The sequence below is a fragment of the Lepus europaeus genome, chromosome 8 (assembly GCF_033115175.1).
Source record: "Lepus europaeus isolate LE1 chromosome 8, mLepTim1.pri, whole genome shotgun sequence".
In the NCBI taxonomy this organism is placed as follows: domain Eukaryota; kingdom Metazoa; phylum Chordata; class Mammalia; order Lagomorpha; family Leporidae; genus Lepus; species Lepus europaeus.
The window spans coordinates 88,487,603-89,575,100 of NC_084834.1; the positions used below are offsets into that span (position 1 = coordinate 88,487,603).

Here is a 1,087,498-nt window from a genome sequence, read left to right on the forward strand (position 1 = left end):
GTTTATTTTGATGCAAGAAAAAAAATATCTTGCAAGCCAAGCATACCCTTACACTCCACTGCAGTGGGAAGGTTTCAACTGATGAAGTTTATGAGAACTTTCAAACCAGTGGTGTAACTGAAGTTTTGTCATACTGTGTTATATACCTGTACTTACCAAGGCATGCAGAGAAGAATGGCATATGTAAGCTTTTTAAGGAGTTTAAATTTACAGATACTAATTTAAACCAAGGATCTCCAAAGAATTAGCTAACCACCTAGCCCCAAAATACAAAATGACTAAACTAAAATATTCACATTTGGCTCGCTTACTCATCTCCACCAACGTGTGGAGTGTGCCTGACACCCTTTCTCACCGAGTTTTCTCATAAGACTTCCAGGATCAAAAGATTCCTGACTGAAAAATAAAAACAAAATCTCCAAATTTCCCCCAATGGGTTTGGATGAAAACTGGCCATAAAATTAAGTACTACTCCAAGAAGAGACATTGGAGAAGAAGCAAGCTGGCTATATAAGGAATTGCACCTGAGATGGCACACTCGTTTATGCTGTATCAAAATTGGCATCATCTCAACCAAGTCAGTCTGAGAAATGCCACCACTGTCTGCACAGCTGGCCATGCTTAACTGAGAAAGTGGTTTGCTCTGCGTTTCTTTACTTTGTGCCAGTGGGCTGGTTCAGTAATGACTATGTAAAATGTTTTGAAAAACGCACATTTGCTAAGTAGTCTATTACTTACCTCTAGACTTGTTAGAGTAAAATGATCCACTGTTCAACAGCATCAAGCAATACTACAAAGGTGAAAACAAATTAAGATTCAAGGAAACTGGAGGGGAAAATAGGGAAAATGCAAGTTGCTTTTTACATAGAACTCTTCACATCATGTAGTTCTTTACATCATACTCATGATTTGTGCAACTACCCTACATTTTTTAGAAGCAGTTAAGTACCTGTTTATCTAGACCTGTGTTTGGTCTTTAGGTTCAAAACTTACTGGTTTTTTTTTTTGGGGGGGGGGGCAGATTTTGCGCTTCAATTTCTCCATGAATAAGATTATCCAATCATCAGGACATTTTATATGGAAGCATATATAACATTAAGGGCTCAGTAAATATTAGCCAAATTCATTCAAGCCAAGGTTGGTCTGCTTTAAAGAGCTTTGTATGAAATCCATAGTACTTAAGTCTTTCTTCTTTGATTTATTTCTCAAAGTGCATAAATTTGGATATAGATGATCTATAATAGCTTTTATTCTCTTTCTAGCATATGCTATATATAGGAAGGAACATCAGGGCCACCGCAAGTTTGCACAAAGGGAAACTTTCATGAATTACACTAAAATTCTATTCATAGCTACAAATGTCTAAGAACATAAGCAAAAATAATTGTGCTTGGTAAAAGTAATCATAAAACTAACTTTCTGCTGGTGAAGCACACAGGCCATAGACAATGTCATCTTACGACAGCTTGAAGTCACTAGTGAGATCCTCATTAGCATTCTGGACTATTTTGTTCTATTGTTGTTATTCTACCAGAAATACAAGAAGAAAAGAGGGAAATATGAATCCTACTCTAAAATTCTAGTAGATGAATCACAAGAAGAATTGGTGGTGACTATTGGAGAGAAGAGAGGTGAGCAGACCAAATTGCCAGGGCCAATGGGGAGGAGGAATTATACGGACAGCTGACCCCCAGATGAAGACAGTGACCCAAGTGCTTAACCAGCGGGAGGACCCATTGGTTGTTAATCAGGTGGGAGATGGGAAAGATGCCCAATCAGGGATTCCAATGAATGGAAATACTCCTTGACAGCAGAGAAATTTAAGTCTTAATCTTGGCTCAGCAATACAACATCAGGCAAATGCTTTAAATGTTTTTTATTTTCATTATTAGAGAATGAGGACAATAACTTATTTCTTGGAGTTTGATTGCATTTAAAAAGACAATGCCTTGGGAACCACCATTGTGGCATATCAGGTAAAGCTGCCATCTGTGACACCAGCATCCCTTATTGGCACTGATTCATGTCCCAGTTGCTCCCTTCTGATCCAGCTCCCTGCTAATGGCCTGGGAAAAGCAACACTGAATAGCACAAGTGTTTGGGCCCCTGCCACCCACATGTGAGACCTAGATGGAAGAGCCTGGCTCCTGGCTTCAGTCTTACCCCCTGCTGGCCAGTGTGGCCATCTGGGAAGTGACCCAGCAGATGGAAGATCTGCCCCGTCTCTCTGTATCTCTGACTTTCAAAATAAATAAATAAGTCTTTTAAAAAAAAAATGGCAATGCTAGCAAAGTAATTAGTATGATACCTGACAGAAAGCAAATTTTGTTGTTTTTTATTTTATTTTTAATGGACACAAATTTTATGGATTTGTAGAGTACAAAGTGATGGTCTGAGATAAAGATTCATTATTGGTGATTAAATCAAGCTGGTTCCCATATCCAGCAACTCTCATACTTGGCATTTTTATGATAGAAATATTTAAAATACTCCCCTAGCAATTTTGAAATACACATTACATTATTATTAACTATAGTCACTGTGCTATGCAGTAGATCTCAAAGCTGTTCTCCTTTCTAATTGAAATTCAGTACCTTACATCATCCTATTCCCAAACTTAATACCATTATTTGAATCCATTATTATTAGAAGATGAGATATCTCTAAGCAACTATAGCTAAGTAGATACTAATGAAACATTAGCTACCATGGAGAATCTGTGTGCTTTGAGTTGATTAACAGCCCTAAACAAAGTCATTTATTAAGGATATTTTATGCTTCTTATCTTTTTAAAATCTTGGTAGCTTTCTCTTAGGTTCTGTTTGTTTATTGACCTTTCCCATGCTCTCTTTCCCCTGTACTTCCAAATTCAGCTGCAATAGGATTTGAGAACATCATACAACCATCAACATTCTGCTAAAACTTAGGGCACAACTCTGCTTGCAGCCTGATATTAAGGTATCCCTTCTGCCCTAACTGTTCAGCCACCTTAAGGTAGGCACTTGCCTTCGTCATGCAGTGTGGACTTCACAGACACTGACTTGGTGCATAATGGCTACAAAGAGGATCTAAACCCACCTTCTGTAGAATGTATTAATAGCAACTTTGTTTACAACTTCAAGATAATTGGCAGAGGCCAGCACTATGGCCCAGGGGGTTAAAGACCCAGCCTTCATCACCAGCATCCCACGTGGGCACCGCTTCAAGTTCTGGCTGCTCCACTTCCAATCCAGCTCCCTGCTATTGTGCCTGAGAAAGCACTGGAGGATGGCCCAAGTCCTTGGGACTCTGCACGTACATGGGAAACACAGAAGAAGCTCCTGACTCCTGGCTTCAGATCAGCTCAGCTCTGGCTGTTGAGGACATTTGGGGAGTGAACCAGCTGATGGAAGACCACTCTCTCCCTGTCTCTGCCTCTCTATAACTCTGTTTTTCAAATAAGTAAAATAAATCTTAAAAAAAATAATAATAATTGCAAATAAGCACTCTTCCCAAAGATCACTTACTCTTTAAAATGCTACCATGATACAACATAAGAAGATCCAAAAAAAAGCTGCTATTTTAAATGTGACTTAAAATTCATATCCTTGGTAGTGTGACACAGAGAGGAAGGCTACAATAAGTACAATCTTCAGGCAGTGCATCAAAAGGGTAACTGACTCCTTGGCCTCTCCTGACCTCATTTTCCTCACTTGGGAAATAAAACAGTTGACCTCCCCAATTTGCTGATCCCTGCCAAATCAGCCTCTGTGTTCTGTGACAATAATGAACACATAAGGAGCTAAAGACAATTTAATTTACAGGTGCATCTTGGGCATGTGTTGTGGTGTAGCAGGTAAAACCACCACCTGTGACTCCGCCATCCAATCTGGACACCAATTTGAGTCCCAGCTGCTCCAGGTCCCATAAACCTCCCTGTTAATGGCCAAGAAAAAGCAGGAGATGATGACCAAGTGCTTGGGTCCCAGCCACGCATGTGAGACCTGAGTGAAGCTACTGGCTCCTGGCTTTGGCCTGGCCCAGTGCTGGCCACTGTGGCCATTTGGGGAGTGAACCAGCAGATGGAAGATCTCTCTAACTCTCTCTCTCTCTCTCTCTCTCTCTATTTCTCCCTCTCTATCTTTCAAACTAAATAAATCAATATTTTTTTAAAAAATGTACAAGTTGGGGCCAGCACTGTGGCACAGTGGGTTAAAGCCCTGGCCTGAAGCACCAGCATCCCACATGGGTGCCAGTTTCTTTTTTTTTATTTTTTTTATTTTTTATTTTTGACAGGCAGAGTGGACAGTGAGAGAGAGACAGAGAGAAAGGTCTTCCTTTTGCCGTTGGTTCACCCTCCAATGGCCGCTGTGGCCGGCGCATCGCGCTGATCCGAAGCCAGGAGCCAGGTGCTTCTCCTGGTCTCCCATGCGGGTGCAGGGCCCAAGGACTTGGGCCATCCTCCACTGCCTTCCCGGGCCGTAGCAGAAAGCTGGCCTGGAAGAGGGGCAACCGGGATAGAATCCGGCGCCCCAACCGGGACTAGAACCCGGTGTGCCGGCGCTGCAAGGCGGAGGATTAGCCTGTTAAGCCACGGCGCCGGCCATGGGTGCCAGTTTCTAATCCCGGATGCTCCTCTTCCGATCCAGCTCTCTGATATGCCCTGGGAAAGCAGTAGAAGATGGCCTAAGTCCTTAAGCCCCTGCACCCATGTGGGAAACCTGGAAGAAGCCCCTGGCTCCTGGCTTCAGATTGGCACAGCTCCAGCCGTTACAGCCATTTAGGGGTGAACCAGCAGATGGAAGACCTCTCTCTCTCTCTCTCTCTCTCTCTCTCTCTCTGTAACTCTTTCAAATAAATAAAAATAAATCTTTAAAAAAATGCACAAGTGCATTTGACTCACTTGATAGGAAAATAAATTGTTTTAGAAGATAACTGTTGTAGTTTAAAAATGAACAGACAGGGGCCAACTCCATGGCGCACTAGGCTAACCTGCCTGTAGCACCAGCATCCCATATGGGTGCCAGGTTCTAGTCCCGGTTGCTCCTCTTCCAGTCCAGCTCTCTGCTGTGGCCTGGGAAGGCAGTGGAGAATGGCCCAAGTGCTTGGGCCCCTGCACCCACATGGGAGACCAGGAGGAGGCACCTGGCTCCTGGCTTCGGATCGGCGCAGCGCCGGCTGTAGCGGCCATTTGGGAGGTGAACCAATGGAAGGAAGACCTTTCTGTCTCTCTCTCTAACTGTCTGTAACTCTATCTGTCAAATAAATAAATAAATAAAATCTTTAAAAAAAAATGAACAGATAGTCCCTGCATAGAATATCATTGAAAAGATATAAAATGAAAAGAACCTAGTCCCAACCTCCTTGTTGTTACATTGGGGAGTCCCTCACCTGCCTGTTTTTCACTCATTGATCAAAGATAATTTCATTAATGCATTTTCACTTAGAAAACAAGCATTTATTTCTTCAAACCCGCAATGCATGATCCTCAAGGGGAAAGGGGGGAACAATTAATTACAGTCCCCTCAGTTTTCATTGGGTGTAAGGAAAAGCAATTACAAAGTGGATGTGCCTATGATACCTGCATTTGACTTCCAGAGGGGTGGTAAGAAAGCAACCAAAGCTGAGAGGCTTACAACAGAAATCTGTTGTCTCAGAACTCTAGAGATAAAATGTCTAAGATCAAGGTGTTGATGGAGCCACAGTGATTCTGGCAGTCTAGAAGAGAATCCTTCCTTTTGCCTCTTCCTCTTTTCAGATGTTTGCAAGAAATCCCCCAGTTCTGGATTTGAACATGCATCCTGTCAGTCATGTGGCTGTCTCCTCCCTGTGTCTTCACTTCGTGTTCCCTCTGTCTTGTGTACATCCAAGTCTCCCCTGTTTATAAAGACATCCGTCATACTGGGTTAGAGTCCGCATCTTAACCTGCTTAAATCTGCAAAGACCCGATTTCCAAGTAAAACAACATTCCGAAATTCCAGGAGTTAAGACTGCAATGTTAGGGACCAGTGCTGTGGCGGGTGAAGCCACTGCCTAAAGTGCATCCTGGCTGCTCCACTTCCAATCCAGTGCCCTGATGTGCATCTGGAAAAGCAGCAGAATATGGTCCAAGTCCTTGGCCCCTGCACCCACATGGGAGTCCCCAAGGAAGTTCCTGGCTCCTGACTTCCAATTGGCCCAGCTCTGGCGGTTGTAGCAATTTGGGGAGTGAACCAGCAGATGGAAGATTCTCTCTCTCTCTCTCTCTCTCTCTCTCTCTCTCTCTCTCTCTCTCTCTCCTCTCTGCCTCTATCTCTCTGTAACTCTGCCTTTCGAATAAATAAATAAATCTTTTTAAAAAGAGTACAATGTTACTTTTGCTGGAGAGGAAAAAGTTTAACTGGTGAAAATTCCTTTCCATCTTCAAAATAATCCAGTCAGCACATCAGATCTAAAGCTGTGTCAAGGACCAGAGCTGAAGCATGACTTTCATCACTTGTTTTGGTAAGAAAGAGCTTATTGAAACCATCAGGAAATTTAGGGAGATTCATTAAGATGGATGTTTGCCTAGCTGGCTGAATCAGTATCTTGGCAAACAAAATATTGTAGGAATAAATATTAATATTCATAATAGCTTGGTTTTAGAGTCCACTAGTTTCAAAGCACTGTTCTGAATGTTTGAGTTCTACAGATTCATTTAATTCCATCTATAACCCAACATCTATTATGATTCCATCTTATAGTTAAGGAAACTGAGGCACAAAGAGGTCAAATAACTTGATCAAAGCCACACAGCTATTAAATGGCAAAACTAGGATTTGAGCCCAGCTTGTCTGGCCCCAAAAGCTGTGCTCTTACCCAATGAGTAGTTCCTCGTGGCACCCTAGAGCTGAAGCAAGACAGGGCCACCTTGAGATGATGTGAAGACAGACTTGTGCACATCAGAGGTCAAAATGATGCACAGAGGGACAGAACTTTGGCTTAATATTAAGATGCCAGTTGGGACACCCATGTCCCATTTGGGAGTGCCTGGATTCAAGCTCTGGCTCTGCTTCAGATCCAGCTTCCTGCTGGCGTGCACCTCTGGGATGCTCAAGGAGTTGGACCCCTGCCACCTATGTGGAAGTCTGGGCTTGTGTTCCCAGCTCACAGCTTCTGAGTGGTCTCTCCTCAGCCATTTCAGACATTTGGAAAGTGAATAGATGGGAGTGCTCGCTCTCTCTCTCTCTCTCTTTCTCTCTCTTTCTCTCTCAAATAGATAAATAATTTTCTAAATTTTAAGTTAAAAAAAACTGAAGTACTGTATACATTTTAAAGGCTGGTTTGTTCATTTAATAATATATTTCATTGTGTAAGGGCCAGTGTTGCGGCACTGTGAGTAAAGCGTTGCCTGCAACACCAGAATCCCATGTGGGCGCTGGTTCAAGCCCCAGTTACTCCACTTCCCATCAAGTTTCCTACTAATGGCCTGGAAAACATAAGGAAAATGGCCCAAGTGCTTGGGCCCCTACACCAACATGGGAGACCCGAATGAAGCTCCTGGCTCCAGGCTTTTGTCTGGCTCAGCCCTGGCCATTGCTGACATCTGGAGAGTAAACCAGTGGATGGAAGATATTTCTCTCTCTCTCTCTCTCTCTCTCTCTCTCTCTCCCTCCCTCCCTCCCTCTCCCTCTCCCTGTAACCTTCCAAATAAATAAATAAATAAATGAAAGATCATTACACTCCCAAAGGACACTAATTTTAAATAAAGATGTGAAGCACGTGAGAAATACATCAAGTAAGCTATCATTATTGTAATGTAAGGTTATATAAATATCATGTTCATAGAATCTGACTTTAACTGTAAACATAAAGTGTTTTTCAGTTAAAAACCTGAACATGCATTTGTCTTAATGATGCTGAAATACGTTTCTTAAAAAAACTCAAATACTTAAAAATTTTACTTTAAAGGATTTTTACTATTCTAGACAACGCAATTATTTTGGCCAGAAGTTTCTTTCTAGCCCTCTAAGTAAAACTGAATACTTTTCAAAACCATTCATTACCTTTAACATATAGATACAATTAAATAAAACATTTTGTTAATTCATTAAAGCAATCCTCTTCTTTTTAAGATTTATGTATTTATTTATTTATTTGAAAGACAGCATCAGAGAGAGAGAAGACAAGACAGAGAGAGCTGTTCTACCAGCTGGTTCACTCCCCAAATGCCCACAACAGCCAGGAGTCAGGAACTCCTTCTGGGTTTCCCATGTATGAGGCAGATGCTCAGGCATCTGAGCCATCATCTACTGCCCTCCTGAGGACAGCAGCTGAAAGCTAGATCAGATCAAGGACAGACAGGACTCAAACAGGCACTCCGATATAGGATGCCAGCATCGTGAGTGACAGCCTACTGCACCACAACGCTGGCCCCTAGAACATTCCTCTCAAGTGGCCTTGCTAAATTAGGCATCAATATAACTTCAATACTATAAAAAATCAAATTTTTAAATTGTACTTGCAATTGATATTTTACCTTGTTGACTATTTCCAATTGGGCCATTATCTTAAAACTAAAAACATATGTTAAGACGTAAAAGCCTTGAAACTAATATCCATCATGTTGGGGTCCACTTTTGGCTAATATACTTAAAGGTTGTGAAGCCAGAGTTGCATCCCCAAATGCACTGATGCTGCATACTCTGTAATTAACAGTGTATGTCTGACTTCTTAATTCTGTTTTGTGCACAACATACAAATGAACTGCTGTGTCTTAATTTAAGCCTCATTTAGATTAGATTTAATGGCTTTAACTTCATTGTTTATAGTAACTGGTATGCTAATTTTCCCTTTTATGTATCATTATTTTTCAGAGATACTTTAAAGCAATTATAATTCATGGGAAATAAACAATGTTCATAAACAGAAGGTCGTTCGGAGCCAGCACTGTGGCACAGCGGGTTAACGCCCTGGCTTGAAGCGCCGGCATCCCATATGGGCGCCAATTCTAGTCCCGGCAGCTCCTCTTCCGATCCAGCTCTCTGCTATGGCCTGGAAAAGTAGCAGAAGATGGCCCAAGTCCTTGGGACCCTGCACCCGCGTGGGAGACCCAGAAGAAGCTCCTGGCTCCTGGCTTCGGATCAGCGCAGCTCCAGCCATTGTAGCCATCTGGGGAGCAAACCATAGGACAGAAAACCTCTCTCTCTCTCTCTACCTCTCCTCTCTCTGTGTAACTCTGACTTTCGAATAAATAAATAAATCTTAAAAAAAAAAAAAAAAGCCAGAAGGCCCTTCAATTGTGCATGCTACAGCAAGGCTACTGGCAAAGAGAGAAAGCATCCAATGACCATTCTCTGTGAAAGCACTAGGATGTTACTGACAGGTATTACTTTTAGGAACTAGAATGAGGAAGTCATGAATTTGGTCATAACATCTTTTTCCAACTGAATGTACATAATAAGAGATACTTTTAGAGAAACCATATTTTAAGTCTGCAAGTGCCTTCTGAATTATATTCTAAAGGAACTGTTTGGATTACACACTCAGCAGATTTCTTTCAATAGCTCACTGTAAGTATTTTATTATTACATTGCTCGTTTTTTAAACACGCAGGTGTTAAGAAAGTGTGGTAAGATGAAACTGACTATTGTGACTTTAATACATACACAGTTAAGCCAGTAAGTGATTTCCTGGGTAAAATAGCTCCAAAACTTGATCCCAAACAAGTACAATTTCATTTTATAGAAAGAAAAGTGCTCTATTTCATTAATGCTAAAGAAATGAAGTAATCACATTAATCCCGGATTACCTATTACACAAGCTTGTAGGTAGATGAAAAATGCATATTTTTCAAAAATAATGTGCAATCAAAGAAAATCACAAAATCTTAGCCTGCCATTGGGTGACCTGAAGAAAGTTATTCAACACCTTTAAGCCTTAGTTTAGGCATCATTAAAACTAGGGTAAAAGCAACATCTATTTTGTGAAATGATTATGAGGATTGAATGCACTATGTAAAAGGATCTGAATTAAAGCATGAAGTTTTTATGCAATACACCATCTCACTTAGAGGGTATGAGGGGACTTCAAAGGTACCCGTGTTGTGGCACAGTGGGTTAAGTCACCACATGCAATGCCTTGAGTCTGGTTCTCCGTTTCTGATCCAGCCTCCAGCTAATGCACTTGGGAAGCAGAAGAATATGGCCCAAGTACTTGGGCCCTGACATGCATGTGGGAGATCAGTATGGAGTTGCTGGCTCCTGGCTTTGGCCTAACCCATGCAACCTTTGCTGTTGCAGCCATCTGAGGAGTGAACCAGCAGACTGAAAATTCTCTGTGTCTCTCCACTCCCCCAGTGCTCTCTTTTTCAAATAAGTAAATAAATTTTTTAAATCTTTTTTAAAAGTTAAAAATAGAATTGAAGGTGATTATTTTGGTCCCAAAAAATTTGAAATATATGCATAGGTTTTGCTAATAGTCACTTTCCGTGAACTCTGACGATTACTTGCATGTATGGATTTCCAGTTTTTTGTTCCAAAATAAGTTTCCCCTTTAATTCCACTTTCCATGAAGTTGTTGAAGTTTTCTGAAGTTTTATATCAGATTATATGTCCAAAAATGCATAAATGCTGCTTTATTTTGGGTTATATGTGTAATGCAATTCAGTTGCATTATTAGGCATGCACGGGAAAGCCAACAGAACCCTTGGCCAAAGTCTTCCCCACAATTTTATCCTTGATTCCAAAGCTGGATCCGGAGTACAGTTTGCAGTTCCCATTCAGGCTGTCTCACCTTTCAGGTATTGTATTGTCAAGATCTTAGCTGGTACCTACCAACTCTGCCTCCCTGCATCAAAAGACTTGAGAAACTATCCCAGAGTCACATTTTCTCATCTTGTGGAGACATAGAAGTAAAAAAAGAAAAGATGCAAACATAAAAAATAGTCAGTAGCATGAGTAAATCCACTAGTCACAAAAATCTATGTGAACATGTTCCCGTGGAAACTTCAGATGGGAGATAGGAATCTAGTGCTCCCACGTCTAAGGTCTCACAGTAAAAGCATCTCACCAAGATGACTACAACTCTACTGTTTAAAGGCACATTTTTCCATATTATATGGGTTCAAGATTAATTTGGTCTAAATGCAGTTTTCATCTCATGAGCTGATGTTAGAAACTGACATCTATTGATTCCATCATAGGATGTAGTTAAACACTACATTTTGCTCTGCTTCTGGCCCTAAACTTAAGCCCCAATTCTAGCAACTGGGATTTTCGGTTTTTGCCCTGTTTAATATCTAAATTTTTATTTCCCTTCCATGAATTTGTGAACAGTAGTCCTATATTGCCCTGTACATAAATTTTATCTTAATAACTTTTTAAAAAAATGCAATACTTCAAGATTGGAATCCAACTTTTCAACCCTGCAATGCAGCTGGCCTCTATCAAAGACCTCATAGACCACACAAAGGGACAGGGAGAAAGAAGCAGATCTTTTAAGATAGGCTTCTGTGTTAGCAAGAATTGCTCTCAACTACTTTGAGTGCAAAATGGGAGCAGAATATTTCAACTTCAGCACAAAATGCAATTCTCAGAGGATCAAGGAACGAAATGAGATGGAGATAAAAGCGCACCAGAAAGAGCCCCGAGGGCCTTTTCTCAACCTTTCTCAACCTGGAGAAATTCTTGAAATAATTTTCAGTTCTCCAAGTATTCTTACTTCTGCCGATTGTAAAGTGTCAGTGTGATCAGTGAATTATAGATCATATAACCCAGTAATATCCATCCTCATTAGAGGCTACAATGACCTTTTTCTGTAGATAAACTGTCGGTATATTAGTAACCTAGTCTTTTGCGTCCTTCCCCTCCCCTACAAAAGACAGGAACTCTTAACACAAATTGATAATGTGAAGAAAATTTAGGTCTCATTTTATTTTTATTTCCTGCTTGGTTTTTTTGTTTTGTTTTGTTTTGTTTTTTGTTTTTTACCAAGTCTAGTGGGTTAATGCAAGGCCTTCAGGAAATTAAGGTAGGAATAAACATGCAGAGATCTTATTAGGGGGAATATCTTCAGGAGAAAATAACAAAGGACATTGGAAAGAATGAAAGGATCTTCGGGTCCCGGGGCATTTAGGACCCTGAGTGCAGGGGAGCGGGAGGGAAGGTGGATAGGAGAGCTCTGGACTGCACAGCCTAAGGACAGATCAAAAAGGCTGCCAGGGAGTCTTCCGGTCACCGCTGGCATCAGAAGAGTCTCATGGCATCCAGGAATGGGCCTGCCTCAGTGTTCCCACAGTGCTCAGTCTCAGGCCGGAAGCAGTTCACAGGCAGTACGGCCTTGGAACAAACAGAGCGACAGAGCTGGGTAGGGCCCCATAGCTGGAATGCAAGGTCTTTATATCTAGGAAGGCCTGGACGTTTATCATAAACCTCTGCTCTACAAGCAGCTAATCAAATGCGCTTTGTAGTCTATGGGAGTTCAAGATTTTCTTCCCTATTTAAGATTAATATGAGGCCGGCGCCGTGGCTCAACAGGCTAATCCTCTGCCTAGCAGCGCAGGCACACCGGGTTCTAGTCCCAGTCGGGGCACTGGATTCTGTCCCAGTTGCCCCTCTTCCAGGCCAGCTCTCTGCTATGGACTGGGAGTGCAGTGGAGGATGGCCCAAGTCCTTGGGCCCTGCACCCGCATGGGAGACCAGGAGAAGCACCTGGCTCCTGGCTTCGGATCAGCGCGGTGTGCCGGCCGCAGTGAGCCGGCTGCGGCGGCCATTGGAGGGTGAACCAACGGCAAAGGAAGACCTTTCTCTCTGTCTCTCTCTCTCTCTCTCACTATCCACTCTGCCTGTCAAAAAAATGTTTAAAAAAAGACTAATATGATGTTTTATACAAATTTTTTTTAAAAAAATGAGTTAGATTTAGCTTACATTTCTTGAAATCAATGTTAATGTAAATATTAATGTATTTTGAAGTTATAAAAACACACAAGGAAAATGTAATACATTTCTCTTAAGTAGGCTGAAATCAATAAATTGTGATTTATTTCTAATGGTGGATTTGGGGGCTGGTGCTGTGGCGTAACAGGTAGAGTCATTGCCTGCAGTGCCAGCATCCTATATAGGCGCCAGTTCAAGTCCTGGCTTCTCCACTTCTGATCCAGCTCTCTACTATGGCCTGGGAAAGCAGTGGAAGATGGCCCAAGTCCTTGAGCCCTGCACCCCGTGTGGGAGACCCAGAAGAAATTCCTGGCTCCTGGCTTCAGATCGACCCAGCTCCAGCCATTGTGGCCATCTGGGAAGTGAATCAGTGGATGGAAGACCTCTCTCTGTCTCTGTCTCTCTCTCTCTCTCTCTGCCTCTGCCTCTCTATAACTCTGGTTTTCAAATAAATAAACAAATCTTTAAAAAAAAAAGATTTGGTTGATGCAATGTGGACAAAAGTCACAAATTAATTTAATTAGTGTTATTCATAATGAAAAAATAAATTGACAGTATGATTGATTACAGCTAAAAGTATTAAGAATATAATCTAAAAGATGGTGAACAAAAGTATATCTCTATATAAAGCTTTGAAAAATTCATTTTCTTCCTGAGTAATATGATCAGGCTCATATAAAAGTTTAGCAATTATCAAACATACATATATATATATATGTTGGCTTGCTATCACCTTTCTACACCTATTTGTTCATAAATGCTATGATTTTTGAAACTAGAAATAAAGAATACAATATTGTGACATGCTGATTCATCCACTGCACAATTACTCAATTCTACATCAAATGTGAGATCAACACAGGCAGATCTCATTTTAGCTAAAATGAGATGATTTCCACCGTTGCTCATGGTGCTTGTGAAACACGTCAAAACCTGCTCACACGGACAGTGAGAGAACTGCAGCCACATGTGTGCAACGGCAGGCTCCTCCTCCTCCACGGGAGCCCAGCGCTTTTCTCATGGCACACCCATAAGGCTCATGGCGACTGCATGGCCAGGCTGCAGCCCACAAAGTTTTCATTCATTTTTCAAAGTCGCTTTCTCACGTTGAGTGGAGGATTCAGAGAAAAGCTCTCTCAGTTTTGTGTTGCACAGGAAATACCATTCTGTTTTGCTCTGTGGTTCTTCCACGTGGTTTTCTATCAAACTCGAGCCTCGCTAACCTCCTTCCTCATTCTCAAAGCTCAAGCAGCACTGGGAAAATTTCAAGATTTCCTATTGCAATGTAACTTTTCCGAAGATCTAGATTTTTATACATTGCAAAATGCTTGTCACTTGAAGACATGTTACTTTCTCCAAGGTCTTATAGATTCTTGTTCAACAGGTTCATGTGATGAAAACTACCTGCTCATCATCTGGTTGCTTCTTCAGAACACTTGGCAAGATCTGACCTGCTGCTTTCTTGAAAACGTTCCTGCAATCCACTTTTTAAACACATCTTTGAGAACCCTTCCTCTGGTAAACCACCCGTTTCTGTGTTGCAGGAGACTTATATGATCGTCAGTCAAATGACAACACAATATTTTAAATATTCAAATGTACTCATGTTTATTTAATAAAGTTAACTATTTTGTAGTATCATTCAGAACTTTTAAATGTAGGTGAACAGGTTTTCTGGCATTGCTAATTTTCTGTGGCAAAAATAATATATGTGTGGCAACTTCAGACCCAAGTAGTTCAACAAACCCAAGCACAAGAAATAAGAGGCAAATGAAATCAAGACACATTATAATCAAGTTTCTCCAGCCAAGGATTGAGAACATCCTAGCAACTGAGAGAAAAAGCCTATTACATACAGAGGAATAAAAGTGAGGATGACCTCAGCTTTCATATTAGGAACAATGTGTGCGAGAAGTGAGTAGAACAGAACTTTGAAAGAAGTAATAGATAAAACTGTCAATCTAGTATATTATGGCTACCAAAATATCCTTCAAAAATTAACACAATATATTCCTTCGGACATCCAAATGATATTTAAAGATTGGAGTTTCACAATTCTCATGAAGATGAGACATTTCAAGTAAAGTGTACTTTTCTGTAGGATTTATTGTATGTTGAAAGTCAGAGTTACAGACAGAGAGGGAGAGACACAGAGAGAGATCTTCCATACACTGGTTCACTCCTCAGATGGCTGCAATGGCAAGCCCTGGACCAGGCCAAAACAGGAGCCAGAAGTTTCATCCAGGTTTTCTGCGTGGGTAGCAGGGGCCCAAAAACTTGGGCCATCTTCCACTGCTTTTCCTAGGTCATTAGCAGGGAACAAGGACTTGAACTGCCACCATGTGGTATGCCAGCATTGCAGGTGGCATTTTTACCAGCTATGTCTCAATGTCGTCCCCAGAGTAATTTATTTTCCAAGAAACTCAAAAAAGCAAACAGCAAAAATTCCTCTCATGTGTAGTTTTTTTAAAAGATTAATGTATATTTAAACAATAACGTGGATTTAAATGGCTGCTGGAGTTTGAAGAAATTATTCTACTTATTTTAATGTCTTTGTTTTCCCAGCAAAATCAATTTAAGTATAATTTATGTTCCAATCAGAAGCTCAAAAATTTAGGGACATTTTTTAGAAATCTATTTCGGAACTCAAATTTGCCAGTTTTATCTAGTAATGGCTTCTATGCAATTTATTCTGGCTGACAAATGAAATTGTAAAACTAGGATGGATTACTGAGTCTATCAAAAGGGATTGAATGCCCAGGTGTGCACAACACAATGAAATAATGCCTCTCCAGACTCAAAATGGATTAAATATTTTTTCAAGGAATACCGTCTCAGGAGCATATATCAACTCCATTTCACATTGGGATTTGTATAATATTGCTTAAAAACTGCTTTTTTTCTTAAGAGGAAAAAATGTAACATGAGAAGCATTTCATCTTTGGATTTCAACCAATTAAAGTAAAATATGTTTTACTGGGGAAGGCGATATAACACTACGCTGTTTGTGTCACTCAGGTATTCTACTTCCAATCCAGCTCCCTACTAATGTGCCTGGGAAGCAGTACTGGAGTTCCTGGCACCCACCTGGGAGATCTGGATGGAGTTTCAGGCTCCTGGCTTCAGCCTGGCCCTTCCCCAGCTGTTGCACCCATTTAGGGAGTGAACAAGCAGATAAAAGATTCTTCATCTCTCTCTCTCTCTCTCTCTCTCTCTCTCTCTCTCTCTCAGTTACTCTGCCTTTCATATAAATAAAATAAATCTTGGGGAAAAATTATCAACAAATTCTGACCACAGTCAGAATTGAAAAATTTTAGAGTTTGTGCTATGAATATAATAATGCCCAAAATTATTACGTGAAAGCTGTAACTTCTAATGAAGAGTCAGCTGATGCACATCTTTGACATTTGCACTGTGAGCAACCAGTGTTTAGTGGATCAATTCCTTTATTTTTATTACATAACCACTTGTTTTTATTGTATAATTAGAATTTTGTTCTACATAAAGTAAATATTTATTAAATATTGACTTTAAAATAACCCACTATGCCACAGTGCCAGCCCCTGCTGATAAATTCTTTACAAAGGAGATCATCAGCCATGCTTGTCAAATGGACCCTTACGAGATATGTTATTTATGAACTAATTTATGAACAGAATAAACATGATAACAATATAAATTACAACCAAATAGTCATGTACTGTAGGAGTAGCTCTGTATAATGTCTTGAACAGGAATAAATTAAAATATTATGCAACATCTGTGAAGTTAGAAAGAAACATCTTCATATTAGAATGGATTTCAAATTGTTTCCTTCAATTAAATTTTTCTTTCACTTAAATTTTTTCTTCAATTAAAACTAAATGTTTTTGGTAAAAATTTATTGGAATATTTTCAGAGTAATGTTGCCACATGGTTGTGATGTTGAGTGGACAGACATCATGTCGCTATGTCACCTAGAAAAGAAATATTGCTGAAAATTTATTACTTTATATAATTATTTACTTATTATAAAGGCAGAGGGAGACAGAGACAGACACACAGGCAAAGACCTCCCATCTGCTGGTTCACTGCCCAGATGCACGCAGTAGCCAGCGCTGGCCAGGCTGAAGCCAGGCGCTAGGAATTCAGGCTCGGGTTTCTGGCCTCGAATCTAGCCACAGTGCTAAGGGATGTGGGTGTCTTAACCCACATCTTAACCACTGCCAAGCACCCATGCCTACAAGGGTACTGCTAAGCGAGGGAGCAAAGTAACTATCTTCAGGCTTTTCAGTCAAGGAAGTAGTGGTGAAAAGGAATTTTACCACGATACTGATGAGTGAGGAGACTGAAATCTAGGAGCCCCAGGACTCCCAACAAGGTCATGGGTAGCATAGTCACTGCGTAGATCTCTTCTGCTCCAGGTGGAGCTGTTTCTCTCGCAGGACTCCTCGTGTTCATCAATTCCAGAAGACGAGGTGCAGTGTTTTGTTCTGCAGGACCCACTCACACTTTACAGGACATTTAGCTTTCCTAATTCAAGTTCATTAAAGGCCATTCTCAGATGCCTTCTAGAAAGATAGTACTGCCATGGTTGCGAAAGATCACATATTTAAGAAGTCCATGTATCAGGAGCAAATGAAGAACACAACATTCTTTCTTCCTGCATTTCTTTTTTTTTTTTTTCTTATTTTTTTGACAGGCAGAGTGGACAGTGAGAGAGAGAGACAGAGAGAAAGGTCTTCCTTTGCCGTTGGTTCACCCTCCAATGGCCGCCGCGCTGATCCAAAGCCAGGAGCCAGGTGCTTATCCTGGTCTCCCGTGGGGTGCAGGGCCCAAACACTTGGGCCATCCTCCACTGCCTTCCCGGGCCATAGCAGAGAGCTGGCGTGGAAGAGGGGCAACCGGGACAGAATCCGGCGCTTTGACCGGGACTAGAACCCGGTGTGCCGGCGCCGCTAGGCGGAGGATTAGCCTGTTGAGCCACGGCGCCAGCCTCTTCCTGCATTTCTGATTCCTCAATAGTCTGTCACTTTTCTCTAAGGCAGACAGAGTTTCCCTCTGGTCTTTATAGACTCATTGCCTATCTGTGCTCAAAAATGAAAAATGGAGGCATGCATTGTGGCACAGAGGGTTGTGCAGCTTATGACACTGGCATCCCATATCCGAGAGTAGTTTGAGTCCTGGCTGCTCTACTTCTGATCCTCTGATCCAGCTCCCTGCTAATGTGCCTGGGAAGGCAGCTGATGACAGCCCAAGAATTTGGGCCCCTGCTACCCATGTGGCAGATCCAGATGGGGTTCTTGGCTCCTGGCTTTGATCTGGTCCAGGCCAAGTTGTTGCTGGGATTTAGGAAGTAAACCACTGGATAGAATGTTTCTCTCTCTCTCTCTCTCTCTCTCATTTGCTCTGTCATTCTGCCTTTCAAATAAGATTAAATAAATTAACAAATAAATCTTTTTTTTTTTAAAAAAAAGAGCATTACTTGGAAACTGTCACCGGAAAATTGAAGATGCCATTATTATTCTTCTCTACATTTCTGTTACTTGTGGAGTTTGTATCCACATTGGGTTGCTGAGAAATGCATACAAAAATGACATTATAAAATACCTAGTAAGTGCAAGTGTACGTAATCATTCTAGTAGACATCTTAATTAGAATATAGCTACTTAAGTTCATGTGTATGTTAGATATCCAGTTTTATTCTTCAAGTTTTAATAGTCTACAGTGAGTAAACTAATTCAGATAATAAAATATTCTCATATAGTAATAGAAAGGAATTATAAATCATTACCCAGCTTGACTATCCGAAATGTGAGAAATTGCTACACCAGGATACTTTAGAAAGTTCATTGGCCGGCACCGCAGCTCACTAGGCTAATCCTCCGCCTTGCGGCGCCGGCACACCAGGTTCTAGTCCCGGTTGGAGCACCGGATTCTGTCCCGGTTGCCCCTCTTCCAGGCCAGCTCTCTGCTGTGGCCAGGGAGTGCAGTGGAGGATAGCCCAAGTGCTTGGGCCCTGCACCCCATGGGAGACCAGGAGAAGCACCTGGCTCCTGCCATCAGATCAGCGCGGTGCGCCAGCCGCAGCGCGCCTACCGCGGCAGCCATTGGAGGGTGAACCAATGGCAAAGGAAGACCTTTCTCTCTGTCTCTCTCTCACTATCCACTCTACCTGTCAAAAAAAAGAAAAGAAAAGAAAGTTCATGGGAAATGCAGTTAAAAGATAAGTTTAGTTTGGTGCAAAATATTCTGAAATTCCTGTGAACTATGTGAAGACCCCTTACACATTAATCTACTTGTTCCTATGAGGCAGTACTTATCATTATCCTCATTCTACACACAAGAAAAGAGCAGGAGAGTAAATTCACACAATCAGCATGCAGTCAGAATCCACAGCCTCTTTCTCTACCACCTCACTCTTCTGCTGCTCTACAACACAAGGAATGCATAGGGATAGGCACACTGTGGAAACAAAATTTAAGATTCTTGTACCCATGAGGGAGATACCCAAAGGGGTCCCTTTGCCAATCAGGGGTTGTTTTTGCTGCATCTGAAGCAATGAGACTTTTGGATGTCTTTTTGTAAGAGTTTCATTGCAATATGGCTTTCCTGGCTCTGGTTTTGTAACCTCAACTACCCAAGGAGGAAAAAAAAAGTTAACTAAAAGAACAATATAAGTTTATTTGTCTTGTCATTAGTATTAATACAAGATATTTGAATACATGTGAATTTTTACTTTGAACAGGGAACCTTGAGCAATAAAAATGGTGGAGGTAGAATTATTTCTCTCCTTTAGTAGCCAACCTGCTTCACATTGCAGGATAGTCTGGGTTTGGTTCCCCACACTTTTGTTCCACCAGTGACTTGAGCAACCTCCCCTGAGGTAAGGGATGGTGGGTGATGGAGAAAACTTTGAGCACCCTTCTACTTCTAAACAGACTTGCAATTCAGACTGAGCCCTGTGTATCTAAATCAAATTAGTTCTTCCTCCTGGAAGCCAGGTTATGATCATTGCTGCACAGGAAATAATCACAAGTTCATGTTCTTTTACATATACACGGTCCCTCTTTTATCACAGTTGTTATGGGTCCAGCAAGATTTGTCTCCCCCGAAGACCCGGCAGTTGTTCATAAACTGTGAGGTCGTAAGGTGGAAGGCTGATTAATCAAGGGCAGAGACCCGAGCCAATGATGGCATCTGAGATATGGGGCAGCTGGGAGATCTCTGAGTCATTGAGGGTATGCCCTCAGGGTGAGGTTCTCCAGAGAGTGTTTGACTATTTCCTTTCAAGTTCAGGCTAGTATCGCTTTCTCCTCTTGTCTCACCCTGTTTTGGTTCCTTCACATACATCATGGCCAACCACCATCTGAGGTCAAGCTATAGGGCCACCCCATCCTGGAACCTCCAGCTCTATGTTGATTTAAGCCCTTTCCTATCATGTGTTTTAGCTAAAGTAATCAACAGTAGACTAGGAGCAATAGTCCATCAAAACAAATATTACTATTGGGAGGATCTGACTGAGCCTCCATGATGATTGATCTTATGTTCCCAAATCCCAAAACCATGCCTGGACACAGGAGGTAACAAAGTAAGAAATAGGAGAGTGGCAACAGCAGGAGGAAAACTGGTTGTTGCGTCTTTATTAAAATGCAACGACAGGTAAGCGTATTTGTATACCTTTATCTTGCATATCACCTCCTAATCTCTGGATTGGTGATGTTATATTTTCTATTTTAGGGCAATAGGACAGAAATTTACATGAAAAAATCATATAAATCTATACTAATGAAGAATAAGGGAAGTTTTTTGGGCTCTAGTATTTTGTATAAGATAACATTTTCCCTCAGTCAATAATGTTCTATCTACACCTTTGTGCTGAAGAAATGCCATGTGCTACTGACAATTCCAGGTCAATATAAATAGCAAATAATAAAGTGAGAATTCCATACTTGGTGCTCCCTGATTTTCACTGGCCAAAAATGCAGTAACCATTGAATATCCAAGCCAAATATATATTTTAATTGTCCCTTGCTTTTAAAAGCATACAGTAAGTTTGGGTAAAATGTTAACCAAAAATGAGAGAAACCAGTGTGAAAGTGGAAATGTTAAAATCAGAGAAAATATCAAATATTGCTTCGTTAGTATTTTTCTAAAGTCAAACTTGGCCACTATTTCCCCAAGCCATCTGTTATTTCCCCCCAAGGATTCATTCCTGCTTCTAAAATGTGAAGTAATAGCAGCTCCATTTCTGCCTGAAAACCACCCCCTCTGTCTCTCTTAGTCACACAACTCGGAAGAGATTGTCCCTGACCTGAGCTTGAGATTGATGGGCCTGATTGGGCTGAGCCAGGCAGTCTGACCCATCCACTGGCCACAGGTCATTGCTGATCAGACAGCCAGTCACATTTGCTGGACGTAGAGGTACTCTTAGGACATCACGACACAGCGACTTTCTGTGATGAGAGGAGTCAGCCTGGTGACAAAGCTGACTTACAGAAAATGCCAACCTCCAGGATGGAGCTGAGGAACATGGTGGACTCCTGAATCAAGCCACACCCAAAGCCACGCTTACCTCTGCTCACTAGTGCTCAGTAAACAATCTCTCCTTTCAAGCTACTATGGGTTGGACTATGACAGTTACCTGATAAAGAGTCACGGTGGAGGCTGATGCTGCGGAGTATTTGGCTAAGACTCCACCTGCAGTGCCAGCATCCCATATGGGCACCGGTTCAAGTCCCAGCTGCTCCTCCTCTGATCCAGCTCTCTGCTGTGGCCTGGGAAAGCTGTAGAAGATGGCCCAAGTCCTTGGGCCCCCACACCCATGTGGGAGACCTGGAAGAAGCTCCTGGCTCCTGGTTCCTGGTTTTGGGTCAGCCCAGCTCTGACCACTGCAGCTATCTGGGGAGTGAACCAGCAAGTGGAAGACCTTTCTCTGTATCTCCCTCTCACTGTTTGTAACTCTACCTCTCAAATAAATAAAATAAAAACCTGAGAAAGAAAGAAAGAAAAAGAGAGAGAGAGAGAGAGAGAGAAAGAAAGAAAGAAAGAAAGAAAGAAAGAAAGAAAGAAAGAAAGAAAGAAAGAAAGAAAGAAAGAAAGATCGAAGGAAGGAAGGAAAGAAAGAAGGAAGGAAAGGAGAAGAGAAGAGAGTCACATTGACTACATCCAAAGCAGAAGCACGACAGGGAGCAAATGTGATGATCATTTTAAGTAACAGAAGATGACAGAACAATCACCAGGGATGAGAAACACTGCTTCTAGTTATATAATTATACTTTTTTTTTTAATTTGAAAAATGCTTTGACTTGATGTTTTGAAAAGAACTAAACTGGACACAGATGTTTAAGTCTAAAATTTGCATTGTGTTTTTTCAAAATAATCTGACTTTGAAATCCATTTGAAGCAGTGGGATAGAATAAATGTTTAATCCTTGCACCACAAAGTCATGAAGATGAATTGTGTTTCTACGGATCTGAGAACTCTGTAAGGGGAAGTGCATGCGCTAGGCCTAGCTTTCAGAGAGGCCTAACCTGTGTTAAAAATTAAAAACAGCTGGCGCCGCAGCTCAATAGGCTAATTCTCCACCTAGCGGCGCCAGCACACCGGGTTCTAGTCCCAGTCGGGGCGCCGGATTCTGTCCCGGTTGCCCCTCTTCCAGGCCAGCTCTCTGCTATGGCCCGGAAGTACAGTGGAGGATGGCCCAAGTGCTTGGGCCCTGCACCCGCATGGAAGACCAGGAGAAGCACCTGGCTCCTGGCTTCGGATCAGCACGGTGCACCGGCCGCAGCACACCGGCCGTGGCGGCCATTGGAGGGTGAACCAACGGCAAAGGAAGACCTTTCTCTCTGTCTCTCTCTCTCTCACTGTCCACTCTGCCTGTCAAAGAAAAAAAAAATTAAAATCAAGGAAAAGAAGTCCAAGCTGACAACTGAGTGTCCTACACGTTCACATGTTTTATTTTTAAGAGGTAGTCATGTGGGCCTGGCATTGTGGCATAGTGCCACCTGCAATGCTGGCATCCCATGTGGACACCACTTCTGATCCAGCTCCCTGCTAACGTACCTGGGAAACCAGCAGAAGATGGCCCAAGTCCTTGAGCCCCTGAACCCACATGGGAGACCTGGAAGAAGTTCCTGGCTTCAGTCTGGCCCAGCCCTAGCTGTTGCAGCCATCTGAGGAGTAAATTAGCAGATGGAAGATCTCTCTCTCTCTCTCTCTCTCTCTCTGTGTGTGTGTGTCTCTCCCCCCCCCAACCCCGCTTATCCCTCTATCTGTAACCCTGTCTTTCAAGTAAATAAATTAAGTATTTTATTTAAAAAAGAGGTAGTGATGTCTCAAGCTGTGCAGATGGAGCTTATCACTTTTGGTTAGTTTCAAATCCAGTTCTTCTAGCTGAAAACGAAATTGGAGAAGACTGAATTGGTGTTAAAAAAATTTAATGAAATTTATGATTTATAGTGAAAAAATAAATCTTAGTATAACGGTTCTTCAAAAAGTTTGGAAAATTTAATTAAAGGATAAGCTTATTTTGAGGCAAATTGAAATCCATGCATATAAGAGGTCTTCAAAAAGTTCATGGAGAATACGTATTATGAAAAAAATTATGCATGGATTTCAAATTTTCATGCACCAATATAAACTTACCTTTCCATTACATTTACATTACATTTTCCACAAACTTTTGAAGTCTCCTTGTATATTGCTAATTTTCAAGGTAATTGGTCACATGTTTCTCAGTTCTCTCCCCAACATTTTATTTTTCTCCATTGCCAGAACTCAAGTCCAGTGTAGAGAGAAGGAATAATTTGCTGTAGTCAATAGGATTTCCCTCTCTTCTTGTCCCTTTCTACTCCTCCTTTATTATATTTCCTAATCTCTCTTTCCCTTTTCCTCATCTTCCCACCCACCCTCTGTCTCCTCAGTGTCTGCCTTTGCTGTAGTCAGAGAGAGGAAAATAGAATTGGTATCTGGGACTAGTGAGACACAAGGTGGAGAAAGGTATTCCTTCCCTTTGCTCATCACCATTGCTGAACTTGCCTCCACAGAAAACTACTACAAATAGTCCTCACTTACCATTCTTGTCTTTTCACCTCTTGCTATATTCTATTTAATTTAGTTTAATTTCTTTATTATTTTGAGAGACAGGGAAAGAACTCCTATCCACTGGCTCACTCCCCAAATTCCCAAAGTGGCCAGGACTGGGACCTGCTGAAGTCAGGAGCTGGGGGATCAACCCAGTGCTCCCAACTGGGTGGGAGGAACCCAAGCCCATCTGCTACCTCCCAGAATTCACATTAGCAGGAAGCTGGATCAGAAGCAAAGTGGAACAGATGGGACTCGAACCAGGTACTCCTTTATGGCATGCAAGTATTTGGTCTCTTAATCACCAGGCCAAATGCCTACCCCTATTGGGTTCTGCTTCCTTTCCCCTGAAGAGCCTGATCCGTTGTGGTTACTATATTTATTATTATATTTTGTTGTTGAGAAGGCTAGTTGACTCCTTTACAAATCTACTTGATCTTTTCAGTTTTAAGTTTTCTTTCTTTGATCAGACTTTAAAGCATCGCTTTATTTAAACTAAACTTTGCTGTTTTTGTGTTCTATATCTGATAATTCCAATAGCTGAATCCTGAGCAGGTGGAATTCTGCTTCTCAATCTTTCTGCAGGCTCTCAGTTCATCAACTCACACCGTCTTGTGAGCTCCTTCTTCTGTATGACCTCTTGTTCTCTGGGATTTTCTCCATAGGATTTGTCTTACTTACATATTAATTTAAGGGGCAGAGAGTCAAAGACAGAGAGAGACAGACAGACAGACATAGATCTCCCTCTAGCTGATTCTCTCTCCAAATACAGCTCACAATATCCTGCAATAGCCAGGGCTGGGCCAGGCTGAAACCAGTAGCTAGGAACTCAGTCCAGGTCTTCCTTGTCATTGATGGGAATGCAGTCACTTGAGCCACCACTGCTTCCTCCCAGGATCTGCATTAGCAGGAGATTGGCATCAAGAACAGAGCCAGGATCCAATATGGGATGCAGACATACTTCCTGCCAGGCTGAGTCCTTCCTTCATAGGGAAATTCTGTGACTCCTGTGTTAAAGTTGTGTTTCTCCACAGAGGGTCTGTGTTCCTTCCTCCCAGGCTGCTGCAAGCACTAGCACTTGAAATTAAATCCCGGGCTTCACATTGTGGGGACCACACAGACAGAGCAGGTTCACTTGCAAACCTATGTGAGTTCAGCCTCCTGTTTACAAGTTCCTGGGAAAGATGTTTTTATTCCCTCACCCAATGCCAGGGTCCAAGTCAGGAAAGTTGTCTTGCTGCTCCTCCTATACTACAAGGTTATTTCCAATTCCCTTTCACTGAAGAGGTACCCTTTTGTGGTCGCCACTGGTTGGGAAATTTCCTCCTGGGCCTCCCACTTTGGACAGGCTCTGAATTAAAGCTCACAGCTGTCGAAACTGAAGCGGAAAGTTACCAGGATGGGACAGACACCCTCCAGCCAAAAGCTACCTGGGTTATTCACTTGTCTACTAGGGTTCCCATTTTATTGGTGATTTTTTTTTAATACTAAAAGTAAACTTTTACTGAAAAATGATTATAGAGAAGTACAAATATCCCAAGTATATACATGAAAGTTTGATGAATTTTTCACAAACTGAACACATGTACGGAACCACTAGGCAGAACAACAGAAGCCGGCTTTAATCCCCTTGGTAGCACCAACTCCATCACGAGTAATTATGTTCTGATTTCTAACAATACAGAGAAATTATGACAGCTCTATTATGGCATTCATTTTCAAATCTGTACAAATTCTATTCTTTCGGTTAGTTTGAAGACATATTTAAATGGATAGGGCTTTCTTATGTTTTATCTGATATTTTGAGTTGTTTTCAGGCTCTCACAAGAATTCTAACCTTTCATACTGGTGGGCCAGTGATATTTTCATTCCTCAGTCCTCATCTTGCTCTCTCTGTATATCACTTTTTTTTTTTTTTTGGAATGCATTCTTTCCTGGCTTCTGTGATACCATACCTAATTGTCTGCTGGATCTCTTTTTTTGAACAATTCTTTATTGTAATTATTTGAATAAATGGTGCTCTCCCACTCCTTTATTGTAAAATCCTTTAGAGTGGGACTTTTATCCTGTTATTGATGCTCAACATGATACTGAGTCACCCAGTCAAGCAAGGGCTATATTGTGCCAGGACTGAGGGGGAACCTGGTCATTATGGAAAAAAGCAGATCTGTTGCCCAATGTGCACAAAATAAATCTGTGACATGGGTCTTCCGGGAGAAGAAAGCTTTTATCTGCATAACTACCCAGTGTACAGTGAGGGGTAAAACCCAATTTGGGTACCTGGGGGAAATTTTAGGAGCCAGGAGATAGAAGTCAGCTCATGGACACACCAGAGGGCAGTTTCCGACTGGTAAGGCCCAGGACAGGACCGTGTGTAGATGGATACAAAGGAGATCTGGTCAGTGGCTGGCATAATCTGTTGGACTTGTCCCTCCAAAATCTGTCCAGCTCTTCTGTTTCTGCTCGATCTCCAATTTTTGGTTCCATGAGAGCTGCCAATGAGTTCAGGATGTCACCTGTGGGTCATAGTTCTCCTTTTTGTTGATGAGTTGCTCAACTGGCAGCACCGAGTTCTTTAAGATGGATATTCAGGCCGACTTGATGGTGGAGCTTGCGAAAACAACTGAAGAAATAATGATTTGGTGACCTCTTAGGACTGGAACCCACTGTTAACGAATGGGAGCTGAATGATCTCCAGCTGCGTTCGAACTCTTCCTGAATACCTTGCTTTTTTATTACAGCTCCACCTGGAGTTCGTGAGCATAGACAAACAAGATGGCAATGGGCTGGCGCCATGGCCCAACAGGCTAATTCTCCGCCTTGCGGCACCGGCACACCGGGTTCTAGTCCCAGTCGGGGCGCCGGATTCTGTCCCGGTTGCCCCTCTTCCAGGCCAGTTCTCTGCTGTGGCCCGGGAGTGCAGTGGAGAATGGCCCAAGCGCTTGGGCCCTGCACCCGCATGGGAGACCAGGAAGAAGCACCTGGCTCCTGCCTTCGGATCAGCACAGTGCGCCGGCTGCAGCGGCCATTGGAGGGTGAACCAACGGCAAAGGAAGACCTTTCTCTCTGTCTCTCTCTCTCACTGTCCACTCTGCCTGTCAAAAAAAAAAAAAAAAAAAAGATGGCAATGACTCTGAGAAGAGGACATTTTGTCTTCCTTCCCCAAGCTTCTGCCTCAAAGGCCAGAGTGATGGCTCATCGCTCTCTGCATTTCAGTTCCCCTCTTGTATTCATACTTCTTCAAACATTTACACTTTGCTTCTCCATTAATGCCTATCTTCTTTTTCTTGATTTTTTTTCTAGATCCTCTAGGGTGTCTTTCTTTCTTCTTTGTATTTTTCCATTCATAATTCTCCAACTATTTTCCCTCTCATGCTTCCTGTGCCTTCATCTGTCTTGGTCAGTTCTGTAATTCTAAGTATTGAAGGTTCAATTCTTTGGCACTTTCACTTCCTACATTCTTCTACATTAATTATCTCCAGCTTCCTGATTTAAACTAACCATATTTGGGGTAAGTCCCAAATGTATATCTTTAGCTCCAATGTTGTTTTCTCTTCTAGTCCCTCACTTTTTCAATCGTTTATGAGGGGCCAGTACTATGACTCAGCAGGTTAAAGCCCTGGCCTGTAGCACTAGCATCCCATATGAAAGCTGGTTCAAGTCTTGGCTGCTCTACTTCTGATCCAGCTCCCTGCTACTGTGCCTGGGAAGGCAGTGGAAGGGTCCCTCATCCACGTGGGAGACTTGGAAGAAGCTCCTGGCTCCTGGCTTCCAATCAGCTCCGGCTGTTGTGGCCATTTGGGCAGTGAACCAGAAAATGGAAGACCTCTCTCTCTCTCTGTAACTCTGTCTTTCAAATAAATAAAATAAATCTTTTAAAAAACAGTTTATGGGCCGGCGCTGTGGCTCAACAGGCTAATCCTCCACCTTGCGGCGCTGGCACAACGGGTAACGGGTTCTAGTCCCAGTCGGGGCGCCAGATTCTGTCCCGGTTGCCCCTCTTCCAGACCAGCTCTCTGCTATGGCCTGGGAGTGCAGTGGAGGATGGCCCAAGTCCTTGGGCCCTGCACCCGCATGGGAGACCAGGAGAAGCACCTGGCTCCTGGCTTTGGATCAGCGCGGTGCGCCGGCTGCAGCGCGCCGGCCACAGCGGCCATTGGAGGGTGAACCAATGGCAAAGGAAGACCTTTCTCTCTGTCTCTCTCTCTCTCACTGTCCACTCTGCCTGTTAAAAAAAAATAGTTTATGAGGTCCTCAGTGCATTTAATTCCAAGTGTCTGTGTAACATCATAAAACTGTTAGCATAGGAACCTCTTCCCAACAGTTACAAAGTAGATGGCTCTTTCCTTTGTGCTGTGTATCATGCTACCAATTGACAAAGGCTAGCATTTTTTCCCTTTTGTTTATTTGAAAGACAGACAGAAAGAGAAAGAGCAACCACCCATGCTCTGATTCACTGCCCAAATGCCTGCAGCAGACAGGGCTGGATGAGGATAAAGCCAGGAGCTGAGAATGCAATCCAGGTCTTCCTGGGAGTGGTAGGAAGCCAACTACTTGAGTCATCACTGTTGACTCTGAGGGTCTGCACTGGCAGGAAGTTGAAGTCAAGAGCTGGGGGCAAAGATTTTACCCAGCCCCTCCAAGGAGTGATGCAAGCATCTTAAGTACCTAGCTGAATGCCGGCCCCAGGCTTGCCTTTTCTTAACCTGCATTCCTACCCTCCACAAACCACCACATAGAATTTGAAAAATAAACACCAGTGACTTGAAAAAGTGCTTTACTTAAGGCAAAAGCTCATAAACATGTAAGCTTTTACCTATTTTGCCATTGTTTTGTCCCATGATGCTTTGACTTTCATAAGGAGCCCTAGAAGGAATATGTGATTATTAATACCATTCTATTGCTATATGTAGTGTTCATCACAAAACAGAATTTACTAAAATAAATAGTAAAGTATAGGCTTTTGCTGAATGAGTGCTATTTTAAGATTAGTACCCTAAGTTTTATATTTATTCACCATAAATATGAAATTGTAGAAAAGAAAATAGGAGAAAATTTACACTAAGTCCTAACCATGCTGAAGATACTGTTGAAGCAAACATTGCTAACTGTTTAACATACCCATTAAACCACCCTTGGAACACTGTGGTTTCAACAAATTGGTTCTTTAAAATATTGGGAAGATAAAATGGAAGCTTGTCAACCAAACCTTCACAGAGGGGCAGGAGCTTGGTCTAGTGGTTAAGAAACTGCTTGTGATGCCAGCATCCCATATTAGTGTGTGGATTTGAGACCTAGCTCTACTTCTTATCAGACTTCCCATTAACACACACCCTGACAGGCAGCACGCGATGGCCCAAGCACTTGGGTCCCTGCCATTCACATGGTAGACCCTGGTTGAGTTCCACGATCCTGGCTTTGGCCTGGCCTAGCTCAGGTTACCACTGGAAATTATGGAGTGATTGAGCAGAGGAACTCTCTCTCTCTAGCTCTAGCTCTTTCTGCCTTTCAAATAAAGTGAAAATTAATAATTTTTAAAAATTAAAGTTTTTATAGTAATCTGTAGAAATAAGACAATGAAACATTTCTGGTAAATTAGGTAGATTTATGAATTTTGGCAAGTCGGACATTTGGCTAGTTGATTCTTGGCAAACTGACCTATATTAAAAGATAAACTTGGGGCTGGTGCTGTGGCATAGCGGGTAAAGCTGCCATCTTAGTGTTGGCATCCCATATGGTCACTGGTTCAAGACCCAGCTGCTCCACTTCCGATTCAGCTCTCTGCTATGGCCTAGGAAAGCAGTAGAAGATGGCCCAAGTACTTGGGCCCCTGCATCCTGAGGAAGCTCCTGGCTCCTGGCTTCAGATCGGCACAGCTTCGGCTGTTGCAGCCATCTGGGGAGCAAACCAGTGGATGGAAGACTTTCTCTCTCTCTCTTTGTCTCTCTCCCTCTCTCTGTCTCCCTCACTTCTCTCTCTCTCTCTCTCTCCCTCTCTGTAACTCTGCCTTTCAAATAAATGAATACATTGTAAAAAAAAAAAAAAAGAAAAGAAAAGAAAAGATAAACTTAGGCACATTGACATTTAGAGAGTTTGTCTGATCAGATAGCAATTCACGAATTAGGCAATGCCAAAACATAAGTAATTTAGTGGGCACCAAGTTATTGTAAGGGGAAAACTATGGGTTAAGCTGCCGCCTTCAATGTTGGTATCCCATTTGGATGCTAGTTGAGTCCTGGCTGCTCCACTTCCAATCCAGCTCCCCACAAATGCAGCCAGGAAAGAAGCAGAAGACGGTCCTGGTGCTTGGGTCCCTGCCACCCATGTGGAAGACCCGAATGGATTTCCAGGCTCCTGGTTTCAGCCACGCCCAGCCCTGACTGCTGTGTGCATCTAGGGAGTGAACCAGCAAATGGAAGATCTCTCTGTCTCTGTCTCTGTAACTTGATTTTCAAATTAATTAGTTAATTAATTAATTTAAAAAAGAAGTAGACCCAGGCTTCAATCCCAGGTACTTCACCATGGGATGCAGGTATCTTAACTGCCAGGCCAAATGCCCACCCCTAAATGTGTATCTTCAGTGCTATTGCAGAATTCATAGATAAGTATTTTTCATCTTACCAATGACAACTGTGTGTTATCTAAAGTTTGCTTCTGTTTCACAAAGAAAATCAATGTCACTGACATTGTCTTACTGCGAACTTTCACAGTCATTTTTCTTTTAAAGATTTATTTATTTATTTGAAAGGCAGAGTTACAGAGAGGTAGAGGCAGAGAGAGAGAGAGATCGATCTTCCATCTGCTAATTCACTCCCCAAATGGCCACAACGACCAGAGCTGGGGCAACCTGAAGCAAAGAGCTAGCAGCTTCTTCCAGGTTTCCCACGTCAGTTAAGTAGCCCAAGCATGTGGGCTATCTTCTACTTCTTTCCCGAGCCATAGCAGGGAGCTGGATGGGAAGTGGAGCAGCCAGGTCTTGAACCAGTGCCCATATGGGATGCTGGTGCTGCAGGTGACAGCTTTCCCTGCTATGCTACAGCGCTGGCCCTGACAGTCATTTTTAAAGGATATAGTCTTTCCTCTCCCCCCGACATGGAGCTGTCCAAGTATGGAGCTGATGTGTCAGCTGAGGGATGTATTGGATGTCTTCATCCTTCTCACCATCCACCTGGAGGTTCGCAGACTCCCTCTTTCTTATCTGGACCTGATTTGGAAGTAGCTGTGGATATTCCTAAGCCAGTGGGCAATGTGGCTGTGCTGGGCTGCAATGGGAACTCACGTCTTTGCTTGCTGGGTGGGAATTTACTTTTAAAAATTGGAGATAACCTGCAAATGCTCCCAGTGCTCTAAGCAGACCATATCCATGCACCTGTGTTGTTTCCCTTTTACTCTCCATAGTCCTGGATATTGGGATTTATGATCCCTGAACATAGGATGGGAAACAGTGGTGAGTGGGATTGGCTACTGCACTTGCAGGACTCAATCCAAAATGAAAATATGGTGCTCTTGTTCAAAATGCCAGAAATAAAACTCTTGTCAAAGGTACTGAAATGTGAGCATTTTCCTTTCTTCACGAGTCTCTCACTGAAGGTAATGCTGCTTTGTTTTTGCTGTGAATGTCACATACCCTTGGGGATGGATGTTCTTGTTGGGCAAATGCAGGCCTTCACACATGCTGGGGCCAACCCTGAAATTCCATTTCAACACATCTTTTCCTGGGGCTGAGGGGAGCTCATCTCCCACTTCCCATGTGTCTGCCATCCCACCCCACAGTGATGGATGACTGCCAAAGGATTGCAACCTGTCCAGAGGTGCTCAACACCTGGATTAGGGGTGAGCAAGTGGTTCACAACAGTGAACTTGCACACCCAATGTGTCACAGTGCTATCAGCCTTGGGCAGGATGGCTTCTGCCACTCCTATCCAATATGCCACTGGAAATTATACTCAGCTCCAAACTCCTGAATTTGCACCATGCCCCCAACAAGAGAGGAAGTTGGCGGGGGTCACTGAGCAGGGGTGGGAAGAGACAAGGAAGGTGGGATCTGCTCACTCAAAGCTGGGAAACTGGCAGCTGAGAACCTGTCCCAGGAAGAAAAAGGAGAGATCATCTCAACCTAGGCTGCAAACTCCCACTGTGTGCCCCATTGCTCCATTACTTTTTTTTTTTTTTTTTTACAAAACACAAATTTAAAGATTAAAAAAAATTGAGGGGCTGGTGCTGTGGCATAGCAGGTAAAGCCACCGCCTACAGTGCCAGCATCCCACATGGGCACTGGTTGGAGTCCCAGCTGCTCCACTTCTAATCCAGCTCTCTGCTATGGCCTGGAAAAGCAATAGAAAATGGCCCAAGTCCTTGGGCCCCTGCATCCATGTGCGAGACCTGGAAGAAGCTTCTGGCTCCTGGCTTCAGATCGGCCAGTTAGGGAGTGAACCAGCGGATGGAAGATTTCTCTCTCTCTCTCTCTCTCTGCCTCTCTGTATCTCCCTTTCAAATAAATAAATAAATCTTTAAAAATAATTGAGCATCACCGGCGCCGTGGCTCACTAGGCTGATCCTCTGCCTGCAGCGCCAGCACCCCAGGTTCTAGTCCCGGTTGGGGCGCCGAGTTCTGTCCCAGTTGCTCCTCTTCCAGTCCATCTCTCTGCTGTGGCCCAGGAAGGTAGTGGAGGATGGCCCAAGTTCTTGGGCCCTGCACCTGCATGAGAGACCAGGAGAAAGCACCTGGCTCCTGGCTTTGGATCGGCACAGCACGCCGGCCGTAGCGGCCATTTCGGGGGGTGAACCAATGGAAAGAAAGACCTTTCTCTCTGTCTCTCTCACTCACTAACTCTGCCTGTCCAAAAAAAAAAAAAAAAAAAAAAAAAAACTCCCCATATTGGACACCGCCCCATTTCATTACTCTGCACCCTTGAGGTGGGGCAGGTATGGGAGAGAGTCCTGTGCCTTTCACATCTACTTCCTTGAAGGAACCACTGGTCTAAATTAGGGGCCCCTGCATTGCTCAATCCAGCCTCTGCTGCCCTGGAATTAAGGGAAGTACTTTGCATCCTGTTTGAAACGGCTTGCAGACCCACTGATTTTCAGAGCTGCTTTAGTTTAAAAAGATGTCCTTTTCTGTGCCTGCCGAGATGTTTCCTTGACAAGTTAAGAGGCAGGCAGGGGAATCTCTGCCTGCTGGCATTCTCACTCACGGTGCTCACGAGACTTCAGAGCGGTAGAGAAGACCTTTTCCTTTTAACACCTCTGCACTGGTGAGTCCAGGACCATGAAATGGGAGGCCTCCCCTCTCTTCTCCCTGAGACTGGAGAGCACACAGCCATCAGGAAGTGGCAGGAAGTGGGGAGCAAGTTTCTTTGAACAGCTGGCGCTAGAATTCTTTAAGATAACTCCCTTTGTAAAGGAAAAACAAACTCCTATCTAAGCCATCTGGGCTGCAGTGTGACATACAAATGTTGCACACTCCAGCACTGCATGCTAAATTGGTGTGCATGGGACAAGAGGAATTTGTTGTGCTGAAAGAGGGAGTGAGGGAGTACAGAGGGATGGAAGCACTCTGGGTATAGAGGGCTCAATACTCTGGGTGCCCTTTCTTGGGAGACCCAGATTCATAAAATGTAATATCATTTATTTCTGGAGTGAAAATGCAAAATAGTGTCTTAAAAATAAAAGCCAACACACTTTGCATTCCCAATCATTCTTGTCTTCAGGAGACACAAAAACAAGGCTGAGAACAAGGAAGCCTTGGCTTAGCTTTCACTTTCAAAATAGATTTAGGGGCCCTAAAAAGTGCAGCAGAAACAATAATCCAGAAAGTGAGGTTTTCACTTGCAAGAGCCAGGCGAGTTTAATTTGGTTTTTTTGGTTTTTTTTATTATTTTATTTATTTATTTTTGACAGGCAGAGTGGACAGTGAGAGAGAGAGAGAGAGAGAGAAAGGTCTTCCTTTCGCCGTTGGTTCACCCTCCAGTGGCCGCCGCGGCCGGCGTGCTGTAGCCAGCGCACTGCGCTGATCCAAAGCCAGGAGCCAGGTGCTTCTCCTGGTCTCCCATGGGGTGCAGGGCCCAAGCACTTGGGCCATCCTCCACTGCACTTCCTGGCCAGAGCAGAGAGCTGGTGAGTTTAATTTGAAGAGACAGGCAAAGATGAGGGATGTGTGATTCTAAGGAGCTAAGAAAATGAGGTTTGGAAGTCCAAAGCCCAAAGGGGCTTTGGCTACATTGCCTCAAAATATGTCCTTTGGCATAAGGATTATTTTGAACTGAAGGTAACTGAGAATCAACAGATGCAGAAAGAGTTCTCCGCCTGCCTGTTGTCCACCTAAACAAATTTCTTTCGTAATGGTGTCCTCCACATCCAACACCAGGGAGGGGAGAGTGAGTGATCTCATCACTGGAGACAGAGCTGGCTTTGAGACGAGTCTCGATAAACAATCCTTGCTAACGTTACCCTGTTTTCCATGAGTTGGCTCATATATTTGCTAGTCACTTGCCTCCAATTGATCAGATCTGAAAAGTCCAAAGCCCTTTTCTTTGTTGAAATCATACATCAGCTCCTGATGAAACTGAGACCTGGACAGTCCCTTGAGTGGAAATGCTAGAGGCCAGCAGGCCCATTTCCCAGCCTGACCCACTGAATTGAGGGAGTTGTACAGCCAGCCCCACGAGGTTCTAATCACTGGGCCCATGAAGTCATTGGCTTCTCCAACCGATGACATGCTGATGGCTGGTAATGTCCAGAGGGGTTCCATTTAGGGGAATGCCAAGTCTTGACAGGTGAATGCCAGATCTGGGGCAGAAAGTAACCAGCACTTGCATGTAACCCCAGGCTGACTGAAGCCCACCAATCAGATGACGTTGGTCAAGAAGTTCATGCAGAGCATCTTGCTGATGCTTCTGGGCTGGACTGCTGGCTTGGACTCCACCATGTCCTAAGGCACACATTGCCTTGCTTCTTATCTCAGCGTCTTTTTGCAGACAACCGGAGCACAAAACAGAGAAAAAATGTACAAGCCTCCGTGTGTGGCCCTACCCCAGAGGCTTGGGGTTCCACCTCCCCCTTCCTTGTAGCCTCTTAAGAACCCCAAAACAGAGGCCAGCATTGTGGCCCAGCAGGTTAAGCTGCAGCCTACAACACTAGCATCCCATATGAGCACTGATTACAGTCCTGGCTGCTCTACTTCTGATCTAGCATTCCTGCTAATGTACTGCAGAAGGCAACAGAAGATGACTCAAGTACTTGGGCTCCTGCCACCCATGTGGGAGACCCAGACACAGTTCCTGGCTCCTGGCTTCGGTCTGGCCTAGTCCCAGCTGTTGCAGCCACCTCTGGAGTGAACCAGTTATTGGAAGATATCTGTGTGTATGTGTGTGTGTGTGTGTGACCCTTTCAAATAAATAAATCTTAAAAATCTTAAATAAATAAATTAAGAAAACCCAAAACATGCTCATTCATGAGACTAGTGATTCTTTTTTTTAAAAAAAAAAGATTTTATTTATTTATTTGACAGGTAGAGTTACAGAGAGAGAGACAGAGAGAAAGGTCTTCCTTCCATTGGTTCACTCCCCAAATGGCCGCAACAGCTGCAGCTACGTCAATCCAAAGCCAGGAGCCAGGTGCTTCTTCCTGGAGACCAGTGATTCTTCAGATGGAAGTCGATTACCCCCTCATCTTCTGACACATTAAACTCTTCTATTCCCTTTACCCGGAAACTTTGTCCTTGTTATTTTGACACCAGAGACAGCGACATAGCCTTCAGTAACAATAGTCTGTTACTTCGAGTTTTACTTCTTTTCTGTGAACTTCTGTGAATAATATTAATAAAAAGTGTATTTTTTCTGTTAATCTGTCTTCTGTTAGTTAAGTTCACAGACCCTAAGATATTAAACATGGGAGAATAGAGTTTTTCCTCCATGAAAGTTCCTCCCTGTGGAGTAATAGGAAACATGTTTCTCCCCCTGATGAGAAGGAAAAGAAAGTCAAATTGTTTGAATATGAATATGGGACTTTTTTTTTTTTTTGACAGGCAGAGTGGACAGTGAGAGAGAGAGACAGAGAGAAAGGTCTTCCTTCGCCATTGGTTCACCCTCCAATGGCCGCCGTGGCCGGCGCACCGCGCTGATCCAAAGCCAGGAGCCAGGTGCTTCACCTGGTCTCCCATGCGAGTGCGGGCCCAAGCATTTGGGCCATCCTCCACTGCACTCCCGGGCCATAGCAGAGAGCTGGACAGGAAGAGGGGCAACCGGGACAGAATCCAGCGCCCTGGCCAGGACTAGAACCCAGTGTGCCAGCGCCGCAGGCAGAGGATTAGCCTATTGAGCAGCGGCGCCGGCTGAATATGGGACATGATCCTTGGGTCTACCCATTCAGAGTTGGACCCCAGAGGACAAAAAATAGTGGCTACAGGTAGAAAGGTAAAGAGCCAAGTAAACTATTCCTAGCTTCCCGCTCAAAATGTTAGTGGACATTATCTCACAGACCCCAACTATGTTGGTTAATTGGGTACACACCTTGCCCAGGATTACAAACATATGCCCTGTACCATATGTCTACCATAATACTAGAGTTATAAATCAAGGTCTACTACAAACATACCATGGTAATGCCTCAGAAGGTCAGGCCCACATTTTGAATTTGTGGATTTTTTGGTGTTCTCAGAGAAAGAGTGACATGATCCGCCCTTCCCTTGACACACTAGGGTTCCACGTCATGTGCATCTGAACACCTTCATCTGCAAATACAAGTCCTGGCTCTGTTCCCCCATGAAGTTACTCTTGGACACTACTTAGACTTGGAGGTCTGCACAATTGATTAGTGGGGTGAGGGGCAGGTACCATTTGTGATTCTAAGAAATCAATGTTTGGATGACCAAGGACTGAAGGGTATCAGGTGTCATGACTGCCCTCAGGAAGATAACCTAGGAAGAGGTCTTTGCAGACCCAGAAAGAAGGCTGAAGGCTACTGGGGCAAGGAAGTCCAGGTTCCTGAATATTCAAAGCATAGTCTTTAAGAAGGGGTATTAGGGACCAGCACTGTGGTGTAGCAGGTAAAGCTGCCACCTGCAATGCCTGCATCCCATATGGGTGCCAGTTCATGTCCTGGTTGCTCCACTTCTAGTCCAGCTCCCTGTTCATGGCCTGGACAAAGCAGTCAAGGACGGCCCAAGTGCTTTGCTCCCCATGCCCTTGTGGGAGACCAGAATGAGGATCCTGCCACATAGCTTTGGCCTGGCCCAGCAGTGGCTGTTGCAGCCATCTGGGAAGTGGGCTAGCAGATGGAAGATGCTCTCTCTCTCTCTCTCTCCTTATGCCTCTATAATTCTTTCAAATAAATAAATAATTCTTAAAAAGGGGGGGTAGAGGAAATATGCAGTATCCTGGTGTGTGTATCCCTTTATTTCTGCAAAGTCTGCACTGGGGATAAAGATCCCACCAGAAAGCCAAAACAGGGCTCGCTAAGCCAGAGGCTCAGTTTAGAGCCCCTCTTGTATGAGAATAAGGGTAGGGGACTGGTCTCAACACAAGTCAAGAATGTTCAAGTAGACATGGTGTTTTGGTGCTGCAGAGGGAGCCCCACTTCTACTGCTAGGTCACTATGGCCTGTGTGTGGCCTGGGGGAGATCCAGAAAGAAGTCCCTGCATGTCCAGTGGGAGAGTAAGAATATCTGAGGGTTGAAAGCCACTGGCTGCTGGGAGATGTCAATGTGGAAAGGAGAAGTCTTTATAGTAAAGGCAATGGGGCAAGATCAGAGAGGGTAAAGCCGCCAGCAGAGCCGGCATTCCACGTGGGTGAGGGTTCACTTCTGATTCAGCTCCCTGCTAATGTGCCTGCACCCACATGGGAAACCCAGAGGAAGCTCCTGGTTCCTGGCTTCGGACAAGCCCAGCTCTGGCCATTGTGGCTATTTGGGGAGTGAATCAGAGGATGGAAGCTCTCTCTGTTTCTCTCTCTCTCTCTCTCTCTCTCTCTCTCTCTCTCTCTCTAACTCTGCCTTTCAAATAAATAAATATTAACAACAATAAAAAGTCAGAGGACCCAAGTGGGATGCACGGTTTAGTCTGAGAGTGAAGTTGGGACCAAGTCAGAGCTTCTCGCCTCACTAGCGTGGACCTTGCTGAAAATACAAACCATCATGTGGCGCCAGCCACATATGCTGCAGTGCAGATGTGACAAGGACAAAAGATCTGTGCCTAAAATATCAATGGAAAGTGCTGCCCTTGATCCAGAGAAGCCAACAAGGGAAGAGTCATGTACCAGAGGCTTCCTCCCTGAGGTCAAAGGTTACATAAACTTTCACTTGAGTCTGGATGGTGTCCTGGTAATAGAGGAGGAAGGGACAATCCTTGAGAGAAGAGCCAACATCATGCAAGGTTTGAAGTTTGAATTGATTATCAAATGTGTAATTGACTAAATCTTTGCCTGAAAGCCAGTAAGTCTGAAATCAGAAGTGGTTGAGCAAGACAAAATTTTGTTTGATTTCTCTGATTTTCTTTTACTATCAGTAGAAATAGGAGCATGTAAAAAGCTAAATCCTGTTAAGGAATGACATAGAAAATGACATTTCTGCATATCAGTCTCAGAAACCAAAGAATGGGGGTCCTGTGAAGTCAATGTTGATAAAGGAAGAAGTCACACAATTTGTAAAGAAGGGCACAATACCAGCTCCCTCAAGTGTCACAGCACCTAGTGAGAGGCTGCTGGCACCCACACAGGTCATGTATGTGGAAAGAGGAAGTTCAAGGCCATTCCACCCAAATTACAAAGAACAAGGAGGCCCTAGGGCTTCTGAGTAACCCTAAAAGGTAACACCTGGCAGGAGTATCCCTTCAGTTGTGTTTCCCAGGGACCTGAATGCCATAGTAAGTGACTGGACATCAGTATTACTATCTTATCGGATACTCAATTCCATAGTCAGTGAGTTGATACTACTGTGACTGTTCCACTGGATACCCAATTCCATGTACAAAAGTCATCACTGGCTACTTCACTCTGATTAGGTCAGCTGTGAAATCCCATTCATTAGTATTCCAGCTCTTCTCCCCATAAACACTCCAATAACCCTCACAGATACCATTGTTCTGCCTCTGCTTAATGACCACATTAGCTCCTATGGGGCTTCTCTGCTTGCAGTTTTGCACACTTCTTCCATCTCTATCACCATAAACTACCCTATAACTTTGCTTAAAATTCAAATTTAACTATTTCATTTTTCTTATAAAATGCCTATTAAGAGAAGGGTCCCAAACTTTCTTCTTGACAATGTTCTCTACAATTTGGCCTTGTGGGATAAAAAGAAAGGCATTTGGTCCCTATTCCCGATTCTTAGCACAAAGCTAAGTCCTGGGAATTTCCTAAGGGATAAAAGTGACAAGAGCATCTTTTGTTCTAATAAGGTGACTCATGTCGGGCCCCTAGAGAGCTTCAGGATGGGTAAGACCCAGTCTTGATTAGGTTGGAACTTTCAGGCCCTCCCCCTCACCTCCAGAGAGTGGACAGGGGCTGGAGATGGGGTCAATCAGTAACACCCCATGATTCAATCCATCATGAGTATGAATTGACACCCATTAAGAAATGGACCCTTGGGGCCTTTGTTCTGGTATAGTAGGTAAAGTTGTCACCTGCAATGCCGGTATCCCATATGGGTTCAAGTCCCAGCTGCTCCACTTTTGACCCAGCGCCTTTATAATGACCTGGTGAAGGCAGTGGAAGATGGCCCAAGTATTTGGGGCCCTGCCATCCACATGGGGACCTGGATGAAGCTCCTGAATCCTGGCTTTGGCCTGGCTCAACTCTGGCCATTGCAGCTACTTGGAGAGTGAACCAGCAGATGGAAGATCTCTCCCTCTCTCTGTAACTCTTTCAAATAAATACATAAATATTAAAAAAAAAAAAAAGAGGCCCTAAACGCTACACAACAGGGAGCTCCTGAGATCACAAAAACATCCATGTGCTGGGAGGGTGGCATGACCCAACCTCAGAAGCACAGAGTCCCCAGCATTCCAGACTCTTCCAGATCTGCCCCCATGTAGTTCTTCATCTGTATTCTTGATGATAAACTGCAGTGATACATGTAGAAGTGTCTGAGTTCTGTGAGACATTCTAGCAAATTAGTGAATCTGAGGAGGATGAGGGAACTCCTGGGAAACCCAGAACCCTGACACCTGCAATTGGCAACCAATGTGAGGGCAGTCTGGAAGGACTGGGCCCTTTCACCGTACAGTCGGATGCTGCCCCTGGCTACTGATGGACTTGCAGGACCCAGCTGGTGTCAGAGCTGCAGAAGGACTACTAGGAAAGGCCCCAGGGATCTGGTGTCAGGCAGAAGAAAGGGACTTTGAGGTCTCTACCACACTTTAACCTGTTCTTCTGATTACATCTTTAATGAACTTCATGTTGTGCTCCTGTGAGTTTTTTCCTAGACCGTTACCTGTATGCCCCACCCCCACATCCCACTGCAAACACAACCTATTTTTTCAAGGACAAGCTTAAAATCTACCTGTGATGAGAAGCCTTCCCAGATCCTCCTCAAACTGCATCTTCCTTTCTCACACCTCTACTTTATGTAACTTCAGTCACTGCACATTCACTGACTGCCCTGGGCGGGGAATGCACAAACAACACAACAACAACAAAATGAGGGTACAAGGGATGTTCTGCAAAATGCCCGACCAGCACTTCTCAAAACTGGCAAGGTCATCAAAGACAAGGAAATTCTTTGAGACGGTGCCCCCCCCCCACCACCGCCAGGAGGAGCCTGAGGAGGCATGTTGGGTGGGGCCCTGGAACAGGAAAAGGATATGAGGTGAAAACCGAGGAAATCTGAGTCCAGTAGAGAAAAACAAACAAAAAAACCCCATCGTTGTAAGTTATATGGATAGAGCATACAAACAAAGAAAACAGGATATTCCTGAACAATCTAGAAACTTCTCACCAGGGTCCACATCCAAGTAATTAAAGTGTGGCCAATTAAACCACTATCTGTATATTTTGTTAGCTCTCCAATTTATTTCACATATTTAAAAGTAGAGCAATATGTGTTTAAATAATTTTTCAGTAATTTAATAAGGATTATCTTGCCTTTTGTCCTAACTTAATATAACATAGGTATGTTGTGAGTGACTAATAGTTTGTACTAAGATTTCTTAAAACAAATTATCTGTTTATCCTTAATTATATTTTTAAAAATCAAGATTTTGCTTATTAAAATGTAACATATAACTGCTTTTATTAATAAAAATCTGTTAGATGGAAACTTTTATGTACCCTAATACTTTTAGCTCTTTTCAAAAGGAAGGCAAGATTTACATAAAAATTGTTATCATAGTTTTTGGAATATAAAAAACTTTATTTTATATATCTTTTTTTTTTTTTTTTTTTTATTTTTGACAGGCAGAGTGGACAGTGAGAGAGAGAGACAGAGAGAAAGGTCTTCCTTTTGCCGTTGGTTCACCCTCCAATGGCCGCCGCGGTAGCGCGCTGCGGCCGGCGCACCGCGCTGATCCGATGGCAGGAGCCAGGTGTTTATCCTGGTCTCCCATGGGGTGCAGGGCCCAAGGGCTTGGGCCATCCTCCACTGCACTCCCTGGCCACAGCAGAGAGCTGGCCTGGAAGAGGGGCAACCGGGACAGGATCGGTGCCCCGACCGGGACTAGAACCTGGTGTGCCGGCGCCGCTAGGCGGAGGATTAGCCTATTGAGCCACGGCGCCGGCCTTATTTTATATATCATTAATAAAAACAAAACTGCTATCAATTGCAAGATTCTATAGATTGTAAGTAGCCAAAGTTCACATGTACTAAAATATGAATATATGTGTACTTTAGAATCAATGAAATGCAGGTTTTTTTCCTCATTGTATGAGTTTTTTAAACATATTATGCTAATTTTACCAGTAACTTAAATTTATAGCAAAGAAAGAATATTTACATATGACACAAAATAAAATCTGTATTTTCTAGTTTTTATAGAAAAGTAACTTAGGTACTTTACATGCCTTAGATGAAATACTGTAATACATTAAATGGAACACAAAGAGTTCCAAATGTTGGAGTAAACCAGCAAATGATTGAAAAAGCTGATTAACAGACAAGGGAAATACTACCCCTAAATATTGTCCCACAATTAACATACTTTTTAAAAACACAACTACATAATTGTGATTATTACATTAAAATTAGCTTAAAGCATATTGGTTGAATTAAATTACATAAATTATCAAAATTCATATTGAACTCATCTTGAATTTTCTTCTTAAAGTAAAAACAGAACTTTTAAAAAACCTGAGTTCTGGGGCTGGTACTTTGGCATAGTAAGTAAAGCTGCCACCTACAGAGCTGGTATCCCATATGGGTGCCAGTTTGAGTCCCAGATGCTCCTCTTCTGATCCAACTCTCTGCTATGGCCTGGGAAATCAGTAGAAGATGGCCCAAGTGCTTGGGCCCCTGCACCCATGTGGGAGATCTGGAAGAAGCTCCTGGTTCCTAGCTTCAGATTGGCCCAACTCCAGTTGTTGCAGCCATTTGGAGAATGAACCAGTGGATAGAAGACCTTTCTCTCTGTCTGTAACTCTGCCTCTCAAATAAATAAATAAAATCTAAAAAAAAAAAAAAAAAATCTGAGTTCTGTCATCTTGAATGAACACAGCAAGTTTATGTGGCTAACCTTTAACAGGTATTTTTCACTGTGCAGGGATGAGGGAGAGATGTGGGTGGGAGGATGGGGGAGATGTATCTTTAAAGCTCTATTCTGCTACATGTCTTTTTTTTTTTTTTTAATGTGAATTGTTTTAGTAAAAGAGAAGGTGGCCTTGAGTTTTTTTCTTTTCTTTTTTTTTTTTTTAGGCTCAAAGTTAATTATGTTTTCTTTGTAAATAAGCTCTGAGAGAACTTGTAGGAAAGAATTAGGTATCATTTATGTTGCTCTTAAAAAGGACTGTTACAAGTTTAGCTGCTAAGATTCCCCTTGAAAACAAAAGCACTTTGGTAGAGGCCACTTCTCAGGTTACTAAGGCTGTTTCAGTCAAGTTTCCTCTTACTTTAAAAAGAAAAAAACAAAGGAAAATAAAAACAACTGGATGCTCCAAAAATCTGATTTCCTTAATACCTATATATAACTCTAAAATATCTCACCTGCTAGTTACAGTGTTAAGTGCTCATAATCCACAGAATCTCCATAAAAATAAGAAAGTCTCCAAAGGTCTGTGTTCAGTTCTAGGAAGATCCATAAATCATACCTAGCAGTTTCATAAAAGAGCTTCACTCAATAACATTCATCGCCATCTCTAGGTTGACCAGAAATTGGAAGACAGTATGCCTTACACATTTCATTATCACTTTTAACACCTTTGCTTTCTAACTTTCTAACTTATATCAATCATTTAGGTTCCTGAGCAGCATGGCCTAGATGAGGAGCTGTCAGGAGCCCAGAGCAAGCCTGGGCCCCAGAACCCCTGGTCCCACCATGTGGATTTCCAGGCAGAAATAGATGTTGGCATCCCGGTGAACTGTGGAAACACAGCTAGATCATCCCTTCAACCCTGGGCCTGCTCATTCAATCAGAAGAGAGTTTCAAAGACGACTTTATGAGAACTGTGCCTGTCAGCTGCATGGAGTTTGATTCAAACATTCTGAGCCTGATGAGTTTACAGTGATGCTGGGCTACCTGGGTAAGAATGCCAGCAGACGCATCCTCCGCCATGAGACACACCCAGCACATTTCTGCATCCTACAAGTGGCTTTAGGGAGTGGGCATTCAGCCTAGCGGTTAGGATGCCACTTCAGTTGCCTGTGTCCCGCCTGGGTCCAGTGCTCAGCTCCAGCTCCCGACTCCAGCTTCCTCTTGGTGCAGATCCTGGGAGGCGGTGGTGATAGCTCAAGTAGCTGGGTTTCTGCACTGGCGTGAGACTGGATTCCCAGTTTCCAGATGCAGCCTGGCCCCATTCCTGCCACTGTGAGGATTTAGGGAGTGGGCTCTCTCTCTCACTCTTAATTTTAAAAGAAGTGATTTTAAGGAAGGCCTTGATGGAGTGCCTCATGGGTTCCTGCAGCAGGATGCCCACGGGGGTTGGAGGACTCCAGCTTCTTACAAGGGCTGAGATCTCTAGAACAGGAAACATTGTTGGAGTCACCCTTTGAGCACTCTCAGAAGCAGGGGTGTATTATCCTTCACGGGATTGGGGTTGAGAATCACAAAACAGATGCTGATTTGCAAAACACACAGCACTGTTCCTGGCACATAGCAAGCATTCGGCACATGAATTGGGTACACTTACGTGTTCCAGGGGAAACACTTTCAGCAAGGGATTCCCCACCTTGGCAAGGAGGGAAGTGCCACGTTGGGCCCCAAGATGAAGCAGGATTGGACTAGCAGTGCAGCCCTCCAAGGGCAGTACACTGCCTGGAAGGAGCTTATGCACTTGGCAGTATGAGGACGGCACGTTGCCTCAACTTCTGCTCCTTGATTGGCCACCAGCTGCTGTTGTGACCTCAGAAGATCACCTTCGTTCTCTCTTGACCGGTAGGGAAACCACCCAGTTCCTCTTCTAAGCAGGGGTGCCTGTGAGTGAAAGGGCACTGTAACATTCATGAAACAGCTGGGAGCCAAGCCGTGGCACCTGGACTCGTTAGTTGGATAATGGCCTGTGCTGCTGCTGCTCCATGTCTGCTTCGTGGGTCTATGTCAGCTGCTCTAGTTTCTCCTCTACATTTGCATTGCAGTTTGTATTTCTGCTTACAGTGTATGAGCTCTCATCTCACATGTCTGTCTTCAACTGCTTGGAAAACCCCTTTTCTCTCTGAGCTCTGTTATCCCAGACTGTGGCTAGAGCAAGCCCCATCTGTTTGACTGATAGGCCCCTGTGGTGACTGAAGCATACACTGCAGCCCTTGGTGCTGGGGAACTCAGCACTGCCCTCCTGCCTATGCACACACCCGAGCGACCACTGCCAGAGATGACTCAGTGCCTTGGGCCTCAACATGGACACCTGGCCCCCTGGAGTTCTGCACCTTCACGTCAGGGCAGTCTATGACTCATACTCCAGGCCAGAGGCTCTTGAGAAACAGCTGTGGAGTTAACAGCTAGCGCTTAGGAATCCCTGAAGTGTGCCTGTTAAACCTTCCATCCCTTTACGTATAAAAAAATAAAGTTCAAAGAGGTCCAGGTTACCTAGGGAAAGAGCTGAGAAGCTGATGTTTGCACTTCAATCTGTGTGCCTTCAATAACCATCCTCCTTCTGTTTGGCCACCTTCTTAAAGGGAGCAAGGCTGAGGTATGCAACACAATTTTAGGCTACAGATGGGTAAAGATATTTTTAACTGCTTTGTTTTTTTTGAAAAGACTTATTTTTTATTTGAAAGGTGGAGTTACAGAGACCAGAGGCAGAGAGAAGTCTTCCATCTATTGGTTCACTCCCCGGATGGCAGCAACAGTCAGAGCTGGTCCCATCCAAAGCCAGGAGCTTCTTCTGCATCTCCCATGCAGGTGCAGGAGCCCAAGCACTTGGGCCATCTTCCTGCTTTCCCAGACTGTAGCAGACAGCTGGATCAGAAGTGGAGCAGTAAGGTCTTGAACCCATGTCGATATGGGATGCCGGTACTGCAGGTGGCAGCTCTGCCAGATATGCCACAGCACTGGCCCTAACTGCTTTGTTATTTAATTGGAATAGAGATCACAGTTGGTATATGAGGCACATGATTTTGCAGATATTGCTTAGGATGCTCAGCACTTATTTAAAAAAAGGTCGACTTTGTGCAAATATTTAGCTGATAACTGGAGATAGCCATCCTGAATATGCACAAATTAGAAATGCAGGTCCTTTCTTTAATCGCTAGTACTTGGGCAAGGTTCTGGCCACAGTGCAGAGGAAGAGCGTCTCTGAGCCTGTTATTCGAGCAATTCTGTGTCTTACTTCATGTCAATTGTGCCACTGAGACCACCATGAACCTTCCCAGAAAATTCATCTAGTATCGGTATAGCTCACTCTGAAGTAGACTGAGAGCAAAATAAATCCCAGAGAAACAGCTATTATAATCCCAGAATTTTGCCTGACATGACTGTGTCTACTGATCTGCGCCCTGCCACGTTGGCATCCAAAGTTTTCCAGGCATCCCCCTTTGCACTGAGACTGAATTATGAAATGATAATCAGCCTCACTATACAAATGAAGAAAAATATGTTCTAAATTGCCACTTTTCCCTTTAGTTGGAGTTCTGTTAGTCTCTCAAATCCTCTAAAATATATGAATTTTTATAACTATTACCAATACTGAGGATTTGCAGATCTGTTCCTTAAGGTGCACAAAATCAAATGACAGCACATATAAGGGCCCTTCAAAAAGTTCACAGAGATGTGTACTATCAAAAATTCATGCCTGGACTTCCAAGGTTTTTTTGCACCAAAGTAAATTTATCTTTGAATTCCCATTTTCCACACACTTTTTGAAGTATTCTGATATATCTGTGCTTTTCAACCTGGGATTCATAAAAAGTGCATGTGGCTAATTAGGACAGCCATCCTGTGTCTTTCTAGAGAAATTAATATACTACAGTACCTGGAAGGGAAAAATATTTTTGAATTATAATGAATTATGCAGTTTGAATGCACAATTTACATCTCTGTTTATAATGCAAAAGATCAAACTATTTCAATATTAGAGTGAAGGAAGTTTGAAAAGTTTTTTGTAAGAAGAAATCATTGTGGAAAATGCACAGCAGGATTCAAACCGAAGTCATTACCATTATCAAGTTTCAGATTCCTTTGGTCTTCAAGAAGCCAAGTCTCAGAACTTACTTATGCTCAGTCCCATTCCTCAAGACTCTGAGGTAGGTGAAATTAACTGTGTAGACTGAGGCAGTCAACTTAATCATGACCATGGATTCTCCCAGGAAAAGTGAATTCTTGGAGGTCTTCTCTAAGAGTCCTTCTAGAAAACAAAGCTTCAGCTCAAAAAAGCAGCCTTCCAAGAGCTAATCAAAGAAAAATTATCAGAAAGGGGCCTATACTCCCCTGAAATCAAATCGCAGTGAAGTTTGCTATACATGATGGGACCAAATTACTGTGCCCAGGGTATCCTGTGATATTTCTTTGGCCCTGACTTTTCACCTATCCTGTACTACCTTAGGTTGATAAAATATTCAGTGTCCTGCTTACTATCTTATCCACTTTAAGGATATTTTATAACTTCAGTGAATTATCCCAGGATAAGTAACACAGATTTCCTTCTACGAACAAAGCCAAAGTCTACTTATTACCGATATGGTAACAGCTCTGGGGGAAAGAAACTATAATTTCATTCTCATGTCCTATTATAATGCAACCTAAGATATCTTAACATGCCTGCAGACCTAACTATGCCTCCCAGTAGACAGTAAATGATTCCTAAATTAATCCTTCAGTTTTCACTGGCACAAAACATATTTCAGCTGAAACCAATTACTTGTGTCTCTTTTATCACACTTCCCATGGAAGGGTGCTCCTAATACAGCAACATCACTTTAAGCCACACACTTGCATTTGTTTGGCGTATTTTCAAAACTCCTAATTTCTGCAATGAAGTAGCAGTAGCTAATATTTAACAGTGTTAGTTTTAAAGTCCATATTATTTAAAATCCATAAATTAACTCACTTACGCCTCACAAAAACTCTCCACGTCAGGTATCATTTCTATTTGACAGATGGGGGATGGAGTGTGAGTGACTAGCTGTCTTCCATGGTATGTCTGTCATGTTCTACTTAATGTCAGCCCACTGTTCTGTGCTGGTTGCATAATTTCTACAGATGCTTATATTCTTATATTAGTTTTCATGTAATAAATACACTGTATGAAAGCCAGTGACACACGTAAGTTGGAAGTATGTAAGAACTGTCAAAAAGCTTAATAAAAACTGTCATATCTGTACAAAATCAAAAAGACATAAAAATATTTAATCCTTACCTTTGACAACAGGTTTAGAACTGAAATTTATTTTCCTAGAGACAGCATTCTTTTCACAACATGAAGGAACTCTCTTTATTGCCAAGTAGGATAAAAATGAAGTACAAAACTGTTCCCCGGGGTCATTTTAAACTTATTTCTTCCCTCACTATAATCGGAGATGGCCAATCTAAACCACTGATTACATGAATACTACTAAGTACAGAAATGCTATACTGAAGTCTGTAAACTATTTTATTTCAGTTCTTCGCTGTCACAAGTGAAATACTTCAAACACAAATTTTGTTGTGCTCTCCTAAGATTTTCAGTGGCAGAAAAAGAGAAGTGAATCCTCCCTCACACGTACTTCAATTTAGAAACTGAAGTTCAGAGACAGTCATAAAAATTCAGCTTCAGTCAGATTTATTGAGTGCCAATAGTGTGCATGATCCTATATTAGACACATTGAAATTTAGGCACCAGACACAAGGCGCCCAGTCTCAGGTGCCTTAGGATCTAATTAGTATAATACAGAGTAGAAATGGTAGACAGACAAGTATGTGGCAATGCTCAATTAAGAGACAACATTAAGGAGTTGTAATGTAAGTCATCCACAATGGCATCTATCCCTAAAATCTTTGATAAAATATATTTGGCCTTGCAACCCACAGCACTTCAAACAAGGTAGGTTCCACTGCAGATAATCACCAAGATGCAAATACACTGAAACACAGAAGAGCACTAAGAATGACTTTTGTTATTCTGGATTTTCTGCTTTCTCCTTATGATGGTGCGAAGCCTCCGTAGGACCAGTTTGTCAGACAGAAGCATGTCATCTTGCTGCTCGAGATAATCCAGTAAATTTTCAGTCCATTCAAGTGCTGCTCTGTGGCTGATATGCTTCTCTGGATTCAGTTCTGCTCTTCTAACCTTACTGAAAGGCTTCTTTTCAACAGCTTTGGCCTGGTGCTCTGTCCCTTCCCTTCCAGTTAGCACCTGACAGCTGGAGTCTTTACTCCGAGAATCAAACCACTGATCAATATGCTCAATGTTAACGTGCTCACAGTCTTCTGTATTCTGCAGAACTGTTGCTAAGTTAGCTGCTAAAATGGCTCCTTCGTCAATATTCATACCTGCATTCTCTTCATTGCCAGGGAAAAGTTTTTTCCATGCTCTGGTTATAGTACTTGATTTTATCATGTTCCAAGCTCTTGAAACCTCATAAATTGCATCCAACACTGTCAAGTTCTTCCAAAACATTTTTGGGTCAATTCCTTCATCCACGTATTTCTGGAGAAGTCCTGCTCGATAGTATCTTTTCACTGTGGCTAACACTCCCTGGCTCATGGGTTGAATCAGACTTGTGACATTTGGTGGCAAATATTTTACAACGATTCTACCATCATCTGAATGCAACATTTCTTCATCTGGGTGTGCCGGGGGAAAATCTAAAAGAAGCACTGCTTTTTCTAGAAGTCCTTTGGATTTCAAATGCTTCTGTACTTGTGGCACAAAATATTTGTCAAACCACTGTCTGAAGACAGACTGTTCTATCCATGCACCTTTTTGACTGAAGTAAGTCACTGGAAGGTTTGCAAGGTCAGTTCCTTTGAATGCACGAGGTTTTTTTGCTTTCCCCACAACACAAAGGTTAAGTTTGTGTAAACCAGTGGCATTTGCACAACACATAATAATTATTCTCTCTCTGCTTGATCTGTACTCAGATGTAGTTTGCTCAGTGTCAAGAGCTAATGTCCTTGATGGCAGACATTTCCAGAACAATCCAGTTTGATCAGCACCATAAATCTGCTCTGGTTGTAGGTTCTCTCTCTCAACAAATTCCTGAAAGCTACCACAAAATTCACTGGCGGCAGTTTCATCTCCTTTTAACTTTGTTCCTTTACCAGCGGCCTTTGGAATACCATGACGCTGCTTGAATCGAGTCAGCCAACCAGATGATGCGTTGAAATCACCTTCCATCCCCAAAGCATCAAAAAAGAACTTGGCCTGTTTTGCACAAATCGTTCCAGACACTGGAATGCCATCTGTTTTCTGTTGGTTAAACCACTCTATCATAACTCTATCGAGTTCCTCATACGTGGATGACTTCATGGATTTACGTTTGGATATCCCACTTGTAGGATCCGAACTGTTCGCATAGTTTATAATCCTCTCTTTGTTCTTTTTGATATCCCGAACTGTGGATTCACCGATTCCATACACAATAGAGAGTTTTTTAAAAGAGATGCCCTCCTCAAGTTTCTTAATAATGTCAAGCTTGTCCTTAATTGTCAACACCACACGCTTACGTTTCCCCAGCATTTTAGGAAGCGATTACTACAATGAGATAATAAACTTAGAGTCCAATACCAAGAGAGCAGAAAACTGGGGAAGGGCCGTCCTTTGCCCCCTGGAACCCAGCTGGAGAGACTGATGGCCCGATTCTCAGATGAGGTTTACTGAGTCTCCTCACTTGCTGTTTTAAACCTTATAAAGTTCCCACAGTCAAGACCATCTCCAATTAACCTGACCCTGTACCTTTCATCATGCTCACTTACTTTAAGGTCTTTTCGTGAACTGTGATCTCACTGGAGGTTAGACGTTGAGCCAATGCTGGACCAGCAAGGTCTCTATAACAGTCCTATCACACACTCCGTCTTTGCAATCACTGCTGGTAAGGTTCCTTGCTAAAGCCACTAAGACTTCGGTAGTGGCATCTGGGGAAATGTGGATGACACGGAGAGAAGAGATGCAACCTTGACACAAAGGACAACAGAATGGGAAAACTCTCACCCACACCGCCCCCACACACTGTGGTCTCCGTCACCAGAGGACTCCGTCTGGTCTCTACTAGGCAAGGGCTGCTACAGCTTAGGCAGGTGAGAGCTTAAGGAAATCACAGGCAAGCAAGCTAAGGCGAGCCGGGCAGGAGTGAGCAGGGCTAATAAGGTGAAAACGGACAAGCAGAAAACTCTGGACTCCAAAGCGACGCAAACGTATGCCTGATGCATTCGGCAAGTGGGAAGCAGAAAGGTGGGCAAGAGGGGATGTCGCGTGATTTCTACAAAGCATCAAGAAACTTCCTTGGTGGCAATCAGGACCCGAGGCGAAGGTTATGGGGTGGAAGGCGCGGTGGAGACGAGGTTACAACAGTCCCGGTGAAGGCAGATCCTCCGTGAGCCGACAGAAGTCGTTCCTGTGGGGCTGTGGGGGTACTCGGAGCCTCGGGGACCTGAAGGGAAACACCGAAAACATTTTTTTTGTCCAACATCAAGGTCTGTGGCATTACCCACACCTCTCCTGAAACTATGTTGGGAAAAGCAACGCCTCCTACCAATGTGGTGGCCACGGGCGAGCGCTAATGCGTGCGGGCGTCCGGTGGGGTGGCGGACAGAGGGACCTGAAGTGCCTACCTCCCGAAATCAAGAGGTCAGAGAGCAGCCGTGTCAGCGAGGGCCTCTCCCCGCTGGGCGTCTTTCCTCCCGCGGAGGAGCCCGGGCTCCGCCGGCCACCCGGGTGTCACCGCCGCGGCCAGCCAGCCCGCGAGCGGCCGCTCGGCGCAGGGCACGCCAGTCCGCCGGCCGCGGGCATCGCCTTTCGCCTGCCTCACACCGCACCGAGAGCAAATGGAGTCTCCCGGGCGAAGGCTGACACGGGTGGCGCGGCGGCAGCAGCGGCGGCGGCGGCGGCGGCGGCGGCGGCGGCGGCGAGGAGCCAGCGTCGCTGGCGGAGCCGGAAGGCGGGGGATTAGGGAGCACGCGCGCGCCCCCGCAGGAACGTTGTGTCGGCGAGGGGCGGGGCCTGCGCGGGCGCGCGCGCGGCCCGGGGGGGCGGGGCTCGGCTGGACGCGGCGTGGATGCGGCGCTCAGGGCCCAGGTGCTCGGGGCTGCCGGCTGCCCCGTTGGCCGGCAGGGGGCGGTAAAGCACTCCCCGCCTTGGCACTTTTCCCAGTGACCCAGCTCTGTGGGCGAGGCTTCCTCCTCCCCAGGGGGAATAAAACTCGCCCTCGGTGAGGGCTGGGAAGGCAGCGAGCATCCTCCGGGGCTGGGAGCGGCTGCGAATGGGGCAGGGCGAGCGCACGTGGAGCGTGTTTACAAACAGCCGCCGCCGCCGCCCTGCGCTGGCGGCCGGGCACCCGCGCCTCGCACTGCCGGCTCCCGGGGGGCCCGCGCCCCGCAGCTGGGACGAGAGGCCCGGGCCGAGCGCGGATCATGAGTCCAGGTAGGAGCGAGCGGCTGCAGCTGACCGCTGTCGGAGGCGGGCAGGGAGGCGCCCCTGGGGACGGGGCGAGCGCGCGCGCGCAGGTGCCGGGGTCCCTGCCCCGGGTGCCAAGCCCAGCGCGCGCTGGGGGACGCGCGAGCCCGGGGGAAGCACCTGAACGCCCACTGCCTCTCAGGTGGGACACACTGAGAGTCTCTGTAGCGGTTTCCAGGCGAGCCGGCTGCAGCCTGGCCCGGACAGGGAGCGGCTGCACCTGCAGCCCGCAGCACGTGTGTAAACCTGAGCAAACGCGCTTCGCCCGCCTCCCTTTTGTTTTATTTTTAAATGCATGACAGTACTTTGAAAAACAATGCGAGCGTCTGTAGTTGAGTGGCTGCGACATCTGGTCTAACTTTTTCCTTAGCGCAGAAGTAACGTAGTAACTCGTCCTGTGTTGGACCAGGCCTGCCGAGTTGGAAACCTGAGTTTTCTCTGTGGCTGCACGAAAGGGTTGTGGATGCTCAGCCTTCCCTGCGACTCCCGCAGCCCCTAACCGCGCCGCGGCCTTGCCTGGGGTCGCGGCCCTCCGCTCAGCCTGGTGCAAATCCTCTGTGCTGTGAGATTGTGTCTGTTGCCAAACACCTTCGCTGAGTGCCCCCAGGAAGGCGGGCCGCCCGCCCCACCTCCCCAGAGGGTGGCCAGCCAACCCTAACCCTTTCTGGCCGTCGTGCCTGGCCACTTGGGACAAAGTACAAGTTCCCGGTAGCTTTACATCCCGATCAGAAGTTTTCTGATCCCTGGTTTTTACGTGTCACGGTTGGATCTGACGTGTTGTTCAGGCCTCATTAGGGAAGAGTGCCGACTTCCACAGCTTGCCAGCCGTGTGGACATCAGAGAGCCTGCCTGGCCCTGCCCTGCCGCTCACCCGCCAGACTGGTGGCTTCCTCTGTCCTCTTATATTGAAATAAACAGTGGAGCTCGCTGCTTTCCCCTTCACCTGGGAGCTCCATGGTTTAATTCTCTCCCTGCCACTTGCTCCCTTTTCTGTGTCTCCTGCATTCTCCCTTGCTGATAGTTCATACAGCTGTTTCCTTTTCATCACCTTGTATTAAGTTCGGATCTGCATAGAACCCACATTTCTTTCACTCAAGGCAGTTGTGTTTAGCAAATTTTATTAAGACTCTCCCCAAGGCAGAGGATAGTTTGGTCAACTTGGTGAGCTTTTTGCTAGGAAAAAAGGGCTTGGGAATGGGAGGAGAGGGGACTTAAAATACAATGTTAGGAATAGAATCCTCTGGTGTGATAGTGTAATAGGCAATACTTGTGTTCAAATGTAGAATGAATACCAGCTGGAGTGAATGGTAACTAAGCCACCCTCTGAATGATACAAAGTAGCCATGGAGGCTCATCAGTTGTAACTAATGTATCCCTGATGGAGGATGTTGATAAGCAGGGACTACACACCTGTGAGAGGCTAGACAGAAAATCTCAGTTTTGCTGTGAATTTAAAACTGCTCTAAAAAGAATCTGTGTGTGGGTTTATAGATACATAATAGTTTAGTTTTAAAAGAACTAGCAGATTGGGCATACTTATTAAAAGCCTGGTTGACCATGGAGAATTTTTTATTGTCAGTTCCTGACTTTGGGTCACTGCCTCAGCTTTCCCACTCAACATTTTTCTACCTCAGAGTCCCCTGTGCACTTCCCTCTGAGCTGCTTTTGAAAACCTAAGATCCATTTTACTTCATTATGCTAGCATTTTGTATCTTTTTTTTACTAATTGCCTTTACCAGTCATTGTAGTTGATTCTCTAATCAAACCTTGGGAAGTCTGCTACCAGCATTTCTCCCTTGCTCTGTGTATATAGTCTCCTTTAATCACTGCCACATTACTCTGTGGTAGCTGCTACCTCTAAAGTATATGAATCTGGCTGGCGCTGCGCCTCAATAGGCTAATCCTCTGCCTGCGGCACTGGCACACCAGGTTCTAGTCCTGGTTGGGGCGCTGGCTTCTGTCCCAGTTGCTCCTCTTCCAGTCCAGCTCTCTGCTGTGGCCTGGGAGTGCAGTGGAGGATGGCCCAAGTCCTTGGGCCCTGCACCTGCATGGGAGACCAGGAGAGGCATCTGACTTCTGGCTTCAGATCAGCGTGGTGCGCCGGCTGCAGCAGCCATTGGGGGGTGAACAAACGGAAAAAAGGAAGACTTTTCTCTCTGTCTCTCTCTCTCTCTCTCTCTCACTGTCCACTCTGCCTGTCACACACACAAAAAAAGTATATGAATTTATCCAATGAAAGTGGCAGAACAGGAATTTGAGCCCAATTTTTTTTTTTTTTACATTTATTTGAAAGGGAGAGAGAGAGGGAGGTTTCATAGGTTCACTCCCCAAGTGGCTGCAATGGCCAGAGTTGGGCCATTCTGAAGCCAGGAGCTTATTCCCAGTCTCCCACATGGGTGCAGGGCCCCAAAGATTTGGGCCATCTTCTAGTGCTTTCCCAGGCCACAGTAGAAAGCTGGATTGGAAGAGGAGCAGCCAGGACTCCAACTGGCACCCATATGAGATGCCAGCACTGTAGCTGGTAGCTTTACCCATAATGCCACAGCACTGGCCCCATCATTCTAGTTTTAAAACACCAAGCTTAGTCCACACCACCACCATAGACATGAAAAGGAATTCATTAAAGCTGTCATTTTAAAAAACGGGATGTTCAACATCAGCTTACCAAAAAGGCATTCTAGTGATGAGAATACTTGAGGTTTGTAACAGTGTTTATCAGGCAAGCCTTTAGTTCATTGCAATGTTCATTAAGTACTGAAAAGTACTCAGATCAGTCAAAAGTAACTTATGTTTCTCACTATTGTAAGCTGCATTTCCTTTTCTGTTGAGATGACAATGTAGGTACAGCATACGGATTCATCAGTAGTAGTCCTCCTCTGTAGTAATTGTTACACACCATAAAATATCTAAGTAGGGTCTTAATTTTGAAAGATTACCTTTTTTTGTTGGTTTTAATTTTCTTTATCATTGACTTTCACTTATTTGGAAGTTTTTGTTTTGTGATACTTGAATTACTCTGACAAACTTAAGCTGAAGATATAAATTTTTTATCCTGATACATTATTCTGTGTATATTAAACCTATTTAAATAAAATAGTATTTGTTTTCACTGATAATTTTAAAATAGTTATTGCTTGTTGAAGATCAATGGTTTGCACAAAAACCACTTACTGTCTCTACTTTAATGGATGTAAAATATTGAAGGTAATTCTCTAAAATATATTTTTCTTTTGGAGTATGTATGCATTTTCAGGCAAATGGGAAGTGAAACAGTTCCCAGTAATCAAAGTTTGTTCTTTGCAGTTTTTCAACTCTACAGTTATTTCATTTTATGTTATAGTCAAAAGGCAAAATAATCATTTTAATATTAAAACCATCTTTTTGAATGGTTAAAGGTAGGAACACTTTTCTATTTGAAAATTTCTGGACACAAGTAAAAGGTCAGTTTATTCATTAGGAAATTCCAGAACTTAAAAATTGTAGGGGCCAGCGCTGTGGCATAGCAAGTGAAGTTGCCGCCTGCAGTGCCGGCATCCCATATGGGTGCTGGTTCAAGTCCCAGCTGCTCCACTTATGATCCAGCTCTCTGTTTTGGCCTGGGAAAGCAGTAAAAGATGGCCCAGGTCCTTGGGCCCCTGTGAGAGACCATGAAGAAGCTCCTAGCTCCTGGCTTCAGAAGGGCTCACTTCTGTCCATTGCAGCCAATTGGGGAGTGAGCGGATGGATATCTCTATCTCTTTTTCTCTCTTTCTCTCTATCTCTCTCCCCCACCTTCTTTTCTCTCCCTCTCCTTCTCCCCCCGTCTATCTGTGTAACTCTGATTTTCAAATAAATAAATAAGTCTTAAAAAATTAAGTTGTAAGTTAGGACAATTGCAAGATAGTAAGTTCTTAAAGTCCTGAGTCCTATAGATGCCCAGGAGAGGAATTTTAGGTATCATTTTGTTTTCCATGTTTCCCAGTTGATTGGTGGTAGGTTTTTGGATGGCTAGCAGCATAGACAAGTATAAGAGAAAGAGTCCCTAGGGGATAGAAAAGCATATGGAATACGGAAAGCAAAAAGAAAATACCAACAGTTACAGAGAGAAAGAGAGAGAGAGAGGTCTTCCATCTGTTGATTCACTTCCCCAGATGGCCACAACAGCCAGAGCTGAGTCGATCCAAATCCAGGAGCCAGGAGCTTCTTCCAGGTCTCCCACATGGGTGCAGGGGCCCAAGCACTTGGGCCATCTGCTACTGATTTCCCAGGCCATAGCTAAGGAGATTTTAGGGAGGGTTCAAGAACACATCTCTAGATCAGGTGCTGTCAGAAAGCAGGGGCAATTTGGGTTTTGAGTGTCTTAATTTTTATATAGGAAGCCAGAGGAGCAGGCCAATGCTTTCATTCAAAAAGCAGTAATCTCTCTATTGACCAGGAGAGGGGGATGTTTGGTTATTTTTGTGGCTGCTAGATAGTTTCATAAGTTCTAGGCAAGATTGCATTGTGATGCTTTTATCTTGCTTCATTACAATCATGGGGAATCCTCCTCTGATGTTGCTATTCTATGAAATTATTTAGGCTCCACAGAGTAATATCAAGGCCTACCTAGCTTTCAACATAATGTCAGAGTCTATGGTCCAAAAAAATTTCAAATAATAATCACTGATAGATGAACTCATTCAGGCTTGAAATCATCTCTCGCCTATCTGGGTAGATGTATCGTGATGCAGTTTTGTCTTGGTGAGAGTCTGTTATGGCTTATTAACACCCGGCCTAAATGTTTTTGCATCAGCATAAAACCTTCAGTGCCTTGCAATAAGGTTTCTCCAACTCCGCTTCAATCAACTTTTGTTCATTCAAGAAGAAACCCTCTACCATTAGCTTTGGCTCCCCATTCCCTCCAACCCTTGCCACCCCCCAACCCCCAGCCCTTGACAACCACTAACCTGCTTTGTATCCCATTCTGGACATTTCATATTAATGGAATCATGTACTATGTGTCCTTTCATGTCTGCCTACTTTCACTGAACATGCGTTCAGGGTTGTTCATACGTCAGCTGATCCTTTCCTTGTAGTGCTGCTGAATAATAATGTATTATGTGCAATTAGTTTCTAAAGCAGTTGGACAATTTTACATTTTTACAAGCAGTATATAAGGGTTCCTGTTTCTCAACACCCACACCAATCTTATTATCTTTTTAAAAAAATATTTATTTGAAAGGCAGAGTTACAGAGAGAAAGGGAGAGACAGGGGAAGAGAAGGCAAGGGGGCAGGGGAGAAGAGGGGGGAGGAATCTTCCAACTGCTGGTTCACTCTCCAAATGGCTGCAATGGTCATGGCTAGTCCAGACCAAAGCCAAGAGCTTAGAATTTCATCCTGGCCTCCCAGTGGAGATGATGGGGACCCAAACACCCGGGCCATCTTCTGCTGCTTTCCCAGGCACACTAGCAAGGAGCTAGATAGGAAGATGAGCAGCCAGGACTCAAAAATAGTAGTCATATGAGATGCCAGTGTGGCAGGTGTAGCCAGCACCTGTATCTTTTTGATTGTAGCCATCCTGGTGGGTGAGAAGTTGTATCTCATTGTGGCTTTGATTTGCTTTTCTCTGATGGTTAATGATACTGAGCATCACTTCATCTGCTTGTTGATCGTTTGCGTAACTTTTTTGGAGAAATGTCTATTCAGATCCTTTATCCAGTTTTCATTTTGATTGTAACAGTTACAATGTTAAATATTGAATCTACTTTTCTGCCACTTGCCCTGCCCTAGGGTGAGGAGATTACAAGGTACCTTTTTCGGATTATCTCAGTATTTAGACCAACTGATGTTGCAGATACTTATGATATATTCTGTTACGTAAGGATTCATGTGACAAATACAGGCTTTATTTAATGACAGGGAAAAATGCTTTCAAGTGCAATTTAACTTTCTTATACAGAAGTGGATTTGTCTGTTTTAGCATTGAGTCATACAAATCTGAGTTTAACTTTGTGTTTACTTGCTATAACTAATCATTTTGAATCCCTAATACTTGTACCATCCATTGATTGGATTATGTTTTAGTTTAGTTTTTTTTTTTAATATCTGTGGTCATTCTTTCTACATTAGAGTTATTACAACCATAGTTTGGAAACACATAGGGTAAAATTACATATACTGTATCTCAGTGACAGAGCTTCTGAGTTCTGGGAACAGTTGTGATTTGTACTTCCGAGTGCCACCTGCTAGTCATGGAATCCTGAGTTAGTTATACAAAAGGTTTCACATCTGGAAAATGGGAATAAAAATTATACTGCTTTTGTATGGATTTGTCACAGTGGACCAAAATGCTATGTATAAGTTGCTTTGCAGAATGGCCAACACGTAATAGACATTAATGTCTAGCTGTGATTTTTATTTCCTACATCTTTTGACTAGAAGGAAATGCCTTCTTTCAACCTCTTAAGTTTTTTAAAATATTTTATTTTGTTTTTTAAAATTTTTTAAATTATTTATTTATTTTGAGAGGCAACGTTACAGAGAGAGGTCTTCCCTCTGCTGGTTCACTTCCCAGATGGCTGCAACAGCCTGAGCAGGGCTGATCCAAAGCCAGGAGCTTCTTCTGGGCCTCCCAAGCAGGTGCAGGGGTTCAAGCACTTGAGCCATCCTCTGCTGCTTTCGCAGGCTATTAGAGCAGAGAGCTGGATCCTAAATGAGCAGCCTGGGCTCCAACCAGCTCTCATATGGGTTGCCAGCACTGCAGACAGAGACTTAGCCTACTATACCACAACTCCGGCCCCACCTTTTAAGTTCTGATATTAGGTAGCTAACTGATAAATATAGTAGAAAAGGCCAGATTAACTCATACGCACATCATGATATTACAGAGTGTTTGCAAGAGTGGTTGTAATTTTAAAACAGGACACATAAAACCATTTCAGGGTTGTCTCCTGAAAATTACCTCATCAGTCCAACACAGTTGTACCTTTTCTGCCTGGGCTTTACTCCAGAACCACACCGTACATTATATATTCAACAGATTTGTAGCTTGCTGGTTCCTGACAGGATGGTTACAATATCAAATGTGAGTGCAATGCAATCGATCACATTCAAATAGTTGCTTTTTGGACATACCTTTGTTCTACTTTGTATCATGAGATTTAAGAATCACAAAAATGAGAGGGGAAGGGCCAACCCTACCTTTCCTATTGCTACTCACTGTGTTTCTCTACTTCTATAAGCCCAGGTATCTCAATTTTGAAAAATGATGGTAGATGTCAACCATCTTTTTCTTGGATGTTCATATTCTTCTTTCTCTGACTTTGATGTGTTTGTGCTGTCACTAACCCCTTCCTCCCTACACTTAAACGAATTATTCACACACGTGATTATTTCCACACTCCCTTATCTTCCGCATTGTGTTCTTTACCTCCCAGGTTATAGTAGTGACATTGGCTAACAACCCAGAAAGTCCCTACCAACAGTGTTGCAGAGGGTGTACTGATTGCATGACTCCTGTGCTTAGAAAAAATTTCTGCGATTAAGTCTGTTTTTTGAGGTTGGCTGGAATTTCAATTTTTTCTTTTTGCAGTGGGTGGTTTTGATTCCAAGGTGTAAAAAAACAGGCTTACCATTTAAACAACATCTGTTAATACAAGAATTAGTTCTGCACTGACCTTGTTTGAAGGGAATGTTTTTAGTTTCCCCATGGGTCTTCAACATGCAGTCTGGAACCTCAATATGCAACCCTTCCCTTGTCCTTTCTCCGTCTATCCTCTACTCCTTCCTTCTCGTCCTTATTTTTATGTTTTGTAAAGATGTATTTATTTATTTGAAAGAGTTAGAGAGAAGGAGAGATATCTTCCATCTGCTGAATCACTCCCCAGATGGCCACAGCAGCCAGGTCTGGCCAGGCTGAAGTCAGGAGCCAAGAACTCCATCTGGGTCTCCCACATGCATGGCAGGGGCCTAAGCACTGGGCCATCTTCTGCTTTTTTTCAGACCATTAGCAGAGAAATGGACCAGAAGTGGAGCAACCAGGACATGAATCAGTGCCCATATGGGATGTTGGTGTCACAAACGGTGGCTTTACCTGCTGTAACACAACACTAGCCCTTTTCTTTATTAAAAAAAATTTTTCAGGGTAGGTGCTATGGTTTATTGGTTAAGCCTACACCTGTGTTGCAGACATCCCATATGTGCTCAGGTTGGGTCCTGGTGGCTGCTCCACTTCTGATCCAACTCTCTGCTAATGGCCTGGGAAAGCAAGGAAAGATGGCTCAAGTACTTGGCCTCTACACCCACATGGGAGACCTAGAAGAAGCTCCTGACTTCCAATAGGCCCAGCTGCAGCTCGTGCGGCCATTTGGAAAGTGAACCAGCAAATGGAAGACCTTTCTCTCTGTCTCTCCCTCTCTCTGTAACTCTACCTCTCAAATAAATAAATAAATAAATCTTTTTAAAAAGTGAAAAATGTATTTTAAAAAAATTTTCACTTAAAGGATTCCCCCACACACACCTTTTATATAATTTGAGAGTCCTTGATTATCAGTAAGTAGGAAATTGATTTACCACAAGTTGAAGTAGCTAATTGGGTGGCCACTAGGAGTTTTGTTATACCCCAGTGAAAGAGAAAAAGTGATGTTATGATATTTAGCAGCAATCATATATGTAAATGATATAACTGTAGCTGTGATAATGTGAAATGTTGTTATTAAACAGTTAATAGCTAGATGATGCACAGAAATCCCATTGCAGCACTCACTCCATCTTTCTTAATGGTCCTTAAGAGCCTAGTATATTAGTTCTCATGTGAGTTTTAAGATTTTTAGGATTATCAATTTATATTCGTTTTTAAAATCCACTGGAGAGGATGATGGTGTGTGTGTGTGTGTGTGTTAATCCAGGGCACAAAATATGCTCTTAGTAAATATTTGATTATTAGATGAATAAGTGAATCTTTATTCTATATTGGCTGTACCGCTTTCCTTCTGTGTGACTGGGAATGTGGTTTGATTTCTGTGAGTTTACAGTTTTTTCTTTTTTTTTCATTTTTTGATGAGAATGGTATGTATATCCTAACTTTTTTTCATGTTGATAATATATGCAAAAGTTATTGGTATTTCATATTTTATTTTAAATATTTATTATTTGAAAGGCAGACAGAGAAAGATCTTCCATTTACTGGTTCACTCTCCAGATGCCCATGAGAGCCAGGAATTGTCAAGGCTGAAGCCAGGAACTCAATCCAGGTCTCCCAAGTAATTGAGCCAAGTAGTTGAGCCATCACTTGCTACCTCCCAGAGTGTACATTAGCAGGAAGCTGGATTGTGAGAGAAGTAGCCAAGATTTGAACCAGACACTCCAGTATAGGATGTAAGTGTCTTACAAGGTGACAACCCAAACATGCTTCCTGGTACTTAATATGTTTAAAAATAAACTCTTGAAGGTACTTGCACTACTGATGTTTTTAGAATATGTGATGTAGGGGCTGGAGCCATGGTGCAGAAGGTTAACGCCCTGGCCTGAAGTGCTGGCATCCCATATGGGCACTGGTTCTAGTCCTGGCTGCTCCACTTCCGATCCAGTTCTCTGCTATGGCCTGGAAAAGCAGTACAGGATGGCACAAGTCCTTGGGCCCCTGCATCCGCATGGGAGAACTGGAAGAAGCTCAGAGGAATATGTGATGTCTTTCTCAGCTGGACTGTTGGAAGTGAACTTCAGTTGGCATGGAATCCTCAGCCAAATGCCTCAGTTGTTCATCACTGGTCCTAGACAGCAGGTCTGTTACAAAGAAGGAATCTGTTGATACCAATTTAATGCACCTATGGGAACATCAGTTTCAGTTAGAGAAGCATGAGTTTGAAACCTATCTTTGTGTGTACCTGGCTGTGCAAATCTTAACCTCCCTGAGTTTCTATCTCTTCTACAAATGTGAACAGTAATCCATATACTGTGGAATTTTTGTGATAACTAAATAAGGATATAAATGAAGCCCTGGGCAATAAACAAATTCTAGTGACTGCTCCCTCTACATTCTTACAAGTTATATATAAACTTGCTAGTCTAGTTCTGAAAATTATTATTTGGTTAAGATTATCTTAATATATTACTCATGACCCCTTTTTTTGGAAAAAGAAGCTTTTTTATTTTTGCTTTTTTCAAGTTAGAAAATTTAGGATTTTTCTATTAAAAATTAGAGAAAAATATTTTTACACCCTTGTAGGCACTATGATAGAATGAGCATCATTTTCTTAATTTTTAAAATGTAAAATTTTTAAAAGATTTATTTTGAAGTCAGAGATACAGAGAGAAAAGAGAGGGAGAGAGATCTTCTATCTGCTGGTTCACTCCCCAAATGGCTGCAACGGCCAGGGCTGGGCCAGGCCAAAGCCAGGAGCCTGGAGCTTCTTCCAGGTGTCCCACGTGGATGCAGGGGCCAAGCACTTGGGCCATCATCTGCTGCTTTCCCAGGCATGTTAGCAGGGAGCTGATTGGGAAGTAGAAAAGTCGAGACTTGAACCAGTGCCCATATTGGATGCAAGCACTGCAGATAGCAGCTTTATCCACTACACCACAGTGCCAGTCCTATTAAAACATAAAAATGTTTTAAGAAAAGCCCTAGAAAAAAGAAGAAAAAAAAGTCTTGAGTTTCATTTTACAAAATAATTGTTCCAAAAATTTTGAGGACCAGAATTGTGGTACAGCTGTTTAAGCTACTGCTTACAACACTGAAGTCCTGGCTGCTCCACTCCTGGCTCATCTCCCTGCTGATGCACCTAGGAAACCAGGGAAGGTAGCCCAAGTAGTTGCAGTCTCTGCCACCCATATGGGAGGCCAGGATGGAGTTCCTGGATCCTTTCTTCAGCCTGGGTTAGATCTGGCTATTGAGGTCTTTTGGGGAGTAAACCAGTAGATGAAAGATTCTCTCTGCCTTTCAAATAAATAAATATATTCTTAAAAATTTTAATTCAGTTTTTATTAGCATTAGAAACAGATTTACCACTACACATTTGATATATTAATTGTACAAATGTGTATGTCATAAAGCTTACAAGAGACACCAAAAAGAATGAAATGTGTCCTTCAGAGTTGGAAATCTAGAAATACAGGTTTGCAATAGTCATGATGCCGTGTGCAAATTTTTTAAATGTATTTTATTTATTTGAAAGGGTTACAGAGGGAGAGGCAGAGAGCTTTTCCATCTGCTAGTTCACTCCCAAAATGGCCCCAATGGGTGGGGCTAGGCCAAGCCAAAACCAGAAATCGGGTGCTTCTTCCAGATCTCTCAGGTAGGTACAGGGGCCTAAGCACTTGAGCCATCCTTTGCTGTTTTCCTGGGCACATTAGCAGACAGCTGGATTGGAATTGGAGCAGCTGGGACCTGAACCTGAGCCCACATGGGATGCCAGCACTGCAGGTGGCAGCTTAACCTACTGTACCACAACACCAGCCCCACCATGTACAAATGTTATGTTGGTGGTTTTATACAGGAATATGTGCACTTAAGAGCAGTGATGCAAGTTAGGGATGTTAGCAACATTGGTGTTTGGCATTGAAGGACCACATATGTTTGAGCTCCCCAGGTAGACAAAGGAGGTAAGGACGTTTCTTGTAGCTACAGGATCAGGAGCAAAGCTTCTGGAGTGGGAAAAGGATTCTTTTGTTTAATTTGTAGGGTAATAATGTATCAGTTTCTTATTGCTGCTGCAACAAACCACTGCAAACCAGCACAATTTCACCGTCTAAGACTTTAGAAGATCAGAGTCAAAAATCAGTTTCCCTTTGGGCTAGAATCAAGGTCCTGCTTGGTGCTCTGGGAGTGTCTCTGCCTTTTCCAGCTCCTGGAAGCCCCTTGCCCCCCTTGGCTCATGTCCTCCTCTTCCATATTCAAGCCAGCTGCACTGCCTTTTCACATCTCTCCATAAATAGATCACTGCCTTCATGGTAACATCCCCTCTGACTCTGACCCTCCTGGAAAGGACCCAGATAATCCAGGATCACTGCCCCATCTGAAGTTCTTTAATTAATCACATCTGCCAAGTCCTTTTGCCAAGTGACAAACCACACTCACAGTGAGTTCCAGTCTCCCAGCAGCAAGCTTGAGGCCCTAGAGAGCTAGTGCTGCTGTTCCAGTCCACATCCGAAGGCCTCAAAACAAGGGGAGCCGCAGGCAGACATCCTAGTCTGTGTCCAGGGGTGGGGCAGGGCAATATTCTGCCTATCATAGCGAGCAGTATAGATGTGAAGATACATAGTGGAGAAAATGCTGTTCAGGGATTAGATTTTTTTTAAAAAACCTTTATAGCTATGCCAAGGCTCATCTGAAGATGAGCTTTTTATTCTTAAACAAGCTGTGAAAGATTAAGGTAGGTGCTCATTTCACATCCACTCGAAATCCAGTGCTTACAGTCTTTATGAATCCCTTTGTTGGAGCCCAGGTTATAAAGAGAACATATGAGGGAAGAGTAGAATCAATGCTGCTTCAGAAATACCGCGGAGGTGGTGTGGCAGAGAGGCTGGAGAGTCGTGAATTTTTAAAATGTCTGTGGGAACTGAGGAAATGGATTTGAAAACCCTTTTAGAGGTAGAATAAGTAGGCCATAGTGATTTTCTGGGAAGGCCTTGAAGAAGCCAGAGGGGGCTGCGGCAGCCTTTCAGGACATCTGCATGAAAATGACTCTCAGGTCCACCCCTCCTCATACACTCCCACCCTGCTCTGATTCCTAGAATCTGTCTAAATTGAAGAGCCATTCTCTGCTCAAACATGTTGTTTACTGAGTGATTAGTACGTTCTATAAGTAGGGTAGCTTTATATTAATACTCCAAAGTGGGGTGGCCAGGGAGTGCAGTGGAGGATGGCCCAAGTCCTTGGGCCCTGCACCCCATGGGAGACCAGGAGAAGCACCTGGCTCCTGCCCCTACTGTGGCGGCCATTGGAGGGTGCACCAATGGCAAAAGGAAGACCTTTCTCTCTATCTCTCTCTCACCGTCCACTCTGCCTGTCAAAAAAAAAAAAAAAAAAAAAAAAAAAAAACCTCCAAAGTGGGATAGTTATTTTTGTAACTATTTCTATGATATTTAAATCAAATACTAACTTTCAAATTGTATTTCTGTAAAGTTCTTATTGTCTAGTTGTCTAAAGCAATACAGTTTCCTAAGCCAAAAAAGATAATGCAAGATTACTTTTGAAGAGAGCAAAAGCTGTGGTTCTGGATTTGGGCAGTACATTTGTTTGAAGACAATCCCTGTCCTAGTCACCTCCCCGAGTTGTCTCACCTTATGTATTTTGTATACACATACCTATAATAAGGTTTAATTTAAAATTAGGCACAGTAAGAGATTAGCAGCAACAATAATAAAGTAGATCAATAATACTGTATAAAAGTTATGTGAATATGATCTCTCTTTGTCTCTCACATAACATCTTCTTGTCCAAATAGATGCTTTGTTTTTACCTTTAGTCTGAGCAACCTTGGCATACAAAATTTTCCCTTTCATTAAATTGAAAACTTTCAACTTTCTTTTTTAAAATTTTTTAAATTTATTTTCCCCCAAAAGAAACCTTTTATTTAAAGAATACAGACTTCATGCATTTTATAAGTACAACTTTAGAAATATAGGGATTCTTCCCACCATACCCGCTCTCACCCACTCTCCCACGCCTCCTCCATTTTTGATTAACTTTATGCACAGAAGACCACTCTATGTTAAGAGGTCAACAATTTGCATGAAAAAAAGCAACTGTTCCTCAATAGTTGAGACAAAGGCTTTTCAGAGTCATTGCATTTTGCAGTTAACTTCACTTTCTCTTTTTTAGAAACTTAATTAACTTTAAAGAAGCACCCAACAGTGATACATCTTTTGTGAGAATTTAGACATAATTATAATGCAACTCTTTAGGACAGAGATCCTGCATGGGAAGTTAGTGCACAGTAACTACTGTTGTTAATTTACCAATTAACACTCTTATGTATAACATTGAGTCTCTTGACATAAGCTGCCTAAGCTGTGGGAGCCTTTTGAGCCCACGAGCTCAGTATTTAGACAAGGCTGTAAGCAAAGTGGAAGGTCTCTCTTCCCTTCAGAGAAAAGTACCTCCTTCTTTGACCACTTCTTTCCATTGGAGTCTCACCCAATGAGGTCCTTCATGTAGGACATTTTTTTGCCACAGTGTCTTGACTTTCCATGCCTGAAATGCCCTTGTGGACTTTTCAGCCAGACTAGAATGCCTTAAGGGCTGATTCTGAGGTCCGAGTGCTATTTAAAGTGTTTCTCTTTCTATGAGTCTACTATGTGGACTGCTTCCCTTGTTGGAGCATTCACTCCTTTTTAATTTTATCTATTATTACCAGACCCTTAATCCTATCCATATGATCACTTTAACACTTAAGATGGTATTTTTACCACCCAGCCTAGGGGTATTTGGAGTCCCATGACAAATTTTTAAACTATACCCTTAGAAGTAAGTCCATAGAAATGTGTGCAGAACTATACAGCTAAGAACATTTTGAACCTTCTTGGTGTATCCAAAAATCTAGTATGACTACTCTTGGGCTTTAGAGACACTTGAAGTGAAACAAGAGTTACTAGATCGGAAGCACAGCACCACTGCGAGTTAGCCTGATAAACAAGATGACTACTAAGTGACTGCCAGGCAGGTGATGTACTCACATACAGCATAGTGTGCTGGACAGAGGCATGATCATGTCTCCAGCAGCTGGAGCTGGGCCGATCTGAAGCCAGGAACCAGGAGCCAAGGTCTCCTCTGGGTCTCCTACACAAGTGCAGGGGCCCAGGCCTCTGGCCTATCTTCTGCTTTCTCAGGCGGTAAGCAGAGAACTAGATTGGAGAAGGAGCCCCTGGGACATGAACTGGCGCCCCCTATGGGATGCTGACACCACAGGTGGAGACAGTCCACTATGCCACAGCAATGGCCCCTTATTTGCTTTTTAAGAATTTTTATTTCTCTCATAAAATATCATACCTCTTCACTCATATCTGTACTTTCCTGTAAATTCTGAAAGGTATTTGTGGTAGTATTTCTGTAGTCCCTGTGTCTGCCTCTGTTGGTGATGGGTCACAATCTCCTGCTTTTTAACACATCTCATTTGATTTTTGCTGTGTATTTCTCATGATGAACACTGGCACAGTGCAGCCTCAGCCCTCAGCAGCTGGACATCATCCCCACACATGTCATCAGTGGTATGCAGGTCCACTGTGCAGACGAGGTCTATATCTCTCCCATCTCAGCATCCTGGGAAAGGGGGACTTCTGATACTCTGGCAGCAGACTTTGCTGGTACCTCACTTGGCCTTGGCTTTCTCGAAGCAATTTTTTTAAGATTTTATTTGAGAGGCAGAGAGGGAGAAACAGAAAGGTCTTCCATCTACTGATTCAATCCCCAAATGGCCACAACAGCAGGAGCTGAGCATATCTGAAGCCAGGAGCCAGGAGCTTCTTCCAGGTCTCCCACACAGGTACAGGGGCCCAAGCACTTGTGCTATCTTGCTGCTTTCCAAGGCATATTAGCAAGGAGCTGCATCAGCAGTGGAACAGCCTGAACTCAAACCTGAGCCCATAAAGGGTGCTAGCGCTGCAGGCAGAGTTTTAGCCTACTAAGCCACATTGCTGTTCCCTCTCAGAGCACTTTTAAGTGGGAAATACAGTATTGTTAATAATTCCATTCAGTCAACAACATAACCTAGAGCTTTCCTAGACAGACTAGGATAAGGTAGCCTGGTTATTAGGAAGTACTCCATGGTTTTAGACAACAGATTTTGAATTTTTTAAACCTCTTTCCTTGATTAGGATGGTGCCTGTTTGGTCTCCTAGATAAAGTCAGCTGTCAGTCTTAGGATTCTTCAAAATTTGTGTGGTTTATCCTTCACTACCCAAAGTCAGTCATGTTTATTTCAGGTGGAATATCATTACTAGGTTCATTTATCTGTATAATCTCTTCTCCTCCTGGCATTCAAGTCAGGCTTCCAGACTGATCTATCAAACTTCCATCAAACTATTCAATCTATTTAGGAATCACCCAGGCTCATAATTGTGAGATCCATCCCAGGTTTCTTATTCCATCTACAGCCCTTCCTCTTCAGGTTGATGCATGTCTCTCTGTGTACCGTACAGATCCCTATAATTGATCTTATTGATATTATTATGTTATTATTTCCTTCCTTCCTGCCTTCATGTGTTCTGTGCTGCTGTAACAGAATACCTGAGCCTGGATAACTTACAAGGAACTGTAAGGAATGTATTTCCTTACATTTCTGGAGCGAGGGAAGTCCAAGATTGGGGGGCCAGCATCTGACATGGGCTTTCTTGCATATCATCTTGTGGCAGAAGGGAAGAGAGGGGAGGGGGAGGGGAAGGAGAAGGGGAGGCGAGACAGAGACAGGCCAAGCAACCAGACGCATCCTTTCATATGGAACCCATTCCCATGATACAATGGCTGTAATCCGTGTATGTGGTCGTAATCACTTCTCATTCAGAACCCACCTCCAAACATTGCTGCATTGGGGATTAAGTTTCCAATAAATGCTTTTGGGGGGCCAAATTCTAACTGTAGAATATCCTAACCAATGACTACCCTATATGTCAGCTTAACACCTGGCTTCCTGCACCTCTAGCTACTATCACTTGAATTCATCACACTTTTTCCTGTCATCTTATTTTCAAGTAGTAAAAGCCACAAATTTCAAATTTGATTATCCAACTTAGTATATGGTGTTTGCTACTCAAAGGATTAAAACTCAAGTGCCTACAGGGAGGATGATGTAACTATAAACTGAAGCTGGCAAAAGGAGGAAAGATAGGTAACTCTAGGGTTTTAGGGAAGTGTGCGAATTAGGCATTATGAAAATGGATTAATCCCCTGTTGATTAGTTGGCACTAATTTGTTTATCAAGGTGAACACGTTCTTTTTTTTTTTTCATTTTTTGGTTTTTTAATTTAAATTTTTATTTACTTGAGAGGCAGAGATAGCTCCTTCATCTGCTGGCTCACGTCCCAAATGCCTGCAGTGGCCAGGACTGGGTCTCCAATACGGGTACCTAGGACTCAGCCACTTGAGCCATCATTGCTGCCTGTCTGGGTCTTCTCTGGCAGGAAGCTGCAGTCAGGAGTCAGGCAGGTAATTCATGTGTGGGTTTTTTTTTTTTTTTTCATATTACACATTTCCACAAACGTTTTGAAGACCCTCTCAGTGTGTGTGTGTGTGTATGAGACAAGACCTTTCTGGACTTAATGGAATTTTTATATTTGCATCTATTTTGGGGTCAAGAAAAATCAATATTTCAGGCTCTAATTTCAAGTACATTCCATGTACTTGAAAACATTGTTTTGAAGCGTAGTCTTTTAGTGCTATTCAGAGTGTTGTCTGAAAAGGAAATCTCATCACAGAAAAGAATAGCTAAGGATAAAAGTTTGTTAGGGAATAAGACAGTTTGTTCTTATATCATCCATATATAATATCCCAAAAAGAAATGATGACTATGTGCCTATTAGAAATAGTGACAAGGGGTGTGTGTTTTTGGAATTAGGATCTGTTTTATTTTTTTTTATTTTAAATTTAATTCAAGTGGCAGAGAGACTGGAGCTGAAGCCATGTGCCAGTAACTCAGTCCAGGTCTCCACATGGGTGACAGGAACTCAACTAGTTGAGCCATCACCTGCTGCCTCCCAGGAACTGCATTAGTAGAAAGTCCAGACATTCTGATATGGGTATACTGGCATGTTAACTGCTAGGTTAAACACCTGCCCCCATGATCTGTTTCTACCCACAGAACATTTCTGACACCAACTACGTGAGTTTTTCCCATTGTAATAACTAGTTGTGCAATACCAGTGAGGTATCCTGCAATTTAATTCAGTCTGACACTATGTATTTGGAGTTCGTGTCAGATTCCATAAGTTAAGGGCTCATACCAATAAGACCCACCCTACTTCATAAGTCGGTCTCAAGTTCCAGGCATCCTATACTTCTGACTAACCAGTAATAAATCTGGAGTCCTCATAGCCCCCTCCTTGGCTTAATTATTTGCTAGAATGGCTCACATAACTCAGGAAAACAGTTTACAGTCACCAGCTTGTTATAAAGCATACAACTCAGGAAAAGCCAAATGGAAGCAATGCATTGGGCACAGTGTGTGTGTGGGGGGGGGGGGGAGCAGGGTAGTGCAGAGTCAGGACACGCTACTCCTAGCATTTCCAAGTGCCACACTCATTCTTTAGGAGATCTGTAGAGGTTTCATTATGTGTTATGTATGTGTGAATGATTAAATCACTGGCCATCAGTGATTGGCTAGGTCTTCAACCCCTCTCTCCTTTACAGAGGTCAGGGGTGGGGCTGAAAGTTGTGATCAGCCTGGAAACTGTCCTGAAACCATGGAACGGTTCCCCACCACCAGACATCTTATTCACACACAGAAGACCCTCTTGTCACCTGGAAATCCCAAGGATCTTAGAAGTTCTTGTGTGTCGGGGAATTTACAAGGGCTTTGGGAGTTAAGACCACATATGTATTCCTTGTTGTATCACGATATGACTTGCCTTCGCTTATTCTAACATTACTGAATGCTCCTGAAATTCATCATGAAGAACTGGTTGGAAAGAAGAGCAATAAAGTTTGAAAAGGGTGATAATGGGAGGAGTTATCTCTTTCAGACACTTAAGTGAATGATAGAGATATACTTATCCAAATAATATGGTAGCCGTGTAATACTAGAAGGGAAAAAACAGGTAAAAATCACACTAGGTTGATAAAATGCCCTGGTATGTGCTGAGCATGTCCAGGTATGTATGTGGATTTAATACACAGTGTGGATCATATCACAGACAATTAGCAAATGGGAAATTTGCCCAGTAAATAGGCCTTGTCGTTTTCCTAGACTAACGTATATTTTCATGGTAGCATATATGAAAACTTTATTTCATTATCATGTAAGAATGCAGTTGGGGGGCTGGCGTGTGGCTTAGCAGGTAAAGCTGCCACCTGCAACACCAGCATCCCATATGGATGCCTGTTTGAGTCCCGGCTGCTCCACTTCTGATCCAGCTGCCTGCTAATGTGCCTGGGAAAGCAGCAGAAATGGCCCAAATTCTTTGGTCCCTGCACTCATGTGGGAGATCTGGATGAAGCTCCTGGTCCCTGGCTGTTGTGGCCATCTGGGGAGTTAACCAGGGGATGGAAGATCACTCTCTCTGACTCTCCCCTCTTTCTCTTTCTCTGTAACTTTGACTTTCAAATAAGTAGATAAATCTTAAAAAAGAAAAAGAAAGAATGCAGGTGGTCTAGACTTGCAAGGCCAGGAGCTCATCCAGGTACCTAGGTGCTTCCATTGAGTTACTCTATCATCTCCATGGTGTCACTCCTCATCTCCAACATTGAAGCTGGGTCTCTGATGCACTTATATTTGAGCTCATGATTCCACACAAGGTGGTATGTGGACCAAGGGATTTCCTATGAAGGAAGTTACATGAACTTGCACACACCTATCCTTTCATAGTTTGTTCATGTACATGGTCACATGGCCTTCTCCCCTCATATGAAAGGTCGCACAACCTAGGAGTCAGCCACCACTAAGAGGGAGAAGAGGAGCTAATGGTCTCAGAAAGAGAGATTGAATTCTGGGGATTGTTAGGAGGTCTGGATCACAGTAGGTACATGAAAAAGTTTAAATTGAATCAGTTTGGATCCTTTTATTTTGTTATTTTTCAAAGTAAATTTCAGTTTAGTATATATACTAAACTGATTTTCTGTATATAAAGAGAATTGAAAATGAATCTTGATGGGAATGGAAGGGGAGAGCGAGTGGGAAAGGGGAGGGTTGCAGGTGGGGGGGAAGCTGTGTGTGGGGGGAGCCTTTGTAATCCATAAGCTGTACTTTGGAAATTTATATACATTAAATTAAAAAAAAATAAGTCATATAGTCACTGAAATGACAAATAAAATCTCAATTCCATAATTAAAAAAAAACAACAAAGTAAATTTCAGATAATTATACAATAAGGAACCAAAAATGTTAGTATAGTACCTGGCAAGTGGTAGTAAAAATAAGTACCTTTTATGGGCTGTATTATTTGGTTTATAGAATGGAGCTATAAAAGTGCCCTCAGCTGGAAAGTCTCCAGTTGATAAACTGACAAAGGCAATAATCAAAGACAGGTCAGAGAACAGAAAATGCAGATGGTTAGTGAGGACGTTTCACAAATTCAATTTTGTTGGTAATAAGAAATGTAAGAGGTTTTCAAAAAGTTCATGAAAAATGCATATTGTGAACAAATTATGCCTGGATTTCAAAAAATTTCTGCACCAAACTAAACTTTCAATTCCATTTGACTGTGAACTTTCTGCAGTGTCCTTCTGTAAGCTTTAAAATGAGAAGCCTGCAGTCCTATCAGCTGAGGTTTTTTTTTTGTTTTTTTTTTGTTTTTTTTTTTTTGTTTTTTTTTTTTTTTGACAGGCAGAGTGAATAGTGAGAGAGAGACAGAGAGAAAGGTCTTCCTTTTTGCCGTTGGTTCACCCTCCAATGGCCGCTGCAGCTGGCGCATCACGCTGATCCGAAGCCAGGAGCCAGGTGCCTCTCCTGGTCTCCCATGCGGGTGCAGGGCCCAAGCACTTGGGCCATCCTCCACTGCCTTCCCGGGCCATAGCAGAGAGCTGGCCTGGAAGAGGAGCAACTGGGACAGAATCCGGCGCCCCAACCGGGACTAGAACCTGGTGTGCTGGTGCCGCAAGGCGGAGGATTAGCCTGTTAAGCCACGGCGCCGGCCTCAGCTGAGGTTTTTTTAATAGTCATTGTGGGGCCAGCGCTGTGGGGCAGTGGGTTAACGCCCTGGCCTGAAGCGCCAGCATCCTATATGGACGTGGTTCTAGTCCCAGCTGCTCCTCTTCTGATCCAGCTCTCTGCTATGGCCTGGGAAAGCAGTGGAGGATGGTCTAAGTCCTTGGGCCCCTGCACCTGCATCAGAGACCCAGAAGAAGCTCCTGGCTTCAGATTGGCGCAGCTCTGGCTGCAGCCATCTTGGGAGTGAACCATCGGATGGAAGACTTCTCTCCCCTCTCCCCTCTCCCCTCGACTTTCAAATAAATGAATAAATCTTTAAAAAAAAAAGTCATTGTATGAATTAAATAACCAATAAATAGCACTTCATAAGCACTTGGCAAATATTTTAATAAATATATACAAGCTTAGGTAGGATGGTCTTAGCACATAGAGTGCTGGAGCCTGTGTATGCTACAAGCTTTAACACATATTTATAGACTTTGTGATCCAGAAATTCCACTTTTAGGAATCTTTATTAGAAAATAATCAGAATGATAACAAACTGTTATTTGTAAATACACACTATTTAATTGTCTAATAAAAGCGTGACTGAGGGAACCTATATGTACAGAATATATTGCACACAATTTAATGTGTTTATAGTATTAACAACATAAGAATGTGTCTCCAATACAGTATTTTTTTTTTTTTTTGGACAGGTAGAGTTATAGAAAGAGAGAGGGAGGTCTTCCTTCCATTGGTTCATTCCCCAAATGGCTGCTACAGCTGGTGCTGCACCGATCTGAAGCCAGGAGCCAGGTGCTTCCTCCTGGTCTCCCATGCAGGTGCAGGGGCCCAAGCACTTGGGCCATCCTCCACTGCCTTCCCGGGCCACAGCAGAGAGCTGGACTGGAAGAGGAGTAACCGGGACTAGAACCCGGTGCCCATATGGGATGCCGGCGCCTCAGGCAGAAGATTAGTCACATGAGCCACGGCGCTGGCCCCTCAGATACAGTATTAAATGGAAAGTGGGATATAAAGTTGTAGGTTAGTATAAAGTGTGGGTTTTTTTTTTTTTTTGACAAGCATGGACAATATAATAGAAGTGAGGTATGTTAAGTGTATATAGGCATCCTGTTACTCTTGTACACTGCCTTTGCTTCTTTATTCATCCATCTGGTGGGGAAGGAAAATTAGTTTTTCCTCATCCATCCTGGTTTATGGCTGAAACATCTGAGTATTTGATGAATGGCACATGATGCAGGAGCCCTCACAGGAAAGGGTGACCCATAGAAATGATCAAACCTGTGGGTTTTTATGTCGGGTCTGACGAAGAGTGGATAGCCTGGAGAAAGGCGATGGGACGAAGCAGGGATGATCTAATGACAGCAAGCTGGGGGAAGCTTGGCGAGGCCTGTTTGCACAGATTCTTCTCTGTGAGCCCACGTCTTCACAGGTAAGGGTGTTCTTTCCCACCCAGTGTAGGAAGGCCACCTCTTCCAGGAAGCCCTTCTGACCTGCTGCAGGGGATGTCAGGAGGCGCTGCCTAGGTTCTGGAGGGAAGGGCAGGGGAGATGACAGTGACCGTCCTGCCGGTGTGGCTCCCTCGGATTCCTTCTGCTAAGAAACATCAGGACGCCAGGGTGCTGTATTTTTGTGAATCCCATCTCCCCTTAATAATCACAGACAGTTGCTCATTTTTATTCTCTCAGCCCATGGGCTAGTCATGTCTTACCAGTGTCTGTACAACATGCATTCTGGTGCCTGGCCTAGCATAGGTCAAAAGCAGCAATTGGGTGATCTAGTCTAAATGTTTCATTTTTCATGATCTGGTTATTTAAGCACTGCTAACCAAAGAATAAGATAGATATTAGAAAAAGCTTGTTATGATAAGGTTCTTTAGTTAAAGTTCTTTAGCAGTTCCCTTTGCTAATGGGCTAGATTAAGGTCAAAGCAGGAAAATTATTCTCTTTCTTCTAAGGAGAAGATGATGTCCGTTCTCTCGCCCTGTTGCCCTCTGTGGGATTCAGCTTGTGGCAAGGGTCTGGACGAGCTTTTCTGTGTATGGCTAGAATCAGACGCAGCCGCCGTGTCCTGTGCTCTGCCTAGCTTGAGGTGCTGCATCGACTCAGCTGCAGGTGCATGCTGGCTGGCTGTAGACACACCAGGAAGATTAGCAATGAAGGGTTCTATGGTATTGAGGTGGGGGCTGGGTTTGGTTTTCCCTTCTCCTCCATACTCTTTAATACATAACTTTACCATGCCCTTGGTGGTACAATTTAAATCTTTTAAAATGGGGTTAAGTGAAACTTCATAAGTAATATTTATCAGCTTTAAGTACCCCAGACCTCTTAAAAAAATTTTTGACAGGAAATGAAATAAAAATAGGATAGTTTCCTTCTGGTTTGTCTGCAGTGGATCTTTTAGCTTTCCGTTGAAATTTCCTAGTAACACAGCATTTGAGTTATTGAAAGGGTGACTACAGGCTAATTTTCCAGAATGCAAATCGCCTCCATAGCACCGTGGATGTCTGGAAGTGTGGTGTTCATGTTTGTTGTCAGTGCATGTGAATAAAATACTTCAAGAGGAGTTAGAGGGTAGGAAGTACCAGCTACATAAAATAAAGCATTTTCGTGTAAAGCGATTCTGCTAGGATGAAGGTGCAGGTAAGAAAATGTCTGTAGAATTTAGCTGCTTTCTCCCAGAGAAGTGGAAGAGAAGCTGCTTTAGAGAAATGAGATGTGTACCTGCAGATTTAAACCCCAGCGTAACTGTGAAAATTGTCTTTGGAGAGCAGTAGTGCCAAGAGAGCAAGTTCTTGCTTTGCGCACTCCTGGTCCTGTTCAGGGGCTGCTGGGTGATCGGCAGTGTTCTGGGCTGTGTGTGGTATTTAGCAAGTCAGGTTTAAGAAAAAGATGTCAGCGACTTAAGACCCGAGTCACATGACTCCCTCCACTTGCCAACACGGAGGCTCCGGATCAGATTTCAACTCCAGGCAGCCCTCCCAGCCATGTGGCTTTAGCCGAGTAAGAAGCAAACCACACTTCCTAAAATGTTAGGATCCGCTCTTCCCCGACCCACCGCGGGGCCTTTGGACCGGGGGCTGGTTTTCAAATCGGAGCATTCCCAGTGAATGGGATTTTAGTGTGTTGCTGTCACTTGATTGCGTTCATCTGGTCTTCATCCGCTCTTGCAGGCGCTTGCTGAGAGAATGGGGGCAGGAGCTCTGGCCATCTGTGTAAGTACAGGCCTTCTGCGGGCTGGGCTACTCTGGGGCCTGCCGGGTCCAGCGGCAGCTGCTGCTCCCCAGGCTTCCGTGAGATGGTTGTGTGACTTTGTTCTGCCTTCCCAGGAGGAGGAGCAAGACTTGTTGCTTCAACTCCTATCTATTCCAGATGGGTATTAAGCGATGTTTGGGGTAGCACCCAGCATTTTTAGCCACTTCTGTTTCTAAAAAAGGTGAAGGAAGATACATGCTGAGTGTGTCTCCTTAACTCCGGGGCACTCACAAGTGTTTTAGACTTTTTGGTTCCTAAAGAGTTAAAAGGGAAAGCCTACTCATAGTTATTGGAAAAATCTTGTGGCTAGCTTGAGAAAGAATTAAAATAACCTTTCATTTATGACCTCGGACGTGTGTATGACAGTTTGCTGTCTCACATTCCTGTTTTCATGTAGCAATTCTGGAATTTTGGTTTCAGCGTGGTTGCTGAAAATGGTGGTGGAAAAGCATGGCATATAAATGTTCATGAATCCTGAATCGGCTACAGAAACTGATGGCTGTGATAGTACAGTGGCATCAATAAATAACTCCGATAGAAAATCCATGGGAAAACGCGTGTTTTGGGCTGAACTTGGTGAATTTCTACAGAATTCTAGTGCTTATTTAAAACCTTTTGCAATGATCAGATATTGTCATTTGTACTATACAATGCTGAAATTAACATTTTTATTTTAGTATTTAGAAAATTCATATATGTAAATCACAATTATTGCAACTTGATACTGTATTCCAAAAAGGCATTTTATTTGTGCTTAGAAGTAATAAATGAGATATATTTGTTATTGTCTGTCACCTTAACTGCTCACTTTTTTAAAGAAAAACAAAGCTCACATTCAGGTCAGATCCACTTTATTTGTCTGAAGTTTCAGAAGGAGCTGAAATTTGTCATAGGCTGTGGTAGCATCCTGAAATAGCCGGGCAGCCTGTGACTCGTAGACCCTGAGCTGTCCCTGATGGTGGACCCTCCCCCATGGACTGAAAAATTTCAGTTAAGCTATGGGGAGACTCTGAGCTACATGTATGCTGATCTGTTTTTTTTTTTTCCATTTTAGTCCAACGGTTTGTAGTGGCCGGGTATCCAAGTGTTGTTGTTTGTTGTTGTTGTTGTTGTTTTTTTTTTTTTGATCATTCAACAGAGTTTTTCCTTCAAAGCCTACTTAGTCTATATATAAAATACTGACTTTCATTTCACTCCAGAGATATCTTCCTTTTATTATTTTTTTTTTAAAGATTTTACGAGTTAAAGAGAGGGAGAGATTTTTCCATATGCTGGTTCACACCCCAGATGGCTTCAATGGCCAGGACTGGGCAGCCCAAAGCCAGGAGCCAGGAGCTTCTTCTGGGTCTCCCATGTGGGTAGCAGGGGCCTAAATACTTGAGCTGTCTTCCACTGCTTTCCCAGCCCATTAGCAGAGAGCTGGATCAGAAATGGAGCAGCCAGAACACCACTGGTGCCCATATGGGATGCCAGTGTCACAGGCAGAGGCTTTACCCACTAGCCACAATGCCAGCCCTAAAGATAAGTCTTCTGTTCTGTGACCTCTTTTTTTTTCCCCCAAAGATTTCTTTTATTTGAAAAAGCAGAGCTACAGAGAAAGATCCTCCATCCACTGGTCCACTCCACAAATGGCCACAATAGCTGGGGTTGGGCCAAGCCAAAAGCCAGGAGCTGGGAATTTCATCTGGGTCTCCCATATGGGTGCAGGGGCACAAGCACTTGGGCCATCCTCCGCTGCTTTCCCAGGCGCATTAGCAGGGAGCTGGATCAGAAGTGGAGCAGCCGGGACTTGAACCGGTGCCCATATGGAATGCCAGTGATGCAGGTGGTGGCTTATCCCACTGTGTTACAATGTCAGCTGTCGTCCTCTGACCTTTTATATACTTTAGACCTGAGATGTGTAGAATGAGCTGGCACATCGAACCTTGTCATGTGGATGTGTAGTCCTCTGTGATTAGAAACTTACTTCTTGAGGCCAGTGTTGTGGCATAGCGGGTGGGGCCACTGCCTGAGGAGTGGCATCCCGTGTAGGTGCTGTTTTGTGTCCTTGCTGCTCCTCTGCTGATCCAACTCTCTGCTGTGGCCTGGGTGGGATGGTGGAGGTTGGCCCTGGTGCTTGAACACCTGCACCTGCGTGGGAGACCCAGGGGAGGCTCCTGGCTCCTGGCTTTGGATTGGCCCAGCTCTAGCCATTACGGCTGTTTGAGGGGTGAACCAGTGGATGGAGGCCTCTCTCTTTGTCTCTGTCTCTCTTTGCCTCTGCCTCTCTGTAACTCTGCCTTTCAAATAAATAAATAAGAAACTTACTTCTTGTCCTTGGTCTGCAATATATTGTTCTCTACTTAGACTGAAATGCCTTTTGACCCACATATGAAAGTCTATATTTTTCCTTAATTTATATCCAAATCTTTGTACAAAATTTAATTTGTGGCTGGCATAGCAATCACACAGTTTAAGGCATTAGTCACTCTGGTAGATGAGTAACTCTCAATCATTCCTACCTGCCAACTTAAGATTAGCCTTGGAGTGGGCTATGTCTCAGTTTTATGTAAGAGCAAATATTGTTTTCAGGAATTGTACCATAAATGTCAAGAAGATGATATCTCTTGGAAAACAATTCTTTTTTCTTAGTGCTTGTTGCTTAAAATTGTAAACAAAATCACATTACAATTTACACATAGACTGCTGTACTGATTTTTAGTTTGGGAGTGAGTGAACACATATCATCTATGTAGTAACTATTCAAGTATCATTCTACAAAAACCATTCTTTTTTTTTAAACTTTTATTTAGTAAATATAAATTTCCAAAGTACAGTTTATGGATTACAATGGCTTTTTCCCCCCTATAACTTCCCTCCCACCTGCAACCCTCCCATATCCCGCTCCCTCTCCCATTCCATACACATCAAGATTCATTTTCAATTATCTTTATATACAGAAGATCAATTTAGTATATATTAAGTAAAGATTTCATCAGTTTGCACCCACACAGAACACAAAGTGTAAAATACTGTTTCAGTACTAGTTATAGCATTAATTCACACTGAACAACACATTAAGGACAGAGATCCTACATGAGGAGTAAGTGCACAGTGACTCCTATTGTTGACTTAACAAATTGACACACTTGTTTATGGTGTCAGTAATCACCTGAGGATCTTGTCATGAGTTGCCAAGGCTATGGAAGCCTTTGAGTTCTCCAACTCTGATCTTATTTAGACAAGGTTTAGTCAAAGTGGAAGTTCTCACCTCCCTTCAGAGAAAAGTACCTCCTTCTTTGATGGCCTGTTCTTTCTACTGGGATCTCACTCGCAGAGATCTTTCATTTAGGTGTTGTTGTTGTTTTTGCCAGAGTGTCTTGGCTTTCCATGCCTACAATACTCTCATGGGCTCTTCAGCCAGATCCAAATGCATTAAGGGCTGATTCTGAGGCCAGAGTGCTTTTTAGGACATCTGCCATTCTATGAGTCTGCTGAAAAAACACTCATTCTTTAGACAGAATAATAGAGTACCAGATATTCATACTGTGTATAAGAATGTATGTGAATGGGTGTGTGTTTATAGACTTAAAAAATGTTTTCCTATATTGTCCCACTTGTTACTTTTGATTTACTTATTTATTTGAGAGGTAGGCAGACAGAGCTCCTATCCACTGGTTCACACCCCAGTGCCCACAGTGGCCAGTGCAGGGCTGAGCCAAAGCCAGGGACCACAGACTCAGTCTCCCATGTAGATGTAGGAACCTGATTATGGGAGCCATCACTGCTGCTTCCCAGAGTCCGCACTGACAGGAAGCTGGAGTCAGGAGTTGGAGCTGGGACTCATTCCCTTTCTATACTAAGTTTCTACTTACCAATTGACTTTTTCTTCCTCATTCCTTTTATTTCACTCTCCCATGCTGGTAGTGTTTTGGAATGTTGCTGCTAGGGAAACTGTAGTGCCCTCACACATTTCCTTATATCTACTCATATGTACAAAGAAAATTTAGTTGCTTTGCTGCAACAAATCTGTTTTTCCTCGGTAAGCCACCACCCAGGCGGAGTGGAAAGTCATCCTTGCCAGTTAATGTTATCTTATTTTCTGGTTTAAACGTCACTTTTGGGTGACTCTGGTTCTCTCGGGTGAATGCTGAGTTGTGGGTTTCCTCCCCTCTGCTGGTCTGGCCGAGGCAGCATGTGGGCCTGGAAGGAGTGACGGGCTAAGAATGGAAGTTTGCAATTCTAGTATGTGAAGAAAGAGGGGTGCTAGAAAGCCTGTGTGTGGGTTCTCTGAACCTTGAGACTGATTTGCAGGTTAGCTCAGGTATCGAATCTGGTGAATTTGCCCATCAGTTCTCTTGGTATTATCAGGGCCTGGCAGCCCATTCTTTCCTATGGATGTCTAACTCTTGTTGTTGCTGATAATTCCAGGAGTATCCGGAATCTTTCTATTTTTTTTTTAAAGAAAGATTTATTTATTTGAAAGGGAGGGAGAGTCAGATTTTCCATTCACTGGTTCATTTTCCAGATGGCTGCAACAGCCAGTACTGGGCCAGGCTGAAGCCAGGAGCCAGGAGCTTCATCCAGGTTTCCCACATGAGTGTCAGGGACCCAAACAATTGGGCCATCTTCTGCTGCTTTCTCAGGTGCATTATCAAAGAGCTGGATCGGAAGTAGAGCAGCTGGGACTCCAACCAGTGCCCATATGGGATGCCGGCCCTGCAGGCAGACGCTTAGTCCATTGTGCCACAGTGCTGGCCCCAGAACGCCAGAGTTGAAGGTTCATAGGATGGATGCACAGCAGACACAGTGTGTCTGAAACCAACGAGGCTTGCTCAGTTTTCCATGGCTAGTAGGCATGGTTATCATTGTGACTTACCAATACACTCCCAACAACTGTGGTTTTTTTATCTGTGTATCTCAGGCAGACAGCACATGGGGCCAAAGTGGGTAACTCTCTTGAGGCATGAATATTGAGTACCTCCTAAGTGGTGGTTGCTTAGTTAGTCCTACTTCTACTTAATTGTTTACATTGAATATGTCTCTGCCATTGACTGCTTGTTTTCCCTTGAAATTCATGTATTGAAACCTAAATCCAATATAATGATATTTGGAGATGGAGCCTTTGGGGGATGGTTAGATCATGAGGCTGGAGCATTCGGGAACAGGATTAGTGCCCTTATGGGGGCTCAGGAGACCCAAGCTCACCCCTTCTGCATGTGAGAATACAACACTGCCAGCCATCTGTGGAGCAGGAAGTGGCCTCTCCCCAGACACCGAGTCTGCTGGTCCCTTGGTCTTGGATTTCCAACCACTGGAGCTGTGAGAAGTAAATTTCTGTTGTTTCTATAAGCCATTTATGGCCATTTTATTATAGCAGCCCAAACAGCCTAAAAAAGTGGTACTGAGAACTGAGTGTACTGCTAATGGCAAATAAATAAAAATATGGAAGCAGCTTTGGAACTGGGTGGAGGGGAGGATTTAGGTGGACGTGCTAGAAAATGCTTGTTGCATTGTCGTGGACAGCCATAAGGGGCAATTTTGATGAGGGCTCAGGAAGAAAGAAGGCGAGCTGCAGAGCAAACCTCAATCCTCTAAGAGATTGTTCTAGGTAATCCTGAGCAGAAGTTGGCAGAAGTATGGATAGTAAAGGCGCTCTGAGAACTCAGGTGGAAATGAGAAACACAGTATTGGAAGCTAGAGGAAATGTGACCCTTGTGATAAAGTGGCAAAGGACTCCATGGCTTTGTTAGTGTTCTAGTGTTTTGGGGAAGGAAGAACTTGAGCAATGAAATTGGAGATTTAGCTGAACAATTTTAAGTGACGTGGAGAAGGAGTGTCCTCCTTTCTCCTTACTGCTTACAGTAGAATGCAAGAAGAGAAGAGTGACTGAATGATGGGATTGTTAATGAGAAAGAAGGCATAAAGACTGGGAGAATTCTCAGCCTATCCCAACTATAGAGAATGAGATAGCCAGCTGAGAGGTGGGGTGAGGTGGATACCCAGGCAGTGGCCATGTGTGATAAGGACATTGGTAACAATCAGCCACCTTGGGCAGAAGCTGATGCCCTTTCTCCAAAGCTGTGAAAGAGTGACCCTGAAGGCAATTTAGAAGGTGCCAGGATGCCACTCCCATCACAGGCCAGGGTGCAAAGGTCCTGAGGAAGAGCAGCGTCCAAGGAGGGCCTGCTGTGCCTGGTGCCTGCAGGACCTGCCTTGTACCTCCTGGCATCTTGAGCTGAGCTCCCCACACTGTGGCCCACACTTCACAGCCATCCCAGGTGTGACTCTGGCAGGTCCAGTACAGCCTGGTGGCTGCTTCTCCATTTGTACAGAGGGCACAGACTGCAAACCTTGGTGACCACTATTGCCCATGTTGGTGGGTGCAAAGCCACAGGCTCATGGCTGCCTCCTTGTACATTTCAAGGGATGGCTCATATCCCAAGTGCAGCAGGGATGGGGGTCCAGGCAGAGCACTTCTTCAGGGCCAGTCTGCCAAGCCATAATGGCAGGGCCCACTGGAACCTTGGCGATCCAGCCTCTATCCAGCAAAGCTGTCAGGGCAGGACCCTCATCCTCTTGGGTGGAGACCGCCACCCTTGTGCACCTTGAGGGCACAGCACTGAGCCATGAAAGATTATTCTCTAGGCTCATAGTCTAATGCAGTTTGCCCTTTTGGGGTCTAGACTTGCTCAGCACTTGCTACTCCTCTTTTCCATTTCTCCTTTTGCAATGAGAATGTCTATCCTGTGTGTGTCACACTGTTGTATTTGGGAAGCACATAATGTGTTTGATTTCAGTCTCATATCTGGAGAGGAATTGCCTTAGGATTAATCTCCTATCTGATGTAGATATGCAGATGAGACTTTGAACTTAAAATTTTTGAGTTGATGCTGGAACAAGTTAAGACATTGGGGACTGTTGGGTCTGAACAAACGTATTTTACATTAAAAAGGGCATGAAGTTTAGAAGGGCAGGGGTAGAATGCCACAGGCTGAATGTGTCCTCCTGAAATTCATGTATTGAAACCTATTCCCTGCTGTGTTTGGACTCCAGGCTTCTGGGAGGTGATAGCCCCATGAAGACAGAGTCCTTGTGGGTAGCGTTGGTACTGCTGGAGGAGAGATCTCAGAGTTCGTTTGCACGTCCACCATGAGAAGACACAATAAAACAGGGCCATCTAGGAGCCAGGAAGTACGCCCTCACCAGACACCAAATCTGTAGGCCCCTTCGATCATGGACTTCATCCTCCAGGAATGTGAAGAATAAATTTCTGTTGTTTCTAAGTATGCCTTGTTTATGGTATTTTTTGTTATAACAGCCTAAACAAAGATAGTCTCCTAAGCTATTTCCTTACCTATTATCTCTGAGTAATTTTATCTGCCCTTCTCATTGTTTCTCTTCTCTATTTAGCCACATTGGATTTCCTTAAATAACACAGTAAATATTGCATATATGCAAATTTCAAAGCCATGGTGGTTATCTGCTTGGTAATTTCTTGTTTGATGTTTGGTATCAAATTAATCCCGTAGTGACTACTATTAGGTTCATTAGATGCCTTGATGGATTTGTTGGCTTGTGTAAAAAGGCTGCTGTCTTTTTTTTTTTTTTTTGACAGGCAGAGTGGACAGTGAGAGAGAGAGGGACAGAGAGAAAGGTCTTCCTTTGCCGTTGGTTCACCCTCCAATGGCCGCCACGGCTGGCGCGCTGCAGCCGGCACACCGCGCTGATCTGATGGCAGGAGCCAGGTGCTTCTCTTGGTCTCCCATGCGGGTGCAGGGCCCAAGCACTTGGGCCATCCTCCACTGCACTTCCTGGCCACAGCAGAGAGCTGGCCTGGAAGAGGGGTAACCGGGACAGGATCGGTGCCCCGACCGGGACTAGAACCCGGTGTGCCGGCGCCGCAAGGCGGAGGATTAGCCTAGTGAGTCGCGGTGCCGGCTGAGGCTGCTGTCTTTTAACGGAAGTTTTGAGCAGAACATGGGCCTTGTTTGGAGCATTGCAGACCTGGCAGGTCTTAGTTTTTGTCACTGACTATGCACTAGCTATTAATGAGCAGTGTACTCTCTTGATAACAGAGTTTAGGTAATATTTACCATCTGTTCAGTTTCCTAGATATTATCTATTTGCTTGTCCCCCTAGCAATCTGTAAAGCTTGGCTGAAGGGGTCATAACTTATTGGCATTTCTTGCCTCTTGCCTTTTGCTCAGGGCTAGGCAGTAGTAGCTATTCAGTAATGTTTGCACCAAGTAGTATGGAGCAAGTCATGCCCTAGAACTAGAAGTTTCAGATAATTTTTTAAATGGGTTTTTTGGAGACCCCCACCAAAAGCCAAAGCCTTGCCCATAAAAGCATTCTATCTTCTGATAGCACTTTTTTATGAAACTTGTACAATTTTCCATCTAGCACAATTTAGCAGTGTAATTGTAAATATTTTGTGCTTTTTGTTATTTTGAGTTTCCAACTGAATAATAGTAGGCATTCTCTTGCTATAAAATCATAGTCAATGCAGGACTCTACATGTGCATCCCACCTCAGGCAATGGATAGGGTACTCAGTGTGTGGTTCTTCTCAGGTGCAGTCTGCACTAAGGCATTTTTTTAAAGATTTATTTTATTTATTTGAAAGACAAAATTAGAGAGGTAGAGACAGAGAGAGAGGTTTCCATCCACTGGTTCACTCCCCAGATGGCTGCAACAGCCAGAGCTGTGCCGATCCAAAGCCAGGAGCTTCTTCCAGGTCTCCCATGCGGGTGCAGGGGCCCAAGGACTTGGACCATCTTCTACTGATATCCTAGGCCATAGCAGAAAGCTGGATCAGAAGAGGAGTAGCTGGGACTGGAACCGGCACTCACGTGGGATGCTGGCGCTTCAGGCCAGGGCTTTAACCCACTGTGCCACAGTGCCGGCCCCTGCACTAAGGCATTTAACACCAATTGTCCCAACAGTCAGAACCTAGACTAACAAAAGCTCAAGAAAATGAAGATTTTTTTTTACAGATTAAAGTCTAACTCAGGATGGCAGATCTCTCCTCCTTCTGGGGACTCTAGTGTCCAGGATACTGCTTTTTGGTGATGTATTTTTTCTGTATCTATCTATGTATATATGACCATGAACCCCCATAAGCTTACATCAGGGAAAGAAAAAAAGAGATTAGGCATACATGTTTTTATCTCTTTTATCCTGGAAGTATCCTGCTTTTCTTCTCACAGTGTATTGCTTGAACTAGTCACACATTCTCACTTAAATGCAAAGTATTCTTGAGAAACATAGGAATATTTTTATTTTTTCAATTTGAGGGTCAAAGAGAAGGAGCTTTCATCCACTGGTTCACTCCCCCACAGACCCACAATGGCCAGGGCTGAAGCTGGGAGCTGAGAATTCAATCTGGGCCTTTAGGCTGGCTGGCAGAGACCCAGTCACCTGAGCAATCATGCTTCTTCCCATGGTCTGTATTGGTGCAAAGTCGGAGTTAGAGCCAGGTATCAAATTCAGGTACTCTTGTGGGACATGGGAATCGTTTTAAGATTTATTTATTTGAAAAGTGAAGTTAGACAGGGACATACACAAGCACACACAGATCTTCCATCCACTGATTCACTACTGCAGTGTCCAGGGCTGGGTGAGGCAAAAGTCAGGAGCCTGAAACTCCATCTGGATCTCAGGAAAAGGGCATCTTAACTGGCATCATTTTCTAAAAGAAACTTTTTTTTTTTTTTTTTTGACAGGCAGAGTGGATAGTGAGAGAGAGAGAGACAGAGAAAAAGGTCTTCCTTTTTGCCGTTGGTTCACCCTCCAATGGCCGCTGCAGCCGGCACATCGCGCTGATCCAAAGCCAGGAGCCAGGTGCTTCTCCTGGTCTCCCATGCGGGTGCAGGGCCCAAGGACTTGGGCCATCCTCCACTGCACTCCCAGGCCACAGCAGAGAGCTGGCCTGGAAGATGGGCAACCGGGATAGAATCCAGCGCCCCAACCGGGACTAGAACCCGGTGTGCCGGTGCCGCAAGGTGCAGGATTAGCCTAGTGAGCCACAGTGCCGGCCTCAAAGAAATTTTCATTAATTTAAGGCAGAAGGACACACACACAGGGAGGGCAGAGACAGAGACAGAGAGATGGATGTGAGTATCTTTTTTTTAGAAAAAATTTTTTGAAATGCACAGTGAGGGAAGGAGGTCTTACATCTGCTGGTTCACACCCTACATGCTCCCCCAGAACTGGTCTGGGCTAGGCCAAAGCCTCAGGAACCTAGGACTTCAGGTCTCCCAGGGTGTCAGGGGCCCAACTACTTCAATCACCATCTTCTGCCTTCCCAGCATATTAGCAGGAAGCTGGATCAGAAGCCAAGTAGCCAGGACTCCAATTAGCTTTCCAAAATAAGTTGCGAACTCCAACAAAGAGAAAGACATATGCCACGATTGTGATAAGTCTCGTCCCCTACAAGGAATTGTACACCCCAGATGCTGCTGGTGGACATGTAATCTGTGCATCAAGAGGGAAGGTGGCCTGAGGGTAAAGACTTTACACAGCAGTGCATAACAGAATATGGTGACATGCGAGCACCCCACTGAATCCAGCAACTCAGAACCTTCCCTTCCCCAGAACTCCTTCCTGTGACTATAATGTAATCGTAAATGTCCTTACGCTTTTAGCCAACTTGAACTGGAATTTCAATAACCTGTAGCCAAACAAAAACAAACATTGTAAGTGACACATTTCATCATGCAGTGCTTTGCTATTGTTCATTTAGTCCAAGGTGTGGTGTTACAGCAGCCTGATATGCAAGTTTGGCATGATGTGGGACAACGCAGGATTTGAGGGGAAGAGAGTGGCTTTGGGTCTTGCCTCCAGCACTTACTGGCTGTTTGACCTTGTACAGAATACTTAACCTCTCCCATTCTGCTTACCCACTGGGTAACAATGATAGCAGCCTAAATCAGGTTGTTGTGAGAATCAAGCCAAACAATGTGAGACTGCATTGTAAACTACATTGCAAAATAGAAATGTTACCTGGGCTATATCAGAGGCTACTTTATGTCTTGCCTTGAGTTATTTCCCAAATGCTGTCTTTATAGGTGGACTCTACTTTATTTTAAATAAGATGAAAGGAACTGTGATCCGAAGTGACTGTTTATATTTTTGGATGTAGACCAAGTTTTAAGCAGAATTAAACATTTACTTTCACTTCTGTTCGCAGTAAACCAACGATGAGTGAGGCACTGGGGGAAAACAAAGTTAATGATAGGCAGGCACATGCATTGTATGCATTCCTTTCTGTTAATCTGTAGCGCACACAGAATTTTCATCTCTGATACTGAATACAAGAATCAAGCGACTGTTCAGGCTGCTATAACAACACACCTTGCACCAAACAGAATTTGTTTTTCCAAATTTCAAAGCCTGGGAAGCCAAGGTCAGGGTTGCAGCAGACCTGGTGTCTGATAAGGGCTTTCTGCTTCCTCGCTGGAGCTTTCTCGCTGTGTTTTCACATGACATAGGAGGAATAAGCTTCATTGGGCCTCTTTCTAAGGGTGCTCAGTGGGGCCAAGAGAGGCTTAGGTTTCAACGGGAAGAGATTCAGATGCTTCCACATGGTCAATGACACAGTTGTTGCATGGTATTTAAAGGCTACTTAGAAAGTACTGGGATCTAGGTTATCTTTATTTAAGGGTCAGTTTTTGAACACAGTTGAGTAGATCGATTAATGTTCATATGCAGAACATTGTGAAGAAGCTTAAGTAATGGTGGAACTTGCAAATCAGCATGAAACAGCAGGTCAAGTGAAAGAATGGGATAATTGAGTAGAAAAGACTATATAAAGAACAGAAGAGTTAGATTGATTTGATCTGAATCTTAAAACTCAATTAGGGAAATTAAATTCCAGAGACAAGGAGGAAGCTTGTGTCTAATAGCTCTTGAATCATAAACTATTTTTTTAAAAAAAGTGTGCTTCATCAAATGTATCTGTAAGTATGAACTTAGGTGGATTTCAAAGTAGCAATGCAGCAAGAAATAGTATAATTACATTTATGAAAGTTATATAATTAAGGAGATTTTTGAATGATTTATGGGAAAATATTCTCTATTTCTATATTATAATGTTTTTCTTTAAATATTTTATTTATTTGAAAGGTAGAGTTACAGACAGTGAGAGAGAGAGACAGAGAGAAAGGTCTTCCATCCAATGGTTCACTCCCCAAATGGTCGCAATGGCCAGAGCTGCGCCGATCCGAAGCCAGGAGCTTCCTCCTGGTCTCCCATGCGGGTGCAGGGGCCCAAGCACTTGAGTGGTCTTCTGCTGTTTCCCAGGCCATAGCAGAGAGCTGGATCGGAAGAGGGGCAGCCAGGACTAGAACCAGTGCCCATATGGGATGCCAATGCTGCAGGCAGAGGATTAACCTACTGTGCCATAGCGCCGGCCCCTCTATATTATATAATGTTATAAATTCTATATCCTACACTTGAATTCCTTTTTAAAAAAATATTTATTTGAAAGGCAGAGTTTTATAGAGAGGAGGAGAGACAGATGGCCAGGACTGGGCTGGGCTGAAACCAGGAGCTTCACCCAAGTCCCCTACGTGGGTGGCAGGGGCCTAATGACTTGGGCCATCTTTCACTGCTTTCCCAGGCTGGTACCCGTAAGGGATGCTGGCATTGCTGGCATTGCTGGCAGTGGCTTTACCTGCTATGCTATATTGCCAGCCCCTCAGTTTGAATTCTTTTAAATATTTCTTGAACAATATTAAGCTTGGAGGTGCTACCTTATCAGATATTAAAATGATGAGTTAAAGCGTTATCGTGGGGCAGGTGTTGTGGCTCAGGAGGGAAGCCTCCGCTTGGGATGCCTACATACCCATACTACAGTGCTGGTTCAAGTCCAGCTACTTTACATCTGATCTGGCTGACACATCCTGGGGGGGCAGCAGTGATGGCTCAATTTTTTGGGCCCCGGGTACATAGGAGACCCGGGTGGAGTTCTGGGCTCCTGGCTTTGGCCTGGCTCAGCCCAGCCTTGGCTGTTGCAGCCATTTGTGGAGAGAACCAGCAGATGGAAGATTCCACCCCATACACCCCTTGTCACTTTGCCTGCCTGCCTTTTCTTTCCTTTTTTTTTTTTCTTTCTTCCTCTTTCTCTTTCTTTCTTTCTTTCATTGCTTTCTTTATTTTATCTGAAAGACTTACAGAGAGGGAGAGACAGAGGCAGAGAGGTCCTTCCTCTGCTGGTTCCTCCCCCAATGGCCACAATGGGCAGCGCTGGGCTAGGCTGGAGCGAGGAGCTTCATCTGGGTCTCCCATGTGGGTACAGGGACACAAGCACCTGGGCCATCTTCTGCTGCTTTCCCAGGCACATTAGCAGGGAACTGGATCTGAAGTGAAGTAGCTGACACTTGAATCAGTACCCATATGGGATGTCTACTTTGCAGGTGGCAGCTTAACCTGCTAAAGAAAACTCAACCCTAGACACTCTAAAGAGATCAGTGAACTTTTCTACCAAATAATTAAAATGATTACGTGACTCCAAAGAGCATCAGTAGGTTAAAATGCCAAAGGCAAGCTAAGGCAAAGACTTGAAACAACACATGATTTTCAAAAAAATCTACTTTAATACAAAAGTTCCTACAAACCAGTAAGAAAAATAAAACTAGTCCATTCCAAAATGACAAAATCTGAGAAAGATGTTGCTCATAAGTAAGAAATACAAGTGCTAATAAACATGTGAAAAGTATTCATTCATAATTAAATACCAGCAAACTTAAAGATTTTTATTATTCACAGGATTGGCAGGAGAATGGGAAACAGACATTCTCACATGCTGTCAGTCAAACTTGAAACCCTGCGGTATCTTTATAGGACAGTGTGACAACATCTAGCAAAATGTCTAATTTAAATGCTTGTTGATCTAGGACTTTGATCTCTAGGAAATTTTCTTCTCACACAAAAAAGTCATGTAGAACTGTGTGCAAAAATGATCATTGCTTCAACATTTGTAAGAGCAAAAACTGTAAATCACCAAAATATCAGTTAAAGAAAAAGACATTGGTTTAGTCAATTCTTTTTTTTTTTTTTTGACAGGCAGAGTGGACAGTGAGAGAGAGAGACAGAGAGAAAGGTCTTCCTTTTGCCGTTGGTTCACCCTCCAATGGCCGCTGTGGCCGGCGCATTGCGCTGATCCGAAGGCAGGAGCCAGGTGCTTCTCCTGGTCTCCCATGGGGTGCAGGGCCCAAGGACTTGGGCCATCCTCTACTGCCTTCCCTGGCCACAGCAGAGAGCTGGCCTGGAAGAGGGGCAACCGGGACAGAATCCGGCGCCCCGACCGGGACTAGAACCTGGAGTGCCGGCCCCGCAAGGCAGAGGATTAGCCTGGTTAAGTCAATTCTAAGGAACATTAGCTAGCTATTTGTGCCAATATAGAAAGACCACCAAAATACATCAGACATTTTCATGGGTCTTTTGGAGGCTTTAACTATGTAGTTCTAATGTTATTCTCTGTAAGTTTAACAAGTATTTAAAAAATAAAGTCTGTGAATACTCTCTTAGCTGTTAGGTCATTTTTAACTCTCCTGAAATGGTCTACTATTTAAAAGAAAATAGCTTTTCCCTGTAAATTTCATTGGCAAACTAGAGCTGAGAGAATGTAGTGATGCGGTTTGAGCTGAGCATAAAGAAGAGTCTAGAGATTCACAAGTCTGTTACTGAGCTGGCTTGTCATATGAGGACGTCAGTGACCACTTCCAGAAGTATGAAAGGGAAGGCCTGGTGGTCTTGGGTCAACTTGTCACAGATGGTCAACCTGCTATAGGCATTCCCTTATAGAATTGAGGTTATAAAGTGAGGTGCACTCACATTGTTTTAGGATTCTGACTCATTGTGTACTTTCCAGAAATTGCAACCATCAGATTGTTAGACTCATTCATTCGTTAGCCAGTTGCAAAATTAACACACATGCCCTTCCCTTGCTGTGTTTACTCCAAGGAGAGATTATTTATCTGGATGACTGGATGGTTAGCCCAGACCGATGGTGGAATTCCTTGATCTTAATTGAAAAGATAGGTCCTAGGGAGAAGGTAATATTTACACTGGAGATATAGTCTTATTAGCTATTTTAATTTTCTACTAATTCAGTCATCTACTCAATTTCAAGTGACTCTCATTTGTTTTATGTTATATCCTCATTTCAAGTTATCTTAATATTGTGACAAATATTTAAGATTTTTCACTTTAAGATCTACTGAATTGTTAAATTTGTATGTACTCCATTTCACTGTAGGAAAAGTATAAAAATTGCTTAAAAATCGTACACTAGAACTCAGATGTTTCATTTTAGGAGAGCTGTAGAGAATAACAGTGGAAATGAGAGGCAGAAAAACAGCTGTTTCTGGATAATTTGTATACAAAACTCTCTTATAAGCAGTTAATTCACTTTTTTTTTTTTTTTTGACAGGCAGAGTGGACAGTGAGAGAGACAGAGAAAGGCCTTCCTTTTGCCATTGGTCCACCCTCTAATGGCTGCTGCAGCCAGTGCGCTGCAGCCAGCGCACTGCGCTGATCCGAAGGCAGGAGCCAGGTGCTTCTCCTGGTCTCCTATGGGGTGCAGGGCCCAAGCACTTGGGCCATCCTCCACTGCACTCTGGGCCACAGCATAGAGCTGGACTGGAAGAGGGGCAACCGGGACAGAATCTGGCACCCCAACCGGCACTAGAACCCCGGGGTGCTGGTGCTGCAGGCGGAGGATTAGGAGGATTAGCCTATTGAGCTGTGGTGCCTTGTTTTTAAATTCCAGAAATTCTTTTAGTATTTAAGAACCAAATTTTAGTTCAGATGTAAATAACTGATGTCATAGAAATTTTTATTCCCGTGGTTTATGTTGTAAATAAATAAATCTCATAGGCCTGCAAGTATTTGCAGCATTACTTTGGGGCATTTTTTTTTTTTTTAAGATTTATTTATTCATTTGAAAGGCAGAGTTACAGAGAGGCAGAGGAGAGAAAGGGGGCCGGGGGAGAAGTCTTCCATCTGCTGATTCAGTCCCCAGATGGCTGTAATGGCCAGAGCTGCAACAGATCCCAAGCCAGGAGCCAGGAGCTTCCTTCGGGTCTCCCATGCATTTGCAGGGACCCAAGAACTTGGGCCATCCTCTGCTTTCCCAGGCCACAGCAGAGAGCTGGATCAGAAGCACAGCTGCTGGGACTTGAACCAGTGCCCATATGGGATGCCAGCACTGCAGGCCACAATGCCGGCCCCTTGGAGCACATTTGTTTTCTTTGAAGTTATGTATTCAAACAATTGAGTCTTCTCTTAACATTGTGCCTCTTCTATTGCATTAAGTTATTAACTTTAAATGAGTTTTTGGAATCTTTTAAAAATTCAAGACATCCTCTGGTTTTACCTTCACATGTAGGCTGCTGAAGGCATCGGGAGGCAGTAGCCAGAAGAGCCTTCCCTGAGTGTTGTTCAGACTTGATTCACTGCCACCTCTTCTGTTGACATCCTCCTTGTCCCTGTTCAACCTTCTGGAGATGAGGAACAGAAGGAGGAAAATTATGACATCGAGAGCGCTCCCCTTTCTCTTCAAATACACAAAGGAGTCTAAGCATGGATTCCGTGCCTGCAAGTGCTTCATAGGTTGTTGTAGCTGCCGCAAAGGTGACACACTCTACAAAGTGCTTCTACCATCAGAACTGTTGAGGGGGGATAAATGTAAAGTGCAAATGTTTCTAAAAACAGATCTGTCTACTGACAGTCTTATTTTGGCACAGAACTGCCAAGCACTTCTTGACATTTCTATTTTATTTTTTGAAGATTTATTAATTTATTTGAAAGCTGTTGGGGGGTGGGGAGAGAGAGAGATCCTCCATCTTCTGGTTCACTCCCCAAATGGCTGCAATGGGCAGGGCCAGACCAAGACTAGGAGCCAGGAACTCCATCCAGGTCTCCCATGTGGGTGGCAGGGACTCAAACACTTGGGCCATCATCCTGTGCTTCCTAACTGCATTAGCAGGGAGGTGGACTGGAAGTGTAGCAGCCTGGACTTGAGAACTGGTATTCCTGTATGGGGTGCAGGCACTTCAGTGAGGCATGTGGGAATCCCACTGCACCATGAAGCCTGCACCAACTTTTCAATGTAATTGACAACTCTTCTGAGGTATAATTTTCATAGATAATGTATACCCATTGAAAATAAACAGTTTAATGACTTCTAGTACATTTACGATTGTACAGACATCACTATATAATTCTAGGACATTCTATGACTTCAGTAAGATCCCTTATGCCCATTTACAGTCAGTTCCCATTTCTGCCATTTTCCTTTTCCCCCTCAAACTCAGACAATGATTAATTGACTTTCTATCACTACAAATTGGCCATTTCTGGAATTTGATAGAAGTGGCATTGTCCAATGTCTGCTCTCTTGTGGCTGGTATAGTGTAACGTCTTTGAGGTCCATCCATGCTGTAGCATGTGTCAGCGTTAAATTTCCTTTTACTGGCCGGTGCCATGGCTCACTAGGCTAATCCTCTGCCTGCGGCACCGGCACTCTGGGTTCTAGTCCCAGTTGGGGCACCGGTTCTGTCCCAGTTGCTCCTCTTCCAGTCCAGCTCTGCTATGTCCCGGGAGTGCAGTGGAGGATGACCCCAAGTGCTTGGGCCCTGCACCCGCATGGTAGACCAGGAGAGGCTCCTGGCTTTGGATCGGCACAGCGCACCAGCCCTAGCAGCCATTTGAGGGGGTGAACCAATGGAAGGAAGACCTTTCTCTCTGTCTCTCTCACTGTCTAACTCTGCCTGCCAAAAAAAAAATTTCCTTTTACTGCTGACTAATATTTTGCTCTATGATATACCACCATTCATTGGTCGCTGGACTTGGGTTGCCTACCATTTTGATCACGGTAATACTGCTCTGAATGTTGATGTACAGGTCTTGGTGGTTCTGTGTTTTTGTTCTCTTGGGTGAGTACCTAAGAGGAGAGTTACTGAGTTATTTATCAATTGACATTTAACATTTTGAGAAACTACCAAATTATTTTCCAGCTATTTTGCATTCCCACCAGCAATGTTTGAGGGTTCCAGTTTCTCTATATCCTTGCTAGCTTAAGGTACTGTCAGGCTTTGTTATTATAGACACTGTAATGAATTAGTAGTGCTATCTCTTAATGACTAATGTTGGGCATGTTTCCATATGCATTTTAGCCATTTTGAAAATATTCTTTGGTTAAATGTTTACTCCTATCTCTTGCCTGCTTCTTAGTTGGATCATTTGTGTTTGAGTTATAAGAGTTCTTTATATTCTGGATACAAGTCCATTTTCAGATACATGACCTACTGGATGTGGGGTTTTTGTCTTCTCTTCTAAATCAAGTTGGACCCTTTTTGGAGTAGCTCTTCACTGCTGGTTGAGCCTGAGGTAGTAACCAGGAAGGGGAGGAGGGGTTGGGTACAGGCCCAGGCAAGAGGGCCACAAATGCCAGCTATTCTTAACTAAATTCCAGCAGCTTTTCCTGAATAAGTGTATCTGTTTCATTTTTTTTTTTTTACCTTCGATCAATATCTAGAGTAAGGGTCAGTATTTTGGCACAACATTAAGCTGCTTCTTAGAATGCCCACATCCCACATAGAGGTGCCTAGGTTTGAGTCCTGCTTCTGCTTCCCATCCAGCTTCTTGCTAACGTGCACCATTGGAGGCAACGTGTGATGTCTCAAGTAATGAAGTCCTTGCTACCCGGAGACCTGGATGGAGTTCTTGACTCCTGGCTTAGCTCTGGTTGTTGTGGGCATTTGGGGAGTGAACCAGTACATGGAAGATGTCTGTCTGTCTCTCTCCTTTCAAATAAATGAATGAAACTTAAAATCCAGAGTCCCCAAATGGTGTTTTAACAATTTTGTCTGGTTATATGTACTCTGCTTTTTATTTTTTTAGGGGATTGTGCTCGCTTCGGCAGCACATATACTAAAAAATTTTCAGGGGATTTGCAGACCTTTCTACCATCACTGGAAGTCTACAGGTCTTGACTTGCTTTTACATAAAGACTTTTTATAGTAACTTTAATTTTTTTGTTATAATCGTAATACAGACTTTAGAGTACACAATTTAAGAAATCCAAATAAAAGTAGAAAGTATGACATTCAAGATCCCATAACCCAGAAGAGACATTTGTATGTGTCCTACCATTTTTCAATGATCATTTAGAGTTATGGGAGCAGGTTATGGTTGACATTCATTTTACACCCCTTCTCACCCCCAGCAGTGTACTGTGGTATCTCGAGGTCCCAGCTCTGTAAGATGGGAGTTGTGTTCACTGCTGCATCCCTTCTCCTATGTTTGGAGCCCTAGCATGGGGAAGGGCAGCCTGGAAGACACTCCAGTCTATGCTGGGTGCTGCCATGTTGCCCCTCAGAGATGTGAACCACTCTACTTCCTACAGTTTTTCTTCTCACCAACATTTACTTTTTTTTTAAGATTTATTTTTATTTATTTGAAAGAGTTACAGACGTAGAACCAGCGAGAGCCAGAGAGAGAGCGAGCACGAGAGCCAGAGAGTGAGAGCGAGAGCAAGAGAGTGAGAGCGAGAGAAGTCTTCCATTTACTGGATCACTCTCCAAATGACTGCAACAGCCAGAGCTGAGCTGATCTGAAGCCAGGATCCAGGAGCTTCTTCCGAGTCTCCCACTTGGGTGCAGGGGCCCAAGGACTTGGGCCATCTTCTGCTGCTTTTCTAGGCCATAGCAGAGAGCTGGATGGGAAGTGGAACAGCCAAGACTAGAACCTGTGCCCATATGGGATGCCAGTGCTGCAGGCCAGGGCTTTAACCCGCTGCGCCACAGCACCAGCCCCAACTTTTCTTTAAATAAATAAAATCTCTGTGAGTAAGATGGATAGCAAGTGGGGTCACATTGTTGTGTTTGCCCATCTTTGGCTACTAGGAGCTTTGCCACCTTCTGACAAAGTCTGTTTCATATTTAGACAGAACTTTTTTCTCTTACTTTAAATGTCTTAAAATCTGTCTCCACTGACTTCCGACTTCTGCCTTGAAGAAGTGTGTGGCAACTCTCCTAAAATCTGAAAAGGTTGCAGACCCAAGTATGTCTTCTCTTACAAGTGGCAGTATCCCAGATTCTTCATTCCTTCCCAATAAACAGTTGCATTTCCTTTTGTTTCCCTTTTAGTTTCTTTGCTGTCTTTTCATCAAAGTGCCCCTGCTTTTATTAATTGGTTAAAACTTGGGTAGTTTTCTCAAGGAAGGTTCAAATGTCCAATCTTCTCTTAACCTTTGTATATTTAACCCTAGCTTTTATGTTTGAAGGACAACTTAGCTGGCTATAAAACTTGGTCCATATTTTCATAAATATCTTGTCTTACCCCATTGTGTTCCACTGTGAAATATTGTAGTCTTTAAGCTACTTCTTTAGTTTTTCCTTATTTGGCTTGGCTACCAAAAATATTCTTTAGTTTAATAATTTTTGTAGACTCTATCTTTTTGTGAGCTCTTCTATGGCTATGGTATGCCTTTCAATGTGTCGATTCAAGACCACTTCCATATGAACAACGTTTTCATGGGTTGTGTGTGTGAATATTGGACTCCACCGTTGAGCTCTCTGTGAGGACGCTGTAGCGCGCACACACTTGGAGCACATCGCTGCTCTCCAGCTCTCGCTTGGGCCCTGTTGTCTCCCCTTTGTGTCTCATGACATCTGCTTTTCTCCTTTGTGTCCCTTGTGCCCCTCACTGTGCTGGGATGGCTTTTCTCCAATCTGCCCTTCGTCATTTTGTCTTCACTTCCGAAGTGTTTTTTGCCTGTTCCTTTTCTTCCTTTCCTGAGCGGTGCCAGCCTCTACTTAATACTCTCCTGTTGTCTGATCATCTCTTCCCTAGATTTTTGTACTTTGATTTTTTTTGGTCATTGTGATTAACTCATCAACTTTTTTTCAAGGTAAAATATGCATAACATTTATTATGGTGAAATATATATATAATTTCATGGCGGTAGGTATTCACAGTATTGTACAGAGATCACCACTATCCATATCTAGAATGTTTGCATCTTTCCCAACATAAACTCATGCCAAATAAACAGTAACTGCTAACTCCACCCCTGGAAACTAGGAATTGACTTAGCCTGGGTATGTTGAGTACGTGCAGTCAGCCCAGCTTTGTCCTTTTGTGTCTGACTTATTTCACTCTGTGTAATGTGTTCACAGTTCATCCCTGTGTGGCATGTATCAGGATTCCCTTCTTTAAGACTGAGTCATCATATTCCCCTGTATGAACCTACCATGTTTTGTTTGTCCATTCGTCTGCTGATGCACATTGGGTTGCTCCTAGTCTTTGTCTATGGCAGATACTGCTGTATGAGCATTGGTGTACATGTTCTCTGAGTCTGTGCTTCCAGGGTGTATATCCAGGAATGGAATTGCTGGATGCCATGGTAGTTCTAGGTTTAACTTTTTGAGGAATCACCTGTTTTTTTTTTTCTTTTTAAAAATTTATTTATTTACTTGAATGTCAGAGTTACACAGAGAGAGAAGGGGGGGGGGGGGGAGAGCTTCCATCTGCCAGCTCACTCCCCAGATGGATGCAATGGCTGGAGCTGGGCCAATCCAAAGCCAGGAGGCAGAAGCTTCCTCCAGGTCTTGGGCCATCTTCTACTGCTTTCCCAGGCACCTTATCAAGGAGCTAGATTGGAAGTAGAGCAGCCAGGACTTGAACTGGTGGCCACATGGGATTTCAGCACTGCAAGCAGCAGCTTTGCCTGCTATAATACAGTGCCAGCCCTGAAATTCTTTACACAATCTGGGTATTAATCACATCCCAGGTATGTGATTTGCATGTATTTCCTTCTGTTCTGTGGATTATTATTATTATTATTATTTTTAATTTTTGACAGGCAGAGTGGACAGTGAGAGAGAGAGACAGAGAGAAAGGTCTTCCTTTTGCCGTTGGTTCACCCTCCAATGGCCGCCGCGGCAGGCGCGGTGCGGCCAGCGCACCGCGCTGATCCGAAGCCAGGAGCCAGGTGCTTCTCCTGGTCTCCCATGCGGGTGCAGGGCCCAAGCACTTGGGCCATCCTCCACTGCACTCCCGGGCCACAGCAGAGAGCTTGCCTGGAAGAGGGGCAACCGGGACAGGATCGGTGCCCCGACCGGGACTAGAACCTGGTGTGCCGGCGCCGCAAGGCGGAGGATTAGCCTAGTGAGCCGCGGCACCGGCCCTGTTCTGTGGGTTATTACTTCCCTCCATTGATTCCATCTTTAAGTGCACAGTTTTTAATTTTGATGAAGTCCAATTTATGCTTTTGTTGCTCGTGCTTTTTGGTGCTACATCCTTATTAGCTTTTATTGGATCTTTTTATGCTAGGCTAAGTTTTCATCTACTTCTTGGTGACATTTTTCTGATGAGCTCTTGCTGGCAACTTGCAATGCTTTTTTATACTTTCCGAAATTTGTCTCTGTAGAGACCTTGGCTGTGGCCCTTTTTCTTATTCATACTTGAATGGCATGTATTTTGTGTCAGCCGCAAGAGGGTCCTGTGGGATGCAGCAATGAGGGGCCAGGTACATTTTCAATTTTCAACGTTCAAGGACAGTTTTGTGAAATTTGCTCCATCCTCCCTCTCCTCCCAGAAGGTAACCTGAGTCAGGAGAGTTCTACTTTTCCGCTGGGTTGCTCTCAGTTAAGCAGGGTGTTTTTCTGATGCTTCCTGATAGCTCTGCCACCTTGTGGTCGGTAGAGGTACTGTGCACCACTTCTCTGAACAATTCAGGCCTGTTGGCTCCTTCTCAAACCGTGCTATCTTTAAGGTCATAAATAACCAGAGGAGAGTCAGAAGATCTCTCGCCAGCAGCTCTCTGCAGCCTGCCACAGTGTCAGGGCACCACCTGCCCTAAGCTTCCTGCTTGTCTCTACCTGCAGTGGCACCCGGATACAAACTGGAGTGTACAGCTTTTCTGTCCTCTGTTATTTTTATCCTCATCTATCTATATGGTTTCAGCAGAAGTGATAAAACGCATAATATCTTCATTAGATTCGTTTTTTAATAATTCCATGAACCTAACAATATACTAAACAGACTTTTATCTTTTTAATTTGTAGAAATTAGTTGATTTTACTTTGCAAGGTGATCTAGGCTATTTTTGTTTTTAAAGATTTATTTATTTGAAAGAGTTATGGAGAGAGGGAGGGAGGGAAACAAATAGAGAAATATCTTCCACTGGTTCACCCCCAGTTGGCTGCAACATCTGGGAGCCAGGAGCTTCCACGGGTCACGTATGTGTGTGTGGCAGGGGCCACTTTGCTGCTTTTCTCAGGCGGTTAGCAGGAAGCTGGATCAGAAGTGGAGCAGCTGGGACATGAACTGGCACCCATGTGAGATGCCAGTTCCACAAATGGCAGCTTTACCCATCATGCCACATTGCTGGATCCAATCCAGTCTATTTTTTTTTTTTTTTACTTAATGAATATAAATTTCCAAAGTACAGCTTATGGATTACAATGGCTTCCCCCCCATAACTTCCCTCCCACTCGCAATCCTTCCCTTTGCCGCTCCCTCTCCCCTTCCATTCACATCAAGATTCATTTTCAATTCTCTTTATATACAGAAGATCAGTTCAGTATATATTAAGCAAAGATTTCAACAGTTTGCCCCACATAGCAACACAAAGTGAAAAATACTGTTGGAGTACTAGTTATAGCATTAAATAACAGTGTACAGCACATTAAAGACAGAGATCCTACATGATTTTTTAAAAATTAACTTTCTATGCCATTTCCAATTTAACACCAGGTTTTTTTTTTTTCCATTTCCAATTATCTTTATATACAGAAGATCAATTCAGTATATACTAAGTAAAGATTTCATCAGTTTGCACCCACACAGAAACACAAAGTGAAAAATACTGTTTCAGTACTAGTTATAGCATCACTTCACATTGGACAACACATTAAGGACAGATCCCACATGAGATGTAAGTACACAGTGACTCCTGTTGTTGATTCAACAATTTGACACTCCTGTTCATGGCGTCAGTAATCTCCCTAGGCTCCAGTCATGAGTTGCCAAGGCTATGGAAGCCTTTAGGGTTCGCCGACTTTGATCTTATTCCGATAGGGTCATAGTCAAAGTGGAAGTTTTCTCCTCCTCTTTGATGGCCCCATTCTTTCCACTGGGATCTCACTCACAGAGATCTTTCATTTAGGTCTTTTTTTTTTTTATTCCCCCCAGGGTGTCTTGGCTTTCCATGCCTACAATACTCTCATGGGCTCTTCAGCCAGATCCGAATGCCTTAAGGGCTGATTCTGAGGCCAGAGTGCTGTTTAGGACGTCTGCCATTCTATGACTCTGCTGTGTATCCCGCTTCCCATGTTGGATCGTTCTCTCCCTTTTTGATTCTATCAGTTAGTATTAGCAGATACTAGTCTTGTTTGTGTGATCCCTTTGACTCTTAGACCTATCAGAGTCATCAATTGTGAACTGAGATTGATCACTTGGACTAGTGAGATGGCATTGGTACATGCCTTGATGGGATGTATTAGAATCCCCTGGCACATTTCTAACTCCACCATTTGGGGCAAGTCCGATTGAGCGTGTCCCAAATCGTGCATCTCCTCCCTCTCTTTTTCCACTCTGAAATTTAACAGGGATCACTTTTCAGTTAAAATCTAAACACCTAAGAATAACTATGTGTTGATTACAGAGTTCAACCACTAGTACTAGAACAACAACAATAACAACAATAACAAAAAATACTAAAAAGGATAAAGTATTATATTATACATCAACAGTCGGGACAAGAGCTGATCAGGTCATTGTTTCTTATAGTGTCCATTTCACTTCAACAAGTTTCTCCTTGGTGCTCAGTTAGTTGTCACCGATCAGGGAAAACAAATTATATTTGTCTCTTTGGGACTGGCTTAATTCACTCAGCATGATGTTTTCCAGATTCCTCTATCTTGTTGCAAATGACCGGGTTTCATTGTTTTTGACTGCTGTATAGTATTCTATAGAGTACATGAATCCAGTCTATTTTAAAACATTTTTATTTGGATGAAAAAGTCCATGAACTAAAGAGGAAAAAGACACAAGAAGAAATATAAATAGGTTTTATTAATCTTTTTAACTCAACTAAACTCTTATGTGTGTGTTTACCAATAATTGGATCTTAAATTTTTCAAATTTTGGACCTCTTTGCAACTATGATTCCTAAAAATAGGATGTTTTATGTGTTTCCAGGGTTTCATGACCCCCAGGGTCCAATTTATAAGCCATTGTCTAAGTATAGATAAAGTAATATATGCTGTGATGTGTTTCTGTAAGGGTAACTAAATAAGGTATCCAAGTGCTTTGACTTTAAAATTAATGAATTCGGGGGCAGGAATTGCGGCACAGTGGTTTAAGCCAGTGCCTAGGATGTGCACGTTCGTATTGTAGTGTCTGAGATGGAGTCCCACCTCTGTTTCTGATCCAGCTTCCTGCTAGTGCACACCTGGTAGTTAGCAGGTGATGGCACACATTCTTGGGTCCCTGCCGCTCATGGAGGAGACCCAGGTGGAGGTCCTCGCTCCTGATTTCAGTGTGGTGAAGCCCAAGGTGTTGTGGGCACTTAGTGAACCAGAGGATGGAAGAGCTCTGTCTCTGTCACTCTGCCTTTCAAGTAAATAAAAATAAATCTTTTTAGAAAGTGCTTTGAGGGGCCAGCCCTGTGGCATAGTGGGATAAGCCACCCCTTGCAGGGCTAGCATCCCATAGGGATACTGGTTGGAGTCCTGGCTGCTCCAGTTCTGAACCAGCTCCTGCTAATGCACCTAGAAAAACAGTGGAGGATGCGCCATGTGCTTGGACTCTTGTACCACATGGGGGCGCTGGAAGGGGCTCCTGGCTTCAGCCTGGCCAAGCCCTGGCCATATGGCCATCTGGGGAGTGAACTAGAGGATAAAAGATATCTCTCTCTCTGCTTCTCTCTCTCTCTTCCTGTAACTCTGCCTTTTAAATAAAACAAATCTTTCAAAGCACCTTTTGAGAGGTTTTTTTTTAGTTTTTTAAAATTAATAAATTTGATTAAGATTTACTAAAGTTGATTTTTAGATGATTTTGATTATCTTCACTTAAAGTATATCCAGTAAATAATTCACTTTTAAAAAGAATACTTCTGGGGCACTGTGGCATTAGCAGGCTAAGCCTCCACCTGCAGCACTGGCATCCCAGATGGGCACCAGTTCATGTTCTGGGTGCTCCTCTTCCAATCCAGCTATCTGCTTATGGCCTCGGAAAGCAGTTGAATTTGGCCCCTGCACCCATGTGAGAGACCTGGAAGAAGACTGGCCTAGCTCTGGCCATTGCAGCCATTTAGGGAGTGAATCAGAAATGGAAGACCTTTCTCTGAGTATCTCCCTCTGTGCGTAACTCTGTCTGTGAAATAAATAAATAAAATCTTTTTTAAATACTGCCAACTTTTATTTATTTGGAAGGTAGAGAGAATCAAGTACTTAAGCCATCACCGGCTGCCTCCCAAGGTATGCCTTAATAGGAAGCTAGAATTAGGAGCAGAGTGGGTGCTTGCATCCAGGTACTTTGATATGAGACACCAGTGTCCACAAAGGCATCTTAACTGCTGTGCCCAGTGCCTACCTCTCAGCAAATAGTTGTTGACTTCCTGACAGTGCACTCTTTGAGCACACTCTGACATAAAACAGGTCCCTGAGTGGGTACTCCAGGTGGGTAAATAGCACAGTGATGTCATCAGGATGCAAGTCCCTTTTTTCTACTTTTATTTTACTTAAAGCTTAGCTTCTACCTTCTGGGTTACTGTGTAGTCACAATATGACTGTCAGACTTTGTGATCTAAGAAAAAAACAGGTACGTGAGAAAAAGGCTGTTGGCCTCCCTTTTAAGGTGTTTTTATGGTGGTCACAGAAACTTCACAATTTACTGCCTGAACTTAGACATTTGGCCACGTTTGTCTACCGAAGATCAGTATATTTTATTTTTTTCCTGTTTGCTAACCCCTTATTTTTTTCCCCAGAAACCTTTTATTTAAGGAATATAAACTTCATTTCATATATACAATTTTAGGAACACAGTGATTCTTCCCACCATTCCCTCCCTCGCACCCCTCTTCTCTCTTCTATTCCCACTTTTACTTTTTTTTTTTTTTTTTTTTTTTTGGACAGGCAGAGTGGATAGTGAGAGAGAGAGACAGAGAGAAAGGTCTTCCTTTTTGCCGTTGGTTCACCCTCCAATGGCCGCTGTGGCCGGCGCATTGCGCTGATCCGAAGGCGGGAGCCAGGTGCTTCTCCTGGTCTCCCATGCGGGTGCAGGGCCCAAGGACTTGGGCTATCCTCCACTGCCTTCCCAGGCCATAGCAGAGAGCTGGCCTGGAAGAGGAGCAACTGGGATAGAATCCGGCGCCCCAACCGGGACTAGAACCCGGTGTGCCGGCACCGCAAGGTGGAGGATTAGCTTGTTGAGTCACGGCGCCGGCCCCACTTTTACTTTTTTACTAAGATCTATTTTCACTTAACTTTATACACATATGATTAACTCTATGTTAAGGTTTCAACAAAGACTATGAAAGCCAAAAAAACTATTCTTTATCTGTCAAGACAAGGCTGTTCAAAGTCACCAATTCTCAAAGTGTCAGTCTCACTTCTACAGATTGCCTTTTAGGTGTTCTATTAGTTGTAACAGGTCAGGGAGAACGTATGGTATTTGTCCCCTTGGGACTGGCTTATTTCACTAAGAATGATGTTTTCTAGTTTCATCCATTTTGTTGCAAATGACCAGATTTCCTCTTTTTTTAACAAATGTGTAATATTCCATGGGGTACATATCCCATAATTTCTTTTTTTATACTTATTCGAAAGAGTTACAGAGGCAGAGAGAGAAGTCTTCCATCCGCTGGTTCACTCCTCAAATGGCAGCAACAGCTGGATCTGGGCTGATCCAAAGCCAGGAACAAGGCGCTTCTTCCAGGTTGATTCCATGTCTTAGCTGGTGTGAATTGAACTGTTATAATCATGGGGTGCACATAACTCTTTCATATGCTGATTTCATTTCCCTTGAGTAAACTCCCAAGAAAAAGGATAGCTGGGTCATATGGTAGATCTATATTCAGATTTCTGAGGTATGTCTATACTGTCCTGTCAGACTCCATAGGGGCTTTCCTAGTTTACATTCCCAGCAACACTGGAATAGGATACCTTTTTACCTACATCCTCACCAGCATTTGTTGTTTGTTGATTTCTGTATGAAAGCCATTCTGACTGGGGTGAGGTGAAACCTTATTGTGGTTTTGATTTGCATTTCCCTGACAGATAATGATCCTGAGCTTTTTTTTATGTCTGTTAGCCATTTGAATTTTCTCTTTTGAAAAATGCCCATTTAAGTCCTTTGCCCATTTCTTAACTGAGTTGTTTTGTTGAGTTTCTTGAGCTTGTTTGTTTTATTGTTGTTGAGTTTCTTGATCTCTTTATATATTCTGGTTATTAATCCTTTATCAGGGGGCTGGCACCATGGTATAGTAGGTTAATCCTTCGCCTGCAGTGCCGGCATCCCATTTGGGCACCAGTTCTAGTCCCAGCCACTCCTTTTCCAGTCCAGCTCTCTGCTATGGCCTGGGAAAGCAGTAGAAGATGGCCCCAGGAAGAATCTCCTGGCTCCTGGCTTCGGATCGGCACAGCTCCAGCCATTGCGGCCATTTGGGAAGTGAACCAACGGAAGGAAAACCTTTCTCTCTGTCTCTCCCTCTCACTGTCTGTAACTACCTCTCAAATAAATAAAGGTTTTTTTTCTTAAAAGATTTTTTATCAGTTGCATAGTTTGCAAATAATTTCTTGCATTCTGTTGATTGTCTCTTCACTTTGCTGAGTGTTTCTTTTGCAGTGCATAAGCTTCTCAGCTTGATGTAATTCCATTTGTCAATTTTGGCTTCAATTGCCTGTGCCCCTGGGGTCTTATCCAAGAACACTTTGCTCATGCCAATGTTTTGCAGGGTTTCCCCAATGTTCTGTAATAATTTGATGGTATCAGGTCATAGATTTAGGTCTTTAATCCATTTTTAGTGGGTTTTTGTGTAAGGAAGGGGTCTTGCTTCATACATCTGCATGTGGAGATCCAGTTTTCCCAGCACCAATTGTTGAAGAGACTGTCCTTGCTCTAGGGATTGGTTTTAGCTCCTTTGTCAAAGGTTAGTTGGATGTAGATGCTTGGATTGATTTCTGGCATTTCTATTCTGTTAGTCTATCCAACTGTTTTTGTACCAGTACAAGGCTGTTCAAATTATAACTGACCTCCAGTATATTTTGAAATTTGGTATTGTGATGCCTCCAGATTTGTTTTTGTTGTATAAGATCATTTTAGCTATTCAGGGTCTCCTATGTTTCCATATGAATTTCAGCATCATGTTTTCTATATCTGAAAAGAATGTCCCTGGTGTTTTGATTTGTATTTGAATCTGTAAATTGCTTTTGATAGTGTGGACATTTTGATGATACTGATTCTTCCAATCCATGAACATGGAAGTTTTTTCCAGTTTTTGTATCTTCTATTTCTATTAATGCTTTGTAATTATCATCATCGAGATCTTTGATACCTTAATTAAATTTATTCCAACATATTTGATTTTTTTGTAGCTATTGTGAATGGGATTGATCTAAGAAGTTTTTCCTCAGCTGTGGCATTGTCTGTGTATACACAGACATTGTCTGTGCATGTCTGTGTATGCTATTGATTTTTGTGTATTGATTTATATACTGCCACTTCACCAAACACTTTAAGTCCAATAGTCTCTTCCTGGAGTGTTTTGGATCCCCTATATATTGAATCATGTCTTCTGCAAATAGAGGCAGTTTGACTTCTTCCTTCCCAATTTGTATCCTTTTGATTTCTTTTTCTTGTCTAATGTCTCTGGCTAAAGCTTCCACACCTATATTGAATAGCAGTGGCAAGAGTGAGCATCCCTGTCTGGTACTGGATCTCAGTGGGAATGCTTCCAACTATTCCCCATTCAATATGACGCTGGCTGTGGGTTTGTCATAAATTGCTTTGATTGTCTTGAGAAATGTTCCTTCTATTCCCAATTTGCTTAAAGTTTTCATCATGAAGGGGTGTTGTATTTTATCAAATGCTTTCTCTGCATATATTGAGATAATTATATGGTTTTTGTTCTTCAGTGTGTTAATGTGATGTATCATATTGATTTGTTAATGTTGAACCATCTCTGCATACCAGGGATAACTCTCACTTGGTACAGGTGAATGAGCCAAAAATGTGTTGTTGGATTTGATTGGTCAGTATTTTGTTGAGGATTTTTGCAAGTATGTTCATCAGGGAAATTGAGCTGTAGTTGTTTTTCTATTGCATCTTTTTTGGGTTTTCGGAATTAAAGTGATGCTTGCTTCATAAAAAGAATTTGGAGGATTCCCTCTCTTTCAGTTGTTTTGAATAGCTTGAGAAGGATTGGAATTAGTTCTTCTTTAAATGTCTGGTAGAATTAAGCAGTGAAGCTATCTGGTCCTGGGCTTTTCTTTGTTGGGAAGGTCTTTATTACTGATTCAGCATATAGTTCTTTATAGTAATTTCTGATGATTCATTTTATTTCTGTAATGTCTGTTACATTTATTTTTCATCTCTAATTTTATTGATTTGGATCTTCTCTCATCCTTTTTTGGTTAGTTGGGCCAATGGTGTGTCAATTTTTAAAATTTTTTTAAAAAAATAGCTCTTTCCTCAACTTTTGTATTTTTTGTTGGTTTCAATTTTTGTTTTCTTCTCTAATTTTAATTATTTGTTCTACTAATTTTGGGTTTGGTTTGCTGTTTTTTTAGGTCCTTGAGATACATTGATAGTTCATGTATTTGGTGTCTTTCCAATTTCTTGTTGTAAACTTTACTCTTAACATTGCTTTTGCTATTGTCCTCTTCATTTATTTCCAGAAATTTTTTGATTTCTCTTTTGATTTCTTCAGTGACCCACCGTTCATTCATGTTGTTCAGTCTCCATGTGTTTGCATATGTTCTAGAGATTCCTGAGTTGTTGAGTTCCAGTTTCATTCCACTGTGGTCAGAGAATATGCATGGTATGATTTTCATTCTTTTGAATTTGCTAAGCCTTGTATTATGGCCTAGGATGTGGTCAATTCTAGAGAAAATTCCATGCACTGGTGAGAAAAATGTGTATTCTGCAACTGTAGGATGGATAGTTCTGTAGATATCTATTAGGTCCTTTTAGTCTATGGTGTCAATTAACTGTTTCCTTGCTGATTTTCTATTTGGTTGATCTGTCCATTGCTGAAAGTGGGGTATTAAAGTCCCTCATTACTATTTTTTTATTTTGACAGGCAGAGTTAGACAGTGAGAGAGAGAGAGAGACAAAGAGAAAGGTCTTCCTTCTGTTGGTTCACCCCCCAAATGGCCACTACGGCCGGTGCACTGCGTCAATCCAAAGCCAGGAGCCAGGTGCTTCCCCCTGGTCTTCCATGCGGGTGCAGGGCCCAAGCACTTGGGCCATCCTCCACTGCCCTCCCAGGCCACAGCAGAGATGGACTGGAAGAGGAGCAACTGGGACTAGAACCCAGCACCCATATGGGATGCCGGAGCTGCAGGCGGAGGATTAACCAAGTGAGCCACGGCACTGGGGACTCCCCCCCCCCCCATTACTGTTGTTTTGGAGTCTATGTCTCCCTTTAGATCCATTAACATTTCTTTTTAATAGCCAGGTACTCTGTAATTTGGTGCATGTACATTTATAATAGTCACATCTTCCTGTTGTATTGATCCCTTAATCATTACATAGTGGTGGTCTTTTTCTCTGGACAGTTTTTGTGTTACAGTCTATTTTGTCTGATATTAGGATGGCTATACCAACTCATTTTTGGTTTCTGCTACCATGGAATATCTTTTTCTATCCTTTCACTTTCAGTCTGTGTATGTTTTTGTTGGTGAGATGTGCTTCTTGTAGGCAGCAAATAGGCTTTTTTTTTTTTTTTTTAAGATTTATTTACTTAAAAGTCAGTGTCACACACAGAAGGAAAGGCAGAGAGAGAGAGCGAGAGACACAGAGAGGTCCGCAGCCAGAGCTGCGCCAATCTGAAGCCAGGAGCCAAGAGCTTCTTCCATGTGTCCCATGTGGGTGCAGGGCCCAAGGACTTGGACCATCTTCTACAGCTTTCCCAGGCCATAGCAGAGAGCTGGATCAGAAGTGGGGCAGCCGGGACTTGAACCAGTTCCCATATGGGATGTCAGCAGTATAGGCAGTGGCTTTACCCCACTACGCCACAGCATCAGCCCAGGGTTTTGTGTTTTAATCCATTCAGCCCATCTGTATCTTTTAACTAGTGTTGAGGCTGTTTACATTCAATTTGACTATTGATAAGTAACAACTTGGCCCTGCCATTTTTCCATAAATATTCTTATTGTTTACTTTGGATTTCCTTTGTGCATCTACTGGGAGATTTTCTGTCTTCACCTTATTTCATAGTGATGACCATGTTTCTGTGTTTCTCTGTGTACAGCATTCTTAAGCATATTTTGTAAAGCTGGAGGAGTGGTGACAAGTTCAATTTCCATTTGTTACAGAAGGTCTTTATTTCACCTTAATTCATAAATGAGAGCTTTGCGTGGTACAGTATTTTGGGGTGACAGTTTTTTTATTTAAGACTCTGGAATATATTTCACCATTCTCTCCTAGCTTATAGGGATTCTGATGAGAAGTCAGCTGTGAGCCTAATTAGAGATCCTCTGAGAGTAATCTGGCATTTCTCTTGTGCGCACTTTAGAATCTTTCCTCTGTTTTACTGTGGAGAGTTTGACTACAATGTGTCTTGGTGAAGATCTTTTCTGGTCATGTCTATTAGGAGTTCTATGTGCTTCTTGTACTTGGATGTCTTTCTCCAAATTAGAGATGTTTTCTGTTATTATTTCACTAAAAAGGCCCTCTAATCCATTCTTTGTTTTCATGCCTTTAAGAACTCCTAAGCCCCATTTGTTGGGTCATTTGATAGTGTCTTACAGCTCTCAAGCAGTGTTTTTTAGCTTTCTATTTTTTTTTTTTTTGGTCTGACTTTAAAATTTCCAGTGATTTGTCTTCTCAGATGTTCTTTCTTCAGCTTCACTGAGTCTGTTGTTAAAGCTTTCTAATGCATTTTTGATCTATTGAATTCTTTATTTCCAAGATTTCATTTTGATTTCTCTTTAAGATCTCAATTTCATGGGAGAAATTTTTTTTCATGTTATGTACAGATTTCATTAGTTTGTGGATTTGCTTCTGATTACTTCTTTTTTTTTTTTTTTTTTTTTTTTTTTTTTTGCTTCTGATTACTTCTAAGTCATCTTACAATCAATTTTTTGAATTCCATTTCTGGCATTTCTTCAGTGTCTTCATGTTCACTTCTCGTATTGAAGTGTTGTGCTCTTTTTGGGGTATCATGTTGTCTTCCTTATTCTTGTATCTTGGATTGCTGCATTTATTGTTTGGCATTTGTGGAGCTCCTCCTTGTTTGCTTTTTTTTTTTTTTTTTCACTGTGATGCCTTTTATCTTTGGAGTTGATTAGTGAAATGTCAGCTTTTTCAGTGAATACCTAGATGCATGTGGTGTCTGTGGACAGGGAGCTCTGTTCAGTGCTCCAGGGTGAAGAGAGGTCCAAGGCAACACCCAGTTTGGGGGTGGTAAATCTCTTTTTTTCAGAGGGAAAGTTTGTTCTGCTCTGTTGGGGTAGTCTCATGCCTACCTCCTCTCCTCAAATGAGACCAGTGCCTGGGCACTAGCCCCAGTGAGTACAATATTCGTCCACCCTGCCTCAAGAACCACCCAAAGTGTGTGTGCCATCCTTGATGTGAACACAGATCCTACAGCAATGACCCTCACCAGGGAATCAGGGAGCCCTGAGCCTGTGGAGCCTCCCACAGTGACTGCTCTAAGTCCCAGCCACACCCTGAGCCCTTCCAAGCAACCACAGTGTTTTCACAGTCCCAGCACATAAGCCTCCCACAATCACAACCCTTTGCTTCCTACCCTCCTTAAAGAAGAAAAAACAACCCATCACCAGGCAGCTGCAAATCCTGCCACAGTATCCTTTTAAAGAATCGGTTGTCACATAGAAATTATTATTTTTATCTATTTTCATTGCAAGCCAGAGAGACAGAGATCTTCTGTCTACTATTTCCTTCCCCAAATGCCCACAACAGCCAAGATTGGGCCAGGCTGATGCCAGGAGCCTGGAATTCGATCCTTGCCACCCAGGTGAGTGGTAGGAACATAAGTGCTTGAGCCATCATCTGCAGCCTCCTAGGATGCGTATTAGCAGGAAGCTGGATCAGAAGCAGAAGAGCCACGACTCAAACCAGATGCAGGCTCCTAAGTGGCAACTTAGAGCCTAACACCTGCCCCGTGCAAAAAATATTCTTAGCATTTTCAGCCTTGACTCTCCTCTGGCTTGTGGTGAGAGCTGCTTTTATCTGTGTTATGTGATCGCACTCTCATGACACTTTGAAGCTGTTCTCACTGCCGTGCAGCAGATGAGGACGTGGGTCTCGGTGGTGATGAAGCTTTTCTGTGGTCCACCTGGTGCCTGTGAGGGCCCTGTGGCTGCAGTGCTGGTCTTCCCAGGGCCCACTGAGCTGCACTCAGGAGGCGGGTGCAAGGAAGGCAGGCATTGTTGTCATTTACCTTGTACATGCCCCTGTCCAAAGCTGCACACTGGACCAAGGAGGCCGACATTGCCGGGGAAAGCTCACTAGCCAGTGCCAAAGCCGGGATTCAAACCCAGGTGTCCCAATTTCAGCTCTAGTGTTTCTCCCAAGGATGACAGCCATAACCAGGGTAATACGCTGCTTCTGTCTCTGCCTAAATTTAGTCTCACAGTCAAGTTAGTTTTTACTGGCAATTTGAAATGAACATGGTCCTTTCCCTCCTGCTTGTGATATAAAAAAGAAAAAAAAATTGCTTTTGGTTTGCAAGGTGTGTCTTTGAAGGATCTCTTTTTCCCCATAATTTTTGTTAGTGAAAAAGTGTGAAGCATTCATAAAAGTTGAGAGACTCATACAGTGAACCAATTGGGTAGTATCCCCTTAGATTTATTTACTTGTTTTAAAAGATTTATTTATTTGATAGGCAGAGTTAGAGAGACAGTGCTTTTCCATCTGCTGTTTCACTCTCCAACTGGCTGCAATGGTCAGGGCTGGGTCAGGCTGAAGCCAGGCACCTAGAACTCCATCCAGATCTCCCATATGGATGTCAGGGGCCCAAGAACTTGGGCCATCTTCCATTGCCTTCCCAGGTGCATTAGCAGGGAGCTGGATCAGAAGAGGAGCATCTGACACTCCCATATGGGATGCCAGCATTGTAGGTAACAGCTTAGCTTGCTGTGCCACATGATCATCCTGCTATATTTGTGTTCACTCTATGTCTCTGTGTGTATACACATACATACATGTGTGTCTACTTCAAAAAGTTTGTGGAAACACTCATTTTCCATATACTTTTTGATGAACCTTTGGGTATATGCACAGATATTTAATTTGAAACATTTTAATGTATTTGAAGACACATTAACTTCAGCATGTACCTTAACTTCAGCATGCACCTTGTGGGTATGGGGAATACCCTACCTGGGATAAATTGGCTCATACATGGTAATGTCATCCCTGAGGCATTTACAGTTATTCCATCTAATATCCGGTCAGAATTCCCAATTGTCCCAGGGAGAGCATTGGCTATTTCTTTTTTGCTTTGGTTAATCAATAGACTTTATTTTTTGAATAAAAAATAGTTGTTTTATTTTTAGTTTTAGGTTTACAGATAAGTGAGCAGGAAGTAGTTACCACTTAGCTACCCTTCTTCCCATCCTCAGTTTCTGCTTTAACATGTTGCGTTGGGGTGGTAAGCTTCTTAAAGCTAGAGGGCGGATGCTGATACATTATTACCTAGATTCTCTCCTTTACCCTAGAACTCACTTTGTCACCTGTGTTTTGTGCATTTGGACCAATGTGTATGATAACATATGTCCCTGTTTTTGGTTTTTAATGAACCAGGAAAGCATTGCATCTGAAGGCAGTGTATTCGGGCTTCTTTTACGTCTGGACCCAGTCTTTCTCGTGGCTTGGTGTCTGAGGAGTCCATGCTGCTATTCTGTCAGAATGTCCCTCACTTTGCAGTCTCTTTTAGCTTGTTCACCCAGCTGCTGTGTTTACTTCAGATCAGAAGTTAGACTTAGGATTGACTAGCATCAGCGTAAACATTTCTGAAAAGAAAAGGAAGAATGTGTTCTTTGTACTCAGATGTTATGTTTTCTCGTGAAGATAGTTGATGACATTTGATTTTTTTATTTTTTATTTTTTATTTTTTTAGGTAAAGGGCTCAGGCGGTCACAGCCAGATATGCTTGTAAGGGAGATTTGCATCCTTTACAGCCAGTGTGTAATCTGCAGAGCAATCTTGAGACTGTGCAAGCCTTACTGTCCAGCAAGCTTTTACCTGATAGTTTAGCAAGCAAAGATAATCCTTACTTAAATAATTGATGAATCTATTTGTGAAAGGATTTTCTTTTCTTTTTTTTTTTTTCTTTTTTAAAAGATTTCTTTATTTTGGAAGTCAGAGTTGAGAGGGAGAGACAAAGACGGAGAGGTGGAGAAACAGAAGAGAGAGGTTCCATGTGTTGGTTTATTCCCCAGATGGCCACAATTGTCCCAGCTGGGCCAGGCCGAAACCAGGAGCTTCATCTGGGTCTCCCACGTGAGTGGCAGGGGCCCAAGCACTTGGGCCATCTTCTGATGCTTTTTCCAGGCTTAGCAGGGAGCTAAATTGTGAGTGGAGCAGCCAGGGCATGGACTAGTGTCATATGGGATGCCAGCATCACATTGCATCACATATGGTGGCTTTACCCACTATGCCACAATGCTGGCCCAGTGGGAAAGATTTTCTAATCCTGTCATTCCTCCTACATTTAGCTACTGCATTCTTAGTCATTCTTTGTGTCACTGTGGATTCAGGGATTTGTATACACAGTGGGCTGTCACAAAAGTTACACTGTTAGTGTTCCAGCTGTTCCAAATTTGGTCGGTGGGAGGCCGTTATGCTGACCCAGGGGTCTTTATACTGTGCTCCCTTAGTCCCTGACCCTTTCCTTGCTTTCAATAACAAATGTCCTGGGTGCAGCTTGTGCTGGCTTTCTATCCCTTTGGTTCGTTGGTGGGATGGCTTTGTGGTCTAGAAAATCCTTGCTGGATTTATGAGCTTTAGCTCAGGTTCCACAGCCTCATATGTTTTTAAACAGCTCTGAATTTAATTGACAACTTTGTCTCATTTTCCTTCTGGATACCTCAAGTTCATGGAGGATTCCCTCAAGAAAACTGAAGCCATTGATTCAGCAATCTAAAGTCGAATTTTATCTGAAGCTAGGCAAACAGTAGCACGCATGCAAGGAGCGTCGTCCCCTTGCGTCCTCACAGGATTGCCACGTAGAAGGGTCAGACATCGGGGCGTGTCACTGTTAAGATCTCAAGTGCTGTGGCACTTGAAGTTATGTCCTGGCTCTGGAATGTACAAGCCCAACACCGGGGCAGATTTCTTCTCCTTCTGCATTCGTTTTTTTTTTGTTTGTTTGTTTGTTTGTTTTTTCCATCCCCATAGAATTAGAAAGGTTACCCACTGGTAAGGTGGTTTTGAGGCTTAGTCATTGAATTTGAGTTTCTCATGACCATGCCTGGGACAAAGTCAGCACTCTGTGAATATTAGCTGTTAGGAAAACTCAAGGCTTCTGAAGCTCATCTGTACTGGGGAAAGCCTTTTTGGGTTCTGCTCTCAGAAATTGTGATGGTGGCTTCTGAGCCTATCTTACTTTGTCTTGAGCTGACTGAGACACACTTGACACACTTCAGTATTCCTGTTCTCTGCTATAGGAGCATGCGTTTTTTAAAAAGATTTTATTTATTTGAAAGAGTTAGTTAGAAACAAAAAGAGACATCTTCCATCAACTGGTTCTCTCTCCAAATGACTGCAACAGGTGGAGCTGAGCTGATCTGAAGCCAGGAGCCAGGAGCTTCTTCCAGGTTTCCCACATGGGTGCAGGGGTCCAAGGACTTGGGCCATCCTCTACTGCTTTCCCTAGCATATTAGCAGGGAGTGGGATTGGAAGTGGAGCCCATATGGGATGCTGGTGCTGCAGGCTGGGGCTTTAACCCACTGTGCTATAGTGCTGGCCCCAGGAACATGCATTTTGTTTCTCATTTCTAGAAAGTGCACTGGTCTCTCTGTGTGTGTGTGTGTGTGTATGTATGTGGTTATAGAATAGGACGGGTTCTGGCTAACATCAGGACAAAGACACTTTACCGGAATGAGAAGGCATAGTTCACGGACTGGAAGGAGAGCTGATATCAGACAGGGCAGCTGAGGCGCAGAGCAGCCCCAGGGATGTGGGTGGCCAGAGTCATCACCCGTCTTTTTGGAGCAGGACAGGTGCAGTAGGTGAGCTCCCACCATTCTTCATTGTGACGAGCCACTCCAGCCTCCGTGGCCTGCCTGCAGGAGAAAGAATGGGGTTCACCTGTGGGCCATGCTAGTGGCTGAGCATTTTGAGTGGCAATCCCCCCAAATCCCTTCCCCAGGAAGGTGCGGCCAGGACTTTTAGTGTTCACTGAAGCCCTGGTGAGTGCAGTCTGTAAGCTAGCATCACTATTTTTTGAACAAATATAGATAGCATAAATAAGCAGGGTCTCCTGCACTTAGTCAAAAAAAGGAATACTAGTATAAAACCGAGGAGGGACCAGCATTGTTGTGCAGGGAGCTAAGCCACCCCCTGTGTTGCTGGCGTCCCGTATCCAGGCACTGGCTCCTTCACTTCCAATCCAGCTCCCTGCTAATCAACGTGGGAAAGCAGTGGTGGGTGGCCAAAGTACTTGGGCCCCTGCTACCCATGCAGGGGAGACCTGGATGGGGTTCCAGGCTCCTGGCTTTGGCCTGCCCAGCCTCAGCTGTTGTAGCTATTAGGGGAAAGAAAAGTGGATGAAAGGTCTCTGAGTCTCTCCTTCTCCCTGTCACTCTACCTTTCAAATGAATCTTAAAAAATAATAAAAAAAAAAAACTGGGAAAACTTGATCTCTAGGCCACACCGTCTCACCACAGCTGTTTGGGTCCTGCTTTCCTTCTTTGCAAGGCAACGATGGAAGCACTAAATGACTCCCGAGGGTTGTTTAAACAGTGAAATCCAACAGTCCCAGCGCTGTCTTTTTTGTGTGTGAGACCCTCTGTTGCATTTACACACACGCGTGCGCACACACCCCACATAATCAATCTTCAAGCTCATGTGACCAATGGGAATTTACATGCAAACAAATTTAAACAGTTAATGGAGACTCAGAATTCCTCAGTAACTCTTGTTAGCTGTGTAGTTACTGAGAAGCTGAAACTCCTTAGGTGTTCAAATGTATGAAGAGTGGTGCAATCATTGACTTAGGGTCAAAATCATTTAAGTGTAAATGGAATTAATTATAAATGGCTTTTCATTTCTACAGTTTTTTTGTGACTATGTAGCTATCAAGTATTTATTTACAGAAGGGAGGTTTTGTATTTGTTTTAAGCTGTTGTAGATTCTTTAATAGTTTAGGTATAAACTACTAAAAACATCTTGTTGGGTTTTCTATTATGAGTCCTTTACCAACTAAGATGAGCAAAACATAATATGCATTTGTAGTCACTGAAGGGTTAATCTGAGTGTCTCTGAAAACATAGCTACTGTATTATGTTTCATTGTGGTTGGTTCGATTTTCTTTTTAAGAAGTGTTAACTTGAATTAGGTTACCAATCAAAAACTAATCAAATCTTCCTTTTACTATGAACGTACAACTGCTATGTTTCATTTTTTAAGTAGTCTTTGTTTTTCTTTGAAGGACTGACGTGATTACCTATGAAACAGTAATCAGATTGTCCTTTACAACTGTGCTTACGTATAGATACATGACACAGTATGGCTGTGTTTTGAGTAAACAAAGGGTGTGATGTGCAGTCACTTCAGAACGTGCGAGGCTACGTCTCCTACTTGAAACCCTTCTGAGCCCCAGTGCAGGACTGCTGGGCATCCTGCCTGTTTGCACAGACACAACATACTGTCTGCAGCTCCACTCAGATGTAGACGAGATTTCTATGAAAACCTTGAAAATTTTAAAGAAAAACTCAAGAAATTCTGATAGAGCAAATCATTTAATATATAGTTATCATTCAAAAGTCATACTTACAGATTTTATAAAATCGGAGGTATATACATGACACTATTGAAGTCCTCAGAGTATCCACCAATTCAGCATGTTTCAACCATGGGGCAGGCCATTGTGTGCCCAGTTAAACCCCTGCTTTTGACACCGGCCTCTCATATTAGAGCACTGGTTTGAGTCCCGGCTGCTCTGCTTCCTAGCTGCATCCCTGCTGATGTGCCTTGGAAAGCAGTGGTAGATGGCCCAGGTATCTGGGGCTCTGCTGCCCATGTGGGAGACCTAGGTGGAGTTCCAGGCTCCTAACTCTGGCCTGGCCCAGACCTGGCTGTTGCCAGCCATTTGCAGGGAGAGTGAACCAGAAGGGGAAGATTTCTCTGTGTCTTTATGTGTCTGTGTCTCTCTGTGTGTCTCACCCTGTCTTTCAAATAAATAAATCTTTCAAAAAAGGAAGCTTTGGTCCACAACCAGTGTTTCAGGGATCGTTGAGTAGGTCTGCATTACTGTAAGAAGGAATCAAAAAGGTGATTCCTAGAAGGAAGAGGAGGGAGGATCACAAGAGTCAGCACTTGCTGAGTGCGCCGGGCAACGTTCTCATTCCTTCCCGAGTACAAGCTCATTTCCACTCGCACATTGCTGTGACTAGCTCTGAGTACTCCTGTTTTCCAGATGAGTGTTCCCATTCTCTAGATGCGGAAACTGAGGCAGGTGGATGTTAAATGACTTGTCCAAGGTTGCAGCTCGTAAGAGTCAGAATGGGTTTCAGATGCTGAAAGCCACATTTGTGTGATTTAACCTCATTGAATTTCATTATTGCTCATAATTTTTTGGCTATTTGCTTACTAGCAACTTCCTATGCATTCAGTAGAAGGAATTCGACATGTTTATAAGTGCATATGAAAAAAGTAATGGTTATTAACAATTTTATCTAAAGAATAATTATTAATCGTAATAATTGTTAAATATTTATCTAAAGAATAATTATTAATTTCTTGGTAAGAGATCAGGGTTCTTGCTATACTACTGCTCCATAGTGATTCACAATATTATCTGTAATATTAACAGATGCTACATCTGTACTGTAACTTCACATCTGCTGGATTTTCACCAATTATGACCTATCAAAGGATGCTACTATGTCGGGGAGAGTTGGTCTGATTCTGTAGTTTGAATTTTATAAACTCAAGTCGGGATTATAATATCCTACTTAACAAATATTATAGAACTAGCTTGATTGTCATCATTTTGTTTTACGTAGAGCATTTATCAAAGTTTCCGTAATGTTACACAAACTGCACTATAACCTTAATATAAATTTACATTGAGGGGGAGGCACATGGACCTAAACCAGAATGAAGCTGTCTCCTAGCACTGTGTGACTTAGTCCACATTACTTGTGTCTCTGGCCTTTGTTTCTTCAAACATTTCATATGTATTTCTGCCTAGGACATTGTAATGACTAAGTATAGTCATTTAATAATAGTTACACTCTGCTTTGTTGCTACATTCATTGTCAGGAAGCAAAAGTTTCCCCCAATTCGACTTCCTCTAGGCCCAAATAAAATTGTTTGCCTTCTATTCTTTTTGGGATTTATATTTGTTTATATAGACATACACACACACACACACACATACATATGTACAAATATAGCATTTACATAGACCACATTCCTATATACATGTGAATAACCTTTATATCACATATTAAATTCTGAGATGCAAATTTTTACTAAAAGGAATAAGCTTATATTGATTTTTTTTTTTTTCATTGTGGTAGTGACTTGGATCTGTTCAATGTAAGTTGCAGTTCTTAGAAGACATAGGCTGATTGGAAAATTGTAAATTGTGACCACGTAAAATGTTGCTGTTTCACACAGAGGGCAATTTTTGAAGCCCAGTGAGAACTGAATGGATTTTATATGCTGGAAAATTACTGAGTAATCATAATAATTGCACATAAAATCAAATCAGAAAAAAATGTCTATAATTTTTTCCTTTGACACTTTAAAGTCAAACTACCCTGAAATAACCTCTGGATAAATAGTCATCTTTCGAAATGTCTCCTTGAGGACCTGTGTGGGGTATCCGTGATCTCGTGTTTTATTTTCCTGTTGGCCAGGTACTGCCGAGTCCCACCCCTTGGTTACTGTGGTACTATGTCCTGGATACTGCAGTGTGTTGCTCCCTCTCTTAGCTACACTAAGTTATGGCTCTGGATTTTTCTTTGTTTTTCCCCTTCTCCATCCGTCCCCAACATGCCCGGGAGAGACGTTAGGGATTCCGACTTGAGTGGAAGTAACAATCAATGAAGGCCGCTTGTGGTGGTCTCCAGAGACTGAAACGTTTTAATCCAGGTGTTTCTCCTGCCGCCATGCAGCCTCCTGTGGTGAATATGACGGACTGCTCTTTTCTCTTATGCCCTTTTAAGCAAAGTAAGGCGGCAGTTCAGCTGAGAGAAGACATGAAAAAGATCGTGGCGGTGCCAGCCAGCGCAGCGAGGGATCCTGCCCGCCAGCAGGTGTTTGGAGTGAGCCTGCTGGAGCTGCGGCGGCGGGGGCTGGCCGAGCACGGAGTCCCCGCTGTGGTGTGGAGCCTGGTGGAGTACTTGACGCAGCACGGTAAGCTGGGTCCCCTTGGCCTCTGTGCGCTTTTACAGTTCTTGTGTAAAGACCGTGTGTGTGTGTGTGTGTGTGTGTGAATCACTTCATAGTGCATGATTACCGTTGTCTGTAACGCAGCCTAACTGGAATATCAAAACATTTGGTAGTGTGTTCTTTCTCTTAAGAAAGGATATTACTGCTTAATATTTTTAAAGAAAATACTAATTCTGTTATCCATAGAAAAATTGATTTAAGTATTGAAGTTTCTAATTTGAAATGTTGCCTAATTTTTTTTTAACTTTAAAAAAATCTTTTATTCATTTACTTGAAAGCCAGACAAGACAAAGTCTTCTACTGGCCCACTACCCCCAGATGCTCATAAGGGCTAGGCAGGGCTAGGCCCCAGCCTCCCACTTGAGTGACAGAGACCCAGCTGCCTGAATTTGCTGCCCCCTAGTGTCTGCATTAGCGGGTGGCTGGAGTCAGGAGCAAAACCAAGACTCCAACTCCAATGTGGGATATGGGTGTCCCAACCGTGGCTTACCTGCTGTGCCAAATGTCTGCCCCTACTTCTTAGCTTTAAGTGCTGAAATACGCTTGAGAGAACACAGTGTTCCTAACATTAATGGTGGGTTCTCTTGTGTAATTAAATGTCAACCGATAACACCTGAATTCAAACAAAGCCGTTGTGGAGCGGCTCTTTCAACTCATGCCAATCATGACCTTATCGGATGCCCTGCTGTCTTCAGACACTTGCTAGCGATACCAGAGCCACATGGTGTGTAGCACAGAATGGGATGAAGAGAAGTGTCAGTTAGGGAGTGGTAAAATTAAGCATGTAAAACATTTGGAGAGCAGTATAGCGCATTGCACAATAAAAAGTTAAATTATATCCCACTTGGTTGTTGGTGACTATATAACCTGCAGCTCTCTGATGGTTTTATTTGCAATAAGATTTTTTTTTTTTGGCAGCTAGAGTAAGACAGTGAGAGAGACAGAGAGAAAGGTCTTCCTTCTGTTGGTTCACCCCCAAAATGGCTGCTATGGCCAGAGCTACACTGATCCAAAGCCAGGAGCCAGGTGCTGCTTCCTGGTCTCCCATGTGGGTGCAGGGGCCCAAGCACTTGGGCCATCCTCCACTGCCTTCCTGGGCCACAGCAGAGAGCTGGACTGGAAGAGGAGTAACCAGGACTAGAACCTGGTGTCCATATGGGATGCCGGTGCTGCAGGCAGAGGATTAACCAAGTGAGCCACGGTGCTGGTCCCTGCAATAAGATTTAAACATGGGTAATCTGAGAGGATGCTTCCATAGCCCTTAGGGCTAGTTTTCAAAGTAGGTCAGTGTGATGGGGGACTTCAGACCACGTAAGAAAATCAAGGCATGGCGTTTGGTGCGATGATTAAGAAGCTCCTTGGGACTCATGGCAATGTTTGAGTTCCAGTCCCAGCTCTGCTCTCTTCCAGTTTTGGGCAGGTGGCAGCAGGTGATGACTGAAGGATTTGTGTCACTGCCACCCACGTGGGAGGCCTAGATTGAGTTCCTGGCTACTGGCTTTGGCATGGCCCAACCATGATTGTTGTGGGCCTTTGTGGGGGAGGTGACCCAGTAGTTGGGAATTTTCTGTCCCTATGTCTCTACCTTTCAAATAAAGCAAATAAATGTTTTTAAAAAGCATAATGGGGGTAGGGCTGCCACCTGCAGTGCCAGCATCCCATGTGGGCTCTCCTTAGAGTCCCAGCTGCTCCACTTCCGATTCACCTCTCTGCTTTGGCCTGGGAAAGCAGTAGAGGATGGCCCAAGACCTTGGGCCCCTGCATCCACATGGGAGACCTGGAAGAGGCTCCTGGCTTTGGATCAGTGCAGCTCCGGCCATTGCGGCCATCTGGGGAGTGAACCAGTGAATGGAGGACCGACCTCTCTCTCTGCCTCTTTCTCTCTCTGTGTAACTCTGACTTTCAAGTAAATAAATCTTTATAATAGTAAAAAAGGCATAATGGGGCCTGCATTGTGGTGCAGCACATTAAGCTGCTGCCTATGATGCCAGCATCCCATGTGGGTACCAGTTCCAGTCCTGGCTGATCCACTTCTGGTGCAGCTCCCCGCTAACGTGCCTGGGAAAGCAGCAAAAGATGGCCCAAGAGCTTCAGGTCCTTCACCTATGTTGGAGATCCAGGTGGAGTTCCTGACTTCAGCCTGGCCCAACCCTGGCCATTTGGGGAGTGAACTGGCAGATGGAAGATTCTCTCTCTCTCTCTCTCTCTCTCTCTACCTCTGCCTTTAAAATACATAAATAAATATTTTTTAAAAATAAGTATAATAAGTATCTTTAAATGATAAATAAGTAACTTTAAATGATTTGGGAAGGAACTATTCTGAGCAGTAAGTTTGGAATTTTGATCGTTTCTGTACTGAAAGGACAAATGCAGAGTGATTGCAGAGGAGAATATAAAACGTGTGGGGTTTTAAATGTGAAACTGGAGACCTAAGAGAAATCCCGTACCCAGTACAGTACTTGGTACAGTCTGCTCCAGGCCCGGATCCTGATGGGGTCACAGGTCCCCACCCTCTGCCGGGAAGCATCCTTGGTTGGTGGGTGAGCCCCACTGGGCCTTTGTTCCTCCAGGGGTCAAATTCCACAGGGCCTGTGAGTGTAAGTCCTGGCCTCACTGGTGTTGAAAAACCCATCTGCTCAGGTTACCAGGATGTAAATAACAAAGCAATACTTTATTCTGAAAGCTGAAAAGCCAGACTTGTGTTCTTACCTGGTTTTCTCCTTATTTCTGAAAGGGCAGGAACTGCACAAGGGCCCGATTCTTAGAAAACGGCTCTGGGTTTGGTTTGTTCAACTACTTTAAAAACCTCACTTGTTTTTTGAAAGGTGCAAGGTGGGGGGAGATAGAGAAGAGAGAGAATGCACAAGCAAGCCTGCGGTGCCTGCAATAGCTAGAGCTGGGCCAAGCCAAAGCTGGGAGCCAGAAACTCCATCTAGGCCTCTCAGGGAGTGGCTCCGTGGAGCCACCACTCCCGCCTCCCAGGGTCTGCACCTTTAGCAAGAAGGAGTCAGGAGTCGAAGGCGGATATCCACCCCAGGTTCTCCACCTTGGCATATGGGCGCCGTAACCAGCATCTTAGCTGCCAGCCCAAGCAGTTACACAGAAAAGGGATTCTGTATGGCACAACAGGAAGATGGGACCTTGACCTACAAAGTCTTGGAGCCAGGTGCTGCCTGGTCACAGGTGTGACAGGACTCATTTGCACAGTCTAGGTTGAGTAAAACTGCAACTCACAGGTACAAGTATCCCCTGAATTTGTTAGAGTTGTTTAGTATTATTCAGTTGGTTACCTAAGTGTGACTACTGAAAGTGTTTGGTGTTGATGTAATCCATGGTCTTTTTTAATTTTTTTAGGACTTATTTATTTGAAAGGCAGAGTTTATATATATATATATATATATATATATATATATATATATATATATATATAAAATGTGTGTGTGTGTGTGTGTGTGTGTGTATTAGAGAGAGAGATCCTCCATCTACTGGTTCATTTCCCAGATGGCTACAATGGTCTGTGGCTGGACCTGGCTTAAGCCAGGACCAAGGAGCTTCACCCGGGTTTCCTGTGTGGGTGGCAGGGGCCAGTACTTGGGTCATGATCTGCTACTATACCAGGTGCATTTGTAGGGAGCTGGAATGGAAGTGGAGTAGCCAGGACTCAAACTAGTATTCCTATGGGATGCTGGCATCATGGGCGGCGATCTAACTAACTGTACCACAATGCCGACCCATAATCCGTGTTCTTTTCTCCAAAGTTGACTGAGCGTATCATGCAAAACTATTTATATTTTTACTTTTTAAAGCCATGTATTCAGTCAGTCACCCAAATATGTGGGTTACACATTTGCGGATTCTGCCAACTGCAGATTGAAAATACTTGAAAAAATTGAGTCTTTGCTGAGCATGAAGACTTTATTTGGTCACTGTTGCCTGAACAATAGTAGCTCTGTAGCATTTCCACTGTAGTAGATAATTGTAATCTAGAAACTACGTAGCATACACAGGAGAATTTGCAGAGCTGGCGTGAAGATGCTCTCCTGTTATTGAAGGGTTCTTGTGCAGCCCTGGATATGGCTGGCTGGGGGGAGGGTTCATAGTGCATAAAAAGCTTTACTTATCTTTAACTCTTTCACCTCTTCTACACTCTGCTGCACTGTACGTGTCCTGTCTTTATGCATTGGACTTATTGCAGTCTTTGCTGTTTCTGAGCAATGGTTCGGCGGTGAACCTTGAATGTGCGTCATTTCAAGCACGTATGGGTGCCTTGTCTTGAACTACTAGAGGTAGGCCGGTGCGTGTGTAGTCAGCTCTGCAGCGGCTGAGCCAGTTTGTGTGCACATCATCATCGTGTGGGAGCCTTGGCCAGACAGGCAGTAAGGCCTAGCTTTCTTCACCCTCCCCCCATCTGCCCAGCATACTTAGTTACACTCTACTAGGGTATATGCAGCTAATGCTGCCCAAACACTCTAACTTGGCCATTCTTCTGTAGGGATGTGAAGTAGAATTCCTAATTGAGTGTTGTCAAAATACACCTGCCTTGGCAACACCTGATCTGAATCAGAATCATGGCTGGGCAGGCTGGGCTAGGACCTGGCTCCTGCATCTTGACTGTGTAGCGAGTTGTTATATACTGAACTGGAAATCCCTTCTTCAAGTTGAAGCTATCATTAATAAACCAAGGAACCCATGTACATTAGAAGGGGGGGGGCATGAAGCTTAAGGACAAGATATTTCACTTCCTGTTATTCTTTAGTAGTGTCTTCAAGTCAGCAAATATTTATTGTATACCTCTGATACAGTCCACACTCTGTCAGCAATAGGGATGATTGGTCACATAATTTAATCAGAGGGAGATATTTTGATCTTAATTTTTTATTTCATGTAAATGCAGTTTAACTTTTTTAAAAAAGACTGACTTATTTGAAAGTAGGAGTTAGAGGAAGAGAGAGAGAGAGAGAGAGAGAGAGAGAGAGAGAGAGAAATCTTCCATCCCAAATGATTGCAACAGCCAGGGCTGGGCTAGCCTGAAGCCAGGAGCTTTATCTCAGTCTCCCACATAAGTGGGAGAGGTCAAGAGAGACGGGACATCTTTCACTGCTTTCCCAGGCACATTTATTAGGGAACTGGATCAGAAGTGGAGCAGCCATGACTTGAACTGGAGCATATGTGGCATGCCAGCTCTGTAGACAGCTTAACCTGCTGCGCCACAGTGCCGGCTCCAACTTTAACAACTTGACATGAGAGAAATTTAACACAGAACGTCTTTACATAAATGATTTTTTTTTCATTTAAAATTATATAACTTACAATGCATTCCCTCTTTAAATTACTTTATAGGCCGGCACCGCGGCTCACTAGGCTAATCCTCCGCCTTGCGGTGCCGGCACTCCGGGTTCTAGTCCCGGTCGGGGCACCGATCCTGTCCCGGTTGCCCCTCTTCCAGGCCAGCTCTCTGCTGTGGCCCGGGAGTGCAGTGGAGGATGGCCCAAGTGCTTGGGCCCTGCACCCCATGGGAGACCAGGAGAAGCACCTGGCTCCTGCCATCGAATCAGTGCAGTGCGCCGGTCACAGCGCGCCTACCGCGGCGGCCATTGGAGGGTGAACCAACGGCAAAAGGAAGACCTTTCTCTCTGTCTCTCTCTCACTGTCCACTCTGCCTGTCAAAAATTAAAAAAAAAAAAATTATAATTCGTCCTTCTCCTTAGCATTAAAGTATGGGTTATACCATTTGGACAGTGTAGGATTCTCCATTGACCACCAGGTGGCAGAATGTGCTCATGTTTTGTCTTAGTGCTGGGCCAAATGTGCCATTTGGCAAATGGTGATTTGGGGTGTATTTAGTTTCATACGATTTTTTAAAAAAAATTATTTATTCATTTGAAAGTCAGAGTTACCGAGAGGCAGAGAAAGAGAGAGAAGTCTTCCATCCTCTGGTTCACTCTCCAAATGGCCGCAACGGCTGTAGCTGTGCCAATCCGAAGCCAGGAGCTTCTTCCGGGTCTTCATTGTGGGTGCAGAGCCCAAGGACTTGGGCCATCTTCTATTGCTATCCCAGGCCATAGCAGAGAGCTGGATCGGAAGAGGAGCAGCTGGGACTCGAACCAACGCCCACATGGGATGCTGGCACCACAGGTGGCAGCTTTACCTGCCACAGCGCTGGCCCCTATCCATACGATTTTGAAATAAAAAATCTCAGTTGTACCAAAAAGTAGCTATCGGTGGTATAGCTGTGAAGATATACAACTTTTCTGTGATTTCTAAGCCACCATTAAGTTGTGGTTTCGTGGTGATTAACTGTGTCTTCCGAAATCAAGGTTAAGAGGATCTCGGCAATGGAAGAGGGTAGCAATTTCACAAAGCCATTTCACGATCTCCTTCAGAACATGGCTGGTCCAGTCATAACTTCCTAAAATTTTAGGAAAATTCAGAGATTATGTAGTCTGGTCAGCTTTAGATGGGAAATGGATATATTGTAGAATCACGAGAGACTTTTAAAAGCTGGGTGGATTCCGTCTCCCACAGGGTGATGTGCCCACATAAGCTTCCCCTGGTTGGAGAACCCTGAGTGGCATGAGCACTGCTTTGGGGGTGGGGGGTTGTGCTAGTAAGTGGAGTGGAGGCAGGAAGCGAACGTCCAAGAGGCCCTGACGTCGAGACTTCCAGCCCTGACTTGTCTCTGCCAGTGTGGCCCGCTGGGATCCGCAGCCTGGGGGACCACAGGCTGTTCTTGGAGCGGAGCAGCTATTTTGAAATTGCTAGAAGAGTGTTTATTTGAGGAAAGCTTAAAAAAAGAACACTGTTGGGAGAGAAAGCCTAAGGTCACAGTTAGAAAAACACTGTGTGAGCGACAGACCCAGGGGCATTTGCTGGCCAAACACAGAAGGCAGCGTTAGGCTCGGGCTGGGTAAGCACAGGAGCAGGACAGAGAATTCTCGATTCTCAAGACTTGGGCTTGGGCCAGGGCTGGTGTGCTCCCTCTGTGATGCCAGCATGTGCTTCTGAGTTAAAGGCAAACTTCTGAGGCGGGCTTTGGGCTCAGTGGTCAAGCCACTGCTTGGGACACCCACATCCCGGTCCACAACGTTGACTGCCTGGTTCAAGTCCTGGGTGCTGTCTTCCCATTCAGCTTCCTGCTAATGTGCCTCCCGGGAGGCAGCAGATCATGGCTCAAGTCCTCAGGTCTCTGCTCCCCACTGGGAGACCTGGATGGAGTCCTTGGCTCCTGGCTTCAGCCTGGCCCAGACCTGGCTGGTAGAGACATTCGGGAGTGAACCAGTGGATGGAGGATCTCCCTGTGTCTGTGCCTTTCATATTAAAATAAATAAATAAATAAACCTTTGTGGAGTAGAGCAAACAGATCATGAAGGCTTTTAAATGATTAAGCTGGGTGTCACATCGTACCCGATGGTCTATAGGTTTAAGGGAATGGTATGTAACTGTTGTCCATTGCTAAATAACTAACTTACTCCCCGCCTGGTGCCAAATAGTAGACGAAAATGGCCACTTTATTATTCCACAGTTGCTGCGAGTCAGGAATCTGGGCACAGCTTAGTCGTGGCCTCTGTCTTCAGGTTTCTTCCAAGGCTGTGTTCGTGGTGTCTGCTGAAGGTGTAGTCCCATCAGGACAGATGTGGGAGACTCTCTTTCATGCGCATTCATATCACAGTTGTCAGGGTTCCGTTCCCTGTGGGTGTTGGCCTGAGGCTCTCACTTATTCACTGGTCATTGGCCAGAGGTGACCCTCGGTTCCTTCCCTGTGGGCCTTTCCATGGGGTCATTGACAATACAAATAGTTGCTTTATCAGAGAGAGAACCAGCAAGATGCATTGCTGCAGTCATTTTAACCTAATCAGAGATGTGGCATCCAGTGACATTTGCTGTATTCTGTCGGGAGAAGCCACACACTAGGTGTAGCCCACACTTGAGTGCAGTGAATTACAGATGTGCTAAGAGGTGGGGATCAGGGAGTCGGTTTTGGAACCTGCCCACCACACGTACTGACTGGTATCTCTTCTGATTAGATGGTGTCCTGGCCATATTGATTGTTAAACGTTTTTAATACCATGCTTGGTCTCATGGTTTTTCTTAGAATTGAAGCTAAAAAATCCATGTCAATTGTGATATTGATGTTCTCATGGCTGAATCATGCATATGTAGGGAGAACACAACTATCTCACCAGGCTGCAGGTTCCACAGGGTAATGATAATGTTTGAATTTTTTTTTCTACTGATTGATACTTTAAATTTGTATTACTTATTTTTATTTCTTTAAATGGAGAGAGAATCAGATCTTCCATCTGCTAACTCACTACCCAAATGCCTGCAATAGCCAGAGCTGGGCCAGGCTGAAGCCAGGATCAGAACTCCATCTGGGTCTCCTATACCTGGGAGACCCAAGTACTTAAGCTGAGTACCACTGCCACCCAGGGTACACGTTAGCAAGAAGCTGGGTCAGAAGCAGAGCCAAGGCTCAGTCCCAGTCCCTGTCACTCTGATAACAAACGGAATACAGATGTCCTGGTGACATTGGGAGGTGATTAGGTCAAGGGGACTCTGCCCTCATGATTGGATTTCATGCCATTATTGTTGGAGCGGGTTGCTATAAAATGGAGAGTTTGCCCCCTTCTTTCTCTCTCTCCCCTTACTTCTTACCTTCTGCTTGATAAGGCAACCAAAAGGCCCTGGGAAGACACTCGCACCTTGGCTGATACTGGACTTCCCAGCCTCCAGAGTTGTGAGCATTTACACTTCTAATCATCATAAATTACCCCTCTCAGATAGCCAGGCCTGAACTGAGCCCTGGCCGCCTGGTCTTGGCCTTGTCCAGCCCTGGCTGTTACAGGCATTTCGGGGAGTGAGCTGACACATGGAAGATCTCTCTCTCTCTCTGTCTCTACCTTTCAAATTAATTAACTCATTAAAAAATGACAACAAGAGTTTTGGAGAAGGCAAACATTCAAAGCAGAGTGGGCCCTTATGCCTAAGCTCATCGGTTTCCCCTGACCTGGGCCCCAGCCTGCCCGTTTTCTCATGTTCAGCCCAATGGTCACATTTGCCTCCTTGGTGAAGCCTTCTCTGCTGGTCTCCGCTTATTAGCTGACTGAGGGAAGGATCTTGTCTTTCACCACTTCTTTGTCTCAGAGTCTGGAACTTTGAGTTTGGTGATTACCAAAGAAGTGCAGCAATACAGAAGATTCTTCCATACACATCAGTTTTTAAAACATGTAGCAGGTGTACTATTGGACCTAAGACAAGTTTGGGTTTGTGCTGTCTTTGAGTACTTCTATATTTTTTACACTTGTGTATTGCCAGCTCGTGTAGCAATCATTTTTTTTTTTTTTTAAGATTTATTTATCTGGAAGTCGGAGTTACACAGAAAGGAGAGGCAGAGAGAGGGAGAGAGGTTTTCCATCCGCTGGTTCACTCCCCAATTGATTGCAATGGCCAGAGCTGCACCTATCTGATGCCAGGAGCTTCTTCTGGGTCTCCCACGCAGGTGCAGGGGCCCAAGGACTTGGGCCATCCTCTGCTGCTTTCTCAGGCCATAGCAGAGAGCTGGATCAGAAGTGAAGCAGCCAGGTCTCGAACCGGTGTCCACATGGGATGCCAGTGCTTCAGGCCAGGGTGTTAACCCGCTGCGCCACAGCACTGGCCCTCGTGTGGCAATCATGTATGATCTTTTTTAGTTGATGTGTACCAGATAGGGAAATGCATCAGTCTAAGGAAACGCTTTTATAAAACATGAAAATCTGCCCAGGATTTGTCATTATAACATTCAGAGGCTCCTACTCACTTCCGGGTCTTGTCCTTTACACTTTTGCATTCGTTTGCTGGAAACCTTGAGCTCTTTTCTGTGTCCCCTCTGCTGTCTCAGGACTCACCCAGGAAGGCCTTTTCAGGGTGAACGGCAACATGAAGGCGGTGCAGCGACTCCGGCTGAGGTTCGAGAGCGGCGCGCCCGTGGAGCTGGGGAGAGACGGCGACGTGTGCGTGGCGGCCAGCCTGCTGAAGCTCTTCCTGCGGGAGCTGCCCGACGGCGTGATCACCTCGGCCGTGCAGCTGCGCCTGCTTCGGCTCTTCCAGGGTCAGCGGGCCGCGTCCTCATGGGGGTTTGCTTATTTATTTTTGAATATTTTATTTTTCTGAAGGACAGACAGAATCTTCCATCCACTGGTTCACTCCCCAAATGGCCACGATGGCCAGGGCTGGGTCGGGCCAACGCCAGGAGACAGAAGCTCCATCTGAATGTCCTGCGTTTGGGCCACTTTTTGCAGCCTTCCCATGCGTGTTAGCAGGGAGCCAGATCAGAAGCAGAGTAGCTGGGACTCGAACCAGCCACTCCAGTACGGGATGCCCACATCCCAAGTGTGGCAGCTTAAACCCCTGGGCCACAATGCCCACCCTACTGCCTCCCCTCCACAAAGTGGTATCTTAAACACCGTGCCAAATGGCTGCCCCCAAACAATTTTTTCAGTAAAATCTAAGGTTTTAAAAATGTAACCTTTTGACGTTAAAATAAGCTTGGAAATACTCCTGGGCTTTCTGTAACCAGCTCATCTTGTATTTTATAAAGCTAAGGCCTCACCTCTCCTACCTAAAATGATACTAAACTGATCAGGAAATAGCCTTCGCTGGAAGCTTTGCACACTTTGCTAACATCGTATCCACAGCCCTGGTGCTGTTGAGTCAATGAGGTTCTTTCCTGACTGCTGACTGCTGTAGAAGGAATGAGAATGAGATGTTAAATGCTCTTTGGAAAATACTAACTAATTAAATTGTAGATGAGTCGTGACCTTTCTTTGAGACTGAAAGCTCACTGGTGTGCTTGCTTTTCCTCCCAAGGATGTTGGAATCATAGAGCAATTATGTTGGTTTTGAGGTAAAAGTGATTTTTGGTTGTAGTATGAAGCCACTTTAAATACAAGAGGTCCCGGGGCCAGCGCCGGGTTAATCTTCCACCTACAGGGCCGGCATCGCATATGGGCACCGGGTTCTAGTCCTGGTTGCTCCTCTTCCAGTCCAGCTCTCTGCTGTGGCCTGGGAAAGCAGTAGAAGATGGCCTAAGTGCTTGGGCCCCTGCACCCACATGGGAGACCAGGAAGGAACTGGCTCCTGGCTTCGGATCAGTGTAATTCCGGCCGTTGCAGCCTTTTGGGGAGTGAACCAATGGAAGGAAGACCTCTCTGTCTCTCCCTCTCACTGTCTGTAAATCTACCTCTCAATAATAATAATAATAATAATAATTAAAAATAAATACAAGAGGTCCCTCCTAGATGTCATAAGGAAAATGATTTACATGTAAGTCATTTCCTTCCTTATCTTTGCCGAGTTAGAGCGGAAAGGGGAAAGGCATCTCTGTGAGTCAGTTACCGTGTTGGCAAGGCTGTGACTTGAGGGAGCTGCAGTGTGACTGCCCACTGGAGGTGTGCTGAGGGCGGGCTAAGGGAGGAGGCCAGACAGGATGAGTAAGAGGGCGCTGGAGATGGGAGGGGTCTTCAGGAAGTTCGTGGAAAATGGAATTAAATAAGCAGCTCATTTGGGTGCAAGAGATGTTGAAGTCACATACACGAGGGGCCTTCAGCATACAGTGGAAGCATTATGCATGGGTTTCAGACTATTTTTGCACCGAACTAAGCTTTTAATCTCATGTTTCTGTGGACTTTCTGAAGTGCCATCATGTGTTATCCCATGGAAGACCATTTCCAAATACTAGTTAGAGGTGGCTGGTGAGATGGTGCTGGGAGACTACACTGATCCCGCCCACCTGGCTGTCCACCTGGGTGGGAGCACCACCTGTGGCTTCCCAATGGCCTGAGGTCTGCAGCCCGCCTCACCTGGCCCCTCTCGCCTCTCACATTGCCTCACTGCCCCAGGCTTGCAGGGGTGACCTCCAGCTGGTCCTCCCGGGAGAGCAGCTGGGACTGGCATGCACATGTTTACCAAGTTCTCAAGATGAAGGTCACTTCAGGTCCAAGCAGAGCCCTGCCCTTTGTGCTGCCTCCCAAGGCACCCCCACCTGCTTCTCTGCTCAGACTCCCCGAGTGGAGTTCTGATGTCCCTCACTTGGCTTGGGAACGGCAGGGGGAGCAGTGTCTGACAACTCGCCCTTCCATGAAAGCCTCATTCTTCAACCTCTAGGTCCAAGTTTCTGCAAATTTACCCTTGAGGTAGGCAATGAGCCAAGGGTTTCCAGAACTGTTTGTGGTTTCACCTGTGGCAGGTTCTGTGTACCTAACCCAACACCTCTTCTTGGGCTGGTGGGCCCGTGACAACCCTGGCATTGATCTTTGGGGGCCTCACCCCAAGAGTGATTGTGTTAGGTTGCTAAGTCTGTTGTAACAAAACAGACTGGTGGTTTCGACCGTGGAAGTTCATCTCACACTTCTAGGGGCTGCACGTCCAAGATGAAGATGCAAGCAGGGTTGGTTTCCAGCAAACCTTCTCTCCCTTGGCTTGGGAGGGCTGCCTTCTCACTGGGTGCTCTCCTGGCCTTTGCTTGAAGTGCCACTTTCCTTAAGACCCCTGGCCTACTGGATAAGGGCCTCACCCTTAGGACTGTCTTTAACCTTAATTACCTCTGTAAAGACCTCAGTCGCTAGAGTTTTAAGGTGAATTTAGGGAGGGAACAGAATTCATTCCCCAACAGTGATACACTAGGAAAGGTCCCTGAACTCCTACTCATTTGAAAAAAAAAAGTTTGTCATCTTATTTAGTGACTGCATTTTTCAAAAAATGAAAATTATTTTTTTGAAAAAGGCATGATGTAACCAGATAAAATTAACATTTATATTGAAAGTAGTGATAACATGTGAAAGCCAAACTTGCAGAACAGTTTGTTCTCATCGTCTGTAGAGATCTAAGCTTTCTGTGTCAACAGGTGACACTGATCAGTGACGTATTTGAAACTTGTTAACTGAGAGCTGATCTTTTTCACCTTTATCTGTTTCGGTGTTTCAAGGAGATAATCATTGCTCCTCTCATATTTGGAGACTTTAAATCATTCTTACAAGGAATATTTTATTAATGACATGGTGATGTGAGGTTGTGAGATAAATTTTTGAAAATCATTTTTAAATATTGCTATAAATGCTAGTTGCCAATTTAAATATTGTATGCTTAATACAAAATATTTAGTAACCAAATATCTTCCCTTAAAACATTACTGATTTATTTGAGAGATTGAGACAGATCCTGTCCTCTGGTGTGTTCCCCAAATGCCAACAGTAGGGGTGGATGTGGGAGGAGCTGCAAAGCTTGGAGCTGGGACTCAGTCCAGGTTTCCACATGAGTAGCAGGGACTACTTGGGCCACAACTGCTGCCTCCTAAGGTCTCTGTTAGTAGGAAACTGGAATCAGGAGCCAGACCCTGGTTGCTTGGCCAAACATCTGCCCCATCTTTAGTGTTCTTAATAATACTCCATAGTGTTCTGTGAGATTAGTGTTCTGTGAGATTAGTGTTCTTAGTACTCAAAAACTTTGTGAATTTCAAAAGCCTTCACACATTTTCTAGAGAGTTTTCATTTGATATGAGAGGCACTGTCTTCTTATTTATATTACTATTTATATCATCGTAGTACTTGTGCTACAATTTAGATCTTCTTTGTAAATTATCCTCTTCATGGCATGGTTCTTCAATGGTCAAAACAATTGATATGCATCAAAAACACAAGTGTAGGGGGACAGTGTTTAGTCAGGTGATTAACATGCTGGTTGAGACACCCAAGTCCTTTACTGGAGTAGGTGGATTCCATGCCCAGCTCCAGCTCCTGATGCCAGCTTCCTGGTAATGTAGACCCTCAGGATCAGTGGGGGTACTCTGGTAATGGAGTCCCTGCCACTCACGCGGGAGACCTGAATTAAATTCCAGTGACCCATCCTGACCCTGCCCTTGCAGGTATGATTCCCCCCCCACCTCTCTCGTGTGTGTGTGTGTGTGTGTGTGTGACTCACTGTGCTTTCAAATGAAATTTTTTAAAGGCAGGTGTCAGGAGAGAAAAGCTTTCTGTCCCCTTTGAAAGGAGGTTCAGAGATTGAGCCTATGATTCCAACTGGCAATAGACAGGATGACAAAAGGGAAACCATTGTAATTTACATGCATGAACACAGAAGTCTCAGAAAATGGAAGATGTGAAGAAGGGCCACATGTGTTAAGGTTTGATTTCATCCTGAGCTACAGACAGGAGTAGGGGTCAGAGGCTTCTACAGGGTGATGACAGCACAAGTTATGGGAGGGTAAGGAGAGGAGACACATGGTGAATAAAGGCTGTCTCCTAGGAAGAAGAAAATCTCTCGGGTGCTAAGTTATCTCAGAAGAGGTAAGGGATGGTCTGTCAGTTGCCTCTGCAGCACTATTTGAAGAACTGTCTCCATTCCGATGAGGGAGCTTCAGAGAAAGCCCCTTGCTGCACCTGCTGCTCCCCCCATATGCTCTAAGTTTGGACTAATCATAACAAAGCAGTTTCTTTTGGAAGAGAGTTCCTGAATTCCCTCACAAGCAGTGTCATCCCAAAGCAAGACTAGTTATGTTGTCAGCCCTTAGAGCGTGTGGGATCACGAAGATACACTTTGAGTGGGGCACAGAGATTAAATTTTGCATTATCACTGTGCTTATTCTCTTAGAAGCTCTATGCTTAGATCTGAGATAGTCAATAAAGTAGACATTAATTGAGCACTTGTTAATTATGAGTAGAAAGACAGCTAAGTAGAGGGACTCGAGTGTGCCGTAGGTGTCACACAGTATAGTCCTTTGTAAAATAAACTCCTCTCGGATAATTTAGGTAGGAAATTGGCAAGAAGGGTCACTGCTGAGGTTCTCTTGGAGTGGAGGTACATACAACAGCTGTTCATGCCAGAGCTGGGGAAGGTCAGATTCTTCACAGAGTTGAGTACATTTTGCTTTTAATGCTTATTAAAAATGTTGTTTGGCCAGCTATAGCATTCTCATCTCCCCTCTTCTACTATATAGTAACATATACTCAAAATCGTTTTGTTAAGATTTCTGTGGGTAAAACTACCCTGCTTTCATAATTCTGTCTTCATAATAACAGATTAAATAGTTTTGTTGATGTTATGTCATGACTCAGGGCCAGATTTCTTTTTCTGAAGTGTTGTCTTGGGATTTTGAATTAGATCCTGTGTCAAGAGTAAGTGATTTCATAATTGAGTGTGCTTAACATTTTTCAGATAAACTTCCTCTCTCCCCTGCTTTGTGAGATGGAATTTGGAGCCTTCAGCTGAGCACTCTTTCAGACACTAAAGCTAAACCAAAATGATCGCAGAGAACAGCCTGGAGCCGCAGTGAGGACTCCTGCAGCTCCCTCTTTACACCATCAGTGTGGGAGAAGACTGGCTGGATTCATGTGTTCTTACAACCAACTATTGACTTTGAACTTGCCTGGTGTCTGTAGCTCTAAGATCTTGCAATACCATTTTTAGTTGCAAACCAATATACTTTTGTATCAGGTTGTCACCCTGGGCCAGCCACAGTGGCCCAGTTTCCCTAATACCTGGTGACAGTTTTAATCCAAGGATAATAATTTTCCCAAGACGTCCTTTAATCAAAGGACAAGCCAAGGGAAGCAAAGATAGTTCCTGAATTAATGTGTGTGTTTTTTTTTTTTCAAGGTCTGCAAAAGCAGAATTAGCAAAAATAAGCAGAAGGAACATATGAGAAAATGGAAAACGTGCCACATGAAGTTGGTGCTTGATCATTTGGATGCTGTCAAGCTATCAGTAGTGATGGAAAAGGCTTTTCACTCCAGCAAAGCCTCTGGCAGATGATGCGTTTGCAGAGGGAATGCTCACAGGGAAATGGAGTCATAGTGAAATGAGACTCAAATGGCCATTGGAAGGCACTGGCATTTATTGCTCCAGAAAATATATGTTCTTGGGGCCAGCACTGTGGTACAGCTGGTTAAGCCACTATCTGCCAGGCTGGCATCCCCATGTGAATGCTGGTTCAAGGCCCGACTGCTCCACTTCTGATCCAGCTCCCTGCTCATGGCTTGGGAAAGCAGCGTATGATGGCCCAAGTCCTTGGGCCCCTGCACCCATGTGGAGAGCCTGATGGAGTTCCAGGCTCCTGGCTTTGGCTTGACCCAGCCCCAGCCACTGTAGCCATTTGGAGAGTAAACCAGCGGATGAAAGATATCTCTCTTTCTCTCTCTCTCTCTCTTCCTCTCTCTCTTCCTCTCTCTCTTTCTCTCTCTCTTTCTCTCTCTTTCTCTCTCTCCCCTCTCTCTCTGCATCTCTTCCCCTCTCCCCTCTCTCCTCTCTCTCTCTGCATCTCTCCCTTTCTGTCTCTGTAACTCTGTCTTTCAAATAGATAAATAAATCTTTGTATCTTAGCTTAGGGAAATGGAAAAGTTCTGGACACAAAGTATCTCATTTGCATATGGCAGCAGTAGTAAGCCAGTGTGAAATAACGGGCACCCTTGCTGTTAACCAGCCACCTGGCTCAGTTAGAGCTCATGTGATAAGAAAAAAGCTCAAAATAGAGTTAGTGCTGGCAAAGCATAGTTGTGTTAACCATAACTGAAATACCACTTAGATTAACAAGAAACAGCACAGCAAGACAGGTACTTATCAAAGACTTCCATCTATAGTTGATTTGTGCCAAAACTGTTTCCTTGTGTCAGAGGTGTGGTTTAGACAACTCATATTTGAGAGAGGAACTGTAAGGGCCTTTGATGATCATGTTTTCCTGCTGTCATGTTGAGCTTTTCTCTAATTATAACAACCTGCCTTGTTTAATTGAGGCTGCCTGTGTAATAATTATCTCAGCCTGGCATATTGCGTGACTCTTGATCTTTTATCCTTAGTTTGGTAGTTTGGTAATAGATGCACTTTTTATATTTATTTTAGCTGTGTTTTGGGCATAGGTATGGGTTGTAAGCAATAAAAATATTGCAGGATGGGATTCATTTATTTTAGGATTAACTAGGAAACCATTTATCTGAATGCTCCCTATTGAAATTTCTTCTATAATATATATGTAAATATTTCCATCTTATAAGTGGATATTGTTACATGATTTGAATTAGATCATTCCCTTGGTATATTCTTAGTTCCTTCTACATAGACACCGAGTGATGCGAACAGAAGATTGAACATCCTGACATCCAGAGGCATGCAGGTGAATTGAGCAGGTGGCATGTACATTGTACATATTCTGCAGCATTTCTCATGAGGGATAAGAACATCTGGTCACTGGTAACTTAACAATGAGAAAAAATCAACCTGGATTACACTGAGAATACTTTGTAGAAAAAGTAAGATTGAATGGGGAGGAAAATCTTTTAGGTGAGTAAAAACAGGCAAAAACACTGTTAAGACAGAATTGTCTGATGAAGCTTTTCATAACTATAGGAGATTAACAAAAGAAGTGATTGAAAAAGTAGAGTGAGATCAGGTGTAGGGTCTTGAATAGTAGGAAATAGATGGAAAGATGCTAGGAGCAAAGGAAGCATCTAGAAACTAGCAGAAATTTAGGGGATGGCACCAGGGCCCTAAAATAGATGACTGGCAGTGATTTTTTTAAATTAATTAATTAATTTATTTATTTATTTATTTTGACAGGCAGAGTGGATAGTGAGAGAGAGAGAGACAGAGAGAAAGGTCTTCCTTTTTGCTGTTGGTTCACCCTCCAATGGCCGCTGCGGCTGGCGCATCGCGCTGATCCGAAGCCAGGAGCCAGGTGCTTCTCCTGGTCTCCCATGCAGGTGCAGGGCCCAAGCACTTGGGCCATCCTCCACTGCCTTCCCAGGCCATAGCAGAGAGCTGGCCTGGAAGAGGGGCAACCGGGATAGAATCCGGCACCCCGACTGGGGCTAGAACCCGGTGTGCCGGCGCCGCAAGGCGGAGGATTAGCCTGTTAAGCCACGGCGCCGGCCTGGCAGTGATTTTTTTAATTGGGAAAAATATACATCAAATAAAATTTACCCTTGTAACCATGGTTTTTTTTTTTTTTTTCTTCTTTGACAGGTGAAGTTATAGACAGTGAGAGAGACAGAAAGGTCTTCCTTCTGTTGGTTCACTCCCCAAATGGCCACTATGGCCTGTGCTGTGCCGATCCGAAGCCAGGAGCCAGGTGCTTCCTCCTGGTCTCCCATGTGGGTGCAGGGGCCCAAGCACTTGGGCCATTCTCCATTGCCTTCCTGGGCCACAGCAGAGAGCTGGACTGGAAGTGCAGCAACCAGGACTAGAACCCGGTGCCCATATGAGATACTGGTGCTGCAGGCAGAGGATTAACCAAGTGAGCCATGGCGCCAGCCCCTTGTAACCATGTTTTAAGAATACAATTCAGTGGAATTGGCTGCATTGCCAGTGTTGGGCAACCATTGCCAATTGTCCAAAACTTTCTCATCCTTCCAAGCAGGAAGTAGTAATGGAATGTTAATGCAAGGTGACCAGAGGTGTAAGAAAGAAACATGAATAGAACATGGTGGCTAAGAGATAGCGAGAGTGGCCGGCGCCATGGCTCACTAGGCTAATCCTCCGCCTGTGGCGCCTGCACACCGGGTTCTAGTCCCGGTTGGGGCGCTGGATTCTGTCCCGGTTGCCCCTCTTCCAGGCCAGCTCTCTGCTATGGCCCGGGAGTGCAGTGAGGATGGCCCAAGTGCTTGGGCCCTGCACCCGCATGGGAGACCAGGAGAAGCACCTGGCTCCTGGCTTCGGATCAGCGAGATGCGCCAGCCGCAGCGCGCCAGCCACGGTGGCCATTGGAGGGTGACCAACGGCAAAGGAAGACCTTTCTGTCTGTCTCTCTCACTGTCCACTCTGCCTGTCAAAAAATAAAATAAAATAAATAAATAAATAAAAGAGCAAGAATAAGAGAGGATTCAAAGATAATGGTAAAATTTTAGTTTCAAGGTGACTTGAAAAACAGAGGTATCAGTACTTGGCTGAAGGCCACACTGCCAGGAGGGCTGCAGAGGCAAGCGGGTAGAAGTTTTGAGACCAGGTTGTAGTAGCACCAGGGAGAGCTCGCTGCAAATGTGCTTTGGCAAGGCCCGAGGCAAATCCTGTTCTTTTGGTTTCAGTAATTCAGGTCTTTGCTCCCTGCATCTAACATGGTGCCCTCAGTAGCGATAGGAAGGGACCATCCTCAGCTTTTGGGGACCCTTTCCTGGCTGACAGAAGCTGCTTGCCCACTTCCAGGTGAACTGGGGCTTAGTCCCAAAGCTCAGATGCTGTCAAGCTGAGTGGGCTCTGATGATCTCCTTGTGGGGGTTTTATTAATTTTCAGGAGCCCTGAGGTAGTCTTGATGATAACTGATGATGATGGAAATTAAGTTGGGGAGGGCTGGGGGCCCACGTTGTGGTGCAGTGGGTTAATTCACTGCTTGAGATGCCTACATCCCAAATCAGAGTGCTGGTTCAAGTGCTGGCTGCTCCACTTCTTTCTTTTTTTTTTTTTTTTTTTTTTGGACAGGCAGAGTGGAGGAGAGAGAGACAGAGAGAAAGGTCTTCCTTTGCCGTTGGTTCACCCTCCAATGGCCGCCGCGGCTAGTGTGCTGCAGCCGGCGCATCGCGCTGATCCGAAGCCAGGAGCCGGGTGCTTCTCCTGGTCTCCCATGTGGGTGCAGGGCCCAAGCACTTGGGCCATCCTCCACTGCACTCCCGGGCCATAGCAGAGAGCTGGCCTGGAAGAGGGGCAACCGGGATAGAATCCAGCGCCTGGACCGGGACTAGAACCTGGTGTGCAGGCACCACGAGGCGGAGGATTAGCCGTGGCGCCGGTCTTGTTCCACTTCTGATCCAGCTCTCTGCTAATGTGCATGGGAAGGCAGTGGATGATGGCCCAAGTGCTTGAGCTCCTGCCACCTGGAGCTCCTGGGTTTGGCCCGGTCCAGCCCTGACTTTTGAGGCTACAGTGGATGGAAGATCTCTCTCTGTCTCTCCCTCTCTGTCACTCTACCTTTCAGATAAATGAAATCTTTTTAAAAAAATTTTTTGAAAACAGAGTGGAAAACTGTTAGAATGCCATGATGAGGGGCACCATTAAATGGATCAGGAAAATGAAGGTCAGTGCAGGGCCCACAGGAGTGCATTTCAGTCATCTGTGTAGGCTTCTCAATGCTTTTATCTTTCTGGCCATGGTTATGTTTGGACAATACTATAACTGCAAATAGGTCACAATAAAGTGATTTTGTTTCTTTCACCCCAATTTGAATAATATTTCCATGCCAAGATTTTCCCTAGGTACATTACTTGTATTTGGTTTTCAGCTCCTTTATAGCAGTTCCTACAAATATTTGATATTTAATATAAGGAAAACAAGCTCAGAGTAAGTAACGTGCCAAACAGCAAGCACTTGGAATGTACAGAATTGGGATCTGCCTGACTTCAACCCAAGCTTAATTTATGAGAGAGAGAGAGAGAACATTCTCATCTGCTCATTCAGTTTCCAAATGCCCACAACATCTGGGGCTGAGTCAGGGTGAAGTCAAGATCTGGGAACCCAGTCCAGCCTCCCATGTGGGTGGCTGGGACCCAACTCCTGGAGTCACTTGGGCCATCACCTGCTGCCTCCCAAAGGTATCCATTAGCAAGAAACTGGAGGCGGAAGTAGAATGGGACTTGAACCACTTTTGTAAATTATTTTTCTTACTGTTCTGGAAGCTGGAAAGCCAAGTTCAGGGTGCTGGTGGAGGTGGTTTCCAGTGAGGTGTCTGTCCACGTCTGGCAGTCACCTTTCCGCTGTGCCACCACCTGACCTTGTCTGTGCAGAAGCACTTCTGTTGCTTCCCCCTTCTCTTAGAGAGACACCGGCCCCATCTGGTTAGGAGCCTGCATGTATGGCCTCCTCTAATCTTAATTACTTTCTTAAAAGCCCAACCTCCAATGTAGTCACCTTGGAGATTAGGATTTCAACCTTTGAATTGTGCAGGGGCAAAATCCAATCCATAGCACTGTGCTTTTCAAAGTTTGTCCTAATTTGATAAATGTATGAGTGAAAAATAAATTGGTTAAAAGCCTGCAGTGGGATGTTAATTAGTTTCTGGGTCAAAAATCATTACTACAGAATTGATTTTTTTTCTTGGAAATCTTTAATGACTTGCCAGGCTAGAAATAAGAATTAGTCTAAGATAAATGATAATTGGGAGGGAAATGGTACTAAGGTGTACTTTCTTTGCACAGATCACTTTCTATGTGTGTTTTAGTATTGGTTCTGCTTGAGATTCTGCTTGTATTCTTTTTAGTGTTAATAGGTGCTATTAAGTGATTTCTACTGTTTCGATTGATATCTAACAGATATTTTACTTTTATCACTTATTTTCTGTTTTAAAAAATGTTTATTGAGGCCAGCATTGTGGTACAGTGGGTTAATCTGCCTGCTGCAATGCTGGCATCCCATATGAGTGCCAGTTTGAGTCCAGCTGCTGTTCCATTTCTGATCCAGCTCCATGCTAACATGCCTGGGAAGGCAGCTGATGGTGAGCCAAGTACTTAGGTTCCTGTCACCATGAAGGAGACCTGGATGGAGTTCCTGGCTCCCGACTTCAGCCTTGGCCCAGACCGGGCTGTTGTGGCCATCTGGGGAGGGAACCAGTGAGTGGAAGATCGATTTCTCTCTGTCCCTCTCTCCTTATCACTCTGCCTTTTAAATAAATAAATAAATAAATCTTTTTAAAAAGTTAAAAAAAATGTTTACTTACTTTTTCATCTACTTGAAAGATAAAGAGAGAGGGAGAAGGTACGTAAGCAAGTGAGTAAGAGAGACAGATCTTTCATCTGCTCGTTTACTTCCAAATGCAAACAGGCAGGGCTGGGCTGCACTGAAACTACAGGCCCAGAACTCCATTCAGGCCTCCTAATGTGGGTGACTGGGGCCTAAGCACTTGGGCCATCATCTGATACCTCTCAAGACACATTAGCATGAAGCTGGATCCGAAGTGGGGCAAGGAGCCAGGAGCTTCTTCTGGGTCTCCCACGCAGGTGCAGAGGCCCAAGGACTTGGGCCATTCTCTGCTGCTTTCCCAGGCCATTGCAGAGAACTGGGTCAGAAGTAGAGCAGCCGGGTCTTGAACTGGTGCCCACATGGGATGCCAGCGCTTCAGGCCAGGGCGTTAACCCGCTGCACCACAGCGCCAGCCCCCATTCTGACTAGCTGCAATAGTATGGGCAAGTTACTGAATACTTTTGTGTTTTGTGTTTTAGTGCATTTGTTGTCTTTTGCTAAATAGCAGTTACCCCCAAATTTACTGGTTTGAAACAATAAGCGTTTGTTTTCTCGCAGTGTCTGTGTATTAAGAATTCAACTTTGCTTTAAGTGATTCAGGGTCTCAGGACATTGGTGTCTAGGACATAACCAGGGCTGTGGTTATCTGATGGCTTGCATGGACTGGAGAATTGGCTTTCCCAGCAGATGTTTCACCTGGCTGGGATTCCCTGCAGGCTGTGAGTGAGAGGCCTCGGGTCCTCTCACCCGAGTGGTGGATGCTTGAGTGTTCTCAGAACTTGGTAGCCAGCATCTCCCAGAATGTGCAATTTGAAAGAGATGGCAACTGTCCTTTTTATGACTTGGGCCCAGCAATCAAACAGCACCACTCCATATGTTCTGTTTTTTTGGGAGTGGATATTCAAGAGGAGGGGACCTGGGTTCTGTCTTTTGAAAGGAGGTGTGCCAACCTTTGTGGTCGTTTTTAAACCATCACACGTAGTATCCCTGTTAAACATAGATAACATTAGTGTCTACTTCCTGAGGTTATTATAGATATTGCAAGAATTTGTCCATAAGGTGCTTAGAGCAGCGCCAGTCACAGAATGGAGATGAGACAAATGCTAAGCTAGTGCTTCTCAGCCTCAGGAACTACCTGGGAAACTGCAAAACCATAGAAGTCAAGTCACACTGCAGGCCAATTCCTAAATCATCATCTCTCCGGAGGAGACAAGGGCTCCACAGTTCTAATCCAGTCTCCTCTCCCTACCTGTGTCCTAGTGCATCCTCATCCTCCGTGTCTGTTATAAGATGAAACATTCAGTGTGATTCTCTCCATTGCTCTGTTCTCAAGCTTACTCCTTCCCTGTTCCGGTTTCCTTTTAAAATATTTCAAGGGTTGCACTTACCTGCCTGATGATTGTGATGGACAAAGGAAACGGGAAAAAAATGGACTTCAATTTAAATATGAAAACTTTGACACTTTTGCCAAACTAGTTGGAATCTGACTTGAAATTTGGCTGTTGGCTGACTTCATAAATATCATCAGATAGAAAGACTCTGAAGCAAGACAGGTTCCTTGCCCCCTGCTCCAAGTCACACTGCACAGTGCTGGTCTTTTGAGAAGAGAAGGCTTTATTGCTGTCCAGCAAGGAGGACGAAGACACAACTTGAATCTGCCTCTTCAGCTGGGGGCCTGAAAAGCTGGAATGCGCAGAACTTCTGGGAGGCAAGTCTGCACTGGAGGGGCTGGGATTGGGCCAGCGCGACAAGTTGGATTTTTAATTCTGGAATTCCTTGTGTAAAGGACTTGTCACTCATGAAAGGGCTCCAGTGTACCTCAGTTCTGGGGGTTCCCTGGCCTTTTTGGTTCTACCAGCTGGATATTCCTCCCTGTGCACGTGCCAAGGTTGTGTGCCATGCAGAGCTCTCTGCATTGGGCTCCCTGTACACAGGTGTAGCCATTTCCTAAAAAGCAGGGACTTGAGAAACATGTCAAACCCATTGTTAAAGCATCATGCAGACAAACTGCCAGAAGAAGAATGGGGGACATAACACAGGGTGTTTGAATGTGGGGTATGGGCAATTTCTGTTATCAAACTTCCATAAATTCTTTGGGAAGTTGACTACCAATTCTCAATAATTTTTATTTTCTTAGCTACATTCAATGAAAGTTTAAGTCTGCAACTATAATATTGCATGTTATATGTAGCAAAAAGGCTGTTTATATTATGGCATTATATCAATGCTTGACAAATTGCTTTTCAATTGTTAAATTGAGGTGAAGGCATCCTGTACTGCAAAAGAAACAGTGAAGAGGCAACCGACAGAATGGGAAAAATATTTACAAACTCTGCAGCTAATAAAGGATTAATAATCAGAATCTACAAAGAGATCAAGAAACTCCACAACATCAAAACAAACAACCCACTTAAGAGATGGGCCAAGGACCTCAATAGACATTTTTCAAAAGAGGAAATCCAAATGGCCAACAGACACATGAAAAAATGTTTAGGATCACTAGCAATCAGGGAAATGCAAATCAAAACCACAATGACGTTTCACCTCAGCCCGGTTAGAATGGCTTACATACAGAAATCTACCAACAACAGATGCTGGAGAGGATGTGGGGAAAAAGGGACACTAACCCACTGTTGGTGGGAATGCAAAGTGGTTAAGCCACTGTGGAAGTCAGTCTGGAGATTCCTCAGAAATCTGAATATAACCCTACCATACAACCCAGCCATCCCACTCCTTGGAATTTACCCAGAGGAAATTAAATTGGCAAATAAAAGAGCTGTCTGCACCTCAATGTTTATTTCAGCTCAATTCACAATAGCTAAGACCTGGAATCAACCTAAATGCCCATCAACAGAAGACTGGATAAAGAAATTATGGGATATATACTCTATAGAATACTATACAGCAGTCAAAAAACAATGAAATCAAGTCATTTACAACAAAATGGAGGAATCTGGAAAACATCATGCTGAGTGAAATAAGCCAGTCCCAATGGGACAAATATCATATGTTCTCCCTGATCAGTGACAACTAACCGAGCACCAAAAAGAAAACCTGTTGAAGTAAAATGGACATGATGAGAAACAAAGACTTGATCAGCCCTTGTCCTGACTCTCAAGGAACAACTTACTACTTTATTCCTTTTAGTATTATTTTGTTCTACTTGATACCATTGGTTGAACTCTGTAATTAACACACAATTATTCTTAGGTGTTAAATTTAAACTGAAAAGTGATCCCTGTTAAATAAAAGAGTGGGAAAAGGAGCGGGAGGAGATGGACAATCTGGGACATGCTCAATCGGACTTGCCCCAAATGCTGGAGTTAGAAATGTGCCAGAGGATTCCAATTCAGTCCCATCAAGGTGGCATCTACCAGTGCCATCTCACTAGTCAAAGTGATCAGTTTCAGTTCACAATTGATCATACTGATAGGATTAAGAGTCAAAGGGATCACATAAACAAGACTAGTGTCTGCTAATACTAACTGATAGTGTTAAAAAGTAGAGAATGATCCAGCGGGATACACAGCTACACAGCAGACTCATAGAATGGCAGATGTCCTAAACAGCACTCTGGCCTCAGAATCAGCCCTTAAGGCAGTCGGATCTGGCTAAAAAGCCCAGGAGAATATATCAGGCATGGAAAGCCAAAAGACTCAGTTCATTTTTTTTTCCCCCAAAGTGAAAGATCTCTGAGTGAGATCCCAGTGGAAAGAATGGGCCATCAAAGGGGGTACCTTTCTCTGAAGGGAGGAGAGAACTTCCACTTTAATTGTGGCCTTGTCTAAATAAAATTGGAGTTGGCGAACTCAAGAGGCTTCCACAGCCTTGGCAGCTCATGACAAGAGCCTCGGTGTTTGCTGACGTCATAAATAACAGTGTCAATTGTTAAATCAACAGGAGTCACTGTGCACCTGCTCCCCGTGTAGGATCTCTGTCCTCAATGTGTTGTACTATGTGAATTAATGGAATAACTAGTACTCAAACAGTACTTTATACTTTGTGTTTCTGTGTGGGTGCAAACTGTTGAAATCTTTACTTAGTATATACTAAATTGATCTTCTGTATATAAAGAGAATTGAAAATGAATCTTGATGAAGAATGGGATGGGAAAGGGAGTGAGAGATGGGATGGTTGCAGGTGGGTGGGTGATTATGGGGGGGGGGAAGCCGCTATAATCCAAAAGTTGTACTTTGGAAATTTATATTTATTAAATAAAAGTTTAAAAAATCAGAAAACTTCATAAAGAAAAGTGGTACTGTGTCATAGTGGGTAAAGCTGCTGCCTACAGTGCTGGCATCCCATATGGGTGCCGGTTCCAGTTTCTGCTGTTCCTGTTCTGATCCAGCTCCCTGCTAATGCACCTTGGAAAGCAGTGAAAATGGCCCAAGTCCTTGGACCTCTGCCCTACCTGTGGGACCTGGCTCCTGGCTCTTGATCAGCTCAGCTTTGGCAGTTGCAGCCATTTTAGGAGTGAATCAGTAGATGGAAGACCTCTCTCTACCCTCTAACTCTTCCTTTCAAATAAACAAATCTTTAAAGCAAAATTAAATAGCAGACTCCTTCTATACCTTTGGCAGGTCTTACATCTTTCCCAGAGAAAATCAATTTTAACTGGTTTAGCTGTTGCTTTGTGTGTTTGCTTCCATTTAATAATAGCCTTATAGTGTTAGTTGTTGATTGCTAAATTTCAGACATCATCTCATCACTTCTCATAAAATATGTGCAGTTAGCTCTGTTAACACTGTCACTTAGTTCAAACAATTTCTTCCAACATTGTTATAACAGTTCTAGTCCCATTCATAATTAATGTTTGACTTGTTAGGACTGTAAGTGTGTACACATGTGAAGTGTATTTGCTGATGTTAATATTTGTCTTATTTTTTCTCACATAATTTTCCATAAATCTATCTGCAGGTTTTCTTTTTAAATTCAAACTGCTCCAACAAATCCACTGTTAACCTTTGTCAGCATTATCAGATGATGCATTTCTGGAGAGGTTCCTCTTTGGACGCATCTTCCTTGTGCTCCCAACTGGGTCTGTTGCAGGTGTCATCAGAGAGCTCCTTTGTTGCACTTTCTTTCCCTGGAGTCAGTCTGTCTCTCTCCCCCTCTCTAAGATTTTATTTATTTGAGAGGTAGAATTACAGATAGAGGGCGAGACAGAGAGAAAGGTCTTCAGTTTGCTGGTTCACTCCCAAATTGTCGCAATGGCCAGAGCTGGGCTGATCAGGAGCTTCTTCTGGGTCTCCCACGTGGGTGCAGGGGCCCTAGGGCTTGGGCCATCTTCTGCTTTCCCAGGCCATAGCAGAGAGCTGGATCGGAAGTGGAGCAGCCAGGACACAAACCGGTGCCGATATGGGATGCCGGCACCACAGATGGAGGCTTGGCTTACTATGCCACAGTGCTGGTCCCTTTCTGGAGTTTCTTATTCATTGTGCTCACTCATTCAGCCCTTCACTTTGGAACATCCTGTCTTTTTGGTCTTGAAATTTTTCCTGTATTCATTTTTCTATATTAGTTTTAAAATATTTTCAAACTATCTTTTTAAAATTATTATTTTCATTTTATTTGAAAGGCAGAGAGACAGATCTGTCTGCTGGTTCACTCCCCAAATGCCTACATTAGCCAGGGCTAGTCCAGGCTGAAACTAGGAGCTTGGAGCTCAATCCTAGTCTCATGTGGTGGCAAGGACCCAAGTACCTGAGCCACCAGCTGCTACCTCCCATTGTCAGGAAGCTGGTTGGAAGCAGAGGAGCCGGGACTCAAACCCTGCATTCTGCTATGGGATGTGGGTATCTCAAGCCGCATCTTAGCCTCTGCCATTGCATCAAATGCCTATCCCAAAGCTATTTTAATTCTATGTTTTCGGTGACATGTCTTCACATTTTCCAGGCTTTTAAAACATTTTCAGCTTTTGTCTTTTTAATAACCAAAATATTCTTCCTGCTTTTCAAAGCCCTGCTTTAGAGGGTTCTGGTCTCATTTTTTTTCTGACGATGCTAGTGAGAGTTAACTTTTTCTTGTCTTCCCTCTGTGTTATCTGGGAGCTTTGCTTTGTTTCCCTTTACTCAAGTATGCAGTGATTCTTGGCCGTTTTCAGAATAGCATCCTAAGTGGGTCTGGGGGCTTGTCTGCTGGTGTGCTCCTTAGGAGAACTAGAGAGCAGAAAGGGGGAACGCAGCATTTCATCTGGGGACCCCCAGATGTCAGCTTGTGCAGCAACTGCGCTCCTGAAGAGCAGAGTGGGAGGGAGGTGGGAAGGGTCCTTGCTAGTGGGTTCCTTCTTTCTTAGCAGCGTTCACTGCTGCTGTTTACTGCTGTATTCCTCACCTAGCCCTTAGCTTCCTCAGGTGTTTGGGAGTGCTTTGATTGTACCCAGAGACCAAGCCTCAGCACCCCACCTGCCAGCCTGCTTGCCTGGGTGCCCGAGTGTGGCAGGGCTCCCTGTGCCTGGCAGCCTGGGGAACAGTCTGTTTTCTGTCTCTTGCATCCACTTCCAAATGTCTCCTGAAATCTCATCTATTTCTGTCTTCTCTGCTGTTCTTTTTCTTTTCTGGCCCTCGGGTGTTTATGTTTTTTAAACATATTTTACATTTATTTCAGTGGAGGCTTGAGAAGATGAGACAGACGCCTATGATCAATCTGTCTCTTTAAATGAAAATTCTCTCTTGCTTTTTTTTTTATCCCAGATACTTGATTTTAAATGGGATGGAATTTTGTAATGGCATCTGTACAAACAAGACGTGAAAACTAAGTGCCTGTGAGTTGTAGCATATGAGCATTTGATGATTTAGACAGGTTTTCTTAAGAAAAACACCTTAGGAATAGGGTCCTTCAAGTCAGTACAATGGCAAATTGCAAAGAAATCTAATGAATTGACTTGTGCGTGAGCCTTTGGTTCTAGTTTTCTTCATTCTGTGAGGAACTCCTTAGGTAACTTGGAATTAAACCTGTCTTTTGTCTATACTGTCAGGATGTCATTTGTAATGTTTGGAGCTGAGTGGTTTTGCCTTGCAAATGTAACTGTGTCTTGCAAATGTTAGCTGAATTCTACTTATCAAACAGTGTCATTCCTTAGCCAGCAGAAGCTCCATACAAAGTAGAAAGTCTATGACTTGTTTCATTTCCTAGGTTAATTCCATCTTGCTGAGAAGTTTCATTTCTTTTGAAATTATTCAACCCTCATAGATTTATTTTCCTATGAAAAATAGAATCATTGTATTAAATGCCAAGGTTTAGCTATTTCCATTTTCAATGTGCATCTTTTAGGTTTCCTATAGGCAGTGCCCCATATATAAACTATTCTTTTCTTCTAGGTAAAGACCTAAACCTAGAGCAGAATTAAAAGGTTGGTGTCTACGTGTCAGCCAAGGTACCTGTCAGATGTTCAAACCCACTGCTGGAATCAATGGAAAAGGTGGTGCCAGGACGCCCAGGTTCCCATGTGTGACTTCTGACGTTTTGGCAGCATCCCAGTTGGTCTGCCTTCATCTAGATCCATGTGACGGGGAACCCCTGCATCTGTAATCCCCTCATGACCTCTCAAGTCGTAGGCCCTGATGATGAGATGGTTTTTTCTTGGCTGAGTCCATGTTTTCATCTTTATTTCCCTTCTTGTGGCCTTCAACTTTGTGAGGTAGTATAGAGGGTGGGGTTATGCAGGCTTGGAAAGAAAAGGCATTCCTGAACAAAGTTGTCGTATGTAAGAGCAGCTAATGTGTCTTGAAACACGTCTTTGAGCGAGTGAGTGCGTGTGTATATGTGAGCATGTGAACGTACTGGTGAGTAATTCTTTTATTGTTGTTTTAATGGGCTATGAGGAGAAAAGATGATAGACTTATCTGAAAGGTGTTCTCTGACTTTTTTCCCATGCTTGCTTTTTAAGCCAACAGAACTTCTTTTTAACAGGTTTATTGAGATACAAATTACCTAACATAAAATTGACCTGGTAAAGTATATAGTTCCATGATTTTTAGTATATTCATAGTGTAACCATCACCACTGCCTAATTTTAGAACATCTTTAGGACACCAAAAAAAGCCCTGTTTCCATTAGCAGTCATGCCCCTCCTCCCACTCTTGCTTCCCACCACTTCTGCCCAGGCAAACGTTACATCCTGTCTGTATAGATTTGCCTTTTATGTACTTTTCACAAAATGGCATCTTGCAGTCTGTGGTCTTTTGTCAGGGGTTTCTTTGACCCAGCATAATGTTCGAAGGCTCATCCGTGTTGCAGCCAGAACTTCATTCTTGTTTGTAGCAGGCTAGTATTCTGTCATGTGGCACCTGAGTGCTTGTATTTTATTTATCCATTCACCTGCTCGAAACAACATTTGAGATGTTGCTACTGTTTTGCTGTTATGAACGTGTGTGTATAAGTGTTTGGGCATCTATTTTGATTTCTGTTAACTACTTTGGAGTAGAATTGCTGGATTGTATGGTAACTTTGACATGTTTAGCATTTTGAGGAAATATTTTCCAAAGTAGCTGTGCTATTTTACGTCCTCACCAGCAATGAATGAAAGTATTTAATTTCTCTATATTGTGCCATCATCTATTCTTGTCTTTTTATTTTAGCCATCTTTATAGTAAATGCAGTAGGATTTTATAATAGAAGAATTATGAGCTTAAAGAAGAAAGAGAGATCCAGCAGCCCCAAAGTCAAGATGATAATGTCTACTAGGGATTTTAGAATGACTTGGGACCTGGGTAATGTTCTCAGGAAATTCTTCACCTTTTCCCTAATGCTTTTATGGAAGAGGCATCTTATTTGGTTGAGCCGAGAGAGAAGATGACAGTTCAGCCAACAAATGAGTTAGAGTAGACAGCTTGGGGCCAGAGTTGTGGCTCAATGGGTTTAGCTACCACCTGTGATGCCAACATCCCATATGAGCACTCGTTTGAGGCCCAGCTGCTGCACTTGCAATCCAGCTCCCTGCTGATGCACCTGAGTAAGCAATGGAAGATGTCTCACATAGTTAGGGCCCTGCCACCCACGTAGGAGATGTGGTAAAGTTCTAAGCTCCTGGATTGGAGCTGGCCCAGCCCCTGGTGTTGCAGTCATTTGTGGAGTGAACCAGCGGATGAGAGATTCTCCCTCTCCCTCTCCCTCTCCCTCTCCCTCTCCCTCTCCCTCTCCCTCTCCCCCTCCCCCTCCCCCTCCCCCTCCCCCTCCCCCTCCCCCTCCCCCTCCCTCTCCCTCTCCCTCTCCCTCTCCCTCTCTCACCCTCTCACCTTTCCCTCTCCCTCTCTCTCTCACCCTCTCACCTTTCCCTCTCCCTCTCTCTCTCACCCTCTCACCTTTCCCTCCATCTTTGTAACTCTGCTTTTCAAATAAATAAATCATAATGAAAAGTAGGCAACTTGTGTTAATAGCATCAGCCCATGTGAAGTAAATACTGAATGGTTGTTTCAAGACTATCAAGTTGAAGGGATGCCAGATGATTACGTTGCTAACCTCCTGTAGCTCGGCCCTAACCGTGTTCAGCTGTGTTCTGAACACCTGCTGTTCTGAACTCACAGAAATAATCAGTCTTTTATACTTGAGTCCATAAACCATGTGAAGCCCTTAAGAGAAAAAAGGGGGGACAAATGGAATAGACATCAATAACTCTGCACTTGATAATTGAGCTCATATGACACCAGATTCACTTACAGACCCCTTCCAGCTGAGCATTTAATCGGTGGTGCCTAGAAAAGAAGTGGTGATAATATGATTTCCACTGAATGTGCACAGGAGCTGTACCTTGCCCACTTAATATAACACTAGATTTATGGATAAAGCCAAGTTTTATTAGTTGGGATATTGTATTGTGGGAGGCGCCCCTGCCTGTGTGCCATGATTGCTTTTCTCACTCTCCTGTGTGCTTGCTTTCTCCCACAAGCAGTTTGTTCAGCTGTTAAATGCTTGTGTTTAACATCTAACCTAGATACGAGCTCCCAGTTTTGAAATACAAGTGGGTTGTTGCACATTTGTCTTAAATATTTTCATTTATGCCACCATTCCCCAATGACAAGCATTCAGGAGATAGCTACAAAACAAACTTGATTTGCTGCTGTTTTTGTATCCTCAGGAGTTTGTTTTTGGTTATGGGACTGACAGGTCAAGTGTCTGTTGAATCTTTGTTCTTCATGCTGGCCTCTGCTCTTGCTCAAACACGACCTTCCTGGAAGCAGGAGTTTCCGTGTAAATATGGGCTCATTTGGCAGTGAATATACGTCTGTGCCTTGCAGATCTAATCAGAAGGTTTATAGTTTCATTAATGATGGTTAAGAATAGACTGTTACTTATTAATTTTTATTAGTCGCTTTATCGTGCCGTCCTTGGAGAAATACTTGTGGGGCTTTTGAGAACTTTGTCACAGGTTGTGAGAGGTCTGTACGAAGCTAACTTTTTGCATAGGAAAACATTGGTTCCGTGGATTTTGTTGTTTCTGTGTCTTATCACTCTGAGGGAATGAGTTCACCCCGGACGTGAAAAGCAGAGGCAAAACCCAGTCTGATCAGGTTCGCCGACATTTCATTATTGTCCCCCCATTCTGCTGTGAATACATATTTAGAAACCAATAGAATTTGTGTTTTGCTTATTCTCATGTTGCTAGTAGAACATTTTTGCCCAAACACTTTTTTGGCTTTTATTAAAATGATGTCCCCCAGGACCTGAGAGATGCCCACTACAGGGGTGGGTATTTGGCTCAGTAGTTAGGACACTGCTGGGGACATCCACATCCCATGTAGAAGTGCTGAGGTTCAAGTCCCAGCTCTGCTTCTGAGTACAGGTTCCTGTTACTGTGCACCCTGGAAAGTAGTGGTGATGGCTCAAGTAGCCGGGTTTATGCCACCCACGTAGGCAACCTAGATTGAGTTCCAGAGTCCTGTCTCTGGCCTTGCACAACATCCAGCTGTTGTGGGCATTTGGGGAGTGAACCAGCAGATGGTAGAACTCTCTCCTCTTCTCTTTCTCTCTCTTTCACTGTCTCTTTCTCTTTGGGGAAAAAAAGCTTCTTATCCCCTACTACTCAAGGATTTCGTAGGTATCTACCTGTCTCACAGTGCTAGATGCTGTGTAGACGTAATACTACTATACTAACAGCTAACTGTGAAAGAATATGCAGGTAGCAGTATGGCTGTGAGGCCAGACAGCTTGGATCTGAATGGCAGCTCAGCTATTTGGTGGCTGTGTGAACAGGGAAAAGTTTCATAATTTCCCTGTTTCAGTCTATTTGGCTCTAACGGGACCTGTGGTAGGTTCCTATTTCTGCCTGAATGATACTGCTTATCATGAACTTAGTGGCTTAAAATGATACCGATTATCATCTCACAGTTGTATGGATGAGAAGCAGGTAGGCTCAGCTGAGTGTTCCACTCCAGTTCTCTCAAGGCCAAAATCAAGGTGACAGTCAGGCTGGGCTCTCCCTAACTCACTCATGTTATTGGCAGAATTCAGTTCTGTGCAGTTGTAAGGCAAAGGTCCCTGTTGCCTCTCTGGCTTGCGAACTTCTAGAACCGGCCAGTTTTTTCAGTCTTGTGACCTCTCTCCATCTGCAGTGTCTGCCACAGCTCATTGTGTTATCTGAGTTTTCATAAATCCTTTGGTAAGACTCAATGAAGGGGGTGGGGGAGGGTGGGAATTACTTCCATCAGTCTGTCCCCATGAGGATAAATATTTTGGCTGTTTAAATGGTTGACCTTCTCAAGGCTCTAAGCTGTATCATGATAGAGATTAGCAATTTTGCCAGTTGTTGATTATTTTTTCTTTCTCCCTGAGGCTAAGATTAAAAGTGTAGTGTAACTCCACAGGCATAGGATAATCAAGGCAGGTGATTGACAAGCACTAGGATAAATGTCAGGATGAGAGTTAGATGCTATTCTGTGATACAGGTACAGCATGCCAGTATGAGCCTAATCTTTTTATAATAGTAGCAAATATTTGTCACATGGTTCAATGTTTGCTACTTAACCTGGCACAAAAGTATTTATGGCCTTCAAGTGCTAAGTAGATTTCTCTGCACACTACATTCACTATGCTTGTTGTATATTTGAGATTGAGTAATGGGCCAAAGTTAGCCTACAACAAAAGAAAGCATTCATGCAGCCTGGAAGAATTTGGAAGGACAATTTTCATGAGTGGAGAAAGGAGTTCAAGAAGAGTGTTGTTCCAGGAAATGGTGACTTTCCTTTATGAGTCATTGTTGCCATCTGCAAAATTTTACTAAAACATTTGGACTCAGGAATTATCACGTTATTCTAATTTTTATTCCAATGGAATTCTAGAAAAAATGGCCAAGTTAAAGCACTTAAAATGCATCCGTTGATCTGCAGGGGTGCAGTTTCCTTCTGTTTCTGAGGTCTGTGTGGGGAAGTTCATTGCTGAATGTCCTTAACCTGTGTCAGCCAAATGGCTCTTTTCTTGCTGTTAAATGCTGTTGGTAACGTGGTTCCTTCATAACACCCAACCCAGCTAGTTCTGTAGGTGACCTCATTCCACAGTTCTTTAGAATATATTTGAAGAATATATGTTCCTTTATTCCTATGCTAGTGTGTCTTACTGTGTGCCTTAAAACTGTGGGTCATTCTATTAAAGTGATTTCCTGATCACCATTTATATACAAGACACTGGGGATTTAAAAGATGGTTAAAACTCAGCCTCCAGCTTCCCTCTCCCTTTCCCTCTCCCTTTCCCTCTCCCCTTCCCTCTCCCCTTCCCTCTCCCCTTCCCTCTCCCCTTCCCTCTCCCCTTCCCTCTCCCCTTCCCTCTCCCTCTCTCTCTCCCTCTCCCCTTCCCTTCCCTCCCTTCTTCCCTCTCCCTCTCCCTCTCCCTCTTCCTCCCTCCCTTCCTCACTTACTTACTTGAAAAGTTAGAGGGAGAGAGAGAGAAACATCTTCCATCCACTGGTTTACTCATCAAATGGCTGCAACAGCTGGCTTTGGGCCAAGCCAAAGCCAGGAGCCTACAACTCCATCTGGGTTTTCTATGTGGGTGACAGGGCCCCAGTCACTTGGGCCATCTTCCACTGCTTTCCCAGGTGCATTAGCAGGGAGCTGGATTGGAAGTAGAGCCGCTGAGACTTGAACCTGTACCCCAGCTTCCAGCTTTGAAAGAGCTTACATTGCCAATTTGTGGATGTTCAACTGTACTTACAGAATACATTCTCAGTAAGGCCTTCTTGACAGTCCTGCTTATACTCACAACTACCAGCCCTCACCAGAGTTCCTCCAGCATGTTACTTGATTTACTACTTAATGTCTCTCCTGCCCCATGCGTGTAGGCATTTCTGTTTGTATATTGATGTATCCCAAAGCTTCAAATGGTGCCTGGCTTGGAGTAATCACTCATTTGCTGATGAACATTTCATACCTGTATTTTTCATGTGTAAGACCACTTTCATGTGTAAAACAAAAAGGACACGTGCAGACTATATCCAGAACCCACCTGTTCCTACCACTCGCCTTTGTGCAGTCCATCCAAGCACCAGTCTCTCTTCTGGGCTCTTTCATCCCCTCCTAGTCTTCCTGCTTTCAACCGTGCCTCCTGCAGTCTAGACCTGGCACAGTATCTGAAGTGGCTCTTAAATCAGATTTTATCTCCCCACCACTTGAACCCTTACCCCGGGAAAAAGTAGAGAGCGAGACCATGGCATCTAACAAAAGTGTCACGGTTTGTGCTTTGCCTGTCTGCACTATCGCCTGGTCACCAGCACATGACTGGCCTCCCCCTCGTGACCGTGGGTACACGTGTGCCCGTTCCTCTGCCTGGCACACACTTCCTCTTCCCCTTAGCTCTGCTCGGTCGTAGGGTGTCAGAGGGGCCTTCCCTGATCCTGAAGGGCGAATAACATCTCGCACCCTGGCATCACTCTTTACTTCCCTGTCATATCTTTCTTCACAGGACTCAGGGACTTTGTGTACATATATATCACCATTTATTGATTAATGCCTGTCTATGCCTCGCTTAAGAGTATGTTGCTAAAAGTATGGAGTTTGATTTGTGCAGTGCTGTATCCCTGGTGTTTGAGACACACAGGATGTATTCAATAACCATCATACCATAGTGTATAATACACCAAAATAGAAGCATTGCTAAGTCTTTTTTAAAATAACATTGTGAGACCTTGAAGCAATCGTTATTTTCAATATAAAGACAAGAACATGAATGAATGAATGAATGAGGCCTTATTTATTGTATTCAGGTAAAAGCAAATCAAAAAACAATGCAAGCCATAATAAAGTCACTATAGGTTGAGCATCCCCAATCCAAAGATTTGAAATCCAAAATGCTTTAAAATATGAAATTTTTGAGCTCCAACTTGATGGAGCTCATCATGGAAAATTTCATGCCTATTGCCATAGATGGGTCACAGCCAAAGCACAGGTGAACTGAAAATACTATATAAAATTATCCTTAGGCTACGTGTATGAGGGTTTCCAAAAATAAATGGATTTGGGTTTTAGTCTTGAGTCCCTCCCTCAAGATATCTCATTTATGTACATATTCAAAAAATCATTTAATTTTTTTTAGAGCATATAAAAAGGGAGATAAAAAGATTTTCTATCCACTGGTTCATTCTCCAAATGGTTGCAACAGCTGGAGCTGGGCTGATATGAAGTCAGGAGCCAGGAGCTTCTTCGAGGTCTCCCATATGGTTTCAGGGCCCCAAAGACTTAGGCTGTCCTCTGATGTTTTTCCAGGCTCATTAGTAGGGAGCTAGATTGGAAATAGAGCAGCAGCGACTCGAACCAGTACCTGTTTGGGATGCAGGTGCTATAGGTTGTGGCTTTAAACCACTGTACCTGGCTCAACAGGCTAATCCTCTGCCTGGCGGCGCCGGCACACCGGGTTCTAGTCCCGGTAGGGGCACCGGATTCTGTCCCGGTTGCTCCTCTTCCAGGCCAGCTCTCTGCTATGGCCAGGGAGTGCAGTGGAGGATGGCCCAAGTGCTTGGGCCCTGCACCCACATGGGAGACCAGGATAAACACCTGGCTCCTGCCATCGGATCAGCGCGATGTGCCGGCTGCAGCGGGCCAGCCAAGGCGGCCATTGGAGGGTGAACCAACGGCAAAGGAAGACCTTTCTCTCTGTCTCTCTCTCTCACTCTCCACTCTGCCTGTCAAAAAATAAAAAATAAATAAATAAATAAAAATAAATAAACCACTGTACCACAGCGCTCACCCCCCCCCCCAATATTAAATTCTGAATCTGAAACATTTAGGATATCAAGCACTTTGGGTAAGAGATCTTCAACCTGATTCGTGAACTTTTTTTCTTGCAAATGTCAGAAGACATTTTCTAATAAGCACATTTATTTATTTGTAAAGACTTAGTTGTATTTATTTGAAAAGCAGACTTACAAAGAGAGGGAGACACACACGCACGCACGCACACGCATACGCACACACACACAGAGAGAGAGAGAGGTTCCATTCACTGATTCACTCCCCAAATGGCCGCAACAGCCAGGGCTGAAGCCAGGAGCTTCATCCAGGTTTCCCATGTGGGTTCCGGGGCCAAAGCATTTCTACTGCTTTCCCAGGCACATTACCAGAGAACTGGATCAGACATGGACCAACTGAGACTTGAACTGGCGCCCATGTGGCATGCATAGTCTCAGGCAGTGGCTTAACCTGCTATGCCACAACACTAGCCCTTAAGAAGCACATTTTTAGCACCACTGCCTCCATTTTGTGGCACCTTGCACGTTCTTCCACAAGCTTCCTCTGAAGATGTTGAGCCATTACTGTTCTCACACAAAGCAAATCATTTGTACGGAACGCTGCAGCCTGGCAGTAATGGTGGTGTTTACCACACATACCTGTAACTGTAGTACAAATTATGTATTTGCAGTATGTAAGAAATGAGGTCAGAAATGTCATGCTAATAAATTAAGGTGTTAAGTGGGCTGTCAGTATCTTTGAACAAGGATTCAGGAAGTAAATTATAAATATTTGAGGTTCAAGTATGAATGAACTGCTGTCAGAGCCGCCGATAAAGATCCCCAAATCCTTGCCCAGTGGGGGACCCCATGAACCCATCTTCTAACACAGGATATGTAAATAACTTGGGTAGAAGGAGGCAGAAGCAATACATTTCTTCCTCAGTGACTTTTGTCTGCTGAGAACATGTGAATAGTGACTCTTCCATTGATGTTGTAAAGGATTTTGTGTCATTTTGTTAAGCTTGAAACGTGTATGTCCATCTCCCTTCCCATTATTTTTTTCCTAGAAATATTGTTTATTGCATTTCAGAAATTGGAAGCAAATGATAAAAGTACTGCTTTTTCAAAGATATTGTTGCAAATTCATAGCTATCTTGAATATTTGTCTTACTTGATCTGGAAGCTTCCCATACGGCCTGCCTTAGGGGTTGGGGTTTCATTTCAAAGTCATTTCCAAGAAGCCCATTTCGAGACCGTTGGTATGCCATTGCTTGTAGCTTGAAGTGCTGGGCATTAGGTCACAAATTTATTTACTTGAGAGAGATCTTCTCTCCACTGACTTATTCCGTCAAATACCTGCAACTGCTGGGGCTGAGCCAGGCCAAAGTCAGAAGTCTGGGACGCAGTCTGAGTCTCCCTTGTGGGTGGTAGGGACGCAAGGACTTGAGCCATTGCCTGCTGCCATCCAGGGGGCACATCAGCAGGAAGCACTCTGATAGAGGATGTGGCATCCCAAGCATCACTTTAACCACTGTGCCAAATATCCACCCCTGGATCACAGTTTTAAACAGATTACACACTGTGAAAGCAAGCAGACCCACTTTGAATCAGTCACCATTGAGAAAAGGCAAAATTATATTTTCTCTTGATTCATATACTTTTTTAATTTAAAGACATGAGAAATGGATAGTCTTCAGTGGGTTTTTAATCCTTCTGGTTTCCATTTCTTTTACTTTCCTGCCAGTTATACTCATAGTGCAGTGGAAAATGATGTCATCATCAGCAGTGCCGCTGAGTCATGTAGGTGGTGGGGCATGGAGCTGGCATCCCCACCCAGGAAGTGAATCCTCAGCCTGTGCTCTGTAGACACTCAGGTCACTGTGCATGACTCTCTGCATGTGTTCTGTATTCTTACTTCCTGCCATGGCACCACGTTGTGCTGTGTTTTGCAACACTAACTAATCCTCTTCCTTTGTATCTCATTTGCCTCACTTCTGTTTCTTATTCATTTGACTGCTAAAGCCGGCTTATCTAAGGCATCTGATTTGTGTATTAATTATCATTGGATTAGACTTCAATCTCTTAGGCATCTGTTAAAGGGATAGGTTGTGACTCTCCGCCTCAACTGTTCGCTATTAAAAATTTGCTGTCTGGTACAGAACTACAAATTAAACTTAAGTTAGTAACTTTATTTAAGCCTTGGCAAAAGCAATCCAGAAAACTGAGGTGAGCTTAGTGTGAATTTTTGGCTAAGTATTGAGCTTTTGTATGAGAGTCACATAGGGAATTCTGAACTATGCAAGTGCCCCCTTATCTGTGGGGGCTGGTTCATGACCCCCAGTGGATGCCTGAAACCTCCAGGTGTATTGAACCTTATGTCTACTCATGGGTATGGGTTTCAAAATGCTTGCACCAAAATAATTTCTCCCTTCATTCCTTTTCCTGTGAACTTTTTGAAGTACCTTGTACTATGTTTTTCATCTACATGCATATCTATTATAAAGTCTAATTTATAGGTAGGCACAGCCCGATATTAACCACAAGAGTAACAATATAGAGCAATGAGAGTATTATACAATAGTAAAAGTTGTGTCAAATATGAATTCTTTCTGGAATTATTCATATCATATTTGGGACCACAGTTGACCACAGGTGATTGAGCTGCAGAGAGTGATAGCTGTGCATGAATGGGCATATGTAGGCCATGTTTGGCAGTGAGCACATTTTGCATATTCATACTTGTTGGAGAGTGGCAAGGCCCACTGAATTTGGGATGTTTGTGATAGTCAGAGGGCCTCCCACAGTGGGGTTTTGTAGTAGGGGAGAGGAATGGGCTCTGCTTGGAATGTAGTGGGGAGCAGAGTGGGGTGGGGCCATTCAGTGGATGGGAATGACTAAGAGAAACACCAGGGGCAAGGGGTGTGGGGCCAGGCTGACCCAGCAGGGTCCTGCCTAGAGGTGGGCTGAGGTGGCTGCTGGGGGAGTGTGAATGATTTGGTCATATATCAAGGGGGGACGTTCTGGCTAAAATGACTTTGCAGGATTCTTCTAACATTTTGAAGCTATGCCCCATAGATAGACTTTTTTAAAAAAAACTTTTATTTAATAAATATAAATTTCCAAAGTACAGCTTTCGGATTATAGCAGTTTTCCCCCCATAACCACCCTCCCACCCACAAACCATCCCATCTCCTACTCCTCTCCCATCCCATTCTTCATTAAGATTCATTTTTAATTATCTTTATATACAGAAAATCAACTTAGTATATAATAAGTAAAGATTTCAACAGTTTGCACCCACACAGACACACAAAGTATAAAGTACTGTTTGAGTAGTAGTTTTACCGTTAATTCAAATAGTACAACACATTAAGGACAGAGATCCCACATGGGGAGCAAGTGCACAGTGACTCCCGTTGTTGATTTAACAATTGACACTGTTATTTATGATGCCAAGGATAGACTGTTGAAGATATGCCCCAAACAGGATCAAGATGAAAAAGATCTCCAAGTAGATTTTGGCCTGACTGGGCTTGGACCAAGAAGAGAGTCCTTTTTCAGATTAAAATGTTAGGGCCCATGTTGGAGCATAACCAGCTAAGGACCCTGCAACCTGCATCTCATGAGTGCTGGTTGGAATCCTGGCTTCTCCACCTCTGGTCCAGGTCCCTGCTAATATGCCTCAGAAAGATGCTGAAGATGGTCCAAATACTTGGACCTCTGTACCCATGTGGGAGACCTGGGAAGAGTTCCAAGTTCCTGGCTTCAGCCTGAGCTAGCCCCAGCCATTGCGGCCATTTGGGGAATGAACCAGAGGGTAGGAGATCTCTCTCTGTCTCTCTCCTGCCCTCTCTGTCACTTTGCCTATCAAATAATTTTTTTTTTTTACAAAGATTAAAAAGTGTAGGAATCTGACATTTTCTCCTTTTATCTCTGTGCACAGTGTCCTGAGGCTAAGTTTAGTGTTCCACAATGATCCTGGAAGGCCTCTGCCATTGAATTTTATTCAACCGAAAGAGTTCTTGTTGACAACCTGATGCCATTATCAGAAGAGCCTGCTATTGATCACAAATTTACCATTTTCTTAATTTGGGTGCAAGAAACCACAAAATTGAAACATAAACCCATTTATACCCTAAATGGAACTCAAGATTTTTAGGATTTCTTGAGTAATTCCTTAACATAATAAATAAAAACATAAAAATAAATGTCAGGTGCTCAAGGTCTAGCACAGTCTCCAAGGAATTTTTTTTTTCTGGATAAAAAGTTAGGCTGACTTAGACCTGTGAAATATGACTGAGAGCACTTCTTGTTCTTTTCTTCTTCCAGGTGGCAGGAGTGAAACCCAGGAGAGCAGCTTGCGAGACCTACTGAAGGAGCTGCCAGAGCCCCACTACTGCCTCCTCAAGTACCTCTGCCACTTCCTAAGGCGAGTGGCCCAACACCACGCGCAGAACCGCATGAACGTCCACAATCTCGCCACCGTCTTCGGGCCAAATTGCTTTCAGTAAGTTCGTGGAATGTTGCCGCCAACATCCTCGTGTCTGCTTTTCCGTTGACTGCTGTCTGACATTGCTGGGATCCAGGAATGTATTTCAGCCTGAAAAGTAATCCAGCTTAAGCCAAAGGAGTTCCATCCTGCCTTTGGGTGTTTTCGCATTGCTGCCATCCCAGTTTTGAGGAAGGCCAGTAAGCCTTTGTAGGAAACCACAGTTCATAATCATTAAAATAACCTCACTCAGATTGTGGAACCAAGTTTTATTTTGTACTGAAAGGGCCTTTATAGAAATCTGAAATGTTTGGCCGGCGCCGTGGCTCAACAGGCTAATCCTCTGCCTTGCGGCGCTGGCACACCGGGTTCTAGTCCCGGTCGGGGCACCGATCCTGTCCCGGTTGCCCCTCTTCCAGGCCAGCTCTCTGCTGTGGCCAGGGAGTGCAATGGAGGATGGCCCAAGTGTTTGGGCCCTGCACCCCAGGGGAGACCAGGATAAGCACCTGGCTCCTGCCATCGGAACAGCGCGGTGCGCTGGCCGCGGCGGCCATTGGAGGGTGAACCAACGGCAAAAGGAAGACCTTTCTCTCTGTCTCTCTCTCACTGTCCACTCTGCCTGTCAAAAAAAAAAAAAAAAAAAATCTGAAATGTTGATCAGCAGAAAAGGGAGGAGTAAGCTATAGTGAGTAATTTGTTAATAATGATAAAGCTCAATTGCCTGTCCAAGAAAAATGTAACCCCAGCTCCTTCTATTTATTTTCTAGAAATGAGCTAGTCTGCTTTGGTCACTGCTATGTCCCTAAGCACCAGAACTTTCGTAAAACTTCTATTTCTCTCTCCCTGTTACTCTGTAAAGCTCTTCAGTTGGTGTTGCAAGAAACATGATCTTTACAATCCAGCTTTTAACTCTCAGGTTAATCCCCTCTGATACCAAAAATGTTCCTTCTGGTTATAGGGAGAGACAGACTGACATACAGACACTGAGAGACTCATACAAGGTCCCAGAAATTCCTGCCTTTGTTGTTGTTTTGGTTGTTGGTAATGTATCTACGTCTCCACTCCATTAATCTTCAGGCTCATTCAATTGCCCAGAACTAGTGTTGCTTTCTGAGAATGACTAAGGATGGGTTCTGCTAGCCTTATAGATCCGGGTCGTTCACAGCCTAGCGTGGGAGAAGTTCTATCTTACTGACTGTACTGTTTGTAACTTTAGTAATGTTCATTTTGAGGAAATGGTATTTCATAGGACATGTCACGGTCTCATGATTAAACATCTCAAATACAGAGTCCAGTAATTTCTTATATTGTTCAGTAGCTCTGTAATAGTGAAAAGTCTATATTTGTTCTTTTTATAAATTTTTTAAAAATTTTCATAGGGGGGTAATAGTTACATACACACACATACTTTTCATCACTGGTTCACTCCCCAGATGCCTGTAATAGCTAGAATTGAGCCAGGCTGGAGGCAGGAGCTCCATCTGAGTCTCCCTTGTGAGTGGTAGAGACCACTCAAGTACTTGAGCCATCATGTGTTGCCTCCAAGGGTGTGTGTTAGCAGGGAGCTGGATCAGAAACAGAGCTAGGGGACTGGTGTTGTGCTGTAGTGGGTAAAGCTGCTGCCTATGATGCTGATATTCCATGTGGGTGCCAGTTTGAGTTCTGGCTGCTCTACATCTGATCCAACTACCTGCTAATGTGCCTGGGAAAGCAGCAGATGATGGCCCAAGTACTTGGGCCCCTGTACCCATGGGGGAGATCTGGAGGAAGCTCCTGGCTTTGGACTGGCCCAGCTACAGCTCTCTCAGCCATTTGAGCAGTGAACTAACAGATGGAAGACCTCTCTCTCTCTCGTGTGTCTTCCCCCTGCTCTCTCCATAACTCAGGCTTTCAAATAAATATTAAAAAATAAACGGAGCCAGGGTGATCTCAGGCACTTTGATATGGAATGCAGGTATCCCATTAAGTGACTTAACCTGTGCCACAGTGCTTTGTGACCTCTAAGTAAACAAATAATGGTGTAATTAGAAAACTACTCTATAATTTTGAAACCCTAGGTTCTGGAATAGGTAAAGATGAATTTGTAAATAGAATGCTTATCTAATAATCTTCAAACACAAATTACGCCTCATTGCTTATTTATGCAATTAGGCTTGATCCAGAACTTTTGGTAACCTTCAATAAATGAATCAGAATGTCAATAAGTAAAGAGTTTTTACTACAGGTTTTACTAAATAGTATGGTTTAAATTTTTTTTATCATAACAAAATACACCATTTTAGTCACTTGTGTGTGTGAAGTTTGGTAGCTTTCAGCGCATTCAGTTGTTGTGATCTGCTAATGAACTCTTCCAAACTTAGGGCTATAGGAATCACAGCAGGGACTTTCTCAGGGAAGCAGAGGGTGGTTAACACAGGCGGTGTTTACTGAGCTCTCGCTGTCTCATTAACCTGACTGGGTCCTAGAGATAAGGAAGCGATTTATTTTGTGATGAGAGTTCCTCATCTAGGTCAAGGGAAACTAGACATTGCAGTTCCAGTGGCCACACGTCATCCACAAGCATCATAAAGGTGACTAATGGGGAGCTGCCACTCACGTGGCATTCTTTCCCCGTGAAGCACTAACAAGCAAGGGAAAGGATACTTGTAGCCTTAGTTGTAAGGAAGAAGCAGCGTTGGTTTTGATGCAGTGCTATCTGTATGCCAGGCACGGTTCCACCAGGCACTGAACAGTTATATATTTGCTCAGTTAATTTTAAAGATGTGCATGTATGTCAAAGTATTTGATATATAGTTATAAAATTATGAACTGAGGGGCTGACACTGTGACATAGCAGCTAAAGCTGCTGCTTGCAATGCTGACATCCCATGTGGGTGCCAGTTGGAGTCCTAGCTATACCACTTCCAATCCAGTTCTCTCCTATGTCCTGGGAAAGCATTGGAAAATGGTCCAAGTGCTTGGGCCCCTGCACCCATGTGGGAGACCTGAAAGAAGCTCCTGGCTTCAGATTGGCCCAGCTCTGGCCATTGCCATCATTTGGAGAGTGAACCAGTGGATGGAAGTCCTCTCTCTCTTTCTCTTTCTCTCTCTCTCTGCTTCTCTGTAACTCTGCCTTTCAAATAAATAAATAAATCTTAAAAAAAAAAAAAAAATGGCCAGCGCCGCGACTCACTAGGCTAATCCTCCACTTGCGGTGCCAGCACCCCGGATTCTGTCCCGGTTGCTCCTCTTCCAGTCCAGCTCTCTGCTGTGGCCCGGGAGGGCAGAGGAGGATGGCCCAAGTGCTTAGGCCCCGCACCCGCATGGGAGGCCAGGAGGAAGCACCTGGCTCCTGGCTTTGGATTGGCGCAGCTCACCGACCGTAGCGGCCATTTCGGGGGTGAACCGATGGAAGGAAGACCTTTCTCTCTGTCTCTCTCTCTTCCTGTCTAACTCTGCCTATCAAAAAAAAAAAAAAAAAATTATGACCTGGTTCACTGTGGTACCAGGATTATGGTTACCTCCTAAAACAAGTTAGAAAGTTTTTTGCAGTTTTCTATATTCTGTAATAATTTACACATCATAAATATCCTGTCCATTGAGCCATCTGCATCTGATGTCTTTTTGGAGGGTAGATTTGATAGCTTTTCAATTTCTTCCATGGAATTTTATTGATTCCATGTGATTAACCATAGCTTAAGCTAATTTTAGTACTTTAGTAAATTCCATTTATGAGAAGATACCATTTCATGTAGCTTTGGAAATGTATGTGGTATAAGGTTAAACAAGAGTTATTTTAAATTTTTAAAATTTCTCATCTGTCATTACATCTTTTATCTTTCCTGATGTTAGTTTCATCTTTTCATTACTTATCTTGATCAGAATAGTCAAGTTTTTTGTCTATTTGTTGTTATTAAAGAATCTGTTAATTTTATTGAATAAATCGATTTAACATTTGTCTGTTTCATTAATTTCTACTTTTATGTTTATTAATTTATCAGATCCTGGTTGCTTTTTAAACTTTTTCTCATGTGAAAGTTTAGTCATAAAATTTGAAAGAACAGTTTGATCATAGATTCTCTTATTAACTAGATAAAATATACTTTTTATCTCTGCATGTAAGCTTTTTGAAAATAAGTTACAAATCCCAGCTATTTCACTGTTAAATACTTAATCTTGCATTTCTTAAATATAAGGACCTTTGCTACTTAATAATATACTTGCTGCACATAAGAAAATTGACAGTTCATCAAATCATGAGGATATTTCGTATTCAAATATTCCTATTTGTCACAAAAGTATCCTTTGATCTCTAACCAGGACCCCACAGCTCATGCACCCTATTTGGTTGTTAGGTCCCTGTGTTATATATATATGTATGTATATATATATATGTATATATATGTATATGTATATATATAATTTTAAGTTATACAAGTTTCATGTATTTCCTTCATACCATTTTAGGGACGTAGTGGCACTTCCACCTCTACCTCCCTCCCATCAGGTCTTAATAAAGAGCAGTCCTCCCATGTGGGTGTGCTATTGCCCATGCCTTTGTTCTCTCTGCTTCCGCACACTGGGTTTTTACTTCCCCATCCTCATTGCCTTTTTAAGAGACCAGGCATCATCTTGTGGATACTGTATGCTCAGCTCTGTGTGAGTATTTCCTCTTGGCGTTTTTAAAGTTGCTTTTCTGTCTACTGGATTGGTTGTAACCTGTAAGTCAGATAAAAAATCTTGGTTCGATTTAGGTTAAAGTTTTTGCCAGAAATACTTCATTAGAGGTTTTTTGTACCTGGTAGTGCCTCTCTTTTGGAGCCACATAACGAAAAGTTGTCCCATGACATTGATTTGGAGCTTGCTCTCTTAGTTAAGGTCACCACTTTGTAAAGCTGTGGCATTCTCTTTGCAATTAACAGGTGACCTGTTGGGAATTACCTGGGCATCATGCAAACATATGTTCTCTCAAACTTTTAACTAATAGCTGAATCAATTCTTTTCAAGTTACAGAATGTTGATTCTAATTCTATTATTCTTTTTTTGATGGATTTCTTTTATAAAGAACGTTTCTTGATCCAGAGGGAATGACCAGAATTCTGTTTTTCTGATGCTCAAATTATCTCAGATTGGCCAGTTGCAGGAACCCCTTCAAGCTGGCTGTGGTGTCCTTTTAACATGACCCTTTAATATTTAGAAGCCAATATCTATTGTTTCCTGGCTTCTGGCTAAGATCAAGTATAGAAACCAAGATCTGTGTGCTAAAAAAAATCCATTGCTTTTAGCGCATAATGACTTTGAGAGCCAGGAAATAAATTAACAAAGGAGAAATTGGATGACTTCCTGAAAGAAATAATGGATTTATATTGATATTTTGTTTTCAATTTTAGTATTACAAGAGCCTCTCTTGGCCTCTCTGCTCTCTGACAAAGGAAATCTTGCTTCCTAAAAATATAAGCATTTTAACTTGTTTTAACCTCCACAATATGGATAAAATGTATATTCTGTGTGCAGACACAAAGGAAGCCTCACAACATCAGTGAAATGACTGAGTAAGGTTTAAGATGTTATTAAAGATGTTACTCTCCTTTTAATATACATGACTAGGGGTGTACAGCCAAAGTACAGGGTGATCATTTTACCACGGTGGCCTACAGTTAGGTTCATTTGTTTCTGTTCATTTTCAGTTTGGAGGTACAGAGCTTTCATTTCCTTTTTAATGTAATTTTATTTAAATTTGTAAGACATTAACATGGTGCAAAAGTGAAACTTTTACAAAGAAGTATATTCAGAAGTTTCACCTTTGTCTCTATTCTCTCTGCACCATTGACTAATTGCTGTCTTTGGGAAACATTCTTATTAGTTTCTGGTTTACCCTGCCAGTGTTTCTTTTGATATAAAATAAGTGTGTCTATACAGGTATTTGTGTGTGTTATGTATATGTGTGTGTGTGTTTGGATGAGTGCACATTGTGTGTTATGTGTGTGATTGCACACTGTGTATGAGTGCACACTGTTTTGTGTATGATTGCACACTGTGTATGAGTGCACACTTTATGAGTACACACTGTGTATGTGTATGCATGTATGTGTGTGTGTGTGTGTGTGTTTTGACAGAGTGGATAGTGAGAGAGAGAGAGACAGAGAGAAAGGTCTTCCTTTTTACCTTTGGTTCACCCTCCAATGGCCGCTGCGGCTGGCGCATCGTGCTGATCCAAAGCCAGGAGCCAGGTGCTTCTCCTGGTCTCCCATGCGGGTGCAGGGCCCAAGGACTTGGGCCATCCTCCACTGCCTTCCCGGGCCATAGCAGAGAGCTGGCCTGGAAGAGGGGCAACCGGGATAGAACCCGGCACCCCAACCGGGACTAGAACCCGGTGTGCCGGCGCCGCAAGGTGGAGGATTAGCCTGTTAAGCCACAGCGCCGGCCTATGTGTGTGTTTTATATGTTTGTATGAGCACACACTAATGTCTACAGCTTCCTGACTTTGTTCTTCACTTGACTCTTTATCTAGAAATCTTAAAGGTCACTCCAAAACAGTTAATGATCTGTTTTGTGCTTGTATGTTACTTCATCGCTAGAATGAAGTAAGTTTTATTGAACAGTACTTTTTTGAAGGTCAGTTGTTTCCAATATTTTACTGTTAATTATAATCCTATAGCAAATAAACCTGTATAGTCAGGATTCATTCCTTGTTAGGATATTTCTGGTCAAATGCATCTGTGACACAGTACATTTTCCCAAATTCTCCTGCATAGAGGATGGATCGGTGTTACATTCCCACAAGCAGCATACAAAAATGCCCGTGTTTTCAGAGTCTTGCCAACAAAGGATTGTGCCGAAATTTTGGTCTTGCTAGTTTGATTAAGTCAGATGTGGTTTTCCAATTTTCTTAACTTTATTGAAATATAATCTGCAAGCTATTCAATTCACCACTTGAAATACAGACTTCAATAATTTTTCTTATGTTCACAGAGTTGTACAGCCTTCACCACAGTCTATTTGAGGACATTTTCCACCCCCAAAAATAAATCCTCCACTATTAGCAATCACTTTGCATTTTTTACCAAAACCTACCACCACCGCCTGTCCCTATGCAGTACCAGTCTACTTTCAGCATCTAGAGATTTGCTTATTGTGGACTCCTTGTATGAATTGAATCGTAGAATACGTATTCTTTTGTGATTAGTTAGCCTCTTTCAATCAGCAGAATGTTTCAAAGTTATATCCATGCTATGGCAGGTGTCAGTACCCCAGCACTTATGTTGCAGAATAATATTCCAGTACAGGATTATGCTACATTTTGTTTATCCACTCTTCGGTTCATGGCTATTTGAGTTGATTCCAGTTTGGGGCTATTATGAATAACACTGCCATGGATATCTGTGTACAAGTCTTTGTGTGGACTTCGGTTTTCATTTCTCTGGGGTGTACGCTTAGCAGTAGAATTGCTGGGTTACATGGCAACTCTGCTTAAGATTTTGAGGAGCTAACAAACTATTTACCAAAGGGGTGGCATCATTTCGCATTTCTCCCCGTCCTTTCCAACCTTCACTATTGTCTGCCTGTTTCCTTCCAGCTGTTGAGTGGATGGAGTCCCACTGTGGTTTCCCTTCACATTTTCCTGATGACGCTGGGCATCTTCTCATGTGCTTATTGACCATCTGCACATCTTTGGAGAATTCCTGTTCAGATCTTCTGCCCGTTTTGGTTTTAAAATTGTTTATTTAAGACAGGCAGAGACGCAGAGAGAAGCTAAGAAGGGGGGAGAGAGAGAGAGAGAGAGCGCGAGCAAGCAAGAGAGCACGCCATTCTCCCATCAACTATTTTACTCCCCCTAAGATCTGCAAGGATTTGCAGCTGGGGCAGAAGGCAGAGCCAGAAGCAGTCCAGTTCTCCCACACAGGTACAGCACCTAGATCTTGGCTTCCACACTCGAGTTTTCTCAGCTGCCTGCCAGCATCTGCATTAGCAGCAAATGGGGAGTTAAGAGTCAAAAGTTGGTAACAAACCCAGGTACTGTAATTTGGGATGCAGGAGCCCATGCTGTGGCATAGCTGGTAAAGCCGCCATCTGTGGTGCTGGCATCCCATATGGGTGCCAGTTCTAGTCATGGCTGATTCACTTCCAGTCCAGCTCTCTGCTATGGCCTGGGAAAGCAGTAGAAGATGGCCCAAGTCCTTGGGTTCCTATACCCATGTGGGAAACCAGGAGAAGACTCCTGGCTTCGGATCGGCCCAGCTCTGGCTGTTGCAGCCATTTGGGGAGTGAACTAGCGGATGGAAAACCTCTCTCTCTCTCTCTCTCTGCCTCTCCTCTCTCTCTGTGTAACTCTGCCTTTCTTTCTGTAATTTTCTTTCTGTAATTTTTTAAAACTTTTATTTAATAAATATAAATTTCCAAAGTGCAACTTTTGGATTATAGCGGCTTTGTCTCCCCATAACCTCCCACCCACCCGCAATCATCCCATCTCCCACTCCCTCTCCCATTCCATTCACATCAATATTCATTTTCAATTCTCTTTATATACAGAAGATCAATTTAGTATATACTAAGTAAATATTTCAACAGTTTGCACCCACACAGAAACACAAAGTATTAAGTACTGTTTGAGTAGTAGTTTTACCATTAATTCACATAGTACAACACATTAAGGACAGAGATCCTACATGGGGAGCAGGTGCACAGTGACTCCCGTTGTTGATTTAACAATTGACACTGTTATTTATGACGTCAGTAAACACCCGAGGCTCTTGTCATGAGCTGCCAAGGCTGTGGAAGCCTCTTGAGCTCACAAACTCCAATCTTATTTAGACAAGGCCATAGTCAAAGTGGAATAAATCATTAAAAAACAAATTGGGGATCCAGGCAACTCAACCTGAATCTTAACTTCTAGGTCAAATGCCCAGCCCTCTGCCCATCTTTGAATTGGGTTATTTCTCTTTATTATTGAGTTGTGAGAATTCCTTATGTACTTTATATAAATTCCTTATTAGATACAGATTTTGAAAATATCTCCTCCGATTTTATGAACTGGTTTTTCATTTTCTTGATTGTGCTATTCCAAGCACTTACTGTTGGTGATGTCCATTAGCGCTCTCTTTTGTCCCATATAATTTTGGTGTTGCATCAAAGAAGGCTTCGCCTACCCAGGGTCAGAATGACTGTTTCATGCTTTCCTCTAAGAGTTCCTCTAAGAGTTTCCTCTAAGAGCTTTTACATTTAGATTTGCGGAGTTAATTTGGAGCCAGTGCTGAGGGAAGGAATCCAGCCTTTCTCCTTTGCATGTGCATCTCCAGATGTCCAGCACTGTGTGCTGGAGATAATTGTTCTTCCTTGAATTCTCTTAGCACCCTTGTTAAGAATCCATTGACTGTAATTGTCAAGGTTTACTTCTGGATGCTCAGTTCTGTTCCATTGATCTATAAATATCTGTTCCTATGCCAGTACCGTGCTGTCACGATTTACTGTAGCTTTTTAGTAAGTTTTGAACCTGGGATGTATCAGTCTTGCAGCTGTTGTTCCCCAAGATTTTTTTGGCTGTTCTAGGTTCCTTGCCTTTCCATATGAATTTAGGATCAGTTTATAAGTTTCTGCCAAAAAGCCAGCTGGTATTTTGATAGACGTTCCATTGGAATCTGTATACATGGAGGAGTATATTTCCATTTTAGTAACATTCAGTTTTCTAATACATGAACATGGGATGTTTTGTCATTTACTTAGATTTCCTTTCAACAGTGTTTTATAGTTTTCAAAGTAAAAGTTTCACAATTATTTTAATACATCTATTTTTAAATACTTTAATCATTGGGACATTTATCTAAAGTTTTATTTTAGATTGCTTCTTGCTAGTGTCAATATATATTTTCATTATTTTATGAATGAATTTGATCATTTTTTCTTCTGTTTAAGGACATCTTGTCTTTTTCTTCTAATACATTGATTTCTGTCTTCTGCCTGTTTTCCTGTCAGATCCTCAAGCCTTTAAAGAAAGGAAAGCCTTGTTGATTATTTGTTTTATTTACGTCTAGCCTCTTTCCCCTGTAATAAACATACTTAAAACTCAGATTTCCCTCTCACTTTCTCCTTGTCATGTTGCTTTCATGATCATTGTGTCACTTCATGTCATGGATCGAGTTATCCAAAATGCAAACTCAATTTCCAGGCAGGAGTTTGACTGTACAGGGGTAGCAGTCTGTAGAGTCATGCCCGTGAGGGGTGCAGGAAAGCTGGAGTGGCTGGAGTCTGAACTGCTAAGTGTGTCAGTCTCAGGGGAGAGTAGAAGATGGGACAGCCTTTCTGAGAAATCCTGATTGAATCAAGGGAGTTGGTTCCTTTGCCCCAGTTCCATCTGTCACTGGGCGTGAGCACTGCCCTGACAGGTAGTGCACTCCCAGGAGAGGGACTTGGCCGTGAGCCACGGGCAGGCAGCACTCCCAGCGGCAGCTGGGGTCTTGGGTAGTTCTGGCCTGCAGGAGACTTGGGCAGCACTTCACAGAGTCCACTACATTTCTATAATTAAAAAAAAAATAAAGTTTAATTATATGTATAATACAATAATAAACATTCTTATATGTAAAATTCAGCAAACTGGCACCGGCACTGTGGCGCAGCAGGTAAAGCTGCCGCCTGCACTGCTGGCATCCCATATGGTCCCCAGTTCAGGTTTCAGCTGCTCCACTTCTGATCCAGCTCCCTGCTAATGTGCCTGGGAAAGCAGCAGAAGATAGCCCAAGTGCTTGGACTCCTGCACCCATGTGGGAGACCCAGAAGAAGCTCCTGGCTCTTGACTTTGGCCTGGCCCAGCACCAGCCATTATGGCCTTTTGAGGGATGAACCAGCAGATGGAAGATTCTCATTCTCCCTCCCTCTCCCCCTCCTCCCTCTCTCCCTCCCCCCTCCCTCCCTCCCTCCCCACCTCTCCCTTTGTTTTTTGTTTTGTTTTTTTGACAGGCAGAGTGGATAGTGAGAGAGAGAGAGAGAGAGACAGAGAGAAAGGTCTTCCTTTTGGCCGCTGGTTCACCCTCCGATGGCCGCCGCGGCCGGCGCATTGCGCTGATCTGAAGGCAGGAGCCAGGTGCTTCTCCTGGTCTCCCATGCGGGTGCAGGGCCCAAGGACCTGGGCCATCCTCCACTGCCTTCCCGGGCCATAGCAGAGAGCTGGCCTGGAAGAGGGGCAACCAGGATAGAATCTGGCACCCCAACCAGGACTAGAACCCGGTGTGCTGGTGCCGCAAGGCGGAGGATTAGCCTGTTAAGCCATGGCACCGGCCCCCCACCTCTCCCTTTGTAACTCTGCATTTCAATTAAATAAATCCTTAAAAATAAATCCAGAAACATTGGACTGTTAGCTATGTATAGTTCTTTTAAGAAATCCCCAATATCTGGGTTTCTAAGACAAAAATCCTCCTGGATACTTTAATATTGTAAGGGATTGATAGTTATTAAAATGGGTACTGAATTTTTAGTGTTTTAGGCCACATGACATAGAAAAGGAGGTTAACATATTCCTCATTCTGCCAGGTAGTAAGTTTGGCTTGCATTATTTTTTTTTCTGTTAGGTTTTCTATAAGGCATCACCCATAAAGTGTGTTTTGAAACTTAAGTGATACCCTAAGAGAAGGTCCTGGAATAGAAGGGACATTTGCTGGAGTTGTGTGGGAATATACATGGATGTAGCTGGACACACTTAAAATCGCACTTGAGGAAAGGCTGGGTTTTATTGGCTCTGCCCTTTGTACCACTTGGTGAACGTGGCCCCTCACAAACAGAAAATGGGAGATGGCACCTTCCTTTGTTGCAATTGTCCTGGTTTTCACTTTCCTCTCACAGATGAGGGAACTTCAAATGGTTCATGGAAAAGTGAAATTAAAAGATAAGTTTAAATTGATGCAGAAATTTGAAATCCATATAGTTTTTTTCCAAAATAATTCATTTTCCAGAAATTTTTTGAAGACCCTCATGTAGTGCAAGCTTCTTACAGTACTGAGCATGCTTTTTAATATTTAAAGAAATAAAACATTTTCTTGGGCAGTAACACTTATAAACACAAGACAAGCTCTACAGCTTAGTGCTTGTATCAGCACACAGCTGATGATCTCAGACTGCCTTGTATCCGCACACCCCTCAAACCAGTCTACTGCCACCACGGAGTGACCTTCTCCATGCTGGATCCTTCCTGGCTGCTGGCTGGCAGCTGGGCCAGCCGGTCACCTCCCTGTGGTTTCTGGCTTCTTCCATCACTTGTGGATCCTAGACTAGGATCTGAATTCCCAGCGGTTTACCAGGACTGTGGGGATGAGGCAACCTGGAAATCCAGAGTGGTTAATCCCCTGGGTAAACCTTTATGGTGAGAAACCAGGAGTTGGGAGGAAGCTAGTTGATCGGTAACCATTTCTTTCCTTCCTGTGAAATGTTGTATCCTGGGGAATTCTGCAGCCTATCCGGGGAATTCCAGACTGTTGCACAAAGGATCAGCCAAGCAAATTGTGTGTTTTTGCTGTTCTTTGTGAAATAGCTGGCACACTTTGCGTTGTTTCGCTTTATGGCTTGCTTGCTGTCCTCAGTCACCCAGCCCTAAGCCCCACACCCTCCTCCTTGCCTTAGTCTCTGCTTTCTTGAAAATCTGCCCTATGCACCTACTGACATAGCAGACTGTTCCAATAGAGGTGAAAACTCATTTTCTTCTCCTTTCTTAACATTAAATTAGCCGTCTTAACTGCATGTGATTACTTTGAAAGGTAGGGAAGGGAGGGAGGGAGGGAGAAAGAGGGAGTGAGTTAGCACATACTCTCCTCCCAAATGTCTGTGACAGCTGAGGCTGGGTCAGGCCAAAGCTGGGGGCTCAATCCAGGTCTCCCACGTGGGTGGTAGGGACCCAACTCCTTGAGCCATCGCCACTGCTTCCCAGGTGTGTATTATTAGGTAGCTGGACTCAAAAGCCGAGCCAGGAGACTCAAATCTAGGTGCTTGTTTAGTCCTATGTACCAATAGCTTAACCACTAGCCAAAGGTCTGCCCCAGAAAGCCTGTTTTCTTAGACTAAGGTGGGAGATGATATAAGAATTTTAAATGACAACATCGGGTATGCATGCTGGTTCTGGAACCTAATTTCCTCATAAACCTTTAAACACCAATTCCATCGTCAAAGCTGTACTTCTCCACTATCATTCATTGTGAGACTCCTTTGAATTTGAAGTTTTCCTTTGATAAAAAGTGGTCAAAACTGAGATTAATAATATTGGGACACCCTAAATATTAATATTTACTGTTGTACACAGACACTTTAAAAATCTACCTGCCGAGTGACATTGATGAAGAGAACGAAGTGCTCTATCGATCTTTAGCTGAGGGTTTTTATATCAGTAAATTGTTAATATTCCTGGCACCTTGTGTTAAATCAATTGTGCATGCTTAGAGTTCATGATTTAATAACTTCAAGGTCTTTAATCTCCAGGAATTAAAACATATCTGCTAATTGCCACTGATAAGTAAGTCCTGTTGATTGAATTCAGTTTCACGTATTTGCTTCTCATGGCTTTTTGTCTGTAAATTAATCCTGTTCCCTGAAACAAGTGTTACAGTGCTGATCGGTAAGATACTCAGTAAGCATTTAAAGAGAAACATCAATTTCATATTCAATATATTCTCTCGTGTGCGCTTTTTTCTAAGATGTTACATATTTGCTTAGTGGCAGGACCAAAAAAGTTTTTAAACTGCTATCAGCATTAACTTGTAACCTGTAGTAATGTGATCAGTGTGATTAGGTATTTGGACAACATCAGTAAATAATTTGTTTACACAAACAGGATATATAGCCAGATAAACCTTTCCCGTGGTCATTTTTTTTTTTTCTTTTTAGGGGAAAGCTTTATTGTCTGGTTGGAGAAGCCCAATGGGCTGGGGGAGAGGACGAGAGAGTACGAGTGTAAGAGAAAGAGTACGTGTTCAGGAACAGCTCCTGTTAAACCTTTGCTGGTGGAGGGAAGGGAAGTAGGAGCAGTGAATCCCATTAGGGTCAGGGTGGAGCTGACACTGGTGGTTGGGCCATGTGGTCACCTGGCTTTCAGCAATGGCGGCGAGGGTTAGAGCCTAGGATGGTGTCTGGGGCATAGATGGTGCCACAGATAAGATGGCACCATTTTACTAACATTCCCCCTTTTGTTTTTTATAAAGCAAGAGTTGTATGGGATTACATCAGTCCCAAAATTCTAGGAGGGGTGGACGGATGATGATCTGTCTTCAGAGCTATTTCCTGCTGACACAGGGAGACGAGGTGCTCTCTGCTGGCATGGGGCAATGTCTCAAGCCGCTGTCTCCTGGATGGGGAACCGAGTATATCCCTGTAGCAGCATTTGGTTGACTGCCTGGTTGGTGAAGGCTTTGGTTTTTCCATTATCATCTCCTGTAAACGCTTAAGCAGACATAGTAGTATAAAAGGGTGAGAATAGCAACCAATGATCCTAAGAGTGGCTTTAACCAAGTAATGAGAGTATTTCGTAGATGAGAGGAAGGGGTGTCTCTGGACCCTTGTAATAACTGTTTGATGGTTGTGGATTGAAGCTGATCCTAACCAAGACTGGGAGACATGCCACTCATCCTTTGCAGGTAGAGGGCTTTGTCTGTAGGGAAATCCTGAACAATCATACAACATTAAGTGAGGGAGAGGACCATCAATACACACAGGTCAGGAATAGAGCCATTGATATAAGAGTAGAGGCTATGATTACAAAGGAATGAGGCCCCAAGTGGGCTAGACAGGGTCTAGAACAAAGGACAGCGTCATTATTGGAGGACCTAAGAAAGTTGTTGTCTAAGCCATGAGTAAGTTTTCCAATTGAGAGGCAAATAGAACCTGACTGAAGGGGCCTGATAATAATCTGATGGGCTTTAAGGCCTTGCCAGGATGAGGCCCAGGCCTATCTATCTCTTCTCCTGGGGTGCCTTTAGGGGAGGTGTGAACCTCCTTGGGGAAGGCATCCTGTTGACTTCCATTAGCTAGGTGGCCTGGGAGGAGAGCTGCCAGGTAAAACATCATCATCTTATCTGGTCACTGCTACCAAGCAGCTTTCTTTGATTTGCAGTCCAAATGATACTTCTAGAAATTGGTAATTGGAAATTAAAAGTGTTGACAAATACTCATATTTGTAACCTATTATCACATCCATTTATAAAATGCAAATTGTTCATTTAAATTTTTATTCTTCTGTTCCATGAAATGTCTTTGGAATATTGGAGAGTGGGTGATTGGAGAGTTTAGCCTTGCTCTGCTTACAGCGGGACCAGCTCTGCCTGGTGGGTCCCTCACTGCCTGTGGTTGTGTGTGGTCAGTCCTACTGCCTCTGTTACTGGGGCCCCTGACTAGCCTGTTGACTTTTGTTTATCAAAATGAGTATACTTTTTTATTACAAAAATAACATTTGCCTCAATTAAAAAATTGTTCATGCCTATGAAAATGAAAACCATCCGTCATTCTGTCACTCAGATGTAATTGTATTTGTGGCTACACACTTTCCTACTGTGTGTATGCATGTTCCTAGAAATGCCTATTATAAGAAAAACTATTCATGAATTTCCCAAGTTTTTGTAGTAAAAAAACCTCAACTCTTTTACACGTGTTCTGTAGTAACCTCATATGTTTATATCCAATGAAGGATGAGATAATAAAATAATGTTACTTTATAACCTTTATTTAAAAACTGAATATCATTTACCGTGGCGTTTTCTCATGCCTGTATATGTAATGCCACACCATCATTGTTAATGACAGCACAGCATCTGGCCTATTGATCATATCATCTAGTGAAGCTACTCTATCAGTGACATTTCATGGTTTTTTTTTTTTTTCTTGGCAATAATAATAACATAACATTATTTTATCAAACTCTTACTAAGTTTCTGGAAATGTTTTGAGTACGTTTTGTGTATTTGCCTGCTTACCCTTGAAACCCTGTGGGACAGCTACTAGTGCTGTCTGTATTTGGCATACCAGGAAGCTAAAGCACAGAAAGTTTTGCTTGCTGGGGGTCACATGACTTTGTGAGAGGTGAGAGTCAGGATTCCGGGTCCAGACAGCCTGGCTCCTCAGTTCCAAGCTCTTAATCACCACTCTGTAACTGTCTGCCTTGTAAATAACATCGCAGGGGCTATTCGGAGCATACATTTTCACACTTAACTATTTTCTTTGGATGAACTTTTGGAAGTAAACCTGCTTAGTCAAAGGGTATGTGTGTCCCCGGAAGGCTGCACCAGTTCATGCCGTGAGCAGCAAGCAGTGCATGACCCGATCCCCTTTCCCACACCTGCTCCAAAGCTCAAGTCATGGTTCTGGTTTCTATTTTCCAGGACAGTCAATCAAAAGACTGCTTTTTAAGTATTTGCTTGTTTGATTATTGTGAGGTTTAACATGCTTCAAAGCCTGTTTTCCTATAAAGTTCTTGTTTCAAGTTGTCTGTTTACTCTCTCTCTCCAGCTTTCCCAAACTGGAGCTCTTCATTTTGTCCGTGGTCTTTAACAGTTCTTTTTGAACAGTGGTTATTAATCTGTTGTTATGGAGTACAAGCACTTTTCTCAGTTTCTAATGTGTTTTTAAACCTTATAGTTTTTTTTTTTTTTTGTCATAAGGAAGTTTAAAGAGTTTATTAATCCTGTGTTTCAGTTTGGGGTTTTTGGGTTCAACCTTATCCTTAAAAGTCTTCAAGCCAAAGAATGTAAGGATTTTTACTTATATTGTCTCTTACTAGTGTGCAGTTTTGTTTTTAATATGTTTAATATGTTTTGAATATATGTTGAAATTAGAAAAGATGTGAAGTGGGTATCTAAGTATTCATTTATATTTCATCTTGGCATATTCATATTTTTTTAAACATTTAGATTCTGAAGTCCAGTGAAATCTTCTCTGGAATAAGGTGTGATTTAAGGATTTGGCATTTCACTCAAAGAACTAGCCTGCTAACCGAACACATCTGAAAGAGCAATTCCTACTTTACTAAGGGATTCGAAATGTCACTTGTGTCATTACGTTAAGTTTCTAAACACTCGTGTGTTATGGCCTTGTGGAGTCTCTTCTCTGGTGCTAGAATCATACCCTTTAGGAGAATGTCAGGGAGCGTATTCTGCTCCTTTATTCTTTTTTCAGGATTGTCCTGGGTAATTGTGTGCATTCATTCTCTCAGAGGAATTTCAGATTTTTTTTTTCTAGATTTCAAAATTCCCATTGCACTTTTAGGTTAAATCAGGTATACATGAAATCTTTACTGTTGAGTCTTTCATCTAATAAAATAATATTTTATGCAATATATTAGAATATATGGATATTTCTAATATTAATGTTAACATTAATTCATATATGCTCACTTAATCTGGTTTTTAACATATTTATAAATATCTTTTAATTTGGGGGGCTGGCCTTGTGTTATAGCGAGTTAAGACTCTGTGATGCTGGCATCTCCTAACAGATCATCAGTTCCAGTCCCAGCTGCCCAAATTCCCACCCACCTCCCTGTAAGTGCACCTGTGAATGCAGCAGAGGGTGGATTGAGTGTTTGGAACCCTGCAACCCATGTTGGAGATCCAGGTGGAGTTCCTGGCTCCTGGTTTCAACCTGGCCCAGACCTGGCTGTTGTAGTCATTTATGGAGTAAACCAGTAGGTAGAGGATCTCCCTCTCTGTTGCTCCCTATTTCTAGTCCCTCTGCATTTCATATAAATCTTTAAAAAATGCATTATTTTTATTTATTTGAAAAGCAGAATGACAGAGAAAGAGATCTTCCATCCACTGATTCACTCCCCAAATGCCTGCAATAATCGGGACTGGACCAGGCCGAAGCCAAGAGCCTGGAACTCCATCAATGTCTCCCACATGGGTGGCAAGGACCCAAGTGCTTGGGCCATCATCTGCTGCCTCCAAGGCTGCACATTAACAGGAGTTGGGTTGGAAGCAGAGTAGCTAGGACTTGGACTTGCACTCTGATACAGGCATCGCAGATGGCAGCTTAACTTAATGCGTAACACTTAAGTATTTTTGTTTCCTCAAATTGTGGAAGCTTGAAAAAATACATAAAGCTGTGAAATATACAGTAAAAACTGATAATACTGATATTTAGATGTTATAACAAATATTTTAATCTATTTCCTTATGACTTTTCCCCATACATATATTTCAAATACTATCAATGTTAATGTTTTATATACCTTTTTAATCCTGCTTTGCTTTTTTTATAAAATATTGTTATAAAGGTTTCTCATGTTATTGAGGCCCTTTAGGTTACATCATGTTTTTAAAGGTTTATTTTCTTTATTTGAAAGAGTGATAGAAAGGGAGACAGAGAATGAGCTCTTCCATCCACTGGTTCACTCCCCTAAATGGCTGCAATAGCAGGGGCTGGGCCAGGCTGAAGCCAGAAGCCTGGAACTCCATCCAGGTCTCCTTATCTCAGTGATAGGGACCAAAGCGATTTAACCGTCTTCCCCACTCAGACGTGGGTTGCTGAGGTCGCAGGTGAAGGTGTAGCCTACTGCGCCACAATGCTGGCCTCTCGTTTTATTTCCTTACAGCCAGGACTTTTTCTGTAGATGATGACAGATGTGCCCATACTACGTTCTGTAGAAACACCAAGTGTGTTCTCACAGTAAACCCACGGTCATGGCTGTTACTGCCATACTTTCATAGATAAACAACTGAAGTGTAGAAAGTATTGTTTTTCAGGATTACAGAGTCAGAATGGAGCTGATATCATTTAAGTCAGTCTGTTCCTGCTGAAACTTGGAACTTGGCAGAATAATCTGTTGCCCTTAGAAAAAAAACCCCAGATTGGAGCAGAAAGATCTCTGTATTATTGTCCCTTATTTTCAGTCAGCATGCTAACAGGTGGCTATAGATTTGCAGTTGAACCATTTTTCTAGTTAAAAATGGCCAAATATTACAATTCCATATAAATCAGCCTGTTAGCCAGTTTAAGTCTACTATCCAGCCAAGAATATGTGTTAATATCATGTAAGAAGTTAAATATACTAATTGAAGACAGTACTACAGATTGTCCATTAGACAGTCATGTTTTTGCTAGGACTCATGATGGTTTGTAACTTCCTATGAGCCATACATCGTCTTCATTAAGATATTCCAAGTGAAGTGTAGGTAAATTTTATTACTCTGGTTAGTACTAACAGTGCTGCTTTACACCTTGGTTTTTAAAGCAAAAGTAATCAGAAAGGCTACTTTTTGGCCTTGGTCTCCCTCAAGAGGTAGCAGTAGAGTAATCTTATCTTTGCACACCACCCCTCAGCCAGCTGGTTGCTTGTCTATAGTCTATGGGAGCGCCCCTTCTCCCTGAGGGATGCATTCCAACACCTGTCATGGGCGCCTGAAACCACAGATGGTGCCAAGCTCACATATGCCATGTTTTGTCCTATATATTCACGGGTATGATAAAGTTTAATTTATGAAATAGGATCAGCAAGAGATTATCAACAGTAATACAATTAAACAATTATAATATGCTGAAATTAAGGTTTGTACTCTGGAGCCATGATTAAGTTAGATGTGAGTTAGTTGAACCCAAGCATTGGGAAACCTCAACAGTAAGTCTGGTAACTGAGATGGCTATAGGAAGGTGGTGTAGACAGTGTGGAAATGCTGGGCAGGAGGCTATTCATGTCCCAGGTGGGACAGTGCAAGGTCTCATCTCACTACTTAGAACGGCATACCAATTAAAACTTCTGAATTGTTGATTGCAGGAATTTTTCACTTAGTATATTCAGACCACAGTTGACCATGGTAGCTGAAATCATGAAAAGCTACATTGTGAATAAGGGAGATTGTTGTATAAACGATTAATAATCAATTGAATTGAACAATATGCATTTTGGGTCTAGCATTGTGGCACAGCGGGTTTAGCTGCTGCCTGCAGTGCCAGCATCCATTGTGGGTACCAGTTTAAGTCCTGGCTGTTCCACATCTGATCCAGCTTCCTCTTAATGAGCCTGGGAAAAGCAGTGGAAGATGGCCCAAGTGCTTGGTCCCATGCCACCCATGTGGGAGACCCAGAAGGAGTTCCCAACCTCTGATTTCAGCCTGGCCCAGCCCAGGCTGTTGTGGCCATTTAGGCAGGGAACCAGAAGACGGAAGATCTCCCTCTCTCTGCAACTCTGCCTTTCACATAAATAAAAAGAGAAAATGCATTTTGACTAGCATTTTTTTTCCTCACTTGAACTCATAGCTTCCTTTGTTATATTGCAAGAAGCAGTGCGGTTTCTCTCTTTAGTCACTTCAGGTCAGTGAATGTTAAGCCCATGTTATTGTGAGAAAGGGTGAAGTAGATGTTTTGCAGGTCTCTTACCCGTTCAGTGTGAGGCAATGTTTTTCAAGTATGTGAACTCTTCTCTGGAGTAGACCTCTCTAGAGAGTCACCAGGCTTATTAGTCTAACATTGCTGATTGGGGCCAGGGTCAAAGGTTTCTTATCCCTTTTAAAATAATCCCTTGAGCCTTTCCGTCTCTGTGGGACTGCAGCGATTAAGCAATGGCGTCTGCCAGGCAGTTAGTGATCAGCTGCAGAAGCGTATGATCCAGCATAAATCTGAGGTCCTCTAAGTCAGCTGGTTATTTATTAAAGAGAAATGCTCAGCCCCAGCACCTCGTCACTGCTTGCTCACGCTGCTTTTGAAAATGAAATTGCACACTTGACGGCAAACCTGTTTTCAGAGGACTTCTATGTTCATGATCGTATTGTTTATGTCAATCTTTGGAACAGAGCAGGCCAGATGATGTTACTTTATTTTGTAAAGATTTTTTTATTTGAAATGCAGAGTGAGAGACAGAGAGAGAGAGACACAAAGAGAGAAATTGTCTATCACTGGTTCACTCTCCAAATGTGCATAATAGTCTGGGCTGGGCCAAGCCAGAGCCAGGAGCTAGGGACTCCATCCATCTTGGTAGCTGGGCCCCAACTACTCGAGCCATCATCTGCTGCCCTCCTACAGGCATTAGCAAGACACTGGATTGGAAGCGGAGCTAGGACTCCAACCGGTGTACCCATGTGGGATGCTGGTGTTGTGAGCAGTGGCTCCTCAGATTTTATTTAACAAAGGCTGACATGAGGCTCCACAGGCTGGCTGGTGGGATGAGTCTCAGTTATAAAACTGCAGAGGTCCTGACTTAATGGTTTGACTTCCAACTTTGTTTTTTGGACTTGGTGATGATGTGAAAGTAACTACATATTCAGTAGAAACTGTTCCTAGAATGAATTTTGACCTCCTCCCAGGCTAGCAGTGTGCGGAACACTCTGGTGATGCAGCTCCCAGTCAGCCACGTGGTCACCAGGGTAAGTAACCGATAGGTTATAAGGAAGTAACCCCATTGTCAGTGCAGGAGCATGTGAGTGAGCGGGAAGACTAAGATGCCTTCCAAATCCTCATCTGCTGTGTTTCCCACTAGATCACCTATTTTCTCCAGATAACGCTACGGATGCATTTACTGCACCATAGGTTATCTCACCAGTCACGGGTTCCTTGTAGGATTAACGACCTTAGTGCTATCACATGCCTTGATGTGGTCCCGATAGCTTAGAGGCAGGTGGTAAGTACAACTTGTAACCTTGAAAAAACCACTTTAGACCAATCCTACTGAAGGAGGGGGACAGGTTCAGATATTGTAATTCTGCCTGTCTTATTTGTCATGCTTCTAGAAGATCATTTTACCAGCACAGTGCAGTTACTACCTATAAAAAGTCAACATGAAAAACGATGGCTTGTTCAAGAGCAGTCTTGAAAGTAGCTATTCACCTGTTGAACACCTTGCAACATTATCCAGTGGGAACAACCAGCAAATCTAGGCACCCACACACAAGAAGTAAGTACACTGAAGCATGTTTACTAGTTCAAAGAATCTAGTGGCAAACACATTCTCAACAGTGTCTGTAGGAGTATATGTGTACACTTAAATAATAATCTCCAAAATTACCATCTACCACCCCAATATCAGCTTTCTGCACCCACAGTTATCTTTCCTTCTCTCTGATGAGGTTGCTATGGAGACTCAGTCTCAGGAGAATAGGATTCTTCTACTCCTTGCGCTGTTATTAGCCAGTCTTGGGAATTTAAACAAGTCACTTAATTTTTCTAATCCTCTATTTTCCACAAAATGAGATATAAATTTTTTTACATCTTTTATGTGATTTTATTGTTTGGTAATTTTTCTTACTTTATTTGGTAAATTTATTAGCTTACCAAATGAACTCTGAGTACACAGTGTACTCTGTCAGGCAATGTGCCAGATGTTGGCTGAATAACGTGGTTCATGTCCATAGGGAGCCTATTTTCTATGGAGGGGTTTGGGTGGAAAAGATTCCTTAAATAATCACTGAATTACAATTATAACAGGTGTTGTGGTGTTTATAATAGATATTCTGGCCGTATGAACCTGTGTGTGTGTATGTCAGAGAAGCTGCTTATGTTTCATTCAAACTTAGCTGATTTAGAACACTGTCTTCTTTTTTAAAAAAATTTATTTATTGGAGCCGGCATTGTGATGTAGCAGGTTAAGCCACTGCCTACAGTGCCAGCATCCCCTATGGGTGCTGGTTCAAGTCCCAGCTGCTCTGCTTCTGATTCAAGTCCCTGGTAATGTGCCTGGAAAAGCAGCAAAGAATGGTCCAAGTGTTTGTGTCCCTGCACACATATGGGAGGCTCAGAAGAAGCTCCTAACTCCTGGCTCCAGCTTGGCCTTGCCCTGGCTGTTGGGCCATTTGATGAATGAACCAATAGATGGAAGATTCTCCCTCTCCCTCTCCCTTTGGGGATTTGAACCCAGGTATTCTAGTATATGAGGTCGGCTTCTTAATGTCTATGCCAGTTGTCTGCCCCTGAACTCTTCCTTTTGCTGCTTTCTGCATTCCCCGAGTTCTCGTCCTTAGCTCCTTCTACTTACTGACTAGTTTCCCTTTTTGTGGTCTCTCCAGTGCTAGAATTACCTGTTTGAAATACAAATTTAGACCAGCATTGTGGCTCAGTGGGAGAAGCTGCCAGCGACTCTGATACCTTATATGAGCACCAGTTCACATCTAGCCCGCTCCACTTCTGATCCAGCTCCCTGCTAATGTACCTGGAAGTGCAATGGAAAATGGCCCAAGCACTTGATCCTGCCACCCACATGAGAGACCCAGATGTAGTTCTTGGCTTAAGCTTGGCAATAGGTCAGTTGGTGAGGCCATTTGGGGAGTGAACCAGCAGATGGAAGATCTCTGTCTTTCAAACAAATAAATATAGGAAGGGAGGGAGGAAGAAAGGGAGGTTGGCCAAATGACTTACACTTTCTGGTCTAGGTACAGGAGCGTGGAAGTCACCAGTCCATCCTAACAACAGGTACAAAGCTGAGCCAACTGAAACTCAGCTCTTCGTGGATTTGGAAAAGAAGTGAGGCCACAGGGAAAACTGGATAGACAAGTGCAACAGAGAGTCACAGAGTACCTGAGCAGAAACCTCCCTGCAAACCAACGCCGGGGTAGCAAAACCTGGACTCTGCCGAATTGCTGGAGGCTCACAGTGAAAAACCCCAGGGGCACCCAGGGACATAGGAGGGCCCCATAGTTCTGTGAGTTTTGCCTTCTGGAGTTCTACCGGGTTTTCAAAAATGAATAACAGTTAAAAATCCCATTGTGTTCTCAAAGGGGGAATGGGAAAAGACACTATTTTGAAATATATCCAAGTATTCTGTTTTTAAGGACTGCACTGTGGAGAAGCCATTTAAGCAGAGCCTGCCTAACCTGCTGGGGTTTTACGAGAGCTGAACTAATCTGGGGGGAAGGGAAAATACCCAACTTCAGCCCCCTCCAGACATCCTGTCCCAACGAAGGGACTAGAGGACACTGAGAAACACTGTGAATTTCATAGGCAAAAGGCACAGGTGCAGTGAATGATGAGACCTAATTGTGGGACTGTTGAATGCTCCTCTCTCCTCATATGTTCCCCATGTCCAAATATCAAGAAAAAAAATTTATGGCATAATGTAAAATACAGCACAGGTTGAAGAGAGAGAAAAACTGTAAGAACCAGATCCAAAAAGGGCAAGGATTTTGGTATTATCATACTGGGAATTTAAGGCAGCTGTATTAAGGGACATGTATTTGGCATAGTGGTTAAGGTGCTGTTTTTGATGCTCATATCCCATACCAGTGTCTAGGCTGGAGCCCCAGTTCCACTTCAAATTCCAGCTTCTTGCTACTATGCGCGCTGGAAGGCAGCAGTTGATGGCTCAAGTACTTAGATCCCTGCCACATGTATGGGAGACCTGGATGTGGATCTGAGAGCCTGGCTGCATTTCTGGCCCAATCTCAGCTGTTGCAGGTTTTTGGAGAGTGAACCAATGGATGGAAGATCTCTGCCTCTTTCCCTATTTCACTGTCTTTCAAATAATACATAAATAAAACAATGATATTAATATGCTAAGGGCTCTAATGGATACATTAGCATGCATAGACAATGTAAGCAGATAAGTACAAATGTATAGCATATGTATAATTGGAATATAAGGAGAAAGCAAGAAAAGCACAGAAGAAATAACTGAACAATGAGTGAGAATGTCCCTGTATTGTTTCAAACATTAAATCACAGATCCAGTAAGCTCAGAGAACACCACGGTAAATGACCATATACCTAGGCATATGCTTTTCAAACTATAAAAGCCAAAGATATAGAAAAACTCTGAAAGAAGCCAGAGGGAAAGAGTACCTTTCCCACAGAGCAGGGAAGATAAGAGTGATGTCTTCTCTGAAACCAGGCACGCAAGATGAGGTAGAGTGAAACATTTAAAAGCTGAGAGAAAAATCAACGGATTAGAACTCTGTCCTACAAAATTGTCCTCAGAAATGAAGCTGAAATAAAAACTTTGACAGACAAAAACAAATACATGGGAAGATGTGTGTGGGTTATATGTAGACATGTAGACACTGTCCCAGAATCGAGCACCTGTAGATTTTGGTATTCACAGGGGTCCCTCATACATACTGAGGGACAACTGAACATTCCGGTCAACAATAGAACTTACAATGGTGAGATCACTCTCAGAATGAATCCCTGTTATTAAGTGACACATCACTATCTATATAAAATCAGATTGTTATCTCTCCCAGTGTTTCCAAGACCTCCATCCAGGCATATTTCCCTGCATTGTGATTCAGAGTCTTTAATGATTTGGTCCTTGTGTAGCCTCATCTACTACGTCCATGAAGTCTTCATCAGAAATTTAGAGATAGGCGACTGTAATTAATTTTTTAATTTATTTTTACTTGAAATATAGGGAAATACACACAGACACAAAAAGAGAAACAGAGAGAGGGATTTCCTATCCTCTGCTTTACTCCCAAATGCCTGCAACAGCCAGGGCTGCGACAGGCTAATGCCAATAGCTAAGAACTCAACCCAGGTCTCCCACATGGGTGGCAGGGACTCAACTACCTGAGCCATCACTTGTCGCCTCCCAGGGTGCTCATTACCTGGAAGATAGAATTGGAAAGAGAGTTAGGACTTAAAAAGGAGTGCTCTGATTTGGGACACACATGGCTTTTTTAAAAGATTTATTTAGGGGCCATCTCTGTGGCATAGTAGACTAAGGCTCTGCCTGTGGTACCAGCATTCCATATGGGCACTGGTTCCTGTCTTGGCTGCTCCTCTTTTGATCCAGCTCTCTGCTTATGGCCTGGGAAAGCAGTGAAAGATGGCCCAAGTCCTTGGGCCCCTGTACCTACATGGGAGACCCGGAAGAACATCCTGGCTCCAGGCTAGGCTGATCCTAAAATCTTTTTAAAAAGATAGAGAAGAGACAGCGAGAAAGGCCTTACATCCACTGGTTCACTCCCCAAATGACTGCAACGGAAGAGCTGGGCTGATCCTAGCCAGGATATGAACCAGTGCCTATATGGGATGCAGGTAATTCAGGAGGCAACTTGACTTGCTGAGCCACAACACCAGGCACCTCCACTTGTTTCATCACTAATTAGACAAACCCTTTGTTCTGGGGCTGACGCTGCCCCATATTGGGCTAAGCCTCCATCCGTGGTGCCAACATTCCCTATGAGCTCTGGTTCGAGTCCTGGCTGCTCCACTTCTGATCCAGCTCTCTGTTATGGCCTGGGAAGGCAGTGGAGGATGGTCCAAGTACTTGGACCTCTGCACCCACAAGGGAGACCAGAAGAAGCTCTTCATCCTGGCTTTGGATCAGCCCAGCTCTGGCTGTTGCCGCCATCAGGGGAGTGAACCAGAGGATGGAAGACCTCCCTCTCTCTGTCTCTCCCTCTCTCTCTCTGTAACTCTACCTCTCGAATAAATAAATAAAATCTTTTTTTTTTTTAATTTTAAAAAGATTTTATTTAGTTGAGAGGCAGAGTTACAGGGAAGGAAGGGAGGGAGGGAGAAAGGGAAGGAAGCAGGGTGGGGGGCGTAGAGACAGAGACAGAGACAGAGAAATCTTCCATTCACTGATTCACTCCCCAGATGGCTGGGTCAGACTGAAACCGGGGGCTAGGAACTCCATGGGCATCTTCCAAAGTCAGCATTGCAGGCCCCAGTGTGGATGCCTTAACCACTTTGCCAAGCAGCTGCCCCTGGGCAATTGTAATTAGAGGAAAATCTGGGGGGAAGCGCCAGTGTGGAAGGCATTCATTCCGATTTCCTTTTTGAAAACAACATTGACAAGCACTCCGGGGAGAATAGCGGCATCTGGGAATGTGACTGAAGTGACTGAAGGAAGCCATCAGGCAGATCAGGGGAACATTAGTGTAGTGTCACCAATGCCAGGAAAGGCACTTTCAACAAAGGCAAATTCTAGGCTGGAAGCAGAAAGAACTGAGACTATTTGGAGACATATATATATATATATATATATATATATATATATATATATATATAGTGACACTTCACATTAGTTTAAAGAATTCCAGATTCTGAATGTACTCATTAAGAAAATGTTATGATAAGCATGAAGTTATGCAAGGAAAAAAAAAACTTTTATATCTCGGCTGGAAAAGAATCCTCTTTCTAGAATTGGTGTTCATTTTAAAATATTTTAATACAAATTGTGGCTGATTCAATTTTTAATTGTACTCATAATTCTTAATTTTTTCCCAAATACTTTCAGTCTTTGTTAAATCATGCATCCTCTGTTTTCGATTAGAGAATAAAAGAGGAAACATGCAAATAGGTTTTATTTTCTGGTTTAAGTTCCCAAAGTTTTATGTAAATGAATAAGGACTTAGTATGTGATGAATTCTATAGAAGATGAGATTAACCATTAGATAACATATTTTCTGTCTACATTGTTTATACCAATATTTTTATGTTAGATTGACCTCAGGTAGAAAATTAAGTTGCTTACATTACTAAAGAATTAAACAGAAATAACAGGGAGCCCATTCACACGTAAAGATTAATAGAATCCTTAAAATAAGAATCGTCATATCTCTCTGATGTTACTAATAAACAAAAATGTATCCCTTCTTAGAGTCAACGTTGTGGTGTAGTGGGGTAAGCAACTGTCTGTGATGTTGGAATCTAATATGGCATAGTTTCATGTCCTGGCTGCTCCATTTCTGATCCAGCTCCCTGTTAATGGCCTGGGAAAGCAGTAGAGGATGGCCCAAGTGTTTGGCCCCTGCCACTATGTGGGAGACCTGGATGAAGCTCCTGGCTCTGGCCTGGCCCAGCTCTGGCCATTTGCAACCATCTGAGTAGTGAAATAGCCGATGTGAGATTGTCCCTGTCCCTTTCTCTCTTCCTCCCTCCCTTCTTCTGTCTCTCTCCCTATCCCCACCACCTCTATGTTGTTTGTGTGTGTCTCCCTCTCTCTAACTCTTTCAAATAAATGAATTTTTACAATTTATCCTTCATTGTAAACTTAGAGAATTAATTTGGTGGGGTTTATGCGAACAATTTGGTGATAAATTAGGATGCAGTAAGATTAGTGGTTCAGTTTTTGTATAATTTTTGATAGGAAGACAGTATAGCCAAACTGCTTTGCTTCTAACCTGGTTCCATTATTTTCCAAGAGCCAGATCTTGGTCAAGTTATTTAACTTCTCCATGCTTTATTTCTTCATCTATAGGGCAATGATAAGGATGTTAGCTGTCTTATGTGATGGTTGCTTGTCTACGAATACAGATGTGGGTGTTTATATACAGTTGTCCCTCAGTGTCTATGGAGAAGTTCCAGGATCCCCATGGATATAAGAGTCCACAGCTGTTCAGGTCCCTTCAATGAGATGCTGTCATATTTGCATATAACCTGTGCAATCATCCCATCCATTTTAAATTATCTCTAGATTACTTATCCCTAAAAGATACACTATGTTAATACTGTCATGCTGTATTGTTTATAGAAAAATGACAAGGAAAAAAGTATACCTTTTCATTACCAACACATTTTTTTTTGTAGTTTCAGTCTTCAATTGGTTGAATCCGTGGATGTGGAATTCATAGATACAGAGACCATACTACCTGTACTTACATAGCCTTCAAAACAATTCATGAAAAACATATGTTATGAAAAATTGTGCACAACTTCAAAAAATGTTTGCACTAAAATATGCTTACTTTTTGATTCAGTTTTCCATTTACTTTTTGAAGTCTACTTGAATACTCACAATCATGATAATGTGCTGATAAAATTGGGAGCACAAGGCCTGGTACAGAGCTTTTTGCTTGGGTTTTGTTTATACCATACACTCTAGACTACAAGAAAATTAAATATATTGATGGTGTAAAGACTAGCATATATTTTTAGTTAAAGTAATATTAAAGAATACCAAAGGTGATTATTTTTGTAACTCTTCTCTTGAAAATGACTTCAGAGAGGAACAAAGTACTAATGAACCCCTTAGCCATTTTACTTTTTGGTTATTTATGTTATTGGTTCCACTTACTCAAATGCAGTATGCATAAAATGAGCCATCTTCCTATATCCATGGCTTATAGTTTATTTTAAAAGAAAAAAAAGATTCATTTACTTGACTTATTTGAAAGTGTTACAGAAAGGGAGAGGCAGAGAGATCTTCCATTTGTTGGTTCACTCCCTAGATGGTCCCATCAACCAGCACTGGACCAGGCTGAAGCCAGGAGCCAGGAATTTCTTCAGGGTCTCCCACAAGGGTAGCAGGGGCCAAAACACCTGGGCCATTTTATGCTGCTTTCCCCAGGCCCTTAGCAGAAAGCTAGACTGGAAACGGAACAGCCAGGACACAAAACAGAAGCCCATATGGGATATTGGTGTGGCAGGTGGCAGCTTTACCTGCTATGCCACAATACTGACCCTGACTTTTAGTTTCTTAGTGGTCTTTCTTTTTATGAAGCATGACAAAGGGCTTCTATCATCAAACTTTGATTGAAAATGCACAGTGGGTGCGGGGGGGGGGGTGTATTGTGGCACAGCAGGTTAAACTGCCACTTTTGGACACCCATATCCCATATAAGAGTGCCTGGTTCAAGTCCTGGCTACTTGGTTCTCAATCTGTCTTCCTGCTAATGTGCCTGGAAGGCAACAGATGATGGCTCAAGTACTTGAGTTCTTGCCACCCACATGGAAATGCAGGTGGAGTTCCCAGCTTTTGCCTTTGACCTGACACCCTGTCCCAGCTGTTGCAGGCATGTGGGGAATGAATCAGCAGATGGAAGATCTCTCTGCCTCTCTTTCCCATTCTTTCTCCCTCTGTCATTCTGCCTTTCAAATAAATAAATCTTAAAATATATATATGTGTATATATATACATATATATATATATATATATATATATATATATATATATATACTGTTAGAAAAATCCATTAAAGTGTGAAGCAAAAAATAATCTTAACAAGGAGAGTGCTGGTGGTTAGGAGGTTCTTGCTTTACTACTTTGTGGCTAATTACCTTGTGTCTCTTCATGCAACTTAGAAGAAGATGAAATGCATTATCTCAGAGTTACAGCTCTAATATTCTGGTCATTTTATCACATGTTCGGAGTCTTCATTCATTCAACAAATATTTATTGAGTGCCAGCTCTCTGGTAGGCTCTGCTATATGACTGAGCTAGGGCAGTGTGATAGCAAGAGCCTGGGTGGCCACCTTCACTGGGAGTTCAGAGCTGGGCTTTCTGTGAAGTGTCCTTTACGTGGAGATTTGATGCACAAGAACCAGCCCAGCAAGGGGCACAAGTGTGAGCAGGCTAACAGGAGCTTCACAGTGCAGACTGGCTGGGTTCCAGCTGTTTGCTCACCGTATACCCTGAAAAGTTTCCTTAGCCTTTCCTGACTGTTCTCTGTAAAAGAACATCACATTCTTATCTTCCTTATGGAGATGGGACGTGAGAAGTCCCTGTACCTGGTGCCACTCAGTAGGTGCCACTTTTTGTTACTATATTTTCCTGTGAGAGGCATCTCCTAGTGTATAGTTTCAAAAATAGCAGTAAGGGGCTGGCACTGTGCTGCAGCGGGTGAAGCCACCGCCTTCTGTGCCAGCATCCCATATGGGCGCCAGTTCGAGTCTCAGGTGCTCCTCTTCCAATCCAGCTCTCTGCTGTGGCCTAGCAAAGCAGTAGAAGATGGCCCAAGTCCTTGTACCGCTATACCCTCATGAAAGACCAGGAAGAAGCTCCTGGCTCCTTCCTTCAGATCAGTCCAGCTCTGGCCATCACAGCCATTTGGGGAGTGAACCAGCGGGTGGAAGAACTTTCTCTCTGCCTCTGCCTCTGCCTGTCTGTAACTCTGCCTTTCAAATGAACAAATACATCTTTTTTTTTTTTTTTAAGTCTGTGGATAATGGAATTAAAAGACATTGATTGTAGAGCCAAAAAGAGTAAAATCCAGGCATAGTTTTTTTTTTAAAGATTATTTATTTGAAAGTCAGAGTTACACAGAGAGAAAGGCAGAGGCAGAGGGAGAGGGAGAGGTCTTCTATCCACTGGTTCACTACCCAGTTGGCCAGAACGGCCAGAGCTGAGACAATCTGAACCCAGGAGCTTCTTCCAGGTCTCCACATGGGTGCAGGAGCCCAAGGTTTTGGGCCATCTTCTACTGCTTTCCCAAGATCGCAAGTGGAGCAGCTGGGACTCAAACCAGCACCCATATGGGATGCCGGCATTGCAGGCTGCAGCTTTGCCCACTATGCCACAGCACCCGCCCAGGCGTAATTTTTTCATAAAATATTTTTTTCATGAAAATTTTGAAGACTCCTAGTTACATGGATTTCCAAAAAATTTTTGCACCAGAGTAAGCTTGCCTCTCACATTCTGTTTTCCATGAACATTTTGAAGTACCCTTGTATGTCATGCAAGTAAAGTGATACCTGCTGAGCTGTGTGGAAGAGGAGCTTGAGTTGTTAGATTGAAGCCTAATGGAAAGCACGGTGTGAAAGAACGATTTAAGGCACATAAACTGGTGACACTGGGCACCAAAAACAGGTGTCTTAGGGAGGTGAAGAATATGACTGCCACATTCCTCTCTGTGTCTCTCTGTAACTCTTTCAAAAAAAAAAAAAAAAATGGCAGTAAGCTTGGCATATTCCACAGAGACCAAGCCTGTGTTTTTGAAAAGTGGCAGGGAATGCACTTGCACACACTGTTCCCACCTTTCTTGTAGTTGGAACTGCCCTTGTTCTCTCCCTTCTTTCACCTTGAACCTTTTTGTGGGTGAAGCTGGCAGCCAGCATCCTCCAGGAAGCTTCCCCTGCTGACTCCTACACCTGGGCTCTCCACCCATTATCAGAGAACAGTGTGTGGGGCTGCTCACTAGGCTAATCCTCCACCTGCGTCACCGGCACCCTGGGTTCTAGTCCTGGTTGGGGCGCCAGATTCTGTCCCGGTTGCTCCTCTTCCAGTCCAGCTCTCTGCTGTGGCCCGGGAAGGCAGTGGAGGATGGCCCAAGTGCTTGGGCCCTGCACCTGCATGGGAGACCAGGAGGAAGCACCTGGCTCCTGGCTTCAGATGGGTGCAGCGCGCCAGCCGTAGTGGCCATTTGGGGAGTGAACCAACGGAAGGAAGACCTTTCTGTCTCTCTCTCTCACTGTCAAATTCTGCCTGTAAAAAAAACAAAAACAAAAACAAAAACAAAAAAAAAAACCAGTGTATGGGGTGCAGTGGTTGATACTGCTTATGATACCTGTATTCTGAGTGCTTGGGGTTCGATTCCTGGCTCTGGCTCCACATTGCAGCTTCCTGCCAGTGCGTACCCTGGAACAGCTCGAATGGTCCCTGCCTCCCACGAGGGAGATCTGCGTTGAGTTCTCAGCTCCTTTAGCCTGCCCCAGTCCTTGCTGTTGCAGGCATTTGGGGGACTGAACCAACAGGTGGGAGCTCCTTCTCTTTCTTCCAGTCTCTCTGTGTCTTCCTGCCTCTAGGATTTAAAAAGAAGGAGAAAAAGAAATGACCAAGGGCCTCCCTGGAATTAGACTCGAGACGGAGTCCCATCTTTGCCACTGATGAACTCTGCTACCTGGACATGTCACTTAACTTTTTCTGATCCACAATTTCCTGTATTTAATATAGGAGCCTTGTCTTAAGGATAGAGTCAAATGAGTGACTATGGAAGTGATGTCTCTTTAAGTGTTATTACTGTTATCACTAATAACCTGCAGCCTTGAATCTTATGATCTCTTTGGAACACCTTTTATATTGATGATCTTTTTATTTAATTTGTTTGCGGTGATTTCATGTCCTCTGAGTGAAAATGTGTGCTCCTGCGATGGCAGAGCTGGGTTGTACTCTATATGGCATCGAGGTTCTGGAGAGTACTATAAGCTTTAAAAAATATATAAATAATAGATGGAGGATGCAGAGGTAAATTAGTGCCACTTGATACTTTTAAAAAAGCAATTAAGGCAATTGCTTAGTGCTTTTGATCCTGGAGTTTAAGCATCCCTTTGCTAGAAAAGGAGAAAGGGGCAGGGATATGGAGTAAGAAATTTGGGGGTAGCAGTGAGGGAGAAAAGGAGAGAGAGTGGAAGCCTCAGATACCTTGGGAGACAGTCAGCAAGTGACTCCCCTGCTGCTGAGAGAGGATAGTGTATACGCCCTCAGGCATACAGGGCAGGGAGAAAAATGAGGACCGCTGCCAAGTGTTCTAAGCTGGAAGCCAAATGTTCCGTTGCCGAGTAATCGCGGTAGCCTCACTTCAGCTAAGCCTCACTGTAGCTCGGGGCCAGAACCTGAAAGCTTTTCCAACCAATCAATTCTGCCTGGCTACTGATCTTAGTGTTTTTACCCTTGCTATGTTCTGCAATAGTGGCTGTCCAGCCCACACCCACCCTTGGCCCCAATTGTGTAGACCATAAGTAGTACAAAGTTGAATCTTAAGAAAGGGGTGTGCCCAGTGAGCAAACAGGAGAAAAAGAATTTCTTAACAGATGGTGACCTTTATTTGCAAACAGGTGATGTGGCCAAGGGTTTAATGTACTTTTAATAACTAAGGCATCTGAAGTCCTGATGCTGCCACATTGTATCTGAGATAATGCAAGTAATGAGTTTATATTATCTTCCTGCCTGGGCCATTGGACCCAGGGGCCTTCCCAGCCTCCCACCTTTGGTCAACAAACCCTTAGTCGACACACAAAGAAGTAAACAGGACCATAAGTGTGACAGTGGACTGTAAGTGTGCAGAGTATACTCCATACCGTCTGTGTCCTCCCTGGGGCACCACTAGGCACTGTATACAGAGACTTGACACCCACAAAAATATGCACAAAACTCTTCGTGACAACCCAATGTCAACTTAGTCTCCAAAAGAATTTCCGTTCCCTCTCCCCTATTACCCACCCCTGTCCACAGTGGGAATAACTGACTGTTTGCTGGAATAGTTTGTCTGCTTTTACTAAATTATGAAAGTATAGTACTTGTCCCACTGATTCTCTTCGCGCTGTTCTGGCAATCTTTGCTATGCTATAAGTCACACGGAACTTTCTCTATTTCTATGATGAACAAAGATAAGGCACACCCCTTAAGCAGCATTGCACCTTAAATTAAGCTAAATATGCAGACCATCACAGTATTTATATCTGGGATTCAACTTCAATTGATCTTACATTCTAGAATCAATAATAAAGTAGATAATAAATGAAATGAAGAAATAAGAAGAGGTCTCTATTGGGCATAGTTAGGAAAAGGCCAGCTTCTACATAACAGGATTAATAACCACGGTTCCCCCTTTTCTGTAATTCCTTGACTATAGCAGGAGAAAAGTAAGAGGGGACTTCGGTTGCATATTTTTCTTGCTTTTGATGCCTATCACACCAAGTCTACACATTGTAGACCCTCAATGCATGTTTGATGAAATAATGCATAAATGTAAAGGGTTGATTTTATTTCTAATATTCTAGGAAAAGAAAGGAGGAATATAGCCCACAAAGTATTTAATTATTTTCAGGTAAGCAATGACCCAGAATGAATTGATACTATATTAATAGTCTATTCAATTAGAATTTTTAAAAAGATTTATTTATATATTTGAAAGGCAGAGGCAGAGGGAGAGAGTCTTCCATCTGCCTATTCACTCCTCAAATGGCCACAATGGCTAGAACTGGGCAGATTCAAAGCCAGGATCCAGGAGCCTCCTCTGGGTCTCCCACATGAGTGCAGGGAACCAAGCACTTTGACCATCTTCCACTGCTTTCCCAGGCCCTAGCAGAGAGCCAGATGGGAAGTGGAACAGCCAGAACCTGAACTAGCACCCATATGGGATGCCAGCACTGCAGGCGGTGACCTTACCCGCTATGCCACAACACTGGCCCCCAATTAGAATTTAATTATAGAAGTCTAATTTGAAAATCATATTCGTTGTCATAAAGTACACAAAATGTTTTCACAGTGTTCCTATTTCATATATGACCCAATACTCAAAAGAGTTAATAGCAGAATCAAAAGGAGGAGATCTTTGCACATCTGTGTTTGTAGCAACATTACAATAGCCAAGCGGTGGTGACAACCCAAGTATCTGTTGATACATGAGTGGATAAATAAATGTAGTAGATAGGAAGGGAATTGTGTTACATCACAGTGTGTATGACGTTTGAAGGCATCATGCTAAATAAGGTAATTTCAAAAAGGTGAGCAGGTATCCCAAGTTGTCAAATTCACAGGAACAGGAAGTAGAACGAGAGACTGGAGCTGTGGTGCAGCAGGTTAAGCTGCTGCCTGCATTGCCAACGTCCCATACACGCGCTGTTCCAAGTCCTAAGCTTCATGATGGTGCAAGTGCAAGAAGCATTCAATAGAAACCACATTTTGTTTTGAAATTCTGGCCTTTCCCTAGGCTAGTTATCAGCAGGATATGCTATGGCAGAGCTGGGCTGTGGCAACCTCAGCACCTAGCCAGCTCTGCGATCCTGAGAGTCAATGACCAAAACTCTTCAGGGTGCTATGTTGCTAAGCTAGGATGTTTGGCAGCACTGGTGTGTAGCTTGCATTTTCCACTTATGACATTTTCAAATTATAATAGATATACCTGGAAGATAACCCAATTGAATGTTGAGGGGCATCTGTATACAGTTTTCTTATTGGTATTTTAGGTAGTTATAGAATTTTGAACATTTTTTTCTTCATCAGGTTCTAAATGGATTGATGTTTACTTTTTTTTAAATTATTTTATTTCTTTGAAAGAGAGTTAGAGTCAGGGAGAGAGGTCTTTTTTTTTTTTTAAAGTTGGCATCAGCCTTGTTATTTTTTTTAATTAATTTATTTATTTGAAAGTCAGAGCTATGCAGAGAGAGAGAGAGAGGTCCTCCATCCAATGGTTCACTCCCCAATTGGCCGCAAAGGCCGGAGCTGCGCCGATCCAAAGCCAGGAGCCAGGAACCAGGAGCCTCCTCCAGGTCTCCCATGTGGGCGCAGGGGCCCAAGGACTTGGGCCATCCTCCACTGCCTTCCCAGGCCATAGCAGAGAGCTGGGTTGGAAATGGAGCAGCCGGTCTCGAACTGGCGTCCATATGGGATGCTGGGGCTTCAGGCCAGGGCGTCAACCCACTGCGCCACAGCACCCGCCCCTTGATGTTTACTTTTCAGTCTTCCCCATTGTTTGAATTTATGTCAAGAGGAATGTTTTCTTTAATGGAGAGAGAAATCTAGTATATTCATTTTTAATAGTGGAATGTTCAGAGTTAGGAGGACTGTGTACCCAGGCAACAAATGCAGTCTACTTTGGTTTGCCTTGGAGTTACTCTGTGAATAGCTGACAGTCACGTTTCCTTTTTATGTTTCTCCCTAGGTGAAAGGCTTTTTCTTTTTTTTTTTTTTCTGAAGGGGAGGATTGACCTAGTGCTGATTGCACATTAAAAAATCAAGGAATGCTGCAAGTGCTTCAGCTGTAACATTTATTATCGAAGTCATGGTCTAAAGGACCTATGGCCCTGTGTATCTGTCCAATTATAAAAGAGAAGATATGAGAATAGAATTGGACCATGGGATCCCTTCCCACGATGTCAAAGATGCAGCAAGCAATGCATCTCTGCGGATTTTCTGCTGTTTTGTCTTACTGAGACGAGCAGGCTGTGACTGGGTTCTGTGACTACTGGGTGGTGCTCTCCGTGGAAGGACTTCTGAAAACCATAATTGTCACTCAGTTGTTAAGTCTTTTATCTAATACTACCTCTTCTAGGAGGGCTTTCCTGATAATACTTTTAACCCCCTAACAGACAACAGACTACCCACCCACCCACCATTAGATACAGAATGATTCCCAGTCCTTGTGACCAACCTTGCTCTAGTTTGTACCATCCTTATGGAAATAATCTATTAATTAGGATAGTTACATAATGTTCTTAAGTACTAGTCCATGATATAAACTCCTGTGGGACAGGTGCTATCTTGCTCATACACTTGGCACTGTCTGATATTTGGTAAATATTTGCTGGATTGCATTAAGCCCACTGTTAACATACGGATTAAATTAACTATTTTGGTTGTTCTCAGTCATATGAAAGATATGCTAATAAAGCCTATCACCATATCCTGTTACCTAACCTAACTAGGCAGACTGCAGCTGCCTTAATTTCTTGTTGACTGTTCAGGAAATTTTTGTTTGCATTGAATGGAAGTCAAACCTGCTGAGATTTTTGGCACATGGGAAGTTGTTTATGGCTGCTCTGTTTCCTTGGTGCCGTTGTTCCATAGGACATGCCTGGGGAGTGTACTGTACACCAGCGTTTACAGTGTGCTTTCATTTCTTCGCTGGCATGCCCCTGAGTGATTCATTTACCGTCTGTGTCTATTAGAGTGCATATCTGCAGCTTGAAACCCCTTCCACGTGGGGATGGTATATTCGGAAGGACGTGGAGATCTCACCATGTTATTTATAAGTTTTAGCGCAAACTAGTAGACTGGTCTCTGAGGTGTATAAACAAGGGGCTATGAAATATAATTATATGGTTTTTAAGAAAAGCTTTTTAAATGAGTCCTTGGCCAACTAGACTATAATAAAATCTGGGGATATTCCCAGCCATTCTATAAAGATATAAATAATGCATTTATTAATACTTATTAGTGACATTTTAAGGTTAAACATATTATTTATTGAAATTATCATATAACTTAATTTTTACCACTGTCAGAAAACTGATTTTAATTTAGTTGGCTTAAGAATAAGTATATTGGGGCTAGTGATCTGGCTCAGTGGGTAAAGCTGTCACCTGCAACGCTGGCATCCCATATGGGTGCTGGTTCAAGACCCAGTGGCTCCGCTTCTGATACACTTCCCTGCTAATGTGCCTGGGAAAGCAACAGAAGATGGCCCAAGTGTTTGGGCCCCTGCTACACACTTGGGAGACCTGGGAGAAGCTCCTGACTCCTAGCTTCAGCCTGCCCAGCTCCAGCTGTTGTGGCCACTTGGGGAGTGAGTTGGCAGATGGAAGGTCCGTCTGTGTCTTCTCTCTAGATATGTAATTCTGCCTTTCAAATAAAAATTTTTTTTTGACAGGCAGAGTGGATAGTGAGAGAGAGAGACAGAGAGAAAGGTCTTCCTTTTTGCCGTTGGTTCACCCTCCAATGGCCGTCGCGGCCGGTGCACTGTGGCTGGCACACTGCGCTGATCCAAAGGCAGGAGCCAGGTGCTTTTCCTGGTCTCCCATGCGGGTGCTGGGCCCAAGCACTTGGGCCATCCTCCACTGCCTTCCCGGGCCATAGCAGAGAGCTGGACTGGAAGAGGGGCAATCGGAATAGAATCCGGCGCCCCAACCGGGACTAGAACCTGGTGTGCCGGTGCCGCAAGGCGGAGGATTAGCCTGTTAAGCCACAGCGCCGGCCTCAAATAAATTTTTAAGAAAAGAAAAAAAAAATAGGTTAGGGCTGCTGGGCTGGTGTTCTGGTGCAGTAGGTTAGGCCACCGCCTGCAATGCTGTCATCCCATACCAGAGCACCCATTTACATCCCAACTGCTCTGCTTCCAATCCAACTCCCTGTTAGTGTGCCTGCCAAAGTAGTGAAGATGGCTCAAGTACTTGGCCTCCTACCACCCATGAGGGAGCCCCAGATGAGCCCATTTCCAGGCTCTTGGCTTCATCCTGTCCCAGCCCAAGCATGGAGACTGTTTGGGGAATTAATCACCAGCAGGAAGACCTCTCTGTCTCTCTGTCTCTCTTCTCTGTTTCTCTCTCCCTGTCTCCCTCTCTTTGTGTGTGTGTATCTCAGTTTACTTTTCAAATCAATAAAATCTTTTTTTTATAAAGAAAAGAACATAGATTCTTTTGGCTCCCAAAAGAATGATGTATTATGAATGCCACTTACTCCTGAGGAGCAAAAGTACTTTCTTACCTTTCACAGTTTGTGCTTGCTTTTTCACAAAAATCATTTATGTTAAGCATACAGTTTGATGTTTAGTTATGCCTTTTTACTTGTGAAAGCTGAATTGCACAGGTAACCCTGAAATGAAATCATCACCTCATCTTTATTAAAAAGATTGCAAGTGAGACTGTAGAGTATTAGTGATCTCTCTTTGGGTGGCCAACCTGTTTGTGTAGAACAAGGGAACATCTTACTAGGAGTTGTTTGGTTTGGGCGAGGTAACGATATGTTATCAGATTGTGAAGCTTCACAGAAGCATAAATTCTCATATCCTTTCTCCTTATAAATAATTAAAATAGGGCAGTTAAACTGCTGCTTGCAACCCTAGCATCCTATATTTCAGTGCCTGAGTCCTAGTTCCTCTTTCTGATCCATCTTCATGCTGATGTACCTAGAAAGGCAGTGGATGATGGCTCACGTAGTTGTGCCCCAGCCACCCATGTGGGAGACCCTGATGGAGACCTGGCTCCTGGTGCACCCTGGCCTGGACCTGGCTGTTGTCTTTTGGGAAGGGAACCAGCAAATGGAAGACATTTCTTTGTCCCTCTCTCCCCTTCTGTTTGTTGCTCCTCCTTCCAAAGACGTAAAGAACTCTTTAGTAAATAAATACATATAACATAATTATATTTAATAAATAAATACATTTATAATATACAAATAATTAAAACCATAAAAACGCAAAAAATAGAAACTATATTGGCATTTTTCTGAATATTTGTGTAGAAATCTGTACAGAGAAATTTAAATGCATTTTTTACATAAAAGAAATATCTATACATGTTATTTTTACTAATTTTATCATTTAAATATGTTATAAACATCTTTATGTCAGTATTCTATACATTACTGATTTAATAGTTATTACTTCACTCATACTGCTTTGACATATAATAACATCTGCGTATTCTGAAGGGAGGTGAAATAGCATTACCATAAAATCCTATTTTTCTCCTCCTTTAAAATGGATCAAAGCTGAAGTTTCTATTTAATTAGCCCTTTAGGTATCTGTGTAGGAGATCCAAAAACATTTGAGAGTTAGTACATTGTTTTTAAAAGATTTATTTATTTACTTGAAAGTCAGAATTAGAGAGAGAGACAGAGACAGAGACAGAGATCTTCCATCTGCTGGTGCACCCCCCAAATGGCCACAACCACTAGTGCTGGGCTGATGCAAAGTCAGGAGCCAGAAGCTTCATCTGAGTTTCCCAAGTGGGTGCCGGGATCCAAGCATTTGGGCCATCTTCCACTGCTTACCCAGGTGCATCAGTAGGGAACTGGATCAGAAGTGAAGCAGCTGGGGCCCAAACCATGCCCATATGAGATTCCAGCACTGCAGACAGTGACTTAAGCCACTGTGCCACAGCACTGGCCTGAAAGCTGGTACATTTATTTATCTCTGTATCTTTTTGCCATTGCCTCTTTCTCATGCCACTAGAAGACCATGAGCCACAAAGGTGGTGGTTTGTTTTTCTGTATCCCTATTCTCTGCAAATGTAGATACTATTTGTTAAGTGAATGAATGAGTGAGGTTTTTTTTTTTTTTTTTTAGATTTTTTTATTTATTTTTTTGACAGAGTTACAGACAGTGAGACAGAGAGAGAGAAAGGTCTTCCTTCCGTTGGTTCACTCCCCAAATGGCCACAATGGCCGGAGCTGCGCCGGTCCGAAGCGAGGAGCCAGGTGCTTCTTCCTGGTCTCCCATGTGGGTGCAAGGCCCAAGCACTTGGGCCATCCTCCACTGCACTCCTGGGCCATAGCAGAGAGCTGGACTGGAAGAGGAGCAACCGGGACTAGAACCGGCGCCCATATGGCGGAGGATTAACCTGGCGCACCACAGCGCCGGCCCCATGATTGATCCCTTAATCATCACATAGTGTCCTTCTTTGTCTCTTTTCACAGTTTTTGTGTTAAAGTCCATTTTTTCTGATATTAGAATGGCTACACCAGCTCTTTTTTGGTTTCTGATAAGAAACCTGCCCAGAAAAGTGAGTGTAGCAGATTGACCCCACCCCTCTCTCTAAAGATGTCTGTATCCTAATCCTTGGAACCTATACATATGGTACTTAACCTGGTAAGACGGATCTTGACGATATGAAGAAGTAAAGGATCTCAAGGTGGGAAGATGATCCTGGGAAATCCTGGTGGGCCCAATGTCATCACTAGGTTCCTTATGAAAGGGAAGCAGGAAGAGTGGAGAAGGTCATATGATGATGGGGTGGGTGGTCAGAGTAACGTGAGAAGAGGCCATGAGCCAGGAACTGCAGGTGGTGAGTGAGACTCTTCTCTGGGAAGGAGCTCAGCCTTGATCAACTGATGTAGTCTGAATGTTTCCCCCAGTGTTCCTGTGTTGGGAACCTAAGTCTCCAGTGCAGCAGGGTTCAGAGTGGGGACGTTGAAGAGCCAGTTGGGTTAAGAGGGCAGAGCCATCATCAGGGGAGTTCAGCCCCCTTCCCTCTGCCTCTCCTCTGTGCTCTCACGTTGTGATGCTTTGTGTCATGCCATGATGCAGCAAGCAGGCCCTTACCAGAAGCAATACTTCGATCTTGGACTTCCCAGCCTCCTGCACCATAGGTCAAATAAGCTTCCATATTTAGAAACTCTCCAGTCTATAGCATTTGGTTCTGGAAACCCTGAGTGCTCTAAGACACCTTGTGGGATGCAATTTGTACATCTGGACCATGGAGCTTCACAATAATACAGTGACATTGTTTTCAGACATGAAATCTGTGATAATTTCTTACAACAGCAATAAGAAACTATTGCCTTGAGTAAATTAAATTCTAAGGCTGTGTTTCTTCATTATTATTATTATTTGCTAACAGCTTTGTTGGATATTTCAAATGTATTATTCCATGATTGTCTGCGCCTTTACTAAGTGGTGTAACCTTCGCCAGGTCAGTTTTGAAATGTTTTTACCCCTCCAGTGAGACCCTCATGCCCATTTTACAGTTAATCAAATGTCTAGCCAACTACTAATCTACTTTTTTGTCTCTGTGGATTTTCTGGATGTTCCATATAAATGGAATCATGTGATCTGTAATCTCGTGTCACTTTTTTCACTTTGCATGTTTCCTTATCTTTAATGGAGAATAAGATACAATACCTTCCTCCAAGGACAGTTGTTAAGAATTAGGTCATGAATTTAACATACTATCCAACATATAGTAAGTAGGGAATAATGGGTTTTGTCCCCTCTTTCAGCTTATTATTTTTGTTACATTTTCTTCAGGTTCATGAACAATTTTGTGAAAACGTAATAGAATGCAATGTACTGCTCTTGCTGTACTCTTCGTTGTTGTAAGCAGCATAAATCTAACTTAGAATAGAATTTTTTGGTGTGGGATAAAAATCCAAATTCCATGCTTTTCCATGTTTTCTCCCTGTGAGATATGGTGTTCCATATGCCAGGTGGCCGACTTGCAAAGTGAATTTCTAGAGCACTATTTAGGGACTGTCTGTATTCAGATGGAAGGTTTTGACTTTAGTTTGAAGTTAAAAGAGGTCTTTTGCTTGGTGCTGTGCAGTCAGCAGAACAAAGGGGAAATATAAAGATGTTAGTTCTAACTATCTTAATAAATAATTCTGAATTCTAAATATAGAATGCCAGACAGAATCGAGCAATTCTGACCATTCTATGTACATTCATTCTTTGCATTATCCTTGTCATAGTCATAAGCCTAGAGTTTCTTTAATTTGCCCTAATTTGACATTACAGAGCACCTTCCTGATGGGACTGGACTTGACAAAATTGCCATGAGAGATAGAAGTGTTGGAGGTTGGAGTAATATGTTATCAGCTACTGTCCTTGGAGTTCTTATAGTGTGTTGAGCATTGTTCTATTTTACTTCCCTAACCTATTTATTTATTTATTTATTTGAAAGTCAGAGTTACACAGAGAGAGAAGAGGCAGAGAGAGAGAGGTCTTCCACCTGATGGTTCACTCCCCAGTTGACCACAACAGCTGGTGCTGCGCCGATCCAAAGCCAGGAGCCAGGAGCTTCTTCTGGGTCTCCCACGTGGGTGCAGGGGTCCAAGGACTTGGGCCATCTTCTACTGCTTTCCCAGGCCATTAGCAGAGAGATGGATCAGAAGTGGAGCAGCCAGGTCTCGAATCGGTGCCCATATGGGATGCTGGTGCTTCAGGCCAGGGCATTAACCCGCTGCGCCAGAGCGCCAGCCCTAACCTTTTTTTTTTTTTTTGAATAGTTGATTAAACCTGTTAACATATATCCTCTTCCTGCTTCCACCACTACCTCAAATGCAAACTTTTGTGGAACTTTATCCATCTCAGAAGTAACAGTGACTTGCCTGGCCTCTGATACTTGAGTTGCTGGTGGGTGGGTGAAAGGGCAAGTTGGTAGATTGGACAATGGCTGTCTTGTGTATCTCTGGGAAGCTGTAAATATAAGTTCATGGTAACAAGTTCATTTCCATTTTTGCTAAAGATAAAGTTCTTATTATTCATGAAAATTAACAGAGTGCTCTTTGGCTAAAACATACAGCATCATATAGCACGTTATCTAGTTTTGAGTGTCATTAAGATTACATTGCCTTATCTTGTATTTTTTCAATCCCACTTTGGCTTAGCTCTAGACAGACCACCAGAATTTAGGGAGAATAGCACTTTACTTTTATAGAAGTAAGCAGCCTCTCTAACCATTTATGTCATTTCCAAATACTGTGGCTCATTTTGGCTAGATAAGGGCTAACACTAGAGTTTATGCATTGTTCATAGCCCATTCTTTGATGTTACACTCTGTTTAAGCACTTGGTTGCTGTTTAAGACTTCTATACAAGAAGAGATGAAGTAGAATAGCCAAGAGGTGCAGACAACCCAAATGTTTGTCAGTGGATAATAAACAATATTTTTTTTCCACGCTGGAATATTATTTAGGAAAGGAATCCTATCTGGTGCTACAACATGGATGAACTTTAACAACACTATGCTAAGTGAAATAAGCCAGTCAAAACGGACAAATCTTGTACGGTTCCACCTATTTGATAAACAAAATGGTAAAATTCATTGAAATGAATAGAAAGAAATAGAATAGAAAGAAAATAAAAAGTAGAATAGTTATGATAAGCAAGAAGGAGGGAGCAGTTATTTCTTGGGTGTAGTGTTTCAGTTTTACAAGATGGAAAAGTTTTGGAGTTATGTTTCACACCAGTATGAATATATTTGACACTACTAACTAAACACTTAAAAATGAGTAAGAGGATAAATTTTTGAGTTGTGTGTTTTTCATCACTTTTTTTTTAAAAAGAGGCAAGGAGCTGAAATTCAAGTTAATCAAGTTTGCTACTTAAAGAAACCTTTCTATGGTATTCAGTGGACTAAGGCTTAGGATGAAGTACATTTACCTATCCATAGTGTAGAATAAAATACGAGCAAGATGGTTTTCATGTACTTTACACTTTGACCATGCTTTAACTAAGGTGAATGAGGTTCCTGCAAGCTTATATCTGGAAACCACGAAGCTGAGCATGGCTTTAAAACAGTTTCTTTCAAAGTGTTGTAAAAAGGATTTGAGACACTGAGCTGTTTTCCTGCTGTTTTGGTAGCCACCATTGTGCAAGCCCACTGAGACTTGAATATGGATAGACATCGCCACAATAGAGGGTCCAAGTTTTCCTTTATTTTTAATAACAATACAGGCTGGGCTCTTAGTAAAGACCATACGTTTCTTGGTATTTATTTCCCTGGCAAGCTCTGCCAATGTTTCCTTAACCCATTTGGAAGTATTCCAGTTGTTCCATTTCAAAGGTTGTTTAGGTCAACTATTGCTGGGTTCGCCTGTAACGTGCTTGCTGAGGAGTATTCACAGTGGAGATGAGATGCATTATATATGCTGTTCATCCCAGTGCTATCAATAAGAACACTGGGTATAGCCTTTACACTGCATTTTACACAACATTCATTTGGCTCATTTATGCACAAGGAAGAGAGTAACTTTTTTAATGATGTGGACTATGAACTATGAAGGAAAGTTCTGCTTTGGGGGTTATGTGCGTGCTTTAGTTCCCTCTAAGCCATGCATGGTAACCTGCTTAGTACCTGCCCTTAAAGATACCCCTGGCAATGGCAAAAAATAGCCTCACAACAAATTATGGTTTTTGCTTTTAAAGTTTTATTCATTTATTTGAGGGTCACAGAGAGGAAGAGGCAGAGAGAAATATCTTCCATCTACTGGGTCACTCCCAGATGGCCACAACAGCCAGCATTGGGCCGGGTCAAAGCCAGGAACCAGGAGCTTCTTCCAGGTCTACCCCCATGGGTGCAGGAGTCCAAACACTTGGCCATCTTTCATTGATTTCCCAGGTGCATTAGCAGGGAGCTGGATTGGAAGTGGAGCAGCCAGAACATGTAATGGCCCCCAAATGGGATGCTGGCATCACAGATAGAGGCTTTATCTACTACGTCACAACAGCCCCAGCAAATCATGTTATATAATAGGCTCTTAATAATAAATACTGTGATAGAAGAGTAAATGAATTCTGTGAGAATAGGGAAGAAATGGTTCATTTTAAAAAATTTATTTATTCATTTGAAAGGCAGAGGGTCTGAGAGGGAGGGGCATAGACACACAGAGACAGAGAATGACAGTCTTCCATCTTCCATTACTCCCTAAATGGCTGCAATAACCAAGTCTGGGCCAGGCTGAAGCCAGGAGCCAGGAACTTCATTTGGATCTCCCTTATGAGTGACAGGAACCCAAATATGGGGCCATTCTCTACTGCTCTTCCAGGCACATTAACATAGGAGCTGGATCAGAAAAGGAACAGCTGGGACTCAAACTGGCAGTTGGATATGGGATACCATCATTGCTGGCAGTGGTTTAAGCCACTGTGCCACAATGCTGGCCCCAGTTAATTCTGATAGAGGAAAAAGAACACAGTGTGGCTGAGCGTTGGAAGATCTGCAGAATCTGGTACGAGAAGGTGAACCAGAAAGATTTCCCAGGAAAAAGCATCATGATGAAAAGCTCTGAGGTTGAAAGTTAATTGTTGTTCTCGGACCCTAAGGTGCAGGGGACAAAATGATGACAAATAAGATTAAAAGTTACTTGAGGCATTCAGACTGCTGACGGTCTGATCTGGATTGCTTTTGGTGGCCATAAAATTTGTAACCAAGTTGAAAACTTAGACTTCTATTCACTTTTAACCGTGAATTTGAAAAGCTTCTGTATGTGATGTCCTGAAATTAATCATTTAAATGAAAGGTGAGATTTTCCCCTCTAGCTTTAAAATGTAAAGTGGTCCCAATGTAAAGTGGTCCCAATCTGAAGCTGAGTTGCTACAAAATCCTTGCGTGTGGATTTGGTATTTGCTCTTGTATTTGGTAATTTGTGCTCTCAAGTCGTCCATCACCTACCACTCGTGCCATCACATCAGACCATTTCTTCACAACAGTAGAAGGACAGAAGTGGAAGAGATCCAAGTTGTCATTGAGAACGAAACCCAGATTTTTGAAGATGAGAAGGTTTCCAGAGAAGTCAAGTGCCCAGGGGGATGCATGTGACAAAGAGCAAAAGCCGCTGGCACGGCTGCTCTGGCACTCTGGCAGCTCCTCCCAGTGTGCAGCCCAGCACAGGCACCAGCCAGCAGCTATACCCCTCTATATGTGAGCCCCACTTCCCTCTCCACGAAGTTCCTGGTCACAGTTCAGCTGCTCTGCCTCACCCGGCTTGTCTGAAACATCAAAGATGCCCTGGCTGCTTCTGGACCTTGCAATTCAGCGAGAGCTGAGGGCTGTCGCAGGGAGTTGCGGCTCTTCTCTGTTAATCCACCCTTGAGCACCAGCCTTGCCCTTGTGTATCTGCAGGAATTGTGGGAAATTTCACTCAGCTCTTCAGTCGGAGCACTCTGCTTCTTCCAGAATGTGTTAAAGCCCCTCTGAAGGGGATCGTGTCCCATCAACACTGTTTGTCTTCAGGGCACTGGCATTGGCATGCCTCTTAGTCCTGGTAGCAAAACCCATCCACCCTTTTACCTCAGTGCTCTCTGCCTGAATGCTGTTAACAGCCTTTCTGAAGACATGCGAGATATTTTGTGAAATAAGACATTGCAAACTTTTTAGAACTTTTCAAAATGAAAGCAATGGTACCCCAGCTTTTGTGCAGCGGGATTCTATCTGCTTTACCATTGTAAATTTAGTAATACTTATCCTTAAGAATAAAAATCAGCTACTACTTTTTCACTAGTTTGTATCTAAAATAGACTAAAACATATACAGTTGTCTAGTAATAATTTTTGAAAAATTACTTTTCTACCCAGATGATTGTTACTTGATAGCAAACATCTGGATATTTGAACATGTTTGAAAGACTAACAAATTATTTTCTCTTTTTTTTTTTTTTTTTTTTTTTTGACAGGCAGAGTTAGAGAGAGAGAAAGGTCTTACTTTTTTTTTTTTTTTTCCATTGGTTCACCCTCCAGGTGGCCGCTGCGGCCGGCGCACCGCGCTGATCCGAAGCCAGGAGCCAAGTGCTTCTCCTGGTCTCCCATGCGGGTGCAGGGCCCAAGCACTTGGGCCATCCTCCACTGCACTCCAGGCCACAGCAGAGAGCTGGACTGGAAGAGGAGCAACCAGGACAGAACTGGCGCCCCAACCAGGACTAGAACCCGGTGTGCCAGCACCGCAGGCGGAGGATTAGCCTAGTGAGCCGCGGCACCGGCCGACAAATTATTTTCAATGTATCCAGACACCATAGCTTTCTTTTTAAAAAAAAAAATTATTTATTTGAGAGGTAGAGTTACAGACAGTGAGAGGGAGAGACAGAGAGAGAGGTCTTCCTTCCGTTGGTTCACCCCCCAGATGGCTGCAACGGCTAGAGCTACATTGATCTGAAGCCAGGAGCCAGGTGCTTCTTCCCAGTCTCCCAAGCGGGTGCAGGGGCCCAAGGACTTGGGCCATCTTCCACTGCTTTCCCAGGCCACAGCAGAGAGCTGGATTGGAAGAGGAGCAGCCAGGACTAGAACCGGCACCCATATTGGATGTCAGCACCACAGGCAGAGGATTAACCTACCACGCCATGCCGCTGGTCCCCATAAAGCTTTCATATATGAAACTTTGAATCTTATTGGTGCTTTTGAGAAGAAAAGATTTAAGTTGTATTGATAAGTGGTATAGTTGTTTATAAAATCAATAATGTGGGCAAAAATTAGGTGCTGACAAACATAATTTCAATTGACTAACTAGAAACAATGCCAGCAGTGCTTGAAAACATGAACATTGTCCAGGGCAAGACCAGGCACAAAAACAATTCTGGAAATTTTAGTTTCCACTGCCTCACCTTAGTTCTACAGAACAATAGGAACTTTATTATTTAATGTTATCTTTAAAAAAAAAAAGCTCCAGTTTTCCATTTATAACATATAAATGAATATAGGTCAGTCACAATAGATTCAAGGATAGGACAGTACAAACCTGAAAACTTTTACACCTCTTAAAATGGTTGTTAAACCTGGCCTTGAGTGATTTCTTTTGTTAGATTTTTCTTTGGCAAGGAAATATGAAATGGGGAATGTTCCAGCATGTCAGCTTTCTGTTTTTTTAAAGTTTACTTATTTGAAAGACAGAGTGAGACAGAAGAAATGAGAGAGTGAGAGTGGGGGAGGGCAGAGAGGGAGGGAGAGGGAGAGGGAGAGAGAGAGAGAGAGAAAGAGAGAGAGAGAGATTGATTGATTGATTTCTTCCATCTGCCCACTTACTCCCCAAATGCCTGCAATAGCCTAGGCTGGACCAGACCAAAGCAAGGAGCCAGGAACTCATTACAGGTTTCTCAAATGGGTAGCAGGAACCCAAGCACCTGGTCAATCAGTTGCTGCCTCCCAGGTGCATTAGCAAGAAGCTGGATCAGAAGCCAAGGTTGCAATCAATTCAAGGAACTCCAATATGGGATGTTGGTATCTTAAGCATCAGTATAACCTGCTGCACTACAATGCCTTCCCCTATGTTAGCATTTTAAAATTGCAGTATATAAGTTAAGGACATAACATCTACATAGAATTTATGTAAATAATACTGGACAATTTAACCAGGTGATAATGCAGTAGGTACATTCAGGCCTGGATAAAAATGATGTTTTCATGAAAATGAATCAAATGATATCAGTCCAAAAAAATTACAAATGAAGTAACTCATCACCACTTACCCATTATTACTCTGTGTTCCTAATGGCTCAGATTAAGACACAGAAGACTTTGTGCTGTAGGCTCCCTCTTGTCCACAGCTTTACTCTCGCACTTTCAGTTACCAACCATGGTCTGAAACATTAAGTGGAACATTCCAGAAATAAACATAAGGTTTAAACTATACAACATACTGAGTAGAATGACAAAATCTCATACCATCCTGCCCAGAACATGCATCATTGCTTTGTCCAGTGTATCCATGCCATATATGCTACCTGCCTGTTAGTCACTTAAGTATCTGGTTTGGTTCTCAGATTGACTTGAGGTATTGCAGTGCTTGTGTTCAGGTAGCCCTTATGTTACTTAATCATAGCTCCATGCGTACTGGCGCTGGCAATTCAGAAATGCAAAAGAGAAGCCTTGAAGGGTTTAAGTGAATAGGAGAAAGTTTTTGATTTAATAAGGAAGGGTGGAAAAAGTCATATGCTGAAGTTGTTAAGATCTATTGTAGGAATGAATCCTCTAGCTTTGAAATTGTGAATAAGTGATAAGAAATTGGTGCTAGTTTTGCAGGCACTGTGAAAGGTAACAGCCACAGTATGTGATAACTGTGGAATATGGAAATATGTTAATATGGAAAAGGCATTCAAGGTGTGGATGGAAGAGATGAACAGAAAATGTGTTCCAGTTGACAGCAACTTGTTGCACCCAAAAGGGTTGAGCCCATACAAGGACTTGAACGAGGGATCCCCTGGAGTGAGTGATACCAAACTGTCTTTTTACATGGATTCAGGACTAGGTTTGGACTGAAAGATAGGAAAATGACTGAAAAGGCTGTATCTACCAAGATGGGAAGAAGTTGATTAAGGAGAAGAGATACTATACCATCCAAAGCAAGTCTTCACCAGCCATGAAGCCAGATTTTTCTGGAAGAAGATGCCTTATAGAACTTGCTCACATAAAACTATGAAAGAGACATCGGGACATAAAACATGGAAGGACATATTAGTATTGTGTGGCATCACTGTAGGGCATGTTACTAATCCAGGCATGGTATGCAGAGCAAGGACCCCACACACTTTCAAAAACAAAAATTACCTACCCATTTCTGGCACCAGAAAGTGTGGATGATAAGCATCTTATTTATGGAATGATTCCACCAGAACTTCATCCCAAAAGTAACAAAACAAAACACATTTGGAAGAGGAAGGATTGGAATTTAAAGGCCTGTTAATAAATGGTGCACCTGGCCATCCCGAATCTATTTGCCATTAAAGTGAAAATATTGAGATTTGGTTTTCACCCTTACATACAGTCTCATTGCTTGGGCCCCTTGCTAGGGGATAATTTGGTTTGTCAAAGTCATACATGCCTGTCAGGTGTTTGGTCCTGTTTAACCAGCAATCAATGCAAACATTAACCTGGACATGATGCTAAAATCTTCCATTATTACTGAAACGTTCATCATCAGTAACATTCATCAAAGCCACAATGGGTGGATTAAAACCAGATACTCTCATTGTTTACTGGAAGGATTTGTTGAGTGAAATCATGAATGATGTTAAAGGCTTCCCGGGGAGCAGTGGAGGTGTTAGAAAAATCACACCCTGTGCAAGACAAGTTGATGGAGAAGGTATTTGTTGACATGATTGATATGGGAGAACATATCAAAGGCCATTGAGAAGGATTAACAAATGAGAAATTGGAAGAAGTTGTTGAGTCTTCTATAGTGGAAAATGAAGAAGAAACTGAAGCAGAACCAGCAGGGTGGACATTACCAAAATTTGCCAGAGTGTTTCAAATTACAGACATTAAAGGACAAAATTGTGGGACACAGTCCTTAGAAGCAATGTAGCATTGGATTTATTTGTATGCTCACCAAAGGATTACAACCTCTGCAACTACACTTTTGTAACTTAAAAAGACACCAATATTTCATTAATGTTCTTGCAAAAGGTTTTTTTTTTTTTTTTAAAGACCCTTCAATTCTTGAGTACCCCAACCATCGTCATGTGTCCCTGGCCTCCAACTCTCGATATCATCATGGCTCAGTGATCCAGGATCACTCAAAGCAGATGACTCTCCTGACATTTCACCAGAAGGTCAAGAGTAGCCCAGCACTAGGTCACAATGCCTGTCATTCACCTCACTTCATCTCATCACAAAGGCATTCTATCATTTTGCATGATTATAGTAATGGTGAGTACAGTATATTAAGATATACTGAGAGAAATAAAAGACCACATTCATGTAAATTTTATTACAGTATATTGCTGTAACTGCTCTAGTATATTTTTATTGTTAATCACTTACAGTGCCCAGTTATAAGTTAAACTTTATCCTAGGCATATATGGGTAAGGTGCATTGAATTGATCAGGTTTGGTATTCATCATTGTCTTGGGCATGTGCTGGAGCTCCTGGAGCGTAACCCCCATGTCTAAGAGGGGGTTGCTGTACGTATAATCATCATCATTGAGAGAGCGGAGAAGGCTAACCAGTAATGTTGACTAGCAACATTAGAAATAAAGATTGAAGATGGCCACACAAGTGTTAGTTTGTTATTTGCTTCATTTTCCTAGGTAGAAAGAGTGGATGGAAACTTAGCAAATTGCTGTTTACAGTGAATAAATGTTTAGTTTTGAACTAAATATTTAGATCAGGACTAGAAAGATCTAATTTGATAGCATTTCCCATGTAAATACCCAAGTTCAGTGTGCAACAACAGCATTACTGTGGAAGCTAGCATCTTACTCTGCACATTTAAAAAAATGGTATGATTATTTGTAGTTTGCAAAATACATTTTTTAAAGTTTAGGTTTCTTGAGATACAACTTATACTTTGAAATTTACTTTTAAAAGAATACATAAAATGCACCTTTTCTTAGGGTAGTGTTCTAAGCTTAGAGAAAACTCATTCATTCACAGTCACCACAATTAAGATACCACTTCTGTCATTCCAGACAGTCCCCTCGTGTCCCTTTCACTCAACACCTGCCTTTTCCCAGCCCCTGGCAACCACCGACTCACTTCTGACCTCCTAGTTTTACAAACTATTCTTCCCTCAATTGTGAAAAATTCATTCTCACAAGACCTCTACAATATTAATATTACTATCATGTCAGTTTTACAGTGAAGAACCTAGGCTTCCTAAGCCACTTCCCCATAGTTGTACCCCATGGGTAGTGGAGCAGGGACCTGATCCCTTGTCTTCTAGCTCAAGATCCTGAGTGCTTCGCTCAGCCCTTCCAGGTAGCACCTTGCTCCAAAAGCCTCATTCTTCTCTGTGTTGTTCAGTCACCTCCAGGTGGATCCCATTTTAGAATCTGGTATTAAATTTTCACAATAACATGGTAAAGAAACTAGAGCAATGTTTTAGTGTTTTTAGACTTCTTAGACTGTTTCCCAATCACTCCAGGCTCCCATTAACTCAACACTGCAGAGGCTCTGTGTGTCTGCGTGTGGCACTGTGTGTGTATCTGTATTTACTGCAAAACCTATCCCCTTCCTCCCCTCATCCTTGCAGGACCAGCCTTTCTCAAGGCTTGAGCATACTCCTCCGTGGCTCTGTTTCACTCCCTGACCTTGATTCTGCCCTCTGAGCCTTGCTTCCTTTTTCATGAAAGGCAGCACCTGCTTACAGCTGAGTAGCTGTATCAGCCTACTTCTAGCCAATGGAATTTTGGGGATCCAACTGCCTGCCTTCTTTTTGTGCCCTTTCTGTCTCTTTCATTCCAACTTAGCTGTGTGCGGGTGACGAAATATACTTTACAAGAACTTTGAGTCTGTTGTGGATTTTAGCAAGAATTCATTTCCATTTTTTTTTTTAAAAAGAAAACATATCCACAGATCTTTTCCAAATAATCCCTTTTATCTTTGGCTCATAGACAATGGCTATGAATTCCTAGAGACCCTTAGAGTTGATGGCAAGGATCTGTGAGACAAACCAATAAACATGTGAAGGGGATCTTTGGCTGAATAGCAGGATTTTGGTCTTGCTGGGGTTTTAGCAAAAAGTTCTGTGCAGTCACGCTCTCAATCTCTGCTGTAGAGCCTGCTTGCCTCACAGTGACTCTCTTAATTTTAGTGTCTGTTGCCATCTGGAGAGTCTTGGAATTTTAAAAATCAATTTTCATTTCCTTTTTGTGTGAGTTCCCTCAATTTCTTTCTCACTCTCTTATATTTTACTGTAAGTGGCAAGATGAATCCAGATGGTACTTTGAAAACAGAGCCTGGAAATCTCTTTAACTATATACCTAAGCTCAATGCTTACAAGTTCTGCTTCCCACACAACTGCAGGATACAATTTTGCTAAGCTTTCTGCCAACATAACAAGAATCTCCCTCCTTCCAATTTCCAGCAATATGTCCCTCATTTCCTCCAGAGCCTTCATCAGTGGTGTCCTTAAAGTCTGCTCAGGGCATTTTGTGCTTATCTAGGACACTACCTAAATTCCTTCTGGCTTTCCCCACTATTCAGTTCCAAATCTGTGTCTACTGATTAGATATGTGCTATGTAGCAACACCCCACTAACAGGTACCAAACCCTGTATTCCGTGTTTATTGTTGCTGTAAAAATTACCACACGTTTAGTGGCTTAAAGCAACAAACATTTGTTGTCTCACAGTTGGCATGGATCAGGAGTCCAGGGCCTCACAATGCTGAAATTAAGGTGGCAGCTTGGCCACATTTCTCTTTGGAGACTTGAGTTAGGAGCAGACTGTGCTTCTAACCTCATTCAGGTTATTGGCAAAAGTGATTTTCTTGCAGCTGCATGACTAGGGACCAAGCTTCCTACCGGGTGCTTACAGCAAGAGACCACCTGAAGCACCCATAGTTCACTGCCATGTGGCCTTATCACAACACAGGAGCTTATTTCAAGGCCAACAAGTGACTCTCACTGCAGTCTGCTGAGACTGAATCTCTTATAATGTATTATAATCATGGAGTGACATCTCTTCGCCCTTGCTGAATTCCAAGTCACAAGTGCTGTCTACCCCCAAGGGCAGGGGTTTATACAGGATGTAGTTCACTCCAAGGCATATTGGAGTATGTGTCTCACAGATAGGCTAGTAGGCTGAACAATGGCGCCTAAAGATAGCAGCTCTTAAAAAAAAGATTTATTTTATTTATTTGAAAGACAAAGTTACAGAAAGAGGTAGAGAACAGAGAGAAAGAGGTCTTCTATCTGCTGGTTCACTCCCCAAATGGCTGCAATGGCCGGAGCTGAGCCTGTCTGAAGCCGGGAGCTTTCCCCAGTTCTCTCACATGGGTGCAGGGGCCCTAAAGCTTGAGCCATCATTTGCTGCTTTCCCAGGCACATTAACAGGGAGTTGGATTGGGAGCAGAACACCTGGGACTCAAACCAGCACCCATATGGGATGCTGGCACTGCAGGCTGAGGCTTGAATCCTCTTCACCACAGCACTGGCCCCGAGGTAGCAGCTCATGTTAGTTTATTTGGGGGAAAAAGTCTCTGTTGACATGAATAAGATAAAGACCTTGAGATAAGAGGAATACCCCAGATTCTCTGGGTGGACATGGAAGGCCATCACATATATCATTGCAAGTGGTGGGCAGAAGGAGATTGGACATGTACACAGAGGAGAAGCCCACATGTGAAGATCAAGCAGGTAGAGATTTGAAGATCCTAGCATTGATTAAAGATTAGGGGATCCAGCCACAACCTCGTGCTGGCAACCATGAGAAGCCGGGAGAGTGAGCAACAGATCCATCCTCCTCGTAGCCCCTGTAGAGGGTAGAGCCCAGCTGACGCCGTGGTTTTGGCCCAGTGATACTGCTTTGCTCTTCTGACTACCAGAAATGAAATGCAGTAGAATTATGTTTTAAGCCACCCAGTTCATGGTAATTTGTTACAGCAGCCAAAAGAAAATAATACAAATGGGTATTGATTCATGGCTAAGTGTTGCTTTTTGTGTGCATTTCACTGGTTATTCAATGAGGCAAGGATTCTTTCATTAGGTTATGGCTAGTGTAGGTGTTTTCTTCTATGTGTTTTCCAACTCTTATCTGTTGTCTTTTCCTTTTATATTTCTTCTTTTTTAGTGATTAGTGTGAGTTCTTTGCACTGCCTATTAATCATAAATCAGTTGTATGTGTTACTGAAAAAGATCTTTGTCTTCCATTCTGTAGCTTCTTTTTGCTTTGTTTATGGCGTATTCTGCATTCTGACTTGTTTTCAACTTCCTTTATTATGGAAAATTTTAAACATACCCCCAAAAAGAGAAAATAGGATAATCTTCCATGTTCTTATCTACCCAGCTTCAACAATTACCAGTATTTTTCCCAAAAGTATTCACTTTTTCCCTTTAAGTTTTATACCTTTTGTTGTATTATCTAAGAAATCCTTAATGATTGTGTTGGTATTATTGTGCTGCTCAGTATTGCTGTTATTACACTCATTCTTTTTCACTGTTACATAAATGTTATGTGTTGGGGCCAGCGCTGTGCCATAGCAGATAAAGCCACCTTCTGTAGTGCCGGCAGTGAACCAACGAAAGGAAGACCTCAGTCTCTCTCTGTCTCTGCCTCTCTGTAACTCTGCCTTTCAAATAAATAAATCTTTTAAAAAAATTTAAAAATGTTATGTGTAACAATTTTAACATATTAAAAAGCATTATTAATATCAGTGTTAATCTGTTACTTCTTCCTGAATAGCCTATAGTTTTCTTACTCAGTATGAACTATTAATTCAGATCTTGGGAACTTCCAATTGTCCAAACAACATCATGCGTATTACCATAGAGTTTGTTGAAAATCTCACATATCTGCATAAGAAAGCTAATCATTCAAGAGATGCCAAAATAAAAGTGAGTCAACTAAGCTGGTATTTTTGTTTTTTCTACATAATCCCTCTCTACTTTTCTTATTTCTAGTGTGTCACCTGGACTCGAAGGCATGAAAGAACAGGACCTTTGCAATAAGATAATGGCTAAAATCTTGGAAAACTATAGCACGCTGTTTGAAGTAGAAGATCAGAAATGTGAAAACCTGACCAAGCTGCTTATTGTAAAAGTAAGTAATTTGGGGATTTAATTTTCAGCATTGCTATCATTTTGGATGGAAAATTTCATTTAAATCATCCTTTGAAGATTTTATTTAAATCATTCTTTGTCATATACAGATTATTATTCCTATGAGTGTCAAGTCCTTCTGAAATGTTTCTTCTATCAAATGTTTATTAAGTTGAAATGTAGTTTTCTAAGATTGGAAAGAATCATGGTTTTATGTTTCCTTATTGCTTTAAACCATCTCAGAGCACTTGCGTGAGCCGGCTCGGCTCCACCCTTTTTATAGAAGCCTGATGTTACAGCAGGACTCTGTGCCTGTGGCAGTGTTGAGGAGAGCCAGCTTCTGATCAGACTGGAGATTCCTGGAGGCAGCATGACTGTATCTTTCTGACTCTCCTATGTCTGGCACACGTTCAAGCTCAACCTCGGATTTTTAGTCCCTTATATGGTAGCTGTCATCTTAGTAGGGAATTTTCAAGCCCTATAAAAGATTCCTTGGCGACACTGTGTACATTTTTTTATGCATTGGTGAATAATTTGTAACATATCCTTTACATGTTGGGTAAATGCATGTTGGTCTCTCTAGAACCACAGTTGAGAGTCCAAGGATAAACATCCAAACCAAATCCTTCAGATGTGGGGGGAAAAGGAATGCATCTTATTTCTTTCTCAGTTATATTGCAATCCGTCATGATGGAGCTGATGAGAGAAGCTTCCTCAGGAGGCTTCCTGTGATTTACCAAATTCACAACCCATGCTGATCTGTTGTTGATTCACATGGCAATGGATGATAAAGCCAGAGGCACTTGGTTTAGAGATTTGAAGAGTGTTTTCATCTCTCCTTCCAGTGCAATCCATGACTTGGAAGAAGGAATGAAATGTAATGGTATCAAGTAGCATCCTACTGAAGCAGGGAAGGAGACAATCTAGGTTTTGTTAACTAGCACTTATGCTGTCAATGCAACAGACTCCCTATGAGGGATAGAGTGTGTCTCCTGAGAACTGAGAGGAGTGCATTTTGCAGGCACCATGCCAACCCGATAAATAGACTTTAAGCTGAAATTTGAGATACAAGGAGAACAGTGTTAAGATAAAATAATTAGAGACTGTCAGGTATAACCAAAGCTGAGAGTAAGATGGTAAAAAAAAAAAAAAAAGGTGTCCTGGGTTTACAATAGCAAGTAAGAAAAATCCACTTCATTGTTTCCACAAGAAAATTAAAATGATTTTAAATACAATATATCTTCCTCAAGTTTGCTCCTCTGATGTCTGTAGCACTTTCCTAAAGGTATCTTTTTTTTAAAGATTTATTTTTTTTGAAAGGTGGAGTTACAGAGATGCAGAGAGAGGGAGAGAGAGGTCTTCCATCTGCTGGTTCACTCCCTAAATGGCTGCAATGGGAGCTGGACGAATCCTAAGCTAGGAGCCTGGAGCTTCTTCCAGGTCTCCCACGCGGGTTCAGGCACCCAAGGACTTATTCCATATTCCACTGCTTTCCCAGGCTACAGCAGAGAGGTGGCTCGGAAGTGGAGCAGCTGGGACTCAACCAGTGTCTATATGGGATGCTGGCACCACAGGTGGTGGCTCTACCCACTACACCACAGCACCGGCCCCAAGATATCTTTTTAAATATTAAAAAGTGATTGTCTTTGTTACAGCCATATTTCTGATAAACACTTTTTAACTTTTTAATTAGTGCATATAAGATATCAAAGTAACCTAAGATATCAAAGTAACTTATATCAAAAGTTTTTTTTTTTTTTTTTTTTTTTTTGACAGGCAGAGTGGATAGTGAGAGAGAGAGACAGAGAGAAAGGTCTTCCTTTTGCCGTTGGTTCACCCTCCAATGGCCGCCGCGGTAGGCGCGCTGCGACCTGCGCATCACGCTGATCCGATGGCAGGAGCCAGGTGCTTCTCCTGGTCTCCCATGGGGTGCAGGGCCCAAGGACTTGGGCCATCCCCCACTGCACTCCCTGGCCACGCAGAGAGCTGGCCTGGAAGAGGGGCAACCGGGACAGGATCGGTGCCCCGACCGGGACTAGAACCCGGTGTGCCGGCGCCGCAAGGCGGAGGATTAGCCTAGTGAGCCGCGGCGCCGGCTTATATCAAAAGTTTGATATAAGTATCAAACATGACAAAAATAGATAAATATCTATAAGATTCAATAAAGTCGTCTAGGTGAAGTGTCCAGAGGAGACTACTGGCTTGTCTGTAAGAACGTGCACATTCCCTAGCTCTTGCCGTCTGGTGGCTTGTGTCACCAAGGTACTCTCCCAGCATGAAGGCCATCCGCACATGTGGGTCCTTGATCTTTGACCACAGCCATGAGCCAAAATAAACCTCTTTTCTTTATAAGTATCCAGTTCTGGGTATTTCATTATAGTAGCAAAAAATGGACTATGACAGACTAGAAAGAGAGTCCTCACAAAGACTTCCTTTCAAGCAAGAGAAATCAGAGAAATAGTAAGGGAACAAGAGCTACTCAATATGCATTCATGATTTAGCAGAAAAGCTTGGGTTGCAGACAGCATGCAGTTTGAATTTTATGCTGTCAGCAGAGAGCATGGGGGCAAAAGAAGAACAACAGAAGGCGTGTTTGCTGAAAGCAGGAATAGGTTATGATCAGCTTTGTTTTGCAGGAACATCGTATCTGTCACCAGTGGACAGGATCTGGGGCGGGGATAAGCCTAGAGGTGAGAGACAGCTTGAAACTGTGTGGCTAACATGAGGCCTCCACTACAACAGTGCCAGTGGGGGATGGGCAAGAGATAGCAGTGCTAAGATTTATGGAAAAGGCAGACTACAGATCCCAGTGGGAATAGAAAAGGAACCAAGGATAAAACTAAGGCTTCTAGCAGGGCAGGTGTTACAGACTGACATTTTTGGTCCCCTCCAAATTTGTGTCTCAAAATGCTAAGGCCCACAGGAGTATAAACAAAGGCTAAAAAAGACAATCATATCACAAGATGTCCATTTCATTCCTATACACTTTTTGTGTTCTGTATTAACAGCCACATACCAGAGAAAACCAGATACTTCTCTTTTTGGGACTGGCTTATTTCACTAAGCATATTTGTTGAATATTATGGTTAGTGGTGAATTAAGCCTGTGATTATAGAGTGGATTGAAATTATGTCTGCAAAAATTGAATAACAAAAAAAGGAAGAAAGGAAGGAAGGAGGGGGGTTGTGGGAGGCTGAGGGAGAAGAGAGGGAAGTATGGTTATCATACTGTACCTGTGAAATACTGAAATCTGTTCTCTTTACGTTAGTAAAAACATTTTTAAATGCTAAGGCCCAAAGTGATGGCATTTGGAGGTTGGCGACTTTGGGGGTCATTAGGGTTATATTAGCTCATGAGCATGGAGAGCTCGTGGTGGGATTGGTGACCTTGTTGAAAAAGGAAGAGACAGGATTAATCATCTCCCTCCTACCATCCCATGAACAATGATAGCCATTTGCAGACCACGAGCTCGGCCTTTACCAGACACCAGTCTTGATGGTGCCTTCATCCTGGACTTCACAGTCTCCCCATCTCTGAGAAATAAACATCAGCTACTCAGGCCAAGGGGCTGGCCAGCTACAGTCGGAGAGGACAGAACATAGTCAGGACTTGGAGATGATGTTTGGGGAAACTGGCTCTATCACTTTCTGATAGTCTAGGGTTAAAGCTGCAATTTAGGAACCACCAGCAGTATGGGAACTCAACTAAAAGACAGTCACCCAGCAAAACTACACTGAGAATAAATGAGGACCAGTGGTGACTGTCCAGGGAGCAGAATGCAGAATGCCGAATGTGCCATTCCACTGCAATACTGTGTAACCCAAGTGCAGTGAAAGCACAGGGTCTGATTCTGGATCCTGTAAGCACACTCAGTGTCTGAACCTGTGTTTTTGGCAATCACGTCACACTGACATCTTGAACTATGCTAGAAGATAACTAAAATCGAGTTTCTTAAAGCTTTATCTTATTTATTTGAGAGGCAGGTGACAAACAGAAAGCTCCCATCTGCTGGTTCACTTCCCAAACGCCTGCAGTGGCTGTGGAAAGTCTGGGCTGAAGCTGGGAGTTCCGCTTTTCGTGCGGGTAACAGGAATCCAATTACCTGAGCCATCACTGCTGCCTCCCAGGATCTGTGTTAGCAGGAAGCTGGAGTCAGGAGATGGAGCCAGGCTTGCCGATGTGGGCATCTTACCTACTAAGCCAAACACTGGACCCTTGATTTAACCACTGCAAAGATCAAAATTAGCGATAGCTAAGTTGAGTATCCAATATAAATCCTTTTATGAATTTCAGTGTAGGACTTTCCATTTACATTGATTATATCAGATATACTTTCAGTGTAAGAAACAGGATATTCTGCTAAAAGCAGTTTATGAGGACATTCATTTCTCTGAAGCAACTAGAAATTCTGTGGGATGTGTTTTCAGTGTTGGATCAGCACCCAGGCTTTCACCTCCTGAACCAGAGACATCCTCAGTGTGTTACATTCTTCAAGGTCAAAGGATGGTGGCAGCAGTTGCAAGCATCCTATCTTCCCGAAAAAAACATTTCAAAGCAAGATGGAAGGGGCTGGGACTCTTGATTCAGATGCTTGCTATCTTCTTTATCTTTTTAATTTAAGATGGAACTTTACTCATTTGCATATAACAAGACATGTAAGTCTTAAGTGTGCAGTGGATGAGTTTTGGCAAATGCATGCACAGGTGTAACCCTGTTAAGATACAGAAGATTTTCTTTACTACCTAAGAATCTCCTGGGCACCTTCCTCATCAGTCACCCCAAACTCATCCATATCCCATCGAGAGGCAGCCACAGCTCTGATATCTTAAACCAATCTTTTCTGTAATCAGAGATGAACATTTTTCCAGAAGCCCTTTGCTCTCAGCATGCTTTCTCTTATATCCCCTTATCCTGAAATGTGTCACCCCCAGCCTTTAAGCCTGTCTCTGGCTCAAGTTGCATCTGACCTCAGCACATTACAATAACCCCAGATAACACTGCTTGGTATTTATTTTAACAAGAACAGGGCAATAGTTTGTGTGTGTGTGTACACACTCACACAGCTATGTGATATCTGACATATTCCTCCAGTTTTATTTCACTTGTAAATATGCTAATTATGCTCTCATTCCAGTCAATCACTACTCTACTGAAAACAACACAATCCAGTTGTGCTTACAAAACTGTTTTATAGAATTCAGTTGTAAAGCCATAATATCCTAAACCTTTCTTTGATGAGAGACGTAATGACTGCTTCAGTCTCATTACTTGTTATGGTTCTGTTTATTTTTCTATGTCTTGTTTTAATTTTAGAAAGTTTTACATATATCTTGAAATTTACCCATTTTGGGGGGTTTTCCAATTTGTTAGCATGTAACATGTTCATAATAGTTTCTTACAGTTCTTTGTGTTTCTGTGATATCAGTTGTAATAGCTCCTTTTCATCTCTAATTTTATTTATTTCCATTTTTCTTTTTTTCTTTGTTAGTCTGGATAAAGGTTCCTCTTTTTGTTTATCTCTTCAAATAACAAGCTTTTTATTTTGTTGATCATTTTTTCTTTTTTTAGTTTCAATTCCATGTATTTCTTTTATGATTTTGTTATTTCTTCTATTAATTTTGTGTTTAGTTTATTCTTGTTTTTCCTAAGTCCTTGAGATGCATTATAATATTGTTTATTTAAATTCATTCAGTTTTTTTAAATGTGTACACTTATACATGTCCTCTTTTTTCTTTTTTTTCTTTTATTTATTTTTTCATTTGACAGACAGAGTTAGACAGTGAGAGAGACAGAGAGAAAGGTCTTCCTTCTGTTGGTTCACCCCCCAAATGGCCGCTATGGCCGGCACTGCACCAATCCAAAGCCAGGAACCAGATGCTTCTCCCTGGTCTCCCATGCGGGTACAGAGGCCCAAGGACTGGGGCCATCCTCCACTGCCTTCCTGGGCCACAGCAGAGAGCTGGACTGGAAGAGGAGCAACCAGGACTAGAACCCGGTGCCCATATGGAATGCCGGTGCTGCAGGCAGAGGATTAACCAAGTGAGCCATGGTGCCAGCCCCTTTCTTTTTTAAAAAGATTTATTTGAAAGAGTTGAGGGGGAGAGAGAGAGCAAGAGAGAGAGAGAGAGAGAAAAACAGAGAAAGGTCTTCCATCTGCTGGTTCACTCCCCAGATGGCCACAATGGCCGGAACTGAGCCAATCTGAAGCCAGGAGCCAGGAGCTTCCTCTGGATCTCCCAGGTAGGCTCAGGGGCCCAAGAACTTGGGCCATCCTCCACTGCCTTCCCAGGCCATAGCAGAGAGCTAGACTGGAAGTGGAGCAGCTGGGACTCAAACCAGCACCCACATGGGATGCTGACACTGCTGGTGGTGGCTTCACCCACTACACCACGGTGCCAGTCCAAAGGCCTCTATCTTTAACCTAGCTATTCAACAGTGTGACTATGAACAATTTAATTTATCTCTTTTTCTCATCGTTGTTATCTGCAATGAAGAAAAAACTAATTTTTGTGTGGAATTAATGCTTGTGAAAGTGTCTCCAATCATTAAAGTAGTTAGAAATATGCAATATTAATATTTTTCCTTTGAGTGACGAGTAACTAATGGAGCCATTGGCTGTCTTTAAACAATCCGATCAAGGAGACACTTCAGTAGATACATTAATATCTTAGAGCACAGAGTTCTGGAGTCAGAATGAGTGAAACCTTCTGTGACTCTAAACAAACTACTTAATCTCTCCTTCAACCTTGGTTTCTTCATCTGTAAAAAGGAAGAAAATAAAGTGACTAATTTGCCATTTTTGATATAATTGAGATAATGATAACAAGTTTCCAATACATTTTAGCTATAAAGTAAGGAAGTCACATGACTTTATTGGCATTGCCTTAGTGCTCTTTACCTTGAAGAGAATGAGGCTTGATCATTGAAGGAACGGCAACAGATAAAGTAAGTTGCCTATTAGAATATCACTCATGACAGAAGAGTTATTGGTATTAGACATTTCTTTTTTTAAAAAAAAAATTTATTTGAGAGGCAGAGTTACAGAGAGAGGGAGAGAGAGGGAGGAAGCAAGAGATCGTCCATCTGCTGGTTCATTCCCTAAATGGCCACAACAGCTAGAGCTGGGCTGATATGGAGCCAGGAGACAAGGAGCTTCTTCTGGGTTTCCCATGTGGGTTCAGGGGCCCAAACACTTGGAACATCTTCCACTGCTTTCCCAGGCCATTAGTAGGGAGCTGGATCAGAAGTGGAGCAGCCAGGACTCAAACTGGCACCCATATGAGATGCCAGCAACACAGGCGGAGACTTAACCTACTACAACAACGTGCCAGCCCCAACATTTCTTGCTATTAATTCAGTATTCTAGTTTTTTCAGTGTGATCAAATTGAGTGTCCTCTTGTCTTTGGAAGGGTGAGGATCTACACCCTCAGTGGACTGAAGGATATGATATTGATATTAAATATGTTTATCCAGATTTGCTTTTGGAAAATGAATCAGTACTCTGTTCTTAGAAAAAAAAAAAGTGATTTTGATCTTTCACAGTACATTTTCTATTTTCAGTTTGATTTTTCTGAAACAGTTAATTCTTTTGAAAAGTTTTAATAAAGTTTATTGATTTGTCAAGTAGAAAGAAAGATAGGGAGACAGTGAGCTCCTATTCCAAATGTCTGGTATGGCTGGGGCTGGACTGGGTTCATGGCAGGAGTCTGGAGTTCATTCCAGGTCTCCCACACAGGTGGCAGGAACCCAATCATTCAAGCCATCATCATTGCTACCCAGAATCTGCATTAGCAGGAAACTAGAGTCAGGAGCTGGAGCCTGGAACCAAACCCAGGTACTTCCATGTGAGACACAAGCATCTTAACCATTAAGCTACATGCCTGCCCTTGAAATCCTTAGTTCTTATTTATTTATTTAGATCCATTTTGATTAACTTTATACACAGAAGATCAATTCTATACTTAGTAAAGAGTTCAACAATTTGCATGGAAAAACACACACACACAAAACAACAAAACAAAACAAAACAAAACAAAAAACTGTTCCTCAATAGTCAAGACAAGGGCTGTTCAAAGTCATTACATCTTGAAGTTAATTTCACTTTTTTTTTTTTTTAGAAACTTAATTAACTTTTGGGAGCACTTAGACAAAATTATAATACAACTCTTTGAGAACAGAGGTCCTGCATGGGAAGTTAGTACGCAATGACTCTTGTTGTTAATTAAACAATTGACACTCTTGATCACTTGTCAGTGCTCACTCAAGGCTCTTGACATGAGCTGCCTAGGCTATGGAAGTCTTTTGAATCCAAAAACTCCATCAGTATTTAGACAAGGCCATAAGAAAAGTAGAAGTTCTCTCCTCCCTTCAGAGAAAAGTACCTCCTTCTTTGATGACCACTTCTTTCCACTGTGGGCTTACCCACAGAGATCCTTCATGTAGGACATTTTTGCCACAGTGTCTTGGCTTTCTGTGCCTGAAATGCTCTTGTGGGCTTTTCAGCCAGACCAGAATGCCTTAAGGGCTGATTCTGAGATCAGAGTGCTATTTAAAGCAGAAATCCTTAGTACTTAAAACATCCTTGTAAGTTATCATTAATTGTATTTTGTAAGGGAGAATACTGAGAATTTCAGAGGCTTCATGATGAGTACCCATTCAAATAGCAAGTGGTAGGGTGAGTATTTGAAGCCAAGTTTTCTGAATTTAATGTGTATTCCTGTTGCACTGCTTTTCATTCTGCTTATACACAAGGTAACAGGAGTCTGAGAGTTTCCATTGCTATGAAAATCTTCCAACAGGTGTGCCTTCGTTGTGGCAGTTAAGATATTGCTTAGGTTGCCTACTTCCCATTATTTAGTGTCTAGGCTTGAATCCCAGCTCCACTCCCAATTACAGCATCCTGCTATTGCATGTCCAAGCAGTCAGCAGGTAATCGGCTCAATAGTTGGGTCCCTGCCATCTAAATGGGAGTCCTGGATTGAGGTCCCAGCTTCTGACTTCAGCATGAGCAAGCACTGGCTTTTGCAGGAATTTGGAAAGTGAATTAGCAATGAGAGCTAGTGTGCTAGTGTCTCTCCCTCCTTCCTCTTCCCTCATAAATAAATAAATTTGTAAATTACCAAGTGCCACTGAACTCATAAAAATAAATATTATGAAAAATAAGAACAACCAACTCCTTTAAGTGGAGGAGCAATTCGTTATTTAAGTAGTTCTGTGAAAAATGACAAGGATTTCATCAAATTGCTAAGGAGTAGGAGAGGAAGGTGGTGCTGAAGAATTCCAGGCTGAAGGGTGGGATTTAGAGACTATAGTGATTTAGTAGTGGTAACCAGACGTTTCTGGCTACATAGGAAATAGCAGTAGAGGGCAAGGTATGGATTTAGCTAGAATGGAGTACTAATCATTAAGGAAATACAAATGAAAGCCAAATGAAATGTCACCTTGTACCTATTATTAAAATGGCTTTGATCCAAAAATGCAACAGAGAACAAGCATGAGTTGGGATGTGGAGAAAACAGACCCCTTGTATATTGTTCATGCAAATGTGAAACATCACAGCCATTATAAAAAACAGCATGGAGGTTCCTCAAAAAATTAAAACCAGAAACGCCATATGATTCAGCTGTGCTACTTCTGGATATTTGTCCAAAGAACTGAAACGAGGATCACAAAGGAATGCTTGCATCCTCACGTTCTTTGCAGAATTACTCAAGATAACCAAGATGTGAATGCAACATAAATGACCATTGACTTGTAAATGGATAAAGAAAATGTGGTATATGCATGAGATGGAATATTTTTCAGCCTTAAAAACAGAAGGGACTTTTGCCATGTAACTAAAATATGGATGAATCCTGAGGATATTATGCTAAGTGGAATAAGTCAGTCACAGAAGGACAAAAACTATATGAGACCACATAGATGAGCCCTCTAAAATAGTTAAACTAATAGAAGCAGAGAAAAGAATGGTGGTTGCCAGAGGCTTGGGGGAGGAGGTAAGGGAAGTTGCTGTTTAATGAGTATAAACTTTCAGTTATGTAAGACATGAATGAGTTCTAAAGATCTTTTCTACAACGTTGTGCCTTTAGCTAACAAAACTATATTGTACACTTAAAAATTTAAGAGAATACACTACATGTTAAATGTTCTTACCACAATAAAACCAAAAATAGAATAGAGTTAGCTATGAACTTAAAACTGTACAAATAGGAAGACCATTAAAGGTTTTAAAACAAAATGGATTTAACTGAAGTTGTACTTTGTATTTAAAAAAAAAAAAGATTTACTTATTTAATTATTTATTTGAAAGTCAGAGTTAGAAGGAGGAACCTTTCATCTGCTGGTTTACTCCCCAGATGGTCCCCATGTCCAGGACTGGGCTAGACTAAAGCCAAGAGCCAGGAGCTTCATCTGGGTATCCCACGAAGGTAGCAGGGGCCCAAGAACTGGGGCCATCTTTCTGCTGCTTTCCCAAAGCATTAAGTGAAGCAACCAGGACATGAACCAGTGCCCATATGGGAAACTGGTATCACAGCCTGGCAGCTTTACCCACTAAACCACAAATCCAGCTCCAATTTTTTTTTTTTTTTGACAGGCAGAGTGGACAGTGAGAGAAAGAGACAGAGAGAAAGGTCTTCCTTTTGCCGTTGGTTCACCCTCCAATGGCTGCCGCTACTGGCGCGCTGCGGCCGGCGCACCGCGCTGATCCGATGGCAGGAGCCAGGTGCTTCTCCTGGTCTCCCATGGGGTGCAGGGCTCAAGGACTTGGGCCATCCTCCACTGCACTCCCTGGCCACAGCAGAGAGCTGGACTGGAAGAGGGGCAACCGGGACAGAATCCGGCGCCCCAACCGGGACTAGAACCTGGTGTGCCGGCGCCGCAAGGCGGAGGACTAGCCTAGTGAGCCGTGGCGCTGGCTCAATTTTATTTTTTTTTAAACTTATTCCTTTGGCATAACTCTCAGTTAAGCCCTTTTTTTTTTTGGACAGGCAGAGTTAGAGAGAGAGAAAGGCCTTCCTTTTCCGTTGGTTCACCACTCAAATGGTTGCTATGGCTGGCACGCTGCAGTCAGCGCGCTGCGCCAATCCAAAGCCAGGAGCCAGATGCTTCCTCCTGGTCTCCCACGCGGGTACAGGGCCCAAGCACTTGGGCCATCCTCCACTGGCTTCCCCAGGCCACAGCAGAGAGCTGGACTGGAAGACGAGCAACCGGGACAAAATCTGGCACCCCAACCGGGACTAGAACCTGGGGTGCTGGTGCCGCAGGCGGAGGATTAGCCTAGTGAGCCATGGCACCGGCCATCAGTTAAGCCCTTTTTATCCTAAGCTGACAAAGGGAGTAGCCTATTGTCTTTCTGTTTAGCCGATTCTGGGCAGCAACTATGAAACTGATGATGGCTTCTACAGTGCATTTGCTAGGCACTCCAGAGGCTCCTGGAGATGAAAGAAAAAACATACATGATGTAACTCTGCAGTGAGGAAGAGACAGGAGAAACATATACCATGTAGTTTTCAGATGTTGTTTCTCCCAAACCGACCTGATTGGGCAATCTACAAACTTCTGTGCAAAATAGGATACGCCGATGTCAGTTCCCTGATTGGTTCATGTAGGATACATTATTATTATTATTATTATTATTAATTTGACAGGCGGAGTTAGACAGTGAGAGAGACAGAGAGAAAGGTCTTCCTTCCGTTGGTTCACCCCACAAATGGCCGCTACAGCCGGTGCGCTGCACCGATCCGAAGCCAAGAGCAGATAGTTGCTGCTCCTGGTCTCCCATGTGGGTGCAGGGCCCAAGCACTTGGGCCCTCCTCCGCTGCCTTCCAGGGCCACAGCAGAGAGATGGACTGGAAGAAGAGCAACTGGGACTAGAACTCTGAGTACCAGCGCCACAGGCAGAGGATTAGCCTAGTGAGCTGCTGCACCAGCCGAATACCTTATTATACACCTCAACCAATCGGAGAATTTCCTGCTTTAGAAACATATAAAGGTCCAAGGCAGACAGACTTGAGAAGCAGTTTGGAGCAAGGAGACCTTCAAGTAAGGCATACCCCTACATATATGTCAAGGACCCACACACTTGGGCCATCACCCACTGCTTTCTCAGGCGCATTAGCAGGAAGCTGGATCAGAAACGGAGCAGCTAACTTCAGCCAGCACTCTGATATGAGATGTGGATATCACAAGGGCAGCTTATCTTGCCTCGCCACAACCCTGGCCTCTACATACACTTTTATTTTGCCAAATCAGCAGGTCAAGACTATATTTCTGAATAACTGGGTTAGGAGAAGCACATCTTTCAAGCATCTAACAGCCATGGTTTAATTTCTCCAGCTGCAGAATAATTGTACATTTTTCTCTTTAGAAGATTATCTAAATCCAGACTTTAGTGAAAATTTCCCATCTTATCCCCTTAAGAGTTATCTTAACCACCTAGATATTTACATGTAGAATTCCAGGGCAGTAGTATAAATGAGATAATAGACCATGAACTCTAAGCTGGGTTCATTAAATCCAAGTAATTATTGGATGCCCACTGTGTGAGCCAAGCTTTGTTCTAATGTCAGGGAATATAGTAGTGGACAATAGACAAAGTTCTCTGCTCTTATAAAGGCTGTATTCTAATGGGGATATAATAAACAACAAATAATAAATAATTGAGAAAATATGTATTAGGTGGTGATTTTTTGTGGAGCAAAGAAGGGCTGAAATAGTATACTGGTCAGGGAGAGAAGTTGCAATTGGCTATTTAAATAGGGAAATCAAAGTGAGTCATGGACCAGGGGACACTAGAGCAGAGACTTGGAGGAAGTGAAGGGGAAAGCCATAAAGACAGAGAGCAGAACAAGGGCCTTTCCATTAGCATATCCACGGTCCGTCTGCAGAGCAGGATTAGATGCCAGTATGGTTGGATTCGAGTGAGCATGGGGGGGGGGGGGACGGAGGAGACAATAAGGTCCCAGAGGCAGCAGGGGAGCAGATCATCGTAAGGACTTCGACTCAGTGAAGCCATTAGGCGGTACGGCCTGGAAGAGGGCCGGAATCTCACACACATGTTCAAAAGGTTACTCTGGCAGCAAGGCTGCTGAGAGGGACAGACACCTTGGGAGGTCCGCATAAGCAGTCAGGTAAGAGACAGTGGTGGCTTGCACTGGGGGATGCTTGTAGTGAAAGTGGTGGGAGGACATAGGGGTGAGTGAGGGTGTGTAAGAGCCACACAGTAAGGAGGGCCCAGAGACCTCAGTTAGGCTGAAGATGTGGGAGGGGGAGTAATGTCAACAGGGCTGCGAGTAGGGAGCAGGAGGTTCACACGGGCAGTTTTGGAGAGACTGACGATATGATTTAGGTTGTGTTTGTGGGATGAGTGACTGGAGTAGAGAAGACAGGATCGTGAGATAGGAGACATTTACAGGATGGGAAATAAAATACTGGTCGTGTGTCCTCCTAAGCCCTGGATTTACCCAGGAGGGTGGAATATATTCAGGAGGACAGGGAGACTATGAGCCTGTCCTGCTTCATGGCCTAATTTGTATATAAACAATATTTACCTAGAGTGAATAGGATTCGTGTAGAGCCTTATATGCATACTCCAAACAATATGTTGCTAAGTATCTAAAAGTATCTAGATTGGAGTTACTCTGTTCCAAATAAACATTTTAGGCCATCTTTATTATTCAATGTTGCTGTTGTTCATTATCTCTTTGGGAATTGTAAAATTCTCTTCAGAATATATATTATTCAGGAGGGAATAAGGAAGAAAATATCATTATAGTCTTAGAATTGAATCTGTGAGCTGCATTGAATCTGTTCTCTTTGTATCAATATTTCATTAACATGAAAAAATAAAAAAGAATATATGTTGTTCATATGTGATATTTTCCCATATATCATTGTCTTGGGACATTCTTATAGTTTAAAGCCTTATTTGGTAATGGGGAATAAGCAGAAATCATTGTGAGCCATGTCATATCACTAAATTGGGGAGTGGTAATTAAATATTAACTTTGGGGTTTAAAATTAAAATCTGGCTATAAAATAATTATGCTGATTTTCTTATTTTTATATGACTCATAATATAACTCTAAAACTCATTTTAATATGCTCTAAGTTAAAGCAAAATACTGGAATGACTCTCCATAGAGATTAGTTTGAAGGACGTGCTCTCTTATTAATGTGTGTTATTTCAGGCTTGATTACAAAGTTCAGTCTTACTCTTGCAGAGGAGGCAAAATCATCCACATGAGCAACACATAAGCTGATACATCACACATGTTTCCTAAGCCATTTTCTGTATCTCTTCATACTCATAGATATTGCATATGTGTCCATTTTTACATAGGACCACAGTCTAAGCTCAATTAACTTCAACAAATGCTTGTCCACTTTTTTCTTGTTTAATGCAAAGCTACTCCATGCAAAGCATGGGACTAACTGTGGGGAACTTCAGAAAGTAAAGCTTTCTGTCCCTGGAGGGGCTTGCAACAGGCAAATAGCATTTGTACAGAAACAGGGACAAAAGAGAGAAAGGGGCTTTTTGCCAGACATGTGTGAAGTTCTTCTCTACATTGTTTCAAGATTTATTTGAAAAGCAGAATGACAGAGTGAGAGAGAGAGAGAGAGATCAATCTTCTATCCACTGGTTCAACTCACCAGAGGCCAAAAGCCAAGCTGAATCCAGAAGCCAGAAATTCCATCCTGGTCTCTTTTTGTGGGTGACGGGAACTCAAGTACCTGGGCCATCATCTGCTGACTTCACAGGCACATTAGCGGGAAGTTGGATTGGAAGCAGAGCATCTGGAACTCAGATGAACTATATGGGATGCCAGTATCGTTGGCACTCTCTTAATCTGTTGTGCCACAACACTGGTCCCCACCTCTCTACATCTTCTCTCTCTTGCTTCTGACAATAACCTTGTGTGATCTTAATTCCCTTTTGCAGGTGAGGAAATCTAAGGGGTAAATTGTCCAAGTTCATATAGCAGCAAATGAGAGTTGGGTTTTGAACTGAAGAAATGACTGATTCACAGCAAAATATGGATGTAACCAAAACATTGGAACTTTAGATTGGATCATCAGTGCCGTGAGCATTTATACATTCATAGCAAATGTTTTTTGTAGTGATCTAGTACCAGGGAAGCCCTTGAACTCTGTGTTTCTGACTTTAGTTCTTACATGAGTTCCCTACTCTTTTGTGTATTCTGAAGCCCTTCAAGAATAGTTCAAATTACTGGATAGCAAAGAACTCCTAATAGGAAATAATAGCCATTTGGGATTTGTTTTTGCTTATTTGTAATGTGGCTGCATTGTCTCTTCCTTTTCAGTGGGAAAACTTACTTTATGAGTATGACTGACTTGTACCCACCCGAATCTGTTATAATTTTGAGCATCTGTGAACTCAGTGGTAGCACGAAATTAGAATTCATTTGCTCATTTCTGCAAATCAAATCCTTTGGATACAATTTTAAGATAGGCTCTGACTTTGGAAGCTAAAAAAAAAAAAAAAGAGGAGATGGGGGGGCCAGTGGTTCAAGTCCTGGTTGCTCCACTTCCAATCCAGCTCCCTGCTAATGTGCTTGGGAAAGCAGTAGAAGATGGTCCAAGTCCTTGGTCCCCTGCACCCATGTAGGAGATCTGGAAGAAGCTCCTGGCTCCTGGCTTCAGATTGGCCCAACTCCAGCCATTGCAGCCCTTAGAGGAGTGAACTAGCAGATGGAAGATATCTCTCTATCCCTCTCTCCTTAACTCTACCTTTCAAGTAAATAAATAAATAAATCTTAAAAAAAAAAAAAAAAAAGAGCAGGAGAGAATATTCTTTGCTGAATGACTCAAATGGATACTTTCCAGTAGTAGAAACTGACTAGATTAACGGGAAGTATAAAGTGTTGGACATTAAAAGTTACTGCTTAGCCTGAAATGTTTTTATGCCTCCAATTTCTAGGTCATGGTTTTATGTGTACGACTCAAATTGCTGTTAAATTCTTCTCAGACATTTTGTTTTACAGTGATTACAGATAAACACTAGCAAGTTTGTTCAGATATCATTGGACTCGTTTAGATTTATAAATCTGGATTTCCAGGTGCTAAGTTCCCTCTTTCGCCTTACGAAGAGTGGTATTACAGATGACAGGCTCTGTTGCTTTTGCCTACCAGAACACCACTATGCCATGTAACCTCTAAGCTGTTGTTGGTGAGGTGGCGATACTTTGGAACCGATATCTCAGAAGTGGTCTGTCTTTTAAAATTCACTTACTTTCATTTTGTTTGGAAAGCAAAGAAATAGAAACAGAGAGAGAGAGAGAGAGCTTTCCTCTGCTGGTTTACTCCACAAAAGCCCACAGCATCCCCGGCCAGGCCAAATTGAGACCAGGAGCCTGAAACTCAATCTGGCTCTCTCGTGTGGGTGGTGGCAGGGACCCAAGTACTGGAGCCATTATTTGCTCCCTTCCAGGGTACCCATTATCAGGAAGCTGGGTTGGGAGTGGAGCCGAGACTGGAATCAGGCACTCCCATGTGGGATGTGGGTGTCCCAAGTGATGTCCACCCTGAAGCTGTGTGTTTGAAATCATGATACAGTGTGTATTTGGCAAACAGGAGGTACTCAGTAAATGGTGAGCGACTATTTGCAGATTTTCACATTTGTATTTAATATAGAGTTGATTTTCTGCTCTTCTGTTGATCTCATTATACTTTTGGGGGCCAGAAGCTCCCAGAAATGAGCTTTCCTCCGGACAGCACTCACCAACGACTGACAAGTGTGGAGGGGCCTAAATTCCCAGCCGCTTTACTCACTGGTTGGAATGATTCTAGTGAATAGATCGTACATGGTTCCCCTGAGGCTAAGTTTCAGAACCAGTGTAGGAAATACCCCTTGACCCTCTTTCCTTCTCTCATCCCCCATGCCTCTGCTGAACCACCCAATCAGACCACTCACCCTCAATCCTTGTGGCCAGGTCTGTTTCTGGCTGGGTTGTGCAGGTTCAACCAGGACGTGCAGCTCTCTCATCATCCAGGTACAGTCACTATCTTCCTGTTGCCTTATTGCCTTATTGTGCCCTTTTTCTCCTTTTGTTAGAACAAGCCTCATGTTCTGCCCTAAGAGAGTTCTTTTTCTCTCATGTTGCAGTGTAAGCTTTTCAAGGGTAAGAAAACACGTCTCATATTTACCGCTACATTGACTTTTCTCTAAAAGTTGTGAAGCAACTCATCCATTCTTCTCTCTTCCAAAAAACTTATTCTAAGTCCTTATATTTAGTTAAGATCTCCATTAAATTATGCCATATTCACCTAAATGAGAATGAACTCAAGCCTTAGTAACTCTTTTGGGCATCAGTCGTTGTTCAGAGTTCTTGCACAGGCAGTAGAAGTTTCCCTCACAGTCATCCACCTGCCTCATTTGCCACTTCAGTTGATTCCCTTCATTCCCTTTGGCTCATCCCTGAATGTCCCCTCAGTACCTCAGCTGCTGATGTGACAGCATTAGGAGGTGGGACGTCTGAGAGGCGATTAGATATTGACGACTCCACCCTCGTGGCTGCATTAACACCGTTATCGAGGGAATGAGTTTCTTGTTAAAGGAGTGAGTTCCTAGTGAAAGGGTGAAGTTCAGCCTGGGATTTCTGACTCTGTCTTGCACATGTTTTGTTGCCCTTCTGCCTTGCTAGGTTGCAGTTCCACACTCTTGGACTTGACAGCCTCAGAACCATGAGCCAAATAAACTTGCATTGTTTATAAATTACCCAATCTCTGATATTTTATGAGAGCAGCAGAAAATAGACTAAAATGCTTTGTCAGACCTACAGCTACTATCTGTGATAACTCTGAATACTTGTAACTATTAGGCTATTCTCTTACACTTCTGCACATTCCAGTTTTACTGCGTGCTAACCAAGAGTCAGTTGTGTTTATTTCCAAATGTGCTTATGCCACTTGTTTTTCTTTGTTACTTAGATAATTTAGCTAAGTGCATGCAATGTGAATAAAACAGTGTATAACATCAAATAAATTAATACACATTTCTTTAACGCTGACTCTGAAATCTTGGTGGCCTAACACAATTAAAGTTTATTTCCCTCTCATTTTGTAGTCAAATGGGTCAAGTAGCCCTTGTCCATCTCACTCCATCCACCCTCCAAGCTTGGCTCAGTAGGGAAAGAGGAAGATGAGGATACCATGGAATGTCTATGACCAGACCTGGAGTATCTTAGGACACTTCTGCACACATTCCATGGAGCAGACTAACTCATGTTGCTCCTAACCTAACTGAAAGGGTGGCTGGAACTTCCTGCTGCCCAGAGGTAGATCATGAGGAAATTTGTGGTGCACACACAACATTGCCTCTGATGCAAAAGTTTAGCCAAACACTTTGGAAAGACCCAATCATAATTAAAGCTTTATGTTTCCACTCCAAGTCATACATTATGATTATCGCATAAATGAGGGAGAAGCTGTGGAATTCCAAGCTGTCAGTCATTCCCAAACAGATGCTCCCATCTAAAGACCAGGCAAAAAATGAACACTTAAGAGTTGTAAAATAAAGGAATATTTAAGTGTTTTGGAAGTGTCATTTGTTCTAAAGATCCTTCTAGAGAGGCAGTATTGTGTGCATGTGAGGTCAGAGAGCTCTAGAGACACTGCCTGGCTTCAAATTCCAGAACTGCTACTTCTTTAGTGAATGACTTTGGACAAAATACCTCAGTGTCCTTTATTAAAAAAAAAAAAAAAGGATGTATTTAGTTGAAGAGCAGACTGACAGAAACAGATGCAAAGACACAAATAGGAAGAGTTCCTCCAGCCACTGGTTCATTCTCCAACTGGCCTCAACAGTCGGGGCTAGGCCAGGCCAAAGCCAGGAGCCTGGAACTCCATCTGGGTCTCTGACATGGGTGACTGGGTCCCAGCCACATGAGCAGGGAGATGGGTCAGAAGTGGAGCAGCCAGGACTAAAACTGGCACTCAGATGAGATGCTAGCATACGAGGTGGCAGCTTAACCTGCTTAGCCAAAATTGAGGCTCCTCAGGTCCTTGTATGTAAAGTTGGGATAGTGAAAGTACATGTCCCGGAAGACCATTGTGAGGATCAAATGAGTGAATGTGTAATAAACACTTAGCAGGATACAATGCACATTTTAAGTGCAGTAGGCCATGTTTGTATGATTTAATTATCACTGTAACATTAAATCAATAATTTTCTATCTAGTGCTCATAATATAGGAGACAGTATGGTAAATATTTGTATAACCTAGAGTACTTTGGTTGAAAATAATCAACTCTGGCTATATTTAGACTGAAGAAAAGAATGAGAAGAAAACACAGAAGCATTTTGTGGAAGGACGCAGGGTAGTCCAAAGAAGAGAAAGCAAAGCTGAGAATCCAGACTTCCCAGAGAATGTTAACCAGGGCACCTACAGGGCTCTGGGAGGCAGGTGGTATGAGAGCAAGACAGACTCTCAAGCAATGAAAACAAAGCTGCTTTCTCAGTTCTTGAGTGTTCACATTCATGATAGAAATGATAGGGGGTGGAGCCCGGTGCTGTGGTGTACTGGGTAAAGCTGCCGCCTGCAGTGCCAGCATCCCATATGGGTGCCAGTTCAAGTCCCAGCTGCTCCACTTGTGATCCAGCTCTCTGATATGGCCTGGGAAAGCAGTAGAAGATGGTCCAAGTCCTTGGAGACCCATGTGGAGACCCAGAAGAAGCTCCTGGCTCCTGGCTTTGGATCGGTGCAGCACCAGCCGTTGCAGCCATTTGGGGAGTGAACTAGCAGATGGAAGACTTCTCTCTATGTAAGTCTGACTTTCAAATAAAATAATTCTTAAAAAACAAAAAAAAAGAAATGATAGGGAGAGAGTATCACAGTGGACCTTGGCAGTTCTTGGGAAACATGTCCACGTGTCCAACTGTTGACCAGCAATACACGTTAATTGAAACACAGTACTTTGGCAAAGGCTTTTGGTGAAGCAATTTAAGATACCACTTGTGATGACCACATCCTCTATCAGAGAGCCTGGATCGAGTCCTGGCTCCTCTACTTCTGATTCAGTGTCCTACAAATGTGCACCTTGGAGGCAGCAGGTGATGTTGAGCCATCTCTACTACCTGTGTGAAAGACCTGGTTTGAATTCCAGGCTCCTGGCTTTGGGCTGGAGCAGCCCTGGCTATTGCCAGTATCTGGGGGGAGTGAACCAGAACATAGAAGATGTCTGTCTGTCCCTCTTTCTGCCTTTAAAATAACATAAAAGTAAATAACACTTTAAAAAAAAAAAAGAAACCCCTGGATTCAAGAGAAGGATGGTTTCCTAAAACTGGATCGTCCTCCAAAGACACGGGAATGGATGCTGCACACACAAAAACATTGCTTGTGATTTGCAGCACTTGGTGCCAAATGGGTGGAAATGATTGTTGAGGCCTTTAAATAGCTAATGTCAAAAATGGGGAAATAGACCAGCATATGCCATAACTACCATAACCCACAAGGGAGCCAGTGTTAGATAGATCAAATGCTGGATAGATCAAACAAAAAGAGTGAGTGGAAAAGCTTACAGTGGCAAGAGTAGAGCTTTACATTTGAGCTGGCAGGCAGAAGTAATTAAAAATTTTCAGGAAAGGAGTGACTTGGAATCATAAACTGGAAACACTAATTTCATATCTGTGTGTGGGATAAACTGAAGGAGAAAAGAACCAGAAGAGGTTGTTTTTGAGTGACCAGTTATTCAGGTGTTGAACAAGCTTCTGCTTTTAAGTTTAAATGTAGAGATGGGGAGGGATGGAGAGGGAGGGAGAAAGCAAGTACTCTCGTCTGCTGTCATGTCCCCAATGCCTGTAATGGCTCAAAGCCAGGAAGAGATATCTCAAGCCAGGTCTCCCACATGGGTGGTAAGAACTCAACTACCTGGGGCCAGCGCTGTGGCTTACTTAGTTAATCCTCCGCTTGCGGCGCCGGCATCCCAAATGGGCACCGGGTTCTAGTCCCGGTTGCTCCTCTTCCAGTACAGCTCTCTGCTGTGGCCCAGGAAGGCAGTGGAAGATGGCTTGGGCCCCTGCACCCTCATGGGAGACCAGGAGGAAGCCCCTGGCTCCTGGCTATGGGTCAGCACAGTGCCGGCCATGGCGGCCATTTAGGGAGTGAACCAATGGAAGGAAGACCTTTCTCTCTGTCTCTCTTTCTCACTTCTAACTCTACCTGTCAAATAAATAAAACAATAATAAAAAAAGAACTCAACTATCTGAGGCATCACTGCTGCCCACCAGGGTTTGTGTCATCAGGAAGCTGGAGTCAGGAGCAGGAACGAGGCCTGGAACTGGAACCCAGGTTCCTCAGTATGTGATGTGGGTGTTCTCATTGATGTCTTAATAACTAAGCCAACCAAACATCCCATGCAAGCATTTTTCAATTGATTACATATCATATAGTCAGGCAGTGTTCTATGATCTGAAAACAATTGCAGTGAATAAAAAAATTATCTCTACTCTTCTGGAATTTATCTTTCAGTAGGAGAAGACAGATAATAAGCAATTGGGAAATAACCATATCAGTTGAGATAGATTCTATGAAAAAAATTAAACCATGGTATGGACTTGATATTGATAGTCTATGAGTGGAATGGGGGAGAAGGGATTTGGGATGCTACTTTACCCAGATAAATGCAGGCAGGCCCCTCTCAGGTGGCGTGTGCGTGACCTCTCAATGCTCCAAAGGAAAGCTGTACAGACGGCTGGAGCATGAGCATTCCAAGCAGAGGGAGCACCAGCCTGTGCAGCAGTCATGAGTCAGGTTACCTGGAGCCGCAGAACACGCTTCAAAGCCCTGTGCAAATCAATCAGAAGTAGAGCTCCCCAGCTCCACACTGTGAACGGAGAAAGCATGGTGGGCAGATTATCAGAGAAAAGTGCAGACATGAGGAACAATCTGAAATCTCCAGCGTAACACAGCAACACCTAAGCCAGTGGAAGTAAGAACTGTGACAGAAGTCAGGCTGATGGGGAGGGTAACTGGGGATACGGTTTTTTGCTGAGGTGGCAAGAGGAAGCCTGTCTAAGGAGGTGAAATTGGAGCTGAAGGAAAACTCAAATTGTTTTGTAATATGCAGATCGAAAGTCCAAACCCCAATGCTTAATGATGTTTGTCAATAGTGGATCCCCTTTGCTGTATTTCCTTATTCCTGTACGTTGAAATGACTAATTGCAATTTTCTTTAGATACTTTTTTATCCAGTACCATGATAAAGGCAAATATATTCATTAAATATTTGGGTAAGTAGATTCACAGAAAGTTCCTTTTTTAAAAAAAAATATTTATTTATTTGAAAGGGTTACACACAGAAGGAGAGGCAGAGAGAGAGAGATCTTCCACCTATTAGTTCACCCCCCCAAATGGCCACAATGGCCAGGGCTGGGCCGAGCCAAAGCCAGGAGCCAGGAGCTTCTTCCAGGTCTCCCATTTGGGTACAGGGGCCCAAGGACTTGGGCCATCTTCCACTGATTTCCCAGGCAGTAGCAGAAAGCTAGATTAGAAGTGGAGCAGCTGGTACTCAACCCATGCCCATATGCTGGCACTGCAGGCAGCAGCTTTATCCACTATGCCACAGTGCCGATCCCCAGAAAATGCTTATAACAATAAAAACCAAGTTATAGAATAAGTTTTTAATACATTTAAAGTCAATTAAGATTATGCCTGTGGATATCAGAGCTGCAATTTATGAAGTAAATATAATGAAGTCAACATCCAGAGTTCTAAGAGTTTATTTTAAAAAAAAAAAGTATTTATTTATTTGAAAGGCAGAGTTAGAGAGAGAGAGGGAGAGAGAAAGATCTTCCATCTGCTGGTTCACTTCACAGATGGCCACAATGGCCATGGCTGGGCCAGGCCAAACCAGGAGCCAGGAACTTCATCCAGATATCCCATGTGGGTCCAGGAGCCCAAACACTCGAGCCATACTCCACTGCTCTCCCAGGCACATTTGCAGGGAGTTGGATTAGAAGAGGAGCAGTGGGACTATAACCAGCACCAATGTGGGATGCTGGCATGGCAGACAGCAGCTTAACCCCCTGTGCCACAGCACCAGCCCCTGAAAACTTGTTACTAGCTTCATTTCTCCTTCCTTGTCCCAAGCCAGAGAATTACACTTTTCCCCAAAAGTTCAGATAATGAATATTTAGAAAGTGCTTCCTTAAAATTAGTTCCCTTTTTTAATATAAATATAATATTTTACATTTTTAAAATTATTTTTAAAATTTTATGTAAAGTAGATTTCATTTGTTTCCTATATAGATTCAGAAACATGATACTTCCCATCCCCTGAGTGTTTTCTTTGCAGTGCAGAAACTTCTTAGATTAATGTAATCCCATTTGTCTATTTTTGCTTTGATTCCCTTGCTTCTGGAGTCTTTTCCAAAAAGTCTTTGCCTTTGCAAATGTCTTACAGAGTTTCCCCAATGTTCTCCTCAAGTTATTTGATGGTATCAGGTTGTAGATTTAGATCCTTGATCCATTTTGAGTTGGTTTTTGTACAAGGGATAAGGCAGGGATCTTGTTTCATAATTCTGCACACAGAGATCCAATTTTCCTAGCACAATTTGTTGTCCTTTCTCCAGGGATTGATTTTAGCTCCTTTGTCAAAGATTAGTTGGTGGTTGTTGTGTGAATTGATTTCTGGGGGTTCTGTTCTGTTCCATTGATCTACATGTCTATTTCTGTGCCAGTACCAAGCTATTTTGATTGTAACTGTCCTGTAATATGTCTTTAAGTCTGGTATCATTGTATCTCCAGCTTTGTTTTTCTTGTTTAGGATTGCTTTAGCTATTTGGGATCTCTTTTGTTTCCATACAAATTTTAGCATTGTTTTTTCTAGACCTGAGAAGAATGTCATTGGTATTTTTATTGGGATAGCATTGAATCTGTAAATTGCTTTTGGTAGTGTGGACATTTTGATGATATTAATTATTCCAATCCACAAACATGGAAAATTTTTGCCATTTTTCTTCTATTTCTTTCTTGAGTGTTTCATAATTTTCATTGTAGATATCTTTGACCTCGTTGGTTAAATTTTAAAATAAAATTCCAAGATATTTAATTTTTTGTGGCTATTGTGAATGGGATTGATCTTAAAACTTTTTTCTCAGCCATATCATTTGTGTATACAAAGGCTATTGATTTTTGTGTGTTAATTTTATGTCTTGTTACATTACCAAACCAATAGTCTCTCAGTGGAGCCTCTTAGTTCCCTATACGTAGAATCATGTCATCGGCAAATAGGGACAGGTTGACTTCCTCCTTTCCAATTTGCTTCCCCTTGATTTCTTTTCTTGCCTAATGGTTCTGGTTTAATCTTCCTGGACTATATTGAATAGCATGGTGAAAGTGGGCATCCTTGTCTGGTTCTGGATTTTAGTAGAAATGCTTACAACTTTTCCACATTCAATATGCTGCTGGCTGTGGGTTTGTTATAAATTGCTTTGAATGTCTTGAGGAGTGTTCCTTCAATACCCAATTTTCTTAAGGTTTTCATCATAAAAGGATATTGTATTTTATCAAATGCTTTCTCTGCATTTATTGAGATAACCATATGGTTTTTGTTCTTTAATTTGTTAATGTGATGTACTACATTTATTCATTTGTGAATATTGACCCATCGCTGCATACCAGAGATAATCCCACTAGGTCTGGGTGAATGATATTTCTGAATTGTTGTTGGATTTGATTAGCTAGTATTTTTGAGGATTTTTTGCATCCATGTTCATCAGGGATGTTGGTTTATAGTTCTCTTTATCTGCTGTATCTTTTTCAAGTTTAGGAATTAAGGTGATGCTATCTTCATGGAAGGAGTCTGGGAGGATTCCTTCCTTTACAGTTGTTTTGAATAGTTTGAAAAGAATTAGAATTGGTCTTTATTTAAACATCTGGTAGAATTAAGTAGTGAAGGCGCCGGTTCTGTCCTGGTTGCTCCTCTTCCAGTCCAGCTCTCTGCTGTGGCCCTGGAACGCAGAAGGATGGCCGAAGTACTTGGGCCCTGCACCCGCATAGAGAGACCAGGAGGAAGCACCTGGCTCCTGGCTTCAGATCGGTGCAGTGCGCCAGCCATTGTGGCCATTTGAGTGTGAACCAACGGAAGGAAGACCTTTCTCTCTGTCTCTCTCACTGTCTAACTCTGCCTGTCAAAAAAAAATTAAATAGTGAAGCCATCTGGTCCTGGACTTTGCTTTGTTGGTAGGATCTTTATTACTGATTCACTCTCCTCCTTGGTTATTGGTCTGCTTAGGTTTTCTATGTCTTTGTGACTCAATTTTGGTAGATTGCATGTATCCAGGACTCTGTCTATATCTTGTTTCATGTTGGCATACAGCTTTTTGCAGTAATTCTTGATGATTCTTTTTATCTCTGTCATATCTGTTCTTACATTTTCCTTTTTCATCTCTTATTTTATTGAGTTGAGTCTTTCCCCTCTTTTTTTGGTTAGTTTTGCCAGTGATGTATCAATTTTGTTTAGTTTTTCAAAAAATCAGCTCTTAATTTCACTGATATTTTGCATTTTTTGTTTCAATTTTGTTTATTCTCTAATTTTAACTAATTTTTTCTTCCTACTTATTCCTTCTCTAAATTTAATTGTCTTTCCTTCTGATCTGAGTTGAGTTTGCTATTAGTTTTCTAGAACCTTAAAATGTATTGATAGCTCATTCATTTGTTACCTTTCCAATTTCTTGATGTAGGCACCAGCTGCTATAAATTTGCTTCTCTCTTTTTTTTTTTTGGACAGGCAGAGTGGACAGTGAGAGAGAGAGACAGAGTGAAAGGTCTTCCTTTTTCCATTGGTTCAACCCCAAATGGCTGCTGTGGCCGGCACGCTGCAGCCGGTGCACTGTGCTGATCCAAAGCCAGGAGCACTACTTTTACTGTATCCCATCAGTTTTTATATGTTTTGTTGTCATCTTTGTTCATATCTAGGAATTTTTTGATTTTTATCTATGACCCGCTGTTCATTCAGGAGCATGTTGTTCAGTATCCATGTGTTTGCATATTTTGTAGAGATTCTTAAGTTGTTAATTTCCAGCTTCTTGGATTGTGGTCAGAAAAATGTATGATATGATTTTAATTTTTTTTTAATTTGCTGAGACTTTATAGCTTTGTAAATGCTCCATTCTAGAGAAAGTTCCACATACTTATGAAAAGAATGTGTACTCTGCAACTGGGGGATGAAAAGTTCTGTAGATAGCAGTTAGGTCCATTTGCTCCATCCTGTTCTTTCTTTGTTGAGTTCTGTGTAGCTGAGCTATCCATTGATGAAAGTGAGGTGTTGAAGTCCCCCATTACTATTGTATTGGAGTCTATGTCTCCCTTTACTCCATTAACATTTGTTTTAAATAGCCAGGAGCTCTGGCATTGGATGTGTATACATTTATTATAGTCACATCTTCCTGTTGAATTGGTCCTTTAATCATTAGATTAAATTAAATAATTAGATTAAATCATTGTCTCAACAGTTTTTGTGTTAAAGTCTATTTTGTCTGATATTGGGATGATTTTTTTGCTTTCCATTAGCATGGAATATATTCTTCCATCCTTTTGCTTTCAGTCTGTGTGTATCTTTGTTGTTGAGGTATGTTTCTTGTAGGCAGCAAATAGATGGGTCTTGTTTTTTAATCCATTCAGCCAGCCTGTATCTTTTAATTGGAGCATTTAAGCCATTTACATTCAAGGTTGCTATTGATAAATAATGACCTGTCCCTGACATTTTTCCATAAATATTCATATTGTTTGCATTGGATTTCCCTTGTGCTTTTACTGAGAGATTTGCTGCCTCACGTTTTTTCATAATGATCACTGCCTGTGTTTCTATGTGTAGCACATCCTTAGGCATCTTTTGTAAGGCTGGATGAGGGTGACAAATTCTTTCAATTTCTGTTTGTTATGGAAGGTCTTTATTTCACCTTCATTCATAGCTAAGAGTTCTGTTGGGGTACAGTATTCTGGGTTACCATGTTTTTTTTTTTTTTTTCTCTTAAGATTTGAATTATGGCTCTCTATTCTCTCCTAATCTATAGGGTTTCTGATAAGAAGTCAGCTGTGAATCAGTCTAATTGAAGATCCTCTGAAAGTAATCTGGCATTTTTCTCATGCACATTTTAGAGTATTTTCTTTATGTTTTAATGTGGAGAGGTTGACTACGATGTGTCATGCGAAGATCTTTTCTGCTCATATCTATAATGAGTTCTATGTGCCTCATGTACTTGGTCATCCCTTTCTTTCTCCAAATTAGGAAAGTTTTCCGTAATTATTTCCCTGAATATGCCTTCTTATCCATTCATTCTTTCCATACCTTCAGGAACTCCTAAGATCTGTATGTTGGGTCATTTGATAGTATTTAATTGTATTTAATTTTTCTAATTTCTTCCTCTTCTTCCTCTCTCCCACCCCTCCATTAATGTCTGATTCTCAGTATCATGGGAAATTTACCAATTTCTCTAATGGTTGGAATTAATACTAAAAGGAAGGGAAATAAAGGAGTTTGCAGGGACCAGTGTTGTGGTGCAGTGAGCTAAGGTGTTGCCTGCAATGCTCACAGCCCACAATCAGAACTCCAGTTTGAGTCCTGGCTGCACTGTTTCATATCTAGTTCCCAGCTTGTATACCTGAGAAGGCAGCAGATGATGGCTCAGTCACTTGGGCCCTGTTACCTTGGATATTTTACCTGGCTCCTGGCTTTAGCCTGGCCCAGCCCCTGCCATTGTGGCCATTTAGGGAGTGAATCAGTGGTTTGATGATTCATGCTGTCTGTCTCTGACTTTCTGCCTCTCAAATAATAAAAACAAACAAAAAACAATCAAGTACAATTCCTAAGCATGCTCATGATTAATGAGAATGATCTGATGGGGAGGGAGTAATAAGGCATCATTAAAGGTGCAAAGTCCTTGGGGAGTGGAGAGAAGATGAGATGTAAGGTACATGAGGCAGACTTTACTCTGTAATGGGATCAGAGTCTGATCTCTCATTGTAACAAGGGAGAAGAGAGGATAGATATGTTCAACTAAGTTTAGCTTAGTTTGTCAATTTGATGCTGCTCCAATGCTTCTGTTTTTTCAAAAAAGTAAGAATGAAAAGAAAGGGATTTGAAAATATAAGACATAAAATCTTAGATTGGAAACCCAGAGAAGGCAGATAATTGGATTTATCCAATGCTGCATTTTTGCAAGAGAAATACCATGGTTGGAGCTTGGAAGAAGAATTTCAGGTTATTAGCAAGAGAATGAAGGGTCAAGAGAATAAAGTGATTAGGAGGAATGTCCAGGGGATTGTGAAGGGTAGAAAAGGGATGCTATTCATTCATTTCGTGTACTCATTCACTCCACAATTGAACTGCTGTGCTGTGAGCCTTGTCCTAGGTCCTGCGGATATATTCATGAGCAAAACTGCCCAACTCCTCTGCCAGAGTGGAGTGAACTAACCAATAAAGAATGAACCCCAAGTATGTGACTTCATTTCTGGTATTTCTAAGACTTTTGGAGAAATATAAGAAAGGGTAAGGGAACAGAGAGCAACAAGTGGGCGGGGAGTGCGCTGGTGCTTGGATGGGGTGTCCTGGCAAGGGAGCAATCTGCAGGAGCACTGGGAAGAGCTGTGGAGCCAGAGAGCAGGCCTGGGCAGTGCTGGGGGAATGGTGTGCAAGGCCGTGGGAATGAAGTGCTTTCCTGTTTGCATGTCACCAGTGGTTGAACAGTAAGGCCAGCAAAGCCGTGATAAACAGGTGATGTTTTTCTTTCCCCATTGTATTTTTTTTTTTTTTTGACAGGCAGAATGGACAGTGAGAGAGAAAGAGAGAAAGGTCTTCCTTTGCCGTTGGTTCACCCTCCAATGGCTGCCGCGGCCGGTGCGCCGCGGCCGGCGCACCGCGCTGATCCGATGGCAGGAGCCAGGTTCTTCTCCTGGTCTCCCATGGGGTGCAGGGCCCAAGCACTTGGGCCATCCTCCTCTGCACTCCCTGGCCACAGCAGAGAGCTGGCCTGGAAGAGGGGCAACCGGGACAGGATCCGGCACCCCGACCAGGACTAGAACCCGGTGTGCCGGCGCCGCAAGGTCAAAGATTAGCCTATTGAGCCGCAGCACCGGCCCCCATTGTATTTTTAAATGGTGTTTTTGTGGTGCTCTGACACCACTTGGTTAAGCAAGTGATGATTGTGCAAAAGTCATTAGAGGGAGCCAACAATTCGGTCAAAAGTCTTATTTAAATAGACCAAATGCTTGAAATAATTAGAAACGTACGCAATATAATATATTCATGCCTAATTTATCTGTCACTCCATGCTTCAGTGCTCAGCATTGGGGTACCAGCCATAGTAGGATTTAGTCAGTATTTTTGAATGAATTTTTATACAGTGGAACACTTAGGAACACAAAACACCCCCTTTCAAGCCCTTGCCATGAGGTTATTCTAAGGGAAGGGTTTGAATACAAACCTCGAGTCTCTTCCCTTTTGCCCTGGGAATGTGAGGACTTAATAGTAAATGGCTTTGTAAAAACAAACCAACCAACCAGATGTAATTCACACACTCTAATAGCTTACCCTCAGAGCCTGTGTTATGATGTAGAGGGAAAAGCCACTGCCTGCAACACCAGCCAGCATCCCATACGGACACCAGTTTGTGTCCTGGCTGCTCCACTTCCAATCCAGCTCCCGGTTAGTGGCCTGAGAGCCGCAGTGAAAGATCGCCCAGGTTCTTGGGCCCCTGCCACCCATGTGGGAGACCTGGAGGAAGCTCCTGGCTCCTGGCTTCAGCCTTGCCCATCGCTGGGTGTTGCAGCAAACTGGGGATTGAACCAGTGAATGGAAGATATCTTTTTCTGTGTCCCTCTCTCTGTGTAACTCTGACTCTCAGATAATAACTCAGAGAGAGAGAGAGTTTAGCATTTTAAAGTATATAAAGCACTGTACTGTAGGGATTGGGATCCCTGGGTTATGTCCTGAGGATTGGGAGCCCTGGCTGGGATCGCACAGACCCCCGACTAGACTGAGTCCAAGTTCTTATCTTCCCTTGTGTAGAAGTACAGCCAGGAGACATAGATAGAGGGGAACAGAATCAGGATTTACTGAAAGGCAAAGGGATAGTGCACACTCAAGACATGAACGCAGGCCATCTCATGAGGAAGAGTGGTCCCCACCCAAGCTCAGCCGTCCTTTTCACCGGAGAAGGGATGGTGCCCAAAGCAGGGCCTGACTGATGTTCCAAGGAGGCAGGGATTGGATGGGGCTGCGGTGCCAGTGGTGATCTCCAGGAAAGTGTGATGGCATCTGGTGCATGATGGGAGGTGAGGCTTAGCTGCATGAGAAGTGGCTGTGCCAAGTCTTCAGCCATGTTGCGGCAGTGCAGAAGATGCGGGGATTCGAGCAGTGCCTGCAGCTTAGGTGTTAGAGCCTTTAATTTCTTGGCACTCCCCAGCTGCCTGCCTACCCTCACCAAGTGGTTTTTAATATGCTCAGTCTTGTGCAATCACTGTTACCTGATTCCAGAACGTTTTTATTGCCCAGAAAGGAACCTCGTACAGACCAGACCCATTGTTCGTCACTGCACATTTCCCCTGCTCACAGCCCCTGGCAGCTACTGATGGGCTTCCTGTCACCAAGTTTTTGCCTGTTCTCTGTTTTATAAAGTGGAATTACACTTTTGTATCTGACATCTTTCATTTAGCACAGTTTTCTGGTTTGTTCATGTTACAGCAGGAGTCAGTACCCATTCTTTTTGATCACTGTGTTGCTGAATTATATTTATAATTTAACTTCAATAACTGTAGTTAATATTTTATAATGTATTATATGTAACTGAATTATACATATAAATTACATATAATTTATATTGCATATGATTTGCAATTATATGTGTTCACCAGTTGATAGATGTTTGAACTCCTGCCATTTGTAGACTGTTGTGAAGAATGCTACCTTGGGAATTTACCTACACATTTTTATGTAGACATGGCTTCTAATTCCCTTAGATAAATACCTATGAGTATAAATTAATTTAAAGTACAATTTTTAAGGCATTTTATCTAATACTTCATGGGTTCTATAATATTTTTTGAAGGTTCACATTGTTATTACCAGTTTTTACTTCACCTGCCAGTTGAACTACTTACCCTTTCTCTAGGCATATGAGTAAGTAACCTGGGCCTATCAGAAGGAGGTCCCCTGTGTCCTGGGCTCTGGAGCCTCCAGGTTCACTGCTCTCTGCATGGGTGTGGGCCTCTGTTCAGTAGCATCCTAGGGAGGGTAGGGGCCTTGGCAATACCACTCGGGACAGGTGGCAGCTTGTCTTTTTGTCAGTAACCTGCTGCTTCCTGGAAGAATCGTAAAATCTTGAAATTTGGAACTAGACAGGAATTTTGTTTTATATGAAATGCTTGCCCAAGTTCCTACCACTCTGGTTAGTAAGTGAAATCAAGTGAGAAGCCTGGTCACTTGATTCCTGGTTCAGTGCTCTGCCTACCAAACTTCACTTTGTCTCTGTTTTCTGAAATTAAAGCCGTAAAACAAACAAACAAAAAAAAAACCTAATTTGTGCAGCTCTTTTCAGATACAAGTTTAGAGAAAGTGCTTTCTCGGTCTTACAGAAAATGCCGATTCTCAGCCTTCTGTTCATGAACTCTCAGGGACTGGGAGAGAAAGCAGGGGTACTAAAGGAATACACTCACTCTAGTTTATGCATCAGAAAGAAAGAATTATAAGCATCTGTAAACATCAGATAGACATAAACAAAAATCAACCATTCCTACTAACTTCCCTTAGTCATCACACTATTTCTTCTCATTGTTTTCTAGCATTTACATACTGGTAGGTTAAAGTGGAGTGGGCACCAAAGTTAAGAATACTTATTATATTATCTAAGTGTAGTCAAATTACGCAGTGAATTAGGCAGTTCATCACTTGACTGCTCTAAATGTCATGCTGGATATAGTTTATCCCTCTAACAGTGAGTCAGAAGCAGAAATGGATTCATTCACTATTTCCAGTCAGTGGCTCACTAGCAGGTGTGGTGACTGATGGGAAAGTGTAGGACCAGAATGTACACTGATTTGTTGGTCTCAGATGTACCCTTAGGTCTTTGCTTAGGGCTGTATGCGAGGCCACTGGCAGCTGAGAGTGTTGGCAGCACCTGCAGCTTCCCAGCTTAGAAGAGGCTTCCAGTTTCCCGGGAGTCTGGGAATGTTCCCTAGCACAAACCCGAGAACAGGTGCCATGCACAGCCCTGTGGTCCAGGCACACAGCTCAGCCCCACCGTTCTCTCTGTGATCTGGAGAACATCACCCCAGGGTCCAGGGGTACTATGCTTTCAGAAATCCCTTTGGGGTTTAAAATGTTACTGCTCCACTGTTTAATGGCTCTTTAAGAGATCAGTTATATTAGAGATGAAAAGTACTACATAAAGTAAATATAAGCTCAGGTCTGAAAGCCATACAGAACCATCATTGAGTCCTGTGAGGCACTGGCAGATTTGTTTATCTTCTGTAAGTCCTGGTTGTATTATCCTTAAAAGGACTATGGGCAGGTGAGCCTTATGAATACGAAGTCTTTGGCACAATGCCTGAGCGATCATTAGGGTCAAGATTTTTTAGAAGTAAGAAAGATTGTTATTTCCCCCCGAGACATTTTACCCTAATGCTATATTGTTCCCTTTAGAAATAACTGAATATAATTTCACAAGTGTTATAAATATTGCAGATTTAAATTTTGTCTAAAAGTCTGTAATTAACTAACCCTAAAGTAAACAGGAAAAAGAAACTCATGGATGATAAAGTCTTAGAGTGAAGAAGAAATGGGTTATAGAGGTTGAGGTTATGGAACAAGTGAAGGAAATCTGACTTTCTCAGCTTTATTATCATCTCATGTTTTTTTTACTCTGTCTTAATTTGGCAATAGAATCATCTGTGGGAAAACTTATTCAAGACAGTAGCTATTTCGAAGAAAGGCTCTACATTGTTGACTTAAAAAATAGATTGTTATTTCTGTTGATCATTTAGAAATAAGTAGTAAATCTATCCAACTCTAAGTTGTCTCCTTGTAATCCCTGCCCTTATTTTTGCAAATATTGCCTTGATGTGAGCCAAGGACTTAGGCATTTAATAATTTTGGAACCAGATACTTTTCCTCACTTTAGGGTACTCACATGGAACTGTTGCTATTCAGTAGTGGTTTGCAAAAATCAGCTGAAGGAATTTGTTGAAGATAAGTTATACAGGGGCTGGAACTGTGGCATAGTAGGTAAAGCTGCTAGAGATGCCAGCAATCCATATGGGTGCTGTTCCTAACACAGCTGCTCCACTTCTGATCCAGCTCCCTGCTAATGCACCTAGGAAAAGAATCAGAGTACAACCTGAGTCCTTGTGTCCCTGACGTCACATAGGAGACCGGGAAGAAGCTCCTGGCCTTGGCCTGACCCAGTCCTGGCTGTTGCAGCCATTTAGGGCATGAACCAGCAGATGGAAGATCTTTCGGTGTCTTTCCCTTTCTCTATGTAACTCTGTTTCAAATAAATAAAATCTTTTTTTAAAGATTTATTTATTTGTTTGAAAGGCAGAGTTACAGAGGCAGAGACACAAAGAGACAGTATGTCTTCCATCCACTGATACACTCCCCAAATGGCCACAATGGCCAGAGCTGGGCCAATCCAAAGCCAGGAGCCAGGAACTTCTTCCGGGTCTCCCCCATGATGGGTACAGGGCCCAAAGCCTTGGGTCATCTTCTACTACTTTCCCAGGCCATAGCAGAGAGCTGGATCAGAAGTGGAGCTGCCGAGAACTCGAACCAGCATCCATATGGGATGCCAGTACTGCAGGTTGCAGCTTTACCCACTACATCACAGCACCAGCCCCTAAATAAATCTTAAAACCAAAACAAAACAATGATAGATGTATAAAGAATTAGAACCTGAGCTGGCCCTGTGGTGTAGCAGATAAAGCTGCCGCCTGCAGCATCAGGACCCCACAGGGGCACCAATTTGAGTCCTGGCTGCTCTACTTCTGATCCAGGCTCCTGCATTCATGTAGGAGACACCTAAGAAGCTCCTGGCTGCAGCCTGGCCCGACCCCAGCTGTCCCATGTTGCAACCATTTGGGAGTGAGCCAGCAGGTGGAAGATCCATCTCTCTCTCTCTCCCCTTCTCCCCCCCTCTCCCCCTACTCCTCTTCCCCCTTTTTTGCCTTTCAAGTAAATAAAACAAATCTTTTTTTTTTTTTTAAGGGAGAGAGTTTATTGGGGGAAACCTGACAGACTGGAGGGAAGGGGCGAAGAAGGAAAAGAGAGAGAAGGAGAGCGTAAGACAGAGACAGACAGCGGTCAGGAGATGGAGAGGGAGAGAGAGAGAGCGCCAAGTGTTCAGGAACAAGTCCTTTTTAAAACTTTGCCAGGGGTGGGCAGGGAAGTAGGACCAGCGAATCCCATTAGGATGGGGGTGGAGCTTGACACCGGTGGTTGGCCCATGTGACCACCTGGCTTCCAGCAATGGTGGCGGGGGCTAGAGCCTAGGATGGTGTCAGGGTGCAGATCATACCATAGATAAAACTGCGCCATTTTGCTAACATTCCCCCCTTGTGATTTTTTTTTTTTGACAGGCAGAGTGGACAGTGAGAGAGAGAGACAGAGAGAAAGGTCTTCTTTTTCCATTGGTTCACCTCTCAATGGCCACTGTGGCCAGCGCGCTATGGCTGGCGCACTGCGCTGATCTGAAGCCAGGAGCCAGGTGCTTCTCCTGGTCTCCCATGCGGGTGCAGGGCCCAAGGACTTGGGCCATCCTCCACTGCACTCCCGGGCCACAGCAGAGAGCTGGCCTGGAAGAGGAACAACCAGGACAGAATCCGGCGCCCCAACCGGGACTAGAACCCAGGGTGCCGTCGCCACAGGCAGAGGATTAGCCTATTGAGCTGCGGCGCCCTTGTGATTTTTATAAAGCAGGAGTAGTATGGGATTACATCAGTCTCAAAAGTGCAGGAAGGGTAGAGGGATGATGATCTGTCTTTAAAGCTACTTCCTGCTGACGTGGGGCGATGAGGTACTCTTCGCTGGCATGGGGCAATGTCTCAAGCCTCTGTCTCCTGTATGAGGAGTCAGGTATATCCCTGTAGCAGCATTTGATTGACCACCTGGTTGCTGAAGACCTTAGTTTGAATAAAACAAATCTTAAAAAAAAAAAAAAAAAAATAAGGGAGAGGCGGCAAGATGGCGGAATAGGCAGGAAGCACACTTAGTCCGGGGGGAGAGAAAGTTTAATATAAGTGGAGATACTGCAGGGTCAAGGAAGAGTAGGGGATGAAACAGCAGAGGAAACTCTTCCGGAACTAGTGATTCACAGTGGACCTGCGTGGAGAGCGTGGGAGCCCAAGTTCGGGACACCAGCGGCAGACTCAACGCACCAGCGCTGGAACGCGAGGTGAGCCGAACCTCCATAGCCCGAGATACCAGCGGGCAAGCGGAAAGAGGAGGCTAGAGGGAACGAGGCTTGAAACTCCGTGGGGAAAAGTTCACCAGGCTAACTAGAAGAGAGAGAAAAAAAAATAAAAAAAGTGACTGATACGGACACAAGTTTCTCTCTCTCCGCTCACCTCTCAAAGGCGAGCAAGACAGAGCAGGCGCCATTTTGGACATACGTCATAAGCAGGGCGACCTCAGGTCTGCACCAGCCCTGAGCCTAGCAGAAAAACCTGACTCTGTGGGGAGGGGTGAAATAACAGGAGATTAGCATCTAACTTGGCAACCCAGTGGGAGACTGCAGGAGAATTGGAGCCCACACTGAGGGCAGCAGAGATTCCCTGTGTGGTCCTTGGGAAAGAGCTTCTGATCTCTGGCTCCTGTGGGTATATCATTTGCCTGCTAACTACCTCCAATTACGTTCAGCTGTGCGGAATTACTTCCCTTTTAAATCAAAAAAAAAAAGAGAGAGATTTACCACACCTAACCTGGGAGTGTCATCCTTGACACACCCTCAACCCTGAGGAACCAAACACAGCTCTCAGTCCACACTCATCTCAAGCCTCTAAGGCTCCACTGAAAGCAGACAGTCCACTTAATATAGAGCCATAGTGTAACAAGAAAAAACACCACAGTGAAGAAACCAAATATCTCCAACATGCCAAACAACAAACGCAAAAACCAAGCTAACAAGAACAAGGAAGAAACTATGACGCCCCCAAATGAAACAGACACCCCAATTCAAGATTATGAAGATGATGAGATCGAAGAAATGCAAGAAGCAGATCTCAAAAAATTGATAAGAACATTAAGAAGTTCTCAAAAACAAATTCTTGAACTACAGAAATCCTTCATGGACAAGATAGAAAATCTCTCTCGTGAAAGTGAAATATTAAGGAGGAATCAAAATGAAATGAAACAACTAGTGGAACAAGAAACTCTGATAGTGACTAGAAATCATAATGAAATGAAGAGTTCAATAGATCAAATGACAAACACATTAGAGAGCCTTAAAAACAGAATGGGCGAAGCAGAAGAGAGAATATCAGACTTAGAAGACAGAGAACAGGAAAGGAAACAGGCAAACCAAAGAAAAGAAGAAGAAATTAGAAATCTAAAAAATATTGTCGGGAATCTACAGGATACTATTAAAAAACCCAACATTCGGGTTCTAGGAGTTCCTGAAGGCATGGAGAGGGAGAAAGGATTAGAAGGCATTTTCAGTGAGATACTAGCAGAAAATTTCCCAGGTTTGGAGAAGGACAGAGGCATCTTAGTACAGGAAGCTTATAGAACCCCTAATAAACATGACCAAAAGAGATCCTCACCACGACACGTTGTAATCAAACTCACCACAGTGAAACATAAAGAAAAGATCCTAAAAGGTGCAAGAGAGAAACGTCAGATCACTCTTAGAGGATCTCCAATTAGACTCACAGCAGACTTCTCATCAGAAACCCTACAAGCTAGAAGGGAATGGCGAGACATAGCCCAGGTACTAAGAGAGAAAAACTGCCAGCCCAGAATATGATATCCTGCAAAGCTCTCATTTGTGAATGAAGGTGAAATTAAGACTTTTCATAGCAAACAGAAACTGAAAGAATTTGTTGCCACTCATCCTGCCCTACAAAAGATGCTTAAAGATGTCTTACACACAGAAACACAGAAACATGGTCACCAATATGAAAGAAGGTAAAGGAAGGAAACCTCACAGCAAAAGATCACAGGAAGCTCAATTTCTCTTTGACATAGAATTAAACTCTGATGCTCTGTTAAAGCAATGTGTTAAAGTAATCTATTATGTTCTCTTGATGTCTGTTAAATTCTAATTGTTCAAAAACAGCTGAATTTTTATTAAGAGCTATGGGTTATTTAAATATGTGCTTTTTTCAAAAATTTGAATAATCACCTTGTAACAATGATCAAATTTGGTCTATGTTATGTCATGATTTTAAGGAATCTTATTTCAACCAGATATTTTGGATTTTGAGCCTTCTTGGCATTCTTGACAGGCATTCAAAAAATCAAAGTTTCAAACAATCTGGTCTCTAAAATTTCCAGTAAATCCTGGACTTTGGTTTTTCCAGTTTGGGCCCAACTGAAAAAATCGAAGGACCTATGTCTCTCATCTTATAGAGACACCAACTAATCAGTCTATTTGGAGTATATTAGAAGTACTGTCAAGATGTGATGTGGTACCAGACTTTAAGTTTGTATAATGGAAAATGCTATTAATACAAATGTTTGAGAATTAAAAAGTCTAATGATCTTGTGTTACTAGACATGATAGTTATCTTAATGAGAAAGCCCCAGAGGCTTAAAAGGTTAAATACTTGTAAAATCCTACAGGTGATTTCAAAAATACTGTGAAGTAAGCAAGTGCCTCTTGTTGGTTGATGAGTTTATAATTTTAAACATGGCGACTTAAAGTCTTTTGTCATCCAGTTATATATGATCTGCTGCTCATAAAACTAAAGCGTTGTTGGTTCTGTGTTTAGCTGTCCTCCTATAGGTTCCTATGGACTTTTTCCAGCCACTTTTATTGTATTCAGTACTTTGGGATGGCTCTGTAAACAGATGAAGCCAATAATGTATTAACAGTACCAACTGAGAGAAAGTATGGTTAACTGAGGTTACTAAAAAGAAAAAGCAATTCAAATCAATTGGCAATCTACAAAAAGAGTTAAAGATTTTAAAAGCTATTATTAAAATTGCTATATTGGTCTAGTATGTTATGTTATATGTGTGTACATATTGTATGTCCACATGGGGAAATTTTATTAAGAGTTTTATTTTAAATGGCTTATAGCTAAGATTGTCCATAAATTTAAGCTGCTAAAATCAATCAAAGATACATTTTAATTTGTGGGACCTGAATCTGTGTATCATATGTTTTAGACTTGTTGGTAGAAAGAAACTAAAAACATTTTAGATGGTTGTGCTTAAGTTTACTGGCTAAACAAACTACACCATGTTAGATATTTAAGAGGTGTTTTCAAATACATGATTCTTAAAATTTATAGAAGGCATTGGACCTTCTGGTAAATGTTTTCTTAAGTTGTTATCTAATGGTTGAAACGGTTTGCTAAGTATTCATGTGATATTGCTATTGTCAGCAAGCGATCTAGGACTTGCTCCCTCATTTCTCTATTCTAAGCCCAACTTGTTCTTTCATTTCTCTATTCTCTTCAAGGTAGGAAACTAATTCTATTATGAAGGAAACTGTAGGATGCACAATTTAATCTTTAGACCTTATAAAAGAGATGGCTAACATTTTTCTGCAATAGCATAGCCAAAATAAGAACTCAAATAATAATCTCATAGCTAGATTCACTTCGCCATCAGCGAAGTATACAGTAAGTAGAAAAAACCTCCCTTTCAGACCAAAGGGAAAGAAAGTTTTAAAGTGAGAATATAATTTTCCTCATGGGCATTGTCTACCTTAGAAAAACTACTACAGAACATGCCTGTGACTATAGACTTGTCGTTCAGGCCACCGAAGATTAGAGATGGGACACGGGCACTCCCTTGACTTGCATCCTCTGGTCTGCTTTAACACAAACCAGGAGGAAAAGAAAGCTCGGCATCAGAAGCAATGGGTGGCAGGCCTATTAATGGCTGATCTGTACAGTGATCTGCCCTCAAGGAGACCCAACAGGCCAGTCCACTGCAGTGGCTTTCAATGTGGTAAGCCTGGGCTTCAGCAGAAGTCAGCTTGTGAAGAGCCCTGGCAGCTCTGCCAAGAGTTGGATCACTGGAAATGGACCTGCCCTGGAGTCGAAGGATGCCCAGGTCAGAGCCACAGATCTTATTGGCTCTAAGCTGAAAAGCCCTTCACTCAGCCCAACTTCCAAAGTGACCACTGCAGCTGAGGGGATGGTCAAGTAGGGTCAGCAACATTGCAGGCAGAACTGTAAATTTCTTGTTAGAGATGCCACCTGCCTTTACCTGGCCAGCTCTCCTCCCAGGCCAGCCAAGTAATGAAAGTCAACAGAGTGCCTTCCCCTAGGAGGTTCACACCTCCCTTAGGATATACCCCATGTGAAGAGATAGATAGGTCTGGGCCTCTGAATTTACAAGGCCTAAAGCCCACCAGATTATTATCAAGCCCCTTCTATCAGGTTCTATTTGCCTCTCAATCAGAAAACTTAATTGTAGCTTAGACAGCACCTTTCTTAGCTCCTCTAATAATGACTCTGTCCTTTGTTCTAGGCCCTGTCTAGTGCACTTGGGCCTCATTCCTTTGTAATCATAACCTCTACTCTACCACCAATGGCTCTACTCCCAACCTGTGTGTACTGATGGTCCTCTTCCCCACTTAATGCTGTATAATTGTTCAGACCTGGTAAATGCCACTCTTAGGCTCATTGGTTACTATCCTCACTCTGTCTTTTATGACCTTGTCTAAATATGATCAGAGTCGGTAAACTTGGAAGGCTTCCATAGCCGTGGCAACTCATGACGACAGCCTAGGATGGTTACTGGCGCCATAAACTAGAGTGTCAATGTGTTGGGTCAACAACAGTTGCCACTGTGCACTTGCTCCTCATGTGGGATCTCTGTCCTTAATGTGCTGTACATTTTGATTTGATGCTATAACTAGTACTCAAACAGTATGTTTCACTTTGTGTTTCTATGTGGGTGCAAACTGTTGAAATCTTTATACTAAATTGATCTTCTGTATATAAAGAGAATTGAAAATGAATCTTGATGCAAATGGAAGGGGAGAGGGAGCGGGAGAGGGGAGGGTTGCGGGTGGGAGGGAGGTTATGGGGGGGGGGGAGCCATTGTAATCCATAAGCTGTACACTGGAAATTTATATTCATTAAATAAAAGTTAAAAAAAAAAAAGAAAAAAGAAAAAAGAAAAGAAAAGAAAAGAATTAGAACCCATCTGTGAAATATTGTGGGGAAAGCTGGCAACTCTAAGTCTGTTCATTGATATTTTGGAGAATTAATTTATATTTAAAAAAAGCCAGAGCTTCTTGTAGTGGAGATACATTTATGAATGATATAGTGGCAGGTCAGGGTAGATAAGATTTTTAGCAATTGCCTTGAGTATGTATGTACTGTGTGTCCCACGTGTATCCCAGTACCATCTTGTCTTACCTCACTGTAGAATGTGACCATGAAGAGAGGAAAGGTTTTGGTTCCTCAGTACCATCTAGACAGCTTTTGATGTGAGCAACTCAATCCAAAAATGCTTTGCCTCCCTTAAAAATCACTGTTCACTGCCTTGCAGTTTCTGGCTAAGGTAAATGTTCTTTAATGTTTCTCTTATATTTCTTTGATAGGAGGCCAGTTATAAGAATTCCCTACCCATAGTTTTAACAAAAGACTTGGAAAAAGACGTGCCAAAACCATCTCCACAGACCAAGGTATGTTATTACTGCTCTGTAGGCTACTACATGTACCCTTTAGCATGCCTCTTAATGCTCTCACATCTCCAGACTCTGTTGCTTGCTTTTCTTTCTGTTGTTTTCGGTGGGAGAGGAGTTGCTTGATGATGTAAAAAGCACTTTTTTATTTAGCACATTTAATTCAAGGTTATGTTCTTTCAGACTTCTCAGTATATTCCTAGTGTTCAACAGATGGTGATATTTTTTAGTATATGCTTTTATTTCTGCTCAATCAGAATTATTTCTGGCCTCCAACATAGAAAATGCTCAAGAGTAGTAGAGCTTCCCGAGTACTTTAAAGCAGGGTAGAAATACATGAGTTACATTTTGCCTCCTTGATGTAAAATAAAATGTCACATAAAAAATTGAATTTTTCTTTTTCAAAATATAATTCACCTTATTGATTTTTCTTAATTATAAAAATAACACAATTAGTAGAATTTAAGTAAATCTGAATAAGAGAAAATATAAATTACTGTAGATGTGATAGAATAAAGATTCTAATGTGTAAAATTTTGTTTCCCTAATTGAGAAAATGCAGAATACATATAATTATTTTGTCAATGGAGGGGGAAAAAACTTTTGTAACCCAAAATATGTCATGACAGTTTGATCATTTGTCCATTCAGAAAAGTGATTATATTAATTTTATAGCAGCTTACTTTCCTAATCTTTGTTTTTGAACAAGAATTTCTATTTATATTTATATAATTCATAACTGACCACTATGACATTTATATCCAGTTATAAGACTAAATATTCTCCAAACTTTCATTTTACTTAAAATTGTAAAGAATTCTAATTTTAATTTTAATCATGTTACTATAAAAATAATAGTGGCTTTAATTTCAAATGCAAATCAAGTGAAATATTGAGCCATTGCTCAGTGTTTTATTTATGGCTAAAGTATATGGTTTATTTTAAAAATAAATAAAAGTATCTTTTCTTATAAAATTTATTCTACTTTTATTATTTATTTATTTGAAAAAGCAAAGTGACAAAGAGAAAGGGAGAGACAGAAAGAGATCTTCCATCCAATGGTACACTCCCCAAATGGCCAGAACAGTGAGGGCTGGGCCAGACAGCAGCCAGGAGCCAGGAACCTCATCTTGGTCTCCCATATGGGTGACAGGAACCCAATTACTTGAGCTATCATCAGCTGTTTTCCCAGGTGCATTAGCAGGAAGCTGGATCAGAAGCAGAGCAGGTGGAAACTGGTACTCCTAAATGGGATGCTGGCAGCTTGCTTAATCTATTGTGCCACAACACTGGTCCATACCTTGATTTTAAAAAGAAAAAATATTTTATTATTTGAAACCTGGAAAGGGAGAGGGAGATGGATAAACAGACACCTCCCATCCATGATCTAGTCCTCAAGTGCCCAGAACAGCCAGGCCTGGGCCAGGCTGAGTCCAGAAGGCAGGAACTCAGTCTGGGTCACGCCTGTGGGTGGAAGGCCTCACCTGCTGCCTCTCAGGGCGTGCATTAGCAGGAAGCTGGAATTGGGAGTGGAGCTGGAACTCTAATCAAGGCACTCCAACATGGAATGCAGGAGTACCAATCATCATCTTAACTCTTAGGCCAAACGCCTTCCCCATCATCTTGATTTTTCTTCTGGGAAATTACTTTAACACTCTCACGTGTTTTCCTTTCCAGATTCAAGGTACATTTTCTGTCGTTTTTACTGAAATATGCATGTGCCAACTTACTTATAATTAACTCACATGTACAGTAGAAATTTTGTTTACTGTGCAATTAATAAATGTTCAGTGTCAAAAATATATTCATCAAATGGATGCATTAAAATATCGTAGGATTTAAGAAATGTTTTTAGCTAACATTTGCTTAACTCCAGTTATATTGGTGTAATTACTTTGAGATAATGAGATGCTAAATGAATCACTTCTTAAATGAAAGTCACTCTTGAAACCTGTCATAAAATTGTTTGAAGGGATTCTGTCACTCTCATTACATTGATCCCACTTGGAATATTTTAGACACATGGAAAATCAATAATTATTGTACACATAGTTTCCTCCCCTCCATCTGTCTTGCAGTGTGGATCATAAACCAACTAGTTCAGTAGAGAAATCATTTCTTTGGTTAAGCCTTAGTTGGTGACTTTTGGTTCTTCATGGCCTTTATGCAGGTTTATGTTTACATGATCAAACTTATTACAAAGATTAAAACAACCCCTGAACTTTTGGTGTAATCTTTGTAAATTCAAATAACAGAAATGAAGCAGAGCATGTGACTTATGAGAGATTATTATCTGTCACCATGATGTTATCTTAAGATCTTCTTTCCTCCAGTTGGTCTTTGCAAGTTAAAGCTGAGACTGCCTTCAAAATAGGCTTGGTGTGTCCTTTCTAGAGTGACTTAGTAAGCTATGGGGATGATGTGTATCCTTAGTAGTAATGCTACTCCTTTTAGCCTCTGTTGCTGTCTTTCTCTGACATCTCTAGTTATAGTTGTATTTGCCTTGGACAGCTAAATATGTCTGATCCCTACATGGACTGGAGATGTAAAATGGTAATCCAGAAATGGCTCATGTCCATTAGCTCTAGACAAGCCTCACCAGTCAAAGCCATCTGTCTCCATGTGTGCTGCCTCTACCCAGCTGTTGTCTCTGCTCTTGCACAATGAGAAGGATTATATTTCTCTTCCTTAGGTAAGAAAGATGCTTCTTGATTGGAGTCCAGGGTGAAAAAATGATACCTCCCCTACCCAGTGCCATGCACTTCCTGGATGAGTCAGTGACCCCTAGTCCGCTGGCTCAAGAACATTCTTACATAAGTGTTTCGTGCCCCGTACTGTTAGACTGTACAAGGGCACTTCAAAAAAGTTTGTGGAAAATAAGGGTTAAAAGTTTATTTTGATGCAAAAACGTTTCAAATCCATGAATAGTTTTCTCATAGTACACATTTTCTGATGTTTGAAGACTCTTGGTATATGCAAATAATTAGAATAGATGACACAGAACACAGCAAATAGATTTTAGATAAATAAATATATATATATATATATATATATATATATATATATATATAATGTAGAAAGACACAGACCTGTGTGACCTAGTACAGTAATGACCAGGAGAAGAGACAGAATGTCTTTTCCTGGTGAACACGGGTGCCACTGCTCTAAATAAGGCCTACAAGCCATATTTATTGCTCACAGTATAAACCATGGAGAGGATCCGGTGAAATTAAAGAAGAAAACGGACACCTTCCCTTTTGTGTCGCTATATTCTCTAGACTTCCTTCTCCATTTGCTATATTTTTTATCTCAACAATGTCCTCAAAAGTTGGGTCGCTGTGCGAGTATGAGTATCAGATTCCTCAGTGCTGGAATGAAGATGGATAAAAAACAATGATCTGTTTCCTTCCTATCAGTGAATACTAAAAATTATAATTATAGGCACATGATAGTTCTGGTTTTTTGAGGGATTCTTACAGTAATTCTACAGATGTTTCCTTTAGTAAACAGAATTGTATTAAGTACATAATGTACAATAAAGATAAAGGAATTAAAAAGTAAGCAGTTGGGTCTGGTGCTGTGACATAGTGGGTAAAGCCACCGCCTGAGGCCCAGGTATCCCATATGGGTGCCAGTCCAAGTCCACTTCTGATCCAGCTCTCTGCTATGGCCTGGGAAAGTGGTAGAAGATGGCCTAAGTCCTTGGGCCCCTGAACCCACATGGGAGACCCAGAAGAAGCTCTTGGCTCTTGGCTTTGGATCAGCTCAGCCCGGGCTGTTGCGGCCAACTAGGGGAGTGAACCAGCAGATGGAAGACTCACTCTCTCTCTCTCTCTCTCTCTCTCTCTCTCTCTCTCTCTCTCTGCCTCTGCCTCTCTAACCCTGCCTTTCAAATAAAAATAAGTGAATAAATAAAAAATAAAAGGCAGTTATAGAATAAATGCAACTGTTAAATTATTTTTTAACAGTGTTTTCAGGGACCATGAATCATTTAAGATTTCCTTCATAATGAAATTAGCAAACCAGAAACTTAAAATAATAAAGAATTTTGAGAAAATTGACAAAATGATTTAATTTTCAATGCACAAATTAATAGAAAGAATAGCTTAATAAGCATTGACTTTTTCCAAGTTTCTGAGTTAAAATGATTGTTAGTAGACATGCATATATTTATGTTGCTTTTATTACTGCATGCATTTTAATTAGTACTCTACTTTTTCTAGTTGACGTTAGTTTCACTATGGATTTCCATTTATCATCCTAGTTTGTATGCTCATTCTTTTAGTAAAAGTAATAATAATAGAAATAAGAGTGATGATGATAGCTAACATTGATGTGTGCCCATCACTGCACTACTTAGTATATATTATCTCATCTGATAATCATAATGTTTTAGGTGTTATCAAATGTTTAACCATTTTGAGTAATTGTTTTTAACTTATCATTAATATTTTAAAACTACCATATAAATGTTAATAAAGATTAACTTGCATATAGAAGAGTATCTTTGTCTTAGATTCAGGATTGATTTGGCTATTCTAGATGTTTTGTGGTTTCATATGAATTGTTTGGAAGTCAGCTATTACGATGCTTCCATCTTTGTTATTTTTGTTTAGGATTGCTTTGACTTTTGGGGGTGAGGTTGGAGTGGGTCTTTCTCCATACAAAAATTTTTTTTAAGATTTATTTACTTATTTGAAAGAATTACACAGAGAAGGAGGGAGAGACAGAGAGCGAGAGAGAGAATATGAATCATCTCTCTGCTCCTTCACTTCCCAAATGGCCGCAACAGCCAGGATTGGGCTAAGCTACAGCCAGGAGCTTCCTCTGAGTCTCCCATGTAGGCGCAGGGGCCCATGCACTTGGGCCCTCTTCCACTGCCTTCCTAGGGGCATTAGCAGGGAGCTAGATTGGCAGTGGAGCGGCCAGGACCCCAGCCAGCACATGTATGAGATGCCAGCTCTGCAGACTGTGGCTTAAGTCACTATGCCACAGAACTGGCCCCGTTCCATACAAATTTTATGAGCGTTTTTTTTAATTCTATGAGGAATGTAATTCCTATTTTGGTAGAAATTGCATTTGAATACATGGATTTCTTTAGGTAATATACAGTTTAACAATATTAATTTTTCCAGTTCATACACATGGAATTTTTTTCCATTTTTGTGTGTGTGTCCTCTTCTGTTTCTTTCATCGGTTTTTTACAGTTTTCATTGTGACATTTTTTACCTCCTTGGTTAAACTCATTCTTGGGCTTTTAGGTTTTCTTGTATGGATTGTAAGTGATATTGCTTTATTGATTTCTTTTTCACTTAGTTTGGTTTTTGTGTATATAAATGCTGCTGATTTTTGTGTTTTGGTCTTGTATCCTGAATCTACTGAATTTGGTTATCAGCTCTAACAGTTGTTTCGTGGGGTCTTTGGGTTTTTCCTGTGTATAGGATCATGTTTCTGCAAGCAAGGACACTTTGACTTCTTCCTTTCCAATGTGAATGCTCTTTACTTCTTTCCCTTGCCTAATTGCTGTGGTGTGGACCTGGAGTACTATGCTGAGTAAGAATGCTGGAAGTGAACATCTTGTCTTGTTCCTGATCTCATGGGAAATGCTTTCAGCTGTTCTCTGGAATGTTTTTAGCAATGGGTTTGTCATATTTATTGTTTTGAGGAATACTCCTTTAAAGTCTGATTTTTCAGTTTGATTATGAAAGAATGTTGAAGCTTATCAAATGCCTTTCTGAATCTATTGAGATTACCATATGGATTTTGTTGTTCACTTAATTTGTCATATACTTATTGATTTGCATGTGTTGATCTCTCCTTGAATTCCTGGGATAAACCCCAGATATGATGAGGATCAAGGTGTATATAACAACTTTAAAAATATATTTTTTGATTTATTTGGTAGTATTTTCCTGTGAGTCTTTGTATCAATGTTTATCAGGGATATTGGTCTATAAGTTTTTGTTGTTGTTGTAGTGTCTTTGTCTAATTTGGAATCAGGGTAATGCTGACCTTATGGAATGAGCATAGCAGAATTCTCTCCTTTTTGATTTTTTGAAATAGAAAAGAATTGAAATTAGTTCTTTAAATGTTTTTATAGAATTCAGCAATGAAGTTATTAGGTCCTGGGTTTCTCTTTGAAGGGACATTTTTGTTACTGAATCACTTTCAGTATTCATTATTGATCTGTTTGGATTTTCTATTTCTTCATTTCAATGTTTATAAGTTATATTGTTAATTAGTTTTTTTCTTATAGATTTTCTAGTTTGTTAACACATAATAGTTCATGTTGGTTTCTTATGACCATTTCTCTTTCTGTGGTATTGTAATGTCTCCTTTTTCATCTGTAATTTTGATTTTTCTCTCTTTTTTTTTCTTTATAAGTCTGGCTAATGTTTTGTTGGGTTAATTTTTCAAAACACAAACTTTTTGCTTTGTTGAGTTTTTGTATTATTATTTGGTCTCAAATTGGTTTATTTCCATTCTGATACTTATTATTGCTTTTCTTCTACCAATTTATGGTATGGTTTGCTCTTGTTTTTCTAGGTCTTTTGGGCATATCATTGGGTTGTTTATTTGAGATCTTTTTACTTTTATGATGTAGAGATTTCCTGTTAGTATGGCTTTTACTGCATCCCATAGGTATGCTGTATTTTCCATAATCACATTTTAATAATTTTATTTCTCCTTCAATTTTTTCATTGACCCATTGGTCATTCGGGAACATGTTGTTCCCCCCTCCCCAGAGAAACCTATTATTTAAGGAATACAGACTTCATGCATTTCATAAGTGCAGCTTTAGGAATATAGTGACTCTACCCACCATACCTGCACTCCCACCCTTTCTCATCCTCCCTCTCCAATTCCCAGTCCCATTCTCCACTAAGATCCATTTTCAATGAACTTTATACACAGAAGACCAACTCTATACTAAGTAAAGAGCTCAACAATTTGGATGGAAAAAAAATTAGGAACATGTTGTTTAGTTTCCAAGTATTTGCATAGCTTCTGTTGTTCTTGTTAATTTCTAGTTTTATTGAGATACTCAATAGGAATTCTGCTTTAAAAATTTATTGAATCTTAGTTTGTAGCCTGGAGAATGTTCTTTGTCCTGATTAGAGGGATGTATATTCTGCAGTTCTATAGATGTTCTATAGATATCTTTTAGGTCCATTTGGTCAGTAGTGTGGGTTGTTCCTTTTTCTGTGGATGATCTAACCATTATTGAAAGTGGGATATTGAAGTCCAATTAGTATTATACTGGCATCTATTTCTCCCTTTAGGTTCAATCGTATTTGCTTTAATATTTGAGTGCTTTAATGCTGAGTGTATATATATATATATATATATATATATATATATATATATATATATATATCCCTTTCCTGAATTGTTATATTGTTTTGCTAGATTGGCCCCTTTATCATTATTTAAATGGTCTCTTTTAATCAATTTTGACTTAAAGGCCATTTTATGTGATATACATATGGATACCACTAATAAAACTATCCACTTTGTTTCCTGTTTGCATGGAATGACTGTTTCTGCCCCTTCACTTTCAGTCTATCTATGCCTGTAGTAGTAAAGTGAATTTCTTGTAGGCAGCATACATCAGATCTTATTTTTTAAATTCATTCAGGGGGCCGGCACTGTGGCGCAGTAGCTGTTAATCCTCCACCTGTGGTGCTGGCATCCATATGGGCGCCAGTTCTAGTCCCAGCTGCTCCTCTTCCAATCCAGCTCTCTGCTATGGCCTGGGAAAGCAGTGGAAGATGGCCCAAGTCCTTGGGCTCCTGCACCCGCATGGGAGACTGGGAAGAAGCACCTGACTTCTGCCTTTGGATTGGCATAGCTCTGGCTATTGCAACCATTTGGGAAGTGAACCAATGGAAGGAAGACCTTTCTCTCTGTCTCTCCCTCTCACTGTCTGTAACTCTAACTCTTAAATAAATAAAATAAAAATCTTAAAATCAATCAATCAATTAATTAATTCAACCAGTCTATCATTTAACGGGGGGATTTAATCTATTTACATCCAATGTTATTCTTGATAGATAAGAAATTCCTCCTGCCATTTTGTTATTTATTTTCTGATTGCTTTGTGCATTCTTGTTCCTTACCATTTTTCTTATTATTTCTCCTTGTTGGTTTGGAGGTGTTCATAAATCATAAGGGTTGATTCTTTTCTCTTTTTCATTTACATGTCTGTTTTACCAGTTTTATTCTTTCTGATATTTTCACAGTAATTGTCCTTTTGTGCCAGACAGTGGACTGCTTTAAGCATTTCCTATAAGGCTAATTTGACGAGTGATATATTTCTTCAGGTTTTGCTTGTCTGTGAAAAGCCATTTTTTAATTTCTAAAGGATAGCTTTATTGAGTATAGTGTTCTTAGTTGGCAGGATTTTTTTCTTTCAGGACTTTGAATATATCATCCCATTGTTCTCTGGCCTCAAAGGTTTTTCCTGAAAAATCTTTTAGTCTAATGGATATTCCCTCTATATGACTTGATGCTTTTCTCTTTCTGTTTTTAGAATTTTTGTCTTTGATTTTTTACAATTAGATTATAATATTGCCTTAGAGAGAATCTTTTTTGATTCAGTCTGCACGGGGGTGCTTTGCGATTTCTGGATCTAGAGATCCATTTCTCTTTGAAGACTTGAAGTTTCCAGCTAGTGTTAAATAGAATTACAGTGCTATTTCTTTTCTTCTTGAACATCCATAATGTAAACATTTATTTCGTGTGTTCATAAGTCTCAAAGGTATTATTCCTTCCTTTTAATCCTTTCTTTCCTTCCTATTTTTCTCTTTTATTCTTTTTCTTTTTTTTTTTTTTTTCTTGTTTATTAGCATTATTTCTACAGACTTGTCTTCAGGTGAAGTTTTTGATTCTGATTAGTCCAATCTGTTCTTCAAGCTCTCAAGTATATTTATTTCCTTGACTATTTCAGCTCTAAGATTTGTTTGGTTCTTTTTATATGATTTGTATCTCTGCTGAATTTCTCATTCTGATCATGAATTGCTTTTCTTATTGCATTTGATTCTCTGTGTTCTCTTGCATCTTGCTAAGTTTCCTTAGAATTATTATTTTTGCATTGTTTTTAGACATTTCATAGATTCCCTTTACTTTGGCTGTGTTTCTGGAGAATTATGTTTCTTTAGAGGTGTCATGTTTTCTTGCTTTTTTTATTCTTGTGTGTCCCATGATTGATGTCTTGCATTTGAAATAACAGTCACCTCTTGTAATTTTATATAGTATGATACATAGAGAAAGACTTTTATTTAGATGGATCATAAGGTATCAATTGAGTAAGTGCTTTGGCTTTGACTCTTAGTAGGCATGTAAGTGTAGCCTTTCTGTGCTATCTTCAGCTGTACTCAGTGTCAGCTGTGTTTGCAAGTGTCTCCACGGCCTAGACTGCAGCTATTTGTGTGGGTAATGGAGCAACTTTGCAGTAGATATGAGCCACTTTTGGTGCTTAACCATACACTCCATAGAGACAAGGCTGATGGCAGCAATGACAGCTGTGTTGCCAAAGAAGCAGATTGTGAAGGGCTGTGTCAAACACAGATGGCAGTCGGGCTTCTGGCACCAGCAGCTGCTGTGCAGGGGCCAGATTTTTCTTCCTAATGTCTGCCAGCTTTTTCCTCCACAGAGATACATTTTAAATATGCTTTGTATATAATGTGACACTGACGCTAAATGATCAATTCTTTGAGTTCATTTGTTCTGTGGACTGAAAGTCTCTTTTGATGTGTTGTTCTTTATAAAATTACAGCACTGTCTTTGAGAGTCATGGCATTCCCTTCCTTGCTTGCTTTCTGTTTTTGATAATACTTTAACAATGTTATGCACACAGTGAATCTTTGATAAGTGCTTGAGAATGAGGGAATCAATCAATGGTTTTCTTATTGCGTGAGGAACTGATGAGTACCAGTATATGTATGTGTATGTGTGGTAATGGAATATTTTTCCTGTAACTGGTCACTTTTCTTAAATTTTTTCTTTTAGAAATGGCTCAGTAACTGTAAAATACATAATAGTATTTAGAATTTAAGATTTTTGAGTTTGTGTAGTTTTTTCTAAAGATTTATTTTATTTGTTTGAAAGAGTTACAGAAAGAGGTAGAGACAGAAAGAGAGGTCTTCCATCCACTGGTTCACTCCCCAGATGGCACAACGGCTGAAGCTAAGCTGATCTGAAGCCAGGAGCCAGGAGCTTCTTCTGGGTCTCCCATGCAGTTACAGAGGCCCAAGGACTTGGGCCATTGTCTACTGCTTTCCCAGGCCATAGCAGAGAGCTGGATCAGGAGCAGCCGAGACTAGAACCGGAGCTCATACAGGATGCCGGTGCTTCAGGCAGGGTTTTAACCCACTGTGCCACAGCGCTGGCCCCTTGTGTAGTTATTTACTTAAAGATTTGTTTATTTTATTTGAAAGGCAGAGTTAGGGAGATTTTCCATCCCCTGATTCACTCTTAAATGGCTGCAATGGCCAGAGCTGGAGCAGACCAAAGCAGGAACCTAGAACTTCATCTGGGTCTCCCATGTGAGTAGCAGGGGCCCAAGCATTTGGGCCATCTTCTGCTGTTTTCTCAAATGTGTTAGCAGGGAACTGGATCAGAAGTGGAGAACCTGAGACTCAAACCAGCACCCATATGAGATGCTGGCTTCGAAGGCAGCAGCTTAACCCTGCTACACCACAATACCTACCACTGAGTTTCTACATTTGTATATTTCTCTGATTTGTCTTATTTTTACTTTTTGTGCTATAATTTCCCATATTTTTCTGCCCTTATGTATTATATAGATGAATATATATTTATGTAACTGGAAAAAATTCATATTTTAGTAAAAGTAGGAAATAACATGTTTTTCCATTTCCCTCATAGTTACTGAGTGATAAAATTCTCTGTTTTCTCTTTGACCTCTTCTGTCTTGGGAAATCACTTTGAAAAACTATCTCTTCACTGCTTAGTGGCTTAAGATAAAAGCAAAAGCTATCATTTATCATCAGATTCTTATTTTGTTTGTTATGTCACCATTAATATATCTGAAAAATTCCTATAATTTTTTAGAATTAGTGACAAGTTTCAACTACTTAAGTAGTAATTTTCCAGGTTTTATATTTTAAAACATATGCTATAAAATAAAATTAACATAGGATTAATAGTAATTTTGAATAGTAGTTCAGTTTTATGATATGTTTAGATTTGCCTGCATTGTTTACTAGGATTAATCCCTTAATCCTTGCAATTTCACTCATTAAACTCGTTGTTTCTATACTTAGCCTCTCTCCAGATGCTGTAAGCAGTTGTAACCCTAGGCCAAGGAATAGGAGGAATTCCATGGGATTGTGTAGATTAGCATGTTGGGGAATCCAGCGCATATTCAACCTCAATTTATTAGTCCTGGGTATCTTGCTTTCTAAACAGATATCTAACCCTGACCCTCCCTGGGACTGAATCACCTCCTCTTGCACATTTCCCCTGCTGTGATAAACACCCTGGAGCTTAGGTTCAATTTGAACATTTCATCACATCCTGAGCCAGGTGCTGAGAAAGCAAAGTTAAAAAGCCACTGTCTCTCACCTTATGGAATGGCATTGAGCAGACCAGGTGTACAGAGAGCAACTAAGTGGAAACATCACGTGTGCTGGACCGGTTTTCTGATCTCAAGTCCACGTTTATGTTCACCATTCTGTTTTTCAAACAAACTAATTAGCTAGTTGCCCTGATTTTTTATTAACCCTAAAGATCTCACTGACCTCCTTGTTGTCCCCTCCTTCACCCAGGTCTGCTATTGTGATCAAAGCCTGGTCAGGATTGTTATTGTTAACTGTTATCACAAACATCCCCATAATATCACAGGGCATGTTCAAGATGCGTATGCCTCAGCCCTTTCCCACGCTGATGCAGGCAGAGTGGAATTCCTAGGCAGCAGGTATATAAGCAGTGATTCAGGTCTCAGATGGCTTCCATCTTTCAACTGTGTCGTCTACACCTGTGGCTTCCATGGTGGGCACTGAGAAAGAAGAGAGAAGCATGCGTAAAGCTCACAACCATCACCTCAGCACAATGACACCTGTTTCATCCATCCCTGAGCTCAGTAACGTTCATGTCCTTTTCTGGTGTACATAGAGGAAATAGGAGCTGGTGAAGAAGTAAAACTGTTGCTTCTATAGCACGTTTCTGTTCATCAAGTATATTTTTCCATTTCTCTTACCATGGAAAGACAAAACCATTCCTTTCCTCTACAAAGATGAAGACCCTAAAACCCAACCATCATTGCAACCAATTCATGCACTGGAATTTCTGGCTGATATACAAATGTTGCATTTGCTCTAGACATGGCTCCTCCTGGTCTGAAAACCTGTGAAATAAAAAGACAAATTGTTCCTCCCTACACACACACACACACACCATATACAGTGAGACAGTCTGACCACACTAACCAGTCTCATTCCCAATCCATTGTGTGCTTGCACACTTACACATACACACACGCATAGAGGATAATGGAGGTTCTGTGATTAGACCTAAATTCTGCTTTCTGTGAAGACCTCCATGGTCCACTTTCTCTCTGGCCTCCAGCTTCACCCTCAGAAAACCCCTTCCTTATCATATCCCCCTGGAAGTGGGCATAGGAAGTGTGTCTTCCTTAAACATGCCTCCTGTCATGAACATTCGGTGACTTGGAGTTGTTTCACATCTTGAACAGCAAAGGCTTGTTTAGTCTGGACTGATTTTTTTTTTCATGGTACTGGTGGTGGTTGGCTGGTGAGTTGGTTTGTTGTGGTTTGAGGGGAGCGGATGGCAAATGCCCTCAAAAACGTGAAAGCACAGTGGACTCCTGATGTGTCTGCGTTTGGTCAATTCCAGGTGCCAGCTGTAATATCCAGAGTAGTGTTGTCTTTGTCTTTGCTTTCCAAATCTCATGTGCATTCTGCTACTGGATGGAATTAGCCGGAACCCTGCTGCAAGTCATTCTGGGAAATGCAGTCTTCAGGCTTCCTGCTCCTGCAGCACAGAGGCCTTGTGGAATTATGTTTTAAACAAGAGGAGTAGACCATATGTGCCATATGTGCCGTTACGTAGCTTAGAGCTGGCTTTGTGGAGGAGTCAAGATTTTTAAGGAGAAAAATTAGAACCTGAACAGAGGAGACATTTCACTTAGAAAGGCCAAGCAAAGACTGGAAGGAGAAAAATGAGCATTTTGTGTTTCGATCAGAGATTACGGACCAGACTAGCGTGGGTAGAACATTTACAAAGGGAGGTATTAGAAGATTAATTCTGAAAGACAGGCTACAGCCAACTCATGGAGGAGTTTCATTGTTAAATCTTCCATAAATTTTGCCTTCCTCTGTGACAAAATGTATTATACAAAGTAAATTGCAAACAGAAAACAAATTTAAAGAATAAAACTTATTTACCAGTCTTAGAGTATTTAGAACAACAACAAAAGCATAAATATGAGCAATAGAAAAATAGTTATTAGGGATTTATTTATTAATGTTTGTATTTAGTTTTGCTGATTTAAATGATTGGAATCAGAGGACTTTAAACTTCTGCAGAAGCAATTATGTCACCAAGTAGTCCTTGGGCACAGTACTTAATGTTTTGTGATCTCAGTATATTAATTTATAAAAGAGGGATCATAGTGTATAACAATAATGTAAATAGGTATCATTTATTGAGTCTTTATTGAGTGTAGACACCATGGAAAATTCTTCTCTTGCAACTTAATTAAATCCTCCCAATACTATATGGTATAGAAATGTCCTTTGTCAACTTGTGTTGTTTGGTTATACTTTAAGTGATTAGCAATCCCAATATCTTAATGACTTGCAACAATATATTTCTTTCGGATGCTGCCTGTCCAACTTTGATCAACAAGGTCACTCTGCTTCTGCTGGTTATTCAGGGACTGGAAATGCCAGAGCAGCTTACTGCGAATGGGACAATCAGTGTGACCAGGGGAAAGACAGGGTTTTGTAGGCTCTTGATTGAGAGTTCCAATGCTGTGGCCTGGAAATAACTCCACCTCTTCTCAGAACTCCCTAGTCAGAACTAGTTGAGTTGCCCCACTGAGCCGCAATGGTGTAGGAAGTATAATTCTAGGATGTGCTGGAAAGAAATTCAACTTCGCCAATATTTGCTAAACAGTAGTGATATCCTACTTTATTTTCCTTCTTTTGTATACGTGAGAAAACAGAGGTGAATTCACTGTCCCAAGGCTGTAGGGATGATAAATGTCATATAGATGTGATCCTGAAACTCAGAGTCTTGACTCTCACCTTCACCTCCCATTCCCCCGGCCTGTGTGCTCTGCTCCCTGCTTTGTGGAGTGGTTGTGAGGGTTCAATGCAATATATATAAATACCTGGAATACTGCCTGGGGCTGAAGCATGAGGGCCTTCGTAAAAGTTACCTCTGTTGTTGTTATTTTACTTAACCCATGACTCAAATCTGTCAAGTGTCAAAAAAAAAAAAAAAAAAAAAAAAAGCTCTACACTGTTTTAATTATGACTGGATATTGTACTTTGTAATGACAGCAGCTTTCTTTGTCACCAACATTAGGCATCTTTTATATGTGAAGGCATCTGATTGAACCTGACTTCTTATTCTCAACATCTATTCTGAAAACCATCTTATATGGCAACCATGTTTTTGAGAATATCAAACCCTATCAGGCCAACCTACCAGACTCATGATGCACAAAGATTGAATAGATTTTACTAAGAATCCTGGGTACCTACCTACCACGTGGATGTTGCAATGGACAATTTACCTGTCACATGCCATACCATCAGGCTCCGTAGTTTGTACTTTAGAAGTAAAATCTACCAGGGTCTATTGAATCCAGATCTTATGAACATTAAATAACCTGTGAATACTAGAGAAGACTCTTAAAACAATCAGTAAGTACTGCCTTAATTCTTGTAATCCTAAATCTTTACCTAATATAATTATATGGAAAACAAGTTTTGACAATGTTCAGGTTTACTTCGCATTTCAAATGATAATGGAATATAGGGCAAGCATTTGGCACAGTGGTTAAGATGCTACTTAGGATGCCTCTCAGTTTAGCTTTCTGCTCTTGTGCACCCTGGAAGGTAACAGATGATGGATCAAGTGGTTGAGTCCCTAACACCCATGTCAGGGACCCAGGTTGAGTCTAAGCTCCTGATTTCTGCCTGGCCCAGCCCTGGCTGTTGCAGCCATTTGGGAGTGAGACCACAGATGAAAGATCTCTCTTTTTCTATCTCTGTCACTCTGTGTATGTGTCTCTCTCTACCTTTTAAATAAATAAAAATGTTAATGGAATGAATTTTAAATTAGGAACAGGGGGTGGAGTGAGATGACAGCTAAGTAAAATGCTCCAGGGATCATCCCCCATGGAGATGATAATTTGAATAACTGTTGATGTCCCAGGCCACTTTCTCAAGAGCAAGGAAGTTGGATGAAGAGACCACAGGGCCTGGTTTTAGTATAATAATAATAAGAAAAGAGGCATGGAAGTGAGCAGAAAGGACAGACTTGCCTGTGTCACCTCTTCCTTAGCTGTGAGTAACACTGTAGAGAAAAAGATACTTTGGCTCCCATGAAGGAAAGAAGAAGGAACTAAATCCAGATCACAAGTTAGAAACTCAGTGCTGGAGCTGTTGTGAAGCCTGGAGCTGGACAGGGTTTCACTGCAGCTGCCTCCAAAGCAAGAGCTGCAGAGGGAGCCTTGGACCCCACCTAGCCAGGAAGCCATCAGATCATCTGATTGCCTCTACCAACTTTGGGCAGACCTTGCATCCAGAATGCAGTTCCTGGGGAGCTGGGTGAGAAAATGGGCTTAGGATTTGCCTTAAAATGCAGTATTGCACCTGCTACAGTGAGACCTGGCATCCGGTAAGTCCCAAAGCTATCTGCTCCCCAGACAGAGCCTCAGCATCAGGTAGAGACCTATGCACCAGTGAAACTCACTTTGGTTTAAATCATGACCAACTTTGTACAGGTCTGGTGTGCATCCCTGAGCCTACATAGGGTCTGATGACCGAGAGACCCAAGTGTGACCAGCTTAGGTTCAGCCTGGACAGTTAAGGGACTGCCTCTGCCATCCCTCCCCCAGTTCCAGTCTGAGAGCAGAGCAAGGCCAGTCACTGAGGAGTGGGAAGGGAAAGTGAGGTCAAGATTTTTCCTCAAAGCTCAGTGCTGGGCAAAAAACCCAGTGTAAGATAAATCACAAAGGCCTCTATCCCCAGGCCTGCTCCAAGACCTTTGGGACAAAATTAAGCAGACACATATTTAAATCTTAGGTAAGAAGAGTAAGGCATAGAAAATCTATTCAAAGAAATAATAGCTGAAAACTTTCCCAACCTTGAGATACATAGATATGGACATAACAAGCACAGGAGGCCCAGTGGAGCCCAAATAGACAGGACCAGGAAAGCTTCTCACTGTAACCCTCAAAAGTATAACACAAAGAAGGAATTCTAGAATCAGTACGAGAAATGTGTCATACTTAAGGGAGCTTCAATTACAAAAATAGCATATGTTTTTAAGCAGGAGGAAATAGAATGATAAATTTCAAGTTCTGAAAGGGAAAAAATGCCAGCCATGAATATGGTACCCAGCAAAACTATCCCTCATGGACGAAGGAGAAATAAAGACTTCCCAAAATAAGCCAAAATGTAGGGAATTCATCCCCACAAAACTAGCATTACAAAGTGTATTTAAGGAAGTCAGTTCTATGTGCAGGAGAAAAAGCCATGAAAATATAAAATCTTCCAGAGTAGGAATAATGGATATTCAAAATAAATAGAAAAAATTTTTAAAATGACAAGATGAAGTGATTGTCAATAATAACCCTGAATGTAAGTGGACTAAATCCCCCAACTAAAAGATACAAACTGACTGAATGGTTTTTTCTTTTTAAAAAGACCCAATCATATTCTGCCTACCAGAAACTTATGTCACCAGTAAAGACAAGCACAGACTGAGAGTAAAAGGATAAAAAGAGATCCCATGCAAATGAAGCCAAAAGTGAACAGGAATAGCTGTTTTATATCAGACAAAATTGGCTTTAAGATAGAAACTACAAAAAGAGCAAAATTACCCTATAATGATCAAGAAATCAATTCAACAAGAAGATACAACACCTATTAGTATATGAGCACCTCATTCCAGAGCACTCAGTTTTGTACAACAAATGTTAGTACGTCTAAAGGGGAGAGACAGCCCCCTTTAGGACACTAATAATGCTTTCATCAGTGGACAGATATCTAGACAAAAAAATCAACAAACATTAAATCATGTTATAGATCGAATGGATGTAGCACATGTACAGAACATTTCATCCAACAGCTGTAGAATGCACATGCTTTTCATTAGCACATGAAATGTTCTCAAGGGCAGACCACATATTAAGCCACAAAACAAATAAAAAAAAATCAAAATCATCTAAATCTGTTCTAACCACAGTGGAATCAAACTAGAAATCCACAACAAAAGAAACTTTAGGAATTAAACAAATACATGGAAACTGAACAGCCTGCTCCTTAATGAACAATAGTTCATTGAAGAAACAAAAGGAAAATTAAAAATCCCTTGAAATATGTGAAAAAGAATAATTTCTTGGCCTTCGCTGCACAACCCTGGGGCATGACCAGCAGCATAGTTATACAGCTGATGCCCTTGAAATGTGACCCTGCTCCACACTCATGCGTTGTGATGGAACCACGAACCCCTGCAATACCAAAGGGAGAGGATTCATCTTCTGGTCATTTACTGGGGTCCTTGACTTTTAAGATAATTTAATTTACACTTCTGCATCTATCATCAATCGCAGGTATTTGTTTCTTATGAAACATCCCATGACTCTTAAACTGATTTTATCTAATTAAAAAGCCTGGTTTTTATTTTACTGTTTACAAATCTAAATATAATATGTATAATATTTTCTTGAACAATATCTTAGAGGCAGTTTTCTAATTACTGCTAAGTGTCTGGTCAAGCTTTTCTTGGAAGTGGTAAGAGAAAATAAAACAGAGATTAGGCTTGATAGTTCTTTTTCCAGACAAAACCTGGCAAGCCACATAGATAAAGTTTACTTTACTTGTTTTTTAGTAAAAGTGAAACTTTCCTTGGTATTTTATTTAAAATTCCTGTTATAAATGAACTTCGTCAGTTTCCAAAAGTGTTATAAATAAAAACTTTTCATGAATCCTCCGCCATGTGTAACCCTGAAGGCAGGAGCTTCTTCCAGGTGCTCAAGCACTTGGGCCACCTTCTGCTTTTCCAGGCCACAGTGGAGAGCTGGATTGGAAGAGGGGCAGCTGGGACTAGAACCGGTGCCCATACGGGATGCCAGTGCAGCAGGCAGGGGCTTAGCCTACTGAGCCACAGCACTGGACTCCAGTGAACAATCTTAATCAGGGGGATAAGATCAGATCACAGGCAACTGTGAGAGTGGATTAAAAAGGAGGAGACCAGCTGGGAAGCTTTGGTCCAAATAGGAAATAGGAAGGGTCTGACCTAAAGTGACAGGTAGGGAAAGAGTAAACAGATGCAAGCCTTGAGAGCTGTTAAATAGCAGGAAAACCCAAAAGGCTGCCGTTCAGAACCAAATGGGTAGGTCGTTCCCACCTTCATCAAGGCAAGAACTAGGGGAAAAGCTGTTTATTTGAGGACTGTGAAGAGCATGGACTTTGAGACACTTGGGGTACGGGATAGTTTGAGAAAATGTAAAGAAATTGGCTTTTGCTCATCAAGTTGCTAAGACCAATAAGAGTATTTTAACTGAACATTCATTATAACTTTGACAGGGCAGATAAAAGTGCAGCAGCATGTTTGTTGATGAAACATCAGCAAAAATTAAAGGCTGCCTTTGGATCATTCCTTTCTCAAGATCAGAAAGCAGAGACAGGCCAGCCGCTTTATCATGGCTATTTAACAACTTTTGCAAAATCAGTCGTACCTTCTATGTTTGGAAACTTTAGAAGTGGTTTTCACTATGATAAAGTATAATTATGTTCCTTGAAATTTCAAAAGGAGTCATGATTTTCAAGAAAATTTCCATTACATGTTGCCCTTCGAGACATCAGCTTTCATTTCAATGAATGGTTATAGTTGATTTGTTTTTCGCTTACCTACCCATATCTTAACATTGATATCTATCACTCCTCTACCTGTTTTTATACTTTCATTATGAGTTTATATATTTCTAAAACTATGTGTAAATTTTTAAAGTTATTATGCTGTACATATCCTCTAGCTTTATCACCTCAATATTTCTAATTTTTTTGTTACATTTTTTGGTGAGAAAGAGAGAATGCACTCCTTTTTCTAGTTTACTCCCCAGATGCCTGCAACAGTTGGGACTGGGCCAAGCCAAAGCTGGAAGCTGGGAACCCTATCCAAGTCTCCCAAGTTGATGGCAGAGATCCAACTATTTGAGCCATCACCTGTTGCTTCCTTTGGTGTGCATTGGTGGGAAGCTGGCATTGGGAGCTGGGACAGGACTTGAACCCGGATACTCTGACATGGCATGCAGGCTTCCTAACTGGTAGGCCAAATGCCCAACCCTCCCTCAATATGTTTAAAGACAAATATATGCAAATCTATCCAGTCCCTCAAATTTACTTGTAACCCCCAATCAATACTCAGGATGCTTTTGCACTCATTTGTGAACACATGCAGCAAGGCAAACAATTTGAGTCACTCAAGGCACAAGTCAAGCAAGGTGACACTTTGCCTTCTTGTCCCAGCTTTCATGCTGTAAACAGGCGTCCTCTTTGTGCTCCCTTCAGTTGTATTTTTCCTCACTGTTTGCTGTTTGCTCAGGAGTGTCTACAATGTCCCCCAAGCTTGTGCTGAAGCACTGTCTCTTGTTTCTGAGCAGAAGGCGGCAGGGATATGAGTATTCTGTAATGTTGAGATGTGGGGTGCAGTACTGTCCATTGTGAATTCAGTGTTAATAAATGAAGAAGTAATTAAAGTAACTTAAAACAGAAATACGTAAAACAAGCGTGTGTGTATATTGATCAGTTGACAAGATCGCAACCAGAGGCTCACACAAATCTAACCCTACCTTTCCTCTAGGAGCAGTGATTCTGTGTCCACTCATTTAGAATTCACAGGAACTTTACAGGACACACCTGCCTCCAGTCATAAGAATCAGCTATCTATATTGATCTAACTACTTTGTGATAGTCTGCTGTGTGACTTTGCCACATTTTATTTATCCCTTGTTTATTTTTAGGTTATTTTCAACTTCTTAATTATTTTTAAAAAAAAAGCTATAGAAGCACTTTTGTATTAATATATTTCACCAGAGTCTGTAGCTAAGAGTGGAGTATTAAGGTGTATACACATGCTTAGAATAATTAGATGCTGCCCTATCATGCTATAAAATAGCTTTCCTAATTGGTATTTCCACCAGTTGTATAGGGGAGTTCAGTTTCTCTGCAAACTGGTAAATACAGGACAGTATCAGACTTAAATGCTCGCCAATATGTTACATCTGAGAGGCATCACTGATTGGAATGTAAAATGCTGTTTTCCTCATTCCCAGTGGGACTGAGAATTTTTTGTGTATTTTGGACATATTATGAATTATATATTCATAATTATACTTTATGGTTAATTGTGTAAAAAATTAAGGTCAAATTAAATACTGCCTGTCTAAATAATTCAATATAAAATTTTATGCACAAGGTTAAACCTTTGGTGATTGTGTGGACACCTATAAAAATCGAGAGAAAATAAAAAGCTAGAAGAAGGGAATGATGCAGAGTATGGGTTAGGCCCACAGGTCACTCCCAGTCTGCACATGTTTTTTTAATTAAAAGTTTGGTTGGGACATAGCCATACCCATTTGCTTACATATTGTCTGTGGCTGCTCCTGCACTGCAGTGGCAGAGTTGAATTATGACAACAGAGACCACTATAACCCATAAAGCCTAAATATTTACTAGCTGGCCCTTTACAGAAAATTTGCCATCTCTCAGCATCGCAGCATAATTGTCACTGGTCAGTGCTAACACCAGTGTTAGATTACTGCTCAGATTCATCACTTGCTGTCACCACAACCGGATACTAAAACTCGGCATTTTAAATATTATTATTGACTTTTTTTGTATTCTGTAGAGTATTTTATAATTACATTGTCAACTTAAAACTTACCTGTGGCCGGCGCTGCGGCTCACTAGTCTAATCCTCCACCTGCAGAGCTGGCACTCTGGGTTCTAGTCCCGGTTGGGGCGCCGGTTCTGTCCCTGTTGCTCCTCTTCCAGTCCAGCTCTCTGCTGTGGCCCAGGAGTGCAGTGGAGGATGGCCCAAGTGCTTGGGCCCTGACCCGCATGGGAGACCAGGAGGAAGCACCTGGCTCCTGGCTTCGGATCAGCGCAGCACCGGCGGTAGCGGCCATTTGGTGGGTGAACCAACGGAAGGAAGACCTTTCTCTCTGTCTCTCTCTCTCTAACTCTGCCTGTCAAAAAAAAACAAAAACAAAACAAAAACAAAAACTTACCTAATGATTAAAAGGTATAAGTTATTTACTAGCTGCAAGCAGAAGGGTTTATGATTTTACTTCAAAATTATATTCTCCATTGTTTAATGTTTTCCTTTTGTTGTACTTGTTCCTAAAAAACAGCTCCACTGCTATAAATCATAAATCATCCTAGTGCCTCCTTCAGCTTTCCAGCTGATGAGTCACTCTGAGAACTCATTGTTTCTTAGGAAGCCAATTTAATGAGAAAAAGCAAAACAATAATGTGGACAATGTGGACAGAGAAGATCAAATTTCAAAACTTTGTAACTTTGATCAATGTTCCTTCTGTTTTTCACTCATATTTGCTTGATCCAGCTTCATGTTTCTCATTTGTACTTCTTCTCTTTGAGTGGCTATACCTGAAGATTTTCCTGTCATTTACCGCAAGATGTTGGCTGCTCCTTTGTTATACTCCAATATTCTGCAATCAACTTAATAGTTATAGCTATTTGGGAGAATGTTCCACTTAGTTCCTCACGAGCTTTATCCTGAGTAGTCACCACCTTTCAGTATGATTACTTGTGCACTGTTATGAATGCCAGGGAAAGCAACATTTCTATTTTATTTAAAAAGACACATAAAGAAAAGTAGCACATTCCCTTTAAAGAGGAAATTAGAGGTGGGGACAAGCATTTAGTGCAGCAGTTAAGTCACTGGGACCACATCCCATACAGGAGTGCCTGGCCCAAGCCCTGGCTACTCCACTTCCGGTCCAGCCTCCGGTTAATGTGCATTCTGGGCGGCAGTAGAGGATGACTCAAATACTTGAGTCCCTGCCACCTACGTAGTAGACCTGGATTGAGCTCTGAGTTCTTGGCTTCACTGTCCCTCAGCCCTGCCTGTTGTGAGCATTTGGGTGCAGAACCAGCAGATGGGAGATACCTCTCTCTGTGTGTTTGTCTCTGTCTTTATCTCTCTGCCTTTCACGTGAAATGAAAATAAATAATGTGTTTAAAAAGAAAATTAGTGTTAGTACATAAACATAGATACAGTCTTTAAAAAAAAAAAGATTCATTTATTTAATTGAAAGAGTTCCAGAGAGAGGGGGAGAGACAAAGAGAAGGAGAGAGATCTTCCATCTGCTGGTTGACTCCCCAGATGACTGTAATGGCTAGGACTAAGCAAGGCTCAAGTCAGGAGCTGATTTTGGGTGTCCCACATGGACCATTCTCTGCTGCTTTTCCAGACACATTGGTAGGGAGCTGGATCAGAAGTAGAGTAGCTAGGACTTGGGCTGGCACCCATATGGAATGCTGATGTCATAGGAGGCCGTTTTACCTACTATGCCACCATGCCAGCCCCTAGATAAATTCTTATTAAAATATAAAGGCAATGAAATGGTAAGGTTATCTTGCTTTAGGAAGTTCTAAGGAAAGGTATAATTTAGATAAAGGATTAAAGAAATATATTTGAACTTCCAGTAATATCCACACTGTCCCTCAAACACTAATCTCATGAATGACTCTCCTTTAAGTCTTTCCTGACATCCTTCTTCCTGCTTGGAAATGATTACTCCTGTAGCGTTCCTTGACAGTATGACATTCCTTTGACTACTTCTGTATCTACCTTTTGATGGAGAATAAGATCATTCAGAATAAAGCTGTAAGATGTTTATCCTTGGGTATGTACAATGCATTGTATTGACTTGCCTAGACACTCTTAAGTCACTGAATGATTTGTTTATTCTTCCTAATTCTGTTGTTATAATGTATTCCAATTTTTTTACTTCTTGATCATAAATCCAACCTGATTTGATTCTGTTCTTCAGATTTACACTTGAGAATTGGAGAACATCATGAAAATTTGTACTTGCATTTGTTCTCTGCTTTATGTTAAAACCCGTTAATTGGATGCTTACCCTGGTGAGTGTAACCAGGCTTTTATGTATGCATCCTGTTAACAGAGAACTCACATCCTTTTATCCCCTTAAAAGCAAAACAAAATGAATCTATTTCTCTTTCTACACTCTCAACACCAAATGTATGGGTTTTCTGTAGCAAGCAAGCAGTTTTCTGCAGACACCGAGTTTCCTACAGTGTAACTCAGTCCTGGCGCTAACTTAGCTCCGCCCAGAGTTAGCACAGACCCCATAGACTGAGGGATTAGTCCAGCAAGACTACTCCTAACTTCAGACACCAATTGCAAGTCCTGGGTTATGACTTGTGCTTGTATCCAAACAACCATAAATCTGGAGTTCCATGACTCCTGCAGTGGTTCCATAATTTGACTCACAGAACTGAGAAAGGCACCTTGCCTGCAAATCCACCACTTCATACAATTCAGCAACAGCCAAATGGGAGTAATGCACAGGGGAGGATCTCATAGCTTCTATACCCTCTCGGTGTACCTGTCTCTCCACTCTCCCTGTGTCCACCACCTCAGAAGCTCTCTGAACCCCTTTGTTTGGGCATTTTATGCTGGCTGCATTGCATAGGTAAGATGAATTAAGTTGTGGGCCATTGGCGATTGAACTTAATTCCCAGGGCTGAAAACTACTCTCAGAGAAACCTCTAAGACCCAGTAAAGTGGTTCATTCGGCTCCAGTCCTGGAGGTTAGGATTTTCAGTGACCACCCATCTCATTAATATGCAAAAAGACACAACACTCTGTTGGAGAGTCCAAGAATCTCAGAAACGTTTGTATCAAGAGCTGACGACTAGGACCAAATATATATTTCCTATGATGTCACCCTCACCAAACATTGAAGGAAAAACATAATTATTGAATAACTGAAAGCAAAAATTGGAGGAAAAGCGTAATTATTGATACCCATCATATCCTAGGTAGAAGTTTCTCTTTGTGACCATATTATTTTCACAGACTGAGGAAGACTAGCTTGGATATACTCAGAGTTCTCAAATGGGATTGATATTTTCTGTTGAACCTCAAAAACAGTTTAACACAACTGCATTTTAAGGCATCTTTTAATTAATAGTGTTCTCATATCTCAGAAAACTTTGGTGAATTCTTTTCACTGTAGAGCTCTTACAGAAAGTGACCTTGTCATACACCTGTTCCGCCAAATACTCAGATTCATGACATTTAAACGGATAACACTGTAGCATTCAGCAGCAAAGTAGTATGTGTTAATTCCAGAGTCAATTTTGGATTGTGCTTAAATCAGACATTTTCTCAAAGTAAAAATTAGTTTCACATGGGACCATTAAGAATACCATTGGTCTCAAATAGTAGAAAAGCACGATACCAATTTATTTAAGCAGGTTAGAGAATTTATAGTCTCATCCATCAAAACTCCCAGAAATATTGTAAACTTATGACAATACTTTATCACATATATTAATGATGTTCACCAAGACCCTAATTTCTCTCCATCTTTTTGCTTTGAATTCTATGATGTCATCCCAGGCCAACTCCTCTTATGGCCTCAGCTCTAGGAGAGGCACAAGCACTTGGATCATCCTCCTCTGCTTTCTCCAGCGTATAAGCAGGGAGCCGGATCAGAAGTGTAGCAGCCAGGACTCAAGTTGGTGCCCATATGGGATACCGGCAGTATAGGCAGTGGCTTAACCCACCATCCTGTGGCATGGCCCTCCAGCCTCAACTCTTACAACCGTCTCTTCATTCCCTTGCATGCCCAACCATTTCAGTTCCCTAATTTTACACCTTTGCCTCCTATTTCCATTATAAGGATGTTCTTCCTTCTTCACTCCTAGCTGGCCAAGGCAAGCATTAATCATTTGCCCTCAGTGTATTCTTAAATGGCACTGTTTGATTTCCTCATTTAATGCCTGTAATTTTTCCCTCACTTTTGTATATATTCAAGCAATTGCAAGATGAATCTGTGTCTCTCTCCTTCCCTCCACCCACCCTCGCATACCCCATCCAGCAGATGCATGGCCAGCTCCAAGTGCAGGAATCCATCTGATTTATTCTCCCTTGTAGTCATAGTGCCTCACAGGTGACCAGTTCTCAATAAACAGCTGCTGTGCCAGCAAAAATGCACCAGAAAAGAATGAAGGATAAGTGAGGGTTTTCTTTCAGCAAGCAGATTGCAAACAAGGGAGATACGGCTTTTGGTAGAAAACAAAACTGCATGGTGAGAGGAGAAGGAAAGGGGCTGTCTTTTAAAGCCAAAAGGATGCAGGCACTTAATTCTGGTTGACATTTTAAATAAACCAACCTTTCAGATTCACTGGTGTGCAAGCAAGGGCTGTAAAGTTAGCCTGTGGCTGTCACAGGAACGCAGATTACAGCAGGGTATATGTGTAGCCTCTCGTCAGCCGCATTTTGAATTTAGGCTCCATTCGCTGCTCAAGGTTCAGCTTTTCCCAAGATTCACAAGTGCTCCTTTCTGTTGAAACCTCATTGACAGACCAGGTTGATGAGCAGTTGGGTTGGTTATGTCCCCTTGCAGGGCTAGAGTGGTTGCTCCAAGTCCGTGGAGTCCTTCGTTGGGATCCTGGTGAAAGGGCAGTGGCCATTTGAGCAGAGGAAGCTAATTTTTTTTTATAAGAGGCACTCAGGTACCTGTCAAAATTGGAATCAAAGTCCCCTGGATTAGGTTGGTTTTTGTTTCAGATGGGAATGAGACCCGAGTCTGTGCCTTCTAACTCAGCTGCACATGGGTTAATGCTGAAGACCAGATGAGGTCACTTCCGGTGGGACCAAAGCGGGTCTTCAAGTCAGTGCCTTTTCTGATGAGTGCGGTGTCTAGGTTGTAGGTTGCAGGAATGGTCTCCCAGTGCGCTGTTGGAGGAAGCTGTACAGTCAAGCGTTGTGTGAGATCATCACAGTGGGCTCCTGACAGTCATTCAGAGGGTCTGCTTTGGTGAGTATGGCTTCTAGACCCAATGGATGACCAACCAGTAATGACCTCCAAAGGAGACAACTTATATTTTCCTGTAGGAGTGAAATAAAGTTTGGAGAAGACTAAGGAAAGAGCCTTGGGCCATGGCAGACTAACTGCTCTTATTTCTGCATTGGGTTTGTACTGTTCTGTTGGTTTTTTCCACTAGTTCAGAGGACTGGGGATGGGAAACATGTTGGAAATGCTGATAGATACTCCAGATCTTATAAACATCTTGAACAATGTGCCCTGTAAAATGAGCTGCTCAGTCACTGTGAAATTTCCAAGAACTTCCCTATAGGTGTTTCTAGTAAGTCCTTAGCTGCTGCACGGCTTTGACCAGAATGCAGGGCAAAACTTCAGCTCAGCGTGAAAACATCTGAATGATAACCAGATTGTATCTGTATCTTTGTGGGTGGAGAATTGAAAACAGCTAATTGCCTTCACAAGTGCCATTCCACAAGGGAAAGTGATCCATGGAAGTATGGAAGTATGTCGGGGACATATATTATTGCTCTGTTGAGTGGTGGTGGGTGAGGGCCTCCAATTGTATGGCTTTCCCCATTGGATCATTTTGTCAGCAGCGCAATAGGTCAAGTCATGGGTAAAGATGAAAATTTCCTGTTACAGATTGTTTGGGAGGATGGGGCATTGATTGGGCCTACTGAAAGACATCTCTGTTCATCAAAAATAACAGCCCAGCTTTTCCCATTTTTTCTTTTTGATTGAGGGAGAATTGGCTAGAGGTTTTGTTAGTCTGTGATGTAGGTCCAGGGTCAGAGAAGCAGTGTAAATTGGGGCAGCTTGGGAAACCATGACGTGTAAGACTTGAAAGGCTGTCTCTGGCAGGAATGTCATGTGTTCTTTTCCTTGGCTGTCCTCTGGGCAGAGCATGATCCCTGACATTAATGGTAGTTGAGCTCTGGGAGCCTCTGTGTCGAAGAGGGTAAGGATGTGGTCTTTGGCCTTTGTTTGTTGTCCTGAGGATGTTAGAAAGCCTCTCTGTGTCCAGAGCATGCCAAGGTCATGACTTACACCAGAAGCACACCTGTATCTGTAAAGGCGGACTTCCTCATGTTTAGCTAGGAGGCTTGTGCTGGCGAGGACATGCAGTTCAGCTTGTCATAGGGATCTGGCCTCAGGAAGAGGTCCAGACTATAATCTCCTCCAAGGAGACTGTAGCATATCCTTCCTGGTAGTGACCACTGGCTGCTCTGAGATGAGACACATCTGTAAAGCAGTTATAGTCTGTACTGGTAAGAGAACTTCTCGTAAGCCTATTTTAGGAGTGAGCAGCTGGCCAGTCAGAGCACTTCAGTCTGCAAGAGTGTTGATGTCTGGAAGGCGCAACTGAATAGCAGAGCTGGGTGGATTGTATCGGGTGACAGTGAGGTGAAGGAAGGAAAAAGATCTCATAGTTGGGTGGCGGCAGAGAAATGGCAGGTGTGGTGAGAGGTAAGGCAGGCTTCTGCAGAACAGGAAATAAAGGTGATCATTCCACTGGCTTTGTTGGAAGTTAAGGCAGTAGTGACTGTTTTTAGCATGAAGCAACCCCTAGGCAACTGGGTCTGGTTGCTGTGTGCAGTACCCAATTGGCCTATTTTGCCTCTATGGTGTTAAGTGAGGACTTCAAGGCATTCCTTTCTGGTTCATGACTGAATGAATGGAAGGGGAGGTTGTAATTGGGGTAAAGATTGGGCCCAAAGTTAATCGGGTCATTAAGTTATCAAAGGATTATTTCCTATTAGAGGGCCATTAAGTAGTGTCAGGAAGGGGAATTTTTAATAAATCATAAAGAGGATAAGACATTAAGGAGAAATTCTGTGGCCAGTTTTTGCAATAACCTCCAAGTCTTATAAATTCCCAAAGTATTGCTTAGTGTGGGGAAGAGGGAAAGCCAATATGCCTTGAAGGCATGAAAAGCAAAGCTGAAACATATTGGAAAGAAATAATGGCTAAGTCATTTTCTCAAAGGGTTTGAGAAAAATAAGTGGGCTTTCAGTGTATACTGGGGGAAGGACTGCCCATGTATATTGTTGGCCTTTCTGGGTGAGAGCAAAGAGGAAGTGGCTGTCAGTATCTACTGGTGTACTTAAGTAGGTACTACAGAGGTCAACAGCTGAAAAATATTGGCTCTCAGAGAACACAACACAAATTACAAAGGTCAAGGACCACTGGGTATTGGAGAATAGCTAAGTTGATAATGACTCCAGGATCTTGCACAAATTTCCACCCTCTTCTATGGTGATTAAGGATCTGTAGGGTAGAAGTATTGCTGGTGCAGGGAATGACGAGTTTTTTTTCTGTACAAAGTCATCCACTATGGGTTACTTGCCAAACGGGGCTTTAAGTTTAGGGGTTATTGTCTGATAGTGGGGAGGGGCATGCTATGATCCACCTGGATTTTCATTGCAGGTGCTGAATGGATATGACCAGCATCAGTATTCAATTGTGCCCAGAGGTTGTAAGTCGTTCCCTTAGGGTAGGAAGGGCAGCTTCAGTGAGATTGACAAAATAGATGGGAATCTGGGTAGAGGCTGCATCTGTGGGGTCAGTGCCAAGGCCTGGTGAGAACAATTCTAACATTAGTTCTCCTTTCTTGGAGATGGAAATGTGGGCATGGCAGACTTCTTAACAGTCTCTTCCTAAAGCATGCAGGAGTCAACTAAGAAAGCAAAAAGCAATGATGACCCGAGAAGAGTCCCATCTGGAAGGGGTGGGGGGTGGGTAAGGATTTGGGGACAGTCCTAGGTTGATTGGCAGCACAGGCCATTAGGTAGATGACCTCAGAACTCCAGGACAGACACAGTGAAAATGTATCAACCAGAGCTCTAATTCATCCTCAGTGTTCATATCTAATTCCCCTGCTTGATTGCTTTGAAGTGAGAGAACTGTTTGCTGAATGTCCTGGAGTATCTCTTTGTTTGAAAGAGAAGGTTGAAATAGCTTTACGGGGCTTCAGTTGTAGCCTGCACGTGTTTGAGAGTCTTTTATTGAAATGGCTTCTGTGCTTATAGAAAAAATCTTCTTGTTATTCTTAGAAGTAGAGGTGGCTGGATTGTCCCTTTTTAATGGTTGTAACTGGAGGGCCATTAGTTTGACAGTTTTCTCCCGACAGTCTAAGGGTTGGGTGCACTAGATTCCTTGTTGTTTTCTATGGGTTTTGGCTTTGTTTGGTTGTGTGTTTTTTGTGTGTGTGTGTTTTTTTGTTTTTTTGTTTTTTTTTTTTTTTTTTTTTTGCTTTCCTTAAAGATTTAGATGAATGAGAGAGATGTTTTTCCATCCACTGATCACTGGTTCACTCCACAAATAGCCTCAATAGCCAGGTCCAGGAACCAGAAACCCCTAGCTGGTCTTTCACATGGGTGGCAGGAGCCCAAATGCTTGGGTCATCCTCTGCTGCTTTCCCAGGCACATTAGCAGAGAGCTGGATTGGAAGCAGAACAGCTGGGACTCGAACTGGCACTCATATAGGATGCTGGTGTCGCAGGCAGAAGCTTAACCGCTGGGCCACCACACCAGCCCCGGGAATTTTTGACAGTTGGTTGATTTGAGAGGCCATCATTCTCAGAGATATTTTGCTGCCCAATTGAGATCATATATTGGACTCAGGTACTGAGAGTCTTGGAAAGTCCTGCACCCAAAATTGCTTTAAACAAATTAAAGCTCTCATCATTTGATTCTCTAATTCCCGAACTCTTCTGAAAGGTCTGTGCAGCCCTATCAGAATGTTTGAGGACAGGCTCATCTTTGCTTTATGTGCAACGATGTGTGGCTTCCCAGTTTACATGGCAGGGGGAAACTGAGGGAATGGCCTGCTAACTCATTTTTAGCTGCTGATTGTGCTTTATGGAACCTTTGGGCTCCAGCTCCTTAAAATCCTTTAGGGATTCTCCCCTATCTGTGGCCTGCATCCATTCCTGGCACACATACATCCTCTGAGCAATGGAACAAGTATGCACAGTTCTAAAAATCTGGGTTGGTGAGCACCAGTGATGAAGCTGAAGTGTCATCTGAATTCAAGAGAATGGGTTTTGGGGAATGGGAAGTGTTTAAAGCTAGAAGTTCTGTTTTTTTATTATTATTATTATTTGACAGGTAGAATTATAGTCAGTGAGAGAGAGAGACAGACAGAAAGGTCTTCCTTCTGTTGGTTCACTCCCCAAATGGCTGCTATGGCCGGCGCTGCGCCGATCCGAAGCCAGGAACCAGGTGCCTCCTCCTGGTCTCCCATGCGGGTGCAGGGGCCCAAGCACTTGGGCCATCCTCCACTGCCTTCCTGGGTCACAGCAGAGAGCTGGACAGGAAGAGGAGCAACCAGGACTAGTACCCGGCGCCCATATGGGATGCTGGCGCTGCAGGCGGAGGATTAACCAAGTGAGCCATGGCGCCAGCCCCAAGGCTAGAAGTTCTGATTTCACCTTGGGTCATAGGTGATCTGCCTGCTGCCATTCCTAACCATTTGAGTTTTATTTTTAGTGGTTTTTTAGAGGTATATGTATTTGTTAATTTGAATGGTAGAGCGATAATGAGAGAGAGCGCGCGCAAGATATCTTCCAAGATCTTCCATCTGCTGGTTCACTTCCCCAAGTGGCCACAATGTTGGGGTCTGGGCAGGTTGAAGTCAGGAGCCAGGAACTCCATCCAGGTCTCCTACATGGGTAGGAGACATAGGGGCCCAAGTAGTTGTGCTATCATCTGCTGCTTGCCCAGGCACATTAGCAAGGAGCTTAATCTGAAGCAGAGCAGACAGGACTCTAACCAGCACCTTGATATGGGAGGCAGGCATTGGAAGCAGTGGCTTAAGACACTTGGATGTTAGAGCTGCCCCCATTTTTAATTAATTTTTTTATTTGAGAGAACGAGTTCACATCTACTGGTTTATTCGCCAAATGCCACAATGGCTGGGCCTAGGCAAGGCTGAACCTGGGAGAATGGAAACTAAATCCAGGTCTCCCATGTGGTAGCAGAAACTCAATTATTTGAACCATCATTGCTGCCTATCATGATGTGCATTAGCAGGAACCTGTGATCATTAGGATCTGAAGCTGGGAATCAAACCCAGATACTTTGATGTGGCTCACAAGCTTTTTTAAAGATTTATTTATTTATTTGAAAGGCAGAGTTACATAGGCCAGGTCTCCCATGTAGTGGCAGGAGCCCAAGCACTTAGACCATCCTCCTCTGCTTTCCAAGGCACATTAGCAGAGAGCTGGACCAGAAGTGGAGCAACTGGAACCTAAACCAGTGCCCATATGGGATGCTGGCACAGCGGACCATGGCTTTAACCTGCTGAGCCACAGTGCTGGCCCCTGCTTACAGATATCTTAACAGGCATCTTAACTGCTAGGCTAATTGTGCACTCCACATTTGGATTTTAAAGGGATCTGTCAAGGAAAGACCAAAAAAGTCTAGAGTGTTGAGAAGAGAGGGAATATACTGGAAAGAAAGGTGGTGTGGTGTGGTGTGGTGTGGTGTGGTGTGGTGTGGTGTGGTGTGCTCAGAAAGTGGAGGGAAAGACAGGAAAAGCATGGGGCTGACGACAGAGGGCAGGCTAGCGGAAGCTGTGGCAGCAGTGGAAGTATCAGTGGTTTGGGTTTCTGTGTCTCCAGTGCAAGTCTCTTTTTCCAATTTGTTGAATTGCTCACTTAATTTGGAATCATTTTCTTTGAAAGAAGCAACAATGGATTCTTGGGCTGATTTGAGAGCCTCAAGATGTGAATTCAAGAATGTCTTCCCACTGCCTTTGAGAGGTTCAGGGTTTTTTTGTCGTCCTCATTTGGTGGGGAACTCTTTTTCTGCCACAGGCTGTTTGGATATTTGTAACATCATTTCAGGCCATACAAAATTACCGACTTGAAAATTAGCCCACTGTGGACTTATTGACTTTCAAGTCCCCCCTACGGTTGCCTTGGCAGGGCTGGACCAGATGATTTTGTGGGCCTTAGCTGGCCTACCTGCCAACCAGACGTTCCCACCCGTGTTCTAATTGCACACACAAGTAGACAAGTTTTGGGATTTCCAAAGAGCTCCCCTACAGAGTTTTAGGTCATCCCAGGTTATTTTGGTCGAGGTGCCTAGCCAGTTAGAACTCTCAGGAGCATGATTTTTAGTCATAAGAACAGCCAGGGTGCTAGAATGCAGCTGTTTGCAGAAAAAGACTTGGGGCATGGGCTTACTGCTCATGCACCCACCTAATGGAGGAGCCCCTTCCTGGGCAACCAGATGGTACCAGTCCCTGGCATGAGCCTTATGGACTGAGACTGACAACCTGAATGAGGGCAGCCTCTTCTGACTTGAGATAAAGACACTAAGGCCTTGACCTGAAGCAAGGGAGGTGTGGATCTGAGCAGACTTAACAAGTGTTCCCTCAATAGCACAGAACAAACCACTGTGTCCCAAGGGTTCTGTTGGCACTGATGTTTTGGTCCATCTTGAAGGCTCGGCTTTTCTCAGTTTATAGCCGAGACTGGATATTTTAAAAAGCCAAGAGCCATAATCCCTAAGATTGCTGTCTCAGGAATCAGATTGCCACAACTCAAATCCTAGAGTCACCACTGGCTATCCAGGTGAACTTACACAAGCTTCTTAAATTCTCTGTATCTCTGTTTCCCATCTACAAAACGGAAATAATAGTCCCTGCTTCATAGGGTTGGTTTTGACTGAATTATACATTTTGATTGGATTATAGATAAATAGAAAATATTGATGCGGTATTCCAGTGTGATGCCTAGCATACAGAAAGCCCTGAACTGCTAGCTGTCATTGCAGTCATGCGAATTGCTGGAGGTAGTGTCCATGCAAGTGTCTGGCTCTCTGCTGGACTACCCACTCCTTGGAGACCACAGCCAGAATTGTCAGTGATGTCAGGGCCTACCCAAGGTTCAGCATGTCATAATCATTTAGTAAATGCTTATTGAATTGATTTGTTGTCAAATTTGAAGATTGCTATTTAAAACTAAGCCACTCAGATAGTTTGTGAATAATAGCATGTCTTCCCACGTTCCACAGTCCTGTCCTATTTTTAGGAATTATTGAAGTTAATAGCTCTCACTTGTAACATCTATTATGTGCCCAGTCTATTCTGAGCACTAATGACACAAGAATTGTCTCTTAATCTTCATAACAACTTGTGAGGGGTAGGTTTTAATTATATAGATGGGGCAATGGAGCCTCTATGAAGTTAGGCAACTTACCCCAAACCGTAGCGAGCAACAGGGAGAAAGCTCAATGCCAGCGTCTTCCCTGTAAATGCAGATGTTGTGAAACAAAGCCTTCAGTTATACTTATGACCGTGGAAATGGCTTTGTATCCTTTGAGAATGAGCCGTTTACAGAGCAAATAGCCCGCAGTGCCTGGCGGCTTTGTTACATTGAGCAATACCGCACTGCAGCACAGCTCTTCCTAAGTGGGGGACTCCCCGCCTGCTGTTGACCCTGTGAAGGCGGCTTCATTAGCTTCAGAGTCTGGCCAAAAGAGTGCACAACATTCCCTAGCTTTCTCTGTTTATAATAAAGCCTACGTTAAAAGAAAGCTTGGACTATAAATAAATAGTGTTTGCTTTCTCCCTTATCACTTTAATCATTTTTTGGCAGGCTTACTCATAGCACACACTGACAAACACACACAGATAACAAAGGTGTGGTTATGTCCCCTTGATGGCACCTTCAGCAGGAACTTTATGTGCTATGTGGAGGGAACATGGCGGCCTCAGCCCCACCCACCAGGATCCCTTCACTTACAGAGTGATCTACATGTGAAAACAAACAGTCCGAGTAGTTACTGTTCACACTCCTGGCTGGAAGAATGGTTTTCAGAAGTTCTGCAGAGAAATCAGCTCAACTCCTGCTGAACAGGACCAAGTCTCTCCTGGGGCAGCCAACTCTTGGTGTTTTAGAGAAACCAAAGATGCTATATTCCCAACCAGCAGCCCCCATTAATAACCTAATATTTTGAAGAACACATGAATAGCATTATCAAAATTTCCACGTCTGATTAGTGCTTTGATGATCTCATTTGCTTAGAGTCAAGAAAAGAAAGTAATTATGTTTTTGGAACAGAACATTTTTCTCCATTTAACCCTAAGAAACCTGTGAAGCAGAACAGATTGTGATTTTTCTAACGTATAATGTATAAATAGATCCCTTCAGTGGATTCATCACCTTTTGTTTAGGGCACCAGGGAGAAGGGGAAGAAAAACCAACAAAGAAATGAATGCATTTGTTTTCAAAAGGAAAACCTACTGACCATTCGTTAACCATAGCTTATACGTCAAAGATTTAAGGCAGAGGAGACAAAGCTGGGGAAGACACATTCAGGAATCACCCCCCCCCCCCTTTATAAGGTTGACAGCACATATACAAGCAAGCAACCAGAAGCCGTTACCCCTACCTGAAAACCCCAGCCTCCTCTCAAGCTAGCACTGTGCCCACTCCCCTCCGGCAGAATCAGCAGCAGTGACTTGCACAGCACAGCTGAGGCCTCACTCCAAACACATGGTTGTTGGCCTGCGAAGGCTCTTCCTGCTTCTGGCCGTCCTGCTGCTTTCCTGAGCCCCTCACCCTTCCTCCCTCACCCCTTTAAGTGTGCTGGGTGACCCTGCTTCCTGTTTCACTGAGAGCATCAAGGGAGAGCATCCACCTGCTCACACCTGTGCATCCATCCACCACCTGCCTCTGTGCCCCAACATGCCCTCCTTCCTGCCCATCACAGGGGGCAGGAGGTGTAGGTGGGCTGTACTTGTTCTGTGTTCAGCTTGCACCCTCCCCTCCCTCTTCTCCCGGCTCATCAGTTTTACACCTGTCTTCAGGAAGCTTCAAAAGTTTGTAGAAAATGCATATTATGAAAAACTCTACATGGATTTCAAATAATTTTTGCACCACAATAAACTTAAATCCCATTTTCCACAAACTTTTCAGAGTAAGCTCCTATACTATATATTTCCCTTCTAATTAAAAAAAAAAAATTAAAAAAAAACCTCTCCCCTTGTCTTCCTGGCCCCTTAGGCAGCCACTCCATTCCTCTGCTGACCTTCACATCCCCACTGCTCAGAGGAACGCTGGGAGCTTACTGTTCTCACTTCCTCTTCTGTGGCCCCTCGGCAGACCACTCTGATCAATCTCCATTGCAAAATGAAACAATGCATTGCCCAATACCGTGGTCAGTCCTCAATTTCCACCATCTTCACCCTGTCAGCAGCATTTGATCACTCCTTCTTTTCACTTGAAATAACAGCTTTATTGGAATATTATTCATATATGATAAAAACTCACCCTTTTAAAGTTAAAATTTGGTGGTTTTTAGAATATCCACAAAGTTATGCAACCCTCATCACTAATTCCAGGACATTCATTACTCCAAAATAAAACCCACCCACCCCCGCTTTGCATCTACTTCCCATCCCCCATTCTCTGGCAGCCCCAAACTGCTTTTCATCTGGAGTCTCCTGTTGTAGACTTTTCACCCACATGGAACCATACAGTGTGTCCCTTTTTTCTGCCTCTTTTTGCCTAGCATAATGATTTCAGGACTCATCTGTTCTATTGTGCGTCAGTACTTCATCCCCTCTTAGAAGTGAAAACCCTACATTCCATGGGGAGATCACCGTACATCACCATACATGATGTATGCTTATCCATACATCAGCTGATGGACATTTGAGTTGCTTTGGTTTTGGCTATGGTGAGTCGCGCCGCTTTGCCCATCCAAGCCTGAGTGCTTCTATGGGCATGTGTTTGGGGACTGCTGGGTCATGTGATGGCTGAATTTCCTCCTTCCTTGTTGAAATAAACCTTGAAGTGCTCTGAGCTTCTTAGTGCCCTTCCACTCTCACTCTGGATCCACCCGCTAGGTGTTATCTTTCAGTGACTGGAGTTTTAAACACCGTCTGTATAGGAAGGACTCCCACACGTTTGTATTCAGTTCGGCCCTCCTGACTCTCAGCCCAGTGTCGTCTCTCTGACGTCTCTGTTTGCTGAAGGTGTTTTCTGAGCTTGGCATTTCCAAAGTCAGGCTTGTCATCTCCCCTCTAAAATCTGCCACCACCTGCTGTCTTTTCCAACTCTTTATTGGCCTTTCCATCGTTTCAGTGTCTGGGCCAAATTTGCAATTATCCTTGGCTTCTACCTGGCCCATGCCTCTTGTCTAATCCTTTTGGGGCAACTCCTGTGGACTGCACCTTTGGAGATACACAGCATCTCTTCTCACCATCTTGCTGAGCAGAGCTGTCAGTATCTCCCTTACTTCCAAGCACCTACTCTGGTCCTTCCCAGTCTTTCCTCAATGCAGTTGTGAGGATCCTTTTAAATATGTATTATTATTTATTTTCATCTACTTGAAAGGCACAACAGCAGAGAGGGGGACACACACACACACACACACAGATCTTCCCTCTGCTGGTTCATTCATCAAATGCCTACGACAGCTACAGCTGGTCCAAGCTGAAGCCAGCAACCAGGAAATTCATCTGGGGCTACAATGTGGGTGACAGGGGGCACAAGCACTTGAATCATCCTCTACTACTTCCCAGGACATATTGGCAGGAAGCTGGATCAGAAGGGCCTGGTATGTCAGAAACCAAAGCGGTCATCCCAACTCCCTATGCCATAACACCCACCCTGCAAGGGTCGTTCTACAATGAAAGCCAGGCATTGGGTGTTTCTGGCACAGCAGTTACGATGCCACTTGGGATACCCATATCTCATGTTGGAGTGTCGGCAAACCTGGGTTTGAGTCCTGACTTCGCTTCTGATTCTAGCTTCCTGCTATTGTGTATCCTGGGAGGCAGAAGTTGTCAACTCCAGTACCTGGGCCCCTGCCACCCATGTAGAAGACCTGGATGGGGTCCCCAAGCTCCTGACTTCAGCCTAGCCCAGCCCCAGCTGTTGTGGGCATTTGGGAAGTGAACCAACAGATGGAAGATCTCTGTCTCTCTCTGTCTCTTTCTTTCTCTGGCTTTCTGCCTTTCAAATAAGTATATTTTTTAAAAAAAAATTTTAATGAAAATGAAAGTCAGATTGTGTCACTTCTGTGTTCAACAGTCTATCAAACTTCACATTTCCTTCAGGGTAAAAGCCAAGGTCTGAGAAATGCTTGCAGGCCTGCGTGATGCAGCCCCCAGCAGCCTTGCTGATCCAGCCCCAGCCCTAGCTCCAGCGACCTCTCCACCCCAGCTCCTCACAGTCACTCCTCTTACCCTCTCCTTGGGGCCTTGCCCTGTGCTTCTCCTTTGGAATGCTTCTCCCCAGACATCCTCTGGGACACATCTTTGTTTCTCTTAAGTTTGTGGTCCACACTACTACTGGCCTCCCAAGATACAGTGTCCCTCTCAGCCTTGGTAATAGGAAACAAGGTTTTCAGCTGGTTCATTGCTGCCTACGCGGAAGATCTCTTTCTGACCGCCATGGGATTAGATTGTGAGCAATAAACGTAAACAGTTGTATTTTCCTTTAAAGACAGGAACTGCCCTGCTGTGGCCCTCCCTCCAGCCGGCCATGTTGGTGACAGTGAGCCAAAGTTCCTGCTCTCCTGGGACTTAGAGCTCGCGAGTGGAAAAAGACAACAAATCAATAAACCTAAGTAAATATATGGTGTGTCAGATGGTGTGGAGAGCAATGGAGATAAAACCGGGTCAAGCAAATGGGGTGTGGTGGACAAGGCAGGATGTCAGACAAGGCGTCACTGATCAAAAACTTGCATTGGTTAGGATTCCGTTTCCTTGCATATAACCTAAACCCCAGACAACATTGGCTTGTGTAAACAAGGTGGAACTATGTTTTCTCTCAAAGTTTGTTTGTCAAACCTTTGCTGGTAGTGAGTCTGCGCACTGCAGTGTGGTTCTCATGGCTCCAAATGTTGCCATTGTGCCAGCCAGCCATCTGCTCTCTCATGGGTCAAGGCAAGTCTCCTTCAACTACCAGGAATCATTGAGATTGCCTGGATTTTACACTTCATCACTTCATTTCTCACCTGTGCTTTGGTGAAGAGGAATAGATTTCAATAGTTGATTTTCTCACAATCTCATTGTACAATCTTGGACAAATCATTTCAGCTCTATGGGCCAATGGGCTTGATTTCTGAAATTGGAATGGGAGTAAACCCCCTCTTCATCTCTAAAATGGAATGATTCTAAAATCACTGGCTAAGTTCTGCATTTTCCACCTATGTTTTCTTGCATAAATAGGAAACTTGTATGGCCAGCTGTGATCAAACAATTCAGTTATGTCATGTTAAACTTGCTTTCTACAAAAAGATTTATTTATAAAAGGCAGAGTGACAGAGGAAGAGCAGGAGGAGAGGGGAGATGGAGGGGCCTCCTCTGCTGCCTTTCCAGGGAGCTGGATCAGGAGCAGAGCGGCAGGGACTCAAACTGGTGCTCTGACTCGGGATGCTGGTGTCACAAGCTGTGGCTTAACCCCCTGCACCATGCCAGCTCCTAATGTGCTTTTTATCTTAGCATTTATTTTCAAAAATTGTGGGAACAATTATTTACTTCTTGACACATTTTAAAACTTGGACCCAACAGCCTAAGGGTTTTGTTCTGTTTTGTTTTGTTTTGAATTCACCTTCCCAGGCCCTGTCTGGTGTACTGCCCTGAGCCTGCCAAGAAGGGCAGTGAGTGCACTCAGGCAGGTGCATAACCCTGCAGAGCTGTGCCAATGTGTGCCTTCAAGTGCCTGGCTGCTTGGTGAACATTCCATCCAGTGTCAACAGCATCGCTTTGGACAAATTTCTACCAAACCTTTGTTTCAAGGCCCCACCACCCTGTGTCATCCCATCCTCTCTACGAGCAACTAGTTGAAGACAGGTGATTTCATTTTAGCTTAGATGACAAAATTAGAGATAAATGGTGGGGCCGGCGCCGTGGCTCACTTGGCTAATCCTCTGCCTGTGACACCGGCACCCCAGGTTCTAGCCCCGGTTGGGGTGCCAGGTACTAGTTCCGGTTGCTCCTTTTCTAGTCCAATTCTCTGCTGTGGCCTGGGAAGGTAGTGGAGGATGGCCCAAGTGCTTGGGAGACCGGGAGGAAGCACCCAGCTCCTGGCTTCGGGTCGGTGCAGCACGCCAGCTGTAGCAGCCATTAGGGGAGTGAACCAATGGAAGGAAGGTCTCTCTCTCTCTCTCTCTCTCTCTCTCTCTACCTGTCAAATAAAAATAAATAAATAAATGGTGAAGGTTTTTAAAGTAAAACATTCACATTTCTAATAGGATGAAAATATATTAAAACACTCATATGTAAATTCCTAAACCACTCAGGTGAAACATTTCACCTGAAATTTTTCCAGATTTAAAAAAAAAAAAAAAAAAAAAAAAAACCTTTGCATTGAACCAGTAAGTTTGGAAAACAGCAGATGGAACTGTGTCAATATTAACAAGTGGCCCTCCCTACTGCCATGCACAGCTTTGCCTGTGAGAGTTTCTAAAAGGGGCCACTTCCTTGTGCCCAGTCCCAGACACATGGCTCTCCCCACGGGCTGTCGAGGCAGAGGAAGTGTAGTTCTCTGACTCTTGCTCCTGCGTTAGCCTTTTCCATACTCTGTAAACTCAGATGCTGTCATTTCTGTACCATGCTGCTTTTCAGATGGATGGATTTCAAAACTGAATGTAAATGAAATGCCTAAAATAAGACCAGTGTTTGCACAACAGAATAAATGTACCTTCTGGTATGCACCGGTTGTTAACATTTCAGTGTTCCTAGGAGGAAGGTAGATGAGTGTCCTTGAGTTTGTCCAGTGAGTCATTCATTGGTTCGTTCATTCTACAGATACTGAGAGGTCACTTGCGGTTTGCTAGGTGCTGTTCCAGGAGGCCGGGCCCCAGCGGCTGACAGACCAGCAGACCTTTCCGTGGTGGTTGTCCATCCAGTTAGCAGACATGGAAGCAGACGGTGCAGGCAGAGTGAGGAGACCTGAGTGCTGAGTGCTCAGGGGCTGGTGACTCGCTTGGACCACCCTGTAACCTGTCGCTGGTCTGATCTCTGTTTCGAGATAAGCTTCTTAAAGGCTAAAACATGAAATTTCTATCTTCTCACATGTAATGTTTCTGACAGACTAGACTAAATTGATTTTATGCTGGAGTACAGGTTTGCCCTGAAACTTAGATCATGATGAGATTTTAATTAGTTACAACTTTAACATTGACCCATTTTTACTACAAAAAAAAAAAAAAAAAACCTGTGCAAAAAGCTACCCTTGCCACCAAAATATTCCCTAAAGCATATTAATAATTGTCTCAGAAAAAGACCTGGGGCGTTAATTAGCTAGCACTGGGATTGGCACACAGAAGATTCATCAAATTATCTGAGAGGAGAGTTGCAACATTTCCGTAAATAAATCTCATTTTTGGAAAAGCAAATGGAACATTTTTGAGCAAAACCCAAGACTGGTTTTGCACTTGGGAGATTCTCCTTTTAGTTCTTTAAGCTAGAATACTTTTTGAAAATTCAGAGCTAATTACCTCTTTTCAGGTACTTTTCTTAATTCCCATTTCTGCTTTTGAAGATGATGAGTTTAATGAGCCTGGAGGAGACACAAGTGGCTGTGCCTCTCCCATCCCCATGACACGTGGAAGAGGGAGAAGGCCAGGGACGCTGCAGAGGCCTAGTGACTTTATTTAGAAAGCCTGAATGTCAAAAATCAGCTTTGCCCCTTTCTTCCTTCTACCTCAGTACTCCCTCATTTGAGCTCTGGGGATGATTTTCTGCCCTATTCTAATTACCTCTGAAAGGACCTGATGAGGGATAGACAGCGTGAGCGAAGAGCACACTGATTTTGTAATTGTAAATACAGCCACAGAGACCTGCATTGTGCAGCAGATGGTTAAGCTGCCACCTCCACTTCTGATTCAGCTGCCTGCTAATGAGCCTGGGAAAGCAGTGGCAGATGGCTCAGGTACTTGAGTCCCTCCCACCCATGTGGGAGACCCAGACGGAGTTCCAGGCTCCTGGTGTTAGCCTGGCTCAGCCTCTGGCGTTGCGGCCATTTGGGAGTGTGCGTGCAGATGGAAGATTCATTCTCTCCCTCTCTCCTTCCTCTCTCCTTCTATCTCTGTAACTCTGCCTTTCAAATAAATATGTAAATCCAAAAAAAGTTAAATCTGAGGCATGTAACTTTCTTTGGTCTCTTATCAGTGATATCAGTCTATCAGAGTACATCAGTGCCTTGTATCACAGAACTGTTTTTCTGCTCCTGTGTTCCTTGTTGAGTTTTTAAAGATGAAATAATCTTAAAAGATAGTGTTGAAGATGATAGGATTGTTTTTAGACTTTTGAAATTAATTCATGTGTGCTCTAAGTAAAGTAACGATGGGATGGGCCTTAGGCTCAGTGGTTAAGCCCCAGCTTGGGATGCCTGGCCCAACCTCAGCTGATATGTGCATTTGGGGAGTGAACCAGCAGATGGAAGATTTCTCTCTTTTCCTTTTTCTCTCCCTCTTCCCCTCCCTTTCCTCCCCCTCCCCCTCCCTTCTCTCCCCTCCCCCTTCACTTTCCTCTTTCTATCTGCCCTCCAAATAAGATGAAAAATAAGTAAAAATTTTTAAAAATATGGTAATGATACTTGTTTTATTGGAGCTATATATCTAACTCCATAGATCAGCATTTTTATTTGTTTAATGAGCTTATATTGTACTATGTATCATAACTAAACTATTTCCCAGTCTCATTAAAAAAAACTTTAATGTCTGAATAATCATTCATCATATGAATGCACCATACTTTAGCTGCTGTAGTAATCTGGTTGCTTAGAATGCTTGCAGTTTTGTGCTGTTATAAATAAAAACACGATGAACACATTGTTCCCAAGGCTACATTCCGAGAATGGCTCAGCAGGTACCAGCAAGGTTAATGTAAAGAAAAGAAAGTTCAAGGGGTTGCATTGTAAGAGTAGCATGACTATCTTCTAAAAATGCCATTTCTTCGTGCATTCCCAACATTGAACATGAAACTAGGTGTACAGAATACTGGTTAAGGACAGGTACTGAACCTTATCTGGCTTCTAACTTTAGCTTTGCTACTCACTCATTGGGACAAATAATTTAAACTCTTTGTGTCTCCATTTCTTCCTCTTATTTTCTGGTAATAATAAAGATTCTTGCCTCCCTGAGCTAGTGTGAGAATTAAATGGGTTGGTTAATGGAAATTTCTCAGAGCCATGCCTGACACAGAGTAAGTGCTCGATAAATGTTTACAACAGTAGCAGCACCAACGTATGGACTAATTTTCTAATCTTAGATTCTTGTAGGACATTGTTTTGTTTCTGTTCCTGTGACATCTTAGGTATCAAAGTAGCTCAGATTGCCACAGCGAAAGTCACTCCATACCTGCGGGTACATGCATGGAATGTCCTCCGTGTAAGATTCCTGGGATTGTTTGTCTCCTGGTTGTGCACATCAGTCACGTAGCGTGTACCTAGATCCTTATCTCAAATCGCCAATGGCAGAATTCTTAAGAGTTGAGCTTTTTCCCTTAGGTGGTTTCGGGGATTTATGGTTTTCACCTTCAAGTGTACAGTTAGTAAAAGACTGAAGAAATGAAGAAATGACTACAGTGAGGAAGTGAAGTGTGGTGTGAACTAGTGGATACCACCACTCGGGCAGAAAGAGAAAGCTGCCTCCCAGTCTTGGCTGTCCTGCTGCTGCAGCCAGATACGTGAGGGGGGTGACAGGTGGGTCTCCCTGGACACATTCACTCTACTTATACTGGCAAGACTTTGGCCCAGCCAAGCTTGGCCGAGCCTCACAGAGCCACTGCGACTCTTGGCTATACGAGGCAGCCTAAATGGCCTCTTTGGCCCACTGCTGCTAAGCTCAAGCTGGTCATGGGCCATCACATCTTGACATGCTAATTGCAGAAAGAACGGATGGAACTAGAAGAAAAGCATATAAAGAGAGACGTTGCTTCCATGTGGGAGTCCTCCTGTTGTTCCTTCTCCAACAAGGCTTCTCAGCTTTGGCACTGCTGGCATTTTGAACCTGACAACTGTCTTGTGTGTGTGGCCAGGCTATCCTGTGCACTGTAGAATGTGTTGTCACATCCTTGGCCTCTTCTCATGCCAGTTCGGTGGCACATACCCTCTCCCACTTTGTGACAATCAAAACCAAAAATGTCTCCAGACAAAATGGGCTCTGGGTGAGAACCATTGCTTCTGAGGCTGCACTGTGATGTGCCTGCTTGTATGCTTGACCTCGGCTGACTAATACTGTGCTCTTCCTCAGAGAGTCGGTGGTGAAAAGCACCAACTCCAAGTAGGGTGTGCACCTACACCAAACTATATAGACTCTTAAAAAAAAGATTTGTTTGGGGCCAGCGCTGTGGCACAGTGGGATGAAGTCCTGTCCTGAAGCACCAGCATTCCATATGGGTGCCAGTTCTAGTCCCGGCTGCTCCTCTTCTGATCCAGCTCTCTGCTATGGCCTGGGAAAGCAGTAGAAGATGGCCCAAGTCCTTGGGTCCCTGCACCCATGTGAGAGACCCAGAAGAAGCTCCTGGCTCCTGGCTTCAGATCGGCGCAGCCCTGGCCGTTGTGGCCACCTGGGGAGTGAACCAGAGGATGGAAGACCTCTCTCTCTCTCTCTCTCTACCTCTCTGTGTAACTCTCTTTCAAATAAGTAAAATAAATCTTTTTTAAAATTTTACTTATTTACATATTTGAAAGACAGAGTTACAGAGAGAGAAGGGGGAAAGTCAAAGAGAGAGAGACATCTTCCATCTGCTGGTTCATTCCGCAGATGGTAGGGCTAGAACAGGATGGAATAGGCTGGGCCAAGACAAGGAACCAGGATCTTCTTCCTAAACTCCCCTGTGGGTGGCAAGGCCCAAATACTTCTGCTGCTTTCCCAGGCACATTAACAGGAAGCTGGATCAGAAGTGGAGCAGTGGGTTCTTAAACCGGCACTCATATGGGATGCTGGCATTACAGGTGGCAACTTAACCCACTGTGCCACAAAGCCAGCCTTTATATAGACTTTTTTTAAAAGATTGATTTATTTGAAAGGCAGAGTTACAGAGAGGCAGAAGCAGAGAGACAGAGACAGAGAAGTCTTCCATCCACTGGTTTACTCCCCAAATGAGCGCAACAGCCAGAGCTGGGCCAATCCAAATTCAGCAACCAATCCAAATCTAGGTATCCCACTTCAGTGCAGGGGCTCAAGGACTTAGGCCATCCTCTACTGCTTTCCCAGACCATAGCAGAGAGCTAGATGGGAAGTGGAGCAGCCAGCACTTGAACCAGTTCCCATTTGGGATGCTGGCACTGCAGGTGACAGCCTTACCCACTACGCCACAGCACTGGACCCTATATAGACTCTTAAATGGATACCCACAGACAGAAAAGTAAAACTGTCCCTTCTATCTACATGGCTGAGAGTAGTAAAACTTTATTTTGGTTCATATGATTTATTCCTGAAAAGCACAATTCCAGCTGAAGTAAAGAAAGTCGTCTTCTCTTTTTCCTCAAAGCTAATCCATTTGAACTAAAATTAATTGTATCACCCAAACAGCAGATTTTAAAAATTTATCACATTTATTTCATTCTTCCTATAGTTATCATGTCCATAGTGAAAAATATAGTCTTCAAGATACATCTTCCAGAAGATACCATTAGTCATCTTAAACACACTTTCCTTCTGAAACATGCCTGCATATTTCCCAGTTCTGGTAGTCTCCGTGACTGAGCTTTTTTTTTTTTCTTAATAATTCTCTTTTCTCATAAACTACTTGTGGTATTTTCACAATCTGTACACCAGCTCAGATCTTTGTACTACCTTGATGTATAAATAATGAGTTTATATTTTACAGTTCATAGTTAATGACAGTCATGTCTGTGTTGTTTCCATAGAAATTAAATAATCACTGAAAGACTCTTAGACAATACGCAGCTGATGTAGCTTCTGACATGTAGGTGATTTGCGTTAGAAAGGGCATTTGAAATTAAATGACAGCGTGGAATAAGCTGCATATTCCCTTTCTTCACTTCAGAATATGTTACCTTTATGTAAATTAGTGGATGGAAATTTAGAGCTCTCAACTTACTATGGAACCAAAAATGTTGTCTCCTTATTTTAAGGCCTAGAAATGTTTACCAAAAACTGCTCTTGTATTTACCTTATAATAGAGAGAACTAAATGCAAATGTGAGATTATAAATTAATTTGAAATCCTATTCCTCTTCTCTCACTGATTTTTCATGTCTATTCTTTTTTTGGAATTAAGAGGTAAGTTTCTTTGGGTACAAATATTTTTTGAAATGCATATGTAATTTTTTCATAATACGTGTTTTCCATGAACTTTTTGAAGGCACCTCTGTATTTTCTCCCTTTCATTTTGCCAAGGTCAGGCCCAGTACCAGTGCAAGAGCTTTACAAAGTTATCTCATGGTGGGAAAAGTAGTTTTCATTAGAAAGAAGAGGAAATATAGGTGTACACATTAAGTAACTTGTCAAAGTTGGCTCAGATGGTGAGTGGCAAACCCAGGTTTCAGACATAGGTCCTCTGACTCTGTACCTCTACAGTAGTCTAAAGTTGTGTCTTTAGTTGTGTACTTTTTCTTTAAAGTAAAAGCAAGTTGACTTTTAATATTCTATATTAGAAATCAAAATCAAACTTTTTAAAGAAGAGCTTACTTACTGTACTACTCAGCTTTTTGTTATTATAATGAAATACCCAAGCAGCTAGATTTTTAAAGAACAGAGGTTTATGTAACTCCCAGTTTTCAAAGTTCAAGACTGATGGTCCTTTGGATTGGCCTCTGTGAGGAAGGTGGGTGGCAATGGAGGAGCCGTGCAGTGGAAGATCACATGATGAGCCAAAGAGAGAGGCTTGGCCTGACTGGGGCTTTTATAATCACATTGTCAATGACCCAGCAGACTTCTCACTTAGGGCTACCTCCTAAACACTAGACATATGATTAAGTTTCTTTTTTTTTAAAAGAGATTTTTATATATTTATTTGAGAGGCAGAATTATAGACAGTTGGGGGGAGAGAGAGAGAGACAGAAGTCTTCCACCTGTTGGTTCACTCCCCAAATGGCTGCAATGGCTGGAGCTGAGCCGATCCAAAGCCAGGAGCTTAGGAGCCTCCTCCAGGCTTCCCATGTAGATGCACGGGCCCAAGCACTTGGATCATCTTCCATTGTTGTCCCTGGCCATTAGCAGACAGATGGATCAAAAGAGGAGCAACTGGGACTAGAACCGGCACCCATATGGGATGCCAGCGCCACAGGTGGAAGATTAACATACTGCGCCGCAGTGCTGGCCCCCAAATTTTCTACCCAAGAGGTGACTATATTGGTTTTTCCCCACAGAAGCAGTTTATTTAAGGCACACATACTTCATGTATTTCATAAATACAAACTTAGGAACATAGTGATTCTTCCCACCCTACTCTCCCTCCCATCTGCACTCCCACCCTTCTTCCACCTCCTCCTCCTATTCCCATTCTTATTTTTTACTAAGATCTATTTTCAGTTAACTTTATACACTTAAGATTAACTCTACACTAAGTACAGAGTTCAACAAATAATACAAAAGAAAAAAAAAACGTTCCTCCTGTTCCTCAACAGTCACGACAAGGGCTGTTCAAAGTCTTCACATCTCAAAGTGTCAATTTTACTTCTGTAGATTACCTTTTAGGTACTCTATTAGATACCACAGATCAGGGAGAACATATAGTATTTGTCTTTTTGGGACTGGCTTATTTCACTAAGTAAAATTTTTTTCCAGTTGCATCCATTTTGTTGCAAATGACAGAATTTCATTTTTTTGACCACTGTGTAGTATTCCATGGTGTACATGTCCCATAATTTCTTTATCCAGTCTTCAGTTCACAGGCATCTGGGTTGATACCATATCGTAGCTATTGTGAATTGAGCTGCAATAAACCTGTGGGTGCAGATAACTGTTTAATATGCTGATTTCATTTACTTTGGGTAAATTTTCAGGAGTGGGATGGCTAGGTCATATGGTAGGTTTATATTCAGATTTCTGAGATATCTCCATACTGTCTGCCACAGTGGCTATACCACCTTACATTCTCACCAACAATGGATTAGGGTACCTGTTTCCCCACATCCTTGCCAGCATTATTTGTTTGTTGATTTCTATATGAAAGCCATTCTAACTGGGGAAGCGGTAAAACCTCATTGTAGTTTTGATTTGCATTTCCCCGATGGCTGGTGATTCTGAGCATTTTTTTTTTTCATGTGTCTGTTGGCCATTTGGAGTTCCTCTTTTGAAAAATGTCTGTTAAAGTCCTTTGACCATTTTTTAACTGGATTGTTTGTTTTGTGGTTGTTGAGTTTCTTGATCTTTTTATATATTCTGGATATTAATCCTTTGTCAGTTGCATAGTTTGCAAACAATTTCTCCCATTCTGTCAGTTGCCTCTTTGCTGAGTGTTTCTTTTGCAGTGTGGAATCTTCTCAATTTGATGTAATCCCATTTGTCAATTTTGGCTTTGATTGCCTGTGCTGCCGGGTCTTTTCCAAGACCTCTTTGCCTATGCCAAAGTCTTTGAGGATTTCCCCAATGTTCTATAATAATTTGATGGTGTCAGGTCGATGTCTACTGTTATGAGAAGTAATCACATGCAAAAGGAATCCTTTTGTGAAAAATATAATAGCATCTATTTTCATGTTCTTTTGCTCTTTATTTGAATATTTCTTTAAAAAGTAATCTTGTCATTTTTTCAGGGTTTATTTATTTATTTGAAAGAGTTACAGAGAGAGAAGAGCCAGAGAAAGAGAACTTCCATCTGCTATTTCATTCCCCAGATGGTCACAATGGCCAGTGCTGGGCCAGGCTGAAGCTAGAAGCCGGGAGCTTCATCCAGGTCTCCCACATGGGTGACCCAAGCACTTGGGCCATTGTTGCTGTTGATTTCTCAACAATGTTGCAGTGGGTTCGTTTCTGAGAGGAGCAGTGTGGTGGGGGCAAGAGGCGCAGAGTCAACACACAGACCCTGGGAGTCGGGTGAAAGCAGGCTTGAGGCGAGCAGCCTGTAGACTCATTTATTACAGTTGGTACAACAGCTTATATAGCCAAGACCAGCCAATCTGGTCAAGGGGCGGTCTATGCCCCAACCAATCACAGCCTGTTACCAGGCAGTTTCCAAAGCCATCCAATCACAGTCTGTTGCAAGGCAGTTTCTGTTGTCAGCGGCCATCTTAGCATGACCTTTTCACCTCAGTGGCCATCTTGGCATGAACTTTTCACCTCAGCAGCCATCTTGATATGACCTTTTCACCTCATTCCACCACAGGCCATCTCCCACTGCTTTTTCCAGGCCATTAGCAGGAAGCTAGAGTAGCTGAGACAGGAACTAGTACCATATGGGATGCCAGCGTCATAGGCACTATACCACCATGCTGGCCTCATCTTGGGATACTTGATAATCACTAAGAGAGTAGATTTTAAATGTTCTTGACACAAAAAATAAATTTATGAAGTAATACATGTTTTAATTAGCTCTATTGAGCCATTCCATTATGGGTACATACATTTTACTGGAAAATTGAAGTAAAAAATGTTTGACATTAAAAACCTGAAATCCATGCACAGCATTTTCATGTGCTCATTTTCCATGAAATTTTTCAAAAAATTGTGTGCATGAACTTCAAAAGAAATCTTGCATCAAAAATAAACTTTAAATTCCATTTTCCTAAAACTTTTCCAAATACCTTCATATTTCAAAACAAGATGTTATACATGATAAACATGTGTGACTTTTATTTGCATTGGGAAAAAATACTCTTAGCAAATATGACTATAAATATGGACTATAGGTATATTTTTGTAAGTTTACAATGTTTATAACTTACAAAAAATTTCCTTTCTTGATTTTCATAAGCTTATAAATGCTTTGCAGATATATAACCCTGAACAATCAACAATCACCAGATTTGGGCAAATTTAATGATAAAAATAAAAGCTGAATGATATTTAGTGTTTGCTTTTTTCTACGCTAAATGTAACTAACTTCTCCAAGTTATGTTCATGCATTCTTAAGATTTTATTTTTAATTTTATATTATAAATTTGTATACATACTTGTATGTTATATAATCTTCATAGAGGCATGAATTTATCTGATGTTTAAGTTTATCCTCACATCACTTTTTCCCATTATCTGTTATCTAGTCTCTTCAATGGTTAGTGTCTTGGAAGTAGCTATAGTGAAAAGTGTGTTGTGTGACAAGAAGTATTTATGAATGGATCCAGACCCTGGCTAGACTTTGTGGTTAAAATGAAGGAGCAAGAGTGGGAGTTTCTTTTTTTTCTTTTTCTTTTTTCTTTTTTTCTTTTTTTTTTTTTTTGACAGGCAGAGTTAGAGAGAGAGAGAGACAGAGAGAAAGGTCTTCCTTTGCTGTTGGTTCACCCCCCAAATGGCCGCCATGGCCGGCGCACTGCGCCTATCGGAAGCCAGGAGCCAGGTGCTTCTCCTGATCTCCCATGTGGATGCAGGGCCCAAGCACTTGGGCCATCCTCCTCTGCACTCCCGGGCCACAGCAGAGAGCTGGACTGGAAGAGGAGCAACCGGGACAGAATCTGGCGCCCCAACTGGGACTAGAACCCGGGGTGCCGGCGCCACAGGCAGAGGATTAGCCTAGTGAGCTGCAGCACCGGCCTCTTATTTTTTTAAATATTTATTTATTTATTTGAAAGTCAGTTACACAGAGAGGCAGAGAGAGAGAGAGAGAGAGAGGTCTTCCATCTGCTGGTTCACTCCCCAACTGGCCGCAGTGGCCGGAGCTGTGCCAATCCAAAGCCAGGAGCCAGGAGCTTCTTCCGGGTCTCTCATGTGGGTACAGGGACCCAAGGACTTGGGCCATCTTCTGCTGTCCCAGGCTACAGCAGAGAGCTGGATCAGAAGTGGAGCAGCTGGGACTCAAACCGGCACCATATGGGATGCCAGCATTGTAGGCCACGGCTTTACCCACTATGCCACAGCGCCAGCCCCCCACCTCTCCTTAACCAAATATTTATTACACCGTACTTCAGCCTGCACGAGAGTATCAGAATGGAAAGAATCAGCGCACTTGCGTGTATTTCACTGGCTAGGGTAGTGTGTTTCTGGACTTCTGCCCCCAACACCCTGTATTTTGGTGGGCTGCAGGCTTTCTGTTTCATCTCTTTCCCGCTGTGTTCTGCCCTTCACTCAGCTTGCCAGCCTCATGGACTCACAATCCTTTCCCTAATATAGAGTCAGGCTTCAAAGAAGAAGGGAGCTTGGGGAACATTTGTGTCAGAATCCCAGGGAGGAGTATGGGTTCATGGTGACTTGAAAGTTCCCCTTGGGGGACCAGCACTGTGATGTAGAGGGTTAAGCTGCCACCTGTGATGCCAGCATCCCATATGGTTGCTTGTTCAAGTCTCAGCTGCTCTACTTCCCATCCAGCTCCCTGCTAATGTGCCTGGGAAAGCAGCAAGGATGCCCAAGTTCTTGGGTCCCTGCCACCCACATGGGAGTCTCCACGTCTGCCTGGTCAGCCTGGCCATTGCAGCCATCTGGGGAGTGAACTAGCAGATAGAAGCTCTCTCTTTCCCTCTCCCTCTCTCTCTTTCTCTCTCCCACTCTCCCTCCCTCTTTCCCTCTCTCTCGGTATACCTCTGCCTTTCAAGATAAATCAATCTTTTTTAAAATGTTTCCCTTGGAAATGTTGGTGTCTCCCCTGCCCTGAGCTATAAAATAGTTTTTAGATGTATTTTCAGTTCCATGCTTAGCATGGTGTTTTCCTGATGGGTTAATCCATTGGATTGTTAATAAATTGGAGCAAATTATGTTCCTTCAGTAACTTAATTTAAAAGACTTTCAGGGCTAGTATTATGGCACAGTGCACCCGGGAAGGCAGCAGAAAATGGCTTGGGTAGGTGGGCCCCTGCCACCCACGTGGGAGTCCTGCATGGAGCTCTTGGCTCCTGGCTTTGGCCTGGCCCTGGTCCGACTATTGTGGTCATTTGGGAATGAACCAGCAATTGGAAAATCTCTCTGATTCTTCCTCTCTGTACAACACTGACTTTCAAATAAATTAAATAAATAGTTTTTTAAGTTTAAAAATAAAAAGAAATGACTCTAATGTATTTTGCTCTATGACCTTCTCCAATCCTTTTATTTATCTATTTGTTTGTTTGTTTTTAACTTTTATTTAATAAATTTAAATTTCCAAAGTACAACTTTAGGATTATAGCGGCTTTTTCCCCCATAACCTCCCTCCCATCCTCAACCATCCCATCTCCAATTCCCTCTCCCATCCCATTCACATCAAAATTCATTTTCAATTCTCTTTATATACAGAAGATCAATTTAGTATCTACTAAGTAAAGATTTCAACAGTTTGCACCCACACAGACACACAAAGTATAAAGTACTGTTTGAGTACTAGTTATATTATTAATTCACATAGTACAACACATTAAGGACAGAGATCCTACATGGGGAATAAGTGCACTGTGACTCCTGTTGTTGATTTAACAATTGACACTCTTATTTACGGCATCAGTAATCACCCAAGGCTCTTGTCACAAGTTGCCAAGAATATGGAAGCCTCTTGAGTTCGCCAACTCTGATCTTATTTAGACAAAGTCAAAGTGGAAGTTCTCTCTTCCCTTCAGAGAAAGGTACCTCTTTCTTTGATGGCCCATTCTTTCCACTGGGATCTCACTCACAGAGATCTTTCATTTAGGTTTGTTTTTTTTTGTGTTTGTTTGTTTTTTTTTTTTTTTTTTTTTTTTTTTTTTTTTTGCCAGAGTGTCTTGGTTTTTCATGCCTGAAATACTCTCATGGGCTTTTTAGCTAGATCCAAATGCCTTAAGGGCTGATTCTGAGGCCAGAGTGCTGTTTAGGACATCCACCATTCTATGAGTCTGCTGTGTATTCCACTTCCCATGTTAGATCATTCTCTCCCTTTTTAATTCTATCAGTTAGTATTAGCAGACACTAGTATTGTTTATGTGATCCCTTTGACTCTTAATCCTATCATTATGATCAATTATAAACTGAAATTGATCACTTTGACTACTGAGATGGCATTGGTACATGCCACCTTGATGGGATTGAATTGGAATCCCCTGGCATGTTTCTAACTCTACCATTAGAGGTAAGTCTGATTGAGCATGTGCCAAATTGTACATCTCCTCCCTCTCTCATCCTCACTCATATTTAACGGAGATCACTTTTTAGTTAATTAACACACAATTATTCTTAGGTGTTTAAATTTAAAGAGTTCAACCAATAGTATTAAGTAGAACAAAAAAAAATACTAAAAGGAATAAACTAGTAAGTTGTTCCTCAACAGTCAGGACAAGGGCTGATCAAGTCATTGTTTCTCATAAGTGTCCCTTTCACTTCCACAGGTTTCCTTTTTGGTGCTTGGTTAGTTGTCACTGATCAGGGAGAACATATGATATTTGTCCCTTTGGGACTGGCTTAATTCACTCAGCATGATGTTTTGCCAGATTCCTCCATTTTGCTGCAAATGGCTGGATTTCATTGTTTTTTGACTGCTGTATAGTATTCTGTAGAGTACATATCCTATAATTTCTTTATCCAGTCTACTGTTGATGGGCATTTAGGTTGATTCCAGGTCTTAGTTATTGTGACTTGAGCTGCAATAAACATTGAGGTATAGACAGCTCTTTTATTTGCCAATTTAATTTCCTTTGGGTAAATTTCAAGGAGTGGGATGGCTCGGTTGTATGGTAGGGTTATATTCAGGTTTCTGAGGAATCTCCAAACTGACTTCCATGTGGCTTTACCAGTTTGCATTCTCACCAACACTGGATTAGTGTCCCTTTTTCCCCACATCCTCACCAGCATCTGTTTTTGGTAGATTTCTGAATGTAAGCCATTCTAACCGGGGTAAGGTGAAACCTCATTGTGGTTTTGATTTGCATTTCCCTGATTGCTAGTGATCCTGAACATTTTTTCATGTGTCTGTTGGCCATTTGGATTTCCTCTTTTGAAAAATGTCTATTGAGGTCCTTGGCCCATCTCTTAAGTGGGATGTTTGTTTTGTGGTTGTGGAGTTTCTTGATCTCTTTGTATGTTCTGGTTATTAAACCTTTATCAGTTGCATAGTTTGCAAATATTTTTTCCCATTCTGTTGGTTGCCTCTTCACTTTCCTGACTGTTTCTTCTGCAGTGTAGAAATTTCTCAATTTGATGCAATCCCAAATGTTAATTTTGGCTTTGACTGCCTGTGCTTCTGGGGTCTTTTCCAAGAAGTCTTTGCCAGTGCCAATATCTTGCAGGGTTTCTCCAATGTTCTCTAATAATTTGATGCTGTCAGGTTGTAGATTTAGATCTTTAATCTTTTTTTTACAATTTTATTTTCAGATCCCGAAGTCCAGGAGTGAGGGATGCATTCAGGGTCACAGGGTGCCACAAGCAGTGCTCTCTGATGGCGGGTCTCAGGTCGGCCTGTGGCTGAGCCGCAGAAAACCCAGCATGGACAACATAACCTCCACAGAGGACGCGCAAGGTGCCAAGCGGCGGCCCAGGTTGGCATGTTTCCTTTATCTACACGATGTGTGTTGCATTATGTATCTGTTCTTGTCCAGAGGCCCACACACTCAGCTGTGTGTGTGTGTATGCGCTGCTGGAGCCCACAGGTATCACTCGGTAAAAATATCTAAAATCCAGTCTCTTTTGAGAACTTTCCGAGTAATAGTGCTCATCACAAGATAGATAAGAATCATTATTTTGTTTCTATGAGGAAAAAGTTGTTTCACCAAGAGGACTGTGCTGCGCTCATAGCTACTGGTGAAGAGTTACTTTTTGGGAGAAAAGGGGACCCTAACACAGTGTTAGTAGAGTGCAAACTAGATCAACCACTGTGGAGACTAGTATGAGGATTCCACCAAAAAGTTAAAAATGGATCTACTCTATGCCCCAGCTATCCAACTACTAGGAATATATCCAAAGGAAATTAAGTCAGCATATGAGGGATCTGCATTCTCATGTTAATAGCAGCCCAATTCACAATAGCAAGGATATGGAATCTACCTAGATGTCTATCAACTGATGACTGGACAAAGAAAATGTGCTGTGTATGTGTGATGGAATATTACTCAGCCATGAAAAAGAAGAGATCCTGACATTTACCACAAAACTGATAGAACTAGAGATCAATATGTGAAGTGAAATAAGATGTAGACAACTATCACCTTTGCTCTTATTCACGGATATTAGTAGAGTAGAAATTTGTGTGGGTTGCACATTATTTGGTATATAGTTATAATATTGCTTCGTTGAATTATACCACACACATAATAATATACCCTTCTTCATTTTATGACCCTTGTCATGAATCCCACATTTTGTTAAATCAGTGTCCCTGTTTTCAAGAAAAACGAGTTTATATGTGAAGTCTGTGATATCTGTCTATGAAGCAAATTTCTCTTTGGAAGCTTTTTCACAATATGTTCAGTGGAAAACACGATGTGCAGTTTGAAGCGGGTATCAGAACTGGCGCAGGTACCAGCTTTTGCCATCTCCTTTTGACCGTTGCTTTTTAAGCACTGTGTTACACACTGTACCCAACAGCAAACTTCCCCAGCACACGAGATGAGAAAGACATGCAGTTCTCATAGACCAGTGAAGTGCACCTGAGTCTTGTTTGCTCCTAGCATGAAGAATTTTTTTTCTTTTGAGAATTTTTTTTTTTGACAGAGTGGACAGTGAGAGAGAGACAGAGAGAAAGGTCTTCCTTTTCTGTTGGTTCACCCCTCAATGGCTGCTGCGGCCAGCGCACCGCGCCAATCTGAAGCCAGGAGCCAGGTGCTTCCTCCTGGTCTCTCATGCGGGTGCATGGCCCAAGCACTTGGACCATCCTCCACTGCCTTCCTGTGCCACAGCAGAGCGCTGGACTGGAAGAGGAGCAACCGGGACTAGAACCTGGGGTGCTGGCGCCGCAGGCAGAGGATTAGCCTATTGAGCCACAGCGCTGGCCGGAGAATTTTTTATCTTTTATTGTAACTAAGAAATACTTTTAAAATAAAAAATAGTAACTAAGAAATACTTTTAAAATAGTATTTTAAAAATACTTTTAAAATAAAAAATTGCATTTTGGATTGCTTTAAAGGATGGGTGTAGGAGTTGGCATTGTGGCTCAGCAGGTTAAGCCACAACCTGTGATGCCAGCATCCTGTATGGGCACTGGTTTGTGTCCTAGCTTCTCCACTTCTGATCCAGCTCCCTGCTGATGGACTGCAGTTCGATTTCTCTCTCTCTCTCTCTCTCTCTCTCTCTCTCTAACTCTGCCTTTCAAATAAATAAATAAATCTTCTGCCAAAAAAAAAAAAGGAGGGGTAAAATTTGAGCTGGGTCTTGAATGATGAAGGTAACTTTGATAGGAAGAGAAAGAAGATGATGTTGATGACAGGCTTGGTTAGGAAGCATAATGGGCATTTTTGAAACAGCAAACCAGAGTCCACTGGTGATCCAGCTGGAGCGGTGGAGCGAGGCCAGGTCATCACGGGCCTGGAAAGCTCAGCAGTATTGTTGCCTTCAGTCTCTCCTTCCTTGAAGGGACATCGGCAGTTAGGCTGTGGTTCCAGGACTGCCTTAAGACAGATGATGCACGGTGAGGCAAGCGGTGGGCCTCTGTGTGTGAATCTGACGCTGTAATGAGGAAGGCAGTACAGAGACACAGTGAAAAGCAGCCTGCATGGCAGACGACTGGGGCCCTAGTGAAAGAGGGGCACTAAGGAAGTGCAGCAGGGTAGTGGGCTAGACTGACTTGAAGATTGTCTTAGCCTGAGTGCTTGGGGGACACCTGGGCCCAGACCTCAGGAGCAGGAGTGAGTCTGAAGATTCAGACAAGCACCTTACAGGCAGATGCAAAGGAACTGAGACAGCAGAAGCTCAGGTGCAGCCGTCAGGTGGAGGAAACCAAGCCAAGCTTGAGCTGGGTGGGCCGGGTGGGCGACCATTAGGAGCTGGCACCTTAGGACAAGTCATCCTGCCTCAGTGTGCAGGACAGATAGGAGGAGGGAGGTTTGGGAGCAGTTACAGTGTTGATTCCTCCAACAGGTAATTACGCTTTCAGATCTACACATGTGGCCTTTGCTAAAGAGATGTAAGTCTTAATGCTGGGAGAGACCAAAGAAAAGTGAAATAAAAATTCGGTAATTAAAGACATGCTCCCTAAGTGCCGGTTATATGCCAGGCTCTGTGAAATGGTCCAGTGATAAAACCATAAACAAGATTTAGGCACTACCCTGAGAAACGTCAAATATCACAGGGTGCAGACTGAGGACAGGGGAGGGGCACAGCGCCCTGCAGGGTGAGGAGGGTCAGAGAAGGTTCCAGAAAGAGGAAGCTTTCAAACTGAAGCTAGCAGGTTAAGCAGAAGTGTATGAGCGTGGAAATAGAGATAAAGTGAGAGAAAAAACACTGTGCGGGACAGTTTGGAAGAGGACGTGTGGAGTAGTAGGTGTGGTGTGAGGGGAGGATCAAGGTGGGTTAGGAAGCCGAGTGGAGCCATCAGATCGTGAAAGCTGTGTCCTGTATCAGGGAGTTTGGGTTTTTCTCTTGAAAATGACTGAGTGTGATTGCAGGAATAAAAGAAAGCAAATTATATAAACAGACTTGTATTTTGCAGAAGATGCTGTAACAACAGTGCTGAAGGCAGCATTAAAGGGAACAGTAAGGGGTCTGCATGGTAGCATACCAGGTAAAGCTACCACCTGCGATCCTGGCATCTCATAAAGTCCCGGCTGCTACATTTCCAATCCAGCTTCCTTCAAATGCCTGTGGGAAAGCAATGGAAACAAGTGCATGGGCCCCTGAACCCATGCAGGAGGCCCAGAAGCCCCTGGCTGCTGGCTTCAGTCTGTCCCAGCCTGGCTATTGCAGGTGTTTGGGACCAGCGGATGGAAGACTGATTCATATTCTCATTCATTCTCATTCTCTCTCTCTCCTCTCTCTCTCTGTAATTGCCATTCAAATAAATAAATCTCTTACAAAAAAGAAGGGAACAGAGGAATGGGGGGATCAGCACGGAGGCTATGGGGTAACCCAGAGAGGAGTAAGCGCCCCTCTGGGGTCACTGAGGAGCCCTGAGAATGAGGGTGTGGGGACAAGTCTTTGGCTCTTGAAGGGAAGGCAGAACCATTGCTCAGAGTATGCCATCAAGCAAGGATCTTTTTATGTTTGTTTGTTTCATTAGAGTATGAAATATAATTAAGGCAGTGGAGGCAGGTTTATATGCTTAATGTGCAGCGCCAGGGAGCCATGGGGTGACAGAACAAGGGCTTCCGGGGGAAATCCAGGTAGCAACATACCAGGTAAGACAGTTTGGGCCAGAGCTGTCCTTGTGAGCAGCCAGTTAAGCTGCTACTTGCAATGCCCGTATCAGTGTGTAGGTTGGAGTCCCAGCTGCTCTGCTTCTGATCCAACACCCTGTTAATGTGCCTGGGAGAGCAGCAGCAGATGGCCCAAGTACTGAGTATGCCAACTACATGGGAGACCCTGATCGAATTCTTGACTCCTGGCTTCAGCCTGGCCTAGCCCTGGCTGTTGTGGCCATTTGGAGAGTGAACTAGCAGATGCAATATTTGTCTTTGTCTATCTGCCTGTCTCTCTCCTCTGTGTGTGTGTGTGTTGCTCTGCCTTTAAGGTAAATAAATAAACCTTAAGCAATAAGAGTTTGGGCCATCCACAAGTACAAGGGTATACTTCACGGTCTAAGGTGTGTGCACAAGCTAACCTCCCTAGCAGTGTGGTGCGTGGTCTACACAGCAGACTGCAGGTCGCAATCAGTAGAGGAATTAGTCTGCACCAGTGAGAAAAAGTTAAAGAGACAATGAAGGTGCAGACACAAAACACCAGGCCTTTTTATTTTTTTAAAAGCCCCTTTATAAAATTTTCTTATTGTTTGAGAGGTAGAATAAAAGAGAGACAGAAAGATTCCCCAAACTGCCTGCACGAGCCAGGGCTGTGCCAGGCTAAAGCTGAAGAACTCAATCCAGGTCTCCCCAGAGGTGCAGGTACCCAACCACTTAAGCTGTCACCTGCTGCGATTCAGAGTGAGCAGAAGCAGGAAGCTGGAATTGGGAGTGGAGCCAGGATTCACACTCTTGCCCTCTGGCATGGAATGCAAGTGTCAACTGCTAAACTGAACAGCCACCCCCTAGCTGTCTTAAAGCTCTCTAATTTAAAAACTGGAGACAAGTGGCCAGGTGACAAGCGCTAGCACAGATACTGGCTTCCAAATTACTTTATAGGAATTATGTCAAGGATGCATTCCATGAAATAAAAACTCATGTTTGTTGGTTATATCATTTTTTACTTATCCAATCAGATGATGAAAAAAAGTTTCCTACTTCTACAGGTAGCAAAGAAAGAACTTTCTGTTTGGAGAATACGTTTGTATTTATGAGAAGCAAATCAAGAAGTGAGATTATGGAGTTCGGCCAAACTAACTATTGCTGTAATCACTATTTGTTCCTCTGGTCACCATGGTGTAGGCCCAGTCAAAACAACTGCATATTTGAACTTATGAATTTCTTATATTCTTTCCACGTTTTTAAGGTACAGCCAGGCAACCTGAAGGGTTGAGAGAAGACCACTTCATCCAGGGCAGTTGGCAATAATTAAAATAAGTTTAAATGAAAATTAATTTAATTTTATTTATTTGAAAGGCAGAGTGACAGGAAGGCAGAGAGAGAGAGAAAGAGAAAGAGAAAAATGCATCTTCATCTGCTAACTCAATCCCTAACTGACCACAGTGGTCAGGGCTGGGCCACCCTGAATCTAGGAACCTGAAACTTGATCCAGGTCTCCCATGTGAGTGGCAGGAGCCCATGAACTTGGGCCACCTTTTTCTCCTTTCCCAGGCACATTAGCAGGAAGCTGAATTGAAAGAGGAGTGGCGGGGACTGGAACTGGCATTTTGGTATGGGATGCCAGCGTCACAAGTTGTAGATTCACCTACTGCACTATAACGCTGCCCCCCCCACCCCCGCAATAGATTTTAAGTCCTTTATATATCCCTGAAATCCTAGAATAGGTAGTATGCCAATTTGCACTTCAAAGGTGAACTTACGAAGCTGTTTTCATTTGCAGTTACTTGCTGGAACAAGCTATGGACTAGTTTGTACCTCTTAAATTAAAACAAATACGTGTGTGTACAGAATGGATCCAACGCCACCACTTTCTCTCAGTCTCTCCCTTTTCTCTGTAACGGCTGGTGAGCTGCCCCAGTCTTAGACCCCGAGGCTGGCAGTGTGCTCTGAGCACCCTGTAATGTCCCCGTGCCTAGATACAGCACTTGCCTTGGCTTACTACCTCATATTCAAGGAATCGTGAAGACACCTTGGAGCTGGGCTTTTCCTGGTACTGAGTTTCTTTAGTTGCTCTTTGAAAAAGAAATGAAAAGTGATTCAGCAAAAATATATTTTGGTTTCACCTATGATCTGGTAAGCCTGGTTAATTTTGCAAACAAAAAAACAAAATCATTATGTTTGCAGTTATTAAACGAGGCGTAACAGTTTCATGCGTAAGACTGTGGCTTTCAGCAGAGCTACCCTATCAGTTAACAACTTAGATAAGACCAAGAACCAACCTTTAGCTACTGAGATTTCCTGAATGATGAAGCATCCAATGATTTTACAATGGGGTAAAGGTTAATTCCTAGGGTTCACGAGAAGCAATTTTTAGCTAACAGTCTGTTTGTGCTAATTTTGAATTTGATGCATGTAGACCTTCTTGTAGTACTTTTTTTTCCAGATTGACTCACCTGTACCCTTTTTCTCCTTAGTTTCAAATCTTACATCAAGTCTGTTTCTTCTTGGTCTGTAATGGGAATAGGAACAAGCATCCCTTGTTTTTCTACTTTTAAAGAGTAACAGTAAAAATAAAATCTTAAAGGAGTAACATTTTAATATAGGACACTGTGAGAGTACAAAGAGGAGATGGATATTGTTTATCACTTGTTCTGATTTCTATTTTCTAACATTACTTAAATGAGTAACTCATTTTCTCTGTGTTGCTTTAAGTGTTCAAAATCGGTATTGAGGATATAATCATAAACAACATTCATTCTTCTAATCTGTGTAGAACTGTCTCAATGAGAGCAGCTTCAAGAGTAAAATGCTCAAGGGTACGTATCTCTTGATTATGCTGGAACTCAGTGGGATGATCTATTTTGTGCTGAATTCAGAGCCAAAGACAAAAGTGCTTAATGGCATGTTCATTGCACTCAGTGAAAGCATTAGCCAGTCTGTGTCACCTAAAAATGAGAGTTGCAAGTCCCAAAATACCATTAAGAATTCCTTTTGTGTGTGAATGTGTGTGAATGTTACTAAAACTTGCAATAGACTACATAGTGTAAATTTGATGTGACTTATCTGTTTTAAAGGAGTGAATGCCAGTCCTTCTTCCCAATGTGCCTATGGTGTGAGTTGGGTATGGCAGGGGCGCTGGTGGAAATGCGGAAGCTACTGGACAGGTGGATCTCCCTCAGCAAGGCCTGAACATTGCTCACTATCCAAGATGTCCTGATCTTATTCCTTTTAAAGCTATTGGGGGAAATGATCACAGAAACTCAACTGCGGGTATTAATGGGTTTATTAAGAAAGAGGACATTTAACATTGTTTCTGGGAGAGAAAATTATACACTTATCATTTAACAGTCAAAGGAAAAACCTCTGTGCCAGATGAGAGTTTGAGATGTTAAAATGATTTTAAGCTTCAGGGATTGGTTTCACACTCTTTCAATAAGTGAAATAAATTATCATTTTCTTACTGTTTCTAATGCTATATTATGATATTACTTTCAATGTTTTGAATTTTAGAACTTAAATAGAAAACAGGGTTAGTGTTTTTCATCTTTTAGATATTAAGCATTTGTTGTAATGTTTCATTGGAAAGGTAATATATTTCCTTAAATGGATTGTATCTTTAAAGGACCAAGGAAAATCTCCACTTTTTTTTATAAAGTCAAAGTGAACACTCAAGAGATTATATATGATTCCATTTACATGAAACGTGCAGAAAAGGAAACTCCATAGAAAAAAGAAGTAGATTCCTGACCGGGTGTAGGGGAGGGAAACAAGCACTCACTGTAAATGCAGAAGGATCGTATTTGGGGGATGGAAATGTGATGAAACTGATTTATAGTGATGATCGCACCACTTGGTAAGTGTACAAGCATCACTGGATTGTATATTCGAATGTAGGTGGATTTTACAATACAGAAAATGTATCTCAATAGTATGGGTTTAAAATACAAGAACCAAAAGTAAGTGGGGATGAGGAGGATCTTAAGAATAAGCCAGTCACTTCCAATTATCTTTATATACAGAAGATCGATTCAGTATATAATTAGTAAAGACCTCATCAGTTTGTAGCCACACAGAAACACAAAGTGTAAAAATACTGTTTCAGTACTAGTTATAGCATCACTGCACATTAGACAACACATTAAGGACATATCCCACATGGGATGTAAGTACACAGTGACTCCTGTTGCTGATTTAACAATTTGACACTCCTGTTCATGGCGTCAGTAATCTCCCTAGGCTCTAGTCATGAGTTGCCAGGGCTATGGAAGCCTTTAGGGTTCGCTGACTTTGATCTTATTCCGATAGGGTCATAGTCAAAGTGGAGGTTCTCTCCTCCCTTCGGAGAAGGGTACCTCCTTCTTTGATGGCCCCGTTCTTTCCACTGGGATCTCACTCACAGAGATCTTTCATTTAGGTCTTTTTTTTTTTTTTCCGTGATATCTTGGCTTTCCATGCCTGCTATACTCTCATGGGTTCTTCCGCCAGATCCGAATGCCTTGAGGGCTGATTCTGAGGCCAGAGTGTTGTTTAGGACATCTGCCATTCTATGAGTCCTGGTGTTAAAATGGAAATGGCATAGAAAATTAATTAATTTGAAAAAAAAATTATGTAGGATCTCTGTCTTTAATGTGCTGTACATTGCTATTTAATGCTATAATTAGTAATCCAATGGTAGTTTATTCACTTTACGCTGCTATGTGGGCAAAATGTTGAAATCTTTACCTAATATATACTAAACTGATCTTCTGTATATAAAGAGAATTGAAAATGAATCTTTACATGAATGGAAGGGGCGAGGGAGCGGGAAAGGGGAGGGTTGCGGGCGGGAGGGAAGTTATGGGAGGGGGGAAGCCATTGTAACCCACAAGCTATACTTTGGAAATTTATATCCATTAAATAAAAGTTTAATAAAAAAAAACAAAAAACAAAAAAAAGGCAGTATGGACTGAGTGCATGCTATAATAAAAGACTCAAGAGAAAAAAAAAAAAAAAAAAGAATAAGCCAGTCACTTGCTGGCACATCGCTGAGGTGCCACCACTGCTGTAAGCCCAGTCTGCTGAAAGAGCTGCGTTAGTTAGGTTTCCGGAGAATTCGCTCCTTCCTAGGTTTCTCTGATTGTAACTGAGCCCAGTGGCAGGCGTAAAGGTCAGATCTTCATGGAAGGTGATTCATGAAGAGGGCGAGGAAGGGCAAAAAAACAGCTCTTTGTTTTCTCAGCCTGGGAGGGTTCCAGTTTGTAGCTACGGTGCTGTAGTCAGAAGTTACCGACGTAACTGGTGTTTCTGGGACACATGGAAATCGAGAGAAAAAGCTACAGTGTTCTGAGAGTCACACACACACACACACACACACATCCTTGTTTATTACCAGAAGTTAGCCTGAATGCTACTGTGGTGAGTTGAGCCTTGTGCCTCCAGGAGGCTCTAGGTCTGAGTGTGAACAGAGAGAAGTTCATGGTCTCCTCTCCAGGTGAGCGTCCCACGGCTACCTTCATAATGAATGAAAGTTTTGTACTCGACTCTCCATAAAGAGATTAGGTGATTAAGAGCTTTCCTTTTCTGTCGTGGGAATAAAAAATTACCTACCTCTGTGCCAATTGTGTATCTAAAATCCTATGACAAGGAATATCAAGCTAAAGAAAATAGCTTTGTGGAAGTTGCAGACATGTTCTTAACTTGATAGATAAGTGAGTGGAACTGCAATAAATCAATTTTCAAAGTGTATTAAACACAGATCTTTCCTGGGAGGCGTGTTCTGGATAGAAGACTTGTTCTAGTCTAAAATTGCTTTCTGGCATGTTCTCTTCCTCTGTAAGCTTTAGTTAATTCAGGAGTACATTCTCCAAAGAATGGAAAACATCACTGATAAGGCTGAAGTTCCCATGGAATTTCTTGCTCCACGATTCTAGTTCACTGCTCTCTCCTCCAGGGGTACCTGCTATGATAGGTTTGGTGACTGGTCTTCCTCATTGAGTTCTATGAATTTTCATAGAATATGAGGGCAATTCAACCCATTCATGGAACAATGGAATGAATTGAGAACGTTGATTTGGGTACAAAAGGATTTAAAATCCATGCTTAGCTTTCTCATAATCCATATTGTCCATGAGCTTTTAAAAGACCCTGCATATTTCATCCATTCATTGCACTTTTTTAGCAAACGTTTGTCACAGGGCTCAACGTTTGGAGCTGTTTCATGGATTCTTGAAATGTCCCTGATTTCCTTCCTCCTCCTGTGTCGTGCCCCTCTTCCCTGTCCACCTCCAGAGTCCCCATCCGCCAAGTCTCCCTCGGCTCCTCGTTCCCCCTCTGCCATCCCTTCTGCGGCCGAGCCAACAGCGACAAACGATCATTTTCAAGGCAGCACCTGCCACCCAGAAGCTCGGTCCCTGGCCTCTGATGCCTGCCAGGCAGTCTCCACTTCAGCGTTTAGCTTAAACTCACTGTCCCCCAACAGAGCTCACTTCCTTTCATCCTCACGACCGCCAGGCTCAATACCGTTTGTATCATCAGTCGCCCGATCTTGTAAGGGTTTCATTCTCAGGATCTGCAACGGCCCTTCCTCTGTGTTCTTCCTCTCCTGATCTCAGCCCTAATTCAGGCCTCTGTCACGGTGCGGTCGGATAATTACCACATTTTCCCTACTCCACCCCTAGTGGGTTCGTTTTTCCCATGTCTGTGTCTTCAGCTAAGTCCATAATGACTGCGGGATCCGCAGTTCCTGTGCAGGTTTCTCCACTGAGCCTCGCTCATACGTCACTCGAGCTGGCAGACACGTCTGGCTGGGCGTCAGGTGGCCCAGGCGCTGCCCCATCCCCAAGCCCTGCCATCCGGCCGCTCCCAGCCACTGCCAGAATGCTCTCTGAGCGTCTCTGTCTTTATTGCCCCGCGTGATGCTCCCCGCACCCCTTAGCAACTCTGCAGACCGAGAAGGTCAAACCTCTCGGGCTGCCGCACTGAGCCTGTTTGGTGGCTTCCGGGGACCGGCCTACAGGAGGGCCCATGCCCTGTCCCCACCTCCGCAGCCTGCCTTCGTCCAGCCCTGTGCCTGCTTTTCTCGCATAGGTGCAGCCAGCTCTCGGCCCACACTTCCCAGGACTGCCTTGGGTCCCAGGTCGGATTTTCTACTGATATTTGCTCTAAAATGGTCAGAACCCCAAGTGGGGCTTTTTTTTTTTTTTTTTCAACTAGATCACAGTTTTGTCAGGTAGCTCTGCAACAAGAAACTCTTATCTGAAAAGTGGCCTTGGGTGAAGAAGTTGTGGTTCTCAGGTTATTCCTACCCCAAGTATTTGTGAAGTGAGCTATGCCAGGTTACATGTTGAGTCGATAGGCTGAGGTGCAATGGCGTTCTGGTGATCTTAGCGGTATTGCCTGCCTGTCTTCTGCGCGGAGCTACTCCGCTCTTTCAGGTGTGTGTGCTTTTCTCTCCAGCCTGATTGTGAGTTCCCAGAGGACAGGGGCTGGCTCTGCTTCCTTGGCACCCACAGCAGTGCTTCACGGGCACAGACCCAGTCGCTGCTGCCAGTCGTCACTGTTGTGATGCCATCTAAGGAATCTTCAGAAACTTAATGAAAAATACAGGTTATGAAAAAAGCTGAATTTTCAGAAAGTTTTTTGCACCAAAGCAAGCCTTTAAAAAAAAGATTTTTATTTATGTATTTGAAAGGCAGAGTGGCAGAGAGACACGGAGATAGAGAATGTTCTATCTGCTGATTCACTCTCAGATGGCCACAACAGCCAGAGCTGAACCAGGCCCCAGTCATGAGCCCCATCTGGGTCTCCCACATGGGTGGCAGGGGCACAAGCACTTGGGCCATCATTGGCTGCTTTCCCAGGTGCACTTGCAGGGGGCTGGATCAGAAGTGGAGCAGCTGGAGCTTCAACCGACAGGCACTCTGTTCTCTTTTAATCCAGTGCCCATGACCTTTTTGGAGTACCCACATTGGCTCCCAGTTTGGATTTGAATTCCTCTGTCTCCATGTGGCTGATCTGGACCTCTCAGAGAAAAAACAACTATTTTTTTTAATAGAAAACTTTTATTTAATAAACATAAGTTTCAAAAGTTTCCCCCATACCCACCCTCCCACCCGCAAACCATCCCATCTCCTACTCCCTCTCCCATCCCATTCTTCTTTAAGATTCATTTTTAATTATCTTTATATACAGAAGATCAACTCTATACTGAGTAAAGATTTCAACACCCCACACAGAAACACAAAGTATAAAGTACTGTTTGAGTACTAGTTATACCGTTAATTCACATACTACAACACATTAAGGACAGAGATCTACATGGGGAGTAAGTGCACAGTGACTCCTGTTGTTGATTTAACAATTGACACTCTTATTTATGACGTCAGTAATCACCCGAGGCTCTTGGCATGAGCTGCCAAGGCTGTGGAAGCCTCTTGAGTTCACCAACTCTGATCTTATTTAGACAAGGCCATAGTCAAAGTGGAAGTTCTCTCCTTCCTTCAGAGAAAGGTACCTCCTTCTTTGATGGCCCGTTCTTTCTGCTGGGATCTCACTCCCAGAGATCTTTCATTTAGGTCATTTTTTTCCCACAGTGTCTTGGCTTTCCATGCCTGAGAGACTCTCATGGGTGAAAAAGCCAACTATAAACACAGTAGAATTTTCTGTGCCCCTTTTCTCTCCTGTTGTCCTTGGAAAGAGCTAACAGGAGGGAACCTTGTACTACACACCCTTAGAGATACCACAGAAGCCAGCACAGCCATGCCGTCATCGTCCCCACTAATATCTGTATCATCTTGCATTTCTGTCTGTCCTGCACTGCTTGTTTAGAACGTCACTGTCATAATCTCTGCACTGTCTGCACGTGGGGCAGACGTGTGTGTCTCCTTAGGTTTGCCGAACAAAGGACACTCGTGTCTGCGTGACATGGCACAGTAGTACACGTCCTGGGAATCAGACCTGCGGCAGCATCTGTAATGAGCACGCAGCAGTATCCACCCGGGTGCCCCATTGTCCTTGGAGCCGTCTGACCTCTTCACTCCCGCAGTTCAGTAAGACTTCCTTTGTTTCTGAAGTCCAGCCAGCAAAAAGAACCCAGTCATAACTCTGCCGTGTTTGTACTTCATGAAGGGCACTGGACGACTTCCTGAATGTGTGTGTGTTCCTTATAGTGTTTCACTCTCGGCTGCTTGGAGCCAAGTTTCAGGATCCTTCACTGACCGGCGCAGCTGAAATGCAATGAGGAGGCTTAGCTACGGGATTCATAACCACACCGTGTACAATATAATTTGGAAAATTGCAGATGTCAGGATTGCTGTGCTGCCTGCGTGGGGTTCGCTGCAGCGGCTCCCACAGGAGTGAGAGTTTGAGAGGCCCTGGGAACACCATGAAGGGCTCTACCACATGGTTCCCCGACACAGCTGCCATTTTCTGGGGGTTCCTACTCTCTGAGGTTCATAACAGGGTTATTAGGAAAGCAGGCTGGATAGGGCTTCAAGGTCCCAGACGGGCTTAGCAGACAAAATCTAACTGTCTCTCCTCCGATAGGTTTCCAGTCAGTTCTTGACCACCACAGCTCCCATGATAAATGTCCCAAGGTCTTCTTAGATACACTGTTTTGTATAAGCTAAATATCTATTAAAAATATTTTCCAGTGTTTAACTTCAATCCCCTTTTAAAATGAAAGTCTTTGATAGTTCTCTCGATATTTTCGTTACTAAAGAACAAATAGACAGGTGTTTGGACTCGCAGTGAAAACACTGGTTGAGACAGCTGTACGCCATGTTGGAGTGATGGGGTTGAGTGCTGGTGCTGGCTCCTAAGCCCCACTTCCTGCTTAAGAGATGCTGAAGGCTGTGGTGATGGTTCAAGTCGTTGAGACCCTGCCACCCACTTGGGAGACGTGCACTGAGTTCCAGGCTCCTGAATTTGGCCTGGCCCAGCCACAGTATTGCAGACATCTGGGTGTGTGTGTGTGTGTGTGTGTGTGAACCAGTCAATGGGGGCTCTCTCTCTCTTTCCCTCCCTCTGGCTCTTAAAAAATAAACATTCTAAAAAATGTTTTTCAAACAAATGGTTCTCTACCCATTCATCAAAATTTGCTCCACAATACAATTGCTATGTTTACTCAAATTTTGACATTTCACTAGAATCCAAACTTCAATTGAAAAAAATTTTCAAATTCTGTTTACAGTGTGAGTGGTTGATGCGAGAGTTAGGCAAGTAATGGTAAGGAAATGGTTATATCTTCAGATCATTTTCAGTGGCATAAACCGAAGTCCTTCATACAGTTTGTAGGATAATTAAAAGTTTATTTTAATAAAAAAATTTTCACATCTGTACATAGTTTTTTCATGATATTCATTTTTCTTGAACTTAAAGATCCCTTGTGTGGTCAATTTCAAAAATATAAGAGTATAAAAAAATATATAGGAGTATATACATGTGGACTTCTATGATGTTAGCTGGTCTTTTTTTAGTAACCCAAAGTCAACAAACTCCTATGTACTGTACATTGTGTACTGGGCCACAGGAGCTGGAGAGAACCATGTAATTTCTATCTTTAGGCATTTACTAGCCATTCAGTGAGACAAACATGCCCATAGGTAACAACAGAGTATAGTAGAAGGAGCTTAAAAGTTAACAGGACCTGTTCCTGAACATGTGTGCGTATGTCTCACTCTCGCTCTCTCTCAATTTCTCCTCCTTAGACTCTTTCTTCTCTCTCTCTCTTTTTCCTTCTTTGCCCCTTCCCTCCAGTCTGTCGGGTTTCCCCCACCTATAAACCCTTTCCCATTAAAAAAAGAAGAAGAAGAAGTAGCATGAAAACAAAGAGGACTTCTCATGGAATAAAGTTCAAAACATTCAAGGCCTTCAGAAATCTGCCTCAGCCAGTCTTCTTACCTTACTCTTCTGTAGTTCCTGCTCCAGCACCCGAGTGACGATATTGCCACCTCGGTATTTCCAGTGTGTCCCAATGGCTTCCCATCCCCAGATGCTCATTTGGAGTGCCCTTCTCCCACTTCGTCATAGCGGTCAATTCAGATTTGATTTTTCCTGTGGCATGTGTTTTGTGGCTGTCTCCTTTCACTTAGGTATACATCTTGAGGACTCACCTGCACTGGAGTATGTATTAGTAATTCATTCCTTCTTAAGTCCAGTATTCTTTCATTGTCCTTGTACAGCACAACTTGTGTATACACTGATGAAGGTTTCTGTTTCTACTTTTGGGCAATGACAATAACGCTGCTATTAATATTATTGTACCAGTCTTTGGACATATGTTTTCTTTCTCTCTCTCTCTCTCTCAATGCTTTTATTTGGCAAACACCTCTTGGACTTTGTCGTCGTCATCATTTGGACCTCTATGAAGGCTATATGCATTCATACTGACCCGCATGGCTGACCGGCCATTGAGGGCCGGAGTTGGGGTCCGGAGCTGGGCTAGTGGTACTGCCGGGGCTGGGGCCTCGCGCAGTGCCCAGGCCTGGGTTCCCTATGCCTTTCTTTCCTCTTCTGAGTTGCCGAGGGTGCGGGTGGGTGAGCAAGGGCTGCGCTGTGCTGTGGGAGGGAAGTGTCCGAGAGGAGGCCCAGCCCGCAGGCCCTGGGGAGGGGTTGCCCAGGCTGCTCCATCGTCATCTTTTGCTGTCTTCTGCAGAAGTCTGGAAGGAGACTGGCCAAGGCCGGCCAGAGGCGGGCCGGGCGGAGATGGGCTCAGGCCGAGGCTTGGGGGGCGGAGACGAGGTAGCCTCCTCAGTCCTGGTCCAGGTGTCCTTGGGCATGTAACCGAAGAGGGCCCTGGACGTGAACTTGTGGTGGATGTCCAGCTGAGACCCCTCGGGGCTGGCAGAGCTACCGGGTGGTTGGGTGGTGGTGGCCGCCGGGCTCATCATGTCAAGCGCCAGATCCAGAGGTGCAGCTCCTCCCGGTCGGGCTCCTGGCACCGGCACAGCATCGTGAGCAGCCATCGCATCTTCTCCACCATGTCCACAATGCAGCTCAGCAGGCTGCTGAGGTGCTTCTACTCCCGCCCACCCGCGCTCCGCGAGCCTGTGGTCCATCACGTCTTCCTGCCGCGCCACGGGCACTGCCGACGGCCGATGGCGCTCCCGCAGTTCCCGGGGGTCGGTGTGGCGGTAGGTGTGGCAGAAGCGGTGCGACACGTCCATGTCTTCCAGGCGGTAGTCGGGGTGGGAGGGTGGATGGAGCGGCCCGTTGCTGGGGCTGTAGCGCTGGGCTGGGATCGGGGTGTATGGCCGCTTGCTGAAGTGGTCAGGGTACAGTGGGTCTCAGTCCGACCCGTTTTCTTTGGTCCTGATAGGTGTCCTCTTCTTGCCGTTCTCATTGACCTCGCTCAGGAGCTCCGACAGGCTGCACTGGCGTCCAATAGGAAGCGCTCGTGCTGGGCCAGGTGTTGGGCAGGGTCTGCTTGGCCAGGCAGGCATAGCATAGGAGCTCACGCGGCAGCAGGGACAGGAAGGGCGCGACAACGGACCACAGCGGGAAGTTGGTGGCCTCCTGGAGCTTGGCGTGGAACCCCTCTGTGGTCGGCGTGGGGTTCACCAAGCCCGGCACCAGCGTGCGCACCCGTTCCCGCATCTCCGGGGAGATGTCACTGCGGAGCTGCTGCCGTGTGGCGAGGAAGCACTTGAGCTTGCGGAGCTGCTGTGCCCCGCAGGTCGGGGGCAGCTGCTGCGGGGACAGCGAGGCCGGGCCATTGCTGAAGCCGCTGGGCGTGGAAGGGGCACCACGGATGGCCGTGGGCGAGTGGCTGCCGCTGTTCAACCGGAGACAGACCAGGGCTGCGCAGTGGTGCGGTAGGTTAATCCCTGCTTACAGTGCCGGCATTCCAAATGGACACCGGTTCTAGTCCTTGCTGCTCCACTTCCGATCCAGCTCTCTGCTGTGGCCTGGGAAAGCAGTAGAAGGTGGCCCAAGTCCTTGGGCCCCTGCACCTGTGTGGGAGACCCGTAAGAAGCTCCTGGCTTCGGATCGGCGCAGCTCCCGTCTTTGCAGCCATTTGGGGAGTGAACCAGCGGATAGAAGACCCCCTCCCCCTCAAATAAATAAAATCTTAAAAAACAAAAAACAAAAAAAAAGACCATGGACCACTTTAAGCGGCCATGAAAACAGCGGTCCTCGCCATGTGTGGCGTGAAGGAGATGGGTCGCGTGGTGCCCCGGAACACGGTGGGCTGCGGGGCTGGCAGGCTCGGGGGCGTGGACAGCGGCTGCGTCTTCACCTCGCCCGGGTAATCGGGCATTGCTGCAGCTGCCTTCCGGTCCACTCAGAGCCTTCAGGCCGCTGGCCTCCGCTGCTCTCGGAGCCCAGGGGGTCTGATGAGGGGTGAGCGTCCCCCTTCTCCCGCCAGCACGCCTGACCTCCGTATGTTTTTAAGTCTCTTGGAATGCCATCTGTGGGTGGAATTGCTGGGTCGTGTTGTAACTGTGTTTCACTTTTTTTTCTTTAATCGCTGCTTTAGTTCTGAGATATATTCTCTTTTTTTTTTTTTTTAGATTGATTTGAAAGAGTTACAGAGAGAGACAGGAAGAGACACAGATCTTCCATTCGGTTTTCACTCCCTAAGGTCATGAGGATTGGGCTGGGCGGGGCTCAAGCTATGAGCGAGGATCTTCATCTGGGTCACCTAGGTGGTTGCAGGGACCGAATTAGTTAGGCCATCTTCCATGGTTTTCCCAGGTACATTAGCTGGGATGCTGGATCAGAAGTGGAGCAGCCGGGACACGCACCAGCACCCATATGGGATGCCAGTGTTGCAGTCTATGCCACACCACCATCCCAATGTTTCACTTTTTGAGGAACAACAAATATGCACTTCGTTTTGCACTCCTACCCGCAATGCATGATGATTCCAGTTTCTGCACATCTTCCCCCGCAGTGCCATTGTCTGTATTTTTATTAAAGCCGTCATGCCCGGTGCAAAGTGGTGGCTCTTTGTGGCTTTGATTGTCATTTCCCTAGTGACTAGTGTGCTGAGCACCTTTTCATGTGTTAATGGACATTTGCTCATTTTTTTAGACAGAATTTTTTGTCATTTTAGTGTTATCTTGGAAGATTTCTTTATTCTGATATAAGACCTTTATGACATAAATGATTTACAAATACTGTCTCCTATTTTGTGGGTTTTTTTCCAATTTTTTGATATGTTCTTTGAAGGACAAAAAGGTTTTAGTTTTGTTAAAGTTTATCTACTTTTTTTTGTTGGCTATGATTTTGATATCATATCTGAGAAACCATTGCCTATGCCAAAATGATAAAATTTAGCTCTATGTTTTCTTCTAACACTGTTGTCATTTTAGCTCTTACCATTAGGTCTTTGGTAATAATAATTATTATTATTTGGTAATTATTGTGAAATAATTCTTTTTTAAAGATGTATTTATTTGAAAGGCAGAGGTACAAAGAGATGAGGAGAGACAGAGAGAGAGTGAGATTTGTTACTCACTGCTTCAGTCCCCAAATGGCTGCAATGGCAGGAGCTGGACCAGATCAAAGCCAGGAGCCAGGAGTAGCTTTAGGTCTCCCATGTGGGTGCAGGGGCCCAAGCACTTGAGCCATCTTCTGCTCTCCCGGGTGTATTAGCAAGGAACTGGATCAGAAGTGGAGAAACCAGGAATTGAACTAGCACCCATATAGGACGCCAGCACTGCAGAAAGCAGCTTAACACTAAGTCACAGCACCGGCCCTCGAGGTAATTCTTATATGTGGTGTGAGATCGGGGTTCAGCTTCATTGTTTTGAGTGTGCATAGCCAGTTGTCCAACACCATTTGCTACAAAGACTTCTTTTTCCATTGATATTTTTTGTTTTGATCCCTTGCCAAAAATCTGAACCTAATTAAAAAAAAAAAAAACAAACCTGATTTACCCTAACTTATCTTCTTTTGCCTCCTTTGTTTTCTGAGAATATAATCTTAAGTTTAGTAGAGCTATAAGCATGACTTAGGTCTATGAAATATTACAGCAGAGTCCAATGACTTTAGCTTATATCCCGGCAGCAATCAGAAAAGCTTGCTCTTGCCTCCCGCCTCCCAGATGTGCCAACAGGTCACGTCTTTTGTCCTTATACTCTGCCTCTGCTCCTGTCACAGTGGATGAACTGAACTTGGATCTCTCTGGAGTCAACCCTGGTACTTCTCTGAATGCCATTCCTTCTCTCTCACTCAGAGACTGTGTCCCAGTAATCACCTCCCTTCTCTGTGGTATCAGTTTCCCCCTTTTTGCTAAGCTCTCCCCTTCAGCAGAGATACAGGCTAGAATTGCTCCCAGCATTGGAAAACTGTTCCCTAGGAACCATATCCCTCTTCCATAGAGCGGCAGATCTCCGGTGAAGGATTATATGTGCCTACCGTCTTCATGTCCTTTGCTCTTTTTCCTTCTTCAACCCACACACCCCCAGATCCGTTCGTGTTAACAGCCTCTGTCTTGCCAAATCCCCAGGCCAGCTACCATGCTCACGCTCAGTTACCATGCTCACATACCTCTGCCTTTCAGCAGCGTTTGACCCAACCAATCGCTCCTTTTGGAAACGCTTGCTTGATTCTTGCAATGTCACACTCTCCTGGTTTTCCTCGGGTCTCGCTGGACACCATTTCTTTCTTCTTTCTCAGACCTGTCAAGTTGGGAGCACCTGCAGGCTCAGTCCGCTGATCTCCTGACCTGTGTGCACTCCTGACCCCTTTCATTCAATTGTGTGGCTTTTAAAAAATCATCTTGATTCATATGGCATCCAAATGGGTAATGGTGAGGCTTCCAGCTCCAGCCTCACCGTTATCCTCCAAATCAGTATATCTGATGGGCAGGACCAGCATCTACATTTGTGGGCACCCCTCCCCTAGGGAAAGGTGAACACAGGGAGTCCCTTGTTGCAGAATCATGAAGACTCTCAGGATGGCAGCAGCAGAGCATTCAATCCAGCGTGAGGCCCTGTGAGACGACGTATTTCCTCGGATCACAGAGCTAGTGCCTCCCACTGACTCCAACAGGTTGGCCTGCGGGAAAACAGAAGCACTAATTTGTGCTCCTAATTGACCTTTTCTTTCTTATTTCTCATATGTTCCTTCCATGAGACTGGAAGTTCCGCAGGACAGGCACTTCAGCTTCATTTACTTCTCTATCCCTAGCGCATTAAAGGATACCTTTTTCATGGTGCCGTGGAATAAATAAATGCCATCTGCTAGTGTACTGCAAAATAGTTCATGGAAAATGGAATTAAAGGATGTGTGTACTTTGGCACAGAAAAATGTGAAATCCGTGCGCAGTTTGTTTCATCACATGCTTTTTCCATAAACTACCTAAAGACCCGTCACGTCCTTTATTTCTGTATATAGGGACTTGAATAACCGACAAACTTTTCAATAAACAATTTTAGAACTATAACTCACACCAGGCGGGTTAAATATTAAGCCATAGATGTGAAATAGCAAAATTACTGAAAGAAATTAGGAATATATATTTGTTTTACATAGAAGTGCTGCGAAGGAGCTTCTAAGTGAAGAGTGAAAATCACAGTGTGACACTTTTAGAACTATCAAAAATAAAAATGGTAATTAGCATAATAATAGCATTTGCTTCAAATATATGCAACACATGTAATATTCTTCATTGAAAAAAGCAATAAAATAATGATAAAAACATGAGAACTATGAACAGGAAATTCACAGAAGCAGAAACAAGTATAAAATGTTTATAAACATATGAAATAATGTATAGTCTCACTAGCAATCAAGGAAACTTTAATCTGCCTACGAGGAGCTGTATCTGTTAATGTTTATGAGGTTGGAAGAAGGTGAGCACTCATTTGCTGAGGTGGAAGTGCAGCTCCTGCAGACTTGGTCACTATCACCCCCGCTGTATCACACTAATTCTCCTAGGAAATTATTCTAAGGAGATCTGCCTCAGTGTGCAGAAAGATAGACTTCTAAGGTGTTTGGTTCCCAGTATTTTAATTTTTGCACTTCTTGTCCATCTTTACTATTCAGCAGTATAGAGTTATTAAATAACCTGTAACAAATTGTACTGAACAACAATAGTTTTTGTTTCACGATCATTTGGTGTATTTTTAAAAATTATTTATTGAGAGCGCGAGAGCTCCCTACCACTGGCTCAATCCTCAAATGTCCACAACAGCTAGGACTGGGCCAGGCAAGGATGGGTGTCCAGAACTCAAACCAAGTCTCCCGTGTGGGTGGCAGGAACACTGTCACGTGAGCCATTGCCACTGCCTCCCAGGTCTGCGTTAGCAGGAAGCCAGACTCAGGAGCAGAGCTAGAACTTGAACCAAACACTCCAGTAAGATGTATGGGCTTCCCAAGCAGCATCTTAACAGCCAGGCCGTATTCTACCGTGATAGTTTCTAAAACATTGCTGAGAACACAGAGAATTTTCCTTTACGTCATTTGTGAATATTGATATTTACTCTATTGGAAGCTAAAACTGAAACACACAACTATATGTTTATCACTATCTTAAAATGACAGTAATACTCATTTTAACAAAAAAGACATTTTTACAAAATGTATCTGTATTTTCCAAAATGAAGAAAATATAGTGAGAAGTTCCCATCAGTTTACATTTCTGTGACACTCTGACAACCACCTTAATGGAAGACGATTGGATTCTCATATCTGCTTCTGCATTAAGTATGTTGCCATAGCAATCATCTGTGGCCTTTGGAAAACTCCACTGGACATTCATAAGTATCTGGGTGTTACTTGACAACAATTTTTACCTTGTGGGTTTCCCAAAAAGAGTCTCAAGGAGCTCTGAGGGTACTTGGGTAGTAATTTGAGAACCACTACTATACTGTATAGCAACTGAAATTATTGTTACCATCTAACCATTTTTAAGTATTACAGTTCAGTGGTACTAAATGAATTCACATGGCTTCCTCTTGTTTCTGTTGCATTTTTAGAAGAAAGAGTATAGGGTTGGACCTTAGCACAGTGGTTAAGACATTGCTTATTGAGGCCCACATTGTTTCATATTGGAGTGCTTGAGTTTGAGTCCTGACTCCACTCCTGATTCCAGCTTCCTGCAAATGCACCGTCTGGGAGGCAGAGTGATAGCTCAAGAAGCTGGGTCGCTGCCACCCGTGTGGGAGACCTGGATGGAGCTCCTGGCTTCTAGCTTTGGACTGGCCAAGCCCTGGCTGTTGTAGACACTTGGGAAGTGAACCAGCGAATAGAAGATTCTCTCTCTCTCTCTCTCTCTCCCCCTCTGTGTGTGTCTGTGTGTGTGTCTATTTCAAATAAAAATAAATTTTTAAATGAATCAAGAACCACTTCAAAAAATGGAAGAATCCAGAATCATATTAAAATGCAAGTTATGTAAGCAATAGAATTGTGTTTTACTTTCATATACTGCTTGCCTATTTTTGAAATTTTTTTACAGTGAAATATAAATGGTGTGACTTAAAATATGAAAAATGTTTTTGCTTTAAATCTGGGATGGCAGATGCTTCAAGGAGGAAGTGATAATTGTCAGATTGGTAATTGTCAGATTTTCAGAGAAACCATGCAGAGAGGCTAAACTGCTTTTGGACTTACAGTTATGACGTCAGTTCCTCAGGTCAAATCCCTTGACTGGGGACCTCAGAGTCAGCGGCATATGAGAAGACGAGGTTTGTTAAGATGGGTGGGGAAGGGAGAGCATGCCAGGCCAGGAAAAAGGTAGTGGAAAGCAGGACATAGTCGATGGCCAAAGGGGCTTAGTCTAGGCCCCGGTTCACGTGTAGAGAGGGTGATGATGATGATGATGATGATGGTGTAGAATTTGGATTTTACTTCGTAGGCCGTGAACAGCAATCAAAGCTTTCAGACTTGGGTAGAGCACTGGGAAAATAAATCCTGGATTTAAGAAATTGAAAGCTGGAATGCAGAGGTGAAGTAATGCAAATGGGAGATGGTTGGAGGGGAAAAATGGGCCTGGAGAAGAGTAAGTGATGGTTCTGGCCGAAAGAAAGGAAGGACGTAACTAACTCATGTAAACTTTTCTTACCGAGGCCAGCTTTGTGGCACAGCAGGTTAAGCCGCTACGTGCAACACTGGCATCTCATATGGGCATCAGTTCAAGTCCTGGCTGCTCCTCTTCCTATCCAGCTCCCTGCTAATGTGCTTGGGAAAGCAGCAGAGGATGGCCCAAGTACTCAGACCCCTGAGCCCATGTGGGAGATAAATCTTAAAAAAAAAAGAAATTAAACTTTTCTTATTAACAGTGTATATTCCATCATCACTTGTTTTGACCAAATTCAGTACTGCTTTATTTCCAATAGAGTGATTTGAAATCTAGGATGATACTATTTTCAGGAGTATTCATAACTGTTAAAAAATGATTCACTAGGCTGTTTCCAGATGCTTAAAACTGGGTTGATTTATGTTTAAAAGTTGTCTTCCTGAAGGAGTATTTTGGAAGGTGATTGTAGAATAATAGTTCATTTTCATCTATTTAGAATTTTTATCATGTGTATTTGAGGTGTGAACCATGATGATTTGATTTACATAGTGAAATACTTACTGCAATGTGTTTTCTTTATGTAAATAATTAATTTCCATGTCCATTTGGCAGGCCCATATTAGTTTTGTTTATCAGTTTGGTTTGTTTCCTAATTTATTTGAAGTTTCTTTTTCCAACCTATGTATTTCTTCACCAAAATTCAATGAGAAAAAATGACATATTTATCTAATTATATATTCTAATAATGCTTCATAGATAAAGAGCGGTGGGAGAGGACACCAGAATTTACAGTTATTTAATGCAATTGAAAAATTTAACCCAACTTTCTGAAAAGTTGAATCTAAAAGCATTTTTTAAATCACACTTTAAATGCAATAGAGGATTTGACCATTTAAAGACTAATCCTATGTTGTTTTTTTCAAAGTGTGACCTATTCTTGGTGACACAAATAATTGCTCTTTTCCCTACTTGCCTTTTAAATAGAGTTTCACATTTTCCTTTCTCAGATTGGTTCAAAGCAAAACTTTGCACCTTGCATGGTAAAGTGAATTCATTTTGCCAGCCAGTATGCTGTCACTGAGAACACTCAGTGTTCTCACTGAGTATGCTCATACTCAGTATTTCCTGTCTGAGGCATACGGAGTTTATTTGATGTTTTACAGATTCAGAGTCAGCCAGTCAGTTACCATATCACACTGAACAATGTTGCCATTTCTCTGAGGAGGCCCGGCTGAAACCGGCTTCTCCTGCTGTCAGGAAATGTTATTTAGCAGCATGGGAGGTCATGGGGACAGTCTCCGGCTGATCTCAGGTGTGGTGGCAGCTGGTTTGTGGGCCCTGACTTATTTTGTGAGACTAGAAACACTATTATCTGGGCTCCCGCGGGAGATTGGGCGACAGTCATGCCCAGGGAGCCCCATTCCAGGAAGAAGTGCTCGAAGCACTGACTTGTTGGCAGAGGTCGCTGCCCGAGATTCCATCTGGCAAACTGGGTTTTTCCCTGTCCCAGAGAGTTGGGGAACAATTATGTAAGTTGTCTCAAAGAATTTCTTTTTCACGACATTTTATGGAGCAATTGAAGTCCCTCAGTTCTTACAGGAAATTCATTTTTGTTAAAAAGAGAGAAAACTTGCGTGAGTTTCTATGCAATTGTGCTACTTTATGTATCCTAAGCCACTGATTAGCTTCTTTGTTCTTGTGACTTGAAATTGGTGCTCAGTCTTTCTCCTGAACATTGGGGAACCTTTCCTTCCTGTCTGGGCACTGTTGGAGCCAGTTAGGCGGAGGAGGACTAAGGGAGCACCCTGGACTGTCCAGCCCCTGGAAGCTCACCTTACCGTCAGCAGCTTTCTCCTCTGCCCGTCACTGGCAGCTCCTTGGGACTTTCGAATCTCAATCAGTGACCCCTGCGAACCAATTAGGAGCTCATCTAGCTTTGTCGGGCATATTTTAATGAGATAAGCCCATGCACATTTTTTAAAAGCAAGACATATCTTTAGAATTAAAGAGGTATAGCTTTGGAAAAGCAATTCTGTCATTTTGTATTCCTGTAAGATATTTTTTCTTCAATCTTCTAATATAGAGAAATCTAATTAATGAGGAGTCACATTTTACACTTGATCTTAGCCAAAAGGCCGAGAAGCAATAGGAGTCACATTTTAACTGTGTTGGTTTGATTATTTTTATTTTGCTCTTGAATAACATAAGCACATTTATTTCATTGTTACTGAAAAAGGTAGTTTACCTAACTAGAAGTCCTTATCCCTATTTATGAGAGCCTGATTTGAATGTTACTGTTTTTCTTCCTAAGATAAATTCCTTATAAGGTATTATAACTATTCTTCAATTAATACTTTAATTTCTTTACATAAAAGCCACTCATAGATCATCTGCCACTTCCATAATTAATTTTTAAACAAGAATACAATTTAAAGCTTCATTTTCCATCTCTTTTCTTTCTACCTTCCTCTTTCTCAACACCCCATTCCTACCACATCCTTCCCTCACTGCCACACCTTCTGTCACAATGATGTTAACATGTACAGTGCACTCACACACACATGCAACTGGACACATATATACACACACACATATGCAGACACAAATGCACTAACAGTGTTGTACCACAGCAGCAGAAGAGATTTTTTGTCGTCCAATGTGTGTCTTCATGTGCAGTCAATATAAAACTGTATAACCCTCTAAAATACACACACACACACACATATACATACACTCATCTAAATACAGATCTCAGTTGAGAAGGATTCTTTATTCTTGTAGCCAATTGGTACTGTGTCTCAGTGGGCAAGTCTGCTTTATTATCTAGAAAGGCTATTGGATGGTGGAAATTGAACAATCCTTTGGGATTCAGAAGCTGAGTCATGTCAGCCAGCCGTCTAAGATACCATGTTGATTAGCTTCTTCATTTACATGACCATTAATATGAGCACAGCATAAATTTGTGGTAAATACTCGTTGCCTTACCTATGTCATTCCCCTAGTTCCTGCATTTCATGTTCATCTATAGTGATACTGTCCTGAGGACAAGCCCGGAAACCTACTTATGCTGTAACACAGATTTCTGGAGAAATAAATTAATAGGATCTGGTACAACAACACCAGAATATCTAAATTATGTAAGGGTATTATTTTAAAAGTGGAATTAAAGGATTAATTCTTGAACAAAAAGATTGCACAAAGTTTATGCAAAATTTTGTCATAAATATAAATTTTTCATGAACTTTTTGAAGACCCCTCATATGCATGGATATCAATTTTTTTGCACCAAAATAAACTTATCCTTTAATTCTATTTTCCATGAACTTGTTGAAGTTCTCTTGTAAGCACCCTAAAAATCTTAGCTTAATGATATTAAGAAACTCACATAAGATTTAGTCATTGCCATTTAAAAATATCATGTAGATATCTTATGGATGGCATTAGTCCTTAGTGAATTTTTTTAAAAAGATTGACTAGACTATGAGGAAGAACTGTTTCCTGAGAATTACTCTATCAATCTTTAAGAAATGAATTATTTTAATAATTTAATGTCTTAGGAAACAAATCAATCTGATTTTAAAGCAATTTCTGTAGCAAATTAATATGGCCAAGAAATGTCATTGGTTGTTTGGTTGCTTTTAATCGCTGTTGAAAGTAAAACAAATGAAGCCACTTAATTTTTGGAACAACTGTTGCTCTTGATAGCACAAGGGCAAACACAAATATTACCAAACACTTGGAATCTGCTGATGAAGTTATGTAAGAAATCTGCAAGTTGTGTAAGTATGGATAAGGAAATAGACAACCTAAGAGAAACTGGATGATGTAGAATGCTGAAAATATTTCAGAAATGTTGGGTGGAATCATCCTTTTTACCTCTCTCTGATTGCACATCAGTGTGTAACTAGGTATTTCATTAAGTCAGTTATTGGTCAGCACTGGCCCTTATTTGAACTTACATGAAACATCTAGTTTATCTTAAGTGTGGTCCTACAGTGGAAAATGTTAAGAAGTAGACAGAACTATTTCCCAGTAAGTTCAAATCCAGTCAACAGACTTATTCTTTAAGAACCTGCAGAAGAGTGTTTGAGTAAGGGTTGAATGAATTAAGGGTTAGTCAATGTCTGTGGAAGGACTGTAGGAACAATACAGTTCTTGTCCCTTTCCAAAGGGAAATAATATCTAAATTCAGATAATCCTAAAACGGTGTATAATAAAGGTCAATGCCATAGTAGATACAAAGGGTCATATAGATTAAAAAGGGGAAAGAGAGTCTTCCAGCTAATCCAGGCCTGAAGTATGGGTAGAATTTTGCCCAGAGGCAATGGAAAGGAAGAATATTCAGAACAGGTTTGAAAACAGTGACCAGGTTTGTGTGGAGCTGTTTACTTCGGAAGTGTAAGCCACTAAACTAAGAGGTGAATTGGAGTCAATCAAAAGGATCGAGATTCATGTAAGAGGTTGTTGGCAGCTACTGAAAGTTTGAACAAAAGAGTGATCAAATCACAATCATGGTAGGAAATTCTCCCTAATAGCAAATGTCTGCATTGGCCATTGGGTGAATGGAGGCAGGAAGAACTTTTTGAAGGTCATCACATTAGGATAAATGACCCAGGCAAATGTATTAAAGAGACAGGACCAGGCAATCAGAAGATTTGCTCAAAGCAAGAAGAGAGAGTGAAAATGACTCATGATTTGAATCTGGTTCATAAGGAGAGAGAGCATCGTTAACAAAAAGAACAAGAGGAGGAAAAATTGGAAATCAGATACAGTGAGGTCCAGGGATGGTAATACTAACAATTACTGAGCATTTGCACTTTGCCAGGAACTACTGTTTTACATGCACGATTGCGTTCACTGCTCAGAGCTCCTACAGTCCTTGCCTTGTGTGCTGTGCCTGTCCATGGGAGACTCCGACCAGCAGTGGCATCCCAGAGCCCTAGCCATTGAATGCCTGTATGGAACAGTGTTGGCTTGGAGGCAGGAGTGAAAGGCAAGGAAAGACAGAATGGTGACCAGGGAAGTTTGGAGAATTCCTAGGAAAGATCACAGAGAACCAAAGACTCTGAGAAAACTGAAGGTGGGTGTCTAAGAAACTTTCAGAAAAGGATGAGGATCTAAGAAAAGTATTCAGATTTAATGACCAGAAGAGCACTGGTGGCCTTCAGAGCATTTCAGAAGCCATGACATCCACAGTCCTCTGTCATGGGATGAAGTCCTCATTGCGTAATGGCTCAGGAGCCAGAAGCTGCAGTGGTAGCTTTGAGGGAAATGCCTCTGCGGGAAGGAAGTGAGGGTGCAGCACAGGGTCAGAGGGTCAGTCTGCTGGGGAAGACTCTTCACGCTCATATGCCTGTGGGAAGAAGCAGCAGGCAGCAAGAGGCAGGTGTAACCCGAGGAGAGACCAGGTTTCTTCCAGAGGAAGGAGGAAGTAGTGGGATCCAGTCCACAGCGGAGAGGCTTGGCCCCTATGCGTGAGCACCCTGTCCTCTAGACATGGCAGAAGCCAGGTGAAAGGAGGCCAGGGGAGGTAGGGATGGGAGGGTGAGCCAGGCAAAGGAGACCCAAGGTGCCCAGTCTGTCAGTCTGCGAGGAGGCGAGGTCAGCGGTGACTGGGCAAGGTCAGGTCTGTGGCACTGGAGAGCCACAGCACTTGCTGTGGGAGTACAATGAATAGCCGGGGGAAGATAACGAACAAAGGTTGCCACACTGGCCTGTGGTTCATGCGGAGGTTAAATATGAATTTGTAGTGTAACTAGTTGCCAGGGCTATGTGACTTGCTTTTGCAACATTCAGCAGTCCGGCCAGAGACAGCCCAGCTGGCAGGATATATAGAGGGTGAAGACGTGGCGGATCCTGGTGAACCCACTTTAGAAGTAACCCAGTGCAGCTGAGAGTCATGGCCATGCCCTGTTTGGACAACCTGCATGCGAACTGGCTTGGGTGCAGGTTAGTTAGCCTCTGCAGACATTGCAGAGCCGCTGGAGCTGAGGAGAAAGCTCCTTGTGAAGGTGGAAGACCAGGGAGAGAGAGGTCTGGGCGGTCCCAGAGAGAGCTCCGTAGGGAAGAAGGGTAGCAGAAATGCGGTAGGAGCTTCAGCGTCTGAGAACGTAGAGCTGACAGAGGCCGGGGGATGGCACTCCCCTGCCTGACTGTGAAGAACTGAGGCGCGGATGTCGGAGGTGGAAATGACCGAGGTATCTAGGGGAGCCAGGACTCCGGCAGGCAGTGTGGTGGAGGGAAGGGGCAGCAAGCCCACTACAAATTCATAAATGCTCATCAAGTAACACACACACAAAAAAGAACCAAAACAGCAGAAATTATGATTTAAAAAGAGACTTGAAAAGGCATGTTATTATTGAGTTATATCATTAGCGGATTTAAGAAAAGACTGTTGACATTCTAACTCTAATGTGGCATGTTAGAAGACTGTTAATAGGAAGACTTAATTTACCAGCAAATAAGCTTGAAATCAGAACCGACTGTGAGTGGTCATTTCATTTCATGTGTTGGATGTAAATGGTTGTTCAATTGAACGTATTAAGCAAGGTTTAAAGGCATTTCAAAAAATAAAACCTACGTAAGCATACAGAACCAACGTATTGTGAGTGGAGAATCAAATTAGAATTGGCAATCTAGACTCAAAAGAGGAATATGGACAGTTTCAATAATACATTCTGGACTTAACCCCTGTTGTTCTAAGAGGTTGCTTCTGGCTATTGATAGCCTATCACAGTCTGGACATAGTTTCGGGATGATTCAGCTATTTTCATGGACGTGATAAATGACTTAGATAAGGAGAATATTCTCCTTAAGCAGATTTAGCACAGGGACACGAACATCTTCCAACAGAGCCTTGTGTTCTAAATTCACCATTATGTGAGGTCCATAGAAAAAATCTGGGAAAGACCACAGGTGAGGATGACACGCAAGCCCCCTTGCTTCTGAATGCCATGGACTCAGGGCTCTGTGGCCTTTCTCCTACAGAAGTGATTCTCTGGGCTGTGCCGGAGCTCGAGAACTCTCAAGGCATGAAAGAATCCGCTGTGAATGTGTTTCTGAGATGCTTCTTGCCGCGTATGAGATCTGTAGATTGGTGATCTCATCCCCAAAAAATCACCTAAGTCTTTCATTACTGAGGTCGAAGTTACAGGGACAATGGGGACCATTTAACAAGCATTTAGAAGACCTTAGGGGAAAACTGACTTTGTGTTATCTATGCAAAAACAAAAAACAACCTCAGAATGTACTTGATATCCATGGAGGAAAATGTGTAAAGGAACACATTCAATTTCCTTAAGAACAAAAGGCAGAATAACCAGGGAAACTAACTTCCCTAAGAGTAGACTCTGATCCCTTGAGAACTTGGGCAGGTCCCCCAGGCACAGTGCTCCCCAGAAGTGTCAGCCCTGCGCCCTGGATGATGTCACAGTGGTGACTAGTCACCACCACCACAGTGTAAACAAACATCAGCAGGAAATAATGTGGGTAGGGCCAGGGTCTGGGAGCATGCCTTCCTTCTAGAAAAGTCTCGCGCCTTCCAAGGCTAGCGAATTGTGCTTTTTTGCTTTTTTGCACTTGGCTTTTCTAAGGAAGAAAGGCAACACGGCAGAGCCCTGGCCGCCTGCTACAGAACGCTTTGGTTTCAGAGGCAACGTCTTCCCTTGACAAATGGGTTTCCTTGCTGGCAGCCTCCGCGGTGGGGAGAAGCAGAGGATTCTGCGTTCTCGCTCCAGTTATTGGTTGTCTGACAGGCTTGTCTGGGGAACTGCTCAGAGGAAAGTTTCAAGTTACCAGAACGAGGCAAGCCCACTGAGGAGCAGGAGCCGCGGCGGCAGGAGCGGCCGGAGGAGGAGGCAGAGGAGGAGGGGAGGAGGAGCGCTCTAGCGCTGCAGCAGCTGCCCCTCTGATTGGCTGGGCGATTCAGCTGCTTCCCTGGAACAAAAGGTCAAAGTGGACTGCAGTGTACATGTCGAGAGGCAGCCGATAAAACAGCATTGCCCGGGAGAGTTTGGAGGCTGAGCGCGGCACCGCACTGCACACTGCAGAGCGAGTCCTTCCTCCAGCCGAGAGGTGCAGCCTGGCGCCCCAGCCCACTTAGCCACTGGGAGAAGACGGTCTCTGCACAGGCAGCCCAGCTGGTCTGGCCGGGGACGAGACAGCTGTGAGCCTCTCCTGCACATTTCCATGCAAGAATGGCTTGCGAAATCATGCCTCTGCAAAGGTAGCATTCTTTCCTGTCGGTTTTGTTGTGCTCTGCTCTGTACGAAGGTTTTCCGGACAGTAGAGAGCCCTGTAACTTGGCCAGCACTTGGCATCTTCCGGTACTGGGCTGCAGACTGGGGACAGTCCCTTGTGTCCTGAATGTTCTTACACTTCACTAATGTGCTACTCCTCTGCTGCCATTTCTGCCCCATTTCTTAGCTGTTTCCCTGGGTCACTGTGCTCAGTTCTGTCTTCCTTTGGATGGAAATACCTGTAAGAAAATACTCTGAAATCTAAAGGAAAGTATAGCCTGAGGAATATATTGAGGTTTAGAGAACGCAATCAGCTTCTTAGCAGGGTTTCCACTAAGGCTATTTTAAAGGATGTTGGCAAGCTGATGGCCTTTTTAAAATGTTTTTTTAGGATCCCTCTCTTCCAGAGTTTGGAACCAGACAGAGATTTTTCTAGCCGTACATACTTCACAATAAGTGGACTGGTGACACAGATGACACTGCAAAAACAAAACAAAACGTGGTGTGTAAGAATGATTGAGTTGAAGGCTCTGGTTTTGCTCATTAATGATTATAATGTGTACGGGAGGGGGGGGTGAGCAGTTGTAGGAAAGCAGGAAAAGATCGTTTTAAACAAAGGAGCTTGTTATAAGAGAATCGTGTCCTGGAATGTTCAGGTCACCCCCGTGATGACTGAGTCTACCTCTTTCACAACAGGGAAACCGAGGCCCGGAGAAAGTTGCAGAGTTGCCCAAGGGCATTTTATGATTTTTTTCAAACTACCTTTGTGACTCCTAAGATCATATTTCAATGTCAGCTGCGTTACCTACAGTACATTTGAGTCCTGAAATGCTTCACTTGAGAAAATTTGCGAGGGTGTTAGTCCTGAAAATGATGTAGAAAGTGCTTAATATGGTTTGTTTATGAACTGACAAAAATCTAGACAAAAAGGAATTTCATCGTTAAAAATGATGCCACAAATATTGCACTAAATATTTGTTTTAATAGTGAAAATCAGGCTGGAAAAAAATGTTTATATGTGGAGTGGTTCCTACAGGTATTTATTTACTGTGAGATAAAGCAGCATTGTTTTTCTCTCACTGCACTGGTGAGGGCACTGTAATGGGAACTTGATGGAGATGTGCAGAGACTTCCTTTTCTAATGATCCAAGGAAGCAAAATGTGGTTTATGGAGAGATCTGAAATTTTTCTGTATGAACACGGCGAGGAGGTTCTCATGCTTGAAGCTCCCCAGAGACCAGTGTTAATGGACACCTTTTGGAGCCTTGATTTAGTGTCTAATTGTAAGGTTGGGCGCTGCTTTTTTCTTATAATGACATCAGTTTTTAAAGGTCTTATGCAAGTTGTATCCCAGGCAAGAAAGACTACTGACTATGACTGACCTCTGTAGTAGCAACTTGATAATGATTATTCAAGAAGAAAATAGGACTTTATACAGCTAACCCATTGTTTAGGCAGTTTAAAAAGCGAAAAGAAAATCAGAATTTTGCATTGTTTGTCATTATTAATGAACATATCGGGAATAAATCCAGGAATAAGTGGAGTTTGCCTTCTGGAATGCGGAATCCCTCCTTTTGTTTCTTTGCGTTACTACGCAGTCACCCCTATGCCCGTTCACGGCCACAGTGTTTCCCTAGCTCTTAGGGTTTGATTTGATTCCCCAACAGCCTTCACTTCCAGCGCATGCCTGTCTGTAGTGTGGGTTTCTTCATTAAGGATCCCTTGTGAATGTAAGCATTTATGCAGAAAACCTTCCTGCTCCTACATGTAATTGCTTCTCCAGACCCCACTCTGTGTCCGTGACCAGGATTCCCATAGCTCTCCTGCTGGTAGCTGCTGCCCCTGCCCATGATCCTGCCTGAAGCAGGAAAGGAGCAGAGCCTTGGCACTCTGTGTGTGTGAGTCACAGAACTGGTGCTTTCTTCCATTCTGTTTAAGAGCACCAAGAGACTAGAACCGGAATTGAGAGTGGGTGAGTAAAAGAAACGCTTTGAGTGCCACTTAAGGAAATTCCTGCTCACTACTTGTATTGCACAGAAAGGTCACTGCTTTCGAGGTGCGTGAGAGTGACCTGCAGAGCTTACTTTTAAAATCAAGTCTTTCCTGCTGCCCTTCTTCCTAGATTTCAGTGAATCGAGTCTGGAAGCAGCAGGGAGAAATCTGCATTTTCCCAGACTCCTTAAAAGCATATCTGATACAGATGAGCCACGCTTGGGCACACACTGATCTAAATTCGAGTTAATGATTGCCACTTGTATACAGCTATGGACAGCTGGGATATATAGGAATCTAATACCATACTACTCTAACACTCAAAAAGCATATTTAATAACATGACATCACGCGAGGTGTTTCTCCTTCGTGACTGATGCTTCCTGCCATTGACTAAATGTCGGTGTTACCTTTTCAGACAAAACAGGCTATTCTCTGACCAACACTGCACTCCAGTGATCCTAGGGTAATCATGACATGGGCTGTGCAAAGAGATCACATGCTAGAGAGGAGGCAGCCGCATTAGCAGACAATTACAATACCACGTGGCACTTTGAGTCCTGCACAGTGTGATTAGCATAATAACAGAGGTTGCCTGGATGGGTGATATTCCCCTATGCTTTATTTACCCTCATGTCAATGTGGGATCTCATTAGAGGGCATGTTTGCACTTCAAGGTCTCCTTATAACTTCCATAAATTACTCTTTTTATCCTTTCTTAGTACATTGGGAAAATAAATAGAAGATATTTTGTTGCCGCTAATCTGTAACAGATGAGAATAGCAGATGAAGTTGAAAACTCAGAATGAAACAAAACAGTTGCTTCCCCTGTAATATATTTTGCTGATTATTACTGAGTATAATTTGCAGTTTCCAGGGAAGAGTGGCTGTTTAGAAACTCATGATCTTTAAGAAAAACTGCGTAGATTGAATGTTTAGAGTATGACCTTCTATAAAGTACTCAGGGCTTAAAGTTCCCTTCAAGTGGCTTCAATTAAAGACAGGGTATTATTAAATATTTATTGAGGTGGCTAAGTTGTCCCTGCTTTTTTTCTAATACTAAAATATTTACAAGTGCTTCTTATAGTTAGTAGTAAAACTCAGCACATTGTATTGCCTTATATGGATATTCTTGCCATCTGACAAGGTCCTCTGCAAGGAATACAATATTAAATAATCTGACTGTATTCAATCTGGAATGGAAATACCACTCCTTTTCTCAGATGACTGAGTCTGTCTGCTGTCACTAAGGAGACAGGATGCTTGACCAGATCCCAGGCCCACTGCTACCTCAACCTTCACACAGCTCATATTCCCTGGTTTTCCCCCTGTGATGATGTAGCTCTGGAGGTTAGACACTCGTACAGATGGAAAGACTTCCGCAGGCCGAGATACAAGTCTTAATTGTGAGTCTCACGTCTGTGACCAAACTCCCAACTTTCACAGCAATATTTTGGCTTGCTAGATTAACTTCCCAACAGCCCCTAGCTTAATTTATAGCCACAAAAGATAATGATGGAGGGTGAATTTATGAGCACCGATGATTCGTGTTGTTGATGCGTCGGCACCTGCTTTCATCTGGTGGCATCCTATCCTTTCCTGGGTTTATTTGCTGCAGTGGGAGGCTGAGATTGATAATGTCTAAGTAATTCTTTTTTCATTACTTCATCAACAAATTATGATATGCAGTGTGTAGTACTGAATATTAATTTTATGATAATGAAGCACATCATTCCACATTGTAGTGAGTCTTCAAAGACAACTCAAAGCCCCATGACTAACATGTTTTAGTGGCCCTGAAACATCTGAAAATTTCACTACAATGTCTTCTCAGCAGAATCTTTGTGGTCTTTCATAGCACAGGTCTTTAGACCGTCCTTTCGCAAACACATGAACGCAGGTTACATGGGGATGGTGCCGGGAGTTCACCAGGGAACCCCCCCAGGGAAGGAGCCCCCGGGGAAGCTTGTGAGTCTTCTGTGTGGTGTTAGAGAGCCCCCTACTGCTTGGCCTTCAGTAACTCACCTGGGAGCCCACACTCACTTCTCACTGGCTGGTGCTTTGGTAGCCAGAAGGGCTACCCCTGCTTGTCCTGCTCCACTCACGCAGTCTAAGAGGGCGTTAAAAACCACCTCATTCAAACCTGGGCTGACCGGTATGGGGCAGTGTCTCTGAGTTTGTTCTTGACTGCCAATATGGCAGGTATTTGGCAGTAACAAGCAGTCACCAAGAACTAATAGAACCTGTGGAATCCCTTCACATGACGGTTGCATGACGAATGGAGCCTACAGCTTTACTGATGACTCCAAATACAGAAGCCAAAATGAGCAAACGTGAGGAGATTTTTGCGGTTTAAGGAGATTTTCGTGTCTAAACCCCTGAAAGGGTGGAGGTATTAGGTATTTGGCACTAACCAGTGACAGAGCAGTGGAAGGATATTAAACTTGGTATCAAAAAACATCTGGATGTTGATGGCTAGCATGCTGTATCATTTAAAGCAGGTCATTTTCATCATTCACGTAATCACATGATACCACCCAAGGTACCTGTTGTATGGAGGAATTTGTAGAGTTAAAGAATGGGATCTTTTTGGTAAGTGATGAAATTATCAGATATAAAGAGTATATTCCCTTTTGTTTGCTTGCATTCTGACATTTGCAATATCCTTTCAATGCCACGAATGCAAGAGCGCCTGACGTGCTGAGGTGATGTGCTGTCACTGCACTCCATTACATATTACGTCGCTGAAAATTGCACCTAATTAAACTTCCTAAAACTATCAAAACTTCTCACTCTGCTTTTCCCCTGTGATGCTTACATTAGTATGTGCTGATCAGAATAAACTGCCAAAGAAATTGTGTGTGCTATATAAAAACCTTCTAATACACTAGTTACTCTTTTTTTTTTTTTTTTTTTTTTTTAGTGTAGATAACTTTTTTTTTTTTTTTTTTTTTGACAGGCAGAGTGGACAGTGAGAGAGAGAGACAGAGAGAAAGGTCTTCCTTTTCCATTGGTTCACCTCGCAATGGCCGCTGCAGCCAGCGTACCGCGCTGATCCGAAGCCAGGAGCCAGGTGCTTCTCCTGGTCTCCCATGCGGGTGCAGGGCCCAAGCACTTGGGCCATCCTCCACTGCCTTCCTGGGCCATAGCAGAGAGCCTGCCTGGAAGAGGGGCAACCAGGACTAGAATCCGGACTACTTACTCTTAAGAGCCACAAATAGCTTTTTAAAACAGCTTTATATAGCTATAATTCACACCCCTTACAATTCATTCACTTGAGCCTATATTTCAGTGGCTCTGAGTATAGTCACAGAGCTGTGCAAACATCAATTTTTGAACATTTTCATCACCCAAAAAGAAACCTTGCACTCTCTGGCTTTCAATGCTAAGCCCTCCAGCGCAGCACTGCGTGACCACTGATATACTTTGTGTCTTCATAGATTTGCCTGTTCCAAACTTTTTGTATAAATGAAGTTATAGAACCAGATCACAGTAACCTTTTGTGACTGACTTCTTTCCTGTAGTATAACTGTTTGTACAGTTCACCTGTGTTGTAGCAGGTGTCAATACTTCATTCCTTTTTATGGCCAGATACTATTCTGATATACGCATTTTTTAAGTTTTGTTCATCCATTCCTCAATTAATGGATATCTTGTGGCGATTATGAATAATGCTTCTATAAACATGTGCAGGATAAACTTTTGAGAGTTATGAAAATATAGACCCCATTTTAGAGCCAAATGGCTCCCTAGAGATCATCTAAGTCATCTCTTCCATTTTCAGATGATTCAGCTGAAACCCAGGGAGACAGAATGATTTGCCCAGTCAAGTCAGTAGAAACAAATGGGCAACATTGTATGCAGATTGTCAAATAACTATTTGTATACAAAAGTGATGATTAATGACAGTTTTCTCACATTGGAAACTGTGAAAGGGAAGAATCTGTTGTTGTTCAAAAGAAAAAACCAGCTAACCCACAGAGGAAACTGAATTGCTGTTTATTACAACATGAAGTTCCATATTCTGTTTCTTCTTTTCGTGGTAGTAGATAAAAAGTCTATTTTATGACTATCTGGGATTAGTTCTACCCTGTTGTGTTCTAGTGAGTTTCAGACTTAATCATAAAAGGTGAGTTTATCTTTGATATTTAAAAACAAAAAGGTGCTTGAACTCTCCTCTTCCTAGTATAAGTAGTGGCTACTTTGTATTTAGAAAACTGTTGAAGCATAGATTTGAAAAATAGTTTAAAGATTAGAGAATAGATGCACTTACTTTATTAGAAAATGTTCACAACAATGTTACATCCAATCATTCTTTTTTTAAAAAGAATTACTGTATTTATTTGAAAGAGTTACAGAGAGAGGTAGAGACATTGAGAGAGAGAGAGAGAGGTCTTCCATCTGCTGGTTCACTTCCCAGATGGCCACAACAGCCGGAGCTGCGCTGAAGCTTCTTCTGGGTCTCCCACATGGGTGCAGGGACCCAAGGACTTGGGCCATCTTCTACTGCTTTCCCAGGCCATAGCAGAGAGCTGGTTTGGAAGTGGAGTAGCAGGGACTAGAACCGGTGCCCATATGGAATGCTGGCACTTCAGGCCAGGGCTTTAACCCACTGCGCCACAGTGCCGGCCCTCATTAATCCTTTTTAATAGGCCTGCCTCAAACTGGATCTCTAATGCATGCTTCAAAATTTCCGGATTGTAATAAATGTTTTCAGGTGACACAATATGCTACACTGAAGGAAATCATAACAGTTTCACATAAGATGACAGTTGAATTTTGTTTTGTCCAAGAATATGTGAGTGCACTTTAAAACTTCCAAATCAGCCGGCGCCGTGGCTCAACAGGCTAATCCTCTGCCTTGCGGCGCTGGCACACCGGGTTCTACTCCCGGTTGGGGCACCGATCCTGTCCCGGTTGCCCCTCTTCCAGGCCAGCTCTCTGCTGTGGCCAGGGAGTGCAGTGGAGGATGGCCCAAGTCCTTGGGCCCTGCACCCCATGGGAGACCAGGAGAAGCACCTGGCTCCTGCCATCGGATCAGCGTGGTGCGCCAGCCGCAGCGCGCCTACCGCGGCGGCCATTGGAGGGTGAACCAACGGCAAAAAGGAAGACCTTTCTCTCTGTCTCTCTCTCTCACTGTCCACTCTGTCAAAAAAAAAAATTTAAAAAAAAAAAAAACCTTCCAAATCATTTTACTTTTGATGCACTTCCTTTTTTTTATACAGAGATACACCTATTAAAAGAGTGGAACTAAAAGAAGCGTTCTTAAAAAGTGTAAGACAGTAAACACGTCAATATTTTACAGTCAGCAAAATGATGTTGGAAAGCAAAGTAACTTTACCATCTGGGTGAAAATAGCTCCTGCAACTAAAATTAGAAACCAAACGCCACCTAGAGCAGACCATTGAAATGCGGTGTCCTGTTTTCCTAAATGACTCTGCTTCTGTTTCAAGTCCTCGACCTAAGACCTAACAGAAGCTCAGCAGCCTGCCTCCTGGCCCTAGTGCCATCGCGTGCTTCGTGGGGGGCCCAGTCCTGCAAATGCTGCACCTTCCAAGCCACTTTTTCTGAAAGAATTTGGGTTTAACTTATTTATTTAAGAGACACAGACACACAGAGCTTCCATCTGCTAACTCATTCCCCCCAAATGTCTATAGTGGCCTGGGATAGGCCAGAGCCAGGAGCCTGGAACGAGGCATGCTGTACGGGTCTCCCACGTGGATAGCAGGAACCCAGTCGCAGAGCCATTGTGGCCTTTTCTGAGGTTTTGCATTACCAGCTATGGCTGGAACTACGCCAATCCAAAGCCAGAAGCCAGGTACTTCCTCCTGGTCTCCCATGCGGGTGCAGGGCCCAAGCACTTGAGCCATCCTCCACTGCCCTCCCAGGCCATAGCAGAGAGCTGGACTGGAAGAGGAGCAACCGGGACTAGAACTCGGCACCCATATGGGATGCTAGCGCCGCAGGCAGAGGATTAACCAAGTGAGCCACAGTGCCAGCCCAGTGCCATTTTCCATAAACCTTTTGATGTTCTCTGGTAGCACGCACTCGAAAAAACATGGATTGAAGGAGGTCTTGCCTGTGGTAATGGGAATTCCGAAAGCCCAAGCTTAGGTCGACATCAAGTCTTTGTCCACTATCTGTGTGTTACTCAGCACCCTATAACCAGAGTGTGATCATGGGGATGTAAGAAACCAGTCTTGACCCATTTGTCTGTGCTCAGTACTCCATGGAAGAGGGGCTGTCCTTATGGAGAGAATGACAAGATAACTTGATTGCCTTCTGCAGAGTCAGCAGTTTGGGAAATACAAAGCTCTCATATAAAAACTGTGTAACAAGCCATTAAGAAATGTATAGTAAAAACAATTCTTGAAAGAACTTAGCAAAAATAATTTACTATTTTATTTCCCTCTTCTCCCAGTGTCCTCAGATTCTTTTGATTTTATTCCAGTGGATGAAGATTAGAAAGAATTTTCTTGCTAATGTTCTAGAAATAATTCCCTCATTAGCTAATATGAACCCCCAGAAGAAAGTGTTACTACATTTGATATTCTAAGTGGCTGCCTCCCTAAGGCAATCTTTTTACAACTGTAATAATGATAAACCTCGCTTTCTGAAGAAGTTCTCTAAGACAGATGAAAGCTTCCAGCTGCCTCGCAACCAGTTTGGGAACTAAATCAACAATTGCTGTAAGTCCCCGACAATCTTTGGATTTGCCATGAGATGAAATTATTTTCTTTGGCTGCTCTCACTCCAGAACAAACAGATGCAGCATGTGGCAAGGCCATGGTCAAACATTACCTTGCCTGCACATACCCCTGTCTGGGTTCTCTGAACCCACAGAGGGTCCAGCATTTTCACTGCAGCCCAAGTAGCAGAACTCCCACTTTGTAACTGTGTGGTTGAAGACAAGAAATGAGGACTTTCTGCTTAATGTAAGGATGAGGGCAAACCCATGGCATAAAAGTCTTGATGGAGGGGAATAAGCTAATGTGAAATAATCAATGCACAGATGTCTGTGACTGCTTCTAGTTGGCCAAATTCCTTTTATAAATTATAAACTATATGTTTTCATAATATTTAATCAAATAGTAGTGTAAGCAGTCAGTGAATTCTTGATGACACTGATTTTATTCAGCAGCCGTTTACTAAGCAAACATATTTCTGAGTTCTTTGCTACATGCTAACAGTAGCAAGGTAGAGACAAATCCTAGAAGTGAGACAAGTATTGCATGCTCAGCCTCCGGGATAGCTATGAGTGGTGTCTTGGGGATGGGAGAAGCAGCAGCTCCCTCTCCAGGGTGCTGGGACTGGCTTCCCAGAGCAGATGACAGTTGAGGCAAGAGTGGAGTACTTACCCAGCAGAGAGAGAGAAGGGAAGCATTTAAGACAGAGGGAACAACAGGTCCTAACAGTTACAAAAATGCACTACAAGGAATGTGCATTTGTGTAGTTGCTAAGACAACACTTGAGATGCCCACATCCCATATCAGAGTGACTGAGTTTGAATCCTGTCTTGCTCCCAATTCGAGCTTCCTGCTAAGGCACATGCTGGGACATAGCAGATGAAGGCTCATGTACTTGTGGCCCTGCCATCCACATGGGAGGCCTGGATAGAGTTCTTGGCTCCTGGCTTTGGTCCTGCCCACCCCAGTTGTTGCAAGCATTTAGGAAGTAGACCAGCAGGTGATAGTACTGTGCACTATCTCTCTCTCTCTCTCTCTCTCTCTCTCTCTGTCTCTGTCTCGTCTCTCTCTGCCTTTCAAATAAAAAATTAAAAATAATTTTTTGAAAAAAATTTTTTTAAGTTTCAGAAAATGCAGAGAGAATTCTACAGAGCTGTATTCTTGGACTGAGGTTAGGAAGCGAGTTAGGCATTTGGGTTTTACCCTGAATGCAGCATGGGTGCTGCAGAGGCCAAGGATCAGCTTGTGTGGACAGCAGGGAAATGGAGCATTGTCCCTCTGAAGACTAAGGCAGTGGGGAGGAGAGGAACGAGCAGATGCAAGAAAAATTTTTAGATAGAATCCATCAAGTTAATGATTGGCCAAATGCCAGGTTCAGGGATCCACTTTTTTCAAAACAGTTGGCTTGTGAACGTGACATACATGTTAGAAGGAAAATGAGCACTCTGGTCTTTGATTTCTCCCACGTCCCAGCCCTAGATCCTCTGGGAAGTGCAGTGTCAGCCCATTAGCAGGCAGTCATGGCTCTCGTTCTACCTTCTAACTGTAGAGAGATAAAAGAAATGCAGGAGAAAGTGACACATCCACTCACCCCTGCACCCCAAGTAAGAACACTAATTCTCTTCCCCGCCCCCCCCCCCACACACACACATACATGCCCTCACCCCCATGCAATTTCAGAGGCATTGCAAGCTGTTATGACAGGCATCCAGAGATGAGCTAGCTGGGTGAGTGGGATGGAAACAGAGTAAGGTGACCCTTGGTGCCCTCCAAGTGCGAGAGTGACATTGCCGCTGACAAAGGCCAGGGTCACAGAGTGAGGAGGAGCTCAAGGGGACTGTGTCCTGTACAGAAGGGTCTTTCCGAGTCTCATTCTTGCCCCTATCCCATGGCACAACCAGGAAGAGCCTTTAGGCGTCTTCCAGAATGACTCCATTACGCCACTTCTGGGTGCATCCCCTCTGTGCTCTTCTCTGCCATCTAGACGCCACCAAATCCGTACGTATTGGCCCAGAGCGGACTGTGGCCCTGTGGCAGAGGAGGAAAGGCTGTTTCCTCTCTGTCCTTTCACAGATGTCACACTTGTCAGTACACTGTCACAGTTGTCAGTACAATGGCAGCCATTGAGCATCCGTTATATGTCAGTCAAGGGCGACATAGATCTGGCCTGGTGTTTTTCCACTGTGGTCATAAAGCCTGCTAGTGGGTTGTGGCCAGCATGTTATATAATTTTGCATACATAAAATACAACAAAATAGAAAACATCAAAGCAGAGTAAGAACAATTTCTTGACATTTGTGTCCATTTTATGTATGCTATTGTGATAACAAATAGGCTTCTGATGAGCCATTATCAGCACTTTTAAAAATACTGCAGGTGGATTGCTGACGAGGATGCTCCATTTGAAGGAAGGCTAGGTGAGCCTTTGGATTACTGTCCTGTACCCCCATGCCGGCACAGGACATTGATTCTAGTCTTACCACTCCTCCCCGTGAGCTTTCAGAGCACAGCCTTGGGTAAGTTGTTGACAGCTTCATTAGGCAGGTTCTTAACTTCTGAACCTGGAGGGCAGAAAAGACTTTCAGTGGCCGCATCAATCTGCCAGGGCTGCAGCATCAGACAATCACACGCTGGGTGGCTCCCAGCACCAGAAGTGTGCTGGCCGACGGTTCTGGGCGAGTCCAGGCCTCTGCCTGAGCTCCAAGCAGTTCTATGGCCTGGCACAGCAGAACCGCTGTTCACGCCATGTTCCTGTTGTGTGTGTCTGTCTCTGTGTCCGCTTGTCTGCTTTTATGTGAGGATAGCAGTCTGACTGAAGCAGGGCCTATCTCGCCCCTTTTTGACTTGATCCTCTCTTAGAGACCCTGTTTGCAGATCAGGTCCCATTCTGAGGCACAGGGGACTCCAGTTGCAGTGTGTATTTTGGGAGCAAGACTATTTTTTTTTAAAGATGTCTTTATTTATTTATTTGAAACATGGAGTTACAGAGAGGGCGAGGCAGAGGCAGAGAGAGAAGTCTCCCATCTGCTGGTTCACTCCCCCAAATGCTCACAGTGGCCAGGACCAGGCCAAACCAAAGCCAGGAGCTTTTTGCAGGTCTCCCACGTGGATACAGGGGCCCAACCACTTGGGCCATCTTCCATGGAGCAACACCTTTTTAAGATTTCTTTATTTAAAGGCAGGGTGAGAGAGAGAAAAGGAGATATAGAGAGAATGAGAATGAGAGAGATCTTCTGAAGCCAGAAGGAGCCAAGAAAACAAGAAAAACATCTGGGTCTCCCATGGGGGTGGCAGAGACCCAAGTACCTGGGCCATCTTCCACTGCTTTCCCGGGTACAATAGCAGGGAGTTGAATCAGAAGGAGAGCAGCCAGCACTCATATGGGAGGACAGTATTGCAGGTGCCTCTAGGTGCCAGCTTAACCCGCTTAACCCTACATTTCAACATGTAAAAATGTATTTCAGATTTCTACTACACAGTCGAGAAAGTGGTAGAAACATTTTCCTATCTTACTGGAATAAATGAATTCTAAATCTTTGGAAGTGTTTTTGTTTTGCTTCTGTTTTGCCCCCTCAATAATACCACTTGGTGTTGGCTAAAAATTCACATCCTAGGAACATTAACAGCTTCAGCTCCCCACGTTTGTCCTTTGGTCCAGGAATCTGTTTGCTCTTGAACTGCAATAACTGGTTTGTTTTTCTCCTGGCTAGGTGTTGCATTCTTGGTCACAAAGTGCAAATAATAAAACTGTAAACAAAGCTGCTTGAACCTAACCCCCCACCACCAAAAAAAAAAAAAAGAATATCCCCCCAAAGTCACAGCTGCAGACAGCAACACACTGAAGCTTTTACATTTGTTTTCCAAAAAGAGTAGGGATTTCTATTTTTTTTTTTTTTTTTCATGTTCCTGAATGGGGCCAAACCAAAAACCAGGACCCAGCTCCCATCTGGCTCAGAGGTTGTAAGGCCTGGTTGGTGCTTGTCTGTGTGACACTTTCTGTTTAGAGAGGAAGGAAGAAAAGAAAAATGTGTTAAATTCACTTTCCTCCTCATTCTCCAAGAAAATTTGTCTAAGAAAATTCCTCCCCTTAGCACATTCTGTAGCACGTGAGGAAAACGCCTGCGTTCCAGAAAAAATGTTTACTTAGTACTTTTCTTTCCCTTGCCCCTCACTTCCTCTCTGTGTTTTTGTAAGCTCTCAATGATGATTTTTTCCTACTTCCTTCAATGAATGCAACCTGATCCTCAGGACTTATTTTTCTAAACTATTCAAACTTGCAAACTCTCTTCCATCTCCAACTTACTAGAATGTGTTTAAAGAGTGCAGCTCAAGATGCAAATTATGTTAATTGTGTGGGAGCCAGCCACAGCAGCCAGTCAGCTAGCTGAACTAATTCGGATGCCTTGAGGACAGTTGAAAAGGAAGTTGAATGGAATGGTGGTGCGATCCACTCCCTGAAGGTCCATTCTGAATATCTCACTCTGGGAACTCTCCCAACAGCATTGGGCTTTTCTGAGACATGTGAAACGCCATGCTTTTCATGAATTCACTCAGCTTGCTATGGCATTAAACCGATAGCACTGCTTTCTGTGGCTTCGGTATAGAAATTGGTGCAGCTCATGAAGAGACGGGAAGTCTAGATGCCATTCATTTATATTTGCCACTATGGAGGATTATAAAAAACTTAAGTTGGATGGAACCCTACTAAGACCATACTGCCTTTCTGGCGTTCACAGTTATAGCTTTTTTGACACGAATTATTATTTGAGTCTCCTTGATAAATGTTCTTCTCAGAAAGTACTTTTGAGAGACTGTAGTACAATGTATCTGAGACTATTCAAATACCTTGATTGGGTGACATGAATTAAATGATTGCCCAAATCTCTCAGTGTATGTTTAATGGTTTAAAAAAGGAAAAGAAAGCAAGCCAATTAATTGGCTGCTTAACCTTGGATGTTATTCAAAGTCAGCAAATAGGAAATAATTAAAACATGGGGTGGATACTGGGACCCAGGGAGGGAATCAGATGAATTCCGGGTTGTCGCAGTTTGTTGCTGGCTTGACTTCATGACACTACTCCCTGCTTCTGCTTAAATCAGAATTAGTCTCAGTTACGAATTTAGGCAAAAAAATATGGCAAAGTTTGCTCAGTGTAGAACTTAAGTCATTCAACATCACTGGATATGAGTGAGATTTACACAAAACCAGGAATAGGTATAAATAAACTCTAAATAGATGTTTGGGGGCCTATAATAAAAGTACAGTATCTGTTTTGCAAGCTTTGTAGAAATGGTGTCTTGCATTGTGATTTTCAAGTCTTGTGGATAAATTTATTTTCTCAATTCTCAATTCTACTTGGGTAAAATGCCCTTGATCATTTTTTCCTTTAAATTGCCTTCAAATTCAGTGCATTAAATTGATTTCTTTAATTAATTGATTTAATATGTTTGAAATCAGTGCTCTGGTTGTTTCAGAATTTAAACATTTGTCAAGATTGTTATTAAACTCCAGGCAAGAATACTTCTGTGAAAGGAAAAAGAGAAATAGGCTAATTAACTTTCAAAAGTCGTTTATACTCATTTTGTTTTCAAAATTACGTTGTTCTTCTTGGTTACTGTGCATGGACAGCTACCCTGTTGGATGGTGATTTTTGAGTAAGTGTAATACTGAGTCTGTTTCATTGTATTTAATGTCAGTTACTTACATATTCTTTTTCAGAACAACATACACTGAATCAAAATTCAGGGACCTATCCAAATTAAGAATTTTTCATTTTGCTGTTCATTGACAAATTTACTTTGTCCAGAGGCAACTGGAAAAAAATTTTGCTTATTATTAAACCATTGTGTTTCTATCAAGAGGTGTTCTTGACACATAACCACGCACATTTTGATGAGCACTTTATAAGTGCTGCCAGGCACAGGGCATTTTGAATGGACTTTGGTTAAGTGAGGTGGAGTTGCTAGTATCAAGGAGCTAATCAGGAGTACAGGATCTTGCTGAGAGCTGACACAATGCAGATTGCCCGCTGTAAGCATGTTCCTTACTACCTAGTCCTCTAACTCTGTTTCAAAAGTTAAAATAGAAGCAAAGACAATGTTCAGCAAAACTGGACTAACGCGGGTTCCAGTAAATTACATATCACCAGCTGTGTCACCTGGGTGGGGAATTATGTGCCCACTCTGAGCCCACTTTCCACATTGGAATAAAAGAGATCCAGGCCAAGCAGCCAAGGAGAGTTGTTGTAAGGATCTCATGAGATAACTCACTTAAGGCCAGGGGTAGTACCTGACCCCTTTCAAAACTGATGAATAAATGTATGAGAGAGGGAAGGAATAAAGGCAAAAATGATTGCTTGGCTTTGATTGCCTGTTTGCTGTAATAAATGTAGCACACCCATACAACCTTTAGTCAGAACACATGTGTTCATAGGCCCCGCGTGTATCATCCCCCCACATCACTTATTAAGAAAACCAAGCAAGCTCCTCATTATCCATCAAAAAACATTATAAGTAAGCATGCTCATATTCAATGCAATGTATTACATGTTAGAGTTAAGGATCTGTTCCTTTCTGGGGAAAAAAAAAAAAGATCCAGTGCCCATTTTATGATACATGGAAGTGATTTTCCTCTAATAACATAAAATCATTATAGATTTTTTTGGCAGATTTTTTGGAACGGTAGTGGTCAGAATTAGTATTGTTTTTTAACACCTGTTCCTTAATTGGGAAACGACCCCCAAACATTGTCGTGGTTTATGTTGTTAAGTGTTTCCTAAGGATATTTTGAAGTGAAACGTGTAAACTGCTTGTGTCAGCTCTTCCCGGACACTTGGACATTTCCCGGGTGTAGACACCATCAAGTCCACACCTAACTCTGCAGTCTTGCCTTCAGCCCATCTGCAGTCCAATCTAGAATAAAGCTCTTCCATTGCTTGCCTCTCACAGGGGAAGAATGGGCACAGTTAATTGTAACATTAACATCTTCAGCAATGTGAGCACTGGGACAGCTGAGCAAATGAAAATTATACACCGTATCCCTACTAGAATGTGAAGGCCTTGTCAACTTTCAGGGCAGCTTTTTGTTTGTTTGTTTGCTTGTGAATGTGTGTTACACTATAATTTCATAAGATTCTGTTGGGTGGGCATTGTGGCACAGCAGGATATGCTGCCTTTTGGGACACCCACATCCCATATCAGAGCGTTGGGTTCAAGTCTCAGCTATTCCACTTCCAATCCAGCTTCCTTCTGATGTGCACCCTGGGAAGTGGCAAGTGATGGCCCAAGTGCTTAGGCCCTTTCCACCCACATGGGAGTTCCAGATGGAGCTGTATACTTCTGGCTTCAGCCTGGTTCAGCCCTGGCTTTTGCAGGCATTTGAGGAATGAACCAGCAGATGGAAGATACCTCTGTATCTCTCTCTCCCCTTCCCTCCTTCCCCCTCTCTCTCTCTCCCTCCCTCCCTCCCTCCCTCCCTCCCTCTCTCTCTCTCTCTCCCTCTCCCTCTCCCTCTCCCTCTCCCTCTCCTCCTCTCTCTCCTGCTCTACCTTTCAAATAGATGAAGATAAAGAAACATTTAGAAAATGTTTCAATCACATATATTTTACACTTTAAAAATAATACTTTATATTAAGCTTCATGTGGTTTCCATGTTATTGGAAGAAGTTAAACTGTTTTAGTATTTTATATCCTTTTGGGTTATCCACACTGGTAAATAGTTAGTAGAGGAAGTACAGAACAAGGAGCATGAGTTTACTGATGTTCCTCACTGCTGGGGAATTGTTTCTGGAGCCCTCCCACTTAGGAATAGTTTGTAAGCCCTTTGATCATCATGTTAATGAGCTGCAATTAGCTTTGTTGAGATAATTGAGTAGGTAATCATTGGTAGGGTTTCTGTGTAATATATGGACACTTGAGATGTGCTTGTAGAATAAGATCATGAAAAGCTTCCTGCAGAAAGTGAGGTGTGATTAGATTACTTTTGCTAATCCTCCACCTGCGGCGCCAGCACCATGACTTCTAGTCCCGGTTGGGGCGCCGGATTCTGTCCTGGTTGCTCCTCTTCCAGTCCAGCTCTCTGCTGTGGCCCAGGAGTGCAGTGGAGAATGGCCCAGGTCCTTGGGCCCTGCACCCGCATGGGAGACCAGGAGGAAGCACCTGGCTCTTGGCTTTGGATTGGCGCAGTGCGCCGGCCGCAACACACGGGCCATAGTGGCTACTTGGGGGGTGAACCAACAGAAAAAGGAAGACCTTTCTTTCTGTCTCTCTCTCACTGTCTAACTCTGCCTTTCAAAAAAAAAAAAAAAAAAAAGGATTACTTTTGCCTTAGGAAAGCCATGAAAGATTGATGGTTTCCTGAAGACATGATTAACCTTGACCTGGTCCAAGGTGGAATGTGTCCTACTAACATCACTCCATCATGAGATTAGTGCTAATATGTCATATTAATCTGTGACAGGTAAAACAGAATTTCAGCGGAATTGATATACTAACAGAAATTATATTAATTCAAAATTAATTTTCCTTAGACTCCACAGTCTGTGTCACCTTTCTATTTGAAGTATGTATTTGATTTTTGTCATTTGGCTATAGTTTGTCATTTTGCTACAGAGAATGGAGGAAAATTAATGATTCTTTGGATCCTCACTATGTTCCTCATGTTTTTCTCTGCTTTGGTTTAAGAAATCAGTTTTTAAATTGTTAAATATAGCTGAAAAGACTAAAATTAGATTTTTTTTAAATTTGGAAATGTCAAGGTGGCTATTTTAATAACTTCCTTGGTGATTAGGCTATACCCTAAATTAAAGTCTCTATTTTTGACATGTACAAGGGTACTTCAAAAAGTTTATGGGAAATGTATATTTTTAAAACTATGCATGGATTTCAAATATTTTTTCTCATCAAAATTTGTTTGATTTATTTATTTATTTGAAAGGCAGAAATACAGAGAGAGAGAAGGAAAGATAGAGGGAGAGATCGGATCTTCCATCTGCTGGTTTACTCCTCAAATGCAGCCGGGACTGCACCAGGCCAAAGCCAGGAGCCAAGAGCTTCTTCTAGGTCTTCCACATGGGTGCAGGGGAAAAATCACTTGGACCATGTTCCAATGCTTTCCCAGGTGCATTAGCGGGGAGCTGGATCTGGAGTGGAGCAGCCAGGACTTGAACTGGCACCCATATGGGATGCTGGTACTGCAGGCCACAGCTTAACACACAATGCCACAAAGTGCAGACCCCTAAACTTATGCTTTAATTCCCTTTTCCCATGAGTTTTTTGAAGTGTCTTTATATGCAGATGGCAAGGTGAGCACAAAGCTTTGGGCTGTACTAACTCATTCTCTGTGTAGCAGTAGAGCAGAAAATCAAATATTCAGCAAGTTCATGGAGTCCAGGGTTATTGTCTGAAGTTTATAAAGCCAAGGTAATCACTTTTAAAGCAGATGATTTGACAGAAGTCAAAATAAATGTTAGACAAGATCTCTTCTCTCCAGTGACTGAATGCTTGCTGTACTGATAGGACTTTCAGTGAACCATCCAAGGTGTAACCTAGAGTATTCCTTATGGCTAAGTTTCTTTACCACCTCCCTACTCCAAGGGCTTAGAAAATAGATCTGAAAAGCATATAACCCTGTAAATGAAAGATGTTGAAAGTTTTACAAGTGTCCCCTCAATTTTGAAGTCTACTGCTTTTGAAAAGAAATGTCAGGATATGTGATCCATAATGTGTTTACTTACTTATTTTTGAATCTGATTTGTGGCAATCATCCCAGAGCTGGATTTAGATTATAATTCAACCACCAGTCGTTCAGAAATGTTTCCTGGGATATCAGACCTCACCAAGTAACTGCTTTTCAGTAGGCTCTGCCCTTCAGTGATTTGCGGCCTATTGCGTAATCACTTTGTGGCAAGAGAGGGAACATTGGAGGTTGCGGTCTGAGACGACGTGCTGGACTGGGTCTGTTTTCATCCTGGTGTCCTGCCAGCCAAGTCAGCAGCTCTGGTTCAGAGGCCACCTCAGCTATGCAGTTCCTGTGAACACACGAAGGTGTTGTTGCTGAGGACGTGAGGACCCTGGTGTCCTTTGTGTAAATATGCAGAATGGACAAGTGATTACTGTGTTTGAATGCAAATTCAGTTTTGCACAGTATAAGAGATTATAGCATTAAATCATGCCAATTAATGAGAACCGTTTCTCTGAATGTCTTATTTTACTTACTCTGAGCAATATCAATCTATGTTTTACATAGCATTGATTTGAATTGGATTTTATTTCTATTTTTAAAAGTAGATGAGGAGGGACCAGTGTTGTAGCAAAGCAAGTAGCACAACTTCTGCGTCACCGGCATCCCAAATGGGCGCTGATTTGTATCCCGGCTGCTCCACTTCTGATCCAGCTCCCTACTAATGGCCTGGGAAATGCAGCAGAAGGTGGCCTAGGTGCTTGGGCCCCTGCACTCATGTGGGAGATCCAGAAGAAGCTCCTGCTTTGGCCTGGCCCAGTGTTGACTGTTGTGGGCATCTGGGAAGTGAACACCACTAGATGGAAGATCGATCTCTCTCTCTCTCTCTCTCTCTAACTCTGAATTTCAAAGTAAATAAATAAATCATTTTTTTAGAAAGCAAATGAAGAAAATGTATCAAGTCTTCAGTGTTCAAAAATACATAATTATATTTTATAGTATAAAAATGTGCATAATTTCCTGGAGTATGATATTTGGCCACTAATATAGTCTTTTTTAAAAAAAAAGGTTTTTTTTGAAAGTCAGAGTTACAGAGAGAGGAGGAGGAAGAGGAGAGAGAGAGAGAGAGAGAGAGAGGTCTTCCATCTGCTGATTCACTCCCCAAATGGATGCAATGGCCAGGGCTGGGCCAGTCCAAAGCCAGAAGCCTAGAGCTTCTTCCTGGTCCCCCATTTGAGTGCAGGGGCCCAAGTACCTGGGCCATCTTTTGCTGCTTTCCCAGACCCATTAGCCGGGAGCTAGACTGGAATAACCAGGACACAAACCAGTGCCCATATAGGATGCTGGCATCGCAGGCAGAGGCTTAACCTGATACACCACAGTGCTGGCTCCTAATGTAATTTCTTTAAAAAGAAATTCTGTTCTTAAAAAATGAAAGTAAAAATAAAGAAAATTAATCACATAGTTACTGAACTCTTGGTAGACTTTATTAGCCTTTCTAACATTGAGTCATGAAAACTAAATTAGGATGACGTTAGGAAAAATGGGGGACTATGCAAACCAGCCCTCCTTTACGTAGAAGGAATAGTTACAAGGAGGCGCTGTGTTCCTGTGTTAGGAATTGAGACCGAGTACTGCTCCATAAGGGTGGAAATAATCTAGCCCCAAGTTAGAATGATAGAAGTAGCTTGTTTGCTCTACTTAACATGATATAATAGTCTTCGAACTTGTGTGAAAACTAGTTGACTGTAAGTTGATTTAAATTTTATTACATACTTGACATGAAGCACAGAGAATCTTCTGATAAAACATGAACATTTATTTTTCAATTATTTGCATGACTGGTTTGATGCATACTTTTCTGGGTTATTCTAGCATATCATTTTTATGTGGAAAAGATAAAATACAATTGTTAATTGTGAGTTTGTTCTTCCAGACTTTTTTTTAGACTAGAAACAGGACATGTCCTCTGAAAAAATAATTTATGTCACTATACATTTTTTGCACTACCTCCAGTAGGAATAAGTGCATGCTTAAGTGTTTTATATATATTTAAATGTGTTTCTGTAACTTCCTTGTCTTCCATTCCTTTCCCTTCCACTGCATGACTTGGGATTCTTTTGATACAACACTCAAAAAAGGAAGCTATATCAAGACTCATGAATTTCATAATGATTTGTTAACATGATAAGAAGCTATGTGGACTCTCTTCAAAATAGTATAGACCATGTCTTTGAACAGCAAAAGTGATTGATGATTTCAAAATGCCATCTGCTCTGATGAGGAATATCACATACTCGGTGTTACAAATCAGATATTGATGCTGGTAGTCAGATAGTTCTCAGGAGCAGAAAGGCCCATTCCAGGGGTGAGGATGGGGTGAGTGGCAGTGCGGTAACTGGGCCACGGTTTCTGATGCCTGTATCCCACGTTGGAGTGCTAGGCAAGTCCCAGCTCAGCTTTCTCTTCCTGCTTCCAGCCACTGCACACCCTGGGAGGCAGCAGGCGATGGTTCAAGTAGGTGAGTCCCTGCCACCCACATCGGAGACCCACACTGAGTTCCTTCAGGGGCGGAAGATCTTGTTCTGCCAAGGGCCATTTGGACATTTATAACATAATTCATGGGCCATACAACAGTATCAGCTTAAAAATTAGCCTGCTATAGAGTAATTGAATATCAAGTCACACCTGTGGTTGCCTTGGTAGCGCTAGATCAGATATTTCATGGGCCTTATATAGCCTGCAGGCCAGCTGTTCCCCACTCCTGTACCTGGCTCCTGCCTAAACCAACAACCCTGGCTGTTGAAGACATTTGGGGAGTGAACTGGCAGATAAGAAGTCTGTATTTGGGGAGGGGTGTGTCTGTGTGCCTTTCAAATACATAACATAAACTTCTTGATTTAATGGAAAACAAAAGATGAGACACAGCTGCTGAGATGGGTGTCCATCAGAAGCAGATCCCACCATAAGCAGCTGGGCAATGGATGGAGACAGGCAGCTGCTCGGCCGCGGGGCATTCGGTTTGGTGGTTAATTCTGAAAGATTAGCATGAGCTAGGAATGCGATAGTCAGTGGGTACAAGTCTGGGAGTAAGCAGCCAGGTAGAACAGATAGGAGATGGGGGCAGCATGGGCCTCCATTCTCAAGGGAAGCAGATGATCCATCCAAGCCCCCATGGACAGGAGATCACACTGGCCTGAGCCATTGGAGTGGAGACCAGATGGATTGTTTGTGACCACACAGAGGCAGTGTCTGTAATAGAGGCTGGACAGGGAGAGTGTGTGAAGGGGCCACAGAGCCCCAGCGGGGTCCTGGGACCCTGCTGTGGCTACGGGTAGGTGGGCAGGACTCAGGTACAGGCAACCGGGCAGGCCATTTCAATCGCCCTTACTCCACTTGTCACTCCATGGACTTTAAATTCTGTAATTTGATACTCTCTTTGAACAGCCATGACTGAACCCCATGTGGGCCTACAGTACATGTCAGTTGCCTTCAAGTCCTAGGTTTTTATTCCAAACCAACTATCCCCTGTGATCCTAGCACTGTCTTCTCCAGTGTCAGTTCTTCTCTCCCCTAGCCTAACTCATCACAGAGCCATTTGTTCTTTTCTTGCAAGGAAAGGCAACAGTAGCTACAAATCTCCAGCTTCCATCATCCCATGTGGCAAGTTCATTGCAGTTACAGTGGCTCAGACAGTAGGTGTCATTGTTCTCCAGATGCTCAGTAGTGGTGAGCTGCCCTGTTGCAATGATTAGGGAAATGAAAGGGCATGATATGCCAATTCCTTGGTGAGGTTGCAGCAAAATAAACATACACAGGTACAAACTTAAGGTGAAGAACATTCTTGGTGAGGGTGCCCCTACCCAGGCCTCTTTCATATTCTACACTGGAATCCAAAAACAAAGGAGTCCCCAGCTCAATTGCTCAGAGAGGTCACAGAGCACCTTGCTGTCTTGGTGTGTTCTTGGTGTTCTGCCCTGCCTTGCTCAGCTGGTGAGTGGCTGCCTGCTGTTGCCAGGCATCCGGTCAGGTCTGGCTAGGATCTGTTGCTGGCTCTATTTCTGATTGTCTGGAGTTTGATTTCCTTGGTTAGTTCCCACTGACACCAGGGATCTCCACTGTCTATTGCTCCTCTTCTCTGCCTGCTCCCACCTCACGTGTACTATCTCATGCTCCCGAGGCCAATCAGACTTCTACCCCTGAATTCCTTTATCGTTACAAATTCCTGGATTATGCATATAAAGCTTGTATACCTAGCACCTCTGTTTGCCTGTGCTTAATCAAACTCCTAAATATTTGCTTCAGGTCTGTACACCTGAAACCAGTCTTCTTCACTGGACTGACCAGCTCACCTGGCTTTGGAGGGTTTGCTCCTTGTATCCCTAATGCCTGTCTTCAGGCACAGCCCCGGAACTTCTCATGTATTCTATTTCTGATTTGATGTTCCACCAAAACCCTGGAATTGACCATTTTTTAAAATTTCAGCCCAAGTTTTAATACAGCACAACTAAATCACTCTCCTGGCATATCTGGAACTGCTTAGAGTCAGTTTTAGCATCCATCTGTGTTCTCATTTTCTTGAAGGAACACCAGAGAGATTTATTCCCAAGTGAACTGCTCGGCATACAAACTTGTTCTTTAGGAGCTTGTTAATTTTTGGTTACTAGAACCTAGGACCCTTAATTTTATGAAAGTCTCATAACTACAGAGTTTATATCTTGATGGAAAAAATAGCTTTGGATAAATTCAAAGCAAATATTACCTGTAATGGTTTCTTTTTTCCTTAAAAAGCTTATTGTATGTGTTTTTCTTTCTTCTAAATAATTCTTTTGAGGTAAAAATCTCTTTTTATCAGATGGGGTATTTGGAAGCATGTACTATACCAGACATCGCATTTGTTTATAAGCCTGTCTCAGGCTCCTGGGTAATAAGTGGAATGCACAAGCAGGCTATACAAGGACCTACTTGATTGTTTTTTTTTTTTTTCCCAAAATGGTGAAATAGCCTAGATATTTTGGTGTCTTTAGACATGAAAGATTGACTTATTAAAAGTCATTGTTTTCCTTGTCCTTTCTGACTAGAATAAGGTTTTTCAACTGAGCACACGTGTGAGGCTCTTTTGGTTTGGATCTTTTTTGTAGTGGTAAAATATAAATAACATGAAATTCACCATTTTAACCATTTTTAATTTTTTAAATTGAAAAAAATACATCTACTGGAAAATCATCTTTACTATTTTTGAGTGTGCAGTTCACTGGCATTAAATACATTCTTACTGTACAACCATCACCACTATCTATCCCTGAACTCTTTTTATCTTGAAAAACTGAAACTCTATATCCATTAGATACTAACTCCTGATTTCTTACTCTTCCACACCTTACCACATTCTATTTTCCATTTTTATAAGTTTGACCGCTCTGGGTACCTTGTATAAGTGGAAGCTTGTGATATTTATCCCTCTGTGACTGGCTTATTTCACTTAGCATAATGTCCTTAGGTTCATCCATATAGTGATATGCATCAAAAACATCATTTTAATTAGAAGTAGAGACCTAATGATAAACATTGGTAAAAGGACAGAGAAAACAATGAAATTCTGTGTTTCTTATCCTGCATGGAAGGTAGGAAAATAGAACTGGGTATCAGGAGCTTTTGTTTGTTTCAGTTTTAATAATTAGAGAAGTGTGGGTATGAGAGGCAAACCCTGGTAGAATTATACATAGGATTTCTATATCCCAAGATCTTCAGAAGGTAAGAGCAATGACAGGAATCAAAGAAAATGAAGCACCCAAATAGAAAAGCAAAGTCTAAAGCAAAAACACAATACAAACATGTGTTTGGTGCAGTGGTTGTGATGGCCCCATGGGTGAGATGCAGAAGGAGACGTTGTAGCACAGGTCAGGTCCTAGCTGCTCCACTTCCTACAGAAGAAACTTTAGAAAAGGAGGTACAATACTAATAATCAGAATTGAAATTTATATAAGGCATATAGTTTTTGAAAAACGAGAGAACACTGTATATGGTTTTAAACATAAAACCTAATTGAAATTTTACAGAATATATAAATTTTGAGAAGGAAATTCCATTTGAATCCAAAATCTCCTTTAATAACTATAATTCTAGTGAAGTAATTAGATGTTTATCCAAAGGTTTATGTAAATAACAGCATTAATGATTGTGTCCTAATGAAGACCAGAGTCTGAAGCCCTGCCATATAGATAGAATCGAAGCTGTGTAACTTGAGTAAGATACCAAACCTCTCTGAAGCTCAGTTTTCTCATCTGTAAAAGTGAGCACAGTATACTTATGAAATAGCTGTTACATTCTTAAAAAGATTAACATAAAAACTAAGAAATATCCTTTGAATTGAAGAATATTTTCCTCCTACTTAGCTATACTGATATAGTCTGTTTTCAATTTATTTCCTAGTATTATGCGTAGCATATAATTTAAAACCAAAATATGAAGCTTTTTGTATGCAAAATGGCTATGATACTACCACAAAAGGATGTTGTATCATTTATCAAAATATCTTTAATTCCGCCATTAGATTCTGCCAAATGATGATCATAAAGTTCAAAGAAAAGGGAATAGATATTAAGGACTGACTCTGTTTTAATGTATAAAGAATGAACTGAAGAATGAACTAGAATCATGAAAAATAAGAAATCATAGCAGCATCATTGTGCAGCTGGTTAAATGGCCACCTGTGACACCAACATCCCATTTGAGCACCTGTTCAAGTCCCAGGTTCTCCACTTCTGATCCAGCTCCCTGCTCATGTGCCTGGGAAAGCAGTGGAAGACAGCCCAAGTGCTTGGACCCCTGCCACCCATGTGGGAGACCCTTAGAAGCTCATGGATTCTGCTTTGCTGTTGCAGCCATTTAGAGAGTAAACCAACAGGTGAAGATCTCTCTGGTGTGTGCATTCTCTCTCCCTCCCTCCCTTTCTCTCTCTCTCTCTCTCTCTCTCTCTCTCTCTTTATAATTCTGCCTTCCAAATAAAATCTGTAAAACAAATTTCAGAAAGCCATTATAGAGTTAAAAAGAAATAATATATAATATCACAACCACCATATAATGTTGATATTGCATAAAAATTTTTAGTGGTTTTATTTTCCCCCTTCAACCATAATATGATATCCAAATTTTATCTTAGCTGGTGGGTCTGTGAGCACACGTTTTTCAACCCTGCTTACAGGCAAGGCAAATCCTACCTCTTGAAATGACCCTGTGGTCATCCAACCAAGTCTCCCTCTCACCTAGCTTTATCTGCATTGTATTGTGCGGCCACTTCATTGAAACCCATTCCAACTTTTCACATCTTCCGTGACTTTACCATGCTTTTCACACAGAGCATGTCTGACCTCTTCTGTGTGGCCGCCACTCTGAACCTTTTTTGTCTGCATTGTCACTCCCAGAGGCTGCTCCTTCTTCCTCCACCTTTCCAGAACCACTTTTTCCTTTGGGCAGCATCTTTGAAACTTGCTTGTCAAGTTTTTAGTGTTTAAAGAAAATAATAACAATTTTATACTTTGCTAAATAGTCATAGTAAGAGTTCCATGCTATTTTGATAATTAGTTACATGATCTTCATCCTTAGCCTAATTTAAACAAACATCATATCTTGGTCTTTTTAATCTTTACTCACTAAAAAAATTAGTATATTTTTATATTGTAGAGAAAAATGGTACTTCTATTGGACCTTACGGTTTCTGTAAAAATGATAATGTTGTACAATTAGGATTTTCTGTGTCACTGAAGATAAAACACTGAAATAAGGGAAGACACAGAAAAAGGAAATACATGCTTTTACAAGGTGTCTGCTTTTTGATTTGATTTGTTTTGTTTTATGTGACAAACACACAGGGAAGGAGAACCCCTGTCTGCTGGTTCACTCTGCAGATGTCCACAGTGGACAGAATGAGGCCAGACTGAAGCCAGGAACTCAATCCAGGTCTCCCTCGTGGATGGCAGGGACCCACATAAACCATTGCCTGCTCCTTCCCAGGGTCTGTTTCAGCAAGAAGCTAGAATCAGGAGAGGAGCCAGGATTCGAGCCCAGATACCCTAATGTGAGATGTGGCCATCTTTAAAATCAAAGTTATTTATTTAAAAGAGTTACAAAGAGAGAAAGAGAAAAAAAAATATGTTCCATCTACTGATTCCCTTCCCCAAATGACCACAACAGCCAGATCAGGGCTGACCCAAAGCCAGGAGGAGCTTCTTCCAGGTCTCCTGCAAGGGTGACAGGAGCGCGATCATTTGGACGGTCGTCTGCTTTCCTATCTTCTGTGCTTTCCCAGACCAGTATCAGGGAGTTGTTCAGAAGTGGAGCAACCAAGACAGACTGCCACCCATATTGTATGCTGGTGTTATGGGTGGCAGCTTTACCTTAAATGCCATAATGTCATGGGCACCTTCACTGGTATCTTAACCACTGGGCTAAATACCTGGTTCCACTGTCTGGTTTTTGTAGATTAGAAAAGTCCTCCTTTCTATGTGTAGACTTCTTTATTTCAGATCAAGAATCTCACTTATCAATAGGCTTCTGGGCATCTTGTCACATGAACCTTCTGGAGGCTAATGTTGCAGAGCATAATTGGCTTAGGGAAGTATAGTTTGAATTTTGCTAATAAAGATTAAAAGCATGTACCCCGGTGGTTAAGCTGCCATTTAGGATGCCTGCATCCCATATCAGAATGCTTGTATTTATTGCCTGCTCATTGCAGGCATGTGGAAAAAGAGCCTGCAGATGGGAGTTCTCTGTCTCACTCTGTCTTGCAAATAAAAATAGTAAAAAAGTAAGAAAAAAGCCTTTTTAAAAAAAGAGAGAGAGAGAGATACAGACTGGAGGTGTTTAAGTATGTCATTGAGTATATTCCAGAGTAGGCTTAGAATTTCAAAGGACCATACCAGTAGAGTGGTCACTTGCAGCATTGCTAGCAGTAGGCTTGGGTGATTAAATTAACTATAATGGTGGAGTTTGCATATGAGCTTTACTTCTTTCCATTTCAGTACATGCTTTACCAACATTAGGAAATAGGTCTTTCCATACCTGTGTTTATGAAATGTAAGTGGGAAATTTCTTAGCAAGTCTGTCAAGGGCTTTGAAAACATTATTTTTAGCTGTCTGCAGAGGATAAAAAGCAAACTACTTATAGATGAAAGAAATCTGTTATCTTTCACCTTTTTTTGATTACTGTTTAAATACTTAGTACCTTTTTGTCAGTGTCTTCAAATTTGCTCTTGACAACGGTAGCTATGGAAGCAATCCGTGTTGCTGTCATTAGATATTCTTCGAAATCTTATTAATGGTGAATTGTTAAGCACATCCCACAGGAGCAGTGGAGGTGTTTGGATTCCTGACCAAAGCCATTCTGGTATCTAATAAAGCATAAATTTGATACTATGTCATAAAGCTAACTATGCAATGATAACCTTTTGTAATGTTTTCAATGTTAGGGCGATAAACTGAAATCTGAGAGTGTCACAAACTTAGAGTACAAGAAAACCACAGACATCACCAGTCAAACGTTTCATTTTCTGTATGAAGAAACTGACCCCGAGCAGCCAGGCCAACCAAGACTTGCCCATGATTTCGGCTAATTCCCTGCAGAGCCCAGACCACAGCCCCTCCTGCCTGGTTCCCAGTGAAACATACTTTCTTTACAGAGACTTTATCAAAGGAATGTGAAATTATGGACAAGTTACAGATACCAGAAATTCCAAGAAAACCCTTTAAAAATACAAATTTATCATACAGCTGAATTAAAATAACACTAACAAAAATGTAATTGTTTAATTACCTGGTGTTATTACTGATTCATCCATTTAGTTTTTCACCCTGAGGTTTTTAAGCTGTGAGGGAAATTTTGATGTGCTGACTATTACACATTGAGGATAATATGTTTTTCCATATCATGCCTTCAATGCTTAGATTAAAATGTTTTTAAAACTGGCTACTTTGATACCTAAGTAACCAAAGTTTTAAAGAATTTTAGTGGCAAGGATTTAGAGCCTTAACTACTCAAAGCATCTTCCACAAACCAACAGCACCAGACTCCCTGGGGAATTCCCTAGACACGCAGAGGCCCAACCTGCCCTTCCTGGGACATAGTGTGTGTGTGTGAATAAGATCCTGGTGACTCCTGTGCCTACCAAAGTCCAGAAGCACTTGTTTAGAAAGGCGGAAATCTCAAAGCCTGGTCCTGTTTCTTGCCATTTCCTTGTCTCTTTCTTCCTCATTTTCTTTCTTTTTCTTTTCTTTTCTTTTCTTTTTTTTTTTTTTTTTTTTTTTTGATAGAGTTAGTGAGAGAGACAGACAGAAAGGTCTGCCTTCCGTTGGTTCAACCCCCAAATGGCCACTGTGGCCGGCGCACTGCGCCGATCCGAAGCCAGGAGCCAGGTGCTTCTCCTGGTCTCCCATGTAGGTGCAGGGCCCAAGGACTTGGACCATCCTCCACTGCACTCCTGGGCCACAGCAGAGAGCTGGCCTGGAAGAGGGGCAACTGGGATAGAATCCGGCGCCCCAACCAGGACTAGAACCCCGGATGCTGGCACTGCAGGCGGAGGATTAGCTTAGTGAGCGAGGCATCGGCCCCTCATTTTCATTCTTCACCTCTCCAACACCCCTAATTGAGACATAAAAATACCAGAGTCTGCTTCCATAGGCAGAAAGGATTTCAGATACAGAGTGTGGAAGGGCGGAGAGGAAATCCATCTCATTGCTGTGGGCTTGCGGCTGACTGATAGGCTGATGCCATCTGGCAGGGGTTCGTAGGATGACACCCCAGCGGCACACCACCTGTGAGGCATCAGTCACAGTGGTCCTGGCTCCCAAGACCAGGGTTGTATGACTGTTGAGAAGTGGGGCCCAGGAGTTAATTACAGTGTTGGATTCACAGAGGGTGGGCCACGAAACACCAGAGGCAGGCACTGCCTGTTCCAGTTCAGGACAGAGAGTACCGGAGGGTTGATTGTTGGTTATGGATCCTGGGAGCCTGTCCCAATAACGGGCATTATGAAACAGAAGAGAAGTGGCCATGATGAAAAACCCCCTGAAAGACCTAAACCCAGGCTTCTGTATATAAAGATGAGTCCAGTGGCTTTTTCTTCTAGTGACAAGGGTCTGAAAGCAGGCTAATGTGATGGTGAGCTTAGACTCTTGAGCTCAAACTCTCTGGGCTCAAATCCCAGCTCATCTAGGGTCTGTGGTTGTGTGCATGTGATTTAAGCTGTCTAATGTCTTCACATGGATCTCGGGAACACAATCATACCATGTAGGCTTATTGTAGACAGTAGATGAGGAAATCTGAGTAAACAGTACTTAGCACAGTGTCTGAATTGTGGTAAGTACTCAGTAAGTGTAAGGGTATCAGTACTTCTTTATTTACTTTAATTTAATGATTCTTTCCATCAGTTTCTCTTCTGCACAGTAGCATAATTTTATGTGTTTTTTCTGGGATTGTACTGTGGTTTGTGGCCATGAAAAAGAACTTGGAACCTTAACTAAAGAAAATGATCTGGGCTTACAGAATTAAGTGTTTTCAGTCACCTCTGTGATAGGACTGTGGTAAGAGTGCTGCGGGAGTGCTAGGGAATGGAATGAAAGCAAATGGGAAGCATCATAAAGTCCCTGGACGCCCTTACATTCTGAATAGAAAGAGAGAAAACCTGGCAGATGATTCCAAACAACATATTCCTATGCTACATTGACAGTGTATAAATTAAGATGTCTTGAGGCCGGTGCTGCGGCTCACTAGGCTAATCCTCCACCTGGGGCGCCGGCACCCCAGGTTCTAGTCCCAGTCGGGGCGCTGGATTCTGTCCCGGTTGCTCCTCTTTCAGTCCAGCTCTCTGCTGTGGCCCGGGAATTCAGTGGAGGATGGCCCAAGTGCTTCGGCCCTACACCCACATGGGAGACCAGGAGAAGCATCTGGCTTCTGGCTTCCGATCGGCGCAGTGCACCAGCCGTAGCGAACATTGGGGGGTGAACCAACAGTAAAGGAAGACCTTTCTCTCTGTCTCTCTCTCTCTGTCCACTCTGCCTGTCAAAAAAAAAAAAAAAAAAAAAAAGTCTGGAGTGGCTGAAAGACAGCCTTCAGTATTGGTCCTTTACAGCTTTATTTTCTTCAAGTGCCTTCTACAGGGAAGGAAGGAATAAAGGAGAGAACGCTTAGGCAAAAATGGTAGTCTGCCCTGGCTAAGATTTTTTTTTTTTTTTTTAAATATCTCTCTCTCTAACCTCTGTTTAAGCAGAGATACTTTTGAATCTTGATTGAGAAACTCACATGGCACTAGGGGGCAGAAGGTGAGGTATGAATGATACACATACAATTAAAATAGCTGCTGATCTCAACTCGTATTAAGGTTCACGTATAAACCCGGGGGTGTGTGTGTGTGTGTGGCATTTCTGACTGATGTGTTGTGATTGTACATTCTGCTTCACGTTGATCACTGCTTAATGCTTTCAGAGGACCCAGGCTCTGGAGAAAATCAAAAAGTGGAGGGCATTTCTAAATGCCCAGCAAAAGGGTTGTAAATTAAGTGTTAAGATGAGAATTTACAGAACTTGAGATATTTCCCCCGTCTTGAGAAATTTGCAATGTAAAGGTGGCTTAGAGAAGATGGCTTAGAAATAACCCTGTAGGAAACACGATTGGCTCCTGGTTCTCTGTCCCCTCTGGTCAGTTTTAGCAGGATAATTCTGTCTGAAGGCCTGGGGAGAGGGACAAAGGGCAGGAGTAGATTTGGGCTGGAGCGCGTGGGAAATGGCAGGAAGGCAGCCAACAGGGATTGAAAGGAGAATGAAGGGTCCTTGACTAGGGCTTTGGCAGTTGGGTGAGAGCTGAGAGATGGTTTTCCAAGATCAGTTGTGGAAGTGTCTGCCGTGGATGTCTTTTGAAAGGGGGGAATACGGAGCCAGGGCCACCTCTGTTTCTAGAAAGAAACAAACATGAGCAAGTGTCAGTGGATGGTTAAGGCCAGACAAGGGCTGCTGTGGCTGGTCCTCCCAGCGCGTGGTCCCCGCCGACGTTTGGCTCACTGTGGCTGATCCTCCTTCTAACCTGACTGTTGTTTCCTTCTTTTCCACAGTGCTCACGTATCCCAAGTCAGCAGCGTTTCGTCAACTGGAGAGTAAGTTACTTGGGTTGGGTTGTCATGTTTTCACTGTTTTTGGAATGTCCTCTCCTGATTATTAAACAGAACAGATAATCATCCTGCTATACAGTGTTGTAAGATTAACATAACACACAGCCAGTGGTTTTTAAACTGTGTGCAGAGGAAAGCACTGAATTAGAAAAGGGCCTAGCTGAGCTTCTGTGTGTGTGCGTGACTTGAGACAGCTTCACCATCCAAACCATGAGCTTTTTGTTTCCTTCATTAAAAGTAACGTCAGAGTCAATATTTGCAAAGCAGCCTGTGTGTTTGGGGAGGCACCTTGCAATGGAGACTATAATTAAAATATTAACCACATCTTTACTTCCTACTCTGTTCATTTCACCGAGCCTGTGTGGATGGAGTGTGCCCAACACAGGGCTAGATGTTTCATGTCAAACAAGGCCCTGGGCTCTGCCTTCAGGGATTTTACAGGCTAAAAGGAATGCCAAAAAGAAAGCAGATTCATGATGGCCAGGTCCTCTCCCCACAGGGATTCTAACTGTCTCGTGTCTTCTTTCTCCTCTGGCTTGTACCGGCACTAGAGCTCTAACTCTACGTCTGTCTGCCCTTGCCCACTTCTCTGACTTTAGTGTCCTCCCTTCAGCCACTCACAACAGCTTGTGTGTTCCAGGAACAGGCCAGGCTTACTGCTGCCTCAGAGCCTTTGCACCAACTGTTTCTCACCTGGCCAGCGCTTTGTCATCATTCACTCTGGGAATTTACCCCCTAACAGCCCACATTCACTCTCCAGCCCTTTGCTTGATGTTTTAGGGAATTTTGCACTGACATTCCTTGACTATATTTGTTGATTATCCTTCTTAACCTACAGGTATGTAGGCTCCATAAACATGGGACCTTTTCTATTATGTCCATTGCTGTCTTCTCAGCTCCTAGGAAAGTACCTGGTATACACTAGCTACTAAATAAATATTTGTCAAATGACTGAATGAATAGTTCCTTGCCCAAAGATCTTGCCATCATCCCTGCCTCTTCCTTTCTTACTGAGACCTGTGCAGTCCTTTTTGGAGTTTGTCCCAAAGCTCCTGGCTTTGGATCGGCACAGCTCTGGTCGTTGCGGCTATTTGGGGGGTGAACCAACAGAAGGAAGACCTTTCTCTCTGTCTCTCTCTCACTGTCTATAACTCTACCTGTCAAATAAATTTTAAATTATATAAAAAAGAAAAGACTGACATGTTCTTACTCTTGTGTGTGTCCTAAAAATCTTTCCTTCTAATATGTCTTTTAGTTTAGGCAACTGCAGGTTGGTCTAAGTATGCACATTCATTTCCCCACATGGGGTAATCTTGAATCATTTGGGACACAGAATTGTAAATGTGTAAGTTTTAATGCCCAAGTTAATTGGACTATATTTGCTCATTGTCATAAAATATATTTAACAAAATTTTAATGGTGTAATAATGAGTCTATTCTAAAACTGCCTTTGGAAAACCCAAACTACTCTAAGTTCTCAAAATCCATTTTATTGAAGAGAATGCTACTTCTCAGTCTGAGAATTTAAGAAATATGCGTGATTCTTTTTTGAGTGAACAAAAGCATGGTTTAAGAGGAGTGTAAGTTAAGAGTTTTCCATGCCAGCTTATTCAGAATTAAATAGTGTGGTGACAAAGGAAGGTTTAGACACATTAAAAGATTCTGCAGCTTTAAAAATGATACCATTTATATCTTATCAAGCATTCTTTTCAGCCTTTTCTACTTTCTTGTTTCCTTCCAATGTCAATAGTATATTTTGGGAAGCATTTGTGTGATCACTGCTTGGACTGTGTACATCACAGTTTAATTGAATAGAAGTTAGGAAAGATTATACAATGCTGTTTTGAGTTGCAATTGTTCTAGTGAGTGTTTCTCCCCAGACAGCATTACTGCCTATATGATTTTATCCTAAAGGGTTTCTAAATAGATGATAGGTATCATAAAGTCATTTGTGCCAGTTTGCTTTGCAAATCAGCCTACTGTCTTCCTGTGCAGAACCAGTATGAGATTGGGAGGAAATCCGCCTTTGTGAGAATAGACCTATTATTATTCTATGAGGAACAGAATCTTTCCTCATTCTGCCTTCTATTAAATGACCCTTATTTCCTGAACACCTCATAATTGTTGTTAGTCTTGCCGTGAGCATTTCGGCAAGCTTGGACTCACAGAAGTGAGAAATAATACTTACCAAATTGGTAGAATCTGCTCAGCTTGCTTGCTTTTGTTTTTAACACACAATGCAAAGTTGGCACCTCGGCTCAATAGGCTAATCCTCCGCCTTGCGGTGCCAGCACCCTGGGTTCTAGTCCCAGCTGGGGTGCCGGTTCTGTCCCGGTTGCCCCTTTTCCAGTCCAGCTCTCTGCTGGGCCCGAGAGTGCAGTGGAGGATGGTCCAAGTGCTTGGGCCCTGCACCCGCATAGGAGACCTGGAGAAGCACCTGGCTCCTGGCTTCGGATCAGCGTGGTACGCCGGCCGCAGCGGCCATTAGGGTGTGAACCAACAGAAAAGGAAGACCTTTCTCCCTGTCTCTCTCTCTCACTGTCCACTCTGCCTGTCAAAAAAAAAAAAATAATGCAAATATTTTTATACTTGGACTCTTGTCCATTGAAAGAAGTCTAAAATTATGTGCACCTATTTTTAAAGGCAATTATTGATAAACCTGATTGCTTGAATATTTTTTAATTACTATTTGTTTTTTTACCAGACTCTTGGAAAGAACCATTCGATCAGCTGTAGAACAGCATCTTTTTGATGTCAATAGCTCTGGAGGTCAAAGTTCAGAGGACTCAGAATCGGGGCCATCATCAGCATCTTCCACCACATCTGCCAGACAGCGACGACGCCAATCTAAGGAACAGGATGAAGCGCGACGTGGTCGAGAGAAGTGAGTAGGCACTGCTTCTTCCCATTGCTGAGTTTTCTCTTCTTTTTAAAATACGTACCTACCTTAGTCGCTGGGATATCCTCACATCGGCTTCTCTGTCATTTCAGTAATTGGGTTAAAACTTTCATTTTGATCATTTTCAACTTGGCTAATATTTGGAAATTCATTGGTGAATAAGTGGTGCACTTTCATCGGATGCTCTGCTCGTTGTAGCAAGCCACAGCCCGTTCACAACTTTCCTAGGGTTGTCTTATCTGAGGTGGGCTGAACTCGGGGAGGAGAAAGGTGCCCTGTGGCTGTCAGAGGGGTTCTTTCCCTTGGCAGGCAGCGTGACGTTGACTGTCAGACTCACTTATGAGCCAGCAGATTTCCCCATTGTACTGGGCTATGAGTGAATGCTGGAATGTCGTTGTAGTACTTTGATGCTTGATTACGTTGGACTGTAAGAAAGGCTGAGCTTACATAACTGAAAGAGGGAAAACTTAAGGTTTTTTTGATAGAAATTATTAATTTGAAGGCATTCCCATGGCATGAATAGTACTACAAGGAGCTGTAATAGTAATATATGTGACAAATAGTAATAAATGTAATAGTACTACAAGGATTTGATAAAAAATACAAATGAACAATTACCATTCAAATTATTTGGTAATCATGATTAGGAAAATACACTTATGCAGATAACAGACTGTATTTGTATTTTTGTTCCTGAAAGTTCCAAGTTCATTTTTATTCACTGTAGCAGATAGCCTCTATATAGTGATTGTTTTGAACTTCTTAAATGTCCAAGAATAAACTAGATCCGTGTCCTCCTCCTCCTCTTTCACCTGTCCTCATAATCTACTTCAAAATCTTTATGGGGAAAAAAGGCATGTTTTTTTTGCAGAAGAAAAACATGGACTAGAAATAGTATAACTTCATGCTCCCCATCACTGAGATGGTTGAGGGCTGTACTAACAAGTATAGTTTTAGAAATAAAGCAAGAGCAGTGACAGAAGCCACTGACATTACAAGTGGCATTTGCAGTACTTCAAAAAAGAGGTAGATCAGAGGGGTAGTTGTAATATTCCATTTATAAAATAGGTATATTATGATACAGGAGATATTTATGCTTAACATTAGCTACTGATTGAGGTTTATCGAAAGCATCAGGAAGGGAATAATTTATTAGTGTGTTCTCTGTATTTCGTTATACAGCAAGTACAGTTATTCAGTTAACACTGTCTGTGCTGCCACATTTTTACTGACCAGCATGTAGCAACAGCCTACACATTTAGAGTATCCTCAGCATGTCAGCACGTTCAGTTCTCCCTTGTCTTTGGACGAAGGAATGGTCCTGGGGGGATGGGGGGATGGGAGGCGGTTGTGAGCCTGATAGTAAGAACACAGCGAGATGGTGGCAATGCACGGGCAAAAGCCCAGAAATACAAAACATAGGCTCACCCTGACTCCCTTGCGGAATTTGAACATAGAGTTTTCCATGTCTGGAGATATTTGTAGCATAAATTATCTTGATCGTTCCTGTTAACAACATGAGGGGAACAGAGAGAGACGGAGACTGGTAGAAACTGCATGATCCTCTAACACTACACACACGGCCCTCTAGTCTGTCTCTTAGATTTTCTTCTCTGGTATGCTCTTCACTGCTCTCTCATCCTGGACAAGTGACAGCTAGATGAGGAAGAGAATCCTGGGTACACACTGTTAAGATACTTCTTTGTGCAGTGGAATAGCTTAACAGCTGTCTCACCATACTGTGTTCCCTGGTACATGGCCTAGGCCCTCGGAAGCCCCTGTAAGATGCTGCTTGTTTGCATCACCCTCCCAGTCACGAGGCCCCCCACTCCTGACATGAAATGCAAGGTCATAGTCACATCTTCAATCCAAGGCCCCCTTGCATGGAGGAGCAAGGTCTTTATCTCTCCAGGCTCCCAATCTACTAGTTTTGCCTGAATCGGCTTTGGCCACAAGTCAGTTACCCCTCCCTCCAACCTCGCTCTCCTCACCTTGATGCTGGTGCTGCTCCTTTCTCTCACCCTACAGTTCTGTTCCTTTCCTCTTACCTCCTTGTTCTTCATACTCTTCCAGTTGGCTGATTCTTCCAGCATCTCCCCTTTGGTCTCAGATCCCTCTTTCAACCTTCTTCCTTTCAGGGATTTTGAAATGCCACCATCAAAGTCCTTTCTAATATCCTCAGGACAGTTGCTTAGTGTTATAAATCATGAGAAGGTCAAGAACGTTTGTTACAGGCTATAGGAAATGAGTTTTCCATAGCATATGCTCCTGCGTTGTTGATTTATTTCTACAGTTTTCCTGTGGCTTTGCTTTAGAAATGACTAAACTAGACTTGAATACAAAATGATCAACCTTATGGAATGAATAGAAAGTGTTTTGAAAAACAGAAGTTCATTTGTATCATATCTATTTTGCCTCTACCAACTTAGAATTGCAACCAATTTGAAAATAGCCTTGGGGCTAGCATTGGAGTGGAGTGGGTTAAGCCACCACCTGTGACACTTCCGATCCAGCTCCTTGCTTGTATGCCTGGAAAAGCAGCAAATGTCCCGAGTACTTGGACCCCTGCCACCCACGTGGGAGACCTGGATGGAGTTCCAGGCTCCTGGCTTCAGACTGCCAAGCCCCAGCTATTGCAGCTATATGGGGAGTAAAATAGTGGATGGAAGATCTCTTTCTCTCTGTTTCTTCCTCTCTCTCTCTCTCTCTCTCTACCTCTCTACCTCTCTCTCTCTCACTACCTCTCTCTCTCTCTCTCTCTCTCTGACACTCTGACTTTCAAACAAATAAATAAATCTTTAAAAAGATTTAAAAATAAAAATAGCCTTGAAGCCCATGATCGCCATTTTAAGGTGGTCACAATGGCTAGAGCTACACCGATCCAAAGCCAGGAGCCAGGAGCCTCTTCAGGTTCTCCCACGTGGGTGCAGGAACCCAAGGACTTGGGTCATCTTCCACTGCTTTCCCAGGCCATAGCAGGGAGCTGGATCTGAAGACGTGCAGCCGGGACTCAAACCTGAGCCCGTATGGGATGCCAGCACTTCAGGCCAGGGCGTTAACCCGCTGTACTACAGCGCCAACCCCAGTCATAAGTATTTTTAAAAGGAAAGCAAAAATTAAGTGAAAGTAATTTTAGTCTTCCAAAACACAATAAATTAGAAAATTGACCTCAGTGTTTCTTTGTTACATAACTATGCTATATTAAAATCCCACTGCAAAGCAAAAAACAATGATTCATTAGGAGGATAATAAGTAGTTTAGTATTATTAGAACATTAAATTTCCGCAGAGGAATTAGAGGAGGACGCTCTGAAAAGAATCTCATGGGCAATTAATATGAGAGGCCTGGGGCAGGTGTTTGGTCTAACAGTGAAGACACCCCTCATCTCCCGTCAGCCTACCTGGCTTCAGCAGCTACTCTGGCTTCTGACTCCAGCTTCCTGCCAATGCAGACTCTGGGAGGCTGTGTATTGGGTTACTAGCAACCATGTGGGAGACCTGGATTGAGTTCCCGGCTCCAAGCTTCAGCTTTGGTCTGTGGACATTTGAGGAGTGAACCAGTGGGTGGGAAATTTCTGTATCGCTAATATGTTTTATATATATTGTATATGTATAATATGTACATGATTTACCTAAAACTATTCTAGAGGCTGCTGTCTTCTCTCTGTGTCCTCAAATGGCCTTTCCTCTGTGCACCTGTTGTTCTGATGTCTCTCTCATCTAATAGGATAGCACTCATGTTGAGTTAGGTGCCCAGCCTTATGACCCGATTTAACCTTAATTACCACATTCAAAGCCCTATTTCCAAATACAGTCCTACATTGAGGGTGTGAAAAATGTAGAAGTGTGGAGTGGTAGGAAGATAGAATTTAAATTGTGAAACAAGTAATTTTGAGTTTAAGAACAAACCCATCTAGCTGTCACCAGCAAACACTGTTCTCAGTGCATAGCGGGGAGAACTTGAACATGTGTCAAATGCATGTGCTTGCATGTTAGCCCCCTGGGATATTGCTTATAGGTGTGCGTAAATCTTTTATTTCTGAAATTTATTTATGTATTTGAAAAGTAGAGTTTCAGAGAGGCAGAAGCAGAGAAAGAGAGATAGAGAGGTCTTCCATCCACTGCTTCACTCCCCAGATGGCCGCAGCGAAGCGCTGATCCAAAGCCAGGAGCTTCTTCCAGGTCTCCCACGCGGTTGCAGGGGCCCAAGGACCTGTGCCATCTTCCACTGCTTTCCCAGGCCACAGCAGAAAGCTGGATTGGAAGTGGAGCAGCCGAGACTCAAACCTGCATGCATAAGGGATGCTGGCACTGCAGGCAGTGGCTTTACCTGCTACACCACAGCTCGGCCCCACATAAATCTTTTATATAATTTTACAAAATATATATATTTTCACATTAAAAAGTTGTAGATAATAAGATGAAATTGGATATAGTGTTTAAAATGACCAAAGATTTGTATAACTTTGAAAATATTATGGTTGTATTTAATTCATAATTTTGTCTCCCTTTTGCCTGCCTGAGGACATGAATATAAATTAGAGAATAAATAGTTAATGTTAGCCTTCATTTTTGGGAATGGTTGAGTTCATAGTAAGAAATGGTATCTATTTTTACTTTTTAGAACTCATTTAATTCAAGGCATAGCTTTGGGTGTCTAAGGAGGTACATTAACTCAGTCCTACCATGAGGGAGAGTAAAGTCTCCTTCAAGTATTTATCACCAGGCCTTAGTGCTCTGCGGAAAGTTTGATTTGCTCCTTGATATACAAAAGGAAAAAAAAAACTCACAAGTTTGTTAAGCAATTTAATTTTTCAAAAACTTCCAACTGGAATGTTTAAAATGCTTAAAACTATTTTAAGAACATTAAATGAATTAAAATTGATAATCATGACTTTCATATCTACTTCCAAAACCAAGTCATAAAAGACTTGCACATTATAAGCTTACTTCTCAGAACTCCTTGTCCTGGGGAGTGACAAATCCATAATTCAATTTAAATGCTTTGTATCCCATAATTTTTATTACTTACATATGATTTCGATCAAGATTATCTAATTCAGTGAGATTTAAGTATGAACACGTGTGTATTTACTAAAATGTCTTAGCATCTGGGAAAACCAGTAGTGTCTTCTGGAGAAGAAATCATATTCTCTTTTCAATTTTTTCTCCTTATATTTCATTAATTTAAAATATTGCTATGCACACACCCACATCTGTGAATAATGGAAACTTTTATTACAAATTTGCACTGTTCTCCCTCTTTGACTATAAGCTACTTTTGGTAAAAGACAAAAGCTGTTCGTTGGTAGAAACTGTGCTTGCCAATTTGCCTCTAGGAGTAATTTCTCTTTGAAGGGGTTCTATTTGGCACCAAGCAGCCTCAGGCGTGGGACTCCACTCACGTTTTGATCAAAGATGCAAACTGGAACTTTTGAGCATTCTTTGGACTTCCCATTTATGATATATGACCCAGGTGGGAGTATCGTTAAATATCCCTTTCATCTTTTGGAAAGAAAATTAAGCAGTTTTTTCCCTTCAATTCAAGGGAGCTTATCAACAAAGAAAATATTCCTTCGGGATTCAGCAACCTCGATGATTGTATCTTGAATACTCAGGAAGTGGAGAAATTACGCGAAAGTACCTCGGGTTCTGCCGGAGAAAGGAGGAAACCCAAACTACAGAAACCCAGTACTAAACTTCCAGAGCTCAATGAAAATCAAGATGGTCTTGTGGTAAGTGAATGTTTCTATAAAATGGTGACTTGTGGCCACTTAGGAATGAGACTAACTTTATTCGTTCTTTATTTGGCCTGTGATTTGCTTATCTGCCAAGGAAATTTAAACCCACTGCGTGTCTGAGACTTGGCATAATAGCTTGAAAAGAATGTGCTTCTCAGTCTGAAATCCTCTTGGATGCCAACTTAATCCAGCAATAAATTTTTTCCACCGGGAATAGTATCTCAAGTTCTCTAGGTGCTAAGAATAGAAGTGCAAGAGTATCTTGATTCCTTAGGATGTATTTGACTGGCAAAACTGTGGACATGGTCTATGTTTAAAAACATTTGGATGGGCAGCCCTAATTCCATGTTGGCCTTTGTTTACGCAGGAGGCTCTACCTCCAGCCCAATTTCCACTTTCAGTGTTCCAGGATTGTGTTTGTCACTTGTGAACCTAAGTGAGCTCAGTGAACCCTGTCTTTGTCGCAATAAATAATTTAAAACTCTGCCAGCACAACGGATATAGAAGAAAAACTTCCTCATTTGCAAAATGAGGGTGCTCCCATAGATCTTTCCTAACTCTCGTATTCCGCAAAGTTTAAAATCTAAGCTTCCGAGGTAACCATAAAGCAATGAGCCCCAGAGTACAGCGATGGCTAGACAGCGTCCTGGAAGTTAAGCTGTGCCTGCTAACTTCCCACTTGTCTTGAACCTTCTGATTTTACTTTCTCCAATTTGCCTCCAAAACCTGTCCCTATCTCATTTCAAGGTCTTTACATTCTGACCAAACATTTGTCTCTATGGCTAGAAACAAAGCAGGGAGAGAAAGAAAGGCAGAAGAATTATACATCACTACGTGCCTTCTATGTACCAGGAAATATTTTGGACTTGAGGATACAGCAGTGAGAAAAACAGTCAATGATTTCTGCTTTTGTGCGACTTATGTTCTAATCAAGATGAAATCAAGTAAAGCAGAATGTACATTAGGTATATAACTAATACAAATATATAATTAGGTTATTATAACCACTAAGAAGAAAATCAAAGCAGGGATTGGGGCAAGAATTGCAATGGGGTAGGGGATGCAATTTTAATAGAGGGATTGGATGAGGCCTCCCCCGGTTTTTGAGATTATAGTGTGAAGACCTAGAAGAAGTAAGGAACAAAACCATACAGATGAAAGTGCAAGTGCAGAGGTCCTGAGACAGTCATTTATCTGGAACATTCAAGGAGCCACAAGGGCACCATTGTGATTGGAAGAGAAGGAACAAAGCAAAAGAGGCCATCTCAGTGCAGGGGGAACAGATTAGGTAGGTCCTCATAGATCATTGTAAGGACTCTGCCTTTATTCTGGGTGAGAGAGAAGCCCCTGGATGAGACTGGAAGGTTCTCAGTACAATAGCGATCAGAGTTACTTAAATAGATGTGACTGCCATTTTGAGAATGGACTGTAAGTGGGCAAGGGCAGAAGACCAGCTAGGAAGCCCTTGTGATAATTTAGGTTTAGGATGATGATGGTTTGTATTAAGGTGGTACCAGAGCCAGCACACCTGGCCTCACAGGCTCTGCTCTAGGGGTCACTGTTCCCATCAACTGAAACATGAGTGATTCCTCTTGGAGTTGTGCATTACAGGAGATATGAGGTAGGAGATAAGAAGCAGATGGATTCTGGATGCATTTTGACAATTGACTTGGTAAAGATTTTCTAGCAGATTATAAGTGAGTTATGAAGGTAATGGAGGGGTCAAGGATTTTTGGCCTCAGAATCTAGAAGAGTGGTCATTCTAGTATACCAAGATAAGGAAGACAGAAGTTTTGGAAATGATATCCTAGGTTCCATTTTGGACTTGTTAGATTGAGCTGCCTGTCAGATATCTAAAAGGAGATATCAGAGAGTCAGTTGGATTTCTGGGCCCACAGTTCAGGGAGGTTGGCCCAGCTAGTGATACAAAAGTGGGTATTAATAATCAGAGATGACCTTGAAGGCCAGTTCTTGGCAGGTGATCATGGAGGGAGCAGGTGTAGATGAGTGTAGGCCCTGGGGCTTGCCTATGTTTAGAGGATAGGGAGATGAGAAGCCAGCAGAAGACAAGCCAGAAAAGTAGAAGAAAGACAGGTGAATTTGAGGTCTGGAAGCCAAGTAAGTATCTCAAAGAGGAAGAAGGGCAAATTCGAAGTCAATAGAAGACTGGAAGTAGGACCATTGAAATCAGCAGACCATAGCTCACTGTATTGGTAGAAAGTTAGTGCAAAAGCCATTCTCAAGGGAAAATTGGAGGAGAGTGACCAGACAGGTCGCATAGTGATCCTGCTCACCCACAGCACAGCCAAAGAGGGAGAATAGGATGCAGACATAAGGCCGCATCTTGCAGATTTGGTGCCTCTGAAGGTGGAATTATCTAGACGTTCTTACCTTGGTCCTTTTGCCTCTCAAGGATATCATGACCAACAGACACTGAGATTCCAGATAATGAGCCTGCCACAGTATATAAAATATTTTTATCAAAACACCACAGGTGACCCTATAACTATGGACAGTTTTTTTGAGTCTACTAAATTTTTAAAAATTCATTGAAAAGGAGCCGGGGTAGCGAGGTGCCAGCTAGAATGTTAGATTGCTCTGCTTCATCTCTAAGCACTGCCGTGGTCCTAGCTCCTAGCTTATGCCTGTGTCTTCTGTTTCTCCGAGAAGAAAACTTAGCGCTTGCTTCATTTTGGAGAGCCAAGCTAGTGGCTTGTTTTTCAACACTCCCCTCCCCTGTTGAAACTCCTCTAGAGCTCTGCCCATTGTATTCTGCCACCTCTGCAAATGGTAGAGGGCTTTTTCTAGTCTGAAGTTAACTCCAGGTGAAAAGTAGTCTTTGGAAATTCTGTCTTCTATGTCCATCTTCCCAGCTATCCCACACATAATGTCCCACACGTAATATCCCACATTTAATATCCCACACATACTATCCCACACATAAATATACAAACAAATGCATACACACACTCACACATTTTATTGCTGCTTCTCTTTCGGTTCATTTCCATTGGCCTTGGAAAAGTCTCTTTATCTGCAAAATGCCTGTGCCCTGTATTGAAGTGCCTGGGTTTGATTCCCAACTCCAGTTCCTGATAATGCAGACCTTGGGAGATGGGAGGTGATATCTCAAGTAACTGGAGCCCTGCTATCCATGTGGAAGATCTGGATGGAGTTCCTGGCTCTTGGCTCCAGCCCTAGTCCCAGTCCATCCCCAAGCAGTTGTAGGCATTTGGGGAGTGAACCAGTAGATTAGAGTTTTCTGTCCTCTGTCTGTCTCCTTTCCTCTCAAATTAAAAAAAGAGAAAAAGTAGGTTTTAAAGCAATATCTATATTACATATATATGTATTTTTATATCTGTAACAATCCTACATAAAAAGACTAAAGGAAATACAGTGTTTCTGTGTGCTTTGCATCCATGAATTCAACCAACCACAGATTGAGAAATATTAGAAAATGATTGCATCTGTACTGAAAATGTACAGACCTTTTTTTCTTTCCTGTATTTGTTCTCTAAACACTACCATATCCCAAGTGTTTGCACAACATTTCAATTGAGTTAGGTATTGTAGTAATCTGGAGGTGATGTAAAGTATGCAGGAGGATTGTGCAGGTTATATGCAAATACTATGCTGTTTGATACAAGGAATCTGAGCACTTGTGGATTTTGATATCTACAAGAGATCCTGGAAGCAGTCCCCCATGAATGCTGGAGACAACTGTAAACCTCCAAGCATGTGATTTAATTAAGGTTGTGGTTGTAGTATTAGATGTCGTTCATTACTCTTTCCTCTGTTTTCCACATATATTCTATGTGATTATACTAACACTAAGGTAAACATTACATTCAGCATGTGAAAAACAAAGTCAAGTAACTGTAATTTACCAACAATTCCACTTAATCTCACGTACGCCCTCTGTACTATTAGGCAAGGTTCAAGGAAAGAGGCAGGTCTCTTTAATCATACCTGAATTTCGATTCCAGCTTTACCACTTCACAGCCACAGTAAGTGGACATGTTACTTAGCCTCAGTTACTTCCTCTGTAAAAAGGGAATGTTAGTATCTCATTATGGGGTCTTTTTGAGGCTTAAATGCAACGAAATGTGTTTTTAACAAAATGATAGAACTGAACATGTAGGCCCATTTCTGCTCGCTCTGCTGTGAGGTCTAGTCTCTCACTCACTTTGCCGTCAATTATTTTGAATAGCCTGCTCTTGAAAGTTTCATTTCTGTTTGTCCTTGCTGATCAAGCCTTGCAGTCCAGACTGTGACCCCACGTCTCTGCAGACTGCTTTCTCCATGTTGCTGCTGGCCTTCTCAGACCCCTGTGCTATGACATCTCTGTGATCCTTGGCCTCCTCAAGTTCTTGTGATGTTCTCAGAGCTCTGTCTCCACTGGCCTTTGTGGCACTGACCTCGCCTTGACCTCTCACCACAATGACTATTTTCTTCTTCTCTCTATCCTTCACTGGCCAATCTTCCATAAATCATGCTTGGATGGAAATGTTATTTTTATCTCATCTCTCGTTCCCATCAGAACTTTGAGAGCTTCTCCAATTCCATGGTTTCAATTGTCACCCCCTACACACACACACAAAGTGGCTTCATGTTCAACATTTGATTGCAGCTCTCTGCAGTTTAGCCCAGAGAGGAGTCATGCTAACAGTCAGCATGCTAAAACCTAACTCATCTCTTTGCTGTCTTTTTCACTGAAACACCCAACCCCACCAACCCCCATCTGATTCATTTACATCAGCTCCTTAGTCATTTTCTAAGCCTTGCCTTTCCATAATCCCAGTCATGTGCCAAATGTCATTGATTCTACTTTAGAAATTGGTATTGCCTTTGTATTGCCATTCGGTTGTTGAGACCATTATTACAACTTGTCTGGACTAGAGGCAGCCACCCAGTATGGGTCCACAGCTCCATCCTATGCCCTCTCTAGACCCTCTGAGCTGCCACTACAGAACACTTCCTACAGCAATTCCCAACCTTTGTTTGCAGTGGAATGCCGCTCAGCAGGAATTCCTGTCAAAAGCTACATCACAGTGATTTTCTGGGTGATGTGAAATATAATGTAACAAAGACTAACAGTGCAAACCGCCATCTTAAAATTATTCAGCCTTTTAATCACACAGCTATTAACTATATGACATGCACTGTTTTAGGTACTAAGCCCACAATGGTGAGCAAAACTGACCCACAGTCTGTGTTCCTGAGGTTTACATTCCCATGGGATGAGACAGAGAAGAAGTAAATGTGCCATCATGGGGTGGTACCTGCCATGATGAGAAATAGAGCCAAGTGAAGAGGATAGGAAGTGGTAGGAGGCTAAGGACTGATACTGCCCAGAGGCTCCTCAGGGCACACTGAGAATCATACTTGCACTGGAACCTGAAGGAGATAAGGGAGTGAGTGAGCCATTGGAGTGTCTGGGGAAAGAATTTCTAGAAAGAAGTAGCAGCTGGCTTGGCCTTCTGAGGATAGGCAAGAGGCCGTTGAGGTTAGAACAGAGTTGAAAGAGGAGCATTGCAGGAGATGAGGTCACAGACATGGCAGGGATCCTGATCGCTTAAGGCAATGCAGCCATTTTTAGGACTTTGACATTTGCCTTGAATAAAATGAAGAACTGTTAGAAGAATGGCACACAGGTGGTGAGTGATGGACCAGGATTTAAGTAAAATAACTAACATAATCTAGGCAAGAGACAATTCTGATTTAGAGCAGTAGAGCAGTAGAGGTAGTAAGAAATGGTCATTCTATGGGTATATTTTGAAGTGAAGCCAAGAGGATTTTCTGATGGATTGGATGGGGGGGTGGGGTGTAAAGAAGGAGGGGGTACAAGATGACTTTAAAAGTTCCAGAGTAGCTAGAAGGATGGAGTTGCCATGACTAAAATAGATGTGGGAAGTGATCAAGAGTTCCATTTTGCTATGTTTTTCATAGAGAAGTCAAGTAGGCAGTTAGACAAATGAATCTGGAGTTCAAAGTAGAGTTGATTGATATAAATAAACTTGGAAGTCTTTTTTTTTTAAACTTTTATTTAATGAATATAAATTTCCAAAGTACAGCTTATGGGTTACAATGGCTTCCCCCCCCCCCATAACTTCCCTCCCACCCGCAACCCTCCCCTTTCTCACTCCCTCTCCCCTTCCATTCACATCAAGATTCATTTTCAATTCTCTTTATATACAGAAGATCAGTTTAGTATATATTAAGTAACGATTTCAACAGTTTGCCCCCATATAGCAACACACAGTGAAAAAAAATACTGTTGGAGTACTAGTTATAGCATTAAATCACAGTGTACAGCACATTAATGTCAGAGATCCTACATGATATTTTTTAGAAATTAATTTTCTATGCAATTTCCAAATTAAAACCAAGTTTTTTTTTCATTTTCAATTATCTTTATATACGGAAGATCGATTCAGTATATACTAAGTAAAGATTTCATCAGTTTGCACCCACACAGAAACACAAAGTGTAAAAATACTGTTTCAGTACTAGTTATAGCATTACTTCACATTGGACAACACATTAAGGACAGATCCCACATGAGACGTAAGTACACAGTGACTCTTGTTGCTGACTTAACAATTTGACACTCTTGTTGATGGTGTCAGTAATCTCCCTAGGCTCCAGTCATGAGTTGCCAAGGCTATGGAAGCCTTTAGGGTTCACCGACTTTGATCTTATTTCGACAGGGTCATAGTCAAAGTGGAAGTTCTCTCCTCACTTCAGAGAAAGGTACCTCCTTCTTTGATGCCCCCCTTCTTTCCACTGGGATCTCACAGAGATCTTTCATTTAGGTCTTTTTTTTTTTTTTTTTTTCAGAGTGTCTTGGTTTTCCAAGCCTAAAATACTCTAATGGGCTCTTGAGCCAGATCTGAATGCCTTAAGGGCTGATTCTAAGGCCAGAGTGTTATTTAGGACATCTGCCATTCTATGAGTCTGCTGTGTACCCTGCTTCTCATGTTGGATTGTTCTCTCCCTATTTGGTTCTATCAGTTAGTATTAGCAGACAATTGTCTTGTTTGTGTGATCCCTTTGACTCTTAGACCTATTAGTGTGATCAGTTGTTAACTGAAGTTGATCACTTGGACTAGTGAGATGGCATTGGTACATGCCACCTTGATGGGATTGTATTGGAATCCCCTGGCACGTTTCTAACTCCACCATTTGGGGCAAGTCTGATTGAGCATGTCCCAAATTGTACATCTCTTCCCTCTCTTTTTCCCACTCTTATATTTAACAAGGATCACTTTTCAGTTAAAATTTAAACACCTAAGAATAATTGTGTGTTAATTACAGAGTTCAAACAATAGTACTAGAACAAAAAAAAATACTATAATTGATAAAGTATTACATTGTACATCAGCAGTCAGGACAAGAGCTGATCAAGTCACTGTTTCTCATAGTGTCCAATTCACTTCAACAGGTTTCCCCTTTGGTGCTCAGTTGTCGCCAATCAGGGAGAACATATGATATTTGTCCCTTTGGGACTGGCTTATTTCACTCAGCATGATGTCTTCCAGATTCCTCCATCTTGTTGCAAATGACTGGGTTTCATTGTTTTGGAAGTCTTAAGCATCTAGTTGACGTGTAAAGCCTTCAGGCCAGATGAACTGACGCGTAGGGATTAAATAGCAAAACAACAGAGATCCAAGGCCTGAGTCCTGAGCCATACCAACATTCAGATGTAGCAGGAAAGAAGTTACCAGCAAGACACTAAGATGGTGCAGCTAGTAATTTCCAGTACAGGCATTTCCAATGAGGGCATGATTTGAGTCAACAGAAGATCAGAATAGAGAAATTGGAGTACTAGGTGAGTGATCATTTCACATATGTTATCTAGCTCACAGTTGCCTTGATGGGGGGTAGTTTAGTAGAAATAAGAAGGAAATACCTGGTTTGATGGGTTCAAGAAATAATAGGAGGAGATTAATCAGTTACAACAAATGTGAAAAGCCTTAAACCAGGTTTTGCTCTATAGAAGTGAAGAAAACTGAGACAGCGGCTGGAGAGAATGCAAGATTATGGGAGGGTTTCAAAAACCGGCAATATTATAGAATATCTGTATAAGATACACTAAATAAGGAGGAAATGATGAAGCAAGATAGAGGGTTCCACTACAGGAACAGTACTCTAGAGCAAGTGATGGGAGGTGGGGCCTATTGGACAGGTGGAATGGTTTGATCACAAATCACTCTAATCTAATGGCCATCTCTTGAGGAACTTGAAGTTTTCCCCCATATCCTCCTTCACATAACACCAAAAGTCTGTGCCCATGTTTTAGCTACAAATTGCCTTTCATCTAAGAATAGTGAATACTCTTACGACCTTTGTCATGGCACAGTGGGTTAAACCACAGCCTACAGTGCCAACATCCCATACGGGCACAAGTTCAAGTCCTAGCTGTTCCACTTCTGATCCAGCTCCCTGTTTATGGCCTGGGAAAAGCAGGGGAAGATGTTCCAAGTGCTTGGCCTCTGCAAGAGCCCAAGATGAGGCTCTTGATTCCTCGCTTTGGTCTGGCCCAGCCCCTGCCATTGTGGCCATCTGGGGAGTGAACCAGAAGATGGAAGATCTATCTGTCGTTCCATCTGTCTCTCCCTGCAACTATGGCTTTCAAATAAATAAATCTTTAAAAAAAGAAGAACAACAACGAATACTATCCTAACTAGATCCAGCTCACCATCTCACCGTGTTTCTACACACATCAAAGATTTCTTTCCTTTATGTACTATTGAGTAAGGAAAAAAAAATGTGCTGTCCTCTTTGAATTCTTTGTTTTGTCAACTGATGTTTCATGTTACTATTCAAATAGACCCTATCATAGAACTGGAAGTAGTAGAAGCAAACTAAGTTGGAGGAGGGCATTTGGCTCAGTGGTAAAGATGCCACTTGGGATGCCTGCATCTTGTATCAGAGTGCCTGATTGAAGTCCTAGCTCTGCTTCCTGCCAGCTTCCTACTAATGCACACCCTGGGAGGCAGTGAGTGAGTGATGGCTCAAGTTCTTGAGCCCCTGCCACTCACGTGGGAAACCTGGATTGGGTTCTGGGCTCCTGGCTTAGGCGTGGCCTGTCATCACAGGCATTTCTATAGTGAACTAGTGGGTAGAAGATTTCTCAGTCTCTTTGTCTTTCAAGTAAAGTGAAAATAAATGAAATTTTTGAATGTTTTCAAAAAAACAAACTATAGCTGGGCTGGTATGGACTTCTGACCACAGAAGTCATAGCAGCAAGGGTAAGTACCTGTGTGGCCTGCCATCCATCATCCTACCCCCACGGCCCAGCGTGGTCAGCACTCACCAAAAATGTGTTGAAAAATAATTAATGAATCATCGCCATGTAGCTTAGAGTAACTTGTGCATCACAAAGACCCAAAACTCAATGTCTCAGACATGGTAGAAATTCCTTGTCACATGACGATCGGCAGCAGGAGATCAGGGCCGGGGAGAGGAGGAGGAGGTGCTCCCCTTGCAGTATTTCAGGGACCAGGCCAACTGTATCTCTGTCACCTTCAGCAAGGAGCATCCAGTGCACACTCATGGAGTTTATCTGCTCTCCTGCCCACAGAAAGTGGAGCTGGGCACCGAGGAAAGTCCTTGGTAGGGAAGTTGATTGGCCAGGCCAAGAAGCCACAGATGTCACGTCTCAAACCCTGTTAGTGAGAAGTCCTATCTAATCCCCGGAGAGGCTGAGAAATATGTTGTGGCTACTTCGTTACTATGCAGGAAATGTAGAATGGGTTTGGGTGGATGTGGCAAGTGCTTCCACAGGCTTCACTTATGACACTAGTAATGCTTTTTGAGTATAGTTTAACTTATACAGCTTTAAGCCATAAAGCATAAAATGTAAAGAGGGAACACAAAGGAATTCAAACCTGTCATTAATCCCTTGTTAATGAGGCCAAAGCCGTTCGTTTCCTTTTCTGACAGCTCAAGGTTAGAGTAAGGAACCTGTTTTGACTAACAGTGTTCCTGCAGCTGCAGACTGAGCTGTTTATATATTAAGAGAAGGACATTGTGTGTGTGTGTGTGTGTGTGTCCCCTCTTTAAAGGCATGGTCAGCATGTAATGTTTTAGAAGATAAATTGGTCTTTGCTGCAAGTGTTTTCAAGTGCTACTTCAGTCAGTGGTCAGAAATGATTTGAGCCCTAAGCTCTCAATGCCAATATGAGGTGAAGTGGGGGAAGATTCAAAATAAAGGGGTTAAATATGAAGTTAGCTTTATCCGGGCATTTGCTCTTTCAGATTTGCGGTTATTTTTATAATTAAGGAGTGTGGGTTTTAAAATTCAGTTTCTCCTGACACCCAGGAACTATTAAAATAAATGATGTTATCATGAATCTATGTCTTGAAATTCACTGGTAGTACATATACGAGTTGGAGTTTCATGGTTTATAAACTATGGTGTGTCTGATTTTTAAAAGACTGTTTTTGGGTAGGCATTTGCCCCAGCAGTTAGGGTGCAAGTTCGAATGCCTGCTCCCCACACTAAAGGACCTGGGTTCAGTTCCAGCTTCCTGCTGGTGCCGACTCTGGGAGGCAGCAGTCATGACTCAAGCGGTTGGGTTCCTGTCACTCACCTGGGAGACCCGAGTTGAGCTCCCAACATCTGGTTTAACACTCCACACTCCCTCCCCCAACCATTATGGGCAGTGGACTGGTGAATGAAGGTTCTCTTTGTCTCTCTTTCTGCCTCTCAAATAAGTAAGTCAAAAATTATAATTCAAAAGCAATTTCATAGGTAAAGCGTAATCTGTTCTTTGTATTTTTTCTCAAATTGCCTATTACCTTTTATTTAAAATACTTTAAATTTTTAGAGGTAATTAAAAGTTTCTGCAATAAAGCATTTCTGTAAGAATTCTATTACTTCAGTGTTTAATAAATATAAACATTAATGGACCACTCTTTTACCACACAGAGAGTTGTGTTTGGGACTTTAAATCGTTCAATACCTTCAAAAGACTTTGAGTCACTCTTTTCTCATAAGGCAAGTGCTGTCAGCAACCACAGCACCTTGGAAAATCAAAAAGTGTGCTTCTCGTCAAATGGGAGCATTCTACGTCTCAGCATTGTTTTATGTGTTGGATACATTTTCCCCTTCCCCATCTCAATGAGGTGGGGGAATTACTGATTTGTTTCTTCATCTCTCCCCCCAATCCCTTGACAAAGGTTGAAAATTAAGAGTTTGTAAAGCATTTTTTGCCTGTGGGAATAGATGGTTTTTTCACTGCACTCGCACATCTTCACTGCCCTCCTCAGTTTCGTTCCACAAAGCTGCGGTGCTTTGCCAGTTGCTGTTCAAAGGCTCCCTGTTTCCAAAATGCATAGGTGCAGCCCAGACACCCCGGCTGAGGAACACCGTGTACTCGCATGCCGCCGGGGAAATCAGAGCGGGACATTCCACAGCAGCCAGTTGCAATTGCGGAGCAATACTGAGAGTCATCCTCTGTGCGTTGCCTCTGGGAAAACTCAGGTCGTTGGGGGGCGTTCTTACACACAAGAATCAAAGATTAAAAAGAAGGGAGGGAATGGATGAAGTTAATATTTGTTTTAATCCTGGAGATCAGCTAAACTTTGTCACGTCTCACAACTGCTTTTGCAAAGATTCCTATTGTGTAATGTAACTAAGCCTGAATTGATTCCTTCTGCTTAGGGAAAAAAAAAAACATCTTCTAACATTTTTTAATAGAAATATCTCTACATTTATATAATTCTATGATGGTTTATTTTCTGCTCTCTCCTTTTTAAATACTCATTAGCTTCAAGCTCAAAATGGTTGTCACATCTAAAATAATCAACATATAATTATAAAAGTACCATTTTCATTGCCTCTTTTCTGAAATGTTCTGAAGACAGAGGATTGTGTTTCCCTGAGAATTCATGTTTCAGAGCTTCAGGAAAACCTAATGCTAAGATCTTACACTACAATTTCTGATACTCTATTGAAGATACCAGTGGGAATGAAGATCCTTTGTCAAGAAGGTCACATTCAGATAATGAGAGTTATTAAGTTTTGGTGTAATGGGAGTCATTTTATGGAGGCCTCTTGTTGCTCAGTCTTGGCAGGTATAAATATAATTGAATGTTGTTATATATATAATTTTTATTTCTCAGATCCATTCTAAAATTATCTAGCCTGTGGGTGGGCATTGTGTCATAACAAGTTAAGCTGTCACTTGGGACACCCTTATCCCATATTATACCACTTAGGCTAAGTCCCACCTCACTTCCAATCCAGCTTCCTGCTAAATGCACATCCTGGGAGGCAGCAGATGAGGTGACTTTTATGTTATGCCGTGTTCTTGATTCGGTTCTTTGATGGAGTCCAGGGTGTCAAACAGAATTCCAGACAAGTTGGCCAAACCAACATAAAAGGAAAATAGTCCATTCACAAACCATGTCAAAAATTGATTTTCTTCTTGAATTATATTTTAAGGATTTTTTTAAAAAATAAATGCTCATTTCATGGAATTATGGTGAATTATAATAAATTTTTAGCAGTGTTTACATAATGGTATTTTATTAATAAGTAGCTGAATGCATGTTGCTTTAATATATGTTGGTCTAGTTTGATGACACAGGATGTGTGTGTTATGCTTAATGTCCTTTTAATGTACCTCTATGGATCTCTTTCAACGAAATTCAGATCCAGGTTTCCAAGGCAGCTGTGTTTTGAGTCTATTTAATTAAAATTTTCTCTTGTTTGCTTATATGTTCTTCCTCATGGGGATGGCTTACTTATTCTGTTCTCAGTTACATGGGTTATATTTAGAAAGTTTTGGCCATATTCACAGAGGCAGTAAAAACTCTACAAATATGCCCACCTGTAAGCATTATGCCTACTTGGTCAGCTTAGCATACAGACCACTCAAAGTAAGTTTCCTGCTTCTATTTTGTTCAGCTTAGCTTACTGAAAGATAGCATTAAACATCATAGAAAAGTTTTTTAAATGAACTCTATTTCTTTGTATGGATGTTTTACAGCTTAAGTATAAGCAACATATTACCCCAAATCATATTGGCAGTATATGTAAAAACATATACATCAATAAGTTACTAGTAAATGTCACATCAATTTCTGATTAGATTCAAGATCAGATTTCTTGATCCTAATTCTAAGCTACCCTGGCTCTCTGACAGTGTGGGTTTTGCCATCTTAGCAAGGAAATGTGGATAATACCTGATAAAGATGGTCGGGGCACAGTGACCATTTCTATGGCATTATCAGATGTCTCTGTTTAAGCTATAGTAAAAATGTAGTTTGATGCAGACAGAATATATTACATTTATAATTTATTGGTTTTTAACAAGGATCGAAGTGTGATGAGTAGAATTAGTTTACAACTACATATTAAATGGTTGCTCTATTTTAGAGAAAGGGGACTCTGCTGTTGCATATTTCTTGTCATGCCTATTGGGCAACCAACATTTGTTCTGTTGCAGAATATGGAAAGTCTCAGTTCCACACGATCTCATGTGAGGACAACACCCGATGATGTGGAACTCATGTCTGATGAAAGGTAATTTAAGAATTTTCTCATCGCATTGTCTTCAAAGGATATGAAGAGATTTTTTTCATTTAATGCATTTAGTTATAAGAACTAAAAAGAATAGAATTAAAGAACTGTGTGTTTACCACTACTATTTTATTGCAAGGAACAGACTTGGGATGGAAAACTTACTGGGGTACTATTAAAAGAAAAAAAAAAAAAAAAAAAAAAAAAAAACCTCGTTCCTGTTTGCTTCTGTTTCTGGTGTGTGTGTTTTATTTTGATTACTGTTTTGCTTTGTTTTGTTTTTGAAGTTGAAAATTTTATTTATTTTTTAAGGGTTTACTTATTCAATACACTTTTAAAACAAGTGAAATCATAGTGGATGAAAAGCATTGTTACAACATAAGTAGACAATTATGGTATTCTATTGTTTTTACTGTTGTTTATAGCAAAGAAAAGGAAAGGGATGGTGGACACACCCAGCATTTTGAGGTGAGTAGCTAACAAGTAAGAGGGGTGGCTGAGATGGGCTTGGGCATATATTCTTGCATGTATGTATGGGATATTGTTAGTCTTCAATGAGGGATAAGGAAATAAGTGACAGGGCTGTGACTGGTTAGAAAAGCAAGTGTCAAGAATTCTATATTCCTTGAGAAATTTGCTTTGTAAGTTATTTTACTTGATGGTGAAGATAATCTACTTTAATAATATGGGGATTTTTCTTTAGTTGGTTTTTTTTTTTTTTTTTCACAAAGAAAGGCAGAACAAAAAAAAAAAAACAAGGCTACTGGTTTGATTTTCCATGACTTGCTGCATGTCTGTAGTGACTGAAACCTACCGATGGTGAGATATAGTGGATCGGTCACAGGGACTGCCTCATTAGTTTTCCGATTTAGCATAAATTGTTTTAATTACACAAGCAAGGGAAATGTCTCTAATGCTGTTATGTCATCTGTGTCTTCCGATTTAGTGCACTTTCCTGGCCTCCCACTTGTCGTCTCAGGGCATGGCCATGTGAACCCAAGTATCTGCTTCCTCTTCTTCCAGCTCCAGCGTCCAGTCACTGCCTTGAGCCTCATTTTAAATTCTTGAATGTGCACTTAACCTGCTACTGCCAAATGCTTCCAACTCCACCTCCAACCTTACCAGTTTTGTTTTTGGCAAGAATGAAAGCCAAACCTCTTCTTGAATTCTGACTTTGGATATATTAATTATATAGAGAGACCTGGCCCTTCATCTAAATCAACAATGTATATTAAATCCTATTGTGTACAGAGACCGTGCTAGGAGCTAGGGTTTAATGACAGCCACAATCCCTGCACCCGTGGAGTTCGTACACTGCAGCAGATTAAGAATCAGAAAGCCTTGGGCTCCTTTCTTAGACAATCACACGCGCACGTAAAATTTTGCATGAAATCGCTCAGGACCCTGCATGCACTAGTACTGGAGACCCCTTCTATGGCCTCAGCTCAGTGCGCGTCGCGGGTACTTCTTCATTCTCCCCGCCACGCAACAGGAGGGGAGTGCAGCTTCCTGCGTGGCTTCATAGAGTCTGGGCTACTGCTTTCGTCTCTTGTTTCCAGCTCCTTCCTGCTTCCTTGCCTTGGATGCAGGCTGACATCCTTGCTTTGCCGCGGGCACCTTTGGAAGAGTGGGTTCCACCATGATGCTGTGTTTTCTCTGGCTTCCTGCCTTCTCGCGCCCGGTCCTCAGCTGGAGCAAGCACCTGCCCCTCATGCCATTCAGCAGGAAGACTGGCCTGGCCAGCCTGCTGGAGAGGTCTTCTCAGTTCTCCCCTTTTATGCCTCTTCTCTTGTATGAGGTGAAAGGGAGCAGCAGAGCAGCCCTTGGGGGTGAACTTCAGAACGCTAACTCATGAATTCCGAGTGGCGCCCGAACTCACATTCACATTGAACTCGATTTGCCTTCGTCTTTTTGTGGAAACTGCCCTGGCAGTGGATGAATCATGGGGAAAAAATCTCCAGGCTCCCTCCCTGTGCCAGGTCCTGTTCTCACATGGGCCACCCCCATGTGAGGCTGCCAATCAGCGCCCAGCCTGCCGTGGGCACATTGTAGGCATTCACTATTAATAATCGTTGTCATCATGGCAGTTTCAGTTAGGGGATAAAATTAGGTGGTGAATTAAAACCCAGAGTAAGTCTCCATGTCGCCTTACTATCCCAACTGCCCAAAAGGAAAAAAATAAGACATCACCCCACAAGACTGGAGAGTATTTCTATTTATGGAGGCATATATATTCATGAAAGACCGTGAAAAGATCTATTTTCCACTTGTAAAATTCCTCCCCCTGGTCACTGTATTATGATATCTTAGTTTTTGATATAGGGAACATTACATTAAACAAATAGTAATTTGGTTTCCTGGTAAAATAGCAATAAGTCCCCCATTTTAGGGATGAGCAGTCTGTATTTGGGTTATCCTTCCTAGAATTCTGTTTAACTAGTATTTCTTTTGTTTCAAGTCTCCTGTAGCATCCCATTGAGATGCCAGAATTTACATGGCCACTGTGAATGGGTATTTTTTTTTTTTCTGATTTCATTTTCCGTTAAGGTGGATTTTGTGCTCATTAGTAATGTCCTTGAGAATTCTCCTGGTACACTCAGATGCAGCTGTCATAGCGTGGCAAGTGGCAGCTCCTGGGGAAAATAGGTTTTTCCCTTCTTTTCTTCGCTAATTTTTCATGAGAAAGAGAAGCAGGTGCCTTCCGCCTCAGCACGGCTCCTTGGGGCAGACCCACGGAGAGAGGCTTCCCTAGGTCTGCTTGTCAAAGGCAACGGCAGGCACAGATCTGACTCTGTCTTTGCAGTTGTAACCCTGCCTTGTTTGTTGCTGCTGTTAAAAGATTTATTTATTTTGAAAGTCAAAATTTCAGAGAGATAGGGAGAGACAGAGACAGAGAGATTGGTCTCCCATTCCCTGGTTCACTCCCCAGATGGCCACAGCAGTCTTCCACGTGGGTGGCAGGGGCCCAGGCACCTGGGACATCCTCCAAATGCTGCTGTCCCATGTGCAGGGAGCTGGATTAGAAGTGGAGCAGCCAGGACATGAACTTGCATGCATATGGGATGCCAGCATTGCTACGCCACAACACTGGCCCCAGTGTGCCTTGTTTGAAGGCAGTGTGGAAAGTGGATGTGTGTTTCCCTTTGTTGTGCGTCTTTTTCATTTCTTTTGATGATACAACCAATCTTCTCCAGAGAGGGCCTGCTGAAGCAGGCACAGGCCCATGAGTTACCCATTTCTATTCGTTCCTTTCTATTTCAAGTGAGTGTCTTACATACGTTTGAATTAAAAACTGGTTAGCAACCCAGTGGCAATGAATAAAAACTTGAGTGGCTTCCAAAGGCCAAAAATTAAAGTGCAGTTTTTTCAGGTAGGCTTTGGAAGCTGACCTTGTAATAAAGCGTCCTGTTGGACTGCCTGGAGTGAGATAAATAAGGAAGAAGCAGGGGGTGCAGAGTCTAGAGCCTTTGTTCTTTGGTTTGTTTTTGAACTCTTTTTAACAACTGCCAAGTACCCAGAAGAGAGGTCATTCCTAAAACCAGCAGCCTCTAGCTGTGTCACTGAAAATGCAGATTTTGAGTTCTCTTTACATTGGAATCGATACCTTGTGCCTCAGTTCATTTCCTTCCAAGTTCTTTTCTATGGCAAAAATGTGTTATGCTTCTCAGAAAACCCAGAATATGGAAATAATAACTTGACAATGAATCTCTTTGTCAAGGAAGCAAAACAAAAGACAATTATTAAATACATGGGAGGGTTTTGCATTATCTCAGAGAGACCATTTTATGTTGGAATTATATGGCCAATGAAGTGTTAAATTCTTTTAAGATATTTTTATATGCTTTATACTTTCTAAGCCTACTGCTTAAGAGAGCTTAGAAGCATACCTTTGATAACAAACAGGACATTCATAACAAACAAAAGACAATCCCACCCCCCTTTTTTTAGCCTGCTTCTAAAATGAAAAACAAAAAAACCAGAAGTCAAGACTTTCCCATGAGGATTAATATTGGTTATCACAAGGTTTCAAACATGAGCTTGTGTTTGCCCTGAGGAGGTGGATTTCTGAAACATCCCCACGAATGGTCACAAAAGGCTACTGCAGTTCACATGCATTTTAGAAATGTGTTTTGTCCGGTTCCCTTTGTGGTCAGGCCGAACAAGAAACACGGATGGCTCCATGTGGTTCTGCTCTTAGCACTGTGGTTTCTGCGGCGCATAAACTGCAGTAGACAGCGCGCTCCCTGACACTGTCAGTCCTGGCTCGGGTAAGCTATTAGCTAGGTCTCTTATCGCAGGCAGGAGGGAGAAAGGATAGAGCAAAGAAACCCTCCAGGATCAGTAAAGCTGGGGGCAGGAAACAGCAGGCACAGCCGGACAGCCGGACTCGTGGTTTGTGGCTCCGTGACTTGAGCGGGACATGCCCCCTGGAGGCCCAGGCACGGTGAGCTCTCTCCTTGGGTTCTCTGTAGTGTCCCGTGTGTCTCTTTATGGCATACGTGACCCTGGCACTCGTGTGCTTGCTGCCTCCCCTCTGCACCGGACCCCGTGTTTGTTCACCCCTGACTTCCGACGCCTAGGACGTATTATGTGTTCAACAGACGCTTGCTAGAGGAATGAACAGGAAAGGGAGGAAGGTTATGAGTGGAAGTACCAGCTCTTTCACGGTTACCTTGGGTTATCTGTTCTGTGCGCGTGTTTCATGTAATCCTCAGAGCTTTACAAAGTCTTATGCCAGGAATGGAGAAAAGGAAGTTTTCTTTTCTCTATTACTCCTTTAGAAGTTCTCTGAAGTTCCAGGACTCTTGTTCCCTGAAGACCCTGTGTCTGCAGAGGTGGCATTTAAATCACGTCTCTGCCTGCATACGCCTTCCGTGCTGTGGCCCATTGTCTCCCAGAGCCCAGCATGCGGGTCACTGCAGCACACGAATACTTGGCGTGCTGTCCAACGGCGCCACGTTTTAGGGTGTGATGTGAGACATAACAGCACAAGGGCCTCTGAGTGGAAATTGTGAAAGTAATTTATTTGCTCTCTGATTTAATTCAAGATATGAGGAATGTAAACAAGTTACAACCAAAATATTTTGGTATTTTGAAAATGCCCTTGACATTCCAACCTTAATGATTGAGAGGGAAAAACAGATTCGCAAACAGACACAATATTTGCAATAGTGTATGATAAGCACCGCTGAAGAGGGTAGGACAGCCAGGCAAGGGGCCTCAGACCAAGCTAACCTTTGAAGGAAGAGCAGGTTTTTTGTTGTTATTTTCTTTCTTTCTTTTTTTGAAATTTATTTATTTATTTGAGAGGCAGAAAGAGAGAAGGGGAGTGTGTGCAAACGAGCAGTCTTAGCTGCTGGCTCACTCCCCAAATGGCCACAGTGACTCCTGAGAACTCAATGCAGGTCTCCCATGTTGGGTGGGGGGGGGGGGGGAGAGATAGAGAGAGAGGGAGAAGGAGAGGGAGAGGGAGAGGGAGAGAGAGAAACTGACTCCTGTCTACTGGTTCACTCCCCGAATGGCCACAACAGTTTTGGGCTGGGCCAGGCTGAAGACAGGAGCTGGGCACTCAATCCAGGTCTCCATATGGGTAATAGAGACCCTGGTACTTGAGCCATCACTGCTGCCTCCCATGGTGTCCATCAGCAGGAAGCCGGATTGGCAAGTGAGCTGGCTAGAACCTGGGCACTCAGCCATGGGATGTGAGCATCCCAACTGGTGGTTTAACCATTACACCCAACACTTGGGCCTGAGCGCAGTTTTCATGCTAGTATGTGTGGGTACTAAAAGAAGTTCATGGAGGGACTGGCATTATGGTATAGCAGGTTAAGCCACCGCCTGCATTGCCAGTACCCTGTATGGATGCCAGTTAGTGTTCCAGCTGCTCCACTTTTGATCTGGTTCCTGGCTAAGACACATGGAAAAACAGAGGAAGATGGTCTTTGATATTCCTGAAACATTAAAAACAAGCATGTCCCAGGGCCTTTGCACCTGCTCTTCTTCCTGGAATGCTCACTTTCTCACTCTTCACCTGTCCGTTCATTATGTCACTGTAGCAGAGGCCTTCCCTGGCCACTCAGTATGAAGTAGGAGACCTCAACCCCTACCCCCACTGTCCCCTACCCTACTTTAGTTTCCTCCATTTTTTCTTTGTTTATCAAATGCCCCCTTCCTCTAAGATTCATTAGGACAAATACTTTATTCTGTCCATTAGTTTCTCCAATGTCTGTTTAAAAAAAAAAAAAAGTCTGGCATATGGTAGGCCCTCCAAAGTCATTTCTTGAATGAATGAATGAATGAATGAATGAATCTATTTTATCTCTGCATCTCTTGCACCTGACTTAAAATAGTCAGGTGCAGTCCCATTATGTAATACAGTTATATATCAGCACTCAGATCATGCTTAGGCCAGCACATGTCTGCTTTGCTGACCCACTCGCCCCCTGCCATCTCCCCCTTCCCATCCTGGGGGCTGCCACCCTGAACCTCTTCTCCAGCTGTGACCAAGCACACCACACCCTCAAGCCCACTGCACACTCCTTCCTTCTGTGTGAAACACCCTCTCCACAGCCCTCCAAATCGCCTATCATGATGGACGTCCCAGTGCCTCTTTCTGCTGCTTTTTCCTAATGCATTTAAAACTCTGTTGCAACCCCTGTGGTCACACATCTCACCTCAAAGAGGACTTGCAAGTGTCTCATCGCCAGCTCCTCTCTCTAGCAATGCCACAGCATTTATCACAGAATCAGTGAAAGCTGCCCTTGCTGGGTCTCGGGCACTCCACAGAGTATGCTAGGACCTCCCCACCGCTTCCCACAGGTCAGAAGGGCCTTGCGAGGTTGCGATTGCTAAGGAGGTAGTGAGGGGTAGGGAATGGGGGCCCAGCACCAAACTGGTCTGTTCCTGAGCCACTGCAAGCCGGGCCTGTGTGTGAGCTACATTCGTGCCCTTTTGGTGGTATTGCAATTTAAAAACTGACTTGATGCCTGTTTCCCACTTTCAAAATCATATTTTTATGTCTGCAAATGCAACAAGACTTTGTTGAGAAAATGTTTATTTGCCGTATGCATATTCTTTCACTCACACACAACTGACGCTAACTTTTCTAAAAAGCTGAGCATCGCTTCTGAGTGGAGAGCCCCAGGCCACTTAAGATTCAGTTCAAAGGTCAGATAATTTTTTGACAAAACATAATCCATGGCTGACATTATGGCGTAGCAGGTTAAGTCGCCACCTATGATGCCAGCATCCCATCTGGTTCCTGGCTTGGCTGCTTCACTTCCAATCCAGCTCTCTGCTATGGCCTGGGAAAAGCAGCAGAAGATAGCCCAAGTACTTGAGCCCCTGCCACTCCCATGGGAGACCCAGATGTAGCTCCTGGCTCCTGGCATCAGCCTGGCTCAGCCCTGGCTATTGTACCCATTTAGGGGTAAACCAGCAGATGGAAGATCTCTCTCCTTGTCTCTCTCTCTCTCCCCCTCTCTCTATAGCTTTGACTTTCAAATAAATATTTTTTTTAAAAAAAATCTGCTTTCTTGACAAGCAGCATTTTTAAGATAAGTTTTAAAGATCCCTATTTCCATGGCATTTCCCTCGGACTTCAGTAGCTCCTCATGACCTGATGGATGGCATTTCATTTCATCCCAAATGTGCCGAAAATACCATCCTTCTGCATCATTTCATGGAAAATCCTAGTAAAAGCCCTGTGTCTTGCCCTGGTGATTTCAAAGTGGGTTTCATAGTTATTAAAAGTCACTGGAAGTCTTAAATAGTGCTTTATTTTAAGCATAAGAACATTTCTCCTCCATTAATGAAATCACTCACAATTTCCAGATGTTTTTGGTTTTCTTCATTTAGTGATAGCATACAAGTTATTTGCTAAAATAAATTTTCAGTTACTCCCAAAGGAAATCTTTTGTACAGTTCAGAGCTACTTGAGAACTATATCTGTGAGTAAACACAGTTATTTATAATTTCATAAGAGAAAGGTTACAATGGTTTGTTTACGATGTGCCAAAAGTTTTTTTTTTTTTTTAAAGAATGTCGACATAATGGAACTAATTTTAATGTGATTTTTAAAAAACATACACTCGGTGTGACAATCAGCCTTTTGGGAAGGGTTTTCCCGTCTCTCAGCTGCCATAGCCTGGAGTAGGTGTCCCCTCTATGCAAAGCCCAGTGTAGCTGAGGACTTAATATGCAAAGCAGATGAACAGCAGACAAACAAGTGACAGTGCAGATTTGTAAGATATAAATTATGCATCAACGACTTGCCAGCTCTTGGCTTTTTATCTAAAAAAAAAAAAAAAAAAGTGCCTGCGGTGTCATTTTGGCTCCTTTCCCGAGCCCGTATTCCTTTCTGCTAGCCGCGATGCGATGCCAAACCCCAGCGCTGTGTGAATTTGCGCAACAACGCTTTAATACCCGGAGCTCCTCCATAAATAGGCTGCCTTCCCCATACAAGGAGACAGCCACAGGAAGCCTGGGAATGTGCAGTTAGCCCCGCTTAATTGATGTGAGCCTGCAGGACCGGCAGGGGAGCTTGCACAGTGCAGCCGGTGCTCCTGACCCTGCAGCACTGTTTACCTAAGGGGCAGAGAAGCCTGGTGCCTGAGACGCTGTGTCGCTATGCTACCGCGGCCCTAGCAACAGCAGTGGCCCGGTTTTTTGTTGTTGTTTACAGTCTGGAGAGTCATGCTCCTTTAAGGAAACACAAACTCCTTTGCCTCCTGGCCAGCCCCAGTCAGCAATCAGCCAGTGTCAGCTGCCTGCAGTTATCCGAAGGAGCAGCCCCAGGAAATCGGCAGGTCCGCCTTGTAGAGGAAAAGTTGGAACGCAGGTGGACTGTTGTTTTTTGCGTGCAAGTGGCCAGCTAGGCTCCCGGGGCTGTCACCGAGCCATGACTGTGGCTGCTGTGTTGGGTGTGTTGCCTGCTGTGGCTCTGCTGGTTTCATCCCGAAGGAGTGAGGTTACTGCTGAGGACGTCCGTGGCTTTCGGTGAGCAGGAGCTATTGGGGACGTTGTGCTGTGCTTTGCAGAGCCCTACCATGAAGATCCAGGAGCCTGCCAGCCTACCTGACACCAAACAGCAGAGGAGTCAGGACCCCGGCGAAGACCAGCAGGAGAGCTTCGGCTCCGAAGTGCCCCAGCTGGACCTCACTGCATTGTGTGATGACAAGAGCTGGGAAGGTAGGGGCGGCTGATGGGACTTGGGGGACTTCACACGGGAAAAACATATGAAAAAAAGCACAAGTGAGAGGCATGTAAAGCGTATGTAAAGAAGCCAGAACAGGAGCCTGTCCTGCATCGGGGTGTGTGTGTGTGTGTGTGTGTGTGTGTGAGAGAGAGAGAGAGAGAGAGAGAGAGAGAACAAGCGCTAGTGAGCTATGCATGCAGAAATAACTGTTTGTCTAAATGACCTAACATCCTTTCCCTAGCACAGGAATGTGTCAGGTTGAATGTGACCAAGGGTGGCTGCAATCTAAGAAAGGATACATGCTTGCCCTTTATCCTGGTGTCACGTTGCAGCCCTCTCTCTTTTCTTTTCAGCTCACCAGGAGCACTGATAAGTGTGTCCCTCCCCCAGCCCCCACCCAGTAGCAAGCAGAGAATCAGGAACAATTAAGGACTTCCTGTCATTGCACCTGATCTCACTCCTGCCTGCCAACCACTCATGCCCCTCGGGAAATCTCTTGCCCCTTTTATAAGAAATGGCTTTGGTTTGCTTTGCCTCTATGTTTGTTTTGCACGGATACATTTTTTTGTGTGATTCAGGCTAACAAACTTAAGGGATTTGCTCATCAAGGAGAAATGACAGTGCTTCAAACCGAAAGCCTGGAGCTCCATGTCGTAGATGATTTTATCTGGAGACTCTTAGCTAAATGTCACCAACTGACTTGTGAGGAAGACGAGGGTAGCCTTGTCGCAGCCGTGACTCAGGGAGGATTTTGCAGCTGCTGCTTCTGTCACTGTCCTTTGTGTCTGCATCCAGACACGGATCTGTGTCCCAAATCTGTGACTTCAGCCACCTGGGCATGGTGACTTAACACAGTGAGCACGAACTGTTTCATGAGCAGTCAAGCCTGCTGAGCACCTGCCTCTGCTGAGCTCCTGTCTTCTATCCCTTCCCCTTTCTCACTCCCTCTGCCACTTCTCACTCACTCCCTCGCTTTCTTTTTAAACCCAAAACTGCTCAGTGTGTTAATAGTCTTAGAAGCAGGATCAGAAGGAGATCTGAACAGACTGCCAGGTGAGAAAGAAGAACCCGTGGCATTCTGGCTCCCAGGTTTTTGTAACTGCAGTCCTCCCACCTCCCCTCCCCTCGCCCTCTACCCTGTTCTGGCTCTCTGCACTGAACCAGGCAGTGTGGGTCGGGGATTTTGTCAGATCTTTCCAGCTCCCAGTGCAGTCATTGAGAAAAAAAAGGCAGAGTTGTTCGATTTCTAAGTGAGATGTTCCTGGGGATTGTTTTGTTTTTGTCTTGTCATTGTGCACTTGGAAATAAGCACATGTGTCAGTTTTTAATATAGACCTGCTTCGAAAGTCTCAGAATAGTCACTGTTACTCAAGAGAAAGCTGGACTGGGGTGTAGTGGGTGAAGCCCCCACCTGCAGCACCGGCATCCCATATGGGATGAGTCCTGGCTGCTCCACTTCTGACCCAGCTCTCTGCTAATGGTCTGGGAAAGCAGTGGACGATGGCCCAGGTACTTGGACTCCTGCCACCTATGTAGGAGTCCTGGAAGAAGCTCCTGGCTCCTGGTTTCAGAACAGCCCAGGTCCAGCTGGTGCAGCCATCTGGGGAGTGAACCAGCTGATAGAAGGTCTCTCCCTTTCTTTCTGTAGATCTGACTTTCAAATAAATAAGTACAATTTTGAAAAAGTAGAAGAGATGCTGTATTTGGGCTATAGTGCTAAGGTCCTCCATGAAGCTCTAGATAAACGTAGGAATTTTGGTCAGAGCCACTTTGTCTCCTCCTCCTCAGATGTCCTCAGTTCAATTGTTTTCATCTTATTTCATCATAAATTGATAATCTGTCCCCGCTCGCTAACATAAATTCTCTTTAGAGCAGTTGAAAGCCAACTTGCATATCCTCTGAAACTCTGTTATTACTTTAATATAGAGAACTTTCTTCAGATAAATAATAATGTAAGGGAAGCATCATTTTGTTTTGGAAATCTAGGTAGCTGTTTTTTAAAAAGATAACTGAAAAAAAATACATAGTAGTCCAGTAGACTTGGAAATGTGAACCGCATCATCCCTGTAACCTGTGAAGTAGCTTGCTTTGAGTTTGTTTTGCCAATTCCTATATTTGTCCTTGAACTTGCATGTCTCCAAAATCCACACAGGTTCATTTCAAGGGCATTTTGATAATCTGATTACTGCTTATTAAAACATACATTTTATACATTCCATGTTATGTTATTTCAATAATATAGCAATAAATAAAATCAAAATAAAGGAATTTCTGGTTAAAGGGGAGATAAAATAAGAGCATAAAGTATAGTTACTAAAATAACACTTATCGTTTATATCTTCGGTAAGAAACAAAATGATGACTTTCCAGCAAAGAATAAACGTTGCCCTTAACTGAAGCACCAAATGTGAAGCCAATTTAATAAGACATCAGTGGAGGTTGTAGGGCCACATCCATGTGAAGCAGCAGCCAGCTACAGGGCTCCCTCACCGGTGTGGAAGCCCCATGGGGTGTTACTGCCACCCCCTCTCCCTGTCTTGCTTGCTCACTCCCCAGCCCACGCCACAGATGGGGCACGGCGGGCTCTCAGGTGAGGCAGCTCTGCTTGAGCAGCCTCTGCTGTGAGCTCTGTAGGCCATGCTCCAGTACAGAAATGCTCTTGTCCACCTTCGGGATATCAAGGAAACAGAAAGGGAAGTGAGACCAATGAGCGGATTTCGTGGACTGCTTAGATGAGCGCCTCCCAGGAATACGGGCTCAGTCTAATCGTGTTAGGCACTAACCATGCTCTGTCGCTTTATCTTTTTCTCATATGTGGCTGTGTCTTAGGGTACATCACTTGATCTATCCACATGACCTTCTTATTATTGTTATTATTCGAGTTTTCACTCTCCAAAATTAAGTGAACGCGCAGATCGTGTGTACTATTCTGTGTTATTTAAATTCCTTCAGAGCTACCTAATCGGAATGTTCCCAGGCAGCCAACTTACGTGGACTTGGGGTGGCATTTATGGAGGAACTGGAGTATAAACCTGCAGTTACTCTATTCTGTTTGTCCTGATGAAATTAAATTTAAAGGGCATTTTTATAGGGACATAAAATACTTCATATAGCATACTCATCATGTACTGCTTGTTGAAAATAACTGTGGACAGGAAGTTCTCTAAAAGAAACACAAAGAAGAAAGGATTTTAAAGTTTTGCCAATTGAGCCCTCCCATCGTATGGCTATGACAGTAGAGGCCCAAAGAGGCAAAACAGTGACTCAAAGCAACAAAGTCTCCTGATGCCTCTTGCTGTACAATGCTGGTTATGCCTCATGGCAGACTCCTTGAGTTCAAGTACTGGCTCCGCAGGTTAACCAGCTCTGTGGGCAAGTTAGTGACCCTGTCTCAGCATTAGCCTTCGTTAGTCCTATCTTCCATAGATATTTCCAAGCCAAGTTTCAGGAAAAGTTTGCTGCCTTTGAAACCAGGGCCTGACTCTACCTAGCGACCGTGGATGACTCTGAACCTGGAAGAGGAGTCGGGAATTCCCAGGTCCTCCAAGAACTTACTAAGGACCGACCAGGTCCCACAGCTGCCTTGCTCTCTGGAAGCTGGGCCTTTGACAAAGCCCTCAATGAGAGGGAGAGTGTGGGGGGGGGAGCGGACAGGGAGTGAGTTAGTAACTGATGCAGTAAGTGAACTTAAAAGGGCAGAAACGGGCCTCAAAGTCAATTCTAGCAGCAGATATTCTCCTTGGATAAAAGTTGTCCATCTTATCTCGGTCCACACATTTACTGATGATTTAAATGGAGCCATCGACAACTTGCTGATTAACTTTGCAAATGGGCAAACCAGATACATGAAATATAAAGGTTGGATGTATAACTGGTGACGCTTGACTGCTGAGATTCTAACTCACAGTTTGCCAGAGTACTTGAACAGTCTAATAGGTCTACTAGAATTAAATTTTGGAACACTAAGGAAAATGTCATGGAAGTGTTCTCACCTCCCTGGTGCGGTTGTGCCTTTCTATGAAATATGAAAGAACCTCCCAGCACACCTGAAAGAAAAATCGTTACAGCACTGCACCGAGAAGTGATGCTTGTAAATAATCATGGTTGGAAATGAAATATGGGAAACAGCAGATCCCTTAATTCTGTGCTGATTTCTTAAGAAGCAAATCATCTCAATGACTGGTTTTTCTTTTATTCAAAGAATGGATCTAGCCAGCTAGGCAAAGAGTAGCTCTGTCCCAGTGACCACAGTAGCATTCTTCCAAGATAGCTCTACTCCTTCTTTGATGAATTTCTTTTATTCTTTTTTTAAAAAAAGATTTATTCATTTATTTGAAAGTCAGAGTTACACAGAGAGAAGAGAGGCAGAAAGAGAGAGAGGTCCTCCATCCAATGGTTCACTCTCCAATTGGCCACCACGGCCAGAACTGTGCCAATCCGAAGCCAGGAGCCAGGTGCTTCCTCTGGGTCTCCCTCATGGGTTCAGGGGCCCAAGGACTTGGGCCATCCTCTACTGCTTTCCCAGGCCACAGCAGAGAGCTGGATTGGAAGCGGAGCAGCCAGGTCTCGAACTGGCACCCATATGGGATGCCGGCACTTCAGGCCAGGGCGTTAACCCACTGCGCCACAGTGCCAGCCCCAATGTCTTTATTCTTATGTGTTCTAGTGTCTGAACTGGAACTCCCCGAGGACCTGATGTGTTTTATTCCTTAGGCAGCAAGCACACAGTTTTTATCCTTCTTATTTCTGAGCTGCTGTGATATCAGCTGACCTGGGTGGATTAATTTTTAATAGAGAAACATGTTTTTCTTCTGTCCAGAGTTCGTTGTAACAAGACACATGACCAAAGGCAAAATCACTGTGCCCAAGAAATTCTGAAAATGCATTTATTTTATGTAGTGCTTTAGGATGAAAATCCAATTTGGAGCCTCAAATATTTTTTGTTTTCCCTTGAATAATTTTCTTGCAAAAGCCTAATCTGTTTCATTGCTCTAAAATCACTGTTTAAAATATAAAATATTTCCCAAACTAGCAATTGGAAATGTTCTGTGGATATATCCTCCCAAAACTAGTTCTCTAAGAAGCTCATGCAATTGGACATATTATGCACTACATTGTTCTTACTTAATTTCATTTACCTTTTCTACAAGGGTACAAACTGTCAGATGTTGAGATGACTGTATTTGTGGATCATTGCAAACTAAAACACAGGAATAGTTGGTTTTGTTGATTGAGTTTTATTGAGCTATTATAGCATGTCCTCTTGTAACTCTTCAATAGGAGTCTTAAAGTATAAGACTGTAGAATAACAGGGAGGAGAGGAAAATGAGAGAACTCATGTAAAGATTTCACGTTATGCCGGCGAGAGTGTCTCTTCTGTGCTGTATGCAGGCTGGTGAAGAAACACTGCTCTTCCTTTGTGTTAAAGGTGACCTCCGGCATAGCTTTGCATTCCTCATTTTGAAGTAAGCCATTCATTTACCCTCACTAAGTGCTTTAGAGGCCGTGCCTCCCATAAGCTGGACTTTCTTCAGCTGTGTGTTTCCCACTTACCCCTGCAGACACTAGGAATAGGACACACTTGATCTTCCTGACAGCTAAGAGATTGGTCAAGAATGGAGCCACAGGGGTGGCCATTTTGCCCAGTGGTTAAGATGCCCGCATCCCACTTAGATATCCCTGGCTTCAAGGCCCACCTCTGTGCTCTACCTTCCTGCTAATGTACACCCTGGGAGGTGGCGGTGATGGCTCAAGTACTTGAGTCCCTGCAACCGTGGAGTTCCAGGCTCCTCACTTCAGCCTCTTCTATTATAGATATTGGGGGCGGAGGGCAAACCAGCAGATAGAAGATCTCTCTCTTCTTCTTGCTCTCTGTACAGCTTGCAAACAAATAAAATATTTTTAATTTTTTTTTTAAAAAAAGAATAGAGCCATAACGTAAAGCTGTGTTAGCAAACAAGAACCCAGATGAATGATGCTGTGTTACCCACAGAGCATCAAACAGTCAAAATTCAGTTCCATGATTAGTGTTTTATAGCGAATTCAAGATGACAATTTATCAACGTCTTCTAGTGAATTCACGATAACAGCCCATCTTTTATTCGAGACATGTTTGATTGGTGGACACAGGCGCACCCTCTTTTTTGCAAAACGTAGTGTCCACATGGCTGACACTTCAAAGATTTGTAGTCACATTTCTGGAGAGAGATTGTGCTACAGTCAGACAAATCCAGGGGGCCACAGGACCTAAGGAAACACCTTCTCACCTGCTGTTTTGATGAGTAGCAGTGTCCAACTGAGCATCAACATCAGACTCTGTTTGGCTAGGCCCTCTGTCCCCAGGGAACCCTCCGGCCCCTCCCCCTGCTTGTTTTGCTCCTTTGAAGTGAGGTTGCAGCCTGCCGCAGTACCTTCCTGTACTGCTTGGGGAATTTTAGTCCCTCCCGCCATGGCCGCTGTCTGATGAAATACCCTGAAATAGGAGCTGTGCTTGTGTCAGTTGAATGCTTGCATTTTCTGCTATTTAGCGCTGAATTGTCCATTACTTTCCACTCACCCTCTTCTCACCTCACCCCTCAGTCTGCTTTTTCTTCCTCGGGTTGGCAGTGCTGAGCTGCCACTCGGCTTGGGTGAGCAGACCAGCAGTGTCGGGACACCTGGTGGCGCCTCCCCTGCTGGGCGCTGGCTATGGCTGAGTTCAGCCACCAATGCATTTTCCTGGGCTCTTTGAGCCTGAGTGCACAAGAATCTGTCTTTGGCACTGCTTGTGTTTTTCCAGATATTTATATTATCATCCGTGTTCCCAGATATATTGGTTCTCCTTAAATTTGGGGAACCTATAAGCGTTCCATATGAGGTTATATTTTTTTAAAAAGATTATTTATGTGAATGTATCAGAGAGAGAGGAAAAGATTTTCCATCCACTGGCTCACTCCTAAACGGCCACAATGGCTCAGGCACAGGAGCCTGGAACTCCATCCGGGTCTCCCCCATGGATGGCAGGGGCCCATGGACTTGGACCATCTTCCACTGCCTTCCTGGAAGCATTAGCAGAGAGTCGGATCAGAACCAGAGCATCTGGGACTCAAACCGGCACTCTTGTGGGAGGCCAGCATTGCAAGCAGTGGCTTAACCAACTGCACCACAGTGCCAGCCCCTATGTTGTTTTTCAAATTAATGTGTCTTCTCTATTACACCGCGAGGTCTTCAGCAGACGCTGACATTCACCTGTGTAGGGAAGCACTGGGCATGTTCTCGGCTGAAGCATGAATCTGGAAGTCAGCAGACTTCTAGTTCCCGCTCTGGCCATTGCTGAGCGTTTTGCTCTTAATTCCTTTAGGTTTCAGTTTCCTTGTCTATAGTCTGTTGGGTTGGACCAGTGGTTCTCTCACCTGGCTGCCCACTGAAATTACTTGGACCACTTTTAAAAATGGGGGCAGGAGCATACCTGGGCCCTCTCCTAAATACTCTGTTTAATTGGGCGTTGGAGGGACCTGTGTGTTAGTAGTTATTTACATCTCCCTGGGTAAAACCAACCTGCAGGCAGGGTCAAGAGAGCATTAGCCGAGAGGATGCATGAAGTAAACACCAGCCCTAACATTCCATGATTGCCATTTGGTCCTTTAGACAAGATGCTAGACAAGCACTTATTTAAGATAATTGTGCACATTTTTACAGTTTTATATTTGAAGGAAAAAATATTTCATTAATTTTCAGAAATCCCATAATTTAAGGTCATGGCCACATTCCAGCCTTCTGTAAACCATGGTAACCCACAGGTGCATTAAAAGCATAACTTGTTTAAGGCAGAGTGTTACAAATGAAATATCCTAGTATCATCTGAGACTTATTGTTTTTTAAAGATTATTCATTTATTTGAATGGGAGAGAGAGAGACTGACCGACCTTCCCTCTGCTGGTTCACTCTCCAAATGGCTGCAACTGCCAGGCCTGGGCCAGACCAAGGCCAGGAACCAGGACCTCCATCCACGTCGCCCAGATGAGTGGCAGGCCCCTGAGTACTTGAGACATCATCTACTGCCTCCCAGTCACATGACCAGAAGGCTGTAGCAGAAGCGGAGTAGACAGACTAAAACTGACATTCTCATGTGGGATGCCACTGTCCCCAGCAGCAGGTTAACCTGTTGTACCACAAAGCCAGCCCCTGGGATCTAGCTTTAAAATCTTTTAGATACGATTTTTTTTTTTCCAACAAGGACAGGACTATATTGAGGTGAGCTTGCAGTGAAAATAAATAAATATTACCTTTTGCTTCCCAAAATGCCAGAGCAGGATTTTGTGAGTGCTTTTGTTTTTCTTACAAATTATCTAAAATAATGTTTATGGGTGGTCTTTTGTAAGCTGTTTCCTTCACTTGAAATTTCTGCATGTATTTCACAGCACCCTAGGTTTGAGGTGCAGTTGGCTTAACTGCCAAGCCAAATGCCACCTCTAACTTTCAATAGCAAAGCATAAATGTGCTAATCCCAACCCACTAAGCAGAAGCACCCGAAACGGCTTAGACTGAGCCACCTAAACATTCGTCAATAGGTCCTAAACAAACAGGCTCTCGCAGGGCTCATGTGATTCCTAGCCGGATCCCTTGGGTGTTCCCGCGATGGAGGGACAGCCGCAGAGCCAAAGACCTTCCTCCGGGGCGGGCCCCTCCCGTCATGGCCCCTCGCCTGCTGCAGGCGGAGGAGGCGGGCGCGGATGGCCTCCGCAGCCCAGGCAGGTTCTCCAGTGAAAAGGCAGATGGAGGGTTGGCCGTGGCTGTGAGCCACCCTGGTGACCTCCGGCCCGCTTCAGAACCATCAGTGGGCAGCTTCCCGAAGCACTCGGGACACCGTCGTGCCTTTCAGAACACCCTGACCTCTTCCCACCCTTATTTTCCAGAACCCATCCCTACTTTATCCTCCTGGCAGCGGGAGAGCGTGGACTCTGACGAGGCCCGCCTCTCCCCACAGGCCGGGCGCCTGATTCGCCAGCTGCTGGATGAAGACAGCGACCCCATGCTGTCCCCTCGCTTCTACGCCTACGGGCAGAGCAGGCAGTACCTGGATGACACGGAAGTGCCTCCTTCTCCCCCCAACTCCCATTCTTTCATGAGGTACGTTTGTCCGTGTTGCTGAAGACATGAGCCAGGATAGATAGGAATGGCGCTGATGGCTAGTAGCACCTTTTCCGAAATTCAGTTAGGCCCCGGCGCAGGGACTTGTGTGTGAAGTCCATCCTCCTGGACACTGGCCCTGTTGTACTTTCCAGTTGAACGGTGGCCCGAACCTAGTGAGTTTCCAATGGCACTGCTTTCCCAAGACGCTCTGTCAGATTTAACTCTTAGACTCACGGCAAACATTTCAGTCCCAGAGGAGTTTGGCCCACTTGCTACAGAGCTCCAGTCCCTAGACAAGTCCATCAGCTTTCTCGTACTCGAGGGGAGGGAGGCTCCCCAGCCTCTCCTCCTCCTGCCACTCCGCACTCAGCACGCCCCCAAAGCCCCCCGCAGCAGTCAGCGTCCTCTCCTGGGGAAAGTGACCCAAGCCGTGTCCCTCCCAGGCGCCGCAGCTCCTCTCTGGGCTCCTGTGAGGACGAGCAAGAGGACCTGACACCTGCCCAGCTCACACGGAGGATTCAGAGCCTGAAGAAGAAGATCCGCAAGTTTGAGGACCGCTTTGAAGAGGAGCGGAAGTACAGGGTAAGTGTCCCTCAGGCTGTCTTCGTCTCGCCTTCCCCTGCCGTGCCAGCGTCTCCCAGCTCAGAGCAGGGGTCCAAGGGAAGGAGAGCTCGCTAGGGAATCTCAGCAGCGCAATAGCAGTGGGTCAGTAAACCTTGATCAACCCCGACTGGCACCTGTCACCACTTTCCTTGCACAAGTGTATCTGTGCAGACAACTTGGAAGCTAAAGTCTGCATTTTGTAAATTTATCAGTGAGCAGGAATGGGAAAAATCATTAAATAAAATCATGTTTGGTTACACTGAATTCCCAAATGTCACCAGCTTGTTCTGCTCTCAGCCCTGCCCTTAACTTTTTCCCACAGCAGTGCCCAGAGAGCATTTTTCATAGTGGCTGTAGCACGGACCATCCCCTGGTCCTCTGTTTTCTACTCTTGTTGGCTTTATGAGTTTAATCCACAACTGATGAAAGGCAGTACAAGGCCTCCCAGAAGTCCATGATCTTAAAGATGTAGCATTTTGTCTCTGATGTATACTTGGAGAGCATTAAAAAAAAAAAAAAAAAAAAAAAGGATGATGGAATTACACTTGCAAAGTTCACTCTGACTCCTGGTGGAGCTCCACTTTCCCTTCCTGTTTGACATAAAAGTGATCATCAAGTGGTCCAGTGCACTCACCGTGGATTCCTCTCCGCAGCCCTCCCACAGCGACAAGGCAGCCAACCCGGAGGTTCTGAAATGGACAAATGACCTTGCCAAATTCCGGAAACAGCTTAAAGGTGGGTGAATTTCTGGAGCTGAGGAGAAGTGGTCACAACAGACCCAGTTCAGGTCCCACCACCACCCCCTGTGCTGGGTGCCACTGCTTGGGTACCCTGGGTTCCTGCAGGATGCCTCCCCAAATCGTCTCATGGGCTCAGGAGGCACAGCACCATGGGCTCAGCTACACTGCAAATTCTCCTGCACTTCTTCATTGCCCGAAATCACTAACAAAAGGAGAGGAGGGTTTCAAGCCAATGCTTCCGTGTAGCTGGAGCACCTGTTTAATCCCAGGCTCCATTTGCTGTGGGGTTAGAAGACACACAGACATGGAGATACATCTGGAAAGGGTTAGGCCCCTGTCCCTCAGAGAACTTGCTGTCTTAAAGACACAGAGTCCTAGAAACCTCTACATAGAATACAAAGAGAAAGTGATTTCACCAGGAGGGACGTGTTGGCCGGCAGTTGGGCCAATTGATACCTTTGAACAGGACATGTAGAACAGCATCGGCCACATTCTGGGAACACCCAGGCTGATGTGGTAGAATCGTAGGTGTTATCGATACAACTTTCTCAGGAATATGGGCTAGGCAAACGTTCCAGGCCATCCAGGAAGACATTCAGATGGTCCCAGGGATTTCCACTGATATCATAGTTAGATCCTCTCTGGGAGAAGAAAAAAAAAAAAAAAAGACCTACCTAAGAGATATTGTCACCACTGAAAACCGAGTTGGGCCCAGCAGGTGACAGTTCTCAGCCCTATCCCCAAATCTTCTCAACTAGAGTCAAAACTAAAGATCTCTGAAGAGGCCCTGGCCCCCCGCACGCGGCAGCGAAGCAACACGCTCCCCAAGAGCTTCGGGTCCCAGCTCGAGCGAGAAGACGGGAAGAAGCCAGAGCTGGTAGAGAAAGCGGTCAGGCCGAGCGTGGAAGTCACTCTGGAATCCATCCAGAGGAAGCTCCAGGAGAAGCGGGCGGAGGCCGGCCGCCCTGAGGACATCAAGGTGGGTGCTCCTGTGAGGCGCAGGGCCACGGCAGTCAGCATGGTGGCGCGTGGGGTGCACCACAGAGACCGCGATGGGGAGCGTGGCGCCTTCTGCACCATGTATACATGCGTGCCTGGGGGCAGACAGAACCACTCCTGAGCATTTCGATCTGGGCACTTTGGGCTTTGCTACAGATGGCAAGCAGAGAACTCTACCGTGAACCTTGTAGAGTGAGCTTGTTTAGGTGAATGGCTGCTTTGGTGATGCTCTGGAATAGAAGGTTCTAGACCTTCGGGGCCTGGTTCGTTAAGCTAAGCCCATGTGCCTCCCAGCCCTGCTTACTGCAGTGGTCACCTTGCCTTTGCCACTCCCAGAGGGTCACAGGGAGCTGCTGGTGAGGCTGGGCCGTGTCCCCAGCGAGGGGTCTGGACTGGCTCGCTCCTGAGTGAGCTTAGCTAGGGCTGGCGAGAGCTGCTGCCCCAGGATTCTTCTTCACCTTGCTGGAATGCTCACAGAGGCTTTTCCCCTATGTTTGCACAGGATATGACCAAAGAACAGATTGCTAACGAGAAAGTGGCCCTGCAGAAAGCCCTCTTACATTATGAGAGCATCCACGGGCGGCCGGTATGTAACGTCCTCAGTTCTGGGGGTGGGGGCAACTCCCTGGCTTTGGGAAGGGATCTTTTGTGTTCAGCATCTTGTAGAGGGGTTTGCTCATGTCTGCTCCCTTCACTTTTTGAATAAGGGGAGTTACTGTCTGTTTACACCGTTACTAAGCTTTGTGAAGGCTTCGCCCAAGAGTGTGCCATTATCTAGGAGGCATTGAACTTAACCAAGGTCCAACAGAGGTTATTCTGCAGGTCACCGTTAGTCGCTTCCAGAGGCAGAGCCCCGGAGGGAGGAGGCTCACCTGGCCCATGAACTCATCCATAAAATGCAGGTGGTAAGCTACAGTGGTCTGCTCCCACGTCCTCTCTCTCTGCAGTATCGCTGCAAACAGTATTTGTCTAGAAAGCAGTTGCAGCTGCCATTCAGAATCGAAAGTGTAAGGAATGTAATGCACGCCTCTGCTTTTCCTGATGTCGGGAAGCGGATGGATGGCTGGTGCTCCAGCGAGCGTCTATTGAACGTCTGCTGGTAGCTGCGGGGGAGACGGGCCTGATGGGCTGTCACTCTTGTTTAGGAGGAATCTGTAATCAGACGTCCTCTCGTCGCTTACTCTTAATTTCCTCTGTTCAGAATATCTGTCAAGAACTCAGTGAAACATTCTTTTTTGTTTATTTATTTTCATTGACTTGAAAGACCAAGCAACAGAGAAAGACAGGAGGAGAGAGCGAGCAAACAAACAAGAGAGTTCAGACTTCCATCTGCTCTTCCACTACCCAAATGCTTGCGACAGCAAGGGCTGGACCAGGCCAAACCCAGGAGTCAGGAAGTCCATGCAGGCCTTCCATAGGAGTGGCAGGAACCAAGCAATCAAGCCATCAAGCACTGCCTCCCAGGATATTAGCGGGAAGCTGGATTGGAAGCAGCTGAGACTGGTGCACCCAAGTAGTGGCTTAACCAGCTGTGCCACAACACCTGCCCAGCAAATTCTGTTTTTTAAAAAAAAATTTATTTATTAGACAGGCAGAGTTACAGAGAGAGAGGGGAAGACACACACACACACACACACACAGAGAGAGAGAGAGAGAGAGAGAGAGAGAGAGAGAGAGAATTCTCACTGCTGGTTCATTCCCCAAATGGCTACAACAGCCAGGTTTGGGCCAGGCCAAAGGCAGGAGCCTGGAACTCCATCTGGGTCTCCTACACGGGTGGCAGGGGCTCAAACACTTGGGCCATCTTCCACTATTTTTTCCCAGGCATATTAGCAAGGAGCTGGATCAGAAGCAGAGCAGCTGGGACTCCAACTGGTGTTCATAAGGGATGCCAGTATCCCAGGTGGCAGTTAACCCACTGCACCACAATGCCAGCCCCTGAAACAAGTTCTTAAAAGCAGACATAGGAAGGATGAAGTTTATGTTCACAGATGGACTTTTATATAGGCAAAAAGCTGAGGGCTCTTTTTTTAGCCTCAGCCATAACTAGAAAATGAATATGGCCTTTTCCTCTAACATTTACTCTTTCTAAATGAAGATGCTTGCAGAATGCTTCAGCACACTCTAGATCGTGAGGGCAACAGTTTTGGGCACAAGACATGACACAAACCTGTGCCCAGCAGCTTTCTGTGGAGTGAGTCTTCCATTGCACTGGTTCTGAATTTAACAAGTTTAATTTATTCATTAATTTGAAAGGTAGCAACAGGGGGAGAGAAAGAGATCTCTCCTATCTGTTGGTTCACTCCCCAGTGGCCGTGGCTGGGCCAGACTAAAGCCAGGAGCCAGGAGCTCCATCTGGGCCTGCCAGGTAGGTGCAGGGTCCAGAGTACTTGAACCATTAGCAAGGCTATGGATCGGAAGCAGGCAGGACTCAAACTAGTACTCCGATATGGGATACTGGCATCACAGGTGGCAGCTTAACCCACCGCACCACACAACCCCAGCCCCTGGTTAAATTGTTTTTCAAATGTTCCTGCTGCTACTACTGATTAGTTTTGCTGGTCTAGCCCTGTAGTGGAAAAATACTGACTCTCTGGGATGACATTCATGTTTCTGCCAAGTTTTGTCTCAGATTTGCAAAGGCACTGAACCAAACAGTAAATGCTCTGGTGCTCAAATATGTTGTGCAACTTTGTCCGTCTCTCCTGGAGGGCTCAGAAGCTGCAGAGGCAGAGCTGACCTCCTTTGCACAGAGAGAATCCCCATCACGCTTGCACACTGAGAACCCTGTGGACCTGCTCAGGGCCCTGGGGCAGGAGGAAGCGGGAGTCATGTGTTCTTCTTAACATCCCTTCTTTTCATCATATGGATTTGGGCTGTGGCTTTGATAGGCTCGTTTAAGGACTCCCTTGCCCAAGAACATACAGCTGCCCTGAAGAGAGAGACTTAACCTGCAGCCAGTTGAGTTGGTTGCTCGCAGTTGGGCAGATTGTCTCATTCTGCAAGACAGATGGTAGGCAGCCGTTGTGAGCCTTAGAATCGGCACACCTGGATCAGAACTCAGCCCAGGGGTGGGCAATACTTGACACATGGGTGAGCCGGATTGAGTTTCTGGCTCTTATATTCAGCCTTGGCCAATTCTAGCTTTAGTGCAGGCATTTAGTGTGTGAACCAGTAGAAGGAAGGTCTCCTCCTTTCTCTGTCACGCTTTCAAATAAATAATAAATAAATAAAATTTCAAAGAGAAAGATGCTGCTTGGGCTACCCTTATCCCCATAATGGTACCCCTGGAATCCAGTCCTGGCTCCGATCCTCATTCCAAAGTGCACCCTGAGAGGAAGCAGGTGACAGCTCAAGTGTGTAGGTCACTGCCACTCACATGGGAGTCCCGGGTTTGAGTTCCCAGCTCCTGGCCTTGGCCTGTCCCAGCCCTGGCTGTTGAGGCATTTTAGGAGTGAACCAACAGACATGAGACCCCTGGCTGGCTGGCTGGCTGTGTCTCCCAAATAAATGAGACAGCAAAATCCATAGAAAGAGCCCAGCCCCACCAAGATTAGCTCTGTGGCATCTGGCTACTTAGGGCATCGCCGTGTTTTGTTGCTGTGATAGATCGCTGTCATGGTTGTCATGGAGATGCAGTGTCATTGCAGACACACACAGAGGCGTTTCTGCATCCAAGTATGTATTTACGTGTAGGATGTCTGGCACTGAGGGAGCCGGGCAGGGCGGCGTGGGGGGCTGCCCAGAAGATGATAGCTTTCCCTTTTGCTACAATTACGCGTTCTCTCTGCAGCTGGCCTCTGGTTGAATGATAAATCAGGAGAAAGCACGCACGTTTGCCATGAACACGAAATGTTAGGTGCTGCCCTGCCTTAGTATTCCCTTGTCTTTCATCATCTGTCCAGGTGGGACTAGACCATGGCGTCTGCCGGGGCAGGGAGCAAATGCTCTAGGAAATCTGAGTTTCTCTTCTTTCTGCTCCGAGGCCAGACTCTGCCTCTCGCTGGGACATGATCCTCCTCCAACCCCAGGAAAAGCAGAGTTCCTTTGCTGTCTGGCCAGTCGGAAAATCAGAGAGCAAATTTTTAATTCACAGACCTGTGGTGCTACCCTGGCCAGCCCTGAGGCAAGAGTATTCTTAGAAAAGAAACACGAGCACTTTGAGAGCTCAACTCTCACTCCCAGCCTCAATGCTCTTCCCAAAGCAGGGCCTCAAAACTTGAGTTTCTGCAGATGGATGGTAAAAGATGCTACCTAACCCAGGCCAGCATGGTGGGTCATACACTGCTTAGCAAAGCTGTCTGCAGACTGACATGTGTGTGAACACCCAAAACACTCATTTACACGTGGAAACATATTCCTTTAAAAAAAAGATTTCTTTATTTATTTGAAAGGCAGAATGACGGGTGAGGGGGGAGATCTTCTATCTTCTGGTTTACTCCCCAAATGGCTAGGGCTGGGCCAGGCTGAAGCCAAGATCCTGGAACTCCATCCGGGTCTCCCATGTGGGTGCAGGGGCCCAAGCTCCTGGGACATTGCCTGCTGCTTTCCCAGGGGCATTATCAGGGAGCCAGATCCAAAGTGGTGCAGCCGGGACTCGAACCTGCACTTGTATGTGGGATGCCATCATTTCAGGCATCGGCTTACCCCGCTGCTCCACAATGCCGCCCCCATAATTCCCTTTTCATTTCTATCAGTATGTGTTCTTTCTAACACCTAAGCATCTCAGGAAGGCTGTGTCACAGAAGTGCAGTGAGGAATTGCCGCTCTCCAAGACACCTTCTGAATCCTCTCCTCCTCTGACAGCCAGTGCAAAGCAGCCAAAACAGCCATGCGATTGGAGCCACTGGGCTCTTGTGTCTCCGCCTCATGGTGTACTTTAACCTCGTGCTCCCAAACCTGGGTGACTGACAGGCACTGAGCATAGCTCGGGTCACACTGCAATGCAAATGTCCAAGCCAGGCAGCCACACTCTGCCTTTGTTCAAAGTTGTGAATTTTCTGATCTGTGCACAGACAGTTTACTGTGATAGGAAGAAGAGAGAGTGACCATTTTCCAGGTGAATGGGCTAAGCCTGCAACAGTTGTTGGAATCATCTCATTTGGTCCTCTGCTAGCAGCTTTAGGGCTCACACAAAGCCAAACCTCTTTGTTTTGCTTGCGAGATTGGGAGGCAGCATAGCTTCTCATCTGTCCGCAGCCTGATTTTGCAGGCTTTTAGTGGCTGCTCAGGAGCAGAGAGTTCTGTAAGCTCCATCTGAGCACAGACCTCAGCCTGGATGGCAAGATGCTTCCTATCAGGGAGAGCTGACCCAGCTGCCTCAGCTCCTTGTGTTGGGATCCTGCCTCACTCCACTTCCTGCTTATTTGTGAATGAGAAGAATCCAAACTGAAGGGCAGTCAGCCTGGGTTCTTTTTTTTGTTTGTTTGTTTGTTTGTTTTGACAGGCAGAGTGGACAGTGAGAGAGAAAGACAGAGAGAAAGGTCTTCCTTTGCCGTTGGTTCACCCTCCAATGGCCGCCATGGCCGGCGCACCGCGCTGATCCGAAGCCAGGAGCCAGGTGCTTATCCTGGTCTCCCATGGGGTGCAGGGCCCAAGCACTTGGGCCATCCTCCATTGCACTCCTGGGCCATAGCAGAGAGCTGGCCTGGAAGAGGGGCAACAGGGACAGAATCCGGCGCCCCAACCAGGACTAGAACCCAGTGTGCTGGCGCCGCTAGGCGGAAGATTAGCCTGTTGAGCCGTGGCGCCGGCCAGCCTGGGTTCTTGACCTGTCTCTGTTGCCTTGAGCATCACAGGCTGTGGCTTAACCTGCTGTGCCACATGTGGGCTCCTCAGATTTTGTAGCTGTTGTTGTTTTGCTAAAATAACTTCTGAGTCTCTTTCCAGTTTTGAAGTCATTTTTGGTGAGATACCAATTTTAAACCTACTGTCAGTATGGTAGATAGCGGAGGCAAGACCATCCCCATTTCATATTGTGTAGAAATACAAGGTTAGCATTATCACTAATGACAGGAAGTAAACTAGCAAAAGGCTCTGCGTGATGGCAGTATCCTGCTCTGGTTTGTAGGTTTCTCCCAAGTGCACTTCCTGTTGGCCACTTGGAGCAAGGCAAATACCGGAGTCCACAAAAGCTAATCCATTTATGCATAATCCAAAGTAATCTTTGCATCTGGAGCCCCTGAAGAGAAATGGGCACAGCTACTACTGTTTGCCCTTCCCAGCCTCTGACACTCTGGCCCTCTCACCTGCGGAACGGGAGCAGCGTGCAAAAAACAAACGCTAACCCGAAACAGATACTTCATCCTGTTCCCCGTCTCACTCACCAGAGGCAGAGCAGCCAGACCTGTGAACCAGGCAGACACATTTCTGTTTGAAATATGTAATTCATTCATTTTTTAAAAGATTTGTGGAGCAATTCCATTATGTCAGGCACTGACGTAGTTCCTAAGGATACAAAACATAAAGTCGTATTCCCGAGTGGCTACCATGTAATAGCGGGGACAGTGTTACTGTAGACTGTCAAGTGTTTGTGAAATTACAGGCTGGGGAGGTGGCACAGAGAGGAGGAGGAGGAAGGCGCCCAGCATGGGCTGGAGGGGGAGTTCTGGAAGGCAGTGGCACAGGGAGGGGGCTCCTGCTCTGGAGCTTGCCCAAGAAGCAAGGGGCACAGAGGCAATTAGACAAGGAGCCAGGAGATGGCCTGGTTTATTCCTGGAACTTAAGGGCTGACGGGGAGAAGACAAGCAGCAGATGGTTGGGGCATTTTGGATATCAGAGCAGGCCAGATTCCTCCCCACTGCCTGGAGACCCAACCCTTTACCATTTCTGAGCCCGGTGCCAGGTTCTGGGAATACAGGGATGAATCAATCCACGCATTCTCTCAGCAAATGTCCCTTGAATATGTCCTGTTTACCAGAGTCTTGTTTGCAAAAACACAGCAGCGTCATGGGCGAGAAAGACCCGTGAGTATACCGCTACTGACGGCAGGACTGCATAATGAGGGTTATAACAGGAATGCATGTTTTCTTCTCCTGGACCCAAAAAACAGTCAGAACCTGGAGTTCTGTGCATGCCCTAAGAAGGCGCATAGCTTTGATTTAGAGCAAATGGTGCTAAAATGGGGGTGGGGTGGGAGGGCACAGTTTCCACTGATGAGCCACTGAAGGAGATATTTTCAATGTTTCTTGAATGAATAATATTATCAGTCGAAATAAGTGATCTATGGCTAGTAAGACTGAAGTTGCATCATCTGTATTTTTGCTGGGACTGCAAGGATCCAGAGAGAGCCTTGCGCGGAGAGCTGGCGGCGGGACTGCCAGGAGCAGGCTGCTCAGCCATCCTGTTCTTGCTTTGCAGGTAACGAAGAGTGAACGACAGGTCATGAAGCCCCTGTATGACAGGTACCGGCTGGTCAAGCAGATCCTGTCCCGGGCCAGCGCCGTGCCCATCATTGTGAGTGTGCTACCTTCCGTGGTTGGTACAGTGCCTTTCTTTCTGCTTGAATGAGCCCTGGATACGTTAATAGGTGCCTGACCTCCTCTCAGTAGACTAGGCGCTCACCGTTGAGCCGACCCTTGCTGTCCAGGGCTCGTAGCTTGAGGAGTGAGGCTTTATCAAAGACTTCCGAGGCTCCTCTTGTCCAAACTGAGCAAGTCTGAAGCAGTGAGCTTTGGACAGGATTTTTCCCCCGCTTTAGGGCAGGGGTGGGAAAAATCCAGCCCGCTGGCCCTATAAGGCCTCCAGAAATCATTGGGTCTGGCCCTGCCAAGGCAACTGCAGGCAGGACTCGATTCAATAACTGTACAGCAGGCTGATTTTTCAGTTGATAATGTTGTATGGCCCACGGAGGATGTCGTAAACATCCACATGGCCCTCGGCAGGGAAAAGCTTCCCACCCCTGCTTTAGGGGGACACGCTTTGGCCATGCCTTCCCTTGGGGCGTGTGTTGGGCTGATGCCTTGCCTCTCTGTCCCTAGGGTGCCTCACTCCCTTGGGAGTCACAGCTGGGGACACATCCTGTAAGGGACTCAGAGAGAGGCCCCTCCTCTTGGCATGGGGAGAAAGGAGGAGCAGAAGAAAGGGAGGGAGGCTGAGGATGGCGGCATTGCCCTTGCAGGGCCCTGCCCTTGCACTTGGCTCCTTGTGGGCCCATTAAGACAAGGGAGGGCTGCTCAGGCATGGGACAACCTTTGGGGCCCTGGCCAGCCTGCCCCCGCCCTGGGCCCAGCCTTGGAGTTCCTACCCCAGCTGGTGGCTGGGGTGGGGTGCCTGGCCTTCTCTGGAGGCTCACTGTGCCCCTGTGTTCCTCCCCTGTGCTGCCTTTTTGGCTTTGGGGTCAGCAGCCGCCCCCTGGCTTTGAAGAAGCTGTTGGAATGCATGTTTGTGTTAGCTTCTGCTCTTACCTCACCCTGCCTGAAACTGCTGGGCCTGGGGTACGCTCCTCACAGTTCTCTTACCAGCATGCTAGCTTTCATGAGTGAGAGACGTTCCAGAGACCTCAGACAGGTGTACTGCAAGAAAGCGGCTCTTGTGGCAGCTGCCCATGGCATGAATGAAGCTGACCAATCCAAGGATTCCCGTTAAGGGATCTTTCATTGTCTGCTGAGGAGCCCCTTAGGGTGCTTGCACGGGGTGAATGAACAGCCAGGCAGTCAGATGTCACTTAGGGAGTGCACCTGACGCTCCTTGGTCTATTACCGGTCAGGTGTTCCAGTCGTTACAGTCCAGGGAGGAGAGCAGGTGAGGAGGCAGGTGTCTCCCCTTGGGACCTCTGGGTGCATGGTCAGCATCCTCACATGCTGGCCCAAGTGGCAGTTTGGAAAAGAATTGCTGTGGTGGTCGCAGGTGTCCCGGGAGTGCCTGGCTGGGAGGGGCTTAGGGCACAGTTAGCAGCTGGTGAGAGTGCTGAGGCCAAGGGAAGGGCTTCCTGATGTAACCTGCTTGTCAACACCTGTCGCAGGGGTCCCCCTCCAGCAGGCGGAGAAGCCCTTCGCTGCAGCCAATTATCGAGGGCGAAACGGCTTCCTTCTTCAAGGAGATAAAGGTGAAGACACAGCTGCCCACCGATTGCTAAATCTGCCTCCCCCTCCCTCCTCCCTCCCCTCCCCACCGCCCCTCTGTGATTGCAAAGGGTTGTGATTGGGCTCTTTGGTGAGGGCTTCCGGGAGCACTCCCCACAAATCAGAAGCTCCGTATAACCAGCTCTGAACTGTCCTCTTCTCTCTGTGTGACAGACTCCGGGGTGTCTGAGGCTCACGCTCTCTCTTCATTGCTTGTTGTTTGGTTTGTTTTTACTTTAATTTTGTCTTGTCTTCCATCATAGTTTTGTTTGTTTATGTTTTTGTTTTGTTCTGTTTTGTTTTCCCTATTAGAAATGAATTTTCTATATCCCAAAATCTTAATTTAGCTCATTGGGCCAACTTTTCTTTTTGCAATTTCATATGCTGAATCTAGAAAACTCAAATTAGCAAAGGCTCTGTACAACCCAGGGTGAAAGATGGTCACTTTATAGACAGATACCTTAGTTGGCTGATGGATCTCCACCGCTCTTCCTTCCTCTTGCTGTTCCATGGCCCCCGGGGTCCTCAGGACTCAGTTTAGTCTATCCTCTGTGACCAGCTGTTGCTGCAGCATGGACCCTGGTCTTCCCCCAGCAGTCATGGTGGACTTTATACAGATAACCCTCGTCCTCAGTGGCTGCTTTTCCTAGAACAGGAGTTTTAATCTATGCCCAGGGGCCAGTGTCTCTGTGGGCCCCTAGCTGACCTGCGCTGGTATCAGCCTCTTCCATGTTTTTATTTCTATACAGCTGAACAGACTGGACTGCCTGCTCCAGGACCCTATAGATGAGAAAGAAAAGGCAACCATTTTTTTTTTTTAAAGTAGCAACCTATTTTTAGCAGTTGTTTAGGTCCAAAGAGGGAAGAAAATCCAAAGCAAAAGTGAGTCTTACAAAAAGTCTCGCTTGTCCTGTTTCTGTGACAGTTCCAAGCCTCAGGTGGTTATCCACTCACACCAGCTAGAAACAATGATTTCAGAACCAGGGGTGGGGGAAGAGTCTCTCCTCCTGGGAGACACCACTTGGGAAGGCCTCCGCTTTCTTGCCTTAAGGTACCACAAACTGCAGAGTCGTCTCTGTGGTTTATTCTAAGCTTTGTCCTGCCCATTAGGGATCTGAAATACTTCCTAGGCCCAGTTTGAAGGTATTAGGCAATGACTGTGGGCAGTCCTCGTATTATTTTACATAGAACTTGTTTTCTCAAAGCGCTGTCCCTGTGGGCCTGAGTAATTGGGCTGGTGTGCTGTATTGTGTCTTGGAGATTAGAGCTGTTTTCTTCCACAAAGCCTTGATGCTACTGAAAGGAGACAGATTATCTCCAGCTGGTAACATCACATAAGAATTAAGCTACCATAATTAAGAAATGCGAGCAATTGTATGAATGAAAAGTAGCAGTTCTCTTAGCACCTGCAACAGAACTGTTACTAGGTTAAAAAATGTGTTCTTGAGCACGTGAAAATGTGCCACTTAGTCGCTGCCTGCCTTGCTGAAGGCATTGAAAATACTGTGTTCTGAAACGAGGGCCTTCCTCCCATTCCTGCCCTTTAGATTGTGGTTTCTCACGAGTATATTTTGGCCATGGCTCACCTCCCGGCCCTCATGCTGGCCAGAATTTCAGATAATTTTACAATGGTTACATTGCTTTTGTAAATAGCACTATCTTTTGGTTCATTTTGTCCCAATGGGTCAGGCTTATTCACCTGTATTTTGGACCGTATCAATTCCTGGTGGTTCTGATACTTGTAGAAATTGGTGTGTGTGCAGATAAGAAGACCGTAGCTAAGTGGCTTCTTTAAAACTCGTCTCTGGCTTGAAGGACTTTTGGGAGGGAATTAGATGTGTGTGAACCAGAGCCAACTCGAGTGCTGAAGCCTAGGTCTTCCTCCTAGAAGAGCACCCAGGCAATTCTTCTGTCCAGTGTAGGAATCCCTCCCAACACCTCCGGGCCAGAATAGAGACACTGTCCCCTCAGAAGGCATCCCATCCCCAAGCCTCCAAAGTCCTCAGCAGTGAGAGGGTGAGGTTGCTCATTACGCAGGCTGAGCATCACTACCAACTAAAAACTGATTCTGTAATTATTTTTAATTCCAAAGTATCATTATTATTCAAATATAAAATTTCACAGGGCATGTAGAGAATTGAGAAATCATATAGTCTGCAGTTGTCAATGTATTGTATTCTATCCACTAGGCTTTTTGGGCCCCTGGAGCAGCATGGCAATACCCATGGTTTCTTCCCTTCATACAGTGCAGTCAACTGTCATACTCACTGCCCCCACCTTGTCTCCAGGGTTACCACTGCTTTCATGATATGGATCCCAGATCTTTCAGCATTCTACTCGCTCTAGGGCAAACACACACACCAGTTTACCTGTGTCCCTCTGTAAACAGATACGCAGCCCTGGACATTACTGTAGATAAGATCTAAGCAGGACAGGGAGCTGACAAGTAGTCCGAGGCCCTCTCAGTTCTCCCAAGTCCCTGCCTATGTTGTTCCACTGTCACAGTATCAGGAACACGTTTTTGTCTTTGCCAGAGCGAGGCCCCTCAGCTTCAACATCGTTGATATTTGGGGCCAGCTCATTGCACTGGGTGCTGTCCTGTGCCTTGTGGGATGCTGCCCAGTGCTGGACTTCACCTACTACAAGCCAGTAGTGTGCTGCTCCTACCCCCTCCCCAGGCGCAACAACCACAAGCCTCCCCAGACATGGCCAGATGCCCCCAGGGGAGCAGAGTACTGCAGCCACTAGTCTTGACCACAGCAGCTACCGTTACAAGTCTTCTTGTTCATAACGCCGGATTCTTGGGGCAGGGATTTGGCACAGTGGTTAAGACATTGCTTTGGATGCCTGCATCCCATATCAGAGTCTCAGCTCTGCCCCGTTTCCAGCTTCCTTGGGAGGCTGCAGGTGATGGCTCAAGTAGTTCACTCCCTGCTACCCATGTGGGAGACCTAGAGTGAATCCCTAGCTCCTGATGTCAGCCTGGCCCAGCCCTAGCTGCTACAGGTTTTGGGGAGCAAATAGATTTGTCTCTCTGTCTTTGCCTTTCAAATAAGTAAAGTAAAACTGTACTTCTCACCAGTTTTTAAAGATATAAATATTCTCTCTGATCTGAGTGCAATTTGGCAGCAAATTACTACTTTTGAAGTCCTTCAGACTCTCAAATTATTTCTTCCTAGGCTCACTAAGCCTTAAGTTGCCACGATTGGACTTCATCATTTTTCCATTTACATTATCATCAAGACAGTGCATCCTAATTTTCTTAGAATCTTGGATGCTGAAAAATAGTCATGACCCTTGGAAATGCCTTGAAAAAGCTCAAGTTTTATTATTCTGGTCACAGGAATATAAAAGTTTTGATCTCAAAATTTTTGTGCATTGAGCAACCATCAGATGCGTTCTTCTCTCAACTCTTAAACAGAAAAGCTGTATTCAATTTTGGGAAATATTCAGAGCCTAATCAAAAGTACTCTCTGGAGTATACAAGTAGTAAAATCCCTTAAAGCACCACTGGCTGGCATCGGGTTTTGCTTTGCACTATCACAGAGCTGGAAATAGTTAGATTGTGTTGGCTCCTTTGATTTGGGATATACATTATGATGGATACTCCTTCCTCCCGTCAGCCTTGACAACTGTGAGTCGGGCAGCCCTCTCATTTCTTTCACGAGTTTTCTATTCCAGTCTGTTTTCCCTGTTTGGTGGCTGTGTTTGTGATTTAATTCTGTACAGATATTCAACACATATCCATAATAAATCGCCATGTGTTGCTGCATGTAGACATGCAAAAATTATGTGGTATCCGGATCACTGAATGATTTTGTTAAGTGATGCTTGTAACAAAAGTCAGCCCCCCAAAAAGTGAGCAGCTTTTTATTGGGGTTGCTGTGTACCTGCAGGAAGAAGAGGCGGGGTCAGAAGAGGATCACAACACAACACCAGACTTCACAGTCACGCTGATGACGGACTTCAGCGCACGCTGCTTTCTGGACCAATTTGAAGATGACGCCGACGGGTTCATTTCCCCAATGGATGATAAAATACCCTACAAAGGCAGCCAGGACACAGGGTTTTCAAACCTTCATGCAGCGTCAATGTAAGTGGTGGTGGTGGTGGTGATGAAACATTTCAATAAAAATTCTTAAGTACGAGGGCACTTTAAAATGCTCCTGGAAAATGGATTCAGCGTTAAGTTTATTCTGGTACAAAAGAATTTTGAAATCCACACAATTTTTATAATCCACTTTCTATAAACTTTTCAAAGACCACTTATATGCATAAACTTCAAATTGTACCAAAATATTTTTTCACCAAGTTTCTGAAGCTACTTCATATTGTCTCAATCTTTTTAATTAAAGAAATCAAGAAAACACAAGTGGCTTAACCTGGGGTGGAACAGTGATTTTTAAAAAAATTATGGCTCAGGTTTTGTGTGTGTGCGCGTGTGCATGTGTGCATGTATGTGTGTGTGTGTGTTTTAATCTGCCTCATCCCATGTTACTTGAAGGCAGCATCTGAGATCTGGCTTAAACCACCAGAAGGTCTCTGAAAATAGCACTGGGTAGCGCTCTCTGCACGGCTCATCATTGCACACACACTGAGCACAGATGTCATTACTTCCCTTCAAAGAGAAACATGACAAAGCGCCATGGGACTTCGCAAGCCCTGCGGAGCCAGCAGTAGCAGGAGCTGGCTCTGTTGTCCGCGCTTGGGCTTCCTGGAGCTAGTGCTGGCCCATTTCTGCTGACCCACAGCGCCCCCCAGAGCTTCTGCGTGGTGTTGTTTTCCCCGCTCCCCCTGTGGAGTTGTACGTGCATTACGTTTACTGCGGTTCAGATTCAATCTTGAATTTTTTTTTTCTTTCTCGCTCTCAGACCTGAGCTCTTGGAACACCTTCAGGAAATGAGAGAAGAGAAGAAGAGGATTCGAAAGAATCTCCGTGATTTTGAAGACAGTTTCTTCCGACAAAATGGAAGGTAGTGCATTTCTGCTTCCCTCTCTTCTGACTGGCAGATCCAGGGAAGGCCCCCAAAGGTGGGAACACTTCCGCTGCCTCCCCGTGACCTGGCCCTGGGCCCGTGCCTGGGGCTGCTGCGAGGTTGACTGTGAGAGGATGTGGTGGGTGTAGACCTCCAGGAGGCAGAACCCCCTGGACACCACCCAAGGCCGTGCAGGCTCAGCTAAGGGCTATAAGCTAAGCTGTCACATCAGATTCTCGTTTCAAATGAGCAGCCTGCAGCTCGGCTTCCAGTGACAGCGCTAGGGTTTTTTCTCAAGAAACTAGAGAGAAAATCGTACTGATTTTTATGCTCATTTTAAAAACAGGGATAGTGGCCAAGTTTGAGTGAAATATATATACAGGGGAAGCATTTATGAGTAAGATCGCTTGATTGACAGATTGCCTTTCTCCAGTGAGTTTTAAGGTCTAATGGAACCATCCTTATATAACATTATGCTGAAAAGTAGCCTTTTCTTGATAAGTGACTGTGCACAGACAGCCTCTCAGCACAAGCCCAAGGGTAGAACCCCAGATAGAGCCGAATCCTTAAATATGTATTCATTGGAAAGGCAGAGTGACAGCATGAGAACGAGAGACAGAGAGAGCAAGAGCTTCCTTCTGCTGGTTTATCCCCCAAATGGCCACAACAGCCAAGGCTGGGCCACGCCAAAGCCAAGAAGCCAGGAATTCAGTCCGGGTCTCCCACATAGGTGGTGAGGGCCTATGTACTTGAGCCCTCCTCTCCTGTCTCCCCAGGCTCACGAGCAGGAAGCTGGATCAGAAGCAGAGTAGGCAGGACTTGAACCAGCGCTCCAGTGTGGGAGGCCGGCGTCTCAAGCAGCGGCTTAACTGCTGCAGCATAGCACTGGCCCCAGCTGGAATCTCTTGCATTGGAATTAGATGTTGTCACTTTAAATTGGTCTTATTTTAGTCCCGATTATTTAAACTGTGACAGTATGGTTTTCCTGCAATGTCTTTTTATACTTCTAAAAGTACCATGAGAATTGACATTGGCATTTAAAATGTTGTATTCCAGTTTAGTTCAATTATCATACAAATTTATTTTTAGGATCTCTGATTTGCATCTGCCCTATAATTTTTTTAAAAGATTTATTTGAAAAAGAGAGAGGTAGAGAGAGAGAGGTCTTCCAGCTACTGGTTCACTCCCCAGTTGACTACAACGGCCGGAGCTGTACTGATCCGAAGCCAGGACCCAGGAGCTTCTTCCGGGTCTCCCATGCGGGTGCAGGGGCCCAAGAACTTGGGCCATCTTCTACTGCTTTCCCAGGCCATAGCAGAGAGCTGGATCGGAAGAGGAGCAGCCTGGACTAGAACTGGCACCCATATGGGATGCAGGCACTTCAGGCCAGGGGCGTTAACCCACTGTGCCACAACACTGGCCCCATCCTATAATGTTTTTCTTACACTTGTTTGCCTTTCATTCTCTGCACATTGCAGGCATGTAGGGCATATAAGTGTGCAGACAAATAATTACCCAAATAATACCTCAAAACACATCAGGACTGTTGTGATGTATTTCCTTCCAGTCTTCTTTCTAAGCATATTTTTGGTTTATCTTTTTATTTGCTATTATTGTCAAATTATGCACAGACATCCTATACAGGAAGAACTATATATAATTATGCACAAGTTTAAGGTAGAATGATGGAAATGGACCATCATGAAAGCTTAGAGCCATGAGGAACTTTGGCTAGCATAAACCCTGCTTCTACTGTTGAGTATCTGAAGAGAGTGAAGCCCCACAGGGCACACCTGGAACTGGTGCCTGATGTTCTGAGTCCTGGGCCTCTGCTCCCTACTGAGCAGCCACCTAGAACCCCTTTCTAGAACAAGGCAGGCAGGAATAAAGTCAGGTTAGATTTAGTTCTTTTGACAAATTAAGCTGTACAGTACTCCCCTTGCCACAGCTGCTCTTTAGCAATTAGAAATGGGGGCTGTTCTGTGGTGTAGAGGGTAAAGCTGCCACCTGCAGTGCAGGCATCCCAAATGGATGCTGGTTCAAGTCCCGGCTGTTCCACTTCCAATTCAGTTTCCTGCTAATGTGCCTGGGAAAGCAGAGGAAGATGGCCCAAGTGCTTGGACCCCTGCACCCATGGGAGAGACCTGGAGGAACCTGGCCAAGTCATGGCCATTTGGATAGAAGAGTTCTCTGTATCCACCTCCCCCCCACCCCGCCCTGTAACTCTGCCTTTCAAACAAATATTTACAAAAAAATAATTTAAAAAGGAAGCCTGGAGTTTGCATATCTGCCACATGCATTTGACAGGGACTTGATGCTGTGCAGCAGCAGGGAGCCTGGACAGACTCATGGTTTATAGAACGTGGCTGATAGCACGGCATTAAGTTGCTGTATAAATTATGGGAGATGGTGCTTATAAGGTACTTAGCACAGAGCGTCACCCATAGTAAGCTCGCTGTGAACATTCGTGCATGTAAAACTACTCTGCAAACCGTAAGGACTTCCGAACCAATTTTATAATGTGGCAGAACAGTAGCTGTTTTTGTAAAACCTGCAAATTGTATATATACTAGTTGCTAATTAGAACTGTAATGGTTTGCTAGAGGAGACAGATACAGTGGAAGAGAAGTAAGTATAAACTCAGGATGTATGGATGGGTACTCTTAATGTGAGTTCACCCGTAGCACGAGACAACCACTCTGCATTTGAGTCCAGCTATCATTCTCCAGGATGCCAGATAAACTCTAACATTCAGTCACAGGGTTCGTTCTTGGGGAGGTGTTTTTCACTGCTTATCTAAATCCAGCTCCGGGCCAGATGCCAGGTGCCACGGATTCTCCAGGTTGATAAACTGCAAAGTCTCCACGTGACAGCAATTTGTGTGATGAACATCTCTGAGACACAGAAAACGGCTCTCAGCCCCCTCTCCTCTGTTTCCATTAGAAACGTCCAGAAGGAAGACCGCATGCCCATGGCGGAAGAATACACCGAGTACAAGCACATCAAGGCAAAGCTGAGGCTCCTGGAGGTGCTCATCAGCAAGAGAGACGCGGATTCCAAGTCCATGTAAGCTCCAGCCTGGACACTGGGAGCTGGGCGGATACCGGCAGACCTCGGACCTGTTCCCCTGCACGCAGCCTCAGCGCGGGCCCTTCTGCTCTGGGCAGCTGGCGCCGGTACCCGTTCCAACACCCGCCTCCAGGGAAGACGACAACGTGGGCTGACTTAGGGATCTTGCCGTGGGAAAGCCATGACGCCTGCATGGACGGCCCGCCCAGCACCTGCCGTGAGCGCTCACAACTCCCAGACACAGACTATGTAGTGTCCTGCCCTGGCTAGCCGGGAAACACGAGACCAGTCTCTGTCCAACTGTGACAAAAACAAGCTCAGGACTTCTCCTCTGGGGAGCGGACTTGCTGTAGAGGTCCGTGTTCTCCTGGGACCCAGGCCGGCGCGGCCCTGCCTCCGAGCCCTCTTTGCTGCCTTGGCTGTCCTCGCCACCTTCCCGCAGAGCCGCGCCCTGCCTGCGCGCCTGTGCCCTGTTTTCCCTTCAGCTCTCAGGTAGCCACACCAGCCCAGGGGGTGGTGCAGTGAGCCCCTCGAGAGGGGTTTTCTTCAGGCCTTGCACGGCTGACCCAAAGCTTCCATCCCTAACTCAGCAGAGGCTCAGGGGAGTGCTGGGAGTCTCTGCAGAGCGCTCACTGCACCTGTCCCTCCCCTACTCTGACAGCAGGCGGCGCCGGTGTGCTGGGGCAGCACCAGCCAGAAACAGCCTCTGCGTGGAGGATCGTGGGAAAGAGGGAGCCTGTGTTCTCAGCCTCCCGAGGACCTACCTGAGGGTAACTTTCCAAAAAAGCAAACTTGCACTAAGATCCCCAAACTGCCACAGCCCTCAGAGCTCAGCCCAAGGCAGACCGTCAACCACACTACAAGAAGAAAATAAGTGTGTGGCCAGTTATGTTTCCAAGGGCCGTGTCACAAAGCTGTCTATATTAGACATTTTGCAGGGACCAGGGAACCCAAGACACTAAATCACTCATCTCCTCAGTGTGCTTGACGTCACTTTGTGATCTTGCCTGTCTGCCCTGAGCGAAGGGGGTTCAGGGCCGGCCGAAGTGCAGCCCAGGCATCTGCTCTGCCAGCCGCGGCGAGATGGTGCGTCAGCGGGCCGTGCCTTCTGCAGAGTGCCGCGGGGGAGCCTGGGTGTGCAGGCCCTCCTATACGTTTGCAGAGTTGCCTTCTTAAAGGGTACAGTTTTGTTCTCATGAAAGGAAGACAGAACGTAAGCCAGTTGTCAGGTTTTAAAAACGGATCATGAGCGCCTGCTGAGACTAGATGTGTAGCCCCATTTTTCAGTGCTCATGTGAGGTGACGGTTCTCCTCCGTCTATTGAAAAGTGTGTAATAGGCTGTGGGGGAAAACCAAGCCTTTAGGTTTGCTCTCAACACTGACCAGATGGGGGCAGCGAAGTGCCGCGGTCAGTTAAGCTGCTGCTTGAGATGCTTGTATCCCATGTCAGAGTACCTGGTTCAAGTCCTGGCTGCTGCGCTTCTGATCCCACTTCTGCAAATGCACCTGGCAGGCAGCTGATAATGACCCAGGTATGGGTTCTTGCCACCCACATGGGAGACCCAACTGTACTTTCTGGCTTTGACCTAGCCTAGCCCCAGCTGTTGCAGGCAGTTGGGGAGTGAGCCAGCGATGGAAGCCCTGTCTCTCCCTCTTCTCACTCTGCCTTTCAAATAAATAAATCAAGAAAGAAGCATAAGCTATATGTTGGAAGTGCCCTGGTTTCAACCCACACACTTAAAGACGGTACGTAACCTTCAAACATAAATGTATATGAAAATAGTTTGGTATTCTTTGTTTACATTGCAGATCGCTATAATTTCAAGGAATTCTATTATAAATAAAATGATGCACTTTAGGATGTCTTCTATTTTTGAAATCTAAACATGAATCATTCACATGACCAAAAATTGTATTTTTAAGAGAAATCCATGTCATCCATCCTTCTACAGTAATTCTCTTAAATAAGCTAGGATAGAAATCATTACCAGTTAACTTTGAAAGCACATCAGTTTTAAGAGTATGGTTTTGAAAAAACATGCTACACTGTTTGTTGTAAAAGCTGTATATAAATGAGAAGCTACTAAGTGTTTTGAAATCTGTTGTTGCTGCCAAAATTAACTTACCTAAGTATATATTCAGGAATCCCCATTCAAATTTGTATGATTCAATAAAAGCAAGCACCAGTTACAGTGAGCTGAGCTGTGTACAGCATGTTCCGTTTTCCTTTGCAATCTCTAACCCTTAGTCTTGATGGTGTGGAGCCCCTATTCAGCAGAGGAAAGCCCTGTTTATACCAGATCCCATTGCAGCCGTGGCCGTCTGTGCTTTCTAGCTCTGCCAGTGATGCAGAGGCAAATTTGTTTCCCCAGCAACCGTGTCTGCAGCGCAGGTTGTCCAGGCAGTGCCTTCATTGGCTTTACACAGAAGAGACCTGGGGTTTTTCCCATGCCCTCTTGACGACGTGTTTGTGTGTGTGATAGCATATGCCAACAAAATAAGTGTCGAGGGTCGTTTCATAAGAAGATGAAGTGGAGGAAGAGTAAACTTGGCTGTATGAGCTTAAGTACCAGAGGTGGCAAAGGTCTGCAGTCTCCATATGCACTTGCTTTGATGGTGGTCCGTCTCCACAGTAAACATCAGCACAGCTGTTCCTGTAAAGTCTCATGGCACTACTGCATTTCGTGTTTGAATCGTTTAGTTTAGATTCCACTGTCAAAGACGTGTGGGAGCAAGGTTTAGGATAAGGGCCTGCTTAGACATTTTTCAGGAAAACACACGTTCGTCCTTGTTGGGAGAAGACGATGGACGCGGGTGTGATCTCAGCCCCTCCTCCCCCCCCCCCCCCAATTCAGGGAAAATTTCCACGGAAGACCGAATCGCCTTTCAGACTGGAGAATTTATTTATTTTAGATATCTAGTTAGAACGCATCGTGAGCACTACAGCTTCCCACTGATTGCCAGTTTCAAGTTCAGAGATTATCCTTCATGGCCTCGGTAGGGGTCAGGGGACGTGGCCATTTGTCACCCCACTGTGATTTTTGCTGTGTCTCATTCTGCTGCAATATTTGTGTGCAGGAGATGAGCCTCGCTCTGGGCCTGTCTGCTCCCAAGTGTGACATTTCTCGCCCCCCGACAAACACCTTTGGGCTGTGCTTATGTCAGGAAGATTACACCAGGGGGTCCTGGAGCCAGCTGTCTTGGAGGCCCTGAAGGCTGAGCATTTGTGAAGGTGGCCGAGCTTGGACTTTCTTAGATGAATATTGAGGTTTTTTTTTTTTATCGGAATGAAGGTTTGGCCACGATGCCAATTAAATTGGCTCTGTCTGGGGGATTGGCTAGTTTGCAGAAGACAAAATTGGGCCCAGAGCCTAGATTTACAAAGAAAAAAAACATCAAATTTTAACTGGGTTTTTCTTCTTCTTAGAGATTTAAAATCTGGTAAGATGCCATTCTTCTTAAAGGTAGCGACACTTTTCTACTTTTGATGGTACATGTAGAGTTGAATGCCAGAAACTATTAAGCGCTTTGTGAAGAGCTGGTGATGGTCTCTTTTGCTTCCAAAAGTCCTAGATTTCCTCCTGGGTGGGGAGAGGCAGCTGCTGCCCTGAGACCAGTGCCTTTGAAGTTCCTTTTCCATATCCACGCAGTGCGACCAATGGGAAGGCCCGGAACTGTGTGTACGCTACCACGGTGAGGCTGTTTCCCATCTGAAGCCCACGTGGAGGGCAGAATCCAGTATGTGCTTTCCTTTCCTGCATGGATTCAGTTTTCAGCTCGACTCTCGAAATGGACTAAGGTGTAGCACATTTTGTGAAACAATTGGCCCAACGTGGTTTCTTAATTTTTACTTATTCAAGGTGTGCACACTGGCACTACTACAGATGATGGCTGCCAGGGCATGTGCCAAGCAAGAGCGATACACACGTCGGGCACTGCACGGGCGCACTGGCCACTTTCCCCACAGAGCGGGTGCCCGCAGGGCCATCTGTGCGCTTTGCCATGGTCCTTCGTGATGGCTGCGAGTACACGGGCTGAGAGAACCGCAGATGGCCCAGATGTGCATGGAAGAGGCAAGTCTGTACGTTCACAGCTTCCTGTTCTGCAGAGTTCTGGCTTTGCCTGGAATGCAGCCAGTCACGGTCATGTGCGTGGCTAAAGCATTCTACTTGGCAGATCTGATGCTCTGTCTGAAAGCACGTATGACGCCATGAAAATCCCCAGGGATGGACAAAACTTCAGCAAATAATTTGGGCTTAGAACAATGTTTACATGACATGTAAACAGAGAGCATTTGAAATCAACATTGTCCTTTTTTTAAAATGTAAGCTGAATGAAAAATGTTATGTGCATTTTAGTACATGACTGTATTTTGTATAAGCAAATAAAATATTTTTACTGGTGGACATTCGGACATTTTTGACAGCGTCAGAACTGTACGACTGAGCTGCCTGTCTGCGTGGAGTCTGACCTTCCCTTGAAGGGGTCCAGCGGCTGCCTCCTGGGCACCCCTCGGAAGCCGCGTGAGGATCGTGTGTGTGGTTCTGTCTCCAGGGAGAGCACTGGAAGGTGAAACAGGCTGGCTACAAGTTAGCCATGGCTGCCTGGTGACAAGGACAAGCGCCTGGGCTCCGTGCTCAGCTGCCTTTAAAACGATGTATTAGAGAGGTACAGAAACAAGAAATCTTTTTGTTTTTTCTTCAAAAAGTGCATTTCAAAGGCTATGAGGCCATTGTAGGTCAACAGGTTACTCTTAACTATTCTGAAACTAAGAAGGCCACCAGAAAATGGAGACTTCTGCCGCATTGTGTGTTGCAGGCTGGGCACAGTGCTACAAACCTACCAGGTGCACCCTCACCCAAGATTTGAACAGCTTGAGACTGGGCAGTAGGAGCCCTGTGCCCCCCCCTCAACAGGGGAACACAATGCCTCCACGGTGGGGAGGCCTGCGGGTGTCCTTCAAACTGCCTGTGATACACAAAGGGATTTCAAAACCTTCATGAGGAATTGAGTTAACTTCATTTTGATACAGAAATGTTTGAAATCCATGCATAGTTTTTTGTGTGTGTGTTTTTTTAGTAATACATATTTTCCATGAACTTTTTAAAGTATCTTCATAATTCCCTTAAGTGACAAAAGTAAACACTAAAAATATACTAACCCCTGGGGGCCAGGCATTGGATGCAACAGTTCAGACGCTCCTTGGAGGGGCCGGTGCTGTGAGGTAGCAGGTAAAGCTGCTGCCTGCAGTGCAGGCATCCCATATGGGTGCCATTTCAAGTCCTGGCTGCTCCACTTCCATCCAGCTCTCTGCTATGACCTGGGAAAGCAGTAAAGGATAGCCTAAGTTCTTGGGCCCCTGCACCCATGTGGGAGACCCAGAGGAAACTCCTGGCCCCTGAATCGGCACAGCTCTGGCCATTGTAGCCCTTAGGGGAGTGAACCAGCAGATGGAAGACCTCCCTCCCTCCCTCCCTCTCTGCCTCTCTGCCTCTCTGTGGCTCTTTCAAATAAGTAAATCTTTAAAAAAAAAAAAAAAAGACACTCCTTGGGATACACACATTCCCATATTGGAATCCTGGGTTTGAGTCCCAGCTACTCCACTTCCCATGCAGATTCTTGCTATTACATATCCTGGGAAGCAGTGGATGGCTCAAGTACTTGAGTCTCTGCCACCTACCTGGGATACCCAGACTGTGTTCCTGGCTCCTGGCTTCAGCCTGGCCGAGTCCAGGTGTTTTAGGCATTTGGGAAGTGAACTAGTAGATAGAAAATCTTTGTCTCTATGATGGCCTCACCCAGATTGGGGCACACAGGCCAGGGAGTGCAAAGAGGAGGAAACAGTTTCTGGAAGGGGACTCAATCTTCCAGGACAAAGCCCGCTGAGTTATCTCTAAGATGGGTCAGCTCGCCACAGTTATATATTAACAGGATTTCACATTTGGTAAAAGTCAAAATGCCTAAATGCATTTTATATAGTCTTGGCTGGCCGGGAGGCCACTGGGATTTGGCAGGAGCTGGGGCGTTGATGGCTTTTCACCTTTCCTCTCCAGCAACAAGGCTTCTGCCGTGAGGGTGGCTCCATCTTGTGCTGCAGCTGCCTGGGAACAAGAGCCAGTGCACACAGGAAGAACCAAGTCTCTTAAGACTGCCTTGGGTCACTGGACCCGAGCTGGGCCTGCATGCACACACATTACCTGTTACTGTAATCTCTGGAACCTTTTAAGTGTCTGCATGGTTCCTGTACTTTGTCTAAAGCAATTCCAAGATGCACAGAAATCCTTGCCCTGCTTCTGTGTTCAGGAGCTTTGAGTACTTCCTGGTAAGACGCTTTGAGACACTGATTTTTCTGTGACTGTCACTTTCAAAGAATTTACAATGACTGAAAAAGATAAGGGGCGGAGGGGAGAGTGAAAGCAGCACAAAGCAGTGCTTCCCCACCTTCAGTGTGCCTGGGAATGGCTCGGCACTGCCTGTCTAACCAGCTGCCGGCTGCTGCCATGCTGCTCGACCAGGGACTTCTCTGTAGAGGAAGAGGGCAGGCGTTTGGCGCAGGGGCTTATGTGGGATGCCCATGGGAGTCCCTGGTTTGAGTCCTGGCTACTCTGCTTTTTTATTTTTATTTATATTTTTAAGACTTTGTCAAAAACTTTGACAGATAGTTAGACAATGAGAGACAGAGACAGAGGGAAAGGTCTTCCTTCCGTTTGTTCACCCCCCCAAATGGCCACTACGGCCAGAGCTACACCGATCCGAAGCCAGGAACCAGGTGCTTCCTCCTGGTCTCCCATGTGGGTGCACGTGCCCGAGCACTTGGGCCATCCTCCACTGCCTTCTCGGGCCACAGCAGAGAGCTGGACTGGAAGAGGAGCAACCAGGACTAGAACCCTGGGCCCATATGGGATGCCAGTGCGGCAGGCAAAAGATTAACTAAGTGAGCCACAGCGCCGGCCCCAGCTACACTGCTTCTAATCCAGCTTCCTGCTTACATGCACCCTAGGAGGCAGCAGATGATGGCTGAAGTTCACGGGTTCTTGCCACTCGCAGGAGAGACCAAGATGGAGTTATGGGCTCCTGGCTTTGGCCTGGCTCACCTCTGGCTGTTGCAGGCATTTAGGGAGTGAACCAGCAGATGGAAAATCTCTGTCTCTGCCTTTCAAATCAAATGAAAATAAAGAAAAACTCAAGTGCAGGGGGAAGACTGCATCCTGGGTATTTGTGGAGCAGCTCCACTAATGAATTCAAAATCCTGAGCTAGCACCCACAGAGGCAAATACCAGAGGACACGGAGGCCACCCTGTAGGAAGATGGCTCAGCTACACCAACTGGGAAGATGGCTCAGCTACACCAACTGGGCATATCACGTATCCCCCCAAAGTCTGTTTCCTTATCTGAAAAAACAGGCACACTCATAGAACCTACCTTACTGGGTCATTATGGGAGCTCACTTGGATGACTACAAGGTAGCCCAAGCAGCCACACAGTAAGTCCTTGCTGGCTGATGCTATGGGGCTGGTTCCTATTATGAGGGCTGAGGCAGATTCTGTCTGTCTTGTAGTCCAGCAGCTCCTTTTGGAATCCCTATAAAAAAAGAATTGTATTTCCTGGCGTCATTTCTCCCACCAGCGTTCTCTGATTCCTTGTTTGAAGTTAGAGAATACGCCTGCAAGCACAAGCTCCAGGACGAGCAGGGTCTCATGGGAACATCATCATTTTGGGGAAGAGAGAAACTGAACTGTAATATTACTGGTCTCAAGGAAAACACAAATGGGCTGGCATTGTGGCATAGCGGATGAAGCGGCCACTTGCAGCACCAGCATTTGAGTCCTGGCTGCTACACTTCCAACACAACTCCCTGCTAATGTGTTGAGGAGGGGAGGTGGCGCTTGGCATTGTAGGTTAAGTATCTGCCTGCAGTGCTGGCATCCCATATGGGCATGGGTTCAAGTCCCTGCTGCTCCTCTTCTGATCCAGCTCTCTGCTGTGGCCTGGGAAAGCAGTAGAAGGTGGCCCACGTCCTTGGGCCCCTGTACCCACATGGGAGACTCAGAAGAAACTCCTGGCTCCTGGTTTTAGAATGGTACAGCTCCGGCCATTGTGGCCATTTGGGGAGTGAACCAGTGGATGGAAACCTCTCTCTCTCCCCCCCCCTCTCTCTGCCTCTGTTTCACTCTGCATGTCAAATAAATAAATAAATCTTAAACAAAAAAATCTGGGAAGGCAGCAAAAGATGACCCAAGTACTTGGGCCCCTGCCACCCACATGGGAGATGCAGATGGAGTTCCTGGCTCCTGACTTCAGCCTAGCATAGCCCTGGCTGTTCTGGGCATTTATGGGGTGAACTAGTGGATAGAAAACCTGTTTCTCTCCCTCCTTGTTATTTTGCTCTTCAAATAAGCAAGCAAATAATAAATCCTAAAAAAAAAAAAAGACAACCATACCAAAAACCTGTGTGCTGCTTTCTCTGAAAGATCAATGCTTGCTAAAAGCCTCCCCTTATTATTATTATTTTTTTTTGACAGGCAGAGTGGACAGTGAGAGAGAGACAGAGAGAAAGGTCTTCCTTTTGCCGTTGGTTCACCCTCCAATGGCTGCCGCGGTAGGCGCGCTGCGGCTGGTGCACTGCGCGGATCCGATGGCAGGAGCCAGGTACTTCTCCTGGTCTCCCATGGGGTGCAGGACCCAAGCACTTGGGCCATCCTCCACTGCACTCCCGGGCCACAGCAGAGAGCTGGCCTGGAAGAGGGGAAAGCCTCCCCTTATGCAAGAGGGCAAACCTCTCAAAGTCTGCTTTTCCCCCAAATATTTTGGACACCCAGGTCTGCTCAGAGATGTTAAAATAATGAACTGAAAAGACAGCCAAGACCAGTTTGGAAATCCTGTGTTCTGGGAATGACAGAACAGAATAACCTTTGGGTGATTTCCAGGTCACTTAAATGCCCCGCAGTTTCTATCTTGGGGTGTGTTTTTAACAAAAACTAAATGTGCCCTCAAGGAGGGGAACTGCCCCTGATGCTGGCAAGCTTCTAATCATCCTACTGAATTTTGTCAACACCCATGGCCAAGGCTGAGACCCAGGACCCTGCACGCCCTCATCACCCCGACTGAAGGTGCCACTGTTCAAGCCAGCAATAGGGCAAGCTTTGAAGGTCAAACTTTACCACCTCATTGAATGAGGCTTTGCCCTCTCCACCCCCAACAAAAATTCAGAAATGCCAGGCCTCCCCCTCCAGGGACTTGAACTTGAGAGTCCTTGACACTGGTTCACAAAATCTGAGTTCCTGAGACTACCCAGGCATGGAAGGTCAAGATACTCCTGTGTAACAGTAAGCTCTGGCTGGGACCATGGGCCAGGCCCTGGCTGGCTCAGGCAACGTTTGCCCTCAGATCTCTGGCCTGCCAGGACCTGCTGAGATAAGGGGTTATTTCCAAAGCTGTGCCTTCTCTTTTGCTCCTGATGCTAGAGGTGACCCTGAAGACTGATCTGGTTGTGTGTGGCTCCATCTGAGGACTGCGTTCTTAATTCTTACTAAGTTTCTCAGGAAGTTGCACAGCACGCAGAACCAAATCAATACTTATCATAGAGTGTATCTAACTCCCATGGGATTAGGCTGAGGCAAATTCGCTTTTCAAAGATTTGAGACCATGAGATCGTGCTTGTTGCCAAGCCTCCAGCTGTTCGGGGTAGGGAGGCGGGGAGGGGTCCAGCCACTGGGGCAGGGAGGCGGGGGAGGGGTCCAGCCACTTGGGGCAGGGAGGTGGGGGAGGGTAGCCAACATCTGAACTCCTTTTCTGGGAATTACACACAGACTAAGGAATACGTAGTTCATTCCATTGTAAGGAAATCACCACAGGCTAACGCATAGGAGAGTCTTACCAATACACAGCCCAGGCATCTACGCACACTCGGGGGGACACCTCTCCCAGCTCCTTGTCCTGCTCTCTCACTCGGCAAGTGAAGAGCATTCCAGATAGGACCCTCAATCCTACACTGCCTCGCTGTGGGCAGGCAGCCCCTACCTGCATCTGAGCCAGTCTGGGGTAGCATCCCAAAGCAGAGTCAGAGATCATCAGTTGCCGCCCCCTCCACAGGGCTCTGCTCTCTTGGGGTTGGTTCGTCCTTTACCAAAATCCTCCCTGGGCAAGGCACAGAAGGTTCTGGTTCACTTCTAACTGGGGAACCCCCCTCAGTCCAATCCATGGGAGAATTTTTACCTTTCTGAAGACACAGGCCCTGCTCTCTTCATCTTCTTATCACCCCAAGCTCTAGCTCTGCTTTGTGCGAGCCAGTTCCCCCAGTGAAAGGCTGGAAGTGAAGCTCAATAGCTCCCAACAATGCTCTACAAGTGCATCTCAAAAATGGAGATACTCACAGACCAGTAAGACTCAAAGCCAAGCAACCTCTGCCACACATAAAGTGATTAAAAGCAACAGGGGGCCGGCGCCGTGGCTCACTTGGCTAATCCTCTGCCTGCGGCGCTGGCACCCCAGGTTCTAGTCCCAGCTGGGGCGCTGGGTTCTAGTCCTGGTTGCTCCTCTTCCAGTCCAGCTCTCTGCTGTGGCCCGGGAAGGCAGTGGAGGATGGCCCAAGTGCTTGGGCACCTGCACCCGCATGGGAGACCAGGAGGAAGTACCCAGCTCCTGGCTTCGGATTGGCGTAGCACTGGCCATAGTGGCCATTTGGGGAGTGAACCAACAGAAGGAAGACCTTTCTCTCTGTCTCTGTCTCTAACTCTGTCAAATAAGAAGAAAAAAAAAGCAACATGGGTCACAAGGCCTTGGATGTTTTAGAGACTTAATAACTGCTTTAAAATTTGCTTGCTTCTTTTTTTTTTTTTTTTTTTTGACAGGCAGAGTGGACAGTGAGAGAGAAGAGACAGAGAAAGGTCTTCCTTTTTGCTGTTGGTTCACTCTCCAATGGCTGCTGTGGCCAGTGCAGGGCCCAAGTACTTGGGCCATCCTCCACTGCACTCCCGGGCCACAGCAGAGAGCTGGCCTGGAAGAGGGGCAACTGGGACAGAATCCGGTGCCCCGACCAGGACTAGAACCCAGTGTGCAGGTGCCGCAAGGCAGAGGATTAGCCTATTGAGCTACGGCGCCGGCTGCTTGCTTCATTTTAAGAGTAAATGAAAACTTGACAACATGCACGTATTTTGCTCAAATACGATTCTCCAAATTAGCATGGGTTTTATTTAAATTATTTGCTTTTTCTCCTATGCTTAACTCATAGTACTCTATTCAACGGGTTTTCCCACAAATCTGTTTTGCTGTTCTGTCTTACTGGCTCCCCTCAACACATTTCCACATCTATCCATCTATCATCCAGTTAGCTATTGTACTATGAATTCCAAACTATGGTTCGGGGAGAAATTAACAGATACAAAGCTCCCCCCAGGAACACCTGCCAGATGATGCAGAATTCAGTGAAAAACTCTAAGGCTTCTATTCCCTTCTTAGAGATTCATGAAGTTGTCTAATAGGTCTTATAATAAAGTTTAATTTTCTTTAACCCAGAGACAACATAAATAAATGCAGACCTGTTTCCTCCTCATCCAGGTGTTTCCCGAGGGAAACTGCATTTTGCCAACCAATGAGGTCTCAAGATCCACTTACTCCTGCTTCTGAGAACTCGGAGCCCCTGCTGAGAAAGGCCCCACACCACTGCGGGGTGGGGTGGGGAGTGGACCAGGGCAGGACCTTCTGCACTCCCAGCTCTGGCAGGAGGCAGCCTTTGCCCAGAGACCCCTTGAATGCTTGCTGAGCTATGTGCATTGTGGGATCCTGGATCAGATCTTGGAAAAAGACAGGAGTGGAAAAACCGGGTAAAATCCAAATCAAGTCCAGAGTTACCAGTCATTTCCCAATCTTGGCTGCTTGGTTTGGATAAATGTGCCACGGTGATAATAAGACATCAACATTAGTGGAGGCTGAGGGAGGGATATGAAAAGTATAATATCTTTGTTCCTTTTCTACAAATCTAGAGTTATTCAAAATTGTGAAGTATTAAAAAAAATAAGTTTTCTAGAGGAAAAGAACCAGACCCTACAGAGAGGGAGCACCTGAGGTATACGACATCCGTCCCATTCCATGTTTGCTGAAGAAGCCTATCTTAAGTCCATTGCAGCTGCTGGAACACAACACAACAGGCTGGCAACTCAGAAGCAAGGGAAAGTTCTCTCTCACAGTCCTGGGGGCTGACAAACCCACAGTCAAGGCATTAATGGCATCTGATGAGGGCCTGTCCCCTCGCTGTGTCTGCACGTAGCGGAAGAGGCAAGGCTCCTCTCTGGGCTCTTTTAAAAGAGCAGGCATGAGGCCCCTGCCTATCCACCTAATCCAGTTACCTCCCAAACGTCCTCATTTCTAACACCATCACCAAGGGCTAAGTTGGATTCCAACCCACGAATTTCAGAGGGGCACATTCAGAGCAGAGCAGGGCCCGCTGGCATCTCGGGTGGGATCAAGAAAAACTGTCCTGTGCAGTACAGGAGCTGAAGTGCACCAGGCTCCTTCCTGCTAAGCGCCAACAGGGACCCACACCAGTGACATTCAGCTCCCCTGGGGACCCACTGCACTGTCTTACAGACATCAGCAAGCTACCTGACCCTCACAATGCTCCTTGTTATCTGGCCACTAAGCAGCCTTAGTCAAATTTGCTGTCACTAGCAGCTCAGTATAATACAGGTTCACAGTCAAGTCCAGGTCCTATCCCTTTGTGATAATGAGCAGGTTATTTTCTCTAAACACTGATTTCCTCATGTGAAAAACTGGGGTTCACAGTGGTGATTATAGTTACCGAGCACTTATTATGTGCGAGGCACTCTTCTGGGTGCTTCCCAGGCATTCACGTACTCATCACAGCTCCCGGAGGTCGGCATGGTTCTGTTTCTGTTGTGAACAGGAAGAAAAACAAGGCCTAGAAAGGTTAAGAAGCCCGCCCAAGAGGCCAGCATTGTGGCACAGTGGGTTAAGTTGCTGCCTGCAATGCTGTATCCCTTACAAGTGCCAGAGACCCTGCTGCTCCACTTTAGGTCCAGCTCCCTGCTAATCAGCCCAGGAAAGCAATGCAAGATGGCCCAGGAATCAGGAGCTTTTTCCAGTGTTCCGCTATGGGTGATAGGGGCCCAAACATTGGGCCATCTTCAATTGCTTTTCCTGGGCCACAAGCAGGGAGCTGGATTAGAAGCGGAGCAGCCGGGACACAAACCAGCACTCGATGGCATGCTGGTGTTGCAGGTGGTGACTACCTGCTACACTACAGCAACGGCCCCTTAGGTAGTTTGTTAAATGTTTGTTAAATGGAGGTTATTAAAGGAAAGCTACCTATCCCTAGACTATCTTTAAACCACCTGGTGAAACAACTCAGGGATACTCTGAAAAGTTTTTAGAAAAGTGAAGTAAAAGGTAAGTTTATTTTGGTGCAAAACCAATGTGAAATCCAAGCATAATATGCATTTTCTGTGAGCTTTCTGAAGAACCCTCAAATGCATGAAGATTTTAAAATTCCTGTACCATGAACCAGCACTGTGGCGTAGCAGGTTAAGCCACAGCCTGAGGTGCTGGCATCCCATACGGGCACTGGCTCATGTCCTGGCTGCTCCGCTTCCCATCCAGCTCCCTAAAGTGCCTGGGAAAGCAGCAGAAGATGGTCCAAGAGCTTGGGCCCCTGCAACCCATGGGGGAGACCTGGATGAGGCTCCTGGCTTTGGCCTGGCCCAGTCTAGGCCATTGTGGCCATTTGGGGAGTGAATCAGCTGATGGAAAATCTGTCTCTCCTTCCTTATTCTGCCTTTCAAAGAAATAAGTAAATCTTAAAAAAAAAAAAAAAATCCACCTAAACCAACTTGGGTTTTAATTCCATTTCCCCACAGCCTTCGAGATACCCTAGTACACTGTACTTGTTTTATAAGTTTGGACTGTAGCGGCTGTGGTTCGCACCCTTGTGGTGTGGGCCGTGCGCATCCATCGTGGGATGAACACGTCTCTGCCTCTTCGTTACCCTCTCCTCCCGTTGTCTTCTCTCCTAGTTCTCCTGCAGCTGCCGACTTTCTGTGTCAGTGCTTCCCACTCCACTCTGAATTAACACCATCCATGACTCGGGTCGTGTCACTCCAAGGTCCTGAGGGTCTGAACAATTCCAACACTCAGCCTGGGTGCTCAGGGCCAAATCTCCCTTCATCCCACAGCTGTAGGCACCCTTTTGTATCGCTGTCCTCCTGTGTCCACAGATGGGCCCTTCAAACCGTTCCTGGCCCTTCCCTAAAAGTGGCCCCACATTCAAGCCTTTGCTACAGCCTCCATCTTCCTGGGCAATGCCTTTTCGCCCAGCACAACCTCCCCAAACCCCATCCCCTCCTCAGTGCCCAGTGCCGTCTGCTCCCTAAGCTTTCCTCTCCAGTTCCGCAGTATTTGGGCCTACTTGCTCATGGTGGGCACTGAATCTGACCTTCTACTGGGTGACTTGGGTGCATGACCTAAGGCCTCTACTGAAAGGAAGCTGTCCATTCTGCAAGGACAATAAAAAAGAGTTTTTAAGTTAAAACACCAAATTTATTGCATAATATTGAACTATTTGCACGCACATAGAAAATAAACATTTCATATAACTGTATATCTCTTTTTTTAATCTTGTTTTTATAAAGACTGAAAAACTACCAATTTAGCAATTGGAGTAAGTTTTAAAAACAAAAGGCAAAAATCTACAATTCTTCATTGAGATTTGATGCTGTATCATGGTTCATAAATACTTCATTTTATATAAATAAGTCTTTCGTCTAGGTACTAGGAATTTAAAATTAGGTTTATATGGATTCTTTGTTCACTTGATGAGGAAGGTTGAGCACATATTATTCAGATAGATATTTTAATTAACACAATTCCCCCCAATATCCCACTGTAAACAGTTTAAATGTGATAAACAAAAACTCCATCATAAACAATGTCCTTAAGTCTTAGCAGTTTAGGGAAAAGAAAAACAATTTGAGTAGAAATTTTGCAATTTTAATAAAAATTTTTAAAAAATGGACTGCATGCATCTACCGGAAAGAAAGGGGAAGAATGGAACATTAAGTCAAGTGACAACGAATGGGATGACGTGAAGGAAAGAGGAAAGTCTGGTGAGAGAGGAGGGAAGGTGCAGAGAGGAGGAGAGAGGAAAAGGAACGTGGAAGAGGTCATAAAGTGACAAAAGGGACAAGAAATTTATTATTTCTCCTTTTCTTGCACAATACAGAGACTTAAAAACTAATGGAACTCGCACCCAAAGCGAGATAACGGAAGAGTGGGGGACCTATCACTTCACTGTTAGTCAGATGGACGTGGCTGAGCAGCACACACCCCTGGGCTCGGCTGCAGGTCTAGGAGACCCTGCACATCTTGTGGGAGGCCTTGGCGATGGGCACAGCCTTGGGAAGGCTGCGGCTCCCTCCTGATCATTCTAGATGATGGGTTCATAAAAGCCCCCACGGATTCTTGGGCTCCACCAAAGCCAGGGATGCAGACCCAGCTGTCTGAAAGGTGGCGTTTCTGAAGTGGTCCTTTCCTTCTTTGGGATAGAGCCAGGTGGCAACAAGCCGGGGCATTCTGAAGGCTGCAGAGAAAGGAGCTGTCCTGCATGCACTGGGCAACACAGATCAGTCAAGGTCATTCTTACAGAGCAATGGGAAGAGGACCAGGAAGCCTGGCACAGAAAGGTCAGGGCTGAGAGACACATTTGGGAAATGAAAAGTTAAAAATCCACAGCCATTTTATCTAGGAGAGAGCAACATATTCGCAAGTGCAAGAGACACTGGGTAATTTGATTTAAAACAAAAACAAAAACAGAAACACTTCCCATACAAGATCCAAATCTTTCACCCTATCCCCAACCCTTGATTTCTCAAGAAGGTTATTTGCTACCCACAACCCCAGAAACACACCAACCAGGTTCAGAAGTCAAAAGTCCCAACCCACTTAGACAATAAAAAAATAGAAATCACTCCCCATGATTTTCTGTATAGGCCTCAATGAAGACACCGAGGAAGGAAGGGAAATCTAGGACAAGCCGGGGAGCCTCAGGCCAAACTAAACCCCTCGTAGTTGTCTAGCGCCTGTGTCAGCCGCGCACTCAGAATCTCTTTGCTGCTGTACTTGGGGAGGTCGAGAAGGTTGTAGCAAGTGTGGGCCACAGGCAAGTAGTCTTCCCCGCTGGCGGTGGACTGGATGATGATCTGCAGGCTGCCCATGCCGTAGATGGGAATCCGGTCGCTGCCAGTCAGGAACACTGGGGAGAGAAGCAGAGGGCATTACCAGCCAAGTGCACCTGGGCCATCCTCCAGGCAACGGAGGGGAAGGCTGACACCCTGTGGCTCGTGGGAGAAGGTCAAGTTCTCCAGAGGTTCCACCATGGGCTCAACGCCATGATGCTCAGCAATGTGCTCCCCCCAAAAATGGCCCAATCAAACATAGGCCCTTACCAGTTTTATGAGCTTTTCCCAAATCAAAGAGAAAAGGCATCATTGATATCAGAGAAGAGGAGCTGGCCTCAGGTGGCAGCCAGGAAAAAGGATGAAGCGTCTCTGACCTCAAAGCTCACACATCTGGTGCTTGTAATGCCTTAGCTACTGCATTTCCACTTGGGATCTATTTTCTCTCTTTTCCCTGTATCTGCTTTTTTCCCCCCAAATACAAGAGCCAACCCAGACACTGTTTTAGACTTTCCACTCTTGTGATAAGCACAGCGACATCGGAGGGAAGCAAGAGAGCAGCGAGAGCCAGATGCCTTTCCCTGTGTTTTCCAGCACCAGATAACTTTCTCCTGGTTGAACGGCTAGAAATTACTATAATGAAATCATCAGTTAAGGAGCACTTTCAAATAACTTGCCATTGCCTGAGGCTGTGATACAGAAAATGTCTTGCCAAAATCCTTAGAGTTAATAAAAATTTCTGGCAGTCGACTGGTCTTCGGATATAGAATGTTTTTGTCTAAAGAAATCTCCAGGATCATGAGCAGGCTTCTCATGAAGGTCACAGCCCTCCAAGCTGACTTGGCAGCTGTCACTCTGTCATGCCACTCATATGCTCCTGCCTCTCAATAGCCAACGTCACTAGGCAGAGGAGAAACAGAGCCCTTTGCAAGAATTCTTGGGTAAGATCTCCATTCCTTCTCATCCTTGCTCCATGTAAGCAGTGGAATCTGGGGGTAAGTCCTGCAATAGTATTAATCTATTACTATTTGCTCATCATTATAAAGCAAAATAGATTGTCTCTCTCTCTCTAAGATTTATTTATTTGAAAGAGATACAGAGAGAGAGGAAGAGAGAGAGAGAGTGTTCTTCCATCCTCTGGTTCACTCCCCAGATGGCTAGGGCAGGGCCAGGCAAAAGCCAGGAGCTTCTTCTGGGCCCCCACTAGAATGGCAGGGGCCCAAGCATCTGGGCCATCTTTTGTTGCCTTTCTAAGGCCATTAGTAGGAAGCTGGATCAGAAGTGGATTAGCTGGGACTCAAACTGTCACTCACATGGGATGTCAGTGTCACAGGCAGAGGACATACCTGCTATGTCACAATGCCAACTCCAAAATAAATTCTTTTTTTTTTAAATTAATTAATTTTTTTTGACAGGCAGAGTGGACAGTGAGAGAGAGAAAGAGAGAAAGGTCTTCCTTTTGCCGTTGGTTCACCCTCCAATGGCCGCCGCGGTAGGCGCACTGCGGCCAGCGCACCACGCTGATCCGATGGCAGGAGCCAGGTGCTTCTCCTGGTCTCCCATGGGGTGCAGGGCCCAAGGACTTGGGCCATCCTCCACCGCACTCCCTGGCCACAGCAGAGAGCTGGCCTGGAAGAGGGGCAACCGGGACAGGATCGGTGCCCCGACCGGGACTAGAACCCGGTGTGCCGGCGCCGCAAGGCGGAGGATTAGCCTAGTGAGCCGCGGCGCCGGCCAGAAATTGTCTTTCAAACTCTGTTTTATATGGAGAAAAATGCATATGAGGGGACCTCAAAAGTTCATGGAAAATGGGATTAAAAGAGATTTTGGTATAAAAATATTTGAAATCCACACATAATTTTTCATAGTATGCATTTTCATAGTCACTGGCTAATTTTTTGTTGTTTTTAAAAAATTATTTATTTATTTGAAGATACAGTGACAGAGAAAAAGGGAGAGACAGAGAGAGATCTTCTATCCACTGGTTCACTCCCTAAATGGTTGCAATAGCTAGATATGGGTCAGGCAGAAGCCAGGAGCCAGGAACTCCATCTCTGTCTCCTACATGGGTGGTGGGGGTTCAAGTACTTGGTTTTCATCTGCTGACTCTCAGGGGCATTAGCAGGAAGCTGGATCGAAAGTAGAATAGTGGGACTCAAACCCGTGCTGAGATGCCAGCTTCACAGGGGCAAGCTTAACCTGCAGTGCCACCAAGCCAGCCACACTGGCTGATTTCTAACCTTGATGACATAATGACAAACAAAGATTCCAACTATTTTTAAGAGGCCAAATTTGTTCATGCAAACCAGACTTCATTCTCCTGTCCAGGTGTATTATCTTTTTCAAATGTCATCTAGTTCATGAGGACAACATAATATGCTCCCATGGATAGGAAATGTCTGGAATAGATAAATCCACAGAGACAGAAAGACTGATGGAGGCCTTGGGAAGCAACAGGGAATGACTGCTGATGGGTACAGATTTCTTTTTGAAAAAAAAAGATGAAGCACATGTTCTAAAATGGACTATGTAGCAGGTTCACAACTCTGCACAGACTAAAAACCACTGGATCGTACACTTTAAATAGGTGAATAGTACAGTACATGAATCGTAACTCAGTAAGACCTCTAGAAGTCACATCTCCCCAGTTCTATCATCAATGGACACTGTGAAATTTTTAAAAAGTGTAAGAGATGAGGGAGGCTAATCCAAACAATTTCATAAATGCAATACTTGAAAAAACTACTTGCAAAAATGATTTTTTCTTCCTTTCATGCAATGCTTTCTGTTAGCAGTAGATATGGATTAAAAACTTATGTTGTTCTTGAGATATCAAGACAAAAAGCACAATATATCCATTTACTTACTATCATCCAAAAGGGTTATACCTTACCTGCAGGGTGTACCATTGTATAACTATCCATAAGACTACAATGTGGACAAATACCAGATTGGCATAACTGATACTTACAGAGGAACTTCTTCTTCTTTTCCAATGGAAACTCATGAAATGTTTCCCAAAATAGTTTCACAGTGGGATGTGTGGCTGAGTAATCACCCTTGTAGATGGCAGTCTGTCCAAAACAGAGAAAAAGAACGCACCTTACAGAACCAGAACAGTGTCACAGTGGACATTCTATAACATTGGCACCTGAGACGCAGGTGACCCTCCAGCCCTGCTGCTCCACATCTGCCTTGAGGGAGACCAGCCCCAGACCACCTGCGCAGGCTGTGACTGCCCCACCGGCACTCATGGAGAACACCCTACATGCTTACCTCTTCCAGTTCTTCCCAGTTGTAGTTGCTGTTCCCCACCATCATGGCCCTCAGTTCGGAAGGCTGGAAGAGCTCAAGGACTTTGCCACCACACACCTTCAGGAAGCCGCTGGAGAAGGCCGTGTACCACTCGTGAATTGAGACTTGGAAGATATAATTCACATAGGCATCCACAAATTCCTGCCTGCAGGAAGACCAAAAAAACCAGAATTCACTGCACTCATAGACTTGGGGCATTTATGAAGCTACCTCTTCTATGCTGAGGTTCAAAATGATGAAGATTAAACTTCCTCAAATTCTCACACCAGGCAGCATCCGAAGGCATCCGGCAGGTTGGTGGCTCTCCACTCTCCCTCCTCTGTCCCTAGTCCTAGGATTCCATCAAGTGTCCTAGGTGATCTGGGGCAGTGCAGGTCAGGGAGGAAGGGGAGGAGGCCACATAGGTAGAACTGAAGTGCTCCAGTTTCCATCTCTTAAGGTCCTGCTTAAAACTTAGTGCAGGAACAGGCACTCTAATACGGGACGCAGGTGTCCCAAGTACCAGCTTAATTTGCTGCACCACAATTCCAGCCTCACATTATCTTTTAATTCTATTTTTCCATGAATTTTTGACACCCCAATATGATGTAAGATATATGCATATCCAGTTTTTAAAATAAAACTATTAATGGAAAAGATTCCTTAATAACACTTATTTATAATGTATGAAAACTCAAAATACACATCATATTCATAAGAATTTTGCCTCTAAGAAAGAAAGGTGGGAAAAGGAATGGTATTAAGTGGATAAGTTTTTTTTTTTACTAAAAAATCTTAATCATTTGTTTACTCTATCATAGATATAAATATGTTTGTCACATTATCCTTTGTACTTCTGTTTTTTTACATTTAAAATTTTTAGAAATTTAACATGAAGAAGGATATGTCCTACTTATCAAATGCTATAACAACATTTCACATCTGAACTCAGGTTTCCTTCAAGCAGGCACTTCTGACATGTTTACCATCCACACAAATAACTCACCAACAAAGAGTACAGTGGTAAGTGGGGCATAGACGTGTGTGATCCAGGCTCTGCCATGTCCTGTATCTCCTAAGCCTCTATTTTCTCATCTTTAACATGGGATAAACATTCAGTTTTCAAAGTCACTACATCAAATAACTGCACACTTTGATCATAGATGCGAAAGTGTTCACCTTGCATTTAAACACACTAATTCCCTGGTAGAATTCTGCTTCCAGGCTGCCTTTGGACTCGAGACTACAATGTCAACTCCTGCCAGAGTTTCCAGCCCAATATCCTCCCCTGCAGATTTTGGATTTGCCAACTCCCCATCCTCCACCCCACCCCAACACACACAATGAGCCAGTTCCTTAAAACCAATCCCTGTCTCTCCAAAGATAAACACTTGTGTGCAGTCCATTGCCTGTTTCTCTGGAGAACCCGGGCCTACAGATTTTGGTACCAGAAAATTGGGCACAATAAGAGCAAAGACCTGAAAATGTGGATGTGGTTTTGGAATTGGTAACAGTAGAATCTAGAAGACTACTGAAGAACTTAATAGAAAAAGTCTAGATTTCCTTGAAGAGATCATTGGTAGAAATATGGACATCAAAGGAGATTTTAGTGAGGTCTCAGGAAGAGAGGAGAGTCGTAGAGAAAGCATCTATTGACTTTACAAAACACATGTATTGTCATAAACAGAACATTACTAGAATTCCAAACACGAAAGGTGCTTCTGGTACTGTCTTGGGTGGAAGTGAGGAACGTTTTTGGAACTGAAGGAAAAGCAATGTTTGTTATGAATTGCAAATAATACGGCCCAATTTTGTTCCAGTGTTTTGTGAAATGCAAACCTTGTAAGCGATAAAGCCGGATAGTTAGCTGAGGATACTTCTGAGCAAAGTATAAAAGCTGCAGCCTGGTTTCTCTTTGTTGCCTATAGCAAAAATGCAAGAGGAAACAGATAAACTGAAGAGGGGGCTTTTAAGCAAAAAGGAACTAGAAATTGAAAGTTTGTGAAATCCTCAGCCTACCTAGAGAATGCTCTCGAAACAGGGTCTAGAGTGTGGCTGAACAACAAGTTGCTAGAGATTAGGGATATGACTCCCGGAACCAATCATCTCACCAGAAGTCAGGAAAAGAGATGCAGTTATACAGGAAAGATGGAGTAATCTTCTTGTACCATAGCTTAGACCCCTGTGAATTGCTTGTGAGACCAAAAAGTGTTTTAAATGTTTCATACCAGCCAGAAATACTCGGAATAAAGAGAACAGGAATGGGGTGGAATGGAGGAAGGCTGTTGGATTTCTGGGAGTCTATAGGTAGGAAATGGACTGACAGAAGTATCTGCTGATGAATACACATTATCTATCAAGAAAAGGGGTGGATAACAGCAAAGACCATTCAGAGATCTGTGGAGTTGTCACTTTCCCAGTGGGTCCAGAGGGCACAGGTTGAAGGAATGACCCCATTCCTTCTGACCACGAGGTTTAGAGATCAGAGCATGAAGCCAAAGAGGCGCCTTAGGCTTTCTCAAACATTACAATCTAAAGGAATTTTCCCTGCTAGCTTTCTGATTTACTTGGAACTCATGACCCTTCTCCTTCAAATTCTTCCCATTTAGAAAGGGAATGCCTATCCTACCAGCATGTTTTGGGAGCTGATAACTTGTCTGATTTCACATGCTCAAAGCTGCAGAGGAATTTTGCTTCAGGGATGAATCATACTTTGAGTCTCACCCATCCTTGATTTAAAGGATAGATGATATATTTATTAGGGTCCTACAGAGAAAGAGAATAAATCAGGTGTGTGTGTGTGTATGTATGAGACAGAGACCCATGACAGTCAATGGGTGTATTCCAGTACAAACACAGGAAAAATGATGTCCAATTTGAAGACAGGAAGGTGTCCGGGTTACTCACTTTTTGTTATACTCAAGAATTCAACTGATTGGATAAAGCCCACCTCCATTAGGGAGGGCAATCCACTTTCTCCCTTCTTGATTCAAATGTTAAACTCGTATTTAAACATCTTTACAAACACACCCAGAGTCATATTTGGCTAAATATCTGGGTACCTACCATGTCCTTGTCAAACTGACATATAAAATTAATCATCACAGATTTGGTTTTAGGCTTAAGAATTGATGTTGGAACGAGTTTAGACTCTAGGGGATATTGGAATGGAGTGAGTATATTTTTGCATGTAAGAAAGACAGGAATGGGGGTGGGTGGGCACAGAGAAGTGCTAAACTGTGTCCCCACCAGACTCATTTGTTGAAATTCTAACCCCTGGCACTCTAAAACATATGACCTTCTTTGGAAATAGGGTCTTCATAGAGACAATCAAGTTAAAATTAGCCATTAGGGTGTACCCTCATCTGTTGTTGTCCTTATAAAAATGGAAAACTTGGACACAGAGATACACGGAGGAAAGATTTAAAGAGACACAGGAGGCAGCCATCTCCAAGCCAAGAATAAGACCTGGAACAAATCCTTCCCACACAGCCCTCAGAAGTAATTAGCCCTGCCAAAACTTTGATTTTGGACTTCTAACCTTCCTAACTATGAAACAATAAAGTTGCGTGAAGCCACTCAGTCTCTGGTACTTTGGTGCAGCACTTCCGGCAGACTAGCACACAGACTCTAATCTCTACTTGTCAGTTAGCATCATTTTCTCCATTTCTTTAACATTGACTATGAATAGTTACACTCATTAGGTATCAGTTACTGCAATAAGTTCTCAGATACACGTGATCTCAGTGAATATTCAAAACCACTCTCTCAGTGAGTTTTATGGTATGAGAATTATGTCTCAAAATATACACAAGATCAATTAAGAAAATCCTTTGAGTTGATATGATTATTATTCCAATTCAGAACAGACTGCAGGGCAAACAACTAGTACAAGGGCAGAGGCGGACTTTGAAGCCGGGTGTCTGAGTACAGACCTGTGCTCCCAACTGCCTCACCGAAGTGCAGTCCCCTCCCCCTGCCTTGCTTCTTTTCTAATGTGACAGCTGCACAACAGTTATAACAAATCAAGACAGAGACCTCACAGCGTGCCAGCTCATCTACACAATTCACAACAATGTGTTACCACAGTGCCACTTACGCCCTGTAGTCTACAAAGCCCACAAAATCAGACAGTCCTTCACAAGGACATATGTTTTAGGTGCATAAATTTAAAGGAACAGGTTCTACATATATTACCAGTGGTCTTCAGAAGTCTGAATCCAAACTGTAATAAGAGTCTTTTATAAATCTTGTCAAGCTGATTCTAAAATGTATACAAAAAAAAAAAAAAAAAAGCCAAGGATCAGGAAAAGCCAAAAAGTTTTTAAGAATGGGCAAAATTCAGGGACTCACATTCCCTGCTTGCAGTGTCGAGGGCCTAGGGCTGGGGGAACACGTGTTTCAGGGGAGAGGCCCAATAAGGCCATAGGCAGAGCCCATCTATTCAGACTTCTCACCCAGGGAGCATCACTGACCAGCAGCCCAGTGAGGAGGGCTCCCACGAAAACCCCAAAGGAGGAACCCCCGCAGTTCCTCCCCCCTCTCCACAGAGCCCGGATTGTGGCTGGGATGTGCCATCTTGAGAGGGAAGCTGCTGGCAGCAAGTTCTCGTCTCTCTTCTTTCCAGAAGCCCCAGAGACATTCCTGCATCCCAGCAGCAGCAGCCATGGCACTCGGGCCTATGCAGCATTCCATGCTGTGGCACAGTGAGGCCAGGGCAGCTAGAATATCCCTCAGTACTGAGCCCTGTCAGAACTGAGAATCACTCCCTTTCCTACCACCCCTGTGCCCCCAGGCTGTGGCTGAGTTCCTGGGCACCTGCCCTGTTGACTACAGAGACTCAGCTCCCTGCACGCTATGGATGGAATTCAGATTGGGATCAGGGACACATGTTGAGTCAGTGCTTTGAACGTTGAGTATGCTGGGTGGGTGAACTGCGCTGGTGCCCTGAGCTCACTCTGTGTTGTTAATCAACTAGTTCACACTGGAACAGGAAAAATCTGCGACTGCAAACACAAAAACTGACCCAATTTCCAGCCCCCCCCCCCCCCCACTGCCCATAGCCACAGGTGCTGCACCACGACCATCTTGGACTTCTGCCCCACCCACAAATGGTAGCCTGAGCTCCCTGGCACCAGCTACAAAACACACTGGAGCTCCAGTGTAAGTCTCAGGTGGTCTATCAAACCCCAGAGGCGTATCTCCAGGAATAAAGCCTTCAATATAAAACAAAAACAAAAAACAAAAAACCCCATCCTCTAGAAGTGACAGAAACAGGAGATACCCCAGATGCAGAAAAATCAATGTGATAACACAAGAAACATGAACAAGGCAGGCAATGATTCCTCAAAAGAACACAATAATGCATGAATATTGGGCTGTGAAGAATAAGGGTGACTGATGTAATGCTTAAAAAAGAATTCAAAAAAATGATGGAAAGGCCACTCAAAAATACAGAGAAATAAATATTAGGAAGTCAGTACATGAAATGGATGAAAGATCTGGCCTAGATACAGATACTGAAAAAGAACCAACTAGAAACAATAAAAACGAAGAATTCAATAAGTCAAATAAAAAACATAGTGAAAAGCCTTAACAGACTGCTGAGGCAGAAGAAAAGAATATCTATCCTACAAGACAGGTCTTGAAGAAGAGGAAGAGGAGGAGGAGGAGGAAGAGAAAGAAATCTAGAAACAGATCCACACATATTTTCATAAAATTTGCAAAGGCAATTCAGTAGAGAAAGGATAACAACATTTTTAATAAGCAGTGATCAAATGACATTATATGCAAGAAATAAATAAAAGAACCTTACAGTATATAAAAGTTAATTCAATATGGGTCATAGCCCAAATGTGAAATCTAAAACTATAAAACTTTTAGGAGAGAACATAGGAAAAAATCTTTATAGCCTTGGATTTGGCAGAGATTCCTTAGATCTGACACCAAAAGAACCACCCATAAAAGAAAATTAATAATGCAGTTGGTCTAGATTTTTCTGTCTGCCCTCTGCAGACATTTACAAAGATGAAAAGTCAGGTACTAGATAAAATATTTGGAAACTACATATCTCACAAGGAATTTGCATCCTATACAAAGTAACTTTTGAAACTCAAAAGTATAAAAACAAAATTCAGAAGGTAGGTAAAATGTTTAAGCAGACACTTTATCAAAGAAGACATAACAGTGGCCATAAGCACTCATTATTAAGGATATCCCTACATAGCCATTAGATTATGGGAAATAAACAACCTTGCAATTCCAAATGCTAGCGAAGATGTAAAACACCCTACATTGCTGGTGTGAAAGAAAATTGGTCTAGTTGTTTCAGAAAACAGTGTGACAGCTTCTTATGAAGTTAAACATGTGTGTACCATGTGATCCAACAAATCCACTGTTGGGTTTTTATCCAAGAGAAGTGAAAACATATGTTGATACAAAACACACAGTGAACAGCAGTATCACTCATCATCATCACTTAAAAAAACCCAGAAACACCACAAATGGGGTTATTAACCCATAAAAAGGAACAAGTTACCAATGTATCTGACAATACAGAGGAATCACAAATGAATCCTAGTAGGTAAAAAAAAAAAAAAAAAAAAAAAAAAGCCAGGTTCAGAAGGCTGCAAGTATATGACTCTGTTTACATGAAATTTTAGGGGAAAAACAGAATTCTTTAGCTGGTTAACAGATCAGGGTCATCAGGGCTAGGAGTGGAGCAAGTGCTACAAAGAGGCTTCTGGAATGATGTTATGTGCCCTGTATTTTGATTACTATGACTATATAGTCAGTCTTAGTCTTATTACTATGACTATATAACTTGTTTACATGACTATATTTGTGAAAGCATTCCCCAAAAAATTTTAATGCATATAAATTACACTTCTCTAAAACATACTTTTAAAAATCCTAATTTAACACTGAAGTTTAATGTCTAAGAAATGGAAACATACAAATCTCAAAAAAGATGAGCACACTTGGATGAAGCAAGTTAGTCATATGGGTTTGACTAAAATTTGTTTTTTTGGTTTCGTTTTGAAGTCTGTCCCAACTTCTGTATGATGAATCAGCAGGCCTGGTTTCTGCTCCAAGCTGCCCATGTTATTTCTCTGCTTCTAACGTCATTATATATGAGAAAAGTCATTCCTGCTCTCAAGGTGGCTGTGGCCATCAAGAGAGATGATCTGTCAACTGGATGGGCGAGAGAGCAGATACAGTGTCAGCTAACCACATGTCATACATGCAGGTACTCCAAAACTACACGGAAAAATGCAATGGTGCCAAAACAACTGGAAATCCAAGCAGACCTTTTTTTTTCCAAAATGCACATTTTCCATGTAGTTTTTGGAGACTCCCTATATTAATACATCAAATTCAGTCAGGAATAAGACTGAAGTTGCAACTTTAATGACTTATTTGAAAGGCAGAACAACTAAGCAAAGGAGAGAGGGAAAGAGGAGAGAGAAGGAGAGATCTTCCGCTCATTGGTTCACTCCCCAGATGGCTGCCACAGCCAGGAACCAGTCAGGCCAAAGCCCGTAGTAAGAAGTTCCATCCTAGTGTCCAACATGGGTGGCAAGGGCCCAAGTAATGGGAATATATTGGGCCTTTCGCAAATGGTTGAAGAGAGGCAACTAAGGTGTTCAGTTTTAAAAGAAATTACTGTAGGTTATCTCTGCATATTAAAATATTTTATAAATTGAAAAATACCCATCAAGTTATATATTACATTTTGTAAGTGAAACACTCACGTAGCTTGCTGCTACATGTCAACACCAAGTTATTTACACACTAATATTCGCAAGAATGATACACAGCACCAACTGTATGTTGCAAAGTTATTTCCAAAGATTCACACATGTAAAGCTGCAGCAAATCCCAGTACGGGAAGAAGTATCCTCAGATCCCCGGAAAGTCCATTTGCTTGCCATACCTAACACATGTGCTGGAATTCTTCATTCCGTGGCCAGGCATTTGGTGCAATGGTTAATGGCTACATCCGGTACCCCAGTGCCTGGAATAGAGTCCCACTTTGGTTTCTGACCCAGGTTCCCACTGTTGTGTATCCTGGGAGGCAGCAATGATGGCTCAAGAACTTGGGATCCTGCCACCCACGTGGGAGACCAAGACAGAGTTTCAGGCTCCTGGCTTTGGTCTGGCCCTGTCCTGGCTCTTGCAGGCACTTGGGGTATAAACCAGCAGACAGATCTCCACGTCTGTCTTCCAAATAAAAATAAATAAAAATGAATTCTTATTCAAGAAGCCCTGATACTGACTTAATAAACAAGATAAGGAACTGAAATGACTACTCACTTTGCTACTACAGAACTATTCCCTGTTTACACGATTTCAGAGCCAAGTCACAAGCAAGACACACGGAGCAGTCACTGAACTGCAGAGTTCCTCCAGGACAACGGCTGTGTGTACAGACACATAGCTGTGTGTCCCTAAGACACTAAACACGAGCTTCAACTGACAGAAGAGGAGGCCTTGTCCTAAGATCCATGCTACAGAGGGCCACAGACCTCCCCATGGGCTAAACACCTTCTAGAATGTACACCAGGACTCCGAACTCAGAGATTTCCTACTCAGATGGCTCTAAAACTGCTTTCAGGGCCGGTCCCACCAAGAGACACTTGGTGTTACCTTGACATTTGCCTCTAGGTCTGAGATGGCCAACGGAGGCAGTCAGGTAGACTAATGGGCAGGAGGCTTGGAAATGCACACTGTCTAATCTACACTCTTGCATGCCGGATTCCCAAAGGGTCAGAAAGGAGCCAGGTTTCCCGCACCTCCACTCTCTGGAAATGAATTTGGAGGAATCAGAGAGGGAAGAAAGGCGGACTCCACAGATAGAAACGACCTATCACCCAGGCAAGGCTTACTACAGCAAGATGCGAATAAAAGCCAAAGCCTGCTGGGGGCTTCAAAAAAGTTCATGGGAAAATGCCCATTTGAAATTCCATTTTCCAGGAAATTTGTGAAGCTCACGTGTGCCCAAGGTCTTGATGAGAGTGGGAATGCACAGAAACTAGGGGTTGGCGGCCAGGTGTCCAGCAGCGGGACAAGTGATGCGGGCACCCGCAGGCTGCCCCACTCCGCAGCGGCGGACGGTGGGGTTGGCTGAGGGAGGTGCAGGCGAGGGTGACGGCGGTGCGGGCGGACAGGCGAGCGGTCAGCGCAATCTACTGCAGTAGGAGCTCACGGGCGTTACCTGACAGCCCGCAGCCAGTCAGGTGTGTGCCTGCGGGGGGGCGGGGCCGCGGCCGACTTAACCAGCGCCGGATTCTTCGCGCCACCTCGGCCACACCGCTCCGGAGCCGATCAGGTGCACGGCCGCTGTGGGAGCCAGCGTAGACCTCTGCATCAATTCTTTGTATATGGCTGACCACAGCCCTGCGGAGCCGAGCCTGGCAGCAGCAGCAAATAAAATAATGTCCGAAGGTGGTACACAGGGTGGTGGCGGCGACCCCGACGGTGCGCCCGGCGATTCTGAGAGCGCTGCTGCTCAGGAGACCCAGACCCCTGTGGAGAACACGCCAAAGCCAAAGAGTGACTTTATGCAGAGCCTGCCGAACTCGGTGAAATGCCGCGTGCTGGCCCTTAAAAAGCTACAGAAGCAATGTGATCAGATAGAAACTAAGTTCCAGAAGGAATTTCACGCACTGGAAAGGAAGTATAGCGAGCTCTATAAGCCCCTCCTCGCCAAGATCCAAGAGCTCAAGAGCGAGATTAAGGGCTGTGCCTGGACCCTGGAAGGGGAGGAGCAGGACGAGGAGGAGGACGAAGATGCGGAGGAGCAGGTGGAGGTGCAGGGGGCAGCGGCGGCCGCACCGGACTACGACCCCCACGCCGAGGTGCCCGACGACGCCGAGAAGTAAGGGGACGGCGGTGCGCAGACGCGGAGAGCTGGCGACAGACCAACCCCATTCGTGTTAATTTTTTAAATACTGTATTGGTGGACTTTTAAAAATGCTCAGGTTTTTTGACCAAAATACAATGTAAATGTATCCTGACATTCCTAAAATAGATTCGATCGGCAGCAATCAGACTCGAATTGGGACCACAGTAAGTATCTCGCAAGGTATCCAAAAAGCCGACTTCAGCTTCCATCGATTTTGCTTTGCTTGGCTGCTCTCGGAGGCGAGGGTCGCGGCTGAGACAAGGAGAGGCGTCTGGAGCCGCGCGCAGCACCCAGCCCAGCCGGAGCCCGGGCTCAGCGCTTCATCCTTGCATTTCTGGTCCCGACACTGCCCAGTGCCAAAGGCAGAGCCCAAAAAACACCGCCGCCGAGCTCTGGTTTCCGTACGCCAGACATCAGCAGCTTTGCACTGCAGGGGAGAGTGAGGATCCTGACCACCACGTCTTGAGTTCTGAGTACTGAGAGAGGTGTGTTCCCCGAAGGGAGAGTGTCCAACCTGTATAATATCGTTGACATCTGTTCTCCTCAGTTCCGACATGTTGCTGTCTTTTCTGGGTAGTGTCTTGTTTATGAAGATGTAAAGATAACCCCCAATGTTTAAGTATCTGAATCACGTCCCCTAGTATTTCAGAAGTGTTAATTTACTCGAAGAGATGTAGAACGTAGCATATCCTGTGAAGCATGTGTATCCAGTGTTATGTACTTTGATCTTTGTGAAGTCTTTCTGTCAGGTAGCTTTTAGAGTATAGCTGTGAAAACCATCAGAACCCCTCAATGAAGCTAACATTTGGAAAAATATATATATACTTGAAGAACCAATCTAAATGTATGCCCTTACTCCAGCTCAGAATTATAAAGGGTTTAAGTTTGCTTGTATTAGCTGTGCCTTCATTATTTTGCTATGTAAATGTGAAATATTGAATATAAAATGGTGCATAATTGAATTTTACAGCTTGAGGATAGACTGGCCTACAGGAAGGACTTTTAGGAAGAAAGTATTTCACATAAAGACTTAGCTTTTTTGTGGGTTTTGAATTATGTGTGAGCCAGTGATCTATAAAGAAACAAAGTTGTTTACCACTGTGGTATTAATAAAACAATATTTTCAAAAAAAAATTGTATTCTGACTACCTGTCTTTTCCTCATCTATGAAAGTAAGAGTCCTTCCCTCACAGGCAAGTATGAAGAACAAATAACTTACTACGCATAAAACCCACCGAACAATGTCTGACACATAATGCTGAGTAATTTTTAGCTGTTATTATTTCTACAGAAAAGATAAAGATAACGACTGGAAATCCAGTCCTCCTCCTCCTCACCCATTACAAAAGGGGAGAAAATGATCATTATATGCCTACATGTATGGTTCCTTATTAGAGGAGAACATGCCCCTTACTTCTGAAATAGGAAATTCAATAAACTATAAACTATCCTGTTTTGGTTTCCTCAATGTATAATCAGGTTTTGACTTCCTGCCAGAAAGAGTAAGACTTTAATGTGACATTATGTATATATATAAAAGGCTATTTCAAGTTTCTATTTAGACATTCTAGATGAAGCAAAAATAATTTAAAAAACTAGACTACAAAAAAAAAAATCAGATGCCATTTTCTGTTTCCTTGAAAGGTTAAAATTACACAGAAGAAAAATCAGAATGTTCTTTCCCTAGGGCACAGATGGCAGTGCTAACCTGCTGCTAATGACAACAGTGAGTAGAACAAGCCTGAGGTGATGTGAGTCTTTTCTTACATGCAGACCTACCACAAGAGAAAATCCTGATAATCTATTATGTAACTCATGACTATATTAATAGAAAAAAGAAAAATTCATTTCTTATCTCCAAGACTAGAACAGATAGTCAGTTCATATATTTTCTATCTCTGGTAAAAAGCAAAAATGTTTAAAACACAAAGGGTATACTTCAGGAATTTTTTTCCTGTAGGCTTATCATTATATATATATATATTTATATATATATATTTATATATATATCTGTATACATATATACATGTGTGTATATAAAAGTGAAGATAATCAATTGAAAAGCTATTATAAGTTTTGATGTATTGACTGGTTATCAGAAAAATACAAACCCAGTAACTTTCTAGGCATTAATAAAATATATGGGAAAGAGTCTCTCTTACAGCAGAAATAAAAACCCATTTTTTAACAGCTAAATAAAAATGTGTATAATCTATATGAAAAAACAGGCAACACAGGCCTTTGGATTGTAAGATTGAATATCACAAAAATATGTGTATTACTCAAAGTAATTTGTCCCAAATCAAAACCCAAACTGGATTTGGAACTTAATATAATTACTCTAATGTTCACCTACAAGCATAGCTAGGAAAACGTAGAAATACAGAAACAATATATATATTTTTTTAGATTCAAAACTTTTTAATTGAAGAAAATACATTAAATATCAAATCCTGGGCAGGGAAAGGCTAAGATTAGGGAAAAGACAGGGGAAGACTAAAAGACATAATGAACATACATGGCAACACAAAAATTAAATTACAAGGATTTAAACATATAATGGACATTTTCAAATGCAAACTGGGAATAACATCTACAATAAAACAGGATGGCAAAAAGTTAACAGTGTTAATAAAATCAAGATGTCATATAAATCACGAAAAAAAAAAATCAGGTTGTCCTAGGAAAGAAATACATAAAGGACATTATACATAAAGGACATCATTTTCAAAGAGGAAACATGGCAATCCCGGGGCCGAAAGCTGGGTTTCTATACTGCAGTGCTCAACACGAAGGCTCTGGCAAGATCAGGAGCCATGCTCCCAGCTGTGTGCTCTGGCCGGCATGGCAATCTCTTATGATAAGGCTTCAGCTACGGTGCCTTCTAGCTCTCTGATGTATAGGGATGTCTATGATGCCCTTCTAATGGCAAGTGATTTCCATGGTATCCTAACTGGGCTGATCTGTACCTTCCCACTTCCTGGACTACTTGAAGAGTTCACTAGGCAGCCATAAAACCTGCACGTTAACGTCCAGCAGGACACCCTCCCTTCAAGGCAGGTCAGAAAACTGCCTTCAGCAAGCCATTTTAACCCACTGGAGGCCCAGATCAGCCCACCATGCACAGAGTAACTAGCAGACAGAGAGGCATCACACACTGAGCCTGTGCTGAGAGCGTCCTGCAGAACAGGGCAGGTGACCGAGGCTCCCCGTGCAAGCGTAGTTCAGCAGCTCTCCCTGCCTCGAGCTTTCCACTCAGCGCGTACACACAGACACTCAGCTCCTGTGCACACACCTCTTACTGCAATGAAACGCACATCACAAAAACTGAGTCATTTTACAGGGAATGATTGGTAGCATTTTATATATTCACCATGTCACACAACCACCACCTCTACTTAATTCATCTTTTAAAAACAGAAAATATGCTAGAGGTAAACAGCAGTAAAAGGGATCAATATTGTATAGAATATGTACAACATGCCTATGTATGAAAGAAGTGGAATATGTTTCCAATGAAATTGTATTTCTTAATTTTTTTGGTAAAACGAAAACATGATGTAAAGACTGTGAAATAGAGATTCACACACACATGATGCATCAACTGGCATAGTTCATGAACAAAATCAACTTAGCAAAAACACTGCCAATGGATTCAAAAGCTACACACTTTAATTCAATTTCACCCTGGGGAGCTCATCAATAAAAAGCAATTTTAAAGGCAAAAAGCTTGATATGCATAAGATGTCTTAATAAGATTTAATAAGATTGTTTAATCTTATTAAAAGTGATGGGAGAAGAAAAAAGGGGATAAAAAAGAACAAGCAAGGTATCTGAAAGCATAGGAACAGAAAATACACATTCACAGACAATGCAGCCATTACTAAGCGTGTCCAAGAGGGTTTCAACATTTCACAGCTTGTGCAATCTCTATCTTCACCAAAGGTAAAAAATTCAGACATTCCATCCCATACAGATATATATGTTTTTTTAAACTATGGCAACTTTGTTTTTAAAGGTTACATAGTCTGCCTGAAAAGAAAAACAGCCAACTTATACAAAGTCCTTCTCACAGGGAGAGGGGACAGGCACTCTGGAGCCCCAGTCTTAGCCTGAGGCTGCTCGTCTGCGCTCAGGGAGCACAAACATCTGTCTGAATCCTGGGCTTGCAGCTGTTTGGACAAGTGACTTGTGCCTCTCCGAGCCTCAGTCTCCCGATCTGTAAAGCGAAGAGGCTTACATGTCAAGTACTTAGAACAGTGCCTGACCCCTGGTAAGCTCTCCACCAGTGTTTGCGGCACTTTGACTACGTGCTATTCCTCTAACAGTCCAGTGCAAACACAACGCACACCTTAAAGAGCCTAGCCCAAGATACCAACTGAAGTCTGTCAGAGTCTCAACTTCAATAGGACTCAAGGAGCTATTAAAGAGCTTGTCATGCCTAAGTTTTATTCTCTGTTCTCTCTGTGGAAGCATCTAGGTATGCTTACCTTAGCTAAGCCTGGCAATTCTCACTGAATGATCCTTTTACTATTTACTCTTTTAATATGCAATTGTATTTAACTTAATTGTGTCAAATTAAGGTAAATTTGGGGGGATGTTGACTAATGCATAGGTCTTTTGTTAATGGTAATAACCCCATGGTGTAGGGTCTGGAAATACTTAACAATTAGTGGTCATGTAATACGGTGTTATCCAGATGTGACTACCAGCTGCGGCTTGACAATCTGGCCACAACACCACCACCAGCATTCAGCCACAGATGCCCTTTTACCTGTTTATCTATAACTCACTTAACTGTGTAGCTCTTGTGCTAGGACAGACAATTCTAAACCAGATGGAATGGAATAGAGTACAGATATGGAGTTGGTATTCTCGCTGATTTTTCTTCCAGGAAAGCTACCACAGCAAGTATCTTACTATTAACTTCAGTGCCAAGTTTTAGAACTCCAGCAGTTACATTATTATAGTTCTTGCAATTCATTTCCTTAGTCACACAACACAGGACCCCCAGTGACTACATCATGGCATATAACAAAGGAAATAGAAACTGGCATGAATCAGCTTTTGTAACTTCACACAGCCTGTCTTACCAGGATCACAATGCACTTCGCTGCTAAGATTTATTTCTGTTGTATACAGCATAAAAGGGAAAAAATAATTCACTTGTGTTTTTTTCTGATTGTTGCTGACCACAACAGCTACATCAGGTAGTGTGGCAGTGATGACACCAGGTTCTTAGACGTTGTCTAACAGTCTTGTAGACTGAATGTCTGTGCCTCACCTCTGACTCACAAGTTCACTGACTGAAACCCTAGCTTCCAATGTGATGGCACTCAGAGTGGAGGCCTTTGGGAAGATTACAGGAGGTCATAAGGACAGACCCCTCACAAATGGGACGAGTGCCTTTGTAACAACAGTCAGGAGTGAACTCACTTCCTCTCTTTGCTCTCTACCACCTGTAGATATGGTGAGAAGTCAGCAGCCTGCAACTGAGGAGAGCCCTCACCAGACCCAGAACCCAACCATACCAAGCAGCCCAATCTTGGGCTTCCAGCCTCCAGAACTGTCAGAGATACATGCCTGTTGTTGAAAAGCCATTCAGCCTATTGTACTTTGGTATAGCAATCCAAACTAAGCAACCCGGTAACTCTGACAGCAGTAGGTCCCCTACCTGTCACGGAGTGACACAGAAACATACACGGCAGTGCCTAAAGCAGAGTGGATGAGCTGCATGCCCACAGAGTGCACGAGGAAAAGCCAAACGACAATTCCCAGTCAACACAGGAGCTGTTCCACACTTCAGTCCCAGACACAGTGTATTGGAATCCCCTGTGTTAGCAGCATCTAGCACCGTGGGACACTATTGTACAAAGACTTGAAAAACTTTAGCTGCTATTGCTTAGAAAGCCACAGTAACCCCCCACCCAATGCCATTTTTTTGTTATACATCAGATAATAATACAGATTCCCTTCTGTAATACTATAGGATATATTTTTTGGTTTTCATTTGCGCTCCTTAGGTCATAACCCTCATAGTCCTTGTGGTTTCCAGAATGATCAGAGCGATAAGATTAAAATATGAACCTGCTGTCCTTCGTTCCTAAAGCAGTTCGGAATTGCCTCAGAGCAAGAAAGGTAAAAGATAAGTCTTCTGCTGTAATGCCAGGGTGCCGCTCCAGGTATCTCTCTCTGACCTTCTGCCCTCCTCATCCCCCTCAAAGGCAGGTCGTGGCAGCTAAAAAGATACTTGACTTCCTCCTGCCTTAAGATCTAACCACAAGGAAACTGAGCTCCCTGATCTTCCCTGTCTGATAGTGGATCATCAGACCCCTCTTCCAAACAAGAATCTGGGCAGGCCTGCTGGGTCCTCTCATCAGTGTGTCAGCATGAGATCGTTCCTTGGTGTCCAAGCACATTTCTGCACAGCTGTCCATGCTTTAATCATGTTTCTGTGATGAGCTTTCACAAAAACCTCAACAGATAGGGTCCTGAGATCTTGCAGATAGCCAAGCACATGGAGGTTCCTGATGGGGGCCGCCCAGAGCAAGCACGTAGTTCCATGGCCCACCCCTCAGACCTCACCACATGCATCTCTGCACCTGTATCCCTGACTTATCCTTTATCATAAACCAATAATCCAAGTGTTTCCATGAATTCCATGAACCACTCAACCAAATTATTCAAACCTGAGTGTGCAGTTGTAGGAGCCCTAATTTCTGGCATGTGAAGAAGGGAGGGCCGTTCTGTGGGGCTGAGCCCTCAGCCTGTGGGATCTGACACTACCTCCGGGTAAACAGGGTCAGCACTGAATTGGAGTACAGGACAGCTGGTTATCTGCTGGGCAATTAATTGCTTGAGATGGGGAGAAATCCTCCACAGCCTTTGGGGTCACGGAAGGGATCCATGTAGTGAGTGTGTAGGAAGAGAAACTAAGTTGGAGTTTGTTTTTCTACGAGAGATTCACTTTCCCATCCCATTTATGTTTCATCTTTCTCTTAAAGAACATCTGCATCATTGGGCATCTCCCTGTGGTAAATGTATTGTCAGGAGCAGCCCTGAAGTCAAACAGGCAAATAACTGAGCAGCCAGAAAAAAGGGATCTGCCTGCCTTTTAAACAAAGGCGTGCCTTCCTGGCTGGGCCAGGGGCCACTGGCCTTGAAGACCACTCATGGGGTTCAGCAATGTTCATGAGCACATCTATGGCAGCGATGTGTGAACAGTGTGGGGTGGGAGGGGACGATGGACCCACTTGTATCATCTTGTGATTCCTCTGCTTACAAACCCACAACAGCTCCTTATGACTCGTGAACGCAGCCTGCCTTCTCTCTCTCAAAATCTCCTACAGCTAGTCCCCCAGCTCAGCTAACGTGGGATGTCCCAATGAGGGTTCCCCGGCAATGCTCCGCCCTCACTCACTGTTCACTGCCTGTAATAACCACCCAGGTTTACCTGCTACTTTACAGGGCACCTTTCATTTCTCTACCTGCCAATGACCAAACCTGAGCAGGCTTCCAAACCCAGCTCCGTCCCATTTCTGTCCTCCCAGTGCACCTGTCCAGCTTGATTCCTCTGAATGCCTTCAGATTCAGCCACTCAATTTGGTCTCCATATTCCACTTATGGTTGTACTCATTACCCTAAACAGACTGGTAAACTTCAGTATTCCCACACACTGTGTCTTACAACTGTCAGTTGATTCAATTGTTGATTCAAAAAAAAAAAATCTGTTGAAAAAGGAAAAGATAACAAGAGTAATAGGGAAAAAGAAGCAGAAGGACAAGAGGAAAACTCAGAGCAGAAAAAAAACAAAACAAAGGAGCTATAGGTTCCAGCAAGGACCTGGACTGCAGCCAGGGTTGCCAACTTTCTCTGCCTGCACCAGATCATGTTCTCCACCCAGGGCACTGGGCATACAGAGCACTATGGTGACCCCCAGAGCACAAAGGTGTTCTGAACAGTTCCTGTCCTCAGGCCGCTTGCCTACAACATAGTTCACTCTGACAAACCATGCACCTGTTATCTTCTGAAACCTGATGCGAAAGCAAAGACACCCTTTGAAAGACTAGAGGCTATCATAGTTACGTGTCACTTAATCATGGGGAGAGGTTCTAAAAAACGCATTGCCAGGCAAATGTGTTGGTGTATGAACAGCACAGAGCATGAGATGGACAGGTCAATCACCAGGCAGCCTCTTGAGTGATCAAGAGACCCAGTAAACATGAGATGGATGGGGCTGCTGCCAGCATACTGTTCTACAGTACATCTTTACGAGTAGGAATACATTCTAAAATAATCATTAAAAGTATAGTATGGGGGCCGGCATTATGGCGGGTAAAAGCCATCACCTGTGATGTTGGCATCCCATATGGGTGGTTTATATCCCAGCTGCTCCACTTCAGATCCAGCTTTCTGCTAATAGCATAGGAAAGCAGCAGAAGGTGGCTCAAGTGCTTGGGTCCCTGCCACCCACATAGGAGACCCAGATGAAACTCCTGGCTCCTGGCTTCTGCCTGGCCCAGCCTTGGCCTCTGTGGTCATCTTGAGAAGTGAACTAGTGGATAGAAGATATATCTTCCTGTCTCTGTCTGTCTCTCTCTCTCTGACCTTCAAATAAATAATTTTTTAAGCATACAGTAAATGCATAAACTAGAAGCACTGTCATTATCAAGTATTTTGTACTCTGCATAGTTAAGCACAAGCTGTACTTGCAAGTGACTGGCGGAACAGGTTTGTTTTCACCAGCATCACCACAGACACGTGAGAAATGCACTGCCCACAACATCGTGTTTGATGCGACATCACTGAGGGATAAGGATTTTTCAGCCCATTATAATGCACCCACCATGGACTAAATATCATTATGTGACCCAAAACTACATATCTACACATATACACACAGACATATATGTTATATAAGGATCATCAAAACTAGGAGGGAAAACAAAGTCTGGGCCAAAAACTCTACTTTATGGATCAGCCATAAATTTTCTGATTCTAAAAATATGATCAGACTGTAGGGAATAATAAGGCTGTTTTTAAGAAAAAAACAAGTCCTGAAAAGAAAATATTTGCTTTGAACAAAAGCACCTCTGTGATATAGATAAAATGCTTTTAGTTCCAACTAAGGGCTTTGATTGCAACATCTACTTGGGATGAGAGGAGCCTCTATGTGAGATCTTCAGACTCGAGACAATTTCATCACCTAAAGCCATTCATGTTGGGTATCAGGCAACACCTGCATCATTACGTTAACTCTGGTATTACAGCTCACATTTGCCCCAGAGATGAGGCCTCGAAGATAACAAACTTCATGGAAGGTTTACATGACAACACTGACTCTCGAATGTTATATTAGATCCTATCAGCATCTGGCTGTTTTGAAAAATGTCAAAGGATGGAAGATGAAGCACATTAGTTTTCCTGGCATTACTATTACTAAATGAAAAGATTCATGGGAGGAAACCAAGGCAGACCATTTGGATGTGGTAACTTTCATAGGATCTCCGATTGCATCTTTGTAACTATTTAGAGCAATTAAAGACCAGAGTGAGTTAGTTTTACTTCATTTCCCAGCATGCTTCCAAATAGTACCTGGTTTCTCCACACTTATAACTCTGTCTATACCCTAAATGAAGCCTTGCTTTCCTCTTCAGAGGCTTCACCCACTACAGCCCTCCCAGTTAGAGACTGCCAACCTCTCCTATTGAAGCATCTCGGCCACCCTAAATGAAGCCTTGCACCGATCCGAAGCCAGGAGCCAGGAGCTTCCTCTGGATCTCCCACGTGGGTGCAGGGGCCCAAGGACTTGGGCCAACTTCCAGGGCTATCCCAGGCCACAGCAGAGAGTTGGATCGCAAGAGGAGCAGCCAGGACTAGAACAGGTGCCCATATGGGATGCCAGCACTTCAAGCCAGTGTTTTAACTTGCTGCGCCACAGTGCCAGCCCCTATTTTTTATTTACTGTGTACTTGCATACTTCTTTGTGGTTCTTTTAGCTGACCTGTCAAATTCGTTGGTGATTGTGGGTGGCATAAACAAACAAAATATTCCCATAGGATATGCTTCATAATGAGTAGATATTTGGGCACCAGTCAAGTTGTTACTCGGAATGCCCACTTCCCATATCAGAGTGTATGAACTCAGTCCCAGCTCCTCCACTTTTGATCACGTTTTCTGCTGATGTGCACCCAGGGAGGCAGATGATGGCCCAAGTACTTGGGTCCCTACCATCCATGTGGGAGACCTGGATTGAGTTCTGAGCTCCCGGCTTCAGCCCTGGCTATTGCAGGTATTTGGGAAGTATATGAGCAGATATCTGTATCTCAAGTAAAAATAAAAAAAGAATTTATAAAAAATCTTTTGTGGAAGACATGCAGATTTTCTGCTCCAAATGAAGTCACATGTCAAAAATCAACATATTCAATATGGAACTTCTCCACACAGTCTGCTTTATAGACTATTGCCTTTTAGTCAGTTGTCCATATTAGAAACAACACAGACTTCACATCACCCATATATAGTGAGACATTAGCTACTATCAATTATATAACCAACACACAATTTTGTATTCCTACTACTGTAAGCACCTTTCTAATCTGCATTTATTCAACTTTTTGTTAAAATATAGTTGTGCTAGGCATTCTTCTATGTATCAGAAACCTTATTCTAGATACTGAGAATTCATTCCAAAATATTTTTCATAAATTATCTCACTTTATTCTCACAACCACTGTACTAAAACACACATTATACAGGGAAGAAAATCGAGATCAAATAATTTATATGATTTGCAAAGAATCAACGCCAGTAAGATGTGGGTCCAGAAATACGACAATTATCTCCTGAATCTAGTTCTGGTGCTTGTTTTACTATTAAACATTCATTAAAATTTACAAATCCTTGCTCTATCACCCTTACTTTTCTCTGTAGAAACAGTAGAATGTAATTTCAGTCTGAGTCTTAAAAGTTCAACTGCAGAGAAATCAGGGAGCAACATGTACATCAGTCTGAGGTCAGGACTAACCTGTTCTCCTTGCACACAGTCACCTTGTCTCCCCCAGGTATCAACTTCTTTTGTTCAGTCACTCCGTAGCTTTCTCGGCAGATCTGTATTTAAGGAATGAAAAAATACAAATTTCAATTTTGTTTACCACTTATTTTTTAGAATCAAATCAACTGAGAAAGGCTTTAGGAACAAATGTAGTGTAATAACTATTGGTTACCATAGAAAATTCTTGAAAGAACCTAAGTCAGAAAACATCAGCATTAAAAAAAAAATCCTTTAAGACATGGAATTGCTAACGGATGTAAACAAGGTGAAAATGACATTAACTCTAGCAATGAAATATCTTGTACACTACCAGGAGCAAAGGGGAATAATGCTTCACTAATTTTCCTAAATGCAAAGATTCATTTGTTCAACACATTTATTGAATTCCTGCAATACTCAAAACACCATGACTAAAACAATTTGATTCAGATTACTCCCTGGCTTTGTTCTTTGATTTGCAGGAAAATGAGCATTAACTATGACTCATAAGTGTGATGAAAGCGACAGCCACAGTCAGAAGCAAATTGGAAACTCTTACCGTGAAGTTGAGGCAGAAAGTTTCCTCGACATCTTCCCCAGGGTAATCTAAAAGCTCTTGAAGACTCCTGATCACAGAGACAGAAAAGGGAAAGCAGAGGCTCAGCAGTGCAGTTGTGTTTCTGCTTCAGTTACATGTCCACATCATTTGCAAGGAAAAACTATAAAAGATGACTCAAGAATGAACATTATTCCAGACTGTTAGAAAAATCACATTCCTATCCCTTGAAAAGAATTATGGCAATCCACCTGTAGGACCTTAATTGCTCCCCTTTGTACTAACAAATCTGATTGGTTTGAGGAGAAATTCAGATGGATTTATATCTGATGAATTTGTGTTCTCTTAACCCTGGCACTGCTCGCTCGCTCGCTCTCTCATATATATATATATATATATATATATATATATATATATATGAAGATGGCACTACAGTGGTCCTACAAACTGGCTCACTCTTATGTATTAGCACAATAAGTCTTTCATCATTTAAAAAAAAAAAAACTCAATACAGTCACCTCATCTACTTTGGAATCTGGTAGGTTTGAGCCATAATTCCAAAAAGACAGAACCCCAAATCCCATAATCCTGAATGGTGAAATCCCCCCAAAATCAAAAACTACTAGTCTAACATCTCAAAATATAATTTTAGAAAAGTAATTTTAAAAAATTCTTTAGGGGTAGTCATTTGGCCAAATAATTAATATATCCACATCCCAGTATCAGAGTGCCTGGATTCAATATCTGGCTCTAGTTCCTGACTCCAACTTCTTGCTAATGCAGATTCCAAGAGGCACCAATGATAGCTCAGGTAGTTGGGTATGTGATACCTGGATTAAGTTCCCTTCTCCTGGGTTTGACCCTTCCCAACCCCAGTTGTTGCTGGCGTTTGGGGGATGAGCCAGTGGGGAGAAGCACTCATGTGTGCCCACTCGCTCTCTCTGCCTCTCAAATTTTTTAATAAAAAATATTTAAAAGACATTTACTTATATTCTTAAAAGGAGACCTGAGAAACATAAAACATGACAGACTATCTCATTTACCACTGTACACAATAAAATTGGCAACAGAAACACAACTATGTTTGCAAGCACACTCAGGTATACTAAAGACTGTCATGGTGTAGAACACTTATGAGCAGATAACTTATAAAGACCTAAGTCAAAGACAAAATATATAAATGTTTATCACCATGGCTGGTAATAGTGTGCACTGGCTTTATAATTGTGGTCATCTGAAACACCATGACTGAAAACTTTAGTCTTTGTTTGTTTGTTTATTAGTTAGAGGAAAGGTTTACTGTCAGTTAGGGGAAGCCTGACTGGCCAGCAGCAAGAGGGCGAGAAAGCTTTAGTGTTTTGATCAAAAACCACATTGGATCACAATTGCATTTGTAGTCACCCAATGAACTGAGATCAAGAGATTTTTCTTTTTCACAAATGCAGATATACAAACGGGTATCTCTTCGTTCACAGAGGAAACTTGAGCATTTTTAATGTACATACACAATCCTTACACACAAAGTCAACATTTCATAATGTACTTTTGCAAAATCAAACTGTCCCAGCTCTCAGAGACCAATTTGCCTTCCATGTTTGTTCTCTTCTGGTCCCAACAGACTAGATGGTACTCACAAGGAAGGTGGATCTTCTCCACCCAGTCCACTCAGACACACACACCACCCTCCTCTGGAAATACCTTCACCATCACCCATATGCTAAAAATAATGCTTTACAAGGTTTCTAGGTATTCATTCTGCCAAACCTGTTGCAACCATCCTGTGTACAACCAAAAACACACGGATCCCTTCCCCAGAAATCAACTATCTATCCCTCTTATAAAGCCTTTTTCTTCAATAAGGATTGTGGTCTTAAGAATTTCAACATTGGGGATTTTAATATATTTTGGGACTGTGATTTAGCCTTTAGGGATTTTGATCTCCTGAGATTTCAACCTTTGGGATTATACCTAGATGGTGTTTTCAAGATTATGATTGGCATCACTTAATGCCCTTGTATTTATTAACACAGAGGGCTCTGTATGATACTCTTTATTATGTGTCACACAAAGGAATGCTGAAATATATAAATATATATATATAAATAATATATATATAAATACACACACACACAGTGAGACAGAGAGAAAGGTCTTCCTTCCATTGGTTCACCCTCCAAATGGCCGCCACGGCCATTGTGCTGCGCCGATCTGAAGCCAGGAGCCAGGTGCTTCTTCCTGGTCTCCCATGCGGGTGCAGGGCCCAAGGACTTGGGCCATCCTTCACTGCCTTCACAGGCCACAGCAGAGAGCTGGACTGGAAGAGGAGCAACTGGGACAGAACCGGCACCCCAACTGGGACTAGAACCTGGAATGCCAGCGCCGCAGGCGGAGGATTAGCCTAGTGAGCCACGGCGCTGGCCGAAATATATATATTCTTAAAAGAACAACATGGGGCAGACTTTTAGCCTAGTGGTTAAGTTGTCAGTTAAGACACAAGTGTCCTACATCAGAGTGCCTAGCTAGATTAGATTCCCAGGTTTGGTTCCTGATTCCAATTTCCTGCTAATGTGGACCCTGGGAGGCAGTAGCCAACAGTCTAGAACATTGGGTTCTGGCCACCTGCACAGGAGACCTGGATTGTATTTCCACATCCCAGCTTTAGCCCTGGACCAGGCCAGGCTGTGTAGACATTAGGGAAATAAACCAGTGTTTAGGAGCCCTCTGTGTCTCTTGTTGTCTCTGTCTCCCAAATGACTATTTAAAAAAAAAAATCATTTTCCAGGTCTCAAGAGAGCATATTCTGATAAGTAGAACCTCACTTAAACTTTCTTCAGTGAGTACCAGTGTTGTTATTCCATCAAGAGTTGCCTATGAAGACAATTCCTACTGTGAATTCTTTTTAAAGGGATAGCTCTCAATATTTTACTTCCCCCTTCCTGCATTTAACTTCCCATCTAGTGTTTTACTCCCCAAATGCCCAAAATAGCCAGGGCTGGGCCAGGAACTCAATCTGGGTCTCCCATGTGATTGGCATGGGCCCAAACATTTGGGCCATCTTCTGCTTTTCTCCAGGCCATTAGCAGGGAGCTGGATTGGAAGTGGAGCAGCTGGAACATGAACCAACACCCATGAGGGATGCCAGCATCATAGGTGGCAGCTTTACCTGCCATGTCACAACACCAGACACCTTAACCAGTGTGCCAAATGCTCATTCACCCTAGTGTGGAATTTCAATCTGCAAGCAGTTACTCAGCCAAAATCATTACTGAAATACACTATGTTCAGCCAGGCTGGCAAAGTACATAGAATACAGTGCTGCCACCCTCTAGCCTTCTCTTCTGGTTACCAAAAAAATTAATGTTGCCTGGGTCCCCTCTGCCATTTTTACAAATATTTTTTCTAAGTTCTCTTCCTCTCTGTGTCCCACCCCTTCTACTCTTTATGGTTCCACCTTAAGGGTGCCCTACTCAAGAGGCCTGAGAGGTTCATTTCTGAAGGGTACTTTTGAGACTATCCCTTCAGTAGCTTGACTTTAAAATCAGTACCCTTTTTCCATAAAAAAGATGTTCCCTCTTGTGGAAGCTGTTTTGTCTTTTTTTAAGTAAATTGATTTTATGCTACCAAAATCAAGAAACTTAAGGATTAAAGGGGATTTAAGAGCCAGAAAAAGAATGTAAAAAATGACTCTACTCCATTGGAAAACAGTCTAGCCATTCCTCAAAAACCTAAATGTGGAGATACCACATGTTCCAGCACTTCCACTTCTAGGTATACACCAAAGAGACATAAAATCTTATGGCTCCACAAAAACATATATACAAATGTATTACTCATAGTGGTAAAAAAAAAAAAAAAAACACCTCAATGTCCATCAGTCGAGGAATGGAGAAGCTAAATGTGTTCTATCTGAACAATGCAATACTATTTGGCAATTTAAAAACAAAAACAAAAACATGTAACACTGATATATACTGCAACATGGATGGAATTTAAAAGCACGATTGGCAAAAGAAGCCAAATACACAGACTCCCATATTATGGCATTCTACTTATATGACATCTCCAAAGTATGCAAGTTGATAGGGGTGGAAGATAGAGTAGTGGTTGCCTAGGGCAGAGGGATCAAGAGGCTGAGGATAATGACAAAGGAGCACCAGGTTTTTTATGGAGATGAAAATATTCTGACAGTGATTGTGGCGATGGTAACAACTCTGAGAGAACACTAAAATCAATGAACTGTACACTGTAATTGGGTGGATTGTCTAAGTATGTAAATTACATACTGAGCTTTTAAAAGGGCTCCTTTTAAATTCACTCCTGTTATTTCTAGCCCACGAGCCTCAGAGTTGTTCGCTTTTGCTCAAGTTAAGGAAAGCATAGATTATTTTGTATTCCTGGGCAGCTATGACCTCCCTTTTCCTTTTTCCCTTCTGTCCTTACAGCGACACAGGAAATGCTTCAAGCAAGAACCTATGTGCCAGCAGTGTCTTAAGTCAGAGTCTACACAACAGTGTCTAACAGGTTTCAACAAACTCAGATTTGTACATGTGTATGTTCAAAGTTGAACCCCAGTGCCAGAGGCAGCCAAAACAGTTCCCCACACCGAGGTGGCCGCCTTGGAGCTTTGTACCTTCCTTCAGTGGGCGACAGCTCCTTCAGGTCTTCCAAGCCAGGCTGTACATTCAGTAACTTCTTGTAGAGGGCCAGCGGGAAGTGGAGGTCAACCACGGTGGAGTTGTAGATAGCGAGGCCACAGGTTATGCCGATCAAGTGAAACCAGTTGTGCTCTACAAAACACTTTTTAGGACAGGTAAACATGTTAAAGAAGAAATGTAGTGTCTGCAGCCCTCAAAACATTATTTATCCTGAAAATATTTGCTCTCATTAACATTTAGTGACCTAAATGTTTAGTGTTTAGCACAGAAACACTCCTGACAAGAGTTCAATGATCCCCAAAATACACCACGTACAGCTCATTTGGAGTAGGGAAGTCCTTAGAACCTTCTGCAATGATGCAGACTTTCTATTCTGTGCTCATAGTAGGGGGTCTTCACAAAGTTCATGGAAAATGCATATTAAAGGAATTGGCGCTGGGCAGGGCGGGTTATGACAGGGCCTGTAACGCTGGCATCCAGTATCAAACTGCCAGTTTTCGTTGTGGCATAGCGGGTAAAGACGCCGTCTGCAGTGCCAGCATCCCATATGGGTGCCGGTTCAAGTCTTGGCTGCTCCACTTCTGATCCAGCTCTCTGCTATTGCCTGGAAAGCAGTAGAAGATGGCCCAAGTCCTTGGGCCCCTGCATCCACATGGGAGACCCCGAAGAAGCTCCTAGTTCCTGGCTTTGGATTGATGCTGTTGCAGCCAGTTGGGGAGTGAACCAGGGGATGGAAGCGGATGGAAGACCTCTCTCTCTCTCCGCTTCTCCTTCTCTCTGTGTAACTCTGACTTTCAAATAAATAAATATATTTTTTTAAAAAAGTGCCATTTTGTGCCCTGGCTGCTCCACCTCTGATCCAGCTCCCTGCTAACATCCTAGCTCCCTGGGAAAGCAGAGGAAAATGGCCCAAATGCTTTGGACCCTGCCATCCATGTGGATTTCCAGGCTCTAAGCTCCTGGCTTTAGCATGGCCGGGGAATGGCTCTTGTGGGCATCTGAGGAGTGAACGAGGGAATGGAAGATCACTGTCTCTCCCTCTCACTCTGTCATTCAGCCTTTCAAATAAAACCTTAAAAAAGAAAACACATATTATAAAAAAAAGTACACATGGATTTCAGGTTTTTTGCATCAAAATAAACTTCTTTAAAAATTTATTTTATTTATTTGAAATGCAGAATTATGGGGGAGGGAGGGGCAAGGAGCAGAAGAAACTTTTATCTGCTGGTTCACTCCCAAAGTGGCCACAACAGCCGGGACTGTGGCAGGCCGAAGCCAGGAGCTTCTTCTGGATCCCCCACGTGGGTGCAGGGGCCCAAGAACTTGGGTCAATCTCTGCTGCTTTCTCAGGTGCATTAGCAGGGAGCTGGATTGGAAGAACAGCCGGGACTCAAACTAGCACCCAAATGTGATGCTAGCATCGCTGGCAGTGCCTTAACCCGCTGTACCACAACACAGTCCCCTCAAAACAAACTTTTAATTCCAATCTCCACAACTTTTTGAAGTACCAACATATGGTAGCCAAAGCTATCTGTGAGCATTTGAAATGTGGCTAGTACAACTGAGCAGATCAATGTTTAATGTTATTTCATTTTAGTTAAATAAAATTTCAGTGGCCACATGTAGCTGGTGGCTACCTTTTGGTACAGTGCAGATCTAGGGATTAAACCCTGGCAGAAAAAAAACTATAATCTGGTTTACATTAGAATGTCTCTTAAAACTCTCCTAGTTCCCAAAAATCAGTGTGTATGGATGTGTATATATTCATATACACTATCACTGTTAGTAAAACCAATTTCTTGATCACATTATGGTCCTTTTACAAGATCTGGATCTTATCTACTAGAATTGGAAACATAGCTGATGGCTAAAAAAAATTGCTAAATGAGGCCTGGGTAACAGGTGAAAAATGAAGACTGGTTAGATTACTTAGACATTTTAAATAATTATCTTTGTTACATTCCCTTTTGCCAATCTAAAGAAAAAGACAGGGGAATGGACTGACAACAAGGCATTTAAATTAAATTCATCTGTTTAATTGTGACTTTGCTAACTTACCGTGTCGGAAAACCACAAGAGATTTGAATCCTGATAGTACGTAAACATTCCGTAGATGGGATTCAAAAGTTCTTTCAATAGCAAAAGAAAGAACTCTTTTGTGACACCACCAGCATCCACTGCCTCCTCACCATCAAAGATCACCTTAATAAAATGAAGACAAAATTAATATATCAGAAAGATCTACAGCAAGTTTTAGTGTTTTGTTTTTTGTTTTTTGTTTTTTTTTTTATTTTAGCAGATTCTATTCTAAAGTCAGGACAAAAAAAGAAAAACATAACAAATAGTAGACATTGATGCAATGAAAACTGCAAAGTGTATCTGTTGATTATTGTTGGTAGCATTTTTAACAGGGTATTTCCAGATGTGCACAATTTTTCCCAGGTGATTCAAAGGATAGGATGAAGTCAGAAGTTTACTCTATGTCTACAGACCGGCTACTGTCTATTTTAAGACAGTACAGCAAGCTCACACAAAAATTAAGAGAATATACTTTCTTTTCAAAGAGTCAAATACATAATGAGAGATCAACATTCTGGTACCTAGAGAAAAGCAATGATTAACTCACATAAAGGAATACTTTCTGGGAGCAATCACTCTTAATAGGGTTCTGGAAGTAACTGATCCATGTGAAAGAGAGGAAGGCATCCTGGACTAACATGGGCTCTATGAGGGGCTGTGAACAAGCATGCTGGGCCCAGCGTGGTCCTTCAGAGTAACAGCAACAGCAAAATCATGCCAGCACTTAAACAACTCCATTAGCCTAATCTCAAGAACAGCCGTATGCCTAGGGACTGCTATTACTATCCCCATTTTACAGACAATGGCTCAGGTGGAGCTAGAAGCAGGATTTCTGAAAGCTTGTATTTGCAACTGAGTTCCACAGGAAAAACAGAATTCTGACTATACGGATGGTAGAAGACTTCACACAGACGTACTACAAAGCAAGAAATGACTCATCCAAATTACTCATTGAAAACAGGCAGCAAAAAAAGAAAAACATTATCAAAAATACAACCGAGAAGTTCAAAGGAGAACCATCAGGCTGACTGCTAGGACTGTTGTCTACCTATTACAAATCTTTAAAAGGGAAACAATATTAGAGAGAGGCTCAGTTTAGTGTTTGCTTATAAGGCTTTATTTTTTTAAGATAGTAGCCAAATCTCCAAACTAGCCACTTGTTTAAGATGTTATTTATTTGAAAAGCAGCATGACAGGGAGACAGAGGGAGGACAGAATATCAATCTATCTTCCATCTGTTGGTTCATTCCCCAGACGGCCACAACAGCCAGGTCTAAGCCACGCTGATGCCAGGTGCACTAGCAGGAAGCAGAGTAGCCAGGACTTGAACTGTGACTCTGATATGGAATGCCAGTGTTGCAAGTGGCAGGTATGTGTCTGTAACTTGTAAGAGGAACGGGAAATATGAGATACAGGAGTCATCTGCAGGAAAAGATGTGTGATTTTAAACAGTGTCAAATAACTCAGTAAATATTTCTAGGATACCTTCTGTTTAGAAAGCACTGTGCCAAGCTGTGGGATACAGCAAGTATAACAGAAACACGTGTGATGTACAGGGAAAGACAACTTCTTAGTAACTTCATAAGAGTCCAGTCACTTCCCAGATGATTTCACTACCTGCTTTCCTGTTTTGCCTTCTCTTAAATCTTTGTTATCCAAAATTTTCCTAGATGACAGCTTCATAACTTCATCAAGTTGAAGCTTTGGTGTTTATGTTACCTGCTCATTGTTGGTAAGGCTGGCACAGGTACACCAAAGATAGCAGCAGCAAAGACCAGGAAGCCTTGCAAGAATCCACTGGCTTTTTATCTGCTGTTGAGATGTTCTGTTTGGTGACTTAATTCTTGTAGAAAGAAAGGAAGGGCTGCACTTCACGGTTTTAATAAGATGACCATTGCTGTTTCCTCAACACCATTTAAAGAAAACTCAGAAAGAAGGTATTTAGGGGATATGCTGAAGGGGCTCACTTTGAGAGGTTTTTTCAAATCGATGTCAGAATGAATGCTCAGCTCTCGGAGGGCGTCTCCAACGAGGTTGTTCCTGCGAACGTGAAGGACCAAGAAGGGGCTTCTGGCCAGCAGAGGCTCCAGGGTGAGCAGCATGAAGACGTTCTGCAGGTTGGCCCCATTGACCGCCACCTGCAACGGCACAGCCAGGAACACCATGACTGCGGGCACCCATGAGCAGGCAGAGCCAACAGTTGTGCCTCTGAACCTAGGGGCCCGGCTACATCTCCATTCTGACCTTTTCTCTTAACGTCCTCGGACTTTCAAAGTTACTTATGTTTACACAGCACTCAAATCTTGCTAATCTGGACTCCAAGAGATTAGCTAAAAGAGTTTATGAATCATGTGATGTATAACCAGGTCCAGGAGAGTGACTGAAATGAACTGATTAAGACAAAAATACTACTGTACTTAAAGAAACATGAGAGTAGGCAAAAACTCTAAACTTTAAAAGTGGTAGGAAAGGAAGCCTAATAACTACTTGTTAAAGGGTTTTTACACTTTGAAAAGTGTTCATTTCTCTGGAAAACCTGTATTTCTTTTTTTTAAAAATCCTTTTGAGAATAAAAATTTTGAGAGACAGAAATTGCATACACGGATTCACTCTTCAAATGCCTGCAATGATAGGGGCTGAAGTCAGGACCCAGGAATGTAGTCCAGGTCTCGCATGTAGAGAGCAAAAACCTGACTCTTAAACTATCACTCTGCCTCCCAGGTCTGCAGGAGCAGAAAACTGAAGCTGGGAGCCAGAGGCGGGTGTGGGAGCCAGGCACTTCAACTTTTAAATAGAAGGGGGAAAAAAATCAAATGAAGAATATTTTACCACATGTGAAAACTATATAAAATACAAATTTCAACACAGAGAGAGACATATTAGAATACAGCCACACTCAGTAGGTATTATCTGTTGCTGCTCTTGTGCCATGACAAAGCCAAAGGTTGTAACAGATGCCACATGACCCACAAAGCCTAAAATATGGGCTGGTGGCACTTTACAAAAATTGTTTGCCAACTGTAACTGCTGATCTACATACATGTACAATCACAGGTGTATGCTCTGTTTAACATAAAGCTGGTGAAAAAAAACAGGTTTAAGAATTACAATGGCATTTCATGCAAACATACTTACTCCTAATAAGAAAACTTACAACTGCATTCTTGGATGTGAGAAACACAGATCATTTTTAAAACCTCATACCTGCATCTGTAGTTCAGCATCTGTCTGCAACATTTTAGTCTTAGCTTGGGCATCAAAGATGAAAGGGTAGGAACAAAGTGTTACGGTGTCCTAGAATAAAACATATTAGTGGCAGTATTATCATATTCCATTGAGAATTCTGCTGGAGAAAAATACGTAAGTAAATCTAGAAGGATCATTACCTGGATTATAGATGGTCTGGCCTTCTGTGTAAAGAAAAATAAAAAGTCTCTTATTCAGATGACAAAATTTGAATTTTTAATCTCCCTAAAGGTATAATATAAATTTAAAAACCCACACAGCCCGTCTATTTGGTAGCAGAACATTTGAATGGCTGACAGATGTAGACTGAGAAAAAAAGAGCAAAAGCCAATTAAAATTTTTGAGGACTTTAAAGTTCCTTTCACTTAACTTTCCATTAATCCACAGGATTAACGGAATTCTCTTTATAAGAAGTCTGACTCCAAACTAGGAGCTTTACAATCTTGACTTTGAGCCTTAGTTTGCTGGGGAAAGTGTACAATACAGACTGTATTTTATCTGTTAGCATGTTGCATCTTCCTACACACACACACACACACACACACAGCACATTACCCCTGGGGAAACTAACTCCTGAGAATGAACTGTGAGTGCTCTCGACAGAGCTCTTCCCAGTAAGCCATCCCTGCCTCAGTCCTCGGCCTAAAGAAGGTACTCCATCAATACACGAATGCAGCGATGAACTCTCTGGGGAGGAGACCAGCAGTGAATAAATTCAACCACTATGGCGTATATCTAGGAGGACATTACAATTTCATTTATTGGGGGGGGGGGTCTCTTCAGAAAGTTTTTGTTAGGTTACAGAACAAGCATTGTTAACAGAAGCAACAAAAACCAACACTATAAATCCTGTTATTCCACAGCAGTATTCCTCCAACAGAAAACTGGGCATTTCTTCTCAGAGTGCTTGCTCTATGAATTTTTTAAATGATAAATGTATCCTGAATGACCTGCTTATGATAATGTCACACCAAATGATTTACATTTATTTTAATGACTGTGCTGTCAGGTTAATACTTAAAATGTCCACAGATAAGGAGAAAAGCAGTCTTGGCAGGTAAATGCTGCACTTGTACCAGGAAAGGCCACTGCAGGCCTGGGTGGATGAATAAGCTTTAACAGCAGAGAAGGGAGCCGAGTCACAGCAGCCAGGCCTGACAGCAGGCAGTCCTCACCCACGCTGCAAGCGGCAAGATGGGCTCAGCCACAGCAGGACTTGCCTGTTCATCACAGCAAGTCAATGCGGTCAATCTGCGTCTCACTGATTTTGGCGGTTTGTCTGTACTTAATTTCTAAATTTGCTTTGGCTTTGTAATTGTTTAAATGCTCTATGTGTGAGAAGTATATACACACCTTTTTGTGTACATGGACATTTAATTGAAATAATTTAAAGGCAATTTTAATGAAAATCTACCTTGTTAATCTTTTAGAATTAGGTTCCATTAGGGATCTTGGAACATGTCCTGAAGCTAACACGAATGAGAGACAGTTCCAGTCCAGTGAGACCGGGTATGGACTCCTGTACCTAATTCCAGGCTGATCTGACTCACTCTCATGCCTACCAACCAAATTCCTTGGGATTGAGGAAAACAACAAACCATCATAACAAAGCACTGTGCAAAGTTATCTATCTAGTTATCTACAAAAGAAGTATGAGCATTTTGGGAAAGTGGACTTAACACTGGTGCCAATATTCAGAATTTTTTTTTCCTTTCAGAAGAGATTAGTTGATTCTCAAATATATATTGGTATGTAAGGCAAGGTAGAGTTTTGAAGTAAAGTGATACTGAAGAAGTGATTATCAGTGACTACAGTTAAGAGAGAAATTCTGAGAGGTCCTAAACTTTTTTTTTTAACTTTTATTTAGTAAATATCAATTTCCAAAGTACAGTTTATGGATTATAATGGCTTTCCCCCCTATAACTTCCCTCCCACCTGCAACCCTCCCAACTCCCACTCCCTCTCCCATTCCATTCACATCAAGATTCATTTTCAATTCTCTTTATATACAGAAGATCAATTTAGTATATATTAAGTAAAGATTTCATCAGTTTGCACCCACACAGAAACACAAAGTGTAAAATACTGTTTGAGTACTAGTTATAGCATTAATTCACATTGAACAACACATTAAGGACAGAGATCCTACATGAGGAGTAAGTACACAGTGACTCCTGTTGTTGACTTAACAATTTGACACTTTTTTTTTTTTTTTTGACAGAGTGGATAGTGAGAGAGAGAGACAGAGAGAAAGGTCTTCCTTTTTGCCGTTGGTTCACCCTCCAATGGCCGCCATGGCCGGTGCATCTCGCTGATCCAAAGGCAGGAGCCAGGTGCTTCTCCTGGTCTCCCATGTGGGTGAAGGGCCCAAGGACTTGGGCCATCCTCCACTGCCTTCCTGGGCCATAGCAGAGAGCTGGCCTGGAAGAGGGGCAACTGGGATAGAATGTGGCACCCCAACCGGGACTAAAACCCGGTGTGCCAGCGTCGCAAGGTGGAGGATTAGCCTGTTAAGCCACTGTGCCGGCCAACAATTTGACACTCTTGTTTAAGGCATCGGTAATCTCCCTAGGCTCTTGTCATGAGTTGCCAAGGCTATGGAAGCCCTTGAGTTCACCGACTTCAATCTTATTCTGACAGGGTCATAGTCAAAGTGGAAGTTCTCTCCTCCCTTCAGAGAAAGGTACCTCCTTCTTTGATGGCCCTTTCTTTCTACTGGGATCTCACTTGCAGAGATCTTTCATTTAGGTTTTGAGTTTTTTTTTTTTTTCCAGAGTGTCTTGGCTTTCCATGCCTAAAATACTCTCATGGGCTCTTCAGCCAGATCCAAATGCCTTAAGGGCTGATTCCGAGGCCAGAGTGCTGTTTAGGACATCCTCCATTCTATGAGTCTGCTGTGCATCCCGCTTCCCATGTTGGATCATTCTCTCCCTTTTTTATTCTATCGGTTAGTATTAGCAGACACTAGTCTTATTTATGTGATCCCTTTGACTCTTAGACCTATCATTATGATCTATTGTGACCTGAAATTGATCACTTGGACCAATGAGATGGCATTGGTACATGCAACCTTGATGGGATTGTATTGGAATCCCCTGGCACATTTCTAACTCCACCATTGCAGAGGAAACTCTTCCGGATCTAGTGGATGTGACACGGAGGACCTATGGGGAGAGCAAGGACGCCCACCACTTGGGAACCCAGCCGCGGAGTCTACGCATCTGTGCTGGAAGGGGAGGTGAGGCAAACCCTCAGTAACCCAAGACATTGGTGGGGAAACGGCAGAAGGAGCCTAGAGGGAATGAGGCTTGAAGCCCCGCTGGGGAAAGTTCACCAGGCTAACTAGAGGAGAGAGAAGAAGAAAAAAGCGACCCGGAGGTCCTAAACTTGATTACAGGGATCCAAGAATGGAGAAGAGGACGGGAGATAAGGTAAGGCATTAACAGCTTCAGGCCAAAGCATCAGAAGTGTTCCATTTTCCCAGTTTGTTGAAACTGAGACCCAAAACCCTTGAGGTCTATCAGCAAACTCCATCACATTCTGCTTACAGACCAGGAGCCACAGCATTTCTCCCATCCCAAAGCTTCCCGGCTCTGCTCTCCACGATGCCTCTCTCCCCACAATCCATCCCGAGTCCTTTAGCTCCTCTTTAACACCCATCTCCTGCAGTTCCTGTCCCTCCTCCTGTCACCCCTTGCCCTAGAAGTGAAAGAACCCAGCCTTGGAGGAAAAGTTAAGCTACCAGAGAAGAGGAGTTGTTAAACTGAGGGCAGGGTTACCATTCTTTCCTTTGTGTGGGCTGGCTGAAAAGAAATCCAAAATTGCTTCATTAGGAGACAGAGCCAAGGCCAAAGAGATCCTTCCCAGAGTCAGTGGTCTACAGAGAGCCAGGCAGGAAGACACTGAGGCCTTACACAACCCGAGGCTGCAGCTCCGCAGGGGCATTCAGGCAAAAGCAGTTAGTTACAGGGGCCGGCGCCGTGGTGCAGTAGGTTAATTCTCTGCCTGCAGCGCCGGCATCCCATATGGCCACCGGTTCTAGTCCTGACTGCTTCTCTTCCAATCCAGCTCTTTGCTGTGGCCTGGGAAAGCAGTAAAAAATGGCCTAGGTGCTTGGGCCCCTGCACGCTCATGGGAGACCAGGAAGAAGCACCTGGCTCCTGGCTTCAGATTGGCACAGCTCTGACGGTTGCGGCCATTTGGGGAGAGAACCAATGGAAAGAAGACCTTTCTCTGTGTCTCTCCCTCTCACTGTCTGTAATTCTACCTCTCAAATAAATAAAAATTAAAAAAAAAAATCAGTTACAGAGCCACATGAAAAAGGGCTGTTTTTACGCCTACAGATTTTGTATTCAGTCTATGAGTTTGTGTATTTGAATACATTTTCACTGATTTTTATGTTCTGAATGTGGAATATTTTTGAAATTGGGTTCATTCTGGCATTTCTGTATTATGCAAAAAATAAATCTGAATGATCTTGTGCCACAACTGCTACCCCTAACCTAGGAGGATGCATATGAAAATAACAGTTATGTGATCACCCCAACAGGCGGCTTGTCCTGGCCTATTCATTCCCCCAAAATGAATGTAACAAATATAAAGCTAGCAATATACTGACAGATTGTATTTCAAGCATCTCTGCCTGACAAGGGGTTGCATTACGACCCAAGTTCATTTTTAAAGTATGTGAAATAGAACCAACGAATAAGTAAATATAAGTATATATATTTCAAGTCAGTATTCCATAAACCTGGCTATGATGGGGCAGAGGCACTGCACAAACACTGTCCATACCTGCTGTGTGGAGAGGAGTTTCTTGCTTCAGGCCTGCCTTATCTCACAGGTGCACAGTACCAGAACTTGTAGTTAAACACTGCCCCCATGTGCTGCATCTCCTTGAACACACACAAGATCCATGCTTTCTATTCCCTTTCACTTTTGAGGGATTTGTGTTTTGCCACAGAATGCCTGGCTGGTGCTGCCCTCTATGGGAGCTTGGCGTCACTGTCTCCGCTGTTTGGTTTCCAAGCTCTCGTGGTGGCAGGTTATTAACTGAAATAAACCACTACCTCACTTCTTCTTAAACTGAGCAAATGTCAGCCACTTCCGCAATGCTTCTTCTGCACATATGTGTTATAGTCTATTGTAATTTCTGAAAAGGAAAATTATTGCGCCTCTGCACTAAACATTCTGCAAAGGTTGATACCATGCCCCCACACTTCTCCATGCCCAGTGACTGACAGGTAGATGATATACAGTAGGTGCTCAAGAACTGCTTAGTGGAAAATAGTTAACTGAGGGTTTCTTATATATACTAAGCATTCTGCTAAGTAAGGACTTTCCATGTCTTCTCCCATTTGTTTCCACATTCTGTTGTAGTTCTCATTCGCAAACGTGGATGCTTATAGAAATTAAGTAACTCATCTAAAGATAAAGCGAACAGACCAGAGTTGAAACTTCAGCCCAGTTCTTTCTGACTGGAGCATGTGCTGTAATATACACTCTCCTGTCTCACCTACCAAGCCAAAAAAATTAACAAAAAATCCATTTATTATTATTATTACTATTTACAAGTAAAATAAAAAACATATATATGGAATAGCTGTAGCATATTAGGTTAAAATGTAAGATATCAAGAAATTCAGAACTTTGATTTCTAATAGCTTTGTACCTCATACAACAGAAAAAATGCTACAGAAATCACAGAAAGGTCACACTTCATCTCTTTATAGTAACCACTTTAATTACTAGAGAAGATAAGCATCTATATATTTAAGATCTGATACATTATGAAATGTTAAGAGAAAGAACTATAAAAAATGGTAAATGTTGCTCATTTATGTATCTCCATTCAGAGACTATAGTCATGATAATCTAGATTTTCATCAGCAACTTCTTGTCAGGGTCAAAAAGAAGTCAATCCATTAGAATTATTTTACTTAGCATCAAGTCACAGAAAGAATAGATTAGGAGAACTGGCTTTTACAGCAAATTGAATTGGTGGAAAAATTGTGAATTTCTCTGGGCCTCCATTTCCTAGCCTGGGAATAAAGCAAGTAGCCTAAATAATCCATACATCTTACTTCAGCGCTTTATCATTTAATGATTTACCACAAGTTGATAATAACAGGAAAGTTTATCTTCTTACCGTTTCTAAATTCAACAGTGAAAGCAGCGCTATGGCTAACCTCCATGTTCAATTTCCCATGTCAACCCCTTCAGAACACATCGATTCATTTTTACTGAAAGGTTTATTTTTTTTCAGAGTAATAAGAAAGTATTATTAAAAAATACAACATGTTAATTTTAAAAATTTCTAGAAAAAAATGCCAACAGTGTGTCTAGCACTAATCATCTATTATTTGACAAAGAAAACAATCTTACCTATTATCAATGCCTTGTTTATGGAGACCACTTTTGATCTCCAAAAACCCCATAGGGAAAATATCACCCTAATAATGATGACGAATCTGTTAAACTATCAAAGACTCACCTCAAGTATATTTGCTGTACATGGCATCATTAAAAAAAAAATTATCCTGCTTTCTAACGTAACTAAAATTTACACAAATGCCACAGACAAAGGTTCCTAAAGGGCCCTGCATATATCCCAAAGCCAGTTTGCCATTAAAAGTGGCTCCTACCTTTGCCTGAATGGCATGTATGACAGAGTGAGAGCTGGGTCAGGGATATGTGACAGTGTTGATTTAGGATTACATGTGCAGAGATGGCCCCCTCATGATTCAGGCAGCTGATATAAGATGACTGAAGTAGGCTAGCTGTCAGAAGATGATAATTAGCAAATGATCCTTTCCCTCAATGACAGGCACAAATCAAACTGCAGTGAGGATTGTGGTAATACAGTCTAAACTTCATCTAAAGTGCTACTGCTGAACTCCAGCCAATTGTTGCCATCTGGGAAGACAGGTTGTGTTGCCAGAACTTCCAATTTTCAAGAAAAGCTGGAAATTCATGTTTTTTATGTGTCTTGACTATTTAGATTATGGATCTTATCTTTTGGATATTAGTTCAGCTGTCCCCCAAAGGCTCATGTTTTAAAGGCTTGGTCCCCAAAGTCTTATGTTAATGGTTAATGGATTAATGTTCATGGTTAATAGATTAAGGATAGAAACTTAATCCAGTTATGGTGTCTGAAGGTGGAGTCTTCGGGGATGTGATTAGATTGGATTAGGAAATTCAGGTTGGGTACTGAATCATGTGGGTTTCATAAGCAGAGACCATGTAGAGATGGATGTGTGTGCTCTTTGTCTCTTAGCTCATCGTGTGATGGTTCCTCTGTCCATGCTGTACCATTTCCCATCTACCACTCTCATCAGACAACCAACCAATAGGGCCACTGGATCTTGGACTGTGAACGTCCAAAACAAGCCACAATAAACCACCTTTCTTAAGTAGTTCCTCTCAGATACTAGTTATACTGATGAAATGCTGACTAACACAGTGGTTATAAAAAACACATAAAATATACAACATTTGCCATTTTTAAGTGTAAAGTTTAGTAGTATTAAATACATTCACATTGCTATGCCATGATCTCCAGAACTTCTTCATCTTTCAAAACTGAAACTATATATCCACTAAGTACCACTTCCTCTCAGGCCATGGGAACCACCATCCTACTTTATTCCAGTAAATTTGAGATAGCCTGATATTTCATACTGGCAACTAACAAAATTAGTAACATTCTGGGAAACTACACACTGCTGACTCCTTGTGATACTTATGATTATTTAAAGCACTTCAAAGTCTCAAGAATGCAAGAGCCAGCTGGGTGAAGAACAGGTCTGACATTAACATCTCAAACGTGCTTTGTTGTCTTGATTTGTAGTCCTAAAAGACAAAAGCTTTAAGACACACTTTTCATGAATTCTTACCATCCCTGCTTGATGCAAGAACCACATGAGGTAGTCTTCCTGAATGTCCACCAGACTGGAAATCTCAGGAATGTAAAAGGTATCATATTCCACGTGTTTCACTTTAAGGTTCACCTGATGAAGAACAGAATAAGAACAACTAAAGCCCAGGAGAAAACGGTTTCCCAGAGAACACCCCAAACACTTCATCCCATCTACTTACCACTCCCGCTAATGGCTCCTAATATGCTCACCTTATATAATTTCTCCAGGAGCTTGAGAGCTGCTGTAATATAATTGTTAAACAGTACTGGAATTAAAAATGTCTTTCTTCCCCTCAGTAGATAAAGGACTGCACCTTTATAGAGATTAACCAGCTTCGTGAAGTACTTTGGGCACACCTGAGACCACCAGTTATCTTAAAGAAAAAAAAAACAGATATGTTTTAATGTGTAGTCTTAAGCAAGTCTTTATGTCTGCTGCCTACCAGCTAAAAATCTGCTCTGGTTAGAGGATAAAAATTAGTCTAAAACACAGTTTCCCAAAACTGACTTTAAAAAGGATCTATTGAAACATTTCTGGAGAGAGCAGGATCTACAAGAATCACTGGAGCCTTCTCTGTAAAGTCTTTGCTGCTCATGCTGGAGGCTAACCTAGACATTCAGCCCCATGGACACACATGGACAGGACTCACAGACTTGGGGCAGGAGTGCTATTAGTATTAGTCCAAAAAGTGTTCCTATGTCCTAGTCCTTCTGGCCCTGCCCTCCGCCACCACTTAAATCCTGCACCCGACATGCAGAGAGCAACACCCTGAGAACCTCACCAAGATGGAGGCCATTCCTTCCCTTCCAGGGGTATATTTAGTTGGAAAACTAATTTTGTTTCTCACCAATGCTTTTTCACAATCAGATAAGAAGCCTAGTCTATTGGCATCTACTTTGTTAGAAATAAAGTCAGCCCTACTGAAATATTTAGACAATGAAATAATATGATGTCTGAGATTTCCTTTAAAATATTCCAGAAAAAAAATTAAAAGGTGGCAGTGGGGGTGGGGGCTGGATAAAACAGAGAGCCAAATACTGACAACTATTGAATTGTGTGTGATGAGTACATCTTGTGTTCTCCCTACTTTAGGGTATTCTCTTAGATTTTGAAAATTAAGATCAGCTAAAAATAAATTAAGTGTAACACTGAATAATCCTAATCTTTGTGTTACCTGACCTGGAAAAAATAAAATTTTAAAACCCCAAAGCTGGGGCTGGCGTTGTGGCACAGCGGGTTAAGGCCCTGGCCTGAAGCGCTGGCATCCCACATGGGTGCTGGTTCAAGACCCAGCTGCTCCCCTCCAATCCAGCTCTCTGATGTGGCCTGGAAAAGCAGTGAAAGATGACCCAAGTCCTTGGGTCCCTGCACCCACATGGGAGACCCGGAAGAAGCTCCTGGATCCTGGCTTCAGATCGACACAGCTCCGGCCGTTGCGGCCAACTGGGGAGCGAACCATCGGATGGAAGACCTCTCTCTGCCTCTCCTCTCTCTGTGTAACTGACTTGCAAATAAAATAAATAAATATTTAAAAAAATAAATAAATAAAACCCCAAAGCTTAGAAGTCAGGTAATATTTTCCCAGAGACTGACACTTATCTCACATCTACTAGAACACTTGAGACAACATGTCTCAAAAGGCATTTGATCTTGAAAAAACGTAAATACTGACAGAGGACTACTACTATTTCTGATTTCTCTCTCCTGCAAAGGTGGAGGCAACCAGGCAAAGCCAGTTTTCCACGGTCAGGAACACAGGTCTCTGTACTCATGGGGAGACCACACTCAAGTAACACCCGAGTCCATCTAGAACGCGGAAGTTACTGAGTTGCAACAAACACTTAAAAAAAATTTACCAGGGGGAAAAAAGTAAAAGCCAAATGACAGACTTTGTGATTAACAAAAACATCTCAGGCGCTACTCCCATGAGAGACACTGTCCAATTCACTGAGGAACGGAAGGTTCTTATCTCAGCAAAGTGTCCGGAGCCTGCAAAAATCAGTGTTCACTCAACTGTCCTAAAAAAGAAAAACAAAACAAACATTTGGTAAGTCCCCACTAGGTCATTTTCTTCCTCTCCTTTTATTTTTTTTTCCTGGAAACTTCTGCATTACCTGAACTTCATTTTACTCCCACCCCCTAAATAAGAGATGCATACTAATTTCTGAGGCACTATTAACCAAATGTGGGAGAAAAAAAAAAAGAAATTTAAAATCATCGAACTTCGTGATTATTTTAAAATCAAGATTAATCTAACATGAATCATTTCAAACAACCTAAATAAAGGCCCAATCTCCTTAAATTGCTAACGGGTTATAAGAGAAATTAACAGCAAAGAAAGAAAGGTTTAAATGTTAAAGATATTAAATGTCAATAAATTCTTGGATTTCAATCCACTGGGATCCAGTGGTCAAACCAACAAAATAAATAAGCACAAAACCATTGGTATGGAGCTTAGTAAATTCACCTAATACTTTGCTGGGGTTTGTGTCCAGCCGCAGAATAGCCATAGCCAAGGGGATAGTCAACGATATGTAATACTTAGAGTCCTGGAGCAGAGGAAACTCGGGCAGTATTAAATAGATTCTCATTGCTTCAACGTCCGGTGGTGAACTTGACAACTGAGGAATCAGGCAACTTTCAAAGCTATTTAAGATCTGTAGGAGGGAACACAGTAATGAGGAAAGGCAAACATACCTGAGACCTAGTTTGTTCATGTCTCAATTCACAAGCGACTTTATGGAATCACAGCTCCGCTCATTCAGGAAGCAGAGAGACTGCAGGAGCCAGCTGTTGGTGCAGGCTTTCAAGACACACCCGTGAAAAGAAAAGCCAAAATTCCTTCTTATGCAGGCTTTAGACTCTGGAAGAGCATTTCCTTGGAAAGACTTAAGCCAAAAGAAAGCAAAAGATAGCTCAAATTCCCAAGTGGTTTGTAAACATAAGGAACATACCTGCTCCAGAATCATGGAGTGCTGAGAGTTCATTAACTTCTCAAACAACACCCTAGTTGAGTTCAGGTCAATTCCAGGGACTTTGGGGCTCGTTTTGAAATGTTCATCAATTCTAAACAAATAAAAATGTAAAAGAATGCAATAAAAGAAAAGCAAACCAAATCTTCTAATAGGAATTAAAAGCAGGTAAACAAAATAGTTTGCTCATACTGATGAGATTTAAACTTGACAGACTACTACATCCTGGGGAAGCCCAACAGAATAAACCTTACAGGAGTCATTTTTTGAAGATGATTTTAACATTTTAAACATTTTTTTCTTCAAGTACAAGGACCATTTCAAGTTGAGCCTATCTTGAAGTGCATATGTAGAGTGCTATTTCCTTGACTATTGTATTTCTGGTCTTTTTCTACAGTTGTGGTGCCTTAAGTGAGATGTACATGTAGTGACTAGGTGCAAAAAAACACCCCCTGCCTAAACTGGCCCACTCATTAACAAATGGCAAGTACAATCACCCCATTTGAAGCCTAATGAACAAGGCATATATAATAAAAATCAGATCTACAACAAATGCAAAAGCTAATGTCTCTTTTAGTTAACACATGAGATACAATTACATTCCACCAAAGACTACTTTTATAGCCACTGCTTAACTTCCTAGCAATTATATCATTCCAATTTTGTCTTAGCCTTTTAGACTTAGAGAACATTTTTTAAAGTTCTCACTCTTAAACATATCCATCTTATAATTTTCAACAGAGCTTATTTATTTACAAAACTGACTTCTGTTTAAGAGTAATGGACATGCTAAATTTCCATACCCTCTAACAGCAATGTTACAATCCATGAAAACATAAATTGAGTTTCTGACATTAAAAAAAATTATATGTGTTGGAATTTAAATGGTAAAAACAAGAGGAGTTGCATGGACTTTGCTGGTCTGTTGTTGTTGGTCTCAAAATAAATGTGTCCAAACATGGAAATTAATTCTGATCTCCCATATGTAAACTTCCATATGTTTAGAGGTATTTTCTACCATGCTGTTAAAGAAAATACTTATCTATATGTGCATTGCTTTGTAACTTTGGACTTCATTTTGACTGGTTTCCTGTGATGTATGTTGTATAAACTGAAGAAGCAGGCTTCCCAAACTAGTACAGATGTCAGCTCAATAAAAAGCTTTATCTCCAACTCTAGTGAATCCTTGGTACCAAGGATGAATAACTCAACAACGCTGGTGAAAAGCCACACCCAGCCTTTATAAACACTACCCTTCTAAAATAGTTTCTCAGCTTTGGGACCACTGACTTTTGGGGCCAGACAATTCTCTGCTGAATTGGTGGAACTGGACAATTTTTTGCGGCATGTCTGGTCTTTACTCTCAAGATGCCAATAGTATATCCCTCCCCTACAACAACAACCAGAAATACCACCAGATATTGCCAAATGTCCCCGCGGGGTGGAGAGACAAATGACCCTGGTTAAGAACTACTATCATAGAAGACCAACATCAGCAAAATCCGGAATACTTTCCCCCAGGCAAAGGTTAATTACTTAATAAAACACAAACTGACTCATCTCCTTCCAGCTGCTTGAATGATACGAATGACCTCGTAATCTCAAACTATAACTGAAGAGTTCTGAAGCAACCTCTTGACCCCTAGCTCAGGAAACATTCTTTCAGGATGTCAACTTGACTGGGTTAAGGAATACTCATGGGCCTGGAGTGAGGGTATTTCCAGAAGAGACTTGAGTCACTGGAAGGAACATCCACCCAATCAGCTAAGGACTGAGCTAGAACAAAAAGGCAGAAGAAAGGTAAATTTGCTCTATCTCTGGAGCTGGAGACACACTTCTTCTGGCCTTGCACGTTAGATCTCCAGGCTCCTCAGCATTTGGACTCTGGGACTTAGGCCAATGGCCTCCCCAGAATCCCAGGCCTATAGCCTCAGACTGTGAGTTGCACTGACAGCTTCCCTAGATCTAAGGCTTTGGAATTTGGACTAAGTCACACCACTAATTTCCCTGATTCAGCAGCTCATGGGGCACTCATGGGGCCTCTCAGCCTCCACAATCGTGTGACCCAGTTTCCATAGCAAATCATCCATCCACTCCCTATCTCTAACCTTCATTCACCCATCTATCATTCTCCCATCCTTCCTTCCATCTACCTGTCTTACCTACTCTTTCTATGAAGAACCCTGTGTAACACAGGAGTTGAGGGACAGAAATGGGATTCACACACAGAACTGAAGACTAACTCATCTTGAAATCTCAACAGCCTGGTCACAGGTAGAAAAGGACTAAGAGATCATCAGGGCTTGAGATCACCACAGATCCAAATGTGTGACAACATCCTTGTGCTCTGTCATGTTCCTGAGTTGCACGCTTGCAGAAGTGATAAGGCCAAGTGAAGAGACATTCTATTTACAACTTGGCAGGTGAGTTTCTAATTTAATTGTGAGCTGGAATGGATTCCAAGGAGCCTCTGAAGCCTTCTTCGAACTTCTCCCTAAGCTCATTTTGTTTGAAAAACTATGCGAGCCAAACCGAAGAATCAAGGAGATTTATTTAAAGAATTAAGAATTTAAGAACAAATATTGCACAAAAATGGGTAATGTTTTAGAATAACTTGAAAAATCTTTTCATTACACCAGCTCTTCCTAAGATACATATAGTCTCACTGGTAATCTGCTCCATTGCCAACCACACATGAATCAACATTGCCCTTCTTGATGTCCTCTCATTCATCATTATTAGGCGTTCCAATTGTTACAAAAAGCTTCACTGAATTACGGCCAACCACCATCAAGAACAGAAGTCTTTCACAGTCGTTGCTGAGTAAGTATCTGTATCACATTTGCGTTTTTAAAGACGCTAAATCACTTACTTTTTTTCCAGAAAACTTCCATTCCAACAGGCTGCAGAAGACAATATCTGAACAACACCACTGATCAAAGAAGAAGAAAAAGGAGAGAAGCCTTTAATAATTACAAATAATATTTAAATATAAGAAATAAATCAATCCATTCACACTATCAGAACAGGTTTCATTTATAGCAGCTATTTCTTACGCAGATGAAGCCTTGGAAAATGTACACTAGCTTTAGAGAAATAGTGTATCACACCTTAAAATGGAAAAGCACTTAAACTTTCTGTATTTTTTTAAGAGTATCAAAGCTCCTCAAAGGAAGACACCTGCCCCCGATAACCATCAGGAACAGTCTTCTACCACCAACCATCTCACACACACCCCTGCCTCACCTCCAAGCATAAACACAAAATAAAACTAGAAAAAAAAAGGGGGGGGGGCTTCTGAGCAGATTTTCCAAACACAGAAATTATCCTTGCAAATGAACAACTGACCAACTACTTCCATTTTGTTGCTCATCTTTGAAGAAAACTAAAAATTAGTGAAATGAGTGCTTATTCCTTTTACCTAAGGTTACACAGGCTCTGGGAAAATAGCTAGTTTTTGAGGACCCAGAGTGAAACTGCATGTCTGTAGCATGATTTAGTGTAATGCAAAGGGAAGAAATGAAACAAATACACAACTGGGAAAGAAATTACAGGAACTTCTGTTAATCATAGAATTGGGGTTGGGTAAAACAGAGATCACTCCTCTCTCCTCACTCCATACATGAGAAGACAGAGAACTGACAGGCAAGCACCATGTCCACAATGCCTGGCTGATGACCAGTCTGGGCCTCTGCCCCTTTCCCTTACTGTCTTTCGGGCCTGAACTCAGCAGAGCCACGCTGAGGTTCCAAGGCTCCTGAGGTTCCAGGGATCCGTAGCCATAGAGCTGCTCTAGGACATTCTCAATGTTCCCTCACCCAGAAAGTTAACCCCTGGAGAGTCCCAAATCTTAGAGTCCTGGGCGTTTGCTCCATTACTGCACATGTCATAAAGCAAGGCCTGTCATGCCTGTTTCAGGGAATGACCACCAATGAGCAGAGTTTGATTTACTCATTCAACTCTCTGCAGTTAAAACAGAAATGCTAAGGGAAGCCAATGAAAATGCTTAAATACAGAGAGAAAAATTTCACCTCGAGGTATAAATTGGGTAAAAGTCCTCATTACTTTTTATTTTCCCTACATGACTTTGAATCATTTTGAATGGGAAAATACTAGAGATTTTTCCACTCAACCATTTTGAATGGGAAAATGCCAGAGACTAATCAGATAAGGCAAGGTAACAGCAGTTTGGAATTTGAGACATGCATGTGAAGAAACACATGGGCTTACAAGACAGTAGCGAGTTCTCTTAGCAGAAAGGTCTTATCAGATCTTTATCTGTCAGGATTTTTAAGACCTTACACTGTACTTGATCTTCCTTGAAAGGCTGAGAAGCAAATTACAACCTTACACTGAGCAAGGCAGGTGGACAAACACTCTGAAAACTGAGGAGCCACCATTCTGTTATTTGGAGTTCAGAACAGACCCTGAACATAACTGTGGGGGAAAAAGTTTCTTTAAATGTAAAACTCCACTTACATTCATAATCTCAGTGTGCAAGCAGGGGAAAGTCACTAAGCTAGAAAGCTCCAATACACCTTCGAAAAAAAGAAAATGAAGACCAGCAACCACATACTTGATTGTATTCGCGTTGTTGTGTTCTGACAGTTTTTGTCTCCACACTGCTAAGGTTTCATCATTTATTAAACTGGTATAATGTGCTTGGTTCACAGTCCTGAAGTCAACAGCAGGAGAAGAATTCTGGAGAATTAAGCATAATGGTAAAAAAGAGAAATTATGTGGCATGGATCTTTCTCCTCTTTGTCCCTTGATGCTCTCTGTGTTTCCTTCATGAACCCAGTGCTAGTAGGTGCTCCCAGATCCCCTCCCACCCTTCACAATAGCCTTTGGCTACTGATTCACCCTTCCATATCCAATGGTAGGTGGTGGTGCAGTGTAATGGCCCAGCACTCTGCCTCACTCAAGGCTGATTCAAGGCCAGTGCAACTTCAGAGCTCCCCAGGGGAATAAGGCCTCTGCTACCACTAAACTGAAGTTCAACTTCTCCCTCTTCCCAATACCACTTCCATCTTCCCCAGGTAGATATTCATCTAGAAAACACTCCCCAAAATCTGACTCTCCAAGTCTGCTATCAAGGAAAACCAACCCAGTTCAATTTTTTCTGCACTTCTTTCCCTTTGCTTTGAATCACCACAGTACCAGTTTTCTAAGGCGGTATTCATTTGCCATAACTGTTCACCAGACTCCAAACAAAATGTATTATTAAAATGTCAGAGCTCATCTATAATCTGTACTACAAATAATCTATGCAACCATAATGCTTATTAATTTCTTACTCCAAGTATATTGCTATACATTTATAAGAAATTGGTCAAAAGGATGTGATTAATGGCCTTGACAGTTTCAAATTCTGCCCCAAATTATACATCCTTTATTCTCTAAATTTTATATATATACACACGCATGTGTGTATGTTTTTGTGTGTATATACACATGTATGTATATGTATACACACAGACAGACACACATGCATGTACTTTCATTTGTTGAAGTTGCTTATTTTCCCCAAACCTTGATCTTGATCTGAAATTAAGAAAAAGATGATAGTGTTTTGTATCTCCTAAACTTGTTATTAATAAAAGAAACAACATAATATCAAAGCATTTACCTATCAATTCTTAAGATGGTATTTTTTTCTCCTTTGTCCCTACACATAAACACAAAACTTTCCAAGTAAATTTTATTCACACAGTCATGAGTTAAGAGATCACTATGGGTGGAAGGAGGACAGCATGTAATAAATCAGAGATGCTTGAGCAAATTTTTGATCAACTGGTTTTTGATAACTATTCTACTGAAAGAACTAAAGTCGTCTTTAATTAATTACATAGAGGGACTTCATAAGTCAAAGTAGTCACTTGAGCATCCACAAAGGTTGTCTCTTTTCATCCTGTTTTTTAAAATTTGTTTTGTGTTTACCTGAAGTTTTCTTTTTTTAAAAATGTATTTATTCAAGAGGCAGACAGAAAGAGAGGGAGCATGTGTGAGAGCAAGCACGCACCCATCAACTGGTTCATTCCTCAAATGCCCACAGCGGCTGGGGGTGTTGGGCTGGGCCAAAGCCAGTAGCTAAGAACTCAATCTGGGTCTCCCACATGAATGGCAGGAACCCAACAATTTGAGTCACTGGTACTGCCTCCCATTAGCAGGAAGCTGGAATTTGGAGTGGCATAAGGGCTCAAACCCGTGTACTCCAGTAAGAGGCTTAACCACTAAGCGAAATGTCTGCTTTCCACTCTGGTTTTAAAACCACTGTTGTGTAAATTTTAGTTTTTTCTCCCAAAGAGGTAGCTACGTAACAAAAAAAATTCTAACACAAATTTACTATAAAATTTAGCGTTGGAATAATTTTCTCATTCTTCATTACATGTCTAATGATCACACATGCCTTGAGTGAAATACAACCTCAGAGTCACTTACAGATCCAAGGAAAAACAGCATTTCTGTATGCCTTCTGATTACACACAGGTCAGAAAAACACAAAGCGAAAAAAAATGCCATAGGCCAGAGTTTCTCAACTTCAACTAGACTTTGGATCACCAGAGGAACTTTAAAAAAATCCTGATGGTAGGGCAGTACCATGGCACAGGAGGTTAAGCCACAGCCTGCAGTACCAGAATCCCAAATGGGCACTGGTTTGAGTCCCAGCTGCCCCACTTCTGATCCAGCTCCCTGCTAATGCAGTAGAGATGGCCCAAGTTCCTGGGCCCTGTACCCATGTTGGAGACACAGAAGAAAGTCCTGGCTCCTGGTTTTGGGCCTGCCTAGCCCCAGCTGTTATAGCCATTTGGGTAGTGAACCAGGAGTAAAAGATACCTCTCCCCCCAACACTCTAACTCTTTCAAATAAATAAATCTTAAAAAAAAAAAAAAAAATCCTGATGGCCAATGGCCAAGTCATGCTCCAGACCAGTTAAATCAGAATCTCTAGAGGCACCAGTATGTTTTTTTAAAAGATGTATTTATTTTGAAAGGTGGAGTTACAGAGAGGTAGAGGCAGAGGGAGAGAGAGAGAGAAAGAGGTTTTCCATCTGTTGGTTCACTCCCCAAATGGCTGCAGTGGCTGGAGCTGTACCCATCAGAAGCCAGAAGCCAGGAGCCTCCTCTGGGTCTCCCGTGCAGGAGACACCAGTATTTTTTTTTTTTTAACATGCAGAGTTAGACAGTGAGAGAGAGAGACAGAGAGAAAGGTCTTCCTTCCGTTGGTTCACCCCCCAAATGGTCTCTACAGCCGGCGCGCTGCGCCGATCCTAAGCCAGGAGCCAGGTGCTTCCTCCTGGTCTCCCATGCAGGTGCAGGGCCCAAGCACTTGGGCCATCCTCCACTGCCTTACCAGTATTTTTAAAAGCTCCCAGAACAGTCAATCAGCAGCCAAGGTTGAGAATCACTATTCCAGAAAAGCCAGGATATATCACCTAGTAGACTCAGACAGACAAGTGGACACAGACACACATACAGACACTCATACTCTGAAGAATCCTAATCATTTCGACTCTTCAGTTCTCTCCAGGGAACAAGACGTAAGATGAGAGTCTTTGCTTACGCTCACTAAACTGCCAAGATCTGGAATCAAATGTAGTATAGGTGTTCCTGAATCTAATGCTTCCTTCTGCTATCTCAAGGCCTCTGGTTAATGAGTGAGTCATCAATTGACAAAAACAGAGCCTGTTTTTCTTGGCTCTTCCAAGTGACATGATAACAGGGTAAGCACATGATTTCATCAGTCCCTGGACCTCAACAAACATCTGTAGATAACAGTTTAATGTGTATTGGTTTCAGTTTTTAAGAGGCAGAATGACACCTTCCTAAGTCACCTTCCATTTTTGCCTTCCTGTTCCTCTGGCACCTTACATTTTCAGCACACACCTCTTACCAGCTGTTGAAACTTAGACCAGCCCTGTCTTTCCAGCACAGGTGAAGCTATTCGCCCCTTCTCCACATGCTGTTTTCAGGCCCAACTGTGTTAATTACAAGAAATTTCAAATACAACTCTGTATGACAGACACCATAGTTATGAAAGGAATGAAACTGTGTTTCATGTAGAATTTCACAGGAAAATTAAACTCCGATAATATTCAAGTCCATTTCTTTTTTTTTCTTTTTTTTTTTTTTTTTGACAGGCAGAGTGGACAGTGAGAGAGAGAGAGAGACAGAGAGAAAGGTCTTCCTTTGCCGTTGGTTCACCCTCTAATGGCCGCCGCGGTAGCGCGCTGCGGCCGGCGCACCGCGCTGTTCCGATGGCAGGAGCCAGGTGCTTATCCTGGTCTCCCATGGGGTGCAGAGCCCAAACACTTGGGCCATCCTCCACTGCACTCCCTGGCCACAGCAGAGAGCTGGCCTGGAAGAGGGGCAACCGGGACAGGATCGGTGCCCCGACCGGGACTACAAGTCCATTTCTTAGGGAACAAATACTCAGCACGCTACTTTGTGCACACACAAGGTTATCATCCTGCAGAGCTTTTCCTATTTTGCTTTACTGGCATCTTGAAGAAACGAAAAACAAGCTCAGCTTTCCTCAGGATCTCTCTGGGAAGCTCTGCAGCTGGGCCTAAAATAGGTCGAGAGCTGCGATTCCAAGTCAGCTCAGAAGGTAGCACTCCACAGCCTTCTTCAGGCCCTGACCTGCCAAACGCATTGTGGGTTTCATCTGTCCAAGGGGGAGCAGCAGGTTCCTCAGTATCTTCCCACCAGAAACCAGAGCATTATACTGCCTGCGGCACCCGGTGTGCTTACAGATGGCCGCACAGCAGACTAAGGGGAGTCCTGCCAGGACTGAAAAGGGCCCAGTGATTCCATTGCTGTTCATTTTCTCCCCTGCGTCACTAACAGCCCCTTCACTGCTCCACTAGGGGGAAACGGAGGAGCAAGCCTGCCGCAGACAGCTGGGCCTGAGAAACGCTTAGGAAAGAGCAGAGGAAGCCAGCACAGCTAACGCGTGGAGCAGGGCTGAAAACAAATCTCAGGGGCTCTTTCCGGTGGAGCTTGCAGGCTGGCCAAAGAGCAGAGCGCATTAATGCATGGTCTCTGCTACCTGCACTCTACTTGAAGCCTGGCAGGTTCTTCTTCCTGGCTTATAAGCATCGTGGTGATGCCGGAGACCAGAGGAGTGAAATTTTGGTGTGAGGTCTAAGCAGACTACAAACAACAACAACAACAACAAAATCTGAATAGTGTGATTTCTTTTCTATGTATTATATTATTTTCATCCCATTCTGAAAGGCAGACAGAGACATAGATCTTCCATCCATTGGTTCACTCCCTAAATGCTGCAAGAGTCAGGGCCAGTCCAGGCTGAGGTCAGAGGCCTAGAATTCAATCCAGGCGGGTGACAGGTTCTTGAGCAATCGAGTAACCAAGTACTTGAGTTATGTCCCTCAAGGTTTACTCATCCAATAAGGTGAAACTATTGGAAGCTAAGGGTAACATGGCTTGTGTGCAAATATTTTCTTAAACAAATACAGGGTCATCGCTATTCCAACCCAAGGTAATAGTCCAAAAACGTTTTACCTCGTATTTGGAGCAAAGCACAAAAGTCTGGTCTCCTCCAGAGAAGATCTGCTTAACAATATGATATTTACAGCGATCTGTCAAAAGAAAAAAATTCCAACAACAGATTTTTCAACAATCAAAATTTCTCCTTGATCTCCTTTCTAACACGCAAACTATGCTGCTGAGTTGCTTCCTATCCATTTTAATTATGGCACAGAAGTAAGAAATCTTCTTTCTTGGCTCTCTGCCCAGGATTGTTTCTACTTCAATTAAAAATAAAACACATAAAATAGTGTCCTCCACTCTGCCAGCTAATCCTGCCCTCCTTTCTATTTTTTATCCCCACTATCAATGCCACTGACCGGAAACCCAAAATGCTCTCTGCCATAACGGGTACCATGTGTCTGACAAACAGTTGCCATGAGTATAGTGGTCCCTGGCCCCTTCAGGATGAAGCCTGCTATGTAAGGACCTCCATTTCCTGCTCCCTGCTTTGCCCCTCTCAACACACCGTGTTCATGTTGCCACTCTAATGCCACCACACTGCTGTCACTTCTGACGCCTCACACTATTGCCTGTCCCCACCTGTGACGCACACTGTATTCTCCAGGCACAGAATCCAAACGGTGCTCCCTCACCACTGCCCCCTCCCCTCAAGCCCTCTCACCCTGGCTAACTCCAAAGCACCCCAGAAGACAGTTTGGACTTCCTCTGACAGGAGCACTCCTTCACGCCTTCCTCTTGGCTCTTATGTTACCATAAAGGCTTTGAAATCCACAGTGCGAACACACTAACACAACACGTACCTCCTTGGTTATGAAATCATTTTGGCAAATAACCAAGAACAAATTTATAACAACGTAAGTCAGGTTGTAACTCAACTTCAAAAATGTGTGCTTTCAAATGGACCTACAAAACACTGCTATTTAAGAAATAGCTCAAGCATTTCAAGTGTAAGTATAGTGCCTTGGAGAAAAGAAATTCACAAAGGACAGAGAACACATCATTTTTAGGAAGACCATCCAAACAAAATGCCATTTTATATTTTAAGTTCTACTACATTTTCAGATATTAATAAATCCATTCTATAAATATTTATTGAGTGACAAGTTTATGCCAAGTTCTGTGTTATATGTTAGGTTGAGGAAAAGGTTCAATTCTTGGCCTTAAGCTTCTTATAATCTAATTCAGAACTTAGAACTATTGTTAAACAAAAAAGGAAAACAACCTGATCAAGCCATATATATATCATTTTATAGATTTCTAAATCAAAATGTTATTATTTATTTTTAATGACTCTCCAGTTGATTTCAGCTCCTGGATATACCATTTCATGATGAGGTTGTCACTCAATATGAATGACTGCCTTAATCTGCTATCCAATGAATTAGACAGTCTGCTATTTAACAATTTATAGAAGAGGAAAAAAAAAAGTGGCACAAAAAGAAATGTTATGAGCAGAAGAACAATAGTGAAGTAGAGGTAACACAGTACAAGCACGAAGAGCACAGGCTTTAGAATGGGGGCAGAAGTGGGTTCAAATTCCGCCGTCAAAATCTATGTGATGCAAGTTATTTAATTTGGTTCCCTCATCTCTAACGTGGGGATAACAACCACTAGTTCGTAAGTTGTTCTGAGTGCTTAGCATAGTACTTTAATTCAGTAAATGTTAACTATAATTAACAACAATAAATTAAAACCAATAAATCGCCACCTTGGGTACACAATATCATTCTCAGCTTTATTTATTCTCTGGGATCTCAGCTCCAGAGCTTCATGTATAGTAAGTCCTCAAGTATCTGCTGCTGATTGATATTCACAGAAAATCTTTTATTAATTCCCTCCAAAAGATCTCAAGGCAAATAACAGGTCCCCGTTCTATAAACAACTGTTTTCATCATTTAAGACATCCTTAAATTCCAGTGAGAAGTCACTCTTACCAGCTCGGGCTGAAAGCTGGCCACTGTGGGCAGCCCAGTAACCCTTCACAGGAGATGGGCATTTAACGTTGCAAGTGTGTCCAGTTCCCAGTTGGCCTCTAGCTCCACAACCAAATGCATAGATGAGTCCAGAAGAAGGCACAAAGGCTAGGGTGTGCTGCCTGTGGGAAAATAAGTTAACTCACAGCATAGGCTCTACTGACATGGACTGAGCACAATAATTCCTGGGGGTGGGCCTGAAGAGCCTCCCCCATGTTAACAGCTGACTCTTTTTTGCAGTGGCTATCTCTCCATAACACCATCCTTGTCTGACACTTAAGCGCACAGGGAAGACGGCAACTCATGGAAAAAGCTAAATGACATGCTGCACTTGGCCTTTAGGATGACAGGGAACAAGCGAAGTAGACGTAAACAAAATTTCCAAGGTCTTGAGACTCTCTTTTTATTCATCTCCTGTCCACATCTTGCTTCTCCCTTTCCCTAAAGATGACAATGTCTCCATGCTGCTCTGCCCATCTAACACCTTTCCTTACTACACTCTACTAAAATCTGATTCTGTCTAGATTTCACTTGTAGGTGCACATGCACCTAAGGTTTTTTTACCATGACAGTAGGTAGGTCCTTTCCCTATGAAGACAAGATCCGTTTCTGGGGCTTAGCAGATGTCAAGAGGCTCTGAGGAGCACTCACCTGCCACAAGCAATCTGAGTTACTTCACTGCCCATCAGCTCTAGAACTCGTCTCGGATTAACCTCGTCATTCATGGAGTCATGTCCAAGTTGCCCACAGGAACCAGCGCCAAAGGTAAACACACCTCCGCTCTAACAAGAAACAATACCTTAGGACTTCATTGCATCTCACTTTGAGGACACAACTCTAAAGCCTGCGTAACAAAATTCCCATCACAACACTTTACACTAAGCCAAAATCATTTCTTTAGAATGTTCATTAGATAGAAAAATAAAAAGGAAATTGAAGACCACATCTTTAAGGAACACAGACAAGTAACTGCTTAAGGGTACGTGTGCCATCTGTGAATTTTAAAAGCACAGTGATGTGTTAGGAAGCAAAACAAGAACTGGAGAAACCAGGAGCTAGAGGAAATGAGATGACTTTGCATGATCATTCACACAGAAGAAAGTAAGTGCTGCACAAGCTCCCTGTCGAGTAAGACTTCTTTACAGTTGTATTTAAATGCTAGGGCATTTACTGAAGTAGATCTATAAGAGTATTTGCTCAGTATGAAAATACTTTTTCATTCGCTCTAGAATGCAACTGTATTTAGAAGGGAAAAAAAAAAAAAACCCAGGTGGATAATATTAAAACACAAACTGCTATTTCTTTTTCATGTATTTAAATGACTTGTTTCAAAGGAACAAAAGATTCTGTTTTATATATACACACACACTACATTTTAAAGTTATTTACATTGAACTGTTTTCAAATGTTACTAAGAGAAGTCATAAGATTACCAAAAAGAAAAACACAGACATAAAAAAAAGCAGTCTCTTTCTTATTACCTAACAAAAATTAAAGGGGGCATTCAAGTTCAAAAACACAGCACCATAATTAAGCACCATCACTACTCTAAAATAAGCAATGATAATCACCCAGCACCAGAACAAGTACCCTGTGCCCTCACCTTCGTGAGGACTGCTGTGTGCTCTTCTCCACAACTAATATAGACCACTTTTTGCGTTCGTAAGAGTTTCACGTGGCATGGAGACTCTCGATCTAGAACAAGGTAAATATCAAAATGTGACTACCACTGGCTTTTGAGATGAAATACATACTCACAACCATCTCAGCATGAAATGTGGGTCCCCCTGGATTCCTGAAATGCAATCAGCTCTCTGCCTGCATCTCCACTGGGACGTAGAACAGACACCTCCACTTCAGTGTATTCAAAATCTAACTCATGGCTTCCCCACACTCCCCAACCCTGTCCACACCCAGCGCATCCTGTCCTGCATGCACACATACCATTGTCCCCATTTCACGACCAGTACCTTATCCTTCTGGTTTTCATTTATTTCAGGCCACACATTCAATAATGAGCAAAATCACCTGGCCTCACCTTCATAAAGCACCCCAAGTCCAACTTCACTCCTACTACCTTGCACACTGGTCTACCCACTGTGGCCCAGTATAGACAAAATCAAATTGGCTTACTGTACTCTTCAAAACCCTCAGGGTCTTCTTACCCACACTGAGAGGAGCATCCAGAATGACAGCCCCGCCCTGCAGGTGCCACTCTGCTGCTGTTCCTCCTACTCTCCCCATACAGAGGCTGCACACGGCCTGTTCCCTTTGAGCGGAACACTCTCCACCCAGATAGCCACTGTGTTGTTTGCTACCTGACCTCCTACAGGGCTCTGCTCTAACATTTTGTCCTAGGAGGTGCCCTTAGGTAAAATGAAAAGCTTACTCTCAAACTCTGACGTGCTATTTACCAGTTTGCTGTTGGCTTCCACTCACTGGAACAGTGTCCAGTAGGGCAAGGATGATGTTTTGTTGGCTGCTGCTCACATAGTATGTAGCACGGACCCAGCACACAGATCAAGAAGCATGTGAATGTGCTTTTGAACTACAGAGGTACACACGAAGGGTTTACCTACCTTTTTCATCACTGAGCCCTAGCTGCCCTGCGTTATTCATGCCCCAGCCAAAGACGGCTCCTGAGAGAGATAGGGCAAAGCTGTGAGCCCCTCCAGCAGCCACCTGAGCCAGCGGGATCCCTTCCAGCGACCTCACCCTCTGTGGGCTGGTCTGTGAGGGGAACTCCTTTCCTAAGCCCAGCTGCCCATGGCTGTTCTTTCCCCACGTGAAGAACTGGCCATCTGAAATGACAACAGGATAACTGATGTTACCAAAATGACACAAGTTCAATCCATCAAAATAAGCCAGTTATTAGGGTCACTGGTTAGCTGCCCCCAACACACACATGCCCCCCATCCCAGAGCAAGGGAATAGGCACCTCATGCTATAAAATTGCCAAAACCAAACCCCCTACTTGATGTGGCAATAGAAAGATGATTGTGTCTTAAGTATCCTTCAAGGGATTCTCACATTTATGCGAAGAAAACAATCCATGTTCAAGTAAACTCAATCTTAAAACTAGCCAATCACCAATCTTAGCTCCACTAAGCAAGCTGAACTAGTTCTGACCACACTCAAGACCATGACAGCCAGGACTTCGGGAGGTCCAGCAATGACCCCCTAGACTGCCAGATGATGGAGGACATGCAGGTGCAGATTTAGTCCAACAGAGCACAGTACTGGCTGGCTTGGATTTATCGAACTTCTTTTACATGTATTTGGGAGCTTGATAGTGGAATATAGTCTGAGTGTAGGCTGTAGCTAAGAAAAATCAAGCTTCTATATACTGAAGGACACCTACTCATCTTCCCCTGCCAGAGATGAAGCAGCAACAAAGACCACCCACCTCTTCCTCAACACCCCGAAGCAAGGATGAGCTACACAAAGACTGAGAACTGTCACTGTCCAACAGCAATGCACAGGCCTGAACCAGTCAAAAGTCTTCCAAAATGCAAAAAGAACTACTTTCCTTTTTATTTAAAAAAATTATTTGAAAGACAAGAGTTGCAGAGAGAGGCAGAGACAGGGAGAAAGAGAGGTCTTTGATCTGCGGGCCAACTCCCCAAATGGCTGCAACAGCCATAGCTGAGCTGATCTGAAGCCAGGAGCTTCCTCCTGGTCTCCAACGTGGGTGCAGGGGCTCAAGGACTTGGGCCTCTGCTGCCTTCCCAGATACACTAGCAGGGGGCTGGATCAGTAGAGCAGTCAGGACTTGAACTGGTACCACAGGTGGAAGTTTAACCTACTATGCCAAAGCACCGACCCATGTGAACTATTTTCAAAATTAACGGTAACGCATACTTAATGTTAGTTACATACCAGCTGCAAGAGCCAAGCAATGCCAGTTGCCACAGGAAACTTGTAATATGGTCTGTTGGTTCAGCTTTTGTATCAACCTAAATCAGAAAAGACTTTAAGATGGGTATTCACACACAAATGCAATTATCAGAAATATTCCCAACTAAATAAAACGTCTGCAACACAGAGCATCATCTTTCTCAAAAGACTTTAAAATCAAATATATAACCTTACATGATGTAAATTCTATTAGATCTTTCACTAGCCTTCTGCCTTGTAAGTAGTTGTCAAAGACAGAAACACATCTGCACTCAGACTACTTAAAACAGTCTTGTTACTTTCCATGTGGTCACCCCCACTAAAGGACAAATAGAAGGAGCTTTAAAAGAGAGACCTCTAAGAATACAGCTAGCGTCTAAATGATTTTCAAAACTCAGGCAATGCCACGATGCAGCAGTTTCACTTGAGGGTGCACATCCACAAGGACTGAAAGCAGGGCACTTTAGCCAGCTTTCCCCAGTGGTAACACTGTGCAAAACCATAGTATATGGTACTGACACTAATACAATCGCGCAATCTTATTCCTATTTCTCTACTTTCACTTGTACTTATTTGTATAGATTAACTTGACCATCTGTGCAGATTCCACCACCACCATCAAAACACTGGACAGCTCCACCATCACGAGGATGATGCTGCACCTCTATAACCTCTCATGTTTCCCACACCTAAGTCATGGCAACCATCAATTTACCATTTATTTCTGAAGTTTTACTGCTATAATAAATGGAGCCACACAATACGAGATGTTTAGGATTGGCTTTTTCCACTCAGAACAGTTCCATGGATATGAATTTAAGTGGCTGTGTCTATCAACAGACTGTAGAACCCTACTATTGTTTAAAATCGGGAACCACACTACTTCCTGGAGGACCAGTGTTTCCAGAGCTACCATGCAGCAACAGCCCCTTTTCCCGTCCAGCTTCCAAATCCCCCAGAATGCTCCCTTAACGGATTGCTGGGACCCTGTCAGAACCTCGCAGTCATTATTACAAAAGAGAAGCAGGACAAAGACAGTAATAGGGAAACTGTACCCTTGAGGTGGGGAGGAGGCGGGGCACACAGGGCAAGCACAATCTGTGTTTTACTGCTGCCTCTCATTCTATCCTCCACGGAACTAACAGATAGTACCATTTTTAAGTTAGGAAACTGAGGCTAAGATATGATAAACCATTTGCCCAAGGTCACTCACCTTGTAAGTTTAGAGCCAGTATTAGAAGCCAAGACTATCTGACTTCAAAGCTGTGTTACTTTCCATAATACCAAGGTATAAATTAATGAATTTATTTCAATGAAGTTATAATATAATACTATGCACAAATCAAAGCATTGGAAACCATCTACAATTTAGGCATGATTAATGAAAATTAAATTGCTACGGTAACAAAGATTCCCTCACTTTTAGAAATGAAATGTCATTAAAAACCTTAATTGAGTTTTTGGTCATCAACAAATGAAACACTCTTATCTTTAATGTTAGGAATCTTTTCCCTAATATCACATAGCACTTCACTAAAATATAGCACCTCTTCTCCCACCAACACTAATACGCTAACACTCACCCTTTCACATCTCCCTCAAAATTAACTTAATTTTTGGAACAAATGAATCTAAGATATCACTTGTCCTAAAGCAAGCAGTGAATGAAATCAGTTACCTCCACGCTGCTCTTTCTCTTAGAACAGCTTTTGATTTAAGAGATAAACATCTAAGAAGGGCAGAGGGAAGAACACACTGTCCTTTAGAGGGGCGGTGATTGGGCAGGGGAGGAGAGGCCACTTACTGAACTGAGCAATGCAAGTGACAAGCATCCTTAGCAATGGCGATGCTAACATGAATCGTGGATAACCAACCAGGGCTCACCACGCTACTAAAATAGACATTAAACACAGTTACAGAGACTGTGACAAGTACTAGCACAAGGGGTATGTGGCACGTTTGCAGCATAATGGGATAGGAATTATGTGAAGAATATAAACTAGTAGTCTCTTGGATCATTAAAAGACCTCAACAAACTGAGACAACACTCCCAAAAGGTCGAACTGAAAGGAACTGAATATGCTGGATGCTTTCTTAGCAATGAAGCATCTGTTAGATATTTAGCTACATCATGTAAGATTTAGATTAAGTAAATATTTAAGACTCAAATCACTATATGATTTTGTGTTAAAGAATCTGTGCATATTTGGCATTTTGGTGATTTATAATGCTGATGGTAATTTGGCCTATTATTAGAGTCAGCCTTGTGATTCTATTTTAAATTGCTTAATTGAATAATTGATTAAGACTTGCAATTTTAAGATGAGGGTTAATAAGTCTAGGAAGTGAAAAGATGCCCTTTTATTTCAAACATTTATCAAGTGTCAGGCACTCAGCTGAAAACCAGGCTACTAAACGAATAAAGTGCAGTTTCTGACCAGCTGACATTTTTGAACTGGAAACGGATACTTCTACAAATAATTACAATTTTGTGATAGTGCTAAAACAGTGTAACTCACAACAGTGGCACAAATGAATAGCAAATCAATGAAAAAATGAAACAAAGAATCTAACAAAAGAGCAGGATATAATTTTTTAAGCAACTGACATGTGAAACACAGATTCCTTATGTGACATTCTTACCTGGGCACTGCCACGGAGTCCTCAGTTGTCATGAGCCCTAGCTGACCATCACTCCCTGCACCCCAAGAAAACAGCTGGCCGCGGTCGCTGAGGGCCAGGCTGTGGGACTCGCCACATGCCACGTGCACAATGTGCTGATCTGCTAAAGCTCCAATTTGTTCTGCAAGAGATCAAACCAAAGGGAGAAAATGCTCAGTGCAGAGACAGGAACGCTGCTACCCTTCCACAGAAGGGCCTTGCCAAGCAGTTTTTTCTTAAGAGAATCTCTACATCTGTATATTTCCATCAATTATAAACTACTTATTTCTAAACACTTATCAGCTTAGGTTCTAGTTACACTGGGTAGCACACATGCCAGATGTTCCTTGAACCTACTCAGCCTGGTACTTCTCTATCCAGGAAAAAGCCTGAAAGTTTAATATTTGGAGATGTTTAGCCAGAAAGGCCCAAATGCGAGTGGTACCAAGTAAAATTCTGCCTGTAACAACCAGACACCTCTCCTTCACCCACACATCCAGAATTCTAAACACCTCTCTCTTGTCAGTTCCAGAACCCAGTCTTTTTTTTTTTTTTTTTTTTACAGGCAGAGTGGACAGTGAGAGAGAGACAGAAAGGTCTTCCTTTGCTGTTGGTTCACCCTCCAATAGCTGCCTTGGCCAGCGCGCTGCGGCTGGCACACCACGCTGATCCCAAGGCAGGAGCCAGGTGCTTATCCTGGTCTCCCATGCGGGTACAGGGCCCAAGGACTTGGGCCATCCTCCACTGCACTCCCAGGCCACAGCAGAGAGCTGGCCTGGAAGAAGAGCAACCAGGACAGATTCCGGCGCCCCGACTGGGACTAGAACCTGGTGTGCCAGTGCCGCAAGGTGGAGGATTAGCCTATTGAGCCACGGCGCCGGCCCAGAACCCAGTCTTGTCAGTATCCAGCAACACACTGGGAAAATTGGTCCAACTTGGTACCATCCTGAAACCAGACTCCCTTCTGGAGCGCATCCCAAACTGGAGGTGCACAGGCACAGTGCGTCTCCATCCTTCAGTCTACTGCCATCTCACCATGCTTTCTCACATGGGTGACTGCTATACCATGGCCCTGGCCGCTCAGACTCTGAGTTCAACAGTAAGGCTGAGACTCCAACTTCAAACCCAGTTGGCAACCCAGCCTTCAGGGAAGTTAGAATTGCACATAGGGAAAGCCAACCCACGGCCATCATCCCCACGTGCCCACAACCACCCAACAATTGCCCGTCCTTTCAGAGAGCCCACTACACAGGCAGCCAGACTGCCAGCAACAGGGTATACCCAAACCCAGCCTGATATGCTGGACAGTGGAGCTAATCACCCAGGCTGGCTCATAGCACCCTTGTATGTGAGCCCAGGCTGACAGCTAGTCCACAGGAAAGCCCAACACTGAGCTACCCACCTGCAGCACCCATAGATACCTGTGCCCAGACCAACATCCAACAAAGAGGTAACCCCATCCCCAGAAAAACTACACCATAACACTGCAATCACAAATACCTGCAGCCTAGGCAACTGGTGCAACAGATGTTAACAAAGAGTACAGCTGAAGGAATTGCACAGCTTTGTGTCCACCCAGAATCAAAGTTAGCACAGCACCCCTACATCTTAGCACCATACACATGAAAAGTCTCTGCCTACCAAAGAAAAACCCAAAAGCCCTCAATAAAATTGAAAAAGTGACTGTTGCTCAAAATGTCCAGATATCAATGTAGCATACAGAATATGAAAAGGCAAGAAAACATGATACCTCCAAGGGAAAAGAATAATTCTCTAATAACAGACCTTACAGTAAAGGAAATTTAGAAAATGTCCAAAAAGGAATTCAAAATAACAATCTTAAGAAATCTCAGTAACATACAACAGAGTACAGAAAAACACCACGATGAGATTAGGAAAGCAATTCATGATCTGAACAAGAAATGCAGAAATAACAGAAATCCTGCAGATGATAAATTCAGTGAATGAAAAAGAAACTAAAAATAAAACGGGGAGACATAGCAAAAGACTGGCTCAAGCAAAGAGAATTTCGAAATCTCTTTCGGATTAACCCAGTCAGGACAGGGTGGGGAGGGAAAATGAAGACTACAAAACCTATGTGATCATTAATAGAACAAATAAAAGGACTATGGGTATTCTGGAGGGAGAAAAAATGAAGGTAAAGAAGGCTGATTTGTTGAAATAATAACTAAAAATTTTCCAAGTCTTAAGAGATACTTTGGGGCCAGCACTGTGGTGTAGCAGGTAAAGCCACTTCCTGCTGTGTCAGCATCCCATATGGGCGCTGGTTCAAGTCCCAGCTGCTCAACTTCTGATCCAGCTCTCTGCAATGGTCTGGGAAAGCAGTAGAAGATGGTCCAAGTCCTTTGGCCCCTGAACCTGCACGGGAGACCCAGAAGAATCTCATGGCTCCTGGCTTCAGATCAGCCCAGCTTTGCCTGTTGCAGCTATTCGGGGAGTGAACCAGCAGATGGAAGACCTCTCTCTCTGTCTCTCTCTCTCTCTTTCTCTCTCTGGCTCTCTGTAACTCTGCCTTTCAAATGAATAAATCAAAAAAAAAAAAAAAAAAAAGAGAGCGAGCGAGAGAGAGCTCATACACCATGAGCGAGTGGGATTCATTCCTAGGATGAAAGATGGTTCAACATATGCAAGTCAATTAATGTAATACAGCACGATAACAGAATGAAAGATACCACATGACCATCTCTGTGGATGCAGAAAAGGCATTTGACAAAATTCAAGAGTGTTTCCTATAAAAACTCAAACCAGTAGTTGAAGGAAGCTAACTCAACATAATAAAAGTCATATATAAAAATCCTACAGCTAACATCTTATTCAATTATGAAAAATCTTAAAGCTTTTTGTTTAAGATCATAAGTAAAGCAAAAATGTTCACTCTGGCCATTTCTATTCAACAAAATGCTAGAAGTCCTAGCCGGAGTATTTAATAAAAAGAAGGAAATACAAACTGGAAAGGAGAAAGTAAAATTATTTATTTGCCAATAACTTTTTTAAACTTTTATTTAGTAGATATAAATTTCCAAAGTACAGTTTATGGATTATAATGGCTTTTCCCCCCATAACTTCCCTCCCACCCACAACCCTCCCATCTCCCGCTCCCTATCCCATTCCATTCACATCAAGATTCATTTTCAATTCTCTTTATATACAGAAGATCAATTTAGTATATATTAAGTAAAGATTTCATCAGTTTGCCCCCACACAGAACACAAAGTGCAAAATACTGTTTGAGCACTAGTCATAGCATTAATTCACATTGAACTACACATTAAGGACAGAGATCATACATGAGGAATAGGTGCACAGTGACTCCTGTTGTTGACTTAACAAATTGACACTCTTGTTTAAGGTGTCAGCAATCTCTCCAGGCTCTAGTCATGAGTTCCCAAGGCCATGGAAGCCCCCTGAGCTTGCCAACTTTGATCTTATTTCGACAAGGCCATAGTCAAAGCAGAAGTTCTCTCCTCCCTTCAGAGAAAGGTACCTCCTTCTTTGATGGCCCCGTTCTTTCCACTGGGATCTCACTCACAGAGATCTTTCATTTAGGTCTTCTTTTTTTTTTCTTTTCCATGGTATCTTGGCTTTCCATGCCTACAATACTCTCATGGGCTCTTCAGCCAGATCCGAATGCCTTAAGGGCTGATTCTGAGGCCAGAGTGTTGTTTAGGATGTCTGCCATTCTATGAGTCTGCTGTGTACCCATATTTGCCAATAACTTAATCTTATATGTGGAAAACACTAATGATGCCATAAAAAAACCCCATAATCTGTTACTATAAAGAAATATAGGAAAGTTGTAGAATACAATGTCAACATATTAGATGAGTTTAATTTCTATAAAATAGAAAAAGGAAAATAATCTTATAGTATGATCAGAACAGATAGAAGGCTCATATCCTGAAAGCCATACAACATTGAGGAGAGAAAGGAAAGAGGACATAAATGAACAGAAAGACTTTTTTGTTCATGGATTGGAAGACTTAATATTGTTCAAATGTCCATAGTACCCAAAGTGACCCATAGATTTAATGTAACCCCTAGCAAAAATCCTTGTGACAAAAAAATAGATAAGTCTAAAATTCATATAGAACCACCAAGGATTATGCATAATCAAAACAACGTTGAAAAATAAAAGCAGATGAGACATTCTTCCTGATTTCAACATATTTTACAATATTACAGTAATTCCATCAATATGGCACTGGCATAAAGACAGGAATGGAGCCAAATGGAACAGAATGAAAGACTGACCTTTACATAAAAAGAGAAGACTCAATTAAAACCAGAAATGAAAGAGAAAATAAACTGTTACCACAGAAACATCAAGGATCAGGGTAGATGTTGTGGTACAGCAGGTTAAGCCAACACCTGTGATGTCAGCATCTCACATGGACACGGGTTCAAGTCCCAACTGCTCTACTTCCAAAGCAATATTCCTGCTAATGTGCTTTGGACACAAATGGAAGATGGCCCAAATAGTTGGGCCACTGTCACACACCTGGAAGACCTGAAAGGAATTTCGGGCTCCTAGCTTCAGCCTGGCTCAGCCCTGGCCATTATGGACGTTTGAGGAATAAATGAGCAAATGTAAGAGCTCTCTGTGTATCTCTCTCCAGAACTCTTTTAAATGAATAAATAAATATTTTAAAAAATACAAAAGATCACTAGGAACTCTTATGAGCAAATAGATTCCAACAAACTGTAACACCTAGGAGAAATGGATAAACTCCTGAATGTATATAACTTACCAAGTTTGAAATATGAAGACAGAAATAATGAGCAATGAGATTGAATCATTAATAAAAGTCTCCCAACAAAGAAAAGTTTAGAAATGGATGGCTTCACTGCTGAGTTCTACCAAATTTTTAAAGAACACACACCAACTCTTCTAAAGAGTAGGGGCTGGCACTGTGGCGTGGTGGGCTGGGCCTCCGCCTGCAGTGCCAACATCCCATATGGGTGCCAGTTCATGTCCCAGCAGTTCCTCTTCCTACCCAGCTCTCTGTTGTGGCCTGGAAAAGCAATGGAGGATGGCCCAGGTCCTTGGACCCCTGCACCCACGTGGGAGACCTGGAGGAAGCTCCTGGCTCCTGACTTTAGGTCGGCCCAGCTCCGGTCATTGCAGCCGTTTGGGGAGTGAACCAGCAGAAGGGAGGCCTTTTTCTCTACCTCTCCCTCTCTCTGTAACTCTGCCTTTCAAAAAAATAAACCCTTAAAAAAAGTGTTCAAAAAAAACTGAAAGTGAGAGAATGTTTCCAAATTCATTCCATTAAGCCAGTATTACCCTGATATTAAACCAAAGAAGCACACTGAAAAGCTTACAGATAAGTATTTCTGATAAACACAAATGCAAAAATTTAACACTAGCAAACTAAATCCAACAACACATCGAACAGATTATACATCATGATCAAGTAGGATTTACCCCAGGGATGCAAGGACAATTTAACATACACCAATCAATAAACATGATACATCATCACATTAGCAAAATGAACGATAACCAAATGATGATTTCAACAGATGCAGAAAATTCATTTGATAAAATTCAACATCCCTGCATTACTAAAACTCTCAATAAATTATGTCTAGAAAGAACATAATAAATAAGAAATAAAGACTGTATGTCAAAGAGAGTTAGACATGAGCAAACAGGGAGAAGCCACAAGAGTCTCCTTCAAGGATGAAGGATCCTGTCCTCCATGAGGACATACCCAAGACCACCCACTTTGCAGTTTAACCTGTGGTTAAAGTATCCTGATAAAACGGGAGCTCAGCCAAACCAGGAAAGCCAAGTTTACAGCTACATGTGCAGAGCCCAACAGTAAGCAATTCATAGGTGTCAATCATAAATGCCAATCACTAGCACCACAACCACTTTACTAGTCAACACCCCTCATACTTCAGACTCCACCCAAAGACTTGTTAAAAAATGAAACGTGTGGGATACCAAAATCAACTTGTAAAAATCACTAGCATGTCGTATACCAATAACAAACCTGCTGAAAAAGAAATCAAGAAAGCAATCCAATTTGTAATAGCTACTAAAACATACGATACCTAGACATACATTTAATCAAGGGGCAAAAAAAAATTGCTATGATGAAAATCACGAAACACTGGTGAAAGAAATTGAAAAGGACACTAAAACATGGAAAGACATCTCATGAACATGAATTAGAAGAATATTGTTAAAATGTCCATATCTCCAAAGCAATCTACAGATTCAATGCATTTGCTATCAAAATAACAATGATATTCACAGAAGTAGAAAAAAAAATTCCAGTAGTTATATGGAACCACAAAAGATCTCAGATAGTCAAAGGAATCTTGAGCAAAATAAACAAAGCTGGAGACATACCTGATTTCAAAACATGCTATAAAGCTATACTAACCAAAACCAGTGTGGTACAGTCATAAAAACACACACATAGATCAAAGTAAATCCACTTATGCACAGCCGAAGAGGAGTTCTGGGCTCCTGGCTTTGACTTGGCTCTGCGCTGGCTGTTGAGGACATTTGGGGAATGAACCAGTAGATGGAAGATATCTCTGCCTTTCAAATTAAAATAAGTAAATCATTTGAAAAAGAAAAAAAAAAAACTAGAAGTAAAATTATCATATGATCTAGCAATTCCATTACTGGGAATATACCCAAACAAAAAGAAATCAGTATGTTAAGGAGACATCTGCACTACCATGTTTATTGCAGCACTATTCACAATAGAAAAGATATGGAATCAACCTAGGTGTCCATCAGCAGACAGCTGGGTAAAGATAATGAAATATACATACGCAATATAAAATTATTCAGCCACATCTTCCTTAACCTCTACTTGCTACTAGATCTCTACTACAAACTCAGCCTTGCCCCAGGCATGAAGAATAGTCACAGTCCTACTTTGCAAAAAAGTAAGAGATGCCTACCAAAAGAGCTCAAGGGATCAGACTCTACTCCTTGGATCAAATTTCCACCTTGTACAATTTCCACCTTCACCAGCACAATAGCAAGTACAGCCCTACAGGAACTGTTCAGTAATACAAAGCATGGTAGAAATTTCAACCACTGGTTACACAAGGCCAGAAAACTGTGCTCATCTGATTCAGGCTACAGCTCTGCCACAACAGAGCTATAATCCCTCTTCAAGAATCTACTCCCTGGGTCAGCCCAATGTGCAGATGAATACCTCATCCACTCTGCCTCCTGAATACCCCAGCCCCTGCTTCAGTTGGGAGCATTCAGGCTGTGGCACACATTTCACAGGTGGCCTCCTCTGATTCATTCTGTTAAGAGTATATGCTATATTTTGCAGATCATGACAGAACCTCAACCCACACACACTGAAGAAGCATTTGGCATTTTTTGAGAATAGAAGTATATTCTCTCTCTGATCCTCTCATAGCAACACTTTCAAGTCTTTAGCAATGTTACCAACCCAGATGAGTCACGGTAGTGGGGTGGCACAGCTGGGAATGTGGATGGCTGCCTAGAGCAAGTCAGCAGGTCTGCAGCACAGACATTACCAGGAGTATTTCTGCTGAGGTTTTGAGCCTATGATAATCTTTTACTTTTTATTTGAGTTAATGGTAAATTTGGCATTAAACCATCAAAGAACAGTAAGAGAGATGGCATACACCTAGAGGTTAGAGGAATGATAATGAAACTCTAGCTTTGCAACAACGGTGAGACAAGGGCTCTCCAATCACCCTTAGCTCAGAAATAGTTCATAATTTGGCCAAGGTCCACAATAGGCAGTGGAGCTGGGATGAACATCAGCTCTCTGACTCCCAAGCTCATTATACATACTAATTTATACTGTCTTTCCTCATGAGAAGAATTAAAGGAATTTTAAAATATTTATTCATTCATTCAGGAGATGGAGGGAAGGAGACAAGCTTCCATCTGTTGGTTCACTCCCCAAATGCTAGCCTGGCACAGCCTTGGCTGAAGCTGGGAGCAGGGAACTCAACCCAGGTCTCCCATATGGGTGGCAGAGACCTGACTACCTGAGCCATCATCTTGTGCCTCCCAGGGTGTGCATTAGAAGGAAGCTGGGATCAGGACTCAGGACCAGGGACTTGAACTCTGGAACTCCGACATGGGATGTTGGCTTCTTAACCCCTACGCCAAGTGCCCACCCCACTACATACATTTTAAATTAGTAAAAGTAATCTATAAACTGAATACTCTACTTGTGGATAATGGGAAATTAAGTTCTTTACCATCATTCCCTGTGCTGAAATGGCCATCAATTAACAGCTTGTCATTGATCATAAGAAGAGTCGGGTGGAATGTAGAGAATACACAATACTTGGCACTAAATTTTTAGTAAAACCATAATAATTATATGTTGCTAGCTGGTATGAAAAAAGTAGTTAAGCTCTCATCTGAGTTTTTCCAAATTGTTTACTTAAGATGACATTTTAAGAGCAGAAAACAGACTATGGAAAGTCCAGGTCTCTGTCCCAACATCTGTAGATCCCAAGTCCTCACATGCACCTAACTCAGATTTGTTGTTCTCACCTTTTTTTCTGAGTGTACAATTGTGCAAGTTTAAACACATGCAAGGACCACTACAATCAAAACGCACGACCATTCCAATGCCCCTAAAAGAGGCCCTTGTGGCCAGCGTCGCGGCTCACTAGGCTAATCCTCCGCCTGCGGCTCCAGCACACCGGGTTCTAGTCCCGGTCGGGGCACCGGATTCTGTTCCGGTTGCCCCTCTTCCAGGCCAGCTCTCTGCTGTGGCCCGGGAGTGCAGTGGAGGATGGCCCAAGTGCTTGGGCCCTGCACCCACATGGGAGATCAGGAGAAGCACCTGGTTCCTGCCTTCGGATCAGCGCGAGGCGCCAGCCGCAGCACGCCGGTTGCAGCAGCCATTGGAGGGTGAAAGGAAAGACCTTTCTCTCTCACTGTCCACTCTGTCCAAAAAAAAAAAAAAAGAGGCCCATGTGCTATCCCTTATAGCTACACTCTCTCCTCATGCTTAATGCCTAACAACCACTGACCCAATCACTATAGTTTGATTTTTCAATATTATGTAAATGGAATCACACAGTATCTAATTTTTTAAATTGCATTCTTCCACTCAGTTTATTGGCTCTGAGATTCACTCAAAATGTTGCATATATCCACAATTTGTTCCTTTTTATTGGTGAGCAGTATCCCACTGTAGTATGGATTGACCTCAGAATACTGTCCCTAGTTTTAGTTAGTATACAGATGCAATGAACATTCCTGTAGAGGCGTAGAAGCTGTTGGAGGCAAATCAGTGTTCCTAATCATTGGAGTAAATACCCAGGAGGGGGGCCACCACTGTAGCATAGTGGTCTAAGCCTCCGCCTGTATTGCCAGCATCCCATATGGGTGCCAGTTCATGTTCCAGCTGCTTCTCTTCCAATCCAGCTCTCTGCTAATGGCCTGGAAAAGCAGTAGAAGATGGCCCAATGCTTGGGGCCCTGCACCCACATGGGAGACAAAGAAGCAGCTCTTGGCTCCTGGCTTCAGATCAGCCCAGCTCTGGACATTGCAGCATTTGAGGAGTGAACCAACAGATGGAGGTTCTCTGTCTCTCCCTGTGCCTCTCAGGTAAGTAAATCTTTTTTAAAAAATACCCAGGAGTAAAACTATTTAGTCATAATGATATGCATATATTTGAGTTTAAAAAAAAATCCCTGCTAAACTATTTTACAGCATGATTGTACCATACTGCATTCCACTAAGAAACGTTTTTTAGTATTTCACTTTGCTTGTTGGATTTTTTTATCTTAGATTATTGCCCTAGGGATTGTAATATCAATAGTTATATTTTCAGAGACTGTTTAGAATCAATATTTCACAAGTGGAATATAGAAAACTAACCCTAGATAGGTCACCCTCTACATCTATATAATTTGAGAATTCCATCATCACAATATTAGATGACTGTTTGCTTTCAACCGCCAAATGTGATTTAGAGAATGCAAGAGAAGAGTCTATTATATTTACTCAGAAACCTACTTTACTGTTGGTCTTAATTCCTGATGTTCTAATATTCTTTGCAATATCATTTCCCTTCTGTAAAAAGGACTTATTTTAGTTGTTATTCACTACATACAGACCTTCTGGCTGTTAATTCCGATTTTTCCTTATTGTGATAATGCATGTTTCATCTTCAATTAATTTTTTAAAAAATATTTGAAAGGCAGAGTGACAAGGGTGGGGAGAGGGACATATTTTTTCTTTTATTTTTGACAGGTAGAGTTATAGACAGAGAGAAAGAAAGGTCTTCCTTCCATTGGTTCACCCCTCAAATGGCCACCACGTCCGGTGCTGCGCCGATCCAAAGCCAGGAGCCAGGTGCCCCTTCCTGGTCTCCCACGTGGGTGCAGGGCCCAAGCACACCAGCCATCCTCCACTGCCTTCCCAGGCCACAGCAGAGCGCTGGACTGGAAGAGGAGCAACCGGGACTAGAACCCAGTGCCCATATGGGATGCTGGCACCACAGGCAGAGGATTAACCAAGTGAGCCACGGCACTGGCACGGGAGGGACATATTTTCTATTCGCTGGTTCACTCCCTAAATGTCCAACAATGGCCAGGGCCAGGCCAGTCCAAAGCCAGGAGCAAGCTTCTCCATCCTGGTCTCCCAATGCACGGCCGGGGCCAAATACTCAGGCCATCAACTGCTGCTTTCCGAGGCACATCGGCAGGAAGCTGGATCAGAAGCAGAGCAGCCGGGACTGGAGTGGACATTCTGATAGGGATGCCGGCATCGCAAGCAGGAGTTTAACCTGTACGCCACAGAGCCAGCCACTCACCTTCACTTATAAAGGCTATTTTTGTTGCATACAGAATTCTGGGTTAACAGTCCTTTTTGGACAGTGCTTTAAAAATACTGGGCCACTTCTTTATGGCTCCTATGATTTCTGGTGTGAAATCCTGTCATTCAAATCATTGTTTCTCACGGGTAATTTGTTATTTTTCTTGCCTGCTTTCAACATTAAATAAAATTCAAAAAAAGAAAGTACACAAATTCCATGTATTTCATAAATAAAGATTTAGGAACATAATGATACTTCCCACCTTCCTCCCTCCCACCCATGTTCCCACCCTTCTTCCGCCTCCCTTTCCTATTCCCAATCTTACTTTTACAAAAATCTTTCAGTTAACTTTATACTCTTAAGATTAACCCTTCTAAGTAAAGGGTTCAACAAATAGTATGAAGAAAGAAAAAAAAAAAAAACGCACTGCTCCTCAACAATGGAGACAAGGGCTGTTAACATTTTCTTTAGTTTCAGTAATTACTTTTGGGACGTGTTGTGGCACAGCAGGTTAAGCTACCACCTATGACTCCGGCATCCCATATGGGCACTGGTTCATGTCCCCACTACTCCATTTCCAATACAGCTCCCTGGTAATGCTCCTGGGAAAGCAGCAGAAGATGGTCCAAGTCCTGTAACCCCTGCATCCGTGTAGGAGACCTGTATGAAACTCCTGTCTCCTGGCTTGGTACTGCCTCAGCCCTAGCTGTTGCTGCAGTCACTTTGGGAGTGAATCAGCAGATAGAAGATCTCTTTCTCTGTATCTGTCTCTCCCTCTCTGCAACTCTTTTAAATATTTTTAAAAATTAGTTTTCAGAAATTTGATTAAGATGTGTCTGGATATGTGTTTCTGTACTTCTACCCTGGTCTTTTTAAAAAAAGGTTTATTGATTTGAAAGGCAGAGTCACAGAGAAAGGAGGAGGGACACAGAGGGAAAGATCTTCCATCCACTGGTTCACTCCCCAAATGGCTGCAATGGCCAGGGCTGGGCCAGGCAGAAGCTAGAAGCTTCATCTGGTCTCCCACGCGGGGATGTGGCAGGGGCCACTTGAGTTACATTCTGCTGCTTTCCCAGGCACTTTAGTAGGGAGCTGGACTGGAAATGAAGCAGCAGGGATTCATACTGGTATTCATATGGGATGCCAGTGTTGCAGGCACAATGTTGAGCCCTATCTTATACTTCTAGAATATGCAGGTTTATGTCTTCTGCTCCCTTTGGAAACTTTTCAATCATTTTTACCACCATATCATTTGTCCTCTCTGATAGGACTCCAATGACATGAGTATCAAACTTCTGTTCATATCCTACAGATCCAGGAGACCCTGTTTATTTTTTCTGCGATTGTCCTTATCTGCTATTCAGATTGTATGATTTCTATTCAGCTATCCTTGACTTCATTCTTTTTTCTGTCATCTTCATTGTGCTATTGAGGCCATTCTGAGTTCTTCATTTTAGTCATTGTATTTGGCTCTTCTTTACATCATCTATGTCTTTACTGAGAAATTTCTCTATTTGTTTCACAAAGGTTTAGCCAACTTGTGGTGACATTTATAAAATAGCTGCTTTAAGTTTTTTTGTTTTTTTTTTTTTTTTTGACAGCAGAGTGGACAGTGAGAGAGACAGAGAAAGAGGTCTTCCTTTTCCATTGGTTCACCCCCCAATGGCCACTGCAGCTGGCACGCTGCAGCCAGTGCACCACGCTGATCCGAAGCCAGGAGCCTCTCCTGGTCTCCCATGTGGGTGCAGGGTCCAAGCACTTGGGCCATCCTCCACTGCACTCCCAGGCCACAGCAGAGCGCTGGACTGGAAGAAGGGCAACCGGGACAGAATCTGATGCCCCGACCAGGATTAGAACCCGGTGTGCCGGCGCCACAGGCGGAGGATTAGCCTAGTGAGCCGAGGCGCCAGCCTGCTTTAAGCCTTTATCAGATAATTCCAACATCTATGTCATCCCACAATGACATCCACCTATTGATTGTCTCTTCATATGCAAAGTGGTTTTCCTTATGATGAGTAATTTGATTATATCATAAACATTCTGAATATTTTAAGACCCTGAGTCTTGTTTAAATCTTCTGGAGAACATTTTGTTTTCGTTTTCAAAGCAGTACTGCTCAGATGTGTGTCCTGTGTGCAGTGGCCAGTCTGGATGGCTGTCTCCCTGGCAGCTAGGGGGCCTGGGGGTTCACTGACAGCTATATAAAGCTGCTTCTCCAAGCTCTTCCCTTCCTGCAGTCTGGGCTTCCTTTCAGTCCGCCAGCCTATGCATTTCTGCAGCTGCTCCTGCCCTGAGGGCCAAATGGCAGGAGGAGCAGAAGGGAAAAATGGGAAACTCCTTGCCAATCCTGATCTTCTTCCTCAACCTACTATTTGCTTCTCAGAGTCCTCGAATAGCTGCTCCATGCATTCTCATCCAGGCTCCACAGTTGTATTCAGTAGGAGAGACAGGAAGGAATGTACTTACCCATGCTTCCCAGAACAGGAAACTCAGAGCCAGATTTTTAAAAATAACACTTTTTTTTCCTGTTTCATGTTTTTATTTTTAAAGGAGAGAAAAATCTGCAGTCTTTGTTCAATTTTGTTAAATGAAAAAAATAAAGACACAGCCCTCCCACGAATGCTTCAAAACCTACCAGCTAACTGCAGTGACTCATTTATTTTCAGAGCAAGTGGGTTTAATTTTGCTATACAGTGGATTCCTGGAGGTGGGCAGTATCTCTGAGCAACTTATGCTTCATCTAAGCTAACTGAGCTTATTTGCTTCCTTCCAAGTACCACTGCCCAACTTAAAACAATCAGCAAACCAAATTGCTCCAACTAAAGAATCAGAGGGAACATCTAGTTCTGATAGAATTCCAAGTAGTATTTCTCAGTTCAGGGGCAGGCAACTTTTACATGGGGCCTTCATGTACATATACAAATGCCAAAAACTTCATACAGTATGAAAAGTGTTTCTGAAAATATTTTCTTCTTAAAGCCACGAATCTAAATTTACCACGTATTCTTGCAGATGCAATAAGCCAGATACACTGACTAAGCCGACGACAACATATGGAGTCTTGTCACCAGGAACAGGAGGGGAGAAGACTGTCGCTTTGAGTCACTGGTAACTCCACTAGTCAGAACAAGATGGGCTGCAGTGACTCAGTTATTGTCAGGAACTCAAAATTGCCAGCCATGGCATAACCTAACACTATGGAGACTGTAAATTAGAAAACCACCTGGGGACGCTGGCAGAGGCGACCTGAAAAGCAGGAAGGATGCTGCAGTGGTGACAGGACCAAGGTTTTCACTCTCAGGCACCACACACTAAAGGTCCAGCTCACATGCTTCCAGGAACCTTTCTCCTGCACAGATCTTTCCTTTTCTGTACAACCACTGCCGGCAAGGGCAGCCGGAAGCACTGGAGTGGGAGCTCTAGAAACACAGCCTCACACATCTTCATGCAAGGCCATAATCTCAAACAAATGCGCAGGAACACCTGCTGAGTCTTGAATAATTAGAACACAAAAGGTCACACTTTCAGACCTTTTCAATGATTATCAAAGAGACTGCAGACAAATTACAATGCTATCATTCACGTTCAAGCAGGGGAAAACAAACTGGTTATTTCAAAATCACTCAGGGAGTTCACAGATATTTCAAAATGCCATCATCCTTTATGGGAGAAATGGAGTGTAATGGAGAAACTAAAACATTTTCAAAAGATCCATGAATCAGAGAAGTGACAGAACCAAGACAGGTCCATTTAGGAAATAAATTAATCTGGGATAGATCCTCCAACATAAGTAGAACATTCATGCTCATCTAGAACAAAATAAATCCCTCCCAATTTTCACATCATGCTACACTTTGTCCCTATTACTAGTCTGCTTTCTTCTAGCTCAAATATTTTAACTTTGGCCTCCTTGGCAGGCAGCCAGTACCCACAAGTGACCCAAAAGAGAATAAAAACCCTCTATACCAAGTTACAAACTACACACTGAGAAACTGACACAGTTTATCTGTGCAATCACAACAATGCCCACTGCTCCAATTCTTTTCAAAGAAGCCAAAGTCTTTTAACTTAGCATTTAAACTATCAAATGCAAAAATTATATTTGATTAAATCAAAAGATGTACAGAAAATGGGTTTGCTAGCTTTTAGAAAGAAAATGAAGAACTAACAAACTGAGGTTATGATACAGATTCAATCTATCTCCCCGAAAAGTAAGTTAGTAGATACTTACTATTAGCAAACCATCTATCAATACAACTTTAAGGCAGGCATTCAGACAATACACCATAATCCTTAGAACTCTACATATCTTTGATCCAACATTTGCATTTCTACAAATTTGTATATTAAAGAAATAACGTATACTACATTGCTATTAAAAGGGAAAATCAGAAATATACTGGAATTATACATTATAAAATATGCAGTCATTAAAAAAGCTGATAGAGATTGGCATAAACATGATCACCATAGAAATCATGAAATATTAAAGGAAAAGTAGGTAACAAAGTGGTTTATGATATGACCTTATTTTTAAAATTTCATTATTCTTTTTATCAATGTCAGGATATAAACCTAAATAATACCAATGTTTTTTGTTCAGAGTAGCAGAGTTCAAGAATTTATTTGCTTCCTTTGTTTATGGCTAAATTGTGAACAATAAGTATGTATTATCACTTCTGTAACATGAAATTCTTTAAGAAATAACTGACCACTTCCCACAAATCCCTGGAGGGGTTTGTGAAAGATAGTTAATCCCACATGATTTTTATAGATCTGGATAGAATTTTATCACAGCAGACAAAATATTCCCACATTATGAATCCATCGACTTTATCTTTGGAATAAAGTAGTCATGAAAGTAGTCGAAAGATAAGCTTAAGAACTTCCCAAAACAACTGACAATGGAAATGCAACATGCCAAAACTTACAGGATACAGTGAATGAGAACTAAAAGGAAAGTTTATGGCAATAAGAGCCCACACCAAAAGAGAAAAATAAAGATTTCAATTAAATAAACAACCTAATGATGCAACTCAAGAAACTAAAAGACCCAAATAAAAATTAGAAGGAAATAAAGATTAGAAAAGATCAGAAGCAGAAATACAGAGAGACAAAGAAAGTAGCAAATAGCAAATAATTCATTTCTTTGAAAAAAATATAAGCCTCAAAATTAAGATGAAAACAGAGACTTTTTTAAAAGATCTATTTATTTATTTGAAAGGCAGAGTTAAAAAGAGGAAGAGGCAGGGAGAGCAAGCTAGACAGCGAGAGTGAGATCGAGGTCTTCCATCTCCTGGTTCACTCCCCAGATGGCTTAAGTTGGGCTGATTTCAAGCCAGGAGCCAGGAGTTTCTTCCAGGTCTCCCATGTGGGTACAGGGGCCCAAGCACTTGAGCCATCTTCTACTGCTTTCCCAGGCCATAGCAGAGAGCTGGATCAGAAGTAGAGCAGTCAGGATTTGAACCTGCATCCATATAGGATGTTGGTGCTGCAGGTGTTGGCGTTACCTGCTAACCCACAGCACTGGCCCAGAAAACAGAGATATTAACAACTAAATCATCAGTATACAAAAGATCTCTAGTGCCTGTTATGAATAAGTACACACCAACAAATTTCAAAACCTAGAAGAAATGGATAAGCTTTTGGATGCATATAACATATTATATGGGTTAAACAGTCTTTAACATTTATTTAATGAATATAAATTTCCAAAATACAGCGTATGGATCACAATGGCTCCCCCCCCAACTTCCCTCCCACCCACAACCCTCCCCTTTCCCGCTCCCTCTCCCTTTCCATTCCATTCACATCAAGATTTTCAATTCCCTTTATACACAGAAGGTCAATTTAGTATATATTAAGTAAAGCTTTCAACAGTTTGCACTCACACAGAAACACAAAGTATAAACATACTGTTTGAGTACTAGTTATAGTGTTAAATAACAATATACAGCACATTAAGGACAGAGATCCTACATGAGGAGTAAGTGCACAGTGACACCTGTTGTTGACTTAACAAATGGGCACTCTTGTTTATGGCGCCAGTAATCACCTAGGCTCTTGTCCTGAGTTGCCAAGGCTATGGAAGCCTTTTGAGTTAGCCAACTCCAATCTTATTTAGACAAGGTTATAGTCAAAGTGGAAGTTCTCTCCTCCCTTCAGAGAAAGGTACCTCCTTCTTTGATGACCCGTTCCTTCCACTGGGATCTCATTTAGGTGTTTTTTGTTTTTGTTTTTGTTTTTTTTTTTGCCAGAGTATCTTGGCTTTCCATGCCTAAAATACTCTCATGGGCTTTTCAGCCAGATCCAAATGCCTTAAGGGCTGATTCTGAGACCAGAGTGCTGTTCAGGACATCTGCCACTCTATGAGTCTGCTGTGTCTCCCACTTCCCATGTTGGAATATTCTCCACCTTTTTTATTCTATCAGTTAGTATTTGCAAACACTAGTCTTCTTTATGTGATCCCTTTGACTCTTAGTCCTATTATTATGATCAACTGTGAAAAGGAATTGATCACTTGAACTAGTGAGATGGCATTGGTACATGCCACCTTGATGGGATTGTATTGGAATCCCCTGGCACGTTTCTAACTCCACCATTTGGGGCAAGTCCGATTGAGCATGTCCCAAATTGTACATCTCCTCCCTCTGTTATTCCCACTCTTATATTTAACAGGGATCACTTTTCAGTTAAGTTTCAACACTTAAGAATAATTCTTATCAGGTTCTATTTGCCTCTCAATCAGAAAACTTAATTGTAGCTTAGACAGCACCTTTCTTAGCTCCTATAATAATAACTCTGTCCTTTGTTCTAGGCCTGTCTAGTGCACTTGGGCCTCATCCCTTTGTAATCATAACCTCTACTCTACCACCAATGGCTCTACTCCCAACATGTGTGTACTGATGGTCCTCTTCCCCACTTAATGCTGTAGAATTGTTCAAACCTGGTAAATGCCACTCTTAGGATCATTGGTTACTATCCTCACTCTGTCTTTTATGACCTTGTCTAAATATGATCAGAGTCGGCAAACTTGGAAGGCTTCCATAGCCTTGGCAACTCATGATGACAGCCTAGGATGGTTACTGGCACCATAAACTAGAGTGTCAATTTGTTGGGTCAACAACAGGAGCCACTGTGCACTTGCTCCTCATGTGGGATCTCTGTCCTTAATGTACTGTACATTTTGATTTAATGCTATAACTAGTACTCAAACAGTATGTTTCACTTTGTGTTTCTATGTGGTTGAAAACTGTTGAAATCTTTATACTAAATTGATCTTCTGTATATAAAGAGAATTGAAAATGAATCTTAATGCAAATGGAAGGGGAGAGGGAGCGGGAGAGGGGAGGGTTGCAGGTGGGAGGGAAGTTATGGGAGGGGGAAGCCATTGTAATCCATAAGCTGTACACTGGAAATTTATATTCATTAAATAAAAGTTAAAAAAAAAGAAAATTTATATTAAAAAGAATAATTGTGTATTAATTACAGAATTCAACCAATAGTATTAAGTATATCAAGAAAAATACTAAAAGGGATAAAATATGAAGTTGTTCATCAACAGTCAGGGCAAGAGCTGATCAAATCACTGTTTCTCATAGTGTCCATTTCACTTCAACAGGTTTCCTTTTTGGTAATCAGTTAGTTGTCACCGATCAGGGAGAACATATGATATTTGCCCCTTTGGGACTGGCTTATTTCACTCAGCATGATGTTTTCCAGTTTCCTCCATTTTGTTGCAAATGACCAATTTCCTTGTTTTTCACTGCTGTATAGTATTCTATAGAGTACATGTCCCATAATTTCTTTATCCAGTCTACTGTTGATGGGCATTCAGATTGATTCCGGGTCTTAGCTATTGTGAATTGAGCTGCAATAAACATTAATGTGCAGATGGCTTTTTTATTTGCCAAATTAATTTCCTTTGGGTAAATTCCAAGGAGTGGGATGGCTGGGTTGTATGGTAGGGTTATGTTCAGGTTTCTGAGGAATCTCCAGACTGACTTCCATAGTGGCTTAACCAGTTTGCATTCACACCAACAGTGGGTTAGTGTCCCTTTTTCCCCACATCCTCTCCAGCATCTGTTGTTGGTAGATTTCTGGATATGAGCCATTCTAACCGGGGTGAGGTGAAACCTCATTGTGGTTTTGATTTGCATTTCCCTGATTGCCAGTGATCTTGAACATTTTTTCATGTGCCTGTTGGCCATTTGGATTTCCTCTTTCGAAAAATGTCTATTGAGGTCCTTGGCCCATCTCTTAAGTGGGTTGTTTGTTTTGATGTTGTGGAGTTTCTTGATCTCTTTATAGATTCTGGTTATTAATCCTTTATCTGTTGCATAGTTTGCAAATATTTTTTCCCATTCTGTTGGTTGCCTCTTCACTTTCCTGACAGTTTCTTTTGAGGTACAGAAACTTCTCAATTTGATGCAATCCCAACAGTTAATCTTGGCTTTGACTGCCTGTGCCACCAGGGTCTTTTCCAAGAAGTCTTTGCCAGTGCCAATATCTTGCAGGGTTTCTCCAATGTTCTCTAATAATTTGATGGTGTCGGGTCATAGATTTAGGTCTTTAATCCATGTTGAGTGGATTTTTGTGTAAGGTGAAAGGTAAGGGTCTTGCTTCATGATTCTGCACATGGAAATCCACTTTTCCCAGCACCAATTATTGAATAGACTGTCCTTGCACCAGGGATTGGTTTTGGATCCTTGATCAAATATAAGTTGGTTATACATGTTTGGGTTGATTTCTGGTGTTTCTATTCTGTTCCATTGGTCTATCCATCTGTTTCTGTACCAGTACCATGCTATTTGATTACAACTGCCTTGTAGTATGTCCTGAAGTCTGGTATTGTGATGCCACCGGCTGTTTTTGTTGTACAAGATTGCTTTAGCTATTTGAGGTCTCCTGTAACTCCATATGAATTTCAGCATCATTTTTCTATATCTGAGAAGAATGTCTTTGGTATTTTGATTGGTATCGCATTGAGTCTATAAATTGCTTTTGGGAGAATGCACATTTTGATGATATTGATGCTTCCAATTCATAAAACTGGAAGATTTTTCTATTTTTTTGGTATCCTATTTCTTTAAGATTTTGTAATTCTCATCATAGAGATCTTTGATGTCCTTGGTTAAGTTTATTCCAAGGTATTTGATTGTTTTTGTAGCTATTGTGAATGGGATTGATCTTAGAAGTTCTTTCTTAGCCATGGCATTGCCTGTGTATACAAAGGCTGTTGATTTTTGTACACTGATTTTATATCCTGCTACTTTTCCAAACTCTTCGATGAGTTCCAGTAGTCTCTTAGTAGAGTTCTTTGGGTCCCCTAAATAAAGAATCATATCATCTGCAAAGAGGGATAGTTTGAGTTCTTCCTTCCCAATTTGTATCCCTTTAATTTCTTTTTCTTGCCTAATAACTCTGGCTAAAACTTCCAGAACTATATTGAATAGCAGTGGTGAGAGTGGGCATCCCTGTCTGGTACAGATCTCAGCGGAAATGCTTCCAACTTTTCCCCATTCAATAGGATGTTGGCCGTGGGTTTTTCATATATTGCTTTGATTGTATTGAGGAATGTTCCTTCCATACCCAGCTTGCTTAGAGTTTTCATCATGAAAGGGTGTTGTATTTTATCAAATGCTTTCTCTGCGTCTATTGAGAGAATCATATGGTATTTCTTCTGCAGTCTGTTAATGTGGTGTATCACATTGATTGATTTGTGAATGTTGAACCAACACTGCATAGCAGGGATAAATCCCACTTGGTCTGGGTGGATGATCTTTCTGATGTGTTGTTGCATTCTATTGGCCAGAATTTTATTGAGGATTTTTGCGTCCATGTTCATCAGGGATATTGGTGTGTAATTTTCTTTCAGTGATACATCTTTCTCCAGCTTAGGGATTAAGGTGATGCTGGATTCACAGAATTTAGGAGGATTCCCTCTATTTCAATTGTTCTGAATAGTTTGAGAAGAATTGGAGTTAGTTCTTCTCTAAATGTCTGGTAGAATTCAGCAGTGAATCCATCTGGTCCTGGGCTTTTCTTTGTTGGGAGGGCCTTTATTACTGTTTCAACTTCTATCTCAGTTACGGGTCTATTTAGGTTTTCTATGTCTTCATGGCTCAATTTAGGTAGGTTGCATGTGTCCCGGAATCTATCCAATTCTGATAGATTTCCCTGTTTGCTGGCATACAAGTTCTTGTAGTAATTTCTGAGGATTCTTTTTATTTCTGTGGTGTCTGTTGTTACAGTTCCTCTTTCATCTCTGATTTTATTGATTTGGGTCTTTTCTCTTCTTTTTTTAGTTAGTTGGGCCAATGGGGTGTCAGTTTTATTCAGCTCTTCGTTTGGCTGATTTTTTGTAATTTTTTTTTATTCAATCCTGTTGATTTCTTCTCTGATTTTAATGATTTCTCTTCTCCTACTACATTTCGGCCTGGTTTGCTGCAGATTTTCTAGATCCTTGAGATGAATTGAAAGCTCATTTATTTGGTGTCTTTCCAATTTCTTGATGTAGGCACCTATTGCTATAAACTTTTCTTGACACTGCTTTTGCTGTATCCCATAAGTTTTGATATGTTGTGTTGTTATCTTCATTTACTTCCAGAAATTTTTTTATTTCCTTTCTGATTTCTTCTATGACCCACTGTTCATTCAGGAGCATGTTGTTCAGTCTCCCTCTGTTTGCATATGCTCTAGGGATACCTGAGTTGCTAATTTCCAACTTCATTCCGCTGTGGTCTGAGAAGCTGCATGGTATGATTCTAATTCTTTTGAATTTGTTAAGACTTGCTTTATGGCCTAGTATGTAGTCGATCCTAGAGAAGGTTCCATGCACTGAGAAGAATGTAAATTCTTTAAATGTAGGATTGAAAGTTCTGTAGATATCTGTTAGATCCATTCGGGCTATAGTGTCGATTAAATCTGCTGTTTCCTTGTTGATCTTCTGTTCTGTTGATCTATTCCTGAGAGTGGAGTATTGAAGTCCCCCAGCACTATGGTATTGGGGTCTAAGTCTCCCTTTAAGTCCCTTAACATATCTTTTAAATAAACTGGTGCCCTGTAATTAGGTGCATATACATTGATAATAGTTACATCTTCCTGTTGAATTGAACCCTTAATCATTATATAGTGCCCCTCTTTTTCTCTCTTAACAGTTTTTGTGTTAAAGTTTATTTTGTCTGATATTAATATGGCTACATCTGCTTTTTGGTTTCTGTTGGCATGGAATATCTTTTTCCAACCGTTCACTTTCAGTCTGCATGCATCTTTGTTGGAAAGATGTGTTTCTTGCAAGCAACAAATAGATGGGTTTTGTTCCTTAACCCAATCAGCCAATCGGTGTCTTTTAACTGGACAGTTCAGGCCATTAACATTCAATGTGACTACTGATAAGGAGTAACTTTGCCCTGCCATTTCCCAAAGATATTTTCTAATATATGGTTTGAGATTCCTGTGATCTTTTGCTGTGAGGTTTCCTTCCTTTACCTTCTTTCATATTGATGACCATGTTTCTGTGTTTCTGCGTGTAATACATCTTTAAGCATCTTTTGCAGGGCTGGACGAGTGGCGGCAAATTCTTTCAATTTTTGTTTGCTATGAAAGGTCTTTATTTCACCTTCATTCACAAATGAGAGTTTTGCAAGAGATAATATTCTGGGCTGGCAGTTTTTCTCTTAGTATCTAGGCTGTATCTCATCATTCCCTCCTAGCCTGTAGGGTTTCTGATGACAAATCAGCTGTGAGTCTGATTGGAGATCCTCTGAGAGTAATCTGACATTTCTCTCTTGCACATTTTAGAATATTTCTTTTTGTTTCACTGTGGTGAGTTTAATTACAATGTGTCATGGTGAGGATCTCTTTTGGTCATGTTTATTAGGGGTTCTATAAGCTTCCTGTACTAGGATGTCTCTGTCCTTCTCCAAACCTGGGAAATTTTCTGCTAGTATCTCACTAAAAACGCCTTCTAATCCTTTCTCTCTCTCCATGCCTTCAGGGACTCCTAGAACCTGAATGTTTGGTTTTTTTAATAGTATCCTGTAGATTCCCAACAATATTTTTTAGATTTCTAATTTCTTCTTCTTTTCTTTGGTTTGTATACTTTCCTGTTCTCTGTCTTCTAAGTCCAATATTCTCTCTTCTGCTTCACCCATTCTGTTTTTAAGGCTCTCTAATGTGTTTGTCATTTGATCTATTGAATTCTTCATTTCATTATGATTTCTCATCACTATCACAGTTTCATGTTATACTAGTTGCTTCATTTTGATTCCTCCTTAATATTTCATTTTCACGAGAGAATTTTCTATCCTGTCCAGTAAGGATTTCTGTAGTTCAGGAATTTGTTTTTGAGAACTTCTTAATGTTCTTATCAATTTTTTGAGATCAGTTTCTTGCATTTCTTCTATCTCATCATCTTCATAATCTTGAATTGGGATGTCTTGTTCATTTGGGGGCATCATAGTGTCTTCCTTGCTCTTGTTTCCTCAGTTTCTGCATTTGTTGCTGCACATTGTGGAGATATTCTTTGGTTTCTTTGCTGTGGTGTTTTTTTCTCGTTATACTATGACTTTAGATTAAGTGGACTGTCTGCTTTTGATGGATCCTTAGAGGCATGTGATGGATGTGGCTGGAGAGCTCTGTTTGGTTCTTCAGGGTTAAGGGTGTGCCAAAGGTGACTCACCCAGGTTGTTTCTCTCTCTCTCTTTTTTAACTCAGAAGGGAAGTAATTCCGCACAGCTGAGCAGAATTGAGGGTAGTCAATGTATGAAATCTGACCCCTGTGGGTATTATATTCGTCTGCTCTGCCCCAAGCACCACACAAAGGGTCTATGCAGTCCTCCATATGAGCTCAAATTTCCCTGTAGTCTCCCACCAGGTTGCCAAGGTTACCGAGCTTTTGTATTCCGTGAGTTCTCTCCCGCACCCTCAGATTTTCACAGTCTCAGTTCATTAGCTCCACTCCTTCACTAGGTCCTAACCTCCTGTTATTTCTCCCCACCAGAGGCAGGTTCTTCTGCTTGGCTGATGGCACACGCCACTTTACGTATGTTCAAAATGGTGCCTGCTCTTTGTCTTGCTTGCCTTTGTAAACTGAGTGCAGAGAGAGGCTCATGTCCGTGCCGGAACCTTTATTTTTTTCTCTCCTCTAGTTAGCCTGGTAAACTATCCCCAGTGGGGCTTCAAGCCTCATTCCCTCTAGGTTGTTTCTGCCATTTCCCCACCAATGTCTTGGGCTACTGACCTCACCTCCCCTTCCAGTGCTGGTGCGTAGACTCCGCGGCTGGGCTCCAGAGCCGTGGGCGTCCTTGCTCTCCCCGTAGGTCCTCTGTGTCACATCCACTAGATCCAGAAGAGTTTCCTCTGCAATTTTTTTCCCAAGCCTTTCCCTGAAACTACAGTAACTCCACTTTTATTAAACTATCTTTTCCCGGACTATCAGTGCGCGCCCTCACTATTCCACCATCTTGGCTCCGCCCTCCGGGGTTAAATAGTCTTTCAACATTACAGTGCTGAAAATTGGATTATCTAGAGGCTGGTGCTATGGCATATTGCAGGTAAAACCAATGCCTGAGGTACTAGCATCCCATATGGGCACCAATTCTAGTACTGCTGCTCCATTTCCAATCCAGCTCCCTGCTACTGCACCTGAGAAACCAGAAGAGAACAGCCCAAATGCTTGAGCGCCTGCACCTCTGTGCAAGGCCCAGAAGAAGCTCCTGGCTTTGCCCTGGCTCAGCATTGCTGTTGGAGCCATTTCAGCAGTGAACCAGCAGATGGAAGATCGATCTCTCTCTGCTTCTCCCTCTCTCTGTAACTTGCCTTTCTGCCTTTCAAATAACTGAATAAATCTTTTTAAAAAGAAACATGAAAACATACCTTGCATTTGAATGATATCATATCCAACAGTTTATCAACTACTGAATGTGTCAATGTGGTATATCCATAAAAATGGGAATACCATTCAGTAACAACACAGGACAAACCACTGACACATGCAATAATGTGGATCACTCTCAAGAACACTATTTTAAGAATCCAGACACAAAAGATTACATAATACGGAAATCCATCTACCCAAAATTCCAGAAAAATCAAACTACAGTAGCAAAAAACAGATGTGGAGACAAAACAATTGGCAAGGAGACAGATGGCTACAAAGGGGCACAAAATAAGTGTCTGAGGTATTATGATTGTCATAACAGTTAACTCTCATGGACTGTCAAAACTCATTAGACTATACACTTAAAACTGGTGAATACTACTACATGTAAAATTATCTTTCAATAAAGCTGATTTTAAAATAAGTCATATACAATAAATAAATGAGTTTGTCACAGATACGATTCTTTGTAGATATAAGGGATGAAAAGATAAATAACCCATTGTTTTACAGTGGAGTCCCAGTGGACTGAAGGGAGCAAACACAGAATTATGGGGAATGATGTTCCAGCATCACCCAAGAGATGGGTGCAGATGGCTAACAGGAGCCCCCGACAAGGGCAGCAAACCCAACCCAATCTGCCAATGGAAAACAGTCAGGAAAGGGTTTTGGGAAGATGTACTACTACCCAAGATGTACCTTGAATGATAAGGAGTTAGCCATTCATCCATTTATACATGCATGCCTTCAAAGTGACACAAACTCTGCAACAGGAGAGAGATTTAAAGATTAAATTACAGGGCTGGCGATGTGAATTAGTAGGTAAGGCCGCTGCCTGCACTGCTGGCATCCCATATGGATGCCAGTTCGAGTCCTGGCTGCTCCACTTTCGATCCAGCTCTCTGCTGCGGCCTAGTAAAGCAGAAGATGGCCCAAGTCCTTTGACCTCTGCACCCATGTGGGAGACCCTGAAAAAGCTCCTGGCTTCGGATCAGCCCAGGTCTGGCCATTGCAGCTATCTGGGGAGTGAACCAACAGATGGAAGACACTTCCGTCCCTCCCTCCCTCCCTCCCTCTCTGCCTCTGCCTCTTAAATAAATAACTCTTTAAAAAAAAATTAAATGACAAAGAGATAATGCCAAAGGTGAAATAATGGATAGCACATGATGAAAGGACAGAGGATGAGGAACCATACCATCTAAGCTGGCCCAAGGAGAGTAGTTAATGTCCACAAAGGTCCCTATGTGGTGATTCATAACAGAAAATGAACATCAGGGGCCAGCATTGTGGCACAGTGGGTAAAGCTACTGCCTGTGACAGGGCATCCCACATGGGCACCAGTTCAAGTCCCAGTTGCTCCACTTCTGATCCAGCTCCCAGCTAATCGTCTGGGAAAAGCAGAGGAAGACGGCTCAAGTACTTGGGACCCTGCACCCACATGGGAGACTGAATGAAGCCCTCTGGCCATTGTGGCCACCTGAGGAGTGAACCAGAAGATGGAAGATCTCTCTTTCTTTGTAATTAACTTTCAAATGAAAGAGGGGAGGGGAGAGGTGGGGACAGAAACAACACAAGATGAACATCAGAAGCCCTGGGGATCTCTCTAAACAAACACACTTTGTTCCATTCCAGAAAATTTAGGGAAGATGACCAGAAATCTATTTTGAAAAAGCATTCAGGTGATTATGATGTAAGAACCATGGAAAACCATGGTAAGACACTTGTTATACACATGGAGTAGCCACTGTTGCATAACAGTAAGAAAAGAAAGCAAGTAACAGAAAAGAAAGCAGCCAGCACTTACTGATTGGTTTGTCCATGCCATGTGTTGTTATAAGGGCATTACCTTTTATCACAATCTTCACAACCCTATGAGACAGGCACTCTTATGAACAGATGTGCATTTTTAAGGCTCTCTCAGACCATCATACACTGCTACTAAAAATATAAAACAGTCCATTCCCTCTGGAAAGCAGTCTGGGAAATTCCTCAAAACTGTAAACATAGTTACTATATAATCCATCAGTTCTAGTTCTAGGTATTTACCAAAGAGAAATGAAAACACACACCCACAAAAAACTGCACAAAAAATATTCACAGTAGCATTAGTCACAATAGCCAAAAAAGAAGGATCTACTCAAAGGTCCACCAACTGATAGACATATAAACACAGTAGGCATATCCATACGATGGGTTATTTCAAGCTAAAATACTAATTACTAAATACTTGAAAACATGATAAATAAAAGTTACTGTATCATCTCATTTACATAAGATGTCCAGAATAGGCAAATCAATGGAAACAAAATAGATTAAGGTTGCCAAGTCTGGAAGAAACAGTGAATGACTGCAAATGGGCACAGGATTTCTTTATGCGGTGAAGAAATTGTCCTAAATTGATTGTAGTGATGATTATAGATGATGATCTGTGAGTATAGGAAAAAACTCACTGGCCTGTACATATTAGGCAGACAAATGTATTGTATACAAATTATATCTCAATAAAGCTTTTATCAAAAAAATTTTTCAGGGTGGAAAATTGATCCCCACTTGAATCAGCAGGCTGTCGTGGCAATGAAGAGCAATCAGCTACTTCATATATAATCATATTGCTTCTAATTTTGAAATATTCAAAGTTTTAGGATTACAAAAGAAATCTTCAAACTTACAGGACAGCAATATTCACCACATTTGGGTTCATAGCACCAATAGTATATTCCCAATGGATTACACAAATATTTCAAACCGAAAAGCATATTAGGCCAACTGCTGCAGGAATGCAGGCAGAATTTCTAAGTGTGACCTTTCTTTCTCTTCACTTCACACAAGCAAGACATGCCAATCACTATAGGCCACCAAGCAAATACCTGATATCAGAAACCATGAACCACTCTAGAAAGGAATTCTACATAACAGAGCAAGGAAAAGTCAAATGCATATAAATTTTTTTTAAAAGTTTGGTTTTAATTTTACTCATACAAAAGTGATTATATATTTCTTAAGTTGTTTCTTTTCAATATAATCATTCATTTACTCAAAAAAACACTAAATGTTACTCAATGGGGATACGAAACAATTCCCTAACTTTCATGGAGCTTTTTAAACAAATGAGAGGGCCGGCGCAACGGTTCAATAGGCTAATCCTCCGCCTGCGGCGCCGGACACCATTTTCTAGTCCTGGTCGGGGCGCCGGATTCTGTCCCGGTTGCCCCTCTTCCAGGCCAGCTCTCTGCTGTGGCCTGGGAGTGCAGTGGAGGATGAACCAATTGCTTGGGCCCTACACCCACATGGGAGACAGGAGAAGCACCTGGCTCCCAGCTTCGGATCAGTGCAATGTGCTGGCCGCAGCAGCCATTGAAGGGTGAACCAACAGCAAAAGGAAGGCCTTTCTCTCTGTCTCTCTCACTGTCCACTCTGCCTGTCAAAATAAATAAATATAAATAAACAAATGAGAGACATGACACCAAGACAGAAACAGAGAGACAGAGTCGGTGTATATCAGATACAGATACACACTACAGAAAAACATAAAGCTAGGACGGTAGATAAGATGCTTGGGAGTAGGAAATACACAAGGTAGTAAAGAGAGAAAGTTAGATACCCTGAGAGCAAGGAGCTGTCGGTAGTGAAGTCATCAGCAACATAGATAGATAGTTCCAGGTTAGGGACTAGCAAGTGTGAACGCTCTGGGGATGGACAATGAGGTCAGAAGAACACAGCATGTGAGGGGAAGAGCAGTTACAGATGAGCTGGGAAACCACCAGAAGATTTTTGAAGGGAGAATAAAATGACTACTGTGTGGAGAGGAGTCAAGGGCAGAAAAAGGCTGAACACTCAGTGCCTACTGCAATGATTCAAATGAGAGACAAGGGCAGCTGGACCAGAGAAGCAGAAGTTGGATAATAACCTAGTGTGTAGTCTCAAGGTAGATCCTACATAGATGGGGAGTTCTCCTGAATTACAAGTGCAGGGTGAAATACAACAAGAGAAACTAGTGATGACTCTACAGTTTTAGAACTGCTATATACAGGTTGGAGAAAATAGGGTGATAAATAAGTTTAAGGGAGAAAATCAGTTTGGCTTTGGTTATGCTAAGCATAAGGTTAAGATGTCAATACATACCCAAGATGAGAATTTAAGGGAACATCAACTCTGAAACTTGGTGAAGTTGAATCTAGAAAAATTTGTGACTCAGTAATATAAGCTTTGTCTCGAGACCTTCCATTATATGTATTCAACCCATTTCCCAGAGAATCAATAGCTATCTCCATTATTTTACCGTTAACACTACTACAATGAGCATGCTTAGAAATATTTCCTTAACATTCCTATTTGCATAAGTGTCCTAAAAATGGAATTCCTCATTCAAAAGTATGAACATATTAAATTTCAAACACAGCCTGTTGAATTACAAAAATTGTAGCAAGCTCACACTTCCTCAGTCAGCACATAATGGTGCTCATTTTCCTACACAAGTGAGCACTAGGTATTATTCACTTTCATTTTCTGTCAATCAAATGGATGATGAAAAATTGCTATCTCATTTTAACATTCATTTCCCTGAACATATTTGCATTCATTGGCAATTTGCAAGTACTCCTCTGTAAGATATCCATTTTATTACATGGTTGCTTATCTTTTTATCAATTTATAGTTCTAATATAATGCAATATCTTTAAAACTTTTACCTAGCAAGGTCTTTTGGTTTTATTTGTGAATGTCTTATGCAATAGAAAATTTAATTTTCAGGAAAATTTGCCAACTGTTCCCTGTATGGCTTCTGGATCACAATCTGTCTTACATTAGAATCCTCAGGGTTCTAAACACATTCCCTTAATACTTTTCTATTATTTTTGTAATTTTCTACATTTCTATCTTGCACACATCTGAAACTTACTTTAGAATACAGAGGGAGGGAAGGAGTCCAACTCCACACACTAGGGATATTTAACTTTTCATTACTACAACTAAAATACTCGAAAGGACCTACCTGCGAAGGAAGAAGATTTACCTTGGTTTAATTTAAGGTTTTGGAGGTTCACAGTTCAAGATCAGGTGGCCCCACAGGTTCAAGCACCTGGTTGGGCTGGAGTATGGTGGAAGGATGATCTCATAGGGATCCAGGAAACAAGGAGTAGTGAGGTCCATCTTGGGTTTTATAATCAGTGCTCTCTCAAGAACTACCTTCCAAGGACATGCCCCCAACAACCTGAAGACCTCCCGTTAGGGCCAACTCCTAGATGCCATATTTATTCACTTTCATTTTCATTACATTTAATTAGATCAAGACTCCAATCTTAGTCCATTTACCATTAGCATAAATCCATTAACTATTAAGACCAAGCCCCCAGTACAGGAGCTTCTGGGGAACATATGCAGAATTATACAAACTATAACTCCAGAACAGCCAATTATACCAACACTATTAGGTAGATCAGAATTTTCCACAAAGCACCTATTTATTATATGCTTGACTGACCTGTGCAGCCTTGCTACATTGATCAGAAATACAGTCCACATAATAGCCTAAGTCAAAGTACTCTAAAACTTTAATATAAACATGTAAAGAGCAGTGGCATACAAATTCCAGAATCAAGAATGCTGTAAAGGATGGGGAATGACAGTCATGTAGGTAAAAGAAGACCAAAGCATGGCTGCTTCTTGACTTGGGGCTCTGCCCTCAATGATGGCCAGCTCAGAGGAAGCAGCACAGAATAGACAAACTGAAAACAGAAAAAGATTAATGCATTCTGAAATCTTTGGCTTTTCTCTCCTGTCACAAATCTTTCGTTGGTTGGTCCCATCCACTGGCACTACAGCAGACTGGCTGTACACACAGGGGTTAGAAGGAGGTCTATAGACGTCTGTTTGGCTGGAATGGGTGTGCCTTGCCATCACCTCCAAAGTCAATGATTCATTCAAACTGCAGACACATTTGGAATAGTGTTAGTTGTTTTCTGACCCAAAATACCTAAACCTAGACAGTTAAACAGTGATTCCTAAAACACCATAATGAAGCAATGGCAGTGAAGGGTTGGAATGAGTATTTTTGTGTTTTTTCTTGAAGTCATACAATGCTAACAAGAAGAAATCCTGTGTCTAGAGACCCTACCCAACCTTTAGTGAAATGTACTGGTACTCTCCCCCAATTTAATCCAGGACTGATGAAGAGACAAAGAGAGAGTGACATCCAGACAGACACAGACACACACATATACACACATCCTATCCTTTCCTAATTACATGTCAAAAAACAGCTACTTACAAGACCTTCACCAAAGATGATACCCCTCCATGAGAAGGTAGCAGAGGCTTTATGACAAATTAGAAAACAGTGAAGGAGGAAACAGGTAGATAGCCAATCTTAATTATACCCCCAGTGACCAATGGGATGGTAATGGTCAAAATAACTAAAGGCTATTCCCCTAGTATCCCTATACTGCAATTACTAAAGGCATTCACCGATGTTTGTCTGCTTAAAGCTATATTTAGGGAAGAATGAACAGAAAGGTGGAAAAAGCATAATGTTCATAAAGACACAGCAAAACACCTGCAACTTCTCACTCACATCTACCCTGATTTAAGGATCCCATTCATTCACTACTTCAATAGTAAGTAACAATGCTCTATGATTAACTCAGCCTTCGTTCCTTCTTGTGAGGAGGGAGGACAACTTCATGAGTGAGCTTAGAAGGAGCGCCACCTGCACTTTTCACACCCTTCCCTTCTCACCACTGTATCCTCAACACTCTTGCTATAGCAGGACCTGGCCAAGAGGCAGCATTCGCTGCCAGGTTCCTCCTCCTCCTCCATGAGGGAAACCAGGGCACCTGCTGCCTAAACGCATCATGGCCCACAGCTCACTGTACTCCCTTATTTGTCTCTATGCCCAAATAGCCTCTGTGCAGACAGGCAAGGTGCACAACCTACTTCATCTCACCACAATCAGCACAGCTCACACAGCTCCATATCATTTCCAAACCACTAAACCAAAGATCCACTTCATATGATAAAGTATGCAGGTCTACTGCAAATGTATCTGAAGTGCAAAAGATTTATTATTTGTGAAGGGCTCTCTGTAAAGAGTAGAAATACAGCGCCTCAAGACCCTCTTCCTAGCAGTACAAACCATCCCAAAACTGAATGGGCTGAGATGCAGTCATGAGGAGACCTCAGACACCTCTAGTATCTGAGCAATAAATCATACTCATGTTTCTTTGATTTATTATGTGTATATATGATATCTAATATATGTATCTAATATATAATAATCTTTTACATATTTATATATTTTAGAGTTACAGAGACAGAGAGCTTCCATCTGCCAACTCACTGCCCAAATGACTGCAATAGCCAGGGGGCTTGGCCAAGCCAAAGCCAGAAGCTTCATCCAGTGGGTACAGGGGCCCAAGTACTTGGACCGTCTTCTGCTGCTTTCCCAGGCACATTAGCAGGGAGCTGGATCTAAAGTGGAAAGCTAGGACTCAAACCAGCGGCATCCACTGAGAACATTTCCATTTCTATTAGTCCACAGCCAATACAGTATCCAAGTAAAAAACTATCGCCAAGGAGAGAATAAAACTTCCAACAGAGGCCAATTCTGGCACCCGAAAGTGAACCAACGGAAAGAAAAAAAAAAAAAAGGCTTTCTTTTTAAAGTTTTTTTTTTAATTATTATTTGAAGAGCAGTTAGAGAGTGTTAGAGAGAGACCGACCTTTCATCTGTCAATTCACTCTCCAAATGGTTGCAACAACCAGGACTGGGCCAGGCCAACACCAGGAGCCAGAAGCTCCATTTGGGTCTCCCACATGGGTGGCAGGGGTGCAAGGGGTCCAAGTACTTGGGCCATCTTCTTCCTAGGTCATTAGTAGGGAGCTGGATTGGAAGTAAACAGCCAGGACTCGAACCAGAACTTGGATATTGGACACTGGCATCACAGGCTGCAGGTTAACCACTGTGTTGCACCACAAGCTAGCCAGAAGTGACTCCTCTTACGTGAGATAAACTTTACCCATGGTTCATGACAGTTAACTCAGTATTCTGCTCCTTGGGCTGAAAGCATCCTAACTGATAACAAGTCAACTTGAAAAAGAAATAAACAGAATCAGATTAAGGTTAGCCTCCACAGTGATCTCTTCATTGGTAGCTGCAGAACACAGAAAGGAAAACCATTTAGGGGCCAGCACTTGGAATGCCAGCAACCTACAAGGGAGCACCAGTTCAAATCCTGGCTGCTGCTTCCAGTCCAGTTCCCTGAAGATGGCCTAAGTGTTTGAGCCCCTGCCACCCACGTGTGAAACCTGGATGGAATTCCTGGCTCTTGGCTTCTGCCTGCCCCAGCTCTGGCTATTACAGGTATTTGAGGAGTGAACCAGCAGATGGAAGATGGATCTCTGTCTTTCTGTTTCTTCCTCTCTCACTCTGACTTATTAAAAGATTTGTGAATCTTTTAATAGAAAGGAAAACCACTTAAATTCTTTAAGGTCATTTTTATCTCTGTCCAAAGACCCAAACTATCAAAACTAACTGAAAGCTTTAAGGAACTGCCCACAGAATTCAGCTGGGCTTGGAGACAGTGATCCATACCCTATTCCTGAACCTATGGAAGATCATCCTGCTTGGCTAACTGTTGCCAAACCACATGAAGACTTCTAGGAGGGGCCAGCATTCAGGTACAGGACATTCAGCTGCCACCTGCACACAGGCATCACATATCAGAGTGCTGGTCTGAGTCCCAGCTGCTCCACTTCTGATCCACCACCCTTCTAATGCACCTGGAAAAACAGTGGATGACAGCACAAGTGCCTGGGCCCCAGTCACCCATGTAGGAGCCCCCAGGGAACTCTGGGCTCCTGGCTTTGGTCTGGCCCAGCTCCAGCCATTACAGCCATTTGGGGAGTCAACCAGCATGTCAAAGATACCTCTCTCCCTCCCTTCTTGTCTCCCTCTGTCTCCCACTCTCTCCTCTCTCCCCTTCTTTCCCCCTCTCTCTCCCTTTCCCTCCCCCTCCCTATCTCTTCCTCTCTCTCCTGGTCTCTCTCTCCCTCCCCCTGCCTCTCCCTCCCTCCCTCTGCCAACCTCTCTTCCCCTCCCTCTGCCACCCTCTCTCTCTAATAAAGAAAAAGACTTTAAAGGAGCACTTTAAAGAGTAGTCCTCAGTGTGCCCTAATGTTCACAGTGGTCTAATGTGACTCCTCCAGCTTTGCGGGGTTTTTTTACGAAAATGCCAGAGGCAAGGTTAACTATGGCAGAGATATGTATGCACATCCATATTTGTACAATTAACTTTCAAAGAGAACCCAACATATGCAAAGTACTTTTATTGGGGTCAATAAAAGACCTCAAAAGTTTGAAATAGTGTCCTTTAAAACTCAAAATAAAATGAACATAAGTATGAACTCTCAAGCACCCTAGCTTACAACATCTCCCTCTCCCAAATGTTCAAATTAAATCATCCATTAGATCCTAGAGTGTTAATGAAGCCTATAAAGAATGAACATGAGGCTGACATGATGGTACAGCAAATTAAGCATCCCCTGTGAGCACCAGTTTGAGTCCCAGCTGCTCTAATTCTGACCAAGCTCCTTGTTAACGCAAATGGGAAAGCAGCTGAAGATGGCCAAAAAACTTGGGCTCCTGTTGTCCACAGGGGAGACTGGGATGGAGTTCTTGAATCTTGGTGTTGGCCTGGCTCAGTCTGGCCATTGAGGCTATTTGAGAAGTGAACCAATAGAGAGGATCATAATTATCCTGCACCCCCCATTTCTCCTTCTGTTATTTTGTCTTTCAAATAGTTTTAAAAAGATCAATACAACTATGTGTATGTGTGCACATGCATGTGTATAATGAATTTATTAACTTGTTAATGTGCTAGAATAGCAGAATCTAAAAACTTGTAATGGAAGATGCTAACCAATATTACTACTCCCACAATAAACAACAGCTAGCACTAACTAAGTGCTTACTATGGGCCAGTATCATCCTAAACATCTGACCTGCAATTTCTTGCATCTTTATAACTGTAATAAGTTGATATCATCACTACCTGATTTTACAACTAAGAAAACAGACACAGACAGGTTAAGCAATGCTCTGAGTGTCACAGTTAGTGAATGGCAGAACTGGCATTCTAACCCAGGCAGTCTGGCTCTAGAGTTCATGCTCTCTCTCATTCATTATAGACTCTATAATTAGCTAATACTCTCAATTAAAAATATTCATTATCAGTTGCTGTGAGTCATTTAATATTTATAATAGAAATTCAACATTTTAATGAGTGGCAAACGATTCAAAGTCTGCAAGGATATGAGTATATCCACTGGAGAGTTAGCAATGCTAACTCAACATTATACGCTATCAAAGGGCATGTACTCAGAAAGGCTTACAAGGAATTCCATTCTTGATCTGTTAACTGGCCAGATTCCACCCAGAATGATGTATTAAGAAACAGTCTATGTATCCTAGATCTATCAGGATCACAGATTACCGATCTTCACAGGAGGTCATCAAAATCAAACATCAAACTACAAAAATCACTCGACAACACAAATCAGGATGAAAGGGTGGACTCCCTAAATCCTGGAACACCCCTGGAGCCCTGAAACCATCGCAGAAACCCTCTCTCCTCCTTGGAAAAGCAGCAGTTCACTCCTTCCCCAAGCTGAGATGTCTAAGATTAGTATGAACTTCACGTGCGGAGGGAGATAGAAGATGATATGTTAGAAGCCAGAACTCAGTACTGTTGGTGACCTTAGCCCTCCTATTCAGACACACTTAGGACCTTAAGCACTTGTTTGACACACCATGGACTGTACTATGTAAACTTTACAGGTGTACTTTCTACCACCACCTAATCTATAAACTCAAAGCATGAAAGCGGCACTACATTTGTGTCCTACCAGTACCTAGAATAAATGAGCCCAGCAGTGTAGTCATTCAGTAAACATCCACTGAATCAATGGCTGAGTTACTAAATAATTCAAGGAAACAAAGGAACAAAGAGCAACAGACAACTTGTCAAGCAAAATAGATCTCCTTGAAATGTTAATTATCATGTGTACTTTTGCCCAATAATAGCTGGTACTAAAAAGAGCATAAAAAGTAGGCCAACAAACTATGCTCTGATGCCTTTAAAGATAAAAAGGTACTAAGAAACAATTCCCTTTTTATCAGAGTGCCTTGATTGTACTTGGTATTTAACCAATAAGTTAAAGAGTTCAAGCCTCAAGGTGGCAAAGTTTACATCCTTTTTGCTCCTTCCCTTAGGACTATGTGAAAATTAAATGTAAACAAGAAAAACGGTTTGAGAACAAAATTCTATAAAGGACTTCCCAATTGGCCTGAGCTTAGAAACATGCCCATGGAAGGGCCGGTACTGTGGCACAGCAGGGAAAGCTGGGGGCTCCACTTCCAATCCAGCTTCCTGCTAACATGCCTGTAAGAGCAGTAGAAGACGGCAAGTGCTTGGGTCCCTGCCACCCATGTGGGAGCTACAGATGGAGTTCCAGGCTCCTGGCTTCAGCCTGGCCCAGCCTCGGCTGTTGTAGCCATTTAGGGAGCGAATCAACAGATGGAAGATTTCTGTCTCTCCCTCTTTCTGTAACTCTGCCTTTTAAATAAATCTTTTTTATAAAAAAAAAAAAAAAGATGTTTATAGCCAAAATTCTAGGATTTTTACAGTCAGTGCCCCAATAAGATTCAAACTCAATCCCCTCACTCAAGATTTTTTTATTTATTTGAAAGACAGAATTGTGCATGGTCATGCTTCAGAACAACACTAAGCTTTTTAAGATTTATTCATTTATTTGAAAGAGTTTACAGAGAGAGGAAGAGGGAGAGATAAAGAGAGCTTCCATCTGATGGTTTACTCTCCAGATGGCCACAATGACCAGAACTGGGCCAATCTGAAGCTGGGAGACTCTTCAGAGTCTCCCATGTGAGTGCAGAGGCCCAAGCACTTACTTAGGCCATCTTCTGCTGTCTTACCAGGTGCATCAGCAGGGAGCTGGATACAAAGTGGAACAGCCACATCTCCAACTGGCACCCATATGGGATTCCAGAGTTGCAGGCAATGAATTAACCTGCTGGCCCCAAGTCTGGCACCTAAATTCCCTTTCCTTTTCTCCTTTACATATACCTCAGATGATAATAATACTGACCTACTTTGCTGGGCTATCATGAGGACTAATCAGCTTAAAAATGGTAAGCACAACAGAGATGAAGAAAGCTTATCATATGTAGAGTTAAACACTTTTACAAGTAATAAACAAACTCAGCCTCTTCTTTCACACTGCAAATAACCTTGATAACTTAAAAGCAATACTGTACATTTTTAGGTCATAAATAACACTTCGTCATTCACATTAATGAGTATGCTTGTTAATAAGTATATACTCCAAAATACTCAAATCATGAAAGAAAATGGGCTCACCACTGTAGTCTAAAATAATTTGATTAACCATGCAGAAAATAAAATTATTACATTACAGTTGCTCCTGGAACTTAGACCTAAATGAAAAAGCTGTCCTGGCAGCTACCACAGGGGCAACGCAGCCCATGGGGTTTTATTTACTGTGGTTATCGCCTCATCAGAAAGGGATGTGCTGCCTCCTGGACCACCTGCCAGCCCTAATGAAGAAGGGATGGGGCCCTCACCAATGCAGTGATGTGATCTGAGAATTTCCTATGGCACTCTCTGCCTTTGATATCAGAGTTATGCCCGTGGAAACATGCACTTCAATAACAGGAAGTCATTACAGAACTTCTTCTATTTCCTTTCAGCTCAGCTAGTTTGCTTTTGAGCAAGAGCTGATTAACATGACAGAGCTCCTGCCTCCTTCAGATGCCCTAAAGCAACCCGATAAGCTCATTGAAAGCTTGGCTCCTACCAAGGTTAACAACAACCTTGGTTTTTTGAGAACCAAGGCTTCAGAATGTTCTGCTTTATAAAGCCCATTTATCAAACAGCAGGCGAGCTGTTACATATGGTGATGGGCACACTCACGGAAATACTTAGATTGAATGCAAAATGAGAATGTGAAACGGATTAAATAACCTGCAAGAAAGAGAGAAGCTAACTCAGGAGGAAGTAAAAGGAACCAATCATAGATATGAATCAAACAGGGTTGCTTAGAAATGTTAGAGCCTGCTTATAAATTGTTAACCCTTGGGGTTTGCTATGAAAAGGTTTCCTGGAATGTCTGCAGAATTTTTTTAAATTTAACAGAGTCAAATTAGATTAAACAACTGTACCAACCACAGTTCTTGCCCACTCAACCTAGAAAGAAAGGTTAGAGGACACTTACATAAATTCAGACCCCTAGTAACAGAAGGATTAATTTATGCTGAAGTCCCAATATCAAAAATCAGAGTCTGTTTGAGGAAAGGACAACTATCTGTCCATTTAAAATTGAAGAGTAATTCTTACAATGTGGCTGTATAGGAAAAAGAGGCACAGTGAACTGTGGTTAAAACGTGAGGCAGAAGATGTTTGCAACAGAGGGTAAGACGCCCCTTGGGAGACACATATCCCTTATCAGAGTGCTTAGGTTTCAATTCTGATTCCAATCCCCATTTAAGCTGCCTGCTAATGCTGACCCTTGGAGGCAGGCAATAGCCCAAGTACTTGGGTTCCTGCTACCCATGTGGGAAACCTGGATCAAGTTCTCCATTTCTAGCTTTGCATGGCCCAGCCCTGGCAGTTGCAGGCATTTGGAGAGTGAACCAGCAGACAGGAGACCTCTGGTCTTCTTTCCATCCCTTCACCATCTCTCTGCCATCCAAATTTTTTTAAAGATTTTATGTATTATTTATTTGAAAGGTAGAGTTAGACAGTGAGAGCTAGACAGAAAGGTCTTCCATCCAATGGTTCACTCCAAAAATGGCCATAACAGCTGGAGCTGAGCCTATCCAAAGCCAGGAGCCAGGAGATTCTTCTGGATCTCCCACATGCATACCCAAGCACTTAGGCCATCTTCTACTGCTTTCCCAGGCCTTAGCAGAGAGCTGGATTGGAAGAGGAGCAGCCAGGACTAGAATTGGTGCTCATATGGGATGCCGATGCCACAGGTGAAGGATTAACCTACTGTGCCACAGTGCTGGCCCGGTCATCCAAATTTAAAAAACAAAACCAAATATAATTTTTTTAAAATCCTGAATTTCTTTTCCCTGGGTAAACAATTTCTATTTTAGTTTAATAAGAGACTACAAGATTGGGACTAGTATTGTGACACAGCAGGCAAAGCTACCACTTGTGATGGTGGCATCCCACATGGGCACTGGTTCCAGTTCTGGCTGCTCCACTTTTGATTCAGCTACCTGCTAACGCACCTAGGAAAGCAGCAGCAGGTGGCCCACGTCTGTGGACTGCTGCACTCATGTGAGACACACAGAAGAAGCTACCGGCTCCTGGCTTCAGCCTGGCCCAGCCCTAGTCATTGCAGTCATTTGGGGAGTGTACCAGTAGATGTAAGATTGTATGTGTGTGTGTGTGTGTGTCTCCCTCTGTGCCTTTTAGATAAATAAGAATTTTTTTAAAAAAGACTGCAATATTTACTTAATGTTGTTATATCACTTTACTTAATAAAGTATCATTTAGGGAAAAATTCATGTTTTATTTGCTTTATTTAAAAAGGGAGGACAGCGTACAAGTCTTCTTTGAGGCCAGCTCTGTCTTATGCAATTATGAAATGAATGGACAAAAACATGAATAAATTATAATAATCCTCAAATGCCTGTGAGTACATGCATGTGAAGATGAAGAAGCGTCTTACAGGAGAAGGATTTTTAGGAGAATTATCTTTATTTATTTATTTTTTTGACAGGCAGAGTGGACAGTGAGAGAGAGAGACAAAGGTCTTCCTTTTGCCGTGGTTCACCCTCCAATGGCCGCCGCAGCTGACACGCTGTGACCGGCGCACCGCGCTGATCCGATGGCAGGAGCCAGGTGCTTCTCCTGGGCTCCCATGGAGTGCAGGGCCCAAGGACTTGGGCCATCCTCCACTGCACTCCCTGGCCACAGCAGAGAGCTGGCCTGGAAGAGGGGCAACCAGGACAGAATCCGGAGCCCCGACCGGGACTAGAACCCGGGGTGCTGGCGCCGCAAGGCAGAGGATTAGCCTAGTGAGCCGCGGCACCGGCTAATCCTTTTTCTTAAAAAATTTTTATTTGATAGGTAGAGTTACAGACAGTGAGAGGGAGAGGCAGAGAGAAAGGTTTTCCATCTGCTGATTCACTCCCCAAATTGCTGCAACGGCCAGAGCTGCGCTGATCCAAAGCCAGGAGCTTCATGCCAGTCTCCCATGTGGGTGCAGGGACCCAAGCACTTGGGCTATCCTCCACTCCCTCCCAGGCCATAGCAGAGAGCTGGATCGGAAGAGCAGCAGCTGGGACTAGAGCCTGCATCAATATGGGATGCTGGCGCTACAGGCAGAGGCTTAGTCCACCACACCACAGTGCTGGCCCCTATAATCCTTTTTTGAAAGGCAGACACTGAGTTTACATGGAACAATAATAGTCTCCAAATGAAGAAAACTCTCTGGGAATCTCAGGCCCCCCTGCCCTGGCCCCTAACACAAAAGTGTAAGTCATGGGCACACCTAACCCAGCTCCCTACACGACCTGACACGCGGGGGACTGGGAGCTGCATAACCGAGTCTCAGCATTTGCTGTGTCCTTGGTGTGCCCATCCCCACCACAGAGACACATACGTAAAGTGGGTCATAGAAGGAAAGTACAAATACGAGATGAAAATCAGAGAGGGAAACACTGCAGCCTTGGAGGCAACAACAGCAATAGCAATCGTTGGCTATTTCCGAGGAGGAAGAGAAAGGGCCTCTGGGACCCATGACCCTCAAAGTCACTGTGGATTGCTTTATCTCTGCTGTGTCTCATCGAGCGAATGCACCCCAAAAAATGAATTCACGTGCCTCGCAGCTGTACAAGTTAGAGATGAAGCGCATCAACTGGCAGCTGACGACCGCCTGGACAGGTGAAGGCACGTGGGTACATAGACTTCCTGCCAGCGGCTCTCCTCCACTTGGCTGCGTCTCCACCACCACCTGGCTCCCACTTTCCTTCCCCTCAACAAGGTCAGGATGGAGTCATTTGCACGTTAAAAGGAGAAGTTTCACAGCAAAGAAACGAACCTTCCAGACCTGTGCTACACATCCACACCCGTGCGGTGAAGACTCCACTAAGACTGGAGATGGCAGCAGTTCCTACAGCGGGTGTTGGCAGACGGGCGTTATGCCGTTCGCAGCCGGTACCGCGAAGCAAGAGAAGGAAATTCTGAGTTTTCCACTTGTGTTCAGAATTGAGGTAGACCACCACAGGATTAACTCAGACTTGCTTTTCTCCATATTCTCAGCACCTCAGAGGAAAGAGGAACAGCCTCACTTCTTTAAAATCCTTCTTATTTCACAGGCAATTGATCTGGACAGTGAAGTCAAGTCACAGGCTCACACACTCCCCCCCAGGAACATTCTCTCTTGGGAAAGGAGCCTTCCATCACGTCCCCTCCTCAACGCCACAGAAGCTCCCTGGGGACAGACTGCTGCGGGCCAGCGCCAGCGGGGGCTGCCTGGGGCAGAGCCTGGCTGCCACCAACTTCCCATCCAGCCTGCAGCTCTCCAGGGCTGGGCTCTTCCATAAGGCACAGAGAAAACAAGCTCATTCTTTTTCCCATTCATTAAAAATACACCCAAACGGTAACCAGATTTAGAACACACCTACCAGTAAAAAAGAGAGAGAGGGGGAGGCACCCACCCACACAATCTTGCCATTCAAACAGGCACTGTGTTCCACAGCCGCAATGTGGAGTTTGTAATTAACAGACAAGCTTAACCAATGGCAGGAATTTCTGGAATGTCTTGTAATTTACACTAGAGGCTGGCTTATTACAGAGCTAGATCGCAAGCATGGGCTAGATCCCCTGGTTAAATCCATGGCAGTCCTTGTGGCACACCTCTCTTGGGTTTCTTGCAGTCACTTGGCACTGCCTATGACGTGCAGCTGCAGGACAATTGGGGCCCTGGTGTGTAGGCCAGCACCAAGTGACTACCCTGCTATGGCACACTCACAACCAGCTGCCCAACGCCAGCTCCATGGAGCTGTGTCACAGGCTCCACTGGAGAAATGTCAAACTGCAAGCAGACGCACTCTCTACTGCAGCTCCAATAGAGCTTTGCCATGGCTATACTGTAAGGTATATTTCTGTCCCACCTACCACAGCAGGTGAGTCCTCACCCAAGGTGTGTGGGGAGGAGTATTATCTGAGCTCCGGACCCTGCCTGACAGACAGCCAAGCCACAGAGAAGACAGATGACGAGGGCAGTCTTCACAAGCTGCAGATCACTTTGCAGAGTCTGCTTTCCCATTTGTAATTACTTGACCAAGAACTACAATGTTGGGGCCAGCATTGTGGCACAGTGGGTTAAGTTGCCACCCGAGATGTCAGCATCCCCTGAGACTGCAGGTTCAAGTCCCAGCTGTTCTACTTCAAATCCAGCTCCCTGCTAATGTGCTTGGGAAATCTGTGGAAGATGGCCCAAGTACTCGGGCCTTGCCATCCATGTGAGAGCCCTGGCTGAAGCGCCTGACTTCTGCCTGGCCCAGGCCTGGTTGTTGCAGCCATTTGAAGAATGAACCAGTGGATGGAAGATCTCTATCTTTCCCTGTAACTCTGCCTTTCAAATAAATCTTTAGATTAAAAACACACACACACACACACACACACAAAAAAACACGGGGCTGGCGCCATGGCTCACTAGGTTAATCCTACGCCTGAGACGCCGGCATCCCACATGGGCACCGGATTCTAGTCCCAGTTGCTCTTCTTCCAGTCCAGCTCTCTGCTGTGGCCTGGGAGGGCAGTGGAGGATGGCCCAAGTGCTTGGACCCTGCACCTGCATGGGAGACCAGGAGGAAGCACCTGGCTCCTGGCTTCGGATCAGTGCAGTGCCGGCTGTAGCAGCCATTTGGGAGGTGAACCAATGGAAGGAAGACCTTTCTCTCTCTCTCTCTCTCTCTCTCACTGTCTAACTCTGTCAAATAAAACAAAATACAATGTTAGAAAAAGAAGTCTTCCCTTCACAGGAAGGGGACTGAGGCTCAGAGATAAGAAGAAACTTGCCCAGGGCCACACTCTTATTTCCTGACAAATAAAGGACTAGACCATAGTGTTCAAACTCCCAGCTCAGGAATCTTTCTCTGCAACTCCAGAGACAATACCAGGCTTCCATGGGCTGGTGAAGCTGCACAGCAGCACGATTTGTGAGGCATGACATAGAAGTGCCAGGCTCTGCATTCATATTTATGCGGATTAACCCCACATAAGAAAGAACAGGTACTATAATTCCCATTGTAGGTCAGAGATAGGAATGCCTCCATTCAGTTTCTCTGACTCCAGAGCTAACAAACTTCTCCTTTCTTTAGGTGGGCTGGAAAGATCACTGGGCAGTTCCCCAAACACTCCCTTCAAAGACTGGCAGGGTTTTAGACTACAGTTGTTGGGGCCGACGCTATGGGGCAGCGGGTTAATGCCCTGGCCTGAAGCGCCGGCATCCTATATGGGCGCCGGTTCCAGTCCCAGCTGCTCCACTTCCGATCCAGCTCTCTGCTATGGCCTTAGAGGGCAGTGAAAGATGGCCCAAGTCCTTGGGCCCCTGCACCCATGTGGGAGATGCAAAGAAGCTCCTGGCTTTGGATTGGCACAGCTCCGGCTATTGCAGCCATCTGGGGAGTGAACCAGTGGATGGAAGACCTCTCTCTCTCTGCCTCTGCTCTGTGTAACTTTGACTTTCAAATAAATAAATAAATCTTAAAAAAAAAAAAAAAAAAGACTACAGTTGTAGGAAGTTAGGCTTTTTCTTTTAATTTTTTTTTATTTTCAACCTAGGTTATAAGACTTATTCTGTAGCTCCAACTTCAAGTGCCTTTTTTTTTTTTTTTGGACAGGGTTAGAAAGTAAGAGACAGAGAAAGGTCTTCCTTCTGTTGGTTCATTCCCCAAATGGCCGCTACGGCCGGCGCTGCGCCAATCCGAAGCCAGGAGCCAGGTGCTTCCTCCTGGTCTCCTATGCAGGTGCAGGCGCCCAAGCACTTGGGCCATCCTCCACTGCCTCTGCCTTCTCAGGCCACAGCAGAGAGCTGGACTAGAAGAGGAGCAACTGGGACTAGAATCCGGTGCCCATGTGGGATGCCAGCACCGCAGGCGTAGGGTTAACCTAGTGAGCCACGGTGCTGGCCCCTCAGGTGCCTTTTTAATTCTCTGTGATTTGGGTGTTATTAATGCTGGAAAATCACACACTTAATGCCATTGCTCTTCTGTCAGTTCATGTGGGGACCTGTGCACTCTAGCCATGGGGCCCTTCAGCATGGACCTCAAGAATGAGGCTTCTGATAGGGGGCTCGCATGAATCAGCAGTGAGTGTTGGCATAGCTGATGTTTAGAATATTCACGTAACAGAGTGTAGACGGTTCTCTCACCATCAGTACTATGTAGGCTTCCATTTTTTAGTACCTGTTGGATGCTAGACTCCCAAAGTACAATCTTCAAAGAGGAAAAACATGAAAACTCTAAAATGTTAAACAAAAGCTTTTAACCACTTTTTCTAGGGAGCAGTTAAATGGACAGTTAGTATAGCAAGAGAATGAAGACATTATTTTGGGAAAAAAGATGACCTAATTTACCCAACTCAAGAAGTTTTATTTTCTGGTGCCTTTTGAAAGTGTATGGAGCCATGTTGTCATTCTGTTTAAAATGTCAGTTTGGTTTGACTTTCTACTTTACTATTTCTGCTTTTATGGAAAATAAGTACATCTTTTAAGAAAAAAAAAAAAGAGAGCGCGCGTTCCACCCCCAGCTCTGCTCCTATAGGAGGTGCTTCCGGTCATCTCAGGCTTGCAGAGGCAGGACAAAAAGTAAACACAGCACAACTTTGAAGCCCTCACCATGAAGACACAGCAGTAAGTAACTGACAAGCTGCAATACAAGGCCAGAGACAGCTTCCTGCTAATGCACCTGGGAAAGCAGCAGAAGACGGCCTGTGTGTTTGGGCCTCTGACAACCATTGGGGAGATCAGGATGGAGTTCCTGGATCCTGGCTTCAGCCTGGCCCAGCCCTGGTTGTGTGGGAGAGTGAATCAGTGGATGGAAGATTCATCCTCTCTCCTCCCCACTCTTTCAAATAAATGAATAAATACATCTTTAAAGAAGATTCCTTGGAAATCTGAAAATAGATCTACCACATGACTCAGCCAGCCCACTCCCAGGAATTTACCCAAAATGAAATTAGTATATGAAATCATTATCAGTACCCCCATGTTTATTGCAGATCAATTCACAATAGCTAAGATATGGAATTAACCCAGATGTCCATCAACTGATGACTAAAGAAAATGTGGAATAAACTATGGAATACTACTCAGCCATAAAAAAGAATGAAATCCTGTCTTTCACAACAAAATGGATGCAACTGGAAACCATTATACTTAGTGAAATAAGCCAGTCCCAAAAAGACAAATATCACGCTTTTCCTGACCTGTGGTAAAAGAGCACAAAAAAATGTAATGTATACAAGCAAAATTGACATTTTGTGAATTTTTTTTTTTTTTTTTTTTACAGCCCTTATCTCTACTCTCTACTGTTGAGGAATGGAGTTTTTCTTACTACCTGAAATCTTTACTTAGTGGAGGGTTAAGCTTATGGTTATAAAATAAACCAAAAGCATGTCATTGTAAGAATTAAAGAATAAGGAAGGAGGATGGGAAGTATCACTGTGCTCCCAAATCTATATATATATGAAATACATGAAATGTGTTCACCTTATATAAATTTAAAAAAAATTGGGGAATAAAAAGGAAAAGGCTGGCCAGAGTGGGTCCCTATCCTTCAATTCCCCCATGGAAGGGAAGGCCTCAGGACTGAGACCTGCCATCTACCCTTGGAAGCGTCTGTTCTGAGACACTGGCTCTCACCTGGGGAAACAGAACCAGGTCAGCTTGAACTGGAGACAGGGAAAGGAAGCCTTGGTTTTTAATCTTTTCCAGTATGAAGACTATTTGTAAAAGTCAAAATCTTTTGCTGCCTCCTTAGTTGTTACCAATAAATATAATGCAGCAGTATAATATGTAAAAGGCATAATGAATAGGATTTGCTAATTTATGAATGAGTGGCACTTTTAACTGCATTTTTGTTTTGTAAACAGCAGGATCATGTGAGATCCTGTAGGATTAGGGGCCTTGTACATATACACAAGGTGTTGGCCTACAGGTGATTCTATCAAGCCCTTTGTTGACATCAAGAGTTGGGGACACACAGGTGAGGAATTCCCCAGCTAGAACAGTGGGTACTGCTCCCGGCTGAGCAGACCTGATGGGCTAACTCACAGTAGGAACCTGGGGCAGAGAACAAGGAAGTGGGGGTACACAAAGCCCACCTTACAATTTTGCTCAAGACAGGCCCTATAGCCCTTTACCCAACAGTCAGTACAGAGAGTAATGATTAAAAATGAACACTGGTGTCTGTGCAGGGTTACCAGGGAGCATGGTCATTTACTGTGAGAGGGAAGAAACCTGAGCAAAGAGGGAGACGGAAGAAAGTTAGTCCACCCCAATCCCAAATGTACTTGCGTAAATGAACACAAGAGTAAAATCATCTAGAAAAAAAAAAAAACAAAAAACAGCCAAGTGGTTCTTTCAGCAAACTTCAGTACCTAAATCAGGCCTGATGAAAAAGACAGCATGTAACAAAGAAAATGGTAGACAGCCCCTCTCTCCCTGCCCATGCCAGTGCAACAAATACAGGGTCACAGTGAAGGCCCTACCCTGGCATCTTTCACCACAAGGAGATTTACTTAATTTATTTGGCAGGAAAAGACAGTTAACCCATCCACTAGTTCACTCTTCAAATGCCCACAAAAGCCAGGACAGGAACAGCTGAAGCCAGGAACCAGGAACCGAATCCTGACCTAAGTACTTGAGTCATCACCTGTTACCATCCAGGCTGTGCATCAACAGGAAGCTGGGTCCCAGAACAGAGCTAGGACTCGAACAACGTCTTAATTTCTACACCAAACACCTGCACCAAGGAGACTCATCAACATCACCACCAGAGTATCTCATAGATCCGTAAGACACAGGTAGTGAGAGTCAAACTTAATTTTCTAAGAGGAGGAAAAATAATTGAAACCAACAGGCTTTACATACACATGGCACCTGTTATAAACAGATAAGAAGCACTAACAATTAAGGAAACTGATTAGCCCCTAGCTTTCCAGCCGCTCCTCTCCACTGCCCTCTGTCTCCGCACACTGTTCAGTGTGCCCTGAGCAAGTACTGCCCCTTGTGTCTGTACCATGGGTACACTCAGGCACGCAGGGAGTGTTCTGTTCCTGCCACAGTCAGTCCCTCTCTGACACCAACGTCCTACTCATCCTTCCCACTCAGCCCGCCTCCACCCCCAGCATATTCTTTAGCTTACTGCACACACACATCCTCACAGTCCTGCCACAGGGCATCCATGGCGCCACCTCAACACCGTGACGCCTTCATCCTTCTCTCAACAGCAGGCACGGTGCTTAGCACCAAACCACGTTGCAGAAACAAAGGCATGGACAGGTCATTAGGAGCAAAGCTCCTGGTACTGATCAGATGAGTGTCACCTGTTGGCAAAACCACGACCCCTTGGTATTCACTTACCGGGGAAAACCTGTTTCTCTAACTCTGAGCTCACCAGTTACTCCCCCACTCCCTCTCCAGTAAGATGAAAAAGGTCTGTTTTTCTCTCAAAAGGCAGGGATGAGACACCAAGGTGGCCGACAGTAGGGAAGACCTGAAGACAGCCGCAGAGAGAGGCGGCTGCTTCCCCCGCTCCCTGGTAATCAGGCGGGCTGGAGGACTCACCTGGCTTGTTGCCTTCCCTCTCATGGCCCAGCTGCCCCTTGGTGTTCAGGCCGCACGTGTAAACTTCCCCATCCTCCAGCAGGAACACGGAGTGGTTTCCTCCACAGGCCACTTCCTTGACGCTTCTGTCCGCTATGAAGCCACACACCTGTGGCTCGGCCACAATTCCTTGCAGGTTGCTGCTGATACCTGGCTGGCCCAGAGACCAATATCCCCAGCATAACATTATTCTTATCCTTCAGAGAATCATGTAGCCTAGAAGAGAATTGTTTAAAAAAAAAAAAAAAGTTAAAATCAAAAAAATGTTTAAAAGCAGGTCAAGAGGAAATCAACTTAGGTAATGAATGTAACCAATTTGCACCACAGCCCTCTCCTAATATTCTTCAGGTATCTTGCATGGCAAAATAAAGCATTCTAATTTGCTGAACGTAGTTATAGAATGTAATGATGCTAAAGCATTGTTTCAGTAAGAGTCTGAAATTTAAGCAAATTGTTTAAAACGAATGAGTGAACACATCCTGTGGTTTGCATGGCACTGCAAAGCAGCCCTGAGCACAGGAGATTGGCAGGAATGATCTCCGTGGACCATTAAAGGAAATAAGTTTTGAAATGACTCTCATGAGTAATTTTGCCTTATCCTTTATCAAAGCACCTTTCCTTTGAATTTCCTGCTTATTTAATTATGAAAATTTTTTGAACCAATTAACTCCCATTGTTAGTTTGGTTAGTGGTATTTTACCACTTGAAATGATAAAGGGGGAAAAAAATGTTACCTTCTCTGCCATCCTCTCTTACCCACAATGTTCAGGAGCTCAGTCAAACTTCAGTTCCTACCTGAGGATTTCTGGGACCATTCCAGCGAGCGGCAGCCTGCATGCCCCCAGCATGGCTGCTGGAGGCCCTCACTGGTAGCCTTCTCTCTCTCTACGACTGAACTCCCCAGCAGATTTTCATCTCCACCAACGGAGACCACGAGAAAGCACAGACTTCTCCTATTTAGCAGAGCCTTGGTTAACTTAGGGTTGATTGATTAAAGCTGACCCCAGCCTCGAGTTTCACTACCTTTTAAAAATTCATGCTTCCCTTTCATACCAACAAAAACAAAAATCTCATCTCCCTCTACCAGCTCACATCCACAAAGACAGCCAGATAATAAGTGGCGGTGACGATGTGAGAAACTGGAGCCCTCTGACGTGGCTGGTGGGAATTTAAAATGGTGCAGTGGCTTTGGAAAGCAGCCTGGCAGTTCTTCAAAAAGTGAAACAGAGTTAGCAGATGATTCAGCAGTTTCACTCTGGGTATTCTCCCAAGAGAACTGCAAAAATACATCCACACAAAAACGTGGACGAGAATGCTCACACCAGCATGAGTCAGAACATCAAGAGTCCATCTAACCCAAAAGTCCGTCAACTGATGAATAAACACACGACAGAGTAAAGCCACACACTGGAGGAACCATGAAAACATACTAAGTGAAAGAAGCCGGTCACAAAAGGCCATATAGATTCCACTAACATGAAATGTATAGAACAGGCCAATCTCTAGGACAGAAAGTAGACAAGTGGTTGCCTAGGGCTGCAGGGAGAGAGGGGAATGGTCAGCGACTATCTGCTTCCTTTGAGGGGTGGTGAAAATGATCTAAATTGAGATGATGGTGCTGGCTGTATCATTTGGTGAATATATCAAAAACCTCTGAATTTCACCTGGCTCCTGGCTTCAGATCGGCGCGGCGCGGCGCAGCGCGCCGGCTATGGCAGCCATTTGGGGGGTGACCCAACGGATGGAAGACCTTTCTCTCTGTCTCTCTCACTGTCTAACTCTGCCTGTCAGAAAATTAAAAATAAAAATAAAAAACCTCTGAATTTTACATTTTACATGGGTGAATTTTATGGTATGTAAATAGTATATCAGCAAAACCTTTTTCAAATATTTACTTGTTTTATTTGCTTGAAAGGTAGGGAGACAGAGAGAGAGAGAGAAAGAAAGATCTTCCATCCATTCTCTGGTTCACTCTCCAAATGCCCACAACAACCAGGGCTGGGTCAGGCCAAAGCTGAAACTCCATCTGGGTCTCCCATGTGGGTGACAGGGACTCAGTTACTTCAGCCATCATCTGCTGCTTCCTAGGATGCACTGTGGCAGAAAGCAGAATCAGAATAGCTGGAACTTGAACCAGGAATTCTGATATGGGATACAGGCTTCCCACGTGGAGACTTAACCACTGTGCCACAAACCCATCCCCAATAAAGTTTTTTTTATAGTTACATAAGAGGAATAGGTTCTAGTGTTCTATAGCACAATAAGGTGAAAATAGTTCACAATAATCTATTGTATATTTCAAAATAGCTAGAAGACAGATGTTGGAATGTCATCACTACACAGAAATGATAAATGTTTGAGGTAACAGATACACGAATTACCCTGATTTGATCATTAGACATGGCATACATGTATCAAAACATCACACCATATCACACAGATATGTACAATGTGTTAATTAAAAATAAAAAATTTTAAGTACTTTTTTCTTTTTCTTGCTACATGTCCACTGCCTCTGAGTCTACATCAGCCAATAACACTTTATTGAGTTTAATTTCTAGAATTATCATATAAATAACAGGCCCAAAATTCTTAACTGAAGTATTTTTCCTGGAAGAGAATGGAGGAAGGAACAACCATTAGAGTTTCTATGGATAAGTTGGGGGTTGGTTATCGATTTTCTATGGCTCCCTTCTGTTTACAAAGCCTTAAGAGGAAAAGAAACCTTGTCTGAGGCCTCAGTCAGAAACAAACAAAAAAAAATCCACAGTAACTCCAGAAGTTCTGATGCTTTCTATTGCTAAAGCTGGAAATCTTAGGGAGGAAAATGCCGCAGGTGTAGGACCAGAGCAGAAAGGAGAGGGTGGAAAACCCTAGCATGTCTTTTTCATATATATATATATATATTTTAAAGATTTTTATTTATTTATTTGAGAGGTAGAGTTACAGACAGTGAGAGGGAGAGACAGGTCTTCCATCTGCTGGTTCACTCCCCAAATGGCAGCAATGGCTGGAGCTGTGCTGATCCAAAGCCAGAAGCCAGGAGCTTCTTCCAGGTCTCCCACATGAGTGCAGGGACCCAAGCACTTGGGCCACCTTCCACTGCTTCTCCAGGCCATAGCAGAGAGCTGGATTGGAAGAGGAGCAGCCAGAACTAGAACTGGTGCCCATAGGGGATGCTGGCACAGCAGGTGGAGGATTAACCTACTGTGCCACAGCACCGGCCCCCCTCGCATGTCTTGTAAACAAGTCAAAGCTTCTGCTGAAGACACTGAATTAACAGAGAGCGACCAAAGCCTGAAATGTGGCTGCAAGTTTGGAGCACAGCCACTGAGCAGTGGATTCTCCATGGCAGACAACAAGAACATGAACTTTGAAAGCAGTGGTGTTGTTGCCTGTTCTGTAATTACTTTTCACAATCCTAAACTTTCTGTCAAAGCTAAGACCCAATAAACCCCCCCAAAATAATCGTATTTTGCCAAACATGGATAAAATCAAAAGAATCTTGTGGAGAAACCTCACGGAGAGTGAAGATTGCCTGGAAAACAAGAATTTTGGGTGAACCATGACCAAGTCAACCATCCTGGGGAATTTTAGAAATTGAGGGAGGACACTGAACTTCGAATCAGCATGATCTTGGGCTTGAATCACTTTATTTCTGTGTGAAAGGAAACTATACAAGACTGGTCTTAGAGATATTCAGATTACACTTCAGTTTCCAAGTATAAATTTTAATGATAACACTGGCTATCTTGAGGGGCCCGCGTTGTGCCTAGCTGCTCTGCTTCCAATCCAGCTCCCTGCTAATGTACCTGGAAAGCAGCACAAGATGATCCAAGTACTTGAGTCCCTGCCATCCACATGAACCAGGATGGAGTTCCTGCTTCCTGGATTTAGCCTGGCCCAATCCTGACCATTGCAGCCATTTGGAGACTGAACCAGTCAGTGGATGAAGATTGTTCAATATTGATCTCTCTCTCCTCTCTCTATTTATCTCTCAGCCCCTCTCTCTGTAACTTTGCCTTTCAAATAAATAAATTATTAAAACATATGTATATATAAATGATATCCTTTCCTAACTATATTTCTTAAAGCATTACTCTCACCACATTGGGAATCAGTTTCTAGGATCTACAGGTCAAAGTACCAAGATTTCAAGGAAAAGACTGAAGACATCAAAGGTGTCTCACCCAATCTTTTGCAGGATCCCAATACCAAAAGGACAGATTCTAATGGAAGTGTCAATGTCTTACCACAAAGTATGCCACTGGGCAGAACACATCAAGGTTGAATTTACCTACCAAGCTACAGCATAGGGTTTCACTGATTTCCATGAACCTAAACATAGAAAGGAGACAGCTAATTGGCTATTCTGTGCAAACTCAGCTTTTAAAATGAGAAACTCTTCTTTCAACTAGAAAAACATGCCCACGTGGCTACAAATTAGAGACTACAACACAGATGAAGTTAATTATTTCAACCATTCTTGATGACGATTACAGTACTTGTCCTTAACTCGATGACATTAATTTGTATGTACAACTTAATTTTACAACTGCCTTCTGGTAATGCTGATTTACCCTGAACTCTTGAGGCTTTGTAGAAACACATGAAAAGGTCCAAAGTAAAATAAAACACTGGATCTCAATTAGGGATCTTAACCAGAAAGTTCTACTTCTCTCTGTGATTTGTATTATTTATCTCGACTCTAAAATGAAAAAGTACTCAGCTCAAACAAAATTCTTTGAGTTGACTGCAAAGACCAAGGGGGAAGGGAAGAGAAAATACAAACTGGTAAGGGTGGGAGAGGGTGGTAGTGTAGGATGTGCATTTAGATAAACCGGCAAGATGACATTATCTAATTATCTAAACTCGTAATCCAGTTTCCCCAACTTGTTCAATTGCTTTATCCACACAGATTTCTTTCCTCATTTTGATTGTTACATGAGTTTGTCTTGTCTCTCCTATCAATAATCAAATAAATCACATAATAGGGCTTGTTACATGAGTCACTATGCTGATATGCACTTTATATCATTCTCATTGCATCTCCATTAAAACCCTGTTCTGTAAGGGCTATTTTTAGCTTCATTTTCAGATAAAACAAGGTTCAGAGATTGAGAAACATGCCTGAGGTCACACAGCTGGAAGAAGTAGCACCAGGCTGTGATTCCAGGCCTGATGCCAATGTCTGTTTACACTCTTATCCATAAACTACACTGCCACCAAGTAGATTTATATGTCACCAACAAGGATACAATTTTTAAAAATACCTACATAATGACTAAATTGTAGTCAATAGATAATATGAGATATCCTGAAAACAATGGTTGCCTTCTGAGCATGAAACTAGTCAGAATTAAGAGCTAATGGCTAAGGGGCTGGTGTGTGCACAGGAGGGTAAGCTGCTGCTTGTGACATCCACACCCCACATCAGAGTTCTGGTTTCATCCCAACTACTCTGCTTCCAACCCAGCTTGCTGCTAATGTGCCTGGTAGACAGTCAAGTACTTGGGGCCCTGCACCCACCTAGGAAACCTACATGGAATTCCAGGCTCCTGATTTCCACCTGGCCCAGCTCTGGCTGTTGCCCCCATTTGGGGAGTGAACCAGCAGATGGGAAGGCAGATCCTTCTCTCTCTGTGTATGTCACTCTGCCTTTCAAGTAGAGGAAAATAAATATTTTTTAAAAAGAGATTATGATTGACACTAGGCAGCTGTAGATTTAAAGTTAGTATAAACATGTTTAAAAATAGGTTCCCAGCAGTAATGGGTATTTAGTCTAGCAGTTAAGATGCCCATGTCTCACGTGGTAGTGCTTCAGTTCCCAGCTCTGGCTCTAGCTTTTTGCTAACACAGACCCTGGGAGGCAGTGGTAATGGTACAAACAACTGAATTGAATTTCTGTCTCCCAGCTTTAGCCCCAGCCCAGTCCTGATTATTATGGTTATCTGGGAACTGAACCAGAGATGGAAGCACTGTCTTTCTCTCTTCCTCTGTCTCTCAAATACAATGGAAACAAAAAATTTTAAAACATTTGTTTACATTTCTGATGGACAATAATTGTATATATTTATAGGATACAAAATGACATTTTGATGCACCTATATACTGTGGAATGATAAAGTTAATGAACATATTCATCACCTCCTATTCTTACCATTATTTTTTTGTAGTGAGAACATCTGAACTTTAGTTTCTTAGCAATTTTGAAATACAGTCATCTGTTGGTATCCACGGAGAATTGGTCCCAGGACCTCCATCCAGAGGATACCAAAATCCAAGGATGCTCAAGTCCCTGATATACGTTGGCATAGTGTTTGCACATAACCTACCCACATCCTCCTGTATACTTTAAATCATCTCTAGATTACTTGTAATACCTAATGCAATACAAATGCTCTGCAACAGTTATGATACTACATTGTTTACAAAAAATGACAAGAAAAAAGGCCCTTACATGTTCAGTACAGACCCAATTTTAAAAAATATTTTCAACACACAGTGGGTTAGATCCATGGAAGCAGAACCTACAGGCATGGAGGCCCAACCATGTATAATATGCTGTATTAACTAGAGTCACCACGCTGTGTAGTAGATCTCAAGAACTCCTAATTGAAAGTTGGCACCCAAGATGCAGTTAATATAAAGGAAAGCTACAACCTAATATTGTTCTTATTTCTAAACAACGAGAGTTAGTTTTTAAAAATTCCTCAAGTGTGTTTTATCTAAGCCTTTTTTTCTGTTAATATCTCTACCAAGGTCCCTGTTTATTTGCTAACAAAGCACTCCCCTTTTGAATAGGGGGTAGTTGGGGGGTGACCCCAGCCAGGCCAATAAGAAAACATCACCCCTAATCCATACCACATGACCCACATCAAGAAAATCAGTGAATGCCACCCTAAGCCAAACCACATGACTCATGCCAAACCAATCACAAAATATCACCCCTAATCCATGGTGATTGAGGCAAAGACAGGTACATACTTACAACCAAGCCAGAGTCCTTCTCTTTCAAGTTACATGGAACTCTGATAGAAGACTGACTGTTGCCCTGAAAGACAACCAAGGCTGCTGGAAAGTACCTTCCCTCCCACACGGAGGATACCTCTGAGAGATTATGATGCTACCACCCAGAGAGTCCAACAAGGCAGAGTCCCAGTGATGCTGACGGAGCCTTTGATTCCCTCTTGCCTGGTGCCAGCATCACCACCTTTACTCATTCTAAGTATAGCTGATCTTCATTATTTGTGGATTCCATACCTGGAAATTTGACTACTCACTGAAATTTGTTTGTAACCCCAAAATCAATAGTTGAGGTATTTTTCAGTCATTCTCAGACATATGCAGAGAGAAAAATATTTTGGGTCAACCAATGCACACATTCCTGGCAGAAGTCAAACAAGGCAGTGCTCTGCCTTCTTGTTTCAACTTGCACAGCATAAATAAGTGTCCTGTTAGTCTACTTAGTGCCACATTTTTCACACTCTGGGGGCTTTTTTGTAGTTGATGAGGATTTTTTGCTGTTTCAAACAGCCCCAGAGCGTAGAGCTGAAGTACAGAATAGTGTTCCTAGGCACAAGAAGGCTGCAATGTGCCCTGCAGAGAAAAATATGCATGTTAGGGAAGTGTCCTTCAAGCATGAATTATGGTGCTGGCAGTGAGTTCAACGCTAACGAAGGGACGCTAGGGAGCATCCACAAAATCAAGAGGAAATCCTCCAGTTGGAACGTGCAGCCATCCCCAGAAAAGTACTCAGGTACCATGAGAAAAGATGGAAAGGCAACTAAACTACATTCATGAGACAGCAACCAGTAAACAACAGAAAGCAGAGTGGACAACACCGATGTGAGGCTGAAAGCCAAAGAATTTTATTGTCCCACTGCCCAGGGTCAAGAAGACTCATGCTTTATAATAAAGAAACATTGCTTATAATTATTTGTAAGCAATAGATGCTAACTAAGATGTCTAGACAGAAACAGACAAAGAACAAGGTTAGGGATTGATCCGTTGACAGAATGCTGTGCTCAGAGGCTTGCAGGAAGTTAGTCCTGTATTTGCCTACAAGCACTGATTTTGTATTCACAAATCTGGTGCTCACAGCGACTTTACAGAACATGACTGCTGTATATGATGACAATGGAATTAAAACACTAGTTTATTTTGATGCAAAAATTTTATTTTCAGGGTTCAGTGTGAGAATGTTGATATCCAATATCAGTCCACCAATTCAAGTCCTGGCTTCCCTGCTTCTGATCCGGCTCCCTGCTAATGCACCTGGGAAAACAGTGGATGATGGCCCAAATACTTGGGTCCTTGCTACCCATGTGGGAGACCGGATGGAATTCTAGGTTCCTGACTTCTGCCTGGCCCAGTCCTGCCCATTGAGGCCATTTGGAAGTGAACCAGCAGGTAGAAGATCTCTCTCTGTGTCTCTCTGCCTTTCAAAATAAACAATAAATCTTTAAAAATAATAAATAACTGTATTTTCAAATCCACACACTGAAATTTCAAAATATACATTTTCCATGAATTAACTAAAGATTCCTTATAATCCAATCAGCACCTTTTCATTTGCTTAAGCTTGTCAAGCTCTTTCTTTCAGTTGTAATCTAAAAAAATCCTCACCGAAAACATAATAATAAGGTAATTAATAATAGCAGGTAACACCATTTATGCTTATTCTGGGTCTGGCACTTTTCTATGTGCTTCACAGCTATTAAGCTTCTGAGACAGGTACTGCTGTTACTATTTTAATTTATAGATACAGTGAAATCCACACGTCCTACCTCCCCCGAAATGAGACAGAGAGCATTCAATGATTTGAGTAAAGCAACAACCAGGCAACAGCAGAGATAGGAAGTCTCTGCGCTCTTGACCACTATGCTAAACAATAAAGAGCCAAGAAAATGGACAACCAAAGGGTCAGATTCCCCACTGTGTCTCCATCACTGTCATCAGTCAGTCAGGGTAGCTTTCTCATCGGCTAAGTAATTGTTTCCCAATATTAGAGACGAGTGGATCATACTCCATAAGCCTAATCACTAAATTCACCCAGCCACTTGCCTTACTGAGATTCTATGATTTAACAAGCAACCTAAAATAACTTGGTTTCCAGGGCAGATCTTACGACAGGGACAGAACACCGTGACCAGCTGGCCCAAGCCTCCTTGGCACTTCTAGCCTTCATTATTAATTTGGCATCCTGAGTCTATCAGCTTTCTGTAAGTCTATTTAGCAAGAGTCAGTCCCTGACAGTCAGCTGACCTCTGAGTACTTCAGCCAAGTACAATCCGGATGAGCAACTTGAGGTATGGCCTCATTCCTGATGGGCCAGTAGAAACAATTTATGAAAAACAGACAAGGAACAATTGTTTACAAAAACCAAAACTCCTTCCCACCTGAGTTACAGTAATGGAATCTTCAAGTAGACAAATAAAAACTGGTGAGAGACGCACCCACCAATAAGATGAATCTCTGAATGAGCTATCAGTCCTACTTGGAAATACGATCTAGGTCATCCTAATGCTCAGCCAGAACTACAGCAAAGAGCACTCACATCAGCGAGCTCCCAGGAGAGAGTTCAGTGCGCGGAAGAGGAGCCAGCGTACGCGTGGCTTTCACTTTCAGCACACTCCAGTTGAAGTCACAGATTTGGTGGCTCTTGGGGCCTGAATTCAAAGGCCCAGCTTCAGCAATGGTCTGCACCACGGGGCCTTTTGATCTCGTGCACCCTCCCACCCACCTTCCCATACTCACTGTCTCCCTTGCTTTTCCACAAGATCTTTCATTTCCCCTCCAAACACACAATTACAAAGCCTGCTGCAGAAAACAGGACCACAGTGCTCTCAGCTGTCCTACACTACCTCAGGTCTGGCCCCTGCTCTTTCGCCAAACAAAGGGAGACATGACTTTCCCCCAGGGTCACCCCTGGCATGATCCTCTGCCCTCCTGCTCATCTGTTCTCCAGAGAAGATTCAGGACACTCAAGGGTCATAAGGACTCAAGTTCCAGCCCTGAAGTTACCACTGCTGGCTAGGAAACCTGGCAGAAGATGGGAAAACGTTTAACCACTCAACATTGTTTACTGTCTCTAAAACAGGGAGAGGAGCAGCAGGATGCCATGAGGATTCATGAGAAAACCCACACAGAAAGTGCTCCGCGTGGTGCTGTGGTCACTGTCACCCCCACTCCTGGTGCTGTGCAGTGAGGACTCAGCAGACAGGACAGTCCCCATGGGAGGCCGGGGGTGTGGCTCCTTCCTTCCTCACAGCCTCCAGCATCAACTGTGTCTCGTGCACTCCTGAGAGAGGGGTGTGGTAGACAAATATTTCTCTACTCTAAGGGGACTGCTGAAAGACAGCCTCCCATCCCCACACTTGTATGCACACAGCAGCCTGATTCCTACTCCTTTGAAAGTCACTGAAACCTAAATAACATTCAGGCAGGGCTTCCAAATCTCATTTAAAATAGGATAAGCTTCCTCTCAAATAAACTTAAAAGCAATTACCTAATGACATGGAAAGGTATTTCAAAAAGTTCATGGAAAAATGAAATTAAAAGATCAGTTTATTCTGGTACAAAAAACAAGTGTTGAAATCCATGCACAGTTTTTTCCCAATATACTTTCCACAAACATTCTGAAGCAATAATGTTTGTGTATATGAAGCGGGAGGACCTTTTTCAACAGCACGAACAGGCTGTGTCCAAAGCCTAAGTGCATTGCAGGCACTCCAAAATCCAAGCTTTAAGTAAAGCAAGAGACAAAACCGAAATGCAGAAATAACTGTAGGATTAATCCCACTGACAAAGATGAATTCCACTGATATACTTCACCATCAAACACTTTACTACAATAGGCAGAAATGGGGCAGACGGCAAAGGGGACTCCTGGAGAAAATGAATCCACTCCTTGCTGTTTCCTCCCTCTCCTTGGTTTACGCTGGACTTCTGCCTCTGATCCTCTGAGCTAACATGTGAAACACTCCTACCTCTGCCCTGATCACCCCTTAGAGCTGCGCCTTCTTCACTATCTGGGGCTAGGTTTTGTGAAGCTGGAAGCATGAGCTCCCACCTGTCTGTGTAAGCCATGGGCGAACTTCAAATGAGGCTTGACCACAAGAACTGAAGAATCAGATGGTATCAAGTCAAGCATGCATCAGCCTTGTGCACAGCTGGCAGGCACATAAACTGGCATAACTACTTGGAAAACATGTCGGCATTATTGAGTGAAGATGAGGATAGAAAAGTCCCACAGCACAGTTGCTTGACTCCTGGGTGTAAGACCAGCACTGTTCTACTTATTAATCATCTATGGTGCTCTGGCACCATGCTGAGAACTGCAGACACAAAGACGAATAAAGCCTGGAAACAGAAGTTCCTGCAAGGAGAGAAATACTACGTATCTATACTGTCCAGTAGGGTAGGCAGTAGTAGCCATTTGAGGCAATTTAGCACTTGAAATGTGGCAAATCAGCTGAAGGACTAAAATGTTAATAATTTTTCATTTTAATTAATTTTCTCTTTAAAAAGTGCAGGGGCCGGCACTGTGGCGTAGTGAGTAAAGCTGCCACCTGCAGTGCTGGCATCCCATATGGGAGCCAGTTCCAGACCCAGTTGCTTCACTTCCAATCCAGCTCTCTGCTATGGCCTGAGAAAGCAGTAGAAGATGGCCCAAATCTTTGGGCCCCTGCACCCATGTGAGAGACCTGGAAGAAGCTCCTGGCTCCAGGCTTCAGATTGGCCCAGCTCCGGCCATTGAAGCCATTTTGGGAGTGAACTAGCAGATGGAAGACCTCTCTCTCTCTCTCTCTCTCTGCCCTTCAATTAAATAAATACATCTTTATTTTTAAAAAAAGGCAGCAATTTTAATAAAAAATAAAGTGCTCACATATGGCTAATGGCTATCTTACTATACAATGCAGTAAGAAACTCCTGAATACATACACCATGATATATGTATAAGAATGTTCCTATCAGGAGCAGGTGTTTGGCCTACTGGTTGAGATACCAGTTAAAATCCTTGCATCCCACATCAGATACCTGAGGTCAATTACCTGGCTCTTGCTCCTGACTCCAGCCACCTACTAATGCAGACCCTGATAGGTGGCAGTGATGGCTCACAAAGCTGAGTCCCTTCCATCCAAATGGGAGGCCTGAATTGAATTCCTGGCTCTCAGCTTTGGACTCCCCAGCCAGCTGTTGCCAGCACTGGGGAGTGAACCAGAGGATGGGCTAGCTCTCTCTCTTTTTTTTAAAAGATTTATTTACTGGGGCTGGCGCTGTGGTGCAGCAGGTTAACACCTTGACCTGAAGCGCTGGCATCCTATATGGGCACCGGTTCTAGTCCCAGCTGCTCCACTTCCAATCCGGCTCTCTGCTGTGGCCTACGAGAGTACTGGAGGATGGCCCAAGTCCTTGGGCTCCTGCGCCCATGTGGGAGACCCAGAAGGGGCTCCTGGCTCCTGGCCTTGGATCAGCGCAGCTCCAGCCATCGCAGCCAATTGGGGAGTGAACCATTGGATGGAGGACCTCTCTCTCTCTCTCTTTCTCTCTCTCTCTCTCTCTCCCTGCCTCTCCTTGTTTCTTCTCTCTATGTGTAGAAAAAAAAATCTTTAAAAAAGATTTATTTATTTATTTATTTGAAAGGCAGAGTTACAGAGAGGCAGAGGGAGAAAGAGAGAGAGAGGTCTTCCAACCACTGGTTCACTCCTCAAATAGCCAAGATGGCTAGAGCTGAGCCGATATGGAGCCAGGAGCCAGGAGCCAGGAGCATCTTCCAGGTCTCCCATGTGGTGCAGGGGTTCAAGGACTTGGGCCATCTTCCAATGTTTTCCCAGGCCACAGCAGAGAGCTGGATCAGAAGTAGAGCAGCCGGGACTCAAACCAGTGTCCATATGGGATGCCAGCACAGCATGAAGTGGCTTTATACACTATGCCACTGCCCCATCCCCCTCTCTCTCTTTCAAATTAGGGGAAAAAAAAAAAACACAAAGAGAGTGAGACCCAAATGCCCATTAATAGGAAAACAGATAAACTGCAGCACATGTATAAAACAGAATATGGTACAGCGGTGAAATTCCATCTACAAGAGCCAGTCTCACTAAATCTTAATAAGAATATTCAGTGACAGAGTTCAGAGTATGTTGCATTTTTATAAATTTCAAACTCAAGCCTAACACATACATTATTTGTAAATAAATTGTGGTAAAGTGATGAAGAAAAGCCAAACAATCATAATACAAAATACAAAGTTATGATTGGAGGCAGTAGGGATAGAGAACATTCTGGAAGGCACACAAGAGAAACAGCTTCAACAGCAGGGCTGATGCTCTGCTTCTGTCTTTTTACAGTCTTCTTAACATAAGTATCATAAATCGTATGCTTGTGAACACTTCACCATGTATAAAAAAATGAAAAGTGCCACTGAGGCAGTGCCGCCGCTTCCTGCATCTCCTCCACCAGATTGGATACAAGTGAGACTGCAAGCTTCCCCATCCAGGAACTGTTTCCCTCCTCTTTGTGTCTCCTGGGCAGAGGGAAGACGGGGCCCAGCAGAGGCCTGACAAGTGCCTAGTGAATTGAACCCTGATCTCAGGAAACCAGATTCCCGCAATCTCAATTTGTAAACAGTTTTGTTTTTCAGATCAGGTGAGATAAAGATCCCCCATTGGGTAACAAAAAGTAACAATGTGAAGGCCAGTGTTATGCCATCTGCAATGTGGTATCCTATAAGGGCGATGGCTCATGTCTGGGCTGCTCCACTTCAGATCCAGCTCCCTGCTAATGGCCTGGGAAAAGCAGCAGAGGATGGCCCAAGTGTCTGGGCTCCCACAACCCATGTGGGAGACTCAGATGAAGCTTCTGGCTCCTGATGTCAGCCTGGCTCAGTGCTGGCCCTTGCAGCCATCTGGGGAATAAAGCAGTGGATGGAAGATCTCTCTCTATCTCTCCCTTTCTCTGGAACTCTGACCTTCAAACAAATAAGTAAGTGCTTTTTAAAAAATAATGTATCTCCTCCATTCTAAAACGCATTGGGCATTGTGGCACAGCAGGTTAAGCTACCACTTGGGATGCTGGTATCTCATATCCGTGTGTCTGCAGACCAATTCCCACCTCCACTTCCAATCTAGCTTCCTTCTAATGTGCATCCCGGGAGGCAGAAGATGATGGCTGGAGTTCCTGGGTTCCTGCCACCCATGTGGGAAATCCTGATGGAGTTCCTAGCTCCTGGTTTCATGCTGGCCCAGCCCTGGCTTTGGTGAGCATTTGGGGAGTGAACCTGTAGATGAAAGATATATTTCTTTCTCTGCCTTCCTCTGCCTTTCAAATAAGTAAACTTTTTTTAATGAAAATAAAATGCCATCTCTCCTCACTACGTGTTAGCATATCTGACAATGGAAAGCTTTTTACAACTGCAGTTGTCCTGAAACACTGAGCCTCAACACCACCAGCAAGTTAGAACTGAGAAGTGGACACTCCACAAGATGACTGAGCCACTCTTGGGCACGTCCCTACCCCTAGAGACTATACTAAGAGCCTAGCACACCATGTGGGCTCAACAAACAGCTGCTGTACAAAGACCAAACAATAGTTGCTATTACTGTAAGCCTACTGTGAATTTGGGTCTGTGCAAGATCATTTAATCTACCCTTTGCCAAATCAAGGATATAGAGCAGCCAGACCCTTACAGCTGGGGGGCGGGAGGGGGGGTATGTAAATTGACAAAACCACTCTGGAACCCCAAGGGACAGCAAGGTTAAGTCACTTGGCCTAGGATATATAAATAAGTAGCTGAAATGGAAACTTACTTACCAAGTAGCCAAGGCAGGATCCAAATCTCCCTTCCTAGACTCCAAATTCCATGCTCTCAAACATGACACCATACCATCTCTCAAACAAAAAGAAGTCAAGCCACAAAGGCCACACCCTTTCTCCCACTTTGAAAATAAAAGTTGAAAGAGAGTGTTGTGTGTAATTGGTGAGCTCACACTTGTTGTATCACTGGCAATGTTTATAGGCAGCTAGGATTAGGTTAGCCAGCGGGGTAGGGGTGAGCAAAGCCATCTCAACAGTTAACCAGACTTGCCACCATGTTCACCCTGACTTCTAATGAAACCAGCTCACTTAGTCGGAAACACACATGGCTGCCCCCAGCAAGTACTATTTCTGAATGCAGTAAACGTCTAAAAGGGGCAGAATTCTCTCATCACAGGGATAATCTTATTAAAGAGGCCTTGAAGTCCACTTGATCCAAGTTGAAAGCAAGGCATTAATATTCCTAACATTGTTTTAATGCAGCTGAGGCCTTCAGGGACATTGCTCTGCCAAGAAGTGGTTTAAGCAGAGGCCAAAAAACCAGGTCTGTCTTACCTGCTGGACTCACCTGGGTCTCTGCTCTACCTCATCTCAGCAGGCCACACTAAGATATGCTAGGGTCCCCTCCCTCAGCGAAACCAGCCTGACTCCTGGACACACATACAGTATCTTGTTCATTTCTTAGAGTTCCATTCCGAGAGTTCCTTATTATCTCCGCATACAAGATGAGAAAACTGAGGGTCAGAGAATCTTAAGTCACTCACCACAGATCACACACTTGGTATTCGAACCAGAAGCCAGGCCTGTTCCACCTCACCGTGTAGATCTGCCAATGCAAGAAATAATATGTAACCTTAGTACAGAACTCTGCAAAGTGCTTCCACGTTATGGCAAACAAAAAGGAGTAAACTCCTGAAAATAAGAGTACCTTTAAATGGCTGAAGCTCCGGTACTCCCCAAACCTTTTATCTAACTTAAGACTCCAGTTAGGTTAATACAGCAGTATCATAACCTCTAAACAACTATGAGGATGACTGAAACCTCTAAAAGCCAACTAGAGACACAATGCCACCTCATAAAACTCCTGGCATTTTGACAGGTGGTAGTACAATGATAAATCTCCCACTTAGATTAGAAAGAGAAATTCTTAGAAAATTAAATTTTGTCTATTTACTTTCCCATGGATCACACACATTATAGGTTTTTTGTTTGTTTGTTTGTTTTGTTTTTGCCACAACTATTATGAAGACCTTCCCCTTTCATTCCACCTCATTACCACATCCTCTGTCATGCAAAACAGAGAGACCACCTAAAAGGCACCTGCAGGACTCCAAGATGGCATCATCATCCCTTTATTTCTACCTTGCTATAAGAAAAGCCCATCCAATTTGGAGAAGACCACTTTTATTTCTGAAACAGATACAAAACTGTGTCTCCAGTAGGGGAACTACTCTCACTATACATTAAAAGCGTTTTTCATTGGTCACACAAATCTTAAGAAACTTAAACCTGTCCCTCGGAATGCAATGCTACATCGCAGTGGTTTCAACCTGGCCACCGGGAACATTTTGGAATCCAGGTTTCTTTTTTCAAAAATGACTCCTCAGCTACTGACTGAATTAGCAGAGCTGGATGCTTTTCTCTTGCCGAAGGAGGAGCTACCCCAAAGAGGTTTTTAACCTGTCTCCTTGATTCCTGCATTATACTTTCTTCAGAAGGTTCCCAGCCTCCTTAGGGGCCAAAGACGTGGAACATACTGTAATTCATCTATTTTGCTCTTCTGATTTACAATGCCAGTCCCTCCTCCCCCGGGGATAAAGGACAATACCCAAAGGGAGAGCTTCACCGTAATCTGCCTACTAAAACAGGATTCCCTCTCTCTCTCTCCAGCCGCTGCAGTTAGAAAGCCTGGTAATCCTCACTTCATTTCACTTTTCCTTCTTCCCAGGTTAGAGTTAAAAAATCAGCTCACTGGAGGTTATCAAATCATCAAACGAGAGGCTCTGGAAATAGCTTCCTATTTGCGGAAAGAGCCAGAAGGCACACACAAAAAAAATGGAAGGGAGCTCGTGAACCGTTCTTCCCAGACCATTCCGTGTGTGACGGAAAAAGGCAAGACCCTGGAAGGCTCGCCTGGGACTCCAAGGTGCTTCCTCAGGGCGCTGACTCCAAAGGCGAAGTACACGTCACCTGCCCACAGCCAGACGCAGCGACAGCCTCACAGCAAAGTTGAAATACTTATTCCCTGGAGCCCCGCGCCCACACGGCAATCCACGCGCGCTGGCGGTCACGGTCGCGGTCGGCGCCCTCTCCACCCGCTCCTCCGCTGGGTCTGATCGTCCCGCCCGGCCCACTCCGCGCACTCGCACCTGGCTGGGACCGCTGTCTGCCGCCTCCCCCTTGCCAGCCGCGCAGTGACGTGCCCGCACACACACACACACACACACTCGCGCGCGCGCGCACACACACGTGTCCGCACACACCCTCGCCGCCGGCTCCGCCCAGGAGGCGCGGCGAGCCGGGCGCGGCCTCCGCCAGGTGGGCGGCGCTGGGAGCCGCGGCCCCACGGGCGCTGTCAGCTCGGACGCGGTGCCCCGCGCGCGTCCTCGGCGCAAACTCCTGGCGGCAGCTGCCCGCAGCTCCCATCAGTCGCCGAGGCCTCGCCCGCTCCCAGATCCTCCCCGCAAGGCTGCCTCCGAGCACCAGAATTTAAATAGGGGCAGGAGAGGCTCCTCGGCTGGAGTCTGCGCCGCAATCCCTCCCGGGCTGCAGGCAGCAGGGCGCACGGTAGGGGACGCTCCCATTTTTTTTTTTTTTTTTTTTTTCTTGGAAGGCTCTCCCAGCCTCTCCCGGAGACAGGCTGTGAGGTAAAAGCGCGAGCCCCCAAGACAGCAAAGCAGTGAGGCGCACGCGAGGCCTGCGGGGCGCCCTGGCGCAGCCCAGCCGTCCGCGCCGCGGCCGCGGAGGTGCCGTGCAGCCGCCGCCGCCGCCCGAACCACCCCGGCTGCCCGAGCCTCGCCAGCAGCCGCAGCCGCAGCCGCCCCTCCGGGAGCGGCGCACTGACAGCCGGGCGCGATGGAACGCGGCGGCCGCTCGGCTGCAGCGCCGCGGCGCCCTCCTCCCTGGAACCCCGGCCCCGGCTCCGCGCACCTCCGCAGCAGCTGAACCGCAGCCCGGGATTCCGACTGTCACAGCCCCTCTGGCCCGGCTCGGGGTTTCTCCGTTTTCGGCGTCACAATAATAAGGAAGTTTCCCCGCGAGCCTGAGGGCGGCGGAATGCGCTGGGTGAATGACTTCCCACGCGGCCAATGGGCGTGCTTCTGGGGCAGTCCCGCACCAATGGCGGCCGCGGCGGCGCGGGCCGGGGGCGGGGCGGCGGGGTCCGCGGGAGGGAGGCGGGGAGAGGCCCAGGCAGGGGAGGGAGGCGCGGCAGCGCGAGGTGACAGGACCCGTGGGGCCGGGCCCCGGGACCGCGGCGCGGATGTGTCAGCCTTGATCGGACTGCAGGGCCCAGCACGCTCGCGCCGGAGAGCGTTGCTTTTACTGGCGGGGAAGCGAGCGGGACTGCCCCGCGCTTGGTGTGTTCGCCTCTGAGCTCGGGTTCTTCTGATTTATTCAGAGGTGACCGACAGCCTTGGGCGCGGGGGGCAAAGCTGGAGGGCGAGAGCTGGAGTCTGCGGCTCTCCTCGCTTTCGGATGCGTGGAGCTCACGCGGCTCAGAGACGCGGGGCGGCGCGCGGGGCGGGAGGCGCGCGGTGGGGCCGGCGCCCCGCCGAGAGTTGCGGCTGGCCGGGGCGAGCGGTGCGGCAGCAGACAGGGGCGGGTGGGGAACCTGGGGAACACGGAGAGCAATCGCCAAGCTCGAGACAGTACACTGGACATCGGAAAGACACCCTTGGCTGTAAGCCTAGGAATGGATAAAAAGTTCGTCTTCCTCCACTTTTCCTGGCTCTGCATCCCAGAGCCTCCACCTCGACCCCTGGCCAAGGTCACAGGTGCTTTGAATCTGGCTCTGGTCCGTATGGGACCTATGGATAATCTTTGGGAGAAGACATTCTCATAAATGCGTCTTCGTGCCCTGTCTGCCCGCCGGCCCGACTTGAAGCACAGAACCCTGGGAAACACGGCTTCAACCCAAAGGAATGGCTGTCGCAGTGCAAGTTCTTCTACCCGCTGGCATGTGCACCAGGAAGGCCCCTGGAGGCCAGAGTCCCCTCAAGTCTGCAGTCACCCGCTCTGAGAACCTCCCAGGTAGACCAAACAGAAAACAAGTGTGGAGGAATGGGGTACTCCCCAGGGATGGGACAAGGTTGGCTGCAATAGGAACCCTCGTATAGTGAGGCAGGTTGCCAAATATCCCTGAGAAAAGAAGGCTAGGGACGTGGGACCTCAGTCACCAGGGGGCTAAGAAAATAAGAGTGGACGCTGGGGCCAAGAGTAACAATTCACTTACACTCCAGGTGTGCACTGTCCACCGGCATAATCCCAATTTAGACATGGCATCACCAAAAAGAACTGGAAAAGATGGCCAAAGAGGAATCACAGTAGGAAATGTGCTGGATATGAGCTTTGTCAACACAGCTTAGTGTTCAGAGTTGGTATATCTGGCCCATCATGGGGGGATAAGGTTGATTATCAAGACTGAAGCCTGGCCGGATTCTATCCCGGTTGCCCCTCTTCCAGGCCAGCTCTCTGCTATGGCCCATGAAGGCAGTGGAAGATGGCCCAAGTGCTTGGGCCCTGCACCCGCATGGGAGACCAGGAGAAGCACCTGGCTCCTGGCTTCGGATCAGCGAGATGCGCGGGCCGCAGCGGCCATGGGAGGGTGAACCAACGGCAAAAAAGAAGACCTTTCTCTCTGTCTCTCTCTATCTGCCTGTCAAAAAAAAAAAAAAAAAAAAAAAAGACTGAAGCCTGCAGGAGGGGTAAGAGCAATGTCTAAATAACAAACTAAGACACCGGAAGCTTCCTTTAGCAAGCAGCCAGAGCCCTGGCAACTTGCTCACAGGTAAGACAGTGAAGATACTACAGTGCATTTAAATTTCTTAACTGAAAATGTAAAAATGACAATTTCCCCAATTAGCAGGTCTTGCTCCCTGTACCAAAACGACCTGAAATGGCTCTAGTACCAACAAGAGTTATAACAGCACGTGTATTTTGACATTTTTATTTATTGATTTTCATTTTATTTGAAATGCAGAGACACAGATATCTGTCCTCTGGTGTAGCCAGGGCAGGACCAGGCAGAAGGCAGGAGACAGGAATTCAATCTGGATCTCTCACGGGGGACCCGACTATTTGGGCCATCACCTGCTGCTTCCCAGGGTGTGTATTAGCAGGAAGCTGGAAGACCAGGATGCAGACATTCCAAGCAGTGCCGAGATCACTACATCAAATGCCCACGCCCAGACAGCATATATTTACCATTTGAAGAGGCTGCGGTTTACTGGCTTTTTCATTTCAACAGCCCTGTCTCCCAACCATCTCTTTCTGCCTTCCCATATGTTCTCTAACCGACATACTATAAATTGAACATTGAGTATAATGCCTGTCCCTGTGGGTACACTGGTGAGCAAAACAGTGCTGTCCCTGTTGCCATCAAGGGAGAAGCAAATGTATAGTTGCTCACCACGCAAAATTTTATGAAAAAGAAATATTCCTGTAAGACAATAAAAGATGAAATAAATTCTAACCATAGCTTTTGACAGGAGGAAGGGACCATGTGGTTCAGCTCCATCCCTGGGCAGATGAAGAATCACTAGTGACAAGGGGACACAGCCCAGGGCTGCTGCACCTCCACCTGCACACAGTTGATTTGCTCCATTCTTCACAGCTCACTTCTTAAAAAGCATATGCCTACTTTGACTTGAAACAGGTTTTCAGTCAAACAGGAACACCATTTAATGATGACCATGTTTCCTTCCTCTCTGTATTAAATGCGCTTGCCCTGTAGATAGATATTCACTGGGTGACTTAGGGACATATAGATTTCAGATATCTCTGATGAAACCTGTGGAGAAAGCAGGTTGGCCGTGACATTCTTTCTCTTAGACTCTCTTAGACACACTTTTTAAAAAAAGATTTATTTATTAATTTGAAGGGTAGAGTTACAGAGAGGCAGAGGCAGAGAGAGAGAGAGACAGAGAGACAGAGAGAGAGAGACAGAGAAAGTCTTCCATCCACTGGTTCACTCGCCAGTTGGCTGCAACGGCAGGAGCTGAGCCGATCCGAAGCCAGGAGCCAGGAGCTTCTTTCGGGTCTCCCATGTGTGTGCAGGGGCCCAAGGACTTGGGCCATCTTCTACTGCTTTCCCAGGCCATAGCAGAGAGCTAGATCAGAAGAGGAGCAGCGGGGCTCAAACCTGTGCCTATACCTGATGCCAGCACTGCAGGTGGTGTCTTAAACACACTTTTTTTTTTTTTTTTGACAGGCAGAGTGGACAGTGAGAGAGAGAGATAGAGAGAAAGGTCTTCCTTTTGCCGTTGGTTCACCCTCCAATGGCCGCCGCGGTTGGCGCGCTGCGGCCGGCGCACCGCGCTGATCCGATGGCAGGAGCCAGGGGCTTCTCCTGGTCTCCCATGGGGTGCAGGGCCCAAGCACTTGGGCCATCCTCCACTGCACTCCCTGGCCACAGCAGAGAGCTGGCCTGGAAGAGGGGCAACCGGGACAGGATCGGTGCCCCGACCGGGACTAGAACCCGGTGTGCCGGCGCCGCTAGGCGGAGGATTAGCCTATTGAGCCGCGGCTTTTAAAGAACAGGTTTCCTCACCTCCAGGAGGGGAAAGCACTGATTATTTCAAACATGTGTACCTTATATGGCTACATAGTAACAAAAGTTTCTCAGCTACCTACTCCCAAAAGAAGTACCCATTTTCTCAGTCTAGGATTATTCTCATGGGAAAAATCAGTTCTCACTATTTTTGGCTGTTGAATAGAGGTGTATGCACACCCCGGCTGTGCTTACTAAAAACAGCCCTGCAACACACAGCATTGATTTGCCAACATGAAAATGGAAGAAAGACCTGGCAAATGAATATTGCCATCAATCAAATAGTCATTAAGTATCTGGATCTGTCCTATATGTAGTGTTGCCAAATAGGAAGCCTCAGAACTGATTAAAAGGAACTGATAGCCATTATGATTTATTTTTCTGAAACTATTCAGTTTGTTTGCAATTTTTTTTCCTGAAGTCATTTGGATGAAGCACAAGAACCTTATCTTAAGGTAAAAAACTCTTTTTTGTCCTATGACTTAAAATGACTTAAAACAGGTTTGAATGTTGAACATTATCTAAGAAAGCCTTTAGGTTGAATGTTGGCTTGTCTCTAGGGATTTCATGCAATAACACCTTCAAGAAGTGAAAACGTTCATGAAGCTCTCTCTTTTCAAAAGATCCCCAAAACTGTACACTTAGAAATGGCAGCCAACATTTCACCATGACTGGACTGACAAAATGAGTACTTGAGGAAATGTAGTCAAGATCATGTCTGCCGCTCTAGCTGCCAAGTGGGCACATACTTTAACTGCTAAAACCAAGCAGCGGGTTTACCTTCCCAGAGGCAAAGAAACATACTTTCAATAATTAACTTGTATAAAACAAAAAAAAATCATAAATGTGAAATACTCTCTTTCTTTAAAGTTTGACTAAATCTGGGTCAAATGAAATTTAAGAAATTCTATTATATCCTCAAAAAACTAAAATGAACTTGGGCAATTACAAGAACACATATATAAAACCAGACAGTTTTATAGGTTGGCCATAAAATCTGGCAACACAGGCAAAGATATGTAATAACTGGTTTGTTGTTATAGCACTTGCTGTATTTGATGACATTATATGATCTGTTAAATGTGTTGTCCCTTATAACTGTGCATAGTTCATGTTACAAAGACCACAGTGTAGTGACTCAACATTTTCCTCAATCCCAGCAAAAGCAGCTGCAGTGTTGCCAAGGTTTCTGTTGCCCTGATTTTTGTTGAATAAACCTGTACCTTTACCATACCCTGAAGAAGGAAGTCATCAGGTGAGTTCAATCTGTAAAAATCTGCAAAAAATAAAGTAATATTGTCTGTGTGTCCAGACTTTAGAGCCACTCATTATATAAAGATGGACTGATACACTGGCATTTAACTTTCTGTTGCTCTTCAGCATTTTGTTTTTGGTCTACATGTAAGCCAAAAGCCCAGTGAAATTTGCCATTATATTTACTTATAAATTGTTTATTAACAGATTGTTCTGATATTACAGATGCTAGAGCTATTATAGTTGATTCCATTTTCCTCTTTCCATTGGCTCTTGAAAGACTAAAGCAAATTATGTGGCCTATCTGTTCCGAATCTTCATTTTTTTTTTGGCCTCTTTATTTAAAGTCAATGATAGAGTCACAACTATAAAGCAAATTCAATTAAAAACACATAGATGTATTTCAATGACAAAAATAGGCCATAAACATCTATTGTACATTTTACATAAATCAATAAGAATGAAAGGCAACATGAAAAAACAATCTAAAAATATATGCTTAACAAAACCTCTCTCATAAAGAGTAAAATCATTATCTAAGAATATTTCTTTATATATCTGGACACTAGCCAAATAAAAAAGGGGACGGGACAGATAAAATGATAGCTCTCTTCAGGTTTAATAGATAAAAATATGTGGGCAGCAAAGGTTCAATATTGAACTTTAAAACAGTTATTTCAAAATAAAATGAACTTTCTAACAGATGACAACACCATGAAACTGACTTTTTCTTTCCTAGACAGAAATAAGAGGGGCATGTTTAACAACAACTTAGTAATAATTTAAGTGAAAGTGTATTGATACTCCCAGGTCCACTGGTATAAAGCAATACTCTCCATAAAATTTTCTTTCACATTTTTAAAATAGACTCAATTACTTAGGACAATTTCATATTTAAATTATTTCAAACACTTATTTCTAGATATGTGGAATTATCAGAGCTGAGATTTTTGAAATAGTATTTGAATCTTAGTAGAGACATAATAATCCTTTTACTATAAAATTACTGGGTTTCCTTAAGCAAATCTGAGCAACTATTGTAATGATGCTGATGGTAATACATGATTTCTCAAGTTTTTCCCTTAAAATATATAATTCACATAACATTTTCTCTTAAGAAATATTTATTTACTTGTTTATTTGAAAGACAGAGAGAAAGAGAGAACTCCCATCTGCTGGTTCTCTTCCCAAATACCGGGAACTCAATCCAGGTCTCCCAAGTGGGTGGAAGGAGCCCGGTTACTGTTGCTTTCACCACGCTTCTCAAAGCAGGTCTGCATTGCCAGGAAGCTGGAACCAAGAGCCACAGCTGGGACACAGAAGTCTTAACCACTATGCCACATGCCCACCACCATTGTACACTTTCTTAACAAGGAATGACTGCTTGCATTTGCTGCCTGTTTTATCAATGATAAGCTACAACAAAACTCAAATGGTTAAGAATGTGATATTAACCAAAAATGAAAACCATTACAATGTTGCCAAAGAAACATTTAAAAAAAAATGAGAAGTTGTTAGATGAACATGGTGTAGGTTCCAAAGATCACATATGATTCCAAAGCAGATTTTCAAAAAAAAAGCATCTACATACAGCTTCTTAGAAATACTTCTATATACTTCCATAAAGAACAAGAAAACAATTCTAAATACATTGTCTTTTAAAATTATGCAGCAGTGGGCTAAGCCCTCAATTGGGACATTGGGACAGCCACATCCCACATCAGAGTGCAGTTCAAGTCCTGACTACTATGCTTCTAATCCTGTTTCCTGTTTACATAACCATCGAGGCAGCAGAGGATGACCCAAGTGCTTGGTCCCCTGTCACCCACCTGGGACGGAGTTCTGGGCTCCTAACTGGTCTAGCCCTGACTGTTGGGGGATTTGGTGAGTGAACCAATGGATGGAAGATATCTCCCCACCCCCAGCCTCTCTCTGTCAAAACCAAATAGACATTTATAAAATCTTAGAGAGTTAAGATGATCTCATTCATTTTAAATACTGAAAATGTATGCAAATTGAGAGTTGTATAATTTCTACTTTAATATTTATTTAACTGTGCTCTCAAAATCTCTCTTGTGAGAGAAGCAGATAGTTTGGCAACAGGTTAAAACAAAAGTTGCAGGACTGTAAAATTCCATAAATTTTGGGGTTTTTTACTGCTAACTGTCTTGCATGATTGCACTCATATATTGTCTAGAATATATCTACAGCAAGTCAGAAATAGTGATTGCAACATTTGTAAGGTGAATAGGTCTAAAAAACATTTGATTTCCTTAACAAAGTTTTCAAAGAGGAAATGGAAAAAGTTCAATTCAAATCAGATTTATAGGCTTCACATATCAACATTAAACAAAATTAACTCTAATCCTCCCCAATACAAATCTGTAAGGAATCAGAAAAGGATTTATAGGACACAAAATCTGGACTATCGTTACATTCCACTTTGAAATCACTCTGTGTTAAAACAGCATTTTTCCAAGAGTTAAAGAAAAATAGATTTTATAAAAGTGATTCTTTTAAATCACTGAATATCTCATTTTTGTTACTGACAGAAACAAGTTATTCTTTTTTCACCGTAATTTACTCCGATGAAAGAAATACTTCTCTTTTAACTCCTAACAAATGCTACATTCTCAAGACTAATGGGATTACCAGCAGGTGTTCTTTCTCTTGATCTGTGATTTGTCTCTACAATATGTCAAGTTTGCTTTGAAAGGTTCTGGGAGGGGCAGCTTCGTGACTTTTTCCTCGTAGTAAACTCTGAGGTAGCTCCTCTGGCTTTGTTGCTTTGCTGTGGTCTTCCTCTTCCTTGTCTTTGCTTGTTTCTTCCGTTTCCTCATTTGCCTCATTGACCAGAGGCTGAGGAATATACTGGTTACCAAGAAATACCCAAGTATGGACTCTGTGTAACTTTCTTTTCCTTTTGGGTGGAGTCCTTTGGGAAGTCCCCCTGGCCTGCATCCCATCTTCTATGAAATTTCCAAGTGTGCCAAGGTACAGGTGAGTAGCAGCCATGTCCTGTAGGTTCCTGACAGCGGGGGGACCCACTGAATTGGCTTTGCCATTGTGATTCTGTCTCAGTTGCACAGTGGAGGAAGGACACGAATAGTCTCACGTTTCTCTCCTTGGTCTAACCTGTGTTAGCTGATCCTCTACCACAGGGGTGGGGAACTTGCAGCCCTCAGGCCAGAAGAAGGCCTTGAGAGGCCACTGGGTCTGGCCCTGCCAAGGCAACCACAGGCAAGACTCAAAACTCAATAAATCTATAGCAGGCTAATTTTTAATAGATAATCTGGTATGGCCCATGAAGGATGTTATAAATATCCAGAGGGCCCTGGGCAGAAAGAAGCTCCCCCACCCCTGCTCCAGAGGCATGACAGCTATGCTTCCAGCTTTAAGGCCTGTTTGCACGGTCTTTCTGGATTCTAGCTCCACATTAAATCTGATCACACTGATGACTGTCAGATAGTATCTGGAGGTAATTACTCACCACAAACGATGGTTCACAGAACTTAAATTTATCAAAGCAATCACTATTTTTGATGAAGCACTCGATTTCCTGGGCATAATCTACCACATCTGAATGAAGCTCAATCCCTTGAATAATTCCTAAAGGGATGTGGTACTGAAATATCCAGTTCCACTGCTCACATTAAGGAAAGACAGTCTTGGTTGAAGTCTCAATGCTTCCATACCTTCAGGATAAATGCCAGGTGTTCCCACGCTGCCAGGCTAAGCCTCTGTAAGCATTGTCTCTGCGACTCCGCATACCAGTCTCCACAACCCAGCAAGAAGAATCGCGGATATGTTGAGCGAATTCCAGGTATCAATTAAATCATCATTATCTTCCCTAGCACTCACAGTTTCTCTCATGATAGTATCCAAATCAAATCATAAAAATGTAATAAAATTAGTAGAAATGGCTTCCAGTAATATAGTGTGGCTTTCTTTCCTTTTTAATATTGTACTTGATTTACACAAATAAACTAAGCCTGTGGCACCATGATCCAGTCACCCAGCACAGTCACCAGCACTTGCTGAGCTCCATGGCACCCTGCATGCATTCTGACAGTAACTTCAAGGCTCTTTTTTTTACCTTTTAATTTTTGTGTATTTATTTGAGAGGCAGATAGACAAAGAGACACAGAGACAGAGAGTATCCATCTGCTGGTTTACTCTCCAAAGGTCCACAACAGCCTGGCCTTGGCCAAAGCTCAGAGCCAAGAACTCGATCCAGGTCTCCCATGTGGGTGGCATGAGCCCAATTACCTGAGCCATCACCACTGCCTCCCAGGCTATGCATTAGTAGCAGAGCCAGGATCAAACCCAGGTACTCCCATGTGGGATGTGGGCATCCTAACCTATGTCTTGACCACCTGGCCAAACATACTACCCCTCAAGGTTAATTTTAACTTTCCTATGCCATTTTCTCACTATACTCATTTTCTTATCTACTTAAAAAATAGGAAACAACTTGCTTTTCTCTTCACACATGTAACACATATTCACTGTTTCAAACGTGTCAAATACATATAAGAGAAAGGGAGAAAATAAAGGTAGTTTATCCTTTCATCAGCCACATCTGATTCTTGAGTTTGGCATTTCTCAATGCATATCATGCTTTTATAAAAGTGGCTTAGAATATGTTTTCACTCTTCTGAATTCAATAATATACACTGGACACATTTAATAGAATTGAATACTACCCTACAGCATTTTTCTAAACAATTGCATGACTGTTCACAAAATGGATATACTGTCATTTATTTAATCAATTTCCCCGTTGCACATTTAAGTTGTTTTCAATTCTTTGCCCTTGTAAACAATTGTGCAAAACAAGGAAACATAGTGAATAAAGCTAAACGTTTGCCCTCACCCTTGATTATTTCCTTCTGATAAATTCATAAAAGTGGGATCGCTAGACCAGGGAGAATGCAGACCCTTAAGGGTTTATTGTTTGTGAAGTTTTCCTAACAGTCACACATGAACATGTACACACATGCACACACAGTGACTTCTGTTTGGCTCCCTTACATTAATCTTTCAAAATTTTTCTTTATTGTATTAATTTGTAAGTCACCTTAAGTCTTTTCTGAAATATATAGGCATAAGCAAAAATAAGATTTAAACATTATTCTGGTAAAGTAAAAAGCAATGTATATACATTTACACATTAGCTTAAGTAATATGTTTCTAAATATTCATATAACAGATTACATAAATGCTAAAGATTATTATTGGGAGCTGTTGGCCCTTTGCCAAAATTCTGTTTGATGTCATGTGTTTCCCCAGTCCTCCCACCTACCTGCCAAAAATAAAGGTTCCAGAAAGGAAGTTTTGTACAAATTCAAACTGTTGTTCATCATTTTCATCTTCAGTACACATGTACGAGCCAATAACAATGAGCTGATGGTTCTCCAAGTTCCATAGGGAAATAAAAAGTAGACAAAGCATCAGCATTGTGTCATCAGTAATAGAACATAAGTAAGCCAGAGAAGGCATTTTATTGTCCATTTCTCAAAAAGCAAGGTTAGTGTCACAACTTGCAACATCCATTGTTGGCCAATCACTTCTGCCATCAGTGCCTTGGAATGTGTACCAGCAGGTCCTGGGCTTCTTACAGGAAAACAACTTTACTGATCAACTGTAGGATGGACTCATACTTTGAGTTCTTTTGTGGATGCTATGGTCTGACTACCAAGGTTTCCTCCAAATTTACATGCCAAGTCCCAATCCCTGGGTGATGGTATGACAAGGTAGGGCCTTTGAAGGGTGGTAGGGCCATGAGAGCTCTGCCCTCAGAAAAGAGAACCCAGAGATCTCATTACCCCTTTCCATCACTTGAGGATCACCACCTGTGAACCAGCAAACACGTCCTCATCAGACACCACATTTGCTGGCAACTTGATTTACATCTCTCAACCTCTGGAACAGTGAGAAACAAATTTCTGTTGATAAGAGGCCCTGTCTGTGGTATCTTGTTTTAGCACCCGAAATAGAATGGCAGAGCCTTTGGGGATGGGATTGCACTATTCCTTTCAAGTTCTTACCTCACTCCCTTTTGCATTAAATGGAGATTTCAAGGTTGCTGCCTTATGTGTATTTTGTGCTGCTATAATAAAATACCACAGACTGGGTAATTTACGATGAACAAAAATGTGTTGGCTCACCATCCTGGAGGCTGGGAAGCTCGATGTCAGGGTGCCCACCTCTGGTCCCCAAGGGCCTTCCTGCTGCATCCTCATGAGACAGAGGGGCAAAGAGAGGAACTCTGTGTCCTGCATGGCGAAACAGCAAGGAGGCAAAGGGGCTCCTGAAGGTCCTTTTGTAATCACATTAATCCCACTCAAGAAGACAGAGTCCTTGTGGCTTAACCACCTGTTAAGGGTCTCCCCTTTTAACAGTGTTACAGTGGCAATTAAATTTCAACTTGAGCTTTGGAGGGGACAAACACTCAAACCATAGCAATAGGTGCACAGCTGTCAGCCAAGAACCAGTTGAAATGACTCATCCAATACCTGGAATGGAACATGCACATGGGCTTAATTAGCACTGTGTGCCAATGAATTTTGCTGATGTTTCAGAATGCAAATTGCTCAGAATGTATAAAGTAAACAGTCGCCTGGCTCTCAATTTGTGTCTGCTAAAGCTCTCAGAATGTGAACTGATTTGGAAATAGAGAGCTTGGAGTTGTCACCAGTGCAGGTGAGGGATGCATGTATAAGGCCAGGACACGAACTGGTGCTCATAGGGGATGTCAAGCCACCACCAGAAGCTCAGAGCGGGGCATGAAATAGATTCTCCCTCAGAGCCTCCAACATTGCTGACACCTCGATTTGGGGCTTAGAGCTTCCAGAATTGTGAGGTAATAAATGTCCGTGATAAGCCACCCAGTTTATATTCCTTTGCTATAGTAGTCCTAGCAAACTAACACAGAAGGTAAGGATGATGCACCAAGCAACACCCATTGTAGACTTTATCGTAGTGTAGCTGTGGCACCTGTCACCAGGTTAGCTGCCAGAACTGGTGAACTACTCTGGCCTCCTCATCCATAGTTCCCCTTCCCCAAGATCTCCATGTATGTTCTTTCCCAAGTGGGGAGCTCTACCCCCTGGCTAGTGCTGTCCAACAAGCTCTGACATCTCTCTGCCAGCAAATGTAGTTGTAGCCAAATCCATCCCACGAAGTGTCTCTCTCACCTGATGTTGTGTAGTACTATCAGCCAAATCATAACTCTACATCAGTTCACTCAGAAAGCATAAGCATCAGTAAGATTAAATTCATATAAGCCTCAACTTTGATGAAATTCTTTCATTTCAAAGACAAGTCATTTTATTTTCCTAGATATTATAGCAGGGCAGTTACCATTCTAACTTAACTATTATAGCAGAAACTAAAAAATATTTACATTTGTTTTACTTGTTGGAATATATTAGTTATGCCATAAGGTGAAACATCATGCCTAAAGAGAAGACTCAGGAAAATCAGTCATTCTTATCAAGGGGCTGGAGTTGTGGCACAGCAAGTTAGTCCATATGAGGCCTGGTTTGAGTCTCAGCAACTCTCCTTTCAATCCAGCTCCCTGCTAATGCTCCTGGGAAAGCAGCAGACAATGGCCCAAGTACCTGGACCACTGACCACCCATGTGGGAGACCAGGATGGAGTTCTAGGTTTCTGACTTCAACCTGGCCCAGTGCCAGCCATTGCAGTCATTTGGGGAGTGAACCAGCAGATTGAAGAGCGCTCTCTCTCTCTCTCTCTAACTATGCCTTTCAAATAGATAAATATATTTTTTAAAAGCTATTCAAGAAACAAATTGCAGATGTAGACCATTTCTTTACTAAGAAATCAATAGGAAAATTAAAAAGAAATCTCAATACTATAAATTTTCATTAAAAAATAAAAAGCCTCAGGGGCTGGCACTGTGGCCTAGTGGTTAAAGCCACTGCCTGTGTTGCTGGCATCCCCTATGGGCACCAGTTCATATTCTGGCTACTCCACTTCCAATCTAGCTCCCTGCTAATGGCTTGGGAGAAGCAGCTGAAGATGGCCTAAGTGCTTGGGCCCCTGCTACCCAGGTGAGAGACCCAGTTGAAGGTGCTGGCTCCTGGCTTCAGCCCTGAACATTGTGACCATCTGGGGAGTGAACTCACAGATGGAAGATCTCTCTCTGTCTCTTGCCCTCTTTTTCTGTAACTCTTCCTTTCAAATAATTAAATATTTTTTTAAAAAAAAATAGCTTCAACCTTTCATTGCAAAATAAAATGGAAACTGTTCATTCTGATCTGTTTAGAAATAGAAAATTAGCAACCTAAATAAATTGCTTAGGGGAGAGATTTGGACTCTAACCCTGGGTCAGCCTCTGAAACATGCAGTGAATTTGTTCTGCTTAATCTAAGCTATATTGAGAAAGATCTCTTGGGTATATAGGGCAGACATCAAATTTCACTGGAGGAACATTTTAGTTGAGGATCAACAGGGCAACTCAATTATTTCACTGAATCAAAAATAATTGCTATTAATTAGAAGATACCTTTTTAATCTAGTCTTCAAAAAGAAATTGACAATGATAATTATTTACTGGATTATTTTAATGCTCACTTTGTGGCAATATTAGTGTTTACAATATTCAGGGGAAAATCCTACAAGAAACAGAGATGAAATATTCTGTAAAGCACCAAAACAGAAGATTTTAAAGAGCACATTTTCAGCAAATAACTTTTAACAGAACGAATCCTGGGCTAGCGTTGTGGCACAGTGGGTTAAGTCCATATGGGTGCCAGTTTGTGTCCTGGCTGCTCTGCTTCCAATCCAGCTCCCTGCTAACATACATCTGGAAAAGTAGCAATAGATAGCTCATGTTGAAGACCCAGGTGAAGCTCTTAGCTTGGGCCTGGGCCAACCCAGGCCACTGCGGCCATTTGGGGAGTTAACCAGCAGATCAACAGATAGGTTTCTCTCTCTCTCTCTCTCTCTCTCTCTCTCTTCTCATTGCAACTCCGTCTTTCTAATAAGTAAATCTTAAAATGTACATACAACAAATTATGAAGCCTCTTTGCAAGTTAAATGTTATAAATACTAACATCTCAAAATAGCCCCTGACTCCACCTGTATCATCTCAATAGCCGCCAGTGGAACTCAAGCTGCTACCATTTCTAGTTTGGATCAATGGCCCCTATCCTCTCCTGACTAGTCTCTCCAATTCCACCAGTATTCCCCTCCTGCCGCTACCACCTATCCAGGGAGCAGTGATCTGTTGCAAAAACCTTCCAGTGGTTTCTCACTGCACTTTGTGTAAAACCAAAACTTGTCTAAACTTATCTCGTGCTGCCACACCTGTGATCCCACAGTTGCTTTGGTGCCGTCTGTGACAATGACAAGCCTTTCCTGGCCTCAGAGCTCTCACACTTGCTGTTCCCTTGGCACAGGTGCTCTTCCCCTGCCTGGCAACTCCTCACATCCTTAAAGTTTTAAATTAAATGTTTTCTCTTCAGGGAGGATCTCCTAAAAATGATGGCGAGATTTTCCCATTTGTGTGTGTGTGTATGTCTGTGTGTGTGTGTGTTGTGTGTGCTAATCGAGGCCTCTGTTACAGCTAGGAGAATTTTCTGGTATTTATTTGAAAAAGCTCTTTGTCATATCTAGTACAAATATTTTCCCAGTTAAATGTTGCTCTTCCACTTTGTTGAAATTTAATTTTCTGCTGTAAGTTTCAAGTATGAAAATTCATCAAATTTTTTCATTTTGTTTCTGGGCTTTATGGTCACAGAGTCCTTTCTTGCCACAAAATTTTGTGGAAAAATCACTGAAGTTTTTCCTGGAATTGATTTTGCTATGTGGTGTAAAGGAGGAATTTCTCTTCCTCCCACTCCCTGGCCCAAATAATTGGCTCTGATCATTACTCCTCTCCTCCAAGGAAGAGGAGCTATGTGGACTGGTAAAGCTAAGGAACTAAGTGGGCCATGCTTTCCCAGAGTAGAATCTTGTGATAGAGACATAAGTCAGATGGTAGTGGGCATTAGAACAGCAAGATCTAAGAAGTAGGGGCAGAAATACAGGAATGGGCCCCTGTTTTGTTTCAAGATCCTTGAAGCTAATGAAGTTTCAGCAAAATACTTTGTCCTCAAGTTATAAACTAGTTCCCTAAAGTTCTGCCTTAAGATTTGGCATTTAGAGCCCCAAGGTCAAATCTACATCTTAGATCTTGCTACCCTAATGTCCACTACAACCTTATCTAGAGCCTTATCTAGGTAGTTTGACTTTATCCCATCCTCCGTGCATGTATTTCCTTGTGGACCTTAAGAGAAGAGGTTACTAACCTAGGACTTGGGTATTTCTGGCCAAAGACCATATTAATTACACTTTCCCATTTTCAGTTTTAATTATATATTTGTATCCAAAAGTTAATTTCATTATATTATCCTAAATCAAATGACTAATTACATAGGTGCATAGGTGTGTGTATGTATGCATACATAAAGTCTTTCCATTAGAACAAAATATATTTTTATACTTATGCTTATGTAAAATAGCATTGTAATAACAAAGATAATTTCAAGTGATATCCAATCAAGTAATAGTTGTTGACTTAGTTAGAGCTACTAATTCAGGTCCATTAATCCAGATGAGAAATGGCAGTAGCTTGGGTTCCAATAATGACTGAAGAGAAGCACACAGAGTCAAGAGCTACTTTGAAGGCAGAAGCAAAAAGAGCTAGGAGCAGAGAGTTAGGAGATGGAGAAAGCAAAGCAAAGTCCTGGATTTCTGGCTTGAGCTGCTGGTTAAATAGTGATGTCCTTTACTCAGGTGAAGGAGACTGAGACAAGAGCAAGTTCAGAAAATAAATCTAGAGTGTCCTCTAAAAGATAAGGTCCTTGAGAATGTCTATTTTAAATTCTGCTCACCAGCCTATACCCAGCACCTAGCACACTGCCTGACGAAAGTGGCAGTGTGGCAATATTTGTTGAGCTAATGGATACAAACTGAACTGCTTTGATGACTATCCTATAACATTTTGACCATCCCAGCTCCCACAAAAAGAGATTCTGTAAATTTAAATGAACTATTACATGGGGAAACAGTTACAAGATTCCCATTTCAAGTTTACGCATGAAGTGATAGCGATAAGTAAACATTTGCTACATCTGTAAGCTTATGTGGAGCAAAGAGAATTTTTACAGAATGTCTGATGCTGTAAACAAGTACTTCAGGAAGAAAACGTCCTAAGAATTTCACTAGAGATGAGGGCTACTGCTGGAAGCTCTTCAATTCCACTGTGCCACAGAGTTGACTCTAAAGGCATTGCAGCTTTGTACCACTGGCTTTTAGGAGACAGGGGAACTAACAAGAGAGCAAGTGACGTCATCTTGTGTCAGCTGTTGATGCTCATCAGATTTGACAGGCTCACAGAAGCTCTAGAATGACATGGAGACCAGAGCAGTACTCAGCTTTTAAACTCTGAGGCCAATGTGGTTTTTAGCCCAATCACAGGAACATACTATTTGAATGTCCCACCTCTACTAGATTATGGATTGTTCAGTGTATGGGAAGGAAAAAACCTATTCAAAAGGATACAAAAGTGTATCTTCATTGGTGTTCCACCAAGAGGTATCAAAATGTAATACTTTTCAACAAGTATTTGGCATGCAGCATCTTTACTGCTGCAACTTGTTAATAGTAAGTTTCAATTTTACTATTCAAACATTGTCACTGCCATCACTGATTTCATCAGGGAGATTTCACCAGGGAGACCTCAAACTCACTTAAATATATCCAGAGCTGAAGCTTTCTATCTTGTGTAAAGGAGATTAAAACAACAACAATATCGATAACAACAAACTCTAACACAGCCAAGTAAAACACTTTTTAAAATATTAAAATTATATACTGAAAGTATTAAAAATAATTATTATTTCCAGATAATCCAGCAATTCCTCTTCCATATATATATATATATATATATACACCCCAAATAACTGAAAACAGTATTCATACACCCAGGTTCACAGCAGCTTTAGTCACAAAAGCTAAAAGGTAGAAGCAACCCAAGACTCCTTCAACCATTGAATGAGTTAACAAAATGTGGTAAATACATAAATGAGATTTTACTCAACCTTAAAAAAGTACCATCAGACACATGCTACCTCATGGATGAAACGAGGATATAATGTTAAGTTAAATAAACCAGTCATAAAGAGAGAAATACTGTATGATTTCATATCTATGAGGTTCTTAGAGTAGTCAAATTTAAGGAGACAGAAAATTGAATGGTGGTTTCCAGGGACTGGGAGAAGAGGGGAATGAGGAGTTGTTGTATAATAAGCATAGTTTCAATTTTGCAAGATTAAAAAGTGCAAGAGGGGGCTGGCATTTTTTCACAGCAGGTTAAGGTGGTATAGGCATCCCATATCCTAACATCAGTTAAATCCTGGATGCTCCGCTTCTGATCTAACTCCCCACCAATGTGCCTGGGAAAGCAGCAGATGGTGGCCCAGTACTTGAATCTCTGCCACCCACATGGGAGACCTGGATGGAGTCCCAGGCTCCTGGCTTTGGCCTGGACCCAGGCTGACCCATTGTGGCCATTTAGGGAGTAAATTAGTGAATGAAAGATCTCTTTATCTCTGTCTTACTCTCTCCTTCTCTCTCTCATTCTGCTTTTCAAATAAATAAGTCTTCAAAAACAATTCTAGAGAAACGTGATGGTGACCGTCTGGGCTGGATGGGACCAGAACCAGAGGGACTGGCTGTGTTACAGAGTTTCCTCGTGAGGGGCAAGGCAGTGTCAGTGACCCAGGTACACAACAGTTACCAGCTCCTATCCATGGAGGGTCAGTCCCACAAAGAAAACAATGCCCTGGAGTATGCCTCATAATTGCAAGCTGGCTGAGAACTACATTGTCCAAAGTCTAGGCCAAGTGGATGGAATTCAAGTTATCTGGAACACCCAAGAATAAAAAGAAGAAAACATACCAGAGGTATGTTCCAGGGTAGAGGGACATAGAGGAAGGCTGTGGCCCAGTTGGGTATTTCAGATTCTAGACTTAAAGCATTAGAATGAATAACAGGCCCCAACTGGTCAGTCTGGCACTGAAGCTACACTGCCTACCTTGGTCAAAATAGATACTGCACCTGCCTTCGGTTAAACCTGTAGGAAGAAACCATCGTGCAATGGAGATGAGTCAGGGAGAGAAGCTGAAGCAAACTAAGAAAATGCCCTGCAACTTCTAAAGGGCTACATACGGGGGTACCAATACATTTTTATAGTTTATCGAGTAGAAAACTACTTCTGGAGACAGGCGTGTGGACCTTTACCTGTGGGCCCTGCCTTACTTTTTTGTGTCTCCATTCCCTCAGATGTAAAATACAGACAGGGACAATATCTACCTCATAGGAAAGCCTGAGATTAAATGAGATAATGTGGTGCACAACCGACAACTCGACATCGCAGATAATGTGAGCTCCAAAAACATCAACAGGTGCAGAACTTGCCTGGAACTCCGAGATCCGTCTTGATTGCTATACCTAGGCCAGTTTTTTTTCTTCTCAGTAACCTATATTGCAATGATGTCTTTGATTATTTTCTTCACCTATGCAGAGGTTTTCCGCTAAGACAGATTTTGGCCCCAAGAGGCATTTTGTATCATCTGGAGACACTGCTGCTTGTAACAGTTGAGTGGGGAGGGTGTTACAAGAATCTAATGAGGAGAGGACAGAGCTGTGGCTAAACATCATGTTATACAAATAGCAGTCCCCTCCACCAACAAAGAGTTATCCAGCCCCAACATTTCAATAGTGCTGAGGTTGAGAAATCTTGACTTAGACCCACTTGTAGTAATTAGCAGAATCGCATCTACTGCAACTCTGGAGGAGTAAGACAGTGCATTGTCCCTCTCTCACTTCCCAGTTCCTAAAGCTCTAGAGATGGGGTGCGCACAAAGCTACAACTTCAGTGTGGCCTGCCACAAGGACTCCACTCACCCCTGTCCCTTCTTTTGTGCTCTGGAGTGTCTGGTGTGGTGGGATTTGTACATCTAGGATTCTTTCTAGATCCTGCCCAGTGACTTCAGGGAGTTCCAATTCTCATATGATGATTGACTGATTTGGGGGTGGAGGTAGGGATAGGACCCCTGCTGCCTGCCTCAGAAAGCAGTGCCCACATGGTCAAGGCACAGCAGAGGTTGGAGGGTTTGTATAGCTACTTTCACCTAGAAAGATTATTCCATTTCTGGCAGCATAATTTGGGCAGAACAGTCAGTTATGTTCATTTTTCAATTGTGTTTTTGCTGCTTCATGGATAATAGAAGTGCTTTATAGATCCTGGCAGTAAACTGAAAAAACCTACCATTTTTGGAGGGGGAATTTGAGGTTTTCATCTTTTCTGGAACATCACAGGTCTTTCTCTGACAGCTAGGCAGGGCTGTGAGCCAGATGCCACTTAAAATCATTACTTTCTCTTTACTCCTTCTGCTGATTTGTTTTAGAAAGGGCAGATTAAGGAATCAGAATCTCCTTTGGGACTACCAACGAATCACAATGAGGAATTCTCTTTTCTCAGATTCATTCTCAGAGAAGTTTAGAATTCAATTTTAAACCAATGGAGAGAGAAGAGGGTGAAGAGGAGCTCTAAATTATTTGGGTCACAGTCCCATCATCCTAGCCGGCAGTCAGAGGAGACCAAGGTCCATGGTTCACAGGTCCCTAGTGACACTGACAGGTAGCAGTGGACATAAATGGTTACACAGTGCAAATTTCTAATTTCAGGATTAAAATATTCAGCTAAAATGGCATCTAATCAAGAGGCTGAGCTTTGTAATAATCAAAAGCATGGCTGGATTCTAAACCTGATGAGCTTTATGCTACATGTTCACATAAAGAATGTTTCTTAATGGCTGATGAGTAAGCTGAATTTTCATTTTCTTCTCCAAATGGCTATGAATTTTCTTTTTCTCAGTGAACACTGATCTTGAATACACTCAGATGTTAAAATCCAGCTGTTTCTTTTTATGAGCAAAAAGCAATCTTAATTGGTTTTTACAACATATACATGTCTTTCATTCTAGAAAACTGCAACACTCAACAAATAAGATTTTAATTAAGATTCAGTGAATGCTTTTTCCTGCTCTTTTTCTCTCTAGGGTCTTGTTCCATGATTTTTATATCAGATACACAAGGGAAGAGTATTTCTAAAATATAATTTTTCCGATTATAGAATAAGATTACCAACTTCGTGACAATTTATGAATTTTGAATTTGTGATTAAAATTTCTCCATTTAAGTAATTTTAATTATAGGCTTCAGAAAGGCTTTGATCCAAATGATACCAATTTTACATACTGATAAATAATTTTGGTTAGAAAATGGCATAAGACCAAATACATTTCATTAAGTGCCACCAACTGAACAAGGGCCATAACTCTTAGTAATATTATAATTAATAGTACCAGGAAAATTATATTGTCAAAATAGGTTATTTTGGAGGACATCTTTGGTATTGCATTATAGCATCTGAAATGAATGTATCTAATTAGAAATTTGTAACTCTGTCAGCACAAATTTAGAAGCCAATTGTATTAGTTTCCACAGCTCCCCTAACACGATACCATAATCTGAGTGGCTCAAAAATACAAGTTTATTTTCTTAAAATTCTGAAGGCTGGAAGTCAAAGATCAAGATATTGGACCTCCTTCTGATGTCCCTCACCTCATAGATAACATCTTCTCCCTGGGACTTCACATGATGCTATGGTTCGGATGTGGCTTAAGTGTTTCCCCCCAAAGGTTCATTTGTTGGGACCCTGGTCCTCAGGGTGGCAATGTGGGAGGTGGGACCTTCGAGAGAAGGGGTCAAGTGGGAGATCTTCAGGTCACTTGAAGGCCTCTCCTCAGAAGGGATTATGGGAGCTCAACTTCTTCCTGGCTTCCTTGCACACACACTACCCCTGTTGCCAGCTGCCATGAGGTGATATAGCCAAGAGGACCCTTACAAGAGCCTACACAATGCTGTTTCAACTTTCAGTGCCCAAAACTGTGAGCTAAAAAAATTTCTGGGGCCTGCACCTTGAAGCAGTACGTTAATCCTCTGCCTGTGGTGCCAGTATCCCATATGAGCACTGGCTCTAGTCCTGGCTACTCCACTTCCAATCCAGCTCTCTGCTATGGCCTGGGAAAGCAGTACAAGATGGCCCAAGTCCTTGGGCCCCTGTACTCACGTGGGAGATCAGGAAGAAGCACCTGGCTCCTGGCTTGGGATCAGCACAGCTTAGGCCGTTGAAGCCATTTGGGGAGTGAACCAATGGAAGGAAGACCTTTCTCTCTGTCTCTCCCTCTCACTGTCTGTAACTCTACCTCTCAAATAGAATAAATAAAATCTTAAAAAAAAAAAAAAAAAAGAAAGAAAGAAACTTCTCTCTCTCTCTTTTTTTTTTTTCATAAAAGTTAGCCTGCCTCGGGTATTTCATTATAGTAGCACAAAGTGCACTACTAAGCATGGTCTTCCCTCCATTTGTGCCTGTACCCTCATTTCCTCTTATAAGGACACAAGCCATATTGGGTTAGGGCCCACTCTAATGACATTATTTTAATTCAAGTACCATTTTAAAGCTCCTATCTCCAAATGTCACATTCTGAGACCCTGGAGGTTAGGATTTCTTTTTTTTTTTTTTTTTTTTTTGACAGGCAGAGTGGATAGTGAGAGAGAGACAGAGAGTAAGGTCTTCCTTTTTGCCGTTGGTTCACCCTCCAATGGCCACCGCGGCCAGCGTGCTGCGACCGGCGCACCGCGCTGATCCGATGGCAGGAGCCAGGTGCTTCTCCTGGTCTCCCATATGGGTGCAGGGCCCAAACACTTGGGCAATCCTCCACTGCACTCCCGGGCCACAGCAGAGAGCTGGCCTGGAAGAAGGGCAACCGGGACAGAATCCGGTGCCCCGACCGGGTCTAGAACCCGGTGTGCTGGCGCTGCAAGGCGGAGGATTAGCTTAGTGAGCCACGGCGCCGGCCAGAGGTTAGGATTTCAACACAGGAATTTTAAGGGACACAGTTCAGCCCATAACACCAGTTCACAGACTTCTGGTGTTTTACATTTGGCTTAGGTGGAATAAAGTAATCTTAGATGATAACTGTTTTTAAGCATACAAAATGTATATAAATTATATTCATATTATGGCACAAACATAAGTTTTTGGAGACTTCCAAGTTAATTGTTAAGAATGGCAGATTTTTGAACTGACAGATCTCACAGTTTGAAGACATCAAGGGCCTACCAGCAATAATAAGGTCCCAGGCATACTGATGATTAAACACATGCATGTGCAAAGGCTATGATTAGAGATACTTGAGACTTTGTACCTGTGCCCTCCAGTTTGTACACTAAGTTCATCCTTCCAGGACCTATCTAAGAAAAGCAAAGGGTGAATGAGATCGCAGAAGAAATCTTTGGAAACATTTTTTTTTAAAGATTTATTTATTTACTTGAAAGTCAGAGTTACACAGAGAGAGGAGAAGCAGAGAGAGAGAGAGGGGTCTTCCATCATACGGTTTACTCCTCAAATGGCTTCAACGTCCTGAGCTCTGCTGATCCGAAGCCAGGAGCCAGGGGCTTCTTCCAGGTCTCCCAAGCAAGTGCAGGGGTCTAAGGTCTTGGGCCATCTTGTACTGCTTTCCCAGGCCATAGCAGAGAGCAGGAATGGAAGTGGAGCAGCTGGGTCTTGAACTGGCACCTATATGGAATGCCAGCAGTTCAGGCCAGGGCATTAACCCACTGAGCCACAGTACCATCCCCTGGAAATATTTTCAACCCACGGGTAACATCTGCTGCTGCTACTAATTTTAGAGCCAAGGACATTCAAGGTCCAAATGCTCCACTGCTCTAAAACATGGATCAACCTATTTACCTTTAGAGATACTTCCACTGCTATTTGCATAGTCTCTCTACTCTGAGTTGACTTCCTCACTAGTTATAGTACTGAACTTCCCTAAGGCTCCTCTTCTCATCTTTAAAAAAAAAAAAGGATAATAATAGTACTTGCCTTGTAGAGAGTATGTGTGGATTAAACAAGATAAGAGAATTAAAAGTTTGCACAGGGCTGGGCATTGTGGTACAGCAGGTTAAACTGACACTTGGGACACCTATATCCCATATTGAAGTGCCTTGGTTTATGTCTTGGCTACTCCATGCTTCTGATTCAGCTTCATGTTAACATGCCTAGGAGGCAACAAATGATAGCCCAACTACTTGGGTCACTGCTACCAATATGAAAGACCTGGATGGAGTTCTGGGCTCCTGGATTTGGTCCTGACTGGTACAGGTAATTGGAGAGTGAACCAGTTGATGGGTTTGCTTCCCCCTTCCTTTCTTTTTTTTTTTTTTTTTTTTTTTTTTTTTTTTTTTACAGGCAGAGTTAGACAGAGAGAGAGAGAAAGACAGAGAGAAAGGTCTTTCCATTGGTTCACCCCCCAAATAGCCACTATGGCTGGTATGCTGTGCCGATCCGAAGCCAGGAGCCATGTGCTTCCTCCTGGTCTCCCATGCAGGTGCAGGGCCCAAGAACGTGGGCCATCCTCCACTGCTCCCGGGCCAGAGCAGAGAGCTGGACTGGAAGAAGAGCAATTGGGACAGAATCCAGCGCCCCAACCAGGACTAGAATCCGGTGTGCCGGCGCCACAGGAGGAGTATTAGCCAAGTGAGCTGCAGCACCTCCCCCCCCCTTCCTTTCAAATAAATGAAAATAAATAAACAAATAAAAAAATTTTCTAAAAAAATAAAGTAGTATATTTAGGATACAAATTACATACATAACAAGTAACAGCTCAATTCTTGGGTAAAAATGAAATAAATATAACATCAAATATTGAAGTTCCTATTATGTTCCAGGTACTAATGGTACAAATTACCAATAAGGAATGCAGAGCAATTAGAAAATAAAGGCTTAAAAATACTGAGTTCAGTTCTTATCTTAATATTATGACTACTGCTGAATAGAGTCTCTCAAGGAGCAATCTCTATCAAAATCCCAGCAACCTTCTTCATAGAAATAGAAAAAGCAATTCTAAAATTTGTATGGAACCATAAAATACCTCAAACAGACAAAAATAGTTCTAAGAAAGAAAAACAAAGTTGAAGACATTACACATCCTGTTTCAAAATTATATTACAAAGCTATAATAATCAAAACAGGATGGTACTAGAATAAAAACAGACACATAAGGCAGTGGAACAGAACTGAGAGTTCAGAAATAAACTGAAACATGTACACTCAGCTAACTTTTGACAAGGGCCCCAAAAAGACACAATTGGGAAAGGATGGTCTATTCTATTAATGGTGTTGGGAAAATGGAATTTCCACTCTCCAGCGAATGAAATTGGACTCTTATCTTATACTATACACAATGAGCAACTCAAAATGGATAAAATACTCAAGACCTGAAGCCACAAAACTCCAAGAAGAGAAAGCAGGAGAAAGCTCCTGGATGTTGGCCTTGGCCAATATCAAACACCAAAAGCTCAGGCTATAAATGTAAAACTTTTAAAATGAGGCTACATAAAGCCAAAAGGCTTCTGTACTGCAATGGAACAATTGACATAATGAAATGGCAGCCTAGAGATTGGAGGAAATTTTTGCAAACCATGTATCTAATAAGGGGTTAATATCCAAAATGTATAAAGAACCTGTACAACTCGATAGTGGAAAATAAATATCCCAACTAAAACATGGGCAAAAAACATGAATAGGCATTTCTCCAGAGAAGATATAAAAATGTTCAACAGGCCTATGAAAAGGTGCTCAACATCATCATTAATAAGGGAAATACAAATCAAACCACTGGGAGATAGTACTTCACACCCACTAGAATACCTATTAGCAAAAAGTCCAAAGATAACAAACATTGCTGAGGATGTTTAGAAAGGGGGACTCTTGCACACGGTGGGCATGTAGATTGGTACCGCCATTTTAGAAAACAATATGGACATTTCTAAAGCAATAAAGTAGAGCCGTTGGGACAGGTGTTTGGTGTAGCAAATAGGATGCCTTTAAGATGGCAATCAGAACACCTGTATCCCTCACTGAAGTGTCTATGTTCAGTTCCTGGCTCTGGCTCTGGATTCCTGATAATGTACATAGACTCTAGGAGGCCACAAGTGATGGTTTAACTAACTGAGTTCCTGACAACCATGTTGGAAACCTGGAGTGAGTTTCCAGCTCTCAGCTTTGACCCCCTGGCCCTTATGGGCATTTAAGAAGGGAACCAAAAGATGGGTGTGCCCCCTTTCTTGCATTCTCTCTCCTCATTAATTAATTAAAAGTAGAACCACCATATGATACTGCAATCCCTCTTCTGGGTGTATATTAAAAATATTTATTTTTATTTTTATTTTTTGACAGGCAGAGTGGACAGTGAGAGAGAGACAGAGAGAAAGGTCTTCCTTTTGCCGTTGGTTCACCCTCCAATGGCTGCCGCGGTAGGCGCGCTGCGGCCGGCGCACAGCGCTGATCTGATGGCAGGAGCCAGGTGCTTCTCCTGGTCTCCCATGGGGTGCAGGGCCCAAGCACTTGGGCCATCCTCCACTGCACTCCCTGGCCACAGCAGAGAGCTGGCCTGGAAGAGGGGCAACCAGGACAGGATCGGTGCCCCGACCGGGACTAGAACCCGGTGTGCCGGCGCCGCAAGGTAGAGGATTAGCCTAGTGAGCCGCGGTGCCGGCCTATATTAAAAATATTAAATCATCACTTCATACAGAGATTTACACACCCAAACTCATTGCAACCTTATTCAGAATAGCCAAGATATGGAAATAATCAAAGTGCCCATCAATGGATAACTGGATAATGCAACTGTGCTACATATACATAATGGAATATTAATCAGCACTAAAGAAGAACAAGATCTTGCTCTTTACCACAACATGGATGAGCCTAAACGACTTTATGTTCAATGAATTAAGTCGACACAAAAGGAAAAATGTTATATGATCTTATTTACATGTGGAATCTCAAAAAAAAAATACAAATATACAGGGACAGAAAACAAAAAAGTAGATGGTAAGAGGAGTAGGAGGCAATGGATACAATTAGCAGATACATAGATTGCAAAAGCTTAGGGGTCTAATGCACACATGAGGAATATAGGGATTCATGCTAAGGAGGTTTTAGCTACTCTTGCCAAAAAAAAAAAAAAACAAAAAAACAAACAAACAAAAAAAAAAAAAAAACCAAAGATGAGAAGACAGATATGCTAGTCTTCTTCACTATTGGTAATCTTTTTACTATATACATATCTCAGATATCATGTTGTATACTTTATATAAAATGGAATTTATGTTTTAGAAAAAGAATCTCTCAATAAGAACTTTCAACTAAGTAAATGAATGAATGTTCAACATAATACAGGAGAAAATCTTAGACTCTGGATACTAAAGTTTGAATCCTAGCTCTGCAGCTAAGTCAGCTGTACCTTAGTTCCCCTACTTATCAAATGGTCTTTATAATATCTATCCTAAAGATGATGCTGGGGTTGAAACAAGCTAAGGTCTTAAACACGTGTAACGTATATCCCGGCAGAGGGGCTCTGAATGATTTGTTCTCTTCCCTCTCTGCTTCTTTCCCTTCCACTGACTACATTAATAGGATTTTTGATTTCAACTAAAGCATGAAGGAATTAATTTATGTAGGAATCACATTTCCTTGAAAGCATGGACTTTCAAATATTAAAACAGGCAAACCAAGACATCATTTCCTTCAATAGAGATGAGTTTCTCAAAGGCAGCCCTTTAGATGGAAAATGGGATGAAGACGTAGTGGAATGAGGGGGAAATGAAGACAGGAATCTCATGACAGACTTTCTTTAAAAAGCTTGGTCATGTTCTGAAGCATAACTGTGCACAACTCAATGTTTATTTTACAGGCAGTAAATCAGAATGTAAAGAGAGTAGAGCAGAGAGACAGGGGTTTGTTTCCGGGTCATGTATGATCTTGGACATAACATTTAACTTCTGTGAAACTCACTTTCTCCCATTTACAAGTTGGAGATAATAATAGTTGTTGACAAGGTTGTTATAAGAGTTCTGGAGATAACATAGGCAAAATCTCCCTACTCAGTAAATAAGTAGATGTTTCAATAAAACCAACACTAAATGGAGAGAACTTGGACTATTGTCACTGAGAAATCTCACTGATATGAAAAGAGAAAGGTATAAAGAATGAAAGTAGGTAATAATTCATAATTAAATTCATTGAAAAGAAAGTGTTCAGTATATATATAGATCTCTTTATAAAGATTAGCCACAATGCAATTAAATAAGTCAGATCAGTTCAACATAGGATAACTTGCTATAGTCTTTGCAAGAATCTAACTAACATGCTCCTTCTAACCTCCATGTAAACTTGCTACCTTAGTCAGAAAGTTGTACAGTGTACCCATAAATTCACTAAGCAAAACATCATATGTTGCTGTGGTAGGGTTGCAGGGTAGTGAATTTTACTGTGAATTTTACATCTTCCTGAATGTCTGATTTAGCATTAAAGACAGATTTGGTACCAAAACAAATCAAGACAGGTAGATGTTTAGCCTAGCTGTTATGATACCAGCATTTCATATTGGAGTATCTGAGTTTGGGACCCAGTTCTGGCTACTGACTCCAGCGTCCTGCTAATGCAAACCCTAGGAGGCAGCAGTGATAGCTCAAGTAGTCTCATGTGCCACCACATGACCTGGATTCAATTCCTGACTCCTAGCCGCCTGCAGTGCTGGCATCCCATATGGGCGCCAGTTCAAGTCCCAGCTACAACACTTCCGATCCAGCTCTCTGCTATGGCCTGGGAAAGCGGTAGAAGATAGCCCAAGTGCTTAGGCCCCTGCACCCATGTGGGAGACCTGGAAGAAGCTCCTGGCTGCTGGCTTCGGATTGGCACAGCTGGAGAGTGAACCAGTGGATGGCAGACTCTCTCTCTTTCTGCCTCTCCTTCTCTCTCTATGTAACTCTTTCAGATAAATAAATAAATCTTAAAACACACACACACAAACACTAAAAAACTTCTGGTTTCATTGATCTTTTTACTGTTTTTCTAGTTTCTATTTCATTAATTCCTGCTCTGATCTTTATTATTTCCTTCCTTCTGCTTACTTTAGGCTTAATTTATTCTTCCTTTTCTAATTCTTTAAGGTACAGGTTAACTTGAGATCTTTTTTGATGTACGCATTTATTGGTATCAATTTCCCCTCTCAGAGCTGCTTTTTTGCATCCTGTGTTTCAGACTAGGGCCATGGAAATCAGCCTGGACCTTGGGTCTCCAGGGGAGGTCCTGGAGTCTAGCCCCCTGGGTTGGCCTGTACCCTACATCATGGGTGCTAGCCTGGGATTGCAGGGGCCAACCTGGCACTGGACAGACCAGGAGCCTATACCTTTAGGGACCAGCCTAGAGGTGGAATCCACAGGTTCTCATGACCAAGCCATGAAAAAAGTCCCCTGGCATGGAAATGGGCTTGGATCTGTGGGTGCCAGTCTGGTAACCAGGCTTTGTGGGTTGGCCTGGCACTGAGATGGGTCTAAAGCTGGGGGTTTGTACTGGTGGGGTAATCCAGAGCCTGGGACTATTGGGGCCTGCCCAGTAGTAGGGTGGGCCTGGAGACTGTCTATAGGGCTGGCCTGGCCCTGGGACAGGTCAGAAGTCTGGGGCTCTGAGGGCTTGTTTGGAATTGGAGAAGGCCTGGAGGCTGGTCTGTGGGTACTGGCCTGGAGTCTGTGGCTGTGGGGGCTGGCCTGGTACTTGGTTTTTCCTGGGGCAATCTGTGTTTGAGGATCCCAGGCAAATCCCAGTTCTTCTTCTTCTTCTTCCCCACTTGGAAGGATCCTCACTTCATGCTGTGCAGTCTGGGGTCAGGGACAAGGTGACTTGGGTAATATGAAATTATCTTTCTTTTTTTAAGATTTATTTTTTATTTGAGAGGAACGAGTTACGGACAGAGAGACAGAGACAGAGAGAGAGGTCTTCCATCTGCTGGTTCACTCCTCAAATGGCTGCAATGGCCAGAGCTGGGCCAACCCGAAGCCAGGAGCCAGGAGCTTCTTCCAGGTTTCCCACATGGGTGCAGGGGCCCAAGGACTTGGGCCATCTTCTCTGCTTTTCCAGGCACATTAGCAGGGAGATGGATCAGAAGAGGAGCAGCCAGGACTGGAACCGGCGCCCATATGGGATGTCTGCCTACACCACAGGTGGAAGCTTAACCTACCACGCCACAGCACTGGCCCCGAAACTATCTTTCTCACTCTCTTCAATGTGTCTTTTCTTATTTCTCTGGTATAGCCAGATGCTATACACTCTCTCACCTGGTTTCCTTAGTTCGTGTATAGGTATTTTTATGCACAAATAGTTCTTCAAACTGATGTTTCTGCAAGCATGTCCTATTTCTCCAGGTTGCTAATACCACTTCTAATAGTAACAATTTCATCACTGGACAGCTGAGAAAAAGAAAATCAAGCCTAGCAATAGTTTTACCATTTATTAGCTGGAACATAGTATTCAAAACTGTTTCTATGAAATAATGAATGAATATGACACTTGGGTTTCTTTTTTTTTGGACAGGCAGAGTTAGACAGTGAGAGAGAGAGAGAGAGAGAAAGGTCTTCCTTCCGCTGGTTTACCCCCCAGATGGCTGTCATGGCCGGCGCGCCGCACCAATTCGAAGCCAGGAGCCAGGTGCTTCCTCCTGGTCTCCCATGCGGGTGCAGGGCCCAAGGACCTGGGCCATCCTCCACTGCCTTCCCGGGCCACAGCAGAGAGCTGGAATGGAAGAGGAGCAACTAGGACAGAATCCGGCGTCCCAACTAGGGCTAGAACCCAGGGTGCCAGCGCCACAGGCGGAGAATTAGCCTAGTGAGCTAGGGCACCAGCCAGACACTTGGGTTTCAATCCTGCTATTCAACTGAGAGTTTGAAGCCTACTGAAGGTTCTTAGATCAACCAAAACTTTTTAAATAGTGAATATGTGTATCATTGGAAACAAAGAAATAAATGATTCCAGCTTAATATATCTATTTTTAAAGGTTTTTTTTTTTTTTGAGAGATAGAATTACAGACAGTGAGAGGAAGAGACAGAGAGAAAGGCCTTCCCTTTGCTGGTTCACTCCCCAAATGGCTGCAATGGCTGGAGCTGTGCCAATCCAAAGCCAGGAGCCAGGAGCTTCTTCCAGGTCTCCCACGAGGGTGCAGGGGCCCAAGCACTTGGGCCATCCTCCACTGCTTTCCCAGGCTAGACTGGAAGAGACAGAGAGCTGGATTGGAAGAAGGGGAGCATCCAGGACTAAAACTGGTGCCCATATGGGATGCCGGCCCCACAGGCGGAGGATTAACCTACTGCCTCACAGTGCTGGCCTCATTAATACATCTGATGATATTAAATATGTACCTCATTTACTTGCTAAACAAATATTTATTGATTGATCAGCAACTGGAGAAATGGACAAGATTTTTTCATTAAAGATCTATATGGGAGAAATATTAGAAAGGCAACCATTATAATATAGTGGATATAGAGACGAGGGCTGATGGAGTATGGCATGAAACGCTTTGGAGAGGATGCATCTTTATTTATTTAGGTTATTTATTTGAAAGGCAGAGTTACAGGGGGAGAGAAAGAGAGAGAGAGAGAGAGAGAGGAAGAGACAGATAGGGAGGTCTTTCATCTGTTGGTTCACTTCTCAAATGGCTGCAAGGGCTAGGGCTGGGTCAGGCCGAAACCAAGAGCTTACCAAGTACTTGAACCACCTTCCACTGTTTTCTCAGGCACATTGGCAGGGAGCTGGATAGGAAGTGGAGCAGCCAGAACTTGAATGGCACCCATATGGAATGCTGGCATTGCAGGTGGTGAGTTAACCCACTGCACCACAATACCAGACTCAGGCTGCAGCTTTTAAAGGATGATATGGATTTATCAGTGGTAATGTAGAGGGAAGAAAGTCCTAGAAGATATACCCTTAGAGAAGAAGGCATTTTCAGAGTACAGCATGTGGCTGCAATGAGGATGAGTCACAGTGGGTGACAAGACCAGAAAGGGAGGACTCTATCCCGAAAGCCCTTGCGCAGTTTGTTAAAGAGTTGTACTTTATTCTTAATATAGTGAGGAGACACAAAATGGGTTTCCAGTCATTCAATCAAATGATTATATCTATGTATTCAAAATATGTACCGGTGATGACATGTGAAGAATGAATTGCCACTGGAAATAATGCAAACTAGTTGTTGACAGAGGTTGTTTTAGCAATACAGATGAGCCATGAGAATCTGAGCTAACATTATAATAGCAGGGATGAAAACGAGGAGATGCATCTAAATGATATTTAGGAGGCAGATTTGACTGCACATATGACTACTTATTTATTGTATCTATGTGATGAGCAAGGCATTGTGCTAACTACTAAGGATATAGAATAGAAAGTAGCTCTTATCTTTAAGTAACTTTTAACTCATTTATGGATGCAGACAGTAAACCAACTCTAAGTAAATAGAAACATCATCATGAAATGGACATAATTGGATGCTATGGTTGATGAACTCAGATTGGGGAAAGAACGGGAAAGGAGCCACTGAGTAAGTGGGGAGGGATGAGAGGTGGCTGGTGTTTGCACATGAAATGGATCTGGAGGGGAAGCATAGAGGGAACAGGGAAAGATACAATAATTTCCCAGAACTGCAAATAACTTGCCACGTGTGAGCATAGGTACATGAGAGCATATGGTGAGAAACAAGACTGAAGAAACCAGGATAAGAACAAGAAGTGCTTTGTTCCAAGCAGAGGAGTTTGACATTCATTCTGGGTACCACCACTGTGGAGTAGCAGGAAACACTGCCACCTGCAATAATAGCATCCCATGTGGGCACTGGTTCATGTCGTGGCCACTTCACTTCTAATCCAGCTCCCTGCTAATGTGCCTGGGAAGGGCAGCAGAGGATGGCCCAAGTGCTTGAGCCCCTGCTGGCCACATGGGAGACCTGAAGATGCTCTTGGCTTTGCTGCCATCTGGGAGTGAACTAGCAGATGGAAGATTCATTCTCATTCATTCTCTCTCTCTCTCTCTCTCTCTCTCTCTCTCTGTCTCTCTGCCTTTCAAATAAATAAATCTTGAAAAAGAAAAAGAATTCATTCTGAAGCCTCCAGGGCATCACTGATGAATTCTGGCAGGCAGGCAGCATGACCTGTTTGGGGTTGGAAGAAGACAGCTGTGGTGGCCGGATGGAAGATGGAACGTGGAGGTGAGCAAGCAAGATCAATGATGAGGCTGGAATCCAGTGCGGGTTGAGTGTCTAAACCAAGGCAGGATAAAGAGGTGGAATTCACAGGGCTGTGATTGGCCTGGGGGGCAGGTTTGCGAAAAGAAAGTAGTTGAAGAATGCCTCTCCTACAGCTCTTACCACAGTGATTATTTTCACGTAACAGCTACTTACGGATGCTGGTAGAATGTAATTAGGTTGCTTTTCTCCCTTTGAATGGGGTTGTCTCCACTGAATAATTCTTCCAAAATAAGAGTATTTGTTTCAGTTAATGCTTCAAGAGTATGGTTTTAGAACTATTAGAGCTTACTATCGTTGTATTCATGTTTTAATCCAGTACTGGAAATGCTTGCACAAAGCTTTTGGACAGCTGAAGAGGTGCTAATATTAAAAAAAGATGGCTTTTCACAATGACACTTGCCACTTAGAGGGTCCAGTGTACCTCCTAAGGAATATAGTTGCTCTATCGCAATTGCTTCATTTTCATTAAAAGATATTGGAGACTGGCAAGGAGTTTCAGAAGGCTGCAAAGATGTTATGGATTATGCCAAGAAGTTGTAGTCTGGAAAGCTCACGTCAACAGAGGAAGAATATCCACAGCTTCTTTGCCCTATTTTTGCAACTTCCAACACCACATATGTCAAACCTCCTAGCACCCAGTTGAAGCTTTCAGCTCGTTCTAACTCCCCCACCCCAAACCTGACCCAATTATGCCTATAGATTAGAGATTACTATGCATATCCACTACCTATAATTTGTCAGTCTATTCTCTTATCTACATAATCTTACCAAACAGTGAGACTTCCTACTGAAGTTTCATAGTCCACCAATGTCCTGTAGAATGACATTCTCTATATTTCTCCTCTCACTGTTCTCATCAGAACAAGCTTAACTAAGAAACAGAAAATCCCTGCTCAATCTCTGGTTATCACAGGACTTAACCTGTGTTTTCCCTTAAACGACCACCATCATTTCTGAGCAGTAAATAAATTTAAATTTATTTCAGCCTATATAAAAAATTTTTCACATCTGCTTAACGTTTTAGTAATATAATATGGCAACATTTAATAAACATACAAAATATATTTTTTCAAGAGCCAATTATATTAAATCCTATCACAATTAACAGTAATTATCCAAATAAAAACATACGCCTGAATTCCATGAGTTCAATCAAATCCCTACCTGCAGCAAAGCCAGTGGCCACTTGCGGATAAAATTTCTGCACCTGAAACAAATCAAAATTTTTAACACATCTCAAATTTGCCAAATAATTAATTGTGCATGTTACTTGTGCATTACTTGTGCATAATTACTTGTGCATTACTTTATGCAATCATAAATATGAATGTTGAGTTATTTTGATGGAAAACAATTTAGGACTCAGACCTGAATAAGACAATGCAGAATTTGCATGTTCTCGCACTCCACTACATTGAAGTGAAGTCAGTTAATTAAACTGTTGAATTGACATTCTAAAAATATTGCTTGATGCTGTGTTATCTCTGTACTAAAGTTCACCTGTGGGATAATTGTTTTACTTAGTTTAATTCTAAAAAGAATCCTATGCTTGGTTTTCCATAAACATTAGCTGGAATTAATAGCTGGCTAAGAATCACCATCTAAAATTTAAAAAAGTAGCAGCATATTTTAGTATGTTTGCTATAATTAATAAGGATTGATTACTGGTCCAGCAAATGAAATATAAGCCCACATCTCAGTCATGATAATTCTTATTCTAGGATTTATATAGGAGGTAGGCTTTATCTATTTCTCAATCAAATGCAAATGTACACCATTTACTTCTTCATAAACTCCTCTAACATGTCCAAAATTGGCCCCAATTTTGCCCTAAGTACACAGGTCCATCAGTTATGCCTGTCTTCCATGAGCAAAGTCTCAACTTTATTTGGCAGCTGAGAGAACTTAATCGAATTCAACAATGAAAAATTATAGCCTGGGGTGGATGTTTGGTGCAGTGGTTAAGATACTTCCTGGGACACCTGCATCCCATATCAAAGTGGCTGGTTCAAGTCCCAGCTCCTTGACCAATCCAGCTTCCTTCTAACGCTGCTTGGGTCTCTGTCACCCACTTAGAAGATCCAGATTGAGTTCCAGGCTCCTGGATTCAGCCTGGACTAACCCTGGCTTGTTGCAGGCATTTGGGGAGTGAACCAGGGGATGGAAGTTCTCTTTTTTCTCTTTCTTTCTTCTTTCTCTTTCTCTGTCTCTGTATCTCTTGTGCTCTTTCTATTCTGTCTGTCTCTGACTTTCAAATAAAATAAAAAAAGAAAAATTATATCTCATACCTCCAAATTGGAGTCACCAAGGTTTAAAGCCTAACTCTAAGTAATCTCAATCATTATTCTTTACCTCACATTCACAATTAACTTATTCTTCACTGCAAATCATGTACCTGCAGCCACTGGCATCACCTATACATGATATAACCATACCACTTTAAATCCATAGGAGAATGTTGCCATTAACAAGGTTTTTCCCAACTGCCTTATTCTTGGAAATTTATCCAGCACATCATTGCCATTTAAAGAATTTCATTATAGCACATTATCAACTATTTCTTCTAAATAGGAATTAATCAACACAAATCACACTTCGAACATCATAGATTCCTTAAAGACAAGGACCTTAACGTTCTGTTTTTTTATCACTATTTTTGTGAATTTTACCCTTCAACATTTCTAAAATAATTTTCATTCTCTTTACTCATGTCTGTCTTTTTAGAGTTCAGAAAATTAGAGGGAAAAAATCACTTGTGAAGCATTTATGCTGAGTGTTTTTAGTTATTTCATTTACTTACAAGCAATGAGAGCCTTTCAAGTTGGATCATGTGGAGGAATGAAGAGACTAGGATTTCAAGGAGGTTCAGGAGCCAGGGCTACAGATAGTTCAAGAATCTCTCCCCAAGGACTGTTGTTAAGTGTTACTCAGCTCTATTCTATGACTCTACTTCTTTTTTTTTTTTAACTTTTATTTAATGAATATAAATTTCCAAAGTACAGCTTATGGATTACAATGGCTTCCCCCTCCATAACTTCCCTCCCACCCGCAACCCTCCCCTTTCCCGCTCCCTCTCCCCTTCCATTCACATCAAGATTCATTTTCAATTCTCTTTATATACAGAAGATCAGTTTATCTATGACTCTACTTCTATCTATCCTGTTCTAATGAGCTGCTTCTGCTTGTTTATAATTTCTACTTCTCCACAATTTTATTTTACTCATGGTCCATTATAGCCTCCCAAGCCCTGATTCTGTCTCATAAATTTTCAGCTAAAACTTCCACCAAGAATAGGAAAATTCTTTTGTTTTTGTTTTTTAAATAATTATTTATTTATTTGTAAGTCAGAGTTACAGACAATGAGGGAGAGACAGAGAGAGACAGGTCTTTTTCCATCTGCTGCTTCACTCTCCAGATGGCCACAATGGCCAGAGGTAGGCCAGGCCAAAGCCAGGAGCGAAGAGCTTTATCTGGGTCTCCTACATGGGTGGCAGGGGCCAAAGAACTTGGCCATCTTGCACTGCTTTTTCACACCCTATTAGCAGAGAGCTGAATTGGAAGTGGAGCAGCCAGGACACAAAGCGGCGCCCATACAGGATGCCACATTGCAAGTGGTGGCTTTACCCATTACGCTATAGTACCAGCCCCCCCCTCTTTTTTTTTTTTTTTTTGTTCTTTTGATCCAATTGATGAGAAAGATAATGCATTTAGTCAAATTAGAATTTTTGCATCTGGCCTTAGAAAGTGAAGATTACTGCCTCACTTGAGGAGGTATCATGGGTCAGTTGATTGATCTCATCTAATGAATGGGGTTGGAGGGTGAGGAAATAGGACAGATACCACCATGATAGTAGTTATGACTCCTGAGACAACAGGGTCCATTGGTCAGTTTCCTTAAAGATGAAAGTGTCTAATAGCTATAGATGAGACAACAAGATATAACCTTAGACTCGCCTAATGCTTATCTCAATTTTATCAAATTTTATTAAATTACCATATAGAAGTATTAAATTGAATAAGAGAAATATGTAATATGCATAAACTCTTCTCAAAATTCTTTAAAAGATTATTTACACATCTATACAAGACTCATACCTGAATCACACTTAGTGGTGAAAGACTAAATGTTTCTAAAGATAAGGCATAAGACAAGGATGTCTTTTCTTGCCATTTCTATGCAACATTGTTCTGGGGGGTCTAGAGAGGGCAAATAGGAAAGAAAATTGGATAAAAGACATTCAGATTGGGAAATGAAGACATAAAACTACCTCTATTGCAGATCATGTGGTTTTATGTGTAGAAAATCCTAAGTAATCCAGCATATTTTAAAAAATCAGAACATAATAAACATGTTCTATGATGCTTCAGGATTCAAAATTCATATGCAAAGTCCATCATATTTGCAATGAACACATTGAAAAATGAAACTTTTTTTAAAAAGCCAGTTGTAATAGTATCAAAGAGAATAAAATATTGAGGGATAAATTTAACAGAAAGTTAAAAATTCACACACTGAAAACTATAAACCATTGTTAAAGAATCTTAAAAAGATCTAAACAAATGGGAAGACATTCCACGTCCATGGATCAGAAGACTAGAATATAAAGCTGCCCTCACATTTATAGCCAACTGATTTCCAACTAGTATCTCAAGATAATTCTCTGGAGTAAAGAAAGTATTTTCAAAAAATGGTGCTGGTACAACTTACATTCACATTTTGCAAAGGAATAAAGTTGGATTCATACCTTGTAGGAATTTTTTACCATATAAAAATTTCACTGAAAATTGTTCTAAGACTTAAATGTAAGAATTACAACTATGAAATTCTTAGAAGAAAACAGAGGCATAAGTCTTTGGATTAGAGGTTCTTAGCAATGACACAAAAAGTGTAAGCAACTGAAGAAAAAAATATTACTTTGTGCTTTGAAGGACACCATCAAGAAGGTAAACAAGTAACCTACAGAATGAGAGAAAGTATTTACAAGTTGTACATCTCATAAGAGACTTGCCTTCAAAGTGTATGTACTACTCTCATATCTCAAAAATTAGGTTACAGAATGTTCCAAGGATCTGAACAGACACTTCTTGAAAGAAGATAAACAAATGACCAATGAACACATAAAAAAAAAAGATTCTCAAAACAGTAACTATCAGGAAAATACAGATCAAAACCACATGGAGATACCACATCACATGCACTAAGATGACTATAATCAGAGACAGGTAATAACAAGTTCAGGAAAAAATGTGGAAAATTGAAGCCCTCATACATTGCTGGTAGGATGGTAAAATGATCCAGGTACTTTGGAAGATAACCAGGAAGTTCCTCAAAACATCAAACATAGCTACCACTTGACTCACTGATTCTAACCCCAGGCATAAGCCTCAGTGAGATAAAAACACACATATACGTGCATAAAGACAAATGTTCAGAACAACATTATTCATAATAGTCAAAAGTTGTAAATAACCCAAATGTCTATCAACGGATGAGTGGATAAATAAAATGTGGTATATCTGCACAATGGAATATTATTTGGCAATAGAAAGGAATGAAATATTAATGCATGCAAAGCATGGATAAACAATGAAAAATTATGCTTAATAAAAGAAGTCACAGGGGCAGGCGCTGTGGAGTAGCAGGTAAAGCCACCACCTGCAGTGCTGGCATCCCATATGGGTGCTGGTTCTAGTTCTGGGTGTTCCATTTCCAATCTAGCTCTCTGCTATGGCCTGGGAAAAGAGGATGGCCTAGGTCCTTGGGCCCCTGCAACCACGTAGGAGACGTGCAGAAAGCTCCTGGCTCCTGGCTTCAGATCAGATCAGCCCAGCTCTGGCTGTTGTGGCCATCTGGGGAGTGAAGCAGCTGATGGAAGACTTCTCTCTGTCTCTCTCTACCTCTGCCTCTCTGTAACTCTGCCTTTCAAATAAAGAAATAAATAAATCTTTTTTTAAAAAAATTAAAAATATGACAGTCACAAAACAGTAAATACTGCATGATGCTATTTATGGAAAATATCCACAATAGGCAGATCTATAGAGTCAGAAAGTGGAGGAGTGGTTACCTAGGGCAGGGGAGCTGGGGAAATGGGAAGTACCTGCGATTTCTTTGTGAGATGATAAAAATGTTCTGAAACTGGCCTTGGTGATGATTGTATAATTCTGTGAATATTCTAATAACTATTAAATCATACATTCTAAATTGTGGAATTGTGTGATATGAATTTGTCCCAATAAAACTGCTACTAAAAAGTATAACATTCCTTTGAGTTTGTTAGCATAATTGAGTAACTAGATACCTGCTATACTTTATAAATAAAAATTATACGACAATTCTCACACAACTACTCCAGTAAAGAATTGGATCTTCACTAAACTAGTAATTTCTTATTGACTAATAAAACTAACTAGTTTCATAAAGATGTCTGTCACTTCACTATTAAACATGGATATTACATGAATATTTCATATGAGATTACATTATGCTTTCAGATGGAAGACAGAAACCAGGAAGTACTGAAAGGTGCTTATGAGGCGGGCACGAGTCACAGGGGTTAGGACACTACTTGGAATGCCCACATCCCCCATTGGGAGTACCTGCACTCCGGTCCTGGCCCTGCTCCGAATTCCAGCTTCTCGCTAACGCACACCCTCAAAGGCAGCAGATGAGGGCTCTAGTACTCCATTCCTTCCCACCCATGTGGGAGACACGGATTGAATTAGCTGCAGGCTTGTCCAGTCCTAGCTGTTGCAAGCATTAAGGGAGTGAACTGATGGATCAAAGGTCTCTCTCTCTCTTTCAAATAAAATTAAAGTTAAAAAATAAATTTTTAAAGACAACTATGAAAAGAAAAAGAAATGTGCTTTTTTTCAGAAACAGTTTGAAAAGATAGACAGCTCTAGCATAGGAACTATATTATATGTTATAGAGAAACATGGCCCATTATGGAAGAATTACTCAGGAAGCCTACTATTTTAACAAAAGCAAGATTCAAAACCTATTTTTGAGACTCTGATGAAGCCTATTTAAATAACAACAGACTTATCTAGCAAGGTATAGAGTCAACAAAAACAAAAATACAAATAATATCTGCATAATTGAACCATGCAATTTCTTTAAAACACTTTACATAATCCATGAAAGGACTAGAAAAGCATTAAAAGAATCCTATTACTGAGTAGCATTGACAAAAATATTACTAAATTTGGTAGTTAATATTTCATATTATTTTGCCTGGCCCTGTTGAAATTAGACACAGCTTTATCACTTTTTGACTGGTAGAAAAATTGAGGCTGATTGACAGGTACATACTTTCTCAGATTCTTTTCCTTCTGCTAAGGTAACTGGCAACATCTTAGCAGGTGGATTCTGTTAGACTGTGCCCCTCAGGAAAGACAACCTGGAGTAGAGACCCCAACCAGCCTGTGACTCCATCAATTGCATTGATCCATATAAACTTGTATTTCTAGTTCAAAAATTTTCAAACACTGGAACTTAACAGCATGAACACATAAACTTGTTATTTTGAACCAATGAGATTTGGCAGGTATTTCTATTAAATAATATACCTCATCTATCCTAATTAATCCTTTCCCAAAGGGCAAGGAAGTCCCTTCAGGGCTATTTGGTCAGGATTCACATTTATGCCACTCTTAAGGAAGGAAGAGATATGAAGGACGCTTAAATGATTATATCTTTGTATTAGAACTTTACATTGGGTTTTAGTTTAGAATTTTCCTGAACAAAATTTTCTTTTTAGTTCAAACTGTAAAATTTCTTTTTAGTCCAAGTTAATTTCAAGCACATGAAAAGAGAAAACAGATATTTTCCTTGGAGCCATAATTACTTTTAAAATGGATGTTTCTCATACATAATTCCCCAATCATTAAGAATTCTCCAAATGACTTACTTCCTTTAAATAATTAAATACATTTAAATATGAATGGTAATGTCTACTAAGAGACTATAGAATGTGTGATACCCTCCTTTAAATCCTGTAGAGTTGGTAAAAAAAACTAAGAACTTCTTATATGAAGCCAGAGCAACTAGAAAAGCAGAGTTGTGAACTGAATTGTGTCTCCCACTAAAATTCAGATGCTGAAGTCTTAACCCCACATTTTTAATAAACCTTTTGAAGATTCCTCATATGGATTTCAAAAATGTTTTGCACTAAAATAAAACTTATCTTTTGATTCCCATTTTCCACAAAGTGCCCTCAAATTTGGAGATGGGGCTTTTTTTTTTTTCATTGTAATATCATTTTTTAAACTTTTATTTAGTAAATATAAATTTCCAAAGTACAGTTTATGGATTACAATGGCTTCCCCCCCCCATAACTTCCCTCCCACTCGCACCCCTCCCATCTCCTGCTCCCTCTCCCATTCCATTCACATCAAGATTCATTTTCACATCTCTTTATATACAGAAAATGGATTTAGTATATATTAAGTAAAGATTTCAACAGTTTGCACCCACACAGAACATAAACTGTAAAATACTGTTTGAGTACTAGTTATAGCATTAATTCACATTGGACAACACAGTAAGGACAGAGATCCCACATGAGGAGTAAGTGCACAGTGACTCCTGTTGTTGACTTAACAAATTGACACTCTCGTTTATGGCGTCAGTAATCTCCCTAGGCTCTAGTCATGAGTTGCCAAGGCTATGGAAGCTTTTTGATTTCGCCAACTTCGATCTTATTCAGACAAGGTCATAGTCAAAGTGGAAGTTCTCTCCTCCCTTCAGAGAAAGGTACTTCCTTCTTTGATGGCCCCGTTCTTTCCACTGGGATCCCACTCGCAGAGATCTTTCATTTATTTATTTATTTTTTGCCAGAGTGTCTTGGCTTTCCATGCTTAAAATACTCTCATAGGCCCTTCAGCCATATCTGAATGCCTTAAGGACTGATTCTGAGGCCAGAGTGCTGTTTAGGACATCTGCCATTCTATGAGTTTGCTGTGTATCCTGCTTCCCATGTTGGATCGTTCTCTCTCTTTTTTATTCTATCAGTTAGTATTAGCAGACACTAGTCTTGTTTATGTGATCCCTTTGACTCTTAGACCTATTAGTGTGATCAATTGTGAACTGAAATTGATCACTTGGACTAGTGAGATGGAGATGGGGCTTTTAAAGAAGCAAAGTAAAATGAAGTCACATGGGCAGACCTTCATTCAATAAAAAATGATGTCTTTAGAAGAAGAGAGATTAGGATACACAAATAGACACACACAGCAAAGACCACGTGAAGAAAGTGGAAGAAGATGACTACCTGCAAGCCAAAAAGGTCTTAGAAGAAATCAACTCTGTTGACACTCTGATCTCAGACTTCCAAAGAATTGGAAGAAAACAAACGTCTGTTGTTTAAGCCACTAGACTGTGGCGCTTTGTTGGGGCTGCCCTAGCAAACTGGTCCAGGAAGCCTTCTTCATGTCGTGTGGTGTCATCCCCAAGGGCATCCCAATGGGAGAAGGTCTCCAGAGGGAAAGACACATGTGGTCCCCTGGACTGCATGATTCCCTTTGAAGCAGAACCACTTGGAAGAAGAGTTTAGGAGCATCCTACTCAGTGTGCTAGATCTACAACTGCAGAGAATGAATAAACATGCATCGAATCACCTGTACAATTTCAATATATTTCCCCCGGAAAGAATATGTGGGTAGAACAAAGAGGGTGGAAGTCAGTACTCTTAGTTTTAACAACAACATAAGCCTGTTCTCTTGACTGTAAAGTAGGACTAATAACACAGGACATTATCTTCCTGTCAGAGACTTTTAAAGAGAGATCCGACAGCACACAGAGCATCAAAGAAACAATTCTGCCACTATTCAGGCTCCCGGAGGAGCTGCTGGCTGCAGAACTCCCATTTACTCAAGCCTTTAATATTCATCTCTATGGAATTCAGAGCCACATCTTGTTTTTGTAAACAGCTTTGCAGCTGAAGCACTAAAAATGTCAGAAGATCACCACTTTCAGCAATCTTTTAATTTTTATGTGTAATCTTCAGAAAGGTCAAATAACAAAGCTATAAACAATTAGATAACATAAGAATATTTGCTCTCTCTTTTGCTTAGCCTGAAACATAATCTCATCTGCAGTTGAAACTTACGAATTGGCTAGGAGGAAAGCAGTATTTACAGTGGAGACAACATGTAGACACCCCATTAATACAATGGTCAGAGACAGCTAACGAGGAATGACCCTTCGGTATGTTGCAATGTCATCTCTGTGTATTCCTGGCAAATTGTATAACATGGCCTGAAACTCAGTTGTCTTTGCAGAGGAGACCAAGAACTTCAGGACCACCAGAGCACAACAGAGCAAACAAACTGTCATGATGTCCTTCACCCATTGAACGAACAGCATCCTAAGAAATTCAGTAGAACATGGGCAAGACCGCACTGGATATCATCTTTGCATTGGGATTCAGAACCCATTTTGGTGGTGGCAAGACAGCTGGCTTTGAGATGATTGCTGATTGCTTGGATTCTGCAAAGAAAAATGAACTCCAACACATAGGGCCAGGCCTGTTGGAGAAGAAAAAGACATCGAGGAAATAGCAAAGGGAATGCACAATCAGAATTTAAAAAGACAGAGGGACTGCAAAGGGCAAGGCTGTCCTGGCAGAAAGGGAGCAGGGGGCTGGATACAGCAGGAGGCCAAATCCAGCAGACCATCGGCAATGACTATGAAAATATTTCCCTGAGAAGATTAATAAACTGTAAAAACATTATTTAAAACAAGGTTTAACCTGAATCTAATCATGAAGAAATATCAGATACAAACGCCAAATAGGCAGCTGTGGATGGACTTCCTATTTGCTTCAAAATGTCAAGGTTGTGAAAGACAAAAATGCCTAACAAACTATCTCAGATTAAAAGGGGTGAAAGATACAGGATAATGTTTCATCCGATGTTGGGTCCTGGGCCAGAAATGTTTTTGATTTTGCTTTAAAAAAACACCAGTGGGCTGGCGCCACGGCTCAATAGGCTAATCCTCCGCCTGCGGCGCCGGCACACCAGGTTCTAGTCCCAGTCAGGGAGCCGGATTCTGTCCCAGTCGCTCCTCTTCCAGTCCAGCTCTCTGCTGTGACCAGGGAGTGAAGTGGAGGATGGCCCAAGTGCTTGGGCCCTGCACCCGCATGGGAGACCAGGAGAAGCACCTGGCTCCTGGCTTTGGATCAGCAGGGTGCGCCGGCTACAGCGGCCATTGGGGCTTGAACCAACGGAAAACAAAGACCTTTCTCTCTGTCTCTCTCTCTCACTGTCCACTCTGCCTGTCAAAAAAAAAAAAAAAAAAAAAAAGACACCAGTGAATCAAATGATGAAATTAAGTCTATAAATTATATAGTAATGGTATATCTATATAATGCTTTGATTCTGATTCTGATCATTGTATTGCTGCTATAAGAGAATTTCTTTTGGTTTGGTTTGGTTTGGTTTTGAATCATTTCAGTGTAAATGGGCCTTACTCAGTCTTTAGAAAGCTGTTAGTTTAGGGAGTCTAGAAAACAGTGAATAAGAATTCTTTGTCGTATTTTATAACTTTAATGTAATACAATGTATATATTTAAAATTATATAATGTCAGGAAAACAGGAATTTTTAAAATGTCTTCATCTATTTTATTTGAAAGGCAAAGAGACAGAAAGAGACCTTGCATCTCTAGTTTCATTTCTCTAATGTCTGCAACAGTCAGGGCTGGGTCAGGTCAAAGCCAGGAGCAGGGAATTCAATCCAGGTCTCCCATGTTGGTAGCAGGGATTCAACCACTTGAGCCATTATCTGCTGCTTCTTCGCAAGATGGAGAGTGGAGCCAGGACTGAAACTTTAGCACTCTAGTATGGGATGTGGGAATCACAAACAGCAGCTTAACCACTGGGCCTAACATGGGTCCCCTCAAACAAAAGAGGATTCAGAAGACAGATCTGATACAGTGCTCATTCTAGTACCTCCACTCTAACATATGAGGCTGGAAATTATAATCAATTTGAGAAGAGCTTATATATTTTGCATTTCTTTAAATGGAAAAAGAAAAGTTCAGTGTGCTGCTCTTTTCACTGTAGCTAAGTTCTCAGCATGTTCTATGGCTGTGTGTTATTTTTTTCTGTCGATAAGCTCAGAACATGTAACCTTTGAGACTGGACATTACATTTAAAACATTTAGTAAACACCTATCATGTCCCAATCACTATGCTAGATTTAGAAATACAGAAATAAAGTACATATGGTGTGTGACCTAAAGGATCTGACAGATTAAAAGGGGGGACAGACATATAAATGAATAAAGTGAATAATTATAATGAATATAGGTGTTACAGTAATTGTATATGTCTGTGTATTTGTGTATAGTCGACCATTGTACATAAGAGATGGATGGTCAATTCCCAGAGAGCAGTTAGAAAGATCCTCATGAGAGATTGAGCTAATTGAACTGGATTTGAAAAATATGAGTAGTGGATTGGGCATTATGGCACAGAGAATTAAGATTCTGCTTGGAACACCCACATCCAATATCAGAATGCCAGTTCGGATCCTCCCCCAAAGCAGCAGATATTTACTGTTTCAAGTATTAGGTCCTTGACACCTATGCGGGAGATGCAGATGGCTCCTGGCTTTGGCTTAGCCCAGCCCTGGCTATTGAAGCTATCTGGGGAGTAAATCAGTAGATCTCTGTTTGTCTCTCTCTATCACTTTGCCTTCCAATCAAACAAATCTTTTTTTTTTTTTTTTTTTTTTTGAGTAGTGGTTTGGATGGACAGAGAGAGGAGGTAGGATTCTGGGTAAGTGAAATGACTTAAGCCAAGGACATAGAGCTATGAAACAATCTACAGTATCAGAGGACAGCAAATAATACAGTATGGATGAATTCAAGATGGGAAGTGGCCACAGTGAGAGGGGATGGTGAAGAGAGAGACTGGGGCCAATTCCTAGAAGGCCTCGTAAGCCTTTGTGCCAGCAACCTCTGCACAATCTTACAGAAACAGTTTGGAGTCATTTATCTGCATCTGTGAATAACTAACTTGTTGAGCCATCACAGGCAAAGCAACGTATATGGGGTAGGCCATTCCAATCCCATGACATGATCTATGTTGATCATAATAAGGGAACAGAACAGAGAGTGAGATGTTCTCACATCTTTATACCTCAAATAATGACATAAAGATATTTGCATTTCTTCTACTTTTGAAGGGCTCTACAGAGATTGGAGGGGGGCTGACTCTTACTGTGCCAAATGAGAAGTTCGAGTTGTAACGGAATGTCCTTGCTGCTAATCATCTCGTGCTCATTCCAGGCAGAGAAGCAGTGGCCCAGTTAGGAGCACAGTGCTTCATCATGGGTGTGCCTCTTGTTTTGTTTGCCTCTCATACACCAACGGGACAAAGGATCAAAGATCTCTGCTCAAGTCTACAAAACGGTAGGAATGAAGGACAGAAATCTTACCGTCGGAAGGCTGAGTCACAAGTTTAGGATACAGACATTGATTACTTAAGATTATCTTGAGTAAAAATCGAGGAAACATCTTGGGGCCGGCGGCACTGTGGTGCAGTGGGTTAAAGCATTGGCCTGACACACCAATATCCCATACGGGAACTGGTTCTAGTCCTGGCTGCTTGTTTCCAATCCAGCTCTCTGCTGTGGCCTGGGAAAGCAGTAGAAGATGGCCCAGGTCCTTGAACCCCTGTACCCTTATGTGAGACCTGGAAGAAGCTCCTGGCTCCTGACTTCGGATCCATTCAGCTCCAGCCATTGCAGCCATTTTAGGAGTGAACAAGTGGATGAAAGACCCCTCTTGATGTCTCTACCTCTCTCTGTAACTCTGTCTTTCAAATAAATAAAAGTAAATATTTTTTTAAAATGAGGAAACATCTTTCTGATTCCTAGCTGTCTCATGTCTCTGAATCTTTATTTACTAACTTATGGATAATCATCGAGGGCTCCCCCTTGCCCCATCCAAGGTTTCACTCCCATGGTTTCACTTACCCTCAGTCAATCTGACCTGAAAATATTAAATGAAAAATTCTATAAATAAATAATGCAAAGTTTTAAAAAGTTTTTGTTGTGGCATACCATTATTGTTTTATTATTTATTGTTATTAATCTCTTACTATGCTCAATTTATAAATTAAATGTTATCATAAGTATGCATGTCTAAAAAAAAGAAAACTAGTATCCTCATGTATAGAATTCAGTACTATCTGAGATTGCAGGCATCCTCTGCAAGATCTCAGAATATACTCCTGGGGCTAGCATTGTGGTGAAGTGGGTAAAGCCACCTCTTGCAATGCCAGCATCCCAAATGGGCACAGATTTATGTCCCAGCCCCTCTACTTCCAATCCAGCTCTCTGCTAATGACCTGAGAAAAGCAGCAGCAGATGTCCCAAGTGCTTGGGCACTTGCCACCCATGTGGGAGACATAGAAGAAGCTCCTGGCTCCTGCCTTTGGCCTGGTCCAGCCCAGGGTAGGCCATTGCAGCAATCTGGGGAGTGAATCAGCAGAAGGAAGATCTCACTCTATCTCTCCCTCTTTCTCTGTAACTCTGAATTTCAAATAAAATAATTATAAATCTTTTTTTTATTTTTAAAAGAGTTATTTTATACATTTGAAAGGCAGAGTTACAGAGAGAAAGGAACAGAAAGAGAGAGGTCTTCCATCCACCCATCTACCCCCAAAATGGCTGCAATGGCTGGGGCTGGGCCAGGCCGAAGCCAGGAGCCAGGAGCTTCCTCTGGGCCTCCAACATGGGTACAGGAGCCCAAGCACTTGGGCTATCCTCTGCTACTTTCCCAGACACATTAACAGAGAGCTGGATTGGAAGTGGAGCAGCCAGGACTCAAACCAGCACCCATATAGGATGTTGGCATCGTAGATAGCAGATTTACCTGGGTGCCACAACACCAGCCCCAAAATAAATCTTAAGAAAAAAAAAAGAATGTAAATGTGGGCAGTAGTAAAGAAGAAATTATTGTAAAAAAAAAAAATAAATGAGAAGATAAACCACAGGCTGTGAGAAAAATATTTGATCAAGGACTGTTATCTGGCACATACCGACACTGTGGCACAGTGAGTTAAGCTGCCACCTGCAATGCTAGCATCCCATATGAATCCCAATTCAAGTCCCGGCTGTTCCATGTCCAATCCAGCTCCCTGCTAATGTGCTTAGGAAGGGGCTTCAGTAGATGGCCTGAGTGTCTGAGCCCCTGCCACTCATGTGGGAGACCTGAATTGAACTACAGGCTCCTGGCATCATCCTGGCCCCAGCTGTCATAGCCATTTGGAGAGTGAACCAGCAGATGGAAGCACACTCTCTCTGTTTCTCTTTATTCCCTGTCTCTCTGTAACTCTTTCAAATAAATATATCTTTAAAAAAGGGCCTCTATCCAAAATATCAAAATACTCAAAAAAGTCTTAAAGTTCAACAATAAGAAAAAAAGCAACCCAGTTAACAAGTGGGCAAGAGATCTGAATAGACACCTCACAAAGATGCTGTGCGGAAGAGAAACAAGCATGTGAAAAGATGCTCAGCATCATACATAATTAGGGAATTGCAATGAAAACAACCAGGGGGCCAGCATTGTGGTACAGTGAATAAAGCCACTGCCTGCAATGTTGGCATCACATATAGGTGCTGGTTTGTGTCACAGCTCCTCCACTTCCAAACCAGCTCCCTGCTAATGGCCCAGGAAAAGCATTGGAAGATGGCCCAAGTGTTTGGGCCACTGGCACCCACATGGGAGGCCCCAGATGAAGCTTCTGGCTTCAGCCTAGCCCAGCCCTGGGCGTTGCAGCCATCTGGGGAATGAACCAGTGGATTGAAGATCCTCTCTGTCTGTCTCCCCTCACTCTCTCTCTCTTTTTTTTTTTTAAATAAAAATGAAAAAGGCTACATACTGTATGATTACATTTATATGACATTCTGGAAAAGGCAAAGCTTTGGAGACACTAAAGTGATCAGTAGTTGCCAGAGGTTTGTAGGGAAGGTGGGCAGATGCATAAGTGGAGCAGGGAAACTGTCCCATGTGATATTAAGGGTGGATGTCTGTCATTACACATTTGTCAAAACCATAGAGTGGCCGGCGCCGCGGCTCACTAGTCTAATCCTCCGCCTGCAGCGCCAGCACCCTGGGTTCTAGTCCTGGTTGGGGCGCCGGATTCTGTCCCGGTTGCCCCTCTTCCAGGCCAGCTCTCTGCTATGGCCCAGGAGTGCAGAGGAGGATGGCCCAAGTCCTTGGGCCCTGAACCTGCATGGGAGACCAGGAGAAGCACCTGGCTCCTGGCTTCGGATCAGCGCAGTGTGCACTGGCCGCAGCGCACCAGCCATAACACGCTGGCCATAGCGGCCATTTGGGGGGTGAACCAACGACCAACGGAAGGAAGACCTTTCTATCTGTCTCTCTCTCTCTCACTGTCTAACTCTGCCTGTCCAAAAAAAAAAAAAAAAAAAAAAAAAAAAAAAAAAACCCACACATAGAATGCATAACACCAGAGCAAAAACTAGTGTGAACTAAGCACTTAGTCTGATAATGATGTGTCAGTGTTGGTTCATCACTTGTAACAAATGAATCACACTGACTTGGGAAGTTGATGGTGGGTGAAATGTGTGTGTATAGGAAGAGGTAGTTTATGGGAACTCTGTACTTCTGTACTTTCTCCTTAACTTTTCTGTGAATCTAAAACTGTTTTTTAAAATAAAGCCTATTAGGGGTTGGCATTGTGGTGCAGCAGGTTGGGTTAAGCCACTGCCTGCAGAACCAGCTTCCCATATGGCGCCAGTTTGTGTCCCGACCACTCCAGTTCTCATCCAGCTGCCTTCTTAATGGTCTGGGAAAGCAGTGGGAGATAGCCCAAGTATTCGGGCCCCTGTACCCACAAGGGAGACTTGGAGGAAGCTCCTAGCTCCTGGCTTTCAGCTGGCCTAGCCCTGGCTGTGATGGCCACTTGGGGAGTGCACCAGTGGATGGAAGACCTTTCTCTCTGTCGCTATAACTCTGCCTTTCAAATAAAACTCTTTTATTAAAAAAAAAAAAAAGAGGAGAGTTGGGGGGTGGGAAGGGATTAGACAATCAGTTTAAAAGGCTCATTCTGTCAGATTTGATCACTTTATATAACATTTTTCAGTTTATGAATTCTACAAGTTGGTGAATAACCACTTTTCCATTAGGTCCTTACATAAGAAAATCTTCCCAGTCAATTCACCTAACTCAAAGCACTCAGAGAATCAGTATGATTTTCTACTGCACTGTGATCATGAAGAAGGGCAGAGCAGATCAGAGGGCTGAGCTGCGATGCTGGCAGGCCAGACGCTACCTCCAATGCTGGGCTGAGAGTCAGCCAAAGATACCTGACAGGCTTCAAAAGTCAGGAAAAGCAGACTGAAAAACCTGGACTTGTGACTGTGTTTTTAAAAAATACTCAGGCCTCAGTTTAGTTTCATCTAATCGTGATGCTGATGAAAATTCATCCTATCTTTCATGTGCAATAACTCCTTTGTGCAAGCTACCTCACTGCACAGCCAACTTGATTGACAGTTCTCAAATTCCAGAATCTCTGTGGCTGTAGAATTAGGACAGTCCCCATCTTCTTAGGAGGGTTTTTCGAAAGTTCATGGAAAAAACAGAATCAAAATGTTTGTTTTAATTTAAAAATTTTTAATTAACATTTTTACTTAAAAATGAAATAAATGCACAGTTTTTTCATATACATTTTCTTCCTATCTCTTTTATTATTATTTATTTGGAAGGAAGAGAGAGAGAGGAGGATATCTTCCTTCTGTTGGTTCACTCCCCAGATGCCCACAACAGCCATGGCTGGATCAGGCTAAAGCCAGGAGCCGAGAACTCAATCCAGGTCTCCCATGTGGATGGCAGGGACCCAAGCACTTGAGCCATCACTGCTGCCTCCCAGGACCCACAGTAACAGGAAGCTGGAACCAGAAGCTGAGCCAGGACTTGAATCCATGCCCCAAACAGCATCTTAGCACTGTGCCAAACACTCCTCATAATACATTTGCCATGAACTCTTTGAAGACCCCGTATAGGGAAAGACTCCTTTTGTTCATTTCCTCTTTCACTAGTGACTATTTCCCTGATAAAATCTGACAGGTCAGTGAAAACACACACAGAGTAAAACACCTTTTGATGATCATTTTGAGAATCTCTTCAGTTGTTTTCTATGTACTAGCCTAAACATGGCATATACAATTACAGAGGATCACACATTTCAAGGCTGTCAACTTGTTGCCTTAATTTTTATCCATTTCCAGGAGTACAAGGCTTTTAAGATCATGTTAATACCATGGAAAATTCCATTCATAATTTTCATTTAATTAATTGGAAAAGGATATGACTAATGGCTGGTAGACTTTTGAATGAAAAAAAAAGTCATACTGCTACAATAGAGAAACCCTTTCAGTCACAGGAACTAGCTAAGAAATAGAAAGAGGACTGGAAGTATTTTTCCAGAAAAAAAAAGACCCTGTTACACTAATAGAAGACCCCACTGGGTATTTATAACATTCAAGATCATTCTAGATCAGAGTTTCTCCTCGTTGGCATTATTAACGTTTTAAGTCAGATAATTTTTTGTCATGAGTGCCTATCTGGTCTAGTCTGGAAAGATTGCTTAGCTGCTAGCATTCCTGGTCTGTACCTAGGAGCACCACCCCACTGGAACAATCAAAAATGTCTCCAGGCCGGCGCCGCGGCTCAACAGGCTAATCCTCCGCCTTGCGGCGCCAGCACACCGGGTTCTAGTCCCGGTCAGGGCGCCGGATTCTATCCCAGTTGCCCCTCTTCCAGGCCAGCTCTCTGCTGTGGCCTGGGAAGGCAGTGGAGGATGGCCCAAGTGCTTGGGCCCTGCACCCGCATGGGAGACCAGGAGAAGCACCTGGCTCCTGGCTTCGGATCAGCGCGATGTGCCATTGGAGGGTGAACCAATGGCAAAGGAAGACCTTTCTCTCTGTCTCTCTCTCTCTCACTATCCACTCTGCCTGTCAAAAAAAAAAAAAGTCTCCAGGAGCCAGCATGACATAGCAGGTAAAGCCGATGCCTGCAATGCTGGCATCCCATATGGTCACCAATTTGAGTCCCAGATGTTTCTGATCCAGCTCCCTGCTAATGCCCCTGGGAAAGTGGTGGAAGATTGGCCAAGTGCTGGGGGGAGACCCAGAAGAAACTCCTGGCTCCTGGCTTGGGCCTTGCCCAGCTCTGGCCATTGCAGCCATTTGCAGAGTGAACCAGCAGATGGAAGATCTCTCACTGCGTCTCTCCTTCTCTCTATATAACTCTTTCAAATAAATAAACAAATCTATTAAAAAAAAAGTCTCCACACCTTGCCAAATATGCCAGAGGCCAAAATCATCCTACTTTGAAGACTACTATTCTACAGTCTTGTTACTAAAAGTACAGTCTGAAAAGCAACAGAATCACACAAAACCTTTTAAGAAATAAGAATTTCAAGACTGCTATTCAGTATTATCCCAGTCACACTGAATCACAATCTACATTTTAACAAGATTCCAGGTGATTCATATGCATGTTCAAGTTGGGGAAGCATTGTCCTAAGATGGATCCATTTATCCATTAGCAGCAGGATAATGGGGAAGAAAGAAGTATGGGAGTCAAAAAGATGGAAAAAGGAGTAAAAGAAAGAGATAAAAGTCAAGAAACTGGTTAAAGTTGAAGACACACAAAACTTAAAATCAAGCATGTATAATTTTTCCTCTTGTGAAATTTTTGACGTTGATTAAATCATTGATGCTTTTTTTTTAAAAAAAGATTTTATGTATTTATTTGAGAGGTAGAGTTACAGACAGTAAGAGAGAGAGAGAGAGAGAGAGGTCTTTCTTCCGTTGGTTCACTTCCCAGATGGTAGCAACAGCCAGAGTTGTGTGATCTGAAGCCAGGAGCCAGGTGCTTCTTCCAGGTCTTGCATGTGGGTGCAGGGGCCTAAGCACTTGGGCCATCTTCTACTGCTTTCCCAGGCCATAGCAGAGAGCTGGATTGGAAGAGGGGCAGCCAGGACTAGAACCAGTGCCCATATGGGATGCCGGCACTGCAGGCGGAGGATTAACCTACTGCACCATGGCGCCGGCCCCATTGATGCTTTCTGAAAAGTTTATGGAGACAATGGCCCAAAGAACTCAGTGGTTTACAAATGGGAACCTATTTTAACAAGGGACAATATGGTGTTGAAGATGCTGCCGACAGCAGCAGGCCATCCACATCAATTTTCAAGGGAAAAAAAAAGTTATTCTTGCTCACTTCCTGATTGAAAAGGACCAGTGGTAAAAAGCAGAAACAACAGCCAACACTGTAGGTGTGTCAGTTGGTTCAGTCCAATTCTGACTGAAAAATTTAAAAACAGCAAACTTTCTTCTTGAAGAGTGCCAAAAATATTGCACCCAGATCAGTCACAGACAAAAGCAGAGTTTTCAATGGAAGATCCTGAAGCATTTCTTGGGATACTTGGAATAGGAGATGAAACATGACTTTAACCAGTACGAGTCTGATGACAAAGCACAATCAAAGCAGTGGCTATGGAGAGCTGAAAGTGGTCCAGTCAAAGCAAGGGCAGGCTGGTCAAGAGTGAAGGCTATGCATCTGTTTTGGGGGATACTCAATGCATTTTGCTTATTAACTTTTTGGAGGGCCAAAGAATCATAACACCTGCTTTTTAGGGAAGAATTTGGGAAAGTGAGATAAAGTTTTAGCAGAAAACTACCTGGGAAACCCACACCAGGGAGTCCTGCCTCAGCATGACCATGCTTCTGACTTTTCCTCTGATCAGACAAAGGCAATTTGGGGGCCGGCACAATGGAACAGCGGGTTAATGCCCTGGCCTAAAGTGCCAGCATCCCATATGGGCACCAGTTCAAGACCCGGCTGCTCCACTTCCAATCCAGCTCTCTGCTATGGCCTGGGAAAGCAGTAGAAGACGGCCCAAGTCCTTGGGCCCCTGCACCCGCGTGGGAGACCTGGAAGAAACTCCTGGCTCCTGGCTTCAGATCGGAGCAGCTCCAGCCATTGCAGCCATTTAGGGAGTGAACCATTGGATGGTAGACTCTCTCTCTTCTCTCTCTTTTTCTCTCTCTCTGCCTCTCCTCTCTCTGTGTAACTCTGACTTTCAAATAAATAAATAAATCTTTAAAAAAAAAGAGTCTTTAAATGGCTCTCATTTTTCTAAAGTTAATAATGCAAAAAAAGACTACATTGTCATGATTAAATTCCTAGGGCCTTCAGTTCTTTAAGGATGGGCAAATTGGTTGGTATCATCACTTACATAAGTGTTCTGACCCTGTTGAAGGTTATGTTGAAAAAGAAAATTGATTTTTAAAATTTTTTTATCTTTTTAATTCCATTGTCCATGAACATTTTAAGTGCCCTAGTAGTAGCGTGCAGCTCTACAATATTCACTCAAGTCTGTTATTCATTCTACTCTAAGCTGCTGTATAGTGCTGACAATTCATTACAGTCATCTCTGCCTAGCAAACTTCTATGTCCAACTTACAAAATTAACCTTTTAATTGCATGGATAAAAAAAAATTGAGCTCTCAGCCCTCTGCTCTCTTAGCTTAGCCACCCACCTGGGCTGCCCAGGTGTATTCTCTCCATTCAACCATGTAACTTTGTTCTCCCCCAGTCCGAGTGACTGGGCACTCTCTGTCCCTTCCGTTCTGATGGATGCCCTATCCCCAATAAAGCCTTATCACTTTGAAAAACAAAATTGAAAGAAGAGAAAATGGGTATCTTCTGGGGTTTTACTAAATAATCCCATGGCACTACATGACCCATACTGACACTCCTCCAACCCTTCCTTAGTACAAACGTTACCCTAATTATTTGTGTGCCTACCTTATACATACGTGCATCAATAAACCTTAAATATAATATACAAAAGAATGCATACATATAAACCTACATTTTTATTCAACTTTATTCTATGCTGTTTATTCTCCATAAGCCTATACATTTCTTTAAAATAGGGAGAGTTTCTTACAAGCCTCCTTTTTATCCTCTGATCTGCAAGGGGAGTTCCAAAAGTTTGTGTGAAAATGAGATTAAAAGATAAATGTATTTTGGTGCAAAAGTTATTAAATCCATGCACAGTTCTTTATTGACATATTTCACATGAGGTTTTTGAAGTAGCCTCACAACACTGAAAATATAAGAAGTGATCAATAATTATTCATTAAACTGAATCAATACTTTCAAAATAAAGTTTGCCTATGTCACTTATGAACTAATATTTATATTTTAAAACTACTTTATCAGAAAAAAATTTAAATAGAGAAACATTTAAAAGAACAATTCAACAGTATTTCAACCAGCTGAAGAAAATTTTGTTTTGTTTTTTAGTCATGTTTTTCCTATACCTAGGATTTTGGTTTAAAAACTAATGTTAATGATTGTACATACAACCATGTATTCTGCTTTCTTATAATCATTTCCTGAGTTGTTGTGTTTTTATTTTTAAAGCCACATAATGGTGCATGCCTGCCACATAGTGGGCATTTAAAAAATTAATGAACGATTGACAAATACTAAGAATGATTTTTAAAATATTTACTGTTTTAATAGGTAAGGAATGAAAACATCTTTGATATTTGAAGCTTGCATTACTTTGCTACTGAAAATACATTTTGTTTATTTTCTCTTGTGACTTATCAAATATTTTGTCCATTGATCTATTGGAACCTTGATTTTAAAGAAATCATTGTAATTGCAGTTTAATAGCAGCATTTTTGTGACTTTTGTTCCTAAAATAAATGTCATCAAATTAAAAAAAAAAAACATTAGCAAAATGATTTGTAATGAGACAAGAACAGGAAGAGATCATTGTTCAAACAGTGGATGATGCCATCTAGTGGGAAAACTTATTTTGACTTATATAAGCAGATTAAATGTTCCCAAATTTCAGTACCCCAATTGGTATGTATGGGATTTCGTCAAAATACGTTGTCTAGCTCCTCTTCTGCTTGGAGACTGGTGACTTGTTTTGTGTGTATGACAGTCCAAGAACTGTGTTTTGATGGTATCCCTATTGGAAACTATCAAAATTTCAGTTAATTGTCAATTTAGCAACCCAGAGAGACTGTGTTTTCCATTTTTACCAGAATTCTCACCAAGTTCACTAAGTTTGTTGCTGATAGCATTCTTCAAATGTGTAGTCTGTGCCAGCTCCCATACTAACGGCTTCATCTGTATTGTTTTGTTCCGTCTGCTCAAAACTGAAAGGTCCATGGCCCTTCTTATCCTCTTACACGTGAGGAGATTGAGGGGGAACGTTAGCTAACTTCCCCAAGGTTGCACAGTTCATACTGTAATTGAGCCTGGAACCTAACAGTGATTACGTGTGCCCCGGCCTAGGTGACAGGAAAGGTCATAGTCATGTGAACAGTGAAAAGGCACCGACATCTGAAGCAACAAGTCCAGTCCTGCAGGCTACGCTGTCACCTCCATTTAGTTAGGGACAGCAAAACGAGTCCTGTTCCTCCGCTAAGGAGGGCTGCTCAGGGACATTTTGCTATGATACTTGGCAACCTCATACGCACATAGTTTGAACTATTTCAGTCACACATTCAGACGCTACTTAAACATTGGTTGTTGGTTTTTTGGTGTTATAAACACAAGGATGTTTTCAATACTTTTCCTCTCTGTTCTCCCCCAAATACAAGGCAAAGTAAACCGATCTGCCTGAAACCTTCTATGTGGAGGCAAACTGACACTAATTTATTTATAAGTTGTTAGAAAACCCAGCTGATAGGGATCAGTCAGCCAGGCTGAAGCTAAGAAAATTCACTTGAAGCATGGGTGCCTGACCCTGCCCCACCAGGGCCAACAGCTGGGTCCATTCAGTGCCGGCTGAAGTCAAGATCTACTTCCCTCTACCTGAAACATATCCTAACGTTCACCTTCTCCCTCGGGGCCAAAGGATCAACTAACTTGAACTAAAAAATTAATTCCTGCTACTTCTTTAGTAGGAAACAGCATGCAGGTAACACAGGAACAACCCTAACAACTGTTCCATTCTCTAGTCCATTAGCAACGCTAATAATGAAAAGCTCTGAATGTCAATGATTCTCTGTCAGGGAGGGAGGGCTTAGCTACCACTGGCTTTTATTATCTCTTAAGTATCCACCAGCCCAGAGAAGTTTCCTTTTCAGTACTCTATACAGTACCCAAGCCTTAAGAAATCTTATGAGCATCAAGTGATATTTTGGGTTCTTTTAAATAGGATGAACAAATAAGACAAACACTTTCCCAGTGACTATTACATGGTTGAGTGGAGGAGAAAATCGAAAACACAAATTTGTATTTGTACCTGTATATCCCACACTCTCTCCCAGGAACTCAAGGTATGAAATGATAAAGCCAGCCAATAATCAGCAAAACAAAGGGGAAAAAAATTTATGCCTGACAATGAATCTTTGAGTATGTAGAACTAGAAAGAATAGATAAAACAAAAATAACAATAGATAACATGAATTTGCACACTTTTTAAGATGGTGACTGCATACACTATCACATTTAACTCCTACCTTGAGGGGAATTCACAAAATAGTTATAATTATTAATCTTCCTGAATATGCAAGGAAGTGTTGTTAAGTCATTTGCTGGAATTATCCAGCTAGTAAACTCTGGACATAGAACCAAACTGTGGGGTGCCAAGAGCCAAAGTTCTCATCTAGTACACTATAAGAGAGAAACCAAACATGCCTCACTTCTATGGAGAGCTGGAGGCAAACCTGGGATCAAAAAGCCACTGTCCAGATTGGCCATTTGTCTCACACACATCAGCCGATTACAGTTACTTAGATTCCTTGTGACCATCAAGCTCATATATAGAAGTAAGGGTTTGTTTTTAATTAATTTATTTATTTGAAAGGCAGAGTTACAGAAAGGCAGAGGCAGAGAGAGAGGTCTTCCATTCGCTGGTTCATTCTCCAGATGGTTGTAACAGCTGCAGCTGTGCTGATCCGAAGCCAGGAGCCAGGAACTTCTTCCGGGTCTCCCACGTGAGTGCAGGGGCCCAACGACTTGAGCCATCTTCTAATGCTTTCCCAGGCCATAGAAGAGAGCTGGATCGGAAGTGGAGCAGCTGGGACTTGAACTGGCGTCCATATGGGATGCAGGCACAGCGCCAGCCCCAGAAGGAAGTTATATATTATTCAGAAATTGAGTTCAGGGAATGGCACTGTGGCACAGTGGGTTAAGTGCCATTTATAGCATCCCATATGGTCGCCAGTTCAAGTCCTAGCTGCTCCACTCCACTTTCGATCCAGCTCTCTGCTATGGCCTGGGAAAGCAGCAGAAGACAGCCCAAGTGCTTGGGCCCCTGCACCCACATGGGAGACCCGGATGAAGTTCCTGGCTTCCTGGATTCGACCTGGCCCACCCTTGGCTCTTGTGGCCATTTGGGGAGTGAACCCTCAGATAGAAGATCTCTTTGTCTCTCCCTCTCTCTCTTTCTCTCTGTAATTCTGACTTTCAAATAAATAAATAAATCTTAACCCAAAAAGTAAGGAAAATACTTTGAAACTATTTCTCTCTGTTAAAAAAAAAAAGAAAGAAATTGAGTTCACAACAATTGTGTCACCTGCTGATACCTGCAGCAGCTGAAGTCTTTACTCTGACTCATTTCTACTTGAAAGCCCTAAAGTTTCCAAAGCACCTGGTGTCTTTCAAAGTTGTTTTCCATCACATTCCAGGCAAGAGATGCAATCACTGGCCACCCTGAACTGGCCAAACCCTAGCACAAAAATGACATCTACACAGGGATTGCCCAAGACAGGTTCAAAGGTCGCTGTTTGCTTCATTTAGTGCTAAGACCTCCACCCCAGTAGGAGCTTAAAGCTCATACCGTAACAAGCAATGTACGTAAGAGCATGCTTCCAAACGGTGCAAGCACAGGCTTATACCCCACGGTGTGTAACCACAAAACATCTCCTCTTGAATATTCATTCCCCACCCCAAATCAGAGGTACCTGCCTTCCTTGCGTGGGGAGCCACAGCTTTTGAAATGATTCCCCGTGGTCTCTTTTGCTACACACACAGAGATTATTCTGCATAACTCCTCCTAGTGCAGCTTCTGATTCCCACTCATCAGGAAGTGAACCCACTTTGGGTAGGTAACAGCTGGCCCCACTGCAAGGGTCCTAAGCCCTTCCTTTCAGGTTAAGTGTTGCTTTTTAAATTAATTTATTAATTAATTTTCATTTTATTTGAAAGGCAGAGAGACAGAGACAGATCTTCCATCCTTTGTTTCAATTCCCAAATGCCAACAACCAGAACTGGGCCAGGCTGAAGCCAATAGGCTGGAACTCCATCTGACTCTCCCATGTGGGTGGCAGGGACCCGTCATCTGCTACCTGTTAACGTGCATTTGCAGGAGGCTAGAACTGGAAACTGAGTTGGGACTTGAACCCAGGCCCTTAAATATGGGGATGCAGGAGGAGCCCGGCGCTGTGGTGCAGTGGGTTAATGCCGGGCCTGAACCGCCAGCATCCCATATGAGCGCCGGTTCTAGTCCTGGCTGCTCCTCTTCCAACTCTGCTCTCTGCTATGGCCTGGAAAAGCAGTGAAAGATGGCTCAAGTCCCTGGGCCCCTGCACCCACGTGGAAGACCTGGAAGAGGCTCCTGGCTTCGGATTGGCACAACTCCGGCCATTGCAGCCATCTGGGGAGTGAACCATTAGATGGAAGACATCTCTCTTGCCTCTCCTCTCTCTGTGAACCTCTAACTTTCAAATAAGTAAATAAATATTTAAAATAATAATAATGATAATAAAAATATAGGATGCAGGAGTCCCACGTGCCAAATGCCAGCCTCTTAAACTTTATTTTATGATAAAAAAGAGAAAGCCAAACAGGTTACAGAAACTAGAAAGTAAGGATTTACATCAAACCAATTAACTGTCAATACATCCAATGTGAGCGTCTTTGCAACCTCAGGTGGAGATAACACATAGCTCCAAGCTTAATACTGCGGACCCCACTTAAACCACGCGACCTCAGCGCAGCGGTCACTCGAGGCCTCTGGGTCCAGGCGGCGCCCCGAGCGGCCCCGGAACCAAAGCGCCAGCCTCCGCCGGCGCCCGGGCAGCGTTTCCCGGCGCACCGGAGGGGAAGGTCTGGCCGGCGGGGCTTGAGCGGCCGGGACGCCGCGCGGCTGGCGGAGGGCGCGCCGGGCAGCGGTCGCCGGCAGCCGGACCATGCTCAGTGGAGCACGCGGCAGGCTGGCCTCCGCGCTGCGGGCGTCCGGGGTCGGCCGTCGGTGCCTGCGCGCGACTGGGTCGCGGCTCTCGGCAGATCGGAGCGAGCAGCCGCCCAGCGCCTTCGACCCGGCGCTGCTGGAGTTCCTGGTGTGCCCCCTGTCCAAGAAGCCGCTCAGGTGAGAGCCCGGCGTCGGGCTTCCCTCTGCCGCCTGCTGTGGCGGGGAGCGGGCCGGGCGAGCGTGCGGCCCCCCAGAGCCGCTGGGGGGGCTGGGTCAGCCCAAGTATCCTCCGCTGCCATTTTCTGGAGGCCGGGGCGGGGCCGAGCCCACACCTGCCAGACCGAATCGCCGGCCGCAGGCCTGGGTCGGAGCCTTTTTGGGGGGTCCGGCGCGTTACGCCCAGCGGGCGGACTCCGGGACGCTCCCCACCCCCCGGACCAGCCCCAGGCGTGCGGCGAGGCCTGGACAAAGGTCCCGCAGCGATTGGAGGAGTAGGAGTCTGACAAGGCCAAGGCATTCCGGTTTCTAAGCCGCCCAGCTGACGCCTGACAGTCTTGCACTGGAGCCCAGCGGCTCGCTCAGTTGCGGGCCAGCTGGTTTCTGCAAAAGCCGCTTTAAGCCTAGACCCAGTTCTTGGGGACACAGCTCTACAGTTCCAGGCTATTAAAACTGCATATGGACAAAACTAGTATTTCCTACGACATAAACTAAACACTGAAGTGTTACCAGTGGTGGCGGCGTTTGGTGCAGCGCCCAAGGCCCAGCTTGGGACACCACATCCCGAATCGGAGTTCCTGTCTGAGTGCCTGGGTCAAGTCCTGTCTCCCCCGGATTCCAGCTTCCTGCCAATGTGCACCTGGGAGGCTCAAGTAGCTGGGCCTCTGCCACCCATGAGAGAGACCCGGATCGAGGCCCCGGCTTCAGCCTGGCCTAGTCCTGGCTGCTCAGGCTGATCAGGGAGTGAGCAAGTGAATGAAGATGGCGCTCCCTGTAGCCTCCCCCCATCTGCCTTTCAAATAAATAAAAACAAATTTTAAGAAAATGTTCTCTGGTTATCTTTGGGTGGTACATTGCTAGCAAGTTTTACTTTCGTATTTTCTAGTATGTTTCTCTGTAATGGAGAGTCCATTTTAACCCTTGAAATTCCCATTTGATCATTGAGCCTTTCAGCTCACTGTCTAGCTCCCTACACACTCACTGGTTTCCAGTTTGTTTCTGCCTTCTCCTCTTTCTCAATTTTTATTTTGCATATTTTTATTTTTTCAGTGATTCCTTTCTAATAGATCAGTTAAGTTTCTTTCTTTAGGATTCTGAAATTGAGAAAGTTGAGTTTTTCTCTACTTTCTGTTCCAGTAGTTAAGTGGGCGGGTTTTGGAGTTCACCAAAGTAATGAGGGGATATTTGGGTAAAAGGAGATCTTTTGTTACTGGTATTAAAAAAGTTAAGCCATAACTGGAGAATAAAGTGAACAAGAGCATCAGAGAAATTGACTAAAAAGGAGACAGTTATAGGGTCTAAGAATTTTCCAAGAGAAATAATTGAATTGGCTGTTGCTAGAGATTATTCTGGGATTAATACTATGCCAAGAATGGGGAAGTGATGTTATTTATTGAGCGTCAGGCTCTCCCAGGCATTTTGTTTTCCACAGTTCATTTTATCCTTTTTCCCCCTCCCAGATATGAAGCATCAACAAATGAATTAATTAATGAAGAGCTGGGAATAGCCTATCCAATCATTGACGGGATTCCTAATATGATACCACAGGCAGCAAGGATGACCCATCAAGATAAGAAGCAAGAAGAACCGGAGCAGCACTAGACCATAATTTTTAAAAACCAGAGCACTAACTGTTCTCAATACCATATCCATTTTAAAACAAGGTGGCAGGTATTAAGTGGGAGAAGAGAATGTTTCTGTCTCTTCCTACACTGACCGTCCTTATTCCACTGATTTCTCTCACAGGTCTTTTCTACGCAGCCTCTGTGGAAGAAAACTTCCCACAGGGCTGCACTAGCACCTCCAGCTTCTGCTTCTACAGTTTGCTCCTGCCCATTACCATACCAGTGTATGTGTTCTTCCACCTCTGGACTTGGATGGGGATTAAACTCTTCAGGCATAACTAAGGGAGCCAGAGCCAAGGTGGTGTGTAGATTCGTGATGTCTAGGGCATCCATCTCTGCAAGCTCAACTAGGTGGAAATGCTGGGGAGACATTGCATTTTGCGGAAAGATGATTTGCCTTGCTTCTCAGGATTGGGCCTACAAGAGAATTAAGCTGCAGGAGCTTCTTTTATTGTACTCTAATTCTGACAGCCCTTGTGTTTTGAAGGTTCTGACATAACTGCTGTGTCAGAAGGAACCTTGTAACAGAGTGTCTTGTTGGAGGTTAACGCCCCTAATACTCATCTGGTGACCATTACCCCATTCATCTAAAAGTTAGCCACTTGTAATTTTGTTTGTTTAGCTTCAAGCTTGTTGGTAAAGTGACATGGTAGGGATGACCGAAATAATCTCAAAGGACCTGTATGATGTAGTTATAAAGAAATGCATTTAAACTAGTGTGACATAAAACTGTATAATAAACTGGAAATTTCATGTACTTAAAAATCCTTAGTTTGTAAAATAACCTGCATTTCTTTGGTATCAAATGCTTATATTACTAATAAAATGATACTTTCCCATAAAAAAACAGTTTGCAGGAATTTTTGCTTTGTCAAAAGAATATGGTATTAAGGGAGGGAAAATGAAGATGCTCTGAATGTATGCTGTTTGCAGAGGCACTTAACACACAAAGTAGTCATTTTCTGGGACCGTGGGGCCCTCTGGTGGGTAGGGATGGAGTAGGAGGACTTCACATAGCTGATTGTGTCCTATTGAGTGTAGAGCCATGTTTTGAGCCACATTTAAGTTCCTTTCCTGCCTTTGGAGGTTTGTTTAGCATTCCTAAGGCCATAGGCATTTGACATTAACAGATCCTGATTTTCCAGAATTTCCAAGATGATTGAACTCTGTATAGTATTTCAGGAGTATAGCATAAATATTCTAGTAGTTACCCTAAAGTAACCTAAAAACGAATATTAATTGATTTCTGTTAGAATCTTAGAGTAATTTAGGAGATGTTTTGGACAATGATTCTAATCCATTAGAAGGAAATTAAAACATGATAGTGATATATTTTCTTTCTTTCTTTTTTTTTTTTTTTTTTTTTTTTTTTGACAGGCAGAGTTAGTGAGAGACAGAGGGAAAGGTCTTCCTTCCATTGGTTCACCCCCCAAACAGCCACTACGGCCGGCGCGCTGCACCAATCTGAAGCCAGGAGCCAGGTGCTTCTCCTGGTCTCCCATGCAGGTGGAGGGCCCAAGCACTTAGGCCATCCTCCACTGCCTTCCCTGGGCCACAACAGAGAGCTGGACTGGAAGAGGAGCAACTAGGACAGAATCCGGCACCCCAACTAGGGCACTGAATTCACCTGACGCTTAGCTTAGCCCAGAGCAGGCATGTGCTTCCTGAGTGAGCACATGGCTCCCCCAAGCCACTTCACAACTCCACACCTCACCTTTAGGGCTAGAAATCCTTCCCCTGCTTCTTTTATAAAACTGTGGAGGATGAAACTAAGTTTGACCGGTGAAATTCCTTGGTAAAGAACCAAGTGAAGCTGACGACAGTGTGCTGGCGAATCAGGAGCTCTGCAGACCTGTTCCCCAGTGAGACAAACCCACCTGGGGAAAATTGTAAAACAACCTTTTAAAATCTCCGGAAACTGTCCTGAGGGCATATAGCAATCAAAACAGTCCAGAAACTCTACAGTATAAAAAGGGTGAGTTTGTGGCTCTTGAACTCCCAACCAGCCACTTTCCACACTCAGCTCACAGTGGTGGCCACTCCAGAAGGGTGTAGCCACCAACAGGAGGCTTTTTCCCCCAGCCTCTGGGTGAGATGGTATTTCCTGGTATGTGTAGCTCCTGGAATAGTAAATGCAATTATGGGATATAAAACTATAAATGCAATTTCTTCCCCTTTCTTAACTGGCAGCACAATTATAGAAAACAGAATAACAACAATTGTATTTGGGGGCCTATAATGTGTAAGGGAGTCTTCAAAAAGTTCATGGGAAATGTGTATTATAAAAACTACATATGATGCCATTTTTTTTGCACCAGAATAAGCATATATTTTAATTCTATCTTCAATGAGTGTTTTGAAGTACCCTCACATAGAACATATTTATTGTTTTTTGTTTTGTTTTGTTTTTGTTTGTTTGTTTTGGACAGGCAGAGTAGACAGAGACAGAGAGAAAGGTCTTCCTTTGCCATTGGTTCACCCCCCAATGGCCGCTGCGGCCAGCGCATCGCGCTGATCCGAAGCCAGGAGCCAGGTGCTTCTCCTGGTCTCCCATGCAGGTGCAGGGCCCAAGGACTTGGGCCATCCTCCACTGCACTCCCTGGCCATAGCAGAGAGCTGACCTGGAAGAGGGACAACCGGGACTAGAACCCAGTGTGCCGGCGCTGCAGGCGGAGGATTAGCCAATTGAGCCGCGGCGCTGGCCAGAACATATTTATTGTAAAAGCACATAGGACATGGATTAAGCAGAGCTGTATTTAGAATAGAGAAATGATACTAGATGGTAACTTGAATTTACAGGAACACATATAAAGATAAATAATAAAGTTAATATAGCTAATGATATATACAGTACTTGTTTCCTTTTCTTTCAGTTTCTTTCACAGACATCAAATTACATATTGCTGGGTTTGTAATAGAAGTAATATGCATGGCAATCATAGCACACAAAAGAGGGGGAAGGGAATACAGATACATAAAAGTAGTGTTTCACTGCCTTACTGTCACACTTTTGAACAAATGTGCAGTCTTAAAAGATCTTTTAGCTGCTGGTGAGACTACAAAATGCTGAAACTTCTTTGTAAAACAGTTGATAATCCCTAAAAGATTAAACATAGAGTTACTATATGACCCCACAATTCCACTCCTAGGTACATATCATTCACCCAAGAGAAATGAAAACTTATGTCCACACAAACATTTTTAGAAGCAAATGTTCACAGAAGCATAATCCATAATAGCAAAAAAAATTTTAATGAAAGGTAGAAACAACACAAATGTTTGTCACTTGATGCATGTTAGATAAAATGTGGTATGAACACCATGAAACTTGGCAATAAAAAAGGATTGAGTACTGATCTATGCTGCAACACAAATGAAATCTGAAAATGTTATGCTAAGTGAAGAAGCTGGTTTTCAAAGATCACAAATCGTTTGATCTCTTTTACATGAAATGTCCCTAATAGGCTAATTTATGGGGATGGACAGCAGATTAGTGGGTACCCAGGGCTGGAGACGGAGATATGGCTACAAGGCACAAGTTTTCTCTTTGGATAATGAAAACAGTCTAAAATTGTGATGGTTGTACACTTCTGTGCATATACTAACACCATTCAGTTGCATATTGTAACATGGCTGAATGAGAGTAATCCCCCCTAGTCTGTGGGGCACACATTCTGAAGCCGCCAGTGGATGCCTGGACCACAGAGAGGACCTGCTATGGTGTGGATGTGGTCTGACTGTCCTGTAAAGGTTCAGATGTCAGCAGCTTGGTTCCCAGGGTGACCATGTGATAGGTGGTAAAACAATGAAGAGATCGGGCCTACTGGGAAGTCACTGGGGGCGCTGTCCTTGGAAGAATTTAAGGTGGTTCTCATGGCAACCTGGTTAGAGTTCATGAGAAGGTTGTTCTAAGAGAGCAAGCCTGACCCTTCCCACTCTGACTCCCTGTCTGGCATCGTGATCTCCCCCTCCTTCACCACCCTTGATCTTGTGATGTTATCTGAGCGGAACCAACTTCGACGCAATGTCCTAGAACCTCCAAAACTGGGAGCTAAAGAAGCCTCTTTCCTTTATACGTTTCCCAGCCTTGGGTATTTGGGTATAGCAACAGAAAACTAAGACAGTAGCAAACTTTCTACATACTACATTTTCTCTTATACATGCATAACCCATGATATAGTTTATTACTTAAGCAAGGAGATAAACAATAATAAAATAGGCAACTATATTATAGTGAAAGTTATGTGAATGTTTCTCTTGAAACAGTCAAGGCAAATACTCATATTTTTGCACTGAAGTTGACCATGAGTAACTGAAACAGCAGAAAGTGAAACCAAGGATGGAGGGAGGCCGCCATGTGTTCACGTGAAGTACAGCTCAATAAAGCTGCTACCAAGACCTAACCAAACTAAAACAAAAGCAATATCCAAATGTGCAGCCCAAGTTCAAGTCATTTCCTGACTAGAAGCCAGCCAAAAGTAGAAGGCAGGTCTTAAGCCTTCTACATTTTATCTACCACAAGGCGCTACCTCTAGTGATCCTCTCAGGACACATTTTGTTGGGAATTCTTCCAGCAGGTTTCCAGCATCTCTCTCTCATATTTCTCACTGGAGAACAGCCTGACTTCCTGTTAATGGGGATTCTCCTTTGCCAGCTTCCCATGCCACACACCAGCACACCGACCCCAGCTCCTCCAGCTGTGGCACCTGATGAACACGTTCTCCTCACCAGTCTGGAACTACTGCCCACGCCTCGGTAATTCCTTCACCAGCATCAGGAGACCACCTGCTTCCCTAGAGCCTCTTAAAGGATGATCTTCCTAAGCGCCCCAGCTGCATCGCTGATAGGGATCATCTTCAACCAGCTCATTAGTGAGATCTTTCCCATTAGCTCTAGATGAGGCTCCCACTCTGAGGGAGCAAAATAAAGGGATCTGGTATGATCTCTGCTCACTTCCGGTCCTGAAAAGAGAAGGCTTTTGCGGGAGACTCCTCCGAACCTCAGACTGCGTCTGTGAGATGGAGGAAACGATGCACACTTCCAGAGCAGGTGGGAGGCTTTTTGTTTTCTTGTTGCTGTGGTTTCCAAAGAATTTATTTAATCAGACTTCCTGACTTCATTTTAACAGGGACTGCAGACGATTCTAGCTTATGAAAAGTAGAGTTTGAGGAAGCAGTTTTAACCTTCATTGTGTGTCAGAGTACATAAACAACAAAATTAAATTATAACTTATGCATAAAGATTTTATACTAACAGATACCTATTTTTTTTTCTTTTTTTTCTTTTGACAGGCAGAATGGACAGTGAGTGAGACAGAGAGAAAGGTCTTCCTTTTCCGTTGGTTCACCCCCCAATGGCCACTGCAGCCGGTGCGCTGTGGCCGGCGCACCGCGCTGATCTGAAGCCAGGAGCCAGGTGCCTCACCTGGTCTCCCATGCGGGTGCAGGGCCCAAGGTCTTGGGCCATCCTCCACTGCACTCCCGGGCCACAGCAGAGAACTGGCCTGGAAGAGGAGCAACTGGGACAGAATCCGACAACCTGACCGGGACTAGAACCTGGGGTGCCAGCACCGCAGGTGGAGGATTAGCCTAGTGAGCCGTGGCGCCGGCCCCTAAATATTGTTTTAAAAATTAAATCCTATGTATACAGTTGTATTCATAAAGATGAGTATGCAAAACCAAAAGCTATACAACCATGAGAAACACTAACAGCAAATCCAAGTGCAAATGAAGATAGTCCTCTGAACTTGCATGTTTAACTGTGTGTTAAAACCCACCCATCTTTCAGTCCTTTTCTTGTACACTCTTCTGGATCTACATTATTCGTACTGGTTGGATCCCTGGACTTTATTTCATTTTCTGTGCAACATTCTACACACACCTGTGTCATTGGCTGCTGCTGTGGGGGCTGGACATCCTTCTGGGTGTCCACTGCCAATCCCTGTGTAGCACGGAGGTCCTTCTGTTTCCAAACACAACACAGAGTGTCGCTGTCCAAGTGAGAGTTTAACTGATGTAGAAAATACAAAATTACCTGGCACAGCCAAGAGCCATGTACAGTGAGAAAGGCCGGCCCCTTCCTTGTGCTGGTTTCAGGCAATGCTCCGTTCGGAGGAGATTGTTGTCCTCTCTCTGTGCCACCAGATGGCGCTTTTCACTAACATATGGGACACTGGCAACCAAGTGCTAAGAAGGAACCAGAGGACTGCCCTTATGGAATGTGGAGTGAAGTAGCCTTGTCCCAGACGTCTGTTTAGCATTTTCTAGAATGCAATGACAGCCAGGAGAATGACAAAAGATGGGTGGGAATAACCCAGACAGCCGGGGAGGCAGAACTGAAGAGAAGTGAAGAAAGGGAGTGAGGAGAGTGGGATGGGAAGTGGCTCATTCAGGAGACAGAATCGTCACAAAGGCTGGTAACAGGGGTGGTGGGAGGCGAGGCTGCAGCTGTACACAGGGCACATCACATCAGATTTTGTTGCTTGGCTCTTCTGCCCAGAAAAAGAAGAAAAAAAAAAAACAGAAAAACCCAAAAGTATGTACAAGATTACAAAATTACTGTATCCCTGTGGTTAGGTGCTCGTATTTGCACTGTCTAACCCAGTAGCCATTCGTGATGTGCAGATACAGAGCCCTTGAAGTGTGCCTAGTGTGAATGAGGAACTGAGTTTAAATTTCTAAAAAAAGCCACACATTGAACAGCACAGCTCTAGATGGACTGTTTTGCTCACTACTGCCAATGAAAACATCTCTCTTAAAAATTCTTCAAAGAACACTGGAGGCCAGTGCCACGGCTCACTTGGCTAATCCTCTGCCTGTGGCGCCAGCACCCCGGGTTCTAGTCCCAGTTGGGGCGCCGGATCTGTCCCAGTTGCTCCTCTTCCAGTCCAGCTCTCTGCTGTGGCCCGAGAAGGCAGTGGAGGATGCCCCAGGTACTTGGGCCCTGCACCTGCATGGGAGACCAGGAGGAAGCACCTGGCTCCTGGCTTTGGATTGGCGCAGCACGCTGGCCATAGTGACCATTTGGGGGGTGAACCAATGGAAAGAAGACCTTTCTCTCTGTCTCTCTCTCACTGTACACCCTGCCTGTCAAAAAAAAAAAAAAAAAAAAAAAAAAAAGAACAACGCTGGAGTCTCATCCACAGAATGGGTCCACGTTTTCAGATGGTGCCTGGGATTCCAGCCCTCATAAAGTTCTATTGGACTGTGTTGGTCTATAGGTAAGGAGACCGGTTGCAAGGCTACTGCAGTAACACAGGAGAAGATGATAGCTTAAACTAGGGCATGGGTAGTGGGATGCAGAGGGATTTAGAACTAGAATCATCAAGAGTTGACTGATGTATAAAGAACAGAGAGCCGAAGAAGAGGGAAGAATGGAAGATGGCTCTGCCTGGAGTTATCCATGGTACTACTCCCAGTGAAGTACAGGAATAAACAGCTGGGGAAATGAAAAATGATAACTTCAATCGTGAACACATTGAGAGTAAGGAGTGGAGACAGACTCCACAGAATACTGGCTGTGCTACAGGTAAGTATACCAGCTGCTGTGATTTGTATTCTATACCTGAGTCCCATCTGCATGATGTGGCTAACTGAAGTCCCGTGGTTATCAAGAAAGACGTGTAGACACAGGGGAGTCTAAGAAAAGCATTCAGAGGAAATGGAAAAGGAGTGACCGTTCTAGCAGTTCACAACAACTGGAAGGGGAAAAGCAATCAACAGCTGAAAACACTACTCAAGATGGAAATGGGCAAGTTTCCACTGAAATTTGCAAGAGAGTCATCAGTGGCTTTTCCCAGAGCAGTAGAGTGGGAAAGGTGAGAGGTTGGAGGGCAGACCACAGGGCTAAAGAGAGAATAAAGTAGGAGGCAGGGACAGCAACTGTAGATGTTTATGGAAAAACAGGAAGAAAGGCAAAGAAAATATACAAGGGGTCTTCAGAAAGTTACAGGAAAAATGTATATTGTAAAGAAATTACATCAATTTAAAAAGTTCTTTTGCAAAGGGGTTGGCATTGTAGCATAGAGAGTTAAGCCGCCACCTGTAACACCGACATCCTATATGGGTGTTGGTTGGAGTCCCAGCTGCCCTTTTTCCGATCTAGCTTCCTGCTACTGTGCCTGGGAAAGCAGCAGAAGATGGCCCAAGAGCTTTGGCTCCTGCAACCCACAAGAAAACCTGGAAGGAGCTCCTGACTCCTGGCATTGGCCTGGCCCAGACCTGGCCGTTGTGGTCATCTGGGGAATGAATCAGAAGATGGAAGTCTCAGTAACTTTTCAAATAAATAAGTAAATCTTAAAAAAAAAATCTTTTTACATCAAAACTAACACTTACCTTTTTTTTAAGATTTATTTTATTTATTTGAAAGACAGAGTTACAGAGAGAGGTAGAACCAGAGAGAGAAAGAGAGAGAGAGAGAGAGAGAGAGAGAAAGGTCTTCCATCCACTGGTTTACTCCCCAAATGACTGCAACAGCCAGAGCTGAGCTGATCCGAAGCCAGGAGCCAGGAGCTTCTTCCAGGTCTCCCACGCAGGTGCAGGGGCCCAAGGACTTAGGCCATCTTCTACTGCTTCCCCAGGCATTGCTTTCCCAGGCCATAGCAGACAGCTGGATTGGAAAGGGAGCAGCCAGGACCTGAACTGGCGCCCATATGGGATGCCGGACTTTCATGAACTTTTTGAAGTACCTCATATAGTGAAGGATTTTTAAAAATTTTTTTAAAATTTATTATCCTTCAAACTTTTGAATATTTTTCATATACTCTATTTTTTAAACATTTAAATAGTATTTTTTGATTAACAACAATTATACCTATTTATGGAATACAATGTGAGATTTCAATATATGTAGAGAGCAGGTAAATATTTCATTATCTCAATGGCAGAAGTGCCGGTTTTAGAAGAGCCTGTGGTGAAGCCATGGGAGATGAGAAGACACAGGAAAGACTGGAAAATGATGGAGAAGACCCGGGGGAGGCAGGATGGGATATAAGCTAAGTGGAGCACAAGACAGCTCTGACACAGGGACCAAGAAACAAAGAGTGGCAGATGTGGGTTTGTAGGTGGTTGAACACAGGAAATTCCAGAGATGGACCCCACTAAGATAAACCTCGTGGGCATCACACACCACGTCCAGGATGTTTAAGGTTTATTTATTTCAAAGTCAGAGTTACAGAGAGAGAGACAGACAGAGAGATTTTCCATCTGCTGGTTCATTCTCCATGTGGCCACAATGGCTGTGGTTGGACCAGGTGGAAGCTGGGAACCAGGAGCTTCTTCCAGGTCTCCCAGGTAGGTACGGCAGCCCAAGCATTCGAGCCATCTTCCACTGCTTTCTCAGGTGAATTAGTGGGGAGCTGGATCAGAAGCAGAGCAGCTGAACTTTAACCAGAGCCCACATGGGATGCCAGCGTCGCAGGCAGAGGCTTTACCCACTACATCACAACACCAGCCATACCCAGGAAGTTTATTGCTCTCATAATCATGATTCTGAACACATTTTTAAAATAGAGTAAGGGAAAGGCATTTGGCACAATGATTGCCATTTTGGATGTCATGTCTCATATTGGAGTGCCAAGTCTGAGTCCCCGCTACTCCACTTTGGATCCAGCTTCCTGCTAATGTGCACCTTGGTAGGCAACAGGTGATGGCTCAAGTACTTGGTTCAGATCTGCCTGTCTGTGAGCATTTGGGGAGTGAACCAGTGGATAGAAGATCTCTTTCTATGTCTGTCCTTCTACCTTTCAAATAAAATAAAAATAAATTTCAAAATTTAAGTATCTGAAATAAATTAGATTGATTTCATCCCATTTTTCTCTCTGCCTCAGACTATAAGAACCACTACCAAGTAGAGGAGAGTATGTGCTCAATGCTGTTGAATGACCTTGCATCATTTCAATAATGGACTCATGTACTCTCAGCAAACTGCTGTCTCCTAATGCAATTTCAAAACCTTGCTCTTTCTCTTCTACACTGCAAATGTCTCTTGTAAAACCTAGAGCCAAGGGAATGCCTGAATTAATCATCTTTGGGATTTGAGGGCTGAGGCAAATCAACTGCCAACTCAAAATGGCCCATATAAATTAGGTCCCCCTAAAAATCACACTCCTGACACAAGAAACATCAACTAAGTGTTGATAGTATACATATGCATCATCTACAAGTTTCCTCCTCCCCTTTTGTAATCCTCCTCTCCTACCTCTCTCTACCTCCATCTCTGTCCCTAGGCAATCACGATCTGCTTCATGTCACTCTACTTGAGCTTGCATTTTCTAAATTTTATATAAATGGAATTACACACAATGAAGAGTATTCAAAACATTCAGTGACTACTTTGAAAACAGTAGGCATGGATTTCTAATTCATGCTGCACCAGAATAACCCACATTAACTTGTCTAACATATCTGAACAGGATCTGCTTTGGGGCATAAAGAAGGATGAGACATCAGTTTGAATAGAACTCTATCAGAGCAACATGAATTCTGAAAAACCGAAGCAGGAACATCCAGTTTATTCTAAACCTTGAGTAGAATGCTGAAACAGAAAATTTATGGGGACAATGTCCCAAACAAACTAGCAGTTTACAAATGGAGAAGTCATTTTCAGAAGAGACAAGACAATGTTGAAGGTGAATCCCATAGTGGAAGACCATCAACATTATATTGTGAGGGAAAAAATTAATCCTATTCACCTCCTAATTAAAGAGGACCTACGATTAACAGAAGAAACAATAGCCAACAGCATGGAATTCTGCTAGTTCAGCCTATACAATCCTGACTGAAAAATTAAACTGGAACAGAATTTCTGCTCCGTGAGTCCTAAAACTACTGTGCCCACATCAGCTCCTGACAAGAGAAGAGCTTTCAATAGAAACTTTCAACAAATAGGATCAAGATTCTGAAACATTCTTGAAGGAATCTTAATAGGAGATAAAACGTGCTTTCATCAGCACGATCTTGAAGACAAAGCACAAGCAAAGCATTGGCTGCCGAGAATGGGAAGTGGTCCAGTCAAAGCCAGAGCAGGCCTGGCCAGGAACAAGGATAATGGCAAGAAATTTTGGGGATACTTGAGGCATTTACTTTGATGACTTTCTGGAAGGCCAAGGAGTAACAACATCTGCTTATTAGGACAGTGTTTGGGGGAAGTGAGTCGAACTTTAGCAGAAAATCACCTGGGAAAACTTCACCAGAGTCCTTACTCAGCACACCCAGGCTCCCACTTCTTTTTCTCTCAAACAAGGGCAATGCTGTGAGTTTCAATGGGAAGTCACTCAGTATCCACCTGACAGTCCTGGCTTGCCTCCTCAGAACTTCATTTTGCTTCCTAAGTCCTTAAATGGTACCCTTTTTCTTCAGTTAATAATGTAAGAGAAGAAAAAAAAAAAAAAAAAGACCACACTGACATAAATTCCTAGGACCCACAGCTCTTCAGGGACAAACTGGTGTCATCACTTTCAAAAGTGTCTTGAGCTTGTTTGGTGGTTATATTGAGAAATAAAGTTCATGGGGCCGGCACTGTGGCTCAGCAGGTTGACACCCTGGCCTGGGGTGCCGGCATCCCATGTGGGCGCCGGTTCTAGTCCCAGCTGCTCCTCTTCTGATCCAGGTCTCTGCTGTGGCCTGGGAAGATGGTGGAAGATGGCCCATGTCCTTGGGACCCTGTGCCCGTGTGGGGGACCTGGAGGAGGCTCCTGGCTCCTGATTGGCTCAGCTCTGGCATTGCGGCCATCTGGGGAGTGAACCAGCAGATGTAAGACCTCTCTCTCTGTCTCTACCTCTCTCTGTAACTCTGCCTGTCAAATTAAAAAAAAATGAATCTTTAAGAAAAAAAAAGAGAGAAATAAAGTTCATGTTTTTTACTTTAATTCCACTTTTGGTGAACTTTTTAAGTCCCTCATATATATAGTCTTGTCTTCCTGGCTTGCCCTGTGATCCTTCCTCCACATGCGATCCACCACTGCTATCTATCAGCCTCACCAGCCAAATGCCCAACCAGGGGGACTGCCCAATCTCAGACTGTGAATCTCCAGAACCATGAACCAAGATAAACCTTTCTTCCTGTGTGTATGTGTGTGAGTCTTAGAGATTAACACTGTGGTAACCCCTAGCACAGTTCAGTGTAAGAAACAATCCCTCCAGACTTCCCAGCTGGAAGATCTAATTCAGGGAAACAGATGCTTACACAACTTTGGAAGGGCTGTATATATGGAAGTAGGCAGGCTATCACAGGATTTAGGTTCAGTATTACCTCCAAGGCCAGAAGCTGCTGTTGCCACTGATACCCCTGCCACCAATGGTGGAGACACAGCTGCTGCCTGCACTAACATCTGATGCCTCCTCTTTTGCTGCCCTTAGCCCATCTCCACAGCCAGCCATCTTCTGTCACACTCCAAATCTTTTGCAAACACAATGAGTGCATCCTGTTGAAGGAATCTAATTCACATAAAGGTCAAGGGAGACATAGCTTTCCTCTCTCTAATCTCTAAATAGGAAGGTAAAATAGAGATTGAGATTGTCCATCCAAAAATCTAGCTCAAACAAAAAATACGATTTTGAGACAAGTTTCACTGTACCCCTTTCTCTACCTAAAACAATACTGATATACAAAGATCAATGGTCTACTTTATAAACATATCAAACTGTTTTTGAATTGAGTATGTACCAGAAAAAAAGATACATCAGCTACACTTAAAGACTCACCACGACTTTGAATTCACATAGAACACTATTTGCTCCTACCCTACAGAAGCTGTCTCAGTGCAGATCCTTCACAAAACCTTGACCTTTAAGGTGGCTTCATGTCCTTTTCCCTAGTGGCTTTGTTCTCAGTACCATCAGCTTTTGGCTGTCACCTTTCATCTTTCTTTAATGTCCTTGCCCATTATATTTCTATTTTTAATTCATCAGTAAGGAATGTGCCTGACTATAACAGACCTTACTACACCTTTGGTAAACACAACATGCTTGAGTTACTTTCTCTCCCACCATAAGATGTTCAGATGTAGTCAGTATCTGACAATGAAGCTTAAGAATGTTAGAGAAAAGGTGTTTGTCTTCTCTGACTCTCCCTAATGGTCTGAAGACACAGCTGAAGCTCCAGCTGTCAAGCCTCTGTTCCACGAAGGGAGAAATGAAGAGAGCCAAACAGTTCCTGCCAGTGGCAAAAGTCTCCCTTTCAGAAGCTTCCTCCAGAGACTTTTTTTTTTTTTTTTTTTTGACAGGCAGAGTGGGTAGTGAGAGAGAGAGACAGAGAGAAAGGTCTTCCTTTGCCATTGGTTCACCCTCCAATGGCCACTGCAGCCGGCGCATCTCGCTGATCCAAAGCCAGGAGCCAGGTGCCTCTCCTGGTCTCCCATGTGGGTGCAGGGCCCAAGGACTTGGGCCATCCTCCACTGCCTTCCTGGGCCATAGCAGAGAGCTGGCCTGGAAGAGGGGCAACTGGGATAGAATCCGGCACCCCAACTGGGACTAGAACCTGGTGTGCTGGCGCCGCAAGGTGGAGGATTAGCCTGTTGAGCCATGGCGCCGGTCCCTCCAGAGACTTTTGCAAACCATTACCACCCATCCCTTCCATCAGGGAAGGTTGAAAAATATGTTGTGTTTTGTAAATGGGGCACAATGTCACTCCCACCATTTAGGGTATCTGTACCTAAAGAAGGGAAAACAGATATTAGGCAGTCTTTAAAAAATACAATCAAGCTAAACACTCTCCCTCAGGCCAGATCATGCAGGTATGTGTGTCACAGAAGAGCCCAGTCCACATCCTACTATGTCTTGCATGCAATGCCAGCAAGTCTAAAAGAGGCCAACATACTAAATAGCGAACACGCATCTGTTAGATTTTGCATTTTGAACTTTATTTTTGACAATATTTCCCCAAAGAGGTAAATATTCTGGTGCAGCTTCAGCCAAATCCTCGGCTGTTGTTGATGGCGACCTGAAACGCTTCTTCCACCCTCTCCATGGTGGAATACTTAGGGAGGTAGAGAAGACAGAAACATGTCTGCGCTCGCATGGGGTCTTTCTCACTCAAACTGTCAGGACAGCAGAATGTTATTTTCATGTTCTTTAAATTTTTTATTTGTGTTCTGTCAGTTCCTGTAAGAAACACTAAAAAGAAGAAGAAAATTGGGTGATCTTTTTCAGAGACTGAAATATCTTTTTAAAGAAAAAAATCTGTTTATCCAAAAAACTTTTCTGAGCATGTAGTACAGAGTTCTACATTAGCACACTGGAGACCGTAGTAGCACAACATCTGACACACAGTCATTGTCTTCGGCAGCTTAGTCTGCATGGGAATGTAATGGATCACCCCAAATCTATGGGGGAATACATGCCAGGACCTCCATAGGATGACAAAGTTCTGGAAACGGACCAAGCCCTCTACATACTGGATTTTTTTCTATATATAATATGTTGTTTTCTTATATATACACATCCATGATATACTTCTACCTTTTTACTTAAAGGAAGTATTTTATAGCTTCTCTTTAGCGTATCAGAATTGCCAGCATTGCTCCCTTTGCACATTACTTATGAAAACATTTATTTATTTATTTGAAAGGCAGATCAATGGGGGGGGGGTGAGAGAGGGAGAGAGGGAGGGAGGGGGAGGGGGGAGGGAGAGGGAGAGAGAGAGAGAGAGAGAGAGAGAGAGAGAGAGAGGTATCTCCCATCCTCCGGTTCATTCCCCAAACAGCCACAACAGCCAGGTCTGTGCCAGGTGGAAGCCAGGAGCTAGGAACCCCATCTTGGTCTTCCACGTGGGTGGCAGGGTCCCAAGCCCTTGTGCCACCATCTGCTGCCCTCTCATGTGCATTAGCAGGAAGCTGGGTCAGAAGCGGTGTAGAAGGGATTGGAACTGGCATTCTGAAATGGGATACTGGAGTCACAAGTGGTGGCTTAACCCACCACACCACAACGTCAGCCCCTAATTGCACATTATTAAGTAAAATAAGGATTACTTGAATAATGCAATACCATCACAGTCAATCTGACAACCCAGACAGCTACTAAGTAACTAATGGGTGTGTAGAAAATGCAGCCTGGACATGCAGAACAAAGGGTTGTCACATCCCAAGCAAGATGGCACAGGACAGTGTGACTGATATCTCACTACTCAGAATGATGTGTGAATTGAAACTGATGAACTGTTTATTTCTGGAGTTTTCCCTCTTAACACAATGAAAGCACAGATAACCACTGTACTGGATTCTTGGTGCAGAAAAAGACTAACAGCAAGATCTTGTGTACAAGCCAATGGTAGCACCAAGGAGGTCCGGCCTCCCCAGGGTAAATGCTGCTTTCTGAAGTGGGGACAAGCACTGGGAGGGAAGACTGGGGAAATGTCCTGGGGGTCAGGACTGTGCCAGACTTTTAAGAAGGGAAAGGATTAGGGAGGCTCCAGGGAGGGAGGGAAGTGAGGGCAGGGGAAGTGGCTGCAGAGAAACGTGGGATATGGGGAGTTGCAAGGGGAGCTCAGGGGTGCACACACCATTGAACTGTGTGATGGACAGAGATCCTCCAGCATTAAGGCTGGAAAGGCAGGCTGGGTTTCAGTGTAAGTCTGAATCTCTCCTAACAAAGGTAATCCACAACAATGAGAACAAGAAGATCAATGGTTCTCAAAAACAAGTGAGGGAATTGAGTACAAAAATGAGGGAGAAAGTTCATTAAGACTGTCCTAGGAAACCACCAAGTAAGCATAAAACTGAGGTTGAAAACTGTGAAGCAAGGTAAAACAGAACTAAAAACACAAGTAAAACAGCTGTGTAAAACAACAGTAAATAGAGTCATAATAATATTACAGCAATAGTAAAGACTAGCCAAATAAAATATCTTTGGGACAGGTATTTGGCCTAGGAGTTACGATGCTAGTTAGGATGCCTAGGTCCCACATTAGAGTACTTGGGTTCAATCCTAAATTCTAGATTCCAACTTCCTGCTAATGCGGGTCCTGGGAGATGGTGGGGATGGTTCAAGTAATTGGGTGCATGCCACCCGTGTAGAAGATCTGGACTGAGTTCCTCTCTGTGTGTATGCAGGTGTCTTCCTGCCTCTCAAATAAATAAATAATCCTAGCTAATCCAATAAGAGCCAGATAATTTAATGATGATGCAGACTACAGAAAGAAAGTTTAAACTTTAGTGTGGATGAAGAAAAGAAGAAAAACGATGTTTAAAGATTATTTACTGATGTGAAATGCAGAGGAAGAGGGAGAGAAAGAGTTCTTCCATCTGATCATTTATTCTACAAATGTTTGCAACAGCCAGGATTAGGCCAGGCCAAAGCCAGGAACCAGGAATCCATCCAGGTTTCCCGTGTGGTTGGCCTAAGGAACACAGCTTGGGCCGTTATCTGCAGCCTCTCAGGCATATTTTCAGGAAGTAAGATTGGAAGCAGGGCTGCGGGGACCTGAACTGACACTCTGTTATGGGATGAGGGTATCTCAAGCGGTCGCTGCCATACTACAACACTGGCCTCAAGAAGAAAATATTAAAAGGCATAAGCAAGGACGAAACCACAGGGGAAAGATCCTCTTTATGAACATCTGTACTGATGCTGGGACACAGAGGACAAGCAGATGGACTATGAGTGGTTCCAACAGTATGGTTTGTTGCCCATGGCACCTTTCACAGATTTTTATTCTGTGAAAAACATACACATTTAAAGATCTACTCCTTGTTAAGACTTACCAAGGAATTTCTTCTTTTCTTCCAGAGACAGTTTGTGTAAAGCTTCCCAAAACATCACGATGGTGGGATGTGAACTGTTGTATCCTTGTTGATATTGTGCATTCTACAGAAAAAAACAAAAGTCATTCGTGGAACAGGAAGGGAAACTGAATTCAATCAGCTTGGCCTTTATGATATACCTTTTCAAATGTTTCCCAGTCAAAGTCTGTATTTCCAACAATCGCATCCTTCAGTTCTCCAGGACGAAAACATTCAATAATTTGCTTGTTGCATACTTTATAAAATCCCCTCTGAAATTCGTCATATACTGCCTTTACAGAGATGTTGAAGATGTGCTCAACACACTTAGAAACATAGTCTCTCCTTCAATGAAACAGAAAATTATTGCCACTTGCTGCAAGAACTTAGCAAAACTGATGGATCAAAATAAAAGCTAACATAAGTTATATATAGAGTGCTTACTGTGTTTCATGGCTGTGACTATTACTTTTTATGTATTATCTAATTTTTATAATGATTCTCTGAGGAAGACTGTTTTTTGAGGGATTTATTTTTTCATTTACAAGGCAGAGAGACAGACAGAGATCTTCCATACATTCATTCACTCCCCACAAATCCCCACAACAGCCAAGGTTAGGTCAGGAAAAGCTAGGACCCATCTGCATCTCCCGTGAGGACGGTGGGAACCCAAGGATTTGGGCCAGCATCCTCTGCCTCTTAGGTGTATCAGCAGGATGCTGGTTCAGAAGCACAGAGTAGCTGGCGACTTGAACCACACACTCCAATATGGGATCTAGGTGTCCCAAATGGTGGCTTAGCCTGCTGCACCACACACCCCTCCCAAGACTTCATACTATGAAACAGAGACAGTGAAGTTAAGTGATTGCTTAAGACTAGAGTCAGGAAAATCAACACTGAGAATAGCAAAAGTTTGGAATAAAACTTACGATGTTACAACGATTAATCTCTGGAGAATGGGCTTTGGAGATGGTGCAAATTTCATTTTTTTATTTTATACTCATGAATTTTCTGAATTTACCACAGTGAACAACTAATATTTGTAACTATACACAAAACACAGAGGAGATTTCCACTTCTGTAGCTTATAGCTGAAAAATGCTCCCACTGAGCAGCAGTATAAAGCTAAGTGAAACACAAAAACACATCTGGCTCAAGCATCCCAAATACTCAAGAGGCCAACCATGTAGAGAATGGAAGCTCACCTACATGAGCCCAGTATTTCACTTGCCTTGTAGATTGTCAATTCTTTTTTTTTAAAGTATTTATTTATTTATTTGAAAGGCAGAGTAACAGAGAAATAGAGAAACAGACAGAGAAGAGAAATCTTTCATCTGCTGATTCACTTCCCAAATGTCTGCAAAAGCCCAGTCTGGGCCAGACTACAGTCAAGAGCCAGGAACTCTATCTGGGTCTCCCACATGTATGGCAAGGGTCCAAGTACTTGGGCCAATTTCCACTGCTTCCCAGGCACAATGGCATGGAGCTGGATCAGATGCAGAGCTGCTGGGATTCAAACTGGCATGCCGACATGATATGCTAATTCACAAGTAGCAATTCAATCTGCTGCACCACAATGCTGGCCCCAAAACTTAGCATTTTAAGATATGAACGATCCTCAAATTGATTTATAGATTCAGTTCAATCACAATTCAAAATCCCAGTAGGTTTTTTGGTTGTTGTGAGAACTGGGAAACTAATAGTAAAATATATGGAAATGAAAAAGAACCAAGGACAGTCAAGACAATCTAAAAGAACAAGGCTGGAAGACTTAATAATCAGACTTCAAAATGATCAGTATTTCACATTGTGATACTGGCATAGGAACAGACAAATAACTCAAAAGAACAGAAAAGAGCATTATAAGCAGAAGAAATTATTTGCAAACTATGCAACTGATAAAGGATTAATAACCAGAATACATAAAGAGATTAAGAAACTCAACAACAATAAAACAAAAAATCCAGTTAAGAAATGGGCAAAAGACTTAAACAGGCATTTTTCAAAAGAGGAAATCCAAATGGCCAACAGACACATGAAAAAATGCTCAGGATCACTAGCAAGCCGTAGAGAAATGCAAATCAGAGCCACAGTGAAGTTTCACCTCACTCCCTGTTAGAATGGCTTTCATACAGAAATAAACAAACAATAAATGCTGGTGAGGATGCGGGAAAAAAGTATCTTAATTCACTATTGGTGGGAATGTAAACTGGTAAAGCCACTATGGAAGACAGTATGGAGATACCTCAGATATCTGAATAAAGACCTACCATATGACCCAGCCTTCCCACTCCTGGGAATTTACCCAAGAGAAATGAAATCAGCATGTGAAATAGTTATCTGTACCCCCATGTTTATTGCAGCTCATTTCACAATAGCTAAGACATGGAATCAACCCAAATGTCTGTCAACTGAAGACTAAAGAAAGAAATCATGGGATATATACTTCATGGAATACTACACAGCGGTAAAAAGAAATGAAATCCTGTCATTTGCAACAAAGTGGATGAAACTGGAAAACATCATACTTATTGCAATAAGCCAGTCCCAAAAGGAAAAACACCATATGTTCTCCCTGATCCGTGATAACTAACAGAGCACCTAAAAGGTAATCTATAGAACTGAAATTGACACTTTGGAATGCAATGACTTTGAACAGCCCTTGTCTCAACTGTTGAGTAACAGTTTTTTTCTCCTACTATTTGAACTCTTTATTTAACATAGTTAATCATATGTGTATAAAGTTAACTGAAAATAGATCTTAGTAAAAAAATATGAATGGCAATAGGAGAGGCAGGAGGAAGAGGGGTGGGAGTTTGGGTGGGAAAGCAGATACAGTGGGAAGAATCACTATGATCCTAAAGTTGTATTTATGAAACAAAGTGTATATTCCTTAAATAAAAGATTCTGGGGAAAAAAAGAGCATTACAAGCAAGTAATGATCATTTTAAAAAATGGTGTGCAAAATAGAAAAAAATGGTGAGCCTCTTCAATAAATGATACTAGATCAGCCCACACATGAGAAATCACATTAACTTTGATCTTACCTTTCCTCTTACTAAAAATAAATTAAAGGTAGATTTTAGATCTAAATGTGAGAAGTGAAATAATAAACTTCTAGAAGAAAATACAGGGGAATACATTCACAACTTTGGGATACAGAAGGATCTTTAAAGCACGACAAAAAAAAAGTGGTAATTACTGAAAACACTGATAAAGTGGACTATGTCACGATTAGAAATTTTAACTCATCAGAAGACATTAAAGGAACAAAAAGGCAAGCTACAGTATGGGAGAAGATACCTGTAGAACACTTGTAATATTAAAAAATGACTTGTATCCAGAACTCCTAAACCAATAAGAAAAAGAACCCAACAGAAAAAAAGAGACTAAAAATGAGTAACTATTTCTCAAAAGAGGATATCCAAATGGCCAATAAGCCTTCAAGTTGCTCAATGTTGGTCATCAGAGAGGTGTAATTAAAACAACAAACTGCTCCTGTACAAGTGTCAGAACAGCTGATTTTTAAAGACTAAAACTAAGTATTAGGACACAGAGCAATTAGGATCTCATTCCCTGCTGATGCCACGTCTGCCTCCAGTTCCGATGTGTTTACAGACAGCTTCCAGATCCCGCTCCTCCCTTCTTCCCCACAGCTACACAAAACCCGGATAAAACGCTCAGGTGCTCTCCCCCTTGGCAGCAGTAGAGAATTTTAAATAGGGCAAGTTTTGGACTGCACAGGAACCCTCATAATGGGGCTAAGCCTAAGCCACCCTGAAAGCCAGAGCCACCTGCTTCAAACAGACAAGCTGGGTGCCTGCCTGGCTTTCCCCGTAAGCCTCCTTTAATTTGAGTAATAAATATTTTCATACTCTCTGGCACACATGTGGCAGCATCAGCATCAATATGCAAACTAATTTTGAGTGAAAATTTTGATTTTGCCATGAATGAAGCAACCATAAGACAACCAGCAATTCCCTCAGAAATATAGCAACAGAAATGCATGCACATTACCAACAACAACAACAAAAGCATGAGAATGTTCATGGGAGCACCATTCATGGTAGCTCAAGACTTGAAACACTTTTTGTCTTCCAATAAAGTTATGAATAAATAAACTGTGCTAAAAAGTATACAACCAATCAGCTGGAAGGTTCCATCTTTAATCTGGTTGGTAACTACATAGGTATGTTCACTTTGTTAAATTCATTGGGCTATACCCTTAGGATATGTGCAATTTTCTGTGTGTGTGTGTGTGTGTATAAAATACTTCAATATAAAAGTAATTTTAGGGGAGAAATCCCAAGATTAAATTATCCATGGCCGGCGCCGTGGCTCACTAGGCTAATCCTCCGCCTTGCGGCGCTGGCACACCGGGTTCTAGTCCCGGTCGGGGCACCGATCCTGTCCCGGTTGCCCCTCTTCCAGGCCAGCTCTCTGCTGTGGCCAGGGAGTGCAGTGGAGGATGGCCCAAGTGCTTGGGCCCTGCACCCCATGGGAGACCAGGAGAAGCACCTGGCTCCTGCCATCGGATCAGCGCGGTGCGCCGGCTGCAGCGCGCTACCGCGGCGGCCATTGGAGGGTGAACCAACGGCAAAAAGGAAGACCTTTCTCTCTGTCTCTCTCTCACTGTCCACTCTGCCTGTCAAAAAAAAAAAAAATTATCCAAGAAAAAGATCTGTTACAGGCCAGAGTTTTGAAGATCTCTTTTCTGCTTTGACCAACATCAAGGGACCATCCTAGATGGTCCAAACTCTATGGTTTTAAATAGCATCCCTTAGGTGCTGGGAAGATGAAGTAACCCCGGAAGCTCTTCAACAAATACCAAGTGCCTGCTATGCACCAAGTACTGCTGTAGAGGGCTCTAGCATAGGACACACAGGGGTGAAGAACACAGTCCTAGTCCTCACAGCTTTCATTACAGGACAGAAATACTGAAAAATGGGCCAGCCCTCTTCACAGAGTTCAAATAACTTGTATTACTGTGCATGGATTTCAAATCTTTTGCCAACAAAATGACCTTATTTTTTAATTCCATTTTTTCATTCCTTTTGTAAATCCTAAAGGTAGATAATGCATGAAATTAAAAGAAAAAGTGAAAGAGTAAGTGGAAGGCCGGTGCTGTGGCATAGCAGGTGACACTGCCACCTGCAGTGCCGGCACCCAATATGGGCGCCAGTTCGAGTCCTGGCTGCTCCACTTCTGATCCAGCTCTCTGCCATGGCCTGGGAAAGCAGCAGAGGATGGCCCAAGTCTTTAGGCCCCTGCACCTGCATGGGAGACCTGGAGGAAGCTCCTGGCTCCTGATCAGCACAACTCCGGCAGTTACGGCCAATTGGGGAGTGAACCAGCAGATGGAGGATCTCTCTCTCTCTCTCTCTCTCTCTCTGCCTCTCCTTCTCTCTCTGTGTAACTCTTTCAAATAAATAAATAAATCTTATTAAAAAAAAGTGGAAAAAGGGTGGCCAATTTAGACAGGAGGAAAAGGGAAGGCCTATCTAAGAAGCTATTTCCATTGATTATCACAGTATAAACTCCATGATGTGTATGTCTCCATACATGTACACCACACACACCAATTGCTCTGCCTTATTTTTTTAAGATTTATTTATTTTATTTGAAATATAGAGTTACAGAGAGGCAGAGGCAGAGGCAAATGCAGAGAGAGAGAGAGAGGTTTTCATTCTGCTGATTCATTCCCCAAATGGCTATAATGGCCAGAGCTGAGCCAATCCAAAGCCAGGAGCCAGGAGCCAGGAGCTTCTTCTGGGCCTCCCCAGCAGCTGCATGGGCCCAAGGACTTAGGCCATCTTCTACTGATTTACCAGGCCACATTAGAGAGCTGGATTGGAAGTGGAGCAGCCAGGACTAGAACCAGTCCCCATATGGGACGCCAGCACCGCAGACGGTGGTTTTACCCTGTGCCACAATGCTGGCCCCTCTCTGCCTTATTGAAAAATGGAATTCCTCTAAAGAGTCTGCAGCCCAGTGAAACATAGTGTATATACAAATGAAATACTTCATTCTGTACCTACTTGTTAGTCTGGTTGACAATTATGCAACTTCCATTAGGAATCAAGTCTATATCGTCTCTGTCCCAATGTATCTGTAACCACAAATGAACTCAGGTTATATCTGCAAAATAACTCGGAACAATCTTTTATCAACAAAAACACTTTTCCTAAAGAACTTAGAAAACCAGACATTTCTATCATAAAATCTTGCAAGAAATGTATAAAAATTACTATGAAGAAGCCATGGCTGGCCTTCAGGAGGGGGTCAGAGCTCCAGCTGACACCCTATAAACCAACCAGCCCTCCAACCACCAGTTATGCAGGTGAAGCCACTGTAGACCATGCAGTCCAGAAACCTATACAACTGTATTTGTTTTTCTAAGCCACTACATTTGGGACTTGGTTGTTACACAGTAAAATCCTATTCAAATGAGGAACCATTTTTCCTACCAAGGGCCATCTGGGTATTCGTAACATCATTCATGGGCCATACAAAATTATCAACTTAAAAATTTGCCTGTAGCTCTGGCACTGTGGCGTAGTGGGTAAAGCCACTGCCTCCAGTGCCGGCATCCCATATGAGTGCTGGTTCGAGACCCAGCTGCTCCACTTTTAATCCAGCTCTATTCTATGGCCTGGGATAGCAGTGAAAGATAGCCCAAGTCCTTGGGCCCCTGCACCTGCATGGTAGACCCAGAAAAAGCTCTTGGCTCATGGCTTTAGATAAGCACAGCTCCAGCTATTGCAGCCAATTGGGGAATGGACCAGTGGATGGAAGACCAGCCCCCCCCCCCCCCCCCCCCGCCTCTCATTCTCTCTCTGTGTAACTCTTTCAAATAAATAAATAAATAAATAAATATTTTTTTAAAAAAATTAGCCTGCTATACATTCATTGAGTTTCAAGTCCCATCTCCAGTTGCCTTGGCAGGATCAGACCAAATTATTTTACGGGCCTTATATGGCTTGTAGGCTGGGTGTTCCCTACCCCAATCTAAATCAGCTCATTAAAAAATGGGGAAATAGGCCGGCGCCGCGGCTCACTAGGCTAATCCTCCGCCTTGCGGCGCCGGCACACTGGGTTCTAGTCCCAGTCGGGGCACCGGATTCTGTCCCGGTTGCCCCTCTTCCAGACCAGCTCTCTGCTGTGGCCAGGGAGTGCAGTGGAGGATGGCCCAAGTGCTTGGGCCCTGCACCCCATGGGAGACCAGGAGAAGCGCCTGGCTCCTGCCATCGGATCAGCATGGTGCGCCGGCCGCAGTGCGCCAACCGCGGCGGCCATTGGAGGGTGAACCAACGGCAAAAGGAAGACCTTTCTCTCTGTCTCTCTCTCTCACTGTCCACTCCGCCTGTCAAAAAAAAAAAAAAAAAAAAAATGGGGAAATAAACCTTTTCCACCAGCCTAATTCAGAAGTGTTTTTGTTTTGCTTTAAGTAAAAGGCTACATGTTTAGGCGAGTACAGAGGGTTAGTCAGACCACAATGCACCTGTTACCTGGTTTTTGTTACTCACATTAAAATGGATGTAAAATAGCTCTTCAAAGTCACTGCTTTCATTATCCAGAAGTACTTGTAAACTCCTAAACGACAAATAATTTTGTTTTTAGAAGGGCAATAATCGTGCTTAGTAGATACACCATCTAAAATAAATGTCAAGTGCACAGATAGCTATTTTGAAGACAAGAAGTCAGGCATAGTTCACAGTCTATTTCTGTGTACTGACAGTCTATACAGAGCCACACCTCCAGTGTATGGTTTAGGATACCTACTTCCAATTCCACAGGCTCCCCTCCCAATTTCACAGCTCTCTTCCTTAGACTCTAACTTCCTAACCCAGTGAGTTACCCAGGTTTGTATCAGAAAATGAATGGGGCAGGCCTTTAGCCTAGTACTTCACTTATGTGTTAAGATGCTCATACCTCACAATAGAATACTTGGATTTGATTCCTGGTTCCAGCTCTATTCCAGCTTCCTGCTCATGCAGACCCTGGCATGCAGTGGTGATGGCTCAAGCAACTCGATTGCTGCCACCCATGTGGGAGACCTGGACTGAGTTCTAGAATCCAGCTTTAGCACCACTGGTGGGCTGTTGCAGGGATTTGCAGAGAGAACCAACAGACGGGAGCTCTCTGCCTCCAAAACAAATTTTGAACAATAAAAAACGAGTGATAGCGTATTTACTGTCACAGTGTTGGGTTTATTGAAACTTCTGAACTTTATTTACAAAACAAATAGGTGTCATTAAATATAAGGTATCCCATGGGAAATCGAGGATTGCTTGGGTCACTGGACCTTTTCTGTACCTCTTGTCCCAATCCATACTAACATGCTCAAGACAGATCTGAAATTTAACTACCTTGTTTGAAGGTATCTGTGAGAACAGAAGCTTTATCAAATGGACTGCAGCCACTCTTTACTTCCCTCCTGTTGTCCTATGGTGCTTTATACTCACTTTAAAGTAGCATGTCTCGTACTGTACTGTTTGATCCTTCACTTGTTCCTTCATGCAACAAACATACAAGTGGCTCCTAATGTTGTAGGCATAGGGGATATATGAGTTTGAAACTAAGATATTACTGACGATTACCCCTGAGCTGTAGGTGAGATACACTGATCCAAGTTTTACCTACAACTACAGTGCAGCCTGAAAACTATGCAAGTGATAGAGGTACAGTTTGTAAGGACTTGGTTAACTCTGCATAGGAATATAAGTCTCTGGCAAAGGTCTTTGGGAGAGGATGAAATTCAAGCGGACATTTTCTTAATGGACTTTTACTGCTATATTGTGATATAATCAGTGATGTTTATTCATTATTTTTCTTGGGAGGAAATAAACAAAATGCTTTCAGAACAGGGCTATAAGAGACATTCCTATTTGAAAGATAAGAAGTAGGAAAGGAGGGTCCCAAGTAAGTAAAAAAAACCAAAAAGACAAACATTTAAATCCTAAGGTTTGAGAATTATCTTCTGTAACTCAACGTCCCACCCTGTCCAGACACACTAGGGCTGGGGCTGGAGACCCAAACCTGCGAGCATGGCTTTGCTAGGCCCAACCCACATCCCAGCTCTCACTGGTTGGAGTTGTGTGCCCGTGGCTAAGACTGCACCTGCACATTCGTGGCTCTACTGCCCTGGGTTCTGCTCTCTCCCTTGGCAGCTCTCTGTTGGGGCCCCAAAGGCTCTACGGGACATCCTTTGAAATCGAGGAGAAAGCAGCTCATATGCTCTGCACACCAGCAGAGCTGGCACTACCTGAATACCCTCTAGACCCCCTTTTTACCCCAGAGGGGTGGCCACCAGATCCACCCCCAGGCTGGCCGAGGAGCACAGCAACAGAATGTGGGAAGCACAGAGTTAAAGCAGTGCCACACATCAGCACTGAGGTTTCACAGGGCACAAGGCCCTTTTGACATAATTCTATTCCCCAGGTCTTGGCACTGTGGACTTGTGACAGCACTGGCAGCCCCACAATCTCTGAAATGCTTCTGAGGTTGTCCTTGCATCGTCTTGATGGACTGTACCAGGCTCCACCTGCCTTACTGATGTTTCTTTCAAAGCTTGCTTGGTTAAACTCTTGTCCTTACATGAACACTCTTCCGTTCTTTCCACCAGGGCCAGGCTGAGAACTGTCCAAATCTTTAACTTCTGCTTCCGTCCTGATGGTAAGTTTCATCTTCATATTACTTTTCTTCTTCGAGAAAGTCATGTCCCTCCTTCAAGACTCTGCTTAGATTTCGTCCACCATACGTCCTAGTCCATCACTCACCAGTTCTAACTTTCTTTTTTTTTTCTTGACAGGCAGAGTGGACAGTGAGAGAGAGAGACAGAGAGAAAGGTCTTCCTTTTTGCCGTTGGTTCACCTTCCAATGGCCGCCACGGCCGGCTCATCGTGCTGATCCGAAGCCAGGAGCCAGGTGCTTCTCCTGGTCTCCTATGCGGGTGCAGGAACCAGTTCTAACTTTCAAACACGAGGATATAAATATAGTTTACCAAGTTTCTTGCCACTTTACAACAGAGGTCGCCCTTCCTCCAGTTTCCTGTAACATCTCACTTGCATTCAGACCTCATCGGAACGGCCTTTACAGCGCACATTCCTGCCAGCTTTCTCTCATCATGACCACTTGGATAATTTCTAAGACGACTGAGGTCTCTCTACAGCTCTCCTCTTCTGAGCCTCTTCTGAGAACTGCCCATTTCAGTCCATTTGTAAGCCTGTTTTTCCTCACATGCACTTCAAAACTCACGTAGCCTCTATCCATTACCCATTCCAAAGCTGCTTCTATACCATCAGGTATTTGCTACAGCAACACCTTACCTGTCAGTACCAATTTCTGTCCGTATACCTTCGGGCTGCTGGTGAGCAATTTAAAAACAGAAGTTTACTGCGTACAGTATGGAGGCTAGAAAGTCCAAGATCAAGAGCCAGTGGGTTCAAGGTCCCATGAAGGCCCATTCCTTACAGCTGGTGCCCTCTCTGTGTCCTCATGTGACAGAGGGAGGAACAGGCTTCTCTCATGAGGGCCTTAATCCACTCATGAGGAGTTTGCCTCATGACCTAATCCTTCCTACAGACCTGCCTCTTAATAATGAGCACTGGGATCCACCCACAGCACCTCCCCTCTCCCCTTCCTCTACCATCCTCAAAGTCTGAACAGTGTCTTCTCCTGACAAGAGTTCCTTAATCTTAGTACAGTTAAATTTATCCATCTTTACTTGAGAAATTCCAGAAGTGAGAAAGCTATTCGTCTACATGTTTATCAACATGCATTTCATATATAAGGCCTTCATCCATGTGGAGTTGATTTTTGTGTATAGCATAAGGGCAATGATTTACTTTCTTTGGTTTTCTTTCTTTTCTTTTTTTTTTTTTTTTTGAGTGGATGATTTTCTTTCTGGCTCCATTTAATATGCCACCTCTAACAATATACATCAGGTTCTGAGCTCTTTTGTGACTCTGGAAATCAGTCCTATCAATACAGCCTTTAGTAATTCTTGATACCTAGTAGGCCAAGCTCTCCATCCTTATTTGACTTAAGAACTATTTCTAGCTACTCTACACTCTTTTTTTTTTTTTTTTTAATTTTTGACAGGCAGAGTGGACAGTAAGAGAGAGAGAGAGACAGAAAGGTCTTCCTTTTGCCATTGGTTCACCCTCCAATGGCCGCCGCGGTAGGCATGCTGCGGCCGGCGCACCGCGCTGATCCGATGGCAGGAGCCAGGTGCTTTTCCTGGTCTCCCATGGGGTGCAGGGCCCAAGCACTTGAACCATCCTCCACTGCACTCCTGGGCCATAGCAGAGAGCTGGCCTGGAAGAGGGGCAACCGGGACAGGATTGGTGCCCCGACCGGGACTAGAACCCAGTGTGCCGGCGCCGCAGGTGGAGGATTAGCCTAGTGAGCCGCGGCGCCGGCCTACTCTACACTCTTTACTCATTCATATAAATTTTAGAACCATCTTGTCAAGTTTAATACACAGCCTGCTGAGATTAAAACCAGAGTTTTTCTAACTACAGAGTTAGGTGATTCTTAGTGTGTATAATCCAGGCCAGCAACTCCTAGGAATCCTGAGAGCCCTTCCAGGGGTTCATGAAATCAAAACTATTTTTACCTTACTCGGACGTTACTGGACTTTTTTTTTTTTTTTTTTTTGCATTTTGTCACAAGCACACACAATCTTCCAGAGGCTATATGATATTGTGGAACATTCTGATAGCTAACAAAATGAGTGTTTATATATTCCCATGTTTAAACAATTTCACCTTAAATTTCAAATACTGTAAATATTGACAGATGTAACCAATACACAAGTAAAACTCTTTGTAGTCTTCAATGATTTTAAGAGAATCTCAAGATCTGTAAGTTTCAGCCGGCGCCGCGGCTCACTAGGCTAATCCTCCGCCTTGCGGCGCCGGCACACCGGGTTCTAGTCCCGGTCGGGGCACCGATCCTGTCCCGGTTGCCCCTCTTCCAGGCCAGCTCTCTGCTGTGGCCAGGGAGTGCAGTGGAGGATGGCCCAGGTCCTTGGGCCCTGCACCCCATGGGAGACCAGGAGAAGCACCTGGCTCCTGCCATCGGATCAGCGCGGTGCGCCGGCCGCAGCGCGCTACCGCGGCGGCCATTGGAGGGTGAACCAACGGCAAAAGGAAGACCTTTCTGTCTGTCTCTCTCTCACTATCCACTCTGCCTGTCAAAAAAAAAAAAAATCTGTAAGTTTCAGAAATACTGATATACACTCAGAGATTTAAATATATTTTTGTTTACTCAGTTTGTGTGTGTTAAGTTCATAAAGCCATCTTGGGTACAAGGACTATTTGATTCACCTTCAATATTTTCAATAAAAAAAAATGATCTCCTTTTCCAAATCTTGTGTTTTTGATACTTTTCTCCTTGTTTGACTAGTAAACTTAGCATAATGGGTAACAATTGGATTCTGGGGGCTGGAGCTGTGGCGTAGTGAGTTAAGCCGCTGTAGCAATGCTGGCATCCCACATGGGTGCCAGTTTGTGTCTTGCTGCTACACTTCTAATCCAACTCACTGCTAATGGGAAACCAGGGATGGCCCAAGTGCTTGGATCCTTGCCACACACATGGGAGACTCAGAAGAAGCTCTTGTCTTTGGCCTGGCCCAATCCTAGTCATTGAGACCATTTGGAGAGTAAACCAGCAGATGGAAGAACTCTCTGTAACTCTGCCTTTCTGACAGACATATAGATAGATAGATAAATAAATTAATAAATACATTTTAAAAATGAAACAAAACAACTGGACTCTGAAGTCAGGCTGTGTTAAAATCATGTTTCTGCTACTATGGTGCCTTGGGCAAGTTACCTAACCTGCTTCAGTTTCTTCATCTGGAAAATGGGGATAATAGGATTATATTACTGTTTTCATTCTTTAAAAAATATCTCTATAGTGTTCCATTGGTGTATACAAAAAATGTACGATTCTCTAATTAAGGAACATTAATGTATTCTTCATTTATTATGAATCATAATATAATATACATTAGCATACTTAAGTGCTTGCAGGACTGAAATTTCGGAATGTGACATGTATAGAAGTAGACCTGCTAGGTCAAAAGAGGGCAAACACATTTTTAATTGGTAAGTTTTTTTTTTTTTTTGCTGATTTACCTTTTGTTTGAGAAGTAGAGAAAGAGAAGGAATGAAAGAGGAAAGGACAGAGAAACACAGAAACAAAGACAGACAGAACTTCCATCCACTGATTTATTCCCCAAATGTCCACAACAGCTGTGACTGGGAGAGGCTGAAGTCAAGAGCCTGGAACTCAAGCTGGCTCTCCTATATGAGTGGCAGGATCTGCCTACCTGTTTACTGCTCACTTGCTGTCTCCCAGGGAATACATTAGCAGGCAGCTGAAATCAGAGCAGAGCTGGGGCTTGAACCCAGGCATTCCAATAAGGGATGCAAGCTTCTTAACCACTGAGCCAAATGCTTGTTCCCATATGTTTTATTTTGACACATACTGCTATATTGTTCTCTGAAAAGGTCAATTCATACTTCTACTACAACACTTGAAATTAGGATAAGGGGCCAGAACTGTGGTATAGCAGGTAAAGCTGCTGCCTGCAGTGCCAGCATCCCATATGGGCGCCGGTTTGAGTCCCGGCTGCTTCCCTTCAGATCCAACTCTCTGCTATGGCCTGGGAAATCAGTGGAAGATGGCCCAAGTCCTTGGGCCCCTGCACCCACGTGGGAGACTTGGAAGAAGCTCCTGGCTCCTGGCTTCAAGTTGGTGCAGCTCCAGCACTGTGGCCAACTGCGGACTGAATCAGTGATGGAAGACCTCTCTCTCTCTGACTCTCCTTCTCTCTCTGTGTAACTCAAATAAAAAAATAAATCTTTAAAAAAAAAAAAAGAAATTAGGATGAGCCTTTTCTCAAATCCTTGCCAACACCTGGTAGCATTAATTCTTAAAAGCAGTGTCAACATGAAGCATGAGCACTAGTGAGCTGGAGCATCTTTTTATTTAAGCACAATCGCTATGGCTTCTTTTGTGGGTTGCCTTCTTGGATACTTTGTCAGTTTTTCTTATGGATGTATAGGAATGCTTTGCATAGCAGGGTTAGTAATCCTTTCTATAATATATGTTGCTCATTTTTTAGGAAGTATTGGTTTGTGTGTTAACTTAGAAATAAGTTTCTACCTTAAAGGTGACATGCAACAACAGATGGTATGAAACAAAATTCAATGTAAACATCACTAGCACATTTTGCACCGATATATGAAGGTACTTAAAAAATTCCATGGAAAATGGAATTAAAAGCTTAGTTATCTTGCTGCAAAAAGTTTTTGAAATACATACATATAAGGAGGGTCCTCAAAAAGTTCATGAAAAATGCATATTATGAAAATTATGAATTTCAAAAATTTTTACACCAAAATACAACTTATTTTTAAAGATTCACTTACTTATTCATTTGAAAGGAAGAGTCAGAGAGAGAGGCAAGACAGAGATCTTCAATCTGCTGGTTCACTCCCCAAATGCCTGCAATGGCCAAAGATGGGCCAGGCCGAAGTCAGGGGCCAGGAACTCCATCTGGGTCTCCCATGTGGGTGGCAGGAGCCCAAGTGTGAGGACTGTCCTTCACAGGTACATTATCAGGGAGCTGGATTGGAAGATGAGCAGCCAGGACTCGAACTGGGCTCATATGCGATGCCCACATTGCAGGCAGCAGCTTAATTTGCTGTGCCACAGCACCAGTCCTAAAATAAATTTACCTAGTAATATCATTTTCCCATTTTCTGAAGTACCTTTATATACCTATGCTCTATCTACGACTGCTTCTACACAGAGAAAGTTCAAAGCTTAATGTAAGCACTCAGCACTAATCATGGAAACAATCAACTCTTCTTAATTTTAGAAAATGAAATATTATCCAACAGTTTTTGCCAAAGTTAAAATTGGTTTAAAGTACTTAAAATATTACTAATGAACATGAATGTATTATTGGAGCATTTGTTTTTAATATTTTAACAAAATATATCTTAGAATTCTAAAAATGGAACTATGTTACTTACGTTCCCAAAACAGGACTGAGTTCCTTCAAGTCTTCCAATGATGGCTTCTGGTCCAAAAGTTTCTTAAATAGTGCCAGTGGGAAACAGAGGTTGGCAACATTGCAATTGAAGAGGGAGAGTCCACAGAGGATCCCAAAGAAGAAGTACCTCTTCTCCTCGAACTTAGGCTGAAAAGGGGAAAACAAATCTTAAAGTAACATGATTCTTTTTTATCAGAACAATGGAATGTTAGTAACACCTTTCTCCCTTTTCACAAAATCAAATCTCAAATTAATACCAGGAAAACCCAAGATAAGAGTATTTAGACTTTATACTTGGTCATGAGGCCAATTTAAATCCCTGCCACAGGTTTCATTACTAAAAGCATAATAGGAATAGTGATGTACAAGGCTCAACAATCCTTAAAAACTTGTTTTGTACTTTTTCTCTCCATGGCCTTTGCCTTTTTAAGTTCATCAAGAAAAATAGAACTTGAAACAAAGAATGTGTACCTGAGAAAGGAAGGGTTCATTTTTGAACCTTGCATATTGCTTCTACATTTATTGGGTTCTCCTGTGAGGGCAGACATGGGAACCCAAGCAACGAGGAGACGAGGAGTCCATCTAACAATCAATGTGTCAGATTTGAAGATTAACTCTACAATTATGTCAACAACTCTGCTCCTAATATGAAATGGTCTAAACCTAATTTTCCATGGTATCCAATCATTTTGTCTGTCACAAAACAGCACAAGCAAAAAACAAAGGACATACCTTGGCAGGAAACCACATGAAGGAAGCCTCTTCAGGGTACATGAACATCCCATATTCTGGCCGGGTCATCTCTTCAAACAGACAGTAGAAGAACTCTGTCATGACTCCTCTAAAGCCATACCCAATCTCTCCAGTGAATGAAACCTGAACAAACACAGCAAACATGTTCTCACTTCCAGCGCTCCATGTTATGCTGCCAGAGAGAAAGAGTCCCTTAATACCAGCAACAGTGGGCACTAACCAGGGACCCAAGTATTTCATAAGCACTGTGGTAAGCATCTTCCTTGTATCATCCTTCCACCAACTCTGTGAGATCAGTGAAACTTCCAGAATTTAAATAACTTTCCCATTTATACAACAGCAAGGTGGTGTGACCTAGATGGGTTTCTGTCAGTCAAACCCCAGAGCCTGCCAGAAATCTAATCGAATTGACCTCAACTGGCATTACTTTCACACTTACTAGTTTCATTAAATATAATGAAAATAAACTGAAGGAAATAAAAAGATTAGAATTTCCCAAAAATCTGAAAAAGCAGGGTATACATATGGTATTTGTTGCTGTGGCTGTTTCTGCTGAAAACAATTCTTTTATCACACCCCATCCTTTCTCCTTCAGTTTCCTGCTCCATCATACCTCTCCTTGGAATCTTTCACTTCAATTCACAAATGTGTTAAGATCTCCCTTATACTTAGAAGAAAAGAAAATTGCAATACACTGTCTCCAATAGAGACAGCACTGGCTCCTTTCACTGTGGGAGCCAAACTTCAGAGAATGCATGCTTGCCCACTCCTCCAGCAGTGGGTCCTCCAAGAGGACCAAGTAGTTGTGAATCCACAGTTCCAGGTACTTTTTCTCACTGCATCTTCCCGATTTTCTCTAACTCACTCCACACTCCTGACCACTTCCTTTTTCTGGCACTCTTCTCCTATGCTTTCTCTTACAAAACATGATTCAGGCTTCTATTTCTGTATGTGCTTTTTCCTGCATCCCATCCTGACATTCTTGTCCCTGCTCCCTGCTCCTTCCTTGGATGCTCCATTCCTTGTAAGCATTTAGCCTTCCAATCCATTCTATTCTCCCTCCTGATTGACAGGTGCTCATTTCATAGCCTACCCAACACTTCCATCTGGCTGTTCCTCTAACACTCCCAGGAGCGCTTCTTGCTAGCTTCTTTATTTGGAAGGGTGCCTCCTTCATTCCCCAGAGAAACAAGTTTCAAACCTCAATGAAATATTTCCAATCTTTCTCTTAGGACCAACTATCAAATCCATATGCTTCTCCTTCCTCTGGATAAGTTGCCTGATCTTACAAAAGCATCAGCTTTCCCCCCACAAGATTAACAGAAAGATTAAATGGGATAACACATGCAAAAGGCCTCATGAAGAATCTAGAAAATGGGAAATGCTCAATGAATGCGACCTGAATTTTAAAAAAGAATGAATCAAAGTGGAACTAAAATAACTGAGTGGATGGCTTAACAAGCACATGTTGCATTCATATAATGAGTTCATTAGTTATAAAATCATTTCTGTGCAAACACGTAGAAAGGCTAACTCTAATAGCAAACTCTAATACAACCATACTTTTCAAACAGTATTCTGAGCTTTAGTAAAGTCAATCTTCCTTTAATCTGAGTAGAATTAGTGATAAACTAGAGTCTCCCATCAAAACTACTCAAATCAATATTATCAGACCAATCTGCATTTGTCATAAGTAGAAAATCTAGTGCCTGATGACTGGGCCCAAATTCTGGCTGTGATATTTCTTGGCTGTGCGTTCTTGGGATAAGTTACCTGATTGTTCTGTGCCTCAGTTTCTCTACATGTTAACAGGAGGGAAAAACAAAACCTACCATATAGTGTTGAAAGAGTTAGACAAGTGTAAGACACAACATTTCTAGGTACAAAGAAAGCAGTCAATAAATCTACTAATCATTATAATTCTATAACAAATATCTTAGTAAGACAAGTCATATGGTAATTATATAAAAAACCATCTAGAAACGTTCAGAACACGGTTCCATCTGCGTGATACACCAGAACAACAGTGCAGTTAATAAAGGGGACACCTCCTCTTCTACAAAACAACTTGGGTTCTGCACGAGAGCAGAAGCACGCTTTACTGATCCTTGGCATCAAGCCCATCTCTCTGAACTCTTGCAAGGTGGTGACTAGTAAGGCTAAAGAAGACCTCAGATGGGACTGGACCTCCTTCCGGACCAGGGTGGGAGAACCACCCTTGAGCCTGCTGCTTCTTAGCCCAAACATACTGGGTGTCCATAGCCACCATGCCAAATTTAAGGTAATTAGGGAGGCACCAGGGCCTTGCCTGTGTTCCACATCAGTGCCTGGGTTCAATTTCTGGTTCCATATCCTGATTCCAGTTTCCTGCCAAGCAGACTCTGGGAGGCAGTGGTGATGGCTGAAGTATTGGGCTCTTGTCACCCAATTGAAGGACCTAGATTGCATTCCTAGCTTCAGACTCAGCCTCCTGCCCAGCCCTGGACACCTGGGGAATGAACCAATACATGGGAGCTCTCTGTATCTCTCAAAGAAATTAAAATTTTTTTCTTCAAAGATTTTATTTATTCCTTTGAAAATCTCTCTCTCTCTCTCTCTCTCTCTCACACACACACACACACAGAAATTTCTGTCTGTTGGTTCCCTCCCCAGATGGCCACAACAGCCAAGTTTGGGCCAGGCTAAAGCCTGGAGCTTCATCTGTGTCTCCTAGGTGGGTGGCAGGGAAAAGGACTTGGCCCATCCTCAGCTGCTTTCCCAGGACATTAGCAGGGAGCTGGATCAGAATTGGAGCATTGGGGACATGAATCAGCACCTATATGGGATGCTAGTGACACAGGTGGTAGATACATCTGCTCTGTCACAATGCTGCCCCCTCCCATTTTTTCTTAAAAAAAAAAAAAAAAAAGACTAACTAGGGAATCAGAAAGACCCCCAAACAGACCCCTCTGTAGCAAAGGGAGATTATTTCCTCTCCATGAGACCCTTCAGCAGCAAAATAGAGAGTGAGAAATATACTTTACCAACAACTCCTTCCTCAGGTCTTCATTCTCAAACCGACTGAGCTGATTCAAAACATCCTCGATCAAGTGGCTCCTCCGGACTCTTAGGTTAAACGTGGGCAGAAAAGCCGGCTCTAACTCCTCCCCTTCAACAAATCTTGCCAATCTTATACACGCTCGGATTCTCTTCTCCTAGGATACAGAAATGTGTCACTTTGTTCTTGCCATTTGCCCTCTCAGTAGAAACCTGGTATATCAGAGTAACCAGAACCATTTGAAAGCACACGTCACATTCAGGGCAGATGCTTGGGGGTGGCTGACCCATCGGTATTTTCTCTCGCAGAGCACAAGAGACGCGGGACCTGCAGAACACAATGCTGTGTGCAGCCACCCGGATGGGCAGCAAAGGCCCAACTATGGATTTCCCTGGGCCACTTTTTCTTGGAAACGCAACTGTACTTCAGTGACCAAAGTCACTGATCATAGCAGCCTAAGAGACTGACAGAAATCTATAGGAACAGGGCACAGAACTGAAATTCTCAGTCAGAAGCTCAGGTCTTAGAAAGGAAGCAGATTGCAGGAAGAATCCAGGAGGGAGAGGCCTCTCCAAAGAGATCCCATCTAAGGAGAAAGTCTAGACAAGGGACTGAATGGGCCGCTTCATCTACAGAGTGGATATGCAAGGGATGGTGAGAGGAGACACACACACACAGAATGTTCATGATAATCTGGGGCCATGAAAGGCTGACCTCTCAGCAGAACAAAGAGCATTCAAACACCAGTTTTTTAAAATTACCACCAGAAGCCTGTTTTAAAAGGTTACAAGAGCTGAAGCAAAACAAAGTTATTGGCTGGCACAGCGGCTCACTTGGCTAATCCTCTGCCTGCGGGCGCCGGTACTCCGGGTTCTAGTCCCGGTTGGGGTGCCGGATTCTGTCCCAGTTGCTCCTCCTCCAGTCCAGCTCTCTGCTGTGGCCCAGGAGGGCAGTGGAGGATGGCCCAAGTGCTTGGGTCCTGCACCCGCATGGGAGACTAGAAGCACCTGGCTCCTGGCTTCGGATCAGTGCAGCACTGGCCGTAGCACGCCAGCCGTAGCGGCCATTTGGAGGGTGAACCAAATGGAAGGACCTTTCTCTCTCTCTCTGTCTCTCTCTCACTGTCTAACTTTGCCTGTCAAAAAAAAAAAAAGTTATTGTATCTTTTTTTTCTGTATGTAAAAGTGGTAAGTACAGAGAACACTTTTAGGTACTTTCTACTATGTACTACTTCAAATGCTTCACCAACATCAACACATTTAAGCCTCATAAAAAAAATCAGTGAGGTAGGGATCACCAGATATATCTTCCTAGGCATTTTCAATTGTCCCATTTTAAGTTAAAAACCATCTGTTGTACACATTGACAAAAAGAACCCCCTCAGCTGGACATAGTAGTGATAGGGACTCCAAGGGTCCCTGGAAAAGAAAGAAAAAATACATGATGTGAGGAGTAATCTTCAGATGTAGCTGAGTCTGTGGAACAGAAGTGAATAAGCATTTTGTACACTTCTGAGCAAAACAGGCTACTCCAAAGTCAGTTCCCTGATTGGTTCATGTAGCATGCCTCACTGGCATACACTTTCAGTTCCCTGATTGGTTGTTATTCTGCCCCTCCTCTGATTGGTTAAATCTATAATCACTTCTCAGAAAGTGGCCAATCAGAGAGAGCCATTTTGTATATAAAAGAGTTAGCACTTGTAACCTTCTCTGGCAACTCCTCCTTTGGAGTCAGCCTCCTGACTGTTGGGACGGGTTTCTCATTTTCAACAAACTTCACTTTGTTCAGTATCCCTGTCTGGGCAGAAATTCTTTGATCTGAGATCACTCTCACTGTCCTGCAACGGTAGTACACGAAGAGAGGAACATTTTACAAACCTTTATTATGGCACCATCACAGAGCACCAGTCATTTATAGTGGTCTTACCTTCAAGAACCCTCTGCCACCTCTCTCCCTGATGTTTTTTCCATTTGACTGCATCTCCGTAAGTAATGGCCTTGTCCTAACCAAGCCCAACTTTATTATCCCTCTCTAGTCCTACTCAGAAGACGGGAGGATGCAGTTGCCAACTTCAAGCACAAACTCTAGCACGAGGCCTGCTGGCCCAGCTCCAACCTGCACAACTGAGGCCCTGATCCATCTCAAGGCTGAGCCAATGCAAATGATGACTGCCCACCCTGCCTGCATTAGAGTCTGAGCTCCTAAACGCCACAATCACTGGTCTCACAGTGGGCAGCTCCCTTATCACTCCCCAGGTGCAGCATGCTTACAAAGGTATTTATCATCGGATTTATGTTAATGAAGGCAAATAGGTATACATACCTGAATTTTTAAAAGTGAGTCTGCATATAGTAGTTTAATTTTTGTCAGAGTATTAAAGACAAATGAAAAGTTACTGAATGAGACACAACGCTGTTCCTCTGCTGAAGTTTCCTAAAAATGGAAATGACAACTATTATAAATTACAGGACAGAGAAATCTTAGACCTTACCTTATAGTCTTTTTTTTTTTTTTTTTTTGACAGGCAGAGTGGACAGTGAGAGAGAGAGACAGAGAGAAAGGTCTTCCTTTTTGCCGTTGGTTCACCCTCCAATGGCCGCTGCGGCTGGCACATTGCGCTGATCCGAAGCTGGGAGCCAGGTGCTTCTCCTGGTCTCCCATGCAGGTGCAGGGCCCAAGCACTTGGGCCATCCTCCACTGCACTCCCGGGCCATAGCAGAGAGCTGGCCTGGAAGAGGGGCAACCGGGACAGAATCCGGAGCCCCAATCGGGACTAGAACCTGGTGTGCCAGCGCTGCAAGGCGGAGGATTAGCCAATTGAGCCGTGGGCTGGCCACCTTATAGTCTTAAATCCCTGACAGTTTAAGGACTCAGAACTCCAGACAAAGCAATCCAAAATGCTGGTCAGCAGTACTAGCAGAAGCAAGTGTGTTTAGTAAGTATCAATGAAAGGTATATAAACCTTGTGTTTTCAATGCCCATTTAATTTAGCAATAATAAATTCTGGACACCTTCCAAAAGAGTTCTGCTGCCACCTGAGCTCCAGCAGTGGGAATGAGCTCACCTGCACCTGGTAAGGGGAGGCTGACAAAATGTGGATAGCTGGTGAGCTCACACAGGGTTGTTGCTGGGCGGGGGTTGATGTGCTAGATGGAGAAAGAATTATAGTCTTTGGAGAAAGGAAAAACTCCTCTGTCAGCTGCTGCACTGGCAAGAGGAGCCCTTGAACTATATTTTAGAAAATGAAAAATAGCCCTTCGTAGTAAACAAGATCGGGAAAAGGAGAGGGAAGAGGAAGAAGGGTGGGGGTGTGGGTAGGAGAGCGGGTACGGTGGGAAGAATTACTATATTCCTAAAGGTATATTTATGAAATGTATGCGAACAAAATAAATCAATAAATAAAAAGAAAACAGCACTGCCACCCCCAGGCCACCCTTCCCAGAGCAGCAGCCCTCCCTTGCTGGCTCTTAGCTCAGGGGGGAGTCACACTGCCTCCTGTGGTGACCTGGAGTCCATCAGAGCTCACATCCATCTGGGCTGTCTCAGTGTCACCAGTCTTTGATCAGAGTGTGGACAGATTTCTGCCCTTTTCCTTTCATGCATTTTCATATGCTCGTAGCGCTCTCCATGAGCTGACTGCCTGGTCGATCCCTGGGTATCAGACACTTTTCTGCCAGGACTCTGGCTACAAAATCACACAGGTTTTGAGGATTCTTGCTTTTCCCTTGTGCCCTGCGGCTTCAAATATGTAATCCTGCAGAATGCAAGGATTTTAAGAAACTCGTGTTGAAAGTTATAGCAGAAAGGCCCATATTAAATTCTGGATTATCAGTATCTCCCTATAAATGCAATGCTTACCAAGTTCGTTTTCCCAGAGCACCTTCTATATGCTTCTCCATAAAAGTTGAGCCAGTCTAAGAGTTCATCCACTACGAACACTTCTTCAGGCACAAGACACGTAGTCTGATTTACCTGAAATAAAATGTGACTTATGAGAAAGTTTCATATTTAATGACAGTTTTTCTCGATGAATATTAGGTTATCAGAGGAAAATAGTAAATTAAACACTTTTAGTGACCAGAATAAAATTCTGTTCAACACCTCCTCCACTGCCAAAACCCCAAATTCCCATGGATATTAAAGAATACCTAAGATTCAATAAGGGTGACTGATGATAAAATGATAAACTTCTAGTTATTCTCAGTTCATATGAAAACTTCAGAGAATTTTAAGTCCACGGGACAAAAATCAACATAATATGAATCCAAAGCACCTCAGGGCCTAATTCTTTTTTTTTTAACTTTTATTTATTAAATATAAATTTTGAAAGTACAACTTTTGGATTATAGTGGCTTTTCCCCCCATAACTACCCTCCCACCCGCAAACCATCCCATCTCCTACTTCCTCTCCCATCCCATTCTTATTTTTTTTCTTTTTCTTTTTTTTATTTATTAAATATAAATTTCAAAAGTACAGTTTATGGATTACAATGGCTTTCCCCCCCCATAATTTCCCTCCCACTCACAACCCTCCCATCTCCCGCTCCCTATCCCATTCCATTCACATCAAGATTCATTTTCAATTCTCTTTATATACAGAAGATCAATTTAGTATATATTAAGTAAAGATTTCAACAGTTTGCACCCACACAGAGACACAAAGTGTAAAATACTGTTTCAGTACTAGTTGTAGCATTACTTCACATTGGACAACACAGTAAGGACAGAGATCCCACATGAGAAGTAAGTACACAGTGACTCCTGTTGTTGACTTAACAATTTGACACTCTTGTTCATGGCGTCAGTAATCTCCCTAGGCTCCTGTCATGAGTTGCCAAGGCTATGGAAGCCTTTTGAGTTTGCCGACTTTGATCTTATTCCGACAGGGTCATAGTCAAATTGGAAGTTCTCTCCTCCCTTCAGAGAAAGGTACCTCCTTCTTTGATGGCCCTGTTCTTTCCACTGGGATCCCACTCGCAGAGATCTTTCATTTAGGTCTTCTTTTTTTTTTTTTTTCCAGAGTGTCTTGGCTTTCCATGCCTAAAATACTCTCATGGGCGTTTCAGCCAGATCCGAGTGCCTTAAGGGCTGATTCTGAGGCCAGAGTACTATTTAGGACGTCTGCCATTCTATGAGTCTGCTGTGTCTCCCACTTCCCATGATGGATTGTTCTCTCCCTTTCTGATTCTATCAGTTAGTATTAGCAGACACTAGTCATGTTTGTGTGATCTCTTTGACTCTTAGACCTATCAGTGTGATCAATTGTGAGCTGAAATTGATCACTTGGACTAGTGAGATGGCATTGGTACATGCCACCTTGATAGGATTGTACTGGAATCCCCTGGCACGTTTCTAACTTCACCATTTGAGGCAAGTCCGATTGAGCATGTCCCAAATTGTACATCTCCTCCCTCTCTTTTTCCCACTCTTAAATTTAACAGGGATCACTTTTCAGTTAAAATTTAAACACCTAAGAATAATTGTGTGTTAATTAAGGGTTCAACCAATAGTACTAGAACAAAAAAAAATACTAAAATGGATAAAGTATTACATTGTACATCAACAGTCAGGACAAAAGCTGATCAAGTCACTGTTTTTCATAGTGTCCAATTCACTTCAACAGGGTTCCCCTTTGGTGTTCAGTTAGTTGTCACCGATCAGGGAGAACATATGATATTTGTCCCTTTGGGACTGGCTTAATTCACTCAGCATGATGTTTTCCAGATTCCTCCATCTTGTTGCAAATGACCGGGTTTCATTGTTTTTGACTGCTGTATAGTATTCTATAGAGTACATGTCCCATAATTTCTTTATCCAGTCTACTGTTGATGGGCATTTGGGTTGGTTCCAGGTCTTAGCTATTGTGAATTGAGCTGCAATAAACTTTAAGGTGCAGGTAGCTTTTTGATTGCCAATTTAATTTCCTTTGGGTAAGTTCCAAGGAGTGGGATGGCTGGGTTGTATGGTAGGGTTATATTCAGGTTTCTGAGGAATCTCCAGACTGACTTCCTTAGTGGCTTAACCAGTTTGCATTCCCACCAACAGTAGGTTAGTGTCCCTTTTTCTCCACATCCTCTCCAGCATCTATTGTTGGTAGATTTCTGAATGTGAGCCATTCTAACTGGGGTGAGGTGAAACCTCATTGTGGTTTTGATTTGCATTTCCCTGATTGCCAGTGATCTTGAACATTCTTTCATGTGTCTGTTGGCCATTTGGATTTCCTCTTTTGAAAAATGTCTATTGAGGTCCTTGGCCCATCTCTTAAGTGGGTTGTTTGTTTTGATGTTGTGGAGTTTCTTGATTTCTTTGTAAATTCTGGTTATCAACACTTTATCTGTAGCATAGTTTGCAAATATTTTTTCCCATTCTGTTGGTTGCCTCTTCACTTTCCTGACAGTTTCTTTTGAGGTACAGAAACTTCTCAATTTGATGCAATCCCAACAGTTAATCTTGGCTTTGACTGCCTGTGCTTCTGGGGTCTTTTCCAAGAAGTCTTTGCCTGTACCTATATCTTGCAGGGTTTCTCCAATGCTAATAATGTGATGGTGTCGGGTCATAGATTTAAGTCTTTAATCCATGTTGAGTGAATTTTTGTGTAAGGTGAAAGGCATGGGTCTTGCTTCATGCTTCTGCACGTGGAAATCCAATTTTCCCAGCACCATTTATTGAATAGACTGTCCTTACTCCAGGAATTGGTTTTGGATCCTTGATCAAATATAAGTTGGCTATAGATGTTTGGGTTGATTTCTGGTGTTTCTATTCTGTTCCATTTGTCTATCCATCTGTTTCTGTACCAGTACCATGCTGTTTTGATAACAACTGCCCTGTAGTATGTCCTGAAATCTGGTATTGTGATGCCACCAGTTTTGTTTTTGTTGTACAAGATTGCTTTAGCTATTCGAGGTCTCCTGTGTCTCCATATGAATTTCAGCATCATTTTTTCCAGATCTGAGAAGAATGTCTTCTGTATTTTGATTGGTATTGCATTGAATGTATAAATTGCTTTTGGGAGAATGCACATTTTGATGATATTGATGCTTCCAATTCATAAAACTGGAAGATTTCTCCATTTTTTGGTATCCTCTTCTATTTCTTTCTTTAAGGTTTTTTAATTTTCATCGTAGAGATCTTTAACGTCCTTGGTTAAGTTTATTCCAAGGTATTTGATTGTTTTGTAGCTATTGTGAATGGGATTGATCTTAGAAGTTCTTCCTCAGCAGTGGCATTGCCTGTGTATACAAAGGCTGTTGATTTTTGTACACTGATTATGTATCCTGCTACTTTTCCAAACTCTTCTATGAGTTCCAATAGTCTCTTAGTAGAGTTCTTTGGATCCCCTAAATAAAGAATCATATCATCTGCAAAGAGGGATAGTTTGAGTTCTTCCTTCCCAATTTGTATCCCTTTAATTTCTTTTTCTTGCCTAATAGCTCTGGCTAAAACTTCCAGAACTATATTGAATAGCAGTGGTGAGAGTGAGCATCCCTGTCTGGTACCAGATCTCAGCGGAAATGCTTCCAACTTTTCCCCATTCAATAGGATGCTGGCCATGGGTTTTTCATATATTGCTTTGATTGTATTGAGGAATGTTCCTTCCATACCCAGTTTGCTTAGAGTTTTCATCATAAAAGGGTGTTGAATTTTATCAAATGCTTTCTCTGTGTCTATTGAGATAATCATATGGTTTTTCTTCTGCAGTCTGTTAATGTGGTGTATCACGTTGATTGTTTTGCAAACATTGAACCATCCCTGCATACCAGGGATAAATCCCACTTGGTCTGGGTGGATGATCTTTCTGATGTGTTGTTGCATTCTATTGGCCAGAATTTTATTGAGGATTTTTGCATCTATGTTCATCAGGGATATTGGTCTGTAATTCTCTTTCAATGCTGTATCTTTTTCCAGCTTAGCAATTAAGGTGATGCTGGCTTCATAGAAAGAATTTGGGAGGATTCCCTCTATTTCGATTGTTCTGAATGGTTTGAGAAGAACTGGTAGAACTCAGCAGTGAATCCATCTGGTCCTGGGCTTTTCTTTGTTGGGAGGGCCTTTATTACTGTTTCAATTTCTGTCTCAGTTATGGGTCTGTTTAGGTTTTCTATGTCTTCCTGGCTCAATTTGGTAGGTTGCATGTGTCCAAGAATATATCCATTTCTGATAGATTTCCCTGTTTGCTGGCATACAAGTTCTTACAGTAATTTCTGATGATTCTTTTTATTTCTATGGTGTCTGTTGTTATGTTTCCTTTTTCATCTCTGATTTTATTGATCTGGGTCTTTTTTTCTTTTTTTAGTTAGTTGGGTCAATAGGGTGTCAATTTTGTTTATTTTTTCAAAAAACCAGCTCCTCGTTTGGCTGATTTTTTGTAATTTTTTTTGGATTCAATCCTGTTGATTTCTTCTCTGATTTTAATTATTTCTCTTCTGCTACTGGGTTTGGGTCTGGTTTGCTGCAGATTTTCTAGACCCTTGAGATTTATTTGGTGCCTTTCCAATTTCTTGATGTAGGCACCTATTGATAGAAACTTTCCTCTTAACACTGCTTTTGCTATATCCCATAAGTTTTGGTATGTTGTGCTGTTATCCTCATCTACTTCCAGAAAGTTTTTGATTTCTCTTTCAAGTTCTTCTATGACCCACTGTTCATTCAGGAGCAGGTTGTTCAATCTCCATGTGTTTGCATATGCTCTAGGGATTCCTGAGTTGCTAATTTCCAACTTCATTCCTTTATGGTATGAGAAGCTGCATCATATGATTCTAATTCTTTTGAATTTGCTGAGACTTGCTTTATGGCCTAGTATGTGGTCAATCCTAGAGAAGGTTCCATGTACTGCTGAGAAGAATGTAAATGCTTGATGTGCAGGATGAAAAGTTCTGTAGATATCTGTTAGATCCATTTGGGCTATAGTGTCATTTAAATCTACTGTCTCCTTGCTGATCTTCTGTCCTGTTGATCTATTTCTGAGAGTGGAGTATTGAAGTCCCCCAGTACTATTGTATTGGGGTCTAAGTCTCCCTTTAAGTCCCTTAACAAATCTTTTAAATAAACTGGTGCCCTGAAATTAGGTGCATATACATTGATAATCGTTATATCTTCCTGTTGAATTGATCCCTTAATCATTACATAGTGCCCCTTTTTGTCTCTCTTAACAGTTTTTGTGTTAAAGTTTATGTTGTCTGATATTAAGATGGCTACACCCGCTCTTTTTTCATTTCTGTTGGCATGGTATATCTTTTTCCAGCCTTTCACTTTCAGTCTGCATGCATCTTTGTTGGAAAGATGTGTTTCTTGTAAGCAGCAAATAGATGGGTTTTGTTCATTAGCCCAATCAGCCAATCTGTGTCTTTTAACTGGACAGTTCAGGCCATTAACGTTCAATGTGACTATTGATAAGGAGTAACTTTGCCCTGCCATTTCCCAAAGATATTTTCTAATATATGCTTTGAGTTTCCTGTGATCTTTTGCTGTGAGGTTTCCTTCCTTTACCTTCTTTCATATTGATGACCGTGTTTCTGTGTTTCTGTGTGTAGCACATCTTTAAGCATCTTTTGCAGGGCTGGACGAGCGGTGACAAATTCTTTCAGTTTCTGTTTGCTGTGAAAGGTCTTTATTTCACCTTCATTCACAAATGAGAGCTTTGCAGGATATAATATTCTGGGCTGGCAGTTTTTCTCTCTTAGTATCTGGGCTATGTCTCGCCATTCCCTTCTAGCTTGTAGGGTTTCTGATGTGAAGTCTGCTGTGAGTCTAATTGGAGATCCTCTGAGAGTAATCTGACGTTTCTCTCTTGCACATTTTAGAATCTTTTCTTTATGTTTCACTGTGGTGAGTTTAATTACAAGGTGTCGTGGTGAGGATCTCTTTTGGTCATGTTTACTAGGGGTTCTATGAGCTTCCTGTACTAGGATGTCTCTGTCCTTCTCCAAACCCGGGAAGTTCTCTGCAAGTATCTCACTAAAAAGGCCTTCTAATCCTTTCTCTCTCTCCATTGCCTTCAGGGACTCCTAGAACCCGAATGTTAGGTTTTTTAATAGTATCCTGTAGATTTCCGACAATATTTTTTAGATTTCTAATTTCCTCTTCTTTTCTTTGGTTTGACTGTATACTTTCCTGTGCTCTGTCTTCTAAGTCCAATATTCTCTCTTCTATTTCACTGACTCTGTTTTTAAGGCTCTCTAATGTGTTTGCCATTTGATCTATTGAGTTCTTCATTTCGTTTTGATTTCTCTTCACTATCACACTTTCCTGTTCTACTAGTTTCTGCATTTCATTTTGATTCCTCCTTAAGTTTTCATTTTCTCGAAGGAGATTTTCTATCCTGTCCAGTAAGGAATTCCGTAGCTCAAGCATTTGTTTTTGAAAACTTCTAATTGTTCTTATCATAAATTTTTTGAAATCCGTATCTTGCATTTCTTCCATCTCATCATCTTCATAATCTTGGCTTGGGGTGTCTTGTTCATTTTTGGGTGTCATAATGTCTTCCTTGTTCTTGTTTCCTCTGTTTCTGCATTTGTTGCTTGGCATTGTGGAGATATTCTTTGGATTCTTCTTCCCTCGCTGTTGTGTTTTTTCTTGTTATACTATGACTGTATTAAGTGGACTGTCTGCTTTTGATGGAGCCTTAGAGGCTTGGGATCTCCCATCCCATTCTTCATTAAGATTCATTTTTAATTATCTTTATATACAGAAGATCAACTTAGTATATACTAAGTAAAGATTTCAACAGATTGCACCCACACAGACACACAAAATATAAAGTATTGAATACTAGTTTTACCGTTTATTCACAAAGTACAACACACTAAGGAGAGAGATCCTACATGGGGAGTAAATGCACAGTGACTCCTGTTGTTGATTTAACAATTGACACTCTTTTTTTTTTTTTTTTTTTTTGGCCAGAGTTAGACAGTGAGAGAGAGACACACAGAGAGAGAGACAGAGAGAAAGGTCTTCCTTCCGTTGGTTCACCCCCCAAGTGGCCACTACGGCCGGAGCACTGTGCCAATCTGAAGCCAGGAAGCCAGGTGCTTCCTCCTGGTCTCCCATGTGGATACAGGGCCCAAGCACTTGGGCCATCCTCCTCTGCCTTCCCGGGCTACAGCAGAGAGCTGGACTGGAAGAGGAACAACTGGGACAGAATCCAGTGCCCCAACCTGGACTAGAACTCGGGGTGCCGGTGCCACAGGCAGAGGATTAGCCTAGTGAGCCGTGGTGCCGGCCATAATTGACACTCTTATTTATAACGTCAGTAATCACCCGAGGCTCTTGTCATGAGCTGCCAAGGCTATGGAAGCCTTGAGTTCACAAACTCCGACCTTATTTAGACAAGGCCATAATCAAAGTGGAAGTTCTCTCCTCCCTTCAGAGAAAGGTACCTCCTTCTTTGACAGCCCATTCTTTCTACTGGGATCTCACTCACAGACATCTGTCATTTAGGTCATTTTTTGCCACAGTGTCTTGGCTTTCCATAGGGCCTAATTCTTTATGATTTGTTCTTCAGAGCTTAACAAACTACCACTTATAGATGTCCTCTCTTCTTAGTTACTCATGGAACATTCCTTCAATGAACTGTGGGGGCTTTTCAGCCCTGCGTCCCATGAGATGGTTGGATTTGCTGTGACACATGAATATCCTGGCATCAGTCAGTAAAGGTTTTGAATATTCATGAAACTAGACTTGGGACATCAAGTGACTACCAGGATTTGAGCTGGATGTGGATACACCTGCCTGACATTCTAATTCTCAGAAGGTTTTCTATAAACTTTTCTTTCCTGTGTACAATAAGACCAATAGTTTGTGATATTCCCAGTGGCTCTGCAATTCCAAATGATCCCTGCCTTCCAGCAGAACTACCAATTATGGCGAGGCTGTTTCACCCCTGTGGCAAGGGTCCTGCTGACCCTGGCCTTGCACTGCCATTAGGCTCAGGGTCCCCAGAATCACAAGATGGTGAATGCAGTGGGTGCTTCGTCCTCATGTTCTCTTGTGGCCCCCTTCTGAGGTATGGGGTTTGATAAATATCAAATATTCTGTTAGGGTCAAAGGACAGAGCAGGATCCCCTGAAGAGCTCTTTGTGGCTGCATCAGCATTTCTCCCAACTCTCGAAGTGACAAAAGCTCACTGGAATCTACTCTTCTTGAGCTCTTCCATAAATTTCTCAATTTTTCAAAGCAATTTTTTTTTATTCTTCCTTCTCTTTTATACAAAACCTTCAACAACAGTCAATATAACCATTGCTTTTCAATAGTATGGCAGATTTTTTCTTCAGTCGTGTGATAAATTAGGTGTCACAATACACTAAGAACTACTAGAATACAGGATAAACTATCACTGGCATACTTAAGAAACTGCCAATTTTCTAAGTAGACATGGGATCATCAGGTCAAACACTAACTGAATGAAGGTAGCTTTACTGGAGAGCATCTGCCAAACCTAGTGAACTTGAACTTCAATTTTTCAGTGGAAAAAGAGACAATGTCCAGACTGTTCAAATTAGAGAAATAACAAGTACACCTGCCCCCATCAATATGAGACCCAGGGGCCGGCACTGTGGCATAGTGGGTAAAGCTACCACTTGCAGTGTCAGCATCCTATATGGTACCGGTTTGAGACCCAGCTGCACCATTTCCTATCCAGCTCTCTGCTATGGCCTGGGAAAGCAGTAGAAGATGACCCAAGTCCTTGGGACCCTGCACCCACGTGGAAGACCCGGAAGAAGCTACTGGCTCTTGGCTTCAGATAGGTTCAGCTCCAGCCATTGCGGCCAATTGGGGAGTAAACCAGCAGATGGAAGACCTCTCTCTCCCTCCCTCCCTCCCTCCCTCCCTCTCTCTCTCTCTCCTCCTCTCCTTTTCCTTCTCCCTCTCCTTCTCGCTCTGTGTAACTCTTGACTTTCAAATAAATAAATGAATCTTAAAAAAAAAAACTTACTTCTATATCTAAGCTTGATGGTCACAAGGAATCTAAGTAACTGTGTAATCAGCTGATGTGCATGAGACAAATGGCCAATCCAGACAGTGGCTTTTTGATCCCAGATTTGCCTCCAGCTCTCCAAAGAAGTGAGTTTCAGAAAAATAAATCATAATGGCTATCAGCTCCATTTAATCAGGAATGAGGCTTCTTATTTGGCAATACTACATATAGGACAGATCCAGTAATACTTAATGACTATTTGACCGATGGCAATATTCATTTGCCAGGTCTTTCTTCTATTTTTCATTTTGATAAACCAATGCTGTGTTGCAGGGCTGCTGTTTTCAAATTCATGCATTGGTTTTTCATAGCATAGTTTTTATTTACTTATTTTTATTAATGCAATGAAAAATTCCATGTGGTTCATAGATACCATTCTAAGAATATAATACACCCCCTCCTTCATCTCTTCCTCCCTCCATGTATTCCATGAATCTTTAATACCCCCATGCATGAATTTAAAAGTGTATCTCACCAAATTAAGCTCATCTTAAATTTCATTTTCCATGACCTTTTTTAAAAAAAAATTTACTCATTTATTTGAAAGAATTACAGAAAGAGTGAAAGAGAGTGACCAAGATCTTCCATCCACTGATTCACTCCCCAAATGGCTGCAATGGCCAGGGCTTGGCCAGGCCAAAGCCAAGAGCCAGGAGTTTCATCTGGGTCTCCCATGTGGGTGCAGTGGACCAAGCCCTTGGGCACTGTCCACTGCTTTCCCAGGTGCATAAGCAAGGAGCTGGATCAGAAGCAGAGCAGCCAGTTCTCCAACCACCCATATGGGATGCTGGCATTGCAGATGGTAGCTTAACCTGCTATGCCACAGCATCAGTTCCTCCATGAACTTTTTTTCCCATGTTTTGATTGCTAAAAAAAAATTATAAGGGCTGGCGCTGTGGTGCAGCAGGTTAAAGCCCTGGCCTATAGTGCCAACATCCTATATGGGTGCCAATTCTAGTCCTGGCTGTTCTACTTCTGGTATAGCTCTCTGCTAATGCACTGGGGAAAGCAGTGGAAGATGGCCAAAGTCCTCGGGCCCCTGAACCCACATGAAAGACCGGAAAGAAGCTCCTGGCTCCTGGCTTCTGATCAGCTCAGCTCCAGCCATTGTGGCCATTTAGGGAGTGAACCAGCAGATGGAAGACCTCTCTTTCCGTCTCTACCTCTCTTTCTGTAACTCTTTCAAATAAATAAAATAAATCTGAAAAAAAAGAAAGAAAACATAAAATTCAAAAGTAAGTTACTAGCTATAGCCTAAGAATTTAGCAAAATTGCTGGATATAAGACTCAATATTCAAAATCCAATGAATTTCTATATACCAGTAGCAGATAAGATTTTTAAAATAACTTTTACGATAACCTACAAAACTGAAATATCTTGGGACATGTATGAATAACGTATCTAAGACTTTCACAATAAGAAAACCTCATGAAACCCCAATAAATGGAGAAACAGACACTGTTAAATTCACAATAGTGAAGATGTCAGTTTCCCCCAAAGTGAAATACAGTTTCAGTATAACTCCAATCAAACTTCCTGTGTACATGTGTGTGTGTGTGTGTGCATACACATGTGTGTTCAACTTAACATCCTAAAATTTATTGGGAAGAACCAAATGCCCAAAAAAGCCAGGACATACTTTAAAAATCAGATGAGTACTTCACTTCCCAGACACGAAATTAACGTGGGACTGCACACATAAACAATGTGCAGAAGACCACCTAGCAACGTGCCCCCGCCCCACAGGCACTTGTCTTAGATAGATTTATACTGCCTGTAATGAGGAAAGTGCAACATGTCGGTAGATGGTGAGGTGTCACTGTTTAGCATATGAAAAATAAATTTCCAATTGATTAAATACCAAATTGTGAAAGCAAAGCTGAAATTCTCAACCAAGGACTGCGATTTCATTGTCCCTGCTGCGGCCCTCCTCCAGCCAAGCCCCTTCCCACAGTGCCAATGCTCTCTGCTCACTGTAGCCCACACATCCCCTGCCAGCCTGGCCTCTGGATACCCAGGACTCGGAACTTCCTCATGAAATGGCCCCAGCTTCCACGACCTGCGCAGGCTCCTTCCCGGGCTGGTCTCTGAGAGGGGACTGAGTCACAGGCAAGCTTCCTCCCAGGTCTCAGGCTGGCTACATTGTGCCCACAGTGGCAAGTGGAATGAACTTGCATGTGGGACAGAAATGTCCACATACGTGCACATGACACCCCTCACTGGGCAGGACAAGATCAAGGTAGGAAATGAAGAGCAGAGGACTGGGGAGGGCTCCATTGGAGCTGCTGCCTGTCAGTGCAGAACTTTAAGGAGCCTGAGACTTCTGAACTCAACCCTGGCCTTGCCTACCACCATGCAGGTACATTTGTCAAGGCAGGGGGACACAGTATACTTTATCTTCTTGAGCGGTTTATTAGCTAGCTTTGTATATCTAATCTATTACAGATTCTAACGTGCTACATGGGCCTCTGTGCCCTTTCTCTGGCCATCCTCCTAGAAGACTACCAAGGTTTTAGGGACCAAATCCAGCTCTCAGCTATTTTTCAAAGTCTTACTGGAACACAGACAGAAAGCATATGCCTCATGAAGTAGAAAGCAGTTATGATCTGGTCCTTTTCAGAAAAAACTGCTGATCCCTAACATGCAGTAATCACTAAAAACCCTGATGTGAAAAAAAAGTTTGTAACTAGAACACAGGAGTAAAAACAAATAAATGAACAGACTGATTAATTTATGTACATTAAAATTAAAAATATTATTTCAGGGGCCAGCACTGTGGTGCAGTGGGTTAAACTCTGGCAGCGCCGGCATCCCATATGGGCACTGGTTCGAGTTCTAGCTGCTCCACTTCTGATCTAATTCCCTGCTAATGCTACCTGGCAAAGCAGAAGAGGATGGCCCATGTGTTTGGACCCCTCACCCATGTGGGAGACCTGAAAGAAGTTCCTGGCTCCTGGCTTCGGATCGGCTCAACTCCAACTGTTGCAGCCATTTGGGGAGTGAACCAGTGGATGGAAGACCTCTCTCTCTTTCTGTCTCTACCTCTCTCTGTAACTCTTTCAAATAAATAAAGTAAATCTTTGGGTAAAAAATATGATTTCATCAGAAAACACCAAAGAGTGAAAAACAAGCTATAAACTGGGAAATAATGCTTGCAATATTTCTGACTAACAATTAGTATCTGGATGAAAAGAACTACAGTCACTAAAACGAGTCAAACATCCAAGTAAAGTGAACAAAGGTCAAGGATAGGCATTTCATAGAAGAGGAAACAAATGCTACAATTATATACATGCAAGATGCTGTGGGGCATTAGGATAGGGAAATACAATTAAGCCATAATTCAGCACCATTTCATATTGAAAATACTTTCGGAATTTTCAAATCAGATGCAGAGCAGCAGAAATTCTCATCATCTCCAGGAGGAAACTGAACCTGGTCCAGCCACTTCAGAAGAGGGACTGGCACACCATAAGGAACACACACCCAACCTCAATTTATCAATCCCAGAATCAGATATGAAAACCAAATCCAGGGGACCAGCATTATGGCATAGTGGGTTAAGTCACCTTGCACATCTGCATCAAAAATCAGAGTGACAATCTGAGTTCTGTCTGCTTCCAATCCAACTCCCTGCTCCAGTTCCTAGAAAGGTAGTGGAAGACGGCTCAGATGCTTGGGCTCCTGCCACCCACATGAGAAACCTAGGTAGAGTTCCAGGCTCTTGGCTTTGGCTTGGCTCAAATCTGGCTGTTGTAGCCATTTAGGGAGTGAACCAGCAGTTGGAAGATGTCTGTCTGTTCCTCTCTCTCTCTCTCTGTCACTCTGCCTTTTAAATCAATAAAATAAATAAATATTCCAGGAAAAAAAAAAAAAGAAAACCAAAACCCCATTCCTAATACAGGAAGACCAGGAGAAATGCTACCAGAGTGTTTCAGGAACATGCTTTTTTTCCAGAGAGGAATGTCCTAACTCCCAAACCAAACCAACCACGGATTGCAAACAACAAACAGGTGCATGAATACTGGCACAGGCAAATCAATTACGGCACATTCATACAATGGACTGTGATGCAGCATGGAAAGGAAGATGGGCACATGGTTAAACTAGATAAATCTATAAAACTGCTGAGTACACATGCATTCTATTCAAATAAACTTCAAAAATAGAATAACAGAACAACAGAGTGTCCAGGGATACAATCATAAAATAATAAGAGCATGATTAGCCCCAAATCCAGGATTACAGCTACCTCTGGGAGGTAGAAGTATGGCATAATTAGTGAGAGATTCACAGGCACTTCTTAAACACTGGAAATGTTTTGTTTATAACATGGATGGTAGGTACACTAATATTATTTTTATTCAAACTGTACATAAATATTATGTATGTGTTCATTTACATGTATCATATAACTCACAAAAAAACAACATTTAAAAAACAGCAATATAGGGGCTGGTGTTATAGCATAATGGGTAAAGCCACTGCCTGAGCCAGCGGCACACCTGTTTGTGTCCCAGCTGCTCTACTTCTGATCCAGCTCCCTGCTAATGGCCTGGAAAATCAGCAGAAGACAGCCCAAGCCATGTGGCAGACCTGGATGAAATTCTGGTTTCAGCCTGGTCTATTCCTGGCCATAAGGGGAGTGAACCAACAGACACAAGATCTCTCTCTGTCTCTCCTTCTCTCTTTCTGTAACTATGTCTTTCAAATAAATATAAAATAGCAATATAAACTTTGTTTTCTATCAGTCTGCTTAAGATTCAGGCCAGCTGAAAGCAAGAGAATGTTTATTACCAAATACCAAGATGCAGAGGTAGCTAGAGGAGCCCTTACCCTGTGTAGCTTTTTCATCATTTCCAGGAGAACTTTAATGTGATAGTTATTCTCAGCACTCTCGGACCAATAACGCAGCTGAGAGACAATGGTGCTTTTGGCCATCTGGACTATTCGCCTGAAAGCAGATTCTTCCAGAGTTGCCCAGTACTCCTCTGAGGAAGATCAAGAAGGTAAATATGACTGTCTGCATTTTTAGTCTTGGAATCTTAAAGGTTAAAAAGTGGTCAGTATTTCACTGTACACTCCACAACACAGCTTACTATATATTACAATTACAAAACCATACATTTTCAGTGAATAAATACAGCTCCCATTGAAAGTTAAGATTTTAACCCCCTGGGAAAATTCCTTGACAGAACATAGAAACAGATCTAATTAATCAATGGAAAAACACACACAAAATCAAATTGATCATGTTCTTTCCCTACATGAAGTAGCATAATATATTAAAAACTAGATTAATAATTGATTATATAAACTGAGTTTTTAACTACTATTTTTAAAGATCTATTTATTTATTTGCAAGGCAGAGTGATAGAGGGAGACAGACGGGGAGTGGGGGGGAGGGAAAAGGAGGAGGAGGATAAGACAGACAGACTGATCTTCTATCCACTAGTTCACTCCCCAAATGGCCACAATGGCTGGGGCTGGGCCAAGTCCAAGCCAGAAGCCTGAAACTTCATCTGTGTCTCCTACATGGGTAGTGGTGGTCTAAGCACTTGAGCCGTTTTCCACTGTTTTCCCAGGTATATTAGCAGGGTGCTAGATGGGAAAGTAGAGCAGCTAGGACTTGAACCGGCACTCTTATGGAATTCTGATGTTGCGGACAGCAGCTTAACCTGCTGGCCCCAAGTTTTTAACTATTAAAAAAAAATCTTTGAGCATTTTGAAAAACAAGCCAATTGCGGGTGAATGTTAAACCTAGCAGGAAAGGTGCCCACATCAGAGTGCCTAGGTTTGATCCCAGACTCCAACTCATAACTCCAACTTTCTACAAATGCAGACAGTGGGAGGTATCAGTGACGGCTCATGTAATTGGGCTTCTGCCACCTACATGGCAGGCCTAGATTGCTATCCCAGCTCCTGGCTCTGGCCCCATGTCAGCCCCAGCTATTTTGGGAGTACACTAGAGGCTGGGAGCTTTCTCTGTCTCTCAAATAAACAATACTTATAAAACTCCATAGTAGCTTTATACGCTTTAACAAAGTTATCTAGATTTAATAAAACAAAGAATGAACTTCCTTAAGTTAAGTACACCACAAATATTAAAATCCCCACCAGAATCTATACATGTCCCCTAAACCTAATTTCTAGTGGACTGGAAATACAGACAGAGGAAGAAATAACCAGACAGTCTAGATGTGGGAATCCAATATAATTTACCTGAATTCTTACCAAAAAAAAAAAAAAAAAAAAAAAAAGAGGCGGGCCATTTATCCTGGTGGCCAATGCCTGTATCCCACACCAGACTGGGTTTGATTTCTGGGTCTAGCTTATGATTCCAGTTTCCCACTAATGTAGACCTTGAGAGGTAGCAGTAATGACTCAAATAGCTAGATTCCTGCGACCCATGTGAGAGATCTGGATTGGCCACTGTGGGCATTTGGGAGGTGCACCAATACACAGGAGCTCTGTCTGTCCTCTGCCTCTTAAATCATAAATAATTATTTTAATCTATACAATTTTTTAGGAAAGCTAGAGAAATCTGAATATGGTTTCAGTATTAGACTATTAAAATTTCTGGCTAATTTCATTAGATATGAGAATGATGTCATGATAATAGAATATTCCATATTCTAAGGTGAATGGTAAAATATTGTGTCCATAACTTACTTTCAAATAGCTCAATCAAAATGAAATACAATCCATACATAAAGAGACAAAGTCTGATAGTTTACTGATGCTGACTCTAAGGAAGAGAGCACACAGGTAATTCTTGCACTATTTTTTCAACTTTTGTTTGTTAAATTTTTCACAATGGAAAGCTGGGGACACAGGACCTCATGGCCAAACAATGCAGGTGCATCAATCCAAGAATTCTAAGAAGGTACTAGAATAATTTATTTTCTATCACCACAGTAATTATTATATATATATAATTATTACATTATATAATCTTTAGTCTAAAATTAAAGACCTCACCCAAAAGAAAACATTTATAATTATCTCAGCTTTACTATAACTTTGCTAGATGTTATTTCTCTCTGATTAGATGGGCACAGTCTTTACAAAAGTAAATCATCAACCTTACCCAGAACCACCGAAGACTGGTTGCTCAATCTATAAACAGCATCTGCAAATGGAAGCACCAGGCTCTCCCAGTTGTTACAAGCATGCATCACAGGACATTCTGGGAGAAGGAAGAAAACTTCTAAGGCTTCTTGGTGTGGAGAATGAACTGGAAGGTTCTTGAGCAAATTATCACGGAGACAAGTGGTTATCTGTGGTCAGGAAGATCAGGGAAAGGCATTCAAAACTCAGCAAGAACCGGTGCCACTTATTGCACTGAAGCAAGGCACAGAAGCCAGAGTTTCATTCCACTATGAAATGAGAATAACCCATTTTTCTAAAACCTATGTTGACACATCACCTGGCCTCCGAAGTACCAGAGGCATAGTCATGTAATAATTCAACTCAACTCTGAGGGGCAGGAAGGAGATCCAGAAGAAATCCCACATACAAGACTCACACTGGGGGCCGGCGTTGTGGCACGACACATAAAACCACCACCTACAATGCCGACATTCCATACAGGTGCTGCTTCAAGTCCTGCCTACTCCACTTCTGATCCAGCTCCCTGCTAGTGCAACCTGGGAAAGCAGCAGAGAATGATCCAAGCGCTTGGGCCCCTCCACCCATGTGGGAGACCCAGAAGAAGCTCCTGGCTCCTGGTTTCAGTCTGGCATAACCCTGGCCATTACAGTCATTTGGGGAGTGAACCAGCAGATGGAAGCTCTCTCTGCATAATTGCATCTTTCAACTAAATAAACTACATCTTAAAAAAAAAAAAAAAGAAAGAAAGAAAGAAAAATTCACACTGGATGAACAATGGATTCAGAATAAACAGGCAGCTCTCTCCACTAAGTAAGCACTATATTGTACCCTCTGGGTTATACTATCCCACCTCATTTTTTTTAATAGGAAGATCATAACCCCAGAAAAGCCAAACGGAATAAAAACCAAAAACCCAACAAAAAGCAACAACATCAACAACAAAACCAAACATGGTTTCCTAATATCCTCTCAGAAATACCTGTGTCCATCACAAATTCTTATTTCTAGGCCTTCTAATCTCCTTGTTTCCTTAATTCAGAATCAACTGTTCAGGAAAAGTTCAGACTCTATTCTGAATTTGTATAATGCCTGCTCAGATTGCAGTAACCAATTTGTTTAAAAATCCACTATCAAGATCAGATAGTATTTATGGAGTACCTGGCATTTGCCAGACACTGTGCTAAATGGTTTACAGATATTATAAATATTCTTAACCATCTAATTTTATAGATGAGAAATTTGAGCCTCAGAGAAATTAAGTAAGTTGCTCAAGGTCACACAGCTAAAGGGGAATCTCCTCTGGATGTGCTGTTACTCTATCTCTAAATAAACAAACTCTCATAATTACTACTTTTCTGTTAAACTGTGATCCTGGCCTCGTCCTATGAGGTACAGTTCATGAAGTCACACACAACTCCTGACACTTCTCCTCAGTTAACATCCAGTGGCACTCTTCCCACCTCCTGTCTCACCATGAACCTCAGCCTGGAACCACACGCCACCTACTCCAAACCCTTCAGCATGACAGCAATCCACCCAAGCCAGTTCTGTTGTTTCACCCTGCATGCCTTGATGATATTTTCCTGGCTCCATGGAATGCCCTTTCCCTATGGACAGCCAGGAAACTCTGGGCAGCTTGTGCTTGGCATCCTAAGGCTAGTCCCTCACTGCCCTCCACAGCAACAATTATGCAAAGCCATTGTTCATACACTCACTGCACACATGCTAAGCTCAGCACTAGGAAAGACAGCAGGGTGTGAGACACACGGGTCTTGTGACACCTGCGTGTCTGTGTCTGTGTCTGTGCCCCCCAACTACACGACAAGCTTCAGAAGGACAGGAGGCACGTCTGTCATCACCAGTCATCACTCCAGGGCCCAGCATGGGGCACTGCTGAAATGCTTGCAGAGTAAGTGAACAAGTGCTGAAAGCCCGTGAGTCCACATGTGGACTCAGATAGAAACATCACAGATCTGGTCTCATTTCCCACTGAAGCAACAGAGGGGAAGAATGCCCCATGATACTATCGCTTGTACACTACGGGTTATTTTTCTGGCCCAACTGAGATGTAATCAGTAAGGAAGAGGGCCTGTAGTGATGAACTGGTCCTAGCCCTTCCCTTCAGAGGTGGAAATGGCCGCCCATTTCTGGTGACCACCTGATGGCTACATTCATGGCAGCAAGGCTCAGACTCTTACACAGAGCTAAGCTCTTCAAGGGCAAGATTTTAAATGAAAGTGAGCAGCAACAAACACTGATAAAGAGTCCATAGGACCCGTCTTTGCTCAGTATCACAGCACCGCTGAGTGCTCCCAGGTCCTGACAGGAGCACATAATAAGGGATCCATTTGTCTGAAATCCCACACCAGGCCACAATTCTGTCAGAGGCAGCAGAATTCAACCTTCCATTGCCGTCTAAGAGAAAAGGCATGTGAAAGAAAAAATCTGAGCTCAGACAGAGAATGCTGACTATGGTAGACAAACCAACACTGTAGGCAGGGAAGCTGGGAAGAAGAGCAGGGAGATACAAGAGAACGAGAGAGAAACAGAGGGACAGACTGAGGAGTGTGGGTGCTGTGCAGGGACAAGAAGGAAGGAGCAGGAGACAAGGGAAAAAGAGGGAACCAGAGAGAAAAGGACTGTGAGAACACAGCGAAGACTACCATCTCTAGAGGAGCTAGCATTACAGAACAGGGAAATAAATTAGAGAATGCTGCAATCAAGAAGACTAAACTCACAGAGAAGGCACACTTGGGGTGTCTACAAGTGTAGAAAACACTAAAGAGAGTAATAATGCTATTGAAACAGGAAGCAACAGTTCCACAAAGAAGATTCTAGAACCTACAGAAAAGGAAGATGTGTGATACAACAAAGCATAGAGGAAAAGGATGCAAAATTGTCCTTAGTGAGGGGGATGTTCACATTCTCATTTCTGTATACTTATATAAAATGTTCTTATTCTAGTATGGCAATCTCAACAAATTCTTAACCATCTTCCTAAGTCCTGAGTTGAAAAGATCCCCTCCCAGGAATGTGTGGGCATGTTAGTGTGTGTGTTTGTACAGATGCAACATTTACACAATTTGTAACCTGAGGGACCACTATACCAACTCATTCACCCTAAATGGGCGCACCCCTGAATGCTAAGTTTAACTTTATCTAGATACCCGACAGTGCCTCCGAATATTTTAAACATGATATTTCTTCTGAAATTTTGTGTTCTTTTAAGAGAAATTCTAGTATAGTTTATTCCTCAAATAGCAATCTGAGGGATACTACCGTGTTAGTGATCCAGTCCTTCTGGGTCAGCTCCTTAAAGGCATTTCTTGCTATATTTAAGTCCACGTGAACAGACTTGGGCTCTGTAGCCTTTCTGTAAAATGAAGAGAAACACATAAATGGATAAGTAAACTGAAAAGGACACTTCAAGAGGAAGTACTCCATTGGATTATCTACCTAGAGGCAACATTTCTTCTACAATCACATCTCAATAAAAGGACCTTTTCCTCAACTTCCTAAGCCTGGCCCAACCCTAGCTGTTGTAGGCATTTGGGAAGTGAGCCAGCAGACAGAAGAACTCTGGCTAGCTGTCTCTGTTTCTCCACCTTTCAAATAAATAAAAAATAACTATAATAGTTTGGCTGAGTACAGGTACAATTGCAAATGCAACAGCAAACATACAATTATTTCTAAGATGGCAGAAACTATCAAGGCTATATCAACTATAATACTATAAGATTTTAACTCAGGTATTGTCGAATATTAAATAGATAATCACTAAGTATTTATTTTCCAGTGGAAAAAACAGCCACAGAAAAATGACAGAAGTTTTTCTTGTTTCTGAAATAATGTGACTACTTCTTCCAGTCACATGAATTGAAAGGTGAGGACCAAAGAAAGGCTTCAGCACAGTAAATTCTTAGTTTTCCAACAGAAATTTATCAGTGGAACGGATAAATAGCTTAACCCTTGATTTACATTTGTGCTGAATTTAGTGCATTCACTGTCTACATATACATACAGTCTTTATAAAACAATCGCATCTAAAAACATGACAAAATTGTCTTAAAGAAATATACAAATATTTAGGAAAAGAAGTACAAAATTGCTTTTTCTAATACTCAGAAAATCTTAAGAATCTTCAATATCTCCCATCCAAGTACGAACCAGGCCCGCCATCCCACTCCTTGGAATTTACCCAAAGGAAATAAATTTGGCAAATAAAAAAGCCATCTGCACATTAATGTTTATTGCAGCTCAATTCACAATAGCTAAGACCTGGAACCAACCCAAATGCCCATCAACAGTAGACTGGATAAAGAAATTATGGGACATGTACTCCATAGAATACTATACAGCAGTAAGAAACAACGAAACCCAGTCATTTGCAACAAGATGGAGCAATCTGGAAAACATCATGCTGAGTGAATTAAGCCAGTCCCAAAGAGAAAAATATCATTTGTTTTCCCTGATCGGTGACAACTGAGCGCCAAAGGGGAAACCTGTTAAGTGAAATGGACACTATAAGCAACAATGAACTGATCAGCTCCTGTCCTGACTTTAGATGTACAATGTAATACTTTATCCTTTTTAGTATTTGTTGTTGTTGTTGTTGTTCTAGTACTATTGGTTGAACTCAGTAATTAACACACAATTATTCTTAGGTGTTTAAATTTTAACTGAAAAGTGATCCCTGTTAAATCTAAGAGTGGAAAAAGAGAGGGAGGAGATGAACAATTTGGAACATGCTCAATCGGACTGGCCGCAAATGGTGGAGTTAGAAATGTGCCAGGGGATTCCAACACAATTCCATCAAGATGGCATGTACCAATGCCATCACACTAGTCCAAGTGATCAATTTCAGCTCACAATTGATAGCTCTGATAGGTCTAAGAGTCAAAGAGATCACACAAACAAGACAAGTATCTGCTAATACTAACTGATAGAATCAAAAAGGGAGAGAAAGATCCAACATGGAAGTGGGATACACAGCAGACTCATAGGATGGCAGATGTCCTAAACAACACTCTGGCCTCAGAATCAGCCCTCAAGGCATTCAGATCTGGCTGAAGAGCCCATGAGAGTATAGCAGGCATGGAAAGCCAAGATATCATGGAAAAAAAAAAAAAAAGACCTAAATGAATGATCTCTGTGAGTGAGATCCCAGTGGAAAGAGCGGGGCCATCAAAGAAGGAGGTACCCTTCTCCGAAGGGAGGAGAGAACATCCACTTTGACTATGACCCTATGGGAATAAGATCAAAGTCAGCGAACTCTAAAGGCTTCCATAGCCCTGGCAACTCATGACTAGAGCCTAGGGAGATTACTGACGCCATGAACAGGAGTGTCAAATTGTTAAGTCAGCAACAGGAGTCACTGTGTACTTACACCCCATGTGGGATCTGTCCCTAATGTGTTGTCTAAAGCCAAGTGATGCTATGACTGGTACTGAAACAGTATTTTTATACTTTGCGTTTCTGTGTGGGCGCTGACTGATGAGGTCTTTGCTAATTATATACTGAAGTGATCTTCTGTATATAAAGAGAATTGGAAATGAAAAAAAAAAAAAAAACAACCTGGTGTTAAAATGGAAATGGCATAGAAAATTAATTAATTTGAAAAAAAATTATGTAGGATCTCTGTCTTTAATGTGCTGTACATTGCTATTTAATGCTATAATTAGTAATCCAATGGTAGTTTTTTCACTTGATGTTGCTATATGGGCAAAATGTTGAAATCTTTACCTAATATATACTAAACTGATCTTCTGTATACAAAGAGAATTGAAAATGAATCTTTACATGAATGGAAGGGGAAAGGGAGCGGGAAAGGGGAGGGTTGCGGGCGGGAGGGAAGTTATGGGAGGGGGGAAGCCATTGTAACCCATAAGCTATACTTTGGAAATTTATATTCATTAAATAAAAGTTTAATAAAAAAAAAACAAACAAACAAACAAAAAAAGAATCTTCAATATCTAGCATTAAACAACTGAGTAAATCAATTAAGGTATGGAAAAACCAGTATGATCCCTCTGTTGTAAAAGAGTATGTTTGCATAGAAAAAGGATATTCACTCGTAAGTGGTAGATTATGGGTAAATTTCATTTTTTTTTTGTTTGTGTCTGTAGTTTTGACATTTTGTACAGTAAATAAATCTATGCTTTTGTTTAAAAAGTAATCTTAAAAAGAGATAATTATTTTACCCTTTAATCATCTTATATATTCTTCCATATACGTGTAAGATGATTTCATTATATATTTTACCTTTGTCTTAAAAAACTTCCAGTCAGGCAAGCAGAAGATGTAAATATCTCTCGAATTTCCCTACATTAGGAAAAAGACAGTGGTTAAACCAAATCCTACAGTATGTCTCCTTACCGCATGAGACATGATAAATAAACATCTTACACTTGTCCTCAAACTTGTCTTCTATTTGTTCACATTATTTTCTTGCCATTTAAAAGTCTGCTCCATTTGTTATATCACAAAATTTCAGTGGCAAACATGGGAAATAAAAAGAGATATACTTAGAGAAGCCTCGGTGAAATAGGAAAAAACTTGGTTTAGGGTCACTATTTTCTTGGACAAACAAAATAACTCTCATGCCACCCAACAGTGCAAGCCCTATTTATTTCTGTTTCACTGAAGTGGAAACAAAATAAATGATCAGAAATTAAATGAAGGGGGTATATGTAGTTTTATGCTCTGAAAATTATTCGTGCAACTGTTTTGTACAACAATTTTTCCAACATTAGAGGCCCTATATGAAAATTTTTCTAAAAGATGATGTTTGTAAGAGTAAGCATGATCTTTACACAGGGTAGAAACTGCAAGGTTTGAAGCAGGCTGCTCCAGCTGTTCATCTGTGAATAGGAAACATACAAACACTGGGGTCCAGCCCTCACATCAAAGGATCCCACTCATTAAAGTAAATTAATCTCTCTATCGACAGATCTATCAGCCGATCAGCAGACAGAAATACCCAGCTGCTGCTGGTTCTGCTTCTCTCACAATCTTAGCCAGCACACTGGGGGGCCACAGAACCTCCCCACCTCCAAACTGTGCAGAAGCGGTTTCAGCAATTCCTGTCTGCAAATACCTAAGCACAGTCAGACATGCAGGACGCACATACCTTTTTGTGTTCTGCCATTGCTTGGTCCCCACATCAGCAATCCATCTCTTAATGGTGCTTTCATTCAATGTAGGAATTTTCCTTCTCAGATTAACATAGGAATTCTGTGAAAAAGGATAAAGTAAAAAACAGTAATCTAGACGTACAGAAATGGGTGCCTGGTCAGAAGTTATCCTTCAGACAAGGAGAGACAGACACTCCCAAACAAAAGCTGAGAGAATTTATCACCTCCAGACGTGTCCTAGAAGATACGCTGGAGTGTTCCTCAAACTGAAGAGGTGCTGACAAGTAAAAAGAAAATATCAGAAGGCAGGGAACTCACTGAAGTAAATTCACGTTAATGGCCAACTGATGTCTAACAAAGGCGCTAAGAATGCACACTGAAGAAATGACAGACTCTTCAATAAATGATGGTGGGAAAATTTGATATCCACATGTAAAATAATCAGACTAGGCCCCTATCTTTCATCACATACAAAAAGCAATTCAAAATGGATTAAATATCAAAATATGTGACAAGAACCTATTAGAAGAAAACATAGACGCAGCACTTCAAGACAATGGATTGGACAAGAATTTTATAAAGATGACTCACAGGAAACAAAAACAAAAATAGGCATGTGGGACTTCAGAAAGAAAATGGAATGGACAACCCAGAAAGTGAGGGAAAATACTTGTGAACTATGCAACTTGCAAATGGCTAATAATCAGGCTATTAGAAGAATTCAACTCACTATCACAGGAGCAAAGAATCCAATTAACATATGGGGAACAGATCTGAATAGACCAACAGGTACATGAAAAGATGCTCAAAGTCACTCATCATCAGGGAAGTGCAAATCGCAGCCATGATGAAGTACTATCTCACTCTAGTTAATCTATTATCAAAAACACAAAAGATAATAGATGCCAGTGAGGACACAGAAAAAAAGGAATCCTGGTACACTGCTGGTGGGAATGTAAATTAGGATAGTCATCGTGGAAAATAGTATGGATGGTCCCCCCAGAAATTAAACATCAAAGTACCACATGATTCAGTGATCCTTTTTTTTTTTTTTTTTTTTTTGGACAGGCAGAGTGGATAGTGAGAGAGAGAGACAGAGAGAAAGGTCTTCCTTTTTGCCATTGGTTCACCCTCCAATGGCTGCTTCGGCCGGCGCATCTCACTGGTCCAAAGCCAGGAGCCAGGTGCTTCTCCTGGTCTCCCATGCAGGTGCAGGGCCCAAGCACTTGGGCCATCCTCCACTGCCTTCCCGGGCCATAGCAGGGAGCTGGCCTGGAAGAGGGGCAACTGGGACAGAATCCGGAGCCCCAATCGGGACTAGAACCTGGTGTGCCGGCACCACAAGGCGGAGGATTAGCCTGTTAAGCCATGGTGCCGGCCTCAGTGATCCTATTACTCGGTACACAGCTAAAGGAAATGAAGTCAGTCTGTCAGAGACATTTTAACTCCCACGCTCATTACAACAGCAAGAAATAAAACAATCTGAGAGTCCATCAAATGATGAATAGAAAAAGAAAATATGGTCCATATATACGATGGGAACACTGTGCAGCCACAAAAAGGTGAATTCTTGTCATCTGCAACAACATAGAGGTCACGTTACATGAACTAAGCCCAAGGCCAAAAAGATAAATACTACATGATCTCACTCACATACATAACCTGAAAAAGTTATTCTCATACAAGAGTGGTGGTTACTAGAGGCTGGGAAGAGCAGGGAAAAGTGAGGGGAGGGGAAATGTTGATTAATGGGTACAAAGTTATATAGTAAGACAGGGTTAAGAAGTTCTGGTGTTCTATTGCACAATAGGGTGACTACAGATTTTGTACTCTGTGTGTGTATATAAAATATAAAGCTGGAAGAGAGGTGCTGAAGTCTTTAACTAAAAAAAAAATGATAAACATTTGAAGACATACTCAATATTTACCCCGAAGTGAACACATGTATCAACACAGCACATGGTATCCTGTAAGTATGTTCAAATTTTATTTATCAGCTACAAATTTTTTAAAACATGGTAATCCAACTTTTAGGTTTATTCTAAGAACAGTGGGTAATACTAATTTTTAAACATGTGTAATATAGCTCTGGGTCAATCATAAAATAAGCCTCTCCCAAGGAGTAGTCCATCATTTTGCCTGGTTTCCAATTTCTTAATCAAGGAAGCTTGGTCTCAAAGCACCTTGCTCTGAATGCCCCAGCACTCAGCACTTCATACAAGCACCACCAGATTACACTGAACATCAGAGAGGCCTGAGGGCATGATCCTGCCATGGCTGTGTGCACAGGTGGGAAGAGCCTGATCCCTCTTGGTGGAACAAGCAGGGGATTTACAGATTGAGCATTTGTAAGTCTTTATTAGTACCACACTTGTTGGCAAAGTCATTTTTAAAATCTATCAACCTGTCAGCATGCAAGGACACTGACCAAGTGCCATTAGCAAGGAGACCCCCAAAAGGTAATTGGAATCTTAAAGAAACCAGACTGACCCTACATTTACCAGGGACAAGACTACTGATTCTGTGGGAAAATACATAGCTTAGATAACAAAGGGTTAATAATGTCTGGCTATTCCGACAAAAGCCATCTTGGTAATCTGATGATTTTGGAATTCAACAAATCTTGATGCTAGAATCCCTTTGCTTAAAATACAAAGCCAGGGGTGGATGTTTGGCTAGCACTTCGAATGCTGGGTTATATCTCTGTGTCTCATAAGAGAATGGCTGGGTTTGCTGTCCCCCAGCTCCTGCCCACTGCTGCCTGTTGATGCAGCCCCGGCAGGCAGCTGTGATGTCTCAAGTCACTGGGCTCCAGCCACCCGTGTAGGAGACCTGACTGAGTTCCTTACTCCCATTTTTCAGGCAGCACAACCCTAATCCTTTCAGGCACTTGGAACGTAAACCAGCACATGAGAGCTCTCTCTCAAATACAAAAGTACCGCTTTATAGAACATCTGGAGATCTGTTTTTACCTTTTTGTCCATCCAGAGCAAAATGCTTTGATTCCCTCCAGCAATCATTATTAGCTCCTTTTCTGAGGTTCTGCTTTCTGAAAGGGAAAATTAAGAGTATAGAAAATCACTTGACAATTAGGTATAGAAGGAACACTGCTCAACACAATCAAGTCAATATATGACAAATCCACAGCCAGCATCATACTGAATGGGGAAAAGTTGGAATTCCACTAAGATCCAAAACCAGGCATGGATGCCCACTTTCATCATCATTATTCAATATAGTCCTGCAAATTTTAGCCAGAGACACTAGGCAAGAAAAAGAAATCAAAAGGATACAAATTGGGAAGGAAGAAGTCAAATTATCCCTGTTTGCAGATAACATGATTCTATATATAGAAGAACTGAAAGACTCCACTAAGAGACTACTGGAACTCAAAAGAGAGTTTGGTAAAGTTGCAGGAAATAAAATCAACAAACAAAAATCAGTAGCTTTTATACACAGACAATGCTGTGGCTGAGAAAGAATTTGTAAGATCAGTTCCATTCACAATAGCTACAAAAAATCTTAAATATCTTGGAATAAATTTTTTTAAAGATTTTTATTTATTTATTTGAGAGACAGAGTTACAGACAGTGAGAGGAAGAGACAGAGAAAAGGTCTTCCGGATGGCGCCGTGGCTCACTAGGCTAATCCTCCGCCTGCGGCGCCAGCACCCAGGGTTCTAGTCCTGGTCGGGGCGCTGGTTCTGTCCCAGTTGCTTCTCTTCCAGTCCAGCTCTCTGCTGTGGCCCGGGAAGGCAGCAGAGGATGGCCAAAGTGCGTGGGCCTGCACCTACATGGGAGACCAGGAGGAAGCGCCTGGCTCCTAGCTTCAGATTGGTGCAGCGCGCCGGCCATGGCGGCCATTTCGGGGGTGAACCAACGGAAGGAAGATCTTTCTCTCTGTTTCTCTCTCACTGTCTAACTCTGCCTGTCAAAAAAAGAAAAAAGAAAAAAAAAAAAGAAAGGTATTCCATCCGCTGGTTCACTCCCCAATGGCCGCAGTGGCCGGAGCTATGCCGATCCGAAGCCAGGAGCCAGGAACATCCCGGTCTCCCACATAGGTGCAGGGGCCCAAGGACTTGGACCATCTTCTACTGCTTTCCCAGGCCACAGCAAAGAACTGGATTAGAAGAAAAGCAGCCAGGACTAGAATCAGTGCCCAATAGAAGACACAAAACATAGAAAAATCCTCCATGTTTGTGGATTAGAAGAATATCATAAAATGTCTATGCTACCAAAAGCAATTTAAAGATTAATGATATCCCAAAGTACCAATGACATTATTCTCAAATCTAGGGAAAAAAGATACAAAAATTCATAAGAAACACAAGAGACACCAAATAGCTAAAGCAACCTTATATAACAAAAACAAAACTGGAGGCATCACAACACCAGACGTCAAGACATTCTACAGGGCAGTTACAAACAAAATAGCCTGGTACTGGCACAGAAATAGACATGTAGACCAATGCAATAGAACACCCAGAAATCAATTCACACATACACAACCAACTAATCTTTGACAAAGGAGCTAAAATCTGTCCCTGGAGAAAGAACAGTCTCTTCAACAAACTCTGCTGGAAAAACTGGATCTCTGCATGTAGAAGTATGAAACAAGACCCCTGCCTTATACCTTATACAAAAATCAATTCAAAATGGATCAAAGACCTAAATATATGACCCGATACCATCAAATTACTAGATAATATTGGGAAAACTCTGTAAGACATTGGCATAAGTGAAGACTTCTTGGAAAAGACCCCAGAAGCACAGGCAATTGAAGCAAAAATAGGTAATGAGATTACATCAAGCTAAGAAGCTTCTGCAGTGCAGAGGAAACACAAAAAAGTGAAGAGGCAACTGACAGAATGTGAGAAAATATTTGCAAACTATGAAACTGATAAAGGATTAATATTGAGAATCTATAAAGAGCTCAAGAAACACAACAACAGCTAAGCAAACAATACAGCAAAGAAATGGGCAAAGGACTTGAACAGGCATTTTTCAAAATAGGAAATTTAAATCTCCAACAGACACATGAAAAAATTCTCAGGATCACTAGCCATCAGGAAAATCAAAATCACAATGAGGTTTCACCTCACCCCAGTCAGAATGGTTTTCATACAGAAATCTAAAATAAATAAATAAATACTGGTGGGGATGTGGAGAAAAAAGTTCCCTAATCCACCACTGGTGGGGATGGAAACCAGTATAGTGACTATGGTAGACACTATGGAGATACCTCAAAAGCAGAAAATAAATCTACCATATGACCTAGAAATCCCACTCTTGGGAATTTACCCAAACCAAATGAAATCAGCATTATTAAAGAGTTCTCTGTACCCCATGTTTATTGCAGCTCAATTCACAATAGCTAATATATGAAATCAATCTATATGCCCATCAACCAATAACTGGATAAATAAAACGTGGTATATATAAACTATGGAATAATACTGAACTGTAAAAAAAGAATGAAATCTTGTCTTTTGCAACAAAATAGATGCAACTGGAAACCATTATATTTAGTGAAAAAAGCAAGTCACAAAAAGACATTATGTTTTCCCTGATCTGTGGTAACTAATAGAGTACAAAAAATGTAATGTATAATTATTTGCATTGCAATCTGCATAAAATTATTCTTGTGCACAAACTGTTGAGAGAAAATGGCTTCAAGTCTAAATTAACTTAAATATTATCTTGTAATCACAAAAAAGAAAATAAAAACAATGTGTACCATAAAAATGCAATTTTGTTCAAATCAGTTTTCAAAGAAATAGAAATTTTTGATAAAATATTAAATTAACTGATTTTTATAGTCAATGAGATAATGTTCACTTTTGTAGCCTATGCACATCTCTATATTTCTTAAGTTTTATGCAAAAAAAAAACTGTGTTACTTTTAGAATCTAGAAGGAACACACAAATTCTGATTGAAAGAAAAAAATTTGTCAATTGGAAAATAAATGTCCAAGAAAAAAAGTCGTTTGGCACAAGTGCTCACATTCTATTTAAATTTCAGGTTCCTCTTAAACATTGTCTTTTTATCTTTGTTAGTACAAAAATATTCAGCAAATTTCCCATCAACTAAATAGAACTATATATACTTCAATGTAAAGTATAATTGGTAAACGCAGGTGATTGATAAAGTTGACATGCATCATCAGTTTAATTTATATACATGATATCAATGTCTGTACAGAAAACGCAAATATTTAATGAGTTAACTGTTGCCTAGTTTAATTCAGCCTCCATTACTAAAAACCACAATATCAAGACTGCCTCCATGATTGCTGGCTGTGAAGAACATAAACAAGTGCCCCAAACCTATGTAACTCTTCAAAAGAATTATAGCTCCTTTCCCCGGAAATGAGAGGATTCTATTATTTCAGGTCACCAATAGGATTTAGGAAACAAGCAGCAAAAATACTCCACAGCACTTTTACAGTAGAGTGTTTGAGAACGCCCAGGCTGAGGACACACAGAGCACAGTCCAAATTCCAGCCAAGGGCCAGGCACTGTGGCACTGCTGGTTAAACTGCCACCTGCAATGCTAGTATCCCATATGGACACTGGTTCCAGTCCCAGCTGTTCCACTTCTGATCCGGCTCCCTGCTAATGCACCTGGGAAAGTAGCAGGAGGTGTCTCAAATGCTTGGGCCCCTGCACACAAATGAGAGACCCAAAAGTAGTTCCTAGCTCCTAGCTTTGGTCTGGCCCAGCCCTGGCCATTGCAGCCATTTGGGCATTGAACAGCAGATGGAAGATCTTTTTCTCTCTGCCTCTCCTTCTCTTTCTCTTTAACTGTGCCTTTCAAATAAATAAATAAATCTTTAAAAAAAATATATAGCCGAACCACATCCCCATCTCTCTGTCTCCCCAGGTCTCTGTATCCTCCAGTAAAATGGGAGTGACAGACCACATCTCCCAGAATGGTAACAAGGATTGATTAAGAAAACAAGGTAAGTGCTGAGCAGCTAGCCATAGTAGCTGGTATGAGTTAGCTGCTCTTGTGAGTTTTACACAACTGTGGGTCAACTTAACCACACAGAAAACCAACCACCATGAAATTAATAAGTGCCTTGCAAATTGGCAACAAAGCTGCATACACTTCTGAATGCAAAGAATCTATTTTTTGTTACCATTCAAATTCACAATAATCCTATTCTGGAGGAGTAATGGAAAAGTAATGTTTATTTTGGCTTGATAGATTATCTTGAATCTTTTAAACTGTTTACAGATAAAAAAAAAAAATGAAACCAGTGTTTAGAGAAACTCCCTTCACAGTCACACACACTTTCTCTAACAAGGTATTATGCTAAATCCTGTGTGCCTATGCAATTTACCAAATTTGAGTTCTTCTTTTGATGACAACTTCATGGGGAGTGGTGCCAGCTGGTTCTGTGTCCCACGGCTCCCTAGTTGTCCTTCTTTTCCAGAACCAAAGGAAAAGACCTTTCCCAAGCCAAGGACGTAGGCGAGTGTGTGCCACCTGTGAAACACAAGCACATATAGCCAATTACTAATCTTCCGTAGTGAGAATATTTAGCAATATAGGTCAGATTGCCCAATAAGAATGAAGCTTGTTACCCAACTCTCACCCACAGGCTCACCACCATCTGGAAAACCAAGAAACTACTATGTGGCTGAGAAGACTTTAGAGCCACCCCAAGTCTACTGCAGTCCCCAGTGTCATACCTTAGCAAACGCTATCCCATCTGCAGAGAACAAACACTTCCCCTCTCCTCCTACTCCTTTTTCAAGCCTTGACTTGAGTCACCTCCTTAGCAACCATTCCTGAACCCCTACCCGTCTCCCCCAACCTTGAAGACTGAATTAGCCACTGACCTCCTCTGAACTCCCCTTCTATTTCCTGAAGCCCTTCACTGCACTCACTTCCTCTCTCCCCTTACACTGGTGTGCAGTGAGGAAAGTGGCCTTGCACAAACAGAAGCTGGCCTTTGACCCCAGGAACTGAAAGGTAAACTCTAAACCTCCAGAATTTCCCAAGTGGCAGAGGAGTCCTTGTTTTTCATGATGGGACCCTGAGAGCACACCTGGTTGTGACTCACAGAGAGCTCCTTGGGCTTATGGTGTAAGTCCTACTATAGGGGGGAGAGGATAGAGACGCAGCATGATTACATGAGCAATGATTCAATCAGTCGTGCTTACACAAAGAAACCCCAGTAGAAACTTCAGACTTCGGTGTTGCTGGCTGGCAATACTGTGAGTATTGCTATTTATCAGGACAGAAGATGCTAATGCCATCCAGCTGCTCCAAAGGGAGCTGACAACAGGAAACTCAATTTCAACCTTTCCTGATCTCTGTCTTACATATTTCCTCCTTTGGCACTAATTTATATGCTTTTCCTGCAGTAAGTGTGACTGTGAGTGTAACAGTTTTCAGAAGGTTCTGTGAGTCTTCCCAGTGAGCTCTCTGATGTTAGCAGGGCACCTCAGCTCCTTCACTTGGAACACATGCCACTCAAAGGAACGTACGCCAGGAAGACACCACAGTGGTGAGAACATCTCTCCAGCTGTGAGATATCAAATGAGGTCTCAATATTGAAGAGATAATATTCTTTGGTTAAGAGAATCATATTCTAGTAATTTGATCTATCTTAATATCAACCACTTATACAATGTGACTCCAAATCATAAAGAAATGTCCATAAACCAAAAATATGTACACTATTTTTTGGAGTAAAAGTTTCAAGAAACTTACAAATGAACCTAATATTCAGATAAAGTCAGAATTTGCTTATGTTTACCAAGGGAAAAATTGTCCAAAAGAAGAGTAAGTGAAAATATTTCTTAACTTCACTAAGTCCCAATATCCAAAGGCAAGAATGGGACTGATGGATCTGAGACCAAAGAAAACTATCAGACCAAGAAATCTGAGCAAGAATTTTCGCCTTCATTAAAAAAAAAAATCTGTGGAAACTCAAACTCCTCAGAACTATTCTACTTAAACCACCACTGATTGTCTTACATGTCTCTGTGACCAGAGCAGACCACTCTGAAATAATTATGGCAACTAGGAAGTATGTTGGCCTCAAGCAGCTCTGACAAAGGGTGATTACATAAGTAAGTTTTTGTGATCAGTGCTTATTCTTCCCTCAAAAATAATAGTCATTCATTTTTCCTTAAAGATGAATGTGCATCTGAATTGTTACACAGATATTCAATGCACATGCAACAGAAAGTCAACTGCATTTGATTACGTAAAACAAAAACAAAAAACTCAGGGGTGGGTGTTTACCCTAGTGGTTACGACACTAGTTAAGATACAGGCAACCTAAACCAGAGGACCTCAGTCAGCAGGAATCCAATCACTTGAGCTATGACCACTGCCTTGCAGGTTCTACATTAGCAGGAAGCTGAAATCAGGAGCTGCAGCCATATTAGAGAGCCTGCGCTGGATACCTGGCTCCAGCTGCCCAAGTGTTAGACCTGAACTGTGTTCCCAGCTCCTGAGTTCAGCTCTGGCCCAGTCCCAGCATTGTGGGCATTTGGGGAATAAAGTAAAACAACAGATGGAAGCTCTCTCTGTTTCTTTCTCTACCTTTCAAATAAAAAATTTAAAAATTTAAATATATTTTCTTAAAAATCAAAGAAATGGGATGGTTTGTGGGTGGGAGGGTGCTTATGGGAGGGAAAATCACTATAATCCAAAAATTGTACTTTCGAAATTTATCTTTATTTAATAAAAGGTTTCTTAAAAATCAAAGAAAACAATGTATATACAAGATTTATTGTGATTATCTAGTAATATAAATTCAGCATTTTCACCTATTTGAACAGGTTTGATACTTTTATCTCAAAGAAACTGAGGAAAACTTTATTAACTAAGTATATTGCAGTGATTTTATGCATTTCCCTTAGGCCTTGACAACTTACCTTCCGCATGCTATCTGGGTCACTCTATTCGCTACAAGCGCAGTCACCAAACGGGGCTTTAGCTCATTCCGCTTTGATTTGTGACCAAGTTGCCCATATTTTCCAGCACCAAAAGTAAACAGCTGCCCATCCTAAGGAAAGGGAACTTCATATCAGATGCTAGAGAAGTACAATCCTGATGCTTTGCATGAGCGAAGAATCAATCCAAGCAGCGTCAAAGGGAAGCTCCCAAGTTACCGGGAACAGCCCTATTGGTGGGAAGTGATGGCTGACTTCCCTGGGAAGTACTAACTGCCCATACTGAGTGTTCTGGCACAAGCAGGGTCACGAAGAGACCAGGGCACACCCACCTGTGTGAGCAGGGCAGTGTGGGAGCCACCGCAAGCCACAAACTCAACCTTCTGATTGTCCAGTGCTTCGATAAGGCAAGGAGAGTCTTTATCTACACAAGGGAAAGAGCAGCTGCAGTGACCAGAGAAACGCTGAACCCACCCTGGAGCTACCGCACCTGCTTCCTCTAAGTGACTGTAGCATCGACAGTTCCATCTCATTCAGAGAGAAAAAGCCCAGTGTGGGCTTATTCAGGCCCAGGTGCTAGGCCAAAAGGTGGGGTTGGGGCAGAGACCAAAAGGGTGTCATGAGGGGTACACCCTGTGAAAAGGCCAAGCTGTATCTCAGTGCCCTGTCTTTTCTTTCTATCCCAGCCTGATTTATGGCTATTTTTAATTTCATGTGGAGTGACTACTCATAAACATGGCGTTCCTTTCCTTTCAAATCCTCTACCATGGTATCCTTGCCTCGTACCTCTTTTTTCCTTTACAATTTTTCAGTCAAAGCCCTTTCATTCTTTTTTTTCTCCCCTGAGTATTTTTCTAGCATGGAGTCACTGTATAGTTAGTATGGGTCCGTGTCAAGGAGGCACGTGGAGTTGGACCAATGACCCAGAGGGACACAGAATGAGCTCCCACAGCTGGGGAAAGGAGCAGAGTGCACTGCACTTGTGAACCCTAGGATACTGTCTGGGGCCGTGAGAAACCTTACCATCTGCTCTGAGGAGGTAGAGTTCAGTAATGGGAACCACCCGTCTTTTGTGTGTATGTTACAGATATAACTAAGACCTAATGGGGGCCGGCACTGTGGTGTAGCAGGTTAAGCCTCTGCCTGTGGCACTAGCATCCCATATTGGCACTGGTTCGAGATCTGGCTGCTCTACTTCCAATCCAGCTCCCTGCTAACGCACCTGGGAAAGCAGCAACAGATGATCTAAGTCCTTGGGACCCCACACCGGAGTGGAAGACCCAAAAGAAGCTCCTGGCTTCTGCCTGGCCCTGTCCTAACCCCAGCTGCTGTGGCCATTTAAGGAGGGAACCAGAGGATGGAAGATGTCCTTCTGTGTCTCTGCTCCTAACTCTGCCCTTCAAATATATAAATAAATCAACACCTTATAGAATGGGATCAGGACATGTAAGCTTTCTAAATAAGAATGGTTTTTATATCTTTTTGGAATAGCAGAATTACATTAATATGCTTTAAGTGCAAAGGCACTTTGGAGGTCATCTCATCCAAACTTAACCATGTCACAGAAAAACAAACTAAGGTACTGAGAAAAGTTAAGTGACTAGCAAGGGTCTGCAGTTACTAAACTGCAAAGTGGGAAACAGGGGCCAGGTTAAGCTGCTCCTTGTGACTCTGGCATCCCACATCAGAGCCCTGGTTCAAGTAACAGCTGCTCCACTTCAGATCCAGCTCCCTGCTAGTATGCCCAAGAACACAATGTATAATAGTCCAGTGCTTGGGCCCCTGCTGGGAAACCCAGATGGAGATCCTTGCTCCTGGCTTTAGCCTGGCCCAGACCTGGCCCAGACCTGGCTGGGGAGTGAACCAGGAGATGGAAGCCTTCACTCGCTTTCACTCTCTCTCTCTCCCTCCCCACCCCCCAGTTACTTTTTCAAATAAATAAATCTTACCAAAAAAAAAAAAAAAAAAGAAATTAAGAAAAAGAAAAAAGAAAGTGAGTATCAAGAATCCAGGCACTGTGACCCTCAGGCAAAATGCTTTCCCACCTCCCACACAGCCTTGAAACAGGTCTCCCTCATACTAACAACGTCCATATTGCCCATGTCTCCCAGACTGACTCTGCCCTCAGGACACAGAAATTATCAGGAAGAACAGTGCCATCAATACATATATGTGTGTGTGCATATGTATATGTGTGTGTGTGTGTGTGAGTATATTTGCTGATAAATCAAACTTGAAAACATGTTCCATACTCTCGGTGTGGCCCAGGCCTAGTTGTCCCAAATCATTTTTTCCCCAGGAGTAAACGTTTCCAGACATGGATAAGGTCATGCTGTGGGCTTCTCCTGCAGAGATCTGAACCAGGGGGACTCCTGCGAGGTGCTCCACAATCTGTGGTATGGGGACGGAGGGACACATCACTCCAATTCCGAGCTGGCCATGCGAGTTCTGTCCCCAGGCAAAAAGCTCGCCACCTTAACAAAAACAAAGAGAATGCTGTCTTATTCAATGTAAAAGGCAGCAGACATTACCCCAGGCTTGAAGTATGCTCTACAAAGTATAATACCAATCTCTTATATTCATGTTGACAGGATTCTCAGATCCCATTTGTCTGGCTCAGAAAAAACTACAAGAATCTGTGCTATAGCAATAATAGTTACATTTTCTAATCTTTCACCTCAAAAAGTAGAATGAAGCTACTTGAACATTTCAGAGTCAAGAAATTCTTAATTTGTAAAACCCACTGTATGGGGCTATGAAAAACAGAAACCTCTGAGAAAACAAAACCTAGAACTACTGTTTTCTTCTCTCCCTTTCTTGTACCTGAAGATTCCAAATGTTCAAACACCTTAAGTGACAGCTGTTGTGATACAGCAGATTAAGCCGCTGCTTGGGACACCTACATCCCATACTTTGAGTGTGAGCTGGAGTCCTGGCTGCTCCATTTCGGATCCAGCTTCCTGCTAATGTACCAGGGAAGCAACAGCTGATGGCTCAAGTACTTGGGCTCTTTCCTCCCACGTAGGAGACCTGGTTAGAGTTCCACCCTCCTGGCTTTGGCCTGATCCAGCCTTGGACTGGATTGTATTTTTATTGCCATTTGTGCAATAAACCAGCAGACAGATCTCTCTCTCTCTCTTTTTCTCTCTACCTTTCAAGAATATGAACATAAACATTCAAAAACATTCACTTGAAATTATCACGCAGCATCTTGGGAGAGTCAGCTGTTTATTTAATTATATATATGAGCATATTTTTTATTTACTGGAGTTGACAGTGTTTCATGGACTCTGGAAAACATCAGAGAAATAGCTCTTACTGAGCCCCTCGTCGCAAGAGACGGCAGGATCTAATGGCAGGCAGCAGCTGTCCTTGCAACAGAATGAGCATGCGCTACCAGCGAAGAGGAAGCTGACGGTGAACATGACCAGCTCCACTTCATTCTTTCCTGGGCTGTGCTCCACTGGTGATGAACCCTGGACACCCCTACCCCGGGTGTGCACACACGCGCACACGCATAACACGACACTCCAGGCTGCCTGAAGGTGAGATGCATTTGTTTCATCTTCATAACCAGAACTTGCCCCTCAACATGAAGGAACTGTTCACGAATGGACAAAACCAACTGACCTTTTTTTTTTTTTTTCCCAGTACAAGTTCATACTCTTAAACTTCAACAGAGCCTTCAGTGCATGTCAAATACCTGCTTATTTCCTTAAATGTCAGCCTCCATTCAGTTTGCAGCTATGTCTACATCTGTCCTAAGAATTTTTTAAAACACACTTGACCCTGCATTTCCCTCTATTATTTCCACGCCTCACTTATTCCTGTAGAAAATAATCCATATTCACTGCTTACAGTTCCTACGATCGTGATGCCTGATAGGAGACAGGAAATAATGAAGGGCTTGAGGAGGAAAATCCTGGAATTAAAACGGTTAAACACAGGCCATGCCTTAGGCGCAGCAGTTCAGATGCCCTTAACATGCTGCTTAGGATCCCATATTGGAGAGCCTGGGTTTGAGCCCTGCTGTGCCTCTAACTCCAGCTTCCTGCTAAATGCACACCCTGGGAGGCAGCAGTGATGGCTCCACCCCATGGAGGATCTAGATTGAATTCTGCAACCCAGCCACTACAGGAGAATCGGGGGATCCTGAGCTACTGCCATGGGAGCTAGAAGAATGCTAGGACAAGGGAAGAAGGTGCTGGGAAAGGATTGGTGTAGGCCTGGACCAAACTGGAAGGAGAATTTTCAGCAAAATCTCACTATCTCCTACTTGAAAAATAAAAACATAGAACTAGGAACTATAGAAACCTAAAGATTTTATAGATCCAAAAACTCTCTCTCCTTTTGTATCACCTATAAGAACAGTACTCTGACCATACCAGATTCAACACAGTATTTCTGTCTGGTTACCAAGTAAAGTACATACATTTCTACTGTTCCACATGTACAAATGTTTACTTCTTCTATAAGACAGTTAATATACCACCAAAGTACCTTTTGACAGTGCGAGAGAATGATAATCTCCACATGTGATCTGAATTATAGTTTTTTCTTGTAAAATGCTTTGAAACCTGATAAAAGAAAATATATTTTATCTCAATCACAGTAGTGAAAGTTACAACATGGGTGTTAGAATTATTAACTGCATTCAAGTAGGAGAGAAGCTCAAAAGAAAGCTTCAAACATATAGCTTAACATTCAGTGCACCTAAAATTATAAAAAAACCGTATGTTTTAATTAGAAGTTTTGGAAAATAATGAACATTATATAATTGCAATAAAATGTCTCTGAAATACCCTTATGCAAATAATTTTATGATGCAGGAATAAATAAAACATTAAAATAAGTTCTAGGGGCCAGCACTGTGGCACAGAGGGTTAAAGTCCTGGCCTGCAGTGGCGGCATCCCATGTGGGCATCGGTTCAAGTCCTGGTTGCTCCATTTCCTATCCAGCTCCCTGCTAATGTGTCTGGGAAAGCAGCAGAGGATGGCCCAAGTCCTTGGGCCCCTACACCCATGTGGGAGACCTGGAAGAGGCTCCTGGTTTCGGATCTGCTCAGCTCTGGCCATTGTGGCCATTTGGGGAGTGAACCAGCAGATGGTAGACCTCTCTGTCTCTACTTATCTCTGTAACTCTTTCAAATAAATCTTTAAATAAAATATACTCTACAAAGAAAAAAGTCATACAAATCATTCTATGATAATACATTTTTTCTAGGCTGAACATTTTTATTTTTGGAAATATAGCCTTTAGGATCACTGTGAGGATCAAATAAGTTAATGAATGTTCAAGTCTAATTTGTGGCTAGGAGGACCAATCAATGATCTTTCAAATGCCAAAATAACACAAGATACGTGCCCTAGGAGACCTTATGATTTGAGGCATACTGATGGACTTCACCAGTCAGTTGAGAATTCAGCATTTACCAAAGATGTTAATTGTACTATATAAACCAGGAGACAAGAATCATATATAGCACTGTTTTCCTACAAAAATCACTACTACTCTTTGAGTGAAATCAAAGCCATTTTTAATGAGAAAAAAACAACCCCTTACTTTGCATGTTCCATGCTATAGTTGTATTCAAATGGTTTTCCATCTGAGGATAGAACCAGCACGTGCTCCGCACCTTGGCCCATGGAATGGATCTTCATTTTTTTTCCTAACTTAATGCACTCTGTGGAGCAAATCAAACCAGGAACCATTATTACTTTAATTATCATCTGCTTTTGTTATAATACATTTTGTTATAATACATTTAAAACACCAGATAAGAACTTCAAGTACACAACCTTTAACTTAACATGAACTTTTAAGAAATTCAAGTACATGAAACAAATTGGGAATGACAATTGTTTTGCCAATAGATTTTCTTTTTTAATTTGGGAAGGCACTGATTCATACTTTGATTTAAATGGAACAGTCTCTTGAAATGACCAAATAAACACTTGCTTTTTGATTTCTGTTTTGTAAGCTGAGACAGAGAAACTAAATTTGAGTGACAGTAAGACCTTAAGCGGTCAGTAAGACTTTAAGACAACACAATTCATTTCAAAATATACTGCATGTATCTGAGAATTCTCTCAAAAAGCAAATTCTCTCCAAAAGCAAAACAATAATAAATACTTTCCAACTGCTTCCTAAGAAGCCAAAGGCTAAATTCCTAACAGGAAAGACTGTGTTTGGGGCACTACTTTTAAAGGGGATGCTGCTGGGGCTGGCACTGTGGCATAGTAGGCTAAGCCTCTGCCTTTGTCACCGGCATCCCACATGGGAGCCAGTTTGCATCCCAGCTGCTCCTCTTCCAGTCCAGCTCTCTGCTATGGCCTGGGAAAGCAGTGGAGGATGGCTCAAGAACTTGGGCCCCTGCACCAGCAATGGGAGACCCAAAAGAAGCTCCTGGCTCCCAGCTTCAGATCCATCCAGCTCCGGCCCTTGTGGTCATCTGGAGAGTAAAACAGCAGATGAAAGACCTCTCTCTCTCTCTCTCTGTAACTCTGTAACTCTGCCTTTCAAATAAAATCTTAAAAATAAATAAATGAAGAGAATGCTGCTGCAAGAATTTTTGTTGGCATTAGTGCCTTTTAACCCTTTCTACAAGCTGAGAAGTGGAACCAGAACAGCTTGGTAATGATGAATGGCCACACTAATGTTTGTTGAAACAGCATTTCATACCAGTGGAAAAGAGGGGCAGTCAAGAAATGATGCTGGGACACCTAGCTAGCCATTTGGGAAAACAATTCTAAATCCACTCCTCTTCATAAATCAAAATAAGTTCCAAATATGCCCAAAATTTTAACTTGAAAAATAAAACCTTAAAGTTACTACAGGATGGAAGATCTCTCTCTGCCTCTCCTCTAATTCTGCCTTTCAAGTCAATTAATCTTAAAAAAAAAAAAAAAGACGCTAAAACTTAAAAGGTAAGTGCATTTTTAAAAAATCGTGGAGTGTGGATAGTTTTTGAACGTAAGCAAAAAAAACAAAAAAACAAAAAAAACAAAAAACCAAGACTCTTTAAAATACAAATTTGATAGCCTCTAAAAATAAGTTTAAATTGGGCACAGCAAAAAATTACACCCACGAACGGCCAAGTTGAGAAAAACACTACAACATATAGGACAGGCAAGAGCAATTCTTCAATACTGAAACACCTCTTTCAAACAAAAAGATTTTTTGTTGTTTTGTTTTTTACGAAGCCACGCAAAGACAACAGGTAGTTTACCACACACAGAGACCAAAAAAAAGGTCTAAATAACCACCAGGAAAGCGCAAGGATCGCTGACTTCGCTCAAGTTCACGGCAAACGGTGAAAAGCCGTTTTCCTCACCGCACATTTTAGACGTGAGGGCGCGGCCCCGCACCCCTTCCCCGCTCTGGAGAAGCCGCGCCACAGAACCTGCCCGACTCCGGAGGTTCGGCTCACCGCGGCGGGGAAGGGACGCCCCACAAAGAATCGGGGGGACCACCCCTGGGAGCAGAGGCCGCGGTGGGGAGGAGGCTGCCGCTCCGCTCGCTCCGCAGACCGCACGGTTCTGTCAGGCGCCGGCACCGCGGCCGCGGGAAACCCCCAGAGCCCGGCGCGCGTCTGCGGCCCCCGCACCGTCCCCCTTCCCGCGTGGCCCAGCGCTCAGGCCCCCGCGCAGAGACGCGTGGCCCCGGCCGCCCAGCCCGCGGCGGGACGGCGAGCGGCGCTGCCCCGGCCCCACTCACTCGGCTTCCTGGCGCCGTCGCTCTGGGCCGGCAGCGGGTGGACCTCGACGCCGGCCCCGCCGCGCTCCAGCACCGCCAGGCGCCCCTCGGTGCAGCAGATCTGGCGCGTCGCCTCGAACCTCCGGAGCAGCGCGCTGCGGAGCCCCGCAGCGCCGGGGAACAGCCAGAGCGGCGCGCCCGGCTGCTCTCTGGAGCGGGACGCGGCGGGGCCGGCCGGCACGGGCCGGGACCCCGGGGCCGCCCGGGGCGGTGGACGCGCGCGGCCCCGCGACCTCCTCGGAGGCTTGCGCTCCATCGCCGCGGTGCGCAGACTACCACACGGCGTCCGAAGCCCTCAAGCGTTGCCCCGTGGCGTCGAGGAACCGCAGCCTGCGCTACTCCGCCCCTGCCCGCCGCGTGCCGTTTGGGGGCGGGGCCGGCAGGGCCGAGAGGAAAACGAAACCGATTTTTTTAAGAGCGTCGAATCGTCTCGGAAAAGGAAAGGGAAACTGAAATGAAGCGAGGGCGGCCTTGGAGGCGGCCCAGGAAAACAGGTGGCTGCCAGCTGACCTGGCGACCGGGCAGGACGGCGACGGCGGCCCCGGGCGCCGCTGGCTGTCGAGGAATCCCCGCGCCTCCGCTGGGGGGCGCCCGCACGCACGCCGACTGGGCGGGATTTCTGAGGGATCCGGCGCCCGGCTGGGGACTTGGACTCTGAAGTGGGCTGGGCGTCGCGCCGCGGAGAAAGCGACGACACGACGCCCCGGGGTCCCTCGGCGCACGTGGGTGCCCGGGGAACAGTGCTTTCCAGAGGTTGGCCTTTTTCCGGAATTCCATGCAAATCGAAGCGTGCCTCCGTGCTGTTTTGCTTCCCCCTCGCGTTTCGTCTGCAGGCCCCTGCTCGTGACTGCTGCGTGGGGTTCCATTGTGTGCGTGAACCACAGCGTATTCACCCATTCACCCGTTCTCCGCGTGTCAGCCCCTTCCGGCCGCGGAGAGCGGAGCCGCTGTGAATATTGATGCACTTGTCCCTGGATAGACAAGTGGTTTGTTTTTTTTTTTTTTTTTCTTTTCTTTCTCTCTCTCTCTCTTTTTTTTTTTTTTTTTTTTTTTTTTTGCGGGGGGTGAGGGTGGGGGCGCATGGCCATAAGTGGAATTGCCGGGTCGTGTGGGAAGTGAAATGTATCGCCAGACTTTTCCAAAGCGCTGTGCCCGGTTACCTTCTCTCCGGGAAATCGGGAGAGTTTCTGTCCCTCACTGTATTTTTGCCCATGGTGGCTATTGCCAGGCTTTTTTCGTCTTAGCAGTTGCAGTAGTGTCCTTTTGATTTTAATTTGCAGTCGTGTAATGACGAATGCTGTTGAGCGTCTTTTCTCATGTGCGAACTTGCCATATCTGCTCTTGGGTGAAGTGTGCGGCGTCTTCTGCCCATTTATGAACTTGATGGCTTGACATCATCTAAGCATTCTTTACGTGTTGTTTTACACCATGTCCTTTATTAGATGTCTTTTTAAAATTATTTATTTATTTATTTAAATCAGAGTTGGGGTAGGGAGGTGGAGAAAGAGAGAATCTTCCATCCTCTGATTACCCCCCTAGATGGCCACAACAGCCAGTGCTGGACCAGGTGGAAGCCAGAAGCCAGGAGCTTTTTCCGGGGCTCCCACTTGGGTGCAGGGGCCCAAGCACTTAGGCCATTTTGAGCTGCTTTTCCAGGTATGTTAGCAGGGAGCTGGATTGAAGTGGAGCAGCCAGGACATGAACCAATGCCCATATGAGACACAGGCGTCCCAGGCGGCAGCTTTTCCTGCTGTGCCACAATGCTGGTCCCTAAATACGTAACTGAAATGTTTTACTACCACTCTGTGGCTTGCCTTTTTCATTTTATTAATTACCTTTTGGAGAAATGAAACTTTTTAGTTTTGATGTAGTTGATCCATTTTTCTCTTTTGTGTAGTTCTTGCCTTTATTTTTTGGGTCTATTTAAATCTTTCTTGAACACAAAGTTAGAAGATGTTCTTGTTTGTTCCGGAAGTTTTATGGTTCTAGATCTTTGTGTTTTTTTATTTATTTTGTTTTATTTAATTGCAAGGCAGATACACACATACATACAAAGAGGGAGAGAGAGAATTGAAACCTAGGGACTCTGATATGGGATATGGGGGTCTTTATTTTTTTAATTGATTTATTTGAAGCCAGTCCCCAAAAGAAAGATATCATATGTTTTCCCTGATCCTAGGTAACTAATAGAGTACCTGAAATGTAATGTGTAGGAGTGAAATGGACATTTTGAGATTCGATGATTGTTTACAGCCCTTGTCTCTTCCATTGAGGAACAGTGCTTTTTTCTTCATACTATTTGTTGTACTCTTTTACTCAGTGTAGGGTTAACTTTACAATCATTAAGTAAACTGAAAATAAATCTTTGTAAAAATTAAGAGTAGGAATGGGAGAGGGAGAAGGAAGGAGAGTTGGAGAGTGGTGGGAGGGAGGGTAGGGTGAGAAATATCACTATGTTCCTAAATCTGTATATATGAAATAAATGAAACTTGTATAACTTAACTAAAATTTTTTAAAAATAAAGATTTATTTACTTGAAAGGCAGAATTACAGAGAGGCAGAGGAAGCGAGACAGAGAGTGAAAGAGAGAGAGGATCCTCCACCCACCGGTTCACTCCCCAAATGGCCACAATGCCATGTGGGTGCAGGGGCCCAAGGACTTGGACCATCTTTCACTTCTTTCCCAAGCACCCAGCAGGGAGCTGGATCAGAAGTGAAGATGCCTGCACTACAGGCAGAGGCTTTACCCACTACGCCACAGCGCAGGCCCCCTTTGTTATATTTCAAATCACGTAGGGGTAGAGGTTCAATTTTTTTTGTCCCTGTGGATTTCCAGTGGTTTTGGTTGCCTTTCTCCATTCAGTTGCCTTGGTGTCTTTGTCAAAATTCAGTTGCATACATGCTTGGATTTATTTCTGGATTTTTAATTCTGTTCCACTTATTTATCTGTATATTTTTACTTCGCTACTACACTTATTTACTGTAGATTCAAAGTCCCAAAATTAGTTCATACAATTGCTCCAATATTTGTTCTTTTTCAGTGTTGTTTGGGTTATTCTAGCTTCTTTGCATCTTCATATATATGTCAGAATCAGTTTCTTCATTTCTACAAAATGGACTGCTGATATTTTGATTGAAATTACATTAAATTAGGTCAGTTTGGGAAGAAATGACATGTTTATCTGTCCATGAGCGTGATGTATTAATTTAAGGCTTCTTTAATTTCTTTCAGCAATGTGTTATAGTTTTCAGTATATAAATGTATTTAATTTATCCTTATTTACTTTTCATTGCAAATGGTGTTTTTTAAATTTTCAATTGAAATTTTTATGAGATTAATTTTAAATCTGAGTATATAGCAATACAACAAATTTTTATATAATGACCTTGAATCCAAGGGCCTTTCTATATTAATATTTCTAGTAGTTTTTGTAGATCCCTCAGAATCAAGTATGTAGCTGACAGTGTCTCTGACAAATACATATTACTTCTTCCTTTCCAATCCATATGCCTTTTCTTTTCTTTGTTCTAATCTAGAGTAGTACAACTAGTACAATGTTGAATAACAATGATGGGAGATATTCACTTTGTTCCTAACAGGAAAGCAATTAGGCTTAAAAAAAAAAAAGATTTATTTATTTTAGAGAGAGAGAGAGAGAGGAAGAGACAGAGAGAGATCTTCCATCCTCTGGTTCGCTCCCCAGATGGCTGGAATGGCAGGGGTTGGGCTGGGCAAAGCTAGGAGCTTCTTTCAGGTCTCAAGAGAGTAGCAGGGGCCCAAGCACTTGGGCCATCCTGCGCTGCTTTTCCCAGACCATTAGCAGGGAGCTGGATGGAAAGTGCAGCAGCCAGGATATAAACCTGCACCCATGTGCGATGTCAGCATGGCAGGCAGCAGCTTAACCTGCTACGCCACAACACTGGCCCAGCAATCAGTCTTGCACTGCTAAGTGTGAGGTTAGCTAGATGTAAGTTCTATCAAGTTGAGTCCTCCTAGTCCTGGTTTGCTTGTGAGTGTTCAATTTTGTCAATTTTCTTTGCTGCTTATACTGAGGTAATGAAGTAACTTTCCCTCTTCTATTCAGAGATGAAATACAGTTGATCTTCAAACGCATTTCTGGGCTACCCCCCCCCCCCACTTAGTTCTGAGGCACTGTCCTATTTTTTTTATATAGTTGATGTGTCAAAGGATTTTTGATATGTAAAGGATTTTTGTGTCTATGTTCATGAAAGATATGTAGTTTTTTTTTTCCTTGTAATGTCTTTCTCTGGTCTGGATATTAGAATAATGCTGCAACCATAGAACTAAATGACAATGCTCCCTCTTCCCCTGTTTTCTGAAAGAAAGTATAAAGAATTGGTCCTGAGGCAGGCATTTGGTCGGTAGTTGATTTTCTGCCTGGGAATCCCGTCGCTGAGTGCCTGCTAATGTGTGCCCTGGGAGACAGAAGTCTCCATGTGGGAGACCTGGATTGAGCGCTGGGATCTTGGTTTCAGCCTGGTCCAGCCCTGGCTGCTGTGAGCACTGAGGGTTGAACCAGTGGATGGAATCTCTCTCCCTCTCTCTCTGCCTTTCAAATAAAATACAAATGAGTAAAATAAAGAAAGAAAGAATTGGTTCTATTTCTTCCTTAACTGTTTAGTACAACTTACCCATTTATATTTTTTTTAAAAAAATGTCATGTTGGCTATGAAAGATTACATCTTAATTCAAAAGCTTATAGCTTATTTTGAATAGTTAAAATAAGCAGATGATCAAAGTACCATTTCATGTAGCCCGTGATTATTGCCACCCAGAAGTTTTTCTTTTCAGTGCTTAAGCAGGGGAGAACAAGAAGAACAAATTCACAGAGAGAACACTCGATAGAGGAGGAACATTAACCACAGAGCAAGCAAGGACCAGTTTCATCAGAGTCCAGTTGTTAAAGTCTAGTTACTCAAACAGGATGAAGCATCATTAAAATGTGAGGCATCCTTTGATCCAAGTGGTCTTCAGGAGAGACTGGCTTGACAACACAGTGGCGATCCAGGAAGACGTGGAAGGGTGGTGCCAGTGTTGGCTAGCAAGACTTTGGAGGCGAGGCCAACAGCTAAGAGGGTATGGCCCTGCCACAGCCTGAGCTCTCAAAGCAGCTATCCGAATTGTGTTTACAAGTATTTTGGTGTCCAAGAGTTGAGGTCACTAACTTATAGAGTCTGATCTGAGAAGGAATAATATATAACATTCTCATTGGCAGGGGGATTACACTCCCAAGCTCTTATCACAGCAAAACATGTTACTCATATGGCAAATTATGTGCCTGGAATCATTTCAAAGCTGTAGTAACAGCTTAAAATTTAGTATTAACTAAAACTGGCCAACAAAATGACTTGGCAATTTCCCACCTTAGTTACATCTCTATTTACTCCATTAGCCATGGCACTGAGACACAGTTGATCCTCCTTAACATCTCTCCAATTACAATGGAGCAGGCTCAGTGGTTAGCCAAAGTGACCATACCTGCATTTAGAATGGTAATCAAAATTGAGTACAAGTAATCAGTCAATAAATTATTGAGTTCTTTCAAATTTAGAGTTTTTTTTATAAAAGATTTATTTTTATTTATTTTTTATTTATTTATTTTTTTGGACAGGCAGAGTGGACAGTGAGAGAGAGAGACAGAGAGAAAGGTCTTCCCTTGCCATTGGTTCACCCTCCAATGGCCGCTGCGGCTGGCGCGCTGCGGCCGGTGCACCGTGCTGATCCGATGGCAGGAGCCAGGTGCATCTCCTGGTCTCCCATGCGGGTGCAGGGCCCAAGGACTTGGGCCATCCTCCACTGCACTCCCTGGCCACAGCAGAGAGCTGGCCTGGAAGAGGGGCAACCGGGACAGAATCCAGAGCCCCGACCAGGACTAGAACCCGGTGTGCCGGCGCCGCAAGGTGGAGGATTAGCCTAGTGAGCCGCGGCACCTGCATAAAAGATTTATTTGAAAGGCAGAGTTACAGAGAGAGAAAGTCAAGAGTTTGCTCCATAAATGGCCATAGTGGGGAGTGGCAACTGGGCCATGTTCAATGCTTTCCCAGGCACATTAGCAGAAAGCTAGGTTTTAAGTGGAGCAGCTGGGAATCCCGTAGCAGAGTGCCTGCTAATGTGTACCCTGGGAGACGGCAAGTCTCCATGTGGGAGACCTGGATTGAGCACTGGGATCTTGGTTTTCCATATGGGATGCCAGCACTGCAGATGATATTTAGTATTCAGGAAATAATTTGGTAAAAGCAAACATTCTAATATTAAGGTTTGATATACAGGAAGTGTTGTTTTATGTAACTTTGTTTCATTAAAAATCTTATTCTTGACTTATCACCTTATAGTTTATGCCAACATTTTTCAACAAATCCTAACTAAAATCTGTCAAACCACTAGTTAGATGTAAGGGAACAGAAGAATCCCAGGGTCACACTGCTCGAGCATCTGAGGTTCTTCCGAGACCCACGGCGGTGGTGACTACAGCGTGATCTCAGGCGAGGTGAAGCCCCGGTTGTTTCTGATGGCTGCTTGAAGCGCCTCCTCCATTCTTTTCATTGTAGAGTATTTAGGCAGGTCCAGGATATGATGGCACGTCAGTGATCTTGGGCTGTCTTTTTCACTCATGGTTTCAGGACAGCGGAATAATATTCCTATTTGCTGTAGGCCTCTTGCATGAAACTTATCACATCCTGTAAGAAAAACTAGAAAGGAACAAAATTTGGCTAAGATATTTTATAGAAAGAGAAAAACTGAAGGTGAAAAAGAGAAAATTAAGGACTGTATTCAGTAAGTGTTTAGTGAGTGCCCTGTTCAGAGAACTAACTATAGTGGACTGTGCAGAACATAGAAAAATCATGCTGGGTGGTCTTTGTCCTCCTTGAGGTCATGGTCTAGTTGGGAGGAAAATAACAGTAAGATAGAAGGATGCTTGATGTAGGTCAACTGGGAAGTAGGAGGTTAAGAGCTTAATTGAGACTGGGGGCAGGGAGAGAGACACCAGGCTGGGGAGACGTCCAGGGGTTACACCTGGCCCGTTCTCAAGGAGAGGAATTGAGTGAGCTTTGAAGGCACAGGGACAATCCCAAGAAAAAGCCAGAGGTGGGAAGATGTGAGTGGACTCACTGGCTGAACTACTGGGCTGAAGCAAGAGTTTCCTGTTAAGAGAGATCAGAAGGGTTGGTTTTGAGGAAATGTCAGAATTGTCCTCCAATAAGCAGTGAAAACAGCAAGAAGGTGAAAGATGTGTATGTCAAGAAAAGTGAATAAAAGGGATAAGATGGTGAAAGAATAAATCATAATGTCTGCCCCAAAGAAGCTGTAGAGTTCCCACCAGGAGGAGCCACAAGGTCACAGAGCTTAGCTGTGCAAACACAGACAAGCCACTAAATGCCCCAAGCCTTTTTCCTCATTTCTACAATGGGAAAAAAAATAGTATAAACCTTATGGGGTTGCTACTAGGATAATGGGATGTGATAGAAATAAAGTGATCAATACAGTGGCTGGCACAGAGTAAGCACACAATAAATGCCAATGCTGTTATTGCTACCATTGTTGGTGGCCATCGCTATTGTTGTTTCTAAAATAGTATATTAACACAAAATAGAGGCAGTGACATCATCCTCATTTCCTGGGAGTCAGATAACACAATGACTATAGCAATGTGAGACAGAAGGCTTAAGAACCAACTAACTGAAGTATGGAAAGAGGGTACAATCTGAAAACCAGAGGTGGGATTCGAGTCGACAGAAAAGGTAGTGAAATGTGGAACAATTGTGTGGAACAATGCATTAAGCTGCCACTTGGGACCCCAGCATCTCATAGCGGAGTGCCTTGCTGCAGTCCCAGCTACTCTATTTCAGGTCCTGTTTCCTGATAGTATGTCAGGGAGAAAGCAGGTGATGGCTTTAGTACTTGGGGGACCCAGTTGGAGCTCCAGGCTCCTGGCTCAGCCCTGGCTAATGTAGCATTTGGGGAGTAAACCAGTGGATGGAAGATGGATCTCAATCTCTCTCTCTCTCTCTGTCTCCCTCTCTGTCTCTGTGTGTGTGTGTGTGTGTGTCTCTGTCTCTGTCTCTCTGTTACTCTACCTTTCAAATAAATAATTTTTTAAAAGATTTTTATTTATTTGAGAGACAGAGTTACAGACAGTGAGAGGGAGAGACAGAAAAGTCTTCCATCCAGCTGCACCGATCTAAAGCCAGAAGCCAGGAGCATCCTCCAGTCTCCCACACGGGTACACGGGCTCAAGCACTTGAGCCATCCTCCACTGCCTTCCCAGGCCACAGCAGAGAGCTGGACCGGAAGAGGAGCAGCCAGGACCAGAACCAGAGTCCACACGGGCTGCTGGTGCCACAGTTGGAGGATTAACCCACTGCGCCACACCACTGGCCTCATCAAATAAATAAATAAATTTTTTTAAAAAAAGTAATACAATCTCTCTCTTTAAAATAAAAAAAAAAGGGAAACAGGCATGTGTCAGAGTGAGAACGCCGGCCTGGAAGGCAAAGAACCTGAGTGCTCATCCTTGCTCTCCATGAACACATGTGACCTACCATTGAGGACAACTTCACCGAAAACACGATATTTAAATTTTACAAGACATAAAGTGAGTGGCCCATCTATTACTACAGTACTTACAGAGGAATTTTTTCTTCTCATCCAAAGTCAGCTTGTGGAATGCCTTCCAAAACAACACTATAGTACGGTCTGATTCGTGGTATCCTTCTAAATACTTTGAATTCTTGAGAGAAAAAAAAAGAAAAACAAAAATTTTGGAGGCTGGGGCCAGGGGAAGGAATACTTAGGAGTTGTTTAGAAAATTTAGGGGCACCTTAGATATCACCTACCTTTTCGAATTGTTCCCAGTCGTAATCAGAATTGCCAATGACTGCTGTCATGAGTTCTTCAGGGTGGAAATACTCGATGATGTCCTTGTCACAGACTCTATAAAATCCCCTCTGAAATTTCTCAAACACGGCCTTTACAGAGACGTTGAAGATGTAGTCAACACATTGAGAGACATAGTCTTTCCTTTCAGGAAGGGAGAAAAAACTCCATCACATACTTAACCAGGGACTAAAATGGTCTATTCTCTACCTCGTTCTTTTTAATCGTGTCTATCGAGAAAGACAAGACAATTACTTCTACAGGGCACACAAGCCTGTACCTAAGGACAGAAGGGCCTGGCCAACCAGGGGAAGGGACCTCAGACAATATCTATGGAGGGATTAAGACTTTATTTTGTTCTCATTTTCCTCACTGCACTCTGGACTTTTTAAAAAACAGAATACAGACACTCCCAGACTTAAGAGGGCAGGAGGGGGGGTAGTCAGAGCCCCATAAACCTGTCGTATGTTGAAATGTCACTAAGTCCTGCTCCAGCTCACAAAGTGAATTTGTTAGATAAGATAGACAGGCCGGCGCCGTGGCTCAACAGGCTAATCCTCCACCTCGTGGCGCCAGCACACCGGGTTCTAGTCCTGGTCAGGGCCTGGAACTAGGAACTCAATCTGGGTCTCCCAGGTGGGTGGCAGGGACCCAAGTACTTAAGCCATCATCTACTTCCTTCCAGGGTCTGCATTAGCAGGAAGCTAGAATTAGAAGTGGAGCTGGGGGCCGGCGCCGTGGCTCAACAGGCTAATCCTCCGCCTTGCGGCGCCGGCACACGGGGTTCTAGTCCCGGTCAGGGCACCGATCCTGTCCCGGTTGCCCCTCTTCCAGGCCAGCTCTCTGCTATGGCCCGGGACCGGAGAGGCAGTAGAGGATGGCCCAAGTGCTTGGGCCCTGCACCCCATGGGAGACCAGGAGAAGCACCTGGCTCCTGGCTTCGGATCAGCATGGTGCGCCGGCCGCAGCGGCCATTGGAGGGTGAACCAACGGCAAAAGGAAGACCTTTCTGTCTCTCTCTCTCACTATCCACTCTGCCTGTTAAAAAAAAAAAAAAAAAAAAGGTAAGATAGACAGACTTCCAGACCCAGGACAGGCCGGGCCTGCACTAAGCCCCTCTTAAGCAAGAAGCAGCTACAGAAGAAATGATGATTCTCTACCCTTCAACATCCCTTAGGATTAAGGGAATGGAGTCTCTGAGGGGGGAATGATGTAGGCAGGCATACAGGATAAAATTGATCAGGTTTGTGAGCTGGAAGACCACACCTTCACCATGCCCCTGTGTGACCTCATGCCCTTACCTGGCCACATCTGTGTGCCCACCAGCCAATCAGGCTAATTAACCACTCCCCTTTGGAAGTGGATTAAAGGCCTGGGACACAGTGGGCACAGCCCTTTTCTTTGGCCTTTTGCCATTGTGGGCAAGAATCTGTAATAAAAATTAAACCACACCTCTTCCACTTCAAAAGCAGATCTTCCAGGTCTTGAGACTTACTTGTTGCTTTGGTCCACAGGTATGGAGATCCCATTTGGAATTAAATCAACATCATTTTGGTCCCAATGTATCTGTAAGCAAGACGTGTCCAGGTACCAAATGTGAAAGGAACTCTGAATTTCAATCACCAATAATACCACTATTACAAATATATTTTTCCCTAGAGAATTTAAAGTAACTGGGTGCTAAATATTTTTATCATTCAATCTTTTAAATATATAGAAAAGTTATTAAAACCCTACCCTAGTATATGTTGCATGTAGCTTTCAAGCCTAAATTATTCTATTTAGTTCACATTGTTCAAAGTAATTGATTAATAATTTTAGCTTAATTAAACTTTGAGAATACATGCACAAAGTATCAAATGAGGAGTGGGGGTAGGGAAATCCTTGCAGTATGCAAGGAAAATATCTTTTAAAAATGGGATCTTAGGGCTGGCATGGTGGTGTAGCAAGGTAAAGCTGCTGCCTGCGGTGCCAGCATCAAGTCCCAGCTGCTCTACTTCTGATCCAGCTCCCTGCTATGGCCTGGGAAAAGCATCAGAAGATGGCCCAGCCCTTGGGCCCCTGTACTCATGTGGGGGACCTGGATGAAACTCCTGGATCTGGGCTTTGGCCTGGCCCAGCACTGGCCATTGTAGCCATCTGGGGAATGAACCAATGGATGGAAGATCTCTCTCTGTGTCTCCCTCTCTCTGTAACTCTTTCTAAATAAATAAATAGTTTTAAAGGGGTGAATATCTATAACATATTGTAATAAAATTATTCTTTAAAATCTCAATTTAAAATTAACCGTAATCTGGCTCTTACGTACTTACAGAAAAATACATGTTGAGTTCTTCAATGTCATCAGCTTCACCATTTAGAATTTCTTGCAAATTCCTAATGAAAATGTTGGTTTAAAAATTAAATATGTTGATCTTACAAAACTTTTCAAGTAATAAATTTTCAGTGGAAAAAATATTAAAATGTCTAAAATGCAATGTAAATTTTTCTTTCCTCTACCTTCTCACTACCTCCTCTTAGAGTTAACTTCTCTTTACAGTTTGACTTGTCCCATGGCTACTCCACAGACACTGCTATGCTTGTGAAAAATACATGAAGGGGCTCCTTTCACCAGACCAGGGATTTTCAACCAGCCGGGTTTTGTGTCCCAAAGTCCAGAGACATCTTCAGTTGTCATAATTAGAGGGAGAGTTGCTACTGGCACCTAGTGGGGAAGGACCCTAACTGCCACTCAACAAAAAATTAAACAGCCCCACTTGGGATGCTGGCATCCTATATCAGAGCACCAGTTTGAGGCCTGGCTGCTCTGCTTCCCAGTCAGCTTCCTGCTAATTTGCCTGGGAACCCAAAAGATGGCCTCAGTACTTGGGCACCTGCTACCCACATGGGAGAGGACGGACACACCTCTGGGTCCAGGAGCACCAGGCTCCTGGCTTCAGCCTAGCTGAGCCCTGGCTGTTGTGTGCATTTGGGAAGGGAACAAGTGTATGAAGAATCTCTCTCTCTCTCTCTCTCTCTCTCTCTCTCTCTCTCTCTCTCTCTCTCTCCCTCTTTTCCACTATACCAGTCACTCTGCTTTTCAAATATATATTTAAGTTCATGAAAAATTCACATCCTTTTTAAATTCCATTTTCCACAGATTTTTAAGCCATCTGTGTGTGTGTGTGTGTGTGATTTCACACTTATATTGTATCCTATCCAAAGTAACTGTTTCCTGGATGAAGTCAAGGACTGAACTGCAGCTGTGTTTACAACAGTAATTAATAATTTGAGGAGTGGTTAGCTTTTCTCCATTGAATTACATTCAATTATAACTCATGATAAAATTCAAATTCACCTAAAGAGCAAACATTATTAAAACTGAAGGCCTTGTCTTTGTGTCTTATGTGACATTATTTTTGCCTCAACAATGGAGACTTGCTAGGTACAGTCCTGAGAAAGCAATTATATGTACTCACTTCCCCAAAAGAGGACTAAGCTCTTTTAAATCTTCCAACGACGGCTTCTGGTCCAGAAGTTTCTTGTACAGTGCCAGTGGGAAGGGAAGGTTGGCGACATTGTAATATAAGAGAGAAAGTCCACAGAGGATCCCAAAGAGTAAGTAGTTGTTCTTCTCACACTGAGGCTGGAAAGGGAGGAAGAAAAATAACTCTAACATAAATGAATTGGTAGATTAATTTTAAAAAGTTCTTTTTTCTAAAAATCAGAAATTAGAAGCAAAGTAGTAAAAACACTACTAGTCGAACAGTACCCTATACCTTGTGCGGTTGTGTGAATGCAGCCTGTTGAAATCCTTGCTTAGTATATACTAAGTTGATCTTCAGTATATGAAAGTAATTAAAAATGAAACTCGATAAAGGGCGGGATGGGAGAGGGAGAGGGGAGGGCCACGGGAGGGAGGGAGGTGGGGGGGGAAGCCACAACAATACAAAAGCTGCACTTTGTAAATTCACATTTATGAAATAAAAAATAAAAAAATAATTTTAAAAAAAAGAAGCAAAGTAGGTGTTAGGAAATAAAAATTAGACATTTCTTTCACAGGATATAATACTATTTAAATTTGTTCCATATGGAGCCAGCATTGTGGTATAGCAGGTTAAGCCTCAGCCTGCAACACCAGCATCACATATGGGTGCCAGCTCAAGCCCAGGCTGCTCCAATTCTGATCCAGCTCCGTGTTAATGCATCTGGGAAAGCAGTGGAGGATGGCCCAATTCCTTGGGCCCCTGCATCCACATGGGAGACCCTGAAGAAACTCCAGGCTCCTGGTTTTGGTCTGGCCCAGCCCCAGTCATTGTGACCATTTGGGGAGTGAACCAGCAGATGAAAGATCTCTCTCTTTCTCTGTCTCTCCTCTCTTTGTAACTCTGCCTTTCAAATACATTTAAAAATAAATAAATCTTAAGTTTCTTCCATAATGGTCAATACAAATTAACAGTTCAGAACATTAAATAAACGAATTTCTTGTCTGCTATTTCTGCATATTTTGAATATAAGCAATGTGTTCAGATAGCCTCATAAAGCTTTCACAATTTAATTTTATAGTCTTTGCCTTCAAATTCATACAGAGAAAGGAGGGTGCACTTTTTCTACATTTCCAGTGGGTGTCAGGCCTGTGAGACCCATGTCCCATGAGTGCTGCCCCCTTCTGCGATGAAGCCCACATCCAGGGTGTGCACACAGGAACACGCGTGTGTGGCAGGGAGGTGACTGACGTTGCTAACCATGAAGGTAGAGAGGAAAAATCAGGGGAAGAAGGAAAGAGTCCTTATGAAACTGGTTTCATTTCCCTTCTCTGCACTTTGTAGTCCTGGAGGAGAGAAGACCCTGACTCTCTCTGTCCAAGCTGTCACTGGAGCCCAGGGAGGGCAGATAAGTCACAATCCTGTAAACTCTAAGATTTCGATTCTAATGCCAGTCTTGTTAGCAGTTGCATGACCTTGGGCCATGCACATGACATTCTGTGCCCAAATCTACTTTCTCTTCTTACTCCTAGGAGTAGAGTAGTTGTAAGGAAAAGTAATAATTTTTAATTTTGATTTTCAATTTTGAAAGTCAGGTAAAAGCACACTAATCTCCAAGGTGGCCAATCAATCTTCCCCATAATTTGTCCATGTCTTCTGGTTCTGGCTGATTTTGCTCCTTCGCTGAGCCATACACAAATTAGTTCAGATTTTTGTTTTGCTTTGTATCTTGGTCTCTGTTTTCTATTGGATAACATGGCATAATGCTTAAGGATAAGGACTCCGGGGGCTGGCATTGTGGCACAGAGTATTAAGCTTCCGTATCAGAACGTTGATTCATGTCTCAGCTGCTCTTCCACTTGAGAAAGAAATGGAAGATGACCCAAGTAGGTGGGCCCCTGCCACCCATGTGAGACCCAGATGTAGTTCCAGGCTCCTGGCTTCAACCTGGCCCAGCCCTGGCTGTTGCAGCTATTTGGGAAGAGAATCAATGGATGAAAGATGTCTTTCTTTCTCTGTCTCTCCCTGTCTCTCCATCTCCTCCTCTGTCACTCTACCTTTCAAATAAATAAAATAATTAAAAAAAAAAAGAAGTTCAGGGTCATACAGTCCTGAATTTACATCATAGCTTAGTCACTTACTAGTTGTATGTCCTTGGGCAATTATTTTAACCTCTCTGAGCCTCAGTTTCCTCATCTGTAAAGTGTGAATACAAACCATCCATCTCACAGAGTTAGTATAAGATTTCTTTTTCTGGAGGGAGGCGGCAAGATGGCGGAATAGGCAGGGAGCACACTTAGTCCGGGGGGAGAGAAAGTATAATATAAGTGGAGATACTGCAGGGTCAAGGAAGAGTAGGGGATGAAACAGCAGAGGAAACTCTTCCGGAACTAGTGATTCACAGTGGACCTGCGTGGAGAGCGTGGGAGCCCAAGTTCGGGACACCAGCGGCAGACTCAACGCACCAGCGCTGGAACGCGAGGTGAGCCGAACCTCAATAGCCCGAGACAACAGCGGGCAAGCGGAAAGAGAAGGCTAGAGGGAACAAGGCTTGAAACTCCGTGGGGAAAAGTTCACCAGGCTAACTAGAAGAGAGAGAAAAAAAAATAAAAAAAGTGACTGATACGGACACAAGTTTCTCTCTCTCTGCTCACCTCTCAAAGGCGAGCAAGACAGAGCAGGCGCCATTTTGGACATACGTCATAAGCAGGGCAACCTCAGGTCTGCACCAGCCCTGAGCCTAGCAGAAAAACCTGACTCTGGGGGGAGGGGTGAAATAACAGGAGATTAGCATCTAACTTGGCAACCCAGTGGGAGACTGCAGGAGAATTGGAGCCCACACTGAGGGCAGCAGAGATTCCCTGTGTGGTCCTTGGGAAAGAGCTTCCGATCTCTGGCTCCTGTGGGTATATCATTTGCCTGCTAACTACCTCCAATTACGTTCAGCTGTGCGGAATTACTTCCCTTTTAAATCAAAAAAAGAAAGAGAGATTTACCACACCTAACCTGGGAGTGTCATCCTTGACACACCCTCAACCCTGAGGAACCAAACACAGCTCTCAGTCCACACTCATCTCAAGCCTCTAAGGCTCCACTGAAAGCAGACAGTCCACTTAATATAGAGCCATAGTGTAACAAGAAAAAACACCACAGTGAAGAAACCAAATATCTCCAACATGCCAAACAACAAACGCAAAAACCGAGGTAACAAGAACAAGGAAGACACTATGACGCCCCCAAATGAAAAAGACACCCCAATTCAAGATTATGAAGATGATGAGATCGAAGAAATGCAAGAAGCAGATCTCAAAAAATTGATAAGAACATTAAGAAGTTCTCAAAAACAAATTCTTGAACTACAGAAATCTTTAATGGGCAAGATAGAAAATCTCTCTCGTGAAAGTGAAATATTAAGGAGGAATCAAAATGAAATGAAACAACTAGTGGAACAAGAAACTCTGATAGTGACTAGAAATCATAATGAAATGAAGAGTTCAATAGATCAAATGACAAACACATTAGAGAGCCTTAAAAACAGAATGGGTGAAGCAGAAGAGAGAATATCAGACTTAGAAGACAGAGAACAGGAAAGGAAACAGGCAAACCAAAGAAAAGAAGAAGAAATTAGAAATCTAAAAAATATTGTCAGGAATCTACAGGATACTATTAAAAAACCCAACATTCGCGTTCTAGGAGTTCCTGAAGGCATGGAGAGGGAGAAAGGATTAGAAGGCATTTTCAGTGAGATACTAGCAGAAAATTTCCCAGGTTTGGAGAAGGACAGAGGCATCTTAGTACAGGAAGCTTATAGAACCCCTAATAAACATGACCAAAAGAGATCCTCACCACGACATGTTGTAATCAAACTCACCACAGTGAAACATAAAGAAAAGATCCTAAAAGGTGCAAGAGAGAAACGTCAGATCACTCTTAGAGGATCTCCAATTAGACTCACAGCAGACTTCTCATCAGAAACCCTACAAGCTAGAAGGGAATGGCGAGACATAGCCCAGGTACTAAGAGAGAAAAACTGCCAGCCCAGAATACTATATCCTGCAAAGCTCTCATTTGTGAATGAAGGTGAAATTAAGACTTTTCATAGCAAACAGAAACTGAAAGAATTTGTTGCCACTCATCCTGCCCTGCAAAAGATGCTTAAAGATGTCTTACACACAGAAACACAGAAACATGGTCACCAATATGAAAGAAGGTAAAGGAAGGAAACCTCACAGCAAAAGATCACAGGAAGCTCAATTTCTCTTTGACATAGAATTAAACTCTGATGCTCTGTTAAAGCAATGTGTTAAAGTAATCTATTATGTTCTCTTGATGTCTGTTAAATTCTAATTGTTCAAAAACAGCTGAATTTTTATTAAGAGCTATGGGTTATTTAAATATGTGCTTTTTTCAAAAATTTGAATAATCACCTTGTAACAATGATCAAATTTGTTCTATGTTATGTCATGATTTTAAGAAATCTTATTTCAACCAGATATTTTGGATTTTGAGCCTTCTTGGCATTCTTGACAGGCATTCAAAAAATCAAAGTTTCAAACAATCTGGTCTCTAAAATTTCCAGTAAATCCTGGACTTTGGTTTTTCCAGTTTGGGCCCACCTGAAAAAATCGAAGGACCTATGTCTCTCATCTTATAGAGACACCAACTAATCAGTCTATTTGGATTATATTAGAAGAACTGTCAAGATGTGATGTGGTACCAGACTTTAAGTTTCTATAATGGAAAATGCTATTAATACAAATGTTTGAGAATTAAAAAGTCTAATGATCTTGTGTTACTAGACATGATAGTTATCTTAATGAGAAAGCCCCAGAGGCTTAAAGGGTTAAATACTTGCAAAATCCTACAGGTGCTTTCAAAAATACTGTGAAGTAAGCAAGTGCCTCTTGTTGGTTGATGAGTTTATAATTTTAAACATGGCGACTTAAAGTCTTTTGTCATCCACAGTTATATATGATCTGCTGCTCATAAAACTAAAGCATTGTTGGCTCTGTGTTTAGCTGTCCTCCTATAGGTTCCTATGGACTTTTTCCAGCCACTTCTATTGTATTCAGTACTTTGGGATGGCTCTGTAAACAGATGAAGCCAATAATGTATTAACAGTACCAACTGAGAGAAAGTATGGTTAACTGAGGTTACTAAAAAGAAAAAGCAATTCAAATCAATTGGCAATCTAAAAAAGAGTTAAAGATTTTAAAAGCTATTATTAAAATTGCTATATTGGTCTATTATGCTATATTATATGTGTGTACATATTGTATGTCCACATGGGGAAATTTTATTAAGAGTTTTATTTTAAATGGCTTATAGATAAGATTGTCCATAAATTTAAGCTGCTAAAATCAATCAAAGATACATTTTAATTTGTGGGACCTGAATCTGTGTATCATATGTTTTAGACTTGTTGGTAGAAAGAAACTAAAAACATTTTAGATGGTTGTGCTTAAGTTTACTGGCTAAACAAACTACACCATGTTAGATATTTAAGAGGTGTTTTCAAATACATGATTCTTAAAATTTATAGAAGGCATTGGACCTTCTGGTAAATGTTTTCTTAAGTTGTTATCTAATGGTTGGAACGGTTTGCTAAGTATTCATGTGATATTGCTATTATCAGCAAGCGATCTAGAACTTGCTCCCTCATTTCTCTATTCTAAGCCCAACTTGTTCTTTCATTTCTCTATTCTCTTCAAGGTAGGAAACTAATTCTATCATAAAGGAATCTGTAGGATGCACAATTTAATCTTTAGACCTTATAAAAGAGATGGCTAACATTTTTCTGCAATAGCATAGCCAAAATAAGAACTCAAATAATAATCTCATAGCTAGATTCACTTCGCCATCAGCGAAGTATACAGTAAGTAGAAAAAACCTCCCTTTCAGACCAAAGGGAAAGAAAGTTTTAAAGTGAGAATATAATTTTCCTCATGGGCATTGTCTACCTTAGAAAAACTACTACAGAACATGCCTGTGACTATAGACTTGTAGTTCAGGCCACCGAAGATTAGAGATGGGAAACGGGCACTCCCTTGACTTGCATCCTCTGGTCTGCTTTAACACAAACCAGGAGGAAAAGAAAGCTAGGCAAAAGAAGCAATGGGTGGCAGGCCTATTAATGGCTGATCTGTACAGTGATCTGCCCTCAAGGAGACCCAACAGGCCAGTCCACTGCAGTGGCTTTCAATGTGGTAAGCCTGGGCTTCAGCAGAAGTCAGCTTGTGAAGAGCCCTGGCAGCTCTGCCAAGAGTTGGATCACTGGAAATGGACCTGCCCTGGAGTCGAAGGATGCCCAGGTCAGAGCCACAGATCTTATTGGCTCTAAGCTGAAAAGCCCTTCACTCAGCCCAACTTCCAAAGTGACCACTGCAGCTGAGGGGATGGTCAAGTAGGGTCAGCAACATTGCAGGCAGAACTGTAAATTTCTTGTTAGAGATGCCACCTGCCTTTACCTGGCCAGCTCTCCTCCCAGGCCAGCCAAGTAATGAAAGTCAACAGAGTGCCTTCCCCTAGGAGGTTCACACCTCCCTTAGGATATACCCCATGTGAAGAGATAGATAGGTCTGGGCCTCTTAACTTACAAGGCCTAAAGCCCACCAGATTATTATCAAGCCCCTTCTATCAGGTTCTATTTGCCTCTCAATCAGAAAACTTAATTGTAGCTTAGACAGCACCTTTCTTAGCTCCTCTAATAATGACTCTGTCCTTTGTTCTAGGCCCTGTCTAGCGCACTTGGGCCTCATTCCTTTGTAATCATAACCTCTACTCTACCACCAATGGCTCTACTCCCAATATGTGTGTACTGATGGTCCTCTTCCCCACTTAATGCTGTATAATTGTTCAAACCTGGTAAATGCCACTCTTAGGATCATTGGTTACTATCCTCACCCTGTCTTTTATGACCTTGTCTAAATATGATCAGAGTCGGCAAACTTGGAAGGCTTCCATAGCCTTGGCAACTCATGACGACAGCCTAGGATGGTTACTGGCGCCATAAACTAGAGTGTCAATTTGTTGGGTCAACAACAGGAGCCACTGTGCACTTGCTCCTCATGCGGGATCTCTGTCCTTAAAGTGCTGTACATTGTGATTTAATGCTATAACTAGTACTCAAACAGGATGTTTCACTTTGTGTTTCTATGTGGGTGCAAACTGTTGAAATCTTTATACTAAATTGATCTTCTGTATATAAAGAGAATTGAAAATGAATCTTGATGCAAATGGCAGGGGAGAGGGAGCGGGAGAGGGGAGGGTTGCGGGTGGGAGGGAAGTTATGGGAGGGGGAAGCCATTGTAATCCATAAGCTGTACACTGGAAATTTATATTCATTAAATAAAAGTTAAAAAAAAAAAGAAAAAAAAATTTGGGAAGTTGCAGATATCAAGTTCCAACCCCTTTTGCCCTTGTCCCCTTATCTCTGTGCCTCTGAGGTAACTGATGTCATGGTAACTGACAAGCCTACCCACAAATCTGTTATGGCACAGTTTGGCTCTGGGCCGCTTTTGTCTGTAAACAAATATAAGCAACTGGGGGGCGTGGCTAGGCGCAGCTGCTGCTGGATGGATGTGGACAAGTATGCGGCTGCCCGTGGACATCCGGCCATGTGTGTGTTCAGATGTCTCTGAGTGTGTGTCCAACCACAGCCATAGACACAAAGGTGGGTATCTCCTGTGGCACCACCACCTTTGGGGGCCAGTGGCTGTTCCGCCACTCTGAGTAAAGGAGATAGAAACCCACAAATGACCCTGAGATGTTCTCTGACTGTTGGGATCCAAATCTGGTGAGCCTGGGCCCTAAGCCCTGAGCATATAGTGAATTGCCTGGGTTGTTCTGATTCAGCAGGTCTAGGGTAAAGCCTCAGATTCTGTTTTCCTAATAGTTCCCAGGTAATATTACAGATGCAGTTCTGTGTACCATATAAATAAATACTGTTCAAAATATGAGTAATAAGGTCACAATGACCTACTTTTATATTATTTTCTGTGGATCTCATGTTGCTGGATATGACATATTTTTTTCTGTTCTGAAAAACCTTAAGAAAAGAAACATAAGACTCACAGTGACAGGAAACCACATGAAAGAACCATTTTCAGGATACATGAACATCCCATACTCTGGCTTGGTCATCTCTTCAAATATACAGTGGAAGAATTCTGACCGGACCCCTCCACTCTCCGGACGAATTTCTTTAACAAATCCAACCTAAGGGAAAACAACATTTCCTGGTCCACATTCAAAATGCAATGCTTCGATCACTATGGAAAACTTTTAAGCCTCTAACGTCCATTCCCGCAGTGATGAGAGTTACCAGAACCAAGTTATCTTTCCTTCTTGTAATCTGGGTTCCCTCCCTTTGCTACTGATTAGCAGGGGCCATGAACCTACTGACACCCAGACTGTTGTGTGGTGAGTACATGGATACTTTATACTGCCACATGTGTTATACAGAGGCGGAGACTGGCACTCTCTAATTATGCTAGTTTTCTTTTTTAATTAAAAAAAAATATTTCTTTTGGGGCTGACACTGTGGCGCTGTGGGTTGGGGCCCTGGCTTAGAGCAACAGCATCCCACATGGGCACAGTTCTAGCCCTGGCTGCTCTTCTTCCAATCCAGCTCTCTGCTATGGCCCAGGCCTTTGGGCCCCTGCACCCACATGGGAGATCCAGAAGAAGCTCCCGGCTCCTGGCTTTGGATCAGTGCAGCTCCAGCCATTGTGGCCATTTGGGGAGTGAACCAATGGATGAGATCTCTCTCTCTCTCTCTCTGCCTCTCTCTGTAACTCTTTCAAATAAATTTTTAAAAAATGAAAAAAGTATCTCTTTTATTTGACAGAAAGCACTTCCCATCAACTGGTTCATTCCCCAAACGACCAAAAGTGCCACCCAACAGAAATCCTACAGGTACCTGTTACAGATCAAAGAGAAGCTAGTTCCCCACACTCATGCAGATGTTTAAGCTCTGCTGTCTTGATGTTAAGGGTGGGGACCTGATCTGGTGGAGGTCTTCAGGTCTTTGTAGGACACGTGCCCTCAGAAGGTAGTTCTCATGAGAGGGTTGTTTATTTGAATTCAAGTTCAGCCTAACTTTTCTGTTTCCCAGTTGACCATGCGATCATTCCTACACCATGACCAGCCTCCACCAGATCCGCACCGTGACCTCCAATCTATAAGCAGAAATAGAGCTTTTCCTTCACAAGAAGCAAAGTTAAAGTAATGGAAAAGGAAATAAAACAGCACCCACAAAGGATGAAGTGAAGGATGCCTGGAATTGAAATCCTTCATCTAAAACTAGAGCTAAAATGTAGGAAAAGCATCCATTCCGTCTGCTTCTTGGTCATCACATGAGTAGCCCCAATTCTTAACGCTTCCTTGAACAATGTCTTTTGCACGTGACTGTGTGTTTCCTCCCACTGCACAGGCTTAGTATATTTCCCCCAGTCCTTGACTTCAGTTCAGCTGTGTGGCTGTTTTGACTACAGCAATGTTTGTTGCATGATTTTTTTTTTTTTTTTTTTTTTTTTTTTTTTTTTTTTTTTGACAGGCAGAGTGGACAGTGAGAGAGAGAAACAGAGAGAAAGGTCTTCCTTTTTGCCGTTGGTTCACCCTCCAATGGCCGCCGCGGTAGTGCGCTGCGGCCGGCGCACCGCGCTGTTCCGATGGCAGGAGCCAGGTACTTATCCTGGTCTCCCATGGGGTGCAGAGCCCAAACACTTGGGCCATCCTCCACTGCACTCCCTGGCCACAGCAGAGAGCTGGCCTGGAAGAGGGGCAACCGGGACAGGATCGGTGCCCCGACTGGGACTAGAACCCGGTGTGCCGGCGCCGCAAGGCGGAGGATTAGCCTGTTGAGCCACGGCGCCGGCCTGTTGCATGATCTTTACCTTGCACTTCTGGCACTGCTGTGAGAAGAATGTGCTTGCTGATCACAGGAGGAAGAGGAAGGGCATACAAAGCAGAACCACACCAGCCCAGCCAGGCCTATCCCTGGCCAATCCCAGACACGTAAACACACTCAGACAAACTCTGCAAAGCCACCCAAGTGACTTCAGCTTACACCAGCAGAGTCTGAGCTAAACTGCAGATCTGTAAACTAAGGTACTGCTATTTAGGTAAAGGCCTTTAGGCTTACATGGGTATGGTTCATTATGAAGCCATAAGTAGTTAATAGTTAACTCATAGCCCACTGTGAAACTGAACATCTCATTACTGTTCTTGGAAGGGTGAGAGGGGAATCTTGAAATGGTAAGGCTGACCACCATGGCTTCAAGCGCAGGCTCTCGGACAGTAAAAGCATTCAGCGACACCTTTTTACCGTACCACCAATACTTTGCAGAAGTCAGAGCTTTCAGCAGCGTTTAATTGACGCAGTGCATCTTCAACCAGGTGACTTCGTCTGACTCTAAGTTGAAATATGGGAGGTTCAGGGTTTCTTTGTAGCAATGGGTGTTCTAAAACCATTTCTGTCATTTCTATCGTTTTTAAACCCTAGAATAAGAAAGAGCTGAGTTAGTTTCATTTTTTGACCTCATTGGAATCCAAGGGATTAATACTTCTAATGAACATATTTCGTGTACATAACAGTTAATCCTAGCATTGCTATGTATACTCACATGGTAATTATGCAAATGAGCATCATGCCTAAACTACAGGATTGGACAAACCATGACACCTAGGAACTGTGTACAGCAGATCAGTCATTGCAGATGGACAGCCCAATAATGAAAAGCTGTCTCAGGCCGGCACCACAACTCACTTGGCTAATCCTCCACCTGCGGTGCCAGCACCCCGGGGTTCTAGCCCCGGTCGGGGTGCCGGATTCTGACCCGGTTGCTCCTCTTCCAGTCCAGCTCTCTGCTGTGACCCGGGAAGGCAGTGGAGGATGGCCCAAGTGCTTGGGCCCTGTACCCGCTTGGAAGACCAGGTGGAAGCACCTGGCTCCTGGCTTCGGATCAGTCCATTGCACCGACCGTGGCAGCCATTTTGGGGGGGTGAACCAACGGAAAAAGGAAGACCTTTCTCTCTGTCTCTCTCTCTCTCTAACTCTACCTAGCCAAAAAAAAAAAAAAAAAAAAAAAGCTATCTCAGGTCACTTAGAATACAAAATATGCTTCTCAAAGGAAATATTGGTATTCAACATGCTGAGACATTCATTGACCGTCAGACCTAAGAAGCAGAGTGCTAGCATCATAACCTTAAGAAGAGAAGGGCAGTTCAGCAGCTCAGGGACATTGTGTGAACTACAGGGAAAGGGCAAGAGGCAAGGCTTAGAGAAGACCGAATCTCTTCTATAAAATTCTGAGGATGCAGCTACTAAATCTTTCAACTGCACTGGAACTCTCAAAATAGACCTCAAGTGGCCCCATTTTGTAGACAGAAATGCTCCATACACCCTAACTGATACTGCTCTTTAGGTTTCCTGAGTTATCAACATTCCCTCACCACTTTAATCCCTGCTCTTGTTTCTTCTGAATTCCTTCATATTAGAAATTTACTGTTGAACTTGCTTTCCTTGCTTTGACCTTCAACACATCTCTAGGGTTTGGTATATCACCAGAACAAGAGGGTATTTAGGACTCAAAAACCGATGTGGCCCCCTTGGGACTTGTCTTGCATTCGTGGCAGCAAGACCAGTGGATCACAGTGATCTTGGTCCAGATTTTTGTGGCTGGGTATGTTTGCCTACAGCAGCTCTGTACATGCACCCCTGAAAATGTACCTCTGATTTAGGGCCTGGAAAGTCCACGCCACCACTCTACACTGAGCAATGAAACCACTAGATTCTTCTGGGTTTTCCTTTAGGTGATTTTTTCCTTCCCTTTCTTTTTCTCTTTCCCTTTCCTTTCTCTTTCCTTCCCTGAGGCTCAGGCGTCTACAGCTCTGGGATGTTTTCGTAATACAAGGGTACTTCAAAATGTTTACGGAAAATGAAATTTAAAGATAAGTTTAGGGGCCGGCGCCATGTCGCAGTAGGTTAATCCTCTGCCTGTGGCACTGGCATCCCATATGGGTGCCAATTCTAGTCCTGGCTGCTCCTCTTCCAGTCCATCTCTCTGCTATGGCCTGGGAAAGCAGTAGAGGATAGCCCAAGTCCTTGGGCCCCTGCAACCATGTGGGAGACTGGAGGAAGCTCCTGGCTTCTGGCTTCGGATCGGCGCAGCTCCAGCTGTTGTGGCCATTTGGGGAGTGAACAGATGGAAGACCTTTCTCTCTGTTTCTCCCTCTCACTGTCTGTAACTCTACCTCTCAAATAAATAAAATCTTTAAAATATATATATAAGTTTATTTTAGTGCAAAACAAATTTGAATTCATACATATGGGGTAGATGTTTGGCTTGGTGGCTAAGATGCTCATTGGGATAACCACAGTGTGCCTGAGTTTGAAGTAGGCTTCTGACTCTAGCTTTCTGCTGATGAGTATCCTTAAAGGTAGCAATGATAGCTTGAGTAACTGGGCTTCTACCACTCATATGGGAGACCTAGATTGAGTTCCCAGCTACCAGCCTTGCCCAGCCCAGCCCAGCCCAGCCAGGGAAGTGAAATAGCACAATGAGCTTTCTTTCTCTCTCTGCATCTCAAAAAGTAAATAAAAATTTTAAAAGAATACTACTTACATTAAAAAAAATCCATGCATTTAGGGCTTTCAAGATAATATATATGCATATAAAAATGCACACTATGAGAAAATGCATATTATGAAAAAAATGGAGTTTAACAACTTTTTAAGTTTATTTTTAATTATTTTAAAGGCAAGGTTATAGATATATATGTATATTTATATATACACACATTTTTGTATATGTATAGAGAAAGAGAGAAATAGAGAGATTTTTCATCTTCTGGTTCACTTCCCAAGTGCCTACAACAGACAGGCCTGGGCCAGGTCAAAGCCAGAAGCCCAGAACCCAATCCGTGTCTCCCAAGTGGGTGGCAGGGACTTGAGCCATTATCTGCTACCTCCCAGCATGCACATTAGCAGAAAGCTGGATCAGAACTGGAGGCAGGACTCAATCCCAGGTACCCTAGTTTGGGATGTGAGTGTCCTAAGCTGCAGTTTAACCTGCTGTGCAACTACATGGAGTTCAAAAAATTTGTGTACCACAGTAAATTTATCTTTCAATTTCACCTTTTCACTTTTTGGCATACCATCCTACTGATTGCTCAGTAGTATGTCCCATGGCCCTGGGTGACAGGTAGTAGTATCTGGCAAAGTCCTCCACTGACTATAGCAGGAAGAGGTTTCTATACCTTCTCTCATCTAACCAAGAGCTGGGTTGGAAAGACACATCTTATATTATTCTTCTGCCTCTCTTGTCTATATTCTCTACTCCTCTTGTCTATATATTGGGTTTTCCTTTCTACAATGACACATATGAACTGTTTGGCACTTATCCCCTTTAAAGAACAGGATTGTGATATCTGCTTTCCAATTTCACTCCATTTCTTCCTCAGTCTTTCCTAATGTACTGCCGACCTCGGTCCACTATCCAGGTCAGCCTCAACTCCTCAATAACAGAAGAGACAGATTCAACAGGGAGAAACACTGTGATGGAAGAAAATATCAGGGAGGGAAGGATTTGCTTAAGAGAGACTTATGGGGAGATCAGGTTTGGGAAGGAAAGGCTTAATCTACTTTCTCCACTTACCAAGGATGTTAGGAAAATAAAAACAGAGATAGTTCAGAAACAAAATAAAAGATCACCTGGTCAAATCTATTTATAAACATACTGATAACAGATATTCTTTAACAGTAACCAGAGGGGCAGGCTTTACCTATGGCAGGCTACTAATAGGATGTGCCTTGTGTTTAGATTGCCTATTGTAAATAAACCTGGAAGTGATGAATTCATGGAGCATGGCACACTGGGATATGGCATATAAGCTCCGTAATTAACAGAGTAGGAAAAGAAAATGTTTCCTAACTGAAATGGCTCCTTTAGTGAATATGGTATCTTATACTTATCTATGTCTCCTCTAGATGGCCTATGTCCTCTGAGGTATTAATAAAAGTCACTAGTGAATGTGATTTCTAATTCATATCTTTTTTTTTTGATAGGCAGAGTTAGACAGTGAGAGAGAGACAGAGAGAAAGAGCTTCCTTCCGTTGGTTCACCTCCCAAATGGCCACTACGGCCAGTGCGCTGCAGCCGGCGTGCTGCGCCGATCCAAAGCCAGGAGCCAGGTGCTTCCTCCTGGTCTCCCATGCGGGTGCAGGGCCCAAACACTTAGGCCATCCTCCACTGCCCTCCTGGGTCACAGCAGAGAGCTGGACTAGAAGAGGGGCAACCGGGACAGAACCAGCACCCCAACCGGGACTAGAACCCCGAGTGCCAGTGCCACAGGTGGAGGATTAGCCTAGTGAGCTGCAGCGCTGGCCTCTAATTCATATCTTTATAGAATAAATGCAGGGCCAGCACTGTGGCTCACTTGGCTAATCCTCCGCCTGCAGCACCAGCATCCCATATGGACGTTGGGTCCTAGTCCCGGTTGCTCCTCTTCTAGTCCAGCTCTCTGCTGTGGCCTGGGAGGGCAGTGGAGGATGGCCCAGGTGCTTGGGCGCCTGCACCCGCATGGGAGACCAGGAGGAAGCACTTGGCTCCTGGCTTCAGATAGGTGCAGCACGCCAGCTGTAGCGGCCATTTGGGGAGTGAACCAATGGAAGGAAGACCTTTTCTCTCTCTCTCTCTCTCTCTCTCTCTCTCTCTCTCTCACTAACTCTACCTGTCAAATAAGTAAAAAATAAATAAATAAATAAATAAATGCATAGATAAATAGATACAATCCTTAACTGAGGCATAACATAGAAAACAAGCCTCAGCAATTAAAAACGAATGCTTGGAAAACCTTCAGCACAGTGTCCGAGGAATAAGCAGTATGTACACCTGAGAATGAAGGCTGACAGGAATAAAGAAACACGATAGCATGTGGAAATAAGACAACTACCAGAAAGGACTGGAAGGGTGAGAGTAAGTGGAAAACAGAATAAACTCACTGGCTAATAGGCATTATCTGAGAATAAAAGAAAAATCAAGCTTCAAGAAACCTAGAGATATTAAAATCCAAAGACCAGCACTAAGAACAAAGTAGTGTCAATACTGAAATTGATTAGAGGAAGAGAGGAGAGCTGGAAAGTTCAGTTTGCTAGTCTCAGCACTGCTCACAGTAGGGAAACAATAGGTAAACATCCTATAATAATGTGAAATGCAAGTTAAAATTAAATTGAGCAGTCGGTCTTCAGCCTGGTGTCTAAGATACCAGTTAAGTCGCCCATATCCCAGATCACAGTGTCTGGGTTCAATGCTTGCCTCAAGCTTCTGATTCCGGTTTCCTGCTTATGCACACCCTGGGAGGCAGCAGTGATGGCTCAAGTAACTGAGTTCCTGCCCCAACATGGGGTACCTGGATTCAATTTCTGGCTCCCAGCTTTGGCCCTGTCAAGGAGCCATTTTGGGCATTTGGGGAGTGAATCAGCAATAGGAGCTCCTTCTCTTTGTCTGTTCTCTGCACCTCTCAAATAAATAAAATTTTTTAAGTTAAACTGAAATATGATTAACTCATCATATTGGACAGATTACAGAGATTGGTGACACTGTGCATTGGTGAAAGCATGTGGAAGAGGCATTTCATACACTGATGGTAGGAACATCAATTGGTACAAACTACATAAGATGATTTGGCAACATTTCATAAGTACAGGAAAAGGGCCAAGCATTACTCTACTGTCTTATGTAAGTGGATTTTTTATGTAAGTGGATTTTTTAACCATTGTAGGGTAAGCAAATATCCCTGACTGATGAGGAAAAGTTTTGCTTTTTTCTTTTAAATAGAATTCCAATTAACAACTTTGAAGGGAGTGGTAAGATTAGAAACACCACCATATGGCAAACCTGAATAAAAACAATGCATGTAATTATTAAACAGTCTATGTGTATAAAAGTTCAAAAGACTGACAGGAAACACTGCAACGGAAGACTCTTGTGGTTGTCACGTGAACCCCCTGGTGAATCTCAGCATGAACAAGACTGAGACAACCAGGACAAATGCATTAGGGCACAGAAAGGTAGAAAGAAATTGAGCCTGGGGTTTGCTTTAAAATATTCCAGCAAAAACAGTAACAACAAAATCAGCAGATAAAGAAACCATGGCAATATGTTGATAAGTGGTGTATCTTGGTGATTAGATCATATCTGTGGGTTATATAGGTTTGAAACTTTACATAGAAAAAAAAAAAAAAAAAAACAGGGACCAGGTGATGATTTGAGTGTGTATCCCAAATGTTCATATGTTAGAACACTGGTCCCCAGTGTGGTGGTATCAAGCTGATGAAAACTTTAAGAGGTGGGGTCTAATGGGAGGTGGTTATGTCACCCGGCACCTCCCTCAGTAGGGATTACTGCTGGTATCTAGGGGTGAGTTGGTTTTCCTGAGAGGGGATTATAAAGCCAGGCATGTAGTTGGCCTTTTTAGCAAGTTGTCTTTTTGCTCCATTACATTCTTAAGCCTCCAGAACCACAAGTTAAATGAGCCTCTTTAAAGTCCTCAGCCCCAGGTATTTCATTATAGCAATACAAAATGGACTAATATAACATACATACCTCAATTTTTATATATGAAGCTACTTGTAATAATATAATTTTGGACTGCAAATTAAAGATAAATGGGAAATCACTGAAAACAACAAGACTGGAATTTTCTGCAGTTTTCTAAAAAAATAAAGAGACAATTATTTTTAAAATTAAAAGAAAAAAATCATTCCATTACCTTATCAACTAAAATTATTTCCCTCTATGATGCTGGAATTCTTGGAATTCTCAAAATTCAAATTATCTAACAATAAATTTTTGAGAAAACAGATTTGCTTTATAAGTGAAAAATCTTTTTAAGTTTTTAATGATCATCTGTTTTAGCAAAGTCAGCATTACATTTATGTATTAACTACATACTACTAAGTTATCCCACTTTCAAGTATGAACATTGTGGTAAGTGCAAACATTATTCTAACCATGTTCTGTTTCCGAAAGAGCCGTCTTTTTGTCTCGAGGTAAAAGTTTAAGTTGGAAAGTTCATCTATGTTGAAAGTATTTTCTGGCAGTCGACGGATAGTTTTGTTTACCTAAAGAGAACAGGACATTAGAATTTCACTTTCTATCAATAAATGATTTAATCTAGGTTATACAGATATATACATATGGTGATGATATCAATAACCAAAATAGATGTCCACAAACTTAATACATTTGTCAATGATGAAACAGTTACACAATTTCCATTTTCTTCCCTACAATTTCTCCAATTTTCATAAAAAAAAAAAACATTGTCAAAGATATAGGATGCTGGCAGTGGGGATTAATAAACTAATCCATAGGGCTTGGGTTTACTGGAAACTTTCCAGATCTTCAGTCTGAAAGTACCATGAAAAGCCAATGTACTCTGGACACATTCAGCATTTTCTCCATTAATTAACGAAAATTATTTTGGCACACACTATTTTTTCAGGCATAGGACAAACTATAACATAAAAACTGACCTGGATTCTTCTAATACATGTCAATATTTATTATAAAGATACAGTAACGAGGACAATGTTGAACAAGAATAGATGAACAGGGGCCAGCCATGTGGCGCAGTGGATTAAGTTACCACTTGCAGCCAGAGTGCCAGTTCAAATTCTGGCTGCTCTGCTTCTGATGCAGCTTCATGTGAATGTGTCTGGAAAAGCAGCAGATAATGGCCCAAGTGCTTTGGCCCCTGCCACCTTCATGTGAGACTCAAACGGAGTTCCAGGCTCCTGACCCCAGCCTAGCCCAGCCCTGACCATGGCAGCCATGTGGACGGTGAAACAGTGATGGAAGAGCTCTCTCTCTCTCTCTCCCTCTCCTCTCCCCTCTCCTCTCCTTTCCTCTCCTCCTTCCCTCTCTCTGCCTTTCAAATAAGTAAATCTTCAAAAAAAAAAAAAATAGATGAACAGACCCATGGCTAAATATTTTATTTTGAACATAAGGAATAGTACACAGTACCGGGGGTGTGTGGGGAGGAGATATATTTTATTAAGAAGTAAAATCAACCTAGAAGGGGAAAAAGAGAGTCAGGTATAAGGGAAAGTACCCTCATACGAAGCCCCATGTGTAATCAGAAAGAATGAAACCTGAAAAAGTGAGAAAGAAAGAAACAACTGATGAAAATAAATCTGGCTCCCAGGATACATGGCTAAGTAATCATGACTTAATACTATGCTTTCTTTTCTTTTTTTTCTTTTTTTTTTTTTTTTAGCAAATAATTCTCAAGATATAAATTTTTTTTTCCATCTGCCAACAAGGCAGAAAAGATCCTGCTGAATGAAATCACTGGGAACATTCCAGTTCAAAATAAAATGTTTAACTTACACATAATAAAAGATTTGTACAATATTGGGGTAGGGGAAGGACCTGAACACATTCTGCAACATACAGAGGTAATCACATATGGGAAAGGGGGAGCCAACATTTCAAATACCAACGTGTTCTGCACCATTAACTCATTAACTAAGTGGCCAAAGTGACTTCCATGTCAATGTTAGAACTTCTTGGATTACCATTATAATACAATTTCTTAAAAAAAAAAAAAAAAAAAAAAAAAAAAAGGAAAGCACAGGAAGAACTCCCAACAGTGTCCTGAGGACAGAGACTAAGGTGATGTCCATTGCATGTAGGCAGGCAAGGCAGAGGCACTTCTTTTAAAGCTTTTGCACAGACTTTATTTCATCTTTAAAAAATATATATGCAGGCCTTTACAAGATTTGACTTGCTGAAACCTAAATGATTTTAACACATGGAAAGTCATTAAGACTTCAGCTTACAAGAAAAAAAAAAAAAAAGTTCCAGCCTAGAACTACCACCCACAGCTGAGTGAAGATGACATAAGCAAGTCCAGGACTTCTGGACACCACTGATTCCAGGTAGCCCTTATGTAAAAGACCAAGCCCTCTGGGCGACCAAATGTCAACAGGGCCACAGAGCATATGGATACCAAAGCCTAATGGCCTTACCTAATCACCCTACAGAGATTTAACAGTTAGATGTGGGCAGTTAGAATGAAATAATAAAGCAATATCCATAGGCCTTTTCTTTCTTAATCCTTTGTGACCTTTTCTTTTTTTCTTTTTATTCAATTTTTCTTGGTTTTTAGTAAGTGCATAAGTCTTACATGCACAGCTTGGAGAGTTTTTGCACACATACAGACTTAAGTAAGTACATGGAACATTCCAGTGGCCTCCAGGATGTTCCCTCAGGCTCCTTCCAAGTCAACTGCCCTCCCCACCAGAAGGTAACATCATTCAGCTTTTGAACTATCATTACAGATTAAATTTACCTGTTTTGAAATTCATATAAAAATCAAGTATGCAATTTTTTGCCCCTTTGTCAATGAGAGTCTTCCATGTTATGCATGTAGGAGTATCCTCAGTGTACTTTTTCTTAATGAATGAAGCTCACTAAAAAGCCTCTTCAATCCCAGAAAGTTTCCCACATTTTAATTCCTCAATTATTTTATTCCAGATATTTCTCTTTTACACATTACAGTCAGTCCTCCATATCCAAGAGACATCCTTATGCACAGATTCAACCAACCCTGGATCAAAATTACTCAAAAAAACAAAATCAAAAAAACCCCTCCACATCTGTACTAAATAAACATGTACGGACTTTTTTTTCTTTGTCATTGCTTCCTAAACAACATAACAACTATTTACATATCATTTACATTGTGTTAGATATTAAAAGTAACCTAAAGATAATTTAAGTTATTCAGGAAGATGGACATAGGTTATATGTAAATATTATGTCATCTTACCTAACGGACTTAAGCACCTGTGCTTTTTGGTTCTGGAACCAATCCCCTGCAGATATTGAGGGATGACTGTATTTTAAAAAAAAAAAAAATTGACTGCTCATGACTCTTATTTGTCTTCTCAAGATCCCAGCCAGCAGGTAGGCCACTGCTTATGACACACTCATCCCATACTGGAATGCCAATTTGAATCCCAGATATTCTGCTTCTTATCCAGCTTCTTGGAAAAGCAGTGGAGGATGACCAAGTAATTTTGTTTCTGCCACCCACATTGGAGACCTGGACAGATTTCCAGGTTCCTGGCTTCAGCGTGACCTAGTCCCAGCCACTGGGGAAGGCAACCAGCATTGGAAACTCTCCCTCTCTATCTGTCTCTCTCTCCCTTCTCTCTGTCTCTCCCTTTCTATGTCACTTTGCCTTTCAAACATATAAATGTTTAAGAAAAAAAGGCTCCAAGTGGCTAAGATCTAAGGGATTGTGGTTTAATAAAGTGGCATACACATTCCTTTAGATGAGCCCTTACCTTATGCACTTTTTTCATCATTCCTAGAAGAGCTTTAAGATTATTATCATTCTGATAGGTTCGAGGGCCATAAACCAGGGAGACGACAGCTGTTTTAAGCATCTGGATCAGTGTATTCAGAGAAGATTCTTGCAAAGATGTCCAACACCTTTCTGAGGAGTATAAAATCAGTCATGATAAAGACAGTCCTGTCATGTCCCACCCACCCCCACCCCAGTCCCTCAGTCTATACCAAGTTCTTTAATATAAGAAATGAATAATGTTCTCCACTTGAGATGTCACAACCCATGACATATCCTTTCCAAGGCCCCCATTCTAGACAACACTACTCACAGATGTGGGCAGGAAACGCTTTCCCTGGTTAAGCGTCATTAGAATTAAAAGCTCAAACTATGGATTTGAAGAATATTGTTGATGTTTTGAAGTGTGAACTTCATGATTTTAAAACACAATATTTTAGGGTATCTATAAAGTCTGAAAACATGCATAGGTGAACATACACACATACACACATGAAAACACACAAACTGCCATCAAGGACATTCTTAATATGTAAAAAAATGAAATAATATCTGTGTTTTCAGATTTTATGAATACCAAGTACATATGGATATATATATATATATATATTTTTTTTTTTGACAGGCAGAGTGGATAGTGAGAGAGAGAGACAGAGAGAAAGGTCTTCCTTTTTGCCGTTGGTTCACCCTCCAATAGCCGCTGCGGCCGGCACATCGCACTGATCCGAAGCCAGGAGCCAGGTGCTTCTCCTGGTCTCCCATGCGGGTGCAGGGCCCAAGGACTTGGGCCATCCTCCACTGTACTCCCAGGCTATAGCAGAGAGCTGGCCTGGAAGAGGGGCAACCGGGACAGAATCCGGCACCCCAACTGGGACTAGAACCCGGTGTGCCGGCGCCGCAAGGCGGAGGATTAGCCTGTTAAGCCACGGCACCGGCCAATATATATATTTTTAAAATAGCCAATACCTATATTTTAATACTACTGAGATCACAACCTGGAATTTAGCATCTTTAAAGGGAAATTCCCAGAAAACAAATCTGTCAAATGTTTAAAAATACATTATTATTTTAATGTAGTTAAAATAGTATTATCCAGATATATGAAAAGTAGATTAAGGTAACAAAGTAGAGATACCATAAACTGACCCAAATACACATAAGACTTTAGCATATGATAAAAGTGTCATTGCATATTAACAGAAATAAACAAAGGATTTTAAAAATATGGACAGGGTGGGCATTTGGTGTGGCAGTTAAGACACTGCTAGGGATCCCAGCATCCAACATAGGAATGCTGGGTTCAAGGCCCTGCTCCATTTCCGATTCCAGCTTCCTGCTATGTGTAACCTGAGAGCCAGCAGGTGAAGGATCAAGTACTTGGGTCTCTGCCATGGGCTCCTGGTTTCAGCTGTGGTGGCATTTGGGGAATGAACCAGTAGATGGACAAATTCTCTCTTTATGTCTGTCTCTGTTTCTCTGCCTTTCAAGAAAAATGAAAGTAAATTAATATATATTATTTTTTAAATGTGTGGGAACAATTGGAAATATTCAGAAAAAAAAAGTAACTCCAGATGGATCAAAAATTTAAACATAAAAATGAAATAATATAAATATGTATTATATTATTGTATATTACTATATAAATATAATAATATAAATATAGTAGTAGCATGAGAATTTTTAAAATTTCAGGGTGAGGTCAATTTTTTGAAGAATGATCCTTGAGGTCAGCACTACGATGCCAACCTGCAGTGTTGGCATCCCATATGGGTGCTGGTTTCAGTCCTGGCTGTTCCACTTCCAATCCATCTCCCTGATAATATTCCTGATAAGGCAGTGAAAGATGGCCCACATGCTTGGCTCCTGCACCCACATGGGAGACCCAGAAGAAGCTTCTGGCTTTGGCCTGGCCCAGCCCCAGCCTTTGAAGCTATTTGGAGAGTGAACCAGCAGATGGAAAATCTTGATCGCTTGTTCTCTCTCTCTCTCTCTCTCTCTTTCTCTCTCTCTCTCCTCTCTTTATCTCTACCTTTTAAACCAATCAATCAATCTTTAAAAAGAATGATCCTCAAACCTAGAAACTACAAAAAATAGTAAGCTGTATAGAAATTTTTTAAAATAATTATGCATGGGAAAAATAACACAAAGTAAAAAATTTTTTTTCATAATATAAGGAGAAAAATTCTTACAATTCATATTATTGATAAAAGATTAACTGCCTTAATAGTTTAAAAGCTCCTAAAATAAAACAGAAAAACACTAACAACCAATAGAAAAAGGGCCAAGACAGTAGTCTATAGTTCATAGACTGTTATATTGAAGTAGATCTAAGAAAATCAATGCAATCTAATTCATAATAAGAAAAATTCCAACTAAAATCAAAGAGACTTATTTTTCTGGAATGGCAAAGATCAGTCTGATAATGCTGTTAAAAAGTTTGTAGGCCAATATTTTCATATTTGCTGATGTATAAGTTGCTACATCTTCTGTCATGGCTGCCATGTTGCCCAGATCCAGCACTGCAGTTTACATAGACTTCAGAGTGAATGGTAGCCACTTAAAGTTGGGTGACATAGTGGCCCTGACCTCTATGGAGGATTATTCTGCAAAATCTTTCAAAATAAAAGTTCACATACAATTTGATTCATTAACTTTGCTTCCCAGAATGTTTCCTACATGGGTAACATATATACATACATATATATTACATACATGTTTCTGTATATATATATATATATATGCAAAGAAATGCATGTTAGCACTGTTGTACTTGCAACAGTATTTGTTATAGAAATAACTATCCATAGTATATCCTCCCATCAAAGGAGGCATTTCTATAGGTCCTGTAATGGAATGATCTCCATGAAACATCATTAAGTGGCAAAAACCAAGTGATCTAAGGAATATGTGCATGGAAGGGAGAGAGGGAGGGAGGGATGGAGGAAGGAAGGAAGGGAGGAAGGAAGGAGGAAGCTGGCCTTGTAGCATACAGCATAGTGGGTAAAGCCACCACCTGCAATGCTGGCATCCCATACAGGTGCCAGTTCGAGTCCTGACTGCTCCACTTCCAACCAGCTCCCTGCTAATGTGCCTGGGAAGGCATTGAAAAATGGCCAAAGTGCTTGGGCTTCTGCATCCACATGGGAGATGCAGAAGAAGCTTCAGGCTCCTGGCTTCAGCCCAGTATTGCAGCCATTTGGGGAGTGAATCAATGGATGGAAGATTACACATTCTCTCTCTCTCTCTCTCTCTCTCTCTCTCTCTCTCTAACTCTAGCTTTCAAATAAATAAATAAATGCTCTAAAAAAGGACATGGTGGGGGCAGTGCTGTGGAACAGCAGGTAAAGCCACCGCCTGCAGTGCTGGCATCCCATATGGGCGCAGGTTTGAGTTCTGGCTGCTCTAATTCTGATCCAGCTCTCTGCTATGGCCTGGTAAAGCAGTAGAAGATGGCCCAAGTCCTTAGGCCCCTGTACCCATGTGGGAGACCCAGAAGAAGCTCCTGGCTCTTGGCTTTGGATCAACGCAGATCTTGCCATTGCAGCCATCTGGCAAGTGAATCAATGGATGGAAAGACCTTTCTCTCTCTCTCTCTCTCTTCTCTCTCTCTCTCTCTCTCTCTCTAGTGAATCAATGGATGGAAGACTTCTCTCTCTCTCTCTCTCTCTCTCCCTCCCTCTCTCTCCTTTTTTCCCCTCTCTCTCCCTCTTCTCACTCTCTCTCTCTCTTGCCTCTGCCTCTCTGTAACTCTCTGCCTTTCAAATAAATAAATCTTTAAAAAATAAATAAAAAGGACATTTGTATGTGTCTATATATAGTGAATATACTATAGTGAAAAAAAAAATATATATATATAGAGAGAGGTTTATACAAGAAACTTTTGAGGTTTATGTAAGAATCTATAACCACCAGGACAAAAATTGCATGGCTATATTTTATTGTATGTCTTTTTTTACCTTTCAAGCTTTAGATCTTCATCTTAAAATGATAAAATGATAAAAATGCAGCCCATAGTATTGAATAAAATAAACAATAATAAAAAGTTTAACATTTGTTTTTCATCATCTCTAGTTAAAATATCTAAGGTTTAAAAATAACATGAGCAAAAAGTTTGTAAATATGGATTGATCTTTACTGAAAACTCTATGGTTATCAAACGCACATCTAAAGCCATGTGTGCTTCGTTTTTATTTATTTATTTTTATTTGAAAGATAGAGTTAGAGAGTGAGAGAGAGAGACAGAGAGAAAGGTCTTCCCTACATTGGTTTGCCCCCCAAACGGCCGCTACGGCTAGAGCTATGCTGATCTGAAGCCAGGATCCAGGTGCTTCCTCCCAGTCTCCCATGTGGGTGCAGGGGTCCAAGCACTTGGGCCATCCTCCACTGCCTTCCCGGGCCACAGCAGAGAACTGGACTGGAAGAGGACCAACTGGGACTAGAACCCATTGCTCATATGGGATGCCAGTGCCGCAGGCGAAGGATTAACCAAGTGAGCCACAACACTGGCCCAGTCCAAAGCCATGTGTATGATAATACTGCTCTGCATGATAATACTGATGGTTTTAATAGCTTTAGGTTAATCCGTGAAGAAATTAATACACCATGCATTCAAGTATTTGTGTACTTTGGAACTTTCTATCTAAAATTTGCCAAACTTCTACTTCAGACAGCAACTCTATTAACAATACAGATAATATGACATAAAACTTACTCAGTATTTGTAAAGACTTGCCACTCATGTTACAAACAGCCTCTGCAAATGGAGCCACCAGCTTGTTTGAGTTCTCAGAATCACACATCACAGGACATTCTGGGAGCAGAAGGAAAATTAACAAAGCTTCTTGGTGCGGAGAATGACATGGAAGAGCTTGGAGCAGATTATCCTCAAGACTCGTCTTTATCTGTGGTGGGAAAAGGATCCAGAAAAAAGCCCACACAGGGCAGATTCTGAGAAACAAGCTCTGTGACCAGGGTTCCGGCTGACAGGTTCCAGGGGGAATAATCATTTAGTCTTTCTGAAACCTACTGGTGAAATGCCATCCCTCCTTACATCCCACATGTCCCTGAGGTGGCATGTGAGAGCCATCCGCCCCATTTTATGTCAGGGTGTATAAAAGAAATGAAGTCAAACCTCATGAAAATGGACATATTGAATGAACTGGGAGTCTTGTTTTTTGTTTTCCTTGCAAACTGTTGAACTGTTTACTTAGTATATAGTTGGTCTTCTGTGTATTAAGTTAATTGAAATGGATCTTAGTGGAGAATGAGACTGCGAATGGGAGACGGAGGAGTAGGAGAGTTGGTTGGAGGGTAGGTATGGTGGGAAGAATCATTACATTCCTAAAGCTGTACTTATGAAATGCATGAAGTCTGGATTACTTAAGTAAAAGGTTTCTTTGGGGGAAAAACTAAATAATTTTAAAAAAAATAACACAAAGCCCTAATTTAGAGCAATACTGTATACATATCATGCTAGTAAAAGGGAACTTCAAAAAGTTCGTGGCAAATGAAATTAAAAGATAAATTGGGACAAGGATTTAGCATAGTGGTTAAGATGCCTACATCTCACATCAGACTGCCTGTGTTCTATACTTAGCTCCAGCTCCTGATGCCATCTTCATGCTAACACAGACCCTGGAGTCAGTGAAGATGGCCAAGTAGTTGTGTTACTGCCCCCTATGTGGGAGACACAATGTCTAGAATGTAGAAACTTAATAATGAACACTAGATCCCTCATCCAGCCTGAATAAAATTAAACTATAATCATAGTCCTTCCTGTAAAGAAATTCTGCTGTTTTATTTATCAAGTATTAGCTATTTACCAAAGAAGAAATCCAATTCTCTTCTGTTAACTTCTTGAAGGTGTCTCTTGCCTTTTGTAAGTCCACATCCATGGAAATGGCTTCTCCTGTTCCCCTTTGACTACAAGAAATGCCAAAAAAAAAAAATATATATATAAACAGAACACTATTTCCAAATTTCATGCATTACTTGCTTTATTTTATTGCATAAAAGACAGACTTTTTTTCAAAGCTTGCCTCTTTTCAAAATAATGAACTTACTTGACACAATAAAACATAAATTATATATCTTCCTTGTTAAGAGAATAGGTAACAATTTATTATCTCAATATTAGTTACATCATGTTTGGACTGAAATATTTTTACAATTGTATATACTAAGTCTGATAAGTGAAGCCATCTACGCCTACACTCAGCTTGTACACTAAGAATTGCAACTACCTACGATCCACATCCATTTACTTACATTTATCTAACTGCAATTCCCGTGGTTTCATTAGAATGACTTTACTGTTTCAGGAGACCTTGAGTGTTCATTATAGGAACTTCCTGAAAATCCTAACTTTTCAATGGATGCAGCAACAGAGAGTTTGGGCCCTAAGATTCTTTGAATCCCATACCTTAGAGTACTTACCTTGCTGTTTCCACCAATTCTGGATTGCTGAATATTTACCAAAAACCAGTCAAGCTCCCAGTCTCTGCTTCCCACGCCAAAAGACCATCCAGGTGTGGTGTTCTCATTGGCTATCTTATTAACAAGTTGTTTGACATTTGACAAAGTCTAACAATGCTTAAAATAATAGACCACCAAGAAATAGTACCAGGGCTAAAACATTTGTGCAAGTAGTAAGCAAAGATTTGGAAGTTTCTCCTTAAAATATGTTCTCCTTTATAGCCTTTGACACCTTAAGAATTCATAACTCCTGAGAAACATGTGTGGATAATTTACTGAGTTTGAAAGGCAATTTTTTTAATGTTTATTTGAAAGGCAGAGTTACAGAGATAGAGAACTTTCACCTGCTGGTTCACTCTCCAAATGGCCAGAGCCAGGAACCAGAAACTCCATCCCCATCTCCCACATGGGTGGCAGGGGCCCAGGCACTTGGGGCATCTTTGCTGCTTTCTCAGGCCCATTAGCAGAGAGCTGGATCTGAAATGGAGCAGGTGGCTTAACCTGCTGCCACACAAAGATAATATTTTTAAGGTATATAGGGTTCTCTGAGGTTGCAGTGGGGAAGAAATAGAATCCTTTGACTGAGACAGTCTTTCCACTCAAGTATGGAAGGGTAGCAAAGAGAATTAGGCAAAGGGAGAGAAAGATGACAGAATTAGAAGAGGGAGGTGGTCCTGGTTTTTAAACTAGAACATCCCGTTAATTGGATTCCCCTTACCACCCCAGAAAGCAAAAGCCTCAAACTGTGTTTCCCCCAACCTTCCTCGCAGCACTATGCTTGAACAGTAGGTCTCAGCCTTTATAAACGTCTGATCACATCATTTACAGCTCCTATTGTCTAGAAGAGCTGGTTCAAAGACTTAGTTGCTCATGCACAGAGGGACTCCAGTGCACACAGAAGAAAAGACCTCACCTGCAGACCCAAAGAGAGGCAAGCAGGACTGGAACTTGGACGCACCGGAGCCCTTTCCGAGCCAGCAGTCCTATGAACAAGAAAATCCTGGGCTGGAGCCTATCTTACTAAACTTCACCATAAATGGCCTGATTTTAAGCCCCACCCCAATCAAAGCCTGTCTCACCAGTTTTTCCTAATGAATCCATAAAAATTTACTCCAGACCACTCTCTGGGGAGGCAGACTTGAGTCACAACACCTGTCTCCTTTTTGCTGGCCGGTAAAGACCAGTGTTACAGACTGGTGTGTGTGGGCGTTGGGCAGCAGATCTACCTCTTTCAGTAACATATTCTCTTGCTTTTGGCGGGATAAGTAAAGATGAATAGGGATGCCTTTTGGATTCCAGAAGCATGCTTCTTCCTGAGCTTTTCTGGTGAAACTGTTAGGTCCCTTGGGGTCGGCACTGTGGTGCAGCGGGTTAACGCCCTGGCCTGAAGCGCTGGCATCCCATATGAGTGCTGGTTCGAGACCCGGCTGCTCCACTTCTGATCCAGCTCTCTGCTATGGCCTGGGATAGCAGTAGAAGATGGCCCAAGTCCTTGGGCCCCTGCACCCACGTGGGAAACCTGGAGGAGGCTCCTGGCTCTCGGCTTCAGATCAGCACAGCTCCGGCTGTAGCAGCCATTTGGGGAATGAAGCAGCAGATGAAAGACCTCTTTCTCTCTCTCTCTCTCTCTCTCTCTCTGTCTCTACCTCTCCTTCTCTCTCTGTGTAACTCTTTCAAATAATAAAAATAAATCTTTAAAAAAAAAAAAAAGAAAGAAACTGTTAGGTCCCAACAGTTCGGTGAGGCCCCCAAGCTGACCTGGAACGCATCCAGGCTGGGAACCAGTAACACTACTGGAGGTTGTGTACCTACAAGAGATGGCAGCAAGGGTAAATGAGTACCACCTAGCGGCCAGGAGGGAGTCAAACATGTAGAACCTTCTGATGCCAAGTTAACAGAAGAAAAATCAGAATTTCCTCTGCAGCAATGAGTTCAAGGTAGAATAAGATCTATTTCCTTATTGATTTCACAGAGTAGGAATGGTAAGTAAAGTGCACCATTGGTGTGGAAGTGCTACAGCAATGTGGGATTAAGCTAATCGATTGTCAATACAAAGATCCTGAAACAACATCATTCGGTGGCCAGCCTTGCAGTCCAGTGGGTTCAGCTGCCTTTCTGACACTGGCATCCCACAGAAGCTGGTTTGAGTCCTGGCTGCTCCATTTCCCCAGTCACTTCCCACCCTACTCCCTGCTAAAGTGCCTGGGAAAGCAGTGGAAGATGGCCCGAGTACTTGGGCCCCTGTCACCCATGTTGGAGACTGAATGGTGTTCCAGTCTTCTGGATTTGGGCTGGTCCACCCTCTGCCATGATAGGAGTAAACCAATGGATGGGAGATCTCTCTCTCTCTCTCTCTCTCCCTCTCTCCCTGCAATGCTACCTTTCAAATAAATAATATCTTTTTAAAAAATCATTTGGCCCAATCAGATAATAGAAGAAGGAAGTGCAGAGGAAGTAAACAATGTTTATTAGGAATCATAACTTATAGTTGTAGCAAATCACTTCATAAAATGGAGGAATTCTATGACAATTCTCCAGGCTAGACTTTTTGTATTATAGGTTACAAAATGCACAAATAAAAGTGACTAATTAGAAACATATTTTAAATATTCCCAGTGTTTTTAAACAAATACAGTTTCATACAAGTATTACCTTTTCTTTAAAAAACTTGCTGTTAGACAAGCAGGAGATGAAAATATCATCCTAATTTCCCTGAAAAAGAAATAACAAGGGTTAAGTTACAACATTCTACAAAGCATGCCTTCTTTTATCATATCTGAATAAATACAGTGAAAATGTTATTAATAAAAAAATTAATCTCTTAAAGGTCTCCCAAATTCTGAATAGATTTTGTACAAATTATTGCTAAATCTCATTAAAACTCTTTATAAATAAAATCCATCCTATGGAGATTAAGTCATGAAACTCCATAGAGTAATCTATGAAGATATGAAAACAGTGTCTCTTAGTCTTTGTGAGCCTTTTGGATTCCCTCCTGCATCTTTCCCCACCTACGATGGTACCTGGGCTCTCATATGCACTCAGCATATCTCTTATTTATATTAAATAAAAGGTGCATGGCTAGATCCATGAATGACTTACTCAACCTAAAAGATAACAGGAGAGAATCATGGTTGAAATGCAAAGGCCTTCATCACAAAGCATACCCTGTTTCTTATGTCTAGGATAAAATGACCAAGGCTTCAGAAACAGGTAAGAGTGGTTTATAATTTAACAGACAGAGCCACCTTTCAGCCACTTCTTGTTCACTACTTCTTCTTTTCACTGCTATCCATTTTTCCATCAGGGACTGGTTAATTTGGCTTATTTCTGGAAGGGTTTTCCTGGGAACTCTCGTGGAACCAGCATCCTTTAAGGAAGAAAAAAACAGGATTATGACCACAAAACACACACACACGTGCTGAATAAGAGATGATAAGGTAAAGCTTTTGTACTAGCATTTATAAATCTTTTTTATTTTTAAAAAAATTTTAGAAGATTTATTTATTTATTTGAAGAGCAGAGTTTTCCTGCCAAGGGCCATGTGGATGTTGATAACCTCCTTCATGGGCCACACAAAACTATCAACTCAAAAATCAGTCTGCTACAGATTTATTGACGTTTGAGTCCAGCCTGTGGTTGCTGTGGCAGGGCCAGATCAAACGATTCCACAGCCCTCAGAAGGCCTGTGGACTGGACAGTCCGTCCCCACCAGTTTCCTCTCTTGGCCTGATGAGACACCCTCTCCTGGGTTCCCGTCACCTCAGAACCTGCTCCCTTTCCGGCTCCTCCTCCACCATCTGTCCTCTCGTGGAGAAATCTGGTGGGGCTCGATTCTGTCCCCCTCTTCTCATTTCTACCTTAAGTACCATGCACAGTCAGATACCAACCACGTGTATCTCCTACTGCCAACACCTCCCCTATGCTGCAGATCCGGACCTTTACCTAAAGCCTTTGGGTCTTCTCCCCAAGGGCATTTCAATCTGGCCACATCCCACACAGCTGGCCCCATCCTTCACAACCGGCTCATCCCACACAACTCTCTGCTTCCTGCTCCACTGGCCACCTTTCTGTTCCACCTGCCAAGCCTATCCTTGCCCCAGGGCCTTCCCCTGCTCCGTTCCTTCTACTTTGAAGTCTCTTTCTCTGGATCTAAGCATGGCTAAGATCTCTGTTCAGACCTCACAGTGTCTCTGAGGCCTCTGCAGACAGATATTTTTAGATAAGCCCATCTCATCCAACTCAAATGGCACATTTTGTTTTCTTCCAAGTACTCATCACTCTCTAATGCATTCTTACTTGTTGTACACTCATGTGTTTATTTCCTGGTACTTCCTGTAAAGTACAAAAGCTGTGAACAAGGGCAACCTTGTCTGTGTTATTTACTCTTGTCCCAAGAGCCAAGAGCAGAGCTTGATCCCAGAAAGACACTCAATGTTTGTTGACTGACTGACTGATAGCTGTTAACAGAACAACCCGGGCATCATCTCCTAACTGTCCCCAGCAGCACAGAACCCTTTGCTTCTGGCCATTTTCTGTCCCAAGGAATACAGAACATCTACATGGAGATCAAATGTAAAACAGCCCCAGTAATACAAAAGCATACACTTTAGGAAAATAAATACGTGTGTGTGTGTGTGTGTATGCGCTTTAAATCTCCACACAAACATTTCTCAGAAATTTAACAGCAAAATCCTCTCTATTCAGAATCAGGAAGACACAAACGTGTGGTAGATAACAGAGTAGGCTTTGGAGATGGATTCCCTGGATTTTAATCCAGCTCACCACTCATGAATACAGCAACTTTGGATAAGCTCACCTCAGTTTTTCAAAGGGAAAAATAACATCAACTGGAGTTGACATAAGCATTCAACACGTTGACCCTTTTGAAATACTTGACAGGGGCCTGATATGTGGTTACTGCCATTCATGTTAATAATTAATGTTATCACTGGCATCAATATTACTTGCTAAAAAAAATGCTGGGGGCCGGCGCCATGGCTCAATAGGCTAATCCTCCACCTGTGGCGCCGGCACACCGGGTTCTAGTCCCAGTCAGGGCGCCGGATTCTGCCCTGGTTGCCCCTCTTCCAGTCCACCTCTCTGCTGTGGCCCGGGAGTGCAGTGGAGGACGGCCCAAGTCCCTGGGCCCTGCACCCGCATGGGAGACCAGGAGAAGCACCTGGCTCCTGGCTTCGGATCAGCGGGGTGCGCTGGCCGCAGCACGCCAGCCGCAGTGGCAATTGAGGGGTGAACCAACAGAAAAGGAAGACCTTTCTCTCTCTCTCTCTCTCTCTCTCTCTCTCTCTCTCTCACCGTCCACTCTGACTGTCAAAAAAAAAAAAATTTTTATTTAAAAAGTGCTGGGGCCAGCACTGTGGTGGAGCAGGTAAAGCACACATCCCATGTGGCGCCCGTTTGAGTCCCGGTTGCTCCACTTCTCATCCAGCTCTCTGCTACAGCCTAGGAAAGCAGTTTAAAATGGCCCAAGTCCTTGGGCCCCTGCACCCACATGGGAGACCCAGAAGAAGCTCCTAGCTCCTGACTTTGGATCAGCTCAGCTCCGGCCTTTGCGGCCATCTGGGGAGTAAACCACCAAATGGAAGACCTCTCTCTCTCTGCTTGTCTCTTTATAGCTCTGCTCTTCAAATAAATAAATAAATAAATCTTCTAAAAAATTTTTAAAAAATAAAAAAGATTTATAAATGCTAGTACAAAAGCAATGACGTTGCATTTGAGTGCAGTGGAGGATGGCCCAAGGTCTTGGGCCCTGCACCCCATGGGAGACCAGGAAAAGCACCTGGCTCCTGCCATTGGAACAGCGCGGTGCACTGGCCGCAGCGCGCCTACCGCGGCGGACATTGGAGGGTGAACCAACGGCAAAAAGGAAGACCTTTCTCTCTGTCTCCCTCTACTGTCCATTCTGCCTGTCCAAAAAAAAAAAAAAAAAAAAAAAGAAGTTTGACAAATGAAGAAATGAAAATTGCTTAACATATTTTCAAAAGCATTGTAACAGAGGACTTCATTATTTTTAGTAAGAAATCTTACTATATGGATAAGACAATGTTTGAAATAACACTCTAAAATCTACAGAAAAATATAATTTTTAAAAGCAACACAGCGTAATAGGTACCTGAGAAGTTGTCACAAAGTTGGCATAGGTTCCAGCAAAAATGTGTTTGACTTGAACATCCACCAGGTCTAAAAGGAAGTCATAAATCCATGCATAGAGTTTTTAAAAGTAAGAAATAAATGTGAGACATTAGCAAGCCAAATTTACTTATTGGCAATTTATAGTCTCCAAAATGAATTTTGACTATAAAAACCACAAAACAGTAAATTTCATCGATCACACATCATACATGTACTTAGTTTAAAGCTCAATTTTCCATGCACGTGCATGATGAGGCCAGCTTGACATGCTTTAGAAGAGGTTGGCTTAAATATATAAAAGTACATTATTCGGGGGTGGATATTTTGCCTAGCAGTAAAGACACTGGCTAAGAGACCTGTGTCCCATATCAGATTGCCTATGTTCCAATCCCAGCTGCAGCTCCTTACTCACTTCCTGCTAATACAAACCGCAGGCATAGCAAGTGATGGCTAAAGTAACTGGGTTCCTGCCACACATGTTAAGAGACCTGGACTGAGTTCCCAGCTCCTAGCTTTCGGCTGGCCCATCCCAGGCCATTTTAGATATCTGGGGACTGAACTAGCTCGTGGAAGCTCCTTATCTATCTGTTTGTCTGCCTCTCAAATTAAAAAAAAAATGTTTTAAGTATATTATTCTGGTGCTTAAGTAACCATTTAGGACCTTCTTTTGTATTATCTCCATCTTTAGAAGTGATTACCAAATACACCAGGAATCACTGCATTAAAAAAAATACGCAACACCTAAGTTGAAAAAAAAAAGAAAGAAAAGTACTTGAAGAACCATGGTTCTAGGGGATCCTTTGAAAAGAAGTGGCAGAGGCCAGTGCTGTGGCATAGCAGGTAAAGCTGCCGCCTGCAGTGCCAGCATCCCATATGGGCACCGGTTCGAGTCCCGGCTGCTCCACTTCCGACACAGCTCTCTGCTATGGCCTGGGAAAGCAGTACAAGATGGCTCAGTCCTTGGATCCCTGCAGCCGTGTGGGAGACTTGGAAGAAGCTCCTGGCTCCTGGCTTCGGATCGGCACAGCTCCAGTGTGGCAGCCAATTGGGGAGTGAACCAGTGGATGGAAGACCTCTCTCTCTCTCTCTCTCTCTCTCTCTCTCTCTGCCTCTCCTTCTCTCTGTGTAACTCCAACTTTCAAATAAGTGAATCTTGAGAAAAAAAAGAAGAAAAGAAAGTGGCTTATGAGCAGACTTTCAGCACAGCAGTTGGGATGCTGCTTGGGACACCATGTCCCATCCTGAAGTTCCTGATCTGAGTCCTGGCTTTACTTTTGATCCAGCTTTCTGTTGAGGTGCACCCTTGGAAACAGTAGGGGAGGGGTCCAGTAGTGGGCCCCCTGCCACCCACATGGGAGACCCAAATTGAGTTCCAGGAGCTTGACTTCAACATGGCCCAGCCCTAGCTGTTGCAGGCATTTGAGGGAGTAGGCCAGTGGATAGAGGATCTCTCTTTACTTTTCCCATAAACAAACAATTTTTTAACAAAGAAAGGAAGCACATTAATATTTTCTCTCCAGTGACATCAACGAAAACAAAATCTGAAGTAGTGGGGCCACTCATACCATCAGCAGAAATCAGGCAGCTAACGCCAAAGTCTTCTGGCAGGTCCTCTGGAGGAGTTGGATTGCGTCTGTCCCTTGCTCCACAACCAAAACATACCACCTGGCCAGTGGTGTAGACAAATGCAAGGGTGTGATAACTACAGGAGAGAAAGTGCATTATAATGAGGTCCAAAAGCCATACTCAGAGGTTTTGAGAAGGATGATGTCCCTTAACATGAAATAAGAGATTCACACTTATAAAGAACCCAGTGCCCCATCACAGTGTCACTGTCAGAGGGCACCAAGTAATGTAGCTGAACAGATGGTGACTGAATATACACACTCAGTATCAATCTTTTTTTTTTTTCCTTTTTTTTTTTTTTTTTTTTTTTTTTTTTTTTTTTTGACAGGCAGAGTGGATAGTGAGAGAGAGAGACAGAGAGAAAGGTCTTCCTTTTTGCCGTTGGTTCACCCTCCAATGGCCGCTGCGGCCAGCGCATCTCGCTGATCCGAAGCCAGGAGCCAGGTGCTTCTCCTGGTCTCCCTTGCGGGTGCAGGGCCCAAGCACTTGGGCCATCCTCCACTGCACTCCCGGGCCATAGCAGAAAGCTGGCCTGGAAGAGGGGCAACCAGGATAGAATCCGGCGCCCCAACCAGGACTAGAACCCGGTGTGCCGGCGCCGCAAGGCGGAGGATTAGCCTGTTAAGCCACGGCGCCGGCCATCAATCTTAAAGACAGAGTATTATGAATGGGTCTTTACCACGTTTCTATCATTTGCATTTTAGATACCAGCATTTTTCTTAATGCATTTGGTAAACATTCAAAAGTGTCCCCATAATTAGGTTACACATAACTCCGAATACATAGGCAAATGTATATCATCTTCTTCAGGCCTGAGATTAACTTTGTGTTATCCACTCAAGCAGGCAAGCACTACCATTTTTGTTATCAATCAACTCTTATTCTGCAGCACCTAGTAGGGTGGCCCTTACACAGTAGATGTCTAATAATTTCTCATAAAAATAAATGAAGTGTCTGATAAAGAAAACCTGGAAAATTGAACTGTATTTGAAATGAAAGAAGTAATTTTTCAGAAATAAAAATGCTCCATAAAAAGAGAAGTCAAGGGGCAAGCATTTAGCCTAGTGGCTGAGATGCCCATGTCACCCATTGAAGCACCTGGGTTCCATTCCCAGCTCCAGATCCTGGTCGCAGCTTCCTGCTGATAGAGACCCTAGGAGACTGGTGATGGCTCAAGCAGTTGTGTTTCTGCCATCCACATGAGAGTTCTGGATTGAATTCCTGGCTGCCGGCTTTAGCCTAGCCCAGCCATGGTCATCGTAGGGATATACAAGAGTGAACCAGCAAATGGGGGTTCGCGTGCTCTCTCTCTCTCTCTCTCTCCTCCCTACCCCACCATCCTCATATCCCTTTGCCTCTCTAATAATTTTTTGACACACAAAAAAGAGAAGTCACATATTTTAGGGTTTCAAGGTTTGAATACTTTCTATATGAGTTGTTTCTAAGTAATAAAATACAACATTTTTTAACCATGCTACAAAAATAAATAAGGGCTGTTACCTTCCACAATCAATCTGTGAGACCAGGCCATCAATTCCTTCCACCAGCTGTGGACCTCTCTTTTCAGCAGTGGAGCTGTGTCCCAGCTGTCCAAAACTATTGTCTCCAAATGTGAACACTTTCCCATCCTGTTTTGAAAAGAAATCAGATTAGTCCAGGTTCAAAAGGCCACTAAAGTGTATAAACTAAGTTTCACATAATAGTTACTATTAGAGTTCTATGTGAACTATCAACTCTGTATAAATAAGAGGATTCTTTACTATTTCTGATAGTGAATATAGTGTTAACATTTAAAACATGAAAAATCACTAGCATTCCTTTAGAAACCAGGAATTTTGAGGATGTATTGTACAGCATGGTGACTATAGTTAGGCATAATGTGTTATATACTTAAAAACTGCAAGGAGTAAATCTTAAAGATTCTCACCACACATGAAAAGATAAAAGGTGAGGTGATACATGTTAATGACAATCATTTCATAATATATATATAAATATAATTTTTATTTATCAATTATACCACAATAAAGCCAGGGGTGGGGGAAGAACCAAGCACTTAATAAACATTTGTTGAATGAATGGAGGCACAAATTAATGAAATCAAGGTAACACCAACATGTAAGTATAAAAGATGATTCTATGACTAAAAACAACTTTAATTGCCTCCTATCGACAGAGAACAATAAAATCCAAACAAGTGAGGTTTTCCTAATTTAAAACATGTTTTTTTTTTTTTAAAACAAACAACAGGGGCTGGGTGCTATTAGCATAGTGGGTAAAGCCACCATCTGCAACGCCAGCATCCCACATGGGTGCCGGTTCCAGTGGCTCCACTTTCGATCCAACCCTCTGCTAATGTGCCTGGGAAAGCACTAGAAGATGGCCCAAGTGCCTTGGCCCCTGCAACCACATGGGAAACCAGAAGATCCTGGCTCTTGGCTTTAGATTGGCCTAGCTTCAGCTGCTGAGGCCATTTGAGAAGCGAACCAGCGGATGGAAGATCTCTCTCTCTCTCTTTCTCTCTCTCTCTCATTCTGTCTCTCAACTCTGCCTTTCAAATAAATAAATAAATCTTTAAAAACAAATAAATTTAAAAAATAAAATGAATAAAAAGCAGCAGAAGTCATTGGGGCATATATTTTTAAATCAAATATTTCAACTACACAAAGAGTTCTCAAGTCTATTTTTTTAGATTCATTTTCTTTTTTTAAAAGATTTATTTATTTACTTGAAAGTCAGAGTTATACAGAGAGAGAAGGAGAGGCAGAGAGAGAGAGAGAGAGGTCTTTCCTCCACTGGTTCACTCCCCAGATGGCCACAATGGCAGGAGCTACACTGATTTGAAGCCAAGAGCCAGGAGCTTCCTCTGGGTTTTCCCATGGGGGTTCAGAGGCCCAAGGACTTGGGCCATCTTCTACTGCTTTCCCAGGCCATAGCAGAGAGCTGGATCTGAAGTGGAACAACTGGGACTTAAACTGTCGCCCATATGGGATGCCAGCACTGCAGGAGGCGGTTTTACCCACTACGCCACAGTGCCAGCCCCCTTGAGTCTATTCTTTATGGCTATAGAAAGAGCCCATCCCATTGGAAAAGGTTTCATGGCCAGGATAAAAAGGGCAAGAATACCTTAGGAAACTGGGTCATAATTCTGCCAAGCAAGAAATGGAAGGAAATATGTTCTAGTCTATAAAGTAGGTTATCAAAGGATTGCAAAAATTACTTTGCTGCTTCTACGATCAATTTTATCCATAGAACTTCATTGTCCATGAGCAACTGCTAAAAGTATTAGCTCCTATATTCATCTAATTTAGAGGGTATCTGAAAATATTTCCAAAGCAGAAAGTAGCTTTGATCATACGACCTTGAAAACTCTCATGATTTAAATTTGGTTCATGTTTCCTCTCCAGGTATTTACGTGTTAATGGGTACATCTACACACTGTTGCACATCTTATGTTGTGGTCTGAATGGTTGTGCCTACCCAAAATCCATGTGGAAACCCTAACCTTCAATGTGATGACATCTGCAGGTGATGTGTTGGGCCAACGATTAGGGCCTGAGGGTAGATCCTTTATGAATGGAATTCGTTCCCTTACAAACGAGGCCTTAGAGAGACTCCTCACCCCTTCCACAAAATAAGGACACAACAAAAACACGGTGATTTACTGATCAGAAAACCGGCCCTCATCAGACACGGAATCTGCTCACAACACGACCGGTGACATCACAGCCTCCACAACTGTGAGAAACACGTTTGTATGTTCACGAGCTTCTTGGTTTATGGTATTTTAACAGTCTAAATAGATGAAAATACCTTGGTTTGCACTCTAATCAATACAGGTACCTTTAACACTGCTCTGAGATTTTAAAAAATACCAGCACATTAGGATTACCTGAGTGAGCACTGCTGTATGCTCAGAACCACAGCTGATATAAATCACGCCCAGCTTCTTCAGGGCACCAACTGAACGAGGCTTGGGGCTTCGCACTGTTGAAAGAAAGCAGAATGTCTACAGTATAAGAAACGGATTCAGATTTCATGAGGTTTTATATTTCATATTTTATTATCTGATACGTTAGCATACTTTAAAAGTGAGTGATTGGGGGCCGGCGCTGTGGTGCAGTGGGTTAAAAGCCCTGGCCTGAAGTGCCGGCATCCCATATGGGTGCTGCTTCTAGTCCCAGCTGCTCCTCTTCTGATCCAGCTCTCTGTGTGGCCTGGGAAAGCAGTAGAAGATGGCCCAGGTCTTTGGGCCCCTTCACCCACGTAGGAGACCCAAAAGAAGCTCCTGGCTCTTGGCTTCAGATTGGCGCAGCTCCAGCCGTTGCGGCCATCTGGGGAATGAACCAGTGGATGCAAGACCTCTCTCTCTGTCTCTGCCTCTCTCTGTAACTCTGTCTTTCAAATAAATAAAATAAATCTTTTTTAAAAAAGTGAATGATTGAAGTATAAAACAGAGTGAAAACTCTGCTTTGGAAAAGACTAAAAACAAGTCATCCTTTAGCTTCTATGTTTGGAAGCTCTTCTGGAATCTTCTGGAAAGCGTGAGGCTATTGACCTAGAAAGACAAGACTCTTGTCCCCAGTAATATCACTGTCATGTATTTATTTCTATCAGAAAGCAGGTGCTCTGAAAATATGTAACAATAAGCAAGATAACAAGAGAACCTACCCCTCGTTGAGAGGGCTCAATGAAATAAGTGCTCCGTATGGCACAGGCACACAGTGGGTGCTAAGTGCATGTTGGCTGACTGTAAAGAACTGAACAGAGCAAGATGGTTTCTTCTGGAAGACTGTTTGGTGAGCCTTGCTTCCACAGGAACCATGGCGAGCAGTGTTGTTCCCAAGCTCTCCTGCACACTGGGATCTCCTGTGAGATCCCAGATAGCCACAGATGCCTTCACCCAGGCATTTTGATTTAAGCCTGGGCACTGGAGCTTTTAAAAGGCCCTATGGTAGACACACCAATGGCCTCTCACTTCTTAACCCTGGAGCCTATGTATATGCTGGGGAACGTGGCAGAGGGGAGGTAAAGAGGCAGTTGGAATAACAACTGCTAGTCAGCTGACTTTAAAACAGGGAGATTAGCCTGGAGATTAGGCTGTCCCAGTGTAGTCACAAGGGTCCCTTAAATGAGGAAAACGGAGAGAGAAGAGTCAGACTAAGGTGACGGAATCAGCCATCGCTAGCTTTGAAGAAGGGCTATGAGTCAATGAATGGAGGCAGCGTCTAGAAGCTGGAAAGGCAAGAAAACGAATTCTCTGGAGCTTCTGGAGAGGCAAGCAGCCGTGCTGACACCTCGACTTGAACCCAGGGAGACCCAGCTCAGACTTCTGGCCACCGAACTACAAGGTCCTATTTGTGTTGTTTTAAGCCACTGCATTTGGGATAATTCCTGCCAGCCAGAGGGAACTAACATGACACCCCAGATGATTCTAACGTGCCACAAAGCTTGGGAGACTGCTCTTTGCTGGGTTTGTGTACCAACTGCAAAGAAATAATGATTTACTGTGAGAGTGAGTCTAACTCCTTACCTGGGACGTTATCTCCGCTGAGGGCCAGCTGCCCTGCACTGTTGTTTCCCCAGCCAAATGAAGTCCCAGAGAGAGACAGGGCGAAGCTGTGAGCTCCTCCTGCCGCCACCTGAGCCACGGGGATCCCCTGCAGGGATCTTACCCTCTGTGGGCTGGCTTGGGAGGGGAACTCCTCCCCCAGGCCCAGCTGCCCTTGGCTGTTCTTCCCCCATGAAAACACTTGGCTATCTATAAAAATAAAGAAGAGAAGTTCAGAATTGCACACACATGGGATACCACAAGTCAAAACTACTACCCTAGCCCCAGAAATCTTTTTTTAATACAGCTATATTAAAGTACAATTGACAAATAAAAATTACATATATGTAAGGTTTTCAATGTGAAGAGTGTATACATATGTACATACACACACATACATACATACATAGTGAAATGAAATCCACAATCAGCTAATTAACAATCTATTACCTTTCACAGTTACCATTCTCTGGTGTGATGAAATATTAAGCTCTACCATCTTGGGAAATTTCGAGTACAGGCAATGTCAACCATCATGAAGATGCAGTACTTTCCATCTCTAGAGCTTGCTCAGCCTACAGCTGCAAGTTCGTATCCTCTGACCAACATCTCCCCACCATTCTACTATGTTTCTCTAAACTCAACTTTCTTAGAGCCTGTATTTAAGCGAGACCATGCAGTGTTTGTCTTTCTCTGTCTCACGTCTTTCACCTGCTCCTCCAGGTTCATCCATGTGGTCCAAAACGGCAGGATCTCCTTCACATTTATATTTGTATCTAATTCTACCGATCTTTAAAAAATAAGAGAGAAGGGCTGGCGCCATGGCACACTAGGTTAATCCTCCTTCTGAGGTGCCGGCATCCCATATGGGTGCCGGTTCTAGTCCCGATTGCTCCTCTTCCAGTCCAGCACTCTGCTGTGGCCTGGGAAAGCAGTAGAAGATGGTCCAAGTGCTTGGGCCCTGCACCCGCATGGAAGACCAGGAAGAAGCACCTGGCTCCTGGCTTCGGATCGGCGTAGCTCTGGCTGTTGCCATTTGGGGAGTAAACCAATGGAAGGAAGACCTTTCTCTCTGTCTCTCTCTCTCACTGTCTCTAACTCTACCTGTCAAATAAATAAATAAGATCTTTAAAAAAATAAAAAATAAAAGAGAAATAAAGGCAGAAACGAGACCAGACGGGTGGGTAGGGCTATCCTCAAATAACATCCACTCTTGTCCCCCTAGCTGAGCATGACTTGTGCTTTTTTAACCACTCAAACCAAAAATCAAGTCAGCCTTGAGCCTTCTCTTTTAGACACTTCCACCCAGCAAGCCCCAAACCTCTACCTCCAAAATCTATCCACAACCCAACCACTTCCTGCCTCTCCACTGTTGCCATCTTAGCCAAGTCACCATCTTTTTCTCTCCTGGAAAATTACAAAAGCTGGTGCTGGTCTCCCAGACTCCACCTTTGCCCCAGCATTTCATTCTCCAGACATTAGGTCCAAGGACAATGCTGTGGTACAGCAGGTTAATCCATATCCTGAGGTGCCTGCATCCCATATCAGAGCACTGGGTCAAGTCCCAGGTGCTCTACTTCTGATCCAGCTCCCTGCTAATGCACCTGGAAAAGCAGCAGAAGATGGCCCAAGTGCTTGGGCACCTGCCACCCATGTGAGAGACTGAATGGAACTCCAAGTTACAAGTTTCGGCCTGGCCCAACCTTGGCCTTTGTGGCCATTTGGGAAGTAAACCAGAGGATAGATGAGCTCTTTCTCTCTGTCCCTCCTTCTCTGTCACTCTGCCTTTCAAATACATAAATATTTAAGAAGTTAAAAAAAAAATACAGTTCCCTCACTAGTGAAAGGACTGTTCTCACCATGGCTCCCACATCACCAGTACTCGTGGTCACCACTTCCTGGATCTCCTCTCCCCCAGCTCACAACTCTCCAGATCTTAGCTAGCCCTGAAACAGTGCTGGGCATGCTCCTGCCTCAGGGCCTTTGCGCCTGTATCATCCTTTCTTGCTTGCATCAGTTCTCCCTCCCTTCCTTTTGGTCTCTGTTCATGTGTCATCTTATATGAGCATCCCCACTACATGCTATGATCTATACAGGTACACGTGTACCTTCTCTCACTAAACTTCCTCAACAACTTGAGACAGGCATTTGGCACAGGGATTAAGATGCTGCTTGGGATGCCTGCACCTCTTATCAGAGTGCCTGGCTTTGAACCCTTGCTCTGCTTCCAATTCCAGCTTTCTGCTAATGCACACCATGGGAGGCAGCAGATGATACTCAAGTACTCAAGTCTGTGTCATCCACATGGGAAACCCAGACTGAGTTCTACGAGCCTGCCTTCAGCCTGGCCCATGCCTAACTGTTGCAGGAATTTCGGGAATGAAATCAGTGTATGGAAGAATCTCTCTCTGTCTCTCTGCCTTTAAAACAAATAAAAAGGAAGGAAGGAAGGAAGAAAGGAAGGGAGAAAAGGAGAGCAGGAAGAAGGAAAATTAAACCTGTAAGTTGGGGCTGGTGCTGTGGCATAGTGGGTAAAGCCACAGCCTGCAGTGCCAGCATCCCATATGGATGCCAGCTCGAATCACGGCTGCTCCACTTCCAATCTAGCTCTCTGCTATGGCCTAGGAAAGTGTAGAAGATGGCCCAAGTCCTTGGGCCCCTACACCTGTGTGGGAGACCTGGAAGCAGCTCCTGGCATCTGGCTTCAGATCGATGCAGCTCTGGCTATTGCAGCCAATTGGGGAGTGAACCAGCAGATGGTCTCTCTCTCTCTCTCTCTCTCTCTCTCTCTCTCTCTCTCTCTCTCTCTCTCCGCTTCTCCTTCTCTCTGTGTGTAACTATGACTTTCAAATAAATAGGTAAATCTTTAAATATAAAATAAAATAAACCTGTAAGTTAGGCATCAATATCCTATAGAGAAAACAGTGAGTCTCAGCAAAGTTCACTTGTCCACAAATAGCTGGAAGTGGTAGGTCAAAGGAATCATATGAGCTAGGATCCCAGCTAAGTATATACCTAAGGCATGAGAACCTTGCTGTGATTCTCATAGTCTGTGTGGTATGGTGGTTAAGCACTTAGGATGGGACATAACCAGTAGAAGTTCAAATTCCACTTCTTACATTTCTTAGTGTATAAGCCTTGGTCAAATTATTGAAAGTCTCTGAGCCCAAACTTGCTCATGTCTGAGACTAGTTTACAAACAGTAGCTAGCTTCTGTCTTTCTTAGGCAATTGTATAAGACAACACAAGTAAAGTATTTAACACAGAAACCAGCACATAGAAGGCGGTCAAAGCTCCTTTGTCCATAGCTCCTTTGCACAACTGCAATGATGCATAAGACGTCACCTGAGGAATACACAAGTGCTACGTGTCCCTTGGGGAGGACCAAGGTACATTACCCCAAAATACGCCACGTTGTCATAGGATTATTGTGAGTGGAAGGCAACGGAGAATCAATGCGTGCAAGGAGAGTTCTCTGCCTTAACACGTGCCTTGAAAACGGGGCACACGCTTCCTTTTGTGGAGGTGTCCCCCTCTCTCATACCAAGGAGAGGAGAGTGACTTACCACTGGAGAGAACCAGCATCGAGACGAGTCTGCATAAAAAGGCCTGACTACGACAACCTTCCCTTCCCTTCATTTCCAGTCGCCTCCCACACAATTCATCATCTCTTGAAGCCCAAATTCCCTTCCCTTGGTTAAAATATGAGGCCCCAAGTCTAACTACCTCTTTGAGCTCTACTTCTTTTCTGTGACCTTCTGTGCACAAAAATACTTGTAAAAATTCATTGCCTTTTTTCTGTTAATCTGTCTTCTGTCCACTTAATTTGCAAGCTCCATTCACTACATATAAGAGGGTACAGGACTGGGGCCAGCACCGTGGCATAGCAGGTAAAGCTGCTGCCTGCAGTGCCAGCATCCCATATCAGTGCCAGTTCAAGTCCTGGCTACTCCACTTCTGATCCAGCTCCTTGCTAATGCACCTGGGAAAGCAGCAGAGGATGGCCCAAGTCCTTAGGCCCCTGCAACTATGGGAGATCTGGAAAAAGCTCCTGCCTGCTGGCTTTGGGTCGGCCCAGTTCTGGCCATCCCTTTCTCCCTCTGTAACTCTTTCAAATAAATAAATAAATCTTTAAAAGTACTCCACTTTCTTTGATCTAAATAAAAAAGACAAATAGTCCTTAATCAGTCGAGGGTTGCCAGTTGTAGACAGGCTATTCCGCATAAAGGGTGAGGGCCTGGAAATAAAGCCACTACCAAGTTCTGAGGGTGGAGGGCGGTCCCAGAGATGGCCCTTTATGGCCATATGATATGGATTAGGCACTATTTAGAGTACAATAAGAACAAAAAAAGGTGGGGGAAAAATGCACAGCAACACATCTTAGGAAAGTGGAAAGTTCAAATGCTCTCAGTGCATTAAAATGAAGCCCAACACATTCAAAAGCCATAGTTGTCATTTATATGAAAGCCCTGAGGTCCAAAAGTTGTTCTTTACCTGCTGATAGTGCCAGGGAGTGGTAGTGTCCGCAGGCTACTTGTATTATTTTTATATCAGTCAGAGCTTTTATTTTCCTACAATAAAAAGGATACAAAAATCTATTAATCCTTATTCAGGATGAGTTGCCAGGTATAATAGAAGACTCCTGAGGTTGGGGCTGGGGGTGGGGGAAGGCAGGGGCACTGCGTCTAATGGGTAAAATGGCAGCATCCCATACCAGAGAACCTGGGTTTGATACCCAGCTCTGACCCTGACTCCAGCTTCCTGCTAGTGCAGACCACTGTAGGCAGCAAGGGATGGCTCAAGTACTTCGGTCCCTGCCACTCATATGGGAGTCGCAGACTGAGTTCCCAGCTCCTAGCTTTGACGTAGCCCAGTCCCAGCTATTATGGGCAGTTGGTGTGAAACAGCAAACAGGAATTCTCTCTCACTGCCTCTCGAATAAATTAATTTAAAAATAAACAAAAGTATCTCAGATAACACATCTGGTGAAGCAGCGGTAATGGGCATCTGATTTCCAAGAGACCCCAAAGCAGGTAGGTGCTGTCAACTGTGTTTTGGGGAGGCTCTGCTTTAGTTGGATACAAGAAGTCCAGTGAAGATTTCCTCCTGCATTTTCTGTAGCCAAATGTTTTCACTTTGATGCAAGCTTTCCAAATGGCCCACAGTTGCACTCCCACAGATAAGATTAAACTATCAAGGCCACATGCTCACATTCCATTCTGCCCTCTTCCTTCCTGGGACTCCAATTAAGTAGCAACTGGAGTATACTTTCTTGTGCCTTCTTTGCTCCCTGCTCCATAATCCTCAAGGTTAAGGACTGCACTTGTCATAGTCAGCTTTGTATCCTGGCATCCTTCATGGTGCCTGGTACTCAAAAACAATGCACGAAGAAAGGCATGAATGGAAATACTTACGAAGGTATAAAAGTGGTTTCCTTAAAGTCTCCTGTCCCCAGCTGCCCTTCAGAACCTGCTCCCCACGCGAAGACCCTGCCCTTGTGGCAGACAGCGAGGGAGTGCTCCTTCCCGCAGCTCACGAATTCCACTTGTAGAGTTCCCAAGGCCTGAATTTGTTCTTTGGGAAGAAAAACAAAATGGAACAGTGCCCAGGATGTCATTAATTGAGCAAAGAGTTGAAGACAGCACTTTCCTTCCAAAAGATGGGTCTCCCAGATTCTTTGCCCGCTCCCATGAACTTTTTTTTTTTTTTTTTTTTTGACAGGCAGAGTGGACAGTGAGAGAGAGAGAGACAGAGAGAAAGGTCTTCCTTTTGCCGTTGGTTCACCCCCCAATGGCCGCCGCGGTAGCGCGCTGCGGCCGGCGCACCGCGCTGTTCCGATGGCAGGAGCCAGGTGCTTATCCTGGTCTCCCATGGGGTGCAGAGCCCAAACACTTGGGCCATCCTCCACTGCACTCCCTGGCCACAGCAGAGAGCTGGCCTGGAAGAGGGGCAACCGGGACAGGATCGGTGCCCCGACCGGGACTAGAACCCGGTGTGCCGGCGCCGCAAGGCGGAGGATTAGCCTGTTGAGCCACGGCGCCAGCCCCCATGAACTTTTAAATCAAGGCCTAATATCTATGCTAAGTATCAAGGAAATCAGCTCATGTGTGTTACACTGTCTTTATGGGAACACAGTTGTGTTAATGTAATTCATTGGACAGTCATTCAGCTGAGCTGACTCTACCACCTTGGCTTCCTATGTAAGCAAACTGAAACACAACTCAGAGAACATGGTCGCCGCAGATTGGGCAAGTGAAACGTAAGCATAGCCAATCAGAAACCACCAGCTAACCTCTAACTAGGGACTTCCCAGTCCAACCAATCAAATATATTCAGCCTTTGCATCCTCACACACTTCATACATGCTTTTCCCTTCCATCCTTTCTTTTTCCCTCTGGTGGAGCCCAACGTGTGAGATAGGTCAACACCAGTTCATGAATTGCTGAGAGTGCCAATAAACTCTTTGGAAGTTTCAAGTACTGAAGTCTATCTTTTATCAGCTGCAATTTTAAAGGGCAGGCATCACGGAGAGAGGGGAACTCTAGGGACTATGACTCTTGGCCACATGCTTCTTTCTGATGGTGGAGGCAAAACTCAGGGTGGCGGTAGGGGGGCAGAGATGAGACGTCCTCCGCTATACTCTTCTGTCTCCCAAACCCTGAACATGGAGAGCAATGAATCCCTCGCTTAGGAGGAAGTTGGCAAGATGTCTGTCTCACAGGTGTGAGAGGCAGATATTAGATCCTCCTACAAAGAAAAGTGCAGAAACATGCGCTTCCAGAGCCCCTGAACGTGTCTGCAAATGAGAACCTGATGACACTCTCCTAAAGCAGATCTAACCTGTTTTCCCAAATGGTCTGTCTCTGAATTAAAGATTGGCATTCAGAATATCACTACCAGTACAGTTTTTGTAACATTAAAGACTTTTATTTTTGTGATCTTATCCTTTCCAGCTACTTATTTTTATTTATTTTAAAGGCAGAGAGACCTTCTATCTGTGGTTTACTCCCCCAAATGCCTACCGCATAGAGGGCTGGGTCAGGCTGAAGCCAGGAGCCTAGAACTCAATCCAAGTCTCCCACATGGTGACAGGAACCCAAGAACTTGAACCAACACCTGCTGTTTCCCAGGGGATACATTAGCAAGAATCTGGAATTGGAAGTAGAACCAGCATTTGAACTTAGACATTCCAAAATGGGTGCCAGGCATGCTAAGCAGTGTCTTAACTGCTGCACCAAACACCCACCTCATCAAACAATTTACTTTTCATCTATGTGATGCCAAGAACTTTCCCAAAGATCCACACACTCCCAAAGGTAGAAACAGGCACAGCCTTCCTGCATAGCAATTTGGAAGTATCATGTTGTTCGTCATCTCCACGTGAAAGGGATGAGGACATGCCACCCGAAACATATGCCACTTTGGCATGAGGATAATTTTGAGCTTTAGGCAATTGAGAATCAACAGGAGTAAGGGCTCTCTGTTCTTTTATAGCCCTAAAAACAGGTTTTAACATATCTTTGTTGAAGGTGCCTCCTCTCATGTACCAGGAACAGCAACCCATATTGCTCTAGATGAAAAGTCAGCAGTAAGATGAGCTTACATAAACAACCCTTACAGCACAACTGTTATCTTCACTAGGTTCTCCTGTGTGTTTCCTAGTCATCAATTATCCCTGGATCCCCAAACCATCTTTTCGCTGTTAAATACAGTATACATGCACCTGAACCTAAGCAATTCTTTGGGCTTCACTTATGTTCTGTGAATTCCCATGTGTGGAAATCCCCCCCAAGAAAGGATTAATAAAGTAGTATGTTTTATTTACTGTTAATCTGTCTTTTGTTGGTTAATGTATAGTCCCTGGGCACTCTAAGAGAGTAGGTTCTTCCAAACACTTCTTGAAATTATTTTAAGTAAAAAAATTTTTTTTGACACGCAGAGTGGATAGTGAGAGAGAGACAGACAGAGAGAAAGGTCTTCCTTTTGCCGTTGGTTCACCCTCCAATGGCCGCTGCGGCCGGCTCATCGTGCTGATCCGAAGCCAGGAGCCAGGTGCTTCTCCTGGTCTCCCATGCGGGTGCAGGGCTCAAGGACCTGGGCCATCCTCCACTGCACTCCCGGGCCATAGCAGAGAGCTGGCCTGGAAGAGGGGCAACCGGGATAGAATCCGGCGCCCCAACCGGGACTAGAACCCGGTGTGCTGGCGCCGCAAGGCGGAGGATTAGCCTGTTAAGCCACGGCGCTGGCCTTAAGTAAATTTTTTAAAAAGGTCAAATATTTACCTGCAGGAATGTAAGTCAATCTTATTTATAAAAGTCCCTAATGAGTCATGACTTAATTTTCACAAGTGGAAAAACTGTGATGCTTGAGTTAAGCTGCTACCTTCATCCCAGATCACAGTGCCAGTTCAAGTCCTGGCTGCTCCATTTCCCATCCAGCTCCTGCTCATGTGCCTGGGAAAACAGCAGAGGTCAGCCAAACTCCCAGCCCACCTGGGAGACCAGGATGGAGCTTCAGGCTCTGGGCTTCCTTAAGGACATTTGGGGAGTGACCTAGTGAATGGATAGACCTCTTCCTGACTCTCCCTCTGTCTGTCATTCAGCCTGGAGAGGAGAGGGGGAGAGGAAGGGAGGGGAGGGAAGGGGGGGGGAGGCGGGGGGGGGGGGTGAAGGAGGGGAGGGGAGGGGAGCTCCTGGAGCCCAAAATGTTAATTCAGAAACTTAGATATATCTTAAAAAAAAAAAAAACACCATTATAAAAGAAAATTATGTTGATGAAATTACGTTTGGTGACAATGCATTTTACAGAGTGGTACAGATACTGCACCTACCAAACTGTATCGAGGAAACGCACTGACAGGCGTCGTGTTCGGATGCTGGAATTACGGATTATTTCTGTCCCGCTTCTACAATAATCAGGAACGGTAAAACCGCTATGCTATTCTATATTCTGTACGTTAAGAGAAGATGACCCTGAGGGAGTCGCAGGTGTCCCATCTGTAGACTGACCGTCAGCCCGCCTCCCGCAGCTCGCCCGCGCACGCCGGAGCAGCGCATCTCGTCAGTGACCCCAGGAGCACCGTCACGGTTTCCTCTCTCAGGTTTGCTTTGAAGAGAAAATGGAAACCGAAACGAACGCGAGGCGCGGGGCGGAAACGAAACCTAAGCAACTGTACCCGCAGCTAGCTCCGGGGGTCCTTTCCGCCACCTCCACCCCGCCCTGCGGCCCAGCACGCCAGCCGCCCCCGCACCCCATCCGCTCGGCTCGCAGCGCCCGCGCCCAGCATCCGAAGCCCATCCTCACCTGGCCGCTCCGCAGGACGCCTGCCCTTCCGGCCCAGCTGGCCCCGGCCGTTGTCCCCGCACGACTGGACGGTGCCGTCGGTCAGCAGCAGCAGCGAGTGGCGTTCCCCGCTGGCCGCCTGCCGCAGCTCCGCGCCGCCTGCCGCGCGCTGGCGCCGCGGCTTCCCCGCGTCGGCGCCCCAGCACCAGTACATCCCGCGCGCCCTGCCGCCCGAGCTCGCGCCCAGATGCTGGAGTTCGGGGTGCAAAGTTTCCCTGGAAGTCAGGAGTCTGGGTGGCTGGGTCCCTCTCTGAGCTCCACCTGCCTGCCAACCCGCCCCAGTAGCGTAGCCCCTCCTCGAATTCACGTAGATTACTCGCTGCCCTGCCCAGCTCCCCGGGCTCAAGAGCAGAGCGGACTGCAGAGGAAGAGCGCCGGCACTTCCATCCTAAGTCGTGATCCTCAGCGGTGCCGCTTCGAGAAAGGTTGCCTCATCTAGGAAAAGTGGACAGTTGGGGCTGGCGTTGCGTTAACCCCTGCTGGCCGTGGCATCCTATAAACTAGAGCTGGCTGGCGTCCAGGCGGCTCCAATCCAGCTCCCTTGCTAATGGCCTGGGAAAGCAGCAGGAGATGGCCCAAGTGTTTGGACCCCTATCCCCAACGTTGGAGTTCTTGGACCCTCGTCCAATCCTGGACCTTCAGGCATTTGGGGAGTGGACCCGCATATGGGGGAGGTCTCCTTCTCCCCCTCCCCATTCAAAAAAAATCTTATTAAGGGGGGGGGGGCAGAGGGAACAAGGACTCGAACGAGCACTCTGATTAGGAAGAAAGGAATACAAATGAACAGTAAGATAGCAAATCAAATATGTTAGAATGATTCAAGCAATAACATCTAAAGAGTTGGAATAACGCCTAGTGAGCTTAGTAAAAGCATCTGAGCGACTGCCCACCCCCAGACACTGTTTCTGGCAGTGGAAACACAGCGTGTAAAGAAAAACATCTTCACGGTGTATTTAAAAGAACACAAGCAGATTAATAAATATACAGTGTAACATCAGGTGGCATCAAGAAGAAGAATGAAACAGGTAGTAGAAGGCAGAGGCTGAAGGAACTAGCATCTCTGAGAAACTATCAGGAAGATTTCGAGAAACGGGGCGGGGGGGAGACATGGGAACCTCCAAATTGACAGCGATTCCACTTTGTATTGCAAGAATATTCTATCTTTGGTTAATACTATTTATTAATTATTGATTGGTTAGGCAGAGAGGCATAGAAAGAGCTCTCATTATGCAAATACCTGCAATGGCTGGGCTGGGTTAGGATGAAGCTGGGAACTGAGATTTCAATCTAGGTCTCCCATCTGAGTGTTCTAGTGCTTGAGCCATCATTGCTGCCTTCCGGGGTTTGCATTAGCAAGAATGCTGGAATCAGGCAACTGGAGACAGGGATCAGACCCAGGTACCCTGATGTGGCACGCAGATGTCATAAACACTACACCAACCGTCTGCCCCAGGCTGATTATTTCAATCAAGGGAACCTAGAAAGCAGATGCCAGAAGAGGCTTTCCTCTGAGTTCCTCCTGTCTGGAGCGATTTTTGTTGCACACCAGTTCCATGGAGCATCATTTACAAACCACTGTGCATTCTGCAGGCCACCAGTGCTCCCCCAAAAGTCACCTGCTCTCAGAATTGTCTGCATCATGCATTCCCTTTTTGTACCTCAGTAAATTTGTGTGCCTTTTCTCCAATTTCATCTCCATCAGTTTATTCCAGGGAATCTTAGAAGTTGTGGGAAAGTTTCCCTTTGTCCTCCTCCTACTGAACTCAATTTTTCAAAAAGATTTGTTTATTTATTTTAAAGACAGAGTTAAAGGGAGAGAGGGAGTGATAGAGACAGAGAGGGATCTTCCACCTGCTGGTTCACTCCCCAAAAGGCCACACAAGAACCGGGGCTGTGCCAGGCTGAAGCCAGGAACCAGGAGCTTCATCCAGGTCTCCCACAGAGGTGGCAGGGGACCAGACATTTGGACCGGCTTCCATTGCTTTTCCCAGGTGCCTTAGCAGGGAGCTGGATGGGACTTGAACCGGCGCCCATATGGGATGCCAGCATCATAGGTAGCAGCTTAACCCACTGCACAGCAACACCAGCCCCTCTCCTCTGCTTTACTCCCTAATGTTCTGAGATCAAAGTGCACAAGGTGGGCAACAGAACATACCCATTAAATCAGCTTAGTTTTTAGACTCCCACTACCATGCCAATCACCTCCAGTCTACTCCCCAGAGGATTCTCCCAGTGTTTCATCACAAATGGACAGCACAATTGGGCCCAGTACAAATCACTGGGAAAAGGAGACCGCTCAAAACTGGACCTTCACATTCTCCTTAAAACAAAATGGCAACTGTGAATTCTACCTCTAGATGGCAGCACTAGTCTACTTGATCGCTTTAATTTTTTTTTTTTTTTTTTTACTTGTTTGAAAGGCAGAGTTAAAGAGAGGGGGGACACAAGCATGCGTGCGCACATGCGCGCACACACACACAGAGAGAGAGAGAGAGAGAGAGAGAGAGAGAGAGAGTTTTCCGTCCGCTAGTTCACTCCCCAAATGGCCTCAACAGCCAGGGGTGGGCCAGGCCAAGCAACAAGCCAGAAGCTTCTTCCTGGTCTCCCAAGTGGGTACTGGGGCCCAAGCACTTGAGCCATCCTCCACTCCTTTTCCCAGGCCATTAGCAGAGAGCTGGATCAGAAGTGGAGCAGCCCTATGGGATGTTGGTATCACAGGCAGCAGCTTTACCCACTACATCACAGTGCTGGCCCTATTTCTTTCTTTCTTTTTTTTTAAATTTGACAGGTAGAGTTATAGACAGTGAGAGAGAGAGACAGAGAGAAAGGTCTTCCTTCCGTTGGTTCACTCCCCAAATGGCCACTATGGCCTGCGCTGCGCTGACCTGAAGCCAGGAGCCAGGTGCTTCTTCCTGGTCTCCCATGCGGGTGCAGGGGCCCAATCACTTGGGCCATCCTCCACTGCCCTCCCGGGCCACAGCAGAGAGCTAGACTAGAAGAGGAGCAACCGGGACTGGACCGGCACCCATATGGGATGCCGGAGCTGCAGGCGGAGGATTAACCAAGTGAGCCACAGCACCAGCCCCTATTTCTTTAATCTTAACATGTATTTTTCATTATTGGTAGACTAATAGTTGATACCTTTCTTAATATGTAGTCATTATTATTCTTATGATTTTTATGGTTTTATTCTCTATTTTCTTTGCAATGTTTTGGTATTTAAATTAATTAGAATCGATATAAAATGCTACCTTCTCGTGTTATTACTATTATTGTAGTATTGTTGGCACTGTATATATCTGAGTTTGCCAGTAATCTCACAGCTCCAGAAAATATATGGGGGGGGGGGGGGGACAAAGATGTCTGCCCCACATCAAAGTGCAGAGTCCTGGCACTGCTCCTGATTCCAGCTTCCTCCTAATGCACACCAGGGCAGATGGCAGGTGATGGCTCAACTAGTTGGATCCCTGTCACCCACGTGGGAGACCCACATTGAGTTCCAGTCTCCTGACTTCAGGATGAGCCAGCCCTGGATGAATGGCAGATAGGAGCTCTCTGTGTCTTTCACTCTGCTGCTCAAATAAATAAATAAATATTTTTTAAAGAAGAAAATGGACTTGAACTGGGAAGGAAGAAGAAAAGGGAGGATTCAGAGGAATCCTAGAAATGACTGCCACTCAAATTAGGGTCCTCTGAGATGCATATTTAAAACATTGTTCAACTTAATTAGTTAACTTATGTGAACTAGTGGAGTCTTCTATGCAAGTGAAGATCAGGTTTACCTGCCTAAAATAAACTGCAAATAACAATGTTTTAACAAGTACAGGTTTATTTCTCTTACACATAAAAATTTCCAAGGTGAACAGCCAAGGGCTTGTGGGCAACTTGGTGATTTTTCAGAGGCTTGGATGCCTTCTTTCTGGGTCATTTGAGAATCCAACTGACAACCTCCAGGATTCCTGATGGTGGACTTGTGGCTCAGCAACTCTACTCCAAGCAGGTGAAAGAAGGAATGAGGCTACTCTCCCACAACTCCCGAACAACACTTCTGTGTGCACCAGTCTACCCAGACTTTCTTCACATGGCTATAGCAGCTGTAGAAGATGCTGGAAACTGTGGGCTTCAGTTGAGCCTAGTGCAAACCCAAATAAAATTGGATTTCCATTGTCAAGGAAGGAGGGAAGAGATATTAGTGGGCAATGAGCAGTCACCCCACAACCTACCAGCCAGGAATTTGAAAAGATGTTTGCTCTAAACACATGTAGCAGGAAGGGTCAGCTTGATGGTTATGTGGCCAGAGCAGCTGGAAGTGCAGCATCCTACTCTTAGCCCACCCCCACTTCCTGCTTGGTTTAATGTTCTACTATGGCTGTCTTAAAATTCTGTATAATTGTATCTTTGCGCTTGTGTTTTGTAAGTGAAGTCTGATGGAAACCTGGAGCATGAATGTGAGCAGAGGAGATACAGTCTATCTGCCGTGCTCTCTGTGCTTCTGTCTCTCAAAAATGGAAAAGGGAGGGGGAGGTAAGCATTTGGTGTGGTGGTTAAGATGCCACTTGAGATGCCCACAAGCTTTATCAGAGGGCCTGGTGGAGTCCTGGCTCAGCTCCCAATCCCAGCTTCCTGCAATGTGCATCCTGGGAGGCACCAGGTGATGGCTCAAGTATTTGGGCCTCCCACCCATGTGGGAGACCTGAATTGAGGTCCGGGTTCCTAGCTTTGTCCTGGCCTGGTCCTGCCCATTACTGGCATTTGGAGAGAACAGTAGGTGGAAGCTCCATGTTTCTTGTGTTTCTCTCTCTCCTCCCCGCCCTACTCCCTGTCTGCCTCTCTGCCTCTAAATAAAACGTTTACATAAAATAAAAGTTTTTACTGTTCCTTGCCGCCCCATTTTTAGATACTATTCAAGATACCCCAGGAGCCCAGAATTCGCAAGGACTCACTCTGCGTGGAAGCTCAGGAAGACCCACAGCCAGTGTGAACAGGTTACATCACTAAGTGAGGGCACAGACAGACCCTAGAGACCACACTTTGTTGCAGGGGAACTTGCTTCCAGCACAGGAAGAAGCAAAGGCATTCTAAGAACTGAAACAAGCAAGGAACCCTAACATATCCTTTTTCACTCCTGTTGCTTTCCAATGCTAGCCAGCAACTTCCAATGTTAGCAAATAGTGACATAGGAAGGAAAAAAAAGTGAGCAGGCATTTTGGCTTATTGACTAGAATGTCCATGTTCTATATTGGAATGCCTGGTTCTGCCTCCTGACTCCAGCTCCTTAGCAATGCATACTTGGAGAGACAGGGGTGATGGCTCAAAGTAACTGGGTTCTTGCCATTCATGTGGAAGACCTGGATTGAGTTCCCAGCTCTCAATTTTGACACAAACCAGCCTAGCCATTGTAGTCATTTGGGAAGTGAACCAGTGGATGGGAGCACTTTCTCTCTCTCTCTCTCTCTTCCTCTCTCCTCCTCTTTGCTGTCCTTATTTCCCTGCTTCTCAAATTAAAAAAGAAAAAATAAGGTAATCATAATTCTTTTTCCTTTCAGTTTTTTCTTACCATTTAGCTGACAGTAGCAAGTGCTGGGGGAATGTATGTATCAGAAAATGAATTAGGGACTGGTTAGCCTAATGGTTAGGATGCTGATTAGTACTCTCACAACCCAGGAAAGCGCCTGGATTTGAGCCCCAGCTCTAATTCCTGGCTTTAGTTTCCTGCCAGTGTAGACCAGTGAGACAATTGTGATTGCTCAAGTAATTGGGTTTCTGCCGCCCACTTAAGGAGACCTGAATTAAGTTCTCAGCTTCTGTATTTGGTCCAGCCCAGACCACTGCAGGCATTTTTGAGAGTGAAGCAGCAAATGGGACTTCTCTGTTTCAATCAATTTCTCTCTCCCCCTCCCCCTCCCTCTCTCCTCCTCCCCCTCCGCCTCCACCTCCCCTCTCCCCTCAAATTAGGCATTTGACCTAATGATAAAGACATCCATTAAGATGCCTGCAAACCATATCAGAGTACCTAGGTCCCAGCTAAGGCAGATCCTGAGAGGTAACCATGATGGCTCCACTGGTTGGGTCCTTGCCACCTATGTGGAAGATTTGGATTTAGTTTCCAACTCTCAGTTTCAGCATGGCTCATCTCCAGCAATTCAGGCATTTGGAACAAAAACCAGAAGATGGGAGCTCTCGTTGTATGTCCTCTGCCTATTCAATTTGGGGGAAAAAATTGAAGTGCTAAATTTTTGAAAATAAGAAATGAAACAGTTGAATGAGTTTTGTGAAATGTTTCTTCCCACTGCTTTGATAATAAAATACATAAACATATAAGAACTGTTAAGTATGAACTGCATAATTTTAGTGATTTTTCATATGAATTAAATGCTCTTATTTTGCATTTGAAATTGGTGGAAAAGCTAGTGTTGTGGTACAGGGGGTTAAGCTGCCACAAATAACATGGGCATGCCCCTTCAGAGTGCCAGTTCAAGTCCTGGCTGTTCTGCCTCCAGTTCAGCTCCTTGCTAATGAGGCCAGGAAGGCAAACTAAGAAAGCCCAAGTACTTGGATTTGCCAACCACATGGGAGACCTGGATGAATTTCCTTACTCCTGACTTTGGCCTCGTCCACACCTAGCATTGTGCCATTATGGGGAGTTGAGAAGTGGATGGACAATCTGTGTGTGTGTGTGTGTGTGTTTTCCTAACTCTGTCACTGCCTTTCAAATAGATACATCTTTAAAAAACAAAACAAAACAAAACAAAACTAGTAGTGGGGAGGCAAAATAATTTTCTCCTTTCTCCTCCACCCTCTGGAAGTTCTTAGCTAGGACTCCCTGTAAAAAGAGATTCATAAGAGTAAAACAGAAGTTTAATAACATGTATACCTCCTGTATACATGAGAAATAACCCAGAGAAATTAGTAGAGTTGAAAGAGACTTCAGGCTTAAATATAGGGCTTTCTGAAACAAAGAAAGATAAATAAGGGGGAAAGGCCTGGTTATGATGAGATGGCCAGAAAGGAAGGTTGCAAATGCAGAGTTAAGTAGATGAAGAGTCCCTGGTGATTTAATTGTCCCTCACTTCCTGGTACACAGGGATTCCCCCTGCACATATAGACACTTCCTTTACAAATTTCCCTTACAAAGGAGCAACTCCTAGCCATGTTTTTGTAGGTATTCCATGTCTGCAGTTTCTCAAAATAACCAGTTCAAAATACTTATGCCATGGAGGCATGTTTGGAACCACGCATTCTGGTCTCCTATAGTTCTTTTTCACAGTGGTGTGTACTGAGCCCCATCAATGGTATTGCACAATGCAAAGATGGTGAAAATTGTCACAATCCAAATGTCAGTCTTAACCCAAGGTAAACAAAGATGGAAAGCTAGGAGGCTGTGAAGGAAGTGTTCTTCTGTGTGATTGCCTCATGGTAACTGTGACAAGAATCTGCTGCCACTGCAGTACAGTGTGGAGGCCACCACAATCTTATCCAGCAAGAACTTCCACAGGGACATCTGCCCAGCAGCTGTCTGTCCACCCTTGGAATCATGGCACCCTGCCTACTAATCATTGTGGCCAGAGATCATTGTTCCCAAATATCTAAGGGGATCCTCCTTCATTTTGCTTTTAAAAACTTCCCTTTGCCTCAACCCCTTTGAATGTGTCACTGTGAGAACCTGAGCCTGAATCAAGGTGTAACTATTTTAAATTAGGCCTCCATCTTGTAACTTGGGCCTGACCAGGCCCTGAACCCTAAGCCAGAAGTAAATAAATGAGATCACCTTGCAATAAACTCTCCTAGCAACAGCCTATTTGTCCCGTCCCGCGGGACGTCAACTAGGGGCCGAGCACCTAGAAAGGGGAATGAAAGGACAGGAGACACAAAGACGGCAGCAAGACAAGGGTCCTGATCGAGCTGCAATTTTTATTTTTCAACCACACACTTATATATCATAAAGGCAGGGTGTCGGGCGGGGGAAGGAGGGGCGTTTAGGAGGGCAGGACGTCGGGCAGGGGAAGGAGGGAGAGCTTATCTTGTAGCTGCAATGCTTGTGCAAGTAGGGGAAAGGTTACAAGGTCTTAAGGCACAAGGTCACACAAGGTTGCATTATCAGTACTCTCTGGCCTGGGCTGTTTAGCCCTGCCTCAGTAGTTTTCCACTAAGAGGCCACATGCTGCGTGGTCCCTGACACCTATTAACAGATAACAGAGAAATACCTAGAGTCCCTGGTGTCTTCTCAGGGCAGATAAGGTGATTGATAGCTACCTGAGACCCTGCAGTTTGGCATGTACACCCCAGCAGTTCAGACTCTATGCTTCGGCCAATCAATTCAAAAGGCATCAACCCCAAAGCCATCCAACCACCTTTAGTAGGTCCATTCCCGCCACCGGATGCACTAATCAATTCTAGGAGATGTCCTTTGAATTTCCCGTGGGATGAGATGATTTGTTAAATGGTACCATGATGTATAGAATGTCTCTGAAAACCCTATAAAAACCCTGTTAACTGAAGGGTTGGGGCTCTCAATTCAGACCCACTGTGTCGGTGTTGATTGAGAGACCAGGCCGGACCTGTAATAAAACTCTCGTGTGCTTTACAGCGGTATCGGCTCCTTGGTGGTCTTTGGGGACAACTGAACTGGGCATTACATCACCAGTTGGCTATGGCATGTATTCCCATTGCAATGCTCTGATGTTCCTAAACAAACATCATTATTCTTGGGAGAGGCTCTCCCTGTTTGACAAGATGAATGGCAAAATTCATGATAATAGTATAAAAGCTTAATTTTATTTACTCAGAACAATATTAAGTAGCAAATAGAAAATACTGTGACAAATTGAGAAGCTGCAGAAATTAAAGCTTTTATTTTAGTACACTTAATTACATGTGTCCACTACATTTTTAACTAGATACACATAAAACATGCTAATTTTCTCAAGAAAGTCCAAGAATTTATAACTAAATTACATACATGGAACTCATTCCCATTAGTGAATTGAAATCTTCTATGCTTGCAGAGCCAGTTGATGGCTACAAACTCATACCATCACCAGAGTCATGTGCTTGGAGGAGCAGTCACAGCTTCAGTTTATGGAGACTTCCACCAGAGGGCAAACTTTAGGATTCACTTAAATCATCAACCCTAGGCTCCAGGAAGCTCTGTAAGGAGTTATGGATCTAAGAAGCTATTGTAAAGCCTGAGATAGAGATAAAACCCAACTGTCCTCCCAACTGTGTAAAAGTTACATGATTTTTCTTGCAACTTATTTAAAAAAAAAACAAAACACTGGGATAGGTATTTGGCACAGTGGTTAAGACACCGCTTGGGACCCCACATCCGATACTGGGTGGTTTCAAGTCCCATCTCTGCTCTGAATTCCAGCTTTCTGTTAATGCGCATGAGCAGATTAGCTAATGCACACATTAGCACTGGGAGGCTGTAAGGGATGGCTCAAGTACTTGGGTCTCTGTTGCTCATGTGAGAGACCCAAATGGAGCTCCTGGCTTTGTTAGGTAGGAAGTCAGGAATTTAGTGTCTGTGTGTGAGAGGCCTGAAGACCAGCACCTATGCCAGAAACTCCAGAAGCCCAGCATTTTGCACTTCAAGGTCCTGCTCAGACCCTAATAACCTTCCAGGTGGTCCCAGCCCTCCCCCAAGGAAAGCTCCCAGGAGAATTCTCTCCTCAGGACCAAATGGGTTACCTGACCTGATAACATGGGCAATAAAACCTTCACTGACTCCTTAAGGGAAGCCCCTCTACTCTGCCCGGGGCCAGCAAATCTGGGGAGGAATTTACTAATTTTCACCCAACAAATCCTTCTGCTAGAACTCTCAACCTTTGTCCTGGAGGAGAGGGGAAGGTGGGTAAACAGACTCCCTTAAAAACCTAAGGACTCCAAACAGACTGCAGGCTCAGCCCTCTGCCTCTGAGCAGCCCGCCTGGCCTGCCCAGGTGTATTCTCTCCACTCAACCATGTAACCTCACTCTCCCCTAGTTTGAGTGACTGGGCACTCTATCTGTCCCTTCTGTTCTGATGGATCCCTGTCCTCAATAAAGCCTTACCACTTCGTTCTCTGTCTCAAGCCTGAATTCTTTCTTGCATGAAGACAAGAATCCCACGGCTTCTGTGGCCTTTTCTCTGGTGACAGCTTCAGCATGGCCCAGTCCTTGCTATTGTTGTCATTTGGAGACTGAATCAGCAGAATGCGAGATCTCTCTCAAACTTATTAAATAAATAAAAAAGAAAGAAGAAAGAAGGGAGGAGGAGGAGGAGGGGAAGGGGAAGAAGAAGAAGAGGAAGAGGACGAAGAAGAAGAAGAGGAAGAGGAAGAAGAAGAAGAGGAGGAGGAGGAAGAAGGAGATGAATTACCATCTTGAGGGCTGCTTGCAGTGCTGGTATCCTATATCGGTGCAGGTTCAAGTCCCAGCTGCTCCACTTCCAATCCAGCTCTCCTCTATGGCCTGGGAAAGCAGTAGAAGATGGCCCAAGTCCTTGGGCCCATGCACCCACATGGGAGACCTGGAAGAAGCTCCTGGCTCCTGGCTTTGGATTGGTGCAGCTCCAGCCGTTGTGGCCAGTTGAGTGAACCAGCAGATGGAAGACTTTTCTCTCTCTCTCTCTCTCTCTCTCTCTCTCTCTCTGTCTCTCCTTCTCTCTCTGTGTAACTCTTTCAAATAAATAAATCTTAAAAAAAAAATAATAATTACCATCCCTGAGATAAAACTGCCAGAATGGACATGTATCCCCATGGTTCAAGAACAAATCAAGGGCTGGCACTGTGCCATAGTGGGTTAAAGTGCTGGCCTGCAGTGCCAGCATCCCATATGGACACCAGTGTTCCACTTCTGATCTAGTTCTCTGTTATGGCCTGGAAAAAACAATGGAAGTCCTTGGGTCCCTGCACCTATGTGGGAGACCCAGAAGCAGCTCCTGGCTCCTGGCTTTGGATCAGCTCAGCTCTGGCCGTTGCAGTCATTTGAGGAGTGAACCAGCAGATTGAAGACCTCTCTCTGGCTCTCTGGCTCTCTGGCTCTATCTTTCTCTGTAACTCTTTTTTTTTTTTTTTTTTTTTACAGGCAGAGTGGATAGTGAGAGAGAGACAGAGAGAAAGGTCTTCCTTTTTGCCATTGGTTCACCCTCCAATGGCCGCTACGGCTGGTGCTTCGTGCTGATCCGAAGCCAGGAGCCAGGTGCTTCTCCTGGTCTCCCATGCGGGTGCAGGGCCCAAGCACTTGGGCCATCCTCCACTGCACTCTCGGGCCACAGCAGAGAGCTGGCCTGGAAGAGGGGCAACCGGGACAGAATCTGGCGCCCCAACCAGGATTAGAACTTGGTGTGCCGGCGCCGCAAGGCGGAGGATTAGCCTGTTGAGCCACGGCGCCTGCCTCTCTGTAACTCTTTCAAATAAATAAAATAAAAATAAAAAATCAGTCTTCCAAGCACTATTACCTGTGTTGAATTTATGGGACACACTCAGGACCCCAGAGCTGGTATTAAGATTATGTTAAGCTGAAGACGTTTTCGATTCCACAGATGCGGAAAGCAGCTTTCCTGTTCTCAGTGTCTGGCTGAAAGCTGACAGTTCTCAGATGTGAGGATTACTATTAATTCCCTCTCTGAGGCAGGATCACTTCCAGGAAATCAGAAATAAATCTACCAAATAACCACCTCCCTAGGGGAGTTTTATCTCTGGGGTGTCCTGTGACCCTGAAGAAGATCAAAGACCACTTACACTTACATAAACAACACTAGCTCAAACTTTCTTATCATCACTTGTTCTGGAAACCATTCCATTTGTCTTTGCTAAAGAAACCTATTTGTTCTTCTCTTGAGAACCTGTTCTTGTCCTCTCTTTCCCCTACTCAATTAGATATACAGGCCTCTAGCTCTAGTCATTTAGTGAGCCAGCTACTTCTCTTGTTGTGTGCATACAAGCAACCTTTTTTCTTGTTGATCTGCCTTTTGCCAATTGAATTCTCAGACTTTATGGCACAAATTTTGAGAAGGTAGAAGAAAATTTCTTCTTCCCTTCAACTATAAACAACTACAGAGTTGAAGATATAAAATTAAACTTACCACTATATAATTATGTATAAAATAATATATTTCTAATGAAATAATTAACTGTTTAAAAAACTGGAAGCTGGTAATGGACATAAAGTGGAACAGATGTTTAGGTAACATAATTACCCCCAATGACTCCATCTAAATGACTCTCCCTGCCCTCATTTCTTCTGTTTATTCCTGGTTCCTGGTCACCCAACTAGATAAATTACAGTGCTGCCTTGACGTTGGTGGATGGCTCAAAGATTGGGCACAAAACTCTAATCAGAATTATTTTTCCTGGAATTTAAAAGCATTATTTATTGAGAAGCAGAAAGAGAGAGAGACACCTCCCATCTGCTGGGTCATTCCCCAAATGTCTGCAACAGCCTAGGCTGAGCTAGGCTGAAGCAGGGAGCCAGAAACTCAACCCAGATCACCCATGTCGGTGGCAGAGACCCAACTACTTTGAGGCTCTTCTGTTTCCTAGAGTATGCATTAGCAGGAAGCCGGAATCAAGGGCAGAGCCAGAACTTTAACCCAGACTCCGGCTCTTTAATAAGGGATGTGGGCTTCCTGAGCAGTGTCTTAACTGCAACACCAAATACCTGCCCCCAAAAGTAACCTTCATATGACCAATCCAATTTTTGTTCTTTGTTTTTGCTTTCTCCAGCCCTGCTTTGTCTATAAAATCAACTTCCTCTACTCAGCCCAATTGGAAAACTTAGTCTATTTTACAGAGTTAAGTATTGCCTGATTGTAGGGGGAAAAAAGGACAATTAGGATCTTTACATTATTATAATTTTGCCCTTGGACAGTTGTAAATGTAAAATATACAACAATTTCAGAGAATTAATATGAACAAAGGAATGTGAAGTACCTCTGATATCGGAAATGACCCCCTAAAATATATACGAAAATGTGGCTCCTCAAAGTTCCCCAGAAGTCCCATCTGGGGTGCCACATTATGATATCGGAATTTGGGGTGCCATACGATATCACCATAGTTTATTAATAAATTCCCAATATTAATAAGCCCGAGAGTGTTCTTGCCTAATATTTAAAGAATTCTAAACACCAGCATAAATGAACGAGGCAGCATGAAACATTTTAGGCTTTTATTTAGTGAGAAAGATGCTTAGGAGAGTAAGAGCTTTACCTAAGATAGAGGGGTAAACCTGGGTTCATACCGAGCACCAGGAACCAGCCACGTGGAGGAGCATCTAGGCCAGGAAGCGTAGGGCAGGTTGGCCCAAAGGCCATGCGCCCTGAAGGCGCAGGACTACAGCCAGCCCCTCCTTGCAAGAAGCCAGGGCAAGGGAAATGAAAGAAAAGGGCCCAGACACACCCTGTTCCAGGCTTTTAATCCACTCTCAAAGGGAAGTGGTTAATTAACCTGATTAGCTGGTGGGCACCCAGGTGTGGCCAGGTAGGGGCATGGGGTCACATAGGGGTGTGGTCAAGGCGTGGTCTTCCAGCTCACAACCCTAATCAATTTTAACCTGTATGCCTGCCTACTTCACCTCGATTTTCATATTGATTTTATGTTGAGATGATAAAGTGTATTATATACAGGTTAAATAAAACATGATTAAAATTAACTTCACCTCCTTCTAAAATGTAGCTACTTTAACATTTTCAATGACATGTAGTTTGTGTAGCATTTTATCAGACATGTTGACATGCACTGTCTCCAGGACTCCTTATGCAATTCAGCTGCAGTTACCTCCACAAGATTTTGCCTCAAAATCTCCCCTTTGCTTGGTCTTTTTCTTTTCCAGCTCCTCTTTTCCATTTCTTCAATTTTTCCTGGGAGTATAACCTAATAGGTAACTTTCATATTCTCAATCAGAAACTGCTTCTGTTGAGTCTGAATTTCCTAGTCAATGCACAGGGCACAGTCACAGATGCAAAAGCAGAGGTTTATTTGTTACCAGCCGGCTGGGACCCCCTACCCACACACAGCCTTTTAGCTGTGAGCACAGGCAAAAGGCCCTCTTGTTTGCATAAGAGAGGTTTTTATAGCCTCACACTTACAAGGGTGCCCATCACCTCGTGTGTAGGTTACCTTCTTATTCTCTATAAGGCAAGGTATTGGGACCTAACATGTTCATTGGTTCATTTAAACGTAAAGACTATATATGTCATATGGCGGAAGGCCACACAAAGGAGATAGCATGGGGAGGAACTGACAGGAAGCATTGGGCCATAAATTCCAGGGGAGCTGGTGGGGAGCAGAAGGTCATAAATTCCAGGAGAACTTACTTTCTTTGTTCTCAAGGACCCGGCCTGCCTCCTTCCTGGTCCAAAATGAGGCCTGTTATGGCATTACAGTAGGCAAGCAAGTAAGCCAGAGCACAGAATCGAAACCGGCATTTAGCAAACTAGGGACTCCAACTCCCACACTTCCAATGTTTGTTTGTTTATTTATTTATTTCTGCTTTTTTTTTTTTTTATTATTTGACAGATAGAGTTAGACAGTGAGAGAGAGAGAGAGACAGAGAGAAAGGTCTTCCTTCTGTTGGTTCACCCCTTAAATGGCCGCTATGGCCAGAGCTACGCCGATCCGAAGCCAGAAGCCAGGTGCTTCCTCCTGGTCTCCCACACGGGTGCAGGGGCACAAGCACTTGGGTCATCCTCCACTGCCCTCTCAGGCCACAGCAGAGAGCTGGACTGTGCTTCCAATATTTGTAACTATATATCAAATTGTTATGGGAAAAACTGGGGCAAAGAAATTATTATTACCTCGGTTCTTTGTCTCACGTGGAAGAAGAATTTCCAAGTGGATGGCAAAGAGATTTTAAAAGTATTTATTAGAATCAAAGGTCTCCAGCTGAAGTGGCTTGGAGGGGGGCTTCCAAGATAGGAAACCCCCCACCCCAAGGGACTAGTGGCAGTTGGCTTTTAAGTGCAATTTTATAGAAAAAAAAAAAAATCAAACTGGCATTCAATTACCAGGTGGGGACAAAAACCATCAAAAGACCTCATTTACAATTCTCCATCCTGTCTGGCCTGCTAAGAGTGGGATCCCAACAGGTGACTTGTTTTCATAATAAGCTGTGAGCTCAGGAAGAGCTCCCTTGCTATTGTCATGGTAAATTTGGAGATTCTGAAGGAAAGAGGGTGGCCTGTCCTTGCTAAATATAGCATTTGGGGGGAAAGAAGCAAATATTTTACACCCCAAATTCCATTGGGATCCCCTGATTATCTATTCACCTATCTAACTCCATACAAAATGATATGACATTTGCATATTTTATACTCTTTATATATTAACTTTCATAAATAAAACATGTGATGTTTATCTTTCTTAGTATAATGATATCCAGTTGCATGCATCTTGTTGCAAATGTCAGGATTTCATTCTTTTTAATGACTTGTGTATATAACCACATTTTCTTTATCCAACCATCAGTTGATGGATATCTGAATCATACTATATACATGATAACATAGCCATCTTTCCCCACATTATGGTCATTGTTATGAATACCTTACTTTGCAATATCTCTGTTTTCAATAAAAAGTAGCATAAATGTGTATTTATATAATGTCTACATATGAAATGAATGTGGAAAATATTAAAACTTCTAAACTTTTAAAACTAAAAACATAAACTTATAATAAAAGGACACAGCTTCCAGAAGAACTTGACCCCAGGGAAGACAGAGAAGTAGGGATGGAGTTAAAGGATCCTCCTAAGAGGAATACAGAATGTATAGAAATCATTGCCATCCCACCATGTACCATGTGATCAGAGGTCCATCTACTTAGAATATTCTTTCCCACACTCTTTTCATGAAAGATGGGTTTGTTTCTTCCTAGGTTTTTTTTTTTTTTTATAATTTATTTTTTTGACAGGCAGAGTTAGACAGTGAGAGAGACAGAGAGAAAGGTATTCCTTCCGTTGGTTCACCCCCTAAATGGCCGCTACGGCCAGAGCTATGCCAATCCGAAGCCAGGAGCCAGGTGCTTCCTCCTGGTCTCTCACGCAGGTGCAGGGGCCCAATCACTTGGGCCATCCTCCACTGCCCTCCCGGGCCACAGCAGAGAGCTGGACTGGAAGAGGAGCAACCGGGACAGACTCCAGCACCCCAACTGGGACTAGAGCCTGGGGTGCCAGCACCGCAGGCAGAGGATTAGCCTAGTGAGCCACGGTGCTGGCCTTCTTAGGTTTCTATAATCAGAAGCTGGGGATTATTTCTTCTAAGATTCACCCATTTGAAGCAGGGGCCTCATTATCATTTACTCAGCAGTATCTTTTATTTAGGAGTGGTCAGGTAAGGTGACAAGACAATGGTGTAACTTTGCTTTCTTATAACAATTGTAATAATTAAACAGGTTGACACTATGGTAGCTTTGGGATCCACAAGCAGAAGAAGGCCCACACTTCCGGGAATGGAGAGTCCTTACTTGCACTTCCAGGAATGAAAAGTCCTTGTCAAGCTCTCTGCGGGTGCCTAAAAGTCAACCAGTGAGGACCAGACCTGCCTCAACCTTTAACCCCCACACCCTGTATCTATAAAAGGAGCCCTCCCAACCTCTAACGCGCAACTTCCCCAGCCCCTGCCCTGTTGGGATCAGGGAACCTCACCTGGGAGCAGAATCCCAATAAAAACCTATATATTGATTAATCTGGCTGGGAAGATTTGTTACATGCCACCATCTACAGCCTGATTTACATCCTAGGCTCTAGCCCTCAGTGCCATTGCTGGAAGCCAGGTAGCCACAATGGCCTAACCACTATTGTCAAGCTCCACCCCCATCCTAATGGGATTTGCTGCTCTTGCTTCCCTGCCTGCCCTCCAGCAAAGTTTTAAAATGGCCTGTTCCTGAACACGTGGCTCTCTTGGCTCCTCTCATCTGCTCTCCTCTCCTCTTGTCTCTCTTCTCTCTGCTCTATCTTCTCTTCTCACTAGCTCCTCTCCTCTGTCTCTCTCTTATACTCTCTTCTCTCTCTTATCCTTCTTCGTCCCTCCCCTCCAGTCTGCTGGGTTTTCCCCAATAAATTTTTTCCCTTACTTCAGTGTTTGGTGTGCTTTGTGACAGCTAACACCGGACACCTTGCACACTTGTTCTTATTTTCTCAGCTTCCAAGCAGAATATTAAAATATTTCTTTTCCAGGCAAGCATTTAGCCTAATGGTTAAGATGCCCGCATTCCATATTAGAGTGTCTGGATTTGATCCCTAGCTCCAGCTTCTGACTCCAGCTTCCTGTTAATGCAATGCTTGGGTCCTCATCATCCACGTGGGAGACCTGGGTGGAGTTCTGGTTCCTGACTTCAGCCTAGCCCAGCAGTGGCATTGGAGCCATTTGAGGAGAGAACCAGTGAGTGCAATACCTTTCTCTAAGTCTCTTCTTGCTTTCTCCGTAATTCTGCCTTTCAAATAAATAAATACTTTTAAAAAAAGAGAATTTGTTTCTTAGCTAATGAAAAACAAAATCACTCTTCAGTTAAAGAGGAATTCATTAGAGTAGTTTTTAGGATAGGTTAAAGTCTTTCCCCTGAAATGGGGTGGTGGGAGATACTACCTATACTGTTTCTGTGTTCATTTTCCATCCATTCACTAAGTGCCACAAACTGATTACCTCAATAATACGAAGCAACAGTTGAGACATTCCATGGAATGTCTGCTTTGGATGAGTACATCTAACAGAACAGGTGAGTTTGACATAGATATATAATAGTGAGACAACAGATAGAAAGACAGATGTCTAACTATAGCAAAGGCTTTATATGAAGGTGTCATGGCTGGGAAGCAAACAAAGTATTACAGGCATTCAATGGAAGAGACTAATTTTGGCTACAGAGGTGGTAGGAGGAAAAACTTCTTCTCTACCCGTACGTGTTATAGTCTGGGAGGCTGAAAATTAACTAACAAAAGACAGACTGTAACAGGAGAAAGCACACACAATTTTTATCGATATTTATGTGTATGAGTTCGCAGACAGGAAGTGAAACTAGTTAGATTCAGAGCTTATATATCCTTCTTAACAAAGAAAACAGGGCTTGAGCTTGAAGAGACAGTAATTGTGGGGAAGTGACCGGAAAGTGTATGGGGGAAATGAATGGGCAATAAAGACTATGAGTACAGTTTGGTTATCAAACTCATCTTGATGCAGACTTTCTGTCTTTGATATGAGCCACTCTTCTCTCTCTGGTTGAGGGCAGCACCTTCACAAAGGGAAATCTGGGCTCTGCTTTAAGTAAGGTAGAGGAAGGGTAGAGACTCTCTTATATCAGATGGTTCACAATTGCCTTCAGCTCAAAAATACCCTTATGCCAAAGGGGGTACATTTTGGGGTAGCAAATGCTGATCCCCTTTAGAGGTCAGAGCAAGCTTCATGGAAGATGTTGTCCCTCTGGATTACCTTAAAGGTGGAAGATTTTAACTGACAGAAAGGGATGCAAGAGAACCCATAATGAAGAAATAACATGAACAAAGAAACACAGAAAAAGCAAAATACGGAGAAAAGATTCCTAAATAATCTAGTTTTTAAGTCAAAGTGCTAATGAATCTTTTTGTTGAAGGACATAAAACAGAATAGGCCAATTTGTCTAGAATGGATATAGAAGTGCAGGTGATCAGCTGCAAAGATAAGAAAGTCTTGGTAGACTTGGGTGGTCAAGTCCTCCATATGTACTTTATTAAGCCATGGAGAATTACTGACAGGAGCTGGACACAGGAGCACCATGATTCTACCCAGTGTGAGGCCTGGTTATTTTAGGTTTGGATCTAGGGAATGTAGTTCAACAAGAATTTTCTGAGCATCTACCACAATACCAGGTCCTTGGTTTATGTTCTCTGGTACTTACACATGGAAGCACGGGCCCTTGTGACTTTTCATCTTAAATATACTTTGGTGAACCACAATGGGGATTACAATGTAGTTGTGATCTAAAAATCCTCACTCAATATAAGGAAATACATAGATATTGGGAGATAGAAGTGTAGGGGATTAAGAGGAGGAACACTTAACACTACTGAGGTGGGTATTATGTGCCAGATTCTGTGCTGTGAGCTTACACCACATCTCATTTAATCCTCTTAGTCATGATGTAGCATGGCTATCAGAAAGTCTGGTAGGAATGAGGGTGGGAGGAGGCAGTGCAGACACAGAGACAGCCCTGAGTCCTAGCAGTGAGTCTAAACCTCTCTTTAAATGCCTTTCACAAGTACTTTCTGAGTCTTTAACTTCATTTCCATCACTTCTGCTCAACGAGCAACTGAAATTTTCTGAATCTCAATCTCCCCAGTGAAAAAAAAGAATAACCTTCATACCTTGTGCAAATTTCCTGGCAAGCTGCTTGTCAGCTAAGTAGGTGCTAGATAAATGATTATCATTTTTCCTTTTTCATTAACTGACAGTGGTCAGAAAGGTCTCTGTTTAGCTGAACGGAATAAGTGTTCATTTTTTTTTTTCATAGTTTTTTGTTGTAAATTGGTGGATTAGGAAAAGGTAGGGGGTATGATAGAAGTACCTGGCACACAAGGAGATTTCAGTCCTAGAAATCTTAGAAAGTCTTAGAAATGGCACAAAAGTAAAGGAAGTGAGAAGGCAGTTATTCCAGGCACCCAGTGGCATGTCAGAAGAATGTCATCGGTCTTGTTTGAGTATCTGATTTTTAGAGAGAAATATAATACAATGGGATAGAATTCATCCATTCATACACATCAAGCTTCCACTGTGCTCAGCTCGGGAACTAGGTACTCTAAGGATTGAAAGAGAAGGACTGTCCCTGGAGCAAACATAGGTAGAGAAAAGCAAGCACACATCAGCATCCAGCACTCAGGGGAGTGCTACTGGCAAGAGCGGGCAGGGGCCCAGAGAAGAGGAGGCTGTGATAGGCTGGTGGAGTCAGAAAAGGAGAAGGAGCGTGCAGGGATGCTGGCATTTGGGTAAGTGGAGAGATGGGGAGGAAGTTTCTAGAGAGAAGAGTGACAAGAACAAGAGCAGGTGATAAACAATGAGGACAGTGAGGAGAACTTTGTGGTTCTGCAGGCAGAGAGCGAATCTGAGAGAAGAGAACAAGCTTCACTAGAGGACGTGCAGGCCAAACAGAAAGAGGCAGCAAGTTTGCACTGGAAGTGGTACCCTGAGATGCCTGAGCAATTGCGGGAGCAGCCACAGATGGGCTCAGAGGAGTTCCCACCCTCAGGCCTCTTGTTTCTGTATAGTGCATGAGCTGAGAATGATTTTATGTTCATAAATGAATGGGAGGAAAGACTCTAAAAAAGTATGCTATTTTCTGGCACAAGAAATATTATGAAACTCAAATCTCAGTATTCATAAATAAAGTTTTATTGGAACATGGCCACAATAGCTTGTTTTCTATGGCACCTTCCATGGCACAATGGCAGAGTTGTGACAAAAATTGCCTAAAACATTCACTTTCCCCCCTTTACTGAAACTGTGCACAGCCCTCTGGTTTAGATTGATGAGCCAGAAACAGGGAGGAGATGGTGGCAAGAGCCAGAAGAAGGCGAGTGGGGGACACACCTTGTGCATAAAGTTTAAGGGAAGAGAGTAGCACCCCTGAAACTCAGTAATCAAATAGTATTTGAATATAGAATTTTCAAAACTCAAAATGAATGCAAAAAAAATCCATGAATAAAACATGAACATTTAAATAGAGGATCATGAACAGGGTTGCTTTGTACCCTATCAGAGCCAGAGGCAAAAGGAAACTCAATGATTCCTGAGATTTTTGAGCTCCCTTAAATTTTGCACAGAGGGTGAGTGTATCCCTCACCTCACCCCAATCTGAGCCAGGGTGAGCTGTCTGTGATGTTCGGGAAGGGTGGTCATGATGAGGGATGGCAGAAGGAATAGAGACTTAGAAGTGGATCTCAGGTCTAATGGAGAGAATTCCACTCAGTTCACTCAGAGTCAAAGCCAAAGACACTTTGATCACCAGCCCCTGAACTCTGCATCCCCATTCCTGTTTTGTTTTCCTCCTTTGCATTTCCCAAGCAGCCTGAACTCCCAAGTTCCCTTTACAATGCCAGGTCTGCTTCACCCAGACCTGGTGCCCTGCACGGTCCCTCTGCCTGGAGTCCTAGCACCAGCCTGTGCATGCTTGGGCCTCACCTCTTTGGGTCCTAGCAAACAAGTCTCCTTCTGATTGTGCTATTTAAGACAACACCCACCCTTGCACCACCAGCCCGCTCCCTGCTTCATTTTTTCATCACTTCTCTTTGCCTCTAAACACTATAGCACATATTGACTTACTGTGGATGTGGTTTTGAGGAGCTCTGTCTGCTTCGCTACTGTGGAACAAGGTGGGCAGGCTTGGGGTGTACCAGGGCTTCATCAACACCTGACAGCTGACTGACTAGAAACCAGCAGGCCTTGTGGTGGCAAAGGGATAGGAAGGACTGTCTCCAACTAAGCCCTGTGGGGCTCAAAAGTCTTTTATCTTGACTCATTTCTATTTTAAGACCCTAAGGCTTCCCTCCAAGTTGTTTTTCAGGTTTTCAGTCTGAGATGAAATCACAGCCACCCTGGAGTGGTCCAGACCCTACTGCAAAGGCAACACCTCCACAGATGAGTCAAAAAATATCCAAACGTCACCCTTGGCTGCATTTGTATACTAAGATCTCCGCCCCCAAGCAGCTTAAGCCTTATCACCATAGCAGGTAGTGTAAGTTGGTGTGTTTTCCTGAACTGCACCTGCATAAACGTGTACCCAGCCCTCTGGGAAATGGCAAGAACTTCCCTTCTTGCATGGTCACTTCTTGCTATGATGAAACATACTAGTTTCTCCTGCTTACAGCTTTAGAAATGATTCCTTATCGTCACCTTGTTTGCTGCAAATAAAATCCTCTGTGGGACAGGTCCTCCCAGTGCTTTTCTCAGAACTCACCAGGAAGCAGGCCTGCAATTCAGGATTCCTTCTGCTGGCGGTGAGCAAATAAGCTGCTCCCACCAACCAAACCTACAGAGAACAGATTGTTAAAATCTCACAGATGTGTTGCCAGACCCCTTGACTGGCCTTCCTGTCCACTCACTCTTCCTGCTTCTCAGAATTTGCAGCTTCCAGTACAGCCCTATTTTAATTGCTTTCACTTTCCAAGGGCACCTTGAGTCACAACGTCAGCCCTATAGACACATCTAGAGACAAGGGAAGTCAGCTACTTCTCTGAGTTTAGCTAGAAGATACATGGCACGAGCTTTTCTCCCCATTGGCATTTCCCTCCACTCCATTGTCGTGCACATCTTCCTGTTCAGGTCTGAGGTCATCTCTCGGTAGTTCCAGGTCCTCTTGCTGGACTCTGCTAAGTATCAGTCATAAGCTTTCTTTTGCTTTTCAACAGCTTCTTCTCACACTGAGCCTCCCTGTTGTCCTGCTTATTTTAGCAGGGTGCTCAGAGTAGAAGCTGGTTGCCTGGCCAACCCCAGGCAGCCAGGAGCACTGTGGAAGAAATCTAAGCTGAGCTGCATGCTAAGATTTCTATCTCAGTCCTACACTGTGAGAAGCCAATGTCTTTTTTCCTAACTGCAAACTTTTCGAAGAACATATCTTCCCATCACCCCATATATTGTACCTATGCTAAAAATTATTAAATCTGGGGGCTGGCGCTGTGGCGCAGTAGGTTAATCCTCCGCCTGCAGTGCCGGGATCCTATGTGGGCATCGATTCTAGTCCCAGCTGCTCCTCTTCCAATCCAGATCTCTGCTATGGCCTGGGAAAGCAGTAGAAGATGGCTCAAGTCCTTGGGCCCCTGCACCCTCATGGGAGACCGGGAGGAAACACCTCGCTCCTGGCTTCAGCTCGGCACAGCTACGGCCGTTGCAGCCATTGTGAACCAACAGATGGAAGACCTTTCTCTCTGTCTCTCCCTCTCACTGTCTGTAACTCTACCTCTCAAATAAATAAATAAAAAATCTTTAAAAAATATTAAATCTGAACATCGAGTTTATTTTCATGCAGAGGGAATATACTCAATAGGTATAAATTTCTCAAAGGGCTCTAAATACTCCCTAAGTTCTTTAGCTATTGATTTTTGTTTTCATAACAGCCTGGGGCTTGTGATTGGCATCTGAAGTGGGGGAGTCTTGTAAGATTGAGCTCTTAATGTGTAGGATCTGATGCCATCTCTAGGTAGACAATGTCAGAATTGAATTGGTGTCCACCAGAGAACTGCTTGGAGGGTGGGAAAAATCCCCCAATGCATCCTGTCACAGAAATGTGCTGCAGGGACAGTGTTTTCCCATCAGATATACACTGAGATTTGAATTTCATGTACTTTTCATGTGCTCCCACTGCCAGTTTTTTCTTCTTTTGATTGCTTTCAGCCAGTTAAAAACATGTAAAAATCCATTCTTAGCTCACAGGCCATGCAAATCAGAAGGGGCAGGCCAGCTTTGGCCTGTGGGCCAACTCTGTGACCACAGGAAATCTATTCCACAGAAGCAAAGGCACCAGGAGATAAGGATACTGGTATAACAATGTTGACCATGGGGTTGGCAGAGAGTTACAGCTGCTGCCTGCAATGCCAGCATCCCATATAGGGGCCAGTTCATGTTCCGGCTGCTCCACTTCTGATCCAGCTCCCTGCCAATAGCCTTGGAAAAGCAGCAGAAGATGGCCCAAATGTTTGGGCCCCTGCCACACACAAGAGAAACCTGGATAAAGCTCCTAATTTCAGCCTGGTTCAGCCCTGGTCATTGTAGCCTTCTGGGGAGTAAACTAGTGGATGGAAGATTCTCTCTCTCTCTCTCTCTCTCTCTCTCTCTCTCTCTCTTTCTCTCTCTCTCTTCCTCTAACTTTGACTTTCAAATAAATAAATCTTTTTTTAAAAAGAGTGAATTAGATTGATTCTAGTAATCTTGAAGGAAATTTTTTATTTGTTTTAATTTAACTTTATTTTAAAGCTAGACAAAGAGAGAGAGGAGAGATAGAGAGAGAACCTATCTACTGGTTCACTATTCCAAATGCCTGAAACAGTTGGGACTGGGCCAGGTGGAAGCCAGAAGCTCAGAACTCAATCTGGGCTTTCCACATGGGTAGCGGGGACTCAACTATTTGGGCACCATCATCTGACCCCCAGGGGTATGCATTAACAAGAAGCTGGAATTGGGCAGGCATGAAGCTGGGACTCGAACTCAGGCACTCTGATATGGGATGTCGGCATCTCAAGGGTGCCTTAATCATGGCACCAAATGCCTGACCCACACATAATTTGTTTTTTTTAAGTGAGAAGAACAAATGAGACATATGCATAATGCAATCCCATTTTGTAAAACAAAAAATAAGCACCTCATCTACTTCCATGTGTAACTTTTTTTTTTTTTTTTTGGGTGGAAGGTAGAGAATACAGAAAAGATGAAAAGATGCAAGATTTCATGCTGGTAAAATTATTCATGCTGTGCATGTGTGGTTGGATAAAAGAGGCACTAAACAGTGATGAGCAAAATGTTAACGGTGGTTGTTCCAGGTTGCTGGAATTTGGGGTTATAGTTACTTCCTCTTTTATAGTATCATAGAGTCTTTGATTTCTTCAAGTCAAAGCTACTGTGATTTGCATATTTCTGTTCCCTCTCCATCAGATTCACATATTTGAACCTAATAACCCATGTGATAGTAATGGGGGGGGGGGGGGGAGGCTTCCAGGAATGATTAAATGATGAAGGCTCAGCCGGCGCCATGGCTCAACAGGCTAATCCTCCGCCTTGCGGCACCGGCACACCGGGTTCTAGTCCCGGTTGGGGCGCTGGATTCTATCCCGGTTGCCCCTCTTCCAGGCCAGCTCTCTGCTATGGCCCGGGAAGGCAGTGGAGGATGGCCCAATTCTTTGGGCCCTGCACCCGCATGGGAGACCAGGAGAAGCACCTGGCTCCTGGCTTCGGATCAGCAAGATGCGCCGGCCGCAGCGGCCATTGGAGGGTGAACCAATGGCAAAAAGGAAGACCTTTCTCTCTGTCTCTCTCTCTCTCTCTCACTATCCACTCTGCCTGTCCAAAAAAAAAAAAAAAAAAGATGAAGGCTCAATCCTTATGAATGGGACTTGTATCCTCACAGAAGATGCTCAGAGGAACTTATTCACACCTATTGCACATGGGGACAAAGTAGAAGTCACCATCTATGAGGAACAAACTCTCATCAACTTGCTGGTGCAGTGATCTGGGACTTCCCAGTCTCCAGAACTGTGAGCAATAAATTTCTACTGTTGGCAAATTATCCAACCTAAGGCATTTTGTTGAAGTAGCCCAAACAGACTAAGATTGTAGGCATGAATTATGTATGTGCTCTGAAAGGAACAATAAGGCTATTTTTTATTTCTGAGAAAAGGTTTAACTTTAATGTCCATTGAAGTGCTATTTTCTATTACTAAAAAAATTGGAAGCAATCTAAATATCTAATCACAGAGAAAACACGCTAAGTATTTTGGGGCCTATCCAGCAGAATACCAGTTGGCCTTTTAAAAGATGCTGTCAAGTTAGTGAACTCAAGAGGCTTCTATAGCCTTGGCAGCTCATGACAAGAGCCTCAGGTGATTACTGACACCATAAATAAGAGTGTCAATTGTTAAATCAACAACAGGAGTCACTGTGCACTTACTCCCTATGTAGGATCTCTGTCCTTAATGTGTTGTACTATGTGAATTAACGGTATAACTAGTACTCAAACAGTACTTTATACTTTATGTTACTGTGTGGGTGCAAACTGTTCAAATCTTTACTTAGTATATACTAAATTAATCTTCTGTATATAAAAATAATTGAAAATGAATCTTGATGTGAATGGGATGGGAGAGGGAGTGGGAGATGGGACGGTTGCGGGTGGGAGGGAGGTTATGGGAGAAAAGTCACTATTATCCAAAAGCTGTACTTTGGAAATTTATATTTATTAAATAAAAGTTAAAAAAAAAAAAAAAGATGCTGTCAGAGGTCTGTGTTTGGCCTAGTGGTTAGAACATCTGCATTCCATATGAGAGTGCCTAGTTCAATACTCAGTTCTCCTTTTGATTCCAGCTTTCTGCTAATGCAGACCTGAGGAGTGATGGCTCAAATAACTGGGTTCCTGCCACCACATAGGAGACGCAGATTGAGTCCCTGGCTTCCTGCTTTGGCCTCCACCACACAACCAGGTGCTACTGCTGGTGTGTGAGGAGTGAATCAATGGGTGGGAACTCTTCCCATCTCCTTCTCTGTCTCTCTCTTTCTTTACCTCTGAGGATAAATACATTAATTAAAAAGAGAGAGAGAGAGAAGTTATAAGTAGTAGAGGGTGCTGGCTTCAGACCTGGACAGACCTGCAGCTAAGTCTGGACCCCTACTCATAAGCTGAGGAGTTAGAAAGTCCTTTCACACCTGTGGATTTTCCTCATCTATAAACTGATACAGTAATGTGACTGTGTTAGCTCTATGCCTAATGCATAGTACAGGCTCTTTAAAAATTATCTATTATAATCATAACTTGGGAAGCTTATATGAGATCTTAGAAATTTTATGCATGGATATTCATTTCTTTCATAATAAGAGGAAAGGATTCTTTTCTATTACAGTGAGAGAGTTTGCTTCAGAAAGAATGGTTTCTAAACATCATAGTCACTGTGGCACCTATGCAAGGTACCTGTGGCAATACAAGGTAGGTAAGGCTTGAAAGGGAAAAGAGTGCTGGAGATAACCAGTGATAGATGAAGCCCACATGCCTGAGTGGAGACTCCCAGAGAGAAGCACTAGGCAGGCCTGCCTATTAAGGGAGAGAAGACAGAAGAGATGTCAGACTGCAGAGTCATCAGAGAAAACATGAATTCCATTCTCTAGCAAGGTAAAGGCTGGGAACACTGTAGCTTGGTCAATAGTTATGGAACCAATGAAAGGGTGTCAAGATCATGCATTTACAATCTGATAGTCTGGACCACTGAAAATGACTTAAGAAGGAAACCTTGTATTTCTGGAGAGGACACTGAATTGTGGAGAAATTATATGGGGAAATATTCATAATCCAACCAAAGGGTTTAGGTGGTGTGACAGGTGTGATCCATTTATTCGTTCAATAAATACATTTTGTTGAGCATCAGCATTGTGCCAGCACTAATGATATGCTCAATCACAAATCGAGATAGGCTTTGTTTTGAATCTGGATAGATTTACCCTCTGTTTCCAAGGTGTATGGTGTTTGTGTTAATGATATCTTTGGCAGTTTAAGACATTCAAGTGGTCTTAGGTGCTTACCCACTGGATGAGGGTGAGTTAGGATGAGAAAGACATCATGAGCTGTACCTAGGCAGTGCTAGGTAGCTCATAAAGGCAAGTGCTCTGGCATCGAGACAAGGTGGGTTCAAAATTAGGCTTTGCTATTTACTGACTATATAATATTGGGCAAATTTCTTCATCTCTCTGAACATCTGTGTTCTGAACTGTAAAATCAGCATAATAACATTTAGGTGGGAGGATTCTTTTTTCCAATTAAGAATAAGTGCATGCGTGGGCATTGTGGCACAGTAGGCTAAGCTGCTGCTTGAGATGTCTACACCCCATATTGGAGCAATAATTCAAGTCCCAGCTACTCTGTGCTTCTAATTCAGCATCATGCTAATACACTCAGGATAAAGCACACAATGGCCCAGGTACTTGGGTTCTTGCCACTCATGTGGGAGACCTGAATGGAGTTCCTGGCTCCTGGCTTTGGGCTGGCCCAGCTCTGGATTTTGCAGGTATTTGGAGAGTGAACCAGTAGATGGAAGGATTCCTCACTCTCCCCTCTCCACAATCACTCTGCCTTTTAATTAAAGAAATCCCTTTTTAAAAAAGAATAAGTACAATAAAATATTAGGAATGTGGTGCATGGGTAACACTAAATATCAACACCCAATACATATTAGCCATTAAAATATTTTTATGATAAGAGAAATAGAAAGTCACTAAAATGTAATTAAAAAAGAAGTGTATATGTGTAAACAAGAACACAGTTGCACTTTAAAAGGATCCCTCCAACTCTAGCATGGAGAACTAGTAGCAAGTTTGGGAGGAATGGATGCTGAGCAACAGGGGGTCATGGTTGTTGTCTGGACAAGAGGTGATGGTGATATGGGCCTATGCATCTTACTCTTTATTCCAGGTTTTTGCCCCCACAGAGATTAAATACTAAGCAGAGGCATCTATATATAGTGTGCAAGTGAGTAGGATTCATTTAAAATAGTGTATGAGGGGCCAGCGCTATGGCGTAGCTGGTAAAGCCACTGCCTGCAGTGCAAGCATCCCATATGGGTGCTGGTTCAAGTCCTGGCTGCTTCATTTCCTATATAGCTCTCTGCTATGGGCCGGGAAAGCAGTAGAAGATGGCCCAAGTCCTTGGGCCCCTGCATCCGTGTGGGAGACCCGGAGGAAGCTCCTGGCTCCTGGCTTCAGACCGGTACAGCTCCAACCATTGCAAACATCTGGGGAGTGAACCAACAAATGGAAGACATCTCTCTCTCTCTCTCGCTCTCTCTCTGCCTCTCCTTCTCTCTGTGTAACTCTTTCAAATAAATAAATAAATCTTAAAAAAAAAAAAAGTGTGAGTGTGGGCCACCTCACTCAGAGAGATACCCATCATGAGTGGGCCAGAGAGCTGCCTATGAGGAGACAGAAAGATCCCCAAGCACTGCAAAGGACAAAAGATGACCAATTATTAGTCTCTTTTATGAGGTAGGGATGATGCCTTAATTGAATAAACAAGCAGGGTTGGGCCTTAGCATGTGTGAAGTTTTCTGGGGTTTTTATGGTGCTTCCACATGGAATTTAATTTCCATGTGGCCATCATGGTGTCTCCTCCTTCCTAGTCACATGTGAGACACAGGTGCATCCTGGGAAGGTAGGCCTATCAGATTGATAGGTAAAGGAATAAAGTTACAAGGCAGGGCTGGCAAAAATTCCAGCTCACTTATTTCTATCTAACTCCCTGCTTAGTTTCCTCATATCAGTGGTAGCAGGACCAGTAAATTGACCCTAGAGTCATTTTGTTTGAGACAGATTTTGGAGATAAAAATGGGTGGGGCCAGGAGATGGGGACAAGGATTATTATAGAACATCTCTCCTGGATTGGAGGAACTTGTTTATAGAGCCCCCAAGGCTGGCTCTGCTCACCTAACATGTAGCAAGCCAATCACTGACAGCAGGATGGTGGAAGACTGTAGGAGTTTATTTACAGAGCAAGGAGTTGGGCAGACATCACTCAATTCCAAGACTACTAGAGATGGTGAATCTCACAGAGTTGGGGATTAGCAGTGTGTGATAAGCTCCTGGTCTTCCTTTCTTTGTTCACTGATAAGGGTCAGTGTGCTTCTTACATAATGGCAAAGTGGACTCTGGGCTGTCTGGGGTCTAAGGGTAGACTGGGTATCATGTTATTTGATCAGGTTCTGCCAGTTGCTGGGAAGTGCCCAGAATAGAGCTTAGCACCGAGATGCTAACTATGGGGTGATCTGAGTCTTTGTGAATCAGGATATCATGACTCTGGCCTCATGCTTGTACCACTCCCTTAAGTTAGTGAGTTCCTAGAACAAAGAGGAGTTGCAAACTGAGGGAGAGATTTGAGGGCTGAATAAAGTCTACATCAAAGGCATTAGGGGTAGGGACTCAGCTTTAGGATGTGTTGAGATGGTCCCTGAGCTTCTGGCTTGTGGCACTGCATGTATGGAACACAAGAAGGGGAGCAAACCTGGGAATAAGAAGGGAGGTCATACATTTGAGGTCTTTGGAAGCTTTTCCATTGGGAGATGTCAAGAAGACAGTTGTATTTCTGGGCCCCAGAGCTCAGATAGGTCTGTGCTAGAGATTTAGATTTGGGAGTCGCATATGATATTTAGTAAGTAGAGATGTGGAAACAGATGAGATCGCTTAATGAAAATGAAGAGTGGGAAGATAAGATCGCCCAACATCCAAGAGAAAGCATAAGCTTTGCTGGACACAGTCCTTCTGTGGAGGGTGGCCCAAGGGCATTTGATGGAGTCTCCTAAAACAGAGGGAATATAAGCTCCCCAGCTCCACCTAGAGATGAAAGTCGGCTACTTGGGAAAACCTCTTGGAGCATAGAAAACACCCAGATAAAATACTGCAGTTACAAGTATGCATCTTGGAATATATCCCATATTGCAATTGTCCTGCCCACTGCTCCCTTGCAAGCATATGACAAGAGTCCCCTTCTAAGTGCAATACAAATTGTGTCTCATGGAGGACTGAAAATTTCTATACTTTGATATAGATGGAGACTTCTAGGTATGTACATAATAAAAATTATTAAAGAGCATATATATAATTAATGCAATTGTGTACATTTATATATATATGTTATACTTTAATAAAAACAGTTTTAACAATTGTAATCCACCAAACATCATCTGGAATATACTGGGTAAATAAAGTTGATTGCAATTCTTTTTATATTTACCTCCTGAATCTCATCAACACAACACAACATGACATTCCTGAGCTTTAATCCTAAACAAAGTCAAAAATATCTTATGGGGCCAATACTGTGGCACAGCCTGTTAAAACCCTGGCCTGCAGCGCCAGCATCTCATATGGGCACCGGTTAGTGTCCTGGCTGCTCCACTTCTGATCCAGCTCCCTGTTCATGGACCTAGGAAAGCAGCAGAGGATGGCCCAAGTCCTTGGGCCCCTGCATCTAGGTGGGAGACCCAGAGGAACCTTTTGGCCCCTGGTTGTGGATGCACTCAGGTCTGGCTGTTGCAGCCATTTGGAGAGTGAACCAGTGGATGGAGGGCCTCTCTCTGTCTCTACCTCTCTCTGTAACTCTTTCAAATAAATAAAATAAATATTTTTAAAAATCTTATAATGTTCCTATCTACCAATGCCTGATTACTTGAAAACACTCAGAACATTGAGTATCATGATATTTTGATGACAGCTTGGCAGTGAATGACAATAGGATGGTAAGTAAGCCTTCAATCCATATGATTTCTAGTTATAGCAATGAAAATAAGAAAAAAAAGCATGGACTGAGACTAGGGGTAAGCTACTATTTGAGAACAAAAGAGGGGCCAACACCGTGGTGCAATACGTTAAGCCTCTGCCTGCAGCACCGGCATCCCATATGGGTGCCAGTTCAAATCCTGGCTGCTCCATTTTCAATACAGCTCTCTACTATGGCCTGGTAAAGCAGCAGAAGATCGCCCAAGTCCTTGGGCCCTGTACCCACATGGGAGACCCGGAAGAAGCTCCTGGCTTCAGATCAGCACAGCTTTGGCCATTGCAGCCATCTGGGGAGTGAACCAGTGGATAGAAGACCTCTCTCTCTTTCTCTCTCTCTCTCTCTCTCTCTCTCTCTCTCTGCCTCTCTGTAATTCTGCCTTTCAAAATAAAATAAATAAATGTTTTTTTTTTAAAAGACTGGGTTTCAAGAATATCAATCTTTGTTTAAATTTCCAGGGTTTTGGTGTCACTTTTGATTTTTGGTCATTACTTGTGAGAGTATGTCTGCTATCTTAGGTTATGTGTAGCAGCAACCTCTTCCAAAATGCACTTGACTGGGGGTATTTCTTGGTGAACAAGTATGCTCTAATTACAATTAGAAAATTATAAAAACAAATGTAAATCTCAGGGATCATTTCATGCACAACTGAGCTTTTTATGACCTAGAACAAAGGATGTAATGTGTTGAAACTAGAGTGTACCTTGAACAAGTTTTCCTTGCCATTCCTGAAACTCAAAAGTCTCCTGCTATGTTTGCTCAATCTTCCCCATCCTATGTTTCAACAACAGGCTCCAGCCATAATCTTTTAAAGCTCTCATTTTCTTAGAAGGGCAGTTTAACACTTAGTCACTGAAGTGCAGAGGGATCTAGGCACACACAGAAATGACCCTTAACCACTATGGAGTTCATGATTAGTACCTGGGTTTGCTTTTTTTTTAAAAAAAAAAAAAGATTTATTTATTTATTTGAAAGTCAAAGTTACAGGGAGAGAGGAAGAGACAGAGAGCGAGAGATCTTCCATCAGTTGTTCACTCCCAAGATGGCTGCAACATCCGGGACTGGGCCAAGCAGAAGCCAAGAGCCAAGAGCTTCATCCTAGGCCCCGACATGGGTGGCAGGGGCCCAAACATTTGGGCCATCTTCCACTGCTTTTCTCAGGCCATTAGCAGGGAGCTGGATTGAAAGTGGAGCAGCCAGGACATGAACACATGTCCATATATGGGATGCTGACATCACAGGCAACGGCTTTACCCACTACACCACAACTCTAGCCCCCCGGGATTTGCTTTTTGAGAAGCAGATTCCTGGGGCCAGCTCTGTGGTATAGTGAGCTAAGCCTTCGCCTGAGGCACCAGTATCCCATATGGGTGCCAGTTCATGTCCCAGCTGCTCCTTTTCTGATCTAGTTTTCTGCTATGGCCTGGGAAAGTGATAGAAGATGTCCCAAGTGCTTGGGCCCCTATATCCAATTGGGGGACTGGAAAAAGCTCCTAGCTCCTGGCTTCAGATCGGCTCAGCTCCTGCTGTTGCAGCCATCTGGGTTGTGAAATGGCAGATGGAAGACCCTTCTGTCTCTCCCTTTCTGTGTCTGTGACTCTATCCCCCAAAAAATAAAAAATAAAAAACTTAGAAAAAAAAAAACCCACAGAGTTAGATATAATGTCTTGGTGGGAACCCAGGAAAATGCATTGTTAAAACATCCCAAGAGGGGCCGGTGTTGTGGTGTAGTGGGTAAAGCTGCTGCCTGCAGCACCAGCATCCCATATGGGCTCTGGTTCAAAACCTGGCTGCTCCACTTCTGATCCAGCTCTCTGCTATGGCCTAGGAAAGCAGTGGAGGATGGTCCAAGTCCTTGGGCCCCTGCACCCACATGGGAGACCTAGAGGAAGCTCCTGGCTCCTGGTTTCAGATGGGCTCAGCTCCACCCGTTGTGGCCATTTGGGGAGTGAACCAGTGGATGGAGGATATCTCTCTCCCTCTTCCTCTTCCTCTCCGTCTCCCTCTCCCTTTCCCTCTCTCTCTCTTTCTCTCTCTGCCTCTCTGTAACTTTGCCTTTCAAATAAATAAATAAATCTTAAAAAAAACTATCCTAAGAGATTCTGATGCTGGCAGTCCTTGAACTATCCTTTTCCAAACACAAATTGTTGGCTCTCATATGAAAAGCCTACATCATTAATTAACCAGCCACCACCTAAGACAACAAGCAAAAATTATACAAATACACACATATGCTGAGCAAAGGTCACACTGATAAAGCCCTAAGCATGAGATAGAGCAGAATGCAAAGCATATGCCAGATGATCCAGGCTTCTGAGCTGTCTAAACCAAACATAGAGCACATTTTTGGGCTACCTGATGGCCTTGTCCATCAGCATAGCATTTGAACAAGAGGTGTGTAGAATTCTTTCTTCAAATATTTCATTAAACAAGGAGCAGAGTTTTGGTGGGATAAAAAGAATTCTTAAGTCTCTAATTTTAGAATGTTTAAAAACTCTAGAAGCTGCATGTCCTCAAGGTGGCAGAAGACCTTTGTCAAGGTCAGGTATTTGTATCCCTGCAGCACCATCTAAAGCAGGAATCTGTCGTCTAGGCTCTCCATCAAGTGATCTTTGGGATCTGCCTCCCCAGGAGTACTTTCAGGAATAGGAAATTCAGGGCTTCCTGGGGCAGTTTGCTCTATCTCTGGCAGCCCTCAGTCCTGGAGTTCTCTACTGCCAGAGAACTTCCATCTGAATTTATTGACATGCTTTTTTGCACTGGGTTCCATCCATTTCAAATATATGAAGACAATAATATTCTCCATGCCAAATCTTCATTTCCCAAGCTAAACTCTCTAGTTCGGTCCCCTATTCTTCACCATGTTTTCAGCATTTCCCATCTGCTGCCAGTTTTGGATAATTTGTCAATATCGCTCTCTAAGTGTGAGGCTCATAGAAGGCCTCAAGATCAGTGAGTAGGATTCTTGGATCTTGGTCCAGATTTTCTGAAGCCTCTTTAGAGAAGGGAAGGGAAAAGAGAATTTCCATTAATTTATATAATTCTCTCCACCATTCATTAGTCTTGCATTCATTCAACAATTGTATGTCAAGTGCCTACTTTGTGTGAATCAGTAGGCTGAATGTTGGAGATTACATAAAAAAGACAAAAGGAGTTGTACTTGAGAGAGCAGGTGAGAAACGGTGGTCACATAGGGTAAAGAGGGCAAAATAAAGGGTAATCAGAGGACCACCCTAAGCGATCCTCTTCACCCCACAGAGAATTGAGAGAATCAGAACTCTCAAGGAAAGATGACATTGAGAATGTCCTTATCTACATTAGCTGAACCCTCTTTTCAAGCACAAAACAGTATAAAGGCTATTCTGACAAAAGGATTTCTGTCATACCTGTGCTCAAGGTCTCTGGGAAATAGAGAAGTCCGCACCGGCCTGAGCCCTAATTGTGAGATTATATTCAGCATTAGCATAAAGATCTACAGAAAGCCTAAGACTCAAAGCTGTTTGCTCATAATATCAAGTGGTAGAGGGCAACATTTAAGTCATGTTTGGACTCCTTCTGTTGTAGGTAAAAGAAATCCAACTCAGATTAGTTTTTTTTTTTAATTTATTTTCACTTTTTAATTGAAAGGTAGAGGGGCAGAGAGACAGAGATATCCCATCTACTGGTTTACTCCCCAAATGTTTATAACAGCCAAGGCTGGGCCAGGCCAGAGCCAGGAAACTAGAAGTCAGTCCTGTTCCCCCATGTAGGTTACAGTTCTTGAGCCTACTTCCTGCTTCCACCCAGAGTGTACATTAGCAGGAAGCTGGATTGGAAGTAGAGTTAAGACTTGAACCAGGTACTCTGATATGAGATGCATGTGTCCAAGTGGGTTGTTCACTGCTGTGCCAAATGCCCTCCTCCACAAGTTATTATTATTTTTTTTTACATAAAGGACTGAGGGCCATGTGTTTAGCTTAGTCATTAAGATACTGTTTAGGATGCCTATGTCCCCTAATGGAGTGCCTGTGTTAGATACCTAGTTCCATGTCCTGACTCCAGCTTCCTGCTAATGTAGATCTGAGAAGGCATTAAATGGGTTTCTGCCACCAATGTGGGAGACCTGTGTTGAGTTTCTGATTCCCAGCTTCAGTTTGGGGAGTGAACCAGTGTATAGGGGCGCTGTCTATCTGTCTCTATGTATCTTGGCCTCTCAAATAAATATACAATTTTTAAGAAAGGATTGACTGGCTTAGTCCCTGAAAGTTCAAGGTGAAAACATATGGCAAAGCTTAATCCAGGCACTCAAATGAGAACATTTGCCTTCTCACCCAGCTCTGGGCTCCACTCTCTTCTGTGGTGGTTCCATTGTTAGGTAGTTATGTAGTGGCATCCAGCTATGTGGCTTAGGTTTTGACAAAAACAAGTTGGAAGAAATTTCACTAAAAACTGTCCCTGCTTTCACAACAGCTAATGTATAACCACAGAATTGGCTCTTTGGAGATGATGTGTTAAAGACACAAATACTAATAGACTGTGAGTCCTCAGCAGCTCTGTCACTTTTTCACCAGCCCCTCCCTTTGCTGGGAGCTTTTCTGTTTTCTACTCAAATAAAACTTCGTTTCTTCTCTTCTCACCATTGTGTCTGGTCTCATAAATTTTCCTCAACTCCAAGACACTAACCTGGACCCATTTCCCCAGTTGTCCTGCAACAACAATAGTGCCAGGATTTCTCCCTCTGTCTCAGTGTGGGCTGTGTGCACACCACTGAACCAATCAATGTGGGCAAGAGTATTTGCTACTCTTCTAAGACAAGCCTGGATGACATTCCCACTTAACAAGCCAAAGAGTAGATTTAACTCAATTTGAATTACATAGGAGAAGGTTGGTAGGAGGGACTGTCATTGAGGAACAGCAGGTTAAGCCTCCACCTGCAACACCAGCATCCATTAAGAATGCCAGTTCAAGTTCAAGTTCCAACTGCTCCACTTCCAATCCAGCTCCCTGCTAACGTGCCTGAGAAAGCAGCAGAAGATGGACCAAATACTTGCCACCCACCAGGATGAAGTTCCTGTCTCCTGGCTTCAGCTGGGCCATATGGGGAATAAACCAGCAGAAGGAAGATCTCTCTCCGTCTCTGTGTCTCCCTTCCTCTGGATTACTCTCTTTTAAATAATAAATCTTAATGTTAACATAAATATACACACAAAAGATGAGAGTGCACATAAGTGGAGATGCTTGAGAATTTCTAAATATAGGCCTCAAGAATTTAGAGCGAGCAGGGCTTAGTCAAAATTGTAATAGATTAAGGAAGATTTGGTCAATATAGAGAGGTAAATTTGGGCTCTTAAGAGTCATATGAAAAAGCAAAGTATTCTAAGTTAAGGAACCCATACTAAGGGAAGCACAGGCCTCCAGGAGGTCCAGGAGTTCTTTTCCAGGAATACACTAAGTAGAGTAAGAATTGCATTCTTAGCAAAAAGGCTAAGTCAATGTTTCTGAATTGTACTGTTAAAATGATTAAAGTGGCAAATTTTATTAAGTACATTTTACCACAACTTGTTAAAAAGTATTAAGACCAGTTTGTGAGGGATTCTATTCTAACTGTATTGTAAAAACCTGGTTTATTGGGAGAGCATTTTGGCACATGGTCACTTGGGACACCCATATCCTGTATCAGATGGCCTGGGGTCAAGTCCTGGCTCTGCTCCCATTTCTCTTAGCCTCTCAGGGTATAATTAGCAGGAAGCTGAATTGGAAAGGGAGGTGGAACTTGAACCTGGCCAATTTGATAAGGGATGCAGACATCAGTGACACCATGACCATTGTATAAAATGCCTGCCCCTAACAGTTCATTTTTAATTTTTAAAATTTATTTGAAAGAGAATAGGAGAAAGATTTTCTAAAGGTTTATTTTTAAGAAATCATTGTGAAAAAAGAAGAGAGTCTAAGTCATAATTAGTCTTTGACTATTCAAGGAATGACTGTGTTGCAGTGGCACCACTGACACCCTGGGTGTGAAATCCTCCCTCAGCTCATTCAAAGCAAGGCCAAATCACTTCGCAGTGTTTCAGCAACATTTCACCAGACATAACTATTAAAAACATTGCATAAGGGCCTGCGCTGTGGCACAGTAGGTTAAGCCTCTGCCTGCAGTGCCGGCATCCCATACGGGTGCTGGTTAACGTTCCGGCTGCTCCTCTTCCAATGCAGCTCTCTGGGAAAACAGTGCAAGATATGGTCCAAGCACTTGGGACCCTGCACCTGAGGGGGTGACTGGAAGAAGCTCCTAGCTCCTGGCTTCGGATAAGCTCAGCTTTGGCCATTGCAAACATTTGAGGAGTGAGTTAGCAGATGGAAGACTTTTCTCTCTGTTTCTCCCTCTCTCTGTCTGTAACTCTACCTCTCAAGCAAATAAATAAAATATTTTTTAAAAAATTGCATAAAAAAGTGAAACTGAGTCCCTATCTCTAACGCCTTTGATGTAGTCTTTATCAAATTCCAGTCTTTCTTTTAGCTTTCTGTTCCTCTTCACATTGGTGATTACAAATCAACTGCTTGCTAAAGATTAACTCACTAAATTAAGGAAGTAGCACAAGGGTCAGCCCCCTGAAAGCACTAGTCACAAGGCAGAATTAGGGGCTGGTACTGTGGAATACTAGGTTAAAGTCCTGGCCTGCAGTGCTGGCATCCCATATGGGCACTGATTTGAGTCCTGGCTTCTCTGCTTCCAGCCCAGCTCTCTGCTGTGGCCTGGGAAAGCAGTGAAAGATTGTTCATGACCTTGGGCCCCTGCACCCACATCGAAAACCCAGAAGAGCTCCTGGCTTCAGATCAGCTCAGCTCTGGCAGTTGCAGCTATTTGGGGAGTGAACCAGCAGATGGAAGACCTCTCTCTCTCTCTCTCTCTCTCTCTCTCTCTCTTTCTGTAGCTCTATCTTTAAAATAAATAAAATATATCTTTTTTAAAAAGACTCATAATTCAATGATCAACTTTATAGTTAACATCTTAATGCTAGACTCTATTTCGCAATGCCTCACAGAAACTCTAGACCTTGACCAAACCAAATAATAGCCAACCTGTCCATAGACCCCAGATGGGTCAGAGCCCACTCTGCCATCACAGCATCTTCAGAAGAACGTGCCAGCCTTCAGTTGTTGACCAATCAAAGGAGAGCCATGAGCATGGCAGATCAACTAGGGACCCACACACAAGCTGATCATGTGCTGCTCAACCCCTACTTTAATCTGTAAGAGTCACCAACCTTAGTCCCCCAAGGAGGCTGGGAATTGAGCAGTAGCTCTCTGACTCCTTGCTCTACCTATTGTACAATAAACACCTATTTTCTTTCACAACCTCAGCCTTAGTGACTGGTTTGCTGCTCGTTGGGCGAGTAGACTTGGGATTTGGAATTCTACAAGTTGCTAACCATGGGGGCATTCTAGTCTCACATGGATTTCTTGCCTGTGGCACACCAGTCCCTGTCCATCAGCCACACTTAACAGCTGCCTGAGCATTTGTTAGCTTCAGGGACAGCCCCCTAGTGGCCAACCATTGACCAGTTGTCATTGGCCTAAGGTGCTTTCTAGGTGGAAGAAAGTAAGCTGGAATTTGTCTTGAATTTGGGGAATTTGCATGCAGTTTGGTTTGGCCACAGCTAGACATTGGGTTTTAAAGGGAATTTCCAATTTGGGAGCTGAAAGAAGCACTGCTTTGAGAGTTTGCTCTGTAACCTGAGAAACCTGTTTTGAAACTTGACTTCTTTCCAACTGGTCCTCCTGAGACTACTGAGTAATCAGAGCTCTATTCCATCTTACAGCCCTTTAGTCCGTGTTCTGCAGAACTGGAATCTTTTTTGTTATGCACCTGTAAGAAACAAAAAGATGGTATTTTACTCTAACACAGCCTGGCCTCCAGTATCCCCCTGAGATCTGGGGGATGGTGACCAGTTGGTGGATCCTTGGATAATGTTACTATTTTCCAGCTGTAAATGTTCTATGAGAAAGAGGGAAAATGAGAGCAAATTCCATATGTGCAGTGTTTATGCTACTATATCAGAGTGAGCTGACACAGAGGGAGTGTAATATGCCTAGAATAACAGTCCAGAGAGAAGTATCCCCAAAGGAAGGGGAGAAGAGAGGATTACCCGATGCCCGGGAGCCAGAAGGTGAGATGTTATTGCCACAGATACATTTCCGCACAGCTCTTTCCACCCCTACTGCATTGGGGGATGGGGAAGAAGCAGCCAAGGCATTTGGCCACCTAACCCAGAAATTATAGTAAGTCTCCCTCCAGTTGACCTGGCCACAGCACTGGGCCCTTCTTTTTTCCTTTCTTTTTCTTTTTCTTTTCTTTTCTTTCTTTCTTTTTTTTTTTTTTTGACAGGCAGAGTTAGTGAGAAAGAAAGACAGAGAGAAAGGTTTTCCTTCTGTTGGTTCACCACCCAGATGGCCACCACGGCCGGTGCGCTGCGCCCATCCGAAGCCAGGAGCCAGGTGCTGACTCCTGGTCTCCCATGCGGGTGTAGGGGGGCCCAAGCACTTGGGCCATCCTCCACTGCCTTCACGGGCCACAGCAGAGAGCTGGACTGGAAGAGAAGCAACCAGCACAGAACTGGTGCCCCAACTGCGACTAGAACCCAGGGTGCCGGCGCCGCAGGCGGAGGATTAGCCTAGTGAGCCGCGGTGCCGGCCAGCTGGGCCCTTCTTGAGATGGAATGAGGTCCAGAGGAAATGTATTCCCTCACACGCCAAGCAGACTACTCAGTTTGGTCAGGGAGCCACTGTGCTTCAGGAAGGGAAATTCCCATTATGCCAGGTCACATTATGGGGAACAAATACCCAAGGTCAGCCAGCAGGTCTTATCTGGGTTTATCTTATCTCTGTTTCACCCTTCAGTTTGTATTAAGTGGAAGAATAACATGCCCTCATATTGAGACAATCCCAAATGAAAGGAAGAGTTACTTTGCCATTTGCACGGTTCACCATCACAACTGGGCAGATGTCCAGAACTTGTTAATGTTATTGCCTGCCAAGAAGAGCTGTGTGGCCTTTGAAAAAAACCTCAGCAGAAAATGACCATGCACATGAGTAAAACCCAGGAAGTACAATTATGATGGGAGGTGACACTGAGGTGGCCCATTTCCCAGCCCAACTGCTCTGAATGGGACATGAGTGGCCAGAAATGCGGCACTGAACATTCTAGAAATTGTGGTTTGGTTTGCTTAAGAAATGGGGTCTCAAGTAGCACAGTTTTAACAAAGTGTGGGACTTATGGCAGAAGCCACATGATAACCCCTCTGAGTTTTTGGAAAGACTATACAAAGTTTATCAGCAATATACAGATGTGGATCCAGATGACCCACCCTGGAAATTTGAATCAGGTTAACCAGGTATTTGTTGCACAGAGCATCTCTGATAGCCAGAGAAATTTACCGAAAATAGGAGCCTTTGTCTCCCCATATCACATCTGTCAGAAGTCACTTTTAAGGTTTCCAATACCAGGAAAAAGCGTTTGGAACAAAGAGGGAAAGGGAATTAAGAAACCAGGCTACTCTGCTGGTGGCAGTACTAACTGGACAAATTGGAAGGCAGATAGTAAGAGGTGGGTGGCTCAGAAAAAATATGCAATAGTAGGCTCTAAGCAGTGCTGCCTGCTGTAAGTAGGTGGGCCCCTGGAAGAAGGAATGTCCACCTTTGAAAAGGAAGCTGGGCAATGAAGCCGTGGAAGGAAAGATGCTGGTCATTACTAGGGTGAGTGGAGGTGAATGAAGGGGCCTGGGGAATCCCCAGTAGGATGAAAGGGCACATTCCTATCTCCCAGCAGAAGCCCTGGAAACTCTATCTGTGGGAAACAAACAGATTGATTTCCTAATGGACACTGGAGCCATCATCTCAGTAGTTGTTGTTGTTGTTGTTTTTAATTGCGGGAATGGTGCAGCCCACATTGCAAGGGCATTTATGTCTCCAATAAACAACATCATTTTTTTTTAAGATTTGTTTATTTGAAAGGCAGAGTTACAGAGAGAGTGAGAGACAGGGAGAGACAGACAGACAGAGAGATCTTCAATCTGCTGGTTCAGTCACCAAATGGCAGCAATGGCCAGGCTGTGCCAAGCCAAAGCCAGGAGCCAGGAGCTTTTTCCAGGTATTCCATGTGGGTACAGGGGCCCAAGCAATTGGGCTGTCCTCTGCTGCTTTCCCAGGCACATTAGCAAGGAGCTGGATTGGAAGTGGAGCAGCCTGGACTTGAACCAGAACACAAATGGGATACGGGCATTGCAAATGGTGGCTTTACTCACTAGGCCACAATGCAGACCCCACCTTCTCAGTTTTAAATATTGAAATGATGAAAGAACACATGGTGGTTACTCAAGTTTCAAGAAAGCCATCACAGAAGCCCTTTCTACAAGCCTTGGACTATTAGCTGGGAGCCACTAACTTACAGTTATCAGGGCTGGTGCTGTGGCAAAGTGGGTAAAAGCTGCCGCCTGCAGTGCCGGCATCCCATATGGGTGTGGGTTTGAGTCCCGGATGCTCCACTTCCAATCCAGTTCTCTGCTATAGCCTGGGAAGGCAGTAGATGATGGGCCAAGTCCTTGGGCCCCTGTACCCGTGTGGGAGACCCAGAAGACACTCCTGGTTCTTGGTTTCAGATTGGCTCAGCTCCAGCTGTTGCAACCATTTGGGGAGTGAACTTGCAGATGGAAGACCTCTCTTTCTCTCTCTCTGCCTCTCTGTAACTCTGCCTTCAAATAAATAAATAAATCTTTTTAAAAAAGATTAAAAATGATAAAATCTTTAAAAAACATCATGTTGTATACCATAGCTATATATATATAAGTGAAATATATATGTATATGTGTGTGTGTGTTTGTGTATATATATGAAAGCATAGTTATTTATACATGTCAGAATGTTCCATTCCTTCGTTGGAGTATGACTGACTTGTTAGCCAAATTAATAGCCAAAGTACTCTTTGCTCTAGAAAACTGGATCTTCAAGAACCATTTGAGCAAGCCTGTTCTCTCCACACTGCTCTTCTAAACTGTCACACCAAGGAAGATGTCTTGACACAGGGAGTGTCAAACCTAGGAGTATGAGCAAATGGGAGGCCAGGAAGAGCAAAATCGCTGTTAAAGGTTAGGCTAAAGCCTGGTGTGAAAATTCTAGACCTAAAGGAGTATTCATTGAGGGAACAGGCGAAGAAGAGAATACAATCCCTTACTGATGCCTTTCTGGAGCACAGACTGGTCTGCCCTTGCCAGTCACCCTACAACACTCCTATCTTCCTGTTAAGGGGCAGGTGCTATGGTGCAGTAAGTTAACCTCTGCTTAGGATGCCCGTATTCTATATTGGTGTGCCTGGGATCAAGTTCAGTCTTTCCTTCTGTTTCCAGCTTCCTATTAATGCACACCCTGTAAAGCTGCAGATGATGGCTCAAGTACTTAAGTCCCTGCCACTTAGATGGGATATCTTGATGAAGTTCTTGGCTCCTGGACTCAGCCTAGTCTAGCCCCCTGGCTGTTGCAAGCATTTGAGGAGTGAACCAGCAGCTAAAAGAGCTCTTTCTCGCTATTAACTTACAAAACCACACAGTACAAGTGCGAGTATAGTTTTGTCCAAGATTTGGGGCTATCAGGGAAATAATAAGGACATTTACTCCCTTGGTTCCAATCCCACGCCCTCTATTAATGACCTTGTTGGGGACACTTGTTGCTTTACTGTATGGACCTAAAGGACACATTCTTTTGTGTGCCTGTAATCCTTGAATCCTTGAGATTTTCTTAATAGAAAACTTTTATTTAATAAATATAAATTTCAAAAGTACAACTTTTGGATTATAGTGGTTCTTCCCCCCAAAACCACCCTCCCACCAGCAAACCATCCCATCTCCTACTCCCTCTCCCATCCCATTCTTCATTAAGATTCATTTTTAATTATCTTTATATACAGAAGATAAACTCTATACTGAGTAAAGATTTCAACAGTTTGTACCCACAACACACAACATATAAAATACTGTTTGAAGATTAGTTTTACCATTAATTCTCATACTACAACACATTAAGGACAGAGGTTCTACATGGGGAGCAAGTGCACGGTGACTCTTGTTGTTGATTTAACAATTGACATTCTTATTAATGATGTCAGTAATCATCCAAAGCTCTTGTCATGAGTTTCCAAGGCTATGGAAGCCTCTTGAGTTCACAAACTCCAGCCTTTCTTAGACAAGGCCATAATCAAAGTGGAAGTTCTCTCCTCCCTTCAGAGAATGGTACCTCCTTCTTTGGCCCCTTCTTTCCACCGAGATCTCACTCAGAGATCTTTCATTTAGGTCACTTTTTGCCACAGTATCTTGGCTTTCCATGCCTGAGATACTCTCACGGACTTTTTAGCCAGATCTGAATGCCTTAAGGGCTGATTCTGAGGCCAGAGTGCTGTTTAGGGCATTTGTCATTCTATGAATCTACTGTGTATCCCGTTTCCTATGTTGGATTGTTCTCTCCTTTTTAATTCTATCAATTATTATTAGCAGACACTGGTCTCATTTATGTGATCCCTTTTTTTTAATATTTTTTAAACTTTTATTTAATAAATATAAATTTCCAAAGTACAAATTATGGATTACAATGGCTTTCCCCCCCATAACTCCCCTCCCACCCGCAACCCTCCCAACTCCTGCTCCCTCTCCCATTCCATTCACATCAAGATTCATTTTCAATTCTCTTTATATACAGAAGATCAATTTAGTATATATTAAGTAAAGATTTTAACAGTTTGCACCAACACAGAAACATAAAGTGTAAAATACTGTTTGAGTACTAGTTATAGCATTAATTCACATTGAACAACACATTAAGGGCAGAGATCTTACATGAGGAGTAAGTGTACAGTGACTCCTGTTGTTGACTTAACAAATTGACACTCTTGTTTATGGCATCAGTAATCTCCCTAGGCTCTTGTCATGAGTTGCCAAGGCTATGGAAGCCTTTTGAGTCTGCTGACTCCGATATGCGATCCCTTTGACACTTAATCCTATCTTTATGATCAGTAATGAACGTAAACTGATCACTTTAACTAGTAAGGGAGTCACCATAGATTTTGCCTTTAAACAAGAGGACTGAGAAACTAAAGCAAATAGCAATATTATCTGGATGGTTTTGCCGCAGGGGTTAAAAAACTCTACCATCCGGTTTGGGGAGGTACTTGCTTACAGACTAAAGAGAACTCCAGCTTCTGGAGTGATTGCTGCAATGTCTTGATTATATCTTGATAGCTAGCAGCCTCAAAATGATTTGGACAAAAACACCATGACCACTATGAGTTTCTTAGCAGAAGAAAGATATAAACAGTCTCAAAATTTCTCATCCCTCAGTAAAGTACTTGGGTTTTGAATTAAACCAAGGTCAAAAAATTTGCTCCCCAACAAGCAGGAAGGAGTTGCCCCAATAGCCCCTCCCAACACCAAGAGATAGCTGTGGGATTTATGGTGCTGGATAGCTTTTGTTAGATCTGGATATACAAGTTTGGACTGATTGCAAAACTCCTTCATAGAGCTTTTTTTTTTTTTTTTTTTTTTTTTTTGACAGGCAGAGTGGACAGTGAGAGAGAGAGACAGAGAGAAAGGTCTTCCTTTGCCGTTGGTTCACCCTCCAATGGCCGCCACGGCCGGCGTGCTGCAGCCGGTGCACCGCGTTGATCCGATGGCAGGAGCCAGGTTCTTATCCTGGTCTCCCATGGGGTGCAGGGCCCAAGGACTTGGGCCATCCTCCACTGTACTCCCTGGCCACAGCAGAGAGCTGGCCTGGAAGAGGGGCGACCGGGACAGAATCCGGCGCCCCGACCGGGACTAGAACCCGGTGTGCTGGCACCGCAAGGTGAAGGATTATCCTATTGAGCCACGGTGCCGGCCTTCATAGAGCTTTAAAGGAGCCAATAGTGAGACTTCATTGTGGAATGGGGAATATCACAGGGGGTCTTTGAAAATATTGTGGAAAAACTATTAACAACACTTGTGTTGGAGTTGCCAGACCTGAAGAATCCTTTAACCTTTTCCTGCACAAGATGCAAGGACTGGGAGTGCAGAATCAAAATTTGGGACAAATGAAACCCCTGGTAGTGTACTTTTTAAAAAAAATCTGGACATTGGGGCCAGCGCTGTGGTGCAGCAGGTTAAGCCCTGGCCTGCTGTGTCAGCATCCTATGTCTGTTTGAGTCCTAGCTGCTCCATTTCCAATCCAGTTCCCTGCTAATGCAGATGGGAAAGCAGCAGAGGATGGCCCATGTCTTTGGGTCCCTGTACCCATGTGGGAGACCTGGAAGACGCTCCCAACTCCCAGCTTTGGATTGGCTCAACTCCAGAAATTGCAGCCATTTGCAGAGTGAACCAGTGGACAGAAGACCTCTCTCTGTATGTCTCTACCTCTTTCTGTAACTCTGTATTACAAATAAATAAAATAAATCTTTTTAAAAAATAAAAAATTTGGACACTGTCACTCAATGGTGGCCAACTTGTCTGAGAGCAGCAGCAGCCACCTGCAACATTGCAGGAAGCAGAGACATTCCCTCTGGGGCAGCCCCCTATGGCGCACACAGTTCACCATGGAACACATCTATTGGAACTGGCTCACTTCTGGCCGACCAGGGGAAATACCAAACCATACCACCATAGTATCCCAATAACCCAAATGTAACTCCAGAAATTATATCATGTTTAAATCCAGCTACCTGGTTAGCAGACCTCTCTGGGGAACCTATGCATGACTGTTTATAGGTTACTGGACAAGTGTATTCCACTAGACCTCACCTGACTGACTCCAGAGGCTCCAGAACTGGAACTCTGCACAGATGGAAGCAAGTTCATGAGCAGGGAAATGGAAAGGTTGGATATGGAGTAGTAACTTCAGCAGACTTTGGAAGCAGAAATATTGCCATCAGATATCTTAGCCCAAAAGGTTCAACTCACCCATGCCCTACATCTTGGAAGAGGTCTGACAGCCAATGTTTACACCAGCTCTAAGTATGTTTTGTCTGTATTATAAGCCCACAGCGTTGTCTGGAAGGAAAGAGGAATGCTGACTTTAGGGGAGTGCTGGTGGGTCGGGGGAACAGACAGAGAGAGATAATGCTCAAGAGATTTGAAGGTCGCTAGAGGCTGTGCAGGAGCCACATGAAGCAGCAGTTGTACACTGTCCCAGACATAAAAAATCACACTGGCTACTTCCTCGAGGAAATACTAGAGCTGACCATGAAGCAAAGATACCAATGAAAACTAAGAGCCCTTTAGTAATGGTTCTTTTTCCAGATAGAGATTGTGCAAAGGACTTAGAGCAGTTGCAGGAATGGGGTTTTGATTCCAGGAACCTGAACCATGGCACCTGGCTAGGAAAATGCTGAGGAGCAGTTTTGGCACTTGAAGGGGGTTATCACTAGGCTTCTACATCAGAGCACCCACAGTGGAAGCAGTGCAACCTCCAGTGTATTCGAAAGTACATAATGGATCCAAACGTGCAGAGGACCATACAGAGAGTCATATAAAACTAGGGGCTTGCACTAAAAGCAGTCCTAAGGCAGGCCTGTCCCCTGAGCAGCTGGGAATGCAAGCCAGGGGAGAGGGGCCCAGAGAAGGGTGGCACAAATAAATGAAACCATAATGCCAAAGTCAAAAGGAAACTTCAAATACCTGTTGGTGATGGTGAATACTTTCACTGGATGAGTGGAGGGTCATCTTTGTAGCTCAGAGGGGACATGAGAGGAAGGTAAAATTCTGTTAAAAGAAATCATCTCTCATTTGCATTGCCCTTCTCTACTCAAGGAAGTAACGGGAGTGCCTTCATTGTTAGTATCATGCAGGAAGTATATAAACAGCTAGGGATTACATGGAATTTACACACCTCTTAGAGACCTCAGGCAAGACTGAAAACATGAAACACGCCCTATAAAGGACAATAGCTAGGGATGGGTATTTGTCACAGTGCTTAAGACACCACAAGGGACGTTGCATTCTGTATTGGAATGTATAGTTGGATTCCTGGCTCTGCTTCCAATTCCACCTTGCTGTTGATGTGCACCCTGGGAAGCAGTGGGTAAGGGATCAAATACTTGGGTTTCTGCCACCCAGATGGGAGATCTGGATTGAGTTCCTGCTCTCCTTAGTCCAGACTTACGTCGAAGTTCAATCAGTAGCCAAACCCCACTGGAAGGAATCAGATTTTATGTCCCTACAGTGCTACGTAACAATAAAAGACATCATGTATTTCGAAATAAGAGATGCGTATGTCTGGCTGACCCTACTAGAGGATCCTTGAGCCAGGAGACCACTCCATATTGTGAACAGAGAAGCTATTCTTGTCATATGACCAAATAGCCCTGAGAAATGGGGTGGATCCCTGCGTACCACTATCAACATATATGGTCCTGCAGGTACATGACTAGTTTGTGACTCACTGGGAACACAGGCTAGGAATACGGTGGCCACCCCACAGGGAACCCATGGGTGACTTTGGCTTTCCCCAGGATGAATAAGATGATACACTCTGGACCTCCCTTGGGTTCAAGGAAGATGTGTTAGAAATATACAAAAGCCTGCAACTTTCCAAATCCATTTCATAGATGGACCAGTGATATGCTCATTTGCTATCCATCTGAGAGGGCTGGAGAGCATGACAGGACACATTGAGGCACTAACAAATTATGCCCAATGTCTTTTAAATGACAGTCCCAGAGGATTGTCCTTGTTAAATGCCAAAGTTCTTTGACTGAGGAAGGATGTCCTTCGACAAATGGCATTGGATGCTTCATGGCCATCCAAGGGGCATGTGTGTCCTCACTAAAACAGAATATTGCATGCACATAACATAACTGGGAACGTTTCCCTAGCACTTCAGGATAGGCAGGCCCAGATTAACCCTATGTCTGATGCCACGCTGAGCCTTAATGATTGGCTCTTCCCCTGGTTTCAGACTAGAAGTCCCTGGCGGCAAAAACAGCTAATCATTCTGATTTGTATTACAGATATTGGAATATTTATATGTTGTTGTTTTTATTGTTTTTGTGGAATGACAATGCCATTTGCAAGATAAATTTAGGAAGAAACTGCCTGTGTCAAACCCTATCATGATTTAGAGAATCTCCTAAGCTAAGCCTGGGACTTGAGATTTTCTTGAAGAAATGCCTACAGCTTCCTCTCTTCCAATCTTGAAAAATCCTGCTCTATGCCTTACCAGTGGGAAGTAGCTAGAAGGGTTGCTGCCCCTTGTGCCTCTCAAGGCTGAGGAGTTACAAGAGATGGGGAGGATGGGAGGACTGAAACTGAGCCTTCAATGTCCTTTATCAGGCCACAGTCTCTTTCCCTTGGCTTGTGGTTCCTCTGTCTTCACTTTGATGATTGCCAAGTCGGCTCCTTAAGGTTAGTTTACTAAATTAAGGGAAGGGTAACAAGGGTCAGTCTGACCCTACAAGAGTCCTGATCACAAGTCTCAGAATTCAAGGATCACCTCTATAGTTAACATCCTAGTGTCAGACTCTTCTGAGATGCCTCACAGAAGCTCCAGGTGATGGACAAACAAAATAATAACCAATCTGTACATAGACCCCAAAAGTGCTGGGGTCCACTCTGCCATTACAGCATCTTCAGAAGAACGTCCATGCCTCCTGTTGCTAAGCAATCAAAGGGGGCCATGAACACTGTGGGCCAACCAGAAACCCACATATGAACCCATCATGCACTGTTCAATCTCCAGTTTCATCTCTAAAATTTATACCCTTAATCCCTCAGGTGTAAAGGGCCATCCGGGGAAAACTTGGTGGACTGCGAAGGTCCCTAACCAAGGACAGAGAAAACTCTGGAGCTCTGCCCAAAAGAGTAAATCATCTAACTGGGAAAATTCACCCTAACTGCAAGAAGGAGGCTACGGTTACAAGTGCACCCCTCGGATTACAGTCCCTGTTGCATCAGTCAGCCTCTGGCTGTCCTGCCTGGCAGCTGCTCCCTTGAAACTTGTTCAATAAATCTAACTCTGCTCACTCAGGTGAATTTTTTTTTACCATCTACAAAGCCAACCTCAATAAGTCACTTCCCATGACATTGAGGAGTTCAGGAATTGAATAATAACTGCCTGACTTCTTGCTCAGCACATTGCAAAATAAAACACCTACTTTTTCTTCCACCACCTCTGTGTCAGTAATTTATTTGCTGCACAATGGGTAGGTGGCCGCAGGATTTAGAGTTCTACATAAAAGAGTCTGAAAATCCACTCATAAAGAAATACTAATCCACATTAGAGAAAATATATTTAGATTGATTTAGAATACAGACATGAAGAGAAAACAATTATCTCCCAAATTGTTTCACTTTTGGAAAAACTTGTGGATTTATCCAAACTGTTGAGATAGCCTTGGGGAATGTGTTCAGGGAAATATATACTTTTGACTCTCTCTTTTTTTTTTAATGGCAAGAGTTTTTGCTTTTTTCTTAAAAATGAGAGTGTATTATTTTAATTATTTTTTAAACAAAGATTTTTTTTAAAAAAAGCAGCTTGTACATCATTTGGAAGAAACAGCTGTTTGAAACAGAACATTGGCAACAACTGTAACTGTAAAACAAATGTAATCCAAAAGAGAGAAAGAAAAGAGGGAACTGGAAGGGAATCTGTCAAAAAGGTTAATGGTGCATCTAGGTGACTGTAAGAAGAAATTTTAAACTACTGGCTTTTGTTTGTTTGTTTTCTATAGTGAACACACATTCTTTCCGTAATCATGAAAATTACAAAAGCTAAACACACACACACATATATGGGCTTATCAAATGTTTTGTACACATACGTCGGGGTAAATGGCAAGATTGAGAATATAGATCCTGAGCCGTCTTCAGAATGAAATCCTACTTAAATAAAAGACTCAAAACCTTGGCCAGTGGAGCATGATTGATTTAGTTTCCTTTTCACAGTTATTTAGAAAAACAACAACAACAACAAAACCCAAACATTTAGCTGTTTACAAAGGCTGCTTTCCAAAGTGCTGGAATAACTCGGGAGACACTGTGTGAGTGTTTCTGGGAGGAGCATGAAACTAAACATTTGACAAGTCATTTCAACAGAGTTCAAGTCTCCTCTGGCTTCCTCCCTGAGGTTTCTCTTCTGGAATATCTGAGACATCACAAACAAGACAACGTCGAGTCAAATCTCACCTGTGGACGCCTTCATGTTCCCACACCTCTGCTCCCTCTCCTACCTTTCCCCATATGCAAAGCAGGGCCTGGTTCTCTTCAGAAAACAACAACAACAACAAAAAAAAACCAGGCTGTTCTAGTGGGAACTTCATTTCTCAGAGGCGGATGCTAGGCCAGGAGGGTCACATTCTTTAGAGTTAAGTGGCATTGAACCTGTCAGAGGGAAGGAGGAAGCCACCAGCAGGAGCAGCAAGGTGGCAATCACATCAAGGAGGGGGAGGCAGAGGTGAGCAGCCAGGGCTTGTACACTCTGGGGAGGGAGAGGGGTGTTAAAGGGGATTTCTAGAGAAGTTTGCCTTGGAATATGCTGCATCCCCTAGCACTGGCCTCCACCCTTACTGTCTAGGCTTCTACCAAACAGTGTAGTGGCTGCCCCTTATCCTTGGAGCCTCTCTCTACAGTTTGTTTTCAGAGGTCAATCACAGTCCAAAAACTAAGTGGGAAATTTTGGGAAGGGCGATTCATAAATTTTAAACTGAAGTCATTCTACACAGGGCAGTGAAATCTCACCTATCCAGTGCATAGAAGCTGTTGCAGAGGCCAAGGGAAATTTCCCCTGATTCTGCCTTCTCAAGGTTTCCCAGAAGAACCTGACCAAGATGAAATAAGAGAAAAGGCATACAAATCTATTAATGTGCAAAGAGGGAAAACCACAGCACAGCATCACAGGCCTAAGATTTCCCACCAACTTCACATTATTCAGAACCTGGAAAGCTCTTCCAGGAGTCTCCTTCAGGATCAGGAAGGAAAAGGCGCCATGATGAGCCCATGTAGGCTGAGCTCTATGTGGAGATGTCATTAAAGTCTCTGGTAGGACCTCACATGCACTAAACCCTGCCCAAACCCCACCCCGTTTGTAAATTCAATTAGGGCACCTCCACTTCCCCATAAAGGGGACCACTGGACGGGGGAACCTCTCTCTCTTTCTTTCTCCCTCCCACGGCTGCCTTCTCTTGCTCTTTCTCCTTGTGAGCAGCTCTCTCTCTTTGGCCCGCTCATATACTCATGGGATTACCCACCCTCATGCCTAGAGGTATACCTATTCTCACTCTAAATAAGTGCTGCTATGAAAATTGCACTTCACTTATGCTTCTGCTTGGAATTATCTTAGGCAAGGGCAAGCCTGGAAAAAAACCTGGGAAACACATTCCTATGTCAGTATCAAGGTGCTTGTTTGCAAGTAACCCCATTTTACTTCATAATTGCCCCACGAGCAAAGTATAGTGATGCTGGCAATTCTATTACAATATATGCTTATAATTATCCTATTTTATTATCAGTTGTTAATTTATTAGTTACTGTTAATCTATTAAAAATTAAACTATCATAGCTATGTAAATAAGGGAAAAGATCATGGAATGATGAAATTAAAAGATTGCTTTGGTGCAAACATTTTGAAAGCCATGCATTTGAAAGAATCTTTAAAAAAAGTTCATGGAGGGACTGGCATTGTGGTGCAGCAAGTAAAACTGCCACCTACAATGTGATCCCATATGGGCATCACTTAGAGTCCCGGCTGCTCCACTTCCAACCCAGCTCCCTGCTGACAGCCTGAGAAAAGCAGTGGAAGATGGCCCAAGAATGTGGGCCCCTGCACCTATGTGAGAAACTTGGATGAAGCTCCTGGCTCCCAGTTTCAGCTTGCTCAGCGCTGGCCATTGCAGACATATGGGGAGTGAACAATGGATAGAAGATTTCTCTGTTTTTCCTTCTCTTTCTGTAACTCTGATATCCAATAAATTTTTTTTTTTTTTTTTTGACAGGCAGAGTGGACAGTGAGAGAGAGAGACAGAGAGAAAGGTCTTCCTTTGCCGTTGGTTCACCCTCCAATGGCCGCCGCGGTAGCGCGCTGCGGCTGGTGCACCGCGCTGATCCGATGGCAGGAGCCAGGTGCTTCTCCTGGTCTCCCATGGGGTGCAGGGCCCAAGCACTTGGGCCATCCTCCACTGCACTCCCTGGCCACAGCAGAGAGCTGGCCTGGAAGAGGGGCAACCGGGACAGGATCGGTGCCCCGACCGGGACTAGAACCCGGTGTGCCGGCGCCGCAAGGCGGAGGATTAGCCTGTTAAGCCACGGCGCCGGCCAATAAATAAATATTTTTAAAAGTTCACAGAAAATGTGTACTATTAAAAATCATATTTTTGGGGCCGGCGCCGTGGCTCACTTGGTTAATCCTCTGCCTGTGGCGCCGGCATCCTATATGGGCGCCGGGTTCTAGTTCCGGTTGCTCCTTTTCCAGTCCTGCTCTCTGCTGAGGCCCGGGAAGGCAATGGAGGATGGCCCAAGTGCTCAATTCTCCACATGGGAGACCAGGAGGAAGCACCTGGCTCCTGGCTTCGGATCGGCAGCGCTGGCCATAGCAGCCATCTGGGTGGTGAACCAATGGAAGGAAGACCTTTCTCTCTGTCTCTCTCTCTCTCTGTCTAGAACTCTGTCAAATAATTTTTAAAAAGAAGCGATAAAATAAAAAAATCATATTTTTGTACCAAAATGAATTTATATTTCAATTGCATTTTCCAAAAATTTTTTGAAGTCCCCTCATATACGGGGGCTCAGTGCTATCTGTGGTTTCAGGCATCCACTTGGGTCTTGGGAATTATTTACCGCACCCGAGGGGAGGTGACTATATCAAGACAGGCTGCTTGCATTCTGAAACCTGACTCCATCAGATATTGGCTGTATAAACCTGGGCAAGTCAACTTACCTCTCTGTTCATTGAACTGATTTTCCTGTAAAATGGTGACACATTCCTGTCTACCTTGAGGAGTTGTGATGATTACCTAAACCAAAATGTACCCATAGCTGAAACAGTGTCTGGCTACACTATAAGAGCTATGCAGCTATGCATGACTTAGCTAGTATTTTTCTGGGACTTCAGAGTTCAACCAATGCCACCTTGAAAGCATTCTGAGCAGATTCTGGCTCAAAAATAATCTTGTAGAATTTGAGATCTCATTTCAGTTGTTGCCACTCGTTTCTCCCAAAACTTAAGCAGTCACCAAGTTCTGATGATTCATCCTCCTAAATATCCCTCTCCTCTCCAAGGCCTTGGTGGATTCATTAACTCTAGCTTAATTCTCAACAATAGCTACCGGTTTGTTCTGTCCTTAGCATCTACTAGCCTTGGCTTCCTTCAAAATGGTCCCTAGCTGACACCCTGCGCTATGGTCAATGTTAACCTCTCATTCTCAAGCCCTACTGTGTCCCACCCTTATGTCAACACTGCCAGTGCACACCTTGCACTGGTACAACTCCAGGTCTCTGCATGTCTTTCTCAGGAGAGACCTTCCTATAACTCTTTAATGATTTGCTACCTAGCCTTCAAGACCCTAATGAAAAATGTTCTTTAAACTCTTTTGCAGCAACCCCAGGCAAAGTTAGTTGTGGGTGATCCTGTACGTGGAGGGAAGTTTGCTTGCCTAGCTCACGAAGAAAGTTAGCCTGACTGCTGGCAGGCGGTGGGAGCCCCTGGCACATTTCTCCCACCCCACCAATCAGGTAAACTGCTCCTGGGTGTGGCCCAGGCCCATCAGGAAAGCTACATGACTTTCAAGCTGATTGGAGAAGCATAGCGACACCAATATTGGCTCTTCCCTATAGAATTAGTGTTGCTCTGAGTTAGTTACACCCCTTCTGCCTGCCCTTTAAAAGGTGTGCTTGCTCCTTAATAAAGTGGACATGTTCACCGAAACTTGTCTCAGGTGCTTCTTGCTGAAAAGCGCCATCGCCCCACCCATGCAGACAGTGCAAGGGCCTTGCGGGATGAGCCCACAGTTAGTCATTCCCTCCTCTCTGTCTCCATGTCACTTGATACATAGCTTTGCCTTTGCACATAACAGGTTGTGCTGGAATTATGTGTTTATGGGTCTGTCTTTCTCAATAGATTATGATTTACTCAAAGACAGGGACTACGCCACATTTTTTATCTGCACAGAGTCACACCCACATACTCGATACATCAAAGGTTCTTAATAACTATGTGGTGAATGGATGAATTAACAAATGAGTGGACTGGTTTAATACAACAGGTGATATCTACATTGGTAGGAGCATAAGTAGGGGTACAGTGAATCAAATCGTATACAGGCTGTACTATCCCAGCCATGCAACAATGGGGCAGTTCCTCTTTCTCTGCCTCAGCGCTGAGGGAAGCACACTATTTGTGTTAGTCTGTGGTTGATGTTCATGGAGAGAGAATTGCTGTAAACTCCATGAGAAAGAGGGACTGCGTTCTGACTCATCATTTATTTCCTAACATCTGTTTTAGCATTTCATGCAGAATAGGCATTCAAAAATGATTTGTTTAGTGAAAATGAGAACAGGGGCCGGCACTGTGGCACAGCAGGTTAATGCTCTGGCCTGAAGCGCTGGCATCCCATATGGGCATCGGTTCGAGTCCTGGCTGCTCCACTTCCCATGCAGCTCTCTGCTATGGCCTGGGAAAGCAGTAGAAGATGGCACAAGTCTTTAAGCCTCTGCACCTGCGTGGGAGACCAGGAAGAAGCCCCTGGCTCCTGGCTTCAGATCAGTGCAGTTCCAACCGTTGCGGCCAATTGGGGAGTGAACCATCGGATGGATGACCTCTCTTTCTCTCTCTCTCTCTCTCTCTCTCTCTCTCTCTCTCTCTCTCTCTCTCTCTCTCTGCCTCTCCTCTCTCTGTGTAACTCTGACTTTCGAATAAATAAATTAATTAATTAATAAGAAAACGAGAACAAAGGAAAATAAAATGAAAAAAAGTAAATAAGCTGAAAAACTCTCAAAGGGCAAATGGGGAGGCATTTGACACAAAGTACAAAGATGCTTCTAAGGCACACCAGGTGCTCAACACACTATAGGTGAATAAGATGTCCCCAGAATTCCTGAACATTTCATTTTGCCCTCATGGGAACTTTGACTCTGCCGTCTATGGTGATCTCTCTCAAGGCAGCAAGAGAGAAAGGGAGACACTTAAACAGAGAGTGGTTTAATAAGATGACATTAAGAACCAGGAAGGCCTGGTTTTTCTTCTATAGTCCAAGAAGTCATGACACAGCTAAAGGCATCTGTACTAGTACTCAGCTTGCTTTGTTGAAATCAACCTCTGGTGGGCATTTGTCCTAGTGGTTAGGACGTGGCTCATGATGCCTGCATCCCATATTGGACTGCCTGAGTTTGAGTCCTAGTTTTCTTTTTCTTTTTTAAGATTTATTTATTTATTTGAAAGTCAGAGTTACACAGAGAGGAGTGGCAGAGAGAGAGAGAGAGAGAGAGAGAGAGAGAGAGAGAGAGAGAGAGAGGTCTTCCTTCCAGTGCTTCACTCCCCAATTGGCCACAACGGCTGGAGATGCTGCGCCCATCCAAAGCCAGGAGCCAGGAGCTCCCATGCGGGTGCAGGGGCCCAAGGACTTGGGCCATCTTCTACTCCTTTCCCAGGCCATAGCAGAGAGCTGGATCGGAAGAGGAGCAGCTGGGACTCGAACCAGCATCCATATGGAATGCCGGCACTTCAGGCCAGGGCGTTAACCCTCTGTGCCACAGCGCCAGCCCCCTAGTTTGCTTCTGATTCTAGCTCTCTGTGATTAGTCACCCTGGGAGACATCAGATTATGGCTCAGGTTCTGGGGTTCCTGCCACCCATGTGGGAGACCTGGATGAGTTCCTGGCTCACAGCTTCTGGTCTCAACTCAGCCTGCATGATTGTAGGCATTTGGGAAGTGAACCAGAGGATGTGAGTACTCTCTCTCTCTTCCTCTTCCTCCTCATGCCTCTTATCCTCTTATCCTCTTCCTGCACTTTCTCCTCTTCCTCCTGTCTATCAAATAAATAAATAAATAAAATTTTTAAACAACCTTTAAGTACCTGCATATCTTCTACAAGCAGACTCTACAATCATAGTGTCAATAGTCCTCTGTTAGCACTACAGGAAAAACAGGTAAGGGTAATCTTTTTCTTTACTATCCAGAAGACCCAGGAAAGAAAATTAAAAAATAAAAAAAGAGGAATTGTTAGGCTGGTGCCGTGGCTTAACAGGCTAATCCTCCGCCTTGCGGCGCCAGCACATTGGGTTCTAGTCCCAGTTGGGGTGCCGGATTCTATCCCGGGTGCCCCTATTCCGGGTCAGCTCTCTGCTATGGCCCAGGAAGGCAGTGGAGGATGGCCCAAGTCCTTGGTCCCTGCACCCACATGAGAGACCAGGAGAAGCACCTGGCTCCTGGCTTCGGATCAGCGAGATGCGCTGGCCGCAGCGGTCATTGGAGGGTGTACCAACGGCAAAAAGGAAGACCTTTCTCTCTCTCTCACTATCCACTCTGCCTGTCAAAAAAAAAAAAAAAGAGGAATTATTATATTTTAACCCAAGAGTGAACCACAAACTCCAAAACTCCAAAAAGAAAACAAGGTGGGAACTTGAGCTTAAATATGGATCTTTGTAGTTGCACAGAAAACACTTTGAAAGGACAGCTGACACATATTTTGTTTATTATTCTATTTTTATATAGACAAAGAGAAACTCTGAGGATCAGACTTAGGTGACTTCATCAAGAACACTCAGCTATAACTGGCAAAGCTAAGAGATGAAGCCAAGTCCACATGCCATGGGATCTGGCTTAGTCCGTTTTAGCACTAGGTAGAGAATGCACAGAGTCACTGGCAGAACAATGCAAAAGAATGGGGCTGTGAGGTGAACAAGGGGGCACATTTGTCTGAAGTAAACCAAGTTATGGTACACCTAATGCTGACAGAAAAGCTGGGGGGGCAGACCAAAGGCCATTGTAGAATCGCTCCCTCAACCTCAGGCTAGCACAAAGTCAACCAATTTCAAGTTTCAGAGAATCAAGATTCAAATTCTGTTTTTGCAAAAATTACCTCTGACATTGACCTCTGTAAGGGTAAAGAAGCTGGGGCTGGTGCTGGGGCGTAGTAGGCTAAGCCTCTGCCTGCAGCACTGACATCCCATATGGGTGCTGGTTTGAGTCCCGGCTGTTCCTCTTCCAATCCAGTTCCCTGCTGATGGCCTGAGAAAGTGCTAGAAGATGGTCCAAGTGCTTGGGTATTTGCACCTGAGTGGGAGACCCAGAAAAAGCTCCTGGCTTTGGATCAGCCCCACTCTAGCCATTGCAGCCATTTGGGGAGTGAACCAGTAAATGGAAGACCATTCTCTCTGTCTCTCTTTCTCTCTCTCTGTGACTCTGCCTCTTAAATAAACAAATCTTTAAATTAAAAAAAAAAAGGGTAAAGAAGCTATAATTCATTTTGATGTAGCCATAAGCTTGCAACATCTGTTATCTTACTGACAGGGTTGTTTGGTTTATCTAACTACAGGTCAGGTGAAAACACCCTTTAATCCCAGGCACTAATTCTCCCACAGTCTTACTGATGGATACTTTTTGATCTTTCTTCTAACTCTAAATATTCTGGTTTTTTTTGTTTGTTTGTTTGTTTGTTTTTGACAGGCAGAGTGGACAGTGAGAGAGAGAGACAGAGAGAAAGGTCTTCCTTTTGCCGTTGGTTCACCCTCCAATGGCCGCCACGGCTGGCGTGCTGTGGCCGGCACACCACACTGATCCGATGGCAGGAGCCAGGTGCTTATCCTGGTCTCCCATGTGGGTGCAGGGCCCAAGCACTTGGGCCATCCTCCACTGCACTCCCTGGCCACAGCAGAGAGCTGGCCTGGAAGAGGAGCAACCGGGACAGAATCTGGTGCCCCGACCGGGACTAGAACCCGGTGTGCCGGCGCCGCAAGGCGGAAGATTAGCCTAGTGAGCCGCGGTGCAGGCCTAATATTCTGGTTTTTATGACTTATAAGAGGGGGAAATCCTAGGCATAAGACAAATTGCCACTTTATTTAAGTAGGCTATTTTTATTTTTATTTTTTAATTTATTTGACAGGTAGAGTTATAGACAGTGAGTGAGACAGAGAGAAAGGTCTTCCTTCCGTTGGTTTACTCCCCAAATGACCGCTGTGGCCAGTGCTGTGCCAATCTGAAGCCAGGAGCCAGGTGCTTCTTCCTAGTCTCCCATGCAGGTGCAGGGGCCCAAGCACTTGGGCCATCTTCCACTGCCTTCTTGGGCCACAGCAGAGAACTGGAATGGAAGAGGAGGAACCGGGACAGAATCTGGCCTCCATATGGGATGCCGGCACTGCAGGCAGAGGATTAACCAGGTGAGCCATGGCGCCACCCCCCCCCCTTTTTTTTTTAATCAGTGGGCTATTTTTACATTTTAATGTATTATTGCCAAACATATTGTCTCAAGTACATGTATTTAAAATATATTGGATGGGGGTTGGCTCTGTGGTGTTGCTGGTGAGGCTGTCACCCGCAGTGCTGGCATCCCATGTGGGTGTCAATTCAAGTCCCAGCTGCTCCACTTCCAATCCAGCTCTCTGCTATGGCCTGGGAAAGCAGTGGAGGATGGCCCAAGTCATTGGGCCCCTGCACCTGTGTGAGAGATCTAGAGGAAGCTCCTGTTCTTGGCTTCGGATCAGCGCAGCTCCGGCCGTTGCGGCCATCTGGGGAGTGGAGCAGTGGATGGAAGACCTCTTTCTCTCTGCCTCTGTTTCTGCCTCTCTAACTCTGACTTTCAAGTAAACAGATAAAATCTTTAAAAGATAAATAAAATATATTGGATGGTATTCTATTATAATTTCCATTTTTCACATCTTTCCACTTAAGATCATATACAAGGGTACTGCCAAATGTTTGTGAAAAAAATGGAATAGAGAGATTAAGTTTATTTTAGGGGAGAAACCCATGCATATGACTATGTAAGAGTCAGCCACGCTGCTTGGCCTACTTCTGACCTGACATTGCTCATTGAGGCATTAGACTCTGGGTAGACACCCTGCACATTTCACCCATTCACTCCCCAACCATGAGCACATAAATGGCCTCCAGCTCCCTACCAGATGCAGGGAGCATCTTTGCACACGTTCCTATATAGACCCTTGGAAGAATTCTTTGCAAAATATACCAGGAGCAGAATGGCTCATATATGTGATCTCATTCTGCTTTTATTTTTATACAGAAAGTGAGTGAGTGAGAGACAGAGAGAAACCATCCCAGGTTTACTTCCCAAATGCTTGCAATGGCTGGGGTTGAGCCAGGACCAAAGCCAGGAACTCAATCCTGGTTTCCCCGTATCACTGGTCACTGAACTCAACCTTCAGCCCCTCTCTCCTCTTTGAAAGTCAGGGTGGGGGCAGACAGGTAAAGCTGAAAGTCTTAAACCCCCAATCACTTGGTTGTCTCCTTTGGCAACCAACTCTCATCCTGGAGCTATCAAGGGACCCCCAACCACCAGTCATCTCATCAGCATACAGAAAGACACTCATCACTCTGGTGGTTTCCAAGGTCTTAGAAACACTTGTGTCAAGAACCAAGGACAGAGACCAAAATTACACAAGATTGCCTTTATCATTCAGAAATTACAGGGGTTTTAGGTACTCTGTGTCAGGAACTGGGGAGAAAGACCAAATATATCATTCTTATTATACCACATAAGCCAATGAGTATTTGGGTGACTTGTTATACAGCAATAACTAACCAGTACATGTGTCAGTTTTCAAGGAAAAATACAAGGTCAGCATCATGGCACAATGGGTTGCTGCTACCTTTTGTGGGGACATGGCGCCTGCAGGGAAATTAGGCACATGTGGCAATACAAAGATGTTGCCCAAAGGAAGTAAGGTGGGCAATACCCAAAGTCGTTTACCACCAAAGCTGATTGGCTGCACAGCATCAGGGGAGGTGACAACTGATGATGAGTGAAAAGACATATGGCTAGTCCTGTAAAAAGTCACCCCATAAAATGACCTTTTAAGTAATTGGTTGGTCCTTATGCCCTGCCCCAGTAATCCTGCGGTCTTGTGCTTTATAAGGCTTTGCTACATGTGCAATAAACTGAGTTCTTGTTGCTTGACTTGACTCCCCGCTGCATCTGACTGTCTCCGGGATCGGGAGGTTGAGGAACAGGCGAGTGGTGCACTTACCTTTCTTCGGACCCAGTCCATCCTCATCTGGGTGGACTAAGACCCAGCACCTTTGATGCCAGCAATGTCGGAGCATTGCTTCAAGTCCTGATTGCTTTCCTTCTGATCCAGCTCCTTGATAATGGGCTTGGGAAAGCAGCATAAGATGGTTTGAGTATTTGTGCTCCCACCACCCATGTGGGAAACTCAAATGGAGCTCCAGGCTCCTGGCTTCAGCCTGGTATAGCCTCGGCTGTTGTAGCCATTTGGGAAATGAACTAATAGATGGAAGATCCTCTCTCTCTCTCTCTCTCTCTCTCTCTCTCTCACTCTCATTCTGCCTTTCAAATAAATAAGATTATTTTAAAAAGGGCCCATGTTATGGCTTTGTGGGTAAAGTCACCTGCCTGCAATGCCAGCATCTCATATGAACACTGGTTCGAGTCCCAGCTGCTCCATTTCTGATCCAGCTCCCTGCTAATATGCCTGGGAAAGCAGTGGAAGATGGCCCAAGCGCTTGGGCCCCGCCACCAACATGGGAGACTCAGATGAAGTTCTTGGCTTCTGGCTTTGGCCTGGCCCAGCCTCAACTATTGTGGCCATCTGGGGAATGAACCAGCAGATGGAAGATCCCTCTCTCTCTCTCTCTCTCTCTGTAACTCTGTCTTTCAAATAAAGAAAATAAATCTAAATAAATAAATAAAATAGATGCAAAGAAAATATTTTCCTAAGATAAGGAAAACCCATAACCTGTCATATTTATTTATATATGGATATATGCACATATTTATATAGACTTTTAAAGCAGCAGCTTGTAATGACATAGCTAGTACTGAAACAGTATTTTTACACTTTGTGGTTATGTGTGGGTGCAAACGGATGAAATCTTTACTTAGTATATACTGAAGCGATCTTCTGTATATAAAGATAATTGAAAATGAAAAAAAAAAAAAACCCTTGGTGTTAAATTGGAAATTACATAGAAAAGTAATCAATCTTTTTTTAAAAAAACATCATGCAGGATCTCTGTCATTAATGTGATGTACACTGTTATTTAATGCTATAACTAATAATCCAACAGTATTTTTTCACTTTGTGTTGCTATGTGAGGGCAAACTGTTGAAATCTTTATATATACTAAACTGATTTTCTGTATATAAAGAGAATTGAAAATGAATCTTGATGTGAATGGAAGGGGAGAGCGAGTGGGAAAGGGGAGGGTGACGGGTGGGGGGGAAGTTGTGGGGGGGGAAGCCTTTGTAATTCATAAGCTGTACTTTGGAAATTTATATTCATTAAATAAATTTAAAAAAAAGCAGCAGCTTAAACCACTGTGCCACAACTCTGGCCCCTATATACACTTTGAGAGCTTCCCTTAATTAGAAAAGGGGAAAAAAGGGGAAAAGGAACTGATATATGTTAAGAAATATAATTAGCATTTCTACTAAAAGCAGCACTTCTAGAAGCAACACTATCATCACAAATGATGACATTTACTCATCAAATATTTGTTGAGTTACTAGTGTATATAAACATCTTGTTAGGGACTGTACCATCTACAGTGATAAGTAAGTGTATTTGTTATTATTCTTTTTTTTTTTTTTTTTTTTTTTTGACAGGCAGAGTGGATAGTGAGAGAGAGAGACAGAGAGAAAGGTCTTCCTTTTTGCCGTTGGTATACCCTCCAATGACCGCTGCGGCCAGCGCATCTCGCTGATCCGAAGCCAGGAGCCAGGTGCTTCTCCTGGTCTCCCATGCGGGTGCAGGGCCCAGGGACTTGGGCCATCCTCCACTGCCTTCCCGGGCCATAGCAGAGAGCTGGCCTGGAAGAGGGGCAACCGGGATAGAATCTGGCGCCCCAACGGGACTAGAACCCGGTGTGCCGGCGCTGCAAGGCGGAGGATTAGCCTGTTAAGCCACGGCACCGGCCTGTTATTATTCTCTTTAACAACAAGTAACAGAGTCCCAAACTTGAATAGCATATCTTTAGCTCTCTACCACCATACCCACCAACCAATCCTTATCTGTGCCCCTATATTCCGCCTTGTCTCCTGTTACAACAGAGGAACTATCTGTGGCCCATTTCTCCCAGTTGTTCTCTGACTCCCATTCTCTCTCACCTACTCAGGGACCTTGATGCCATAATCATCTCTCACTCTTCCTTATAAGTCAGTGTTTCATTCCTTTCAGAACTCTGTCAGCAAACATATATTCTACACTCTCCTAACAGTGAAATATCCCTTCACTGCTGCACCATCCCTGTGTCCCACCTGAAGATGAGACCCCTCAGCTCTTTCTAGAGTATTCCTTACTTGTCATTCTGCCAGTCAATGTGACTCTGCTGCACAGAAACTGCTTCTGTCATTGACCGTCATATGGGCAAATCCAATCATCATACTGTGCAACTGTATCCTCCTTGAAATTGTTTTTATTGCTTTCCCCTGCCTTTTTATTGGTTTTCCTCCTGCCTTAATACTACTACTCCTAGTCTCCCTTGTCCAACCCTTTTCCTCTTTCTAAATGTTTAATTCTTCAAGATTTTGTGTCTCTGACCTCTAGCTTCCTTCCTCTCTATCTTCACCCCTTTGATCACCTCACTCTTGTGGCTTTACATACCACTTGGACCCTGATGACCCCCAAATTTGTGTTCCTTGCCTAGGCTTCTCTGTGGAACAACAAAGAATATATCCAATTGTCATTGTCTAAACTGTATGTTTACTTGGCATTATCAACTTAACATTCCCAATGTAAAACTCTTGAGACCTTTCTCTCTGTCTCTCTCTCTCACTGTCCACTCTGCCTGTCAAAAAAAAAAAAAAAAAATTAGAAAAAAAAAAAAAAACAACTCTTGGTTCTCTTCCAACTCCAGCAGGAGGATTTTGTTTGTTTGTTTGTTTATTTGAAAGGCAGAGTTACAGAGAGAGAGCATAAGAGACAGGGAGAGAGATCTTCCATCCACTGGTTCACTCCACAGATGGCCACAGCAGCCTGGTCCAAAGCTAGGAGCCAGGAGCTTCTTCTGCGTCTTCCATGTGGGTACAGGTGCCCAGGTACTTGGGCCATCTTCCTCTGCTTTCCCAGGCCATTAGTAGAGAGCCAGATTGGAAGCGGAGCAGCTAGGTCTCTAACTGACACCCATATGGGACAGCAGCTCCACAGGCAGTGGCTTTACTTGCTATGCCACAGTGCCAGCCTCCATCAGGAAGATTTTAACCCAACCTCTTCCCCGGTCCCCAGTTGCTACTCCTGCAGTTTATTCTTTGCACAACAATTTAGGTGATTCTTTTCAGTCACGAATCAATTCTTAACACTTGTCTACTCTCTTTCCCAAGATCTTCTCAACACTGAGACTAAAATCCAAATTTCTTGTGTTGGCCTGTAAGACCCTGTAGGATTTGTCTTCTCTCCAACATCTTTCCTGCTTAATTTCACTCATTCACATTGGCTTCCCTGTCCCACTTCTGCCAGGTCCTTTGAACTTGCCCTTACCTCTGCCTGGAATACTTCCCCTGCTTCCTTTTTGGTTTCAGTCCCCGAAAGCCCTTAACTCAAAGAGGCTTTCCCCGACTTCCTCCCTTACCCAGCCCATACTCCCTTCCCTACTCCGTTCTCACTGTGACTGTTCAACAGATCATTGATGGTTATAGAGATCAAATAATAGATTTACCAGTATGGTTCCTGTTCTGTTAGAGTGTACATTCCATGAGAGCAGAGATTTTGTCTGTTTTGTTCATTACTGCATCTTTATCTCCTAGAATAGTTCCTGGCATATGGGACAATACATTTAATAAATATTATTTGAATGAATAAACAGTTATTGAACGAATAAAGAGGAAGAATTTTGATGGAAGATGAGAGGAAGAGACATTTTGTGAGCAGAAGACAATGTCAGAGACAAGCTTAGCCTAGAGTAAGATACGGCATCCCAGGAGACATAGAAAAAAATAGAAGCCTGCGTTGTGGCATACCAGATAAAGCTACCGCCTGAGACAGCAGCATTCATATAGGTGTCAGTTTGAGTCTTTGCTGCTCCACTTTCAGTCCTGCTCCAGCTAATGCAGCTGGGAAGGCAGCAGAAGATGATCCAAGTGCTTGGGCACCTGCACCCACAGCGGAGACCTAGAAGAAGTTCTTGGCTCTTGGCTCTGGCCTGGCCTAACCCTGGCTATTACAGTCATTTTGGGGAGTGAACCAGCAGATGGAAGATTTCTCTCTGTCTCTCCCTCTCTTACTCTACCTTTCAAATAAATAAAATACATCTTTTTAAAAAAAAATCCTAAATTTACTAGGCTCCCTAGAACCAAGAACAACTCTAGATAGTTTATACAGAGAACATGATTTGAGAATTACTATCTTCTCCATTATATGTGAGAACACTGGGCATAGGAATTTGAGTAACTAGACCCAAATCACACTGTTTATAAGTGGTAGAGCCAAGATTTAACCAGGCCAGGTGCCTTCAGAGTCACTTTCTCAATTACTACAATACACAGCCTTGGAGAAGAGGCAAGTGTGAGGCCCTTCAAACTTTACCTATTGCCCAATATTGCCCAGAGTCAATCCTATCTAGGGTAGCCTTAGTGTCTTTCCCACATGTGCTACAGAAGAAGTACATCCAGTTTTGCAAAAACATTTCTACAAAATGACATTTCCTTAAGAGGTTCCTTAGCTTGTCACTTGTTCTTCTTATAGGAGTCAGGCGTGCATGTGTGTGAAAAGATGGGAGTAGCACATGCCATGTGCCTGGGATGATAGGCATTTGGCCTGTATTCCCTTTTTTTTTTTTTTTTTTTGACAGGCAGAGTGGATAGTGAGAGAGAGAGAGACAGAGAGAAAGGTCTTTCTTTTTGCTGTTGGTTCACCCTCCAATGGTCGTTGTGGCCGGCACTTCGTGCTGATCTGAAGCCAGGAGCCAGGTGCTTCTCCTGGTCTCCCATGCAGGTGCAGGGCCCAAGCACTTGGGCCATCCTCCACTGCCTTCCCGGGCCATAGCAGAGAGCTGGCCTGGAAGAGGGGCAACCGGGATAGAATCCAGCGCCCCAACTGGGACTAGAACCCTGTGTGCCGGCGCCACAAGGCGGAGGATTAGCCTGTTAAGCCACGGCGCCGCCTGTATTCCCTTCTGTAGATACCAGCTCTGCCATCTTGGGCAAATCTCCTCACCAGTCAGCGTTTGCATTGAATTTTCTACATAAAGAAGGGAAGAAGTAGAAGAAATGAGTCCAAAATTACCTCCTAGGTATAAAGTTCTGATCATATTGACTTCTGGACAGCTGAAGGACTTCTGTGTGCCACCTCTGCCACACTGTGAGGTTTTGTCAGAGTTAAGGAAGAGGTGAAAGTTCCGAAGGGAGTGAGCACAGCTCTATTGTGATCTTTATATATTGTGCACCACAGTGTGTTTGGCCTTCTCAAGGGCCCCAGTAGGAAACCAAGTTTCCTTATACAGTAAAGCTTTCTACAGCAGGCACTTAAAAATGGACTGGGAATAAACTCACCTAACGGAAATAGGAGGAGCACACTGCACAAACAGATCACAAAAGGAGCGACTTCTATCATCCCTTTCGCTTCACATTAGAAGCTCTTGCCCAGGCCAGTCCAAGTCCAAGTCACCCCTCAAGCTCAATTTATATTCTTCTCCGACTGAATGAACCCAACTGCCCATTTCCCCTGCACCTGTACTTCAGGGAGAGCAATATTCTCTCCCACTTTCTCCACTCACAGCAGTCTCCAATACACGATACCAGCAAATCTCTGCATGGCAAGATGGGAAATACTTTCCTTCATTTCTTCCTTCTTTCTTCTCTCTCTCTCTCCTTCTCATATACACAAGAGGATTTCAAACAGTTCATGGAAAAGTGGAATTAAAAAGTAAGTTGGGGCTGGCGCTATGCCGTAGCAGGTAAAGCCGCCACCTGTGATGGCAGCATCCCATATGGGCGCCAGTTCCAGACCCGGCTGCTCCGCTTCCCATCCAGCTCTCTGCTATGGCCTGAGAAAGCAGTAGAAGATGGCCCAAGTCCTTAGGCCTCTGCACCCACGTGGAAGACCCGGAAGAAGCTCCTGGCTCCTGTCTTTGCATCGGTGCAGCTCCAGCCGTTGCAGCCATCTGGGGAGTGAACCATGGATGGAAGACCTCTCTCTCTCTCTCTCTCTCTCTCTCTCTGCCTCTCCTCTCTCTGTGTAACTCTGACTTTCAAGCAAAATAAATAAATCTTTAAAAAAATGAAGTAAGTTGATTTGGGAACAAAAAATTTTTTTTAAGATTTTTATTTATTTGAGAGGTAAAGCTACAGACAGTGAGAGGGAGAGACAGAGATAGGTCTTCCTTCCATTGGTTCACCCCCAAAATGGCCGCAATGGCCAGAGCTGCACCAATCCAAAGCCAGGAGCCAGGTACTTCCTCCCAGTCTCCCATGTGGGTACAGGGGCCCAAGCATTTGGCCATCCTCCACTGCCCTCCCGGGCCACAGCAGAGAGCTGGACTGGAAGAGGAGCAGCCGGGACTAGAACCGGCACCTATATGGGATGCCTGCGCCGCAGGCAGAGGATTAACCAACTGCGCCACGGTGCCAGCCCCACAACAAAAAAGTTTTTGAAATCCATGCATTTTTCATAAAATGCACCTTTTAAAAAAAAGGGCTTTATTTATTTATTTGAAAGAGTTAAAGAGAGAGGAGAAACAGAGAGAGAGGTATTTCATCCACTGGTTCTATGTCCCAAATGGCTGCAATGTCAGCGCTGGGCCAAGCCGAAGCCTGAAACTTCATGGGTGGCAGGGACCCAAGTATTTGGGCCATCTTCCGCTGCTCTTCCATTAGCAGGGAGCTAGATGGGAAGTGGGGCAGCTGGGACATGAACCGGCACCCATATGGTACCTGCATCACAGGCAGTGGCTCTACCAACTAAAATACATTTTCCACAAACTGTTTGAAGATCCCTGTATGTATGTACTGTTTCTTTGGAGAACTCTAACACAGTTAGCAATTATTATCTCTGCTTGCATCATGAATTGATACCCTTTATCCTAATGCTTTGTTTCAACCACAGGCAATCCGTAATCACACTGACCTTTCACTTTAATCCTCCCAACTCTGAAGATAAAAGAAAACTATGAGGAGAAAATTAAAATGTGCCTTGGAAAAACACAAAGAGGCCAAGAATGCTCATGGCAGGCTTAGGACATGAGGAGCCTAAGTAGAATGAGGGTCCCTGTAGGAAGTAGTGGGACTTAAGGTTGGTGACGAGTAGGAGCAGCCTGTGGAAAAGTTGAATTTCAGCCTTTGAAGTTCAAGGTTTTTATTCCCCTATCGGAAATGAGAAACTGGTGAAGCTTTGTGAAACCTGTGCTGTAAGATAACGAAATGTCAATGAGTACAGGATTACTTAGGAGGAGGAAGGAACCAGGGAGAGAGAGAGAGCAGGCGGAAAACACCCATGCACGCTGGTGCCATGCCGATATCCATGAGCACAGCTCTTTTTTTTTTTTTTTTTTTTAATTTTTGACAGGCAGAGTGGACAGTGAGAGAGAGAGAGATAGAGAGAAAGGTCTTCCTTTGCCGTTGGTTCACCCTCCAATGGCCGCCACGGTAGGCGCGCTGCGGCCAGCGCACCGCGCTGATCCGATGGCAGGAGCCAGGTGCTTCTCCTGGTCTCCCATGGGGTGCAGGGCCCAAGAACTTGGGCCATCCTCCACTGCACTCCCTAGCCACAGCAGAGAGCTGGCCTGGAAGAGGAGCAACCGGGATAGGATCGGTGCCCCGACCGGGACTAGAACCCAGTGTGCCGGCGCCGCAAGGCGGAGGATTAGCCTATTGAGCCGCGGCGCTGGCCAGCACAGCTCTTTAGCAGCCGGGCAATAGCAGTCTCACACTGTTTACCTGGGGCCACTCTTGAGAACACAGTGAGGTCCCTCAGGGAAGAACGATGTCCCTCTCTTGGTCTCCTGTTTTTTCTCTGCTGTGAATCTGCCTTCTTCCCAGGATCCAGTTTCCCATGGCTTGTGCACAGGTCGGATGAGGGCAGGGCAGATCATTTGTGTTGTCCTTTTTGACTTGGGTAAAGTCTTTCCTGGTTTCACCATAAGAGGATGCCTTGTGGATTCTTTTCTTTTCTAAAATATTTTTTCTTATTTTTAATATGTATATATCTCTTGAATAATTTATATCATAACCATTACATGCTGTTAGTTTATTTGAATTTTAAAACTTTTTCTAGAGTATTTTTTCATGTAAAATCTAGATAATCCAAAGCCAAAATAACTTATAAAGCCAATCTTAAAAAAAAAGAAACTAACCCTGGTTTTAAAGTCTATATTTAACACTGCTGGGGAAAGAAACACAGTTGGTTACTTTCCCAGACTATGCTAATTAACTGGAAAAATAATACTTTCTTATCTGCCATTGGAGGAGAAGCTGACCAATAGATAAGCAGTTCAGCACCTACACCCACTCTTTGTACAAAATAAGGAGAGGTGTTTGTACACGCCAATAAAGCATTCATTTGGTTGCTTGACAACCAGTGACAAATGTGCCTTTCATCATCTATCACAATGTTACCCTGAGATTTCCAACTCTAATCTCAGTGAGATTCTAAAGAGAGCAGTCAGTTTAGAAAACTAGATATCATTTCCAACAGGTCACAGCATTTATAAATACTTCTAGCATGACAGATTTCAGAAACAAGGACAGTTTCCTAACACTGCATGCATTTTTCTATTGTTTTCCACTTGCAAAAAAATAGTTTTCATACATCTACTTCATTCCATTGACAAGAAAAGTATGTACTGCATATGCTTGGTGAGGATTACAAGGGAATTTGGGGTCTCTTTCAGCCATATCTGAACAGCAGTGCATTTGCCAGTATTAGTTGATTATAAATGCTGCTTTAAAATCTTGAAGCTGTCATTTTCACTGTGTCATTTGGCTCCATTTCCCACAGCTAGAAGGGTAAAACATTAATTTAATTGTGTCTATAGTGCTTTATAGCATTTACAGTGTCTCATGATTTCTTTTAAACTTCATGAGTTCTTCCAATGCATTGTAAAATCTTCAAAGAATAATAACACTGCCTGCTTTTATGGGACACTTATGTTCTCTGCCTAATTGAATCCTTGCAGCAGTTCTATAAGTCAGGCAGAGCAGGTTATCTTTAGGGCTGTTTATAGATGATGAAAGAGAGGCATAGGGAAGTTGCTTGTCTGAGGCCCCAGGTTGCTCAAAAGCAATGTTGGAGCCCTGGGAGGCTCCAGACCCAAATACCATAAAAGATACATTTTGTATGTTTCCATGACACTTTTCAAGGTAGAAACTGGGGCAAGTGTTGTGATGCAGTGGGGGAGATGTTGATAGGGACACCCACATCTCATATAAAACTGCCTGGGTTCAAGACCCACCTCTGCTTTCAATCCAGCTTCCTATTAATGGACCTAGAAAGCAACAGATGCTGACCCAAACCCTGGCATTCATGTGGGAGACCTAGATGGAGTTCCAGGCTCCTGGCTTCTGCCTGTCTGAGCCCTGACCATTGTGGGCATTCAGGAAGTGAATCTACAAATGGAAGATCTCTGTCTCCCTCATTCTCCTTTTCTGTATCTCCAGCTCTCTCCTTCATTCTTTCACTCTTTCAAATAAACAAATAAATATTTTTTTTAAAAGATGTAGAAATATAAGAAAATAGTAAGAATAAAGTATATGGAAGGGGGAAAAAGAGAAACCTATGTTTCTCCATTCTTTCTTGGTAACCATGTATAATATTCAACAGCTGAATAATAACACAATATTTTTCCATTTATCTTACTAGTAGGTACATGCCTACTATCTCCCTATGTTCCCTCTCAATTTTCCTGAGAGCAGAGACCAAGCTTAAACCATTCATTCATAGTTAGAAATCCAGAGGCAAACATACATGATGGATGGCAGGAATATTTCAATAAATACTTACTGAAGCAACTAATGAAACTATCTCTTAGATTGAAATTGCCCCAAGTGAAATTCAACCACATAATTTTAAGTTGGCGATAATATCTGTTTCAGTTGAGACAGAGCAGGTGAAGTGAGGCTGAATGTCTTCAAACAACAAAGTTTGTTTCTTGTTCATACTGTGCAGCCAGCATGGACTGCCTGTGGGATTTTTTTGGTGAAGGAGTAGCCTCATCTGGAACATGGTTGGTTGCAACAGCAGAGGATAGTGAGTCTTGGAGGGTCTTGCATGGAAACATTCAATACACCAACTCAGAAATGACGCTGCCACCTCCACGCACAAGTCATTGGCCAGAACTGGTCTCAGGCACCCTGCCCTCTTCTGGCCTCACCCACAAAGGAGTCCAGGCACTGCCTTGGTGGGAGAAAGAGGAAATAATCCGCCAAGTGCTAGCAATATCTATCGAGTTTCATTTCCTTGATTTTGAGCTTTTGTGATTTAAATAACAAAAAGCAATTTTGCTTATAATCTTTATTGTTGCCATGGTTTGGACATGGTGTGTGTCCCTCTAAGGTCCACGTGTGTGAGGCCTAGCCCTCAGTGTGGCAGCAAGGAGGTGATGTGAACCTTCAAAAGGTGGGGCCAAGTGGGAAGCCCTTAGGTCAAGGGCTCTGCCCTTGGAAGGGCTTGTGGGACCCCAGCCTCTCTCTGGATTTCTGTTTCAAGATGAAATCTGTTCCTTCCACATGTGCTTCTGCCATCACCATCTGCCTTGATGTGACACCATCAAGACTTCCCCCCACTAGAGCTGAGCCAATGCCAGTGCTATGACCTTGACCCTCCAAAATTGTGAGCTAATTAAACCTCTTTATAAAGTTAGCCATCCTCAGGTGTTTCATTATGATAACAAAAACAGACTAGCATACTTAGAAAATACATCGTCCTCACACTGGCTCTGATGAGAAAGTGATAGTGAAATTGAATGCTTGAATAAAACCAGATAGAATGATAATCAAGTAGAAGAAGAAATAGATGATTCAAATCTCCATATCCACTAGTACTGGGTGAAGTTTATTTATTCCACATTGTGGAGGTAAATTACCAGGGGGCATGAAGTAACAATCATTATAAAATAAAATCACTGTTGCCGTTTAATTGGGTTCATGGACAAGATTAAAAAATTCTTCATGCCAGTATTTTGGCAATTATCTTGGTGCCACAGAGAAGGGACATCTGGGGTAACAATTCAGGACAGAGCAGCATGAAGTGTGGAAAAATACATCCTGGTATCCCAAGGTCATGCTTTAGGCATGAGGCCAAGAATAACAAACAACATTACCTGGAAGATTGTGGATTCTAAGTACACAAAAATACTCCTAACTTAAAACAAGAAATAAAGTGATTATTCACTAGTGAATATTAATAAAATTAATTCATTATTGCACAGCAGCATTTGGTTCCCAGAAGGATTGGAAACTAATCAAGAAAATGGGTAGAATTCCAATGGCTCATTCACCTGTATCTCAAATAGCTCACTCAAGAGTCACAGATCCTTACTTTTTATTTACATGACCCTAAACCACCAAACTTTTCAAAGCCCTGTGACACGCTTTGTGTATCATTTACCAGTAGCTACTTGTTTTCAGAAGATGATTTCTTTAACACATTAACTGGAAAAAAAAAAAAACTTAATGAAGGCATGGAATGCAGAATTTACTTGATTCTTTTGGGACATTAAGCAGTGATCGCCAGGTCAGCCCCTGTGGTGAATTCTTTTTGTAGTATATTTAGCTATGCTTCAAAAGCATAGATTAAAAAGTCACATATGTCTAATTCAAAAAAAGTAAACTGCTGGATTTATTGTTACTGAGCCGTGATAGGATGTGTAATAGTATGGTTTAAAAATGTAATTTCTTTTAATATTTATTTATTTATTTTAAAGGCAGAGTTTCAGAGAGGCAGAGACACACACACACAGAGAGAGAGAGAGAGAGAGAGAGAGAGAGAGAGGTCTTCCATCTGCTGGTTCACTCCCCAAATGGCCACAACAGCCACAGCTTCACCAACCTGAAGCTACACCGATCAGAAGCCAGGAGCTAGGAGCTTCTTCTGGGTTTCCCATGCAGGTGCAGGGGCCCAGGGACTGCTTTCCCAGGCCATAACAGAGAGCTGGATCAGAAGAGGAGCAGCCAGGACTTGAACCAGCGGCCATATGGGATGCTGGCTATGCCTCAGCGCCGGCCCCATAAGTGGTACTTAATGATGAGCACATTAAAAATAACTTAATTGTGACTCAGCTACTAAACCAGCGCCCTTATGGGAGGCCCAGCAGGTAGCAGCTTGACCCACTATGCCACAGCGCCAGCTCCCTGAAAATGTAATTTCAAGGACTGTATGACCATCAAATATATTCTTCAGGACAGTCTTTGTTTATCATATGTCTATTAAAATAAAGGGATATGGCAAAGTCATTAATGTTCTCAAAAGCTGGGCATGTAAGTGCTTAAAAGTAAGGTCAAAGCCCCAAGGAGAATGCAAAATACTTTCTATTCCCAAGCTTAAAATTTCCCACATCAGCTGTTCCTTGTTGTCAAAAATGTTCACATTTGTGAAAGCAATGTTCTTCCCTATTTGCCTCGAAACTTTGGTCCAAACATTTGAGATATTTAAATAAGCGGTATTTATTTTTTTTAAAAGATTTATTTATTTATTTTGAAAGGTAGAGTTACAGAGAGGCAGAGGCAGAGGCAGAGAGGTCCTCCATCTGCAGGTTTACTCTCCAAGAGGCCACAATGGCCTGAGCTAGGCCAATCTGAAGCCAGGAGCCAGGAACCTCTTCTAGGTCTCCCATGAAAGTGCAGGGGCCTAAGCACTTGGGCCATCTTCCACTGCTTTCCCAGGCCATAGCAGAGAGCCGGACTGGAAATAGAGCAGTTGGGTCTCAAACCAGCGCCCATATGGGATGCTGGCTATGCCTCAGTGCCGGCCCCATAAGTGGTACTTAATGATGAGCACATTAAAAATAACTTACTTGTGACTCAGCTACTAAAATGCTCCATCAAAAGAAAAGGTCATCAGTCTACAACAGCTCCAAACTGGAAATCAACTTAATTTCCATCAGAAGAATAAATTTATAAATTATAGTAAATTCACAGAATGGAATTCAATGACCTACAACTGTCCACAACAGTATGCAAAAATCTCACAAAATAATGAAGCCAAATATAAAAGAATGCATACTTGTTTTATACCAAGTAGAAAGAGAGGTAAAATTAATCTACGTTGTTGAAAGTCAGCATAGACGCTACTCTTGGAAGGAGGAAGTAACTGGAAGGTAGTCTGTTAGAGTTTTCAGAAGTTAAAAAAAAAAAAAGGTGTTTCTTGATTGAGTTCTGAATAAAGATGTATTCAGACCGTGAACACTCCTTGTGTCGTATACAGTTGGGATGTATGCACTTTTCTGTATGTGTATTATATTTTAGCAAAAGCATAAAAAGAAATCCAGGACATCTATAAAAAGTGAATGTCAATCCGACACAGAAATCCTCAAGGTCACTACCAGAATTTGTGAGCGGTGGAAGAATCACCTTCTAAGCAGAGTGTTAAGTGCACTGGACTCCCTGCACCAGAACCCTGAAATGCCAAGATAAGTAAACCCTTTACCTTTAAAATCCCTAATCTCCTCTTTTCTCTACTCCCAGTGATATCTGCCTGGTTTTTAACCCATGTCATTTCTCACCTTGAACCTCGCCAGCCATCCTCTCCTACCCAGTCTGCCACCAGCCCAGCCTCTCTGTTCTCACCACATTAACCAAAGCGGTTCCGAGTCCATGTAAGAGCCTTCACCCCTCTGCTGCTGCCCTCTGCTCCCTCACTAGGCAGGAGCCACACCGACCTCCTTCTGCGCTTCCAGAACCTCAGGGCCTTTGCTTGGCTGTCCCCACCGCCCAGAGAGGCCGCCACTCCGCTCGTTCCACGGCCTGACTACCTGACTTCCTCTCTCCGTGAGACGCAGCCCGCACGCCATCTTACAAGGTTCTCACACAAATATCCCCACCCGGAGTCAACCCCAGTATCCGCTATGTCCACGCCTTGTCTGTGTCGTTTCTGGTCACGGTTCGCTAATTTTCCACCCTTGTGTGCTGGTCGGGTTTCTCCCTTGTCTTCCTAACCAGACCGCAGACGCCACCGAGACAGCTGAGTGTGTGGGGCAGGACTGTAGGGCCGGCGCCTCGCGGGGGCCTGGCATCCCGAAGGTCCTTCACCCCCTCCCCGCAAAGGGAACTCAAGATGCTAGTTCGGCCACGACGAACGCTGCGCAGCGAATTTTTCAAGGCAGAGGCAGTGAAACCCCAAACCCTTCCAGCTAAGCGTAGGCATTCCTGGCCTCGGTCCCCGAGCTGTCACAACCACCGCCCCCTCACGACACACTCGGCTTCTCCACCCGCTGGCCGGTCACCAAGCGTCTCGTCCCCACCCACCGTCCAGGCGCGCCCCATCTTTGGCCGGTGCGCCTACCTCAGGAGGGTGGGGCGTCGCCGCGAGCAGCTACTGGCCGGCGTCGACGTCGCTCTACCGCGCGCTGCCGCCAGTCGGCGCAGTCAAATCGCAGCGGCGGGGAGGCTCGTTCCCAGCGGTAGTTGTGATTGGCTACGGTGGAGGGCCGACGCGCCGCCTCGCCAAGTGCGATTGGCTGGAGCTGCCGTCAGTCAGCGGGAACACTTCCCTTCGCTCCCTCTGGCCCGCAGCTGGTGAAAAATTTTCGAGAATTTCCAGCCGACGAAGCAGTGAGTGGTGCTTTCGACTGCTTGCTCCGGAGATCGGAAGACAAAGGAGACGGCAATCTTATTTACCGAACACGAAAGCCCCTGCACTGCCCTCCGTTAGCTCATTGAAACACTTCCAAGGGACATAGCCATCGCGAGGTAAGAGCCTGGAGGGTGCCATTCATTTATTTCTGCCCACCGTTTATAATATTACTTATTGGCGGCCCCGGGGATGAAGAGTAAGAGGAGAACGGCTCCCTGGCTTGACCTCTTCAGCCTCCGAGCCCCTAAGGGCGGCCTCCGGCAGCTGTTTTCTTCCCTTTCCAGGTCTAGAGCGGTTTTTTTCAGGGTGGGGCACACCCTGGCAGCGCTGCGGGAAGCGGGCAAAGGGCTCCTTTCCCGATCGCGCTCGGCCTTGAACTTGACCGCGAGCCGGCCAGGTGAAGGGGCCCCCGCGGCGTGCTCTGTGCTACCCGCCGGCGAGGATGCTGCAGGGGTCGGTGCCGTTTGGGGGACGCCCCGGGATCAGCGAGGCGGGGAGGCCGGGGTGCAGCTGCCGGCGGGGCGGGGGCGCGAGGCTGTGTGTGCTGCCAGGCGTCCAGCGGGGCCGAGCCATCCAGCCCCGGGCGGGCGCGGCAGGAGGCCGTGCCGACAAGGATGCCCTACGTGGTTTGATGGAAGGACAGGGTGGCAGTTTGGACGGGACGGCGCCGTCATCCCAGGCCCTGTGGCTGTGGTGATGCCTTTTTAGCAGACGCTTTTTGTAGATGCCGGAATTCGCAGGCGGTGACCCAAACGAGGCTAAAGACGCAACAGATAGAGGATGGGGAGTGAGGGGGGGCTCTCCGGGGCTGCACCGGGCTTTTGTGAGCTTCGGGCCGGAAATGTGCAGCCCGGCCTGGTCGGTGCTCAGCGCTCTCCGTCCACCAGGGCAGGGGAACGAGCGAGGCTTTCGGGCGGCTTCAGAGTGAGCCATTAAAGGAGAGCGGCCGGCGGCCAAGGTCTGAGGGAACGAAAGCGGTGCGCGGTGCCGCCGTGGCCGGAAGAGGAGCGGCGCGCGCGCGTTGTGTGTCTGTCGCCGAGAGTGGTGCCCATTGTGTGGTGAAATGGCTCCGGGGCGCTGGGTTCTCCCGGTGCCTCTTTCTTGCAGCCTGAGCCGCTTTCTGCGGATGCCGGCGGAATACGCCGCACCTCCGGTGCCTGGGGTCTCTGAGGAGAGCCGGGCCGGGGCCGATGAGGTGGGATGTTGGGATGGAAGGGAAAGGAGCGTTCTGAGGTTCCAGGTTGGGAACGTGGTGACTTGGGGAACGCCTGAAGGCAGATGTTTGCAAAGGCTGCGAGGGTTCTGCAGCTCTGTGTTCTGTCTGCCCTATTCACACATGTCAACATGGACTTGTCTCCCGCAGCTAGCCTGGTACCATGTCTTTCCTTTCTTCCTAGCGGGGTACGGGTAAAGCAGGCATAGAGTCCAAATTTGCTGAGATACATTCTGGAGATTTCCATCCTATTTGAAGTGTTCAGAATGCTCTGATTGCTTTTTAAGGAGTGTTGAGAAAGAAATCGTTACCTTAAGAATATTAATTGGTTAGTTAATTACCTTGGGTAATTTTTTGATTGTGGAAGTTACTATAAAGAAGTACCACTTTATAGTAATAGGCAGATAGGCATTGTTTTTTAAAGATTTTTTTTTTCTAGAAGAATACAACCTAAGCAGGTTTTAATAGTGCCAGTCCTTAGAACTCCTGGAAATTTTGGCATGGGCTTAAAATGACAGCAATGAACTGCCCTTTTGACCTGGCTTTCGGTGTTGAAGAGCGGTTAAACCTCAAATCCCTGTGCGCCCTCTTGCCAGACACACAGTGCCTCCTGTTTCCAAAAATAAATTTGGACAGCCTAGGGTGTTTAAACCATGGAGGGATTATAAAGTGGGAGCAAGATGAAAACATAAAATTGGCAAAGCAAACTTGTAGCTGTGTGGTTGCCTTTTCTTCGCTGTTTCCTTTTACTTTTAAATGAGGAATAGAGTTCAAAAGTTTGCTGCAAACCAAATGCATTTTTTTTCCATCCTAATGCTTTTGACCTGGGGCTTCCCACTCCCGAGATGAGGTTTGTTGCCAGTACTCTCACTGAGAATCTCTGTGCATGCCTTCATGGTCTTGCAGTTTCTTCCCATTTAAACCTCTTTGCTGAGGTCCCTCTGCCAGTTGGAATGGTTAAACAAACTGTTCCCTAGCCACAGGAGGAGGAAGATGGAAAGGCATGGTTACACAAATCAGTATGGAAATGGTGAAAAGAGAAAGTATTTTTACCCCCAAGATTGATTGATTGATTGATGGCAGAGCCATAGACACACACACACACACACACACAGAGTGACACAGATACTCAAGGAGAGAGAGAGACAGACAGAAAGAGAGCCTCCATCTGCTGGTTCACTCCTCCCAAATGGCTGCAACAACTAGGACAGAGCCAGGCTGAAGGTAGGAGCTGTGGGAACTCCATCCAGGTCTTCCACATGGATGGCAGGGGACCAAGTACTTGGGCCATCCTCCTTTGCCTTCTCAGGTACACTAGCAGGGAGTTGGACTGGAAGTGGAGCAGCCAGGAACTGCTCTGGTGCCCACATGGGCTGTCAAAGCCACAGGTGGCTCAATCCACTGCACCACAATGCTGGTCCCAGAGAAAGTATTTTCATGAGATTATTTATTGACAGTACTAGAATGTATACACACTTTTGTGAATGTATATACATGAGTGTACATATCCATGTGTCTTACAAATTCACCTGAATAAATTCTGACACATCAAAATTTTTAAATATTTATTTTATTTATTTGAGAGACAGAGGAAGAAAGATAGAGACAGAGAGATATCTTCCATCTACTGGTTCACTCTCCAAATGTCTGGAACTCCATCTGAATCTTTCATGTGGGTGATAGGGACCCAAGTACTTGGACCATGTTGCTGCCTCCCAGGGTATGCATTAGCAGGAAGCTGGAATCCTAAGAGGAACCAGGACTTAAACCCAAACATTGTAGATAGGAATGCTGGCCAAAGGGTATCTTAACTGCTGCATCAAACACTCACTCCTACATTTTAATTTTGATTGGGAAGTAAAAACAGATTTGGAAAACGGTTTTTAGGTTGACGTTTGTCCACTTTTTCCTTTTGTTGTATATTTCAGGTTGATTATGTAATCGATGTTGCTAGGATTTCAATCATTTTCTTTGTTAGCATAGTGTTTAATATTTTTACAATGGAATACAATGTGTGACATAATGTGCTTTCACTCTCACACTTTTGTGTATTCAAAGAGCTTTTCAGCGGAATGACTTCCATCCTTTGGTACTTTAGAATGACTTGAGTTCCAAAGATTGAATATGATTGTTCAAGTGGCTTATAAAAATAAGCAAGCTTTGATTTCAGATTGGCAGATTGACATGAATGCCCCCTGCTTACTCAGAAATATCCTTAGTTTACAGAATGATAAACTCATCCCAATTCATAATTACTGCGCTGGCAAACGAAAGCAATTCCTAGCTGTGTCAGTTTGTTCTCTGTTATGTGTGGTAGGGCCCTTCCCCCGTGGGGGGCGGCAGAGGTTTTTGTTGTTCACATCACAGATTCTATTCCTCTGCTAGGCAGCACAGAGTCATTTCCATGGGCATCCGGAGAGCTGTGGAGCCTAGGCGGTCCACTTCTAAGTTTGAAATCTCCGGAGGAAACTTGTTGATGTTCAGGTTTACTTCTGTGTTCTTTAGCTAAGGAACACAGATTCTCTTTGAATTGTTTCCTCTTGAACACAGAATGGATTCATATACTTCAGTCACATTGCACATAGAAAAGAACTTTTGGGGTTTTTGTTGTTTTTCATCTTCCCTTCCCAGTCTCCTTAGGAGCCCCGTCCCTAGTTCTGCCCCTTCTTCTTAAACCACTTCTTAAACAGAATCTCTTTGTGCCGAAGTGACTGACCTAGTTTTGTAGTATTGATAAACTACCTATATAACTAACTCACACTTCATCTGTGCCAGTAATGTTCCTCAGAACAGATGTTTTCCTGTATTCTGCTGACTTTCTGAGATGATTCTAGAGATAGTCCCAGGAACGAGGCCAAGTCGATGATGGATTTCAGTCTATGCAAGCCTAAAGAAACTTTCCAACTTGAGTTTTATCTCATTCTTAAAAAATGTTTCCAGTGGATTACTGTTTTCCACTAAGAATGCATTCTATTTTATCATTTAAAAAAAATTTTAGAGAGGAGAGAGAGACAGATGCGGGGCGGAGGGCAGGTATCCTAGAAGAGATGTAGGAAAACTTTATCCAGTATTTGTAATTCTAGTACTCTTATTTAAAGAATGTACACAACTGCAAAGTAACCCATAGTAACATGACTATGGCATGTATGCTTGGAGCTGAACCCAGGAGAGCAGTAATTTGCTACAGTCTCTGGTGCATTCTTCAAATATGAATGTATTTTCTAATAAACATTTAAAGTTTTACTTTTTATTTATGATGCAAAACTGCTTTGCAGTTATTTCCATCAATAATTAGTGCTACTATGGCAGGTGTTACAGCACAGTGGGTTAGCTGCAATTTGGGACACCCAAGTACAAATCTGAGTGAGGTACAATTCATGGCTGCTCCACTTCTTGCTAGCTTGCCTGGTAGGCACCAGATGGCTCAAGTACTTAGGTCTCTGCCACCCACACAGGGGACCCTGATGGAGCTCCTGGCTTCTGGCTTTGGCCCAGCCCCAGCTGTTGCAGACATTTGAGGAATGAACCTGTGGATGGAAGATCTGTGTGTGTGCGTGTGTTTAGCTCAATTTCTGTGACTGTCTTTCAAATAAAGAAATAAATATTTTTTTAAAAAAAATTTCTATTATCTGTGAAATTGTATTATAATTTTCCATTTCTATATAAGAATTTACATATTATTACTGATTCTGGGTAAAAATAACCTTGAATGAAATGCAAAGGAACAAACACCTCTTTTTTTTTTTTTTTTTTGTATTTGAATGTGTAACTTCTCATTAACTAGAGATGCTCTCTCTCCTCCCCCACTCCAATTTTGTCATAAAAGGAAGTGAATTTCCTTTTTATACAGATGATAACCATCTTTATGGCCATCTTTGTTCTAAATCCTTTGAAGGCAGAGCTCCTGCATTTTTCCTTGCTTAAATATCTAAGGATGTTCTCTTTTTTTGGAATCTCTTCCTTTCTCTTGAATGTTTTCCCCACTGAAAGGAGTAAGGCCTTTCTATGCGAACCTAGCCTGGTTTCCAAAGTTCACTTACACGCAATTGTTTGAAATCTTTAATGCATTTTCTCACAAATGCCCTCAAACTGAGCTTTATATGTGTGTGTTTATACTTCTTAGATACGCTCTTTTTACCAAGTTCTTTTTTTTTTTTTTAACTGTGAAATAACCCAAACCTACAATTGGGAATAATATAGCACCTGTATTCCCTCCACCAGCATTATCAAATCTTAATATTATGCCATTATGCTTTATGTCAAGTTGATTCTTAACTAATAAATAATGGAACAAAGTACTATTGAGATTAAATTTCTGCTTAGAACCTTGTTTGTATGGAAATTGCCAGAAAGACAGCTCTTCCTGCAAGAGTGTGGGAATTTTCCCTGATACATCCTGTAATGCCAAGAGAGTCCTTAGGGTTGAGCTTGAGAGAAGAGTCTACAAGTGGGGGTGCCAGGTAATAATTTTAAAGACACACAGTCTCAGGTGTGGGTGTGCTGCTGGAATTGGGGGAAAGGAAAGCTGCAGGTGCAGAGAAAATGCATGGTTCATCTGCTTAAACCTCAAAGTTGTTTGTCACAGATGCAGTGACACTGTTTCGTGAGACCTCTGCACCCAACCCTCTCCATGACAGTGTCTCCCACAAAGGCAGCATCAGAACTGGCCTATGGGTGTGTTTGCATGAACCAGTTTACATTAACTATGCAGATGGAAAATGAAGTATGTTGAGAAATCGTCAAACAAAACTCAGATCCTAGATTGTGTCTTTACGAAAACTTGGCCATTCTGTGTACAAGCTATTGTAAATATTCTGTGAACCAGTTACTTTTCCTTTTATTTTTAGCACTTTGTTGCTATCGTTATTATTTGCCCCTACCTTTTTTCAGAGCAGTGGAGTTAATGAGAGGAGGAATATTTATTTCTACTCGTCTTGTATATTCTTGCTAGGCAAAGTGTGGCTTGAAGATCATCAGCAGCTCCTATCACTAGCATCCCAAGATCCGCTTCATATCCAGTGAATCAGAATTTGCATTTTAAAAAGCACCTCCAATGATGGCAGGTTAAGTTGGAGAGACAGGTTCAATCAAAGGTGCTCCTTGTCAGATTTTTGTTGTATTTAAATACTGTGAATGGATAAGGCAAATGGAGCCATTTTTCATCCATTGTTATGAAAATCGGACTGTTGGGTGCCTACAAAGTACATAACATAAGTATAGTAAATATTTCCTGTCAGGCCCTGATGGCCCTTGTTTTTGGTGCTGATGATCAGTTAGGCTCACAACTGCTGACCGAGCCCTCCTCTCCCCAGGTGCATCATTCTCTTGAAGACGGTCCACTATTGTCCGCCAACCGAGTCCCTTGCAGCTGAGTGATGTCAACAGCTGCCTTAATCACTTTGGTTAGAAGAGGCGGGAACCAGGTGAGAAGGAGAGCGCTGCTGACCTCCCGCCTGCTGCAAGACGAGCGCCGCCTGCCGGCCACCTGCCACAGCTCCACCTCAGAGCCCAGGTGTTCTCGATTCGACCCGGACGGCAGTGGGCGTCCGGCCACCTGGGACAGTTTCGGGATCTGGGACAACCGCATTGACGAGCCAATTCTACTGCCCCCCAGCATTAAGTATGGCAAGCCGATTCCCAAAATCAGCCTGGAAAACGTGGGGTGCGCCTCGCAGATTGGCAAACGGAAAGAGAATGAAGATCGATTCGACTTTGCCCAGCTAACAGATGAGGTCCTGTACTTCGCGGTGTATGATGGGCACGGCGGACCTGCAGCCGCTAATTTCTGCCACACCCGCATGGAGAAATGTATTCTGTACGTACCATGACTCTCTTGGCTTTGCAGGGCTGCGGGCTTCATGTTTAAACGTTGACCCTTTGACTGAGACTTCAGCTTAAACAGAGTCACCTGGGTGATTTCACACTGGTACTCATTACTGATGATCATTGCTGCCTCAAAACATGTGTCTTGGGTGGGTGGTGTGGCCCAGTGGTTTATGTCCCACTGTGGCTGCTCTGCTGCTGACCCAGCTTCCTGCTAATGTACCTGGGAAGGCAGTGGATGATGATTCAAAATCTTGGGCCTCTGCCACACACTTGAGAGACCCAGATGGAATTCTGGGTTCCTGGCTTTGGCCTGGCACAACCCTGCCTGTTATAGGCATTTGGGGAGAAGGGAGAGAACCAGCAGAAGCTGTTTCTGTCAGCCTTTTAAGTAGATGAAAATAAACACACACACTCAAAAATCTTTAAAATACATGTCTTAATTCCCCGGTGAAAGTCGATTCTGGTGACCAGAATTTCCAATATTTGACCCGTGATCATTTTGAATGAATGGACATGAAGTCCAGGAGTCTCCACAATGTTCATGGAAAATGTATTATGAAAAAAACTGTGCATGAATTTCAAAAATTTTTTGTACTAAAATAAACTTTTTTACTTCCATTTATGCATGAACGTGTTGAAATGCCTTATACAACCAGCTAACCTGTGAGAAGCATTTACTCCTATCAATGCAGAGCCCATAGACTAGCTCTGAATACTGGATTTGCTGAAAAGTAACTTTGGGTGGTTGGCATTAGAGTGCATTTAATGCTGGTGTTTGGGGGACTTTCACTAGTTTATGTACCTCTAGTTAGTATTGTTGAGGTTTACACTATTGCTAGAATTAAAACAAGGGGAAAACATGTGACGGAATTTTGACCATGTGTAATTCCTTGCCTTCCTGTGTACTGCAAGGTTGATGCATTCTACTGTTTATCAGTTGATTTGTGCCTATTTTACCTCATTCCACAAAGAACTCTGAGGTTTAAGTTTCTTATGAAGGAGCTCAGTGTCTCCAGTGTTGTGGTCTTTATAAAGATTCATTCTTTAAGGATAGAGATCTGGACTTTTATTTTTGTGTGCTTAAAAGCTTATCACAGTGCCTGTGATTTGGTACCATAGAAGCTCAATAAACATCCCTAACTAGTAGCTCTTATGCATCTGAAAGGCAACTGTTGGGGTCCATTGAATGGAGGGACTTTGCTAGACTGAGGGACTGTGACAAGAGAAACCTATGGTAAATGACTGGGGCTCTCATTTCCTCCCCACAAAGGGATTTGCTTCCTAAGGAGAAGAACTTGGAAACTGTGTTGACCTTGGCTTTTCTAGAAATAGATAAAGCCTTTGCGAGTCATGCCCACCTGTCTGCTGATGGTATGTAAAACAATCACATTCTTCAGAGTCTTGGGGAGTCAGGGAGGGTACAAAAGAATTAATTGAAGTCCTTTAGGGGTGGGCATTTTAATGTATACTTATTTGTGAAGAAGTTTATGCAGAAATGATCTTACATAGTCACTGGGAATGCTATTTGGAATCCAAACTAATATCAGTTTTCATGTTTGGTTACTTACTGTATGCATAAGAACTCATACTACCAGAGGATTTGGGGCTGTTTTGTTTTGCTTTGTTTTTGAGGCATCTGCTGAAATACTCTGCAGGAAAACACATTTAGCTAGGACACTAAATGTCCAGACAAGAAGAAAAGTGCTAAAAGATCTCACGTAAGAAGGAACAATGGCTAATATGCACTAGTTTGTGTAATTAGAAGGAAGCTAGTTTGCCCTCTCTTTTTTTGAAAGATTTATTTTATTCATTTGAAAGAGTTACAGAGAGAGAGGGTCTTCCATCTGCTGATTCACTCCTCAAATGGCTGCAATGGCCAGAGCGGAGATGATCAGAAGCCAGGAGCTTAAAAAAAGAAAATGTACTACAGAAATGTCATTTTCACAATTTTCAGTTGGACTGCACAGGAACAGAAGTTTTCCCCACTTCACAGACAAGAAATTGAAGTTCAAAGAGAGTCAAAGATCAGTTCAAAGCTGGGGCTGGGATTTTCCTGACACCCAAAGTGATCTCTCACATTGATGTTTGATAATGAGGGGGAAGAGAAGGTGATTGTAGGATGGCTCTATTTGCCATTTTTTAAAGTAATTTTTAAAAAGTCTATCTTTTAAATCTGTATTTCCATGAATTTTTTTTTTTTTTAGAAGCAGACATAGAGCACGCTAAAAAGTGAACTTTCACCCACTAGGCCACTCTTCAAATGCCCACAACAGCTGGGAACTCACTTTAGGTTTCCCATATGGAAGATAAGAGCAACAATTACTTGAGCCATGCTGTTGCCTCCCAGGGTCTGCAGTAGCAGGAAGCTGCAGTCAGGAGCAGAGCTGGGAATCAAACCCAAATACTCTGATCTGGGATGGGCAAAACGCCTGCCTCTACTTACCATCTTGAGAGGTTTTCCTGCTCTTTTTTTTTTTTTTAAGAGAACCTTATCTTATCGTCACAGTCCTCAGAAAACATTACACTCCACCCTCCCGTTTTGTTCAGGGATTTATTTAGTTTGTAGGTGAGTTAGGCCCATTTTTCTTTTCTTCCATTCCTTTGGACTTTTTCCCCCTCTCATCTAGTCCCTCACCTTTAAGAAGATAGGAGTTGAAAAAGGGGGGATTTCATGCATAAGATTTAGCTCTTGTTTTTGAGTAACACACAGGAAGAAGAGGAAACAAAATGTCTTCTGATAGTTTCATTTTTGTAACTCTCCGAGTTCTGGTATGCTGTTATCTCATCTGTAACCAGTTTGTCTGTGAATGGGACTGTAGCTCACACCTGTGAGCTGTAGTGCAGGTGCTGAGCCCCAGCTGTTCTGCAAACAGCTGCAGCTTAGTGCAAAGGTTTTCAGAAGAGAATGTTCAAGAATGTTAGGATGTGGCCAACAATCTAAGACATTAACCCTTCATGGGTGCAGCCAGGAGATAATTAAAACAATCACTGGTCGATTTGGTGTAGGGTATGAGAGGGAGTTTTGAACTAGAGAATTTATTTAACTTGCATATCTTAAACTTTCTAAATTTGGCTTTGTCACATAAAGCAGTTTACACACAAGTTACACACAAGCAGTTGTGTAAAGAAATCAATCATAAAAATAATTTCTAATCATGAAATTAAAACATGATTTATTCCCTCTGTCATATGCTTTGAGGTAATAATCCCAGAACTTTTATAAGATATTTTAATTTTCATTTAATGACCATTTGTGTGAAAGTATAGTGGAGCAGGATAGAATGATGTGTAGTATGCTACTAAAAATCTCGTAACAGTGTCATTAGATACTATTTTATATTTGTTGTTATAAGTCTATTAGTATGTGTTTTTTAAGTTAATGTTTTGAGAATATTTAAAAATTTATTCTTATTAAGTTACCAAAACTTTCAAAGATGACAAAAATTGCCTTTAGCTATTTGGGGCTTATTTTATGAAATACGTTAAAAGTCACTAAAGATAGAATGTTGTAATGTTGAATTCTTCAATTTGTGGATTTCCAAAATTGTGTCATTTCAGAGTTATTTAAACTTTTAAAAACGTAAATTTTTTAGTAAGAACTGAAGCAGTATCAGTATTATAAGAGTGGATAATATTCCTTTTGGTAGATCTGTAGTAGACTCAGCACTAGCTAAATGCAGCTGCGTGGTTAGCAGCCCACTCCACTTTCTTTTACCTTCTCTCTTCTTTTGGCATCAGCCCACTTTCTGTCCTCTTAAACTCTTCCTGTGAGATCAGGATGGTTTGTTTCTTTTTGAATCTCCATTGGTTGGCACCCTGCCTGGCATCTGGAAGGTATTCACTAACTATTTGGACTGAACTCATCTCTACTACCTACTCTTTCTCACCACTTATTATAATTTATGCCTTGATTATTAAATCAAATGTAGCTCATTTAACCCAATTATTAATAAAATGGATGTATTTTAATGAGTTGTCACTCCTAAGCAAATTTGAGTTCTGAGTAGCAGACACCTGAAAATGGATGGTTAAACCATAGGCAAGAATCACTGATGGTGAAATTTTAGGTGTAGTGGTTAGAATGCCCCCACAATTATTTCATGTTAACTTTCCTAAGAGAAATAAAGTGACAATAAAACATCTCTTTTAGACTTCAGTGCCACAGCTGTCACCTATACTTTAACTTCTTCAGGCTGTCTCATTAGCGGTTCAAATGGTTACTATTTCAATTTTAGCTGGGGATAAAGAGAATAAAACCAGAATGCCACTTATCAAGAAACAAAGTTTTCTGTACCCTTAAGTTGCTAGCTGTTTTTATGGATGTGTTGTCAATGCATTTTGAATTTGCCCTTTTTTTCCCCAGATAGGTAACGTTATCACCTTCTTTGACTTGTTCATATTCAGTTTGTACCAGCAATGTGTATTTTTACAATGAATGAAACCCATCAGTGAATTCAAGGATACCCCATCAGTCTGTTGTTTACAGATAGTCACTTAAAAACAGATCAGATGGTAGAAGACTTAGATTATAATCCTATATATCCTGTAAACTCTTCAAAGTGTTTCTAGATTGCTTAAGCTTTGAAAGCAGCAAAGCTGCCCAGGGGACAAATGGATCAAAAAGAGAAGACTTGCTGCTCTGACGTTCAGAGTGGGAGACATTGATGGACAGCATTGTGAGTCTCATGGGAAACTTTCACACTCTATATTTTGGGACTTTTGGAAACACTAAAGTACAAAATAACCAGGGGTCTAAATGCAGCCTCTCTGAGTGACCCTTTTATGCTGGGAGCAGCCACCGGAAAAGCCCCAGGGACAGCGTGGAAGAGGTGGTCTTATTGTGCTGCTACTGCTTCAGCTCATTACTTTGCCGTCGGTGTTGATGAGTCACCCTGACTGGAACACTCATTTTGAATAAGTATTGAAACTGTATTGGTTAATGCATATTGTTTACACAATTAAATAATTACTGGGGGTTGTTATACTTTGAACAATTCAGCTTTTACTGTTTATGTTGGCATTTAAAATCTTGATCATTTTTCTTTTATTGTGTCGACCTGCAACACTGGGGAAAAGAGAGAGCTGCAGAAAAACACCCGTTGTGTGAATTACATAAAATGATAAAGCTACTTTAGAGTGTAAGAGAAGTAAACTTAATCATTCTACTTCAAAAATGCCTTCTAGATACTGAACCCCCGCATGAGGCACCGTTAGTGGATGTGTTACTCCTTGTCTCTACTCTAGAAGGTGCTTTATTTCTTATTGAATATTTAAGTTCTAATAATTTGGTGGTATATTGTAGTTCATACCCTCTCCTGTGTGCTGCTTATCAGACACAAATTACTCAGCACTAGAACCCTGAATTGACCCTTTTGATATTGCTACAATTCTGATACCCAGCAAACTTACAGTACATTTTCTGCAACTCAGTTAAAGTACTGATTTGCTGTGTTCAAGTGTACACCAGTGTGTGGGAGTGTGTACACATGTATATGTTTTACCACTGATGAGTTTTGCTACATAGGCATTTGCATATCATTTTTTTCCCTACCTTGGCTTTCACAAAAACTAGGCAAGAAGTGTTATTCTGTGTTGAGAAATCAGATTCAACTACAAAATACCATCAACTTGAGCAAACTGAGTTCTGAAATCATTGATTTGGCATCTCCTGGAATATTATGTACATTTGCTAGTGACATTTTCACCGATAAAAACCCTTCCCCTTATTTTGCAGCTCTTTCTCTGCTCTCCCCTGTGTTGCAGGTTTGTAATACTTGAGCACAATTCCTGGGTGAATTTCCTATTTGCCTCTGTGCGTGTTATTTGTGGCAGAGAACTGTGCCTGATCAGCAGCTCTAGACCTGGAGCCCGTGGACACTTATGCTGGGCTTCAGTGGAAAGAGAGATCTGCTTAATTTTGTCTCAGGTGAAGGAGTCCAGCGGTTCCTAGCCTGGACTACTGGAAGGCTCCCACATCCTCTTTGTCCCATTAGTTGAGCTGACTTGCAGTAGAAATTGTCCAGTGAGTGTTAAGAACTTATTGAAAGATGTCTTAGTTTTATAGTTTTGTTGTTAGGGCAAAAAGTGAGAATTTTTACTTCCAAGTTAAATGTTAAATGAAAATAAATGCTGATTTAATATTTATATTCTTAGATGCTTAGCAAACCAGAATCAACAGTTAGTTTTGAAATCTTTCCCATAAATCCTGGGATTTTGGAACTGTGAAATTGGGTGGTAAGAACTCACTCTTCTTAAATTTCTATATGGCAGAGCCATGAACTACAAGTCTGAACAACTAAACTTTCACTGTGAAATTTTAACTCTTTTTTTTGTTGTGTGGCTGATTAAAATCCACTTTTGAAAAAGCTGTTGCCAACAGTCATAAGGAAAAGGGAAGGATATTAAATTCCCTTGGCAAGTAGCATTTGAATAAATGCCTGCATTCTCTTGCTTGGCTCTTTAAATTATTTGAAAATATTACAGTAGGTTAAACTGCAAAGATTCCTTTTGTTGTAAAGATTTTGTTGTTGTTGTTGTAAAGTCATTCATTTGAGTAATCTCAACACTTAGCAATTGTAATACAAATATCACTGATATTTAGACCAAAACATTTATGTGATACAATCACAAATGCATAAGCTATTTTAGCATTGTAGAGATTACTACTTTGGCACAACTGTTCCAAAATCAAGAGATAAATGGGAGGATAGTGCACTATAAATGCTAATTCTCAGTAAAGTAAATTCAGCATGTCTATAAAAAGATTAAATAGTTTATTCATGCTTCTTCATTTTACTTTTCTGATTAAAGCAGGCATTTTAATATACTGATTGGAATTGGAAAATCTTTTTATGTATAAATTATATTCCAAAATGCATCATTGATGAAGTTTTTGAAATTGTCTTTAAAAAAAAGTTGGAAAGATTGAGTTTCAATCAATCAAATCAATAGCACTTCATTTTCCCTAAATCTACCTTTAAAGTCAAAATCATCATTGGATAATCACTTGAGTATTTTATTTAGATACTTTTAAAGAACTGACAATGTTACTGACACAATACCTGCTTTAAATAAGTTATCCTTTATAATTTCTTCCACTTTGCTTTATTTTTTAGCCTATAACTTCACTGTAATCTTATTTTTGGCAAGGCTCAATGCACCTTAAAGTTTCTAACATGGGGTAAAGAACTTAGATGATACTGTTAGAGTAAGTTAAAGGCAAGTACAAAAGGGCAATTTGACTTTGATGGAAAACAGTGAGCCCAGTAACCTTGAATTTTGTTTGTTGTCAGAGAAAACTAATATTCTTAGACTACCTTGGGCCCAGGCAGCACCACAGGAGTAGCACTGGCAGTGCTGTCCTGCACTTGGAGACAGACTCTTTGTATTAGAGTCTTCTGGAGCCAGGGATGATGAGAAACCAGAATGAATTTCATTCCCCACTCCATAGATTTTCTGCCAATGTAATGATGGCTGTAACGTTGGTTCTTGTCAAGGGAAGACAAAGATAAACAGAAAACAATGTGAGCTTTTAGACTATTTTAGGAGTTTTTTTTGGTGAACGTTTGAATAAAAAAATTGTTAAAGAATATAAAATCTATCATATGAAGAGCAAATGGTATGCCTGTGGCATGTCTCACTTAGCTTTTTAACTGCTAATACTTTCACAGGATAGGAATCAGAAATGGAAGAGAAGACCTTCCAAATCCATAGATCATAGAAAAGTCAGCTTGCCTGGATGGGCTCAGTAGACCACATCCATCCTCCCATTATTATCCAGTCTTGTTAAGTTGAATTCTTTTACAAATAGAAGTGTCATTGTAACTAAGTTCAAGCCAGCTCTACTTTCTGTGAATAGAAGCCATTTAGAGGCAGTGATGCATTGCTGACTAAATTAGGTTAGCAACCTTTTCTGTTTGCATGGAGCCTTGTTTCTGAAATAGATAATTGTTTCTTTGCATGCTGGTAGTCACCTAGTTCATTTGCATTTTATTTGCATAGCTGTAGTTATATTAGAATGATACAGTCCAGTACTAGTTGATTAGGCTTGCCTTTTGTTTTGCAATAAAAATTCCACATCCAGTCCTTTGACTGTCACTAACTTTTTTTTTTCATACAATTTGTAGCAAGCATTCTGACCTCTGGGACTACTGCAACAGTAGCCCTACTGCGAGATGGTATTGAACTGGTGGTCGCCAGTGTTGGGGACAGCCGAGCTATTTTGTGTAGAAAAGGAAAACCCATGAAGCTGACCATTGATCATACTCCAGAAAGAAAAGATGAAAAAGAAAGGTACCACTACCCCTACTTGGTCATTCCATGGGGATGATGTTTGTAGTTCAAGAAGTGAAGTTTTGCATCTCTAAATTGATGCCGTGTTTAAGTGTCACAGTGATATGGTTTTCTGTGGATCACATCTCCAGTCTTGTAACTTTCCCTTCTTCAGGATCAAGAAATGTGGTGGTTTTGTAGCTTGGAACAGCTTGGGACAGCCTCACGTAAACGGCCGACTGGCCATGACGAGGAGCATTGGAGATTTAGATCTCAAAGCCAGCGGAGTGATAGCCGAGCCAGAAACAAAGAGGATCAAGGTAAGGAAGGAGTGAGGAGTGCTTGATGCACACACAAAGGACGGATGCAGGATTGTCTTCAGCTGCAGGCTCCCTTGCACGCTTCATGATCTTCCATGGGGAGTAATTTATAGGAGGAAAGCTTTTCAGATAAAATACGACTTTCCTGGCCTAATGGATGAGAAGTCTTGGGTTTTTGTTTCTCCTGCTGTGGAATTCTCCCGGCAGAATGGTGCTGCTGCCCTTCCCCACCTGTACCTGAGCACGCGGTGTCCTCTCAGCTCGGAAACTGACCTTGACTTCCCTTTCCACCAACCTAAAGCATGGCCCTCCTGAGCTTCTGTGGCATCTTTACCTGCTACAAGTCAGTGCCTGGGTACTCTAAACTGCCCCAACACATTCCAGTCCAACAGCTAACACATCCTTCTCTGAACCGCCTGAGGAAGCCAGCTTTAAGACCTGGCATAGCATAGTGTAGGCTTCCAATAATGCCAGCCACTGTTTGCCTATTAACTGCACCAGGAGTTTCTTTTATTTTTTAAAACTTATTTTTATTTGAAAGGCAGAGTTGGGGGCTGGCGTTGTGGTGTAGTGGGTAAAGCCTGACTGGCTCAGCACTGGACATTGTGGCCATCTGGGGAATGAACTGGTGGATGAAAGATCTCCCTTTCTCCCTCTGTAACTTTCAAAATTAACAAATCAGGGCCGGTGCCGCAGCTCATTAGGCTAATCCTCTGCCTGCGGTGCCGGTACCCAGGCTTTAGTCCCAGTCGGGCCGCCAGATTCTGTCCCGGTTGCTCCTCTTCCAGTCCAGCTCTCTGCTGTGGCCTGGGAAGGCAGTGGAGGATGGCCCAGGTGCTTGGGCCCTGCACCCGCATGGGAGACCAGGAGAAGCACCTGGCTCCTGGCTTCGGATCAGCGCAGTACGCCGGTGGTGGTGGCCATTTGGGGGGCGAACCAACGGCAAAGGAAGACCTTTCTCTCTGTCTCTCTCTCACTACTCTGCCTGTTAAAAAAAATAAAAATAAATAAAAAATAAATACATCATTTTTTAAAAAAAGAAAGAAAGAAATGCAGAATCAGAGAGGGAAAGACAGAGATCTTCCATCTACTGGTTCACTCCACAAATGACCACACCAGCTAGAGCAGAGCCAATCAGAAGCCAGGAGTCAGGAGCTTCATCTGAGTCTCCCACATGGGTACAGGAGCCAAGCACTTGGGCCATCTTCCACTGCTTTCCCAGGTGCATAAGCAGGGAGCTGGATTGGAAGTGGAGCAGCTGGGACTCCAACCAGTGCCCATATGGGATGCTGGCACTGCAGATGGTGGCTTTACCTGCTATGCCACAGCGCCAGCCCCATGAGAGGTTTCATGTCCCATAGATATTACACTTCTGTTCACTTTATTTTACAAATGCCTGTGTGTGGTTTACTGTGTGCCAGGCTCTGTTCAAAACAGGTACCGTTGTCCCCACTTGGCAACTCTAAAAACATGTAGAGATCAACTCACCTCTGCTCACCAGGCATTAACAGGCTGGACCCTGGCTCAGGAGGCAGCACCCTTTAACCACCTCTCAGCATTCGGCTTTCTGGCTTCATCCTTTGGGCACTACTAAGTAAATATCAGATGTATCCTTGGTGCTTGATATTAAATGTTGCTACTCGTGCCCTACATGCAAACTACATTTTCCTACAGCAGAAGTTTGCCTACAGTTTGCCTACAGCAGAACAGATTAAACTCTAAGAATTACCCAGATTACTCTTAGGTAGAGCCTGGTTTCTAATCCTGTGCATTTGGTTCTGATTGCAGCTGCACCACGCTGATGACAGCTTCCTGGTCCTCACCACAGACGGAATCAACTTCATGGTGAATAGTCAAGAAATTTGTGACTTTGTCAATCAGTGCCATGATCCCAACGAAGCTGCCCATGCAGTGACTGAACAGGTGATGCAGCAGAGCTTCTGCTAGGAAAGTCTCAAGCAAAAGGGGGTGGGGGATGCGCAGAAGGACAATCCCAGGCGTGTGATCCCAGTGCAGACTGAAGTGGCCACCACACGCTCGAGGTTGCTTTGTTTCAGCTTGAGTGTCAAATGGTGAATATTTTGATTCCATGATTTTTTTTTTTTTTTTGACAGGCGTGAGTGGACAGTGTGAGAGAGAGACAGAGAGAAAGGTCTTCCTTTATTCCATTGGTTCACCCCACAATGGCCGCTGCAGCTGGCGTACCACACTGATCTGAAGCCAGGAGCCAAGTGCTTATCCTGGTCTCCCATGCGGGTGCAGGGCCCAAGGACCTGGGCCATCCTCCACTGCACTCCCGGAACGCAGCAGAGAGCTGGACTGGAAGAGGGGCAGCCGGGACAGAATCTGGTGCCCCGACTGGGACTAGAACCTGGTGTGCAGGAGCCGCAGGCGGAGGATTAGCCTAGTGAGCTGCAGCACTGGCCGATTCCATGATATCATAAATTAGCTTATGTTTTAGAATTCCTACAAGTTGCTAAGTAAAATTAATGTCAAGAAAACATGCTGGGCCAGCGCCCCATGGGAGACCAAGAGAAGCTCCTGGCTCCTGGCTTCGGATCAGCGTGGTGCGCCAGCTGCAGCGGGCCGGCCACAGCGGCCATTGGAGGGTGAACCAACAGTAAAGGAAGACCTTTCTTCCTGTCTCTCTCACTGTCCACTCTGCCTGTAAAAAAAAACAAAACAAAACATCCTGGACACTATGCTACTCATATAGATTAATTCATGTAATGACACAAATCTGAAGAGACTGAAGCTATTATTGTCCTTTTTCACAGATGCGGAAAACTGAGCTACAGAGGCTTCGAATGCAGTCAGGTTCCCAAGTCCAACTACTTAACTGTTAAACTAGACTGCTCCCAGTAAATATCGATTTTAAGGAAAATTATAGCATAGTCAGCTTCTGGTTATTAAAAACAAGAGTGTTCAAGTGGACATGTGGTGTGGCACTTGAGATGCTGAGTAAGACACCTGTGTCCATATCACAGTGCCTGGGTTGGATTCCCAGCTCTGGCTGCTGACTCCAGCTCCCTGCCAATGCAGACCCCAAGAAGCAGCAGGTGATAGCTCAAGGAACTGCATCCCCACCACCCACATGGGAGGCCTGGGATTGAGTTCCCAGCTGCCAGCTTCAGCCTTAGCCCAGTCCTGGCCATTGCAGGCATTTGGGGAGTGAACTAGCAGATAGGCGCTCTTCTCTCCCCATCTCTCTGACTCTGCCTCTCAAAAAAATAATTAAAAATTGATGGGTGTGTGAAAAAGACAAGGAAAAATACAATGTGTGGATGGGTTATGTGTCAGAGCTAAAATTTGAAAGTTGTGTTAATATCCAGAAAAGAAAATGGAAAATACTCTATTTTGATTAGCTGTTCTAAGTTATAGACATTATGGAGCATTAGAGGCATGCTTTAATCCAACATATTTCCCCATTTTTACATATTTAATTAAGGAGCAAAATCTGGCCCAAACTTTTAAGTGCCAGTACTTGTAATGAAAACATAAGACCTTATTTATTTATTATATGGAGTAAGAGGCTCCTGGCTCCTGGCTTCGGATCAGTGCAGCTCCGGCTGATGCGGCCATCTGGGGAGTGAACCAGTGGAGGGAAGACCTCTCTGTCTCTCTCTGTGCCTCTCTGTAACTCTGCCCTTCAAATAAAAATCTTTAAAAAAAAAAAAAAAAAAAAAGTACGAATTGCTTGAAAATAAATGGGCAAGCACAATTCTTTTTTTAAATTTTTTTAAGATTTATTTATTTATTTGAAAGGCAAAGTTACAGAGAGGTAGAGGCAGAAAGAGAGAGAGTCTTCCATCCTCTGGTTCATTCCCCAGATGGCTGCAACTGCCGAAGCTGCGCTGATCTGAAGCCAGGAACTAGGAGCTTCTTTCGGGTCTCCTATGGAGGTGCAGAGGCCCAGGCACTTGTGTCATCTCCTACTGCTTTCCCAGGCCATAGCAGAGAGCTGGATTGGAAGTGGAGCAGCCAGGAGTTGAACTGATAGCCATACGGGATGCCGGCACTGCAGGCAGCAGCTTTCCCGCTACGCCATAGCGCCGGCCCCCAAGCACAATTCTAATGCATGAATTATTTACTTGGTTGCTGTGATGTCTACCTTACCTAGTACTAAGTGGAGTCCTCATAAAATGGAAGCAATGGGCCTGATTCCGTGGATGCACACTTCTTGTCTAATTTCAACTGTCCATCTTGTAGGTACTTTTGTGTTTTTTAAAAAAGATTATTTATTTATTTGAGAGGCAGAGTTACAGAGAGAGACAGACAGAAAGGTCTTCCATCTGCTGGTTCACTCTGCAAATAGCTGCAACAGCTGGAGCTGGGCCAACCTAAAGCCAGGGGCCAGGAGCTTCTTCCAGGTCTCCTATGTGGGTGCAGGGGCCCAAGCACATGGGCCATCTTCTACTGCTTTCCCAGGCCTTAAGTAGGGAGCTGGATCAAAAATGGAGCAGCCAGGACACAAACCGGTGCCTATATGGGATGCTGGCACCGCAGGCAATGACAATTTCAATGACTGCAGCAAAGTCTTATCTTACTTGTATACCGTAACTTGCTCAACAGATTTAGTTTTTGACCTTTTTTCATACTGCAGGGGGAGCACTGTAATAAATATGTTTGTATCTATTTGCCCTCCAAATTGTCCTTCAAAAATTTCATGGAAAGGGACAGGTGTTTGACTTAGCAGTATATAATTTTTTTTTCATAACACATTTTTTCATGAAATTTTGGAAGATCTCTCATATGATAGATAGCAATTCACACTTAAACTAACATGGCCTGGATCTTGTTTTTCCAAATTCTTATCATAAGCTTTGTTTTTTGCCTCTTTGAAAGCAGAAAAGTCAAATTTTGTTATTATGTCTCCGTCTTTTTTTCTTGGTTATTAAGGTTAACCATTTCCATACATTTGTTAGCCAGTTGTATTTCTTGTCTGTGCAAACCTTTTTCCTTCTGCCTATTGCCTTCTCAGTGTGTTTGTGATTGTGTAAGAACTTCCTATATATTAAGTATTACAGTGCTTTGATATTGTAAATGTTTTCTTTTAATTTGTAAAACTTTTTCTTCATTGAAGCTTTTTACAACAGATATTTTTATCAACCCCTTCCTTCAAAGTTTCTTCAGGCTATTAAGTCTTTCGAAACACATTAGATATTAAATGACATCCTAAGCACTACTTACAATGCTGACTGTATCATTTGCTATTTGAAATGGTTTGTAAAATTGATTTATAATTCTCCTTTAGAGCATTTAATTTATGCTCACTTTTCTATTTTGAACCATGAATAATAAACATTCCTGTTTGCAAGGAAGTCAACACACATCGCATTTCCAAAGTTGTATTTCTTTAGGGTAAATCCCTAGAAGCAGAATTTCTGGTAAGTGTTTACGCTGGCCAAGTCCTTACCATGCATTAGGCCCCATGCTTAGTGTTTTACCTATTTATAATCAATAGCTGTAATGATTGTACCTTAGTCCACTGGAGTTACTCTGCCAAGAATGTCGATAACAGGGATGTTCGGGGCCACCTGTTATTCCATTTCAATTTAATAAACCCTCTGGGCACTGAAGCAGCAGCAAAGACTCACCAGGCACTGGGACATAGTTGGGCTATGAGTGTATGAAAGCCAGTGAGGCTCTTCAGAGGACCAATGCTTTCTCTGCAGAGACTCTGATTTCCGGTGTTTTTCTCTCCTTCCTGCCAAACCTCGTAGGCGATCCAGTACGGCACTGAGGATAACAGTACGGCCGTCGTAGTGCCTTTCGGCGCCTGGGGAAAATATAAGAACTCTGAAATCAACTTCTCCTTCAGCAGAAGCTTTGCCTCCAGTGGGCGATGGGCCTGATTGCTGGCCAGGACTCCATGCTTCTGTGCAACACTTTTTAACTAAGAATGTCAAGAAACTGATCAAATCACAAATGCTGTCTGTACCAGTGACCCACCAGAGCAGTATACAAGTCAGTGTAAACCTAGTAACTATTTGCATAGTGATTTTTTATGAATAATCATATTTATGATCAACTGTACATGCTCAGTACACTATAACCAAGCTAGTGTGAGCTTCTAAGCAAGCAAATGAAAAGTGGTTTCAGAACTTTCAGTGAGTGTTCAATTTCTAATCGTAAGACTCTTAGGCAGCTATTTGTTTCTATCGATTGTTTTTGTTCTTAATTCATTTGAACAGGTTCTTCAAGTTCTTCGACACTAGTCAGTTTGAATTTTGACGACTATTCCGTGTACTAGCTGCAAGTGTTTACTTTTGATAACTGTGCCAAGGAGTAAATGTGAAAACTGAGTTATCTATTCTCATATTTTGTATACTAGGCCACTTACAATAACAGTAATTGTGCAGCAGAAATCAATTCAGATACTATATTGCCAAATCATGCTTATTTATAAACAGTGCATTTGTGTATTTCAACTGCATCACCAGAGTCCCCCTTCCCACTCAATCCTATTTTTCTGTAGTTGTAAATGTTATATAGATTTGACTCTACTATCAGAAAAGAAGACACAGGCTAAGGGTCTTCCAGTCAAAATTATACAAAGTTAAATACTGTGGTATCAAGTATTTTGTATAGTTTCCAATTAAGTTGGTGTTCTGTGTTTTGTATATATGTTTATATCACCTTTTGTATAGAGTAAGCAAGCTGGCTAATTTGTTAGTAAAAATAATATCACATTGACCCACAGTGCCATAGACAAAGATCAAGGTTTATGTCTCCTCTTTGCTCATTTCTAAGACTTACAAGGAAGGATATGTCTGAAACAAACATTAAAACTGTGTATTTCAGCTTGTTATATATAACTTAGGCATGTGAAACTATTTACCTGCATGTAAGTTTGCTGTTAAATGTGAATCTGTGCATGTATGATTGGAATGATATCTACAGTTTATTTCTGCAGACTCTAAATTTATCCCATGTGTGTGTGGGTGTGTGTACATATGTATATTTTGGAGTAATATAAAATTAAAGGGAACAATCTTCTTGCATAGCTCCTTCACCAGTTAACTATCTTTAAATTATTCTGTATTTAACTCTGAAGACTCTTGATAAACTGAGGCAGTTCTGTTAAGTGTAGAGCCAGTGGTTATCAGCAGGTGAGGAAACAGATTTTAGGAGGTATTTTGTGGCACATAATTTATCTGGAAAACCCAGGAACAGGGCCAGAATCTTGATGCTACATTTCTAGATGGTCATTTGCATATAAAATAATATGATAAAAATAATGACTCCTAAGAATGATATGGAATTTTATAGTAGAAACAAAAGAAAAACAAACCAAAAGAAGAACTTTGATAGAGAATGTACTTTCAACTCTTTTTTCAGGATTGACTTTTTTTCTTTTCTGTAAGCTTCATTTTTAGGTTTATTATAAGAAAGAGGGCCCAATATAAATGCTCACGCCTTTTCACCTTTGTGAGAACAGAAGAAAATATATTTTCCAATTGTCCTGCCATCTTAAACAGGAATGTCATTTGAAAAAAAAAGTGCTAAATATTTCAATTTTTTTTTCAAGGCATTTAGGTGAAAGGAGGAAAACCATTACGGGCAGGAAGATGTTCTCCTGCTCACTGTCTGTGAGGACAAGAGCCCAAGCACAGCTGGGAATCGGCTTGCTCTTTCCAAGTCAGGTCTTCCAACAGAAGTGTGGAAGCCACATTTAGGAGTTTGGAAAATTTCTAACTAAAAAAAGGAAAGTGCTAAAGCTCCACGATTACATTCTAAAGACACAGGTTTTGTTTTTGTGTGAATTCTTCACATTGCCATCACTCCCTCCTTTACTTTAAAAACTAGTTAGGAGTGATGTTGGCACGTTCAAAGGACCGAGGGCCATGGATGACTGCAGTGGTTGCCAGTTCTGAGGAAGGGGAGTTTGTAGGAGGATGACTGGGGTGGATCTAAGTAGGCCACACCTGGAAAAGTGAGTTAACCTTGACAAAGCATAGAGCATACTGGTATTTATGGGTTTTCAAGCCATAATGTTAAAGTACGATTTAAAATGTGGATTATTTAAATCTGTAAAACATAAGCATATGTGTCTTAGGTTTCTAAGTCTATTACTGGAAATTATGCAAATAGTAATAAAAAGAAAGGACTGCTCTATATATAGCTGTTTCACTGTAACTGTGAATTTCCTATGTGGATATAAGCATGGTATAAATTATATTAATGTAATACAACACATAGATTGTATTTATGTTTGCCTTTCATTTATATGTATTATGTAAATCATCTTTCAATATGTGTTGCCAACATTTATTCAGTGAAATAGTCTTAAAATTGTTGTAATATTTCACAAGTATAAATTCTTAAGTAGCTTACATATCCAAAAGTAAATGTGGTTCTACTCTCATCAGTTATTCACTTGTTAGAGACCTTTATGTTTCCTAAGTGCTTCAAGGTCATGAATTTTTCTGTAAAATAATTTATTCTGGAGGGATCAGTTTTGATTCTATGTACCCAGTAATGTGATGTGAGCCTTCCCTACGTTCCAATGTTTTAAAAATTACTTCCAAGAATTATTAACACATAATCTAAAATACAGAAATTATTTTTTTAAGTATAACTTTATTTGGGAAAAGAATTTAGGCAGAAAATGAGTAGGTCTGTGCTAGCTCTTTAGTATCAGATTGGACATTTATTTCCTTTCTAAAAATGGACATAGATTTAATTTCATGGAAACACTATAGTAAGGAAATTCTTCCAGGCAGGGGGAAGTGAAGGTCTAGTATTAAACAGTTAAACACATGCATGTATTTGTGCTTTCCTTTTAATACTGCAATGGTTCATGTATACCCATGTCGGTTAATAGTGACATGAGATTTTGATTGTATTGCATTTTATGTGTTTATATGATTCTCTTACATGGATGATTTAAGCAGAAATAAAAAGCCACACTTTTCAGTGAACAAACCAAGTTGCAGTGGCTGACCTGTTGCCTTTGGCATCCAGGTTGAGACCAGTTGACTCTCTGGCAGCTCCCGTTGGTTGTTAGATGGTCCATTCATGGTCACACTTGGCGTTCTGGGATGGGAAATCATGGATTTCTTCCATCTCCAAGAATGACTCAATCTGCATTGGATTCCAGAATGGAATTTAGCAGCCCAGTGCATCCTGAATTAATTTCTACTGAAGTGCTCTTGTGTACCTTTGTTTTATAATTACAGTACTCCTTGGGTGTATTGTGCCTTCTACAGCAAGTTGATGTAATTGCTTTTGTGATCATTGTTTTATATATATGTATTAGAATAACTATGAACAGACTAAAATCACATTTCTCAGTGTTCTAAATATCCTTCTAATAAAATATATAATTAAACACTTTAAAATACAATTGTGTTTATTTGGCATCCAAACTGTCCAACATTTATTATGGATGTGGTACTGTGAACACTACAAAAGAATGATCTCAAAGAATCAATGAATAGTTGGACATTTCTTTCAGGAGCCGAATTCTGGCTGTTTGCAAAACTGATGTGAAGAATCTTTGGGGGGAAAAGGATACACTCTTACCTATTCAAATATTTTCGCTTCAGTCTAAAGCAAAATTCATCTCTTAGTTCCTTCCTCTAAAATATCTGTTGGACCATCAGGGGGAAAAGATCATGATGCTCTCTACACTGGTTTGCCTGTGGTTGCAGAAATTTTGTAATATATTTCACAGAAGCATCTTCAATAGTAAATTAGAAACAGGTGTTTGGCAGTGGCACTCTTAGAACTCCCATTATGCATTTAACATGAGCAGTTTTTAACATCCTGCTGATTGAATAAAATACAGCAGTTCACATTCCATAGGCACAGGGGCCTCTTATAGAGTGTTTCCCTGATGGTAGCTTGATAAACTCTGGCAATAGAGATTTGTACTCTTTTGCTCAAACTCCTTCTCTAGCACCTTCACAATAAGGCACAAAAATGAATGTTTGCTAAGTGAGTAAGTTAATGCATTGGATTGAATTTCTCTTAAATAATGGGGAAATGAGTGTTAGACACTTTAAATATCTAAGCAAAGTGTAGTAGTTAATTCGGTGAAGAAGTGTCATCTCCCTTGGTATCTGTTTAGATGATGATCAGTTATGCCTTTGTAAAAATACAAGTTAGGACAATATGATTCATAATCTGGCTCTGAAACTCATCTAAAGAAAATCAAAACCTGGCTGGCACTGTGGCACAGAGGGTTAACGCCCTGGCCTGAAGAGCCAGCATTCTATGTGGGCGCTGGTTTGAAACCTGGCTGCTCCACTTCTGATCCAGCTCTCTGCTATGGCCTGGGATAGCAGTAGAAGATGGCCCAAGTCCTTGGGCCCCTGCACTTGCATGGGAGACCCGGAAGAGGCTCCTGGCTCCTGGCTTCGGATCAGCACAGTTCCGGCCATTGAGGCCAACTGGGGAGCGAACCAGTTGATGGAAGACCTCTCTCTTCCTCTCTCTGTGTAACTCTGACTTTCAAATAAATAAATAAATCTTTTTTAAAAAAAAAAAACCTACCATCTTAATGAAAATATAGTATTTATTCATTTATTTGAAGGGCAGAATGAGACAGACACACAGAGATCTTCCATCCATTGGTATCCCAGAATGCCTGTAACAGCCACAGCTGGGTCAGGTTGAAGCCAGGAGCTGGGAATTCCATTCAGGTCTCCCACATGGGTGGCAGGATCCAGGTCCTTGGGCCATTGTCCACTGCCTCCCAGGGGCATTGGCAGGTTGCTGGATTGGAAACATCAGAGGCACTAGACCCAAGGCACTCAGCTAATGGATGCAGGTGTCTCAAGAGGCAGCTTAGCCCACCACACCACAATGTCCACCCCAATGGGACAGGATTTAGACATGACCACAGATGGATGTCCAAAGAGGAACCATTGAGAACTTGTTGTACATTTCTGTAAAGAACACCAGGGTGGGTCCAGTGGGGCTTGGGGAAAGTGGTAGTTTCCTCCCTAGAAGTGATTTTCCTCCCTAGAAGAACTTCATTAGGAAATTTAAAAAATGAGAAAAGCAACTTATACCAGAAAGAACACTGAGTAGGTGACCTGAACATCCTTGTGGAAGCAAGAACTATCAAACCAACAATAGACGTTGTGGGTCACACATCCAGGACAAATTATTTCAAGGACTGGGATACCTGTGACATCTCTTAGGAGACAGGTAGCCAGAGGCAAGACAAGTGAAATTCTCCATGGAGTCCAGTGCAAAGGTGAAAATGCAGGGCCCTCACTAAAAATCTATCAATAACTTCCAGATGGCAAGTACACAGCATCAAGCCAAGCACGAGGGCCTGTGCAGCTACACATTTTACACTGATGAAGCGGACCCTAACCACAGGGCAAATACTCTCTGGGAGCAAACCCTGCCAGTTAATGCAGAGCAGAGCAAAGAAAGAAGCATAATATAAACAAGCGGAGGACGGTGCCTTACAGAAACGTGTAAATGCTCAGAGAGCGAAGGCCCCACAGAAGTGATAAAAGCAGCAGAAGAAATGTTCATGGTAAGAGCCAAGAAAACCAGCCCTCAGTAAAGATTATAATGTAATCAGTCCTAGGCGCCTGTCCTCGGGAGAGTCATTGCTTCCTAAAATACTGTCAGCTGAGAATAAGGTATTGTCTTGTCCCGGGTTAGGTTCCCTGAGAAGCAGACTCAGATGAGAGGATTGTGCCTGGAGTTTATCAGGGAATGCTCTTAGGAGCATTGCATGGGACAGGGAAGGGAAGTAAGCAGGACTGGGCTGAGGGAGAAGTAGGACTGTGATGCAGTCACAACAGAGACGTACTTCCCTCCCAGGGAGCTCTGGGGTTGGGCTGACCCTTAGAGTTACGGCCGCCTTGTTAGGGTCTGGGAAACAGGGCTTTCTGACACCCACAGTGACCAGTCATTGCATGCAAGTGTCCTTGGAAACAAACGGAACATGACTGTGGACAAGGAGGCTCTCTTCTACCAGGGCAAATACCTGGAGAGGATGGGGGATGCGTGTTCTCCCCTGCAGGGCCCCTAGCAGCTCCAGGAAGACTTCCTTCTGTCTAGAAGACAGGTTCTGGACAGCAGCCACTAAATTTAAACTCCTTTTTGCAAATAAGACTGAAAAAAAAAGGAGAAATTTGTCCAAGGTCAAACCCTCATTCCGAGAAACTGCCCCTTACTCATAGCTCCTGTTTCATTGCTTGTCCGGGTTTATAGCAAGGCACACTTCTTGCTGTTTGGACTACCTGATCCTTAGTAGAGTCAATCCTTGGCTCATCAACCACCATATTCTTTCTTAAAAACGTATACGTGGGCTGGCACTGTGGCGTAGCAGTGCCAGCATCCTATACGGGTGCTGGTTTGAGACCTGGCTGCTCCACTTCCGATCCAGCTCTCTGCTATGGCCTGGGAAAGCAGTAGAAGATGGCCCAAGTCCTTGGGCCCCTGCACGCTTGTGGGAGACCCAGAAGAAGCTCCTGGCTCCTGGCTTCGGATTGGCCCAGCTCCAGTTATTGCGGCCATTTAGGAAGTGAGCCAGCAGATGGAAGACCTCTCTTTCTCTCTCTGCCTTTGCCTCTCTGTAACTCTGCCTTTCAAATAAATAAATAAATAATAAAATAATTAATAAATAAAATAAATATTTTTTAAAAATTAGGCTAAGAGCTGGGTGGGCTCTCTGGCTGTACAACAGGAAGAGCTAGGAGTGAGACTGTGTCAAACTGGCCTGGCTGTTTCCTAGAAGGCATGCACACTAGCAAGCAGAGACAAGAGAAGACAGTCCTCAGAGAGCATTGCAGGCAGTTTTACCTGGTAAACCACAACACAAGCTCCATAGAAATTCTTTTAAAGGTATCATTAGGGTGGGCTTTGTGGCACAGTGGGTTAAGCCACTGTTTGACAGTTGCATCCCATATCAAGAGTGCCAGTTCGAGTACCAGCTACTCTGTTGCTAGTCCAGTTTTTGCTAATATGCCTAGGAGGCAGCAGATGATGGCCCAAGTACTTGAGTTCCTGCCACCCACAGTGACAGTTCCTGGCTTCCGGCTTCAGCTTGCTCTAGGCCCCACTGTTGAGGCCATTTGGATGAATGAACCAGCAGATAGAGGATTTCCTCTCTCTCTCCCTCTCCCTCGCTCTGTGTCACTCTGCCATTCAAATAGATTAACTTTTAAAAATGTGTCACTGGGGCCAGCACTGTGTGCAGTGGGTTAAAGCCCTGGCCTGCAGTACTGGCATCCCATATGGGCACCTGTTTGAGTCCCAGATTTTCCTCTTCTGATCCAGCTCTCTACTATGGCCTGGGGAAGCAGTAGAAGATGGTCCAAGTCCTTGGGCCCCTGCACCCGCGTGGGAGACCTGGAAGAAGTTCCTGGCTCCTGGTTTTGGATCGGCGCAGCTCTGGCTGTTGTGGCCATCTGGGAAGTGAACCAGCTGATGGAAGACCTCTCTGTCTCTACCTCTCTCTGTAACTCTGTTTTTCAAATAAATAAATCTTAAAAAAAATGTATCATTGATTGGGAAGTTTATAATTTTACTCAAGTGCCTGCTCCTTACCACTGCCCAGGCCTTGCTTGTATACAAACAACTATACTACCACACTGGTATAACACACACTTGCCTTTCTCAGTTAAACATCACATCTGCTTTCCCAAGAGCCCATCACAACAGAATGCTCAATGTGCAGTATCTAGGAGAATTATCAGCCAGGGTCATAGTAATAGTACAAAAATGATCTTCACACGCACGCACAGTTATAATAAAGAACGGCAAGAGATTTGAACACCAGGTGGTACTGAGTGGGCACCAATAAATGCTAATTACTCTGCTTTCACAGGGAAATACTTAGCCTTCTGAATTTAAAAGGTAGAGCACATTAAAAAGAAGTTCAGGGGCCTGTGTTGGCACAGCAGGTTAAGCCTCTGCCTTCGGGTATGAGAGCAGATCAAGACCCCGCTGTTCCACTTCCAATCCAGCTCTCTGCTATGGCCTGGGAAAGAAGTGGAGAATGGCCCAAGTCCTTGGACCCCTGGAACCCATGTGGGAGACCTAGAATATGTTTCTGGCTCCTGGCTTTGGATTGGCTCAGCTCCAGCCATTATGGCCATTTGGGGAGTGATCAGAGGATAGAAGTCCTCTCTCTCTCTCTCTCTCTCTCTCTCTCTCTCTGTAGCTTTGTCCTTCAAATAAATAAAATAAATTAAAAAAAAAAAGATGGCTCGAATACTTGGGCCCCTGCCACCCACATGTGAGAGAGACCTGGTTGCTGTTCCCAGCTCCTGACTTCAGTTTGGGCCAGCCTTGGCTATTGCAACAATTTGGGAAGTGAACCTATAAATAGAAAATCTCTAACTGCTTTTTTTTTTTTTAAAGATTTATTTATTTGAAAGTTAGAGTTACACAGAGAGAGGAGAGGCAGAGACAGAGAGAAAGAGGTCTTCCATCCGGTGGTTCACTCCCCAACTGGCCGCAACGGCCAGAGCTGTGCCGATCCAAAGCCGGGAGCCAGAGCTTCTTCTGGGTCTCCCATGTGGGTACAGGAGCCATCTTCTACTACTTTCCCAGGCCATAACAGAGAGCTGGATTGGCAGTGGAGCAGCCGGGTCTCGAACCAGCACCCATATGGGATGCCAGCGCTTCAGGCCAGGGCGTGAACCTGCTACACCACAGCACCAGCCCCCCTCTAACAGCTTTTCTTTTTTTTAAATTTTTTTAATTTTATTTTTTATTTCATAAATGTGAATTTACAAAGTGCAACTTTTGTATTGTTGTGGCTTCCCCCCTAACCTCCCTCCCTCCCTCCCGTGGCCCTCCCCTCTCTCTCTCCCATCCCACCCTTTATCGAGTTTCATTTTTAATTACCTTCATATACTGAAGATCAACTTAGTATATACTTTTTTTCCTCTTTTTTTGTTTTAATTATTATTTTTAAAATTTAAGCACTCATGTGTAAAGGAGAACATGTGGTATTCTGCTTTAGAGTGTTTTTTTTTTAATTTTTTATTTAGTAAAAATAAATTTCCAACGTACAGTTTATGGATTACAATGGCTTCCCCCCCACCACAATTTCCCTCCCCCTTACACCCCTCCCATCTCCCGCTCCCTCTCCCATAACTTAGTATATACTAAGCAAGGATTTCAACAGGCTGCATTCACACAACCACAGAAGGTATAAGGTATTGTTCGACTAGTAGTGTTTTTACGTTTCATAGTAAAACACATTAAGGACAGAGATCCTACGTGGGGAGCATGTACCCAGTGACTCCTGTTGCTGATTTAACAATTGGCACTCTTATTTATGACGTCAGCAATCACCCGAGACTCTTGCTATGAGCTGTCTAGGCTATGGAAGTCCCTTGAGTTCACCGACTCTGAACTTCTTTAGTCAAGGCCGTGTCACAGTGGAGGTTCCTTCCTCCCTTCAGAGAAAGGCGCCTCTCTCCTTGATGGCCTGTTCCTTCTGCTGGGGTCTTGTTCACCAGGATCTTTCATTTAGATTGTTTTTTGCCACCATGTCATGGCTTTCCATGCCTGTGAGATTCTCATGGACCTTTTAGCCAGATCCGAATGTCCCAAGGGTTGATTCTGAGGCAGGAGTGCTGTTTTGGGCATTTGCCATTCTATGAGTCTGCTGTGCGTCCTGCTTCCCCCGCAGGATCATTCGCTCCCTTTTAATTCTATCCTTCATTATTTGCTTACACTGGTCTTATTTGTGAAATGTCTTCAACACATACCCTATCTTTTTGATCGGTTATGTATTTATACTTATCACTTTACCAAGTACGCTGGCATTGGTACCTGCCTCCTTGGTAAGATTGATTTGAAATCCCCTGGCACATTTCTAGTTCCACCATTGGAGGTAAGTCCGAGTGAGCATGTGCCAACCTATGTATCTCCTCCCTCTCTTATACCCACTCCTATCTGCTTTTCAAATAAATAAAAATTGAAAAAAGAAGTTCAAACAAAGGCACAGAGATGAAGAAATTTTCTTCCAAAATTTATCCTAAATCTTTTTTCTAATTGGTATAAAGAATAATTTCATGCATATTTCAAATGTGCAAAAGTTTGCATAGTATAATTAAGATACAAACTTATTAAAGGAATTCCCTATGTTATTCCTGACATTAGATATTTTCTCAAGAATATTTAAAGTACAGTTATTACCACAGGAGAAAAAGGTATTCCCTCTAATTGAAAATTAATCACCACATTTAAAATAAACCTGAAGGAGTTACTGCGTAAGTGGTGATACAGTATCTGTTTGTGAAGAAATAGTTTTAGAAAGAATGGCACAACTTAATGTAATGCCACTTGAACACTTAAAATGGCTAAAATGGCAAAATTTAAGCTACCAACATTTTACCACAGTATAACAAAAGTACAAAAACAGATAAATGGAGTTTCTTAACAACTTCAATATTTCTGAAACTCTCACATCTTTTTAATAACTGTTTCTTGAATACCTAACTTGTTCTATGTACCACACAACAGAAGGAAGAATGGGAATGATGACTTAAACATAAGTTTGTGGTACGGAAAACGAAATAACCAGCATTTCTGTATCCTGGGATGTTACCACAACAGCCCTGTAAGAAACGCATTACTGTTACCATTCTTGTATAGTTAGGAAGGCGTGGATTTAAAAGCACGTTGAGATCAGGAAAGAGCGAATTCAGAAGCTCTTAGTAATTGTTCTATTTTTTCACGTAACATCCATCATGTTTTCAGAATATTAAGTGCCTCTTTAACCCGGTCTTCACTTCTTATTACACTTGTGGCTTGGGAAAAAGCAATGTTAGAAAGACAGCATGTTCAAGTTCCGCTTCTGTCTCCCCCTGAACTCTCGGAGGGCCTCTGCAGTGAAACCTAACTCCGTCTCTACTTTGGTTTCACTTGCTTCCTTTTCAAATTTGGGTCATCTTCCTGCTTGTATTTTTTTTTTTTTTGCTGAAGGCAGGGCTTGTGAAAGGCGACCCCCATACTCCAGGGCTGGCAAGAGACAGGAAGTTTACACAGAGCAAAACCATTCGTTTAGATCCGTTTCCAAAACAGCGGGAGATGCTGTTATCAGGACTCTGTTGTGCAAAAAGCAAGCTATAAAAGTCTCTCCCTGGCGTGGGTGTCTCCTTTTTCCACTGGAAAAGGATCCTAAACTGATCGGAGGCCTTGGGACACCAGCGTGAATCCCAGTGATGGAGGAATTCACGTGGGCAATGCCCAGCTCGTGGCAGAGGACAATGGAGCTGGGGGGGATCTGAGAGCAGCTGGTTGATCTGGAAAGCCTCAGCTGTCTTGGTAGCTACAGGATCTGCTTTGGGGGCTGGCAAGTTTCCTCCGGGAGCCAACAGGAAAGGACACTGCTGGCCGTTTTAGCAGCCATGGATCTTGGCTGAAGGCTAAGAAAACCCTGCAGACACAGAGGTCTCGGCATCGCTACTGACTGTGTCCTGAGGCTGGGGCTGCTTTCCTTCCAGCATCACACATCCCTACTGAGGTGAGTCGGTCTGGTTTTGTTGTTACTGAGCAGCAAATCCCAGTTCGTTTTTGATAGGTGCTTTCCCAAACGCGTCATTCTCATCCTGCAACAGGCACATGACTCACCGGCTGACCTGGTTGCAAAATGGGCTTTGTAGAATTCAGTGGGCTGGGGAGGGGTGGACTTGGAGCTTGCATTTCTAACTGCTTGCCCTGGGAACCTCAGTGCTGTGGTCTGTGGAGCACACCTGGAGTAACAGGGCTTGAAGCCACTAGGCTTTTGGCTTTGATGGAAGGGGTCGGTGGGCTTTCTGTTAAATAACTCCTAACTGGGAAGCCGGGTTACTCCAAGTGACAGGGGTCGCTGGGGTTCTCCTTAGATTATATAGGATGCTTTGAGTAGAGCCAGAAATCTTCTGCTCAGTTTAGGATTAACTGCGTGTATCAGGTCTCAATTTGTGTGGCTGGAGGGCATATGAACATTTGAAAGAAAAAAATAACACTTGCTAGAAAAAATGGCTGAGTTTGTCCTCTTACCGTTTGGAGTCGAAGTCTGTAAAGCGCGTGGATCGGTGTCATGGTTGGACATCAGTCGAGCATCATGCTCGAGCTTCCGGTGAGAGGCCTCAGAAGGTCCCTCCTGAAACGGAATGTGCCCCACTGTCCTCAACAACACACGTGGGTCTGAAATAGCCAGTGTGGTCGGTAGGAAGTCACTGATGGGAGCAAACAGGAGAAGGGAAGGGGAGCGTGGGCCAGGCGTCCACAGGAGACGCAGCTCCAGAGTCAGAGACCCCAGCCCGGAAGTTGAAGCCGTGCCGCCCACACGGGGGAGTCCTAGAGCAGTAGCTGGTGTCTTCCTCGGTTGGAGCAATGAGCTGCAGACAGAGGAGGTGAGCGGTTCCGTTGGGTGTTCTAATCTACGTGCTGAAGGTGTTTTCTTGCTAAGCGGAGGAAGGGCTGTGCCATGGGTGCGAAGGCCAGAGGAACAGGCACTCGGGACGGATCCGCTCTGCCCAGACAGGCTGGAGTCCCGGTCTGCGCGGAGCATTCCCCTCTACTACGGGGTATAACCAGAGGCGTTTTGTAAAGCAGCTAACAGCCCTTGTAGCGGGAGCACTGAGCAAGCCGAACACAAGCCAGCTGTAAAAGCCTGTTCCACAGCAAGCTGTGCCGAGTTTCAGATTTTCAGGGGGAGAAACTGTAGAGCTATCGATGAATCAAGAGGCATGACCATTGTCCTGCCACCATCTGCCCGCTCACTGGCCCGCTGGTTAGGGAAGGCCACCGCCTCAGCTTCCAAGCCCAGAGCAAGCCCTCATTCCAGCTGCGTATCTCCTCCAGTCTACACAGACTCCTAAGTCACAGCAAAGTCCAAAGCCTGCCTCCCGAGCAGGAGAAGGGAAAGTGTGTGCATTCTTTTGAAAAGCATTGAAACAGAAAATGAAACTTGGTCACCATGCTGTCCTAGCCCCTGTACAAAGCCTTGCCCCATAGGTGGCCCCTACTTGCTTTTCACAACTGTCCTGGCTAGGGATTGAGGACATTGTGAGTTTAACCTTTCCATCAAGAAACCGAGGCTCCAGTTAAGCAATTTGCCAAAGGCACAGCTGGTTAGTGGCCGTGCCAGGATGCAAGCACAGCCCTGTTTGCTCCAAGTTCAGGTGGATCCTGTTCTTCTATCACTTTAGCATCTTTTCAAAATCTCTGTTGCCCTATGTTGCTCTGTATTGTCTGTTTTCTTTTTATTTCACAATTTGAAGCGTTTGCATTAAAAAAGAATCCTACCTGTACTTTTTTGTTAAAATTATGCCTGTGTTTGTCTTGTTTTCCCTCCATTTAAGGTGTTTTCTCCCCAGGAACAAGGTATTTTTAGAGCAGCATGTCTCCAACACGCTCAAGCTTAAACCGCACAAGGGGAGCTTGCTAAAACTCAACCCAGGGCCCCAGCGCCACAGCTCCTGCTTCAGTGGGTCCATCCCAGGCCTGGGTAGAAGCATTTCTTGTCTTCTCCCGGGGCTCTTGATGCTGTCATTCTAAGACCACACTTAAAAGACAGGGCACAGTTTTGGTCCCCTTTTGAGAGAACACAGTCATGGTTTTGTAAGAGCACTTAGAGAGCTTAATAATACAGACTATGGAGCTGGAATTGCAGAGTTTCAAGAAGGATGCCATCATAGGTGCCAGCTGGTGGATCCTGGGGAAATTAACCCTTCCTTGCCTCAGTCGCCTAACCTGTAAAATGGAAATGATGAACTACCTACCCCTTATGGTAGCTGTGAGTATTAGATGATTTAACATTGCACAGGCACAGACTACCTCTGTATGAGTTTGCTGTGATTATAACTTTACTAAGTCTTGCCTAATTCATAATTACACTTTACCCTGGAAGCACAGCCAACAAGAAATCACACAGATATCAAATGCTCTTCTTTGATGCAGGTGCTACATCAGGTTTAATCACAGTCAGACATGTTCGCGTGTGTGTGTGTGTGTGTGTGTGAGAGAGAGAGAGAGAGAGAGAGAGAGAGAGAGAGAGAAGTGCTGGGATGTTGGCAGGTCCTTATAAATTGTCCTAAGGGGTTGGACTTGACTCTGACAGTGATTAAAGGTCATCAGTGTAGTTTTAACCTGAGGAGTGTGCCTCTTGCTGCCAAGAGGAAGCTAGTTTGAAAAGTGAGATTAGAGGCAGAGACCTGTTTGAATGGGCTGCTGACATAGTCCTAAAGAGGAATAATAAAGATTGGAACTAGGGCAGTAGGACAGAGCAGGGACCCCGTGGTTTAGCTGATGGAAGGAACGCATGCCTTGACTCAGAAAGGAAACAGAATGCCGTATTACAACTTCTAAGCTTGTGTCTTGTATTAGTCAGCTTTTTATCACCATAAAGAAATAGCTGAGGGGCCGGCGGCATAGCGTGTAAAGCCATCACCTGCAGTGCCAGCATCCCACATGGGCGCTAGTTCAAGTCCTGACTGCTCCATTTCCAATCCGGCTCTCTGCTATGGCCTGGGAAAGTAGAAGATGGCCCAAGTCCTTGGGCCCCTGCACCCACGTGGGAGACCTGGAAGAAGCTCCTGGCTCCTGGTTTCAAATCAGCCCAGCTCCAGCCATTGCAGCTATTTGGGAGTGAACCAGCAGATGGAAGACCTCTCTTTCTCTCTCTCTCTAACTTTACCTTTCATATAAATAAATTACTCTTTAAAAAAAAGAAAAAGCTATGTATAAATTTCAAAAAATTAAACAGCTGAGAGGGACTCAAGATAAAGATAAAAGGTTTATAAAGATAAAAGGTTTACTTTGGCTCACAATTCTGGAGGTCCTCAGCCCCCACTCGAGTGGCCCATTGCTTGGCCTCTGGTGACAGTGTCCCTGCTGGCAGGGTCCTGGTGGTGCACAGCATCACAGGCAAGACAGGGCACCTGTGTCCATGTCTCTCCCCACAAAGCCACTAGGATGAGGTCAGGGGCTCCCCTGATTGCCAAATCCAGCCTGTTCACTTCCCCAAACCCACACCTCTACACAGCAGAACCGGATGAAGTTTCTGCCCTCTTTGTACCATTAACATAAGCCTGGGCTGTGGGCCTCACACCCACACCACCACCCTCTTCAGAGGTAAGGGCCCTTGGAGAAGCATGGTGGGGGACCACGAGGGTCTCATCTCTGATGTCTCTGTCTGATGGGGCCTAGGCACCCTAAAGTTTAATCCATGTCCTTGCCTCCCACAGAGATAAGGCTTCCAAGTGCAGGCATAGTAAGCTGCACAAGTGAGAGCAGGATTTATTTAAAGGTGAGAGTCAGCATACATTCATGTGTGAGTATGGGCAGCCCCACAAGGAGAAATATCTGTCATGAGTGGGCCAGCATGCCACCCGTGAGCAGGGAGGGAGAGAAAGGGGAGGAGAGTAGCACCTCCAAGTGTGGTAAGGGGGCAAAGAGAGACCTCTTCCCCATTCTCAGCCTTTTTTATGAGATAGGGGGTGGTGCCTTAATTGAATAAACAGACGGAGTGGGGTCTTAGCAGCGTGAAGCTCTCTGGGATTTTTCTGGCACCTCTACGTGGAATTTAATTTCTCTATGGTCATCATGACATCTCCTCCTTCTGGTACCGGAGTGGACACAGGTGCCTCCTGGGAAGGTGGGTGTTTTAGATGCACAGGTGAAGGGATGAAGTTACATTGCAGGGCTGGCAATCATTCTAGCTCACGTAGCCTAACCAACTCCATGCCTATCCACACCATATCATTTCAACTTCTATGGGTGGCAGATGGCTATATGCTCTAGCGACCAGCGTGTCAAGGTTTGAAATAAAAGTGAAAAATGGGGATGGGCATGGTACTGCCGGTTGGAAGACACACTGTATGGTATGTGACCTGGCCCCACCTTGAGTTTGGACAGATTTTGGCTTCCTGTTCTTTTGACTGACCATCAGCTATGTGGGAAAAAACAGAAGAGTCAAATGATAAACTGAGGACAGAGTCACTGGGTTAATAGGACACCTCTGATGGAGAGCAGAATACCCATTACCAGTGTGAAATTGGTTCCCAGGCATATGGGTCTAATGTTAGCAACCTGTCCATCAGATAGTAGAGTGGGGATACATGAGGCACTGGATGTTAGGAATCTCAGCCAGTGGTGCCTGCATGTTGACAGCTCATATAAGCTAAGCTGTAGTTGTATTTCTTGGAACCGTTCAAGCTCTTATGCTCATTCTCCCATGATAGCTGCAGGAAGTGATGACAGTAGTCCCAATGCGATGGCCAAGGTTCAGATTCTCAAATATAATGAAAGCACCAGGAAGTACGCAAAAACGAAAACTCTGATCCTGTACCTGATATTCTATTTGCTTCAAACTTGGGAAGATCTTTCACTATTCTAGCATTAGCAACCAAAGACATGAGAACTTTTACACTAACTCCTGTGAGGAATGAACTTCCTCTGGTGGGCCCACAAAATTTGAAATCCATCTAGTGGCTTGGTCAGACAACCACACTTCTTGGGTCTGGTGAGTGAGTTAGAATCAGGAACAGTGACTAAGTGACGCTCTTTGCAGATGATGGCTGTGTAAGATTGTGGGGAGCTGATGATGTGGACAATTGGGATGTACCCTGTTTTGAAAGGTAGTGGGAGCCCAGCCAATGTGAGTTCTCAGGAGAGAAATGTAAGTGCAAATCCTTCCAAAATCTTCACAACTCTTTGAGTGCATCTTCCGCTGACCGAAAGCACGGCTGGGTACAAGCTAACAGGAGCGACTTTGCTGTTTGTTGCATGCACACTGGAACAGACTGTCGACTCCTATTCCCCTTCCCCAGTGCCTTTTGACTCCTCCCTATGATCCACCAGCAGCCTGCTTACACACGGTCCAAAAAGGCCTTAAAAATAGTAGTGGGTAGGGCTGGCATTGTGGTCTAGTGGGTAAAGCCACCGCTTATGCTGCCAGATTTTATGTCCTGGCTGCTCCAGCTCCCTGCTAATGGCTTGGGAAAAGTAGCAGAGGGTGGCCCAAGTGTTTGGACCCCTGCCACCAATGTGGGAGACCCCAGTGAATCTCTTTGGCCCAGCCCCAGCCATTGCAGCCATCTGGGGTGTGAACCATTGGATGGAAGATCTCTCTTTCTCTCTGTCTCTCCCTCTCTCTGTAACTGACTTTCACAATAAATAAATAAATCTTCAAAAAGAAAGAAAAAGACAATGGGTATCAGTTTTTTGTACTAGTCACTCTAATGACACCATTTGAAACTTTTGAGATATGAACGGAGAAGTTTTTTGTTGAGATGTCACCAAAACAATTCTTTGAAATGTTCCTGAAACTAATTTGAGTTTAAAAATGGAAAGGTCATTATCAGCCTTCTAAGAAATTGTGAGAAGGGAAAATATTTCCTCCCTTTGGAGAATATGGGCATATGTCTTTTGTTTTCACAGGCATTTTAACTGGAATTTTCATAAAAAAAAAAAAAAAAAAAAAAAAAACAGACTTTGGGGAACCCAGCTTTTTTTTTTTTTTTTTTTTTTTGACAGGCAGTTAAACAGTGAGAGAGAGAGAGAGAGAGAGAGAGAGAAAGGTCTTCCTTTGCCGTTGGTTTTACCCCCCAAATGGCCGCTATGGCCAGTGTGCTGCAGCCGGCACGGTGTGCCGATCCGAAGCCAAGAGCCAGGTGCCTCCTCCTGGTCTCCCATGCGGGTACAGGGCCCAAGCACTTGGGCCATCCTCCACTGCCTTCCCGGGCCACAGCAGGAGCTGGACTGGAAGAGGAGCAACCAGGACAGAATCCGGCGCCCCGACCAGGACTAGAACCGGGTGTGCCGGCGCCGCAGGCGGAAGATTAGCCTAGTGAGCCACGCACCGGCCGGGAACCCAGCTTTTAACACATGGGTCTTTTGAGGGTTAAGCAAACTGATATCCAAACTATAGCAGAAGTCCTGTGAGTCCTAGGAGCTAATTCTTGTGCAATCCCAGCCCCCAGTCCCTGATAGGTCTTTGATGGACATTTGGTGAGTGAATGCATAAAAAAGAATAGGTCCCATCCTCCTGTGCTCTACAAGGCTCTGTGTGATCTGGCTGCAGCCTCTTGCCAACCATATCACCTACTCTCCCAACTGTTCTCTGCTGCATTTCCTTCAAGCCTTTGAAAAATGCTGAAATGTGGCTTCCAGTGCAAGGGTTGACAACGACTGTCTTTGAGCCAACCCTGACCTGCCAACAGTTTTATGAATAAAGTTTTACTAGAACACAGCCGTACGCATTTGTTTTTGCACTGTCTACACCTGCTCTAGTGTTCCAGCAGCAGTGTAGAGTGAGAGTGGCTGAGACCACAGGCCTGTGAAGTCTCGAGTAGTTACTACTTGGCCCTTTACAGGAAAAGTTTGCCAATCCCTGCTGTAGTCCTTTGAACTCACTTTTAACGCTGATTTAAAACTCTCCCCTCATCAGAGCACATTGTAAACACGCAATGCAGTGTCACACTGTACCCCATAAATATGTGCAATTATTAATAATGTTTGCAATGGTAAATAAAAATTAATCGACAATTTTTAAAAAGTCATTCTACTCTCAACAACTTTACACTAGGGGCCGGCATTGTGGTGCAACAGGTAAAGCTGCCAGTTGTGATGCTGGAATTCTCAGCTACTCTCTTTCCAATCCAGCTTCCAGTATGTGACTGGGAAAGCAGGGAGGGGCCGGCGCTGTGGCGTAGCGTGTAAAGCTGCCGTCTGTAGTGCCAGCATCCCATATGGGCACCAGTTCAAGTCCCAGCTACTCCACTTCTGATCCAGCTCTCTGCTATGGCCTGGGAAAGCAGTAGAAGATGGCCCAAGTCTTTGGGCCCTGTGCCTGTGTGGGAGATCCGGAGGAGGGTCCTGGCTACTGGCTTTGTACTGGCCCAGCTCTGGCCATTGTGGCCATTTGGGGAGTGAACCAGCAGATGGAAGGCTCTCTCTCTGCCTCTGCCTCTCTGTAACTCTGCCTTTCAAATACATAAATATATCTTTACAGGCCGCTGCCGTGGCTTAACAGGCTAATCCTCCGCCTGCGGCGCCGGCACACCGGGTTCTAGTTCCGGTTGGGGCGCTGGATTCTATCCCGGTTGCCCCTCTTCCAGGCCAGCTCTCTGCTGTGGCCCAGGAAGGCAGTGGAGGATGGCCCAGGTCCTTGGGCCCTGAACCCGCGTGGGAGACCAGGAGAGGCACCTGGCTCCTGGCTTCGGATCAGCGAGATGCGCCGGCCGCAGCGGCCATTGGAGAGTGAACCAACGGCAAAAAGGAAGACCTTTCTCTCTGTCTCTCTCTTCTCTCTCTCACTATCCACTCTGCCTGTCCAAAAAAAAAAAAAAAAAATACATAAATATATCTTTACAAAAAAATATATCTTTTCAAAAAAAAAAAAAAACATAAGGGAAAAGCTTCATGATACTGGATTTAGCAATGATTCTTGTACATGACACCAAAAGCATAGGTGACAAAGAAAAGCTAGATAATTGGAGTTATAAAAATATAACATTTCATGCATTGGAAGATATTTCAAGAGTATTAAAAGACAACTCACAGAATGGGAGAGGAGAGGCAGAGAGACAGAGAAAGGTCTTCCATCTGCTGGTTCATTCCCCAATTGGCTGCAACTGCCGGAACTGCGCCAATCCGAAGCCAGGAACCAGGAGCTTCTTCTGGGTCTCCCATGTGGGTACAGGGGACCAAGGACTTGGGCCATCTTCTACTGCTTTCCCAGGCTACAGCAGTCTCTCTGCCTTTCAAATAAAATAAATAAATAAATTGAAAAAATGAGCTACTGAGAAAAAGAAAGGGCTCCACCTGGAGGTTATGGTTGTAAACGCACTCTGTGGACGTTTGCTGCATTCAAAAATCCGTCCGCAGTATTGGTTGGGATAATGAAGAGAGAGAATGTGAAGAAAAATGTACCAAGCATATTTGTGCAAAATATGCTCCCTCACCAGCTTTCTCACCTTTCACACAGGCTCCTAATTCCCAGGATTTTGGCAATCTCGTTCCCTTTCTGTGTATCTCCCAGCTACTCCCCCACTGCCAATGGATGCTGTCAAGGTACAAGGCTAGACTAGAGTGGTTGTGACAGAGACTCCATGACCCACAAGCCTCCGTTTATTTAGTTGGTTATTTTTCATAGTATTTATTTGAGAGAGAGAGAGAGAGAGAGACAAAGAGGCAGAGAGAGCTCTTCCACCTACTAGTTTATTCCCCAAATGTCCACAAAAGCCAGAGCTGGGCCAGATCAAATTCAGGAGTGGGGAACTCCATCTGGGTCTCCCAAGTGGGTGGCAGGGACTCAAGTACTTGAGCTGTCATCTGCTACTTCCCAGGGTGCACATTAGTAGGAGAGTGGAATTGGAAGTAGAGCCAGGACCGGAACCCAGACAATCTGACATGAGATGCAGGTGTCCCAAGCGGAAGCTTAACCATTTGGCCAAATCCCTGTCCCTGAAGTATTTACTCTGTGGCCTTCTATAGAAAACCTTTTCCAACCAACCCATGTTGTAGATAAAGGTAGTAGATTTAAGACTTGTGCACTCTTCTCCAAGAATTTTCACAATATCCATGTAAATATATCAAGAAATATGCATCGATACCCTACTGTTTTTCAGGCACTGTTTTGGGTGTGTGGGGTAGAACAGTGAATAAAAGAGAAATTGCTGCTCTTACAAAGCTTATCTCCAGAAGAGAAGGCCAAGTGACAAATGGCATAATATGTTAGAGGGTGAAAAGGGTCACAGAGAACACGGAGTAAGGTCAGGGTGATCAGGAAGACACAGGGAGGTTTGCTATTAAGAGTGGACAGAATAGGTCTTATTAAAAAGGCAACACTTGGGGGCAAGCCTTTGGCCTAGCAGTTAAACACAGGGCAGGATGCCAGTGTACCATATTGTGGTATCTAGATTCAAGTCTTGTCTCCGTCTGCCAGTTCCAGCTTCCTGTTAGTGAGGACTCTCAGCGGCAGTGGTAAAGGCTCAAGTAATCGGATCCCTGCCATCCACAGAAGAGATCCGGATTGAGTTTTGGGCTCCCAACTTTGGTGTGGCCTAGCAGAGGACATTGTGGGCATTAGGGGAATGAACCAGCAAATGGGATCTCATGCGTGTTCTCTCTCTCTCTCTCTCCCAGTCTGTCTGTTTCCCTGTCTCTCAATAAATTGTAGGGGCCAGCACTGTGGCTTAGTGAGTAAAGCTATCACCTGTGGCACCAATATCCCACATGGGTGCCTGTTCAAGTCCTGGCTGCTGCGCTTCCAATCCAGCGCTCTGCTATGGCCTGGGAAAGCAGTAGAAAATGGCCCAAGTGCTTGGGTCTGTGCACCCACATGGGAGACCCAGAATAAGCTCCTGGCTCCTGGCTTCAGTCTGGCCCAGCCCTGGCTGTTGCAGCCATTTAAGGAGTGAACCAGCTGATGAAGATTTTTGTCTCTCTGTGGGTGTGTCTCCTTCTTTCTTTGTAACTCTGCCTTTCAAATAAATAGGATAAATCTTTAAAAATAAATAAGTTGCAAAAAAATCTGGCATTTGAACAAATATTTGAAGACACTCTGTGACGGCACCAAGAGACAATCTGGGAGAGTACTTCAGGTAGAGGAAGAGGGCAGGTGTATCTCTGGCATGCTGGGGAAACACCCAGGAGCCCAGCGTAGCCACAGACTCCATTCCTCCTCATGGTGCCCATGTGCACGCATCCCAGTGATGTGCAATATTGGCCGCAGGTTTAAGGCATCTACCCCATCCTATGGACGATGTCCCAACTGTACAGATACTCCCACTCGCATTGTAATCATGCCATCGAAAGGCCTGTTCAAGCTTGTATCAACTGCTTCTCAAAGGGCAGGGTATGTAGTGAATTTGAGAGCATGAGATCGTTTCCCTGATCTCTTTTTTTTTTTTAATAATACTAATATTTTACTGCATTTTCACCCCTTAAAAGGAAAGTATAAGATAATCTCTAAGGTATTTTGTATTTCATAGCTGTGAATCTACTTATAAGCTGAATTTCATAAATAGAATACACTACATTCTGTCTCATTACATTGTCCTATAATATCCATACACGAATTTATATACATGTGCACATATATACACACAAAGTCATGACATAAAACTTTAAAGTAAACTTTGGGGAACAATCAAAGTTTCTTAACAGAATAAAAGCAATACACATTTTAGAAAATCAGTAGCAGCTCAGTAAAGTCTTGCACATAGTAGCAAAGAGGGTAACACAATAGCTTGTTGTCCAAAGCTAGCGAGCAAACCACTTCATCGGGAGGTATTGATTTTTGTGTGTGAGCTTTTAAAAGCATTTTACATGTGTCTATAAATATGGGACACTAAATTGAAATTGTATTTGATTTCAACAGAACTCAAATGCTTCTTTCTGTGTTAATCATTGAAGAATGTTAAAGATAAGCAATTATTTGCAAAAGGTTAGAATAATCTAGTAAAAATGCGTTACTTCATGGTGATCTGACTTAAAGAATATAGCATCAGAATAATGGAGAGGAAAATAATAAACATAATTAGCTGTTTCTTCTAAGCAAGGAATAGGAACTTATCTGAAAAAACTTAAAATAGTAATGTTGCGGCTATCTAAAGAACTGAATTTCCTACACAAGACAAGGGTACCTGCTACAAGACAGAGATGAAGCACAGGAAATGGAAATAATGCACATTATGGGCCTTGAGTGGTAGTCAAAGATGGGACACTAGAGAAAAGAATTATGAATAAATACTCTTTTGAACGTGTGGGCATCATGGAAGAGCACTATTTTGCCACGTCTGCGTCACAAACCTACCTTAGTTTAGATAATTTAAGTGAAAATATTAAATCATAGTATTCATGTTTTTCCAAAAACCAATGAGCGTTGGTTAATTGAAAATAAGATATGCCCTATCCAAACACATTTAAATGAAAAATAAAATGTGACTAATGAAGAAATCATGTCTATAATTACAAAATCTGGAATAGAATTATCTGATGGAACATGCAGGAAGATATCTAATAAAGGAACACTTGTCCCTATTATCACTGTTATTGAGATAACACAAGTGTTCACTGAATAATCCCTGATCTCTTTTGCCCATGGTCAGAGGCAGTGCTCTGTAACTCTGTGGTAATAAAGGCAGAGGCTCTGCAGCCAGGGAATGCAAACTGGTAGCCTGAATCTGTAGCATCCCTGAGCAGTCAGGGAAGGGTGCACAAGATCTACCACTACCAGTGCCACCTGATCAGTCTAGACAGTGGGGCCACATTGGTGGCTTAGTATTGGCTTCTGCTACTGGTTGATTGGGTACTCAGCAGTACAGGCAGAGTGGCCATGGTGAGGTGAAGACCATGTTCTAGCCCACACATGCCTTCCTCCCATGCGGCCAGAGCCACTTTGAACATGGCACCTGTTGGGCAAGTCCTGAGATGCCCTGCAGATGCTTACTCGCACTCACAAAATAGATTCTCCTGACCATCGAGTTTGAAACTCTCTACCATCAAGGACACCTGCTGCTGGACATACACGTGGCACAAAACTTTCACACTGTCCATTCCTAATTGTCCATGCACACACACTGGGAGGTAGCAGATGATGGCTCAGTAACTGGGTCCATGTCACCCACATGGGAGACCCAGATGGAGTTTCTGGCTCCTGGTTTCAGCCTAGCTCAGCCCTGGCTATTGCAGGCATTTGGGGAATGAACCAGCAGATTGAAGATCTTGCTCGTTCTCTGTCTCTTTCCCCCACTCTGCCTTTAAAATAAATAAACTGCTTCTAAAAAGGGATATCCTCGGGCTAGCATTGTGGTGCGGTGAGCTAAGCTGCCACCTGTGATGCTGGCATCCCATATGGCAAGGCAGTGGAAGATGACACAAGTACATGGGCCCCTGCCCCACATGGGAAACCCAGATGAAGCCCCTGGCATCGGCCTGGCACAGCTCCAGCTACTGCAGCCATTTGGTGAGTGAATCCGCAGGTGAAGACCTGTGTCTCTGTCTCTCCCTCTTTTCCCTGTAACTCTGCCTTTCACATAAATAAATAAATCTTCCAAAAAAAAGTAATAAATTATAAAGACAAAAAAAGAGGGTTAACTCCCACCTTTTGACACTCATACATGTAAATGTTTTCTTCTTTGTACTTTTTAAAAATTTTTATTTTACTTATTTGAAAGACAGAGTTACAGAGAGAGGTTTTCCATCCATTGGTCCATTTCTCCAATGGCGGCAATGTCCAGAGATGAGCCAATCCGAAGCCAGAAGCCAGGAGCTTCTTCCAGGTCTTTCATGTGGTGCAAGGGCCCAAAGACTTGGGCCATCCTCTACTGCTTTTCCAGGCCATAGCAGAGAGCTGGATCGGAAGTGAAGCAGCCAAGACTTGAACCTGTGCCCATATGGGATGCCAGAGCTACAGAAGGAGGCTTAGCCCCCTATCCCATAGCACCAGCCCATTTTTTGTATTTTTTTAAAAAAGTTTTTATTTCTTTATTTGATAGCCAGAGAGATACAGACAAAAAGAAAACAAGAGCTCCAAACCACTGGCTGTCTCCAAATACTTGATGCCTCCCCAAGCTGAATCCAGGAGCTGTAAACTCAATCCAGGTCTCCCACATGAGTGACAGGACCATCATCTGCATTGGCAGGAAGCTAGAATTACGAGCTGGAACCAGGACTTGAACCCATGTACTCTAATGTGGGGTATTTTTGATGCTCGTTTCTTTCTGCTCCCAGATCCAACTGGCATAATGACATTAAAATAAAAGATCAGCATATTCCTTTGGGATATCAAGACAACAAAGACCCCTCCAAAACTGTATCATGGTGGCACATCCCTGGGATGTGAACATGAATGTATGTTATTGTTCATGCCAGGTAAATGCAAGCTGTTTTGGTTTTCCTAATTGATAAGAAAGGAAACACTTATTTGATAGGTCAATATCTGCATATAAGATACTAGATGCTATATCGATTTTCAATTGTAAGATACTGAGATACTAAGATCTTTTAAACAGATTATTTATTTATTTAAATGCAGAGTAACAGAGAGGGGGAAGAGACACAGAGATTTTTTCCACCTGCTGGTTCACTCCCCAAATGGCTGCAACAGAGAAAGCTGGGCCAGGCCAAAGCCAGGAGCCAGGAACTTCATCCAGGTCTCCCACATGGGGACCACTTGAGTCATCTTCCACTGCCTTCCCAGGTGCATTTGCAGGCAACTGCATCAGAAGCAATGCAGCCAGGACATAAGCTAACCCTCCAATGAGATACCAGCATTACAAGCATTGACTTAACCCACTGCATCACAACACCAGCCACCAAGAAACCTCATCTTGAACCACCACTGAGATTAGCATCACCAATTGGTTAGGATTAGAGTAATATAATGCCCTTCTGTGTGACCCAACTGACTGTCATACCAGCCAACTAGATGAATTAAATTGGAATATCAGTTGAATTACCGCCCCTGTATCCCAGAAGTCCCTGTGGTGGTATTAAATCTACAATTCTCCTGGGAAAGTGGTGCAGATTGAGTAACCTTCATCTGAAATGTTTGGTACTGGAAGTGATTTAGGTTTTGAATTTTTGATCACATTTTGAAATATTTGTTTATACATAATGAAATATCTTAGGGTATACCTTGGTACCACCTCTAAACATGAAATTAATTTACATTTCAATATACACCTTATACACATAGCCGGATGGGAATTTTATACAATATTTTTAGAGCATCTGTGTTTTAACTGCAACTCAACCCATTTGGTCAGGTATGCAATTTTCCACTTGTGGCATCAAATCAATGCTCAAAAAGTTTTGAGTTTTGGAATATTTTGGATTTCAAATTTTTGTATTAGGAATGCTCAGCCTGAATTATCTCTGGGTTCTTATCTTGGTAGCAAAAAGGCAGGAGTGAGAAAGTAGGCTGGGAGATTGCATTTGATGCTTCCTACCATAACAGCTGGTGCTCCCTGTGGGGGGAGGCATTGTCAGCCTAAGTCAGACCAAGACTCATCTGTCTGTTCATTTCCATAACTTGCCACTCTGAATACATCATACAAGTGCCCAGTTAAATTTTAAGACCAAAAAACCCAAATAATTTAAATAAAAATATGTAAATATATTAAAATTGTACATATTTATGGGATATTATGTGATGCTTTGATACATGTATAGAATAATAATCTTGGATATAAGTATGTCCCATCCAATAATTTGAAACTAAAACTCCAATTTAGTCAGTATTTTTAGTTGCTAAATCTGGTAACCCTACTACCTGGGAATATTTGGAAAATATTTGTCAAAATTAGAGAATGGAAATACTTTTGGCATCCAGTGTGTAGAGACTAGAGATGCTGTTAACCTCCCATAATCATAATACCCAGGATGTCCCCCACAACAAGGAAATGCCTAGCCCAGAATGTCCGTAGTGCACTGGCTTAGTGGAAGATCCCTGGTATACACCTACTGCTATATTGCAAAAACTTTTGTCAAAGGCACCAGGGACTCTCAGACTCTGAACTGACTCAGTTGTGGGTTATTAGGTAGAAGGTACACTGGTAATTTGGATTGGGTTTCTGCCCTAGTAGACCTAGATTTTATTTCCTACCTCCCTATGTCAAGCAGCCTTGTAGGAAGCAGTCAGTTTCTGATTTCTGATTTCTTGGAAGCTCCTTGCCACAGGGCACAGCAGGTTGAGCAGTCTGATTACTGCTCCATCTCTGTGACTTGGGAAAGTGGACCACATTGTCCCTGACACTGACACACTCCCACTTGGCCTTGAACATGCCTGATTTCCCTTATTCCCACTGGGCTAAGTGCATGCATTTCTGCTGTCTTGTCCTCCACTGTTTCTGACCTCAGGGCTCTTCAGGAAGAGCCTGCCTCCCTGATGCATTTTCTATTGTCTCTCTGAATGGCTCTTCCCACAAGTGTCACGTTAGTGAGTGGCTGAGGAGGTAGAACATAGTGGACCAGTTCTATTTCCCTGAAGAGTGTACTAGGGAACTCCTGGCATTTCAGCCCCATTAACTCTAGACTATCAATGAATCCCAGCTTTCATTAGCCAACCTTGCATATCATTAGCACCACCCCCAGAACTCCCACCAACATGCTAAATTTCAAGTTCTGGGAGTGTACCCCAATTATCAGTGACTTTGAGTTAAAACATCTGATTTCCATCGGTCTAACATGCTTATAACCTGTGCCCTCAACTCCTCTTTTGCTGAAACAAGGAGGCAAAAGTGCACAACTCTTTTAGGACAGGGGCTCTCCTCTTCCTAGAGAATGCTTCCATTGCACTCTCTGAGGTGCTCCATGACCTATTTTTACTGTAGCAAACTACTCTAAAACCCAGGGGGCCTAATGCCATCATGTATCACTCTGGCTCCTCATTCTGATTGGACTGAGTTTGAAAGAGAATTGGGGAGAAGCTGGAGGAGTGAGTACAGAGGAATTCTTTTGAAGAGGTTTGTTGTAAAAGAGGACACAGCAGTAATTGGCAGGAGACATGGGAGCAGGAGAAATGTTCTTAAAGATGGAGTAAACAAATAACAGCATGGGAATGGCCTGGTACAGAGGATATAGAAGAGAAAGGGGAAAATGGCTGTCAATGAGTTGGGAAAGTGAGGATGGAATTTAATGCAAAACAGAGACAATGTCTTAGACCTTAGACAGGAACACAGAGTTCCTCCAGGTTAGAGACATGGAAGGGGAGGCAGAGAGGTCTGGTATTTGGACAGACATGGTGATGGGGATCTAGAACTTTCCTTTTGCTTGCTCTAGTTCGGTAAAATAGGGCATATGGTTATTAGGGCATTTGGTTATCAGCTGAAAATGACTACAGGAGAGAAAGTAGAAAAGGTAGTGAAATTGTAATAGGAAAATAGAAGAGTGACTGGACTAGGGACATTCAGTATGAGTTGCTCGGCACCCTTGAAGACCCTGGCACTGGGATTCTTGATCATGAATTTAAAATTAGATTGATTATTCTTATGTGTTTTTATCTACTACATCCAGATGCGGGGGTGTAGACAAACAGTGGAGGAGACACGAATGTAACTTGGGTTTGTGGTTTTCCCAAGCAAAAGAGGAGCAAGGACATTGAAGGTGTCTGGAAGGGTACAATGGTAAGGAGTGGTCGCGGAATTCAGCAAGTATGGAATCCATCACAACATGGAGACAGTGGGCATGAGGCACAGTGAAATACTGGACTACAGTGGGCTGCAGGAGCTGGGAGGCTAGAGGGAGTTAGGTGGAGAGACAAAGCATGGTAGTCAGAGAGTGAGATGTACAAAACAAGATTGGTAGTAACGTCTGTGGAACGCGTGAGAGTGCACAGCCGAGGCACGGTGGAGAACAAGCTCCTTGGAGGAGAGTCTGAAGTAGCCAGAAGCCAGCACCCTGGGGGGGTTATCTATGTGTGTGCCAAATTCACCAGAAGTAATGTGAGGGAGTGTGGTGGTGGCCCAGGAGCTGAGAGCACTGAGGAAGGGGGAAGGGGCCCTAGATTCTGAAGACGGCAGCACCACGAGGGGTCGTCGGTGACACACTCTCTCGATATGAAAGTACAAAACTGAGATGTTAGGTGATCCGCTTCGGTAAGCTCGTACTTTGTGGTGGTCTCTCTCTTCAGAATAAGCAGTATCAGAATGTGAAATGGCCCAGGACGCTCCTTTGTTTCCATCAAGACTTTTCAGCCTCTAATCGTAAGAGGGCGCCAGAGTCCAGCAAAGGATTATTGTTGTTTTCATCTAGACCAGCTAGAGCACCTGTCTGTACAGTGGAGCGAGCACTAATACTTAGGTGGGAGCAACATTGTCTGGTTGCCCCCAAACAACAGTAACTGGGAAAATTCATCCTGATGTCAGTGATGTTAAGATAGGAGAAAAGTGAGCATCTTGGAGTCAGTGAAATATGGTAGTTTTGTTTTTTTTTTTAAAGGCACAATTCAAGTCTCTCTTACCCCAGGAAGCATGGCAATTTCCAAGCTATCCAAAGTAGAAAGAACTATTGTAATTATACTAAGTAATGACCAAGTGAAAACCAAGATGGGAAGGGAAGGAATATGAGAACACTAAAGGGAAAATGATTATGATCTTCACACCTGAGTGCTGCAACCCCAGGTAACTGCTGCTTTAGTGGAGGGGGATTGGGAGTGCGGAGCTCTTCAGCCTAGGGAGACTCACTAACCATCTTATAAAGTTTTATTTTTTGAGAAGCAGACAGAGGGTCCAGCGCTGTGGTGATGCAGGCTAAGCCTCCCCCTCCAGCACTGGCATCCCATATGGGCACCGGTTCAAATCCCAGCTGCGCCACTTCTGATCCAGTGCTCTGCTTTACAGCCTGGGAAAGCAGTGGAACACTGAACAAGTGTTTAGGCTCCGGCACCAATGTGGGAGACCTAGAAGAAGTTCCTGGCTCCTGGCTTCAGTCCAGCTCCAGCCATTGCAGCCATCTGGGGTGTGAACCAGCGGATTGAAGACTTCTTTCTCTTGTTCTCCCTCTGTCTGTAACTCTGCCTCTCAAATAAATAAATCTTTAAAAAAGAAAAAAATAGCAAATATTACAACAAAGTTTAACTTAAAAAAAAAAAAAAAGAGCGAGAGAGGCAGAGTTCCCATTTGCTGGTTCACTCCTTAAATGGGCTCAAGGGCCTGGGCTGGGCTGGGCTGGGCAGGCCATGAGCCAAGAGCCAGGAACTCAATCCCAGTTTCCCATATCAGAGGCAGGAACCCAGTTACTTGAGCTATCACCACTGCCTTCCAAGCAAGCTGGCGTCAGGAGTGGGGGCTGGGTATTTAATCCAGATACTCTGATGTGGAATGCAGGTGTCTTAGCTTCTAGACCAAGTGCCTGGCACAATCTTTGATCTTCAGTTTCCTTACCTGTAGACGGGACTAGCAGTGTTCATCATTCCCGCTGATTGTGAGGGTCAAGTGCGATATCTCAACAGATACTGCTTTTCCTTATTTTGAACTCTTAACTTGGCATGGATCACTCATGAAACAAATGTTCTGCCTCCTGCTTATGTTGTGGACATTCCTTTTTCCTCTTTTCAGATTAGAAATTCACCAAGAACAAGAATTACCAAAATCCACAGATGTGTCACCCACAATGTTCTGCATATGGCCAAAACCTGAAATAATCTATTGGATTAATGAATTAATTAAATGCAACAAGCTATATCAATTATGATTATATACAATATGAGGTGCCAAAATAATTTTTAGATCTTACTGCAAAACCACTCTGATTCCAATCCTCCTCAAAAATTCAATTTCAAGAGGTAGAACCCCAGGACTGATTCCAGGTCTTCAGATCTCAGCTTGTGCTATGGTTGGCCCCATTCAGGGTCTTGTTCTTATAGCCACAATTAGCATATCCTCTGATTTATCAGTCCTGTTGAAGCTAAAACCCCTCCCTGCCCCCGCTGCCCACAAACCACATGGGACATCTAATTTCCAGAAATGCCTACTTCCTTGTGACTGTCAGTACTATATCTGTCCATGATTCCTCAAGTCTGCTCTTTGTCCAGCTTGATAATCTTCTTGTCCATCTGCCCTGGTTGCCTGGCTGCTTCCTCTTTCAGTTCTGTTTGTTGGACTCAGCAGGACTTCTCAGTAATCTAGAAACCAAGAGAAGAACTAGAAAACTGAAGAAGCCCAAGTGTCTTGGGAGAGTGGCTGAGCCAAAAGGGGTTCAGATTGACTTGATATAATCTATAGCTTGGTGTGGCAGAGAGGAGGACATGGTGTCTAGACCTCGGCAGAACTTCCTAGACTAAGTTTGAATCCTGGAGAAAGAAGACCTTCAAACAGAAGGAGGCAAGGAGGCAGTCTGATTTCAGGAGTGACATGTGAGAGTTGGGGTGTGATACAACAAATATATATTTGAATTAGCACTGCTGGCATGGAAATAAAAGAATGAAGTGCCCCAAAAAATGAAAAGTAGAACTACGTTGAGGGAAATTGTTGCATAAAAATTATAAGAGGCCACTGATCTGATGTAAACTTCTGCACTGGGCCCGAAAAACCAGGCTACAAATGAAAATGGAATCACTCCTGCAAAAGTTTACTTCAGGCCGGCGCTGTGGCTTAACAGGCTAATCCTCCGCCTTGCGGTGCTGGCACACTGGGTTCTAGTCCCAGTCGGGGCGCCGGATTCTGTCCCGGTTGCCCCTCTTCCAGGCCAGCTCTCTGCTGTGCCCTGGGAGTGCAGTGGAGGATGGCTCAAGTGTTTGGGCCCTGCACCCACATGGGAGACCAGGAGAAGCACCTGGTTCCTGGCTTCGGATCAGCGAGATGCGCCGGCCGCAGCGGCCATTGGAGGGTGAACCAACGGCAAAAGGGAAGACCTTTCTCTCTGTCTTTCTCTCACTATCCACTCTGCCTGTCAAAAAATAAATAAATAAAAATTTAAAAAAAAAAAAGTTTACTTCATCAAATTGAAACTAAACTGCTTATCTGATAGCCCAAGAAGTCAGAATTAGATAACTGCCAAATTTCTCAAACAGGCCAGTGTTTTAAATTTTTAAGATTTATCTATTTGAGAGGCAGAGGGACAGAGACAGATTGATAGAATGATCTCTTAACTGCTGGTTTACTCCTCAAATGCCCACAATGGCCGAGACTGGGCCAGAACTAGGCCAGGACAGGGCCCGGGCTGAAGCCAGGAGCTAAGAACACAATCTAGGTCTCCCATGTGGGCGGCCAGAACCCAGTGGCTTGACCTATCACCTGCTTCCTCCCAGAGCCTGCATTAGCAGGAAGCTGGAGTCATGAGCTAGAGCCAGGAATCAAACCCAGGCGCTCTAGCCGATGTGACTTAGTCATCTTAACTGATGTCTTAACATGTGCCAGTTTTAATTGGCATGATAATAAAATTCCCCTGCCTTAATCCTTTTTTTTTTTTAAGATTTACTTTATTTATTTGAAAGGCAGAGTTACAGAGAGAGGGGAGAGGGAAGAGATCTTCCATACACCAGTGCATTCCCCAAACGGCTACAATGTCAGGACTAGGCCAGGTCTAGTCAGGAGCTTCATCCAGGTCTCCCACATGGGTACAGGGGTCCAAGGACTTGGGCCATCTTCCACTGCTTTCCCAGGAGTAATAGCAGGGAGTTGGATCAGGTGCCCATATGGGATGCACGCATCAAAGGCAGCAACTTCACCCATTATGCCACAACACAGGCTCCTGCCTTAATATTTTTTTTAAGATTTATTTATTTTATTTGAAAGGCAGAGTTAGAGACAGAGGCAGAGAGAAGAGTAGGGAGAGGGGTGGGGAGGGAGTGGGAGAGAGAGAGAGAGAGAAAGAGGGGTCTTCCATTGCTGGTTCATTCCCCTAAATGGCCACAACAGCCGGAGCTTGGCCAATCCAAAGCCAGGAACTTCTTTACTTCTGGGTGTCCCACATGGGTGCAGGGGCCCAAGGACTTGGGCCATCTTCTAGTGCTTTCTTGGGCCATAGCAGCAGAGAGCTGGACTGGAAGAGGAGCAGCCAGGACTCGAACCTGCACCCATATGGGACGCCGCACTGCAGCTGGTGGCTTTATCCACTATGCCCCTGCCTTAATTCTTATTGACATTAACCAGTCAGTTATTTTTCTATTGTTATGTCTCTGTTCCTGCTTTACAGAGAACATAACTAAAATGGCCAGCCTACTTTTTACTTTTGTTTCTACTTCAGTCCTTTCTGTCTACAAAACTAGCCTCTTCTGCTCAGCTCACTGGAATAATTATTCTATTTTATAGAATTGTAGAATTTTAAATAAAGCCAATTAATGCCTTTAAAATAAATTGATTGTAACTTTATCCTTGACCATGTCCAAAAAAGTTGTGTAATCTTAAAAGATGGTAAGAATATGAAAGAATGAAGGACTTTGTTAAGCTCAAAAAGCTTAACATTAAGGCCAAAATGACAATTATAATAAGATGTCCTTTTCCAAATTAAAAAAAAAGAGCAACATCTAAGCAATACTTAACCTTAGCGTAAATGACATTCTTTGGTCAGTAATCAGAAGTGTTATGTAATATATGCTGTAGGTAGAAGGTTGTCACAACATTGCAACATGAAGTTATATCGTCACAAATCAGAATCTGCAAGAAATCAATCCCAGGGGAAGTTTTTACTTCCTAGGGTCACACAACCTCAACAAGACACAAGCCAAAAGTGATTCTGGTGATACACAGTAGTCTCCTTAGTGGGGAAAACATTTTTCATTCTAGGAAATGCTTAAGATATCAAACCCATATGAATCCTTTTTTTAATTTGACAGGTAGAGTTATAGACAGACAGAAACAGAGAGAAAGATTTTCCTTCCGTTGGTTCACTCCCCCTGGCCGCTACAGCCAGTGTTGCACCGATCCGAAGCCAGGAGCTTCTTCCTGGTCTCCCATGTGGGTGCAGGGGCCCAAGCACTTGGGCCATCCTCCACTGCCCTCCTGGGCCACAGCAGAGAGCTGCACTGGAAGAGGAGCAACCAAAACTAGACCCTGGTGCCCATATGGGATGCTGGCACCGCAGGCGGAGAATTAACCAAGTGGCCACAGCAGAGAGCTGGACTGGAAGAGGAGCAACCAGGACTAGACCCTGGAGCCCATTTGGGATGCTGGCGCCGCAGGCGGAGAATTAAACAAGTGAACCATGGTGCTGGCCCCACATATGAATACTTTTATATTTAAGAATTTTTACCTACTTGCTATTTCTATACTTACATTATTCAATAGACTTTGGTCTAGTACAATGAGAACAATTTTGTCAGAATTTCAAATGTATAATTAATCAATTGATTTAGGCTTGTGATATAAAGTTGAAATCTTACAAGTTTGGAGAAGACAATGGAATATTTAAAATAACTACCTTTGACCATATTAATTTCAATTTGTTTTGTGACTTATTTTGTTATTTGAGCACTTGGGAATAGTTTTTAAATTACAAAATGTGACTGTTGGGGTTGGCACTGTGGTGTAGCAGGTAAAGCCACTGCCTGCAGTGCCATCATTCCATATGGGCACTGGTTTGAGTCCCAGCTGCTCCACTTCTGATCCAGCTCCCTGCTAATGCACCTGGGGAAGCAGTAGAAGATGGCCCAAGTGCTTGGGCCCCTGTACCCATGTAGGAGACCAAGATGAAGCTTCTGGCTCCTGGCTTTGGCCTGGTACAGGCCATTTGTGGAATGAATGAGCAGAATTCTCTCTGCCTCTGCCTATCCCTCCCTGTAACTCTGCCTCCCAAATAAAAAATATCTTAAAAAAACAAACAAACAAACAAACAAAACCAAAGAGATGGAATTGAGAGATTCAGAGGCATGATTACGAGATACATATTGACCATTTGTGTTGCATCCTAGCTGTCTTACAAAAGAAGAGTAGGGAACAGCTTCTAAGTCTCAGGATATGGTGGCCTTGCTTTCTGGGCTCAGACGTTTAGACTTTTTAGTAATGAGAAGAAGGAATGGTTTTTCAATAGGCGATGATAGGAAGAAAGAGTTTGGTAGTTCTAGAAATAAGATTATGCTGGCAAGGGCCAATGTTGTGGCCCTTGTAGGTGGGTAAAGCCGCTACCTGCGACACCAGCATCCCATTTGGGCTCCTGTTCATGTCCCAGCTGTCCACTTCCAATCCAGCTCCCTGCTACTGAATGGCCTGGGAAAAGCAGCGGAAGATGGCCCAAGTCCTTGGGCCCCAGCCACCCATGTCAGAGACTTGGATGAAGGTCCTGGCTCCTGGCTTTGGCCTGGACCAGCCCGGGCCATTGCGGTCATCTTGGGAATGAACCAGTGGATGAAAGTTCTCTCTCTCCCTCTCTGTAACTCTTTCAAATAAAATAAATCTTTTTAAAATTTATTTATTTGAAAGAGCTACATTGAGAGAGAGAGAGAGACAGACAGAAAGAGAGAGAGAGGTTTTTCATCTGCTGTTTCACTCCCAATTGGCCGCAAGGGCTGGAGCTGTGCCAATTTGAAGCCAGGAGCCAAAAGCTTCTGCCAGGTCTCCCATGTGGGTGCAGGGGCCCAAGGACTTGGGCCATCTTCTACTGCTTTCTCAGGCCATAGCAGAGAGCTGGATTAGAAGTGGGGCAGCTGGGACTTGAACCAGTGCCCATATGAGATGCTGGCACTGCAGGCAGTGGCTTTACTCTCTATACCACAGTGCTGGCCCCAAAATAAATAAATCTTAAAAAAAAAAAAAACAACTATCCTGGAACAAGGTGTAAGACAGTTCAAGTTGGAGGAGAGAGGGAATGCCATTGGCAGAAAATATAGAAAATGGTCAGATATGTAATGATAAAGGACTAAGAAATGTATGATCAGAGGTTTTGAAGAAACAGAATCCCTACACATTACAAAGGAAGAATTAATGGAATTGATAGACTGATAAGAGTATTTTTATGAAAGTGCAAGAGGGCAAGTTTTTAGAATGAAGTATGCCTCCATGGGTCATTCATATTTTTAGTTTTTCTTTTCAACACCAAGTAGGTTGAAATAATTCTATCTGTAGAAAAGTAGTGCAGGGGCTGGTGCCGTCGTGCACTAGGTTAATCCTCTGCCTGCGGTGCCGGCATCCCATGTGGGCGCCGGTTTTAGTCCCAGTTGCTCCTCTTCCAGTGTAGCTCTCTGCTGTGGCCTGGGATAGCAGTGGAGGATGGCACAAGTGCTTGGGCCCCTGCACCCGAATGGGAGACCAGGAGGAAGCACCTAGCTCCTAGCTTCGGATCGGCATAGCTCCGGCCGTTGTGGCCATTTGGAGAGTGAACCAACAGAAGGAAGACCTTTCTCTCTGTCTCTGTCTGTCTGTAACTCTACCTATCAAATAAATTTAAAAATAAAAAATACCGGGTTCTAGTCCCGGTCGGGGCACCGATCCTGTCCCGGTTGCCCCTCTTCCAGGCCAGCTCTCTGCTGTGGCCAGGGAGTGCAGAGGAGGATGGCCCAAGCCCTTGGGCCCTGCACCCCATGGGAGACCAGGATAAACACCTGGCTCCTGCCATCGGATCAGCGCGGTGCGCCGGCCGCAGCGCGCTACCGCAGCGGCCATTGGAGGGTGAACCAACGGCAAAAGGAAGACCTTTCTCTCTGTCTCTGTCTCTCACTGTCCACTCTGCCTGTCAAAAAATAAATAAATAAATAAAAATAAAAAATAAATAAATAAAAGTAGTGCAAAAAAGTTCAGATTCCTTGGGGTCAGCACTGTGCCATTGGGGTTAAAGCCACTACCTGTTCGCGTCCCAGCTGCTCCACTTCCAATCCAGCTCTCTGCTATGGCCCAGGAAAGCAGTGGAAGATGGCTCAAGTCCTTGGACCCTTGAATCCCTGTGGGAGACCCTGAAGAAGCTCCTGGCTTTAGATCAGTCCAGCTCCAGTTGTTGTGACCATTTGGGAAGTGAACCAGCGGATGGGGGACTTCTCTCTCTATCTCTCTGCCACTCTGTAACTCTGCCTTTCAAATAAATAAATAAATCTTTTTAAAACAAAAAAAGGAAAGAAAAATTAAATTCAGATCCCTACTTTTTTGAGAGAGAAAAGATCTTTTGCAAGTCAAAACATAACAGGAATGCATACCCTCCAGGTTTCGTGCTTACGTGCTTTTACGATTAGAATCTTGCCTTTACCAAATGACCTACAGAAAGAGTCAAGAGGAGCAATGTGCTGCTGCCGAAGTGATGTGTTGCAACCTGCTACAGTCTCTGGAAGACCTTCCAGTTGTTACCTAAAGAGAAGCCCCAGTACAAACATGTTTGCCCATCGTACTTCAGAGAACAGGCTGTCAAGGTCTCTGCCGGTGGACACTGAAGGAAACAGAACTGTAGGAATTCTTTGGACACTTCCTAATGTGTCCCTGTGGGTTGATGTGCTTCAGGAAAAGGCCAACAACTCCTGGCCAAGAAGGAAGCAGCTTTAAGGAAGCAAAGCCAAGACTACGGATTTGCTGTGGTCTTCAGTGACTGGGTAACATTGTTCCAGCCAGCTGGATCTTCCTGTTTTAAGGGATATGCAATCATGTTTTGTATTTCACTGGCAGATACTGGAGCAGCTTAGGACCTTGGATTCATGTCTATTTCTATCAAGAACCCACCTACTGCAAATATGAAAGTCAAGTACTACTATTGAAACAAATATTTCTTTTGTTTTTAAATAGCTGTGTATTTATTTTACTTATTTGAAAGGGGAGGGGGGAGAGAAAGATCTCCTGTCTACCAGTTTACCCCTCAAATACTCGCAACAGCCAGAATTGGGCTAGACTGAAGTCAAGATCTAGGAATTAGAACTGAATCCTGGGTCTCCCACCCGGGTGGCAGGGACCCAGGTACTTGAGACATCATCTGCTACCTCTCAGAGTGCACACTGGCAGGAAGCTAGAATTGGAAGCCGAGCCAGGCCTCAAACCCAGACACTCCAATATGAGATATGGGCATCCCAAGCAGCACATTAAGCACTATGCCAAACACCTGCCCCTGAAACAAATATTTCTACAAACATAATCTCTCAAATTTGTTGATAAAGGGCGTCAGGAGACATTTTATTTCCCCATCACTAACATATTGGGGGAAGCCCATGGAATATAAGGGGACTTCAAAAGGGTCATGGAAAATGGAATTAAAAGATTAAAACTTTAGTGGGAAAAAAACTTGAAATCCATTTCTGCTCATACTATGGTTGACAAGATCCTTTGGGGCCGGTGCTGTGGCTCACTTGGTTAATCCTCTGCCTGCGGCGCCAGCATCCCATATGGGCACCGGTTCTAGTCCCAGTTGCTCCTCTTCTAGTCCAGCTCTCTGCTGTGGCCCAGGAGGGCACTGGAGGATGGCCCAAGTGCTTGGGCCCCTGCACCCACATGGGAGACCAGGAAGAAGCACCTGGCTCCGGATCAGCGCAGCAGTGGCCATTTGGGGGGTGAACCAACAGAAGGAAGACCTTTCTCTCTGTCTCTTTCTCACTGTCTATAACTCTACCTGTCCAAAAAAAAAAAAAAAAATCCTTTGAACTAGCCAGAATTCTAAATAGCCTGAGATGGTTTTATTTTTTAAAATTTATTTAAAAGGTAGAATTATAGAGAGGCAGAGCGAGGTCTTCTATCCGCTGGTTCACTCCCCAAATGGCAGCAATGGCCAAAGCTAGGCCGGTCCAAAGCTAGGAGCCTGGAGCTTCTTCCAATTCTCCCATGTGGGTATAGGGGCCCAAGGACTTGGGCCATCCTCCGTTGCTTTCTCAGGCACATTAGCAGGGAGCTGGGTCAGAAGAGGAGCTGCTGGAACTTGAACCGGAACCCATATGGGATTGTCAGCACTGCAGGCGGCAGCTTCACCTGCTAAAGACCTCCAAGTATAGGTCATACCCATACCAATTAAATCAGAATCTCTCCTAAGAGACTCCAAATGCTGACAGCTTGAGGACCAGGGCTTCTCAACACTTAACAGTGTATACGAGTGATCTGTGGACCTTGATAAGCATATCCACTGATTCTGAGCATAGGTCTGGAATGGGGCACAAGAGTCTGCATTTCTATCCAGCTCCCAGGTGAAGCCCTGATGGTCTTCCCCAACCCTTTGAGTAGCAAGGGAGGAACTGGATAAGTGGTCTACATCAAACTTCGTCCCCTATCACAATCACCTGGAGAATTTGGGGAAAACACAAAGGTCAGATCCCATCCTACCCTACTTCAAGGAACCTAGGCCTCTGCATTTCTTCCTTCCTTTCTTTCAGATTCCCTTCCTTTCTTCCTTAGGTAAGAACAGAGAGAAAAATCTCCCGTACTCTGGTTCACTCCCCAAAGGACCACAACAGCTGGAGCTGGGATGATCTGAAGCCAGGAGCCAGAAGCTTCTTCCAGGTTTCCTACACAGGTGAGGGGCCCAAGGGCTTAGGCCATCTTCTACTGCTTTCCTAGGCCCTAGCAGGGAATTTGATTGGAAGAGGAGCTGCTGGACTAGAACTGGTGCCCACATGGGATGCAGGCAGAGCAACCTACACAGCGCCAGCCTGGGCCTCTGCATTTCTTATGCAGCTTCCTAGGTGATTCTGATGTACACCAAGAGACAAGGACAGCTGGGGTAGGAACTCTCAGCCCTGGGCTATCTAATCACTCTGCCCTTGTGCCTTTTATTTGTAAATCTCACTTTCACTCCTGTTAGGCACCGATCTTTATTTCCTGCAGTTTTCATAGTCTTGCTTCAGCAGGAACCTCATACTTAGAGTGTTTCTGTACTTTTTTTTTTTTTTTTTAAGTAATTCTACTTTAAATTGTAGCAGAATCACTGAATAGCCTTGTCTTATTTAAGTATATCCAAAGCAACTTTCTGGTCTACAGAACAAGTTTTGTCACAATGTGCTATTTTCCACATTTTGGGGCTCATACTTGTGATACATTGAAACAATCCCTAATTTTCCCCCAACAGCAGATAGATATGCCATCTCCTGGCATGATGGACTTTATAAAATGCTGTGTTGTTTCGGCCTTTGAATAGAAATAATAGCTTAAACTTACTGAGTATTTGCAACTGCTGGACACTTTTCTAAACAATTTACATGGTTCAACTCATTTGTTTTCCTCTCAGCAACCTGCTTTGGTTTGTTTTGTTTTTAACATTTATTTGAAAATTAGAGTTACGGAGAAAGAGGGAAAGGTCTTCCATCCTCTGGTTCACTCCCCAGATGGCCACAATAGCCAGGGCTGGGCCAGGCCAAAGCAAGGAGCTTTTTCCGAGTGTGCCACGTGGGTGGCAGGGGCCCAAGCGTTTGGGCCTCTTCCACTGCTCTCGCAGGTGTATTAGCAGGGAGCTGGGTCAGACGTAGCTGGGACATGAACCCACACCCACGTGGGATGTTGGTGTTGCAGGCAGCGACTTAACTGGCTAAGCCACAATGTCAGCCCTAGGTCTCTCTCTCTTTTTTTTTTTTTTTTTTTTTTTTGACAGAAGACTGAGGAACTTGGCCAAGTTGACACACGTGGGATACAGAAGAGCAGGGATCTGAAGGCTGGCAGTCTTACTATATGATTTTTGAGTTTCACTGGTTTCTACGTTGTTAACCTCACTTTATTAAGTTCTTATATTTTGCTCCTTTTAAATAGACTTCATTTTGTAATTCAGTTCACCGTAAAATGGAGCAGAGTTCCCATATGCCGTCTGGCCCCAATGCTTCACACAGCCTCCCTGCTCTCAACATCCCCTACCAAGGTGGTACCTTTGTTTCAGAGGATGACCTCTCATCCAGGCATCTTGATCGCCCAAAGCAATACATTTGAGTTTATTCTTGGTGTTGTACATTCTTTGGGTTTGGACAAATGTATAACCGATGTGGGCAATTAAGGTGTTGGTTACTGACCCAGGTTCTTGTCTCTCACAGAGATAGAAATAAGTGAAGACTGGTACCATGTGCAAATAGGAACAGACTTTACTTGGCAGTGAGGGAATAAATGCACGTTCACATGAGAAACACTCAACATGAGTAGCTGAAGATCACCTGTAAACGAGAGAAAAGGAAAATGGAAAATGGTACCTGTGATTGGGAGGGCGGGTCTGAGCTCCGCGGAGGAATAGCGCCCACGAGAGCCGTGCCCCTGAGTACATCCCACAGTGAAGAGCGAAGAGAGAGTGGTACTTGTAAGCAGGGTCCGTGGCAGCGAGCGCTTTCCTGCTTCCACCTCTTTTATAAAGAAGAGGGGGGCAGGTGTGGAGTAACCCACCAATTGGTTCTGCAAATGAAGCAGGGTCTGCGGCAGGTGAATCCTGGGAAGGTGGGTGTATCGACAACAGTTAAAGAGACAGCATCATTTTAGCCTCTCATCACATCTAGCTAGCTTCCTGCCTATCTACCTCACATCATAATGACCCCTATAATATCAACAGTGGTTTTGGGGCCAGCATGGTGGCATAGTGGTTAAAGCCAGCACCTGCAGTGCCGGCATCCCATATGGGTGCCAGTTCGTGTCTCGGCTGCTCCATTTCCCATCCAGCTCTCTGCTATGGCCTGGGAAAGCAGTAGAAGATAGCCCAAGTCCTTGGGCTCCTGCACCTGCATGGGAGACCCAGAAGAAGCTTCTGGCTCCTGGCTTTGGATTGGCGCAAATCTGGCCGTTGCGGCCATTTGGGGAGTGAACCCGCGGATGGAAAACCTTTCTCTCTGTCTCTCCTCTCTCTCTGTAACTCTGCCTTTCAAATAAAATAAATAAATCTAAAAAACAAAACCAAAAAGAGTGGTTTCACTGCACTAAAATCCTCTGTGGGCCTCATACTCCTTTCTCTCTCTCTCGCTTTCTCTAAGATTCCATTTATTTATCTGAAAGGTAGAGTTACAGACAGATGGAGGGAGAAACAGAAAGGTTTTCCATCTGTTGGTTCACTCCCCAAAATGGCTGTAACTGCCAGAGCTGAGCTGATCAGGAGCCAGGAGCTTCTTCCTGGTCTCCCACATTGCAGGCGCCCAAGCACTTGAGCCATATTCCACTGCCTTTCCCAGGCCACAAGCAGAGAGATTGGATTGTGGAACAGCCGGGACATGAACTAGTGCCATAATGAGATGCCAGCACTGCGGGTGGAGGCTTAGCCTACTACGCCACAGTGCAAACTGCCCCCTCCCCCCTTTTCTTTTAAAAAATTATTTATTTGAAAGGCAGAGTTACAGAAAGGCAGAGAGAGAGAGAGAGAGAGAGAGAGAGAGAGAGAGAGAGAGAAATCTTCTGTCCGCTGGTTCACTCCCAAAATAGCTGCAATGGCTAGAGCTGGCCCTATCCAAAGCCAGAAGCCAGGAGTTTCTTCCGGGTCTCCCACATGGGTACATGGGAACAATCACTCGGGCCTTTTTTTACTGCTTTTCCAGGCTATAGCAGAGAGCTGTATAGGAAGTGGAGCAGCCAGGACTAGATCCAGCACCCATATGGGATGCCAGCACTGCAGGCCATGGCTTTGCCCAGAACGCCACAGTGCCGCTGTCCCCCACCCCGCCCCACCCTTTCCCTTACCCTTAATTACTGCTGATCATTTTCCTTTCCATAGTTCTGCCTTTTCTAGACTGTCACATAGTTGGAATCATACAGCACACAACCTTTTTGCACACTGGCTAGTCTCAGTAATATACATTAAAGTTTGCAATATGCATTTTCACAGTTTGACAGTTCACTTATTTTTCGATGAATAATCCCAGTGTCTGGATATAACACAGTTTATGCATTCACCTACTAAAGGATATCTTAGATGTTTCCACATTTTGGCAATTTTGAATAAAGATGCTCTAAATATTATGTGGATGTAAGTTTTCAACCTTACTGTGTGAATACCAAAGAGCATGCCTGCTGCACCAGATGGTATCAGCATGTTTAGTTTTGTAAAAAGCCTCAAAATTTACTTCAAACGTGGTTATACCACTTTGCATTCCCACTAGCAATTAATGAGAGTTCCTATCACTTTGTTGGGAAAGGTGAGAGAGACAAGAGAGGCAAATAGAGCGCCTATCTGCTGGCTTATTCCCTAAATGCCTGCAACTGGCCAGGATGAAGCTTCGGAGCCAGGAACTCAATCTACCCAATTGGGTAACAGGACCCCAATTAATTGAGCCATCACCTCTGCATCCCAGGGTCTGTATTAGCAGGAATCTAGAATCAGGAGTTAGAGGCAGGTGTTAAACCCAAGTACTTTGATGTGGAAAGCAGGCATCTTTTTTTTTTTAAATATTTGTTTATTTATTTATTTGAAAGTCAGAGTTACACGAGAGAGTAGAGGCAGAGAGAGAGTGAGAGGTCTTCCATCCGATGGTTCACTCCCCAGATGGCCACAACGGCTGGAGCCGGGCCAACCCGAAACCAGGAGCCAGGAGCTTCTTCCGGGTCTCCCATGTAGGTGCAGGGGTCCAAGGACTTGGGCCATCTTGTATTGCTTTTCCAGGCCATAGCAGAGAGCTGGATCGGAAGTGGAGCAGCTGGGTCTCGAACTGGCGGCCATATGGGATGTCAGAGGTTCAGGCCAGGGTGTTAACCCACTGTACCACAACGCTGGCTCCGAAAGCAGGCCTCTTAATCACTGAGCCAAACACCTGTCCTGAAATATAATTCTTTTGAACAATTTGTTGATTTACTTCATCCATTTGCAAGGCAAAGAGACAAAGAGAGAGGTCTGCTATCCTCTGGCTCACTCCTTCAAATCCCTTTAACAGATGCGCCCAAGCCAGCAGCCAGGAACTCAAGCCAGGTGTCCCTTGTGGTGGGCAGGGACCAGCCATCGCCTGCTGCCTCCCATGATCTCTATTAGCAAGAAGCTGGAATTGGGACACCGCTGAGCCGAGACTTGAACCCAGGTGCTCTGATGCAGGCTGCAGGTCCTCCAAACGGCATCCTAACCACTGTGCCACATGCCCGCCGCTGGAGGTGTAATTCTTACCAGTGCTCCTCTATAGCTTTGCTCAAGATTTTTTTTTCCTTTTTGTTTTCTGCAGTTTGAATGCAACGTACCTGTATGTAATTTACTTGACATTTATCCTGCCTGGTGTTTGGAGAACTTTCTGAGTCTGTAGTTGGTTTTTCTGACGTTGTTTTGGAAGAAATTCTCAGAGTTGCTTCAGATATTTTGCTTTTGTTCCTTTCTTTCCATTCCTGCTGGTCTTCCCACAGTTCTTGGGTATTTTGCTCTTTTCTTTTTTTAGTCTTCACTTTCTATCGATGTGTCCTCAAGCTTAGACTCCTTCCTCAGCTGAGACCACTCTATTAATAAGCTCATCAGGGAAGGGCATCATTTAGCCTGGTGCTTAAGATGGCTGTGTCCCATATCTGTGTAGCTACGTTTGATGCCTGGCTCTGGCTCCTGACTCCAGCTTCCTGCAAGTAGTTAAGTTCTTGCCACCTAACTGGAGACCTGGATTGAGATCATGACTCCTGGCTTCAGCCTCAGGAGTGTTTGGAGAGTGAACCAGCAAATGAAAACTTTCTCTGAGTCTCTCGCTCTCTCTCATCTCCCTCCCCCTGTCATATTAATTAAAAGAAGAGCTTTTGATTTTGCAGCTCTTTTAAACTTTTTGCTGTAATTAGAACACAGCAGTACTGGCACTTGGCAAGGGAGATCAACCTAGCTAAGAGGCTGGGCCTTAGCTTTGTGGGCTCAGAAACACTGCAGTGTACTTGTGCAGATGACACTCGTGGTGGCTGATTCGTAATAATTAAACTCACAAGAAATTGAGGTCTGAGCGAGAATGGTGATTAAATGATCTTCTTGTGTGATATTCCTTCCTACAATGGAGACACTCCGTTTTACCAGGCACTTCTATGCATTTGAATACAAAAGTGGATGCACTTGACAGCCTTTACACCCAAGCAATGGGAAGTCCTTGTGGTGCTAGCTCTGTCCATGACAGCATCATGTCTTCAGTGCTTGGAGATTTCCCATTGCCCTGATCCAGTGTGAAAAGCGGTTATTGTTCTCCAACTCTGGTAACTGTGATTAATAATAACAAAGATATATATATATATTTGCTTTTTTTTTTTTTTTTTTGACAGAGTGGACAGTGAGAGAGAGAGACAGAGAGAAAGGTCTTCCTTTGCTGTTGGTTCACCCTCCAATGGCTGCTGCGGTTGGTGCGCTGCGGCCGGCGCACCGCGCTGATCCGAAGGCAGGAGCCAGGTGCTTCTCCTGGTCTCCCATGGGGTGCAGGGCCCAAGGACTTGGGCCATCCTCCACTGCACTCCCTGGCCACAGCAGAGAGCTGGCCTGGAAGAGGGGCAACCGGGACAGAATCCGGTGCCCCGACCGGGACTAGAACCCGGTGTGCCGGCGCCGCAAGGCGGAGGATTAGCCTAGTGAGCCGCGGCGCCGGCTACAAAGATATATTTTATGGGATGTTTGTTCCATGCTAGGACTTTTTTTTTTTAACCTTTATTTAATAAATATAAATTTTCAAAGTACAACTTTTGGGTTATAGAGGCTTTTGCCCCCCATAACCTCCCTTCTACCTGCAACCATCCCATCTCCCTCTCCCTCTCCCATCCCATTCACATCAAGATGCATTTTCAATTATCTTTTTTTTTCATTTATTAAACTTTTATTTAATGAATATAAATTTCCAAAGCACAGCTTATGGGTTACAATGGCTTCCCCCCTCCCATAACTTCCCTCCCACCCGCAACCCTCCCCTTTCCCGCTCCCTCTCCCCTTCCATTCACATCAAGATTCATTTTCAATTCTCTTTATATACAGAAGATCAGTTTAGTATATATTAGGTAAAGATTTCAACAGTTTGCCCCCATATAGCAACACAAAGTGAAAAAAATACTGTTGGAGTACTAGTTATAGCATTAAATAACAGTGTAAAGCACATGAAAGACAGAGATCCTACATAATATTTTTTTAAAAATTAATTAATTTTCTATGCCATTTCCAATTTAACACCAGGTTTTTTTTTTCCATTTCCAATTATCTTTATATACAGAAGATCAATTCAGCATATAATTAGTAAAGATTTCATATATACAGAAGATCAATTTAGTATATACTAAGTAAAGATGTCAACAGTTTGCACCCACACAGAAACCAAAGTATAAAGCATTGTTTGAGTACTAGTTATACTGTTAACTGATATAATACAACACATTAAGGACAGAGGTCCCAGATGGGGAGTAAGTGCACAGTGACTCCTGTTGTTGATTTAACGATTGACACTGCAGTAATCACCAGAGGCTCTTATTATGAGTTGCCAAGGCTATGGAAGCCTCTTGAGTTCACAAACTCCGAAATTATTTAGACAAGGCCACAGTCAAAGTGGAAGTTCTCACCTCCCTTCAGAGAAAGGTACCTCCTTCTTTGATGGACTGTTCTTTCCCCATGCTAGGACTTATCCCTACAAAATTTTGCAGAAAAAGATGATCCACCCTTTGGCAGATTAAAGGACTAAGACAAAGTCAGCTTCCAGATGAGTTAAAACCCAGAGGCAAGATCAGATGAAGAGCTCCCTGAGCCAGCTACGCACTGCACGTACTCTGTGGTGTCTGTGTACACCAAACAGACCTTTTGTGTTAACATATTCTTTGTTCTGATGGACTATTGTAAAACTAGTCATATATAATTCAGTTTTAGTTTGGGCCTGTTAAAGGTGACTGTATTGCATTTTTCACAAGATTTTGTAGTGTACAACAGAAGCATTGGCATCAATCTATTTCTCTACAACAGAGATTCTGTTAAAATAGAAATCAATCAGGTTAGGGGTCAGCATTGTGGAGTTATGCCAGCATCCCATAGGGGTGCCAGTTCGAGTCCTGGTTGCTCCATTCCGATCCAGCTCCCTGTTAATGCGCCTGAGAAAAGCAGTGAAATATGGCCCAAGTGTTTGGGCCCCTGCACCCACATGGGAGATGGGAAGAAGCTCCTGGCTTCAGATTGGCCCAGTCTCGGCAGTTTTGGCCATCTCAGGAGTGAACCAGTGGGTGACGATTTCTCTCTCTCTCTCTAACTTTGACTTTCAAATAAATAAATCTTGAAAAAATCAATTAGGTTATTTTTCTTCTCACAAGCCTCACATGGCTTCCCACATCTAAATAACTGCTCAGAGAACCAACAGGCTGCCAGACTCTGCACTACTGGGCCCCCCGTTAGCTCTTGTCTGTCTCCCATCACTGGTACCCCTGCCACATTCACCTTGCTCTGTCTTCAGCTGACCAAGAACATTTGCATCTCACAGCCTGTGTCCCTACAAATCCCTCTGAACCAGTCTTGCCCGAGGAGGGGGGTGAGCTTAGCTAGAAAACAGTGCTATAAACAATATATACATTTACTTAGCTTTCATAGTCAAGAGACCCAGAGACAGCCATTCCAAAGAAAGCACATTTTGCTCTCCTATCCGCAGTTTCTGCATCTTCAAAGTCAGCAACAACCGATCAAAAATACCCAGAGAAGGGAGTGGGTGCTTAGTCTAACAGTTGAGAGCACGTGTCCCATATCAGAAAACTGAGTTGATATCCAGCTCCGCTCCTGGCTCCAGCTTCCTGCTGATGCAGGCCCTGGGAGGCCGTGATGATGGACCAAGTAATTGGGTCCCTGCCACCCCATTGTGTTTCTTACTCCTGACTTTGTCCCAAGCCTGGTCTCAGCTCTTACAGGCATTTGGTGGAGTGAACTCGTGTATGGGACATTTCTTTTTCTCTTGGTCTCTTTCTCTTGGCCTCTCAATAGATACATTTTTTAAAAAGATTTATTTATTTATTTGAAAGTCAGAGTTACACAGAGAGAAGAGAGTCAGAGAGAGAGAGATGGGGGGGGGGGGGGGGGCTTCCATCCAATGGTTCACTCCGCAAATGGCCACAAGGGCCAGATTTGCGCTAATCCGAAGCCAGGAGCCAGGAGCTTCTTCTGGGGCTCCCACGTGGGTGCAGGGGCCCAAGGACTTGGGCCATCTTTTACTGCTTTCCCAGGCCATAGCAGAGTGCTGGACAGGAAGTGGAGCAGCTGTGTCTTGAACTGGTGGCCATATGGGATGCCGGCGCTTCAGGCTAGGGCGTTAACTAACTGCGCCACAGCGCTGGCCCCAATAAATACATTTTTTTAATATTCAGAAAAAAAAAACCCTGCATCTGTCCTGAACATGTACAGACAGTTTTTCTTGGCCACTATTCCCCAAAACAATGTAGCATAATAGCTATTTACAGAGTACTTACACTGAATTAGTTACTGGACGTCATCTGGAGATGATTTAGAGAAGACAGGAGGCTGTGCATGGATTACGGACAGACACTGCACCATTTAGTGTCAGGCCTTTGAGCACCTGTGGATTTTGGTATCCTCAGGAGTCCTGGAATGCATTTTCCAAGAGAATAAGGAGTAATCCCGTGGCTTCGGGAACCCACGCTGCAACTGGCTTGTCGCTTTGCCGAGTGTAGCTTCCACTTCAAAACCATTTCCCAATCCGTGATGGCTACAGGAATCCCGGTCCTCACATTTGGATTCCTGCCAGCAGAAAGAGGAAGGGCAAGGAGTGCTCCTGGCTTCCATGAACCACTGCCTGAAGGAGGGAATGGAACATGTGATGTTGAAAGCATGTTTAACCCTTTGCTGTCTGAAGTGGACGCCCATCCACCCACCTTCACAGCAGCCTTAGGGGACATCAATCTCTGTTCACGTGACCTTGTCTGTAACAAGCCTGTGAACAAAAATGGAGTGAAGGTCGATCTTGTGTACTACCTGTGACCCAGGAGAACTCAGATACCTTGAGTTTTATCGACAGCAACGCTTTTTAAAGTTAAAAATAACTGCACATCCCAATATATCAAAGAGAATACAGGACAAATTTACTGATAACGTACTTTACATGTTAAAATGTGTAACATTTACCTAATAGGAAGTTAGTCAATGAAAACAGAATATTTTTAATTGGCATGGAAACGTGAACAGGAGTTTCTATATCATAGTTGTAGTAAGCCTCTGAAATAAATTTCTTTTGGCATTTATTATAGTCACACAATTTGAGAAAAAATCAGATTCGTGGACTAGTGGTCAGAAGTGGTTTCAGATTTTTCTTTTGTTCATCTTATAATTTTGTGACTTTCTAATTAAACAGAGATGACAAGAGAAAATTTATTCTGACAGTTAAAAATAGTAAAAGTGAACATACAGGTTTCCAATATGTTAGAATGCATAGTACTACAAAAAGACATGGAAATTTAGACAATTTCTTAAATATTTCATTGTTAACGTTTTATTATTTTTTTACTTTTCAAAAATTTACTTATTTGAAAAGCAGGTATACAGACAGGGACAGGGACATAGACAGAAGGAGAATCTATCCTCTGTTTCACTACCCAAGTGCCTGGACCAGCCAGGGCTAGACCAGCCTGGGAACACAATTTATGTCTCCCACATGGGTGGCAGGCACTCAAGTACTTGTGCCAACACCTGCTCTTTCCCGGGTTGCACATTAGCAGGAAGCTGGAATCCAGAGCAGAGCTAGGACTTGTTCCCAGGCATTTCAACATGGGATGCAGGCATCCCAAGTGGTGCCTTAACTGCTACACCAAACACCTGCCTCTTAGATGTTACAATAAATAAATAATGATGCAGTTTTACACATATTTAGACTAGAATATTTGTACTGACTTTTTAAGAACTAGCTCTGTTGAGGGGCTGGCACTGTGGCGCAGTGGGTTATGTCCCAGCCTGCAGTGCCGGCATCCCATAAGGGCACTGGTTTGAGACCGCACTGCTCCTTTTCTGATCCAGCTCTCTGTTATGGTCTGGGAAAGCAGTAGAAGATGGCCCGAGTCCTTGGGCCCCTGCACCCGCATTGGATACCTGGAAGAAGTTCCTGGCTCCTGGCTTCAGAGCAGTTCAATTCTGGTTGTTGCGGTCATTTGGGGAGTGAACCAAGCGGAATGGAAGATTCTCTCTCTCTCTCTCTCTGTAACTCTTTCAAATACATAAAATAATTTTTTTAAAAAAGAAATAGCTCTGTTGAAATTTAGGTCCCATTTAATTTATTCATTTTAAGTGTATGATTCAATGAATTTCAGTAATAAGTAGAATAGTCTAACCAGTAGTAATGAAGTTTTAAGATATTTCTTTTACCTCAAGATTCCTCATGCCTATTTGTGCTATCCTGTGCCATGCAAGCCCCAAACAACTTTTAACTGTAAAGATTTGCCTCCCTAGGCATTGCATGAAATGGAATCTTGCAATCCTTTTAACTCTCTTCTTTCAATGAGCATATTTTTGTCAAACTGTTCCAAAGTGATTGTACCATGTTACAACCCCTGGAACAATGTAGAAGTGTTCCAGTTTCTTTTTATCCTCTCACCAATACTTGATATATGTTCTCTCTCTCTCTCTCTCTGTGTGTGTCTTTTGAAGAGACAGAGAGATAGAGAGAGTAAGCTCCCATTCACTGGTTTGCTCCTCAAATGCCCTCAGTGGCCTGGGCTGGGCCAGGGCTAAAGCTAGAAGCCAGGAAAGCTCTCCATGTTGCCACAAGGATGTCAGAAGCCACTCCACTTAGGCCATGGCCGCTGTTTCTCCTGCTCTGCATTAGCCAGAAGCTAGAGCTGGAGCTGGAAATCCAAGCTAGGTTCTCAGATGTGGGATGTGGGCACCTTAACTGCAGCGCTAACATCTGTGCCCGTCACTTTGATTAAAGAGGTATCTCGTTGTGGTTTTAATCTGTATTTCCAAAAATACAATGATGTTGGACATCTTATCATGTACTTATTGGCTCACCATATATCTTGAGTGAAATGTCTATTTACATCTTTGATAATTTTAAAACTGAGTATTTGTGTTCTTGGTACTTAGTTGTAAGGGTTTTTTATATGTTCTAGATGCAAATTATTCTTCTATCCTGTACATTAACAAAATGTTAATTAACATGTATGGGGACAGCATTGTGGCACAGCAGGTTAAGCCACCTAGGACGTCAGCATCCCATATGGGTGCTGGCAGCTCCACTTCCTATCCAGCTCCCTGCTAATGCACCTGGGAAAGCAGCAGATGGCTCAAGTACTTGGGCCCATGCCATCCATGTGGGAGACCTGAATGAAGCTCCTAGCTCCTAGCTTTAGCCTGGTGCAACTCTGGCTGTTATGGCCATTTGGGGAATGAACCAATGGATGGAAGATCATCTCTCTCTCTCTCTCTCTCTCTGTAACTCTGCCTTTCAAATAAGTAAGCAAATCTTTAAAAAAGGAAAACATATAATAGTTTCTTTTTTAAAAAACTTTTATTTAATAAATATAAATTTCAAAAGTACAACCTTTGGATTTTAGCAGCTTTTCTCCCCCATAACCTCCCTCCCACCCACAACCATCCCATCTCCCACTCCTTCTCCCATCTCATTCTTTATTAAGATTCATAAAAATACGGAACACCTCACGAATTTGTGTATCATCCTTGCACAGGGGCCACGCTAATCTTCTCCGTATCATTCCAATTTTAGTATATGTGCTGCCAAAGCAAGCACCATATAATAGTTTCTTTAATTTACTTTTCAAAATAGTCAAAAGATATTTTTATATAAGAGAAAGAGAAGGAAGGGAGTGAGGGAGGGACATAGGGAAAGAAAAATAATGAAAGAATGAGAAAGAGAAAGATTCCTTTTTGGTGTGTATGTGTGTATAGAAATCTTTGTTACAGTTACAAGTTATTTATCAGATATTTTATTTGCAAATGTTTTCCCTCAGTTTGTGACTTTTCTTTTCATTGTCTTAATGTTTAAAATACATTTTAGAAATGATATTTACATAAAAGTTTGTGAATTCTCTGAAGCCTCCATTTAGTGCCCTGAGGAGTATCAGTCCACAGTGAGTGTTTCACTGACATTTAAAATTCAGCAAGCAGAGTAACGTATCTTCAGCAGAACCATGGACTGGTGGAGATGGAAGAGACCTTGTGATTAACCAGACACCATTCTAATTTTACAAGAATGTTTCCAAAGTTTCATGGGAAATGGAATTTAAACTTAAATTTCTTTGGTGTAAAAAAATTTAAATCTGTGCATATAAGAGGTTTTCAAACAGCTCATGAAAAAATGTTATGAAAAATTATTCATGAATTTCAAAGTATTTTTTTGCACCAAAATAAACTTATCTTTTAATGATTTTCACAAACTTTTTGAGGTACACTGTGTAAACTTAGCTGCGATTCCCAAATGCAAGGTTTTGTGGAGACTAGAGACTCAGCTTGGATTTGAAGATTAACAGAGACATCAGGACGTATGTGTTCAGGTGGCACAGGCGTGCAAGTTGGGAAAATAAGTGTTTCTTGATGGGGCCAGGATTTATTTTCTGGCTACAGATAAAGGGGATTAGGCATCAAAGAGAGGAAGGGAGAACTCTGGACACAGTAAAACCTAGGCTTTAAAAATAGACACCGCTGCAAATACTGTTTGTTGTTTTAAAAAAGGAAAAAAAAAATGAACAAAAACTCACAAAGTATTGTGTTCAGTATATAAGGCTGACTTTGAACATTTACCTCAAATAACCCCATGTCTCCTCATTTCTTTTTTGAAAAAAACCTCTTTAAAGCTCACAATTCACTAATTTAACAAGTTATTAAATTAATTGGTTCATTTAACAGTGAATTTATTCAGCACCTATTGTAACTGTGCTAAAAAAAAGTAGTTTATACTCTTATAAGGAAAACATAAATAAGCAGTTATAAAATTATGAAAACCAATAAATCTAATATGGTTCCCCAAAATATTATGAACCAAGTACCTCTTACATTATCAGGTATATTTATAAGTATAAACATAATACCATGAAATCAAAAGTTGTTTCTTTGAAAATTTCAGTAGAATTCACAAACCTTTGGCTAGATTGTCTAAAGAAAATGGAAAGACTCAGATTACTAAAATAAGAAATTAACATTGGAGACATTGCTACTGATTTTCTAAGAAATGAAAAGAATTACAGGAGAATACTGGCAACAACTTCCCATCAACAATTTGGATAATATAGATAAAATGGACAAATTCCTCAAAAAATGAAATCCACTGAAACTGACTCATGAAAAAATAGAAAATGATTGATCAATAACGGGCAAAGAGATTGAATCAGTAATCATAAGCTTATCGACAAAGAAGAGCAACGGACCAAATGTGTTCACATGTGAATTCTGTGAAATATTTAATGAAGTAACACCAATCATTTTTCAAACTGTCCCACAAAACTGAAGAGGGGACAATATTTCCTAACTCATAATATAAGGTCAGCAATACTATGAGATCAAAACTAAGTCAAGAAAACCACAGATCATAATCCCCAATAAATATTGATGCAAAAATCTTCAATAAGATACTACAAACCAAATTCGTCAATATATTAAAAGTGCTATACACCATGATGAAGTGAAATTTAATCCTAGAATGTGAGAACCCACTCGACATTTGAAAACCAATTAATTTAATACAATTCCTTAACAGAATGAAAGGTCAAACTTATATGATGATTTCAATTCATGCATAAAATGTGTTTGATAAATTCAGCACTATGTAATGAGAAAAACAAACACACAAAAAATCACACACTGAGTAGACCAGGAATAACAAGAAACTTCTTCAGCTTGATAAAGAAAGCACAGAGTTATCATCATACTCAATGGTGAAAGACTGAAAGCTTTTCCTTTAATCAGGAGTGAGATAAGATGCTTGATTTTCCCACGATATATTCAACATGGTGTTAGAAGTTTTAGCCAAAGAAATTAAATATGAAAAAGAATGGCATCCAAATTAGAAAGGGAGAATTAAGTCATCTTTATTCACAGGTGCTGTGATCTTATATGTAGAAAGCCCTAAAGATTACATACTTGCCACAAAAATATTAGAGCTGTTAAAAGAATTTAGAAAAGTAGCAGGATACAAAATGAAGACACAAAAATTAGTTGTATTTTATAGTGTTACAATGAACAACTAATTTGAAAAAAGAAGAAAACAATTCTATTTTTAATAACACTGAAAAGAATAAACTGAGGAATAAATTTAACCAAAGAGGCACATTTGTACACTAAAAACTATAAAGTATTGCTGGAAAAAATTAAAACATAAATAAGTGGGAATACATCCTATTCTCATGAATTGGTAGATTCAATGTTGTAAAGATGATGACGCTACCGAAAGTTGTCTACAGATTCAATGCAAATCCCATCAAATTTTTTTAAAGATTTATTTCTTTATTTGAAAGAGTGACAGAGAGAGAGAGAGAGAGAGAGAGAGAGAGAGAGAGAGAGAGAGAGAGGTCTTTGATCTGCTGGTTCACTCCCCAGTTGGCTGCAACGGCCGGAGCTGCACCAATCTGAAGCCAGGAGTCAGGAGCTTCTTCTGGGTCTCCCATGTGGGTGCAGGGGTCCAAGGACTTGGGCCATCTTCTACTGCTTTCTCAGGCCATAGCAGAGAGCTGGATTGGAAGTGGAGCAGCTGGGACTCAAACGGGTGCCCATATGAGATGCCAGCACTGCAGGTGGCACCTTTACCCACTTCCCTATCAAAATTTTAATGGCATTTTTTTGTAGAAACAGAAAAACCCATTGTAAAATTCATATGAATTTCCTGGGATTCTTAATAGTCAGAATAGGGATTGGTACTGTGATGTAGTAGGTTTAGCCATTCCATATGAGTGATGCTTTGAGTCCCAGCTGCTCCACTTTTGATCCAGCTCCATGCTAGTGTGCCTGAGAAAGCAGCAGAAGATGGTCCAAGTGCTTGTGCCCTTGAACCCATATGAAAGACCCAGAAGAAGCTCCTAGCTCCTGGCTTCAGATTGGCCCAGCTCTGGCTGTTGCAGCCTTTTGGGGAGTGAACCAGAGGATGGAAGATGGATCTCTTTCTCTCTCTCTCTCTCTCTCTCTGATGCTGTCTTTCAAATAAATAAATAAATCTTTGTTTAAAAGAAGATGTAAAAAAAATAGAAAATTTTAGAAAAGAACAAAATTGGAGGTCTCACACTTCCTTACTTCAAAACCTCATAAAAAGCTATTGTAATCAAAGTATACTAATGGCATAAAGACAGGCATGTAAACAAGTTAATAAGGAGAGCCCAGAAAAAACCTGTGACCATTTTGGGGAATTTATTTTCTTTTTTTTCCCCAAAGATACTGTTTATTTAATAAGTACAAATTTCATAAGTACGACTTTAGAAATATAGTGATTCTTCCCATCATACCCATCCTCCCATCCCCACTCGCACCCAACCTCCTTCTCCCTCTCCGATTCCCAGTCCCATTCTCTATTAAGGAAAAAAAAAACAAACTGTTCCTTGACAATCAAGACAAGGGCTGTTCAAGCACTGCTTCTCAAAGTGTCAATTTCACATATACAGATTTCATTTTGGCTGCTTTATTAGTTATCACAGATCAAGGAAAACATATGGTATATGTCCCTTTGGGACTGGCTTATTTCACTAAGTATGATGTTTTCTAGATTCATTCATTTGTTTTAAGTGACTGGATTTCTTTCTTTTTTTCTTTCACTGTTGTGTAGTATTCCATAGGGTACATATCCCATAATTTATTTATCCAGTCTTCAGTTGATGGGCATTTAGATTGATTCCAAGTCTTAGCTATTGTGAATTGAGTTGCAATAAACATGGGGGTACAAATAACTCTTATTTGCTGATTTCATTTCCCTTGGGTAAATTCCCAGTTGTGGGATGGCTTGGTCATATGATAGGTCATATGATAGGTCATATGATAAGTTATCTCCACACTGTCTTCCATAGTGGTTTTATCAGTTTACATTCCCACCAACAGTGGATTTATTTAGTTAATCTGTATTCAGCCCTGTAGCACAGATACTAACATCCGTAATCTGAAGTAAAGGAGGCAGCCAGCATGGAAACTGCAGAGTTGGGACAAAACCTGGGCCACATCTAAGTTGACTAATGACTCTATCATACATAGAAGCTAATCTCTATTTCTTGGGGTCATTTAAGGAGGGCATCAAGAGACTAAAGGGTAGTTCTGGATGAGAACACAAGCTTTACCTGTGTTGACACCATCCATTAAAATATTAAGCATGCTGGTCAGATGTGAAAAATCATCAGACATCGCATGGTGAATCATAATATCATTTAATGTTCTATACCCTTAACTTTAGTTGACCCCAAATAAACTCTTATCTCTACAAGCAATGAATGGGTCACAGCAGTCAGAACAGTGTCATGTGGAAAAGGCCAGTCTCTGTGAGACTCTGCTCCATTTTTACAACCTTCAATTCAGGCGAAAATAGATAAGCCCCTGAATGATCCAGGGTACACTCACTTTTCTTAGTCAACCATAAACACTTATCAGCTAATGGTTGTGTTCAAAGCACTGAGCTAAGCAATACATAGGAAATACACTCATTCTGTAATTTCCACTTATGGTACTATAAGGTTTTCAGACCTTGAAGTCAGCTCTGGCTTCTTTGCCTCTGACCATCTATGCTCTATTAGTCATCAACTCTTCTAGATTCTTCCTTTACGTGGGTTCCTTCATGCCCCTTTATCCACAGGTTCCCCACCATTGCTCTAGTTCATCTTTTCTTTTCCATACTGCTCTCTGCCTCCCCATCTCTTCCCAAGGATTCAATACACGAACAGATTAGCCTTTCCAAAACACTACTTGGACAATGCCATCCTTTTACACTACACTAACTGTTCAATGGTTTCTCATATTCGATAATCTCTCACTTTCAAGATTTTCGACTTGGCATTCAAGGCCTTCACTGTTTTCTTTCACGTTTCCATTAGAATGCTGCAGAGAATACTACCTTTGAGATGAATCCTTGAGGATAGGCTCCATGACCACATGCCGTATGCATGTTTCCCAATGCTGGGAACTACCTATTCCACTTTGATCTTGGTTAGGGGGTTCTTTTTTTTAGATTTACTTTATTTATTTGAAAGGCAGAGTGCCAGAGAGAGAGACAGAGAGGGAGGAACAGAGAAAGATCTTCCATCGGCTGGTTCAGGGCTGGGTCAGGCTGAAGCCAGGAGCCTAGAACCCTATCCTGGTCTCCCAAGTAGGTGGTAAAAGGCCCTAGCACTTGGATCATTTTCTGCTGCTTTTCCAGGCACATTAGCAGGGATCTGGATCAGAAACAGAGTAGCTGGGAATTAAACCAGTGCTCACAATACAGGATACTGGCATTAGTGGGGGGCGGCAGTGCACTGCAACACTGGCCCTCATCTTGTGTGTGTGTGTGTGTGTGTGTGTTTTAAAAGATTTGTTAATTTTATTTGAAAGACAGAGTTAAAGAGAGGCAGAGGTAGAGGTAGAGGTAGAGGTAGAGAGAGAGAGAGAGAGAGAGGTCTTCCATCTACTGGTTTACTCTCCAAATGACTGCAATAGCTGGAGCTGAGCTGATCCAAAGCCAGGAGCCAGGAACTTCTTCAGGATTTCTCACATGGGTGCAGGGGCCCAAGGACTTGGGCCATCTTCCACTACTTTCCCAGGCCATAGCAGAGATCTAGATCAGAAGTGGAGCAGCTGGGACAAGAACCAGCACCCATATGGGATGCCAGCATTACAAATGGCAGCTTTACCCACTACACTACAATGTCAGCCCCACACTTCATAGTATCCATTTTCATAAACTTTTTCAAAACCACTCGTATGCATGGGTTGCAAATTGTTTTGCAGCAAAACAAACTTATCTTTTAATTCCATTTTCCATGGACTTTGAAAAGTACCCTTGTATCAGTGGCACAGAGTGCTTTAGAGTTGAAACTGACTTCATGCTCCAGTGTTGGTTTGCACTACCTGTGTAACTACAACAGACCTCAAGAATGAATGGGACCAATTCAGGATAACAAGTGAGCCAAAAAAACCAAGAACTCACATTAGAAACCTAAAAAAATATTAATGAGGGGCTGGCCTTGTGGTATAGCAGGTGAAGCCTGCAATGCTGGCATCCCATACAGGCAACAGTTCATGTCCTGGTTCTTCTACTTGCAATTCAGCTCCCTGCTAATGTGCCTGGGAAAGCAGTGGAAGATTGCCCAGGTGTTTGGACCCCTGCACCCATGCAGGAGACCAGAAGAAGCTCCTGTCTCCTGGCTTTGTCCTGGCCCAGATCTGGCCATTGTGACCATTTGGGGAGTGAACCTGTGGATGGAAAAGTCTCTCTGTCTCTGTATCTCTCTGTCTCTCAATCTTTCTGTAACTTTGACTTTCAAATAAATAAATAAATCTTTAAAAATTAACATAAGTTATTTACAAAAGAATGGCTTAGAGAAAAAATGTATTGTGGTGAAATATACATAAAATGTATCATTTTGTTGATTTGTAGACAACCAATAACATTAAATACATTCACAGTATTGTGTACCATCAACCACTGTGTGTACCCATCACCCTCAATCATTCAGAGATTTGTAACCTACTCTGCATACTAGGTTTAGAGGTTTTCTCCAGACTCCAGTGTCTATGACCCTCAGCCCCAGACAGACTTAGCCTCGCCCTCCAGACAGCCCTTATGACATTTTTCCATTACTTTTGCATTGTGATTTGTCCACTTAGGCCTCTGTCTCTCTTTTACTGTGTGTGTTTTCTCTTCCTCTGCACCAAATATAGCATCTGATGCCAGGGAACCCTCAGGAAAATGTTGCTATGGCTGAAGTGGGCTGAGGAGGGGGAGGCCAAGGTGACATCTACTACAGGAGAAGTGGGCCGTGGCTTACTTGTCTGCTCTCTCTACAACACCCATCCTCGTGATGTGCTCTTTTGGCTAATTCAAGCACAATTGGGGGAGCAGATGATTTCACATTTTGAGACTCCATTTGTGCCATTCTAACAGATGATAGGTTAGTTGACCATTAGCACTCTTTCCCAATCTAACAATTTATGGTGTATCTCAAACTGGAAAACACACAAAGACTATCAATGGTAGATGGATACATGGCAATGTATTTAGACAATGGAATCCCAGACAGAAATAAAAATGAATAAGGTTTCACTAAATGCAGGATATGTGGATGAGTCTCATATAAGTAACGTTGTACAAAAGGAGCCAGGCTCAAAGCAGTGTCTACTTCATTATACACAGAATTTACAAACTGGTGACACACATGTGTAGTGAAGGAGGTCAGCATAGTGGTTACCTTCATAGGGGCTAATGATGTACTCGGAATATGAGAGAGGCTTCTAGGCAATTGTTAATACTCTATCTTTAAATAAAGAAAAAAATCTGGTGGCTGTGCTGAGGGCTTGTGGTGCTGCCCCTATCAGCTGGGGGCAGGGAGCACAGGGACATGCATATAACTCTTGGGTTTTAGCTGTTTTGAGCTTGGATGACTTTTTCTTGATATTCAATAAAAATCAAACCCCAGGGGCTGGCAATATGGCGCAGTGGGTTAAACCACTGCCTGCATCACGGGCATCTCGTTTGAGTCCCAGCTGCTTCACTTCCTATCTGGTACCCTGCTGATGCTCCTGGGAAAGCAGGGGAATATGGTGCAAGTGTTTGGGCCCCTGCCACCAATGTGGGAGACATGGATGGACTTGTAGGCTCCTAGTTTTGGCCAGGCCCAGCCTTGGCTTTTGCAGACATTTGGGGAGTGAACCAATTGATGAAAATCTTTCTCTGTCTCTCCCTCTCTTTCTATAAGTCTATCTTTCAAATAAACAAATCTTTTATAAAAAAATCAAATCCTAGGGAAAAATAAAATAAAAATTATGGATGGCAGATATCCAAATGTGTTTACTTTGGAAATATGCATCAAGCTATCTACTTAGATTTGTGTATTGTTTTTATATTATACTTCAATAAAAAAGTTAGGTTAAACAAAATACCTTTATGGGTTATTGAAATTTAGTTTGGTGAACTCTTAACATTTAACCTTCAGCCTATTTTTCAGGGCCAAATGTTATATACTCCACCGTACTCTCTGACTCAGTTTAATTATCAATACCTAATCAGATATACCCCGTTTTATAGGGCTTGACTACCTCTGTGAGCCTTACAACTTTTTTTTTATATGTCAACTATCTTTATTAATCTTGTTGTAACTCCAGATGATTTTCCTTGAAACAATACTGTTTGACTTTTACTGTTTTTACTTCCATCACCACACCCTCATTGCACTGCAGAATTAACTGTATGCAATTAAGTACCTGAGCCATGGTTTGTGATTTTGTTAACGAGTGATAGCACAGATGACACCATCACAAGGGAAGGGTTTTCTTCTGACACCTGGTTTTGTTTTGGGTTCCTGTTGGAGAGTTTTAGCGAAAGGTTGTTTCAAAGGTTGACTTGTTCCCCTTTCACAAGTCGACTTCGAAACATCCAAACATCCTTGAAGTCCACAGTGCCCTCATAGCCCAGCAATTTATCCACCATTCCTGAAACTTCCTTCACAATGTTTTCTTGGCTGGTGCCCTCCACATCAATGTAGTGGCAGTCGGCACTGGTGTAACGGCAGGAAATTGCCTTCCGGAAGCCTTGGGTTCTGTTCTGCCCGGATCCATGGATGAGCAAAGGATGAAAGAAAACTGTGTCCCCCTTCTCCATCACAAGGTGCACGCGGGCATTGTTCTTCTCGTAGTCCTGGATCCCGTGGTACATTATGTTAACTCCTCCCTCCCACTGTGGGTAGTCGTGCAGCTTCAGGGGGCCTTTGTGGGTGCCGGGGAGTACCACCAGACAACCATTGTTCCAGTCAATGTGCTCCATCGCGGTCCAAGCACAAACAATGAGATTGCTGGGCCGGAAGGGGAAATAGTGCAGATCCTGGTGCAAGGGATGACGGGACGTCTTCTTGCCAACATCTGGAGGTTTGTTAATCAGCATTGTGTGCATGGCCATAATATTGGGTCCGGTGAAGCACTCCACATATTTCAAGATCTCAGGCAGGGTGCAGTATCTGAAGAGCTCCTCGTCTTCCTGGAAGTTCTGGACCTTGGTAACTGATTTCTCACTCAGGTTATGCTCCGTTTTCACAACGGCCACGTCTTTCATCACCATTAAGCCCGGTGGTCTCACCTCCTTTCTGCAGATTCTTTCAAACTCACTCCTGAAGTGCTGAATGTCAGCATTCGACACCAGATTCTTAATGACTAGATACCCGTTTTCTTCATAAAATTTTCTCTGTTCTAGGCTTAGAACATTATTATCCAGAGTATACTGGAATTGCTGAGGCTGGAAACTGGCAGGGGAAGCCGTCCTTGAAGTGGGGTGGGCGACGATGGCCGCGGCCGAGGGGTCCCAGCACGATCCTCAGGCGGGCACCTGCACGCAGCTGATCCATGGCGGAAAACCTTATAACTTATAAATGCTTTTTTAATTGGTCTCTCATCAGTTATATAAAGAAAACTATATCAGTCAAGGTGATCTGGCTCCAGCAACTGAGCCCTGACACCGCCCCATCCCCTCCCCCTTCTAAGCATGTGCTCATCTGCCTCCCTCTCTCTCTCACACACACACACACACACACACAGACTCTGCTTGTCCTTCTCTGGATTAATCATATACCCACTTTCTGTTTCATTTCCATGTCTTGTTTTAAATATCTATTTATTTATTCTGAAAGGCAAAGTGATAGAGATGGAGAGACAGAGAATACAGAGAGAGAGAGAGAGATCATCTGCTGACTCACTCCCCATAGAGCTGGTTCAGGACAAAGCTAGGATCCCGAACTCAATCCAGATCTCCTATGTGGATGGTAGGGCCAATCTTCTGTTGTCTCCCCAGGTGGATTAGCAGGGAGCTTCTTCCAGGTCTCCCACGCTGGTACAGGGGCCCAAGGACTTGCACCATCTTCCACTGCTTTCCCAGGCCATAGCAGAGAGCTGGATTGCAAGAGGAGCAGCCAGGACTAGAACTGGCGCCCATATGGGATGCTGGCGCTTTAGGCCAGGGCTTTAACCTGCTGTGCCACAGCACCAGCTCCTCCATATCTTTAAAAAGTTTTGACACCTGATCTGTGGCATTTATCTTCTCTCCAAGATCATTAATATCTTCTGTGTTAGTTTTGATGATCAACCCATTAATCAAGCTTCCGTGTTCTTTGCTGTTCTCAACTTTATCTCCATGGCAAGCAACATTCTAAGGATTTTCCTCACCCCAGAACCTAAGATTCCAGTTCATCCTGCGGTTATTTAATCAGACACAAATCTAGGTATTGATCTGTATTTGTAACCAAAGTCCCAAGTCACTGACTCTAAAATGTGAGCTTGTAAAGGCTGCCCTGATCTAGTCACACATGCTCTTTAAAGGGCAGAAGGGAAAGCCAGGGATTTGAAGTATAAGAGAATCTGATGGGCCTTGAAGATGGAAAGGACCACCTAGGAAGAAACGCAGGCAGCCTGCAGGAGCTGGGGAGGCCCCTTGGACAGTCAGCAAGAACACAGGAACTTCAGTCCCCAAACCATACTCTGCCAACAAGCAGACTCTACTTGGAAGCAGATCTGTCAGCTAAAAGCCTCAGATTAAGAGCACAGGTGGCTGACACTTGCACTTGACCTCAGGATACTGAGACCTCCTCAACTGGGAGATAATAAATGGGTATTGTTTGAAAGTACTAACTTGATAGTAATTTGTTACTCACCAGGGGATTCAATACAATCCCATCAAGATTGCATGTACGAATGCCATCTCACTAGTCTAAGTGATCAATTTCAATTCACAATTGATCACACTGATAGGTCTAAGAGTCAAAGGGATCACACAAACAAGACTAGTGTCTGCTAATACTAACTGATAGAATCAAAAAGGGAGAGAACCATCCAACATGGGAAGTGGGATACACAGCAGACTCATAGAATGGCAGATGTCCTAAACAGCACTCTGGCTTCAGAATCAGCCCTTAAGGCATTCGGATCTGGCTGAAACGCCCATGAGAGTATTTTAGGCATGGAAAGCCAAGACACTCTGGGAAAAAAAAAAAAAAAAAAAAAAGGGCCTAAATGAAAGATCTCTGTGAGTGAGATCCCAGTGGAAAGAACGGGCCATCAAAGAAGGAGGTACCTTTCTCTGAAGGGAGGAGAGAACTTCCACTTTGACTATGATCTTGTCTAAATAAGATCCAAGTCAGCGAACTCAAGAGGCTTCCATAGCCTTGGAAACTCATGACTAGAGCCTAGGGAGATTTCTGACGCCATAAACAAGAGTGTCAAATTGTTAAGTCAACAACAGGAGTTACTGTGTACTTACTCCTTATGTGGGATCTCTGTACTTAATGTGTTGTCCAATGTGAATTAATGCTATAACTAGTACTCAAACAGTATTTTACACTTTATGTTCTGTGTGGGTGCAAACTGATGAAATCTTTACTTAATATATACTAAATCGATCTTCTGTATATAAAGATAATTGAAAATGAATCTTGATGTGAATGGAATGGGAGAGGGAGCGGGAGATGGGAGGGGTGCGGGTGGGAGGGAAGTTATAGGGGGGAAAAGCCATTGTAATCCATAAACTGTACTTTGGAAAATTATATTTACTAAATAAAAGTTTTAAAAAAAAGTAATTTGTTACTCAAAAACAAAAAACACAAATTCACTGCTCTTCCACATGCATAACCTCACTGTCCTGTTCAAATCACAGGGTCTTGTCAAAACCTGGAATATTAATGTTGAATGCCAATATCTCAGTCCATGACCTCACCATCCCGACTCAGCTCCTTCAGCCTCCAAACCACCCTCCATATGCTCCCTTCCGACTTGCCTCTTCCTGACTTCACTGCCCTATGATGACGTCACTGCACTCATTCCACTCCTTTGTTCCACTGTTCTGTTAAATTACCTACCCCAGCAAAACCACATCCTAGAACTGACTCAGCCCACTGCCTTCCCATCTCTGTGAATGAGAAAGCCATACTCCTTTGTAGCTTTCATGCCACTGTGTTTATAGAATCCAATCTCAGGCACCCTTGGCACTGCTGTCAAATCTCGGGGTCCCTTATGAGTGTTGGGAGGAAACCTTTTCCTCTTCCAACTTTGGTGTAGTGGTTGGGAGCCTGAAGTTTCACAGTTTACCAGGAGAATACACAAGATTTATTTGTATACATGCAGGGGCATTCCGGTTTGGAGGTTTTCTGGACAGCTAGAGGTAGGAATTTATATACCAACTTAGCATGGCACAGGGGAAGACGGGGAAGAATGTACTTTTATGGGGGACTAAAAGAGCTTTTACGGGAACAAATGGGGGGTGGGCAACAGTTTGCGACATTTGCTTATGCAACCTCTCATCCCAGGAACGCAGGTAGTTGGTCTCTCTCCTGGTAGTGAGGCTCCATGAGAGTTGGTTTACAGCAACTTCAATCCTGGAAGTTTCTGCCTTCAATCAGACAAGGGAAGCTCCTAAATGGCTTCGATCTGCTGCTGGTATATTACAAATGTCTTCAGTTTAAAATAATCTTCATACCACCTTGTGTGTCATCCTCTTCCATTTCCTTAGAGTCTACTGTAGACAGAATAAGGGCCTCCTAAAGGTGTTCCATGTTGTAATTCTCAGGATGTATGTTAGTTTACATGGCAGAAGAGAATTAAGGTTAAAGATGAAATGAAGGTCCTAATCTGATGACTTTCACAAAGGGAGATTATTCTTGCTTATTTGATGGGCCCAGTGTGGAATACAGGTGCAGATGAAGAAAGAGAAAGAGATGTGATGACAGTAGCAGCATCAGAGATGCTATGATGAGGTTGGCTTTGAAGATGGGAGAATGAGCTACAGGCCCAGGAATGTCCACGGCCTGCAAGCTGGACAGGTTCCAGAAAGGAACCCATTGACTTCTTGACTTTAGTAGGCCTGTCCTGGACTTTGCTTCTATGGAAATGTAAGATGAAAGCTTGCATTATTTTAGGTCACTATGCTAGCAGTGACTTTTAGAGCAGCAAGAGAAAATGAATACAGGTTGATTCCAAAGCTTATTATTGCCTCTTAGCATTCACACCATGCCCTTGCCAGGTCCTCCAACTTCAGAGAGAAAGTGTAGTTACAGGCTATAGACATTCACTTGAACTTGTTCTTTTCCCTAATTAAAACATTTTTAAACGGCCTTTGAAAATTCATGAGAAATGTATATTATGAAAACACTATGCATGGTAATTTTGCACCAAAATAAACTCATATGTTTTATAAAATGTCTTGGTGTGAGCTAGTATGAGGCAATTAGAAGGATAAGACATCAGTTTGAAAAGAGTTCCTCTCAGAGCAACATGACTTCTACTAAAATTAAGAATAAGCATCCCATTTATGCTGAAGCTTGGCTGGGAGAATGATAAATCATTGATGATTTATGAAAATTTTATGGGCCAATATCCCAAAGAAATCATCGGTTTACAAATGGGATAACTCACTTTAAGAGGGGATAGAGGGAGGGGACCAATGTTGAAGATGAAGTCCACACTGGCAGGCCATCCATATCAATTTGTGAGGAAAAATTCATCTTGTTCATGCTCTAACTGAAGAAGACCCATGATGAACAGTAGACATAATAGCCAACACCACAGACATCTCAGCTGGTGCAGCGTACACAATTCTGACTGAAAAAGTAAAGTAGAGCAAACTTTCTGCTGGATAGGTGCTAAAATTGTTGTGCCCCACTCAGCTGCAGACAAGAGCAGATTTTCCATGAAAATCCTAGCCAAGTAGGATCAAGATCCTGAAGCATTTCTTGGAGGACCTGGAACCGTGGATGACAAGACTTGACTAGTGTAATCCTGAAGATAAAGCATGGCCAAATTAATGGCTACAGAGAGGTAGGCGTGGTCCAGATAAAGCAAAAGTGGTCCAGTAAAGTGCAAAGTTCACAGCAACAATTTTTGGAATGCTCAAGGATTACTGACTTTATGATAATATCTGCTTCTTATGAGTGTTTTGAGAAATTCAGCAGAAAAATGCCTGGGAAAGCTTCGCCAAAGAGTTCTTCCCCTCAAGAATGCTTGGGCTCATTCCTCTCAACAAACAGCCATTCTGTGAGTTTCAAAGGGAAACCAATAAGCATCCTTACACATTTCAGTCCTTATGACTTTGTTTCTCAATCTTAAAAAATCTCTAGGGGCAAGAGTTTGGTGCAGTAGTTAAAGATACAGCTTGGAATGCCCACATCCTATATAGGAGTGCCTGGGTTCAAGACTTGGCTCTGCCTCCAATTCCAGTTTTCTGCTAATATGCACCCTGGAAGGCGACAGGCAATGGCTCTGTTACTTGTGTGCCCACTACCCACATGGCAGACACTGGCTGAGCTCTGGGCTCCTGGCTTTGGCCTGGCCTGGGCCTACTTGTTGTGGACATTTGGAGAGTGAACAAGCAGATGGACGATTGCTTTCTGTCTTTGTGCCTTAAAATAAATAAATGAGCAAATCTTGAAGGGTATCCGTTTTTCTTCAGTTATTATAAGAAAAACTGTGTTCCCATGGTTAAATTCCAAGGACCCTCAGTGCTTTATGGATAAACAAAATGGTTGGGATCATCACTTAGGAAAGTGTCTTGATCTTGATGAAGCTTGCATTGAGAAATAAACCTTATATTTTTATATTTTATCCTATTCACACGAATTTATTTTTCAATCCCCTCATTTCTGTATGAGGGTATATTCTGACTCCACCTCTTCTGCCACAATTTTTTTTAAAAAAAGTATCACATTAAAATTCCTCTGGATTCCATTTCTATTCTGCTTTCTAAGGTACCTGATGACTTGTCTTCTTAATAGGCACATATGTCCTGACCCAGCTAATTCAAATCAAATGCAAAATAGTTTCCCTGAATGCTGCTGTACTCTTTTCTCTCATCTTCCATTCAGAGTGAACCTTCCTCTCCTTTATTTACCTAGCACTATTTGAGCCATGATAGAGAACTTTGTTCCACCAAGTTCATCTGAGGCCCCCACCGCCAGCAGCTGTGGGCAGGGCCTTGGCGGATCACCATGCCTACAGCCTCTCTTCCAGTGCTTTTTTTTTTTTTTTTTTTTGGACAGGCAGAGTTAGAGAGAGAGAGAGAAAGAGTGGGTTATAGACAGTGAGAGAGAGACAGAAAGAAAGGTCTTCCTTCCGTTGGTTCACTCCCTTAATGGCCACTACAGCCGGCACTGCGCCGATCCGAAGCCAGGAGCTGGGTGCTTCCTCCCAGTCTCCTACATGGGTGCAGGCACCCAAGCACTTGGGCCATCCTCCACTGCCCTCCTGGACCACAGCAGAGAGGTGGACTAGAAGAGGAGCAACTGGGACTAGTACCTGGAGCCCCAACCAGGACTAGAACCTGGGGTTCTGGCACCACAAGCGGAGGATTAGCCAAGTGCTTTTCAACTTGAAGGGGTAGTGGCCACAAACACACCTGTGCCCCACCTCTGTTTTGGATGTTACCCAAATGCTCCCAGGGCCATGATGAGCCCTCTTTGGAAATTCACCACTGGAATCAGCTGTAAGGAATGCATGGATCCTTCCCAGGAGACCCGCACTGTGCTCTGTAAGTAATGGGCAGTCATTCTTCGCAGATGAAATCAAGAGCAGTCACAGGGTGGAGGGCAGAGGGCCGTGGTGGCAGAGGTTGCAGTCAAATAATTTGACCTTGGGCAAAGCGGGCCCACGTGAATGGATGACTCATCTGTGAAGTGAGACAGTCATCTAAAGGTTCCTTCCTCTCTAAAATTCTGTAACCTAAAATCCTCAAACACTGAAAGTGAAATCAGGGCACTTGAAAACAATTAGCCCCCAAAGAAAATGCTAGCTTTCAACTCAAAATGGCTCATTTCTTTACCATGTAACACACTTATTCAAAGCTGGCTTAATCTCAATTTGGCAAAGTTTGATAGCACTTAGGACCAGCTTTATAAAGCACCAGGGTGATATATTTAATATAACTTCAGTTAGCACATAGGGGGTTATCAAATAGTTCACAGAAAATACATACTATGAAAAAACTATGCATGGATTTCAAATGTTTTGCAGCAAAATAAACATTCTCATTCTTCTTTCCCATGAAGTTTTTGAAGTACCCTTATAAATGGACTGATCAATAGGAAAATCACAAGCCAGAAAGTATTTACAAAATAGACTAAAATAATTTTTTTGTTGTTTCAGAGGTCTTAGCCTTATTTGTGGTAAGGATTTGAGTACCTTTCTTCCCCTTCTTTTCGTGTAATTCTGAATTTGATTTAATGCAGGCATATAATTTTATAATGAGTGCTGTTTAAAGATACATGGATAAAGTGTACATATAAAGACACATGATGGGGCATGGCGGGAGCTGCATTGTAGCACAGTGGGTTAAAATGCTGCCTGTGATGCTGGCATCCCATCTGGGTGTCAGTTCATGTCCTGCTGCTCCACTTCCGATCTAGCTGCCTGCTAATAGCCTGGGAAAAGCAGTGGAAAAGAGTCCAAGTGTTTGGGTCCCTGCACCCACGTGGGAGACCCAGAAGAAGCTCCTGACGTCAGCCTGGTCTAGTGCTGTCCTTTGGGACCATCTGGGGAGTGAACCAGAAGATGGAAGATCTCTGTCTTTCCTTCTCTTTCTGTAACTCTTTAAAAATAAATAATCTTTAAAAAAAAAAAAAAAAAGAAAGATGACAATAGTTACTGAAATAGAAAAAGATCTCTTACTCCTTGAAACAAACTAACATTTTCCTGCATTGCTGTGTCCAGCTATTTTCTCTCTCTCTCTCTTTTAAAGATTTATTTATTTATTTGTTTGCAAGGCAGAGTTACAGAGAGGCAGAGGCAGAGAGAGAGAGAGAGAGAAAGGTCTTCCATCTGCTGGTTCACTCCCCAGATGGCTGCAATAGTAGGAGCTACACCCATCCAAAGCCAGAAGCCAGGAACTTCCTCCTGGTCTCCCATATGAGTACAGGGGCCCAAGAACTTGGGCCATCCTCTACTGCTTTCCCAGGCCATAGCAGAGAGCTGGATCAAAGTGGAGCAGCTGGGACTTGAACTGGCACCTGTATGGGATGCCGGCACTGCAAACAGGGGCTTTAACCTGCTGTGCCACAGTGCCATGCCCTCAGCTAATTTCTATGTTTAGGTTTTGGTTTCTTTTGTATATATAATCCCAGAATGTTATTCAACTGTTCTTAATGTGCTTTATAGCAATTGCATGTGTGTTTTTACAATATTTGAACTGCCTTCAGAGCTGCTAGTATCAATAAAACCTTACTCTTTGGAGGATGTTTTTCTACTTTTGCTGTCACTAAGAGCCAAGTCTGAGAAAAAAATTATCCTAATTTCACCTTAAAATGAAGTATGATTAAAATAGATTTCTGAATGAGTCTCTAAGTATCTTTAAAGTGGCAGAAATTAATCCAAAAAAAATTTCAGGCAAACGTTTGGGTGTCTTGTGGATATATATTTTAAATTCCTTTAAAACTCATAGTATTTTTGCTATTTTCTTTTAAAGATTTATTTATCTGAAAGGCAGTTACAGAGAAAGGGAGAGGGAGAGAGAGATCTTCCATCTGCTGGTTCATTTCCCAAATGGCCACAATGGCCAAGGTAGAGTCAGGCAGAAGCCAGGAGCCTGGAACTCCATCCCACTGTCCCACATGGGTGCAGGGACTCAAGCACTTGGGCCATCTTCTGCTGCTTTCCCAGATGCAATAGCAGGGAACTGGATGGGAAGTGGAGCAGCTGGACTCCAGCAGGTGCACGTATGGGATGCCAGCATGGGCATGGCAGCAGACAGCGGCTTAACCAGCTGCACCACGACGCAGGCCCCTACTGTTTGAAAGCATTATTTACAGTCAGCTTTTCCTATATCGGCTTCTTGGCTAAAACTTTTCTTGTATTGGGTTAAATCCGTGTGGATTTAAATAACTGAGATTTTGATTTTTGTTTGTATGAAGGCAAACCGGAAATAGCTCCATCCTAATCATTTCGAGGGCAGCCACAGCAGATGAGGGTTGGGAGGGCCACACACATGCAGGGGGCCAGAATCTCCTCTCAACTCGCAGGATTGCTTCCCAGCTTATCCATCCAGTCAGAACACTCCAGAAAAGGCCTCAGCACCTGACTGTGAGGAATGGTGCCTAAACTGTTCACGGGCATGTTTGCATCCAAAAGACCTTCTCCCTTCCCCACCCTGAGATTCCGTTCCTGATTTTATCTGCCCAGGGAGCGCAAGCATTTCTTTGGTCCGAAGTTCACTCATCAGAAACCCGCTTAGTGAGTATAGGGGTGACCGTCCGGCGCCACACCAGAAACCTCGGCGTCCGAGGCCGTGCGGTTTGCGCGCGGACCAGCTACGGGGACCCGAGCCAGCCCTACTTGAGGCACTACTGATCGACCAGAGCAGCGCCCGCCAATTTGCAGAGCTGACTGTCCCGGTCCATTTCGCCCCGCGCGGGAGGCGGGAGTCTGCGCCGCGGCCCTGAGCGCCCCCGGGAAAGTCTGCACGGAGACTGGAGCCCTGCTTGACCCCTAGCGTTCCCCCACCCGAAGGGCGACTCAGCCTCCCCCAGGAGCTGAGCGCTTATCTGGGCCTGACAGGCGGCGCTACGCCTTCCGCCCGCCTGTCCGCGCCGACCCGGAGGGCGCCAGGGCGCAAGGGAGGGGCCGCGTCCTGCGCCGCGGCCGGCCGCAGCCAGAGGTGCTCACCGAGAAGCTCGCGTCCCCGTGGCCGGCGCTCGCCTCCTCGCCGCAGCTCGCAGCCCGCCGCCGCTGACCGTTACCCCGGCGCGCGCCCCGCCAGGCCGGCCGCCGCGCGGTGAGTGCCCAGCGGAGCGCGCGGGCGCGTGGGAGCGGGAGGGGCACGGGAGGCGCCGCGGTGGGCACGCGCGGGGAGAGGTAGCGCGGCGCGGGTGCTGACCCAGGTTCGTGAAGGCTGCCTGCGCGCGCGCGTGTGTGTGACAGCACCGGCTGACTCATCCCAGCTTTGTCCCAGCGGTGGTTCCTGCTGTGCCCGGGGCGCACTCGGGCGCCAGCGCCGCGCCTGCCCGCCCGGGCCGCGGGGTGTTCGGCCAGTTTGGGGCCGGGAGCGTGTGGCTTTGCCTAGTATTTGTTGGGACGAGGAAAACGGCTTCGGTGGATGATTGGAGCCTCTGTGAGTCACAGACTGGTGCAGCTGATCCTGGGTCTGGGTGCATGTTCAGCGCTGGTTAGTAGCCAAACTCTTGCCTTTCTCCAAATGTGCCGAAACTAGCTCTGGTTATTATTGGATGGAAGTTACTACAGGCGGGGGAGAAATTTGTTAATAGTAGCATTTCACGGGGGTTGTGCTTATTTCTAGGACTTAAAGTTTGTCCACGACTTTGGATGCTTTGCTCGTGAGTTATGGACTTCCTTTTTGCAATTTTTATGTGGGTTGTTGAGTTTTACTCATTTCAAAACTTAGCCAGCTAATTACCATGCTTATTAAAAAGATCTGAATAAGTTTGAACAAGGCAGAAAAATAGAGTTTCGGGCCAAAAAAGTTAGATTACAAGTATAGCAAGCAGTTAAAAAATATATCTGTAATGTTTTATTTTCCTGTGTAATAATAGAAATGTAAACGCTCATTCTTCTTTCAGAAAAACATATTGGCAGGATCAAATGTTTTTTTGGCATCTTTGTTCCAGGCTTGGGGCAGGAATTTCCTTAGGAAACATGTTCTTTTCTATTAAGATTGTATTAAAACACATGCAAAATCTGTTTCTGCATTTATTGCCATTGTAAGCACCCCTGAGGCATTTGAAGTGAACAAAACTGTGATAAGTGTTTTCAAAGTAAAAGACAGCCAGACCCAGGTGGAGTTCCTGGTCCTTGGGGCCATCTGGGGAGTGAACCAGTGGATGAAGATCTGTCCCTGGCTGTCTCCTTCTCCCTATGGTTCTGCCTTGCAGATAAATCAAGAGGGAGCCTCTGGGCAGATTGAAGGGCCATTTGCAATGATTCAAGTGTTGTCAGGAAAGCCCATATGTTGCTGTGGATTCGTTCTGAGAGGAGGAGTGTGGTGGGGGCAAGAGGTGCAGTCACCACACAGACACCGGGAATTGGGTGAAAGCAGGCCTGAGGTGAGCAGCTGGCAGACTCCTTTACTTCAGTTGCTACAGTCGCTTATATAGCCAAGGCAGCCAATCCGGTCAAGGGGCAGTCTATGCCCTCACCAATCATAGCCTGTTGCCAGTCTTTGTTGCCATCTGGTTTCCGAAACCATCCAATCACAGCCTGTTGCCAAGCAGTTTCTGTTGCCAGTGGCCATCTTGGCATGGCCTTCTCATTCCACCACATAGAAAGGGAATGATCAGGGCTGGCGCCATGGCTCAACAGGCTAATCTTCCACCTGTGGCACCGGCACACTGGGTGCTAGTCCCGGTCAGGGCGCCGGATTCTGTCCTGGTTGCCCCTCTTCCAGGCCAGCTCTCTGCTGTGCCCCGGGAGTGCAGTGGAGGATGGCCCAAATTCTTGGGCCCTGCACCCGCATGGGAGACCAGGAGAAGCACCTGGTTCCTGGCTTCGGATCAGCACGGTGCGCCGGCCGCAGCGGCCATTGGGGGGTGAACCAACGGAAAAGGAAGACCTTTCTCTCTCACTGTCCACTCTGCTTGTCAAAAAAAGAAAGGGAATGATCAGCCCCATAGCTCAGTGCTGATAAACCGGGAAGCACACCCCTTTTCTTGGCATCGCAGAGGGATGCACAGGAGACTGAAGAATGGCAGCGTGAGAGCATCCTTGATGCCGTCCCGTAACACAGACAGCAGCACTTGGTCTAAACGGGTGTTCTGAGATGACGAGGTGTAGTTTTTCCTTAGCCTGAGTGTCGGGAGCAACACTTGCATGCTGGGGCCTATTTGGGGATAAATCTGGATTTTTATAGAGGCACAGGTAGCCCTCATGTTCTTCAATGACTCTAAACATTTCTCTCCTTCAGTGGTTTCTGTAGGAGTTGGGCAGCACTTGAAGGTGATACCTAGTGGGAAGGTTTATTGTGTGTTGCTTACAGCTATAATAAGTTAGGATTGGGTTGTTTTAGTGAAAGTTGAAGAGCTCAAATGTCCATCCTTTCTTTATCTGTCGATTGTATAAGGCTACAGAAAGCAAAGGATGTTTTAAAAAGGTTTATTTATTTATTTGAGAGGCAAAGTTACAGAGAGAAGGAGGGAGAGAGATCTTCCATCTGCTGGTTCTTCCCCAAATGGCTGCAATGGCTGGAGCTAGGCCAATCCAAAGCCAGGAGCTTCTTCTGTTTCTCCCATGCAGGTGCAGGGGCCCAAGCACTTGGGCCATTTTTTACTGCTTTCCCAGGCCATAGCAGAGAACTGGATCAGAAGTGGAGCAGCTGTGACTTGAACCAGAGCCCATATGGGATGCCAGGACAGACACTTAGCCTACTACACCACAGTGCAGGCCTTGCGCAGTTTTTTTTTGTTTTTGTTTTTGTTTTTAATCAGTTCACTTTAGGATGTAAACCAGTCATTGATAATCTCAAAACGAGTTTGGCTTCGTGGTTTTTGTCTTTTCAGTAACAGCTTGAGTGAGATGTAATTCAGGGACCGTACAGTCAGCCTATTGGAAGGGTGCCACTCTGGTTATTTTATAATCACAGAGTTGTACAAACAATCATTTTCATCACCAGCCCCCGTTACCCCCTCAAACTCATCCTAATTAGCTGTCATGTCTCTTTCTCTGGGAGGAAAGTGGCTGTTGAGTTTTGATCCACATAATTAACTTGTTGGAGGGTGTAAATGAAGTATTCAGAGAATGATTGCATTGGAGGTTAGCAGTGTACTGGCTGTGTACACTCTGGGTGGTGGGTATGGAGAAAGCACAACTGCTTTTCCACTCTAGGTCCCTCCCATCCTGATCTTGATGAGTAAGTCTGTTTTCACAAGAAAGGCAATGAAGTCTGGGCCTGATTGGAAGCCCTGCTGGACCAGGGCTGTGATGCTGTGCTGATCATCAGCTCAGTCCTTTGGGCTTGCAACTGGAAAGGCCTTGTTCCTAGTTATAACAAGGGTCTGGCGAAGAATTAGTTCATAGGCTCAGGTGGCATCTACCTATGCGGAGTTTCAATTTATCCCGGAGTGTGACGAGGACAGCTGTATAAGGTGGCACTCTGATGGTCCTCTGAAGCCACTGGAGGTGAGTGTAAGCATTACAGAGGGAGGAAAAGACTGCCGGAGGGTTCTGAGCTTTGCTGACCCCCGTGTACCCTCATGCTGAAGGTCCATTCCTCCTGCTTCTGGTGTCGCACCTTGTGCATCCCACTCTGTCTCCACTGGCACCCAGCTACCACCTGTACCCTAGCATGGAAGGGAGAAGAGATTCAAAAGTAAGACAGGGAAATAGAATCCTTAGAAGAAAGAAGAAAGCATTTTGCTCCTTTTCCTTAGTTGCCCCGTGTTTATTTGGAGTGACTGGATAAGACCGTTGGATGCCCAGGGACTGCTTGGGACTGGGTTCGAATCTTGCTCTGCTTCTAATCCAGCTTCCTGCTAATACACATCCTGGAGGAGCCAAAAGTAATGGTTCAAGCACTTGGGTTCCTGCCACTCACAGGGGACCTAGATTGAGTTTCTGGCTTCTGGTTCCCACCTGGCCCAACCCTGGCTTTTTGGGGTTCATTTGCAGAGTGAATTAGCAGATAGATGATCTCTCTCTTTCTGGATCTTTCAAATAAAATGCAAACAAAAGAGATCCTTAGATGCTCAGAATCATAAAAGAAAGTGGCCACAGTGGACATTTGAGGGCTGACTGTATGCAGGTGTTTTTTTTACAGTCTCCCATGCACTCACTAGGCTTCCAGGATGGTGTTTTACTCCCATATTCATAGATAGGCTGTTCATCATGTCACTCAGAGCTGAAACGAAGCCTTCCACGTAGGCAGTATTTAGGAAGTGAGAGTTCTCAGGATACAAAAGACAAGTGGCCTTTATTAAGGTTCTCCAAGCCTTTCCTCCCTCACCTCCCTTTCCTCTTCCTGCCCTCCTCTCTAACCTGGCAGTGCTTTCTGTATATTTTCTAGTGTTCTTGGAACCGCTCATTGTATAGGCAGGAAGAAGAGAGTGTATGTATTGATTGGCAGTAGTGAGATCCAGAGTGAACTTTAGTCTAATGAACTTTCATTTTCTACCTGTTCTAAAGGCACCTCCTGTCTGGATGACTGTACAGTGTGTTCCTGGAACCAGGTTCCTATAGTTGGTTCTAGGATTGGTCTGTATTTTATTTAAGGAATCTAGAAGCAAAGGGTGAGTCAGTTGAAAGTGCCCTAGAAGTAGGACAGTGTTAAGGGGCCTGAGAACACGTAGTATTTGTATTGGACCCAACATTAGGAAAGCCCAATGCCTCACTGTTCACACTATTGTATTACATCAGTGTTCAGCTAGTGGAGTCTCCTGTTCAGCTAACCTCATAGTTGGGAGGATCAGATGAGATAATTCAATATTGTGTAAAAACAGAAACACTGCCGTTTATCTCTTTTTAGGAAAGTACTTTAAAAAGTTTGTGGAAATGGAATTATAAGTTTATCTTGGTTGAAAAAATTATGAAATGTTTGCATAATTTTTTTAAAAAGACTTATTTATTTGAAAGGCAGAGGGAGAGAGGAAGAGAGAGAGAGAGAGAGAGAGAGAGAGAGAGAGAGAGAGATGTCTTCCATCTGCTGGTTCACTCCCCAAATGGTCTCAATGACCTGGGCTGGGTCAGGCTAAAGCCAGAAGCCAGGAGCTTCATCCAGATCTCACATGTGGGTTCAGGTGCCCAAACACTTGGGCCATCTTCCACTGCTTTCCCAGGTGCATTAGCAGGGAGCTGGATTGGAAGTGGAGCAGCCAAGACTCAGAGTAGCACCCATATGGGATGCTGGTCTTGCAGGCTGTGGCTTAACCCACTATGCCACGATGCCAGCCATGTATAGATTTTTAATAGTATGCATTTTCTGTGAACTCTTTGAAGATTCCTCATCTATATGTATTAAACAATATATTAGATATTATGTTAATGTGTAATTAGTGTAACATTATTATTGAGGTAGTTTACATCTTTTTTTTCATATAATTTTACAAAATCTGGTATGTGTCGTGCACATGTGGTATCTCTGGAACAGCCAGATTGGATGAGCATCCCTACTAGTGAATGGGTGGGAGACTTGCTGGGGGAGGGAGAGGAAGGGTCTCTCCTCAGGCCCATCTCAGAAGTGTTATGAGAACATGGCAGGAGACAAATGGTGAGTGTGCTCTTCCCGTTATATTCCCCAAAGTATGTCCTATGCTAGTGACTCCAAGTAATGCATGGTGTACTTCAGAAGCTGTAAAGCCATTGGCTCACGGTAGTTACAAATCTAATGGTGTCGTTTCTGTCGCACCCAAATCTGCCAGTCTTATTTGAATCACACCAAGTCATTCTCTGTGTCCATCTCAAATTGGTGAGAGGAATAGAATCCATGTGGCACGCCCAGTGTTTGTTCATAGTGGAGGATAAGGCCAATGGACCTGTTCCAGTTGCACGAGTATAGGTTTATCCTTGCTGAGTAGCTTCTCCCCTACCCACTGTGTCCTGATGTCATAGGATATGTGCGTCTCCTTCCCCCAGGACGAGGGGTTCCATCTTGCCTCATGGAATGTCACTCAACCCTTTGGAAACAGAGGCACAATAGTTACAACAAGGGAATGTTACAAGTCTACCATTAATAACTGGCTCACCGCAAGCAATACATTCAAATGGTTTGACTTTCCCATCAAAGAGCAGTTTGCCACTTTCTCCCCTTGATTTCCACCTCCCAGAGGAGAGGTACAGATCATTTAGTAGTTTCTAAAACCTCCTGCTCTTTCCCTCTTTGTCTGATAAATATATTCCTTCAAGGGCTTTAGAAGGAGCGAGTCATTTGAATTCTAGTGAGTCATAAATGTAGAGTAACAAGGAAGATGTATTTTTTTTTTAATGTGTTATTCATAAAACATTGCTTCCCAAAATACAGCTTTGATCAGATTGTGTGGCTTTTGATGAGGAAACTTTGAAAATATGTGAAGTGTAACATTGCCCTTTCATTACCAACTTTTGAAAAATGTTGGTTAATTAAATTTTTAAAAATTTTAAACTTATTAGTAAGTTGCAAAAAATAGTACAGAGAGTTCTTGCATGGCTGTAGTATCATTGTCAAAACTCATGAATTAACATTGGTGCAAAGTTGTAATGCTATTAATGGAATTTCAGACTTTATTTTGGTTTCACTGTCTTTCTGCTACCCTTTTTCTGTCCAGGATCAAATCCAGCTTCTTACAATGCAAATAACTGCTGTATGTGTAACTGCTATAGTCTGTCCACTCTCTGACAGTTCCTCTGTCTCAGTAATTTTTTTTTTATGACCTTGACATTAGTGAAGAGTATTGGTCGGAGTTAGTTAATTTGTAGATTGTCCCTCGATTTGTATTTTTTTTTGGACAGAGTAGACAGAGAAAGAGACAGAGAAAAAGGTCTTCCTTTTCCGTTGATTCACCCCCCTAATGGCTGCTGCGGCCGGCGCACCGCGCTGATCCGAAGCCAGGAGCCAGGTGCTTCTCCTGGTCTCCCATGAGGGTGCAGAGCCCAAGGACTTGGGCCATCCTCCACTGCACTCCTGGGCCACAGCAGAGAGCTGGACTGGAAGAGGATCAACCGGGACAGAATCTGGCGCCCCTACCGGGACTAGCACCTGGTGTGCCGGTGCCGCAGGCGGAGGATTAGCCTATTGAGCCATGGCACTGGCCCCTCAGTTTGTATTTATTTGATGGAAAATCATGATTAGGTTGAACGTCTGTTTTGGGGAAAAAGTACCGCTCAAATAAAGAGCTCTTCTCACTGCATCCTATCAGAGGTGTGCAATGCCTTTTATTTCTGATGACCCTGACCTTGGTGAAGGTGAAAACAATTCCCTCTACAGTGCCCTTGATGCAGTGCTAGATACCATTTTAGTCCTAGTCTCCTAGGCTCCCTCCCTCAGCTTAAACATTCCTTGCCCTGATTTTACTAAAAATTGGAGGAGTGGTCTAACTGGCCCTACAGGATCACTGGATGCTGGGGTTATTATCTCCCCTGTAGATAACCTCTGAACCCCAGGCCCTCAAGCCAAAAAATAACTACCACCTTCCTGTAGCCCTTAGACTGACTGGAGCCCACTTTGCAGTCATCAAAATTCCCGAAAGTCGAGAATCATCAGCCAACCGGATGGACTTGGAGATGAGCCGAACATTTCTCAACCCCTACTCCAATCTGAGAAATTTATCTCTAACCCCTCAAGGAGCCCTGGACTTAGCTGCCTGGCTTTGAATGCCCTATGCAGTACCATGAGTAGTGACTTTCTTCCACCATCCTGATGGTGGTGGTTGCCTTGCTGGACATTCACGGACATGCGGACCCAGTTAGGGGCTTCTGTAGCAATTCCTCCAGGTTCTCCATGGATAGTTACCGTTTTCTCCTTTGTGATTCATTGATGTCTTGTCTTGGGTGAGAAACGTGAACTATACAAATATCCTGTTTCTTCTTGAACTTCAAATATTTGAGAGGCAGAAGAGAGAAAGAAGATAGAAAAAAAATTCCTATCCCTTGGTTCACTTCCCAAATGTCCATGATGCCCAAGCTGGGAGTTGGGAACTCAACCCAGGTCTCCCCTGGATGGCAGGAACCCAATCACTTGAGTCACCACTGCTGCCTCTTAGACCCTGCATTAGTGGAAAGCCATAGTCAGGAGTGCAAGCTGGGAGATCTGAACCCAGGCACTTTGAAGGGGGAGGCGGTGCCTTGACTGGTGTCTGAAGTGCTTGCCTTAAACTTTTCTTTTAGAGTCCTGTCCCTTCTCCTTGCTTATTGATTCCTCTAGTTCTATGTAAAAGTTTATATATATATGAAACGCACAGATGCGGAGACAGACAGACAGATCTTCCATCTGCTGAATTCACTCTCCAAATTCTGGTAACAGCTGGAGTGAGCAAGGGAGAAAATGAGCCCAGAACTCAATACAGGCAGGTCTCCCACATATGTGGCAGGCACCCAAGTACTTGAGCCATCGCCTGCTGCCACCTAGGTGTGCACATGAGCAAGAAGCTGCCATCAGAAACTAGGTAGTCTCCTATGCGATGCAGGAGTCCCAAGCTGCATCTTGCGCACGTCAAACACCTGTCCCTTCTTCAGCAGTTTGCATCAGTGCTCATGGATGTTTATTACATGGGTGATAATTCAATATTAACTTTATATAATTTGCTGCTCAGATTGTTGTTGGGCTCTTTTTTAGGTTGGCCCAGTGCCATTTTGACATAACGCCATCCCTTTTAAAAAGCATTTCTTTGGCGGCTGGCACTGTAGGGTACTGGGTAAAGCCCCCACTCTGATGCTGGCATTCCATATGAGTGCTGGTTTGAGTCCTGGCTGCTCCACTTCCTATCCAGCTCCCTGTTAATGAGCCTGGGGAAAACAGCACAGGATGGTCCAAGTGCTTGGGCCCTTCTCCCATGTGGGAGACCTTAAGAGGCTCCTGCCTCCTGGCTCCCAATCAGTGCAGCCCCGGCTGTTGTGATCATTTGGGGAGTGAATCAGCAGATGGAAGAACTCTCTTTTTCTGTCTTTCTCTATATAACTGTGCCTTTCAAATAAATAAATCTTAAAAAAAAAAAAAAGCAGTTCCATACTTTCTGGTATCAAAAAAAGCTCCAGGCACGTTGTGTATTTTCCATGTCCCAACCTGAAAAATCTGTGTCTCCAAGGCCTTCCAATTGCTTTTGTTTGGAGTGGTTCCAGGAACCCAGGTCTGGGCAGGAGGTGTGCTAGCGGAGTTGGCTTTGAGGTTTGCATATGACCTGTCCAATGCACCTCTGCAATGACTGGTATGACCTTCAGTGTCAAACAGGACAGAGGACTTGATGGTGGTTGTCAGTTTGGAATAAGTCTCTCATGGGAAAGATATGACACTGGTAGAATTGAGGAGTTTTTGAAAGCTCTATTTTTTTTTCCAATTGATGACCTCTTTTTTAATTTTTTATTTTTTTTTATTTTGAAAGATAGAGTTAGACAGTGAGAGAGAGAGAGAGAGAGAGAGAGAGAGAGAGAGAAAGGTCTTCCTTCTGTTGGTTCACCCCCCAAATGGCTGCTGCGCCGATCCGAAGCCAGGAGCCAGGTGCTTCCTCCTGATCTCCCACGCAGGTGCAGGGCCCAAGTGAAATCTTGTCCGATTTCACAAGCACTTGGGCCATCCTCCACTGCCCTCCTGGGCCACAGCAGAGAGCTGGACTGGAAGAGGAGCAACTGGGACTAGAACCCGGCGCCCATATGAGATGCCAGCATCAGAGGTGGGGGCTTTACTCACTACACCACAGTGCCAGCAGCAGGAAGGGAGAGTGTATTTGGGTGAGATGAGGGAAAGCGAGAGGTGGAGGAATAGCTTCTGTTGGGGAGGAAAGTTACATGAAGGAGAGGCTTCCATAGAGAATTTCAAACAGGCTACGCATTAAGGGCTTCCGGGGAAGGGGTCTGAATCTTCCCAGAGCTGAAGGGAGCAGTGTTCCCCAGTCTAAGTGGACCTGGGCGGAGAGTGTAGTTAGAGCCTGTTTGAAAATTCCATTCATCCGTTCTTCTTTTCCTGAAGAGGAGGGACGATAGGGAATGTGAAAATGCCATGAGATATGAAGAGAGGCAGATGGGATTCGAGTAATTTGAGAGGTAAACTCCGGCCCATTGTCTAACTGAATGGAAGCAGATAATCCAAATCTTGGGATAATATCATTTAATAATAATAGTGGAAACTCTTTTGTTGGTAGTGGGGAAAGCTTCCACCCGCCCCAGAAGGTGTCCACCATCACCAGAAGGTAACGTGTTCACCTAACTGGTGGCAGATGGGTGAATTTGTTATGGGATAACAAATTCCCTTGATTCTTTGTCTCACATGGACGAAAAATTTCCAAGCGGACAGCGAAGAGATTTAAAGTATTTATTAGAATCAAGGACTTCCAGCCAAAGCGGCTTGGAGAGGGGCTTCCAAGAGAGGAAAACCCAAAGGGGGCTGGTGGCAGTTGGCTTTAAGAACAATTTCGTAGAAAAAAAAAAAACAAAAACTTGACAATTAGATTGACATCCAGGGACAAAAAAACCATCAAAAGATCTCATTTACAATTTTCCCTCCAGTCTGGCCTGCTAAGGCTGGGACAGGTAACTTGTTTTCACAATAAGCTGTGAGCTCAGGAGGAACTCCCTTGTTATTCTCTTGTTAATGTTGGAGATTCCAAAGGAAGGAGGGAGGCCTGTCCTTCCCAAAGATAAAGTTTTGCGAAAGGTAGCAAGTATTTTTTTTTTTTTTTTTGTATTTACCAATGTCTTTCTTTTATTGGTAGGGAATGGAGACATTTCATGAAAAATGAAATCAATTGTATGATACAGTCAAGATCTTGAAAAAGAATGATCATTTCTCACCTTTAATCAGTAAACATTCCTCTCCAAAAGGAGGTGAAAAATACTTATATCAAATGTACCAAAAATAAAACTCATTAATTAAATACCACATCTCTCTAACTTCTCTGCATTCATTAACTACCACTCTGGAGTAAAAACAGTGATGGCTTTTGTTATGGCTTCATATTTTTTTAAAATACTAACTAAAATAGATTTCCTTGTACAACTGTATTATTGCATGTTAATCGACAAGATAAAATGCGAAAGAAAACAGTGACATCGTCATTTGGAGGCTGTCGCAGTCAACTGCTCACCGTCCAATCACACATCCTTTTAGTTAATTCCCAGCAGCAAGTGTGAGGAACTCGTGGGTTACTCTGTAAAGCACCTTGGGAAAGAAAGTGCAAATACAGTGGCCCAGCAGAACAACAGCAGTCGAACATCTTATTTAAACTTCTGAGATGAGAAATCGCCCATGGAATTCTTGGTAGCAAGATCATTAATACTTTATAAACTTTATACTTGTGCCATATTGTAAGGTTTACAGAAAAAAAAATAAGCAAGAGAGCTAAGAATCACTGCATCAGAACTTTTACAGGTTTCTTACATTTCAAGTAAGTTTATTCAACTCTCATTGTTATTAGCACCACCTCGAGCAGGCCAGCGTGCCAACGAGCGGCGCCCTACAAGTGGCTCTTACTCGCCACGTAGTTCTTGGGATAGATGTGCTTGTAGTGCGGCTGAATGGTCACGTGAAGGCTATACTGATGGCGGCTGTGGATCACTATTCGGTGAAATTTCTTGCCTTCCCTCATGACTTCTTCTATACTTTTTTCAGTAGACAAAACTTTTTCTAAAAAGTCTGAATCTTTCAAGTATAGCTCATCCCCAGGTAAAAGCTGGACCACCCCATCAGCAGTTAACAAGCTGATGGGCAGCCATCTTTCCACTCCTTCCAATGCCCGGTCCAAACAAAAGATGTGCAAGTCAGACAGGGAGGCAAAGTTCTCAAGTCTTCTGATTTCGTAGAACTGTGGTGGAGGCAGCCAAATCTCCTTTGAGATTAAACTTCTGGTTGCCTCTGAAGGCGAGGACCACTGGGATCCCACCACCTCCGCCGAGTCGGGGCAGACGAGCGGCGGCTCGCGCAGGCAGCACAGGTAGAAGGCCGTGTCAAAACGGCGGCTGCGGTTGTGGCCGTGGCCCTGGCTGAAGAACGGCGTGAGCCACACGCTCCAGTCGTACAGCGCCCAGATGTCGGGCGTGCAGTCCAGGTGCGCGCACAGCCGCAGGAAGTCGCGCGCGTCGCGGCGGACGCTGGCGCGCCAGTCGGCCAGGCCCGGCGGCGGCTCGAGGGCGCGGCCCGGCTGCTCCGGAGCCGCCCCGCCGCGGGCGCCGGCCGGCCGGGGGCCCCTGGGCCGCAGCAGCAGCACCCCCGCCTCCTCGAAGCGGTAGCAAGTATTTGACACCCCAAATTCCACTGGGATCCCCTGCCAGTCCTCTCCCAGGAGTGATCCTCAGGCCTGGTGAGTGGGGACTGGGGGTGGCCAGATATTAGAGATGGAGTTAGCGGTTTGACAGATGCTAAATGTCTGGGATACGTTATGCAGAATTTGTCTTATGGTGGGAATTAGGTGTGTGTGTGATCTCAGGAGGTGAAGAGAGTTTGAGTGATACAGAGAATGGAGGTTCTTTAGAAAGCTTGGAAAGAAGGGAGTATTAGTTTTTCATCTAGAAGCCACAGGAGTCCTTTCTAGATGCCCCTTGTTATTGGAACTGAGGGATTTCTGAGTATGCAGGAGTGAAGTTCAAGAGAGAAGATGAGATTGGTTCCCCAGGAGCCACAGCTTTAGCTGTCAGGTCAGCCTTGTTAGCTTCGGGTAGGCATTGTTTTAGTGGCTTTTGTTGGCAGCTAGGCAGCATCAAGAAGAGCTTTACTCAGCTCGCCATTTTATCTTTCTTTCCCGTTAGGCCTAGCTTGCTCAAGCTTTTTAAGAGGCAGGACCAAGGGGAGTAGAGTGAAATGCTAGAAATTTTGGAATCCATGGATTAGGGAAAATATGGCCTGAGGGAAGAGGGTCCTTCTCACAGGGGTCCTCCAGGAAAGGATTATCCCAACCGGAAGTTCTGAGTCCTCCTAAGAGGACAGAGTGAGAAATCCCGAGCTTAGACCAGCATCCAAGTGCCCTAAGCCAGGGAAACCAACTGAACAGCCCAGGCCCTATGGGGAGGGGAGGGAATGAACCAGTCCTGAGCGTCACCCCAGCTTGCTAGAGGTGACAAAGGCCTCCCTTACCAGTCTGATGGGTCAAGAGTGAGATCCGGCCAAGGGCTCTGGCTGTGTATTCCTTGGGAACCCAGAAGTGCAAACGGGAGTGAGGATGCGTTCCGGAGAGGCGTCTCTCAGGGCCGCTCGGTCAGCAGAGAAAAACGAGATTGTAGGAAAGAGAAGGTCGGGGTGAGCAGAGGCAGTAGAAAGTGGAAGTTCAGAAGAGAGAAGAGAGTTCGGAGGAAGGGTGGGGGATCACAGCTCTCACCCAGAGAATGCAGGAGCAGCTGGTCTGGGCAGGATGCTGATTCCTCACTCCCCTCCTCACAGGGAGCACCAAACTGTTAGGAAAAGAGGCGCAGGATAGGGAGGAGGCAGTGTGTGAATTTACAGCCAGACCGAATTTATTCAGAGAAAATAAATTCGCAGAGGTGGATGGGTGGCCAACTGCCCACATGTACATGACAGAAGACCCTGACCCTCAGGGGCCAGGCGTCTTTATATCTTAGGAGGGCTAGGGATGGGGATTGGGGGAGGGGGCCGCAGGAGGAGGGGTGGCTGTTGGGGGTAGGGTATGAAGGCAATAGGATGTGAGACCCGATTGAGATTCAAAGGCAAGGAAGACATTGCAATGTTTATCTGTCTTTTGGGCAATGGTGGAGGCTTATGTCTCTGCTGCATCACTTACACTTTGTGTCCCGGGTCAGGATGTGGGAGCGTTTCTTAGGGCAGGTCTGAGTGAGGACATTGAGAGCCAAGTGCTGCTTGTCCACCTGCTTTTCTGTTCATCGTTATTACTGTCAGATCGAGGTGATTACTGAATTAAAAGCAGGAAGGGGACAGGGATTGTCCTTCTTGTCATGGATAATGTGTTAGACATGAAGAGACTTGGGGAAGAAGAGTGGGGTTATAGACCCAGTGCTCTGTAGCTTCAGGTAAAGTTTTCTTTTTAAAATAGTCTAAGTTTGTTTATTGTTCAAAGATTTATTTATTTTTTTGAGAGGCAGAGTTACAGGGAGAGGGAGAGATAGAGAGAGAGAGAGAGAGGTCTTCCATCCACTGGTTCAGTCCCCAAATAGCCACAATGGCCGGAGCTGGGCTCATCTGAAGCCAGGAGCCAGGAGCTTCTTCCAGGTCTCCCATGTGGGTGCAGGGGCCCAAGGACTTGGGCTATCTTCTACTGCTTTCCCAGGTCATCAGCAGGGAGCTGGATGGGAAGTAGAGCAGCCATATGGGATGCCGGCACCATAGCATTCTGGCCCCTGCTTCAGGTAAATTCTAACCAGACTTGGTTTAAGTTTTGCCCCTCCCTCTTTTTTCTTTGGACCCCTGGATTCCAAATGTCTCTAGTCACCCTCTCTGTGCTGCTTATCTTCCCACAGTGCCAGTGAGGCAGGGTCAGCCTTGCCCAGGGAGAAGTGGGAAGGAAGGTGGAGTGCCCAGGGCCTGTGCCTGCACCTGCCTACTCTCACCCTGGGCCTAAGCTTCCTCCTTTTGTTTCAGTGCCTAGGAGCTTTTCAGGTAGCTCCTCTGAAATATAAATTAGGTGTGCCCCCCTCCCCCCCAGCTTCCTGGGCCTGAAGCTAAAGGATTGTTATTTATTTTTCCCTGTGTTTTTCCCAGTTTGAGGAGTTGGGGAGAGGTGGGATGGGGGATGTTTTGGGAACCAGATGAACCTGCTGGGGTCCTCACTGACCCTCTTTGGCTGTGACTCCCTGTGGGAATAAGGTGCTTCCTGCCTGTGGGGCTTCAGTGCCATCCCCACCTTCTTGGCAGCTAAGAAGAGAGTATCGCTGGCATCCTCAGGTGTGTATCTGGGGTTCCTTGGGCTGTTTCTGTTTTTATAGTTTCTCAGTGTTTTGTTCTGGTGTTTGGGTTAGGGCAGAACCTACAGAGAGAAATAAGACTTCAAAGTGGGCAGGTGTTTGGCCTAGTGGTTAAGCTGCTGACTGACGCGCACATCAGAGTGCCTGGGTTTGAGTCCCTGCTCTGTTCCTGATTCCAGCTTTCCACAGGTGGCCACCCTGGAAGGCAGCAGCTCAGGTAGCCGGGTCCCTGCAACGCATGGGAGACCTTGATTGAATTCTGATGTCTTGATTTTGGCTTGGACCAGCCCTAGTTGTTGTGGGCATTTGGGGAGTGAGCCAGTAAATGGAAGATCTCTCCCTCTCTGCTTTAAAGTCTTTTAAGGAGCTCGGAGGAAGGGGGTTCAGGGCCATGGGGCCATGTCCCATCTTGGCTTATCACAGTGGTGCTCCTGCTCTGTCCCTACCCTCACCCAAGTCAGCAGTCCTTGTAAATACAGATCCCATCCTGTTCTGCTGCTTTCCAGTCTCAACAGTCACAGCCAACTGGCGTTGCTTAGGAGGGCACCCCCTGAGCTGCCCGCTGGCAGGGATATCGATCTGTTGTATTAGTTGCTCCTGTATCTCCAAATGCCTGCCAGGTTACATGAGCAAAGCCCTTCTCCCAAGGTTACCAGGCTGGTAAGTTCAAAGGCAGAAGGAACTCAGGTCCCACCCATTCTAGGAGGACTTAGGGAGTGATTTATGGATGGCCTTAGGCTTTCCTAGACAACTGCTAAATTACAGATAAGATTAAGAGTTTGGGCTGTAACACACTTGTAAATGACACTTGGTCTAGATTGTTTTATTTACTATTTGACTAGGTATTTATTTTCCAGACTGAAAGTTTTTTTTTTCTACCCCTGGTGAAAACAAGTTGGACACATTTCTTGCAGATCTTGGGGGAATGTAAAATGAGAAAAGTCACATGGAGATTTATTTGTGTGCTTTGTGTATTTTAGGAGAGCATTCAGGTACACTGAGAAATCAAAGGGCAGGAAAGAGCTCAGTGGCCCTCAGGGGCTGAGGTGGGGAGAGCGGGTTTTCTTTGGGTGATGGAAATGGTCTGTTTCTCCATTGTGGAGGTGATGCTACTGCACACACTTTCAAAAGTCTGAAAGTGACTGTACCTACAGAGGGTCAGGTTCTCTGCTTTGTAATAGTCCTTGCTGTTAACTTGACCTAAAACAATGGTTACCCTGACTGGTGAGTAGCACTGTCCAGACACACTTTTTCTCTTTTGGTAATGAGCCATGAATTTCCCTTAGCTCCCTTGCTGGCTTTACCCAGTCCCTTGTCAGTGGTTGGTAGAATCAGGGTGTCTGCGAGGTGTATGGAGTGCAGAGAGAGGTGCAGTACCCTCCCCAAATGCCTGTCACAGCCAGGGCTGGGCCAGGCGGAAGCCATGAGCCTGGGTGTCCAACTGGGTTTCCCAGGTGGAAGGTAGGCGCCCAACTACTTGGGCTATCTTCCGCTGCTTTCCCAGACCATTAGCAGGGAGCCAGATCGGAAGTGGAGGTGCGGGGAGATGTGGCTTAGCTGGTGCACCTCAATGCCTGCCCCAGCCTGGTTTTCTTGCTGCCTCTCTGAGAGCTAAAGTCCAGTACAAGGAACTGCATGCGTTGCCCATCACCTCTTCTTCAGGGCTTCTCCTGCGTCACTAGAGCTGCTGCTTGTCTTCTCCATCATCCTGCTGCTGGCGGCTCTCAGGTCTTAATCTCTCAGTAGTCAGAGGCTATGAGAGTGTAGCGAGTGAAGTCGGGAAGGCCATACCTTGCGTGTCCTGCCCTGAAGCGGGAGAATTAGCTTCATTGCACTCCTATATACAGTGAGTTCTTAGATGACATAATTTAGGATTTATCCTTACGTTTGAAAATTTGAGGCTAAGTCCCTCCCTCTCTCTCTCTCTCCTCCATTAATGTGTGTGTGTTTGTATTCTTTCACTTTTTTCCATTAATTGTTGTTTGCTTATTTGAGAGGCAGAGAGATAGATGGAGTGAGCTCCTGTTGGCTGGTCCACTCCCTAAGTGCCCCCAAGTGCTTGGGGTAGGCCAGGGCTGAAGCCAGGAGCTGGGAACTCCATGTGAACGACAGGGGTCCAGTTACTCAAGGCATCATGTCACCATTGCCTTCTAGGATCTGCATTAGCCGGAAGCTGAAGGCAGGAGCCTGAGCCGGGTGCTCGTGTGGGATGGGGGAGTCCTAACCACTCGGCTAAATGCCTGCCCTTGTTCTTTGTATGTTTAGTGTGCAGCTGAGTAATCTTCCCAGAGTCTCAGCTCTCTGGGGACTCCAGGGATCTGCTCCTTGACTGCTAGCGACTTCATCTTGCTGGTGTGTGTCTTACCTTTAAACCACTCTGCAACAGGGAGCGTGGGGTCTGAGGAGGTCTGAAGGTTTAACAGCAGCCATGGGCCTCCCTGCTTTCACAGGAGTTCACTGTCTGTAGGCAAATTCCACCTGTGACTTGTGCATCCAAATATGATGGGAATTAGAGGTGCACAGTGCAGAGTGGAGAAGGTTCAGAATCAGGCTCTTACTGCAATGTGGGAAGTGCTGAGGGGGCCTTCAGGGGGCTAGGAAGACAAGGTGTTAAAGGCGTCATCTCAGGATGGAGACATTGCTGGAGACCTTTGGGACTTTTATAGGAAAACCCTGGCAGGTAAATCATCACTGTTTTTCTTTCCTTGGCTTCCCAGTGCTATGTGGAATTGTGAACAAAATGCTGTGAGATTCCAGGAATGACTGCTATATTTTGGTCAACAGTATTTTGGTTTAAAAATATGAAATATGTTTAGGGACAGAGATCAGATTTAGTTCTTTGGGACACACCTATTGTTTTTTCCCCTTGAGGAATGGAATCGGGTTCAGTAACATTTGTTTGGAAGAGAGTTCCAAAGAAACAGCATTTTCTTTCTCCACTATTGCCACACTTAATCATTTTGTGGATTTGTTGTTCTTATCCTATACACCATTTTACTTTTTAAAGCACATATATATATATATATATATATATATATATATATATTGACAGGCAGAGTTAGACAGTGAGAGAGAGAGACAGAGAGAAAGGTCTTCCTTCTGTTGGTTCACTCCCCTAATGGCTGCTACGGCCGGCACGCTGCGCCAAACTGAAGCCAGGAGCCAGGTGCTTCCTCCTGGTCTGCCATGCTGGTGCAGGGCCCAAGTACTTGGCCATCCACAACTGCCTTCTTGGGCCACAGCAGAGAGGTGGACTGGAAGAGGAGCAACCGGGATAGAATCCGGTGTCCCAAGTGGGACTAGAACCCGGGGTGCCGGCACCGCTCGCGGAAGATTAGCCTAGTGAGCCGTGGCACCAGCCAACACTTTTCTATATTTAAAAGAAACATAATGCTACCACAATTTTGTGCTGTTTTTGGAAGCAGAAACAAATTTGTTTTGATACAAGAATAGCTGATCTGTGTATCTTTTATGGCACTATGAGATCACTTTATTTACAAGTAGCTCAGCAAGAAGCACTGTAGCTTAAGAGTAAATAGCCTAGACAAGTACTGTGCTATGTGGTAGCCATGCCAGTCTCTTGAGGTGATTTAAACTAAAGTGAAATTAAATAATGGTAAAAGTTCAATTTCTTACATTACCTACAATTCAAAGGTGGGTGGTAACCCCACGTGTCCTACTTCTGAAGGGAGTAGAAATAGCTTGGGGTCCTTTCCCGCTGGATCCTCAGTACATAAAGAGAATCACTCCTTTGGGCCCTGTTAGGGGCTGCTTGCTCACTGGGTACCGGATCATTTTCTTTAAGTCAAGCGTTTTATAATTTGTGGGAATGAAGGAAATCGCTTGCTCTCACTTTGTCAAGTTCCCCACCATTTGCTGGTACCTGCTGATGCCGGTGATTTTAAATGGAGCCTCACAGCTCAGTCCTTGAACTTCTTTGTCTGTGGTGTAGGGAGAAAAAAAGCTGCCTCTACCTCGTGAGGTTTTTATGGTTTGTGGGCCTGTGAATGAAACTGATGAAACAGGTCAGCAAGAGGAGACAGACTTAGTCACAGTTAAAGGAAGGAAAATGGACTCAAAGGGGCACCGCCTTTGGGGCTTGGCTTGTGTGTTACCTTGATAGAGGAGAGCTGGAAGGAGGAGTGGGTCTCCAGGACAGTTTTGTGACCCCATGCAAGACAGAGTCAGTCTTCCCTGGCCGCTGGCTCCTACTCAGGGCATTTATGCAACTGAGTTCTTTTTTAGGCACATCCGGGAGCTACAGGTGCCTTAGGCTCATCCTAGCTGCTGCTCAGCTGCTCACCGCTGTGGGCGTCTCCAGGCTGTGGACTGCGGCTCACCCTGCTGTGGACGCCAGCCCATCTTGGCCATCTGCTCTGTGGGTCTTTGGTGTGTCCAGAGCTACCTCCCAGGAAGAGAGTCTCTTCTGACTGGAGAGAGCTGGGAAGATGGGAGGGAGTGGGGAGAGTGCTTGACTTGTGTCAGTGGCTGGGGCAAGGTCATCTGAGGACCGAGGTCGATGGGAGGGGCCGGGTGGGAGGCTGAGGATAAAGGTCTCCAGGGAGTCTGGCATTCCCTGGAGCTGCAAGAGATGGAAGTGTTAAACTGTGTCTGGGAGGAGTGAGCCCACTGAAGCTGCTCCAGAAGCAGCTCGCTGGGGGGTGGGGGGGGGTGGGGGGGAGTCTGTTGGATGTGGGTCTATGGTGAGGGGCACCGGGAAAATGCCGTCTCCAAGTAGGCCTCTTTGGATTATTTTGAGAATAAGGCGACTGAGAGCTTGTGGACTCTTTGAAAGTTCTTCACCTTCCTCTAACACCTGTAGAGGATACATGTGCCCTTTTGTAAAGGAAATTGGCACCTAGGGCCTGGCGTGGCAGGTGAAGCTACTGCTTGCCTAGCAGGCTTCCCACAGCAGCAGCTGCTCAACTTCTGATCCAGCTCCCTGCTAATGAGCCTGGGAAGCAGAGGAAGATGGCCCAAGTGCTGGGAACCATGCCACCCACGTGGGAGACCCAGATGATGTTCTTGGCTCCTGGCTCTTTCTGTTGAAGCAGCAGATGTAAGATTCTCATATTTGTAAAGGAGTTTTCCACTTCCATGGTCACCAGAGACTTAGCTGTATAACAAGACAACCTTTGCTTAGCAATTCCTTTCCTCCCCTTCCCTTACTGTAACTTGCCACTGGAAGCCCCGCCCTTTTTCTCTTAGTCCAGGATGGTAGATAGTTCTCAGCCATCTGGACACTTTCTAGAGTCTCCTCACTTTGTAAAACTCTCACATGTACGTACACTTTTTTTCTGTTGTTAATCTGTTGTCAGTGTAATTGCCAGCCTCCCCCCCCCCCCCCCCCCCCCGGAAAACCTAGACGGGAGAGGAGAGGAAGTTTTTCCTTCCTTAAAGTAGCATTTAAGAAAAATTAAGGGCAGTATGTTTTTGCCTAATGAAGACCCCAAGAGAGTGGAGAAGTTTGTCATCCCTGACAGTCTTGTCTGTGGTTCCTGATTTTTTTTTTTTTAACAGAAAACTAAGCTGGGACTTGTTGTGCCCTCCGTCTGCCTTGTCCACACGTGTCTGCCCTGGAGTTCCACAGTAGCCTCCCAACTGGCCCTTGCTTCTACTCTTGCCTTCCCTCGCCCTGACATTCTCCACGCAGCAGCCAGAGTGCTGCTTTATTTATTTATGTATTTAGTTAGTTTTTAAAGATTTAGTTTATTTATTTGACAGGCAGAGTTAGAGGTGGGGGAGGGGGGTTTCTTTCACATTTGATTCACTCCCCAAATGGTGGTAAACAGCCAGGACTGGGCTAGACTGAAGCCAGGAGCCAGGAACTCCATCCAGATTTTCCACATGGGTGGGCACAAACACTTGGACCTTCCGCTGCTTTCCCAGGCCATTAGCAGGGAGCTGGATTGTAAGTGGAGCAGCCAGGACTCTGACTGGTGCTCAAATGAGATGCCAGCATCGAAGGTGGCAGCTTTACCCACTGTGCCACAACACTGCCTCCCCCTGGCAGTGATTTGAAGAGGTAATTGCAATCACACATCGCAGAATGTCCGTACATCCTACACCTGTGCCTCGATGGTGAGGACTGCTACCCCTACCCACCGGGACTAGTCTAGTGTATGTGGTCTAGCCTTTCGCTCCTAGGACCATGACAAGCCTGGGATGCAAGAGAAGATGTGTGAGGCTGCTGCCGAGGGAACCCAGCAGCCTGCTTCAAAGGAGGACTCTCCAAAAAAAATCAAAGAAAAACATAGTGTAGAAAACACATACACCAGTAAGAGAGTCGTTTCTCATCTTCATCAGGCCGCAGCTGAGTGTGCTGTCCTCTTGCACAGCTGGCTGTACAGTCGGTGTGTTCACACCAGCATCTGCACAAACATAGGAGAACGTGTGGTGCTACGTTTTGGCAGCCATAACATCAGCAGTGAGGAATGTTTCGGCTCCACTGTCATTGTCTGAGCACCCCCCCACCCCCAGTTTATGTACTCTGTCGTTGACTACATAATGTCATCATGTGGCCCAGTATAGTCCATTAAAAGGCTTGGGCGTCCCCTCCGTCCGCATCAGGTAGGCCTACCCATGAGGTGTTGTCCTGTGCAAAATTGGGCCACGCCTCCAGATCACTCTGCTATAAGGATATGGGGTCCTTGGACACCTTGGGCTGACTCAAACTGCACTACTGAGCAACCTTCAAACCTGAACACATAGTCAGCCTGGACAGGTCAGGGCGAGTCTGTCCCATTGAGACAGCCTGCTGCCCCACTGATGGAGAGAGGCATGGGAAATGCCAGAGATAACTTCATGGAAGGAGAAATTCAGAGTTCCTCCTACTTTTCCCTTCTGTAGATAGTCCGCTGATGCAGTCCCCTGACGGTGGCCTGAGGCCCTACCTCCACTCCTTTCCAGGATTGTAATCTCTTGGCATTAACCACAGTGAACAGTTAAGGAGTTGGGGCTTAAGCTGCAGCTTCTGCCTACGGCTGTAAGGCAGAGTGCAACTCTCCATAAACCAGGGGAATCTCTGGGAAACATCACGGGATTGCATAGAACTCTTGGCTTGAGGGCTACCTTGGCTTCCACCTACCTGTGCAGTAATTATAACTGGGCAGGTCTCTGGCCAAGGACTTTAGATTCTGCCTGTGTGCTGTTGTTTTTCTGTTTCGTTTCTTTTTTCTTTTTTTTTTTTTTACTTGATTGCAGTTTTCATTGAATGAAGATCCTTCAAAAAGTTCATGGGAAAAAATGGAATTAAAAGATGAGATTATTTTGCTGCAAAACTTTTGAAATCCATGCATAGTTGAACAGTTTTTTCACAATATATATTTTCCATGAACTTTTTGAGGTACCCTCTTATGCACACTGGGCTTTGTGCTCTGTCTAATCCTATCTGTCTATATAATCTTTCTGTCTCTTTGCCTTTTCCTATCACTCTGCCTTTCAAATTAATAAACCTTTAAACAAACAAACAAACAATCTCCTACTACCTTGTTGTAGTTTCTGGGCTTCCAGAGTACCTACTAATCTTGGGGGGAGGTGTCTTTTTTTTAATTATCATTTTCTGAGTACTTGGGTTCCTGCCTCCCATGTAGGAGACCCAGATGAAGTTCCTGGGTCCTGGCTTCAGCCTGGCCTAGCTCAGGTTGTTGCAAGCATTTGGAGAGTTAGCCAGCAATGGAAGATCTACCTCTCTCTTTCTCCCTCTCTCTCTCTCTCTCCCTCTCCCCATATGCCTCTCCCTATCTCTCTACTTTTCACATAGGCTTTTTTTTTTTTTTTTGACAGGCAGAGTGGATAGTGAGAGAGAGAGAGACAGAAAGAGAAAGGTCTTCCTTTTTGCCGTTGGTTCACCCTCCAATGGCCGCTGCAGCCAGCACATCTCGCTGATCCGAAGCCAGGAGCCAGGTGCTTCTGGTCTCCCATGCGGGTGCAGGGCCCAAGGACTTGGGCCATCCTCCACTGCCTTCCCGGGCCATAGAAGAGAGCTGGCCTGGAAGAGGGGCAGCCTGGATAGAATCCGGCACCCCAACCGGGACTAGAACCTGGTGTGCCGGCGCCGCAAGGCGGAGGATTAGCCTGTTAAGCCACGGCGCCGGCCTCACATAGGCTTTAAAAAATGATAATCTACATTAAAAATACCACTTTCCTCAATTTTTACTCTTTACCATACTCTTGATTGTGGAACAGGGAGTGTCGCAGAGGGGGAAAGGACCTTGGTGGAAAACCCCTTGATTTTGTTGGACAGCGTTTCCTAGTTGATTTAGGCAGATAACATGAGGAGCCTGGGTTCGGATCACCTGCAATTTCATTCCAGGGCTCCTGTCTACAAACTTAAGATCTTTGCAGTGGGTCTAGGACCTAGGACTCAGAAAATGATTATTAAAAAAAGACACCCACCCCCCAAGATTAGTAGGTATTCTGGAAGCTGGGAAACTTCAGCAGGTGGTGGTAGATTGTTTGTTTAAAGGTTTGTTTATTTGAAAGACAGAATGATAGAGAGGGAGAGACAGAGACAAATATCTTAGCTCCACTGGTTCACTCCTCAGTTGGCTGCAACAGCCTGGGCTGGGCCAGACTGAAGCTAGGAGCAAGGAATTTCATCCAGGTCTCCCACGTGGATGCAGGGGCCCGAGTACTTGGGCCATCTTCTGCTGCTTTCCGAGGTGCATTAGCAGGCAGCTGGAAGCAGAGATTGGAAGCAGAGTAGCTGGGACTCCTAACCCTAACCATGCCTACACCGGATGCTGGCATTGCAGATGCTGGCTTACCCCGCTGCGCCCCAGCGCCAGTCCAAGGGAGGTCGTTTTTCAAATTGGGACATGCAGATGTGATTTCGACATTTTTCTTTCTATGAAAAAGTGATGACTAATGCAGAGAAAGCAACACATGTAACCAGAAACCGGATGGCCGTGGGGAGTGTTTAACGTTGACTTGAAGGCAGTTACGTAATACCGTATTGACTAGATATTGGGCGCTTTCAGGTTAGAGGCTGCTGAGGCTTTTATCATCTTTAGTTTTAAAATCATTCTGGTTTGTGATAGCACATGTTTCAGCTGGTGATTACCTGAGTCACTCACTGGGTTTGTGACTCATGGATTGCCAGGCCCTGTAAACATTCCACAACACACATTCTACAAGCGTTCCTTTGTTTATCAGGCTCTGCCCTGTGTCTTTTTTTTTTTCTTTTAAGACTTGTTTATTTATTTATTTGAAAGTCAAGAGTTACACAGAGAGAGAAGGAGAGGCAGAGAGAGAGAGAGGGAGGGAGGGAGGGGTCTTCCATCCGCTGGTTCACTCCCCAAATGGCCACAACAGTCGGAGCTGTGCCGATCCGAAGCCAGGAGCCAGGAACTTCTTCCGGGTCTCCCATGTGGGTGCAGGGTCCCAAGGACTTGGGGCCATCTTCTACTGCTTCCCCAGGCCATAGCAGAGAGCTGGATTGGAAGTGTAGCAGCCAGGTCTCAAACCGGCGCCCATATGGGATGCCGGCACTGCAGCCAGCGGCTTTACCTGCTACACCACAGTGCAGGCCCCTGCCCTGTGTCTTGTGTGGGCCTTGGTGATGTCTAATTAGAGGGAAGCCTCAGGAAAATCTCTTGGAAGTTTCCATGTGTAGTCAGTGGCTTAAAATTCAGGCAGTGTGCTATGTGGTTCTTTTCCTAAGTCTCGGCAGAAGATTGCCAAGGGTTCCCAGGGGCTGAACGTCGAATGGGGATGGCAGTAAAAGACGTGATTGCCAGTGGGGGAATCAGCCTTGTTTGGTTGCTGAAGATCAGAGGAGATGGCTTACTAAGCTTTTGAGGTCAAGGTGTGAAGTTCATTAATTCCTTTCCTTGCTCTAAGACAATGGAACGTTGGCTAATTATTATATTCAGTGGCTTTACCGATTAAAAGGCAGGTATTTCCCTTTCATTTCCCCAGGTGTCAATCTTTATGTGGTTTCCTGCTCTTCCAGCTTGCAAAGCAGAGTGTTGTGAATGATCAGTGTTTGGGTGTAGAAACAGTTATTCCGAAATGACTGTGCACTTGGGCGGTTTTACTCTGATACACCTAGGTGTGTTTTTGTGTTTATGCTGCTGCCAGTCTAGAGCTTCTTTGCTGTGTGACCTGAAAACTTTATTGCCTCTGCTCTGTTTTGCTTCCTCTCCCGGTACAGGTAGGACAGAACTTTTGCATGTTTCCCAGCTGTTTTATATACTTGTTGTTCTTTTTAACAGAGCTTTGCTTTTTCTGTTGTTGTTGTTCCTGTTGATAATTTTCACCATTCATAATTTTCTTCTGCATGGTTTTTGTGCACCAATTTTCCAGTTCACGAATTAATTCTTTCCCTAGTCTGTGTTTAAATGGCTATTGAACTCATCTGCTGAGTTTCTAATTTTTGTTTTTTTAAATAAATTCTGGTTCTTTGGTGATAACCCATCTTTTATTTTCATGGACATATTAATCAGTTGTTCTAATACCAATGTCTAGGTTACCTGCGTTCTCACTTTTGGAACGTTGGGTCCTGTTTCCCAGCGTGCCTGGTCATTCCTGGTTGAAGACGTGGATGAGGCGTTCACTTCTAGCAGACGCGTCTGAGCACATCACCTTGGTCAAGTAGAGGTTGGTCTGGTGTCGCTTTTTCTTTTTTTTGGTCCTTCTGGGATCTCCAAAGCATGGTTTCCAGGGCCCCTCCTGCTTGCTAGCCGCTGCTCTGTGCTTTGTCTCCTGAGCATGTAGAGGCTACAGAAGGCTTTACCCAGAAATATTAGAGGCTTAAGAAAGAAGCGTCCAGCGGTTTCCTCCTGCTTGGTTGTTCTGAGTTGTGCCCCGTGTGTGTGTAACTTATGTGTGCAGATACCTTGAGCAGAGGACACAGGCTGCTGTGTTGGCTCCTGTGCTGCTCCCTCTTTTCCAGAATTTTGGTTCCTGGAGTCCTGGCTGCTTTGCTCTCATCAGAGAGAACACTTTAAACTCCTTATGTCTCATGTGTGCTTTTATTGTTGTTCTTAGGGGTGCTATTTGTTTGAAATAGCTTAGGCAGAGAGAAAGTACTTTAGCTTTTAAAAAATAAAACTGGGGCAACTTTGTGGTGCAGTGGGTTAAGTGGCTGCCTGCGATGCCAACAATGCTACTGAGTGCCAGTTCCAGTCCCCACTGCTCCATTTCCAATCCAGCTCACTGCTAATGTACCTGGGAAAGCAGTGGGATGTGGCCCAAGTACTTGGGCCCCTGCCACCCACATGGGAGTCCTGGATGGAGTTCCTGGCTCCTGGTTCCTCCTGGCCCAGGCCTGGTCATTGAGTTCACTTGGGGACTGAACCAGCAGATAGAAGATCTCTCTCTCTCTTTCTCTCTCTCTGCAACTCTTCCTTTCAACTAAATACTAGAAATTTTTAATTCCCAGCCGAAGCCAGGAACCAGGAGCTTCATCTGGAACTGCCACATGGGTGACAGGGGCCCAAGTCCTTGTGCCGTGTGCTGCTGCTTTCCCAGATACATCAGCAGGAAGCTGGATAGGAAGTGGAGCAGTTGGGATATGAAATGGCACCCATATGTGATGGCATTGCAGGTGGTAGCTTTACTCGCTACACTACAGTACCTACCCCCGTAGTTACTTTTTACCTACTTTTTACCAGGTCTTTTGTAACTTGTTTATTGAAACATTTTATAGTTCTTTATATAATTCATGTTCAGTTTTTGTTTTAAAATCTTGAGCCACTTGATTGTTGGTTTAATGTACTTAATCATTTTCGCATTTAATATTAAGTCGTCCCAGACTTTAAATATGTTTGCCCATTAAGGAAATGGTGATGTCGTTGCAAACAGTTGGGGGGCTTACCTTAGGTGACTGCAGGTACCTGACAACTGGAGCCACAAAATCTGGAGCTACACATTAAGAGAAACTGCTCCCGTGTGCCTGCTTGAATAAGCACAATATCAGCACTAAAGGTAAAAAAAATGCACTGTATGATGAGGGTGATTATACTGTCCACCCCTGGAGCTAAGTTGTATCTCAATGTGCTTTTCAAGCCAGACCAAGTCTTAACTCCCACCCTGATTTTTCCTGCTATAAGGGTTTTGAGTAATTTTTATAGGGCTCCTAGTAACTTATGAGGGCCCATTTACTTAATAGAAATTTCCTCCAAGGTTGTTCTTTTTGCAGTGAAATGACAGCCAAGTCAGCTGCCCAGCACGGGTTAAAGCAGACTCGTTTTAAACGCGTTGTTACCTAGTGTGTATAATCTTGTTTATCTGGACTGTCAACTTACAGTTCTTTTTCCCCCACAGAGAGGCAGAAACTTTCCCGATGTCTTCCGACGATGTCCAGATTTTTGTGCCAATGTCGCAAAAAAACAGCAACGGCCTCCCTGGGACAGCCACCAACGACCTGAAGACACCGAATGAGGGAGCCGTGTTAAGTTTTCATAACATCCGCTATCGCGTAAAAGTCAAGAGTGGCTTTCTGCTGTGTCGAAAAACAGTTGAGAAGGAAATCCTGTCAGACATCAAGTATGTACATGGGCTTTCTATGAGATGCTTTGTCGATCTGTGATGAACATTTATAGTTCCGCCCTTTACCAATAAGGCTGCTGCGAACATTTATGCACAGGTCTTTGTGCAGATACTCACACACATGCTTTCATTTCTTCAGGCTAGACTGGGATGAAATGATATTGGGTCACATGTTAGGCTTCTGTTTAACTTTCAGAGGGTCTGCCAGATTTGTTTTTTAAAGCTTTATGTTATTTATTTGAAAGAGTTACAGAAAGGTAGAGACAGAGAAAAAGAGAGAGAGAGAGAGAGGTCTTTCATCTGCTGCTTCACTCCCCAGATGGCCCCAACAGCCAGAGCTGAGCTGATCCGAAGCCAGGAGCCAACAGCTTCTTCCTGGTCTCCCATGTGGGTGCAGGGGCCCAAGGACTTGGGCCATTCTCTGCTGCTCTCTCAGGCACATTAGCAGGGAGCTGGATTGGAAGTGGAGCAGCTGGGACTTGAACTGGCACCCATATGGGATGCTGGTGCTTCAGGCCAGCGCTTTAACCTTTTGTGCCACAGCACCAGCCCCCAATTGTTTTTAGAAGTGGTTGTACCATGTACATTATCTTTTGCTTGGGCAACTGAACAATTAATGTGTCATTTGCTTTTTCTTGGGCAAATCTTGAGTTTTGATGGAAAGAGGCTGGCTGTATGATTTATTGCTTTTTTTTAATGGTGAAAATAATTTTTATTTTACTTATTTATTTTATTTTATTTAAAAAAATTTTTTTTGACAGGCAGAGTTAGACAGTGAGAGAGAGAGAGAGAGAGAGAGAGAGAGAGAGAGAAAGGTCTTCCTTCCGTTGGTTCACTCCCCTAATGGCTGCTACAGCTGGCGCTGCGCCGATCCGAAGCCAGGAGCCGGGTGCTTCCTCCCGGTGGTGTGCAGGGACCCAAGCACTTGGGGCCATCCTCCACTGCCTTCCCGGGCCACAACAGAGAGCTGGACTGGAAGAGGAGCAACCGGGACTAGTTCTGGGTGCCCCAACCGGGACTAGAACCCGGGGTGCTGGCGCCACAGGCAGAGGATTAGCCAAGTGAGCCATAGCATTGGCCTACTTATTTATTTTAAAATTGTGTTTATTCACTGGAGAGGTAGAGAGATAGAGAAAAGACCCCTCCCATTTGCTGGTTTACTCCCTAAGTAGCCACAGTGACTGGAGCCAGCCCGGGTAGAATCTGGAAGCTAGGAACTCTATGCCACGTGAGTGGCAGGGACACAGATTCTTTTTTTTTTTTTTTGACAGGCACAGTGGACAGTGAGAGAGACAGAGAGAAAGGTCTTCCTTTGCCGTTGGTTCACCCTCCAATGGCTGCTGTGGCCAGCGCACCACGATGATCCGAAGGCAGGAGCCAGGTGCTTCTCCTGGTCTCCCATGGGGTGCAGGGCCCAAGGACTTGGGCCATCCTCCACTGCACTCCTGGGCCACAGCAGAGAGCTGGCTTGGAAGGGGGGCAACTGGGACAGAATCTGGTTCCCCCACGGGGACTAGAACCCAGTGTGCCGGCGCCGCAAGGCGGAGGATTAACCTATTGAGCCACGGCACCGGCCAGGGACACAGATTCTTGAGCCATCACCACTACTCTCGATGGTGTGCATTAGCAGGAAACTGGAGTCAGGAGCCAGAGATAGGAATCAAACCCAAGTACTCTGATGTGAAATGTGTGCTTTTAACCACCAGGCTAAACATTTGCTCCAAGTGGAAATCATTTTAAACTCTCAGCTTCGGTTTTCTAATCTGTGAAATAGAAGACTTTTTGATGTGTTTTGTAAGTCAGGTGCTTTTTAGGTACTTGAACACCTTATGTCTTTTATGTTCTTGAAGCAAGGAGGTAGAAATGACAGTATACTGAGCAAGTACTTTGATTTTCTTTTTTTAAAAATTATTTCTTTTTTTCCCAAAGAAATCTTTTATTTAAGGAATACAAACTACATGCATTTCATAAGTAAAACTTTAGGAATATAGTTCATACCCGCCCTCCCACTCACACTCCCCCCCCCCACTTCTTCCTTCTCCCATTCCCAGTCCCATTCTCTGCTAAGTTCCATTTTCAATTATCTTTATCACAGAAGACCAGCTCTATACTATGTAAGGAATTCAACAATTTGCACGAAAACAAAAAAGAAAAAATCTGTCCTGTTTTAAATGAATGGCCTGTTAGTCTTAACAATGAACTTAATATTTCCCCTTAATACTTTCTCTGACAAGCAGAAAATGTATTTAAATATAACACAACTATAGTTTAGCTTCACTTACATAGTGAAGGCTTCATCTTTGGAATCTGAACTAATGAAAATTTAGGATCTGAATCACTGCAGTTAATTATATTTTAACGATTTTTGTTTGTGTAAAAGGCAGAGAGACAAAGACTGAGATAGAGATCTTCCATGTGCTGGTTTACTCCCTGAATGCCTGTAATAGCCAGGGCTGGGCAAGACCAAAGCCAGGAGCCCAGAACTCAATCCAGGTCTCCCATGTGGGTGGCAGGGATCCAACTTCTTGAGCTATCACTGTTACCTCCCAGGGTATGCATTTGCAGGAAGCTGGAATCAGAAGCAGCAGAGCTGGGACTTGAACCCAGGCACTTCAGTATGGGATGTGGTAGCTGAACTGCTGCAGGCCAAATGCCTGCCTCTGCCTAACTATATTTTAAAAGCACCTAGTAAGTACGGTTTTCATTCTTTTCATCTAGCAGGGAATTCATCGTGGTGGTTCGTTCAGGTGCGCTGGGGTAGGGAGGGAAGTAACCATTTCTGTAGAACCTGCTCATTACTAGGGGTCGCCATTGTTTTACAGATGCTGCCTGCTAGAATTGTTAGTTCTCTTCTGATTTCTGGAGAGTTGAGTCCAGTTCTTCCCTTCTGTGGTGTGGAGCGTGAATTCGGGTTTGCTCAGATGGCATAGGTATTTTGTTTGCTTAATAAGATTACTCCTGGACAAAGCAAAAAACTTTTCCCCACTCTTCAAGGCTAGAGCAGAGGTTCTAAGAGTCCTTTGACCAAGTGTGGCTGCAAACCACGAATCGCATGTTTCCTATTTTCTAGATGTTTGGTGTGGAAGTCTGGTCTCTTCTGCTAGTAGCAGCTGACTGCTGTCAGAGGGCAAACACACCACAAGATGGGGCACAGCATTCTGAGCTGTAGGTGAAAGGGAAACAGTGGAGATCTGAGACTCGTTGAGGCCAGCACTGTGCTGCATTAGAACTTTCTCCAGCAAGCCACACCCACTGTCTTGCCCAGGGGAGCCAGGCGAGAAATGTAGGACTGGGGACAGGGCTTCATCTTTGGCTGCGTGTCTAGGCAGAGTTGACTTCTGGAAGGCTGACAAGCTTTTTGTGAGCAAAGCTATCCAAAACAGTGTTGTTCTCTTTGGCTTTTGTGCCAGAAGAGATGGAGGGTAACATGAGCTGAGTGTGTGTAGGCTGAATAGATGTAAAATACAGATGGATTGAGGATATGTTCATCTTTGTCTTTTAAAGCTGGAGGATTAGCAACTTGATGCACTAACCAGCTCACCTGCTCAAGGCTTCACAGTGCCTTTTTCCTATGCCTTCAGCATAGGGTGAGTTCCCTTTTATAGGCTCATAAAAACTGTCAACTATTGCAGTTCTTCCAGCTTTTTATGGTTGAAAGGACACCATGGACCGGTCATCTTTCTTACTAACGTCTCTGACTTAGGTCTCTAGGACAGAGGTCATCCTTTTTCTGCCTGTAATACTCCTATCTGTTGGCTTCAACTAAGTAGTTTCTGAAGTAGGGGAAGAGAGTCTCTCTTTTAGCCTGTTTTTATTTATTTATTTTCATTTTCTTTGAAAGGAAGAGAGACAGAGACAGAGGGAGAGATCTTTAGTCCACCGATTCACTCTCCAGATGCTGACAACAACCTGGGCTGGGCCAGGCCCCACTCAGGAGTTGAGAAGTCAGTCTGAGTCTCCCATGTGGGTGGCAGAGATCCAAGTCCTTGGGCCATCACCTGCCACCTCCCAGGGTGCACATCAGCAGGAAGCTGGAATCAGAAGGAACAGAGCTAAGACTTGAACTCTGTTACTCCAGTATGGGATGTGGGCTTCCCAAATGATGTCTTAACTGCTAGGTCAAACGCCTGCCCCTCATTTGTGTTGCTTTTCATTGATGTTTGATAGCACCATCATCATCTATATTCCAAAAAAAGCTGACCAGAATCCTTTTTAAGATTTTTTGAATATTTTTTATTAAAGTTGTAAGAATCCAGAAAATTAAATACATGTGATGCAAAGATATGTGTCCTGATCTGAAGAACTTCCTGTTCGCTGGTCACAGGAGGTCATGCTTCTGTGTCATTTCCTCTTTTTTCTACACACTGCAGGATTTCTGGATCAGTATCCCCTGCCTCCAAGCATCTCATTTAAGAGTCAAGTTCATGTTCAGGCCATTGTTCAGAGCGAGTGCATTTGGTTCTGGTCCATCAAGAGGAGTTGTTTGTTCTCGTTTGGATCCTATTGCCTTTCAAACCCATCCCTTGCAGGAATGTGGGACCCCTTTCGTCCAGATCCTCCCACTGTGGGCATTCCCCGTGTCTGCACCCTCCCCGTTGTCGTCAGTATTCCCTCTGAACCCACATGATGCTGTGTGATGTCTAATGCCTTCCAGGGTGCGTTTTCCTAAAATAAGGGCCCTCTCCTGTTGTCTGGGAGCAGTGGCTCCTGAGGGGTCATCAGTGACCGTATTCTGCCCACAGTTGGCTGACCACCACAGCTGTATCTCTTCATCTCCATCCAGCCAGGTGTTTTCCTGTCCCATCCCACTGCGTCTGACGTTCAGATTGACCGCCCGGTCATGTTGGTGTCTGCCATACTTCTTCACAATGCCCCTGTTTTCCCTTTGTCATCGATTAATATTAGGAAGAGAGATGCTCTGACATTATTCCAGAATCCTTCTCCTCAGTAAATCTCAGTCACCTGGGGCAGGTGTGGTGGTGCAGCAGGTTAAGCCAGCACTTGAGACACCACATCTCATACTGGAGTGCCTGGTTCAAGTCCTGGCTGCTCCGCTTCTGATCCAGCTCCCTGCTCACGTGCCTGGGAAGGCAGCAGATGACGGCCCAAGTACTTGGGTCCCTGCCACCTGCGTGAGAGGTTGGTTGGAGTTCCAAGCTCTTGGCTTCAGCCTGACACAGCTCAGGCTACTGTGGACGTTTGGGGAATTAACTAATAGATGGAAACCACCCCTGCTCCCACTTCTGTCTTTCTCTCTTTTTCTATCACTCTACCTTTCAAGTAAATGGAAAGAAAAATAAAATTTAGAAAAATAAATAAATCTTATAAATCTTAGCTTGCTGCAGCTGCAGCCTCCATTGAGGACTCTTGCCTGAATTAGCCACCCTTATGATCATTGCTAAAGGAGATTTTCTGTTTTCATCATCTCTTAGTTTCCATTCTACTAAAAGGGAAAAGCCTCATCCATCATTTCTTGTTTCATTTAGGGTATTTGTATCGGTGTAGATGCATGGACTCGTGCTTTTTTTTTGATAGCAATTAGTAGTAAGGTGTTTACATCATTTCTGGTGATTCTCCCATGATTCTGATATAGCCAGAGGGAGAACTTTGAAGGTGAGTCTCACCTCCTTTCTTTGGATGCATCGCCTCATTCCTTGAAGTTTATGACTACATTTGCCCTATCTCAGTCTTGGAATTTGATGTTCATCTTCACCGAGGGTGGTATAGGTTAAGTGTTCCTCATCTGAAATGCTTGGGGTTGGGAGTGTTTCAGAATTTGGAATATTTGCTTATACACAGTGAGATATCTTAGGCATGGGACCCAAAACATGAATTTCATTCATATTTCATATACCTTACACACTTAGCTGAGGAGTAATTTCTTTTTCTTTTTTTAAAAGATTTATTTTTATTTTATTTATATGAAAGAGTTACAGAGAGAGGGAGAGACAGAAAGAGAGGTCTTCCATCCACTTGTTCCCTCCCCAGATGGCTGTAATGGCCAGAGCTGTGCCGATCCGGAGCCAGGAGCTCCTTCCTGGTCTCCCACGTGGGTGCAGAGGCTCAAGGACTTGGGCCATCTTCCACTGCTTTCCCAGGCCATAGCAGAGAGCTGGATTGGAAGAGGAGCAGCCGGGACTAGAACTGGTGCCCATATGGGATGCTGGTGCTTCAGGCTAGGGCTTTAACCCGCTGCACCACAGTGCCAGCCCCATGAGGAGTAATTTCATGCAGTATTTTTAGTATACTTATATTTTGACTGTGAGACCATGTGTTCATTTTTTTTTTTTTTTCTTATAGCATCACACTGGTGCTCAAAAATTTTTGGAGTTTGGAGCTTTTTTGGTTTCACATTTTTATAGTAGAATGCTTAACCTCTTTCTATAAACCAAGATTTGGGTATTTTAGAATGTTCATTGCTATTGGCATGTTAGGGCATACACACCTATGCAGAGAGAGAGAGAGAGAATCTTCCATTCACTGGTTCACTCCCCCAAATGCCTCTAACAATCAAGACTGATCCCAGCCAAAGTCAGGAGCCCAGAAACTCCATCCTGGTCTCACACATGGATGACAGGGACCTTTGCAGTCACCTGCTGCCTCCCAGGATGCATTAGCAGGAAACTACATGGGAAGCAGAGTAAGCCGGGACTCAAACCAGACACTCTGATACGGGATACGGGCGTCCCAAGTAGCAGTTTAATCTGCTATGCCACAACATCTATGCCCCCACTTGTAATTTTTTTTTAAATCAGTGACCTATGCACAGGTGCACAAGGATCTGGTCAGGAGAGAGAGGCAGTGGGTGGCCACTCCTACAACTCCTTGAGAGTTTTCCATCTATGCCTTCCTACAGCTGTCTGTGGCTGTAGCTAGAACCTATGACTTCTCCTTAATACCTGCAGTTCTACTCTGAGCCTCAGAATTCCTTCCACGTTTCCATGTTTGTGAAATCTCCTCAAAAAGTGAGACACTGGGCAGACATTTGGTACAGTGACGGAGACTGCTTGGGACACCTGGATCCCATTTGCCTGGGCTTGAGTCCTGGCTCCACTTCAGATCCCAGCTTCCTGCTAACGCAGACTCTGAGAGGCAGCAGCAATGGCCCAGCAATGGGTTCCTTCCTACCATGTGTGGGTGACCTGGATTGAGCTCCTGGGCCCTGGCTTCAGGCTGGCCCAGCTTTGGCTGTTGTTGGCATTTGTGGAGTGAACCAGTGGATTGAAAATCTCTTTCTCTCTCTCTCTCTGTCCATGCCACTCCTCCTTGTCTCTCAGCCTTTCAAATAATAATAACAGTAAAAAAAATTTAAAGTGAAAGACCTGGCTATCATTATTAATATACTCACTGATTTGTTCAGTTTCTTAGAAGATTTATTTATTTATTTTAAAGGCAGAGTGACACAGAGAGAGAGAGGGAGAGGGAGAGAGAGAGAACTTCCGTCTACTGATTGACTCCCCAAATGGCTACAATAGCCAGGGCTGGGCCAGACCAAAGCCTGGAGCCAGGAACTCCATCCTGATCTCCCATGTGGGTGGCAGGGGCCCAAGCACTTGGACAATCAGTTCTGTTGTCTTCCCAGTAGCATTAGCAGGGAGCTGGATCAGAAGTGGCCCAGCTGTGACTCAAACTGGCGCTCATATAGGATGCCCGCATTGCACTTGGCAGCTCAAAACACTGTGCCACAGTGCCGCCCCAGCTCAGTTTTCTTATTCCCCAACAGAAGCCATCTCTCGACCCTCTGGCTCTCTCCTTTCTTCCCCCCACCTCTCTTTCCAGCTCTCTTTGTATTCCTGGGTGCTGGCAATTATGCACCTCTTCCCAGAGTGTCCATCGTCTTCCTGTAAGAAACGGAGGGCAAGGCAAGGCTGATAGAGTAAGTGACACAGGGCCAGTGTTGTGGCACAGCAGGCTAAGCCACTGCCTGTGAGGCCAGCATGCCATATCAGAATTCTGATTCTAACCAAGGTCTCTGCTGATGTTCCTGGGAAAGGAGCAGAAGATGACCTAAGTACTCAGGACCCTGCCATCCATGTGGGAGACCTGGATGGAGCTCTTCATTCCTGGCTTCAGCCTGGCCCAGCCCTGGCCATAGAGGCCCTTTGAGGAGTAAACTAGCAGGTGGGAGAATCTCTCTCCCTCTCTTTCTCTCTCTCTGTCTGCCTTTCAAATAAATAACATAAATGTTAAAAAAAAAAAAAAAGAAAGAAAGAAAGCAATGACTGACATATAATTTGAACCTGAAATAAAAAATAAGAAATGCAAGTTTCCTTTCTAGTCAGAATCAACCTTCTTTTTAATAATTTGTTTCCTACTTTCTGACTTTGTTTACTGAAAAAAATATTTTTTTTCCTTAGAAGTAGTTCCCATGTATAAAAACGAGAGATTTCGGCCGCTGCCGCAGCTCAATAGGCTAATCCTCCGCCTGCGGCGCCGGCACACCAGGTTCTAGTCCCAGTTGGGGCGCAGGATTCTGTCCCGGTTGCCCCTCTTCCAGGCCAGCTCTCTGCTGTGGCCCAGGAGTGCAGTGGAGGATGGCCCAAGTCCTTGGGCCCTGCACCCCATGGGAGACCAGGAGAAGCACCTGGCTCCTGCCTTTGGATCAGCACGGGGCGCCGGCTGCAGCAGCCATTGGAGGGTGAACCAACGGCAAAGGAAGACCTTTCTCTCTGTCTCCCTCTCTCACTGTCCACTCTGCCTGTCAAAAATAATAATAATAATAATAATATTACTAAAAAAAATAAAAACGAGAGATTCATGTAGTCAACAAACTTGGCCTTGCTAGCTGTGTGGCCTCGTGTGAGATAGCAGTGACACAGGCAAGTCCTGTACGCTCAGAAGCTTTACAGGCGAGTGGGAGATTCCGCGAAGCAGAGCGCCTTAGCTGTGTTCTCCCACTGTGGGAGAGGATCGGAAGACACAGTGGAAACCCTAACCCAGATGCCGAGGGCTGGGGCATGGCGATTGTGAAGGTGAAAAGTGTGTGTGTGAAAGGTGTGCGTCCTTGCTCTCGCTCGCTCTGTGTATGTGTGTGTGTGTGTGTGTGTAGGGGGCTACACTCCAAGCAGTGGGAACAGCATTGACCTCTCTCAGCCATAAACAAAGTAAGACCAAAGGATTGGCCGCTGTGTGCTGAAATGTCATGAGAGCGACAGGAATGCTTTGGCTAAGTTCCATTTCATGGAGTCAGTGTTCAGGAAGAGCCAGGAGGGGAGGTGCTAACATGATGGCTGCCTTCAGCCTGGCTGTATTTTATGGTGTAATGAGGGAGAACCAGCACAAGCAAACGCTATAAAACAATAAGATGGGGCAATGGCTTTTGAGTGCTAATAGAAGGGTGGGGAGTCCAGGGAAGCGAGGACTGTAGCCAGAGGTCAGCGAACTCCTGTCCAAGGCCAGAGAGTAAATACTTGAGCTTTATGGGCTGCACCTCTGTGTACTCAACTCTGGCCTCACAGCATGAGTGCAGCTGTAGCCAGTACAGCAGCGGATGAGTGCGACTTCGTCCCCATAACACTGTCCATGAGCGCAGAGCAGTGACCAGCATGGTGTGCAGTCTCTGTCAGCGCCACAAGCACCGGGAAGTTACGTTTTCATTTATTTGCTCACTTTGTTCTCAGCCCATTCCCATTGCCTGGAAGAGTGTCTTGGATCCATGTCTATTGTACATTTAGGGATTGTGTGGAGTGAATGGAGGCGGAATAGCCACGGCTCCAAGTTGGAGCTCTGACACTCATCACTGTCCATTGCTGTTTTCTGTAGTGTCTGCCTGTAGTGCCAAAGTCAGCCAGCTTCAGGGACCTGTAAAATTCTTGTAGAAAATTCACGTTCAATTTCTGGCCTTGCACACTGCCAATGAGCATCCATGAATAACAAGCTTATTTGATCATTGTAGAAGCAGGTACTAGGTAGCTGTCAGTAAAGAAGATGTATCAAGAGCTATAGATCAGGCCGGCGATGTGGTGTAGTAGGTAAAGCCGCTGCCTACAGTGCTGGCATCCCTATTGGGCACCAGTTCGAGTCCAGGCTGTCCCACTTCCGATCCAGCTCTCTGCTATGGCCTGGGAAAGCAGTGGAAGATGGCCCAAGTCCTTGGGCCCCTGCACCCTCATGAGAGACCCAGAAGAAGATCCTGGCTCCTGGCTTCGGATCGGTGCAGCTCTGGCTGTTGCGGCCAACTGAGGAGTGAACCAGCAGATGGAAGACCTCTCTCTCTGCCTCTCCTCTTCTCTCTGTGTAACTCACTTTCAAATAAATACATAAATCTTTAAAAAAAAAACATTTATTTATTTACTTGAGAGTCAGAGTTAGACAAAGAGAGAGAGAGAGAGGGGTCTTCCATCCGCTGGTTCACTCCCCAGTTGGCTGCAACGGCTGCAGCTGCACCGATCCGAAGCCAGGAGCCAGGATCTTCTGGGTCTCTCATGAGGGTGCAGGGGCCCAAGGACTTGGGCCATCTTCCACTGCTTTCCCAGGCCATAGCAGAGAGCTGGATCAGAAGTGGAGCAGCGGGACTCGAACCAGCACCCATATGGGATGGTGCACTTCAGGCCAGGGCATTAACCCATTGCGCCACAGCAGCCAACCCTAAATAAATAAATCTTTTTTTTAAAAAAGAACTATATATCAATGTACCTTGACAAGTCACCCCGTCACTGGCCAGTCTTTATGGTGATGGCGAAGGTCACCCAAAGAATCAGGTTTTTCTGCATCACAGTTTATTCCTGTCTTTGCATGGTGTTTTGATGAGAGGCCCCTCAGTTAAGGAGTAGAGTGGAAGGTGCATTGCACTTTAGCACCTACCAGCCCTGTCTAATGGTGACAGTACAACAGGCAGTAAAATGCTGAAGTCCTCCTTAACTGGCACGCTGTGAAGAGTACCATTCGTGACAGTTGTGTAATCATAGGATTGACCCTTGTGGTCAGCACAGAGAATAAGGTGGCTTCATCTTTGACCTTTCACGTGGAAAACACGCTCTTGTCTCTATGGGACGCTCGGGAACAGCTTGCTGGGTCTAAAGAGAGACTGAGAGGATGAGTCCAGCCTTCTATGTCACCATTTTTTTTTTTAATTTAACTTTTATTTAACGAATATAAATTTCCAAAGTACAGCTTATGGGTTGCAATGGCTTCCCCCTCCCACAACTTCCCTCCCACCCACAACCCTCCCCTTTCCCGCTCCCTCTCCCCTTCCAATCACATCATGATTCATTTTCAATTCTCTTTATATACAGAAGATCAGTTTAGTATATATTAGGTAACGATTTCAACAGTTTGCCCCCATATAGCAACACAAAGTGAAAAAAAATACTGTTGGAGTACTAGTTATAGCATTAAATAAGAGTGTACAGCACATTAAAGACGGCAGTGCCCTTCAGTTGCCTTTTTTTAATATAGTATTTTTATTTTTTTAAAGATTTATTTGAAAGGCAAAGTTACACAGAGGCGGGGGCGGGGCGGGGGGGAAGGAGAGACAGAGAGAGCTCTTCTATCTGCTGGTTCATTCCCCAAATGGCTGCAATAGGCAGAGTTGGGCTGATCCAATCTGAAGCCAGGAGCCAAGAGCTTCTTCCAGGTCTCCCAAGTGAGTGCAGGGGCCCAAGAACTTGGGCCATCTTCTGCTTTCCCAGGCTACAGCAGAGAGCTGGGTTGGATGTGGAGCAGCTGAGATTCAAACTGGTGCCCATATGGGATGCTGGCACTGCAGGCAGCAGGTTTACCCTCCATGCCAGAGCGCTGGTTCCTCAGTTTCCTTCGCTGGTTCTTTCCACTTAACCATTCTCTTCATTGCCTTCTTGAGTCTCAGCACAGTCAACACTGCTATAGATTTTTCTGCTCTGGTACTCGATCCAAATATTCACTGCCTCCAAACATTCACTTAGTGGATTCCCCATCCCCTACTGAAGTTCTAAACATGTCTGACATTCAACAAGGAAGAAAAGGATATATTTTGTGGGTGTATGTTTTCCTTTATTAATTGGATTAAGACCCCTCTCCCCTTTAATTTGAGGTTAAGAACTGTGTTGATATTTTCTTTTTTCTTCTGAAGTGTCTTATTCTTGTTTTTAGATTTCTTTTTTTAAATATTTATTTTATTTATTTCAAAGGCAGAGTTATAGGGAAGGAGAGAAAGGGGGTGGGGTGGGGAGTACTGGTTCACTCCCCCAAAATGGCTGCAATGGCCTGGGCTAGGTCAGGCAAAAGCAGGAGCCAAGAGTTTCTTCCGGGTCTGCCACATGGGTACAAGGACCACTTTCTCAGTCACTTTAGCAGGGAGCTGGATCGGAAGTGGAGCAACTGGAACTTGAACTGGCACTCATATTGGATGCTGGCTTTGCAGGTGATAGCTTAACCTGTTATGCCACAATGCTAGCCCCTCACTTTTGGATCTCTGTTTAAGATGTGGGGTTTTGGTTTGGTTTGGTTTGGTTATTAGATTTTAGCAGTGCAAACACTGCTACTGGTATTCTACAATTCAGTGATTAATTAATTGTATAGAACTTGACTAGGTTGCAAGTGAGATGACCTGAAGATGTTGATATTGAAATAGTACTCAGAAGCTGTTCCGTCCTGATTCTGTGTCAAGAAGAGTAAGTGTAACAGAGATACTTCACAAGAAGGTTACTTTTCTGTGCTGGCTTTGTGATGTGGTGGGTAAGCTGCCTGCTGCAATGCCAGATTCCCATATGGGTGCCAGTTTGTCCCAGCTGCTTTACTTCCAATCAAGCTTCTTGCTAATGTGTCTGGAAGTAGCTGTTCTACTTCCAGTCAAGCTTCTTGCCAATGTGTCTGGGAATGCAGTGGAGGGTGGCCCACATACTTGGGCCCCTGCACCTACATGGGAGATCTGGATGAAGCACCTGGCTTCAGCCTAGCCTAGTCCAGCCATTGCAGCCATTTGGGGAGTGAATCAGCAGATGGAAGATCTTTCTCTCTGTCTCTCCCTCTCTGATTCTAACTCTGCTTTTTAAAAAAAAAAAAATGGTACTTTTCAAGGAATTATGAATGTTGGATGTGTCACTTTGTAAAAGCTAAAAGAGGTTTGGAGAATAAATGAAAGGACTTTAGAGGACCAGAGTCACTTTCTTACTGTGATAAACATACGTTGTACACTAGACTTCTGTTCACATCTTTTGTCTTTAAGAGTTGGTTGTGCTTGTTTTCTGTCTATAATCTCATTGAACTTCATTGCATATATTCAGCGTTCAGTGGAAAAGTAAATGAGTATGCTTTTGTGTTTACAGTGGGATCATGAAGCCTGGCCTCAATGCCATCCTGGGACCCACAGGTGGAGGCAAATCTTCGTGAGTATTAAAGAGTACAAGCAGGCGTCTGCTGTGCACTTGTCGTATGCTTTCCAGAATCACTTTCATGGGAGTTGGTTGTGCATTTGCTGTGTGTCTAGTCAGTTTCTAGGTGCTGTAGACACCGTGCAGTTGTGTTAATTTGTTGTTCTGTCCCAAGGAACAGGAGGTCTTACTAGGTCAGTGTTACTAATGAGATAGGATAAGTTGATTGGCAGAGGTTGGCCATATTAAGAGCTAATGGGTTGGAGGAGAGAGAAGAGGATCACATTGAAAGTCAGAGGACAGAGCCGAAGGCCTAAGTGAGCCTGAGCCTGAGCCAAAGGAACGCATTTCCTCTGTTGGGACCAACGAGGCCGGACAGCTGGCAGAGTCACTGGGGGGCTCTGTGCCAGATCAGTCATGGTGTCTTGTTTTTATGTTTTGGGGCATTATTTTAGTGTATCATGAGAAAAGGAAGGTGAGAATTTAAATATACGAGTGGAGTTGACTGTGATCAACTTAGGGGTCAGGGCTCTGACACCTCCACACAATTGGAAAGCTGTATGTAACTTTTGACTCCCTGCAGTAGCAATAGGAAATGTCTGCACATTTATTCCAGTTGTTTGTCTAACTTGCACAGAGTTAGGATTCAGGTTTTGCTACATAGCCTGTGCTGCAGAGGAAGAGACCCCAACATCTGTGTCCTTTGATAGGTTGTTGGATGTCTTGGCTGCCAGGAAAGATCCACATGGGTTGACTGGAGATGTTTTGATAAACGGAGCACCACAGCCTGCCAATTTCAAGTGTAATTCGGGTTATGTGGTACAAGTAAGTATTCCTGGGTTGGCATTTCTCTATGGGCAAGCATCTTGGCTGCTCGTGGGGTGTGCATCCAGTCGATCATAAGTGTGCTTGTGGAAACAGCGTTTGTGATGCCAGATTTTCATGATCTTCCATAGGCTTGAGGGTGTGTTCCATGGAAAGGTGGGGGGACCTGGGGTGTGACCCACGGCAGGGCAGTGATGTCAATTCTAGTTATTGGGTCCATCCTACAGGGTACCACGGTTGTCCTCTTTGGTCCTGCCTTCACCCTTCCTCCTGGCCCCTGCTTAGAGAGATGTTTTGGCAAACCCTTGTGTAGGGCAGTCTGGAAATGGGTGCTGTGGTGGTGAGCATTCCTTTGTTCTACTTGGCCGTGCAGGGGAGGGGATGGACACGGTTCCCTGAGGCCTGCAGCTGCCTCTGCACACAGTTATCAGTGCCTTCCCGAAAGGGAAAGGACTTCACTTTAGGTGTGTTATTTCTGTGCATTAGTTACACACACCGGAGCGTGATGACCTTGGAAAAGACTCGCTAGGTCTCAATCAGACGCCATTTTCCCTTCAGGATGACATCGTGATGGGCACTCTGACGGTGAGAGAAAACTTGCAGTTCTCCGCAGCGCTTCGGCTTCCAACCACTATGTCGAACCATGAAAAAAATGAACGGATTAACAAGGTCATTCGAGAGCTGGGTCTGGAAAAAGTGGCAGATTCCAAGGTAATGCGAAGGAAACACGCGGGGTCAGAGCCCGCAGGTTGGATCTCCCCTGAGTGGGCGACGGGACTTTGATTCAGAGCTTGCTATAATGTGTGTGGGCAAAGGTGGCTCATTCCAGGATGGGAACGTTCCTGCACAGAACTCTGCTGCTTCCTATGACACTGACCATGTTTTGCTGGATTCTGTTTGGAAGAGTAACTGAGAGGCCCCCATTTAGTCCTTATTTTTGTTTTCTGAGCTAGCTTTGCTTTGGCTCTGTATATTTTCAGTAAAGTCCTTTCTTCTACTCTGTTCTTTACCACTAGGCAGTCGTTACCCTAAGTTACTTGGATTCGAGGGGAAAATACACAGAGGCAGTTGGTGACGTCTTAGAATTCACGTGGTCTCATTGAAATAATTGATTGAAATAACACATTTTAGATTTTTTTACTTTTCATGGAATTTTAAACAGAAATGTAGAGAACATTGCTTGCTGTATTAGTTACATGATTATTAGGTAATTAATACGAGTATGATTACTAATACTGTTCACCTAGATTTCTCAGTTGTTAACATCTTAGTCCATAATGACTTCAGGTTTTTTTTACTGAAATAGTTTAAAGAAAGTCATACTTAACCCCTGCATACTCACTATGCATCTGTAAAAAAGTGAGGACATTTGCCTACATTACCACAACACCATTATCAACAAAAGGAACAGTTTCTTCATAGCATCCACCGTGTCACACCTGCATGCATTCACATTTCCCAGATTGTCTCCAGGTGACTTTTGTAGCTTGGCTGATACTAGGATCCAGGGCACAAGGGCCGAGGTAGCATTCCATTCTCTCTTTGGAGACTCTTTTTTTAAAAATAAATTTTAAGAGGCCGGTGCTGTGGCATAGCGAGTAAAGCCGCCGCCTGCAGTGCCAGCATCCCATATGGGCACTGGTTCGAGTGCTGGCTGTTCCCCTTCCGATCCAACTCTCCACTATGGCCTGGGAAAGCAGTAGAAGATGGCGTAAGTGCGTGGGTCCCTGTACCCATGTGGGAGACCTGGAAGAAGCTCCTGGGTGCTGGCTTCGGATCAGCACAGCACTGGCTGTTGCGGCCAATTGAGGAGTGAACTAGAGGATGGAAGACCTCTCTCTCTCTCTGCCTCTCCTTCTCTCTGTGTAACTCTGACTTTCAAATAAATACATAAATCTTAAAAAAAAAAAAAACTTTCAAAAGATGTATTTATTTTCATTTTATTTGAAAGGAGGAGAAACAGAATGACAGAGAGAACGGTCTTCCATCCTCTCGATCTCTCCCCAAATGCCTGCAACCTCTGGGCTCGGCCAGGCTAACGTCAGGAGCCTGGAACTCCACCCAGGTCGCTCACATAGGTGGCAGGGACGCAGGTACTGAAGCCATCATCTGCTGCCTCCCAGGGTGCGCATTAGGGTGGGACTGGATGTGAAGCCGAGGAGCAGGACTCGAAGCAGCCACTCGAGTATGGGAAGCCGGCTTCCTGAGTGCTGGCTTAACTGCCGTGCCAGCTGCCCACCCCGTCTCTGGAGAGTCTTAATGTAACAGTTGATTCCTACTTCCTGTCGCCCCAAAGTCGTCTTCTGCTTTTCACTACCAAAGTGACATCCTCTGGCTGAAAAAGTGGAACCCATTGCCCTGTAGAATATCCTGCCTTCTGGATTTGGCTGAAACAGTGGACCAGGGCTTAATTTTGCGGTGAGGCAGGGTGTGCACCGGTCAGTCTGGGGCGCCTTGGCGCTTCGTCCACCTGGCGACTGCTGATGTGAGTGAGGGAGATTGATAAAAGACCTATCTGTTCCTCTCCCATCTCTGTCTCCCCTTCTAGACTGTGATCCCACTGTATCAGCGCCATGTTTGAGCATTCTAACCTGACCATCTTAAAACTAGCTGACTTGGTAGTGAACACTGTGAACTGTTAAACCTGGGCATCGTCAGCAGCTCTGACCTGAGCTGTAGTTCACACAGCAAACAAACCTTCCTCCTCCCAGGCTTCATGGTTTGCTGTTTGTATTGAATGAGCACAGTGAGATGGAAAGTCTCCTAAGCAGTGGTGATGCTGGGAGGTCCCGGTGAGAGTGACTGTGGTGGTTGTTTTGACAATGTTGATAAATTTGTGTTTTAGGTTGGCACTCAGTTTATCCGTGGGGTGTCCGGAGGGGAGAGGAAAAGGACCAGTATAGGAATGGAGCTCATTACGGATCCTTCCATCTTGTTCCTGGATGAGCCCACCACCGGCTTAGACTCAAGCACAGCAAATGCAGTCCTTCTGCTCCTGAAAAGGTAAACTCTGTGAGGACATTGTTCTCTGTAAAAATTGTTTATTTATTCATGTGGCCACACCAGGGCTGGCAGGCCAAAGCCAGGAGCATAGAACTCCCGCTGGGTCCCCTACGTTGATGCCTGGTCCCAAGCATTTGGACCATCCTCCACTGCCTTCCCAAGTGCATTAGCAGGGAGCTGGATTGGAAGTGGAGCAGCCAGGACTTGAGCTGGTGTCCATGTGGGATGTCGGCATCCCAGGCAGCGGCTGCACCTGCTACACACCAGCTCAAGGATCACTGTTCTTTATTCACTGGCTCTCTGGTCCCTGCCATGTACCACACAGTCTTGTTGCCAGGGATTTAGAAGTGAGCAAAATAATTTCTTCCTTCCTGGTCATAGAGAAACATTCAGTTAAGAAGCAATAAATGTTATGAAGAAAAGTGAAGCAAGTAGAGTGGAGGCAAGGCAGGCTGTGGGACATTTTCTTTAAAGTTTTAACAAGTTTCAAATTCATAGGAAAACTATAACAATAGTACAAGACAATCTGTGTCCTTTTACCTACATTCCCAACTGTTTGTTTGACTGCACCTCCCCTGGCCACTTTACCTTACGTCACTATTGCTAACATCATAGCCTTGTCACCCCCTAAATATCCCACTGGCTAGCTCCCAAAAACCAGACAAGCCACCCAAAGACCACCCAGCCAGCAGGGAGCACTGCCGGCCTCCGCTCCTACTAATGCGGCCGTTGTCTCGCCGGCGCCTCTGCTTGTGTGCCTTAGGGGCCCTCCAGAAACTCATCCTTCATCCTTTTATTTCTTCTCTTTTTACATTTTTTATTTATTTGCGAGAGAGAGAGAAAGAGAGAGCCAGAGAGATGAACAGAGTCTCATTCTGCTGGTTCACTCCCCAAATGTCCACCGTGGATCCTGGCTGGGACTGAAGCCAGGAGCCACGAACTCCAGCCAGGTCTCCCACATGAGTGGCAGGAACCCAAGTACTTGATCCAGTTGGTAACTGATTAGTATTTTGTGGTGAGATAATTGGCTTTTGTGTCGAGATTCTGTTCTTCATGAAGTCTCTGCCCACTAGTTTCAACACCCCCTGCTAGTGTGACAGTTGCCAAACATGTCAGCGTTGGCATTCTATGCCTGGGAGAGGTTTTTCTCCTGCTGTACTGATGTACTCATGTTTCTGTTTCATTCAGTGGATTGTAATCTGTTATTCTTTATTTTGATGGTCATATTAACCCTAATGCAGCCAGTGGAAGCCCCTTCAGTGTGCCTTTGGTGTCTTTTTCACATGTCCCTAGTCATTCTTCAAGTGTTTCTTTATTTTATGATCTGTATGTTATGTTCCTGGCTTATCTTGTACTTTTCCTTTTTAAAAAAAATAAAATAAAAAGATTTATTTACTAATTATTTGAGGGGCAGAGTTATATATAGAGAGGGAGAGGGAGGGAGAGAGAGAGATCGTCCATCTGCTAGTTCACTCCCCGGATGACTGCAGTGGCCTGGGGTTGGCCAGGCTGAAGCCAGGATCCAGGCTTCATCCTGTCTGCCACGTGGATGCAAGGGCTCTAAGACTTGGGCCATCCTCTACTGCTTTCCCAGGCACATTAGCAGGAAGCTGAATCAGAAGTGGAACAGCTGGGACTCAAACCAGAGCCTATATGGGATGCCAGCATCTCAGGTGGTGGCTTGACCCACTATGTTACAATTGCCAGCCCCTTGTACTTTTTTTGTGTCAGCTGTTTTTCTAAGGAGCCCTGGTTCTTCTGATGTAATTATCACTTAAAAACCAAGATCTTGTGGCTTGGTGTGCTTCATTGCTACTGGGGTGTCACTCTTAAATCTTGTTAGCATACAGACCTAGGAAATACACATACACATGTGTGTTCGTGTGTGTGTGTACAAACTATATTTCTGTATTTGGAAATCTATATCAAATGTACGTGTGTTTCACCTATGTGTACAGCTATATTTGTGAATAGAAAGATGTAAACGTAGCATGTTACAACTACTGCTGTATCTGTTGGTGTGTATATATTAAAAAGCTCAGGACTCATAATGATGTTTCTAAGTCCAATCTAGCACTGCAGTGTTAGTTTTAGTCTTTGTCCTTTCCATTTTTGTCAGTGATTTTTCAGACAATGAGACACTGAGCTGCCATCATCTCAGTATATTTCCTGCTTGCTTAGCCACTGACTTCCTTGTTCAGCATCACCTCTGTGACCACTCTGGATCCTCTTCTGCCCCATTTTGAAAGCTGCCAGAGGGGTGGGTTAAGATGCCCACGTCCCATGTCAGAGTGGAAAAGGAGGAGTTTTGCTTCTCCTTCTGATTTCAGCTTCCTTTAAATCATGCAGATCCTGGGAGGTAACAGTGATGGCTCTATCTGTCTGACTCTGTCTCAAAAAAAAAGCTGCCGAGGTGCTACCTTGTAATGGCTTCCCTCCCTATGCCCGCCCCTGAGGTTTGAGATGTCAATTACACATATCGGTGAGGATGCCAAGTGGTGGCTCTGCAGTTCAGGTTCAGACAGAGATTGTGTCCCTGATACCTTTATTGCCTGTAATGATGGTAATAGTGAGTGTTAGAGGAGCATCGATCCAGATCACCGTAAGTATCTTGCTGTGCTGAGCTCAGCACAGAAGCACTCTTCTAATGCTGCAGGGCTCCGGTCCATTCGTTTCTTCTTAAGCTCTGGTGTGCATCAGAAGCTTCTGGGGCTTGTTAAAACACGCTCCTGTTTCTGTAGGTCTGAGGTGGGAGATTCTAAAGGGAGCTGCTGGCTGCATGCGCTGGTCATGAGAGCACAGTTCAGGAGGAGGGCTCTCCCGTGGCTCCCCTTCCCCATGTCGCACCTGTCAGCAGCTGAGATTGCCTGCTGGTGCGAGTGCTGTCTGTGGGTGAAGGCTTTCATCATGGACCTGTTTTGTCGAAGTCTTTTTGATTGACTTCTTCATCCAGCCCTGAACACACACACCTGCATGTATACACAGATGTATACACACATATTCACTTGCAAACAAACTCATTTACACACTCCCAAATACCCCCATATACACGCATGGACACATGTCCAAACACCCCCCAGCATGCACACATAGACACGAACACACACACATAAATACATGCCACCACTCCCCACAAATATGCATTGCATGCATGCATACACACACACACACACACACATATACAAGCCCCTGGCTCTGCATCGCTGAGCTTCTCATAGTTTGCTGAATAGACCTTTCTATTTCATACTTTGTTCCCTTGTTTCTCTACTTTTGAGTGTCTTTTCTTAGCTTACTCCTGCTGGGCCTCTTGTTACTCCATTGATACGTCCTCAGACCAGAGCCTAAGTCTCCTGTTTGCTTCATGGAGTCTCTGGTTACTTCTTTGCAACACTGAATTGAAATTATTGATTGCCTGCCCTGATCCTCAGTGAGGCAGAATATACTTGTGCGCATTGCTAACCTATGGTAGGTGCTTAAAAATGCTAACGTTGAAGTGATTCTTCTCATAAAATCCTTTGAGTAATACTTTTGAATAGTGATTTTGGCCTTTGTTTCTTATAAGTGCTAACTCTGCTGAAAAGGTAGCTTAGCCCTGTCTCTGACATGGAGTTAGACCAGAGATCAAATCTAAGCCTTGCACCCTACTACACCAGGACACCTTGGCCAGTTTTGACCCTTTTGACCTTATCTGTAAAATGAAAGTGGTAGTAACAGTGGAACTCCCTTATAAGAGTCCTGTGAAAATTGAAATGAAGTTATCTCTAAGGCATTTAGCAAAGATACTCCAAGTACTTGGTGATGTTAATCGAATCAGCTGTGAGAACTGGGCATACCACCATTGCATTGATGCTAGTGTATAACTACTTGTCACACTGGAGCATACTCAGACAACCTGGAGTGCTGGTTAAAATTAAACAGGACTCCCTAGACCCATCTCCAGAGATTCTAATCCAGCGACTGGGAAGACTGCCCAGGATTCTGCAGTTTTAGTAAATGTTATAGTTGATTCTATACTCTCTATGCAGCACACTGTAAGAAATCCTCTTCTCTCTCTCTCTCTTTTTTTTTTTTTTTCTTTACTTATTTGACAGGTAGAGTTAGACAGTGAGAGAGAGAGAGACAGAGAGAAAGGTCTTCCTTCTGTTGATTCACTCCCCAAATGGCCGCTAAGGCTGGCACTGCGCTGATCCAAAGCCAGAAGCCAGGTGCTTCTCCTGGTCTCCCACGCAGGTACAGGGCCCAAGCACTTGGGCCATCCTCCACTGCCTTCCAGGGCCACAGCAGAGAGCTGGATTGGAAGAGGAGCAGCCGGGACTAGAACCCAGCGCCCATATGAGATGCCTGCGTTGCAGGCGGAGGATTAGCCAAGTGAGCCGCGATGCAAGCCCCCATCTTTTTTTTTTTTTTTTTTAAAGACTTATTTATTCATTTGAAAGGCAGAGTTACGGGGGGGGGGGGGGGGGAGAATGTGGGAGACCTGTACGCATGGTTCCAAGCACTTGGGCCATCTTCTGCTGCTTTCCCAGACACATTAGCAAGGAGTTGGATCAGAAGTAGAACAACTGAGACTTGAAATGGTAGGATGCCGGCATTGCAAGTGGTGGCTTAACACACTGTGTCGCGACACTGGCCTCCCTCACCTTTATTAATAATAGCATTGAATGTAGATTTCCTATCTACCGGGTAGGTAATATAAGATGAGAGGTTAGAGAAAAATCAAATTGAAGCAGGATCACATGTTCCAAAGCAGTACTAAATTATGTTACTAAGAAGTACAAGTTTCAGCTACTGAATGACTTCTTTTCTGTCTTTTAACTTAGAATGTCTAAGCAGGGCCGAACCATCATCTTCTCCATTCACCAGCCTCGGTATTCCATTTTCAAGTTGTTTGATAGCCTCACCTTACTGGCCTCAGGAAAACTCATGTTCCATGGACCGGCTCAGCAGGCTTTGGAGTACTTCGCATCAGCTGGTATGGTTGACCTTTCCATGCAGGAAGACCCTGCATTCCCAGAATCCTGGACAAGAACGAGAGGGGTCCATAGGAGCGCTGTCTGGTCTACGGGTGGACGCACCATGAGTTCCAGCCCTTGAGACCTCTGTGGCCAGTTGGTGCTTGCTAGGATTGTTCCTCATTCTGCAGCACTTGCTTATTGCTTGGGTTGCTTTGCTTTTCCTGTTCTATTTGAGTATGCATTCATGTGTGTGTCTGTGTATGTGTGTGTGTGTATGTGTTTTAAGATTTATTTATTTGAAATGTAGAGCTACAGAGAGAAGGAGAGAGATACAGAGAAACAGAAAGAGATCTTTCATCCTCTGGTTCACTCTCCAAATGGCTGCCAGGAGTCAGAACTCCATCTGGGTCTTCCAAAAGGGTGCCAGGGGCGCATGTACTTGGGCCATCTTCTGCTGCTCTCCCACGTGCATTAACAGGGAGCTGGGTCATATTTTTCTATTTAGTGTGTATCTGTGACCTGTCCCTGAAAAGTAAATAATTAACATATTTGGGGGGGGGATGGTATTATGGCATAGTGAGTAAAGCTGCCACCAGCGACATTGGCATCCTGCATGGGGATTGGTTCAAGTCCCAATTGCTCCACTTTTAATCCAGTTCCCTCCTAATGTGTTTGGGAAAACTGTGGAGAATGCCTCTTGTGGGAGACCTGGATGAAGCTCCTGGCTCTGGCCTGGCCTAGCCCTGGCCATTGTGGCTATTGTGGTTATTTGGGGAGTGAAGCAGCAGATGGAAGATCTCTCTTTTTCTCTCTCTTTTTCTTCTCTGTAACTCTAGCTTTCAAGTAAGTAAGCGAATCTTTAAAAAAATAAAATTTGGCATATTGGACTCACAGCCAAATATTCTGTCAGTTGCACACTTTTGGAAAGGCCTAATATCATTGTCTTTTTGACCACATAATAGATTAGGTTTTATCACTTTTTCTCTTGTGACAAATTGGTCTGTCTGCCTTGATAAGGACTCATGGAGATGCTACTTAATCTCCTAATAAGAGCAGATCACAGATTTAAGCCTTGAAAGGATGTGAGTGACCCATCAGTTAACATGAAGGCTAGTCCTAAATTTGATGTTGATGGACCAACATTTTTCATAATTCAGAGCTGTCTGGTTCTTTACATTTCAAATTAATTATGTGAGTTATTAAATGGTTCCTGTGATCTGCTCCAGTTGGATAATTTAGATATGACTATTGATGATTTTTCATGACTCCAAATGAAGTTTTAAATATTCAGTCTTTCTTAACTCATTTTAAAAATCTCTAACATTTAAAGTAATCAAGCATATGATGTTTGTAAAAGTTTATAAAAATGGAATTAAGAGGTTTATTTGGGTACAAAAACAGTGCATAGTTTTTTTCATCATTTGCATTTTCCATAGACTTCTTGGAAATCCCTTGTATATGAGCCTGGCAGTCTAGGGCAGGCGAATCTAAGAGTCAGACTCTAGGCCCAGCTGAGTTCAGGTGATTGTGCCCTAAGAAGGTGAGGTCAGAGTTCAGATGTGCTGTTTGCACACATCCTGACAACGCTGCCCTGTAGGCTAGTTCTCTCCTTGGCATTCCGGCAGCGTGGCCAATGGTGATGTGGACGTCTGCGTTCAGGAGAGGAGACGTCGTCTCTCTTCTCTGCCACCTCAGCCTTCCCAGACAGGAGGATGCACCTGGGCTGTTACTGTTTCTTTCCTGGGACCGACATTTAGCCTTTGGAAGAAGTACAGATAAGCAGCAGGACATATTGGCAGCTGTTTCTGTGAGTTAAGATAGGGAAGGACTCACCGAAGATGTGGACCAGTCCAAGAGAGGTTTGGAACATACGTGTTCATGTGCACCGGAGACAGAGAATTTACTGAAATGTTGTGTGGCTTCATATGTGAAAGGAAAGGATGATTTAATGAAGGCAGTGGGCGACGTTGTTAGTTCTTGGCTCCCCGAGCCATTCCTCCCACTCCCTCTGAAGAGAATCCTCTCTTTTCCAAGGTCATCTTTGTGCTCTTGGGGTTGCCTTCTTTTGTAGGTTACCGCTGTGAGCCCTACAACAACCCTGCGGACTTCTTCCTGGATGTCATCAATGGAGACTCCTCTGCTGTGCTGTTAAGCAGAGAGGAAGAGGGCAGTGAAGGTAAGTGAGTCTAAGGGATTTTTGCCTGATTGATTGACTGAAGTTTAGCAATGGAATGACTCATTAGCCTGGGGGAGGGAGTGATGTACCTGGGGGTGGTGTGGATGCCTGGGTTTGCTGTCTGGCTCCAGCCTCCAATTCCAGTTCCTCGAATGCATTCTGGGAGGCAGCAGTGGTGACACAGTCATTGGGTTCCTGCCACCGAGGTGAGAGGCCTGGGTAGAACTCCTGGCTCTGGCCCTGGTCCAGTGCTGGCTGTTGTGGGCATTTGGGAAGTGAACTGGTGGATGACAGAGTGCTCTCTCTGGCCTCTCAAATAAAACAAAAATTAAAACATGATTGATTTGCCAGTGGTATGTTAATGAATGTCCTGATGCCAGTTAACACTTAAATTTTGGTGTCCATGAATGCTGCAGGTGTTTTTTATTTAATATATGAATGAGCATTTATATGATAGTATCTATTTTAAGGGGAGAGTCCATTAAAATGCTAATCATTTTACATTGTATTTAAAATAAGAAACTTGGCAATTGATGCATTTGTGCTTAGGAGAAAGCAAGGACTAGATTTTTTTTTTTAAGATTTATTTATTAATTTGAGATGCACAGTTACCGAGGGAGGAGGGGCAGAGAGAAAGGTCTACCATCTGCTGGTTCACTCCACAAATGGCCGCCATCGCTGGAGCTGAGCTTATCCAAAGCCGGTAGCCAGGATCTTGTTCTCTATCTTCTACATGGGTGCAGAGGCCCAAGGACTTTGGCCATCCTCTACTGCTTTCCTAGCCCTTTCCTGCTTTCCTAGAGAGCTGGAGTGGAAGAGGAGCAGCTGGGGCTAGAACTGGTGCCCATATAGGATGCTGGTGCCGCAGGTGGAGGCTTAGCCTACTACACCACAATGCTGGCCCCAAGGACTTCATTTTTATATTAGGAAATATCTATGGATTGGCATTTGGCACAGGGGTTAAGGTGCTGCCTGCTACACCTACATCGCTTAGCAGAGTGCCTGGGTTCAAGTCCCAGCTCTGTTTGTGATGTCAGCTTCCTGCTGATGTGCACCACGGGAGGCATCAGATGGTGGTTCAGGTACTTGGGTCCCTGCTGCCCAAGTGGGAGACCTATGTTGAATTCTGGACTCTTGGTTTCTGCCCAACCCCAGCCCTAGCTGTTGAATGGGAAACCAGCATATGGAAGATCTCTCTCTGTCTCTGCTTTTCAAATAAAGAAAAATAAAGTTTAAAGAAATGATTTTATCTCTGTATGGTAAGCCATCTATTTTAAAAGAATGAGGTTCCAAATAATTGGAGCAAGGTCAGTTATGTTTGCTGTATGCCCAAGATTGTGGCATTAGTCAGGTCGAGGAGCTGTGTTTTGCTAACGTCTAAAGCAGTGACAGAGCCGGAAATGTTTTGTACTCAAGCTTTAGAATTCGGATGTTTTGAGAATCCGAGAGAGGGGTGGCAGGGAGATGAGCCAAGTCAGCTGTTAGTTTGTCAGTAATGTCCCTTCCTTGTCTCCTTTTATTCCCAAGCCAACAGGACTGAAGAGCCTTCTAAGAGAGAGAAGCCACTCATAGACACGTTAGCCGAGTTTTATACCAACTCCTCCTTCTACAGAGAAACAAAAGCGGAACTAGACCAACTCACAGGGGCTCAGAAAAAGAAGAGGAGCATAGCCTTTAAGGAGATCACCTATGTCACCTCCTTCTGTCATCAGCTCCGCTGGATCATCAGACGTTCATTCAAAAATTTACTGGGCAATCCCCAGGCCTCCATAGCTCAGGTAGCCTGACAGGTGCCTTCAGTTAAGCCGTGAAATACTCACGGGGGAAGATTTTGGTTCTGATGTACTCTACTCCTGACTGTGTGTGTCTTCTAACCACACTTCTGTTTATTTGTTACTCCTACATCCTTTGGGATGTAAAACAAGTAAAACACAGTTATGTTTCTATTCTTGGGAATTTTTTTTTTTTTTTTAGTATTTCTGTATTTATTTGAAAGAGTTACAGTGAGATAGTGAGATAGAGAGAGATCTTCCATCCACTGGTTCACTCCCCAGATCCACAATGGCCAGACTTGTGCCAGACCAAAGCCAGGAGCCAGGAGTTTTGTGCAGGTCTCCCATGTGTGTGCAGGCACCCAAGCACTTGGGCTATCTTCTGCTGCTTTTCCAGGCAATTAGCAGGGAGCTGGGTCAGAAGTGGTGCAGCTGGGACACAAACCAGTGCCTGTATGGGATGCTGGCATTGCAGGCAGTGGCTTTACTCACTACACCAGGATGTCGGCCCTGGGAGGTTTTTTGTTTTTTTTTTTTAAATGATTTCTTGGACTCCTTGACTCAGCATTTTGGTTTTTTAGATAAGCTATAATGGATAATCTTCATAGAAATTATTTCTTCCCCCCAAAGATGTAAAGAACTGGCAGGTCTATTTGGTTTTTCTAATAGCTGTCCACGTTCATTCCCTGATTTCATCCATCAAGTCCAACCCAAGGGCATGTGGCTTCTGGGGGTCTGCTACGGTCATGGCAAAACAGACAACAACCAAAATCTGCTTTCATGGAGCTTATTTTTTTGCGAGGGCAGAGAAGTGATAAATGAATAAAGAAATAAAATACATAGCATGTCAGGTGATGGGAGGGAATGGAAGGAAAGTTGGCGCAGAGAAGTGGTAGTGCGGAGTGCAGAGGGAAGGAAAGGCAGGCAGGGAGGAGGGGCTTGCCTTGCAGCTGAGAGCAGGTAGTCTCAGAAAGTTTCCCAGAGTTACCAAGTGCACCTGCAGGGAGGATGGGCTCTCCTGGGCCGGGGGCGGAGACTGTATACAAACCACTCCTCCTTGTAATTGACCCTCCTTATCTAGGAGTTCTGATCCTCACAAAGCACCAGACACCACAGTTTATACAAAAGTCGAAAGCAAACTTGTGGTCAAATGAACTTTCTGGTAATTGCAGTGAGACAACATGGTCCTTGCTGTGTGTTAACCCTTATGGGTTTTCTGGTGTTCTTCACTCTCTCACACCCAGTCATTTAGTCTGCCACTTATGAGGACATCAGTTGATGTCCTGCTTCTGGGTTATTTTTATTTTCAGGCAGTAAGTTTTTATTGAGGGCCATGTTGTTGGCTCTGATGACTTCTTAACACGTGAGACATTAATTTTCATGTTGAAGTATTGTCATTTTCCAAGCATACCTAAGAGCCTGTGTCCCTGTTGGAGTCATTCTGTTCATTGTTGCAGATATTTCTGGTACTTGGTGTTTTTTGGTTTTTTTTTTGTCCAAACATGGGCACCCTTATGTCTTATCAACCAAAGGTAGTTTTGTTCTTTGGAAATAGTTTTCTTGTCACTTGGAGATAATTCTGTTGAGTTAGATCCACCTGGGTTACCCACTGGTCAGCAGTGAGATGATGTAATGAGATGATTCTTTAGTGTGATTTATGAGAGTTTTTTACTTGGAAAGTAAATTTGGCTTTCCTCTAGAAGTGGTTTATTTATTTCTTTTTTTTTTTCTTCTTTTAATGATTTATTTATTTGAAAGGCAGAGTTACAGAGAGAGAAAAAGATCTTCCATCTGCTGGTTCACTCCCAAATAACAGCAATGGCCAGAACTGGGCCTGTCTGAAGCCAGGAGCCAGGTCTCCCACATGGGTACAGGGACTCAAGCACTTGGGCTATCTTCCACTGCTTTCCCAGGTCATTAGTTGGGAGCTAGATTGGAAGTGGAGCAGCTGGGACTCAAACCAGCACCCATGTGAGATGCAGGAGCTGCAGATGGAGGTTTTACGTACTACGCCATAATGCTGGCCCCTGTTTATTTTTATTTGAAAGGATAGAGATCGTCCATGGTTCACTCCCCTAATGCCTGCAACAGCCAGAACAGGGACAGTTCTTGTTCAGATTTATGAATACTGGAATGTTAGCTTACGAGGCAGTAAACCTTTTTTGGTAACAGGCCAGGTAAATGTAGGTTTTGTGGGCAATGTGGTATCAGGTTGTCATTCCTGCCACTTTATCCTGAAAACAGCAGAGCTAATACCTAAATGAATGAATATGCAGTAGTCCAATAAAACCTTATTCATGGACACTGAGATTTTAGTTTTTGTATAAATTTTGTATTGCAAGAAATAAGGCCGGCGCCGTGGCTCACTAGGCTAATCCTCCACCTTGCGGCGCTGGCACACTGGGTTCTAGTCCCGGTCGGGGCACCGATCCTGTCCCGGTTGCCCCTCTTCCAGGCCAGCTCTCTGCTGTGGCCAGGGAGTGCAGTGGAGGATGGCCCAAGTCCTTGGGCCCTGCACCCCATGGGAGACCAGGAGAAGCACCTGGCTCCTGCCATCGGATCAGCACGGTGCGCCGGCCACAGCGCGCCTACCGCGGCGGCCATTGGAGGGTGAACCAACAGCAAAAGGAAGACCTTTCTCTCTGTCTCTCTCTCACTGTCCACTCTGCCTGTCAAAAAAAAAAAAAAAAGAAATAACTATTTTTACATACTCCCCACCCCCATCATTACAAAAAAATGTGGAAAACCATCCTCAGTTAGTGGGCTGAAAAAAAAATAGGTGGCTGGCTTTATTGGACTTCTGGCTTGTTGTTTTTCATCTTGTATATTTTTTGCTTCTCGAAGTTTTTGAATATGGAGTTGTTAGAATGTTTAATGACTGGGGCCGGCACCTTGGCTCACTTGGTTAATCCTCCGCCTGTTGTGCAGGCATCCCATATGGGCACCAGGTTCTAGTTCCAGTTGATCCTCTTCTAGTCCAGCTCTCTCTGTGTTCCGGGAAGGCAGTGGAGGATGGTCCAAGTGCTTGGGCCCTGTACCCGCCTGGGACCAGGAGGAGGCACCTGGCTCCTGGCTTTGGATCGGCGTAGTTCTTGCCATGGCAGCCATTTGGGGGGTGAACCAACGGAAAGCTCTTTCTCACTGTCTCTCTCTCTCTCACTAACTCTGTCAAAAAAAAAAAAAAAAGTGTAATGGCTTCCTGCTGATAAGGCTTGTGTCTGTTGTCTTACAGCTGATAAGGCTTGTGTCTGTTGTCTTACAGCTGTACTTTGGTTAGGATTAGTTATTTATTGATAGAATTCAGACTTGGCCTCTAACTAAAGGTTGTATTAGGAGATCTTGGATTGAGATCTTTATTTTTATTTGAAAGGTGGAGAGACAGAAAGAGAGAGAAAGGGTGGGGGGAAGGTGGGGAAAAACAAGACCTCTTCCATCTACTGATCTCAAATGCAACAGTTGGGGCTGGACTCCAGGGGTGTGGAACTGAATCTGGGCCCACTATGTAGGTGACATGGACCCAAGTGCTTGTGCCTGCTGCCTCCTAGGATGGGAATTAGCAGGAAGCTAGGACTGGGAGTGGAGCCAGGACTTCACCCCTGACATGCCAGTTAGGGATGCAGCTGTCCAAAGGGGCATCCTGACCACTGTGCCAAATGAATGCCCTTGCATAAGAAGAATTAATGGTCCCTTAATACTTGGAAGGTTTCCTGATCCAATCAGTTTGGAAGACATTCCCATAATCTCTTGGAGACACATTGTTTCTATGAGCATATTAAGCATTTGACTATGGATTAAATTTTTTTTTTAGTGATAGTCACAAACATCTCTCAGAACATACCTTCAGAAATATCAGTTGAGCACATTTGAACATTTGTAGCCTTGTATTTAAAACAAGCCAGGGATCAGAGATCTGATACACAGAAGTCACAGACAAGGTCACGTGCTCCATTGTTTAATTTTTAGTTTGCCTGTTTGTTTTCTTTTCCTTCATGTAAGAAAGAATACCACGGGCACACCTTGTAAATATGTGACACAATTAAATACTTTTACTACTTTGAAACCGTTAGGAAACTTCCTAATGATAATACTCACAGTGTTAGTATAAGATTCCAAGTTTTGAGTGCAAGGAAACAAAGGAATGTGAGTGGCCAGTTTGAAAAGCCCAAATATTCTTAAAAGTTATACTTAAGATGCCATTTGGGTTGCCCACATCCTCTACAGCTGTGCCTGGGTTCAGTCACAGCTGTGCTCTCCATTCCCGCATCCTGCTAATGGGCGCCCTGGGAGGCAGCAAGTGTCGGCTCAAGTCCTTGGGTCCCTGCCATCCATGTGGGAGACAGGCATTGAGTTCCAGGTTCTGGGCTTTGGCCTGGACCAGCCCTGGCTATGGTGGTGGTTAAGGAACGAACCATTAAATGGGAGATGTCTCCATCTTTCTGTCTGTCTCTGTTTTTCTGCCTTTCAGATAATAAGATACAAGGGTATACCGTGTGACAGTGTACACTCTAGTAAAGATGTGAGTGCCTGCTTGTTGATAGGGTCAGCAGCATTTATTTGGGAAGCTTAACCTCTTGAAGTGGCATCGTTTTTTTCTGAGGGTAATGAAATTATGCAGGCAATGGATTTCCAAATTTCTGTCTTATTAGTCAAGGAATTTTGAAAGGACATCTCCATAAGTGAGACATCTAAGTAGTGTTTTTTCCAGATTGTGCTCTTCATAGGTCCCAGTGCTCTTTTTCCACTTTGATTTGCTTCATGCCAGCCATGTCCCTGAGTGATTATAATGCTAATTGAAGTGTCCTTAAGAGACCCTGACTCCTAAAAACAGAAGTGATATTTGTCTGTTTAGAAGCTAGCCACACAGATTGAATGGGTGAAGGCAGATAAGGAGGTCAGAGTCTGCAGCCTCGGTGTGCAGCACGGGCTGTAGGGCTCCTTGGCTGAGGCTGGTGGAGCAGAGAGCCAGGGAGCAGCACTGGGAGCCCCAGGTGCCCACACAGAAAGCTGGCTGATGCTTTGGTGACCATGACCTTGCACTTTCCCAGGGCAGGCGTGCCACCCCCACTCCCCACCCAGAGCTTGGATAGGCAGACTTCAGAGTGCCTCTGCCTTCCCTGATGTGAAAAATTCCATTGTTAGATTTTGAGTATGTGTGTTTTTAAACTTTTATTTATTTCCAAGGTTCAGAATAAGAACATCCTGTTTTCCCTTGAACCACTAGAATTATAAAACAGGGCCAGTTCACGGGCACAAAGGGTGAGAGTTCAGCTTAGGGCGTGGTCCCTTGGACTTTTGATTCTTCTTCTAAAAGCAGAGCCCTGGGAGGAATCTTCGCTTTTCTGATTTGTTGTCTTCAAACGCCAGAGAACTAAAGTTTTAATTTAATTTACAAAGAAGTCTCATGTGTCCCGTGTTATTCTGCTAAGGACTCTGGGCCAGGTCACTCACAGTGTCTAACCTGTTGGAGGCAGCTGACTGAGTAGATACATATGCTATAATAATCATTGAGTAGAAACATATGCTATAATAATGAATGGTTTACGTGCATTTTTACCTCTAACTGAAACTCTTTCCTTTTCTGTTTTTCTTTTTGAAAAGATAATGGTCACAACTTTATTGGGACTGGTCATAGGTGCCATTTACTTTGGGCTAAAAAATGATTCTACTGGAATCCAGAATAGGTAAGTCAGTTTGGACCTTGGATCTTGAGACCATGCTGTTACTTTGTTCAAGCTTATGAAAGTACATTTAAGAGTCTTAATTTAAGAAAAGTACAGGTACATGTCACTTTTTGATTGAGGAGTAAGGTGATTCAGTGAATTGAAAGCTTTGCTGTATACATATGTGTGTATGGATAAGTGATAAGACATGTGAACATAAATTTTATACTTTTAACCATCTTTAAGTGTAGATTTCAGAGGCATTAAATACATTCACGTTGTTGTTGCAACCACCATCGCCACTTATCTCGACAAGTCTCATCTTCCTACATGGAAATCCCTTGCCCATTAAACAAGAGCCATGTGGAATCTCACAGTGTCTGGCTTATTTCCCTTGGTATAATGTCTGCAAAGTTCATCGTATTGTTGGGTGTATCAGAGTCTCTTTGTCAAGGCTGAGTAACACTCCCTTCTATGTATAAACCACGTTTTCTTTACCCATTCATCCATTGATGGACACTTGTGCTGCTTCCACCTTTTGGCGTCATGAGTAATGCTGTCGTGAGAGCATACATATCTGTTGGAGGTCCTGGTTTCAGTTCTTTGGGTGAATGTCCAGAACTAGAATTGCTGGGACATGGAGAAACACTGGGAAGTTTTGGAGGAACTGCCATACTCTCTTCCATAACTGCTGCACCCTTTTCTTGTTTTTTGTTTTTTTTGTTTTTTGTTTTTTTTTTAATTTTTTGTTTATTTGACAGGCAGAGTGACATAGAGAGACAGAAATTGAGAGATCTTCCATCTGCTGGGTCATTCCCCACATGGCTGGAATGGCTAGGGGTGGGCCAGGCCAAAGCCAGGAGCCTGGAACTCCATCCAGGTCTCCCACATGAGTGGTAGGGGGCCCAAGTACTTGTTCCATCTTCCACTGCTTTCCCAGGGAGCATCAACAGGGAAATGGATCAAAGTGGAACAGGCTAGGCTTGAACTGGTGCTCATAGAAGATGCTGGTATTGCGGGCAGCAGCTTAACCCAGTGCTCTGGTGGGGCCAGGCCAAAGGCAATAGCTGGGAACTCAGTGGGGGTCTCACACATGGGTTGTGCCATCACCTGTTGCCTCTTAGGGTGCACATTTGTGAGAAGCTGGAACCCATAGCATAGCCGGGAATAAAACACAGGGACTCTTTGATTTGGGATGCAGCTGGCTCCATCTGGCGTTCTAACTGGTGTGCCACATGCCTGCCCAAATGATGAGACTTTTTCATGAGGTCTGCAGTCTCTGGGCTGTTTCCCAAGTGTACAGTAATGGATGGGCTTATACTCTGCATAGGTGCTGTTTCCTTCTTTTTTTTAAAAAGATTTATTTATTTATTTATTTGAAAAAGAGTTCTAGAGAAAGGGAGAGGGAGAAAGATCTTCTATCTGCTGGTTCACTCCACAGATGAATCCAATGGCCAGGGTTGGGAAAGGCTGAAGCCAGGAGCCAGCAGCTTCCCCCAGGTCTCCCATGTGGGTGCAGGGGCCCAAACACTTGGGCCATCTTCCGCTTCTTTCCCAGGCCATTAGCAAGAACCTGGATTGGAAGTGGAGCAGTCAGGGCATGAATTGGTGCCCATTTGGGATGTAGGCATCGTTGGGGGAGGCTTTACCTGCTACGCACAGCGCTGGCCTCAGATGCCATTTCCTATCTAGTATAGATGTCACAGACCCTAAAGATCCTAGAGGCCAAGGATCTTTTATTTTGTGCAAAAAGAGGCATTTGCGGCCAGCACCGTGGCTTAACAGGCTAATCCTCCACCTTGCGGTGCCAGCACACCGGGTTCTAGTCCTGGTTGGGGCGCCGGATTCTATCCCGGTTGCCCCTCTTCCAGGCCAGCTCTCTGCTATGGCCCGGGAAGTTTGTGGAGGATGGCCCAAGTCCTTGGGCCCTGCACCCGCATGGGAGACCAGGAGAAGCACCTGGCTCCTGCCTTCAGATCAGCGAGATGCGCCGGCCACGGCGAACATTGGAGGGTGACCCAACGGCAAAAAGGAAGACCTTTCTCTCTCTCTCTCTCTCACTGTCCACTCTGCCTGTAAAAAAATAAATAAATAAAAAATAAAAAATAAAAAAAGAGGCATTTGGGAAAGTCAAATAAGAAATCTGTCTCCAAGTGAAATTTTAAAGATGCACTGGAAAGCTTGCCATTAAAACCCTTTGTAAAAAAAATCCAGAGAAGGAAAGAACTTTAAGCTGTTTCTCCAAACATTTTCTGGAGCAAAATTATTTTAATTATTATCTTAATTTGTAGTTTTGACTGAAATTTGCTGTCATTTTTAATAAGAATTTGGACTATGAAAGAGACCTGAGTGTGTGGTTTATTTCATCCCTCTTGGGTGATTAGTAATTGATTGTTTTGATTAGAAAAAAATATTTCAGGGTCATGTCTGAACCCAGGTCTTCTTAGTTCAGGGGTGAAGATCTGTGTTTCATCATTCACAATTGACAGAAGGCCAAGGGTTTACTTCTTTTCTTTTGGGATGAATTCTCCCAGAGAGACAAGGACTCCCGTTGCTCTTTCTCTAAGCTGTGAAACTGAGAAACTGGATTTTAATTAAGTCTGTAAGGGCTTCTCTGGAATGAGTACCTTCCAGGGTTTCTAAACAAATTAGCCTATGTTAAGGGAAAGGTATTTTTAAAAACTACTCTTTGGATCCTGTAATCCTGTCCCTGGGCATTTACTCAAAATATATGAAATCAGTTTGTCGAAAAGACGTCTGCACTCCCACGTTCATTGCATTACTGCTCATAATAGGCAAGACAGGGAATCAGCCTAAGTGTCATCAGATGAATGGGTAAAGATAATGTGGCGCGTGTACACCTATACATGTAGTACTCAGCATGAAGAATAAATACTGTGATTTGTGATAGCATGAATTGAATTGGAGACCATTACGGTAAGTGAAGTAAGTGAGGCGTGAAGAAATAAATATCGCGTGTTTTCACTAAGGTAGCATCTAAAACATTCAATCTCAGCACTGGCGAGTAAGGTGGTGATTGCCAGAGCCGGGGGTGGAGCGAATGAGGAGGTGATGGTCAGAAGGTGCAGAGCGTCAGTTTCTGCACAGTGTGGTAGATACAGCCCAGAATAATGCACAATAAAATAAAACATCAGATCAGCAAGCAGGTATGACATGGGGGTTACTACCTTGACAGGAATTAGAATGCATTAGGTTCTGTGCTAATAAAAAACCTCACTTACTATAAAATAAACCATCTTGTGATTTAGAAGGAATTTCACTGTCTGCTGTTTCAGAATCATTGTGAATATTATTGTACCGTTAGATACATGACAATAAATTGAACGAGGCTGTGTCCCATGTTTCTGAAATTAGGTTTTAACTTGATATCATTAGATTCATTTCTGTACAGAAAGTTACATCGTTATTTGTCTACTGGGCCTGGCTATTTTCCATTCATTTTCATTGTTGTACAAATATTTACTTTTAAAACAGCTTGTACACTTAGTTCTTCATTCCTTAAATGTTAAAAACATTTTTGAGGGGCTGGCACTGTGGCAGAGCAGGTAAAGCTGCCACCTGCAACACTGGCACCCCATATTGGTGTGGATTTGAATCCTGGCTGCTCCACTTCTGATCCAGCTCCCTGCTAATGTGCCTGGGAAAGCAGTGAAGACAGTCCAAGTGCCTGGGCCCCTGCACCCACATGGGACATCCAGATGAAGCTCCTAGCTCCTGACTTCAGGCTGGCCTAGCCCTAGCCATTGCAGCCATTTAGGGAGTGAACCAACCAGTGGATGGAAGATCTCTATCTGCCTCTGTTTTTATCTCTGTAACTCTGCCTTTCAAATAAATATAAATCTTTAAAAAATAAAAATTTATAATAATTTTTTTTGGTGTCTATGAACTATTTTCCTTTCCTTCCTAACCTTCCCTCCCCTCTATTTCTTTCTTACCTATTTTAAATACAGAGAGATGCACCAGTTTACTCCCCAGCCAGGGTTGTGCCAGGCCAGAGCCAGGAGCCTGGAACACAGTCCAGGTCTCCCACACATGGGTGACAGGGACTCAACTACTTGAGCCATCACCTGCTGCCTCTCAGGGTGCACACTGGCAGGAAACTGGAATTGAAAGCGGAGCTAGGACTCACACCTAGGCTCTGTGATGTGGGATGCAGGTGTCCCAGGCAGTGTCTTACCTGCTAGGCCCAGTGCCCACCCTCTCTTCTTTATTTCAGCCAGGGCAGTTTCACTTTTGGGGGCCTGTTTAATGTTGTAAAACATTCTTTGTGGAACAAGTTTTGTGAGTGGAAAATTGACCCACGAGTGTTGCATTGACCGTAGTACTTTTGCTTCCTTCCTCTCCTGGCAGAGCTGGGGTGCTCTTCTTCCTCACCACCAACCAGTGCTTCAGCAGCGTGTCAGCCGTGGAGCTCTTTGTAGTGGAGAAGAAGCTCTTTATGTGAGTAGAGCTGTGTCCTGGGAAGGGGCACCCAAGGCTGTTGGTCTACCTGGTCACCTCCAGGATTGGGCCAAGGATGGGATCCTGGGGATTACTACTGGTTTTTGTTTTCTTTTCTGTTCTTTATTTTAAAAATTTCCAAAAAAGCATTGTATGTTATGTTCAACATGATGTTTTGCAATATGCGTGGGGGTACCCACTATTAAGTGAGAACATGCGTCAGAAAGGAGAAGACTTGTATGGTAGGGCACAGTCAGCAAACTCACCTGCTGCAGAGAAAGCGAGCAGTGCAGGAGCCCAAGTGTACCTTTTGTTGTTAGCAAATAGTAGGGCAGGATGACCCTTGAAGAAGAGGTTCTGTGGCCCATTCAGCAACCACTTGGATGTGGGGAGGTAAAGTGGACAAAGAGTAAGCCCCAGTTCAGCCCTTCCTGGACTAGGAAGTGGGCAGAGCCAGAGGGCACTCTCCCAGTAACGAGAGGGCTGCTCTGGTGTTTCCAGAGATGGAGAGATTCACCTCTGCTCACATGTGGAGGAATCACTCGGGAGGGAAAGAGTGAAGATAGTAGGGGAATAATTTGGAGATGTGGGAGAATGCTTTCAGGAAGCCTGAGGATTAAGGTTTGATAACAGACAGGGATAGATGATTGACAGGCATGATCATTGAAGGGAGACGCCTTTGTTGTTGTTTTTAAGATTGTTTATTTGAATGCAGAGCAACAGAGAGAGAGACAAAGGGAGAGATCTTCCTTCTGTTGGTTCATTCCCCAGAAGGCTACAATAGCCAAGTCTGGGCCTGGCTGAAACCAGGAGGCAGGAACTTGATCCTGGTTTCCCACATGGATGGCAGGGGACCAACTACTTGAGCCATCTTCTGCTGCCTTCCCAGACACACAGCAGGCAGCAGGATTACAAGCGGAGCAACAGGGTCTTGAACTGGTGCTCCTCCTGTGTGGGATGATAGCATTGCAAGCACTGGCTTAACCCACGGCACCACAATGTCAGCCCCAGGTTTTCTTTCTTTCTTTTTTTTTTTTTCTCAAGAGAGTAGAAGTAGGAAGTGTTTAGTAATGCAAAGCTGCATTGGGGGCCACCTTCTTCGTGGTCACACAAACCTTCATGAAGAATGAGACAGACAACTGAAGGGGGACTTCATGGGTGTTCAGGGAGGAAGCTGACATCTAAGGCACTGCGGGGCGGGGTGGGGTTAGCCGGGAGGCTGTGAGGAACTGTAGTGTTAGGTCCCTGTGGCAGCGGAAGTCTGCCCAGCAAGCAGTCTCACCTGGTCTGTGCCTTCTAATCTGGGCTGTGCAACATGTGCTTCTGTTCCACAGACACGAATACATCAGTGGATACTACAGAGTGTCATCTTATTTCTTTGGAAAACTGTTTTCTGATTTACTACCCATGCGGTTGTTGCCGAGTATTATATTTACTTGTATAATATACTTCATGTTAGGTAAGTAACGAGCAAAAAGGATGGGTCTTTAGTCTTGGGCTGGAGGGGCAGCCAGTTTCCCTGTGCCAACGTGGTTTGGTTCTCAGACCTAGAGACCAAGCCCTGGGATGGGGAAGTGTCAATCAGTGTATTGTCACTCTAAAATAGCTCTTCCCTGTTGACATTTTTGTCGAGGCTTTTTCCTCCCCAGGCTTGTACAGCTATTTAAAGTTGTACTTTACTGAGGTAGGCTGTGTCAGGCACAAGCAATGAAAGAATTTATAAAAGTATTTGAGAGACTGTGTTGGAGGAGCTGAGATATTATCTTGTTAGATAAATGTAGGCAACATCATTTGTGCATGCCCAAGCTTGCTCCAGGCTCAGTGTATCAGAATTTTCATGTATTTCACTGACACACACACAAACGTACTCAAGATCCTTATTTTTGGCCAGGTACTACAGCATGAGAATGCCTGATTAAGCTTAAGCCTTCCATTTTACCAATGAGAGATTTCTCATAATTAGGAGAAAGATCTTGACCTCCGGATTCCTTATTGGTATTCTTACAGCTATTACAAAATTTTTCAGACTGCGTGACCTGTAGAATTGGCTCAATATAGTATATAAAATATATTTTATGAAACATGAAGTAGCATCATTCTCTCCGAGGTAGATGGTAGTTTGTCTGGGATGATTAGGTTATGGAAGCAGATAGTAAAGCCACTGAGTTCACGCAACCCTGATGGTCACAGTTTGTTTACTCATGTAGTTAGAGCAGTAGTGAGCAGTGCAGTGATGTCTGGGTAATGAATACACTACTGGTGAGTTTCCTATGAGAAGAGAAGGCAGTAGAATGTTGTCCAGTTGTGTTGCCTGTGGCGCCCCTTGTCAGGAACTCAGAAATTGTTCATAATTACACATACAAATATGCATAATACAAGAACTACTTATGTAGTTAAGTAGAAAAAAAGAAAACTATATGGCAACTTTATGCAGTTACACAGAGGGAAGCAATGAATTTGTGACCCAGGGTAGTTAGATAGTAGATAACTGTATTTTATTTTGGTACTGGTTTCTGAAAATATTATGGTGTTACATGCCTAATACACAATCCCAAATTTATGGCGCCTAGGCAGTTGGGTTGACCTCTTGCTTTCTGTCTGACCCAGGGTTGAAACCAACGGCAGAAGCTTTCTTCATCATGATGTTTACCCTTATGATGGTGGCGTATTGCGCCAGTTCCATGGCGCTGGCCATAGCAGCAGGTCAGAGTGTGGTGTCTGTGGCCACGCTTCTCATGACCATCTCGTTCGTGTTCATGATGGTGAGTGTGTGAACTGTGTGAACTGTGCTTCTGCCTGCACACTCACTTGCCATGTAAAACCAGCCTTGGGGGACTCTGTAAATGGGGCTCTGATGCTTAGAGGAGGATGTGTGCTGAAACACAGCCTGCGTGAGGGAACGCACCGCCTTCCCTCCTCCTCCTTCTCCAGCCTTTTTGGCCACTGTTTCCAAATAGTCACTATCGCTTTAGTTAATACACCACTGCGCGTGAGCTTTTGAAGCTGCTTCTTGGTGACACGTTATGAAACCTTGCTAAGTTTGATCTCTGGAAATCAGAAGTTTGATTAGAAGATTCCCTGACTAAAGTGACAGGTTATTTGCCTGATGTTCATCTGGCTTTAAAGAACTGTCAGCTGTTTGACCAAAGTGGGTTTAACTAACTGTGGATTGAAAATATTTGGGGAAAAGTTGCTTTTGTACCAAACATGAACAGACTTTTTTCTTGTCATTATTCCCTGAACAATACAGTAGACAACTGTTTACATAGTGTTTATATTGTATTAAGTATTGCAAGTGATCTAGAAATGATTTAAAATGTGTAAGATGTGTATACTTAAAGTATCAGGGTTTATATGGGTTATATGTAAACAGTACACCGTTTGAAATCAGAAACTTCAGCATCTCTGTGTGTGCCTGTGCGAGTAGGAGGTGTCCTGGACCAGTCCTCCATGAATACTAAAGGACAGCTGTCCTTGATTTTCTTTTCTTTTCTATTCTTTTCTTTATTTGACAGGTAGAGTTATAGACAGTGAGAGACAGATAGAAAGGTTGAGAACAGTCTTGACTATTAAACATCTTCCAAGTAAATGGAAGATCTACTATAGATTACAGGTATATTATCCGCCCTTTAAAGCCATAAACAACTTCAGAAATGTACAAATATGCAAATGGAAGGGAGGAAGCTTGAGCAGGCGTTTGGATAAGTGGAAAGAATATCCAGGAAGAGCTGGGCTGAGCAGGAGTGTGTAGCAGGTTGTGGGTGACTTGAGTGTATTTTCTAATCCTTCATGAAATCACTTAACCGGTTTTGACCCTGGGTGTTTTCTTTCTGTAGATTTTCTCGGGCCTGTTGGTAAATCTCACAACCATTGCATCTTGGCTGTCATGGCTTCAGTACTTCAGCATCCCTAAATATGGCTATACCGTAAGTTGTCCTTGGCTGTCACTGTGATTGGGTTCCCAAGCTAGGAAGAGCTGAATAAAGCCTCTCCCCCTCATTTACCCAGCCATGGTCATGAAAATCTCCCATCTGGGAACTTCATTTTGGGAGCAATGTGTGAGAAATTTCTATCAGAGCTGCTTAGCACAGGTCAGGGGTCACTGGGATTTTCTCCAGTCATCTCAGTGTGTGAGGGAGATAAGGGCAGGGAGGTATCTCCCCTTAAGGAAGACAGATTGAGTAAGTGGTAGAAAACATACGGCCGTGTTTCAATTCAGTAAGCAAATAATTGAGGAGATGGTAGACTAGAAGTGATAGTTTATATTGAAAGTAGGATTAGAAAGAAAACCAAGACTAAATAATACACATAGCCGTATTTGCTTTGGCTAAAGAACACTGTCATTGTCTGAAAATAGCATAATTGAGTTTCTAACTCTGTACAATCACAGCTGGATTTGATGAAAATCAGCAAGAGTGAAAGATTGTGGCAATAAATTAATAAAGTCATATAAAATTATAAAGTTGAGAGGAGAAGGAAAGAGCCATGGGGTAATGTAGCCAGAGGTCTCCCTCTTAGCCAGACATTTGCTTCCTTTGTATTGGACAAACCAAAAAGTCCCAAGCCTCAGCCTCTTCCCTGCCAGAGAAAACAGTTGCTTTATTGTTAGAAAGACCATGAATGTAAAACCTGCTGTGTTTTTAGAAATAGCAATAAAGATCACACTCAGAGGACATGATTGTGATAATTCTTTGGAAACTTTTTGAAATTTGAAACTTTTTACCTTGCCCTGCTCCCGTTCTGTTATAGGCTTTGCAGTATAATGAATTTTTGGAACAGAACTTCTGCCCAGGACTCAATGTCACGACAAACAGTACCTGTGACTTTGCAATGTAAGTTTACATTCAGTGTCGTAATGCATTGGCTTATTGTGGTGTGATGCAGAGAAGCTTAGAGCTGGCATGTGTTTTTCCAGGGTTACTGAACATTGCTGAACCTCTTTTCTCATCCACAAGTGAGTTGTGCACTAAAGCACAACTCAGGATCCTACTCTAGCCCAGCTGTGTTTCATGTGGGGAAGTGGTTCCTACGGGTTGCTCTTGCCTGCCTTGTGCCTTTTGAAAGATGGTGCTGACGTCTAGATTTTGAGTTAGAGTTCTTATTCTTGAGAATGGTTGAGTTTGAGATGAGCTGCTTTGCTATTTTAACAAGGGCTTAGAGTCCTAGAACTGTATGGACTATGGGAGCTCACGGGTTCTTGGTCTAACCCATAGACAGTAGGAGGTAAAAAGCAGCACTAGTATAAAGGGGGTGTGCGTTTTCTCTGTGAAAATCCTGGCACTTCTGCATCCCATGCTTTGGAGACATCGTGAAGTAAAAGGCTGCACAGTTGTCGTTCTTTTTGTTTGTTTGTTTGTTTCAACTAAGAATACTCCTTACCAAAGGATGTATCCTCTGAACAAATCCACACACACATTTCACTGAATTGAAAAGGAAATCTCATTTTTGCCTAATGTCATTAAAATAGAAATGCAGGTTTTAATAAAATTAAAGGATACTTTTAAGAAATTTAATAGCATGTCTTTTTCTATGATTATTGGGAAGTTTCAGTTTTTAAAAAATATTTATGTATTTGAAAGAGTTACAGAGAAAGAGACAGAGGCAGAGAGAGAGAGACAGAGACACAGAGATCTTCCATCTGCTGATTCATTCCCTAGATGGCCACAATGTCCAGAACTGGGCCAGGCTGAAGCCAGGAGCTTCATCTGGGTCTCACATGTGGGTGCGGGGTCCCTAGTACTTGGGCCATCTTCTGCTGCTTTTCCCAGTTGCATTAGCAGGGAGTTGGATTGGAAGGGGAGCAAACAGACACGACCAGTGCGCATATGGGAGGCTGGTGTTGCAGGTTGTAATTTTACCCACTAGACTACAATGTTGGTCTCTAAAGGTTCAATTTTGATACATAAATGAATGAGAGTGGTGTGTTAAATCTCTCTTGAATGTTAACAGGAATAATTCTTAGTAATAGAATAAAGTAGTGTTTTGAATTATCAATGTGAGAAACCTCGAGGGAGAGAGGTTTTCTTTTCTTTTTTTTTAAAGCTTTTTATTTATTTATTTATTTAAGAGGAACCGTTATAGTCAGAGAGAGGAAGAGACAGAGAAAGGTCTTCCAACTGCTAGTTTACTCCCCATATAGCTACAGTGGCCAGAGCTGAACTGGTCCAAAGCTGGGAGCTAGGAGCTTCTTCCAGGTCTCCCACACAGGTGCAGGGCCCAAGGACTTGGCCCATCTTCTACTGCTTTCCCAGGCCATAGCTGAGAGCTCTAGCAGAGTGGAGGAGCCAGGACTTGAACCAGTGCCCATATGTGATTCCAGCACTGCAGGTGGAGGCTTTGCCTACTATGCCACAGCACCGGCCTGGGAGAGCAGCTTTCTGAGTTCTACCAGCTGCCTTGGGTTTGATCTGTGTGTGACTTCTTTGTAGCCCCAAGTCACTGCCAGCTAGCTGGTCGTGATGAAGTGGGTGGGGAAAGTGGGACCCATATGAGGAGCCACCATAGACCTCATAGGACACATAAGCTAAGCCCTCGTCCTTACAGGACAAAGAAGGACACTACTCTTACACTAAAGACAGGCTGTGGTTGTTTGGGGAACTGCTGGATTCCGGGTGATGCACCAACACATGGTACCCGGCGGTAACTGGGAGCACCAGATAGTTTTTGTACCAGGCCGTGGCAGGGCCCTGCCATCCCAGTCTACTCCAGCTGTTACAATTAAGGCTTAAACCTGATTACTGCCTGTGCTGTAAGTCTTGAAGCTGGGTAACTGCAGTGTCCATTACTAACTTCCAAAGGATTTTTGCACCAAAAGAAAGTTATCTTTTAATGCCATTTTCCCACAACCGTTGTTCCCTTGGAGTTTTTATTTGGTGGTGGTAGTGGTGGTGGTGGTAGGATGGTGAGATATCTTAATTTCCCTGGTTCACTCCCCAAATGACTGGAACACTGGGGCCAGGCCAAGAACAAAAGCCCAAAACTCCAGCTGGATCTTTGATCGGCGTTGCACAACCCAGGTACTTAGGCCAATACCTTCCTCCCAGGCTACACATCTGCAGGAAGCTGGATGGGAAGCGGAGGTGCCAGGACTCTGATGGGATGTGGGAATCTGAAGAGGCAGCTTAGCCAACCCTCTGCACCACAACCTCTACCCCTTTGAGAAATACTCCCATAGGAAGGGAGAACTATCGAATACTTAGCTTCTTTCTTTAACTATGGAACATGAATGGATTGATGGGGTTTGATAGGTGCTAGCAATGAACTCACACTCTTGCTCTGTTGAATTTCAGATGTACTGGCGAAGAGTATCTGACCAATCAGGGCATCGATCTCTCGCCTTGGAGCTTGTGGAAGAATCACGTGGCTTTGGCTTGTATGATGGTCATCTTCCTCACAATCGCCTACCTAAAACTGTTATTCCTTAAAAAATATTCATGAATTCCCCTTTAATTTACCATGAGTTGTCCTAACATTAAAAAGGAGCTATTTGATGTATTTTAAGTATTCAGTTAAGTTTTTTGTGTGGTCTTCTATTCCATTGCCATCATCCCTCGTGGGTCAGCAACATTTGTTTTCAACAAAAACATTCTTAGAAGTCACAGAGAATTGCATTATATGTGAAAGAACCCAAGTCAAAAACGAATGATGCTACTCATTGTCTATTAGTTCATCTGTCAGACAGCAACTGTGGGTGAAGTTTAATCTAATTTATTTACGTAAAGAAGGAGAACTCAGTTCTAGAAACTCTGGACAAATTAGTAATACTTCTGGTACCAGTTTCCTCATTTTTAAAATCCAATAGCTATGATTGTAGCCCTCCAGTTTAATTATCTTATGAACCAATGATCTGCCATTACAGGTTGAGTATCTCTTATCCAAAATGCTTGAGAATGGAAGTGTTTCATTCAGGTTTTAGATTTTTGAATGTGTGCATATCAACAATGAAATATTTTGAGGAAGGGACTCAAATAAATATAAAATTCGTTTTTGTTTCATTTACACCTGTACAAACAGCCTGAAGGTAATGTTACACATAACATTAACTGTTCCTGTTTTTGACTACAACTCACCCATAAGGTCTGGTATAGAATTTTTGGACATCGTGTCGGTACTTAAAAAGTTTGGCCTTGAGGAGCATTATGGATTTCAGATTCTTGGATTTGGGATGCTCAATTTATATTTAACAAATTACAAATGTATTAGTGTTGTGTAGGAAGTATGCTATCTAAAACATGTTGGAAAAACCAGTGTTTTTTCTAGAGAGCAGTTATGATGGAAAACAAGTGTCTTTGATAGGTATATTAAAGTTGGAACTTACTGCCATTTCTCTGATGGCATTAAAATATTTTGGGAGTCTTGACTTGGGGCTTCAGATGGTGAGTGGAGCTAGAGGGCCAGGATTCTGGTGATAGTGACTCTTGTGCCATTTCTGGGATGTGCTGGCTCTGGAAAGTCACTTAACCTTCTTGTAGTGGTTCTTACTCTGAGTGTGCATGAGAATCATCCGGTGGATTTGCAAAAATACCTGGTTCCACTGCATCCATGTCTACAGGATCACTGCTCTAAAGAGTGCTGGCTACTCCTGGATTTCCTCACTTCCAAGACCCTTTCCAGACTGAAAATTTTAGTTGGGATTTAATGACTGTTCTGCCTGTCTGAGTTCCCTGCTTATAGAACTCAATTATTCCTGTATCTTCCCTTCGTTCTAATCTTTAGCAGGAATGGGGAAATGTTTATCACGAGCAGGGAAGTATTTTCAAACCTTTCTATTTAAGGAGAATGTGTGGCAAAGTACAGTTCAATGAATTATAAAATGAACACGCGTGTGCACCTGCCAGCCCTGCTCATGCATCAGCAGTGCATAGGGACTGTGCCTCTCCCAGTCACCTGTTCCTCCCTCACCCTGGGTCATTTCTGAGATGACACTGGTGTTTCCCTCTGGTATTAGCAGAATTCACCACAGCTCAGTTTTGTCTCCTTATGTATACAGTATGTACTTGTGTCTCCCCACTCTTAAAAGCAAACTTTTAGCTTTGAAGACATTTTAGATTTATAGAAAAGCCACAGAGGTAACGTGGAAAGTTCCTATGTACCTCTGCCCAAGCATCCCTTACTGTGAAAGTTGGATCTACCAGGGTATGTTTGTCCATACTAAGAAATTCACATCAGTACATGACTTAAGTAAACCATATACTCTCTTCATATTTCACCACTTTTCCACTAACATTTATTTATTTATGTATGTATTTGAGAGCGAGACAGAGCTCCCATCCACTGGGTCACTCCTCAAATGCCTACAGTGGCCAAGTCTAGGCTGGACTGAAGCTAGGAGACAGGAGCTCAATCCAGTCCCTGATGTGTGGGCAGGGACCCAACCACTGCAGCCATCATTGCTGCCTCCCAGGATCTGCACAGGCTCGAAGCTGGAATCAACAGCCAGAGTCAGGAGTCGAACCCAGGCTCTCCAAGAAGGGATGCAGACATCCCAGCCAGTGTCTAACAGCTGTGCCAAATGCCTGCCCATCTACTCATATTCTTTTATTGTTCCAGGATCCAGTTCAGGAGACCACAGTGCTTCTTGTGTCCCCCTTTAAAATACTTTGCAGTGTTCTTACAGGAATTAAGTGAGCTGGCGAATCCCTAGAGTGCAGACTGCCCGAGGCAGACCCCTATGACTGTGGCTGTTTTGGAACAGTGGTTGGCCTGCCAGGAGCTGCCTTGCCATATTCTTGCGACAGCAGGCCCTGGACACAGCATTCTCTTTTTGTCTTTGATCATGAGCATTTTTTGTCTTTTTATGATTAATGTGTCATCTTGTTTTTTGTTTTTTGTTTTTTTTTTTAATTTTATTTAGGTTTTACAAGTTTCATGTTTTTAATATATACAGATTTAGGAACTTAGTGCTACATCCTGTCTTACCCTCCTTCCCACCCACGCTCCAACCCTTCTTCCTGCTCCCTCTCCCATTCCCACTCTTAATTTTTACAAAGATATACTTTAAGTTTACTTAATGATCATAAAGTTAACTCTACACTAAGTAAAAGAGTTCAACAAATAATATGAAGAAAAAAGCACTGTTTCTCAACAGAAGAGACAAAGGCTATAAACAAACATCGAATCTCAAAATGTTAATTTCACTCCAATGCATTACATTTTAGGTACTCTATTAGTTACCTCAGATCAGTAAAAACATATGGTATCTTTTTGGGACTGGCTTATTTCACTAAGTATAGTGGTTTCCATTTGTGTCCATTTCGTTGCAAAAGACAGGATTTTTTTTTTCTTTTTTGTTTTACAGCTAAGTAGTTCTGCATAGTGTATATATACCATAATTCCATAATTTCTTTATCCAGTCAACAGTTGATGGACATCTGGATTGATTCCATATTTTAGCTGTTGTGAATTGTGCTGCAATGAACATGGGGGTACAGGTAACTCACATATTGATTTCTTTTGGTTTGGGTAAATTCCCAGAAGTGGGATGGCTGGATCATACGATAGGTCTACATTCAGAGTTCTGAGGTGTCTCCATACTGTCTTCCACAGTGGTTGCACCAGTTTACATTCCCACCAGCAGTGGATCAGGGTATCTTTTTTCCCACATCCTCGCCAGAATTTGTTGTTTGTTAATTTCTGGATGAGAGCCATTATAACTGGAGTGAGGTGAAACCTCATTGTGGTTTTGATTTGCATTTCCCTGATGGCTAGTGATTCTGAGCATTTTTTCAAGTGTCTGTTGGCTATCTGAATTTCTTCTCTTAAAAAATGCCTGTTCAAGTCCTTTGCCCATTTCTTAACTGGATTGTTTATTTTGTTGTTGAATTTCTTTAGCTCTTTATAGATTCTGGATGTTAACCCTTTATCAGTTGTACAGCAGAAACAGTTCTAAAGTGGAAATAATGAATTCTACAGACTGCAAAGTTTCCTTATTTAATATATATACATATACCCTTCTCCCACCTAAAGTCAAAGCTTTTCCAACTTAGTAGAAGAACAAAAGAATCCAAAGCTGGAGTCATTGCCTCTCAAAAAGGCATGGGATTAAAAAGCTGAGACTAGAGTCAGACAAGTCAGGGAATTAGCTCTGCTCTTTACTGACTGCATGATCTTGGTTAAGTTACTTTACCTGTGTGTGCCCCAGTTTCCTCACTTGTAAAGTGGGGAAAACAATAATATCAACTATAGTTGTTGTATTAACTATAAAGTGCTTTCAAAACCTAACACACAATGAATGTTCAATCATTATCATGAATCTAACACAGTGGTGAACAATCTGTCAATCTCCCCTTACTCCTACCAGGCATCCTGGGGGGTTTCCTTTGAGGAACCACCTCTTTTCTACTCAGGTTGGGACTAAACACACCGCTGCGATCCCAGGGCTAAATCTCTGTACTAGTTTGCTGGGATTGCCCTATCAAAGTCCCCGGGTTGGATGGCTTCCAAAGTGAAACTTATTCTCACAGTTCTAGAGACAAGAAATCCAGAACAAAGGTATTGGCAATGCTGACTGCTCCTGAGTCTTCTCTCCTTGGCTTGCAGGTGGCTATCTTCTCCCCATGTCTTCACACGTACCCATCTGTCCAAATCAACTACTTCTATAAGGACCCCAAATTGGACTGGGATCGTCTTAAATGGTCTCATATAACCTGGACGACCTCATTAAAGCCCCTATCGCCAACTACAGTCACTTTCTGAGGTACTGGGGGTTACAACTTCAACAGACAGAGCTGCAGGGGACATTACTCAGCCTATAATGATCTGACTCCCATCTGATCAAAAACATTTCTCTCTCCCTTGTCAGAGTGGTTGATTCAGCCTTGGACATTTTTTAAGCTTATGTACAGGGATCTGTGTACTGTGAAGATAATGTGCAAGGGAGCCAGGGTCACCAAGAGGAAAAGTCCAATATAAAAAAAAAAAAATAGCAGGGGCCGGCGCTGTGGCACAGCAGGTACCTGCATGGGAGACCCGGAAGAGGCTCCTGGCTACTGCCTTTGGATCGGCGCAGCTCAGGCCATTGCAGCCAATCAGAGAGTGAAGCATTGGATGGAAGACCTCTCTCTCTCTCTCTCTCTGCCTCTCCTCTGTGTAACTCTTGACTTTCAAATAAATAAATAAGAAATCTTTTTTAAATAGCAGAGAGATGGAAAGTGAGAGACTGAGTCTGCTGTCATCCTCTGAGCCCCTGGATCCATCTAAACCTGAAGCAAGGCTTACTGCCTTTCACAGTTCACAAATACTCACCCAAGCCACTGAACAGCCCTGTTTGTAATTTGTGCCAGTTTGAGTTTCTGTCACTTACAACCAAGGAAATCTTGACCAGTCTAGTCTACTTAATTATTAAGGAGCTTGTAGAAACCAAGGAATTAGTGAGAAGGAGAGCACTGGGTTGGCATTCCGGTGCAGCAGGGTAAGCCACCATCTTCAGTGCTGGCATCCCACATGGGCACTGGTTCAATTCCCGGCTGTTCCACTCCCAATCCAGCTCCCTGCTAGTGCACCTGGGAAAGCAGCAGAAGATGGCCCAAATCCTTGGGCCCTTGCACCAACACGGGACACCTGGATTAAGCTCTTGGCTCCTGGCTTCAGACAGGCCCAGCTCTGGCCGTTGCAGCCATTTGGGGAATGAACCAGCAGATGGAAGATCTCTCTCTGTCTCTTCATTCTCTGTGTGTGTGTGTAATGTGTCATCTTGTGACATGTTACTTCATTTTCTGATTATTATGTGATCAGTAAGTTCAATCCGTTATTCCTGTTCTTGGTATGATTCCTGCTTTTAATTTAACTAAGGTTTGGTCATAATGACCTGTGTGCAGACTTCCCTCATCCCATGGAGAATACATACCTATACTTTATACACAAAATAAATGTAACAGAAGGAACAATTTTTAATAACTGCTTATTTTGAAAACTATGTATTTGAAAGGCAGTGACACAGGAGACACACATGGCCAGAGAGGGAGGAGACAGAGTGAGTGCATCACTACCATCTGCTGGTTCACTCCCCAAAGGGCTGCAACAGCCAGGTCTGTGCTAGGGGGAAGCCAGGAGCCAGGAACTCCATCCTGGTCTCCCACATGGGTGGCAGGGGCTCAAGTACTCGACCGTCCTCTGTGCCTTTCCAGGCTCATTAACAGGGAATTGGATTGCAAATGGAGCAGCCGCTCTCTAATAGGGGATGCTGGTGTCTCAGGCAGTGGGTTAACTTGCTGTGTTGCAGTGCTGGCCCCAGTACCTACTGTTTGATTTAATAAGAATTTGGGGCCGTCATTGGGGTGCAGCGGGTGAAGCCACCTCGTGCAATGCCAGCATCCCAAGTGGGTGCTGGTTCCAAATCCTGGCTGCTCTACTCCCAACCCTGCTCCTTGCTAATTTGCTTGGGAAGGCAGTGGATGACCCGAGTACTTGGGCCCCTGCACCCATGTGGGAAACCCAGATGGAGTTGCCGGCTCCTGGCCTCCACCTGGCCCAGCCTTCACCATTATGGCCTTTTGGGGAATGAACCAGCAAATGGAAGATCTCTGTCTCTTCCCTTTTCTCTCTGTAACTCTGCCTTTCAAGTAAATGAATAAATTTTCTTTGAAAGAAAGTATTTAAATATATTCCATTGTGTTACTACTCCTTCTGTATTCTAATAGCCTTTTCCTATGCTCTTTTGTGGTAAGAAACATGAAACAAATTTACCCCCTTAGCCATTTCCTTTTACCTCTCCCTCCTATCATAAGCATCTGGGATGATCACTGATTCTTCCTCGTCAAGCTTGGGAAATCTCAGCCTGGTGGATAGCAAAGAAATTGAGGAACATTTTAAAAAGCGAGTTTCTTTTCCTATACAGTGGAAAAGGAAATACTATTTCATAAATTTACTTGATTATGTACATGTTCTTTTGAATTTGTTTTTTTTTGAATTTATTTTTTCATGTCACAACTAATGTACAATGGAGGGAACAGGCTTCTACATCTGCAGCTGCAGGTTCACTTCAGTGCTGTGTTCAGAGTTGTTTGATGAACTAAGAGACGAAGCAGGATAAATAATAAAGTTTATGTTATCAGCATTAACTCTGGCCATTCAATACATCTCTTTAAGGCTGAAGTTCAAGGGCATTTCATTTTGATTTTCTGGAAGCAGTGGCTGCCTTCAAATCTTTTTTTTTTTTTTTTTTTTTTTTTGACAGGCAGAGTGGATAGTGAGAGAGAGACAGAGAGAAAGGTCTTCCTTTTGCCGCTGGTTCACCCTCCAATGGCCGCTGCAGCCGGCGCATCTCGCTGATCAGAAGCCAGGAGCCAGGTGCTTCTCCTGGTCTCCCATGTGGGTGCAGGGCTCAAGCACTTGGGCCATCCTCCACTGCCTTCCCGGGCCATAGCAGAGAGCTGGTCTGGAAGAGGGGCAACCAGAATCTGGCGCCCCAACCGGGACTAGAACCTGGTGTGCCGGCGCCACAAGGCGGAGGATTAGCCTGTTAAGCCACGGCGCCGGCCTCAAATCTTAAGGAATACTGCATTTTTCAAAATTATTTTCTAAGCTACTCCATAGCTTTTAACTATTGTTAATAAATAGAACATTATTAACTATTGCTTATAAATAGAACATAGCCTCCATTTTCTTGGAGGATCAAATTTTCCTAGTGTTTACTCCATTTAGTAGGTTCATAGTGAAAGGTACATTATATTCAATTTTTTAATCTACGTGCAGGATAGCTCAAGTGGCCAGTACCACCGTATCCATGAGATGGCTGTCTTTTTTTTTTTTTTTTAAGATTTTATTTATTTATTTGAGAGGTAGAGTTACAGACAGAGGGAGAAAGACAGAAAGGTCTTCCACCCCCTGGTTCATTCCCCAAATGGTGACAATGACTGGAGCTGGGCTGATCTAAAGCCAGGAGCCAGGAGCTTTTTCTGGTTCACCCACTCGGGAGTAGGGGTCCAAGCACTAGCACTTGGGCCATCTTCTACTACTTTCCCAGGTAAATAGCAAAGAGCTGGATTGGAAGAGGAGCAGCTGGCATGCTGGTGTGGCTGGCTTCACCTGCTAAACCACAATGCCAGCCCGGCCCTGGCTCCTGGGCTTATATACACACACACCAACTCTTGGTTATGATGCAGGCATCCCACATTGCAGTGTGTGTTCAGTATCCATCTGGCTCACTTCAGCTACTTTTGATACATACCCTGGGAAGTAGAGATGATGACTCAAGTAATCGGGTTCTTGCTACCCATGTGGGAGACCTGGAATGAGTTCCTGGCTTTGGCCCCAACTGGGAGCCATTTCAGGTAAGGGGAGAGAATCAGCAGATGGGAACTCTCTCCACACACACACACACACACACACACACACTCCCCATATATGTGAAAAAACATGTTTGAGTATGTTAGTCATAGCATTATGCAGCACTAGTGCAGTCTAGATGTGCAATGCCAAGAAAGAGATTAACATGTTTTAGTTAATTCACATGAATTCATTTATAGACATCATATAAGAATATATATTAATTTATGTTAATTTACTCTGTAGCCATCCATAAAAAAGTAAGATATCCTGGCATGTTCATCATGTAATATGAAATGAAAAAGCAGTAATCAAAGCTGTACAAAATGTCTGAATGTCACCAGAGCATATTTGAATAAATTATTTATTTATTTGAAAGAGCAATAGAGAGAGAGAGAGAGAGAGCGCTTCAATCTGCTGGTTCACTCCAGAAATGGCCTCAACTGGAGTAGCTGGGCCACAGGGAAACCAAGAGCCAGGAACTCCATCTTGGTCTCATGTGGGCAGCAGGGCCCAAGCACTTGGGTCATCTGCTGCTGCTTTCCCATGCACATTAGCAGGGAGCTGGATCAGAAGCAGAGCAGCTGGGAGACTCAGAACTAGCGCTGATATGGGAAGCCAGTGTCACAAGTGGCTGCTTCACCTGCTGCATAACACCAACCCAGCAAAGCATCTTTGTAATGTAACCGTGAACTGAGAAGGGATCCTGAGACCAACAAATGAAGAAGGAAGCTCCACAGAATGAAAGAGTTTATTAGGCAACTGACACATGGGACTCCAACCAGGACAGACAGGTGATCTGGTCAGAAGTTGCTAGCATGATTTTTCACAGAACAACAAATTCATACATTGAAAAATCAATAGGGAGCCAGGGTAGAAGCTTGTAAAATACTTCACTGCAGACATTTAGGGAGCGAACCGCTGGATGGTCTTCCCTCTGTCTTCCTGTCTTACCTCTCTCTTCTCAAAGAAATTAAAAAACAGAAACACCTAACATTCGGTTATATATGTTTTAGGAGTTGGTATTACATGTCCTGTTCATTTTATTAGCCTTATCAGGAAGGCTTGTAATAACGAAGATTTATTTTATTTGAAAGACAGAGTGAGAGAGAGAAGTAGAGACAGAGAGAGAGAGAGGTCTTCCATTCGCTGGTTCACTCCCCATTTGGCCGCAATGGCCAGAGCTGTGCCGATCAGAAGCCAGGAGCCAGGAGCTTCTTCCTGGTCTCCTGTGTGGGTGCAGGGGCCCAAGGACCTGGGCCATCTTGTACTGCTCTCCCAGGCCATAGCAGAGAGCTGGATCAGAAGAGGAGCAGCCGGGTCTAGAACTGGCGCCCATATGGGATGCCGGTGCTTCAGGCCAGGGCTTTAACGTGCTGCGCCACAGCACTGGCCCCTGTAATAACACTTAAACCTTATGATTGTGCCAATTAGGCTGGCAACTGATCAGCATCTTTCTGAGAGAGCGAGCGAGTCAAAAATGGAGTGCAAAACTCCAATTGGTGTTACTATGGCTTATTATCATGCATAACATCCCAGTTAAAAAATATATAAACATGTGCATATTAACTTATAGGAGACTCTAAAATACATATTGGGTTAATCATATGGCAATATCTGTACCCTTGGCCGGTGCCGTGGCTCAACAGGCCAATCCTCCGCCTTGCGGCACCGGCACACCGGGTTCTAGTCCTGGTCAGGGTGCCGGATTCTGTCCTGTTTGCCCCTCTTCCAAGCCAGCTCTCTGCTATGGCCAGGGAGTGCAGTGGAGGATGGCCCAAGTCCTTGAGCCCTGCACCCGCATGGGAGACCGGGAGAAGCATCAGCGAGATGCGCCGGCCGCAGCTGCCATTGGAGGGTGAACCAACGGCAAAAAGGAAGACCTTTCTCTCTCTCTCTCTCCTCTCTCTCACTATCCACTCTGCCTGACAAAAAAAAAATCTGTACCCTTTATTTGTCTTTCAAATCATTTCCTTTTTGCTGACTGAACACACTTTTTTGTTGAGCAAGTAACTGCTAGGTACCATTCTACCTCCTTCCATTTGTAACAGAAAATCCAGCTGTAGTGTGGTGTTTTGCCAACAGAATCCCATGAGGGAGATGATTACAGTTTACAATGAGGACAGAGTCTTCAGACAAAGTGGACTCATAAATCAAGTGTCTTGGCACAGCCATATAGCTACTGGGCATACAGTAAGGACCAGAACCTTAGCCTAGTGTTATTTGCCCTCTTCTGTAGACTTTCCCTGTTTATGGAGGGACTGCAAAGGGAAAGTCATGTGGTACAACTCTCCAAGGGCACCATTTGCATTGTACTCTAAGGGAGCAGAATTCCCTGGAGATGAGCCCCGTGGTTGTACGTAATGGTTACCGTGGGCCCCTTGCCCATATCCTGTGTGCTACAGCACTTCAGCCACCAGCTCCGCAGCTCTCTGTGGGCTTGCTCTGGGGCCAGCAGGGCTGCTCTTATGAAGTGCTGGGAAATCACAACCATCCTCCCGGAGCAGGCTCCCCTTCCAAGCCCTAGCCCTCAGGTGGAGTGAGTCTGAACCGCGTGTTCTGCACTGAGTTTCACCACAGCGCCCTGCAGTGGGAGCCAGCCTGCTGACAGACCCTTCCGTGACACCTTTCCTTCCCTGTCTTCCCCCACTCCACTACCTCCACTGCCTACGCCTCCCAGATAAACCATGCCGTGCATTCCTTGTCTTGGGGTTTGATGAGGGAACTAAAAAACACGACATCATGAGTGAGAGCCCTGTGTTGAAGGCAGGGGTAAGGAAACTCTTCTGTGAAGGGCCACGTGGATATTTATAACCTCATTTGTGGGCCATATAAAACAATCAATTTAAAAAGCATATAGACTTAGTGAATAGACTTAGTGCTATAGACTTAGTGAATTTCGAGTCCTCCTGTGGTTGCCTTGGCAGGGCCAGACCGAATGATTTTGCGGGGCTCATATGGCCTGTGGGCCGGATATTCCCCACCCCTGCCTTGTTTGACATGAGTATTCGGTATAACATGGAAACGTGTCAACTACGGTTTTGGACATGGAGAGGGAAGCTGTGTTTTTCAAAGTCTGAGCCTTTACTATCTGTGTCATGATAAAAGGCACATTACCCGACAGCTTGTACTTAGGAAACAGACGGCTCTTACATCTGTGTTTGGTCAAGTGTTTATTAGGAAGTAAAGTGCCCCGTATTACACATTTATGAAATTCCTTATTTCCTGTTGCAAAAGACTTGCATATGTAACATCTTCATAATTATATCAACACAGAAGGAGAGGTGACAGGGAAGGGGTGAGGAGGGAATTCTTCATGGTAAAAACAAAGAATTCTGCCAAAGTTTACAAGTGAAATGAAAACCAGTATAATAGTATCAGAAAGACTTTCTAGTGACCATAATTGACATATGGCACATGGTCGATACACATGGATACCACATAGAGCTGCACTTCAAATTGAAGTTTGTTTACATGTAACAACATGGTACACACTCATAAACACGTACACTCAGTATCCCTGGAATGCAAACCTCAGTACCGAATAATAAAGAATTTTGTGTAGCATATTCAGAAGAAAGAAAAATAGAAAGGAACTAGTTAGGATTAACTATTAAAGAAACCCAATGTGGTTCATTTGTATGGAAGCTAACCCACAGGAGGCTGTTTATTCCCTGGGAATTTGACTGACATATTTTACCAATTAAGTGGGCCATTTGTGCATGTAAAAATACAGCATTAACCACAGGATTCTGTTCTACGGGTTCTCCAAGTGAGGATTACTCATGACCACTTTGTTCTGTCTTGCTTGTCCCATTAACTCTCGAAAGGTCATGTTCCTTAACACTTGAAAGATAAGGTTTTTCTTTTTTTCACTGAGAAATAGATATGTCCTCATAAATTTGGTGAGCCTGTCTCCTAATGAAGACAACTGCTACTAACTCCCATTTGGGCTGATACTGCTGATAGATGAATTTTCAGCATGAGAACTTCCTTTTTAATGACTTGAGCTTCATTTGGATTCTAAACTCTAGTTCTGCAATATAGGATCGAGAATATTTGAGAATTACCTTAAGACAGCATAAACCCAAAACTTCAGTTTTACAATGCTTTATAAATTCGGAAATAAAGTTTTGCTTATAATGCACACATTTGCTGAGTTAGATCCTTAGTTTTCCATAAAACTCTTGCAGGTGAGTTATATGGAAAGAGTCAGGGTCTTTCAATACATCAAGAACTAAGGACTCTCTCTTTTTTTTTTTTTTTTTTTGACAGAGTGGATAGTGAGAGAGAGAGACAGAGAAAGGTCTTCCTTTTTGCCGTTGGGTCACCCTCCAATGTTCGCCGTGGCCGGCGCATCACACTGATCCGAAGCCAGGAGCCTGGTGCTTCTCCTGGTCTCCCATGCGGGTGCAGGGCCCAAGCACTTGGGCCATCCTCTGCTGCCTTCCCGGGCCATAGCAGAGAGCTGGCCTGGAAGAGGGGCAACTGGGATAGAATCCTGCGCCCCAACCGGGACTAGAACCCGGTGTGCCGGGGCCACAAGGCGGAGGATTAGCCTGTTAAGCCACGGCACCGGCCTAGAACTAAGGTCTCTTTCTTATAGATGTTCATGTGACATAGTTCATAGCTGCTCCAGAGTATTTTGTTATGTCCAACAGTTCTTAAAAATACAATGAAACCAGAATGGCAGATGTCCTAAACAGCACTCTGGCCTCAGAATCAGCCCTTAAGGCTTTCAGATCTGACTAAAAAGTCCATGAGAGTATTTCAGGCATGGAAAGCCAAGACACTCTGGCAAAACAAAAACAAAAAAGGAAGGAACACCAAAATGAAAGATCTCTGTGAGTGAGATCCCAGTGGAAAGAACAGGCCATCAAAGAAGGAGGTACCTTTCTCTGAAGGGAGGAGACACCTTCCACTTTGACTATGGCCTTGTCTAAATATGATCGGAGTTGGCAAACTCAAGAGGCAATTCATGACAGGAGCCTCGGGTGATTACTGATATCATAAAGAAGAGTGTCAATTGTTAAATCAACAACAGGAGTCACTGTGCACTTACTCCCCATGTAGGATCTCTGTCCTTAATGTGTTTTACTATGTGAATTATTGCTATAACTAGTACTCAAACAGTACTTTACACTTTGTGTTTCTGTGTGGGTGCAAACTGCTGAAATCTTTACTTAGTATATACTAAATTGATCTTCTGTATATAAAGATAATTGAAAATGAATCTTGATGTGAATGGGATGGGAGAGGGAATGGGAGATGGGATGGTTGTGGGTGGGAGGGAGGTTATGGGAGGATAAAGCCGCTGTAATACAAAAGTTGTACTTTGGAAATTTATATTTATTAAGTAAAAGTTAGAAAAATACTACAAAACCTGAGTCATGGATTATTTTTATATATTTCAATTTTAATATTTTAAAAAGATATATTTATTTGAAAATCAAAGTGACAGAGAGAGAGGGAAAGACAGAGAGATCTTGTATCCGCTGGTTCACTTCCAAGATGACGGCAACAGCCAGGGCTGGATCAGGCTGAAGCCAGGAACCAGGAGCTTCTTCCAGGTCTCCCCACATGGGTAGCAGGGACCCAAGAACTTGGGCCATTTTCCAGTGCTTTCCAAGGCTACCAGCAGGGAGCTAAACAGAAGGAGAGCAGCTAGGAAATGAATTGGTGCCCATAGGATGCCGGCATTGCAGGTGGCAGCCCTACCCACTAATCCACAATGCTGGCCCCTAATTACATATTTCTAATATTGTGTTATAGTCAGAAATGTCCTGATATATGCTAAGTATGTTAAAAAAAAAATTCCCAGTGAAATGCGGATGAGGATTTATCAGGCAGACAGGGTGTTGCGTGCTGGTGCAGGACTGTGAACACACCCCTCAAGCTGGCCTAGTGCAGGGCTGTCTGAGTCACCTGGGGAAGATTATGATTGCTCTGTGACCTTTAGAACTTTGTCAAAACATTAACCACTGCCTTTGTGTCAGCTACAAAGGCAGAGAGGAATTTAAACCTAGAGCTAGTATGCAATACACTGACATTTACAACATTAGGAACACCGGGAAGGAGAGGACTCCAGTGCTTGCTTTTCTGTTCTCATGCCGTACCACACTGCAGACCTTAGGATACGGACTGGGAGGCCTTTTATGCGCATCACTTGTCAAACTCCTTTATAAAGGGTCCACTTCCAATATATTTTTTTGCACTGTTAATTTCACAAAAGAGCTCTCATAAAAGAGTTCCTCCACTGTGAAGTTTTTACAGGTGGCACTTCCTTCAAGACATCTCCACTCTTTCCTTTATAACGACTTTCCTCATCTATGTTGATCAATTTGCTTTCACTACGTCTTCCCAGCTGCAGAGCTGCATCTCTCAAATGGCAGCAGTGTTGATATTTCCATGGCCAACTACTCCTTCAATTAATCCAGTACGCTGTTTCCAGTGTCATAATTTGTCATTTCTTTCTTGTTCTTTCATCCTTGCTGGCTGCCTACTCTCTCTCTCTTTTTTTAATCATGTACTGTTTTGCAAAATGTCACACAGATTTATTACAGGGAGTCAAGGAAACAACAACATGTGCTTTGTATGTGAACCCAAGAGTAGATGTTCAGTGACTAATCAGCAACAGACTGAAACTCAAGTCATGATTGGTCTCTGAGCGTCACGCGTGTCAGTTACCTAGGTAACGATCTGTGGCCCCAACAGCTGGCAGTGCAGTTCAGTACTCAGTACTCACAATTAGTGTATACTGATAATGGAACCGAACTCTGTGTTAAGGGCCTGGTGTTACTTAACTGCACCCTGGTAAAGAACGGTACAAAGTGAGAAGGGCTTATAATGCACTGTGGGGAGCTGCTATGATGTCATCACTGTTACGTGGAATTCAGGATAACATGACTCTTTGGTCCCATCCAGCTGCCTTTGCTTTGAGAAGCTGAAGTTTTCTGATGAATAAAATCCATGGGCAACATGGCTTGAGCCAAAGACAAACACTACAGTGAAGGACCCAGTCTATCTCAGCAAACAACATTAGAGAACAAGCCGCACACTTTAAATGTAATTACTTGTTGTTGTGTTAAGTTTTATACCTTAAACCAAACAAAGAAGTCACCATGAGAAGAAGAATATGCATAACTTTCCCAGTCCTGCCCTCCTGTCCAACTTAAGCAGGTCCTGAGAAGGTACCCAAGGAAAGTTCTCAGGCCCTCAGGCGATGGCCTGAAACAATGCATTTTTCCTTTGAATATTTTTAAAAACCACCCTGGAAGGTTGAGGGCAAAAGGTCAAACACCAAGCATTTCTGCTGAAGCCTCTCTTTTCTTTTTGAAGTTGTAACTGACATAGCGGAGGTGGGAACTACTTATACAATCTTCCTCTCCAGTTTATTTTAAACTTTGCATTTCCAAGTGGGAGCCAACTACACGGAGGTGTCAACAAAGCACGGAGGTAAAATCAACAGCCCAGTAGCTTCTAGGAGTCAAAAAGATCACTGAGAATTTCATTCCAGGGTATGTGAGGACTCCCAGAATCCAAGTCCAAGCTGGCAGTACACTTACCAAGCCTCCAAGACACAGAACACTTAAATTATTCCTGAAACAAAGCAATCTTTTTACTTTAATCAATTTGAGTGGTTCAATGTTGATTTGGAAATACTACTTTTGACATCTTGAAATAATGCTCATGTCACATGGGTAACAATTCTGAGAACATACGTTTTTCTTACCTTTCTGATAAGATCGGACAGTTCCATTTCAGCTTTCTGCTGAGCTAAGTCAGATTTCACTTCAGAGTAAGTATCATTGATGATGGCCAAAAACATATTCTGTTTGTAAGTCAAAGGAAGGTAGAGATTAAAGGAAGAAATCAAAATACATTTTACAAACATCAACACATACCTTTTTATTTATCTTTTTCCCCCAATCTGAGTGCTTTTTGAAATTACAAGCTAATAGCTTTGCTACTACATTTCTTGAAAAGTTGTTTTTCCCATTTTTTTTTAACTTTTATTTAATGAATATAAATTTCCAGTGTACGGCTCATGGATTACAATGGCTTCCCCCTCCCACAACTTCCCTCCCACCCGCAATCCTCCCCTCTCCCGATCCCTCTCCCCTTCCATTCACATCAAGATTCATTTTCAATTCTCTTTATATACAGAAGATCAATTTAGTATAAAGATTTCAACAGTTTGCACCCACATAGAAACACAAAGTGAAACATACTGTCTGAGTACTAGTTATAGTATTACATCAAAATGTACAGCACATTAAGCACAGAGATCCCACATGAGGAGCAAGTGCACAGTGGCTCCTGTTGTTGACACAACAAATTGACACTCTAGTTTATGGTGCCAGTAACGACCCTAGGCTCTCGTCATGAGTTGCCAAGGCTATGGAAGCCTTCCAAGTTTGCCAACTCTGATCATATTTAGAAAAGGTCATAAAAGACAGGGTGAGCATAGTAACCAATGATCCTAAGAGTGGCCTTTACCAGATTTGAACAATTATACAGCATTAAGTGGGGAAGAGGACCATCAGTACACACAGGTTGGGAGTAGAGCCATTGGTGGTAGAGTAGAGGTTATGATTATGAAGGAATGAGGCCCAAGTGCGCTAGACAGGGTCTAGAACAAAGGACAGAGTCATTAATAGAGGAGCTAAGAAAGGTGCTGTCTAAGCTACAATTAAGTTTTCTGATTTAGAGGCAAATAGAACCTAACAGAAGGGGCTTGATAATAATCTGGTGGGCTTTAGGCCTTGTAAGTTAAGAGGCCCAGACCTATCTATCTCTTCACTTGGGGTATATCCTAAGGGAGGTGTGAACCTCCTAGGGGAAGGCACTCTGTTGACTTTCATTACTTGGTTGGCCTGGGATGAGAGCTGGCCAGGTAAAGGCAGGTGGCATCTCTAACAAGAAATTTACAGTTCTGCCTGCAATGTTGCTGACCCTACTTGACCATCCCCTCAGCTGCAGTGGTCACTTTGGAAGTTGGGCTGAGTGAAGGGCTTTTCAGTTTAGAGCCAATAAGATCTGTGGCTCTGACCTGGGCATCCTTTGACTCCAGGGCAGGTCCATTTCCAGTGATCCAACTCTTGGCAGAGCTGCCAGGGCTCTTCACAAGCTGACTTCTGCTGAAGCCCAGACTTACCACATTGAAAGCCACTGCAGTGGACTGGCCTGTTGGGTCTCCTTGAGGGCAGATCACTGTACAGATCAGCCATTAATAGGCCTGCCACCCATTGCTTCTGATGCCTAGCTTTCTTTTCCTCCTGGTTTGTGTTAAAGCAGACCAGAGGATGCAAGTCAAGGGAGTGCCCAAGTCCCATCTCTAATCTTCGGTGGCCTGAACTACAAGTCTATAGTCACAGGCATGTTCTGTAGTAGTTTTTCTAAGGTAGACAATGCCCATGAGGAAAATTATATTCTCACTTTAAAACTTTCTTTCCCTTTGGTCTGAAAGGGAGGTTTTTTCTACTTACTGTATACTTGGCTGATGGCGAAGTGAATCTAGCTGTGAGATTATTATTTAAGTTCTTATTTTGGCTATGCTATTGCAGAAAAATGTTAGCCATCTCTTTTATAAGGTCTAAAGATCAAATTGTGCGTCCTACAGATTCCTTCATAATAGAATTAGTTTCCTACCTTGAAGAGAATAGAGAAATGAAAGAACAAGTTGGGCTTAGAATAGAGAAATGAGGGAGCAGGTCTTAGATCACTTGCTGACAATAGCAATATTACATGAATACTTAGCAAACAGTTTCAACCATTAGATAACAACTTAAGAAAACATTTACCAGAAGGTCCAATGCCTTCTATAAATTTTAAGAATCATGTATTTGAAAACACCTCTTAAATATCTGACATGGTGTAGTTTGTTTAACCAGTAAACTTAAGCACAACCATATAAAATGTTTTTAGTTTCTTTCTACCAACAAGTTTATGTTTTTCCCATTAAGTCATACCACAGGGAAAACATAATATATATTCTGACTTACAAAACCAGGTGTTGTGATATATATTGCAAAATCAGACAAGAATGTAATGCGACAAAGTACTAATGTATTTACATATGGATAGCAGGATTATTTTATTATTTACTCCTCTATGTTTTCTATGAATAAAAAGTTTTGCATAATTTACTATGGGTATAAAGATCTAAAACAATTCTTTGCATTTCAAAAGTGAACACAGACAATCATAAGTCTATGCTTATTCAAATTCTGTTTTACAACCGTATCTGAGATGTATAGAACATATATTGAAGAGCTAAAAAGACCTCTGCAAATGTCAGGTCATTAGGCTTGGCTGGAAGACAGGAAAGACAAGCTCTGTAGAAAACATGTAGAGTTTGGAAGCAAGCAAACTTGGGCTGAGACTACCTTGTTTAATTTTTCTAAGCCTCGTATGAAAGATTGATGTATGTGTTGCTGCATTTGTAAAATAGCAAAACTGTAGATCCCTTAGAGATCTGTTTTGAGGGTCAATGGGATAATGTATAGAAAGTGCTTAGGAGAAGCCCCAAGGCAGGGTAAGGGCTATGTAACTTATTATATTATTGCCCAGGAAAGCTTAGTCTATTTTCTATACTTTCCCCTCCCCCAGTGGCAATGATCTGTGTTTCTAACAGGCCTTCTCAAAGCATTGCACTCCAATAGATCTTCAGGCCTGTCTTTCACATGTGCTTCCTTTTTTTCCCTTGCGGCACATAACTGAGGTTTGTAACTACGTTGTGGTGTATTTGACTATGTCTGCTTTCCCCACAAGTCCATGGAAGCATCATCAGGTCAGGGCCTCTGCTTTCCTTACCATGGTATCCTCAGTATTCAACACACCGCCTCACAGCACAGAACTCTACAACAAATGCTGGACTATGTGTATACTATACAAGGAAACTTCCCAAGGTCATACAAATGGAATTAAATGGTGAGTTTATTTTGGTGCAAATAAATTTTGAGATCTATGCATATGAGAGATCTTCCAAAAGGATCTTCATGGGAACTGAAATATGGTGGCTCAGCATATATTACATAACTGATGAATGAACAAATAAGGACTCTTATTTTAATAGGCTACTAAATGTCTCTCCGTAAAGGAAGAATGTAAGATTTGTTACCGCAGAAAACAAAGGTTCTTGTCTTTGAGTAAGAAAGAATTCAGGCGTAAGACAGAGAGTAAGTGGAAAGCAAAATAGCAAGGTTTATTAGGGTAGGGACATCCGTAAGAATGGATGGGCACCTCTCCAGACAGGACCTGAGAGAGAGTGCCCAGTTGCTCAGACTCGGGGAGAGCGAGGTTACATGGTTTAGTGGAGAGAATATACCTGGCCAGGCCAGGCGGGTGGCTCAGAAGAGAGGCAGAGGGCTGAGTACCCAGTCTGGTTGAGGCCAGGGGTTTTTAAGGGGATGGGTCTTGCCTCCCCCCATCTTCTCCTCCTGGAACAAAGGACTTTTTGGATGTAAATACGAAAAATTCCTATCTGAGTTTTCCCCCTGAAGTTCTCAGACAGGGGGAAGCCTGGCTGGCATCACCCTTCACCTGCCTTAGGAGAGCCTTAGAGGAAGGATGGTTATTGGGTAGAAGGGGCAGGATGTTTGAAGTACAGATGCTGGGCTGCACCTGGAAGGTTATCAGGATGACTTTGAGATTCAGATGCTGGACCTAGATGTCAACTCCTTAGGCCTTTGTCACACACACACATAACTCATTTCTGACTTCCTATCTAGCAGATTCTATGGAATTATAAGATTATAAGATTGTATAGTATAAGTGAGAAGAAAATATAGAACACATATGAGTTCCTGGATAAAAATTCAATTCCAGGGGTGGATATTTATCAGGGCAGGGTGGAGTAACATCTTCCACATTCTTCCTTCCAGCCCAGGCATCTCTTGTATTTTTGTTTCCAAATGACTGTGAACTAATGCCTGCAAATGTCTTCCTAAAATTGGATTAAGGCGTGGGTCCCCTGAGGAGGTGCTGAAAAATAGATACCAGCTAAGAAAGACTCCTGAGGGGATGAGGAGAGGAAGTGCACCCGCCCCTCCCTGCTTCCTGTCTCACAGGGGTCACTTAATGCAGATGGCCATTTACAGTGGGAGGTCCTTCCCTGATGGGGGGAGAAGGGGAGGGAGCTTCCAGGCTCAATTGAACCACTCCCACCAACGGCTTCTTTTGAATTTGAGTATTTCACATGGCCAAGTTATAACCCTTACTTGACACACAGATATACTATGAAAACCAGGTGTCCTGAGATCAGCCGAAGGGTCAAGCTGCAGAACTCTAAATTCCTGGTTTTGGTTTTCTTGGTAGAGATATGGATGCTTGGGAATCCAAACTCCTACCCATGTTAGTGAGGAACAAAGGTTTGCTTTTATTTTCCAATTTTCTTCTTCAAGTGTGAGAGGCTTAAATTTAAAAAACAGCCACGATACACTGGTTCAAGTCCTGGCAGCTCCTTCCTATCCAGCTCCCTGCTTTCCCTGCCTGGGAAAGCAATGGTGGATGGCCTGGGCCCTGGCACCCACATGGGAGGCCCAGAGGAAACTTCTGGCTCCTGGCTTCCGTCTGGCCCAGCCCTGGCTGTTGTGGCCATTTGGGGAGTGAACCCGTGGACAGAAGACCTCTCTCTTCCTCTCTCTGTAACTCTGCCTTTTAAAAAAATAAAATCAATCTATAAAAAAGAGTAGCCAGGGCCGGCGCCGCGGCTCACTAGGCTAATCCTCCGCCTTGCGGCGCCGGCACACCGGGTTCTAGTCCCGGTCGGGGCGCCGGTTCTGTCCCGGCTGCCCCTCTTCCAGGCCAGCTCTCTGCTGTGGCCAGGGAGTGCAGTGGAGGATGGCCCAAGTCCTTGTTCCCTGCACCCCATGGGAGACCAGGAGAAGCACTTGGCTCCTGCCATCGGATCAACGCGGTGTGCCAGCCGCAGCGCGCCTACCGTGGCGGCCATTGGAGGGTGAACCAACGGCAAAAGGGAAGACCTTTCTCTCTGTCTCTCTCTCACTGTCCACTCTGCCTGTCAAAAAAAAAAAAAAAAAAAAAAAGAGTAGCCATGATACTTGCACACAGCAAGACTCAAATGGACACGTGTGCTATTCATGACCTTTTCACTTTTTCATTAAAGGATAGGTAATAATCAGTAAACACTTTACATCAACCAAAAATACCTGGACTGACTTTGGTAATATGACACTGGATAAATGAAAATGTGATTATTTACTTCACCTATTACAAATGATCATTGGAGAATTTATTGAAAATGGAAACAATTTTGTTATTTTCTTCAGATGACAGTTCACATGAAGAAAGTTGTAAATGTGAGTGTATAAATGAAAATCACCGCCTAAGTTAAGCTGACTTAATTTAATACCACCTGAGTGTCCAGATGAACATATGAATGTTAAGACAAAGAACAAACATCTTTAAAAAAACTCAGATCACTTAGAGCAAAAGATGTTAATTTTTACCAAATTGAGAGTAAAATAATTTTTATAAAATAATTTTTAAAGCAACTTCCATTCAGTTAGGTTTGTAGAGTTAATATTTGAGTATTCTATGTAGGCAGTCTCTCGACGTGTGAACTATGCCTAAGTTAGAAAATTCACTTTGACATGTAAAGTATCCACTTAAACACTACTCTGGACATCCTGGACCTCAGCTGACTTTGTTAGTTCCTGTTTTCTAAAGAGAAAAGAAGAAGCAGAAAACTGCCGAGTCATGCTAGCAACAAATGAAAATGCTGACACGTGTGCTGAAGGAGAAAAGCATGTGAGCATATCTGACTTTTGAGAAAAGCACTATTTCGGGTAACTATAAATTTGTACTTGACCTATTTTTTGTTTTTGCATTGTATACATATATGGCAAAAAGAAAGCCCACTGAAAAGACTTTTTTTTTTTTATTTTTGACAGGCAGAGTGGACAGTGAGAGAGAGAGACAGAAAGGAAGGTCTTCCTTTTGCCATTGGTTTACCCTCCAATGGCCGCTGTGGCCAGCGCGCTGTGGCCGGCGCACCGCGCTGATCCGATGGCAGGAGCCAGGTGCTTCTCCTGGTCTCCCATGGGGTGCAAGGCACAAGGACTTGAGCCATCCTCCACTGCACTCCCTGGCCACAGCAGAGAGCTGGCCTGGAAGAGGGGCAACCAGGACAGAATCCGGCGCCCCGACCGGGACTAGAACCCGGTGTGCTGGCGCCGCAATGCGGAGGATTAGCCTGTTGAGCCACGGTGCCGGCCCAAGACTTTTAACACTGCTTAGCAACAAAATGTAAAATAAAACAAGTTTTCTCACATCCATTTTTTTCTACTTCTTGGGTCTTTATTTAAAATATATGGAGTAGGATGTGAGAGAAAACAGAAAAGGTGATTTATGAACATGGAACGGTTAAGTCCCCTCACTATGAACAAAAATGTATATACCAAAAGAATGAAGAACATAAAGAACACAAAGGTAGTGAAATAAAGTGGTCCCCAAACTCGATTAGCTTCCTCAATCTCTGCAAAGTTGATATCACCCAAAATGATACGGAACTGAGTAAAGCTATAAAACAAAACAAAACACAACACAAAAACTAAGAATGTCCTGCAGCTGATGTAACTCTTCTTAAAGAAGATTTCACATTTTTGGAACTTTTTAGCTGTTAGATAGCTGCCAAATAACAGAACGGCCAACCCCTCCAGAGAACTATTGCTATATAAACCATCTATTGGAGCCTTCTGAAAGAATCTTAATATGTTTTCCTATTATGTATGTTATTTCCATTTGGTTAAAAAGAAAATATGATAATCATTAAATGACGTATAAAGCAACTTGCTGAAAAACTTCCTAATCTTGAGAAGAGATGATAACCTGAAATCTTCACAAAGGTCTTAAGTTAAAATCTTTAAAGAAAAAAAAAAAACTTAAGAGGAACAATATCACATGTGTTCAAAGACCCAATATTCTTACATGTACCTGGAGTGGGATTCAAGTGGCTGAATGTTCCTAGTCTTGGGCCTTTGTCAGTAAAATCATTTCCATTCCTCATTTGCACCAAACAGCATTAACTAGGGACCCCTGTGCCAAAGTTCTATCAGTTTTCATTTCCATGATCTTCTCCTTTCCTAACTCCTTTCTCAGTTGCATGGAAATCTGAGACTGGCTATTTTTCCGTTCTGTTTTGTTTTGAATTTTATATTTGGCAACTTTGGAAAAAGACTGAAAATTCCAGTAGTGGTCTGAGTTTCTCCTGGAATTAGAAATATCTTTTTTCCCCGCTTAGGAAATAAGCTGAAGTTCAAAATGTATGCAATGATATTCAATGGGAATGAAAGTATAGGCAAATGGTTTTTCCAAAGCTACCATCTGCATCTGGCAATAAGATGACCATGGCCTTTGTAATACTGTTGGTTGGGTATGGATGTTCTGTATCTTATGACGCTGGGACTGCTGTCTTAAGCATCAGCATTTCTAAATGTATGTCTTTGGACTGGTGGGTCAATGTTTCTGGAAAAGGTAATTCATTTCTATTGTCAATAACTACTTTTAAATTCTTGGTGTTCAATAGCAACCCTGAAGATTTCTTTATCCTTAAGAAAGCAGTGAGAGCGGCAAGATGGCAGAATAGGAAGGGAGCACACTGATAGTCTGGGAAGAGACAGTTTAATAAAAGTGAAGATACTGCAGGTTCAAGGAAGAGTAGAAGAAGAAACAGCAGAGGAAACTCTTCCGGAACTAGTGATTCACAGTGGATCTGCGTGGAGAGTGTGGGAGCCCACAATTCGGGACTCCAGCAGCAGAATCAACACACCAGCGCTAGAACGTGAGGTGAGCCAAACCTCAATAGCCTGAGACACCGGCAGGCAAGCAGAAAGAGGAGACTAGAGGGAACAAGGCTTGAAACCCTGTGGGGGAAAGTTCACCTGGCTAACTAGAAGAGAGAGGAAAAAAAAAGTAACCAATACAGACACGAGTTTCTCTCTCTCCGCTCACCTCCCAAAGGCGAGCAAGACAAAGAGCAGGCGCCGTTTTGGACATACGTCATAAGCGGGGTGACCTGAGTCAGGACTGCACCTGCCCTCAGCCAATAGAAAAACCTGACTGGGGGGGGGGGTGAAATAACTGATTAGGACCTAGTGAATGTGTGGTGCTAATGAACTATGACTGAAAAAAGAGACGGTGGGGGAGAGAACTCACAGTATTCACATGAGTACTCTCCAGAGAGGCTACAATTCGGTAACCTTGGCAACCCAGTGGGAGTCTGCAGGAGAATTGGAACCCACACTGAGGGCACCACAGATTCCCTGTATAGTCCTTGGGAAAGAGCTTCCGATCTCTGGCTCCTGTGGGTATATCATTCGCCTGCTAACTACCTCCAATTCCGCTCAGCTATGTGGAATTACTTCCCTTTTGAATCAAAAAAAGAAAGAACGGAAGAGAGATTTACCACGCCTAACCTGGGAGCATCACCTTTGGCACACCTTAACCCTGAGGAACCAAACAGAACTCTCAGGACACACCCATTTCAAGCCTCTAAGGCTCCATCAAAAGCAGACAGTCCACTTAATACAGTCATAATATAACAAGAAAAAACACCAAAGTGAGGGAAGGAGAATCCAAAGAATATCTCCACAATGCCAAGCAACAAACGCAAAAACTGAGAAAACAAGAACAAGGATGACACTATGACACCCCCAAATGCACAAGGCACCCCAAGCCAAGATTATGAAGATGATGAGATGGAAGAAATGCAAGATACGGATTTCAAAAAGTTTATGATAAGAACAATTAGAAGTGTTCAAAAACAAATGCTTGAGCTACGGAATTCCTTACTGGACAGGATAGAAAATCTCCTTTGAGAAAATGAAATCTTAAGGAGGAATCAAAATGAAACGCAGAAACTAGTAGAACAGGAAAGTGTGATAGTGAAGAAAAATCAAAATGAAATGAAGAACTCAATAGATTAAATGAAAAACACATTAGAGAGCCTTAAAAACAGAGTTAGTGAAACAGAAGAGAGAATATCAGACTTATAAGACAGAGCACAGGAAAGTATATAGTCAAACCAAAGAAAAGAAGAGGAAATTAGAAATCTAAAAAATATTGTTGGGAATCTACAGGATACTATTAAAAAACCCAACATTCGGGTTCTAGGAGTTCCTGAAGACATGGAGAGAGAGAAAGGATTAGAAGGCCTTTTTAGTGAGATACTAGCAGAGAACTTCCCGGGTTTGGAGAAGGACAGAGACATCCTAGTACAGGAAGCTCATAGAACCCCTAGTAAACATGACCAAAAGAGATCCTCACAATGACACATAGTAATCAAACTCACCACAGTGAAACAAAAAGAAAATATTCTAAAATGTGCAAGAGAGAAACGTCAGATTACTCTCAGAGGATCTCCAATTAGACTCACAGCAGACTTCTCATCAGAAACCCTACAAGCTAGAAGGGAATGGCGAGACATAGCCCAGGTACTAAGACAGAAAAACTGCCAGCCCAGAATATTATATCCTGCAAAGCTCTCATTTGTGAATGAAGGTGAAATAAAACCTTTCACAGCAAACAGAAATTGAAAGAATTTGTCGCCACTCGTCCATTCCTGCAAAAGATGCTTAAAGATGTGTTACACAGAGAAACACAGAAACACGGTCATCAATATGAAAGAAGGTAAAGGAAGGAAACCTCACAGCAAAAGATCACAGGGAATTCAAAGTATATATTAGAAAATATCTTTGGTAAATGGGAGGGCAAAGTTACTCCTTATCAATAGTCACATTGAACATTAATGGCCTGAACTGTCCAGTTAAAAGACACAGATTGGCTGACTGGGTTAAGGAACAAAACCCATCTATTTGCTGCTTACAAGAAACACATCTTTCCAACAAAGATGCATACAGACTGAAAGTGAAAGGCTGGAAAAAGATATGCCATGCCAGCATAAATGAAAAAAGCTCAGGCTAAAATTTGTGTTACCTTATTTAAAATGTTATCCTAATTGTGTTACTAGACATGATAGTTATCTTAATGAGAAAGCCCCAGAGGCCTAAAGGGTTAACTACTTGTATAATCCTACAGGTGCTTTCAAAAATACTGTGAAGTAAGCAAGTGCCTCTTGTTGGTTGATGAGTTTATAATTTTAAACATGGCAACTTAAAGTCTTTTGTCATCCACAGTTATATATGATTTGCTGCTCATAAAACTAAAGCATTGTTGGTTCTGTGTTTAGCTGTCCTGCTATAGGTTCCTATGGACTTTTTCCAGCCACTTCTATTGTATTAAGTACTTTGGGATGGCTCTGTAAACAGATGAAGCCAATAATGTATTAACAGTACCAACTGAGAGAAAGTATGGTTAACTGAGGTTACTAAAAACAAAAAGCAATTGAAATCATTGGCAATTTACAGAAAGAGTTTAAAGACTTTAAAAGCTATTATTAAAATTGCTATATTGATCTATTATGTTAGGCTATATGTGTGTACATATTGTATGTCCACATGGGAAAATTTTATTAAGAGTTTTATTTTAATTGGCTTATAGATAAGATTGCCCATAAATTTAAGCTGCTAAGATTAATCAAAGATACATTTTAATTCGTGGGACCTGAATCTCTGTATTATATGTTTTAAGCTTGTTGGTAGAAAGAAACTAAAAACATTTTATATGTTTGTGCTTAAGTCTAATGGTTAAACAAACTACACCATGTTAGATTTTTTTTTTTTGACAGGCAGAGTGGACAGTGAAAGAGAGAGACAGAGAGAAAGGTCTTCCTTTTGCCATTGGTTCACCCTCCAATGGCCGCCGTGGCTGGCGTGCTGCAGCTGGCGCACCGCACTGATCTGAAGGCAGGAGCCAGGTGCTTATCCTGGTCTCCCAGTGGGTGCAGAGCCCAAGCACTTGGGCCATCCTCTACTGCACTCCCGGGCCATAGCAGAGAGCTGGCCTGGAAGAGGGCAACCGGGACAGAATCCGGTGCCCCGACCAGGACTAGAACTTGGAGTGCCGGCGCCACAAGGCGGGGGATTAGCCTGTTGAGCCATGGCACCGGCCACCATGTTAGATATTTAAGAGGTGTTTTCAAATACATGATTCTTAAAATTTATAGAAGGCATTGGATCTTCTGGTAAATGTTTTCTTAAGTTGTTATCTAATGGTTGAAACTGTTTGCTAAGTTTCATGTGATATTGCTATTGTCAGCAAGCAATCTAGGACTTGTTCCCTCATTTCTCTATTCTAAGCCCAACTTGTTCTTTCATTTCTCTATTCTCTTCAAGGTAGGAAACTAATTCTATTATGAAGGAATCTGTAGGATGCACAATTTAATCTTTAGACCTTATAAAAGAGATGGCTAACATTTTTCTGTAATAGCATAGCCAAAATAAGAGCTTAAATTATAATTTCATAGCTAGATTTACTTTGCCATCAGCGAAGTAAACAGTAAGTAGAAAAAACCTCCCTTTCAGACCAAAGGGAAAGAAAGTTTTAAAGTGAGAATATAATTTTCCTCATGGGCATTGTCTACCTTAGAAAAACTACTACAGAACATGCCTGTGACTATAGACTTGTAGTTTAGGCCACCGAAGATTAGATATGGTACTTGGGCACTCCCTTGACTTGCATCCTCTGGTCTGCTTTAACACAAACCAGGAGGAAAAGAAAGCTAGGCAAAAGAAGCAATGGGTGGCAGGCCTATTAATGGCTGATCTGTACAGTGATCTGCCCTCAAGGAGACCCAACAGGCCAGTCCACTGCAGTGGCTTTCAATGTGGTAAGCCTGGGCTTCAGCAGAAGTCAGCTTGTGAAGAGCCCTGGCAGCTCTGCCAAGAGTTGGATCACTGGAAATGAACCTGCCCTGGAGTCGAAGGATGCCCAGGTCAGAGCCACAGATCTTATTGGCTCTAAGCTGAAAAGCCCTTAACTCAGCCCAGCTTCCAAAGTGACTACTGCAGCTGAGAGGACGGCCAAGTAGGGTCAGCAACATTGCAGGCAGAACTGTAAATGTCTTGTTAGAGATGCCACCTGCCTTTACCTGGCCAGCTCTCCTCCCAGGCCAACTAAGTAATGAAAGTCAACAGGGTGCCTTACCCCAGGAGGTTCACACCTCCCTTAGGATGTACCCCATGTGAAGAGATAGATGGGTCTGGGCCTCTTAACTTGCAAGGCCTAAAGCCCACCAGATTATTATCAAGCCCCTTCTGTCAGGTTCTATTTGCCTCTAAATCAGAAAACTTAATTGTAGCTTAGACAGCACCTTTCTTAGCTCCTCTATTAATGACTCTGTCCTTTGTTCTAGACCCTGTCTAGTGCACTTGGGCCTCATTCCTTCATAATCATAACCTCTACTCTACCACCAATGGCTCTACTCCCAACCTGTGTGTACTGATGGTCCTCTTCCCCACTTAATGCTGTATAATTGTTCAAAATTTCTCTACAGACAAACCCCTCTACCTACAAAAGATGAGTGACTTTTCTCCCAGTCTTAGCTGGAATCAGCTTTCCGGTCTGTTGGGTATTCCCCAATAAACACTTTCCCTAAAAAAAAAAAAAAAAAAAAAAAAAAGAGGGAGGTGCCTTTCTCTGAAGGGAGGAGAGAACTTCCACTTTGACTATGACCTTGTCTAAATATGATCAGAGTCGGCGAACTCGGAAGGCTTCCATAGACTTGGCAACTCATGACGGGCGCCTAGGGTGGTTACTGGCGCCATAGAGTGTCAATTTGTTGGGTCAACAACAGGAGTCACTGTGCACTTGCTCCTCATGTGGGATCTCTGTCCTTAATGTGCTATACAATGTGATTTAATGCTATAACTAGTACTCAAACAGTATGTTTCACTTTGTGTTTCTGTGTGGGTGCAAACTGTTGAAATCTTTACTTAATATATACTAAATTGATCTTCTGTATATAAAGAGAATTGAAAATGAATCTTGATGTTAGTGCAGAGGGAGCGGGAGAGGGGAGGGTTGTGAGTGGGAGGGAAATTATGGGGGGGGAGAAGCCATTGTAATCCATAAGCTGTACTTTGGAAATTTATATTCATTAAATAAAAGTTAAAAAAAAAGAAAGCATTGACGTCTGTGACCAAGTTTTTCTTCTTAATTCCATAGATACTTACATACACTCCTGAAAAGTGCTGAAGTCATCAACCTGAGTGCCAAAGACAAGGTAAGCTAACTGAGCATATGCCAAGAAAATAATGAAGAATATAATAGCAAAACCGAAGAGGTCTTTGGCACACCGAGACATGGTCGTGGAGAACTGGCTCATGGTCCTGTTAAAATTGATGAATTTGAAGAGCTGTGAAAGACAGGAAGGACATCAGCATGTGAGCAATTCACAAAATGTAGTCTACACATACAGTGCACTTTTCTTTAGCTCTGGAAAGCAATGGAATTCTGTCACATGTGACACAGCTCTAGGTAAACATCCTGGTGGAAGAGCACATGGGGATCTTAGAAGTCAAGTCACAATCCCTGCCTCAAAGGACTTAATTGCAAAGTTTCTGGGGCAAGATACCTCCAAGCAAAACACTAAACACAACAGCCTGAGTCACATGTTGGAGGATTTCTATACTTTTACCTAATGAAAATTTCTAGAGTTTTTTTTTTTTTTTTTAAGACTTATGTATTTGAAAGGCAGAGTTACAGAGGGAGAAGGAGATAACAGATTTTCCATCTGTTAGCTCACTGTTAAAGTGGCTGCAACAGCCAGGACTTTGCCAGGCTGAAACCAGCAGTCCCAACCAGGTCTCCCATGTGGGTGCAGTGTCCTAAGCACTTGGGTCACCATCTGCTGCCTTTCCAGGGGCATTAGCAAGGAGCTGAATCAGAAGCACAGCAGCTAGGACTCAAACAGGTGCCAATATGGGGTGCTGGCTATGCAGGCGGCAGCCTAACCTGCTATGTGACAAAACCATCCCCATCTAGTTTTTTTTTTTTTATAAATTGTCTCTGGCCACAATGAAAAAAAATTTGAGGGTGGTTGTAACAACATGACTTATCAGAAGTCCTATTCATTTGAGATTTTGATTGTTATTACTTTATATGCTGAAGGCTTGATGTGTTTAGTGATAGCATCTCTTGAATAAGCACCTCGCTGGATAAACAACATGAGAGGCACAGGATAAGGTCTAGGCCCTTTCAGAAACCTCAGGCCTTCAAGAAGCAAATAATAAGTCAGGAAAGCACTTTCTAGAAGAGTGCTGCTCCAAAGAACTTTCTGTGCTGATGGAAATATTCTATAGTTCCATTGTCTAATACATTAGTCACTAGCTACATGGACACTGAACACTTAAAATATGGCTGGTGGGATTGGGCAACTAAAGTTTTAATTGAATGTAATCTTAAATTTCAATTATTGCAAGTGGCTGGCAGCTACTGTCTGAATGGCATAATCATAGAATAGGCTGAGCGGCTGTCAGCTGCCCCAGAATTACTATAGTCCTGCACCTCCAGAATTGAGGCTCATTGTGTACGAATGTCCCAGCCTTTCACACACATGGATACAAACAACATGTCCTGGGAAAAGAAGGAAATGAGTAAGAGACTACCCAGAGAAGTCTGTCCCAACCTCAGTCCTAGGTAAAGCTTCCCTCAGTCTCACCTGGAAAGAGGCATCTTTCTAGCAAGCACAGCATCTCTTCCTCTCCTCCAGGAGATCCCGCCCCTTCTCTCTAGCTCCCTTTCCTTCATCTGGTCACCCCCTATCAGGTGACAGTGGCACCTGCCACTGTTTCAGAGTAGCCTGGGACTCTAGGCTCAGCTGTCACACATTTGCTACAAAAGCAAATTCAAGTCTTACAATGTTTTATGTGACTCATGGTAATACAAAGAGAGAGAGAAAAAAAATAACAAATCCAGAACATGACATCTGTAAGTTACCTTAATCCAGACAAAAAAACACTACGGCGGCAGCTATGTTGTTGAACTGTATTTCCCAGTATGCCAGATGCTCAAAGTTGGGGAAAGTATTTTGATCCTCCAGAAACTGCAGCAGGGCCTCCACATTGGATGTTCTGTATATGTTAATTCCTATAGCTACCACCGATAGCTGGAAAAGAAAAGATCTCTGTTTGAATACAGTGTTTCAGCAATATGGAATTTACTTTAAAACCACTACTTTATTTTGTTCACCATGAATTCTAAAACTCACTTATCCAATGGCATTCACAAAAACTACTCACTCAGTAAAAGAACATGTCCCCTGCTTTGTTAGCAAATCCAATGAATGCATGCATGTGTGTGCATAAACATACATGTACACACACCCACATCCATGTTCACAAGGGATGATGCTGTAACACACTTAAACTCAAGCAGTTTTTTCTGCCACCCTTATTTAAAATCATTGTCCACTCTTTAGCTTTCTTGACCTCATCTTTTTTCCATCTTTGTTCACGGTTTTTAAAAGTAAACTTTTTTTTTCTAGTTTCTGTTCATTCTCTGATTTACAGCCATTTATGTTTTCTTCTGCCCTACAACTCCTCTGTAGATGTCTATGGGACACAGTACTCTGTGTGTGTGTGTGTGGGGGGGGCCTAGGAGGGATAAACAGGAGCAATCTGGACAAAGCCTGCCTTCAAGAAACTTGTAACCAGTGGATGGACTCTGACTCTCTCTCTCTCTCTCTCCCTCTCTCTGTCACTCTTGCAAATAAATAAAATAAATCTTTAAAAAATAAAAATATACATGCAAATGACCCATTCGCAGATGAAAAATGTTTAACTTCATTGGTCATTAGGGAAATGCAAATAGAAACCGTGATGAGATGCCACTTCATATCTACTTTGATGGCTATGACCAAATCAATGGAAAACAGTCAGTGTTGAAGATGAGGAGAAACTGGACTCCTTGTGTTTTGCTGATGGGAGTGGAAAATGGTGCAGCTATTTTGAAAAACAGTTTGGAGTTCTTCCAAAGGTTCAACATGGAGCTAACATGTGACTCGGTGATTCCACTCCTAGGTATATAACCAACAAAAAGGAAACTGCTTTATTCCTAATGATCAAGAAGTGGGAACAGTCCAAATGCCTGTCAACTGATGAATGAATGAATGAATGAACAAAAAATAGTCTATTTGTACAATGGAGTATAATTTGGTCATCAAAAGAAACACTGATTCAGATCCCGGTTTGGATGAACCCTGAAAGCATGATGCTAAGTGAAAGAAGACAGACAGAAAATGTCACCTAGCGCATGCTTTCATTTATCTGAAATGTCCAGAGCAGGCAAATCCCAAGACAGAAAGTAGGTCAGTGATTCCCAGGGCTGGGAGAAGAGGGCGATTGGGAATGGCTGCTAATGTTGGAAAGTTTCTCTTGGGGGGAGGTAACAAAAATATTATGAAATTAGATTATGTTGATGATGGTATAACTCTGTGAATACAATAAAAATAACTGAATTAAAACAAAAGGAAACTTATACTCTAGTGAAGATCAGATAAATGCACCAACTGAGTAATACATGTCCCCTAACTCACGACCACACAACTTCTCACATTTCTTTGGTCCTGGGCTATGCAACCACATCCAAGGGCACACCAGTCCCTTTAGCCGACTGTCACTGAATTAAGGGACATGTGTAGACAGTCTGGCGGTTAATCATAACCTTGCTCCCAAGTGAGATGGGAATCTGCAGAGGGTGGCCTGTAACAGGTGCTCTGACCTTTGCAGCCTACTGCGTCTCTCTGCCCTTGGATGACGGCCAAAGACTGCAGGCCAGACCTGCACCCCAGGCGACTGCCACAGAAATGACCTGTGTGGCTGGGAATCACAGCTAAAATGATAACCTTACCATCTGCCTTTCCTGTGAAGGAATTCCAGAGGCCATACTGTATTTCTATGCTGGGATAATTTCTGTGACTCTCTGGGCTACACAAAAAATGTTTTTCTACATAGATTTAGCTGAGGGGGCTGAAGACGCCAGCCTGATTAAGTGACTTCAGTAACAACCTTTGCCCAACTCTCATAGGTACAATTTGTTATCTCGTCCAGTTGTTTTCACTCTGCACAGGACAAATGTTTATACAAATATGGAACATTTGGAACAGCATTAATACAAGTTCACTACATTTCCCTGAGAATCTTCCTCCAAACAGAAAAGGAGAGAAAAGAGAAGAGGAAAGAGATGTTGTGAGCATTCAAGCTGTTGAATCCTGATTTTTCTTTGAGATTCTCACCCCTAGCTACAACAGAACTCTCTCTCTGTACAAGACATAAGCTTTTTAGGGCAAGAATTTTGGTTACTTCATGCATTCCTATATTCCCAAAACCTAGATCAGAGCCAAGTTCATTGCAGATGCTCAGAAAACATTCACTGAATGAACGGCTGAGTCATTTCCATCCTATGGAAGTTGGCGATCAACAGCATTATTTAAGTTTAGACTTGCTGAGAGTGTCCTTCTATTAATTCCACTAGTTTTGAAAGACTGTGGCTGAGGACAAAAAACTGATTGATGGAATATATTGGACAGAACCTCAAAGGATTTAAAGATGAAACATTTACATTTGGAATGTAGTTTCTTTTCAGGTTTCAGGTGGAAGGAAGCAAATGTAGGCCAGATGAGACAAATGCCTCGGCTCTTATAGGTTTAAAGGGCCCCTGGGGCACAGGACCGGCTTTGGGGGTGAGTAGGTGAGCCCGTCCTTCTCCTTGGTCAGAAAACCTTTCACAGAAGTGGGACTCCAGGAGCCCTTCCTTGTTCTTGATAAAAATACACTGTCCGATTGTTGTCCTGTCAGTACTAAGAGTTAAAACAAAACAATGAGCACAGTGAAGCAAGTTTTCAAAGAAATGCTTGCAAAATGCTGTGGCTGATGAGCCAAATAAACTATCTTCAATTTTCATGACATCATCGGCTAGTTTCCCTGTGGTCTCCAATGGGGTGTCAGGTAGTTCACCAGGGTGTGGGAAGAAGGCATTAAAACCTCTAGAATGTTTTATAATTTTATTAGTACTTATTTTTATACACTTTAAAATCTTATGTATATCTATAGCATAATAGATATATTATGCTATATGTATATCTTTAGCATAATATCACACTCATATTTTTATCATTATTCTTAATGAATTCAATATAAGTGAATCACATAAGCAAAAAAGCAGAGTTTATATCCATCAGAGTTCCAAATCAAATTATGTTCTGGATTAATGTTCAATTACATAAACTGTACTTTGCCATCACTAAGTACAGAAATATTCTGAAAAACTATGTCCAATGTTATTGCCTCTCCTACCTCTTTACATACTGAAATTACTTTGTAACTCTGCTCCTTAAACATTTGAAAATCAAGGAGCTGCCTTGATGTGATGCCACACAGCCATTGTGTTGAATGGCAAGTCTGAAAGCGCCAGGGTCTGATGGGTTCCACAGGTACTTCTCTGAGTAGAAGCTCTTTCTGGAGAACACATGTACATGGTTTGAGAGGCAGTGGCAGAATGGTTAAGAAGGTCAATGTCTTCTTACATGGGCTTCTGTATATGCAAAGCACTTGGGACTGTGACTAACACATAATAGCTTCTAAAGTGTTAGCTATTACTATTGTTATCAGTGGTAGCATTGTTATTGCCACACAAGAAGTGTACTGGTAGTTCTTTTTAACCACTTATGTGTTCTTTCACTCACACATGAACATCTTACTTTCTATATTTTGTTAATTCTAGTAGGAAATGATTGGACAAAGACTTGAAGCCAATGCTTCACAAAACACAAACTGATTTTTAGGGACAGAGAGACAAGAAGAATTTTTTCTTTTCATGAAGAAGGCTAAGGAAAGACAGAATGCTAATAGGATAAGGTGTCATTGTTGAGATTTTTGAAAGATCGTGTCTCATAGGATAGTGGGAAGGATTCACATAGAATAACACATGATCCAGCAATGTCACACAGCACTTTAAAGCACATAAAAATTGAGTGTGGTGTTATATGCTTAAATGTACAGCAGGGCTTGGCCAAAGGTGAGTAGCCATTGCTAAAGGGAGAAAGGTTTGTACAAATTCATGTTTATATGGAGGCCTCCAGAAGTGACTGAAATGATGCTTAATTAATTAATGAATAAGATGAGTGGAAAACCGGAGCTATAATAGCGTCCAGGATAGGCACCGCATCTACCAGGTGCTGCAGTCTTAACTATCTCAGGACTCTGCCAGATGATTTCCTGTACCTCATACTGAAAACCTACACAGACACAACTCCAATTTTGTACTCTGAATTATTCACAGAAAATTTCAAGCTGCAGGAAGTTTTTTCTGCCACTCAAGGTATTTTTAGGATGTTTCTTCTTGCCACAACTTCACACAAGTGCAGAAAAACATAAATTAATCTTTACTAGTAGTTGAAGAAAAAATAGTATTAGCAAAAGAGCAAAATAAACAAGATAAAACATTGTTTTCTCCTCTTTACCTCACACAGCATGCCAAAGCCAAACATGAATTATTGAGTTCTTCTCAATATGAATGTGGCTGCAAACTTACAGGAAATGCTGCTCCACTTCTATGTCCCGAAAGATTATTCAGGCAAAGTGAAAAAATAATTAGTAACACAACATAGCTGATCTACTGAGGGGAAGGCTGAGATTCTCTTTTGGGAATATCAAGACACACAGGGCTGCAGCGATCAGAGTCTGTCATTCACATGTGTTTAGAACAGAGAGGGGAATTTGGAGTTGCCCTCAAACCTACCACAATGATCACAACATCCAGACAATTCCAGAAACTCCTGAAATAGTGTAGCTTGTGAATGCGAATCTCCAGTATCTCTTCCACCACATAGTAAAGGATAAAGAAACAAAAGATGATCTCACAGGCTGCCAGGAAGAAATCAAAAGTGGTGACGTAGCGGATCAGTTTTACAGGCTGAAACTGCCAGGATGGAACCACACCGCCTGTTGCTGGGAATTCAACCAATAACCTGCGTGGCAATAAAAACAATTAAAACAATAGCAGCAAGAGCAACACATGGAGGTGGCTAGGAACACATTCTTAACACATTCTTCTATTCTGTCCTGCAGTATAAAGTAGAGAAACTACTCCTACCAGTCACCTCCTACTAGTGGCAAAACATTTTTATGATAGCCGGTAACTCCATACTTGTAGAATTTGGGGCCCTAAAAGGACTAAGGCTTCCCAAGTTCTCTCACTCCAAAAGGATTACTTCCTCTTGAGCTTTCCCTCAGCTTTTTGATACTTATATTGCTCAAAATGCTTTATAATTGTTTACACATAAAAGTTCATCAACAAACAAGCCTTCTAAGGACTTCTATTCACTGCAAGTCATTCTACTGCACAGCACAAAGAACAAAGAAATATAAACCATGTGCTCAAAACATGTATGATCTGGTTGAGAAGTGGGATATATATTTTGTACATATATAAATATGGGGCTGAGTTCTTACTCATCCATTCATTAGTTAACACCTCATTCGCATCAAAGAGACTGGCTTCTGGGGTACCTTTTTCTCTCTTTCACAAAGCCTTATCCTTAACAGGTACTCAAGAAGTGCTTATCATCTGTAACCTCCAGTATTTGACATTCATTCTGGTGACACTGTATCAAAACTGGGCTGAGGATTTTTGGGGGCAAATTCCCATTTTGTAGATGTTAGACCATGAAAGTGATTCACTTAATAGTACAGTCTCCCTACTGAACTTAGAATCTCCAGCTTTCATTTTAAGACTTGTCAAAGCCTTTTAGTCACCTACTAGATACTGTATCTCTTCTGTTCCAGGATGCTTGGCCATACCCAGAACCTGAGCCCTTGCGACCCAGGAGTGAGCAATGACCCAGCAAAGGCCTTCCTCTTCAGCGTCAGCTCTCCTTCCTCTCTTTCCGATTGGATGAGTTGGAGTGTACGGGTGAGAAGCAAACACTCAGAAGAGCAACACTGACGTGAGGAGCCTCATGACAGCCTCCATATGAGCTCGGAAGGGAAGTAAGTGGCCTCTGACTGTCCAGTCATCTCCCTCTGACCTCATCTGGCCCTGCACTTGCCACCATGTCAGCAACTTAGAAAGCAGGTAGAGAAACGAAGTAACTGCCTTGACCATGGTCATCTTTACAATATGGGGAGGATATGAAAGAAATACTCAAGGCATCTGTCAACAGATAGCTACTTAAGAGTCAATAAGAGCTACCTGTCTGTGTCTATCCTCTTTCTGTCTTAACTGCAATCATTAGGAAAAGCTCAATAATAACCACAATAGATTCTCATTCATCTCTAGCAACAACTACTATTTAATCTAATGTGATTTGACAAAAGTTTTTAAATACATGAACTGGGAATATTCAACTGCCATATAAAGCAGTGTTGAGTTCAACCTCAAAAATGATGACAGCGTATTACGAGACTATGTTCTTCTCATTTTGTGTCTGAATGTATGTATAGGTGGTCCATGCTCCAGTGTTTGGGTGTTGTGACACATTCACCAGGAAGATTCAAGTAGGCGAACTCTACTTGCCCCTTGCCTTGCTCCATTGTATCTTTCTCTTTCTAAATAGCATTTATCACCTTCTGTTTAAAACTGGCTTGTTTATTTGAAAGGCAGAGTTATGGAGAGAGAAAGATGGAGAAGATCTCCTACCTGTTGGTTTACTCCCTACATGGTTGCAATGCCCATGGTGGCCGCATCGGTGGCCCTTTACAGGAAAAGTTTGCCAACCCCTGCTGTAGTCCTTTGAACTCATTTTTAACGCTGATTTAAAACTCTCCCCTCATCAGAGCACATTGTAAACACGCACTGCAGTGTCACACTGTACCCCATAAATATATACAATTATTAATAATGTTTGCAATGGTAAATAAAAATTAATCGACAATTTTTAAAAGTCATTCTACTCTCAACAACTTTACACTAGGGGCCGGCATTGTGGTGCAACAGGTAAAGCTGCCAGTTGTGATGCTGGAATTCTCAGCTACTCTCTTTCCAATCCAGCTTCCAGTATGTGACTGGGAACAAAGTCATAGGCCTCTCTCTCTCTCTCTGCCTCTGCCTCTCTGTAACTCTGCCTTTTAAATACAAAAATATATATTTACAAAAAAAAAAACATAAGGGAAAAGCTTCATGATACTGGATTTAGCAATGATTCTTGTACATGACACCAACAGCATAAGTGACAAAGAAAAGCTAGATAAATTGGAGTTATAACAATAGAGCATTTCATGCATTGGAAGACATTTAAAGAGTATTAAAAGACAACTCACAGAATGGGAGAGGGGAGGCAGAGAGAGAGAGAGAGAGGTCTTCCATCATATGGTTCACTCCCCAGTTGGCCGCAATGGCTGGAGCTGCACCAATCTGAAGCCAGTGCCAGGAGCTTCTTCTGGATCTCCCATGTGGGTACAGGAACCCAAAGACTTGGACCATCTTCTACTGCTTTCCCAGGCCACATCAGTCTCTGCCTTTCAAATAAAATAAAATAAAATAAAATAAAATAAAATAAAATAAAATAAATAGAAAAAATGAGCTACTGAGAAAAAGAAAGGGCTCCACCTGGAGGTTATGGTTGTAAACGCACTCTGTGGACGTTTGTGCTGTATTAAAAAATCCGACCGCAGTATTGGTTGGGATGGTGAAGAGGAAGAATGTGAAGAAAAATGTACCAAGCATATTTGTGCAAAATGTTCTCCCTCATCAGCTTTCTCAGCTCTCACACAGGCTCCTAATTCCCAGGATTTTGACAATCTTGTTCCCTTTCTGTGTATCTCCCAGCTACTCCCCCACTGCCAATGGATGCTGTCAAGGTACAAGGCTAGCCTGGAGTGGCTGTGACAGAGACTCCATGACCCACAAACCTCGGTTTATTTAGTTGGTTATTTTTCATAGTATTTATTTGAGAGAGAGAGAGAGAGAGAGAGAGAGAGAGAGACAAAGAGGCAGAGAGAGCTCTTCCACCTACTAGTTTATTCCCCAAATGTCCACAAAAGCCAGAGCTGGGCCAGATCAAATTCAGGAGTGGGGAATCCATCTGGGTCTCCCAAGTGGGTGGCAGGGACTCAAGTACTTGAGCCATCATCTGCTACCTCCCAGGGTGCACATTAGTAGGAGGGTGGAATTGGAAGTAGAGCCAGGACCGGAACCCAGGCAATCTGACATGAGATGCAGGTGTCCCAGGCGGAAGCTTAACATGAGAAGATGCCTACACAACCAGCTTTTATTATGCCCTCATTATCCATTATAATAGTTCTAGAAAATACTGTCATTATTTTAATGTAACCTAAAGTGTAACCACATTAGCTTGTTAGGCAACTATTAGTAAAAATAAGCAATGCTAGATGTCTTTGACTTTATAATATGTATTATGTTAGATGTTGAGCTAAGTAATCCAGTAACTATATTAAGTTGATTATTGTACGACCCGAACCACTGCCCATTCCTGGCACTCGCTATCGCACACCCCCCTTCCCTCCATCTGGCCAGATGTGACCCTACCCTGACCCAGGTCCAGGAATGTAAAAGTAATTACCTATGCCTATAAGGTTCAAAGCTTTAGATAACAACCAGCCACTACCCCGGAGTCAGCGGTGATGTCAGGACTTATCAGAAATGTCAACTTAGCATTCCCTTAAAACCTGCTTGTACATGATAATAAAAGCTTGTACATAATAAAAACTTGTACATGATAATAAAAGGCTCAGGGCTTCTCAGGTGCATCCTCTCCTGGAGGCACTGAGAGGCCCGGTTCGAACTCATAATAAAAACGACCTTGCTATTTGGCTTCAACTTCAGTCTCTGGTGGTGTGATTTTCGGGGGACTACCGACTGCGGGCATAACAAACCATTTGGCCAAATCCCTGTCCCTGAAGTATTTACTCTGTGGCCTTCTATAGAAAACCTTTTCCAACCAACCCATGTTGTAGGTAAAGGTAGTAGATTTAAGATACTTGTGCACTTTTCATCAAGAATTTTCACAATATCTATCTAAGTATATCAAGAAATATGATAGGGGCTGGTGCCATGGCTCACTTTGCGGCACCTGCCGGCATCCCATATGGGTGCCGGGTTCTAGTCCCGGTTGCTCCTCCTCCAGTCCAGCTCTCTGCTATGGACCGGGAAGGCACCACTGTCGCTGGTCACTTCACACTTCCCAGATTTCCGATCCAGGGCTTGTGAGCTCTCCGTGGAAGTAAGAAAAGGAAAACTGGTAACTTTCTGTTCAACTGAGTGGCCTGCTTTTGAGGTAGGCTGGCCCCCTGAGGGAACGTTAGACCAGGCAAAAATAAGCAGGGTCAAAGAGAAGACTGAGGCCGGGGCGCCAGAGACACCTGGACAGTTCCCTAGATCCTAGTGTGGCAGGATATGGTGGTGAACCGCCCGCCTAGGCTGAAGCATTTTGACTTTGTGCCCCCTGAAGAGGAGGGACCGAGGGTGCTAGTAGCGAAACAACCCAGGGAGAACGCGCAGGCGTGTGAAGTTTTGCCTCAACAAGGGGGCCGGAAAACAACCCCGGTTCTGCCTGACTCAGGTATTTACCCGAGTCTCTTAGATTTAGAGGTTGGGGAGATGCAGGTACCTCCGCTATATGTGCCACCGCCCCCTCAAGCAGCTCAGGTTTCCTCGGGGGCGAGCACTGCACCTCCCCTCCCTCCCCCTCCCAGAGGGGCTGCATCACAGGTACCGCTGCCCCCTCAAGTAGCTCAGGTTTACTTGGGAACCGAGGTGGGGAGCACTCTACCCCACCCCCTCTCTTAATGCGGGACCAGCTTATGGCACCGGCTCTCATCGCCCCCTACAGGAGGAAGCTTTGGTTTCATCCTCTATGGTGCATGCCTTTCCATTGTGGGCCATAGGGCCCCCAGGGGCGAACGGGAAGCGTAGGCCATTTTCCACTAGCGACCTCTATAATTGGAAGGCTCCACATGCCCCGTTCTCAGAAAAACCGCAGGATCTCATTGGGCATTTAGATTCTATTTTGTTTACCCATAATCCTACTTGGGACGATTGCCAGCAACTCCTCAAGGTCCTGTTTACTACAGAGGAGCGGGAATGGATTCTAAACGAGGCTCGGAAGCATGTACGTGGGGACGACGGGCAGCCCACGACTCAGCTCAACCTCATCGATGAAGGGTTCCCGCTAACCTGGCCAGCCTGGGACTTTGATCAAGCGGAAGGTAGGGAGCATCTCCAAGGGTACCGCCAGACTCTTACATCCTGTCTCTGCGTGGTGGCGAGAAAGCTGATAACCTGTCCAACGTAAATTCAATCAGACAAGGGCCAGATGAAATCCCAGCCTCATTCCTAGAGAGGTTACTAGAGCCCTTCCAGCAGTACACACCCATGGGCCCAGAGTCGCAGGAAACTAGGGGAGCTGTGATGTTAGCTTTCGTAAGTCAGTCTACACCAGACATTAGAAAGAAACGACAGAAGTTGGAGGGGCTCACGGATCAGACCATACAGGACCTGTTAAAGGTGGCAGAACGGGTCTCTATAGCAGCAGGGAGACCCCAGAAGAGAGGGAAGGGAGGCTTAGGCAGGAAGAGCACAGGGAGAATCATAGACACCAGAAGGAACTAACTAGGATCATGGTTTCTAGCCTGGTACGGAGAGAGGATCAGGGAGGAACAGCTAGAGACCTGAAGACTAAGATGGAGTTGGGATATGGGGGTGCTGGCAGGAGGCAGCCGAGCCGCAATCCCACCCCTCCATTCAGAGACTGCAAATCCCGTCTCCAGCGAGATCAGTGCCCAATCTGTAAGCAACAAGGGCATTGGAAAAATGAATACCCTGAAAGGTCAGGCGAACTGGAACCTCCACCAGGAGCGAAGCCCAAGGTATTGGTTGCCGGAAGAGAAAGCGACAGCGATTAGGGAGGTTGGGGCTCAGTACCCCTCCCTGAGTCCTGGGTAATGCTTATGGTGGAGGGGAAGCCTGTGGACTTTCTAGTAGACACTGGGGCTCAAGTCTTGGTGATAAAAACAGCAGGAGGGAAGCTAACATCTAAAACGAGCTGGATCCAGGGTGCTAAGGGATCTAAACCAGATAGGTGGACTACAAAGCACAGAGCAAATCTGGTATCTAAGAAAGTAGCCCATTCCTTTTTGGTTATACCTGAGTGCCCAGCCCCCCTGATGGGGAGAGGCTTTCTCACCAAAGTAAAAGCCCACATGAACTTTGAAGATGGAGGAATGAAGGTGACAGATGGGCAAGGGAAGCCTATCAGGTGCTCACTATGGCAATTCTGGACGAATATCGACTATTTCAGACGATGATGACTGTAACAGGGATGTTTCCCCTGTGGTTGGCACTCTGCTGCAAGAAGTCCGGGGTGCTTGGGTGGAGACTGTTGGAATGGGAATGGTCACCCACCGAGCACCAATATTGGTCGAGCTAAAACCAGGGGCAGAACCTGTGCAGGTATGCCAATACCCCATGATGTCGGAAGCTAGACAGGGAATAACTCCCCACATACAGAGACTCATAAAGGCAGGGATATTGAGATGGTGTCAGTCACCTTGGAACACGCCTGTATTACCAGTGAAGAAGGTGGGGGGAGGGGGGAGGCGACTACCGCCCAGTACAGGACCTGTGGGAAGTCAATCGCAGGGTGGAGGATATCCATCCCACTGTGCCCAGTCCATACACACTCCTCAGCAGACTAGTGCCCTCCCACATTTGGTACACTACTTTAGATTTGAAGGATGCCTTCTTCTGCATACCACTGGCCCCCTGAAGTCAAGAGCTTTTTGCCTTTGAATGGAGAGATGAGGAGACGGGCTGGCACAGGCAGCTAACCTGGACCTGTCTACCCCAGGGTTTCAGAAATAGCTCCACGCTGTTCAGTGAAGCCCTGAGTGAAGACCTAGGTGAGTACAGGACTTCCCACCCTGAGACCACCGTCTTGCAGTACATGGATGAATTACTGATTGCAGCAGGCTCAAAAGAGAGTTGCCTCAAGAGCACTCGAGACCTCCTCCAGACTCTCGGGGACCTGGGATACCAGGTGAGTGCAAAGAAGGCACAGATCTGCTGCAAAGAGGTAACTTATCTGGGATACAAGTTGGAGGTTGGGAAAAGGTGGCTGATAGGAGCTATAAAAAAGACTGTTCTCAACATACCCACTCCCTCCAATGCGAGGGAAGTGCTGGAGTTTCTGGGGTCAGTAGGATGTTGCTGGTTGTGGATGTCCAGGTATGCAGAAGTAGCCCGACCATTGTTTGAAGGCTGTAAGGAGAGTAAAGACTGGGCATGGAGCCCGGAAATGGGCAAAGCCTTTAAGGCATTCAAAATAGCTTTGTTATCGGCACCAGCACCAGCTCTGGCTCTCCCAGATCCTAGCAAGCCCTTTGATTTGTTTCTGGATGAAAAAAAAAAAAAAAGGAATTGCAAAAGGAGTGTTAACTCAGACATTGGGGCCATGGCACTGGCCAGTAGCCTATTTGTCAAAGAAACTAGACTATGTGGCAGCGGGGTGGCCGACTTGCCTGCACATTATCTTAGCAGCCGCCCTCCCAGTCCAAGACGCTGATAACCTTGGTTATCACAACGCCATGCGCAGTAGAGGGGATATTGTGGCAACCCCCTGGGAAATGGACATCAAATGCCAGACTGACCCATTACCAAGGGCTGCTCTTGGACTCTCCTAGGATCCAGTTTCAAAGCCCTACTGTTTGAACCCGGCAACATTGCTGCCTAATCCGGACTTGGAGAAGCCCCTACATGAATGTGAGGACATCTTATCCGAGGTAACTGCTGTACGAAAGGATCTGCGGGACTGTCCCCTGCCACAAGGTGACTATGTTTGGTTCCCGGATGGCAGCAGCTTCATGGAAAGGGGATGCGATACGCGGGGGCAGCTGTGGTTGATACTCAAGGGACAGTTGTTTACCAGAGAAACTTGGGGAAAAACGCCTGAGCACAAAAGGCTGAGCTTGTGGCCTTGACTGCTGCCATGGAGTTGGCAGAGGGAAAAAGACTAACAATGTACACCGATAGCTGGTATGCATTGGCCACCCTGCACATACATGGCACCATATACAAGGAGAGGGGTTTTAAGACCTCAGATGGGAGAGAGGGCAAGAACAAGGCAGTAATATTACACCTACTGGAGGCAGCTAGAAAGCCTAAAGCCCTTGCTGTGGTCCATGTCCTGGGCCACCAGAGAGGGGATCACCCCACCATGCAAGGAAACCAGAGGGCTGACGTGGCAACCAGAGAGGCCGCCTGGCTGGACTGCCTCTGAGCCTGCCGGCCCCAGGGATGGGAGAGCTACCTTCCCGACCCCAGGATGCACAGGAGGATTGGCAGTGGATGGGAAGCAAAGGGATTCACGTTGACAGCGATGGATGGGGGCGGGATGCAGACACCAACTTCATCCTGCTGAGAAGCTTGGGAGAGCATCTTGTCCACCACTTACATTGAACCACTCACTTGGGAAAAACTAAGATGACTGCTCTGTTAAACACTGCCAGGATAAGGTTTCCCTTGCAGAAGCTCACAATCCAGGAGACGGGGGAGCGGTGTCAGGCCTGCCAGGTAATGCATGATGGAAGAAAGGTAGGACAACACACAGGTGTAAGGGCAAGGGGGTGGAGGCCAGGACAAAACTGGGAGGTAGATTTTACAGAGGTAAAACCAGGCAAGTATGGATATAAATATCTTTTAGTCTTTGGAGACACCTTTTTGGGGTGGGTGGAAGCTTTTCCAACCAAGAAGGAGACAGCAAATACTGTGGCTCAGGTACTGCTGGAAGACATTATCCCCAGGTATGGTTCTCCTAGGGCCTCGGGGTCCCACAGTGGCCCCGCTTTTGTTAGTAGGGTCACTCAGGAATTGGCTTGAACAATGGAGATAGATTGGAAATTACACTGTGAGTACAATCCCCAGAGTTCAGGACAGGTTGAGTGGATGAACTGAACTTTAAAGGAGACTCTAACTAAATTGGTAATGGAGACTGGCAGAGACTGGGTGACGCTCCTTCCTTATGCGCTGTTCCATGTGAGGAACACCCGGTATACACTTGACTCTGTTCGAAATAATGTATGGGTTGCCCCCTCCCATATGCCCAGATTTGCCTGAGGACCATAAGTTCACCGGCAGTACTGCCAAAGAACTCCTAGATACCATGAGAGTACTTGTGGGGATACACCAGGAGCTGTGGCTGGCACTTTGGGAGCTGGCCAAGGAAACCAACAAAATTCGAGATGCTAAACACCACCTGGAACCAGGGGACTGGGTATGGGTGCAGTGTAATAGTGAAAAATATTTAGAGGCACAATGGAAGAGGCCTTATGTAGTTGTTCTTGTGACTCCCACTGCTGTTAAGGTGGACAGGATTAAGGCCTGGATTCACCATTCACACGTGAGGTGTGCCCAAGGACCAGACGTCCCCATGGCTGAGAGTATCTGGAAGGCTACTGCCAATCCTGCCAACCCCCTTTGGCTGGAACTGACCCACCTGGATGTTGACTCTATCGATCCTGTACCTGCTGGTCATCTCCAAAATGAGTATGGGGATGAATCCCCACCGTCCAATTAACCTCACCTGGGAGGTGATCAATCCCTTGGGAGGAAGAGTTATACAAGCACTGTCCAGGCATCAGCTGGCCGGGACCTGGTTCCCTGAGATTACCTTTGACTTATGTAATATGATGGAGAAAATTAATGACCAGACATTCCGTGAACACTCAACCCACTGGTGTACAAATGGGCCGGGCATCGCTTGGCTGAGGAAACTCGAGTTTTACATATACCCTGGACATAAAAAAACAATATTGGGAAATGTGGGGGGCCAGAAAACTATTTTTGTAAGAGCTCGGGTTGCAAGGCCACCGGGTCAGGGTATTGCATTAGGGATAGTTCAGATGATTACATCAGGATAAAACAAAGCCGCTCCAGCACATGCCCCTGCAACCTTGCTTACCCTACTCCTGGGCAGTACTCTGCTTGTGGACGCAGCAATCTTTATCTTCTGATGACAGGAGTAGGAAACTCTGCAGCGAAGAAGTGTCATCTCCTAAGGCCTGCAATTAGGTTATTCTTACCTTCACAGAGGAAGGCAAAAAGGCCCCAGAGTGGTCAGTAGGATATACCTGGGGCATGATGTTCTATCAGTTCAGGACGGACCCTGGAATCTTGTTTACTATAATCTCGCCCCCAGTAGTACTAGGGCCAAATAAAGTAATCAAACCAAAATATGAAAAGAAAAATAGGGGCCGACAGGTCCAAAACCTTCCCTTGTTGGTCTCACAACCCCCACTCCTGGGCCGGAAAACAAAACCCACAATACTGATGTCCCCGAGGCAGGGAACGCTCTATGGGGGATCCACTGTGGGATGTTACGCGAGCTGCTTATAGCATGCTAAATCACTCCACCCCTGAGATAACCAAAGCCTGTTGGCTGTGTTATGGTGTCAGATCGCCTTATTATGAGGCAGTGGGACTGAATGCAACCCCTACAGAAGCCAACACCAGCCAGTTCTATAATTGGAACCATTGGGAGAAACCCAGGATAACTCTACAGGAAGTCTCTGGGGTGGGTTCCTGTGTGGGGCAAGTCCCAAAGGCCAGGCTGGACTTTTGTGCCATAAGTTTTAACAATACTAGAAAATCTAAATGGACCATTTCAGGGAGAGAGGGGTGGTGAATACGCTCAAAAACGGGACTCACCCCATGTATTAACAGTAGGGTTTTCAATGCCTCCAAGGAGTTCTGTGTAATGATAGTTATTTTGCCTAGGGTGTTATGTCACACAAAAGAAGAAATGTATGCCCACTGGGAAGGGAATTTAAGGTACAGAGTCCGTGGAGAGCCAGTAACTGCAATAACACTGGCAACACTGTTAGGACTGGGGTTAGTGGGGGCTGGGACAGGAATTGCTGCCCTGTCTACTCAAAGCCAGGGACTGAGGGCTCTGAGGGCGGCTGTTGACTCAGACATAAAGAGAATAGAAGACTCCATCACCCATTTAGAAATATCCTTAACCTCTTTGTCAGAAGTGGTATTGCAAAACAGAAGGGGATTAGACTTAGTCTTCCTGCAACTAGGGGGGTTTGCGCAGCACGGGGGGAGGAATGTTGCTTTTACACTGATTTTACAGGGGTAGTCCGAGAAAACATGGCAAAGGTGCGGGAAGGTTTAGCCAGAAGAGAAAGGGAGCGCGTGTCAGAGGAGGGATGGTTTGAAGCCTGGTTTAATCGATCTGCTTGGCTGACCACCCTTATATCCACCCTTCTCGGGCCCCCTGTGATGCTTTTGCTAGCTTTGACCATAGGCCCATGTATTCTTAATAAGCTTGTAAACTTTGTAAAGGAGAGAGTGAACACTGTCCACCTTATGGTTTTAAGGCAACAGTATCAATCCCTATCGCCCAATCCAGAGGAGGATTCCTCTGTTTAAGTTACCTGTCAGAGGGGGGAATGTGAGAGGCCAGAGCCACGCCATGACAGGCTTCTCACAAGACAAAGCAACTGGCTCGGCCCAAGATGTGCCTGGTATGAGGAGATGAAACCTGACACTGGGCCGTCCTTGGTCTGGCAGGGCCAGGTGGGGAGAGGGGATAGCTAATGGAGGGGGCTCGATATATGGCCATATGAGGGAAAAGGAATGTGGACTTAATACTTGTTTGCCCGGGAACTATAAAAACCCCGCGAACAAAGAAAGGGGGTCTTGGTCTCCCAGCACTGTGCTGAACGGGAGGTCAGGCCCCAGCACGCTGGACCCGTAATAAAGTCCCTTTGTTCTTTGCATTACGGTGAATCTCGCTGGTTCTTTCTATCTGGGTGGCCCGGGACACAACAGCCCAAGTGTCTTGGGAGAGTGGCTGAGCCAAAAGGGGTTCAGATTGACTTGATGTAATTGATAGCTTGGTGTGCAGAGAGGAGGACATGGTGTTTGGACCTCGGCAGAACTAGGGGCCGGCGCCATGGCTCACTTGGCTAATCCTCCACCTGCGGTGCCGGCATCCCATATGGGCACCGGGTTCTAGTCCCAGTTGCTCCTCTTCCAGTCCAGCTCTCTGCTGTGGCCCGGGAGGGAAGTGGAGGATGGCCCAAGTCCTTGGGCCCTGCACCCGCATGGGAGACCAGGAAGAAGCACCTGGCTCCTGGCTTCAGATCGGTGTAGCTCCGGCCGTAGTGGCCATTTGGGGAGTGAACCATTGGAAGGAAGACCTTTCTCTCTGTCTCTCTCTCTCACTGTCTACAACTCTACCTGTCAAATAAAAAAACATAAAATAAAATAAAAAAGAACTTCCTAAACTAAGTTTAAATCTGGGAGAAAGGTGACAGTCTGATTTCAGGAGTGACATGTGACAGTTGGGGTGTGAAACGGCAACAAATATATATGTGGATTAATTCTGCTGGTATGGAAGTAAAAGTAATGAAGTGCCCCAAAAAATGAAAAGTAGAACTACCTTGGGGGAAATTGTTGCATAAAAATTATGAGAGGCCACTGATTTGTTGTAAGCTTCTGCACTAGGCCCCCCCAAAATAGGCTACAAATAAAAGTGGAATCACTCCTGCAAAAGTTTACTTCATCAAATTGAAACTAAACTGCTTATCTGATATACCAAGAAGTCAGAATTAGATAACTGCCTAATTTCCCAAATAGGCCAGTGTTTTAAATTTTTTGAATTTATCGATCTGAGAGGCAGAGAAACAGAGACAGATTGATAGAATGATCTCTTAACTGCTGGTTTACTCCTCAAATGCCCACAATGGCCGAGACTGGGCCAGAACTAGGCCAGGACAGGGCCCGGGCTGAAGCCAGGAGCTAAGAACAGTGCAGGGTCCAACCTGGCTGCTCCACTTCTGACCTAGCTCCCTGCTAATGAGTCTGGGAAAGCCCCAGAAGACGGTGCATGTGCTTGGGCCTCTGCACCCACGTGGGAGACCCAGATGGATTCCAGGGGTTACAGACATTTGGTGGAGGAAAGGTATGTCTTTCTCTTCCGTCTCTCCCCCTGCTTTGTAGCTCAGTCTTTCAAATAAATAAATTAATCTTCAAAATATTTTGATTTAATTTGATACTATAATGAATATTTGGAAATTGCACACATAAGTTTTTAATTATTTTCATTGTAATGGCATCAAATAATTCCCTGCTATAAAGTGTGAGAACATTTCTTTTAACCTTTTACCTTCCTCTTAGTTTTCAGTATTGATGCATTTTTATGTTTGTGTTTCCATTATGTTCTATAATCATAATTTTCAGTGGATAACATTATTTTCTATATAAATGTATCTAATGCACGCTACCAGAAGTCTTTTTACTTCTCTTTTCCAGAATTTTTTCTCTTAAATCTCTTTTTAGTAAACTGGGCTTTGTTGTTAAGTAGTGTTTTATCAATCACAGTTCATGGACACTATCTACCTGGCTTTTTACATAGTCAAAAATACCTGCTATCACTTGACACAGTTTACAAGTCACAGAGACAATTTATGACTCTAGGAAATTAAGAGTAAGGGTATTTCATTTTTGCAGAAGGCATGTCATTTAAAATAAAATTTACTTTAAAATTTGTTCTTTTTCTTGTAGAGTATAAGGGTGTTTACCAAAACTCAAGGAAAAATGGAATCAAAAGAGAAGCTTACTTTGATGCAAACTCTTTTTGATAATCACACATACTTTTTTTATAACATGCGTTTTTATAAATTTTTAAAGTCCCTTTACATATGTGGATTTAAACATTTTTGCACCAAAATGAACTTATCTTTTAATTCCATTTTCTGTGAACATTTTGAAGTCTCCTTGTACCCTGATTTAAGTATTTATGATCTGGCTATAAAATGGGAATGAATAGCTTTCCTTGGAAGAACTGATAAAAGATAACATATGAGGTACATATGAAAGTCAATTATCAGCCGGCACCATGGCTCAACAGGCTAATCCTCTGCCTTGAGGCGCTGGCACACAGGGTTCTAGTCCCGGTCGGGGCGCCAGATTCTGTCCCGGTTGCCCCTCTTCCAGGCCAGCTCTCTGCTATGGCCCGGGAGTGCAGTGGAGGATGGGCCCTGCACCCCATGGGAGACTAGGAGAAGCACCTGGCTCCTGGCTTCGGATCAGCACGGTGCGCCAGCCGCAGCACGCCGGCCACGGCGGCCATTGGAGGGTGAACCAACGGCAAAGGAAGACCTTTCTCTCTGTCTCTCTCTCTCTCACTGTCCACTCTGCCTGTCAAAAAAAAAAAAATATATATATATATATATAGTCAATTATCAAGAAGGCAGGAGTAGAGAAGATACTAGGAAACAATATTTAAAATAATTAGAAAAATTAAAACACAGTCACTTGTTTATAGAAAGAGTACAAAGGATTAATTTTCTCTTTATTTGTAGTATTAATTTACCAGAAAAATCAAAATTTGCCTGTAGGGAGCTCAGTGAGGAATTTTCCCCGAAGCAATAGAACAATGCAAACATGATAAGCACACAAAGGGAGAAGAACCTAGCAAATGCCCCTAGTAGCCATACAACACACACACTCTGCTAGTCCTTCTCTGGATTAATCATATACCCACTTTTTGTTTCGTTTCCATAACTCGCTTTAAAGATCTATTTATTTATTCTGAAAGGCAAGGTGATAAAGAAGGAGAGACAGAGAAGAGTCTACTGTAGACAGAATAAGGGCCTCCTAAAGGTGTTCCATGTTGTAATTCTCAGGATGTATGTTAGTTTACATGGCAGAAGAGGATTAAGGTTAAAGATGAAATGAAGGTCCTAATCTGATGACTTTCACAAAGGGAGATTATTCTTGCTTATTTGATGGGCCCAGTGTGGAATACAGGTGCAGATGAAGAAAGTTAGAGAAAGAGATGTGATGACAGTAGCAGCATCAGAGATGCTATGATGAGGTTGGCTTTGAAGATGGGAGAATGAGCTACAGGCCCAGGAATGTCCACGGCCTGCAAGCTGGACAGGTTCCAGAAAGGAACCCATTGACTTCTTGACTTTAGTAGGCCTGTCCTGGACTTTGCTTCTATGGAAATGTAAGATGAAAGCTTGCATTATTTTAGGTCACTATGCTAGCAGTGACTTTTAGAGCAGCAAGAGAAAATGAATACAGGTTGATTCCAAAGCTTATTATTGCCTCTTAGCATTCACACCATGCCCTTGCCAGGTCCTCCAACTTCAGAGAGAAAGTGTAGTTACAGGCTATAGACATTCACTTGAACTTGTTCTTTTCCCTAATTAAAACATTTTCAAATGGCCTTTGAAAATTCATGAGAAATGTATATTATGAAAACGCTATGCATGGTATTTTTGCACCAAAATAAACTCGTATGTTTTATAAAATGTCTTGGTGTGAGCTAGTATGAGGTAATAAAAAGGGTAAGACATCAGTTTGAAAGGAGTTCCTCTCAGAGCAACATGACTTCTACTAAAATTAAGAATAAGCATCCCGGGGCTGGCGCTGTGGCGCACTAGGCTAATCCTCCGCCTGCAGCGCCGACATCCATGTGGGCGCCGGGTTCTAGTCCCGGTTGCTCCTCTTCCAGTCCAGCTCTCTGCTGTGGCCTGGGAAGGCAGTGGAGGATGGCCCAGGTGCTTGGAAACCCTGCACCCACATGGGAGACCGGGAGGAAGCACCTGGCTCCTGGCTTCGGATCGGCACAGCTCCATCCATTGCGGCCATTTGGGGAGTGAACCAACGGAAAGGAAGACCTTTCTCTCTGTCTCTCTCTCTCACTGTCTGTAATTCTACCTCTCAAATAAATAAATAAAATTTAAAAAAAGAATAAACATCCCATTTGTTAGGAAACTGGTGCAGTCTTATCTGTGGCATGATCTGCACCTTGATTTACATTCTATACCCGGTTCCCGCCGCCATTACTGAAAGCCCGGTGGCCACATGACCCAAACTACCTGTGCCAAGCTCCACCACCAACCTAATGGGATTCGCTGCTCCTGCTTCCCTGCCACCCTCGGGCAAAGTTTTAAAAGGGCCTGTTCCTCTCTTGGCTCCTCTGTCTTGGCTTTCCTCTCCTGCTCTCTGCTCTCTTCTCCTCCTCTCGTCTCTCTGCTCTATCTTCTCTCCTCACTCTCTCCTCTCCTCTGACTCTCTCTCTCTTATACTCTCCTCTCCCTTTTCCCTCTTCGCCCCTTCCCTCCAGTCTGCTGCGTTTTCCCCAATAAACCCTTTTCCTTACTCCAGTGTTCGGGATGTTTTGTGACGGCTAACACCATTTATGCTGAAACTTTGCTGGGAGAATGATAAAATCATTGATGATTTATGAAAATTTTTAGGGCCGGCCGGCGCCGCGGCTCACTAGGCTAATCCTCCGCCTTGCGGCGCAGGCACACTGGGTTCTAGTCCCGGTCGGGGCACCAATCCTGTCCCGGTTGCGCCTCTTCCAGGCCAGCTCTCTGCTGTGGCCAGGGAGTGCAGTGGAGGATGGCCCAAGTGCTTGGGCCCTGCACCCCATGGGAGACCAGGAGAAGTACCTGGCTCCTGCCATCGGATCAGCGTGGTGCGCCGGCCGCAGCGCGCCAGCCGCAGCAGCCGTTGGAGGATGAACCAACGGCAAAGGAAGACCTTTCTCTCTGTCTCTCTCTCTCACTGTCCACTCTGCCTGTCAAAAAAAAAAAAAAAAGACAAAATTTTTAGGGCCAATATCCCAAAGAAATCATCAGTTTACAAATGTGATAACTCTCTTTAAGAGGGGAGAGAGGGAGGGGACCAATGTTGAAGATGAAGTCCATACTGGCAGGCCATCCATATCAATTTGTGAGGAAAAATTCATCTCGCTCATGCCCTAACTGAAGAAGACCCATGATGAACAGTAGACATAATAGCCAACACCACAGACATCTCAGCTGGTGCAGTGTACACAGTTCTGACTGAAAAAGTAAAGTAGAGCAAACTTTCTGCTGGATAGGTGCTAAAATTGTTGTGCCCCACTCAGCTGCAGACAAGAGCAGATTTTCCATGAAAATCCTAGACAAGTAGGATCAAGATCCTGAAGCATCTTTCCACCAAGTTCATCAGAGGCCCCCTAGGAGCTGTGGGCAGGGCCTTGGCAGATCATCATGCCCATAGCCTCTCTTCCAGTGCTTTTCAACTTGAAGGGGTAGTGGCCACAAACACACCTGTGCCCCACCTCTGTTTTGGATGTTACCCAAATGCTCCTAGGGCCATGATGAGCCCTCTTTGGAAATTCACCACTGGAATCAGCTGTAAGGAATGCATGGATCCTTCCCAGGAGACCCGCACTGTGCTCTGTAAGTAATGGGCAGTCATTCTTCGCAGATGAAATCAAGAGCAGTCACAGGGTGGAGGGCAGAGGGCAGTGGTGGCAGAGGTTGCAGTCACCTCATTTGACCTTGGGCAAAGCGGGCTGTTGTACCTGAGCAAGTGTAAACAAAGGAGCTCCACACATTGATAAAATTTGATGGTCCTTTATTGCTGGCGGTGGAGAGTGGGCTCATGCCCTAAAGAACTCTCGACTCTAAAGCCCAAAGCAATAGGGTTTATAAAGGCAAAAACCGCAAAATCAGGAGGGGAATACATGGTTGCTAGGATCAGGGGGGACTACATAGTTACTGGGGTCAAGCTGACCCAAAATCTATGCAAAATTAATATCAGTTATAATCTTGACAATACCAGTTATAATCTTAACAATTTTAATTATACTCTTGATATTAATCCAGGTATTGGTTTTAATCAGATGTAGGACATAGAAAAATTACATTTTTAACATTAACCCAGGTGCAGCCTATCCACTTCCAAGCTTGAGCGATCATGCTAGGGGTTCTATGCGCTGCTAAGTGTGACGTAGTGGACTGCTATTGTTCAACTGTTTTAGATAATAGCTTCAGACCAGACTCTCACAGGGCGGGGGAGGAGGGTACCTTTCCAGAATGGAGTCTCAGGTTCTCCAATATGGAGTCCCTGGTTGTCCAAAATGGAGTCCCTACTGTCAAGGTGATACTTTAGGGCCCATGTGAATGGATGACTCATCTGTGAAGTGAGTCAGTCATCTAAAGGTTCCTTCCTCTCTAAGATTCTGTAACCTAAAATCCTCAAACACTGAAAGTGAAATCAGGGCACTTGAAAACAATTAGCCCCCAAAGAAAATGCTAGCTTTCAAGTCAAAATGGCTCATTTCTTTACCATGTAAGACACTTATACCAAGCTGGCTTACTCTCAATTTGGCAAAGTTTGATAGCACTTAGGACCAGCTTTATAAAGTACCAGGGTGATATATTTAATATAACTTTAGTTATATTAGTTAGCACATAGGGGGTTATCAAATAGTTCACAGAAAATACATACTATGAAAAAACTATGCATGGATTTCAAATGTTTTACTGCAAAATAAACAGTCTCATTCCTCTTTCTCACAAAGTTTTTGAAGTACCCTTATAAACGGACTGATCAATAGGAAAACCACAAGCCAGAAATTATTTATAAAATAGACTAAAATGGCCGGTGCAGTGGCTACTAGGCTAATCGTCCACCTGCGGCACTGGCACCCCGGGTTCTAGTCCCGTTTGGGGTGCCGGATTCTGCCCCGGTTGCTCCTTTTCCAGTCCAGCTCTCTGCTGTGGCCTAGGAAGGCAGTGGAGGATGGCCCAAGTGCCTGGGCCCTGCACCCGCATGGTAGACCAGGAGGAGGCACCTGGCTCTTGGCATTGGATTGGCCAAGCGGCCATTTGTGGGGTGAACCAACAAAAGGAATGGAAGGAAGATCTTTCTCTCTCTCACTGTCTAACTCTGCCTGTAAAAAAAAAAAAAAAAAACTAGACTAAAATATTCTTTTTGTTGTTTCAGAGGTCTTAGCCTTATTTGTGGTAAGGATTTGAGTACCTTTCTTCCCCTTCTTTTCTGTGTAATTCTGAATTTGATTTAATGCAGGCATATAATTTTATAATGAGTGCTGTTTAAAGATACATGGATAAAGTGTACGTATAAAGACACATGATGGGGCATGGCGGGAGCTGCATTGTAGCACAGCGGGTTAAAATGCTGCCTGTGATGCTGGCATCCCATCTGGGTGTCAGTTCATGTCCTTGCTGCTCCACTTCCGATCCAGCTGCCTGCTAATAGCCTGGGAAAAGCAGTGGAAAAGAGTCCAAGTGTTTGGGCCCCTGCACCCACGTGGGAGACCCAGAAGAAGCTCCAGGCCAGGCTTCAGCCTGGCCTAGTGCTGGCCTTTGGGGCTATCTGGGGAGTGAGACAGCAGATGGAAGATCTCTGTCTGTCCTTCTCTTTCTGTAACTCTTTAAAAATAAATAATCTAAAAAAAAAAAAGATGACAATAGTTATTGAAATAGAAAAAGATCTCTTACTCCTTGAAACAAACTAACATTTACCTGTATTGCTGTGTCCAGCTATTTTCTCTTTCTCTCTCTTTTAAAGATTTATTTATTAGGCCGGCGCCGTGGCTTAACAGGCTAATCCTCCGCCTTGCGGCGCCAGCACACCGGGTTCTAGTCCTGGTTGGGGTGTCGGATTCTATCCCAGTTGCCCCTCTTCCAGGCCAGCTCTCTGCTATGGCCCGGGAAGGCAGTGGAGGATGGCCCAAGTGCTTGGGCCCTGCACCCGCATGGGAGACCAGGAGAAGCACCTGGCTCCTGGCTTCGGATCAGCGAGATGTGCCGGCCGCAGCGGCCATTGGAGGGTGACCCAATGGCAAAAAGGAAGACCTTTCTCTTTCTCTCTGTCTCTCTCTCTCTCACTATCCACTCTGCCTGTCAAGAAAAAAAAAAAAAAAAGATTTATTTATTTATTTGTTTGAAAGGCAGAGTTCAGAGAGGGAGAGAGAGAGAGAGGTATTCTTTCTGCTGGTTCACTCCCCAGATGGCTGCAATAGTAGGAGTTACGTTCATCCAAAGCCAGAAGCCAGGAACTTCCTCCTGGTCTCCCACGCGAGTGCAGGGTCCCAAGGACTTGGGCCATCCTCTACTGCTTTCTCAGGCCATAGCAGAGAGCTGAATCAAAGTGGAGCAGCCGGCACTTGAACTGGCAGCCATTTGGAATGCTGGACTGCAGATGGGGGCTCTAACCTGTTGCGACACAGTGCTGTCCCCCCAGCTATTTTCCATGTTTAGGTTTTGGTTTCTTTTGTATATATAATCCCAGAATGTTAATCAACTTTTCTTGATGTGCTTTATAGCAATTGCATGTGTGTTTTTACAATATTTGAACTGCCTTCAGAGCTGCTAGTCTCATAAAACCTTACTCTTTGGAGAATGTTTTTCTACTTTTGCCGTCACTAAGAGCCAAGTCTGAGAAATTATCCTAATTTCACCCTAAAATGAAGTATGATTAAAATGGATTTCTGAATAAGTATCTAAGTATCTTTAAAGTGGCAGAAATTAATCCAAAAGAATAATTTCTGACATACGTTTGGGTGTCTTGTGGATATTTATTTTAAATTCCTTTAAAACGCGTAGTGTTTTTGCTATTTTGCTATTTTCTTTTAAAGATTAATTGATTTGAAAGTCAGCTACAGAGAAAGGGAGAGGGAGAGAGAGATCTTCCATCTGCTGGTTCATTTCCCAAATGGCCACAATGGCCAGGGTAGAGCCAGGCAGAAGCCAGGAGCCTGGAACTCCATCCCGATGTCCCACATGGGTGCAGGGACTCAAGCACTTGGGCCATCTTCTGCTGCTTTCCCAGATGCAATAGCAGGGAACTGGATGGGAAGTGGAGCAGCTGGACTCCAGCAGGTGCACGTATGGGATGCCAGCATGGGCATGGCAGCAGACAGCGGCTTAACCCGCTGCACCACGACACAGGCCCCTACTGTTTGAAAGCATTATTTACAGTCAGCTTTTCCTATATCGGCTTCTTGGCTAAAACTTTTTTTGTATTGGGTTAAATCCGTGTGGATTTAAATAACTAAGATTTTGATTTTTGTTTGTATGAAGGCAAACCGGAAATAGCTCCATCCTAATCATTTCGAGGGCAGCCACAGCAGATGAGGGTTGGGAGGGCCACACACATGCAGGGGGCCAGAATCTCCTCTCAACTCGCAGGATTGCTTCCCAGCTTATCCATCCAGTCAGAACACTCCAGAAAAGGCCTCAGCACCTGACTGTGAGGAATGGTGCCTAAACTGTTCACGGGCATGTTTGCATCCAAAAGACCTCCCTTCCCCACCCTGAGATTCCCTTCCCGATTTTATCTGCCCAGGGAGCGCAAGCATTTCATTGTTGAAGTCATTCATCAGAAACCAGCCTGGTGACTCTAGGTGTGACCATCTGGCGCCACAAAAGAAACCTCGGCGTCCAAGGCCCTGCAGTTTGATTGCGGGCCAGCTGCGCGAACCCGAGGCAGCTGGACTTGAGGCCAGGCAGGCCGCTGTGCGGTGAGTGTGGAGCAGAGCGCGCGGGGGAGAGGGAAGGGGGCTAAATCTGGATTTTTATAGAGGCACAGGTAGCCCTCATGTTCTTCAATGACTCTAAACATTTCTCTCCTTCAGTGGTTTCTGTAGGAGTTGGGCAGCACTTGAAGGTGATACCTAGTGGGAAGGTTTATTGTGTGTTGCTTACAGCTGTAATAAGTTAGGATTGGGTTGTTTTAGTGAAAGTTGAAGAGCTCAAATGTCCATCCTTTCTTTATCTGTTGATTGTATAAGGCTATAGAAAGCAAAGGATGTTTTAAAAAGGTTTATTTATTTATTTGAGAGGCAAAGTTACAGAGAGAAGGAGGGAGAGAGATCTTCCATCTGCTGGTTCTTCCCCAAATGGCTGCAATGGCTGGAGCTAGGCCGATCCAAAGCCAGGAGCTTCTTCTGTTTCTCCCATGCAGGTGCAGGGGCCCAAGCACTTGGGCCATTTTTTACTGCTTTCCCAGGCCATAGCAGAGAACTGGATCAGCAGTGGAGCAGCTGTGACTTGAACCAGAGCCCATATGGGATGCCAGGATAGACGCTTAACCTACTACACCACAGTATAGGCCTTGCACAGTTTTTTTTTTTTTTTAATCTGTTTCCAGTTCACTTTAGGATGTAAACCAGTCGTTGATAATCTCAAAACGAGTTTGGTTTCGTGGTTTTTGTCTTTTCAGTAACAGCTTGAGTGAGATGTAATTTAAGGACCATACAGTCAGCCTATTAGAAGGGTACCACTCTGGTTATTTTATCACAGAGTTGTACAAGCAATCATTTTCTTTTTTTGACAGGCAGAGTTAGACGTAAAGACAGAGAGGAAGGTCTTCCTTCCGTTGGTTCACCCCCTAAATGGCTGCTAAGGCTGGTGCACTGCGCTGATCCGAAGCCAGGAGCCAGGTGCTTCCTCCTGGTCTCCCATGTGGGTGCAGGGCCCAAGCACTTGGGCCATCCTCCACTGCCTTCTTGGGCCACACCAGAGAGCTGGACTGGAAGAGGGGCAACCAGGACAGAATCCGGTGCCCCAACTGGGACTAGAACCTGGGGTGCCGGCACCGCAGGTGGAGGATTAGCCTAGTGAGCTGGGGCGCCAGCCTCAAGCAATCATTTTCTTCACCAACCCCCATTACCCCCCCAAACCCATCCTAATTAGCTGCCATGTGTCCTTCACTGGGAGAAAAGTGGCTGTTGAGTTTTGAGCCACATAATTAACTTGTTGGAAGGTGTAAATGAAGTATTAAGAGAATGATTGCATTGGAGGTTAGCAGTGTACTGGCTGTGAACACTCTGGGTGGTGGGTGTGGAACACAAGGCAGAAGGCCCCAACCCTCTGGAGCTGGGCCTTTTTATATTTTAGGAGGGCTAGGGTGAGGTAGGGGCAGCAGGGAGGGGAATTCCTGGAACTAGTCTTTCAGGTGTTCTAGCAACTGGTCTTTCAGGTGGCTATGGGGGATGGGGTATGAAGGCGATAGGGTGGGAGACCCAACTGAGGTTCAAGGGCAAGGAATACATTCCATGTTTATCTGTTTATCCACCAATGCTGACTCTGAGTATAGATAAGGAGATGGGGCTACTTCCTGCTGATGTGGAGCATAGACTTGGAGCCGGGACTTGAGTGAGGGTCTTGTGATGCTCCTTCAAGAACCTTTGGAATAAGTTAATTATATATGGCAGAAATAGGAGCACTATGATTATGAGTACAAAAGGAGATACTAGAGATATTGCCCATGGTGGAAACCATGGCCAAAATGAGGCAGCGTTACCTTGTAAATACATCCTGTTAGCGCGACAGCCTGAGAGGTGGGTCCTGTGGGGGGTAGACTTAAGTGAGGGAGATGTTATTAGTTTTAATGAAGTCAAATGTACCTAAGGAGGGTGCCCTTTGAGTTTGGCAGTGGTGGGGTAGTCAGTATCACCTGGTAGAGCAGCCTCATTTTGTGTTAGATAAACGCAGTCATGAGGTTGAAAGACAGGAATACAGTCGGGAGGCAGAGTGGTTTGGGTCGGTGTGTGTCTGCATAGGTCCATAGGGAGAGTGTATTTGGGTGAGATGAGGGAAAGCGAGAGGTGGAGGAATAGCTTCTGTTGGGGAGGAAAGTTACCTGAAGGAGAGGCTTCCATAAAGAATTTCAAACTGGCTACGCATTAAGGGCTTCCGGGGAAGGGGTCTGATTCTTCCCAGAGCTGAAGGGAGCAGTGTTCCCCAGTCTAAGTGGACCTGGGCGGAGCGTGTAGTTAGAGCCTGTTTGAAAATTCCATTCATCCGTTCTTCTTTTCCTGAAGAGGAGGGACCATAGGGAATGTGAAAATGCCATGAGATATGAAGAGAGGCAGATGGGATTCCAGTAATTTGAGAGGTAAACTCCGGCCCATTGTCTAACTGAATGGAAGCAGATAATCCAAACCTTGGGATGATATCATTTAATAATAATAGTGGAAACTATTTTGTTGGTAGTGGGGAAAGCTTCCACCCGCCCCAGAAGGTGTCCACCATCACCAGAAGGTAACGTGTTCGCCTAACTGGTGGCAGATGGGTGAGGTTGTTATGGGATAACTGGTAGCTTTGGGATCCACAAGGAGAAAAGGCCCACACTTCCAGAAATGGGGAGTCCCTACCCACACTTCTGGAAATGAAAAGTCCTTGTCAAGGTCCCCGCGGGCACCTAAAGGTCAACCAATGAGGATCAGACATGCCTCAACCTTTAACCTCTAGCGGCAGAGAAATTGTTGTTACCTCAGTTCTTTGTCTCACATGGAAGAAAAATTTCCAAGCAGACAGCAAAGAGATTTAAAAGTATCTATTAGAATCAAGGACTTCCAGCCACAGCGGATTGGAGGGGGCTTCCAAGAGAGGAAAACCCAAAGGGGACTGCTTGCAGTTGGCTTTAAGAACAATTTGGAGGGAAAAAACCTTGACAATAAGATTGTCATTCAGTTACCAGGCAGGGACAAAAAACCATCAAAAGACCTCATTTACAATTCTCCATCCTGTCTGGCCTGCTAAGGGTGGGAGGTTTTTTAGAAAGTTAGCTTGGAAAGAAGGGAGTATTAGTTTTTCATCTAGAAGCCACAGGAGTCCTTTCTAGATGCCCCTTGTTATTGGAACTGAGGGATTTCTGAGTATACAGGAGTGAAGTTCAAGAGAGAAGATGAGATTGGTTCCCCAGGAGCCACAGCTTTAGCTGTCAGGTCAGCCTTGTTAGCTTCGGGTAGGTATTGTTTTAGTGGCTTTTGTTGGCAGCTAGGCAGCATCAAGAAGAGCTTTACTCAGCTCGCCATTTTATCTTTCTTTCCCTTTAGGCCTAGCTTGCTCAAGCTTTTTAAGAGGCAGGCCCAAGGGGAGTAGAGTGAAATGCTAGAAATTTTGGAATCCATGGATTAGGGAAAATATGGCCTGAGGGAAGAGGGTCCTTCTCACAGGGGTCCTCCAGGAAAGGATTATCCCAACCGGAAGTTCTGAGTCCTCCTAAGAGGACAGAGTGAGAAATCCCGAGCTTAGACCAGCATCCAAGTGCCCTAAGCCAGGGAAACCAACTGAACAGCCCAGGCCCTATGGGGAGGGGAGGGAATGAACCAGTCCTGAGCGTCACCCCAGCTTGCTAGAGGTGACAAAGGCCTCCCTTACCAGTCTGATGGGTCAAGAATGAGATCCGGCCAAGGGCTCTGGCTGTGTATTCCTTGGGAACCCAGAAGTGCAAACGGGAGTGAGGATGCATTCCAGAGAGGCGTCTCTCAGGGCCGCTCGGTCAGCAGAGAAAAAGGAGATTGTAGGAAAGAGAAGGTCAGGGGTGAGCAGAGGCAGTAGAAAGTGGAAGGAGTTCAGAAGAGAGAAGAGAGTTCGGAGGAAGGGTGGGGGATCACAGCTCTCACCCAGAGAATGCAGGAGCGCCTGGTCTGGGCAGGATGCTGATTCCTCACTCCCCTCCTCACAGGGAGCACCAAACTGTTAGGAAAAGAGGCGCAGGATAGGGAGGAGGCAGTGTGTGAATTTACAGCCAGACCGAATTTATTCAGAGAAAATAAATTCGCAGAGGTGGGTGGGTGGCCAACTGCCCACATGTACATGACAGAAGACCCTGACCCTCAGGGGCCGGGCATCTTTATATCTTAGGAGGGCTAGAGATGGGGATTGGGGGAGGGGGCCGCAGGAGGAGGGGTGGCTGTTGGGGGTAGGGTATGAAGGCAATAGGATGTGAGACCCGATTGAGATTCAAAGGCAAGGAAGACATTGCAATGTTTATCTGTCTTTTGGGCAATGGTGGAGGCTTATGTCTCTGCTACATCACTTACACTTTGTGTCCCGGGTCAGGATGTGGGAGCGTTTCTTAGGGCAGGTCTGAGTGAGGACATTGAGAGCCAAGTGCTGCTTGTCCACCTGCTTTTCTGTTCATTGTTATTACTGTCAGATCGAGATGATTACTGAATTAAAAGCAGGAAGGGGACAGGGATTGTCCTTCTTGTCATGGATAATGTGTTAGACATGAAGAGACTTGGGGAAGAAGAGTGGGGTTATAGACCCAGTGCTCTGTAGCTTCAGGTAAAGTTTTCTTTTTAAAATAGTCTAAGTTTGTTTATTGTTCAAAGATTTATTTATTTTTTTGAGAGGCAGAGTCACAGGGAGAGGGAGAGGGAGAGGGAGAGGGAGAGGGAGAGGGAGAGGGAGAGAGAGAGAGAGAGAGAGAGAGAGAGAGAGAAGTCTTCCATCCACTGGTTCAGTCCCCAAATAGCCACAAAGGTCGGAGCTGGGCTCATCTGAAGCCAGGAGCCAGGAGCTTCTTCCAGGTCTCCCATGTGGGTGCAGGGGCCCAAGGACTTGGGCCATCTTCTACTGCTTTCCCAGGTCATCAGCAGGGAGCTGGATGGGAAGTAGAGCAGCCATATGGGATGCCAGCACCATAGCATTCTGGCCCCTGCTTCAGGTAAATTCTAACCAGACTTGGTTTAACTTTTGCCCCTCCCTCTTTTTTCTTTGGACCCCTGGATTCCAAATGTCTCTAGTCACCCTCTCTGTGCTGCTTATTTTCTCACAGTGCCAGTGAGGCAGGGTCAGCCTTGCCCAGGGAGAAGTGGGAAGGAAGGTGGAGTGCCCAGGGCCTGTGCCTGCACCTGCCTGCGCTCACCCTGGGCCTAAGCTTCCTCCTTTTGTTTCAGTGCCTAGGAGCTTTTCAGGTAGCTCCTCTGAAATATAAATTACGTGTGCTCTCCCCTCCCCCCAGCTTCCTGGGCCTGAAGCTAAAGGATTGTTATATTTTTCCCTGTGTTTTTTCCAGTTTGAGGAGTTGGGGAGAGGTGGGATGGGGGATGTTTTGGGAACCAGGTGAACCTGCTGGGGTCCTCACTGACCCTCTTTGGCTGTGACTCCCTGTGGGAATAAGGTGCTTCCTGCCTGTGGGGCTTCAGTGCCATCCCCACCTTCTTGGCAGCTAAGAAGAGAGTATCGCTGACATCCTCAGGTGTGTATCTGGGGTTCCTTGGGCTGTTTCTGTTTTTATAGTTTCTCAGTGTTTTGTTCTGATGTTTGGGTTAGGGCAGAACCTACAGAGAGAAATAAGACTTCAAAGTGGGCAGGTGTTTGGCCTAGTGGTTAAGCTGCTGACTGAAGTGCACATCAGAGTGCCTGGGTTTGAGTCCCTGCTCTGTTCCTGATTCCAGCTTTCCACAGGTGGCCACCCTGGAAGGCAGCAGCTCAGGTAGCCGGGTCCCTGCAACGCATGGGAGACCTTGATTGAATTCTGATGTCTTGATTTTGGTTTGGACCAGCCCTAGTTGTTGTGGGCATTTGGGGAGTGAGCCAGCAAATGGAAGATCTCTCCCTCTCTGCTTTAAAGTCTTTTAAGGAGCTCGAAGGAAGGTGGTCCAGGGCCATGTCCCCATCTTAGCTCATCACTGTTAGGCCGTCACAAAACACACCAAACACTGGAGTAAGAGAAAGGGTTTATTGAAGAAACTCCAGTAGAGCAGACCGGAGGGAAGGGGCAAAGAGGGAAAAAGGGAGAGAAGGAGAGTATAAGATAGAGACAGAGAGGAGAGGAGCTAGCGAGGGGAGAAGAGAGAGATGAGAGAAGAGAGAGCGAGCAGGAGAGAGCAGAGAGCAGGAGAGAGAGAGATGAGAGGAGGAGAGAAGAGCACATGAGAGGAGCCAAGAGAGGTGCGTGTTCAGGAACAGGTCCTTTTAAAACTTTGATGAAGGGCGGGAAGGGAAGCAGGAGCAGTGAATCCCATTATGATGGGGGTGGAGCTTGACACTGGTGGTTGGGCATTGTGGCCACCTGGCTTCCAGCAATGGCAGTGGATGGTGTCAGGGTGTAGACCACACCATAGATAAAACTGTGTCATTTTCCTAACAATCACAGTGGTGCCCCTGCACTGTCCCTACCCTCACCCAAGTCAGCAGTCCTTGTAAATACAGATCCCATCCTGTTCTGCTGCTTTCCAGTCTCAACAGTCACAGCCAACTGGCGTTGCTTAGGAGTGGCACCCCCTGAGCTGCCCGCTGGCAGGGATATCGATCTGCTGTATTAGTTGCTCCTGTATCTCCAAATGCCTGCCAGGTTACATGAGCGAAGCCCTTCTCCCAAGGTTACCAGGCTGGTAAGTTCAAAGGCAGAAGGAACTCAGGTCCCACCCATTCTAGGAGGACTTAGGGAGTGATTTATGGATGGCCTTAGGCTTTCCTAGACAACTGCTAAATTACAGGTAAGATTAAGAGTTTGGGCTGTAACACACTTGTAAATTACACTTGGTCTAGATTGTTTTATTTACTATTTGACTAGGTATTTATTTTCCAGACTGAAAGTTTTTTTTCTACCCCTGGTGAAAACAAGTTGGACACATTTCTTGCAGATCTTGGGGGAATGCACACGCTTTCAAAAGTCTGAAAGTGACTGTACCTACAGAGGGTCAGGTTCTCTGCTTTGTAATAGTCCTTGCTGTTAACTTGACCTAAAACAATGGTTACCCTGACCGGTGAGTAGCACTGTCCAGACACACTTTTTCTCTTTTGGTAATGAGCCATGAATTTCCCTTAGCTCCCTTGCTGGCTTTGCCCAGTCCCTTGTCAGTGGTTGGTAGAATCAGGGTGTCTGCGAGGTGTATGGAGTGCAGAGAGAGATGCAGCACCCTCCCCAAATGCCTGTCACAGCTAGGGCTTGGCCAGGCTGAAGCCATGAGCCTGGGTGTCCAACTGGGTTTCCCACTTGGGCTATCTTCCGCTGCTTTCCCAGACCATTAGCAGGGAGCCAGATCGGAAGTGGAGGTGCGGGGAGATGTGGCTTAGCTGGTGCACCTCAATGCCTGCCCCAGCCTGGTTTTCTTGCTGCCTCTCTGAGAGCTAAAGTCCAGCACAAGGAACTGCATGCGTTGCCCATCACCTCTTCTTCAGGGCTTCTCCTGCATCACTAGAGCTGCTGCTTGTCTTCTCCATCATCCTGCTGCTGGCGGCTCTCAGGTCTTAATCTCTCAGTAGTCAGAGGCTATGAGAGTGTAGCGAGTGAAGTCGGGAAGGCCATACCTTGCGTGTCCTGCCCTGAAGCGGGAGAATTAGCTTCATTGCACTCCTATATACAGTGAGTTCTTAGATGACATAATTTAAGATTTATCCTTACGTTTGAAAATTTGAGGCTAAGTCCCTCCCTCTCTCTCTCTCTCCTCCATTAATGTGTGTGTGTGTCCTGTCCTGCGGGACGTCAACTAGGGCCAAGTAACTAGAATGGGGAATGAAGGGACAGGAGACACAAAGATGGCAGCAAGACAAGATGGCTGTTCAAGCTGCACTTTTTATTTTTCAACCACACACTTATATATCATAAAGGCAGGGTGTCAGGCGGGGGAAGGAGGGGCGTTTAGGAGGGCAGGACATCGGGCAGGGGAAGGAGGGGGAGCTTATCTTGTAGCTGCAATGCTTGTGAAAGTAGGGGAAAGGTTACAAGGTCTTAAGGCACAAGGTCATACAAGGTTGCGTTATCAGTACTCTCTGGTCTGGGCTGTTTTAGCCCTGCCTCAGTAGTTTTCCTCTAAGAGGCCACATGCTGCGTGGTCCCTGACATGTGTGTTTGTATTCTTTCACTTTCTTCCCCCTTAATCGTTGTTTGCTTATTTGAGAGGCAGAGAGACAGACAGATGGAGTGAGCTCCTGTTGGCTGGTCCACTCCCTAAGTGCCCCCAAGTGCTTGGGGTAGGCCAGGGCTGAAGCCAGGAGCTGGGAACTCCATGTGAACGACAGGGGTCTAGTTACTCAAGGCATCATGTCACCCTTGCCTTCTAGGATCTGCATTAGCCGGAAGCTGAAGGCAGGAGCCAAAGCCGGGTGCTCTTGTGTGATGGGGGCATCCTAACCACTCGGCTAAACGCCTGCCCTTGTTCTTTGTATGTTTAGTGTGCAGCTGAGTAATCTTCCCAGAGTCTCAGCTCTCCGGGGGACTCCAGGGATCTGCTCCTTGACTGCTAGTGACTTCATCTTGCTGGTGCGTGTCTTACCTTTAAACCACTCTGCAACAGGGAGCGTGGGGTCTGAGGAGGTCTGAAGGTTTAACAGCAGCCATGGGCCTCCCTGCTTTCACAGGAGTTCACTGTCTGTAGGCAAATTCCACCTGTGACTTGTGCATCCAAATATGATGGGAATTGGAGGTGCACAGTGCAGAGTGGAGAAGGTTCAGGAATCAGGCTCTTACTGCAATGTGGGAAGTGCTGAGGGGGCCTTCAGGGGGCTAGGAAGACCAGGTGTTAAAGGCGTCATCTCAGGATGGAGACATTGCTGGAGACCTTTGGGACTTTTATAGGAAAACCCTGGCAGGTAAATCATCACTGTTTTTCTTTCCTTGGCTTCCCAGTGCTATGTGGAATTGTGAACAAAATGCTGTGAGATTCCAGGAATGACTGCTATATTTTGGTCAACAGTATTTTGGTTTAAAAAATATGAAATATGTTTAGGGACAGAGATCAGATTTAATTCTTTGGGACGCACCTATTGTTTTTTCCCCTTGAGGAATGGAATCGGGTTCAGTAACAATTGTTTTGGAAGAGAGTTCCAAAGAAACAGCATTTTCTTTCTCCACTATTGCAACACTTAATCATTTTGTGGATTTGTTGTTCTTATCCTAAAGTATACAACATTTTACTTTTTAAAGCACTTTTCTGTATTTAAAAGAAGCATAATGCTACCACAGTTTTGTGCTGTTTTTGGAAACAGAAACAAATTTGTTTTGGTACAAGAATAGCTGATCTGTGTATCTCTTATGGCACTATGAAATCGCTTTATTTACAAGTAGCTCAGCAAGAAGAACTGTAGCTACCTCTGCCATAGTAGCCAATCGATCCACGTCCACGTTGTAATTACGTTCTGTAGAATTCACCCATACTGTGGGCATCTACATGGAAGGCATTAACATTTGTACATTGAATCAATTCCCATATTTCATTTTCCCATAGTTTATCCCCCCATAGGGGTCTGCCATGAATTTGCCAATTATCCTTTTTCCATTTAGTGATCCAGGTAGTTAGACTATTAGCTGTGGCCCACGAATCAGTAAAAAGGTGACACTCCCTTCCTTTCTCATGTTTTAGAGCCTGGTATATTGCTTGTAATTCAGCAAACTGACTGCTAAGGTTTTCTTCTTGGAACTCTAATACCATGGTGGTTTTTGCGTTATATGCCACAGCTTTCCAATATCTATGGTGCCCTATACATTTTGTTGACCCATCTGTGAACCATGCATGCTCTTAATAAAAACTCAGCTCTTTCTAAGCAATTAGTATTTAACAGAGACATCAAGAGAACATAATAGATTACTTTAACTCATTGCTTTAACAGAGGATCACATTTTGATTTTATGTCAAAGAAAATAGACTAATAGTTTTGAAACAAAAAATTTCTTCTTCCCATAATGTTTTGTGACTTTCTCGCACCTTCTATAACTTACTCAAACCCTTCTTTTTTTTCCATTCCAGTATAAACTAGCCATTAAAATAAACAATTTTTACAAACCATGTCCTTCCTTTATTTAAAAACCTCTTTTCCTGTGAACTTTCCTTAACAAGCACACACTTTTATACTTGTGAACTTTTACTGTTGGTTGACTTTTTGATTTATAAGCTTATTAAGAAACACGGGCCTATGGTCAAAGCTAACAAAAGCCTCCCATGGGGACCGAGAAGGGTGGATATAAGGGTGGTCAGCCAAGGTGATTGATTAAACCAGGCCTCAAACCATTGCTCTTATGACACTCATTCCCTTTTTGTCTTGCTAAACCTTTCCACACCTTCGCTATGTTTTCTCGTACTACCCCTGTATAATCAGCATAAAAGCAACATTCCGCCATCTTCAAAGTATATGTGGGCTTTTTTAATTTATTTTTTATTTATTTTTATTTTTTGACAGGCAGAGTGGACAGTGAAAGAGAGAGACAGAGAGAAAGGTCTTCCTTTGCCATTGGCTCACCTTCCAATGGCCGCCGCGGTAGGCGCGCTGCGCTATTCGGAAGGCAGGACCCAGGTGCTACTCCTAGTCTCCCATGGGGTGCAGGGACCAAGGACTTGGGCCATCCTCCACTGCACTCCCGGGCCATAGCAGAGAACTGGCCTGGAAGAGGGGCAACCGGGACAGAATCCGGCACCCCAACCGGGACTAGCACCCGGTGTGCCGGCGCCGCAAGGCTGAGGATTAGCCTGTTGAGCCACGGCGCCGGCCATATATATGGGCTTTAAGGCCTTATTAGTTATGAGGCCCAGACCTATTTATTTATTTACTTGTTACATGGGGTGCATTTTAAGAGAGGTGTGAGCCTCCTTGGGAAGGCATTTGATTCCAAGTTATTCCCTGAAACTGAACGGTTTGAGAGGGCCCTGTGTTTTTTGTAAATTTATTCCA

At 43.4% G+C, this 1,087,498-nt stretch overlaps 12 protein-coding genes, 1 non-coding gene and 6 pseudogenes across 26 annotated transcripts; 7 read left to right on the top strand and 12 right to left on the bottom strand.

Moving 5' to 3' along the window:
* Positions 1 to 45,154: 45,154 nt before the first annotated feature.
* TIGD2 (tigger transposable element derived 2) lies at positions 45,155 to 51,375 on the bottom strand. 2 transcript variants are annotated; one of them, XM_062199861.1, is made up of 2 exons: positions 51,257 to 51,375; positions 45,155 to 51,075 (listed from the first exon to the last, which is right to left on the bottom strand). In XM_062199861.1, exon 2 carries the CDS (start codon positions 50,163 to 50,165, stop codon positions 48,585 to 48,587), a length of 1,581 nt encoding a protein of 526 aa, XP_062055845.1. In that variant the 5' UTR covers positions 50,166 to 51,075; positions 51,257 to 51,375; the 3' UTR covers positions 45,155 to 48,584. The 2 variants fall into 2 exon arrangements, with proteins under 2 accessions (XP_062055845.1, XP_062055846.1); XM_062199862.1 differs by having other exon boundaries at positions 51,178 to 51,375.
* Positions 51,376 to 75,831: 24,456 nt separating this feature from the next.
* On the top strand, positions 75,832 to 435,423 carry FAM13A (family with sequence similarity 13 member A). Of its 5 annotated transcripts, XM_062199865.1 has the most exons (24): positions 75,832 to 76,065; positions 92,480 to 92,724; positions 118,693 to 118,882; positions 128,796 to 129,005; positions 160,087 to 160,264; positions 216,025 to 216,163; positions 256,898 to 256,981; positions 310,650 to 310,813; positions 373,242 to 373,283; positions 376,003 to 376,182; positions 381,745 to 381,931; positions 395,398 to 395,474; positions 395,897 to 395,939; positions 404,510 to 404,660; positions 413,562 to 413,775; positions 414,222 to 414,360; positions 415,035 to 415,116; positions 415,880 to 416,100; positions 416,623 to 416,706; positions 423,480 to 423,575; positions 425,083 to 425,166; positions 429,079 to 429,275; positions 430,054 to 430,155; positions 433,102 to 435,423. In XM_062199865.1, exons 3-24 carry the CDS (start codon positions 118,726 to 118,728, stop codon positions 433,226 to 433,228), a joined length of 2,958 nt encoding a protein of 985 aa, XP_062055849.1. In that variant the 5' UTR covers positions 75,832 to 76,065; positions 92,480 to 92,724; positions 118,693 to 118,725; the 3' UTR covers positions 433,229 to 435,423. The 5 variants fall into 5 exon arrangements, with proteins under 5 accessions (XP_062055849.1, XP_062055847.1, XP_062055850.1 ...); XM_062199863.1 differs by lacking the exon at positions 92,480 to 92,724; XM_062199866.1 differs by lacking the exons at positions 92,480 to 92,724; positions 425,083 to 425,166.
* On the bottom strand, positions 326,212 to 327,839 carry LOC133765787 (protein CBFA2T3-like; annotated as a pseudogene).
* On the bottom strand, positions 335,561 to 335,695 carry LOC133766166 (U2 spliceosomal RNA; annotated as a pseudogene).
* On the bottom strand, positions 367,257 to 367,638 carry LOC133766069 (peptidyl-prolyl cis-trans isomerase NIMA-interacting 4-like; annotated as a pseudogene).
* Positions 435,424 to 448,211: 12,788 nt separating the features above from the next.
* HERC3 (HECT and RLD domain containing E3 ubiquitin protein ligase 3) lies at positions 448,212 to 578,829 on the bottom strand. Of its 2 annotated transcripts, none has more exons than XM_062199869.1 (26): positions 578,731 to 578,829; positions 576,345 to 576,406; positions 560,725 to 560,979; positions 513,100 to 513,259; positions 510,439 to 510,515; positions 509,139 to 509,360; positions 508,163 to 508,254; positions 507,211 to 507,341; positions 506,521 to 506,681; positions 504,599 to 504,675; positions 499,648 to 499,772; positions 497,944 to 498,003; positions 495,054 to 495,165; positions 494,567 to 494,756; positions 492,309 to 492,472; positions 492,076 to 492,189; positions 484,321 to 484,344; positions 484,139 to 484,228; positions 482,902 to 483,072; positions 480,914 to 481,057; positions 478,831 to 478,997; positions 474,204 to 474,270; positions 473,639 to 473,721; positions 452,688 to 452,871; positions 452,383 to 452,485; positions 448,212 to 449,488 (listed from the first exon to the last, which is right to left on the bottom strand). In XM_062199869.1, the coding sequence occupies exons 3-26, from the start codon at positions 560,948 to 560,950 to the stop codon at positions 449,280 to 449,282; spliced, it is 3,153 nt and encodes a 1,050-aa protein (XP_062055853.1). In that variant the 5' UTR covers positions 560,951 to 560,979; positions 576,345 to 576,406; positions 578,731 to 578,829; the 3' UTR covers positions 448,212 to 449,279. The 2 variants fall into 2 exon arrangements, with proteins under 2 accessions (XP_062055853.1, XP_062055854.1); XM_062199870.1 differs by lacking the exon at positions 578,731 to 578,829 and adding an exon at positions 577,771 to 577,839.
* NAP1L5 (nucleosome assembly protein 1 like 5) lies at positions 462,089 to 462,589 on the top strand. The gene has a single exon (XM_062199329.1). The coding sequence runs from the start codon at positions 462,089 to 462,091 to the stop codon at positions 462,587 to 462,589; it is 501 nt and encodes a 166-aa protein (XP_062055313.1).
* Positions 578,830 to 638,023: 59,194 nt separating the features above from the next.
* Positions 638,024 to 640,013, top strand: PYURF (PIGY upstream open reading frame). The gene is made up of 2 exons (XM_062199871.1): positions 638,024 to 638,279; positions 639,779 to 640,013. The coding sequence occupies exons 1-2, from the start codon at positions 638,101 to 638,103 to the stop codon at positions 639,918 to 639,920; spliced, it is 321 nt and encodes a 106-aa protein (XP_062055855.1). The 5' UTR covers positions 638,024 to 638,100; the 3' UTR covers positions 639,921 to 640,013.
* PIGY (phosphatidylinositol glycan anchor biosynthesis class Y) lies at positions 639,923 to 640,792 on the top strand. Its single transcript, XM_062199872.1, has one exon. The coding sequence runs from the start codon at positions 640,010 to 640,012 to the stop codon at positions 640,223 to 640,225; it is 216 nt and encodes a 71-aa protein (XP_062055856.1). The 5' UTR covers positions 639,923 to 640,009; the 3' UTR covers positions 640,226 to 640,792.
* A 4,855-nt stretch (positions 640,793 to 645,647) lies between these two features.
* On the bottom strand, positions 645,648 to 652,803 carry LOC133765316 (DNA-directed RNA polymerases I, II, and III subunit RPABC4-like; annotated as a pseudogene).
* Positions 652,804 to 653,779: 976 nt separating this feature from the next.
* On the bottom strand, positions 653,780 to 720,669 carry HERC5 (HECT and RLD domain containing E3 ubiquitin protein ligase 5). The gene is made up of 23 exons (XM_062198913.1): positions 720,375 to 720,669; positions 718,221 to 718,341; positions 717,158 to 717,234; positions 714,910 to 715,131; positions 712,990 to 713,081; positions 712,640 to 712,770; positions 710,086 to 710,231; positions 705,713 to 705,789; positions 702,737 to 702,840; positions 701,869 to 701,928; positions 698,887 to 698,980; positions 695,585 to 695,774; positions 693,331 to 693,485; positions 679,379 to 679,492; positions 677,843 to 677,953; positions 675,507 to 675,677; positions 672,463 to 672,606; positions 671,711 to 671,877; positions 664,184 to 664,250; positions 662,696 to 662,766; positions 656,819 to 657,002; positions 656,640 to 656,742; positions 653,780 to 654,054 (listed from the first exon to the last, which is right to left on the bottom strand). Exons 1-23 carry the CDS (start codon positions 720,667 to 720,669, stop codon positions 653,849 to 653,851), a joined length of 3,102 nt encoding a protein of 1,033 aa, XP_062054897.1. The 3' UTR covers positions 653,780 to 653,848.
* Positions 720,670 to 723,779: 3,110 nt separating this feature from the next.
* On the bottom strand, positions 723,780 to 782,743 carry HERC6 (HECT and RLD domain containing E3 ubiquitin protein ligase family member 6). Of its 2 annotated transcripts, XM_062199873.1 has the most exons (23): positions 782,260 to 782,743; positions 778,371 to 778,530; positions 777,451 to 777,527; positions 772,939 to 773,166; positions 771,298 to 771,392; positions 768,906 to 769,033; positions 767,345 to 767,481; positions 765,760 to 765,827; positions 762,875 to 762,996; positions 762,279 to 762,338; positions 758,975 to 759,074; positions 757,864 to 758,053; positions 753,133 to 753,284; positions 749,788 to 749,898; positions 749,381 to 749,488; positions 743,106 to 743,273; positions 740,847 to 740,990; positions 732,768 to 732,934; positions 731,622 to 731,685; positions 730,805 to 730,875; positions 729,270 to 729,453; positions 729,061 to 729,163; positions 723,781 to 727,124 (listed from the first exon to the last, which is right to left on the bottom strand). In XM_062199873.1, the coding sequence occupies exons 1-23, from the start codon at positions 782,450 to 782,452 to the stop codon at positions 726,901 to 726,903; spliced, it is 3,054 nt and encodes a 1,017-aa protein (XP_062055857.1). In that variant the 5' UTR covers positions 782,453 to 782,743; the 3' UTR covers positions 723,781 to 726,900. The 2 variants fall into 2 exon arrangements, with proteins under 2 accessions (XP_062055858.1, XP_062055857.1); XM_062199874.1 differs by lacking the exons at positions 777,451 to 777,527; positions 778,371 to 778,530 and having other exon boundaries at positions 723,780 to 727,124.
* A 74,320-nt stretch (positions 782,744 to 857,063) lies between these two features.
* Positions 857,064 to 881,537, top strand: PPM1K (protein phosphatase, Mg2+/Mn2+ dependent 1K). 2 transcript variants are annotated; one of them, XM_062199875.1, is made up of 8 exons: positions 857,064 to 857,260; positions 863,670 to 864,172; positions 865,454 to 865,554; positions 869,368 to 869,430; positions 872,310 to 872,475; positions 872,630 to 872,774; positions 874,563 to 874,697; positions 878,498 to 881,537. In XM_062199875.1, exons 2-8 carry the CDS (start codon positions 863,733 to 863,735, stop codon positions 878,627 to 878,629), a joined length of 1,182 nt encoding a protein of 393 aa, XP_062055859.1. In that variant the 5' UTR covers positions 857,064 to 857,260; positions 863,670 to 863,732; the 3' UTR covers positions 878,630 to 881,537. The 2 variants fall into 2 exon arrangements, with proteins under 2 accessions (XP_062055859.1, XP_062055861.1); XM_062199877.1 differs by lacking the exon at positions 869,368 to 869,430 and having other exon boundaries at positions 857,066 to 857,260.
* An 8,197-nt stretch (positions 881,538 to 889,734) lies between these two features.
* LOC133766076 (broad substrate specificity ATP-binding cassette transporter ABCG2) lies at positions 889,735 to 1,019,624 on the top strand. Of its 5 annotated transcripts, none has more exons than XM_062199880.1 (17): positions 889,735 to 890,235; positions 973,959 to 974,090; positions 975,759 to 975,980; positions 989,228 to 989,287; positions 989,983 to 990,097; positions 990,656 to 990,808; positions 992,943 to 993,100; positions 997,921 to 998,072; positions 1,000,127 to 1,000,231; positions 1,001,759 to 1,002,009; positions 1,007,602 to 1,007,684; positions 1,012,035 to 1,012,124; positions 1,013,459 to 1,013,583; positions 1,014,732 to 1,014,886; positions 1,015,961 to 1,016,050; positions 1,016,874 to 1,016,956; positions 1,019,414 to 1,019,624. In XM_062199880.1, the coding sequence occupies exons 3-17, from the start codon at positions 975,778 to 975,780 to the stop codon at positions 1,019,559 to 1,019,561; spliced, it is 1,971 nt and encodes a 656-aa protein (XP_062055864.1). In that variant the 5' UTR covers positions 889,735 to 890,235; positions 973,959 to 974,090; positions 975,759 to 975,777; the 3' UTR covers positions 1,019,562 to 1,019,624. The 5 variants fall into 5 exon arrangements, with proteins under 5 accessions (XP_062055864.1, XP_062055866.1, XP_062055863.1 ...); XM_062199879.1 differs by lacking the exon at positions 889,735 to 890,235 and adding an exon at positions 948,685 to 948,771; XM_062199878.1 differs by lacking the exon at positions 889,735 to 890,235 and adding an exon at positions 948,977 to 949,161.
* On the top strand, positions 891,090 to 895,538 carry LOC133765789 (nucleoporin SEH1-like; annotated as a pseudogene).
* LOC133766093 (U6 spliceosomal RNA) lies at positions 929,513 to 929,619 on the bottom strand. The gene has a single exon (XR_009866650.1). It is a non-coding gene; the product is annotated as a U6 spliceosomal RNA (small nuclear RNA).
* On the bottom strand, positions 938,106 to 939,379 carry LOC133765621 (phytanoyl-CoA dioxygenase, peroxisomal-like; annotated as a pseudogene).
* On the bottom strand, positions 959,318 to 969,549 carry LOC133765318 (acyl-coenzyme A diphosphatase NUDT19-like). Its single transcript, XM_062198914.1, has 3 exons — positions 969,469 to 969,549; positions 965,854 to 965,865; positions 959,318 to 960,883 (listed from the first exon to the last, which is right to left on the bottom strand). The coding sequence occupies exons 1-3, from the start codon at positions 969,547 to 969,549 to the stop codon at positions 960,077 to 960,079; spliced, it is 900 nt and encodes a 299-aa protein (XP_062054898.1). The 3' UTR covers positions 959,318 to 960,076.
* A 15,292-nt stretch (positions 1,019,625 to 1,034,916) lies between the features above and the next one.
* Positions 1,034,917 to 1,055,274, bottom strand: LOC133765622 (polycystin-2-like). Of its 2 annotated transcripts, none has more exons than XM_062199166.1 (6): positions 1,055,049 to 1,055,274; positions 1,050,249 to 1,050,417; positions 1,048,484 to 1,048,665; positions 1,041,812 to 1,041,932; positions 1,035,121 to 1,035,219; positions 1,034,917 to 1,034,958 (listed from the first exon to the last, which is right to left on the bottom strand). In XM_062199166.1, exons 3-6 carry the CDS (start codon positions 1,048,633 to 1,048,635, stop codon positions 1,034,950 to 1,034,952), a joined length of 381 nt encoding a protein of 126 aa, XP_062055150.1. In that variant the 5' UTR covers positions 1,048,636 to 1,048,665; positions 1,050,249 to 1,050,417; positions 1,055,049 to 1,055,274; the 3' UTR covers positions 1,034,917 to 1,034,949. The 2 variants fall into 2 exon arrangements, with proteins under 2 accessions (XP_062055150.1, XP_062055151.1); XM_062199167.1 differs by lacking the exon at positions 1,034,917 to 1,034,958 and adding an exon at positions 1,034,961 to 1,034,987.
* Positions 1,055,275 to 1,087,498: the final 32,224 nt, after the last annotated feature.

Excerpts from the sequence above, each read along its gene's own strand:
- TIGD2 (XM_062199861.1), bottom strand. The coding sequence starts at position 50,165 with ATGCTGGGGAAACGTAAGCGTGTGGTGTTGACAATTAAGGACAAGCTT.
- FAM13A (XM_062199863.1), top strand. The coding sequence starts at position 76,039 with ATGGGGGCAGGAGCTCTGGCCATCTGT. Across the intron at positions 310,814-373,241 it reads GGTGCCAAGCGGCGGCCCAG|TGCTCACGTATCCCAAGTCA; the intron begins GTTGGCATGTTT and ends TCTTTTCCACAG. Across the intron at positions 415,117-415,879 it reads ATTCCGGAAACAGCTTAAAG|AGTCAAAACTAAAGATCTCT; the intron begins GTGGGTGAATTT and ends CTTCTCAACTAG.
- HERC5 (XM_062198913.1), bottom strand. The coding sequence starts at position 720,669 with ATGGAGCGCAAGCCTCCGAGGAGGTCGCGGGGCCGCGCGCGTCCACCG. Across the intron at positions 705,790-710,085 it reads AAAAGAAGAACTCAAATTTG|AAAGCAGAACCTCAGAAAAG; the intron begins GTAAATTGCATA and ends TTTCCCTTTCAG. Across the intron at positions 664,251-671,710 it reads CTCAGTCCTGTTTTGGGAAC|GAGTTTACAAGTACTTCTGG; the intron begins GTAAGTAACATA and ends TTTGTCGTTTAG.
- PYURF (XM_062199871.1), top strand. The coding sequence starts at position 638,101 with ATGCTCAGTGGAGCACGCGGCAGGCTGGCCTCCGCGCTGCGGGCGTCC. Across the intron at positions 638,280-639,778 it reads CTGTCCAAGAAGCCGCTCAG|ATATGAAGCATCAACAAATG; the intron begins GTGAGAGCCCGG and ends TCCCCCTCCCAG.
- HERC6 (XM_062199873.1), bottom strand. The coding sequence starts at position 782,452 with ATGTACTGGTGCTGGGGCGCCGACGCGGGGAAGCCGCGGCGCCAGCGC. Across the intron at positions 758,054-758,974 it reads AGAATTGGATTTCTTCTTTG|ATAAAGACGAGTCTTGAGGA; the intron begins GTAAATAGCTAA and ends TTCCCACCACAG. Across the intron at positions 743,274-749,380 it reads CTTCATATATAAAAATTGAG|GGTTTAAAAACGATAGAAAT; the intron begins GTATGTATGTTA and ends TTCTTATTCTAG.
- NAP1L5 (XM_062199329.1), top strand. The coding sequence starts at position 462,089 with ATGGCTGACCACAGCCCTGCGGAGCCGAGCCTGGCAGCAGCAGCAAAT.
- HERC3 (XM_062199869.1), bottom strand. The coding sequence starts at position 560,950 with ATGTTATGCTGGGGATATTGGTCTCTGGGCCAGCCAGGTATCAGCAGC. Across the intron at positions 499,773-504,598 it reads TGCTTTGCTCCAAATACGAG|AATTCTTCTCCTGCTGTTGA; the intron begins GTAAAACGTTTT and ends TTAATTCTCCAG. Across the intron at positions 492,190-492,308 it reads TCCTGGAGAAATTATATAAG|GTGAACCTTAAAGTGAAACA; the intron begins GTGAGCATATTA and ends GTTCTTCATCAG.
- LOC133766076 (XM_062199880.1), top strand. The coding sequence starts at position 975,778 with ATGTCTTCCGACGATGTCCAGATTTTTGTGCCAATGTCGCAAAAAAAC. Across the intron at positions 990,098-990,655 it reads ATTCGGGTTATGTGGTACAA|GATGACATCGTGATGGGCAC; the intron begins GTAAGTATTCCT and ends TTTTCCCTTCAG. Across the intron at positions 1,000,232-1,001,758 it reads AGAGGAAGAGGGCAGTGAAG|CCAACAGGACTGAAGAGCCT; the intron begins GTAAGTGAGTCT and ends TTTATTCCCAAG.
- PIGY (XM_062199872.1), top strand. The coding sequence starts at position 640,010 with ATGTTTCTGTCTCTTCCTACACTGACCGTCCTTATTCCACTGATTTCT.
- LOC133765622 (XM_062199166.1), bottom strand. The coding sequence starts at position 1,048,635 with ATGAGCCAGTTCTCCACGACCATGTCTCGGTGTGCCAAAGACCTCTTC. Across the intron at positions 1,041,933-1,048,483 it reads AGCACTTTTCAGGAGTGTAT|CTTTACTCAGTTCCGTATCA; the intron begins GTAAGTATCTAT and ends TTTGTTTTATAG. Across the intron at positions 1,035,220-1,041,811 it reads TTATGTTCTTCATTCTTTTG|AATATGTTTTTGGCCATCAT; the intron begins GTATATACATTT and ends ACTTACAAACAG.
- PPM1K (XM_062199875.1), top strand. The coding sequence starts at position 863,733 with ATGTCAACAGCTGCCTTAATCACTTTGGTTAGAAGAGGCGGGAACCAG. Across the intron at positions 865,555-869,367 it reads TGCCCACCTGTCTGCTGATG|ATACTGAACCCCCGCATGAG; the intron begins GTATGTAAAACA and ends AATGCCTTCTAG. Across the intron at positions 872,775-874,562 it reads CAGAAACAAAGAGGATCAAG|CTGCACCACGCTGATGACAG; the intron begins GTAAGGAAGGAG and ends TTCTGATTGCAG.
- LOC133765318 (XM_062198914.1), bottom strand. The coding sequence starts at position 969,549 with ATGTACGGACATTCTGCGATGTGTGATTGCAATTACCTCTTCAAATCA.